At 38.4% G+C, this 1,153,433-nt stretch overlaps 43 protein-coding genes and 3 long non-coding RNA genes across 115 annotated transcripts; 19 read left to right on the top strand and 27 right to left on the bottom strand.

Annotated features, from left to right (window-relative positions):
• The first annotated feature begins 2,735 nt into the window (after positions 1–2,735).
• Positions 2,736–16,822, top strand: LOC105201575. 3 transcript variants are annotated; one of them, XM_011169627.3, is made up of 4 exons: positions 2,736–2,895; positions 8,165–8,383; positions 9,395–9,693; positions 11,636–16,822. In XM_011169627.3, exons 1-4 carry the CDS (start codon positions 2,890–2,892, stop codon positions 11,928–11,930), a joined length of 819 nt encoding a protein of 272 aa, XP_011167929.1. In that variant the 5' UTR covers positions 2,736–2,889; the 3' UTR covers positions 11,931–16,822. The 3 variants fall into 3 exon arrangements, with proteins under 3 accessions (XP_011167929.1, XP_011167928.1, XP_025995696.1); XM_011169626.3 differs by having other exon boundaries at positions 11,633–16,822; XM_026139911.2 differs by having other exon boundaries at positions 2,738–2,895; positions 8,168–8,383; positions 11,633–16,822.
• A 164-nt stretch (positions 16,823–16,986) lies between these two features.
• On the bottom strand, positions 16,987–35,973 carry LOC105201589 (adenylate cyclase type 3). The gene is made up of 9 exons (XM_039458030.1): positions 33,126–35,973; positions 28,936–29,315; positions 27,831–28,115; positions 27,262–27,554; positions 26,373–26,701; positions 24,805–25,137; positions 21,399–21,704; positions 20,942–21,283; positions 16,987–20,736 (listed from the first exon to the last, which is right to left on the bottom strand). The coding sequence occupies exons 1-9, from the start codon at positions 33,690–33,692 to the stop codon at positions 20,554–20,556; spliced, it is 3,018 nt and encodes a 1,005-aa protein (XP_039313964.1). The 5' UTR covers positions 33,693–35,973; the 3' UTR covers positions 16,987–20,553.
• A 152-nt stretch (positions 35,974–36,125) lies between these two features.
• Positions 36,126–48,426, bottom strand: LOC105201576 (alpha-tocopherol transfer protein). Its single transcript, XM_026139912.2, has 5 exons — positions 48,253–48,426; positions 40,998–41,313; positions 39,354–39,451; positions 36,965–37,279; positions 36,126–36,805 (listed from the first exon to the last, which is right to left on the bottom strand). Exons 1-5 carry the CDS (start codon positions 48,409–48,411, stop codon positions 36,455–36,457), a joined length of 1,239 nt encoding a protein of 412 aa, XP_025995697.1. The 5' UTR covers positions 48,412–48,426; the 3' UTR covers positions 36,126–36,454.
• A 3,947-nt stretch (positions 48,427–52,373) lies between these two features.
• LOC105201577 (alpha-tocopherol transfer protein-like) lies at positions 52,374–77,263 on the top strand. 3 transcript variants are annotated; one of them, XM_011169634.3, is made up of 5 exons: positions 52,374–52,480; positions 74,190–74,363; positions 74,651–75,204; positions 75,735–75,885; positions 76,025–77,263. In XM_011169634.3, the coding sequence occupies exons 2-5, from the start codon at positions 74,195–74,197 to the stop codon at positions 76,054–76,056; spliced, it is 906 nt and encodes a 301-aa protein (XP_011167936.1). In that variant the 5' UTR covers positions 52,374–52,480; positions 74,190–74,194; the 3' UTR covers positions 76,057–77,263. The 3 variants fall into 3 exon arrangements, with proteins under 3 accessions (XP_011167936.1, XP_011167933.1, XP_011167934.1); XM_011169631.3 differs by lacking the exon at positions 52,374–52,480 and adding an exon at positions 60,737–60,920; XM_011169632.3 differs by lacking the exon at positions 52,374–52,480 and adding an exon at positions 63,280–63,838.
• A 1,362-nt stretch (positions 77,264–78,625) lies between these two features.
• LOC105192923 (alpha-tocopherol transfer protein) lies at positions 78,626–93,057 on the bottom strand. 3 transcript variants are annotated; one of them, XM_039458027.1, is made up of 7 exons: positions 92,707–93,057; positions 83,391–83,659; positions 80,360–80,451; positions 79,549–79,794; positions 79,161–79,355; positions 78,839–79,016; positions 78,626–78,761 (listed from the first exon to the last, which is right to left on the bottom strand). In XM_039458027.1, exons 2-7 carry the CDS (start codon positions 83,623–83,625, stop codon positions 78,718–78,720), a joined length of 990 nt encoding a protein of 329 aa, XP_039313961.1. In that variant the 5' UTR covers positions 83,626–83,659; positions 92,707–93,057; the 3' UTR covers positions 78,626–78,717. The 3 variants fall into 3 exon arrangements, with proteins under 3 accessions (XP_039313961.1, XP_039313962.1, XP_039313963.1); XM_039458028.1 differs by having other exon boundaries at positions 83,391–83,701; positions 92,707–93,056; XM_039458029.1 differs by lacking the exon at positions 92,707–93,057 and adding an exon at positions 87,918–88,045.
• Positions 93,058–97,038: 3,981 nt separating this feature from the next.
• LOC105201578 (alpha-tocopherol transfer protein-like) lies at positions 97,039–106,106 on the bottom strand. Its single transcript, XM_011169636.3, has 5 exons — positions 105,857–106,106; positions 99,837–100,177; positions 98,982–99,110; positions 98,349–98,583; positions 97,039–97,747 (listed from the first exon to the last, which is right to left on the bottom strand). The coding sequence occupies exons 1-5, from the start codon at positions 105,978–105,980 to the stop codon at positions 97,713–97,715; spliced, it is 864 nt and encodes a 287-aa protein (XP_011167938.1). The 5' UTR covers positions 105,981–106,106; the 3' UTR covers positions 97,039–97,712.
• A 2,393-nt stretch (positions 106,107–108,499) lies between these two features.
• On the top strand, positions 108,500–116,539 carry LOC105201580 (neuralized-like protein 4). Its single transcript, XM_011169637.3, has 13 exons — positions 108,500–109,096; positions 109,409–109,624; positions 110,069–110,518; positions 110,643–110,843; positions 110,937–111,162; positions 111,242–111,341; positions 111,428–111,604; positions 111,768–112,076; positions 112,153–112,346; positions 112,416–112,705; positions 112,785–115,252; positions 115,335–115,487; positions 115,561–116,539. Exons 1-13 carry the CDS (start codon positions 108,932–108,934, stop codon positions 115,757–115,759), a joined length of 5,148 nt encoding a protein of 1,715 aa, XP_011167939.1. The 5' UTR covers positions 108,500–108,931; the 3' UTR covers positions 115,760–116,539.
• A 31-nt stretch (positions 116,540–116,570) lies between these two features.
• LOC105201581 (guanine nucleotide-binding protein subunit beta-2) lies at positions 116,571–119,495 on the bottom strand. Its single transcript, XM_011169638.3, has 6 exons — positions 118,735–119,495; positions 118,448–118,593; positions 117,747–118,046; positions 117,452–117,653; positions 117,150–117,366; positions 116,571–117,069 (listed from the first exon to the last, which is right to left on the bottom strand). The coding sequence occupies exons 1-6, from the start codon at positions 118,801–118,803 to the stop codon at positions 116,963–116,965; spliced, it is 1,041 nt and encodes a 346-aa protein (XP_011167940.1). The 5' UTR covers positions 118,804–119,495; the 3' UTR covers positions 116,571–116,962.
• A 413-nt stretch (positions 119,496–119,908) lies between these two features.
• Positions 119,909–133,302, top strand: LOC105201584 (procollagen-lysine,2-oxoglutarate 5-dioxygenase). 3 transcript variants are annotated; one of them, XM_039458140.1, is made up of 9 exons: positions 119,909–120,270; positions 125,811–126,042; positions 126,126–126,466; positions 126,546–126,999; positions 127,128–127,355; positions 131,284–131,605; positions 131,691–131,795; positions 132,069–132,215; positions 132,584–133,302. In XM_039458140.1, the coding sequence occupies exons 1-9, from the start codon at positions 120,042–120,044 to the stop codon at positions 132,866–132,868; spliced, it is 2,343 nt and encodes a 780-aa protein (XP_039314074.1). In that variant the 5' UTR covers positions 119,909–120,041; the 3' UTR covers positions 132,869–133,302. The 3 variants fall into 3 exon arrangements, with proteins under 3 accessions (XP_039314074.1, XP_039314073.1, XP_011167945.1); XM_039458139.1 differs by lacking the exon at positions 132,069–132,215 and adding an exon at positions 131,888–132,034 and having other exon boundaries at positions 119,930–120,270; XM_011169643.3 differs by lacking the exons at positions 119,909–120,270; positions 132,069–132,215 and adding exons at positions 120,977–121,221; positions 131,888–132,034.
• LOC105201583 (immunoglobulin domain-containing protein oig-4) lies at positions 127,370–129,206 on the bottom strand. 2 transcript variants are annotated; one of them, XM_011169642.3, is made up of 4 exons: positions 128,979–129,206; positions 128,542–128,727; positions 127,960–128,109; positions 127,649–127,852 (listed from the first exon to the last, which is right to left on the bottom strand). In XM_011169642.3, the coding sequence occupies exons 2-4, from the start codon at positions 128,719–128,721 to the stop codon at positions 127,694–127,696; spliced, it is 489 nt and encodes a 162-aa protein (XP_011167944.1). In that variant the 5' UTR covers positions 128,722–128,727; positions 128,979–129,206; the 3' UTR covers positions 127,649–127,693. The 2 variants fall into 2 exon arrangements, with proteins under 2 accessions (XP_039314078.1, XP_011167944.1); XM_039458144.1 differs by lacking the exon at positions 128,979–129,206 and having other exon boundaries at positions 127,370–127,852; positions 128,542–128,746.
• LOC105201582 (immunoglobulin domain-containing protein oig-4) lies at positions 129,776–131,141 on the bottom strand. Its single transcript, XM_011169639.3, has 4 exons — positions 130,897–131,141; positions 130,407–130,594; positions 130,173–130,322; positions 129,776–130,064 (listed from the first exon to the last, which is right to left on the bottom strand). Exons 2-4 carry the CDS (start codon positions 130,587–130,589, stop codon positions 129,906–129,908), a joined length of 492 nt encoding a protein of 163 aa, XP_011167941.1. The 5' UTR covers positions 130,590–130,594; positions 130,897–131,141; the 3' UTR covers positions 129,776–129,905.
• Positions 133,303–133,493: 191 nt separating the features above from the next.
• LOC105201587 (vacuolar protein sorting-associated protein 37A) lies at positions 133,494–136,684 on the bottom strand. Of its 2 annotated transcripts, none has more exons than XM_039458141.1 (5): positions 136,400–136,684; positions 135,712–135,901; positions 135,332–135,446; positions 134,714–135,235; positions 133,494–134,466 (listed from the first exon to the last, which is right to left on the bottom strand). In XM_039458141.1, the coding sequence occupies exons 1-5, from the start codon at positions 136,486–136,488 to the stop codon at positions 134,120–134,122; spliced, it is 1,263 nt and encodes a 420-aa protein (XP_039314075.1). In that variant the 5' UTR covers positions 136,489–136,684; the 3' UTR covers positions 133,494–134,119. The 2 variants fall into 2 exon arrangements, with proteins under 2 accessions (XP_039314075.1, XP_039314076.1); XM_039458142.1 differs by lacking the exon at positions 136,400–136,684 and adding an exon at positions 136,113–136,367.
• Positions 136,685–137,246: 562 nt separating this feature from the next.
• On the top strand, positions 137,247–140,394 carry LOC105201586 (RNA 3'-terminal phosphate cyclase). Its single transcript, XM_011169647.3, has 8 exons — positions 137,247–137,410; positions 137,470–137,613; positions 138,212–138,329; positions 138,439–138,760; positions 138,841–138,982; positions 139,055–139,194; positions 139,269–139,422; positions 139,486–140,394. Exons 2-8 carry the CDS (start codon positions 137,557–137,559, stop codon positions 139,708–139,710), a joined length of 1,158 nt encoding a protein of 385 aa, XP_011167949.1. The 5' UTR covers positions 137,247–137,410; positions 137,470–137,556; the 3' UTR covers positions 139,711–140,394.
• On the bottom strand, positions 139,700–143,030 carry LOC105201585 (GDP-Man:Man(3)GlcNAc(2)-PP-Dol alpha-1,2-mannosyltransferase). 3 transcript variants are annotated; one of them, XM_039458138.1, is made up of 8 exons: positions 142,868–143,030; positions 141,948–142,178; positions 141,621–141,853; positions 141,302–141,519; positions 140,948–141,232; positions 140,623–140,882; positions 140,411–140,545; positions 139,700–140,288 (listed from the first exon to the last, which is right to left on the bottom strand). In XM_039458138.1, exons 2-8 carry the CDS (start codon positions 142,151–142,153, stop codon positions 140,201–140,203), a joined length of 1,425 nt encoding a protein of 474 aa, XP_039314072.1. In that variant the 5' UTR covers positions 142,154–142,178; positions 142,868–143,030; the 3' UTR covers positions 139,700–140,200. The 3 variants fall into 3 exon arrangements, with proteins under 3 accessions (XP_039314072.1, XP_011167947.1, XP_011167948.1); XM_011169645.3 differs by having other exon boundaries at positions 142,726–142,942; XM_011169646.3 differs by having other exon boundaries at positions 142,678–142,886.
• Positions 143,031–200,491: 57,461 nt separating this feature from the next.
• On the top strand, positions 200,492–220,686 carry LOC105207775 (copper-transporting ATPase 1). 6 transcript variants are annotated; one of them, XM_011177416.3, is made up of 15 exons: positions 200,492–201,086; positions 203,007–203,160; positions 212,631–213,046; positions 213,329–213,645; positions 213,768–213,989; positions 214,240–214,469; positions 214,552–214,741; positions 214,828–215,061; positions 215,150–216,020; positions 216,093–216,676; positions 216,769–216,972; positions 217,046–217,266; positions 217,409–217,573; positions 219,257–219,380; positions 220,287–220,686. In XM_011177416.3, the coding sequence occupies exons 1-15, from the start codon at positions 201,041–201,043 to the stop codon at positions 220,335–220,337; spliced, it is 4,029 nt and encodes a 1,342-aa protein (XP_011175718.1). In that variant the 5' UTR covers positions 200,492–201,040; the 3' UTR covers positions 220,338–220,686. The 6 variants fall into 6 exon arrangements, with proteins under 6 accessions (XP_011175718.1, XP_039313747.1, XP_011175734.1 ...); XM_011177432.3 differs by lacking the exons at positions 200,492–201,086; positions 203,007–203,160 and adding an exon at positions 203,700–204,824; XM_039457811.1 differs by lacking the exons at positions 200,492–201,086; positions 203,007–203,160 and adding an exon at positions 206,030–207,509.
• On the bottom strand, positions 220,553–223,257 carry LOC105207747 (apoptosis regulatory protein Siva). The gene is made up of 6 exons (XM_026137326.2): positions 223,090–223,257; positions 222,531–222,564; positions 221,780–221,900; positions 221,510–221,700; positions 221,292–221,443; positions 220,553–221,204 (listed from the first exon to the last, which is right to left on the bottom strand). The coding sequence occupies exons 1-6, from the start codon at positions 223,230–223,232 to the stop codon at positions 221,159–221,161; spliced, it is 687 nt and encodes a 228-aa protein (XP_025993111.1). The 5' UTR covers positions 223,233–223,257; the 3' UTR covers positions 220,553–221,158.
• LOC105207765 (MYG1 exonuclease) lies at positions 223,160–226,667 on the top strand. The gene is made up of 5 exons (XM_011177408.3): positions 223,160–223,349; positions 223,495–223,590; positions 224,363–224,599; positions 224,672–224,873; positions 224,957–226,667. The coding sequence occupies exons 1-5, from the start codon at positions 223,231–223,233 to the stop codon at positions 225,311–225,313; spliced, it is 1,011 nt and encodes a 336-aa protein (XP_011175710.2). The 5' UTR covers positions 223,160–223,230; the 3' UTR covers positions 225,314–226,667.
• A 75-nt stretch (positions 226,668–226,742) lies between these two features.
• On the bottom strand, positions 226,743–228,078 carry LOC105207740 (cuticle protein 18.7). Its single transcript, XM_011177368.3, has 3 exons — positions 227,960–228,078; positions 227,361–227,675; positions 226,743–227,091 (listed from the first exon to the last, which is right to left on the bottom strand). The coding sequence occupies exons 1-3, from the start codon at positions 227,969–227,971 to the stop codon at positions 226,903–226,905; spliced, it is 516 nt and encodes a 171-aa protein (XP_011175670.1). The 5' UTR covers positions 227,972–228,078; the 3' UTR covers positions 226,743–226,902.
• On the top strand, positions 227,534–229,929 carry LOC113004314. The gene is made up of 2 exons (XR_005576421.1): positions 227,534–227,711; positions 227,920–229,929. It is a non-coding gene; the product is annotated as an uncharacterized LOC113004314 (long non-coding RNA).
• A 2,995-nt stretch (positions 229,930–232,924) lies between these two features.
• On the bottom strand, positions 232,925–235,571 carry LOC105207852 (cuticle protein 2). Its single transcript, XM_011177499.2, has 3 exons — positions 235,123–235,571; positions 233,950–234,246; positions 232,925–233,472 (listed from the first exon to the last, which is right to left on the bottom strand). Exons 1-3 carry the CDS (start codon positions 235,132–235,134, stop codon positions 233,272–233,274), a joined length of 510 nt encoding a protein of 169 aa, XP_011175801.1. The 5' UTR covers positions 235,135–235,571; the 3' UTR covers positions 232,925–233,271.
• A 749-nt stretch (positions 235,572–236,320) lies between these two features.
• LOC105207733 (pupal cuticle protein) lies at positions 236,321–241,459 on the top strand. The gene is made up of 5 exons (XM_039458041.1): positions 236,321–236,414; positions 236,770–237,267; positions 239,440–239,532; positions 240,117–240,376; positions 241,017–241,459. Exons 1-5 carry the CDS (start codon positions 236,403–236,405, stop codon positions 241,228–241,230), a joined length of 1,077 nt encoding a protein of 358 aa, XP_039313975.1. The 5' UTR covers positions 236,321–236,402; the 3' UTR covers positions 241,231–241,459.
• A 4,507-nt stretch (positions 241,460–245,966) lies between these two features.
• LOC105207835 lies at positions 245,967–254,645 on the bottom strand. The gene is made up of 5 exons (XM_039458040.1): positions 254,517–254,645; positions 252,779–253,271; positions 248,422–248,459; positions 247,454–248,084; positions 245,967–247,020 (listed from the first exon to the last, which is right to left on the bottom strand). Exons 1-5 carry the CDS (start codon positions 254,526–254,528, stop codon positions 246,848–246,850), a joined length of 1,347 nt encoding a protein of 448 aa, XP_039313974.1. The 5' UTR covers positions 254,529–254,645; the 3' UTR covers positions 245,967–246,847.
• A 1,289-nt stretch (positions 254,646–255,934) lies between these two features.
• Positions 255,935–257,150, top strand: LOC105207726 (cuticle protein 18.7). The gene has a single exon (XM_011177340.3). The coding sequence runs from the start codon at positions 256,086–256,088 to the stop codon at positions 256,827–256,829; it is 744 nt and encodes a 247-aa protein (XP_011175642.1). The 5' UTR covers positions 255,935–256,085; the 3' UTR covers positions 256,830–257,150.
• Positions 257,151–257,719: 569 nt separating this feature from the next.
• On the top strand, positions 257,720–260,567 carry LOC105207720. Its single transcript, XM_011177328.3, has 4 exons — positions 257,720–257,875; positions 258,325–258,918; positions 259,138–259,321; positions 259,873–260,567. Exons 1-4 carry the CDS (start codon positions 257,735–257,737, stop codon positions 260,109–260,111), a joined length of 1,158 nt encoding a protein of 385 aa, XP_011175630.2. The 5' UTR covers positions 257,720–257,734; the 3' UTR covers positions 260,112–260,567.
• A 16,273-nt stretch (positions 260,568–276,840) lies between these two features.
• LOC105207684 (polypyrimidine tract-binding protein 1) lies at positions 276,841–755,450 on the bottom strand. Of its 22 annotated transcripts, XM_039457815.1 has the most exons (18): positions 754,582–755,450; positions 715,872–715,896; positions 535,608–535,766; positions 474,174–474,230; positions 445,465–445,518; positions 405,707–405,811; positions 370,860–371,009; positions 339,075–339,263; positions 314,021–314,158; positions 295,891–295,942; positions 291,490–291,548; positions 286,863–287,082; positions 285,194–285,408; positions 282,934–282,967; positions 281,274–281,366; positions 280,815–281,031; positions 280,590–280,731; positions 276,841–280,038 (listed from the first exon to the last, which is right to left on the bottom strand). In XM_039457815.1, the coding sequence occupies exons 1-18, from the start codon at positions 754,587–754,589 to the stop codon at positions 279,970–279,972; spliced, it is 1,986 nt and encodes a 661-aa protein (XP_039313749.1). In that variant the 5' UTR covers positions 754,590–755,450; the 3' UTR covers positions 276,841–279,969. The 22 variants fall into 22 exon arrangements, with proteins under 22 accessions (XP_039313749.1, XP_039313751.1, XP_039313756.1 ...); XM_039457817.1 differs by lacking the exon at positions 474,174–474,230 and having other exon boundaries at positions 754,582–755,449; XM_039457822.1 differs by lacking the exon at positions 535,608–535,766 and having other exon boundaries at positions 754,582–755,449.
• LOC105207824 (esterase FE4) lies at positions 663,075–667,928 on the top strand. Of its 2 annotated transcripts, XR_005576420.1 has the most exons (10): positions 663,124–663,354; positions 663,829–663,969; positions 664,343–664,511; positions 664,667–665,145; positions 665,211–665,379; positions 665,876–666,051; positions 666,112–666,259; positions 666,624–666,765; positions 667,212–667,541; positions 667,646–667,928. XR_005576420.1 is itself a non-coding variant. In XM_039457827.1 (9 exons), the coding sequence occupies exons 1-9, from the start codon at positions 663,124–663,126 to the stop codon at positions 667,489–667,491; spliced, it is 1,935 nt and encodes a 644-aa protein (XP_039313761.1). In that variant the 5' UTR covers positions 663,075–663,123; the 3' UTR covers positions 667,492–667,928. The 2 variants fall into 2 exon arrangements, 1 of the variants encoding a protein (XP_039313761.1); XM_039457827.1 differs by having other exon boundaries at positions 663,075–663,354; positions 667,212–667,928.
• On the top strand, positions 669,519–675,922 carry LOC105196666 (esterase E4). The gene is made up of 9 exons (XM_039457826.1): positions 669,519–669,803; positions 670,578–670,718; positions 671,123–671,291; positions 671,462–671,940; positions 672,006–672,174; positions 672,670–672,845; positions 672,902–673,049; positions 673,414–673,555; positions 673,931–675,922. Exons 1-9 carry the CDS (start codon positions 669,570–669,572, stop codon positions 674,217–674,219), a joined length of 1,947 nt encoding a protein of 648 aa, XP_039313760.1. The 5' UTR covers positions 669,519–669,569; the 3' UTR covers positions 674,220–675,922.
• An 8,028-nt stretch (positions 755,451–763,478) lies between the features above and the next one.
• On the bottom strand, positions 763,479–765,043 carry LOC105207668 (quinone oxidoreductase-like protein 2 homolog). Its single transcript, XM_011177242.3, has 4 exons — positions 764,711–765,043; positions 764,269–764,447; positions 763,972–764,112; positions 763,479–763,889 (listed from the first exon to the last, which is right to left on the bottom strand). Exons 1-4 carry the CDS (start codon positions 764,885–764,887, stop codon positions 763,682–763,684), a joined length of 705 nt encoding a protein of 234 aa, XP_011175544.2. The 5' UTR covers positions 764,888–765,043; the 3' UTR covers positions 763,479–763,681.
• A 39,312-nt stretch (positions 765,044–804,355) lies between these two features.
• On the top strand, positions 804,356–816,783 carry LOC105195913 (pancreatic lipase-related protein 2). Its single transcript, XM_026137321.2, has 7 exons — positions 804,356–805,543; positions 807,546–807,817; positions 808,535–808,802; positions 813,683–813,922; positions 814,008–814,241; positions 814,358–814,685; positions 815,938–816,783. Exons 1-7 carry the CDS (start codon positions 805,381–805,383, stop codon positions 816,041–816,043), a joined length of 1,611 nt encoding a protein of 536 aa, XP_025993106.2. The 5' UTR covers positions 804,356–805,380; the 3' UTR covers positions 816,044–816,783.
• A 327-nt stretch (positions 816,784–817,110) lies between these two features.
• LOC105207633 (pancreatic triacylglycerol lipase) lies at positions 817,111–855,186 on the top strand. Of its 6 annotated transcripts, none has more exons than XM_026137319.2 (10): positions 817,111–819,516; positions 844,091–844,257; positions 846,668–846,822; positions 847,907–848,026; positions 848,373–848,519; positions 849,632–849,860; positions 850,386–850,808; positions 851,413–851,539; positions 853,357–853,572; positions 853,655–855,186. In XM_026137319.2, coding segments are annotated over exons 1-10 (1,689 nt in total). In that variant the 5' UTR covers positions 817,111–819,514; the 3' UTR covers positions 853,758–855,186. The 6 variants fall into 6 exon arrangements, with proteins under 6 accessions (XP_025993104.1, XP_025993103.1, XP_039313637.1 ...); XM_026137318.2 differs by having other exon boundaries at positions 850,377–850,808; XM_039457703.1 differs by lacking the exon at positions 817,111–819,516 and adding an exon at positions 823,300–824,599 and having other exon boundaries at positions 850,377–850,808.
• Positions 854,691–867,701, bottom strand: LOC105207643. 5 transcript variants are annotated; one of them, XM_011177224.3, is made up of 11 exons: positions 867,226–867,701; positions 862,456–862,557; positions 860,573–860,711; positions 859,607–859,771; positions 858,978–859,524; positions 858,287–858,871; positions 857,799–858,197; positions 857,529–857,717; positions 856,573–857,438; positions 856,025–856,468; positions 854,796–855,728 (listed from the first exon to the last, which is right to left on the bottom strand). In XM_011177224.3, the coding sequence occupies exons 1-11, from the start codon at positions 867,237–867,239 to the stop codon at positions 855,534–855,536; spliced, it is 3,645 nt and encodes a 1,214-aa protein (XP_011175526.2). In that variant the 5' UTR covers positions 867,240–867,701; the 3' UTR covers positions 854,796–855,533. The 5 variants fall into 5 exon arrangements, with proteins under 5 accessions (XP_039313633.1, XP_011175526.2, XP_011175510.2 ...); XM_011177216.3 differs by having other exon boundaries at positions 854,799–855,728; positions 862,456–862,560; XM_039457699.1 differs by lacking the exon at positions 867,226–867,701 and having other exon boundaries at positions 854,691–855,728; positions 858,978–859,335; positions 859,718–859,771; positions 862,456–863,008.
• Positions 867,702–868,808: 1,107 nt separating this feature from the next.
• LOC105207627 lies at positions 868,809–872,252 on the top strand. Its single transcript, XR_851457.3, has 2 exons — positions 868,809–871,510; positions 871,952–872,252. It is a non-coding gene; the product is annotated as an uncharacterized LOC105207627 (long non-coding RNA).
• Positions 872,253–872,547: 295 nt separating this feature from the next.
• On the bottom strand, positions 872,548–875,204 carry LOC105207618 (U5 small nuclear ribonucleoprotein 40 kDa protein). The gene is made up of 6 exons (XM_011177179.3): positions 874,960–875,204; positions 874,706–874,835; positions 874,301–874,614; positions 873,414–873,686; positions 872,977–873,142; positions 872,548–872,824 (listed from the first exon to the last, which is right to left on the bottom strand). The coding sequence occupies exons 1-6, from the start codon at positions 875,071–875,073 to the stop codon at positions 872,772–872,774; spliced, it is 1,050 nt and encodes a 349-aa protein (XP_011175481.1). The 5' UTR covers positions 875,074–875,204; the 3' UTR covers positions 872,548–872,771.
• A 74,038-nt stretch (positions 875,205–949,242) lies between these two features.
• Positions 949,243–953,270, top strand: LOC105205495 (N-acetylglucosaminyl-phosphatidylinositol biosynthetic protein). 3 transcript variants are annotated; one of them, XM_039457713.1, is made up of 8 exons: positions 949,243–949,408; positions 949,491–949,724; positions 950,280–950,436; positions 951,038–951,217; positions 951,284–951,518; positions 951,605–951,902; positions 952,212–952,572; positions 952,821–953,270. In XM_039457713.1, exons 2-8 carry the CDS (start codon positions 949,699–949,701, stop codon positions 952,890–952,892), a joined length of 1,329 nt encoding a protein of 442 aa, XP_039313647.1. In that variant the 5' UTR covers positions 949,243–949,408; positions 949,491–949,698; the 3' UTR covers positions 952,893–953,270. The 3 variants fall into 3 exon arrangements, with proteins under 3 accessions (XP_039313647.1, XP_011173166.1, XP_011173165.1); XM_011174864.3 differs by having other exon boundaries at positions 949,243–949,490; positions 949,568–949,724; XM_011174863.3 differs by having other exon boundaries at positions 949,243–949,724.
• Positions 953,271–954,022: 752 nt separating this feature from the next.
• Positions 954,023–963,359, bottom strand: LOC105205490 (GRB10-interacting GYF protein 2). Of its 3 annotated transcripts, none has more exons than XM_011174856.3 (16): positions 963,260–963,359; positions 962,268–962,312; positions 961,944–962,178; positions 961,216–961,392; positions 960,510–960,711; positions 960,226–960,436; positions 959,183–960,152; positions 958,489–958,851; positions 958,102–958,419; positions 957,866–957,958; positions 957,349–957,779; positions 957,028–957,229; positions 956,760–956,966; positions 956,263–956,677; positions 955,972–956,201; positions 954,023–955,762 (listed from the first exon to the last, which is right to left on the bottom strand). In XM_011174856.3, the coding sequence occupies exons 2-16, from the start codon at positions 962,297–962,299 to the stop codon at positions 955,637–955,639; spliced, it is 4,212 nt and encodes a 1,403-aa protein (XP_011173158.2). In that variant the 5' UTR covers positions 962,300–962,312; positions 963,260–963,359; the 3' UTR covers positions 954,023–955,636. The 3 variants fall into 3 exon arrangements, with proteins under 3 accessions (XP_011173158.2, XP_039313645.1, XP_025995607.1); XM_039457711.1 differs by lacking the exon at positions 963,260–963,359 and adding an exon at positions 962,744–962,856; XM_026139822.2 differs by lacking the exon at positions 963,260–963,359 and adding an exon at positions 962,398–962,537.
• A 22-nt stretch (positions 963,360–963,381) lies between these two features.
• On the top strand, positions 963,382–968,600 carry LOC105205492. The gene is made up of 3 exons (XM_011174859.3): positions 963,382–963,581; positions 968,088–968,184; positions 968,291–968,600. Exons 1-3 carry the CDS (start codon positions 963,414–963,416, stop codon positions 968,563–968,565), a joined length of 540 nt encoding a protein of 179 aa, XP_011173161.3. The 5' UTR covers positions 963,382–963,413; the 3' UTR covers positions 968,566–968,600.
• Positions 964,483–968,764, bottom strand: LOC105205491 (S-phase kinase-associated protein 2). 5 transcript variants are annotated; one of them, XM_026139825.2, is made up of 7 exons: positions 968,632–968,740; positions 967,675–967,806; positions 967,245–967,565; positions 966,881–967,169; positions 966,363–966,799; positions 966,106–966,233; positions 964,483–966,040 (listed from the first exon to the last, which is right to left on the bottom strand). In XM_026139825.2, exons 2-7 carry the CDS (start codon positions 967,713–967,715, stop codon positions 965,694–965,696), a joined length of 1,563 nt encoding a protein of 520 aa, XP_025995610.1. In that variant the 5' UTR covers positions 967,716–967,806; positions 968,632–968,740; the 3' UTR covers positions 964,483–965,693. The 5 variants fall into 5 exon arrangements, with proteins under 5 accessions (XP_025995610.1, XP_011173160.1, XP_039313646.1 ...); XM_011174858.3 differs by lacking the exon at positions 968,632–968,740 and adding an exon at positions 968,146–968,292; XM_039457712.1 differs by lacking the exon at positions 968,632–968,740 and adding an exon at positions 967,991–968,132.
• Positions 968,765–969,920: 1,156 nt separating this feature from the next.
• Positions 969,921–975,476, bottom strand: LOC105205493. The gene is made up of 3 exons (XM_011174861.3): positions 972,643–975,476; positions 970,900–971,044; positions 969,921–970,819 (listed from the first exon to the last, which is right to left on the bottom strand). The coding sequence occupies exons 1-3, from the start codon at positions 973,004–973,006 to the stop codon at positions 970,684–970,686; spliced, it is 645 nt and encodes a 214-aa protein (XP_011173163.1). The 5' UTR covers positions 973,007–975,476; the 3' UTR covers positions 969,921–970,683.
• Positions 975,477–978,699: 3,223 nt separating this feature from the next.
• On the bottom strand, positions 978,700–1,009,192 carry LOC105205494 (MAP kinase-interacting serine/threonine-protein kinase 1). The gene is made up of 5 exons (XM_011174862.3): positions 1,008,091–1,009,192; positions 991,482–991,616; positions 985,302–985,658; positions 984,581–985,151; positions 978,700–984,493 (listed from the first exon to the last, which is right to left on the bottom strand). Exons 1-5 carry the CDS (start codon positions 1,008,143–1,008,145, stop codon positions 984,040–984,042), a joined length of 1,572 nt encoding a protein of 523 aa, XP_011173164.1. The 5' UTR covers positions 1,008,146–1,009,192; the 3' UTR covers positions 978,700–984,039.
• A 2,391-nt stretch (positions 1,009,193–1,011,583) lies between these two features.
• Positions 1,011,584–1,062,962, top strand: LOC113005000. The gene is made up of 2 exons (XR_003269331.2): positions 1,011,584–1,014,076; positions 1,062,141–1,062,962. It is a non-coding gene; the product is annotated as an uncharacterized LOC113005000 (long non-coding RNA).
• On the bottom strand, positions 1,050,532–1,052,802 carry LOC105205488. Its single transcript, XM_011174855.3, has 2 exons — positions 1,052,153–1,052,802; positions 1,050,532–1,050,717 (listed from the first exon to the last, which is right to left on the bottom strand). The coding sequence occupies exons 1-2, from the start codon at positions 1,052,370–1,052,372 to the stop codon at positions 1,050,602–1,050,604; spliced, it is 336 nt and encodes a 111-aa protein (XP_011173157.1). The 5' UTR covers positions 1,052,373–1,052,802; the 3' UTR covers positions 1,050,532–1,050,601.
• Positions 1,054,189–1,068,260, bottom strand: LOC105205496 (mutS protein homolog 4). The gene is made up of 17 exons (XM_026139823.2): positions 1,067,428–1,068,260; positions 1,065,826–1,065,964; positions 1,064,742–1,064,809; positions 1,064,524–1,064,672; positions 1,063,509–1,063,702; positions 1,063,312–1,063,433; positions 1,063,015–1,063,232; positions 1,060,653–1,060,847; positions 1,059,583–1,059,769; positions 1,059,298–1,059,431; positions 1,059,130–1,059,233; positions 1,058,851–1,059,070; positions 1,058,667–1,058,768; positions 1,057,610–1,057,723; positions 1,056,749–1,056,957; positions 1,055,406–1,055,601; positions 1,054,189–1,055,337 (listed from the first exon to the last, which is right to left on the bottom strand). Exons 1-17 carry the CDS (start codon positions 1,067,540–1,067,542, stop codon positions 1,054,351–1,054,353), a joined length of 3,453 nt encoding a protein of 1,150 aa, XP_025995608.1. The 5' UTR covers positions 1,067,543–1,068,260; the 3' UTR covers positions 1,054,189–1,054,350.
• An 825-nt stretch (positions 1,068,261–1,069,085) lies between these two features.
• LOC105205487 (rho GTPase-activating protein 21) lies at positions 1,069,086–1,122,825 on the bottom strand. 12 transcript variants are annotated; one of them, XM_039457878.1, is made up of 23 exons: positions 1,122,095–1,122,825; positions 1,111,740–1,111,801; positions 1,093,196–1,093,387; positions 1,092,875–1,093,114; positions 1,089,680–1,091,327; positions 1,088,417–1,088,503; positions 1,087,568–1,087,774; positions 1,087,365–1,087,442; positions 1,086,343–1,086,460; positions 1,085,975–1,086,085; positions 1,084,724–1,084,847; positions 1,084,006–1,084,089; positions 1,083,692–1,083,907; positions 1,082,967–1,083,500; positions 1,082,516–1,082,896; positions 1,082,284–1,082,422; positions 1,081,917–1,082,041; positions 1,081,060–1,081,854; positions 1,080,699–1,080,837; positions 1,079,950–1,080,010; positions 1,076,878–1,077,197; positions 1,073,228–1,073,472; positions 1,069,086–1,072,486 (listed from the first exon to the last, which is right to left on the bottom strand). In XM_039457878.1, the coding sequence occupies exons 2-23, from the start codon at positions 1,111,788–1,111,790 to the stop codon at positions 1,071,506–1,071,508; spliced, it is 6,876 nt and encodes a 2,291-aa protein (XP_039313812.1). In that variant the 5' UTR covers positions 1,111,791–1,111,801; positions 1,122,095–1,122,825; the 3' UTR covers positions 1,069,086–1,071,505. The 12 variants fall into 12 exon arrangements, with proteins under 12 accessions (XP_039313812.1, XP_039313815.1, XP_039313811.1 ...); XM_039457881.1 differs by having other exon boundaries at positions 1,122,642–1,122,825; XM_039457877.1 differs by lacking the exon at positions 1,122,095–1,122,825 and adding an exon at positions 1,121,479–1,122,028.
• Positions 1,122,826–1,123,531: 706 nt separating this feature from the next.
• LOC105205486 (protein scarlet) lies at positions 1,123,532–1,132,443 on the bottom strand. 2 transcript variants are annotated; one of them, XM_011174851.3, is made up of 15 exons: positions 1,132,110–1,132,441; positions 1,130,818–1,130,958; positions 1,130,706–1,130,754; positions 1,130,489–1,130,538; positions 1,130,262–1,130,401; positions 1,129,244–1,129,414; positions 1,128,944–1,129,182; positions 1,128,033–1,128,228; positions 1,127,921–1,127,952; positions 1,127,724–1,127,829; positions 1,126,387–1,126,614; positions 1,126,170–1,126,305; positions 1,125,432–1,125,537; positions 1,124,273–1,124,373; positions 1,124,041–1,124,210 (listed from the first exon to the last, which is right to left on the bottom strand). In XM_011174851.3, exons 2-15 carry the CDS (start codon positions 1,130,945–1,130,947, stop codon positions 1,124,041–1,124,043), a joined length of 1,854 nt encoding a protein of 617 aa, XP_011173153.1. In that variant the 5' UTR covers positions 1,130,948–1,130,958; positions 1,132,110–1,132,441. The 2 variants fall into 2 exon arrangements, with proteins under 2 accessions (XP_039313823.1, XP_011173153.1); XM_039457889.1 differs by having other exon boundaries at positions 1,123,532–1,124,373; positions 1,132,110–1,132,443.
• A 2,307-nt stretch (positions 1,132,444–1,134,750) lies between these two features.
• Positions 1,134,751–1,144,918, bottom strand: LOC105205484 (protein white). Of its 2 annotated transcripts, XM_011174849.3 has the most exons (11): positions 1,144,790–1,144,918; positions 1,142,489–1,142,631; positions 1,140,548–1,140,782; positions 1,139,791–1,140,101; positions 1,138,362–1,138,560; positions 1,137,986–1,138,124; positions 1,137,591–1,137,927; positions 1,136,530–1,136,661; positions 1,135,419–1,135,647; positions 1,135,213–1,135,318; positions 1,134,862–1,135,135 (listed from the first exon to the last, which is right to left on the bottom strand). In XM_011174849.3, the coding sequence occupies exons 2-11, from the start codon at positions 1,142,582–1,142,584 to the stop codon at positions 1,134,862–1,134,864; spliced, it is 2,058 nt and encodes a 685-aa protein (XP_011173151.2). In that variant the 5' UTR covers positions 1,142,585–1,142,631; positions 1,144,790–1,144,918. The 2 variants fall into 2 exon arrangements, with proteins under 2 accessions (XP_025995609.2, XP_011173151.2); XM_026139824.2 differs by lacking the exon at positions 1,144,790–1,144,918 and having other exon boundaries at positions 1,134,751–1,135,135; positions 1,142,489–1,142,584.
• On the bottom strand, positions 1,142,747–1,153,023 carry LOC105205485 (phosphatidylinositol 4,5-bisphosphate 3-kinase catalytic subunit delta isoform). The gene is made up of 10 exons (XM_011174850.3): positions 1,152,302–1,153,023; positions 1,148,614–1,149,072; positions 1,148,107–1,148,532; positions 1,147,577–1,148,007; positions 1,147,203–1,147,490; positions 1,146,840–1,147,118; positions 1,146,272–1,146,541; positions 1,145,867–1,146,181; positions 1,145,310–1,145,772; positions 1,142,747–1,145,220 (listed from the first exon to the last, which is right to left on the bottom strand). Exons 1-10 carry the CDS (start codon positions 1,152,464–1,152,466, stop codon positions 1,145,089–1,145,091), a joined length of 3,228 nt encoding a protein of 1,075 aa, XP_011173152.1. The 5' UTR covers positions 1,152,467–1,153,023; the 3' UTR covers positions 1,142,747–1,145,088.
• Between the last annotated feature and the right edge of the window lie 410 nt (positions 1,153,024–1,153,433).

Below are 1,153,433 nucleotides of genomic sequence, written 5' to 3'. Positions count from 1 at the left end.
GTGGGTGAAGGTATATCGATTTCAGCGGGGACGAGCAGGAGCCGGAAGATCATCCTGCACACATACGAGACTCGCTAGCCGCCGGCGTCAGAAGCGGGACTTTCAGGGGCGTAACACACGACCGGCGCTCACCCCCTGCGTGGCCGATGGTGGCGACCTTGACCTACGGGGTTCCTGCCGCGCCGGCGTCGCGTCCTCCTTGTCCCCTTCCTCACGTGGCCGCGTCCCGTCCTCGTCTTACCTAGTCTCGCCCCCCCCCTCGATTCGATTTATCTCGCTCCACCTGTGACCAACGGTGTATCCGGTCCGATACCTCTCCTGCAACGCGATAGTCTAGCGACCTCGGGGATGCACCCGGTTATTGAAGGCGATGGACTGGGAAATCAGAAGAGGCGCCGACGATCGTACATTCGATCGTGCGATGCGCGCGATGAGCCGCCGAAGAGCTTCCGAATGTGTCCTCGCGGGGTCCTTCGGATCTCCCGCGGGAGCAAAACCTTTTTACTCATATTGCAAGGAAAGTGTAGTAGGTTTCACTGTTGCGCATTTGTACTCTCATATCTGTCATATCGCGCGCGCGTTTTCTTCTTTTTCCAGTCCTTTTCGTTCGTTCCGCTTTCTCTGTCCTCGTCTCGGGGCATTCGCCGAAAGGTTCCCATTCCCCGCGACCATTTGTTGCTGAACATTCTTGGCTCATCGCAACGAATCCTTCTTCTCTCGAAACTCGCATTGTTCTTCTGCAAACCTCCCGCGCTCTCACGATTCTTCTTTCCTCCTCTCGAAGTGCAATCACGTTCTTCCCATACACCACCTTCTTCTCCATTCCTAATCGCGCACTCGACAATACTAATGGTGCTATCCTCCGCGAGTGCATCTTGGCCAATGTACAGATGCATTATTCTATACTTTTATTTACCACGCTCTATCGACTGTCTTGAGCTTCTCCCGGCGACGTAATAAATAAATTACGTTTATCTACAATTGCCATATATATTTTTCCTGTAGTTACGGCACATATAATATCTCACATTTTCCCCTTTATCTCTTTTATATTTTCTGCTCCGTGTTTTCTGAATGCTTCTTCGTGTTTCCGTATTAATTTCGTTGCGGAGGACGTTGAAGGAGCGACTGAAGCAGGAACACGGCGGCATTTACAGACTTTTATGCAGAGTTATATCTGCTCTCTTCAGTTTATCAGGATATGACTCTCGTGTTTGCACCCGAATCGGGAGATATTTTTAGACTTGTGTCCCAAATTTTTGGAGGTCCTCGATATGTCGTCATGTCCTCCAGATGCCAACCTTGACAGTTTCCTCGAGTCGATCTGTGATTTTTGATGTATCAATAACACTCTTTTGCATCTTCACTCACTCTCTTTGTTATCTGTTTACCCGATTTCACGTGTATTTTTACATAGTCGCTGTATTTGCGCTCTCTTATTCGGTAAAAGATAGATTCTTTCGTTTTAATTTGTAATTTATAAAATAAAGTAATTTATAAAATGCACAAGAGCTCGACAATTTTTATCTTTGATTCAGAATTCGCTACAATCTCTACAATCGAGAACGTACTGTCGTTCTCTTTTCGTATTTTATTTAAAAATTCCAGTGAAATCCGATTTAATTCCTTTTATCTGTTGATTTTATCTTCTTTGGCTTTTATTGATATATGATTTAATCCACATGCCTTCTTAAAATTGCTGCGTGCTAAATGAAAAAAAAGAAAAATGTACTTTGTAACGTTAATGCAATATCGGTAATAATATGTATGATCGAAATTCGATATTGCATTATTATTGTAAATGTATATAAAATGTATTTATATTCTCTTATATTCTCTAGTATCTAGATAAATGTTTAATCTCTCGTTCGTGATGAGTGTACTAAATTACTGCAATCAATAGATCATTTGTATTGCCATCTGTTACGGCAGGCGTAATTAGTTTAATTAGCAAAATGTAATTGAAACGCAACAGATACTGTAAATTAACAATCAATTGCATTGGCTGTTACGAATAACGGTATCAATTGTTTTCCGATGGAGAACGACACTAAATCCATTAAATTTTTATCGAATTCAAATTTTTATGTGTAAAATCTGACGATATCTGACTTTAGGCTTCCGATAACGGGTACAATTAAGACCACTGGCATAATTATTTTTCTTACTTAATTATATTTAATAAACATTCTATCTTTTCATTTAACGTAATTATTAAAATAATTGAAGAGTTTATTTTAACAACAGCATAAAGAGCGTCGTTTAGCTTCGAAGAAAAATTAGCTCAAATGCGAGCAATTTAATTAAAATCTGTGCGTATGTGCGAATAATTGGATAGAATGGAGCGAGCGCGAAGTCTATTTGCGATCACGTTCACGGGTTTGCCACAAGAGAGAAAAGTCCATTTCGAAGATAATGTTTACGTAACATTGTCAGTTGCGCGTGCATTGAAATTAAATGTTAAACAAGCGTAGCGGAGATGGTGGAAAAGAGCAGGGGAAAATTTTTCACCTGAAAAATTCAAACCCGGCGTCAAGCCACGTTCCGATCTTTCATGCAGCCACCTGCCATGCGGCTCATCGGCCCGCGCGCCCCGATAAACGTCGGCCCACCACCATTCTCTCATCCCCGACCGGTACACAGCGAAAACAACCCCTCCGGTCCGTTCTCCGCCGCCTGGCTTTTTACCCCTTCCCGTACCGTGGCCGTCGGACCACTGGCAATCCCCGCGAGGCGAAGCACACGGTCCTGCCGCGCGCGCGGCCGGATCCAGTCGCAGTTCGAACCTCGAGGAGACCGTGCGTGCGTGAGCACCCGTCGTAATCCTGGACCACGTAAACGGACGCCTCGGAGGATCGTGCCGGGATCTTCTGGCATGCGATCAGGAGCATGCAGGTAGGACCCCGCCGTCCCGACGACGCGCACTCCCGCGCCCGTTCCACCGAGTGGACACGTAGACTCTCGTACGCGTTCGTTGATCTCTCTCGATTTCATCTCGAAATGATCATGACTTGCGGAAGACGATTTTTAAAGATGGTATATAAATGATATAAATGAGTTCCTCGATCCGTCGATCAGGCCGATCTTTAAGCGCGATTGAAGGGAGTGATCTGAATTTTTGCGTGATCGATAAAGTATTTCGTGAAATTGTCACATCATATTCTATGGGATTGGTCGGTGTATAAATTGCCTTCGGTGTCACTTGAACAAAAAGGTCAATCGTTTCTTGTTTGACAAGCAGCCCCGTTGCGTCCCTTAGTCAACTGAGCAAGAAGCATACAGGTGGGTTGGGGAGAACGTCCTAAGCAATCTGTAAACCGCTGCTATTGGAACGCAAACATTTGATATCACGAAAGACACAGATCAACAATGGCTAAAATAAACCGAGCGCTCTTATATAGTATATTTTTTTTAGCAAAGCAATTATCCAACTGTGCCATTTTACATTTTTGTAGCTACAACTTTTTTCCGTCAATTTTTTTTTCCCCCATAGCGAATGTGCACATTGCAAAATTTATTTCGCTATTTTTCGTCCCTCCACTTTTATCGCTTCTGTATGTTTTTACGTATATTTTACGACATTGAATTAGATTACACCGGGATGGCTGCTATGAAAACTTGTTGAATTCAGTTTACGAGCGGTATGCCGTACTATTACAGACAAAGAAATTGGAAAGGTTGCTGTAATACACGCATACACACGTAGCAAATAGCTTTATGTGAGAAATTTTCTTTGTTATACCTTTTCACCATATTTTACTTTAATAGCTCTTCTGTATCGAGTATTTTTTATTTCTCCTCTTTCAAAGCGATCAGAAGGCCGCAAAATTATAAAACGCATCGCGAAATTATTTAATAATTTATTATAAATTAAATTATATTTCCTCTTTCCGATATTTCATAAAATATTAATGTTGAGGTCGAAGATTTAATTTTCAGAATTAAATGACTATATAGGCAGGATCAGGTGTCAGAAATTCGCGATATTGCGGTATCATGAGGTTACTGTTTGAAACACACATTTTCATACGCAATAAAACGTGCTCGGAAAAGTGGTCGGAAAGTATAACTGTTCCGAGCAAGGGTCTTTTCATTTGAGACAGGCATCGTGCCAGGAAAACGATCTCCGCGCCTTTTTTTCTTGCTCTCATCGACCGCCATTGCGTGCCAAGGCCAAGCAGGAAGACAAGATCTCGCAGTCATGGTCACGAACAAGTAATGTCTCTTTATGCAGTTATGCGAATCGGTATATAGTCCCGGTATTATTAACGGCCTTCCGCGTTTCCAATCGATTAGCCATCCACATCATTCATTTCTGATGACCTTTCGGACCTTAGGAGGAATCACAAAAGAGGATGTTACATTAAAATTTCATTATCTCCCTCCACGTACGATCGGATAAATAATGTTAAAGTGTGTGATCGCTAATTAATAAACTCGTACGCGAAAGAGCTGGCGCACACGCGAGGCGCACGGTATTTTTCGATAAAACGAAACATCGCAAACGTCATATTAATTTTGCAAAAGTTGTCATACGTTATTCGGTAACGAAAGTTTTGTATCGTACCGTGGTTCGCGAGACTTTCATTTCCGCGATTTATGTCACTTGTTAAGTAGATTTATGATTAAATAGAGATTCGGGAAAATGCATTACGACATTTGCGCTACGGAGTTTTCCGGGATACAGAATCGCGACGCAATTTACTTTAACTTCTTGCAAGGTTGTTTGACTCGAAAAGTTTCGTAACTCTTCTGTTTGCGAGAATTGTTTAAACATTAAAATTTGCGAGTTCTCTCTCTCTCTCTCTCTCTCTCTTCTCTCTTCTCTCTCAGACACGTTATTCAGAGGGGGATCGAGCGACGTAGCTTTTCCTTACTGCAGACCTCTCGACTCCTCGTCGATTCCGAATTAATTGAAGTCGGAGATGAAAAGAAGAGCTTTTCGAGACACAATCATAGCGATTTCTCGCGCGCGTATACAACCTTTCTCGCGCTCTGTCTCGGGGTTTTCCGCTGGTCAATTTGGAGCGCCGCCAAGTTCGCATCTCGTAGCATCCATTTGGCGGAAGTGTCTCGCAAAAAAAATAGGAAAAAGGGAAGCGTTTACACATCTGGCATGCGGGCTGCGTTTAAATGTGTCGGAATGTAAAGTAACCGTCGCTCGATATTTTGCGCCGCGTTTCTCGCGGCCTGATTCGAGTGAGAGATCGCGATTGTCACGAGCGATGCAAGTAAAAGGAACTGTTTTTTCCCTTCTTCCTCTCCAAAAAGAGAAGAAGGGTGAAACAAACGCGATCTTTTTTTCCGGATCAGTTAACTCTTTTTATTGCTCGACAACAATGGTTTCTACCGTCGACGGAAAGGAAGCCGCATCTACGAGGAGTTAATTTTTTTTTATTATGGCGGAAACGAGTTCGTACTAAAAAGACTTTGCATTATCGATTTCAAACACCGTACATTCTTCTCTCTATTTTTTTTTTTTTTTTTTGCGTGACTCGGAAGCATTTGGTGAAGCAGTAAAAAGAATGTTTGATGGGTTTTGCTTATTGCAAACATAGAGGAATTGCGTGAATAAAAGGGAGAATATGCGGAGGCGCCGGGCGAGCATACGACACATTTTCAACATTTTCATTCGATCTACGACTATTTTTCTTTTTATTGCCTGTCGACGGGGTGGTAATTATTAACTTCGTGTCCCATTTCGATTTCTCGACGGTAGATATACATAATATATTTCGCGTACGACCCTTCGTCGACACACTTCCTGCTCACGCATTATCGATCTGTTCCTCACTCTTCTTTGCCCAACCCCTGGTTTAACTTTCCGAAAAGTTCGAGTCAGTCCTCTTTTTATTTAGTAGAGGAAAAAAACACCCTAAACAATTTTATCGCAAAAGTATTCTGCGGAAAACGATTAGGGATTAAAAAGAGCGGAATAAAGGGGGGGACAGAGGGGACGAAGGGGAGGAATTCGAATTTCGGGAGCAGCTGCACGATTTTTCAGTGACCGCACTTCCTCTCGCTCGCGCTTTATCGATCTATTTCACATTGCTTCTGCGGCTTGACGCCTTTTTCTCGACGCTTTTTTGTACAGCGGGACGACCTTTGCAAGCTCGCCGCACCGGAAACCAGGCGAGCCGTTTATCCCCCGATTGCGGCCTGCCGGTGGACGCGCGCCATCATCCTGCGTGAGCGCGATTCCCGTGCGGCGAGACGTGCGAGACATTTTGAACTTTAAACCGTGTATTATTATTATCCATCCGTTGTCCGGACAACACGTCGTCGCGCAGGTTTAATAAAAATCAAGATCGCTCGATCGACGGATAGAGAGAGCCCTTGCGACGAATAGGCTCCGGCGCGAAAAGGCCGAAGGTGAGGCACGAGCAAGGGTAGGAATAATAATTCATTGAGAATTTATGAAAAGATGACAGTTCAGATTGCGCTTTACATTTTATTTCGGCAAGCAATGACGCGGCTCAACGGTAGCGCCGCTACCGATTCTTCACAATCCTGATCGATATAACGTAGACCGTAAAATTGGACGGAGGACGATGGTATATGGCCGATCCATCGATTCATTTATTTGAAAATAGATGGATCACATTCGTGATTGAAATATTTTTTTATTCCTCTACGTGCGACGTCATTCGAGATCCACGGAATTCCATCCAGGTTATATCAATAAAAGGATTACATTAACAAAATATATTCGCGGATGAGAGCATCGGATTTCGGGAAAATAGACAAGCCTGTTATTCTCCGATACTTCGATATATGTGGTCTCGCGATGTTATCAGAAAAATCTATATTCTCCTCCAGTATCTGCATCTTTCGATAACATAGATTTATTTAAAAAGAATGATAGTTTATTTATAGGAAAGCGCTTCCCTCTTCCTGTAAACTGTAAAGGATATGCTGCAGCTCATGCGTCTTGTGTGCTCATGAACAGAAATATCTTACGAAGTACACGTAGCTTTATAAAATATACATTTTCGCACAAGACGCGTATTTTCGTAAGACTTTTGACCAATTAATTACGATATTAATTTTATAAAAATGACGTTACTTCTCGGAATTTATTGAAATTCTTTTGGCTATAATTAGTCATATTCAACAAAAATTAATATAATCACATCACCGATATGACGTCAAAGATGTTTTGTGGAATTACGAATGTACGATAAGCGGGCACGTGCACGGTATTTCGTGACAAGCGCGCTGAGAGTAGCGTATCGCACGGAAATTTCAATTTATCACTATTTCGCAATAACAATCTGTGAAATATGCGCTCCGTTTGTACAACAACATGAGAGATTGACGTTTCAAACGTATCAGGTGCTTCGAGGTACTCTTCTATCAATAAACAAGTCTACGCGAGATTCTCTCTCTCTTTCTCTCTCGCGTTACTTTTATTACTTTTTTTAAACGTCATTAGGATGGAAGTAAAGCTCGCGGTAGCGAAACAACTGAGTATCGCATCGATTAATCTGCTCTTGAAACGCGACCGTGGCTAAAAATATTTCTTTTCAATATTTCACATGCTAATATCCAGCCGTGAAGGACCAACCTTTTATGTGGCGCGAACGCAGAAAATGTTTGTCTCGTGCCACAGCGACATTACAGAAGTTTCTAGCGGCGATATTTATTATCGAAAGTCATCGAGTAACTAAAAGTCACAAGGCGTTCTAGCGCGTGCCGCGTGATACGAATCTCGCAATGTGCCCAAGTCAATACAATTCCAAGTGCATGCCGCAAACAACAAAAGGAAATTAAAATCGAGAGAAGGCCAACGAACGATCTTAGCAGCATCTCAGTGTTCAATAATATTTCTTATGAAATTTTATATACATTTTCTATCCGTTGTACACATTTTCTGTACAAAATTTAAATTATTCGAAGTGTTCTACTCTCTAAGTTAGTGCATTATCACTGAAATAGTGAATAGTCATGAGCATAGTTGTAACACTGAAAATCGATAAGATTTCTCTGATTCTGATATAGAAAAAAATATTTTATTTATTTCTAATCGTCATTTCAAAATACATTTTATTTCGACACATCTCCAGGTAAGTTTGATAACAAAAAGATACGATTAAAAAAAAATGTATATATTTATATGTACATAAAATTTTTAACAAAATTATAAAACAATCAAATTGTTTAGCAGAAGCCACTGAGAGAGCTAGGTTTGTGCCTCAATACCGGGGTATCAACGAACAACGTTGTCATCGCCGAAGTCTGCAACGAGACCCGCGGGGGACTTCCCCTTCTTCAAGTATGGCCCAGCGATTCGCCCAGAGCCGATACCGACGGACAGGCTCAAGCTTTTGTGTTTCCAGATGTGCAGGAAAGTGTCAACGACAGCGGCATCGAGTCCATCCAGGTGCGACTTTCACATGATATCATTTCCTTATCAAATCTTCGGACACGTGTCAATAAAATCAATACTCTTCAACTATGCTTGTGAGACTTGAACGAATATAGGATAATTTATGCCGCGCGAGTATTTACATCGCAGAAGTAAAAAAAAAAAAATAGAAGAAGCGACGCTAATTTACACGCAGTCACTTCGCCTGGTGCCTTTATGACATATTAGTATTGTGTTGTGATTTTAGTTTTTCATTATTAATATTAACGAAATATTAACCACAATGAGTTGAATCGATTTTTGTCAACGTAATAGATAGAGCAATCATAGATTATAAAGGATAGAGTACAAAATGGAATTGTGCTTAGCTCTTGTATATTTTGGTTTGATGTTTTGTACGTACATCTTATCTGTCTGAGATACCTGGCATTTATAACATATTTTTCTTATTTTTATTCCTTAATAAACTTTCTGCGCACATTTTATAAATTATTATGTCATTTTATATCTTATTTATAAATTATCTATACGCCATACATACCATGAATGGCTGTATCGACAGGTGTGTGATAATTTATGCTGCATTCTAATTTTATGTTAAAAACGTATTATGAAAAACATGAGAAAGAAAGAAATATAAATAAAATAGTTTTAAGACATTTTAAATATGTAAAATAATTTAATTATTATTAATAATATACTCATTAGAATTTAAACGATGCAATTTACAAAAGAAAAACTTACAACCTTATTTTCGTGGTTGAAGAATTCGTTTTTAGCGGAAAAAAATTACAAATCTATAAATCATGAGTCTTTTCTAAATTGGTATATCATATTTTTATCAGTATTTTTTTTTTTAATAAATTGCAATGTTTAGTTTCTGAGAAATAAGAAGATGTTGCTTTAGAAGACCTATATTGGCGACTTTGTTCTAACGTTTTTATTAAGACTTTCTCGTACGATCAATTCGTGCCTTGTTACAATATATCGTGAGAAAAAATATAACTTTCGCGAAATGCGTTAAAGGCGTCGCCGTCGCCTTGCGGTGCCACCTGCAACAGCCCGGCGATGACGCCGCAGCAATCGCGTCGCGCCAGTCTGCTGCATCCGGATCACGCGCGGCTGCAGTTGCATTATCTACATCACAACCACCATAACGCGGGAGCGAAGAGTCCGCCGTCGCCGGACAAGTTGTCCATAGACGAGGACCACGAGGATCGGCCCGCGCCGCCGAGTCCCTCCAGTTCGACTACCAGCAGCCTGCGATCAATGCCGAGCTCGGCGATCGTGTCGATGCACTCGCAGGACAGGAGACGCAGCAGCAGGTAATTTATTTGACTCTATACCGCACTTAATACGACATTTACAGCCGATGAATCAATCTTGTTCCATTTAGGTTTTAATTGTATTTTAATTCTTTAAATGACGATACATAAAATAAAGAAAACTATAGTAAATGTATAAAATTTTGATTATCTACATTATTAATAAGCAAAGGATGGTAATAATAAATAAATATCATGCTCGTGTGTGCAGAGCAAAGTAGAAAGGTTAGAAGACTACGAAATAAGCAAAAACGAAGGATGTTGAGATAAACAAATAATTTAATAATAAATTAATAGTTAAATAATACAACGTTTCAACTACACAGAGTCTTCATCAGTTAACGAAATTGGCAGAATATAAAAAGAAACCTTATATTAAGAAAAGCTTGAATAAAATAGAATAACACAAAATAAACAGCTAAAACAGGCTAGTGAGAGTCAGCGCGGGTATAAGAGCGCAAAACACAATCAGTGTTCAAATAGTTATTTATTCATAATGAATTAGAAGTAACGAACGTTTCGGCTCTCTTTGGAGCCCTCTTCAGCGAAATTACAAAAAGAAAAAAATATACGTAATTGCGTGAGATAGTAAGCACGCGGCATTACAGAAAATTCAAACGTATACTTTGACAAGCGAATTTCGCTTCCTATGGACAAAGTTATCCAACGCTTCACTGGTCGTCATCAGTGCCAATGGAAAATTGTCAATTTTACTGATACGACAACGGGCAATGCTTCCACGGCGGATTTGGCAAACCGTTGGTGACTCATGTAATTCCCGGTAACGGACTGATGACAATTAAAATAGCTTCCATTTGTAATTGCGTTGAAGATGACGATTAAAATAATTTTTTTCTTTTTGTAACTTCGCTGAAGAGGGCTCCAAAGAGAGCCGAAACGTTCATTACTTCTAATTCATTATGAATAAATAACTATTTGAACACTGATTGTGTTTTGCGCTCTTATACCCGCGCTGACTCTCACTAGCCTGTTTTAGCTGTTTATTTTGTGTTAAATCTTGAGAGTCTTTGAATACTTTGTTTTAAAATAGAATAAAATAAATAAATAAGTATGAAAATTAAAACGCAAGATAACACCTCCTTCGACGTTGTAATTATAATTGATTGAGCAAAGTTAGCAATGCTGACGCAGCATAGATTGCAGATCGAATTTCGAAGTTATCATACAGTTTGACAAGTATTATTGTAAGAAATATCATCATTCCTTCTCTCGTGCCTATGAAGTATCGGTGAGTATCTATTTTCCGACCTTATCCTTGGCCGCGTATGCGCGTTACGAACAAGGTCCCGTACAGAGATCCCTACGGCAGGAGTAATCTATTGTGGGGTACGCGTTCGATGTCAGACTCGGTCTTGACTCGTGTCAAGGAACGGCCTTGACACAATGCAAATATACGGAAGGTACGTCAACGGTGTGTCAGCGTTACGATTGTATGTGCGAAACGGGCACGCCCTCATGTACGTGTACGTACATTCGTGCCGGTGAAATTGTTCGCACTTGCACGAGTTCTTGCTGGAAACACCGAGTGGCTCCTTCTAAAACGAGGACTTCGAGAAAAACGCTTTTCTCCCGACGATCTTGAGATCGACCGTGCTCTAATTTCGCTCTTTTTGTGCTCGTCACAATCCTGCAATCTCGCCCAGCAAACACGCAAAATCTCGCGCGAGGTCGAGACATTGGATCGTCTCGATAGAGGCCCATTTTCATGCTTTCCTTCTTCTGCGTCTCTATCTGCGTCAAAGCAACTCGCGTCGAAATCGTTGGATTCGCTTTTGAAGATGTTATCGAGAATATGCTGGTACAATGTAGCTAAATATTATGAATAGTAATTAAATACAACAATTAGAACAAATGTAAATTATGCAGTAAATAGCGCATGAAATGATTAAGAGGCTATGCACGTTTTTTTCTTCATCAGCAGATACAGCATGTTCGATGCTCTGGATTTGGAGTACGCTCTACTGAGGGCCGCGGCCCGCGGTTCCGTGGGCCCGTACTCCCTGTCGGAGTCCCTCCACAAGCTAACCTTCACCCAGAGCCTGGCCTTTCCCGCCCTGGCGCGCGGTCTCGCCGCCAAGCAGAGCGTGCCGAGCGGGAGATCCCAGCAGCCCACGGAGAGCGGGTTGAACGCCTTCGCCAAAGTGGTGACCGCGATGGTGCTGATGCTGGTGAGCGTGCTGGTGTTCGGTGTGGTCTACAAGTTCGCCAAGACGTGAGGTTGGCTGCTGGCACCCGGCCGGTATCCTGGATCGACGCAGGATAACAATCGTTTGGGTGTCGGCGGCGTCTTCAGTAATAACGTCTGATGAGGCCTGAGGAAGGGTCTAAATCTCAACTCGCTCCCCGTGCAAACAAAAAAAAAAAAAGATTTGAAAAGCGACGGAGGAGACACTGCGTGACACAGTCCACGTCTGAGATGATGTTTCGACTGTGCGTTCGTTGGTCCTTCAATGGCGAGATTGATACATGAATGGGAGATAAATGAGAGAAAAGGTGCTGACGATACACGCGACTCATTCTAGACACGATCAGTCAGGTTGTAAAAAAAAATTTTATACGACGTCTTATTGTCTTTGTCGCGTAACAATGTGTGTATTTAAGTACTTAATGTAAAGTTTCGGTGAAGAGGAGCGATGACGCTGCCACAAGAAGCAACGTGAAATTGATAACGACAGACATAATAATAACGTTATCAGTAATAAGCTATACGTAATGGCGATCCGTTAAATCGACGAGAAATATGTGCGAATCAAGTCACATATACGTATATACGTGTAATAATTATAATACATATTGCGAATGTGCATGAATAGTATCAGGCGTGGTATCGACGAAACGTTTTAATGTGGAGACCATATAAAATGGAAAAGTTACGTAGTCTAAGAAAGATTGCAGAACGTATATTTGCTACGAGTCTAGCCGGTTTATTTTCTGAAAAGTAGTGGTATGCAGAAATCAATCAACAAAGTGAGGGGTTTTCACCCGATCGCATTCGATTCGAGGTATTTCGATAGTGAATAAAAAGCTGATGGGTACAATGGGTCAATTTTGATCTAAAGTGTAATAAGCTACATGTAATTTTACGTTTTTTTGGATTTGAATATTCGCTGAATATAATGATAACGTTTTTGTCCATTTAATTCCGTAGAAAATGGTCAAAATTTGCAAAGGGATTATTTTTAATAATTTGGTTAGCCACGATTTTGCTCCGATTATTTAATTACCTGTAAGTTAATTAAATATAATTTTATAACTTTTTTCATTAAAAATCAAGAAAACACTCAAAAAATGCTAAATTTAACATAGCGAAATTAATACGACATAATTAAAAAGGATAGATTTTTTTTTTTTTTTAAGAATCTTAAATCTCACCAAATGTGCATGCATCTGCATACATTGTGCAGTTATGAGAATCTTAAAATAATAAACTTTCATCAACATAGAGGTTCCACTTAGAGGTGCGTTTGGTTTTTTATACCTGAAGCTTTATTACACTTCTTGTATATATTGTATAGTATATGTAGTTTTTGTAAATTATTCGTTGTTATTAGAATCTGAAAACTTTAACATAAAATATATTATTTAAATATACACCAGGTATCGAATACAAATAAGCATAAGCGGAAAACTAAAGGAATCATTTCTACATGTGGACAGCAACCTACTACACGAGTACAAATTACACAATTATATGAATAAATCGTTATAACCGAAAAATTAGAAGCATGTTTAATTATTAATTATATAAAATGCTTATTTATATAAAACGTTTAATTTGTAAAAATACTTAATTGTTTATAAAAAATATTTAATTGATTTTGAATGACGAAAACATATTTATGTTTTTAATAAAAAATTATATTAATAGGATTTAAATTAATATTATATTTTCTAAATTAAATTCAACTCTTTCTCGATTCTCGATTAATTTCAAATTCAAATTCTCATTTGTCTTCATATGATTAACGTAATAACTAATAGCACTTTTTATTTGATATGTATTACATGTGTATAAAATTGGAATTGATTAACATCTAAAATTGGAAAGTTGGTTATTTCTGTTTTATTTTTAAGTGTCTTTTTGACTTCGATGAAAAAATGTTATAAAACTATCATATAGTACAAGTAATAAAATAATTAAAACAAAATCATTAAAACAAAAAACTTAATTTAAAATAATTTTGCGAATTTTGACCTACGTATTTAAATAGATAAAAATGTTAACAGCCCATTGTATTCAGTGACCCAAAAAAACGAAGATTTAGGCCAAAATTATTCCATTTTACCCGTCGTCCTTTTTGTTTTAAGCTGCAGTAACTCCGAAGAAAACCGTTCCGCATCGTTTTTCACGGTACTTCAAAAGCCGCGGAAGAAACCCATTAAAATGTTCTTCAGCGAGTTTTACTGCACCGTTGATAGGCGGTAACTAGAACGGGCTTGGGTCAATATAAGCCGGATTGCAGCTGTACGTACGACGAGGACAGGACGATTGTGAGTCGAGTTGAACTGTCTCCGCGAACTGTCTATTCTGCACGGTAACATTCGAGTGGGACGCGCTTTGTGCTATCGAGTGTTCGCTCGAAACTTCAATCGCGGTTTTAATCACAATTTAAACGCTTTATCTCTCGCGCGAGATAAAGATTACGATTAAATGATCGCGAGTTAAAAGGATCGTCACATTTTTGGAATTATATCTCCGAATTTTTACTAAGATGATAGAATCCTCGCTACGTAATTCTTAGCGAGGGTTTTTTTCTTCCCTTTCAAACGTTAAACATTCGCTCCGGAGAGATCCGATTCGTACGTAATCTGAAAGCAAAGCTTTAATGAAGATGCGCGAACGTAATCTGTTCAGGACACGAAAAAACTCTCGACCATACTAGCATTTTTTTAATCATTTAATTAACCATTTAACTTTAATACCAAAATCCTCTGGCCAACCTATGTTGCTTTGCAGTGCCTTGTCCGCGCGCAGAATTGCCATCTCACACGGACGCAGCATGCGAATGCATAATCTCGCGAATTTTTTGGGTACCTCTAACGACTGTCCAAGTGCTTTACACAACTTCTATTCATGACAATCGGCCGGGAAGCGCTCGTTCCCGGCAAATTAAGTTATAATGTTGAAAACGCGACTCTGTGAAAATTCCGACTTGCGGCCGGAAACGACGAGCACACCGCGATAAACCAAGCGGCTACCGACGATGCAAAATTAATCCGAAGGCAAGCTTATCGTCTATGCTTCGTCTCAAACACAGTCGAAGCTTGAAATCGAATCGAAATCTGATGCGACACTAAAGACATAGTTTTCATGCCATTAGCCAGTTGATCAACGTTAAGGTTATCGCGTATTTTTATAAAATCTCATATTGATCGTTACGTCAGTAAATAAAAATAAACTCGACTCGCTTGTTATATACTCTCTTTCATTAAAGTATTTTCTAAAGGGTACAATTTATTTTTGCTAGATTCCAAAATCAGTTTCGATTCCGTTTCAAGCATATGTGAGAGCTCAAACGGGCATCTTTGAGCTTCTTTCGTACAGCCTAGAGAGAGTCGTTTGTTTTATATATAATAAAATATATGAACACACACACACACATACACACACACACACACACACACACACACACACACACACACACAAATATATATACTGTATATATTTATGGTCGTTACAGAGGCGTATCTTCTTCACTTTGATGTTGTGCTCTCTGTACGAAGCAACGAAATTTCTAAAAATAATCCAAGACGCGTCACGATATAGCGGAACTACCGCTCTCTACTTTTTTTAACTATCGCATTGTACGATGTATATACATATATATGTAACGCTAACGTGTTGCACTATGATATATGTAAGGGAAAAATTTTCTTTCTTTACCTTCCTTGTACGATACGCTACGACAGACTCGAAATGAATCTCGCGATGATGTTTTCGTATTCGTTGAACAAAATTAAAATTGAAGAAATTCTCACGTCAAATTCCAATTCATAATTTTATGAGACGTATACCGTCTTGAATTCTGCTAATGAAGAAATTGGAAAAATCACGTTTCTCTTGCATGAGAATTTATCCGTCAGTGATGAAATTTTGATTTCCATTGTCCGCAACTTTTATATCCTTTTAATCTGCATTTTCAGAATTTTGCAACGCAATATATAAAGTAATTCTAAAATTGCACATTTTTAAATGTTATTTAAAAAAATAGATAGATAGAGCTGCGTGGGTTTTTTTCAGCTGCACATTCGGTACGTTATGTTTTTTCAGCTGAACATACGGTACTCGGACAAACGTAGATCATGTCTACCGAGAGGGAAAAAAAAATACAGACGAGAATAGAAAATGTGAAAAGGGCAGCTGAAAAAAGCTGACCTAAATTATTCTGTGGTCTTTTCATTGCGATGATGACATCGACACGTGCAGCGATAAGTTAAACGGTGAAATTGGAATATTTTAATTCTATGAAGTTTGTCTTCTCTCTCTCTCTCTCTCTCTTTCTCTCTCTCTGTGTCTGGGTAAAGGCTCTAATTAAGCCCTTTTAGTTACGGTATAATGAAGAAACACTCTGTGTGCGGCCGGAACGAACATAATAGTTTTTCTTACCTTGAGCGTACGTGTGCGCCGACGGGCCAAAGTGAATTTCTTTTCGTGTGAGCGCATATATTAGCGCCTATAGTGCTAAAATGATTAACAAGGAATTATTGAGAGAAGGATGAAACCAATGTATCAATTAAATGCGGAGCACTAATTCATCGGATATAGAATAGCATTCGCAGATTTTCGATCGGCGGTATACGTTTCCGTACTTATGTAATACTTACTGTTCTGTTCAGAGATCCTCTCGCATCGTCTTTAGTATCGGTCGATACATCAGCCGTGAGAAATGGGTCGATTCGAGATAAAATTGTTGCGCGTTGAATTTAATCGTGCCAATTGTGTGTCCGTGATCGTACCAAAGCGTTTCCCGATTCTTAACCGTCTACGCTAAATATATACTGCTTGTAAACGTTGTAACTACCTCCTTTCGATCGTCCCATTTCACGGTAAATTCTTTTTCTTCCAGCGAAACGAAAGAAGAGAAAATAAAAGGGCTATGCAAAATTACTTAGCCGACGGCAACCATTCTTTAACTTATTTACCTTCGTTCTCTCGTAATTCAATTTTGCTTTCTTAAACATGGCGTGATATTAATAATTTTATAATTACGAACGAGTGGAAGTTAAAGGGGATTCGCTTTAGGCTTTCAGGAGTCAATTAAACCGTATTCCTTCATTAATTTCACTTTACTTTTCTTTTTCACAAAAAAACTCACAGAATTCTAATTCGAAATTTATTTACAAAGATATTTAACGTCGTCTTTAATACTAACATTTGCTACTCCTGTTGTCTTTGATTGGTATAATCCTAGACACTTAAGAGTTGGACTTGATTTCATGAAGCAACTGCGAGAGAGAGTTGTTCTGAAAGATGACAATGCCCTGCTCCAAGATACCGATAAAAATTTTCAGACTTACATGTACGTGTGTATATATATATAACAAGTTTGGAAAAATTCACGATTTTTACTTTATCTCTCGAGTTCGTGAATAAATTACTTGCGACTTCCGAAATGCTAAGCGCTTATTAGGCCAATCCATTGACGTTTAAAGCTCATTTCATTTTTATGCTGTCTCGATAGAATTTTGTTATAAAAACGTGTGTGTGTGTGTGTGTGTGTGTGTGTGTGTGTGTGTGTGTGTGTGTTAGTTATTTTATCCCTCTCTAAAGATAAACTATGTTCAGGCATCTCGAAGCAGGCATGTCTTAAGCACCAACAACAAAGAGCTCGTGAATCCCGTATACAAATGTAGTTTACAGAAAGATAAATAATAATGATCTCTCTCGATGAATAAATCTTGAAAGTGGCGCGAGCACTTCTGTTTGGAACAAAAAAAAAAGAGGAAAATACCATATTTTCTCGTAGGCAAAGACGCCATTTATTATCTCGCCGACGCAGGAGTGGGGTTTCTCGCGTAGTTTTTACATGTCACCCTCGGATTTTCGCGTGCAGTTGCGCCTGCCGCGCTAGAAAGTCGAAAGTTTTACAAGTTCCCTTTTTCTCACTTGCTCCGAATTTGACCCGTCACATTTAAAGTGCTAACATATCAACAGTGATATATTCTCCTTACATGACTATTACACGATTACACGCGGATCATTTTTGCGCGTCCTACATCATCCGCAAAAAAATAAATGGATCAAGAGGAATTAATAGAAATTCCATCTGCGAGGTAGAATCTCTCCTAGAATCTTTGATGTCAGAGATTTAAACATTTTTGAATATTTTTCTATTATATATATATTTTTTTTTATTCTTTACGCAACGACAGCCCTTTGGATTCCTTCTAACGAAAAAAAGTGAAGGAAGAGTGAAAGATATTTTTTTACAAAGTTCTTAAATCTCTCGAGGATTGAGATCTCGGAACTTTACAAAAAAATGAACCTCTATTAATTTCTCTTAATTGATCAACTTTTTATAGATGGTTTACGTTACACGTCGAGCCATCCACGTTTCCTGCCTATCGACCCATAAAAATATAGCATATGTACGCGAAAGAGAGTCCGTTTATTGCTATCTTACAAGATAACTCTCCGATCTACATACGCGTGTGTACTTTAACGTGCTAGTCGATGCGTCTCCGCGTGTGCACGTCGATTTCGCGTGTTTGTTGCGTATATGCATGATTGTGCGGGCGAGAAGTCGGCCGGATATGGAAGTACGCGATTCGTGAAACGATTTGGAAGTACATCGCTTCTCTCTCTTTCTCCATTTCTCTCTCTCTCTCTCTCTCTCTCTCTCTCTTTTCCTCTTTCTCTCTCTCTCTCTTTTCAAATGAGGAGGTCCATTTTTTGACGTTTTGCTTAGCTTAACTCGCGTTTAGGCCGATACCTACTTGTTTTCGTATCTCCCATTCAATCTTTCAATGTTCACACCCACTCTCTCATTCTCTCTCGATGCTTTCATGTTCCCACAACCCTCTCGTTACATTCAACGCGGCCGCAAATTGCGCTGTAGCTTACTCGAATTGTCACGTGAGTCTCGTCAAGAGCGAGCGAGCATAAATTACCCTTGAATACGCGCGAGAGGAGACGTTCTCTCTTTTGTGCTGAGATTCATGCCGTCGTACGTAACGAAAGAGTCAGTAGAAAATTTCATTTAAGGTTCCTCGTGTGCGTTACGCACGTACTCGAATCATCTTGGTTTGCGATAAACTCTCGGCGACTGTAGAAAAATAAATTACTACCGTATCGGCGATGTGTTCGTTTTTTTCCTCTTGCGTTTTTTTTTTATATCGCGCACATTTATAGTTCCCTAGTGTTCTTATATTTTCATTTTGTCACAAGTACCACCGTTATATATATAATATATTCATATATATATATATATATATATATATATATATATATATATATATATATATATATATATATATACTGTCTCCGATAGACATATATATCTCCTGTGCGCTCTACGGATGACGTGTATCCGGAAGAATACAGTTCTCTAAGACTTCTAAAAAGACGTTGCACGCGCTAGATCGTTGATTTGCAATCGAATAAACGGTAACAAAATTATGCCATACGAAACGTCACTGATAACCGGAAGTGGTGACGCGAGAACGAGCAACTCCTCTCTCCCTCTTTTTCTCTCGTCCGCTAAGATTCTCCTTGTCTCCTCGTATGGTCGGCGATGAAATATCGCAGATTGAATTCGAGTTGTGTGTGTGTGTGTGTGTGTGTGTGTGTGTGTGTATGTGTGTAGATCAGGCACGGAAATTGACGAAGAGCTATTTCGCGAGCTGTAGGTGACAATTCTTTGAATTATTGCTCGCACTAAGGGAGGATTCGATACTAATGAGAGGGTGCTGATACCAACGACAGAATTCGCGAATCGTTTCTCGCGCAGCTTCCGCGTCAGCGACCGTGTCCGATCGGAGTGCGAAACTTGGAAAAAAGAAAGTTTAGCCCTAGAACACGAGACTCACCACACACGAAGTGAATTACCTCTACGTTATCTCCGGATCCTCTCGAGACGACGCGTTCCATCTGTTACTATATTACAACTGTTTCTCTCCTACGGATCTATTGCTATTTACACGGCGACATCAAAATATCGTTTTTCATTCGCGTCTTCAGACCAATGTGTTCTCTAAATCTATGACTTTTTTTTCTTTTGTTTCAAATATACCCTGTGAATTCAACGCACCCTCGCCGATCGTAAAACACGCGCGCACGCGTTATCCTTGTGTGTGCATGCGTGCGTGCGTGCGTGCGCGCGTGTGTGTGTATGTGTGTGTGTGTGTGCGCGTGTGAACGTGCGAACTTTGTGACAATGAAAAGTCGGCGGCAGCTGTGTACAAACTTCCCCCTTCGCGTTAATTGATTATGGATGATGGATGATGATATGGCGACGTACAATGACACTCGCGGACAATCGCGAACGATCCCGGGCGTCGATCCCGTCCCTCACCGAGCCTCCTTGTCCTCTTCCCTTCCTACCACGTGCCGTTTCCACCTTCAGAGACACGAGAACGCTAACATTTAGAGAGTTCTCTACGACAATACACATTTAGCTTTGCCGAACGTCCTTGAAGAAAATTCGTTCGGTGTACAGAGATGTCGTCTAATTTACGATTCGTGTGGTTCACCAGCATCCAGAAACTATCGGGTTGGACGTTTAGCTTCCCTCGAAACGTCCAGCCCGATACCTGCCCCGAGAAAAATCGTAACGGGTTCTTGCGTACAACCCCCGGCGAAGGGTTGTTTCTCGTTCGAGTTAGAGCCTTCGAAGTACATTACTGATAGATTATCGGGTGGATAGGTTCAACGGGCAGATCGCTGTCGAGATCGAGGAAAACTCCGTCCTTGGAGATAAGGTAGTGCGTTAAGAGCTGTCCCTTGCCTTTGACGAAGACGAGACCTCGTTGCTCAAAGCCGAAACCGAACGGCTCCAGTATCTTCCGCGTCTCGTCGGTGACCTGCAAATTATTATTATTCACATTTTATTTCATTTAAGATAGATATTTATCGATATATATATATATATATATATATATATATATATATATTTATTTATATAAATATCACTATTTAATTTTAGTCTGATAATTTGCCGGTTGAAAAATTGTATTTGCCAAAAGAAGAATTTAGAAACAATCGCTAATGCATCTTTTTGATCGATACCTGAATGCAACCGACTTTCCCCGTGCTCTCCATCCTCGACGCGACATTGACGGTGTTGCCCCAAATGTCATAGTGAGGCTTCCGCGCGCCGATGACACCGGCAGTCACCGGTCCATGATTGATGCCCATTTTCAGAACGAAGTGATTAAAGCTCTGCTCGTTGATGCTCGACAGGGCCTTCTTAAGCTCCAGGGCAAACTCCACGAGAGTGACGAGGTGGCCCCACTGCGGGCCATCCTCCGACTGCACCGACTGCACCTCGGTTATGCCCGAAGCGGCCATATAGGTCGATCCTATCGTCTTGATCTTGATGATGCTCTTGAATTTTTTCTGATCGAGGATCTAATCACAGACGGGATGTTAAAGTAAGTTGTAAGTTAGTTAAGTAAGTCAGCTGTAACGGAAAAGAGCTTCGCGGAAATAAGATGAGGGGGGAGGGGGGGGGCGAGAAACTCACGGCGTCAAAGTCGGAGATAACTTCGTTCAGGAACCTGAGGCACTCGAGGCCTTGATTGTTGATGCTCTCCTCGCTGTAGAAGTCCGCGAAGTTCGGCATACTGGCGAACAGTACGCCCACCTCGGCATAGCTTTGGCTGTAGAGATCGTCGTAGTGCCTCGCGTGTGATAGGAAATAAGTGGCCACGTGAGACGGTAGGATATTGTATATCAGCGCACCATTTCTTCGCTTCATGTCCGCCGCTCGTTCTCTTTGCGCGATAACCTCTCGTCCTCGCAGATACAACATTCTTCGCGCCTTCTCTGCCTGCACGCAACATTCATATGTTCGTTAACAAGATCGCCATTAAGAATCTTGATAGGCACATTGTGAGAATATTGCATAACAATGGTATCACAAATTGACAAAGGTTTTAAAATATTACGCTTAGATGATACGCCAAAATGCAGCAATTTTATCAAAATAAAATTTCTAAATATTTGTCAAAAATTAGACAAATGTACGTTTAAGGGATAAATATTTTACAATTATTTGAAAAAACGTTTGGTTTTTTATTTAAAATATTTTATTTAAAATTTAGTGCCATGCTTAATGTCTAATATTTCATGCTACAATATTTATACATTATAATTTACAAATAATTATACATTTTTGTAAACATATGAATCAATTATATTTTGAAACGTTTTATACATAATACAGCTAAAATATTTTTTTTCACTTATTAAACAATTTTTTAATTTAATTTTCCAAATGTATCATTAAGATGAATCGGCATATCGTCCTAATTTTGCCGAAATACTATTTTGAAATTATGTTATTAATATTTTATATTACTTCTACATTTATTTTGGTAAATATACCTACATGATTGCAAATTATAATTTTTATGCAAGATTTCGTCATATAATATAATAACTTTTGTTCTATCGGGGCATTTTTCGCACCGTTGAATAATGCGATTGAAAATTTTGATTGCAGTTAACTATTCTACATTTTTATATTAATTTGGTATTACAAAATAGCAGATTATACACTGAAAAAAAAGTCTAGTTATAACTACCAAATGTATAGTAAAATAGTATCAATTAAATATTTTGTCAATATAACCAAAAATAATTTTATTTTTCTAAATATTTGGTAAATATTATCAAATTTGATACAAGTTACTAAGTATTCGGAAAAGTATAATTATTTTTGGTTACATTGATCAAATATTTAATTGATACTATTTCACTATACATTTGGTAGTTATTACTAGATTTTTTTCAATTATTTGTAACAGCATCTTCAGCTCGTTTACAGAGTTCTTTAACATTTTATGGAACTCCCATGCGAATTGTATTTTCGTGAAGACACGAGAAGGGAAAAGTTTTGTTAGGGCGAAAATTCCGTGAAATTGCTTTCGCCTTTCTGTCGCTTGGCGCTTTCGATAGCAGATAGAGGATCGCGCTGGACGGATAGAGTGTCATTTAACGTACCGTAAAAAGCCCACTCAAAAATTGCGAATTACTCGCGGTCCAATTTCTCAATTGAAACCGTCATCATTGCTATCCACAAATGGATTATATCTCTATTTCGCGTCCAAATACCGATTGCTGGATTATTTCGGAAAAGCTGCAGCACAGCGCGCTCGGCTCATTTTTCGGTACGCTCATTTTCCGGTGACGCATGACTTCAGTGACGGAATACTAACAGAAATAATCCAACTCGGAATATTGAAAAAGTATGTATTTGTTAAAATGTGACGCACGTCGACGGTGGACACGGTCAATTTGCGCGAACAGAACGTTTCAAAGTATTTGCAATGCCCTTCTTGATATCTGATTTAACGCGACATAGAATGGATCGTCGAAGCCATCGTCGGCACGGTTTTATAGACCTGCGAGAATTGATTGTTCCTTTATCGACATGCCGACCTTGAAGAAAGGAATCATTTTCGCGAGTCGTTCCATTCTCGCGTGCTGTAACGCATCGTAGATCGATCGGCACGTGTATTTCCCCGTTGGAGCTTGTGGCAATCGACCGTCGTCAATGTCAAAATTCAAATGTCCCAGCATGCTCAAGTTCACTCAAGTTATTTATTCAATATTATTGAAATGGCTTTACAGATACGAGTGCATAGCAAAAAGTTGCAGATTCGCATTCTGGTTGGAATGATATTTTCTGCAATAAATTCTTTGCATATTTGTAAGATTTATTAGCATTCATAATATTAAATTGTAACAAGTTAAATCCGTACTGACAAAAATGTTAGAGATAAGATCAGCAAGCCCATGTCAGTCACAGCGATTCTTAATCCTGAATAATAATTTTTAACTTTCACATTTCTCGACTTATTCGAACTACGTGCCGCACATTCGTTCGACTTGAAGCACACTCATGAAGCCGGAATACCGTATCTAATATTGATGCTTTAAAAGCCTTTACATGTACTCGAATTGGTAGGATTTTCGCACGGACTGTAAAAGGAGATCCAGGTTCGAATCCTGGCTGAGGTATTTTTTCGTAATAAAATTACTTACAATTTTTCTGAGGAAGGAGCGATTTTAAAAATACTTTTGAACCATTAATATTATGTATTCCGGTTTCAAGTCCGACGGATAGGCGGCACGCAGTTCGAATAAGCCAGAGATTGTAAAAATTTAAATTATTTAGCACTAAGAACCGCTGTGACTGACTAGAAGCCTTGCTAACTTTAATGTTTAATATTAAACATAATTAATGGTATCAATATGAAACAAGTGTAAAGCCAAATAACAAGCAATAAGAAACTTAATTATAGTGATCGTGTAATAATACATGTAATTAATGATTATTCGAGCAACAAATTTAGCGATGCGTGTGATTAATGACTTTAGACTGATATTTTTGTAATATATGATAGCTGAAGAAGACCAAGTACAGCCGAAACGTTCTGTTGGATCTTATGTCAGTTACATATATTATTGTAGGACTAATATAATTAAATTTCTTATTGCTTTGATCTTGCACTTGTTTTATATTTTGTTTTATATGTACATATGAGCCGTTTCTTATTATTTGATGGTATCAATTTAATAACGTGATATTACATACAGCTTGGCATAAAAATTGCGTTTGAAAACCAAGTAGTAATCTATGATTTAATTCATATAAAGTTAGAATATATAAAATGAAAAAAAATTATTATTGGTATAAAATTCTACCCGATAACTAAAACTATATTAATATATTTTACATAATCAAAATGTATCAACCGAAAATATTTGTTTAATCAGTATTACATATATGTCGGCCGATATTTACTTGTTCAAATATTCAAAATTAATTTTCTTGCACTAACAAATTGTTAATAAGATTGAGTAAGTGCCGGCGATGCTTACAACAATCTAAAATCTTTCCAAGTGAGACGTTTTGCACTTACGTATCTCGACACGATGATTAGCGCATTCGCAATGGTGAACAAGGTGGTCGTCAGCGAATATTTCAGCGGAAAGGGCACGGATTCCTGGTTCGATGCCTTATCCTCCCTGTCGAGGCTCGATCCGAGGAATAGGGCATTGATGCATGACTGCGCACCGGCAAGGAAGTACATCAGGCACGCCTTGGTCGGGTAACAGAGGTACGTCGGCATCGAGATAGCAATTAGCGCGAGGACGCCGATGTACGAATAATAAGAAGGATACGGGCATCGCGAGGACCAGTTTATCGAGGTGTTCTTCGGTGGCTCGATGTCGTCAATGATCACGCAGTTGGTCTACGGGAAACAGATAATTGTGCAGCAATAAGAATAATATGCAGCTAATAGCTCTGTACGGAGAAAAAGTTAACGGTGCTAGAACAAAATGATGAAATGAACAGAATGTTACGTTTCACCGCGTACAAAAAAGTTCGTACAAAAAACAATTACAAGAACCAGTACTCTAGAAGTGCCTTTATATGGTCATCTATATGATTGCCAACTTTAACAAGTGTGGCTGTCATATGGATGTTGTAATCGTTATTTAACCGTTATCTAAGCCGTTCTATTAGATGACGACAGAATATTATCAGAAATTAAATAGACTTTATTCTTATGCAGCAAATTAGTGGCAAAAAACCAGCTCTGCACACAGTTTAGCAGTTTGATGCAGATTGGCAGCATCGAGCCGAATCTGTTATCGGTCTGCCATTAGTTGAAGTTACATCAACATTCCTTTACAGAAATATAATACTAACAGTATTAGATTGGAGAGTAATTTAAGTAATATATTATCTATTTTAAGTATTAAAAGTACTAACAACAGTACTTTCAAATTACTTGAAATATTACTTAAATTACTTGCTGGTGTAAAATGTCTAATTTTACCGAAAACAGAAGTAAAATTTCGACTCGGTGTATAACTGTATCTTATAAATTTTTCACTCAGCCAAATAATAATGAAATCGATGTTGATTCAACATCGAAATTATCAAATCGACGTCGAATCGATGTCGATTCTATTTCTGGCTGAGGCAATCATACTATTTGTTCTGGATTAGAGAGATAGCTCGGTCATATACATGTATGGTTGAGGCAACCGTATATGAGCGTATTTTAACCGAATGTTATCACAAGAATCACAGTTGCGAAAACCATATAGATGGGCAAATCTTAACAACTGTATTCAATGTAATTTGAATTCACATTCATTTCTTTTCCGAACATAGAAAATATTGCTGTGACAACTAGCAATTTTTCCGTGTGTTTATTTCATTTATATTAAAACTTTAAACGCTTTGAGATATTAAAAATACAGAATAAATCTATAAATACAACGTTGAAGATTATGTAACAAGTATCATTCATTATATTTTTGCTGAAAAATGAGCTTTGAAGATTTTCGTAAAAAAAATGAATCTAGGATTTGCAAGATAAGCGAATTAAGAGAGAGAAAGAAAGAGAAAAAAAATTTAAGCAGTCGAGGTGTGCAGCAACAAGTATCGATTGAAAGCAGCTGTCCGAGTTCGTACCATATCTAACAGCAGGAAGATTATGAGGGAGAACGTCATCAGGAGTGCGAGGGTGCTTCTGAGCCATGTCGCCCTGACCGCACTGCCCAGGCAGGTAGCTCCGGCCAACACGACGCCGAAGAGGGCGACTACCCCGGCGCCACCCCACGTGAACGGTCCCCAAGGTTGCAGCCTCCAGGCCGGGGCCGCGCACATCGTGACCAGAGGTCCGCCGAGAAGCGACAGGGGCGAGAAGGCCTCCTCGACGCTGTGGAACGCTGTCTCCACGTTTGGATCCTTGAACCGTAGGGTCAACCAGGAGGCGTGACCTTTCAGGTCGGTACCACCACCTACGAGGGTTCGTACGCTGACGTCACATGTAAAGTTGAGTCGTTAATAAGCCGGATGTCCGACGATTAGCGTCGGGTTATCAGGCAGATCTCCGCGAAGGCCAACTCTCTTCGTTTTCATTCGCGAGAAAACGTGATTTGAAAAATCTGATCTCAATGGATTTAGGAACTCCCGGAACGCGAGAGATTATTTTGCAAACGTAAAACGGAATTGCATCGACGCCTTCCCTCTGTATATTTCGAATGGATCTACAGATTTTGAAACGTCGCCTGAAGGAAAGATTATTTTTGCGATTTCGCTGACGTTTGTTACGTACTTGAATATTAATCAACATAGCGACACGCTCGCTCGAGCGTCGATTGTAATCAGCGCCCGCGTCGATAATTCGCAACACCCTACCGAGGGTAACACTTTGCGAACGCATGCGCGGATTTTTAAGCCGCTTAGTTGAGATAAAACAACAAATTTTACCCCCGATATCCACGGATTTAATTTCGCCGAGTGTTATGGTAACGTTTCCCCAACTACGACCCAAAATGCCTGACTTTTTCACTTTTACCTCTACTGTCCAGCTTCTTCCTGAGGCGCTGCTGAAATTCCTCGGAATCCTCTCGAATATGATCCATCTTGTCTTGCATATTCTCTATTATTCTCTGCGAGTTTTCCGCGTCCGCGTTCAGCGATGCGAGGCTTTTTGTCACCGCTGGCTTAAATGGTTTCAAGGCTTTCACGATAAAGTAAGTGACGAGGCCAGCTTTCTGGAGTGCCTCTTCCCGATCCTCCCCGTGCGCCGGCTCGACCTCGAATTCTCCATTTAGGAAGCTCAACGTTGCATTCGAGATGTGTACCCTCCTTGAAGCATTTATTTATTTATGCAAGTGTGGCCTCTTTCAACGCCGATAGATAGAATATTGTATCGTTCTTTCGCTCAATAAATATCCGATCGAACGATATTTCTCGCTGAGTTAATAATTCAGCCTCGAAGTTTAACGTGAAACGAAGTGCGCTTGGCATTAATTGAAGCATTACCGGCACTTTAATCCGGATGCGGCAAATTCCCAAATGTAATAGACACATCTCACTAATCGCGTTCTCAAATTAAACGATCTTATAAGAAGCTTTTCTTACCCCGCTCTTCCGCTGCTCTCCATCTTGTTCGCCAGCTCGACGTCCTTGCTATAAACGTCAAACTGCCACTGCCTCTGTCCGAGGACCCCGGCGAGTACCGCACCCGTGTGAATGCCCACCCTCATGTCGACGGGGCTGTTCGTCGTTTGTTGAACGTATTTAATCGCCTCCACCATGGACAGTCCCATGTACACGCAGAGGACCGCGTGGTCTGGCCTTTCGATGGGTGCACCACTTATGCAGTAATAGCAGTCCCCCAAGATCTTGATGCGCATTTGCTCGTATCTGTGAATAAGATTTTCACACGTATTGTACAACTCCCTCATTGCCTGTTCGATCGGTCTGAAAAACATTTCTAATGACTTCTGCGTGAAGAAGAAGATATCCCGACTATAAATAAAATATTACGCGGATGATAATTATGTAAGCTGCAAAGTGCACTTGGTAACGATGAAAACCCCGGTCCCTGGGGATATTGATTGCCGGTGTCCTCGAAGGACCTCCCCCTGCGGCAGGATTTACGGAGACGGAGTAGCCGAAGACAAAATCGACAGGGAATTCACTGATAGAATCAATTTCGTCGTCGAACCGATCATACAATTTTCATTATCCTCGGCGGAAATGGAACGCGGCAACTACGGAATTCTACCACTTTGCCGTACCGTTTTACGATTAGCATTCGATAACACGCGAAGTCCCACTTAACATGCATATATCGGTCGGAGGTAAAAATAGCTATGCTATGTGGATGACAAATATTTAATTTTTTCCAAATATTCGGCTATTTTGTTTGTCTCACTAACAAATCCAATTACTGATTTCTCCAAGAACTAAATTTTTTAAATAATTGAAATATGAATTATTGCTTAATTGAGATTAGGTTATTCGATATCGATTTTCCGTGAACCGCAACGTTTCTCACCTTGTACATGTTGCACTTTACTCGTAAGATCGATAGAACGTACGTAAGAACGTGCAAGTACAACAAGAAAAATGTAGCTGTTGAATTTACTCGAATTAAACGGTATTTTCTGTCTTAGCATAAAAGACGCATTAATAGCAATGTCAACGTATCCGTTAAAGTGAAAACCTTAAAAGTATGTACCGTTCACTGAGCTGATCGAATCGCGCGAAGAGCTCGTTGAGTATCTTGACCAGCTCGCCGGCACTATAGGTTGACGAGATCGCGGTGAAGCCGACTATGTCGGCGTAAAGTATCGACACGTTCTCGTGCCTGGACATGTAGATCTTCTTGAACTGCGTGTCGAGGGACGCACCGAGGTCCTGCCGCATCTTAACCGCCACGTGCTCCGGCAGAACGCTGAGCAATAGCCGCTCCTGCTCCGCGCTCTGCTCCTCGATCATCAGCTGAACTTCCAAGCTCTGTCTGGTCTCCAGAAATGCGCGGCGCTGCTGGAACTCCGCCAGGCAGTAGCAGCAGGCACCCAAGATACAGGCGCCAGCGAAGAGCGTCAGCGTCAGGATCTGCGGGACGTTTTTATGAAGTTGATTGTACGGGCGTCTAGCGCCGCGGGAGCGATCTAGTCGCGTCATTTGGCGAGAATTTATTACGGACCCTCCGCTAAGACTTCATTACAAATTGCTACCTGCGTCGGTGGGTCGAAAGCTAAAGGATTTGTCTCCATGGAGATATTTAAATCTAAACGACAGATTGCGAAGCAGTAATTGGCGATGGAATTATGAAGGCTTCGGAATTTGGTATGCAAATTCGAAGCGCTCTGTGTCTAATACAAATAGTAGTAATAGTAGTAATGAAAGCGGGTGGGATCAGAGGTCATCTAGATCCAAAGAGTTACCGTATGACTTCAGCTAAAGCCTCCTTTTCGGTAAGCTTCATTTTGAGAGCCTGATCTCCAAACCTAACATATTTCCCAGATTACTTTTAGGCTTGACATAACCCCAGGTTTCTAGGTCTGATTTTTGAGGCCTTAATACAGCCTTAATCCCTTGGATCTGTATACGTCTCTAAAATACAATATTTAATATAAAAAATAAACAAAATAGGCAATTACGTTTAAATAATTACATTTATCTTCAGAATTGAAATAGGGCAGCTTTACGACGGACGCTTAACATACGAGTACTTGCGCGACATTTTTGCCGTCAGCGACAAACGCAGTCGATATCTCGCGATCGCGGGGTCGCTTTTCCGGGTGATATTCCACCATGTTGGTGAACGGTAGGCAGTTCATTCCCAGTGAAAAAGCATCGAGAGCGTCTCGTATCGAAAGGCAACCTTTCGCATCGTTGCGCAGCCCGTTCTCTCGTTCTCTTTGTCCCTCTCTATTTTTCTCTTTCTCTCTCACTCACTCTTTCACTCTATTTCGCTCTCATTAAGTACCTCTATCTTCGTCACTCTCTATTTTAAACTACCATTGACTAAACTCTACTCGAGTGTTACTAACGACGGGAGCCACGTGCCGCGCGTCTACTTCCAGCTTTCGCTTTCACACGATATTTGCTGCCGAAAGTTTTGTACGGCTCGGCCGATGCACCTGTACTATTCACTATAGCCATGCTATTGTTGATCGATGAAGCCAATTATCTGTTAAAATTTTCTGCCGTAACGCAATCGACAGACGCGCGTGAATCGTTCAATGTTCTCCTATGGTCTGAATGTTTCTTTTCTTCTTTGTTTTATGAAATGTTTATTATTACAAGTGAAAAATGATAAAAAAATACGGCACGTCATGCCATACGGCAATTTCAAGGAAATGAAAAGTATCTCGAGTCTGAAAAACTCAGGCGTGGTCGTTTCATTTAATTCAATAATTGTGCTATTCTTTATGATGAAATGGAATCGCAGAGAAAATATTGAATGAAAGAGAGGAAGAGTGGAAGAAGGAAAGTTTTGATGAAGCAATGGCTTCACGAGTTTCCTAGCTTCCTGAGATATCTTTACTGGACGCATCACGTGCACTTGAAACCGCATGTTACCGCGAGATACGCTCCCTACGGGAGCGACAAACTACGGCTCGGTTATCAGTGCGTTCAATGCCACGCTTGAAAACAAAGGTATATATGAGAGTCCAACTTTACACTGTGGCAATACACAGTGGCACAAATGCTATTATCGTTTTAACAATGATATTACATCGTGCACCCGAGATCGATAAGTTCACGTGGCGAGCGCAGCGAGTCATATGTACATCAATTTTCGCAGAGATGGATAAAAATTCAATTTGCAATGGGTTAAAATATATTTGTTAGAGTATAAATCTAGATTATAAATCTAGAAAAATTAATAGCGATAATTGAAAAATACTTTAACAATGGCACAGAGTTTCGATAATTATTTCCTCAATGAGCAAATACAGCCATCAGTTTTAATACAACTGACTTTTTTCTGTATTAATTACGGTTTTGTAGGCGTATCTGATAATTTGGAATGATTCAATTTATTTGTTTGAAGTAATAACCTCTGTTACAGTAATTATTATAATATAATTACATTAATTATACATATATAATTATTATTACGAGAAAAGCTATTCTAAACAAATAAGATAATTAAATTGTCGAGAATTATTGGTTAGAAAATTGTGATTAATGAAGGGAAATCAGTTGCAGTAATTATGATATAATTGCATGTAATTTATATGTGTGTGTGTGTGTGTGTGTGTGTATACACAAAACTCTCGTAGAATAAAACGTCACTCTAAAAGAATGAAAATTGAGCCTGTGCAATTTTTCGAGTGATTTTTCACTATACCAGATTTAGAGAATACACAAAGAAAATGATTTTATTAGAATTAATATTTCTATTTGTTTGACTGAAAGTTGTTTTATTCAAAAACAGCATCTATTAAAATAACATTATTATTAGTCGTACTTATTGATTCAAACATAAATTTGTTTGGATACAATAAAATTTATTAACTTCAAGAAAACCTTTTTCTCTATATAAAATAATTATTACAAGAAAGCTTTTCCAAACAAATAAAGAAGCTAATTAAATTATCGCAAATTATCGGACATCTACAAAAACCGTGATTAATGGAGAAGAGATCAATTGTAGTATCCTTGATCTTCAATGTAACGTATCGATATGCGATAAACGTAGCGTAACTCGTGTCGGTCGCGATGAACGTTAACCGTGCACTATCTAAGGTCAAGAGTTATCATCAAAAATAGTACAATTTGCAATTAATAGTGCTGCTAAATACGTCGTTGACGTAGCCCACACGTTTCACAGGTGTCTTCATATCCTATATAACACAGCATTGCAAAAACATTGCAAAATATTGCTGCAACGTTGCTGAAACATTGTAGCAATATTTTGCAATGTTTTTGCAATTTCGTGCCGTATGGGATGTTTTAACATTTTACCACGATGCTAATAAGCGCATTTGATTTATTTAACACTACAATTCTCAATGAGACAGAATCATTGCGATCGAACTGTGTAACGCCGATCCCCCGCGAGGGGCAATTCTTACGAGTTTCATCGTGAAATTTCAAATTTTTTTTTTTCCTTCGCAACCGCGTGTATGCTGCGTATTCATAAAAGCTGCGGAGATACGCCTCGATGAACTTGGATCGATTGTTGGTGCACGCGCCGCCGGTCTACGGTTGACAGTGAATTAGTTTGTCGAAGTCGTCGTCGGCGACACCGTTGTTTCCACGCACCACGCGTATCGGAAAGCGTGGAAAACGTTTCACCCCTTGCTCGCAACCGCAACACGCGCGCGCGCGCGTAAATTTTTATTCGTTTATTTATTCATTTTTCTTTTGAGCCGCGCGCAATTGTGCTCGCGTCACTTCGAAACGATCTCGACAAGAGAGGCATCTCGTTACGAGCGGATCTATAGGGCTCTTCTCTCCTTTTATCTGCTCGATTTCCTCCTCCGAGAACAATCATAGGCGATATATTCGCGTTCTAAGCTCGTTATCGTCGTTATCGCCGTTTTTAGGCACGATCGAAGAGATTGACTTATTAAATATAGAATGCGGTGTATATGAGTAGTTATTTTTAATAACTTTATAGAGGGGCGCTATAAATGGAAAGAGGTCACGTGGTGGATTACGCGAGCTTTCGCAGGGCTAGCTTTCGCGCGGATTAAACGACAAGTGTTTTCACGCGTCCTCGAGTTCAAGAAATCTATCAACGGCGCTCGAGAACCATTGCCTCCTCCGGGTCGTTCAATTTTATCTTCTTCGAGTATCATCTCGTAAATTGGCAGAGGCGGATTTCAAATCTCGATCCTATCTCTCGAGGACCCGTCGCTGACGGGTTCACTCGACGAGATAACACGAGACATCGCTGTTACCTACCAGAACGTCGACAGGCAGTGTTTTAAGATCCTCCAGCGTCGCGCTGGAGAGACCAATCACGGCGCTGAAGTACACGAGCACGCTGCCGAACGCGAGAAACATGCAACGGCACAGCTTGAGCGGTAGGGTGGCGAACAGCAGATAGAGCAGTAGCAGCATCCAGCCTAGGCTGTCCCTCAGCGTGACCTTGGTGGACTTGAGGAACAGCTGAGCGGGCAGGTACACGATCCACAGCTGTCCGACTATGCACGGCACCAATGACCAGAGCGAGTTACGCGTTTTGGTGCCGCTCTCGACCCAGAGCAGCAAGACGCCGTTCAGGAGGATGAATACGGCGCTGACGCAACGTGCCGGCAGCTCCATACCCGGTATCGTCACCATGTAGAGGCCAAACAGGATTGCCGACATCAGGAAGCACGTGAGGCCGCCGCGACGCTGCTGCAGCGATGAGGCGCGATAGAGCTTCTCGAGACGGGCGCTGCTGAAGCTCGTCTTCAGCAAGTTCGACGGCCTGCCACTGCTCAGGTAGGAATCCTCGTTTGTCGGGGTCTGCTGTTGCTGCGACATGGCGCCGGTTTAACGGTCGTCGTCGTCGTCGTCGTCTTCCGCTGAGCGCGCACCACGCACCGTCACATTACTCCTCTCGTCACACTCTACCGCATCACCGCGTCCGTCGCGTCCTCCTCTATGGGGACGATCGACCGATCACGGCTACCTTCTCTTTCTTCTCCTCATGGATACACATGGAGCCGCCCCCGTGGTTATTCGGGATATCGCAATCTGTGGACACTTACACCCGGATGAAATCCCGGGTGATATCCCTCTCGTCGCGTCGCCACGTTCTTCAACGAGAGGCGAAGGCGGATGAGGGTTAAGAGCGTAAGCTCGTCTCGTTCGCGACTCCAAGTCTGGTGCACCGAGCACCGAACTACCGAACGAAACGCGATCAGCGTTCAGGATTTCCCCGAGCCCGCTGACGCAGCTGTTACCTGGAGAATAACGCGACACACATACACTCGGATCGAGCACCACTCTCTCATCACTCACGCACACACGTACACGCACACATGCGCGCCAAGACGAGCCGGACTGAGCTTCTCTCTCTCGGGGATGCGGCGCCTGGCATCCGTGTGTGGGGTGCGCTAGCCAGCCGGGTTGCTACTACCGGCGGGTTCCTACTACCTCTTCTGTACGACCTACCTCCACGATCGTACATACGTATATACATCGATACTCTCTACCCTCCTCGCTACCCTCCGCGTCACTCTATCTATTTATCTCTGTCTATTTTGCCTCCCCGCGCCGCTTTCCTTCTCGCGCCTCGCTCCCGTCCACGTCCAGGCGTGCGCCTTGCGATCCTGACTGCTACCCGACCCTCCGACCCGGGTCGATATCACCACCACAAACCCCAGCAGTTGACGCCAGGCCCTACCTGTGCCTCCTTTACAGTCCTACCTATGTCGACCTGACTGCACCCCCGCACGCGCGGTTTCATCTTCCTGATTCTATCTCGAGTTTATCCCGGAGCAACCGAGTTCTTATTTTAGGACAGGCTTGCACAATTGGCTCGCGTAAATCCCTTGGGCATAAGCTATACAGCTTTCCTTTTTAGTTCGGAAATTCTAGAGATAATAAAGTTATTAATGTGGGGTTGAAACTTTACGATGATCGGCGAGTATTATATTTTGTATGAAGTAGCAAAAGAAGAGAAATAAAAGGATCAATACCTTGAAATATGTATAAGATGAGATATATTATACATAATGTATTTAAAATTCTTTCTTACAAATGCATTTTTTTCGATAAAAGAGGCTAAATTGGAAACAAAGTCATTCGACTGTCAGTAGTTTTTCCATTACAAATGTTTAATTTTTATTCTTTAAATGAGATTGTCATGATTTCAAAGAAAGTTACTTGCACTTTGTTTTTTGAATGTACGTTGTTAAAATTTCGATTAATAATCTGCTATAAATACCAAGAAAATATCAATCAGATTAAAATGATGTGTTTATTATCGGTGCATTCAAGTCTTTATTAGTTTAATTACATGCCAGTTCTTGCAGTATTTGCGGAATATCTTGTTTTGCCTTGCGTCTTCCTTTTTATTGTGTTTAACGATATTTTATAACTATGTATAGTAAAATTATTCCGAGAATACCTACCGATCAATCGTTTCGCGACACATTATCTCTCATCTGTTTATATCTTTGTTAGTTCATGGTCTTTAACCGGAGATATTATTGCAATCCGGTTATCTATTTAAAGTCGAGCGAGTGCAACTAAATAAGAGATTATTTGAAGAGCCATTAACTCCAATTGACTCTGATTTTAACTCCGATTAAACTCTTCGATACGCACGGCATTCTTAATCTCAATTATTCGTTCTCAGTAAGTCAACGCGATTCTTCTTCCGTTTGTAATTGTTTTTTGTTTTGTTTTACGCCTTATTGAATTTTTATACAACAATTCACTTACCACTGGAACGGATTGTGTTTGCTATCCCTATTTCTCGGATCACGTACCTACCGTCGCAGGAACCAATTCTGTCTCTACTGAAAATGCCAATAATCCGATTGACTCTCGAGTCACGGTTCGCGGATTCTTTTATCGCGTTCGTCGCGATCTCGCTACGAGAGGGAAGAAATCCGACGCGCTTGTCCGAGCCTCAATTAACCGATGGAACATACATCACTACGTGGATTAGAAGTCACAAATAGGATGGATTGTTTCTCGATAATCAATCGATTGCGTTGGCCGCTGATAAATCGCGGAAAAAGGAAATCAACTCACGTTGATGGGAGTGACTCGGCGAAGGGCCGAAATAGCATTTTAAGTTCATTAGGTGGAAGCGTGCGGAGTAACACAATGATTCTTATCGCGGACATTACGCTGTTAAGGCGCGGTAAAACACGATAACTGCAATCGCAGCGTATCGTGTGCGCGAAATATATTGAAATAGCGGTAACGTGTAACTTGATACACAGGTGATTACCCGTCCACTTGATCGTAGCAAAACTTTTATTTAAGTCCTTAATTGTCAATGTTGAATATACAATCACAAGTACAGTATATCTTGTTGATATAAATATAATAATATAAAATGTTTTTACGCGTAAGATCGATCTAAAATTAACGCAAAACGATTGCCGTATAAAATTGTATTGTCTTAATTGGAAGGTCTACGCTTGCGATAATGAAAGACTAAATAGCATTGGTGACGTTATTATTACATAAACGTGCGAACTAATTACTAAGTAGTGTCATGCATACAAAAAAGATATCGTGCAAGTTTTCAAATTTCCCTAAAACCCCCCAGAATTCTATCCATTTCACTTATTTTTGAGAAAAAACTCGCGAATTTCGTCCGTGATGTTATATCCCATTTTACTCATCTGCTCGATGATTTTCGGATCTTGGATAAGAGCTGCGATCCATTTATAGTAGGGCAATTCGTCTCTCACGCCCCCATACATTTTCGGTAGGTATTCAGGCTGGATGTGTTTGTGTAGACTCTCGTAGTTGTTACCGTGGAAGAACAGCCTGTTTTTCATGTTGGTGTCGAGCAGCGGTTTGAAGACCGCGAAGATCGCGTCGAAGATCCACGACTGATGGAGGATGTGTAGCGCGTGTATTCTCATGGGAAACGCGGTCACCATCAGAGACAGCGTCATATTTGCCACCTAGAAGATAAATTCAGTTTTATGTCTCATCATCGACACGCACTATTGCACTGACGCTCCTTTCCCTTTTAATTTTGTGCTTTTGTCACAAATAACTTGAAAATAAGAGTAATGCTTCCACGCGTAACAAAAAAGGAGAAAAAAATTATAATAATGTACCTGAGGCGTTATGGACCATGCGTGTGACATAGAGATATTCTTAAAGTCAAAAATGGCGACACCGCCCATAATTTGATGCTTGGGTTCAAGGATGCCGAGCTCGAGGATTGCGACGGTGGCTTTGAAGATCTCTTCAGAAGGATATTTGCGCGGATCCCAATTGCCAAAACGGTAGATCATGATGCGTCTGCCGCACTGGGTCCTATACGGTGGCACGGAGATTATGTTGTCGTCGCCTATGTGTCTCATTTCGGTCGAGTTCATCATTCGATGGATCTCCGGGTTTTCCTCTTTGAAGTTGTAGTATTTCACTATCTATTGAAAGATTTCTTGAGAGAAATTGGCCTTGCTCTCTGTCATTCATGTGTCACGAAAAATATTCCGTAAAATATGCATTATAAAATCGTGAATGCTAATTAAATACCTCATTATTGAATTATCTTATATCGTTCATTATCGCGGTTTAAAATAAATATCATTATGGATTTTTAATCGTCGGGTAGTAGTCTAGATTATGTCGTAAATCAATTATTCATCGGCTATTCACGGCAATTGAATTTATGAATAACCTGTTTGTTTCCTTATGCATATGGAGGAGAATTCGCGATCAATGTCTTAAAGCTGGAACTAAATTAGCTTAAGAGATGTATTATATAATACAGACTATTATATAATATGTTACAATTAATATACATATAATATTAATTTTTTAATCTATATAAATTTTTGTCTCACTCTTTTTCATTAAAATGTAATTATATCGCGGTTGTTAGGCCAATTACTAACAGCGGATTAATAAGTGCTATCATCAAAAGGTACAGCGTTTTGGCATGCTTTCTAATTTTCTATAATACGAGCGCCTTGCGTATTTCAGATCTCGAAAGGTATATTAGTTCACCTTGACACAATTGTGCAATTAGAAGGTTCGATTAGGACACTTCGTGTCCGCGCTTTATTCATCGATGTATTATCGCTATTAATTGCCGTCAAAAGTCATAAGTATGCGTTGTTTCAACATTTCTTGAACATTTATAGACAATAAATAATCAAATATGGCATTATGTCACGAATCCATTATTCATCTTGGCAACAGCAGTTATGAAAAGCTTGCTTATGCGTATGGAAAATAAAAAACGTTAGAATTATTTTACGGCTATATAAATTTTTATGTTAAATATATTAAATTTATGTCTCTAGTAAATGTATAAATTAGATGTATACATCCAATTGCAAAACAAGCGAGATTTATTTTAAAATTTAAAAAACAAATTTTTAAATTTAACTAATCTTACAGAAATTTACGACGCATGATTAATCCAGTATGTATTATTAAGTGTAGCTTATTAATTTATTATTTGAAATCTTTCAAACTATTTCTCAAATTCTGCATAATAGCGCTAACTTTGATAGAAAGGATTATTCAGATACATGTTAAATAATTTAGGACCTCAAAATAAAATGTAAATAACTTTTAAAAACTTTTCTCTCTGAATAAATGCAGCGTGCGCGTATTTTATACATATAGTAATTTATTTTTTATTTGTTAAAAAAGTTTTATTATTGTTTTTTTTCCATACCAATTGATTTTTCAGATATGCGCTGTCTTATATCATTTCAGTACTTGTGATTATTTTAATGAAGCGATGAGTGTCAAAGATTAACTATTATAATTTTATTCGTTTAAAAGTGATTGATTTGATGTGACAATACAAAGTTTTTGTGCTGTCACATCAATTAATTTATTTGTACTTGACTACTAATTGCTTCAGAATTTAAATTTTATTTAACAGCATTTACGATATTAAAAACGTATATCTGATGATAAAGCGAATCTGTTAAAATAGCACAGATTGACATCTTGGACTTTATTTTTATATTCACAAAAAACACACACATATTTTTGCAACTGGTTTTAGATTTTATATTTATATACAATTCAGTATAAAATTTAAGTATAATTAACATTGTCATGATCTTTTTTTTAACTTTCTATATTTAACATAAAGCAGCTGATTAATGTGATGTCTTTGATTGAATAAATATATCGTAGAATTCGAAATAGAAAATTCACTGATGTCACAATCATATTAACTTCTTGTTACAATATTGACTCACTAGATATCATAAAATAAATTTAATTCCATAGATTTTGCAACGACAAAATATTCCGAAGTGAAGAGCGATGTTTTTAAATGTCATTTGTAGCTACATTATTTTTCTTTATCTTGTATTACTCACGTTTATTTTTGCGCGATAAACTTTTATCGTCTATATGACTACTAGCGAGACGTGCATACTTTTAATAATAACGCGTACGCTTCTTTCATCGATTTAAACTGTCCGCCTCATCGCAAATGTCATTGTCAATGCCTATACATGTATAACTCACCAGCTTATGCGCGGCCTTTACGTTAAAATTCCTGGCGCGAAGAAATCTGATGAGAAACTCGTCGTCGTTCATTCTGTGTGGCGTACACTCGCCTCTCTCTACGAAAGAACACATACATCACAAGTTGACATCGAACAATAATGTAAATCGACAACGATATTTCTGTTCGATTGTGAAACGCTACACTGAGAAAAAAAATTTGTTGAAGAACTAAAATATTTAGTCTGACATGTGAAACTAAACATTAAGTTGGTTTAATAAATTTTTGGTTAAAAAAATTGAATGATTGATATGAATGAACTGTATACCATTTTTTGTGCGATTAAATAATTATTGAATCAACCAAATGTTTAGTTGATCGTATTGGACTAAATATTTTAGTTTTTTAACAATTTTCTTCTCAGTATATATATTATATGCTACATACTACGAATATTATAACTTTATATATATATATTATAAGAGAGAGTTGCCAAATACGTACCACGAATATTATAACTTTATATATATATATTATAAGAGAGAGTTGCCAAATACGTACCATTTAAGTTATTTTTTATTATATTTTGCATTTGGTGCTGTTTGCAATGCAAATTAAAGAAATTGTAACTTGTTTTAGGCATCTATCATTACATGTTGGACTTTTCAGTAATAGCAAATTAATTTGTTATAAACTTTTCTATATTACATGCGAAAGATGTAATTTAAGAAATCTGGTCATCTAAAGCGTACCTATGATGTCTTAAATCTAAATTTATGAATTAAAGTAATTGAAAATATTATATAAAAAATTATTATCTAATAATATTATTTAATAATAATTTATTGAAAAAGCGAATATTTAATAATTAATAAATAACAATAATGAAGAAGTAAAAACATCAAAATAAAACTTGGCTTGAATTTATTTTTATAATTGACATATTTTTATTTATAGCAGTACTAGTTTTACTATTATCACTTATCAATCTTATATTATCATTTTTTTTTAATTTGTGATGGTACGAGTTAGGAAACTGATAGAGTTTATAAAAGTATCAATTTAATTATTAAAATAACTGCAAATATGTACTCGTATACAACGAATAAAAAATATTCTACAATTGTTATATTTTTTATGAAAATATAACAATTCAAAATAAAATTACATAATTTTGTTATTATCATCTATATAAATAACAGATTTTCTAAAATGCTGATACTATACACAAAACGAGGTGAAACTTGTTAAATTTTTATCAATATTACTTATTTCTTATTTTTTTTCTCTCTAATTTATATTAAATAAAAATATAAAATATTAAAAAGGTACGTTTTAAGAGACCGGGACGCAGTCAGCAACTGTTTCCTATATAATACATATATATATAGTATGCCTAATTTAAAAAATTTATTTTAAATCTGATACCTAAGAGGAATATTTTCACTCTATTTATGACAATAGAAATATATACATATACGAAAACATCAATTATTGTGACAATCAAATCAACTATAAAACCGTAATACTTTGCTATTACTTTTCTCTTGTCAATAAAATTCGTATTAGACTGTCAATTTTGTAGCGTTGACATTTTTTCTTATTGACGATCGCTCAGGTGTGTCAACTCGAATTGTATTCAAAATTAGTAATATGAATCATACCATAAATCATGTCGCGAAATTCTTGCAGTGTCTGACATTTCACCTCGTCGGTCTCACCCAATTCTCTTCTAGCATACTCCATAACTTCCGGTGGCGGATCGTCCAGATCCAAACAGATCTGCTCATCGTTCTCCTGTTCTTTCTTGAGTTCGGGCATATCGTCGGCACCCTTGCAAGGCTCTAGATCCTCCTGTCTTTTGACATCGGACTTTGGTCTGTCGAGGGTTGATTGATCCTCCAAATCACTTTCAATTAAACGATTATGGTCCTTCGTTGGGGTCTTCGACTCGACGCCGTTGCTACTCGTTTCGTTATCCTGCGGCATGATAGCGCAGATAGCAGAAAAATCGACGATTCTAATTCATTTAATATCTACAAAGTCTTCAGATTTCTTAATTGACACTCGCTCGCGGAAAAAGCAAATTCGCGCGGTCATTCAGTCGTGGATCGCGCTGTCTCTCGTACAACTATTGGCCGCCTGTCTCCAGCTTTACCAGATAATCTCCTACCGATACTCATACGCACCAACATCTACACGCGGTTAGATAAACCTACTTGCGTCGATATGTGTACGTATACGCGCGTGCTCACGAGCGAACGATGCATGTGCATATGATAGGGCAAACAACGATCCCGCGAGGCTCTCTCTCGGTGCTGACTAATAAGTGAACTTTTATTCTTACAGCCAATATTGACCACGTATCCTTGAATAAAAATTACTTGAATGCCGCGTAGTTGCAGCAGCGAAAACCTTGAATCTCTTAAGCTTGTGACGAAACTGATTACGTCTAATTCGCAGGACGAAGTTTAAACCACGACATGATTCATCCTTAATTATATGATCAGTCGCGGGAATAAACACGCGTGCATAAAAGGAGTTACTTCCTTCTTATGTAAGTTGTGCTACCGTGTTATATACATAATACAATTGGATGAACAACATTCGCAGAATAATATTTATTCAAAATTAATTAATATCAAACTTCGAATTGATCGGCGCCGATAGAAAATGAAGATTGGGAACTGCGCAGTTTCGGCAAAGACTTTCTTATCGTTAATGCGTAATTGCGATTAAGATATCTCGTAACGCCAATAAATTTATCAAGCGACGATGCATTCTTTCAACGATTATGACACAGCTCCTCATTAATCTTGAATTAAATAAATTCGCGCGCCAGTTCCGTAGTCTCGCGGGTACTTCGATGTATATCAAATAAGCTTGTCTCTTTCCTGTGTCGTAATACACACGTTGAACGTTATTGCTATATATATTTGCGCGTAACACGCGGTTTTCTTGTCAATGTGTGCGACACAACTACGCCTCCTTCAGCCTCTAGGAAGCCAATATCCGGTTGGCGGTATTCTACTCTTGCGGCAATGTCTACCTGCCACCGTTTCAATGGTGGTCATTTTCTCAGAATCGCGCGCGAAATATATACGCACTGCATATAATTAAAATCCATCTATATTAATTCTGTCTACAGAACGCCTCTTTCGCAGTTGGGATATCCGTCATGTGCGCGCGGCGGAGCAGCCAATCTACATCCGTTCTTTCTTTTTTTTTTCTATTTAATAGAAAGAACCAGCGTTACGCAAAGAGAGTCCGATCTGTTCGCTTGTTTAAAAGACGCACGGTTATATCAGCGTCACGCTATTTGTTCTTTTTACACGATGATTATTTCTGTTTTTCTCAGACAATAGTTATTATCTTTTCGTACTCGTTCGAAGGTAGTTCTTTTCGAACGGAGGCGGGCGATATATCGCGCACATGTGATCGGAGTAGACAGCACACGCACATGAAATATAATTGAACGCGCGGATGGTCAGGCGGACGCCGTGCCGCGCCGTTGCGTCCGGCGTTAGTACGCACGGAGGAGGACGGATCGGCGATGAGCATTAAACGAGGAACGGACGGTTCTGCGTTCCGAGAACGCGCATCACGCTCGCCGATGTGACTTTCGCTTCGCGCACACGGGTTGGAACACGATGCTGCCTAGTGAAAGATAGAGCTGCAGTTTCCCGCGAGCGCGGCGCGATACTGTTCAGCCGCGCGGTGCAGTGCCGATCGCGGCGATGATGTAACTGGCGCACATTTCTTTGTAGCCGGCCGCACACGCGGCCCCGGCGGTTCGCTTTTCGCTGCCCGTCGAAAAGCCGTCTCCCGCGCGATGTTGAACGACTATTAGTACATCTTCGTGTGTTCGAGGCCGTAAGTGGTCTACCGCAATGAGAGGTCGTTTTACGTAGTTACGGTGGAGATACGAGATTATCGCTGCCTAGGCAATCCTGGGCAATTAGTGAAGGGGGGATTTTTCAATTGAGAAATATTAGTTAAACCAACTTTCTTTTTTTCATTTCCTTTAACACAATTGTTTTCTTTGCCTCTCCTCGTTTCTTGCTCTACTGAATCTTTTTTTCTTCCTGCCCCCTCCCCTCTGTTTTTATCTTCTAACATGAATATATTCATCATTGATTGTCTAGCACTTTCTTTGTATGAGTTTCCACAACGCGAAGATTTAGTCTATTTTTTCCTATTCAATGCAAATCACCTGTCAGTGATTAATTCGGGATTAAATTGTCTGGGATATTTTTACACCTCAGCAGTGAGAAAATAAAGCTTAGTATAATAGGTTTCGTTAATGATCGAGAAACCGTAACTGCCTTTTCTACTTCTCGTTACTTTAAGAAAAAATCTGAAAATTAAGTATAAATTTGCATAAATAATGAACTAAAATCAATTATAGAACAGATGTTTGTTTACGCGAAAAAGAAGTAGATAATTATTTTCTTAAGTTACGAATTATGCAAAGAAGATATTGAGAGTGACATTGACATATAACGATGCTTACAAAATTATCATAAAAAACAGATTTTAGTAGTGAAGCATCAATGTAAGAATACATAAATGATTTTATTGCAAACGGCTGAAGACCTTCATCTACAAGTATTTGCATTCGCAACACGTAGAGTAAATTATCCATGATCCTTATGGTGTGAATTGTCAAGGTGCGTCAACAGCGACTGCTCGTCGCACAATGCTCTTCGCAGAAACTACGATGTAAATTCCAGTCATTCTTCTGAAATCACCAACAGTTACCGTGGAGATCAAAAGCGCCGCGTTTCGCGAGCGTAAAACCATCGTCGCGCGTGCGAACTTCAAACTATTACTTCATGAAGTTACTTGGCGTGCTCGTTATCTATGACATAATACTGTATCGTTCGTTGTCACGCGTCGCGATGTATACAGTTTGTATGCATGCGAACGGCAGAAATGTCCGTGTCATTCATTGTGCCGCAACGGAGAGAAAGGCTTCGCAGAAGTCGTCTTCTGAAAGGAAACGCGATCCGTTGTATAGAAATCCCATGGATTTTCGACGTGCTGGAAATGGGACGGTGAAACGAAGCTATACAGTAGGAAGCGCGTTACGCGCGATCGGAAGACGATAAGGCGCGGGCCTTTCGTGTCTCTCCTTATCGATAACAAATTGCGCTTGGAAAATGACTACGAAATAAGGCGTGTTGCGAAATATGTCAGGGTCACTCTATTGCAGCCGACAGTCCGACGCTTTCACTGACGACCGCGCACAGTTACGTATATCGCGTGCACGCCACCGCGCCGCGTCGCGCCGCGTCGCGCCGCTCGGACAAAGACCCGTTCTTCGTTAGGATCAACGGACCAATTGTCGTACGAATATCATTAGCGATGTCCACGGGGGATAGTCGAATAAAGAGATATAATACGGGATAATTGGAAAGGGATTTTTTTCTTTATAATACTATATAAAACGATCGGTGAAAGGTTGCCGGCGCTGCAGGCGTGGAACACTCCCAGCTCCAGCTCTCTAGAGAATCTAGCCGTGTGACTCCAGCCTAGAAGATTGCACGTGAATGTACGTGTACATATATACACTTAACATTAGATCTTCGCGAGTATACATCATCGCAGAACGCGTGATCGAGAGCGCATGAAAGTTTATGTTTAACCAGTCGACATAACGACGTTCCGTTGATGTAATCTAAGTATATGTTATTAATGCTTTTTCTATCTGTTGATTTCGATGATATTTCGTCATACACGTGTGTCGGCGATAATAACATATTTTCCGTGTCTAACTGCATGCGCGTTATCTATTTATCGTCAAAACCCTTAAAATTCCGTGAAATTATTCTGTCTTACGTCATTATTGCGTTTATTTATGTTAATTACTGTCTTGTCCGCGAAATATCGAAGAATTCCACATTGTACCGAACTGAAAGTAGACCGCAACAACGTTGCAACATCTAAAAGATATTGCGTTAGTGAGTACACTTTTAGAAAGTTTTATTCTTTTTATTTCAATGTACCATTCCCTGCAGTTCTTTGGGACTAAAAACAAATTAGTATGATTCGTTATAAGATACACGGAAAGAACGATTTTGCTAAAGTATCTAAAAGTTTAGCTGGTTTCGAAAGATTTCTAAATCATTTTTGTTGGACTTAAAATAGTTATGTAAAGCGTGTAAGAGCGGTGAGCAAGATTGTGAAAGGTTTTGACATTTTTAGCAACCAACTAGAGTGTGCTACATTTAATCATTTTGATGATCCAATAAAAAATTATTTTTAGATCTGTATCTAGCGAAAGTTTTAGACATTTCTAAAACCGAATAAATTGCATGAACTATATGTGCTATCTGTGACTTGTAACTTTGTTCTAAAGAAATTCAAATCCAAATTAATCAATTATAGCCGCGGAATAGTTTTGTACCTCGAACTTTTGATACGTTTTTAATTAAAATGAAATTTAAAAATAATAGAAAGAGATATTTTGACCGTTGCTGTATCAATATAAATTGAACAAGAATGCCTTTTACGGTTACAGCTAGGTCTTCGTGCTTGTATTGTTTGTGTGATTTTACATACTTTCCTCAAGTTCAATGAACTGCGCGTCGAATTAATTTTCAGTCATAACACAATTCTAAATTGAACAAGATTAAGTAATATCACGTATTATTAAATATTAACCCTTTTTCCCTCTGAAAAAACTGTAAAGAAATTATTGCGAAAAATATTACTTCAGTCAGGTTTTGAACCTGGGACCTCCCGAAATTTAAAAAGTTGACGTTTTTTTTAATAATAAACATTCTAAAGCTGAAGGATAATCATTTATTACAAATATAACAGAAAATAAAGTTTGTGGGGTTCTAACTAATAAAAATAAAGATATTTTTCTACAATTTTCGACAACATTAACTTTAGAATATTTTTTTCTAAGTAACCAAATAATAAATAAATAAATATGCCACGCGAGAAATATTTGGATAATTTTATGTGGTGGAGTACATTTGATTAAGATGCGCAGGTTTTCTTAAAAGATTCGGTAAGAATATTTAACCTTATAATGGATTCTAACATCTTAAAACGCTAAAAAATAATTTTGCTATCTTCGCAATAATTCTCTAAGAAAAGATAGTTTCTTGGACCGCTGTGTGTGTTAGCCTAAAAATCTTGACAGAGATTACGAGATCCCTCAAGGTCGGGTCACGAAAGCATGATAAATCGTTTCACGAATGAGTTCCTGTTTTTTTGCGACTCACGATAACTCGTTCGTGACATACGTCTCGCGTGCTTCTACTTCACTCTTCATCAACTTTAAATATAATAAATCGAAATTCTTCGTTTGCCTGCAATCTTGAAAACTTCTTGGAAAATTCTATGAAGAATCTGATCTGAGACTCATTGATTTAAGACTCAAGGCTACGCCTGTCGATATGCAACTGCATACACTTGCGTGTAACGTAGGCTGCATGTCACAGTTTCGTGCTGGCATTTTTCACCGAGGTTATCGAGGGTATAAATTTTCCGATTCTTTGCTATAATTTTTTCCTATTATAAATAACGTTGCAAAACTTTCTATTTGAAGTTTATCGTATTTTAAATTATCATTTACGCAACAATCATTTTTCATATAGTGTCCAAACGCAATAAAGTCATTGATTTCTATCATGCGTAAAATTAATCTTGATGAAAATCATTATTAGAAAGTTGGTCCATGAAAGTCTATAAAAATATTGTTACGTTATCTCTGTACACTCAATGCATAAAATCACTTCCTTTTACCAACAATTGCACGCTTTTACCTAGAAATCGAAAGTGACAATATCTTATTTTATTTTTTACTCGGAAATGTGACGAACCTTGTCATCGTAGAAATTGTATTTTATTTACAGCATCTCTCTCGCGCGTAATTTCGATCGCAAATATCATTTGTTGTAGCGGCATGACAATCGATTTGTTCGTGAATTGTTGTTTTTTCTTGAAAGAATTTTTTGTATCATACAAATAATATTACGTACTTTTTTTTGTATACAAATACTGACGTTTATAAAATTGACTACAGAAGCGGAATAATTAATTAATCACTCAACGTATATTAATTATTAAAGTTATAATAATTAATTATTTTATATTTGTTTATTGACGCTAGTTAATAAGTAAGTGATAAGTTAAATAAATTTGTTAAGTTGTCTTGATAATGTGTTCGTCTTTGTGCACACATTTAATTTGTAGTGAATTTTTTCCTTTTTTGTTTTTCGTAATGACGTTAGTTTACTGAACAAAGTGTGCACAAGAGAAAAAAGCAGTACATAAATAATCTGAAGCAGAATCGTCTTTTTTTTGTAGAATTAAACGCGAGGTTTAACATGCGATCAGACTGATAAATAATCTGCGAAAATATGTACAAATTTAGCATATCTATCAAGACTCGTAAATATTTAACTTTTATAAATATTGAACTCACATTGCTATGAGAAAAAAAACATTATTTATCCGAAATTGAGAGAATAATATATTCGCGTAATTGCGAAACATTACGACATCGAGTATTATCTATTAAAATTATATTAAAATTAATAAGAATCTCTCTCTCTCTCTCTCTCTCTCTCTCTTTTCTCTCTTTAATCGATAGTAATAACTGTTTAAATACAAAAAAAACCAAAACTTACCTTTGGAAAAGATGGAGTTTCCAATGTTTTGAAATAAAATCACCTTTCAAAATTGTGTATTCAAGTGAATTTAAATACGAAAATTTTGGATTGATGCAACGAAATTCGCAATTATGATTCACGCTGATGTTCGACGAGTACGATATTTTGCAATCTCGAGCCGCGTCCGATCGTAGTTCGCTGGAACGGCGACTCACCGGACGGGTTACTGATACCGGCTACCGAGGTAACCGAGGGATCTTTACGGGGCAACGATCCCGTGGGTACTGACCGATGAATCGTACCATGAGCTCTCATGTACTTTCCGACCTCTTCCGCATTTGCGATTCCAACAGCGAGAAAGTTGCACGTCCACCTTGGTACAATCGCCTTTCCACCGAGTGCGATGGAAGGGCCGCCGTCTATGCACTGTGAACTCCGGCCGAGCCATGCTTCCTGGAGGGCTCGCGGAAATCTCACGGGGACCGTTAACTAGCACTGACACCGGCGATGAAACGTCATGCTTCTCGGCTTACGATTCCATCGCTCTGCGTGTTACCGACAAGTTTTGAACAGTTAGCGTCGTATCTCTCTCTACTTTATTTTACTTTTTTTTTGCAAAATTAACATTTGACTTGCGAGACCGTTTACTTGTAATGAACGAAGTCGAGCAAATACATGCGATTAAGAAATCGATGAAAAAACTGTTTATGAACTTGATCTTTAAAAATGCGCTCTGAAGGATCAAGGCTACGAACAATAATCGTATGCTAATTACTTGCTGCAAAACAGTCGAGAATGATTTACATCGTCTGCAACTATAATAATCGTTATAATTAATGTTTTGCAGATAGAGAATGCACTCTCGTGTGCACATTAGTATTATGAAAGAAGGAAGAAACCTGGGAAAGAGAACATACTCGGGAAAGAATGAGAAAGAGCGGGAAGACAAAATATTTTTTCCCCGGAAAAGAACTCGTAATAAAAAAAATGTTTTTCTTTTTCTAAAATTATATCTCTTAAATATATTGACAGTATTTTTTAAAAACTGTATTTATTTGAAGAGAAGTTAGAATTTTTTGAAGATATTGATGATTTTCTTGTTTCTTGTCTTTATAAGTAGTTTAAAAACAATGCACGATTTCTGTAGTACAAAGCAACTAGTCTTGCTTTTTTGTATGTAATAACTTATTAAGTGTATGATATTGATTTACTAAAATTTAATGCTTTTTTATTCAAAATAATTCAGTCGATCAAGAAAATTTATATCAAAGAAAAAAATGTAGAAAAATATTTTATGTTTTGTTTCTTATTTATTAATATAAATACATGTATCATATTTTTCAAAATTTGTATTTTTTAACTAGTGATTAAAGTAAGAAACGGTATAGTTCAAAATTATATTTTTCTAAAATAAGAATTTTACCAAAATAAAAATTATAAAATAAATTCTATAAAATAATTTTATCAGAGATATTATGTTAATATATTAATCTTATATGGATTATTTTAAATAAAAGCATTTAAAAGGAATTTAGGGCAAAAAAGTAAAAAACCATAAATCGTGTCCGAATCATAATTGCGAATATTGTAGTTTAGAACTTTTATTTTTGAAAAACATTTTTTTATTTATCAGTGTTAAGTTTTTTGTTAGGAAAAATCCCGAGAAAGATATGGTTTTTTTCCAGATTAAATTTCTTGGAAAAATAACAACACTAATGCGCATTAATCGTAAGCAATTCGATTGTAAAAGAAGATTATTGAATCAATTTCTATTATAATTAAGCTCATAATATGGATATATTTCTACATGACATTACATTAAATCACATCAATTTATATGTAACGTATATGCCTATAATACATATATTAGCTTAAATTAATTAATTTGTGATGTAGTGCAGTTTCTCCCTAATCTGAATTAATTAATGCAAAACTGTGTTTATCGATTCGAGTTATCGATTTTAACAGAAATGATAATATTTTTATTGCTTAATTGACATATACATACACACACACATACATATATATATATAAGTATATATATATATATATATATATATATATATATATATATATATATATATATATATATATATATATTACACACAAATTGACATATAATATATTACACTACAAAATTCACTTGTTTCAAGTAAAATTTCTTTGTTTCAATTTTATTTAATAATTCTTAGCAGACGTACATACAATTGATTCATAGATACTTTCTTGTAAACATTTTCTGGAGCTAATGAATCATCTCTTAAAATAAAAATTTTATTTAAAGAGAAATAGAAAGAACATTGAAGAATCATTATTTTCAGAATTTATATTTTTTTAAATAAAGAAAATATTTTTCACGAAAAATAACTTTTCATTTTAAAACAATAAAAAATTTTCTTATATAGAAAATTTCGATTTCTGCACGATTAAAATTTTGTTGCAATAAAAATGTGATTACTGGAATAAGAAATTAATTTAATTCAAATTAACAAATATATTCTTCAAACAGCTCACTATATATTTGCATTAAAAGTACAATTAGATTGATTTTAATATTTAAGTGAAAAAGCTTCAAAATTAAATAATAGCGAATTCAGTTTGTATACATTTAAATTATTATTGTGAAAAATACATATTAAAAATTGACAAATTACTAGAATAATTAATTAATTGGAGGCTTGTCTCCCTTTCAAAAAATTATTTAGAATATGGTTAGAGAATCTTATTATGTTGCATCTTTTATTACATTGTATATTGGTTTTTTACTTACGAGAAGTATGTTCATCTGAAGATGATACTACGTATTGTTCTCGGGTGAGTAACTTTAGAAGAGTTTATTGTTTATGTGTATATTAAAGTTTTAATATTTGTATATTTGTGATAAAAAATGAAAATGTATTAATATATATATATATATATAAAAGTGTATTAATTGATACAAATAAAACAATAAATTATATTTATGTCATAAATGGAATAAAAATGTTCATTTATCAAAAATTGTAAAGTTCAAATAATTAAATCAATGATTTTAATAAAATAATTGTTTATTTCAAATAAATTTGTTTTTGTTTCAATAAAACTTTTTTTGTTTGATAAATTATTTGCTTTTAAGATAAAATATATATTATTAGTTATTACAAAAAATATTTATTGTTAGAAGTTATTATTTCTTTCAATGTATAATTCAAGAAAATGTTTTATTTTTACTTAAAACAAGTAATTTTTTTCTCGTATATATACAGAGTGTATCACGCAATTGCGATAGGTTTTAGTATCTCTTCTGTTGACGACAAAAAAGAATGGTGCAGACAAAAGTGAGTGATTAACAATATCTGTTTTTCTGTTAACTCCATTTTGTCTGTAAGCGATCGAGTTTTTCAGATTATATAGGCTCGAGCTTATATAAATCGTCACTCCACGCTGTTTCACATGAAAAATGTAATTTCACAATCCAAAAACATCGTCGATTGTTTTGTTATTATACGTTCGGCCGGAAGAATATAAATAATGAGGCGATTCAAAAAACAATTCGAGAAGCACAACCGATTTTTATGCTTTATTTGAAACTTTACATTTTATCGTTTTTAATACTAATAATAATAAGACACGTGCTATTGTCGTCAATCGCGCTAACGTTTCTTTTAACATACATTTTACTTGCAAATCATTGTTCATTGTTTGCGATTATTTATAAATTCAAAACCTGTAGAAATTACAGAGAGAGCTCATACACGTGACAAGAGAATTAAAATCCGTTATAGATAACTAAACGGATTTAAACGCATATCAGAATTTATAGAATGGGTTCCGGGTATCACGTATTAGATGTGCAAAAACGTGCACAGTTCATCGGCAAAAAATAACTGGCTTCTCGAGATATGATGGCGGAAATAAGATCATTAGATTACTCGCAGCTCACATCTGGCGAACGATCTGTATCAAAAATTGACGCGAAGAGAGCTTTCGCTCGGCAGATGGTCCGATAATTGAAGTTGTCATTAACGGCGACGATGCATTTTCATTAAGCCGCAACCAGAAGCGAAATATCTTTGGTTATGTGACAACCGATTACGCTACTTTCTAACTCGCAGAAATATTACCGACTCGATGATCATAGCTTGATAATCGACGGTGACGGTGCAGAAATAGAGCAGCGAATTATCTACGATAATTCGCCTACGTCGACTTTGCCCATTAATCATAGTTGCGTCTGTAAAAAAAAGTTTCTGTATTTATTTTATGTACGTCCAGCGTGTCTCGTGTCACTCGTTGACTTTGTACTCTTATTTACGTCGGTCAAATTATCACGGTCACATTATTGATTACCGACATTGATTTATTCATCGAAAACGCCGCGAAATGATCATCGATCAGTAATAGAAACATTATCAAGGACAGGATATTTACCACACTTATTAATAATTGAAGCTAAGTAACAGAGCTTACAATTAGTCTTATCCGTTTACTTGGATCGAACTGTTCTCTGAGGTCATCTACGCGCATACGTTTATCAGGTAACTAATTTACATACCATATTAGATTTCTGCTAGCAATTCTTATGGGTGACGATTATATAGCAAATATGTGTGGTTTTATTCGAATTGCTACTTTATTTTCGGTGTTTTTTAATCCGAAAATTAATCCTTTCTCTTGCTCGAGTACACGACGTGGAATTAGAGGTATATAAGTACACGCTATCATCTCATTTCATCTAATTGTGAGTTCATCCCGTATATTCATTTTCCATTGTTCCGGAAGGATAGAAAGCCTCACGGTGCGAGACTCAATGGCTCTGCAAAGACTAAATCTTACATATTACGAGAGAAGCGCTGTATTACCAGAGGATTGTGAAGGCAAGATAGAATTAACGTGTAATGAGCTCGCGCAATTGTATCTGTCACGCAGACGTATATCCTTGGGTTAACTTAAGGAGGACTAGCGCGATGTGATCGAGTTTCGTAACGAGAAATTTACAATACGAAGATAGCGCTATAGCTTCGCTAAGAGTATCGGATAGTTTCTATAAGAGTACTAATTTTAGAAGATCGAGAGGTGATCAGAGAAAGGCAGCGGAGAAAGGCTTGCGCAATTTTATGATGATCAAGTTGTGACAAACGATGAGTACCTAACGATACACTTGTGCAACTACTCTCTCTTGTATTCATACGAGCAATCCGAGACGCCAAAAGAGCCAAATTAAAATTAATTCTTCTTTATAAAAAATGTGAGGTGTCATCATTTGTCGGAAAAAAAACATATATATGTGGTAGGATGTCGTCCTTTGACTTTTCGTGAATTTTTCATACATGCATCCGCCTCGATATTTTCATCGAGGCGGATGCATATATGAAAAATTCACGAAGCATCCCCGATGCGCTCTAGGCTAAATCAATTTCACGGAAGCTGTTATTATCCGTTCATCTTCCGATGTGACCTCTGATATCACGTTGAAAGCCGTTGAGCTGTGGCTCATGCGGCCGTTTAAAGCGCTTATGCAATTCCCACGCATGAACTCTCACTAAACGATGCAAACCATCGGACAGCTACACCCGTAGAAAGGGAAATCGTCGCTTAGGCGAGTAGAACTAAATTTATCTGAAGTCGGAAGCGCGATCGAACATGTTATGCAGTGGTGTTTACACACACACACACACACACACACACACATCCACACACATGTAAAGTACACACTGTCAAGGAATGGCCGTGCAGAATCGCAAACACATATGCACGTGTATGCACATACGCGTTGCTTCGGCAAACAGAGCCTTCGTTTCTTCGTTACATGCGTGAAAGAGATAGGTCTCCTCTCGATAATTCGGTCGATAGCTATTTATCGCTTCGTAAACGTCAGATCAATTAATACGCGAAAGTATTTTTCCATGTTTTTTCTCTTTTATTAATAAATTTTCAAACCTGTTGCTATCAACAATGCACGCGTTTTCGCCCTAGCTTTTGCTAACATGTTTTAAAAACAAAGATTATATTAACTTTCCGGAAATGACGATGTCTATTAGATCCATTCAATTATGAATTATTCTTTTACGAAGGAATAAAATAAACTTTATATTTTTTATTTTTTATTACATGAATTGTTTTGTATATGAATTTTATATTATTTTAATTTCTTCAATGTAAATTAAATGAATCTCATGGACAGCGCCAATAACTGTGATACGTAGATTTTGACGCTTCAGAGAGTTTCAGAAAAAATGTATGTATATATTATACATATAAGGGAATATTTTAAAAAGTCCTGAATAAATTTTTGTTTTAAAATTTTCCGTGCAAACTAAAATGTAGAATTTTGTCGTTAAATATTTCAATCAGAAATAATTTCTCAGAAAGACGTCATTTTGATCAAAAATATAGAACAGATTTATTACAATTTCTATTGGAAAATTGTAGTATAAAATTTACTGAAATAAACAGAAATTTCAAAAATTTTAATACGATACAGATCTGAAAATAATTGTGTTAAATTGTTTAAAAAATTGTATCGGATATTTAACTTGATTGCTAGAATATCAAACATTGCTAAAAATCAAACATTGTTTACAATAACATTATCTTGCTTGGATGTCCTATATAATTATTTTGATGACTCAACATAAAATTATTTTTTGATCTATATTTAGTTAAATTTTTAGATGCTGCAGTAAAGTTGTTCTTTCCATGTATATACGCAACTATTTATTACTCGAAAATGTTAAAGTTTTAACATTTACATCAAGTTTCAAATTGATGGCTTTTACCGATTTTAACGATGTTTCGAGGAACTATTTTTGACTGAGATTGCAAGTTTATTAGTATTGTGAAACAGTCTGCCACATTGTGCAGGCATTATGCTTATAGCATTGTTTTATTATTCAAAAGTTTTTTATTGTAATATCTGCAATATTGTGTTTGGATTGATGTGTGTGAAAATTTAATTTTATCTTGAATACGTATAATTAATAATAAGACATGTTACAATGGTTATTACATTTTTTTAAGAACAATGCCATAAATAGCAAGTTTTATGAGTGATTTAATTATTTGGCACTTGGTGGACTCTTTCGTAATATTGTAGACCTGCGATATTTAACTTTGCAAAACTCTGAACTAGTTACAGTTTTCATGGAAAATTTAGGGAATCTTTGAATATCCTACCGTACATTTTCTTAATGAAATAATTAGTCAAAATTTGCTGTTAAGCAAAACTTACAACAGACATTTAGTTATTTTAATAAGTTGAATAAATATAAGATAGCATTATTTTTCTATAGTTTTATATTTGTTTTTAATTTCTATAACTCATTTTATTCAACTAACATTAGTAGAATAGTTTCTATCTTCTTTCCTTTTTTACTTATACACGCAAATAGCGCTTAGATTATACGCCATTGTAAAATCAGGTGACATCTATGCATTTGCATATTTGATCTTAACGCTTGCTTCTTATAAAAACTTAAATTATATACTTGCGTCTATTATTCTAGATGAAAACAATATTTGTGAAAAAAAATGAGAATATTGTACCAACTATCGAATATAAATATACAAGCAAATATTAAATTTGTTTAACGAATTAAATTTTTCATATAATTATTAATCTTTAGCACTTATTGAATAGTTAAAAAACAATTTCTGTGATGGAAATTACACAAAGAAAGACGATACGTCGGCACTTGAATAGAATTAAAATTACAAATTTCTTCAATTGTTTCCATCAGCTTTTTATAGCAATTACAAACATTAATATTAATCATATAAACAGCGATTATATATATATACTCAATATATCTGATATATAAGAAAGTCATATAAATATAGAAATTTTTTACATGCATATCCCATATTTAACCATGAATATCTTATAAACTATACCAAAGATTTCTTTTGAATGTTGGAAGTCATAATAATATACTTAATTTTGATTACAGTAAAATTTCTCCAGCACCTCACATATCGTAATTATAATATGACAAAGTACGTGGAAATAGCTCTTTTTTTTTACTTTAATTGCAAATTTCTCAAAATTGTGTGTAACGTGTGAAATAATTTAGAAACTAGATTCGTATCCAGCGTCCCAAAGAAAAATAGTTCCATTCTATTGATTTTTATTAAATTATATATTTATTCCGTATAACAAATGTTTGTCAATATAAACGTTTCTTGATAACTCTTAATAAGAGAATACGTTTTAGTTAATGGAGTGATCTAATTGACGCTACTATATGCATGCAAATTATCACGCATTATTACGTCGTTGTGATTAATAGATCTTCTTTTTACACATTGTGTACACACTGAATGCAAACATTAAACGAAAAATAAATGAAAATGTAACTTCAACGATTACATATTATATATTCTTATGTTATAGCCTTATGCTTATGTAATATTTTTATTCATAGACAACACATTAACGCAGTTGAGTGTTAAAACCTATGATATGTAATAGTATGTTACGAAACATACATGTCATTAAGCTTGAACTTTTGAATGATGACAATCACATTAATCAATCTATTTGCTACCTTTTCACTAATGTGCAGGAAGTAATATAAGAGCATTTAAAATCCGACATAATTGATTAACTTTTCATTGTCTGTCATATATTAAATTTTAATCTTAATCTTAATGACTAGTAATGAGTAACTTGATTCTATTTCTATTTAATAAATATAATAGAGGAAAAAGTAATAATGACACCCATTTACAATTTATTGAATAACTTTGTTAATAATCAATATTTTTAAAACTTTAACGATTGTATTCTGCAAATTGTTCTTCAATAAATTCTAGACTCGAAGTTGGGAAATATTTATTACTTAGGACATGATTTATAAAAAAATTATTGCACTGCATAATCGGTGGAAGAAGAAAAGGGCTGGTAATATAATTATTCCAAAAATAAATTTAAAAAAAAAAACTTTTTAAACACATATTATTTTGACATAAAATTATATTTTTTAAAATAAATTGTTAGAAAAATCAGCAATATAATCACGAAGTTTTAGGATTGTGGTAAATGTTGATTTACTTTAATTAAAAGATAAATCACAGATTTTCTAAACTGATACCTCTAATGTTTCTAAACCTTCTATTCATCGAAGAAATATTTTGATATAAAAATTTTACTTAATAAGCTGTATTAACAAAATTTCGTGTATTTGTTAACTTTGCATAACTTGAAATGTATATAATCAAATAAAAAGTTAAATAACAAAAGGCACTCGAGAGTACATTCATTCTTATGATAATACGCTCAAATTTACAAACCATGAGAAAGTATGTGTAATTAAATATAGTTAAAATGTATTTTGAAATAGTTTTGAAGTGCTCAAAGGTAAAAATGTCTTATAACAATTGTCGGCTATTGTGTATTGGTATATTAGCGCCATTACATAATGGAAGGCTATTAAACAAATAATTTTATGAGCAAGCGTTAGAATTCGTCACCTAATAACAAAGATAATAGGGATAACCATATTATTTACAATAGCCATGTTACTATCTTCTCTCTTTCTCTCCATATATATATATATATATATATATATATATATATATATATATACTGAATTGGAACAAAAGTAACGACACATCCGTAGTTAAATAAATAAATTTATGTACAAATATCTATAAACATTGTTTTTGAATTTCATTTAAAGAACATTAAAAATTTTTGTGCAACAGTACACACACACACACACACACACACACACACACACACACACACACACATGTATATTGTATATATACTGAAATTACATTTTGACTCTTTCTTCAAGCCATCTTCAGCAGGTGTTGAAAGTGGTTGCAGTGCAAATATACATTGCTACTACCCAGAAGACCCCTTTATAAAAAAGTTGTTAAAATGCGAGTTGTTAGATACGAATGTAGTAGACATGGTTACCATTGTAAACGGATTGCACAACAAAAAGAAACAAGTTAAGCACAACAAAATAGAAATAATAGTGCTAAATTAAAGTAATAAAGGAGAAGGCTCACTTTAAAGTAATAAAAGAGAAGGTCAGCAGTTGTCAAAAATGAATTAATAGTCGTGACGAGCATGAATTTATAATAAGTCACAAAGGTCTGAGTATCTTAATATGAATTTGCACTCGTCACTACAATAAATTCAATTTAAATATCAATGAATGTCTTTATGTTATTTTTACGCAGCATTTACTGCCCCTGACTTGTATCTTCTATTCTACTTTTAATTTTTTATCATTATTATGAGCCTTATTATATATATGCATTTATTTTTCTTTGAGAGATAGAAAAAAATTAGCATAGGCATTACTAGAGAACAGACGTAAGGACAAAGTGATGTTCTTTACCCTTGTATTCGTAATAACGGAAATAGCTTGGAGGTAACACTTTATAAACAAACTTCCATTAAATGCGCATGCATCTCTTTATGCCTTGTTTTTTGTCGTTAATTGTTTTCCTGCATCTAGCTGACGTGTACACGTGGTACGAGAACGTGCGCACAAGAGTTAAACAAAAACAAAAGTAAAATCGAATCGAGTCAGCTTGAGCGCAAGTGCAGTTTGTGAGATTACAGACAACTTCTGAGTTTTTGAAAAGAAAAAATTAGTATTTGATGCAAATTAGTACTTGTCATATTTTGTTTTTTTCGCTAGATTTCGGAACGAATGTTACATAATTCATTAACATTTAAATTGATAAATCTGCAAAACTGCTTATTTTTTTTTACTTTGCGTGATATAACACGTTTAATAGTGATCATGTATTATCATCTCATTATTGCAAATTTCATTTTTTATTTCAGCAAGATATTGCATTTATGAATACTTCTAGCGTAATATATCACGAGAATATAAGGATCTGTACGTTGGAAAAACATGTCGAACGAAGAATACATATGAACCTTTATTTAGCAGTAAATTAGTAATAAATGAGAATATAGAATGCACGTCATTATTATTGCATAACAATGCAGGTGCAGTTAATAATCTTTTTACTAGATTTCAAGATTTTCCATCGATTTATATCGAGAGATTTATCCTTGGAATTTGTTTTATATATCTTCAGCAATAATTTTTGATAATTTTTGCAAATAATTTTGAAATATGCAATAATAGATATTCTTAGGATCATAAGAAAAAAATCTATCGGAGAAAATCGGCCCCTCTTGTTTTCATAGTTCAATAAAAACATCGTTTTCTCGATAAAAATCAAAGGGAGAATATCTAATGATGCACTGCGTCATTCTATTAAAAGTTATTGTATAATTATCTGTGTTAACTATTTACTGAATTTCTACATTTTGCAATAATATCACGAAAAGAAATTAGTTGCAATTAGAGATGAAGCAGCAAGAATCTGTATGTAATAGCCAAATTTTAATTGTATATTACAGAAATTTAATTGCCTCATACATATTTTTGCTGCTGTAACTAATTTTTTTTGCGTAATAATTTTTGAGTAATCACAATGTATTATAACATGGTACAGAAAAGAATAAATAAAAATTGAAACAAAGGTTATAAATGTTTTTATAAAACATATATGGATAATACTTATAAATCATTATATTTAATAAAATAAATTATATTTATGTAATTATATTTAAATAAATTAATTAAAATTTGCATTAGTTTATACATACCTATTTATTGAGACATACTAACAACTTTTGGTAAAATCGAAAAGTAAACTTATTTTATTTTCAATCTCTAATGTTTTAAATAACAAATTTAAATCTTATAATTACGATTCCTTATTCCATTAAATCAAAATTATTAACAGTATTTGTTTCTCGGTAACCTTATTATCAACACATTAATTCAATAAAAACAATGTACAGTATACATAATGTATATAGTTTTGAAAAAAAGACATTAAAAAAATTTATAGCTTGAAGGTTACAGCTATTTAAACTATTTTTAAACTAAAATATTTAATTTGACCTAATATTTATTTTAATTTATTGTTGACATAAACGAGCTGGTCTATTTGTTAAATTGTTTTAATATAAGCTATTTTTGAACTAAATTATTTCAATATAAGTTTGTAAAGAAAAAAAATTGTTTCTAAAGTATTAAAATAATATTTTGTCATTTTGATAGCGAACGTTATCTACTATTTAAAAGCGATATAAAAGCAAAGGATTTATTTTACTACATTAATATATGAATGGGACATTTGATTTATTTAAATTAATGTCAAAAGCAATACCCGGATCTGACTTACGGTGAGTAATGGGATTGGACTGATGACGAAAATAGCTTTCTCTGTGTTTTATTGTTGGCCTTTGCTGTCACGATAGTCTGAATTCATTAGTATATTATCTGATTTATTTGGTATATAAAAGTTTATACATAACTTCTCCTTCTTCTTCTTTTTGTGCATTACATTTTAATAAAGTCTCCAACTCTTTTAAATAATCTCTGCATGTTTTTCTTTAGCCAAAATATCAAGGGAAAAAATATTATTTATTACAACTACTGATTTAAAAAATAATGCGCGAGAAGTAATAAATAATTCGCTAAACTTTTGGCGAGCCTCAGACACGACAGACTTGGAGACAGATATACCAAGTAATAATATGATATACCAAGTAATAATATTTCTTATGTGATCTTTAGTTGCTTATTTTTCTCCAGTTGAAAGATTACTTCCGACGTATAAATCATCCGGAATATATTAAATATGGATTAAGTGGAGGGGAAAAGATAGAAGGTAACATAACGCATGGCCGCGACTGACGGCGGAAGGGTAAAGATCAAATTGAATCGAACTTCGTATATAGTAAGACTCATCGCTCTATCGTATTCCATTAGCGACACGCAACTCATTTCGTAAGGTGCACAGCATTCGTTCGTCAGTGCTAAGTCAATCGTTCGTTGAGTCGCGCTTCTTATGTGATTGCTTTCCATCAAACCGAATCGAAAGATAACTAGTTCGCCAATATGATGATGGTTCCAGTTCTAGCAGGTACGAAACTTCTTATTATTCCTAATTATAATATCTCTTGATCAACTTGTTTGCAACTTGTGCACAACAGAAAAATGAAAGTTCTATCCAATTAGATAGCTCGAATTTATACCGTGATTTGACATTATATAACATTTCATTTTTATAACAATAAAATGACTAATACTACGAGTGGAGCTTGCTTCTCATTGTATTGTAATATCGATATTAAATATGATCCAGCGCAGCATGTTATTATATTAGACCCACAAAATGTAATAATTACACTAGTTTATATTAATTTAGTACAAGAAAAGGACAAACAATTTTTTTAACGTATTTTAGGATAAATTTAAATCTGTCAATTGAACATTGTTATTAGATCGAATAAATAAAACGATAAAATTTAAGATAAAACGTATTGATAGCACTGTTTAATTGATAATGGGTGTTTTCTATTTACTGACCAAAATCGATACAAGCTTCATGCTATCTTTGTTCATTTAATGCCAAAAGATAGAATGATTATAACATTTTGTATCGACTTGTGTAATTAATGGAAAACACCCCCTGTCATTACAATGTGTTATCATTTATTTATAAAAATATGGCACAGAGCTGTTGTTTTAGTTTATGGCACAAAAATGTTGAGAAACTTGTGTAAGACTAATCCAAATTATTTCTCTACCACTACTCTATTTATTTATCTAAATCGTATTATTTTTGTGACGTTTGTTGACAAAACATTATTGGAAAGAAGGATCGCATAATCACAAAATTGTTGAAATGTACATTACTTTTTTATATAAAGACTCAAATTAAACACACATAGTTTCTGATTTATGTTCTAATTTTAATAGAACTTCACTATATGTTGGAAAAAATATCTTTTCTTATATCACAATACAAGACCTAATAGAAATTTCGAAAGCAAATAGAAATATTTCAGCGTTAAAATTTATTCTAAAAAGTCTTCATATGCTTCAGTATGAAACTTTGTAAACTAGTATTATTATTATATATTATTTAAGGAAGATTTGTATCAGAACCTTAGATCAGAAACCTTATCACTTTCTTTTTCTCTATTAAATATAAATTAATTTAATAGTAAAAATATGAAATAAATCAGCAAAAATAAATAAGCATAACAATCCCAATATTATTCGTCTTATTTTGCATGTGGTAAACGTTTTTAAAAAATCAAGTTACCGTATCACAAGTCACTACCTTGTCTCTTGAGATATAATTTTTTATCAATTTGGGTAGCCGATAATGATTTAACAATGCGGTTTTATTCTGTATTTTTTGTGTAAAATTTCACAGTAACATATAGACTTATATAATAACGTATAGACTTATTGACACGATTTGTAAAACGCTTACGTAGAACGCTTTTGTGTACATACTACGATTATAAAAGTTAAGCTTATACTTTTGTAAAATTTATCGTGTCTTTTTCACATCAAAATTTATTTCGTGAATTATACTGGTACGATTTGGCAACTCATATTGATTTATTATTTTATGACTATATAAATATTTATAATTACGAAGTTATGAATCAAATATATAGCTAACTTATAGTATATAAGTTAAATGAGTATTAAGGATGAGTTTAGTCGTATTATTATTATGTAATATTTATGTTAGATATTTTTTGGTTTGTTCTTAATATATGTAAATCTCAAACATTTATATTATCTTATATTACTTTTTATAATGTTATCCGCAAACTTTATTATTTTTAATAGAAGAACGTTTTAATGGAAGTACAAAAAATTGATACAATTTAGGAGACCGGTTTAGGAGACTGAAATTAACATCTTACATATTTTAAGAAAATATCTTATAATAAATTAATTTATTCTTGACAAAAAGGTTAAGGTTAGTAATAAATATCTTAAATATCAAACTACAATTTCTAACATTAACTTACATATTGTATATACAAGTTACCAAACGAGAAATTACAAAATATCCTAAGTATCACGATTTTGGGAACTCTTCTCTGTATATTCATACATTAAAAGATATAAAATATATTCCCTATATTACACAAAATATTTTATAACGGCAATAATTGCGTTGTTTAAACCAAGATCATTAGATATTTATAAAGTAATTAATGCTTATAATCTAATTAAGAAATTTTTCGAGTTTCTAATTGCATTAAATTATTTGTTTACCACATTAATGTTCTCATAATTATCGTTGGCGGCTATGAAAATTGCTAATTACGCGTGATTGTAATCTCGACACGGATGGTACAAGTTCCCATTCCCAACAATTCTGCAATTTTTGATATTTGATATAAAAAATATTCTTTCTTCAAAGTATTCTCAATTTTATATTGTGTAGTTATAATTTTATATTGTATAATATATTGTAGTTACACTTGCGAAGAAAAAATATTCTTCTATTTATATATACATTTACGAGTTGTTAGTAGCGCGGAAACAAAGAAGAATGTTTTAACAAACGCGATATCAAATGACAATTAAAATTGAATATTTATCTTACGCGACATTTTACTATTCAACGGAGAATATTAATCGCGTATGTCTTTAAAGCTAATTCCTAATTTATTCCATATTACCGAGTTTATTGTTACAGTAGTGCGTTTAATGGCAGCGCTAAAAAAATTGTCAGTCGCGTTCGCATGCGGACGGCGTGCGCTCGTGCAAAATCGACGTTTACTGCCTACCTTCTTGACCCTGAAGACTCTTACACCAACGTATAAGAGAGAATACGGGTGCAGTGACGGCCGCATTTTCGAGTGTTTTTTGGTGTCGCTCGGATCGCCTGGAACGTCTAACGTCCGTGATCGATTTCGTGTTCGACTATCCTCGAAGTTTCGCATTCTATCTTTGAATTTTGTGTCTGCTTGTTTATATAGTATACAGAAACCGTACAGCGCATCATGGCACCATTGTTAGAAAGTGAGTATACAAAACCAGGTAAACCAAAACGAAAGTGCGCGTTCGTGATTGTAGGTCGTGATGAATTCCTTCATCGAATAAATGTTAGGTATTTTTATATGCCCGTAAAGAAAATCGTAGCACCGTTAGGACACGTATTTAATTTGCATTAGATATATTTTTCATCGTCAACGTGTATAAAAATGCGTACAGAGACGTACGGTCTGACGTCAGAAATCGCATCAAGCATACGATTATCAAGATCTGAACGATTTGAAAAGCTGCGACTAACGCCACATCGACTGATATCATATTTCCGTATCAACTTTCTAAACAGTGCACGTGCGAGGTGAACGACCGAACCTCATTCACATTTTCGTCTTTTCTAACGCGCGCCTCGGGTTACGGTCCACTTGACGCTACGAATGCTTTCAAAGTATTCTTTAATTGGTCAATTTGTGAAATTCAATGTTCCAATTGGTTAATCAAACGCTTCGAAGTATTTATATAGTGTCAAGTGGACCATAGCCTTGATCGTACATACAAGTCGACAATTTGACCGTTCATTTATTTTGACCTGCATTTTTCTTCACTTTAATCGTAACGGACTGCTCGCAACGCGCTGTCGCATCGAACTTGAAAATATCTTCGACAGGCAGAAATCAGTATTTACAATCGGTTGGCTATTTTATTGTGGAAAGTTGTGACTCACCGAGTCTTTTGAATTCATGTCGCCTCAATTTCAAGTGCGATAACTTTCCTCTGTTTATAAATCTGTCATTTCGATGCAATATGCATTTAATCAATCACTTATTAGGTCACTATACGCCATAAACAAACATGATTACGTAATGGAACTTTCGAAGGTACACTTTTGCGATTTTAAAATTGTAACAATACATGTTATTATGTTTCATTGTAATAACGTGTTATTATGCTTCATTGCGCAATGTGCTATACTAATGACGATTTATGCAATATTTGTACTTCATTTTTTTTGTGATTAAAAAATGTTTTATGTAGGAGTTTTTGCAAGATTTTCTCTGTATATCTATGCCAACACGCATGTACGTACAAATATATAATTATATTTATTTCTAATATATTATATATAATATAGATTACTAATATGTACACTGAGAAAAATGTCCAAAGAATAACGATCGAATTATCCCATTAAAAAGTAACAAACGGATATTTCCGATTATTTAAATCAGAATGTGCAGAAATAAACGCATAATCTGTTTAAAAAAATAACTATCCGTCACTTTTTAAACGGATTATCCATCCGTTTGCGAATATTCCGATTTAAATAATCGGAAATATCCGTTTGTTACTTTTTAATGGGCTAATCCGATCGTTATTTTCCGGACATTTTTCTTAGTGTATTAGTTAAATGTAACATAAGTACGTTCTTACTGATATACCGAGAAAATCTTGCATGAGATTATTTAATAAAAAAAATATATATATATTAAGCTGCATCATCTAGATTATCTAGAATCATTCTCTTCTTAATTGTACCATTAGTTATGAAAAATGTGTATTATTATACAGAATTATTATACAGGTATATTTACCGTATATTATATGATATATTATAGCTTAATTCATCATAAAGCGATTGAACTTAATATACAGAATATTTAATATAAAATATTTAATAAATCAAATACTTAAAAACTGTTAAGATTGTCATTAAGCATTCGTTGAAAGTAAAAAAAAAAAGAAAATAAGAAAAGAAAAATATTTATAGATGCACTTATTTGTGTAAAAAAAGAACCATAAAATTGTATTTTTCAATATTTTAATCAATTTTTTTAATGCTACATATTTAGCGATTTAATTGTGCAATTATGCCAACGTAAAAATATAAAAAGTGTTTATAAACTTTATGCTTGGATGATAGGCAGAACCGAAGATATTATGCAAAAGCAGTTCGTAAACTCGTCTTTAGCGACACGAAAAAAAGGATATAAAATTGCAAATATGTAAATTACTTTTCTAAATATATAACGCTTTTTACAAACTGTTTTTAAATCGTGGATTAAACTGTCGTTTCAGACAACCGATTTTGGATCGGGACTAAATTATTAGAGCGATGCAATCTCACGCTACAAACCGCTAACGGTGCATAAACCGCTCGCATTTCCCAGCTCGCTACTTTCTTGAGGATTCCTTTAACTGGCCTTTTCGTACTGCACTTTTTGCGATTATTTTCTAATTAACTTGCTCCTGATCCAGTTGAACAGATAATGAGAATTTCTTTTATTTGCTGCAAATACTTTCGCTGATTATCCGAAATCTGATAATTATATGCAAAATGCAGTAAGCTTACTACATCATTAATACACATATAAAAAGGTGTAAATGATAAAAATTATCTACAAGTAACAGGCTCCAAAGTTGCGAATTGCTCGAATATTTATTACTATTATTATTACTTTTTAAAGCGCTTTGAAATAATAAAGAATTATTACTTCAATTCTAAATTTTACAAAATCGAGAAACATTTTTCTAAATAAATTGGAAGCAAAGATATGATATTTATTATTTTTGATATCCATATATCAAGAATATTGTTCCAGGCCAAACTGGCACTGGATTTCTCGAAGCAATCTTTTCTTGACCGTGACACAAATACGGTATATCAACGGTACTTTCAGCCGAACCGCTTCAAGGTTGTTACACCTTGCAGAAATTATAATTTGTGATAATTTCTCGAATTTCTAAAAAAAAGTTCTCGTTATTTTTTTTACTATTTTTAATCTTTTCGATAATCGTGATTAATCTTTTTGTACAAAGATTGCTGAGAAACTAGTAATTTTCTGAGTTGAAAAATTAAAATGTCTTCGTTGAATAGCCCATGTATTTGCGCAGACAAAAACGCGTGGAAAAAAAGAATGCATGAGAGAGATTATGCATTATTCATTATTTTCGAAAGGAGAATTGTGTAAAAACTTTCAGTTTTATACGTCTTTGTTTGTATTTTATATGACAACACACGTTGTTTTTAACAATATTACATAATTTGATACAACTGGCGCGGACAAAAAAACATAATTTATTTCTGACGTTAACATAAATCAAGATTGAGAATGATAAAATATTAAACAGCGGTAAAACATTATTCCTTTTATCTTACAAAGTTCAGCGTGAAAAAAAAGCGAATTTATAATATGTAAAATTTTAGAGATGATCTTATATTTACTTCTTTCGTTACTACGAACATATTCCTTTCTTGCTTCTAAATCTCAATAGAGAGTATTACGCGGTTTGCATAGCTATAAATAACTTTTTGCAAAGAAAGGATTGGTCGACGAAGCTAAAATATAGCCGTAGCATCTAAACGTGTCCTTAAAATAGGAATAGCTAATAACATTGATGCCATAGTTTAATTTTTTAATAAGTAAAATGTAATAACTAAGTACATATAACAAAAAGAAAACATTCGTCGCTAGAATAAAATATACAACGTCTCATAAACAATTGTGATTCAAACGCGCGATTTTATGCGCGTAAGATATTAAAGAATAACTGCCACCGTCTTAGCTATTAGTGTTAAAGCACGCTTTCATTTTATTATAATATAATGAAGTTGTGTCTTGCAGCCAATTTTTTTTTTTTTTAATAGCCAACTTTTAGCAATGGCAGAAAAATTTAAATTAACCACTGATATTTAGCTGATATTTATAAATCATTTCTTTCCGACCACTTTTAAGGAACGTCGTTTTTGAGCCTTATAAAATAACTATTGCCGCGAGTCGATTCGAGAGAAGTCATCATATTTCCCGTTGACCGGATGTGGCTTCGTAGCGCGTTACGTGCGAAGAAATATTAGACGTTCCATTTACGGCACACCTTTATTTTGCGGACGTACTTGTTCTTACCTCTTGGTTTGTGTAATTACAAATTTTTACAATTCGCCACATACGCGAAATTTTGCAACCAATCAGCAGTTTGCGTCTAGTCATGAATGATAAACAAAAGATCTAACTTACTCTTCGATCTTCGTGCTCCCTCTTTCCCCTCTCTCTTTCTCTTTTTTCTCTTTCTCTGTTCTCATTTTACTGCCAAGATTTACGTTTGTCTGTATAAGCACTTTCAACTTGTCTTTTGACAGACTAAGCAGTTATCATTTTATTCCGCGAAATTTCATCACCAACCAATGTAAGATGACACTTTGAGAAGACTGTTATATAATATAAATAAAAATATAATTATACAGAAGAAGAGAATTCTTGTTTTAAGGATATCCTTATTTTCGAAATATTGAAAAGAGATTATATAGAGCGTTAAACAGATATAATTTAAACACATTATATGAAGAAATTTTGTATAGTTTTATCAAGAAAAATATTCTCATTATTATATGTATAATGATACTATAGAATATAATTTCTTGCTTATACATAAACAATGATTGTTTAATATATAATTAAAATATTCTCTCCTATATTAGTTTTAATTTGATACTGTTTTTTTTCTGCGTACAAAAGTATTTCAAGAGTAACTTTATTCGAGCATTTTTCGCGATACATAAAATATTGAATTATATCATTTGAAAGATAAAAATGAGACTTATCGTTTTTGTTTGAAAATATTATTTGATTCAATAAGAAAAAAAAGGAAAAAAAAAGAGAATATATTATCACACATTGTTAATTTACTCACAAACATACTAATCAATATATATTTTTTGCAATTCGTGAAAGGATGTTTTGGTCGGCTGCCAGTTGTTTACAAAACCAATAGTCGTCTCGAAAGCGAGTTAAAGTGAATATTTAAGTGCATTACCAAAGAGTAATACAGTGAAAGGGAGTATCTAGGTGAACACTTTTTCTTCATTTCTATTGCCTAAATAGACTTGTGTTTATGGGATTGGAATTAGTGATGAGCCGTTATTTCGTTATCTGTTACTGAGTAACCGTTATTGAAAAATAACTTCAATAATTGTTATTAAATTTGGAAAATAATGGTTGTCGGGCTAAACAGTTATTCTTAATAAATTACAATTTTGCAAGCATAATAAGGCCGATATTACATTTGTCGTACAATAAATTTTTTTAACATGATTGATTGTAAAATAAAGAAATTCTGGAGTCTTTAAAAAGCTTCTATTCTGCAGCCAATCAAATATAAGTGTGTATAATTATGTAGTTGTTATACAATTTTGATCGTTAGTTGATTATTTATATAATAATTGTACTGGTTATAGCAAAATAATTATAATTAAATTATAAAAAAAATTATATCACAGAAAGAGTAATTTTGCTGAAGTATGTATCTGAAAATCTAGCTAGATATAGATCTGAAAATAATTTTATTGGAACATTAAAATAATTATGTAAAACTCAAGCACACACAATGAGTAATATTGCAAAAAGTTTTGACATTTTAGCAACTTCAACTTGAGCATCCTACATAATTATTTATTTTAATAGTGTAAAAAAATTATTTTCCCAAATCTGTATCTAGTTTTTCAGATTCTTTGACAAAACCATTGATTTCATAAAAGATTCACCGAAAAGTAATTCTCCACTTTCTTTATTTGTGCATCTTTGAAATTCACTTTGTTACAATTCATTGTTTTTTAACGATTCATGACTCAAAAATTACCTCGTAATTTTTATTTAGAAGAAATCGTTTCTGTCCTGTATCAACGAATATTGTGTATGAAGGATCGATACACCGTTAAAGCAGAAGTGCTTCATAAACGACTTCGCAGAAGACAAGGCAGCTAACTTCAAACTTGAAATGTAGTTTGTGCTTCGTCTGCAAAGTCGGCTAAGTATCACTGTAAGGTTTTGAAACACACGTTTTGAAAATGTAGTTTGGATTTCTTGGCGTAAAAATAAAATATTGAATAACACTTTATAAACGCGGTAATCTTTAAAAAATTTTGCAAGCTACATTACACACGAGCGCAAAATTGCTCATTATAATTTTGAAATATGCTGGATAAATGCAAGACGGCTGCAGAGTTGAAAAATTTGTATTAAATTTAACATGTATGTGCCAAACGTCTACTCAATGTCTACTCCAAATTTTGTGTTAATTAAAGAGACAAGAAGAATACGTTAAAGAATACGTTAAATATTATGTAAAGATTTAACACAAAAAAATATAACACAATACAATTTGAAAACAATTACAAAAACACTTCTTTCAATAAAATTAAAGTTTATAGTGTATGATACGTATAATTTATTCATTTATTAATAATCATGTTAGAATTAAGAAAATTATATTATTTTGGTGTTATTTGTTCATTTACCCATAAATTTTATTATTTTAACACTAAGAAATGTTGAATATTAATTTAATACAAAATATTAAAATAACATAATTACATTATGTTAAATTAACATTCTATTGTTAAATATTTAACTTAAAAAGTTTAACAAGGATCTGATTTTAACATATAAAATACTTTCTACTGTACGTGTGTATGTAAAAATTCAATGCGGAGAACTCCGATAATTCTTTGTTCTTTTTATTCCAGATTAATCACGTCTTTACGTAATTTTTATCATATGTCGGATCGAATTTTTTTCGTCAATAAATAATGACTATTTTTTGTTGCCGTGTTTTTGCAATTTGTAAAATATGTTTTACATAACACCATTGACAATTATCCACTTTTATCGATTTGCAGCGTAAGCACAGGGTAATTAATTCCCACGTAAATATCTTCAAGATTCCGAACTAATTCACGATGCGATGCAGTCGTAGAAAATTGAGACGGTCTCGCGTGCTACGTGAAATTACCTTACTGTGCCGTATAATAACGTTTGGTTCAGGCGTTGCATAATTGCGCTCTGCAAAATTGCAAGTTCAGGCACATGACGTAACGGACGTGTTACATTCTCTTACCGTTCTTCATCTTAAATCTTATATCCCGTAACATGTTATGTCAGTTATGTGTATCACGCGTGCACATAAATGATTTCTTGTCTTTCGCGGCTCTAAATAAGAAAAAAAGTAACGTTGCGTGATGCACACTTACCTAAAGCACGATAAGGCGCATACACTAGTAAGAAATGTACTAACGCGTTTGCATTAATGATATCAGTATATCTAACGACGCGTATTGAGAAACACGGAAACGCACGCGTGTATGTGTGTGTACAATATTATCTTTTAACGCACTTTGCATACACGTGCAACTTTCATTACAACATTCTTGCGGACGGTTCTAGTTAGTCAAATTATTGTGAACTTTGTGAAAATAAAATAAACTGATGTTGAAAGTTCTGAATTTTTTTGAAAATTCCTATAATACTACGTTTCGCGTGACGTTTTTCAATTGAGTGTTTTAAAGATGAAGAGAAAAGAGATTAGAAGAAAGTTACGCAAAACCTTGCTAGAAGATACATCACTCTCCTTTTGGTCCCAGAGTCAAGATTCACTTTCAAGGCTCTTTTTCTAAATTTATCAATCTCTACGAGTATCACGTGGCAATAATGATAATATTATTGTGCACAGTATCTAAAAGAAAAACATCGAGCCTTATATCAGCAAACAATATTACTTCTTTGATGCATTTGTGTCTTCTTCAGACAGCTTTAATAGTGTAATCTGTTGAAGTTCTTAATTTGTTTGACAATCAAGAATTCTTCAAGAAGCAGTAACCAAGAGGATACGTGACAAAATTACATTGTGATTAATATACGTGATACGACGTCAGAATAAATATTGTTTCTTTTGATTGGTCGTCATTTAGTGCTCATCAAATTGATATGTGATGTTCATAATATACGATTTATATAACATTAATAATTCTTTATGTTATAGCTTCGAATTTAATAATGTATTTATTTTCAAGTGCATTTGTACATTGCTTTTTTACCATGATTGAATGTAATAATTAGCCATAGTTATGCAAGAAATTACCAACTCATAAAATTATAATTTTTGAATTATTATAATAAGTGGATAATCCGTACGATTTCCTGTACATTAAAGCAAAATAAAACAAAACAAAAAAGATCTGAGCTTAATATGTACCTAAATTATAAAAAAAAAAACAGTTTTTATTTTATTAATTGCGTAAATTTCTAATTCGCCTTTTTCCAATTCGCACATTGGACTAATTTTGTGCTTGAAAATTGTAAGGACTAGTAAAATTGATTACGTGCAGTATTTTTTTTTTTATGTTTAATTTTAAAGAAAATTCATATTTTTATTTATGGTTTTATTTTGTATGTGTGGAAAGAATTAAACCAAATGTTTCTCCAAGTTTATAACTTTTATTTATGTTCCGGATTATAAGAAATTATAACAAACTAAAATAAAGATAAAATTTAAAAAGTGACAATAAAATTTCTGAATTCTAAGGAAAAAAATGTCTAACATACAAACGGCGTTTTTCAAAAACGATCCATCCCTCAATTTTATGCTTTTTTACTTATTTTGTAAGAATTAAGTTTGTTAATGATTATGAAATATTTTAAATGCTACCTACATTTTTAAATACCACATCAACTATTTTTTGCATTTTTCACAAAATGAATTCCACGTTGATTGGTTGTTTCTTGCATAATTATGATCAATTAACATTTGATAACAATAATAGTTTATATATAATAATAGTTGACATTTCATTTCAAGATATTCTTTTATAACTTTGTGGTTGTTTGGTAAAGATTTTATCGTTCTGATACTTTTTTACTACAACACCACATAAATGTATCGTAGTTATTGTAGTGGTATCGGAATTTTCTGACCATAGAATGACTCCTCCGAATGTTTCTGTTAACGTGGCTGACAATGAGTCACGTTTCCAACGATTGTCTCTGCGAACGTAATAAGCTAATAAAATTTTATTCTACAGTCTCTGTTCAGTTAACTGCGTCACTACATTCATAAAACACGGATTAACGATCATTTTTACAAAGAATAAAACTTATTTTTTACGTTAGTTGACTTGCTTAAATTCTTGCAAGATTTAGTTATTTCTGTTACCATCTGTGTGATATCAAATTATATATTACGTTTTTTGTGTTGGTGATCGTTATACATAGATGTCAGAGTTAAATTGTAAGTAGTTATATAACAAGTTAAAAGTTAAATAATAAAGATAAAAAGTTGATATCTTTTAACTTAGTTACTTTTAACTTAGTTACATGATTTAATTTTTAACTTTAATTATTTTAAAAATACAAATTTTCATTTGCTTTCTTTTTTCTTAAGTTAAAATTATTTATGTATGTAAAAGAAAAAGATTATGAAAGAAGAAATACATTCCTACTTAAAAAAACAATATTTCCTTGTTATTTCATAAGAATTCAATTTACAAATAAGATATTAAATTTTTCTAATAATTTATATTATGAAATCTAACAGAATGGTACTCTTAAATTGTCAAAAAATTAGAAATATAAGGTCTAATAAGGATATATCGCGGTTATTAATGCGTAAGTTAAAACAGTTTATTTTTTTCACAACAATGTAGAACATTTCGACTCCACTTCGAATCTTCCTCAGCTACCATACTACGTAACAAAATATTTCCGTGTGCGGGGCATTCCTCGGTTGAGCAATCCAAGATTGCTCAGCTGAGGAGTGCCTTGCACAGGGAAATATTTTGTTACGTAGTAGGATAGCTGAGGAAGACTCAAAGTGGAGTCGAAACGTTCTACATTGTTGTGAATTAAGAAAATAAACTGTTTTAACTTACGCATTAACAACTACGATGTACTCTCATTAGCCCTTACATTTCCAATTTTTTAATTTATGTTATAATTGTTTTTTAGTAATTTAACTTTAAAAAATTACTAATTTAATTTTTTATTTAATATATTTTTTAAAATTAACTTTTAATTTAATTTATTCTTAACGTAACTTTTGAATTAATTTATTCTTAACGTAACTTTTGAGTTACTTTTTGTTTATGTAACTTTTAACATTAACTAAATTAATTTTATAAGACATTAACTTTAATTTAATTTAGCTAAAAGAATATAATAACTTATCTAACTCTGATGTGTCTAAAATAAATCATTATAAACAATGAGTTTGTTTATCTCTCAAGACTTTAAGTAAAACTTATAAAAGTCTGGATGTAAAATTTTGTTAACTTTTCATATTTGCATAACTTTTTATGTTTAATTGTTATGTAAGTAGAGACAATTTTTTTAAATTTTTCTTTTTTGTTAGCAACGATTGAATTGAATTCGATTATCATTGGCAATTTGAACGATAATTAGCACATGAATTAGCACATATTAGCTATCAATTGTTTCCATAAACATTTACAAATATGTTTGCTATTGCTGTTAGAGGATACTTGTTAAAAATGAATTGGATAAATATTAGCTAAAAGTCTCGACAGTAATCTTTTTACTAATGTATTACATTACTATTTTAGGCGTCATGTTGTCGGACATCGCCGAAGTGCCATGCATAAAAATTGACGACTTTGTGGTCCAATTCGAAATTGGTCCTCCTAGTGCGGAATTGCAAGAGGTAGCCAGGAAAGAATTACGGGAGACTCCCGAAATACAAAAACAATCGATGGCGCGTCTAAAAGAATTATTACAAGGTAACGTGCTATGTAAAGAAACTTGATGAATTACGATAAAATAAAATAAAAAGATTATGAAATAAAACGTAACTTTTTATACGATGAATGTCAATAAACCTGAAATGCATGTTAATGCACTTTATCGGTTAAATATGCTTTTAGTCTTTAAATGCTTAATCTTTAAAATCTTTAAACAAGCAAAGCATACAGTGTCTCTCGGAGATGTCTAAGAAATGTTTCTCAGAATTTTTTTTTAATTTCTTGGACATTTTCGCCAGCCGTTTAAAATCCTTCTTGTTTGACAGCCGAGAAGGATCTGAAAAGCCCGTTGGACAACGAGGCATGGTTGATCAGGTTCTTAAGGCCGTGCAAGTATTATCCCGAATCGTCGCTCAATCTCATCAAGAACTATTACAACTTCAAGGTGAAACATTCGGCCATATACGATGACTTAAAGCCGAGTAAAGAGAAGAACATCTTCGACCACAACATTCTGAACGTAATGAATAATCGTGATCAGCATGGTCGACGTATATTGGTAGCCGAGCTCGGCAAGAAGTGGAAGCACAACAAGTGCAGCCTCGACGAGGTTTACAAAGGATGTGTGTTGTTTTTGGAGGCGGCGATCCTGGAGCCGGCTACGCAGATCGCCGGCGCGATCGTTATCTTTGACATGGACGGCCTTAGCCTCCAGCAGGCTTGGCAGTTCACTCCGCCGTTTGCCAAGAGGATAGTCGATCTACTTCAGGAGGCGATGCCTGCGAGAATCAAGAACTTACATGTCGTGAATCAACCGTATATATTTGACATGGTATTCAAACTGTTCAAACCGTTCCTGAAGGAAAAGTTGAAGAACAGAGTGAGTGCACTATGAATTACAGTAAATAAAATGTTAGCAGATTCTGAAACAGACTAATTACATCAAATTGGCGTTAACAATCTGACAGTGGATTGTCAGCACAAACCGAGCAGGATTTATTATTTTACAATTATTTAAATGGAATGTATCATTTAAATAACTACAAGATAGATTCTGCTAAATTTTCGCAGTCAATTTGCAATCACATTCTGTTAGCAAATTCTGTTATATTCTGCCGATAAATGTGTAATAAACATTTTGCAAAATCTTTTTAGATTTAGATAGATAGATTTGGCTATTTTAAAATATTAGTTTTTTACGTTAAAAGAAGATAGTAGAATTAAAAAAAACAAAATAAACAAAAGTTAAGGCTTTTATAAATAAATTAAAAATAGAAAGTAATGAGCTCAAGAGCTACGCAGGATGTCAGACGCAAATAAACAGCAGAATTTATTTACCTAAATGTCAAGCATTTATGTTTCGTTTTACTAAATGATTTTTATATATTTTTATACGTTTATGTCTATCAGATAATCTTTCACGGCACTGACCGTAAATCGTTGCATCAATATATGGCGCCGACACATCTACCACCGCAATATGGTGGTACGCTGCAAATGAAACAGATAACCGGACCCCAGTGGTATTCATTGCTAATGAAGCTCGACAAAGAATACGAAGGTAAGGAAAGCTCAAAAGAAAACTTAATCACTCATCTTATAATGGTAATCTGATAATGAAATTAAAATAAAGTTCAAAAGCTATTTAGCGCGAATTTCAATAAAACTTTTTAATAAGAAAGATCTTTTCTCTGTTGCAGCAATTAACTCATACGGCTACAAAAAGAAATAGTTTTTCAGTTGCTAGCTATGTCGTAACAAAAGGTAAGTATTTAGATTCAATGTGGAGAAACAATTATACAGCGACATTTTTTTAGGAGGAATGTTAGGTTTAGCATCAATTGCAACGATTGCGAACTATTGTTGTTCACTTCTTTTTGAATGAAATCTTGCTCATTTTGTATTGTTTAATTTATTTGTAGCATATTATTTTATGATTTTTCAATTTTCAATTTTTGTTTTTAATAATGTAGCCTCATATTTTTGTACTTTTTTTAAAATCTCAATAGTAAAAATTGTGCGTGTATCAATTGTATTAACTATATTTGATGATCAGATTTTATTCAAGATTTGCAATCTTAATCTTTATCATAATCTTAATTACTCAGTAATTATGTAACAAAAGTATTATGCTTTTGTACGCAAAAATGAATGACGTGTTCATATATCATTCGTTAATTAAATTTAATATGTATACACATATACAGGATGAATCTTAATGGCTGTGTCACCATTTGAGAAATATAATTATATTATACATGTATTATAGTTTAGTGGATTATGTACAGTTGCAGTCAGTAACTCAGCAAACAAGATGACGTCAAACAATATCTTAATAATGTTTTAATGACGTTTCTAACGTCAATAAGATGTCACTGAAGCGTCGCCTTGTTTGCTGAGAAGTCGCCTACTCTCACGGCAAAATATTGATACAAGATTCACTCTGTATACAGGATATCTAATCATTTGACACAACGCTTGTAAGATAGAACGGAATAACTGAACAGAAAAGTTCTGTACTATTTTACGATTGCGCAACACTTTAGAAGAAATTAATTTATAAAAATTTACAAAGTGTGCATTGTGTAAATAATTATTAGACACCTTGTATGTGTATATACATATAAAATTTTTATTTAAAATTTTAAGATTATATACAACTTATATATTTAAATAAATGAATGCCTGGTATGTTTTCTCGATGTAAAAATAATAAAATTTGTAATAAGACATTGTTGCTATTGTGGATTTCATTTATATTGAATAAATTATTCATAGATATGTACGTTAAATCTATCTATCGTGTGTATGTGTATTATACAATAATACGCATTTATCGCAACACACCAACAAATACGCATTTATTAACATTTTTAGTAACAATCTTTCTCTCTATTATTTTTTATGTATTATTAAAATAATAACTTAGTTCTAATTCATATAATTTTGTATTTATTGGACATTACTTAATATTGTATAATAATTAAATAAATAAGACTTTTGGATAAAAAAATGTTGTATATGTATCCCAATGAAAAATGATTCACCGAATCGACGTCGATTCCATTATCATTTCTCATTGAGATCGTTCTTTTCAGTGAAAAATCTAAATTATAGTTTTGTAACACTTTTTATCGGTGCCGATCAATATATTACATATGTAAACACAAAACCTACTTTTAATCAGATCATCTTACATATATATATATATATCAATTTGAAATTCTTAATTGTGTAATAAGGATGAAGTTTTTACCGAATCATATATATATAGGGTAAAGTCGGTATATACGCCGCAGCTATCGAAAATTTAATTTATTAAGTATTATTTACTATGTTTAAGGAAAATAAATTAGGCTAATAAAAACTTCATACTGTTTACTATTATAAAAAAAATTTTAAGTATGAAATATTTCTTTTCTTATACTGAAAAAAAAACTTAAAAAAACCCTTGCATTTTTGTCATATAAAAAAAGTGGCGGGATTTACGACTACTCATGTGTAAGATACACGGCGCATCAAAATTTACAAATAATATTTTCAGATATGATATAAAATAACATAATAACTTACAAAATGTGTTTATAAAGTTTATTAGGGAATAAGAACAGTAAATATGTATTCAAAGTAATAATAATGCAATATTAAAGAAATTAATATGCACAGACATCAACAGAGTGCGCATTGTGTTCTCAACATAGTGCTCAACATAGAGTAAGTGCTGCTTTCCAATCACGCAGTGTCTGTATTACGGCATAAATCCCGTTCGCTGAAAAGGCCGTATATCCTAAACAAATGGAATATACAAGATATCAAACTAAATAAAGAATACAAGAGCTATGCACTTGAATCTTGCTTGTATTTTATTCTTTACTATCGCTCTACATTTACATATCATGAAATAATCATTATGCCTTTTATATTTTCTACAGTAATTATTTTACGTAGACGGTAATACACGATCGCGCTACTTCTACATGAAAAAATTAATTCAATTTACGATATTTTCGTTAATATTAACAATAAAGAACTGTAATTACAATACAATACTAATATAACATAAAGGCACATAACAAAATAGTTTTGAGCAAACTATCTTTATTTCTTCTATTTTTTCTGACTGCTGCGGCGTACATCCCCCCGCGGCGTAAATACCGACTTTACCCTATATATTATATATATATATTATATATATATATATATGATTCGGTAAAAACTTCATCCTTATTACACAATTAAGAATTTCAAATTGACATGATAGCCGTGAGTAGCATCCATCTCCCAATTACCAAACGCCAAAAAATTCAGCATTTTTTTATTATAGCTTCATGCGTATGGTAGATAACCATAATGATCAATGATGGTAACATTTTGATCGGGCGATTTCGCCAGATTACATTTTTTCTTTTTCAGTTACATATCCATACTGTTGATCAGCTGAAACAAAATATAGATTTTAGCGATACTATTGAAATTGCGAATGAAACGTTATATAATTACCTATATATAATTACCTTCGTAAGCGGGTGCGCACGAAAGCATATTCTGCCATAGCATCTCGCCGTATGGCCCTTCCGGCAATTCCATATCGCCCCCATGTTTCTTAAGTATTGTCTTCTTATCTGCTACTAAGGAAGCCCTTAATGACTCCCAGTTTGTCCCGTGAAAATGTATTCGTTTGCGAATCTTCTCCTGCACAATACACCACGTTATAAAAATTAAAAAAAAAATTCTAAAATTTATTAGAAATTTATTGTTATTCCATAATTATATCTTTCACTGAAATTTATTACTGGTAGTACTAAATTTCTATAAGACAAGATTATAAGATTGTACCTCCAAAAAAGGTTTGAATATTGTGAATACCATGTTGAAGATGAAGGACTGATTCACTATATGAATACCTTTGAGACGAAAGGGCAAACATTTCTGTATAAATTCCACCATCATTTTGGCAAAACTCGGCGTGATATACGTTACATGACCGAGAGATAAACCTTCAGCATCCAGAATGATATGTCCACCTGCGATCTAAGAAAATAAGATTTCACAGTTAAACGCAACAAGGCCTTGCGCATTGAGCACTCTCAGAGAGAGCACAAATTCCCACAATTCTCTTGCTAATCGTAAGCATTTATGATTGATTTTAAATATTTATTTAATATCTGTCGATCAATTTTGAATTGAGTGAAGAAATGTGAAGAAACATTTTTCTATGACAAACCTGAGTTTTGTGCTCCACAAACGCCAGAAATAAAATTAATATCAACCCTCTGAAAAAGACATAGGTCGACACTTCCTTTGGTTTCCACCGTTTACCACATTCCATTATCAATATTCTGCTTCCCTCTTTAGTACGAAGCGGCAATGGATATATCAAATTGGCGTGGAATGCAGCCTTTTCTTTGGTGATCAACAAATCGCTATATATATTTGGATAGTTTAGGCGAAATCGAAAGTACCGTTTCATCTGTTGAGTAAAATATTTGAGTAATTTATTATTATCAACAATTTTATATTAAATATAAAATGTCCTAAAAGTAATCGGATGCTTCTCTATTGTAGCCTCAGCATCAATCAATTTGGAAGTGATTCTTCTTTTACGAAAACATCAATAGGGATTATTATTTAACGCATCTTCCTAGCTTTTAATATTGAATATCATCATAAGCTTCAAATTAATTTTTAAATACATCTTGAGTTACTACTGATAAGTCTTTGAATTAACTACAGATGATTTTTTTCATTGTTTTCTTTTCTACAGTTTAATTGCTCTCTTGTATTTTGTGGCTGATAATGCAAAAAACTAGCTCACAATATTCGAGAAAGAAAAACGATTGCCAAATTAGCCAGAGAACAGAATAGATGTATAGAACATCCGAGAATCTTTATAATATAATTCTGAGCACTATTTACTGCATATTTTATCGCTTTTATATCTAGAGTAACTCCGAAATATATTCCGGAACCTTCGAAAACTTAATTTATTAAGCAGTATTTACTATAATAAATTTAATGAAAACTTCATGACTTACCAGTGAGAAAGCACTTTTCGGATACCACTTACAAGGTCGTAAAAATATTTTATAGATGTCATCCATATCTGGTAAGTAAAGATTAGGTTCTCCTAAAGCAACAAAAAAATAGAATTAATTTTATAATAAAATCGATGATTTTGCAGCGAATGTATTGAACATTTTGCGTATAACTTATGCAAACGAAACCAAAAATGGATCCAGAATAACGCAAAACTGTAATAATATACGTATAAAATATGAATAAATTATATACATACATATACATTCTGGATTAGAAAAATTAATTATAAGACTGTTTTAATTCTCCTCCGTAGGTTCGTATTTTTACTTACTTTGTAGATAATCTAGGTTTTTTAGCTTAAATTTTTTATTATTCTGGGCTTTTAAAAATTTAGAAAAAGTTCAGAATTATTTTTTAACATTTCTGTTACATTAGTAAATCGTTGTTTATGTTTATGTTTATATTTATATGTATACATGTATATATGTACATGTGCACACAAAAAACACAGTGCATGACACAAATTTTGGTATGGTCAATTATTTCAAAAAGTCTTGGTTTATTTAAAAATTATGTATTCATAATTATATTCATATTTTAAACAAAAATAGTAGAGTTTAAAAAATTAATTAAATGTTATTTATTTTACTTTAGATCAGAGGCAACTTTTATATATATATATGTGTGTGTGTGTGTGTGTGTGTGTGTGTGTGTGTGTGTGTGTGTGTGTGTGTGTGTATTTTTCGATTTATAAAACTTGCACACACAGCAAGGTGATAAAATATTTTATATATATATATATATATATAAAATATGTGGAGGGCTCCATTAATCTGACAAGGAAGCGACGTCAAGTGTAAAATCTCAAACTAAATCTATATAGATCTGTTATTTAAGTGACCAAAAAGAGAAATTCTTCCATTTATAAGCCCAATCTTTGTGATATAAGCAAGAGCAAATATTAAATACATGGTGGCATTTTAATCATCCGATATTTTAAAAATATGCTAGATACGATAAAATATTTCAAACTGAAAGTAAGTATATATAGTTACAGGATTTTAAAATGTTTGAAATTCACTGATTTTATCAGATTGATTTTATCACCTTGCTGTGTGTGCAAGTTTTATAAATCTAAAAATACATAATGATAAAGTACTTTATTATAGTGTTTTAAAAATGTCTCGATTTCAGCAAAAAGATCATAAAATAATACAAAATAAAAAACATAGCTGATCTATCTGCATCTCTATTAAATTAGTAATTTTAATTAGTAAATCTAATCTTTATATATCGACGCGCTACATGTTATGAGGAAACAGCATTAGATATTTGTATAAATCGACAAACGTTTTGCGTCAAAAGACTTCTAAGAATTCTTATGTATATGTATTAATTTGTACAAATGACTCATGTAAAAGAGGAAGAAAAGAAAAATGTCTAAAAGAAAAGGAAAATCACTAATAATTATTATATAAGTGTTGAGGTGTTTATTTTGTCAGATGCTCATCTCTACTCGTCTTTTAATTATTGCAATTTTCGAAACGACATAAAAATTTGTTTTAAGTTTTATTTTATTTTTAGTTTTGTTTAAGAAATATAATCTAAAAATAAAATGGTATGTCGGTATCGGCGATCTTTTTTTATTTGTGTAATATGTTATATTATTAATGTGTTTCTTTTAATATTGTTTAATACATATAAAATTGCTTTTTGAGATTTATTTCATTTAAAAAAGTTTATATAAACATATTATAGATTGGCAAAAATGTCATGTCGTTAATTTGTTTCTGATGTAAATGAAAGTTTTTGCTTTGTATGAAAAAATGCCTTTTATTTACACAGAAGAAGAACAATATGACTTTTTTTGAACCTAATATAATGATCCCAAAGATCTCGTTTCAGAGATACAAAGTAAAAAATTTATAAAGTTATTGTTCTTTGTTTACGATATATTAAGAAAAAAACAGTGATTTTATTTTTAAAATTTTATATACCTGAAGCAAGATCTTTGATATTACATGTGTATCTAAACTTTTCTTCTTAAAATTATTACATAAGTTAACTTCTGAAATATGGGTCAGTACTGCACTCTATATAAATAGTATTCCGATTATGTTGTAATCATTATCGCTTTTCTAGAAAACAAATTTACATTTTTATTTGTAACGAAATAATTTGTATATCATTTCCTGGAATACAAGAAGCAAAACTCCGTTAAAGATTATTACGATAAAAAGCGCGAACAACTTTCGTTCTTATTACTCGATTTGTATGAGCATGACTGAATTCATACACCGCGTATTCGTGTACTTTTACTATTGTTAAATTGACCATTGCGAATAATAATTGTATGCAAGATTTCATTCTTATTCTAAAAACATTGCTGTTTATCATGCGCTGACGTTCTTTGAACATCAAAAATTGCTTTATCAATTACGCAATGGAAAAGAGAATCGCTATTTTACGATTTATATGTTCACTTACGATGATACGACAATTAGTTCTGTTGTGCAAATATATCTTGCTAAAACTACATTCGTGTTTCTTTGGAGATTACGTAAAGAGGAAATTTCTTTGTTTTACTTGTCATTGCGCTTCCCTGCGTGGATTAATTATTTTTAGTTTCTCTTTAATTTTTGCAAACACGAAATCTAACGCAATTCGTTCTAGTGGCACCGTACGTTTCTCTATTTAAACGAGAGCGAGTTTTGCAAAACTTTAGTGAAAAAAGGCCGATAGTATCCAAAAACAAAAAAGAAGGATGGCACCTTATTTTTGCAGTTTTACTGTCTGTGATACTTGAAAAACCGGTTGCAAAAGAAAACAAGACGAATAAGAGAGAACCGAAAAAGAAAGTAACGCCAGAACCTTGAGCTCTCCAAAGATCGCGAAACTAGCGAATTACCTTGATTCCCATATGTTACTTTTTTTTTACACGCCACGTTCTTTAATCTGTGGCACCGATTCTGCAGTCGAGACGACACAATGATAATTACATTTTTAATACAATTAATTTTCCGTTACCTGCAAGCAACTCTTTGAATTCCGCTAAACTTTCAGCGACAACTTCCGGCGTCTCCCGCAGTTCTTCCTTGGCCTTCTGGACAAAGAATTCATCGATTTCCTCGCTTATTTCAATTGTAAGTGTGTGTTCACCAAATTTGATTTTCGGAGCATTCTTCTGCCAGTGCTCGTACATCTCTTGTTTATTTGGTAGGACCAGCGTAGGTTTAACGTTTTCTTTCACACCCGAAGACATTGTGACCGCAACTGGATCACAGGGCGATGAATATCTGTCGGACAGTTGTAGCACTCGTATTATCCGTCCGTCGACGCTAAATAGAAAGTCGAAAGTGATATTTCGGCACACGCGTAACGTCAATTTCGCAAGCTTTGTAAAGATAGAACTGATTTCCACGGAGGCACGAAAGAATGAATTGAGACGCAGGACCGAAATGCTGCCTTCACGTATATACCGTTTCCCGAGTCAAAGGTCTGTGTCTGTGTACTCTTCAGAGTCTTTCTAGCTGTATCGCGGAAGTAGATACACGCTGATGTGAGAGCATTGCGTATGTGTAAACGTTGAACAAGTTTCGCGTCGACCAACACGGAAAGCTGAATGCGACGTTGAGCGCTGAAGACGTGCGCTGCGAGACTTCTACATCGATGAATTAATGTTCGACATAGATTTTCTAATTTTTCCTTTATTTTCAATAAAATAGCTACTTTTTGCATGATTTAGAACAAGGAAAAAACGATTTTGTTAATGTATTTGAAAATTTAGGTAGATACAGATCTGAAAAATAAATTTGTTGGGTTATCAAAATAAGTATGTACGCTCAAATTAGTTGCTAGAATATCTACATTTTTTGCAGTATTATAGCTATGCTATGAAGACCCTATACACTTATTTTAATGATTCACATTAACAAGATTATATTTAGATCTGTATGCGGCTAAATATTTAGATACTTCAGTAAAACCGTTCTTTCTGTAAAAGTCCTTGTTCACAATTTAAAAAGAAATACAGAAATTTATATGAACATTTTAATTCATAAGTGCATTTAAAATTCAGTGCATACAGCAATCGTCTGATCGTCTTTCTTAAAGATTTGAAAAAATTGATACATAATTAATACATATGTCTGATTTTTCAACGACATAGCTTTCGAAAATTCTTACGAATTTATAATCTTTCCATTTATAATATAAAATCCAATAAAGTTTAAGTTTTGTTTTGGGCGCAATAATTTTTCAGAAATGTTATATCTTTTGTTTTTTTTCTGCCCGTATCGCGCGCTGTAGTTCCAAAAGTGAGTCGCAAATGAATAGTTGAAATCATGAATACTCAAATTGAGCTTTAGCCGGCGCTATCAAGCACACCCACTTCCGCGAACCCACTTTGCAGATAATAGTCATTCTATATCTGCTATACAGCGTATAATCTTATTACACGCCTATTCATTTCGATAATTTAATTTTGGCTCATATTGGTACACGAAAATGTCAAGCTGTGCATTGCCACTCTCATTCCTAGCGTAAAATAAATTTGCAAAATATCAAACATTTCTATTTCCTTGAACGTCTGAAGTATAATTATTCTTGAACCATGTATAATTAAAGTATATTATTTATATAAATATATATAAAATTATAGTTTTTTTTAATGATTTTTACAAATGCGGAATAGCATCTGGAATAACTTTTCTGTTATTTGTTTAAATAAGAATGCAAAGAAATATGACAATATAATACAATAATTAAATTAAATATGAAAAAATTTTTATTAAAAAAACATTTTAAAAACATTTAAAAATATTGTTTTTTTATCCATGGACTTATTTTGTCTATCAATAATATTTATAACAAATAATATGTATCTCAGGTCTCTTGAAATTCAAAACAACATATAATTAATAAGGCTAATGAGAGTCAGCGCGGATATAAGTGCGCAATCAAAATTAATAATGTTTATTTAATTATTTATTTATCTTGAAATAACAAAATCACTCAAACGAATGTTTTGACTCGCTTTGAAGTCACCTTCAGCGTATTAATACAAAGAATAAAAAATAATTAATAGAAATACATTAATAGATGTACATATTATATACAATAATGTACATTCAAATTATGTATATAAAATGTATCTACATTTTATTATATGCACAGGATATTATTTTCATATTATAAAGAAAAAATAGAATGTATACATAGAATGTCCGATGTTATGTGAGGACATGCATGCTAATTAACATAAACAATTGCGTCACAATTTGTCTTGGGAATATAAATATCTTTTTTTATTATTTTGTTTCGTTGTTAGTAAACTACGTGTTAATTCTAGTAAGGAAACTTCTTTCTGCTTTACTCTGGCTTATTCACTACTATACATAGTATACATTATGCATTATTTCGCTCAACGTGTTGCAGGTATTTTGTGGAAAACTAAATTTTCTTTCTTGTAAAGTTACCTATTACCTTTTTCCAAAGAACAAGTTTTTTCTTGAGATAACACGTAAATGTGGATAAAGTATACGTATTATAGAAATGTTATGTAAGAAGAAAAATTAAATGCTATTGAGGTAGAATTACTTACTTATTTTATAGAACGCAATTTATTGAGCAATGTTTTATCATAATTATTGAATTTTTTCTGTTAATTTATACGTATATTATTGGCTCCTGCTCTTTCGCATTAACCGGATACAAACTTATATTTATTATACTATTAAAGGCTTAATTATATTATTTTGTACGCAAAAACATTTGTTCTTGAAAAGTCATTACGCAGAACATATTATTATTACGTATAAAGAGATATGCATATGTCAATACGCAGAACTATTCATACTAAACTCAATTTTGCATAGGAAAGAAGACAGTGCGAAATTAATTAATAAACATTTTTTTAGAAATAAAAAATGAAAAACATTTTTTTATATAACAATTTTCATGTATAATCTTGCGGAAACCTTTATGGAAAAATATTATTGGATTCGTGAAAAAACTATACAAAAATTATTTGCATCCAATAATTTCCAACAGTTATTTTGCAAGTATTTTTTCATGTGATGCACAACATTTCAAAGTTTTTAAAGTACCTTTTCAATTATATTGGTTTATTTAAAATCATTATATGTATATAAAACTAATTATAATATATAATTATACCAAACTAAATAATTATTATTTAGTTTGTATATGGAAATGTAAAAGCTGGAGCAGACTTTTGTATAATGCATAAGAGAATGGACCAGAATCCTTTATTTCCCTTTCCAAGATAGAAATGAAAAATTTTGATTGGTTCATTCTTTTATGTGTTATGCATTATGCAAGAATGTGTGCTCCCGGGCTTTGCTCAGAATTCTCATACAACATAGAAAATTGCAGCAACATTGTATCAATGTTGCAATGCAGATTGCAATGCAATATTACGGAGACATTGCAGAAACATAAATTAACAATATGTCTGCAACATCTCATGGCAACATCTTCCGGTCTTCACAGCAAAGTAAATTTTTCCAAGACTGTAACAATTATATGCACTTTCTAGATATTAACAGTCTCATAAATTAATGAATTTTTAACAAACTGTACAAAAACTGTAATGAATTTTATCATTTAAAACATATTAAATGCATAAAACATGCTTTTCTGTGCACTTTTAATTTTATAAAATTTTATTACAATATTTGCAGACTGTCTTGCTTATTAACTTTGTTTGTCTTTTTTATACTATATCATATTTATGTCACATTTAATATATAATAATAATTTTAATACTATTTTTTGAAATTTATATCTTTTTTAATCCTTATAATATATTAACATTTTATAGATTTTATACATGTAGATAGGGCGAAAATTAAAAAGGTAAAAGTATCGGAGTTTAATCAAGAAACGTTACCGCACGAATTGATAATAATTCAAATATTATAGTAAACAATCTTGAGTCTTACAATATTAAAACAAAAATAAATAATATACAACTTCAAATTGTTACTTTTTCGCAAATCTCAAATTACTTAAATTTATTTATTACTTAATTATTATACTATTATTAAGTATTAATGCAATATTTAAGAAAACTTGTGTAGAAAATTATAAAGAGGAGAGAAGGGAGAATATCATCTTAACATAACTCAATAAATACAGGACGTGACATAATTTATAATTTATTACAGAGGAAAAAAAGATGCGTTTGTGAGATAGAAATCATAGAATTCAACGCGAATTATACAAAAATTCATAACTCATCCACACTAGCTCATGATCTTCTCTTCTTTATTATTAATTTAATAATATATTATAATTTAAATATTATTAACTTAGATTCCTGTACACAGAACGCTTCTTTAATTAAAATAAAAAATTTCTAACACATCTTTACAATGTTTCAAAGACGTTTCTGAAATATCAAAATATGCATTTTCAAAATCTTATAAAAATATTAGATTACGGAAAGTTTTGAAAATTTATATTATTATATTGAAAAGTTACTGACAATTTTGTAAAAAATTGTAAATTGTAATGCTCTAAAGTACTTACGAGTACTTCACAATATTCGAATTGATTATTGCGCCCGTGCCTCTAAGGGTTGTCACTGCACACCGAAATTACATACCGTGCGAACGTGCGGCTTCAACGCGGGTGCGTTTCTTTATACGCATTCTTCATACGCGCTTTCATATTAAAGAATGGCGAGGGGGGAGGAGGGGGGGAGAAGGTAGTTGGTTTATCTATCTGTTTTCGTCCAATACTTTGTTCAAGATTATCACTCTTAATATCATAAACATGATATGAATGTATATTCTGTGTAAAAAAATATCCGGAATTATTAATTAAAACACAGAAAAATTTATTTATCAAAATTTATTTTGTCGCCTTTAAAGTAAGCCCCATCGAGTGCAACACACCACCGTTTGACCCAATCCTCGTTTGTAGGTTGATTGAGCTTCAGCTTCTTTAGCGAATTTTTTTTTATGCTCTCAATTGACTCAAAACGCCTTCCTCGAAATGGTAATTTTAGCTTCGGGAATAGGAAAAAGTTACACGGGGCTATATCAATACGGTGTATATAAGTACGGTGCTTGGTCGATGACATTCGTTGAATTTTTGGCCAAAAACTTTTGTACACGTGTATTTCTAGACTAAAATAAATGTGAAAATAAATGTGACTTTTGTGACGCTTCTATAATGTAAATTTTTTCACACTCTTCAAATTGGCTGAATAAAGCAGGTAAAAATGAGATGAGAATATGGAGCTGTTGTTCAAGGATTATTACGATGAAATATTACGTCGTCATAGGATGTTCATTAATGGTTGTATAATTTATATTACTAATCAGTCAAATTCCCATCTATTTTAAATTATTTTCATTTAGTATTTTTATTTATTAATTTTTAGTAACTAGTCATTTGAAAACACCTTTAAAATACTTCTTGAATAGTAAAAAATAACACAAATAAAATTTGCGCCGAACACGTTATAATATGTCTTTTTCAACATTTACCGTGCCTTTGAGGTAAATCCTAAGATTTACCAAGTGAATGGTGGTAAAAGTTTGAAATGAACGATGATCACAGAACTGTTGGGACTTTTACCATTAAGAGTTGGTAAATCTTAGGTTTTACTGGAAAATCTTAGGATTTACCGTAGTTCGGGCTTTTACAGTAACATATACACCTTTTATCAGAAGAATGCGCCTTAAGACTACTGACTGCTCCATGTAATTTATATGAAGTGAAGTCGTAAGTCACCTCTTATGACTTAAAAGGTGTATACAATCATTAATAAACACCCTGTATGTCGGTTAGACAATAATAACATCCGATCCGCGATAATAAAGGTTGTGATAACCGCCTAAGGTCGTAGAATTATTTTGACCGTCTTGCGTAACAAATCAATAAACGGTATCAGCGACACCGTTTTATCGATTTATTCTTATAAGATGCTGAATACGCTGAATCACGTACGACAGTGTACAATAACAGCATATATGGAGCAACGACGTTTATGTAACGCAACGTTTTGCGTTTCGCATTATAAATTGCGTTCGATAATATCTAAGCAACCAGAAATATCCCGATTCAGTTATACCTTACGTATACAACGTCGTACTATTTCCAACATTTTTGCGATGTTTGCGAAACTTGCATACAACGCTAGAGAAACGTTGTACGTTTACGCACATTTTATGTGCGATCGATTAATCAACGATTATCGTTTTACGTGGCGTCACATAATACTCTACAGCTACGTATAATCAAGTGTTCGAGGTGCAACGAACAAAATATATAATAATGAAGGTATTACGTAAAAGATACAAATAAATGTTTATAAAATTAATATTTGTCCGTTATAAATCGAATCAAGTGATTCTTGTTAATTTTTTATTATAGAAAACACTGCATTACAGAAATCCATAATGAAGTTGCTCTATATTATATTTTTAAGAAAATTTTACTTAAAAATGTGACATAGAGCAACTTGATTAGAAAATTGCATTTTTTAGTACTTTACTAAAATAACTCAACGATAGAGCAATGATATGATAGAGCAATTTTATTTGCGGATTTATTTTTAGCTCCAAAAAATTTATAAGAATCATCTATTGTGTTGCCCATTTTGTGTAAAAAGTTAGTTATGGATAAATTAAAGAGAAAATAATAGTCCGCTTATGTAATTTGAATTGTCACACTGTTTAATACCCTTTTAAGCACGAATAAGTAAACAGAAAGGAAAGGGATGGAATACTATTTTGTTTTTTTAACATAACTTTTTTTTAACTCAATAAAAATTAACGCGACACAATTCGTATCAACATCAGTTTGATAGCAAATGAGTTCTATTTATAATTAGAAGTTCATCGGGGTTACATAGAATGAACATAATTTACAATTTATCGAAAAAAGAAAAGAGAATGCGTTTGTGAGTTAGCAAGAGGATCCTGGAATACTAACAACTAATGTTATAAAATAATAAAAAACATTTATGATTATAAAATATTACAAATTAATTTTCATAGATTTGACATACCAATAAGTACAAAACAAGGTTTTATCAACATTTTATAAAATATATTTTATTTGAAAAAAAAATTTTTTTATAATGTTTTTATCTTAAAAAAATAACTTTTTTAAAAGAATTTCTTTGTTAGTAAACGTTATGTAACATTTATTATGAGGTTGTAAGATTGTAAGAGCGATACGCACGTAATACAGATGACTCATCACGATTATTTCACAATCTTTCTTACTACATAATATATATAACTTTATTACTCGTATTTATATCTCTCCTTAAAACATGAGGATTTCATGTTTCTGTCTGTCTTTGTCTTGCCTAGAATAAAACGTAGTACGTGAAGAACAATAACAAGGAATCTTTGATTCTCAAAGAAGATGAATACGGTCGTATATACCAAATTCATTCATCTAATACGGCATACATTAAATTTAATTACATTATTTGAAAATATTCAAGGTCTTCACAAACTAAACTAAAGTTAAAAAATTAATATGTAACATTCTTTTGAAATTACGTAAAGAGTATACACTTGCAAAAATCTATGCTATCTGCTGAACTGAAAATCAGTTTTGATAAAAACGCAGTGAATACTAATAATCAATAATTATGTATGTCTAAATAGATTATAATGAAGAAATTTTAATGGTTGCTTTTAGAATTTAACGCAAATCATACAAGATATTGTGATATCTCACTATCCCACGCATCTCACGACCTCATCCTTCCTCTAATCATTTCGAACATATTTTTATCTGCTGAACACAAATTTGTTGTCAAAATTTCGCTATCATGTCATAATTTTGCAAAGATGGTTTTCAAATTTTGTCGTTTGTGCTATTTTTTTCAAAATTGTCAAATAATAGTCAAATTGGAATAATCAATTCGTATTCAACAGGCAAAAATATATGAAAAATAACTATTTGCACTTGTGTTGCAAAATGGTATAGAATAATTATTATACCGGTATAATTTTTCAAGTTACATAAACGAGTTATTATTATTTTTTTTTCTTTGAATTTACCAACAATATTTTGTATGAAGAAATCAATGCAACAAATAATTTTTTTATGGCGTATTTCACTGGCGAACTGGTGTGCACTCACAATTAGTGCTTAGTGCGCACTAAATGCAAAAATTCGGCACGAGCTCCAATAGACGGTGTCGGTTTTAATGCAAAACGCACTAAGTGCGCCTCAGTGTCGCTCATTGAAAAACGTTAATAGATTTTCACTGAAAACGAATCTGTAAATAAAATTGCTCCATCACATTACATTTAGTAGTTATTTAAGCTCAAAGGTACTAAAAAAATGCCATTTTCGACTTTTTGAAGTGCAATTTTCTCAAAAATGTGACTTGGTAAAGTAATTTTGCTTATGGACTCATTTTCTACGACAGATCTATAAAAATTACCTATTCAGGTACAGATCTATAAAAATCAAGTTTATCGTTTAAAAACTTTAAATTTGTCAAGCAATATAAAGTGCAAAACAAAATGTACTTATTTGTTAGAAAAATGATTAGCCACGCATATCTGTTTTGTTAATTCATCACAAAAAGTTGAGAAATTATTAGCGAGTTAAAAAGTAGGATATTTATCAACGTCACGTTTTGTTTAGAAACACAGACATATGTAATATACCTCTTTGGAAAATTTTCAAAATGATAGCCATAATAACTCAAACATGATTTATTCGATCAATTTGAAATTTGAAAGTAATATTTTTGATTACATTTGGCATCAAATCATGAAAGCTTTTTTTGCCTTTTTAAACTTGTTTATAAATTATAACAAAAAGAAAGAATTTTTTGGAAAAACGCAATTTTCAAATTCAATATGTACAGTTTCGTAAAAAAAAAAATCTTTAAAATTTCCTCCAAAATAACAAGTGTAAAGAAAAGAAAAGCTTACTTTTTAGTGTTATATTTTATTGAGATTATATTTTTTAAAGAATCAAACACTCCGTTAATTATTAAAGTGAACAAATAAGAAAAGTAATATGAAGAAATATAGAAATTATAATTGAAGAGCAACTCGAGACGAAATTTCACTTCTACTTTTGATCTCAATTAGACCTTTCACACCTATAATATTTTGATGCTTTAAACACTCAATTAAACTTTTTTTTGAATCTATTGACTATAGTAGAGTTTTTGTGGAGAATTTTAAGAAGTTTTAAGAGATTGAAAAGTTTTTCGATAATTACCATTTTGAGACACAAGGTGGGTGCTTGAAAAATCTAATTGAGGTCAACAGTAAAAATAAAATTTCTATTCGGTTAAGATACAAAGAAATGTGTGAGTACTCACCAAAATTATCTCAATGATCTTAAAGAGATCTCGAAGGTCTCTCAAACAATCGATCGTACACCGATCTTCTGAATCACGCACTCTCTTGTTCTCCAAACAATTTTCACATGTTACAAAACTGCTATACCTGTTATCACAGAGACTCCGGTTTACTCGCACCGAGATTTTAACAGATGTACTGTTAAAACGAAGTACGAGAGCCGATGACAGCAGACTGAGCGCTGATTCAACCGATCTGTCCCTAGTATCGTCCGTGAATGAATCGCGGACGTAGTGAAAAGGAAAGACTACGTGGAAGAGGGTCAGTATACCGTGGTGCACGAATCACTTATGAGAACCACGTTGAAACAATCGAGTCAGTATTGCTTGAAAGTCACAGGTTCTCCCCACCTTTACGTAAGTATGACATTGCAGAACGTGTGATTATTTAGCATCGAATAATGCTACTAACGCGATTGCGTTTGTACATTTGGAAAGGGAGTTTGCTGCTTAAATTGTTTTAACGCGGAAATCGAAAGAACACGAGAAGTACGTGCCTGCTGAAATGTTTGCTGCTGAATATGTTTGTATTAATAAAATTGTTGACAGTAGTGAGTATGAGATACAGCCTGAATACAAATTAATTAGAGGAAATTACGTGATCGAGCCGTCTTGAAATAAAAACATCCAAGTTTTGAGTTTTAAATGTAATAATAATAATAATTAAACTGTGATGAATTTATAATATCCAGAACATTCATTCTCGAATATTGAGAATTAAGGGGAATTATTATAATTTAAAGGATAATAATATTCATTGCAATAATATATAATAAAAATAATTTTATTGTTTATGTACAAGAACATTTGATTTTGAATAAGTTTGGTAATATAAAAAAAACAAAATAAAAATATTGCAAAAGATACAGCGTCAAGATTGCTATTATGAAATAGCTTTATGTAGCAAAAAGATGATAATTTATTTGCAAGTAAAATAATGTGAAACAAGAAAAATTCTTAAATGTAAATCGCACAAAAATGTAAATATGTCTCTATACAATGTGTCCCAAAAGTTTCGGAACGACTAAATTTTTATATCATTCTGTAAAACAAAATTATATTATTCTCGATAATGCTTTATTTTCGAAATATTTGATTATTTGAGACTTTTAAAACTGTATAAGCATATAAACAAAAATATTTATTACATTTGAAGAATTTTAATAGCACTATGATTCGAGCAGCTTTAAATAAGTTAATATATTTTTTAACTAAATTAAGTTAAGTTAAAATTAATTCAGTTATGTTAAAAGTTACATGAATAAAACACTAACTAGTTAAAAGTCACATTAAGATTAAATTAATTTAAATTAAAAGTTAATTTTGAAAAGCATTATTTATATTAAATTAGAAATTTATAAGTTTTTAAAGTTAGATTACTCAAAATAATTATAATTAATATGAATCATTAAACAAATTTAATATTTTATTTGTAAATTAAGTTTATATGAAATAACAAAGAAATATTGTTTGTGAGAGAATGTATTTTTTTCTGTAATTTTTCTTTTATATAAATAAATTTTTAACTTAGGAAAAAAGTTAATAAATTGAAGTTTATGTATTTCAAAAATAAAAGGTTGAAGTTAAAAATTAAATCATTTAAAGTTAACTGAATTAAGTTATAAGTTGTTTACTTTTTAAATAGTTAATACCCAACCCTGGATTTGAGGATCTATTACTCGTATCATATTCGAGCGTTGAAATAGACAACAGCCAAAACAAGGAGGACGAAGAGCAAGATTTCATGTGCAAAGGTTAAAATATTTATTTGCAGAATAAGAAATAGCGTAGTAGAATTTAATGATGTAAAAAAAAAAGAAATTAGTAAGTTATGACAAAGTTACGCGAAAAAGAATGTTGGAAACATCAACTCTTTAATTCAATTTCAGACTTTGTTTATGACTTTCAAGTACAAAAGATTCGAGCTTGATATTCGGTTTGAATTGCAAGACTGCTGGACAATTTCGAGTTCTGATTACTCAAGCGTATATAAATCATATATGAAAGGAATAGCTTCTTGTAAAGTTATATCTCTGAAATTTTATTATAATAATGTAATTTACTTTCAAATTATATCGTACGATGATGTTACATAACTATGGAGTGGTAATTAAAAATGTATAGATGCACTAAAAAAAAAGATATAGGTTCAATAGAGAATACTAATAGAGGTCTTGGTCACAATGTGTTAATGTTTCATGAATTTTAATAAATTGCCCTCTTGAACCGGATATCGACCATTTAATTCTTAGATGTGATATGAGTAGTACATTTTCAAATCACAATTGTGCTGTTAAAAATCTTCATAAACGTAATAACATTTTTTATTATTTCACGCGCTGTAAGCACAGTCGTGTATTAAATTGTACTGTATTTGTTATAATTATATGAAAATCGTATTTATAAATGCCTTACGTGTAAAAATTGATCGCATTTGCGTAATGGGATACTAGCGGTTTTATTGCGATTATATACATGTTACGAAACATACAGATTACGAAGTGAATTATAAGTCTATGCATGACGTCTAAACATAGTTAAACAAGTGAATCAAATATACGATAAATCTTTTTACAATAACGCTTAGGATTCTCTGTATTTACATACATAATATAAATATATTGTATATAAATTATTTACAGGTTAAAATTCACTGAGATGTTATTTTTGCCAATATATTTTTTATTTTTTCCATGGTGAGGGGATCTTATAAATGCATAGTATCATTAATATTAGGTATTCTGGTTTCACATAATTACAACGTTTACATTATTAATTGGGTTTAATAACATTGGTAGTTATAAAACTGACCGATCACAAGTATTCCTCTGAAGAATGGAATTGCTGTAATTGGCCAGTTTCATAACTACGGATGTTACTAAACCCGATTAATGGCGACGTGTAAACGTAGTAAATGACTGCTGTTGTCAAGTCCGATGAATACGCAGCGCGCAGTTCGAATAAGCTAGAGATTGTAAAAATTACTATTCAACGCTGAAATAGTTGTAACTGAGGTCCGAATTATTATATAGACGTTTTTCTGATCTTGAACCTCAAATCTATCTTTATCTCGCGTATGGTAACGTAGCAAACAAGATAGTATTATCTTAAAATGTCATTAACCAATTGAAAACCGTATTAGCATGTTAAGATATTACACAATCTTGAAATAAGAATCTACTATGAATACTGGTCGTAGATTTGTTAAATTTGTTTAATTTTGTCAAGCTAAAAATGTTACTTGTTATTGTACATAAATTATTCTTATCTTGAAACAAAAACAACTTTAAAAATTTTTAATTGATTAATTAAATTTTTAAAATCTTCAAGTTTATAACAAAATCTTTATGTTAACGGAGAGCGATTATAAGATATTGCGAAATTTAAAATTTTTAAGAAAATAAATCCATATTACAGAATAATCTTACTGCAAAAATATCATTGCAACGTGCGGTGATAAACTGATTGCACTGTTATTTAAAAGAGAACCGTGTAGTACGTGATTTGTCGTGCAATTGAAGGCTGCCAAGTATTACATTATTGGAAGCCTCGTTGTATGAGTACGCATTATACAGAACTCTACTGTATCTCAACACTTTACAACTTTGTTAAGTATTTAATGAAATTTCATAAATAGAGCTAATATAAGGAAAAAGAGGTAACGTCAATTATTTGCAGCTAAGTAATAAATAAATAACTCCCACTGGAGTTTATTCTTCACATTTTAGGCTTATCTATTAATTTATTATTACACAATGTTAAAGAGCTTTTTAAGAATAGACCCATTAATTGTTTTATAAATTCGCATTTAAAAGCGTATTTTAAATGCGAATTTGTAAAACAATTGTTCTATTCTTGTGATAGTCCTTTGAACTGTCATATTATAAATTCGTATTATAAAGACATATTATGAATTCTATAAGTATTGTCTAGTATAGTCTACATTCTGTGAATGTATTATTAATTTCTTGTATCTGTTTGTAGAGTCTTTTATTTGCTATTGTTACGATGATAAAAATTATCATAAATGTACTTCACATATACGTATTTTAAGTAGATTTACCAAATATAAAAAGAAAAGAATTTTATTATGTTATAATAATTTTGGACCGCAAATTATATTTATATAATAAAAATATAATAAAATTGCAATAAAAATAACACGTAAATCTTAAATTATATTCTCAAAATTTTTTCATTTATTTGTTACGTAAAATGTACAGGAATACGAATATTTTTTATAGCTATTAAATAATTTGGAAATGAAAGAATTAAAAATTATTCGGAAAGGATAAAAGAGTGATAATATTTATTTCTATGTACACTTAGAGATACAAAAGTTTTATAAAACATTTTTTCAAAATAATCTATAACACATTTACATTTTAGTTATTATAATAAAATTAGAAATAAAATAAATCTGCAACTAATAAAACGAACAAGAAAGTTTGTGCCATAATTACAAACAAAACAGATCAACTGTTACGCATAACAACTATTTAAAAATTTGGTAGTAAAAACAGTTTTTTTTTACATATGATAATATTAATAATAATATAAATGTTACAGCATATTATGCAAACATTACAAATTATGCTGTAATTATAATATTATAATATTAGTACCAAACATTAGACAACCGTATGTTATACATAATATATATTTTAAAAATTTACTTCCGAATATAATTCAAAGTTTTGAATCTATGAATCTTGAACAAATTTTTGCTTCTAATCTAGTATTTATATAAATCCTGCTTTATACTATTCCTCATATATTTTATTATTACAGGATTATCTACACGGATACAATTTATTTTTATATAAAATGTGTATATATGTATTATATTTCAAATAATATATACACAATGTATTAGATTGTCTATCATTCAGAATCCATGACATTTTTAAATTACAAAAAAAGGACATTTAATATCTACAACAGCAACTATGTGATAACAGTTTAGCTTATTCATTTTTGCGACGTCCATATGTGTTCCACACTGTAAAATAGAGAGAGATAGATATTAATTACATGTATATAATGTAATTGTATACGTTTATTTTCTGTTTTACACACGATAAACGTTTTAGCTTAAAACTGCAATATAGTGAAGTTTGAACTACTTATTATATATTAAAAGTGATTTATTTATAAAAATTTTCCTAGTGAATCATTTGGAAAAGATGGTCCAATTTTTTTAATCATTATGGTCAGCAGTATTGAATCCATTGGCTTTCTTTTCTACAGAGAAACGTTAAGACTATTGTTATTTAATAAAATCTTGATTTTTAAATAATTTGCGAACTAGAACTAATATAATTCAAAATATTATCGTAAATAAACTACGTAAAACATACTTGTAAAACTACAGAATCATATTTTGTTAATAAATATGTTGAGAAATATATAAAATAAACATACGTAAAAGTAAAAACGTAAATAAAAGTATAATAAATTTTTTCACATTAACTTATTTTTATAAATTAATTTTATTATCGTATATAGAACAGAAATTACGAAAGATTAAAAAAACTTGGAATTTTTATAAAAACTTTATAATTATCCTGTACAGCTATTTGTTTCTTTTTTTATTTATATACCTTTAAGCTTATCTTCTTGAGAGATCATTACTGGATACCAATCAGCACCAGTATAATCTATTTCCGGTAGTTCACCATCATAATTTTTCGGGAGGTGGCTCGCTGGAATGTGAGTATGTAGAGAAGACATCTTGGTGCCATGGAAAAACATGCGCTTCCTCAATTTTTCTCGGACAAATGGTTTGAACATTTGCCACACCATGTTAAATAAAAACGGTTGTTTCACAAAGTGAATCTGAGGAAACATCCATTATAATTAGAATGTGCAACATACAAAGTTAATTACTGAATCGTACAATTAATTAATTTTTTGTTAATTACTGTGAAAATCGCAAAGTAATAAAGGACTTTTCTGTACTGTTTAACATGTCACATTATCAGACATCTTGTGTATATTTACGTAATTAGAATGTTTTCGTAATTACGTAATTATAATGTTTACGTTACAACAGTTGATTTTCAAGAAAATAAAATGATTATCATTACATGAGTTGAACAAACAATAATATAAGTACATAATATTTACTGTTATCAATATTTAATTCATGTATCACAGAACGTAAAAGTAGGTAACTTTTTCTTTTCTTAAAATTTAATTTTCTAATAATTTTATGTGATACTATTAATACGAACCTCCTTTAAACGCAGTGGCATTGCATCTTGAATAAAACTAAGGAGCCTCATGCTGAAGGACGGCGTCATTCCCGTGACTTGTTTCATGGATAGCCCATCAAAATCCATTATCACTACGGTACCATATATCTAAAAAAAGTTAGATAATTAACAAATCTATTCTAAAATATTAATTAATAATTTTGGCATTTTTATTCTGATGAAAAAAAGCTTAATATTCTTTTTTTCTTTTTCTCTCTCTGTTTTTCTCACTTATATTGATACTAGATTCATTGAATCTCTTATCAATCGAGCAAAGTGCATCACGCTTGACTAAGCCTTATATTCATTAAAATTAGATATTTAACTTTGTTAAAATTAAAATAGTTATTATTATTAACTAGATTTAATTAACATATAAAAAACTCCGAAAAGACCATTGTTCTATTTCGAATTATTTTAAATTTTGGAATTCGATATTTTTATCTTAAGTAGCATATTTAATAATAAAATTTAATTTTGTAATTACAAATAACGACGTCAATATTATGATTTTCTCTGGCATTAATTGCGAAAATTTAAATTTTTTTTGTACAGTCAAGGTAATGGAATTTTATTGATCATAAGTTATCGCACAATCAACTCGATGATTACGTACACGCAAGCTAGTTTACATTGTTAAAGTACACAATGATCCGTACGCACACTTGTAAATGCAAAAGTTCAAAAAAAAGTGTTAAATTTAAACTAAATTTTTTTCCCAATTGTATAACATTTAAGATTTACATCTGAAGGTAATCTAAATAATGTAATTCTTTAATTCTTGTATTATATATGAGAAGAGTATATAAACATAATTATATGTTTTATTTGTACCTGTGTTTCCGGTTCGCTTAGGGCTAGTTCGTGTACCAAGTAGAACAAGCGAAATATTTGGTCGCAGCTGACTTTTGACGGATTCCAGAGTTTGCCAGAATTCACTATCATTACTCTGCGATGTTTGTGATCTAAGGTTTTCATAACGTTAACGACATTGTGTTCGCAAATGGCTTCTTTTTCGTCACTTGGCAATAGGTTGTTCAGCAGAGATGCATTCTTCACTTTGAAATCCGCAACGCGTCTCATTAGCTCCAGCGCGCTCTCCGGATAAAATTTGCAAGGCCGGAGGAAGATCATGAGGAAATCATCATCGGTAGAGTAATAAAGCGTTTTGTCCTCTAGAATCGAAAGATTAACGATTTTAGTAATTTTATCAACATTAATGATAAAAACGGTGAAACAATATAAAGATATTCTGTGCTTCTGTTTGTAAAATTAATTAATTTGTTAGGTCGACTCTTTAGGAGTGTTGTTCTTATATTTACAGATGAAAAATAAATGTTGCATTTGGCAACATTTATTTTTCATCTGTAAATATAAGAATAAATTAATAAATTCGAAATCTGTACAGTTTAGTTACACTCAGAACTAAAAATAAATGTGTATGTACCATTAATGTAACAATGAAAGATAGTGCTTTTTACTGCCAGGAGGATTATTCAGCGAAAAAAAAATAAAAAAAAATAAATATAAATAAATTTTTTATTTACAAAATATTTTTAAATAATATCTATCAAAGAAAAATTTTTGAACGACAAAACGATGCGGTTGCTAGAGGCTTAATAACGAACTCAATTAATATCAAATAAATCGTTCAAAGTAAGTGTAAACCTTACACTAAGACAATTACAATTTACAGTAACTATATTATTGCAAATCTCTCTATTATATTATTATTGTAAAGAATGCTGCCGCACGATTTGGAATCATTTCTAAACTGTAGGAGATCACAAAAAATGCCAAATAAAACTTAGAAGGGAAATTATTTTATGATGGACAGATATTTTTTTAAGTGGAGGTGTTTCTCTGAAACTTCAAGGCAATCTTCGTTTTTTTTTTAATACATACTTATCTGGAGTTACTGTGTAATTTCTTTATTATATTACATTACAACTGTATACTGAAAGAAATAAAATTGGTTGCAGTTATCACAATTTACTTTATAATTTAATTCATTATTTTTTATGTCAACTATATATTTATATTTATAATTGTTTTAATCACACAAATTAAAGTTACTACTTAAATAGGAAGCGAATGTTAAAAAAAGTTGTGTTCACTGTAATTGTACTTGCATAATTTACTATAATATTAATATTTGAAATTACCATAATTTATAATAAATCCTTTTATAGCAAATTGACGTAAATACAAAGTTATTATTACTAATATTTTAGTACTAGTAATAACTATAAAAATGTAGCTCTTAACCATAATTATTTCACTATGTAATTAGAGTTTTAAACGCTTTTCTTTGGATAATTCCTACATCATCGTAAATATTCAACGCGACAATCTTGCGCACGTGGGTGATACGAGCAGCCGGTACGTGCGACTATTTGCAACAATAATGACGACTAATGATTCATCACCAGCTGATCATTTCTTTTATCTTTCAGAATCATCGGACTTTGAATCGTTCTGTCACGTTATCGCTAAATGTGTGCTTCTCGATCAAGGTACACAGTAACTCAATCGTGTGTGTCACTATAATCAACAAAGCTCTATTACACAGTGCGCGGACTTTTGAACGGGAATAAAGTATCGGCGATTGGGTCTAATGTACAATTATTAATCATCATGTCTGAAAACATTGTGTAAAATGCTAATTTTAGCCGCCTGTCTGTTCGACGATTCTTGCTCGTCCCACGCTCGCGTCAACGACGTAAAAGTCATCGGATCGCTTCAGGCTTTACGACTTTGCGTGCGAGGTCGTGATGCCCATTCTCAAAGCAATCACCTCGGTGTTCCTTATTAGGGAAATTGCAGGGTCGCTATTTATTTTCTATTTCAGGCTTAAACAGTTGCCCGTGAACACGAAGATGCAATGCCGGAATGACGGAAACGGATGACGAACACGATCGAAAACGATTTGTAAACAGCAAGCGGAAAGAATGGTTTTGTCAAGTCAGTATTCAAAAATGTTTAGCTAGATATAGATTTAAAAATAACTCTTTTGAAATATGAAAATAATTGTATGTAATGTAAAACGTTTAAATCTGATGAGCAATGTTGTAAAAAGTTTTGTCATTCTGGCAGCCAATTTCAATGCACTATACAAATTATTTTGATAGTTTAATAAAATTATTTTCAGATCTGTATATACTCAATTAAATTTTCGGATACTTAGGCAAAATTGTTCTTTATGTACAGAAGTGATAAATAATCGCTTGGTTGAAAGTGTGAAGACCTTTTATCCGCCTAGCGACAGATAGGAAAAGTTGCTAAATTGCCCAATATAACCGGCGGTATCTAACTTATCGTGGAATTGAATTATCTCTTATCCGAATTTATTCCGATAATTACTTCTTATCTGAATATTACTCAATAAGCGTTGCAGGCCTCCACATTACACATCAATACACAGCTCAGCCATTCGAGATATTTTATATTGAAAAACAAACGTTACACAAGTACCGAATAAATAAAAATGTAAATAGAAGAAAACTAAATGTTTTTCATAAAATACGATTGTTATATAAAAAAAAACATGATAAACTTTATCTTTCTTTAAAAATTTTTTTTTAATCTTGTATTTAATATCTATGTTTATTTCAAGTTAATTTTTTATAATTTTTTAGATGATAGATTTGAACTATTATTTGAACTATTGTTTTGAATCTAGATTAAAACCTTGACTTTATTGTTATATAATTATCATTTTCAATTAAATAGTCCTCAAAAAGAATTTATTAACATTTATATTTATTTCTTCATTTATACATTTTTACGTTATGCATTTTACATATATTTATACATTTTTTTTTATTGTTATGTCTAAACCATTTCAAGTTCTTTACTACAAAAAATGTACATTTACTCTGAGATATTTCTTCTGCATTTTGAATATCTTTGAATAAACAACTAACTTCTGCAAGTTTACGTCGAACTTTTACGCTTCAGCATTCCAAGATATAAAGATAACCTTTTAATTCATCGATCGATCGATCAATGAATTTAAAAAAATTGAATAATTCTACGTACTATAAACATCGGTTCTCAATTACCATTCAACAATTCAATGTTGTTACAACCTATTCGTGACTCGTGCCATCACACTAACTAGAAGAAAATTCAAATTTGTATTTCTTCCATTGAAAACATGTATATTTTAAATGCTTTTTTCTATCAGAAAAAAAATTTTTTTTTACTCTCTATTAATGAATCTTTAAAAATAAGATATTATTGGCTTACAAGGTCCTTAACGTCTTGCATTTAAACACGACGCGGTATCACGTGTGCACCTGCTATCCTTTCACGTGTTCGGGGGTCAAGGTGCACTTGACTCTTGTATCGATCGCATTATCAAAAGATTTCTTTATCTCTCAATCGCACGGAGCGTGTATGGTACTAATATATTTTCAATTTATGTCTTTTATGCGTGCCCGTCGCTACGGATCATTTTTATGTTGCGTGATGTTTGTTAAACAGTTTTTCATAATTCCATATAGGTAAATATATATAAGTAAAGTTATGTAATACACATACACGTTTGTATATTTGCTTTTGAATAATCTCAAGGAGACAAATTTGTCTCAAAAAACTTGTTTGTGCGCCAAATATGCGACACATATTGCTCACGTCATCTTGAATTTATTTTTACATGCTCTGCGCGATTGCGTCTCTGTAATTAATAATTACTTCCTCCTTCTGGACGATGAAATTTGCAAGATTAGACTTTGAAATGTTTTGCAATGATCGAAGCTTGGAGTGCGCGTGCTTAATGTGTTTTGTAATGACGTGAAGTGCGGTAGCGATTTAAAAGGTCGACGTCACGGTTTAAGGTTTAAAATGTTTGATTTTAAAACTCAACAAGAATTGAGATGAATCGTGGATTCCGTTGCTGTGTACGCGTCTACACCGAGGAAAGATAAACGAAAGCGAGATTATCTGAGTGTCATAGTACTGACCTCAACATTATCTTTCAATACATCTAACTGAACTGTTCTATGCGGTTTGAAAGGTCTTGATAATTTTTCTTAAAGCGGCATTAATAAAGATTTAACTTTTGATCCCTGAATGAGTCGTTTCGTTTACATACGGAAAAATACTTCACAAGTGCTGCACTCCGCTTGACTGGTTCTTTCTTCACCAGCTAAAGACGTTTGCCAGCGCAAAAAGATGTCTTTCTTCTTTAATTTAATAGCCGTTCATTTATTACTTGCTTAGTCGAAACTCGGACAAGCGCGGTTTATGCAATAACGGTTAATCGGCGTAAAATGAGATCGATGTAATACGGATAATACGAATCTTCGCGAAATTTTCTAGAGACGCGAAACTGCTTTGAATTCTATAATTTTCTGGACAATGTATCACTATTCATTGTGCAAAGAGCCAAGTTTATTTATAACTTTCAGAATACGTAATGATCTTATTATGTAGTTAAAACGAATTTGAATTTTGATATCCCATGTCGGTGCGAGTCGATTTCCATTGCAATTCTTAAAGTATTCATATCCTAAATAAATCTTTGAAATCAAAAGATTAATCTTTTATTCTGTAAGGATAACAGACTGTTTAATTTATTGACAGCCGATGAATAAAATTTGGAAATGATTATTCCTTTTCTTTTTTTTTAATTTTGCTTTTTACATGGTTTTTTTTTACACAGTTTTAATTATAACGACGAATTTCTACATAAATCTCGAAAAATAAAAAGCTCTAAGTAAAAAGTTCGAAATAAAATTCCACTGAAGAAAAGTTCACTCACACGAAAGAAATTAGATACGTAAGAAAATTTTTCCATTTGTTTCTTATCAGAAAATTTAATTTGCAAAAAGACTTTCTTTCAATAATTATGACTCAGAAACTGTTTTTACGATATTTCTGCCGAAGAAAGATTGATTTTAAATTCAATAAAGAACGTCATATAAAGATCAAGGTGGTAACGAGTTAAAAAGTTAAAAGTTAAATAATAAAGTTAGAAAGTTAATAATTTTTAACTTAACTTAATTAATTTTAAATGGTTTAATTTTTAACTGTAACTAAGTTATTTTTTAAATACATTGTAATTTAATATAAATAATACTTTTTCTTAAATTAACTTTAAATTTAACTTAATTAAATTTTGATTTAATTTTTAACTAATTTGTTTTTTGTTCATATACTAACTTGACTTAAGATAATTTTATAAATTATTAATTTTAACTTAATTTACCGCCAACCCTTGTAAAGATTAAAAACGAATTATGAAATATCTACACGTTTATTATAATTAAATATTCTAAAATTATATATATTTACGAGTAGAAAATGCGTGAAATAAGATTATTTAATATTTTACCTTTCATTAAAAAATTGCGTTAAATATCTGTTAAAAAACTGTTCTAAATTAACATCTAATTAATGTACATTTTTTTAATATCTAGATTAACATCTAATTAATGTTATATAAATATGTTATGTACAATACATTAAAATTTTATTATAATTATTTGCTTGATCATAAAAATATTTTAAATATCTGAATAATTATAAGAACATTATTCTTATTTAACATTATAAAGTATAACACTAATTAGAAATAAATATAAATAAATAAATTGTGAGTGGAAAAGTTCGAAGTTTCCCCGTCAAAACATTTACCTTCTAAAAGCACGGTGTACCAAGACAAATGTATTTTTCATCAGAAATAATAGAAAATACAATAATACAGTAAAAAATGCTAAACAATATTTTGACAATGAAAAAGCGAAGGGCCGAAATACAGAGACTTTACAAAATCGAAATAGAAAGCGTTGAATAAATATTACTTCATGGTTTATTCTTAAATTGTGAGAAATGATAAGTTCACCAACCTTCGAGGAGCTTCTTCAGGGTCTCGATGCCCTTTTTCACGTTCTCTTCGGTTTCTCTGAGTTCCTTCTCGGCCAGAGCCTTGGCTTCAGGCCTGGGTGGATCCAATAGCAAAGCGAAAGACATTTTCGTTATGTTTCTTTTCGAGTCTTCTTGTTGCTTCTTTCTCAATCCCGCGCTATACTCAAACTGAACCGAACGCTGTACACGACAGGACAATCATCACTTATCTATAGCCACCACCACCGAAGGAGAGTACCTCTTGTATATCGTCCCGAGACAATCTTTGACCGCTCAAAGTCCACTCCAGCGTTTCGAGTCCATGTCTTCCGCGCTTTAATCAAAACGAGCACTCATTTCTCACCGATTACCTACAGGAGACACACGCTAAGAGAAGAGATGTCAACTTGTCTTTGTTTATTAATTATCCAAGACACATCTTTAAAGTAGCATCTCGTCCTAATCAACAATTTTGCCTCAGCACTTGTAATGAAACGTAAACGATACTTGAGAAACTTATAATCATATTCTAAAATAACAAACTTGACCAATAAACACTTTTATCGGGGATCATGCGCACGATCAGATTTCTTGTTTGTTTGATTTTACGTGATAACTTGAGCAAATTGATCTTAAAGAGAAAGGTGATAGTCAGCAGTAGATCATAAATATTTATGTTATAGATTAATTTGTTGATGTACGTTTAATAATTAGACGTCTTTATTCACTTTTTTTTCGTAGAACAACATATGCTTTTTTTTCTTCTACTTCACTTACATAAATCTGTTTTTTGGATTATTTTCTGTTAAAACAGATGATGAGATAATAAGAAAAGAATTTTTTGCGGTGGAACAATTATTTTGCGGTGGCCTTTATGGCGAAACGAATGGTCGGTCGTCCTATTCGCCGAAAATGATTTAGTGTACACTAAAAAATTAAAAACAGGTTAGTTGTAAAAATAAACAGGGGCAAAGAGTAGAGAGTGCTAATCGACAACAGACTATGAGTAGACTTTGACTTGCAGAAGATTCTCTTTTAAAACAATCGTTTCTCCGTATCTATTATCGCGACACCGTCTCACTGTTGATTGGAAGCGAAGTGTTAACTAAGGAATCGAGGAAAAATTTATGATAAAAACATTTTTATCTAAATTCAGGACAAAATAAAATATGATAAACATCAATTTATTATCTTTAATTTAAAATAATTTTTTATCTCAGGAGTTTTTATACAAGCCATGTGTTTAAAAATTATCATAGAGGATCAAAATAATAAAATCAGTGGACATGGGCTAAGAAATAAAATGACAATTTTTTTTATTCAAACTATGAAAAATTTATTGTAGACTGATGTAACCCCTTTAAACCGAATAATATATTTTAATTTACACTTTCTTTGTCATTATTACTTAAATATTAACAATGCCATAATTTCAAATTTCCTGATGAAACATTGCTTCTGTTTGCATTTAAATTTTGAAACACAATCAAGAGATCTTATCTGTAATATTATCTGTTCGTGCACGTTTAATTTGACGTATTTAAGCATGGCTTTCTACAATACGTTGTATGTCGGTGTCATAAGTCAAGAATTGACCAATCACAGTCGAATGTGAAAAGAATATTCAACTATAATTGATCAATTCTTACGGCTTATAGCTTATGGCCGACGTACGATGTATTGTAGAAAGCTTTTAATAGTTGTTTCTCGCGTTCAGTTATAAGACCTTACCTAATAACTACGTACTCGTCCTATTTTTAAACATAAAAACATCTTCTACAATCGTAAATTTTTGAACTTTATAAAAAATTGACCGCATTTGATCGAATCCAAATATAGACATTGTACTCTACATTTTCACTTCAAATATCTGCGAAGATTAAATGCCAGAAAGTACACCAATGCCCGTTCACGAGAAATATAACTTAATTATTTTTTCTGTACTGTGTCATCCAACTTATAATAATTTTTATAATTATAAAATATTGCTTGTATTGTCTATATGAAAAAAATTGCGCAAACATATATGTATAACAATATGTAAATATGTATATTTACACACCCAATAAATGAAAATGAATTAAAATGGATAGAAATAAATTCATTTCGACATTTTCGAATTCATTTAAATGCAAAAATAATGTAATGGATTAAGCCTTCCGAATTTACAAATAGCGCATTTCGTATTGCAATCCATTTGAGTCCATTTGAATCCAAAGATATTTCAGGACTCTGAAACGCCAATTCAGATAAATTCAAGTGAATTGCAATTTTCAATACATTTGAATTTAACTTTGTTTGCTGGAGTAGATGATGTAAAACACAATTTACAATTTATATAATTTACATTGAATACGCGTAGATTATTTGTATTTTACGCGTAAACGTTCAACCAGTGATTCGTTCCACTGTGCGTTGATACGTGATTTTATAAATCCTTACGTGTTGCCGTATTGATGTTGAATATTACCGACCTAACAGTGAAGCAATTATCGATTGCTCAACTTATCCGTCGAGCTATTACCGACTCTGCTTTACGATGCAATTCTTAGTACAATTTCTAGATGGCGCGTCAATGGCAAAACGGAGCTCTCCGAATCATCCTGCTGCATCCAAATGATCAAACTACACGACGTACTTTTTTTCAATAATATTTTGCGCTAAACTCAACAACAGAAGTATTGATACCATTAAGAAATTTCATATAACATTTTCAGTACGTAAAATGTAATCAAAACAGAATATTTTTCGGAGGAGAGGAACATAAAGGGAAGGTTTACATCGAGAGAGAGAGCTGAAATTTAAAAGGACGATTACAGCGTTATTGTTTATTTTAATATAGGTGCGGAAAATGAAACGAAATCTCTTCTTGCGCTTTCCCCGCTTTTCCTAGCATCCGTTTCGTCCCGCGAAATAGGAAATCCGTTGTCGCCTCTTGGAGGACGGAGGGCGAAGGGCGGCGATGCGTCGCGACGCGGCGCAGCGCGACTGGCGCCTGGTATGTCGACCGACCGACCGACCGACTGCACCGCACGGCACAACGTGGTGAATACACACGACGGTGACCTGCGTTCGACATGCCCCGCGATCCCAAGTTTCACCGGCGATGCGGCCACTGTGTCACCATCGACAACGAGGATCGCAACGCCACGCGCAGTTACTCCGAGTATAATCACGGCCTGGTGTTCAGCGCCCAGCCGCTCGAGGATGATGATGTGTTCGAAATTTTTATTGACAAGAAGGTATACACGCTCACGCACGCCTCTCTCTCTCTCTCTCTCTCTGCAGATTTTTTCGCGTCTCTGCTGGACTACGTTCAGCAGCTAGGACTCTCCTCGAACGAGCAGTAATCGCGAAATAAATAAGTGTTGATTGCGTACACGCGGTGTTATTTGTCGATAGACATTTCGTGTGTTATTTGCATCGTGACCTGACGTTTGTCTTGTTTAATGTTATCTCTTTTGAAGATGCTGACAGACCTGCAACATGAAAATGCTGAGAAAGGTATTTTTAAGTTTACTTGCGTCTAATTCTGGGCAATTGGTATTGTGCAGATCGTATCATGGAATGGCAGTATAGCAATTGGAGTAACAGAATGCGATCCCGAGACCATGGAGATACCATCCTCTGCCCTACATCTTCGTTACGGGTCTTGGATCATGACTGGCTCTAGCATAGTTCACAATGGTAATCGTATTGTGGAAGTATATGGGGAGGATCTTGGCAATCTAAAGGCAGGGGACATGTTGGGAGTTATGCGGACGTCCAATGTAATTCACATTTTATTAATTCAGAATTTCTCAAACTTATGTAGCTTGCAATCTATTTTTTAAAACAGCAAACGTCTATGACCCATATAACTTTAAGAATTATGGAAAAGTGGGAAAGAGGGAATAAATTGATTATTTATTTATACTTTAATCCTTCCATTTTCTTATTTTTTATTGAATATAAATTTATTTTTCAAAATATAAAGTACAAAAGAATAACGGTTCGAAGAATGCACTTATTTTTTATTTATTACATAATTTTGTTGACACATCACATTGAATTGAATTATTTTCACATACATGGAATTTGATAGTTTAGGAGTTTATTTCAAAATTTAGTTTTGATTCTTACTATAGATGAAAAGTTTTTTGCGACTCATACTTTGGGAATCCCTGCGTTATTCTACATAGAAATTAATAATAATCTTTTATCTGCAATTTTAGCACGAATTGGTGTTTTACATCAATGGTATTTCGCAAGGCGTCGCTGTGAACAACATTCCTCCGCGTGTATTTGCTGTTGTGGATATGTACGGTGATTGCGTTGAAATCAGCACCATTTCTTGTCCCGACCCTGCCACTTTATGTAACATATTTAAAAACGAAGGCGAGATTAACAATGATTACGCTGCGGGGGAGACCTCCAGTTCTACGACAACCAATCTAGTCGCTAATTTAAATGTCAATCTAAGTGTCAATGTAAATGTTAATTTACCGAAGAATCCAACTCCCGCTGCTATAAGGGAGGACAGATTGAAGTTTCACGAGCGAGTGGGCTCGCTGGTGAAGCTCTCTAACAATGCCAGAACCGCCGAGAGACGGAGGCCGCTCGACGAATTCAACAATGGTGTCGTAATGACTCATAGGCCGCTGCGAGATAACGAATTATTTGAGGTGAATACATTCAGATGTAAACCATATTAATTGCGAAGAAATATTTGCATAAATTATATAACAAAATTATTAATAATAAAATTATTTCTCTCTTATATTTTCTCTTATATTCGCTGTGTTACAGATACGAATAGACAGATTAGTATATAAATGGTCGGGTAGCATAGAAGTCGGCGTTACCACTCACAGTCCTACGGCACTGGAGTTTCCGGCAACGATGACTAACATGCGTTCGGGTACAACGATGATGTCTGGCTGTGGTATTCTAACAAATGGCAAAGGCACTCAACGAGAATATGGCGAATTTAATTTGGACGAATTGAGGGTACGACGAGACCAATGTTATTAACACTGGACTTAATTTTAAATTTACTTTTCTCCTCAAATCGTTAATCAACGTTGTTACGTCATTTCTTAGGAAGGCGATCGTGTGGGAATGATTAGGCAAAGTAACGGAGACCTTCATTATTTAATAAATGGTTTGGATCAAGGCGTTGCTGCTAAAATACCAGCGGGTGTGTGGGGCGTAATAGATCTTTATGGAATGACCGTGAAAGTAACCATTGTCGATCGCGACGAAAGAGAAGAACAGAATCTAGTCACTAGGAGAAACACATTGCAGCTACAAGGTCTAGATAGCGAAGGTAATGCATCTATAAAAAAAAAGAAAAATTTCACGGAAATAAAAACTGTTACATTGTGATATATACGTGAATTTTGTAGAAGCTGGAGAAGAGGATCTTCCCGATAGACTGATGTTTCATCAATGTTGCGGTACACACGCCGATGTGATCAATAATGGGCGTACTGCGCACAGACCTAAGTAAGTAGAGATACACTCATTACTCATCGAGCAACTTTTCCAAAACTGCAAGCGTCTTAACAAAAAATATAAATTTTCTTTTGTAGCGCCATAGACGATTTCAATAACGGCGTAGTATTGACTTCGAGGCCATTGAAACCGAATGAGTTGTTCGAAGTCAGACTGGACAAAATTGTCACTAAATGGGCTGGTTCCATCGAAATAGGAGTCACTACTCATTCCCCGACGGAACTGGAGTTCCCATTTACCATGACGAATGTCAGGTGAGTAAAAATATATCACGTGCATCTGTTTGAAGCAGTTTCTACAATTATCGTCATCAAACTTTATGTGTATATATGTGTATGTGTGTGTATGTGTGTTTGTGTGGGTACGGTTGTTTATTCTCTTATGTTATTGCTCGAAGGCGGCTCATATTGGTTGCAGATCTGGCACGTGGATGATGACGGGCAATGGCGTGATGCACAATGGTACGACTATGATAGACCAGTATGGTCAAAATTTGGACCGTCTGCAGATTGGCGATCGCGTAGGTGTGATGAGGAAAGACAACTCAACACTGCATTTTTATGTGAACGGCGCTGATCAAGGTGTAGCCGCGATGAACGTGCCTGAAAGAATCTATGGAGTAATCGATCTCTACGGACAGGCCGCTCAAGCCACCATAGTCGACAACGTAGATTTTTACAGTCCAACCACGAACAATTCGAGTTTTAGTAATACAACGTTGTATAGGTACGATTTTCTAACAATACAACAGATTAGTGATCAACGACCACACACGTGGATGATTGTATAAATTTATTAACAGCGATCTAAGGTTTCATCACGTACACGGTAAAAATGCGAGGATTACGAATAACGGTTTAACGGCGTCCAGACCGCGAGCTCTGGGCGAATTCAACGAAGCTATTGTAATTGCAAATCGTGCATTACGCGATGGTGAAATGTTTGAGGTGACGATAGATAAAATGGTTGCCAGATGGTCCGGTGCGATAGAAGCAGGTAATTACTATCCTAATTATTACAAGAACATTAATAAGAGTTTTCTAAGAATAAAAAAACTGTTTACAGGAGTCACTGTGATAAGGCCCGATGAGCTAGAATTTCCATCTACGATGACAGATATCGATCATGATACGTGGATGCTTTCCGGGTCGACAGTGATGCGTGACGGTGTGACGTTGCGTAACAATTACAGTTGCGATTTGGATAAGCTGACGGAGGGTAATCGGATTGGAATGATGCGGTGCACAGATTCTTCCTTGCATTATTTCTTGGATGGAGTGGACCAAGGTCTTGCCTGTACCGGTTTACCACCCAACGTTTATCCAGTAATCGATTTATACGGACAATGCGCACAGGTAAGGATACGTGCTTACCCGATGATAAAAACAATAGTGTCTTAGCGAAATACATTAAATTTGAATAAATGTACTTCAGGTGACGATTGTAGTGCCTGAGCGTAGAGATCCTCTGACACAACAGTATTTGCCGTCAGAGAATAGTATTAGTCAACAGCCGACCTCAGTAATTCAGCCTCAGGCGCAAACTGAAATTCTACACAAGTTCCACGAGTCAGTCGGATTGAACATTCAATTGAACAGCGATCGAACAGTGGCGACTAGATGCAGAGAATACAATAACGCTGTCTTGTTGAGCGAGGCCGCACTGGAAAATAACGAGTTGTTTGAGATTGCCATTCAGGAAGTGGCGCGTGAATGGAGCGGTTGTCTGAGGATAGGTGTCCTGAGTAACGAAACGGGCAACTGGTTGACATCAATGAACCTGGTACCTGGTATGACATCCATTCCCAACGACGCATGGTACCTGACGGGTAACGAGGTGAGACACACGGGTTTCGCGCTCGCCTCGAACTACTGTACGAGCCTGGACTGGTTGCGAGTGGGCGACAAGATCGGCGTAAAGCGCACACACGAAGGTAACCTAAAGTTCTACGTGAACGGCGAAGATATGGGTGTAGCGGTATCTGACGTACCGGAGATGGTGTATGCGGTAATTGAGCTCTTTGGCAGCACCGTGGCCGTAAACATCACCAGTAGCAGGCAGCAGAATTCCGCTATTTCTCCTAATGCTAGTTTGAGACTGCAGGATTCATTGGAACTCTTGCTGGATCCGATGCCGCCGAGAAACGATCCGGGAATGGATACATCTATCGATGTGTCCGAAGGGAAACTGATTAACGAGGTAACACTCACGCCGACGCAAGCCACTGGCACTGGTTTGACCACCAGCGACGGGGATTGGAGTTATGAATTCCATGAGAATCATGGCAGAAACATTCAGCTCGAAACGAAAACAGTTGCCAGACGAGTAGCCAGTTACAATCAGGGTGTGGTAATGTCCAGTCGTCCGCTGATAAAGGGCAAGCCGTTCCAAGTAAAAATAGAAAAGTTAAACGAACGTTGGGTGTCAAATATTCTCTGTGGCATTTCTTGCATATCGCCAGAGAAGCAGACAAGCTTCCCATTAACAGCGCTTGGTTTTAAAAGGCACTCATGGATCATCTGCAGCGATTGGATATTCCATAATGGCATGAGAGTGAAGACGAAATACGGCGCCGGCTTGGAGAACCTTCAGTGTAACTCTATCGTAGGCTTGCTAATCGACGAGGACAATCGACTGCATTTAATCATCAATAACGTGGATCAGGGAGTAGCCGCGACCGATTTGCCACCGTACGTCTTTGCCGTGATCGATTTATATGGACAGTGCGAACAGGTGTCTATTACAGGGATCAGCGAAGAGCCTTCTTATTCGAATGTTGCCATCGACAATGCCCTCGCGGCTCCTATCGAATGCACGAGCGTGGAAACGGAGGATGTGGAGAATTCGCGCGAAAAAGCCGATCTGGAATGTCACGAAAAGGAGAACGCAATGGCGACTACCTCGTCGGATCTTTCGCCGTCTTCGACATCACCGAGCGTGCCGAGTCAGTGCAGTTCAAACGCTAGGGATGGCAATTTGGAAGCTGAATACTCATCCTTTGATAGTAATAATAGCGCGAACGTGGCGAACAATAGTGTAGGTATTAAAGCGGCGTCGAGTATTGATAGTAACAACTCGGACTCGGGCTCGGAGCTTAGCAACGACACGCGAAGCACCAAGAACAAAGTGTATCTGGATAACGTCGTACCGCCAACGTTGAACAAGCAGTCTGAGAACAACTCGAGTGAGTCGAATCTCGATGTGGAAAACCGCGCCCTATGTACAAACGTAGAAATAAATAACGCGACTAACATTAATATACAGAAAGGCATGGTTGCCAGCGCGAGTAATATGACCAGCTTGAATGCGGCGATTACCGCGACGAACGCCAACAACGCAATTAACGAAAGTATAGCGTCCAATAGTCAAGTCAATATTGTAAGCAGCGCGCAGCAGAACAATCTGTCAGATCTTCCCAACAACACTTGTTCCGGCTTTCATGAGTCGCGGTCGTACGTGAACCGGGACAATGTCCGCGACAACTCCTTCAACGGGAACATACCTCCGAGCCAGAACACGACGGCGAATCAACGGGACGTGTTGTATAATACATCTTCGGTACCGTTTATGCCGTCATTACCGTCCACTCCACTTGGATCTACCGTCGTTGCGTCGTCCAGGAAGTGCGACTATCTGAAAGCGTGCATACAGCTGAAGAAATCACTCGTTCTGCCAGACGAATTTTTCTCTACTGACGAGATACTGTGCTACTGCAGCATGTGCTATAAGGTGGACGGTGACAACGCGTTCTGCAAAAAAGGCGAGCCGCCGGCGGAGTTTGCGATACCGGTCGGCTGGGCCAGGTTCCCACTGAAGCAAAGCATCAACGCCAATCAGATCCCACAAAGCACGACGGACAAGTGGCATGTCGCATTCTATAGTATACGTCTGGACGCGATAAGGTAATGCAATTAATCATCTAGAAATAATTAAATCTCTTTTTCCAATTATCTATTTTTTATTAATATAATATTACGCATTTAGATTGATTCTGGACAGGGGAGAGCTAATGACCAAAGAGCAACTGGACGTGAGTAACTTGACATCGGGCACGAAGAGCGAAGATCAGAATCCTCAGGTAATGTTTTCGCCTGCCGTCAAATATGCGGCGTCCGACGAATTCACGAGAAAGTATCCGTGAGTATACCTTTATTCCACAAACGTTTATATATTTATCATGCATATTACAACTTAATTTTCATCTTTCCAGTTATATTGATATGCAGTTGAATAAAAAACTGAACGCATCGACAGCGTTCCAATTACTAGTGAGACCCGGATCGTACACGACCTTTCCTAAAGTATTCCGCGACGAGAATGAGCGTTATTGCGAGTCCGTCAAATGGGCCACCAAAGAAGCCGGGGCCACGGTGATAGTCGCCCTACTCGTTCATCTAGATGGATTTTAATATTTGTGCCCATTTCCGAAAGTGTTTTCCAACTGGACTTGTATATTTCTCTGTCGACATCGAGCATGCTAATGTTGGATGATTTGACTGTTTGTACATAAGACGTGCCGTTAACACGACTGTGGTAAGAGACTCAAGATCGATACATTTCAATTCCGTCGAAAAATCGCGCTGTTTTTTTTATGTTAAATTTCGCGCAACGTTTCCTCGTGCGCATGGTTTAGCCGTTAATGAACTTTACCAAAATATTTATGTGCTAGATACTAAATTAAAATTTTAATTATCTTTAAACGTTGAACGCTTAACGTGTACAGTATCGATGAGTATATAATAACTGCGTTTATTTATATATAGAGATAACTCACTAGATAAGGATTCGTTGTAGATTCGCTGGTTAGTTATGACGTTTTTGTGACGTATCGTAAAAGACTTTTAATTATAAGTTTTAAATGTTTTATCACGCACGTGTCACATGTACGTCGCTAGACTGGCCTAAGTTAATGCTCACGAGAACAAATAGTATATGAAATGTACGGCATTGTCTCAATGATATTTGCCGTTTGTCAGCGAAAAGAACACAGTATTTTTGACGCCCGCGCTTCACGCCTAATCGATAAACCAAATCTCTATTGTATCGCATTAGTTAAGTAAATCTCAAGACACAATATACGATTTTTTTAACGCACTCTTCTGCAGCATATTCGATAGAAAAGAATCGTGTAATATGTCTATGTTGTAGAAATAAACAATGCAAGTGCAATTCACATTGCCAACACTAAATCTGTTTGGCGAATTAATAATTCCCATATTGTGGTGTGAAGGTTAGAAGTTTATTGCTGTAGATTCTATACATTTCGTCATAATTAATTGCGTACGTTATTAATCCTATTATTCATTAAATAAAGATTTTTTTAACATATATGATAAATCCAGAATTAATCCAAGACAAAAAAAACTCATATTTGTTTATAACGCAGATTGTGAATGCAAAGAGAAGATTAAGATATCGATTATGCTGTAATTATACACTAAAGGCAGCAACTCGTTAGAAGTTAATAAACAAGCTTGCTGCGTAGGTTTCGTGCAAAAAGAATCGATTGGCTTTTAACATTGATATATTGATGGTAATATATCTCGTCTAGTGTTCTTTTTCATCGATTACTTCGGACAGCTCTCTTTTAAATATATTAAATACATATTTATTCACACCCAAATTCGGACGTTCTGATCCCAGGAGCAGCTGGCCACTGCCATCCCGTTACCAGAAACGCAGAGCGACGTTACTCTATTCTCATGGCCAGATAAGACACCTTGAAACAATAGAAGAAAAAGCCTTTTATTTATGTAATTATCTTTCAATATCAGTTCCACGACAGATCGACAAACTCACCGTTGTGTTGGTTTTTCAACGTGTCCCATATGTGAATGGAATTGTCGTCGCTACCGCAGAATATGAATCTGCCACTCAAAGATAGGCCACAAGATGTAAATCCGGGCTTAGAGTTCGGTGGCTTGAAGGTGGCCAACTGCTGATCGGATCTGATGTCCCACAGCCTCGCGGTTTTATCCTCGGACGCTGTTACGAAACCTTGTCCGGAAGGATGATACTAGAAGAAAAGTGATATGAACGCAATATTATAGCGTCCGTATTAAATCTGTGAGGTATCTCGAGAAAATGTGTCCAACACTCACGCAGACGGAATTTACGTCAGCGTCGTGTCCGAAGAACGTCTGCTTAGCTTTCTCTTCTCGTAAATCCCATAGTTTGCAGGTTTTGTCAACCGAGCCGGTTATGTAAGTATTGCCGTCGGGGGACAGGCTAATGCTGACCACGTCACCCGCGTGCGCCTCGAAGTCCGTTGTTTTCTTGTTTGCCTCAAGATCCCATATACAACTACAGATACATAAGGAGTTCACTCGGTAATTATTCAAATAAAATCATCGTTTATTGCTTTATCTTATCATTAAACGTTACATAATTTGATACATTTTCATGTCGCCGGATCCGGTGATGATCCTTTTGTCTTCGAGGAATCTGCAGGACGACAGAAATCCCTCATAACCCAGAAGCTCTCTCACGATCTTGGCGGATCCCGTGGCATCGCGATTGTTCACATCGTAGATGGTACACATGTTATCCATGCCGCCACACGCAACAAAATTACCGGACGGCGCAAAAGCCACCGACATCACCCAGGCCGAGCGCAACGGAATCACCTGTACCTTGTTACCGGTCCACGTATCCCAGATGATTAGCTTCCCATCCAACGATCCTGTCACGCAATGTCTACGGCGCAAAGCGCAGATTGATTTATAGATGCGTCCATTAGTTTCAATATAAAAGATTCTCGAGGTACGATAAATTGTCTATTAACACTAACATCCCGCCGATGATATCCTACTAGAACTGCCAAGGTGCCAATTTGATGATATCATATTCTTATTTCTGGGTAGTAAGGAATTGTTTTAATGTTATTTGTGTTATATATTAGAATTATTTCTATTATATTTACATATTTTGCATTTTGTATTGTATATAAATTTTGAAAAAACTTGAAATAATTAGCAGAATTAAAATGACACCATATCGGCGGTTCTGGTGCACATTCCGTTTAAAGCTAAAGCATAAAAAAACAAAGACATTTAAAGTTACAATGTATCAAATAATTATTACTGATTGAAACTAACCGACTATCGCCGCTGTAGTGTACCGAGTTAACTTTGTTAATATGCCCCTTTAGCGTTTTCTTCGTTGACAGTCTAACTTTCGGAGCATCCGCCACCCCGCTGCATGCTTCCTCCAGCGTCGTATCTTGCTGCTTCTTTTGATCCTCCTAACGAAACGAGCAAAAACAAATAGAATAAGTAAAGACAAGAGTTTACCGAAAAACTCATATATTCATATACACTAAAGATTAGAATTACGTGAAATATTAATCCATGAATCCCTCGATTGTACGATAAAATGTTTCAACCTTGCACTTATTGATGAGATCCTCCAGTTCTTTCTTCAGGGCTGTAGTCTCGGCGTCATCCTTGCCCATTTTTATCCCTTCTCGAATGACCACAGAGTTTCACCAGCGCCCAGAAAAATGTAGAGACTAAATACCACTAACGTTTGACATGTGAAAACTGCCGATTTCGAATGATTTCCGACAACACACAAAAGAAACCTTAAGAGGGTCTACCCCACTGCCCCAGTAATTGTATTAGGTCGTCAGTTAATTCGATTTGTTGAGCATTAACTCGGCTTGTTCACGTAATTTAATTATCTACATACGCCTTTTAAAGAACGTATCTGCACTGTTTTCTTTGAAAATATATACATTAGAGTACGCGATGAAGAAAAAGATTATATAGTATAGATTATACTATATTTAAAGAGAGAGGAAAAACACGTTCCTACGATGAGAGTTTATTTATTTATTTAATATTAATGTTAATGTACATATATTGTTTACAGGATCAGAAACTGGAATGTTTCATTCACAATTCACTATGAGCTTCATGGGTCGATGATGGCATATTCCCCCGGAATAGGAAATCACGCGAACAAAACCGTCGACACGGTGCAACGATTAACCGCTCTTTTTGACCACAAAAACCATCAACCGTTTCGCTTTCGAGTCTCCCGCTTTCTCCTATAAATGTCTGAATCCATTGGTACTGATCGATAATTCGGTGATCGTACAGTAGTCGGTGCCAGATATTTATCTGCGATATCCGCAAATTTTTGATAATTAGAAAAGTTTAAGTAAACGTCACTTTATCGATTGTATCAAGATACAAATTAAAGCAAACATGGAAATGTATACATCAAATAATTATTGAAGATATATGAAATAATAAAAACTTGTATAACAATTTCGAAATAATCTCAGTTTAGTGTAAAGGCTCGTCCAGATAGAGAAAGAAATAGCGGAACGATAACGGAAAGGAGGCATAGTGGAAAGTTAGCCAGTCAAAGTAATTCCGTTCCGATTTTCCACACTCGGGATCTACATAGCAATTATTGTGCACACGCGTGTATCAATTCCGTTACGAAAAATAATTACCATGTGGATCTCGAGTGTGGAAAATTGGAACGGAATTACTTTGATTGGCTAACTTCCCACTATGCCTCCTTTCCGTTATCATTCCATTCCGCTATTTCTTTCTCCATCTGGACGAGCCCTAAGAGTTAAGCTGTGGTGTAACGATAGTATACAATTCTGTTATTGCGACTGAATTTTGCCAATCGAGATAAGCTCCAACAGAACATTTTTATAGTAATTAGACGGATATGAGAATACGGATTACCTCGGGAAGGCTGACGCTATCGGTTGTTCTACTGTTGTACGGAGATCTTGTGGCGGGAAACGAGGGAATATGTAAGACAAAGCTGAGTCATGACGTTTATTTCCCTTTAAACAATCTTTCGTGCCCAGAAGATGTCTCGGATAACAAATCATTCATCATCGAGCGATACAGACCAGCGAAAAAATCTTGCACATCAAACTTCGACACACCAGGTATCTCATCTCTCGTTTTGCATTGTTAATTACAATTATAATGTCGCGGACAAAATTTTATTTGCGTAAAGAGGATATTTTACACGCAATCTATTAATCTTGATGTTTTATTAATCGATCAATAATATCAATATTTTCTACTATAAGATGTATGTACGCTTTATTGGATTTTTGCAGATATATTAAAGTGTATTTAATCTTTTCATGATCATACATATACGCACGCACACACACATACACACACACACACACACACACACACAAAATCTTGATGAGCGATACTCCTTGCGATCCTAAAACACGAGAAAATCTGACGTCCGATTTTTTTTATAACATTGATGAAGTATTGAAGATGTTTCTTGTGTCATCGACTGGAAATTGGTAAACCACGTTGTAATAATTTGAAGAAATATTTTTGCATGGTTTTCTTGTGATTTTATCATGATTTTGTTGTTATGGTTTTCTTATAGTTTCTTCAGACTCATAATTTTTAAATGGTTTCCTTATGACTTCATCATGAGAATAGCAAGTATCAGCTATAAACGCTCTACATCCTCCGCTCTACATCCTATACCATCCTGGGCTTCTTTTTCGAGGTTCAAAAAAGATCATTGCGTGATTTTCGCGTATCCATCGCATTGAAGACAACTTACCATGGGCGCCGCAATTCCTGATTACGGCTCTGATAGTTTCCGTTGGTCTCCACTGGTCTCCAGGCTCATAATGCGCAGTCGGCGTCAAGCGACGCCAAGCGACGGATGGTGGTGTGTGTCACCGACGAGCGGTGCGGATCACCCCGGGAGTTCTGTCAGCCAGTGCGCTTGTGAGAGAGAGATAGAAAGAGTAAGATGTTCGACGGCAAGAAGACGACAATCAGATGCTGGTTTGTGTGGTGCTGCGTTTTCCTGACGTACCACGTGGTCAGCGAGGCACCAGCAACCGGTGTTAACGGTATGACGCGTCGCCCTTTCGGAGCAGAACGGATGAATCCGTGTCGGCATATCATGACGAAGATCGATACAGAGAGAGAAAAAGAAAGAGAGAGAGGGAATCGTCTACGGCAAGCCATTCAATTTTTTTGTTTAAAATAAAAGTTTGAAGCGAAAAGCTTCTTCCAATGTTTTTATTTGGATTGAATATAGATTTCAGATAGGTATAAACCATTAGGTCTGTTCTAAGTTGCTCATATTACATTTTCTGCACTCGAGATACGTCTGGATCTTTCGAAGGTAAATAGAAGGAAGGAAAAGATAGAAATGCAATTGAGAAAATCAGAATTATTTCACAGTTCTTTAAGGGGATACTGACGACGTTAGTTTTACCGATGAAATATTGACCTGTGTGTGCGTGCGATATTGATATAGTAAACGTTACCTGCATCTCTACAAACCAGGGTTGAGCCTTTGCATATAAAATTTAATATATATTACGTGTATATAATGTAAATATTTTACATGGCATCCATGTAAACAATAATCAATGGATAGATGATTGAGAGTTTATTAGAAATAGTAAAAATATATTCTATTTTTTTTTATTTTAATATTAGAAAAGAAAAAGGTATTATGGTTACTGCGGACATTACAGCTACCTCTATTAGATGATGAATTCTAATTGTTATAAGGTATTTTTACTTTTAAGAAAATACCTTCGCAACTTTTTGATGGTACATTTTAGCACTTAATTACATAAACTCCATCATTGTTTTTAAACTTGAGATTATATTATCACTCGAATACACACTCTTTTTGTTATTAACTTTTTTGGTTATACACATTTAGAGTTATATTAGAGATATCACGTTTTATTTTTGTTTAATATTAAACAAGAATAAAATAATATCTCTAATGTCTGAACGCAAAAAAATTCTAAATAGTGGAAAATTAAAAATATATGCAAATATTAAACAAAAAGTTTTATAGGACAAAGCTAGGTCTTGATGCTAATATTTATTGATTTTGTATACATTAAGTTCACAAAACTGCGTCGAATAATCTTTCGGTCTTAAGACACACACAAGAAATATTAGGACCAAGATCTAGTTTTGATTTAAAAGGTTTTTTGTTTAATATTTGTTTAATATTGTTTTCACATATGGGTTGATGTTTTCTATTTAATATGATTTAAAAATATAATTTTGTAACAAAATATTTTTAAACTAAATGCATTTTAAAAATTTATTTTTGGGCTAGCCATATTACCATCACTTTTACTCTTCCACTGATTATTCAGACTTACATTTTTATAAATTATTTTATAAATCACATTCTAAATAAAAAATATTTTATTACTCTGGAATCTGTTAAACAATACGAATATAATTGATCAAGTTTTAATATAAAATATTGATTAATAAAATTATTTAATAAAATAAAAATGGTGGAGGGGGTGCCACATATATTATACCTTTTTTCTCTATATATTTTCATTTTATCCAAATTGGATATATATCAACAATTTTATAACTTATTTACTTTTTCTATATTGAATTATGAAATTTTTAATAATTTACATTATTTGTATTTTCTACAGAAAAAGATTTATGTAAACATAACGTGAATAATATAAATGCTACAAACTGTTACATCAATAACGCACGCACATGTGCACAAATTTTCTAAGTGTTCTCTTATACCACAATTCCTAATGTATTTCTAAAAACACAACATTGTTCTTTCATTCCAATGAAAGAGTATGCTTATTTTACAGTCTAAAACTTTTATGATCAGCAAATATTGTCATAAGTCAACCATAGAAGTCGATAACAAAATTATAATTTAAAATTATAATTAAAAAATATTTTTTTATTTTTTATATATGAAATTCTTGATTCCACTCTGTGTTATTGACTATAATTATGAAAAAGAATTTATAATTCTGTGAAATCAATAAAAAAACTTACTATGAATAAAAAATATCGTGTTTAATCGATAAAACGGACCTGTCGCCAGCATCTCCTTAATAAGAGATATTGAATTGTCAATGAAAAATTAATGAGAGAGCTTCCTTCGATATTGTTCGGTTTATATTTAAACCTCAGATGATTGTAAACTATTAAATTTGCCCCGGTCACTTACACTATACTTATTGTATTCAAAATGCGACAGTCTATTTCCAGATATTTTGAAAAAAAAAAACAGAAGAAAGAGAAAGATGAAAGTGTAATTTTGAGAAAATCAGATTGCTTGCATGCAGTTATATACATGGATGCAACATGGATGAAAAATAATTTTATAGCTTTTTTGTAGAATATATTAATTTATTAATGAAAAAAATGTATAGATTTGTGATGGCTTCTGCCTTCCAGGAAAGTACTATATTGGAATCGCTTACAATGGTATTGAAAATAGAATTTCAATATCAAAGAAGTGTTTCATTGTTTCTTTCATGCCTTTTTCTTCGTATTTTCTTTATTTTTCTAGAACTAATGTTTTCCATTGCTTCCGTACGGTTGCATAACATAAATAAAAATAATTTTATAACCCTTTAGTAAAATATGAAATTATTATAAATTTATTAAATAATAAAAAAATGTATGAAGGTACTTGTCAAAAATGTATTAAATTAGAATTGTTATTAAAATTATTAATTAAAATTGTTTACAATGATATACAGTAATGTACAGTGAAAACAAAGTTAAGCTTCACTGTCAAAGAACTCTCACAAGTTCTTTTGCTCTCTCTTCTTTCTTTGTATTTTTTCTTACTCTTCCAAAACCGGTGCTTCAAACGCCCACGCGTTGATTCACGATGAAAATCCCCGTTTTAGGGAGCCTTACCTTGGTCACGATCGTATTTCTTTAATGATAGTATGTTATATCAACCTTCCTGAGAAATCGATTGATTTACAGAGAGTAATATATAATTATTTATTTTATGGAAGGGAAAAAGCAGAGAAAAAAATGATTAACGTTTATTGACCGCAGTTTGGTCAACGGCGAGTTTCCTGCTCCTCGAGGCAATGCGTGTCTGACATAATTTACTTTTTCCGCAAGGTATACTTTACACAGCTCGTTACCTACAATAGCATCAGTTCATTCAAAGTGTTAAGAATTGCATAATAATCTTAGAGAACTTTACAGATTTTTAACCTTTCTTCCCCCCTCTCTTTCTCTTATTGAATAAAAATTGTCAATTTTTTTATTGAGGAAACTTTATAATAAACTTCGTTCCTGATTAAAATCGAATTTTTGGAACTATTTTTCGCAAAATAAATGTTGGTTTAAAGTACAGTAAAGTTGAGGTCATAGAGGCTATCTGTGGGCATATTGCAAGTAGAATTCTCAACGCATAATCTCAAGTAGAATTCTCGTTGCGTAATCAATTTTTAATTAGTAACTTGGACGATTATAACACTGCCCTTTGGTTTTATTACAACAGTGTAAACAATATGACGCCTATTATAATAAAACAAAGTGCGGCATCTATCTAATTCATGCGCGGAGATGTAATTTATCGTCAAGTCTTAATAAGGAGTGGTATAATGAATACGTGACGTAATCATTTCGTTTATGGAATGTGAACCAATTTAATTCGTCTTCGTTCTTTCGAGTCAGCTTGTAACCAGATCGAGTACATGGTCCTTATCATTCCATTTCCGGCGTTGCTCATCACACGAGGCAAAGATACTCTAAATCTTAAAATTTCGTAATAGAACGTTTTACAATTCGCCAATATAATTCGTATTGATTGTTCCTCCTAACTGATATAACAATTAGTAAATCAGCATTTTATCATTAACATTGTACGCATGTTTGGTTTTACAATCTTCTTGTAAGTTGTTCCAAAGAGAAAATTATTTTAACGGAAAATATTCGTTTTCTTCTTTTATAGAAATTTAATACTGCAGTATTAAATTGGCCAGTGATTAATTACTTATTTAATACTTTTGAGCATTAAAAACACTTTTTAACAACAGTACTTTTAATACTCAAAATAAATAACAATCACTGGTTAATTGAATTTCCAGTATTTACTTCCAGTAAATAAGAATTCTTTCAATCGCTCTCCAAATGTCTTGAAGGATCGCCTTTCCTCAAATTCCTCTTCAGGGGTTCAGCGTGTTCCGTTCTAATAATATCTCATGTTGCTTGCGTAAGTATATCGACAGCTCAGTAATACAAGCGCTGGAGAGACGTGTTCTCTTTCTCTCAGCGCGGCCGGCGTACGTGCCACGGCTCTCGTGGGCGCTACTTCTCGGCGTGACATCACGAGTTCGGTGTAATGCAAACGAGTTCACCAGCTGAGTAACAATGACGGAATCGATGTAACATCGCCCCGATGCACGAATACGATACATCCTCAAGCAACAATCTCTTTTTGATTTCAATCTACTCAATCTTCTGCCCTGTATAATTTCGACAGTTCATCGTTCAACAATTTATACCTTTCAAACAAAATTTATAATCTTTAAAGACAACAAATTTTTTTAAGGACATGACAGCTATTTTGGTTACATTTTCGATTGTTATACCTCTTTCCATCACGTGGCTGATTGTAATAATTAAAATCGCACATATTTGTACGACATGTATTTTTTAGATGTCTTGGTATTTACTGTCGCTTCCAATGAGACGGATGGCTTTCGAAGGTACTTGAGATCCACCGATGTCTACGGATTTCGTGATAAATTAAACATCCTTGGCCTGGGCGAACCCTGGAAAGGCGGTAATGTTGTGAAATATGCCGGCGGTGGATACAAAATTAATCTCCTCAGGAAAGCCTTGAAGGATCATCAGAACGATGAAACGAAGATCATCTTGTTCACTGATAGGTAGGTGCATCCTTACGCCGCGAAAGAGACATTTTATAACGTTTCATTTATTATTTTGTAGCATATATATTTTCTGTTTCTAGTTACGACGTTATATTTCTCGGTGATCTGTCTTCTATTGTCGAGCGGTTCCTGGCTACCAACGCTCGAGTCTTATTCTCTGCGGAGGCATATTGTTGGCCGGACAAATCCCTGGCGGCTCAGTATCCGCCCGTATCGAGGGGCAAACGATACCTGAACTCCGGTAGTTTCATCGGTTACGCGTCTGACGTGTACAAGATCCTGGACACTGCACCTATCAAGAACGAGGACGACGATCAGTTGTTCTACACAACTGTGTATCTGAACGAGGAGCTCAGGATACGGCATAAGATCAAGCTGGATCACAAATCCGAGATATTTCAGAATCTCTTTGGTGCAGTAGGTAAGGACAAACGGAATCTGCAACGAGAAGTATTGACGCTTAACAGTTGTACTTTAATTATCATCATTGTCTCTTACAGCCGACGTGGAGCTCAGGTTCAAGGGGGAGGAAGCTTATCTCCAGAATATCGTCTATAACACAGTTCCCCTGGTACTTCACGGTAACGGGTATAGTAAGCTGGTCTTAAATTCTTTGGGCAATTATCTGGCCCGCGCCTGGACGCCGGACGAGGGATGTCTGGCGTGCTGGGACCGAACTATCGAGCTTGACAAGACCAAGCCGGAAACATATCCAGTCATCTTAATAGCCGTCTTCATCGAGCGTCCCACGCCATTCCTGGAAGAATTCTTCCGAGATATCTATCACCAATTCTATCCCAAGACGAAGCTACATCTGTTTGTTCACAACAACGTGCCCTATCATGAGGATGTGGTGGGCGACTTCTTCGAGAAGGTCGGCCAGGAATACCTAAGCGCGAAACAGATATTGCCGAGCGACAGTGTCAGCGAGGTTGACGCGAGAAGGTTGGCAATGTAAGTACACCTTGTAACTCTCCGGGAATATATTTAAAAGGCTCGAGGCGTACGCTATTTAATGTTAGAGCGAGTGAAGGTACGCGTGACATTTAAAGGAGTACTAAAGAACGATCTGTGTTTCACAGGGAGCATTGCTTGTTGAAGGAGTGTTCCGGGTATTTGTCGATCGACTCGGTCGCGCATCTGACTAACGAGTTTACATTGAAGTTGCTAGTAGAGCAGCAGAGAGGGATTATCGCACCCCTACTCATACGACCGTTCAAAGCGTGGAGCAACTTCTGGGGCGCCATAACGGATGATGGATTTTATGCGCGAAGCTTTGACTACATGGAGATAATTAAGAACGAACGCAGGTAAAGAGCGAATATACAAATGTCAAATCTTTATATTTTTTCCCTTGAACGGACTACAATCGTAGAATGTGTCAATCGCTTGAAAAAAAAAGAAGAGAAGAAGCGTAGATTATTATTCTGGATAGATGTCGATTTCAACGCTGCACAAGAACAATCTCTCGCATTCCAGACTAAGACAAGTCAGTTTCCTTCCAACGAGTTGTACAATGACAATACATATCGTCGTTTTCGTGGCATCTACCGTTTTTTAGAGTCTAACATAAAAAGCTTACGTATTGCCTGGGCTTTATATGTTTTTTTTTAAATCTAATTGTTTGTTTCTCTCTCGTACGCACGCATTAATCGAAAGCGATGGAGAAGTCAGTCTTGAAAGACCTTCGATCGATGCTATACATATTGTCCGCCGTGCATTCGTAGACTCCCGCGTCCATCTGGGTAGCTGGGTCGATCTCGATCTTCGATTTTACTTTGTCAGGACCGACCTGCCACTCGTGTATCTGTAGAGAATGAAATATTGTTAGGAGCGATAAAATATCAATCTTGACGATTCCTCAGTTAAATAATTTTACAATGTCGTTTTCAGATATAGAATATATTCACTGACATGTAGATAGTGATGCGTATAAATCTCGGCACCATCTTTGAACCATGTAATATGCGGGCGTGGATTGCCGCGGGCAACGCAGAGAAAAGCTATTTTGTGTCCCAGGACGTATTCCAGATCGAAATGCGACGCTAACAGTATCTTGGCTCCCTAAAAGGAACACACGCCGGTGACGATTTTAGATTAAATTACAGCATCTTTTTCATTGGAATCATATATATAGAAGTGAAAGAAATTCTTCTTATGTCTATTTCTATCAATCTTCACTATAACTTACCCTTTATTTTTTTCTAATTCTTAGAACAGAAAATAATAAAAAGTAAGTGTTAAATCGAGATTAATTAGTAGACATATCCTTACTCTTCATCTTTTTCTTTAATTCTTAGAATTCTAAGAATTAAAAACAGATAAAAAGTAAGCTAAACCGAGATCAAAGTTAATCTATTAATAGAAATTGATAGAATTTACTTTTTATTTTTTTCTAATTCTTAGACCTAGAAAGAAAATAAAAAGTGTTAAGGCAAATAGATTAAAGTTAATCTACATTGATAGAAACGGGTATTAGGCAATCTTTCTACGTACGTTGTTATTGTTGTAATACTGATCGCTCTCCGTATCACGGTACTTCCCGGTAATGGGCAATCCGATCTGCACGCGGGACTTGCTCCTGCTCCTTCCTCGTCCTCTCCGACCAAGTGTCTCTTGACAATTGAGCAATAATATACCCAGCAGGATTAACAACAACAGCATGGAGCGTGACATGATAATCTGATAAAAGTGGAATTGAATGGCACGTTAACACATAATGTCTCACACGATCTTCAAACTTGCAGATTCGGTATCCGTTTCCACTTGACTTTGGATTGGGACGATCGAAATTAACGCTACAGTAACGCGAAGAATCGAGATCAAGTTTCATTATTACGGAGATTATATGGAAACGCACGCAGTGTGAATGTTGAAATTGTGCGGCTGATGCTAGTATTTGTCAATGCAAAGATACGTTGGAGGATACTCACTGTACGTTGCGGCGTTCGTCGATCACACGGAACTCCGATGTAACTGACTGTCACCTACTCATTACTCCCCTAGTATCCTCTCGTATCTATTACAGACTTATATGCAGATAATGTATGTCGGGCTATATGCACAGCGGTTATTCCTTTGCACCACATGATCACCATCAATTCCTATCAAATCTACAGACCGCTTATCCATTAGTTTAACCGTTTGTTCATTTTTTCCGGATGGTTCAGGATATCCGGTACAATTGCAGGTCACCTTTAAATTTAAGTTGCTCAAAGCGTCTCCTTAATTAAAATTTTAAAACAATGCGTTATTCAAGAATTAAAAGCCATGAAACGGAAGCTGTATAGTTAGAAGGGAAATAACTGTAACTCTTCATGCAAATTGTTTATTTCACACTGTGTGCTACAGATTGTCGCATTGGCGACGCAGCCAAGCATGCCCTTCCATGCCTTCGCGCGCAGCGCGTTGCAATTGCCTTGTTAAATTCACAGTGATGGATCATTTTCGATATGTTCCTCTCGCGTCACATATCCCCTTATAACAGTTAATCGCGCTTTAACGAATTGGGGGAACCGCCGGATTTGTATTCATATCTTCTCGCATATCCCATTGACGAAAGAAGTCTGTTTTACTCGCATTAGAAGGAAAAAAGACAGATTATTACGATCCTAATTTTTATGTCGCTGAACCACGTACAAAGTGGTTGGACTGATTTCTTAAATGTATCACGTCCTGTCTCGCTTATTAATTTATATTAGAGCTCTATCGAGTAACTAACTGTCTCCGCTTATCAGGTAAAAATCTATTATGTAGCAAATCATCAATAACAAATGTCTATATCTATTCTTTACACAGGATATTATTCATTTTCTAATACTAATCGGCGATCGCGCGGAGGCTACCGTCGGAGAAGACGTTTAATACGAGATCATGACGTAGTCCGTTCTGAAACCCCGACGATCGACAGCGTACTGATTGTCCGCCTGGCACTCGTAATATCCGGCGTCCTTCTGCGTCGCAGGGTCGATCTCCATTTTCGACTTTATCGTGTCGTTACCAACGGGCCACTCGTGCACCTGGCGAATTCAAATGATTTCCCGATTTTTGCTCGATCGTCCGAGAGACATTTTTAACAGTGGACTTCTTTTAGGGAGACCGAGTCCCCCTTCTTTGGATTAGCCTACCTGGAAAAATTTGTGATGGTACAGCTCGATCCCGTCCTTCAGCCAAGTGATCTCCGGTCGCGGGATACCGATCGCCATGCAGAAGAACGTGATCTTTCTGCCCAGCATGTAATCCAATTCAAAGTGAGACGCCTTCACGATCTTGGCACCCTGCGAAAGACCCCACGACAAAATTGATATCACTAGATCGCACGCACAGAGACACACAAGATGCCACATCCTCATTCAACTCACATCCTTGTTTTCGTAATAGTGCGTACTGGCGGGATTTCGATTGGGTATCAGGATATGCACCCGCGAGCCGAACACTCTTCCTCGGCCGCGACCTCTCCCTCTACCACCGCCGCCCTTCGCCGCCTCTGTGCTTATCATTAGGACCGCTAATAGAAGCAAATAGAGCAGCCGGCATCTCGTCATTTGATCTATAACCAGAGAAACTTGGACGACTGGAGAGCGACCGACAACGCGCGCGGACTTCGTCGCGGGCACTTTATATACCTTATCGCGAACTCATTTATCACTGTTATATAGTATTGCCCACTACTCTTTTTATATGCATATATATTACGTTATACTATTATATTGTATCGATTCGCGACCGTGAGAAGTTCGATGATGAGATCAATGAGCTGCGGGTATCGCGGGTGATAACATATCAATCTATACAATGTAATCGCGCGCGATGCAATTCATTTGACGTGCACAAGCGTTTCGTTATCCTTACCGGAAGATACGAGGGACTTGGTCTGCGACACGAGCGTATTACGGAGACCGGATCCGCCAGGTCCTACCACCTAAAATACGAATGAAACCACGAGGCGACGCGCGATGGACACGCGCAGTCACACGCTGTGGTGCGACAGAGTTATGAATCTCAATTGGATAATTATGCATAACTCATTGCCAAGTATGTTCAACGGCCAATCGCGGCTACCATTGGGATCACCTTACAAAACACTTAAGCGACGACCTCCGGAAAACAATGTTGTGACTGTGCCCAATCGTGGGGCAAACAAAGTGTTCTTTTGCTAGTTGCGCTCGTTGCGCACACCTTCGTCGATGCGCTCTTTCGACAGCAATTCGCTGAATCACTCGCTGATGTCTGTTTCAGGGGACTGTGGAACGTGCCATTCGTCAGTAACTGCTACTTGATCAACGCGACGATCATAGCGAGCAAGGTGACCCGGCCAACCTATGAGCATGGCGACCTGGACACGGAGATGGCATTTGCCCACGGAAACCGGCAGCGTGGTCTGTTCATGTACGTCAGCAACCGGCTCGAGTTCGGCCACCTGGTCGATCCTGATACCTATAACATTCAACTCACCTATCCGGACATGTATCAAATCATAGACAACAAATTGGACTGGGAAAGAAGGTACATCCATCCAAATTACAGCGAGAACTTCAATCCCGACAAGAAACCGATACAGGTAAAGATTAGTTTGATAGATGGAGGATCTCATCTTCTCTGAATCGTCATTTCTATTAACTTCCGTTCAACTTCATTTCTTGCAGCCGTGCCCAGATGTCTATTGGTTTCCCATTGTTAATCTCAGGTTCACCAAGGAGCTCGTAGGAATCGTGGAGACCTACGGACAATGGTCGGACGGAACTAATCAGGTGATTTGATATTTTCCGCGAGTCTTTTATTATCTATTATAGTTTAGTAACGTTATTGGAATTTCTATATTGTACGATAACTTTCTCGGCAGGATCCACGATTGTCGGGTGGCTACGAAAACGTACCCACCCGCGACATTCACATGAATCAAGTTCAGTACGAACAACAGTGGTTGTACTTCTTGAAAGAATTCGTTAGGCCATTGCAAGAGCTCGTCTTCACCGGTTACTTTCATGATGTAAGATTCATTTTGTGTTCACTGATCTTTTTAGGATTCTCGACTGGACACCGGATACGAAGCGGTACCGACCCGTGATATTCACATGACTCAAGTCGGTCTCCACGACGCCTGGTTAAAGTTTCTAAAAGATTATGTCAATCCATTGCAAGAGCATGTCTTTACAGGATACAACGATTACGTAAGATTTTGAAATTGGGTATATGGAAAGGGTTTTAATGCGCACAGATCTCGCAATTGGTATGCGCACTCACTAAACGCACAAAATTTAATTACATAGGTTGTACCGCTTCGTGAGAAAGTGAGATCTGGGATCTCTGCATTGCACGTAGTTTTTTGAATTAAAGGACAATCATTATTTAAAGCAATCATCAAAGCTTACCCAAGTTACACACGATATCAACTTGATTGAAATTTGACAAAAATTGTCGCCAAATCTCGGTTAAATTAGCATCATTTTGATCGTATCGTGATTACTTGGGTACGTTTAGTCGCTATAGATCATTTTAACTTGGAACTCTATGTTAATTTTACACCTCTCGTCGGCAGCCACCACGATCCCTTATGAATTTCGTCGTAAGGTATCGTCCGGACGAGCAACCATCCCTGAGGCCGCATCACGACTCCTCTACCTACACCATTAATATCGCCCTGAATCAAGCGGGAGTGGATTACGAAGGTGGTGGATGCAGGTTCATCCGATACAACTGCTCAGTCACCGATACGAAGCCAGGTTGGATGCTGATGCACCCTGGAAGACTGACACACTATCACGAGGGACTGCGAGTGACCGCGGGCACGCGTTACATTATGATCTCTTTCGTAGATCCGTGATAGAATCTCCTACTGTAAATTTCTGTAAATTATCGGACTGCGACTGTATTAAAAATGTACTGCCACCGTATGACAAAGAATATCAAAAGGAAAAGGTAGCACGCGGTATCAAAGAAAAATATAATCTTACATTTCGACGTGTTCATTGTTGTCGACTAGAAACGTCAATTGCCACTGATGGACTGAATAGTGCATTTAACAGAGAAATGTAAAAACTGCTTAATCAATGTATTATTTTTGTACTCCGATGTATAAGTGCACACCTCGTGTTTCTCATAATTAAAAATATTGCCAATTTATAAGAGATGACAAAACTGGAATATATATCTATATATTGCGCAATATTCGTTGATATCTAAATTCACAAATTCTTTCAAAATATACATGAACAGATTAATTATAAAATTTATAATAATAAATGTTACTAAATATGAGTTATCCGCATTAATCTTGTCTCGCTCTTTATGATTTTTTTAGGTACAGCCGAAAGGAAAAAGGTTTCAAATCTCTTCAAGTTCAATATTTTTGTTTTCGATTTTCTATCGTATATCCATATAATTTTTCAGTATGTTACAATATTAGGAACATTAACAGGATAAATAATTAAAAGTAATGTCACCGAATGGCAAATTTTCAAAAATCGATTTTAATTACATCCCTGCACATTTATATTTACAGAGTAAAAAACGTACCTCTGTCAGAGAATTAAGCGCGACGCGTACATGTTACTTGTGCAAAACTAACATAATTAAAGCCATGTTATTTTCACTATGGAGTAAGTACTCATTTTGAATTGGACCTGTTAAACACGAGTTTCAACGCTTGATTCTTTTATCTGTTCACTATATTGCTGTCTTATCTCATTAAATTGTCTGGAATAAATCTATTCCATCAAAGTTAATTTTAAAGCACTCTTGGCTTTTAACCACTTTTCATTCATTTAGCGCCACTTATGTATAAGTGTATGTGTAGGTGTGAGGGTGTGGTGTATGCATCAATTCTGTGGAATGCTACGCGATTCAAAATAATTGCAGAATGCAGCATAAATAAGAAACAAAGTTGAACGTAACGAGTTTATGCAAAATATGTTTCAGCCGAATTCTCTCAGTTGAATCTTCTGGCCGCCTTAGACATTTGGTAATCACGAACGCTATAAATTCAAACTCACAATAACGTTTAATTTAACTAAGTCTTATTTACAGTTTTTTGTTCGATTCATAGAAAAAAATGGGTATATATATTTTATTTATCTCAGAAACCAGCTCGTTTCAATTCGTTCAACTGATGCGCCAGTTTCTCTTCCTTAGTTCGCCTAGCTTGACCCAGCTTCCGGCACTCAATGTACGTACTGAGAAAGCGCTCGACGTCGATCTTCCGGTTGAGAAAATCTTCAGCGATTTTTTCGCTCTCTTCGTGGCTTTCGTCCGCTGCTTGCCTTAAACATTCTTTTATGTGATCCGGCGTGAAGACCTCTGACAATTTGTTGTATCGTTGTATAAGATGATCGTATCTGGCCTTCAGCGCCGCCACCGTTTTCACCTTGTCCGCTACATCAGCTTGCAGCTGCTTCAATTCGGGTTCTTTGGCTGCATTAGCTTCTGCGGGAAAATATGAATTTATTAATAAGCAATCAAACCAGATTGTTAACAGATACGCTGAAAAAGATCGATTTGTGCCGGCACATCTATTAATATTCTAGTTTTATTGCCTATTAATAAGCTCATGTCTACAATTATAAATCTTGAATTGATTAAATAGATCTCACAAATCAGCGTCAATAACTGTATTATAAACTTTCAACTCCGAGGATTAATATTTCACTAGCAAAGATATTTTTGTTCCTACCGGCAGTTTTTTCAACCCAGTCCATAGTATCTTCGATCGCCATATTTATATCTTTAATTTGGGAATGTTTCTCCAGAAAGTCGTCCAGCTTGTCGTCATCCTCGCTGAGCCTCTTCAATTCCTCGTTTGTTAAATTATTTAATTCGGGAAATATTATACTCTGCGGCGCCTTTGCCTGCGACTGATTCGGCAACGGCTGTTGGTAGTTCGCGTTCGCGTAATGTGAATTTAGGTAAGTGCTGTGCTGATCCGAGGTATTGTACAGCGCGGACGTAGAATTTTGAAGTGCACTACTGCTCGAACTTGGAATATACGAGTGATGCGACGTGCTGCCGAATGACTTCGAGGTCGAGACGTACGTGTGACCAGAATTTGTATAATTATAATTATAAATGCATGTATTCGCGTTAGAGGACGACAGATGCGGATATTGCGTGTTGTAATACGAATTGAACGACGTCGATGGGATTTCGACGGGATACTGCTGAAGCGAATAAGACGGCGAGTTTCTTCCCTGCAAATCTGTAATTACAAGTAAAATAAAAATGTTTTATTATATTGGCACACGATGGAATAAATAAAATAGATATATATATATATATATATATATATATATACCTGAGAGAGGCTTAGTAGAGCCAGGCGAAATATCCTCTAAAAATTGTGGTGGATTCTTGCTGAATTCTCTGATAATAACTTGGACAACCCGACCGAGATCACTATGTACTGAAAACTAGTGTAACAGAAAAAGATTTATTATCTTGTACTTGCAAAATACATGAAAATAAATAAAATATAAAAAATATATATTTTTTAATTTTAATACGAATTATTTGGAAAGTAAGGTCCAAAAACAAATATGGAAATAACTACGGAAAACAAATATGGAAAAAACTATATAGAAATGGAACCTTACTTTCCGAATAACTCTCATACATACTGTATAATGCATATTTTTACATATTTTACAAGTACTTAATAAAAATTTCTCTGCTTACATTGAGTAGTCCTGGTGCACTGGTAATTTCACTATGTTCGTTGCACCAGGGATGACTTATCGGTGGGGAAACTCTAAGTACTGGTTTCTCCAGTGGGAAATTTGGCGACAGGGAAACCATAATAGCCATTCGTCTTTCCCCAGCTTGAAATTCCACCTGATAGTCCACATTTTCTCTGAGCTCTATTACACTGCAAAACATTTATTGCGTTACACACATTAGCAGACACACCTGCGACCAGCAGAGCCTAAGAGAACAACTGTGACCTTGAGCCAGCATTAAACTCAATTATGTTGCTAGCTCAAGCGTCTCTCTGATATATACATTAAAAAAACGCGCGACGTTCGCGCAATTCGGGACAATGACGCGGACGCGGGAGAAAAAATCTCAGAGACGATCACCAACGTCACGAATCACGGGACAAACCCACGATTGTCTCGACGTTGTTGGAACAGCGACACTACGAGAACAAGCGTGACGGGTAGTCCGATTGTTTTCGTGATGTGGGCGGCCATTCGCGACGGGTCGACGTCGAACGTATTATCGGCAGTTACGTATTATCGCGGATGCGACTGAATGCGACTCAAGTGAGGTTAACGAGAGAGGTTACGACGTCGACGTCGGGGAAAGCTTTTCCTCCTCCTCCCCTCCTCCTCCTCCACCGACGACGGGAGTCTTTTGCCCTTACTTGTCGTTAAAGATTTTCAGAGTGTCGATTTGCCGTTTGCGTTTGACCGCGACATTCTCGGTTTGCCCACGGAATATTCGCGATATCATTTAAGTGCCTGGATTTCTGATAGATCTCTCATCCGCTTGATCGTCGTCCCTGTCAACGCGACCATCCAGCAGAACAGCTGTTTTAACCTCGTTGCACTTCGCGCAGAAGGACAGAAGGGAATACGGATACGGAGCTCACTTCGGCTCGGTTACTAGTTGCGCTTGTCAAACGGCGCCACTGTCGTCTTCCTCGCGCCAGAGACGGAGACAAAATGAGAGAGAAAGAGAGAAAGAAGAGAATGAGAAACGCTAAAGAGAGAAGTACAGAAAGAGAGAAAAAGAGAGTGAGAATTAGAAAAAGAGAGAGAAAGAAGTCGGAAAGAGACATAGAATCACAAAGCTCCCCTCCCCCCAATTTAAAGGTTGCACGCGACGCCTCTATGATTATGATGCATCCACACTGAACTACGTAGCATATTCCTGAATCTTCCGTAGATAAGGCCGATCTCATCATTAGTTTGAAGAATATAGTTTTTTTTGTTCATTTTTTGCAAGTTATAATTTCTTTATGCAAGACATAATATTTTTAATTATTAATTAAATAATTTTTTAATCAAAATAATTAAAGAAAATTAATTTTGAACAGAGTTGGGTATAACGATAACTAATTAAAAAGTTAAAAGTTAAATGTTAAAATTTAATAATTTTTAACTTGAATTTTTAATAATTTAATTTTTAATTTTAACTTGTTATTCTTCTGAAATAGATAAACTTTAATTTATCAACTTTGTTCTTAAAAAATGGGGCCTTAATTTGCTTGATACGTCACCTTTGATCCTGAAGTTTGTCTGAAGTTTCGCGTTTGTCATCGCGGACGAAAGCGAAGCGAGAGTGACGGAACGAGACAGATCTTTTGATAGTCGTCGGCACGAGAAAAACCGGCGGGATTTATGAGCGAGCAGGATTCGTTCTATAGTTAGATGTAAGTGCCTTCTCGAGACCGAGCAGCTTACAATCAGCTTACATCTTTGTTTTCCCCAGAAATTCCCCCGCGGCACGCCGAAAATAAACGCGGAACCGGCGTGACTCTGGGAACGTCTCCTTTGACGCGAAACTGGAGTGCTATGAATGCTTAGAAATCGCATCATGTCCCTTGTGCAGATAGACGGTAGTTTGGGTGAGGGTGTAAGTACAACGTGAGAAACAAACCTCGAAATATTGTCATTTTCCTTCAAATTAAATATTATATTATACGTTATACAAATATATTGGGTTATACTTTCAGTATAATAATAAACATGTTTATAAAAGAATGAGCTACGTTCCAAAATATTTTATTATTTACATATGTTACATATTATTTATACATATCTCTTGTTTGATGTTTAATATGACATTGTTTTCTGAAACATTTTCTATGAATTTAATTTTTGTGGTTATAAACATGTCACATCTGTCAATGTTGACAGCTGTATTCCACACACACACACACACACACACACAACCTTTTTGGAGCTGATGATCTCCAGTTGGATCTGCCATCAATAATAAATCTTGAATTATTGTTATTAAAATAAACTCAATATTTTTCTTTTTTTTATACGAGTTATATCTTTTTAGTTACTTGAAATTAATTACCATTTTTTAGTCAATATAAATCAAATAGATCTCATAAATCTCATAAATGTCAGTAACTGTTATAAATTTTGATGACAGCTCCAAAGAATTAAAGAAAATCTTAATATCTATAATGCAAAATATTTAACTTTGATTCTTCTTTCAGGGTGGACAAGTATTGAGAATTGCTCTCAGCCTGAGCACGCTCTATGGCATCCCTATCGAAATCGAGAATATACGTGCTGGAAGGCCGAAGCCTGGTCTCGCGGTGCAACATTTGAAGGGTAATGCAAAAGCAGAAAATTTCTATGGTTTTTTTTGTCAACACTGATTGTCAACACTTGTCAACACACTATAAGATACAGAAGAAAATTTAGCTCTGTTTTGCTGCAGGTGTGGAACTTGTCAAAGAGATGTGCAATGCCCAAGTCAGAGGTGGATACATAGGATCGACGCGTTTGGAATTTCGTCCTGGTCCGTTAAACAAGACCAAGAGAACATTCGTGGCAGACACACAAACCGCTGGATGCATCTGCTTGCTGGCGCAAGTGGCTCTGCCATGCGCCCTTTTTTTTCCATGTAATGATACAATCACGCTCATCCTGAAGGGTGGCACAAACGTTCCCATGGGTCCGCATATAGAATATCTGACAGAGGTGTTCAAGCCAATGCTGAATAAATTTGGAGCAGACTTTGATTTCGTGGTCGTGAAGAGGTATATGCACTCAATTTATTGTATCTCATTTTAAATTTACTCTCTTGTTTCACTTATACTAAAATTAATGACAAATGAAGGGGATATTATCCAAAAGGTGGAGGCGAGGTGCATTTACGGATAAAACCGGTCAGTAGCTTAAATGCGGTTACTTTAAACGATTCAGGCATTCCTCGTGGAATAACAGGATGGTCTTATGTGGCTGGATCAGTTCATATAAACGTATGTCACTTGGATTGATTCTACAAATAAATTCTAGTAAAATGTGAATTAAATGTATTGCATATTTTATAGGAGGCGCACACGATGGCCAGCGATGCTAAAACAATTTTGACAAATAAATTAATAAAAAGCAACATTCGAGTGCCACCGATTACAATCGAAGCTTATAGAGAAGACAGAGCAATGGCTGTTGGAAATGGTTCTGGTATTAAGTAAGAAACTATTGTATTAGAGTACTTTATCAGATAAAAAAATTGACAATAATGTAAATATAAATGAATATTAGTATAGTGTGTAATACCAGTACGGGATGCGTTTTTGGAGGCTCCGGCTTGGGTTCCGGACGTCATGAGGGTCCGCCGCCAGGTGATACAGCTGCTAATGAAATTTTAAAACCGCTCTTAGTAGGGGCGTGTGTTGACGAACACACACAGGACCAGGTAAGCATGTGGTGAGCTGGAAGCGGTATCTCAACTTTTAGATTAATGCGTCATTTGTTACAGATGATAATTTTAATGGCACTAGCAAAAGGTACTTCGCAGATCAAAGTCGGAGACAAGAAACTCACTTGTCATACAGAGACTGCTATGCAGATTGCTGAGATAATGCTAGGTAAACGCGGACTTCGTTTCAATTTGTCGAGAAGCGCCGAAGACGGGGATAACTCGTCCTACGTCTTGGAGTGCCAGGGATGTGGACTAATTAACGACAATCTGGTTAAACAATGATCATATGATGCTTTATAACTTATCGTTGCACACGTGATTAACAATCTCGGTGTATCATGTCGATCAATTACAGCTTTCGCGTTCACCGCGTTACAAATAAATTGCAACATCGATATTAACAGTCACACATACTTTCATAAACTTTCAATAATATTTCTACAATTTTATAAGAATGTTGAAGTCGTTTAAGTAATACAGTTCATTAACAAGCATCATCATTATATATACAATGTGCTATGGTTTTTATGTGCTAAATTATGATTGTTTAATGTACTGTAATCTTAAAATTAACGCAATCAAGCAGAAAGTTTTAAATCTCTAAACATGTGAATACAGATTTGTGCCTCACACATATAGAAACACCCTTGTTTGTTACATATACACATATGGGATAATGTAACACATATGAAAGTGCATTCTGATTGAAATGAGCCATTTATACACACAATATCTGTAATTCACCATTTTAGAGAAATGTAAGGCAACAAGATTATTCTTGTTTCGATCTGAAAAACGGTTCGATCGCCCGAAGAAATTCCTTCTCAAAGATCTGACATGAGAAACGATTTACAGATGATCTGAAAAAGGAAATTAATATATAATGGAATCCTTATCTTACAATATGAATTAAATAATTATAATTTTTTATAATTATTAGTTAATAATTAAATCATAATTATAAAATGCTCTGCATTAATACCTAGCAGCAACTCTAATATCATGTCGTTCCTGTGGATGCATTTGTATGATGGAAGCCAATATTTTAGCATATTCTATTTCGCTTTCTGCTAGAAAACCAGTTACACTACCCGCTCGTGTTTCTATGATATCTGCCCTAAAGTCATAAAAGATTTTTTACGATAAATATTTTAATTTTAAAAACTGTTTACGAGAGTGAGCTAGTATACATACTTTGGCCCACCGGAAGCATGAGCCACCATAATTAATCCTGCAGCCATGCATTCCACAATGCCGATTCCAAAATGTTCATTCCACATCGTATGTAGACCGATCGTTCCTTTTTGCATCTCAGACACGAGCTCGGAGTATGGTACATTCAATTTGAACTCAACGTTATTATCTAATGCCAGGTATTTAGCCAAATCTTGCATATCCTTAACTCGTCTTTCATCTTCGGCGTCTCGACAAGAGCCGATGCAAACTAACTTGACCTAATAGCACCAATTAAATCAAGTTTAAGATACATTTCCGTGCTATTAAGAAACCGCTAGCTCACCTTTTCCCAGACTTCATCCTTAAGAATAGATCTTAGCTCGAACATCGCCCGTAGCATGAGCGGATGATTCTTCTCCGGTCTGAATTGCGCGATCGCCACTATGCGTATGTTATCATCCTTTTCCTCGTCGTTGAGAAACGGCAATTCTGTCAAGTGCTCCACACTACACGGGGGATACACTCGATGTGTTTTCATTGGACATTTCCAGATAGTATTGATGTGATCCTCGGTCCATGAGGAGTTTACAAGCACGATTTCGGCACAACTACCAACCAACCCGTACAACTGAAATGTTCTATCGTGAAATAAGACTTATTTCTCTTTTCCTGATCAGATTTGCAGCTTTATACTTACACGTGCGAATAATTTGTAGTAAAGAAATTTTGCTCCGGAAAGCAACGGATTTCTGGCGATGATAATACGATTATTGAAGCCGATGCGTCTCCTGTAAACGTACTTCAACATATCGGTTGAAATAGTGGGATAGTGCGTGTACGATCCGACTCGGCAACCACCGATATATTTGAATAAAGGATAGGTGAACGCGTAACCCATTGTGTCGATGTATATATCTGCGATTTGTATAAATATTGTATAATTAAGTGTTGTTTGTATTTTTGTGTATTTATTTAATAGAAACTATGAAATAGCACCAACGCATCTATTACGTCACCTGGTGTAAGATTGTTTAATGCCTCGATACCCAAACAGATGGATCCCAGACTTTGCCCCAAAAGCGTGAAATAAGGATATGTGGAGGCTTCCACCCATTTTCGTCCATGCAAATAAATAAATTCGATATTGGGCCGCAACTTTACGTTAAACGTCTTTTCGGTTCTGCTGAGAATTTTTTCAGGATCCGCATCAAGATCACCAGTATATATAGCTATATGTACATCAGGATATCTGAAAGCATTTAATATAAAATGTGAATTAGAGAAAGATGTATTTGAAAATTGTAAGATTTTATTATTAGACGCCATAAAATGTTGGCGCATACTTGTTTTGTATGGCCTGAACAGCAGCCCAAAGCACTCTCTCGCCTCCTCCACCTGCATTGCAATATGGATGAAAGATCCCAACAACCGTTCCAGTCTGTTGTCTCTCCTCACGTTTCTTCGAGTAAAACTTTCTCCATTTTATTAATAGAATTGGCAAAAGAACGAGTATACAGAGTGCATTACACACTGCTATTAGTAACAGCATGTTTATGAATAAGATTATGGGTGTCCTACAAAAACAAGTTGATTTCAATGGATACATCTATTGATAAGCTTTATTATAAAGACACAATTTCTTAATTAATGCTATGGAATATCACTAAAGAAAGCTCTTACAAATATCATCTAAAGATAATTACATAAAAAATTACATAGCAGTATAAATGTTGCATTCTACATTTCAAATAATTTTTTGTAAGATACAAGACAAAAATTCAATTATTCTAAGGTAGCAATGAAAAAAAAATTAAAAAATTTCACAAAATCGCAAAAAGGGAAATTAATAATAATCAAATCAACATTATAGAACATTGCCTCAATGTTTTAATAAATGTAATGTAAAGCTAATTAAATCGACTGAGCACAAAATTCTCCAGGTCGAATACTCTCACGAGATAATCATTCTAATCATTATTCTAATGAAAAGGCAACGAGGTGGAAAACAAATAGTCACAAAAAAAGGAAAAAAAGGTTGTTAAAGCTAAAAAAACTCAATTTACAGTTACACACCATGCAGGAGATCGCACTAACGAGCTGCTAACGAGCAGTATCCCTTACATTAAGAAGTAAAAAATCATGTTTGCGGCCACTCGCGGATCTGCACGTGGAACCCGCCGAGCTTGCCGACGTGTAACTTCTTGACAGCTCTCGAGCGGATGATATCTCGCGAGCGAAAATAAGTCACGCATGAAAAACTAACCTCACTCGCTGTCGCGTGCTGTCGCGCCAGAATATAACTTTTTCTTTCTCCCTCCAACTGTACAATATACGTCGATAAATACGATTTCTACATATCAACAAAAGTCTGAATAAAGAAGTGCATTGCCAGAGAGGAATCTGAGAGCGGCCACGGCGGCCTTTTTCCTATAACGCTTCGAAACTCCCGTACACTAGTGACGCACATCTATTCTGGTCAGAATGGGAACTACGTGTCACATCCATTTTGCAACCCGCTGTTAAAAACAGTGTGGATGTTAGCACGGACAACAACCCACATCTATCTCTCGAGAAATGGATGTAGGTTGTTGCCCGTGCTAATATCCATTTTGCTGCAAATAAAATCTGACGCGTATCGCGTATGTTCCATCCAGAACAGGGGTCGAGAATGTGCACAAATGATTAATTACGTCTACTTTCGCGTAATTTTTTATTTATTATAGTCTGAATTATTTACATTAACATTGATATTAATACATATCAATACGTACAGGGTTGGGCAGAAAAACCTGACACATTTTAAAAAATCGTTATTCCCCTCCAAGTGAAAAGAGGGCGCTGTAACTCCGGGAGCGAAAAATAGATGGTTGAAGGTTTATGTTTACATATCAGTACAGTTCCAGTATGGAGAAGTGGCCGCCGCAACAACGCGTGTTCGTTTGCGAGCGTTTTTTCATAACTCAGTCCTACGTTCAAGCAATTCGCGATTTTCGTATTGAATATTCTCTTCGTCCACGAGATCCGGTTCCCTCTCGTAATTCTGTGAATCTGTGGGTCAAAAACTTCCGACAAACAGCCACAGCCACGAAACAAAAGCCTCCAGGGCAACCAAGAACGGTAAGAACCCCTGAAAATGAGATACGCGTTTGCACCTCTTTGCAACGAAGTCTACGCCGTTCTGCCGGTAAACATGCTCAAGCTCTCGGAATGTCTCGTCGATCGTTTAGCAGAATGTTGAAAGCGATGAATTTTCATCCCTACAAAATTCTCATAACCCAGGAATTGAAATATACCGACTATGCAGCTCGATTAAGATTCGCAGAAAAAATGAAGGAGTTGTTGGACAACGAAGAAATTGACCGTAAGTTTCGTAAGCGACTTCTTTTTGTGGGGCTATTTGAAGCAACGTGTCTACGCTAACAAACCTCGAACCTTGGACCAGCTGAGAGCCAATATTCGGAGAGAAATTGCAGAAATAAAGCCAGCGATGTTGAAAAAAGTGTATGATAATTTCGAAAAACGCCTCGAAAATTGTATTGCTTGTAACGGCCATCATTTAGCCGATATAATTTTTGGTAAATAAACAAAAAAAACCTTCAAGTGTCTAGTTTATTCTCCCGGAGTTTCAACCTCTTCCGATTAATAGCGGCCGCGCAAGTGGTTATTAAAATGTGTCAGGTTCCTCTGCCCAACCCTGTATATGCCCATATTTTGCACAATCATACTTTTACTTAAAAAAGATGTTTAATAGTAACAGAGAGAATTTGGTTCTTTAATAAAGAAACATTCATTTTACGCAGTACTTAAAAAATAATTGTAATTAACATCGCATCATATGATGAAAAAGAAATAAATGTCTTTCCACGAATAAATATACCATCTTTTTATTTTTACATAATTCTTTATTATTTAAATGTCTTCAAATTGTGCTTTTGAAAAAATTAGCTTTTTTAATTTTATAAAATCTTGACGCAACTCTCTCTCTCTCTCTCTCTCACTCTTTCTCTCTTTCTCTCTTTCCCTTTTAACGTGATTGTCCTTTAATTGTTTAGACCTTCAGTTAGAGAGAGAAAGCATCGCGGTGATAGACATGGAGCAAGCGGCGATGTTATCTCTATGGATATCCTCCTCTTCACTTCCCTCTCGACCCTTCACGTTTTCCGTGCTACGTTTAGGTAAAATTCAGAAAAAGGATTTCGGACGATTTCTGCGCAGGGACGTAGAGAGACTAGAAAGCGCCCACTCTTTTTTTATTATGTTACAATGGCATATACGAGGTGTGTTCAAAAAGTATCGCGAATTTTGTGTTTTTTCAAAAATTATTTATTTATTCATGAATATCTATTTTGTCCCCTTCAAAGTAATCCCCATGAGATATTATACACTTGTGCCAACGGTTTTTCCAATCTTCGAAGCACTTCAAAAAATCATTTTTTTTTATCTTGTTCAGCTCCTCCTTCGATGCCGTCTTTATCTCGTCAAGCGTAGCGTAACGTCGTCCTTTCATGGGCCTCTTCAGTTTAGGGAACAAGAAAAAGTCACAGGGGGCCAGATCTGGGGAATACGGTGGCTGCGGCATCATTAGTGTGTTGTTTTTGGCCAAAAAGTCGCGCACAAGCAACGATGTGTGAGCAGGGGCGTTATCGTGGTGCAAAAGCCAATTTTTGTTCTTCCACAAATCCGGGCGTTTCTGGCGGATTGCTTCGCGCAAATTGCGCATAACTTTCAGGTAATATTCCTTATTGACCGTTCTACCCTGTGGCAAGAACTCATGATGCACCACGCCCCTGCAATTGAAGAAAACTGTCAGCAAAACTTTCACATTCGACCGAACTTGGCGCGCTTTTTTCGGTCTTGGTTCGTGCGGCAGCTTCCATTGAGATGATTGAGCTTTGGTTTCCACGTCATAACCATAAACCCACGATTCGTCACCAGTTATGACCCTCTGGAGCAAATTTGGGTCGTCGCGGACAGAGTCCAACATCTCATTAGCAATGTTCATGCGATGCTGTTTTTGGTCGCAATTGAGCAATTTTGGTACGAATTTCGCGGCGACCCGTCTCATGCCCAAATCATTGATAAAAATCGAATGGCACGAGCCAATCGATATGTTTAGGTCCTCAGCAACTTCTCTAACGGTGATTCGACGATTGGCCAATACCATTTTCTCCACTTCATTAATTTTTTCGTCTGTTGTTGAAGTGCTCGGGCGTCCGGCACGCTCTTCGTCGTTCACATCTTCTCGGCCTTCTGAGAACATTTTGTACCACCGATAAACGTTGCTTCGGTCCAAGGTAGCTTCTCCGTATGCCACAGTCAACATTCGGAATGCATCCGCGCACTTAATTTCGTTTTTCACACAAAATTTGATACAGGTTCTTTGATCCATTTTTTTGAATAGGTAAAAATCGAAGACGATCCAAAACACGTGCAAGCAAAGCAGCTGTCAACAATTAAGTGAACATTCAAAATGGCCGAGCTTGTCGGCATAAGTGAGAGACATGAGCACCAACATAACGCCACAAAAAGATCGAAATTCGAATATACGTAACCCGCGAAAATTCAAAATTCGCGATACTTTTTGAACACACCTCGTACATGCATACGCATGATTTACAAATGACAATACGCGCGATTAATATGGCACAATAAATAATAATAATAATAATAATAATAATAATAATAATGTAATAAAAATCAATGAAATATATGGATACTTGAGTATTATTTTTATTCTCTAACTTACAAACGTGAAGATTATTGATCTGATTTTAATACAACCTTTCAACAGTTTTTACGAAATATCACGTAAAGATTAATCAAAACTTTACAAAAAAAAATTAATTAAGAATTATATAATAATATACGATATAAGGTATTAAAGTGTTAATCAATAAAGTAACGGATTTTAATCAAATTCTTCTCGATATTAATCGATGGCAATTGTGGAAATGATGGAAATGGGATGGCAATGGGATGGAAATATTGGAATGAATGCAACGATGTTAATGGAATGGCAATAATGGAAATGATGACAATGACAATATATATAGCCTGACGGCAATGACGACAATGGTGGAAATGATGGCAATTATGACAATGTTCTCGATGTTAATGATGGCAATGGAATAGCAATATGGAAATAGAATCGCATAATGAAATGAATGCAATGATGGAAATGTTATCAAAAAAACGGCAATGATGGCAATAATAAAAATGGTGGCAATGTCGGCAGTGGCGGCAATGGCGTAATAATAATGGCAATGATGAAAATGGGATGACAATGATGGCAACGATGGCAATAATGACAATGATGGAAAAGATGGAAAATAGGCCATCCCATTGGTTGGCATTGATGGAAAGAATACAATTATGGAAAGAAGGTAGTTACATTAAATCTTTTGTTTCGGCTGGCCCGAAATTTTACGCATTTCTTGTATTAGGAGTACAAATTGAAAACCGCCGTTTTCCAGTAGATGGCGCCAGCGGTAAATGCTGTGTGGGGAATGATGGCTCGAGTCCTCGAGACGTACCCACTAACGACGTACGAAAGGGAAGACTGATTAATTAAACACACCACGTAATTAGTAGAACGGATATATTGTCAAGGTACAACGTGTGTACAGGACTAGCGTCAGAGAGAATCTGGATCTTTTTAGAGCTGCTCGCAGGCAGCATAGTACCAACCTTAGAACTAGTTTGTACCGCTCAGCGCTAGGGAAGAAATGTGGTGGAAATCCCCACAGCTGGCGCCAAACGTTAGATCAAAAATTTTAAATGTAAGGTTGGGCATCTGGCAACAATTCCTTATTATTGCAGTTGTGAATTTTTATCGGCGTTATATATTTTTTTGTGATCGAAAATGTCGAAATTTGTGTCCAATAAACGTCATTTGCGGGAAGTTTTGCTTTTTGCCTTCAATTCGAAAAAATCTGCGGCTGAGGCGCGTCGAATGATTGTAAAAACTTATGGTGAGGCTTCCATTAGTGAAAGAACGTGTCGAGAATGGTTCCAATGCTTCAAAAGTGGTGATTTCGGCGTAGAAGACAAGGAGCGTCCCGGACAGGTGAAAAAGTTTGAAGACGCACAATTGGAAACATTACTGAATGAAGATTCATCTCAAACGCAACAGGAGCTTGCAGATTCATTGGGCGTGACTCAACAAGCTATTTCACATCGTTTGAAAACCATGGGAATGATCCAAAAGCATGGACACTGGGTGCCATACGAATTAAAGCCGAGAGACGTCGAACGGCGTTTTTTCGCGTGCGAACAGCTGCTCCAACGGCAAAAACGGAAGGGTTTTCTGCATCGTATTGTAACCGGAGATGAAAAGTGGATTCATTATGATAATCCAAAGCGAAAAAAATCGTGGGGCTACCGCGGCCATGCATCAACATCGACGGCCAAGCCAAACATCCATGGCTCAAAGCTCATGCTGTGTATTTGGTGGGACCAGCTCGGCGTGATTTATTATGAGCTGTTGCAACCGGGTGAAACCATCACAGGAGCTCGCTACCGAACACAACTAATGCGTTTGAGCCGAGCATTGCAGGAAAAACGGCCACAATACGAGCAAAGACACGAAAAAGTGATGTTACTGCACGACAACACTCGGCCACATATTGCTCAGGTCGTTAAAACCTATCTGGAAACATTGAAATGGGACGTCTTACCTCATCCGCCGTATTCTCCTGACATCGCCCCTTCAGATTACCACTTGTTCCGATCAATGGCGCATGGTCTGGCTGAGCAGCACTTCCATTATTACGAAGAGGCCAAAAACTGGGTCGATTCGTGGATCGCCGCAAAAGACGAGCAGTTTTTTCGACGCGGGATTCGTATGCTGCCCGAAAGGTGGGAGAAAGTAGTGGCCAGCGATGGACAATACTTTCAAGAATAAGTATGTAACCATTTTTCAACAATCAATCCTCAAATTTTGACAAAAAACGGCGGTTTTCAATTTGTACTCCTAATACGTAAACCCGATGGTAGTATCGTAGAAATTTGCAAAGCTAAAGGTATAACTCTTAATTTTGCAAACAATAAATTAATTAACTATTATTCTGTCAGATCACTCGTTACAGATAAAGGAGATACGTCGACAACACTTCATTTTGACTCTATCAGACGTACGGAGCTTCATAACGTAATAACGAGTACAGAGAGTAAAACATGTAAGCAGAGATTTGATAAACGAAGACGGTATGGGCCTTATGGGTCGTTACCATACGGTCATTGTAATTTATAATTATTTGTTATATAATTGTATTTTTGAGCTTTTGAATAAAATATCTATGTATTATCAGAAGTTTATCGATTTTTCTAATATTTACCTGTATTACAATATAAAAGTTTTTAAGTAAAAACATCAGCCACCAAGCGTTATTTGTAAAAATGGATACACGGTGGAAACACCCTTGGACCTCTATGATCTGCGGTCCCATAGGCTGTGGTAAAACCTTTTTTGTGAAAAGATTTTTTCGGAATATGAATTTTATGAGTGATACCAAGTTTGACCGAGTATTATTTTACTATTCAAAATGGCAATCAGGTTACACCGAATATGGTGATAATGTCGAATTTCGTGAAAGTCTACCGCGAAATGATGACTACGCTGATGATCCACGGCCAAAGCTTATTGTTATTGATGATCTCATGCGCGAAGCATCTGATAAAAGTGTTATAGATTTATTCACGAAAGGGAGTCATCATAAAAACCTTAGTGTCATTTTTATTACACAAAATTTATTTCACCAAGGACGTGGTATGCGCGATATTTCATTAAATGCTAATTATATAGTTGTGTTTAAAAACCCAAGAGATCGGGCCCAAATACAGCATTTAGCGCGCCAAGTTTACCCTAAAAATACACGGTTCTTATGGGAGGTATATAACGATGCAACTACACCAGCACACGGTTATTTATTACTTGATTTAAAGCAATCCACACCGGAGAGTTGTCGTTTTTGCACCCATATATTTCCTGATGTTAAGTACCAACATGTTTATATACCACGTAAAATACTAAAAGATAGGAGTACCGCACAGGAAATATCAATAATACGTATCTAATACTTTTACAAAATTTATCTGATATATAGATGTGTCTTTTAATGTGCTTAAATACGATCATGAATTCAAATTTTGTCAGTAGTCAAAATGTTTTTCATCTTGGTAGACAATGACGATACCATCGATGAGTTAACAGATGAACAATTACAATTTATACCAAAAATTATTTTACTACAGGAATTCGGTAATCACATAGATTATCTGTGGGATAAGCTTCCTGAGTATATAAAGAAAGATCCAGAAGTGTGTAGTTATCGCCGTTGTTTAAAACATTATAATCAAGTGACTCGACAACTGCATATTGATGGCCCAACGCCGCTAATTAAAGATTGTTGTAAAAGTAACAATAAAAGATCGGGTATTTAGTAAAATTTATAATGGCACCGCCCGTGCATATCTTATTTGGTCAAAAACACACCGCAATACTACGGGCCTTATGTCACCTCAGTAATAAACAGCGTGTTGCTATCTTGAAAAAGGCCGACCCAAAACTTATTAGGTGTATATGTGAGTGTGCTTTAAACATATTACGCGGTAATGTGGCTCTTAAACACTCATATAAGCGTCGTTTGAAGCGTTATGCGAGCATATTGCGACAATTAGTTGATAAACACGCTTCTTGGAAGAATAAGAAACGGTTAATCGTACAGCGAGGTGGTTTCTTACCTTTATTATTAGCACCTATATTAGGCACCGTGTTATCTCGCCTTATAGGTGGAAACTAAAAAATAATGGAACACGCAAAAAAAAATGGTCTTGATATCCGAAGAAAAAATTGCGCATTAACACGGACATCGAACGATAGAACAATTCAAACTCCTGGTACGACGATAAGCAGACTAGATAAAGAAATGCTTGAAATTCTCAATTCAAGCAAATTTGCGGACGAAAGAGAAAAATGCAAGGCTTACTTGCAAACGTTACAACGTTACCTGTATTTTGTAGAAGAAGCAAAACGCAATATACCTACTAAATCTATTAATACTTTGATTGACACTGTTTACAAAACAAAGCAATCAAGATATTCGGAGGATGAAGAGGTAAAAACACCGGAACAAAAAGATTGTTTAGACGATTTATTTATTCTGGATAGCGTACCATCAAAATATCGACCAAAAGCTAGACTCTTATTAAATCATGGAGTAAACCTGCGGCTATTATTGCTAATACCGATGATCATACAAAACCCGGGAAACACTGGGTCGCTACGTACGTCGGAAGGGACGGCATCGGACACTATTTCGACAGCTATGGGTTGCCACCCATCATCCCCCAACATCTCAAACGACTTACAAGAAACTGCAAAATCATACTCTACAAACCTCAACAATTTCAAAGCAACACTTCTGACGTGTGTGGACAATTTTGTGACATGTTTGCGCATCTTATGCGTACTGGGTTTGGCATGCATAAGTTTCGTGATATTTTTTTGAACGAATTATCACGAAATGATAAAACAGTTTGCGACTATTATAATTCGTATCAGTATTCGTAAAACGTCATCAGCATTACATTTCTAAAAAAAATCCATTTACTGGTGGCGGTATTTCAAATTTGTACGGGTCGCTGCGGCCTCAAAGTTGTTATTCACGAAAATAATATATCTTACATTCCGAACAAATATGTAACCACCTAACAATTACAAGAATTGATGTATATTTTGAACAACATGTGATCAATAAAAGTTCATAATTAATAATGATACTTTTGTTACTACTGTATTTTTAAGAATGTATAACCAATAAATATATATATATATATATTAAACGATGTGCTTAATTTAAAACCAACCTCCCATAAATTAAGTTAAGACTGAATCTTCTTTTGCAGTAAATAAAAAAATTTTTTATTAAAACAACTATAAGACATAGAAAATGAAAATTGAGGTAAATAATGTTGGAAAGATGTTGCAACACAAAAAAATATGAAAAAAGTCACTTAAAAATTTCACAAAAAGTTTTACTCAAAAATTTCGAACTTTGACTGATATAACTCTTCCGTTTTTCACTTTAGCGTTTCTATCCATTATGATAAGAGTCAGAACTCTTACGGGGCTGTCAGAACTAGCAAAATATTGGCGAAATTAGCGAAAAAAATTTTACTTAAAAATTTCGAATTTTGATATAACACTTTCGTTTTTGACTTTAGCGATTCGATCCATTGTGATAAAAGTTAAAAAATTTCGAACTTTGACTGATATAACTCTTTCGTTTTTCACTTCAGCGATTCGATCCATCATGATAAAAGTTAGAACTCTTCTAGGGGCTATCAGAACACAGAGATATTGGAGAAATTCGGAAAAAAACCAATTTTACACAAAAATTTCGAACTTTGACTGATATAACTCTTTGACTGATATAACACTTTCGTCTTTCACTTTAGCGATTCAATCCATTATGATAAAAGTTAGAACTCTTCTCGGCGCTATCAGAACACAGAGATATTGGAGAAATTCGCAAAAAAAATTTTACTTAAATCTTTCGAACTTTGACTGATATAAGTCTTACCTTTTTCGCTTCAGCGATTCGATACATCATGATAAAAGTTATCACTCTTGTGTGGGCTATCAGAACACAGAGATATTGGAGAAATTCGGAAAAAAACCAATTTTACTCAAAAATTGCGAACTTTGACTGATATAACTCTTTCGTCTTTCACTTTAGCGATTCGATCCATTATGATAAAAGTTAGAACTCTTCTCGGCGCTATCAGAACACAGAGATATTGGAGAAATTCGCAAAAAAAGTTTTACTTAAATCTTTCGAACTTTGACTGATATAAGTCTTACCTTTTTCGCTTCAGCGATTCGATACATCATGATTAATGTTATAACTCTTGTGTGGACTATCAGAACACAGAGATATTGGAGAAATCCGGAAAAAAACCAATTTAAGGTGATGCTAAAGTCGTCCTTTTTTACCGACCAAACGTTAATTTTCGGGCACGCCGTTCTTCTAATTGCATTTACAGATTTAAAAATCCTTTTCCACAATTAAAGTATAGACAGTAATATATAACGGACGCTATATAAGGATAAGAAAAACAAAAAAAATTGGAAAATTATTTTCAATTTTTTTTGTTTTTCTTATCCTTATATAGCGTCCGTTATATATTACTGTCTATACTGTAATTGTGGAAAAGGATTTTTAAATCTGTAAATGCAATTAGAAGAACGGCGTGCCCGAAAATTAACGTTTGGTCGGTAAAAAAGGACGACTTTAGCATCCCCTTAACTCAAAAATTTTGAACTTTGACTGATATAACTCTTTCGTCTTTCACTTTAGCGATTGGATCCACTATGATAAAAGTTAGAACTCTTCTCGGGGCTATCAGAACACAAAGATATTGGAGAAATTCGCACAAAAAATTTTACTCAAAAATTTCGAAATTTGACTGATATAAGTCTTTCCTTTTTCAGTTCAGAAATTCGATACATCATGATAAAAGGTATATATCTTCTGTGGGCTATCAGAACACAGTGATATTGAAGAAATTCGGAAAAAAACCAATTTTACTCAAAAATTTCGTACTTTGACTGATATAACTCTTTCGTCTTTCACTTTAGCGATTGGATCCACTATGATAAAAGTTAGAACTCTTCTCGGGGATATCAGAACAGACAGATATTGGAGAAATTCGCAAAAAAATTTTACTTAAAAATTTCGAAATTTGACTGATATAAGTCTTTCCTTTTTCAGTTCAGAAATTCGATACATCATGATAAAAGGTATATATCTTCTGTGGGCTATCAGAACACAGAGATATTGAAGAAATTCGAAAAAAAACCAATTTTACTCAAAAATTACGAACTTTGACTGATATAACTCTTTCGTCTTTCACTTTAGCGATTGGATCCACTATGATAAAAGTTAGAACTCTTCTCGGGGCTATCAGAACACAAAGATATTGGAGAAATACGCACAAAAAATTTTACTCAAAAATTTCGAAATTTGACTGATATAAGTCTTTCCTTTTTCAGTTCAGAAATTCGATACATCATGATAAAAGGTATATATCTTCTGTGGGCTATCAGAACACAGAGATATTGAAGAAATTCGGAAAAAAACCAATTTTACTCAAAAATTTCGAACTTTGACTGATATAACTCTTTCGTCTTTCACTTTAGCGATTGGATCCACTATGATAAAAGTTAGAACTCTTCTCGGGGATATCAGAACAGACTGATATTGGAGAAATTCGCAAAAAAAATTTTACTCAAAAATTTCGAAATTTGACTGATATAAGTTTTTCCTTTTTCAGTTCAGAAATTCGATACATCATGATAAAAGGTATATATCTTCTGTGGGATATCAGAACACAGAGATATTGAAGAAATTCGGAAAAAAACCAATCTTACTAAAAAATTTCGAACTTTGACTGATATAACTCTTTCGTCTTTCACTTTAGTGATTGGATCCACTATGATAAAAGTTAGAACTTTTCTCGGGGATATCATAACAGACAGATATTGGAGAAATTCGCAAAAAAAATTTTACTCAAAAATTTCGAAATTTGACTGATATAAGTCTTTCCTTTTTCAGTTCAGAAATTCGATACATCATGATAAAAGGTATATATCTTCTGTGGGCGGTTAGAACACAGAGATATTGAAGAAATTCGGAAAAAAACCAATTTTACTCAAAAATTTCGAACTTTGACTGATATAACTTTTTCGTCTTTCACTTTAACGATTCGATTAATTATGATAAAGTTAGAACTCTTCTCGGGGCTATCAGAACACAGAGATATTGGAGAAATTCGCACAAAAAATTTTACTCAATAATTTCGAAATTTGACTGATATAAATCTTTCCTTTTTCAGTTCAGAAATTCGATACATCATGATAAAAGGTATATATCTTCTGTGGGCTATCAGAACACAGAGATATTGAAGAAATTCGAAAAAAAACCAATTTTACTCAAAAATTTCGAACTTTGACTGATATAACTCTTTCGTCTTTCACTTTAGCGATTGGATCCACTATGATAAAAGTTAGAACTCTTCTCGGGGCTATCAGAACACAGAGGTATTGGAGAAATTCGCACAAAAAATTTTACTCAAAAATTTCGAAATTTGACTTATATAAGTCTTTCCTTTTTCAGTTCAGAAATTCGATACATCATGATAAAAGGTGTATATCTTCTGTGGGCTATCAGAACACAGAGATATTGAAGAAATTCGAAAAAAAACCAATTTTACTCAAAAATTTCGACCTTTGACTGATGTAACTCTTTCGTCTTTCACTTTAGCGATTGGATCCACTATGATAAAAGTTAGAACTCTTCTCGGGGCTATCAGAACACAGAGATATTGAAGAAATTCGGAAAAAAACCAATTTTACTCAAAAATTTCGAACTTTGACTGATATAACTCTTTCGTCTTTCACTTTAGCGATTGGATCCACTATGATAAAAGTTAGAACTCTTCTCGGGGCTATCAGAACACAGAGATATTGGAGAAATTCGCACAAAAAATTTTACTCAAAAATTTCGAAATTTGACTGATATAAGTCTTTCCTTTTTCAGTTCAGAAATTCGATACATCATGATAAAAGGTATATATCTTCTGTGGGCTATCAGAACACAGAGATATTGAAGAAATTCGGAAAAAAACCAATTTTACTCAAAAATTTCGAACTTTGACTGATATAACTCTTTCGTCTTTCACTTTAGCGATTCGATCCACTATGATAAAAGTTAGAACTCTTCTCGGGGCTATCTGAACACAGAGATTTTGGAGAAATTCGCACAAAAAATTTTACTCAAAAATTTCGAAATTTGACTGATATAAGTCTTTCCTTTTTCAGTTCAGAAATTCGATACATCATGATAAAAGGTATATATCTTCTGTGGGCTATCAGAACACAGAGATATTGAAGAAATTCGAAAAAAAACCAATTTTACTCAAAAATTTCGACCTTTGACTGATGTAATTCTTTCGTCTTTCACTTTAGCGATCGGATCCACTATGATAAAAGTTAGAACTCTTCTCGGGGATATCAGAACAGACAGATATTGGAGAAATTCGCAAAAAAATTTTACTTAAAAATTTCGAAATTTGACTGATATAAGTCTTTCCTTTTTCAGTTCAGAAATTCGATACATCATGATAAAGGTATATATCTTCTGTGGGCTATCAGAACACAGAGATATTGAAGAAATTCGAAAAAAAACCAGTTTTACTCAAAAATTTCGAACTTTGACTGATATAACTCTTTCGTCTTTCACTTTAGCGATTGGATCCACTATGATAAAAGTTAGAACTCTTCTCGGGGCTATCAGAACACAGAGATATTGGAGAAATTCGCACAAAAAATTTTACTCAAAAATTTCGAAATTTGACTGATATAAGTCTTTCCTTTTTCAGTTCAGAAATTCGATACATCATGATAAAAGGTATATATCTTCTGTGGGCTATCAGAACACAGAGATATTGAAGAAATTCGGAAAAAAACCAATTTTACTCAAAAATTTCGAACTTTGACTGATATAACTCTTTCGTCTTTCACTTTAGCGTTTCGATCCATTATGATAAAGTTAGAACTCTTCTCGGGGCTATCAGAACACAGAGATATTGGAGAAATTCGCACAAAAATTTTACTCAAAAATTTCGAAATTTGACTGAAATAAGTCTATTCTTTTTCAGTTCAGAAATTCGATACATCATGATAAAAGGTATATATCTTCTGTGGGCTATCAGAACACAGAGATATTGAAGAAATTCGGAAAAAAACCAATTTTACTCAAAAATTTCGAACTTTGACTGATATAACTCTTTCGTCTTTCACTTTAGCGATTGGATCCACTATGATAAAAGTTAGAACTCTTCTCGGGGATATCAGAACAGACTGATATTGGAGAAATTCGCAAAAAAAATTTTACTCAAAAATTTCGAAATTTGACTGATATAAGTCTTTCCTTTTTCAGTTCAGAAATTCGATACATCATGATAAAAGGTATATATCTTCTTTGGGATATCAGAACACAGAGATATTGAAGAAATTCGGAAAAAAACCAATCTTACTAAAAAATTTCGAACTTTGACTGATATAACTCTTTCGTCTTTCACTTTAGTGATTGGATCCACTATGATAAAAGTTAGAACTCTTCTCGGGGATATCATAACAGACAGATATTGGAGAAATTCGCAAAAAAAATTTTACTCAAAATTTCGAAATTTGACTGATATAAGTCTTTCCTTTTTCAGTTCAGAAATTCGATACATCATGATAAAAGGTATATATCTTCTGTGGGCTGTTAGAACACAGAGATATTGAAGAAATTCGGAAAAAAACCAATTTTACTCAAAAATTTCGAACTTTGACTGATATAACTTTTTCGTCTTTCACTTTAACGATTCGATTAATTATTATAAAGTTAGAACTCTTCTCGGGGCTATCAGAACACAGAGATATTGGAGAAATTCGCACAAAAAATTTTACTCAAAAATTTCGAAATTTGACTGATATAAGTCTTTCCTTTTTCAGTTCAGAAATTCGATACATCATGATAAAAGGTATATATCTTCTGTGGGCTATCAGAACACAGAGATATTGAAGAAATTCGGAAAAAAACCAATTTTACTCAAAAATTTCGAACTTTGACTGATATGACGCTTTCGTCTTTCACTTTAGCGATTGGATCCACTATGATAAAAGTTAGAACTCTTCTCGGGGCTATCAGAACACAGAGATATTGGAGAAATTCGAACAAAAAATTTTACTCAAATATTTCGAAATTTGACTGATATAAGTCTTTCCTTTTTCAGTTCAGAAATTCGATACATCATGATAAAATGTATATATCTTCTGTGGGCTATCAGAACACAGAGATATTGAAGAAATTCGGAAAAAAACCAATTTCACTCAAAAATTTCGAACTTTGACTGATATAACTCTTTCGTCTTTCACTTTAGCGATTCGATCCACTATGATAAAAGTTAGAACTCTTCTCGGGGCTATCAGAACACAGAGATATTGGAGAAATTCGCACAAAAAATTTTACTCAAAAATTTCGAAATTTGACTGATATAAGTCTTTCCTTTTTCAGTTCAGAAATTCGATACATCATTATAAAAGGTATATATCTTCTGTGGGCTATCAGAACACAGAGATATTGAAGAAATTCGGAAAAAAACCAATTTTACTCAAAAATTTCGAACTTTGACTGATATAACTCTTTCGTCTTTCACTTTAGCGATTGGAACCACAATGATAAAAGTTAGAACTCTTCTCGGGGCTATCAGAACACAAAGATATTGGAGAAATTCGCACAAAAAATTTTACTCAAAAATTTCGAAATTTGACTGATATAATTCTTTCCTTTTTCAGTTCAGAAATTCGATACATCATGATAAAAGGTATATATCTTCTGTGGGCTATCAGAACACAGTGATATTTAAGAAATTCGGAAAAAAACCAATTTTACTCAAAAATTTCGTACTTTGACTGATATAACTCTTTCGTCTTTCACTTTAGCGATTGGATCCACTATGATAAATGTTAGAACTCTTCTCGGGGATATCAGAACAGACAGATATTGGAGAAATTCGCAAAAAAATTTTACTTAAAAATTTCGAAATTTGACTGATATAAGTCTTTCCTTTTTCAGTTCAGAAATTCGATACATCATGATAAAAGGTATATATCTTCTGTGGGCTATCAGAACACAGAGATATTGAAGAAATTCGAAAAAAAACCAATTTTACTCAAAAATTTCGATTTTTGACTGATATAACTCTTTCGTCTTTCACTTTAGCGATTGGATCCACTATGATAAAAGTTAGAACTCTTCTCGGGGCTATCAGAACACAGAGGTATTGGAGAAATTCGCACAAAAAATTTTACTCAAAAATTTCGAAATTTGACTGATATAAGTCTTTCCTTTTTCAGTTCAGAAATTCGATACATCATGATAAAAGGTGTATATCTTCTGTGGGCTATCAGAACACAGAGATATTGAAGAAATTCGAAAAAAAACCAATTTTACTCAAAAATTTCGACCTTTGACTGATGTAACTCTTTCGTCTTTCACTTTAGCGATTGGATCCACTATGATAAATGTTAGAACTCTTCTCGGGGCTATCAGAACACAGAGATATTGAAGAAATTCGGAAAAAAACCAATTTTACTCAAAAATTTCGAACTTTGACTGATATAACTCTTTCGTCTTTCACTTTAGCGATTCGATCCACTATGATAAAAGTTAGAACTCTTCTCGGGGCTATCAGAACACAGAGATATTGGAGAAATTCGCACAAAAAATTTTACTCAAAAATTTCGAAATTTGACTGATATAAGTCTTTCCTTTTTCAGTTCAGAAAATCGATACATCATGATAAAAGGTATATATCTTCTGTGGGCTATCAGAACACAGAGATATTGAAGAAATTCGGAAAAAAACCAATTTTACTCAAAAATTTCGAACTTTGACTGATATAACTCTTTCGTCTTTCACTTTAGCGATTCGATCCACTATGATAAAAGTTAGAACTCTTCTCGGGGCTATCTGAACACAGAGATTTTGGAGAAATTCGCACAAAAAATTTTACTCAAAAATTTCGAAATTTGACTGATATAAGTCTTTCCTTTTTCAGTTCAGAAATTCGATACATCATGATAAAAGGTATATATCTTCTGTGGGCTATCAGAACACAGAGATATTGAAGAAATTCGAAAAAAAACCAATTTTACTCAAAAATTTCGACCTTTGACTGATGTAATTCTTTCGTCTTTCACTTTAGCGATTGGATCCACTATGATAAAAGTTAGAACTCTTCTCGGGGATATCAGAACAGACAGATATTGGAGAAATTCGCAAAAAAATTTTACTTAAAAATTTCGAAATTTGACTGATATAAGTCTTTCCTTTTTCAGTTCAGAAATTCGATACATCATGATAAAGGTATATATCTTCTGTGGGCTATCAGAACACAGAGATATTGAAGAAATTCGAAAAAAACCAGTTTTACTCAAAAATTTCGAACTTTGACTGATATAACTCTTTCGTCTTTCACTTTAGCGATTGGATCCACTATGATAAAAGTTAGAACTCTTCTCGGGGCTATCAGAACACAGAGATATTGGAGAAATTCGCACAAAAAATTTTACTCAAAAATTTCGAAATTTGACTGATATAAGTCTTTCCTTTTTCAGTTCAGAAATTCGATACATCATGATAAAAGGTATATATCTTCTGTGGGCTATCAGAACACAGAGATATTGAAGAAATTCGGAAAAAAACCAATTTTACTCAAAAATTTCGAACTTTGACTGATATAACTCTTTCGTCTTTCACTTTAGCGTTTCGATCCATTATGATAAAGTTAGAACTCTTCTCGGGGCTATCAGAACACAGAGATATTGGAGAAATTCGCACAAAAAATTTTACTCAAAAATTTCGAAATTTGACTGAAATAAGTCTTTCCTTTTTCAGTTCAGAAATTCGATACATCATGATAAAAGGTATATATCTTCTGTGGGCTATCAGAACACAGAGATATTGAAGAAATTCGGAAAAAAACAAATTTTACTCAAAAATTTCGAACTTTGACTGATATAACTCTTTCGTCTTTCACTTTAGCGATTGGATCCTCTATGATAAAAGTTAGAACTCTTCTCGGGGATATCAGAACAGACTGATATTGGAGAAATTCGCAAAAAAAATTTTACTCAAAAATTTCGAAATTTGACTGATATAAGTCTTTCCTTTTTCAGTTCAGAAATTCGATACATCATGATAAAAGGTATATATCTTCTTTGGGATATCAGAACACAGAGATATTGAAGAAATTCGGAAAAAAACCAATCTTACTAAAAAATTTCGAACTTTGACTGATATAACTCTTTCGTCTTTCACTTTAGTGATTGGATCCACTATGATAAAAGTTAGAACTTTTCTCGGGGATATCATAACAGACAGATATTGGAGAAATTCGCAAAAAAATTTTACTCAAAAATTTCGAAATTTGACTGATATAAGTCTTTCCTTTTTCAGTTCAGAAATTCGATACATCATGATAAAAGGTATATATCTTCTGTGGGCTGTTAGAACACAGAGTTATTGAAGAAATTCGGAAAAAAACCAATTTTACTCAAAAATTTCGAACTTTGACTGATATAACTTTTTCGTCTTTCACTTTAACGATTCGATTAATTATTATAAAGTTAGAACTCTTCTCGGGGCTATCAGAACACAGAGATATTGGAGAAATTCGCACAAAAAATTTTACTCAAAAATTTCGAAATTTGACTGATATAAGTCTTTCCTTTTTCAGTTCAGAAATTCGATACATCATTATAAAAGGTATATATCTTCTGTGGGCTATCAGAACACAGAGATATTGAAGAAATTCGAAAAAAAACCAATTTTACTCAAAAATTTCGAACTTTGACTGATATGACGCTTTCGTCTTTCACTTTAGCGATTGGATCCACTATGATAAAAGTTAGAACTCTTCTCGGGGCTATCAGAACACAGAGATATTGGAGAAATTCGCACAAAAAATTTTACTCAAATATTTCGAAATTTGACTGATATAAGTCTTTCCTTTTTCAGTTCAGAAATTCGATACATCATGATAAAATGTATATATCTTCTGTGGGCTATCAGAACACAGTGATATTGAAGAAATTCGGAAAAAAACCAATTTTACTCAAAAATTTCGTACTTTGACTGATATAACTCTTTCGTCTTTCACTTTAGCGATTGGATCCACTATGATAAAAGTTAGAACTCTTCTCGGGGATATCAGAACAGACAGATATTGGAGAAATTCGCAAAAAAATTTTACTTAAAAATTTCGAAATTTGACTGATATAAGTCTTTCCTTTTTCAGTTCAGAAATTCGATACATCATGATAAAGGTATATATCTTCTGTGGGCTATCAGAACACAGAGATATTGAAGAAATTCGAAAAAAAACCAGTTTTACTCAAAAATTTCGAACTTTGACTGATATAACTCTTTCGTCTTTCACTTTAGCGATTGGATCCACTATGATAAAAGTTAGAACTCTTCTCGGGGCTATCAGAACACAGAGATATTGGAGAAATTCGCAAAAAAAATTATACTCAAAAATTTCGAAATTTGACTGATATAAGTCTTTCCTTTTTCAGTTCAGAAATTCGATACATCATGATAAAAGGTATATATCTTCTGTGGGCTATCAGAACACAGAGATATTGAAGAAATTCGGAAAAAAACCAATTTTACTCAAAAATTTCGAACTTTGACTGATATAACTCTTTCGTCTTTCACTTTAGCGTTTCGATCCATTATGATAAAGTTAGAACTCTTCTCGGGGCTATCAGAACACAGAGATATTGGAGAAATTCGCACAAAAAATTTTACTCAAAAATTTCGAAATTTGACTGAAATAAGTCTTTCCTTTTTCAGTTCAGAAATTCGATACATCATGATAAAAGGTATATATCTTCTGTGGGCTATCAGAACACAGAGATATTGAAGAAATTCGGAAAAAAACCAATTTTACTCAAAAAGTTCGAACTTTGACTGATATAACTCTTTCGTCTTTCACTTTAGCAATTGGATCCACTATGATAAAAGTTAGAACTCTTCTCGGGGATATCAGAACAGACAGATATTGGAGAAATTCGCAAAAAAAATTTTACTTAAAAATTTCGAAATTTGACTGATATAAGTCTTTCTTTTTTCAGTTCAGAAATTCGATACATCATGATAAAAGGTATATATCTTCTGTGGGCTATCAGAACACAGAGATATTGAAGAAATTCGAAAAAAAACCAATTTTACTCAAAAATTTCGAACTTTGACTGATATAACTCTTTCGTCTTTCACTTTAGCGATTGGATCCACTATGATAAAAGTTAGAACTCTTCTCGGGGCTATCAGAACACAGAGATATTGGAGAAATTCGCACAAAAAATTTTACTCAAAAATTTCGAAATTTGACTGATATAAGTCTTTCCTTTTTCAGTTCAGAAATTCGATACATCATGATAAAAGGTATATATCTTCTGTGGGCTATCAGAACACAGAGATATTGAAGAAATTCGAAAAAAAACCAATTTTACTCAAAAATTTCGACCTTTGACTGATGTAACTCTTTCGTCTTTCACTTTAGCGATTGGATCCACTCTGATAAAAGTTAGAACTCTTATCGGGGCTATCAGAACACAGAGATATTGAAGAAATTCGGAAAAAAACCAATTTTACTCAAAAATTACGAACTTTGACTGATATAACACTTTCGTCTTTCACTTTAGCGATTGGATCCACTATGATAAAAGTTAGAACTCTTCTCGGGGCTATCAGAACACAGAGATATTGGAGAAATTCGCACAAAAAATTTTACTCAAAAATTTCGAAATTTGACTGATATAAGTCTTTCCTTTTTCAGTTCAGAAATTCGATACATCATGATAAAAGGTATATATCTTCTGTGGGCTATCAGAACACAGAGATATTGAAGAAATTCGGAAAAAAACCAATTTTACACAAAAATTTCGAACTTTGACTGATATAACTCTTTCGTCTTTCACTTTAGCGATTGGAACCACAATGATAAAAGTTAGAACTCTTCTCGGGGCTATCAGAACACAGAGATATTGGAGAAATTCGCACAAAAAATTTTACTCAAAAATTTCGAAATTTGACTGATATAAGTCTTTCCTTTTTCAGTTCAGAAATTCGATACATCATGATAAAAGGTATATATCTTCTGTGGGCTATCAGAACACAGTGATATTTAAGAAATTCGGAAAAAAACCAATTTTACTCAAAAATTTCGTACTTTGACTGATATAACTCTTTCGTCTTTCACTTTAGCGATTGGATCCACTATGATAAATGTTAGAACTCTTCTCGGGGATATCAGAACAGACAGATATTGGAGAAATTCGCAAAAAAATTTTACTTAAAAATTTCGAAATTTGACTGATATAAGTCTTTCCTTTTTCAGTTCAGAAATTCGATACATCATGATAAAAGGTATATATCTTCTGTGGGCTATCAGAACACAGAGATATTGAAGAAATTCGAAAAAAAACCAATTTTACTCAAAAATTTCGAACTTTGACTGATATAACTCTTTCGTCTTTCACTTTAGCGATTGGATCCACTATGATAAAAGTTAGAACTCTTCTCGGGGCTATCAGAACACAGAGATATTGGAGAAATTCGCACAAAAAATTTTACTCAAAGATTTCGAAATTTGACTGATATAAGTCTTTCCTTTTTCAGTTCAGAAATTCGATACATCATGATAAAAGGTATATATCTTCTGTGGGCTATCAGAACACAGAGATATTGAAGAAATTCGAAAAAAAACCAATTTTACTCAAAAATTTCGAACTTTGACTGATGTAACTCTTTCGTCTTTCACTTTAGCGATTGGATCCACTATGATAAAAGTTAGAACTCTTCTCGGGGCTATCAGAACACAGAGATATTGAAGAAATTCGGAAAAAAACCAATTTTACTCAAAAATTTCGAACTTTGACTGATATAACTCTTTCGTCTTTCACTTTAGCGATTGGATCCGCTATGATAAAAGTTAGAACTCTTCTCGGGGCTATCAGAACACAGAGATATTGGAGAAATTCGCACAAAAAATTTTACTCAAAAATTTCGAAATTTGACTGATATAAGTCTTTCCTTTTTCAGTTCAGAAATTCGATACATCATGATAAAAGGTATATATCTTCTGTGGGCTATCAGAACACAGAGATATTGAAGAAATTCGGAAAAAAACCAATTTCACTCAAAAATTTCGAACTTTGACTGATATAACTCTTTCGTCTTTCACTTTAGCGATTGGAACCACAATGATAAAAGTTAGAACTCTTCTCGGGGCTATCAGAACACAGAGATATTGGAGAAATTCGCACAAAAAATTTTACTCAAAAATTTCGAAATTTGACTGATATAATTCTTTCCTTTTTCAGTTCAGAAATTCGATACATCATGATAAAAGGTATATATCTTCTGTGGGCTATCAGAACACAGTGATATTTAAGAAATTCGGAAAAAAACCAATTTTACTCAAAAATTTCGTACTTTGACTGATATAACTCTTTCGTCTTTCACTTTAGCGATTGGATCCACTATGATAAATGTTAGAACTCTTCTCGGGGATATCAGAACAGACAGATATTGGAGAAATTCGCAAAAAAATTTTACTTAAAAATTTCGAAATTTGACTGATATAAGTCTTTCCTTTTTCAGTTCAGAAATTCGATACATCATGATAAAAGGTATATATCTTCTGTGGGCTATCAGAACACAGAGATATTGAAGAAATTCGAAAAAAAACCAATTTTACTCAAAAATTTCGAACTTTGACTGATATAACTCTTTCGTCTTTCACTTTAGCGATTGGATCCACTATGATAAAAGTTAGAACTCTTCTCGGGGCTATCAGAACACAGAGATATTGGAGAAATTCGCACAAAAAATTTTACTCAAAAATTTCGAAATTTGACTGATATAAGTCTTTCCTTTTTCAGTTCAGAAATTCGATACATCATGATAAAAGGTATATATCTTCTGTGGGCTATCAGAACACAGAGATATTGAAGAAATTCGAAAAAAAACCAATTTTACTCAAAAATTTCGACCTTTGACTGATGTAACTCTTTCGTCTTTCACTTTAGCGATTGGATCCACTATGATAAAAGTTAGAACTCTTCTCGGGGCTATCAGAACACAGAGATATTGAAGAAATTCGGAAAAAAACCAATTTTACTCAAAAATTTCGAACTTTGTCTGATATAACTCTTTCGTCTTTCACTTTAGCGATTGGATCCACTATGATAAAAGTTAGAACTCTTCTCGGGGCTATCAGAACACAGAGATATTGGAGAAATTCGCACAAAAAATTTTACTCAAAAATTTCGAAATTTGACTGATATAAGTCTTTCCTTTTTCAGTTCAGAAATTCGATACATCATGATAAAAGGTATATATCTTCTGTGGGCTATCAGAACACAGAGATATTGAAGAAATTCGGAAAAAAACCAATTTCACTCAAAAATTTCGAACTTTGACTGATATAACTCTTTCGTCTTTCACTTTAGCGATTCGATCCACTATGATAAATGTTAGAACTCTTCTCGGGGCTATCAGAACACAGAGATATTGGAGAAATTCGCACAAAAAATTTTACTCAAAAATTTCGAAATTTGACTGATATAAGTCTTTCCTTTTTCAGTTCAGAAATTCGATACATCATTATAAAAGGTATATATCTTCTGTGGGCTATCAGAACACAGAGATATTGAAGAAATTCGGAAAAAAACCAATTTTACTCAAAAATTTCGAACTTTGACTGATATAACTCTTTCGTCTTTCACTTTAGCGATTGGAACCACAATGATAAAAGTTAGAACTCTTCTCGGGGCTATCAGAACACAGAGATATTGGAGAAATTCGCACAAAAAATTTTACTCAAAAATTTCGAAATTTGACTGATATAATTCTTTCCTTTTTCAGTTCAGAAATTCGATACATCATGATAAAAGGTATATATCTTCTGTGGGCTATCAGAACACAGTGATATTTAAGAAATTCGGAAAAAAACCAATTTTACTCAAAAATTTCGTACTTTGACTGATATAACTCTTTCGTCTTTCACTTTAGCGATTGGATCCACTATGATAAATGTTAGAACTCTTCTCGGGGATATCAGAACAGACAGATATTGGAGAAATTCGCAAAAAAATTTTACTTAAAAATTTCGAAATTTGACTGATATAAGTCTTTCCTTTTTCAGTTCAGAAATTCGATACATCATGATAAAAGGTATATATCTTCTGTGGGCTATCAGAACACAGAAATATTGAAGAAATTCGGAAAAAAACCAATTTTACTCAAAAATTTCGATTTTTGACTGATATAACTCTTTCGTCTTTCACTTTAGCGATTGGATCCACTATGATAAAAGTTAGAACTCTTCTCGGGGCTATCAGAACACAGAGGTATTGGAGAAATTCGCACAAAAAATTTTACTCAAAGATTTCGAAATTTGACTTATATAAGTCTTTCCTTTTTCAGTTCAGAAATTCGATACATCATGATAAAAGGTATATATCTTCTGTGGGCTATCAGAACACAGAGATATTGAAGAAATTCGAAAAAAAACCAATTTTACTCAAAAATTTCGACCTTTGACTGATGTAACTCTTTCGTCTTTCACTTTAGCGATTGGATCCACTATGATAAAAGTTAGAACTCTTCTCGGGGCTATCAGAACACAGAGATATTGAAGAAATTCGGAAAAAACCAATTTTACTCAAAAATTTCGAACTTTGACTGATATAACTCTTTCGTCTTTCACTTTAGCGATTGGATCCACTATGATAAAAGTTAGAACTCTTCTCGGGGCTATCAGAACACAGAGATATTGGAGAAATTCGCACAAAAAATTTTACTCAAAAATTTCGAAATTTGACTGATATAAGTCTTTCCTTTTTCAGTTCAGAAATTCGATACATCATGATAAAAGGTATATATCTTCTGTGGGCTATCAGAACACAGAGATATTGAAGAATTTCGGAAAAAAACCAATTTTACTCAAAAATTTCGAAATTTGACTGATATAACTCTTTCGTCTTTCACTTTAGCGATTCGATCCACTATGATAAAAGTTAGAACTCTTCTCGGGGCTATCAGAACACAGAGATATTGGAGAAATTCGCACAAAAAATTTTACTCAAAAATTTCGAAATTTGACTGATATAAGTCTTTCCTTTTTCAGTTCAGAAATTCGATACATCATGATAAAAGGTATATATCTTCTGTGGGCTATCAGAACACAGAGATATTGAAGAAATTCGAAAAAAAACCAATTTTACTCAAAAATTTCGACCTTTGACTGATGTAACTCTTTCGTCTTTCACTTTAGCGATTGGATCCACTATGATAAAAGTTAGAACTCTTCTCGGGGATATCAGAACAGACAGATATTGGAGAAATTCGCAAAAAAATTTTACTTAAAAATTTCGAAATTTGACTGATATAAGTCTTTCCTTTTTCAGTTCAGAAATTCGATACATCATGATAAAAGGTATATATCTTCTGTGGGCTATCAGAACACAGAGATATTGAAGAAATTCGGAAAAAAACCAATTTTACTCAAAAATTTCGAACTTTGACTGATATAACTCTTTCGTCTTTCACTTTAGCGATTGGATCCACTATGATAAAAGTTAGAACTCTTCTCGGGGATATCAGAACAGACAGATATTGGAGAAATTCGCAAAAAAATTTTACTCAAAAATTTCGAAATTTGACTGATATAAGTCTTTCCTTTTTCAGTTCAGAAATTCGATACATCATGATAAAAGGTATATATCTTCTGTGGGCTATTAGAACACAGAGATATTGAAGAAATTCGGAAAAAAACCAATTTTACTCAAAAATTTCGAACTTTGACTGATATAAATCTTTCGTCTTTCACTTTAGCGATTGGATCCACTATGATAAAAGTTAGAACTCTTCTCGGGGCTATCAGAACACAGAGATATTGGAGAAAATCCTACAAAAAATTTTACTCAAAAATTTCGAAATTTGACTGATATAAGTCTTTCCTTTTTCAGTTCAGAAATTCGATACATCATGATAAAAGGTATATATCTTCTGTGGGCTATCAGAACACAGAGATATTGAAGAAATTCGGAAAAAAACCAATTTTACTCAAAAATTTCGTACTTTGACTGATATAACTCTTTCGTCTTTCACTTTAGCGATTGGATCCACTATGATAAAAGTTAGAACTCTTCTCGGGGCTATCAGAACACAGAGATATTGGAGAAATTCGCACAAAAAATTTTACTCAAAAATTTCGAAATTTGACTGATATAAGTCTTTCCTTTTTCAGTTCAGAAATTCGATACATCATGATAAAAGGTATATATCTTCTGTGGGCTATCAGAACACAGAGATATTGAAGAAATTCGGAAAAAAACCAATTTTACTCAAAAATTTCGAACTTTGACTGATATAACTCTTTCGTCTTTCACTTTAGCGATTCGATCCACTATGATAAAAGTTAGAACTCTTCTCGGGGCTATCAGAACACAGAGATATTGGAGAAATTCGCACAAAAAATTTTACTCAAAAATTTCGAAATTTGACTGATATAAGTCTTTCCTTTTTCAGTTCAGAAATTCGATACATCATGATAAAAGGTATATATCTTCTGTGGGCTATCAGAACACAGAGATATTGAAGAAATTCGGAAAAAAACCAATTTTACTCAAAAATTTCGAACTTTGACTGATATAACTCTTTCGTCTTTCACTTTAGCGATTGGATCCACTATGATAAAAGTTAGAACTCTTCTCGGGGCTATCAGAACACAGAGATATTGGAGAAATTCGCACAAAAAATTTTACTCAAAAATTTCGAAATTTGACTGATATAAGTCTTTCCTTTTTCAGTTCAGAAATTCGATACATCATGATAAAAGGTATATATCTTCTGTGGGCTATCAGAACACAGAGATATTGAAGAAATTCGAAAAAAAACCAATTTTACTCAAAAATTTCGACCTTTGACTGATGTAACTCTTTCGTCTTTCACTTTAGCGATTGGATCCACTATGATAAAAGTTAGAACTCTTCTCGGGGCTATCAGAACACAGAGATATTGAAGAAATTCGGAAAAAAACCAATTTTACTCAAAAATTTCGAACTTTGACTGATATAACTCTTTCGTCTTTCACTTTAGCGATTGGATCCACTATGATAAAAGTTAGAACTCTTCTCGGGGCTATCAGAACACAGAGATATTGGAGAAATTCGCACAAAAAATTTTACTCAAAAATTTCGAAATTTGACTGATATAAGTCTTTCCTTTTTCAGTTCAGAAATTCGATACATCATGATAAAAGGTATATATCTTCTGTGGGCTATCAGAACACAGAGATATTGAAGAAATTCGGAAAAAAACCAATTTTACTCAAAAATTTCGAACTTTGACTGATATAACTCTTTCGTCTTTCACTTTAGCGATTCGATCCACTATGATAAAAGTTAGAACTCTTCTCGGGGCTATCAGAACACAGAGATATTGGAGAAATTCGCACAAAAAATTTTACTCAAAAATTTCGAAATTTGACTGATATAAGTCTTTCCTTTTTCAGTTCAGAAATTCGATACATCATTATAAAAGGTATATATCTTCTGTGGGCTATCAGAACACAGAGATATTGAAGAAATTCGGAAAAAAACCAATTTTACTCAAAAATTTCGAACTTTGACTGATATAACTCTTTCGTCTTTCACTTTAGCGATTTGATCCACTATGATAAAAGTTAGAACTCTTCTCGGGGATATCAGAACACAGAGATATTGGAGAAATTCGCAAAAAAATTTTACTCAAAAATTTCGAAATTTGACTGATATAAGTCTTTCCTTTTTCAGTTCAGAAATTCGATACATCATGATAAAAGGTATATATCTTCTGTGGGCTATCAGAACACAGAGATATTGAAGAAATTCGGAAAAAAACCAATTTTACTCAAAAATTTCGAACTTTGACTGATATAACTCTTTCGTCTTTCACTTTAGCGATTCGATCCATTATGATAAAGTTAGAACTCTTCTCGGGGCTATCAGAACACAGAGATATTGGAGAAATTCGCACAAAAAATTTTACTCAAAAATTTCGAAATTTGACTGATATAAGTCTTTCCTTTTTCAGTTCAGAAATTCGATACATCATGATAAAAGGTATATATCTTCTGGGGGCTATCAGAACACAGAGATATTGAAGAAATTCGGAAAAAAACCAATTTTACTCAAAAATTTCGAACTTTGACTGATATAAACCTTTCGTCTTTCACTTTAGCGATTGGATCCACTATGATAAAAGTTAGAACTCTTCTCGGGGATATCAGAACAGACAGATATTGGAGATATTCGCAAAAAAATTTTACTCAAAAATTTCGAAATTTGACTGATATAAGTCTTTCCTTTTTCAGTTCAGAAATTCGATACATCATGATAAAAGGTATATATCTTCTGTGGGCTATCAGAACACAGAGATATTGAAGAAATTCGGAAAAAAACCAATTTTACTCAAAAATTTCGAACTTTGACTGATATAACTCTTTCGTCTTTCACTTTAGCGATTGGATCCACTATGATAAAAGTTAGAACTCTTCTCGGGGATATCAGAACACACAGATATTGGAGAAATTCGCAAAATAATTTTACTCGAAAATTTCAAAATTTGACTGATATAAGTCTTTCCTTTTTCAGTTCAGAAATTCGATACATCATGATAAAAGGTATATATCTTCTGTGGGCTATCAGAACACAGAGATATTGAAGAAATTCGGAAAAAAACCAATTTTACTCAAAAATTTCGAACTTTGACTGATATAACTCTTTCGTCTTTCACTTTAGCGATTGGATCCACTATGATAAAAGTTAGAACTCTTCTCGGGGATATCAGAACAGACTGATATTGGAGAAATTCGCAAAAAAAAATTTTACTCAAAAATTTCGAAATTTGACTGATATAAGTCTTTCCTTTTTCAGTTCAGAAATTCGATACATCATGATAAAAGGTATATATCTTCTGTGGGCTATCAGAACACAGAGATATTGAAGAAATTCGGAAAAAAACCAATCTTACTAAAAAATTTCGAACTTTGACTGATATAACTCTTTCGTCTTTCACTTTAGTGATTGGATCCACTATGATAAAAGTTAGAACTTTTCTCGGGGATATCATAACAGACAGATATTGGAGAAATTCGCAAAAAAATTTTACTCAAAAATTTCGAAATTTGACTGATATAAGTCTTTCCTTTTTCAGTTCAGAAATTCGATACATCATGATAAAAGGTATATATCTTCTGTGGGCTGTTAGAACACAGAGATATTGAAGAAATTCGGAAAAAAACCAATTTTACTCAAAAATTTCGAACTTTGACTGATATAACTTTTTCGTCTTTCACTTTAACGATTCGATTAATTATTATAAAGTTAGAACTCTTCTCGGGGCTATCAGAACACAGAGATATTGGAGAAATTCGCACAAAAAATTTTACTCAAAAATTTCGAAATTTGACTGATATAAGTCTTTCCTTTTTCAGTTCAGAAATTCGATACATCATGATAAAAGGTATATATCTTCTGTGGGCTATCAGAACACAGTGATATTGAAGAAATTCGGAAAAAAACCAATTTTACTCAAAAATTTCGTACTTTGACTGATATAACTCTTTCGTCTTTCACTTTAGCGATTGGATCCACTATGGTAAAAGTTAGAACTCTTCTCGGGGATATCAGAACAGACAGATATTGGAGAAATTCGCAAAAAAATTTTACTTAAAAATTTCGAAATTTGACTGATATAAGTCTTTCCTTTTTCAGTTCAGAAATTCGATACATCATGATAAAAGGTATATATCTTCTGTGGGCTATCAGAACACAGAGATATTGAAGAAATTCGGAAAAAAACCAATTTTACTCAAAAATTTCGAACTTTGACTGATATAACTCTTTCGTCTTTCACTTTAGCGATTGGATCCACTATGATAAAAGTTAGAACTCTTCTCGGGGCTATCAGAACACAGAGATATTGGAGAAATTCGCACAAAAAATTTTACTCAAAAATTTCGAAATTTGACTGATATAAGTCTTTCCTTTTTCAGTTCAGAAATTCGATACATCATGATAAAAGGTATATATCTTCTGTGGGCTATCAGAACACAGAGATATTGAAGAAATTCGAAAAAAAACCAATTTTACTCAAAAATTTCGACCTTTGACTGATGTAACTCTTTCGTCTTTCACTTTAGCGATTGGATCCACTATGATAAAAGTTAGAACTCTTCTCGGGGATATCAGAACAGACAGATATTGGAGAAATTCGCAAAAAAATTTTACTCAAAAATTTCGAAATTTGACTGATATAAGTCTTTCCTTTTTCAGTTCAGAAATTCGATACATCATGATAAAAGGTATATATCTTCTGTGGGCTATCAGAACACAGAGATATTGAAGAAATTCGGAAAAAAACCAATTTTACTCAAAAATTTCGAACTTTGACTGATATAACTCTTTCGTCTTTCACTTTAGCGATTGGATCCACTATGATAAAAGTTAGAACTCTTCTCGGGGCTATCAGAACACAGAGATATTGGAGAAATTCGCACAAAAAATTTTACTCAAAAATTTCGAAATTTGACTGATATAAGTCTTTCCTTTTTCAGTTCAGAAATTCGATACATCATGATAAAAGGTATATATCTTCTGTGGGCTATCAGAACACAGAGATATTGAAGAAATTCGGAAAAAAACCAATTTTACTCAAAAATTTCGAACTTTGACTGATATAACTCTTTCGTCTTTCACTTTAGCGATTGGATCCACTATGATAAAAGTTAGAACTCTTCTCGGGGATATCAGAACAGAGAGATATTGGAGAAATTCGCAAAAAAATTTTACTCAAAAATTTCGAAATTTGACTGATATAAGTCTTTCCTTTTTCAGTTCAGAAATTCGATACATCATGATAAAAGGTATATATCTTCTGTGGGCTATCAGAACACAGAGATATTGAAGAAATTCGGAAAAAAACCAATTTTACTCAAAAATTTCGAACTTTGACTGATATAACTCTTTCGTCTTTCACTTTAGCGATTCGATCCACTATGATAAAAGTTAGAACTCTTCTCGGGGCTATCAGAACACAGAGATATTGGAGAAATTCGCACAAAAAATTTTACTCAAAAATTTCGAAATTTGACTGATATAAGTCTTTCCTTTTTCAGTTCAGAAATTCGATACATCATGATAAAAGGTATATATCTTCTGTGGGCTATCAGAACACAGAGATATTGAAGAAATTCGGAAAAAAACCAATTTTACTCAAAAATTTCGAACTTTGACTGATATAACTCTTTCGTCTTTCACTTTAGCGATTGGATCCACTATGATAAAAGTTAGAACTCTTCTCGGGGCTATCAGAACACAGAGATATTGGAGAAATTCGCACAAAAAATTTTACTCAAAAATTTCGAAATTTGACTGATATAAGTCTTTCCTTTTTCAGTTCAGAAATTCGATACATCATGATAAAAGGTATATATCTTCTGTGGGCTATCAGAACACAGAGATATTGAAGAAATTCGGATAAAAACCAATTTTACTCAAAAATTTCGAACTTTGACTGATATAACTCTTTCGTCTTTCACTTTAGCGATTGGATCCCCTATGATAAAAGTTAGAACTCTTCTCGGGGATATCAGAACAGACAGATATTGGAGAAATTCGCACAAAAAATTTTACTCAAAAATTTCGAAATTTGACTGATATAAGTCTTTCCTTTTTCAGTTCAGAAATTCGATACATCATGATAAAAGGTATATATCTTCTGTGGGCTATCAGAACACAGAGATATTGAAGAAATTCGGAAAAAAACTAATTTTACTCAAAAATTTCGAACTTTGACTGATATAACTCTTTCGTCTTTCACTTTAGCGATTCGATCCATTATGATAAAGTTAGAACTCATCTCGGGGCTATCAGAACACAGAGATATTGGAGAAATTCGCACAAAAAATTTTACTCAAAAATTTCGAAATTTGACTGATATAAGTCTTTCCTTTTTCAGTTCAGAAATTCGATACATCATGATAAAAGGTATATATCTTCTGTGGGCTATCAGAACACAGAGATATTGAAGAAATTCGGAAAAAAACCAATTTTACTCAAAAATTTCGAACTTTGACTGATATAACTCTTTCGTCTTTCACTTTAGCGATTGGATCCACTATGATAAAAGTTAGAACTCATCTCGGGGCTATCAGAACACAGAGATATTGGAGAAATTCGCACAAAAAATTTTACTCAAAAATTTCGAAATTTGACTGATATAAGTCTTTCCTTTTTCAGTTCAGAAATTCGATACATCATGATAAAAGGTATATATCTTCTGTGGGCTATCAGAACACAGAGATATTGAAGAAATTCGGAAAAAAACCAATTTTACTCAAAAATTTCGAACTTTGACTGATATAACTCTTTCGTCTTTCACTTTAGCGATTGGATCCACTATGATAAAAGTTAGAACTCTTCTCGGGGATATCAGAACAGACAGATATTGGAGAAATTCGCAAAAAAATTTTACTCAAAAATTTCGAAATTTGACTGATATAAGTCTTTCCTTTTTCAGTTCAGAAATTCGATACATCATGATAAAAGGTATATATCTTCTGTGGGCTATCAGAACACAGAGATATTGAAGAAATTCGGAAAAAAACCAATTTTACTCAAAAATTTCGAACTTTGACTGATATAACTCTTTCGTCTTTCACTTTAGCGATTCGATCCATTATGATAAAGTTAGAACTCTTCTCGGGGCTATCAGAACACAGAGATATTGGAGAAATTCGCACAAAAAATTTTACTCAAAAATTTCGAAATTTGACTGATATAAGTCTTTCCTTTTTCAGTTCAGAAATTCGATACATCATGATAAAAGGTATATATCTTCTGTGGGCTATCAGAACACAGAGATATTGAAGAAATTCGGAAAAAAACCAATTTTACTCAAAAATTTCGAACTTTGACTGATATAACTCTTTCGTCTTTCACTTTAGCGATTGGATCCACTATGATAAAAGTTAGAACTCTTCTCGGGGATATCAGAACAGACAGATATTGGAGAAATTCGCAAAAAAAATTTTACTCAAAAATTTCGAAATTTGACTGATATAAGTCTTTCCTTTTTCAGTTCAGAAATTCGATACATCATGATAAAAGGTATATATCTTCTGTGGGCTATCAGAACACAGAGATATTGAAGAAATTCGGAAAAAAACCAATTTTACTCAAAAATTTCGAACTTTGACTGATATAACTCTTTCGTCTTTCACTTTAGCGATTGGATCCACTATGATAAAAGTTAGAACTCTTCTCGGGGCTATCAGAACACAGAGATATTGGAGAAATTCGCAAAAAAAATTTTACTCAAAAATTTCGAAATTTGACTGATATAAGTCTTTCCTTTTTCAGTTCAGAAATTCGATACATCATGATAAAAGGTATATATCTTCTGTGGGCTATCAGAACACAGAGATATTGAAGAAATTCGGAAAAAAACCAATTTTACTCAAAAATTTCGAACTTTGACTGATATAACTCTTTCGTCTTTCACTTTAGCGATTGGATCCACTATGATAAAAGTTAGAACTCTTCTCGGGGATATCAGAACAGACAGATATTGGAGAAATTCGCAAAAAAATTTTACTTAAAAATTTCGAAATTTGACTGATATAAGTCTTTCCTTTTTCAGTTCAGAAATTCGATACATCATGATAAAAGGTATATATCTTCTGTGGGCTATCAGAACACAGAGATATTGAAGAAATTCGGAAAAAAACCAATTTTACTCAAAAATTTCGAACTTTGACTGATATAACTCTTTCGTCTTTCACTTTAGCGATTGGATCCACTATGATAAAAGTTAGAACTCTTCTCGGGGATATCAGAACAGACAGATATTGGAGAAATTCGCAAAAAAATTTTACTTAAAAATTTCGAAATTTGACTGATATAAGTCTTTCCTTTTTCAGTTCAGAAATTCGATACATCATGATAAAAGGTATATATCTTCTGTGGGCTATCAGAACACAGAGATATTGAAGAAATTCGGAAAAAAACCAATTTTACTCAAAAATTTCGAACTTTGACTGATATAACTTTTTCGTCTTTCACTTTAACGATTCGATTAATTATGATAAAGTTAGAACTCTTCTCGGGGCTATCAGAACACAGAGATATTGGAGAAATTCGCACAAAAAATTTTACTCAAAAATTTCGAAATTTGACTGATATAAGTCTTTCCTTTTTCAGTTCAGAAATTCGATACATCATGATAAAAGGTATATATCTTCTGTGGGCTATCAGAACACAGAGATATTGAAGAAATTCGGAAAAAAACCAATTTTACTCAAAAATTTCGAACTTTGACTGATATAACTCTTTCGTCTTTCACTTTAGCGATTGGATCCACTATGATAAAAGTTAGAACTCTTCTCGGGGCTATCAGAACACAGAGATATTGGAGAAATTCGCACAAAAAATTTTACTCAAAAATTTCGAAATTTGACTGATATAAGTCTTTCCTTTTTCAGTTCAGAAATTCGATACATCATGATAAAAGGTATATATCTTCTGTGGGCTATCAGAACACAGAGATATTGAAGAAATTCGGAAAAAAACCAATTTTACTCAAAAATTTCGAACTTTGACTGATATAACTCTTTCGTCTTTCACTTTAGCGATTGGATCCACTATGATAAAAGTTAGAACTCTTCTCGGGGATATCAGAACAGACAGATATTGGAGAAATTCGCAAAAAAAATTTTACTCAAAAATTTCGAAATTTGACTGATATAAGTCTTTCCTTTTTCAGTTCAGAAATTCGATACATCATGATAAAAGGTATATATCTTCTGTGGGCTATTAGAACACAGAGATATTGAAGAAATTCGGAAAAAAACCAATTTTACTCAAAAATTTCGAACTTTGACTGATATAACTTTTTCGTCTTTCACTTTAGCGATTCGATCCATTATGATAAAGTTAGAACTCTTCTCGGGGCTATCAGAACACAGAGATATTGGAGAAATTCGCACAAAAAATTTTACTCAAAAATTTCGAAGTTTGACTGATATAAGTCTTTCCTTTTTCAGTTCAGAAATTCGATACATCATGATAAAAGGTATATATCTTCTGTGGGCTATCAGAACACAGAGATATTGAAGAAATTCGAAAAAAAACCAATTTTACTCAAAAATTTCGAACTTTGACTGATATAACTCTTTCGTCTTTCACTTTAGCGATTGGATCCACTATGATAAAAGTTAGAACTCTTCTCGGGGCTATCAGAACACAGAGATATTGGAGAAATTCGCACAAAAAATTTTACTCAAAGATTTCGAAATTTGACTGATATAAGTCTTTCCTTTTTCAGTTCAGAAATTCGATACATCATGATAAAAGGTATATATCTTCTGTGGGCTATCAGAACACAGAGATATTGAAGAAATTCGGAAAAAAACCAATTTTACTCAAAAATTTCGAACTTTGACTGATATAACTCTTTCGTCTTTCACTTTAGCGATTGGATCCACTATGATAAAAGTTAGAACTCTTCTCTGGGATATCAGAACAGACAGATATTGGAGAAATTCGCAAAAAAATTTTACTTAAAAATTTCGAAATTTGACTGATATAAGTCTTTCCTTTTTCAGTTCAGAAATTCGATACATCATGATAAAAGGTATATATCTTCTGTGGGCTATTAGAACACAGAGATATTGAAGAAATTCGGAAAAAAACCAATTTTACTAAAAATTTCGAACTTTGACTGATATAAATTTTCGTCTTTCACTTTAGCGATTCGATCCATTATGATAAAGTTAGAACTCTTCTCGGGGCTATCAGAACACAGAGATATTGGAGAAATTCGCACAAAAAATTTTACTCAATAATTTCGAAATTTGACTGATATAAGTCTTTCCTTTTTCAGTTCAGAAATTCGATACATCATGATAAAAGGTATATATCTTCTGTGGGCTATCAGAACACAGAGATATTGAAGAAATTCGGAAAAAAACCAATTTTACTCAAAAATTTCGAACTTTGACTGATATAACTCTTTCGTCTTTCACTTTAGCGATTGGATCCACTATGATAAAAGTTAGAACTCTTCTCGGGGTTATCAGAACACAGAGATATTGGAGAAATTCGCACAAAAAATTTTACTCAAAAATTTCGAAATTTGACTGATATAAGTCTTTCCTTTTTCAGTTCAGAAATTCGATACATCATGATAAAAGGTATATATCTTCTGTGGGCTATCAGAACACAGAGATATTGAAGAAATTCGGAAAAAAACCAATTTTACTCAAAAATTTCGAACTTTGACTGATATAACTCTTTCGTCTTTCACTTTAGCGATTGGATCCACTATGATAAAAGTTAGAACTCTTCTCGGGGATATCAGAACAGACTGATATTGGAGAAATTCGCAAAAAAAATTTTACTTAAAAATTTCGAAATTTGTCTCATATAAGTCTTTCCTTTTTCAGTTCAGAAATTCGATACATCATGATAAAAGGTATATATCTTCTGTGGGATATCAGAACACAGAGATATTGAAGAAATTCGGAAAAAAACCAATCTTACTAAAAAATTTCGAACTTTGACTAATATAACTCTTTCGTCTTTCACTTTAGTGATTGGATCCACTATGATAAAAGTTAGAACTCTTCTCGGGGATATCAGAACAGACAGATATTGGAGAAATTCGCAAAAAAAATTTTACTCAAAAATTTCGAAATTTGACTGATATAAGTCTTTCCTTTTTCAGTTCAGAAATTCGATACATCATGATAAAGGGTATATATCTTCTGTGGGCTGTTAGAACACAGAGATATTGAAGAAATTCGGAAAAAAGCCAATTTTACTCAAAAATTTCGAACTTTGACTGATATAACTTTTTCGTCTTTCACTTTAACGATTCGATTAATTATGATAAAGTTAGAACTCTTCTCGGGGCTATCAGAACACAGAGATATTGGAGAAATTCGCACAAAAAATTTTACTCAAAAATTTCGAAATTTGACTGATATAAGTCTTTCCTTTTTCAGTTCAGAAATTCGATACATCATGATAAAAGGTATATATCTTCTGTGGGCTATCAGAACACAGAGATATTGAAGAAATTCGGAAAAAAACCAATTTTACTCAAAAATTTCGAACTTTGACTGATATAACTCTTTCGTCTTTCACTTTAGCGTTTCGATCCATTATGATAAAGTTAGAACTCTTCTCGGGGCTATCAGAACACAGAGATATTGGAGAAATTCGCACAAAAAATTTTACTCAAAAATTTCGAAATTTGACTGAAATAAGTCTTTCCTTTTTCAGTTCAGAAATTCGATACATCATGATAAAAGGTATATATCTTCTGTGGGCTACCAGAACACAGAGATATTGAAGAAATTCGAAAAAAAACCAATTTTACTCAAAAATTTCGAACTTTGACTGATATAACTCTTTCGTCTTTCACTTTAGCGATTGGATCCACTATGATAAAAGTTAGAACTCTTCTCGGGGATATCAGAACAGACAGATATTGGAGAAATTCGCAAAAAAATTTTACTTAAAAATTTCGAAATTTGACTGATATAAGTCTTTCCTTTTTCAGTTCAGAAATTCGATACATCATGATAAAAGGTATATATCTTCTGTGGGCTATCAGAACACAGAGATATTGAAGAAATTCGGAAAAAAACCAATTTTACTCAAAAATTTCGAACTTTGACTGATATAACTCTTTCGTCTTTCACTTTAGCGATTGGATCCACTATGATAAAAGTTAGAACTCTTCTCGGGGCTATCAGAACACAGAGATATTGGAGAAATTCGCACAAAAAATTTTACTCAAAAATTTCGAAATTTGACTGATAGAAGTCTTTCCTTTTTCAGTTCAGAAATTCGATACATCATGATAAAAGGTATATATCTTCTGTGGGCTATCAGAACACAGAGATTTTGAAGAAATTCGGAAAAAAATCAATTTTACTCAAAAATTTCTAACTTTGACTGATATAACTCTTTCGTCTGTCATTTTAGCGATTGGATCCACTATGATAAAAGTTAGAACTCTTCTCGGGGATATCAGAACAGACAGATATTGGAGAAATTCGCAAAAAAATTTTACTCAAAAATTTCGAAATTTGACTGATATAAGTCTTTCCTTTTTCAGTTCAGAAATTCGTTACATCATGATAAAAGGTATATATCTTCTGTGGGCTATCAGAACACAGAGATATTGAAGAAATTCGGAAAAAAACCAATTTTACTCAAAAATTTCGAACTTTGACTGATATAACACTTTCGTCTTTCACTTTAGCGATTGGATCCACTATGATAAAAGTTAGAACTCTTCTCGGGGCTATCAGAACACAGAGATATTGGAGAAATTCGCACACAAAATTTTACTCAAAAATTTCGAAATTTGACTGATATAAGTCTTTCCTTTTTCAGTTCAGAAATTCTATACATCATGATAAAAGGCATATATCTTCCGTGGGCTATCAGAACACAGAGATATTGAAGAAATTCGGAAAAAAACCAATTTTACTCAAAAATTTCGAACTTTGACTGATATAACTCTTTCGTCTTTCACTTTAGCGATTGGATCCACTATGATAAAAGTTAGAACTCTTCTCGGGGCTATCAGAACACAGAGATATTGGAGAAATTCGCACACAAAATTTTACTCAAAAATTTCGAAATTTGACTCATATAAGTCTTTCCTTTTTCAGTTCAGAAATTCTATACATCATGATAAAAGGTATATATCTTCCGTGGGCTATCAGAACACAGAGATATTGAAGTAATTCGGAAAAAAACCAATTTTACTCAAAAATTTCGAACTTTGACTGATATAACTCTTTCGTCTTTCACTTTAGCGATTGGAACCACTATGATAAAAGTTAGAACTATTCTCGGGGCTATCAGAACACAGAGATATTGGAGAAATTCGCACAAAAAATTTTACTCAAAAATTTCGAAATTTGACTGATATAAGTCTTTCCTTTTTCAGTTCAGAAATTCGATACATCATGATAAAAGGTATATATCTTCTGTGGGATATCAGAACACAGAGATATTGAAGAAATTCGGAAAAAAACCAATTTTACTCAAAAATTTCGAACTTTGACTGATATAACTCTTTCGTCTTTCACTTTAGCGATTGGAACCACTATGATAAAAGTTAGAACTCTTCTCGGGGCTATCAGAACACAGAGATATTGGAGAAATTCGCACAAAAAATTTTACTCAAAAATTTCGAAATTTGACTGATATAAGTCTTTCCTTTTTCAGTTCAGAAATTCTATACATCATGATAAAAGGTATATATCTTCTGTGGGCTATCAGAACACAGAGATATTGAAGAAATTCGGAAAAAAACCTATTTTACTCAAAAATTTCGAACTTTGCCTGATATAACTCTTTCGTCTTTCACTTTAGCGATTGGATCCACTATGATAAAAGTTAGAACTCTTCTCGGGGATATCAGAACAGACAGATATTGGAGAAATTCGCAAAAAAATTTTACTTAAAAATTTCGAAATTTGACTGATATAAGTCTTTCCTTTTTCAGTTCAGAAATTCGTTACATCATGATAAAAGGTATATATCTTCTGTGGGCTATCAGAACACAGAGATATTGAAGAAATTCGGAAAAAAACCAATTTTACTCAAAAATTTCGAACTTTGACTGATATAACTCTTTCGTCTTTCACTTTAGCGATTGGATCCACTATGATAAAAGTTAGAACTCTTCTCGGGGCTATCAGAACACAGAGATATTGGAGAAATTCGCACAAAAAATTTTACTCAAAAATTTCGAAATTTGACTGATATAAGTCTTTCCTTTTTCAGTTCAGAAATTCGATACATCATGATAAAAGGTATATATCTTCTGTGGGCTATCAGAACACAGAGATATTGAAGAAATTCGGAAAAAAACCAATTTTACTCAAAAATTTCGAACTTTGACTGATATAACTCTTTCGTCTTTCACTTTAGCGATTGGATCCACTATGATAAAAGTTAGAAATCTTCTCGGGGATATCAGAACAGACAGATATTGGAGAAAACCGCAAAAAAATTTTACTTAAAAATTTCGAAATTTGACTGATATAAGTCTTTCCTTTTTCAGTTCTGAAATTCGTTACATCATGATAAAAGGTATATATCTTCTGTGGGCTATCAGAACACAGAGATATTGAAGAAATTCGGAAAAAAACCAATTTTACTCAAAAATTTCGAACTTTGACTGATATAACTCTTTCGTCTTTCACTTTAGCGATTGGATCCACTATGATAAAAGTTAGAACTCTTCTCGGGGCTATCAGAACACAGAGATATTGGAGAAATTCGCACAAAAAATTTTACTCAAAAATTTCGAAATTTGACTGATATAAGTCTTTCCTTTTTCAGTTCAGAAATTCGATACATCATGATAAAATGTATATATCTTCTGTGGGCTATCAGAACACAGAGATATTGAAGAAATTCGGAAAAAAATCAATTTTACTCAAAGATTTCGAACTTTGACTGATATAACTCTTTCGTCTTTCATTTTAGCGATTGGATCCACTATGATAAAAGTTAGAACTCTTCTCGGGGTTATCAGAACAGACAGATATTGGAGAAATTCGCACAAAAAATTTTACTCAATAATTTCGAAATTTGACTGATATAAGTCTTTCCTTTTTCAGTTCAGAAATTCGATACATCATGATAAAAGGTATATATCTTCTGTGGGCTATCAGAACACAGAGATATTGAAGAAATTCGGAAAAAAACCAATTTTACTCAAAAATTTCGAACTTTGACTGATGTAAATCTTTCGTCTTTCACTTTAGTGATTGGATCCACTATGATAAAAGTTAGAACTCTTCTTGGGGATATCAGAACAGACAGATATTGGAGAAATTCGCAAAAAAAATTTTACTCAAAAATTTCGAAATTTGACTGATATATGTCTTTCCTTTTTCAGTTCAGAAATTCGATACATCATGATAAAAGGTATATATCTTCTGTGGGCTATCAGAACACAGAGATATTGAAGAAATTCGGAAAAAAACCAATTTTACTCTAAAATTTCGAACTTTGACTGATATAACTCTTTCGTCTTTCACTTTAGCGATTGGAACCACTATGATAAAAGTTAGAACTCTTCTCGGGGCTATCATAACACAGAGATATTGGAGAAATTCGCACATAAAATTTTACTCAAAAATTTCGAAATTTGACTGATATAAGTCTTTCCTTTTTCAGTTCAGAAATTCTATACATCATGATAAAAGGCATATATCTTCCGTGGGCTATCAGAACACAGAGATATTGAAGAAATTCGGAAAAAAACCTATTTTACTCAAAAATTTCGAACTTTGCCTGATATAACTCTTTCGTCTTTCACTTTAGCGATTGGATCCACTATGATAAAAGTTAGAACTCTTCTCGGGGATATCAGAACAGACAGATATTGGAGAAATTCGAAAAAAATTTTACTTAAAAATTTCGAAATTTGACTGATATAAGTCTTTCCTTTTTCATTTTAGAAATTCGTTACATCATGATAAAAGGTATATATCTTCTGTTGGCTATCAGAACACAGAGATATTGAAGAAATTCGGAAAAAAACCAATTTTACTCAAAAATTTCGAACTTTGACTGATATAACTCTTTCGTCTTTCACTTTAGCGATTGGATCCACTATGATAAAAGTTAGAACTCTTCTCGGGGCTATCAGAACACAGAGATATTGGAGAAATTCGCACAAAAAATTTTACTCAAAAATTTCGAAATTTGACTGATATAAGTCTTTCCTTTTTCAGTTCAGAAATTCGATACATCATGATAAAAGGTATATATCTTCTGTGGGCTATCAGAACACAGAGATATTGAAGAAATTCGGAAAAAAACCAATTTTACTAAAAAATTTCTAACTTTGACTGATATAACTCTTTCGTCTTTCACTTTAGCGATTGGATCCACTATGATAAAAGTTAGAACTCTTCTCGGGGCTATCAGAACGCAGAGATATTGGAGAAATTCGCACAAAAAATTTTACTCAAAAATTTCGAAATTTGACTGATATAAGTCTTTCCTTTTTCAGTTCAGAAATTCGATACATCATTATAAAATGTATATATCTTCTGTGGGCTATCAGAACACAGAGATATTGAAGAAATTCGGAAAAAAATCAATTTTACTCAAAAATTTCGAACTTTGACTGATATAACTCTTTCGTCTTTCATTTTAGCGATTGGATCCACTATGATAAAAGTTAGAACTCTTCTCGGGGATATCAGAACAGACAGATATTGGAGAAATTCGCAAAAAAAATTTTACTTAAAAATTTCGAAATTTGACTGATATAAGTCTTTCCTTTTTCAGTTCAGAAATTCGATACATCATGATAAAAGGTATATATCTTCTGTGGGCTATCAGAACACAGAGATATTGAAGAAATTCGGAAAAAAACCAATTTTACTCAAAAATTTCGAACTTTGACTGATATAACTCTTTCGTCTTTCTCTTTAGCGATTGGATCCACTATGATAAAAGTTAGAACTCTTCTCGGGGATATCAGAACAGACAGATATTGGAGAAATTCGCAAAAAAAATTTTACTTAAAAATTTCGAAATTTGACTGATATAAGTCTTTCAATTTTCAGTTCAGAAATTCGATACATCATGATAAAAGGTATATATCTTCTGTGGGCTATTAGAACACAGAGATATTGGAGAAATTCGGAAAAAAACCAATTTTACTCAAAAATTTCGAACTTTGACTGATATAACTCTTTCGTCTTTCACTTTAGCGATTCGATCCATTATGATAAAGTTAGAACTCTTCTCGGGGCTATCAGAACACAGAGATATTGGAGAAATTCGCACAAAAAATTTTACTCAATAATTTCGAAATTTGACTGATATAAGTCTTTCCTTTTTCAGTTCAGAAATTCGATACATCATGATAAAAGGTATATATCTTCTGTGGGCTATCAGAACACAGAGATATTGAAGAAATTCGGAAAAAAACCAATTTTACTCAAAAATTTCGAACTTTGACTGATATAACTCTTTCGTCTTTCACTTTAGCGAATCGATCAATTATGATAAAAGTTAGAACTCTTCTCTGGGCTATCAAAATACAGAGATACTGGAGAAATTCGCAAAAAAAGTTTTACTCAAATTTTTCGAACTTTGACTGATATAAGTCTTTCCTTTTTCACTTCAGCGATTTGATACATCATGATAAAAGTTATAACTCTTGTGTGGGCTATCAGAACACAGAGATATTGGAGAAATTCGCAAAAAAAATTTAACTCTAATGTTTCTTACTTTGACTGATAAAACACTTTCGTTTTTCACTTTAGCGAATGGTTCCATTATGATAGAAGTTAGAACTCTTCTCTGGGCCATCAAAATACAGAGATATTGGAGAAATTCGCAAAAAAAATTTTACTCAAATATTTCTAACTTTGACTGATATAAGTCTTACCTTTTTCGCTTCAGCGATTCGATACATCATGATATAAGTTATAACTCTTGTGTGGGCTATCAGAACACAGAGATATTGGAAAAATTCGCAAAAAAATTATACTCAAAAATTTCGTGTTTTGACTGATATAAGTCTTTCCTTTTTCACTTCAGCGATTCGATACATCATGATAAAAGTTATAACTCTTCTCTGTGCTATCAAAACACAGAGATGTTGGAGAAATTCGCAAAAAAAATTTTACTCAAATATTTCGAACTTTGACTGATATAAGTCTTACCTTTTTCGCTTCAGCGATTCGATACATCATGATAAAAGTTATAACTCTTGTGTGGGCTTTCAGAACACAGAGATATTGGAGAAATTCGGAAAAAACCAATTTTACTCATAAATTTCGAACTTTGACTGATATAACGCTTTCGTCTTTTACTTTAGCGATTCGATCAATTATGATAAAAGTTAGAACTCTTCTCTGGGCTATCAAAACACAGAGATATTGGAGAAATTCGCAAAAAAATTTTACTCAACTATTTCGACCTTTGACTGATATAAGACTTTCCTTTTTCACTTCAGCGATTCGATACATCATGATAAAAGTTATAACTCTTCTGTGGGCTATCAGAACACAGAGATATTGGAGAAATTCGGAAAAAAAATTTTACTCAAATATTTCGAACTTTGACTGATATAAGTCTTACCTTTTTCGCTTCAGCGATTCGTTACATCATTATAAAAGTTATAACTCTTGTGTGGGCAATCAGAACACAGAGATATTGGAGAAATTCAGAAAAAAACAAATTTAACTCAAAAATTTCGAACTTTGACTGATATAAATCTTTCGTCTTTCACTTTAGCGATCCGATCAATTATGATAAAAGTTAGAACTCTTCTCTGGGCTATCAAAATACAGAGATACTGGAGAAATTCGCACAAAAAGTTTTACTCAAATATTTCGAACTTTGACTGATATAAGTCTTTCCTTTTTCTCTTCAGCAATTCGATACATCATGATAAAAGTTAGAACTCTTCGGGGGGCTATCAGAACACAGAGATATTGGAGAAAATCGCCAAAAAAAATTTTACTCAAAATGTCGAACTTTGACTGATATAAGTCTTTCCTTTTTCACTTCAGCGATTCGATACATCATGATAAAAGTTATAACTCTTCTGTGGGCTATCAGAACACGGAGATATTGGAGAAATTCGGAAAAAAAGTTTTACTCAAATATTTCGAACTTTGACTGATATAAGTCTTACCTTTTTCGCTTCAGCGATTCGATACATCATGATAAAAGTTATAACTCTTGTGTGGGCTATCAGAACACAGAGATATTGGAGATATTCGTAAAAAAACCAATTTAACTCAAAAATTTCAAACTTTGACTGATATAACTCTTTCGTCTTTCACTTTAGCGAATCAATCAATTATAATAAAAGTTAGAACTCTTCTCTGGGCTATCAAAATACAGAGATACTGGAGAAATTCGCAAAAAAAGTTTTACTCAAATTTTTCGAACTTTGACTGATATAAGTCTTTCCTTTTTCACTTCAGCGATTTGATATATCATGATAAAAGTTATAACTCTTGTGTGGGCTATCAGAACACAGAGATATTGGAGAAATTCGCAAAAAAAATTTAACTCTAAAGTTTCTTACTTTGACTGATAAAACTCTTTCGTTTTTCACTTTAGCGAATGGTTTCATTATGATAAAAGTTAGAACTCTTCTCTGGGCCATCAAAATACAGAGATATTGGAGAAATTCGCAAAAAAAATTTTACTCAAATATTTCTAACTTTGACTGATATATGTCTTACCTTTTTCGCTTCAGCGATTCGATACATCATGATAAAAGTTATAACTCTTGTGTGGGCTATCAGAACACAGAGATATTGGAGAAATTCGCAAAAAAAATTTTACTCAAAAATTTCGTACTTTGACTGATAGAACTCTTTCATTTTTCACTTTAGCGATATGATCCATTATGATAAAAGTTAGAACTCTTCTCGGCGCTATCAGAACACAGAGATATTGGAGAAATTCGAAAAAAAATTTTACTTAAATATTTCGAACTTTGATATAAGTCTTACCTTTTTCTCTTCAGCAATTCGATACATCATGATAAAAGTTATAACTCTTGTGTGGACTTTCAGAACACAGAGATATTGGAGAAATTCGAAAAAAACCTATTTTAATCAAAAATTTCGAACTTTGACTGATATAACTCTTTCGTCTTTTACTTTAGCGATTCGATCAATTATGATAAAAGTTAGAACTCTTCTCTGGGTTATCAAAACACAGAGATATTGGAGAAATTGGCAAAAAAAAGTTTACTCAAATATTTCGAACTTTGACTGATATAACTCTTTCGTTTTTCACTTTAGCGATTCGATCCATTATGATAAAAGTTAAAACTCTTCGGTGGGCTATCAAAACAGAGATATTAGAGAAATTCGCAAAAATAGTTTTACTCAAAAATTTCGTACTTTGACTGATATAACTTTTTCGTCTTTCACTTTAGCGATTGGATCCACTATGATAAAAGTTAGAAATCTTCTCGGGGATATCAGAACAGACAGATATTGGAGAAATTCGCAAAAAAATTTTACTTAAAAATTTCGAAATTTGACTGATATAAGTCTTTCCTTTTTCAGTTCAGAAATTCGTTACATCATGATAAAAGGTATATATCTTCTGTGGGCTATCAGAACACAGAGATATTGAAGAAATTCGGAAAAAAACCAATTTTACTCAAAAATTTCGAACTTTGACTGATATAACTCTTTCGTCTTTCACTTTAGCGATTGGATCCACTATGATAAAAGTTAGAACTCTTCTCGGGGCTATCAGAACACAGAGATATTGGAGAAATTCGCACAAAAAATTTTACTCAAAAATTAAGAAATTTGACTGATATAAGTCTTTCCTTTTTCGGTTCAGAAATTCGATACATCATGATAAAATGTATATATCTTCTGTGGGCTATCAGAACACAGAGATATTGAAGAAATTCGGAAAAAAATCAATTTTACTCAAAAATTTCGAACTTTGACTGATATAACTCTTTCGTCTTTCATTTTAGCGATTGGATCCACTATGATAAAAGTTAGAACTCTTCTCGGGGATATCAGAACAGACAGATATTGGAGAATTTCGCACAAAAAATTTTACTCAATAATTTCGAAATTTGACTGATATAAGTCTTTCCTTTTTCAGTTCAGAAATTCGATACATCATGATAAAAGGTATATATCTTCTGTGGACTATCAGAACACAGAGATATTGAAGAAATTCGGGAAAAAACCAATTTTACTCAAAAATTTCGAACTTTGACTGATGTAACACTTTCGTCTTTCACTTTAGTGATTGGATCCACTATGATAAAAGTTAGAACTCTTCTTGGGGATATCAGAACAGACAGATATTCGAGAAATTCGCAAAAAAAATTTTACTCAAAAATTTCGAAATTTGACTGATATAAGTCTTTCCTTTTTCAGTTCAGAAATTCGATACATCATGATAAAAGGTATATATCTTCTGTGGGATATCAGAACACAGAGATATTGAAGAAATTCGGAAAAAAACCAATTTTACTAAAAATTTCGAACTTTGACTGATATAACTCTTTCGTCTTTCACTTTAGCGATTGGAACCACAATGATAAAAGTTAGAACTCTTCTCGGGGCTAACAGAACACAGAGATATTGGAGAAATTCGCACAAAAAATTTTACTCAAAAATTTCGAAATTTGACTGATATAAGTCTTTCCTTTTTCAGTTCAGAAATTCTATACATCATGATAAAAGGTATATATCTTCCGTGGGCTATCAGAACACAGAGATATTGAAGAAATTCGGAAAAAAACCTATTTTACTCAAAAATTTCGAACTTTGCCTGATATAACTCTTTCGTCTTTCACTTTAGCGATTGGATCCACTATGATAAAAGTTAGAACTCTTCTCGGGGATATCAGAACAGACAGATATTGGAGAAATTCGAAAAAAATTTTACTTAAAAATTTCGAAGTTTGACTGATATAAGTCTTTCCTTTTTCATTTCAGAAATTCGTTACATCATGATAAAAGGTATATATCTTCTGTGGGCTATCAGAACACAGAGATATTGAAGAAATTCGGAAAAAAACCAATTTTACTCAAAAATTTCGAACTTTGACTGATATAACTCTTTCGTCTTTCACTTTAGCGATTGGATCCACTATGATAAAAGTTAGAACTCTTCTCGGGGCTATCAGAACACAGAGATATTGGAGAAATTCGAACAAAAAATTTTACTCAAAAATTTCGAAATTTGACTGATATAAGTCTTTCCTTTTTCAGTTCAGAAATTCGATACATCATGATAAAAGGTATATATCTTCTGTGGGCTATCAGAACACAGAGATATTGAAGAAATTCGGAAAAAAACCAATTTTACTAAAAAATTTCGAACTTTGACTGATATAACTCTTTCGTCTTTCACTTTAGCGATTGGATCCACTATGATAAAAGTTAGAAATCTTCTCGGGGATATCAGAACAGACAGATATTGGAGAAATTCGCAAAAAAATTTTACTTAAAAATTTCGAAATTTGACTGATATAAGTCTTTCCTTTTTCAGTTCAGAAATTCGTTACATCATGATAAAAGGTATATATCTTCTGTGGGCTATCAGAACACAGAGATATTGAAGAAATTCGGAAAAAAACAATTTTACTCAAAAATTTCGAACTTTGACTGATATAACTCTTTCGTCTTTCACTTTAGCGATTGGATCCACTATGATAAAAGTTAGAACTCTTCTCGGGGCTATCAGAACACAGAGATATTGGAGAAATTCGCACAAAAAATTTTACTCAAAAATTTCGAAATTTGACTGATATAAGTCTTTCCTTTTTCAGTTCAGAAATTCGATACATCATGATAAAATGTATATATCTTCTGTGGGCTATCAGAACACAGAGATATTGAAGAAATTCGGAAAAAAATCAATTTTACTCAAAAATTTCGAACTTTGACTGATATAACTCTTTCGTCTTTCATTTTAGCGATTGGATCCACTATGATAAAAGTTAGAACTCTTCTCGGGGATATCAGAACAGACAGATATTGGAGAAATTCGCAAAAAAATTTTACTTAAAAATTTCGAAATTTGACTGATATAAGTCTTTCCTTTTTCAGTTCAGAAATTCGATACATCATGATAAAAGGTATATATCTTCTGTGGGCTATCAGAACACAGAGATATTGAAGAAATTCGGAAAAAAACCAATTTTACTCAAAAATTTCGAACTTTGACTGATATAACTCTTTCGTCTTTCACTTTAGCGATTGGATCCACTATGATAAAAGTTAGAACTCTTCTCGGGGATATCAGAACAGACAGATATTGGAGAAATTCGCAAAAAAAATTTTACTTAAAAATTTCGAAATTTGACTGATATAAGTCTTTCGTTTTTCAGTTCAGAAATTCGATACATCATGATAAAAGGTATATATCTTCTGTGGGCTATTAGAACACAGAGATATTGAAGAAATTCGGAAAAAAACCAATTTTACTCAAAAATTTCGAACTTTGACTGATATAACTTTTTCGTCTTTCACTTTAGCGATTCGATCCATTATGATAAAGTTAGAACTCTTCTCGGGGCTATCAGAACACAGAGATATTGGAGAAATTCGCACAAAAAATTTTACTCAATAATTTCGAAATTTGACTGATATAAGTCTTTCCTTTTTCAGTTCAGAAATTCGATACATCATGATAAAAGGTATATATCTTCTGTGGGCTATCAGAACACAGAGATATTGAAGAAATTCGGAAAAAAACCAATTTTACTCAAAAATTTCAAACTTTGACTGATATAACTCTTTCGTCTTTCACTTTAGCGAATCGATCAATTATGATAAAAGTTAGAACTCTTCTCTGGGCCATCAAAATACAGAGATATTGGAGAAATTCGCAAAAAAAAGTTTTACTCAAATTTTTCGAACTTTGACTGATATAAGTCTTTCCTTTTTCACTTCAGCGATTTGATACATCATGATAAATGTTATAACTCTTGTGTGGGCTTTCAGAACACTGAGATATTGGAGAAATTCGGAAAAAAACCAATTTTACTCATAAATTTCGAACTTTGACTGATATAACGCTTTCGTCTTTTACTTTAGCGATTCGATCAATTATGATAAAAGTTAGAACTCTTCTCTGGGCTATCAAAACACAGAGATATTGGAGAAATTCGCAAAAAAAATTTTACTCAACTATTTCGACCTTTGACTGATATAAGACTTTCCTTTTTCACTTCAGCGATTCGATACATCATGATAAAAGTTATAACTCTTCTGTGGGCTATCAGAACACAGAGATATTGGAGAAATTCGGAAAAAAAATTTTACTCAAATATTTCGAACTTTGACTGATATAAGTCTTACCTTTTTCGCTTCAGCGATTCGGTACATCATGATAAAAGTTATAACTCTTGTGTGGGCTATCAGAACACAGAGATATTGGAGAAATTCGGAAAAAAACAAATTTAACTCAAAAATTTCGAACTTTGACTGATATAAATCTTTCGTCTTTCACTTTAGCGATTCGATCAATTATGATAAAAGTTAGAACTCTTCTCTGGGCTATCAAAATACAGAGATACTGGAGAAATTCGCAAAAAAAGTTTTACTCAAATATTTCGAACTTTGACTGATATAAGTCTTTCCTTTTTCACTTCAGCAATTCGATACATCATGATAAAAGTTAGTACTCTTCGGGGGGCTATCAGAACACAGAGATATTTGAGAAATTCGCCAAAAAAAATTTTACTCAAAATGTCGAACTTTGACTGATATAAGTCTTTCCTTTTTCACTTCAGCGATTCGATACATCATGATAAAAGTTATAACTCTTCTGTGGGCTATCAGAACACAGAGATATTGGAGAAATTCGGAGAAAAAGTTTTACTCAAATATTTCGAACTTTGACTGATATAAGTCTTACCTTTTTCGCTTCAGCGATTCGATACATTATGATAAAAGTTATAACTCTTGTGTGGGCTATCAGAATATAGAGATATTGGAGAAATTCGGAGAAAAAATTTTACTCAAATTTTTCGAACTTTGACTGATATAAGTCTTACCTTTTTCGCTTCAGCGATTCGATACATCATGATAAAAGTTATAACTCTTGTGTCGGCTATCAGAACACAGAGATATTGGAGAAATTCGTAAAGAAACCAATTTAACTCAAAAATTTCAAACTTTGACTGATATAACTCTTTCGTCTTTCACTTTAGCGAATCGATCAATTATGATAAAAGTTAGAACTCTTCTCTGGGCTATCAAAATACAGAGATACTGGAGAAATTCGCAAAAAAGTTTTACTCAAATTTTTCGAACTTTGACTGATATAAGTCTTTCCTTTTTCACTTCAGCGATTTGATACATCATGATAAAAGTTATAACTCTTGTGTGGGCTATCAGAACACAGAGATATTGGAGAAATTCGCAAAAAAAATTTAACTCTAATGTTTCTTACTTTGACTGATAAAACACTTTCGTTTTTCACTTTAGCGAATGGTTCCATTATGATAGAAGTTAGAACTCTTCTCTGGGCCATCAAAATACAGAGATATTGGAGAAATTCGCAAAAAAAATTTTACTCAAATTTTTCTAACTTTGACTGATATAAGTCTTACCTTTTTCGCTTCAGCGATTCGATACATCATGATATAAGTTATAACTCTTGTGTGGGCTATCAGAACACAGAGATATTGGAAAAATTCGCAAAAAAATTTTACTCAAAAATTTCGTGTTTTGACTGATATAAGTCTTTCCTTTTTCACTTCAGCGATTCGATACATCATGATAAAAGTTATAACTCTTCTCTGTGCTATCAAAACACAGAGATGTTGGAGAAATTCGCAAAAAAAATTTTACTCAAATATCTCGAACTTTGACTGATATAAGTCTTACCTTTTTCGCTTCAGCGATTCGATACATCATGATAAAAGTTATAACTCTTGTGTGGGCTTTCAGAACACAGAGATATTGGAGAAATTCGGAAAAAACCAATTTTACTCATAAATTTCGAACTTTGACTGATATAACGCTTTCGTCTTTTACTTTAGCGATTCGATCAATTATGATAAAAGTTAGAACTCTTCTCTGGGCTATCAAAACACAGAGATATTGGAGAAATTCGCAAAAAAATTTTACTCAACTATTTCGATCTTTGACTGATATAAGACTTTCCTTTTTCACTTCAGCGATTCGATACATCATGATAAAAGTTATAACTCTTCTGTGGGCTATCAGAACACAGAGATATTGGAGAAATTCGGAAAAAAAATTTTACTCAAATATTTCGAACTTTGACTGATATAAGTCTTACCTTTTTCGCTTCAGCGATTCGGTACATCATTATAAAAGTTATAACTCTTGTGTGGGCAATCAGAACACAGAGATATTGGAGAAATTCAGAAAAAAACAAATTTAACTCAAAAATTTCGAACTTTGACTGATATAAATCTTTCGTCTTTCACTTTAGCGATCCGATCAATTATGATAAAAGTTAGAACTCTTCTCTGGGCTATCAAAATACAGAGATACTGGAGAAATTCGCACAAAAAGTTTTACTCAAATATTTCTAACTTTGACTGATATAAGTCTTTCCTTTTTCTCTTCAGCAATTCGATACATCATGATAAAAGTTAGAACTCTTCGGGGGGCTATCAGAACACAGAGATATTGGAGAAATTCGCCAAAAAAAATTTTACTCAAAATGTCGAACTTTGACTGATATAAGTCTTTCCTTTTTCACTTCAGCGATTCGATACATCATGATAAAAGTTATAACTCTTCTGTGGGCTATCAGAACACGGAGATATTGGAGAAATTCGGAAAAAAAGTTTTACTCAAATATTTCGAACTTTGACTGATATAAGTCTTACCTTTTTCGCTTCAGCGATTCGATACATCATGATAAAAGTTATAACTCTTGTGTGGGCTATCAGAACACAGAGATATTGGAGATATTCGTAAAAAAACCAATATAACTCAAAAATTTCAAACTTTGACTGATATAACTCTTTCGTCTTTCACTTTAGCGAATCGATCAATTATGATAAAAGTTAGAACTCTTCTCTGGGCTATCAAAATACAGAGATACTGGAGAAATTCGCAAAAAAAGTTTTACTCAAATTTTTCGAACTTTGACTGATATAAGTCTTTCCTTTTTCACTTCAGCGATTTGATACATCATGATAAAAGTTATAACTCTTGTGTGGGCTATCAGAACACAGAGATATTGGAGAAATTCGCAAAAAAAATTTAACTCTAAAGTTTCTTACTTTGACTGATAAAACTCTTTCGTTTTTCACTTTAGCGAATGGTTTCATTATGATAAAAGTTAGAACTCTTCTCTGGGCCATCAAAATACAGAGATATTGGAGAAATTCGCAAAAAAAATTTTACTCAAATATTTCTAACTTTGACTGATATATGTCTTACCTTTTTCGCTTCAGCGATTCGATACATCATGATAAAAGTTATAACTCTTGTGTGGGCTATGAGAACACAGAGATATTGGAGAAATTCGCAAAAAAAAGTTTTACTCAAAAATTTCGTACTTTGACTGATAGAACTCTTTCATTTTTCACTTTAGCGATATGATCCATTATGATAAAAGTTAGAACTCTTCTCGGCGCTATCAGAACACAGAGATATTGGAGAAATTCGAAAAAAAATTTTACTTAAATATTTCGAACTTTGATATAAGTCTTACCTTTTTCTCTTCAGCAATTCGATACATCATGATAAAAGTTATAACTCTTGTGTGGACTTTCAGAACACAGAGATATTGGAGAAATTCGGAAAAAAACCTATTTTAATCAAAAATTTCGAACTTTGACTGATATAACTCTTTCGTCTTTTACTTTAGCGATTCGATCAATTATGATAAAAGTTAGAACTCTTCTCTGGGTTATCAAAACACAGAGATATTGGAGAAATTGGCAAAAAAAAGTTTACTCAAATATTTCGAACTTTGACTGATATAACTCTTTCGTTTTTCACTTTAGCGATTCGATCCATTATGATAAAAGTTAAAACTCTTCGGTGGGCTATCAAAACAGAGATATTAGAGAAATTCGCAAAAATAGTTTTACTCAAAAATTTCGTACTTTGACTGATATAACTCTTTCGTTTTTCACTTTAGCGATTTGATCCATTATGATAAGAGTTAGAACTCTTATGTGGCTATTAGAACTCGCAAAATATTGGCGAAATCCGCGAAAAAAATTTTACTTAAATATTTTTAATTTTGACTGATATAACTCTTTCGTTTTTGACTTTAGCGATTCGATCTATTATGTTAAAAGTTAGAACTCTTTGGGGGGCTATCCGAACACAGAGATTTTTGAGAAATTCGCAAAGAAAGTTTTACTCAAAATTTTCGAACTTTGACTGATATAAATCTTTTGGCGATAATGGCAATGATAGCGATGATGATGGCGATGATGGCTATGATGGCGATGATTGCGACGATGGCGATGATGGCGATGATGGCTTTGATGTCGATGATGATCGGGCAATCTTATTGTCACTGACGGCAATTTATATGGCAATGATAGAAATGATAACAATAGTGGGAATGATGGCAATTGTTGCGTTAGTGATAGTCCACTGAATTTCTGCAAAATTAAATAGAACTTGAAAAAGGATTCACTTCTGACATCTATTCTTGTCAAAAAATTGACCAAAGTTGTACTATCTTTCACCGTTTTTCCGCTAAAGATTACATGTCATTATAGTGGCAAAATATCGGTCACGACGTATGCAAGACTTACGAGCGTTGAATGAGTATCGGAAAATCTTGAGCAAGCCTACCAAAAACAAGTTATGTATTATAATCAGCGTCGGCGTGGTACAGTTTTTGTAGTGGGAGTTCTTTTTGAAGAGATACCATGTCCTATCGTCCGCGGCTCAAAGCATTACGGCAAATTGTTACCGAAATTTTATGGACCCTTCCGCGTTTTAACAGCCCTTTCGTCTGTCGTATACGAAATGTCAGAAGTTAATTTTTTCCAAGTTTTTTTTTAATTTTGAAAAATTCATCATTTTTCGTCAATTTTTTGTCAAAAAATCGACTAAAGATCTCTGGTCGATTTTCTCACCATTTGTCCGCTAAAGATTAATCTCAAGCAGAACAGTAAGTGAAAATGACATCAAATCTTAATTGATCGAAAAGTGACTTTTAAGGATCATTTTGATATTATTTTGATGTATTGGTGACTCCCTGTTCTGCTTGGAATATGTGAGATAGTCTCTCATTCACATCATTCCCATTATTGCCATCATTACCACTATTGCCATTATTCCCATTATTGCCATCATTTTCATCATTGCCATCATAACATTCATTCCATTATTTCCATCCCATTTCCGTCATTTCTACAATTGCCATCATTCCCATTATTGCCATCATTGACATCTTTGCCATCGTCGCCATCCCATTGCCATCATTGCATTCATTTCAACATTGCCATCCCATTGCCATCATTGCATTCATTTCAACATTGCCATCCCATTGCCATCATTGCATTCATTTCAACATTTCAACAATGCACATGATTGACATCAGTGCCATTAGTCAGCCTATAGCCTGACAATCTTAGGGCAATGTTCTCGATAATTTTAATGATGGCAATGAAATGGCAATATGGAAATGGAATGGCACATTATGGAATAAATGCTTGGTAACGTTATCAAAAGATGGCAATGATAGCAGTAGCAGAAATGGTGGCATTTGTGACAATGATAACAATGATGGCATATGTGATAATGACGGCAATCGTGGCAATGATGGCATTGATGGCAATAGCTTAGTTTACACCGGTTGTTTGATTCGCGTACTAAGTACAATATACGTACTAAATTAATTTAATTCGATGGTGTAAACGATGACGTATAGTCTGGTACGATACAAATCAAACAGACGTATCGTATCAAAATAGTACGCATTTTCAGCACACTTGTAACGGTGTAAACATTTCCGTATTATGTAATAGGCGAGTTAGGTTTTCTCAAGTTTTCTTCAGTTAATAGTTAATAATGTCTTCGTCTTGTGAGAATAAATCTGCGATAATTAATATAATGTATAAAAAAAGACAAAATTGGGAAGAAGAGGAGACGCGTGTTTTTTTAGAATTATGCACGGAAAAACAAATATTATCAATAATGGATGGAAAAAGACATAAACATGTTGAAATTTTCCGGCTACTTGTTTCAGAAATGGAACAAAGAGGTTACAATAAAACTGCAGAGCAGATAAAGCTAAAATTAAAAAATTTAAAACTTGCATACTTTAAATGCTAAAGAGATAATAATGTTAGTAGAGCTGCAACTAAACGTTGTCCATTCTATGATGAAATGGAAATATTATATGGCTGCAGACCAAATACAGCAGCAAGCTTATGTCATTCAGGAATCGATAATTGCATTCCATAATTGCATTCTTTCCATCATTGCCATCCAATGGGATGGCCTACTTTTCATCTTTACCATCATTGTCATTATTGCCATCGTTGCCATCATTGTCATCCCATTTTCATCATTGCCATTATTATTACGCCATTGCCGCCACTGCCGACATTGCCACCATTTTTATTATTGCCGTCATTGCCATCTTTTTGATAACATTTCCATCATTGCATTCATTCCATTATGCGATTCCATTTCCATATTGCCATTCCGTTGCCATCATTAACATCGAGAACATTGTCATAATTGCCATCATTTCCACCATTGCCGTCATTTCCGTCAGGATATATATATATATTGTTATTGTCTTCATTTCTATTATTGCCATTCCATTAACATCATTGCATTCATTCCAATATTTCCATCCCATTGTCATCCCATTTCCACCATTTCCACAATTGCCATCGATTAATATGGAGAAGAATTTGATTAAAATCCGTTACTTTACTGATTAACACTTTAATACCTTATATCGTATATTATTATATAATTCTTAATTAATTTTTTTTTGTAAAGTTTTGATTAATCTTTACGTGATATTTCGTAAAAACTATTGAAAGGTTGTATTAAAATCTGATCAATAATCTTCACGTTTGTAAGTTAGAGAATAAAAATAATACTCAAGTATCCATATATTTCATTGATTTTTATTACATTATTATTATTATTATTATTATTATTATTATTATTATTATTATTATTATTATTATTATTATTATTATTATTATTATTATTATTTATTGTGCCATATTAATCGCGCGTATTGTCATTTGTAAATCATGCGTATGCATGTATATGCCATTGTAACATAATAAAAAAAGAGTGGGCGCTTTCTAGTCTCTCTACGTCCCTGCGCAGAAATCGTCCGAAATCTTTTTTCTGAATTTTACGGCCTAAACGTAGCACGGAAAACATGATGGGTCGAGAGGGGAGTGAAGAGGAGGGTATCCATAGAGTTAACATCGCCGCTTGCTCCATGTCTATCACCGTGATGCTTTCTCTCTCTAACTGAAGGCCTAAACAATTAAAGGACAATCACGTTAAAAGGGAAAGAGAGAAAGAGTGAGAGAGAGAGAGAGAGAATTGCGTCAAGATTTAAAAAAATTAAAAAAGCTAATTTTTTCAAAAGCATAATTTGAAGACATTTAAATAATAAAGAATTATGTAAAAATAAAAAGATATATATTTATTCGTGGAAAGACATTTATTTCTTTTTCATCATATGATGCGATGTTGATTACAATTAGTTTTTAAGGACTGCGTAAAATGAATGTTTATTAAAGAACCAAATTCTCTTTGTTACTATTAAACATCTTTTTTAAGTAAAAATATGATTGTGCAAAATATGGGCATATACGTATTGATATGTATTAATATCAATGTTAATGTAAATAATTCAGACTATAATAAATAAAAAATTACGCGAAAGTAGACGTAATTAATCATTTGTGCACATTCTCGACCCCTGTTCTGGATGCAACATACGCGATACGCGTCAGATTTTATTTGCAGCAAAATGGATGTTAGCACGGACAACAACCTACATCCATTTCTCGAGAGATGGACGTGGGTTGTTGTCCGTGCTAACATCCGCACTGTTTTTAACGGCGGGTTGCAAAATGGATGTGACACGTAGTTCCTATTCTGACCAGAATAGATGTGCGTCACTAGTGTACGGGAGCTTCGAAGCGTTATAGGAAAAAGGCCGCCGTGGCCGCTCTCAGGTTCCTCTCTGGCATTGCTCTTTCTTACGAAATTATTGAAGTAAACATTACTTAATTCCAGATTTATGTGCGTTTATTTTACAAAAAAATGAAAACTTCTAATTTTAATAAATTTTATTTTACGTCACTTAATTGCGATTCATGTCTGTAGAGAAAATGTCAAAAAACAATATGTATACGTATAATAGCGTTATATATTATCTTCAAATGTGTTATTACATCTGTAATTAATAATTATCTTTACGTTTAAACTTTTGTAATCAGCGAGCATGTAAACTCCAAAGGCAGCTGCAAACAACCGCGAAGTTGAGAACCGAGAGGATTGGAGAGGACCAGCTGAGACCAGCTGAGACCAGCTGAGACAGTGGAGCGGCACCTGAAAGTTTCGCTTGGTGCGTCACGTGGGATCGCAACGAGTTGACAGGAGGGCGCGCGTGCATTCATTTTTGCGCGCGTCTCGCCATCGCGTCACTTCGCACTGTCGTCGCTCGCGCATCCCGCTCCCGCCGCCTCCCGGCCCTCATTCCGAGTTGTTCGTGCTTCCGCTCGTCGCGTCGCGCGACAACTTGCGTGCCGCGCGACTCATTCATCCGGAGTCCGGAGCGTCTCCGTTCGCGTGACCGATCAATCCTGATCTATCCGCGCGATCGATCCTCTCTTGCCCGTCGCGATAGTCGCGCTCGTGCTCGGCGAGCGACGCGCTCACTTCTCACCCGGGGAGGATCCTCCGCGTCGGAGGCGAACGCTTAGGTTAGAAGAGAAGAGCGCCGCGGGAGGAGCCGAACGGTGGACCATTGAGAAACATCTGTCCGCGGTTGTGTGTGTGTGTGTGTCTGTATGTGCATGCGTGTGTGTGTATATCCTCGACAACCTCGTTCACGTCGCGCGTCGGCACGCGGACACTGGCCGATGTGCGCGCGCGAGCGTTAAAAGAGACGGTCGGTCGGTTGGCATGATTTGCTTTACCGCGCTACCCGAGCTTCGCCTTACAAAGCTGGTTACAAAGGAGAATGGAGGAGCGTCAGGAGTGTGCTGATCACGTAGATACAGACGGAGGTACGTATCGAGCTGCCTGTATTTCAGAAGTAATCCCGCGTTCTGTTCCAGTGTCGCGAAGGCCACAGGTGTCCCAAGTGCATATGAGCATAGGAGCACTTGGCAAAAAAAATGCATAGGCACTTTAACGAGCAAAACGCAGTCTACGTGAAAAGTGTGACGATACTTGCTTTGGGCATTTTTGTCGATCAGAATGCCCACATGTGCTCTTGTCATTGGATAATTGCGTGTCCAAAAGAGCTTTCAATGTGAAGTAGTAAATAACGAATCGTAATATGAAACAGTGCAATGTAATCGGCCTATTTAACTACTGCTTTTCTTAAACAAGGAAAACTACATTACAGAAGAGCGTTATGGTGCAAGAGAACTTGTCATAATTAAATGATATAGCATTGTTCAAATCATGAATCAGTCATGAATCATCTTAGCATTCAAACAGTTAATCTTTAGAGTGCCTGCGTCTTCTCTTTCAAATTTTGAATTTTTTTAATGTAAAATTTATGAGTATATAGAATCTAGATGTTGTATAAAGTTTCCAAATTTGTTGTTGGCCACTATAGTGGCTACTGCGTCCTTCTAAAGGTTAAAGATAATCTATACTTGTAAGTATGAGTATGTAAATGGCCCAAGTCTTTGTTTCCTGTCTTCAAAATCTTGAACATAGATTACGATAATAACAGCAACAGATAACATAGAAAAAAAATGATAACAGGAACGCTTTTGTTAACTCTCCACAACCATCCCTTAGGGTCACTTTGGCCAACTCCGATTATTTGTTTAAGGCCTGGTTGGACTAACATTATTTTGGTTTTAAGTGAAACTTAAACATATGTCTGTCTTTATTTTTCTTCCTGAATAAATAAAAATAATCACATATTTAAGCCTCGCTTAAAACTAAAATAACATTGGTGTAATCAAGCCTTAATTTTTTGTTAACTCAATCATCTAGATAGCAAGCTGACATTAATTGTCATCATTTTAACACTAAATTAACATTTTTTACGCACAAATGATGATAATAATAAATAATATCAGTTTACTATCTAAGCAATTGAATTAATCATTGATTAAAATTAATCAGAATTGATCAAAGAGGCCCTGAAGCTTGGAAACATATTGTCGAATAGCTGACTTGTAATTTCAAGGCCTTGTATTCAAGATATTATTTATTATATTATTATTGCATGCTGCTATATATTTTTGTACTATATGTATAAAAATAAAGTTGGCAATACTTTTGTCATACAGTAGTGTTTCGTCAATCAAATAGCTCTTAATTTAAGACTTTATACATAAGTTTTACAACATAAGATTAATAATGTGTTACTAACAACAGATACTTAAAACATACAGCATTGTCTTAAAATTATAAGCCATTCTGTTAAGACGTTTGTCTCTTTTTAATAGGGAAAATAAATAAATGCTGTTTGAATTAAATTAGAATATTTGATTATAATTGTCCTTTGTTGTGTTAATCTTGTAACGCTCGAAATATTCAAAATCTTCAATATTTACAATCAGCATCTTGCGAATACAGTGCTCGCATCTTGATCGTCAAATTGAGTTTTGCATTATTATTAAAAAGTAAATATTTTTTTACACTTTCAATATTAAGGCTACTGTAGTTTTTTAAATTTATACATATATGCTGCTTTTAGTTTGTTGATTTATACAAAATAATTGTTTCAATTCTCCCTCAAAGTTCATTCCAAATATTTCGTTCACTAGTACTTTTTCGCCTATTGTTTACATTACAAAGTCTTTTAAACAACTTAGAACCGTGTTTTTCAAGATCGACGAATTTATGGGCACACAATTTGATGAATTTAAAAATGTATATAAAATTACATAAGAAATGTCAGCATGTCTTTTTTACATATTTGTTATTATAAGTCATTGTTCAATGAAATTTGTTTTCAGAGAAGAGGAATGATGCTAGAGACGCAAAGGCAGAAAGAAAAGGCTCTGAAAAGGCAGAAAGAAAGAGCTCTATAAAATCAGAAAGAAAAGGCTCTTCAAAGGCGGAAAGAAAAAATTCTACAAAGACAGAAAAAAGAGTATCTATAAAGAAAAGGTGAGTAAGATACATTTTCAATATAAATATTTTCTGATTCACACAAACTGGGAAGAAAATGAAATTGGAAGAGCAAACGTACTTTCTGTGAATCTCGTATAGAGTAAAAATTGAATTGTCTTGTAATTGTTCTCATTCTTGTAGGAATCCTATCTAATCTTGTAACAGTACATTTTGATTCTCATTAGAATGACACTGAGAAATCATTGCATTGAGAAAAAATTGTTAACTTGATTAAATTTTGTAACTTAATTAAATTTCTTCAATTCAAGTATTTGTATATTTAAGTTAAATACATAAATGCTTGAACTGAAGAAATTTAATCAAGTTGAAAAATTTAGTCAGGTTAACAATTTTTCTTCTCAATGTGAATAGGCTCAATTTTTGCCCTTTTAAAATTACATTTATACATATATGTGTAATACGTACACATACACACATACATACATACATTTATATACATATATAAGAAAAAAAAAATATATATATATATATATATAAAATATAAGAAAAATTTTGCGATTAGTGGCAATTTAATGTGATTCAGAAACCTTGAAAGAAATAGATCGTTGCTACAGTAAACCATGCGGAAAGATTACAGTATTAACTGTCAGTTTTTCATGTTTCATTGCATGGAGTGTCGTTTAAAAAAGTAAAAATAATAATGTCCTTTTGTGACTCGAAAGAGATCGCTAATTTTGTCATCGGGGTTATCTTATCTGCTGCAGCTGTGTAAACCTCGCCGCACACGTCGACTGCATTATTTATATAATACATTTGCACACGAAAATGAATCAGTCGCGCTTAGTTCAAGAGTTCCTTGGTCATATTCTAATGTTACGTTGAGGGTGAGAGAGAAAACGGAAAAGAGAGAAAGAGAGAGAGCATAGTTGATTGTTGTTTGAGTTATCGCGCTCAGCGTTGCATCGCATAAAAAAATTATTCCGTAAACAAGGTTAAAGTTTACTCAAATATCCATTGCCACGAGCTGCTCCACTATCAGTCAAAAAATAAATGTGCAGTTGTTCGGTGCTAGGCGGTAATAATTTCCTGCTGTAAAAGCTAAGCTCAAGTATTCCGATTGAATCTTCAACGTGTCTAAAGAATTTCTCGAGGCAATATACAAATAAGAACGCAAATTAACATTGGCTCGATATTTTTGAGCGTTCAACGATGGTCGAATTCTTTCGTTCAACAACATAGTTTACGAACACCAACACGAGAACATGACACTGTTTAATAACATAGGAGCGAACGTCGTGTTGTAACCGGAGAACCGATCGAATATCGAAATTGGAGTCCCATAGATCGTCACATTTGATCCGAATCGATGCAGGGTGCAACATGGATGTATTAACAGGTGCCTTGTTGCCCTCCGTGTTATTGCGTGCATAGAATCGCCCAGGGCAATATCGGTGCGCGTTTGATTCCTCCAAGTTATGTGACAGCTTCATTATGAAAACTCATTAGTTATATACATCTCGTTTCAATAAGAATTCATCGGGAGTGATCATAGAGAGTGGAGGATTCAAATTGTGGGAAATATTACATTTAAAGAAATTTGTGGAAGATTTGAGAGAATTTTCTGAGTGACGCAGCGGAATGGCACGAAACTCCAAGAATACGTGGAAATACAATGTGCTAATTGAGACACCCACCTTTGGGTAAGTTGTTATAATTACGTTGTAACGGAGGATTTTCCAGTTTTTCCAAGGATTCCCGCACTCTCGAACAACGTCTGACTAAATGAATCATGCTTCATTCCCGCCGTTAATTTACCCTACAATTACCCTGCCGCAGTTTTTTCCTGAAGCTCTATTAAGGATGTACGTGTCACATTTCAAAGCATTACTAAAAATATAAAAATTTTATAGATTATTGTATCGTTGCGTTTGAATATCTATATTATAAAATTTGAGCACAATTCTCTTATTAGTTTAAAAGTTATTTAATTTTTTGTCTGCGTTCTTGATTCTTATGGAAAATCGCCTTTTGTGGTACGTATTTACAAAGATAAGGAAGTAGCATTATGAATTAAATTAGTTTTTTAAAATATATTAATAAAATTTTAATAAATATTTATGGAAGAGTTTATTTGGATTTACTTATTTAAAAGATATTTGTCTACATAAAAAAAATAGTATCAAAGCAACAATCATGTTCTCATAAATAAGTAAGACTAAATCTTTTTGGAAGAATATGATAATCTTAGATATAATTTTCTTACATGAAGAAATAAATTTCAAATGAGAATATGATTATTGGTTTAATATTTGTTTTCTGTGTAAAGTTGCAGCAAGATAGGTACAATATTTACACTGCATAAACTTATGAGTGTTTTGATATACACTTTCAGTACTGAAAATCTACAGTTCACATTACATTACACGTAGATTTTCAGTACTGACAATGCATATCGAAACACGGCCTATTCAACTCATTCATTGTTTTACTCTTTGCACCTGATCTCAGGTTCAAAGTTTTTTGTCGTTGACTAGGAAAAAAAAGAATAAATCTAAGAAGCCTGTAGTTTTTTAAATTTGATAAATTTAATTGGTATTATATAGCCGGTACATCCTTAAATGGCAACGCTCTGACGCTTTTTTGTATAGAAGTGAATTCCGAGAGATACAACTGGTAAAATTAGATTAATTCTCGCAACCATGCTCACTGTATTAAATGCAAATGCATTACATTGTGATTCCCGGCGTCTCGCCGGAATAAACGACGATTGCCACAATAAATTATATGCGGTTTAATAGCTGTTAAGCGAAAACACGCGCCATACAAATATAGTAACTGTGTTAATAATAATAATAATAATAATAATAATATATATAATTGCAATCATTTATTCTGACGAGACGCCGGGAATATACATGTATAATATATATTGGATAGATAAGCTCAGTTATAAAAATAATGCTGAAAATTTAAGATTTCTCGAAGGAAGATAACGTTCGCCAAAGCTTACAGCGAATAAAAATTAACTCCAAATTAATTGAACAATTTGTAGGTAAAATTCTCTTGTTTTTTTTTCACACGCGTTATATTTAATCTTTTTAATGATCCTATTTCTTTTATCGTACACATTTCATATCTGAAAACGCTTTAAGAAATTATATATCAATGCAATTTTAACTGAGATATTATCACGCTACTTCAGAATGAGAATTTAATTATAGCTTAATTATAGCTTTTAAATCGTTTTGTATTAAATAACTTTATGGTAAGTGAAATGTTATCAAATAACTTTGAGTTGGGTAAAATTTTATAATCTTAGCCTCGCTACGTTATATAACATTTAAAATTCAACAAGTATTTGATTTATTTGCAAGAGACACTTTGCATATGACATTTCGAAAAAACATTTATTCTTCGGACTTTGCAACGCGGAGTCGCAACGCCCGAAACTTCAATACCCCTCTAGATGTCGAAATTTCAAGTCACCAGATATTCCCATGTTATCGGCATGAGACACGCGATAATGTTTCTTCGCTCTTTCCTTCCGTTTCTTTCCTTCCACGTATGTACATGCATGTATCACGAAAAGTCTCCTTCAATCTCACTGGGCGGAATCTCGCTATCTGGAGCAGACCTTTCTCTCTCGCTCGAGTCACGCTTGTCCCAAGCAGTCGGTTCCAGGTAGCCTGACTCACCTGGTCTTGCGCGGATATTTACTCCCGTCTCGGTTTATATTCATTAAAACATGTACCGTTTTTATGTTGCCGTGAAATTGCCGCCCTCGTCATGTGTATGCGCGTGTTTCTCACATATATCCTGAATTTCTGATGATTATAATACAACTGACTTCCAGACGCGAAATGTACTTTTGCGTGATTGCGTTAATTTTTTATGGCTAGATATATGGTTGTTAAGGTGTGCGGGATTTTAAGTGTTACAATGTTGTTTGTGATAACGATACTGGGAACTTAGCGCGGCTTCGTTGTAATCGAGTTCAGTGCTTCTTTATGTCTTTGTGAAAGAGTAGTGACGATTATACTTCAGTAAATTATCGTTGGTTTGCGGTTACACGAGGTTCCTGTCTCATTTTCGTAGCTACGTATACGCGATATTTACTACTGTGATACGCCTATCTTTTAGAATTATCGAAGCCTTAGCTAGTCGGAAAAAGTGTGAAATAAATTATAATTGAACGTGACAAAATATAATTTCGTACGCGACGAACGCGAAAAACTAGTATCCGTATCACGCAATCTAAATGAAATGTACAAGTTCAACGGTCCGTTGGTTCATCGAGTGAAGCTGGCGTATCGCAATCTAACGGATATCACGATGGTGAATGAGGTGGACCGCTCGATATCGTATGAAAACATAAGATTACTTAGGTCAGTAGGCAAAATGATTATCGAATCCAAGAAATTGAATCATTGATTTTCTAGAACTAATCTCAATATTATCGGCAAGGATTATAGAAATAAACGTATTAATCTCTACAGATCTTGAAATATCAGTTATCATCATACTTCTGAAAATCTGATTCGAAAGTAAATTGAATATTTTTGATTCTTAGAACGCATTTACTAAGATTGAGAATCTTTCACGATAAAATCAAACGATATTTTAAGGTGTTTATGACCAGAAAAAATCGGGAAAATCTAGAGTTTACAGAGGATTTTTTATCCTTGAAAATCAAGAAATATTTTTATAAAATTTTATTGCTATTTAAAAAAATTTTTGGAATTTTACTTTTAAATCTAAATTTTATCTCTTCCTGACAAAATTATTTCTTTGACTATTTTTTTTTTATAATGCAAAATGTAGACAATAAATATGGCATACACATTATATATATGTATATATAATTTGCATTATAACTTAATGTTGTGCATTTCAATAACTTAATATCAATCCGTTAATATATAGTTTTATAATAGGTATATCATCAAGAGATTTAATTTACATAAATTTTATCTAAACATGAATTTTATATGTACAATATGTAGATATATAATTCATAATAGTAACCATACTCCTTGTTATTTTAAATTCATATTTTGTTTTATCACCATTTGAATTCTGTACTTCTTAGTTTTCTAGATTGTGCAAAATTACGAATCCGTAAAATCTAGCTCTAGATCCGCGTATTACGAACGAATCGTTATATGCTATTTAGTTCGTATTATTTCTTTTTCCCAAATTTAATATAAAAAATAAAATGACTTTTCTTTGCACTTATATGATTCATTTAATCATATAAGTTCACTAACATTAAAAAGCGTGTTTAATAAGATAAATTTATATCAAAAGTGGACAAGTGAAAAGTTCTCTAGTCTTATGTGGAATTTTTAATAAAGTTCCTGGAAATTCTCGGAATTTTCAAGAAATTCTTTTACAAAATTTAAGTAAACATTCTGATATTTATATATTCTCGGGTTTCGTCTGACCTACTTCTATGACAATTGCGATTATCGTTCAATACTCAATATAATGATGATATTTATTATCATATTCATAACACATATTTATAATATAATGGAAAATGCTGTGAGAAATTGATACAATGCCTTCTCGAGAACCACAAAGACTACTAAGCTTCGATACCATTATAAGCTATAATAACGCGATTTCAATGGGATCCTCATTAGATCTTCGTTAGTATGTATGGAATTCTCATGAAATTCTACAGTGTGCACGCATATGCATTTAGTCTGCCAAACGAAAGTTTATGCCACGAGCAGAAAGCGTGGAGTACTTTTACTTGAACTAGTAACTTTCACGTGCGTTAAAATTAAGATTGCTATGTGTCGTGCGGCTTGTAGATAGAAGATATGTTTGCGCGTTATCTGTAATATCAGAATTTACCGTTGCATTAGCAACGTCTCGCGATACAAATCTGCCAAGACGCACGCGATCGTCCTTGTTTGGGCGATGTATCGTGCCTGCCTTTGACGTCGATCATGCTCGATTTATCGCGTACACGTGCACTCCGTTTAATTTGACATTCCGCCGTGATAAAATGCCGCATTGTTCAGCGATTAAGAGACTCTCGCGGCCGTACAACTGGAGAATAATCCGACGTGATGCGACGAACGAACGCGTTCTTATCTTTTACATTTATCATATTTGATTCAAAAGATGCGCTCACCGGGAAATAATATGTGATCATAAATACTGCCAATTATGTAATTCGAAAATTGTATTTTTGCTTATTGTATCATAATCTACATAAACATATTCTCATTTGGCATTAAAAAATAATAAAAAAATTGTATAAGAAACCTGCAGGCCTACTCTTAAACGACAGTTTCGTTATTGTTATAACATCGTTGCCCAGATATAATACATGGTAAAAAAGCTGCGCAACGACTTTATAACAATAACGAAACTGTCGTTAAGAATTACAGAGTAGGCCTGCTGGGCTGATTCATATAAGGCCCACTTAATTAATTTTTTTTTTTATTAAATAGAATTAATAAATTTTATCTCTCTATTAAATAGAATTTTTTAAATTTTATTTTACTATTTACCATTTAAATTAAAATTAAATTATTTTTATATTTAAGATAATCTGATTTCTTAATTTAAGAAAACAATGTAATGAAGTTTAATAATATTATTAGCTTATTTATAAAATCATTATCTTTAAATATAATACAAAGTTATATACTTAAGGTACTATGTCTATTTATTTAATGGTAAATATTTTTATTTAAACAGACAATGCTACATTAAAATATATGGTTTTAAGAAAAATTTTTTTTTATAAAAAAATGTTTCGCAGTGTACCTTGGCAGGTATAATTGAGAACGATTCAGAATGATAAGAATAATCCAGAATAATCCAGCTATTATTTTAGATACATTACCATACGTTCCACGTGTTGTGTAAGACACAAATCAACATAAATTTCTCTCTCTCTCTCTCTCTTTACCAAAAATTATAAACTATTTTTTTCGAGATTGAAAAGGATAAGGAAAATGCTCGAGAGGAGGTTCATTCTTCGTCACTTCGTGGGAGTGAAATCAATTCGGCCCTGATCATCCCCTAACGGGCACGCTCCATGGAACTCCAAGTATTTGAGCTCTTCATCGAGCGATCCTTTCCGCGCCTCCAGGTCGGCATTGTCACGTATACCGAGCTGGTCGCGTATCAGCCAGGCTCTCGCGCGATCATTCAGCTTTTATCATCTCTGTCGAAAGAAGTGCCGTGAGCAAAAAGACGATCCGTGAGCAACCGATGGTGGAGCAGGCGATTACTGAAGTTATCAGTCAGTTCAGTGATATCAATTCACGTCGAGTATCGCGTAATATTTTGGTGTCGCGCCTGCCCCACTCGTTCGCCCACACCGTCGACGAGACAACTCTGCGGTAAAAAGTAGCCGCATTTCTACAGGGAAGATTGATCGCGATCGACGATCGTACACTCCCTCGATCACTCTTTCCGCGGCGACTGCTTTATCCAACTGCTCGAAATAGTCGAACGATAGTTGGACGTTGAAGTTTTCATGGTGAATCGATAGCAGATCAGGCCCAGTTTGTTAACGATCGTTGAAATCACGATTCCATATCGCGGCTCTTATCGGAGCGTGTCAATGAGCAGGCGGACAATGAAGTAAAATTTTCCTCGAGATATCGCGAAAAACTTTCCTAACGATTAACTCGTTTACTAACGAGGAAGGCCGATTACGTAGTACGCAACATGTTGCACATGTTACTTAAAACTCTCTTTAAAACACTGTTGCAACGCTTACATAAATAAAAATCAGGGATAGCTTCTGACGTAATTTTTCAGAAGTTTGTTTCTGTAACTCTATATTATTTAAAACATTGACTGCAATTATTTATTTTTGATTAGTGGCAATTAGTAATTAGTCTGTGTCGAGAGCTTAAACTTTGTTCCCAACTTCTACGTCTTTCTTTTGCTTATCTCTACCGTAACGAATGGTAAGAAATTGATAAGTTTCGATAGTCAAAATCGAGAGGCAAGATAAGGAATAGCGGCGCCTAACGATTTCCAACAGTTTTAAATGAAAAAGTTCAGGAATCGTTTGATGATGAAAAGTGAGGAGAGGCTGCCTCTTCTTAGCAAATCTTACGGCGCCGTCGATATTCTCTGGTAAGCTCCTGGCGAATTACAATTGTTAATTGTTGTGCAATGTTGTTTACGTCAGGAAGAAAGAACCGCTCTATCGTTCTCGAATGTAAAGTTTATTAAATTCATTGTTTGAGATTTAATTGATTTTCCGTTTTCCCCATAGAAAGGAATCCATGGAAAGGAAAATCGGGGAATCGCTTAGATCTTAGTCAATTTTTAATAAATGCTCTTAGGAAGGATTCTTATCCATAATTCTTCAAGCACCTTCGAGATCAGCATAGCTCGAGGAAAGCGCGAGTTGAAACGAAACGGACTCGTTTCTACTAATTCAGTTTCTCGACTGCATTTCAATATCGAATTTATAATTTATAATCCTGTCTGCTCTGTACTTCAACGAGCCAACTGCGTTGCATTCATCGTAGCGTAATGCCGTTTGCGGCGAATGCTGTTGCCAGCAGTGCTCGCAGAGATCTGCTTCCGCGGTCGACATACTGTTGTTATCTGCGAGCTACGGATTACAGATAAAAGTCGAGAATTTTTAACGAAATTAGAGATAGCCGACTGACGTTCCGTTCATTGTCTTCTAACAGCGGTAGAATAGGTCGCTGCGCTGAGAATTCTGTTCCGTGAATTAATAGAGCATGTCGCTAACATGTAATTTTGTCTCTGAATTTTTCCGATATTTTTGTAACATCTTTATCTACGATATCGCTTACTCGTGGAACAATGGGATTTCTCGGTTTATCGTGTCAGACGCATTGCATAAACCTGTAAAAGAGATTACTTCAATAAACAACGTATCGAGAAGTTTTAAATACTATACTGAGAAAAAAAGTTGTTAACTCGATTAAATTTTTTAACCTGATTGAATTTCTTTAGTTCAAGTATTTATGTATTTAAATTAAATTCATAAATACTTGAACTGAAAAATTGAGTTAAAAAATTTAGTGAAGTAACGACTTGTTTTCCTCAGTGTATGAACTGTGGCAATTCATTTTGCAATAAATACACAGTTCTCCAATGGTCTCATTTTGTGCTTATATTGGAACAGAATGTGCAGAATATATTACTAAAAGAAGTAACACTGTTCAAATACAAAGTGTCTCGTTACTAATTTATTGAAGCACTAATACACTTCAAAGTACATTTATTAAAGTAACATATTATAGCAGTAGAACATTTTCGAAGATGAAAAGCGATTTACTTTTAAAGATATCTTTGCATAAAAATAGGTAAAATAAAATTATCATTAATTACTATTTTTTTAACACAGTCCACTTATCACATTGCATTGAATTTCAACGATAAAATACATCATGTTGTACGAAAAGACCAGACTAAGCTTAACTATCAATTTTATTGCAATAAACTGTAAGAGGCACGACATTTGAATTTACTGTGAACATTTGCAGGGATGGCGAGGACGACGACGACGATTATGAGGGTACCACGCATCTGGTGCGCGTACCTTCACGCGTGTCGCAAGCACGGCAACTCATGGAGGAGACCAGGACGGTTAAAATTGATATTCAGGGCATGACCTGCCAGAGCTGCGTGACGAACATTGAGAGGATAATCGGCAAGAGACCCGATGTCGTCAGGATCAGGGTGATTCTGGAGGAGGGAGCGGGTTACGTAGAGTACAAGACGCACGAGACTACGCCTGATGCATTAGCGGAGGCGATCGAGGAAATGGGATTCACTGCCGGCGTATCGATGTCTGACGACGGAGAAGACGAACTGAACAATTCCTTATTATCTGGTAGCAACACCTGCAGCATATACGTAGACGGAATGACGTGTATGTCGTGCGTTAAGAATATCACTGGTGAGTTAATGTTATGGAGTACAAAGGTGAAACAAATTCGGGTGCATGATTCATTATTTATGATTTATTGGAGACTAGTATTTGAAAATTGGACACTAGAATATTTTGTTTATTACGTATATAACTTTTGCATTATTTCAAAAAAGATTATTCTGTTTGTATGTGAGCAATAATTATTTAATGTTTTCATAATCTGAAACTTTTGATTTATATTAAAATTATATGTAAGATTTTACAGCGTTTGACATTTACTATAAAGACTTTGTATATCTTTTTCCGTAGATGTTCTGTCCGAAAAGCCTGGTATAATAAACGTAAATGTTAGCTTGGAAGATAAAGAAGCCACCGTCATTTACAATAGCGATATCATAACAGCCGATCAAATAGCAAATCATATAGAAGACATGGGCTTTACCGCCTACGTAAAGGAAGCGAACGACAAGGCTGTGAAATCGCAATCGGCCGCTGCTCTTAGTAAGAAGAAAGGAAGCGAGAAGAAGAAAGGGAGTGAGAAAAGGAAGGCGGATGCGATGCAAGCAAACGGTGCTGGTGACATCAAAGAACCACAACAATTGTCAAAGTGTTTCCTGCATATATTAGTACGTTACGCCTCATAATATTTTAAATCTTTTATGTACATTTACAAACTTTCTATGTAATATGAGGTAGCGTCTTGTGTTAATAGCATATTGGATAATAGATTAATTTGTTTATGAAAAAGGGTATGACTTGCGCTTCCTGTGTCGTCGCGATAGAAAAACACTGCAGAAAGCTGTACGGCGTCCACAGCGTATTAGTGGCTTTGATGGCCGCCAAGGCAGAAGTCACATACGATTCTGACAAAATAAGAGCGGAGGATATTGCTTCTAGTATATCGGAATTGGGTTTCCCTGCGACTTTAACGGAGGAACCCGGAACTGGAGGAGGCGAGATCGAATTAAAAGTAAGATTGAAAGTTGAAGATTTAAAATTTCATTTTTAGGTTGGCATTAATGATATTAATTGAAACTACAGATATTACTTTGTCCATTTAATTTGAATTCTGAAAATGAATCCTGCTTATCTGTAATAGCACAATTCTTGAACGTACGTTGTACGAAAACATTTATATTTAAGTTATGTAGAAAGTTAGAGATTTATAATTACTTCGTATGCATAGCTTGTGGAAGCATAGCATTCCTGACTCATTTCAGATTGCGGGCATGACGTGTGCGTCCTGCGTAAATAAAATAGAGTCGACCGTGAAGAAATTGCATGGTATACGATCGGCGGCGGTCGCTCTAGCGACGCAGCGGGGCAAGTTCAAGTACGATGTGGAAATAATCGGTGTCAGAGATATCGTCGACTGTATTAATAAATTAGGTTTCACGGCCAGTCCATTAGGCACTAGAGATAAAGAGAATAGGGACTATTTGGATCAAAAGTAAATAAAAAATTTTCTATTTTTTTTTTAATTCTTCAACGATGTATAAATGTTTTTAATGAACATTATATCTATGTTGCAGAGAAGAGATAAGTAAATGGCGAACGGCATTCTTGGTGTCGCTAATTTTTGGAGTTCCGTGTATGATAACGATGATATATTTCATGGTGATTATGTCTCACGATAAGAAGACGCACGAGGATATGTGTTGCATAATACCTGGTCTTTCCTGGGAAAATCTGTTACTCTTTGTATTTTCGACACCGGTACAGGTATGCGCAACGAGATAAAGAGCATTTACCATAAATACCATATTTTGCCAATACGTTTCAAATTAACTATATGCATTATTGTGCAGTTCTTTGGCGGTTGGCATTTTTACGTGCAAGCTTATAGAGCTTTGAAACATAATACGACCAACATGGACGTTTTAATCTCAATGACTACCACGATTTCTTATCTTTATTCCATCGCCGTTCTCACTGCCGCTATGATAATGCAAGAGAATGTCAGTCCGCAGACGTTCTTCGATACCCCGCCGATGCTGCTGGTTTTCATCAGTCTGGGAAGGTGGCTCGAACATGTAGCGAAGGTATTTATTTACTCATGTTTCAATCTCTTCTGCAAAAAGATATATGAGATGTATAAAAAGTAAATGTTAAACTGTATTTTACTTTTAGGGAAAGACGTCCGAAGCACTCTCAAAATTGTTATCTTTGAAAGCCACGGATGCAGTGTTGGTTTCGCTAGGAAAGAATAATGAAATATTATCAGAACGCTTGATAAGCATCGACTTAGTGCAACGCGGCGATGTACTGAAAGTAGTTCAAGGCGCCAAAGTACCTGTTGACGGCCGAGTGCTATCCGGCCAGTCTACCTGCGACGAGAGTCTAATCACGGGTGAGAGTATGCCGGTGCCGAAGAAGAAGGGCTCGGTGGTGATCGGTGGTTCGATCAATCAAAACGGACCGTTACTGATCACCGCCACGCATACGGGTGAGCATACGACACTGGCGCAGATCGTACGCTTGGTGGAAGAGGCACAGACGAACAAGGCGCCTATCCAGCAACTAGCCGACAAGATAGCCGGCTACTTTATACCCCTGGTCATACTAGTATCCATAGTAACACTAGTAATTTGGATCATTGTCGGCTATACGAATGTTGACCAACTACCCATTTTGCATAACGACCAGATTAATAAGCGTGCCATGAATCGCGAGGAAATCATATTTCAGTATGCTTTCCGAAGTGCTCTAGCGGTACTTGCGATTGCTTGTCCCTGTGCACTCGGTCTGGCCACACCGACCGCGGTTATGGTCGGTACAGGTGTAGGCGCGCTGAACGGTATTCTGATCAAGGGTGCCGAGCCACTAGAAAATGCTCATAAAGTCAAATGCATAGTCTTTGACAAAACGGGAACATTGACACACGGTACGCCAGTCGTTACCAGGATTGGCTTATTTGTGGACGAAAAGGTCTGTTCGTTAGGGACGTTGCTGCTGATTGTCGGCACAGCAGAAATAAACAGCGAACATCCTATCGCGTCAGGTAAATATTATCGTGCTTCTTATGCTATTATATTTACCTTGAAATATGTAATAATCATTAATTTCTTTTAAGCGATCGTACGCTACGTGAAAGACACAATCGGATCAGCAGCTACTGGACAGTGCTCGAATTTTCAAGCGGTTGCTGGCTGCGGTTTGAAATGTAAAGTATCTCATTTAAACTCCGCGCTGTTTGCCGCGTTGAAATCCGAGAAGATAATCAACTACATGAATGAGACATACAAAGCGCCGGCTGGAACGTACAGTCTCAATAATGTGCCCATCGATAATATACCAGTTGTCGAGGTAACACAGGAAAAGCGAAATATAGATCTGCAATTACTCTTAAATCCCGACTCGTATCGTCCCGAGCGGTACATGGACGTGTACGAAGTTTGCATCGGTAATCGAGAATGGATGCGCCGGAATGCGATCAATATCCCGCAGGAAGTCGAAGCGAGAATGGTCAACGAAGAAGACCTAGGTCACACTGCTGTCTTAGTCTCAATAAATAATAATTTGGTCGCTATGATCAGCGTCGCCGATACGGTGAAACCCGAAGCACATCTCGCGGTCTACACCCTGAAGAAAATGGGATTGCAGGTGATACTCTTGACAGGCGATAACAGGAAAACTGCAGCTTCGATAGCCAGACAGGTATGGAATAACGAGATCCTGTTATGTATAAATAGAAGATTTAATTTCTCTGTGATAAGATCAATTTTTATCGGCTTCTTGCAAATATCCAGGTCGGCATCAGCAGAGTTTTCGCGGAAGTGTTACCGTCCCACAAGGTGGCTAAAATTCAACGACTACAAGATCAGGGTTTAAGAGTCGCCATGGTGGGAGACGGTGTCAATGACAGTCCGGCTCTAGCTCAATCAGATGTTGGTATCGCTATCGCATCGGGTACGGATGTTGCTGTGGAGGCCGCTGACGTCGTATTAATGCGCGTAAGTCATGTGCAAATAAGTGAAAGTAATGTTTTACAAATTACTACATGAAAGCAATGTGAAATTTTTGCAGAACGATCTTCTGGACGTGATCGCGTGTTTAGATCTATCAAGGAAAACGGTCCGTAGGATAAGAATGAATTTCTTATTCGCTAGTGTCTACAATCTTCTGGGCATTCCCATAGCTGCCGGAGTATTTAGTTCCTTTGGTGTCTTCCTACAGCCGTGGATGTCTTCCGCCGCCATGGCTTTAAGTAGCGTATCAGTAGTAGGATGTTCCTTATTATTGAAACTGTAAGTAGTTTTCTTTTTAATTATGAATGAAAAATATGTAATCTCAGCGAAAGTGAGAGAGAGAGAGAGAGAGACAGATCGATTGTATTGTTTATTCCATAATTAATAGGATAATTTTAATGTATACTGATTACTTATGCAGTTATCGTAAACCAACCAAAGCCACGTTGGAAACTTCCGAATACGTAGCAGCTATGCATGCCCATTCCACAGCGCGAATGATCGATTTGGATACGATATCGCTCCATCGTGGATTGGATGATTCGGTCACGCCAGTTATGAACAGGTCGACGTCCACACTGTCCAGGTATAGGCAATCGAATACATTGCCCTTACAAAACTGTAATAATTCCATTGCTTAACATTATGTACAGAGTTAACCGATAATGTTAACTTTGGGGGAGAAAATTAATTATTTATTTCTTATACTAACTATGTACAGAATGCCAGAATTATTTTTGATAATGCAACTTACGCTCTTCCCTATCGCTTATTAAAATATCGATTGTTTTTGTGTGCAATTATTATTGTTCGCGAATAACATAGTCAGAAATCAAATGTAACTAATCGATCATTGCATGCTTAATATTCTTTATAAATAACTTATAATTTAATTAGGTACATTTAATAAATTCAAAACTTCTTGTAAATACGCTTCATATATATTTGATATTTATACAGGATGATTTTTAATTATATTTGGAGATATTTAATCTTAATGTAATATCAATATAATATAAATTACAATTAAATTTGAACTCAATGTAGTTCTCTAATAATTTTTTTGCGAAACATTTTCCTAATAATTTTCATGATTTTTTCGTATAATATAATCAATTTTCACCTAACTTCTTATTTAAAGATTTTAAAACAGATAAATCGATATCGACATTAAATAATTAAAAATCGTTCTGTATACATGCAATGTTTTTTAAAATCAAGATCGAATCTGTCAATTTCATATATGGGATTATATTATTCTTACATCATAATGATTAAAGTTCATCGATATTATGGTTTCTGTCCGAAGGTATTATTTCAAGTGTTAAAGTTTTGCTTATTCTCTGGAAATGCTGGTTTGTTACTTATTACAGAATATAAGACTGAAAAAAAAAGAATGTTCTCACCTGCGGAACAGAAATGTATTATCTAATTGAAATTATCTTTATTATTAAGTATAGTTCTTTGTAATGAATACTGAATACAATTAAATAATTAATGAAAATTATGTTAATGAGGCGTGCGAGGCAATATGTTGTAAGTGCCATTTTGTAAATTTTTCATGACAAAAGCAAAACTTGTTTTCTCGAAAATTATTGCTTAAAAAATTATACAAAAAATTACATCTAAAAATATGAGCAATCAGTCTCTGTAAAAATTCTTAATTCAATTTTCAACGTAAGTTTAAGTAAAAATGCAAGAATTGCACCGCTCTTTTTTCCGCTAGCACATTCAACGCCTAATATATTAGTGTATGACAACAGAACCCAGCAATTCATTTATACATTCGCTTGCATAATTTTGGCACTTACAAACGTTTTGTTGTAACACATCTCAAATAATGAATGAGATATGTAAATAGGTTGCTGTGGAATATTCGAAACATTCGAAAAATTCGACTGTCGGATGCAATGTATTATGGATTTGACTTTACTGTACAATATTTTTGATGGATAAAATACTCATACGTGCATTTTTCATTACATTACCTAATCCTACTTATGACTAATACGAGTGGCCATTTTTCATCTGCATATAAAATGTAATTTATATTATACAAAAACATCTCATTTTTGTGTTATTCACGTTGTTAACACATTACATTGGAAAATACACAATTTATTAAAAAGTGCATTCATAAAACTAATAAGTACTAATAAAATGTGTTTATACGCTACATATTTTTGTTACGTACAATTATTTGGATAGCGACGAGAATTAACCAATATAAAAATTAATATGTTTGTGTATCGCGCAAATTTATTTGCAGAATATTTGGAAAGTCAAAGCTCGAGGCAGAGGGCCATCTTCTTGGCGAGGAAGATGAAATTGATTTAGCTGTGGATTTTTCAAATTATCGTAAAAACGGGAGGAACTCTATGGACATAACTTCCGTATGATTTTTACGGATATTTTCTGATAAGCATTTTCTTCTTCTGTTGATTTTGCAGCGAATTAATCAAATCGTTACCAGTAATTTTAATATTACCTTATAATAGAGCTAACAGAAGAAATTATAAATAATTATCAACAATTCAGTTATAATATTCATAAGACGACTTTTTCATCTGTCACATTAAAAATAAGTATTGCGAAAGTACTACCAATAACTCATTGAACAAGACTTTTATTGCTTCATGAATTGATTTGAATAATATTTATATTCAAATTGATTGTTATATTTTTATAAACTTTTTATGTTAAGATGTGTAGATATCGTAATTACCTAAGTATGAATATTTTGATAAAAGAACAACGGTACTTTTTTTTGCAATTAACAAATACAAGTTTTATCAGTAATCATATTTCATTACATACAAATGTACTTAATTCAAATAGAAAATGAAAAAAATTATATTTTACATTTTTAAAAAAATATTAAAAAATGTTTCATACTTATATTTTTTTATATATTATGAAAAAATGATGTGTTCTTTTTTACTGATATAAAACAAATTTAAAATACAAAACTGTTTTATATAAAATTTGCATTAAAAATTATGAGACTTTGGAAGAATTAAAGGAATCTTTAAAATTTGTTGCAAACCATTTTTAAAATTATGAATTATGAATCTTATTTTTATCAATTAAGAATGTTTTATACTTAGAATTTTCGATTGTAATGATTGAAAGTAAGAGAAGCAAAAATGATGTGCTCAGATGTTATAAATTATAAAATATCAGAAACTCAAAATTATTATTGTAACTCACATGAAATACAAAGAAATGCGAATGACAATATTACTTTTAAACATAAGACATTTTTATATAAAGTTTTATTTATATATATTTTCTTTCAGATATTTAATGAAGTACCACAATGTGCATCTATATATATATATAATATTTAAGGTGCAGAATATTTAAAATGTACCTACAAAAATTTTTAGCATACATTTATGCTTTATTTTTTCTATTTTATAAACTCTTATTGTAATTAATATTATTTAAAATATATTTGTAATAAGTTTCTTCTTACATATAAAATATTTTTTGAATATTAATAAAATAAAAATTATATATAATTATATTATTATGGTCACGAGGTCAACACTCGCGAGACATATGTTGTTAAACAAGATATTTAATAAGGAATCACAAGGAGCATAACTACAAACTCGCTTAATCGTAATCTCTTGCGAAACATCAATTCGATTTGAAAATATGAACCGAATTCCGAAGGTTCTCTCGACAACAACACATTAGAGTTAGAACTCAACAACACATTAGTAGGTAATGATAATCTTCCAGTGTCATGGCGATCAACATCGGCTAAAGCTCGACACACGGGCAACAACATAATAATTGAAACATTGTATATTTTAAGTCACTTAAGATTTGACGTAGCAGATACTTTGATCTCGATTGAGCTCTCGCGTAAGATAAGATTCTGTGGATGGAAAGCAACAGATTTCGATAGAAAAAACGTATCGTATATTGAAATGCGCGATTAAGCTTTTCAAGTCGGATTTAAATCTGAGTTTTTGACACGGAAAGCAGAATCACAACTTTGCGCCACAATCACTACTTAATATTATTATCTTAATATTATACATAATAACAATATTATAATATATAATTTATATGCTCATAAAATCACAATAGAACAATAATAAAACTATAAGTATAAATGTACCATAAAAGAAAATGCGTAAAAATTTTCTTTCGACGACTATCGATAACAATTTAGACACATGATTTGTTCATCGCAATTATATCTGAAACGAAACAAAATGCATTCATTTATAAATCATATACATATGAAACTTTCATAAATAAAAACATACATATAGTTAATAGCTTACATAGGTACAGAGCAGTTCTGACAAAACAATTCTGAGCATTTGGCGCATATCAACTGACAGGAGGAGCACAGTGCCTGATCACAGTAATAGCACGCGCTTACTGTAGTTCGATCTATCAACCGGCTGCATCCGCAGAGATCTACCCGCAAATCCTGCAAGAAAAATAAGTCTCAAAGTCATGCAAGATGGGCCAAACATCAATGCAGCTCGCAACCTACATTGACAACTTTGTTGCTAGTTTTTAGTTGTAATTTGTCAGTCAACAGCATCTGTTTTAGATTGGAGGTAGATCTGAGCATACTAGGCGAATGTTGAGGAGAAGCTAGATCTACAAAGTCCATTTGCGCGGACGTGTTTAACTTGTGGGTGAATGCCTTTGCACCTGCCCTTAGCAGATTCAAAGTCCTATCTGGAAATGTATGAGTAGTTAGATGTATGATTTAAAAAAGAATATACAAATAATTTCACAAAGTGAATTTGATACTTACCATAGACATGCTGCATCCGTTGATTAGCTGACACGCCATTATTCACCTGCTTTTCTCCTACATGCACTTTCATCTGCGGTAACAAGTCGCCTTTGAAAGGATAAGCACGTTTTGGCATTTTCTAAAGTCAGCATTAAATGACTAAAATAATATAACACACACAGCACGCTATGAATCAGCAATAGTTAGAAACTTTAAAAGCAGAATTGTCTTAGAGCAAGATTGGTCACCGTTCTGTACACTGAAAGTTATATATTGTTATTTAATTATAAGAATATAACATAGATAATAATAAATAAGACCATGGATTTATAACATAATTAAATAAAGAAATACTCTAAACAGTTAAAAGCTAAACAGTCTTGAAACACAATTTCGAACTGAATAATGTATTACAATGTTAAATTAATAATGAATTCAATAATACTGATATCAATAAACATCTTTTATGATACTAATGTTAAAAAGCATCTTTTAAATACTGTAAAGAACTTATTGCAAAAATATCCCATCCAGTGTTTGAACCTGGACCTTCCTATTTTATAGTATCTTTACCAATTTGATAATACAACTTGACTGATACTTATAATGTTACTACAGTTTCAATAGAACATATACTGAATATTTTTTCAAGGCACTTATGTTTTGGCACTTCACGCACAGTAGTCTTTAGAGCATTCCAATGTAAAGTAGAATAGATACCTGAATTCACTGTAGAAAATAATTATAGAATAAACATTCAATTCTTCACCTTGTATCTTGAAAATGCAATTCGATGTCTCTTCCTGTCAAAGTAAAGATTTAAAAAATTAAAATCGTTACTGGGTACACTCTAAAACAAATAATTAAAGACAATGCTTCATGGAATTGTCACATACCGATGAAATGTAGAAATACAACAGAAAGAGAAATGTAAATAATTAGACCGAAGGTGCACGTGAATAATTTATAAACCCATTTCGCGTGAGAAATCACAAACTGATCGAGAACCGGTGCAATCAGACTCAACTTAATTGCCTGACTTAACCTAAAAATCTTGGTGATCAAAATAAACACGTTCTACTTGGGTTTAAATTCGATTTATACTCGATCGCTGAAGGGGGAGCAGAGGCTCCGGACTCTGGAGTTGGCAGAGTCTGAAGAGACGAAGCACTTCTGCATAAAATTCGTAGTTTGTGGCGTACAACATTGGAGCACCTAACCTCAATTAATTTCTGCACGAGGAGAGGTATCCGGCGCAATCCGGCGGAGTCTACATTTCGCTACGATCTGGTGAGAATTCTCATGATAAATCGATAACAGATATTTACTTGGTGTCGCGACAGATCAGGCAATTCAACGCGATGATCCGAGTTTTCAGTCGATTGTCGAGAAGCGCGCGTTCCTGCGTATTCCTCAACTTTCTCCCGTGCGCGCGGGAAACCTGCCTGTTCGACGTCGCTCTCAGAACCATGTCGAGGAAGTCGGCCGTGAGGATCGGCACGCACGACGGTACTTTCCATTGCGATGAGGTCCTCGCCTGCGCGCTCCTGAAACTGCTGCCGCAGTACAAGGATGCCTCGATAGTGAGGTAATCACAAGTGAAAGCCATGAGTTTCAGACGCGATAAAATCGAAAAAGAGAATTAGTTAAACGACGTGAATTACAATATCGAAACGAAATGAGTAGAAATATGTTGGGTTGCAGAATCCATGGATATCGCATTACATTTTTAGATCCCGAAACCAAAATGTCTTGGATACCTGTGATATCGTGGTGGATGTTGGCGGAGAATATGATCCCTCAAGGCATCGATACGATCATCATATGAGGTAGAAAAGCTTTCCAGTAAAAAACAATTAAGACAGGTTCTGTTTTTTGATATTTATTGAGAGACAAAGAATAATTTCTGTGTTGAAATGTGTATTCCAATGAGAAAATAAAATAACATACTTATTGCAAGCAAATAGAAGTTAACAAAACTAATTAAAATTTAAAGATTCAAGTTTCTTGCTTCTAGCACTTAGAGCGCTATTCCATAACTGCTCCACTATTCTGATAATTACTCCAATTGTCTCTCTATCTTTGCTGCTTTATATTTGTATATTCTAGTATTTTTTATTCAACAATAAATTAGATTGATATATGAATAACATCAATAGAAAAGAAATATTTATATTATTAACACTTAATGTACACCTTTGTTTTCTAATTCCTTACAACATATTATAGGTTGTTTATGTTTTTCATTAATTTTCATCACTCTTTTTCAAGTATATAAAAATTATTAAGTGACTCTTACATGTACTTTAACATTTTTAGAAAGTTTTTATGATTGTCAATTAAAAAAAAATTGTATATAAATGTTATGATTAATTATAACTGACAAGATATTTCAGAGAAAGGAAACGCTTAAGACAAAAATGTCTTAAGGTATGTGTTAAGTGATAATAATAATTATAATATTATTAGACATTAAGAAATTTGCTTTGATCGAGAAGAACTTATTTCTCTCTCTTATTTGTGATGCTTTTTTAATTACATTATTAAATAAGATCTCTACATTCTATTCTACATCATTATTTATTCTTTTCTTGTATCCAGAGACTTCCAGGAGTCAGTGAGCACTGTTATGAAAAGACCAGGGTATGATTGGACAATAAAGCTGAGCAGCGCTGGATTAATCTACTGTCATTTTGGTCACGAGATATTGAGAAATGTACTTCCGGAGGTAACGGAAGACAGAGTAATTGACGACATCTTTAAGAAGATCTATGACACTTTAATCAAGGAGATCGATGGTATAGATAATGGCATACCGATGTATGATGCGGAACCATTGTAAGTAAACGCTTGTGACAGTGCGGCACGCCGTAAGCTTCCCCAAAATGATTTTACTTGGGTTTACTTCAGGTATCGAATAGTTACCGATTTAAGCGCGCGCGTGAGCAGACTGAATCCTCAATGGAACAGCCAGGATGTGAACATCGAAAAACAATTTGAGAAAGCCATGGCTTTGACTTTGGAAGAATTTTTGGAATTTGTACAGTATGCGAAAAACGTTTGGTTACCAGCAAGAGATGTTGTGCGACACGCTCTGGAGAGTCGATTTGAAGTAAGGAGAACACTCTCTTTATTTCTATCTTATCGCTTTGGATATTTCTGTAATTATTGTTTAATGTAAAATATTTCCACAAGGTTGATCCGAGCGGAGAAATAATAGTGTTGTCACAAGCGGTGCCATGGAAGGAACATCTGTTTCAACTGGAGAAGGAAATGAATGTGTCGCCGTTAATAAAATACGCTATTTTCGAGTCCGACACTTACCGGGTTCAGTGTATGCCAGTAGCGCTGGGAAGTTTTGTGTGCAGGATGTTTTTGCCGAAAGCGTGGGGCGGTTTGCGTACCGATGCCCTCGTGGAGGCTTGTGGAATTGAAGGCGCTGTATTTGTGCATTCTGTTCTGTTCATCGGCGGTCACAAAACCAAGGACGGCGCAATAGCGATGGCGCAGAAAGCGCTCGAGATCGGAAAAGCTATACAATGTGGAGAATGACGATATCTCTAGACCATCAATTTTTTTAGAATTTTTATCGAACATTTGTTAAAAACAGTTTGAGGTAAGGAGATTCTCCAACTTAGAAAGATAGAGGAGGGTGACTTTAATAAAAAAAACCGTTTGCAATGGATGTAAGTAGTGCAGTGAAGAATTAAAAATCTTTCGTTCTTTAAAATTTATATTTGTGCTTTTAATCTTTTATAGTCAACTGATTCATATTTTGTCTTGATATAATTAAGATCTTTGAGTATTAGCGAAAACAAAATTAGGAAAAGTTAAACTGTTTCTGAGAAACCTCTTGCATATAAACGGACAAAATTTGAAAGGCCAACGAATGACTAGATAAATATTGTAAAGTTATGAAGAAATTTGCTACCTTGCACTACTTAATAATGAACAATTTGAATTATACATGCTTTTACTAATGTTGCTACTTCCACGTTTTCACCAGTGTATCGTCATATTTAAAGAGAATTGTATAATTCATGAAAATTTCAGACTCTTACATGAAAATGATATGGTGAAACTTCATTTTTTAATTCCAAAATGTTCTTTAAACTTTATTTCTTCATATAAATATAGTTTTACAAAATTTTTAAAATTTGTTTGCGATTAAAATGTTTAAAACTCTTTCATAAGACTGAATTTTAGAAAATTATTTAAAGAAAATTCAAAGATGTTGAAAATATTTAGGAATGCCTACAAATTTAACATACAATAAACTTAGTCTCAAAATTTGATCAAGTTCTTAAAGAAGAGAAGGGGGTGGTAGAATATCATTTTGTTTTTTTTTAAATAACTCAATAATTATTAACGCAATATAATTCTTATGAACATCATTTTATTAGCCATAGAGTTTTATTAGTCACCCTATAAATAAAAGTTTATCGAATATATGGAATTTACAATTTACTGGAAAGGGAAAGGATGCGTGAGATAGGAGAGAGGTTGCATACTAGCAACTAATGTCATAAAAGACATTTTTAATTATAAAAAATCACAAATGATCTTTCATAGATTTTATACGAATAAATGTCACAAAACAAGGTTATATAAAGAGTATACATTTATAAAAATTTCTACTGCTTGCAAAACTCAAATTCAATTTTTATAAAAATGCAGTAATGACTAGTAACAATCCTATAATATCTAAATAGACTATAACGAAGTAATTTTAATGGTTGCTCTTAAAATTCAATGCGAATTATACGACATCATGGTATCTCATCACCTCACATCTATCTCACGACCTATCCCACTTCTCTCTATATTATATCAAAAGACTGGAGAATCTCCTTAAGCGCAACCCATTGTACATTTCGCTCCGTTCATTAAATCGCACATAAGACAATTATTATTTTTTAAATTGTCCTACTCCAAGTATCTCTGAATATATTTAATAAGGATAAACCAAATCTCACATATATTTTTATTTCAGAAATTCTTAAAAATGGCTTGTTTATTGTCAAAGTTTCCTCACATCAGATCCATACAAAACATGGCACAGGTATCTCCGTTTGTTCTTTTACGATTGGGAAGAGATAGTTAGATTTTATCAAAACACGGTTTTCCGATGGTTGCCTAACTCAATCAACACTTCGAGCAGCTGCCTGGGCGTGCGCGGCCAAGTGTGCAGCTTTAGCCTGGGCCACTTCAGGGGTGTCAATTACTCTGCCGTCAGGTCCAAGTGGAGCGTAACTGTAAGTGTAGAACGCAGGCGAAGCGGCGTATGCCAGAGCACCGTATGGAACCAGACCGACTGTCTTGGCAACCTCCTGTGTAAATCAACAGTTAATTAAATCATCATGTTGCAATGTGAATAAATCATAAAAGACGAATTAACGTTACCAAAAAGCCTCGGCATATAAAATGATATGAAACGAGGTTTACATCTTTATATATTATAACAATTCTATTCCGTAGATCGACGTTGCATCGATCGGTTCTCGACTTTTAACAATAAAGAGCAGTGCTACGTTGAAATATCGGTCACGAATAGCTGTTGCCGTTTTGCGCAACCATCTCTAAACCGAGAGTGTCGTACTTGGGCGTGAGCGGCGAGATGGGCAGCCTTGGCCTGGGCGACCTCAGGTGTGTCTACCACCCGGCCGTCCGCTCCGATGGGCGCGCCGTACGTAATCGCAGGTGCATAAATTGCAGGTGCATAAACGGCGGGCACGTATCCGTAGCCGAGCGTGTTCCTGGCGGCCTCGTAAGCCTGGGTAGCGAGATGCGCCGCTTTCGCCCGCGCTACCTCCGGCGTGTCCAGAACCCTCCCGTCTAGTCCGAGCGGCACGCCGTGATATGTCGAATAGGCCGGTGTTGCGGCCGCGATGGCGCAGAATGCGATTAGAGCGATCTGCAAAAGAAATGCACGCGTAAATCTTGTGCCTAGGTATTCTAAACCGTTTGCGCAATATCCTCTCTCTACAAAGATCTGATCCCAAAATTGAAGAAACCTAATTATAAAAAAATTAGTAGCAAAGAATATTAGTTTTAATTTAATTTTACGACTAATAAATAGATATTATCAATTATGTTTGACAATAATCGAGTTGATCGTGAAACAAATGACTGAATGGAATTGAATTTTTGTCCGTAAGACTAATTTTCGGGGGTCGTCCACGAATAGACGGTACTCACGAGAACCCTCATGTCTTATCAGTGTGATCAAGCGCTGCTGGATGATTACCAGTACTCGCCCTAAGGTATGGACTGCTATGTCGTATCGTGTCGAGGCTCGGATCCCCTTTTATATATGTGAATCTTGGTAGGGAGTCGTCGACCCGTAGGAGGGGACCACGCCCTGCAGCAAGTGTCGTGCCTCAAAGTGCTGACATTGACATTACGTTAATGAGAGGCCCCTGCCATCGTCTGAATCTGCCCGAGAAGGGATACATCTCTCCTCACAGCTATGAACGCCGAGGTCAGTCTTGCACCGTCTTCCGACATTGTTGGCCGGCTTCTTTTCACGCTCCTCATCATCGACCGCCAAGGGCTCGGCGGATGCTCAACAGGAAGTCCAGCGTGGCTCGCCGCACGAAGGGTCGATTACTTTTTTGCTGGCTCGATTGGCGGAAGGTGATTCGGGCCGTAAAATCTTATTTATTATCGCAAAAATGATGGATAATGAACGTTCTTCTCATGGACACGTAACTGCAACGAGCAAGACCATCATTTTCCTACATGCGCACATGAATTTATATTTAGCCTGAAAGAAATGAGATTTAACTGATGAGCGATGTAATTAAAGTGAAGGCAAACACGTTAGTTTTATTATACTGAATCACAAAACTAGTGGCGTTATTTAATTTGGATTACTGAATTCTGTTACCAAACTTGAGTCGCGATTGCTTCATGTTGCGTCTATATTTAAAAGTAGAATAATGGACGGTGTAAAAGTATGACATTAATTATAATTGCGTTGCTGGTATCTTAATCCCCTATTGACAGATCCCCATGTTTATCGGTGAGAAAAAATCTTCGATGAAAAATAAAACTGACAAGGCTGCGCGCCTTCCTTGTGGAGAATCCCCCGTTCACCGTCCCGTTACCATAACTTCTCGATACGCTCGAGTGCTACGGCCGATCAACGGCCGTCCTTGCCGATATCAAAGCGAAGCTACCGAAAGACGTGGAAGGGAAAGGAAGGGACAAGGCGCAATTAAAATGTATGAGGTGCGATGTAGAAAAAGAGAGCGAGTCGAAATGAAGGTCGACCGCGCGTCCTCGAGATCGAGACAGGAGAGGACTTTTCCTGGATGAGATCGCAGGACGGATCGTTCTTTGACGGGCGTCCCGATACGTATCGGCAGGTGCGGAGACGCTTCTTTTTGCTCTCGCCGTTGAAAATTCCACTTCCTCAAGGTCTCATTTCCTGACTCTCTTTGTCTCTCGCGCAAGACGTTTAAGATCTTGCGGGAGATCCTCGAAGAGCCAAAGATTTTATCATTTTCCTCAGAAAAGAAAGCGTCTTCCATGAAAATTAAAGGCAGTACTTTCTGGGATATTTTAAAGAAAATATCTGTTCGAGAAATCTTTCAGAATTTTATTCAAGGGGACTTTATAGAAGTCCAGAGGTATATGTATATTGGGAGGGAGAGGGGCAGGATTATTTGAAACTTGCAGAAATACTTTTTTAAATTATTTATTTAAGCGATTTATATCTGCTACATTTATTAAAATGAAAGTGTAAATGTAGTAAATTGTAACGCCTTATAAGCATTACGTTAATTCATTACGCGCTGCACCAACGTAATATCGTTGAGCAACGGCCAAGTTGTAAGAAACACATTTGCACATAATGGTGAATTATTAACCTTATGCTTTGCACGTACCTAAATGCGGTTAGTTTATAATTAATTAAAATTGCTTTAAATAATTTAATAAATAATTTATGAGAAATCGTAAGTAGGCCACTTACGAAAAGCAACGTTAGGATCATTCACGCAGGGTGCGGACACATATTTAAGTATGTACCTAAGTTCAAACGAATATATTAGATATTTAAGATATATGAGCTGAATACGGTCAACCTAACTTATTTTAGTTTTTATAAACTCTATTTATTACGTTTTATATTAATTATTAAAATAAACTAAGTGAAAATAAAATGTTTATTTCGATCACTTACAAAAAAAAATTATCTGCCATATAGAACATTTGTAAATAAGCAAAGAGATTTTTTTCTTACTTTGGCATTCGACTTTATTAAATGTTTGTGTTTTTAATAATGTTCAAATAAAAAGTAAATTAAAATAACAAAGGAACTTAACATTATCTTCCAAATTACTTTTAAAGTGATTATTAATCACAAAAATGAAATCCGTTAAGGTCTACTCTACTGTTAAATACCACAACTTTTTTATAATTTAATTTAGAATCAATTTTTTAACTTTTAGAAATTCTTGGCTATTTGAGTGCAATTTTAGCTTCTCAAAAGTTAGCAGCATTGAAAATCGTTAACCTCTGTTACAAACCACATATAACAAACAAATGACAATGGTTGTAACAATAAACGTATAACTAACCCTTGTCTTACAAGTATATTATTTAAAAAATATATATTGAGAAAAAAGTTAAATTGACTAAATTTTTCAATTTGATTAAATTTTTTTAGTTGTAATATTTATGTATATATATAATTCAAATATATAAAATGCTTGAATTTTAATTTATATATTTAACTTAAATATATTACAATAAATCACATAAAATAATTTATATTTAATAAATTTTGCAGCGAATTTTTATAAAAGCTGCTTATTTACTCACTTTGTCACAAGTTTTTGTGATATCAAATAAACATGTTGCTGTTAATTTTAATTTCTCAGCTCCTCTTTATCTACTTCCTATAGCTATGACACATCTTTTTAGTATACATTTTAATGATAAAGCGAAATTTTAAACAAGAAATTTAAAAATTGACCTTATTTAGTGCTGAGTCTTGTTCGTTCAAGTAACTAATTTAAACACCTATATTAAATTATATATATTAATATGTTATTATATCATTACATATTATTAAATATAATTTATGTCCAATAAATGTATTGAACTAGAAACGCATTTTTTTTTAATCGGCAACAATCTCTTATGCGAAAAGAAATGTAATAGTCTATAATAGTATTCACGTATGGTATGATTGCGTAACATGAGTAACGCATGACCACTATTCGGAACGCGTTAATTTGCGTTGCGTTGCGTTAATTTGCGTTGCGTTACGATCTCTTCAAACGCGAAGAATTTTCACTTGTTTCCAATCATTCTAAAATCGGACTTGAAATTTTCCCCATACTTGCGTGGGCGCTTTATTATAACTCTTAGACCGCGACGACGACAGTCGGGGAACAAAAGCCCTTTTCCTTGGAATTCGAAATAATCTCGGCACGCCCGGCAACCCTATTTGTCAATTAGCACAAGCGCATACGTACCGGCATTCAAGCCGGGTATGGTCTTAAATGTCCATTAAACAATACCAGTAATTAGCCGGCTTGTCGTTGTTCGAGCGCACGCACCGTGTGTGGGCCGAAGCATCGATCTTGCAGCGATCCCTAAATACCGATTAGGTGGATCGTGCGATTGTTACAACGAACAGCGATTTCTCGTGTTGAGATAATTACGCGTGCGTTATATAAGGTACCTGAAGATTTGCGTGTTTGGAAAATTGCTTCATCATGAGGAAAACGCTTTCAAATCCACTTTCCAATTGACCCAATTGAATTTCAAATTGACAGAAAGAGTGAAAAAAAAAAGAGAGAGTCTGCTATATTTCAAATTAAATGCAAATACACGTTAAAAAGAAAAAAGCGGAAGGAAAGAAAAAAATAAATATTAAAATTTCAATAAAATGAATTAAATAGTTTCTTCGTTAATCATGAAATATTCGTAATTAGCCTTTCCCTTTCCTTTTTAATTACCCGAGCGGGATCTATCGATATTGCAAGTGGCGTCGACGTTTGTAAAATATGAAACCGATAGCTCAGAGCATATCAAAGTCGCCGTGTGAAATGTTGCGAACCTTGAATTGAATTCGACTGCGACGTATTCGGAATGGGGGCTCGGGACGCGGTTAAGTGATCGGATCAATCATTCCTCGCGATACGCTCGCGAGCGTAAAAAGACGACGAGGTGTGCTGCCAGCCAGCCCGCGAGGTCGCAGGCGGATGTTGACAGGTAGTATGCCTGTTGCATACGTCGATTCTCAACGTGCGATACGATTATTTATAGCATGCGTATCGAGATATATCTCTTCAAATCACTTCTTTTCTTCTTGCGTTCATAAATTGTACAACGCCGGGACACCGATCACCTTCTGTTTAAAAAGACATATTTCGTCCAATATTCCATCTAACAATCATAATTTTGCATCTTAATTGAACTATCTTAATTAAACGTGATCTTTCCAGGGTTGGATAAGTAAATTTCTTGAATTAAGTTAAAGTTAATAGCTTATAAAATTAATTTAGTTACGTTAAAAGTTACATTGAGATTAAATTAGTTTAAGTTAAATTAAAAGTCAATTTTAAAAAGTATTAAATTAAAAATTTGTAATTTTTTAAAGTTAGATTATTCAAAACAATTATAATATAGGTCAATAAAAAATTTAGTATTTTATTTGTAAATTAAGATTTGCAAATTATGTAAAATAATGAAATTATATAAAACAAAGAAATATTGTTTTTTTATGTAGAAATATTTTTTTCCCCTTTTATAAGAATAAGTTTTTATCCTTATAGGAAAAAAATTAATAATTTAAATTAAAGTTTGTATTTCGAAAATAATTACTTAAAGTTAAAAATTAAACCATTAAAAATTAACTAAGTTAAGTTAAAAGTTATTAACTTTAGTTAATACTTAACCCGAAATCTTTCGTAGTCAAAATAGTAACAGGATTACCTGGATTAACGGTATTATAAAAATTCGTCTCTATTACGTGTGGAGTAATTATATGTATAATTATAATAATTTTAAATAGGTTGTTTAAATGTTTTCAAAGGTTCCATAAACCGATTTTCCCAATTCTTCAGGGGATCTAATCTCAGCTGAAAAAGTCCTTCATTCAGTAGCAAACAAAGTGGTATTGGGAGAACGGTACCGTTGTAATAAAATAAGAAATCAAGTAGCAATGGAATGCTTTATATTTCTTACAAGCTAAAATACGTCTTAGATAAGACCTTACGAACCGGTACGTGAATCTTGCGGTTCAGCCTGAAAGCTGATGATGCAAGGTGCAAGTCATTTACGTATCGTATCACGAAACTCGAATGCATTGTATAACAAACTACTGTCCGTATCAAATTGAGGAACGCGCAATTCCACGCGTTTTCCAATCGCGCAATATCGCGGCGGCGTCAATTTCGCAATTCTATTAAATTTTGTCAGCGCGTCGTCGCCAATTGGCCGCGAAAGTGTCGACTCGCGGTCACGTTGCCGCGTTCCTTTGACTGACAAAATCAATAATCGTCGTCGTAACCGTTAATCGCCCCGTCGTCGTCGGACCGGTGGTCGCCGTAATAGCCGTCGCGGCTGTAAATCGGTGGCTTGTAAATCTGCGAATGATCGTACGCGACAGGTGTCTTGGAAGCTATGTGATTGTAAGCCGCCAGATGAGCGGCTTTCGCTCGGGCCACTTCCGGCGTGTCTATTACGCGACCCTGAAAATAAAAGGGACCATGAAGAAATGCAGAACAGCGATAGATTCCTAATGTTCTTGCGTCTGGCTTTCCGCCGTCGTTGTCGAATTATTTTAAAATTGATTTCCGCCGTTTGGAAAATGTGTAAAAATTATTTTGGGAAGTTCGAGCTATTATTAAATTATATTTAATAATAATAATAATAATAATGTATCATTATTGCTAATGTACAAAATCTAAAGTCAAGTCACATAGCTATATAAGAAGTAAAAAAAAATTGAATATAAATTTTACACTGTTATTGTCATTATTATTTTAATTATCATTATTTCATATTATTATTAAATTACAGTTTATACTTTCAAAAACTCGAGCTGATCTGAATTGAACTTTAACACTTTTAGGTTTATTATTTTTGCACATGAACGCGTATCGGAATATTATCGCATCTACCTGACGCCTCATTGTTCATTTGACTGAACGGGATAAAAATCTTACGTCGTGATCTAACGGAGCAGGTGGCCCGTGATATCCGTATCCGCTGTGGTAGCTCTGATGACCAACCGATATGGGTTTCGCATATCCGTGATAGTCTCTGTTTTTCGAGTAGGGAGCCACGCTGTGCGGAACCCTCGCGGCAGCTTCCGCTACGGCGGCGAGATGCACCGCTTTGGCGTGTGCTACTTCCGGCGTGTCCACGACCCTCCCATCGTGGCTTAGAGGCGCCGGTGGTCCGCGGTATAGATAATGCGTCGGAATAGCCAAAGTCATGGCAACGGTGATGATTAAAAAGATCTATGAACACAAAGACAATTAATGGAGACAGCATCTTTCGATATGTCAATTACCAATACGCTTGAATATTTAAGAATCAAATTTATACCAATTCCTCAAATTAAATAACATTTTTTAATTTTTGTTTGTAATTTTCATGCGTGTCAAAAATTATTATTGTAATATATATCATGTAGTACCCAGCAAACAAAAATGAATTGAAATAGATAGAAGCGAATTCATTTCGACATTTTTGAATTCGCGTTTCCAATTTTTCGATACCGTTTAAATTGAAAAATAATATAACGAGACATGAATCCATCTGAATTAAAAAAATGGCGAATAACGCATTTCGTATTTCAATCCATTTGAGTCCATTTGAATCTGAAAATACTTCAGGACTGTAAAGCGCGAACTTAGATAAATTAAAACGAATTGCAATTTTAAAGTCATTTGAATTTATTTTCATTTACTGGATAAATAACAATTCATTTAATCTAACCATTTCTACGGTTGAATTGCTTTTAGTTTTGAAATAAACAGCGTTCATATTAACACATGCACCTGGTAAGTAATAAACTAAATTTGAGTAAAATTTAACATTTCTTGAATTAAATTGTTTAACTCTACTGTTTTAGTTAAACGAACGACAAATTGTGGATATATAATTCAGCAATTACAAATTTAACATAATAGTGAATACTTTGGCAAAATTAATTTCTTAATATTAATCGGAGGAAAATTTCGTCGTTTTGCGATTCTCACTGCAGATTTCATCGCAATTGCGACTGTTCGTCTAATCATTAACAATAGGAATGATAATACAATGATGCACGTTCAATAATCCCTTGATTGTTGAATCATTAAGAATATTTGTAATCCAACGGAGTCACTTACCAAGGCCTTCATTGTTCGATCCTGAATTGTCACCGTTTTATAACCACCGAGAGCTAAATGCTCAGTTTATATACAATCGGTGATTTACAATCTTACCTAACAGCATCACCCCACCCAGTGGCGAAATAGTCGCCCGGCTAATATTTGTAGAACTGATCATTCATTTCTTGCGAAAGTGTCAAGATGCACGCTTCTCGATGTTTCCGCATCAGCGGCGCAAGATTATTATGGATTACGATGCAATTAATCCAATCGCGATGTTTAGAGCAACATCTAAATAGCGTCCGTCTTGATAGCGTCGTCTTAATCGTTGATCGAATCTTTCATCAGTCTTCGCTGCAAAAAATCAAATATATTCAATTATCTTTGATGTAACTATTAACATTATTTTCTTACTGGCCTCGCAAATCGCGATGGCTCATTAAGCAATTAGACGCAGCGCTTTTACATGACGGCATTTCCAGTGGTCTTTAATTCAAATTAATAAATTGCGGATCATGTTACGCTCATTAGCGCGCGCGAACCTATATTTTGTCATACGATATTCACTAATTACTGTTTCAAAAGTACAGTAGTATTAATTTCAAAGGTACTAGAGACTCTCCTTTTTTTTCCCCCTCACGGATAGTAACTGACAGCGTTTAATTTTCACGTTAGGCTCGACAACAAACACGATGTCGAAGAACGATTGCGATTTAAACGCCTGTCTCGATATTCCTTCCGATTTACATCGGGGCTCATCGGAGCGCTCGCCAGGGATCGAGATCGACGAGATATACAGAGATCGATCGAACGTTCCCATCGCCCGCTGACACTTTTTGCCGTTGCCAATATTGTACAACATCGTCCGTAGAACGTTCGCGTTTTGGCGCAATCATAATTCCGTTCTTGCCAGCATTCCAGCCCCCTCTCCATCCCACCCCTTTTCACCTCTTTCTCGTTCTTTCTCTCTCCCTCCCTTCGTCTTTCTATCCGTCTTTTTGTTTCTAGCTCTTTCTAGTGTTTTTCCTCCGTATTATAATTTTTCAATCTCCCTTCTATATAGTCGCACAAAATGCTCTCATCGATGTGTCCCCATGTCGCCTTTCGGAATATTAAACAGAAAAACCGGTCCCCTTACGGCTTTTTATTATGTGAAAATCAAGGCGGGCCCATGTTGTAAAACGTTCGCGTTTACGCTATTTAGTCTGTACTAGACCGTATTGTTCGCCAGCTATATAAGGTCTACGTAAGGTGATCGCACGGACAGAGATTCGCCGGATCTCGGATAGACGCGCAACATGAAGTCCCTCGTAAGTACACGAACACCAACTTGTTTTTTTTCCTCATTCTCACAATTCTCTGTTAATAAAAATATTTTTAAAAGTATTAGCTTTTTTTTAAATAATAATTTCTATTATTTAAAAAAAAATAATAACGTTAGAAAAGTATTATTTTTTAAAAACAATTGAGGGGAGACTGTTTGAACAAGACTCGTTACATCAAACTTTCTCACGTAACAAGAAAAGATTTCTCATCCAAATACAATTTTCCTTCTTGTGAATCCTGTTGTGCACAGTGAATTCTTGACAACTAACGGTTATCGCTTGGTTCCACAGTTACCTCTTCTCATCTCAGGCTAAATCTCTCGTTCGTTCACTCTTTCAGATCGTCTTGTCGTGCCTCGTGCTGTCGACGTTGGCTCTGCCTGGCTATGGGCCTGAGGTGTACAACGTTCATCACGGATACTATCACGGACCACCGGCCCCGCTGGCCCACGACGGCCAGGTAGTCGATACACCGGAAGTGGCTCACGCCAAGAAGGCGCATCTGATAGCGCACGCCGAGCAGGTTGCCAAAGTTGCCAAAACGGCGCATTACGGTGGCGGTTACGGCGGAGGTTTCGAGGGAGGTTCCGGCGGCGGTTTCGGAGGAGGATTCGGCGGAGGAGGATTCGGCGGGGGTTACGGCGGGGGCTACGGGCAGGGAAGTCACATCGTCGGATACCATGGTAAACTGGCACCGCTCGGCAAGGACGGACAAGTAGTGGATACGCCGGAAGTGGCCCATGCCAAGGCCGCGCATCTGCACACCCACGCCGAGGCGGCGGCTAAGGCCCTTCAATACGCGCAGCCCTATCCCTATTACTCGCAGGGCGGATGGTCCTAACCCCCTTCGTCGAGGAACATTCGTTTTTCTTACGGAAGGACCGTTGACTCGTTGTGACTGCATTATATCTTAATGTCTGCATTAATATCTTAAAAAGAGAGCAGCGTCTTCGCGAAGGATCGTGCCGACGCGTCTTGTCACGTTGGCGGAGATGTGCATCTCGGATAAACATATCATAAATATATATTTTTTGTATACGCACTAAATGTAACGATATGAAAATAATCAATAAAATATATCGTGTGTGAATAAAATAGCTTCACGGATTTCCCTCTCACATACAAGTCGAAAAAAATGTCTTGCGCGCGCGTGGCGCAAAATGTCGTGAATAATTTCAATTACGTCTTTCGATATAGCTACGAGTAGACGAGCGCGGAAATTGTAATTGTATTTTTCCCTCGCTTTATCTCCGCGCGTTTTTTGCCCTTCGAATAAATTTATCCTGCCAGTGTAAAATGTTTTATTTCACGCTGTTAGAGTGCGAAGAATTTTTCTCGCCTGGTTCCGCGGTGGAGTTCCCGGCGAGCTCAATTACGATTCAGAAACACGGAGTTCGGATGTCGATCGTGCGTATCGATCTCTCACGACCGACTGCCACTCCGTCAAGCTCGACTAAACGCCTAAACACGTTGGTATTGCGTTGGTGACAAGCGCGCAATTCCTTTCAGATCAGACGTAGACGTACCAGTAGGGCTCGATCGATGAACTGGCCGAGTGGCCAGTTGCGACACCGCTCTATCTCCGTTTTAGTAATTCAACAACTATTGTTATCGCCACCCCGTGACATACTATTGTGATTGATACGACACGTGCGGATAAATAATCCCATAAACTGCAGGGTATAGTGGGTGTAACTCGTTGCGCGATCGCGGCCCAAAGATAAAAGCACGTGAGATATAATCTCGTAAATTGATCTCGCGGCCAGCTACGCTTTTCCCTTTCAATAAAATGCTAATGAAGATTTACTGGAAGCTGCATCCATAATATCAATCGTAGACAATATTTGGGCATACAAAATCAGCTCGTCCTTTTAAATTTTCAGACAAAAAATTTAGAAAAGAAATTAAGTATCTACTTTTAAGATTTAGAAGAAAATAAAAATTGAATCATGAGAATCCCGAGCGTCCTTTGCAAAGTGTCTTGCAACATTCAATTTAATTCCCGGTTTGAGGAAATGAGGAAACAACATGCGAAGCTGAATATTTGAAAAAAAGTTCTTATAAAAAATTTTAAAGTTTAATAGATTGCGTATTATCACGAATTGAATCAAATATTTACACATACTAATTAAACTCTAATAAATACTCGTGCAAACATTTATTTGGATTCATTTGTTTGTTTAAAAGTTATTTATCTAAAACTGCAGCAAAATGGGAACATTTTCGCTATAAAGCCAAATTTTTTGTTGCTTCCTTTTTTGCAGTTGGTCTTAAATTCTAAAAATCAGATATTTATGACCAAAATTTTTTATCGTTGATTAGGAAAAAAAGAATAAATCTAATGAGCCTGCAATTTGTATTTTGATAACTTTTAACTGATATTGTAAAGTTAAACCTTCCTTCACCCCACAGAGCTACTGTGGATAAATTTTGCAAATGCTAATTCAAATTCAGCACAGTTTTTGTTATTAAAACTTGACAGTTTAAAACATTTACTAATATTTTTCACATTAAAGTAATATTGGTTCAATTATTGTAACATCTCGCAGCAAATAAAATAGAACAAAAATCTAAAAAAATGTTTTAATTACGAGGATAAATTTTTACATAAGTAGTAAATGTAGAAAAATAAGGTTAGCACTCTAGGGTCAGTAGACTTCTCCGCTTCACGATACCACTGTCGCTTCCGGCGAAAGCCGGCAGCTTACAAGATGACTGCGAACTGCATCCGCGGATGACGCATAGCTGAGCACGGCATAGCCGAAGCGCACTTTTATTCGCCACGCGAGGTCACGGAACATAGGCGCGCATACGAGTGCCATTGTTAACGCACGGCGTAAATGTTACGGGGCACGGCGTACAGTTAAGGAGAACGTTTTTCCTGGGTGTGGTTGTCACCCCGCGAGTCGCGCGGCCAGGCGGGGCACGGATAACAGCACGCCTGATCGACCAGCTCGTTTTCCTATAAATTGCACCAAGCGCGTTGATGGCAGCCGTAATGCGGATCTAAGCGCACGTGCCGAGCAGTGTCTTGTCGAGATCTAAAGGCGACGGAATACCATTTGGGATACGCAGGGTGATCGCCGCGATGATCAGATATCTCGTAAGTAAGCTCGCAAACTCGGGAAGAGTGCTGCGAGTAACACACCCAGAATTCCTGACCCGTTCTCTCGCATCTCGACGATTAATATTAAAAAATAACAAGTGAATTAATAAGCGATTAGTATTAAACTCTTGTGCAATTAATATTATTTTTTTTAAAGCTTTATTATGCTTACTAATACCAGTAATTAGTAGTTAGTTAATCGTTCGTCATTAAAAAAAAAAGAAGTCGAAATAAATATGAGAAGCAAATATTACTCGCGACGTTTCCTTTAATATTTATTGATCTAAAAAAATGTGATTATGGTGACGAAATATACATTTTATCTTTGTATGTAAGAAACTTCATTTTTTTCTTAATTGATTCATTTGTTGAGAATAATATTTTATTTTGCCGTATTTAAATACAGATTCATTTTACTGAAATAAATTTATGCTTCGCAAAAAAGAAATTTTCTTTCATTAGGAAGATCGTTTTCAACTTCATACACGCTTCTGATAGATTTAAAATACACGCTGATAAGAAACAATAACCCCGGATGATAAGGTTCTGTTGTACCGTAGATCTTTTTTTTCGCAATGTCGGGCGCTATTCTGGCGACTCCGCAGTGGTACGGACATCATGCTTCTCCTGCACCGTTGGGCCCTGACGGCCGCGTGGTGGATACACCGGAAGTTGCGCAGCTGAAGGCTGCCCACTTGAGCGCACTGGCGGAGGCTAACGCACGGGCACCGAAGGGACCGGAATCGATCGGTGGTTACGCTGGACCCAGCGGATATGCTGGACCCAGTGGATACGCTGGACCCAGCGGATACGCTCCCAGAAATTACATTGGGCATTACAGGTTTGTTTTGGACACGCATTTCTACGTAGATCGGACTTCACTGAAGTATCCTCGTAGATTCTTATATCCAAACGTAATTAGATTAGAAATAATTTTATGTCAATTTACACTTCAATAAAGTTATTATTATTATTAATTTGTTCGCAGCTCTTTAAAAATAATAAAGTAAAAAGTAATGAGACTTTAAATATGAACAACTAAAAGCAACTAATTATATAGATATTAAAAACGAAAAATTACGTATCCTCTCAATGCTGAAAAGTTAGTAATTAAAAAAAAATTTTTTTTTAAAGAATAATAAATAAAATTGGTATCTACATGGAAGTCATGTTTTATTGATTATTAATTTGTAAAAAAATAATTTTTTTTAACAGCTTTAATTTATTTAAATAGACTTTGACTGAGGCTGCTCGAGCCTTCCGACAAAGCACTTTCAGTCTTAAAGACTGCGAGTCGAAACTGTCTCCTAATTTATGATTTTGGACTGAGGTTCATTATATCTCTTAACTTACTACATCCTTTAGTTGCTCTCTGTTTCTTAAATTATACTTTATATTATATTAAAACTATATCTTAATTTTTAACAAAAACCCAATAGGCTCAACTCTTTAAAATGATTTAATTGCATTGCGTTACACAGCGGACCACCAGCCCCGCTGGGTCCAGACGGCCGCGTAGTCGACACGCCCGAGGTTCAGCAAGCCAAGGCCGTGCATTTCTCTCTCTACAACGCGGAAGCGCGGCGCGTGCCGGCCGGTCCGGCCGATCCAGCTGCCGTCAGCGCCTACGATCCATCCTGGAACAATGGCGCTTACAATCCCGCCTGGGACGGCTCGGCCAGCGGCTACTATTAATTCGACTCCAAGGAAACGATCAGATCGGAACGACGCGCGAAACGGAACGCGCTTCCGCTCGTTCGATGAACGTCGACGATGCCGGCGAAATCGATCGGGCGCGATCGGTCGCACCGAATTCGTCCGCGATCCTCGACGTCCTTCCCACCTACCTCAAGAATTGGAAGACTATAAGATGTTACTAACTACCTCTCCGATCAGCACGAACAAACGGTTCTCCCTCGCCGATCTTCCGATCGTATCTCCCAATCGATCTTCCCGCACTGCACATTTTCAGCGCCGCGTGCATCTCCTATTTATCGCGCGCGAACGCTCATACTTCCGCTGTATATGATGAAAAAAAAAAAATATATATGGAATATCAGTGATGTAAAAAGATAACTGTTTCGTACTTCTGCACACAGTCCATTCCAACATCCTTTGATCCACTCGACTTGAATGTTTGAAAACTAAAAGATTTAACTTTCTTTAATTTATATAAATCTAAGGATTTAAATATTTCTCACTATAAGAATAGAAATGGAAATTCATTTATAAATATTTGCTTTGGGAAAATGTGATGATTCTGCCTCTGCTTTGAATGAAAAGATTCCGTTACATTCATTCATGTCTATTTATGTCTATTTACGGCTATGTCTATTCATTTTGATGTTATCATATTCCACCGTTACTCAGATCTGCTCTGTGAGAGTGCGCGACACAAGAGATCGTTATCTGCTGAACTCGGTTGTTGCACAGCTCGTTAGGCACGATTAATCGCGTCCTTGCTATTGGCACGAGACGTCTAGGATCGCGCAGGATAACTGTCTCGCATTATCTCACAATTGTAGAAACCGGTTTTCTCGTTGTTCCCTTTCGCAATCGAATTTTCATTTCCTGCCGTTAATCGCAATCAAGTAACATCTGTTAATTAATCTTTAATGCCGCGGGATGTTCGCTCTGCAATTGTTTTCTACGCAACCATCAACGCAACATGCATTCGAACGAAGTTTTCTTGCAAAACACGCTCGATTCGCGGACGACCGGTCATGGATCACGGATCACTCGACGATCCCTTCAAGGTGGTTCTCTTCTCGTTGCCTATTGCTTCGTCTTTTCAAAAATTACCAGTCCATCGTTCAATGAACGATATAACTCAAGGTTTAAGTTTTTTATAAAGGGAACGAGAAATAATTTTATTAACAAGTATCTGTCAGATTCCTTAAACCTCAACTTAAATCATTTGTTGCGTTCAATATATTGCAAATGCTCCTATCGAATAGATCAGTCCTGGTTGAGATCAGCGGAGCAGCGCGAAAGGGATTATTTCATCTTGTTAACAAATATCTGCTAATTTCTTTTTTAATTCTCGACTTAAATCATTCATCCTTGAAAAAAAAAGTCGTTGCATCAGTAGAAATCTGATTCCCCCAACATGTCTGTTCAAAAATGGGAGAATCAGAAATCTTGCGAAAATGCCGGATGTTAGCAAGTCGTTAAACGTTCTAATTATAAAAAATTCCTTTCAACGATAAAACGACACCAAACAGATTATTTCTGTTTGAGGTCAATGGAGCAGTTTAAATTATTTGTCCATTAAAAAAAGAATCTTGTTGCTCTAATTAAAAATCTACTAATTCAACATTCAACTTATGTCTATTCAAAAACAGACAAATCAGAAACCTTGAGTAAAATCTATCAAACATTTAATTTATAAAATTTTGAGTCTTATTATCAAATTATTTTTCTCAGTATTGCATTAGATATATTACATTATAAACATTCCTCTGCCATTGTTTCGCAATTCCTTTCGACGATAAAGCGATATCGGATAGATTACTTTCGTTTGAGGTCAGCGAGGCAATGTAAGGGAGAAGATTATTTGATCTTGTCCTCAATATAATCGATGCCGATCCGTGCAGTAACGCGAGACGGAAGAACTCGGCCGACTAGCTCGCCAATAGTTGCGCAAATCTACGTAGAACGAGCTTTCGTAATGCGTAATCCCCGGTACACGTAACGAGTTAGACAGACCACGGTCGCGGACGTGCGGCTGCGATATTGCACTCGTAGTACAGCATTTGCCGATTTCGACGCGCACCCGCGGAATTTTTTAACGCTTCGCAATAGGGTAGGCGTATCGTGCATCCGATTTTGCATCTTTATCGAGGTCAGTTCAAATTGCTCAAGGAACGGAAAAGGAGTGGGTAGCGAGGTTACATGCTCCACGAATGTCGCGAATGCAATCAGTTTTTTTCCCTCTCTTTTATCGAGAGAGGATACGCCCTGATGACAGATCGTTTCGAACGGGGTAAAATTCATTAACCCGCTTCAATGATGTCACCCTCTTGAAAAAGGTTTTCAATAACAGCACACAAAAGAATGAATTCTTAAAAAAAATGCATAAATGCTTTAATCTAAAAAATATTTTATGCTTAGAACTGCGCTAAGAATAAATAATATTCGATTAAGAATAAATTATTCTTGAAATAAAGCGAAAAAATATTCTTAATTAAAAACAAATTTTACTTTGTTTAAAAAATAAAATTAAACTGTTTAACATTAAATATGCTTGTATTAGAATTATTTCTTTTTCAATGCGGGCGAGTTGCTGCGGCGGATTCATTGCACATTTCACTCATGTTGTTTGTGGGTAGCAGATCCGCTGCGGCAGATCTGCCTGTGTTGTACACACGTAGACAGAAATGCCTAGCCATTTGAATTTGCACGAGTGTCAAGGCGAGTTCAAGACGCGCGCTCCTTTCTAAATATTCGTGAATTATTATGACCAATGATTATTCGAAAAGCGGTAATGTAAACTTAAATTCTAATAAAAATTAGAAAGTAAAACTAAATTTAAACTAATCTGAGCTTAAACTGAACTTAAACTAAACTGAACAACACTAACAATAAGACTGGAAACTAAATCTCAAACTAAGTTAAAAAATTAAACTCAATAATAAATAAATCAATTATAAACAATGTAGTATTATTTTTTTAATAAAATTGCAATTAAATTACAAAATATTCCGCAATTCTTTCTCATTTTGTCAAACTATTTTTTCTAAAAAAATAATGCAAAGAATTATGTTTTTAATTCTTCTCTAACCGTACAGAGATTATATGGCGGGAAAGAATCTAAAGACATCCGTGTAAATTACTAACAAAATTAAATTAAACAATAATTATTTATTTTGAGTATTGATAAGAGTATATTCAATGCTGAGAATAAATTATTGATTATACCATTTTAACTCTGAGAGATGTCTCTAAGGATAGGCAGAGAACAAATATATTTTTTTAAACGGAGTGCCTTATGATTTATTACAGAAGCTAATAGCTGGTCTCAAGATGAGCTATTCAAACGCAATAACAAAGTTACTTTTTCTTAAGTATTTTCCGAGTTATAACGTTTAACAGTTCTATGTCCCGAAAAAAAACTGGCTTATCTTGCAAAAAATCTTATCTAGTTACACGGGCTTATCTTGCAAAAAATAAAAGTTTAACAAAAAAGTGTTTCAGATAAAAGTTACAGAGCATGAAATGGTCTATCACCTGATGATGATATCCTTGTAGGACTTTGTGATATTTTGTCAAGAAAAAAATTCTTCAAATTTTCCTCAAACCAATCTGTTGTTAAATCAAGAATATTATGAAATTTATCACAAATTTCCATTGTCTAATCTAATCCAAATCTGTCTTAAAAAATTAATGAAATAACATCAAGATCATTTTATTCTAGATTTAAGAATTTCCTTATTTAAGAATATAATATTCCCTTCCCAGTAATAATTATAATTGTCTCTACATCAATCTTGTTTTATGATACGTAGAAGAATAATAGCATTGAATTCAGAAATCTTATCTGTGGGTGTGCACCTTTGGCTCCATTGCGCGTTGCTCCATTTTGGCGAGCACTTCTACGAGATTTTTTGATACTCGAACTCGTTTACGATCGATTCATTCTTCTTGCATATTCTGCATCAGTTACGAGTTACGAGTTACGATTCCTGACCTTTTCGCGGCGAGGTATTCCGAATCACGATGTGCTCGGGGAACGAAGCTATTATTCCGCTCCCTCGCTCGTTTCTTCTCACGTCTTTCGTACACCGGTGACCTATGTGGCAACATCCACAACCGTAACGCGAGATGACTACGTTTCAATAGGATTTACATGATATTTCTTAGTTCCCAGAATTAAATCGCCATTAGAGCGTATAGTGTCGTAAACATTTTACAGTGCGTTACCTGGGAAATACGCGATGCGTGAAAAAAATATAACAATAATCCGTATATCTTTTTCAGAGTCTGCGTGCGCGTCGCGCGGGCACGATGCCGATTAGCTCCACCGAACATTGCGCCTACACTTTTTTATTTCAACAAGTGTCGCGACTTTGCTTACGTAAAATTGCGTGCCGCGCATTAGCCGCAAAACGATCGTTACGATACGCCGCCACCGTCCCGCGGCGGGCGTACCGCAAAACGCAAAACTTTCCTAATCGGCGTCCCACGACGATCCGATCGCTCTCTTCTTGCTCTTCCGATTTCTATCTGGATTAAGACACAAGAGTTGCGTCACGAACCGCGCCGCGATTTCTTCTGCGAGAAATCCCGCGTCGCGATCTTTCTTCGCGGAATTCTTTTCTTTGTGTCCGTGTAAAAAAATATAACAAGAAATGGCATGGGATATTAATTAATTATACACCTTAATCTAAATTTAAGGCTTATAAGGGTTAATATAAAAAGAAACGAATACATAAAAAGCAACAAGCTTCTAATCTGCAGAAGTTGAACAAACATTTGGATGCATTCGTTGCATCTTTACAGTCTTGAACCAATTCGTACGGTTTAATAGTGAAGTAACATTTGAGCCATACTTAAATTACGCTAGACACAACGCAAGATGGAAAAGTAGGCCAGCACGTGAATAGCACTTTATTAAATCTTAATTGCTTATTTGACGTTGCACGACGACGAGTGAGTTAGAAATATTAGTCATTATATTATTTTGTAATCGTGCAAATTACAAAATATTTTACACACAGTGCGCTCATTAATTCACAATGAAAATAATTAACTTGTACCTCTTATTTTTAATTTACGAACGAATAGAATTTAATCTAATTTAAATAAGATTGTCGTCCATTACATGATAATTAATTTTTTGGAAAAAATAAAGAGAGAAGAAGAAAGATAGGGACCGCGGTAGAGAAAACAGGCTTTCTCTTCCTTCTCTCTAAATTGGAATCAGTGTATTATTCACTAAAAGACAGTGAATAGTCTGTTTTCAGTGATATACTTGTAACTATTTCATTCAGTGATACATGCACTGATTTTTCAGTAATAACACACTCATTCACTGAAAAATAGTGAATAGTCACTGATAACACAGTTATAAGTATAGCACCGCAAATCAGTGAAATTCCACTGATTCCGATTTAGAGAGTTTCATTGAATCTTTTTTCCATAGTCTTTATATATCAATTTTCAGAATATTTAAAGAAGAGATGTACAAGATGATTAATTTGCGATGAACATCGCGAGAAACATGGTGAATTCGTAGGAAGGGGAAACAATTTATTCATCTAGAGTATGTACAGGCACCGGAACATGTCGATTGACCGCGATTTCGCTAGATTCAGAAGGCCCCTATCAGATGTTGGGACTGATAGTGATGAGGTTGGAAACCTGACGACGGATTGAATACCTGCTGCGTGGCGTACGGCTGAGTTCCTGGGAATGCCCGCGAACCACCATAGTGCCCCAGGTTGATGGGAGCGGGACCGGCCGGTGGTCCAGAATAAGCTGAAACTATATACAAGACATCACCGCGTTAGAAAATATCCGACAATTTTAAGTAATTAAACAATTGCGCATCTAAATGCAATTGATAGTTATTGAGATGACAATTACGTTAATAATTAATTAGATCAACATTCGTGGCATAAAAATATCCTTCAATATTTCAGGTTGTAATAATTTACTTTGTACATTTTTTTTTAATTTATCCCTCAGAATAGCGTCGTTGTACTTTTGTTTCAGGCAACGCTCGCTTTTTAAACCTCTCGTCCACTCTTCCCGCGACTTCTCCATCAATCTATGAAACTTTTACATTTTATACTTTGTACCGTGTTGCCGCGAGTAGACTGTAAAATATGTTTCCCATTCATGCCCTACGTCAGCGATTTACGCCGCGGCCCACGCAGCGGGTCATCGGTCTCTCCCTGGTCTGCTTTGTGCTCACCTTGACCCTGCTCCTCGTTCGGATGTTCGTTCGCGTGCTTATAAGCCTGGGCCTCCGCCTCGGCGAGTTCGGCCAGTCTGGCTGCCTTCAGGGCCGCCACTTCCGGCGTGTCCACGACTGTGCCGTCCTCGGCCAGTGGCGCTGGTACGAAGGTGGTGGTCTTCGCCGGCAGCGCGTAGTTCTTCTGGCCCACAAAGTTGGCCCGTGCCTCGTATTGCAGGGGTTGCTGGTGATGATCTACCGGAGCGTAGATAGGTGCCGACACGTGATTGGCCGTCTGATAGATCGGAGTAGGCTGCTGGTAGCTGGCCTGTCTCAGATAAGGCGCCGAGGTCGGCTGAACGGCCGGGTAGCTGTACCTGGGCGACGAGATCTGCGGATTGTAACCGGAATAATGTTGCTGATTCTTATCTGGCGCCTGGGCCGCACGGGCGGCAGCCTTCGCGAATTCGGCAAAGTGCGCGGCCTTCGCCTGCGCCACTTCCGGCGTGTCGATGACATTGCCATCTTCGCCGACTGGAGCGGGCGGCGCGTAGGTCGGCCTGACCTGTTGATGAACCAAGCCACCCTCATACGGAGACGAACCGACGTATGCGGCTCTACAAGTCACCGCCGTGGCGAGCAGAAAAATCTAAAAGGGAAACGAAATTGCAATTAGAAATTTCTAAATTCCACACGGGAAAATACGTATTACGAAAAAATATTACATTTTTTTATATTTTATATATTGTTTCCAAAAAGCTTTAGCTTGCAGACGGCTCTTGATCGACTTTCGAGGGGGGAGGGGGAAATCTGGTAGAAACGATGCCGATGCGCTTTAATCGTCACGAATTACCAATACATAATCGATATTTGATCCGCCGCTTATCGGGTCATCTCGTTGCGCGATCTCGATCGGCATTTCTCACTGGGCGATTTCTTTCGACCTACCGCAACCTTTCACTTTCCTTTGTCCCGGGATCACTCACCAGGCCTCTCATGACGATCCAGGGGCGTGTATCCTTCGCTGAACTCCCACACACCTTTCTCCCAATAAAAAGAGCGCTGCTGTGTGCCTGTCAGTACTCGCTCCCAGGAGTGAGGGACCCGGACCGGGCGTCGGTTCTGTGTTTTGTGTTCCTGGAGAACGGTCGGTTGGTACCATTTATAGTCGCGTTCGTCCGTCCCCTCCCACGTGGATCCGATCGCCGGCGACCTGGGGGGAGCCAGAGGTGATCGGCTAACCCGGGAAGTTCGCCGGAAAGATCGGAAAAGGGAAGGCTATTCTTCTCTCTTTCTGTCTCTCTCTTTCTTTCTCTCGTTCTGTCTCTGTCTTTCGTCAAATCCAACCTTGACATTTGTACACGGTTTCTGCGCTTCGTGACCGGAAACGTATCGTGGAGCTAATGCACTCGATTACATCTTGATTAACATCACCGTTGATTTTTCGCAGAGTGGATTTTCATTTGCTGAACTGAACTAAAAGACCTTTCGATTATTTATCGATCGTCTTTCTTACAATACTTTTATTTTCTTTCCTGGAATTTTCCGGCAAACAATTAGCTTCTGACGCGAGTTATTAATTCCCTGTCACGGTGTTGCGTAAATCAACCTGATATTATCCTCTTATCGATTAAAGGGGCGTATATTTTTTCTCACTCCCGCGTGATCCTGTTTAAATCCATGTCACCGATAGAAGGGACCTCGGCGCTGAGAAACAACAAAGGCGTGTATCGACGCTAAACGACTCACCAGCCCTGAGCAAACGAAGGACTCGAAGTCGAAGGACGAGCTACATTAAGAATGCATTCTCACAATAAAAAGCACATTGCTCGTAATGCATTTATACGTTTTGCGGTGCATACGGACCTCCGTAAGCCGTGCGATAAATTTTGCGCAAAAGTCATGCTCTACTACGACTAAAAATTAATTCCATTTTTCTTACGCATTTTTCATGCGTAAACGTTTACGGTAGTTGTTTCTAAAGTTATGACTTTCATTTCGATTACATTTTTTTGTCATTCGTAACTTTTTAATCAGTTACTAAAGTAATCAAATTAAAGGTAATTTAAAAGCCTATAATAACTTATATAAAATTGGCAGAATACTCTTTTATGAATTAAATTTGGTTCTTGGGCCTAAATTATTCCAATAAAATTGTCAAAATCATTTTAAAACTTTAAAACTTTTTCTATTTTTAAATAATACGATAGACATAGAGAGAGCAGTTGTAATAATAACCCTATATATTTATAATATCTTTCTGATTTATTATATCTTTCTTACCCTTCTAATTTAATTCAAATTCTTAGAAAAACTTTACTAAAATAAAAAGTGTACGCATCATTAAAAAATTAAATATAGACGTAAAATTAACTTAATTATAAAAATTTACGGAGACAAATTTAAATAAAAAAAAATATTTTTGAAGATACTATGAACAGTACCGGTCAACAATATTGCATTATTTATAAAAACAAGAAATTCGTTTTAATAATAAGAAGAAAAATGTATATAACTATTATGAAATTTTATTTCAATAAAATAAAATTTTATTTTAATAAAATTATTTTATTTTCTATTCTATCGGCATTAAAATAGAACTTTATCATTTTATTTTTATAAAATTGCTTTGAGAAAAAAAAAGAAATAATTTATATTTGCGTTTTTTATATTTTTAAGACAATACTTTTATCGATACTGTATGTTTAATTAATAAACTTTTATTTTACCTTTTTGTAATAATATTTCATATAAATTATAATAAAATAAATTTTGAATAAAAATAAAATATAAAAACTTGATGTACCTTTGTCGCATATATGTATAATACCTTCTAACATTTATTTCAGTTACTACATATTTACTTAAGTAATTACAATTACTTTTAATTAAGCTACTGTTATTTTAATTTAATTTAATTTCAACTAAAATTGTCAAAACAATTAAAATAACTGATTTATAATCTTCTTAAAAAATATTTAACGTTACAGCAATGCATTCTCTAAAATTTCCCATGACTTTAATTACAATATTTCGGTTGGTCAATTCACTTTACTTCTTTTCAAATATATATAATCTTTAAATAAACATAAATAATAATTAAGGGAAGACAATTTTCTCTTTTTTTTGCGACAAAATACATACGTGCCATGCATCGAATACATGTATGTTAAACGGATATGGTGTTCACGTACGTGTCGCGTGAACACCTTTGACACTATCTGACGTGGTCAACGTTGACAAGCCCACGTGCGAGTCGATAAATGCTAACAGGTAAGGTGACGCGTTACTATCATCGTGACCGCGCCTTTCCTAGCCGTTGCTCTATTATCGATCTTCATCGCTACGTTCGATCGAATCGACGAGGTGATCTATCGTGGCCACCTCTGAGCCGCTCGCTCGCCGAGTGCAGCGTGTCGATGCGATATATGAAAGCGAGCGACGGTGAGCAACCGTTTACCACGCTCAATGTCAACACCTCTTCCCTGTCCAGCAGAAACATTCCAAACTGAGCGGGTTCGCGCGAGCAGGTCTTTAGGCCGAGATAGGAACACTCTCTTGTTCCCTCAGATTGGGCAAATCGCCGCACCGCGCGATTCGGTGAAACGCGAGAGTATCGCGAAACGTCACGGTAATCGCGTGTGTGTAATACGAGAAAGCGGACGCGGCGGTTCTTGCTCTTTTTCCCCGACAACGTGCTCGCGCGACAAAACCCGCCGATTGCATTAGCCCACGCTAGCCTCCCCGCCGACGTTACGTTAGATAGTTCGGTGCCTAAAACCGCCGAGGTTGACCTGAAAAGTCAATTGCGCGAGAAACGACCAAAAATCGTACGCAACAGATCTTTTATTGTCGTCTTGACGATTATGTCATTATTATCGGCAAGATTACGTGCTCTTGGCAACGTATGGGATTACAGGAGATATTCGCTGCAACGCATTGATATAGAAAACATTAATTTTTGATATTAAATTTTTTTTTACAGTTTTAATTATTTCTCTTGTAAACGAGCGAAGATCAAATATTTCATATCCTCAATTTTGTTTAATCGATCTAATGTCCGTATCGGAATAGAAATGAGGATCGAGATTGGATTGGAATTTGACCAATTAAAGTAAACTTCATTGAAGTTGAGATTGGTTTTCGTTCTTCCGATTGGTTAAATTCCAAACCAATTTCAATCTCAATCTCTAGTCTGATACGGGCATAGCATGAATCAAAGAATTTTGCTTGGAGATCTCGACTGTGTAGTTTGACGATTATAATTGTGCGTGTTGATTGAAGAATTACGCTACCACAACGTATTACGTAAAGTCCAATTCAATATAGAACAGTTAAGGGTTGAGAAATATTGATGGGCGTTAATGACGAGTTTACGAATGGCGAGTGCATGACTTTCATGGTCAACAGCGTCGTTTGTCAAATCGCAGAAGACACGATTGGCTTCCAAAATTGAATTATTACTTACGATACCTTGTAAATCATTACGGTGCGAGCACACGGCTGGAAAACTTTTTTTTTCTGAGACCACGACCCCTTAATGGCGCCACTTTGTCACCTCGAACAGCCCCGCGCAAGTTTCGTGCGAACGATTAAAAGACCATTACGAATTCTGTACCGGTTTTGCTGGAAGTATCAATAAACTTGTCGCAATAAATTCGTATGAATTTGTAGTTAATATTTCAATGTCTAATTATGAACTTTTCATACCTGTCCTATAGGACAGGTTCCTTTGCAGCTTCGGTCAAGATGGTGGTGTGTGCGAAATGAGCATGGCTAATTTTATTTTAGAAATTTGCAGCAATGTATTAAAATGTTTAAGGCATTTATATAAAATTTTGAGAAATATTTCTATTCGCACTGCGACGATCTATAATTAACGTTTCTATTTATAAACAATTTGTAATAAAAAATATCGAATATTGCGATAAAATATTTGTTTAAAATATACGTTTATTAATCTCTTGTCGATCTCTTTGACCAGGCTCGCCTGTTAGAACGCATTCCCGTTGCACATATCGCTAGGTACGTTGCATCCTTGCAGGCCAATGTGGATTACTTATACGCAACTTTCAATCCTTGCTTGAGAAACTCACAAATAAAAAAAAAAAGACGTTTATGCTTCATAGTAATATTAACTCTGTAATATAATTGTATAAAAAAACAGTATAAAAAATCCAAACGTTACGGCAAAATAAAAAAAAAATGTTACAACATTTTCTTACGAGAACGTTCAACAAATTCCTAACTTCAATTTACAACATAGAGGTAACGAACGGTAGATTACGGCGCGTAGACGGTCCAGATTTATTTACAATTTAAGGTGAGCTTGTATGCGTTAACGAGCCGGGTTCAACGATAGTAGTAATAAACGAGCGACGCGCTGGACGCGATCCAGGATGACCGGCTGCTCGTAGTAAGCCGATCTCACAGCTTCTTCGTGGTGGCTGAGCTTCTCGTTGATATGCGCCGCCGCGTGTTCCGCCTTAGCGAGGGCGACTTCCGGCGTGTCGACGACGCGGCCGTCGGGACCGATCGGTGCGCCGGGGACCAGCTTCGTCGTCACTGCGACCGGTTGCACCAGCTGCACGTTATCGACTACGGCGGCGTTGGACGGCGCGATGTAAGCGAGCACGTGGTGGGCCGACTTGACGGCTTCCGCGGCCAAATTGATTCTCTCGTTGATGTGAGCGGCCGCGTGCTCGGCCTTGGCCAACGCGACTTCCGCGGTGTCGACTACCCGGCCATCCACGCCAATCGGAGCACCAGGCACCAAATTAGCGTAGAACAGCGGCGAATTGGCAAAGGCGCAAGCCAGGACGGCGGAAAGAACAATCTGAAAGAATATGTCAGCGTGTTACGATCGGCTTCCTAAATATTTATTTAATAAAATGTCTAAAATTAATCTGATTAATTCTTGTTTGAGTTTTTTATCATCAAGCTATTGAATTTAAATGTAACAGATTTAAATAGATACATTTATAGAAATTGAGAAAAATGTCATGTAATTAGTATGATACTTGAGAGCAAGAAAAATGGAATTCGTGTATGGTAACTCCGGTATTTATACGCCGCAAAATCAGAAGAAAATAGGAGCAGAGATAACTTGCTTGTAACCACTTTGTTACGTGGCGCACCGATCGGTCCCGACGGCCGAGTCGTCGACACGCCGGAAGTCGCCCTCGCTAAGGCGGAACACGCGGCGGCGCATATCAACGAGAAGCTCAGCCACCACGAAGAAGCTGTGAGATCGGCTTACTACGAGCAGCCGGTCGTCCTGGATCGCGTCCTGCGCGTCGCTCGTTCATTACTACTATCGTTGAACCCGGTTCGTTAACGCATACAAGCTCACCTTAAGGGGGAAACCTCATTTACACGGTCGAAAAATACATGATTTTCACGAATTTTTTTCTTGGGTGTAATGCCTTTATATTATATTTGTATTGTGTTTATAACTTTAACTTTTTATTCTTAATATTAACGAAACTAGTATAAGTTAAATCAATTTGTGAGTGTTATAAATGCGTAACGATGTATTGCAATTTACATAAAATGATTACTCTCTCTGTAGGAAGTATAAAAGATTTATTATTTCATGATACACAAGGGTAAAAAGTTAATAAAGGAGTACACAAAAATGCAAACTTGACTCTTGTACTTTTTATCCAATTTGATTGTCTCACTTATGAGTGATCATAAATTCCATCACTTTTAATACACGACAAAAATACCAGGATTTTTTAAAGTTTTTTTTTTCAAATATAAGAAAATAAATATTTCGTATTTCTAATTTTTTTTATAATAGTAGACAGTATAAAGTTTTTATTAGTACATTTCTTTTAAATATAATAAATAAAATTTGATAATATATTAAGTTTTTTGATAGGTGCGGTGTTTATACCAAAGTTATCAAGACAATTGGACAAAGCTATATTCAATCAACAGTATCTAATAATTAAATTACTCTATTCACTTGCCTTTGTTTTTTCCATCAACAACAATATAACAAAATAATAAAAAAAACCACAGTAGTCTTCTAAATATTACTAAAGCTTCTTAGAGATTCTCTATCGGTACTCACCAAGACCTTCATGTCGAACGAAATTACTCAGCTCCTCAGCGCTGCCGATCAGGATCAGTACTCGCCAAGGTGCTCGGCTAATATGTTGTGCACCCCGTCCACGCGGCTTTATATACTCCCCCGTGCGTAAAAAGGCTTTGTGCCGAACCAGGCGCCGCTACCAGGATGTATTCCATCGCAACGCAAATACCAGTGTCCAATAAAAACCGAGACGTATCTGACATTGACGTTCCATCATTTCGCTCCCGTTCGCATAATCGCGAATCGTATCGGTCTCGTCGGTCCTCACGACGCCCGTCTAAATTGGTTCCCCTTCCGACTAGATTAATCAGAGCTGCGTTAAAAAAACCGATTGTTCAAGAGATTCGTTGCGCTCGCCTTTTTTTACGTCAATTTGTCGATGACTTGTAGATGATTTTCTTTTCGTCTTATTCGTTTTAATCGCCAATCGCTGACGAAATATTTAAGCCTTTGTCTCCTGACAGGTCAAGTATTTTTTTAATCAAGAAAAAATTCTTTATTTTGGCCTTACATAGTGATCGTAATAACTTTACATGATTACGTAATTAATTAAACTAATTGAATGAAATAATATTGACGCGTAAGATACATTCTTTTAGCTTTCTAAAAATGGAATTCATATGAAGTTGTTTCAACATCTCCTAAGATTATTGTTTACCATCTAAAGAAATGCGTGTCTTCTAAAATTTGTAATCTACAGTGCCCAATTTTTTCTCCTCTAGACTTAATCCATGAAATATCTCCTAGAGAATGTAGTAATTTCTACTAAAATTCTAACATTTTGTGTGGAAAATTGATAGTATGAAGAATAACTATCCGTTAAATACCACAGGTTTCAGTAAAAAAAAAAACAAATTTTTGGTTATTTGCTGGATATCTTTATCTGTAAAATAGCTATCGGGAGGTGTGAAGAAATCGGTCATAGATCAATTAAAAGATAGTCAGAAATGCGACGAGTGGGTATGGATCGACAAATCTGTTTTCGTCAGACTAATCGAGGATTAAGTAACGCGACAGGTATGCAAGTAGGCAGGCTTCCTTAATCAAGCAGAAACGACAACAAGCCCGCTCTAGAGGTCCGCTCCGATTGCGCGATCGAGCGCAGCCTTCGAAGCGCGTCGCAGGCGCGACCTTCTAGATCACGGCCGATCTGGCAGAGAAATGGAAACGGGATCAGGTGTCTTCCCAGCCTCGGCAGGAAAGAAACGGAAAGAAAATCCCTCTCCGTTTCATCTCGTCGTCCCTCGTCGTCTCTCCCCTCGTCGTCTCTTCTTATCCGGCGTAAACTCTCGCTTTACAAAACTAGGCTTATCTTACCCAGGCGAAACGGAAGCTGCAGACCACACACACACTCACGAGCCGAGATCTCTTTCTTCGCGCCCTCCCACGCTATCGGCCTTCTATTACGTGACCCATAAAGAGAAGAACTATAAAGGCGAGCGCAGTGACTGCACCGGTGCACGTCACTGAGTGCATCCCGCGACGTTACGCTACTCGTTATCTAGAATTGCGTGGAATTACTTTCGGCGTAAATAAATCACGCGAGAGATGAAGCGTTTCGTGATCGTACTACTCAGTTTGGTAAGCCTGGCCTCAGCCAAACCCGCTTTTCTGTCCGTACCCTTGACGTACGCGGCACCCCTGGTACCCGCTACGCAAATTGGTATCAACAACGGAGCACCGGACGATCCTGAAGTCACGGCCGCGCACGACGACGAGAGGACGAGGGTGGCGAACGAAGCTGCGAGATCGGTTGTTGGATTGTTACGAGGACGACAATCGTCCTCCCTCGTTCGCTACGATGCACCGCCAATTCTGACGTCCTCCGCGCCTCTCGGCGCCGACGGCAGGGTCGTGGACACGCCGGAAGTCGCGGTCGCGAAGGCGGCTCACGCGACCGCGCACGTCAACGAGAGGATCAACCTGGCGAACGAGGTTGCAAGGTCCGGTGGTGGCGCACTGGATTCGCCTGACGACGTCGACAACAGTTCGGACGGCAGAATCTTGGACGCATCAAAAGTCACGGCCACCCACGCAAATGAGAAGACCGACCAGACAAATGAAGCTGCGACGTCCGGCGATTCTCTTATACGCGTGAACAGCCGTGTGGTGCCGTTGGTGCTCGGCAACGGCGTCGTCGCTGCCCTGGTGCGCGTCGGCCCCGACGGCAGGCCGCTGGATGTGCCGGAAGTGGTCGCGCGCGGCGAAGGGAATCTGGCGAACGACGTGAGGTCCGTCGACGCTCTGGCAGTCGCCGGTCCGGCGCTCGCTTACGGCAGATTGATTTACTAAGGAAGGTTTCGCGCTTGAAGAGAAAATATAGCTTACCTTGCACGCAGCTTCGTATTAAATAACTGCGGAATTTCAGATGACAGTCGTAAATTATTGGTACGTCTATTGTAGAGACCTTCTCAACAAAAAAATGATAAACTCGACTATGACAGTAACAGAGACTCCTATCTGTTTCTTGCTTATTTTAACTGAAAATCCATGTGTATTCTGTACTAGATATATAAAAATAAATGATACACACACACACATATATATATATATATATACACATACACCAAAGCCAATATATCGTAAGGTAACCAATAAAATTGTTATCATACATGAATATGATACTTCACTTAATCCGCACATATTTTACGCTAGGCTATTCGACTCGTCCCGATAAAATGCAAATGCGAGAGACACGTACGGCAAGAGTTTTCCATATTTCATTATTCCATATGGTCCCCGTAAGAGGGATTTCGCATGGCAGATCCTCGCGTACGAGTCGAAAGTCTCCGCACCCCTGAGCAATCGATCGCGATGTCATCGGGATGACTCTCGTCGTCGAGAGGCGTACCGTGGATACACGATCGTAGGTAATCGGCTGATAAATTAACAATAATCCGCGGCATCTTCCTCCTCGGGATCCATCCCGCCATCGGCAACCTCCCCGCGATAACGAGCGTTGTGTTATGCGCGACCCTGACGGCCGACGTATTAGGGCATGCATAGTTGGGCGGATCTCGGCTCGGAAAAAAGCACCGCCGGTCCGGCGGTCTCTCGGCGGCAGGCGGCAGACACCGTGAAGCCGGATTCCGAAGTCCGCGACCTCGAAGGGACCACTCGCGTGACCAGTTCTCGCCGCGGTGATCCACCGGCGTGGTACGACTTCGCGAATTTCTCGCGACTCGCGAGGGAAGAGGATGCAGGAGGGCGAGCATCACGACACCGCAGGGCGTGGTTGCACGCGACCGCGTGCGTATATAAACGTGTCCTGGCGTGTCGTGTCGCGTCGAGGATATACCGTAGGTGCCGCCGACACGATCGCCATGAGGAGCGAAATCGTAAGTTATCGTCTCCTGCGACTCCTCGCGTAGGTGGATCGCGATTCTGAGACTCCGTCGCGACTGCACTCCGGGGTTGGTCCCTGGTTAATAGTTTAGCTGCATATACCGAAATTATCTCTCTGTACAAAAGGTTGCTTGGTGCAGATCGTCGGGAATTCACCCCTTCTCGTGTAATCTTTAACTTTCCTAGTTAAAAATTCTCTTTATCTGTCTCGGAAAGGACAGTTGTAATTTTGTATTTCGTATTTCACGTAGCTATTGTAAATTATATCAAATTAACATTTGGATTATGTTTAAAGTTTGAAATGTATTATAAAAAGCTTGAACGGTACTACGACGAAGATATGACTTATACGGTGATACTAATTCACTTTGCGACAGGTCTCACAAATCGCAACGCGAGAAATGTCAATTATAAATTAATCTTATCTATTTTTTTTTTTCAGATTTTTGTTATTTACTATTTGTTCGGCTGCGGCTTCGCTAAGCCGCCGGTGTTCCTCAGCTATCAGGACAGCCTGGGCCAATACAGTTTCGGCTACAGCGCGCCAGGATCAGCCAGGTCGGAGGTCAGAACGTCCAACGGCGCGACCAGAGGCAGTTACAGCTACGTCGACGAGACCGGTGTCATCCAGACCGCGCAATACTTCGCCGATAGTGAAAATGGGTTCCAGGTGATCGCGACGAATCTGCCGCAGGCGCCGCTTCCGGTTCAGGACACGCCGGAAGTGATGGCCGCGCGCACAGAGCATCTCCAGGCCCTGGAACTGGCGGCCAAGAGGGACGAGGAGGCTCAGCATCGCGAGGAGAATCGGGTGAATGCGAGCGAGAAGAAGATCGGGGAGAGCCAAAGTGACGGGAATCTTTCTAAGACGCTGGAACAACCGGGAACCAAGATCGCGGAGACTTCACAGAATGGAAAGGAGCAGAAAGCATTGGAGAACACGAAGAATATCGAACTGAAGGACAGCGACGAGACTCTGCAGGCGGTCGCTTCGAGAAACGGCATTGACAAGGCGAGCGAGAAGAGCGCGCAAAAGGTACGTCAACCGTGAAATGCCAAAGACAATGGGCTTGTAAAACGAAAAGAAAGTGGTAAAAGCGATAAAAGCTCTTGAACATTTTCAATAGATTACTTCGTAAAATTTGCAAATTCCTAAAAGGTCGTCCAATGGAATGTCTAAGGTGTACGCGGACGTTTCGAAATAATTCCGCTCCAAAATTCTTCTCTCATTGGCATTTTCCGACATTGTCCACAGGAATTCGTTGAAGGAGTATCGCAGGAGATTGTCGACGGCGCAAATATCCCAGCGATCCCATTAATCTTCTCACGCGTGCTCTCGTCTCAGGCGCCGGGACAACACGCGATACCGATATTTCGGATCTCCTATGGGAACTACGAGCTCGAGCCTTCCGTCATACCGGAGTCATCGATCGCTGAAGGTCATTATGATTGTAGCTCACCTTACCGTTCACTCTCTCTCTCTTTCTCTCTCCTCTGCTCTGATTGCAAATACCAAGTCGCCGTGGGCTATTTTCGTTAAACACTTTCAAACTTTCCGTTCAGCATGGTATCCCGCAACATTTCTATACACACGTCTTCGAATTATTTCACGAGTTAAACGTTTTTTTTTTTTTTTTTTTTTATGTTCATTTGAAGCTGCGAGAAAAGATTACAGCTACGCGACGCCCTAAAAATAATCCCTTTTCCATTAAAAAGTTAAAAAAGGTACGATCGCATCAAGATCGTATTCCTTCATTTATACCTACCTTCTTTTCGCCGCTCTTCCGAAGGTCGTCCCATTTCCGGGACCGAAGACCGTTTGAGGCCACTCCTCTCCCACTGCGATCGCGACCGGTTCGCAAACTCGTTCGTTGATACCGTAAATTGGGTTTGCAACAAATCACGTGGTGCAAATTGCAGCAAATTATAAAGAGGGTAGCGCTAGAATCGATGCTAATGAACATGATTGTCTCGCCGTTTTTTTCCGCAGGTGCTTCCGGCGTGATCACGCCAGCGGCAACAGCCTTGAAGAGCGCAATGCCGATCCAGACCGAGGGAGCAGCTACGCTGGTAGCTCCGAAGAAGGAACAACCATCGTCGCAACGTACGACCGAACAGATTCGCGCCGTCAATCCTGTGTCGATCGCACCGATTAGCGCAATCCCGAGGCCGAATGTCATCAGATACGTAGCGTCCACACCCTTCCACTATGTCGCCTACGTTTTGTAAACACAGCGGGGAGAATATAAAGTATTCGATTCCCTGGGGCACTCGCGGTATAGGCTGGAATTAGAAGGTCGAACAATGTGAAATGATCAAACTGGGATTGGGATTCTCTTCTTTCTGCGTTTGTCAAGATATTTTTATTCTTCTTTACAAAATAATGCAGGATGTTGTCGGACAATACAACGGAGTAGTACACGTATATGGTCGATACTAAGGACAAAGATAATCAAAATCAGCATCGTCGTCGCCATCGCCGCCATCGTCACTCGTCATTGGTACATGGAGACATTGGTATAGCGTGAGAAGTAATACTTAGGTATATAAATGGGATGTTAAATAGTAGTGTCTAAAAAAGAAAAAAAAAAAGAATCTAGCTCTTTATAGTCGATGGGAGAGCCTAATTATGAACTAATGTAAGACATCCGATAATAAAATGACGAAACTACTACACAATAGCGCCTACACCATACGTCAATTAGAACAAAGCATACCTTCAACACTTTGATCACGTTCAAGAGACGTCGAACAGGACGATTTGGACACGAGCGAAAAATACCAGTGTTAAAATGTCAAACTCTCCGCCTCGCCTTAAGTCTTAAATCTTTGATTAAATTGATCCGAGGTGAGCGGGGGGGTTGGCGATTCTCGAAAAGGCAACGTCATTCGAACGCAGCGCAATATTGCCTCGGTCAGACGAGCTCATCATTATCCTCAAAATTGTGAGACAATTGCGTAATCGGGTAATCCTTGTTCGGGAGAATTTTCACTTCAGCGGACGCCGGGTCCACCCTTGCCGGCCCAAGATTTATTCTTAATTCTGAATCGTTTACGGTAGGTGTTGCGACCGCGCAACTCTGCGGGCGATTTAAGCTCGAGGTGGATCGCGCTCTGCACTAATTCGTTACCACGGCGGAGAACGAATCTCGGTGATTACAGGCGGGTGCATCTCGCGCGAAATTAATTACAGTTGGTCGAACTGGTCGGTTGTAGCTTCATCCGTTTCCCGCGCACTCAAGCCACAATGCAGAAACCGCCGATCATAAATCGCAACGGTGCAGCAATTTGAATAACGAAAACGACAAGCAGGCTTTGATAACAAGACTACCGACCACTGTTCGATCGGTAATAATAATGTCAACGATAATAATGATACAATAAAATTATAATAGCGTCTTTTTTTGCGTGAAGGAAGAGTTATAACGACGTAATTGATATCTGTGCCTCTCCACGCCCCGCTGTTGCCCAATTCTCTATACATAACATTCTCTTTTACATATATATTTATATATATATAAATCTAAATTTTATAATATGTATTTATATAATGTTCATATTTATATATAACACACTTGTTCTAGACGTCAAACGCATTAACTTCGAAGCTCGGATGATCGATACCCTCCGATCCTCGTCGCGCGTACTCTTCTTATTTTTTTTATGTACTGTCTGTTCATCAACCCGCACGCGGTTTCTCCCTATTCTCCCACCTCTACCTGATCTACATATTCGCTACGCTGCTACTAGTGACGGATAATTACGGCGCGCAATTGTACGGAATGCTGTTAACACAGGCGCTTAACGCTCGCGCGAATGTTCCGAGTATTTTCATACGCTCGTTTAAATGCAGGAGCACCCACAGAGCACAACTTATCCGAAGGACGTTCTGGAACGTTCTCTAAACGTCTTTAGGACATCCCTTGGAGGTCCGTGCTGTATGGGAAGATACATTTCGAAATACTCCTTTATACCTCTGGCGGGATACGCGTATCTTGTACCTGTGGACGCCACCCGCCGCGATTCTTTCGAACATCTACGACTCTGCGAAAGCTGCACGGGTTAATGAGATTCGCAGTCAAAAGTCGTTCGAGAAATGCCCTGAAGTGCCAAATCTTAATGACCCGCGCAGTTTCCCAGCGGAGATCCCTCACACAGCGCGCGCGATTTACGTCAATGCGAGCCAAATTATACCGAGAAAACAGGACATAGAATTTATACAGGCATGAACTACTGTACACACGAACATCTCGTCGCAAACATTCGGTCGTGCGCACCGTGCGCAGCGACCACCAATCGGAAAACATCTCTCTCTTGCAAAAGATAAAATATTTACTTAACTTTACGTGAGCAATATATGAGAAAAACAGTTCAATTTCTCTAACTAAAACAATTCCCACACCCAATCTCATCACCTCTGCCATCGTTCCCTGATCATCTTGATCACATATCGATCGTTTGCCTTCTATTAAAACTTCTTGGTACCTCTTGATTCTTTTGCGAAAATAGCTTCAAGAAAAGGTTGTTCATCCTTTCATCTTGGGTGGCATCGAAAGAAATTTCGTAAGTGGATTTCGAAAAAAGAAAAAAGCTCCCTCGTTAATTTCTTTTCTCGAAAGTTAGGAATTGTCTGTAATAAATCTTCTGAATATCCTTTAGCGTTTAAGAATGTTTAAAAATATGAAGAAGACAGTTTACGCACAGTTGAAAAACATGATTCGCGTGTCTCGAAAAACAATCCGCTCATATTTTTGTGTTAATTCAGCACAAGATGAATATGTGAGAAAGTTGTACACAAATATTGTGTACAAAAGTTAACAAAAAAAATGTAATAATTTGATACAACTTGAAAATAAATTGTGGAAGCATATTTCTTCGGTAAAATTAATACTTGTGATATGTTAACACGTACATTTCATTTATTTATTTATCTTGGAAAATTAACGTTTCAAAATTGTATGTATTTTTCATATTATCAATTATTTTGTAACTGAGAAATGTCAATTTAACACGAAATATTTAAATAACATAATCACATTATGTTAAATTAAATGTTACAAGTTCAGCACAAACATTTTAACAAGGGCCGTTTTTAACACAAAATGTTCTCTACTGTGCGCCAAGATTTCATCCCTCGCCAATGAGAATCGAATGCGCCACGTTCGCCTGCTCTCGATCGCGGATTTTTAATTTGCGCGCGTGTGGGCGGTATACTTTAAATATCAACGATAATGACATGAACCCGATCGGGCCGACGTGCATGCGCGAGTCCGGATTTCAATTCTACTTTGATCGTGTGATCGAATCATCGCCGACGCGAGGAAACGAGAGAATCGAGCGCAACCGGTTTTCGCGTGAGTTGCCTTCGGCGTGGATCCTGCATGCGTTTGCGTGTAGCGATTTGCCTTTGTAAAAACGTGGCGATTTGATTGTTTGATCCGAGACACTCGATCTCGGAGGAGGTGGTCTTGCGACTCTCCGGATGGAAGATGCGACGACGCGGCCCGTCCAACATCCCTAAATTTCTCTCGCTCTTTTTTATTTTATTTTTTTTTTATTTGTATTATTACACCTCTCTCCCTCGCACTACGCCTCAACCGAAACTACTGCCGACTTACCTGGCGACACGATAAAATTTATTACTTAGTGCTCTCTCTCTATATATAATTCGCTATTATTAACCTCCATTCTTTTCTCTCCCTTCTTCGCATAAATATGTATACGAGTATAATCTGTACGCGTCGGTTTTCTTTCTTTTTCTTTTATTTGCTGCACGTGTATGTACGTGTGTGAATACTCGGGTTTTCCACGTCGCGTCAGTGTACGAATAAATTAGCTCGCGTGAGCCTGACTTAATTATATAATCGCGTATCGACGATTTCGATTGACTATGGTCGAAAGGTGTGCACGCGGTTATTTTTTTTTCCACGCACGCGTTAAATTATGAACAATTGACTTCGTACTCGTTTCTAAAAAACTTGTATCCAGACACTGAAGAGCTCTCTCTCTCTCTCTCTCATACTGTCTCGTACTCTCCTCAATCTTCGCGCCCTGATTTTCGCAAAAATTCCTCACCGTCATTCGCACAGTACATTCTCCCTGGAAAAAAAATGAGAGGGCGAATCGTTATGCACTGCACGAAGAAGGAATAAATGTTCACTTTCTTGCCAGCGCTACAAGCTTGACGTACGAAAAAGAGTGGGCAAGTCGAGAGAAATTGAAAAATTTGAACTAGTAACAACAAGACATTAGATCGACAATACAACGGATAACGACAATAATTAAATGCTACAGTTTCGCGTCAATTGTTTTAGACGATGAGATACTACTGGAAGTACTGTTGTCGTTCTCGTTGCGTTTCACTTTTGAGAAGTTTTATTGTTACATGCTTCGATAGAGAGATGTACTTTCTTAATACTGAACCATGCGAATGTTGTCCGCAATAAATTTCTAGTGAATACTGATAATAATATTCTCTGATAGAAAGAGAATGGCAAAAATGTTAGAGGAATGGAGAAAGTTATTAAAAACTCGACATAAATACTAATTAGCTTAATAAATGCAGTTATACATCACACGATCACATTGATGGATTATTTATAGACGCAATTTAATTTAATAAAATAATTAATGTGATTTTCCCAATTATTAATAACGTTACGCTAAATGTAAACTCGATTTCCACATTAATGTACGAAGCTATTTATAAAGGGGATTATAAATGGATATTTCTTAAAAAGAATTATAATTTTGATGTGACGAGAAAAAATACTAATTGCAAGTTTGTCATCTTCATTTTTAATAAACGGTCCGTTGTAAGAGTGCTTCTAAAGTCTACAGAGCTTGTAATCTATATAGAAACGAAAAAAAATATTTTGCTAAAGTTCTCATCTTTATCGTGCAAAATTATTTGCAGCGTATCGCTAAAAAAAATTCGACACAATATTCCTTCGGGAATAAAATTATTTACAGGTCCAATTTATCACAGTCAGAATTTTACATATTATCCTCGTAAATCGTTAGTTGTTAGTCTCGTGAAAACTCTCGCTCCACTGATATTAACATACGTGAATAAAGAAATGTGAATTGATTATTACTTCATTTTCATGACACACCCGACTTTTTTCGCGGCTTTATTTACGCGTGTCTACGTTGTGAAGTGGAGAATAGCAAAAATTCAGTCACGATGTTAACCTTTTCCAGAATCAAATAAATTTACTTCTATTTCATTCAGAAATAAATTTATCGATACGCTGCAATCGGACGAGATTGAACTCGGAACGCATCGGTTTCCTTGAAAGAGAACGAGACCTCCGATTTTCTTACTAAACGAAAAAAAAAATATATATATATTTATATAGCAGCTTACCTACATTTACGCTACGTTAATTTTTGACTAATCAGCGTCCACCGTTGTTCTCCTTCTCTATTAATTTCGGGAACGCTGAGAGATACTTAGAGACTTTATATACACATATTACGTTTACCTCGCGCGATCGCGCTATCCGTTATAAAGTAATTTATCTAAATTGTATGCACCGGTCTACGTTTTATCAGCGTGTGAATCTTAACACAAATGCCAACTACGACGCTTGGAAGACGCTCGACCTCGTAAATTTCCCGGCGATCGGAGAACTCCCGCGAGTTTGTCTTCCACGGCGCAAATATGTTTTATATATGTATATATATATATATAGAACTTCCCCTCATAAAGCGCATAATCTGAATAGTCATTTGTCTACCTAGTTACACGAAGCCTTCGCGATGGCTTCATCACGCGCGTATACCACACATACGACGATTTCGGCAGGCGATTAATTCAATTATTAGACCGATCGCCGTTTCGTCCCAACAAAATCGGCAAGTTTCGCATCACTCGTGAACATGGTGAATCAGGGTGATTTAATTGGTGACCGAAAGTGTTGCGCCGGACTTCGGAAACATACACGTGAGATGCGTTATAAGGTGTATATCTTGCTGCTCGTGAGGGTGTCGTGGTGTGTCTGCGAACGTGTGTCTCGTGTAGTCACACAATGATGCACAGAGAACAGCATCATGCAGGAGAAAGATTTCGAAGATCGGAAACTGATGCGACACCCCGGTCACATGTCGTTCTTGATTCGACGTTGCTACGCGCTTTGAGTTATCTTCTATCCTGCGTCGTTACTTTAGAAATATTTCTCAAAAGATTGTAAAAGAATACTTGATATAATAAAATATCGAACTGCCGCGGCACGAACAACGTTATCAATTATTTTTTGTATAATTAACGCAAGACAGTCATCGTCATATTTATTTTCATGCGTAGCGATACTGTTATCGAGCCAATAACGACAATAATGTCTCAGCGAGCGTCCACGTGCCGAAAAAATCAAAGTTTCCAGTAATAGTAGAATTATATAGTAACAGTGGTAGAGCAGTAGTAATAGTAATAGTAGTAGTAGTAGTAGTAGTAATAGTAGGCCGTTCGAAGTAGATGGCGAAGGGGAAGACGACGACAGGCAGTAGCATAGCGATAGTTCGACGATCAGTTCGAGCTGGAAGAAAAGTCACCGGGGAAAAAAGAGGAACTGAAACAGAGATCTGAAAAATTAATATAATTAAATAAAAATTAAATCTCTCTGTAATTAATTACAATAAAATCTCGAGGAAAGGAAATGTAGATCGACTAAGTTAAAAAAAAAAAAGAATGAAAAAATTATCAAACGGGATTTCATCGAAAGTTAAAGTTCTAAAGTACTAGTACGAATATTATTGCTGCAGAATGAAGATTCGCGATTGCAAGTGTATCACAGCTATGAGGTATCTCCCTCGTAATAAGCTACGTAGAGGTAAGGGAGGAAAAAAAAAAGAGTAACATTAGTGGATCGTGAGACTTAGAAGGTAGAAGAGGATAGGTACAGTACATATATATACATTGAGATAAGAGTGTGTATATATATAGCATGTATATATATAGTATACAGACAGATGTAGAGCTACATAGATATACGGAACGCTAGAGGTACAAGTAGAACATGATATATGGAATACGAAATTATATAGAGTGCCACTAGACTTAGTTATGCAGCATTGTTGACAATACAAAACGTTAGTACGATAGTGGTCAAGCTCGTCAGAGATAAACGCGACGTCCATTCGATAGCTCGTGTGCGCTTCCCCAAAGTGTGCTCCGGCGTACTTTACGCAAAATATATAGTCCTCCCCCTCCAATGAGATATATGCATCTTGTTCAATAAAAATACAAGTATTTACATCAAGTATTTTTCAACAATGCGTTGAGAGCAAATCCCCCTTTGCTCGCCGAATTTCAACGTTCGTTCGATTCATCTTTCGCCTGATAATGAGCTCTCATCGTTCAGGCCGTTATTCTAATTAGAAGTAATCATTGATTAGGATTTTAATATAATAATCTCTTCGATTTTTTTTCATGTTAAGGATAAGGAGCGATTCGCTCCGACGTGAATCGGAGTTCGTTCCGATGGATATGAATGGACGTCGAGAGTGATTTCTGACATATATATCGGAAGTGTATGTATGTGTGTGTGTATGTGTGTATATATGTACACCTGTTGGCAAAAATTCAGTGCCACCGGAGCAAAATAATCGCACGGCTTCCGATCGTGCACGCAATCTCGACGCGATCGATCGACGTCGCGGCGGAGACCATTGCCAACGCATATATAAATTACTCTGTGGATCGCGACTCGATCCGTTCTCTCTTCTCCTGTCTCTCTAATACCACATTAGACATCTCTTGCCTTCGCTTCTCGTCTCATTCTCTCGCTCTCTCTCCCCTTTTCTCGTCACTTCGCTTCGCGCACTCTTTCTCGATTCTAAAAAGGTAATGACGTTGATCCCATAGAATACAGTGTTTTAAACATCTAGGCACAATTCCTAATGATTGTTTCGGGCGAGCTTGTGCGCAAGAAAATCTTCCTCCCTCACTCCCGAACGGCGGAACTCCGTTTCTCGATCTTCAAACGCGTCGAGGATATCATGCCCGTTCTAACGCAATCTGATCATCACATTTCTGAACGGAAGAGTGCATAATTAAACGTAGTATCGTCAGGTGAGCGCTTTAATTAGTCAAATTGTGCGAAAGAGATCGACAAATCTAAATACATGACGATTTCGATGTTACAAAATCTAGAGAAAGTTCGATATAAAATTTCGTTCACTTCACATCAACTTCGATGTAGGATAACAAAATCATCGAGAGATCGAACAATTGTGATTGATTAACGATTAATTATGCGCTCTTCTCTTCTAAATTTTTCTGGCAAGAAATGCAGAGTTTCCAGACGCGCTGGAAGATACGAAACACCAAGTTCGGTCACCCTTTCTTCCTGTATAGACCGTAAGGGTCGCCGCGCGCGCGTGTGTATGTGTGGATCACGATTGTTGCGATGTGCAATTTACGATTCACTCCGTTTCGTTTGATCCACATCGACGCGGTTCCTCTTGATTAAAAAAAGGCAAAGGTAAAAAAAAATAAGATAAAAGCAGGTCATGAGGGGAAAGTTTGAGGATCGCGCGTAAGGAGCAACATAAAAGATTTATCCGTGCGTATATATATTGTATAATACATACATATACATAAGTATATATTATATACCTTATCCTCATATATATCTACGTGTGTGTATGTGTATATGTGTATATATATATACATATACATATATACACACACACACACATCCTTCAGAGATAAAAAATAAATGAAATTTCTATTCGAAATAAGATCGCACGATGGTCTTTTAGGTCGCTCTCGAAGATCGCGCTAAATGGAAGCTGATTCACACAGGGAGAAGGTCGATTAGGCGACCGGAGACATACAGAAAAAAAAAACACAAAAAAACGGGTAGGTTTATTTTTTTTTTCTTGTTTCAATCGTTTTCTTGACAAATCGAAGATTAATTATATGTATATGTACTTTCGTCCCGCTCGCTCGCGAAGTCTTTTTATTCTCGCTTCGACACTCGGTGATATCAGAGGAATGGGGGGCGGGGGGGGGATAAGTCAGCGGAAGAAATAAACATGTCGGAAGGGTAGTGTGACAGAGAAAAAAAATGGTACAGAGATTCGCAACATAAAATAGATGAAGAGGAGGGAAAAGGGAATAGGAAAGGGAAAATTTCGAATTAAAAGTCATTGTTTCATTAAAAATGGGATAAAATAAAGACGTAGGCAAGGACATACAGTTACTTACGAGTCGTAAACGCATTGACGATTACAATAAGAGCAAACATTGGTCGGAGCGGCAACAGTAGCACTCATAGTATAGTAGAGTAATACAATAGTAGAGTAATAATATAGTAATGATAAGAATAGAAGTACAGTATAAAGCACATACGATTTATTATGTATATATAATAATATATGTATAGAGAGAGAGAGTATGTGAGAAAGATTAAGAGAGATAGAAGTAATATAGATGATGAAGAGAGAGAGAGAGAGAGAGAGAGAGAGAGAAGTAGAGAGACAGAAAAGATATATAGCTATCAGATATAGATGCTAGAACGTAGAGAATAATAACGATCTGCATTGTCATTGAATTCAAATATCGTAATAAGTCTTTCCATTTTCTTTTGAAAGTTACCACAGTCATCACAAATTGACAATGCGGATTGTTATGAATTTCTAACAGAGGGAGAAAAGATGAAACGGGAAGAGTCAAAGTGATAGTAGAAGTGACTAATAGTAAATAATGGTAAAAATAGTAGTGCGTAGCAGTAGTAGAGTAATAGAGTAGAATAGTAGTAATGATAGAAGAGTAGAAGTAACAGGTGAAAGAGTAAACAGCGAGAGGTAGTAAAAGTGAAGAGTAGTTCATTATCAAAGAGTGATAGTACGGAGGAAAAAAAATAAAAGTAACACACTAACGGATAAGAATATCCTAAAAACTAACGCTACGTTCGCGAAATGTGCTATTAGCGCTATCGCGTCATTTTATCCTTATTTTACGTATAATAATAGATAAAGACAATATGACGGAATAGCGCTGAAAGCGCGCTCTCCGAACGCAGTTCAAGTGCGCTTTTAGCGAGAAGAGCAGTCTCTCTCTTTCTCTCTCTCTCTCGGCACGTAAATCAAGCGCGTCGTTAATGCTAGGATAAAAAAAAGGGAAAATTTATTAAACATAAGAATAAGATAATTATAATAAGAGTAGATAATTAATATTAGCGCTAATAACAGTAAAGATCGCAGTGGCAATAATAGCAACCGGCGACAATTAAAAAGTATAAAAATAAGATTAAAAGTAAAAGATAAGAAGCGCAAGGATAAAACGCAAAAAAAAATTACGGTAGCTTCAGCGGGAAGAAGTAGTGAACGATGATAATACCGATAATGTCAAAGTGGTGGAACGGGAATACTCGTAAGACGCTAAAACGCGGACAGACCTGGAAGATATATAATCGTACAATCGAACTTCTCTCGCACTTATGTGATATGTACACATTCCCTTAAATATTTCCTGAGGTAATTTCACGAACGAGCATATGCATAACGTAAAGGAACTATGTTTTCTTTTTTTCGCGCGCGATGAGATTCGTCAAACGTTATCTCTAATTCACATAAAAGTTACGTTCGTCTAATGCATCTCTTTCGCTAATGAAGAAAATTATGCGCGCGATTTGCGAATCGCGCCAAGAAATAGAATAGAAAAAAAAAGGAATCTCTCATCTTCGAAAGCGGACATGTTAAGAGTGAAATTAAGAAGTTAAGAAAAGAAGCAAATTTACATACAAAACTCGGAATACGGTATACAGCCAATGGAATAAAACGACGCGCCAACGACGATCGATCTCCTTCGGGGAGGAAGATCGAACGGTAAAAGCGCCTCCAGATCTGTCGAAAAATCGAGAATACTTTCGTAAAAGGGGTGGCTGGGGTCCAAGAGTCGAGCTATAAAAAGGTCGTGGGCGATATAATGTTAAGAATATCGCGTCGGCGTATACTGTACATTGTGTTTTGGTTTCGTGTGAGCGTGTCGCGCCAAAAAAAAGGCACGTGGAAGATCGTCAATCGTATGTGTTTCACGCGTGTCAAAAAGTATATATATATATATCCTCGTGTTTAATTATATATGTATATATACATACATACGTATATATATATGTATATATATACACCATGCATGTGTGTACGTATGATAAATGCGAACGTGTGGATGTGCGCGCGTCTCGCGTAAATGCTGGCCAACAAGATCGTCTCGCCGATCGTTTCGACGATCCGAAATGCCTCTCCTCCCTTTTACACCTCTCTTTTCTCCACGTTACAACTGTTCCCTGAATTTTTGTTTCTTACTTTCTTTCTCCTGCCGCGCGCTTCCATCGCGATACGCATCGCGGTGCAGGGCGCAACAAACGAAAAAAGAAAAAGAAAAAAAAATAGATCACTCGTGCGATCTCCGCCTTCCTATCGATAGACTAATCCCTATATAATCGAACTTACTAAGAAAGAGCTTAATCGTAAAACGCCCGCTCTGACAATGGTTCTCGTCGAAAGAAAATTGTCTGTTTTGCCGGAGACGAGCTGATTGTGACTTGCAACGCAATTCCTGGCCCATGATTGGTTTTCTCTCTCACATATATATCTTTTTTTTTTTAAAGATTTACCAGAGCTTTTAGAGCACGCCTCGCCGACGATCGAGCTCCTAATGACGCGATCCCGCACGATTTCGGATTTTACCAACCATGCTCACACGTCGCGAATATTGTTTTCGCGATTACGGAGAACGATAGAAATATCTTTCAAGGAATGAAAGATCTCCCTTCTTTTTTTTTAGCTTCTTTTTCATCGAGAGCGGGACTGTCATTAGCTGTCGATCGGATCGGCGAACGGCGACTGTGAGACGAGGGAAAGAAGGAAGGTACATGCAGAAAACCAAGGATCTTCCTGGGCACGGAATTTGGAAAGTTTCGAGAGCTAAAAGGCGGAACTGACACTTGTCACGATAGGCTTGGAAGTTTTTGCAAACAGGCGAAAAATAGCTGGCAAGATTGCTCGGAAAGGTTTGGAGCGATGGCGAAGAGGTTCAGTATATGTACAACCTGAGATTTTTCACGAAATTTTTTTCCGAAACGTTGAAAAGGATGAAAAAACGTCGAAGATGTTACTCTAAGCTCTATACAAATTTATCGAACGAAATATTCCTCTTTTGTTTTCAATATTTATCCGTAATATTTTATCGAACGATCTTCGTAAGATTTCTCATCGCATTAATGCGCGAACTAATAGGAGACTCAAACGGTGTAGCTAAAATATCGTTAAAAGGCAATCCGTCAAAAGGTATATCTTATCGGCCACGAAACATCTCAAAGATACAAAAATTGTCCTTCCAACAATTATGATTATCTTGCGAGAGAAACATCGATCTAATTATAAATCTAGACACTTTCGGATAAATAAGTCGCGATATAACGACGCGAGCCGGAGACGAATCAACGTATCTTTTTAGGTTTATATTTTCATTTCTTTTTTTTTCCTTTCCTTTTATTTACAAGTCTGTGTTGCTTGCGAATTCGCGCCGAGTTGTCTGCCAGCTCGGTGAAAGTCTCTCGAAGAAGGAAAGTTCACGATCGGAGCGTGGGAAAGCCTCGTTACGGGGGAGGGCAATAGGGATATGGGGGACCGAGAGAAAGAAGGGAACACGAAGAAAGGGGGTTCGGTGCGTAGGCAGCTTATCACGGCTTTTCCGAGATTCCCTTCGTCAATTGTCAATACAGAGAGTCGAGTGATTGTCATTTAACTATACACATTACTTAAGTCTGGAGGCTTAATTAGAAAGGAGCTACTACACGACTCTAAGACGCTACTACTTAACGATTCTTTTTTTTTTTTTACTTCGCTAAACACTCCTCGTTACAGGATCGCGCCTTTCTCCCTCCTCCTCTCTTCTCCCTTAAGCAACGCTTCTCATCGCCTTAACGACTACTGCTTAGTTAATTTCTACAACTCTCGCTGACTTAAAACGTATAGTGGGTTTTTTCTTTTTTTTTTTTTACGTGATTCAGCCGTTCTTTGTACGCGCGCTAATCGAGAAGAAACAAACAGATACCCTACATTTGCGACTATACGAAGGTGTCGTCTCGTCACGAGAGGCTCTAAACAATCTCTCGGTTTCGCTACTTTTCTCTCTCTCTCTCTTTTTATCACTTCGAAAATTAGGCTCCGTTGAATTGTACGTTTATCTCTACGTTCGTTTCTCTTCCCTTACGGTATACCTGGTTATATCGGCATGGCGATAGCGATAGCGATACAGTCTCGGTACTATTCGAAATATTTGATAGCGGCTCCATCATCGAGGCCTCTCTCTTCGCTCTAATTCCCTTTAAAGTAAGAAACCCCACAGAGAACTCAAGGCGCAAGGACCGTGGTCGAACTGCTCCCTTCCGCGCAAATCACGGTAAAATGATTGTAAAGTTAGATTGATCGTTCGTTCGTCCAAGGTCCCACCGTCTCGTCTCCGTCACGCCCTCGTTCTCGAGATCTAAACTGGCGTGATCCTCGTGAAAATAAAAGCAGGCAAGAAAATCGCGGAATCACTCAGTCAACAGGCACACCAACGAATAATCCGCGTGTCCCAGCGACCTGTGCACGTCGAGACGTTACCTGCGCGGAGGAGGAAACCTCGCGTACGGATTCTCTTCGCCCATCCGAGGCGGCCGAAGGATCGAGATAACAACCGACGTGGTAAACGCAATCTGAAAGAGCCAAAAGCTTACAACAGCCTTATCCATGCAAAGATGGTATAAACTATTCAAAAAAGTAAAATATGATCTTTACAAGTTCCTTCCTTTGGCACTCGGAGCCTTTATGGATTGTATTATCCAATTATTTTATATTTAGAGCAATTGCTATCTCGATCCTTCTAATCCTCCATGTGAAACGCTCGTCTGTTACAATCTATCCCAAAGACCTTTGTTACCGTCCGCACTTTGGAGACCCTGTGTGTCTTTTAAATGCTTCTCCCTTCTCGCGATAAACTAATTTATACTTATTTTAATTTTTTTTTTTTCGAGCTGTGTCTCTCTGTGCGAGTGAACGTGTACGTATTTTGTGTATATAATGTGTATGGTCAAGGTGTTATCTTGTTGCTGGCCGCCCGTTACCGTGCAACATCCGAATCGTTCTTCCAATAACTAGAAGGAGTCGCTCGCGAGTGGCAACAGAAACTTGCCAATAACTCGCAACTCTAGCACACGAAAAACAAATTTTGACGCGAGAAAATGGAGATCACCGTCGGCGCCGATGCGCCGACGGCGTGGTATCTCTTAGATCTGCTCTTTTCTTGGTATGAACGACGCCTAAGGCCCCGATTAGGCAAACAGACCGTATCTTGATAATTCTCTCAACGATATACCTAAAACAGCACAGAGATATAGTCATTTGAAATTCCTCATATACACATAATTTTTTTATATCTCACGCCTCTATCCGATCACGTTAACGTGGCATATCGTATATACGTGTATGTATGTGCGTGTATTCACGTGTTCTCCTCCGTCCTTGCCGGTTCTATGTACTTGAGTTCCGCCGCGCATTATATAATATATATTTATATATTTATATAGATTAATCTTCTCTCTAATTTATGTGATAATCCGTAACACGTTAGTAACCCTATATATAGACTTATCCCTTATTAATAAAATATAGATTATCGGGATGCAGCCGCTGCGCATTTTGGACACACCTGTTACAATGCGATATATCAAATATATAATAGATACAAGTCCGTGTGAATGTACGTGTGTGTCTGTCCGTGTCCGTGTGAGCCTACATGTGCGCGACTCGCGTCTGGATTATGTGTGCATTGTTTCTGCTTGTATGCTCGTGTACGTGTTTAAGTTCAGTGTATACCCTCTGTGTGTAAGCTAAGCTTCGTCTACTAACGTGGCTCTCTACCAGACCCCGAATTTCCTTGGTCCGTGTGCGACGTCTCGCCGACGTCGCCGATCTCCTCTTCGTGTCTCGCGACTCTCCCTCGACCGGGGTCAACGCGACCGGGGTCAACGAGCGTGACGCGCGGGATAGTGAGATCGTCAACGCTCGCTCTTATCTCGAATATCCTCCTTCGATGGAAGTCTCCGAGTCTTTGATTATTATCCGCATGAAAGTGTGACATCCACGTTGCGGAGATAGAATGCAAGCAAACTCCCGTTGAACCACCGGCCGATTTTCTCGCGCGACGAGTCTGGGGAAACTTCGGAGTCTGAATAATCTACGACACCATGTAGCGAGTGCTGGCTACTCCAACCCTCACCTCGGCCCCCCTCAACCCAGCTAGTGATATAGTCGATCTATCCGTCTACAGGGTGCCTCCCCTTCTTTTTTTTCTCCTCTTTTCGTCTTGCCCACCACGCAAGGACCGCGTCCGAGCGGAAAGGAGGAAGGCCGATCTAAACGTGTGTCGTATGGCGACAGAATAAACCGAATAAACGACTGCGATTTGAAACGTCGGGCACCCTGTAGATATCTATAGCTCCGCATACAACTGCCCCGTTTCCGGTACAACGTTTCTACTGATAATAGTTCATCACGGAAAGAAAACGGCTCGCGCCGCTCGCGAAATGAGTTACGTTGGCAATGTGACGCTCGGGAGGAATCTCGCGCTAAATTCCTCCTGCGAGCTGAAGAGCTGATTGTCACCATTAGCGTGGTGTGAATGACAAAAGATAAAAGAAAAAAAAACCGAAAGAGAAAGGAACGTCCGGGTTTGCGTTGCCTTACGATAAAAGATTCGAAAACGAGGGAGGAAAGGATGAAGAAAGAAACGAAACGCTGGGTGTACTTACGTGAATCGTTATCACGTGTGTTGTCTGTTTCCGTGTGAATAGGTGTGTGCGGACGCATGCCGTGCGCGTCGACAGGAATGTGCTAAGAAACGGCCGGCAAGCGACAAAATGTAATTAGCAACCTGGCGGGTAAACGATGGGTGCTCGACGTTGCGATTCGCGAAAAAGATACACATATGTGTGTCTCTGTGTATGTGTGTGTGTGTGTGTGTGTGTGTGTGTGTGTGTGTGTGTGTGTGTGTGTGTGTGTGTGTGTGTATGTATAAATCGAAATATATATATATATATTTATATATATAGCTCGGGAAATCGAGTAACACTCCCTGTGCGAGCTGTTCAGGTACGCTTAGACGATATTTCGTGCCGGAAGTAAGAATTGTACGGAAACTCCCGCACAGTCTCTCCCTCTTCCCCCTCCCTCCCCCCCTCACTTTGTGGCACTCTCACGCTATGTTCCGCGATATGCGATAAGAATCGGAGATACGAACGTGTAAACGTCAGCGCGCGGGCTGTACAAGATGTTTTTAAAGGTACGAATGAATGGTACAGAAACCAGGAATCCAGTGTAAGTGCTTCTTCTTCAATTCCTAGATCGATACACAGGCGAACTAAGCGAGCTATTTAAAACGAAAAGAATCTACCTTATTCGGCCAAATAAAAGTTGGTATCGCGCGTTGGAATCTGTACATCCGTGGGCGATTGCGATATATTTTCGTGTGTTATCACTTAAAGGGTATATGTATGTGTGTGTGTGTGTATAGGTTTTATGAATGCCTCTCGTGTGACAGACGTTGCAGTCCGGGTGCTCGGAACGTATGTCCGGTTAAGAATGTATAAATGCAGTCGAAGTAAATAACGTAGTATCAGAGGTCCGAAAGACACAGATCATAGATGCAAAGACTGGCCCCTTCGCTCATGCCGGCTACTCGCTACGTCTCTAAACAACTAGCTGATTGGTCGGTACTCGATCAAGACGTGAAACTGCCGATCGGGAGGGGGGATCCCGCAAAATATTACGGTCAATGCGAGAGGGGAACCCCCCGAGGGATCGGCGTTCACCCTCGATCGAACAGGGATATCCCATTCGCACTGCTCACCAGAAGAGATCCCGTTCTAGAGTTTTAACGGCTAGCCTACTTTGGCACAAACAGCACACCATGCCCGAGCCGGCATTCGCTTTGTTTTTTTTTTTTTTTTCACAGTTTCGTCGCTTCCTCTGCCTTGTACGGTCGCTCTGCGCGATTCACGGCTTGGAAAAACTTCTCTTCCTACCCTTTTACACCAAAGTTTATCCGCCAAAATCGCGCGACATTACACTCCCACGAATACAACCCTTTTGCTCCGTCTTCTCTCTCTTTCTCTTACACTCGCGCAATTACTCTTTCCCTTTCTCTCTCTCCCTCTCGCTCGATCCCAATTACGCCGTCGCAAAACAGTCTCCTTCCAACATATACTATTCCTCCTCCTATTTCTCTCTACAATCAGTTATGTTATATCAGTAAAATTTAATTGACTCCAACAGAACGTCGATTAGACAGAAACCCGTGGGCTTCGTCGGCGCGCGCGCGGCACGTTTCGTCGCTCTTGGACTTCAAGATACTCATTCTTGACGGAAACGAGATCGATTATCCTAAATTCGCGGCGCCCGTCGAAACTCCGTCTCGTACTTTTCGGCGAGGACACTCCGGACACCTCGAAAACTGCCCCGATCAATATCTACATCTTGCATCACGCTTCTACTAAATCCCCGTAAATACGATTCCAACTTGTTACACTTCGCTTTTGTCTCCATACATCTACAACGTCCTGTCCAACAAGAACCAAACGTTGCAAATGGGTTTATTTAATCAGACAACGATTGATCTCCTGATTCTTTCTTGAGATATCCGCTTGTATTTACGAGGCACCCTCACAACCGCCAACTACTGAAGGAATGCTTTAATATCAGGAACTCTAGATCGAGGCTCGTCAGGATAGACCTATCGTTGGCACAGAGAGATAGGATATACCTCTCCTCTGTTCAGATGGATATTGTCCATCAAATCAAACCATCCTTGAGATGTTCGGAGATATCACCCGCCGATCCGTCACGACCGGTACAAACTTTCCGCGCGCGCCCCGCACGTTGCAAACTTTTTAATTAGCGATATGTTCAACGTTTCACTCCTTCCTCTCCTAGTCAATTACTTATCTAGTCGCTTACTATACGATTAAGATCCTAACACATGCCTAAGCATCTATTCTAACTAAGAAATCTGCGCGCATTCAGTTGTATCTATGCGTCTGTGTGTACTTGTCTGTGTGTTATGTGTGTATATAAATCAGAGGGCGGTCGAAACATTTATTCTCGCGCGCGGCGCGTGCGTGATTGTATGTGTGTGTTCATTGTCTCTCGTGTCTGTGTACGTATAACTGCATAATTACGGTCTCGTAATGACGCGGATACGTATGTGTGCGGGTGCGATATAATACTTATTTTCAAACTGAAACGTACAAATTATAAAAATGCCATCTGCGACGACCGTATGATGACGCGCGTAAACGCGCGGCGTGGGCCTCGGAGTAGGAGGACTCGCCTCGGCCATCGGAGCGTTCAGGCACCGCTCGACCTTCACCTAAGAAGCGTTCGACCTCGCCGGATAGTCGAGAATACTGCAGATACCTTCGGGAGTCAGAGACCCGCCCCGCGAAGAAGCATAAACGTAGGTCGAGCGACGCCGGATACGTTCGGAATGGCTTACCTCAATCAGAATAACTCTCAGCACGCAACGACTTTGATAATTGCTTCGCTTCCGCCTTACGAACGGATCAACCAGTCGCGACAAGTAATACGGATACGGGAAGAATTTTGAAGGCCGATCTTAGCGCTCCACCACCGTTTTCACCAGCTCTCCTCTCCGATTTCGGCCGTTGCCAATCCCGCGACGTAATGTCAACGAGGGCGATCGGTTCGTCGGCGAAATAATAGTACCTCGTGAAAGCATGCAAAAGGTCCCGTGACATTGGCCGTTTTCTTACTTTAGATACCCGGTCAATTAAAACACACCGTTCCCGTCGTACTCGATCGGCCGGCCTCGTCGATCATATTGTTTCGGAACGGAACGGAAGCCACGAAGAAGTACGCTCGGTCGCGCGTGTGTGTGTGTGTTTGGTCATCAGAAGAATGAAGATTGTCTCGTGGGAAACGCTGCTGATTCACGGTTGTGGTCGGCCGCCGTGTCGCGCATAAACGTACAACGATACGCGCGGTCTCCCACTTATCTCAACTTAGCTCTTGTTCTCTTCGAGTCCGCTCGTCGAACGAACACGTCGACAACGGAGACCTACCTACCGAACTGCGATATACGGACACCGTCACGCTTATCGCGAAATGGTCGCCCTTGTGTCCACGTAACTTTGAAAAATCCTTAATCGTAATCAGCGGTTCGGGCCGCGCCGATCATGAATTTTACATGTATAATAATATATCTTATCTTCCCTAGCGTTAACTCTGTACAAGAGCCGAGGACTGTTCGCAGGACACTATACTGCTTCTTCCTCGCTCCCGTCTAATCCTAATCTATCCACTTTGTCCCCTTAAGCGTGCTTTCTCTATGCATGCCCGGCTGCTAGGCTCTTCAACTCATTGCTTCTTATCTCTCGCTCATTACTTATCTCTCCATCTTTCTCACTTTCTCTCTTTGTATTTCTCTCTTACCGCGACGGTCCTGGCTTTCACAAGAATGATAAATTTTGTTGCGCTATTTCTCTCTCTCCCTTTTTTTCCCCCCACGAGTCTCGTCTGTTTTTAAATTTCTTACATATTTTAAAAATTTGAATTTGTATCATTAATACACTCGAAAGCCAGCACCGGAAACTATCATCAAGAAGGCCGACGCGAATTTGCCTCTTCATAGTCTAACTTGAGCGCTTGCAGCCCTGGTACGTCTCGAAACACCCTAGCAACCCTCGAATAGTCAAAATCAACCAGATGCGGATATAGGTGCGTGCCGTAAAGACATCCCAACAAGGGCAAGGCCTCGAAAGCATCCTAAGCTCGCTCGGACGAGGTAATTCCCGTCCGGTTGTGCTGCTTCATCAAAGCCCGAATGCGCGACGCAGTCCTGCATAGGTCACACGTGTAGTGTAGTCGGCCAACAACAGCATAACGACTGTCGCAGGAACGGACGAGCACCTGAGCGGATCCAATTGCGGGACCATCAGTCGTAGACCGAAGCGGGTGACCAAAGAGGGACTAGGGCGTACGGCTGGTACCACTGCTGCTCGTGCGGTGGCGATTCTTGTTAGATGTTGCTCTTGGAGAACGACACTCTGAGGTGGTTGGATTCGCTAAGCTGGTAGTTATGCATTTTCTGCAAAAAGAAGAACAAATCGATATGGTTTAACAATTGAAATTTATACTTAAATTTCGCAACGTTTAAAGTTAAAATTTTACAATATTTCACAATATAATTATCAGGTTTGATTTCAAACTAAAGTTTCAAGTAAAGTTCAGACTTTTTCTCTGTTTTCTTTTTCTTTAAAAAAATTTCTGATAAATATGTCGAAAGCACGTTGCAATAAGAACCGGGAATTTTATATTTTTGTCGTAGAAAATTAGGATTATTTCCTTGCAAAGTATCCAAAGTATTCATAAACTCACTTAATTCCAAAGGAATAAACAAATCTACGATGTTACATCATTTTTTTAAAGAAGGCAAATAAGAACGGAAATAAACAAGTTTTAAAAATAAAATTTTTTCATAGTGGAAGTTGGACAAGAAAGGTTGTTACAACTTTCTTCTATAAACTTTGTAACCGTAATGAAATAAAGAGGAGGAAGCCCAAGATTCCTATAGGCTTTTCAGCAGGAAACCAAAATTCGACTTGGACCATGCCATTGACGATAACAATGAAGACTTACGATCAGCGCAGCCACGGCATCATCCATGTTAGGCATCTGTATGAGAGCCATCTTCCTGTCCTTCGGGAAGAACTTGAAGGCTTTCACGGTGAAGCCGTTCTTGGTGAAAGCATCCTTAATCTCTTCCTCCGTTACCGTAGCCCTGAAAGGGTAAATTGAAAGTCGCTAAGCTATCAACGAAGAAGAATGCAGCACGAAATACGTATTGTTGCCCGGATCACTTACGGAATGTTTGATAAATGCAGAGTCGCGCTCGGCGGATAGATGTTCTGATAATTCTTCGAGCCGGGTTTCTTGAATCGATGAAGGGTGCTGTTGGTGTAATCTTTCGTGAGGCCCGCGTCTGGCTGACCTTCCTTCGGCAATTGGACCGTTTGGTGCTTGCTGAGCATTACTTTGATTTGCTTTCCGAACACTCTTAACTTGTCCATGTGAGTTAACGCTGTTGTATAAATTAAACAATGTTAATTAACCATTAGTATGCCCAGGTGCAACACAATTGCGCTGTAATTACGGTGCCGTAAAATGCATGAAATGTCAATTGCATCATTTGATTTGCCACATTAAAACATTTTATATTTATAGTAAACATAATTTTTTTTTCGCGAGAAATTTAACAAACGGTGAGGCAAAATCCAATTTTTCAAATCATCACAAAACATGCCCAAGAAAATGTTTACTCACCTAAAAGCGCCTGATGAGGTTCGGCCATCTGTATTAGTGCCGAGTCTTTCTTGTTGTAGAGGATCTTCACACGCTGTACATCCCCGTAAACGCCTACATGCACAATACGCAAATTTCTCTTTAGTAAACTCGAGTGGCAGCGACAAACTGCGTATTCTTTTTAGAGAGGCTGTTTTGAGGATTATCGAAGATGAACGGGACGACAATATTTCGGTCGATCGAGATCGGGATACGATCGGATCTAAGAATCGGGACATGCAAGAGGCGAGCGATTCGGCTAGAAGAGCTACTTTCAGAGTTATTCGGTTAACAAAATAATTGTAATCTGTTAATATTATTTTTGACACATCTAAATTTCAGAGTGCACGTCATTTCTACAAGTTTACTCTTAATAATAACAATTATTGTAAATAAATAAATTTAGCAATTATTAATATCTTTTACAAGAAAATGTTTGTCAAAATACAAGGCATTAAAAATTAATGAAACAGCAACAATTTATTACTTGTGTTTTCGCGAAATTTAATTCATTTAAATTTTATATTTTTTCGATATCACGTTAGCCACGGAGCAAAGCTCTGGAAATTTTCTCTGGTTAAAAGTCGAAAAATGGATGAACTACGCGGGACGGACAGAAAATTTTTAATAATTTTTTAAAACGCGTTCCGTAACACAGTACGTGACTTTTGTACGTTCGTTTGCAATTATCCGGGAAAATCTGCATAACAATCGCTCACGGAAAAGAAAAACACGACCGCAGCCGAGTCGCCACGCCTCGTTAATAGTGAGTTCCTATGGAATTACGTAAAATAAGCGAAAGCTTACGTAATATTAAAGGTTGTGTGGAACTGATATTAATAAAATATTAATGAAATCATTTGTATAAAGAGATGCTTGGAAATAGAAAATTGTGAGAGAATTTGTGTTCGGTGGTGGCCGAATGTGGCGGCAATGACGAATAGTGATGAACGATATGACGGTGAATCATGAGTTTGCGAATGGAGTAGCTTGTAGTAATAAAATAAGTTGAAATCATCGAAAATATCGGAAGAGTACGGATTAAACGTTAATCAGAGTATGTTATATGGCGGATGTTTCAACGAGAGTAAAACATGACGAGAGGGTAGAGAATGACGATGCTCGAGTTTTGTGAGTTGCCGAAAAGAAAAGAGAGAGAGAGAGAAAAAACCATACAAATAAAACAAAAATAAAAAAGAAACGGAATAAAAATAAAACCGAGGAAGAAGGAAGAGATCTTTTCATTTTTTTCTTTTTCTTTTTTTTTTGCGGTATGAAAACGCAAACCTCGGACGTGACAATCGTATGTGAAAGATTCTACGTTGGCGTGTTCGTTTTGTGCGTGTACACGTTAGTCTCTTGCTCGTCGAGGAATATCTACGTGACCGAAAAAACAAGACGCGGACGAATGTCTCCGCCCGCATTTTCCATCTCTTTTCTCTTTTTCCCTTTCGTTTAATAATCGCGCGTATCAGCGAGGTATCCACCGGGGACACGTATGTGTGTCGCGATGTCGCGATGTCGCGATGTCGCGCGTCCGCGTCCGAATTTGTGTAGTGTTGGCGTATGCGTGAGAGCGCGAGGGTGTAAATATAATAATTAATAATGTAATATAATTAATAATATAAATGTGGAGACGTACCAAACAGGGTAAAGAGAGCGTCAGGCGTGACCATCTACACAGAGAACAGACAGAGTCCAGTCAGTAGTCAGCGAGTATAATAGGATTCAAATGTATAGTGTTGGTGTGCGCACAAGATTCGCGTTTCTGAAATTGAAGCTTGCACGTAGCTACGTAGAAAAGAAATGCCTTGTGCAAAAATCGAGATGCAAGAAAAAACGACAAGAAAAAAAAAACAGTTTTCGTCTTTACACGACGTGTTCGGTATGACCGTCCACATGCGATCGATTTTTCGGTTTCGAGTTCTGATAACGAAAGAGACGCGTCTCTTTATTATTTATGTATTTTATTATTATTATTTTTTTTTTTTTTTTAAGAAAATTGAGAACGTTCAAGGGTAATCGTCAGACTACGAGGCTTGTGCGCGACACAACGATAGTAGTACACACAGTTATAGTACAGTAGTGACAAGTTGCAGCTGCGAAGTGTGACGTCGACACACAGTTTCTTGCCGAGGCGACATTCATCATCCCGTTCATGCTTCTTACGCGATAATGCTCGTCGTTTTTGTCACCGAACGCTACATTTAAGTTCTCGTATGCGGGAGCGCCGCGATAGCAAGAGCATAATATAAATGCCCCCCTAGCAAAGACGAGGACTTGTTTAAACGTACCAGATATCAAAGATGAGAATGATCCTTCATACCGTAAGTCAATCGTGAGAAAACGAAATCGCGATGAATGTCGTCTCGCAGGAAGTAACGTCGTTTCAGTCGACGACGCTACGAATTAATTAGGGCGCAGGATGGTGACACGTTGGAGTGATTTGTATGTGAGTTTCGAAAATGAGCGGGGCAAGTAGGGGGGAACAGGGGGACGGCAGAGAGTCAAAGGTCTCGTGACGAAACAGGGCACATACGCATCGTGGCTCGATTTTTCCACCTGTCCGACAGGAAGATCTCGGAGGAACCCGGTTGTCCCATATCTCAAATGAATCTCGAGAAAAGTAAAAATTAAGCGTTCTTTTTTTGACGTTCTATTTGTTCCTAATTTATGTAAAAGTATCCTATCAATTTGACAATTTTCTATCTCGGTAACAAATACACACGAAGTGTGAGATCTTCCAGCGTTAGCGATCAATGCGTGTCTGCACATCGCTGAATCGACCGTGTCCGTCCTGAAGTTCACGAGTTGACGAGATCAGCCGAAGCTCGGCACGGTGGTGGAAAGATCGAGCCGGAGAATCGAGAGATTGCGGGGTTCGCCTACGTAGCACTACGATGTAACTCGCTCGTTAGGCCGTGTAATTATACGTGTATGCACGTGCGTATACACCGGATGGAGGTTGGCTGCTGGTCCCGCGTGTCGGCCACTGAGAGAAATAGCGTGCGGTCTCTTGGGGTTGGGTGACGAGGGTACGAGAGCCCGAGAGACGGGGAACGAGAAGAGAATATAGAGAAGGGAGAAGGTACAGAGAAGATAAAGAGGCTAGTCGCGCGCGTGTGTGCGTGCGTGTATCGTGCTGGACGAGATGGTAATGTTCTCGCGACGGTGGTATGGCGAACATCAAGAATTTGAACACACACACACACACACACACACACACACACACACGTGCACGCGCAAACACACACGCACACGCACACGCACGCACGTACACGCACACACATACACATACGCGCGCGCGCGCGCGCGCGCACGCACACACTGCATAGACACGACAGATGCCACACTACAGATACATTATTCGCATACACATATTCGTACGTAGCGACGATCTATTTCTCTCAGTGCTGCTCGAGGTGTACTCGAACGACCCGCAACACCTTCATTACCGTGTGCGTGCGTCGTTTAACGCTTCGTCTCGGTGTTGGTCTCGTCGGAACAGACTCTCTTGCAACTGAAAAGAATTTGTCCGAGTCGAGATGTATAGCAGTTGGTCGGTAATCGCGAGTAAAATAAATTTTTACAACACGAAACGCGCCATCCAGATCAAGACGAAGAGTTAAACGAATGCAACGCTCGCTGGAATCTTCCACGTTCAGTGCGATTCCGATTGATCGCAAGGTGATACATAAAGAAAATGAGGGAAATGAGAAGTTTCACCTGCGTTACGATAGATCCGCCAGAGACTCTTTAATCGCAAAACGCGAGCAGATAATAAACTTCCCAGATTCTCTTCGAGTACACCAAGCCAGATCTTCGTTTTTGGCCTCTCGTCGGGAACAACGCGTCAAGGGAAACGGAATCGGGACGGGGCCTCGAAGACTCGTGCTACTTACCTCCTCGTTGAGATTGCTGACGAGCAGCACGGCAGATGCTTGCGCGCTTCCCTGTACCCGGACTCCTAGACCAGCCGCGCCGAGAGGAAATCCGCCGAGGCCAGCGAGTCCGCCGGCCGGAGGTACGCCGTTGTAGGGACCGGCCAAGGGCGAGGCGAGGCCGTGCATGGCAAAGGGCGTGGGCAGCACACCCGGTGCCCCTGCAATGGACTCTACTTCAGGAAGTTCAAACAACATTATTATCATTGGCGACACTGCGATTAAAAAAAAAAAAGAAAAAAAGAAAGAAAGAAAGGTACAAGGCGCGAGATAGCTCGAGAACGCGCGGTGACCCTGCGTCCTAGAGACTTTTCCGGAATCCCGAGTAAAGTCCGAGCGTAAAATCAGGCTCTTCTAATTACGACGACGACGACGTCGCGATTCGGTCCGATCGAACGATCGTTGCCGGTCAATCCCTGAACGGTTTCTTTGACGTTGAGAATTAATCGTGTTTTCTCGTCGTTTCTCGGAGACCGACTGACCATCGCGAGGTCGCCTCAATCCTTCGGTCATCAACGGACTGTTTGCGCAACGAGATAGGACGCAAAAGTGGATTACATGGTTACAGATTAAACACCAACAACAACGCCGTGAAATTAATTTAACCCAAACAAGCGTCGGGCCGAGCGTGTAATTTAAACTAGCCGCTGTCGCTGCGGCACAAACGTAAAAATCCAGACGATTCGGCAAGCCGCGATCGCCCGTCCGCGATACTTTGTACTAATTAATTAATTTACCCGAGGAAATAATAACGTCCGACCGGGGCGCACGCAGCGGACAGGACGTTAGTTTGAAACGCCAGCAAATTGCTTCCACCATCGCGAGATAATAATAATAATTCAGCCCGACGTCCGAGTGACGTAAAATCGGTATCGCCGCTAATGTAATTAATTCCGATAAACGTAACGCCGCGCCGCGCGATCGTGCCGCTAATTGGCCGATCAACCTTTCAATTGCACTTTTCACAAAGCCCTCTGCGGGCTTTTGTGCGTGCGCTCGCTAAAAAGAAAAAAAAAAAAAATATATATATATATATATATAAACGTCCTGAATTCTTTCGAAATCGACGATTTAACGGCGAAGAATCCTCTGTGAGGTTCACCCGTCACGAGCAACTCGTGCATATTCAAACAATACGGGATTAATATTACATAAACTTGAGTAAGAATACATTAACGTAACTCATTGTTTGCGCGTCTGGTGTATAGCCTATTCAAGGTTGATTCGGTCGAATTTCGCTTGGTCCGGCGTTTAATGATGAATTTTCAAAGAGAAACGTAAACTCTACATAATTATATTCAATTATTGCCGAACATTACGTAAGTGTATATATTGTTACAATTAAAAATTACAATGTGTAATTGTCAAAAATCTACACCTACTCCTACAGGCTTTTATTCATTTAGTTTCGCTTCTTCGGAGTCTTCACGTGCAATCCTTATTTAATCAAAAACTGTCGCAACTCGGACATTACGATTTTCGTTTCAAAATAATTTCGAGATCTTTATTATCGTGTTTGTAGGAGACCTCGTATATATGTTCGTAATAAAAAGATAAAAAGCGCGACTTATTCGGCGGGTCGTGCGTGATCGAAATTGAAAATGTGGAAAGTGCATGTTACAATACTCACCGGGTATTCTGGCACGCGGTTGAGAGCCGGCACCCATCAGCAGCAATTCGCCGCCGAGGGCGAGCGACGCCGCATCCAGATTGGCATCGCCAGTCGGAAGATTCGGATTGGTGTAATCCCGAGACTTGTCGTTATTGTACTTAACGTTCAGGTTTTGCATCTTGCTGTAGTCGATGCGCAGGGTGCAGCAGGAGTTGTAGACGTTCTGCCCGTCGAGCGACTGTGCAAAGAAATCGTGGAATTTTTTATGATTTTTGAGAAAGACAGGCACGTTTAAGCTTGGAACACATGATGGCTAGTAAGATACGGTAACACCAGCGATTCGAAACGTCTGCTTGTGTCGATCTTTCTGTATTTTTTAAAAATTCTGTCGCTTTATTAATAATTTTCCGTCACTTGATATATTTAAAAATTTTTCAATAAAATTGAGACATTTACAATTATCAATTATATTATTTTTGTGAAGTATAATAGAAAACCAATTAAAATTTAGACTAAAAAATGATGAGTTTTTTTAGAAAAGAAACTCTCATTGCACGATATTGAAGCAAATTGCTCAATTAGTTTAATACCAAAAATAAAAATAAAAATAAAAAAATCTTGTGAAACACACATTGCAACAACAAATCAAAGTCAAAGAAGAAGTTAGCTCTAAAAGCGAAGAAGTTTCGAGAGATCGAGAGGAGGTTGGTGAACGCTGAACTAATTTAAAGGAATCTTAGGAAATCGATTCTACACGATTTTTACGGCGCGGAGATTCGTGAGAATTACGAATCCGATTTCCCTCGTCGGATTAGATCCGATAGTCACCGACAATCAATATTCTCCGCAATATTAATCCAGGTGCTTCCGAGACGTATGAAATTTACGTTGCGAGCTGCGTCGTGCGCAAATGTTTCGTGCGCTTGACGCGAACGCAAGCAAAGGTCCAGGTCACTTGTTTGAGCAACGCGCATTGTGCGCGCCGAGGCCGCGCGTCCACGTTACTCCCTGGGGGTATCACGCGGGTGTGTATACACCCACCCGCTCTATATTTACACGGACTAATGAATTTCGTACATAATTAGCGGGTCGGCCCGCGCCGCGAGCCTCCGGCGTGCGCGCACAGCACGGTCAGTCTCTCTCTCTTTCTCGCTCTGCTCCTCGGGCGGTTTATTCGTAGTTGAGAGAGCAGCGATAATGCATAATCGTAGAGAACGAGACGAATCGATTTTGTCTACACACTCAAAACGCGTTTTGCTTTATTTTTCGAGATAAAAGCAGTTTTAATCCTAAAACGACACGCTAATGGTGAGTACAGCGTAATCAGACTTTTTTTTTACCGAAGATTATCATTTCTAATTTTAAAGATTGGTTACTCTATCTGTTAGATTTGAACGTTAGGATGTTCTGTTTCATTGACAACGTTAATCAGCAAATAATCTTTAAACAATAATGATTGAAAGTTCGTAGCATGTATGCCATATCTAAATGTATCGTTTATTTCTGGTTCGATTTCATTCGTGTTCTATTTCATGGCTCGGTATCCATTTCATTCGTGAAACAATTATTTTATATTTTAATAGTCCCAGCGCCCTAAAATTTCACGAGTGAACATTTTTTTATCTAGTTTAATTTTTTGCCAAAAACACCTTTCTGGGTTGACTCGAGGAATTAGGCTTTATATTTTTTATATCTATTTCTATCGAAGGTATTCGGGTACCCATGTGCATTTTGTACGGAAATTTAATGCGAAATCAAGAGAATCTAAATTTATATTTTTTTGCGTTTCTAAATGTTTTATTCAATTGTTTTTCATCCACAGTATTATAAAAAATAATATAAAAAATTATGTATTATTTATATAAAATGAAAAATGTAGCAAAAAAATTAAACTAAATAAAAAATTTTGTTCATTTGTAAAATTTTGTTAAAATCACCAAAACATAAAAAAAATTGTTTCATAAATAAAATGAATACCCAGATATCTCTTTAATAAGGATTAAATTTGAAGTTTTTAGTTTTCGAGACACTATTTAAAAAGTAATCTTAATTTTTTCAACAAATATAAATTTCGAAAAGTTTTATTTCTGTTTATTTCTTTTTTAATATCATTTTTCATTACTTTTCATTTATTAACTTTTTTATTAATTTAAAAAAATATATTTTTTACATAATTGTAACATCGCTGTTTCTTTAATGTCTAGCATTTTGATTAAGAAAAAAAAAAGTTTATAATATTCATTTTTATAGAAGTTATAAGCAAACAATTTTAGATTGGTCATAATCAGTGTCGTTCTGAAGATTAAAAAATGTTCAATTAAAAGAGACAATACCGAGTCGAACTCGTATTCCCGATTTTCGTAATATAATTCGAGGATCGCGGATTTATTTTACGCGTTTGTGCGAAGTACACTTGACAGGAGTCTGACTAGTAGAAGCGTACCGTTCTGTGCGTTTGCACGGACTACGCGCGTCAGGGAAAAAAAAGAAGAAAAGAAGAAAGGGGGCAGAGTGAGAGAGAGAGGAGAAGGAGGTGGAAATCGGAGAAGAGCGATATCCGCAACAAAGCTAAATTAATTTTCCGTCTTGCGCGCTACCGGATTGGTTCGCGGTGGAACCGGTATATTTCAGGCGAATTAATTTTCCCTTTGATCAAGCGCACAGGTTTACTAGTTTGCGGCGTCGGAGCTTAACGGGACGGGGTGAGGAGCAGAGGCGAAGAGGACTAGAGGGGCTTTCGAGCCGGGGAAGTGGATTCGAACGAGCGCGGGCGTACGCGGGAGGGGACGGAAGTTTCTGGCGAGCTTCCGTTCGCGATGGCTTGTCGTTGCCGGTGTAAAACAACGCGGCAGCACATCCCGCGAGCACGGTACGCCGTATACACAGTTAATTCCGAATGCAACTTCCGAGCCGAGTGTTGTGAAACGCGGCGCAGCTCTCACCTCGCTAATCTTTTCGGATCTCTCTCCGTCCGCCTTCCGCTATCGTTACAATTGATGCCTTCTGAACGTAATTTTCACGTTTTACTTTAAACGAATCTTCAAATAAAAGAGAACTGATGTCAGTACTCCGTCATCAGTCTCGCGGAATAAGCAATAGGCTTTTAAAGGACAGAGACTGAATAACAGAGAAATTAATGCACACATTCGGTATTTACACGCTGGCGAAGTGAGTTACGTCACGCTCACTTCACAAAAGTTATCGAGTATCTCAAACACTCATAAGACAGTTGGGAGAAGCGCCGAGTATATAAATCACAGATATGTACAGTAGAGATTCCAACAGGGAGCGGGATGGGGTGGAAGTAAAAGGTGTTTAGATCAACAGAAAGAAAGCCAAACTTAATGTACAAAGTTATACGGTGGCAGGAATCTGAAAGAGAGTTAATTCGAGCTTTTTTTTTGGTTCGAGAAAATGTGCTTATAGAGAGAAATTCGCTTCGTGTCCTAAAATTCAGAGTGAAACTAGTTTGAGGGGGTGTTCTACATTATGGTACAACGTGCGTTGTTAGGAAATTGGTATAGACGGATTTACGTAGCGAAAATTAGTTGTATAATATTCACAATAGAAAAAGTTTTCGGACAGAAACTATACACGCACATTCTCAATTTTTGTTTCTCAAGCTGTGCCCGCTTTCAAACGCAAGTCTCTCGGCCTTTCTCAAAGGGAGAAAGGTGGAGGAGGGGCAGTTATCGTCAGGACACGTGAGGGGGTTCACTTGTATAACTCGTGATTACAGGGACGAAACGATTACGTAAGGAATTACAGGTAAAAAAAAAGAAAAGAAAAGAAACAAAATTTACGGCAGAGACACAACTCGCAGTACCTTAAGCAGCGGCAAGTTTAATGCTACGGCTTTCTCAACCTCCTTAAAAAAAAGAGAAAAATAGAAGTAGTTATCATCAGGGTGTGGCGCTTTGAATCCTGGCGAGCTAAACGATTACGATAACAATTATAAAGTCGAAGAGCGCGCGCCGGCTTCTCTCTCTTCTTTTTTTTCTCCCATGTGAACAGAGGTACGACGCTGTGACCGCGCGACGCGGTCTGTATCATCGATATTCGTGCGAAGTACGAGAAACAGAGCGAGAACAACACGATCGATCTCGCGCGACTGTGTTCCAAGAATTCATTTGGCTTGCAAAGCAGCCGATATTTCCATAAATCCGGGGAAATATCGTGTATCGGGCGGACCGCGTGATCTTCTCGTTCTTTCCCCCCCTCCTGCCCTCGTCGGGATTCCTTTATCCGCCATCAATCTTTCGATTACATTCGTCGGGCTTTGCTTCCGGTAATTAAGCGCCGCGCCGTGTCGGCTTTCGTCGGGATGAGCTTCGGTCGGAAAATATTTTCCCAACGCGAGATATTCCGCGGAAAATTTCGATCTGTCCCGCGGGAGAGCACGGCGGATAAGCACCGCCCGTTATGACGCAGCCTGCCTGGAGACGGAGAAGAAGAGAGAGAGAAAAAGAGGGAAAAAAGGAAAAAAGAAAACTCGAAGAGACAAGAACGAAAGAGCGAGGAAAGAGGAGGAGAGGGACAACGGGCGCACCACCGATGGCGGAAGGATGAGACGAAGGGAGGATGCACAGGCGGCGGCGGCGGCGGCGGCGACCTAGAGTGGAAGCAAAGTCAAGTGGATACTTACGAATTTAGCGGTCTGCGCCGACAGCATGTCCGCGTACTGTATTAGTGCCTGGAAGGAGCCTGAAACAAGAGAAGCGATAAAAACCATGAGACTACCGTCGTCCGGCCGTAAATTTTACGAGTTTCCCGCGCGCGCGCGCGCGCGAGCCGCGCTAGGGAAATCGCAAAGGTATAGCCGCGGTGAATTCATCGCGAATGCTAACGCACGAGAGCGGCGCGGCGAAATAGATCGTTAATAATAATTGTTCGAGCGGGAGGGACGCAACGCTTGATTATTTTCCCATTCCGCCCTCTCCCGATGGCGTACGAGTATACCGCGCGATTCTGCCTGATTTGCGTTACGCAAATAGCGACTCCGCGGTAAAAGTGGTCTCTCGCAATCGCAAACTTCGAGGTAAAAAGAAAAATTAAAAAAGACGCAAAAAACGAAAAATGTAAATTACAAGGTATTCGGTGGAAAAAAAAACATACAGGAGAAACGCAAGGCGCACAAAACGCCATTGAGAATGCAGCTCTAAATGCAAAATATGTTTTAAACTTCTGAAAATTTGATTCGCAGCAGAAAACGATAATATTTTTTTGCGTTAAATGCGCGCGGTATTTGAAGTACCGACTGGCCGCGGGTACAAAAAGCGGTGATTTGTTAATTTAGTGCGCGAGCGCTGCGAGAAACTAACTGTGTCATGATAATACGTTTTTCCCGTGCGGCCGGAAAGCCGGAATTGTTTCGTTAGCGTTGACCAAAGTTCCTGCCAGCGGCTACGCTATTTCATTTTCGAATTTGCTCCACCGTGATAATGGGACTCTTTACAATAATACGCTAAAATCCCGAACGCGCGTGCGATGGCTGCAAATTTCGCCGACAGAAACCTTTTATTTTCCCCGAAACTATTCCGTACGTAAAGATTTTATGCGAATTGAGAGAAATGTTTGATCAAATTTGCTACAGCAAAGACAGTGTAATTTAACGAGATATCTAAAAATCGCTCGAAAATTAACGAGTCCCGCCCATCCATCCAGGTCAAAGTTTTATTCCCGTAAAACAAAAAAGAAAAAAAATCAAATTAAAATAGATTAAAAACGTAACGAGATGATCGATTAATGTGCAACAAAAAAGAAGCGGTACTTTTATTGATGGTTAATTGCGGACGTTAAATTTACTGTATTTATTTCGTACCGAATTCTGAGCGAGTGGGCGGACGCAGAAAAAAAAATTAGCATCAAATCAACAATTCATTGCTTCATATAAAAATATGAAATCTTCTTGAAAGAAGAAAAATTTTCATTCGTGTAAGCAAGTTATGTTTATTTAAGATTACAAATTTATTCAAGATTTTATATTCTCGCTTATATATAAAACAACGAATTGTTGATTTGATACTTTTTTTTTTTTTTTTTTTTTTTTTTTTTTAATAAACACCCGGTCGCGCGCAATACAGGTAAATGCGAAGGTAAACAATTACAGAAGAAGACAAACGTTAAAACCGCCAAGCGCGCGGACACGTTTTGCGAAGTTAATATTACACAGAATTCCGTCGTCGCTCGCTTTCAGCGTCCGGTACGCGCGCGTGGCGGTCGGATTTATAATTGCCATTAAATCTCAATTAAATGAAACGTCGCAAGGCAGCCTCGGCAATTGCAATTTCGCGAGTTTTAATCTCGCATACGTACGTCAAATTCGCGCAGCTCCGCGCCGCGCCGCGCGCCCCGCGCGATATTTCATTACGCGGCGCGTGTATATGATACGAAACAAAGGATCGGCCCGCGGCAATGTTATTTAATTTTCGAATCTGAATTGCGGAAGCGAAAAAGAGAGCTCTCATCCCCAGGCGGCGGAGGGCCGCCGCCCGATGCTGGAGCGTCGGGAAAAAGAAGAGCACGCGCCCGCGCGCGTTCCGCGCATTTCATTCCACGACAGTCGCGGATGAACGGCCGCGGTAAGAGTAATCGCGATGATGACGTTTACTTTGCTCGCAGACGCAGCCCTCGTGCCACACGGTAACCGAACGCACAGACATTTTTTTCATTGAAAAGTTTTTTATTACAATCTCCCGTTTGAAAATGTGCGGGGCTCGTCGCGAGCCGGAATAATATGGTAAAGCGGGATAATTTGCTTTCTGTACCGCAGACAATTTTGCTTTTGTGCTATTTACAGCGTCAGAGTAATCCGTTTTGCGTTATTCAAAAGGTAATTGAAATATCGTCTGAAATTTCCTCTGCCGCTCTCTCATGACTGACGTCCCTGCACGTAAGGGAAAACAATCGATAGCGCGCGCGGAAATTATTGGAAGCACGTGGCGCGTTCCGCTAGCGTGAAATTCTCGCGCCGTTCGCGAATTTCTTATTTAGATTCTCTCTCTGAATTCTTTGGAGCGAAATTTCACTTTTTTTTGGAGTGTAGTCTCACTCTTAAAAAAAAAAAAAAAAAAAATTCAGTCAACTGCGCGAGTTTTTTTCATTTAGATATAAATCTAAATTCTTTGAAGTGAAACCAGATGGCTGGATTTTCTCTCTTTCAGAGTAACCTCCACTCCGAAAAAGTGAAATTTTACTCCAAAGGATTTAGAGATATATTCTGAATAAGAAACTCGCGAATAAGACTTTTGTTCTTTCAGAGTTAGATTCCACTCTAAAGAATTTAGAAAATACAGGCAACACAGGCTTCGTGGTCTTTCGCAGACGAGAACTTTGTCGGTGATCCCTGCGGGTGTTGAAGTCCTGCGGGTGTTGAAGTCTGCAAGGACCCGGTTGACGAGCAGCGCGTGCGTGTGTGCGACCACGCGAGAAAGCGACTCGGCATCGCGCATCGCTTGTCGCGACGCAAACACCGATGCAAGCGCAATCGCGCAGCGAGACGCACACGCGCAAGCGGAATAATGATGCTCGCGCACTCATCTACTGCAAACATGAATTAGTAAACATGCTCGCCGGCTACGTACCGAGGGCTCTCCTCGTACCTTTTGTATAATGAGTGCACCGAGAGATTGTGCGCGTTATCTGACTCTCTGCTAATGATTTCAATCGAGAGAGAGAGAGAGACAGAGAAAAGTTTAGGACATCGACTTGCATTGAGATTTCAAATGTACTTTCCAAAATGTTTCCGCTTTTGTTCCGCTGCGTTTTAAATAGTTTACAATATTATTATATATATTTTTGGTGTGCGAACGGTTTGAATCGAATCGAATTCATTGTGAACTCGATTTGATTCGTTTTTGAATCTGAAAGGTTCGAATTCGAATAATTCGAGAATTTCGAATCATCGATGATTTGATTTCAAATTAATCACATATTTTGATACCTAGAGAAAAGCTTCTATTGGTGACTAATAAATTGTACGATAAACTAATTATGGAACCGTTCCAGTTTTATAGTTATTCCTGCTTTAATGTTAGTAATAACAACCCTATGTTGTTTATAGTTCTACTAAATATGAAAAACTTTTACTATGAATTATGATAATTTCAAATATTAATGTAATAAAATATTAACATATTGATGATAAAAATATAATAAATATTTCTACGTAGTAAATGCAATCAACTGTAGTGAACACAACTATTTTTTAAAACATTTTAGCGGAAAATTATTGTAATTAAATAAACTTTACTGGCCTTAGCCTTTAATCCTTTTATACTATATCTGATTCACATTTGATTCATTTTATTTCGATAAAGCTAAGGTCCACAGATATTTATTGATAGAAACAATGTTAAACCGTTAGGCCGTTTTTGAAAAATTTTGCATGAACGGAGGATAGACCAACGCTGTAAAATTATAATCTGCACTACTCAAGGGTATGTGGAATGCCACAGCAGCCTAGACATAATTTTCTTAAAAATTTCATACTTAGATTGGCAACAGAGCTCATCGATTTATACCTCATTTTCGAAAATTAAGGTTTATTATTTTTACGCTTTTTTTATCTCGTAAGGTTATAATTAACGTAAATTTAATTTAACATGCTAGCGTTTAACTTGAACTTAAATTGCATTCAACGTATTAGTACATAATATAGTACTAGTAGAGTATTTACTATCTACTTAATATAAAGGTCAATATATATATAACGAACACTGCTGCCATTGAGTTTCCGCATATCGTGTGTTTGCCTCGTAACGATCTCGTTTCGGGATGGATGTTAGGGAGACACCCTTTGGGGCACTCAGCGCAATTTCGAAAGCAATTTTAACGGCGCCAAGTGCGCGCAACGGCGGCTGTAGGTCCGGAGAAGAGCGCACTTGAAGCACGCTGAAACACTAAAGTACCGTGTAGCCTATCTGCCAATGAATGCGGAATCTGTACAGCTCGCGAGAGTGTCGTGGCACCGTTCTCTCCATCCATCCCTTTGCATATCGATTCTGGGTAACACAATGACGACATGCATATTAAACGCAGTACTTACTATTTTTTGTGAAGGTAACGATCTTCAGGACCTTGCCGAAGCGCGTGAAAATCTGTAACACACAAAGCAAAGCTTGGTTGAAAAAAACAAAATTCGCTCGACTCTTGCAAATCCGTAAGAAATGTTTTATCTTGGCGACTTTCATCTCTCAGATGAATCAAGCCGCGCAGAAAATATAATTAAAAAGAAAATGAATTTGTATACGCCGATAATCGTAATTACGTTACGATGACAACAATGAAATTCAAGGCGACAGGTCTGTGAGCGCTTTGTGAAAAATTACCTCGCAATTAACGTCCGAGACTACAATTGTCATAATCGTATCGCCACACACGAGCTCGGGCAGCACGTGTCCGACGAAAATTACGAATTCGGCAAACCGACGGTATTTCGGCAGCGACACAAAATTACAAAATAATTGGTGTGGATATTACGACAAAGCGATTTATTTCGGGGCAACGGGCTGCAAAACGGGCGCGCATGGATTATCAGACTTATAACGCGGCAATTATCCGCGGTAAAAGCAGCTATCGAAATCCCCGGTAAAACAGCTCGTAATTACGATAACCGGACGGCAAGGGGAGGCGGTTCTAAAAAATTGATTTGCGGCACAACAGGCGCGGCCGCGGAATGGCGTTCCGCATAAATACCAGGCGACATTCAAAGGCCCGTAGAGTTAACGCTCGCATGAATTTGCAAAAGCCTCTTTAGCGTATGGCAACGGCAACGACGGCGCACGGCGGCGGCGGCGGCGGCGGCGGCGGCGGCGAGGTCGACGGGGAGCAGATCACGCAATATTTACAGGCGTATACGGTAGCCGCGGGCTAATAATCGCGCATGGCTCACGTCAAACCGCCGGCCGTCATTGTCATATATTTGGTCGACAATGCCGATGATCACATTAATGCCGCGAATGCAAATATTTGGCCCGGTATAACCGTCGAGGCGTTCGCAACGGTCAACTGTGTATGGTTCGCTCCGCGTGGCGCGGCGCGGCGAGGCGCGGCGGCCACGCGGCGGCTCCGGATTAATCATTTTTTAATCCGTCGGCTTTTCAGCCGATCGATCGTGAATCACTCCTTGTTAAATGTCAATACGGGTTTCATCATTGTCTCGGTCTCGCGCCAATTAGCGGTTCATTGGACTGATTTGACAATGGCATTGATTTAAGCGTATTCGCGTGGAGCTATTTCCCCGGACGCCTCGTCGAACGCCATCGTCGTCGAAAGGACGCGTCCGTGCGAGTAAATGCATAAAGGAAAAAAAGAAAAGCCATGTGGAAGCGTGACCACGGAGAGAAATGAAAAATTTCGCGAACGGGACACGGGCGAGGGGAAACGCGCTAATGCGAGCCGCGTTTTCCGTGCTCCCGAATATTCAATATTGCACGCGACCCGCGGACGCCGGGCGGCGCGACGCGACGCGGCGTACCGAATGAGAAGTTTATATTTCGCCGCTAACGCGACGATAAATCCGTGAAATTGAAAATAGAGAAACGCGCGCCGGGCATCGCCGGAAGAAGAGGAGGGGAACGAGGGGAGGAGGAGGAGAATAAAAAAATATATATATACAAACGATCGCAATATCGCGCCGGAATATAAAACCGTATGAGGACGCATTTCTTACAAGCCGCACGCTCTTTCGTTCAACGCGCTTTGAGATCATACTTCCTTTGACCGTGGCACGCCACGTATAGAACATAAACAAATTTGTGATCTTTACAACTCTTTGTAAAACTCTTGCATTCGAAATTTCTTTGTAGAAACACGCGAGGGCGTTTGTTGTTGCAAAACCGACGTGGTGATACGTTGTTCGGTTGCACGTCACAATTTTCCTCCCCTTTCGCCTCGTCTCTCTCTCTCTCTCTCTCTCGTATACAGAGAAAAGCATTTTCCGCGTGTTATTTTCGAAATGTTAAGTATTGAAATGAGATTTATATAACGTTAAATAAACATAAACTTGCTTACATGAAGAATTCTGTATGCATAGTATAAAGTTTTATCAAAAGAAATGTATTCTCATTATTTAATCATAGTTTTCATGAGAGGATCTTTGAGAATTAAAATCTTTTAACACTATTATTATCACAACAATCATATTGTGCTTTTTAGATAATATATTAAAATAAAAATAAAAATAATATATCTTGCTGAAATTTAAGAATTCAAAAATAAATAATATAATTTTGTTAAAATTGATTAAATTCTTTAAAGATATTAAATTATATACAAACAAGATTGTCATTATTTCACATGGCAAATAATATAATTTCTCGCGTATATATGTATAGCGATTATTAAATAAAACAGGGTAACTCCGGTATTCACGCCGCAAAAGTAAAAAAAATAAAAGGATTGGAGATAACTTGCTAGCAATCATTCTGTTATATCAGTAATGTATTGTAATTTTAACTTTTTATTTTTAATGTTAACAAAACCATTGAGTTAAATCAATTTGTTAATGTGACGAGTGGCGCAACAATGTATTACAATTTACGTAAAATAATTCTCTCTACAGGAAGTGTAAAAAGTTTATTAATTATTTCAAGGCACGTAAGTGTAGAGAGATATGCGTAAAAGATGAACTACACAAAAATACAAGTGTTTGAGTCTTGTAATCTTTGTCTAATTTGATTGTTGTAAATCCCACCACTTTTGATATACGGCAAAAATGAAAGAATTTTTAAAACTTTTTTCTAAATATATAAGAAAATAAATATTTTGCATTTCTAATTTTTTTTTCTATTAGACAGTACAAAGTTTTTATTGGTATAATTGACTTTTTTTAGACATAATAAATAATACTTGATAAATTGAGTTTTTGATCGGTGCGGCGTATATACCAGAGACGTAAATTTGCGAAAACGCAAATTGATGTTTAAAACTCGCTAATGAGTGCGTGAATGTCGAGATCGCAAAAGCGCGAAGTGAAAACAGTGTATTCTTTGATGAATTAATTCTCGATTTTTCGCGTTACCGCGCGCACGCGCGCATCTTTTCGCGAGAAAATGAAAAAAAATTGCTGTAATAATGAATGGAATTTTAACGCTAAAGGGGGCACACACAACGTGAAAGCGGTTCGAAAGAATGTGAAATATGCGCCAGCGGCCTTTACACAACGTTCCGTAATTAGTCAGCTCCAGAGAAAAAAAAATGTACGCAACTGTGCGGCATATTCATCGTGATGCGCGCGTACACCAATTGGGACAAAGATTTCTCGGATGCCAACTGCGCGGACGGCGCGCGGCAGGACTTGAACTGAAACGGGGCTATAAACTAATATCTTTTTTAGCAGTCGACAAAATGACTCCTCAAGTGCGCAAGGCCCACCCATGGTGTGCATTAGTCGTAGAGTGAATAAAAATTCCCCCCAAAAAAGAAATGGAATCCTTTAATCAAATTGAATTGCTGCAATATTCTCATAGAGAAATTGTGTAAAGAAAAATTCAATGCAGAGTCACATTAAATTTCAACGTTAATTCTTGAATATATTTTGTAATACTTCCTTTTTGGATGATTTTATGGGAAAGTATTGCTATCCGCAACTTTTCAATTCTAACAATTAAATACTGTAATAGTTAATAAAGCTCAATATTAATAAACGGTACTGTACGCCACGTGCCTTGATAATTTCCTCCAATTGTCCTTTTCTCATCCAATGAATTCTCTTTATCAAATTAAAACTCACAAGTAGACAATTGTTTTTGGATATTGCGTAATTGGCGCGCCCCTTAATATTTTCCATCTCCCGCTCGTAACGTTGTAACAATTAACTTTTTCCGATAAAGAACGAGCAAAATTTCCAAAAGAGACCTTTAAAAATCGTTTGAAACGTACGAGGCCGTCCCGTGTATAACGGTGGAGTAATGAAATTTTCCCGAAAATAAACGTTGAGTATAATCATTACACCCTGCCCATTAAAGAGGTACCGATAACGATAAAAATCAGCGTATCTCCGCGAGTAGATATCCTCATTATCGTTACATTTACGTTCCGCTTGCGAGCAATGAGAATCATTTGCGCTCGCGGATTCGGAATTTTCGGGATAGCAGTTGCATATCGACTTGTGTATTTTTACGCAACAACAAGGATCTCTCTCTCTCTCTCTCTCTCTCTCTCTCTCTCTCTTTTCTCTCTTTACCGCGTAAGCACCGTTGATAATGCACCGCGTATCATAACAAACACTCTTTTGAGCAAGCCCGCAGGGAAATATTATATTTCTACACAGAACGGAACGCGCGTGTAGACGCTGACTCCGCACGGATGCCGCCGCCGGAAATCGAATATCTCGCACATTCGTCGGCTCGCATTACATCAAATAGAGAATTCGATTATCACGGAGTCCATTATGGCGGATGTTAAGCTCGGAGATTGTAAGCCGAGTAAATTAAAAGTAGATGGATCGTTCGCGCGCGCACGCGGACGGATACAGCGGACGGCGGCCGAGGCGTACGCGAAGGCGGAAAGGTGATAACGATGGTAATGTTTAGAATATATGGATTACGGTTCCATCCATTACGTTCATACATCCGTGGCGTCCATTACGTGCCGCAAGACCGCCCGCCGCAATAGCGCTCGCACGGCTCTCACGCGCGCATTTCCCACTTCTTTCTGCCCCTTCGCTCTCGCGCCATATCGCGGCTGCAGCTGCAGCTGCAACTGCAACTGCCCGCGCGTTTCGCCCTGGTACGGTAACGGTTCACGCTATTTACAACGCGTAATACGTAAAGCAGCAACGCACCGTCCGTCCGTCGGGCCGTGCATGTTTTTATCCGTTTTCCGATAAAACGGAAAATATTTCAATTTTGATGTTCGAATTTTTGCCGGTCGCGTTTCCGGCTCGGGGGATGCATGCGTCCGACCGAAAACAGTTCGAACGCGAGCGGATATGAAGTCGCGACGCGTCCTATCCGCATTTATCCCCGAGATTGCACCAATAAACGGACGGATCGACGATAATCGCGAGAAACAGCAAAGTACGGGGCTAGGATAATCCTGGAATAATCGTCGGACGGTTCCGTGATTTATTTTGTTCTTCGGTGTTCCCGAGAGATAGTCGAATTTGTAGAAAGTTTGCAGCGATCGAGGCAACGCGTAGTTTCCATCAGAGAGAGAGAGAGAGAGAGAGAGAGAGAGAGAGAATTTTAGATTCTCATTAAATTACAAATAATTCCGTTATAATTTCAAATTGTTATTTAGTTAATTCCATCTTTCATAATTTATTTTACGTGATGAAACGTAACGCCGATGGTAGATCGATGTCGTATAAAGGTTGGCAGAGAGCGCAATGGAAGGCTCCGCCTTCCCTTGGCATTTACGCGCGCGTCCATTACAAACATGCTGTACAATAAAATTAATTAAACCGGTATTTAATTAATTACTCGAAATCTGACAAATTTTCCGCTTCCTGCACACACCGGCGCAAATTGTCCCTGTGAATTTCGGAGAAATTCAAGCCCCCGTAGGCGAGTAGCGTTTATTATCGGCGCATTCCACGATTGCCGCCGCCGAATACACACAAACTTCTGTTCGTTATTGCACCATTATTCCCCCTATTCCGCCGTTAACGTTTGCCTCCTACTGCTGTTCGGAGATTAGAGAAGTACACTCGGCCCCCGTCATTACCTAACAATATATTGTGCATCGTGCGACTGAAATTACGTCATCCATTACGTATCAACAGCTATCGCGAAATAGTGTTACGTCTGTATTACACCCTTACATTAACAATACTCTGCGCGACTAAAATTTACAAGATATCAGCGTCACGACGATGGAAATTGCAATTTTTGATCTACACCTCGCCGATTCTTGCTCGGGCTTTCTCTCTCTTTCTCTCATTTTAAAATGAGAATATATGTACATGCATAAAAGTGTGCCGCGCCAAATATATCGATATTGAGGAAGTAATATCGATAATATTGGATGTCCCGATATCTGCAACTTTATGACGAATGGATTAAGGCAATCCGCTTTCACGCCCCGACAGATAAACAGTAGCAAAATATGCTCGCTCACCGAGATGTGTAAATAAGCAAAATCGGGGAAAATCGGGAAATTCGAAAATAAGTCCCCCTCCTCCCCCTTGCCCCCGGCTTTGGCAGCCGATGAAAGAAAATCGGCGTTTCAAGTTCTACGCCGAATTGAAACTGGGACGAATCAGCCCGCCCGCGCATCAGTTGCGACGGAAGTTTTAATGAGAGCCGAATGAAACGAGGATGCCGTTGTAACGGTTATTTTAATTGCTGACGTCTAAAATAAGGAAACCGTGCCATTGAATGCCAGAATAAAGGCGATCGAACGTGTAAAAGGGGATAAAATCGAACGAAAAAAAAAGAGACTTTATTTTAGCCACGGCAGAAGGTCGAATGTTGCGGTCAATTGATCTCGGAATAGTTTTGGAGACTATTAATATAGTAATTTCTTCGTCAAAAATGCACACACACACACACACACACACACACACACACACACACACGTGCGCGCGCGCGCGCGCCGGAAGCCCAATGTTAAATTTCTGTTGCCTGCCCGTTCGTTATTTTGCGAAATTGTGCTTTGAGCTAACAAGTTAATAATATATACAATAATCTAATACAAATTAGGACAAGAGAGAGAAAGAGAGGGTGCGGAATGTTCAATGGCAAGCTTCCAAAATCGATTCGCGAAAGTTCAGGAAAAGCTGCGGTCGTTATCGCAATCAAACTGCCATAACATTTCTGTGCGAAACGTGACGGTTTTCTCTTCGTTGTCGGTGCTATTCTAAGGCTTTGTGACCACAAACTAACCGAAAAAATTTCTGGATCCAATGCTTTTATCTTTTTATGTACCATAAAATGAAATTGATATAAGGACATCATATAATTATTGTTGAAGGGAGAGGGAATAGTTTATTGTCAATTAGAAAAAAATTCTTAAATCTTAGAATAAAATAATCTTCATGTTGTTTAATTAAAATTAATTTTTTCAGACGGATTTAGATTAGACAATAGAAATTTTATTAGACAATCTCAAAATTTTTTCATTTAATAATAGATTATTTTGAAGAAAAAAAAAATTTTTTTTAAAATTCTATTCTAATAAAATATCACGAAAACTTACAAAAAAGCTTACTTCACAGATATTAAAAATACTTCGTCCTGCAGAGTAAAAATTTACAAGAGTTTGTTAGGGTAGGCTACTGGGCTTTTCATGGACGTGTTAAAGAGACTAGGCAGTAAAAAAAAATCAATTTTTTTTATTGTATTTTTCGAGAGTACTATCTTTCTCTTTTTATGTTACATTTATAGACACTAAGGCACTAACATTGTATCGTACAAGGTGTAATCGTATTTTGAAATCTGTCAAAAGTTTAAGTGCGTTTTTCTTGAAATTTTTTCTCTTGCTTTTACTCTGATTACAAACAGACCGATTTGAAAAAATTCTGAAATGTATAAAACATCTGTCATTTGCAAATTTCCGAAAAATCTATAAAAATTCGAGTTTTTAAAAAAATTCAAAAGTCACATGTCTTAACAAAAAATTATTTTCTCGCAAAAATTGTTATTTTTTGGTCGGCATTTTAATAATTTTATTCTGATCCGTTTTTTAAAGGTTTGGCCGGAAACTACAAATTTGACGGACAATATCTCACTGTTTAAACTCTGTATCACTACAAAAATAAAAAATCATTTTTAAAATTTATTTCTTTGCAATTGATCAAATTGCACAAAAAAATCTTTATCTTTAAGCGATTTAAATGCCTAGTCCTTTTAATTATAATGCATCAAGTCGAATCTTTTTTTACAAAAGAGCGATTGTCCACACGATCCCCTAGAAATATTCCAAATTATATAGTGACTAATCATCGTGCGTTATAATAATAAATGTGCGAGCACATTTTTATTCTAAATGTAAGAATATATTAGCTGAATTATTCTTGTCCCAAAATAACAAGCTAATCTTATTTTATTCGATAGAAATTCTCAATCTCGTCTTAATATTGCTTTCTCTTTATACCGCAGAAGGTTGCAACAAGACTAAAGAGTATGGGAAAGAATATTTTTAATTTTGTTATTAGAAATCCTTTCTGAGAGGGCATATACATGAGAGATCGTTCCGTGTGTGCCGCCGCGCTCGCGAAGAAAATCCCGCGGGAAATCATTCGGCGCGTGCATTCTACATCTGCAATCGATACGTCCGTGTACGCGTATAGTACGCGGCGTGCGGCCGCGTCCGTCGCCGACGAGCGCCCGAAAGACACGGCGTTGTTATAACTTTTGCAATCAGACCGACCGTGAGTTATCGGAGGTTCCTGTTTGAGCCGAACATTTTTCCACGGCGGAAACTCAGAATAACGCGCGTATCGCGCTGATCAACGCTGCTCTTAATTATGGCGCGTCGAGAAAGAGAGAAAAAGAGAAATGTTCGCGAAATTGCGTATTATCTCCCTCAACTGCGAAGAAATTGAATAAAGATACGTATCGATGAATAATTGAACATAATCGTATTACCTTAAATTAAAAACGAGAAGGATTGTAATCGATTGTCTCGGTGCACGCAGGAAAAATCACAGGTTCCCGTTAAAAAGGGGAATATACAATTAATGAATTAAGAATGATTCACCGGCGCAAATTATTATCATCCGACGCACAACGCGAAGTTTTGATTTAATTTGATTCATTAAAGTTCCGTGTAATTGAAACTTGAAATTGAATGAGTCTGCCCCTCATATTAGCGAGCGATTGTAATGCGATGAAATTAATGTGCCTCGAAATACGTGTTATTCGATATGCGATTACGCGAATCGGATATATAATTATTCAATAACGGCTGAATTATTAATAGAATGTTATATGATAAAATTACGGAAAAAGAATTGCAATTCTTAAATTTCGTAACGTCCGCGTAAAATAAATTTTGGAGCCTCGCTGGCGCGGCCGCGCGTACCCTATCCCCCTCCCCTCCTCCCCCACCCCTCTCGCTGCTCGACGCGATTTTTTCCCATTTCATTGATTTTTGTAAATTATTCTCTTTATGTACAGACACGCTCAAATTGGCGCGTAGTTTGATTAAAAAAACTTTTGTTTATTGTGGACAAAGAGCATTGTGCGTCGCAATCTCGATGACGTCGAGCTTGCATAACGCGAATTCACGTTTACTCATCTATACGCGACTCGCAAAAGCTATCGTTAATATTTTATTTGTCCCTCCCTGTTTCTCTCCCCCGCATTGTGTTACGCAGCCGGCTCGCTGCACTTACACCGCCGAAATGGGATTGCGTTGTGAAAGGGCACGGGGAAAACGTATATCCGCCGACGTACTCGGTCTCGGAATAGCCATTGTCGCGACTTCCGGTTCGCGTACAATGAGAAAACTTTCGATAAGGGAGATTGTGACCTTAAACTTGCCTCGCCTTGCAGAGCGGTCCTGGGTCTAAGAGAGGATTATTCGCGGATGAAAAATTTGTACTCTCTCGTAACTGCTGAGAACTGTCGCGAATTACCGCGACAAATTTTTATTCTCGATAAAAAAATATTTGCACCCGTACAGTGGACTCATCCAGTACCTATTATACATTTTTTTTCTGTTTATAGCAAAAATATTAGTACAACGGCGAACTACAGGCTACAGCTTGAGCGTAAAGAGGGATTTTCGCGGCGCGAATGCTATCCTCTAATGACGTAAGATATGCGTCCGATTAAGCGATTATCCGTTCACTCTGTCCTAGATATCCAATGCGCGTTATTTCGAGGGTGCTCGCGTTAATTCACCTACGCGACCCCTCCTTAACCCCGTTTCGCTGCGGCACGTCGACTATGTGAATCAATTCGCGCCACTATTTGACAGAATCGCGCGCTACACAACGTTGCGTCTTTGATACGTTTGCACAGTATTTAGATTAATTTACTCTCGTAGATTCACTAATTCTTAGAATTTTTAAAGTTAGAAACAAATGGTTAAATCGAGTTCAAAATTAATTTACATTAGCGCAACCGGGCCTTTGACATTCCTAGCTGTCCCCGAAAACTGGAATATTAAAATATTTACGTGTGGAAAAAAAAGAAAAGAGAAATGGAAATACATTTTTATTATTAAACGTAATTTTGATGAATTACGATTCTTGCAGGCACTATAATTTTGCGTACAATTATCTTACGAGAGTCTACGTGAATTTAAATTCGTGCGTAATATTATAATATTAAAATATTTACGTGTAGAAAAAAAAAAGAAAAGAGAAATAGAAATACATTTTTGTTATTAAACGCAATTTTGATGAATCACGATTCGTATCAGGTATCACAAGTTTGCAAACAATTATCTCGCGAGAGTCCACGCGAATTTGAATTCGTACGTGACATTATAAAAAGAAAAGTTGATAGTCGTAATATTAATAGCGATTAAAGGCCCTGGAATCCGCCAAGAATGCTACCGTTGGGAATTGAGTGGAACGCGCGGAAATGCATCGTTCGCGCAACAATTTCGTTCAATATTTCGTTAGCAAGGAATCATTCCTTTCTTCTGCAGACATTCCTCTACACATTTCGAGCGTGGGCCCTCGATCCGACTCGTCCGTGCAAATTTACCTCCCCTCCCACCCCCTTCCGTAATCCAGAACGAATACACGGGATGTTTGCATTATATATTCTACTCGCGAAATCGGCTTTTCTCAGTCAACATTTTCATGGAGACTTAATCACATAGAACGTTAACTACAGAATTAAACCCTCCAATGTTACATATATAGATATGTAACTCACCGTATAATATTTAGATAAAATCAAACAGAAAGACCCGTTAAAAATTATAATCATCCAAAAGATTGTTCGCAAATTCGTGAGAAGGTGATTCTTCCTATTTATACGCACAGACATTTGTGCATAGAACGCACAGTCATCCGTTGTATTTTCCGTAATCTCCCTCTCGAAAAAGGGAGAACGGCAAGAGAATCAAGAAGAGGGGGGACGACGGGAGGAGAGAAAAAGAGAGAGAGAAGATGCCGGGAACAGCTCGTTATTAAATCGGACGCGACCCTTTGGCCGGTGGCCATCGTTCACGGATCCCGCGGGGATTCCCTCGCGCCGAGGGATTACAGGTGACCAAACTCCTCCCATTCCGTCGCACTCATTCCATCCCATTCCGCAAAAGCTGCCCATTACCGCCGGCGTATTGATTGATGTAACAGTTATTAATTCGCGTGCTCGATTATCGCCGCCGCCGCCGCCACCGCCGCCGCCGCCGGCCGGTGTCTCCGCGGTTTCTGTAATGCAATAACGCGCGATAACAGGAGAAACGCAATTCCCGCGTCGCGGCGATCCGTCGTTATTCATTTAGACACGACGGCTCGTGGGGGCGCAACATCCCCTTCCTCCCCCCGCCTCTCCATCCCTACGACCGCGAGACGGCGAGAGAGTGTCTCGATGTCTGACGGGCGAATCGGAGTTTACGGGCGAAAAGGTTCGAACTTATTCCCTTCATTCGCCGGCGCCGTTGCGGGGCGGACTTCCGCGAAAAATGGATAGGGATTTCCGCGAAAGTTTCTCTGGAAGTTGCCTTGGATTTTTCCTCTTTCGGAAAATATGTTTCGTATCGCGGCCGCAACGATTGCAGTTCCGGAGTCGCGCAATTATAGTTACGCGCGAGAGATCAATTTTTCTCAACCCGAGGAGTTCGTTACTCGTGTGGCGAGGGTGTTTATCGGCGGTGAAATGAATTTCCCCGCTCCTCCCCGCACTGTGGGACCTACGAAAGGGCGCATTTTTTTACAAGATCAAGCGGCAAAAATTAATGACACAAATGTTTCTAAAGAAAGAAAGAAAGAAATTTTAAAACTGGTTTAAGTGACCAAGAATTTTCGAAAGAACATTCTTGGAAAAGGCATTTTCGTGCTTTTTAAAAGTTTCCTTAATTATAATTAACGCAAAATAACAATTACGTTTATATTAAATTATTTGTAATCTGCGTGCGAGAATTTCACAAATCCTATAAAAAGGTTTTAGAGTGCACATTGTGCACTTGCGCGCGTGGCCGGTGCGATATATAAACTGGGACTGTTAATGCCGGCTGCATTATTAATCGCTACAAATGCATCCTGATGTGACTATAGGGCCATGCAGGCCACGAGCAGGCTTTCAATGCTCTGTCATAGGCGTCGCCCATTAGCGAGATAACTTTTAATATCCTTGTGCCGCCGAGGACGCACAACGTTATCAAAGATACCATCGCAAAAAATAAAGAAAAAAAAGTATCCTTCTCTCATTTTTTCGTCCGTTTGCTCGCCTCCAACGCAACGTCCAATCTCATCCTGCATTAACATGAACAACGAGAACGGTGTAATTCAGAGTAAACCCCCGAGATAAATATCACGCGAAACTTCGTCGATTACTGCGAAACAACCCCTATCATCCTCTACAACGAGGTAGTATGCACAAATTTATGCAGTCACGAATGCAGCCGTGACATATGTTTAAGTCAGACTTTTCCACGAGGCTAAAATTTTTCTACTCGACCTTTCGGCATCGATCTTCGAATGGCAAGAGGCACTTCTCTCGCGAATTGTAATATCAGTCGGAGTATGCGAAAGCCGCAAATGTTTTCACGTGTGTTTGAAAAGTGCATGACAATCGGAATAACCGGTCCGTGCAACGTTAACCCTTGTAATTGCACGTTTTAGTAGAGTCGATTCGCTTCCAGCGAATTCAAGGCGTAAAACAACTCGCACGCCGCGCCGGAGCGCTTGTTCGTACACGAACGAACAAGTGGAACGATCGAACCGAGACATTAGACGGTTGCCAGCGGCCATTAATCATACAGGACGAGGAGGCAGGTGATTAATGTTTCCCTCTGTGCGCGCGCTAACTTCGATCCCCTCCCCCCTCCCTTTCATCGCCCATTTTCACACACACTCTCTCTCTCTCTCTGGTTTTCTTCGAGTCACCGTTCTTCCCGGATTCCCGTCGCGCCGTTTCCCATCCGCGGAGAGCACACCGCGAAACTGCCGACCATGGCCGAGCGATTAATTCACGATATCCGTCGCTTTGCTTATCGCCCCTGTCGTCTCGAGCTCTCGCGAAACATCCCGTTTTGCACATTTCGATAATTCCACCAATGGCTTTCATTAAAAAAAAATATCACGTGGAATGCGCGCGCGCGTTGTATAAAAAACATTTTACTGAATGTAAAATTTAGATGACGGTCCATTTGTAAAATCCATCATCTCATATTTATAATTCACGATTCAAAATAATTTTCATTATGTAAACCACAATATTAATTTATATATGAAGCTCCAGCCGATTTTGCAATGCTAGAATAAAGCATCGATTTTAGAATATATTGAATTTATCTTTTAATAGTACGTGTAATTTCGTTGAATATTGACTTCATGTGACGTCTCGTGGATTTATATTTTCAAAAATACCTTCTACATCTGTACAATTATTTTATATTCGTAAATCAATTATAAACTTTTATAAAATCTGCCAATGTAAAAGTAAAACGAGAAGCTTATCAAAAAATAAAACCTTTCATTATATGCAATTGCAGTTTATTAAGTATTTTTTTTCTTTAAACGCCTGGAATGATTAACAACTTGAAAAAAAGAGAAAAAAAATGAGAGGAGAATAATTAAATCTGCTGCATTTTATAAAATCACCCTACGGCGCCAGTGATGCCTGCGGTCGCTGTTTCATACTAGCACGGGCCTTAATAAGACGAGATTTAGAGGGTCCCAGGTGGCAGAATGGGCCCCAGCAGTGCCAGTTTATGTCGTCGTGTACCCCGCCGGAGTTCTCGGGCCATTTAACCGGGACGTAAATGTTAAAAGCCCGCCCCGTCTCTCCCCTTTATGCCCCGCGCGCATCCGCGAACGTTACGACCGGTTTTATATTCAAGCTTCGACCCCCAGACCCGCGGGGTTTCGCGGGTGGGAAACAATGCACGATGCACCCTCCCGGCGCATCGTGGAAAAAAGGCGCAGAGCAGAAATTACTGCGAAGAAATGGCTCACTATCGTTTCACGAGTTTCCCTCCCACTGACCCATGCGTAATCGAATTTATAAAAGAATTCTTAGTGCCATCTATCATGCACTCAAACTTATTTTTATGGGACGAAAAGTGAAATTAAGACAGAACGGATTCTGTAAACAGCTAATCTGAAGAAAGTATATTTCCGTTAACTTGCTCATTATTCGTCTAATAATACCAACGGAATATATTAATAGATATTAAAAAATATTAATCTTTCAATATTAAATACGAAAGATCATAAAATACATTGTATAATTAAACTGCTCAATCCTAGTACTTACGCTGCAAGCTGCAATTCATTAAAAATGATTGCATGTTAACTCGAGATTTCCCTAAATTAGAAAAAACTCTGCGAAGAAAGTACAAGTTCAATTCCTTCCCCCCCCCCCCTTTGTACGGGATACTTCCTCGCTCATTAAGAATTTTCCGGCGCAAAAGGAGGCCGGTCGACTAATGGCATCGGTTGGATTAAGAAGTTTTTAGAACGCCACACCGGTTCCCGCTCCGAGAATACGCACCTAAACACCTGCACCCCTTTCTCACAACCCCCTAGGTCGCAACCCTTTCCTTCCTTTCCCGTCCCGGGGGTCGCGCGAGAAGTTTCCGCCCGGCGAGAAAGGACTTTTCGCGGCATTTAGCCGCCTCGGCTCGGGGGACCGTAAAGTTAAATATCGGAGGAGAATTTCTAAGGCGGGAGGACGCGAGAGGACGGAAGAAAACACCAACCGCCACCACGTAAATTGGCTTCGCCGCCGGAGGCGGTCGGTTAATCGCGCGAGAAGGTCGCGGCGACCGAGCAACAAACCGAGAACAAATAAAGAAGGAAGTTAAAATTCAATTCGGCTGGAAGAAACAATCGAAGTCTTGGACGCGAAGAACCTCGGGGAACTGCATTTGCGAACTGTTTCAGCTAAGTCAGGAGAAATCCAGAGAGACACATGGAAATTTCACGAAGCTCTTTCTTTTGTCTTAAAAAGAAACGAATAATGAAATTAACGAGGAAATGTACATCATCGTGTGTTTGTGCATGAGAATTTTTTACATATTTAAATAGATGCAAATACATTGAATATTTATTTACAATAGAGCTTCCATTGTTATTTTAATTTATATTACGATCTCCAATCTATTACACTGAAAACAAAGTTGTTAAGTTGACTAAAATTTTCAACCGGATTAAACTTCTTCAATTGAAGTATTTACGTATTTAAATTAAATATGTAAATGTTTAAATCAAAGTTCAAGTATTTTACGTAGTTGAATTAAATACATAAATATTTGAACTGAAAAAATTTAAGTCAAGTTAACAACTTTTTTTTATCAGTGTATGTATTATAAACGTTGTAACTTTGAATAATAAAATAATGAATATAAAATATATAAATAATATATATTTATAATATAAAAATGTACATAAATAAAAAAAAACAAGAAAATAGAGATTTCAAGACAATATTTAATTATTTAAAAAAAAGACAGAATACACGCTTTCCTCGTGAGCGTCGCGTCGCGTCGTATTACGTGCAGTAGAACGAGTCAAGCTTTCATCAGACTTCGGCAAAGCGCGCGCAGTGTACACAGAATGTATTCAATAAACACACTCGCGTCATTAAAATTTCAAGGCCTGCCGTAACATTAAACAATTAAAATTTCAAGGCTTTAAGACGGCTCGTACAAACGATTATGAGAATTCCGATTTGTAAATCTCTTTGTAATTCTCTCGCGCAAGGTTACGTGATGAAAATCGAGTATAAAGTTGAACGTTTATTTCCCCGGCACGTACTTTCATCGGGTTAAATTAATCATCCCAACGGTTCATCCGGATTTCTCGGAGATAAGTGTCACTCTGTATGACAGAATTTTCTTTTTAAATCATACGATACCCCAGGCAGATCAAGAAATCCCCCGTCTGAGCAATAAGTAAGCTCCAGGCGGCTGGCTTTGACGCGGGTTAATCTTTCGAGCTGATTACAAGTCGCGAACAGCCGGACACAAATCCAGTTCCGTTCCTGGCCAGAACCGTCGGTGTAAGCCTACTTACACAGCCGAACATGTAGCCGGCCAATCGTCGATTGGTAATCCGGGAATGTTTTCTGCCCGGTCCATTATCGGCTTAGCGTGGCTCCAGCGCTACTCTCTTCGTTCCGCAACGACCTGATTCCACGCGAGAAGAAAAAAAAAGGAAAACGCCACCCTATATACCAGGCGTCCCGGATAAATCGATAGTGTTAAAGATAGTTTCCTTACACGCCACTTCGCATTCGCAATTCCACGAAGACAAAAATCCTCTTGTCGCACGATCGACTCGATAACGTAACGCGATTCCTGCTGAACCTTTCAGCATGAATAATTGTGATTTGCGAACTATATATTTTTCGACAATGCCAATTGCATCGCACTGTCGCGCTCTGTCTATTTTTCAAAACGATCGTTCATGCATATTTCCCGGCAATTTTAATTTGTAGCCGCGCTCATTCAGCGAGACAATACAAATTTGTCACGCAAACGCAAATAAAAATTTATTAGGAAAAAAAATGTGTACGATTGGACGCCGTGGTCGTTTTAGCGTTTTACAAAAACGACACTTTACAAAAACGACTAAGGGCAAAAGCGATAAGCGTAAACGTCCAATTTTTAAAGTTGCGCAAGAAGGAACGGCCTTCGTGTACGCGCACCACTACCGCCATCACCGAGGATATTATTCGCGGCGCTATTGAGCACGCTTAAAAATGCATGGGCCACTCAACCCGGACCGGAAGCACTCCGGTTATTCTGTTATCCGGTATCCTCGGGGATAAGGCTCGCCCACCCTTAATGATGACCAGCAATATTTGCTCCTTTGTTTTCCCACCGAGAGGAAAATAATGCGCCGTCTCGTGCATTAGCGCGTCCCTCGCAAGATTACGAGGTGTTTTATTTTCATGAACGAGAAAATTGCACGGGGGAAGTAATGAAAAAGTCATACGTTACGATCAAAATGATTCATTCAGCTCCTTCTTGAGCTCCTTCTTGAGATTAGAAAGCATTATTTTCGAAAGTCGTACAACATAAACTTCTCTACAAAAATATCTCTCTCTTTCTCTCTAAAAAAAAGGGGACTATCAATTTGATTAGTCCATAAAATTTTTTTTTATCTTTCGCTCCTTCGCCATGAGCGAATTCACTAGTTTTTAGAACGGGTATTTACATGAATCTGCATAGGTAGAGCCTGTTACCTCGGCGCGATGTTTAGAATTGAATTTGCCAATTTAATTTAATATTTTCAAACATTTCAATAACCAAGCAAAATGTCAATTCCGCGACAAGTGCAATTAGCGTCTTAGGAACGTCGGCGCAAAGTGACAATCCGGGACGATTCCGGTGCTCGCGGGCGGCAAGGAGGATTATTCTATAATTTTAACAATCAATTATTTAGAATCCAGTTATCTCGCGGCGGGGCTACCGGCGTATATTCAATTTTAAAACTGCAAACAGTCGCCGGGGTACCTCGCTGGCGACGAGGCACTCAATATGTAAAGCGCGATGTAACTTCGCCGCGCCGCGCGGATTAATCAAGCGGAATTCACGCCCGACTTGTAAACGTTGATCAAATATCCGTGAGCGAGTTAACGACCGCGGGATTGTCGCTACGAAATTCGACTAATTCAACTTCCCCGATGAGCGCGCGCGCATTTTTCGGCGGCGACATCCGTCGAAGTTAAATTACGTTAGCCCTTTCGTTTCCCGGCGTCCTCAATTAAGGGGCGCACCTTTCCCTTCGTCGGTAACACGCAAACACACAGTTTGCACGCGGAATTTCTCGGGTTTCCTTTGTTTTTTTTCTCGTTTTCATAATTTTACGACGGTCCACGGGGGCCACTCTCTCGAATCTGTGTCGATAAAAAAAAATTCTCCAAAAAAATTCCCGCAACACGTGACAGTCGCGTAGAAGCTCGTGAAAAATTTCCACCCTTTCCTAACGTATATACGCGTACGTACTTGAATATGTATATAATTCATCGTCGCATTACACGCGATACTGCATTCAGCGTGTGCCGACTGCGACCGCTTTCAATATAAAACGAAGAAATAATAAATGAGCCGGCCGTCACGTACCGGGTGGTCCCCGGATGGTCTCGCTCACTCACCTGATAGAGTATGTCGAGGGTGATCGGGTAGAGGAGGTGCTCCACGATTACTCGCAGCACGGTGTTAGGTCCGCCCTGGGTCTCGCCGGCACCGGATACCTGATTTTGCCCGGCGATCGCGACCTGGTTGTTCGAGTTCTGTAACAAAGGAGAGTGAAAACGAATTAAGCAAGCTTCGTAGAAACGAACTGATTGCGATCGACGCTCACGACGCGACGTCGCCCAAAGCGCTGAAGATACAATTTGTCCAAGCTCCGAATGGCATAAATTTCATTTCACAAATGGGATCTCCATCGAACTTGGTCTTTCTGTATTTTCAGAACTATTATATAGGCAAGTAATTGAAGGCTCGCGTTAATTGTTTCAATGTTAGCGCCACAACACAATAATAGTATAATAATATTAATATAATAGAAGCGTGTGTAAAACAACCTTCAATTATGGCGAATAATAATAGGAATAATAATCGATGCGGTTGTTTTAAATCAACACGTATGAAGGTCTCTAAAAGCGTCGGTTACAAAAACGGTCCATTCTAATGTTTTTGATACGCAACGAATCACGATTATTAATATCGAACGGAATTTAAATCGCATACTGTGAAGCATTAATGAAATAAATATTATGAATTTTTTGTCCTGCGACACAGTGCGGAAAAATTACTTGCAGTGTTTAAAATTGAAACGCTTACATTGCGGAGGAATAAAAAAAAAAAGTTTGTTCGAAAATAACAAAAACCGTGTGATTTTAAATTATAATACAAATAAAGGTGTTTTATATAATACATCTTTTGTTCAGAATATCAAAAAAAGCTATCGAGAAAGTGAAATAATTGAAGATTCCCTGGTTTGAAGAATACATCATAGATGACCTTACTGACTTCGATGCGATGCATGATCCCTCTTCTTCGCACGATATAGAGATCAATTCTCTCTCTCTCTCTCTCTCTCTTTCTCTCTCTCGGCGTGTCTGCTGAGCGTGATGAAGCGGAATAGAAAATGATTTCTTTGAAGCGAGAGAGTAGCGGAAAGAGCGAGCGTCAGAAGAAAAACGGAGAGAAATGGGAGAGCAAACGAAAATAGATGCAAGAGTATTAAAATTGGACGCATACTGAGTGTAAAAACGAGGAGACATTATACTTTGTAAGTGAGAGCAGTATAATGGACGGTGGCGCTGCTGGGTTATTAAAAGGAACCGTGTCTTTTCCAAGTCCCGCCGAGTGAAACACCCGGTAAGTTCGACTCTAATATTAGATTGGAAGAAAAGCGCATTGGAAAATGAAATCGTAGCAATGCGGAAATCGCCGCTACAAGTTCTACAATAATCAGTTTGCAAGATCTTGCGTTCTTAATTTACAGGATAATTAATGCAAGATAAGAATATCACTTGCCGTGCTACACTCCGACCGGACGAGTAATTGAAAAAAAATGTTAAACGTTTATATAAAATACATGAAAAAATATATATATCTTTTCCCTTTGAGAGAGCTCGAGCTAATGCTCCGTCGCTTGCGAAAAATTTACTTATCGAAAAATCTAGAAAATAATATTTTTTTAAAAACTTAAAAAATACATGGCACTCCAGATAAATCCCTTAATTAATTTAAGAACGAAGCGATGCTGGAAATTTGACGGGGTTTCATTCTTCCGCACGTGCGAAATGCGTCTCGCGGACCTTCCGCCGTTTTCATCAGCTGCCGCTGCCGGTAAAGCTGTCAAAGTGAACTTTAAGGGGTACGACGCAGCGGACATTAGCATAAAATGCTAAAGAAACGTGCCGCATTAGAATTTCGATGTAGATTAAAGCGCGGCAGCACCCAACCGAGCGAGGCTCCTAAATCTGACTTCGTAAAAATAACTTCTCTCGAGCTGAGTATCCTAACGAAATTTCCACGACGGCGACGGCGACGACGACGACGGGAAATCGTTTCGCTTCCTAATTCGCGTAGAGTTGCTGGATAAATTCTTATGTGTAAATAACAAGCGAATCATTGAGTTATCGCAAAAAATTACCCATAAATGTTTTGCATAAGTGAAAATTAATTTTTTTAATTTTCCTATTCGACTCTAATCATTCAATTTTGATACTTAATGGACTAAAAGTTCTTAAGTACAAGAACAGCTTTAAACGACGAATGAAACAAGAACGGAGGGTAAAGAGAAACTGATCGCTGTTAAATTACAGCGTGTGCAACAACTGTTGCCATCTTCTATCGGTACACACAACTATTTTTCAGACGAGAATTTAGTAAGGAATATACACTTCCCGCGAGACAATGCACATGTCGCTTAATGGAGACACGCTCGACAAAAGCAACTTTGAAATAAGTGATAAACAAGAACTGAAACATAAGAACGCGCGCGCTTGCGAAAGAAACTCAATCGCGAACGTGCTACGCTTGAAGGGTGCAACGTTTAGCAATGTCTTGACCTCAAAAATACGACGCGCTGAGAAGGGGTGTAAAAGCAAGAGAGTAAAACCGAGAGCTACAAGATAGTACAGTTTTTCAACGGCGAACGATGATCGCAACAATTTAGAAGAGATAACCTCCCGAGTGCGTGGCGCGTAAACTATTTCAAGGGACGCTCGTAAACGCGAGAACTCTCGATTTTGCAACGGGTATTAAACTATATGCGCTTGAGCAGATTAAAATATCAAAAATTAAAATTAACTCTTTCCTTCATAGTTCTAAAATACTTAAAAAAAAAAAGTTTATATATATGCCTGATAAAATATTTCTCGTAATTTCTCGTAATCACGTGGATCATCTCAGGATGTATTTCAAGGAGAAAGAGATGTAAAATCCGCCGCATCTAAAAATGCTTCATGATTCTCAGGTGCATTTTAAATTTCTCAAAAAGAAGGAAGCGCCAGTAGCAGCAGCAGCAGCAGCAACGTGTGAATCTTTCTTTATGTAAAAAGTTGCACAAACTGTTTTCTCGCAGATGCGCGAGGTTACGCCGAGGCTAAATGAATAGTTAAATGGTCGGTGTTTCCTTCGCTGCGCGCGTTAGATCTTGCGCGGGATTTACGAGCGTGTTAAACCTCACCTCATCGCGACCCCGTTTCTCCACTCGACCGGCCGACCGTCAATCTGTAACACCGCTTCCGTTTTTGACGGGCAGTCCTCTCTCTCTCATTCTCTCTCGAGCGTTAAGTTTTTACGCGTAATTCAGTTACAGCGCCGACGCGGTGCATCGTGCGTGTACGTTCAATCGCGATGTAAAGCAGATCGAGGCACCGCAAGCATGGCGGATATTATCCGCCGACCGTATCCGCTAATAATTTTACGAGCAATTTTATTGGAGCTCGCATCGTGCGCGCCCGCGGTTTAGTCGAGTTTCCGCACGGATTCGAAGCGGCTTCCGGCGTCGGGCGATGTTGATGGAGTATAAGTGTTTCCAACTGCGAGCGTAAATGTTTTACGGAAGAACCGGACGTCAGGATTAAGCGGGGAATAGAAATAGGCCAATTAAAACGGATGAGAACGGCTGGAAATGTCAAGAATTAATCTAAACGCGATCGCGATAGAGCAAATGTTGAAAGTTAATTAATTATAAAGTGTAGCTGCTTGATTTCAAGTTATTGCGATAAAAATAACTTAATTGCAGCAAATGCTAATGAAAAGTCATCCCACCATTGAATTACTCTAACGTGAAAACGAAAGGCCATCATAAATGAGATAGCTCGGCAAATTTCATGTCCCGACGACCCTTCGCGATGAGTAATACTCGAGATCGCCGCGCTTTTTTTTTTAAGAAGAATTAACTTTGACATCTCAGCGATCGGGAGAGGAGAGCGAAAGTTCGCCGGCTAGGCTAATTAATTAGCCTGACAAAACGTTAACTGATGGCTGTTTTCCTCCTTCCCACCTGGCCGCCGCGGGGGTCGTAAGGATGGCGTGCGGCCGGCCATTTTATCCGGGAATTAATCCTAAAAGTTGCGCGGGGCATACATCCCTGGCCTCTCGCGCCGCGTTCCATCTCCGTTTCCCATCTTTTCACCTCGATGCCGATTCCGCCCCTCCAATTAGCGGCCCATAAATTTCCATGCGTGCGGAACATAAATTCGCGCCGACGCGCGCTCCTCGCTCTTATTTCCTTCCTCCTCCCTCCGTTCCCATCTCTTTTTTTTCCAAAGGAGAATTTCCGGGAACCGCCGTTCCCTCTCCCGATGCAATCCTTTTTATCGAAACCATGCGTCTTCCGCGAGCGACACGCGATATCGAGAGATTCCCGGAATCCCATCAAGCCGCCGCAAAAGAAATTTTCCGCCGGCTTGAGTGCGCCCTCGTGAAATTTAATTTTATTTGCCGCTTATCGGAATGAAAATCAAATGTCTTATCAAAGGATAGAAGGGTGTTCCAGCTCTCTGGTCGCACCGGAGAGGTCCTCTCGGTGTATTTGTCGCTGGTGAATTTCGCGCGCGGCTAATTATGTTACGGGATAATATTCCACCTCTTCCCCGTATAAACTCTTCGGATTTGCGATAAATCTCTCGACCTCGCGCGCAAAGATTTTCCATTATATCGTGTCGTAGCCATTAGCGACGCTCCGGAGAACGTAGAACAAATTAATAACGAAGTTACAGTTGTCATCGTCTTATTTTAGTTATGAATCATCTGCATGACCGATCCGCATAAATTTGTATCGAGATAAACAGCCACGTGCATAGAGGGGACCAACGCTACTAAATATTTGCTGATGTATATATGACGGGTATATTAGTCCTTAATTAAAATTATAATATTATGCTCATGTTAGAATCATGGCCGTACCAACTGCGCCGTGCGCTAAAATTTCCGTCATTTTTGCGAAAAATTATTCCCACGCTTCGCAGGATTTGCGTTGCAAATAAAACACGAAATAAAGAATTTACACTATAAATTATGCGTCATTTAATCACACACGCAACGCCTCCGAGTGTAAATTGTGATTAAATAAATAAAGCGGTATCTTTTTTCACATTTCACATTTTTCGTTCCAACCACAATTCGTTGATTACCTCCGCATTTTTTTTGTTTTTCTTTTCGCAGCGGAATTACATCTTTTGTTCAACGAGAAATGTCACTGTAACATTGAAGGACGGACGTTTCCGTTCCAGTACTTGTAGATTACGACGGAAAGACGGAAGGGATCTGCTTCCTTCCCGCCGCTTAGACCGACTTAATTATACTGAATGTCGATAATAAAGTCACCATCTGCGAGCGGCCTGGAGAGGCTCAATTAAAGCCGTTCTCTAAGCCGCGAGCCGCCAAAGAAAGATCCTCCGAGGAGACGGAAGGAGAGTCTTCCACCCGAAAACTACAATTCCCGTTCGAAACTCCCGCCGTGAAATAATAATCCTAATTATAGTTATCGCGAATCGCACAATAGAAGTCCGGGGAAATAACGGCCAGCTGCGCCGCTGCTTTATGGCGCTCGGCAAGCCCGGCGATATACAGGCTGTTTTAATCGCGCGATTCTCTATGATTTTCGAGTAAAAAAAAATTGTCCGGCCTTTATTCCGTCTTTGCATTTATTAGACACACGCTTGAAAAGAATAAATGAACATTTAGATATTATTGACTACTATATTTGTTATTATTACATATATTATTTATTATTATATGTATATTGATGTGTAGAAAATTCATTTGTAATAATACAAAACTTATTAAAGATGATATTAGAATTTCTCTATAGTCGAAGACAGCTCCGAACTTTGAAGGTGTTTCGCTGAGACTTCATGACTTCCAAGGAAGCAATCTGCTATCATATAGTCTTGTTTTATTCAGAACATCTTGATGTATAAATTAAAACTAAAGTAAAGATTATCAGAAAAATATTATTACAAAATGATGACAAAAGAAACGTAAAACTCTAATATTTGTACAAAAATTGCCGACATTTATGTAATTATTTTGTGCATTTTTCTAATGTTTCTTTCCTGTTTTAGATTTAGTTTGTAAAGGAAAAAAAAAAGGTAAAAAAAAGAGCAAATTGTTTCCTTAGAAATTGTAAATGTTCGACTCTGCCTTCGATGACAGAAAACTCCTGTATTTTTCATAAGTTTTCTATATTACAAATTAATTCTACCTTGAATATTTCAATAAATAATACCTAAACGACGAGTTGCGCATTTATTCCCGTCTCTAAAACAAATTTGCAAATTTCACCTCCGAGTTAACTATACAAACTTCCTGTCGCTCTTCTTAAACGACGACTTCAGCTATGAGACAATCGCGCATTCATAAATCTGATGCGACACGTCACACGATCATTTTGTTGGGATATCACGTGTTCCGCCACGCGCTATCCCATTTCACGAACAGCCGGACGCGCGTTTCGCGAGGAAACTACTACCTGCCTTTCGCAACAAATGACTTCGCCTACATCGCGTATCTCTCCGCGAGTTCCGCGGCCTCACTAAAAACGGGCCGGTGCGGCGCGCGCGGCGAGTGATAAAGCGCCCCAGAATGCTGTGATCCGCAACGCGCGCGCGGCGGCCCGCATTCCGGAGCTGCGAGATTGCCGCGGCGGAACGGATCGTTACCGCGACTATGCACTTGCCCGAAGCCGCTTTCAAGGGGTGAAATAACTACTCCTAGGGGTAGTTTCTATCCCCCTTTGATAGCCCGGCCTCGGAACTAACGGTGAGTGCCGGGACTGAGAACATTACCATAACCTTCCATTACTTGGCTGCGCCCCCGATCTACCTACCCTTATCCTCACCCTCTCCTTCATGATCTTGAACATCCACCGCCTATCTCGCTCGCTTCCCTCCACCTCCCGTTCGACATTTTTCTCTCCAGCCAATCGCCGGCTACTTCGCGTCCCGGTATATCGGTATATCCGACGAGATCCTGGTGATCCTGTTTTTCCGTATACTTATCGCGCGTTGTATTGCATGTATCCCGGATGCCACCAGCTATACAGCCGATCGAGATCGCACAAAGCTTCGCCTGGATGCACCGTGGCGCGAAAACGAGCGTTCAAGTTTTTTTACAAGCGATCTTTCGCGAAGGTTCGCAGCCGCGAATGTGTCTTCCTCGAAATCTCTTCGAGTTTAGAAATTTGGAACCCGTTCTCTCGCAACAAGCCAATCCGTTCGCACTAACACGTCACGATCTACATAAATCTTTCTCGCCGTGCGAATCTTTGCGCTTGAGATACTTTCCAAACTTCCGCACGACTGGAAGAAACCTCGCCCTCCGAATCTTCCGAAATCCACCACCGTGTTTCCACGTTTCCGTTCTTGCGATCTCGCGATAAAGATCCGTCCTCCTGGCAAATTTTTCCGAGTTTCTCCTTTTCAAAAGCGTAGTATCGCTTCAGACTCGGCACGGCGCGGCGCCCGGGTCACGCCGAGAAGAGGAGGAGGCATCGGATGAAAACCGACCTCGATGATAAATAACAATGCCACTTGGCATTAATTCTCACGATAAAATACAAACCGGTAACTCACGCTATGCTATAATAAAAAGACGGGGCGCTTTTTCCAAACTCGGAATGGAAAAGATGACGACGATTAATGACTGCGTGGTATGACCGTCGTCTTTTTTTTCTTTTTTTTTACATCCTTCCCCTCCCCCTCCGTTAGAGACTTGTATTGTCGAAACCAGTTATTTGATCAGCGATACACCCTTCGTTTAATTGCATTTAGAATTTGAGTAATGATACTCTCCCCTCACCGTCGGAGTTATTGAAAACGTGACGGCAACCCCCGAGAATGATTAATACCGTTTCTCCGACCATTGTTGTCCTTTTTTTTTTCTTCTCGTGTCGCCATTGCTTAATTGCGTTCGATCCGTAACTCTGAATAAATTACATTCGCCCGGGAATTATTTGTTTCGGTGGAATGAGAATTGCGATGAGAATTTCGAGAATAAGTCCCGCCTGTCCCGTTCAACTCGCTCCCTGTCGAATTGCCCGAGAAAATAATAGTGTCTGAGAAAATAAGAGGATTCCCGCAGACCGCGATATCACCGGCAGCTTTAAAATCCGTCTGGACTCTGACGCGCAGTTGCGGATATCCTATTAGACTTGAACTACTTGATAAACGAGAATATGATACGAGAACTTCAATCAAAGGCACGAAAAAATTTGAAAAATTCAATTGTTATATTATTTTAACAAGTCTTTGAGAATAATGTGTGGGTCGAACGACAAAACATTACCAGAGATATAAAAATTTTATCGAATTTTCTGGCATTATGTTTGAGTGCCTATGTAAAATTTGAGCACAATTCACTATTGATTTAAAAGTTATTTAATGCTTCGTTTATTATTAATTCTTATGTAAAATCGCGTTTCGCGGTACTTATACTAATATTATATTATTTAGCTACTAATGTATTAATATTATATTACATTGTATGTATTTATTTTCAAATTTGATGGTTGAAGTAGCATTACCAATTAAATCAACAATTTTACATATACTAATAAAACTTTAATATTCGTGCAAAAATTCATTTGGATCCACTTACTCGTTTGAAAGTTAATTATTTAAAAGAGCAGCAAAGTGCAGTGATATTCCTTGCTAACATTATAAATCAAATTTATTTATTTTTTTCTTTGCAGCTAATTTCTGGGCATCCGCGACCAACATTTTTTTGTCGATTAGGAAAAAAATAGACTTAGAGAAAGCCTTCAGTTTTTAATTTCGATAACTTTTAACTAGTATAGCCGAAATATCCTTAACTAAAATAGCGCGAGATTTCGCGCGACACTTTTGTGCAGTTCCATTTTTCGGGAAATAGGCAGTAAGGACTTTAACAAAACATCTTCTCTCATTCTCTCTTGATCTCTAGTTAACATCACCGACGATTATTCCACGATACATTGTTTAACTTCATTCCGAGGGAATACGAAACGACTCCACTCGCGGCGCAACACGCGCTCGAAGGCGGAACGAAGGAATTAAGAATTAATGAACGCTTGGAAGCGAGAAGAGCAGCAGCCGGTGGATTGCCGGTGGAAACGTCCCGCGATTTCTCGGCGAAACGAGCGAGGATAACACGTCGGAATACGACTATCCGCAGACGAGTGTTCCGCGGACGAAAGGGGGAGGGAGGGAAAGGGAGGCGTCATTAAAAAAACGAGGAGGAGCGCGATAAGAAAACTGCGCGGGAAGTGCCGCGCGCTCGTTACACGAGCAGCGCAAAAATTTTTCCTGAATAATTCATCGGCCGCGGCGTGGCGATGGAATTTCCTCTGCCGTACACCGTACGCGGCGAGATGCCACCGTGACGGCGGTGGTGGAGCCGACGTGTATATCACCGCTAATGGACAGCGAAGGGCGCGAGACAAAAAGTAATCGGACGAACTTCATCAGCGACGATCCTCAAATCCGAAAAGAAGGGTGAGCGATCTCAGCTCTTTACTCTGCTAGACGATTTGAGAAATTATTTGCGCTCTCGATCGAATAAATCTGTATTTCGTTTCGCCCCGTCTCGCTCACAGGATTAATGATTCCCGAGATGCATAAATCGGAAAGGAAGATACGGAAGCTGAGCAAAGAGAATCGTATATTTAAGTGCGTCTGATGCTTTGATTTTTTTTTATTATATCCCCGACCCTCGCGCTTTGCACGTCCATTTCGGTTCAATTCAATTCACCCCTTCCGCCTTCATCCCTGATCACCGTGCGTCATACGCGGCGAACGACACAAGGAAGCGCTTCGAAAAACGGAAAAACTTCCAATATGTGATTCCGACAAATTATATTCCATCCATTAAATTCGTGTTCGCGGCTCGATTTCGGTCCCGATATCCGGTCTTTGTGCCGTGTTTCCGTCGCTGCCGTCGCGTTAACGACGCGACCGGCGTTACCGCGCGTAGTTTCGGACGAGAATTTGTTGGCCCGGGTCGGATGGTACGGCCATCGATTTCAATCATGCGCAACCCTGACACCGTTTTCTCACCCTCGCCCCTTCTTTCAGATGTTCGCGTGCGACGCGACGCGGCGTATTCCATTATACGCGCCGAGTTTTTCGACCGCCCTCCCTCCCTCCCTCCCTCCTCGGACAGTCTCGCTTTTTCACGATTTTTGTTTTCGTTTTCCACTCTTCTCTCCCTTTTTCCCGTCTTCTCTGCCCCCTTTTTTCCCTCTGTTTTTTTCAATGCTCGTACATGGTTTGCGCTCGCGAGCGGGATAAAGAACGCGCGTTCATTGGACGACATTACGAGCGGGATTCGCCGCTGTCAAAATGATGGAGTGGCCCGCCCAGCCAGACGGACTCTTCTGCAGTCAGAATAATCAGTCTTCCCGGCTTGTAGCGTCACCCCTTTTCCACCCCGTCGCACCCACCCCCGCATCTCCAAAGCCACTCGTGCGGGAATCCGTCCAGAATCGTCGCAGCCACCTTTGGCGCGCGCTAGTATTCGTTAATGTCGAACGAAATTAAACGAGCGTCGGACTAACCTATGGTGATTAGCGATCTGGCTAGTCAATTCAGGAATATTTCCAGAATAAAAATCTCCTCGTTTTTCCAGGTCGATTAATTTTTCATTGATAATGTTTCATATTCAGGTTAGGATTCTATACGGCGAATAAATTATATAAAAACACAAACAAGTTGGGAACAATATTATTTATCGCTTTATAAAAATATCAAACGGCTTTTTCAATACAAATGATAATTGCTCCGCTATATTCTATTTTATAATTTTAGACATTTAAAGTTTTCTATTGCTCACTCCAACTTTTAAAAGTAAAATTTATAATTAAAAATTATAAATTTATTGCCGTTTCATTAAATTATCAATTTGACTTTCAACGCCCGCACTTGCTTTTAAAGCTTCACCTAAAATTACATTTTTCCAATTTTTTTAATTCTTCACAAGTTTATCGCGTCTCTTTGACTCTTCAATATTATACAATTCTTTCACTTATTGTTAGTTTTTCTTTTTCTTTCACAATTGCTTCCTTATGCCACGCGCATTGCAAATTGAAAAAAATTCCAAGTTAGTCCTACAATTACAGGGTCTTTCCAGGACACATTAAATTTCAGGACAATTTCAGGCTCCAAGGGCATACAAGGATCGCTAGACACCAAGGGTAACGTGGCGAGGAAAGAAAAGAAAATTCGCGATAAATTCCCGGGACCATTCGCTCTCCTTTCAATTCCCTTCCCTCGGCGATGCGTGTGTACTTTTCTATTTCCGTTCCCTCCTCAAACTTTCATTGCCATTACGTAACACATCGCGGGCGATATGATACAATATATCCATTATGCATCTCCAGGAAATTGTTCCCGGCACATTCGGATACTACGATATTCACCCCCCTAACGCGTGACATTCTTCTGAAGCACCCCATGAAAACAGCAAGATAATTCCCGCCTAAAAAATTCACGGCGACAAAGTCGAATTTCGTCGGAAAGTCGGGAGGCACGTCCCAAGACATTCCTAGTATACCTCTTGATCCCCGTGTGTCCACGTTCCGGCGCGCAACACTCGAGGAAGGGGGAAAAAAATTGAACGATCTATCTTCGCGCGCCCCTCGCGCGAGGTCACCCTCTCGCACTTCGCTCGATATTGGTAGGAGCACCAATAGGCTCGCGTGTGCGACTTTGCGATACAAAGCCGTCGATACAGAGATCCGATAGCGGGGAGAGGGTGTACAAAGGTTTCGGGGGAGGGGCCCACGGTCGCACTCTTTTCTAGTTGGGAAAGCGGGGGGAAGAGAGGGGGGGGAGGGAGACAGCAACCTTTCAGATTTGTTGCGGGGAAATATTCGATTTTTCTCGCCAACGGCAAAGGGAAGCTCTTTCTCTCTTTCGACGCGACCACCACGACAGGGAGGTGGTGAAATATGAACGGAGAACGCGCGCGCGCGGAGAGAGAGAGAGAGCGCGCGTCGAATGCGTGGAAATGATGGATTGGTCGTTGGCGCCGTTTATGCCTTTAACTCGCGGCGAAAAAGCGTAGTCGCTCGCCTCTTCGCGCGCGAGAAAAGATACGCGCAAGTTCGCCGCTGCCGCCTTTAACGACGGTTAAACGGTATGACCGTTTCCGTTTTATATCTGTTTAACGTCCGGCCTCAATAACAGGGTAACGCATGTAACGTCGTAATTCATCGGATGAATGGTATGATTAACTATTGTGTCCACGTTAATATGCGATGTCCATTATCTTCACGCAACGATTGCAATAACGTACCGTTGTCAGCAATTATGATTATCTCGTTCCAGCCGCATTATAATTACCGGGGGAGAGGGGAGGCAGGTAAATAATATCTATCTTCGAATCGAATGCGAGGCACTGTGCATGCACGCCGGTTGATGCATTGGCGAAACGCGAATGTCAAGAGCCACGACAAGTCGTACGCGCTTTTTCTTGCGGCATAGGTACGTGCCACGTATACGTTGAAACAAACGAGTTCGCTCGCTCGCGATAAAGCGCACTCATAAAATGTCCCGCGAAACTCCCGTTCGTGGATCGTGAATTAATAAATAGATGCGGAAGTTAATCAACCGTCCCGCCAAGTTTACTTTTGTCGGGAATTTTGTTGAACGTTAAATTACACGGCCGTTTAGGTTAAATTACAGTCCGCTCTATTGAATTGCGGCGTGTCGGAAAGTTTTTCCGCGTGCCAGTGAAAAGTTCATCTATTTCGGCCATACCGTATTCCGCCAAGAAAAAAAATTACGCGCCATTTCTCGTTTCTCGCTACGCGATAACGCGATATCGCACGTTCGGTGCGAAGAGACCTCAAAGACAAAAGGCAGATTGACACGTCTCCAAATTTGATATACCTACTATACGTGATGACAGCGTTTCGTGAAGTTGCGTTTTAATAATAAAAAATGACGCTGCAGCTGTACCGACAAATTAATTGACGAATGAATTTTATTACAGACTAATATTACGAAATTGAACGCCATTTCGAGCAGGCGTTGCCACATCGGGATAAAGTGTAGGGCGCTGTTACAAGATAATATCCGCGGACATTTCGTTCGTCCCGCGAGATAGATATTCTCTGTCGGGGTCGAAATTTCGCTCGAGGGGGAGGAGGGAAGGGAAGGCAGAAGCGAAAACGACATTTCCTCTCGGCGATAAAGCTCGCTCGTAGAGGTCGGATAAGTGGGGACGCGCGCCTGGCTCAAGGGTGCGTGGAGAGGACTCTCTCTCGGTCCTCTGGCAGCGCGACGGTCTTCATGGCTTGCATATTTCAGAGCTCGATACTGTGAATGTGGGTCTAACAATGGCACATTGTTATTCGGACCTGTCGCGGCTGCCAGCCAAAGTGGAGCAGGGTGGCTGCGGAGGGGAAAGGGGAAGGTAGGACTGAGCCGCCGGCCATGGGAGCACGGAGAAGGGTACGCGCGGGCAAGATGGTGTAATATTTTTAATGGAGGGTGTCCCGGGTGATCTACGGCGCGTTGCATTGTTTCTGTGAGACGCCTCGTGCATTGTACTATCCCCGTTTATCAACCCAGTTTTCTCACCTGCCTTCTTTCGTTCGCCTTACCCACACCCCGCGCCTTCTCACGTCGCTCATGCTCGACGCGAAAGCGTCCCCGAAAAATGCCCGAAAAATCACGTGCCACCGACGATCCGGGTTGAAATATGTATAAATGCATACGACGGATACATGCACCAACGCCCGCGTTAGTTTAATTACACTGTGTGACAAAATTTAAACTTTTTTTTTTTTAGATCACAAACCAAACAAGATGAGTCTTTCAGTGACAGATTTTTTTGGTCACGGAAAACAAATCAACGAATAAAATTGCTGTATCGCGTTACAGTCGTTTAGAAAAATTGGAGAAAGTTGTAAAAAATGGTGTATTTTTGGATATTTTTGAGCTAAAATAACTAAAAAATGTGATGCGATAGAGTAATTTCATTTACGAATTCGTTTCCAGCAATCTAAAATCTATAAAAAGTTCACGTATTCTATCTTTATGCAAAATAAAGAGATTTAAACGCTCACCTGCACATAACGAGTTCTGGGATCGCCGATTAAGAACACATGACGATTGTCAAATATAATTTGCTTGAACAATGATTGTTTAAACAATATATAAAAAATTTGATTTTAATAAAATTTAATAGCATCATCGAATTCTACGAGAAAAACATATTAATGCTGCATTATTTTTCCGCTGTTTTATTTGTGAAACAATGATTGTTTATACTGGATGTATTACGTATTATATTTGACAATTTTGATCATAGATTCATAATCGATGAATCGTGCAGGTAATTATAAGCGTAAGCGGATCATTGTCATCCTTCTTTGTTTTAATCGTCAGTGATTTAATTTGCATAAAGCAGTTGATACAATACGTGAGTTTTATAGATTTTATAACGTTGAAAACGAATCCGTACTCTCTAAATTCTTCGGAGTAGAATTTCACTCTGAAAAGTGAAAACTCACTAAAAGAATGAAAATTCAACCATTTTTTTTCAAGATTGACTGAATTTCCATTCGTTTAGAACAAGATTTCATTCCAAAGAATTTAGAGAGTAAATGAAATTGTTCACGTCACATTTTCGAGCTATTTTGACTCAAAAGTATCAAAAAAGTGCCATTTTTGGCATCTTTAGGTTCAATTTTCTCTGAAATGTGACGCGATAGAGCAATTTCATTAACGGACATTCGTTTTCAGAGATAAAAAATTCTTTTGTCTGAATCTAAAATTCGCGTCACGCAGTGTTATCGCTGATCTGTATACAGTATCAAAAATCATACATTAAGTTCTCGCGACTCTTTTGAGATTAATAACGAATACTCTAGGCGAATTGCGGTCCATCGTACGAAATTCGTAACCGCAATAAGTTTTCCCGCGGGCGAAGAAAAATGATTCCTATAAAAGCAAGATGGTGCCAAGGATATAAAAGGAAAATCAACACAGCGAATACAAGAATCGAGGAGGCGGGTTTGTGTATCGCAACGTATTAATTATTAAATGTAACGCGGCGGGAGAGACGCGCCCGTTATTGAGGCGCCCCCGTTGTTGTATTCGGGACGATAACAATGCCCCAAATTACGGCACTCCGCGCCGCGCGTATATACTCTGGGTCTGAAGGGAAAAAGAGTGTGAGATCCATTGCCAGTTTCTCCCTCCGGACGCGCGGCAAGATTATATATATACGCGCGATCACTTTTCCGGCTTTAACGCCCAGCTTTTATGTTGCTCGCAATTACCCCGGTGGAAGGCATTAGCCCGTAAACAATGGCCGCGCGGCAAACAGATTAATAATCCTTGTCGAGATTAAGCCAGTACGTATTATTTAACTCTTTAATTGGACGTGAGGTGCTTTTTCAATCTAATCGCCGAGTATTGTTAACAAATTTCGAGTCTTCAATTTAACGCCGGAATCGCCGGCCCCGATCGCGCGGGCCCCACCCCCTGCCCCGGTCATCCCCTTTTATCCCCATCTCGCGTGCTTCGTAGTGATTTTTATTATATACTGCGTACGTGAACGTTTATACATAATGTTCCGTGCATACCATTCGTTCGTTCTCCGGCGCATTTTTATCGCCTCGTCGTTGAATCGAATATTCAATTCTACTTTTTCTCTACCCCTGGGACTCTACTAGCCTTCTGTTTTTCCAGTTTGTCGCTGTATTACTTTGCATCCTGGTTCCATTGCTTTTTCTACCCAGAAATGGCTATATATATATATATATATATGTATATACATATCTCTCTCTTTTTCTTTTCCTTTCTTTCTCCCTCTTTTGCCAGTCCGATAGCATCTACAACGTGCGCGAGAGTGTGCCAACGATAACCGAGTGCCCATAATAAAAAGCAACGGCAAGGTTTTAGTCAAACGCGTCGCTTAGCGAACACGTTTACTCCGCGGTAACGCTGATTTATTCATGATCGCCGCGTTTTATCGCGCGTCGCGCCGGTAAACGTCGGCGAAAAATGTTGATGTTGACACGGGTTAATTGTGGAAAATTCATGTACGCGGGATGTTTCCTTCTTTTTTTTCTTTTTTTTTTTTGCACTCTTGTTTACACACCTCGGCCTAGACGAAAATATAGTCTCTAGGTCACATGATCAACCGTAAAAAGAACTCTTTTTTTTCCGCTTGGACAAGCTTTTCGAAAATTCAGAAGCAATAATGTGAGCTTCGCCCGCGTATTTATTTCAAGAATGTATGACTTGGTTCGAATAGTTAGATTTCCCATTTCCAGAGACTTCTCTTTTGATAAGTAACATCACCCTGAGAGTTTTCCATTTCAAAAGATGTATGACTAAGTTTGATTAGATAATCGGATTTTCCTATTCCAGAAGCTTCTCTTTCGACGCAAGTGATATTGCCCTAAGAGTTTTCTATTTCAAAAGATGTATGGCTAAGTTTGATTAGATAGTCAGATCATCTCTGGGAGCTTCTCTTTCGATAAGTAGCATCATCTCGAGAATTTTCCAGAAGAAATGATACGTCATTTCTAGTCCTGTAAATAGGAAGCACTGAGACTGCGACTGCAATTTTTCAGAATCTCGTAAATTGTACACGTGTCGTTCGACAAGTTATAAGTACGGCGAGCTACGTTATTTATTGTAACGCGTACAATTGTAAGATTTATTGTAAAAAAATTGACAAATAAATTTTCTTTTAGCGAATTTTACATAAAAAAAACAATTAGTACACTAAAAAAAATTTTTATGTTCAAGCAAATATATTTATTTTAATATCATTTTCTTGATTAAAAAAATTTTTTCCAAGTTTAAAAACAAATATTTATTTAAATCAAGAAAATAATTCGAATGTAAGAAACCTTGACTATTTCGACACATTTTTACTACAACACTAATGTCTTATATCTCGACCATGGAACTGATTCATGGGATCTTTACGTTCACAAAGATCCACAGAGAATTATATAAAAAAAAACACCTCAACAATTAGACTTAAAATGAACTATAGAGATAGAAACTAAGTTATGATCAATCAATGCATGATTTTTTACACGACTTTTTTTATTTTTGTCCGCTCTTATATACGTATATTATAATTATTATACAAATGTCGCACATGTTGTGAAGTTCGTATCTAACTGTAAATTTACGTAATGCTTTCAAATAATCGCTCCCTTTTTCATGAAATTTCACAAAATGTTTATTTATATATAATCACCGTTTATATTATCCGCGACTGTTGCAAAACGTTCGTAAAATGACATTTTAATTATGTATTATAAACTGAAGAGAGCGAAGTAAAACCGAAACATGTTTTAATTTAAATTGATAACAAAATAATTTTTACAAATAAATATCTCTAAGTGTTCATTTTAGTCATTTATCTTTTTATTGAAAAGAAACTTTTTTCAGTGTACAATAAAAGTTTCCTCTGGATTTCGTTCATGGATTAGAAATCATATTTAATCCCCCCGTGGTTCAACGATTTTTTTTGCAGTTTTCCTAGTTTAATCGAGTCGCTGATGGTTGATAGTGTTTTCGAAAGTTTTTGGGCTCTAAAAAAGCTGAAAAAATTCTGGTACACTCTTCCAACATTCAACAATATGATTTCGCAATTGATTGATACAAAATATTTCTCATTTTTTTGTGCGTGTTTGAATTTGAGTTAGAATAATTCAAAATTGAAAATTCGTCCGGTTCTTCATATCCCCGGTTGGACCACGGAGGGTTAACCCACGACCGCGCTTTGATACGCGACGCATAAGCGCATATCAGAATTGTCCGACAAAAGGCTTGACACCGTTTCTTTCTTCTATTTTCTCCCCGCCGATGGAAAGTTTTTCAAGAGAGAACAGGGAGGAAAAAAAAGTCGCCGTCGAGGACCGCCGCCGTTCGCCGACGGTGTAAAGCAGAATTATGTCGCGTCGTTATAGCGGGACACGAGGCTGCCTTTTACGGAGCTTCCCGCCGCGCGTGGGTTCAGTTAGTAAAAGCGACCGACTACTAAAGGCTACCGAAAGTTTCCTCGTCGGGAAAAACCATTAGTCGGCGCGGCGAGCGCCTTCTTTTTCGCGCACAGGCACACCATCGTCGCCGGCTTTTGTTACGACCGCCGCACGAGCGCGGAATCTGTTTTAAAAGTATCAAGAGACCGGCAGGAGTCCGTCGCGCGAGGTGATAAAAAATTTTCCGCGCGCGTGGCCTATCGCGACGAGCTTTTCCACGGATTTCCGCGCGCGGGCCTGGCGCGACTGACGAAACGCGAAGACTCGGAGGGACATTTTCGTGCTTGACCATTCATCGCGCGCGCATCCGTCAAAGGCGTGCACGTAATTCGTCGCGTACGAAAACCAACCTTCTTTGAATATGTATTATAATAAAAATACCACGAGATGAAAAACATGGATTCGGAAAATTTTGTAGAAATTAAATAAGGCAAAAATCGGTTCTCCTTCGTGATTTCCAAAAGATATAAAATTAAACGTTCGAATATTTTTGGGAAAAAAATATTCGAAAAAAAAGATGAACGTTTAGTTTCAAACACGCCATTGAGGGATTTTTTGGCCCGCGGATATGTAAAAACAAATAACCGGCGCGGAAAAGCTCTGCGGTTTACGGTTATTATTCCATATTTATTAGCTTTGACAATGATACGTAAAAGTATGGCGGAATAAATATCAATTAGCGCCGAGAGGTTGCAGCATAAAACATCGTCCGAAATATATTTTGTGTAGCTTGTGTAGCCCGTTATACAATTACAAACTCCGAAATGCTTTTTACCTTTTTGCCCTCGAAAGTTGACGTCGCTTGTCGTAAATTTTTTAACAACACCGAATTAACAAGTATTATAAATAAATGCATTGCAACATAAGCGACGTGTATCGATCCGATGGGAAGAACAGTGACAAATTTTCTCGTTTTCTCCAAGTTCGTGCGCTCCTCGTTTTTCCTCGTATAGCACACATCTATTTATATAAATAGATATATCACCGTGAAATTTCGCTCGCGATGCACGCCAAGCCATTTACGCGCGTGCCGCGTCCAAATTAAATCTCGTCGGTGTCCCGAACACAAAAGCGAAATCATTCGACCGAGGACGAGTGTGGTGATAAAAGCAGTCGGGAATATCTAAATTAATTCAAATGGCCAACCAACATGGAACGGGGGGAAAGAGGCGGTATTGCGCGACGGATGAGAAGCCACTTAAAAATATCTCTTAATCCCGGACACAGGTTTCTAGACTGCGCGAACGACGGAAAGCTCTCTTCGCGTTCTCGTAAACTCGGAGGAAAAGTACATTTAGAGAGGTTAAAAGTGGACTGCGCGAAGCTGACACGGACGGGACTACCAAAACTTTGTCAACCGCGTGAAAACAAATCGTTCTGGAAATACATGCAGAGCAACTTATAATAGCTAAATCGAATTCGCCGAGACGTATCGAGGCTATGTGACAGTTCGTATCGGGCTGACGTTTACGTTTGAAAAATTGAATAAAGGTTGATGTATCCAAGGCGACATAATGTTAAGTTCGGTCTTCAGAGCACCTATTATTAAAACATATTTTCAATTTCAACGTAATTTCACGGTATCTGTTATTCGAACGATGTATCAATATTATTTCAATTTCCATGTAATTTTGCACATTCGCGTAATTGAAAGCGTCTAATTGCTCGCGCGGTTTACTTCAATGGTATTTAATTTGGTTTTAATTAGATCTCCCTTGACAATAATCTATTTCTGGACGCAACGCCGCCACGTTATAATGCTCTTGCGTTTTTTCTCTCTCACTCTCTCTCTTGACACCTCGAAATATTTATTTTTATCTCACTCATTCCTCTAAACAGCGTGGTTACTCGCTTGCGGGGCAGCGAGCTTGGTACTAAATTAATTACTAAACAATGCCGAGACGCCACGGTGCATGGCGTCTTTATTAAACGAGTTCGCTAACCGGATATTTACTTAACGACACATCACCCCCAGAGGCTGTTGCGTTTTAACTTATACATTCCCCTTCTCTCGTTTTCTCTCTCTCTCTCTCTCTCTTTCTCTCTGTGAATTTGATGTCTCCTAGCTGTTTCATGCCTTTGCTGACCTTTCGTCTTGACTTGGCCTTTATCTCCGATTATTATATGAGTAATCGATATCGGAAGACTTCTATAAGTCCACGACTGCTCATTTCCCTTGCAAATATTAGCAAATACTTCTCATATTTACGCAATCGACAAGAAAAGTAGTAGCAAAGTCTACGCTTTTCTTATCGATTGCGCAAGTACGAGAAAAAAGTGCTTGGTATTTGTCACTATAATTGCATTGCAAAATTTTATGGAGCTCCATTTTTATAGTTATTACTGCACTAAAAAAAAATGGTCTTGCAAGTACGCAGCCACAATTTTCTGACTGTAAAAAATTAACTAAGGTAGATAAATAATAAAAATAAACAGAGACAGACATTTATATCTGAAGTGTTTGTGAAAAACGGAAAAAAATTTTTTTCATGGCGTCTATTCATGTTAAGGCCAATAGTACTTGTTATAAAATTTGACTGTATAACTGGCAATGAGATACAAATTTTTTAGAGAGGATATTGCTAAAACGCTGCAATAAAGTGTACAAGTGAGAAATTTTTTCTTGTGACACCAAGAAATCTATCTAAATATTTTTTTGAATGATGTTAATAATAATAATCTTGTGTTTATAGTTCTAATTGTGTGAAAAAATTTTACTATTATTTAAATTATATAATCTCTTAAATAATCTCAAAATTAATTTAGTAAAACATCAAAATATGGATGGTAAAAAAAAATAAATTTTTATATAGTAAATACCATCACAATTATAGTAAATAACTATCTTTTAGAATTTGCTTACTATTTATATAGTAATATATAATAACTATAATAACTAAGCTATAATTTGCGGTTAAAATATATAAATATAATAAAATTATAAATAGTCCAAAAAATGACTACAAATTGCAGAGAAATTATAGTAGTTGTATTGTTTTCTTTCAATGTACCAGTTTATACGTATCAAAAATTAAACAAAAAAAAAAAAACGTGAATAATGTCAATATCGGAAAACGAAAATATAATTTTTAAAGATTTACGTCGCACACAACATAATACGAGAGAATGAACTGATGTGATTCGTACAAGTCATTTGTCTTACGTTGAAAATGCGCAACGATATTTTAATCGAGAATGAAAAGCGTGACTCTGACGCGGGTTTCATGACAGCCGTCGACGCGGATTTGTTTCTTCGTTCATATAAAATTGATTTCCTGTTCCAGGCGACACGAGCACGGTTGGCGCGACGTTTGTCTTGCGTTCGGGCCGCAAAATTTCCAGCATCATCGTCGCCCGTGTAGAGACAGAGGCCGATGCACGATACGGTGCATCGCCGAGGCTTTCACGGCGATTGCTTTTTCGGCGTCGTTTGTCAGTCTGGATGCCCGGCGAGAAATCGTTTGACCGTAGAGGGAATGAACGCCGTGAAATCCTCCACCGACCATCTTTGCATCTCTCTCGAAAGCTCCCCGCCCCTTCTCGCCTCGACGCGTTTTCTTTCTCTTTCTTTACTCAAGAAAGTTAGCCAATTTTAATATCACTTTTATATACGAGTTTGAGTGGTTTAACCGATTTTAGCTTCTGGCGTTAACCATCATCGTCGAACGGAGTATTTAAAGTTAAAAATAATACGAGTTATAAAAATATACGAATGATAAAATTACAGTTCGCTAAAAACGCTTGGAAGATGTATTTTTTTTATAGACTGCGTTCGAGTTTTTTTATTTAGCGCAAGTTAGAACGAAAATAAAAATATAAAGCTGAAATATTCCTCTATTCTCGAATAAATGATTATTAAATTATTCATTGTTATTAATTACTAAATTCAGAAATTATTGTATATATCTTTTTGAGTGCCAAATCCATGTTCATTGTCACAATCAAGGATTATATTAATGTTATTTTAATATAAATATAGATTTTTCTCTCAGTAACATTTTAGTAACGATAATTGGAGAAAGACTTTAAATATACAAGTATATTTAAGTAAAAATTTTATATATATTTATTTATAATATAACTTTCAACCGTTTGATTCATTCATTTTCATTTAAAGAGAATTTCATTTCAAGTTAAACCATTTATTTAATATTGCAAATAAATAAGCGATAATAAATTTAGCAAGTATACTTGACATTTCCTCTACGGGCTTGAAGTAAAAATCATCAAAGTATATAAAATAAATAATCGTTAAAAATTGAATCTTTACGAAGCAAGAGTTGGAAATGACTTCTAATATTTTCTAGAAATAAAAAAAGTACTAAAACAGGTGGCACTAAGTACATAAAAGAGTCTCTCTTTCTCTCTCTCATTTAACTTTTTCTAGTTTTATGTGTTTTATGATTGCCTCTTTATGATTTTAAGCATGAAGAGCGCGATAACATCGTGATACACACAGAAAGGGTGTGATGCAAGATTTGCGTGTAGAAATTTCCTGGAATTACGATAAATTTTGTTCCCGGGTAAAACGGCGCGCGTCGCGGCTCTGTAAATCCCATGGATTGTAAAGTTTCCACGGTCACGTGTGCGGAAAGTTTCCGCGTGTCAGAAAAAGCATCGGCGGCGACGAAGCGCGCGTCGCCGTGCTATTTACTCCTTTATTTATTATTTTTCGTGCGGACCATCACCACCTCGCCCCCCCCCGCCAGCCGTCGTCCCGATACACGTGAAACTTTCCCGGAGGATTCCCCGTGGGATCGGTGTCCGTTTTCACCGCGAAGTTGCGCCCCCCTGGGAGCGGCAACGGCAGTTCGGTAACTCAGAGGAGGGTGTCCTCGGGAGGGAGGTAGACAGACCGACACGGTGGTGGCATCGGGAAACTTACGGAGTTACGACGTCGAATTGGCGGGGCTGGTTAACGATAACACTAGCTTCGCTCGACGTCGCTCTCAATTCTCCCGCGGCGGACTCGAAAGACGACGGCGAGAAGACAATGACGCGCCGCGCGCCGCGGATTCATCGAGCACGTGCGCTCGCTTCGGAATCGTCGCTGTTATCGTTCTCGCCGGATTTCCGAATGTGGGAACGTTCCACGTTGATCACGTTTCGGGACCGCGAATCTTTAGAGAAAACGTTCGAAGAGGTAAGCGTTAATCCCGACTTGAGGAAACGAACGTAATAATACAGTAGACTCTCGTTAAAAGAGGAGGATTTATGAAAGTTGATTCTGGCACCTGCAAATTTTGTCCAAACTCATGAAACTCTATCTTGAGATTACTTATATTCGATTTGAGCGATTTCAGATCAAACGATACTTAAGCCGGTATTCATAGCCATAATTAATTTTCAACCTTTGATGGAAAGTAATTAATTACAGATTCATTGTTTTCTTTCAAACAAAGATTGAAAATTGTTTGCGACTTTGAATACCAGCCAGTGCGGTGTTTTTTTTTTTTTAATTTGTTGGCACGTCTTGTTTGAATTTTAATATGTAACTCCACCATTTCAGAATGATTCAGTTTATTTTCCAACGCGACTGTCATAATTTTTCTTTAAAAGATTCTTTTCGATGCAATCGGATTAAAAATATTAAATTTCCAGAATAAATGTGGTAACATTAACGCGTTAAATATTTGAATTGAAATCACTCAAATTGAATATAATTACTTCAAGATTTTCATGAGTTTGAGCAAAATTTGCAGAGTACCAGAATCGGTAAACCGTTTCCCTCTGCAATCTTTGCACATTTTTCAACCCACATATTTCGCAAATATTTTTCATCATAATAGGCGGGACATAATTCGTTAGATAACGCGCATCTTCATTCAATTGTATTTAGTGTAACACGTATCACACACACATAGCGATGTTACGAACACTTCTCGCCAGTAATATAACCTCATATAATATCACAATACATTATTATATAGTTTCTACTCAGTAATATTATTTGCGTGATATAATACAGTTCTATTGTTGAGCAATATTGTAATATTAAGATTATGTTACTATTAATAGATTGATATTACTGTTAATAGGTTCGGGCAGTCACTCGCGTACGCTATAGTTTCGACAAGTTTAGTGCGCGCAACTACGCTTACGCAAGTGCACAGTGATCGGAAAGCTCGCGCTGCGGCGAGGGTATTCAGCAATTTTGACATTTCGCCGTTATCGCCCCATAGGATCAAAATTAAGGAGACTCTGCTGTACTAAGGAACGTAAGTTGGCGCGTGCTACGTAATAACGCAAATGCTCTAACTGAATTCCATTGATTCGCCAGTTGAGTTCGCGTGCTAATTAATTCGCTGACAAATTCCATTCGGAACGGCCCGGCCCGGCCCGTGCACGGCCGCGAATCGCGCAGTGAGTTAACTAGTTCCGATGATGACCAGCGGTACACGATGACACGCGCAAGTTGCAAGTAGTATGTTGCGACCGTGTGTCACGTAGACGAGGGGCCCGGTGTCTGGTGGGGAGCGCGGGGATGAAACGAACGTCGCGCTCGCTCGCGCCCGAGGGATCGTTCATAAATTATGGACGCATTAATTATAACGGAGTTTGCGGACGCGAGTGTTTAGATTGACTTGACGGCGAAATGGCCGTGGCGCGTCCCAGCACAGGTCGCGCCAAGCGTTTCGATATTTGCCACGCTGGTTAGGCAAAGATATGTGCATAAGGGGCCGAATATCGGCTTAATTAATTAACCCGCATAAATAACATACTGTCGAAGCTAATTTGATCGCCCACTTAATGATTATTGTATCGACAGGTCCCCCCGCCCCCTACCCTCCCCGTTTCACGCCTGCCGCCTTCGAAGCCGACGCTTCGAGGCATCGAAGTCACCGTCGTTGACAGTACGTACAACGTCGAGCACACTCTCGTTTCCCTTCACCGTCAAGAACGTAAAACATTCAAGCATTATTACACATTTCATTGAATCAAAATCTGTTATTTACAGGATCGATACGTAATTTTTGATATAGCGCTCACGTGAGGTCCGATGTTACTTCAAAGTTTTTCGCTTTTAGATACCTGCGGTAGAAGAAGAGGGGAAAAAGAAGCTGAACGAGTGTTAGAGGAAAATCGAAAGAGTTAGTTCGGCGAGAATAGAGTAGTGGTTCATGCAGCCGTTCCCGGGGTTTAGTGAAGCGAGAAAGAAGTGAAGCGAGAAGTATGACACAGACCTCAGAGGTGTTGGCGACATCATTTGTTGGGCTACTGACCGCGTTGTTGGAGTGCGTTTGATCCGTCTTGAGTTCACGGTGATTACTGAACTGCACGTAGACCGCTCTGCCTCTGAGTTGGGCCACGCCGGAAGCGTAGTAGGTCACCATGGTCGCCGCAGCATTCTCGTCTGCCATTTCAAGAAACGCCTGTAACGAGAAGAGAAGATTTTGTCAGTTGCTGGAAGTTATCCGGTTTCAGATGTTTCAAATAAATATATAAAGAGAGCAAACGTTTACATCAATAATATTATTTTTCACGCAAATATGTCCTGTGATATAGTTGCTAATTTAAATTTAATTTTTTTTTTCAATGTTAACCCTCCGTCTACAATAAGTCATTTTTGGATCCAGTTCAAGTTTTTTACTGTTATAAGTTTTACGATAATTGAACCTTTAAGCATGCATTTTAAATTGTGTTTAATTTGGTTAAATAATTAAATGAATGTCAGCACTCTTACTTTTTAGTCTCCAAATCTCTAGCGAGACTAACAAATTAAGGTCTGATATGTAATACGCTTATACTACTTAACTACTTCGCTATAATGTATATATGATTTTATAAAGCGTTTTATAGTAAATCTTCCGCACTGTTTGAGATAAAAGGGGATGCACGACTGTCCAAGTTTGCGCAGTTACTTTAACTCAAAACCGATCTCGGGGAGTTATGTCGAGATTCTTTTCTGATTTATGCGCGGAAAGGTAAAACATGCAAGAAGGAACGAAAAGCATTTTTATATTTACCTCGGAGCGCAAGTCGTAATGGAATATCTGAAACTCGCGTACGGGCAAACACACTTGGAACAGACGACAAAATTCAACGAGAGACGGGGATGGGTTCGGGGGCAAAGTTGAACAATAATTTTGTTTTAATTACGTCGCTCCATGGCAATTGGTGCTTGCAAAAATGTCTTCTTTCATTTGGACTCTTTCGTTTACTTTAATAAATACACTTTTATGGAGCAACTTCCATCATATAACCCGTATTACGTATCATAATAATTTATATTGTAATTTCGTCGGAAAATAAAAATATAACCGTATAACGGTAAAAAGAGAAGCGGAGTCTCTCTTGAGACCCCACAGTGAATTTCGCTTGGATTCTTTTCTCCTTTGAGTGTTCATGAAATTAATAATCCCGTATTTCTAAATCGTCCTCGTGCGCAACTCGGCGTAAAGGAAAATTCCCCGAAGACTCGGGTCGCGAAGTCGCATCCGCGACAGTCAAGTGGTACGTTTATCGAGGAAAACTTAATAAAAAGTATTACCGCGCTCGTCCTCCGACCGTTTTATTATCGCGGCCGACGAGGAAAAACGGTGCACTTTCGCCGAGATAGAAATCGAGTCCAGATATAAAGAAAATTGATTTGCCGCGAGAGAAGGGGGGAGATGGAAGAAACTGAAGAGGAAACAGCGAGAAGATTAATCAAATGTAATCGTCTCGTAATCGTCTCGAAGATGGACGTGGGGAGGGGAGGTTTCGCGACAACTGCATTTTTCGAGCTCGTAATATGTATAAGCGGCGGATACGTACAAGCAAGGAAATGAAAGGCGCAGGACAGGAAGGAAGGAGGAGGGATGTTTATGCGCGAATAGCGGTTATATTCGCCATCGAGCAGCTACGAGTTTCCTCCCGTCCTCTCCGTTTTCCGCGCGATCCATTTTCAATTCAATATCGATGCATTCGCAACGCTCGCTTCTTCTTCTTCTTCCTCCCCCCCCTTTCCTTTCTCTCTTCTTCGAGCGTTCGACACCCGCCTTTTCGCATCGATATCGATATTACTTAAAGCCTCGCCGTGTCTCCTCGTCACATCCAAAGGAAAGAGAGAGAGAGAGAGAGAGAGGGCAACCGGTATTGAAATGCGAATGATAGTTTCCTTACGTACAAAAGCGCGAGACTCGTTGCTCGATTGTGAGGATCTTGGCGAGTCAGCTGGATTCGTCGTTATTGTATAATGCGCAAGTCAAGTACTAAGAAAAGCGCTGTAGGGCACGTCTTATTATGCGTTTAACTTGATAACTTTCTTAAAAATTTTATTATTCCGTCTAGGTAAGAGCATAAAAAAATAATCTTTGGAAAAAAATACTTTGGAACGTACCCTTTTACAAACTGCCTCGAAGCTTTCGAGCGCTTCAAAGAAAACCTGATATCAAGAAATGTAATTTTATTCGGATAAAATATCCTTCTCGTTCTTGTATGTTTTATGCTCGCTTATATCATAAATTGATATATTTTTCGCTGTTAAATGATATTACCGCGAGAACGTTGTTATCGTTTGTATAATTCTACAATTTCGTGATATCTAATTTACTTCTTGCAAATATATCCGTCGTGTTTGAATATTTGACGGAGCTTTCCTCGGCACACATTCCAATTAATAAACGAGAATTAGCAAAGGAGAACGGAAAGAAGTAACAATTTAATACATCGCATATTTCAGCAAAAGTTACACGGGACTGCGATCTTCTCTGATAATTTCAGAGAACAAGATAAATATATGCTGTGTAAATACGCGCAAATATGACCCGTTTCGCGCTTACCTTCCCTATTTCCCTGTGTTAAGAACTTAAATTAAACGCGGAATTAATAATTGAAACGTAATTTCCGAAAAAAAGTTTGCGATTCGTCACACGCAACGTAACAATACGAGTCTCGCAAACACTGGCGATTAATCTTGTGGTAGTTAATCTGAGCAACGAGAGTTCTGGATGAGGGAATACAACGTTACGCGAGTCACATTATTGCGAGTTTATCTAACTACGCGTGTCAATGCGTTTTGGATTTATTCCCGAACACTTACGCTAATTACAGCGAACAAATTAATTAATTGTAAACGTGCATGAGTAAAACACTAAGCAAACAGTGGTATTACTTCGTACCGCATTTGTGTTTACTTCGACGAACTAGCCCTTGTATCCACACTATGATCTGCTGCTGATGTAATCTTTCCATTAGTGAAAAAGCAATTTGTTAATGTAGCGAATACACGGCTTATATAATTCGCGACGCGTAAACAACACATGTATCCATGCGTGGATCCATAAACAAATTGTAACGTATTTATAATTAAATGCATATGATTAAAATAAACATTTTTGGGAAGCACGTAATAAATAGCATTTGTTTTTATCGAAATATGACGTATTATGTGTTTAACGACTCATCTCGTTATATCCATAGGTTTGTGTACCTATAAAAATTATTTACATGTTTGCAAATGCACTAGTAAATGTAAAAATATTGAAATACTCTCTCTCTTTCTCTCTCTACCGGTGTAGTAGTTCATTTTGCATCAGTGAAGTGACCCAGTTTTTAGTTTGTGTATTATAGATCGAAAATATTTGCCGAATAAGCCATGAAAAATATTGGCAAAGCGACGAGATTCGATATTGATAGAACGTTAAAGGAAATAAAATTTCTCGTCAGTAAATTTTCAAGCGTAAGAAAAATTTATTTCATAAAACGCGCGAACCGGACCGTGATTATCAAAACTGTCCAAATCTCTGCTAGACTCGACGCAATTTTTTTCTACATTCGCTATGAATTTATTGACCAATTAAAGTCATAAAATTTTTAAGAGACGTAAAAAAAAGCAGAGAGAAATCATCAAAACGATCCTGTATCACTGCGTGCGAACGATAAAATTCAAAAGTGTTCTTTCGCGACAATCCGCTGATGACTAGTCAAATTAGTAATCGGGATAAAAGAGACGTGAGAAGTCTCGAGCGGAATACCGACGGCAGTCGGAAAGTGGAAAAAAAAATATTTATCGTCAGAAATCAGACTAACCGGAACGAACGATCGTTTATCCGCATTTCGTACGAGAGGTCGTCATTACGCGCGACGCATCTGCGACGACCGACCGACCGACCGAACGAACGAACGAACGAACGAACGAACGAACGAACGAACGAATGAACTGTCGGCACAAGTGCGAATAATGTCGCGGCACCGGACCCCGACCGACCTGGATTTAACGGCGTTAACTCCGTTTCCAGCGCTAATGACGCATAGAGCCGCGCAATTGGGTTTCCGTGCGAATGGGCGAAATCCTCCGCGCTGGATCCGCTGAATCCAGGATCAACCCTTATGTTGGCGGACACGCGGCCGACCGTACGATCACATCGCTCGCTTTGGCGATCAAGCACCGCGATTTTCGGCACAATGATCCATTCAAGCGCTTAACGAGGACGTGCGTGGCGATGTGGCATTCGCCGATCGCGCGCAGCAGCAACGTGTGCTTTAGAATAGCGAAATGGAACGGTATCTCGCGATAAGCCCGCCGCGTTGATTCGAAGAGATACGCTCAGAAACGTATAGAAACGGATGAATTAATTTTAATTGGAGGCAGCTGCGGCGGCGCGCGTGGCAGCCGCGACTGCGATTGAGCTAACAATCGGCCCACAATCGGGGTTTAATCGAAGAAATTTACGTAAAAAGTTTACCTAGAAAACTAGTTTTATACAGGGGCTGAATGAATGGGCGCGCGCGTTCCACATTGTGCGTGTTACGATTCGCGAACGATTTGCGTATCCATGTTTTTCGTTTCGCTCGACGGATCGGATAAAAGATCTTGTTGCAAAACTACGCGTACGTACGAGCGCGTCGATAATTATCGAGCAAAACGGCGCAACGTTATGGTCGGCCGCCGTATTTCACAAAAGCCGAGCATTTACGGGCGATTCTCCACGCCAGGTGTATTTTTTACATTTTTTTTTTTCCCATTTTGTTTCCGTACCAAACGCAAATAAGAGCATTCTTTGGCGACGGCGTATACGTTTCGCTGCTGGATGTTCCGCGTTGTTTGCCGTTTTATCGTGACATTTCGAAAGCGTTTCGGATTTCATGGACTATCCGGGAAATGTTTCCCGCGACCATTTGCAACTCGTCGTCCACTCGTTTTCCACGCCACCGTGTTGCATTTAATTATGATCGAGGATGCCGCGCGCACCTCCTCTCGCCGAGAGCGTCCCGCCACGCGCGAGCAGCGTGAATTTGAAGTCTATTAAAGATAATCCGTTACGCGATGTCACCGTCGCTACATCGCGACGTTATTATTTCCAGTTTTTCACATTCGCGCTAATTCATCGATCATCCGCGTGGAGTGACACGCGACAGCCCGCGCAACAAATGCTTGATGACTAATCGCTACCCCCAAAGATCTCGCGATTCATTTCCACGGTCACGCTAGAAGTTTAGCCATCTCGCGTCGACGGGACAAATAATTAAGGAGGGCGAAAGAAGATTTCCGGCGAGCTGTGTGAGATTCTTTGGAACACGCGTATACGGGAACATGTGTTGTAGCCGGGAATCACGGGAATCCCGGAACGAGGAGGGTGGCACGGTGGTAATCGTACGGGCGTGTACCACCGGTCGTCGTAGGCAGAACCCCATTATAAGGGTGCCAGCTACATTTATAGGGCCGTACATCACCGAGGAAAGGCAGCCGGAGGACTTTATTATTTTGCGGACACATTTATCTATCGGTGGCTCGCACAACAAGAGCGAGCAATGTCTCCTCGACTTCGGGGATCAGGGAGATCGAATGTCGCGTATACTATAACGTCTCTTTTGCCCCTTTCTTTTTCACGTTACGGGCAGCGCGATATCATTCTTTCTTCACGTCTACAGCGTGTATTCAACGCCCGCCAGCTTTTTTTGACGCATAAACTTTTTCGTTCCTCGCGATACGAGCGCAACTATGTCACTTTAATCTTTTAGTAGGTAAGTGGCCGAAAGTTATGTAAGTGCGTGTAAGGTGAAGTGCTGACAACACCCCAAAGAAACGTTATCATTATTGTTACATATTTTTCATTAATATTTTATGTCGTAGGAGATAAAGAAACGTAATAAAAAAAATAAACTTTAAGACTTGCAGACAACACTTTCCGTTTTATTTTTCCAGAACAAGGTTTTTAAATCTGCATTTCTTCGTTGCTTGGGGTGCAGCAGCGGCCACCACTTGCTTACTTAAAAAGGTTAAAATTACAGTAATAAAATTCACATGATGTATAATTCACATGATGTATATTAGCTGCTACGTAATAATTTTTAATTAAAAGTTCGACACGTACCCAACGCGCCCTACCCGTCCTTCCATCGATCGATTTAGATTGACGGTCCCGGTACACAAGCGCGTTTCGCCACGACCGAAATTCTATAATCCCCACGTCGTGACACACGATAGATCCGGGGCTCCCCTTCTCGTATCCCCGGCTGCCCGATCTCGGTTTGGACGGGCATCTCGCCCTTTGTGATCCCGGATTATCCGCAGTCCTCCGCCGGCTCGGGCCTAGCCACGAACTTCCTAACATTTTGCCATCGAGAAACCGCGGCGCTCGCTCGATGTCGGCTATAAAGCCGTTATTGGATCGAATACTCGCGCTGCGCCATAAACATCCAACGTATTGCGCGTGCACACACACATACACGTCTACGTACAAGCGTGTCTGCGTGTTCGCAGTGTGCGCGGCACGAGTCGTCCCGATGGATCGAAGAGGGTCGCCTCCTCCGCTCGAAAAATCGACCCTTCAAGAAAGCCACCCTTCTATCTTCTTTCCTTTCGCGTCGTTCAACTTCGCTCGCGAAGCTCCACCGAAATTTATTCGCATCCGGTGAATAAGTCCGTCCGAGTTCGCAAATTCCCGCGGGTGCTTTCTTAGCGATACGTCTCGCATTTCGCAGACTTGGCAAGGGTGGTTTCCTCTGGAAAGTCCGATAATCGCGGGTTTCCGACGGCCATTGAGATTACTGTCATCCAGCTTTCGAATCTATCGTGTTTTCACAGAAAATATGCGAATATAAAAGAAATAATAGAAAGATAGATATATGTATACATATCTTCCAGATAATTGCGTTTAAATTTCGAAACTCTTCGAAACGAATTAAATATTTATTTACAGGATTTATTATTATTTATAATTAAATACGAGGAAATTATAAGAGAAACAGTGCCGTTTAATTTATATGCTCCGAAGAAATCCAAATCAGCCGGTGGCAGAAAGAAATCGCGATAATACTACGACACCCTATAGAGACAGGCAATTTGTCATGAGATTGTTATTAGAGCGGATAGAAGCGGAACCTCGTTATCATTGACGGAGTTATAAGCGTTATAAGCCATCCGCTAAGTTTCCAGCGAGTTTCGGTGCAGACGAAGGCGGGAAAGGGGTTGCAAGACGGGAGGATTGGGAGGAGAGTGAGAGCGGGATATGCTCCAGCGGGGAGGAGAAACGGGACACGGAGAGTTATTTCTGATTTAAATAAACTCCGCTACGTTCCTCGAATCTCGTCTTCCAACGACGACGATTCGAACGGGGACTCTCGCGCGGTGCTCGGAGGTAGTCGCTCTAGGCGATGGAAGGGGTTAAGGACGCGCGGGGTGGAGAACATGAATGTAATTTATCTCCGCTATAAGGGACGCAAAACGGGTTTTCCTTCGGTTGAAACTACGTTTGAACTCGTCCACTGTCTTCTTCTATCCTCACGGCTGCTCAAGGAGGAAGCGAGAGAAGGAGAAATACGGGGGTTGGGATCAACTCGGGGCCCAAAGAGGGTGGTTGTTAAGGGAGGTACGCCGCTCCGGTGAATCAAAGAAATATTATATCATTAATACAGACCCCAGGGTGCAATGGGGCCGCTGGGTGTCTGAGTGGAGCGCACTACCATCCTCCAGCAGCCTCCTTCTGTCGATTTCCCAACCACCCGAGCGAGCCAGCCACCCTCCCCTCCCCCCTTCCTCCCTCCCACGCGAAAGCTCTTCGTCTCTTTCTTTCTCCTCCTCTTCGCCAACTCTTTCCTTCTCACCCTCTCGCGCCCGTACCACCCTACGAGCTTTCAGCCGCCGGAGGTACCTTAGGAATATATATCTTGATAATTTGACGCGCCTTATATACCAGGCGTAACTATTGTTTACGGCTTATAGGTTCGTTGGGATCGCGAATGCGCGGCTAAGTAAAGAATGCACGGCCGCGAGAGCCGAGCGTCTCGCGTGCGTGCGTGAAATTTTTACGATTCTTTCGACGCGACCGCCGACGTCGGCAGCGCGACCGATTTTTATGGACCCCATAAAAATATGCGTCCTGCGTATATCAATATTTCTCCCGACTGGAAATCGTTAAGCTATCCCCCCACCCCCTCCTCCATCTTTCCCCCGATATCCATACATAGTGATATATAATGTTTTCTCGTCTATGACGTAAATCAAACGTTTTATTATTAATCTGGACTTCGGTAACGTTTTTCCGTCTTTCGTCAGTTCGCAGTGATAGAAATTTTTCAAAAATGTATATTCTTAGCCGATGATTATCGCGATTAAACTCATTAATGAGAATTAATAATAACGCAAGATTAATTACGCTCTTCTAAATTATATTCTTTCAAGATGTTCTAAATAAAATTATGTATATCGCGTGCTTGATTCAAAGTAATCCGTGGAAAACGATGCTAATACCACAAAGAAGTCTACTTTCGAACGTTAAGGATTACAATAAATTAATGCCCTCCTTAATTAGGATAAATTATACGTCCATTATGCTCGAAAGAGGAACATAAAAAAATACATTAATCTTCTTATGAGCTTTATAATTACATGTAATATTAATTTCCCGTTGTAATACGTAAGATACTACATTAAAGTTCGTTTCAGGCGTAACGCTCCGTTTGCAATGATTTTCGAATCGATTATTCAGAATTTTTCTCTTTTTTTTTCTACAAGAGCGCCACGAATGTGTACGAGTATTGACAGACACGCGAATCGAAGTAAAAAGAAAAAGCGCCCATTTTTCGGAGTTCATTTTAACGATGACATTGCGACTTTAATTCGGTCGTTTATCGCGCCGGCCGAAATATATGTTCCATCGGTGACGATGCCATATTTTCCTGTGTATCGTGAGACGCGGGCTATCGATACACGGAACGTCTCGGAAGTAGCGCACTTTCTCCGAGCCATAGATATTGAAAGCCAAACTCATGGGATATCTGTAGGACATCTGATACATCCTATATAAAACCAATGTAAGGGATCCGTCCTATCTCATTCAACGACGCGTTTTTATCCCGCGAAATTGAAATCGGCGCATTGAAGACGGCCCGAATCATGGCCGGATGCCGATGTACGTGACAAAGCTTGTGAAAGCACCGGCGGACATTTTCGTTGTAAAAAGGTAATCGTGATGATCGGACTTTCGATCGGAACAAACGACGATGCCGAAAGAGGGTCGGGCGCGAGAGACGTGTCATCCAGAAAAGGACGGATGAAAGAACTCTGAAAAATTAATCTTCGACTATTATGCTTAAAGGTCGTAGCAATGCTGCGAAGGCTCAGTTTCGGCCTGCGTGATAAATGACGTATGTATTTTCTATTGCTGCACAGCCCTCTGAATAAATATCTTTTCGTATGCGCATTAAAATATTCCCATGTATGTATGTTGATAAATTTTTCATTTCTATATCTTCGTCCATAAAAACCGATGCTGAAAATAATAATCCCTATAGAAGTCGAGCAATAATAATGGCGAGATGTCGTATAACAAAAAAAAAAGAAGGGGAAGAGGAAGGAGGAGGTAACGTGACTCTCTCGTGAGCTTGGTCCCGCGATCGCGAGAGCAATGCAGACGCTATTTATTTCCTTTTATAAAACCCGGTATTTTTCCAACGAGATCGAGTGGAGCAATACCTTTTCTCTCGATTAGCTTTTCCCTTTTCCTTCAAGCCATGCAGCAGCAGCGCGAACAAAAGCGGCACAACGTGGAATAAACGTCTGTGTCAACGGTACACAAAATTCCGTATAACAGCCTATTTTTGAGGAACGGTTAAAAAAAGAAGGGATGAGAGGGATGGGGGAGGGGGAGGGCGCGGATCCTTTATTTCGCAAATCCGCGCCTATCGTTTTATGCGACGCGTGATTTACTCTCGTGTCGAATCTCGTTTATTCTTCCTCTTATTTCTGTCTCTCCACCCCTCTCGACCTCCTTTTTTTTCTGCCGAATTCGATTGCGGCCGATCGACGCGTCGCGTCGCCCGGGAATCCGATTGCTAGTCTAAAAATTAATAAGCGCCCTGACAGATAAGCGGATTATATCGGTTCGAATTAAAGCTCGCGCGTTCCAACGAGCTCAGCGCGCACACACACATACACACGTACACACACGTGTCCGCTTACACGCACGCGTGTGAAGGCGGCTCGCGTGTGCACGACGACAATATCGCGACATCACGGAATTCCGCGGTTTTCCGCGAGGAAAAATAAGGGACGGCGTGTAGCGAGCGTAGATGCCGGTACATCTCACACGTTATTCCGAAACCGCAAAATTTACTTTGCACAACGTAATTTAAGTACGCCATAAAATCCCCCCGTCGCGGCGGACTAAGATACCGACAGATCTCCAACAACATTAGATAAAGCGTAGGGATTGCGAGGCAGCCCCGAAATTTCCCACGCGAGAAGAAAATCGTCGTTTCTCCCTTTGCTCGGTGACGCAAACTTATTCCGTGACGTTTCACGAACTGGGAACCGGATGTTATTTTCGTCGCCATCACCGAGACTGTCGGTGATTACGACGAATCACAGGCAAGTTTTACAACTACCAAACTTCTTTTTTTAAAATAGAAAAAAGACGAGTGATTTATTATTTACGTAATTGATCATTCTTTCTTAATTGAATAAAAAAATATTGCAAAAAATTAAAATCTCATGCGTCACGCGCCTGAGAACTCCCTTATCAATCAAGTACCTTTCTGCTGCCTCAAAAAATCTTAATCTTATTAACAACTGTAAAGTTTGCTAATAACGGGTCGTACTAAATTCAAGGTATATGTATTTACTACTACTACTACTGTTATCGTTACTCGCACATTCTTCGATTTCGAATTTTCGCAGAACTTCACAGATACCATTAGCTAATAACAACAGCAAGATGGGATCTCAAGTTAGTTTCACACACCCAGAAATAACAGTCCCAAACAACGTTCTGGTGGTTGTAAGACTATTTGCTTATCTGCCACCCTGTAAAAAGGGGCGAAAACTTTTCCATCGGTCGAAGGGGGAAAAAAAATCTTAATGGCAAGCGGCACGGTCCGTTGTTTATTTGTGGGTGGCGAGAGAACAAAGAAGGACAAAAGGGAAAGAAAAATAATAGGAAAACCGCGTGGAGCAGTGTCGGAGAAATTAAATTATGTGCCCAAGTACTATCACACCCGTGCGTTTCTCCCGAGGGACAGAAAGTCCTCCACACAAAACTAGGCTCGCCCTCGATAACGGCTATTAATTTAATTAATATCGAGCCAATCGGCGTTTGGCGCGTGGTCTCTAAGAAGATCTCATATCAGAGTTTAAACTTATCTATACCTCAATCCACGAAAAAAATAAAAAAAAACAGGGAAACTTTGAAAAAAATCTTTCAGATGCGAATTACAAGTTAACGTGAGACATCTGAACGATTCACAACGACGCAAGAAAAAAAAAGCGTTCGTCGAGTCAAGTCTCACGAGTGTGCGTTTCACTTTCAATCTTCGATCGCGAGAAGGAGGGGAAGAGAGAAAAAGTTACAAATGACAGAACTCGAAGATATTACAGGGCCAGTCCGGCGACGCGCAGGAAGGAGGAATACACGTGATACAAAGTGGCACGATCGGCTTTGCTCGACTTGTATGACTCTACCGACGGCAAAGGGGAACGCTGCGAGTGCTGGGGGGAGGGGGAGAGAGGAAACGAGGAAGAGGTGGAGTGTGCGACGAGAAAAGCGGACGCAGAGACGAGGGTGGTAGGGTCACCATTCGGAGTTCCCACCGAAGGCTTTTCTGCGGCTTCGATCCCCATTGGCTCGCCAACGACGGGCATCTCCCTCATTCCTCTTCGTTTCGGAGGTATTCACCACCCTCGTCGTCGTACCTGTCCTCCCTTTTGCGCACTAGAATCCCACCGTCGTCTCTCCCTCCCTTTTCTCATACTCCCTCGCCGAATTCGCCGTAAGAGTTTTTCATCCGTGCTCTTGCTTCGTTTACTTCTACGGCTTTCCTGTTCTTCGGTGAGATGTTACTTGGATGATCCACACCGCTCAACAAAGCCACTTTCTTTTTTCTGATAATACGTCCAGGCCATTCAGAAATAACAAAAGCAACATTTTTGAGGATTTTGCTTTTGTATCAGACGCACGGAGGTTTCTTCTCCCCATTATATTTATCAATGATCACTTTTAGGGACGATTTTATCGACGCATTTACGTATCGGATTCAGACAGCTCTTTTGTTAATTTCAACTTCGGCAGTGTATATGACGAAATATATCTTTATTTAAACTTTATGTAAAAAAATATGTATCTTTCAGGAATATTTACAACACAAATTCGAAAAATGTCAATTTATTTATGCATTTACAGCTGTAATCATACTTGTTTATCACGCAAATATTACGGTATTAATTAAAATTTTAATGTAATGACAATAATTAATATTTTCAATATTACATGCACGATAATAATCCTGTAAACCATTGTTTTTCCGCGTATAATAAAATTTATTTTTCTATTTTGATTAACGATTTATTTATAAATCCTTTTCGGCAACATTATCATTATATTATTAAAACTTTTATTAATACTGCTAGTTCTTACTCTCCTTTTATACACATTGCTGGGACGTAGAAAATTTCTAATCCTCTTACTGCATGATTATACATTATTGATAAAGAAAAGAGATATTGTACGTATACAGAAAGCGGATGGAATTTCGAAAATGGTACTTCCGATTTCGATGAACCTATTAGAAGAGCTTTAGTTTGAGCTAAAATGAAAACCTTTAAAAGGATTCTTGATGACTCCTCTGAGAAAAAGCCATTTTTTAACGATAAAATGTTAAAAATATTTTTTTCACGTATTTTTCGCGAGAAACGAAGTCCATATCCAGTTTCATATCATCTCTGCTTACAGGGCGAAATGAGGTCTACAACTGTTCGACTTTTCGGGTGAAGTGAGGCTCATCCCCGTTCCTCCTTGTTTACAAGACGAAATAAAGTCATATTGCTTCACATGAGTTTACAATTTTTCAAAAAAAGTAATTTTCAATTAAAAATTAAAATTTGGTTTGGTTTAGATTGTATATATTTTTTAAAATTATGTTTTATATATTTATGATAATTGTTTTATTAATAATTTTTATACAGCGTCGAAGTACAGGCAACGACCTTGATTTCCTTAAAGATTAAGGTTGACATTGAAATCAGTCGAAAGTTGTCTGGCTGTGGGTAAAGAAAAATATTTATCCATACTTCTATCATTTCATCTTAGAACGGTTTTTCATAAGAGTCGTCAAAATTCCTTTTAAAGGTTTTCATTTTAACTCAAAATAAAGCTTTTCACAAAGTTTCATCGAAATCGGAAGTAAAACGTTTTCGAAACTTTATCTTAGAAAACTATTTTAACTGCAGCGAGAGTAATAAACTTTAACCATCAACTGTGAACGTGGAGACTTCGAAACTCCTGATATTTATATAACTTGTAATTTCAATTACGAAAGTATGTAATTTTAATTGTATTTTTCTATAAAAAAATCTTATAAAACTTGATTCTCTACGATTAATGCTAAAATGTAAGAAACTACAGCAACAAGTATAAAGAGTAGAGAATTATCGTAATTTACCTTTTTCACGTCTAAAAGTAGAAAAAAACTTGCAGGATTCCACGTCTAATAATATCTATAAATTATGAGTTTAAAAAAAAATATTGAAAGAGATATGACATACTATGAAAATTTTAATGGTCGTCAGTGATTCCGAATAAAATAAGATCGTTCCATAAAAAAAAGAAGAGGAAAGTAAAATGATTTAATATCGCCATCATACCGGGCTTGAGTAAAACGACAGTTAAGTGCGGCCGCAGGCGGATCCAAAGGCCGAGCGATTAAAAACTTGGCCCGTAAAGAGAGACCAGGGCTATCTCTGATCTGAGAGCTGGTCACATTTGTAAAGCGGCCACTAGAGGTTTGAGGACGTCGTCATTAGCGAACGAGAAGGACTCCAAAGTTCGTGGGATTCGGTCGAAAAAGCAGGATCTCCACGGACGCGACGCAAACCACTCGAGTGACCCCTCAAACGAGGAAGGAGATTAAATACCGTCTTAGGTCAGTCAAAACGCACACGAAATTTTCGGGAATTAGGAAGGATCTCCAATAAAAACTCATGCAAGACTGCCGGCTCTCTCGTGTAATAACGTTTTCTTAATGAGATCAATACTTCACACGAAACAAACGCCACCGATATTGCACTGTCAAAGTTAAATTGATTAACTAACAAAAACTAATAATAATAACGATAACTTCTTCGAATGAGAAAGTCAAGTACAAACGCGTGATTTAAAATTCCGCAGTACTTCACGAGTAACCCGAAAGAAGATCGCGGAGCGTCAAACAGGGTGCGAGAATATTCGACGTATTTTCAGAGCAGGATGATGAAAAACAACCATATCCGTAGCCCGCGGTGGAAATGCTTTCTCCCTGCGGGGGTAACGGCGGCGATGTACAAAAATATACACGTACCGCATCCCAAAGTGGTTTAATAACGCCGTGTTCGCGGGGTCATGCGCGCGCGCGTAATATTTCGACGAATATTTCGCGAGAGCTGCGTTCTCGAATTTGCCGTGTATTTAATGGGGGCGGCTTAATGCGCTGCAAACCAACGGAAGCCGCGAAAAGGGATCGGTTATTTCCTCTCGATCAGCTGCAACTTTCCCATCACCGCTGCGGCGCGTATGTAGAGCGCGCGAGAGACAGTCCGCTAATGAATCGAAAATTTCGGCGCAGCTCGCCGGGCGCGCGCACTTAATTAACCGACCGGTGCGTTTGTAATCCATCGGCCATTCAGACGTTTCATTATCATCGCCGGAAAGGGCGGGAGAGGGGAGAGGGAGGAGGATGGTCCTCTGTGCACGCGCGGATGCACGACTGCGATATTTACACGAGGCGATCTCCAAAGTGGCAAAAAAAAAAAAATCAAAATGCCGCGAAAAAAATTGTTCGGCGAAGAACGCGATGTCGTCATACGCGTGCACCATCGCCGACAATTCACGAGAACGATTCTCTGCATTTATCGTTTTTCGAGATACATCGATTTTTAATCCTTCAATCGGGGATTTTAAGACCCAGCGGAATTTTCAATTTTGAATTATTCTGCCTCAAATTCGGATGCGAAAAAAAAGTGGAAAACGTTTCCCGGTCAAACAATTGTGAAATCTGGATTGTTGAGAGAGTGTATCAGAATTTTTTCAGATTTTTTAGAGTTCGAAAACTTTCAAAAACATTATCAGGCTCCAGTGACCTGATTGGATTAGAAGAGCAGCAGCAAAAAAAAATCGTTAGGAGAATTAATAATCTACAAAATATTCATAATTATCCGCAACAGTTATTTCGACAGATAAATTTTGCAAATTTATGCCTTGCTCATTTAAATCGATCACGATGCCTTCTCAAAATGCCGAGCGGAAACTATTTAAGGGAAGGAGAGATCTTGATTAAAAAAATTCAAACACAAGATTGCATACAAAGTTTTCAAATTGAACGAAGAACCGGTACAAGCGGCAAAAGAGCGTGATGTATTTATAATATAGGAATATTGTCTCGCGTGAAGGTGGATCGCCGAATTGCGCGAGCGCCGCGAAATATTGTCGCGAATCGCGAAAAGCCTTCGCGATGGGAATCTCGCTTGGTTTAATTCTCAGGAGACCCTTCCGTCAGCTCATTAATCAGGCGTGAAACGGAAGCGCGACATCCGAACGCACGAGCGTTGATGCGAATGCGCGTTGATGAGCGTGTCCCGTGCAACGAGTTCCCGTTCAGTCGAGTGCATTCTTGCGTGTACGCACACTGTTTTACGGCCGATACGCGGAAGGCCGATACGCGGAAAATCCGCTGATGAACACGATCGGATCGTTTATGCACGCGACCGAGTTCAAAAATTAGCTCTCGCTGTATGCACTTCGCTACGTCTCTCTCTCTCTTTTCTTCTCGTATCGCAAAAACAAAACTTTTGTTATTATTATGCATTTTCGCCCGCGGTCATCGCTAACGCGTCTCCCATGTTTCGCCGAACTTTTCGCGCTGTTTCACGATCGCCCCGTTGAAAAAAAAATTGCGCCCCTCTCCCTCTTCTTTCTCGCTTTGGCGAGTTTCAGTTTTGGTCAGAATGGAAGGGAGCGGAGAACGAACGCGAACAATAGGAGATCGTTATTGATGGAACGAAGCAGCCCGGTAGCGGAGCGTTTGATCCCGAATGCAGGTTGCGCTAATGGTGCTAATGATCATCGTATCCGTCATGTCCGTACAATAAAGCAACTCGGACCCGGCTTGTTTTTCCCCCTTTTTGCAATGCGAGCGATGCGGTATCGCCGTGGAAAGCAACCAATGACGTATGCGTTACATACGCTGCGGTATCGCTGACGAACAAAGCGGTGTAAAATCGCATTACACTGCGGAAAGCTTAATAAGCGATGCAGTGTTATCGAATAATACGATTTAACAAATCTAATAGTCGTAACAAAATGATCGAATTACGTTCGCACGTGTGTAAAGTGCGCATTGTGCGATCGTATCCGGCGATCCAAGTTTTGAAACGAGGGGAAAAAAAATCTCAAGATCGCAACGCGAAAAATTTCACGAGCTCCAAAAATACGTGTTCGACTTATCGCGTCCAGTTTTGTTCCATCGAGTTTTCCCGAGTAGAAATAAACTTATTAGCCGGTCCGATTCAAAATTTAGTGGCTATAATTAGATTAGATTAAGTTTTCTCATCGGTTAATTACTAGCTAAATATTCCTAATCTGTACGTAACTGTCCAATCACTGAACGGAAAAAGAAAGCAAAGATGGCGCCGTCTTTCCAAACATAAAATCCAGCTATTGTCTAGTCACTGGTAATTTTAGATTGATCAACGGATTCAAATTGAGATTATCTCCTTTTTTCATAAAAAAAATCTGTTTGAAAATCCACTGATGTTTTCGTAAAAACATCTGACTGAAAATATGTAAATAATTAGATTTTCAACAATAATGTAATAACAGTTATATATCGAAACGTGACTTCTGCGCATACTGAATAAATAACAAGGCACAATATAAACGATGATATAATAGATAGTCAGATAAAAGCCACTAGAAATGAGCGTTACATTATTAAACAGCAGCTATGTAGGACAAAATTTTTTTACCTCACGGCAAGACAGACACGAGAATCAATTTCTATCGGGGTACATTACGTTGGGATCTTATTTCCAAAATATCACTCAAAAAATAAGAGATCCTCGTGCGCGTGTATCGTCTCGTTTTGACGAATAATATCACAGCGTCGTTGTTAAAATATAGAAGAAATACGGCATGATAGGCCGGCAATAGCGTGAGAACTCGAAGCTCAGTTCGATCGGGATCGCTCTGGAAATAGCCGGCTAACATGGGTTAATCGGATCCCATCCTGTTTGCGATTGGATTAAAGTAACTCGCTTAAGACCGAGGCCGGGTATAACCCCGGCATTGATCCTGTCGCTTAACCGAGTTACCTTCCACGATGCCGAGACGACGAATTTGTCGTTCGCCCGACCGTACGACGCGACGCTCTCGGCACGCCGCGCCGCGCCGTCGTTGCTCGCTCGTGCGTGCAGATTCGTTGCAAACAAAATATTTTCGATAACGGGACCAACACCCCGCGAAATTTTGCATTTTTACCCTGGTGGGGGGTCCAGCAGCGATATATTGTATTAATGCGATTTGAAGCGCGCGATAACGCTGCGAAAGAAAGAATTAACGATACTCTCTCTCTCTGCAGGACGTTACACATCCTGCATTCAACATTGAACGGCGCGAAAGTGAGGTTGCGAAAAGTTCACGAACTTAAGTCCTGCAAACAAGTTTCGCAAACTTTATTCGCGACGCGTCTACGTGACACTATCGAATCCGGATAACCGCATTATTACGACTAACACAAAAAAAGCCGATTTCAGGCGAGCGCTCAGCGAAGCTTCCTCCGGGTTTAACTCCCGCGGAAACATCCACGAACGATCCGCGCGTCGAGATCGGGAGAAGTCAATCTCGACGGGACTAACTTTTCAATTTTCCCTCCCAACTTTGCGAGGGTGTAGACTTGCTGTACGCGTATATGTGAATGTACGTGCCCGATCGTGCAAGAAGGAGAGAGGGGAAGAGAGAAAAGGAACGAGGAAGGGCGTCGCTCAATTTCCTCGCTGACGAGCCAGGCGACTACCTGTAGACGGCTCGATTTATCACGGCCTATAATTGAACGGAAGCAATTTATTAATCGGCCTCGCGCGTCCAAGCAAATCGATCGTATCGCGCCGGACAGAGCGAGAATGCTTCTTCTATTTCGAGCTTTCAGCTGCCGCCAAGTGCATTCGGCGTGCCCTTCCCCACCCCCCTCGTCCGTTTCGCGTGTTCTGGGTTAGCGATAGATAGCTCGCGGTGTAAAACAGACTTGATAAAGAAATTCTAAAAATTATGGACGAACAAGTTCTTAATTAGTCGAATAAATTCAAATTCTCGGAGCAATTTTGCGTCAGTTTTTCCTTTCTTTAGATCATTAATTCCGCTCTCATCCTGAGTAATTAATTTCCCTAAGTCTCCGAGGTGCTTCTTCATGCGGCACGTAGCCAACAAATTTCCAGTTTGAAAATTTGAGACTGAAGTTTTACTCGTATCCCACTGGATGCATCGCGTCATATTTTCACGCCGTTTTTCTTATTTCGCTCCACTATTTACCACGACAACGTAGTTACGACGAGTATTTTTCAACGTCCGCCGGTGATATTTTTGCCATGCGCTCTAGACGCGAGTGAGACGGTGCCGGTGCAACTGCACGGCGCAACTTTCTATGATAATTGTCTTAATATGTATCGTTGCGTACAGTTTACGTGCAAAAAAAAGAAGTAATTTGCGAATTATTAATGATCGCAATTACTTCAGATTATACGATTACTTCTAAAATATACTCGTTATTCGCCGCGCCTCCCTCTCTTTCTTTTTTTTTTGCGGCGAGGTGGAAACTAAAGATAAACTTGCATTAATTCTCAATTGCACATACCATTCTTCTCGCAATTATTCCAATTCACAGGATAACGTGCGAAACGCGTATTATACGAGATACTGTGCACACAACTACACGATTCCATTCTAACAAGCTTGTTGTTTTCCTCGCTCGTTCGTGAAAAGAAAAAAAAAAGAAGTGCACGATTAGCAGCAGATTATCAACACGTCATTGCCTGCGTCGCGCGTAACGCACAGACCTTCCGTCAACTTTGGCGACGAAGTGAGGGCGTATAAAACTTCGCTAACTGTCGCGTTCGTCCTCCTTCCCTTTTTTCTTTTTTTACGTCGTTTACAGTCATAAAAAGAGCGCCGCGAGTGCTCTCTCGTCCGCAATTCTGTCACGGAGACGAGGCCGTCTCGCGAGACGTCGGAAGCGAACCGAGAGACCGACCCTTCCTCCGCGAAACGGAACGGAACGGGCACCGGGAAACGGCAACGAAACGTGTTTCGAGAGGCCGGTCGTAAAAGTCTTTAACCCGTTTCGAGACGTGACCACTCTCTCTAAACGTATACCGCAGCTATACACGTTCGCAACGACGGACGGACGGAAAGTTTCCGAACGTCCGCGTTTCACGATTCGGCCGAATCGCCCTCCCCGAATTCGCGAATAGCCGCGGCTCGAAGAAGCCATTTTCTCTCCCCTTCGAAAGAGCACCGTCGAAAATTTCGCGCAGCACTCTAGGCGCCACGTCCGAAAAAGGTTCTTAACGGAGAGAGCCTTTAAAAAAAAAAAAAAAGGAAACGTCGGCGCGCGATTGGTCGCGCGGAGGGAAGTGAACGTTGAGAGGGAAGTTGTAAAAACAGCGGACACAAATGGACTGGACATTATAGAAGAAAGGGATACTGCTTATATTCGTGTCGTGAATACGGTTTTATTCGTCGCGACCGCATCATCGTTAAGCACGGAGTGGGTATATCGAGATAATTTTCGAGAAAAATTCGTATACACCGGGACGTAATTGAATACCGTGACTAACGACGCTGCTCGCCCGCCTTTTGACGGCACTACGTGTTTTTACGCGTTTTCGCGTAATTAAAACGCATCAACGTCGTATTATGTACGGCGTCCGTAACGCTGACGCGTCATTATCTTCGTAATGGACAATTAAAGTGGCATCGAGGGCGGGCTGTACGCGAAAGGAACTCGCGCACCCGCAATTGCAGCTTGTGCAGTACATAAAAAAAATGGAGGGCGGAGAAGGGACACGTCGCGGAACGGTTATCTTGTCACGCTATTGCAGTCGCCGTCTGTCGACGCGCTTGCGACCGACCGGGGTCGGAGCTTTTCACTCGTCGAGGCTTAACGTACGTCCGCCCGGCCGTCGTAAACTTTAAAGGATGCTGCACACGTACGAGGGATGAATTTCTATCTCTCGCCCCCTTCCCCATAACGCCGGGAGGGACGGGGTAACCGTGAGACGTATTAACGAGGAAACGAGATTAACGTTTCGCGCAAATTGGATGTTCAGGAAAAATGGCAATCGCGCGGGCACGAATTAAAATGCGCAATCCCTAACGAAATCACGAGATTAAACGAGAGTTCGATCGCCAGATATTCGGCCAATTATTTTCGAAACGTAAATCCGTCGTAGATACGAGCGGTAGAATCCACGTAAGAGTGACAGAATACACGTAACAAGAGTCATACAAATGAATAGATTAATGCCTATTCTAATAAGAACTTCACATTCTTAAAATACTCCGCGAAAATTTTACAAAGTCCAAGTGCTTGAGAAACTCTCACTATTGGATTTCGGAGGATCCATTATTTTTTAGACATTTTTTAATAAATTAATTCGAAGACTTTTCTGTTTATTTCTTCAATTTAAACACAAGTTTTTTATTTCTATCGCACGATGTAATAATAATAAATTTGATTCTCAAGAGAGAAAGCAGATTACAGGTAAAAGACTTGCGAAAGTTTTTATTAAAGTATAAACAGTTTTGCAAAATGTTTAACATGGTTTTTTTCGGAATAACATTTTTCAAGCTGTTACCACGATAACTCGTTCAGTTTTAATCCGATTAACTGAAAATTTTGAAACATTTGCAACTTTTCGATTTTTCCGGTGAAGAAAGTCTCGAAAAAGCAGCGAAAAAGTATTTTTTTTTTCAAAACGTTGCAAAAATCAATTTTTTAATTGATTGTAGTTTGGATGAGAATTAAATTAAAAATTTGTTTGAATTTTGTGTTTCGGATAATTTTTACATTTTAAATCATCTGAGACGATATTTTTTGACACGCTCGTACAGATTTGCTAATGATTACCAAAAATGTGTTTTCTAATGTTTGAAAAGTTTTATAAAAAACATAGTAAAATAGTAAAAAATAAGTGTATAAAATTTTACAAGAGTTTATAGCTTTTATATTGAAAAAAGAAGAGTACAAAAATAATACCAAAACAAGAATACTCACTTAAAAATATCATATATTATTTTAATATTATTAGACAATAATAATTTGAATTTGATCGCTCAAGTGTATTTACACAAATATATATAAAGGAGCGTCAACTAACAATCGGAGCTGAATCTTGATGCCTAATATTATTTTATATTTTAAATAATTTTATATATAAATTGCGCATCGGGCATAAAATGCAATCAAACTGAAGCTAGAAGTGATGTCACAAATTAAATAAATTGATCATCAATTTAATAATGATGCTATCAGCATCTTAAGAAACTGCAAATAATTTAATTTTATATTTAATTTAGTATTACTAGATCGTGCGATGAAAATGAAAAAAACTTGTGTTTAAATTACGAAGAAACAAACACAGAAGTCTTTGAATTGATTTGTCAAAATGGCAACAAGAATGACTGGTATAATGCAAATTATTTTTTATGATGGATGCAAGAGGATGAAGAGTGTCGTCGCTGCCACGTTTTCTGTGCTCGACGAGCCAAGCCTTTTTTTTTCTTCCGCCCTCTTGCCTCGAGCCTTTTGACATCGCGCCGTTGCTTCAGCTTCTCCCTTAGTCCGTAAAATTCTGCGAAGTACGCGTGCTTGCAAAATAGGAACAAGCCGCGCCCTCGAGTCATCCAGCGAGACATTTTCGTCGTGCAGCTCGTTTTTCGGAGAGATATACAGGAAATAAATCCATTGCAAATTACACATCATCGCGCACGTACAAATCCATTATTACACGTTAAAGAATTTGAATCTCTCAAGATGACAGCGATGGCCATTGAAAAATTTTAAATGTGTCTCATCCTCGCGCGGAATTCAGTACGGTCGAGTCGAATTAAAAATTTCTGACTTCCAAGTTCTCTTTTTTTACACTAACGTTCCAACTACAATTTCACATCGAGAATCAAGAAAAAGTGAATTATTTGAACTTGAAGGAATGCACGCTCTCCTTCCGCGTTTCTGACGTTCGCCTGATTTTTCCAGAATTTATTCTTAAGCAGTAGACGACATGAGTTTTCATCGGAATGAAAGCAGAATTATTATTTATTACCAAGACGAGAGACGATTCGTCACGCACAAAAAGCGGAGCGTATCAAAATGTCATTGGCGGACGCAAAAAGTGGGTCGAGTTTCGAGGAGACGGCAGACCGTATTTAGACAAACGAGTGCGTTGCACGCGATGCCACGAAGCGAGCGAATCGATAGCTCAGCCTCCCTCGCCCCCTCCCTCCGCCCCCGCGAACGGCCACGCATTCCATGCATCCGCGCATTTGCATAATGGAAATTTCATTTCAATCTAAATACGCGCGTGTCGGGTAACGTGCGACCGGCGTCGGGGCATTCGAATGCGTTTCCTTGCATGCCCTCGCGGCCTGCGGTTTCGACGACCACGAGAGAAGCTACAGACCACCCAAAACTCACTAACGGGAAAAATTGCATTGTTTCTGCGTTTGACAACAAAATTGTTTTCCCCAACCCTAATAGAAACCTTGCATGGTCAATAATATCATCAGTGTCAACAAATATCATTGATCGTGTATGGTTAATATTGATGGATTGATGTAGACCATTGACAGCGATCCAAAGTTTTTGATTCTCGAGCATCAGCTGTGTGATATGTGATATTAACAATAATACTGGCTGTGTAAAGAGGAAGTGATAGTAATATTTTTATCGGCACAGCTTCAGAATCATGGATAACAATGGCCGAAATAATCTTAGGTTGTAAAAATGTTGATGCAGTGATGACTGTCAGTATTACTGACTCACAATGTCAAAAATAAATAAAACAATGAATTAATAAAAATACCACATGATTTCTGACACATGTCTATCGCTGAAGATGTACTGAAGTTGGACCGAAACGTTTGAATTTATAGCTTGGATCTTTTGAACAAATACGGTTCATACACAACTACGCACTAAGAATCGCGTTGTACTCTCAGTATCCCATTGATTTAATATCAATGACTGTGTAGGGCCTTTTCGCGAGAACGAAGACGCATTGTTAGCTAATCGACGAGCGAAAGAAGAATCGTTAATTAGACTCGCGCAAAAAAATCGTCGCGGATAAGGAAAACTCGGGGAATAGCGGCGCGATAATGAGAAGTGTGTCGTTTGATCATAAAACAAAACTGAAGTGACCAATCCCCCCTCTCCCCTTTTTTATCTATCCTCCCTTCCTTTTTTTCTATCGTGTGATCACCTGCTTCAACCTGCAATGGACGACGACTGCTACTAGTACCTACCGCGAGATATAACTTTAATTGAATTTAAATTGAATTAAAAAATATATATATATATATATATATATATATATATATTAATATTATCGTCGCTAGTTATTACGTTTGCTCGCCCACGGCGTTATCGTGCTCGTGGCATTTTGCCCTTTATAGTTATTTTCACTCCCGGCGCCCCGACTGTTTCCCGAGTATGCGCAAACCCGCACTCTTTTGCAGCCCTTTTAACAACGCGTCGTTCACTCTCTCGACAAATTAATTAGCCAAAAATTAAAGGATCACTGTTAATCATATGAGAGCTGGCCGAAGGGATTTTCACCCTCTCGTTCTCCCTTTCTCAATTAAATTACGCGTATGAGAGAGAGAGAGCCGCGACTGATGTCTCTGAAAACGGGAAACCTCGCGGATATTTTTCCCGCGCAAGAAACGAGATTCGAGATGAAAGACAAACAGGAACTCAGCGAAGAATCGGGTTACGAATACTCGATGACACGCGCTACGCGATGCCGAAAGCGTTAAATACCGCCGTACGCTTTTCCACCTTACCGTATTTATTTACGCTGGATGATAATCTCGTATTAATTTTTATAAATGAATGGTGACCTGCAATGGCGGCAAGATTGCAAAATCGCACATTCGATAGCGCCGGATCACGGATATTACACCTTTGCTAATATTTCTTGGCGGTCGTGTACACCCTGCGCGCTGCGCTAACTGTACCGAGTTTAACGCGAGACGGACACAGATAACAATGGAGTCAGAGAAACTCAGATGGGACAATGCGTCCCCCTGTGTGTCGAGGACCGTTCGTCGGGGATTAAAAGGAGATCTGGGGCCGCGCGCGTCACTGAAATTCTAGGAGGTTCCGGTATAACAAACGCCAACGCTCGTATTTGGATACTCTCTGCAGGCACGGCCGTCGCTTTTGTAGATCGAACACCCGCCGCGAAAGTCGGAGGCCGCCTAAGGGCGGAGACCGAGGCAAACACGGCGTCGGCGAATGGAAAGCCCGTCGACGGCGAGGGATTAAACAAAGCGCGGTAGAAATACATTTCTAATGCCGGGAATAGTTGATCGATAGTTGTTTTCCTTTTCTTCCCCCCTGATTTTTTTTCCTCCCCTCCTCGAGGGCGCCGCGCCCTACGCCCGGATATCCCTCGACGTAGAAAGAGAGAGAGAGAGAGAGAGAGAGAGAGAGAGAGAGAGAGAGAGAGGTGCGGCCCCTATGGGCGCCCGGCCGTTAATTAAAACGAAGAGAAGCAGAAAAATCAAACTCGACGAACGCATGTCTGACTGACTGATATTTGCGCAAAGTTGAAAGCGCGCGGTGGAAATTTTTCGGTGAGAAAAACGGCCTAATGGCAAATCAACAGTGCGGAAAAACTGCCGGCGTAACAGCAAGAAATTTCGCGCTCCACACGATATCGACAAATAAAGTACACTGTTTGTCAACGATCTCCCCGAAGGCATCGTGCGTTATATTTATTTTAGGGGCGCAAAAATATTTTTATTATAAAGTTTTTTGTGCGTAATTAAAAAACACATATACGTACATTGTACCGAATAAAGAATTTCCGAATGAACGCGACAAGTTTCCCCGACTTCCGACAGACGATGGGAATTTTTCTTCGTCAGATTTCAACCCCACCCCTCCCTCCCTCTCGTCGAGATAAGTCCGAAGGGCTGATAAGAGCGCGTGTTCGCGTCGAACGACGCGGAAAATCCGCAAGCGGGAGACAAGAGGGAACGCGAGAGTTTGCGGGGTTCGGGACAAAGAGCCCCGTTCTGGTAACCAACTTAACCGGAAACTTCGAATCAAAGCAAACACAGCGAAAGTGCCCGCGGGGGTCAGTCCAGCCTGAGAACGGCGGTTCATCGTGGAAACTCGATTTACTACTGCGTCGTAATGCACATGCGCTTCTTCCTCGCCTTCCCCATCGTCGTCGTCGTCGTCGTTGTCTTCATCGTCGTGACCGTTTGTTTGCGTGTAATTGGGAAGCTTAAGCCCGGGTGTACGATAATAACGCGAGTTTCCCCACTTGATCGAGTTACTTAGGGACTGTCTTGGTCGCCGCGGGCGGACACGCCGCCGGAAACGGACGGGGAGGGCGAGGAGTCGCGATCCCTGAACGGCTGCAGGCCACCGGTGGTCGGGAAATTGCATTTACGAAACACAGAGCATGTCTGCGATTTGCAGTAATTCCAACCGGGGAAAGCTTTCTCAGCTGCGGCTAATGGCTGTAACTGTTGTCCATAATTTCCCCCGATTATTACGATTGTAATTCCAGTTCGCGATGGTAGTAAATCCAATTTTGCAGGTTATCGCATTTTCGGGAAAATTAGATTACGTTTACGAATTATCGGGGCTGCGATAATCGAATAGATACTCTTCTATAACACGCGTGAATTCTCGTTCTGCGCTAAGACAGCGCGTCTGGGCGAAAGAAGTTCCGACAAGCGGCGCGAATAAAGCGAGAGATTCCACGTCGATGGATAGCCAAAGAAAGACGGGTCGTGTTCTGCGAACGACAGGACGATCGTCGCGTCTCGTCGCGTGCGAGACAATCGAAAATTGTTGACTCATATAACGGTGACGATCGGGAGCGGCTGATAAAACCGCGCGCGTTATATATACGCACTCTTATATATACGTTCGGATCTGCGAGAATCACCCGCGGGTCACCAGACTGGCTTTCGGAGACGAGGCTTTGTTGACGCGCTCCCCACGAGATTATGCGAGTGCGTTTAATGCTCCGCTTGCATACCCCACGCATACGCGCACTGATAACTCTAATACGGTGGCGCACAACAGGTATGATAATGCGAATCGAGCCGAGACCGCTGTTTATACCGGGAGGGGATTAAAGTAATGCATCGATGCACCGGTTCGCCGCATTGAGCCAGATGAAGAGATTTACCCCTCGTGCAAATTACATACGCATTAGCGGCGGCGCTCGCGCAACGCGTGAGATTTCCGCAACGTAAAACCGCACGCGTGACACGTCGCGATCTTACTCGGAGATACTTCGATACGTAGCTGCATGGGCATCGAAAGTCGAGCGTGTACGCAAAGCTCTACTCAAAGTATTCTACGCAGTAAAATGCGCGAGAATTATTCGCCATTTCTGAGGATGGACGTCCTCCATGCAACGTGACAGATCGGAAATAACTTTGCACGGTAAACACTCGATATCAAGGTAATCCAATTTTTGTTCAAGTTGTTCGTGAAATGAAGATATAAATGGTAAATTACCCCGCAAGACTCGCCGTAATGCGATGGCGGTTGGGCAAACATTCCTTTGAAGGAGTTCCGTGTCCGCTTATAGCGCAAGTCATTTAATGGATTCCAAATAGGGACCGTTTCGCCTATTGCGTGTATCTCGTGCAAAGCGCATGCTGCAATTAACCACGCTGATTAGGCAATGCGCTTTGAAGCGACATGCAAACGACGAAAGGTTCATGCATTCCATATATACCTGATTTTATACCCAAAGGATTCAAATTTCTCCGAAACGCAATCGAAATAACGAACGCTGATCGCACTCGTGTCATCGTATTCTAATTAGCGGAATTATTTTCACTTTAAACTAAAGAGAAATTTAGGAATGTCTTAATCTGTACAATATACGTAGAAATATGTTTTTCTGTGCGAACAAACCTTAAGATTGTTAAATGTATCAAATCGTAATTTTACGATTATCATTTTTTTTTTTTTTTTTCTATAATAAATGTAACCCAACAAATATTTTAAAGTAAAATTGGGAATAACGATCATTTATCGGCGTAATGAGTTAACTTTCGACTAAAACGATAATTTACAGCGAGGGGTTTCGCAATTTACAGCGGAGTGCGATCAAAACGGTAGTACAGAGAAATGGTTAGACATTGGTATTGAAGGGGGACCGAAACGAGCCGTGGGAGAATTCAAAATCGAAGCACGCCATCAAATACGCGTTCGACGGGGAGGAGGGGGGGGGGATTTACAAGTTATTCAAATATTCCCCGCTCGGTAAGCTATGATGAATACTCGGTGTTCCAATTTAATCCCCTTCGAAGCCCGTCCACCCTCAAATCACATCCTTGCCGCTCGTACTCGACCCTCACCTCCCCTCTCTTAACTCCCAATTTCAGAGACGATTCGCCATTAATTCGTATCGAAAAAAACATTTTGCGCGAGTTCTAGGAACCGACTCGCTATGAAAAACACACCCCCGGATAACTGGCGGTAAAGCGGATTTCGGTGCACCGCCGCAGTAAATTCGAACGAATCATCGATCGTCCTCTGGCACGAGCACAAACGTTAAGCCAGATTTAAAAAATAGGATACGATAATATAATCCCGTATTATTTAAACGTAATCGTTTATCATTAAAATTAATGAAATATTCGGTGAATTTCACTTGACGTTTACTAGATATGTTTAAATTAAAATAAACAGACCCCTTTTTACCCTATATACAAACCCCCCTACGCTTTTTGATATCGGCTTTTGTGCGACGATGAAAAATATTAAAAGTGGATTTCGTTATATTTAAAGATATGTTATTTCGCGGGATATAATTATTAATTTCTAAAGTATATACCAAAAAACGCGTGAATGTGAATTTTTGGCGTATTTCAAACTTGCGAAGAGAGAATATGCGAAGTTTCGGTATGCCGACTATCTACATTGTTCAAAATCTGGCACAGCGTATACACAATACGAAGCTGTTGGCCCATTTTTGCAATCCGTGCTTACATTGCTGGGAGTAATCATTGCAACTGGAAGTTGTGGGATTTTTGTAGAGACATTGCGGTAGTGCGTTGGACATGCGTGGTTCGCTTTTATATAAAATTCTATTTTTGCGATGATAGAAATGGCATAGAACAACGCACTGTGCGCGCTATAGAAAGTAATTTATGAAAAAAGCGTACGCAATCGAATTTCCCCCTCAAGCAAAATCATTTTTAAATTCGCTAAAAATAAAACGCAAAGCAGCGTGATATATAAATATGAATATAATATAGCACACGAATAACATTAAAATATTTAATATGAGATTATACAATGTTATTCTACAACGTTGAAAACTAAAAAACTAAAAAAAATAAAAAATATCTAGTATCCATTATTTTTTTTTTAGTAATATAAACAATATTTTTATCGTATCGGATCACGAATGTTCGTGGCGAAATAATAGCTTCCATAAAAAATTGATTATAAATGTGGTGTGGATAAAAGATACGCAGCCGAGCGTATCTGCAAAACCACTTACTGCGATTGCATCGCATACGGGCGTGAAGTCACGATGCGTCGTGAGATGGACAAGCGTCGTTATTTGAATGCTCGCCGACGACGCACGTCGCAGCAAACCCGCAGAGCGTTATGAAGCGACGCTAACCTGTCGGCGAGTATTGTCGCACGTGCGGGTGGATAATTAATGCCCACTAAAGCGAATTGATATTTTGATCACGCAGGCCGGAACGACACAACGCTCGCGCGCTCGCGTAAAGCGTAATTTCGTTTGTGCGTAATTGAGCGTACTCCGGGAGAGATCGCGGATGGTTAGTATCGTTCGTAAAACTCGATCGCTCGCCGCTGCGATAGTTACGTCGCGAAATTGTTCCGAATTTGCCATGCCGTCGGTTTTGATCCAACCATAACGCGGTGAAAGGGGAGAGCATTAAAATTTATACAAACCAAATCACAACTACTGAATCGTGAAAGGTAATTTATTTCCTCGCTAATGATTTCCCTTTGTACACTGAGAGAAAAAAAATTGTAATAATTTATAATTCATAGTCATTTTTCGGTACTATAATATAATTATAGTTGTTTAACTGTGCACATTAGAGTTACTGATTATCATTACTAAATAGTAGGCGAATATTTTAAAAATAGATATATTCGTTACATAGTAAAAAAACATTTTGTATTTTATGTTAAAACCGGTCCTTGTTAAAATTTTTATGTTAAGCTTTTAGTATATCCAAGTATTAATTAATATAATGTTATTTGAACATTTTGTATTAAATTAATATTAATTTAATATTTAACATTTCTTAGTATTAAAATAATACAATTTATGAGTCAAAAAACAAATAACATGAAAATAATGTGGTTTTAAAATATAATATAAAGTCTAAGAGAAATAAATAAAATGTACATGTTATAAATGTTAATTTTACTGAAGAAATATGTTTCCATATTTCATTTCCAAATTGTGTTATATTTTTCGTGTTAATTTTTTATGTATATTTTTTATAACATTTATGTTATTTTCTAATATATTAATTTTGTGTTAAATTGACACAAAAATTTGAGTGGACCGTTTGGGACATATGTTTACTATATTAATATTTGATATTATCATAATTTATAATAAAATATTGTCATAGGTAGAAATATAAACACAAAGTTATTCAACACATTTAAATAAATTGATACTGCCGGTCGAAAGAATCTTAATTCAATAATAATAATTTCCTATCTAAATTTATATACATTTACAAGTTCCCCCAAACTGCACGCCGCATGTTTGCCAAACTTAAAACGCAACTGTTAAATAGAATCAGAAATGTAATATCACGAAAATCAAATTGCTAATTAATTTAATAATTTTGATTCCAACAAGAGTTTCTATGATCCTCTCTTCTCTTATTTCGAAACCATAAAAAATTTATTGCAAAAAATTTCGGCTGGAGTTTGAATCTGAAACTTCCTATTGTGTGAGTCTATCTAGCCAATATTCGACTATTGAGGTACATGATAATATTTATCGCAACAAGTAATAACTATAAAAATTGAATTCCAAATTATAATTATTTTACAATTACAATCATAAATACAATCATTTTTTTTCTCAGTGTACGCGGAGAGAAATTTTTATATGTATATTTATTATTGTATATATTTAAAAAATAAAGTATTAAATAATCTATCTCAGAGATACGATGAAGTTTTGAGAACCAATAAAAATTGAAATATGGAAATCGAAAAGAAAAAAATCGCACTGATCATTACAACCAAAACAAGAGTGTCCCTAAGTGCGTTTAAGCGCAAGCATCTACAACGGATAACACGAGATCGGGACAAGAGAGGCTGGCCGATGGGAAAACGTTGCTCGATAAACCGAGACTGGTACTCGATAAACCTGCTCTCGTCGTACGAAATAATAGCCTTGCGATGCGTGTAGCGTCACGAACGGGCGTCGATAGAAAGGGCAAGCTGCCGGGTGGGTCAGAGCTGACGAGGATGACGGTACACCGAGGGGTTGCGTTTCCATGTGATAGAGAGCACGGTCGCCTTTGTCGCGATACGGAGCGCTCGGCGCGGGTAATAATGCTTAAACGATCGCAAACTCAACTCGGCTCTACTCAAATCGACTCGACTCGACTCGACTCGACCGCGTATCGGCTATTCGATTGTCTCCGCTATTGCACGGCCACCCATGTGTGTCGCAGCCGTCGAAACGCGTCATTCATGCGGCACAAACTCTCTCTCTCTCTCTCTTTCTCTCTATAACGTGCTGTAGCACTCTCATCTCCGTCCCATCTAGCAAGAACACAATGTCGCAGAGCACGTGTAAACGGCATCGTTATACGGAACGATGGCGCTGTTCGCAGCGCTGAAAGATCGAGCAATCCGAGTAAATGGGATGTTCCTTCGTGTAATTCTTCTTTTGTCATGTATCGATGTTAATTCCTTATTATTAGCCTGCGCTATTATATCGACGAGAAGCATACGGCTGAAATACAGATTTAAAAAATAATTATGTTGAACCTTTTGAAAAATTGCATCGGATGTTCAAGTTGGTTGCTAGAATGTCAAAACTGTTTGCAGCAACATTATCATGCTTAAGCGTGCTGTATAATCTTTTTGATGGTCCAACATAAAATTATTTCTTAATCTGTACCTAGCTAAAATTTTTAAGTACTGCAATAAAAATCGCATATAACAATCATGTATGCGTCTATCTGAATAACTTGAAATAGACGATAGTCGCGTACATAAGCGCCTGTAATAAATCTTACCTGATTCTTGCCCTTGAGAACAAGTACATTGGTGACACGGCCGAACGGCAGACCCAGATGAATGATCTCTGCCTCTGTCACCTCGTTAGGTATGTTCCTGATATGAATGACTCTAGAAGGTTTGCCGCTGTGACTCTTGTCGAGCTTAACCTGGAACAAAAGAAATGGATCCCCGGTGAGTCGTCGGATAAAATGAGCTGAGAACTTAATGTCTAGTTCACCATAAATATATTGCCCAGAAAGGAAGAAAGATATAAATGGCCGCATAAATAAAAAAAGATGTTAGGATCATGTAATACCCAAGAAAATAATCTTGTTGATGCTCTCCAGAGCCTAAATTAGTACTTAAATTAGTAATTGTCTAAATAACGTTTAATATTTCGATGCTTTATGATAATAATTGATAATTACTTTTTATGATTTGTTTACGAGTATAAATTATAATCTTGCCTTTCCTCCTGTGCCAAAGATATGCCAAATGTTTTTTATCTTTCAAGCATTGTAAAAAAATTCAAAAAATTTAATAAATGTAAATATTACATGATTAGTCAAGTAAATATTTAAAAAGTCATGTAATTTTACAGAAATTATGTAATTCCACAAAAAAATATGTAGATTTGCTTGTATTATGTAATACATCTTATTGTTAATTTATAAGGAAAATTACGTACACGAATATTATAAATATTTTATGTTAATTATCCAAATTTTCGTGGCATTACGTAATACAACAGTAATATTCCATGTATCGCTGATAAAACATAATGCGATTAGAGTTCACCGTGCATACGTAAAAATTCTATCATCTGTGTGCGAGCACAATAGTCATTCTATTGTTTACAACATGCATAATAGAGATTCGAAAGTATATAATAAAATTGCAAAAAGTATTGCTATATCATTTTTATAATTTCTCATATATATTGCAAATTTACTTCTGCAATCTACTTAATTACAAATTAAGAAATTAATTTTATTCTTGCAAATTAACAGTGGGTCTCAAAATTATTCATCAATTAAAATAAGTGTAATTGCACACGACATTTTTTTACAGTGTTTCATAAACAAATCTTAGTAGAGAATTTCAATAAATCTCTTATTTCCAAGACCAGTTGGCCAACGACTAATAAGAATCTTTTATCAATAAACAGAAATAAAGATCGAAGTTATCGCTAACAAAATAGAACAATCTAGTGTATATATGATTACCGTATGCTTGTATTTTTGACACTAAAGAGGCAATATCAATTTTCCACTCTACAAAAAGAGGGAGAGGTCCTATCGCGCTTTTACGATACGGTGCGTGGGGGATTGAGCTCGTGCGGTTCGTGCCAGTAGAAAAAGGCGGATGCGGTCAGCCAGGCCTGAGAGTTTCGCCCGGGGTTCGTTTTCGCGCGCGAGAAAGAGAAAAACTTATCGAATTCCCGAACGAGTTCGCAATCCCGGCGCCGCTTATATTATTCCATATGCGGCGGCGGGAAGTCGAAGAACGCGCAAGATATATGTACACGTACACGCGCCCTCGTCGCGTACGTGTGTGTCTACACTTAAGTCGAAGCTCGTGCCGCCGGGGGCGGTGTTTTCAATCACGGCTCTATCTAGTCGAACTCGAGAGCACGACGCTTTCCTCCTTCCTCGCTTCGGGAAGAACCCACCAAAATCCATCCTCCTCTCTCTCTCTCTCTCTGCTCCGCCGCCGCCGGTTCTCCCTCGTCGTTCTTTTTTTCTCCTTACCGCGTTTCCTAGCTCCGTTCCGAGGCTCTCTTAGAAACGTCGCTGAGGTTTAGTCGGGCTTAACTGATCGGAAAACGCGCTTCTTACCGGGTTAAGAAAGATGGATATTTCAGAAGCGTCCCATCTTTAATCCGCTCCTACTCCTCCTTCACGTCACGGAATGAAGCACAAACGAGTAGATATTTTTATTTGAGCGTGTCGATCGATACAAAGTAAACGAGAACAAGAGGCGGATAATTAAAAATAATATGCGGATTATGAGTTATTAGCGGATAATTGGTTTAATTAATTAGTTGATCAATTAATCGCACGAGCGGGTTTATATGTATGACGCGAGGGAAATATATCCCGCAGTAACGAAATGGAATACATAATAAATGGAAATTTTTAAGTTACATGTTCGTCTGGCAAACCGAATCAATTTGTAAATGGAGCCGTGTAAAATCAATTATGCCACATCCGTGCAAAAAGTGTAATAGACCAAGCGCTAACGGTAATCGATGACTTTCCCCGACATTCCCCGAAATGTATGTACATTTTATCTAGAAAATCGTTTGTCAACTTTTAACTTATTTCGTACAATAAATTTCAGTTCTGAACTCACTTGATGGAAAAATCTAGCGAGAGTTTAAACGGTTTATCTTCTCTCTCATAAACACCGGGATTGCCCAAAGTATAGAAACGTTCGGCGAGTTGTGTCCGACAGCACTCGACTACCCGCGAATGAATTAAAAATCAACCCTCACCGACACGTCCCTTTACGCTCTCCTCAATTTTACCGGCGCGACGCGGTCCTTTTTGCGGCCACGCCGTCGCGCTTTAATCCCGCTTGTACAAACGTCGTAACGACGATGACAGCGGCGACGACACAACTATGAAATCGGATTAACGTTGACGTGCAGTATCGCAGCGATATGCCGATGTCATAATAAGGCGAAACTTCTACGACAAGATCAACGACAGCTCGCACTTAGAGAAAAAGTCGTATCAGCAACTACAAATTTGTAGACAAATAGCACCACAAGTATGCATTACAAAATGGCGATAAAAACGAGTTATATGGACTAAGAAGTAATATTAATCATTTTTGTAAGATTTTGTCGAGCAAACCAAATCAGTTTGTAAATAGAGTTTGTCAATCAATTATCTTATATTCATGTAAAAAGCGTAATGAACCAAGCATTGCCGGCAATCAATAGTTTTTTCTGATATTCTAAGATTATAAAATTATTGAGTTAATTATAAAAAAAATAGTAATGCAAATGTAGGTAACGGAAAAATTGGATCAACCAAAATTCAAACTTGAGATTCTTTGTTCTCATTCTTAAAATCGCCACTTCTCCACGTGCTATCATAATTATTCCGGTCGTATACTTAATTGGTCGTACGTAAACTGGAAGTATGTAATCAAAACTTATTTGCAGCAAGGCCTATATAGCAATGTAATTATAGTTGCTATTTCACTGTAAACTAGTGGTTGTACAACACGTGTCGCTGTAACAATACAAACTATTTCATAGTTATTGCAACCTACGTTTTATAGTTATCGCAATAATTATAAAATAGTTTATCGAACTATATAGATTAATTTTACATATCAAACTTATATAGTCGTCACTTTTATAGTTGCTACCACTATGAATTTTTTTTCTCTGAGATTACGTTGTAAAAAGCGTTTCTAGTTCAACAGGTCGAAGTCGCGATGGAATGATCATGATTTAACCTTTTTTTCATCACAAATCTTTGAGAACACAAAGAAATTCTTATACATTCTTTTTATATTCTTTTATAACAATAAAAAGATATACAATTTAAAAAAGAACTCTCCATTGATGGATGTTACTACTTTATTCATGTATTAATAATTAATGTATTAGCAATTATTATTAGTATTTTGTAAATCTTATGTACGGCAAATAAAAAATCAATCACGGAAATTGAATCTGTCGATTATAAAAGCCCTGCCTTAGTGGGCGAGGAAACACAACCCCATCTTGTACACGCTCTTGACTCTGCGCGAGGTAATAACTCCCTGATTTTCTCGATCGACCCTTCCTGAAGGTTCCTCCGTTAAACGAGAAAACAAAAGAGAAAACGGAGCAGCCAGCAGCAGCAGGGCTCTAAATGCTCCTTTGTTTCCTACGTTATAATCACGGTTGTAACACGGCACACGTAATAGAAAGAACGTGCGGTGAGTCGAAGAAGATGTTAACCGCGCGTCGGTGGAATCGATTCTAAATACGAAAAACGTGTGGAGAAGGCGCGACTGCGACGCGAAGGAATTTCGGAAAGGTCTACGTACTACGTGAGTGGATGTCGAATCCAGAGGAAGAGTCGGAGCCTTAATTGTTCGGTGTTTCTTCGACGTGTGCGGAAATCACGTCGTGGAGAAACGCGGGGTCGTCGTCGAGTAAACAAGACTCGCTTCAAGTGAAGACGTTCATTCACCGTCGAGAATGGCCTCGAGAATCAGCACCACCCGTCTAACCCTCTCGCTCCGAGTCTTCGGACGACGTGTTTCCCAGGTTCTCCACTTTGATCGTACACAGGGCGAGACACCGACGTGCAGTTAGCACCCTCGTCCTCTTTCTCTCTCACCCTTCTTGACCTTTACTCACTTGCCCGACCGCTTTGAGAAGTATCATCTCGAGTCACCGGTCCCTCGATTCGATAGTGTATGTTCATTTCTCAACAACAATGACGAGGAAATTTAATTTCAAATTTTCCTTTCTCGACGTTGGGGAATAAACCGAGATTTACTACAAAGTTCCTCTCTTCTTCCCCGTTATCGTTCGAAGGGACAGGCCTCCGTCGAAGCCGATAATTGAGCATAATAGAAGGTAATTCGCGGAAAATCGTTCGTAGGAAATAGGCCACGTGAGTCTCGTGCGTCACAACGCCGGGCGCGACCGAAAGTCGAACGTGACCCTGCGATTTGATTTATTGACAAATGCGCCACTGCACGGTCGCGATAGCGTGCATTCTTGTCTGACACGGGGGCCATACATTTTCCGATGTTACATGTCATCATACACGCCACACGCGCGATTGATAAAAATTTCCAATGGCAATTTCGATACGAGAAAAAGGGAGAAAAGGGAATGGCGATTAATTTAAAGGTCTGAAATACAAAATAATTTTCAGAAATATCTTCAATTTTAATAACAATATTACGCATTATTATCTTTTACGTCCGAGTTATTTAAATGCTGAATTCAACCCTCTTGGAGTGAAATGCTAACGCACGTGAATTGTTCGGAGCAAATTATGTCATTGCGTAATTGTTACAAAGAGACAGACATAGCGTGTATTTTTACGTTGCCTTCGTACGAGCGTTTCCCAATAAAATTCTAACACGAGCACAGCCAAAGTGCCGTGAAGCAGAAAACATTGGTAATTGTAGATTCGCCAGTATCGTATTACAAGAAATTACATCCGAAGCGTGAGTTACGTTCCAGCGTGAAGTGCCGATAGGAAATCTTGCGCGAACGATATACACTACCGTGATCGTAACTCCCATCCCTTGCGTGCTCTACACATGCCAAAGGTGAAGCGTGTAAAAGCGAAGTTAACACGCCAATAATCTTTACGATGCTGCCGCCGGTGAGCGAACGCTCAGCCAGCTTTAAGAGTATTTCTAAATGAGAGCTATCCGCAGGGAGATGCTGCCTATTACGCAGTCGATCGTTAAAAGCGAGCGTTACGGAAAATAGAGGATAGATACGTCAAGGAATCGATATCATCTAATTATCGTATGCGCAACGATATACGCGGTAAATCTTTCGACAATTTACTATCGATTTTTCCGTTAAACGATTTTCCCTTTAGTGCCTGACTTTTGTTCTAGCAACAATTAGCATCTAATTCACGTTTTAGAGATTTTTAGGATCGCTTGTAAGCCTATAATTAAAATTTTAAAGTTCAAAATGGCGGATCCACTATGGAGGATCAAAATATAAAATTTTCTTGGATTTGTATGAAAATTATATTCTAGATTTTGGTGATTGCTGATTTCAAATTAGTTGTTTTTAAATACTTTCCAGTTGCTTTCACAGTTATTTTTCATTAGTTTTCAGTAATCCCAAAAATCATTGGAATGTGAAATTTATTCAAATCCAATAAAATGCACTATTTTTATTCGCTATAATGAATTTTAAAAGTTTGATTACAAATATAGTAATCAGTGACACCAAAAATCCTTCTTCGAGTATGAGATTCCCTCAAATCCAAAAAAATTTCACACTTTGGTCTGCCATATTAGATCCACCATTTTGAAATAAAACCGCAATATTTTAATAAATAATTCTTAAGTTGATCTTTAAAATGAACTGAGTATCTCACAGTATTAGATAAGAAATAAAATTAAAAATCCCGAGTTAATGAATTATTCCGTTTACACTTGGAAAAATAGATTGAAAGCAAATGTTAAGATACAAATGTTAAACTTGCTACGCAGAAAGTGTAGAAAAATAATGTTGATGTGTGAAACTTGATGATACATACAGAGTATAAATAAATAAGTACGTTGCGATCTGCTATTATATTATTATATTACAAGTATAACAAAATTTCACGTTGCTAAATACGTTCCCTTGTAACGTGATAATTTTTCCGGCGGTAAAAAATTAATTGTATTTTTGCTTCACGTATTTTTGTAAAAAAATAAATAAAAATAAAAAAATAAAAATAAACCGTGATCTATATAAAAAAAAGTTTAAATTATTCTACAAAATTTATTATACGAAAATTAAAGGTATATCACAACAGCTGTATATCACAAATACAGAAGTGCATACTGTTCAGCATAATTAAATAATGAATATTTAAAAGTATGGCAAAGTATCGTGGCAAAATATCGCGGCCAATTTCAATGCACAATCGCGATAAAGAGGTGATTCATATTCAAACGTTCTTCTATTGCGGTTAAGAGATGCGTGTAGTACCGAGAATTCACGTTCGTGAGCGTAATACAACCTGCGCTCCACATAGCTGCACATAACGCAAGATCAATCGCGTTAAGCTTCGCGCCTCCGTCTCAAGGTTACAACACAGCCGTACGTCGCTTGCGCTCATTGTGTTTACTTGACACCTTGCATTAATAATTCGCGTACGCTCCGTCCCGAGTATGTAAGATAAACGGCGCATTAGGTCCCAATTATCTGCCGCAGGTTATAATACAAATTGTCTTCGATAAAGCGATCCGAGAACTCTCATAAAACGGAGAAATTCCCGATACCTCTGGAGGAACGAAGACGAAAGGGCACACGCGATATTTTACTCTTTTTTCTCAAAAGCACGATAAACTCGATGCTGCGAGAGCCGGAAAAACGAGCCCCGATATAAAAATGATTACGTACCGACCCTAGAAAGCGCGGTTGAACGCGACATTAATCAATGGGAGGCTGGAGCCATATCGTAGCGTACACTTGAGATCAGAAAACGGTCAAATAAAGCGCGAGGTAAAGGGGGACGTAGGTAAAAACGGAATTTCGATCCCGTAATGGGCGGTCGGATGCGTTCGCCTCATTTGCTCGGCCCCGTGGCACTTTCCAAAATGAGGGAAAGCCGAGGAGGAGCGCGCACCCGGTGGCTTCTCGCCATTCTCCTTGCCTCTCTCGCACGAAGATAAATGTTGCGCAGCGAGCCGTTTTACTTGGACCTCGTTCGACGGTAATTGATAAGAGGGGACCGTGGTACTCCAGATCAAGAGCAACCTTCAAATTCGAGGCCTTTCGACCGACTGGTCCCTTCTATAATAAGATTTCCATCCTTCTCCTCAACGCGTAACGATTCCAATTAACGGAAATGAAGCTAGATCGTAAATATGGGAGTGGCATGTACGACGATGTATCTCGCCAAAAAATTATTGCGAAATATTCATATCTGCTAGTGGTGCGACGAGTCGCTTATTTTGAGAATCAAGTAATTTGTTTCTATTTTAGAAAAGAATCGAGCGTCGAGTTTACGGACTCATATTCGATTTTTTTTTTTTAATAGATATGAGTTTGACCTAGACTCGAGTCAAATTATTGAAGTATAATAGTAGATTAGAAAGATGCCAAATTTAACACTCGACTAAATTGGAAATTTTAGTATTCGGGTACTGGATGATTTAATGTCCAATCGGCGAGACTCGAAAAATAAAAATCTTTCATTTTAATATTCGCTTCGCTAAAAAAAACGTCGCTTTTACGATATTATATAATTTTAATGCTACTGTGCAAAGTATAGATGGCCCTTAAAAAAAAAAAAAAAAAAAAAAAAGAAAAGATAAAATGTTTCAAAAAACTAATTACTATACCAGTAACTGATAATATTTCATGATAAGTATTTTTGAATTTGGAATAAGAAATCAAGTAAAAAAATAAATTCTTTTTACGGTAAAAAATTGTAATTTTTACCAAAATATTAAAAAAGAGATGTGGAATTTGTTTTTCTTGATATTTATTGTTAACAGGTTTGATATATGTTTGATACGTTATTTCGATATTATTTAATATTTTTATATCCTTAATGATTAAATAAATACAAAAGATATGTTTGTTCAAATAACATGAGCTTAAATTTATTTCCTGCACGGAAAGAACGATTTTGTTGAAGTATCTAAATATTTAGCTGAATATAGATCTGAAAATAAATATTATTAAACCATCAAAATAATTGTGACGGATGTCCAAGCATGATAAAGCAATGCTAAAAAAATTTTAACCTTCTAGCAATTAAGTTTGAGAGTCCAACACAATTATTTTAATGGTCCTAACAAAATTATTTCTAGATCCGTGATTCCAACTAAATTTTTGGTAAAACCATTTTTTCCATGTGCTGTTTTCCGACAATAATCTTCATTGTCGGCAGATATTCTTCGTCATTTAGTCATTGTATTATATTTTCATTATTTACATATCTTTATATATACTGAGGAAAAAAATTGTTAACTTGACTAAATTTTTTCAACTTGATTAAATTTCTACAATTCAAGTATTTATGTGTTTAAATTAAATATATAAATGCTTAAACTGAAGAAATTTAATTTAACTTAAATACTTAAAAAAATTTAATCAAATTGACAAATTTAGCAAGAACAACAATAAATTTAGTCAATCTTAATTTTTTTTCTCACTGCAGAAAGCTTTTGGATAGATGCAAAAACTCTAGAATGATAATACAGTGTTAAATGTCGAATGTATACATATATAATATATATATATTTTTAACGTTGTAAAAAACAGTTTTTTTATTCTGATCTTGATAAGCTTTTTATTTGAATATATATATTTGTTTCACTTGAAAAAATTTTCAAAATCAGAATAAAACTTTTTTACTGACAAGAGTTTTTTTATTCAAAGTTTTATTTAATAATTTTCTCTTGTTCTCGAGTATCTTCGATCGAGTATCTTCGAGAATCGAGTTTGGTGAATCGAGAGATCGACTCATCGCATCACTAGATCTCGTGACATCGGCTCGTCGAGTACAGGATAATACTACGTTTTGTAGATCACTCGTCTCTTCATAAATAAATACAATTTACAGTACTCTCGCTGCAATGGAAACAGTACTCGAAACGTGAAAAGTGTTATCGAAAAACACGAATCGTTCTCACATAGCGAGCCAACGCAATAAGAGAGAAACGCAATTTCGCGTTCAATTGATTTCGACGTTCGAAACCGCGTCTGATCAAACTGACAGTTTTCGTAAAGGAAAAAAATGCACTCGCCTGGCATTTTTGGCAAACGAGCGAGTTCGCCGACGCTGAAAAGCCATTTCGACGCGAACGGAATTGAAGCCTTGGTGCGTCGTGCCACGTGACCGTCATGATCGCGCTATCGATAACCGACGCGATCCACCGGCGCCATGTTGCTCCGGGCGCTTCGCGCCAAAGAACGAACGAGAAGCCGGTCGGAAAGTAAGATGCACTTACGTCGAGGAAATCCATGCGCATCTTTAGATGCTGCTCGCCTCGTCTGCCCCACGTTTCGTGCTTGATGCTGCCGCGCATGCCTATGGATCCGCCGAGCGCCAGCAGGTGGTGAGACTCGCGGTAGACGTCGAGCGGCACCGGCTGCCCGATGCCGACACCGATGCCGACGCGATCAAACGCCGCCATTTCCGCGCACCCGAACGCGAGATTCTTATTTACATACCGAAACATAATCACCGCCGTCGCCGACGATGACGACGACGACGACGACGACGACGACGACGACACGCGCGGTCGTCCGTCGCGCGCGAACGTGCCCACGGAACAACGTGTTGCGGCGCGGCCCGGTCGATCTCGCGTCGCCGCTCGGCCGGCTCCGCCGCCGCTCGGCTCGCTTCGCGCGCCGCTCCGCCGGCCAGCCCCGCGCGCGCGTCACGTGACTCTTACGTCGCTGCGCAGCGTAGACGCGATGCAAGCGCGTGAAAGCGCGCGAAATAATTTCACTGCACGTTCGATGGTGATCCACGGGTTCGTTGTGAAAGGCTGTTTGGCATGCGGCGGTATTTTTCGCGACTACTGCGTACGTCGTCGTGCCCGCGGGCGCAAGGTCGCGGTTGTTTGTCACTCGCGGTCGCGGTCGCGGCGCGCAGCGACGTGTTTATCAGCCCTCGCGACGCGATCGCGACGAGCGCCGCCATGTCGGCAGGAAGCGTTATCGTTCTGCACGAACGAGTGCTGCTGATTCCCAGCTACGCAATTAACACTCGCGATCAACGTGACTCTCGTAAGCGTTTCGACGTGACGATTGCTTATCGAAGCGATTCGCGCGATCGTGTTTTCGGTTTCGAGTGTCGGAGTGCTGTGCGAATTCAACGAGGGAAGGTTCCTTGAAAGGAGACGGAGGGAGGAGGTCTCGGGCAACGGCGGAGCAACCGTGAGGTGAGTAACTTAACCCCTTCTCTGTTATCCTGGATATTTCGTGTCCGATTGATTGTCGTTCGTACAAGTTTCTCGCGAGTTCGATGGATTATTCAATTACATACATTTGATTATTTTCTAAAGGAAAGTTTCAATTTGTTCTGGAAAGCTGAAAGTACGTTAGTGAATTTTTAGAGATCTTTTTAACCATTTTAAATAGGTGAAAAAAAAACGAGATTCCTAGAATGATGGGGGTGAGGCGTCGTTTTGAGCACGGATCGTCAAAGTTAATATCTATTTATTATTTGATTTGTTATCTCAGAATATCACGCTAGGAAAAATGTTTTGTTGCGACAACAAATAATTTGGTTAAAATATATCAAACAAAACTATTCAATTAATATACAAAAATATATCTTTTTCTTATTTACATGCATTTCGTAGAAGCAACCAAATTTTGTGTCGTGTAAAACAAAATATTTGATCGCAGTTTAAAAAATGCCTCGACTGAATAGCCTGGCTGAAGAAACTGAATTCTTTTTTCTTGCAGAGATACCGAATGAGACATGTACACTTGATATAATTTAGATGTTTTTTTATTTTACAGTTTAACGTAGTCTGCGACGTAGTTCGCGATTCCGCTGCTGCGCACCATGTCGGTGAGTCAATTATCTTTTAATTATATGTGTAATATATTGAAATAACAGATTGAAACAATTATATTAAATTTATATTCGATGATCTGCAGTATGTATTTCAAGTTAATAATAACAATTATCTAAATCTCATGTATCTGCGCTGCCTTAACATGGATGAATATAACAGAATAAAATTAATATTTAATTCCAAAGTACTTTTCACTCTTTTACATTAGAATTTTTAGAAAAACGTACTTGAAAACATTGTAAGATTAGACCATGTCAATAATGTTACATGTGGGCAATTGCGTCAAGTGCATTAAATTTTTGAATTTATTATTTTAAAAAATAATGAAAAATAAAAGAAGAGAAAGAATTAAAATAAAATTTATAATTATTTTTATGATGCATTTAAATTTTATAAAAAAAAAAAAGATTTTCATGAATAATTTTTATATGGCTGTACGTCTGCTGTTTCTAATCTAGTTTGTTTCTAAGTTTAAAGTAGTTTACGAAAAATTCATTACACTAATTGTGAGAGAAATAATTACAAACGTATAGTTAAATACTGATCAAATAAATTTTATAATTACTGGTACCAAAAATTTAGTTACATTTGACGATACATTTGGTCATAAGTTATATGAAAATAATTATTTGGTTAAGGTTACAAATTATTTAGTCAAAACAACTACATATTTAGTAATTACTACTATAAAATTTATTTAAATAAAATTCACTATTTAACGTTTGGTTTATCTCACTAAAAAATGTTTCTCTCAGTGTATATTATATTTCGATTGTTTTCAAAATTGGCATAAAATTTACTTAAAATTTAATATTATACATAAAAAAGTTTAATTTAATTTTCTTTACAGTGTTCTCATATTTCATGCACTGAAAATCGAAACAACATATATTTACATGTGTATACAATACAAGTATGTTCATTTAAGATAAAATTATTATACACAATTATATTATAAAACAGAAAAATTATAAATATTTAAACATGTGTTGATTTAGTTGTTTTTTCCTTTCTTCAAATATTCTTTTCATAGTTTGAACGTTTCTACGTTTAGTTTTTGTAATTTTTCAGAATAAAGTATTATATTCGTATAAAAAGGAAATATTCAGAACATGTTTTCAATGCATAAATTAAAAGAAAGAAAATATTTTACAGCACATTTAAATTAATAAATGTGATGAAAATAAATATTAATGATTATTAATTACATTTATTATTCTATAATTTCATACTAATTTTTTATAAAATCTATCCATATTTATTAGTAACGTGATTTTCTATTTGAAATAAGACAAAATGATGCAAAGTTGGTAAATATTTTTTCGCATAGAAAAAGCATAGAAAATTTTTTCACACAGATTACGTCAGAGTTATATCATTAATCAAATTCAAACATACATAATACATGGTTTATTCCAAAATAGAGATATACGATTTATAAAATGCACCGTGATTGCGCGATTTCTTTTTAGAATCGCAGTGAATGTGATATACATATATCGCATTTTTATCGCAAATGTACTTTTATCGCTGATGTACTGCATTATTTTATGTTTTGTATCATGCAATTTTGAATCGCTATTTCATACCGCTAATACCATTTTGAATTACATTTTAAATTTTGCGTAGATTTTTAAAACAATCGAAATGCTCAATGAAATATTCGCAAGTTCCTAAAAAGAAATAAACAGCATATCCGCAGCCATATAAAAATGATTGAAAATCTCTTTATTTTTATGAGCATTTAATAAATAAACTTACAAGCGCAATCCTGAACTATGTCTGCGATTTCAAATCACTTGTGATTAACGTGATCTCGAACTGCATTGAGATTCGAGAAAAAAATCGCGATGCTAATAATGTATCGCATATTTTTTTATTCCGAAACCGTTTCTCGGATATTTGTTTCCCCAAATAAATTCGCGTTTAATTTTTCTCCATTTCATTTTTTACACTTTCGTTAAGCACGTGCGTATGCGAATGTATAATCTGTATGTAATAAATAATATAAAATAGATATAATGTATCTACAACGAATAATATGCTGAATATTCTGAAACAATGCATCCCCGACTTTTCGATCTTGTATGAGTTTTCCACTATTCAGTAACAATGAAGGGGAAAGAATGAACAGTAAACGAAGGTTTAAATCACGTTAAAATTTTTGATTAGGATCAGAATTTGTTAGCAGCTTGTCCGGGACCGAAGTCTGGGCTTATTCGATTTGAAACGAAAGTGAAGCTTTAAAGCTGCAGGTCCGTTTAAAAATTCTATTTCATGCAAATGAAGAGTGGGGAAATGCGTGTGCGCTGGCTGTAGGTCTCGCAAATTCCGATGCCCCCGTAAAAGGCACTCCGGTTTTGTGTCAGCGTCAACGAGAGGCAAAATTTGTTTTCATTTGGGATAATTAGAATTCTCAATCGATGATTAATAACGTCAAAACGTTGGATTGGCCGCTGTATTGGCGTAATTAATGCGCCGTACGCCCGAATGTGTGGATATTACGTATTAATAGACGCGCTTTCTAAATCTAACCCTCTATTTGCGCAGAACAATGTACACAATGCGAACGTATTTCGACGAACATAACAATACACTCAATTGCCTGTATTCATCATTTTCGCTCATAAAGAGCGAGATCGTGTCGCGTCAAACTACGTCGTCGCGATACCCTCGCGTTTCTCAGAGCTCCGGGGAGTCGTCTGGTGGCGTGAATGCACTTAGATTCGGCGGCACGTGCCACGACGAAGGGTGCAACAGGCGGGCGGCGGTCGCATCTCCATTAGAAATCCAAGTAGGCGCCTCCGGTCCAGAACTCGCGATTCTCCTACGCGCGGTGTCCCAACTTTCAACCCTCCCCGCGTCTCCAAATCCTCCGCTACGAAGATCCGGGGGCCGACTTCCGCGAAAGTCAACCCGGAAGCATCTCTATGGAGCTCCGAGATAAGCGTCGCGACAGATGCACCCGAGTGCATTCGAGGGTTGAGGATGCAGAAAGGAAATCTCCCTCCGCGTTCTCCTTCCTCCCCATCCGCCCACCTCACAATGGTACGTATTCGCGTTACCGGGGTTGTCGAGCCTTTGTGCATCTCTATGTAGATCCCGGCGACGAATCTTTTATGACGACGATCCGCTCTTCCAACGTCTCGCCATCAAATTTTAATCGCGGATTCTTTGGCAAACTCGCAATCGAATCACCTTCTCGTGAAACACTTATGAATATTCCTTTGTGCGCCGGAAGTGTTCCCGCTGTTTGCGAAATAGATCATCGATCGCTGCTCACCTGCTTTTCTGCGACCATAGCTCGCATCACGCGTGTGAATTTATTTATTATAATTTACTTTATTTATTATGATAAATGGTACTTTATCGAATACAGAGTAATACGTAATACAGACTGGAGCCGCGCGAAAAGAATGGAATTACATTTAACGTTGGGTACGAGGCAAGAATTTTTATTCCCGTTTTCCCGATTTAATATGCGGTGACTGAAAATTCATGAAAGCCGAGCGGTCGAAAATTTATTTCAATATGCATAATTTAAACCGTCGGAATCAGCGATCGATTCGCTTTTTCCCACTATCGAATAGATTAATTAGCGCTGGAATTGAGCTCGAGGCGTGTGAGAACTAAACTCATTTTCCAGGCGACCCAGAAAAACGCATCGGACCGCGAGTGTAGGAGAATAGCTGGGAACGATACGAGTTGCGCAGGAACATCAATCGTCGATATTATTGACGTAAACTTTCAAAAGAGTGACGAAAGAAAAATCTTCGGTTCGATTAATTGGTCGTCCTCCCCGCTTAAAACAAAAAAAAAAAAAAATTGGCGGAAAGAAAGGCAAAGGGGTGACAGGTTGGCTCGGACCCAATCACGCGACGGTGTTGACAAAAAAAAAGAAAGAAAAAGGAAAAGAGAAGAGAAACGAGAGAACTGTGCGAGGGAGCGAAGCGGGGTAACGACGCAGCGAAAAAAAGTACGGGCGGAAAAACGTACGCGGGACGAAAAAAAAAAGAGCGAAAGCGAGCAACGAGGAATGTATCCGGAGGGGTTGAAGCGGAAGAGTTAAGGCGAGGGGGTGTAGAGGCGACGTTGCGAACGTGCGGGCGCCCCCGTTCTCGATATTAATTAACGCCAATAATGAGTTATTTTCTGTTTGGCTTGGCGCGCGGACCCGCCGCGCCGCGGGCAACCACCACCTGGTCCCGCGTACAGTTGTACAAACGATCGTTTCCATCCCCCTTCCCCGTCCCGCAATCTCGTACGGTTTCGCCTCCACCGCCACCCCGCCGCAACCACCCAGCAGTCAGCAACCGATCGCACCCACACACGCTCTCGCCGTCCGTCCCCGCCGATCGCCCCAATCATCGTGCGGGTTTGACTCCGATGAACGCGAGCCGTGGTATCGATTTCGATGGGACACTTGTCTCTCTTTTTTTCCTACATCGCGCTCTTCCGCTGTCCTGGCTTTTCCCCTCCCCTCCTCCTTCGTTTCATCCCCCGCGACCAACAGTGCGGATCTCTTTCTCTCCCTGTTCACCTATCTCTCTCGTTCACCGTGATGGACTCGCGGAATTAACTGGTTGCGAGTCCGTGCCCGTCGTGCAAAAGCATGTGAATATACAGGGTAACGGCGGCCGCCACCGCGGATTAATTAATTCGATCGAATTTCATATGCCGAGGGCTGTACGGATGAAGGGTTTGTTTTGGCGAAACGATCGAGGAGCCGATAGGGTAAATACGGTCGAGTGAATTTTACAAATACGCGAGCGTACGCGCCGGGAACTGCGCTGCGCGTTTAGTAAAAACGATGGATATTATTTTTAATTTCTTTTTCCACCGCGGTCATGTGTCAAATCCATCCCCCCTCCCCCCCCCCTGCACATCAGCACATTCTCCTTCGTCGTTTATTCAACCTCTTTGTTTTTATCGATACACCCCGTACGATTGCCATATTAATTTTTAATAATAAATTTTACAACGATTTTCAAGCCAATTATTTTGTAATTATTGGCTGACGAAAGATTCAACGGTTTGTGCAAATTGAATCTCATATAATTAATAAAATCATAATGTCTACATTAAATCGTACGGTAATTGCGAAAAAAAGACTTTGTATACATTTTAGCCTGAGCATCCGGATAGGTCCACGTATCGGTTGTATTTTTTTTTGTTTTTATGTAAACACTATCGGTAATATTGAACGACTCTGAACTGAAAATAGCGCAGTAATCCGTTTTCGCTTGATTACACGATACGAAGTTGTTGCATTCGGGGAATAATTTGCACCCCCGGACAGCGTGCAGGAGTGTAAAATTGCTCTCGCGTTTTCGACAATTGCAACGCGAGAGCGGTAACTCGATAGTCGAGAGGCAAAAAAAAAAATAATATCGTTCGCAAGCGTTAGAAATTTGTCCCCGGTCGCGTCGAACGTCAAAGTGGTTAGAGAAAAAAATTTGTCACGGTCGGATGTGCCGCGGTGAAATCGCGCGCGCGCACCGAAACGCGAAAACAAGCAAGCGTGATGATGGTGATCAACGCGGTTGGTCGCGACCCATCGGTGTTTATGAATACGCGTCGGGCGTATTTTGTTAAATGTTGAACATACACGCGCGCGCGCCCAAACACGTGTGTCTATAAAAATAGTGGAGCGTATGGTCCGCATACTCGTGTCGCATGCGACGCATCAACGGGCGCGTACATCGAGCATTATTCGCATAATAAAAATACCCGGAGTATAAAATCTCGATCGACTCTTCGAACAATTTGCGTCACCCGTATCGGCCAACAGTTTATAAAAATACAAATCTCTCGATTAAATTTTGAAGGACATATTCAACATATTGACCGTGATAATCGATTTTCATCATCCTACTCGAAATGACGAGATGGAGAAGTGAGAATCGCAGAGACGCTCGCGCAAGAGAAAAAGAGAAGATAAATAAATAAATGAATAAATAGGCCTTTATTTGCGTTCTAGGGCAAGCTTCTACTCTTTTAAAAACCAATAGAGAAAAATTACAAAAGTACGCAGTTCAAGAGACAAAAGAAACAACGATAAACAGAATATAAAGCAAATTAAAGAAAACTGAGAAAATAACGTAAGCGAAAAATAATATAGAAATACAATAAAAATAATAAAAAATAAAAGAACTTGAGACAGAAAAATAAAAAAAAAGTGACAAAATTAGTAAGCGATTTGAGATACGTGAAGTGAGCGCTTACTAATGTTTCGTGAAAGAGAGAAAGAGAAAAGGAGAGTTCGACGAGGTCTTTGATCGAAAAGCGGTATCTGTTATCTGGAACATCTTCGTCCCTCTGACCACCCGGCCAGACCCGATTTTCCCACTCTCGTTTCCTCATCTCGGAAACGCATTCTATCCGCAGACTTCGCGCACAAAACGCTCTTGTGGCCCAGGGTTTCCTCAAACGCCTAGCGCCGGGACGCTGCGAGAATTATCGGCAAAATGTCAATATGCATTACGTCGCCGTCTCTCCATCCACCCGGATCTGATACCGTCCCCCTGGCCATCCTAGAGAGATCCAACGCGCTTCGCGCGTCCTCTCGACAATCTGCAATTTCGCCGCTCGGTTTCTCTCTTTCCCTTTCTCCACTTCTCTTTCTCTTCTTTTTGACTAACCCGACTACTCTTTCCTTTACCTTCGGCAAAGAATTCGCTCGTTATTCCTTTTCTCTCGTCGATTCGACACGCTCGATCGCCGACAGAAACGTGTTGCTATCGACAGACTTTCGGGGACGGCTCGGCGAACTTTTAAACGATACCAATTGCATGCACACACCGTTTTGTGAAAAAACACTTTTAACCACAATCGTTTCTTCGCGAAGCGTCAAAATAATCGCAAAATAAACGCAAAAATATATATATTTTTTTTTATTTATGTAGCATGACTTTCAACTTTAAACGCGGGAATGACTGGCGAATGCAGTAAATTAATGATGAAAACGCAAATTGTGGTTCTGACATCGAATTTCTGAATTTTTTCGCTGATTGACTCGTTGGCAACAAATGCATATGACATTGGATACAGCATTTTTTATAACGGTAGCTACACAATGGTGAGGACGCGATAACGATAGATATTAAATATCCAATCGATGTAATGAGGCCGATCGATTGTGAGGTATGGGCAGTGTGTTATTAATTCCTTCGTCTCGCGAGAGAAAGAGAGAGAGAGAGAGAGAGAGAGAAGAGGAATGAGCAATGATGAAATGTTAAACGGGCATTAAAAACGAAATGCGATCAGCCGATTCGACGGGCCCGGGCGTGCGATATTATTGCGTATGCAAATGCAAAATGCACCGTGACAGTCGTCGGGAGCAGTTTCGCGTCCCAGATCGCGCGAATAATCGAATTGCGGTAAGACCTCTCGATTTGTCGCCGGCTACGCGGACACGAGAGTACGATGTGGGTGCCCGTGTCGTTTCTTCCCTGTCTTTCTTCGTCGCTGCCCCGATGTCTGGTGCACAGCGTAGCGATAAATGATGCACGAAATCGGATGGGACGAATTTAAACACGGGTATTATCAAATCTGCGATCGTCAGCGATTGGATTAAAGTTTAACGGCGAATCAATCTCGCGAGATAGACCCCCGATCGATCGATCGATCGAACGGTCGATTGAACGAGCAAGCGAAGAGGCGTAAATACCCTTAATCGCGCGGTGCTCCGTCTTAAACTAAATCAAAGTTTCGCGAATAATTGATCGAGATTCGATGCATTTTCCCCCGACACCGCAATCTTGGAACGGATAATACGCGGCCTCGTCGATGAATCTACATATTACGCGAGCCAATTTTGACTGCACACAGCAGATGATAGTCTCATGATAATTACACCGGCAGGTTTAAGAATTCCTCGCGAGAAATACGCCCCGAGCTCCGAGATTGAACGGGATTGAAATTCACCGGTTCGCGCCAAACTTCCGGGGCGGCAAGAAAGCTTTGACTTCCCATGAATATGCATTCGACACGCAATTCGCTGTAAAGAACCTGTCAATAAGAATCGCTCCGCGGAATCGCCACGGATATCGCAGTCGAGTCTCTCGATTAAAATCGACGCGTGGTGCGGGGCGGGAAAAGTAGACGGGCTCGGTTAATAAATTGGTAGAATATCGCGATGGGGGACTTCTACATTTTCATTGCTTTCACGGGGAGAGCGAAGCCGGCTCGAGGGACCCGAGGGACGATCGAGGACGACGGGACGACGGGGAGAGAGCCGGTTATTGATGAACCGTTCACCCTTCGTGCACACGATTCACCCCTTTATGTCCACCGGCATCGTCCGCTGGCGTGTGCACAGGGCGATACAATGAATATTTGGATACGCCAACTTGGCCAGTTTGTACACGACAACGTGATTAATCGCGCTCCTCTTTCTTTCCGCAAAATGAGCCGTCGCCGTGTCGCGCGAGAACGAGGAGAACGAGCTTTGTCGCGCTCCTGGCCATCGTTCCGAATCGATTACGCGCCCATTTGCGGCGACAAAGACCTAATCCGCTTCGCTAAGAGACACGCGGACGATTAGTGAAACTGGTGAGGTGCGCGAACTTGGTCCCATTGATCGAGGTAAATGAATTATGGGTAATATACTGAGCGCGCGTTCCTACGCATCGACACCGGCGCGACGCCGCTAGTTCGAAACTGCGATGATGACATCAATAAAATGTTAGCTACGTATAAATCAGTCCAATCAATTTTCAACGTTTGTTTGGTATTCCCTAATGAAATGCTGCAGATATCGATTGAAAAACAATTACGATTATTTTGCACATGCGTAAACTGAGCAAATAAAGATGCAAAATATTTGCCGTGATCGGCAAATTGCATCGCGAACCATATTGCGAACTTTGTAACTCAATGAAAGCTAATACCGTAAATTAAAATTATTACGATATTATTAGTATAGTGCCTCGTACGAGCGCCTTAATTGCATTTTCATTTTCACTCTACTTAATTGTTGCCCGACTTTCGTGCGCGGCGCGATCGCTCAAGTTATTAAGCGCGCGAGTTACGATCTCCGTGTAAATAAACTTAATGACGCAGTACGTAACGTTATCGACTTGGCTTGAGCCCGTCGACGTGTTCGGGATCAACTGGATTATTACGACGTCATTATCCATCGTATCAGCTGATCTCGATTAAATGCGAGCGAAAGAAAGAGCTGTGTCACTCGACAGTAAAATTATTATTCATTCGTTCAGAGTCCTATCGATAGCTTTCTAGCTCTCCGTATGGCCACCACCAGACATTACCATTTGTTTGACAAATAGTCTCTATATATCTAACTTGCGCGCGTGCGCGATAAATTGTTTTTTATCATAGCAATTTTCATGCCACCAACCCCGTTATGCTAGATCGTCCATCGAGGCGAAACATAAAAAAAAGAGATCATACCGTTATTAATATCAATCACGTTTGTGAAGTTGCACTCGAAGCTTTTCGAAGTCTGATTACATCTAAATCTCTCTCTCTCTCTGTTCGCTTAATACGGCAAGAGAGCTCTATTTGCTCTAGAATCCCCAACATGTAGAACAAGTTTAAACATAAGAGTAAGTTCCGACAGAGCCTAGAGAAGCTCATCGATATTATCGTTTGTACGCGCGTTGTAAGTTCGGGAACTCGATCAGAAGCACGCATCGGATAAACTCCAAATAAATGCATACGTGTACGCAAGCATATCGGAGAAAAGTAATATCTGTCGATGTGTTAACGGGGAAGCTACGATCCGCAACGGCGACGATTCGAGCTGTGCGGAAAAACGGTGGAAAACTTCTCACCTTCCGTGAAATAAATCGATTCCGAGTCCAGGATATTTGAGTGTAGCAATTTTTTTACTGAGAATCTTAATGTCACATTGAAGATTCAAATTTGTGTTATATGCACGGAGAGAATTTTTCTCTTGGAATTGGACTTCTCTCTTTCTCGAGAAAGAAGAATTTTATTATAAGAAACGAGAGATAAAAATGGACAAAGAGCATAGCTGGGTTTACGCGCTAAAATTTATTTTGACGTAACATTCTTACAACCTTCACAATGGTTACATTAGAATTGAATTTAGCGATGAAATAAAGAGTTATCTTTATAGTTTACGGTTTATTTATACTTTTTTTATTATGCAAAATTTAATCGAACTATTTTATATTACATATATTAGGTTGAAACAAGAGTTCTCTCGTAGCAGTACGTGTGATTGATTAACTCTGTGTATAAATATTTAAACAAATATCTGAATTTTGCTTAAAAAACGCTACGAGTTTTTATTCTAACTCAATAGAACAGTTTGATTTAATTCGTACTAAAATTTAAACATTTTTTTTTTAATTTTATTACTGAAAGTGTATGGTAAAATTCTTCGAAGGCCATGTCGTCCCGCGGTTACTATCATTTACAATAGAAAGTAAATTCTAAAAGAAAATATTCTCTCCGTGTAAAAATTTTGATTTAAATTTCGTGAAAATCCTCATGAATTTTCGGACGCTCTCAATCGTGGCTATCCAGGCTTAAACAAAAAATATTATGGCATTAAAGGCCTCTCCGTTTAATCAAATTTTGTCAGTATACTTCCATCAGGTTAGTTTAATAATCTATCAATACCATAATTAATATCTCTCTTATAGCTAAATTATTATTAATAACGAATATTAATAACGTTCCAATATGGCCATAATCACTGATACATTATCAGACTCTCTTCCGGCGTATGCGTAGTACGGCTTAGTTAATAATGATTTCATTAGCATCCGGCTGGCAAAACCCGATTAATATTAGATTACATGTTAATTATAATAATTTCAAAACCTGTGCGTCGTAAGCAGGAATCCTGACGCACTGCAAAACATTTCCTTATAATAGATATTAATAACCGCGAAATCGTATTCTGAAGAAATATTTTCATTTATCTCGTATGAATGTGTTTCAGATATGTGAATATTTATGAAAATAATTATATCTTATAGTTCTACAATCATCGAGTGGCTATTCACCGTGTAGAAATTCAATTAAATTATTTTCCTGCTAAAGCAAAAACTGCACGTTAAAAGAAAAAACTTTTGATTGTCGTTAAGCAAATTTCTAAAATCATGCCTCATCATGAAAAAAACATCACAAAGATTTCGTTTCTGGCTCATCGTTCTACTCGCACGAAGGTCTGACGTCTCTTGAATGGTAGACTAATTACGTGTGCGAGTTTATAATTACGGCGGTTGTTTTGTGTATGAGAAAAAGCAATTGAATAATTGCTTACAGCTAAGATAATACGTGTATGCATTATACGCCAGGTAATCCCGTAAAATAAAACACTGTGCTTTCATGCGAGAACTCGGGGTTTCAAAGGGTACTGGGCAAACTGTAAAAAAAAAAGAAACGCTGCATCCTTTCAAACGTGCACGCGGATATCAAAATGTCTCGCTTTTATTTTTTTTTCCTGTTTTTTTAAGACGGACAATTCATAACGCAGTCCGCGAATTCAAGATACTTCAGGCGCGGCATGATTACGGCCACTCGTTAGAAGAAACCGCAACTTCATTACACTCCTGAAATGCACACTTCACTGAGCGCGCATCAAAATTCAGAAGAGAGGATAAGAATTGCGGAAAAAATGAGACGACGAGGAAAAAAATGTTTGATGTTCCAAACACGCCTTTCTCTCAATCAGCTAAATTCGTATATATTATCGCGGGCTGTTCTTTGACAAAGAAATGGAATAAGGAGATATTAATTTTTATTATTTACGTAGATACGACAAAGAAAGAGAGAGAGAGAGAGAGAGAGAGAGGAATTAATATCCCTGGATAAGGAATGATTTTGCAGAAGACCAATATAACTGAGGCGTATTCGAATAATATCGGCGTACGGGATTGCGATTTGTCGCGAATTATTCGCATGACGAATGCATTTTACGTGTGCACTTTTACTCGCGTTTTCAGAAGGCGCGGCTTGGCGCAGCTTGGCGCGGCTCCAGCAGCTTTGAATCTCAATAGGAATCTTGTTACTCCGTCCCACACTACTTTGCAGGTAGTTCTATGCCCCACATGTTCTAATCTCCGCGTGCCTACGTGATTTATCATCCTTCTCTCACGCGATGCCCCGCGTCGAATTCAAAAAGAAGGGGAGAGATTCACGACGTAAACGCACGACCGTATAACAATGAGCGGGACGCGGATTTGTAAGATTCGCTTTAGAAATGAATAATACAATTGAATAACGTCGACTCTATGATAATCTTGGACAATGGCAAGAGATCGTTGTCTCGGAAACGCGAGACGAAAATTCTCTTTCGCGTTTTTCTTCCGCGGTATGGAAATATTCCGAGTGCTTTCCTCCTCGTCCCTCTCCTCTCCCCCTCGTTGCTTCAGCAGCTCTCTCGCGTCGACAGACGTCGATAAATTCATCGTCGCACCTTCGCATTTTCAAGCGCGTCGCAGAAAGGAGGAACGACGAGCCTCGCGCGACACGGGGCCTTCCCTCTTCATTCCTCTCGATAAGTGGCGTGCTTCCGTTTCGAGAGAACGTTTCCGCAGCTGCTGCTTATCCGGCAAATAAAAGCCGTCGTAAAGATAGTCGGAGCGTCGTCTGTATCGTTAACGCTACTTTCATCGTTATCGAGTTCGTTAGCAAATGTGACGTCAGTGCATTAAACCCGTAATAAGAGCGTAAAATTTTTTTCCTCCCCTCCGGAGAAAACAACGTCTGGTTACTCAACGTCGACTGCCCTGGTCCGCTAACAAGATAAAGATGAACGTTTTGATCGCGCGCGCCGCCGAGCGTCGTCCGGCATTTCGCGCGGAGGTCGAGCGTTATCATTTGTTAGCGTAGCTGCGCGACCGCGGATGTAATTTACAACTGTAGATATTTAGCTGCACGTGAAAGAACGCGGTTTTGCTAGAGTTATCTCAAAATTTAGATGGATAAAAATCTAAAAATTCGTGCGTTTTTTGGACCATCGAAATAATTATGTGGGACGTTCCAAGCGTGATAAGCGATGCAAAATGGTTTAATATTCCAGTTTGAAAAATCTACATAATCATTTTGATGATCCAACGAAATTATTTTCAGATCTGAATCTAGAGGAATTTTTATGTACTTCAGCAAAACCGTTTTTTTTTCCGTGTGAAGATATAATATTGCGTTTGCTTGAGATTATCCGGGACATAATTTCGAGATATTCATTGCTTCCGTAAACGTATGATTATTTCATGATTATTTTAGGACGATGGTCATTTTTCCGGAATAATTATGTGACCAATAAAAATATCCTAATTCAATATATTGTAATAAAACGTGTCACGCGTTTGCTTTAGCGCGATCAATCGTCGCTCATGCGATTCACGTGACGATGCTCGACGGGGACGGCTGTGGGTGGAAGCAATTTATCTAAACGACAGCTTTGTGAGGTCACTTGGACCGAAAGCACAACCCATTCGTAATGTTACTGGCCGGGCACGCCGCCATTACGTCGTCGGGGCTTTGATTCTTTTGTAGCTTCCGGGCTGATGCTACCGACCCTATACTATCCTACCGTTGTCGTTGCCTCGTGGGCGATTATATATGTCGACGTCGAGCACTGCGGATCCATATTGGTAGCGGCGGGTCATACCGAAGAGCGGAAGAAAGAAAAGAATGAGCGAAACAGAGAGAGAGAGAGAGAGAGAGAGAGAGAGAGAAAGAAAGCGATAGTGGCCGATGGCGAAAAAGTGAAGCAAATTGGCGAAGTCGCGTACAAAAGGACGCTTTTTTTTCTATTTACGCTTCTTGACTTCGTTTCGTCAGTTTCGAGATTTCATTCGACATCAACCTGTCGTGTGGCTCTGGGAATAACAGAGCGTCTCTGTGATCGCATAATTAACGCACGGCTGGATGTCAGGGACTTACAATTGTAATGTGCAATGCACACCAGGGACTCGAATACAGTAACCTTTCTGTAGCCTTTTCTTTAGCTTGACCAAAATCACCAAAATTTCACAAAGTTTATAACACCGAAATCATAACTGGATCGATAAGATTATTTTTAGTATACATTTTTTTGATATTTTCTTTTCTAGTTTATATATAATTTATTTTTATTATCACAATATTTTATTTATTTATATATTATTATCTGAACGCGGGTTTTATATTACAAGTCTGAACTTAGGCTGCGTGTAACAAAAGTATAAAAAAATAGAAGAAAACGAATGTTCAAGTTTCAATTCTGATAAACATTATAGATATATATATATATATATGTATAAAGTATTTTAAAAACATGTAAAATATAAAAAAAGTATTATTTCGAATATTTTTATTGTTTTTTCTCTATTTTTGCATGTATTTTTATATATTTAAATTATTTTAACCTACATTTTTTGTTGTTCTAGCCTCAATTATATAATGTTTGTTTTTTTTCTTTCTTTTACATACGCAGATAAAATAAAAACACGAGGGCACATAAAAAATACATTGTTTAATGAAACAATGAAAAATTTAGAAAAGAATAATTGTAGAAGAATCATAATTATGACAAAACAAAACGGTAATTTAAACGGTTCTAATTTTCTTTGTTGCTTAAGAACCTGAAATCGAAACCGGAACACAGTTATTTCACTTTTTTGTTAAACTGTAATTGAATCAAAATATTCTTTCGATCCCTGACACATAAGCAGAAGAGCTATTTTGACAAATAAATTCAATTAAAGATATTGAATTAAGGCTGAGTCATTATATAAAAAAAATAACTATTTATTAAGAATTTTTCAAAATTTATATCAATCTGAAGATAAGGTATAACATGATGCAATTCTAAGTGAGTGAATTAAAAATCATGCTCTTCTGGCTCTTGAATAATTTCGAAGATTTCAAATTTTTCTCGAACACTTTTATGCCGTTTATTACAGACGATGTATTTTTAAATACAGGATCACCGTCGCTAATCGTTGTGGGAATACCGCGGATCGTCTATTTCCCAACCGTAGCACCGTGTGGCTCAGTCGCAACCTAATTCGACAATCCCCCTTCATCGTCTATTTCGATTTCGACGTCGCTTGGATTTGACATAAGCCCCATTAATTGATGTTTCTAAATGCGATGCAGTCGCGTCTCTCATCGAATTTTGAACAGATTGGCACAAGACTCTGTATGCGATCGATTCTAAAATTCTATTCCAAATTATATGACTTAAATGCATCGGTTGTTTCACACGATATGTTTATATTTTAAACAATTAGAAATTGGAAATGAGGTTTAACGAACTAATTTAATTGTTTATATTTTAAAATCCGTAAAATCAAATCTTGAAAAAAATCCGAGGTTCATCACATTAATGTATAATCAATAAACAAAGTTATTATTTACAGAGATTGCATTCTCAAACTCTATAGTTCACTAAACTGCGTTTCAAACCTAGATAAATAAAGAAAAAAAAAGAGAGAGAGAAATTCGGGAAACGTCTTCGACTGCGCGCAACTCGAATTAATCGCTGCAAGAAGAAATATTTGCCAATCGAATAAACGCATGCCAGCGATACTTCGCGCGGCGCCATACGATAGTACCATTCTTAAATCGAGAAATCGAGATTATCCACACGAGGGACGGCTGGCATTCGAAAATCGTACCCGACGTTCCGGTGCATTCGGAGAGAAACATTCCGACATGAAATATGTCAGACACGCCAGCGAGAAGCTTCTAGTCCGGTTTCAGACGTCCCGTGTCGGTGATTGGCTCACCCCTCGTGTTGCCGACATGTACATATACACGCGTTTTTAATATAAAATTCCGGGATTCGCGAGGAGAATGGAACAGGGGCAACTTAGCGTGCGCGTAGTCAGCAATCTCGAATACTTCGCCGCTCCCGACACAGTTACGTCAACTTATTGGTAGCTGGTAGTAAGAGCATGGATTTTTTTTAGCGGAGAATATAGAAACGTACAATTGATACATTCTAGATGTATCAATAGAAATTTCCGATAAATATAAATTAGATATAGCTCTGAATTTTTCTCGAATTATTAGTAAAATATTCCTTGAATTAGCAAAATTAAAAAAAAAAGACTGTACTCAAAGGAAAATTTTTAAAAATTGTCTTCTCTCTTGCTCAACACGAACTCGCGAGGAAACCGAAGTTTTCACTCATCTATTAATTTGAAGCACTTCCGCTATTCATTAATTTTATAAGACCATTTCAAAAAAGCTGGCATAACAGTGAAAGGACTCAATTGCGGCTTCCCTGGGCGCTTTCGAAATTAGGTTGCCGTTTCGGAAGCGACGGTTCACCCGACAAAAACATCATTCGCGTCGACCTTCCGCTCTTCCGTTCTTAATCGAGCAAATGGAAGCACCAACCACAACATCGTCAGAGAATAAATATCCAATCTTAACATACCTATGTACGTCACAAAGTCATGGAGAAATATACGTTTGTGACCGACATAAATGTCTCTTTGAAGTCTTCACATGCGTGAAGGATGTGTATTACACCGAGAGAAAAATTATGATTAAAATTAAGAAATTTTTTCTTTAAACATATTTTTTCAAGTTGAAGTGAAAATACTTTTGAGAAAAATAAAAATTTATTTGATTTCAAGAAATGACATTATTAGCTTTTACTAAAGTAAATAAATTATTTGTTCAAATTATTTATTTAATTGAAATAAATAACTTTTTAATTCAAAGAAATACTGATGGAATTATAAGAAATAATTTCCTTGTTTTTTATTTAAAAATATGTTTCTTTCATTTAAAAAAAGATTTTTGTTGCCCAGCCAAATTATTTCTTTGATTCTAATAAAAAGAAATAACCAAAAAATTTCTTTACATCAAAGAAACGTTTGTTTGACCGTATAGCAATGCACAAATTTGTTTTATACAAACAAATTTTCTTTGATTCAAAAAATCTTTTCTCTGGGTGTAATCTACTTACGACTCATTATAATTGTAATTCGGATTATAGCAAGGAAAAATTGAAAATTATTTTCTTGAAAATAGAATACGTTCCAATGATGGAAAAATTGTTAAGCACTATTATGACGTATAAATAAAAATTTTTAATAAAAAAAGAGAAAGAGAGAAGAGTATAATATATGAAACATTTTGCCTTTGTTCATTCTCATAAAAATAAAACAATTTTTTCAAGCTAGTTACAGCTTTGCTCCGAACTACATTAATATTAATAAATTATGGCATGCAAGATGGATTCACAAGACATCGCAAGTGTCATGAAAAATGATTAAGAGAGAGAAAGAGAGAGAGAGAGAGGCAAAAAGGCGTGAAGAGCCAATAAAATCAGCTGTGTTGTAACACCCTTAACGAAGCCTTGATGTTCCCAATGTTCTCTCTCTCTCTCTCTCTCTCCCTCCCTCCCTTTTGTCCTCTAGTACGTCCAGGTACGAGGGATAAGCACGCGAACGCGCGTTTAAGTGGTGACATGGCTACCATTCGTGGATAATGGGACGGAACGAGGCAGAAAATGGTACATCAAAAAGAAACGGGGACAAAGAAGATCCGTTGTCGTCCTAATAAAGCGCAGTGGCGAGCACGCCAAAGCAGTTTTTGTACGACTCGGCTCGTTCTAAGACCTCGTCCTTCGCTCTACGAAATTTAAGAATATTCGGTTGAATCGAATAGTCGACGCGCAAAGGAATTAATAGCTTTGCTAAAGACAAGACCGAGTAAGAGTGCAGATTTTTTTGTAATGAAGATAATATTCACAAATATTCTTTCATTTTGCTCTCTACATTGAAATAATTACCAAACATTTAGTTAAATATTGATCAAATGAATTTTGCAGTTACTGCTACAAAAATTTAGTTACATTGAACAAAATATACAATATTTGATCATAAATCGTATAATAAAACAATTATTTGGTTAAGGTTACAAATTGTTTGGTCAAAACAGCTATATATTTAATAATTACAACTATAAAATTCATTTGATCACTATTTAATTAAACATTCGGTCTATCTCACCAAATATTTCTCTCAGTGCATCTAAAGTTTTTTTTTAAAATGCTTTTTCAATAATTTATTTTTATCGTTATTAAGATTCGTAGGTTAAACATAACTGTATTTAAACATTATTTAAGTCTTCAAAAATGCTGTCGAGAACATTGATGTTATTTGTGTGTACAATTGTTTTTCTCGTTTCTGATAAAACGAGATTTACGGAAAGTTAATTGTTGATTCATGAAACGCACACAGAGACCGATGGAAGATTAAACGCTGAATTTTCGAAAGAATCGCCATGGCCTTCATCAAGCCGCTCTGACTGATGGAAATACAAATTGCGATATTAATTCTATATGGAGTGTTATTTACGAAACGGAAATGGGACACTGATAGAGAAGTATTTACGTTTCAGCGAGTCCAGTTTCGCGATTATTAAAATTAGCAATTCACAACGGCCGGAATGTAAATTACACGGTCCTCATTAAGCCGAGCGTGCAACTAATCAATTTATATACCCGCATTTAATCCGCGTTTCCCAAACGCGATTATTCACGCTAGACGGGATCTTACAGAGCGAATTAAAAATCCAGATTAAAGCGGATACACATCCACTTAGCAACGTTGTAGAGTTAATACCGCATTATACAATTTCCCGGTGTGCGTCCGTCCAAGGAGGGAAACAAGCGTTACATCGACCCGTCGCCGGGGGAATCGTCGGGGTATCATCGCTTATCACGTTACGTTGTATTAATTGCGTCGCGAACATCCCGCATTGCGTACACCCTTCGCGTTCGCGTATACACACATATTTGGAAGAGAATTTTTTTTTTTTTTTTTTTTTTTTTTTAAGTCACACTGTCGTACACTTGCGAAGAACTTGCGGGTAGCGCAGCCTTCGCGATATGGACAAGCATATAAAAGACTGCCACTTACAGACATCCTGCCGCTGAAGGGTTGGGTAAAGAATCCTAAGTGACCGGCAACGATCGAGAAACCTGTCCCGGGACTCGACTCGTCCTCGATTGATACGATATCCCAACCGGATGGGAACAGTCGTTCCGCGGAGATTTGTTGAAGAGGAGGACAAATCTGAAGGCGAATCCAGAGCGATTGATATCGAGAGGAAAGCCCCGAAGGCAAGGTAGTGGAAATATGACGGTGGAGGCAACGGAAAGCTGTACGCTTCTCTCTCTCTCTTTCTCTCTCTCCTTCACTCTCGAAGCTTTTTCCCTCCTTTCTCTCTCTCCTTCACTCTCGAAGCTTTATTCAGCCTGGAAGGCGCAATGAATGGGAGCTTCTACGAGCTTCGAGCGTACCTCTTCAGACCATCTACGGTCTACGCGAACATCGGCAGGACTCTTTTTTTGCTTTTTCTTTTCCCCTTTCCGCCTCGCTATCCGCCCGCAACGCCGCGCCTTCAAGAGAAAGAGAATTTCCCGCCTTTTCTCGTTTCCTTCCTTTTTCCTCGCTTCGAGAAGGTCGGCTCTTCACACCCGCAAATTTTTACACAAGCATCACGGAAATAGCGATTCTTCGACAGCGAGACTAGTTTGCATCGTTCCCTTTGTACTGCAAACGCGTGTTACAAATAAATCAAAAGATTGAATGACGTTTAAACAAAAAATACAACTTTTCTCTCAATTTTTAACGCGTGACAAAAAGAGCCCTGTGATTTAATACAGAAATAATGGAAAAACCTCGAAAATCTTTCTGGGTCAGTAAGACGCCGAAGAATTTCAGTGAGGACGTGAAAACAAACGTCGAAAGTACGCGAGGGATCATGGCGCAGAAAAGTAGAGCAATCCCCCCCCAAGAGAAAAAGAGCGAGAGAAAGGAAGGAAAGAAAAGAAAGGGAGAGTCAAAGGGAAAAAATAACCGAGATATCGCACGCGCGCTATGATAGCGTCGGTCAGTATCCGAATTTTGAGGAGGTGGAAAGATGAAAGCGCTGAGAACACTGCTTCTCCTAGCACCAAATCGAAACGACCCCTGTCCACTCCGAGGGAAATCGACTTTTCTCGCCCTTAACGGATTACATGGCGATGGCGAGCGGCGAGAGTTCGATTTCCTCACTGATAAATCGCACCCTCCAGACCTTTTATCCTGAATACCAATTTGTATTAAGTGAGACAGACATACGCGTTATGGCAGCGTCGTCCCGAAATATATATCGCGTGGGTCGGGGGGGATGAAATTGCTCTGGGGCAGGGTCAATTTCGCGATCAGGAGAAAATTTCGGGATTATTCGCCTATATTTAGGAGAGAGGCCGACAAATCGCCACTCGGATTGCATTGTAGGCGAGCGCAAAACAATTTTGAATTTTTCTAGCCTTCCCGTAAACGGGCTCCGAAACCTTTCTCTATAGAGGAGAAGGGGATATTATGGCTATTATGGGATTATTCGTTTAGTAGATGTTTTTGTGACGCTAATATGCCAACACACAAAATGTAGAGTATTTTTTTTATTTAACTTTTTAAATTATACTGTTATTTAACGTATTATATATAATCGTTCAAATTTCAATACAATATATTGATTATTAACAAATTTATTCGATGAAATAAAAAAGGGGTGGCATATTACCCACTCCCCCTTTCTCCTCTACACATAAAATCGAAACACACACGCGATAACTTTAATTCGTCATTCATTACCCCGTAATCACGTAAGTCGATTACAAACGCGCGTCTCGTTAACGCGCTTTCAAATTTTCCCCGGTAACGTTATTCTCATCTCGCTTCTCTTACGCGCGTTAATCTCTGGCGAGCCAGCTTTGATGTAACTACTCACACGGCGGCGTTTCTCGCGATATTTTCTCCGCGCGCTTCGTAAATGTTGCGATTTCAGGTAACGCGAGGCACCATGCGTACTCGACGACGGCTAATAATTTCCTCGGGTTTTTCTCGTCGTGCGAGACCGTCGAAAGGTAGAGAGCGTGTACGTTTTCAAAGTAAAAGGCGGACAACGAAGGGCTCGGGCTTTGTCACCGAATCTCCACGCCGCTCTCACCGTCCGTTCTCGCGCGTCGCGACGCCGCGCGTAAAAAGCACATGTCCGCGCGCGAAAAAAGAAAAAAAACAAAAAAAATATAAAAAGGAAAGAGACGCGCAGCGAACATTAACGATCGCCGATAGACACAACGGTTTTGCGTTACATGTTGCGCTATTGTAATGCGCTCGCATTCTCGCTGAGATATTTGTGCTACGCGCAACTGTGAAAAACACCAGACTCCGCCGGTATGATTATTTTCATTTCCGCGAATGAAAACTCTTGGAAAAACATATAGCAGCACTCGCTGCTGTTTGTGACAAGAAAGAAAAGATGCGCGTGCTCGCGGCGGATATAATTACAGTGAAATTAATTAGCATTTAATTTCCGTGAAAGAAGTAATATCAATGTGTTAAAGAAAGCTTTGAAAATTGCCATTCGCGATGGGCGTTGCGTGATAATTAAAAATGCATTTAGCATGATTAATATGTGCTTCGAGGAAGCAGTGCACAACGAAGTTTCAGGCGCGTCTATTCAGCCGCTAAAGAGTCAGTCACTGGTCGACGGAAACGGCTTCGCTCCGGCAGTTATTTCAACGAGGTTATTAAGATCGCCCTGACATTTTCACATGGCACCGTTGGTCACGATCAAAAGCTGCGGTAACATTGGGAGAAATAGCGCACGTTCCTGTCCGATACATCGATTTATACCGCATGCTAAATGGGCCCACGTCTCTTTCGTAATTTATAAAAACACGTACCAAAAGATAAACTCCGCGCTCTAAAGAGCGCATCGGTCATTACGTTCCCGATTAAAATACCGAACGGAGCGGGCGGCTCCGAGCTCTGGGCTATTAATCAAACCGTATCGGCATTTTTCGGTGACGCAAACTCGTGGATTCAGTTAAACAGGAATTTCGGTAAATTCCGCGGAAAATGAAAGCCCGCGCGCCGCCGCGCGTAGAGCTTTACACGTATCGCGCCACGGTTGCTTCTGTTACGCCAGCTATACGGAAAATGATTAACGACGCGAGGAACGAGGTCGAACTTTCGGCACATCCGCGGCGGTTGCACGTGCAACCGAGTGATCCGAGACACGCCCGGCCGTTCCGTGCGGTTTTCAGACACGCCGGCATCCTCGTCGTCGTCATCGTCGTCGTCCGCGTCCCCGGAAATTTCGCTATTTTTTCACCGTCCTTCGTCGAAACGACATGTGACGACGCCGAGCATACGTGACGAGAGCAGGTGCGCGAGAAAAGTGCCGTACGTCCTCCTCACCGCGGTGGCAAAGCTTGCGCCGGCTAAACGGCTGTCGCCTCGACAGCGCGCGCAAAATATTAATTAAGGTACGTTACCTCGCTAAAAGGTCCTATCTTACGGCCGCATTTTTCCCCCTGTCTCGCGGAAAACGAATGTTGGCCCCTTACTCTTCCCGTTCTTAAGCCGTGAATTTTTTAATCTCTTGAAATTCTAAACGTCTACGCAAAAATTCTTTTTATCTCCTCCCTCCCCTCCTCTTCATCCTTCATCTCCGCTGAACTCTTTACACGTCCCGAAATATTCCGATCAAATATTTACAGCTCACCCAACTATCAATTTCAGTGAGGCATAAATAGACTGCTTAATGGCATTCGCAAAATCATCTATTCTTAGGCTGACGCCGATCTTGTAAGTAGATCGATTAATAATCGTCAGACTATCGGATGGCCACTTCCTCTCCGCTGCAGTTTTCATTGACTCGAGACGATGTACAAGGGGGGTTGCGCGCCGGGGAATTAATTTTTCCCGCGAAACTACATCGATAATTTCTCTTCGTCCATCGCGCGTCGATTATCTCACGACACGCACACACGAAACTAATTAATATTTGTCGTATCTCTCGTTGACGCGCGCCGATAATAACGGATTATGTAAAAAATTAAAATTTCCCTACGCCAGCGTTCTCCCCCCTCCCCTCCGCCGCCCCTCGTTTCGTCGAAAATTTCTGCGAGTTGCGATTCAATGTTAGTCGACTTGTACGAATAAAAAAAAAAGAAGGAAAAAAAAACTGTTTCCGATCCCTTTGATGGACAGCCATACGTTTCGTCGCAGCCAGGAAGGCCGGAAGGAACGCGAGAACTCTTCGGGGAACGCGAAAGCGACCGATCAGATTTCAATGGACGCATTTCAATCGGGGTCACTGCATACGAATTTCTCTTTGGTATGCAATGATTTATGGTTCGTTGCGTGTTCTGGTTGCGGTCGGTTCGCCCGCCGCCGAAGCAGCGCCGGGGGAGAAAAAAAGCTCTTCGAAAAAGCTCCGCACGACCGCTTCGCCATCGGCGAAATGGACGGAGCGAAAAGGAAGTTATCGGCGTTCCTTGTATTTTATTCCGTCGTGTTGCGTGTATTACTACAGTCGCCAATATCGAAAAGTGAGATTTTCGAAGAGCGACGAAATATAAAGCGCGAAATCCGCAAATTTACGCGACCATCCGTCTCGTTCTTGGAGGGAACTTCTTAAAATTGTTATCGACTAACAGTGAGTCATTAATGAACGACAATTATGTCAGTGAGATCGTTCTCACTGTTCGGGCAAGAACAAACAACGTCTCAAAATATTATTGGACGCCAGTGAGATATGACGCTTGACGATATCGGATTTCGCTCGGTTATTTTATCTTAATTCAATTAAAATCACTCACCTTCTTGGCATCATTGTTGTTATCGGCCGCGTGATGAGGTTGCGGACTCATTGAAGCACCATTGCTGACTGCCCCGCTTTGCGATAGAAGCTCGTCACTACCCCTCTGCAACAATAAAGAACACACTCGTAAGATATAAATAATTCTTAGCGTCACTCCTCGATGAATTCCACTTTCCGCGACGTTTATTCTCTAAATTGGGATCAGTATATTATTCACTGAAAGACAGTGAATAGTCTGTTTTCAGTGATTTACTTGTAACTATTTCGTTCAGTGATATATGCACTGTTTTTTCAGTGACAATACATTGATTCGGTCAGTGAGTCCCTTCTTAATCAGAATCACTAAAAAATGGTGAATACTAATGACACAGTTATAAGTATAACACTGCAAATCAGTAAAATTTCACTCATTCAAATTTAGAGAAAACATTTTACGTCAGCGAGCAATAATGTAATTCAGAATTATTGCGAAAGACGCGCGTTTTAGCATGGCTCTGCATTACGACGATCCTCGAATATTATTAGTTGTATACTTTCAGAGCAATGCGGAGGATAGCAAAGCGTTGCAGAAATGTCATGCGAATCGTAAGAATGTTGTAGCAATTTTGCAAAATGACATTAAGCCCCCGGATGGTTTAGTATTCTGCGAGCACTAATCGCGTCGCCCGTTCCTATTTTATCCACCGGTGCTTTGAGGGGAATTGAAATAAATTATCGCGTCGAGCATCTTTCGATTACTTAAAAAGTGGAGAGAAGCAACGCGGATCTTCAGCGAAATCCCATTCGATGTCTCGTCCCTTAGAGCGCTGATAAATCTCGAACTTGGCGTCAAAAGAAACGGGTCAAAAGCGCACGGCGAGTAAGACGCTTTTAACACGAGTCTGAATCTAAATGCTTTAACGGGGATGCGGAAAAACGCTGCGGTCACTCGAGCGTAGAGAAAGAGAGAGAGAGAGAGAGAGAGAGAGAGAGAGAGCTCTCGTCGAGAGATATTAATAATTAATCCCTATGAACCTTCGTCTCCTTCGCGAATCGTCACGGGAACTTCTTCGCGACCCGTTGCTTTTAACGAGATCGTTAATCAGCCTATACGCAATTACCACAAAGGAGGATTTACAGAAATAAGTAAGCGAAACTATTATATTCGCAAAAGTAATTAAGAGTAACGCTTAATCAATACTCAGACTTAGCCTGCTGCGCTTTATAGCGCGGCACAGTGATGGCCCAGTGGATCATTTTTCTGGAGGATCGTGACCCTCGTTGAGCATCGTCGTTATTCCACAGATATTTTATCACGTTCAATCTATAAGTATTTAATCTATAAATATTTAATCTGTGAAAATGATGCGAGCGTAACGCGCCTTTTCCTTATTCACGAGACGGAGACTCGTCTTTTCGCGATTACGACTTTTCTCGTTCGCATGCCATTCATTATACAGTCGCGGTTTTCTCGGCAGCGTTCAGCGTCAAAGGGGGCATCATCGCGTGCATCGTGTGTATCGCTTAACGAAATATTTATTTCCCGCTGCACCGTAGCTGCATTTATTCACGAATTACGGGCTGTATTATGCAATACGCGGTTGGACGCAGTCCGTTAAATTTGCAGGTGGTGCTTTGACAGCGCGAGCCTTCGCCTGTGTTCTCGCACAGGCGAAAATACATGAAAGATAATTCATAACTCGTAAGGAAAACCACGGAGGACTTCGGCCACGACTTCGAGACGGAATGCGAGATCAAAGACGGAAAAGATGACTGAACGAGGCCGAGGGAAGGGATATGGCAGATTCATTTGCGGCCAGACCCCTCGGGTCATCGGCAACAAAGAGCGGGAGAGTAAACCCCGATTGCGTTGTTCTTTGAATGTTAACTGGAAAGTTGCCGAGCCGATTTAAATAAGCGCGCATTCACTCGTTTACGAAACACTAACTTTTATTATTTTATTTCTTCCATTTACGAAGATTTCTTTAGATTTGAGAAAGCGAGCCGGGGAAAATTGTCGTCAAAGTCCGCGACCTTTCATCGCATAGATTAAAGAAAATTGGATATCTAATCTCCTCTCGCTTTACGAAGGAGAGCATTACTTCTCTTTGCTCTTTCTCGAAATTTAACGAAAATATTACTTTTTCCAATATTGCGATACACTCCTGACGCGACGCAGATGCGCACAAACGCAGAAATGAATAAATTAAATGAAAAAAATATATACATTTATGTCCATGTATACGTTTAAATGTACATTATGCAAGTCTATTCGTCCGTTCGCGCGGAATATATATGTTCTTACAGAAAGTCGCAAAAGTGTTTGCCCGCGACTCGAAAAATAAATAAAAGTAGAAAGCTTCGCGAGTGTGCAATTAGAAGGGCGCGTCCTCTGCGACGACGCACGTCTCATACACGGTTTATCTTGCGAAAGTACACCACGAACGTTCTCAGCGCCATTGAGTGTGCGCTGTTAGGCGGAATATCGTTCAAAGAGCGGCAAGAAGGAGCTCTTGTACGGAATGGGGTCCCAAGCTCTCTGCGATCACAGAAAAAGAGAGAAAGAGAGAGAGAGAGGGAGGAAGGGAAGGAGCCTCGTGAGTGGAGACAAGCTGCGGAAAGGGATTCCGTATTTTCCTCAGTTATGGGGATAGGGGTTCATCCTCTCTGACCAACATCCGGCGGAGCTGTCCGTCCCGGTGCTCGTGTATTATTTATTTCCCGCGGACGTATGGATTATGGACCGACTGACTCCCCTTTCGCTTCGGAGCCTCCGTAACCCCTGTAACTCACGGACTCCGCGCTCCGTCTCCTTCTCTTTCCCCCTCTGGTCTTCTCTGTTTTCATTCTTCAATTCTCTATCCTCCCCCAGACCGCCCACCGTCCCGCGATTCCCGTCCTGGTTTTTCCTTTCAACTTCGCGGATCATGAGGTTGTTTTCTCTCGATCTTCACGAACCGTCGAGATCTTAAATCCGGGAAACAGCCGCTGTCTCGCTCTTTCTTCCTGTCCTCCCCGCCTCTCGGTCGCAGTTTTCTCTTTTTCTCTCTTTCTTTTTTTTTCTTCGTCCTTCGTGTTTCCGCTGAAAGAAGATCTCCTGTGCGACCCAGCGAAGAGCGCGCGGACGTTTTACGTGCCCGACGACCCGCACGGAATTGTCTCAAGATCGTCCGCGCGGACGGGGTGGAGACGGACGTTGGTACAGTGAGCGAGCGTACTCGGGAACGATGGAGCTTCGCTCGGATGACAAACCAATCTCACGCGCCGGCTGCGGGCCCGATGAGCTCTCTCCGGCCGCGGACGCTCTATCGAAGAAGAAAACTCCGCGGCACGCTCCGTTGGGCTCATCCGGATCCGATGACTATCGGACGAATAAATACTGGATGCACGAGCGGGTGTATTAAATTGTGCTCGATCACGGAAAACCCGTAGCCCTGGGAAAGGAGTGCGCGCGCGTTAAGGAATAAAACGCAATTTTCGACCGAAATCTGGATGTCAAAGCCGTTACCGGAAGCAATCTTAACTGTGATCCAGTTATCCCTCGGCCTGGTTACTCGTCGCTTACGGGCCGGCAATTGCCTAGCCGTAGGTAGGTCAATTTTCTTGGTAGATCGTCTCGTGCAAAGGAAGATGACAGCGGCGGCGGCAACGACGATAGAAGGATGCGAAACACACGATGTGGCGTCGCTAAAATAATATTGGCCGAAGATAGCCCTGGTGATAGGCTGCCAAGGAAAGGGCTTGGCTGACCGGGGCGAGGACGCGGGAGCCATTATTGCCTTTCGAGATGGATGACTTCTGGATACACAAGCTCTCACACGACGCGACACGACACGACACAACCGACCGAAACTTCAGCCGAGAGATTACGAAGATTTTAGGACCGTGGAGAGAGTTGGATTACTTCGTTTTATGGAGGCGGGATTATGTACGAATCCTATTCCTGATATTACCCGCTCCCATCTAAATCCTCTGCATGCGTGCCATATTGCCGCTGATGAATAAAGTTTCGCCTCTTCCGCAATCACGAGAAGTTATTAATACCGAATAATAAGGTGACTGATGACGTAAATTTGTCGACAATTAATCGACAACGCGCACCTGCGACGAGTCATCGTTATGCAACAAAAGGCTGAATAAAGAGAGACCAATGAGGAATAAATTCGTTGAGTTGGAAAACTAGCGAGGAAACGCTGGGTTATATTGAAATGATACTTACGCAAGACAGGCCAATGTAATGCATTGAACGATGGCAGAGAGTTTAATGGATGAATTGTAGACGTAAAATTATTAACCCTGCTATTCTCGATTTTGTCATACGATTATTTTAACTGAAATTAATATGATATAAAGTTTTAGAAAAAATAATAAATAAAATTTTTTTTTATAAAAAAAATGTTGCAGATACAAAAAAATCATTAAATACTAGAAAAAAAAGTTTTTAAATAAAGTATTAGCAAGAAAATAAAATATAATTTCGGATCAATAGATCCAAATGGAACAGCAAGGTTAATCAATTTCAAGTACATGGATCTTGTAATTCTTAACTTTGGTAAGAGAAAATTGAGAGCCGTCTCTCGCTTCAATTAAAATTTAATCGAATGCAGTAAGAGGAGCAAAAAGTTACCGGGATCGCGGAATCGAAATTGGCTATAATTACTAATAAGAGGAATCTTTATGCGACTTGCATCACGACTTGCCTACAAGCCTGGATAATTTGACGAGGCCGGAAGTTTCCTGTAGAGTCGTGATTCTCGTCGAGACCCTCCTCTACGGCAAATGACGTGGAAAGAGGGCAGAAATTAAAGCCGCTCGTTAGGATGAAACGCTTCCACTGCGATCGCCGTGCTTCGGCGTCACTGAACCGCGAACGGAGGAGGATGAAACGATCCCGATATTCGAAACATACAAAGAGCCGCGAAAGTGGATCGCGATCTTCTCTTTCACGGGACGCGTTGGAATTTCGCGAACTCGTCGAGTCAAACGGCGGATGGGGAAACCAGATTATCGGCAACGATAATCGCCCGGCTTGCGTCTTATCGCGCGGTTCACCCATCCTCGTACTCGAAATTTGTTTAAGATTAGTGAATCTCTCCCTCGTAAGTCCGCAGCTGACAAATTCACTTAAAAGTTTGACGGTTAAATCGATTATACAGAATAAGGTTTCTTTTGTCTTATACTCCAAAAGCTTCGCGATGCCGAGAAAAAGAACCAACCCATCTTTTGAAGAGAGAGAATCGATCTCTTTCGATCTTCCGAATGAAAATCGGATGAAAGGAACGCCGGTGATTGTACGATATCTTTCATATTAAGTAGACTCGCATTCTCGTGCACTCTCGTGTGAAGATTTGCCGAGCTTAATGAACGGAACGGTTAATCTCGACGTTCGCGATAGCAAGGGATGGCATTGAAAAGTCCGAAGATGCGCATAATGACGTCGATCGACGCTTGCCAGTACGTCGGCACACGCCTGTGACTATATCATCATTAGTGGCATTTCCGTTCGCACTGCCGTGTATCTATTCGCTAATGAAGTCGATGCGAGGTTCGAGAATTTCGCTTTAATTAGCGCAGCTAGGAGGTTTCATTTGCATCTTGCGGTCGGGAGAAACCTGCCGATGCGTTCCCATCGGTCTAGTATGAAATTGATAGACAAGTAGTGTAGCGCGAGAGAGACTTGTGCACAACGAAAAGTTACGTAGAATAAATGGTGACACACTTTCCTTTATCGATCAGGTATCGTGAAGCGCGTTAATTTTAGCTTCGTCATACAGTACGACGCAACTCGACTAATAATATGAGCAATTAGCTCAATTGAATCGCGCGCTGATAATTAACAAGCAGCCTGCCTTGTTGTTCTGATGCAGTCCGATACAAATTACCTCAAATGAGCTTCTCGTGGTTTCTTTCGAAGCACGAATATAACAAAGACGAGAATATCCCGTCTTGGAAAATTGACGGACAGTACAAATGAATGAAATAAGATCGCGCACACAACGCACGGTTTTCCAATTTCTCTCCGTCAATTATTGGGAGAATTAATCCTCTATAAAACTGATGTCGGTGACATGGGAGGAATAACCAACTCTCTGTGGATGATAACGTGTAATGAATCGACTTTTGAAGCAATGAAGTCCGAATGATTAATCTGGCCGTGCCTCTCCGTTTGTCGCCCGTGTAAAAATGACTTCTCGCGATTATATTTAATTCTAGAGACGGATGGGGAGGAGGGGAGGGGGCAGATATTCAAATATCGATGGTGCACTTTCCGCTGACGTATGCAAAATAGCGAATGTGTTTGCCGACGAGACGTTGCGGCGCTTTTTTTTCCCCCGCCGAATGCCATCCCCTTCTCGTCGCCGTTTTCGTACTCGACAAAAGTTACTTCAACCGGGCCACTTCGCCTACTTCCCTTCGCCCGAGTCTTTCTCTCTCTCTCTCTCTCTTTCTCTCTTTTCCTCTCTCCTTTTCCCGTCCCAAACTTCGTCCTTACGCGGTTACGCCATTCGACCTCATGAATTTCAAAATAATACCTCGGCCCGCTGCCTACAAAATACGCACGAGCGTCTTCGCGGAAGAGCAAAGCCTGCGCGACGACGAATTTTCGTGCCTGTGTACGAATGTGTGATGTACATACAAGCGCAAGTACTTTCTCGAAAACCAAACACAAGACGGGGAGACGCACGCGGAAAATTCACCGACTGCGTTCCGCGAAGTAAATTAAGTTTCGACGAGCGCAACTTCGCTAAAATGAAAAAGAACTCGGTAGCTGGGTAAATAATCCAGCGCAACGTAACCGCCAGCTTCAATGATAAATCCGTTCATCCGATGCAGCGTCTCGAATTCTCTTTCAAATTTCTCTCGCGAAAAAATATGTAGCGCGGCGAAGAAAATTAATCAACCTATGCGGGAAGAAGCTGTCGCTCGTCGATTTTGCAATTTCGATCGAAATTCCGATTTTCGAGCACGGCGACATTCGTTCTCTCTAACACTTATTGTAAGTCGCCGTCGCAAATGTTGAATCCTTGATTTGAAAATATAATCTCAAGACACGGAGCTTTCGACCTCATGCGCGAGATGAGGTGCTCTCAAGGGCTTTTCGCACCTCGCTTCGTTTTTATCGCGATTACGTTGTTCGACTTCATGAATTTCAGAATAACGCATTTTTAAAAAATATACGCTCTCGGAGAAAACACACGGCAATAACCGGCGACCTCGAACATTACTACTCTTGCTTTTTCAGCTATATACCCGGCGAAAACATAAGGCGGAATAAGGACAGAGAGTATGTAAAAAAAAATTAACTGTTTAAATTGTGTATATCGTAATTCACCCTCTGCCAACTTCCATCGTACGTGTGTATGTGTGTACGTAAATCTAGCGTAAAAAGTATAAGAAGGACGCAATGCAAAAGTATAATTAACAACAATATTGACATAATTGGTATTAACTTTTTGCAAAGAGAAATAAAGAGAAGGAGCACTAGGAAAAATGTTTTGTTCTACGAACCAAAATTTTGTTACAACAAAATAATTGTTTGGTTAAAACGTATCGAACAAAGCTATTCGATTAGTAAAAGCAAAACATTGTTTCTGTAATAAAATGCTTTTGTTACAACAAAAGGCATTAACCAAATATATTTTGTTATGAAAACTAAAATGCACTTATCAAGTACTTATTATTTTAGTTAATGTAAATTACGTAATTGTCATTTAATTAAAATGCTCAAGTTTGTTGCATAAAGTTTAAGAACAAAGTTACTTGGTTCACAAAAAAATTGTATTACTTCGCGGGAGCAACTAGATCTTTTGTTATATAAAATATTGTATTTAATTACTGTTAAAAAATGTCAACTTAATAGTTTTATAGAAGGTACTCATTTTCTTTTTTTTTCCTAGTGAGAGAGGCTGCTCTGCTCAGTCTGAATTTACTGCACTTCGAGTCTTTATTGCCACCATTTTTATTATGAGCAGCAAATTGACAATAGAATTACTTTTAGGATACAGCAATTTCGCTTAGACAGGCGGCTATATCTCGGGAGAAATAGAGCGACAGTAAAGAGATGCCGCGCGTCGATAGAAGACGATCCGGAGAGAAGTCGCCTTTACGGACGATTATCTTGAAATCTTTGGGGAACAAAAGGGGAAACTCATCTAATAAAGGCATGAGGGCTTAATAAGCCATAATCGCGGAAGAAAGTAGACTTACCGACGGTTTTTCAAGAAGTACTTAAGAGTTCTTCGTGCGGGCTAAAAAGCTTTGCGCGAACGACGATGACGACGACGACGGCGACGATGAGAAACAATGAGAGAGCGTAGTTGCACAAAAATAAGATCCGCCATGCCGGCGGAGGGGTGTGACTGGGAATCGAGGAGAAAAGTACGAAGAGCGCAGGCTGGGGACACTTCTCCGGAGGAATTGCATTTCGCGAGTTTCGAGAGTGCCGATCGGAAAAAAAGGAGCCGGACGAAGGAGTCTCGGACGAAATATGAAGTTCTCTCTCCAAAACTGGGCTATATCGGCTGGAAGTAAGCACGACCCTCGAAAGCTGGCGCGAGTCAGATAAATCGTGAAAGCGGGTCGAATCCTGCGGGAATCCCTCCCCAGAAAAGTTCCACGTCGGCGATCCATACGTGCGGAATTGAAAGTCTAAGACGAATAATCAATTTTTGCCGGAAACCCGCCGGAATTCTCGCTCTATGGAAATTCACTCTTCGAGTTATAGCACGCTCTCGCGCGTGGTGTACCTTCATCTTTAATTTTCTTCGCTTTCTATATTTCGAATTCAGCATTTTCATCATCTTCTTGAATACCTTCAGCATATCTCGAATGTCGGTTAGTATCAAATCACAGAGACGTGTAATATTATATAAACAGAGTGTTGCCCGAGCGAATAGAACCGCGTTCGACGCTGTCGGAGACCGGCTCGATACTGAGAGAAAAGCGCTGTTTATATGTTCTCGTGTTCAAGGCTGTATTGTGATCACAGTCGTAGTTCTAATATTTATATAGACACATTCTTTACACTCTTATACAATGAGAGAAATATAGACCAAACGTTTAGTTAACTAGTGATCAAATGAATTTTACATTAAAATTGTTTTTATATAACTCACAGCCACAAAATTTGTTTGATCACTATTTAATTAAACTTGATCTATCTCGCCAAATATTTCTCTCGGTGTAAAACGAGGATTGGTTGAATCGACAAGCAAACCAGTCGAGCACGTGCAGAATACGTTCACGATATTCATTTAAATTTTGGTAAAAATTGAAAAAATTATCTCCCGCGACAATAAAATGAGAAATTAATAGCAGAGCAGCGATAAATTTCTTCGCGTCTCATTCGATTGGTCATGCCGGTTTAATGGACGATAAGAGATCGAATATTGCATACATAATAGCCGTTACGGCTCTATTATGCAGCTGCGCGGAGCCGTATAGACAATACAATTCGGATTTTTTCGCGGGAGAGCTCGCAATCATCTTTATAATTCCGTTACGGGGAAGTCAGCGGAAAACGGTCCCGCGGGGAAAGCCGAATGGGAAATTTAGTCGGCCGGATGCGATTAAGGTCGAACGTGGCGCAGATGAAATTTAAAGCATCGCTCCTCTCGTCGATCCTTTGAGATATGCTCCGCCATTCATGCGCAGGATATCTCGATCCTCCTACAAAAGCGCGTGTAGCTATTGGCCCCAATATATTTCACTTTCACGTTGAAAATGCGAATCTTCTCCCGGCAAGCCGATTTCAACGCCTTCGCAGAGCGACAGATAAAGATCGCTACGTTTAACTAAAATAATCATTCCCCACGCTGAGTGCAATTAGTTTAATTGATTGCGTATCCTCCGGGCTGAGAGACGCGCGTACGGATTTATCGACAATCTTTTAATCTCTTAAATCAAATGTATTTTCCCTTCGAGATATTAATCGCTTAATTTAAATAACCATTTCTATAATTTGTGAAATATTAATCATTTCAAGCACTCCGCCGCACTTTGAAAAAGTAATGCAAATTTTAAGAGACTTATATTTCTTTCACGCGCGCTGCGACACTCTTATCCACTACTCGGTCTCATTCAGTTAAAAGATTGCTGATTAGAAATCATTGGCAAAATGTCTGAAGAGGAAGAATGTCTGAAGATAAGGATAGACTAATCTCCCTCGGAGAAGAACACGAGTCAAACGACGTAACGAAAGGATAAAACGATAATTACCCATCGATTAACGATGAGTCTCTAATTGCTCGAAGAATGACAGAAACGCTCGATCAATCTCGTAATATCTCTTTCTTTCTTTGCATCATCATTTTACTTGATTAGTAACCCCTTTCCGCGTATGTTTATAATTGAATTTATGTAGACAAATGTCTTGATTAATGATGGAAACCAATATTCTCAAATAGATTAGAAATCGTTTTCTTTAAGGGAAACGCGGATTGGACTGTCGACTCCATTTTTAAAACAGGAACGACGAAAGACGGAACACCGTGAAGTGAGCGATGAAATTGCTGAAAGAGGTTCAATTAGCCGCATGTGTCATGGTGTACAGCGGAGAAACTTGTAAAATAACGCTTTCGTCGTCAACTTGATCGTAAAGAGTAGTTTACAGCCTCTCTTTGAGCTGTAGAGTATAAGAATAGATGGCAGAGAGAGAGAGAAAGAGAGAGAGAAGCTCGTTCGCCAATTCTTCGAATACATTTACAGCTCTCTAAGCAGCTGAAATATAATATTTCAATTCCTCTTAAATTCCAACACGCTTTAGAAATAGACCCATAGGAAATAGACGTAAGATCCCATTTTTACTAAAAATGGAAATTCGACACGAGTTTATTGAAACTACAAGAAGAGCCGGAGATCAGAATATTCGATCATAAAAGGGTTCATCCTATTTTCAGTTCGGAAAAGCGGAGATCGTATTTTTGCTGGAAGGAAAGGATTTATCGAAATTTAAAATTTTCTTTTAAAAACTGATTTACAAGCGAGAATGACGCGAGCGAGAGGGGGAAAGTCGTTCCCAGTAATCGCGCATTTTTCGTCAGTGCGATGAAAACGAAGCCGTCTCCCGGTCGATCGACGACGGTAAAACGACCATTTGGAGCGCTCTCCTCGGGATATATAAGGGCAATTATATCGGCAGAAACGACGGATGGATTCCGGAAGCGGAAGGGACGTCGCCCGATTGTCCGGATGGCGGCGAAGATTGCCGTCGCCAGCACGTTTCACGAAGCCGATTTTCGTCTTTTCTTGTCCATTCAGACCTCTTGTCTGGAACTCGCCTCGTTCGAGAATGTCATTTCTAACTCGCGGTAAGTTCTCTTTTTGACCATTTCCCCGTCGACAGGCTGGCGAAGATCAGATGAACGGAAATTCATGACGTTAATCCGAATAAAGTGTTTCATACTTTACAACGTGTATCGCGTAATTTTCCTTTTTCCTTTCTAAAAACTTGGAGAAAAATATTCCGTTAAAATACAGAGAGGAACCACGTAAAAAATTTCCAATGACGTAACTTTCTAAAAACAATTGCTTTTTTAAAAAATTGCTTCAACGTTAATACTGAAGTCAATTTACGGTGTATATTGCCGTCCAATTTTGTTCCGATAAAATATTCTATCTGCGCGCCCACCCTTGTCCAAACGATCTCTCGACATCGCTCGAACTCGGCCAGGCGTTAAAAAATTTCCCCGGTAGTTAAAACGTTAACGTCGTTTCGATTTCGAGATCTTCGCGAGAACCGTCTGCCCATCGAATTCAACCACTGTGCGCGCGCACACACACACATCGCACAATTCGCCCCCTTTTCTAATCCACTACCCCCTTCGCGGCCTCGTCGTCGGAAGCCTCGGCAGCCTCAGTCGACCGCCGCGAGCGGCGAAATTGGATTGTTATTCTATTTTCGAAAGCAATTTGCAAGTGTTATCAAAAGTTTTCGGGCCACGCCTGCCATTCTCCGCTCGCAACCCGACCCCGGCGAACGCGAGCGAACTGCAGCGCGCCTCCCGTCCTCCGGTTGGTTTTCCTTACTTTTTCGAGCCGAGAAACGCGACGCGACGCGACGCATCGACGCGGCGCCAATGGGCTCTGCATCTGAATTTCGGATTTTTCGACGCATCTCGCGAGACGAGCGCGACGAGGGAATCCGTCATGGTAAGCTCCTTTCCGAAATTCTTCGCCGACGACGCGCGTTTATTGGCCCTTAGACCTGGCGCACGCTGCCATTTTCGCACAATTTGATGCGAAGAAATAAGTCCGCTATGACGAAAGCTACGCAGAGTATATCCGCCCACAAATCCCACCCTTTCTCGCTCAGAAATTTTTTTGTTAACAGAAATGTCGAGGTTTTATAACTGTGGACTGAAAATTATTTTCGCGAATCAGGACGGCGTGAATAACATGTACCGAATAAGATGACAATGACGCTTTACAGCTTCAATCACAAATGGATTTTACCCTCTCCGTAATCATTTTTCATTATTTGCCTTCAGATTAAGTTCGATCCGTTACACGAAAAGAAAAAGTCAAGTGGTTATTATTTTGCTACTACGCTCAAGTAAGTTGAAGTTCATTCATTATCTATATACCTCAAGAGACAACAGACATTTCCATTTAATCCCGGGACACGTTCTCCACTTTATCTCGCGACCCAATGCGAACAGTTTTATCCTCGACTGACGATTGTGGAGATCAACAGATGGTCGTTCGAACTTCAATACTTTCCCAACTTTGCGAGGAGAGGAGGAGACGCGGGAGTGTCGTCCGCGCACACGGAAAAAAAGTTTCCGACGACCGGGGAAAACGGAAGATGAGCAAAGGGGTGGGGGAAAAAAACTCCGAGATCCGTAATTAAAAACAATCCCTTATCCGTCGGCCCGCGATGTAACGTACACATTTGCGCGAGGCGAATCTACTTTCGTCCCCGTACAACCCCGTGGAACCCCGCCGTATGTAGCTACGCCGGTTATTTTCCGAAGTTTGCGAAGTAATCTTGGATAGATCGTCTGGGATACTGAGGGGAGCTTGAACCCCCGTGTCGACAGGCAGCAAGGCGCACCAGCGAAATTTTATCGTCCCGAGAAACTTGCCGCCACCTTCGAGTAGCGAGCGGGCGTATTCGAGATTTCGTGCCAACGCGGTGTGTCAATAACGGTCATTCGAGCGTGCGAATTGATTTCGCGAACGAAATGAGGTGTTTGCGGAACTCGGTTGTTTAATTGCATTTTCAGTTCAAGTTGAAATTTAAATAAAACTCTTGAGGGAAAGATTATCTCAATTGTATGTCTATCGAGGCATTATTCACAAAAGTGAATCTAAGAAATCAGCTTGATCGGCTGTTTTTCACAATCTTTTATGATTTTCAATCTTTAATATAAAACGGTGTGCCATTTAATTGTAATTAAATCGATTGGACGATAGTCACGTTGCTCAAACTTGAGCACAGTGATCGAGAATTAAGAGCAATTTTTATCTAATGCAGAGGAGAAAACTGACATCGGTGAGAAATTTGTCGAGCGATCGTTGGCGGACCTCCTTCGGTCAAGCAAATCGAATTTCCAGACCTAACGATCAACAAATGTTGTAACTGCGACCGTGGTAGTCCCCGTTAGGCCGCCCATCTCGTTCCCCTCGCTTCCAATGGGCTGCCCCACTCTCGTTCTCTTCATTCCCCCTTGGAGCGATGGATGGATGAGTTAAGTAATTCCATTGGACGACTCGGAAGGGTCCAAGCAGTTTTCTCGCAGTCGGGAGCCCGTAACTATGTCAGAGCGTTCCCCGCCCTCCCTCCCCCGACTTCCGAGCTGCGGAATTTGATTTTAATCATTCATCGCGCGCGCATTCAACGCAAAAACGATTTCTTTCCCCGTTTGTACATATCCGTCGTGGTAAACGATATACCGCGAGTGGTCCGCGTTAATAAAGCACCGCTCCTCTGCACTCTCGTTGAACGGACAGATAATTTACGCCCCAGTTAAGTCCCCGTCGCAGATTGCGACCGCGGCGAGACAATTAAGGCGCGATTTAAAAAAGAAGCTTGCGGATGTTATACGGTACGAATGAGATTTGTATCCGTGGGATCAGATTGCACAGAATTATAGAACATAGTTCGTTCCTTCATCGTTCCCTTGCGTCCACGTATAAATAATCTTCCTTGCCTCTATCCAAAATTGAATAAGATACAAATTGAATAAATTATTTCTGACAATTTTACGCAAATATATGTCGTTTCAATTCGAAGATTTTTTTTTTTTTTTTGAAAGTTGAATAAATAAACTCTGAATTAAACTTCCTAAATAACGGAGAATTTTTTTTCCCAGTGTCTAACCGATTAGTCACTCGGGAACAGTTAGCACCCCTTTGAGTTTAACGAGAACGAATTTTGGTTCGACAGCTCGAAAGTTTACGAGAGAGCGAAAATTATGTAACGACACGTCGACAAAATATTTTGAGAGGCGAACGCATTCCGTAAGTTAACGCATTCCGCGACTCAACAATCTGAATGCATTGCGTAAATTGAAAACACGGCGAGGCGATGTAAAAATCGCCTGAAAGAAAATGAATTCCGTCGAATGAAGTACCTGGAGTGTCAGTTAACGATGCAATTGCTTCTTCGTTTGCTCCATTTCTTCCTTCCCCTTTCTTGACGCGAATGAACGGACACGAATCTTTCTCCAATAAGATTATTGTTCAATCCCTCTAGCCCCCATCTACTTTCGTAAATGCTTTACAGATCGGATATCAACAAATATATATAAATCACCGTCTGACTGCAACACTCGCCGATCTCCCCACGGCATTCCCGAAATTTGTATCGTTCTCGTTCGCGCGTATTATTTTTCAAAAAATACCTGGGGTTCGGAGCGAGATTCGGAGCGGAGCGAGAGGACATACGAGCATCGAGCGAGGCGTAAATCAAATTCGAATGTCCCACGTGCGCCCGTGTGTCGCGAGAAAGCGTGCGCGAACGGACGCACACGCGCCCGCGGGAGATGAAATACGTAAATACGCGAGATGAAATACCGCAAAGAACGGACGGTAGCTTGCGCGACGAAAAATTCCCCCGGGTGCCGTTTTCAATGGTGTCTGGACCTGCCGAGATCTCTCTCTCTCTCTTTCTCTCTCTCTCTTTCTCTCCCCTTGGACTCGCCGCCCTTTTCGCTCCCAAATCGAATAAATGCTATTGCGTGAACTACGAAGCTGCAACCGAAGACAATTGGATTTTAATTCGATTCCTTTTCCCGTTATCTCTCGTTGTCGTTGCTGTATCGCGCCCCGTCTTTCTCTGGCATTCCATCGTGTCTGTCCTTCCAACTCGCTTTCTCGATAACCCATGACGAGAGAGAGAGAAAGAGAGAGAAGGGGGGGGGGCAAAGGGAGGGAAAGGACACACGGTGGGTTCCTGGGTTACAGTGTTTCCTATGATCTCGAATTTCTGGCAAGATTGGATTACGGGCTCCTCAGTGCTCGCAAAGAAGCGCGCTCTTTATTATTTAATCGATCGTGGAATTAAAACGGAATTCAATTACGATGTTGAGGTGAAACGATTGCTCCCGCCGTTCGTCCGCAATTATTCTCGTTTTTGCGGTAAGACTCGGTCCACGGTGCGCACGGATGCCAAGTAGCGAGTAAACCAAATTTATATTGGCCATGTCCGTCGAATGTGTGGTTTTCCGCGATTAAACGCGACGGTTTTAAGACTACTTCGGGACACGACGCAGGTAACCCGAACCGAAAAAACGCACGTACGAGGAGACTCGGGGAGGGAAGTTACCTAAAGCGCAAGAGGCGTTCCGCTTTAGAGAAGCTCAATTATTTCGAGACAAATGGCACTTCACGCGGACAGCCGTGCACGTTCGTCTCTTTCCCTTTAATTCTCCTTCCTTTTTCTCCGTTTCACGCTTAACCACGCTCGCATCCGAAGCTTTCGATTATTCCCCGAAGCTTTTAATCCGCATTGAATGCGCCGCCACGCTGTTCCGTATCCACACTCATGATGGTCATTTGGAAACGGCGCCGAAGGCACCGCGATTATCCGTCGAAAGCCGCAGCCGCAGCCGCCGTTGCAGCCGCGCTTGAACTAATATTTAAGCAGCGGCTTAAATCGGCAAATGTAGTCCCGGCGGTTAAAACGACGCTGTTGCGAGCTTCGCTCGGTCGCGGGGAGATTAACCCAATACCACTTTCGAAATTAACTGAAGCCGCGTATCCCGCAGCGCACGCTGCGCCCCGTCTCGACGTGGTCGACGCAAAACGGCGAGATCGCCCGCGACGATGGCGAAGAAGAACGCATACCGCCGCGTATTCAGCGACGATGAAACACACTTCACCGTACGATTTTCTAGCTTTAACAGTCGGTTTCAACACGCACCGACTGTACGATAGATTCAAAATAAATGCTGTATCGCAGAGAGGATTGATTACGTTGGGAATTAGATTACGGTTAAGTACTTCCGGCATTATAACTGCGGTATTATTTAATGTTTACACGCAAAAAACGATTCATCAACTTGAATTTGACGTTGAAAGTAAATCTATTCTCCGCGCTACGTTAACGATTTTGTACTTTACCTTGATCACCGCGAGGAAAACAATAACACGAAGCAGACGCGTGGCGAGAACATTCTTTATAAATTAATTAGCTCGCGTGAAAAGGAAAGGCGCACAATCGCCGACCAGCGTGTATAAACTGGCTGGTTAATTGCCCGCCAAATCGCCGGGGCTGTGCACCTTCGCGCGGCAGCGAAAACGCACAAAAAATAAAAAAATAAAAAAATGGTGCGGTAGAAAATTGAGAAATAACGTTGCCCTCTATCTCCCTGAAAAACTCGACGACACTTCGCCAACTAACTTGATTTACGAAATTTCCATATTTATGCAGACGACCCTCCCCATCCACCACCCGTACACCCGCCATCTATCCACACTCGCGTCGTGTATATCCGCGATCCCCTGACCTGCGTGTTCCCAACCCCCGGCACCCCCCCTTCGCCCTCCCGCGCGCGTTTCTCTCGTCGGAATCGCCTCGGGGTCGAAAAGAGAGACGGGAGTGGGATCCTCCCGTCCATGATTAATTTAAACGCGCGAACGTGAAAAAGCGTTCTGATCCTCAATCGCTTTTCGACGTTGTGCGATATATCGGGAAAACAGAGGTCGCTACCCGTCGCTTTCTCCTCCCACCCCTTCCCGCGTGTCCCATGAAATTGCGTCGACATCCAGGAAAAAGATCCAACGTGTTGGGGGAGCCGTTTGCATATTCGGGAAATTGATGAAAGCTCTGCATAATTCATGCCGACACGAAAGACACGCTGCTTTGCCGGATACGAGAACGCTGCCCGAATCGACGATAACGATGTAACGGTAATTGCAAAAGCGGTATATTGGGACAATGTTATGCTTGATGCTTAGAGAGTACTGTTCAATCATGACCCCATCACGTCGGATCAGAATTTGATTTAAAGTGATTCGATTTTGGGATTCGGTTAACGATGTTTTGACTATACAATACGAGCTTAAAAGTTATCGAAATTTAAAAACTGGAGGCTTCTTTTTCTTTTTCCTGATCAACGTAAAGTTTAGCTCACGAATGCCCTGAAACCAATTGCGAAAAAGAAAACGATGAAAAATTTAATTTATGCAGTAAAAATGATTGTATCTTGCTATAATTTTAAATAAATAACTTTTAATTGAGTAAGTAGATCTAAGAGAATTTTTGCACGAATATTAGAGTTTTATTAGTACATGTAAAAATTTTAATTCAATTTGTAATGCTATTTTCTCATCAAATTTGCAAATAAGTACTATAAAACGTGATATTATACATAAGACTGAAGAAAAAATTAAATGAGTTTTAAACCAATAAGAGAATCATGCTCAAATTTTACACAAGTATTCAAATATAATAATAGAACAATTTATGAAATTTTTATATTTTTGGTAATGTTTTAAAATATAACACATATATTCTCAAATTAAAACAATTAACTCGCGATTTTTGCATGTATTGTACAATAGAGGAACACTTTAGTGCTCCAGGAAAGTATAAGAAAGTGAACAGACTTTGTTCTCGCGATTTTATTATATAATTTATTAATTTTATTATTTCATTAATTTTAAGTTATTTTTCAAAATTGAAATGTTTTACTTTTAATTTATATTTAACATCCTTTCGCTCGTTTATTTCGATCTATTGTTAAATCATACGTGTTCTTAAAAATACGAGCTACATTATACAGTTTATTATTTTTCAAAATCAATTTCAATGCAATTTTTTTTTTTTTTTATATCGCGAGGACGTCAAGCGAAACATAGTAAGAAAAGAGCATCAAGGTGGATCGTTCTCTTCTCGTTACCGATAAATCTTCGCGCCTCCTCGTCGTGGCGGTTTAACCGACAAGAAAATCACCAGCTTCACGTTCTCTTAATCTCTCAATCACGTGGAAGGTTATAGGAAGTCCGCGCGAAATGGAGTGCAATATTAGCATGGAACGGTCGGCTCTAGACCGAATTTAGCAAACACACTTCACCGTCGCTCGACTTCTCTCGCACTTCGCTTGTTGTATTTTTTTTATTTGAGCTTTTTTTTAACTATCGATATTTGTTCGTCATATAGGTGCTCTCGAAACTTTGTTCTAGTTCATTTTGCACAAACAGAATTCAAACCCCCGTCGGTTTTATCGTATCGAACGGTACACGCTCGCTGTTCGATATTACATACACCGTATTTTCCCCGATCACGTTCTACTGCCCGCGAACGCTCTCGCGTTTCTCAAACATAAAATTGCAAACACACTTTCAGGCGTGGGAAAGGAGAGAAGACCTCCGTCACCCGTCTCCTGTCGCAGAATTTTGTCGGGTCTATCTGCGAAAAAATATCGAACAAGGCGCCTGGTCCGGCGTGAGACACCTTTATACATACATACATACATACATACATACATACATACACATATACACACATATATATATATATATATATACACATACACACATACATTTATATGTTTTATATATATTTGAGGGGTGAAACGCGCCGTCGTCGTGGGAGCTTATCCAATATTTACCTGACCAGACCATTGAATATTCTCTCCTAGCAATACATTCGGAGTACGACGTAATGCCCGCCGTGGCGTTACCCCGAGAGAACCCAATGTATACAGGGTGTCTCCGATCAACAAGCTTCGCGCTACACACAAATTGACCGAAGAAAGAAGAAAAGTCGACAAATGTATGCCGACGGTGTCCACTTTTAATCAAAGATTAATTAAAGTGATCGCTGAACAACTTTGCGTTCGCGGCAGAAGCAGCTTAGAAACAGCAGAGTAGCTAAGACGTTCCAAAATTAGAAGACAATTTGTTTCAAAATTAAAAAAAAAAAGAATGCTTCTCTATTCCCTCGATGTGTCCGATTCTCTCTTACGATGCTTCCTTTCCTCTCTTACGATGATTCTTTTATTTAAAAAGAAAAGAAAAAAAAAGAAACGCTCGTTAAACGACACCACGTATATGCGACACGAAAACCGCGTAAAGTACCGGCTGGAGGGCCAACGGCGGGCGGGAGTTGCTTAGGGTCGGTAGGTGGTATCGAATTTTCACCCCGTCTGAGAGCACTCGAATTAATACTGCAACGCGATTGCAACCGACCGTGCTCGACCACGGATACGGAAGGTCGCGGGTCATTCACGCGGAACGAAAGTCGATCTCGTGAGAGATCTGCTTTTAACCGCATCAAACATGTAACGTTTTTGCGTCCCCCCGTAATCCTCCGTGGTGACAAAACGTCGTCGTCGTCGCCGCGGATGCGACATCGACGCTCGCCGCGCATCCCGAACGCGATCTGGTATTACGGAGGTTCCCGCTTGCGAGAACAGAATTCGAAAATCCTGCCATTCCTTCTAATCTCTCCCGCTTTCTCCGTGTTGCCTTGTATCGACGCGCGCGTGTCCACATCGCATAAACATTCGGCTCCCACGAAACATTGATATTCCAAGAACGTTAACAAGATCGAGTGCGCAAGGAATTCCAGATGGTAGTAAAACCACGACGGAGAGGCGTACGTAACGTTACGTACGTATGTACGTACGGCTTAATTAGGACGCGACAGTAATATCGCGACGGAAATATCGCGGCAAGGAATCGTCGAACGGAGCCGCATCATCTTTATTCGTGCCGCAGTTATAACCCAGTTTCCAAGATCAATATGGTCTCATTACTACCAAGTTGCTGCAACACATCTTTTATTTTTCGCCGGGAGTTTAGATACCTCTCGTGCTTTATGGTTGTCGTCGTTATTTTACACCTATTATCACCTATTTCATTACACAGTCCGCGAATGGAAATTGTCTTTTCACGAATGCGCGTGAAAGTTTAACAGAAAAAGAGGAAGCTTGAATGCATATAATACATTTTCGTTAACTGGAAATGGAAAGTGATGACAAATTCTTAATGAAGACGCGGAAGTTGCGGTGCGGTCGAAGTACCTGCTATAAAAGGGAGTTTCCGTAAATAAAAACGCCTGGGAATTGACGATACATAACGCCGCGCGATCGCGCGAGATGCACGAAGACGATAATCCAATAAATATCTTCGAAAATATCGAAAAGTACGTCAAATATTGGCAAGTTTAGCAAACTGCTGCGAAATAACGGCGTTATTTTCAGAGCAAGCCAACGTGTTATTTCATCTGGGTAAATACCTGGGGGGAGAAGAATCACGCGGAGAGCTGGAGTTAACGCAATTTCTTCACAGGCACGCGCGCGCGCGCGCGCGGTAGATTAAAAAGGATGCGCGATCCTTTCTTCGGTGAAGGACGTTCCTCTCTGGATTCGATTCGCGACGATCCGCCACCGAGTTTAATCCGGCAGTTCGCCCAACTCGAATTTAATCAGGATGCCTACTACCGTCCTGACGGTTGGATCGATCCAATCGTACGGGACGCGAGTTTGGGGATTCTACTGTCTCGTCCATGCGCCTCGTGCACGTCAACTGCGCCGAAAACAACGTTGACCTTTTAGATAGCCGGCTCGCGCAAGAAAACCACCGTTATTATCCGACATATCGCCAATGATGGCTAATACGCTTTCGGATAACGGAGTAACATCGTTGACCAATTGAGTTTTGGCGAATTACAACAACGTGTGTGTGTGCTTAAGCGCACTATTATACAATGTTGACTGCTGTTCCCACTCTACCATTTTGAATTCAGTGACGTTAATTACCCGCCTATTACCGCTTATCTGCATTTTGGTTCTGCCGGCGTAACACACGCGTGTAATCGCACGTTGTGACGATATATTTTTTTTTCAACTGTTTTAAAATATGCGTGCGTGTATTAAATGAACGATTAATATCCTCAGTATAATATCCCCGATGTGTAGTAACGATGCGATCCACTTGACGTAATAATTAGTGGCTCCATTCTATCGGAATTATTAATGCGAAAACTATGGAGTAGCAATTTTGCGGCGCACAAAAGTGGCGCTCGAAAACATATCTCGATCAAAGAACGCGGGCGTACGAGAACATTACGGACCGATGAGTCGGCCGATAATTTTCACGGTAATTGATTAATTAATTCGATTCACTGGAGTCGGAATATGCTTGAATAAAGCCGCTAATAGATGTATCAATTAATAAAGCTAGCCGAGCGGCGATACCACTTTGTGTAAGTACCGCGAGTTATTTGAATTCACTTTGTGATCGGTTATTCTACGACACGAGTTGTCGATACCAAGAGATCGGCCATCACCGGTCCGGCGACGGCGGCGGCGGCGGCGGGCAATGAGAAGAATCCAGCGCTTAGTCCCGATCCCTCGGTATCGTCTTATTTCGACAGCGTCGTGCGTTATGAAAGCCGATTATTTCGACGGCGGCGGTGGCGCCGATAAGCGACTCGTTTCCAGCGTGTTTCATCGAGAAGTAGTATCGATCCCTCCGGCTGATCATTAAATATTGACGATGCAATTTGGCACTAGGAGAATGACGTCCCTCGCAAACGCGGCGAATTTCTGCATCGAAGCCGATTGAAAACCTATCTAATCAATTATTACCGTTCTCGTTATTGAAATTCTCGTTTTTTTTCCATTGTTTTTCTCGCTAGTGGATCTCGAAGGTAATAATTGTGCGTTCTTAGGTACGTAATTAATGTAATAATTATGTAACTCTTAATGATTCCTCGTGGATGCAATGGTGTTCACGTGACTCCAGTGTCAATTAGCGAAGTTACGTTCGCATTCTTACGTCGCAATACTGGAAGAACGAAGAGACGGACGAAAACGTGACGTCGATCGAGGAAAGGATGGCTAAAGGCACGTAACAAAATAATGCAGAAACATTTTCAACGGCTTCCTCCTTGCGTTTCCTATCCGCACTATTCTTTTTTTTTTTCTTACGTTTCTCCGACGGGTTACATGTACAAATGCCACGACAGGATTTATTTGGTGAGCTTTTCGAGAGCGGCATCTGCGCGCGTCGAGTCGTGAAACTTGCATGACGTTGTTTCTCGCACCGAAACTCCGCAAGCTTCTTCCCTTTTTTTTTTACGTTCTTTCCATCTGCGCTCACGTATCCCTTCCCGACGGTCACGTTAATTCCACCGTTAATTGAATCGTTTCTTGCACGTCCACTTTGCCGTTGATTCGCTGCGATGCCCGGCAAGGAACAAATCCTCGAATCGTCCGATATACACGTTAATTCGAATTGCTTGCGTTATATATATTCTATGAAAAGTAAAGTTTCCCGTTACGAAGAAAAAATGTAAATTAAATACCGAGCTTACGGATTCCCTGATCGAGTCTGTTCAGCATGACGTTTCGCTTGACAACGCCACGTGATTTTTCGTTACGTTTCACCGTTCTCGAGTTAATATCGCGGGACGCGGTCTTTATCATTCATATGATAAAAGTGTAGCGTGCGCCTGTGTGTTTTAGAGTTCGCCGCGACAACTTGAAAACGCAGTTTCCGCTTCATTGAAACAACGTCAAGTTTGATATGCAATATCCAGTGCATCGCGGAAACGACATCCGACACGACATTTCGTTTTACTGAACATTTCACCCGGTACACAGAAATGCACTCATGAGAATCTCCAAACGATTCTGCCGGATGTTACATTTCACAATCATATCAAAATGCTCTTGTACAGCCGATTGATTAGACATTAAAATCTGGCAAATCATGATGATTTCTATCACTTAATCGTACCATTTAGTATGACGTTATGGTACCTCTGTGACCTCAATCGCGTTTGCCAAAATGGTGGAATTTGCTTCGATTACGTGAGCAATGTAAATTACACTAATCCTACACTAAAAAAAATTGTATTCTCAGCATAAAAGGGTAATATACTTTCTCTCTTATTCCTTGAACCTAAGAATATATTCTTTCTAACGAACTTTTGGACAATGATATTCTGGAGCAAGTTTGGTTCGCAACAATTATGTTATAATTTAACATGTTAACAATAGTGCGCATTTTAATATTTTAAAATTACGTTTCCTTTCGTATTTGAAAAATCGCGATTAAAGGCATACAATCTCATTCATATATCCCGATAAAAAATAAGAATATCTGTTATCTATACTAATCTATCCTTCATAAAACTTCTCTCTCAAGTTAAGAATATGCTTTCGATGCTTATGTTAGAAAAGACTGCTATGAAAATAAAAGAGGAAGATTCTTAAGTTGAGAATATACAATTTTTTTTATGCAAGTCCTTAGCATTGCTCATTGTTTAAAGAGAAGCTGACGCGCGCGAAATTACCTAATCATTAATCACTATGGTAATTGTAATGCTCAACGTCTGACTTATCAAGATGCTGTGAGTGGAATTTGTCTTTGAGAAAATGGCGATGATCTCAACAATGCAGAACAGATATTGCTCCTCGGATGACTCTACCCAGCATCCAAGCACGCGCACGTAACATGTTCTTGAGCCATTGCGTCCAACATTTATGGCAATATGATTTTCTCTCGGGCTATCTTCACCTTCCCCTCCTAAGTTTTCGGTTCATTCTCTTATATCCAAGCTGCACACGGTTGCACGTGGTGCAAATAAATTTCGAGATGACAGCGAGACGGATGAAAGACAGGCGAAAAGAGACTGGCGGTGGTAGTGAGACGGTAGTCGGACGGACAATTTAAATTTTTCGCCGATTGCACTCTCGCGCCTCTCCGGGGTGCGATTACATCGCGAGTAATCGGGATGAGTTGGAAGACGAAAGACTGGCGGGGAAAAAAGGGATGAGGCCGCGAGGAAACGGCGGATAACGATTATCTCGCCGTATACTCGACGAGACACGAATTTCGCCTCCTGCTTCCCTCTTGAATAAACCGCGGAAATATAAAAATATGCAGATCTGCGCGTGAAGGTTCGACGGAAACGACTGTCGCTCTCGTAAAAAAAAAAAGAGTAGCGCTCTCGATTCGGAAATCATTGCGCGCGATTGACGACGTATTAGCCAAAATTTCCACAAAGCAAGCAAATGAAAACACGACGCGACGTTCGGGTGTTAATCGGAGGACGGCCGCAATATAAATGTTAACCTCAGCGATTGAGCGGCGCGGTTGTTTTGATCAGCATTTAACGCGCGTTTCGACGAGCCCGGCGAAACGTTCGTCGCCGATACAATGGCACGTCAGTGCTATTGACGAAATAGTCCGTCAGTGGCGAGGTAACACGTCACCGCTGCCTATCGATATTCCGTTTCAACCGAGACGCACGTTCCCTCCCCATTTGCCGCGCGTTAAATTCTGTCGACGTCGTACCGGAGAGCTCGAAGGAAAATTCTTGGAAAATCGCACGATTGCGACTCGCGTGTAACGCGAGGTGTAAGTGCTACAGAAATATATAATCCATCCGCGTTCCCATGATATCTTTCCACGTTCTTGAGATATTAAGTAGCATTTGTAAAATCGTTCTCTCATTCCGGACTTCGCCCCCCCTCCCCCATTACATCTACGATTAAAATACCGTTCTTCATTATCGTCCTCGCTACATTACAGGGTGTATGCGACAAAAATTTCAAGCATCACGATAAATATACTCCCCCGCGTAAATCGGGACAGGGAAACGAGGTATTGATGTTAAAGATACTAAATTTCACTATTTCCACGCCCGCGTATTACGAGAGAGAATAAAAAAGAATGAGGAAACGCACCCGCGAGGTGGAGAGGAAGAAAAGCAAGTGCCCCCGCTCCCTCACTCCGCCGGTAATTTAACTCGACCTTATCGAAGTTTATCGCGGCGGTTCTGATAGGTTTGCCCCATAATCCACTGCTTCGTTTCAAGCTGGGGAAACCCATTAAGGTAGCAGTTGCAACACAGCGTGCGCAAGAACAAAACGAGAAAGCGAGAGCGAGAAAGGAGGACCGACCCTCGCATTCTCTTTTCCTCGCCGGAGTGATTAATGTGAATGGATGAAGAAACGGGAGAAAAAAAAAAGAAACGCACGACCCGGTAGGCGAGGTGGGAAAAGCGGGGGATGATGGAGAAAAGAAACAACAAATCTGGCGTGAAGTGCAGCCTCAACTGTTGTTTTCCTCCCTTTTTTCCTGCTCTGTCTTTCTCTCTCCTTTTCCCCTTTAGACAAGGCATCACTGCCCGCGCTCAACGAAAATCCGCGTTTCGTTAAAATTGTTGGGACCGCCAGGCGTTCGCTTAATTGCGACTCGGATTAAATACGACGGTCCTTTTCCACGAGTCGCGAAGAAAGTACGGGAAATTTTACGCATTCCGCTGTGAGATAATTGTGGAATTTCGAGAGATGACGTATAAAAACGCACATGTTCCTGAAACATCTGTATCTTGGCGCGACGAGGGGACTAAAAGCGTACAAGCTACCTTCCAATTGTTAGGATAATTAATGCCGCGTAATGAGGGAATTGTCCTACATTGATTTACAGCCTATTGATGCATCGTAAGTGGTTTACTACCCTCATTAACAAGTAATGCCGATTCATAATGCGATAAAAATAGCAGAATTCCTGATACATCCGATTCATCCGCGGCCGGATATAGCCGATTACCGTTTATGATAATCGGCTGGCCGGCCGTTTTGTCCGATTTCGCGAACGAGCAGTCTGTTACATAATTAACGACGAATTTTCATGCCATGAATATGAAGCACGGCTAATGAGAACATTAATATTTCCCATCCCCCGTGCGTCCCGTCGCGTCGTCCATCCCTTCTCCCTATTGCGGTCCGCATCAGAATCGAGCGAGTCCCGTTGTCCGAATTCCGCTTTTGCGTACGTTACCGTTACCGTTCCGCTACCGTAAGGAGATATCCGCGCCGAGGATGGCGAAAGAATGATCCTGACGGATTGTCGCTCGCGCGCGCGCGCGTCCGTCTCGCGAACGATCGCCATTCCGCGCGCGGGTTTTCCTAACGCGACCAAACTTCCGTCGCGCGATCGACGGAAACTTTTATTTTATCGCGACGGAGCAACGCGCAATTGCGCGAATAAAACGCAGCGGGGAGATTTATCGCGGCGGTAAATTTTATTATACGCATCCGAATGTATGGATGAACACCAATTAATCGCGGGGATTTAATTAATCTAACGTAACGCCCGGCGCGGAAATAACCGGATGCGGGATTATTGTGCGGGACGCGTACCATTTTGCGCGTTGTTCCCTCGATGGTAATCTCCCCCTGATTATCTTTTATTCCTCAATAATAATATATCCCCCTATTTCCCGCAATATTTCCCTCCCGAAGAAGCGTCGGGTTTCTCCGGCGGTGCATTATCTGCAATAACCTGTTGTCGGACGTGCGATATCGCGCGTGTTCTTTAGACGGAGCATTACCATGGTAATTCGTACGCCCACGTGAATCATTGGTAAAACATTAGGCATCGCGGTACTTTATCGTTTTCCTGTCGTAACAAAATTAACTCTGCGTGGTCGTTCGATGATTTACGTCACTTAAAAGTCAAAATCATATTTTAGAAACTGTAATATAGCATATAAATTGTTTGTTTATGTAATAATTTTTAAATATCGTCATAAAAGATTAGGGATCACCCCGCTGAGCCGCGGCGATCTGATGGATTTTTCCTCCTCGCTTTTTATATAAAAGTTTATTAAATTGTGGTATGCGGCGCGCATAAAAGACGACCCGTGAGTCGCGGGGCATTCAAACGGGAGGGCAAACTTTCTTTTTAATTAACGAAGGTAAATACTTATATTTTTTATAAAGCCTAACCCTAAATGAAGCTACCGACTATAGAAAGTTATTGCCCACAAAACCGTCTTGAACTTTGTTTCAAAAGCAATATTCGAAAGCTCGTAGCAAAATTTGCAGATCATATCGCAAATTATTCACGAAAGTTGTGTGTTTAACGTTATACATTCAGTATCATAGTTATTAGGAAAAAGTACACTGTTAAATTTTAAAGAATCAAATTCAAGCCAATTTCTTGAGCTAAATAACATTTTATTACTTTTAATTTCTGTGCGTCAAAATGTTATTATTTTAAAATGTGTAATTAAAAGGACATCATCTAATTAACCCATTTCTGTAGTTGAATTGTTTAATTTCAAAGTAGCGTACGTATTAATATATGCACCTGATAAATAATAAATTTAATTTGAGCCAAATTTAATATTTTTATAATTAAACTATTGTTTGACTATATTGTTTTAGTTAAATTGACGTCATATTAAGCAGGAACAATAGCAACCTATAGCAATGATTAAAAGTAACCCAAATTGGGTAGAATTCAACCCTACAAACCTAACAATGTACACGTTAAATCTAAACATCTACTATGCGTAAGGCAACAAGTGTGTTACGTAAAGGATCGAGACGTCCGTTGAAGAGATTTACGAGCGATTTACAGAATGCTGCAGAAACGCGGAACTTTTATGTGCGCCGCGGAGATTGAAGAGAAACAAGAATGACTAACTGGCAACTGTAATGGGATCTGGAAGACAAATGAACCCGAACTGAGGTATCTTTCAAATCAGATTCGATAAGTAGAAGTGGCAATTCGTTGAAAAAATCGATCGCTCTACTGTACTTCGCACATGGAAATCGGCTAAAACTAGCAATAATGGAATGTTGATGAAACAAAAGCAGTATATTAAAAAAAAATTTTTTTATTATATCATTAAAATTCCCGGAACGCGTTTATTATTGAAAAACAAGAAAAAAAAATTAATTTTGTGAAAAGAAATCTATCGTTGGTATATTGTACAGTATGCTCTTGATAATCGCAAATGTGAATGCACCTAAATCCGGAAGTTCATCCAAATCATTATCTTAATGGTTTCAACATGCACTTATTAAAACCCGGAGCAACGTGCGAAGTCATGAGCAGATTTATTCTTCGAATATTTGAATTTAAGTCGCGATGAGATCTCTCAATGCGGTGAGAATACTCGTTACAGTGTCTAACGTTGTCGTAACAAGCTTCGCTTACCATTTTACGACTGACGCAATTAACAGATAGCCCAGCGTGCTGGCTTTCATTGCCGTTTAAAAACACTTTGCGGATAATGTCACCAACGTTAAAGTCGTGAAAGAAGCTGCTTGATTTATTTCGAAGTATGTGAGACTCTCGAATAACGATTGCGGCAGACACCTTTTCTTCTGCTCGTCTCCGCGTTTTTCTAACGTCATTGTCATTTTCCTAACCTTCAATATCTACGTTTCAAAAAAGTTCCCATGCTTCCACACTCGGATATTTCTGACCCAGTATGATTTTAATTAATTTATTTTAAATCGATCGATTAGAGAGGAAAAAAAAAAGAATTTTTCGGTACGAAAATCGGAAAAGTCGTAGCGCATAAGATATTTCGCAATAAGTAAAACGTACAACTTTAAAAACCGACCTGGGTTTCACTGACCCACTGTGGGTACTGAGAGTTGATGACGAAAGTGTTACGAATATTAAGACTTGTTACGCTACCTACGGCTCGTAAATATGATAATAAAATTGATATATCGATGGAGCACTTTCTTGACTTATACTTCTTATCGGTCCGGTTCGTATTCCAATAGGGTTCCATTCTATATTCTAATACGGTTCTATTCTATTGCGTTTCTACATTCAATTATATGTACATTTTTAAGCACTTACACGCTTCTGCTTTCTCTTTCATTGTCTCCTTATCTGCCGGAGTTATAATACCTAGCTCCATTTGCATGGCGTTCTATAGTTAACCAGAAACTGAGTATGCACGGTTATCTTTTTGGGGCACACCTCGCGCGCCCGGCGAGAGTGAATGCCAGAGGCATCGAGGCAGAAAGAGAGGAAACCAGATTGGGATGCTCGTCTGCGTCAAGTATCCGTCATGACGCATGATGGCCGACGGGCTGAATTGAAATTTTGCAACACGTCGATAACAAAGAATTCGGCCTTTCGTTTCTCGCAATATAAATTTTGCAAACGGACTTTCTGAATCAATAAAGTGATATTTTTGACTTATTTAATATTGAAAATCAGAAAACGATAGACACTGGAGCCTTGGGCTACATTTTTATTACGGGAGAACCGTGCAAAGTTCTTCCAAGAATAACACTTTCGTTACGAATTTATTACTTTTTCGGAACAACCCTTAAACATGAATGTTTCATTATACGATTCCTCGCCTCGCATCCCTGTTTGCCAAGCAAGAAACATCTATCTCTCACACAGAAGGGAACTTCAGCTTGGAAGGGTCGAAGAGGTTTATTTTAAGGAGGTAAAGAGTCGCGCCTGATCGCTGTCGAAGTTGGAGTCAAAGCGATCGGGAGTGCGGACAATGCCGATGGGGGTGGCGGAAGGAGGAAGAAGCGTGCTCGATGCAAAATAACTTTTATCTTCCTCGGATGATAAATACCTTCCGCGCGACGAGGGGGCTGTGACGTATAGCAGTGAAGTACACGTCTTAAGGGTCGTCCAGTGACCCTTTTTGTCGGAACCCTTCTCCAAATGGAGAGCCCGACCCCTCGAATCTGATCTCCATGATCCTCTCCAATCTGCCGCGTGGAGGATCGTGGATGATACCTCGTAAATATAAGACACATTCGGTAATTGGAGATGATCAAAAAAATTAATGAATCTTCCTCCCACGCAGAAAATGGTTCCGGGCAAGAATAACCTTTTCTCAGAATTAAATCTACCTCCTCGCAGAAATACAACGATATGGAATAATTATGTCACGTCACTCGTAAGTTCACTTCATTTATTTCTATTTCTTTTTACCGATGAACGGCGACGTGTGCGCGAGTTTATATAATATTCTACCGGTGCTAAACTCGAATTTTAATAACTGATGCTGTTTTTCGCTTCTTCCTGATATATAATATATAAGCATTCCAAATATACACTGATGCGCGATAAAAGATTTATCGCCCTAAACGAGGTACGCACGAACGAGAAAGACTAAGCTGACGAAAGCTGCTTTACCAATTGGTCGCAAAAATAAATTTTACACGAAACGCTTGGAAATTTCTATTAACCACGGCCAGAGAGGAGGTTGCGTAGGAAGTGCACTTTAAGCAGATTTCCACATTTAATACTTCTCTAAAAATATATACATATATTTATATATTTTATTAATGAAATATCTCGAATTCCCGACCTATGCACGCCGCACGCTCGGCTGGCGACCGTTTCTCGATTAGTATCGCAAACACGTTACTCGCTAAATGTATCGGGGAGAGATCGAGAGCAACTTACTTAAGAAGACGGTAATATCAGCGAGCTCTGAGGCGAGCGACAGACGGCACGACGCGCGCTCCGGCGCAAAATTACGCGAAGGACCGCGAGCTACCCCTAGGGTTGTTAACAAACCTCGACACTCCTCATTCCCTCCTTCACCGCGTTTCTAGACCTCTCATTTCTCTTTCCCGCCCTCTCACGCTGACGGAGACAGCGACACACGGCGCACTCGTATCCTCGGGGACGCGCTCCAAGTCCTATTTCATTGGACTTCGCCGGGAGTTCGAGGTCTCTGAGTTTCTGATGACTCGCGAAACTCCTCTAGACGCCTATAAACGGATATATTTATTGCCAGGCTCCTCGGGAACTCGTTCCTTTGGCCAACCAGTCGATTTACTAAATGAGACCGGAAGTGGATTGCCCGTCACCGTCGGTACTCCTGACCTTCTTTGAAGCGAAAACTCAAAGAGTTTGAGAGTCGTACTCCACCTTTTCTCCCCCGCCTCTCCGCGACCAATGATCTATCCTCGATTTTCCCGCGTACTGAACGTTGTGCATGCGAAAGCGAGAGAATAAATTCGACAGGGCTTATGTTAAAATTATCCTATATAACAGACGCGTTTTGATTTAAATTACAGTTTACATCCTTTAAAATTAAACGTATTTTCAATGAGTCTGAAAATAAAAAAACTTTAGCTAAATACAAATATGAAAATAACTTTTGTTGGATTATCAAAATAATTATGAAGGATGTTCAAACGGTAACGAGCGATGCTGCTACCAAATTTTGACGTACTAGCAACCAGCTTGAGCGAACACAATTATTTTGCCCGTCTAGCAAAAATTATTTTCAGCTCCGTATTCAGCTAAATGTTTAAACGCTCTAGTGCAAAACCGTACTAGCTACGGAAGTGTATCCTGCACGAATCGTGTTCGTTAAGGAATATAAAATTATGTTCTTTTTTCATATCTTATACACAATAACGTAAAACCAGCTATAAAAAAAAAAGTACAAGTCATGTATGCATAAACGTGTCTACGTGCTTCTACCCTGTACGACTAAGTTTGAAGAAAAAGAGAAAAAGAGTGCACACGTATACGCGCGTACGCTGGTGAGATTCGGTGCAAATCGGTGAGATTCGTGGCTCAGGGGGGAAAAAAAAAGTACGGCGTTTAAAAAAGCAGATCGGGAAATCGACGGAGCGGGGTCAGAGCGAGGGTGTACCGGGCGCGCTCCATGTGCGGGGCTTATCCTTTTCCAGGCGATTTACGTGCGAAGTTCGCGTGGAAGGAAGCGAATCGTTTATCACGCGGAGAGCTAATAGATAACACGGCGGTTACGTGTTCGAGCCTCGATCGGCGCCCGGCTGCTCTCCCCTTATTCCTCCTCTCTCTCTCTCTTCTCTCTCCCGGTCTCTCATCCACCCTCGACGCCACCGTGCCCTCTAACCCCGAGAAATTCACTTTATCTGTCTCGATCGGCGCGCAATACCGCGCAGTTCGATCCTACAATACCGGATTTACCCCGAACTTCGAGATACGATGTACCGGATGTGCGTAACTCTTTCCACGGCGCGATCCTTGCGACTCGCGAAGCGCACGTGCTGCTGCGTGTTAAGCGGGTTCCCCTTGAAAACGAGTCGAATCTCGCCGATAAGTCGCAACGTTTTGCGAAAAATATAAGCGGAAATTTGGTCGTCGCCCAGTCATGTAATAAGGTCGAGCGAATAAAGATAAGAAAACATAAAAGGGATTGAAAGGCAATCCTGTAACTTATTTTAAGACGAACGGAAAACCCACACAATTATGATGGCGTTTTAATATGATTTTCATTTTATGAAAGAGAAACGCAAACTTGTGAAATATACAGCTGAGAAGAATAAAAGAAAAAAACATTTGTGATTTGCATTGCGATGTGAAAGGTATACCTGCGACAGTGAACTGTCGGCTAACTTTAATCAGAAATCTCATTTTATCGGCGTCATCAACTACAGCAGATGTCAAATGGCTTATGCATGCACGGACAAGAGGTATTCATCGGATTTTACGCCACGGAAGTGCGGCGCGCCGCGAAGAGTGGACTTTACGCAGCGACCGTTTTATGATGTCCTTTTTCGCGACAATATCCCATTTATGGAGCGCGTCTGAAGGAGCAGTCGTTGTCTCGGCTGGGAGGAAGAAAAAAAAACACACGGCGACCTTTTCTAGCAGACAGTCGTAACTACTATTTTCCCCCGGCGTCTCACAATTAATCTAACGCGCCCCCGTCTCGTTTTTCCTTCTTCCTTGAAATGAAATTAATGAGGCTTTACTCCGAGTGATGCAAAAAAAAGAATAAGAAAAACTTTTTTTGTGCAGTGTATTTAATTTTTTTTATATATAAATACAAGCCCACGGTATCGTAGATACGTACATTTTTTTTTTGTAATGAAGGAAAGTGATTTTTATCAAAAATTCAAAAAAATTTTGCAAGTGAATCGAGTACGCTCTATTAAAAATGATATTTTCAATTTCTGGTTCCGACCGGAAATGGACTGGTCCAGATGAAATGTTGAATTTTTTAAATGCAACATGTATCTTTTATTACAAATTCGGATTACACTAAAAAAAAAATACAAAAAACTTTTGTCTCAAACACTTTTTCTGGAAGTGCTTCCATTAATCTTAGAAATAATCTTAAAAGTGAAAAAAATAAACTTAAAAGATTAACGAAGATATTTTTAGAAAAGAGACACAAATTTATAATTTTTTCACGTATAATCCGAATTTGCAATAAAAAGTACAATGTTCTCTTCATTTTAAGAAAAATATACGAGTGATCTGACACTTTGTACATGTATAAAAATAATGTAGAATTTATCGCACACGATTCAATCGGAATAATTGCAGAAATCAGGCCACATTACTAGTATCATTAATATAAAATGCATAATGATTAACAATGTTAATTTACAGCACAAAAGAAGAAATCGAAAAGCCGTATTGCGCAAATGATTTATGCAAATAATTCACACCGCTGTGAAATTGTCTATTAAAGCAACAAACAGTAATAATAAATCAAATGTTATTACATTACGTCACAAAAACAAAAAGATTAAGAAATGTAACAGTCGTAATTATGAACCATTTAGATTAAAATAATTTTTATTAATTCGTATAAATTTAACAATCAAACATTTAAAAAAAATTCTTAATACAAAATTAGCAAAAAATATAATTTTAAAGAAAAATTATTACACATTTAATAAACGGATTGTGAATTTTAGAAAAATATAAAAAAATCCAAGTTCCATAGAACGGCATAATTTCATATTATAATAATCTCAAAAAATGAAAAAATAAAGTTTTTTTTAAATTTTATTAACACATGCATGCAAAACATCTAATTTTTTCTAATTAGAACTCGACCAGTAATCGGGATCATCACCAATTGAATCAATATTTCGCGTGTCCTTTGCAAAAGTATCAAACGATAAACATGAATCACGATTAATTTAACGTTAGAGAAAACCGGGTCAGCAATCGCGCACGAGAAGTGATAGCGCTTTGATTCCTGCTTGATAGTGAAAAATGCGAATCGACGAGCACTTCGAGCGAGTGCAACGGGTGTAATAGAGCGTGCTCGTGGTTTTACGTGGAAAAGCGAGCGGGAGTGGAAGGATGAGAAAAGAGGGACGAGCTATTTTCACGCGTCACAGAGATGGTAATTGAGTCGTGCCGCTCGAAAGATCGAGTCACCCTCCACTCACTGAAGAGACACGAAGGAGATTCAAGGTGACACACACACACACACATGCACACACACACGCACGCACGCACGCGCGCGCGCACACACACACACACACACACACACACACACACACACACACACACAAAAGATGTCGGAAAGAAATGCCAATGAGAAAACCAGCTACGGAGTCCAATTTTTTGTTAAATGTGGAAACGAACTCTCTTCTCTCTCTCTCTCTCTCTCTCTCGACAAAAAAATTGCAATCGCAAAACTTCGACAGCATCTTCAAAGTTTTAATCGCGTAACACAATCTTAGAACTCTAATTATTATCTGAATCAGAAAGCGCCGAGATTGACTTTTAATCCGATTTCGTTTTATGTACAAAAATATTTTTTTAACTTTTATCATACATTTTAAGAAGATATTAGGGCGTTAAACCCTCTTCAAGTAATTTGAAGAACAGTTCTATTATTACTGTTCAGCACTATACTGTTCAGCGTCGAATACTTTCCGCTTCTACGTCCACGTATGTACGATACTTGTACGGTGATAGTTTCCGATTTCCACTTTCCGTACGTTTTGCCGTTCGCTCCCGCTTCCGATGCTTCCAATGCGTTTCCGATGCCGACGAACGAATGGTATTTCCGTGCGGTGAATCGCACTGAATCTATTTTCGCGAAGGAGTGACGTATTCGCGGCTGAGCCGTTCAATGACGACGGAAGCCGGCGCGCGAGTAAAAGTAATCTATCATAGCGACATCCTGCCTCCAAGATATTCCGACGAGGATGACAAACTTAGGCTGCGTGATCTCCACGAATAAACGTAAAGATAACAATAGAAATTCAAATAAGAAAAGCATAATTGCTGATGAATCTGACTCAGGCATTAGCGCCAGAAAAAAAGTTTGGTCAAAAAATTATTTCAAGACGGGGAAATAAATAAATAAATATACTTAAATATTTAAAAAAAAAACTATGAATCCCAGAGTTAAAAAAAAAACAGTTTAATGTGTTTCAGTGTTGGTCTTTGTTGCGGACCAAACCGCAGAAACGAGTGCAGCGAGCAAACACACCCTTGGCCAATCATGCATTGACGAAATAGACTTAGTGTCTAAGCGCGTAATCCTTGATTTGCTTAGAGTTTATGTAAATTCTCTCGCACTAAGAGGATTATAGAATAAAGAGAGACTAAAGCCGCAAATGAAATAAGAGTAATTACAAAATAATGAAGCTTATTTCGCGTAAAGGTTAATTATAAGCTATACGTAAAATATCTGACAACAGTATAGTATTTTCTCAAGCTCTTTAAAGTCGCTCGCATGCCGGTAGCGCGAGTTGGTTAAAGGGCTACGGGTCGGAAGTGTCAAGCCAAGGATTCGCCCAGAAACGGTTCCCACGTACGTCACGTTCTCGGAAATTCGCCGTCCAGGAAATCGCGAGGGCGAGAAACCGTCGTCGTGCCCCGCGCGTACGCTTTGATGTCCCTGGCGAACAACGTAAGCTCGCGGCACAAAGGCGAAAGCGCGCCCCGAGAGAAGAAGGTCGTCCCGGCTTCGCACAGAGGAAACACTTCGCGAAGAGGCGTTCTCACGCAGGAAATCGCCCGAAGATGAGAGAGAAACAGTCATCCCGCGGCATGTGAACCAGATATGAATTTCAGGCGCGCCGCGGAGGTTACCGCGTGAATATTTCAACAGGATATTGTGCGAGCATGTCGCTGTCAACTGGAAACATTAATTCAGATTACTTCGATAGAAACCCGATTTTAACCAGTATTATTAATGATTCATATTAGCGAATAATTACTATTGGTACGCTGAATTTGAGGTGTTAATCCCTTCAATTGTAATACGCACTAAAATATGTAACATCGCTATCAGTATTTCATCGATTTCGCAGATTTCACGTTGATATGGTTTCGCGAAAAAAAAAATGTAGATACTCCTTAACCGAGTTTACTTGGCGAGGATATTAAACGTACGGAAAGGACGACAGTACCGACGAAACGACGTTAAGAAAAAAGCATTCGTGAGTACGTACGAGACGCGTGAACCCGCAGCGCCGAAGGTAAAAGAAGTTTGCTTCGGCGGAACACGGAGGAACTTCCGGTAATGAGATGGGGAAGGAACGTCGGATCCCGTAACGAGGAAATAAATGCTAATGGTCAGCTTGTTCGTCGGCATGCCGGGAGCGTGTTGCGCTCTAACGATACCTGGAGGCTTGCACGCTGATAAGACCCCGCGTTGCCCCCGCAGGTTTACGCGCGGAATAAAGATAAGCCGCGATGCGTCATGGGCGTCGCGCGAGCGCGCTGCGTCGCATTCGCCGATGAGGGTCGTAAGTCGGGAGCGCGCTGTATTTTGAAACAATCGCGATCGTTAAGTCCATTGTGCAATGTACTGTGTACGGAATGATACGGCGAAAACATGAAACCGTCTGGAACGAGACGGATCTCGACGGCGGCGTTATTAGGGGCCCTATGAATGCGGAAGCTAAACCGCGCGGCCGTTGATTCGGCGACAGCGGCGGCGGGGGCGCATTTCGGTTTACTGTCACTCTTGTACCTCAGCCACTGTATCCTCTTTCGGATCGCGCTTTTAAATCGGCGTCCGTGACGCGCGAGAGAAGTTGATTCCCTCGAATAAAACGCGATATATAAAGAGCGGAGCGATCGAGCCCTTTTTACGATCGAGCGAGCGATTGAAAACGATGGCAATCGATACGCGGTTAATAACAAATTCTGTCGTAACACTCGACGAAATAAAAGCGGTCTATTCTGTATTTCCTTTTCAATTTGTTGTCGTTCAAACAGGCGTTACACCGGGACGGATGAAGAACAATTTTTTTTTTTTTTACGGCAATATTTACACGCGCTAGCAAAGTATTTCATTGCAACAAATGTAGATCGTGCGATCGAAAGAAAAAGAGAGAGAGAGAGAAAATAATAAGAAAGAAATCGAACCTCAACGATCTACCTTGAGGCAAACAAGGGTAAAAACATTTTGTATATTTATGTTAAAACCGGTCCTTGTTCAAAATTTGTGTTAATTTTTCAACACACGCAAAAAAGAAATTAGTATCAAATCAACAATTCATTGTTTCATATATAAGCAAGAATATAAAATCTTCTTGGAAGAATTTATTATCCTAAACAGATATAATTTGCTCTCTCATACATGAAGAAACAAATTTTCTTTATGTAAGCAAATTATGTCTAAGATTATAAATTCTTCCAAGAAGATTTTATATTCTTGCTTATATATGAAACGATGAATTGTTGATTTAATACTAATTTTTTTCCTGTGCACCCGCAAGTATTAATTTAACATAATGTGATTGCGTATGTTATTGAATATTTTGTGTTAAATTCATATTTGACATTTCTTACCGTTAAAGCGACACAATTTTTAAATAAATAAACGAATAACATAAAAATAATGTAGTTTTAAAATATACAGTCCAAGATAAATGAATAAAATGTACGTGTCAACGTATTATAAATGTTGATTTTACCGAAGAAACATATTTCCACACTTGGTTACCAAACTGTGTCAAAGTGTTACATTTTTTATGTCACTTTCTAACGTATTCGGCTTGCGTTAAATTAACACAAATTTGAGTTTGACACATGCGACATACGTTAAATTCAGCGTAGATGGGAACGAGAAGATAAATCCGCGCGTCGTTGTAAAACCTATCCTATTTTCCTTCCGATATTAACGCGGATTCCCCACACTTTGTTTGACGTGCGCGTCATATCCGTCGTCCCGAGCACCGTTTCAACCCCCTCGCGACGCTCTTTCGTGCGTTACGTGTTCCCGTGTGAGACACCCCTGACGACCAGTCTGACAATATACAAACACATTCGTCACTGTCGCCCACGGGACGTCTCTTATTTCACGCCCTGTAAGGATGGCCGAAACGACGCGACGGTGAAGAGGTAGGATGAATGATCGAACGGCGGTGAACTCGATTCTTCTCCCGGAAACAATCGGCGGTTATAATCGGTGGCGCGTATCGCGTCGCGAATTCCTTTTTCACGATTCAGACCGGTTTAATCAAGCGCGTCGCTAGTCGATTTTCCGCGAGGTCGAGCCTTTTAACTTCTTCATCGCGGGGTATTTCGCGATATATTAATGTCGAGAAATGCTTGTGACACGCAAAATCGTTCCGAGGCGGGTACGAAAGCCAGCGTTGAACTCATTCGCAGTACCTATAAGCAAAAACAGCATCCCGTCGCGTCGTGTGCAGTCGCGCGCCCGAAAAAGCCTCAAACGCGCGAGGCCTCACACTACCGTTACCGTTTTATTTTCATTTAAAAGCCATCTTCGGTCTCCATTCCCGAGACCGAGGCGAAATGGAAGTGGATCTCTTTCTCTCTCTCTCTCTCTTTCTCTGCTGACTGTTTGCACACGGCAGTTTCTATAAAAGTTTAATTAATTAAGCCGTCGTATTTGATTAACGCCGCAGGATCTTCCGCGTTTCACGAAAATTGCACGAGTATACACGAGCGACGACTCATCGCGTTAGCGTTGGGAGCGTGCTTAATAAAAGCATGACATCAATGGATTAATACAGTGAGCAGCAGTTATGTTACATTGACGCATTAGATCAGCTTAATATACCAGACTGCATGAGCGATGGAAAATATCGGCGTTAACTGTTGTTTTCAATACGTAAAACATCGATGCCAATATTTATTATCACGCTAAAATGATTGATTCACGTGCGATTATATGTCCCGGCAGAATTGCCATTTACATTTAACGCAGTAAAGAGGTGCACGACCGAATCCACGTCAAATTTACTAAATTATGAAATTTACGTTGCGCGCACAGCACATAAGTCAGATTTTATAAAGTGATGCACATATTTAACAATATTTTGCGATAATTAATGTCGTAAATTACAAGATAATTGCAAAGTTCAAATTGCAACGATAATAGAAGCGGATAGCATGACATGCGATAGAAATGCGATACCTAATTAGCGTTCGTCGGTGTATTATTTTGAAATAAAATGTAATAAAAACGCGCCATCTCTGTTTCGTCTATGTATCGCGATCCGGGATAGTTTGTACGAAAGGCATTTCTCCAACGTAAAATAATAACGGAATTAATGCATGGGGAGGAAACGAGCTAAATTTCTGCGGTAATTTTTGTCGTGCAGCGCGCGGGATTATTAGGAGTAAGCTGGCGCATATTAAACCGAATGCCGCAGCGCAGCCCGGCGGAAGTCGAGATGTATCGCGACGTTAATTAAGACGGATGTGTGCCTGCGAGATATTAGGACCTCTTCCCATATCCTTCACGAACCACGTCGTCTGACGGGAAAGAGCCTTTCGGCGGTAGGGTCATAATACGCGGATAAAGCGACGATGTTACATTGCTTTGTGGCTTACCATCGTCAGGGACGCGCCCGTCCCGCGTGCGTACTGGAATTCCTGGACACTCACCTGGAAGCAGAAGAAAAAGAAACGGAGGGTTAAAAAAACGTGCCGTGAGACCTAGATCCGGTGATTCGAGCCGCTTATCTAGGATAAGCGACGAGCGATCGCGGTCAGAGTATCAATGTAAATTAAATTATTATTTCGAGTGTCTAAAAATTTTTAAATATTATTCAAGCGTGTAGGAACGTGCGCAGAACTAGAAAAAATATGAGTAGCGATATAATTCAGATGAATAACCTCTAATTGATCACTTGCTGAAGTTATTGCGCAGGAGCTATCGGAGGATTATTTCTTTTTCTTTTTTTCTTCAAGTTAATGCCGAACCCACCCTCGCTCTATATCGTAAATTCGCTCGAATCTTTAGTCGCGCGAGTTTAAGGCTTTCCTTTTCCGCGAGTTAATTCGCGGGGCAAAAGCGCGGAGCTCGGAGCAGATATCGATGATGCACTTGGCGAGATGCACGGTGCGGAGATATCTCGATCGTGCCATCTGGCACACACGGTCTGAGTTCGCGAGATATCTCGGCCGCGCCACCTAATAGCCAGATTAACACGTCGACAAGCGAACCTATCGACCAAATCACACATATGGCGTATAGTTTGCTCGAATCGCATCGCCACGGACAACCTAATTTCCCGTCTCCGTGCGGAAAATTCGCCTTACGTTACACACACACACACACACACACACATACACGCACATGCCAAATGTATGTACGCATAAATCGTACAACTACGTAATATAGCGCGCGTAAAAAATAATACACACGTTATACTTTTAAGATTTATTTTCGCGCCGCCGTTACGTCATACGTCAATTGATCCTCATCATTAAAGTCTTGCGCAAGAGTGTCGTGGCACAAAAGGTGTATCTCCTTTCTGCGGGGTAGATGAAAAAAAACATCGTAAAATTCTCATAACGTCTGCGCGATTAAAGAAAAAATATTTCGCAGATATTCCGTGATACAACGTTGGCGTAAAAATAAGTATTAAACAAATTTCCAGGCCAGCACACGCGAGTGTGCGAGTTGTAACGGTAAAAACATCGCGTAAAAATACGGAACTTTGATAGAAACTAATAAAAATAAAAATAAAAAAAAGAAAAGAGCGAGAGATCTCGAGCGGATATCTGGCCGCTCGCGCGAACGATGGACGCGATAACGAAGAAAAATCTGCGGGAACGTGTTGATGAGGAGGGCGGGCTGAAGTACGAGTCGGAAAAAAGAAATCCCGCCGGATGTGGTTCGGGCACGTGTTTACGTAAATACCGTGGACGGATCGATGGCGTTTTTATGCCGCTCTTGGCACGCAACTTTGACGATTGGCTGACTTTTTTTCGCCGACATGCAAGCGCCATTTAAGCACGCTCTTTGACGCGGAATCGACAAGGCGGAACTGCGCCGCGTGCTCCACACACGGTATCGGCCATTCGGAACGCGCGCTCTCGCAGTGCACGCGCATCAGCGTGCGATGCAAAACAGGTCTTGCAGAAATCTTTAATGATACGCGTTGCGTATTATTATACGCATTGGGAGATCCCTATCGATATCGTCCCGATCGAGATCTTGTCGCATCTTGTAATTAGTAGTCGACTGGGTAAACGATACCCGCATCGACGCTCATTAGCATCAATCTCGAGCGATTCGATATTCCGCCTACGCCGTAGTTGCGAAAATTAAATACGATAATTAACTTGCACGAGCGGGGGAGAAAAGACTTTCGTTATGCGTCTGTCGAGCTTTATCGCGAATATGCGCGATGTCGTAAGAATTCCATTGTCATGCGTTAAGAAGCGAATCTAACGTCTTATCAGTTAACTGGCTCGAATAAGATTCGATTCCGATTTGAAATCTCTATGATTCGAATCTAAACTATTCGAAACTTTCAAATCTAAAATGTCGGGCACGAGTCATACATATTCACAATATTATATCATAGAATCATACTTAACCCCCTTAAACACAGCACGTGGTCTGAAAGAACAGCACACAAAATTTCGATCGTTTGCCGTGTGAAGAGAGAATGAGATAAAAAGCTCGGGTTAAGAGAGGGAAAAAGCCAGAAGTCTTCATCGATCGCCATCGGTTGACCAGATTCAGAGCTCAACTAGTATTCAAACGGCAAGAAAGAAAAGTTTTTTATCATTACATTCTCCTTGTTATTATGCATAGTTGTACTTTTTAAGAATGACAATGCCGTAAATTTTTCTTAAAAGTATCACTCTTTAGCTTTGAAACGCCGTATTATGAAGTCCTTAAAAGTTTCTTGTTGCAAAAATATGATTTAATTAAAAAAAAAAAAACAAAAAACAAATTTTTTACAAATCTTTATTTTCGCTTAATAGTTTTTCCTTAATAATTACTTCATAATAGAACATTTTTTCAGCAACATTGTCTATAGCAACACGATCATATTTTTGAGACTCTGAGCTTTTATTTTTTTAAAAATTGATTGAAATCAAAGATACGACTTCTCAAAGTTGCATGGATATCTCAGATGTTGTGTTTAAGATTGGCGCCGGACGTGTTTAAGGATTAAAGCAATTTTATATTTTTTTATACAAAAATATTTTATTATCTGTATATTCAAATGAAACCTAACAATTACGATGTCAATTAAAAATTTCAACGATTCAAATTCGATTCAATTCGGCAACAAAAAAAACCTTGATTCGCATCCCTCTGACACGGCACGAAAGAGTCGACGTTCTCGAACGAATTGAAACGAGTGAACTCGCTTAAGAGAGAAAATTTGTCAGGTAATGTTGCGAGAGGGGTAGGGCAATTTATCTTGTTGTATTAGCAAATAGATGATGATGACGCCCCGAGGAGGGAATGTCGGTGGAACCAACGGAAGCAACGGTCGATGTTTACGCGCGTTTACGCGCAACCGAGTACACACAAGATCGAATGTGTACGCGTGCGTGTGTATGCGTGAACACCTTTGTGAGATTAAGCCCGTTTGCCTGTCCGACGTGTAAGTATACGCGTAGGAGCTTACGTCGGCACACACGCGTGACGTGCGTGAGCGAAGGCAAGGCATCGATGCAAGTTGCAACGCAGGAATTCCGCGCCGTCGACATCCTTTCAATAATAAACTATACGAGCGTAGCCGCACTGGTAGCAACTCAAAATACGTCGGTGTTGCTGTTACCTAACTCGGAGAAGTGAAAACGTTTCGATTAAATTTAGCGTTAGCGGCGCGCGCGGATAACGGAATCTTATTTTTCTGTCAATTGCAAGTGGACTATCTTCCATCGGAAAAACTTTTAATTTGTTCAATCTCGAGTAGCGGGCTTTAATTTAACCAGGACCTTAACTTCCGACTTAATCGAAGAGCTAATGATAATTGAAGAGTTGCGAAACAATCAGGATTTTTTCCACTCTCCTTCGTCTCGCTTTTTTCTCATTCGTAAGGAAATTGCAAAGGACGCGTGTCCATCAATGACGTGCGTGCGTGTATACGGAAGGAGTTAACGTGTATTTCCGTCGAGTGCGCCCGTTCGCAGGAGTGTGTACATAGTTACGGGCGTCTTACGATACTAATTGATGTCGGCTGACAGACAGACAGACAAGACTGCCGGATCAACAGTGGAAGCGCACTGGCGCCTCCGCAGGGTACACCCTTCCGCCTCACGATAGTCTTCGACTTCTCCTCACTTCCGCCTACGTGCTCGCCCGGACTCGCTTGACAATGGACACGCCACTAGGAAGAATGTCAGCGCATGCCTCGGCAACAATGCGCGAACAATGCCGCGTAACGACTTCAGCTCTCTCTCTCTCTCTCTCTCTTGTCTCCCCCTTTCCCTTCTCTCTCTCTCTCTCTCTCCCTCTTACGAGAAAGCACAAATTGGCGTAGCAAATCACCGAAAAAGACGTCGACTCGGCGCAAACTTGTTTCGTGAAGGTACGACTATTCCCGACCAACACGTCGGTTTGATAAGCGATTCATGTCACTCGTCGCGTTTTCCTCAGAAATGCGAAAGTGTTCGCCGACATCGCCCGAGGCGGTGCCCCAGTTTTTGTCGATTGTATAAACGAATAATCGAAACTTTACAGACTTTTCTCTTTATCCGTGAAGAAAAGTTGGAAATTGACGAACTAGCTGAGGCGAACGATAAGAAACACGACTTTGATTGCTTCTTCGATATTTTAAGTGTCGGGCAAATTAATCGGATTCTAGCGTGAATTAATAAGTTCTTACATCGTATCGCTGATTTTTCGTTAATATTTGTGCGTAACGTATTTTCGCTATTCAATCTCCAGCCGACTCTCATCTCACGACGAAGCTAATCGATGGAGTCAGCGAAGAGGAGGAATTAGTATAGAATCCTGATTGAACTGTCCTTGTGGCCTCGAATCCCCTCGTCGAATCCCCCGTTATCTTCTCACGTAAAATCAACATAGCGGGCAGAAAAGAGGCAGCGGCGGCCATTTAGGACCACGTGAGACAGGTGGTAAGGAACACAATGGACAGATAATAGCCGGGATTGATAGACTGATAAAAAAGAGAGAGAGAGAGAGAGAATAAAGTTCAGCGGCTATAAGGCGATTGCAACGGCGAAATATAATTTTCCTATCCGCCGCCGATCAGAAGTCAAGAGGAGGCAGAGGGACGTCACGAGCACGAAATACATATCCTATGAAGCAGCGAGAAAGAAGTAATTCCACGTACACAGCACTAAGGTACCTTGGTGCGGGCCAAGTTATCCGCGAGGCATTAAGGTACGCGCGAGGAACGAACGACGGAGGAGATGGGGAAAGAAAGAGAGAGAAAGGAGCAAGATCAGAGCGAGCGCGCGGACGGGCAAAGCAGCCGAGGAGCGAGAGGACGGAAATCGCCCCGGTAGCTAGATGGGCTTCCAGGACCTTCCACTCGAGTAATGAGAAAATCACAAAAGACGTGTCACTTCAATGGGTCCCCGGTATCCGTCGCGTCTGCCCCCGCCCACCTCTGTCTCGCTTTTTCCTGGAATCCTTTTTCATTCGACTACCAGCGACAATCTACGAAGGCCAGTAACCTACATCGGTCCTGTCCAGAAGCTTATTATCGAATTTATCCTTAAGAGAGAGGAATCGTCTCGTATAATACGCATTGTTGCGCGCACGCTTTGCGATTGATTAATCTAACGCTTTCGCTATATCGGGGCATTATCGTGAATTTTCTCTTAGAGTTTACCCCCGAAAGCGTGCGACGATATGATCTTCGGAGAATTTTAATAATAAAATCTAGCAAACTTTAATCGAATTATTTTAGAACAGTTTGGTTAAATTTAACCAAATTTTATGAAAACTTTACTAAATTTCACTAAAAATCCGTAAAATTCTTCAAAGTCCATGTTGTCTCTCACAACTATTATAATTTTCAAGGTAAATCCTACGGAGAGAAAATTCTCTCTCCGTGTACAGAATTTTCGTTGCTCCAATACAAGCAATAAAGGAATAAAAACGCGCCCATCACGACTGCAGCGGAAATGATCAATTATCAAATCGTATAGGTACCAAACGTCACAAATGACGACATATCGAGTCGAACGAAGAATAGAAATTCGATTGTGCACGCTCCCGTCGGAGCAAGCTTTCCAAATTGGTTACAGCCTTACGTAGATCCTGTTTTCTCGCAATGCGATCTTCTGGGAAAGTAAATTATCCCACTTGAAAATATTGAAGACGCCCACCGACGCGCACACCCCTCTGACGAAATTTACCCTCGAAAGAATTTCGCGAAATGATCAGAGATCGCTGGTTAATAATACCGGCGAAAAACTGTTTAGTGGGTCGATTTATTCAGGGGCACGTAGCGGCCATTAATGCGCGATAGCACCGGCTGATCGTAGACGGCGATACGAAGAGATTTAAGTATCGGCTGACTGGGCGGTTTCCAAAGGCTTTTCCTCCGCGCGGGGTTGGCAACCATCTTTCCAAACGGTTTATTTACCCGTTTCTACGGCTCTCTTTTGCATACGTACGAGAGGATGATTCTCCGAATTTTTTTTAAGAAAATTGGTTCGTTAACATTCGAGGTTGACCGAGATTTCTTTTTTTTTCTTTTTTTTTTACTTCAGCTAAGTATCTTTTCACATATTTGCACAATTTTCGTAGGTAAGGGAAGCCGGTTCGTTGAACGAAAAAAAAAAAAAGATGTATTAAACGTCCAAGAATATATAAGAGGGAATTAAATCAGAGCCTCAGTTAATAAGTTGATTGCACAGAGTTCGAAGAAGTCTTGCTTTAAAAATTCAAGCGGGGTCTCTCGAGCTGGAAATTTAAAGAGTTACGACAGAAATTATAAATTACATCTTCTTCAAAGAGAATTGACCCTTTTTAATTTACTTTTAAGAAATCTCGACGGTTATACGCACATTATTCTGGGGCGCCTCGCGCATACATCAGGTTACGAAACTGCCAGCGGATTACTTTTATTTCTTACAACGAAACGCGGGTTTAAACCGGGCAAGGGAACGAAGGGGGTAGAGGAAGGATGTCAAAAGGAAGCCGCGCTTCTCGAGGGAGGAAGGTAAGAGTGGATGGATTTCATACAAAGAGCCCCGTTATTTCATAATGCACGTGGATACTAAACGGACACGCGATGGACGTTAACGCGCAGAGGGAGGAATGCGATGTAAAAATACCAGTCGGGAAAAACAATACGCGTCTTCCCGCGTTTCGACCGTCGCCGTCGCCGACGCCGCCACGCCATTACGCGTTTCGCTGCACGGAACAAGCTCGCTTTGAGATTCGGCCGCGATATACAAAAGTGAAGAGGAAAAAAAAGAAGGGACAAACGAAAAAACAAAAGAAGAAGACTACGGAGAAATTGCAGGGATGCACAGAGGATTACGTCGCGGTATGTCTTCGCGCTTTTACTTTGACTTTCTGACACGAGCAATCTCTCTTTCTCTCTTTCTCGCCGAAATGAAGAATGGAATATTTTCGAAGTGTCACAACGACTTACAGCCGAAAGCTATGCGCGCTATACACGGATCTGCTATGTATGTCAGCTCGTATCTTTCATACGAAATATCCTCTATTTCGTACGAAACGCTCGGATGTTCGTTAAATGCGGAAACAGCAATGTCCTTGGATTAAATACTGACTCGGCTGCAGAATGAACTTCGAAGGAAATAAAATATTTGTCTTGGAAGATGGAATAATTGGCTCAAATCCATCGTGCGTGCGTGCGCGTATGATCTTGGAAAATTAAAATCGTAAAGCACTATTAGTTTCCTCGAGATTACAACGCAAAGAAATCCGAGTGCAATTACGGTAGGAGGTAAAAACATTAAAGCCAAAGAAGTTGATATCGGGATGCGTAAATAAATTACACAACCGCAAGAGATGGTTGTCGCAAACGTAATCATCTCGGTGTGTACGTCTTAAGTAAACGAGAAGAAGATAAAATACCGCGATTCTCTCTCTTCCGGCTTTTTCTCCGTTTTCCATCGGGGGCGATGTTGTAAGAGTTATTGCCAATCTCGTTCAGTACGCAAAACGAATCTCCTTTGATGTCTTTCAGAAACCCTGAGATTGCCTAGACCCTCTCTGGTCGAACACGTTTTCAAAACTGCCCGACCTTTGAGGAACTTCACATTACTCATTTTCACATTACTCATTAAAAGTCTGATACCTCATTAACTATCACTGAAATTAAAGTGACTTTTTGCAGCTACAGCTTTGCATTTGACTGCCAAATGCCGAGGGGCTTTATAGCGCCCCGACCTCGAACTATTTCTTCACTGACTCCGCGCGTCCTTCTTTATTTTATAAACACGTATCGATTATTGTCATACACATTAATCTTTAATCTCGACATAACTCGATTGCTCTACATTAGATTTTCATGTCAAGAATATTTGGACATATAAAAAAAAATCCAAAGCCTATTTTTTTAACAGTATTTCGTCATTGTTCCGTTGTGTTAACACTCAAACTTTCGATTCTCAGATTTTCAGCATCGTATGCGTGCCGTATCAGCATCGTATGCGTGCCGTAACTTCGATAATTTTATATTTGTATCTTGCCGAAGAAGCACAGATTTCTGAGAGACGCGATTCCCAGTCTAGAGGCGCGACTTACGATCTAAATCAATTCTTTTCTTCGTCAAACGTGTGCGGGATCTCCAGAGCCGGGCTTTATTACTCAACCGGGAGAAAACAAGCGACGCGGGTGAGTTACCGGGACGAAATCGCTTCGTTGGTTCCGGCGATCCCCACGCACGCAGCGTGGTTTACGGTATAACTTTGTCGGGCCGCCGTTTCCGCGGGTATATCACGTCGTAAAAGGGACAAGTTGCCGATCCCGACGACGAGGGTAAAGATCCGTTGGCTCATATCGCAACAGTATCGAGGGTGACCCGCCCTTCCTGCCGAACCGATTCCGGCACGCCATCCTACCTCGTTCCCCACCGCGGGATTGTAATTCCTATCGCGGCGACGATAACAGTTCAATCGTGTCGAGCATGCGATCATTGTGATCGAACTAATCTACGAACTTTTCCCCGTAAACGTACGACCTCGAGAAGCGCGGGGAGACAGAAAGAGGGAACCTGTAAAAACGAGATCGCAGGAAACGTAGCGCCCGGCTGATAAACGCGGCTGATAACGCCGACGGCGCTGGTAATCGCGGCGTTAATCGTCCAAGGATTTCGTCGAGATATTCGGCGGAAATCGAACTTTTTAAAGGACGTTTTCGAAACTTTCTCTTCGTGCATGAGTAAACGTTATTAACTTACGTACGTAAGAATATGCAACTCATTGTGATGAAGAAAAGTGAGCGGTTTTACCCTTACTTTACTAAAAAGATATTAGACTACTCATTTCATTTGTGAAACAATTCTCTTTATGTTCTAGCGCTCTGGAATTTTACCTACAACAGTTGCAATTTTTTGCCAAAAACATTTACGTATTTTGCACAAATAATATATAATTTTTTACAATATTATGTAATTAAAATATTATGGATGAAGAAACAAATAAATGGAAAATTTGGAAGTGCAAAAAATATATAAATTTTGACTTTTTTCAACGAATTCCTATACAAAATACATATGGATACCCAAATACCTTCGATAAAAATAGATATATAAAAAAATAAAGCTTGATTGCTCGAGCCACAGTCATGAGCCACAGCCCGAAAGGTATTTTTGACAAAAAAAAAAAATTAAAGTAAATAAAAAATGTAGTATTCACTTGTGAAATTTAATGGCGCTAGGACCACTAGAATACAAAAAAATTGTTTCACAAATGAAACGGGTACCCCGGATATCTCTTGAGTAAAGCAAGAGTTAAATATCTCATATACCGATTCCAAACGTTGCTACCGAGTGAAAACTACAAAGAAATATACTTGGGAAAGAGAGAAAGAAAGAGAGAGAGAGAGAGAGAGAGAGAGAGAGAGAGAGAGAGAGAGAGAGATAGAGCGTTATCTCCGGTACCCTATTAACGAGGCAATTAATAATAATGGGGCACGAACCCCCGCGCAGCCACACCCAATTACCGCCTCGTTCTACGGGGCCGCTGTATTATCCGTTTTAATTAGTGCAACGCTTTGTACGATGCTCGCTAATAGTGATAACCGGCAGCCGATTACTCTGGACTCATCAATATTCCGTTTTGCCGGTGTTGCGCCTCCAACCGGCTTAGAATTTCACGCGGAGGCGGATAGATCAAAGTCTCAAGTAGAGATCACCGTGCCCGGTCAGCCCCGGTTCAAAGGGAATCGGATCAATGCATGATCGACCTCCACTCACGCATGCCGTTGCGTCGTCGTTCCAACGGTAATCCGTCATACGTTTCGACGGTAATCTCAAGATTGCGATTGCGACTGATTGCGCCACTTGATATCAATGCGATTCGCGTAAGATTCGCATGCGTTCAGGCGCGAATATAAACTGAAAACTCACAAGTTTAACCCCGGCAAGTTTGATTCAATTGTTTTCTGTTCGACATACATGTGTACATGTATTGAATATATATAAATGCACTGCGCGCGAATTCCTGTTGAGAATTCCTATTGAAAAAGTTCGCTGCGCTGAGAACAAAAAGCTGCCGAATTTATATCGCGCTGCGATCAGCGAAATAAAAAGCTGGACAATCGCGTGCGCCTTTTTACATTCGGACATATCGTATTGCATTTGCAGATTCGCTAATTCGCACATTTCGCGACATCTGCAAATCTATAAATTCACAAGTTGTTAAAATCTTTTGTATAAATGAAAGAGGAGGGAGGGGGAAAGTCGTAAATTTTTTTAGCGCAGCGTGATAACGTTTCCGAGCATACGTACATAAATATATAATGTTTATGCTTACGTATACGTATGCGCGTGCACGTATATGCTTCAAAGAAAGTCGAGACGAGAATAACGGCGATAACACAGATTCATCGCGAGGCTGCAATCGGCGACGTCGATATAAATGGGAGCTGATACGAAATCAATCAGCGAATTCCCGTCGATTCGGCGCGGCGCGGCGCCGCGTATGTTCTCGGAGTCTATTATTTACGTATCGGCAGTGCGAAATCAAATGATCGACGGCGCAACAGAGAAACGCGGAATTTCGTTTCGGCGCCCCTCGCGAGAGATGAAGAATGGCTCCCAGCGTGTCCGGGGGTAAAAGCTGGAAACGAATTTCCCGAATACGAGGCGCAGCTTCGCCGCAGGCGGCGGCGGCGGCAGCAACGGCGGATCGAAGTAACAATACCGATGATTGCGGCCATGTAGCGAGTATCGCTTAAAGGACCGGCTTCGCCTCGGTATTAGAAGGTTTCGATCGAAACTGGGTAAAAGCTCGTTATTGGAATTGTCCCGGACGACAAGAATGGTACAAGAATGGTAACGATACGTAGTCGAGATAAGCGCAATTTTCAAGTTTGCGGCACACTTCACGTTTCCCTTGTACGTAGTACCTACATGTGAAAGACGATACCGAAATCCATTTCTTGAATTTCTCCCTTTTTTTTGAGAACCATTTTTCAACGCTTTTATTCCATAAATTTATTGTTGTTTATTTTATTTTTTTACGGTATGACACGTTTCAATTTTTTCTTCATACATTTTTCCTCGTATTTCAGCGTTTCAGCCTTTCGAGTAAAATATTAAATTTGAACGCGAGTCGATGTGAGAGTGATGACGTAGAGATTGACGCGGTGCGAGACAGAGGAAGAATGGAGTTATTAATAATTAAACGAGATTTAACTAGTAATGTTTATAACGCAAGATGTTGATCGCGGAATAAATGCAATTTTACGATACGTTGCATCCCGTTTCTCGGGGAAAACATAGCCCGTGTAATAAATATTACACGATGAGCGCCACTGTACGGGTCAACAAACTACAAAGCAGGCACGGTAAACGAGAAATTTTGCATTATAAATTGCACGCAGCCGTTATTATACGGTAAGGGCATTACTACATAATGTCATAATAGTAATGTTGCTATTTAATTCAGTGTTTACGAAACGCAATTTCATAACGCCGCTAGCGTAATGAAATTTAATCAAAATGACGTATTAGACGCTCAATTATTCATGACAGCGATTGTTGTTATTAACAAGCGGAGTTTCATCCGTCATGTGAAAGACAGTTCGTTCTGCCGTGTGAATCATACGCGGAAGCATTGAAAACAATATTTTTGCGACACAATGCATGCGGCATATATCGATAACTCGAATGTCCGCTGTGCAGTCAATCTGCACGCGTGCACCGGTATTTCTCTTGTATTCGCAACAGTTGCGAACTTGAAATTTAAATGGCGCATAATAACGCGGCGCTAAATAGAAAATCTTCTAGAAAAATTATCGAGATGATCTAATCTCAATCATTATTAACCTTCGAAACTTTACAATATTTGTTACGAGTAGGGCTCGCGAGCATCCCCTTGTAACGTGAATGAAGCTTTAAGCGCGGGGTTGGAGTCCTCCTTCACAATGCCTCTCGTATCTCTGGATCCCGTATCGCTAACGAGAGAAAGAGGAAGGGGACGAGTCGAAGCACAAGAGCGTAGGATGGAACGGGTAGGATGAAGTCGACGTCGCCTTCTCAACGCGGCGGCCTCCGACCAATACGAGATAGATAAAGGCAAGAATGAGCGTCGAGAGGGTTGAGACACGACGGGAGAGGGAGTAACGCCGACACGGGGCGAGGGGAGTTAGAGATGGTCGGACGCGGGGGAGGAGAGAGAGAGAGAGGAACGGAGCCAGGGCAGGAAATCGACTTCCCCGGAATCGACTTCCCCGGGCTGGCTAGCAATGGCGATACACGATCGCCAATTGTCTCGCCGCGCTAACAATGCATTCGCCGTCCGCAAAATGTAGGTAACGGGCGCTCCTGAGTTTAATTAAACTCGCGGCGAAAGTCGGCCGCGGTTGGCGCGATCCCTCGAAATCGAGAGCATCACGCGCCGCGCCGCCGGCCTAGCGAAAGATCGTTTTCCATTTTGAAAGGGCGACTATAATTTTCTTTTCCCACACACCCAAGTCAAATCGTTAGATCGCCTCGGTCGTCCGTTCGCGGATGGACGTTTACCGTCCCGGACTTGGTCCCGCGAGATTCGACGGATTTTTCACCGGTTGGACGTCCGCATGGCCGGAACGTATACGTCTTCGACGCGGCGACGTAAAATTAAGCGCTAAATAATACACAATGACCGGCGAAGGCATAAAGGGAACGTAGGCGGCAAGTCGTGAATTATTTCGCGCGCCGCCGTCGACCCGACCTGTGCGCTCCTCCTCCGATATTTCTCGGCATCCAAACGCGCCGCATCCAGTTACGAACGGCCACCCGTCGCCAGCCAGCCAGGATCGATCACGCGGTCTTACACGGCGTGTTCTACATGCATATTTCGTTACCCTTTCCCCGGGCCGGCGCTCTCGGCCGGTACGCGCGCGTTACGTTACGCCGCTCACGTCGCCCTGGCCATTCCTCCTCGAAAATCCTCTCGTCCGCCCTGCTGGGAGAGCGTTGCAGCCGCCGAGCGTCCCCGGATCCAGGACAGTATCCATTCTTTATCCTCCCGTTCTCGCGCCACCCGAGGCCGTCTTATTTCGCCGGTTACGTTCGCCGCAGCAAAGCCGACTCCAATTACATCCGGGATACCGGAATCCCACCTCGCGTGCTTTCTCGGGGGCCGGGCAATTGAAAAATAATAGAAGCTCTACTGGACAGCCCGTCCCTACGCAGCCTCTTCCTTAGTTTCTTCCTCTCTTCCCTTTTTTTTCTTCCCCTCTTTTCTCGTCCCCTTTTACCGACGGAATTCCCTGTGGGAATGAACGGGATACGCGAGAGGAGATACAAGCCTGTGGAGGAGGGGGGGGGGCGGTAAAGGGAAAGAACCAGGGGCGAAACGAGATACCTCTGCTGAAAGCGATTAAACGGTTAATCGACGTCGGCGGGGGCGTCGATTAATCAAAAGCTGCACGAACCACGAACGGCAGGTGTCGTCTCGATTTACAAATGGTCCTTCGCTTATTTCAACGATAAGCGGATCCTTTATTGGATGGTTGGGCTATCCCGCGGGATCCAACCAGGGTCGATTATCCGAACACCGACACTCGAGTGGGGGAGGAGGCGAGAAGATTTCGCGGCTGGAGAAAGAGGTTCTCGTAGCGGTGGCGGCGGAAACACCTCTAGTCCTCTGCGGTTTCTCTTCGATGTCCCGCGAGAAATAGGCTTGCGAAACAAATCCATTTGCAAGATCTATCCTATGAGATTTCATCAATCGGTATAAGAAAAGAAAATAGATATCTTTTGGAATATAGAGAGAGAGTATTTACTCAAAATTTTGTAACGGAATTCCCTGAGAGTTCCCGGATTTTCCAGAAGTTTTATTCAAAATTTTAAGTAAGATTAGAAAACTGATAGTGCAGCTTTGAAATAAATTGATCTGATTGTAATCTCTTTCAATGCTCCTTAATCATAGAATCATAAAAAAAGTCACTTGAATTTTGAATATTAAATTAATTTCGGAATATAGTAGAAAGAAATAGAGGAAAGACGGGGATCATGAGATTCGCGAAGAATGATGAAATATTTCGTATAATTCGCTTTATAAGAATAATTGATAAAATTACTTCGTTATCTATTTTAAACATAGTAATTATACAATTATTGGTCATTAATATTCACCGAATTTTATAAAAGCTGAATTTTGCAGGTGGCAGCGATTTTTACAATATACTCCCTACTAATTTTAAAAAGTACGTTAGATATTAATTTTTTAATTTTAGTCCAGCTCGGAGGTCTTGAATGTAGCTTTCAAATAATGTAATTGAATTTAATATGTGTGCCATAATGTGCGTGTATGAATTCGACATATAAAGGTATATCATGTCGTGAGATAGTCGTGAGCCATTTGCATACGAGCATAAGACCGCTCTTGCGATTTTATAACCTCGTAGTGGACGTTGCATAATGCTTGCTAGCGGTAACGAAATTATTTTAAAAAGTTATTTCAAGTCAGAGAAAGTTTTTTAAGCCAGAGAAATGAAAAAAAAAAATTTGTCAAATAAAATAATTTAAAAAATGTTCATAAAATCTTGATTTGAGGCACGTATTAATGCACGAGATCTGCAAAGGATCATTAATTTGATTTATTTATAATTAAAAGTGTCTTTTATGACATTAATTGTTAAAATTCCACGATTCTCCTGTTATTCTCACAAACGCATCCCTTTTTTCCCTTGTTAGTAAATTGTAAATTACGTTTGTTCTATATATCCGTTAAACTTTTACCTATTGGTAGAACTCTGTGGTAATAAATTGATATTAATAAAAACTGTGTCACGCTAATATTTATTGTATTATTAAAAAAAAAAACAATAATGGTATTTCACCACTCCCTTCCTTCCTCTAACATGAACTAAATAAAACGATCTATCTACAATACACAAATCTAACACCCTGAAAGAATTCGAAAAATGATATTAACATACCACTAATTTAGAACAAAGTAGTGTCTTCTACTAATTTGTTTTATAAAAATTCATGATTTACAGGGTGATGTATGCGAATGTGTGCCATATTACTAATATGGCTCGATTTTGCATTATCAAAAAAGAAATGATCAAAGAAACAATTTTGTAAAAAAAAGAGATTTTAAATTTAAAAGTAAAATTTTCCAAAAATTTTTCCAAATATCAATGAAATCCCAGGAAAATCCATGATCTCCAACGATAAAATATAAATTCTCTGAAAATTCCAAGCTTTTTTCCGGCAGTAAACACCTTGTATACAATAAAAGTTTTTTTTTACGTCGCTGTATAAGTGCGCCATTTGAATTTTATTACTGAATCATTGTTGGCTTCAAGGCAATTTGTGTAAACTGCGTAAGATTATTTTTGCTTAAACCTAAACAGCGGCTTTTCATTTCTCACATTCAAATAAATATTTCATATACGCAAATTTACCTATAAAAATGTTACCTCTATTTAATGTTATATGAGTTTCATCGTCAAGAAACATTGACAAAAAAAAAAAAAAAATAAACCTCCGCTCGATTTCAAGAACGCTAAGAAATATCTCACAGATATAAGTCGGTTACGTAAAGGCAACGAGAACGCCCGAAGGATTCGATAAACGTGAACAAACAGCGGGGATCCCGATCGTGTCGCCGCAAAGCGCCTCGAATACGTCACACACAGCATACATCTCCGGATCTTGGGATTTGCGGAATCTCACGAACGAGGTTCGTGCGTACGGGTCGAGAGGAACCGGAACAAAAAAAAAAAAAAAAAAAAAATGACACGGACGAGGCGAGAGCAAAAGGATGAAGAAGTTTCCGCGGAGGACTCGTGATCCCTGTCGGCGAAGCGAACGGACAGCGAAAGCGGCGTCCTCGCGCACACCGGTAAGATATATTTTCTATTTCGCGGAGAACGTGCGCCGCATTCGTCGCGCGATGAGCGACGGAAGAAAGTGCGAAAATCTTCCCGCCGACGACGTTATATTTGTTACAATTGCGCCGGTGACCGGATCAGAGTATTTCTCAACGAGACGAGTGACGGCGCGGCGTAAATGGGAAGCAGGAAGGAGAGCGAAGGGAGAATCGGGATTTTTCGATCCGCAGCTTCGTTAAAAGTCGATTCCACGATTCAACGCGGGATTTACGAGTGACCGGGGAAAAAAGCTCGTTCACGAGATTAACCCTCTACAACATGCCAGTGGCGAATCATTAAACTGTCGCTCGGGTCGGTTAATCTGTCATGTGAAAAGATGGGGGTTTGCTTCAGTTTGGGGGATCTCGCTCTCATTCGTGACGTAAACCGCGCGTATCTCGACAACGGACGGCAGCTATTAAACGTTAATTATACTACGAAATTTACTTAGAAATATGACGAAAAGGGCACGGATGACGGGAGAAACCGACGGAAGGAACTGGAGGGCTCGCGGCGAGAGAGATTCGAACGGAGAAAGATGGATGAAGAGAGGCGGCGAGGCGGGACGCGTAGAATGCTGGAAACTACCCCGGAAACTAACTCGAGGGCTTAAGGAGAGCGGGGTCTCGGTTGCCGGAGACGGCCGAAGTTTGCCCCTTGATTAGACATTTATGGCAGGGAGTTGTAAACGAGCGTTACAGACATTAATTAGCATTTATTATTCATCATGGCGTTTGCCACTTTCAATCAGCGCAAATCGACCGGGGAACTATTCGAGATGATTCGCCGGATGAGATTCGCGCGATCCACGCTCATCATTTTCTAATTATATCAGTCACATTAACGTTAACCCGTTGGATAATCCCATTCCCTTTCTCCTTATCTGTGCTGAATTCGAAGTCACCAGTGCCAAATCACGTTGACTTAGATTGTCTATTAATCATCAGTCGCTGTATACGACTCGAACAACGTTCGATTTAATTCCGAACGAGGAGTCGGGTTGAAAAAAAGGATTTTGCTTCAGTTACAGTTCAACAAAAAAGTAAAGCAATTGTTCCGATTTCGATTTTAGTTTTTTAGCAGCTTAGCCAGTAAAAAAAAACAGGAACCGTTTAAATTACAAGCTTTTCTACAAATTATTCTTTTCTAAATTTTTCATTGTTTTATTAAACATTGAAACATGCGGTTTTTTATGTGCCTAGAACAACAAAAAATGTAGTCCAAAATAGTTTATATAAATAGAGGAAAGACAAGAATATTCGAAATAATATTAATTTCTTTATATTTTACATTTGTTTAAATATTTAATAAGTCTCTATTATCAGAATTGAAACTTGAACATTCGTTTTTTTTCTATTTTTGATACTTTTCTCTATTTTTCTCTAGCCAAAATTCATAATAAAAAAACTCGCATTCGTTAAATATTATAAGTTTATAAAGGGAATGATATAGGTAGATAAAATATTGAATAATAAAAATAAATTACATATTACAAATTAAAAAAACCCGAAAGAACCGTAAACAAAATTAATTTTATCAGTTCGGTTATATTCCATCCTAGTTGAAACGATTATTCAAAATGATTCGCGTAATTCACACTCATCACTTTCTAATTATATTCTCACTCACTCATATTAATCGTTATTTTCTCTTTACAGCCCATCGCACAGAAATACATAACAGAGCATCGTACAAATAAGACCGCGGGACTAGTGAGCATCTAGTATAAAGTTGCCATATTGATTTACATAAGATGGTCCAAACTCATTGGTCCAAACAGTTTATGCTCCGCATATACTGCTTATGCCATTTTATGTTGCTTCTTTGTGCTGAATCCAATGTCACTATTGCCAAGTCACATTGACTAAGATTGTTAATCTATCATAGTATGACTCAAATGTTCAATTCAGTTTTGAACATGTTTCATTCTAGTCTCGAAACGAATGGAATATGTTCAAAACTGGAATTATATACATACAAACACACATGTATATTTTATGTATGTAAGTATGTTCATACACGTAAACACAAAACATAGTGTTCTGTGGATGGGCACGCAGCCGAGTACACCGCATCCGTCTGTCCGTACGTTCGTTCGTTCGTGTCCCGCGGCGCAGTGCACTTTGACAAACTTTGTGGCCAGCTCTGTGCACCGCGGAAACTGTATCGGCATCGTCGAAGCGCGTCCATAAAACTGATCCATTACAGACGCAGCGCGCCGGTATGGTTACGCGGCCATAACCGCCGCTGCTCGGCAACAAAGCTCCCCCTTTCCTCTTCTCTTTCCACCCTAAAAGCAGCCTTTACAATGCGACGAGCTTAATTGGTTTGACAGCCGCTATGGGCACTTTCATACTTGACCCTCGCCTGAAGTCGGTACACCTCGCTCTCGCCGTCCAATCCCTTGTTTACCCCCTTGCCCCTCCCGTAGGATCATGCATCAAAGATAAACCGCGGATTTTACCGTTTTGATCAGCCGCGTTTCGTTGCTGCGCGTGATAAAACATAAACGTGCAGGAACGATTTTTCGTTTCGCTCGCGAGCGGACAAATAAAGTTCGCAACGAATTCGGACGTTTCCGAGCAACCCGCTTGAATTTTAATGCGTTCAAAGACCCAGACACAATGAACGGAATAGGAAACAAGGAATAAAGAGCAGTTCAATATGTTGAATGAAAAACGTTTCGTGTTTTCCTCATTCAAGGTATTGAACCACTCATTCCCCATTCCGTTCATTGTGTCCGAGTCCCGATATACGTACGACATTACGCTTTCGCATATTCCGCGATACCGCGGGGGCGTTACAGAGACGTCGAATAAACGAGAGTTCACGTGGACAGAAAAAAAATTTAGTATCAAATCAATAAAATTCATTGTTTCATATATAAGCAAGAATATAAAATCTTCTTGGATTTTAAGATTTTGTAATCTTAAACAGACATAATTTATTTATTTTGCCAAATTGTGTCTGTTTAAAATTATAAATTCTTCAAAGAAGATTTTATACTTTTGCTTATCTACCACTTATTATATACATATATGAAACAATGAATTGTTGATTCAATATTAATTTTTTTTTCTGCGTGGAACGTCGAAGACTTTGAAGCAGCATTGTGACAGTCGAGGGACAAGAGATCGGCTTCACGAGAGGCACCGTGCGATCGCGCGCATAATTAATGTCGCGAAGATTACGCGCGCGCGTGTCCACGTGTACACGCACGTAACGTCGTCTCATCCCCCGTAACGTGTCCATCATCCGGGTATGGCACGTACTCCGCTCTTTATCACACCGTGATCAGAAATTGCGTGCGGGCGCGTGCGTGCGTGTGCTCGCGCGACGCTGCGCTTCTAAGAGAACGTTAATTAATAATTTAATCGAAGAGGAGCCGGCTTCGGTCCGGGGGCCGAATCACGAGCCTCGGGGTCTCTAATTAAAACCGACCCGGCCGGCGGCCGTGTGCACGGAAGGGACACACCGCTCCGAGGAAAATAGGGGAATCACGATGTCCACTCTCGTGGCTAAGAGGCGAGAGAGAAAGAGAGAGAGAGAGAGAGAGAGAGAGAGACCCGCCGGGGTATATTAAATACATTCCACGCGCGAAAATCGTCCCACCTTGCGTGTCTCGCTTTATTTTAATCTCTATTATACACGACGCTCCCGGAGCGCGCGAGACGAGCGCGAGTGCTATTTATCTTCCGTTTCGTTTCCGGTGGCTTTGTCGTCGGAATGCCGGTGGGAGCTCGTCGGCGGAATGCACGGAGGCGTCGTCACCGTCGTCGTCGTCGCCGCCGTCGTCGACGTCGTTGGTTCGTCGAGAAATCTCGCCGACGTGCAGCGGGAATCGAGAGATTGATTGATGGACGTGTTACAAGGAAAAGGGGAGGAAAAGGGACGGGAAGGGGAGGCGAGGTGTCTCGCAGCTGTCGACGTCTTGCTTCAGCGCTGACGCGTCGAACGCGAAACACCTTTTTCGCGCTCTTGAATATTTAGCACGGTAGCTACATCAAAGCGGCGATAATGAGTCCGCACGGGTAAATATAATGTAAACTGCATTACGAATGCATAATGAGCGCAATAATAATAAGTATTGAAAATTTAATGGGCGGCGTTCGCGCGCGGATGTGTCTGTAATGAATATTGTAAATTCGCGTAATATGATTCTGTTCAATTTATAAGTCATATAATATGTAGCAGTTTTTTGTGACGCTGCTAATGACGCGATAACATAATACGTTTTATCGAATTGTCAATGGCACCGGCTACAGTCTTAAGCATAAAGAGCGTATATACGGCGTTTCTATCGTTCGCGTATAGGTTGACACGCGCGTTTCCGTGTGGGGCAGGCGTGTGTAATTTCTATGTTACGAGTCCGCGGCCAATAACGAACTGTAAGTACTCTCGATGCCTCGACGCGCGTAATGCGCGCGTATATTCCACGGTACGGTATCGTCATAAAGGATGACCGTTGTGATTCCCGGTTTATCACCGTGTAACTTAGCACAGAGATAGAGAGAGAGAGAGAGAGGAACCAAGTACCTACTAGTCAAGATGAACGTTTATGCGATGCTCCGGCCAGGATACCGTTACGACCAAACATTACTTTCCGAAAGCTCGCGAAATAAATCGCGGCAAAGTAAAATTTCCGCCGCGCGACGCGCGCGTTTAATGCTCTGCAATATTAAATTACTGCTCGGGGGAGCGAGGGCAACGCGTGTGCGCGTTGCGCACATCTGCGAGAGCGAAAGAATGATATATTTTATAAATCGTAAAGCGCGTAAAGTCTTTGCGTACTTGTGCGCGTATGTTACACACACACTCGCACAGATGTTGCACTGAGATAATTATCTTTTCTCCCCCATTGTTATCGTATCAGCTCCTATCAAATCGTAATGTTTGAGCGACGACCCAAAGTAGTTGCGGGTCGGACATAGACGGACGCGGCCACAAGCGGTGCCGTAGAAGCGAGTGCCGTTACGGACGAGCAATATAGCATGGCCAAGTATTCAACGAGATTTCATGCGAGCATTTCATGCATCTCAGCTCGTTACCGAAGGGACAAGCGGGTCGACAGGACCGAGAGAGAATAGATGCGGCGCGTGTCGGCGTTTTGTTGGCAGAAGAGGAAAGGAGAGGAGGTATAGAGAGAACGCGGCGCGCAAGCTGGCAGAACCCCATGCCCAGGAGGGTTAATGACCAAGGCCACAGGCTCGTAACAATGCATCCCGCAGCATTTCTGCGCGCTATTTTGCAAGTCTCTCCGCGAGCATCGCCCGCCTCCGACGCGCCGTAAACCGACGCGGCACGAGAAGATTTCAGCAGCGGAATGCGCGCGGGAGCCGCCGTCCGACCGATCTGACACCGCGCGATATTAACGCTGCCCGCTGCTCCGCGATTATATCTGCGACAAGCGATTGGAAGATATCTCGTCTGAGAGTGACGAATATATCGGAAACGTTTCGCGAGCTAAATAAAAATTTTGGAAACACTCTGATAAATAATAAAAAAAAAAATAGAATCTCCGGAATTTGTTTAGTGCAAGTTAAATACTAAACAATACGTATTTTCGAAAGAAATTGTCGTAGTACAATTTTATTATATAAGGAAAGAACGGTTTTGCTAAAGTATCTAAAAACATTTCATTGGACATTTGAAAATAATTTTGTTAGGCTATCAAAATAATTATGTTGGACTCTCAAACTGAATTTGCTAGAATGTCGAAATTTTTTTGCAGCATTGCTCATCATGTTTGAACCATCCGTCATAATTATTTTGATGACCCAATAAAAATATTTTTAGATCTGTATCCAGCTAAATATTTAGATACTTCAATAAAATCGTTCTTTTTCGCGTATATACAGAGTGTTGGAAACCATTCGTATATCGCTTTTAAAATAGAGACTTTTATTAAAAATCCCCAAAATTTGGATAATCGGATACGTTCCATTGAGCGGTAACATTTTCAATTTCCGATTTCGCCGTGCAGACTAAAGGTTAAATTTTTTAAATGTAACATATACTAGAATTTTATTGTAATTTCGGATTATATGCAAAAAAAAATAAACTTTTGTCTCGAACATTTTTTTCTGGAAGTACCCTCCATTAAAATAATCTTAAGAGTAAATGTGAAAAAGTAAACTTATATAAATAAAAGGTCAATAAGGGTGCTTTTTTGTTAGAAAAAATATTGAAAACAAGTTTCATGTTTTTTTTTGCGCGTAATATTCGTTTTTGCAATAAAAAGTACCATGTTCCCTTGGTTTCAAAAAGCGTGTGCGAGTGATCTGGGACACCCTGTATATCAAGAAAAGCTCAGCGTGTATACGTAAGCGAAACGTAGTTAGAACTTCCCTTTGGCATAAAGATAGTTTACGCGTTACACTAATACGAAATAAATCGTCCTGGAAATGGAAGACTTAAAGTGTTATGCAATTGCTATTACGGTCAGCAATTACGGAATTAAAAGATCAATTTAGAAAGTAGATCCGCGGAGAGATTTCTGGAGCAAGACTCTAAAGTAAATATCGCACTTACCAACGGTACGTCAGGCTCCCTTGAGACTTCCTTAGGAAGGGATGAGACGGAGACCGTGGAAGGATATTAATATGGGCTATGTACGTGACGCATGCCCCAATTCTCTAAAAGTCCATTAGAGGAATCATGGAACGGTCCAGGGGAGCCATCGTTCGGTCGAAATGCAGATGTACGGAATTACGACCGTCGCGAAAGAGAGCGCAGATTTTACGAGTTGCAACAACAACCAAGATAATTAATTAAACAAAACGCGAACGAACAACTATTCCAATGCGCCGTAAAAATAAAGTAAAAATAAAGCCGATAAAATTCGATTAATAGAGCGAGTATAAGAACGTCTTAAATTAAATTCCTCCTCTGACATTTTTAAAAAGGTAAAATTATGTCGAAAGTTAATAGAGCTCTGATATACATATTAATCAGAAATCGAGAATTACTCCCTAAATTAGACCACTCGGTTGCGGGAGAGACCCGATTACGTTCTCTCCAGTTTCTCCGAATCTCCGACCATAATCTTCAATTACCTGCCCGCACTGAAGTGATCTGCACGCTATTCCCTGGAAAAGTGAGTTTTCCCGATGACGATTAAGGATCTCTCCTCTGTGCCGGCCAGAAGCATCACTGCTGGACCACTTCGGACTTCCGCGCACGTTTCACGATGAGTTTTGAAATCCCACAGTAGTCGAGTTAAGGCGGGAGGAAGCGATGGAGGATACAACCGTATACCGCGCTAGTGGGTTTATTCCCAAGAGAGAAACGCGGCGTTCCATGTTGCCCCCCGGATTTGAACTCGGAATCACTTCCAGTCAGATAGGCCGGGGAAACGAACGGCGCGGAGCCTAGGTGGCCTAATCGCGTTTGCACGGCCAATCCGACCCGGGCCCCGCTTTCCGTCCGCCACGGCAGCGTGGGCAATCACGCGTCGTCCGTTTAATTTTTAAACAACGTGCCGTCCACCGTCGCGCCTTCCACTCTCGAAATTACGTCCCTGACTGGCGTCCCCCAGGTGGCGGCTCTACCGTAGCGCTCCGAAAAAGATAAATGAATCAGGAACGATAGCAAGTGACAGTGCCGCGCAATCGGATATAAGCAGACCTCCTGCTCTTGCCGGTGGTGATGGAAACAGCTGCGTTCTCAAAACTCGGCTGTCTCAACTGATTTCTTAAAGTGTTTACCATTTAAAAAAAAAAGATGAATCCCTCTTCGTCTATTGTTAATTAATTAATTTTATCAGTTTCCACGGAAGACAGTAATATACTCTTTACTTAACCTGTTACGATCACAAGGAGTCCAAAAGACCCCACGCTAACTTATAACTTAAAAATTCAGTAATTTTTTAAGAGAAAAACATTTATTTACTCTGTTTTGCGTCTTGTAACTCACCTCTTTAATTCTACAATTTTTGTCAAAATTGAACACTTCAAACTTCAAAATAAATGTACTTTTTTCAAAACTTTCTGTGAAACTAATTTTTATCTGAAAGTATGCTATCTTAAGAATATACCTCTAAATTTTTGTTGAATTATTTCAAAAATTAAAAATTTTATGAATACTTTTGTAAAAAAAGTCAAATTTTGCGGTTTTTATTTTAATTTTTTCATTATATTAAATTTTTTCATTATATTAAATTAAAAAAAAAATTATTGGATGATAAAGAACAGACCTCAAGGTAAATCCAGTAACATTTTTGCGACGAAATATCAAAAAGCTGGCAAATGGCGACTGGATTTTGTGCAGGAGGTCCAGTGGACCCATGTGACCGTTATGTTATTATTTAAAAATGTGATCTCAACGGATTAAAAAAAAAACCAGAAACGTTAATACATGTGGAATGGCAAAGTACAGCGCGTTACCAAGATTCGATACTTTTCGCGAATGAGATCTGTTCGCCGGAGCATGGGCTCTCGCGTGAAGAGTTCCGTGGGGATACCGCGGGCGGAAAGACGCGTTATCGGAACGACGGATAGATTCCCGGAAAGAAGAGTTGCCTTCCGCTCGGCCGGAGTAACGGGTCGAGATATCTAATCGAGATATCACGATCCGCGCCATACGCCCGAGCGATCCTCGACTTCCGTAGGACCGAAGGGCAAACGAGGAGCGAAACCCGTGGCGCGTAAATTTCCAACCCCCGTTCCACTTTCGGGCCCGCAGCTCGAGGGTGAGGAGGACGCGAGGCGAAACGGGAGGCAGAGATGTTCTCGGATGCACCATCGAGCGTGAATTTCTTCGACTCTGGGCGACATGCAAGGTATCGAAGAAAAGAGACCGAAAGAGTGAGAGTGAAAGAAAGAGAGAGAGAGAAATGTCGTTGAGTTAGGAGAAAAGAGAAGAGACCTGGTACGTGGAAATAAAAGCGCGAAAAGAGGCACCCCCTCCCCCCTCCGGTTGAATCGACTACGAGAGATTGCGCTTGTCTTCCGGTGGACGGGACGAAAAATATAGCGCGTTGAGTATGCGCCGGATGGTTTCGGCTGAATGGGAACACGGCTCACCATCTTATGCACATTGAATGACAAAAATTGACTGTCGAGAAAACCGGAATTTTTCTGTAACATTTCGCATATATCTCGCGCGTGTATCGACTGAAAACTCACCGAGGCGAGAGTCGTGGTCGCCCTCGCTTTCTCAGCGCTCCGAAATGCCTCGTCCAATTCTCCAGAGCGTATAGAGAAAAGCTACGCGAGTCTTTCTAATTCGCGAAAAATCCCAATCGTGTAGCCGCAGAGTGTTAGAGGAAAGCATCAAATATTCATCTTTCATCTCCCACTGAATTTCAAAAGGCACACTGAAAAAAAAAAAGACTGGTAATAACTACTAAATATATAGTGAAATAGTATCAATTAAATATTTGGTTAATGTAACCACAAAAATAATTTTACTTTTCTAAATATTTAGTAACTTACACTAGATCCGATAATATTTACTAAACATTTAGTAACATAAAATTATTTTTGGTTATATTGATAATATATTTAATTGATATTATTTCACTATACATTTGGTAGTTATAACCAGACTTTTTTTTCAGTGCAATAGAAGTCTAGTCATGTAGTTTTGTAAGTTAAAGATTGTAAACCAAGTTCCCTTCCTGGCGACGACGTAAGCCGAGGAAATAAATTTCTATTCTATTCATCTGTCATCTCGCGCTGTTCTTATTCCCTCCGCGCGGAATCATAGGAGTTCGTGCGCGGATTGGAGGACCGCCGGAATTCGTCTGATGCATAGTCGATCCCGCGCGGCGGTTACCAGACGGATGCTGAAGAGCAGGATGCTCGTGGTGGTGGGTACGGCCCCAGCGGGAACAACCCGCTGCACGGTCGGTCGGTTATTGCGGGCGTAAAGCTTCTCAAGAGGGGCGCGCGCGATTTGAGAATCTCCGGGAGTGGAAGAGCGGAAAGTCAAATTTGCTCATGATAATACCGCGAATTTCTTATGAAAACCGTTTGCGTCCCGTTTACCCGCTGCTGTTGTCCCGTCCACGCGTTCAGAATCCTTTCGCGAGAAAGGCAACCTTAGCCGAAAGGGGAGAAGAAACTTACCCTTTGACATTTGTAAAATCGTTATATCCCAATGATGAACGGCAGATCAAATTCGATAGAAATTATTCTAAGCAATTATTTTGCGCGATACAATTTCGACGCTATGGAATTTTTCGAAGCGAAGGAAGATAGGCTGGTGATAATTTTAGCTGTTCCCGCGTGCATCCAATTAATAAATTTCGCTGAGCGTTGTTTATTATTGATAGATTGAAATAACCAAAGTCGATAAAACTAACGCGCGGAATTTTGACGAGCGAGGCAAGGAGTTGCGACTCAAGTTGAATGAGAATCGGAAACTTCGCTTCTCTATCGCTGTCAGATTAGTGCCGCTCTAACGGACTTCGCTTCAGTCCAAAGAAAAGATCGCTACGGGCTTCCGAGGCATGGGTAAACACGAAGCTTCGACAGCACTTTGAAGACGATTATCGAATGCAGAACAATGACCCGTCCTCGAGTTTCTCCCTTCTGACTGGGCTGAAACTGGCGGCGCAAACACTTTATTCCACTAAACGGCGCACGGATCTTGTAGTTGGCGCTTTTAGCACTTCTCCGATTTCAGATTTAACGTCGTTAAAGTGATTAGAAGTTAGCGAGTATGCAATGCTGGCGCGCCAACACGCAATATTCTTAGTTTTCTCTCGCGAGGAGAAAATGCGATAGTTACGAATTGCTCGACGAAAACGAATCGAATTGAATCAAACGGTTGTTGAGAATAAAAGAATTGCGTTCGCGGAAAAGATTAACGAGCGATAGCAATTCCCCAAATTAATATAATTCAACCGTCTTCTTTACATACGCGCTCATTTTTTAAATATTAATGAAGCAAGCCTGGAAAGAATATGAATCTCTCTGTGAAAATTTGTCAGACAGTATTATTCGTTGCCCGAAAATTAACAGTTAATCTTACTCGCGGGGAAATGAATCGCGCCAGACGTACTTAAGACGCGGTTTCGCAATTAACTATTAAAATTCCGTTTAGAGGGCGAGAAAAAAAAAACACAGAGTCGGGAGAGTTCCCGCGATCGTTATACCTTCCCGTTCCTTACGGCGCGGTATCACTCTTCTGGGAAGATAAAACACTTCTCGCGGCCCGTACGAATGCAGTTCGAATTCTCGTGCAGCAGCCTGCCTACGGTATAAATATCGAAAATGGTAGAGCACCCCCGTGAATCGTGATAAACGACCCGAAATTTCTCCGAGTTTCTCTCTCTCTCTCTTTCTTTCTCTCGCGGAGCCCGGCGGAGGCCTCCTCGGTTCTACCAAAGCGTGAAGCTACACGATCGACCATGACAGAAAAGTTCGTGTGAGCGTCTAGCGCAGTGGCGGCACACACACACACACACACACACACACACACACACACACACACACACACACACACACACACACACACACACACACACACACACACATACACGCACACACACAAGCGCGCGCGAACACGTGCACAAGCAAGTGACTACGAAAATTCGATGCCCGAGGGAGCGGCTGAGTTAAAGGTACCGGGAGTACCATAAATCCGTTTAAATTGCAACGACGACCCACGATCCGTAGATCGTTGCCGCGGCCCGTGAGCAATTATCCATCACGTCTTCTCTCGCGCGGTCCACTTGTTCTCCTTAACCAGCCATGCACCTTGGCATCTTTCCACAAGACGTACGAAATGTTTCAGCCGTCGCCGTAAAAATATTAACGTGCCAAGCACCGCGCTAGTGCATTAATGTCGATCTCGATAGAGAGCGAAAGTTTAATTACAGATTTAACCTTCCGCAGTTCAATGTCTCTTTTTCCCTGCTTTCCCGATCCAACTGGGTCATCGGTAATGTTTTTGAAAGGGTTTTTGCGCTCTAAAAAATCGGAAAAAATTCCGGTACCCTCTTCCATCAATAATCCAAAACACGATTTCATAATAGTTTAACCCGAAATGTTTTCTTACGTTTTTTTTTGCGCGTGTCTGAATTTGAGGCAGAACAATTTCAAAATTGAAAATTCGTCTTTAAATTCCCGATTGGACCGCGGACAGTTAACATCGCGATTAATAAACGTGATATTCCGCTATTCGTTAGCGTTACATGAAATTTACAGACGAGAATGAGCCGCGCTCTGTCCCGGCCAATAAATATTGAAATGGAAATAAGAGCGATAAAAGATTACAGTTATCGCGCGTGTCGGCGAATACCTTCGGCGTCAACTATTCCTTCGCACTTTTACGATTGCAGAAGCACTACTTATTCGGAAGTCCGACCGATCTATTTGTTTCACCCTGATGGCGCGCGAGTACACGTTCGGCACAGTCGGCGCGAGATCCGCGCGAAAGAACAATAAAATAAACGCCGTGGCACAGCAATAAAATGGTCACGTAGCTGAACGGAAGCACGTAATGGCGCGACATTTGTTTCGTCGTCGCACGAGAGGCGCGATAAAATTTGCATACTCGATAACATTCCTGGAAGTCTCTCGAACGAGCCTTAGGAACTTTCCGGGCGCGTGGTTGTAACGCCGACCGCCAGTGCCATCGTTAATCGGCAGAGATTTTAAGGAATTCACGGATTATTTTCCACAATTGTGACAAACGGAATATAAACCTTATCTAATAAGAAACATTACTTTTTTTTTAATACGCAAAAATATTACATTTGCGTAACGTGTATACAATACGATACTTAGAAATGGTAACGTTTCATTGAATTGCGCATGAGTGTGTATATGATGTGAGTTGAACTTACCACCGGAAATGGTGCTGTGGGGAACGGACGAAAATTCGAAAGGTCTGGAATTCTTACCTGCAAGAAGAAAGAAACGGTTACGTCAAGATAACAGTTAGCGTCTTGTGTGGCCGGTATTACAAGTGTATCTCGAGTATTTCTTCCTAAATTGTTTTTCAAGTTATTGAAGTTGAGAGGTAGCTCTACGTTCAATAAATCTTGCCGGTAATTACGCGAACGATGCGGACTTGAAAGGGGCAAGTAGATAAAGGCGTGATGAACGGCCACGAGCGACGCACCGCGCCCGCCGACTTAGGTCCGACCATCACGGTCTGCTGCAAGTCGGCAGGAAGTGCAGTCCAATTTCTTTCATTCGATATACTCTCCCGCCGCCACCTTGCATTATCCTTCCGGCCGGTTCCGCGACCGCGAGTCGTGCGCAAGAAACTCGCCGAGAACTGCGATGAGCTTGATTCCTCTCATAGAGAGAGATCGTTAAGTACCTTCGGTCAGGTAAATTTACCAGTAAATGAACTGGTACGTAACATTCGACGAACGGACGTTGTTCAGCGCATCACGGGCTTGTTTATGACTTTTTGCAGGCGCGAGCGGTCACGTGCTTGCGATCGTTCCGCGAAATACGAGCGTGGCTCGTATTAACGCGCGCAATTAACGTGCGATCAGAGCGTGTCGCTCGCGGCTGAAAGAAGTTATAGAAGAGTACGCGTCGCAGGCCACTTAATTGAAAGGAACGATGGAAGGCAAGCAGGCAGACAGGCAGGCAGGAAGGAAGGAAGGAAGGAAGGAATGAAGGCAAGGGCGAGCAAAAGAAGAATGAGGAGCAGGCGCTCCTCCAGCCACCAGCTGCAACCTGTTGAATTCGTAGATACGGAGAGATGGGGAATCACGGGGGCACCGTCCATTTGGTAACTTCGAATTACTATGAAATTGTTTTACTACGTCACACGCGCCGTACTCTGCACGGCGTTTGTCACCGGTGACACGTGCATCCGAAATCTAATTATGACGCTTGGTTCGAGAAACGCCATTAAATTACGCGCAAATTACTGTCGAACGCTACCGTCGCTACGACGCAATTCGTAAGCATCGTTCTTTACAAAATTACGTTAATTTAATAATTCCTCTTAAAAAAAAACTCTTTATTCGCGCGACAAGCATAAAGATAAACTAGAGATGCGCGATAATTTTAAAATCAACTGAATTCGATACGTTTGTCGCTTTTTAATAGAATCAAAGAAAGGGATAAAAAGCATTCTGCCAATTTAAACGATTTTTTTTTCAAACGTTTTGCGAAAATGCGCATGACGGTGCAACGAGATAACCCAGATTTTTACATGATGTGAGTTTTTATAATAAACGTAAATCGCGATTCGTGATTTATCGGAGTGTATCGGTTCACTGAAACTCCAAAAGTGATGCCGTAAATTTATTTTGTCGCGTAAATCAATCATTTGCCCGTTTACCGATGATGCAAAACCAACGCAATTTTTTTTTTTTATATTCTCGTGCCTCGTGCATTTTTTGTGTCTTTTCGAATTGCGTGATTTACGCGTAGAGAAAATATACAATAAATCTGTGCGAGTCGCAAAATCACTCGTCGGGAGAACGCCTGAGAGCTAAGTATGGAAAGAACAAGGACAGCCGGTTTCTTTTGTCGGATCTCTTCGTCGTATTTCTTACATAAAAAAAAAAAAAAAAAAATGAATGGCGAGCCAGCTGAGAATGCACTTCTCTCTCGTCAATGGTGAAAACTACACCTCGATTAAGTGCGTCGTCGCGAACTATCTCGTATTGCCAAGAAAAACCTTTCCATCGGAGACATTAATTGCTTCGCGCGCGTATTGCTAAAATAATATCCCGTAGCTTCTTCATTTCGCATCGCAATATTTTTATCTCACCTTTCAGTAAAAAACAAAAAAAAAAATCTATTATACTCGCGAAGAAATCACGTCATCCGACTGTGGATGTAAAAAGTCCGAATAAATACGCTTATCTCAGAGCGAATCTTTGATTTGGGCAATTAATTTAAAAGCTCTCCCTCTAAAAGCGGAAATGACTGCGTCCATTGATCAAGAAGATAGCTCGAGAATATAATGCAAGAGGAGCTAAATGCGACAACGCGTGACAAGGATAAAGCGCGCGGATCTCCGACCGAGGGACGAAGACGGTGGGCAGAAAGGGGGGCGAAAGAAAGACGAGAAGAGTGCAATGACCAAGTGCACGAGGCCGCGCGTACTGCATAAAGCGGGAATGTGCGGTTTGGCGAACCACTCTCGTGCATTCCGCGGCTTCAAGGTTGAGGTCAAGGCACACCTAAGTATCCATCGTCTGAAGTTCCGACTTCTGGGGCAGTGCGACGGAGGAGGCGCGGGAACTTCGGCGTATCGCGCTCGAAACGCAGCTGCACTTCGAAAACTGGAAAGAGATTCGCGACGAGACTGGAACGAAATTGCAAAGTCGAAGGAATTTTACCAGAAAAATAATAATAATGGAAACTGATGTTCGCGAGCGTCTGAAGAACTGCAGGCGCGTGAAAACGCCTTGAGCCGTCGCGCGTTCCACGTAAAACTGTAATTGGCAGTCCGGGGAATGTATATTTGGAACCACAGTCAAACTGATACGGCGTATATCTAAGCGATAAAGTTGACGTAATGTATGCACGATACAGCCCGCACGAACGACGTCGGTCGACGCCCTTGTTTCGGCCTCGCCGTTCGCTTCCGGCCGGATGCGACAAGGATCTGTTGTACAGCTGTTTCATGGTCGTTGATTACGGCGGCGCGGTGCTATTTTTTTTTTCCTTTTTTTACGACAAAAAATAAATCCATGGCGATCGTGCGCGTGAAACGGGGGAGTGTGAATTGCGAATTTGTGCTTGTTCGCACTGCGTAAAAATTCCACGCTGCAACGAAGACTGGCCTCGAGATCGCGCCGCGAGATGCAAGACTGCGGTTGCACGTGCAATGAATTGATAGCACAGAAAGAATTACGACGTCGATTCATGCAGATCCTTGTATTGTTATTATTATTATTTTTGCCGAGTCCTTTTTATATTGTTGAAATGATATCAATAAGACGAGAACTGCAATAACTAAGTAAAAATAATAATGTATTGTTGCATGAATCGTACGTCAACAATAAAATTGGCATTGTACAATTGTATATGCGACGGATTGTCGTCGGAAAGAGGAGGAAAAAGCTGAACGCGAGAATACTTAGAAGCACAAAAATACAGAAAAGAGTAAAGTTTATGCGAGATGGAAACACTAAGATAAAAACATCTCGACAAATTTGCATACGCGTGAGCTTTTTACTTCGTCGTCGCGTTGTAGATTTTCCGCGCACGATGGAAACAATTTCACCGGCGTGGGTGGAAAAAGATTCACGAAGACGTCCTCTTTCTCCTGGCCGGATTTAAGCTGCTCGAATTATTGTCGAAGCGAGATCTCAGTAAAAAAAAAATGCGGACGGGATTTACAGGAGATATCGGACAATCAATTTCAACTCAGGTTGGCAGAAACAGACGGCGGAGAGAATAAAAGTTTCGCAGAAAGGGGGATATGTGCATAATGCGCATACGGAAATACAGATTTAAAAAAAAAAAAAAAAAAAAAAAGTGCAATGTTAAGTCTACAAAGATGTTTACAGGTAAGATCCGGAAATTTCGACATTTCTACACGACCAGATCTTAAACATAAACTTTGCATCCCTACAAAATATTTTTTTACACAAATCAACTTGTGTTCGAAAAAAGCTTTCTTGCGCCCAAATGTATTACTCGACAACAAAATGGTTAACTATATTATTATATTCTGCCCTTTTTAATAGCCTTATTTATAACGTAGAATCAAAGAAAGTAAATAAAGCCGCACAGTGCTCTTAAAGGTCTAACACGCGTCAGTTAATAAACGTCCTTCTACCTCGCCGATTTTTGAGAATTTAAATATTTTCGCGATTTGCAAGTTTTATATTTAACATTCCTCGAAATTCCCCCAAAATTGTCTCGGGGATACGCGCGTCCCTGCATTTTAAATACAATATTTTATGGATTTCTTACATATAAAAGTAAGAATCACAAAAGGGTATGTTCTAGCTCATCTAAGTTCCTCCTGACATGCCTTACGTAGCAAGTCAGTATATTAAAAATGTGATGGAAGGTTACAGGCAGAAGTTGGTAGAAAGATAAAAAAATAGAAAAACACGAGAGAACGCGGCAAGAGAAATAATTCCAAATCAAAGGGAGTGAGAGTTACGCGTGTCAAAGTAGTAATCCGCGACCTCTTATTCCCTTTTATATATAATATATCCCTTTTAGTGTTTCGGAATTGCGGCTCTCTCACTCTACTCTTGCTGCTGAAAGTGCACTCCGGGTTAAGAATAGCATAAGTAACCTTTTTCTGATTTTCGTGGAAAACGACGTCGGTTGTGCAGATCGAAAGAGGGCGGTGACACGGAGAAAATTCTTCTCGACTCGCACACAATATATGCCATAAAAAGATTTATGGCTCCTATGCTCCGAATTTTACTTTCAAAGCGAATCTCTATAAACTGCAGTCGAAATATCGCGTAAAGTATCATTACAAGCGAAAGGAAGATGATAACTTATCATGCTAAAAAGATCCAATAAATACAATTGAAAATAATTGCCCAAATTTTCGATTATAATTAATCACTGGAGATTAGAAGAACACAGCAGAAAAGATACTTCCGCACTTCAGTAACTTATCTCAAGATGAAAAACTCTTCAGACATATAATTGCAAAATCTCGCTCGTCTCTGTACCAAGTCGACTTCTTTAACGTCTACTTCTGATTTAGCACCATGTTTCATTAATGGACTCGAGATATTTCTGTCGCATAATAACGCAAAGTGCCTATGAGGAAAAGGCTTAAACGGAGCAACGTGAATAATGGCAGCGCCACGTCCTAAACACGGTAACCAATATCCGAACTTCGTAAGCCTATGCGAAGGTCAGGACGCGTTATTACATTATTGCATTATACATCGGTATATGCTACCCCGGGTGCATGTCCATCGAGCTTTCGAAGCGATACACAATGGCGGCTGACCGCCATGGGGCAACCGAGTCTGTAATCACGGCCTACGACAGGCATCCTTCCAAACGAGCCCTCCACAGAGACGTAGGGTATACAGACACGCGAAACATTATCCGTGAAAGTGCATCTGTGGCTGTCAAAGTCCAATTTTTCTTCGATTTAGTCTAAATGATTCCTACGGGAATAGAAAAAAAACTTACGATTAGTATCAAATCAACAATTTATAGTTTCATGGTATATAAGCAAGAATATAAAATCTTGGAAAACTTTATAATCTTAAACAGATATGATTTGTTAACATAAAAAAATTTTGTTTTTTTATGTAAGCAAATTTATGTCTGATTAAGATTATCAAATTCTTCCAAGAAGATTTTAATTCTTGCTTATATGCGAAACGATGAATTGTTGATTTGCTACTAATCTTTTTCTATGTAATTGCGATTTATGTGCGCATCTCGCATGGCTGTAGTAATAACGATAATTAATTAAAAATATAAAATATTTCATTTTGCAGTTAAAGTAAACAAGTTCGTGTACGTGAAATGCAAACTATGCTCTTTAAAGAATTCGTCGTGAATTTTGTCCCAGGTAAAAATTAATTATTTTTAAGAGGGCGCATACAATTGGATAACTTTAATAATTTATAATTCGACAAGTATTATAGCCTCGACATTTTTGTGTTAAGATTTTCAATTTGGAATATTTCAAAGAATTTGCTCATAAAAAAACCTATGCTAATTCTGGAACACCCTGTACAGTCGTGGTCATCAGAGTTGCGACACTTTTTCTTCGATGGTTTTTGGAATGTAGATTTGCTCATCGAGCAGCGAACGTAATTGGTTGGATCCACAAGTAAAAACCAATTATGACCACGACTGTACATTTATAATTGTTATAACCGTGCAAGTTATAATTTTTATTATAATTATTATTACTACGTAAATACAAAGCGAATAAAGAAATGATTGTATTTATTATAATTATGATTGTATTTATTACATAGAAATGTTTATTTTATTCTTGTCATCAATTTAATTCTATTATAGTAAAATTTTAAATTATCATAATTAATGATAAAATTTTCTCATAGTTGGTAAAAATATAGATTATTATCATTAAAATTATAGCTGTAAAAATGGAGCGCTCCTGACCATAGGTAATTATTTTACCCTGCAATTATAATCACAAATACTAAACACTTTTGTAATAAGAAAATATAGACCAATATGTGAAAACACAATTGATTATTGATGAGTCTTATAGAGTCATAGCTGAATCATCGAGCTTATATTTTAAGTGATTATATACCTTTTCGAGTTCCAATTGCGTGAAAATAAAAAATTAATTATTTCATCTAGATTCTTTCCGCGCGACGTCAAAGCCCTGCGAGCTTCGCCTCAAAAATGCATCGTTTGTCAGAATCGATTTCTAGCGCGGCGTAATATCCGTCATTAGACGTAGCGTATCTTTCGTTCGACGGTGACGACGATCGCGAGATAAACGGGGGACTTGGACGAGCTGGATGAACGGCTGCTGCCTGCAGGAGCGGAGGATGCCCACGAGCTCCGACATCTGTAGCAACAACGCGTTCCCGTGGACTGTCACGATAATGTGACAGCCGAGAAACACGCGAAAGCCCTTAGCGGCGCCGCGACGCCCTCGTTTTCGCGTCGTCGGCGTCATCCGGCGAGAAAGGTACGACAGTTTGCTTTATTTGGCCGCCCGATTTCATGACGAGTAAAACCTACGGTGGTGTACGGTGGTGGCGAGCGAGAAGGGAAAAACAGAAGGGAAAGAAACGAGAGGAAGGTAACAAAGAAAACAACCTGGCGGAGAGACTCGTGTCTCCCCAAGATCGAAAGGATTTCTCCCACGTTTCCCGCGACTCCACGGGACTTCCGCGGAAAAGAAATAAAGGCATTTTCCAGCGGCGCTCGCCGGGTAACGATCGCGTCCTGGCGGTGCTTGAACCTTAGAAAATAATAAGAGATAAGCTTTTCACGACACGTCGGCGTGTCGGAAGATTTATCCGGTTGTAAACCGAGGAAGCTATATTTCCTTCTTTCGACGGGGGGCTGCGAGTTATTTGGCCGGGCGCCGCGATCGCCTGAAGTTTCTCTCGATCGATCGCGTGCGAAACCGTAAGTGCTAGGCAGATTTACTGCACACTCAATTTACATCCCAAATCGCCCGAGTGCTTAACAGCGGAAATTACAAAGTCCTGTTTGGCAACGATGCCTGACGTAAAATCCGTATTATATAATGGCATTTATAACATATCTATTCTGAAATCTTCCCCAGAAGGCACGAAACTCTCGCGAGTTGAGATTCGCCGCGGAAATTCCGGACGCTTTATGAGCGAGCGCGCTTTCGTGCGCGTCTCGTCACATGTGCGTCGCACAAACATACTTATCCGCGAAGCGGATGACGACAATCGGAAGACGGGGAGAACGGGGGATGCAACAGGAGCAGCATGAATATCTCAGTCGGCTTATTTACATATTCCTTCTGCAGATATTCACGGATAAGATGACGCGCGATAGGATCGAAGCGGGGCCGCAGCCGAGCGCCATGGAAACCTCATCGGCGAGAGGGAGGGAGGGAGGGAGGGAGGGAGGGAGAAAAGCGAGCGTTGCGAGGATGCTGGACGCTCCATGCCGCCCCGTCACCGTGGAGACGCGCGAGATTCGTCGAAGGGAAGATATATATCCTGCCATTGTGAAGAGAGGAATTTCAGACGACGCGAAAAGTATGTTCTCCTCAGCGAGGCAGTCTCGTGGAAACGATACGTTAACTCTTGAGAGTCAGTCGGATGTATCGGCAGCTTTGTCTGTGAGCGTTCTCGCGCGAGCGCTTCTTTAGAACTCTTCATTGCCGTACTTGCGACGTAATGGAGACGGCTAAAGAGAACGAACGGTATCGATAATGTTAGCCCGGCTTTCTAAAAACAGCCGAGCACAGGCTAAATTTACAACCGATTTCAAAAGAGAGAGAGAGAGAGAGACCTTGGAAATATTACATAATATATTCATAGATACGAATAAATTAGTTATAATTTCCGAGGATGTGTCCTCTTTCTTTCCGCGCGACGCGTGCGAAACTTACGGCAACTTACCGCATCCCCCGCGCGATTACTGTAATTATTATTGAAACAAGCGCGGCCGAGGTACGCAACTTCGGTGCCGACAATAATTCTCGCGAACTTTGCCGTGCACGAAAAACGCTTCGGAAGGCCGTGAGCACCGCGGCGCGAAATAATTAAACAATTCCGGCAACTCGAGCATTAAGTAGAGACTTAAGGAGTCTACTTCGCCGCTCTCGCCTCGCGCCGCCGCAATAATCCGCCCAAGAATCTCCAGAAATAGCTTTCGCCGCGACACTGGACCGACGAGTGAAAGAAAAAGAGAGAGAGAGTGGGGAGGGGGGAGGGGGAAGGGGGAAGAGCATCTCGCTGATGAGAGAGGAGAGCGCGAAAAGCGAACGAAAGCGTGTAAAGCTTGAGCGGAAAACAGAAGGTGGACGGCTGGCTGGCTCGTGGCTCGGCCTCGGGATTCACCTTTTGCTTTTTAATCCACGAGACGCCAATTTCACGAGACGTCCCGTGCGCATCGGCGATCCGCACGTACAGCGCGAATGGCGCGCGCGTACGTGTACACGTATGTACGTGAATCCGATAAAAAGAAAGGAAAAACTGGGTAGCTGTAATAATAGAGAGAGAACCGTAACTTTGACGGCAGAGAAAATGGTCGTCGGATCACATGTCCCACCTCATATCTCCGCGACTTTCCGTCACATGCTCCGCGTGTCACAGGATCTCTTAATATTATGCTTGCACAGCGCGCCGCACGTTCTTATTTTTAAATAAGGAAATTTAATTTCGGGGCCCCCGCCCCCGCCGCCGCTGCTGCTGTTTCCACGTAAAAGATTTCGCGGGTCGTAATTTCATATGACCTTTCAGACTTCCCTTTCTTTATTCCCTTTCGCAACGATGACAAAACTCCCTTTCATAGGGCGAGCTTTCTGTCTCTTTCTCTCTCTCACCTCCAAATAAATTTATTCGTTTCTCGAACGCACTCCGACGTAGTTCGTCGGCAAACGTTTTTGAGATGCGAGCAATCACGCGAAAATAAAAGGAGATGCATCTCCTCTCGCGTGGAGTACGAGGAAAGAAACGATCGGAAATGATATCGCGCGCGAATTTTATCCACGTTGCAGAAAATGGATTCGTTGTTGTTCGCCGCGCGGGACGGCGGAGAAATAATATTTACCACGTTGCATGTACTACGTCAGATGCGAGCGTAGATTTCAGCTTTATCGCTTACACGAACTATACCTACGCGCTACATAGTTATGGTCTATGCTTTATAGTTACTTGCATGGAAATTATCGCCGGCATATTATCTCAAGGTAGCATTTACACTACGATAGATTAGCCGCGCACAGGTGCCTTCGTTGCCACGTCAGGTTACTATTTTTAAGCAAAAATTTGTAACACGCGTCGCTTAAAATAAGCAAATCGCGCTGATATCGAAGATTCGCTCGTTAAGTTAATCGCGATTCAAAAATAGAAAAAGAGAAAAGCATAAATGTAGTACATTTCGGAAACCTGTGCTTTAAAATTCCGAACGACCGTACGTGGAAAGAACGGTTTTGCTTAAGTTTCTCAAGAAAATTAGCTTCAGATCTGAAAATAATTTTGTTAAACCATCGAGATTATTATGTAAAATGTTCAAGCATAATGAAAGCAAGCTGCAAAAAGTTTTGACATTTCAACAACCAATTTAAGCATTTTACAAAATTATTTTCAATATGTATCTAGCTAAATTTTTAGACACTTTGACAAAATTGTTCTTTTCATGTATGTATGAGATTTAGAAGCGTTCGTTACTTTCGTAGTAACAGAGGAGAGTTGCTGAATGCGTACCGGTCCTCTAAATCAAAAGTGTCATCAATATTTTATATTTTTACTTAATATTTAATGACAAACATATGAAATAAATGAAAATTGAATAATATAAACAAGAATTTAACAAATTATATCTTGTTTTGTACGTACTAACAACACTTTGAAAAAGCAGCTGATGTTAATTTTCGATTAATTGAAGTTGATAATAATATAATCATATAATTTTACACTAAACTTTTATGCTTTCATAAAAGATTTATTGCATAAAATTTTACATTTATTGTACGTCCATATTTGTAATTATTATAAAGATTCATTCGATATATTTTTATAAAATCCATCAAGTTGTCTGAACCATCGTACCTCAAATTATTACAGTAAATAATATTAACATGGATAAGAGATAATAGTTGATACGAATAAAAACTGTCAGTGGCAAAAATACATTCAAGCCAGTTTTATTTCGACGTCTTTACTTTTTCATTATTATTCTCGTATTTATTTATTATTAAATATTCGATCCGCCTTTTCAATAAGTTATTAATTAATGATTCCTTGCATTTTCAATTATTTTAATTCATAAATTCGATACTTTTAAAACGATTCAGATTTATAACTACAATCAAAAACAGGCGACGTATTTTTTGCAGCATGTTGCAGAAAAATTTATAATAAATTAATCTGTTACGGATAAAAAGTCAAATATCGTAATAATAAGTATCTCAAATATTAATCTACAACTTCCAACATTCATTTGCCTGTAAATCAATATACTTAATGCAAAGTATGATAAAAAATAGCTTAAATAGTATACATTGGCAACTGTCTCCTGTGCAGTCTTGCAAACTTGTGCAGTCAAAGAAATATCTTTATATAAGAAGAACATGCCCCCGCTAATCACGGACTCGCGGAAAAATCGCGATGGCACGCAGGAAATGGAGATTCTCGAGGAATGCGATCGACTACAAAGGAACAACTCAATCCCTGCAATAAAGTGGTTACTATTCCTGTCGGCAGACACGGCGCAATGGCGCGTCGGCATGACAGAATCGAAATGCGCACAATAGTAATTCATCACAGCGAGCGGATAGTCGAAATGGTTGTGTCGCGCGGGTCACTGAAATTCCAACGAGAGTCGTTCTACATAAATGTCCATCCGGCATTCCAACCCTGCTGCCGTCAAACTCCAACAAATGTAATCCTCTTACAGACTCCGTTCCGAGTAGTTACATGAAAGGCGCGTCGCAATTACACCGTTCCTACGTTAAACCGACGGTTCGGTCCGAGCGACAGAGCGACACGACGGAAAAGTGTGGCGAAAGAAAATTAAATCGACCCGACGTCATCGCCACTCAACAATTATACAATCAATTAGCGAGCGATTAGCTCCAAACGGTTTGGCAAACTCTCATAACGGTATGGATTCAATTATATTATAATTTCTCCATTCCGGGAGGAACGGGACGTTGGAGAACGAAGGCGGAAGGCGCGGACGCGAAAATGAGAAAGAAAAAGAGAGAGAGACAGAGAGAGAGGAAAATGGGGAGCTGGCATAAAGACAAAAGGCGGAGAAGATGGAGTTTGCGACAGGGCTGACGCACCCTTCTTTCGCGCGATGCTGCCACGTACAGACGCGCGCGCGGGCTGCTTTAAAGGGATTTACGTGCGCCGAACTTCTTTGTCGTATAGCAAGCTGCGTAATGGTATCCAGGGAAGACGACAGATTTTCTTTTCTTTCCTTTTTTTCCCGTCGTTTCGATGTTATGCGCGCGTACGTTCGGCATTCTATGCGAAAGACTGAAGGAAACTGGCAAACGCACGAGACGCGTAATTGTCGCTTGCAAAGCGAGATGATATTCATAACGCATTGCGGCAACGAACGATCGGTCACATCACTGATATTGGCTGATCGAAGAGTGAGAGCGAAAATTGGATGAGACGTTATGAGCATTTCGCGTTCGGTGTCTTGCGAATTGATGAGAGAAAGCTCGCGGTTACTAACACCCTCCTAAAACTTTGAATCGAGGGAAAGCTAAAAGAAAGAAAGTTGAAAACGTTAGAAAGGTTTCCGGGATGTTCATCGACATAATTAAACTGAAGTAACGACACGCGCGAGCGAAGGAACCGCTTCCCGACGTGAATCCTGCAGAAACGTCAAATTCTACACCATTCCCCAACGTAGATCCGGGAAGCTGGGTTAGAATTCAGTACTTCGACCGACACTTCAGCTACGTGCTAATCCGAAGATTCTGATGATTAGCCGCGAGAGCTCGAGAGAGTGGCGGAGAGAACAAGAGAGAGAGAGAGAGAGAGAGAGAGCGCATGATTGCGAATTCAGAAGCCGTCGTCACGTCGACAAAGTGACAAGTTCCAGTTATCGAGGTTTCAAACGGGCCACCTGTTTTCCCGCTCCTCGTGACTATCCGCGACCTGACGTTCTATCGAGGCAAAATGGAACGTTAGGACGCGATAGGCGTGCAGGTGAGCTTATCTCTCGCGCAAACCGCGCTACGTGAGAATTTACGTGTTTTAAGCGCGCCGGTGGCTTCCGACTTCATCAGAGAGATCTTAACCCCTCCATGATTCAACTTTTTTTTTCTCTACTTCCCTAATCCACTTGGATCACTGATGTCTATAATAATGGTTTTTTTTAAGCGTTTTTGTGCTTTAAAAAATCTAAAAAAATTCTAATACACTCTTACAACATTAGAGAATATGATTTCATCATTGTTTAACCCGAAGCGTTTACACTTGTTTTTTGTACGTGTCCGAATTTGAAGCAGAATAATGCAAAATTGACATCGCCTGGGTCTTGAAATCCCCGGTTGGACCACGGAGAGTCGAGAGGGAGAGAAACCACTTGGCTCAAGGATTGTCCCATAAACACGATTTGCTCCGATCCACTTGTGCACACGCGTAGTCGCATAGGTCAAAAATAATTCACGGGGCACGTCATCAACTCCTATCCACGTTTCATTTTTCAACGTGTGATTTTGATTTAAGGTCGACACGACAGCTCGCTCGTACAATGGACAGCATCGACGAAAACATTCCTATCTCGATTTTTTTTTCCCAAAACGCCGACTTCGCAGCGAATACATCAGCGAGCATATTCGACGGCGCGCAAACGTTGTAACGATGTTTCAGCCCCGGCTCGCTTAACAAATAGATATATAACGTCGGATAAATGAATGAAATTTTCGCGCGAAATTCGCGTTAGATTGGTAGCAATTATCCCCGGTCCGATCTGCCAGACAGTTATTTTACTTGCATTCTTTCTCAATTTATCGGCAATAATTTCTTTCATTCAAACGCTTTTCCGGGCAACGTTTAGAGCCCCATTTAAACAATTTTCCGAATGTTCTCGCACGGAAAAGCTTTATTTTTCTTTTTTTTATTAATTTCTTTTTATTTGACCTGAGTAAAATTTTACTTGTTATCTTTACGTTGGTGCATCATCGTGCTCTTAGAAAAAGGACGTGATTTCCGGCACGTGGGAATATAACGCGAGGAGGAAGAACGTGAATCGCGAGGAATCGCGTGAACGAAACTTATGTCATCGCTCGTCTCGCCGCCCAACTGTGAAAACGAACGTCGCGTGTCAGCGCGAGACTACGCACGTCAGAGTCACCGGGTAACTACGTTAGGTACTACGTGTGCACGGGGCGTATATTTCGAGAACACTCCGAAGAGAGAGAGAGAGAGAGAGAGAGAGAGAGAGAGAGAGAGAGCTGGGAGAGGGAATGAGAAGGGGTGTTGCTGGCGCCCGATGCGGCGCGTTAATGACAGGAAACCGGCAATATGAACTTGACGGCTCGGTACCGCACCGCGTACCGCAGTAACGTACCGACAAACCGCAGGGCCCCATCGTCGCAGAACCCCCCTGCACCCCTTCATCCCCCGCTCCCCGATTTCTGTCACTGTCTCCCGTTGCCGCGCCACCCCCGCTGACTCGGTTACCGCATCCTCGTCATTAACCGTCGCTCGTCGACGACGAGTCTCATTCCAAGATATGTTGCGGGTACAAGCAACTTCGAGCAAATAAGCGCGCGTATCGATTATACTGCAATACTTCTGATTTTAGCCTAAATATAGTTCACGTCAAGTTGAACTGAAAGTCGATATGAGAAGTCGAGAAACGAATTTTCAACCTAGTTAATATTGTAGTTAAATTTGTAATGATTTTTAATTCCAGAATAATATCACGGAAAGAAATTTTGCCGAACTGTAAAAACTGTTTAAAAATTTAGCTAGATACAAACCTAAAAATAATTTTCTTGAACTAAATAGCTACGCTGAAGCATGATGAGCAAGGTTGCGAAAAGTTTTGACATTCTAAAGCATCGGCTTTAGTGTTCTACATAAATATTTTAATAGAACCCAACAAAATTGTTTTCAGATCTGTGTCTAGCTAAAAATTTCTGCACGGAAAGAACAATTTTGCTTAAGTGCAAATCTAAAAATAAATATGTTAAACTATTTCTTTAAAAAATTGTATCAAATGTTTTACTTGGTTGCTAGACTGTCAAAACTGTTGGCAGCAATATTATGCTTGGACGTCCTACATAATTATTTTGATCATTCGACATAAAATTATTTTCTAAATTTTTTGATGCTACGATAAAATTGTTCTTTCCGTGTAGACACACACCGAAAAATATTAGCACCAAATCAACAATTATATTCTCACGTATAAGCAAAAGCATAAAATCTTCTTGAAAGAATTTGATAATTTTAAATAGCATGCCTGTTTATATAAAATTGTTCTTTACCTGAAGAATTTCGTTTCTTTATGCAAGCAAGTTATGTTGTTAAGATTATCAAATTCTTTTAAGAAAATTTTATACTCTTGCTTATATAAGAGAATGATTGCTAATTTGATAATCATTTTTTTATGTGCACTGACAAAAAGATACTTAAAAATTTAAATATAATGAAATAAAATGTCATTCCTAGCAAACAAGCCAATTAATAAGAAAAATAAATTGTATTTTACTGACATAAATTATATTTTACAAATGTATAATATACTTCATCGTCACAATCAATTTTTCTGTAACCAGTAAATATCGAAGAAAATATCGCAAGTAACACTTGCTTGCTAATATTTCGACTTTTTTCTCAGCGCACTTCAGCAAATCGTGTACCTAATAGCTATTAGCCCTAACGTGACACGTCGCGCTGACGTAGAGGAAAAAGAAGATCGACGCGGATTGTCTGAGGAAAAAACGGCAGATTAAAACACGCTCATTCGATATAACCACTCGTTAGCACGAAATTACGGCTCCGCACCTTGCAATTACTTTCAATATCGCGGCTTCCACCTAGTCCACCCGCCTCTTCTCCGTTCGCCGTCGTTTACAGTGCCGGCGTTAAATTGGAACGCGGTTAATTATCATCTGAGCGGCAGGGAATTAAACATTTCGCTTTCTATCGCGCCGGCTTCATTCAACGGAAGAGAGCTATGGTCAAGTAGTTCTTCGTCGAGCACTGTCGAGTACGCGTATAAATGCATCTCCTCTAAATGAGTTATGTACGGGTACCAGAGATGTAATCATTGTCGCTAAATATGCAAATAAAAAATACAAAAGACGTACTTACACGTCATGAATAAATATTTTACTACCTCTATAAATTTTCAATCTAATTTCAATGGATCTGATACATCGTCCCAAGTAGCATTGTAACGATTAGCTGAATAAAAATAAGTGGCGCTACTCTACAATCGCGTTTAAGTATCAGGAATGTCGGATCTCTCCTGCGAATTTATAAACGAACAAACTAAAAGTTGAGTGCGGTAGACGTTGCCAGAAGATGCGAAAGAAAGAGAGAAAGAAGGAGCGAGTAAGGCAAAAGAGAGAGAGAGAGAGAGAGGGAAGGAGCGAGTAAGGCAAAAGAGAGAGAGAGAGAGAGAGGGAAGAAGTAGACGAAACGTCTTTCGAAGGATAAAAGCGAATTCTCAGCCATCTGACTCTAATTAACGTCATTAGGTATTAAATACCTAGACCACGCATGCCTCTTGGAATTGCGTGTGAGCGAGTGTTACGTTTCGGCGTGTAAGAGGGTTTCATGGCGGAGAGCGAGACGATAAACTCGGCAAAGACTGAAGAAGGAAGCTCCGCAACGGGTAGTCATCGGCGGTGTGTGTTCGGTAATTAATGAGACATTGAATACAACAGCGCGAGGCGACTTTCGAAACGCGCACCGCAACGTCGAACATTAAACGTCGTACCGCGGTGTCCTAAATCGCACTCGATAATGAATTAAGGCACGTTAATCAGTGATTGCAAAGTATATTTGTCCGAGCTTCAATTAAAATTACCGCGCGTGGAGATTGGGGATACGGTGATTGCGCAATATTTCGCAAGCTTCAGAAACGACAATGTATCTCTGTCCTATACACGTAATATCCGAAGTGATATGAGCGCGTGCATACACGCGCGTAGATATCATTTAATATATAAAAGTAATCGAATACACATGTTGACTGTAGCAGATCCTTCATGATGGTCTGCGATATAGTATTGCAGCGAAAGATAACGGTAACACGAGATATGAAGCAGTACGAATAAATGACCATTAGCATTTGAAAAACACCGTATCTAATAATACCGCTAAAAAAGATCTGGAGCTGATAACGTCACACAATGATAAATTCGGACACGAGATAAAATAATAGAAAAAAAAAGAACGAGGGCTGGTTAATCGACACTTTCCTAGCGATCTTGTCGGTAGAAAATTACTACGTCCTTCGGATAGCGATTTCGCGTTATACAATATTTCCCTTCGCGTAATGGCGCGTCATTGTGCACCGAAAGGAAATACTCTCTATCTCTCTCTCTCTCTTTCTCCGGTATCGCCCTCGAACGGGGCTATCGATCGAAATGTAATAACATGCACGATCACCCGTCGTCACGCTTAAGAAAACGTCGTCACGCTTAAGAAAACGCGATAATCGATACTGACCAAAATAAACAGGGAATATTTTGAAGAAGATTAATACATCGTCGTAATTCGTTCCAGGTGAAAGAAAAAAAAAGAGAGAGAGAAAGGTTTTTACGTCGCGTCGCGCGACTCGGAAAAACGTAAGCAAACTTAACGAAATGACGCGGCGTGAATAGAGAGAGCGGGTTCACGTTATTACACTTTAACGCGGTTGTCTTTCGCGTTGCGCCGAATAAACGCTTCACGTTGAACAAATAAAGCGCAGCGTCGCAGCAGACGGTCGCATTTAACGGCGAAATGCAGGCACAAACTGACGTAAACGTCCGCGGTCCCCAAAAATATACAGCGCGGAGTGACCGAAACACGTAGGATGGGCCGAAAATACGTGATGATGCCGCGCGCCGGTCGCCCCACGCGGAAAATCGTACGAATCCACAGTAACTACGATGAGAGAGAGAGAGAGAGAGAGAGAGAGAGAGAGAGAGAGAGAGAGATATGGACAGTGTGTGTGTAAGCCGTAAGTGGTGCATACGTGAAGGCCTGACGATCCGCGGTAAGGTGGCTAACGATAATTTCTAGCCGGCGTCACGTGCCGGCGATATAAATCACATCCCTCTCCCTCGGCCCACGCCAACCCGGTCGACCCCCTTTTCCGACCCCTCGGTCGGAACTCGCCCCCGCAATTACCTAATACGTCCGCCGCGTTATCCCTAGACACCATCGGCGCGAGAATCCTTCCAGCCCACCCACCCGACTACCTCCTCCCCTCTAACTTACGTTCCGGCGCCCAATAATAGATCTAGACAGCCGCAGCTTGTGATGGATTCCCCTAAATCACCGTACCGCTCCTCGTCGACGAGGAGGAATTGCGCGCGTCGCAATCCCTTCGCTCGAGAAAGAAGCGAACGGCGCCCCGGAGAGAATCCCGTTACCTCGAGATTCTCTCGATTCGATCGCGGAATCGGTTCGCTCGATACCGATCGATCGCCAGCCACCGACCTCCACGAAGTCAAGACACGTCGTATGTACGGAGGTATTTCGATACTTCGGAAGTCAACGCCTACGCGATATCGCAATGCCGATGCGATGATGCACATTCTCTCTCGCATCGTTTATTCGAGGACGAAACGGAATAAAGTGAGCGGGTACGAGCAAGCTGATAGCGGATCGAAATTAGAATTCACTCCTCGTGCCCCCTCGGCGAACACACTTCCCGCGAGAGAGAGAGAGAGAGAGAAAGAAAGAGGCATGTCCGACGTGTCTTCGACACGCGGTAAGCCGATAAGCTCGCGTCGCGAGGTTACTGTCGTCGCCGTCGGACGACGGCAAGCCAGGACACGATCGATTCTTAAGTAGAACGCAGAAAACGGCTGCGTAATCCCACGGAAACTCTTTCTCACGTGCTCTTCCATTCTTGACACCTACGTACAATACATAGCCGAAGTCTTCCCCCCTTCCCCCCTCTTTCTTTCTCACTCTCTTTTGTAGCATTTACCGTGTATATTTATCACGGATATTCGCGTTACTATACCCGTAGGATGCATAACCGGGATACTTGGAACGCATTTTCCAGCGTCGAAGTAACGTGTCTGCCGGACTCGATGGAATCGCGGAAACGCGCGATTTCTCGGTGGCTTTCACGTTCGCGCGAGATCCCCCTAATCGATTATGAAATCGCTATTAAAAGGCACGATGAAATATTCTCCGTATGTTATTCTAACTTTTGCATACGCGACATTGGTATGTTACAGACGATTCTAAAAAAGAAAAAAATCGATATATTGTCTTTTTCTCGTCAGTATCGCAAATATTTTATCCATTTTTCGAAAATAGAAGTTTCGCGTTCATTTTCTTTCGGAAAAAAATAACATCGTCTATTACAAAAAAAAAACAAACTGAAAACTTGTTTTTTAATAAACTCAGTTTAAAACAGAAATAAAGTATTGCCGCTGACTGTAGAGGCGTATCGATTTAAATGCAATTGCAGGCATTATAAGTGAGTTATTGTCCCGTTAGTCGCGCTATTCTCACAGAAAAATACAGGGCAGGTATATACGCACAAATCTATGTATTTCTCCCCTCTTTTCACAATTGAAAGCCAATCACTTCCGTTAAGCAGGCGGACAGTCGGTCAATCAGAGGACAAAGGAAACGCTCGAAGGAAACATACAAGATTTAGAGGCGATCTTTTTTTCCGCTTGAAATCGTCGAAAGAAAGGGTTTTTTTTTTGCCAATGATTCCGCAGGCTCCAAGTGCATTTAAAAGGAACGCTCGCTCTGCCTGCGCGCATCTCTTTTTGCAGAAAAGTGCAAAATCGAAATCCATCGACACTAAAATCTACCGGCCTGCCAACGTTCGCGCGTTCAAAATCGGATTACCAATTTCCGCTTGACCGAGCCCGGAAACCATCGCATTCGTCGCGCGAACGATTTTCCACGTCGAGCAAGCCGCGAAAATTCGCCGACAGTCAACTACTACTCGTCACGTCACTCTACTCATGTCCTTCTTTATTATCCTCTATCAAGCAATTTTTTTTTAGATATGAATAAATTTCATTAATGTTGTATAAATTTGAAATTTTTATTAGCTTTTACAGACCGGAAAACCATTATAAAACTTTAATGTTAAAACCTTAACGTTAAATTTAGTGTGATTGAATTCCAGCCAATCTAACTGCAAGTTATTTTTAATTATTTTCTTATGGGTCGCCATTGTTCCCACTTAATGTCGTCAATTTAAACTAAAACAATGAGGTTAAACAAGTTAACTGTAAAATGTTAAATTTAACTCAAATTTAATTTATTATTTGCTAAATGTAGCTAGGTACGTTAATACGGACACTACTTTAAAACTGAGCAATTTAACTACAGAAATGGGTTGATCAGATAAAGTTGTGTTCTTTTAGCTACATCTTTTGTGTTAAAATAACAAATTTCGGCACACATAGAAGTTTAAAATAACAAAAAAATGTTATTTAACTCGAGGAATTGGTTTAAATTTGATTCTTAAACATTTAACAGTAAAACAATATAATGAATTACAACCAAACTTATTCAAGATAAAGTTGTAAGATTTTAAAAATATACCCCTCTCCGCTCTGTAAAAAAATTACTGTATTAAAAAAAAAAAGAAATAAAAACAGTGAATAGTGAAACAAGGAAAAGTTTGAGGAAACCCTGTTTTGGCGAATATAACCTTCGCAGTAATCGGCCGTCTCGCGACCCCCCGGGGGCACGTTTTTACAATACTGCATTACGATATCATACCCTCCCCCCCCCTCCTGCCTGCCCGTATCCTTTTTCCCACGTTGCATCAGCCACCCTTTCGCGTCACCATCCCCATTTCGTCTGCAACGGAATTGCACTCGAAAGCTGAAGTATGCGTGACGCATGATGGAAGGCGATCCTCGAACGAGATCGAAAGTAGGCCCGCGATGTGCATAAAAGGGAGTAAACGAGGTTCTCTCTTTGAGAAGAGCGAAAGAGAGAGAGAGAGGGGGGGGGGAGACGGAGCATGTAGAAGGAACATGGGTATTCCTGTCCAAGCGTTCTTATCCTCCGCCGTGGAAACTCTATTACGCGGATTTGGGTCGCGCGTCGTATTATGCAGATCACTCGAGTCGATCCACGTGTAAGCTCTCGTTACTTACGGATTTTAATTACGTCGCGCATCACGCGCGCTTATCGAGAAGCTGCCGCTTGGCGGGGTGTTACTATGTTTTATCGGTTAGACTGTAACGCGATGAAGACGCGGCAAAGTTAATATCATCGCGAAAGCGCGCGCGCGCGCCTCGCGAAAATGAAAAAGAGAGGAAAAAAAAAACATGGTAGGATCCGTGTAACCGGACGTACGCGCAGGTGCATATGAACGTTACGTGCGATTTATTCTTTATTCAACAGCCGAATTGCGTTTCCTCATAAAATTTTACGATTCGGTTGTTAGCGCACGCCGGACGTAAAACTCCTGTCTCGCGCGCGCATGTAAAGTTTCCGACGAATTATCAATTGCCGGCCGCTTTTTTCGCGTGCGTGCGCGATTCATCTCGTCTTTTTATATTCCGGATCGGGGAAAAACACGAGCGCCGGCACGTAGGATATCACCGATAAAACCGTGTCGCGCGTCGGGTACTAGACCGCCTGCGAGAAAGAGAGAAAGAGAGAGAGAGAGCTCCGTTGTCGGCTCGTAAAGAAGAGAATCGGTGTGCCGGTGGCGAAATCCAGCGGTGCATCGAACTGCACGTCGCCCCCGAAATCGTAAAGTATGAATTCGACGCGAGCAAGCGGACACATACGACCCGGATCAACACCGTATTACAAGGACCTTAGTGCACCGGCGCGACGATTACGCCGGTGAGATTACTGCCGCGTTTACTACCGGTTGAAACAGTCTCGCGAAAGATAATAGAATCTCTTCGTTCACTTTTTCCATCCCTCTACTTCCTCTCCACGTTCGATTCTGTCCATTTCTGTAATTTGCACGGCGATGAAACGATCGGACGTTTTATCAAATAAAATTCTATCCTGACTAAACGATAATAGCGAGGCTCTGGAAATAAAATGAAAAAGGATTGCAAAATAACAGAATAACCACGGAGACGAGAAGCGCTATTTAACTGCAGATGTCATACACGTGTGTGTACATCAGCGTTCGTAAGTTTGGAAACGTTTGCGATTTTCTAACGAGAAGTTAAGTATACCTAAAGTGTGTTTCAAAAGATAGAGCTCTGAATCTGTCTTTTAGTTTTGGTACTGCGATATTTTATTTCTTGCAATTAGCGTTAGAAAAGTCGCATCCTAGTTTGTATTTGAATAATCTTTCTTAAAAGTTAAAAATAAAACTTTGAAAACATAAATACAAGCAAGAGAAAAGTTTTCTATCAGATGGTACAGCAGTTTTTATGATACTATTTCGTATTTTGTAATAATTTTGCAACATAATACATAAACAGTGTCTGAGAAATTGGGCTCCAAAACTGGCATCCTAGGCAATAATAGTAAAATTTAGACACGGTTTCGTAAGAAAGGAATAAACTAAAATAAAAATTGGCAAAAACTATGTGATAATATATTTTTGTATATTAAACAATACAAATTATAAAATTAAAAGGCTAAAATTTAATCCTCCCACTATATATGTTTTTTTCTTGCATCTTATTCGTGGATCTATCGCGTCTGACGCTATTTTTCCTATCTTAAGATATTAAAGAAAATATGAAAAAAATTACGAAACATCTGTCAACATTGTAGTTCAAGATTTGATAGTTATTGTTTATTCTTATAGAGAGATAATTCGCTTTACGATACAATTTTATGTTTCAAACCGTATTAGGAAGAAAATTTGAAAGAGAATAAGACAAATAAAACAGTTTTAGAAAGCTATAAACATGTAAAATCTAATATTATGAATAATATATTCACTATTGATTCAACTATGCAATTTACAAGAGAAAATCATGCAAATTTTATTTTCGTTTTTCAATTCATTTTTAGCAAATTTTATATAAAAAAAGTCATGAATGTATAAATTATGAGTTTTTATTTCTTTAATTAACTAACCAGATTATGCTTTTATCAGTATTAATACAGTGCAATATTTAGTTTCGAAATACAGCCACTTTAGAAGTGATAGGTCAGGTTGGAGACTTTCCTCTACATAAAATTAAAAATTGGTATTTTTTTCAATATCTTTTTTACTTTGAAGCTTTGTAACTTGATGAAACATCAAACAACATTTACAAACAATTATTTTAAAGTGGTCTTTCCAAACTTAAATTTTTTTTACAATAAATTAGTGCGATGATTTCTTATAATGATATATCGAACTTCTTGCGTAAAAATTCACTTCTTGTAAAACGTTTCAACTTTGAGATTAAACAATGTTTGGAAAACAAAAAAACAAAGAAAAATATTTGTTACAACTTGCTTGATTCACATAAATGTTTTCAAAAAATGTTCTAAAGACTATTTTTATACCTTAATACTTAACTTTGTACACTTTTATACTTAACTTTTCTTGTGAGAGAAGAGAAAATCTCAAGCGTTTCAAAATTTATGAAGTAGCGCATATATATATCTCTCTTTATCCATATAAATTTCATGTTCTGCATAAATGTCTGCAATATGAAAGGATCGATCAGAGCCTGGTTCTGGTTAATCGAAAACGCCACACGAGCGTGTACCAAGTAGCTCGGTCGTACGTGGTTCTACAAGAACTTCCAAATTCCCGAAGAAGCATGAGTAACGTGTGAGCGAGGCTTATGTGACGGTCGGTCAATGTGGTTGCAACACAAGCGGCGGTTCTTCGCTACAATTTAACTTGGCATGAGAAACTGTTGGACGCGAGTTTCCTGATGAATATACCACGATGGAGTTTACCGAGCTTATGTGTGCTCCATGTGCGGCTACATGTTAGCGCGCACATTATGTCACGTATGACGTCGGTCTAATTATGTATACTCAAACGGGACAAAATTATCGCGGTCATTATAGCGCCACGTATACACAATATTTTCGCGCTTTAACGCGCCAGAGTGCGGGTCGGCAAGGTGAGTTCCAAGAGCCAGAGGCTTTAAAACGAAAACGCTTACCGTCATTGTTTCGAGAGATGCGGAAAATACATTTCAAAAATAAGCCTACGCAAAGAAGATTTAAGTTTCCTCTATATTCTAAATCCAACTGTTCGTTTCCTCGCTTTTGAGAGTAGTACCGTAACGAATACGAACGGTGAAGGAAGCTTACGCGAAATCTTGGGTGACGAGAAGGAGTTTCAATTTTTTCTCACGCGATACGACGGTATATATATATATATATATGGCGCTCGCGAGTTTCCAGTTCGCGATATGGTGTATCGGATTTGGCGATGGCGAGTTGATGCACACGTCACACTTGGCGAACGCGAGCAGAAAGACAGGCAGGCAGGCAAAGACGCTGGGGTTGGGATGCGCGAAGTCGCGCCGAAACGGTTCTCGTCCGGGAGTTTACGTCCATTTTCATTTCGCCGCGTCGCCAGCTTTTCACCCTGGCTGCCGTGGCACGGAGTTGCGAGCCATTCGGCGAATTCGAGATACGAGGGGCGATTAAACCGGGTGACGGTGGTATTTTGTTCGAAGGAGGGGAGGAGCAAGAATGGAGAAAGGATTACGTACGTGTGGGAAAAGACCGGTGATTTCGGGATCGCTCAAAAGCGGCTGCGACATCCGATAATTATCTCCCGCGGCGACACTCCGTTTTGATTAACAGCGGCGCTTCATTTAAAGTGTCTTTCCTCGATTTAATTTTTACGAATACGGTCCTCCAAGCGACTATCAATTAATGTCACGCGCGAGGAAAAAAAAACAGACGGGGTGTGTAAGCGTTTGTGCAAAACAAATTGCAAAACCGCCTTTTCCACTTGAAAAAAACTTTCGGGAGTCAAATTCACGAGTAAAATCAAATAATTGCGAATAATTGCAAAACGAATCGATCCGCGTTAAAGTCTTCTCTCTGTGTCTCGGCAGTGTTTTCGAATAGATCATTAAATGACAGTAAAATACACGCTCGACCTATTCCGAAGCAAAATCGATGTATTCGTTATTCCACTCCCGCGTTTTCGCGGGGAAATCGACAGATTGAAATTATTGCGACGTTCGTATGAAAGAAAGCTGAATGCTGAAAAATGTTTACGAGAGGTGAACCTGAAAGACGGCATTTCGCACCTTAGTCTGCCTCTTCCACAAGAGCTCTGTCCCTTTCGAATAAAATTCAATCGAATCTCTCTGACACTGCTATACGTTCCGTTCGCCGCGCATGCCATTTCCGACGTAATACGCGTGTTACATTAATCGCAGTGCAGCTGCGAGGAATATTGCAATAACGAGCAAGAAAGCAGATTTCCAAAGAGGTTTCCGTCGAGTGCGCATTCTCCTTTCCGCGTCTCTCCCATCTCTTCTCGACGCTCCGTTGGCGTTCCAATCCGGAGTCCTAACCGACGAAAGGAGGAAGGAACCCGTGCATTCGTTGTGGGACAGGATGACCCATTTTATCGGAAACGTGCACGTGAAAAGGAATGGAATAGGGGGAAACTTCGCATATCGTTACGAAATGAGTCGCGCATCGTACCGTCCCTCAAAACGAGGCACTTAACATAATTACTTCGCTTGACGGAGCGGAAAGCAATTGCCACCGAGACGGTTTTGTTGACGACTGCTTGAAAAATCGCAATGTCAACAAGAATTTCCTCACAAATTATAATTTGGATAAAAAAATTTCCAGGGACGGCTCCGCGTAGCATTGACGTTAATTCGACGAATTGAAAGAGAACCGGTAATTGCAAGTGCATCGAATGAATTACAAAAAGCTCAATGGGCGCTAGTAGTGTTTATTGGGTAGAATATACTCCGTGGCACGTTTTTCGTCAGATTTGAGATCCGTGCGAATAGCAAATAAAGATCGATCAATTGTCGAAAGAAGCGCAGCAATGCTGCAACGCCAACGGATCTTTCTTCGAGCGAGAAGAATAAAAGAGGAAGATATGAGCGACGTCTTATTGGTTTATTTTAAACGTCGTAAAATTGCAACTCACGCAAATCCGGAGAGCACGTAAATCTTTTCACGAACATTCGGTGCATTCGAATAGGTCGTCAAAAGAGTAACGATCATTCTTTCTTACTTCCGCACTCGCGTTAGCGGAAAGCGGGAAGTACGGTGATAATCGTGCGAATATTCAGGAACTATGAACCATGTCTGTAATGGCTTTTAATTCCCGCGACGAGCAGGCCGTAATGGCAAATTTTCTGACGGTACACAGAATTACGTGTTCCAACGGATCAAATGATTGCCAAATTAGATTCGCTCCTCGAGCCCTCGGATTATCTACCGGGATCTCGATGCCACGTACGATCGTAGTAGGCAAACTTTGCGATTGCATTCGACACGCTCGTCTTGACTCTCACATTCGTGCAAAAGTTATAACAACTGCGGCTGGAGATTACACGTGCGCCAATTAAACACGCGTGCGGGATACGTATATATATATGTACGAGAAATATATATGTAAGTAAGAGAGAGAGAGAAACTACAGAATATCGGCTTCGTACGCCGCCGGCGATAATGCGATTCTTTCGCTACGTGCTTGACGAGGCGCGGCGCAACGAAGGTGGATGAGACGGAACGACGGCAAGCTGAGGGAGAGGAGAACGCGAAGGGCCCGGGACGCGAAACGGGTGAGAAAATTAGGTTCTCGTGCCGGGGAGTACCGGGGATCGACGAGCGACGCGATCATCCGATCAGGCGGAAAGGGTAGGTTTGTTCGGGATTCTCGATCGCGGGATGTCACGTCGCAAAGCGGGACGCCTCCGCTCACGTTCTCTCTCTCTCCTCTCTTGCTCGACACCTGTCGATCGAAGGATTAAAGAGGATGCCCCCGTAGAGACAGTTCGGGATTTAAAGTGCCGTCCGCGTTCCCCGCGAAACGTTTGCCAAGCAGCGGTGGAAGAGGATCGAGAAAGGGGAGGGGGGAAGAGAGAGAGAGAGAGAGAGAGAGAGAGAGCGAGGGGGCAGAACGAGAGACGGAAGGACAGCGTGAACGGAGGCAGCGAATTCACGCCGAGCCCGGGTTTTCGGTGAGGATACTCCCACTGTTTACACGGCAAACGTAGGAAGTAATTCATCGTGGCTCGTCGCGACTAAATCCATTCCTGATTCACCGCCTCTATCCTTCGTCGTGCACGAGAGTATTACTCGTGCCCGGTGGTAAGTACCCTCGTTACTGGCTGCTGGAGGGTTCGTTACCTCCGAGGAACCCCCGTGAGAGCTTTGTCTTCGGAGACACGCGGAGTACGCGGATGCTCCAAATTCCCATCGGGTATAGCGCCATTGTCAAGATTGCGAATATAGTATGTACTCGAAACGCGAAAGGCAACTGATTCTCGCACGATCGACGTAATTGCACGAGAAGACGCAATTGAATGGTTGACGAATAACGATCATCCAACAGCTAATCACTGTAAAGTATGTATAACTATACATTTGAATGCGCGCGTGTGTGTGTGTTGAGGCAGCTCCTTGCAAGAGTTAAAAAAGTAATAAACAAGAGTGTCGTTATTTAATACTATTGTTTGGGATCAAAAAATAACAACCGCAGAATATGTTCTCCATAGCATCTTCAATATGATGACAACTGCTATAGGCCACACGAAGAAGGCACGATAGGATCCGAGTTTTCAGATCTACTGCTAGATAATTGTACTGTCAGAGAAGATGGACTAACCTTCGGCAGAATTCCTCGTGGCAACGATTGAGCGAAGAAAGGTGGACTCACCATAGTGTCTTTGATATGATCAACTGGTTGCAGCAGGACCGCCGTAGTACCGAGTGTCCTGTGATGCTGCTGCTGCTGTTGCTGCTGCTGCTGCTGTTGATGCTGTTGCTGATGGTGGTGTTGATGATGGGGGTTGCAGTTAGCAACGATGTTGCAAGAGCAAGTGCAGGCGAGATTGCAGGCCTGCTGAGCACCGAAGAGATGTCCTACCAGCCCCGGGGTGATCGCTGCTGCCGCCGGGTTGTTAATGCCGTTTAGCAGGGGCGGGGGCAGGGGCACCGCACCACCCGGGACGAACGGGTACGAATGAAAATACGTGGTGATAGGGGAACGTGTCTCGTCAGCGCCGATGATCGTCTCCGCGAGCCAGGATTTGCTCGATGGATGCAGGAAGAGATTCCGACTCGCAGCGGCCGCGAACGACTGCTGCAGGCCCCAGAGGGTCCGTGCGCGTTCCTGTGCGTTCCAGCAGGCACGTTCCAGCGACGCGGCGGCCTGGCAGCGAGCGGTTTCCGTTTTGCACGAGCGGCTCCACTCGTACGAGGGCCACCACAGCTTGAACGAGTACCCTCCCTTGTCCTCTCCCTCCCGCCGGTCCCCGTTCAGGGACGCTCGTTTTCCTCGTGTCTCTCTTATTTTTGCTTCCTCGTCGTCCTCCCCTTGGGACAGGACGCTCGACTGGCCGTTTTGTTTTTCTTTCCTTTCGCTCAGCGGGCCGATTAATGCCCCCCCGTTCGATTGCTCGTTACAGCGAGTTCTATACGCTGATCTCGATAGAACGACGACGATGTTGAGAAAGAGAGAGAAAGAGGGGGGCGCGCGCACGCTCAGCTGACGATCGAATCACGCGAGATGCGGATAGTCGTTCGGACGGGAGAAATGCGCGGTGCGAGTTAATCTCTTTGACTCGTCAAGATCTTTGGTATTCGTACGAATTCTACTTTATTACGAGAGCTATACACGTACACATACACACGCACGCAGAGCGTACACACGCGCTACTCTTAACGTTACATCGATACAACAACGACGTGATCTAAGCGTTTATCTACATATGCAATCGAGACAGCCGGATGGAGATCCCTAAATGATACGTGCGAGGATATTTACCCTAGGAGGAACGGCGAACGCGAACGCGTCGTCGGGAGTGAGCTTCCGAATGATTGTCAGTGTGTATGTGTGAGCGAGCGAAGGGGGAGGGGAGGCGACAGATACAACCACAAAGAGGGAGATCCGCGAAGGGGCGGATGATGACGGGTGATAGACAAGAAAGAGAGGGGAAATTTATGCGTGCGGATTAAATATGTACTTAGTGTGCGGAAGAGGCGCGAGAGAGACGGAGGCGACCTCGTCTCTCGCTTCGCACGATTCTCTTGCTCGTACGTGTAATTGAAACGACGTAGGTACGTGAAATATATATATATATTTTTTTTTTAATCTTTCCTTTCCTCTTCTCTACGTTCCCTGCTCTTCTTCTCGTTAATCCTTCCTACTAATTCGACGAACGAACGTTATTCTATCGAAAAAAAAGGTGATACACCTCGAGTTACACACTAAGAAAGCTAGCTGAAAATGATTGTCACGAAGATTGACAGAGGGTAGTCCTATTGCCGGACCAGGGAAAGAGATCCTTCTTTTTTTTTAGCCTCTAATACGCCTTAATCTCCTATCACTTTACCGTCCGTTTATTCTCGCTATTTTTCCTGCCGTATTCGAATCACGTGTCAGTAACTCGCGGCGTGCCGATCGGATATGTTTTATACGTATAAACGTATGTATGTGTATAAGTGTAAATATATATATACATATATCGATTGTGTATATATATATAATATAGATATTAACGTAGAGCGTGTAGAATCACACGTAGTCGAATCGGTACAGAGGCTGAAGATCACATAAAGACACGAAAGTCGATCGTTCGACCTCTTATCTCGCAACAGACACGTACATTACTGCCCTGAACCGGAAAAGAAGTCGCAAATGCTTCCCCTCTCTTTCCCTCGATATGTCCCAACCCACTACAATTACAATTGATTGTCTTGACGCGATTCTCTTTGTTCCTCGACGGTCACCTGACGACGCAGATGTCGCGCGATGTTTCTTAAATTTTTTTTCTCTATATATTTTTTTATTCCTATCTTTAGCCTAAAAACTTAGCGACGAGACTCTCGTCTTCTTTATATACACACGTACGTTTTACACACCTAACAACCGCGACTTCTCCGTTCTATTTTATTATTACTCAATTTTTCTCGCGGGATTTACCCCTCGACGATTTAACGCCCGAACGACTATCTTTTAACGATCTAATTAACGATATTCTTAATCTCGCGAGGACGAGAGGAAACGGGACGTGTCTTTTTTCGCTGTTTCCTTCTTTCTTTCACTTTCTCGATCGCTCGTGTTCGAGACGATCGGCGAATAATGTGCTGAAATAGGAGAGCCGCCGCGTGGTCGGTCTCGCGTCTTTTTGCAGAGATATGTATGCGTCTACTCGTGTCAACTGCTCGGCTACTCGGGGGAGCTGCTCTTGCCGAATGCTCGGTCTCTCGTGACTTTCCGCAGCGATCTTTCATTCAGCTTGGCATATTCTTTCCAGCGACAATCGGACGATGATCAGAGGGAAGCTAAGGGAGCCCCGCCAACAGTTCCTTGCCCAGTTTATCTCCGGTCGACGTGTGTGTGCCACGAAAAACGTGTGTTAACAACGACGACGACGACGACAACGGAGACGAGGACGACGACAACGATGACGACCTTGAATCGCTCTCGTTCAGTCCAGCGGCAAGCTGTCGCTCCACGACACCGGTGGCTCGCGCTCGGCACACACAGACACACACACACACGGATTCAAAGAGGGGAGACAATGGGGCGCGCAGTCAGAGGGCTGCTTTATGCATGCGTACTCGGCGTACGGAAAGAGAGAGCGGGAGAGAGCGAGCGAGGTATAGAGCGTTATAAGCGTGCTGGGGGAGTCCCTTCGCGGCGCTGATCACGTGGACTTGCTCTGGCGTTGCTTTCCTTTGCCTTCTCTCTTCTTCGCGTTGCGTTTCTCAGACAGGCAAAGAAGGCAGGCGGGCGAGAGCGGGCGACAGCGACGACGACGACGACGACGATGACGATGACGTGGTGGACGAGGGTGACGTACGTCAACTCGTATGGTACTCGTACGCGCGCGTACTCCGCGAATTGAGGCGCAAGAAGATAAACGAAAGCGGAAGAGAGTCGGAGAAAGAGTTGTCCGCGGCGAAGAGAAGGAAGGTAGCGGGCAAGGTGGCTGATTGTGGGTGACGGTGGCGCGTGTGTGTCTGTCTGTGTGTGCGTTTGTCGTACGAGCGCTTATGCCGCGGGTCTCGCGCTTGTGTTTGGACGTGCGTTCCGTGGCGGATGTGTGTCGGAGTCGGCGGTGAAGGAGTCTAGCGTGGAAGGAGACAGACGTGGCAGAGGCGGAGGAAGAGAAAAAGGAAGGGAAAAAGAGGAAGAGAGAATTGTGTGTGTGGGGTGTGTGTGTTGTGTGTGTGTGTGTTCGTGAAAGAGAGAGAGTAACTCGGAGGCGGAACGATTAAAGTGCGTCCTACTCGATCGCCTAGCTTGACACAACTGAGGAGCGTCTCTCTCGCGCGGCGCCGCGTAAGCTTCCGCCGCCACCGCCACCGCCGCCGCCGCCACCACCGCCGCCGCCGCCGCTGCTGCTGCTGCTCGCCACCGCTGCCGCCGTCGCTGCCGCCACCGCCGCTACCACCGTTGCTGCGGCCGCCGAGTCGGATTACAGCGTATACGCGCCTTTCAAACGTGCCTTTCTCGGCCCCCCACCGAGCGAGCGGCGGCGCGTAACCAATAGGGTACCAGAGCACGCCGAGGGAACGCGAGCCCGTACGAGATCCATCGAGTCTGCGCGGCTGTGGCAGAGCTACTCTCGAGTTCTCTCCCTCTCGGTCCTTCTCTACCCCCTTTCATCCCTGCCGCCTCATCCGCGCACGCCTTCACCTTCCTCCCTCGCGGCGCTCTCCAACACCCCCGACACGCTGCCACCCTCCCTCCCCCTCCACCCCCGCGCTGCCGTCCCTCCCCCGCAACGACTCCGCGCGCGCGGACGCGTCCATCTGAGAGGCGCCACCGCGATCCCGAAACCGCTCTTTTAAGCTTCCACCCCCGACCGACCGCCACGAAACAGACTGTGCGCGCGAGCGAGAGGGCTGCGAGGGAAGAGCTTGTATTTATTATGCACTTGAACGGATCCTAGATCTTCCCCGCGAATAAGCCAAGTTCTACTCGGTTCCTCTCTCTCTCTCTCTCTCTCTCTCTCTCTCTTCGTGGAGAGACTACCTGCCCGTACGCTAGGAAGATTTAAGAAGATGCACTATCCGAATGATTTCAGATACATTGCATTTAGCAAATTTCAATCTCGATTGTTATCAATCTTTGAGGAAAGACGTGGATTTTGCTATCCCAATGTGGAATAACGCGTTAACAATCTAGAATCTCGTATTAAAATCGGAATCTCGCAACTTGACGGGTAAAATTACTGAGACTAATCTTTCAATGTTCATATTATCGTGTTATCCAGTAATCTCAATTATCATATCGAACAATTTCATATATTTCTTAAACAGTATCACGATTAATGTGTATTTCAGATTACTGATGAAGCGAAAAGTGATTTAACATCTGGCTGGATTAGCGATTTTGACCCCATTGAATAATCCCATTAAATCCTCCGGCGTACACTTCAACATTGATATAAAAGTAGTAACGTTCTTGGCAATACTCCTAGCGGGCCGAGGATAATTAACATAACAGCCGGAGTTTAAGGTTAAGCGTCGGCACCGTTTTAAAAGACCCGTTTCTTTTAACGCCCACTGTCATAGCTACAACCGTGGTGTACGCCGCTTAACGATAGCGTTCTCCGGGAAAAGCACACTGAAGAAGTTCAATGGATGGCAATAAAGCACCGGCGTCGCAAATGGTTGCCTCTACTCAGCCCGGCCCGTTATAGCAATAGGCCGGCGTGCTAAAACAAGCGAAACTTTCGCGTACCGAGCAGATGAAAAAGTTTCAGAGACAAATAACGGGAGGAAAAGGGAGGTGGAGAAAACGCGTAAGCAGAAGCCTCGTGAGTGCATCCGCGAAAGCGGGCTGGAGATAGGGATGGCGAATCGCTGATTCTCAAGTCGGCAAAGAAAGAGGAAGGTAAAGTGTAAGTGTGAAGAAAAGCGTGGGAGGAGGAGGGCCGCGCATTGCCATTCGTTCGACGAGCGCTTCTCAGCGAGAGTTCGGAGTGTTTGTTCGAGGCGGAGATTACTGTTTTCGCGAGAGAAGAGATGGAGAGGCGAGGTACGCGAAGACAGAGAGACTCGGAGGGCGGGAAAGAGGAGACGGGGAAAAGATTCGAGCATAATCACCTCCTTCCATTTCGACGTCCTTGATGTCAGAGAGCGAAAACGGAACAGGAACTGCCGTCTACCGTGAAGGGCTTCGACGGGGACTGATTGCGCGATCGACGAGTCCAGAAACGCGCGGACCTCGCGCCTGCGAATGATTTGCCCAGAATCGGGGATTTTACGAGGGCACTTCACTAACCGCCTGGAAACGCCTGATAGTACGATTGTGTGCCGAGAAAAGTCGTAACTATCGTGACGAGAGGCTGCTAAAGAGAAGACCAAAAAATAGGACAAGTATGTTGATCTTTACATGAAAGCTGAGTCCCACATCGACATCCGAGTACTCTCAGAGACGGGGGGATTAAACCAATCTATTAGGAAACGTACTCGTTGGACCAATCGAGTATGGAACGCTGAATAAATTCAAATTTTTTCAAAAGCCACATATAACCGAGTTTCGTTTTAACGAACGAATAATTTTTTTTCCATAAAAAATCTATTACATCAGATGTACCTCCGTCTAAAAGGAGAGTTGGTGACGTCAATGGAACGCCATTATGCAGGCTAAAACTGGCGTGTTCGTAGTCATTGTAAATGCTTGCAACTTTCATAAAGGACGCTTTGTCCGCTGTCCGCAGTGCAGAAGTATCAAGCTCGTCATGTAAAATTATGTAAAAACGTACTGTTATTTAAAAAGTATACCAAATTGGTAAATATTTGCAGATTTCAAATTAGAAGCTGTATCTTTCGAGCGCACTCGTCCCGGGATTTTTTTTTCAGCGATTTTTAATAAACTCCACGACGCGCACTAGTACTGTTTTCTCTATCTACGTTTATATTTCCAAATGTCATTTCATTTAAACTGCACTTTCGTGTTTAAAATACCTATCGTCAAATATAGAAAATGAAACGTTATAAAATACGAAGCGCGGTGAAACAAAATGAAATAAAAATAAAACAAAAAAATTTTAGGCAGCTCCCAACTATTTGCCATAGTTTCATCAAATTGCAATTGCCGTACGTTTATCGTAGATGGTAAATGGTAGAAAATACAGTAATCCTTGTTTAACTAAGCACAGTCGACGAAATACGGACCGACCGACCGACGCACGAGGCAAATAATCCCCGCTGTAAAAAAAAAAAAAAAAAAGTTGCAAAACGCGAAATCTTAAAAATGTCAGCCGTCGAAATGCGACATAGTGTCAAACGTTTTCGCAATCCTCGGTAAATTATCCAAGTTAATTTCGCTTTGATCCTCGCCTAAAACTAAACCGCGTATCCGTACAATCGCTTTAACGTTCATTATCGGCCGTCCGCCGCGTTTTATACATATTTTTAATTACGTCAACGAAATTAAAGCCGCGCAGCTGAAAGGCAGCCGCGCGCGCCTTTACTTGTGGAAAGTTTAATTAACTTACTAAAAGCTTTGTGTGCCAGAGAAAACGATGTCAAAGAGGGGGCCGGCAACGCTTACCTGTAACAAAAATTATTACGGGAATTATACACGTACGTCATCATACTAATTAAATATTTAATATGCACGTATGGTTGATTTAAACGCAGTTGTCAAAAAAAATTTCTATTCGATAAAAAATACGGAGGTAAAAATTAACGATGAAAATTTCATCCGCAGTTTACCGCTGCACAAACTTCTTCTGTTGTCAAGTATCTCGGTACCCGTGTATAATCTTCTACAATTAACTTGTTTATATTTGTTTATAACTATTTGTTTATAACTCACATATAAAAATATAACCGTTTGTATATAAATTAAAATAGATAAAACACTGCGTAAACATGTTTACTTATTAATACACCGTCCCAATTAAAGATAACTGTTATTTTCTGTACGAGATCTTCAAATATGTAGATAATTTTGAAAAAAAAAAAATCATTTCCGCTCTCTTACATGTTAATCATTCGATTAATACAGTCTTTATACCCTCTGCCAATACTTTACTATGTACGTAGGAGCATCTTAATTATCAAAAGCACGCGAAAAGACGTGGGCGGAGCAAACTCCGACGCTCTCTGCTCTAATGTATTTCTTAGCTCGCCTCACTAAGCACTGCACAGCGCACGACAGACGACACATATCTCGTGCAAGCGATGTTGTAAAGAAAATAGTCAGAATTCCAAAACAATTTGGACGCATTTTATAATTATAGAATTAAACACGCGATACACATTAGAAATTACACAAAAAGATAATCTACATTTCCTTCTCTCCTCCAATCATACAAAATACCCTTTATACGTGTTTCGTTACGATATTCCGTAATGTTCGTTAATTTTATCAAGTTTAGCGTTAAACTTACGAAGCGCAATCCTCGTGAAGCTGATTTAATCGTTCTCTGGACGAAGGCGGAATCTCCCGCAGTCGATGAAGGCTGCGAATTGCTACAAACCTCGCCCTCTAATATAACGCTAATAACATCCTAAGAACGCACATCGCGCGCGCCTGAGCCCTGCGGGAGTAGGTGCGAACGAAATCGCGAGGAGCGTTAGAGTGATCGTTAATCCCGCCGTGCCGACGACTTAATACGTCGGGCAAACCGTTTCGCGCCCTCCCAGGGGCCGCCCTTCTCTCTCTCTAAGCCCCGGTGAAATTACTCCGGGAGTAAGCAGTATGCAGATCGCGAAATCGCGACGTACGTTAAGGATTAACTCGGCCCGGAGGGGCGCAAAGAGGATCCGCGCGAAATCGGGAAGTCGAAATGCCGCGCGACAGCTGCGGCACTCGCCCGTTTAATCTATTTGATGGGACCCCCTCGTCCCTTCTCAACTATTTCTGGAAACCGTTAAGTTCTCCTACGAATTTTAACGACGATTCCAACGTTTCGAAAACGGCTTTTACATTGAAATACAGATTCGCGGTACTCGTGTATTTTGCAGCCTCTAATCGATAATTCGGTTTTCACATAAATTTTAAAACACTTTATATTATTAAACAGTTTATATATAACTTTTATAATTATTCTCTGCATCGGCGCAAAATCAGTATTTAAAAATAAAATGTTAAATAATGTGGCATCTTACTTGAGTAACGTAATCGCTTATATACTTTCGTCCGATTGGCTGAGATTGCTGCGACTTCTATACTAACTATACTCAAAAAGGACTTATATTAATGCATCCTGTTTGTTCTCACAGGTATGCCGTCATGGCCAATAAAACGCGTCATCAGATTGGCATTAGCAATATAAATTCTCCCCCCTCCCTTTTTTTTAATTAAACATATTTCATATTTAATGATATGAAATATGTTTAATTAAAAAACATAATATGAAATTCAAAAATTAATAATTTTTAGGATAAAACAATGAATTTATTTACAATAAATTAAAAAAATATTTTCAAAAAATGTTAAAATCGAATTCTTACACGGCAGAAACGACATCAAAGATTTCGAAAAATTTAAAGCTCCATTAGAAAATAAACTTCTAAAGTTCTCTCTTTTTATAGAGGAAAAAAAAAACACGTGACAGGACACAGGACAGCTCGTATATCAGAAAAATTTATAATTTATTTTCAGAAGCGAGCTTCAACCCGATACGAATACTGTGTCAAATACATTAACGAAAGGTAAATTTATAATTTCACGCGTTAAAGAGGAACGGGACAGCAAGACGATTAATTATACATAAATTGCCACCGAAGCAATGATCTTTGAATAATTTAGTATTGACAAATCGTTTACGCGCTCGTCACTCGCGCGTTCTCGGCTCGCGTTCAAAGCCAAAGCTCGATTACGAGTCGCTCCGGGCACGTTTGATTTTCATGAACGATAAATCGCTCCCGATAATAATCCATTACGATTTCTTGCGCTTACTCCGGGCAATCTTCCCGTCAATCGTCCGCACTCGACATCAATCATTCGCCGCAATTTAACAGACGGGACAGCTGCCACGTAAACGGATTCGTCGATGGCGCGCCGTTAGTGGATGACCGCAATAATGATTCGTCCAAACAAAATTATGCGCCGTCGATTCCGACCGATAACTATCGTGCCCCAAATTCACCCGCGCGTTCCGCGTCGTATCGCGGCAACGATCCGCCGCTCGGTCGTTGTGCAAATTATTATATATTTTCGTCAAAAAAAAAAAAAAAAAAAAAATCTGCGTCGCGCCTTTTTCACCTGCGAGAAACTTCCGTTCCCCGGAGAGAACTCTCGCAAAGCCCGATCCGTTTCCGGCAGGAAAATATCCAGTGGCTCCTTCCTTTCTCGCCGTTCCCCATTTCCCTGTGCGACGACGATCGGCGAATTTGCACGGTCAGAAACCAACGGACGCGAAATCGGCGACGAATCACGCGTCGCCCGGTCAATCACGCGAACGACGTGCGGGGATAAAAGTGCAAAAAAAGTGCAAAAGGAATTTTCGTAAATGCGCGCTACCCTCCCGCTTTTGTTTTACGAAGGAAACACACCGTGCTTTGTAATTTAATCGAATATAATAATATATACCAAACGTGATCGCGCAGTAATTCGCAGATATGTTCGCGTACTGCAAATACGTTTCTCCTTCCGTCAATTTAGCTTCAATTTAATTGCAGGATTTGGTGTTTTTCAGGGCTATCCGAGAGTCGTATGAACCGATATCGGATAGCCGAGCGGATTGACGCCGGTTAACGAATCGCCGATATTAATCGGCGCAACGCGCGTCAGCTCTAGACCTAAATGCGCAAATTTTCAAATAGGGATTCGATATTCGCGCTAACGAGCGCTCGTCAGATAAACATTTCAGCGCGACGACGGAAAAGCGATACGATGAGCAACAACAAGGCGGGATCGTTAACCGAAACACCGGTAATCGTACTCCAAAACAGGCGATTCATAAACCGCCACAGGGTGGGCGGCAATAGGAATGGAAATGTTCGTGTTTCGCGTGCGTCACGCGGTCGAACGGCAATCTTACCCTTTAAATAAAAGCCAATTTGTATCCTTAGAAAGTTAATGCCTTCTGTTTAATGGAACTGCGAAGGGATAATTTTATTTTTAGCTGCTCCCTGCTTTGCCAAATAATTAATTCTGGCGAATTAATGTGTCGACAATTAGGCAATTTAAGACAGCAATCCAGGAGGAACGTCCAACAGTTTTGGTCAATCGTAGGGGAGTCGATTTCACCACAACGCGAAATCACAAAACAGACCTGCTACAAATTCCGTTTTAGATCCTTCAATACGATATCATATCGCACCTATCGTATTCTCTCGATATCGCATCATCGGATTGATCATTGCAAAACGATTTGAGAAAAAAATTTGCATCTTTGAAAGTCGTAAAAAAAATTTCTCCCCTTTTCGACGCAAACCCGAGGTCGTTTTTATGATAGAGACATCCGTATGCTACCAGAACGTTAGAAAAATATGTAGAGAGCGACGGCGATTAAAATATAAATTCTGCATGCCGAATTACCGCTTGAGTTTTAATACTAAATCGAACGCGTACACAGAAAAAAAATTAGTATCAGATTAACAATTCATTGTGTTATATATAAGCAAGAGTATAAAATCTTGGAAGAATTTATAATCTTAAACAGACATATAATTTGCTTGGATGAAGAAAACTTTTCTCTTCATGTAAGCAAATTATGTCTGTTTAAGATTATAAATTTTTCCAAGAAGATTTTATATTCTTGCTTATACATGAAACAACGAATTGTTGATTTGATATTAATTTTTTTTTCTGTGTACTCTTTTGCACTCTCGCCCAATACGTTGTTCTGCGATATGAATAAACGACCGCGAGCGTGTATCGTTTTACACTTTGCCGAGGAAACGGAGGCGGAGACGGCCGCGAAATACTTTACACGCGAACGTTACACGGCGCCGCTAGTTAGCCGGGTCTAATCGACCAACGGCGATCAAGGCCGGCGATTTTCTGGCGGATTTCTCGGCGGAACCGATTTTTATCGCTCCCCGAAAGTCACGCGATGCGCGGAAAACTCTTGCGACGGCGAGTCGCTCTTTATCTCGCCGTCACGCCTCCCCGTCACCAATCGTCACGGTTCCACAACACCCCCGTAACGGGAAGGTTCTTTTTTTTACGATAACAGAAAAAAAAACGATAAAACGGGCTGATGACGAACGGATCGTAATGACGAATACGAGGGCCGTGCTCGCAGCGAACTTTTCGAGATAGAACGAACTCGCGTCGTTCGAAAGATGAAAACTTTATGATCCCGGGGTACGTGGGACATAAAAAGAAAGTCCAATGCGGAGAACTTTTTGTAATTCGCACGTATTAATTCGCACACGAGGCGAGAGGTAACCTTCGAGTTCCTACAGTGCCGATCTCAACGATCTCGGCGATTGGATAAGCGCTGAGATCACGCGCGTCTCAATCTCTTTTTCCGTGCCGCGCCGCCGCCGCCGCCGCGTCGTAGCTGGTGCGAGAATCTGCTCCATTCCGGGGCCCCGCGACGCCCCGACGGGGGAACGAAGTGAGCGGGTTTCCTGTAGATTTCAGTTACAGCCAGCGGGAAGCCAATAGTTAGGCTGTCGCGGGTAATAGGGGTTGATGCATGGCTCCCACGACGCGGCTCGGTCCCTCTCGATCTGCCATTCTTCCGACCAGCCGTATGCCGACCATCGCCCAGCAGCAGCAGCAGCCATCCACTCTCTCTCCTGCCCGCTATCCTTCTCAGGCCCGCCGAATCCACCATTCACTCCTCTCGCGAGTCACTCTTTATTTATTTAAAGCCCCGAGCGACCGGCCGTCCGCGGTCTGCACGGAGAGTACCTGGCGTTTCCGATGGGATTTAACCGCGCGGAGGGATTCGGCTCGTACACATTCGCGTACATCGAGAGAGATAGAGATGAAGATATAAATAGAAATAGAGATAGATAAATTGAGGGAGAGAAAGGGTGGGCGCGACCGTTCGATTTCCACCGATCGATTCTCTATTTCCGCCGGTTTCGTTTCCGCGAGAGTTACCGTCCGTCGTCGCGATTTCCATGTCTCTTCTCCGGTTCCCAGCAGACCGATTACGCTCCTGGACGGTCGCGGTCATCTTCCCATCCTTCTACCCTATGCTCGCCCGGCCGATTTATTGCCCGAAGAAGCCCGGGATTGCGAAATCTTTCGTGCAAACAAGTACGGCTGTAACCTCCCTCTCTCCCTTTCCCTGTTAACTTTCGGCGTTTCGGAAAATGGACGGTGATCGTGGCAAAATGTTGATCACCTGACTATTCAAGTATTTCATTAGTTGGTCAGTTACGAGAATATCGTCGATAATCGATGTAACGAAGAATCAATAGGACGACGTGTCTGTTCTATCCCCAAAAATTTATTGCCGGATTTACTTATCGGCAATGTAAACGTAAGAAGGACGTCTAGGGAACGGGAAAAGAGAGAGAAAGAGAAAAAAGGAGGACACCTCGTCAGGAGATTCACAACAAGAAGTGAAAGCTCAGGGCAGTCCGGTCCGGAGACGAAAATCCCTTTCGTCGATACCTCACCCTCGGAACCGAAGGATTAGCGAGGATCGAAAACTCGGGTGATTTGTAGCCGACGGGCAAATAGAATCCCGACACGGCCAACAAAGTCCGCGCGACGGAGAAGGGAAAAAGCTTGTTTACACGGCTAAAGCAACGAAAAGCATTTCCCGTGTATCTTTTGTTGACCAAACGGACCAGGTGTTAACGACACCGGCACCGTCTTGTGTGCCACGCGTGCTGCGCACTGTCCGTATAATTAACCCTCTATGTATTGACATCGTCAATCGATCATGTTCATTTCGGATGTAAATGTTGGATGCAATTTGAATTTGAGGGATGTTTTGGATCTATAAGACCAGTTAAAAGTTAGCGAAATTTAAAAACTACACACTTCTTAAGTTTATTCTTTCTTTTCCTGGTTAAAGAACAAAAAAATTTGGGTCGCAAATGCTCGAATTTTGGCCCTGAAACCAGCTGTACAAAAGAAAACAATGAAAAATTTGATTTATAGTTATGGCTTATGGCTTTATGACTTGATAATCCTATTTTACTGTAATGGATAAATAACTTAAGCGAGTAAGTGAATCCAAATAAACTTTTGCATGAATATTTATTAGAGCATTTTATTACCATATGTAAAAATTTTGATTTAATTCGCAATGCTATTTTCTTTGCAGAAAGGTGCCACAAAAATCATAATTAAATAAGTTTTCAACCAAAAAAGATATGTACTAAAATTTTACACACTCAAACGTAATAATGCAAAGAGATTTATAAAATTAAAAAATTTTTAGTAATACTTTGAGATGTAACACATATTTACATCCTTAATTACACCTCGTGTAATTTCCCTGTCGATATCTTTTTATTGGGCAGACCAGTTTTAATCAGGGAATCGAACCGGAACCAATAACCATTCCATAACTTTTTCATAACGAAACTGTAAACCATATCAAAATTCTGCAAAGTTTAAAACACCGGAATCATAATCGGAGCAATAAAATTATTTTTGGTTTACAGCTTTTTCCGTTTTTTTTTTATTCTGTAATTTATTACTTTTATTATTGTTTTATATATTTCTACGATTCTTTTTATAAGATTAAAAAATTTTATTATTCCATCATCATTTTCATCATGTTTAATACCGACAAACAACAAGGATGAAATAATTCTGTGATACTGTATCAATTGCCTCTTACAGAAAACATTTATAATCATTACATATTGGAATATTAATCTATTCTTTGGCAAAAGAATTAAAATTTAATATTATTTCCATAAGCAGATTAAAATATTAATATTATTTCCATAGTATTCAAAACAGAAGAAAACGAATGTTCAAGTCTCAATTCTGATAATAGAAAAGTATTATATCAAGTATATAAAAAAATATAAAAATCTTAGCATTTTTTGGTATGTTTTATATTGTCTTTCTCTATTCTTATACATGTGTATATATTTAAATTATTTTGTCCTCCATCTCTTTTGCTATTCTAGTCTCGACTAATTTTACATTTTTTCATTTCCCCTTTATACACAGGCAGACAAAATAGAAATATAAAAAGACAAAAGTTATACTATTTAATTTAATAAAATAACTAACAATGCAGAAAAATATAAAATTGAAAAATTTTTGATAATTTTTTAATTTTATAAATTTAATAAAATAATTAACGATATAGAAAAAAATAATTGTAGAAAAATTTTGGAAACCAACTGCACAAAAGAAAACGGTCAAAACTTTCATTTACAATGACTTATGTAGTTATATTATTCAATAAAATAATTAACAATGTAAAAAAGAATAATTGTACCAGAACCGTAATAATCGTAATCGAAAAAGACTCGTAATTTAAATGGCTCCAGCTTTTTTCATTAACCGGAACAGTTATTCCGCTTCTTCTTTTTATTAAACTGTAACCATAATTAAATCGAAATATCCTTTCGGTCCAGATCCCTGGTTTTAATCGAGGAAACGCAGACGCGTCATTCGTCGCACGATTCGATCGCGACAACTTTTACCGGTCGAAAGCAAATGCGCTATCGCCCGCATCTCGGGCGAGGTGCATTTCCGGGTTAACAAGTTTCCATCAGTTCATTACCCTACCCACCCGAGTAAATAAATCATTGCCACGAATTGCGCCGGCTCTCCCGACTCCTCGCGATCTTTGCCGTCTAGTTTCGACATCTTCGAGTTTACCCCCGGTGCAACGGGCCGTGGCTCTCGATTAAGATCTCGTTCGAGAGGCTGAGATACACACGCGCATGCACGTACACGCAAACGCAAATACACCTGCGTTTCGGCGCTTGTGTACCCAGCCAAGTGTACGTAGCTCGCTCCTTGCTGACAATTGCGTCAGGATGTGAAACGAGGACCATCGTCGCGTAACAGACGCGAGGCGCGGCACCCTTAAATTACTGGTAGAAACGTCATCAAACAATCCACGCGCCTCCAACGATTCCTTCGTTCATTGGGAGGAAGGGGAGAGAGGGTCTAGTTTGCTTTAATTTCACGGAAGATTAACGAAGTGCCGAAAGATTTCAATCTCCGCCCAGATAAAACACGTTTTATAAGTTCAGTGAATTAAATCGAATCCTCAATCGTTGAATCGTTGTTAATCAGTCTCGCGATTCGCATGGAGATCGACGGCATTCCTCACATTTCTTACGCCCATCGAGAAAACTCGAGAAAGCGCACAACCTTCAACAGCGTGGCATAGTAACGCGTGACCTAATTTTCATTCCGTTCCTTGTCGCGAGCGCGTCAAGGTTGCGAGATAAGAATGTCGCAACGCATGCCCGCGCGTGCGTCTTTTTAACGTAACTGACACTCCTTTTAAAGACCCACGCGATAAGACAGACTGAACGCACGATCTTGAAGAATCCCGGCTCTCGCCGGCGGAAACATGCGCGTCGACCTCTCGAGATTTGCAATTTGCAACACGGCTGGCGCGCCCCGCCTCGAGAAGGCAGACGTACCAAAATTCCACGTTCATTGTGAATCGCAACAATAGCTCGATAAAACGCGGGCCGATGGAACGCATTTCTCGCACGAGACTATCATCGCGGAAAGAATGCACGGAGAATTTGCGACCGAGTGAGCCGCGAAATGCGGCCGAACGTCTAAGGAAGAAAACAAATTCCTAATCGATTTTCGCTCTCGTCATTGGGCTCGAATATTATTCCGTAAGAGGGAGGGAGGTGCTCTACAGTCTATTCGAGGTCTACTTGGGCACTTTTACTGCGTACCATAAAAATTCTTGGTCTAATAGCTCGTAGCCGAGGAGCCAGCGGCCGAGAGTGGGTTGAAGGGGAGAACTAGTGCTACGGCCGGGATACTGGAAGTAAAATAAAAGCCGAATAGCCACATATATAGGTAGGCTGACCCTCGCGCAACCTCCAACTCAATAAGCCCGAAGCCCCCCATTAAATTCGTGAAATGAAAAAGCTATAATAAAACACGGCATGTCAAAAGCGACTGATTCGATCTTGCGGACTCGCGCGAATCGGGGTAGCGTCCTCTTGGAAACGTATTTGTCGTAACAAACCATTTGTTCGGGAGTCTCTTTTCCTAGCCTTAGTATAACACCAGATAAATTTAATCAAACCGGGGGAAAAGGTAATGAAATTCATATAACAGTTGTGTAATCGAAGTTTAAAAGGCACTTTCCAAAGTCCAATTAATTCTCGATTATCATGATTAAATACGGGACGAAACTCACTAAAGTCGGCCGAAATTTAGCTGACATTAACTGCCTAAAACGTTAAACAAGAGTTTGATAACTTCTAACTTTAATTATACTTTGATTCGCTCTTTACCTTTCCCTCCGATCCCTATTTTTTTCAAAATCAAAATCTATTCGAGAATTCGCGGACGCGAATGGAATTATCATTACGCGATACTTGGCGAAACGATACCGCGTCCTCCAGGCGTTTATTTTCAAGGGATGCTCCGTAGCAGCAGTTTCTTCGCCTGGAGAGCACATTTGCAAGAGCAACTCTCAGACAGTAACGCATTTAATCGCGTGAACGCGCACGACTCTGTACAGTCGACAGATGCTCTCAACTGTACGTATGTACTTCGTAAAGTTCAGAGTTGTCAGAGGGAAAACACGTGACCGGAATCATCTGTAAGGAAATAATATTGTACGTCTCGAGATAAATCTTATAAATACACGTTTCGCGCGAAGGGAAAATGCGAATGCTGAATTCTATCGGCAGTAAGAGCTAACAAAGTACGGTGTACTGAATTACGTATTAACGATGAAACGGAGGAAAAATTTGTATTCATAATTAACGAGTATCATTGTGCACAGAATTTATTTTATTTTACTTTATTACGTAAAGATTTACATCTGGAAGGGGACGCATCTTTCAAACGGTTTAACATCGCGTAACGTCGCCGTATCGTTTCGAGAAGCGAAAAAGCCTCGAGAGTCCGTTGCTCTGGCGCGCTACTTCGAGATAGACAAGTCGCATTAAGCAAAACGCTTAAGCGCGGATCGATGCGAGATAGCGAACGTAATCTGTAAATGAACGAAGCAGCGACTTCCGGCCCTTCTAAGCAGCCGGCTGACTTTGATTAATCGTGCGAAAAGTCCGGCTCTAAAGGCTTCACGAATTCCGTATCCAACTCCAAATTGGCGTAATTCCTTCGTCCAACGTTTGACCCCACTTGACGGGGAATCTTAGTTTTGTCGCATCCCCATTTGGTCCTAATGTACGAAGCGCGTTCCGTCTCCCCTTTAATCTTGCGGCCGTGGAAACCGCGCTTCGCGAAGCGTGGAATGGAACACGGAGATTCGCTGCTTTGTGCCGTCATAAAAATGATAATAACGATAACGCACTCACAATGCGCTCCGTTTACCGTGATATTTTGTATGGGATATTTATTGTGCCGTTTTCTCCTGCATCCATCCGAGCTCTGACGTTTCTTATACGCTATCACATTGTAATACCATGCATGAGACATATACGTAAAAGCATCGCGAATGTAATCCGATCGTAAATAAGAAATAAGAATGCTGCATGACGCAAATTGATCGAGCAAGTAGATTTAAAAAAAAAAAAAAAAAAAAAAATGTTGCAAGATATGCTACGCTGGAAAAAAAGCTGCTTGCATAAATAGAAAGTGTGCTAGATTCATTATTCAACCAATAAGTCGGTTAGAAAATGAATGAATAGTCTTTTAATATAGAAATCACCAGATAAGAACAATTTATTCTCTTCCGTTTATTCTCTTCCGTTTTACAAAGTTCTTGATAATGATATTGAATTTTTATTTATTTTAGCCATGTTAGCATAATCTTTTAGTGAAAAAAGTCTAGCGAGTATACTAGAAGTTTTATAGATCCAAATCCTTATAATTGAATCTATCAAAAATTCTAATTATAAAATATCAAGTTCAATTGTGTTAATCAGTATTTCGTTTGATTTTAGAATGCATTTCTACCGTATACATCTTTTTAACAATCAAAGCATTTTTCTGAATGTACAAGTGTCGATCCGTAATGAGATTATTGTAATTGATTGTGCATCGTGGGCAGCGGAAAGATTAGTTGCAGCAGCAAGAATCTGTGCATAACAGCTAAATTTTAGCTGTATACAATTTTAGCTACTGCACATAGATTAATTCCCGATGCTGCGACTAATCCTTTCTTATTTCTTCTGTGCAAAAATGAAATTTATTTGGAAAAATGTATTATCGTTCAAACTGGGACAGCCTTAAGAATTGAAGCAGCTAAATTTTAATGATTCGCGTCTGCATTCGTAATTGCACAGAGAAATTAGCGACCTGCTAAAAAGGTGCCTTCTCATTAGACGCCCCGTAGCTTCTTAAAAGATTCTTTCTGATCGTTCCAACAACCTGAGAGAAGCTACGTAAAGGTACATCAAACAAAAGTGATAACATAAAGGAAGACTAAGAGAATAAGCGACGTCATCGGAACGAGTTATTTATAGATCTCATTCCTTACATAGCTGTAGGTATTTCATTTAGTGATGCAAACGATATCCGTTATGTACAACAAGCAGAGTAAATTTAATGATGTTCAGTGGACATTATTAATGATCTAATTGATACAATTATATTGCCGACTCGCTATTCCATCAGATACAATTAAATTTGTATGAAAAATTGCACACGGACAGGACGGTTTGGCGCTAAAGAGTTCACAAACTTAACTCGATACAGATCTAAAAATAATTATGTAGGACGCTCAAGCTGGTTGTCAATAAATATCAATTTTTTGCAGCATTAAGTGTTCTGCATAATTATTTTAATGCCAACAAAATTATTTTCAGATCTGTGACCAAATTTTTAGATTTGCTTCAGCAAAACTGTTCTTTTCACGTAGAGTACGAATTTGAAACGTAAATCTATAAAAATCGAGAATTACAATTATACAGAGCATATTGAGAATTTTTTAATCGTTACATATTCAGTATAATTCCCATGTGTCATGCATACACGGAAAAAAAAAACGATTTTGCTGAAATATCTAAAAATGTAACCGAATACAGATCTGAAAATTAATTTTGATAGACATCGAAATAATTATATAAGATGTTCAAAATGAAATCTTTTGCATTATGTATTTGCGAACGTCCCTCATAATTATTTTGGCAGAACAACAAAATAATTTTCCGATACTTCGGCAAAACCGTTCTTCTCGTGTTTGACGTCATCTCTCACGTAAAATGGTTGAAAATGTGAGACAAGTTTATTTTCGTACATTTTTGCAGCCACATCACCCCATTATTATATCCTTATCTTATCTAAAAATCCGATAGAAACGATAATGTTGACATCGCTACGCGCAATCCGACAAGCGTGGAGTGCAACAAAGCTCGCGTTAAACCGACTGTAACAAGTATAATAAAAAAAAAGAGGGAAAGGAGGAGGGGGAAGAGATTAGTGCACAGGAACAATGGAACTTTGCGCGAAACTGAATTCGGCCGCGAAATTTCCATTTCGCGGCAGAACACAGCCGTCACAGCAAGCAACATTGTTACAATGCATGCGAAACGTTTTTGGAAAAAAAGGAAGACGGAAAAAGAAACGTTCAGCAAACTCAGCCTTGCCGAGCACTTGTGTTGTCGTTTTTCTTTTCCGATCGAAGCAACACGACGACCCACAAGCGCCATCCAGTTGCACGAGCAACATTCGACCACCCACAGACGCTCGCACGGAAACCCACATGGAAACAGGGCAGAAAAAGAAACAGGGAGAAAGAGAGAGGAGAGAGAGAGAGAGAGAGAGAGAGAGAGAGAGAGAGACACGAGAGTGTTCGGAGTACGGACGAATGGACGCACGCTCCAGAGACGAACGTACACGGGCTCGGGGGCCGCACGTACGATTCAATCGCACCCTTAATTAGCACACTCAATTAAGCACACGAGCGCGCAGCTCGGACCCGCACCGCAACCCGGCAGAAAGAGAGAGAGAGAGAGAGAGAGAGAGAGACCGTGCCACGCGTGAGTTTTTGCGTTTAAACTGCGTTAGAGGATCGAATTACAGACAATTACACGCCGGTTGAGCGAACTGTTTGTTTCGCGCAAACCGAATTAAAGAGAGGACGAAAAGCGTCATGGCGAAGTACGAGGAGAGGAAGCGGGGAGGAGATAACTTGTGCGGCTTCTCTTTAGAAGTGTATAATACGGACAGCTGTCGACCCGTTCGCGCGAGCGTTGTATCTTCGTAACCGTTTTTCTAAAAATTTTTTCTTCAAATATAGTAAATTAAAGTTCGTCCCTTCGACGTATTAATACCGAATAAGAAGAAATCTAATTAGCCGCGTATCAAAACAACAAAAAATTATCGTCGAGAAATCGAAAAGTCCCAATAAAATGTTGCGGCTCAATCATAACTTTGCCAAAGCCATCTGTTAACTTTTTCACGATTATTCATACTTAATAAGAAAAATCGAGAATTCCCTTTCGCAAAATGCGAAAGCGGTTTTCACGAGAGGGTGCGCTTCTCCTCCCTTTGCGTATTCATTAAATATCGCGATAATCTCGCCAATGGAAGCTCATATCTCGCATCGCACTTACACGACTGACTAGACTTCCATAGCTCTCTATAGACTCGTTATGGACTTTTATACTGTCTTCGGAAATGTGCGAGTTCGAAGAAGCATTGTACAGCATGACGGAGGGATAGCGGCACGTCCGGGCAATACGCGTTCTCAGATCCAACACGTGCCGCACTAAAATCATAAGGGGGCTCAATTTTCCATTTGCCACCAATGTGGATACCTACGATTTCGCTATTCTCCGGGATTGCGGTGGAAGCGTTTATTGGAAGGCCGTGCCGGGATCGCCGCCGCTCTCTTCGGCCTCCGTCGCGCTATAATAAATAGGATAAATTTCTTTCTCAATTTTAATGGGGGAAGAAGGCTTTCAACGTGCTGAAAACTGGAAGATTCTCTCTTTCTCTTTTTTTTAACGAAATCTTCAGGGTATGTGAAAATACCCCCATCTATCCCGGCTATCTAAAGACTGGAGCATCCACTTCGCGCCGAGAAGAATTCCCATTGTCAGACTCATACGTCGAACAGTTACGATCGAGTAAGCTCTTCGTGTGGAGCTCGGCATCGAGCAGAAAGAGAGAGAGAGAGAGAGAGAGAGAGAGAGAGATTCCCGGACAATCGTAGCACATTACAGACGATATCGCATCGCGGCATCTCCGTACCGCCCAGCTCATTTTCCAGCGGCAGTCCGGGGGGGGAAGGTAGATCGCGTGACAATCGCATTGTCTATGACGAAACTCTGATGCCTATTTACCGCCACTTGCCTCGAGTGCACCGGGGGAAACAATGGCCGGACGAAAAAGTCCGATACTTCGGCCGAGCACGTCGGGACGAGTGTAAGCGCTCGCTCGAGAGACGAGCCGCTTTCTAAGACTTGAGGAGATGCACCACCCTCGAGACTGCGCCGATGATAGAGAGGACTCCTTGGGAGAGGGATGCCTTGATTATTTCTCGTGTATGAAACTTTTCGTAACCGAGCAAGGGAGCCAGGATTAATTGGATGCACCGCGGTTTTAATGTAATTAAAATTTGATTTACTTCTCGGTTACTCGCCCCCGCTCTTTGTGTAAATGGCGAACAATAACGCGCTCGCATCGTCCGAGATTAAAATAATTATAGTATAAAGCGATGAAGTACTATTGTACTCGCAGCACACCACCATTAATAAGACTTTAACGCCCCTTCTTATTAAAAGGCTGTAAGTAATTATAGGACTATTTTTATCAGTTATGCGTTTATTACCAATTTCAGTACTTTTAATTTTAGAAATGTTTATTGACTACAAAAAATGTATTGACAAATTTATTGAATACATTTTTCATTGTGCACTTCTTTTTAATAAACACGCATTGTTGTATTTTTGTCATATAGATTTAAATGTAAAATAAAATTTCAACAAAAATATCATATTGGAAAAATATATTTTACGTTACTTAGATATTATAAAAAAAAACATAAATTGTTTTCTACAGATATATAAATTGTATCTAGTAAAATTTGTAATTACAGTTTCCTAAGTTCGTCGATGAAAAGTTAATAAAAAATATAAAAGTTTTATTTTCTTTTTTTGCCACCTGTATTAATTTTATGTCACTAATTTAATAAAAAAATCTCCAATATATGTGATAAATAATTAAACAAAGAATCTTCAATATACGCAATAACTTCCAATTTGAAGTTGCTCTATTAAATGCTAGAGAATATTATTTTATTGAATGCCGTATTCAGCTGTATATTGTTACGTAGATAAATCAAAGTGTAATTAAAGCATGGATTATAAACGCGTTAAAGCCAAGAACTAACTCGCGAGCCGACCAGCAAACTCTTCAACGAATAAATTATCGATTCTTATTGGAATAAATTATCGGACTCTTAGACGCTCTTAAAAGCCAGCGCGGGAACTTTCTGTCTCAGTAAATATCGGATATTTTGCGAGACGAGTTTTATTTTCCCCACCTTTCTTTCTTACTCTTGAAAAGAAATTTCCAACTGTGCTTACGCATCAACCTCCTGTTTCCATCGGCAATCTAAAAATCCCGTTTACGCCGCTGATTGCACTGTTCTGTCTTTATCTCCCGTGCGGAAACTTTTGCGAATCGAGTGCTGAAAAGTTGTCAAACTAAATGCGCGAGTGACGTGCTAAAGAAAGAAGTGCCGCCAGTCAGGGAGACATTGTTATTCTCGTGAAAATCGTTTCGAGCCCCGACAGAACGCGTCATTAAACGCATCTCAGCGAAACATCTCATCACAAGGCGATTCATATTGCCTGACGCTCGACACATGTGCGAAATGGCCAACGGCAGTGAGTCGCAATTTATTTACAAATTATCTATTGTCCGCTGTAAACGTTTTTAATTAAAATTTGCAGAACTGATAACAAGTTTCTAAAAACATGTAAAGCCAATTTAGCTCTCAGTAAAAGCTCGCGATATTTCTCCAAAATTCACAATGTTTTATAATTTGTTGATAATTATATATTTCAATTAGAATTCCATTGTTCCATTATTGCAGCATTATTACAATTTGTAAAAATTAAAATTAAGAAATGATTAATTGCTCCATCATATATTATTAATATATGCATAACATAAATGTCTAATTTATTGAAATTTCTTTCAACGTCCAAATATACTCGTTGTTAATGGCTCAACGGCACAAATATCATTTTTCCCCCGACTCTAATAATAAATAATTTGACGGAAGCCGCAATTCATCGCAGCAGATATGCTACGTATCAAATTACTTTGTCAGCAGTTACGACACGGTTGCAAAAGCAATTTATACTAGACACACGTTTTTTTTTAACTACATGCACCGCATTAGAAAAACATCTGCGATTTATCACGTGAATATTTAAAAAAATTTGCCGCGCGCGCGACAGACGCGTACGGAGAGCCGTTTAACGGCGCGCAATTATTCGTCAACGGAAACGCAAAGGACATATTTTCCTCCATAAAAGAGACAGCTGACGCGGCGTTAAAAAATTTCTCGCTAGTCAGGGCGATTTAGTATCCTGCATATCACGCTATTTCATAGATTCGACAACGCTGATCTTCATCGTCCGTCCGGCAGCGGAGCTCCATGAGAGAAGAAAGACTCGCCTTTCGTCCTTGATGTAGCGCCAATTCCCAAAATTTCCAACGTAGGAAAATGGACATTAATTTTTCATCCAAGTCCGCCCGTCGCGCTTCCTTTCAAAAACACGTCCCCGCCATCGAACGACGTTCATTCACGTTAATCCGATCCTCAACAATAGCCTAAAGTCGATGACGCAAAAAAAAAAAATTAAGCTAGAGAGCAAGTATAATGGAATAGAGCTCGAGAGCGAGTAACCGTGTCGTGTCATTCGTGTAGCCTGTAGGAGGTAATCGCGAAAATATTGCGTAGTAGAAGCTGATTTCGGATTCGCGCGAAAACGAGGATAGGATGTTCCTTTTAAGCAAACAACGGGTAAACAGAGACAGCGGCGGCGTGGCGCGACGGTACAGTCGTGATTTTGAACGTGAAAATGAAAACGTGGTTATAGAAAAACAAACGAGCATAAAACAAACGCGACGTTTATGCGACGTCATCGCGTCCATCAGGGCAATTAATTGACTCTCGAGTTTTCGGTATCGGACGACGCGTGTTTACCCTGGCGTTCCATTTTGACGAACGTCATTAATTTTTAACGGCCGCGCAACCGTGTCGCGTTACATCTTTTCGACACTTTGTTAACAATAATTAAAATTAATTGAGATCTCCTCCCCACCCCTATCGAGCTGATGGCGATATCCGCGGAGCGGAGTGGGGGAGGGAAGATGGGGGCGTACACGATTTTTTTTACATCGCGCCAACTCTCGTGGCGTTAATTAAAAACAATAAAATATTTTCACAAAGGGACTGTGTAACGACGCGCGCTCTCCCGGCTTTTGATAAAAAAAAAAGAGAGAGAGAGAAAAAATAATGAACAATGACGCGCAATTATCCCCAGTTCATTTACGTAACGCTGCTCATTCCCCAATTACTCCGCGCGCGCTCGCAAACTTTCGCAAATTATTTCGCATATAATGAAATAACATTGTAATTATGCGTAATGCGATAGCTGTTTTCATTACGTGTAATGCAATACATGCGACGGCTTCAGTTATTATCGGGCGGGCTTCATTCGCGCGCTCCTAAAAGCGCGCCTGGCATTTGCAACCCAAATTCACCGCAACGTGGATTAGATTGGGTCGATTTAGGCTAAAGCCCCCTTCTTTCCGGAATTTTGATTTCTCGCGACGCGAAAAGTTTGTATAATAATTTTCGTGCATTCGAAGGAAATTTAAGAAAAAAAAATTTTTTTTTAATATGCCATGCTAAAATCAAAGTTGGTAAAATTTTACGGTTTTTAATAAAATCCTTGCCAGTGATAAAACTCGGTATTTTTCAAAAAAAAGGCAAAAGCCGGTTTTTTCTGTTAATAGAAAGAGCGTTGTCAATTGAGGAAAGAGGCTTATCCAATTTAAGCTTTGTCCAAAATAAAATCCGTAATAGATTACGAAACAACGTAGCCAATAAATTCGTGTTTTTTTTGTAAGATGTTAAACAATAAACAATAAAAAGACTTACGTGAAAATTTTATATTTTATTATCATATTGTCTTCACTAAGCTAAAAATTAATGTAAAATTTAGCCAAATTTATATTTCCAAAGTGTTTCACAAGCCAGTTAAAATTTTAAAAGAAATTTTATTATCACAAGGTTTCATTGTTATCAATTCATTACTATTAATTAATTTTATTTTTCTTTGAAACCCGATTAATATAATTTATTAATTAATGCAAAATTATCTTCTTGCATAAAATTATGTGCTATATAGTAGTCGTTTTTATAACTTTTACCAGTTTATTTCATTGACTAGAGTCCGGGATGGTAAAAACCAAAATTTCCCATGGATTTTTTCTGTACATTGAACCCATCGGGTCAACTCTGGCTCAAACACACGCAATCGTTGAGCGCGTAATTGAAGATCTTCTTTCGCATTCTCTTAGAAAGGATATCAACGCGTGAACTCTATTTAATCGTTATAATCCGCCACATGCATCCGAAGTTGCGGAGTTTCGTGGTTTTCGCTTGTCACCCCAGAATCTTGAATGGATTGCGTTTCGGTGTTTGAGGCTCGCTCGTACACACATACGGGGTGGGGAATCGCATAAAAGCATCGAGTCGGATTTCCATTAGTTTAATTACGAAGGGAGGGGGAGGGAGGGATAGTCGGTGCCGATAGGGAGCCGTGTTTTCGGGAACTGCAGCCGAGACAGCAGCTACGAGGCAATTCCACGAGGACGGAAACTCGCACCCTATCATTATCGAAGGGCAGATACGTGCTCGTGTACGTACAGTCGTACGTACGCTCGCGTGGTGTGCGGGTGCATAGTCGCTCGCAATAATGCAAAAAATCGGGATTGCATTACGTGGCGCTCGATATCCCCCTCCCACCACACAAAACCCTCTCTCAACATTTCGGAATATTTTCCCCGAGTACCGTTTTGCAATATTTCGAAAACACACCGCTCATTTGTTTCGCCGTTACGAAGGACCGGCGGCGTGGCGCTTGTCACGCGTTTCAGTCGGAACTAAATTTAGCGGAAAATATTCAGCGGCGCGAAACTTTCGCCGGCCTTATGCACGTCTCTCGAAAAGAGCGCCCCCGCGTCCCTTAAACTTTTCCTCGCCCCGAGCTGAAACACGCGGGAGAAAAATATCGATAAAGCACGAGGGACGACATTAAGAGAGCGGAATCCCATTTCCATAGAAATCGTAAATCGGCCTTCCGGCCAAGTGTATAATTAAAAAGCCGCATGAATTCGAAATGATTCGCATTGTAAACTGTAGCGTGAAAAGAAAAAGAACGCGGCGGCATCGGAGAACGCCGACGGGGGCAGATGGTTGAAGAGAGGGTGCGAGCGTTAGCGGCGATGGTTACGACCGCTGGAAATAGTCGGAACGGGCGGGGAGGGTAGCGCGAACCCATCTGAGAGAAAGCTACCACCGTCTCCTCCATTGCGAGTACCAATGCTCGTCTGCGAGCGAACAAAGCGTGAGGCTGCGGCCTACAAACGTGGCGTGCTGCAAGTGCCGCGCTCGCGCGCGTGCGAGCGAGTCTAACAATGGTTATTGTTTCGGAGGCCGTGCTGTGTAACCGGGCTAATAAAATAGAGAAGAGGAGGGTGGAAAACGCGCAAGAAACGAAGGCGAGCGGAGTGGACCTGGAGCCGGGAGAATCAGCGAGCAATAATAGGAAAGTATCAACGCGATGCGGTTAACTTCGAATTGGGGCCATCCAGGTTCACCCTCCCCCTCTCTCTCTCTCTCTCTCTCTCTCTCACACAACGTCGTTCTAATGCGGCAAATGGTCGCTTATTACACACCTACCGCGCCTACCCCGTTAAGTCCTTTTTACCGTTCACGATTGTGCATGTTTACCGAGAAGCTTACGCGGTTGGTTAGTTGAGGGCCTCCCGCGTTTCAGGTTAATGCTTTTGCAGGAAATTTTCTGCACGTGTGCCGCGAATATATTTTTATGTGACTCTACCGTCGCATCGGGTCACACGCCGAGCAAGTGACAACGGTGTCGGTCTAAAATCACTGTGAAACTGTATCACGTAAAAAAAAGAAAAAATAAATAAATTCAGTATTCGTGACGCTCAATTAAATTCGTAACAGCTTTCTATTGCATTATAGAGTTTTGCCATATTAGAAGAAAGATCACTCTGACGAATTTTTGGTCTATTTAGGAAACTCGCCTGTTTAGGAGGAGATAGGCGGTTCTCTCCGAAATAAGAAAGTTGTATATCTTCACGCGCGAAATTCGGGAGGAAACGGAAAAAGATGGATGGCCTGAGATACATCGTTAGTCGCTTGAGCATTAAATTATCGAGACGCGAACAATGCTTGATCGATTGTGATGGATCCGTCCATTTAGCTGACATTCGGCGCGAGCATATCATTATGCTTTTGATTAAGCTAAGATCCGCAATCTATCGAGAATCTATCTATATTCGATTGCCAGAGCTTTTTCTTTTGCCAACAGTAAAGGGGTACAAGAAGCGAGGTAAGCCAGATGAAGGACGGAAAACTGGAGCAAAGGTAAAATATCGGCGTTACATATTCATTCGACGCTAAACCGCAAAATAAATCGACGCCACGGAGACACCCCCTGGAAGAATGATATTAAGAATGAAGGACGGACCGGGCTACGTCGAGAACGTAATAACGGATCCATTCGAAGTTTATAAACTGAATATTATTGAGATACTACCTGCCGGTAGCGAGAGGCGCCGTGACAGTGAGCGATGAGGTACCTCGCAGTTCTCCGATTTTCTATTAAACGTCGATTTATTTATGGAATATTCGATGCGACGTGTCCCGCGACGGTGAGGGACGCTGCGTGAGCCGACATAGAAAATTCAAATCCGCCCCCGTAGTGCCGAGGAATTTTCGCGAGAAGCCCCTAAATCCGTGAATCATTCCGCAGATTTCATCCAAATCGTGAGGGGGTGCCTCTCATTATTCGAATAGACATCATAATAATAATAATAAAAGAAAACCATAGTTCTCACGGCGCAAGTTAATTAGATGTAAATCGTAATTTGCTTCTAATTAGAGAAAGTTGTTGAATGCGTACCGGTCTCCTAAAGGGTACCTCTATTCAACAGTTTACATTTTTATTTTATTTAGTGGCAAAAATGCAAAGTAGATAAGAAGTAAGTAATATAGACAAAAATTTAACAAGTTCTATTTTGTTCTGTAAGTGCCTTCAAACATTTTAGAAAATCAGATATATCCGTAAATCAGTAAATTTTTCATCAACTTATAGCTGATAATAACAAAATTTTATTTTAAATATTGTTATATTTTCATAAATCAAGGCTTTTAAAATATTTTATTTTCAATGTATATGCATATTTACAATTACTATAAAAATTACATCAATTTTTATAAACTCTATCAAGTTTCTCCATTCGTAACATCACAAATTTTACTATAAAAAGTGATCCTAATGTAAGACCGATAAGTGATAATAATAAAACCAGTAATTGCTATAAATAAAAATATGTCAATACAAAAATAAATTCAAGCCAGTTTTATTTCAGCGTTCTTATCTTTTCATTATCGTTATTTATTAATTATTGAATATTTGATCGCTTTTTCGATAAGTTATTAATAAAATAAATATTATTAGTTGAGAGTTCTTTTTATACGTATTTTTAATTACTTTAATTCATAAATTTAATATTTTCAAGACAATACGATTCAAAAGAGATACACTTTGAGCAATCGATTTTCTAAATCATGCCTTTCGCAGAAAAGCTTATAAAAAATTAATTTGTTATTATTAAAAAGTTCAGCAAATAATAATAGATAATCGAAACATCGAACTACAATTTCGAACTCTGATTTGCATCCAAAACAGCACGAAATGCTGCTATAAAATATAATATAAAAATAGCTCAAGTGGTACGCATTTGGCAGCTCTCCCCTATTCTTGGAATTCATTCGTGTCAAAGGGTAACTCCATTTTTGCGAGGCCACGCCAAAACTAGTCCAGCGAGAGAGGCTAACGGCAAAAGAATTTATCAAGTTCGTTAAAAAATACGAACGACATAATCTAATTAGGTGCTTTGCGCAATTGGAAAGAAGTCGCGGGACAGGAGAGTTTGGCAGACGTGGCTCGCGCCGTTGGAGGCCCCGAGGACCCGTCAAATTTCGGGCAATATTGTCGATTGTTCCGACGTGTTTCGACGACAATAACCTGCTCGAGACGACAATAACGCACTCCCGGGGGCAAAGGACCTCCGATCGAGCATGCAGCGCGACGTGTCCGGCCCTAATTCCACTGTTTGCGTATGCAAACGAAGAGCCGAGGTCACCGGCGGGGCGCCAGGATATTCATGTGCATTTCCATCCTCTTCGTTTTGTCGCGCAGCCGCGTACGATGAGCGTGTGTGCACGCACCGCGATCGAGCGAGCAATCGCGGCGCGATAAGGTCACTATCGCGATGAAAAATATCGAAATGCAATTTCGTATGAAATTAATGCGCGCGTGAGAGGTAGATTAATTTCGATTTGAATACGCGTAGCGTCTGAATTCTTACGTTACAAATGAATAACGGACAAATTAACGAACGGAAACGGGGAGAGAAAGGGAAGGGTAATAAATAAGCGTTAAAGGGAATGAGGATGCAGAGTTTTGAAAATTAAGCGAATTTATTACGGCGTCGCATACACCGCTCTCGTTGTTAATCAATTAGCCGATCTTTTCCGGCGTGAAATAAATATCGGGAGTAACGTTTATTAATAAACGCGGCCGAGCGGTCGCGGAGACGGGCGAAATTCGCCGTGTGTATACCTGCGTCGCGAATGGAAATTAATTCGCCGCTCCCCGCAACAATCAAATAGCCCCTCCACCGAATTTGATGCACGCGTTAGCCGCTCCGCTCGCTCACTCGCTCGCTCTCTCGCGAGCGCGCGATGCGTGCGTCTGACAGGTGAGCGCGGTGCGGCGGCGGTGCGCGGGACGCAAGTGGAAATAATACGAATGACGTCAGAGCGCCTCGGGAGTTCGAGCCGGGGCCGGTATACGCGGGATCAACCGACCTGGACACGATTAACGCAAAGAAAATATAGGAGAGCAGCGGGGAGAAGAACGCGATGCTGCGGCGCGGCGGCGGTTCGGCCAGGCCCCGGCGTACGTAAAAGGACGCTTTGTGAAACGACGTGCCCTTCAGGAGAGGAAGGAGGCGTCCCGTCGGTATATGAAAAGTCCTTCCGGTCGAACGGTCGCGAGACTGATCAAAGTGCCGAGCGGAAAATCGATCCTCGGCGTAATCTTCGCTGCGCGAAGCATCGAGCGAGGGACCCCGCGGGCCCGTCCGCGCGAGGGTGCTGCTGCTTCGAACAGCGGGAGACGAGGCGGAAATGCGAGTTATAATCCGCGACATAATCCGTTAAAATCTGAAATAAAAGGTAAGGGTACTCTATACGTGGCCTATAGTACTCAATATGGTCTACTTGCTGTTTCTGAATAGTTACACGATGAATTCAACAAATTAGTGTGTCGTACAGGCTATCAACGTGACTAGTTTGCCAACGGTTGACTGCTCAGTTCATGTGTATTCTGTTGTTGATAGTGAGGTCAAAGGTAATATTTTCTTCTTGATTACGTTTCTCATGAACTAATATTTCGAAAGTTACTGCTTTTAACTATCAGGCGATGGTTAATTATCTCCGCATACTGAGAGGAAAAATTGTAGTGATGAAAACTATAAGGGGACAACCATACAAGTTTTGTTAATAGAATTATAATATATAGTTTTAAGTGAACTATATTATATAATATAGTTATATAATATAGTTATATAGTTATTACACGAACTACATATACATATACAACGACCTAAATAACATTTTTTTTTTCTAAACATTCTCACTGCAGCCTCACTATATAAATATATAAAACTGTCCCACATTTTAAATTAATGTTTAGAAATGTTTCCTACTTTGAAGCTGACCATCAATTGTTAATTTTGGACTCAGCAAAAAATTAGAAAAAAATCGCAAAACTTAGGTAGGCCACGTAGAGTACAGTTACCTTATTTGTGACGAAACGGAATTAAACGTTTGCCGGAGCCATACGAAAAGGACGCTGAGGACAGTCATGAAGATAATTACTACGCTACTTAATATACGGAAGCAGCAATTGTAGCGGAATAAATTTTGAAATTTATACTTTACAGCTTTAGTTTTATATCTCGACAGTTATAATAAATACCGTTACACCGCGCTCCGATCTAAACGCGAGACTGATGTTAATAAAATATAAATATTAATCAGATAAAAAGATTAAGATGTGGAGGGTTTAACGGGAGTAAGAATCTTCGCCGCGAGAACGCGGCTCGGGGTCTCGTACCGACGGGCATTGTGTATTAAAATTAAGGGAATACATTAGGCGAGTTAATGTTATTCAGCTTTTTGTTCGCGGCGCGTTCTATAGAAGCGCGTTCTTTTGCCGGCAGCGCGCCCGAAAACGCCCTCTTTTCTCTCCTTTCCTCTTCCTCCCTCATCCCCTCCCGCCCTCGTCTTCCCGCCGACATGAATCTGCACGTTGCACACTTCCCGTCGACGAGCCGACAAACTTCCTTGCATTGAACTCTTAAAAACCTTATGCAGCGCGTCGCTGAACTGTCTGCACTTTTCTCAACTGCCATAAGACGAGTTACCAAAGATACTTTCAATATCGAAGTTTCGGATATCCTACACGCGCGAGCTGCACGCACCGCTTCTCGATCATGAAGTCGACTTCTCTCCGACAGAGAGAAAGGGGGATGGATCAAAAATGGTGAACCGTAATAAAAAGCGCTAGCAGCGATGTAATATTCAGTAAATTTCGAGCGCGATTTTTTACCTCTACCGATAATGGAAGGGACGTTTATGCTGGACCTACGAGCGAGGTAACTTTATATTCTATTCCCTGGAAATAGTTTAATTAACGTTACGGAGCGGCTGCTGCGAGAGATGCGAGACCGCGCGGGAAACACAATGGGGGCTCGCGCGCCGAAAGAAAAAGAATCGAGAATAATGCGAGCGAGTATCGCCGAGTCCTCTCAATCGCTAACTACCTGTCGTTGAAAGCGCGCGTCAGCGATCCGCGCGAAAGGTTCCCACTACTGTACGCTCGTAAAGGAGAAAAGGAGGAGAACAGAATGCATCTCTTCTCTCGCGAAACGAAACGACGAAGATAAACTGCACGAGAGATGTAATAAGATCTCGCCTTTCACGATTTTTCCGCGGCGGCCGCATTTCCGACAAGGCTCTTATTTCCTACCGAGTCCCCAAGGTGACTCGAATTCCGAGTTACCTTTTGTGCGCGTATACGCCGCGCACTCCAATCTCGTTCGGTTATCTTATTCGCCGATCTATACCCTCGCGATCGAGAGAGAGAGAGAGAGAGAGAGAGAGAGGAAGCAAGAGCGGCGGCCGAGGGGTACATTCGAACAGATTTGCGTTTCGGATTTTCACTAGCGGTGCGAGCTAATAACGCTCGCGAGTCGAAACGACGAATTGTAAAGCGCAACAACGCAAATTCGCTGAGCATCGGGCGATGCGCAATGCGGCTGCAGCTGTAAACAGCGCGCAAAGAAGTAGGCAACGAAATTCCGGAAAATTTGCAGTCGCGCGTTAACAATGCGCATGCACACGCGCGTATGACGACCGACCGACGGAATTCACCGCGCGGCCGATTATTAGCTCGCTTTTCCACCGCTTAGCATATCGGAAATGTGAAAGGGAATTGATCATTTCTCTTACACAGGAAATCCAATCCCCGACGAATTTTTCGTCCGATGAAATGGCGAGAGCGTGTCGCGCGCGCAATTTTATGTTTAAAGGGAGAATATTATTCTTTTATTTAAAAAAATATATATTAATGCAAGAAGACATTAATATTAATATTTCACGTAAAGTACAAAAAAAATTTACTGGAATTTAATAAAAACAGTCGTTCCTCTCCGCATATTAATTTAATATTACGTCTTGTTTCCTTTTTTTTTGCGCAGTCGTATAAATTTACTCCGTCCTAATTTTCATAAATCTCTTTATCATCTCGACGTGTTTTTAATCACCTCCTTCGCTCGCATTATAAATGCGACTATTAGCTTTCACGCGAAGTAGACGTAAGTAGCATAATGGAATGTTGATGGCTGTTGTTGCTTGTTTATTTCAGAACGTGGAAGATCGCCGAGTAAATTAGACGCGCCGGCGCAACCTCCATCCCATCGGTTAGCCAATACACCGCGCTCAACCCCCCTTCTGCGTTGGAAGTATTTCGGACGGAATTTTAATTAATATCTCGCGGCTTGTAGGGTGCTCGCGCGCAAGAGTGTGCAGCGTGAAGCTGTAAAAGCCCGAGGGATGAAAGGCGATACTCGACGCTGCAAAGACCCCGCCAGGGGTGCTTTTATATCGGCACTAAAACGTCCCAATTGCTCCGAGGTAGGCAGGGAAAAACCGTGGAGAAGCGAGAATCGGCGAGAGAACACGCAACGGTTTTCCCCTCTTTTGGTCAAAAATATTTACAGTCATCGCTAAAATCGCCCGTAGCGGTTGTCGTCGGCCTGTCAAAAAACTATCGGTAGAAAATACCAATTTGCGAGTGCTCGACGATCCCTTTGCGCGGACTGAACTCAAGATTGTCACATGGGATTACGTACGTTTTTTGCACGCGCGGATACACTCGCGTTTGAATCAACGTCGCAGTCGAGGCACAGCTCGTAATTGGCACTCAATTGTATCTTTGTATTATCAGGAAACTCGTTTTCCTCGGAGGTTGCCGGAGGGTAAATCGACTCACCTTTATTCCGAGAGTGGGTCCCGTCAGCATCCCGTAGTCCGTAATAGGTGGCAGCATAACAGGGGGTAGGTTTGTCATCATCATACTGTCTAAATTCTTCGCACGTATTTTCCGTCGGTGTATAGAACACAGATCAATTCTATTGCTTATTAGACCTACCTGAAACACAAAGAGAAGAGCAGACGTTAAAGACAGAAGCTCGAATAAAAAAACTAAAATAAAATAAAATAAAAATGCTTCGAGAAACTTGTCCCTTCCAATTTAGAAAAATTGTTATATGAGCGCTACTGAAAATATCGTCGAATAATACAGAAATTATATAAGTAAAAACTACTTGACAGGTCGAAAGTAACTTGGCTCAAATTGTGTAACTAAGAAATCGACAAGTTTAACGCGTTAAAAATCCCAATCGCTAGTGGTGCCGCAGAATTTATTTAAAATAACAGTTGCGAAAGTTTTGCACACGCACACAGCATTCGCCGCGACCGCATCGACTGACAGACTTGTCACTTTGTCGCTAAATCACCGAAACGCCAATCGATTGTGGTACTACAAAGAGCCGATGGAAGCTTCACCCGACAAAGGGCCAGAATAGTTTCGTATCCCAACTTTTCCATAAACCGGTAACGCACTGTTGACATTTCCGAAACATGGTCCGAAACTCGCGACGGAGCGGGAGCCGAAAGTTCGGTTAAAATTTTGTCGCGCAAGCCCTCGGCCACGTCGCGCCGTCCCCCGGTCCCCGTAGTTGTGCAGTAATGTGCCTCAATTATACAAACCACCCAATTACAAAATTAATCCATTAAGCCAGACGGTATCGGAGGGCTAGGCTCGCACGACTCGGGGCGCCCGACTAAGTTTGGACGCACAGATCGTATCGCGCAAAAGTCGACGAACCGCGTCGAAGATCGCGCGATTACGATTGCATTAGTTAATAAAGCCGCGATTGAGAGCGCGCCAGAATTTGGGATTGATTACCCCGATATCCCCTCTCGATATCGCGAGAGAGATATCGATCGATTAAATAATAGTACCCTCGTAATAATACAGTGAGTCTATAACGAGATTCTCAAGTCTCTCGTGTCTTTGAGATTCATGGCTGTCGCAACATCAGTTAACGAGGGAGGAACGGTTTTACCCATTGATTCTCAAAATCTGTATACACAGCATCCAGAATCTATATCTAAAAAAATAATAGTTTGTAATATTCTATATTATCATAATAGTTTGTAACATTCTATATTACGACAAAAAATTTTTGTCGTAAATGCCCTGATTTTGACTCTAAAACAAAGCTACAAAGGAGCTACAAAGGACAAAACAACGAAAAATATAGTTTATAATACCGCGAAAATAATCACTGGGAAAAAATTAGTCGAAGAACGAAAATATTGAGTGTCCAATACGTTCAAACTAAATATTAATTTAGTTAATTTTTTTTAATAAAAAATGTTATTGGTTGATGTGAATAAATTATATCTTTTTTTTGTGCAACTAAATAATTGTTGAATCAACCCAATGTTTACTTGAACATGCTGGGATTAAATATTTTAGATCCTTTTTTTTTAAACAAACTTTTTTCTCAGTGGATGTTTTGTAAAAATTTTAGGTAAATAACTTTTAAAGGAGTAAGTTAAAAGTGAATTCAAACAAACTTTTGCACGAATATTTATTAAAGTTTTATTAGTACATGTAAAAAAATGTGTTTTAATTCGTAATGCTATTTCCTCATCAAATTTGCAAAAATAAGAACTATAAATTGCGATTTTATATGAGAATCAAGAGCGAATAAAAAAAAAAATTAAATAATTTGTAAATCAATCAGAGAATTGTCAACACTCAAATTTTACACAGATACTCAAATGATAACGGAACAATCTTCAAAATTTTTATACCTTTGGTAATACATTGATACGTGACATACGTTCTCAAACAGGCGTATTCGTAAAAAGTCCTTTTGATTACCAATCAATAATTAATGTCTGTTTAAGAAACTTTTTATCGGGAGCAGCTGCTGTTTTCTCATCAAAACTTTTGTCGTCTTTCTCGCAAGATAAAGGACGCGTTCTCAGATCGATACAACTGGCGTCGTGCGTAACGCGAAATCCTCTGAACATCCTGTCCAACATCCTGTGGGACGTCCATCGCGTTACGTTCGCGCGTTGTACGACAGTAACCTTCGAGGAATCCGTGACGGAATCGTTTCGGCGGAATCCCGGGCACGAGGTAGTCACGTATCGCGTCGGCTCTGAGCCGGTCTAAGTGCTCTTCAATTACGCGGCGACGCAGGCAATTATGAGCGTAATCCTTTAAGATTTACATGGCAGACACGCGCCCGCGACGCAGGCAGACCCGGGTTTTAGAATCGGCTGGAGGAACGAGGGCGCGGGTGGAGGAAGTAAAGGGGGGGGGAGAAGCACTTCCGGCGGCTACGGGCGCACCGGGAAACGCCGTGGAAACATGGCGTTCGCGGAAATAGAGATTTTGCGGGGGGTCTTACCTCGGATTTGCCGGTTAAGCCGCCTCGAATCGTGCTGTTACAGCGTTCCCGTCTCTCTCCCTCCCTCTATCTCTACCCTTTTCCGCACTCTCTCCTCCCGACATTTCTCTCTTCATCCCCCTCCCTCCCATCTGCTACTTTCAGATCGCCGAGAGCCACGTGACACCAATCTAAGTTTCGAAATGTCTCTCTCTCTCTCTCTCTCTGTCTTTCTTTCGCTCGCATCCCTCTCTACTTCGCAGCACCTTGCTTTCGCATCGCTCCACTGCCCTCGCACTGTCTCATTTTCTCACTCTGTGACGTCAAGCGAGATTATTCGTTCGCGAAAGTGGCCGAGAGTTGCTAAACACCGGGCGCGGCGGAGTGACCGTAAACAACGGGGAGTGGGAACCATTGTCGGTGCATATCCGTTGAAATGACCAATGGCCGGGCGTGTAAATTTCATATTAATTACGCGGATAAAGCGCATACGATACGTTATAATTAGATGACATTTCATTTGTAGCGCATATCGCGCTTTTAAACCTGCCTAGTTCCGCTAATTCTGAAATAATTGTACGAAGCGAAAACAAAATAATTCAGCGACAGATCGATAGAACGAAACGCCGTGAAATGGTGCTAGTCTCGTGCGAGAAGCGAATATCGCGCAGCCCGATCCTTGATCTATTCAGACATTTTTCGGAACACATTCGCCGTGTGAAAAATCGATGAAAAATTCAGGCTTTTCTCTCTCTCTCTCTCTCTCTCTCTCTCTTTCTCTCTCGAATGAAGAGCCTCGGAGATTCTCGCTGAATGGGTTAAAGAGCCAGGCGACAGTAATATCGAGACCGCGCGTTTCAATAAACAAAGAAGCGAGTATAGGGAGGGCAAACGGGACGGCGAGGAGCGATCGGGCGCGTAATAAATTACCGCAACGATCGGCGGGGAATATGAGGCGCGCTTTAATGCACCCGCGAGATCCCGCGCGGTCGCAACCCGGCCGGCCCCCGTGTATCTATTGTGCAGCAGTAGCAGCAGCAGCAGCAGCAGCAGTAGTAGTAGTAACAGCAGCAGCAGCAGCAGCAGCAGCAGCCCAGGTATAGGGAAATCGAAATGCGTCTGGCGGCCGTTCCTCGCCCCATTTTCCTATCCCGTCCCGCTCGTCTCGGTGCTTTTTTCCTCAACGGTACCGAATATTTTATTCAACGGCACTCCGCTCGCGCGCCGTTTGATATTGCAGTCTCATTGCATAAAATCCAAGGCCTGCATAAAACAGCCCTTCGCGCGCCCCTTCCACGCGAGCCCGATCACCCCGGAACACGGGGCCGGGAGACCGCCGTTACGACCGTAGAATGGGATGCTCGCGCCACGATCGAATCCCGAAAGGGATTTCCAAATGCAATTTCCGACGAAGTGCGTCAGCTCATTAATGTCTCGAGCAACACATTCCTCGCTAAAGTGGTCCGCCGTAAAGAATCCCGGATCTACGTGCCTCCGTCGTACTGCATCCGTATTAAAGTGCAACTCGATTAGTGTTATTCGATTAGTGTTATTCCCCGTATAATAAATATGTATATATACAGGGTGATTATTAATGAATGTCCCCACTTTTTACCATAGAAGCATGATTCACCGACGGATACGTATTTCTAACATATTATTATATTAGAAATTACAAATGCGTGCTCCGATGGTAAAAAGTGGGGACATTCATTAATAATCACCCTGCGTATGTGTGTGGGTGTATATGCATATGTATATAAACTGTGTGGCGTCAAATCGTGACGCGCGGCGCGGCGTCCACGTCATCACGCCTGGTTAAGGGTTAACGCGTATCAGCGTGCCTCTCAGTGAATTTTTTCGCGGCGTGAATGCCGACGGAAATATGTGGAATATGCGTGCCGTCCCGCGGGAGATAAAGCGAATTTTGAAAAATAGTTCTCGCGCACAACACGCACGCACACACATACACATGTGCAAATAAAATGCGCGAGATACCCGGCACACATCGCGCTTGCGGACGCTTACAACGTATCTCTGTAGAGATCATTTTACAATACCGGATCTCAACATTTTTTTAAATGCATGCGAGGAGATTGTCCATTTGTTGACGCGGCGATGGAAAAACAAGTGCACGTCAAGTGAGAGTAAAGCCTAATTAATTGAGTAGAAAAATTGTTTAATTCACCTGACGTTGCGGGAAACGTCATATTATTTAGCATTACGCTCCCGCTCATTACGATCCGCTGATAATATCAGGTTAATACATTTTTACTTAGTATACGTTTATATTGGATTTTTGTTTTTCATTTACGAACCCAGACGAGTAGACAGAGCGAATTGTGCTTGATAAATCCCCAGTCTGCGCTTCGTAAACAAGAAACAAAAAATTAATCTGCAAAAATATATTAATTAGATATCATCGTCGAACTGTAATAAGCGGGAGCACAATACTAAATAATACGACGTCTCAACGTCAGTTCAATTAAATATTTTTCTACTTGATTAATTAAAGGCGTAATTAAAAAGCAATGTAGACGGATTTCTATTTCACTGCGTACGTACGATTAAGCATCAGTCTGCATGATGGAAGAGCAGAAATGGCGATCCTTCAGCGATATCTTCCAATATTTCTTAATCTTGTATTATCCAGACCGCGGCAGCTCATCGCGTGAGAGTGCAGTGATAAAACAAGTTATCGCTGTAACGATAACTGCAAGACGTGTGGGTGCACTCCTCTGCGGGAAAATGCGCATGAATTTTTCGTACGTGTTCACTTTAAAGCGAAAAGATTAATAAAGGGGTAATCGCCAGCAGCGCGGTATCAACACCTGGCACTTAATCGCGATATCAATATCGCAATTATCAAAGCCGCGTGCTCGTGCTTTCGCTAATTCTTTTCCTCTCATCGCAATAAAAAAAACAAAAAAAAAAAAACAAAAACGGTAATCCGTATGAACCGTACACAAAGCAAGGCGAGCGGCGTTTTGAAAAAGTCATCCAAGCACAAAATATCACACAGAGTCGCAAATTGCAATCGCCAATTAGGATTACGCCGGATTGGTCGTTCGGTCGACGATATTCGCGGTATTACGATTCGCGAGCGCGTATATCGAATTCGAAGCCTTGATATCGACCGCGACACTCATCATCCGGGATCACGGCCCATAATCCGAATCGATCCCGCGTCAATAGCTAGGCATACAAGAGCGGGCTTTTTTTATGGATTTGGTCTATGGATTATTGGTCTATGGATTAAATCCGGAGGATTAAGCCCGGTGGATTGAGTCCGGCGGACCTGATCTCCCGTTGTCCACTAACGTGACTTTGCTCACGAGTCTGCTCGCGTAAAATTCAAATTCGTTAATTAGCAAAACTTGAAAATTCGCCAGAAAATGAAAGAATTTCTTAGAAACTTTTAAATGCCGCTCTGGAATTTATTCTATTTTCTATCAGCAATTTGCCACTCGATACCAGCAAAAAAACGTCAAGAATATATGGTATCTCAAAACATTACCAAAAATATAAAAACATAAAATATTTCAGTATTAGAGTTTGTGTAAAATTTGAGCACAATTTATTTATTTGATTTAAAAGTTATTTAATTTTTGTTTACTCTTGATTCTTATGTACTACAAAATCGCATTTCGTAGTACTTATAATATTTATATATTGTATAATACAGGGGTTGGACAAAATAATATATACACAATATTTATTTATTAATAAGGTGTTGGGCCACCATTTGCTTATAGAACAGCTGCAATTCTTCGCGGAATAGATTCGCAGAGTGTCTGAATAGTTTCCAACGGAATGTTGTTCCATTCTTGTACCAAAGCATCCGCCAATTGCTTCAATGATGTTGGAGATGGCAATCTGCTCCTTATTCTCTGCTCTAAAACTCCCCACAACGGTTCAATTATGTTGAGGTCTGGCGATTGTGCTGGCCAGGGAAGATGTTTGATGATATTCTGATGCTCCTCAAATCAAGACTGAACCTTTATGGGCGCATTATCAACTTGGAATATGGCGATGTTTGGCAGCAGTTTGGCAGCTAGTCATAATAAGAACTTCATCAATGAGGATAGCAAGATATTCATTGGCAGTAATCCGGCCAGTGATGTGAATAAAAGGACCAGCTGAATACCACGATATAGCCGCCCAAATCACAACGGGCGGCTATATCGTGTATTCAGCTGGTCCTCCCTCATGCTTGACTGTAGAGAGGCAGTCCGGATCGTAGGCTTCTTTTGGGGTTCTCTATACATAAACCCGACCGTTAGTAAAAAACAATGTGAACGATGATTCATCGGACCATATCACATTCTTCCAATCTTCAAGTGCCCAGGTTTTATGATTGTGGCACCACTTCTTTCGCAGCTTAGCGTTGGCTTCCGTTGTAAGGAGTTTTGCAATTGCAGCCCTTCCATGAATATTAGCTTTGTGGAGCTCCCACCGTACTGTTTTTGTCGAAACAGTATTACTTAGGTGAGCGTTGAGTTCTGCTGTCACTTTTGCCGCCGTAGTTTTATGTTGTCTGACCACAATCGTTTTTAATGTTTGTCGGTCTGTGTCAATTAACTCAATAAGGTTTCGTCCACTATTCCTCTTCGCCGATGATGTTTTACTATGTTTTTTGTATGCTGTCATTACCGTGGATATTGTCGCTCGCGAGACGTTAAACAGTTCAACAGCTGTTTTCGTCACAGACGCTCCCGCTAACCGTGCACCAACGATTTGCCCTCTTTCGAAGTCTGAGAGATCACGCATTTCACCGATTGCTTGTTATAACCGTCGCAGAACAAAGCGTATAATACATTGAAATATAATCTACAAGACCTGCCACGTAAACTGCGCATTACATACGCGTCGCATTATTTACAAGAAAGCAGTGTTGCCAACATGCAACAAACTGTACTATATTGCATAATATTCATATTATTTTGTCCAACTCCTGTATGTTAATAATATAATTATTTATATCTTTATATACTAAACTGTATTATATTATACTTATTTGCAAATTTAATGGGGAAGTAGCATTACCAATTAAATAAAAATTGTTGTACATTAATAAAACTCTAATAAATATTCGTACAAAAAATTTCATTTAGATCCTCTTGCTCAGGTTTAAAAGTTATTTATTTAAAACTGCAACAAATAATAATTTTTGCTGTAAAAACTATTATAAAAACTATCAAATTTTTCACTGTTTTCTTTTTTAAAGCTAGTTTTAAGACCAAAATTTTTTGTTGTTGATTAGCAAAAAAAAAGAATAAACCTAGAGAAGCCTTCAGTTTTTGAATTTCAATAACTTTTAGCACGCATTGTATAGTCAAAACATCCCTAAGGCCGATAATAATTTTCAATCTTTGATTGTAAGCAAAAATGAATAAATTTATAATTAAATCTGTAATTAATTAGGCTTTCAGTCAAAGAATGAAAATTATTTACGACTACGAATACCGGTCTAAGATGAAGAAACCTAATTGCGGTAAAGGATGTCCGTTAGGCTTATCTCTGAGGGAATTCGATTCACAGAGTTAATTCGTATCAACGCAAATCCGTCAAAACATTCCGATTCTCTTGCGGAAGGCGAAACCGACCTTTTAGTCACAACGTAGCGGCTCGCAATGGTTGCGCTTCTCCGCGACACGAGTGCGTATGATAATGCGCTCCACTACCCGGCTCTCGTTCGCGCACACACGACATGTGCAAGCTGAGAGCACACGCATTCCCGATGGCAAGCTCAAAGCAACAATTGCACGCGTTATTCCGCATTAATACGGATAAAGCGACTGTGGCATGTCCACCGTGTCTACATACCCTAGCTCTTTCCATTTCCCTCTTGTTCTCGTATGCACCACCCTTTGCGTTTCTCCCCTCTTTGCTCCCCTTCTCACCCTACATCGTGCCACGCTCGATTTCCGCATTCTCTCTTTGCTCTCCGCCCTTTCCATCTGCCGCACGCCTCTCTTCGCTCTCGTGCTTCTGGCATATCAGCACTTTTCCCGTCGCTACAGTTTGCATTTGATTAATTCCGCCTTCACTTACAGTTAATTCGGTACTGATTAACTCCGCTTTTGCCAAGAAAGCGTGAAGGCGGAAAAAGAAAGAAAGAAAAAAAAACGCGCTACAACTCAGGGAGTGTCAGAGACGGTGTAAATATTTATTTGGAATGTGTCGACGGTGAATTCCAATTCCTAAAAAAAGAACCTCGTATCATCCTTCAATAAAAGAAAGGGGAACGCGAAGAAGCTTAGCCTAATGCTTCTGCGAGCGCAGAGAGAGAGGCACGCGGCCATTTAATGGAGGTGAACGTGGGAATGGAAGTGTCAAAGTCGACAGTTTCCGACGGCGGCCGACTGGAGTTTAACGCGCGTGTTATTTCGGGTGGTACGAAACGCGCTCCTGCGCCCAATGACAAATTGAACGTGTCGCAGCTTTCAGGGAAAATTTTGGGGAAAAAAAATTTGCCTTTTTTTCCTCGTCCGCGTTACGGGGCGCGCGCAGTGATGAATTATCGGCACGAGCCACGACGTTTCTCGACGCAAAAATAAATTCCTTCCGCGCTTTCTATCGCAACGTTCGAGCACTTGTCATTTCCAACCATATCTCCGCAATTTACCGCACATCTAAAAAAAAAAGACTTCAGACAAAAAAAAATGATTGAGAAATATGTGAGCTCTCCCAGAGACGATACAACGTACAAAGAAGCGGAGCGAATTTGTACGAGAGAGTTTCAAGCTAAATTAATTCATATAAGATATTTAAGTAATTAAATAAATTTTTAATAATAAAGAATTTCGCATATATCGTAGTACAAAAGTTTTGACGATATACGGACACGTTCTGCTGACCAACGGTCGCATAAATAAAATTATCCTTTGATTCTTGAAGAAGGCTGACCATACATGGACACGTACTACTGCGGACTTAATATGATACTTCTTCCGTATCCATTATTCATGCCTCTTCGAAAATATATAAGTTTCATACGGGGCATACGCGCGGGGCAATAAAATGCAAGTGCAGTTCACGAAATACTTTATGCGCCGTATTTTACCGAGTGTCTTAATTTAGCGTCCAAGTTAGTCTCCGCGGACGTACTCACGGTACGTTCGTCCTCTCTCGCCTTTCGCCCCCTTTAAAAGTATTTTCCACAGGGGTGCAACATTCGCGGAGAGCGCGGAGGCAGAACGGCGCAGCGGAGGGAGCGGCGTTCTTGATCAGCATGGCCCGGAGACGACACGCGTGTTTTCAATTATTTCACGGCGCGTCGCCGGCGATCGGGATGGGTGCGTCGGAACGACTGAGAGGACCCGTCGTCGCGTCGGGGTGCACGATGTCGAGGCAATTTACATTTTTAGCCAATATTCGAGCCATTCCACCGCCGTCAGCTCGGTCGGAACGTAATACACCCTCGCTCTCGTCCCCCTTTCCTCCGTCCCACTCTCCTCTCTCATTCTCTTGCTCACCCTCTTCGCACGCATACCGATTTCACGTCGTCTCGTCGAAGTTGGCGTAACCTGTTGCCGGATTCGTCGGTAGCGCGCGGTATTGATTGAACGCCGCCAGTTAAGAAGGCTCAATTCTTATTTCTCCGTCGTTTCGTACTATTCGGCTTAATTGAATCGTTACTGTATTCAATTTTGTTATTTATTTGCGCGCGCGCAAAATTATTCTGTTTACTTAGTCTCGGTTTTCGTTATTATTATTATTATTATTATTATACCTGGATGAACTTGACAAATACGAGTTAACTACCTATAATCCGCCGAACATTTCCTCCGCCTGAACAAGCAGGAGTTGGGCAGAAAGGAGGGCACGTACTCACGGAATCCTAGGGAAACCTCTTGCTTCCTTCCAGCTATTCCCGGGGGAGTAGCGGCGGGTACCCAAGTTAGGCACGGATCGTTAATTCTGCTATGAATATGCCGAGTTACGGCACAGTTGCAGTCTTACTTAACTGATATATCCTCCAGCTATCGTCTTCTGGCTGTTTTGACTACGAGTTTATATCAAGTAACTATCTAAAAACACCGTGTTCTATATATATATATTACGCGGCGCGCAAATGGTTTCATTTGCCGGATCTGCCGTTTGATATAAATCATCCGGAAACTTTCGAAAGTATAAACACCGATGTATTTTTTTTTCAATGCGCAGCAACAGTGCAAGGTTGCAGTGATTGATAATGACGAACGTCATCATCGGACCGACGAAAGGACAATTTATATCGTTCGTCAAAATGCCTTAATATCAGGAAATTCGCGATTGTCCGTCAGACAATCGCCTCACATGGCCTTCCATTATCGCAGCCGGCGCGTTATGAACGATTGTCGCTGAACGATAACGTCGACAAAGCGCCGACGTCGCGAATTCGCCTTTCTCTGCGAGCGCGAAACATTAGCGCCGAGCATTAGGCGAACGCTAATGTACTCGCAATCAAAGTAATCGACGTCGATAGACAGCCGCCGTGCCGGTGTGCCGCGTATTATCGGTACGATCTCGCGAAACTGGCGGGATCCCGGGCAACAGGTTCCGCGCGTGGCTCTCGCTGCAACGGCCGCCACCAGCACCGAATTGAATTCCAGCCAGATTGTAAATGCGATTGCAGGCGGCGGCACGCGCCACGTTACGACATTAAAGCGCGCCGGCGTCATCGCGAATAATCGATCGCCATTGTTTCGCGCGGAGAGAGAGAGAGAGAGAGAAAGAGATGTGTCGGCAGGATTAGCGTTACGTTTATGGGACACTTTTTATGGTACGTTCACTCTTTGCACCCTTAATTTCGCTGTTCACGATACGCGCAAGATTGAACGGAATGGTACAAGTCGTAAAATAAAAAGCCCTTTACGCAGCAATTTGCATGAACAATTATTTTCACTTTATCCTTGACAAAGAGAGTTTGCTCTTTCGTCGAATCGTAAAGAGTTATTGTGATGGAAAAGCTGGATTCCGCGTTAAATCACGTGCATCCCAATCCTTAATATTAGAGTTTATAAAAAAAAAGAGAGAAGATAATCGGGAGTCCTTTTTCGCTCCTCGCTGCGAAAAGAATCGTAAGGATCGCAAACGGTACATCTGAGATGCTTTAGAGCGGCGGAGTCTCCGAGCATCTCGTGTGGAATGCATTACGCAATCCTTAGACGGCGCCGAAGGAAATGTGTCCCAGACGAGAAGGCGTCATCCTGCGAAAGCGTGCACGGGTTTATAACGTAATAAATTGCGGTTCGTTAAACAGTTAATGGAGTTCGTCTAGCGGCACCCCCGCCGTCGATGGAATTACGAAGAGGCGACGGCGGCAGCGGCTTCCCCTAGCACGGCACGCTTTGCGAATTATTATCGACAGGTTAATCCTTTGGTTACGAACAGCTGCGAAGAATGTTCCCTACGGCTATTGAGCTAGGAGCATGCAACAAGGAAAACCAACGCTTGAGCTACAGCGAAATAGTGGTAAAGTTAATAATATCGGGGATTTTAAGAGCTACAATGCTTAAGTACAATATTTTGACATAAAAATACCGAGAGAGAGAGAGAAAGGAGGAGTTAAATTAAAAAAATAAAAATAAAAAATACGATATTAGAATCTTCATCAATGATAATTAGTTCAAGACTAATGAAAATGTCGAACATAAAGATGAGGGGATCATTATCAATTTATAACGGATGTTGGTGGCTAAAAATTTTCGTGTGAATTTTTACAAATTTCAGCTCACGTAAACTGTACGTATATTGTCTTGAAACATAATCCTTAACCAAAACCGGAATATGTAATATAAATTAAATTGACGAGCAATTTAAAATTATTAAAATTGTAAAAATTTACACAAAAATTATTATTGTGCCGCCAAGATCCGCTGTAGATCAAAAAGAATTCAGATTAAGATATTATTTTTTTCCAAATAATTCTGTACAGTATTTTAAGATGCAGTATGTTAACGTGAAAATTATCAAATTCGTCAATTTAATTTGTCAATTTAATTTAATTTGACGTTACGTGTTGCGGCGTCAGATTTAAAGACTGTGCTCGCAGAGTGGTTCACACTGAGCTGCAGACTGTAAAAATTCAACCAAAATTATTATTGGGCACCAAGATCCGCTGTAGACCGATACACTGGCCCCTCTTCCCATATTTTTATTTTAGAATCTTTTATATTTTTCGTTATAACCGTGGATAAGAGTACTATAACAAAGTACGCTTGATCTCTTAAGTAGGAAATAAAAATTCCGCAGTTTCGCAATAAACTGAAAAGCTCGTCCTGTTCGTTTCTGGGAAAAGCGAGGATGAAAAAAAAAAAAATCTTCTTCATTATGTTTAAGCAAAGTGCGAGAACGAGATTCTTTTAATAAGTTGCCGCGAAAACGCGTGGCAGCGCGACGATTTAATATCGGCTCAAAAAGACAATGCTGTCAGAATATCTTTATGAGGCGCAAGCTTAATTACCTTCGGCATCTAGCGCCTCGAGCGCAACAAGCCTCCTTCCTTCTGCAGAAATTTACTATCTTTCTGACGCAGAGAGCTGGTGTAGAGCTTCTCGGCCCCTTTTTGGATCTCGTCTTTACCCACACGTACACACGTACACACGTACACACACACACACACACACACACACACACACACACACACACACACACACACACACACACACACACACACACACACACACACATACATACATACATTCCGCTATATATATGTCTTAGTCCCGTCGACGTCGCCGCAGCCTCAAAACATAATTAAAATTTTCTAATTAAGAATTTCGATAAGGAAGCGGGCGCTCGCTTCTATATCCCGCAAAAGAGACGGCTTTGCCTTGTCAAGACCTCGTCCTTTCTTCCCACGTCCCCTCGCCGACGAATCCTTCGCGACCCTCGTTCGCCTTTACCTTCGCCTCGTTTAATATCGAGGCCGCTCCTGATGCACCCTCTACGTTTACCGAATTAACGAATCCGAGAACGCTGCGCCCAAAGGCAGCTCTCTGTATCCCTCTTTCATTCTTCTCGAGGCTATCCTGATTTCGTAGCTTAACCGAAAGTCGATATCTCGGCGCTTGATTTAATTCGGCTGCTTATTTTGCAGCCTCGTAACCACAGTAGTATAATTTTATCTATATTTAAATTATTATTAATACCATCCAGCCTTATCTTTTCTTTCGCAATTTCTTTTACATAATCCAAGAAATCAATTCATCATCGCTCCTACCATTCAAAACTCTTGATAATTAGCATTATGATTGTTAAACAATCAAACAAATATAACGGAAAAACTATATTGAGACAAACGTAATCGCGCATTATCATCGAATATCGAGACGTCGGATACGAGGCTGCGAGATGGATAATCGAAGGGTATTCCGATTCGGCGAGAGATCAATCGTGCGAATTACGAAGAGACGTGAAATACCGGTGTTACGTTTCCAACTGTATCCCATTCGCCGCAGCTCCTGGGACGAAGACTTAATCAGAATAACCGAGATTCCAGACTCCGGGACTCCGACGAGCCTCCGAAGCACCCAATTCCGGGTTAACCTCGTTCGTCCTTGTAACTAAGTGCCGCGATCCTGTCGTGGATTCTCGTTTCGGTGCTTAATCGACTGGGCGGCTGCTCATACGCGTCGCTGATCGAAAACCAAAATTCTCAATCGATCGATCGTCCACGGATGTCGACAAATTGAGACGTGTAGAATTCAATAATTACATCCTCGGAGAGAGCAAAACGTTTCGGATCAGCGAATCTGCAGCTACAAGAAAAGGAACGATATATGATGCTCGGAAGATATTTGCTGCAAAAATGACACAACTAAAAAATGAGGAAAGTCGCCATAATCGGCATATAGTCCTCTTAAAGCAGCATTTTTTATTATTTTTTTTGAAAACTAAACAACAACTGTTTTAATACTAATAAAAACATGACTACTCAGACAATTAAAGAAATAAAAAAATATAAATCATATATTCTTAGCTTTTTTCTACATAAAATCTGTTACAAACAAATTTTAAGAAGCCAAAATCAAGTTTAACACGATTTTCTCTTGCAAATTGCATAGTTTAATCAATAGTGAGTGTTACTGATTATATTAGATTTTACATGTTTGTAGCTACCTAAAATTGTTTTGTTTATATTGTCATCTTTTATATTTACCATGTAACACTGTTTGAAATATAAAATTGCTACTATTGAAATATGAAGTAGCATAAAGCGGTACAACTGTCTCTATACTAAAAACAGACAATAACGATAAAATTTTCAACAACAATGTTGACAGATATGTTGTATGAATTTTTTCACATTTTCTTTAACGCCTTAAGATAGAAAAAACAGCGGCAACGTATATACTGATAATATGATGCTTAAACCCATATAATGTGAGAGTTCAATTCCAGCTTTTTAATTTTATGTATTAACCTTGTTGTTTAATACTTAAAAATATAATTTATTACTTAGTTTATAAATTTATTTTAAAGTTAACTGCTTTGCTACAAAATCACGTCTGAATTCTGTTATTATTGCCTACTGTGCCAGTTTTAGGATTCAATTCCTTAGACGTTCTTTTTGGGTTAGATGAAAACTTTAATTATTACAAAATACGAAACAGTATTATAAAAACTGTTACACATCCAATGGAAGATACTTTCTGGTTTGTATTCATGTTTCTAAAAAGTCTTAGTTTTAGCTTTTATTTAAAAAATATTACCCAAAAACAAAGTAGCACACCAGTATTGGTGCCTTTCCTCTACTATTTTTTAGTTATCTGCAAAAAAAAAAAAAAGAATTTGACCGAGTAAATAATACTTTTATTCCTCTACAATCAGTAAACCAGATCATTATATCAAAATTGCATTTAAAAGTGCTAACACATCGTTCAATAAGTCCCGAGACTAACCCAGAGATAACGCTAGTAGTACCAAGCTGGCCACGTTTCCCTAGAATGCGAACCTTCACATGAAACGTGTACAAATTTCACGTCGATCGGACCACAAACAGCTGAGTTATTGAGGTTAGAGCAAAGTCACTTTGTAATTTGTAAACGGCTTCCAATGGCCTACCCGAACGTTCCGCATCGTTTGTGTCCGTACGACCACGTTTAAACTCAGCATACCAACGACAAATCGTTGATTTAGATGGAATTTACCCATTAAAAAACAATGCTTTATCAACACGCGAAACTAAATTTTTTTCCATTTTTCAAACAAATTACAAAGTGACTTTGCTCTAACCTCAATAACTCAGCTGTTTGTGGTCCGATCGACGTGAAATTTGTACACGTTTCATGTGAAGGTTCGCATTCTAGGGAAACGTGGCCAGCTTGGTACTACTAGCGTTATCTCTGGGTTAGTCTCGGGACTTATTGAACGATGTGTTATCACATTCAAACTGAGTAACTTGATTCTTTTTAAGTTACGTCATTGTTGCAGCAAATGAGCGATACGCTTCCCGATTTCTGTGAAATTATTTAGCGATGAGAAAATAAAATATATATTAAATTGAAAGTTATTATCAAAGATAATCGTGTATTCTTTCAGTATTGAAGTAATTAATAATCCGGCAATTACAAGCAATACACAAGTTTTCTAGAAAATAAAAATTCATATATCATGTAACGAAATAAACCTGAATTGGCCTGGATTTTATCGGAAACATTTTCACCAATATCGGGCTGAAAAAGCGTTTCAAATATACATTTAGGAGAGCCCAATTAATGCACGTTGTGAGTCGTACAAATTAGTACATTTATAACGGCATTGCTTCTTGATATTTGATATTGCCTCGCTCTGCATAAAAAAAAAAACTTTTTAATAGATTGCGCATAAAAAAAACAATTCTAAAATAAAAAAATTTTTTTTAATGATTAAAGCTGATCTTATTATATATCTCTCAGAACAGAGTTCGATAGGGAAAAAGTTTTCTTTTCGTAAAACATTCAAAGGACCAAAAACTCGCATTATGAAATACTTTCAAATTCGCCGAGGAATTTATAATATAGAGAAAATACGCGACGCCTGATACATCCTGCATATTTGTGATGTAATATCCTTAATAAAGCTTTCGATGAAAAATGTCTTTTCGAAATTCCTCAAGGCCCCCCATTAGCACGCGAGAATTTCACCAATACACTTACGAGTAAGGAATGTCGGGCGCCGAAAGGATTTTACCCCCTGTAACAACGTAATGAATCTAGGACAGCCCGCTCGAATGATCATACCGTTTCCATTTTTCCAACGGATCGCGCGTGTCGGAGGAAGGTATACATGGAAGTTTTATCTTCCGCTCGTGTCTGAGTTTTACCTCGCGGAGATAAAGCGCGCGCGCGTGTAAACGAGACGCGAAAGAAATATTAATTCCTGATGTACACAGCGAAATGAGGTAACATTAGCAGAATTCCAGGCAAACGAGCACGAGCGATTTACCGCGCGAATGACTGGTATCGGTGGAACCCTGTTTTAAACCCCCTCTCTCCCTCCATTTCTCCCCCCTTCTCGCCCTCCGCTCTGACGGAAAATTGGAGCCCGACACTAATTGAAAGTCGATTGAATGCGATGAATGCATCGGTTGGTTTGGTCGATTCCACCCCCGCCCCTCCTGCATCCGGAAATCGCGGCATTCTCATTTCTTCCCCTCTCTTGCCGGTAGCCTCTGTCTTTGTTGCCGCGGGAAAATACACGGAAAAGCTTTCGATTCGCCCGGAGATCTCTTTGTGCCGAGCGAAATGCGGCAAGTGGGGTAGGGGTATTTAACCCTTAACCACGGCGGCCTGGCTTGCACTTTGGCCGAAATGCAATTCGCGAATTACAGATGCTTAACGCGAGTTCATTTTACATTTGCGTTTAAGGCGAACAATTTGCATTGAGAGCAATGTCTCCTGTTTAGCATTCATTCCAGAATCAGAGGCAGCGAGAGTGAGAAATATCGTGACGCAGCATCTGCGCGATATATAGTCACGCGTAAAAAAAAAAAAAAATAATACGCACATTTCTTTTTATCAGTACCAATATAAACCAATGAGCATTTTTAACAACACCGATGCTTGCTTCTAAAAAAAACTAGCGATTCGATTAACGTATAGATTCGTGTGACAAAAAGTCGTGGTGAGACGAGGAATGTGGTTGACGAGGCCGGCTGATCAATCGTCGTCTCGACTACTGAAATTCCGGCGGAAACCTATTAAGAATAACGATCGCACCTGCAATGCCTGGAGCGGCAGTTGTACCTCCGTCGTCGTCGTCGTCGTCGTATTTTGACGGGCGTCTGCGATTTCTGTTGACGACACTGATACAGTTCTAAGACTCGTGCAAGTTGCCGAGGCGCCACGAAGCCCTCCTCCTCCTCCTCCTCTCACGCCCACACGCTGTCGATGTCTAATTAGTTATTACTAATCGCCGTGAGTAGTTCGGCAGTAGTTCGATTTGCGGGCGCATTCGCGTCGCGGCGACGCATTGAGGCGAAGCAAGGTAGGGGGGTGTGAGACGGTGGAGATTTCAGAAATTCGCGTCAGAAGGGTAAAGGTTGCGCCCCAGCTCAAGTAGCCGAGTTATATACGGAAACTCGTATCTCCCGTTTAGCGATGACGGGCGCGTGTTTTGCATCTCGAATGACGTAACGAGATTCGAAGCATAAATTTAATCTGCGCGTCCGTTTTCGATCACCCTCTGATCTTGCCTTTACTCGTGTGTCAATGAAGAATCAAATAAGACGGCGATCCAAAGGATTGGGATATTTACTCTGGTATTTACGCCACGCGAAGATTTACGCCGCAAAAGTCAGAAAAAAATAGAAAAAGTGGAGATAAACTTGTTTGCAACCACTCTCTTATATGCCTTTATGTTTACATTAGTATCGCGCTTTAATTTTTTTTTCTTTTACTGTTAATATTGACGAAACCATCGTGAGTTGAATCAATTTGTTAATATTGTAAGTGGACAGTGATGTATTACAATTTACGTAAAATAATCTCTCTCTCTCTCTCTCTCTCTCTCTGTAAAAGATTTAGTGATCATTTCGTACATAAGTGTAGAGAGTAATAAAGGATGCACAAGTGGAATACACAAGTGGAAAATACAAGTGGTGCTTAGCACGTGTATTCTTCAATCTAGTATTCAACACTGAGAGAAAAAATTGTAATGACGGTAACTATAAAGGGACAGCCATACAAATTTTGTTAATAAAATTATAATATGTACATAGTTAATTGCAATAACTATATTATAGTTATTGCAACTAAGTTAATGGTTAAGAAAAGTAATAAAAAAATAATTGTAACATGATATAATAATTATAGTACTTTATAATATAGTAATTATTATTTTTTATTAATTCTCTCAACCGTTAACTTAGCAGCAATAATTATAATATAGTTCACTTAACTAGATATTATAATTCAATAATATTAAGAAAATTTGTATGGTTATTTCTTTATAGTTGCCACCACTACAATTTTTTTTCTCAGTAAACCTAATTGTCTCTTGAGTGGCCATAGATTCCATTTCTTTTGATATGCAAAAATGTAAGACTTTTTCAAAGTTTTTTTTTTAAATGTAAGAAAACAAACACTTCATATTTCTAATTTTTTTGTAGTATTAGATAGCATGAAGTTTTTATCGATACAGTTCATTTTCCTTAAACATAGTAAAGTACTTGATAAATTAAATTTCGTTAGGTGAAGCTATCTAATTAGCAGTTCAAATATTAAACTTTCATCATTTACATAGTTTGAGAGACAGTTTCACAGTTCTAATAACGAGATAAAAAAATCACACAGAATCAAATGACAAAAGCAGAAGCCATGATCGAGAAAGGCGATATCGCCTTCATTGCTTTATGTATTTGTCGTAAAACCGAGATAAGTTGCTTTCGGGACGTGGGAACAAAGAATAACAGCGATTTTACTTTCTCGAGAAATACGCTAATGACGCGCCATAGTAATAATAAGAAAATCTTGTCGGTAGTCAAAACTGTTATTTATTACCGTCAGATGCATCCGCACATTTCAGATAGAGCTAGCTATATCACGTAATAGCCATTGTAAATATTTTAAGCCAAAAATTTCATAAAATATTTCAAAAAATGAGGTACGCCGCCGCAATACGCGTAATATCGTAACAACATTTCTTAATTAATTAACGACGGATATACAGAATGTGCACTTTTACAATGTAATTGCAGATATTGTATGTTTGATTTGAGAAATTTATTTTCGACAGATTTACGGAGGTGAATTTTTACATAAAAGCTCCACGCGCGCGCGATGCTTCGCCACTTTCATTTAATAAAACCCACTTTCGCGTTATTTTGAAAGCAGATGGAAATCAAACACGGGCCTTAATTCAATTTAAAAAAGAACACGCAAATGGAGCGCGAGGTAAATATCGGCGCGTTTTTCAAACAACGCGCATTTGCCGCGATAACGGCTGCTCGATTCTCACCGTCGATCACCGGTCGTATTCAAATCCGTATTCGAATTATACAATAAACGCATCGCCGCTGTTATCGTTACCGCCGATCTTCGCCGATTGCGCAACAAATCAAATATTCTCTCTCGGTCGATGCACCGATAAACTCGACACATGTTTGCGATCGAATTCATTTCAGAGATTAATTTCGGTGCGAACAAAAACGGAGCGCGAATCATATCACGCGCGATGACATCCCAATTAAGACTGCGCGGTCAATAAAAGATTAATCGAAACCGGATATATGCGCGGATATAATAATGGCATTCGGATCGTGCGGACTCTGAAAACTCCGGCCATTCGAAAAGCTATTATAAATGCAGCGTACAATTTATATTCAATGTTATTTGGGGAGGCTTAGGAAGCTCTTTGCGCGCGCGTCGATTTATTCATTTTTTTTTTTTTTTGTCGAAGGGGACTCCCGCGGCAAACGAGTCACTGTTCGTAATCCGAGCATCAATAAACGCTGCAAATTGACGTTATGAGAGGCAGGGAAGCGCAACCTAGGTTCAGTAACGGAAAACACGAAACCGCGACCCGGAGCAAGCGACGGAGAGATGACTACTGTCGAGCACACGACATTGGCGATTCGATTTGACAATCGCCTGACTATCCGTTGAACTCGTGCAACGTGTCGCGTCTCCGGTAACGCGAGCCGGTCGCCTCGCTGCATCATTTATCGCGACTGAATGACGGACGAGCATATGACGGACGAGCATTTCGCCGTCGAAGACCAGGAGACATCGAAGATTGAACGACGGAAGGGGTGGCAGGGGTTGGGGACGGGACACGAGAGAATCGGAGCGAGGCAAAGGGGAACGTTGTCGGCGTTGTCGGGACTCAGGTATTGTCTTCGTGCTCAATATTTAATTAATTCCGCTGCTGCTAAGGAGTTTACTCTGGAGGTTGAATCGTGGGTTAGGCTGGGCCGGGTTTAGCATCTCTGACGAAGCAACCCGCCGCCGTACGCGTAACACGGAGGGATGGAATAGGGGTCGGAGGCTCCGTCAAACTGACTCTTGACAGGCTCCGGATGGCTTGATCGCCTTAGCACGGAGAGAGAGACATCGCGCGACGATCGCGACCGATCGCACCGTGTAATTGGTCGGCTACGTGACGACGATTGTTCCCCGTTAATACGACTAAATCGTCAATAAAGATGAACACGATGTTACCTTGACGCTAGATCAGTAAATGTGTAGTAAGTATGCTATATAAAAAAAATATACCAACATCGTCGAGAGATACGAGCAAAAAACATCTTGCATTGAAAGAGAAAAATTACTAAAATTTAAGAAATATTTGTTTCAACGGATAAAATATTTACTAGTATAAATAAAAATTTATTTAATACAAGAACCACTAATTTAATAATTCAACTATAATTTTTTTACGGAGCAAATATTTATGTACCGTAAGTAAATATTTCATTGCAACTATTCAAACAAATATTCATTAAAATTTAGTAATTTTTCTTTCAGTGTATGAAAAATGCAAAACAGAGTTCAAGACAAGCGTTCTTCAAACAGCCGAATTACGTCACGATCTGCACGCGCAAATTTCTTTTTTTTTTTCTTATTATCCGGAAATTAGATGCCACGTTTCAGAGCGAAAGTATATCGCGGCCATTCGGTTCTTTTTAATTTCGCCCTCGTCTATTATTCTATCACCGCTCGGGGATCGAGGCAAAAGCCAAATGGAGGCAAGCTACTATATCCCCCGGTTGGGAATCCCGCGTGGGGATGTGCCGATAATTCTATGAATCCGGAAACAGCAAACGGTTTCTCTGCCTGGAGTACTGGAGAGCCCATTACCCGGATTACTTTTCCGGCGTTTCCTATCGGCGGTCTCGCGCGGCACTTAGAATATCCGACTTTTGCGTTCCGCGCCGTTTGAATGCCGACTGATTGATATAGCGCGTCAACCGTGTATCAATAGTGCGTTTTCAACGCGCATCCGTGGTTTTTCGCGATATGCTCGATTGATTCTTCCTTCAAAGAAAAGTCACGCATTCATCGACCTAATAAATAATCCGGGAATTGCTCAGCACCAATGTCTATCAAACTGTTATATGGGTGACGCAACGTCATATTATAAAAATAATTGCGATTCATTTAATTAATTCACCTGCACAGACCAATATAATCACCACATAAATTTCCTATCAGATAAGATGCTCAAAATATAATAAAAAATATTATATCTCGATACACAAATATTTTCAGTCGAAAATCGTTTCGCTTAGAAACATCAAGTGGTGAACAAAATCAAAATTAATTTAAAAAACTGAGATAAAATCTGGGAGGGGACAGATACAAGATAAAATTAATTAATTAAGATTAAAACACAATAAGAGTAAGTAAAAAGCTAATTAAAGTACCGCATAGCTCTTTTTGTCATAGACAAAAAATTCCTTTATTCATTAAGATAATGTCCGAACGTTTCGACTCTCTTTGGAGTCGTCATCAGCGCGAAACAAATTTCAAATAATACGTATAATAAAGTCGCACTTCGGGTCGACGATGGCCAGATAATTGTTATTATTATTAGAAATATTGTTATGCGTATTACTTGAAATTGGTCTCACGCTGATGACGACTCCAAAGAGAATCGAAACGTTCGCACATTATCTTAATGAATAAAGGAATTTTTTGACTATAACTGACTAATTCACTTTGCACAAAAATAGCTGCGCGGTACTCTCATTAGTCATTTACTTATTCTTGCGTTAAATCTCGAGAGTCTTTTACTAAATTGTTTTAATATTAAAACTACGTGATAAAACGTGATCTGGTAGAATCACAGAAACTAAAATGGCGTTTAACGGAAGAGATGCGAAAATCCTTGAAGACGGTGGTGAAGGCGTAAAAAGTCAAAAGCCGAAACTTTCACGTGAAATAAAATTTAACTCGAGGCACTGACATCTTACTTTCGTCCCTACGTACGAAACGTCCCGCGGGATGTCTCGGAAAAAGGACGAAACATTGACAAGCGCATCCGAGGACGCCAACTTGGTGCAAAGATGTTTCCGTATCGACACCAAGCGTGCGCCATCGACCGTCCTATTAAAGTATTACCGCTTTCCGAAGTTGCGAAATACTTCGGGATCGCTACGCTATAATATAATTTATCAAAGAGTTAACCCTCCCTCCCTGTTAAAGCTTAGAAAAGTTATATCTGTCGGAGCGGACTTTAATACCCCTCGCGGAAGCGTAACATAAACTTCTGGATTTGTACCTATACAATCGAATACAAGAGGATTTTCTGACATAAAACTCCCATATTTCTTTACATTCACATTTCCAATATCATCAATACTGCAGGGCATTACGAAAGGTTTGCACCTCCTTACTTCGACGTAAGTACATTTCCACAGTGGAAATTCGATTGACTATCGTTCGCAATTTTGTAATCTTCTAAATTAACCGCACTCTTGAAATTTCCCGCTTCGTATACATACAATATGGTTCTGCCGCAGTATCTTGAAAATTTAGCTAGATACAGATTTGAAAATATAGGTTGGTGCAAAAATAATTACAGTTTTTGTTATTGTATAAACTTTGATATTTATTTTGGAATAAACGTTTCCTTAATTATGTTTTGCACTATTGATTTATGCTAATAATTTGTCTTCACTGTGCCCGTTCACTTTAGACTGCCAAGTTAAAGATTAAAAAAAAATCGAGCGATTTTATTATGAGTTCAAAATGATGACGTAAAGCAACGAAAGTTGCTCGCAATATTAACCAAGCATTTGGTTAAGGAATCATCAATGTACGACACAGGTTTAAGCACATAAAATTCTTAACAGAGACAAAAACGTTGAAGATTGAGAAGAGTTACATCCTTTTTACATTTTTAATTTGATAGCCTAAAATAAACAAGAATAAAATGAAAACAAGCCATTAGCAGAAATCAATAAATTTTACGTTTTAAAATTGAATGTTTCATGAATAAGGTTAAATAAAAGTTTATTCGAAAATAAGCATCAAAATTTTAAATAACAAAAATTATTTCTACCATCAATCAATAATTTTCTTCGACTATCAAAACAATTATACAAGGCATTCAAACGTAATGCGGCAAGAAGTTTGGACGTTCCAGCAAACAATTTGTGTGTCCTACACAATTATTTTGATGCCCAACAAAATTATTTTCAGACTTGTATTTGCAAAATTTCAGCAAAGCAGTTCTTTCTATGTAGTCATCAGTCCATGCAGTCTAATATTATCTTTGCTCGAAGAATAATTGAATGTTTATACCAAGCGAATCGATCGCTATGCGTGATCAATTGAATTAACTGAGAAGTTGAGCGGTACATGTATAAGTCACTGAAAACAATCGTGGCGGTATAAAATTCTTGTGGGAGGCATGTAGCAGATGCTACACGCAACGCGATTTCGGACCGCTTTTCCCGTATACAATTTCATAAGGAGGGTCGAATGAGACGTTCTCGGGGAACCGATGCGGAGGAATGTTTCGTACATTAGTCACGAAGGTATTTCGGGAGGTCGTGAGCACGACAGCGGATACGTACCGACGAAGGAGCTTTTTCGCACACGTGGCGCCCATCGGAAAAGCCATCAGTGCGCAATAAAGAGCGCCCGTGTCGCCGCTCGTAGACGCATAGTTTTGACGTTACGTCTTCCATGGCTATTCCGTTCCATTCGGAAGGAGGGCTACCGGCGAGTCGCGCACACATGTCCAGGCCCGCGAAGTTTACAGGAAGCGATCGAATTTTATTTTTCGGATATTATCTTTCTACAAAAGGAACTACCCTATTCACATTGATTATTTTACGTTTCACATGTGCTTGATCATGGTCACATTTACATGCTTGATTGACTTTTGGAACCTGAAGACAATCTCATTCGATTTTTTGAATGTTTTATGAGACCCTTCCCACAAAACAAAATTCTCCGAATTTTCTTTAGGTCAGTCTATTGTTAAATCAAAACTATAAGACCGTTACAAATTTGTACTGCCTCATCTAAATCTATTTAAGAAAATTAATGAGATACGAAGATTATTTTATTCCAGATTTAAGAATTTTAATATTATAATATTATAAATGTTATAGTATTAAAATGCTATTACTCTTCTGTATCGTAAAATAAAATTGATATAGGGACAAACATAACTATTGTTAAGAGATTATTTTATTTTTAAACAAAAAAATTCTACATCTAGAATAAAATGATCTTTGTGCTGGCCCATTAACTTTCTCAGACAAATTTAGATTAGACAATGGAAATTTGTGTCAATCTCATGTTTTTTGATTCAACAATAGATTGACCTGAGAAAAATTTGGAAAATTTTTTGTTCTAAATCTAATAATATTGTACGATGAAATTTACATGTGTAAGACAATAAGTCAATCTCTCAAGAAGAGATATTATCGATCTCATATTAATATTACTTTATTTTTACACGTTCATAAAATTAAGCATGTCAAGAATATTTTTAGTCTTCTCTGTTAATAGAAATCTTTTCTAAGAGGGCAGAAATCTGAATAAACAATATTCACGCGAACTTCTCTGCAGACGCATTTTGTTAGAAGGCATCTCGCGAGAACGGATTCTTGCGGACCCATAATGTTTCGTGCGACAGAAGACAACGATCGATAGGTGAAATGGCTTTCTGCGAGATCCGCTTGAGGGCTAACGATGCGTGAAAAATCGCTAAAAATCTCCCTCGGCGGGTGAGCGAACCCGGACCCGAAACTTCAGCGAACTTTCCCGACATCTGCAACGTAATAGTTCGCGTAGCAACCGGTCATTAGTTATAAAATTGCGCATAGGCTTTCAGCTATATGAACTGGCACTCGCGCCCCCAATCGAGGCTTCAAGAGCGAAGTTTGACCGGGGCGAATCTGTCCCGGCGCAGCTCGGCAAATTATCCCTTTTCATTAAAAAGATTCTTTCTGCGCTCTGACGAGGAACTTTTCCTATGACACGAAACACTCGCGGAACTTATCTCGCCGCCGCCGGTTCTGGCAAACTTTAACCGAGCTAATGGAAAAATGTCCCGTCTCGATCGCACATGGCGCTCTTCATTTATTATTGGTAATCGACACGTTATAAGAATGGTATATTTAAAGTCGACAAAAACGTGACGCGTTTTAGTGCAAAGTTATACGCGGGACGAATATCGTTAACCTACATTGATTTATCGATTAATATTCTTTGCCTTGATACACAGTTTGAAAATTTGTATAATTAATTAAATGAATATATATCGCGTGTCTCAAACCCCACTCAAATTTTCGTGTTAATTTAACACAAGATAAATATGTTAGAAAATACAACAACTTGGACACAGTTTGGAAACAGAATGTGGAAACGTATCTTCAGCAAAATTAACATTTACAACAGATTGACACGTACATTTTATTCATTCATCATACATCGTGTTTTAGAAATACATTATTTTTGTGTCATTTGTTTATTCGTTCATAAATTGTGTTACTTTAACGCTAAGAAATGTTAAATATCGATATAACGCAAAATGTACGAACAATCACGTCATATTAATTAATATTTGAATACGTTAAACGCAAAATTCAACACAAAAATTTAACAAAAACCGGTTTTAATATAATGTGACTATTTGAACATTTTGCGCAAAATATTTAACATTTCTTAGCGTTAAAATAACAACAATTTATGAGCGGATAAACGAGTAACACGTAATGTACCTTTAAAACATAAAAAGTCTATGATAAAATGTACGCGTCAACATATTGTAAATGTTAACATTGTTAACGTTGCATTAGTCTTATCGAAAAAATAAGAATTAAAAAAAAAACGATTTCTTAGCAGGACGGCATGTAGGCGACACACATTACACGATAGCGTGGCCCGATTATAACCGAGGCTCCAGGCACGTAGGCGGCTCAGAAAGGAAGTTACATTCGTGCGCGAGCCAATCGCCCGGCAATGGAGAACGTGCTCGCTATTCCTCCTAGTGGTGAGAAGCCGCAGGTAACTCGCTCGCTAAATCCAGGTGCAATCCCAGGAGCTAACGAACCACGTTTAAGTGCCGCGTACGCTCGATCGGAAGTTAGAACGACGTCCGCACGACGCGACCCTTTGCCGCTTTCCGCTCGCGTTCCCTTCGAGGGCCCTCGACGACTACTCGTCAGTGCTCGGTAAATTTTTCAAATCGACGTCCACTTTAGAAACGTTGTTGTAAACTCGCGTGAGGAAAAAGTCTCTCGTTGCCACGAGATCGTTAGTGCGACACTGAGTGCTTTTTTTTCCTCGGCGCTTAGTCGCACCTTCCTAAAATCTCACGACGCATCCGTGACAACGCTCGCGACATAATTCTTTTTTTTTTATCATGAAAAATGCAAATGCGTGGGGGGAAAGAGAGGGGGAGATTTACACATTAGTAGATTACTGAAAGGAAGCAAGAACAAGAAAACGCTCGAAGATAATTTATGTTCGTGCCGTGGGAAAAATACTCCGCGCGCTAAGTCTCATGAAATATGCAATGTATATATTGTAGTCATGTAAATATGGATTAAAACGTGGCACGACAATCACGTGGAAATTACGAAGCGAGATAAAATAACGCGCGAATGAAAAAAAAAAAATGTCGAAAAAGAGACCGGAGAGAATCTCAATCAACATAGATATTACTGTCGCTTCAAGTTCGGACAAACGTTAATTAATAACCGATGCTAGCAAAAATGATAATTGTCGTCGCGCGAGAACGGACGACTTTTTCCATTCATCGCGGTTTCCCTCTGCGAATTTCCAAATGCATTTCCCGCTTGCTAATTGAACCGCAATTTCAGCGGCAATTTAGCTTCGACTAAAATAGACCGACTCCCAAATTACACGGCACCGTCAATATTAGGTTTGTCCTTTACAGTTGCGCTCTAATGCGAATTTTCCTCCAATATCAGAAAGTTGTCGTCAAACTTCGGCGAGGAAAGAAACAACGTAAACAAATAGCGAGCGACATAGGAAAGAACAGATCCAATAAGCTTATCGTCACTTTTTTTTCATATCGCCGCGCGCTGTTCTTTTTCGGTTATCGGTCGCGACACGAATGAAAAAAAAAAAAGGTGGGGGGAGGGGAGAGGGGAGAAAAAAAACTTGTTCGCGGCATGACGAATGTTCGGACGAACGAAGCCGCGGTTGATTTACGAGCGGTCATTCCACAGAGACGTTTTAACGATCGGCTAGAAGCCGCGAGGTGTCACATCGGCACGGATGAACCTCGTGCTCGCTCGATTTTAGTATCCGATTTAATACTCCCCCCTCTCCCCCCATTTAATGCATGCACGTCGCCGAAAATAATAGCCCGCATTATCGGCACGGCCGTAATAAAAACGCGTGCCGCGCGCGGATCGGGCTGCGATTAACAATCGTTACGCGCTCGATTCGAGGCTTTTAATGTCGCGGCACGACTAATGACTAACTTCGTACCTCGTATCGTCTCGATAACAATTTATAAATGTTTGATAAATTCTTTTGCGTTAATAAAAGAAAATGGATAAATTGACGATTAATCAAGCCGACGTGCCTTCGTAAATCGAACAAAAAGAAGTAAAAAATAAATTGATGCTTTACGAAGTAAATGCGTACGTGTGAAATAATTAAGATAAAAAAAAATATGTAGCATAAAACTGCGGGTATACAGTAATGTTAGAATTATCTGCAAACGTTTGAAGGCAAACTCTTCGATCGTATAAATTTTTCGAACGATTTTATCTGACCCTAAACATAGAAATAAAAAATAAAAAAAAAAAACGCTTCTACGCCTATAACTCGATATAAGAAGACATAAAATAATATCAAGAATCGTGACCGGTTCACTAATGCCTGACAGCACAAGTTCTTAGAATAGGATCTTCGTTAATGCGACATCATGAACTGATCGGTATGTTAATTAAGAAGAATTGCTCGTCTTGGAATAAGGAGAGGTACAAGAAAAGGAAGGCAAGACGAGAGAGAGAAAAGCAGACGCGCAAAGCTTCTGGTTGCAATCACTTAATCGCAGAAGCGAGAAAGGCCGACGACGAAGAAAGCCGAGCGAAGTAAGTAAGCGAGAATCGAACCGGAGTAATTACGGGCAGTTCGCGCGAGAAGCAGCATCGCGAAATAAACGCGAGTAGTCCGATGATGCAGCAGCAGAGAGAGAGAGAGAGAGAGCAAACGAGAGGAGAAAGACGCCGGAGAGAAGCATCTCCAACCCGCTGCATACACCGGAAGATTTTCTGCAAAGTGGAAGTCAATCAGAGGGAAAACGCGCGCGTGCAATCGCTTTAAAGAGCCTGCTCGCAGGCAGAGAAATTAAAAAACTACCTTGCCACCGCGCCGTTTCATACTCCGCGTTTTCCTCCGCCACCCTCCCCCATGCCCTTTCTTTCTCTCCCTTTCGCGACGCGGCGCGCGACGTTTAGACTTTAATCCAGTGAGGAGAGAGAGTGAAGGGCCGTTACGAGCTGAGAAACAAAAAAAAAAAAAAAGAAGAAGAAGCCTTTCGAGAGAATTTCTTTGACGACGAAACGTCTCTCCACAGCGGGGTCGCCACAAAGCGCATTTGTCGCAGTTCCAATATTTAACTTCGAGAGGCGGTGGTCATTACTTCTGAAAGTAGCACGTGTGTGTGTCCTGACGTGCACAAAACTCGCTATTTATACATAAAATAACGCGAGATCTTTGAAAAAAAAATCCAGGAATAGCGGCAAGAATTCGCAAATCTTGAACTTCCGGCCGTTGAACACTTTCTCGGCCAGAGCATGTCCCTTGTTTCAAACACTATAAATGGATCGGTGGATCTCCTATCGCTTACACGCGCACACAAATGCGATATGCAACGGAGCATAAATTAATGATCTTTGCGTAAGTACCGGAGATAATTTAACGGGTATTAACTAACCCCGTTCGAGCGGTGCCGTTAAAGCTACTCTACTCCCGCAAATGGTTTATGAACGTTATTAATTAATTTGTATTTGTCGCGCGCCGCGATCGTTACGGGCGATCGTCGTTAATAGTCGGCCAATCAGGACCGGCGGCGACAGACAAGATTCCAGTCAATTTAATTGGGAATAACGGTAATCCTAAATAAATAACGATCCCGCATAACGTTGGGCACACTGCCATAAACCCCTCTCTCTCTCTCCCCACTTCAAAAGCCACGTTTAAAAATCTTTTATATAATATTGAATCGCATTACTTTTTGACAAGCGTTTGTTTAATAACAAAAGTTGTTGCTTTATTTCATCATGTAATGTGTTCATAAATGCGGACAGAAGTCCTCCAATGTATATGTTTCGAAGCTCGATGAGAAAAGTATATGATTATCGACAATTAGCTATCCGTTATTGTGAAAAAGGAAGGAAAACAATAGCTGCATACGCAGCACGCCGTTTACATTAATAATTAACGTTCGTGCACGCATAATGAGGCATTAATAAGCTATTAAAACGGGGTACAATCAACCGTGTTACATAATTAACATTTGCGCCACTGCCCCGTCATAAAATATTAATACAATAATTAATCCGTCCGTAATTGCGCAGGATTTCTACTCCCATGTCATTATGGCGAAAACAAAAATCGTACGTTTTCCGCGAGTCGGACGGATGATGATAATTAGAGTCAAAATATTTCAAGCGCAACATTTTTTTGTATTTGTAAATAGAAAAATAAAACAAACGGTATGGGCATGATTCACTCTTACCCCTTTCGTTCTCACTGTACGTGACTACGTATAGTGAATTATGAAATAAAAATTATCACTGCAGTCCATATTTTTATACGTGAATATTATAACGGTGTGCGAATCAAGTATTTATGAGGTTGAATCGAATCGAATCTTTGATAACATGTTCGAAATCAAATTAAATCTCTTTAATTCGAAAACAAATTCGAATCAAATTTTGCCGGATTTACATTACGTGCCAATTAAAATGTAATAAAGTATTTTCAATAACATTGCACTCTCTAAATTCTTTGGAGTGAAATCCCACTCTAGAAATGTGAAAATCCAGCTAGTCTTGATAAAAAGTAGCAGGATTTTCACACTTTTAGAGTAGAATTTCACTCTTTTAGATGAAATTCCACTCGAAAAATTTTAGAGAGCAAGTTCTTTTTAATAGACGAAAAAATTATTAGCCGTAAAAATTTTTGAAAATAATTTAAAAAAATAATGTATTAAATAAAAATTTATATTAAATAATGAGTATAAGGGTATTACACACCGTACAAGTCATAATGTTGCTATCAAAGTGTGTATGCTGGTACTTTAAAGCACTTCATTAGGAAAATATAATAATTTCAAATTTTGTTTTAAATTCTATAAAATTATGAGACAAATCTGTGAAATACTGTGAAACAAATTTACGAAGACAATTCGTCTATCGTGCACACAAATTTTCGAATAGTTTACAAGATTTAAAACCGATTCAGAAAACTTTTGGAAATTGACAAACAATCAGGCACCAGAATTGGTGCGCGCCTGTACAAGATTGGTTCCGCGGAAGATACAAATAAAACAATCAAAATAGACAATCGATTCGAAATCGAATCGCAGATGATTCAAAATGAATCGAACCCACTGTAAATCGATTCGATTCAAATTCGAACTATTTGCACACCTCCAGTGAGTACGTATTAATTCCTTACGGTCTAAGCTGTGTATAAATTTGAAGATTTTACGCTTGCATAAATACTTTGACAGGTATCTAAAAACTTCTCAATAAGATACGGTATCGTCGCCTCTCGTTTGATGTCGTTACAGTACGGTGATAAAAGTTATCTTAAGTAAAATAAGAACTCTTGTAGAGCTAAAACTTTCTTGAAATATTTTAAATGGATTTCACCCAAAGATAAAAAAAATTTTTTCATTATAATAACTGTGCAATGCAAAGTGCAAAATTACAATATTGCAATAAAAATAATACATAAAAAAAAAATGCGAAACGTTTACAAAGTATCAAAACATTTCCAACCGTTTGTTTGCTTTACAACGTGCACAAAGATGCAAATATTTTTTTTTCAAAGCTGTAAAATTATTTGCGAGATGAAAGAGTTAATAAAACTACATTCCGCTACACGGATAGAACATCGTTTGCACGACGTATACGATTAAGCCGTCGGCGACGCGGCGCACGCAGGTGCGTGAGCAAGTTTTAAAATTTATGGCATCCTACAAATTTCCACGGTACGCTGCTGTACAGCGGCCGTAACCGGATTAATATGAGGGTGCCAATAACGGCAGCCGTTAGTCCCCGGACTTTAATATTAAGAGGCACTCAAGGCGACCCTTTAAGCCGAAGTGTCGTCACTAACGACGGAAATGACGGCCACGTAAGGATACATAATTCTGCGAAACGCGACGCGGTTCTGCTTTATTTTTTAATTCACTTTGAAACGTCGATTAGTTTAACTTTAAACGACGCGCGAATTTTACCGCGCGAAAGTCGAAAGGCGAAAATTCGATTCGACCCGCTCCGTTTAATCGCGTTGCACGCTCCATAAACGAACATGTAACAAAGCGCGGTTTTGTGCACAGTCACGTAACGGAGAAGGCGATGGGGAATGTGACCTGGACGGAGGGTAATCCGATGGGTGACTATTTAAAGCGCGTATTTAACGCGTCTGAGAGAGCGTGCCGCGCGCGTTAAGGTGTCCCTATACCGGGATGTTCCTGAATTAGAGCCCGCGCTGCTGTCGTCTTGGACGAACGTAAGGGCGGCACACGCGGCTTACGAGGCGCTGCGAGATTTTGTTTCGCGAAAAAGAAGGAAATCCTAAAATTATCGTGTTTACGAGCGCGACGGCTTTGCGCTGACCTCTCGTCAACCGGGCGCCTCCGCCGCCGCTGTGCCGTGAGACTCCGGTTTACAGTCGCGACATTACTCTCCTCCTGGTAAAAAATAATAAAGTTAATAGCTTCCTGAGCAAACTGCCAGCGGTGAGAGACAACGTACATACGCGCTCGGCAGGTACATCTTGAAACAAGACCACCTTGTTTCCTCTTTTACGTTATTCTCCAGAGCACATCGCCGTATGATAAATATCAGTCGTAATTCGCTGTGTTAACTAAAGCAATTCGAGGTTCTACCCCTCGTTCACCCAAAAAAACATTTACCGGGGGAAAAAAAACGGAGAGAGGAGAGAAGTAACGCAGGTACATTTATAATTCGATATTCGAGACGCTTAAAGAAAACATCAGGATACAATTTCTATCTCGCGAGTCGACAGCGCCCTGGCGGTGCGGCAACAACGAAGAACCAAACGCGATGATATAAAACGGAAGAGAGGCAATAGTGAACGAGCCCGACCATAGCGAGGGTTCTTTATGGGCCAATAACGGGGACGTGCGTCCTTGTCGCTGTAAATTATTAGGCTACCAACCCCCGCCGCGCCACCCTCAACGACCGATAAAACGCGCCCAGGTGATAGTCTGTAGTCACCCAGGCCGCAGGTACGTACACACACTCACCCCGGAAGACGTGCTGCGACTCGCGTCCGTCCAGCTCTCGGGCTAGTCCCGTGGGAAGATAACGATTAACTCGAGACGTCGTCCTCGGCGACACCGCGCCGTGTATACCGCCGTAAATCACGTGGCGCGTCTCCTCCTCGCGCGCGCGCGCGCGCGCGCGCGGCTTTGTCGAGAGAAAAATTCTATTAGATGCGTTCAGCGTTCCCTCGCGCCGCGAGAAGCGGGACGCGCGCGCGGTGCAATTTATTTCTCTCGAAAGGTAGAACCTCTGCAGCACACCGCACCGTGCGCGTTCCGGAGAGGAGCGCGATGTTTATTAACGCCCGAGGATTATTTATCGTTAACGCGGCGGCGGCGGCGGCGGCGGCGCCGCCGTCTTCATCATTTGACGCAGCCGGATATTTACATGCGAATATTAAGTAGACCTCGTGCCGAGATTTTTCACGAGAGCTGCTCCGCGAGACTCTCTTTTGGAGAGATCCTTGAAGATAAAATCTGTAGATTTGCAACGTCAACTCCCGTAACACTTCGTACTTGAGAGGAAACGTATAAAGTATAAGCCGTTGCCGGGCTAAATCATGCTAAATATCTCAGTTTGCAGCCGCGTTACCAGAGAGAGCAAGAGGAAATTAAAAGTTACTAACATTGCAAAACTGTCAGGAACGGCAGTGCTGATTAAAAAATATAAATCGTATCTCCGCGGCTCGACGTGAGAACAACCCTTTGCAGACGACCCCCTCTGGCCTCGGTATATTGCACCCCCTACGGTGCAGGCCGCGACGACGACGTCGGCGACGACAACCCTTATATTACGACTCTGATCTTCGAGGCGGCGACAAGAGACGTCTCTAATTAAACTCTCCAGATTTTTAAGCCCGACACGATTCGTCCCGACGAGCGCTTTCCATCAGAGCGATAGCGAGCATATTAGATATTAAAAAAAAAAAGAGAAAACAGAAGAAAGGAATCATCGGAATACCTCGTTCGCGCTCGTCGCTCTCGAGTATGTACAAGAGACAATAAACGTTTGTTCATTAAAACATAAGTTCTTAATTAAACTGCCCGACGAGTGTAAAGCATATCCACGTAAACATCTTTGCCATTGTCGAGCAACAATGCCGATATTGAAGCCAAGTTCGAAGAGGTGAGTCCAACCTACTAAAAACCGGATTTTTTTTTTAGTTGAGTCCGCTTAAAAAAACCCATGGCATCAAATGAAATCATTTTTCAAAGAATTTTTAAAAAACTGTTAATTTATTTTTATTTTCATCCTTCAAATATTAATTATAGTTAAAAACTCAATTTCTTATTTTTTTTTTATAGCAAATTACAAAAAATCTATTATACGTAATAAATATTTTAAGAATATTTCATATTTCATATGCATGATGAAATTTTTTGGCAAAAAATAATTGGAATAAAAAATGGTCGAGTCCAAAGACCGGTCAATTTCACCTGGAATATCACTCATATAAATGTATGTAAATCTATTACATTAATTAATAATTTAAATTAAATAAATTAAATTGAAATTAATTCACAATAGAATTAGCATTGAATAGCAAATTTTAATCATTATCTATAAAAAATAAAAACGCACAAAACCTGAAAAACTCGATACAACCCAAGATACTCGCTTATCTCTTAAAAAAAATTTGTTTCTCGATTCTTTTCAAAGCGTGCCATGAAACAAGATTTGAAACAATACCTTTCAGAAATTTTACCAAGAAGAAAAAATTCAGTATGAAACCAGTTTCGAGACAAATACGAAATATCTGCGTCGTCTACACGGGAAATATTTTCCTATCGTTAGGGAAAGTTCAGAGTCGACGAGAATTCAGTATTAATCGACGTAATGCGACCTGGGTCGGATGTCCCTTTTGCGGCAGGTCGACGAAAGCCGTTTTCTCTCCATTCTCGTTCGGGAAACACATTTCTCGTCGGGCGAATTGTTGGACGAACACGCGCGCGCGCGCGCGTTGTTACCTGCACGCGCGGTATTTATCCGCCGGAAACCCGTGGCCGTAACTTCGTTTCCATGGGAATTGTTTGGCAACAGGTGGGGAAAATTTCCACGTACCGGCTGCCCACCGCCGTCCCCGTTCTCGGGCTCCGCGTTGTTCTCTCTCTCTGTCTCTCTCTCTGCAACGGTAACGCAATTTCGTTTTCGCCGGCCATCTTTCTGCCTTCCGATGCCGAGCGTCGAGCGAATTTGCGATTCCCGCGAGAACTTCGCGCTACGTGGGAAATCGATGATGACCCGCCGCGAAACAATGCGTGGCGTCGATCCGACGCGCCATCAGAAATCGAACGATTCGTTCGAACGCAAAAATGACGAAGATAGCCTTGCACCTTCTCTCTTTGGTTGAAACAGATTATAAATTTATTTCGATCCAATCAAACCTATTTTCAAGATTTCAATTCAATTTGCAAATAATTATTTCTGGAAGCGTTTAGAGAATTCACGCAAAAAGAGTGTTTTCTCTCGATGAATCTTACTAATGGGGAAAATAAGTCATTTTATAAATCAGAAGATTACTCGAGATTAAAATGATTCGTGCCATAAATTACCGTTATTAGTCGCATAAACCCTAGTCGCATAAACCCCAGCATGTGCCCGACACGTCGTGGGTCGAGTCAGGCGTTACAATTAATTTCCACGGCTTCGTTAGCGAGATAATATGTTTGTGAGGGAACCGTTGTGCTCTAAGCTACTGCCTAATTTCCGAAAATCAACTGCTCGCGGAATTTCTCTCTCTCTCTCTCTCTCTCTTTCCCTCGCTCTCTCGTTAAAACGCAACAAACGTTACGGAGTATCCCTAACGTGCCTTATCGCCGCGGTTCTTCCCTCGTGATAAAGAGAAACGTGCTTCCTTAACTCCGATACCTCTCGCAGACTGAGAAAAACGGGCCATCATTTTTTTTTTAATTCAACATTTTAAGTAAATTGCGCTCCTCGGACCGCGCGCGCAAAAGAAAAAAAATGAATCGCACGCGTCGAACACGCTCTAATATTTATTTTAATCTCGAAACGAGGGAACATTCCGCATTCGCGGGAAGTAGCCGGAGCGGAGTAGGACGAGTTATCTCGGTCGGAGATTTTCAGGCAGGACCACATCCACATCGCATATCGCACGAGCGAAGAGGAGAGGCCCGCTTGTCCGCCGACGGCGCGCCCGGCAATAAGGGAACGAGCGGACGGAACGAGCCTCATGAAGAAACCAGCGAGGGGCTCCCACGGCTCGCAGATTGAGGAACGCAATTCCGTTTTGTAAATGCGTAATGCCACCGCGGCCCCTTTCCTCCTCATACGAGCCTCCGAAGAATCGGACCGTCTCTCCAGCTGACGAGGCAACCGGTCACCGCCGGCGCCGCCGTCGCCGTCGCCGTCGCGCCGGTGTACCCGAGGGTGCAATCGGTTATTTAGAATTTCGCGACCGCTCTCGACACGGTCCCATCGATTTCCCAATCGCCCGCGCTCGTTCCGACCCGTTGTCCCGTCGGACGGTGCGGACTTTTTACTTACTTTGGGCGAAACATATCGGGCAAACGCGTCGTCGCAATTTCCGCGGCAACGAGCGAGAGCGCTGTTCGTTCGGCGAACAGAGTTTTACCCGCTCGCCTAATAAGCATCCTAATCGGGGGCGGCCCATAAACGTTGTTACGAAGTTTTCCGAGAGCGTTCGCTGGCTGTATACACCGGCGGCGCACCGCGGCGAAAGCGCGCTCGTAATCGTTGAAAACAGCGCGTGGTTTCACGAACAACAAAAGTATACGGCGTTCTAATTGAAACGTGAATTCGTGAAATTCAAAACCTACCACCTGGAATTTATTACGGGGAATAAATCTCGCGCTGTTTATCGCTAGTCGCCAACTGACTTGAGAACTTTGACGATAACGCGAATTGGAAGTCTCTCGTTCAGTTCTTGCGACCGTTAGCGGTCAAGTTTTCGACACTTAGTGTATATGTTTTCACTCTGTAATTTCACTTTCGATGGAAGCGGAAGAAGTTCAATGCTGACGGAAAGGATCTCGATGCTAAAACTCATCCACGGTGAAGGAGATCCTCTCGGCAGCGAATCTCCTCCGAGTCCAGCGAGAGAGAGATAGATCTTTACGAAACTTTCGACCTTAACTCACCAACTCGGCGCGCGCTGAAGTCTTTTGTCCCTCAAGAAACGAAAAGCAAACTCACCTGAAATAAACAAAGGAAAAAAAGATTAAAATCGACCGGAGACACAGAAGTAACCAGAAGTAGTCAGAAATACAAGTAATGCTCTGTAAATATTATTATTGCTATTCCCAAACATTCGCCGTTGCAATCGACAAAACTGAACATTCGTATTAAGTTAATCGATATGCGACTAATGTCTTGCTATAATGCACACTAAGAGAAAAAATTGTAGTGATGGCAATTATAAGGGAGACAACCATAAATTTTGTTAATAGAATTATAATATATAGTTAAGTGCAATAACTATATTATAATTATTACAACTAAGTTAATGGTTAAGAGCACTAATAAAAAAATAGTTGTAATATACTATATAAGATAGTAATTACAATTATTTTTTATTAGTATATATTATACTATATACTATATAATAGTATATACAGTGAAGCCTTCCATGTCCGAAATAACAGGGAGACAAAATTGTTCGGATAATAGAATAAACACATTTTTATATTAAACTTTATTTATTCCAACAGAAACTTAAATTTTTAACAAAAAAGATTTCATTTATTTAAAAAAAAATTAAAATTCTTTACGTAAAAAAAAACAAAATTAATTTCATAATGTTTTAACATTCGAATAGTAGAACGTTCGGATATTAAATATTCAGATAATGGAACTTCGGATATGGGAGGCTGTATTATAATTCTGTTAATAAAATTTGTATGGTTGCCGCCACTACAATTTTTTCTCTCAATAAAATATCAATGACTGTTTGAATTAAATGAACAGTTTCAAGAGAGAGTTCGTATTCGACTAATGATAAATACAAAATGTTAATATGTGTATTGTAACAACAAATTCTGCCAACGTAAAGTTGTTGTAATTCCATTACGAAATTTCTCTCGTGCTCCACGGCGATTGCCCTCCTTACAAGATTTACACGCTCCGAGGGCGACGAAAAATTCCGCGAGTTTGAAGCGAGAAATTGGCGGAAGTTTGCCAGAGTCCGAAAGAAGCATTGGATGTAACCGGATCTACGCTAAACGCGAACTTTCCTAACTGTCGCATAAAGCGAACGTAACACCACGGCTACGTGGCCTCACGACATGACGGCGGATTTACATGCCAATATTTAAATTAACAGCTCGATAGAGAATCGCGGGTTAAACTTGCGAATTAAATAATTAAATCTCCAGATGGAAATTTCACAAAATTGAAACGCCATTAGATTACTTTCGTTCGCTCGTTGGCTCCCGAAATATCGCTGCTTCTTGGATCGATAATGTTATTCCCTAAAATCGGAATCAGTGGAATTTTACTGATTTCAGTGCTATACGTATAACGTCAATTAGTGATATAATATATGCACTGTTTTTCAGACAAAGAAAAGAAGTTAAAAAGAAAGAAGAAAATGTATAGAATAAGGATAACAGAGTAAAATAAGAAAAGCATGTAAGTATATGTAGTATTATATATACTAAGAAAAAAAAAGTTGACTGAATTTTTCAACTTGATTAAATTTCTTCAGTTCAAGTATTTATGTGTTTAACCTAAATGTATGAAATACATGAGTACTTCAGTTTAAGCGTTTATATTTAATTTAAATACATACGCGAAAAGGACAATTTTGATGAAATACAGATCTGAAAATAATTTAAATCATAAAAAAATGTATATTAGATGTTTAAAGTTGTTGAACGCTAAAACTTTTTGCAGTAGTGTCATCATGCCTGAACATTAGTAATTTTAACAGTCCAACATATTATTTTCTGATTCGTATGTAGCTAAATTTTTAAACACTACGATAAAATTGTTATTTTCGTGTGGTAAATATTTAAACTAAAAAAGTTTAATCAAATTAAAAAATTTAGTTAAGGTAACAACTTTTTTTCTCAGTGTAATAATGAAATTGTGAGTACGATGAACGTAAAGTATACCATAAGGATAAGAAGATGAAAGGCGTGTGATAATACAGTAAAGTATATTAGATTGTAAAAAAATTGTATGAATATAATGAAAAGGAAATGTAATATAAATTTAAAGAAATGATATAAGATATAGAAATAGATATTATTATAATAATATAACTCAGAGAGGCATTACAAAACTAGCCATTTAGTTAATGGATAAATGTGTGAGATAAGATAGGAATGTAAACCAAGTTTCTTGTTGGCCATACGTATAAGCTGAAAAAATAAAGTTCTATTCTATATGCATTGTCTTTGATACTTGTTAACGATAATACATCGATTCCAATACTGAGAAAAAAAATTTATTAAAAAATTAAAATATTTAGTCCGACAAGTGCAACTAAATATTGAGTTGGTTTAATAAATTTTTGGTTAAAAACTTTTAATGGTTGACATAAATGAAGAGTATCTTTTCTGTGTAACTAAATAATAATTGCTGAATCAACCCGATCTTTAGTTGATCGTATTAGACTTATTTAGCTAATTTTTTTCGCAGTGAATCGGCGAAAGTACCTTCATCTTAATTGGAAAACAGTGAAAACTCACAATTACAAAGTATAGCATTGCAAATCAGAGAATAACACATTGATTCCGCTTCAGAGAGCACATGCAAAATAAAATCATCATAGTTCAAAGACGCGCATTCCGACACGCTCTCATTCAAATGTAACACACGCGAATCGATGATGGCCGATAAGAATGAGAGTGACCAGCTCGTGAGACCGTTTGTAAAAAAAAAAAAGCGCGAACGCGATTGCATAAAGCGATTCCGCAACCTTGGCAGTATCGGCACGCGATGACAGGCCAATAATTCACTGACGTAATCCGCGCAGTCATCGTGGCTAAGGGCTTTATCGCGGGCTGCGCGCAACGAACCGTTACAAGATTTGTCACGGTCGTGTAACAGGTGCCCGGAGGAGGCTGCGTCCGTGCGCGCCGCGACGACGTTCCCGGCGCACGTTTCAACGCGGCGCGCCACGCACGCCGCTCGTTTTCCACGCCGGCTGTCGCGTACGTGTCGCAGCGCATCGCACGTGGACTCTTTTGCGTTTCGTCGCAATCGCGCATCGCGTAGGGAACGCGGGAACGCGGCGAAGCGAAATGCGACAGCGACGGGTGACAGCGGTTTCGCGCACCGTCACTGAACAAATTAACCCGTGAACGTTCAGCGTCACGAAACGGCCGCATTTCTCGAAATTGAAGTGACCGGCGCGTAGCCGCGGACCTGGTGCTTTTGCACGCACGTGTTCACATGTGGAATTTAACGCGGTTTAATTATACTCTCTTTAATTATGCTCTCTAAATCTGAATCAGTGAAATTTTACCGACTTGCGCTGCTATACACTGGGAAAAATAATTTTATTGTATCAACAGGGCGTGTATCGTTGTGTTTTAATGAAACCAAAATTTCTGAGTAATAGGAGAAATTTTATAATCGAAACGTTTGATAAACTTTATTATAATCTGATAATTCCTACAAGGTTTCTGATTCGTCCGGTTTTCAATAGACGTATTGGTTGAATCTACCAGATCTCTGAATAATGCAACGGGACTTTTTTTCAGTATAATTATAAACTGATCAATGATTAATCACTGTCTTTCGGTGATTCCGATTAACAGGGAGGTACTCTCGCTGATTAGAAGCAGTGTATTATTATTAAAAAACCATTCGTATGTCACTAATTGGTATACTAAGAAAAAAATTGTAGTGATGACAATTATAAAAGAACAACTATACAAGTTTTGTTAATAGAATTATAATATATAGTTAGGTGAACTATATAATATAAATATAAGATAAATATATAATATAGTAATCACGACTATTTTCTATTAGTTCTCTTAACCGTTAATTTAGTTGCAATAACTATAATATAGTTCATTATAATTCTATTTAAAAAATTTGTATGGTTGTTCCCTTACAGCTGTCTTCACTATACACTGTTAAAAATGTCATGAAATTCAATGTATTTTTAAGTTAAACATTAAATTTAAAGTACATTAATTCCGCTGCCGATTTTTAATAGTGTAGACGGCAAAATCCAAAGTAATGTAACGAAAGCAAACTTCAAGCAGGCACATTACAAAAAATTTAATCTTGTCAAACTTGTGTGCACTAAATTTTAGGCACTTTTCAATTATAGATGCATTAAATTTAACGTACTTTACCTTTAACGTTCAACTAAAAAATGCATTGAATTTTATTTTTAACGATGTAAAGCGTAGCACTGAAAAATCAAGCTATTCAGTATGCTAATATAAATAACACACTGATTCCGATTTAGAGAATACAGATATTTATTATATCTCAATTTCTGTTTCCTTTTTAACGTCTGTGTATATTTATTTTTATCGGCCTCGGGATGTCGCTTTTTTTTTATTGATGATAAAAAATAGCGCGGTACGATATAAAAGCCGCTCTCTCTTGTAAACAGTCAAAAAGCGCATGCAACAAACTGGCCGTTCCAAATGCGTGCTCCCATTTATTTTCAGCGTTTGACTCAACCATTCGACATCTCTCGAAATTGCACGGAATCCTCCCACGCTTTTGTCCGTATGTTACTTCGCGAAAATCATCGCCAGAATAAGTCAAGGACGGCAATCTCGGTTATATACTATCGCCAAGATAGTTAAACAGTTTTTTTAACGTCACTTGTCTTCGACTAAGAAGTACAAAGATAAAGGAATAAAAAAGAGAGAGAGAAATACTTTTACATGCGCACACATTGTGTGTCAGCAAGGAACACTTCCGCAGCCCTTCGTCCCGCACAATTTCGAGACAATATCAGCGTTTCAGAACGAAACACGATGAAGACGACGACGACGACGACGACGACGCACGGCGACAGTGGCGAGGACGGATTCAAAATGCTTCACCTCCATAGGAGAAGGCTGCGCGAGGCGAGAACGTTCCAGGAGTAACTTTGCCGATCCAACTTGTCGTGGCCAAAGCTCCAACTTTCACAGTCGAAGTTTCCACGAGTAGCAGGCGGAGAGACAGACGGGGGAGGACGAGGCCCCAGGAGTTTGTCTCCTCGGGCCTCGCACACGACACGCGACGATGTGCCTAAATTTAGCGCGTTTCGCTCGCAAACCACGTTAACTGCCGCCGATTAAAGGAGCGTCTATAGTGCAGTCGTTACGATGTTACAACGCTGCGACGACGGACCAATCAAATCAAAGAAGATAATGTAGGCACAGTAAATCTTGCGAAACGTCACTATAAAGAGTCTGTGCAATTTTTCTTCTTTGATCTTTGATCCATCGCAGCGTCGTAACATCGTACGCCGAAAGAAAGGTTTCTCTGAGTCAAGAAATATTTGTTTGACTCAAAGAAATTTGTGTACTGTTACACGCTTAAAGATAAGTTTCTTTGATTTGAAGAAATTTTTTGGTTATTTCTTTTATTATAATTAAAGAAATAGTTTGATTGTGCAAATCTTTTCTTAAACAAAAGAAATATATTTTTAAAGTCGGAATACCTAAATTATTTCTTACATTTCTATCAGTGCTTTCTTCGAATTAAATAATTATTTGTTTAAATTGAACAAATAATTTATTTACTGTTAAAAAGTCAATAACGTCAATTTTTTGAAATCAAATAAATTTTTAGTTTCCACAAAAATATTTTCACTTCAACTTAAAAAAAACCAAGTTAAAGAAACGATTTCATTAATTTAAATATAATTTTTCTCTGGGTGTAACGACTGCATTGTAGACGTTTCCTAATCCTTCGAGAGAATTATTTTGTAGATAGAAGAAACAAGATTTGACGAGAAATTCTAAGTAAATTTCTTTAGAGACACGATGCGAAAGTGGCTCTCGTTTGTTCATTCGAGAAAAAAAAACTCAGAAAAGGCGCATCGCTAACTTCTCGTGCCCCTCGAGAGAGGGTCTCGTTATTTGTTCGCAGCACTTTGCGAGCGATAAGCGAGGAGCGAAACGCAGAAATCAAGCGGGGGGGAGGTTGGCAAATTTTACATAGCGGTTGCGTAAGTCACCCCTGTATTAACGTAATTCGCGGTGGCACCGAGCGCCGCGCGCGGCTTTTTAATTAAAAGTACCATGCCGCCATTATCTCACGAATTTATAATCGCGCCTATCCATCCCCGTCCCTTCCCCGCGCCGCGGAAGTCGGCCTTTATTCTCAGAACACGAGACCTTAATGAGCAATAATTCAAATTTTCTATGCTTTTCCTTGCGGTGCAATAGAAGAGGTAGCGGCGGTGAATATAAGCAAGGGGATGTCCCCATCGCGAAGTAACATATTTCCTCTTTAACAGGATTTCTTCCGGTTATGATAACCAATTGGTCTGCGTCTTACATTATGTCGCGTAGCGGGAATGTTCCTGTCATTTTAACAAGCTAGTCCCGAAGCAATAATTCCAGTACATCATTTGCAATTATTTATAATTATTATTACCAATCTTTTCGTCTCTTGTATTTTCGTAGAGGAAAGTCGCTAATACTAACACTCCATTTTATTTTTTAATAATTCTGGATAATTTTAGATAATTTGGATAAATTTTTAAACAAAAGCTAAAGATAAAACTTTAAAAATATAAATACAAACTAGAAAGTGTCTTCAGTCGATTTTTATAATACTATTTCGTATTTTGTAATAATTAATGTTTTTGCAATATGATCCAAAGAGTGCGTCTGAGAAATTGGGCCTCAATAGGTGGTAATAGCAAAATTCAAACACGGCCGTGTAAAAAGGAGTTAGTAATAAAACAATTGATAAATCAATAAATTAAATAATAAAATGTATTAAACGCACAAGTTTATAAAATTAAAAAGAATAAAATTCTTTCAGTTTAGACGTTTTTTCAGTACGTTATTAGTGGATCTGTCGTATTCGACGCTATTTTTCCTGCCTTAAGAATTAAAAAAAAATATATATAAAAATTCATAAACCATCTATTACCCATTGTTGTTGATTCGTAGGTATTGTCTAGTTTCATGGATAGATGGTTCCTTTACGCAGCACAGCGATTTTATGTTTCAAACCGCCTTACGCATTACGAGGAAAATATAAAAGGGAAAAATATGAACAAAACAATTTCAGAAAGCTACAAACATAAAATGATTTAATAATGTCAGTAATATATGTGTTCACTTTTGTTTCAACTATGCAATTTGCACGAGAAAATCGCAAATTTTAGAGAAATTGCAAATTTTATTTTTGCTTTAGCAGATTTTATGTAGAAAAAAAGCCATAAACTATAAGCTTTTATTTTTTTTGATTATCTAAACACATCATATTTTTATCAGTATTAATACAGTGCAATGTTTAGTTTTTGAGAAATATGGAGATTCCGCTTTAGGAAAGGTAAATAATATTAGCAACTTCCTCCGTTTCGAAAAATAAATATTCCAAAATCATACGATACTTTGTGTTTTCATCTAATTTTCATTAAGATAAAATTACATGATATTATCATTTATGACGGTAGGCTATTACCGCAGCGGCGGGTTAAGAGAATCTGCAAATATAATCGACGCGAGAGAGCGGCGGCTCCAGTGCCGAGTTGACGTATCGTTGAGCAGACACCGGGAATCGCTGCTGCGAAGCGCGAACGTGCGTTATCAAGTAACGTAATCCCTGGGCGAGATAACCGAATGACGGTCGCAGTTTATTCGAATAACTGCGGACGCGAGGCTCGACCTGGGTGGCTGACTTGACACGGGAAGATTCGTGTCGGCAAGGAGAAAGAAACGAAGACGCGCGCGGGCGAGGACAAACTTATCGAAGAAGGGAAAAAAAGCATCTGACACCGCCGCCCTCGCAGCATTTGCATGCTAACGAGGCAACACGGTCAGGCCTTTCTCCGGTCGACCCCCGCCCCGATGAAGTTTCAATTTATTCATGACGACCACCTTCCCTTTCCCCGGGATACATTATTGACACAGCGCAAAATACAAAGGATGTTGGTCGAAAATAAGAAGCAAGGAAAACTTGATGGATTATTTTACATTAGCCATTCACTGTTACACGTGTTAATTTGTTCAACTTAAACGAATTTTTAATTTAAAAAAAAGTACTAACAGAAATATAAGAAATAATTCAGCTGTTCTGATTTTAAAGATATATTTCTTTTATTTAAGAAAAGATTTATGATGCTTATCAAAACTAGTTAATTCCAATAAAAGAAACCAAAAAGGTTCTTCAAATCGTCAATTCTTCAATTTTAAACCGTATAGCAATGCACAAATTTCATAGATTCAAATCAACTTTTTTTGACTCGAAGAAACCTTTTGGTGGGTGTTTTTACTCTAACTGTAATATCGCGATGCACTTTATTTATAAAAGAAATTGTTATTTCAATCAATGACTGAAGTGCAATTAAGGGAATCACTTATGTGTGCATTATGGAGAATTTATTTTACGTATTTGCAACCCACGTGCACGTAAAATGCCAGTCAAACTTGGAGCATAAATTGTCAATTTTCTAAATCGTCTACACGAAATTTTATTTCTTTATCTAAATCAGTAAATGTAACGTTGATCGAATCCAATTTCAAGTTGTCTGATTTCTATCGAGGCAACTGCGAGAGATTTTCTCCGAATGTCGACGTTCGAGTGAAAACAAACGATTGACTTGACACGTAAGAAACTAGAACCATGGTGATCTTTCCTTAGTCCTTCATTAATCAGACACTATCAGAAATGAAATGAAGTGTAGCAAGAGTCAAGAGGAAAACGCCGAGAGGCACACTTATCCACGCGTCTCGTCGCCCGATAAACTTTCCACCGCGGTAAGAAAGACATAAACGAAAGTGAAGGTTTGTCCAAGTTATTAACGCACATACAGTTTCCCAGGAACATCAGGATTCGGACGTTCGCACGTCAAAAACTTTCGCGTGGCTACAATTAGCGGGGAGAGGGTCTTCAATTAACGAAAACGCACCCGTCAAGATTTCTCTTTTTTTTTGTCGTCAGCGCCGTTTGAAAGTCCAACCATGCAAATCGTGTGAGAGTAAACGAATTGCGTGGAAAAGGTGAGTGTGAAGAATGAGCGAAAAGAAGAGAGAAGCATGCGAAGGGGGCTTCGCCAAGGAGAGAAAGACGTTGTCCCGGGTTCGTTGCACTGGAACGACCATGAGCGCGATTTCCTTGTGTGATATACCGAGCCGCGCCGCAATTCCCGAGATCGATTTTAATTGGCCGTCCCACTCGCCCCGAAGCGACGTGTGCCTATCAATCAGCTGGCTTTTTCTTCAACAGCTGACTGCTGTCTGACACACTTGGCCGCTGGAAGATAAGGTAGAAACTCCGGGTTCATCCGCCGACGGTAAGGAAGCGAACCGAGGGGAGCCCAAACGGTGCATCGTACCGACCAGAAATAAGCCTCTCGTAGATCGCCTTCTACCGAAAAATTATTCTCCTACGAGACACCAGGCCTCCTTTGAACATCGATAAAAAGCTCCCTCGCTTTCCACGGACGGTCGGGAATATTGTCCCCTTGGAAGAGCTAAGAGATCTAGAGAATTCAAGCGTTCTAAGCAGTTGGTCCGCGGGATTCTTTGCAAAATCCTCCAAATGTTTCTTCTCATTCAACTACTCTTTCTCTTCCCCTTAAATGAAAAAAAAAAAAAGATCCGTCTCGCAAAACTGGGAAGGGCATCGGAAACCAGAGATAACGCGACCGACGCTTCGCTTGCGCTCGCCTACGTCTCAACTGCGCGTCGCGTTTCACTGCGAACTTTTGCCGACGCTTGTACGCGGCCGCGATTTGAATTACAATCGGCGCATCCCGCCGTACCGTGGCCGTCCATCCGTTCGTCCGACCGTACGTCCATTCGACACCTCTCGTTAACCACCCGCCATTCCTGTGTAATTTTATGCTAAATTTCCCACCGCCGGCGCCGCGCTGCTCCCGGTTTGCCGCGTCGTCTCTTCTCTCTCGCCGCGTCCCGTTTTTCCCATATGCGCCGAGTTATTTTCTTCTCCTTTTTCCTCATCCTTCCTTGCCTCCTCATGCGTTGCCAAGCCAGTGGAGCAGCCGCGCTTCCGCCGGTCTCTCGTCCCTTTCTCTTCCTCGCTTCCCGTGCATTTCCTCTCCTCTTTCTCTCCTCTTATTTTCCCCCTGATCCCTCCACCCCCCCCCCCTCGTTTCTTCCTGCCGTTCTGTTTTTAATTCCCCTGCCCCTTCTTCACGCGCTCCTGCACCAGATTGCTCGGGACGATAATCAACGGATGTTCGCCGTGTTCCTCGGAACAATGGTAAGGAGAGGAACCGGGTGGAACAAGAGCCTCTTGACACAGCACTGGCTGGCCTTGGCCTTGACGATTTTGCACCGCATCGCCCTGCGGCCGCGATCGTGCGTCTCTGGCGTTTTACGTGCACGTGGGTTACAGAAAATAAATCACCGAAAGTGCACACGCAAGCGATCCCCTTTATTTCGTTTCAGTCATTGAGGGAAAATAAGAATGCGATTTTTTTTTCTTTTTAATCACATAGCGATAATTGCGGTCGATGCTTTCGATCCCTTGATTTGTTCTACTCCAATTACGTTTGACAAATTAACACGTATAATAGTGAACAATTAACTATTCAACGTTTTTTTCTCTACTTTCCTCCTAGTCCAAACATAATTAGGCCATCAGTGCCTAATTATGTTTTTCGAAGAGTTTTTGAGTTCTAAAAAAATCTAAAAAAAATCCTGATGCGTCCTTTCAACGTTCAAGAATACAATTTTATACGTGGAAACAACGATTTTATTGAGGTATCCAAATATTTAGTTGAATACAGATTCAAAAGTAATTTTGTTGGATCATTAAAATAATTGTGACAGATGTTCAAACGCGATGCTGCAAAAATTTTGACATTCTAGCAATTCAGTTTGAGTGCAACATAATTATTTTTACGGTTAACAAAATTGTCTTTAGATCTATATCCAACTAAGTTTTTAGATACTTTAGCAAAACCGTTCTTTCCGTGCAATGATATAACTGGAAACGTTTTTCACTTTTTTCATACGTGTCCAAATTTGAGGCAAAATAATTCAAACTAAAATTGAAAATTCGCCTGGTTCTTGAAATCCCCGGTTGGACCACGAAGACAACGTAAAATAAATATCATATATAAAAAGATGAGTACTGAAAAAGAATATAGTTATCAAATTTTTAGTATTATATCCATCATATACTAAATTTAGTTATCAAATCCTTTTTTTCAATGAGCAGAGAAAACATTGCGGAAAGCGAGTTTTGCACAGATTACAATCGATTGCTTACTTTTAACCCGCAGTCGGGTCAGAAGAGCAACACGGCACAAAGCAACGACCTTCCCCCGTTTTAATTTTATCACGTCGCCAACACGTCGCCTTTCATAAAATCGTCATAAATCTGCCCCCCTCCCCCCGCCCAAAACAAATGCAGTTCGTTTAGGAACTGAGGCCGGGAGCAAAGTTTCGCGGGGTTCACGAAGAATAAAACGAATCGGCGCGAACTCTTCACCCAGAACTAATTACCTATTTTCGTAACCCGCGCGCTCATCAAGAAACAAATTAACAGAGCGGGTCCGCTTTATAATTTCGTTACGTTAACAACGCGTCGCGTATTTTTGCGGGAAGATTACGGATGGCGTGCAAGAGGATCCAAACGAAGATAAATTTCGGGGCGCGAAAAAGGATGAGAATGAAGTGACGCAAGTCTCTTCCTCCCCGTCCCCCCGTCCCCTCCCTCTCTTCTTGACAAGTTTATAAAAGATAAAATAGATCGGCCTGGATTTTCCCGGAATCGATAAACGCTCGATTGCTCCCCGTGTCCTCCTAAATTCGTAAAATCTCCGATAAGGACAACCCCGCGTTCAAACCGCACGAAAATTTCGTCAGAATCGCGCGGGGATAAAATTTTCGAATAGGAAATCGATGGAGTTGAAATATACGACGCCCCTTCACAGCCACCTCTGGACAATAGACGTCACATCGCATGTACAACCGATATCCGGACGCGAGAGCGGCTCGTACGAGCGACTAAACGAACGAACGAACAAACGAACGCACGCACACGTACGCACAACTCGTTTTTACCGCCACTTGTTGGAGCACTGCCATATGTCGTCGAGACGAACATGCGTGCGCCTCGGGAAATACACGTGTGCGTGTACAGCCTCGGGCAAAAATCTGCTCGAGAGCCGGCGAACGCGTAACAGCTGACAGCGAGTCTCTCTCTCTCTTAGCGACGAGATATCTTTCTTTCGGCCGGAACGAGACCTCTTATCGTGTTACCGCGTATCGCCGCGTTACAACGTAATTCCCCGAATTAGCGATGCGTCAATCCGGATTAATGTCCCTTTGTGTCAAAACTGCAGTATCGTTATACGCGCCGTAAGTTATCAAGACCGGTCCACGAAAATGATACTGCGAAACGGTATTCATCCGGGGGGGACAACGCCGTGATAAAGACCTGCAATTCAGGAGAGCGCCGCGACGATGCGTGTGGCCAGTAGAGTAATTCCGTAGTGGGACATGACCGGACTCCTGAATCGGCTAGAAACGCGAATCCAATTGACCTAACGGGTCGAGCTGAGTAATTGGCAATTGTCGGCCGACGTTGCTGCGCTCCATTCGTCTATCGCTACGAGCGCTCTCAAGTCGCACCTTCCGCCCACCTTGCACTTTTCACGAGTGCCTCGTCAACGTTCCGTTTACCTCGCGGCTCGCGCTCCGACGAAAAGAAATGTTTGTATTTCATTTTTGTGTGAGGAACAATCGACAAATTCAGTAAACCAGATTTAAATTCGGAATTTTGTAGGAACAATATGTAAAGAATATATAAAGGTATATGTAAAAAGTCAACTGCATCTCCTCGACACGCGTAATGACGAAAAACTGAGTTTATCGCACAGAAAAGAAATTTGTATTAAATCAACAATTCAATGTTTCAAATGCAAGAATATAAATCTTCTTGGAAAAATTTATAATCTTAAAAAAACATAATTTACATACGTAAAAAAATTTTGTTTCGTTAAGATCATTTTCATTAAGAAAAATATATAATTCTCATTATTCAATAGTAATTTTCATCAATTGAGAGAAAGAAGTGTCGGACGAGAAAATTTTTTAATATGTGTTGCTATGATCAAAATAATCATGTTGTAGAAAAAATATTTCGCTCGTTGTTTGCAAAGCAGGGAATCGCGGTCACACAAAAAAAATTTAACATCAAATCAACAATTCATTGTTCCATATGTAAGCAAGAATATAAAATCTACTTGAAAGAATTTATAATCTTGAACAGACATAATTTACTGACGTGAAAAAAATTTCCCTCTTCATGTAAGCAAATTATGTCTGCTTAAGATTATAAATTTTTCCAAGATTTTATTTTTGCTTATATATGAAAATAATGCATTGTGTTGATTTAATATTAATTTTTTTTCTGTATAGTTGCGAGCAACTGGATCGTATTTAAATAAAAGAAAAAATCATATTGTGCTCTTTAGATGACTATATATCGTAATAAACTATTATTAAAATAGAAATATATTTTACTAAAATTTAAAATTATCAAATTTAAAAAAAAAATTTAAATTAAGTATAAACAAGATTATCATTATATAAAATAATTATAACCTTCTTTCTATACAATTTCTTACTAATATATAAAACAATAATTGTTGGAGAGAATGTATTAGTTTTAATTTGACGTTTGATACCGCTTTTTCTACGTATCCACTCTTAGATTCTTTTACATTTTCCAGTGAGTTCGATGTCGAAACATTTCACTTGTTACGGCTCGTGTACAAGTCGCGAGTTGCAGTCGATTCGAACGAAAGTCAGGCGAAGTCGATTCGATACCTCATTGAGAAGCACTGCATCGTACGAGACGCACGAGGCGACAAAAACCGCCGGATTCCAGTCGCCTAGACACCGAGGAGAACCTGTCCCGGACAGATTCACTGGCATCGAAGCGCTGGAACATCGAGAAACGAGACGACGATCCGTGAAGACGAGCCAGGGCGAGCCCCTCGAAACGAGACTGTATTTCGGTCGAGCGCCCTGCGGGCAGGGACACAGTGGATAAATAAATTTCCGGCCGACCTATTCCTGGCAAGAAGTAAATAATTCGTCGTGTAACACACCGGGCCTATTGGCGATGCCGCCGTTCTGTCGCGGTAAAAATCTATTCTCGGTGACCGACACCAGACGCGCGCGCGGGGACAAATTCCCGTATCGAATTTTCAGCATCGTGAATTCACAAACCGCGACACGGCTCACGCTATTCCGTCATTAGCACGCGAGACGCGAAATCAATCGGAGTGATTGCGCTGGTACGATTAAATCGCGAGAAACCGAGCTTGTTTCCACCAACAATCGATATTTCTTGGAGACGGTGATATTAACGACATCCATTTACATTTTATTCAATAGCTTCATTAATATTCAATATTTCATATTAAAACTTGACGATTATATTCATTAAAATGTTGTTTAATAGATTTCAGAAGTCTCAAAGTTATGAAATATTTAGCGCTTATACTCGATTCATAAAAATGTGATCGATACTTTACGAGTTGAAAAAAAAAACAGGAGTAATATGGGTCATCACAAAATAAATTAAAAAATGGTTTTGTTTAAACAGAAATTTTGTTACAAAATTATATATTTTTAATTTTTTCATGATTTGGAATTTTTCCGAGTTCAGAAACATCGAAAATTGCATCCTTGTTTAACATTAAACTCTAATCTCTCTCTAACGTTTCTGAACGCGGCCCTGTGAAGTGATGATCGATTTATTGAAGAATTTATATATTACCCATATTACCCAGTTATGCATCGCAAATTTTTTTTTAAACGAGAGAAATATATTCTTTAAACCAGAACAACTAAATTATTTCTTACACTTCTGTCATTACTCTTTTTGAATTAAAAAATTATTTAAATTAAACAATTTATTCACATTTAAAAAACGCTAATAATGTCATTTTTTAAAACCAAATAAATTTTCATTTTCGTTAAAAATATTTTTTCTTCAATTTAAAAAAAAGAAAGAAAGCTAAAGAAACGATTTTATCAATTTAAACACAACCTTTCTCTGGGTAAATACACTCAAGTTTAAAAACAATAAGTGTGTGCAACCAAATGTTAAAATGCCTTGTAACAAATTATAAGCTGTTGTGAATTGGCACGTTAGTGCCACTGCATAACGTCAGGCTGAACGAATGATTCCACAAGTAATTACTAGCAATTTGTCATCTAATAACGCAGACAATGCGGGTATTCATAATACCTACACGGCTCGTAATACGATTTTCTCTTTTACTGATTGCATCGCATCTGAATGCTCGTGTATGTACCGTGCCGGGTGACTGTGACCGAAAGTCACAAAATCGATGAGCCGAGACTATTCCAGGATATGCTTATATCGACGAAGTAGTTTCGAAGGTTGGAGAGGCATTAGGTAGCAATATCTATGTGGTGCCTGCGTCCGACCCAGTTTCAATAATTCAGAAGATTGACTGGCCAGCGCCGCCGATGCGTCTGTGGTCCCTGCCAACGGCCTGCGAACGATCTCGTGCAGCTTTCGTTTGCACGTGCAACGACCGCGCCGACAATGTACACGTATCCGAAACGCGATGATTTTCTATTTTATGCGAGGACAGTATACGTGAGCCCTTCCCAAATGCAATTTTCGACACGCTGATGCGAAAATTTCCCGCCCGTAAAATGTTCACCGGCTCTCATCGATTTTGCATAGTGCAATTTTAAACTCCCCGCCCCATTTTTATCTCCAAATGTGTATCACTCAATCAATTATTTACTATGTAAAATGCTTTCGATAAACGCGCCAAGAGTTATTCGATTTGCATGAAAGTTGTATGCAGTTGGCTATTTTATGTCGCGCGGTTGATTCCGAAAAATTAGATTATTCCAGAAGGGTTAAAGTTTGGCCGCGCGGAGTTACGTCATTTGCTCGCAGCTAAAAGCGGAAGTTGCTAACTCGATTAAAAAATTGTACTGGCAGCTACAATCTGCGAGTTGGAGGTGGCCGGTTTTCCCCGGTAATTCCATCGGGCCACTTTGCGCGGATATAGCAATTTCGTCCTTATCTGCGTCACCGCGCGAAACTGTTGGCCAACTGACGTTGGGACCGCTTAATGCGAATAAAGCGCTTTTATTGCGAAGGAGAAATGAACGTCGATCGTCCCTTTTTCGCGTGCGCGCGCACGCACCGAGGGGAGGTGGCCCCTGAAACTAAAATCCGTTGGAAATTTGTTTGACTGGCGTCACCCCTGACTTCCCGTCAGCGACAAGCGGAACGACAACATATACTTTTGCCGAAAATGCTGTATCTCAAATGTTTCTTTTTCGCGGCACCGCGCGAGTGAAACCCGTCCGAAAATAAAGCCCGCCAAAAATCCGGTCGTTCCGGCGAAAACGCTACGGGAGGAAAAAAAAAAGAAGAAAATATGCCGGCACACGCAAGCCGCGCCCGATTCGCGTAACTGACAAAAAGAATTCGAAACGCCAACGATGAGGCCGATTGGCCCTCGGCCAGCAAACCGACGCCATGTAATTCGATCATCGTGTAAACTTTGCGGTTCCAAGCATTTATGTAATTCCCGCTATTCCCTCGGTTACACGATTTTCCTTTTAGCCATCGGCCGAAGAGTCGATCGGCCGATTGCGTCCCTCGCCAATTTCGCATTCACGAGTTCCGGATGACATCTCCCGAATAGCGAATTTCTCGGGGTCACCGAAATTCGCCTGACTACGACGCCGCCGTCGCCGCCGCTTCGTCAACGCGGATAAGGTACGAAAACACACGAGGAAATGTGTGTTTATTGTGCGCGGGGGCAGCAATAATTATCTTAACGTAACGGTAATCATTATTTACCTGCCGTGTTTGAAGTTGTGCATATTGCAATTTCGCGTCCGCGTTCCCCTTTCCCCCCGTTCCATCAGTGTCAAAATTAATGCATTCCTCATTAATAAGAGTCACTTAACGTTGCATGAAGACTGCTGTTTTATGTCGGTTCCCGTTAATACGATTAATTAGATTTAACAAACCGTTCCGCTGGGCCAAATAAATAATCCATTCTCGTGTACACGGCGCGCGGATCAATCGATAAACGCCACGCCGCGGCAATCACATTCGTAAATTTAGCCGGTTTAATAATATTCATCGGCGAGACGTATATACACTGGCGAATCGATAAAGTTATGCAAAGCGCAGACCGAATATAATTACACTATGCTCGATTAGGGAAATAAAAGGCGATATAGACGACTCAGCGAATTTCGCGGTTGTCCTGGCTGATCGGGGGAGGGGGAGTAAAAAAATAAACTCGCTCGCGCGGCCAGGGAGATTCGACGAAACAATCAACGTTTTAACAAGTAAATTACCCGTCGCTAACGATAAATTATTTTTCCTATGGATAATCCTTCTCGCCGGGCTGTGACGCGAATTCCGGGAGTCCCAAATCGCGCACTTGGCCGCTTTGAAATTTGTTCGATTCCGCATGCGACCACCAATTTGGTTAAGCAAATACGGTATCGATGGACCGATATGTATATATTTACAGGCGATCGAATAACCGGCGCGCTTTACGCGCAGGAGGACAAAGAGATGGATGACAGTCCGTGTTTTTCCGGAAGTCGATTAACATTTGAAGAGAGAGCGACGAAAACGAGAGGAGGAGGGTTTTCCCCACTTGATCCGGGGAAAAACACACCTGCAAACTATCGCGGTTAACGAAACATTTTCCGACGGATAAACCCCACATGCATTCGTATTCGAATATAAACACATTAATTAAAAATAGTATCGTTATTTGTCTCTTACCGTATTTAAATGCACGGCGGAAAAAATTTCTTCTCTGAAGTAAATACATTTTTTTAGTTATAATTTATTAATTCACGAAATCAATTCTACTTGTAACAATTGATTTGAGATATTTTATTGGAAAAAATGTCTTATCTCAAATATATAGATACATTTTCTTGAACTATACACAGAAAAAAAATTAGTATCAAATTAACAATTCATTATTTCACATATAAGCAAGAATATAAAATCTTCTTGGAAGAATTTATAATCTTAGACATATGCTTACACGAAGAAAAAAATTTTCTTTATGTAAGCAAATTATGTCTGTCTAAGATTACAAATTCTTCCAAGAAAAATTATATTCTTGCTTTTGTATAAAACAATGAATTGTTGATTTGATACTAAATTTTTTTCTGAATAATTTATTAATTCAAGAAAATAATTATTTGTAACAATAATCTTTCGTTCCAATATATTATCTTGATCAAAAATATTGGAACAAAAAAAATTATTGTTGCAAGTAATTATTTTTTTGAACTATAATATAATTTTAAAAAAATGTATTTAGAAATTTTTCATGTATACTGAGAAAAAAATTATTGACTTGACTAAATTATTTAACCTGATTAAACTTCTTCAATTCAAGGATTTATAAATTTAAATTAAATAAATATATATTTGAACTAATAATTCAATTTAAATACATAAATATTTGAATTGAAAAAATTTAATCAAGTTGAACAATTTAGTTAACAAATTTTTCTTCTCGGTGTACCTACGATCTGTGGTGAAATAAACAAAATTTGCTTCGTTCCAAGTGTAATTGCCGGCACATAATTATAAAATTGACGCGTTATAAACCATCATAAAGAGGCGATGTTCAAATCGTATTTTTCGCACATCCATCGTTAGGACGTAGCGAAACCTGTTGAACGACTGGCACAAAAAATCAAACGTGTCGCAATTAGAGGAACGAGCTCCTCTATTTCTCCTTTTCTCTCTCACTGTCTCTCCTCTCTTTCTTTCTCGAACTTCCCCATTGATCATGTATGCGAAAGATTAGCGCGAAGCGTATTGGTAAATTTTATGGGAGGCACTTCAGTGACTGACTCATCGACCAAGATATTGATTCAACCGGTTCTTTTCCCCCTTCCCGTGCAGCTGATTAGATCGCGTAAAAAAAGCCCGTATAAACTCAACACTTTACGTTCGTGCGATTTGATCGATCCGCCGCATAACTCACGCTACAATCACGACGAATTTTTTTACGCACGCGAGTACACTGTCTGATAATATTACAGCTTTATTTACGCGATCGCATAACTGCATTCTGTGCGAGGTATTTAAAAAAAAAAAGTTTCTCTAAATTCATCTAATGGCACGTATCTCGATACAGTCGCGAGCAATAATTAACGACGGGTTATTAGCGGCGACCGAATAAGGCCGGGACCAAATATTATCAAAAACACGATATTTACTCGCATAAAATTACACAATATGGAGAAAGTTGCACGAGGATTGCCGGCTTATTTATCATTAACGCCGACCTTCGAAGTTGGATGAGAAAAAGAAATTGTGTAATGAGACGCATATTAGCTTATTCAATTTTACCATTAAGGCCACTTTCCTGAAACCGAGCCCGCACACTCGCGCGTTAAATTTTGAACATGAGCAATGCCGAACTTTCCATTGTTCGGCGGAGTACCGACCGCAGTCATCCGCGTGACGTCAAAAAAATGTCGGACAAGGTTACACAGGTGAGCCACGTGGAACGAGCGAGATATCGACGAGGTTCTCGCTCTCGTTGCCAGCGGCGTTTTGGGTATGCGAATTTCCGCGTATAAATAGAGACGCAAAGGTGTCGCCTCGCCTCATCGTATAATCCACAGAACGCGGAATTCGCTGCAAACTTTTTAATATATCGCATTCGATATAAAGGCGTTCCGCAGGTGACATCTGTTCGTGCGAGCCGTGCAAGATGCTGCCGTAAACCCACACGTACACACACACACACACACACAAACACACACAAACACACACACACATATATGCGGTAAAAAGTCGGAGGAATTTTTATCAGCTGCCAGAAAGATAATCGAAAACGAGGAAGGTTAAGGCTAAGGCTAAACCACAGGTCACACGACGGGAGAAATCTCTGATAAAAAGAAAAGGAAAAAAAAGAAGGAAAAAAAAGATCGTTTCCGCGCGCGATAATGAGCCGCGCGGTCTTTGACGAGGTGACGTCTAATGAGTAAGCAATTCCGATTACGTAATCCACGAAGTCATGTGAGAAATTAAGTATACGGTACATACATATGTATAAACGAACCCCGACGACCTGCCGCACTTGCTTTAAAGAAGAATTGCATTCTCCGAAGGATTGGATTCACCTTCGGCATTTTTATTGTAATTTTTCCTCGCGTGGAAAGAAAAAAAAAAAAACAAACAAAATGCGCAAGAATACGATGGTTAAATTAGAAATGAACAACGCGTGAGAATCGCATGACGCATCGTCTCTCGCGGTGATGATCAGGTAGGTTCTAACAGACGTGTGCTTTTTAAGGTCGCATCCGGCACACGGCGGGCTCGAAAGGGGGAAGAACTTCCGTCGTGCACGGCCGGCGAATTTTGATCGATCAAAGAAAGTATTTTCGTAGGTGATCGCTCGCGCACGCAAACTCGACAGACTCCAGACGCTGACGCATTGTGCATACGTTATTTTTTCTGCCGATGGTTCTCAGTCAGCCCGAAGCATCGCCAAGGTCATTCCGAAAAGCGTTCGTCGCGCAGTTGGAGTCGCTAATCTCCCGATTATCATTAATGAATACACGTAATTACAAACACACTTGGTCGTAAGAATAATTATATAAATCGCACGACCGTAATTATTTTACAAAACTGAAAGCTCGAGCTTGCGTTTGCCGTTGGAAATTCAAAACACGCGGAAAGCTGCGCGTTCTTATTTAAAAAAAACCACCTTGGCGGAATCATTGATGATTCCCATTAGCATTTCGACATTAAACGTCGGGGGGCAGCCTGCCGTGTGCATCTTGCCTGAATAATCGACGACGGCTGACGACTGTGTGCGCTGCATCTGCACGCTTTAATCTCGCGCAAAACGTCGGCGCTTGCAGCTGCACGCGCGCGTCCCGGGCACATAACGGACAAATACTCGCGCAAATAGCCCGTATGCATATTTATATGCAATACGGCTTGTTGTTTTCGCCACACTCGCTCGGATAATAACGGACCGTTAATATTTGCGCGTTACCGAGGCGATGCGCGCGTGTAAAAGTGAATAATACGCCGCATTAGCCGGCGCGGTCGCCAGCCTCGAATAAGCTTATCGAATGGCGCGCTACCGGTGCGCTTATAATTATCGTTTTCCCCGGCGTTTTCAAAGTAGGTCGCGTTACATGATTACAACATGCCTTGGAACAAAGGCTATTTGGCCCGCGCGCACCTTTTGTTGATCCGACAACGCCATTAATCGAGGGGAAAAACTCCTGAGCGATTGATCGAGTGCGTGAATACGTGAGCCCGATTGGTTGCCAAACAATCCGAACAGAATATTTGTGCGCCAACTGTTGCTCTCAGTAACAATCTAAAATAATAATCTTAAGCGTTCCAACGTTTTTTTCCGGCTGTTTACCTAATCCAAGACGCTACACTGACGTCGGATGGTATTTTTGAAATGATTTTTGAGCTCCAAAAAATCTGAAAAACCTCTGATACGCACTTTCGAACATTCTAGAATGCGATTTCAAAATCCCCGGTTAGACCACGGAGAATTAAGGATGTTTTAGCTAGATAATACGAATTAAGTTAACGAAATTTAAAAACTGAAGGCTTCTGTAAGTTTATTTCTATTTCCATTTCTAATCAACGACAAAAAATTTTACTCGCAAATGCCAAAATGTTGGCCCTGAATTTGCTATGCAAAGAAGAAAACGATGAAAAATTTAAATTATAATGGCTTTTGCAGCGAAAATTACTATATTTTGCTGCAGTTTTAAGCAAATAACTTTTAAACGAGTAAGTGGATCTAAATAAATTTTTGCACGAATATTTATTAGAATTTTATGAGCAAAGTAAAAAGTTTGATTTTATCGATAATGTTACTTCCCAATAAATTCGCAATTAAGTATCATACAACGCGTTTTTACATAAGAATCAAGAGTAAACAATTAAATAATTTTCAAACCAATAAATAAACTGTGTTCAAGTTTTACACAAATATTCACAACACTAGAACATTCTATGAAATATTTATATTTCTGGTATTATTTTGCGATACGATCCATACATTCTTAATAGTATTTTTTTTTAATCAAATCTCTTACTGTTAAAAAAAAACACGGAAAAACAAACGAGTGATAAAACTTTCGCTACGAAAACATCAACTAAAAATAAAATGATAAAACAAAATTAAAGTTATTTATAAGGCGGTGCCTTCCAAACCTTTTAGATGAAAAGAAAACTATTTTGACCACAGCGATTGGTCGCGAGAACAGTAGACAGGTAGACAGAAAGAGAGAAAAGCGAGGGTACATTAACCGGTTTGAAGAATGTCGACCCTCGGACGATCGAGTCACGAAAAACGCGACAGGCACCTGCAGTTCTTCGCTCGTGTTACTCACTCTCCTTAAAATTTAAAAAAAAAAGAAAAAAAACACTTACAGTCGTTCAAAATGCATCACAGTCGTCGCAACGGATTATTATGCGCAAAGGCGAACAAAAAACAAAAGAGGCGGAATATCGGTGGTAAGGCTGCGTAAATAAGAAAGGATAAAATAAAGAAGAGAAGAACAAAAAAAAGAAGAAGAAATAGGAAAGAAGAAAAAGGAGCCACTTCGAGAAACTGGTTTCGTGAAATCATTACGCGTTTCAGGAATACATAGCGGTCTCCGTTTTCTCGGAGGCTTCGAATCCATGGCCTTGAAGCATTTCGAGAAAATTACCCGAGGAGAAGTTACGAAGAGAAGTTACGAAAACGTGGCCCGCACGCTGAATACGCGCAAACACGTGGTCGCGCCGAGACGGGGAGGACGCGATCGATACTTCGAAAGTATCGTTGGGTCTAGATTGCGCTAGCGGAAACTAATGCGCGGAAAACTTTCGCGATACTAGGATATCAGGGCGGAAACGCCAATGTCGTAATACCGATACTTTGCTATTATCGTCTCGACTGCGTTATGGCTCGCGTGTAAGTGAAAATATTTCATATCCGAGGTGTACTTCGGTTTATTTAACATTGATAATTCAGTGACGAGCACTTTATCGAACTCTTTTTATAGACACCGTGAAACATAAGCGGCAACATGAATTGGCGAAACAGAAGTTGGCGTAATCAAATTGTTACAAATAAGACGTTTACGAAAAGTAAAGAAAAAAAAAAGGGGGAAGAAATCGAAACGCGCAGCCTTCGAAAGGTGAATCGCGCCATTGCACAAGTTATCCTTACTCACACTTGACCCACCAACATACTTTCACTTTTTTTCCATTCGGAGAGCGAGAAGGCGAGTCATGTTCGCGATCCCTTTCACGTTTCGTACTGCGGCGAAAACACCGGCGAACAAACTGGCTCAAAGTTGGCTCGATCGAAATCACAAAGATCTAACCGAGCGTCTCTCTAACCTCGAAGCGAAAGCACGCCGATAGCAAGGGTGAAAGTTCTGCTGCGGAAGTTATCCCAAAGGAACTCTGAGAACTCTAACAAATTCATCAGCTTCTTCCCAAACTTGCCCTCTTTTTTGCACACTCCCGCGTAAACTTTCGCCTACAACGGCCAGATAAATCCGAAAGTGATATTGCGACGATAATATCATAAGGACTTAAAGTGTTCTCTACTCTATTTGTACGTTGACTGCCATCGCGAGTCGGTCGATTTTTTTTTTAAACAATTGCAAAAAACAAGAGCTACTTACAAAACTTTGAATGACACAAATGAGTAGATAACGATGTAAAGCAAAGAGCTGTGCTGTTCAACACGCTACTTGCGTAGGATGTAGTCGTGTTTCGTTGTATCACACATGTGTCATCATTATATGGTTATAACGAAAAATTCCTTTTGCAACGTACACTGTAAAACAATTCAGTTTTACACAAATAAGAGGTGTAAACATTAGTACATGATTAGTCCTGTAAATATTTCAAAAATCTTGAACCTTTAAAACAGTAATTTTACAGAAATTATGTAATTCCACAAAAAAAAAAATATATAGATCAGCTTTTATTGCGTAAATACATATTTTATATGGTAAATTACGTGCATGACAGGATGCATTAAATATTTTATGTAATTATCAAAGTTTTTGCAATATAACAGTTAATATTCAACGTATCGCGGTGAAATATATGTGCAATCGGCGTACTGCCGATTCTGTCGTACTAGCTGGTGCAGGGCACAGTATAGTCATTCTATTATTTGCGAAATAATAAGGATAACATTTGAATGTATAATAGCAAGAAGTATTGTCATTTTTATAATTTTCCATATTGTAAATTTAATTGTGAAATCTGCTTTGTTATATATAAATTAAAAAATTGATTTTACTCTTATATAACAAATGTGCAGCCTTATGGAAATTTACAATTATTATAGGGAGTTGCAAAATTATCCATTATAATAGGTATAATTTTACCAGGTATGCAAAGTTTTATATATATATATATATATAAAATCCCCCAGTGGATTTTATGCGTTTGATATATACTTATATATATATATATATATAAAATCCCCCAGTGGATTTTATGCGTTTGTTTTATTTTTTATAACCCATTAATAATTAACAAAATTAGCTTGATAATTTTATTATGAATTAATTTCAATTTAATTTAATTAATTAAATTTGTTAATTAATATACTAGACGTGCATATATTTATACAAAGAGCACACCGTGCCAAATCTTTGGACCCGACCATTTTTTTCATTCAATTCATTTTCGCTAATTAAGATATAAATATTGAAACTGTAATAAAATGCAAAATACATTAATTTAAATTCGGTTTTATTATGTGTCTTTTCTTTAGCAATTTTACCACGTAATTTTCATTTTATTTATAATATTAAATTATATTTATTTATATTAATTTATATTAAATATTTTATTTACACCATTAATTGAATTATTTTGCAGATAGATTTTAAAGTAGGTTTTTTAAAAGTCCAAGCCAATAAGACTCACCGGATTTCTCCTTCATCAAACCCTGAATTTTATGCAAAATCTTTTTTACGGAACATACGATAAGACGTATGTAAAGCTTTCCGAGTAGATAATGTATTAAAGATCGTCTACCGTGCGACTAAGTTTTTGTTCTGTACGTTCTAACCCATCCCTATCCATCTCTAAAACGGTAATTAAATAAAACTTTGCAAATATAATACCGCAAGAATGGTAATTCAAGTATAGCAGTACCTAGAAAAGATAACAATAACACGAAACTGGTGTCAATTTTCGGAATACTGTTATCTGCGGCTAATATTGTATTTGCCACGAGAATACCCGAGTGTTCGCAAACATTGCAAATGGTTCTTGACCTCAATGGGGGTTCTCCTGCATTTGTTGTACTTCGCTTACCAGTACTCGCGCTGTGCATCACTGATTGCGTCATTAAGATAAGTATAATTGCAACGAGCTATTTGACACAGACACCGAGCGTCATGCAAGTTGAGCACTACTGTCGAACCGTTTTAGAGAACACATAGATTCTGAAACGTAAGAGGACACTTCCTTCCTCCTCGCCCTTTGTTTTTCTCCTCCGCGCGCGATTTGTGCGATCCCTTTTATGTTCCGTCAGATCGTCGCACATCAATGCCCGTTATTAATACAGATTCAACGATTTACATATTTACAAACCCGCAAATATTTCAGTTTAATAATTTTAAATATCAATCGGGCGTACGCGCGCGAAACAATATTATTGTTTCAAAGGTACAATATATTTTTGAGCTTCCAGGATATTATACAATCGAAAATAATATTTTTCCTAATTGAAAGAGTGCCCTTCTCTCTGCGCGACGCCTTCTGTCCGTAATATTTTCCCGAGCTGTGACAATACTATTTCGCACGGAACATGCTGTGTATCGACGAGTACAAATGACGTCAAACCTATCAGATAACAAACATGCAATATTCACCGCGTTTCGATTATTACATTTTCCACGTTACAAATTTTATCTCTCTGTAATCCGATTTATAGCACGCACAAAACTATGTGTATGTGTGCGCGCGTGTGTGTCCTGCGTAACAATATTCTAGGATTTAATCATTTCACCAGACCTTGAAATTCAGATATTTTGCCGGTATTTTACCGAACGCGTTATCGGGATGCGTTATCGAGATTTGTACGATCGTCCACGTTTATTAGACCTTAAAACTTATATATTTGACGAATATTTCGCGGTATTTTACGGAAAAAGGAGAGCCACATTGAAATTTGAGCACGGGATTTTCTCTCTAAAGTTCACGAGAGCCTATATAATTCGCGAGAGTATCCCCCCTTTATCCGGGGGAAAATATCACATTTCCAAAGTTTCCGCAGGTAGAAGCGACCCCGTTTCACGGAGGGTTAATTTCTCGCATTCGACGTTCGTTGTTCGAGTCCCCCTTCGTTCGTCCCGCAGCTATTATATGTCGGTGGGTCTCCTCCTCTTCTCTCTTTCCTTCACGCCGCCTGTCGGCCTCCTCATCCATCGGGGCGTCTCGAAGCGTGGAGGTGGCTTAATAATTCAAATGTTTACCGTCGCTTTCAAAGATAAGCTGATAAAAGCGTGCACTCGCCTCGAGCCAATATAGGCAGCGCGGACTTAAAATCGCGCGTGTGCGGATGCGCACGTACGATAGGAGCGCGCGGATGTAGCGTGTGGTTCTCGGTTAACGCACACATACGTACACGCACACGTGCGCGCCCATGTGCGCAGTGGAACGGATTAATCTCCAATCGGCGCGTCCTGGTGCCAAGACGTCACTTTCATTAAATCACCGTCACGCAGACGGTAACCTCGTTTCCGCTGCCGACATGGGTACAATGTAATCGAAGAGCATTGCGACACACGCGAGAGCGAACGACACGTTCTAACTTCGTGCGTAAAAACACAGATTGATTATTACTCGAGAAAACGCAATTTGTTTTATCCGTTTCAAGTTTCGCGACAAGTAAAAACTTGCGCAGTAGAAAGGATTTGGGATTTATGTTGAACACTGGTCCAATGGTTTTTTTGTTTAATGTTTTTAAAATATTTAATAAAAAACGTTATAAAGGAAAAACAAATATTGTTGACTAAGTCGTTGAAACAACTTCTGCGTTGAATTTTTAGCATGCTCGAGCGTTAATTTAACACAATGTGATTATGTTATTTGAATATCTCGTGTTACATTCACATTTAACATTTTTCAATGTCAAAATAATAATTTATAGGTAACTGAATATAAAAGCAATGTTTTGGAACGATGATTCCAAGATAACAAATTAATATTGTAAAACGTACATGTCATATTATAAACGTTAACTTTACTGAAGAAATATGCTTCTACAATTTTTTTGTTTTTGAACATGTATCAAAGTGTTACATTTTTTGTGTAAATTTTACATATAACACTTATATTATTTTTTAATATGTTCATCTTGCGTTAGATTAACGCAAAAATTTAAGTAAACCGTTTGGGACATGGAATGTCCCATGTTAAATTTAACACTGTAAATTTTCCAAGTGCATAGGAATAGATTACGCAAAAAAAAATTGTAAAAGAAACTTCTTAAACGATTATCGGAAAATACGTGTCAAGAAAATACAAGTAACAAAGACAAGAATCATTCAATTTCGACTTGTTATCGCACGTTTATTTGGTAAAAAAAAAAAAAAAAAATAAAGCAATCTTCGCAAAGTTTAATTGCCAAAATCTCATTATTCTGCGCGAAATGTCCCGAATCTACCGATAGCCTGTACCAGTCGAATAGTTCGATCAGTTTCGACTCGAATAACGCGAAATTTAGGCACAGCTAAACACATCGACTGCGCAATTATGCGCGCAAAATGAAATTGTGCTGTCTACCAATAATCGAAGCGCGTCCATCCGAGCGCGATTATTGTTTCGAAGAGTGCACCGGCGACAATGCTTCGTTTCGCAATAATCTCATCGCTGCTGAGTAATACCTTTGCCGAACGGAACGGCAAATACGTTTGCGAATAGAACGCGCGACGCATCCAACGCGCAAATTGCCGTCCCGCACGCTCGCCAGATTATTTCGCGCGGCGATTGCCAGCCGGCTGTCGCATGCTATCATGACGCATTTTATCACATGTTCAAAATGCAGGGATAGATTCCGACGAAGAAATTTAAGAACTTGCCTAATCTATCTGCGCTAAAAAAATTATTTCATTCAATTGCAGCCAAAATACTTGGTGTATGTATTATTATTGGTAATACGAAATATTTTACTTGCGCCAATCACATTTATTATAGACGAAACAAAATTCGCAATCATTTACATTAACACAACCAAATTATTTGCTCAGTGCTTTTCATCAACATCAATTTAAAATTCGCTATTAATAAACAATTTGTATTAATAAGTAACTGGATTTTACAAAGAATGTGTAATTATGCTCCAATTATATTAATTTATAATACATATATGTTGATATAATAGTTTCTTTATTTTGTGAAAATATAAAGTTTTTTTTTAATTCATAGTGCTTTTTTATGAAGTTATTTATTTTATTTTGCAAATACAAATTATGAATTTTATTACCTATTGTATAATTTACGATAAATTATATTTCACGATTCTCTCTCTCTCTCTCTCTCTCGCTTCTCATATTTTAGTACATCAGAAGTACCGAAACATACATCTTAATTAACTGTATAAGCTATCAGGATTTTTTATAAAATATGAGCTACTCTCGAGAGTTTTCAAGATCCCAAGTTATACTATCGTATCGTATCGACTTTTGTATAATAAACTGCAACTACTTGCGCAAACTTATCGCAAAGTTATACTATCGTGAAAAAGCGTACTTTGTGATACTTTATAAAAAAAAGTGGTTTTATTTTTATCGCTTTTAAGCAAGCTACTAATTGCAAGTTAACGAGTCGCTGACAAGCCAGACAGGTGCAACACTTCAAAATCGCGAAGCATCGTAATAATGTAAACACCGGTGTCTCTCACCACAGCATGTGCACGGGTCGAGCAGCTGTATTCAACCATTCGGGGTTTGTTCTAGAGTGAAATGAAACAAAACGAAACGATTTAGGGCGCACCGATTCCCGAGTAACCTTTCTAGCAGCGACTCGAAAGGTCGCACTCGTGCGGCGAGGATTCGTAGATCCAGGAACGAGGTTCGACGAGAATGCTGAGTTACGACCAGAGATATCTGACGTAAGGCAGTTGCCGATGCCTCTCGGTTATTCGACCGGAACTAATAAACGATCGTCAGCCGACAGACGCGTGGATTTGAGAAATACTTAGCGAATTTACGTGTGTGCGAAGTGTTGAATTTTCAAGCTTACGAACTTTCGCAGAAATGGACTGGGAAAATTTAGCTGACTCAGCGAGCGATTAATGCATATCGTATCAGTACGAGCAAGTTTTCGCTGCTGCAAAAAAAATTTTTGCCGAGCCGAGAGAGAGAGAGAGAGAGAGAGAGAATCGAAACAAGAATTTAAATTAAGTTAAACTCCGTCAAGTGTATTACGACTATTGAATATTATAATAAATTCGTTTATGTTAAATTTGACCTTCTGCACGAAGCAATTTAGATCGGGTTACATTAATAATCAAAATTAATCCGAACTTGCGATTCTCGTTGACCCTTTACAGGTACACCGGCAGGTCCGGCATTATAAATAAAGACGAAAGATGGAACTGTGGCTGATGTTAATCTAAGTCGGAATAGACGTAAACCAGTCCCGGTATAAATGAATGAAATAAACGCTCCGCGGGATACAATAATCCGACTGCTTTTGGTCCGTGACTATAAAGCCGACCCATTTGCCTGCAGTTGAACGTCTGCTCGGAGTCACACTAATGAGTCTCAGACTATGTAAGAGACGAGAAATAAGTAAAGGACCCGTTGGCCCTGACACACATCCGTCGTGATTGAATTTTCAAGAAGCCCGAAGCGCCGTTTTCCCAAAGAAAATTCAAGACGCATTAGTAAAGCAGAGTTTCGTTAACTCTTAACGAACATAGCGCGTTCTGTCAGAGATGTCGTGACCATTTGCAAAAGGAGGAAAATAAGGATAAAAGAGATGCGCTCGTTTAAATGTATAGATATACATATCAGAGTTTGACGAGGTGGGCCCACCCGATCGGTTTTATTGCATTGCATCGATCCACTTCAAAAACCCGCCCATCCACTTACAAAAACTCAATTGAAAGTTAATAACAGTGTAAATAAAATATCTAAAAATTATAATACATAAAAGTATTATATTATTTTTATTTTTAAATTAATATAAATAAAATATAATTTAATATTGTAAGTAAAATAAGAAATACATGGTAAAGAAAAAAGACATATAATGAAACTTTTTCTAAATAACCTATGACCTAATTTTAATTAACTCTTTTGCGCCTGACTTTTTTCTAGGAATTATATGTAGCATTCAATTCATGCTTTGTTAAAAGTTCTTAGGGTTTACATTCATTTACTGAATGTAAATCTGTAATTAAAATTTTTAATTAAGAACTAAATAATTAAAAAATGTTAAATAATATTCTCGGAATATTCATAATACATAATTTTAATTTTTAATAATAGTTATATAATATTTCAGGAATATTGTGTGATTACATGATGTGTGTATTATTATTTTGAAAAAATAATTTTTTAATATTCTATTCTGTCACATATTGCTGGCTATTTATGCATACACGCACCATATAATCATACAGCATTCCTAGAATATTACATAAATATTATTAAAAATTAAAATTATATTACTATAAATATTCAGAGAATATTACTTAACATTTTTTAATATCATAAAAATGTTCTGTTGGAATAATTTGTCAATGTTATATATTCACTTTACATAATATTCTTGATGTATTACTTTAATATTCGTGGAATATTATAAAAATATTCATACAGTTCTGAGATTTAAAGTAATACACATTTTTTTAATTATAAAATTATTAATAATAAATAGTATATTTAAACTCTTTTTTTTACGTGGTATTTTAAATACTCTATTTTGTACGTAAACTTTATTTCATTTTAAGAAGTATATATTTGTATTAATACTTTAGAAAAATTAGAAATATTATTTAATACAATCTAGATTTAAATAATCTAATATTATATTATGTTAACTATAATATTACTTGATATTAAATAATATTGATATTAAATAATATGGTTAATCATTAGTGGACTGTAAAAAATAAAAACGCATAAAACCTAACAAAATCCAATAAAATCCCCAAAAAAACCCATTGGTCTTTAAAAAAAAAATCCGAGTTTTTTTTTCAATCCTGTACAGAATACTATTTATAATTTACAGTAAGCATAGTGAACCGAGTTGCCAACTGAATTATATCCCCCTCATAACCTGTGCGGAAAGCAGAGAAAGATATTTGACTATAAATCGGATTATAAAATTGCATTTCGCCAGATCTATTACGTAGAAGTCACTCTCCGTTATTTTTCCCTGATGGAGCCCGGCGCGGCTGTCACTAATGCCGCGACACTTTTATCGCGCAAGAATATCGTCGGCGTTGGAATTAATTAAGTATCTCTCTCCGCTCTCGGTGGGTGGACGTGCGGGATGGCAAAATTACTCGCTTCCTGGTTGAAGAGCCTCGGATTGTTCGCCGACGCGAGAACCAGCGCGCGCTGAGCTCCATTTACATCGCGTCATTTTATGTAACAATTAGTATTATATTATCGAACGCGGCAAATTACCAGCAAGCACGAATGACGGCAAGTTCTTCACCGTTACATTCTCGAAAACAGGATCATTTTCAGGAAAAATGCGACGCGTATCGGCTGACGGTCCATTATTTTAATATTCAACGAAACAGATATCGCAAAAATTTCTACGCGACGAGAATTTTCCATCCATCTGCACGTAGAGCGACTCCCTTTAATCCATTTTATCATGTATATACCGCAAAAACCATTTTCCCGCGGAGGGATATACCCAAAATACGCATGATATAGCGCGAGAACGCTTCTGCGGCTTACGCGTAACAAGAAATTGATTTTCGGCGGCGCAGGAAAAAAAAAGAGAGCACAGAGGGACGGAGAGCAAATCGTTTTCGCCCGCGCGACCAAAAATCGTGCTCCCGGCGCGCAATCTCGGTAATCCGATCTAATTAACAAGGAGACGTGATCGGATCATCGAACGCTCGCATTATCGGATACGCCGGTCGCGTCGACGATCGGCGGTTTTGTACACACGATGAAAATTGTTTTCGAGACCGGCCGACAAACGACGACGGTGCAACCTCGCCGCGTGGCTCATGGCGTTATTTTCAGCGGCTCGCCGCGCGCCACGCTATTCCGTCGATTTATTTACGGCACGAACACGACGAACTAACGAATCCTTTTTATTTATTTCGATCGCGTTTCGAAAATCGGAGACGACGTTTGATCGGAACATTACCGGATTACTGCATTTCGGCACGGCGCGGCGACTCGGAAATGTACGTGCGCAACGTATTCGCGACCTTATTTTTGCAAATGCAAATTAATACAAATGAGATTCCGCGAGATTCACACATTCGGCTGAAAGAAGAGAGGAAGAGCGAGTGAAAATCGATCGCGCGAACCTTTCAGTTTAAAACACAACATTCACACTGTTAGAAAAAAAAAAAAACTGTAAATGTCCATTTCCATCGATGTAGATTAACTTTGATCTCTTTGGTTTAACTCGCTCTTAATCTTTTTCTAGTTCTAACAATTAGAAAAAGGTAAAGAGTAAGTTAAACCGGAGAGCAAAGTTAATCTGCATTGACGAAAATAGACATAAAACGGAACTCTAATCGGAATTTTATTTTTGGGAGGATGTTCACTTCACACACGCTTAAAAAAATGCATCTGGCGGAAACGTCGAATAATCACTTGGAAAAAAAACCACAAAAGCTTTTAAAACGCAGTGTCGAAATCTCTGAAAAACTTTCAAAAATTAAAATTTAAATACGTTTTACATTGATCGATTTTAACGACCTAAACCGAAAATTATTAAATATAATATTTCTATAGCTCTATAATATCTTAATAATAATAATCGGTGTAATTTAGTTCATATATAATCTATATAAATACGAAACGTTAATATTTCTTGTTTTGTAGAAAAATACATTATATACGCATATTTTGACATTTCAATTTATTTTATTTAAGGATTGCTAAAAAATATTGTTTTTGTACATAAATAACACGGAACGCAGAAAATAATCAAAAACTTCTTCACAATACTCTTTATGATCGGTATTCATAGCCGATTCTTATTTCACGATTGCCTTGAGTATATCTTGAGATGCTAATACAGCTTTTCGATCGGTTAATGACATCATCTTAAGATGATATTTAAGACGATCTTAAATGTAAATATGAATACTGGCCTATAGATATCGCTTTTTTGTCCATAATGATGCTATTAATATTCATACCTTCGGATATTTCTCAGAAATCTTTTGAACTTGTATCCAAAGATATTTTGTTATTGTGATTTAATTCGCAATTTAGAAAAAAAGCGGAAACGTACGATTTTATGAAAATCAATAATATCTAATCAAAATTTCTTATTACACTGTTTCGCATGTATCTTTTTTCATAATTTACAAACTATAATTTTTGATGACAATTCGTTTTTCATGATTATACATCGATTGGATTTTTTTTATTGAGCAATAATCAAGCGATTACAGATAAAGTATCCTGTGAAAGTATGACAAACAAACATTCACAATAATTACATCTGTAAAACATCATAAAGTTTCATTTCAAACGCGAATCAAAGATATTGGACAGAGGTTTCTTATAATCCTACACCGCACGCTAATCACACAGCCGTAGCGGGATAACCACGCGATCGTATTCACGATTATTAGCCCGTCCGTTAATTTGCCGTTCCCGTCTGACGACAGGCCGTCTTCGCGAAAGACAGACGGGCCTGCGCCGTGAGTATTACGGCGGCAGTTAATTTTCAGTATCGATCATCCCCTGCGCAACGAGGGCGATTTAATTAATTAATTTCTCGCGACATGAGTTACGAGTACCCTGTTGGACCGTTCGATCGCCGGGAAAATGGAGCCGGTCTTCGCAAGAGACGCGCCTGAAACATCACCAAGCCTCTCGGTTCCTCTCGCGGACGAGAGAAAGAGGCGTTTCCGCGAAGGCACAGAGAAAGAATCGGCAAAGCTCGAAAAGCTCACACTCGGAAAGAGAAAAAGAGAGAGAGAGAGAGAGAAACTGCACTCCATTTTCGGAAAGTATTACGAACCAAGATAGTAGATCTTCCATTTAGGACAGAACTTTGCACGGGTTTAGGCGATAAAACACAGGTGTTTACTCGCGGCGCGAACGCACGCGCGAGTTAAGAGACTACTCGCGTGATGGCGGCTCTCAAGTTACACTCGTTTCATGCCGAATGAAATTGCGTACCGCCTCCCGCGAAACATCACGTCAATGCCACGTAAACCCGCGTGCGTTGCTTATTTTTCCGCGGGATAGTTTCCGGTAGATGTTTACCCGAGCGGAAGACTCCGACTGAGGCGGAGAGACGTGCGGGAAGAAGGATAAAGAGAGTTCTTTTACTCCTCTCTCGCAATGCCACCCTCTTCCGCGGAAAGCTAGTCGGCGGTTTGTAAACCGCAAATCGCGAAACACGGAAATCACGCAGAGGGAGAGAGAGAGCCCATGGGAATACCGTCGAGCAATCGATTACCGGAGAGGAATCGCCCTCTTATTACTCCAGACAACCGCTTTGCGAAGCGTTGCAAAACGAACGCCACATCGATCGACAGTCGATGCGATCGCAGACAAACAAACGCTGGGAAAGAATCCAGATCGACAGCTATAAATATGCGGATGCTCGGGAATTCGAGCGAAATTGTTCAACGGCATGTGCTCCAGACGAAAAAAAAAAGGGAAGAAGTATTACGGGAAAAAAATTCAATAAGAAAAAAAAAATATAGAAATAGAAAATTTTTCCCTCGGTGCCGGATGTTACGTGTATGAAATCTTTTTATTAGGAATTTCCGCTCTACCTTGCGCCTCCCCTCCCCCCTTCGTCCTTGAGAGGAGTTTTCCCCGGCATAATCCGCGCTTACAAATCTCGAATCACGGGAGAAAAATCGACGGGGCCGCGACACGTCGGACGGACCATAAACGTCGGAATGAAAAAATATGATAGGCCTCTCGCCAGCCCAAAATACGAGAGTTCCAAGTCCAAGACGTAAAGAAATAGAAGGAAAGAACTTCGAAAGGAAATATTCCGCTCCTCGCGCGGCGAGAGGGGAGGGGAATTGATAGATTGCTTTGCGGGAGTCGGGCGACCTTGATGATCGAAAGACCTCGCCACGTGGGTCCGCTAGTTCGACTCAAATGTCATCTAAATAGTCTCGAATTCTATCAGCACTTTTTATCGTTATATAATCGCACAAAAAAAAACAGTTTAGAAATATTCAGCGTCTATTTTTAAAATATTTGGGATTTAATAAAAATTGTATAGGTTGTTGTCCATCATTCGGAGATTTATAAGCGCGGAATCGATTCATCGAAATAATATCACAAGGATTTTAGTTTGCAACAAATTTACCTGTAATTTTATAAAAAACGTGTGATCGCGTTGATTCAAATAACTCAAATAGATTTTAAAAATAATGGGAATAGTTAAAAATTTATTAAAAATATAGTTTAGATATCGAAGAAATATTTGATTAAACAATTCTGATTAAGCATGAATGATTCAGAAGATATTAAGGATGCAGCAAAAGAGGATCAAAAACAATTATAAACCCAGTTTTTCATTGTTTTCTTCTTTGTAGCTGGTTTCAGAGCCAAATTTTGGACATTTGCAACCAAAATTTTTTGTTGTTGATTAAGAAAAAAAAAGAATAAACCTAAGAAGCCTGCAGTTTTAAAATCTTGACGACTTTTAGCCGATATTGTCAAACCAAAACATCCTTAAATAATTTTGACCAAGTATAAATAATTCAAAAGATATATTAAGGATGCAACAAAGTAGAGTCATTTTCGCTGCAAAAATCATTACAAACCAAGTTTTCCATTGTTTTCTTCTTTACAGCTGTTTTCAAAGTCAAAATTCGAGCATTCGCGACCAAACTTTTTGTCGTTGATTAGGAAAAAAAAATAAATCTAAGATTTATATAAAATTCTAAAACTTTAGCTTATATTGTATAGCTAAAACATTCTTAAACAACTTCTCCAGATATTAACGAAAAAAAGAGCGTAACAAAAATCTCCTTACATTAATAAGAGAAACAAGATAATGAGTAGTCGACCGACTAAAAGTCTAAATGGATTATTAAAGAAAAATTTAACATTGTCGTTCGCGTGCCTGAAATTTAAGGGTACAGGTTGCAGTTTGATGAAAAATATCGCGTCTTTATTGGCGTGCGAAAGAGCTATTACGCCATATCAGCATAGAAAGTAAGCGGGGCAAGATAAAGCGAAGCTGAGTTTACATTACAATCTAATTATCATGAAATCGATGGCCACAGTCCTAATTAAGATAACAGTAACTGCATTTAGCTCGCGGAAATGTCTCGCGGAGAAAAAGGTTATTAACTTGTAAGAAAAAAAGGTGAAGAGGCCAAATTGACTTTCCGCGCTTAATAAATCCTTTAATATCTCGGTTATGGGAAGCATTTAGTCGTCTCGTAGGTCCCTAAGACCGTTCCAGCGCATGCTCAACATTCTCGGCATAGGGTTCCTATAAATTGCGAGTATGATACGTCCTGAAAACGTCGGCCGGGAGTGCTTTAACACTAAACGACGAGAAGAACAAAAAGAAAGAAAAGATTAAACGGATGACACGTCGGATCGATATCAAGGTAAAATGAGACACCTAACGTGCGCAGCTCGCAATGGTGCAGCTATAAAATATCAGCAAACGAGTTTTCGCAACCTGTCAGCGCTTCTTTGAAACTCAATAATAATTCTATAACTAACCGATAAAATTCATCGCCGGTTATTCGATAGCGATAAAACTGTATTCTCTGCTATTAATACTTCTATTAAATATCGTTACCATTAATTCCCCGTGGTTGCAGAGCGGCGAGATGTATAAAAAAAAAGCCGGAAATTGTCCACTTTAAAAATAGAAGTAAGCAGGATGATTCAATTTAAATCTAATTGCGCAAGTAAATTAAATTATCTCGCACTTGTACACAGATTCTTTGAGAATGTATTGAAAGAATGATTTTACTAAAAGTATCAAAAAATTTAGACAAGTACAAAAAGTAATTTTTCCTGGACCATCAAAACAAACAAGTACTACGCAAACCACAAAGAGATTCGCAGACACAGACAAGTTATTCAACTTTGAATTATTCGCTGATTTTACCTCGAATTCGGACAGGTAAAAAAAAGCTTTGTTTTCTAACTTTTTCAAAAATACGCGAGAATTTTTTCAAATGTTTCACAGTCCAAAAACTTTTGAAAGAATACAACCATCCCTCAGGGAGCCAAGTGGTCCGAGCTAAATCGTAAAATTCAAGACAAATAATTATGCAGAATGCTCAAGCCAGAATGTTAAAATTTTTTGCAACATTGCTCATTATGCTTCAGCGTGCATAATTATTTTGACGGTACAACAAATTTTTTTTCAGATTTGTGTCAAGTTAAATTTTTTGATATTTCAACAAAACCATTCTTTTCATACACACGACTTTGAATTATTCGGTGAATTCTCTGATTCTATCTCAAACTTAGACAGATGAAAAAAAATTTTGTTTTCTAAATTTTTTTGAGTATGCCAGAATTTTTTCGAATCCAAAAAAAAAACTTTTTAGAATCCAAAAACTCTAAAAGGCTAGTATTCATAGTCAATTCTTACTTCAAGACTGTCTTAAGTAATGTCTTAAGATGCTAATACGGCTTTCTGATTGGTCGATGACATCTTAAGATGGTACTTAAGACGGTCTTAAATATCAGAATCGATTATGAATACCGGCCTTTGAAAAAAAAATTCAATTCACTATCGTCCTTCAAAGAGCCAAGTGATGAAATTCAAAGTAAATAATTGCAAAACGCTCAAAGCAAAATATTAAATTTTTTTGCAGCACTGAGCGTCCTATATAAATTATTTAAACGATACGACAAAATTATTTTCACTTCTGCGTCCAGTTAAATTTTTAAACACTTCGGCACAACCGTTCTTTTCGTACACACAACGAAGAGATTTTCGACGTTAGACAAATATTCTCGCGAACTTGACGAGAGCGAAGTCTAGCACGCCTAACGCGTCACTTTCGTCGAAAAAATATTCGAGGCTAAACGAGGAGCCTGGCTTCTCTCGAATTGCGAAACGTGTTTCGCATAATGATGAACCGCGGCGATTTCTGTTTCCGTTGCTGGCGGGGCGGGGCGAGGCGGCGATAGAGACACCGAGACGAGATAGTAGAAAAAAATAAGAGGACAGGGTGATAGAAAACCGGTTCTCGCGATTCAGACAGGCACGGTCTGATCTGATCGCGGCATGGCGAAAATGGTTTAATCATAATCCGAGTGCAATACCGCCGAGCGCAGGTGTCGGTGGTGCATCATCGGAGAAAATAGTTCTCGAACGTTTCGCGAACGTCGCGCGATTGCCATTCGCGGCGCAAAAATACACCCGAGACAGTCTTAGTCATCGATATTCGGATCACGGCCACAATTACGGCCGATATCACCGACCGTGGAATTTCAGGCCGAGATATGGCGTGAATTGCGAAGTAGCCCGTGAACCCTTTCAACATGCGTTGTAAAAAAAATTACCGAGAAACTGAGAGAGAGAGAAAGAGGAAGAGAATTTTTTTCGCTTTTTACCGGCTCTACATTTTAAAAAGTACGTCAGATCCACTAAATTGAAAATTCCGTAATCACAATTTATTAATTATAAACATATATAAAAAGGACAATTCTACTGAAACACAGAGATAAATAAAATAATTATGTTGAGCCACTAAAACATTTATATTCGACGTTTAAACTAGTTGCTATAGTGTCAAAACTTTATGTAGCAGAATCATTATGTTTGAACGCATAATTATTTTGATAGTAAACATAAAATTATTTCTCTGATTTGCATCTAACTAAATTTTCAGATCCAATTATAAAGAAAAAAAATGATTCTTTCCGTGTAGATAAAATACACCTCGCGGCTAATTGGTAAACTGCAATCGAGTCTGACAGCACCATTTTTGTCCGTCGAGAGGCTACACCTAAATCGCGGCTACAGTAGATTTCCCATTACGTCGACCGACGACGACATTCGCGTATGAACGCAAAAGGTGTGGCTTTTAATTCACGCGGAAGCAATTACGCGCCATAAGTCGCTTCACGCGTTCGTTCGCGAGAATCGCGCTTGTAAGGAGGTACGCTCTGATTGCCGGTTTGCCGCCCAGTTTCTATTGACAATGGCGTAGTTGACGGCGACAAATCTTGCGAGACGAGGCGCGAAGGGATATAACTGAAGGATACAAATTTCACAGCCTCGCGTCACGAATACGAGAGCGAACCGAGCACTCAAAATAGTTCTGCTGTCGATATTTGTTATCGAAGCAGAATAGTATTTTGCAAAAAAATACTTTCAAGCAAGTTGGCGTTTCAAAGTGAATCAGAGAGAAATCTCAAAACTATGATATAACTTCTAATGCAATATACTCAACGTTGGCTGACTCTTAATCTTCTAGACCTGAATGTTTATACAGCCCCCGAGAATAAATTTTGAATTATTGTTATTGTGAAATAAAATAACATTCAGTCCTTTTTATTTGAAGTATGTCGTTTTGGTTCCTTGAAATTAATTACTGCCTTTTAGTCAACATAAAATACATCTTCTAGACCGAATGTCAGTAACTGTGTCATAGATTTTAATGTCGCATCCGCAGAAAAGATTTTTGGATTCAATGCTATTACTCTTTCATGTATCATTAAATAGGATTAATGTAAAGATAATCATAATTATAATAACAATATCAATAATTAATACCTACATTAATATTATTATAATAATTAATATTATTGAAAAAGGATTTTCTAAATAGAAAAAATCTTCAATCCAGAATAAAATAATCACAATGTTGTCTCGTTAATTTTTCAGACAAATTTAGATTAAAAAATGGAAATTTGTACCAAATCTCATAATATTCTTCACTTAATAATAGATTGAGCTAAAGAACATTTTAATATTTTATTCTTTTCTAATAAATAAAATATCACGACGGCCTACGAGAGAGCTTTGGACATATACATCAAAAATATTTCGTCCCAAAGGATAAAGGATCGTAAGAACTCATTATACGCGTAGACAGAAGCTGCTCGGTTTTCCATAAATGCGTTATTTATAATGCATCACGTGCGAATTTTTTTCTACCTCAAAAAAAAAAGAAAAAAGAAAAATAAATAAATCAATTTTATTTAATTTGATGGAGAAGAATAGGTATTATAGACCTGTCATGTTTATAGCTTGCTAAAGCTATTTTGTTTATATTTTTCTTTTTTATATTTTCCTCGTATGCGGTTTGAAACATAAAATCACTGTGCAGCGTAAAAGGATCTCTCCGTGAAAATGGACAATAACTACAAAATCATCTACAATGTCCACAGATGTTTCATGAACTTTTTCATATTTTTTTTTTAATACCTTAAGGTAAAAAAATAGCACCGGCCGTGGCAGATCCAATGATAAGATGCCAAAAAAAAAAATGTATAAAGTGAAAGAATTCATTCTTAGCCTTTATTCATAGCCTTTCATTTTTATAAACTTTGCTGTTAATTAATGAAATAGAAATGTATTTTATTACTTCATTTACCAATTTATTTTTTATTTAATTCCCTCCTTACGGGGAACCGTATCTGAATTCTTCTATTACTGCCTACTACGCCAGTTTTAGAAGCCAACAAAAATTTTTTAAACGCTCTTTCCGGCTTACGTTGCGAAAGCAACGTGTTATTCCAAAATACAAAACAGTATTATAAAAATTGCTATACCACATCTGAGAGAAGACACTTACCAATTTGTTTTAGAGTTTTATTTTTAGCATCTGCTTAAAGAAGCATTACTCGAAAACAAATTGGTATGCCAGTATTGTTGGCATTCCTCTACACTATCTAAAAAAGGGGGAAAGTCAAACGTAACCGGACGATCGTTCCAGCGATCGCAATTTTATCGCTACGACAAGTCCGCAGAGGAATCCGCGCGTCTTCTCGCGAACCGGGCTCCGAAGTCGCGTGCAACGAACGACGGCCGGAGCCCCGCGGGCGCCACGGGGACAACGGCGCACACAACGGCGATTCTCACGATCCTGAAGAACCTGGCGTACCGATCCGACTTGGCGTACCGTAGGCCAGGTGCATACATGCATGCGGCGGCGCACGTACGGGGCCGTGGGTTCGAGGAACGCGGCGTTGCGCCGCGCAATGCGGCGCCGCGATAAGCCTCGCGTAACTATGCGCCACCGGCAGCAGCAGCAGCAGCAGCAGCAACAGCAACAGCTAGCCAAGCCGGACTCTCTCTGTTTATGGCAGCGATTTTTACGCCCACCGCCTCGCAAAAACCGGCGCTCGCTCGGCCAGTACCGCCGCCTCGTTACCGGGAAAACGCGACTCATCGACAGCTAACGCTAACGTCGGCGAGATCTCGCCCATCGTTGTTTCTCTCTACAAGTCCGCACACACCCTACGACAGTGACGACGACGACGTTTTCCCAGCGGTAAATGATCGTCCCGTAAGATACGTTTGTTTCGAGCCGTGGGCTGTCGCCGGTGGAAAGAAGCAGTCGTGTTCTACCTCCAAGTCCCGCGAGACGACGGAAAATTATTTACTGGGAGACGCGACATAAATATTCAACGACATTTCACACAAAAAGTGTACCGAGATAAACAGAAGGAAAGAAATATGCGCAATTTATACACTTTCTGGTAAAAGTGAAGATTGATGAATGTTAATAAACCACCGTTTAAAGTTCATTAAGCTATATTTGTGTTGTCACGTCACTCGCGTGAAGGCGAATAAAGGATTTAGAGGTGCGGTGATTCGTGAACGTAACTTTTTAATTTTGTTCAATTGCCGAGTGTAAATCGACGTGCCATCTTTTTCGGAGCTAGCTAATTTCGATTTTGCTAAGGTGCCTAAAAATTTAGCTATAATAGATACGAATCTGAAAATAATTTCAGCGGGTCATCGCAATAATTATGTAAATGAAATTGGTTGTCAAAACTTTTTGTTGCAACCTTATGCTTGAATAATTATTAGAATGGCCCAACAAATTATTATTTTCAAATCCGTATCTAGACAAATTTATCAATGTATCTGCAAAATCTTTCCGTATATTGTTAACGGTTATATAATTGTTAATATATTAGATTGAAAATGAGAAAAGATTATGTAAATGGTACACTCACACACAGAAAAAAGTTTGTTAAAAAACTAAAATATTTAGTCCGATATTGATCCAACAATTATTTAATTGCACAAAAAAAGTTCATTTATATTAAAACCATTAAAATTTTTTAATCAAGACTTAACTAAAGTCAACTCAATTTAGTTAAACGTATTGGATTAAATATTTTAGTTTTTCGATAAATTTTTTTCAGGATAATAAATGTTGTGTAAAAATTATATACATGTTACGTACATATATATATATATATATATATATATATATATAGACAGACTAAATTTTAATTTGTCAGTAAAAAGTAGATGAATATACATGTGATTAAGTTATATAGAATGTAAGCCAAGTTCAAAACGTCCCAAAACATCTGCAAGGAAAATTTTATTCGATAATATAGTATACATTACGTGTACTATATATTTCAAGTAGTTTTCCTCGCGAAGGATGTTTTGGGACATAACCTTGGCATACTAAAAAAAAAAGTTTAGTAGTAGCTATAGTGGCCCATTCTTTATTATAAAGAACAGTTCTTTATTTCAAGTACCTGTCCTTTAAATTTATTCTTTTTTTATATTTTATTTTGACTTTTATTTTAACAATTTCAAGGGAAATTCTTTTCTAAAGTCCAATGTCGTACTAATAAACAATTACAGAAAAAACTGACAAACTTAGTTTCATGCAATACAATTTATCTTTTTAATTATGCTTTTTATCTTTGAAATTAAAGTTATTCAAATTAAATGCGCTTTCATTCTTTATTATTTCAAATTCAGATTGAAACCAAGGATGTGTTGCAACATAATTTTAAACACAGTTTCAAACTACATTAGAGACTACATGGTATCTCATCATAAAGAAAATTTCATAATGCGCAAACTCCTGACAGTTGCAAACTGATTTGAAAACATGTAGGAAGACTTGAAATTTTTTTAAGTTTATCCTTTAGTTTCTTTAATATTTTTTAACGAATTTTGACAACATTAAATTTACATTAAATGTGCATTAAATATTTTTAATATGTCTGCTTAAAATTTGTTTCCGTTGCATTACATTACATTACGTTTCGCTGCCGATTTTCAACAATGTACTTAAAAAAGTAAAATTATTTTTGGCAATAATTAACCAATAATGATAAATATTTAATTGCAGTTATCTCACTCAACACTTGGTAGCTATTACCAAACTAGCAAAGCATAAGAAAATATAGAAAAATATATATTTATAAGAATGAACTGATAAACAGATTATAATCTATAATTAATAAAATAATTATAACGATTGAATGTATAAATTTTACTCATTTTTGCAAACTGTAAATAAATTCTATCCTGTTAACCGTGATACGTATCTCTTATTATTAACATTAATTAGCCTGCTCCGCCGCCCAGCACAAGTCTAACAGGAAACCCGAAACTTCGCAATCTTAAAAAAAAGCTGCCATGTGCATTCAGTCGGCCGGGCGGCGCGCGTCTGTTTCTCCCGAAGCAGCAGAAGCATTTCCGCTCATTTGCGCAAGCCGGACTGCGCCTCGAGACCGAAATCGGCGTGAAATCGGCTTTCCGGTGCCGTGCGCTCGGAAAGGCCGAAGGCCGAAGGAGCATGACGAACGGCATCCGTCCCGAGCGAGAGAACAATCGCTCGCCGACGGAGAGAGCAGAGACGAGACGAGACGAGACGAGACGAGACGAGACGAGACGAGACGAGACGCGACGCGGAGCCGCGCGGCGTCATCGCCAACGGAAATTTGCGACCACGTGCGGGCACAGAGCGACGGGGAGGGCCGCCGCCGTGCCGCCCGCCGGTCTCGACATGCGCCTTTCGCGGACGCACGTCGCGAGGAGGAGAAGATCCGCGCGGATTTCGCGCGCGCTGACGGCGGCCGCGTGCGGCGTGGCGCGGCGTGGAGCGGCGCGGCGCGGCCGCGCCGTTGGAAACGCGATTCTACGGCTCGACGACGTGGCGCGAGTTGCCGCGAGTGTGGATTGTCGTCGCCGTAGGGCACGCAACGCGGCTCCGGTCGCAATACGCGTCGGCACGCCGATCGCTCTCGGCTAAATGTACTAACCGTGTCCACGGTAGGCTTCCAGGCGGCGGCGGCGGCGACGTCGGCGGCAGCGGTTGCGGCAACGATGGAAGGAATGTCCAGGAGAATTCCGTGGAATATATCCGTGCAACTTGGCGGTTCAGCGGTGATGCCGGCACAGCGTGGCTTCTCCCTCGCCGTAAACGTCTCACTCACGAAGGGCGACACAGACGAGTAAATTCCGAAACGAGAGAGAGAGAAGGAGAGAGACGCGCCGATCTTCCTCCTCTGTCACAGATTTTTTCTTTTCCCCCCCCGAGTGTGCTCGGACTTGTGCGGATTTTCGTCGACGCGGCGAGGATGGTGGACACACACGCGGGCGCGCGAGGAGCACACTGCTGTGAAAAGTCACAAGCGACGGCAACGGTCGCGTCGACTGCGGGATTCACGCTCGTTATGAATCGAAGCGCACGTCACGGGAAAACGACGTCGAGGACGTCGAGGACGACGACAACGACGACGACGGCGATGAAGGGCACACACATACAACACACATACACGCGCGCGCGCACACGTCGAGGCGGCAGCGTCGCTCGTTGTTCACACGTACGTGTAACGCGCGTCTCGCGGCGAGGAGCCTCGCGTTTTGGAGGTTAGGAAGCGCACGACGAGACGACGCACCACCGGCTAGCTACTGCTCTCCTTCCTCTCACCGCCTTTCCCTACGAGCTACGTGCGGCCGCCGTCTCTCTCTATCCGTCTGCCCCTCTCACTCTCCGGCGCTGTCTCTCCCACACGAGGGTCTCTTCTACCGAGAAACGACTCTCCGTGTATATACGATCGCGTCGCGTTGTACCGCGCCGTTCATGCAACTACTAAACCGATCGTCCGTTTTACCGGGGGTAAACACCGACCCAAGTAAAACGCGACAGGACGGAGCGAGCGAGAGGGAGGGATAAACAACGCGGCGAGGAAGCGAGAGACTGCCGGGAAGGAAAAACAAGCACAAGGAGGCGCGAAACGTCGCCGCTCGCGGACAACAAAGACGAAACGCGCGCCCACACGGAGGAGCGTGGAAAAATAAAAGGCGTGGGGGCGGGAGGGGGAGGGGGAATTCTCCGAATGTCGTACACACCGGCGGAGCAGCGACAGAGGTGACGCGCGACCGCGAAAACGTGCGCAATGGGGGCGGGAGGGGCGTCCGGCTAAAAATTGCGTGTACGTTGTGGAAGAAGAGAGAAAGACGGATGAAAATAGAGATATAGAAAAAGAGCGAGAAAAGCGACGTTGAAACTTCGCTACTACGAATCGTGGCGCGACACGAGAGAGAAGGGCGAGAAGAGCGAGGAGGGGGAGCGGACGCGTTGGAGACGAGGCGACTCCACGGGCGGGAGAAGGTTAGGTACGGCGAGAGGCGAGAGGAAGGGAGCCTGCTGTACCGTATGGGCCAGGTGCGGGCGCGGGGTTATTACGCGAGTGGGGAGAGCGACACAACGACTCACCGACTCGTTGGAGGGACGCGGGGCGACTGACGCTGCGGGCGGTAGAGGGGGAAACGTAGGCTTCCGCGCGGGATGGGTAGCAGCAGGGCGGTCGCGCGGGGCGAGGGTCGAGGGAGGTCAGGCTTGCCAGCCGGCAACAGCCGACGCGGCTCGATCTGCCGCGATCTCGCTCGCGCGCCCGCTCGCGCCCGCTCGAGCCGTCCTTCTCGCTCTCTCGGAGTTCGATGTATCGCGCCGCCGTTTTGCCGTCGCCGTCGCCGCCACCACCGCCGTCGATGTGTCGACGAAGCGACGTAGGAGGCGCGCCAGGGTGTATACGGGGTGTCCGTGATATTCGTTGGCGATTACGCGCTATTCACCCTTCGACTCCCCCGCGGGGGCAGCGGGGCGATTTTGCAATGGCGAGGTTGCGCGCGGAAACGCGCTGCTAATGCGCGCGCGAACGCTCGCTTTGCAATTTAATTCGTCGTAACGCGCGGTAAATAATCATCGCGCAATGTTGTAGCATGTAATGTGTAAACTCGCTCGTAGAATGCTCGTCGCCCGCGCTAGGAAAGTGGAAATAAATGTTCCGCGCGGGGACATTTGCATAATACGAGTTTGCATAGCACACATCTTGACTGTATTTGCATAATACGGATCCTGTTTGTATTTGCATAATCCAAATTTCGATTTTATTTCAGCGGAGTAATATTCTATCGTTCGAAAATAGTTGACGGTATCCGGTGAGAATTACGTGTGTGCTCGGTATGCGTTATTCATGATGGTCGTCGAAAGTAACCCAGAAAACTCCTGTCACTTTTATTATAATATTTGTAGGTGAAACGCGCGAAAAGAAAAGTGCTCTTTACAGATCGCTTACAGAGGCAACTATTAACCTGATCGCGATGCGGTAAAAATGAAATTTTTCGTGCCGCCACCGTGTGGAGAAAAGAGTTTCTTGAATTTCCGTAACGATTTTGATATGAAGTTCTTTGAGGTCGCTGAATCAAATACGAATTTAAAAGTTCGAAATGGCAAATCAAAATTTGAATCAAAAATTTAATTTTTATAAAAATGATTATCCTAAGGAAAATCAAAGTTTGACCTACTTAAAACAAAATTCTGATACATTCAGTGACTTCGACAATTTTACAGTATATATTTTTTTAAATCCAATCAGGCTTTTCAAATTTTGATTCGCCTTTTGAATTTTGAAATTTAATTCGGATTCAGCAATCTCAAAATAATATCTCAAGTTTCATGCAAATGTATAAATTGGTTTTTTTAGAAGTGCATATATTTGAGATTATAATATACGTGCCGATGGCACGTTTTTTTATGCACATATGTTACGTATGCTTTGAAGGCATTAACATTTAAAAGAAATTTGATAAAGATCGCAAAGTATGCTCAAGACAAAAATTCCACGTGATATCCTAACACTGAAAGTTATTCGTACACTGAAAAAAAAAATTCGTTGAAAATCTAAAATATTAAATCCGACACGTTCAACTAAATATTAAATTGGTTTAATTAATTCTTGATTTAAAATTGTTAAATGATTGACATAAACCCTTCTTTGTGCAACAAAATAATTGTTGAATCAATTCAATGTTTAGTCGAATAATAATATCAAATTGTCGTGTATGCAAAAACAATACAAACTTGAATCTGAGAAATAAATATTTTAATTTTTCAATAAATTTTCTTCTGAATATATAAACTATAGATTCATAATACCCCTTTGGAATTCTCTTGGAATTCATCGCTATTAAATCGACCGAGCACGGCACACACGGATCTCACCTTCGGTACTCTCTTCGGTATGTTCGAATCCATCTCGAACAAAGAGCATACAGCAAAGGGAATTCCGCTCTGCGCGTACATTTCACCCGGTATATACGTGCGCAGGACGAAAAGAATACGCGATACAGCAAGGTAAAAGACAGAAAGAGGGGGGGGGAGGAGAAGGAGAATAACGAGATGAGGCCCCGAAGAAGAAAATAAGTCGGCGAGACGAAGATCGTAAGCGCCGTGAAAAAGCGACGAGAGAGACGAACACAGAAGGGCGGCAAAAGGCCGAGGGAGGAGGGCGGACACCGGGTGTCCAGGGAAACGAACGGGAGACCTTGTACATCGCGGAGAACGAAGCTTTGTGTCGGATGGCAGTTGTGTGAAGGGAAGAGCCTGCCAGGGCCTACCCAGAACAGAAGGCGGGAGAGAAGGGGAACGGCGAAAGAGGAAGGCCAGAAGGGCCCTCGACCGTCTGCGATCCGTGCACACATAAAGGTCCTCTCACACGACCGGCTTTACGGGCGAGTCCCTCTCACCCCTCCGCCCCTCCGTTCGCCAGCGGGAGACCGGACCGAATGAGAAAACCGGATTGCCGCTTCACTTTTACGTTTGAATGCCGGAGTACTTTTCGGAGATGCGCGAAGTGTGTTACTCGATACGGGGTATCCCCTCCCTCTCCCTCCTCCCCTCCCCCCCTGTATGTACACTTTCGCCCGCGGATGTATTTTTAGCCGCGGACCTGCGTATTTTTGACAACCCGGATTGCAAGAGGAGAGGTTGGACCGATGCCCCTATTAGATGCCCTCGAGGATCCGCATCGGGAATAAATGCTACGATCTGTCGGCGATTGAGAGGAGTTTTTCAGCTTGACGAGAAACGCTCGATGCCAAAAAAATATGGATCGTGCGAATTACCAAGTACGTCGTGTGGCAACGAACAGAAAACATTGTACACACATCTGAACACATTTTTAGTTCATAATATATGAAATCGATACTTCAAAGTTTGATAAAGATGAATGAGACTCGAATCGAAAATTTTTTATTCTCAAGTAATTATAATTTTTTTTTAAATTGTGTTGCAAAAATTCGCACAAAATGAATACTTTAGATAGTTAAAGTTTTCTTTGAACTTCAATTCTAGTCTTTAAATTATATAATAAAAAAGTTACAGCAATGTAAAAAAAATCGTATAAAGTGCATCGTACCCATCTGTGGGAAATTACATTGAGAAAAATAATTTGATTATATTAACAAAACTTATACGATTGAGTGTTTCTGGTGAAACCAAGCAGAATTTCTAGTTATTATAATCACAACGTTTCATAGATTTTATAATCTGGTAATTTCTACAAGATTTCTGATTCGTCCGTTTTGGAACAAACATACTGATTAAATCTAATGGACTATTAATGCAACAAAGCTTTTTTTTCAGCGTAGGATTAAATTGTCCTATTTAATTGTTCAATTATTTTCAAATCTGTACTTCAGCAAAATTGTTCTTTTCGTGTAATAAGGCAATGTCAATTTCACTTTCGCTCCTCGATCACTTTGACCGCGCGCTTTTCACGGCTCCAGAATCAAACGTTTTAATCACGTTTCATCACGTACGTCAGGCACACGTCGGGATCGATTCGCGAGGTGTGAAAGTACGGGACGTGCCATGTACCACGATCGGCACCGTAATTCTACAGATTAGTACGTGCTATGACGCACGAGTGGGAGGCGAATCGCAACCGTGGGAGCGCATCAAACGAAACTCAACGACGAAATCGTCCCCGTCGTGCGAGAGGCGGCCGTAAAACCGACGTATCACATATCAGCCGGTTAATCAGTGAAATTCATTCATTAAGCGCACGTGAAATCCCGCGACGACGGCGCGTTGTTGCGCGAGGCGATTCAATAAACACTTTCGCGTGCTCAGCAGGCGTATTAAGCGCACCTTTGCCAAGATTACACAAACAATTCTATGGAGCAGGAATTATATTATCGGCTGTCAGACGAGGTTTAACTTGCGCTTAAGCACGGTACGTGTTTATTTATAAATAGCTGGATTACTCAGCGTCGCATCGCAGCATCATCGCGATGCATCACGTTCGTATGTAAAATCGTATCTCGCGTGAACCTAGAAGAGGTGAATTTAAAAAAAAAAAGAAACTTTCCGAAAATTATATCAAAGTTAATGGACTCTTGGACCCTTAACTTGACGAAGCTCTCTCTCTCTCTCTCTTTCTCTTTCTCTCTGTCTCTCTCTCTCGAAACGCGCGCGGCGAGGTGTCAGTTAATTCTCTCCGAGAACAACAGGTATTTCGAGACGTCAGTCTCGCTCGGAAGGTGCGATATGAACGTGAATATGTGACGGGACGGGTGGCGTCGAGCCGGACAAAGGAAGCGGTGGATCGTGCGGCCCTGCGTATTTGCATGGGAACGTACCCACAGGATCCCATGCTCGCGCACAAAGGACGAGAGCGAGCCACCTTTTGCGCGCACACTCGCGACGCGAGCGATTGCACGCTCACCTGTGCACCGTGGACGTGCACGTGAACGGGTTTTGTATGTGTCTACACACGTGTCGTCCCCCTCTCCCCTTCCTCCTTGGCCTTACCATGCATCAGCATGGAGGCACGTACGAATGTACGGCGATAAAAGGGCAGAGGAGAGAGAGAGAGAGAGAGAGAGAGAGAGAGAGAGAGAGAGAGAGAGAGGTCTTAAGACCACGTTTAAAAATGTAGGATACCACAGGGCAAAAGGTTCGTTGTTCTCTCTTGGGACGGGGTCAGATCGTTACTTTCCATTTCGACGAGGGATACGGGCGATACGCCTTCCCTTTGCCCGAGAAGCGAAGGCAGCGCGGCTTACCTTCCCCGCTTCGGAGCTTGTTCTCGGCTCGAAAACCCAATTCATCGTCGGGAATAGAGTGGTGCCGGATCAAGGCGCAGGGACGGACGGATGGGAGGAATGTTTTATCAAGTCGCGGATTTATCGCGATAAAGTCAGCTGATGTGAGAATTTCACGAGAGCTGCCTGCGAAAGAATGGATTTGGATTCTGGGTCACGCGAGATTGCGACAGTCACGAATTCCGAACGTTTCACGTTCAAGTTCGATATTGCGCCAAGCATCGATTAGCGTGATTCAATATTTGGCGAATCGTTAGTTCGCTTTAATTCGATTCGGCGTCTCGAGTCTAGAGAGTTCACCCGGAGTATCCTTATAGTAAAAATTTATATAAATAAATTTACATAAGGGATATAATAAGATTTATGACGCGACACGTCGTTTCTTTCTCTCGCGCCTAAGCGTGAAAATATTGTTTATCGATTGCCCGGTGGGTTAATTATGTCCTGTTTACATGGGAGTACTTGTCATGCATCACCATCATCGGTGGCAATTATGCGACTTCATATTTGTCACGGCGTCGATTGATTGTAATGTGCTCGTTTCCTGCTCGCGATCGATACAACTTTGCGATTATTATTTTATCCCCGAAGTCGACTCCATTGAGCGATGAGTAAATGGAATCGTTTGCTCTGGAACTGTCGTGATCTCGTTTGGGAAAAAAAAGCAACTATAATTTAATCTTTCTAATGGTAGCAACACAATTATGTCAAATTGCCTATTATTATATCGAACCATCCACGATATCACGCTAGTGCAGTACTCAAGGTTGCTCGTCGCTTTCTCTCGTTTACGGAATAAATATAAAACTTGATCTTGAATTTTTTGAAGACAAATTTTTCAGCATCTTGTTCTGTGACCATTTGCATTTTAATAGAACGAGAATGCCCGAAGGAAGCATTTTAAGATGTGTCTTGGGTCTTAATAATTCTTGAGATTTTATTATTAAAATAGTAAACGTGCAAAAGCTCGAAAGTCTCGAAAAACTAATATGTTGGACGTTACGGCGTATCACCCGAGATATTCAACATGCGGTAGTGAGATTTCAAGCACATCTAAATCCCCACGTACATTAGAGCGAAATCGATAGAACAGAGTGACTCATATCATCATGAGCTGATTCAAGGCTGAGAATCTACACGACCCTATCGAGCCATCCAACGGAAATAAAGCGTTTTCATCGATGTCGCCCGGTAATAAAGTTCGCAAATGAGGTCGTGAGAAGAAGAGAAAGAGAGAGAAAGAGAGAGAGAGAGACAAGAGAGAGACTCGTCTCTTATCTCTCTCTCTCTCTCTCTTTCTTGTTATTATTCTGTTGGAATCTACTTTGTACTACTGTCTGCGCGCTTGAGAGGACTTGTCCCAGAGCGTTAAATAAATGTCGCTTTCTCTCCCTCCCTCTCTCTTTCTCTTCTGCGAATTTTCCGCCAGTACATTTCGCAGCTTCAAATCCTGAAACAGCACTCGCGACTCGCAAAAGGGCGAGACAGCGAGTGGGCCATATCTCACCTGGCGTGGAACGCTAAACGCCGCGTTTCAACGTGCGAATTAAGATTTATCGCGGCCGCCGTTTGACCAAGAAGCCTTTTCGCGCCGCCATAAAGTCTCGACGAAGACTTATGGGTTTTAGCCTAAGCTGCAAATTCGCGCGTCATGCACGTCGCTCGTCCCGGACGAGATTCGCCGATCGTAGAATTCTGATTTTTTTTTACTCTTATCTCAACATAATTCCAGATCGTTTGTATATATGAGAGTAGTTTGATGAGCTTCCAGCTCGAGCATGAAGATGATATTATTCGTCGGAAATTGTTAAAAGGTATGAAAGCTGCATCTTTTTAATAGCTGTTCTCAAATTTTCGGTCTAAATATGCGGCACTTTTATTTCGACAGTCAATCGTAATACGAGTTTGTCAATATGTTTTACAACTTCAGTGATAAAAGAAAGTGAAAAATCGAATATTATTCCGCGATTAAATACTTGAATTTAAAAGAGTAAACCTTAATGGAAATCAAAATCAAATTGGATTCTGTTCATAACAATTCTGCTCCTTCGTTTTTAACGATTAAAGTTTGGGTTATCGAGTTCAAGTGTGTTTGAGCGTCCGGCTCGTTCAAAAACTACGACTGAGCAAAAATGACTAGGCCAACAAAGTGCATCAAATCGTACTGGATAATCAGAGACTGAAGAGACAGTAGATGTCACATATTTTTTGAACGTATGTACCAAATATTACATGAAGATTCGGGTACGAGAAAGCTGATCGCGCGTAATAGGTGCTGCGTTTGCTGACATTGGACTAAAAAATGCACTCGACACAACATTTCAAAGGAATATTTGGACCAGTTCAAACAAACGGAATACAAAGGGTTTCTTGCATAGATTCACGACTGTTGAAACATGTATAGTCTACCTCTACACATCTGAGAGCAAAAAACAGACAAAGCAGTGAACTTCACTGCTGTAAACGAATATTTTACAGGATTTGATCAAAACTACTGATGGAATAAAGAAACTAGAAAAGAGATGGGCCAAGCTATCAAGCCATATTGAAAAATAAAACAGATTTTGTTAAAAAATGTAAAGTTTTATTGTTAGACTGGAAACTGATCAGACAAGCCTCGTACTATTAAGTCTTCTTAAAACGTAAGCGTTACCAGCATGAAAACTTTATAGGGAGTTATAAGGATTCTTTGGTGACTGAGGCTTCGTATGGAGTTTCCCTGAGAATCGCGGAGAGACGGAGAAGTCTTGAAACTTGACGAGAACGAACACCCACGATCGTGCGAATTGTCTTAATGTAGACGACACACTCGCACTTGGCACAACTGGCGCCGTTCATCATTCGGATGAACAGCTAGAAACGCTTGCTCGAGCGAGCGATTACACTTCTCACGCCCCAGTCCCGGAAAAATCTATCTTAAGTAGATCGTCGTAAATCAATCAGCTGTTTAGCGAGACCGTAAAGTCGCGTAGAGTTTCTACCGTCTATTTCCACACGATGTACGCTACATACACATCTGAAATAAACGTTTCGTTGCGATGTACTTACGCAGATTTATCGAGTACAGAAAATTGTATCTACAACTAAATAATATGTTGGTGATTTTTGTAATTTTGTAATATGTACGCAATTTTCAGAGAATCTTTAAAGATAAATATTTTTTTTATTTTAAAAATATGCAATTTAAAGTGTGAATTTGTATTGGAAATATCAAGTTTTTTCATTGTATTTAAAAAGAACGCAACAAAAATATCTTTAAAAATTTTTCGACTACGCAATACGAATAAAAAGTTAACAAAATTTAAAAAATGAAAGCCTCTTGGGTTTATTCTTTTTTTTTCTCTTAATCAACGACAAAAATTTTGAACGTAAATGCAAATTTTGGCCCTAAAAGCCAGCTGCAGAAAAAAGAAAAATTTGGTTTATAATGATTCTTGCAGCGAAAATGATCCAGTTTTACTGCAGTTTTAAGTAAATGGTTTAAAGTAACTTTTAAAGTTAAAGCAATAAACGGATCCAAATAAATCTTTATTAGAGTTTCATTAATATACGTAAAAAATCTTTAATTAAGTCGTGATGCGACTTTTTCATCAAATTTGGAAGTAAATACTATAAAATGTGATTTTATTTTTAGAATAAAGAGCAAACAAAAAATTAAATAACTTTTAATAAGAGAAATATGTTTATATTTTACATAGACACTTAAACTAATAATATTGTAAAGCACTTCATAAAATTAAAAAATTTTTTTAAATAAATAAAATATTCTCCCAACAAAATATTTTTGTAATAAATTGAAATTAATTGATTATTTAATTCTTAAAATTTTTATAAATTTTTTTAAACATTGAACTTTGAAATGTTATTTACATCCTTAAGAAATAAATACTTCACGATCTATAAATACTTTAAGAAATAAGTATCCAATTGTTTATAATTATTTAATCTTACGAAGATACTTTGCGCAAAGAAAGCTTTGATTAAGTAATCTGTCAGGGAAATAACAGAATTATCTTGAAAGTAAGTTTAGAATATAATGATATCGTTCGAGTCGCGTGCTTGCTTCGGCGAAAGTAATCGAAGCGAGACGCGAGCGATTAGGCGAGTCGATTGGACTCGGCGGCACGTTATCAGTAATCCAGATCAGGTAACCGTGAACCTGAATTCGAGGCGAGACTTGTCTTAACCGGTACGTCGTACAGCATGAAATGAGATACGTTCTATCATACGTGCCTAAGCCGCTTTATCGTCAGTACATTCCTCGTCGCGGAGAGAGAAGAGGACAGGTTTATATCTACTAAACTCTTGAACCGGATTATATTTTGCCACAATGTCTGTCAGATAAATCGCTCAGCGATCACGCAATAACAACAAACTCGTGTATATAATTGTGGCGTCACGCGAGCCAAAATTTAGAGCGCGTTACGTTAAGAAATATCATCCCTCCACGTCCGTCCCGCGCCTCGTCTCTCCAGCGACAGGTTTTAACATTCGACAATTTATCGGATGTCCGTTTCCTACGAATGTTCTTTTATTCACCGCGCTAAGCGTCACGGCGGATACCGCTGTTTGCCGCCGTGATATTTATAGCCAATGAAATATCGATGCTTTGTACGCCGCATATGAAGATGGATGTGCGCATACAAATTTCAAGGCCTTCAAATCGATACTTATCGGCCGATTACATCAGCATTACAGCCTACAATTTAACTGAAACAACGTATCGTTTAGAAAAATCTTTACGCGTCGTCGGATGACATTGACGTTTTGTAACGTTCGTCGCGAATCGTCAAGTGAAATTTGACATCTCTTCTCTGCGGTCATTTTTTTTCATTTTCAAGAAACGCGAGTGAGACGACTGAGTTGCGCGAGCGACGAGCCAGAAGCAAAAGGGGAACTGAAATTAATCTAAATTAAGTAATGACGCTCCCCCGCTTGCTAAGAACGTCAGCGTTAGAGGCTCAAATCGCCGCGGCCCAGTGGCGTATTTTAACAAGATCGAAGCGAATGATTCTCAAAATTTTCAGAAGTCTTTAGACAGATCCTATTGCGAATGTGACAAAATGTATCTCTTTTCATTTTCATTGCCATATTAATTTTTCTCACAATATTGATAAATTTATAACAAATGTTTTGTTATCCCTTTTATTTGTTTGAACCGTGATACGTCCAAATCCGAACAGAGTTTCTGCGAATTTAAAAAATAAAAAAAAACAGGGTATATTTTTTAACCTTTAAATCGCTCACTCTATTCATGTTGTTTAATTTTTTTCGAATTGTTATTTTTTTCGGATTTAAAATGAAAACGTTGGCAGCAATTACAAGTGCTTATTGAAGAAACGATGCAAGAAAACAAAGAACGGCTTTCCACATTATTTCTGCACATGCATTTCTTGTTAATTAGCGTCATTGATTCGATTATTCCTGAGACGTACCGAGAGTCCTTGAAAATGTAAAAATTACTGCAACTTGCTGCAACTGCCGCCACTTTCATTTGCTCTCTCTCTCCTTTTCAGCCTTCCTCGCGTCTCCACGGCACGCACCATCTGCTGTACGTCTCCTGGTTAATTAATCGACTCGTTTGTCTGACCCTCTGCTTACGCTCTCTTTATACGTTACTTCTTCCATCGTTTTACGGACAACCTCGTGCTATATCGACGCAAAAAAAATCGGTAATCCATTCGATCAGTTCCCCATTTCGTAATTTTTCTAATTTTATTTATATAGTTGTTATTAATGCACGTCGTAAAATTTAATGTAAATAACAGGCAAATCCAAATTTTTATCACCCAAATTAATCTTTTTATTCGAATTAAAACCAATTCAAATCGTTGATTAACTTTAAAGTTTTGGTAAAGTTACACAATACGAGCTAAAAGTAATCAAAATTTAAAAACTTCTCTAAAGGCTTCTCTAGGTTTATTTTTTTTTCCTTTAATTAACGACCAAAAATTTTGATCGCAAATGTCCGAATTTTGGGTTCTGAAATTAATTGCAAAGAAAAAAACAATGAAAAATATAATTTACACTGGTTTTTACAGCTAAAATTACCATATTTTGCTGCAATTTTAAATAATTAACTTTTAAATGAGTAAAATAGATCTAAATGAATTTTTGCTCGAATATTTATTAGTGTTTTATTAGTAAAAATTTTGATTTAATTGATAATACTATTACCTCGTCAAATTTATAAATGCGTAGTAAAATGCGATTTTACATAAGAATCAGGAGTAAACAAAACATTAAATAAATGAAATGTGCTCAAATTTTACAAAGATACTCAAACATAATACCAAAATGTTGTACAAAATTTTTGGTAATGTTTTGGGATTCATACATTTTTAAATTAACAATATAATTTTTGTTATGTTGAATATTAATAAACGGATAGTGAACAAAAAATTTCAATAACGTGAGAAAAATAAAACTGATTGTATAAAATCATTTTAAATAACTACATAAATTCGAAAAGAATTTTCGAATATCTCTCGCGCATCTCTACTTTGTAATCCGCATTCTCCTTTCGACATTATTAACTGCTATTCCGGAAAATGATCGGTATTTTGTCTGCGATTCGAAATCCGAACGTACGCGTTACCAACTTGGCCAAACAATAATTCACAGTGAAAGATAATGACAATCTGACACCGCCGGTGACAGTGCTCAAAGGAAAGAACGGGGCTGGCACGATTTCAGTCACTTCTAATTCTGTCGACCAGACATCACCTACCCGATTTACTAATCGACCAGCGTTCTTCCATTTGACCAAGCAACGCCTGAAATGCATTTTAAATGATTTCACGCTAAAGTCTCATTTTGGCTAGGGCGGCCATCACTTGGTATCTTGATACTCGCAATGATTCGCGATGATCTACCGAGTGTCGCGCGGCCACGCAAGTGAGTATGCCATAAATCGTACGTTGCGAACAGCTATTTTTGCGGAAACTACGGGAGCGTTAATTGCCGCAGACAAGTCAATCCCGCGCAGCTCTTGCCGCAGTATAGCGAGTTAATTAACCACCACGTCAGATTCTCTTACTAAGCGCGGTCCTAGAATCTGGCTTCGGATCCTCGCATTTCTCTTCTCTCTCTCTCTCTCTCTCTCTCTCTCTCTCTCTCTTGCTGGCGCGATACATACCTACCCACCCGCCGGTCTATCTGTCTCTTCGACCCGCCTATCTCTATCTCTATCAGCGAAAACGTAGGCCGGGACCATCGCCAACTTCGCCCAACGACGACGACGGCTTCGCGCTCGGTCGCTGTTTGACTTACCGACATAACGATTTCGCCAAAACTTCGCGCCGTTCAAACACCGCCTACCACGAACGTTCCGTGTATTTTGACGCTTTGACCCAGACGCATAAACAACCGTGAAGCCGTAGCAGACGAATTCGGGATTCGCGTATCTCGCGCCTCCCATCCCCTACGCGAAGGGAATTGAAACGCGCGCGCGTCACCGTGTCCCTGAAAATTTGCCCGGCTTGGAGAAACAACGCAGCTGCGAAGAAGCTGACGAGAAGACTGGTAGTATCCGAATAATTACTGTTGCCGGTAATCTTATTCGCGACGAAACCGTGTCGCGCGCGCAGAATAAAACGAAACGCGAGGTGCAAAGCGTTAAGCTCGCGCAAGAGGTGTCTCTGTGTCTCTCAAAGCTGTGACAGGCACAAAATCCAGCGCGGCAGAGGGTTCGCAGATTATACTTTTAAAAAGCGCGCGCGCGGCGCGTATCATTTACGGCGCGAATTAATCACGAACTCGAGCACCACGGCGATAACAAGCTTTTTGCATTCTTTCTCCTTTTTCCTTCGTAAACACAGTCGCGCGAGCAACGCTGCCGCGCCGCGCCGCGCAACGGTGAACGCAATTTTTCGCAGGCAATATGCTCGTTTTAATCCGTATGTACGTTACGATTTAAATTGGATATCGGATATTAAATTGAATCATATATCGGCGCCCTTAGTCACGGATATTCCGCGAAATAAATCTGGTTACGCGCGAAAGCTGAAACTTTCCACGACAATTCGATTATAGCCGTCCTGACGTTTCGGTGTGCAAGTTTTAATTTTTATTCCGCGCAGATGGCGGAATTAGATAGCCTTCATTAAAACTTGGGCGATATATCACGCTCTATTGGCCGAAGGAAGGCCGCCCCCGCCGCGCCGGGTCTCTCCTCCCGTTTAAAAACGAAAGCTGCGAACGTCCTTCGTAATGAGATCATTACCGAATGTAATGGAACATAATAAGAGAAGGAGGGCGATATACGAAAGAAGATCTCTCGTCGTCTCGCGTATTCCTTCTCCCGCTATTAATATTCTTCGATGAATTTCAAAACGGTCTTATTGAAAGCCCGGAGGAATCCCGTCGGGAAGTGAAACGACAGAAGTGGAACGACCTTCGGTGGAGAGCGGAAGTCGTTGCGACGTGAAATTTTCACTTCGCGCGCAATGCAAAATGCACTCGCGAGCTGCCGAGTTCGCCGCAAATGATAACATTACCGGTAATGACGATGCAATTTGTGCCGATAAAGAGTAAAACGACCAATATTATCGCATCGACCACCTCGTGTCGGCCACCGCCTCGCCGTTGTCTCACGCGCGGGATACACGTAGTACGGTATATCGACAATATCGCGTGACCTTAAAGTCGCCCGTCACCCGTTTGTGCTTCGGTTTTTTTTTTCCTCCCCTTGCCACCCCGTCGACGACACGTTGAAAGAAAAATAAACTAGTTCTAAGTGAAGAGCGGCACGAGCTAAATATACAGGGACAGGCGAGCGGCCGTGCTCTCAAGCGAATCAATAAATATCGTTCGCGAGATAGAAAATCATAGCTATTTTTTTCCTATATCTACCGCATTCTTCCTCTCGCACAAGGGTGTCTCTCGCGTGACTCACGCACTCCGCAACGCACCCACGTCGTTCTCGCGTCCCCTCGTCGACCCGAGTAATTTTTTTTTCTTCCGCAGATAGCTTTTTGGAATATAGGGCGCGCGGAAGATCCGTAATCGTGTCTCACGCACATCAAGGATGTACAGAACATTTCTTAAAATATTAAGAAGATTATGAAAAAATTACAGATTCTTTTATATTGCATTTGAAAGTTGTAGAAAAAATTTAGTGGCGATTTTCTATCTGGATAAAAAATTATTTGAATAAAAGATAGACATGTACTTTAATAAAAATAGAATTAATTATGAAATAATGAAATAAGAAATAATGAAAAAAATCCGAATTTTTTTTATTTAAATATTTCAAGTATTTAAGATTATTTATGTAAAGTTTCATTGCAGTGCAAAGATTAATTCTGTAAAATAAACAAAACATATTTATTTATTCAGCTACAAAATAATTAAAGCTTAAAGCTTTATATACATCGTCTTGAATACTTAAAGTGTTTACACAAAAAATCGAGATTTCTCTTAATGCTGTAAAAAACAATTTAATAACAAATAGAGTAAGTAAACTATAAAAATATGTTATTAAATAATATAATCTTATTCACACAACTTCCACATGTATTTAGTTTATTCGAGGTGTTATTATTAATACACTTCAAAATTTTATTTACTTTGCAGGAATCGTATATTCAGTGAATTCTTAAACATGCATGCAATGGAAAGAACGATTTTGCTGAAGTACTTAAACATTTAGCCACAGATCTGAAAATAATATTATTGGATCGTTAAAATAATTATGGACGAATATTTAAGCAGGACGAGCAGTGTTGCAAAAAATTTTGACATTCTAGCCATTCTCTTCAATTTGAGATTCCAACATAATTATTTTGATAGCCCAACAAAATTATTTTCCAATTTATATCCCGCTAAATTTTTAGATACTTTAATATAGCCGTTCCTTCGTTGTAGCTGCATTATTAATCCGGCGTTAATTAATGGCGCGGAGAAGAGAGGGCGAAGGAGGGAAAAGGATTTTACTGCAGCAAGAGTGGACGATGGACGATCATTTCGCATCCTCGTCCATCAACGCGAATTTAAGGAGCGATTCTTCACGCCTCGCGGTTACCCCATGTCTGCGAAATACAGCGCGTATTTTCAGATTCAAAATTACATGTTTCATCCGCTGTCCACACATACACGCGATCATTCTCATCGGAAACGTGAGCGTGATCTCTTTTTCGTCGCGTATATATGATATGAATATGATATCGTTCGCATTAACATCAGATATATGACAAAACTCCGGTAAAATTACGGTGGCCTGATAACTCGATGCGCTTTCTACAGTGACATTTGCAAAATTTTGCAAATGAGATTTGCGCGGTTAAATTTGCGGTGTCGCATTGAGACGGACGGGATTGCGGCACCGAAATGTTGCGGCTTTCCCCCCCATCCGTAGATTCGGACTTGCACGAAGGAGAACTTATTGCGAAGTGAGTCTTTACGGCGCGGCGGCGTGGCGTGTCGCCGCAACGTCAAAACTACTCTCTCCCCCCATTTTCAGGAGGATATTACGCTCCGGGACAGCAGCCAATTAAAACTCGATTTATAAATTTCCCGTGTAACCTTTCACGTAACCTTTCTTTCCCCATTATGACACGTGAGAGTGAACTTTGAAATTTCTGATTCAATAACTGTTATCATTTACGTTATTTACTATGTGAAAATAGAACTCGCACTCTCCCTTTGACGTGACTCTAAACAAAACTCAATTTCCCAGGCAGCTTAACCGACGATCGTGCATATTTCCAAAATGGATACCTGCAGGCGAATCTATTCGTTATCAAATCAATTCGTAATTCCAAATCTACGCGACACGGTAATCCGATCGGAAGGTATAATGTTTCGAATATTGGAAATTTGATCAACGTGGGTCTGCCTGGCTTTACGATGGAGGCCCGTAATTACATTAATGGCGAATCGTGGTAGATGGTAATATCGATTACGTTTAACGTACCGCGTGGCTCTTTTAGAACGCGCGGCAAAAGGCGCGCTTGCGAGAGCCTTATCGGGCTTGTGTATCGGAACACCTCACGATTTCCACGCGTTCACGCTCCCCGGATTGATCTCGCCAACACCCATACGGCACAGCATCGACGGAGCATTGCAAAATGTTGCTGCAATGTTTCAGCAACATTGCGGCAATGGTAAAATGATATTGCAACGTTAATGCAATATTATATATATTGCTGCAATGTTGCTGAAACATATATGATATTGTATTAATGTTGCTGCATCATTACGAATCAACATTTCTGAAGAGGACATTTCATCATTGCTGCAATACTGCTGAAACATTCTAGAAATATTTTGCAATATTTTTGCTACTCTGTGCTGTACGGGCCACTTATGGGAGTAACAATTCGCGGATATATCGCAAAAAAAAAAACCCGCGAAAATCTCGGACAATCCAGAGAGACGATTGCGGAGAGCGACTTCCAAAGAACTTCGCTCTCGTATCACAGAAATTACGCCTCAAACGTGGCGCGCGCGCGCGGCGAGCGCGGTGCGCCACGAACGATTGCATTTTTTCTTCTCTACGCCGACATCGCCGACCGCAAAGGCAAATTAAATTCTCCCGCCGCAAGTGCGGAAATTTTATCCTTCGCCGTCTGAATGTATTTTACAATGCGGCGAGGGAAGCAAAAAGAGACGAGTAAACGGTTGCGAGAAGCGCGCGGACAATCCGCTCGGGCTCGCGCGCGAGAAAGAAGCGAGGGAACGGGCTGGAGGAGGGAGAGAGGAAAATGAAAACGAAAAAAGAAGATACAAACGTAATTTTCAATGCGTTTGAATACTAACAGGCGGGAGAGAGAGAGAGAGAGAGAGAGAGAGAGAGAGAGAGAGAAAGAGGACGAGAGTCCCGGCGAGCAAAAAGCTTACGCGCCCGACAACATTCGAAAACATTTGCTGAATTTGCGCGGCGAGAGCGCGACGAGCGAGAGCGAGCAACGTCGATATTGTGCACGGCTCGGTCTCGGAATACCCATTGTTCGGCATTGTTGGCACGTATTCCCTCCTTCAACGATGATTGATAACCGACTTCGCGTCGGTGTAAGTTCACGTGCACGCGAGCCGCATACATTAACGATAATAGTGCGTATCGCGGGCGAATCGCGCGGGCACGCACTTCCACAGCCGCGCTCTCGGAAGCGGCGCACACGGACGCGCTCCCAGGGATGGCCATTTCGCGCGGCGAAAATGCTGAGATTGCTACTGTAAAATCACACTTTTCTACATATAATCTTTTTTACACACGCACACATACAGTTTGTATCAAAGAAAGTTTAAACTGTGCTAATTAAGTTTACAATATGCAGGAGAAAAAGCTTGAAAATAATTTTTACTTATGCAAATATTACATAAAGTGTAACTGCAAATGAAATGACGAAAGCTCTATGTAATTCAACTCAAAATAATTTAATGATGCGGACTGCAGTCAACATTTTGCTCCCGCGAAAATGACGAGCGATCCGAGTATCCTGTTTTACTAACAGAATACATTTTCCCAGCACACTATTTTTCTAGTTGTTTTTAGAGATTTAAAAGTTCTTCTGTACAATTGATATAAAGGCACTAATATAAACGAAACTGATTGATTTTGTACCAAAAATGATAGAAAATTACCAAATTTAGATCTGTTTTACCTACTGTTAGGTGAATATGGCATCTGGAACCGTTAATGTGTGCCAATATTTGTTTCATACAAAAATTCTGCAGTGTTTTTGTACAAAATGATTTGAATGCAGGATTATACAAAAATACAATGTCCATACAGTATAGTATAGAAAAATCATTGCACAATTTACTGCAATGTTTCAGAAACATTGCAGCAACATATATAATATTGTATTAACGTAATTGCAACATCAGATTTCAATAATTTTTATCGTTGCTGCAATATTTCTGAAACATTGTAGCAATATTTTGCAATGTTTTTGCTATTCTGTGATGTATGGGTGTGTTGAGTTCTTAGAATTATATTTACTACCTAATAAAAGATTAGTGTGCTTGAAAAATTGTGTCATCATCTACATGCATGTAATATTGATGTAGTAGTTTGTAGTGACGTATTGATGTTTCATATGTATCGTAAATCGTGTATAAGTAATTGTTCAGTCGATAAAACTCACGACTTTGATGTCTCCTTAAGCTTAATCGTAATTACGAATAATTAACTTTAGCATTTATCTTTTTAGATTCTGAGCTTGCAGCGAATCCTCCATCGCAACGAAGCGAACGGATGAGAGTTCAACTTGTGAAGAGATTCGCGTTACGTTCATCGAAACTGTTCGGCTCCCCCGCGAGTTGAGAACCCCGACTTCGGTTATATCGTGGAACGAGCATTCCGTCGGTTCTACGAACGAATAGAGGAAGGCAGGCTTCGTACGTACACATACGTGCACCCATTGGGACTGCTGGCACCCGCGAGACCGGCACCTATGTGCCCTCGCTGGCAACAGCGGACCGTATTGTGCGGCTGCTCGATGTGTCTACAAGTTGCACGAGATAAGCGCGATGAATAGGTTCATTTATTGAACTTCACACTCTTCGAACCTTCGCCTACCGTCGATTTTCCGCCTCCTCCCGTTCTTGTTTGTTTGCACGCGACAACTTCGCACAATTCCTCATCCGATCGGATAAAATAATATGTTTTTATTAATTTTCAATATTCTTCGTAATATCTCTCTCTTCTCTCTCTCTCTAAAGCCTGTATGCAATTAATAAACACGGCTACCAAAATAATCTCGATATTATGCATAATTATCGCGGTGATAAACAAGTTTAAAGCTATCAGCGAAATACCCGCGTCACGATTACATTCGCATTATTATTCACCTATTGCGCGGCGCGCCGACGCAAGCGTTTTTACGAACGCCGTATTTATTTGTTGGAGAATATTGTACCAATACGGGGAACGTTTCAACGCTATCGCGATCCGCGGTAAACGCATCTGGTGTCCGTTAGCCCGCCTGTTAAAATAATCGGCATTTGAAACAGTCGCGTTCCTGGAACGACGGCGCAGTTTAGTGAAACGTCTAATCTACGTGTGTCGGGACGGACTGCCATAACGCAGCGTATATGGCATCATAAATGTCGCATCGGCCATTACGAGCCGATGCTTACAGAATATCTTACGTTCGCCAAGCTCCGCGTTTGGCTCTCCATCAATATATTCCGTTTTAAGCTTCCTCAAATTGGCGTCTAAAAAACGCTCCACGGCTTCCTCTTCGCGCATCAAATGCCAATTCCTAAGTAAGACGAGAATATATACATCGCCCACGCGCAATAAATTAGAAAAATTTTCAACTATTATGTCCACTTTTGTAATTCGTTATTTACTTCGATTTATAGTTGTGTAATTCACTTAAATTATTGCAGCCTACTTGCCTTAATCGATGTAATTTTCTGATATTTACTGTTATCTGTTATATATTGGATGATTGCAAGAGATGATTTTCATAAGTTGAAATGTTTCCGCTCACTTACGTAAAATCGTATTATTACTTTTTTTACGAAATTAAAAATGACACCTGCAGATATCGCAGTACAAATAAAAATCAATAAAAAATAACTCTAAAGAGAATTCAAACGAATAGTTTGAATGAAAAAGAAACTTGATAATTTCCACGTTAGGATTAATTAATTATGTATTAATTTTCTCTTCGAACGCAAAAGTTCCAGAGAGAACAAATATTAATGAATTAATATTCTTAAATCAATACTTTTTTTCGCGATCAAATAGAACGTTTTTTTTTGTACTCCGCTGACTAGATTTAACACATTTCGAGATGGCCCGTTCGTCGAAATTGACGCGAGCAGCCGAATATTCGGCGTGAATTTACTTTGCAGAATATTAAATATTTCGGAACGATAACAGGTTGGTTGACGCGCGGCCTTGATGTTTATTTTTCTAGCCCAATGTTGTATACAACCGTCGCTCCGTACACAAGGTCGTCGCGGATATACCATTCCAACAAGCGAGCTGGATGAGCGTGACGCGTGCCGCTTCGCGTATCGTCGCATTACCCCTCGAGACATTATGGCGACGTGCATCGGAGGGAATATTCGAGACGGGCTATTATATCCTTTTATACGACCATTATAACAAACGACTCACTGATCCGCGCAATCAATAATTCGTAAGCAATTTTATATCTGAACTCGCACCTAGCGTGATTCATTCGAGGCGATACGAAACGTAATAAATCAATTTTGTGACACTAATGCGCACACATGAACTCAAAGAGCTCTCTGAATTCCAAGTCTTTTTTTCGTCGAAGCAAAGGTGAGTTGAGAGAGGTCAGAAAACGAGCTTCATTATGATGCTAAATAAAAAAACAGGTTATTAGTACGTATAATCAAATTAATGAGGCACGTTTCAACTTTACTCTGTCATCATCTAGCCCCTCGCTAATCGAAATATAAATATACGTAATCGATAAAAAATTAAATCAATGAAATAATATAATTTTTATCGAGGTTTAATTTTATTTCTCTTTTCGGATTGATAGTGTTACTGAATGAATGATTCGAGAATCAGAGATCGTAGAGCATCGTCTATTGATCATTTATTAATTAGATTGCACACACAAAAAAAACAATTTTACTAAGTATTTAATATCTAAAAAATTTAGTTAGATAGAGATCAGAAAATAATTTTAAGTTGGAATATCAAAATAATTATGAGAAGTACAAAGCACGATAATACTGGTGCAAAAAGTTTTGACAGTCTAGCAATCAATTTAAACATCCAATACAAATTTAATGGTGCCCAACATAATTATTATTTTCATAAGTTGAAACGTTTTCGCTTCCGCTTCAGATCTGTATTTCCGCCAAATTGTCGCTTCCATGCAATACTATGAATAAGCAATCGATATTTACTTATTTCAGAATGCACCATAAATATTTCTATATAATATAAATATTTCTGGCTGAAACCCGTTTCTTTTAGTTGATTGCATTACAGGTGCAATCTTAACGCGTCGTTTTGTGAACGGGCTTTATGACGATGCATGGATAATTAATCATCCAGATCCAATCGGGAATTGGAAGACTCAGACGAATTTTTAATATTTAATTATTCTGTCTTAAATTTAGACGCGTACAGAAAAGTGAACAACATTTCGAGTCAAACAACTGTAAAATTCGTATTCCAGAACATTAAAAGAGTGTACTAGTTTTTTTTTCAGATTTTTATATTGCTCAAAAACCTTTTTAAAAGTACTGTCGTGCACTACGACCCGGTTGAACTAGCGAAAAAGCAGCGAAAAAATGTTGAAGAGTTTATTAATGTTATAGGAAATATACGTTAAATAATTAACTGAAAAGAGTCAATATAAAAAGTATTTTAAGGGTAGTGTTACCAATTAAATTCTAATGACGGTGTGTGATCGCTTGTTATAATGATCGTAACGTAATAGAAAAATCTGTCGCGAGTCGAGATCCGTGTACATATATGGCAAGCACCGTTCAACGTTGAATGGTGCAATCGTTTTCATCGACAAAGCATGCCATGAATGGTTAGTCTTAATTAATCATAATTTCGGAATACCGTATGAAATGTCGCACAATCGTCGTATCTTGATAATTAGTTCGTGTGCGATCGTAATTAACCGCGTTTTCGCGAGTGTTGTGTTGCGGTAAATCGAGCGAGCGTACGAATCCCAACAATTCTGAGAATCTAGAACGAAAAGGAGGGGGCCTACGAAGCATCGCGGCTAACGGCGAAGCAACCTTGAGAGGTAAGTGATTTATTATTTACGTATTATTTCTTACTCGCGAAATCGATCGCTCTTTCCCGTACGTCCGAATCGTTTATTTAAACTGATTTAAAAATAGGAATTGGAGGAAAGAACCTCCGCAAAACTTTATAGAGAAGATGTTTCGAGTCGCAAACTGACTGCCGAAAATCTCGCGAGAAATCTGGAATTCGACGGAGAAATCCGCCAGCGGACGATCTCCGCGCTCGCAGACGCAGGCGGGCGTTGTCATTTGCATGTGCGTGCTCGCGAATAGCTCCAAGTACGATCGACGACGGCAACAACCGCATGTTTATTCAACGCACGGTCGCTCATTTCCCATATGACAATATTGGTCGATGGGCGAATCGCTCGTATTCTCCCGACACACGCGCGACTTGTGCGGGCGTTCGCGATACGTCGTCGCGTTGGCGGCGAATGGAGAAACAAAAAAAAAAATCCGTGTCCAGACACGGACACGTGACGATGACGTCCTCAAGCACATGGGTAAAATGGAGCAAATCGGATTATCGTGGGATTTACCGCGAAGTTTAGCATGAAAGAGAAACGAAAAGGATTTTCCTCGAAATTGTGTATCATTAATTGTAAGTCGTGTGTGCTGAAATTATTAATTATAACCGATTGTTGAATAGTAATCTGTTTACGCATTTAATCAGCGTGAAATTATTTCCCAACGTATATTTCAGAGATGAAACTTTGAGAAAAGGTGTTTAGATGTAAACAAGCGTTTTCGATTATCTTCGCTCCCTGCGACGAGATTCGTAATTAAAATTCTATTACTGCAGAGCTAATAGAAACAACTAACTTCAATTTATCTTGGCTTCGCTCTTCGACATAATGCAAAATTTGAGTTAGCCCAAACAAATAATGTTTAATAGTTTGGTAGACCAAAATCAGGGTCCCCGCTAATCGGTACCGAGCTTCGGTACACAAGAATACCGAACAGAGGCTTTCACGTTCGAAATAATAGCGAATTGTCGATTACCGCTATCATGGTTGTGCACCCGGCTACGCTCGGGAATACGATGCGTTTTAGGATGCAGAGCGACAGGCCGCTGATGCGGTCAACGACACCGGCTGTACAGCTATGAGAAATACGCGAATGTAGATAATTATGTACACATTGTCTTTAGATACCGTACTGATATAAAAATTTATATTTCTAATTTTTTAACGTGGGTAAAATATAATGAAATAAAATATAATGAAATAATATTTTGGATATAATAAAAATATTAAGGACGCATGTGTCATATTTCGAAACATTGCCAAGCATATTAAAATTTCATAAAATATTCCAGTATTAGAATTTGTGTAAAATACGAACACAATTCACTTATTGCTTTAAAAGTTATTTAATTCTTTGTTTAATCTTGGTTCGTACGTAAAATCGTGTTTTGCAATACTTACTTGCAAATTTGATGGGGAAGTAGTGATTTGATGGGGAAGTACCAATTGAATTAAAATTTTTACACGCACTAATAAAACTCTAATAAACATTCGTGCAAAAATTCACTTGGATCGACTTAATTAAAAGTTAAAAAATTATTTATTTAAAACTATAGCAAAATATAGTAATTTTCACTGCAAAATCCCTTAAATATCAAATTTTTTTCTTTATGAGTTGTTTCAGAGCCAAAATTTAAGCATGCGCGATCAAAATTTTTTTGTTGTTAATTAGGAAAAAAAAAGAATAAACCTAGACAAGCGTTCACTTTTTAAATTTCGATAACTTTAGCTCGTACTGTAGCTAGCTAAAACATTCTTAAAATAAAAACTGAAATTTTTATATTCTTTAATTTCAGAAATAACGAGTCATGAACAGTTGCATTATCAATAGATCTTATCTGAATACACATTATTTAATAGCACGTGCAAGAAAAAAAATTTTTTTTTTTTTTTAAGAAGACAGTTTGCTGTCGCACAAAGTGCTTTCATTTCATTTTCGATCTGATAACCGATCACCTATCGTTATCGGCGACACGGAAGAATCACGCAATGCAATTAACGATACTTTCTAATATTGACCGTTCGCAATTAATTTAACAGTATATTCCTGATAACGTTAATTAATTATCCGTGCACCGTGATAATGTACGAAGCCCATCCACAAAACGGCACGAATATGTCATTCCGGCGGAAGGACGACCGCAGCCCGCGAATAATCGCGCGTACTCGGCATGATCAAGATTTTATTAATAGCCCGCAATAATCCACAATACGCGAAATTAGACGTTGCCATGACAACCTGAATTAACTTTGATCTCAGGTGGGTCCATCGGAAATGTGTCCGCTATTCGTCAATGCCTCGCGTAATCAAGATGGAGAACACTTCAATAATATCCGACCGGTTAATCAGTTTCCAATACGGCTATCGCTATATACACACGGGGATGCGCAAGGCCCAGGGGGTTGTATCGCTACTTCCGACTGGGTCCGATTGCGCGGTCCTACTTTTCGACCATCCCGACGCACTTAAATTACGATTCAATTTTTTAAACAACAACGAAGATTTAATATAAATTAACGAGACTGCGTCGTCTCGTTATTTGTGAGGCAGCATCGAGTTTTCTTAAGGGTACAGGTTAATATTCGATGTTTTATGTAACCAGCTGTTCGCGATAAAATTCCTCGAATCGGGAATCAAAGTGCTGACGTAATGAAGGATTAAATCTCGTTAGAAGCATCCAAGCACCCTCGAGAGACAAAAGTGAGGCGGATTAAATCGAAACGCGAAATTCTGTTTCTCCCTTCATCTGAGATGATGCCTAGAACTTTTCGATTTCGGTATTCGGAACTTCAGCGGTACTTTCGGTAGATCGTGCTTTTGTCTCTGTGCAAATACGCTTCTCGACGGTACAATCGCACGGAAGAATCGATCGAATCTGCAGCGGTGGCAGCAGCAGCAGCAGCAGCAGCAGCAATAGTAACATTCACGGACTATACATGGCGGCTAGCTCTCGTCGGTACGACGGAGCCAGGTTTGCATACAACGTGGCCGCGGTTGACCGGGTTTTGCGCAGGGGAAATTTGCATTGAACGACGCACGCGAGAGCGTGCACGCGGATGCACGCGCGGGTCAACGCGCGTTTTCAAGCCCACGCGGATGGGTATTATTGTACATACGCCCGCGAATGCGCAACCTCTTCCTCTCCCGGGTGCACGTCCGCGCGTGTAAACGCGCGTCCGAATAGAATGGTGGAAAATTATGCATGAGGATTTCGCACGACTCAGCCGGCGGCCGCCGCGTCCGTCGCGTCGCCGAGTATTCGCGTGTTGCCGGTAATTTATTCGTCCCCTGCGAGCGCGTGTCCCCGGCTCGCGGGAACGATCCGGAGGATCAACCGGTCGGGATAACGTCGGCAAGAAAAGGGATCGACTGGGAATCGCCGAGCATAAATTTTCAGATTCGATCAAACGGGAGAGAGAGAGAAAGAGAGAACGGGAAAATAAATATTATTAATGTTATTACGGAATCAATACGAAATCTCTCTTAGTAAATTTACTCTATCCTATAATTAGTATTTTTATCAACAGATTTTTATTAATACTGAACGAATAACTTTGATTTAAAATGAATGATTTTTATGCCTTTTTTAACAAAGACGCGATTTCATTGTAATCACATTGCGCAATTTATATTGTAATATCTTTAATCTTTTTTTTAATCATTACAAAATAACTATAACCAGAAAAAACGGTTCTGCTAAAGTGAAAATACAGTTAGGCACAGATGTAAAAATAATTTTGTTGGACATTAAAATACAATTGTGTAAGATAGTCAAATTGGAATGTCTAAATATTTTGCAATCTTCCTCATCACGCCCAGAAAAATGTTATGTTTAAATTAACGAAATCGTTTCTTTAACTTGATCTTTTTAAGTTGCGAAAATACCCATGAGAAAAACAAAAATTTATTTGATTTCAAGAAATGACATTCATAATCTTTTTTAAATAAATAATTAAATAAATAATTATTTAATTCAGAGAAAGTACTAACAGAGATGTAAAAAGTAATTTAACCAATTCATTTTAAACATACATTTCTTTCATTTAAAAAAATCTGCTTGCACAACTAAATTATTTTTTTCAATTCTAATAAAAGGAGCAACCAACATATTTCTTCAAATCAAAGAAACTTTTCTTTAACTGTATATTGCAAATAAACAAATTTCGTTCAAACAAATTCTTTTTGACTCGAAGAAACTTTTCTCTGGAAACTTTTCTCTACTCTTTAAATTCTTTGGAATCTCATTCTAAAGAGTCAAGATTCAATCCATCTTGAAAAAAATTGCTGAATTTTCACACTTTAAAGTGAAATTTTATTCCAAAGAATTTAGAGAGCACATTATTTTCAATATTATTTTCAAATCCGTATCTAGCTAAATTTATAGATATTTCAGTAAAACCGTTTTTTTTGCGTGTATCTTCGAATATATTTGCGAGAGATATACTTTGTACTATTTTGTAGATGGAATACCGTGTGATAACGAAAGTGGCGTTTTATTCCACGATGGCACTAGAAATCTTTCGTAAAAGGCGCATACAGAAACGCGTGTTGACGAGTACTATTTTCCGAAAACATGAAAAAGTGAGAGAGACTAACAATCGCAAGTTATTCGCGCGCGGTGAATCACCCCGGGCTCGCGAGAGGAAGAGGTGACCCCCGCGGAAGATAACGCGGTAAGCGCTTGTATGTACCCGATTGCATGCATGCAGGCGTGCATATTTGATCGCGCCGCTGTGCAACGGTGGCGTTACAAAGGCGACGCGTGACTCACATCGCCATTTACGCGAGCGCGGAATGTGAAATTCAGTGAACGGACGATTTTACGGATTGTTGCAACTGTAAAGTATGCACCTGCGACTCCACGCGAAAGTGCATCCGCCGCGCCATTTGCATACAATTAAAAATCAACTCTCCGGCAGTCCGGACGCCGCTTCCGTCAATCGATATCATAAGACACAGATGTCGGCGTCTGCGACGCTTACAATGATCCGTGAGAGAGGAGAGAGATCGGGAAAATGTGTTCAGCGACGCGTCTCCGTAAAAACACCGTAATAATCGGAACGATGAATTTTACACGTCTCTCCCGGCGTTTACCTATGCGTGAAGAGTTCATTTATTTCCCTTACAGATTTATCGAGCCTGCCGTTCAAAAGATGTATGAGGTAGAAAACTATCAACGAACTCGCGATTTTTTTTTTATCTCGCGCCGCTTTATATCGAGATTTCGGGGTTTCGGGCATTAGCGATAGCTTTTTCTCGTGGCACGATTGCACGCGTAGCTCGTTACGTCTAAAACGATCGTTATTTTTCCGGACCCGGTATAACTGTCGTGCTGCCATGTCCAACATATTCGATTTATAACGGTCTCTTTCGGGTTCTGGATAATAATGGCGCGTGACATGCACAACACGAAAATGGAGAACAACCCCACTTGAGACGTGGTTCCTGAAATCGTGTCATTAATCGCGAAACAGGACCCGAACGCGTTTTGTACCAACCCCTTGCGAAGTTTTCTGCAAGATCGAATACAATACATAATTTATCAATATTACGTATCGCGAAATAATAGAAAGAAAGAGAGAGAATAAAACATAACTATATTGTTCAATCGAATAGCTTATTTTCTCCTGACGTTTATAATAAAAGGAATCGTGCAATATCTAGAAATTTATGATTTACAAAATTATGCATCGCGATTTTTATCTAATATTTTGTATTACGCGTAATTTATCAATCGTACAGCACGAAAAGAATTGTATAGAATATTTTATTGTACATATTATTGAATAACCGTAATAATTAATATATACTCGAAATTATTAGGTTAAACTACAGGAAACAAATATTGAATGATTTATAAACATATAGGATAACTCAAATATTTATGCCACAAAGTCTGAAAAATAGAAGTGAGAAGGTAATTCACTCGCATTCTGTTTATATTATTTATATGTTTTTATGTTATATTAGTACTGTATTATGATTTCAGTTTTTTTACTGTTAACAATAACGAACGTTGAGTTGAATCAATTTGTCAATGCTGTGAATAGCACAATACCTACGTAAAATGATTTTCTTTATGGGGAGTATAAAAGACTTAGCGGTTATTTCGTTTTACATAAGTGTAAAGAAATAATAAAGGTCGGCGTACATCAAAAGTGTTGAGCTCTTATATTCTTTGTTGAGCTTGATTGTCCCACCCAAGCAATATCTTTTGATATACGGCAAAAGTGCAAGTGTTGCTTAAAGTTTCTTTTTTCAAATATAAGAAAATTAATGTTTTACTTTTTTTTATGTCTTTATTGCAGTATAAATTTTTTTATTAGTATAGTTTATTCATTGTTAAAACATAACGAATAATACTTGATAAATTAAGTTTTAAAATGCGGCATACTATATATCGGAGTTATGCTGTTCATAATATGAAAAAATGCATACATACGTTTATTCCGTATCTTGCCGTAAACAAAAATTTATGTGCGTGTCCATAATAATTTTAAATTTATACGTTTTCTAGTTCTACGTTATTAAACATCAATTTACCAAATTTTCACGGCTTACGATAAAGAAAAACAAATTTCAAACAGATCAGTTACATTGTGTCTAGTGTTAAAAGTAAGCAATAATCGAAACCAAATGTGCATGTATAATATTAAAAACACGTGAGATGAAAACAATTTGTTTTATCATTTTCGTACATAAATATTTAATGAGTAAATATTTGATTATAACTTCGATTTTCAGCTGAATTTGCGAGTTTAAATCACGTGCAATTTCGCGATTGAAAATCCAATTGGATATCACGTTGAGATTAAAAAATAAATAAATAAATAAATAAATAAATAAATAAATCGCGGTGCTAGATCGCAAATCGCGCATCTTTAGCGATATTTTTTTTTCTACGCACGCGCGCGCGCGAAGCCTGTTTTTTTCACAATGGCTGTGCTTTCAGAGAAGTAATTCCCCGCCGCAAATTTATTTAGTTTGCAAAAGCGCAACATCGGAAAGCGCGATACAGCCTAAGGCGTGCACGTGCATGTATTGCTCTCGCGCCACCGGAAACCGGCTCGCTTTTACGCGCGATATCGTCGAATTGACGGGGACGCATCCGTCGCGCATCGGAACGAAGATGGAATAAAGCCTCGTCAGTTCGGACCCGTCCATTTCTGACGGGCCATCGCTAAACGCCGGATCTCGCAGCGTGCAAATAAAAATTGAGCCTCGCGATTGACGCGCCGCGAGACATGCATGTGCACGCGTCGCGATGTATCGACGATTCGCCGCCGTAAGAACTGAAGCTCGAAACACAAGCGAAATACACATGCAATAAATCGGTTTTTTTTTCAACGGGCTCCAATAAATACTTCTTGTTCGTGTAATCTCGTTCTGACGCGATCTAAATGTGGCGCGCATTCATCGATGATGCTAATGAGCAGTCGACGCGCAAAAATATCAAAACTGCCACAAATAAACACAATACGAGTAAACACAATATGTGAAACAATACGGAAAACAAAATATATGAAAATAGAAATAGAAAGCGAGCAATCTATTTTTTTATTTCAAGAAACACAGAGCATAAAGCACAATAATGTTAATACACTAGGAAATACTATTTTTTTTTTGCTAATGACATATTAATCTATTATTTGTCTTTAATTTTCAAATTTTATTTTCCTTTGAAATAAAGTGGCATAAAATTCGTACAATGCTTGAATAGCCATCAATGATGCACAGTAAAAGAATACTTTTAGCAAAAATCTTTCAATTGATTAGATAAAAATGTTGGAAGAAGAAATTTGCTTTTCACGCAACGTTTCAAAATTGTCCTCTGTTCTTCAAAATTTCAATATTTTTTCCGGCCAACGTAACTATCTTAAACATCATCGAGTCATTGTGAGCAGTTTTGAAAAGCAGAATAAAAAAAAAACAGATCTCCAATATTCTTGAAAAGTATTCTGCTTTAGAAGAATGTATAACATTGCGCTGATGACTAATTAAGCATTTACCCGAGCATTTACCTTATTTCAAACAAGAATAAGATTTTTAAAAAATAAATGATGAATCAATCTCTTTTTATTACACCTGAGAAAAGTTTCTTCGATTAAAAAAATATTTGTTTGAGAGAAAGAAATTTGTACATTATTATACGATTAAAGAAAAGTTTCTTTGATTTAAAAAAAAAAAAAAAAAAATATATAGAATTGAAGAAATAGTTCGGCTGTGCAGCGTAAATCTTTTTTTAAAGTGAAAGAAATATATTTTTAAAACTGGAACAACTGAATTATTCTTTACATTTCTGTCACTACTTTCTTCGAGTTAAAAAATTATTTATTTAAATTGAACAAATAAATTTATTTACTTTAAAAAAAAACTGATAACGTCATTTTTTGAAATCAAATAAATTTTCATGTTTGTCATAGGCATTTTTATTTTGACTTAAAAAAATCAAGTTAAAAAACAATTTCGTCGATTTAACTTTTCTCTGGGTGTAAAATAAGTGGTGTTTCTCATTATTTTGGGCGTTCACATAATTTTGTCTATTCTCTGTATCTCTAGTTAGCCGAATGGAAAAAAGAAGAGTCTTTCGATCAATCCGCCACTCGATTTTCTTAATTTTCCCCTCTCGTCTGACACAATGCATCAACATGCACGAGGCAGCATCTCGTGCAATTCCGTACGATTGCGAATTCGCGGATCGGATCGGCGGCGTCGTGTCTTGCTTTGAAGAGTGACCAATCGTGCGCGAGTTTTCCGGAGAATCTTACTGGCGTATCGACGTAACTGTCGATACTTCGCCTAATAATATGCGAGATCGGCGAGAGATCGGTCGAGCGGATGGCATTTTCTCCCGATGCTGAATTTGGCGGATGTTCCTACCCGATAATACGTCCGGCGGCGGATTGCGTAGATTAAAATTGCACTGCCGGACGCCATTGTCGGCCGATACTCGGGCAGGAAGAGAGAGAGAGAGAGAGAGAGAGAGAGGGGCTATCCGTCGACGTGCGGTTATGATCCGTCAATGCCGACGGAAACTGATGAAAAGTGCGCCGGGCGGAAACCCGGGCGATTCTTTTTTTTTTTTTCCTCTCCTGACGCACCCACGTCGGGGCCGACCGACGTCTGAGAGATGAGGCCGCCATCGCCACCGCGCCGCGCCGCGCCGTCGAGAGAGTCGTCGGGCCTCTCGCGCAAAACATTCCCTCCCCGTACGTGGCTCCCGATAGAAATGCCGTGTACACCGCGGTATACATATATGCATTTTACGAAAAATATTTATTCCCTTCGCGAGAGAATACGCGTGGCTCTGCCATTCAATATCAAATATTTATTCGCCGCGCCGCCAGTGACATATACCGCTCTCGCGAAAGACACGGAATCCTCCGTGTAACTTTGAAACTTTGGGCTCCGGTAGTTAAGGAATGTTCCGAGTAGTTTTAAGCAGACAGTCCGGTGCGAAGTAACTTCGCGAAGCAACTAACGCGAAATTTCATTAGCTCGCCCGCGGCACGTCCTTATGTATTCAGCGAGCGATTTGGAATGTCCAAAAGAAATGATAAAATAATTTCGCGATCTTCCTCTTTCTCTCTCTCTCTCTCTCGTGTCATACAGTGAGAGCAGTATAATGTACTTAAAAACAAAAAGAACTGCATAATGCAAATTATTGTTACAGTAGTGAGTCATCTGATTAACTCAATACAATAAAAAAAATTGCGGTCACACTCGATTCGATTCGAACGCGTCGTACTGTGTAGGAATCTCAGAAAAAATGTGGTAATACATTAGATTTTATGTATTTGTTGACTGATTTTGACTATCTACAGCGAAAAAATATTAGGGATTATAGGACATTTCTCAAAATTATGACAAAAATTACAGATTGTTTTATATCGCATTAAAAAATTATTCCAATAAGAAGTAGACACGCATATATTTTCATTAGACATGTGTCTATTTTTCTATCTGGATAAAAAATTATTTCAATCAGGAGTAAACACGTGTGTGTCTACTTTTTTATTGAAATAATTTTTTATCCAGATAGAAAAGTAGATATACGTTTAATGAAAATATAATTAATAAAGAAACGATGAAATAAAAAATTTAAAAAAAATCTGAATTTTTTAAATCAAGTATTTTAAACATTCAAGATAATTTATGTGAAGTTTCACTGCGATGCAGAGATCATTCTATGAGAAATTCTTAAGAAAAGAAAAATTTTTCAAGAAAAAAATTCTTGAGAAAATTTGTACGATCTTTAGAATTTTTTTCTTAAAAAAATTTCTTTTCTTAAGAATTAATTTTAGCAAAATTTAAATTTAGTAAAATTTTATATAACAAAGTAGTTTAATTATATTTTAATACAATTTAACCTTTTACTAAAATTAAAAATAAAAAAATTCATCGAAGTCCACGTTGTCGTGCGTGTCTATCACGATTTTTAAAATAAATTCCAAGAGAGGATTCCACGCCTAATTTTACCTGGCCTAGTCACTGATCTACACCAATTCATTTTATTCGCCGTAAATCGCGACGAATTTTTACATCAAAGTAGATACACTTTGCATTACGACTTACTTTTCGACGCTCACGTTCGGAAATTGGAAAAAAAATACGTTGCTGCTCTCGTCCGCTCCCATTACCGCTCGTCGCGCGTCCACGTAAACATCTTGGAATATTCTCGAAGTCGTTCCTCCATTACAGGCACTCCCAAGCACTTTTCATCACACACCACCTTTCTCACTTTCAATATGCACTCTTTTCGTCGCGGCTTTTTTTTTCTTTCCCACGAGTCGGAACACTTCACATTCGTCTCACACACGCAACACTTGCGACGTAATTCTCAACCGAAACGCGACGCTCCGCGACGCCCGTTTTATTTCACCAGGACGCGATCACTGACCACAGTGTCCACGACCACTTTCACGGCATCGGAAGATCCTCGCGGAAATCGGGAAAAGACGTGCCGTTCCCCGTTCCCCCTCCCCCCCCCCCCCGCCGTCCGCCATTACTACTCGCCGCGCGTGACGTAGGCACCTCGGAATTTTCGCGAAGTCGTGACTCCGTTGGCACTTCCAAATCCTTTTCATCAGCCTACCTCACTCACCTTTCGCGCTGGCGATACGCACTTTTCGCCACGCACCTTCGACACGCGTCCTCTTTCCGTTCTTTACCCACCAAAACACATTTCCCTCGCGCACGAGACGCGTTCGACGCTCGCTGCGACGCAATTATCGAAACGCGACATTCCGCGACGCTCGTTGCGTCTCACCGGGACGCGAGCGCCGTCCGCGACCACTTCCACGGCATCGGAGGATCTTTGGGAAGATCCTTGGCTCCGTTCCTGGAGCCGCTCGAGCGTCCTATCGGCGAATTACCCTTCTCGATCCGCGATCAATAACGGATACCGAACGCGACCGTGCCGGTAGTCGGGGGCGACTGGCGATCCACTTCTGCCAACTGTTTAACAACAAACTCGGTTGGTCGCACGCTCCGTATCGATAAGTATCGGAGTGCACGAAGATCGCACAGTTAAAAAATCTGATACACGAACATCTTGCTGGTTGATGCAGCATTGTCGCTTTTCTTGACACAGTAAACAATCGAGATGCTTGGGTCGGAGATGTTTATGCTCTTGTGTTTACACACTTTTTCGCGACGACGCGCTCGTGCCTTAATGTGCAGCGAACTTCAGGGTGTGCGTCCGTGCGGAGCAGGGGCGCGCGTTCGTTACAATCAAGTGTAAATAACAACGCGACGACGACACTCGGGTTAACGGGGAGGGGGCTGAGGAAAGGGGAGGAGAAGAAATGCGCGGCGCGGTTTATTTATGTATTCACTTATAATCGCTCGCTTCTTGGAACGTTTTCCGGCAGTTTCTCGATCGGGATCGAATATAAATTCCCGTAATGACATCCGACAAACCCGGTCGATTGCACGTTATTATGCAGGACTTGTCACCCTTCCAATTTCGACGATTTCGAGATCTTTGAGGAAAAATTCAAGCGTAATGTAAGTTATTGTATTTCCTTAGTTTTTTGAAAAAAAAGCAAATTACACGAAGTACATACAAGCACGTAATAATTATATGCTTTAAACCAAGCTTGGTTAATAAGAAATCTGTAATTAAAAATTGATAAAGGTACATATTGTAATTGCGAAGATCTTTGGTCACAATCGATCCACTCTGGTGAAACGCGTATCAAAGGTTGACAGCAGTTGAGCGTAATAAGCGAAATTTATTAATTTTTTATTTACGAAATAATTAAACAGGCAATCACGATAAAACGTTATATAAATCATCTTGAATACTTAAAATATACTTGAATATTTACACAAAAAAATCGAGATTTTTCTTAATGCTGTAAAAAATAATTTAATTTCTAATAACCGAGTAAATGCATTGTAAAAAATATGTTATTCATAATAATAATATCTTATTCACACAGCCTTTACGTATATAATTTATTTGAAGTATTAGTGAACACATTTTTAAATTTTATTTACTTTGTAGGGATTGTATGTCTTTAAATATAATAAATATTTCAATAATAATGATTAGCATAATTTAATTGCTAGACAAACGATAGAACATTAATATTTTTCGCAATATGACGCTTAATGTTGAGAAACGCATTACACAAATTTAGTAGATATATTTAATAAGTTTTTAGTTCACTTTCTAGCTCTATGGTATTTATATACAAAAATTGTATTGCTATAAACTACTTTTATATATAGATAACACAGAACACTAGAAAGTAAGCTAATACTTACTTAAATATGCACTCATTTTATATTCAGCTTATTTATAACGGATCTATTTTTTAATATATATTTATTACATAATGTTACTACAATATTAATATTTATTATACTCCCAGATACTTAGAAACCTATAAAACTTTTAAGTGAAAATTTTTTAACGCAATTTAATTTGCAATTTAAAAAAGTTGCGAAAACTTGCGGATTTTATATGAAAATTAACAATATTCAATGAAAATCTTTTCATTACTTTGCTTCGCGCTTGTATTCTTTTTCATAATTTGCAACTTCAATATTTTTGATGATAATTTTTTGTTTGATTATTCATACGCTGTTACATAATTTTTTTTTAATCGATTAATAATTAAGCTGTTACAGCTCATAAATTATGTAAAATTTTATAAACGAGCGTTTATAAAGAGTTATACTTTTGAAATATAAATTTTGATTTAAACACGCATCAGAGTATTGGCCGGAAACATCTTGAAATTCCCACCCTGTGCGTGTGTGTGGCATCGAGTGCGGCCGAATCGAGAGTACCCGACTTTTAGCTTCGATTAAATTCAGGCCAATTGCAACGCGCCTGCAAAACTGCAATAATCCGTATAACATCCATGGTGATGTGAAAATCCATATCGCTTCTCGGGCACGCCCGCGAGGAGCGATTCAGCTTCGAGCACCTCCGGCGAGGTGAGCCGGCGAGGAAACGCGATGGCGGCCTCGGGGAGATGGCGATAAGGGCGGCGAGAAGCGGCGGCGGGCTCGCGGTACGTAGTAATAGAATGGTAAATACTTCATTAGCGCGTTACTGCACCCCGGTGGCCGAGCGATGGCCGGGAGAAATCGCGGGGCAAATGAAGCAACCCCCGCGTGGCACGCGCAGACAGCGCCGCGCGCGCGTTTCTTTCTCTCCCGCACCTCCTCTTCCGCCGGAGCGCCCCGTACGCAAACGGAAGATCGTACTCGTGAGAGGGAAAGAGAGAGAAAGTGCATTAAGTGTTATTAAGGCACCCGAGTAATCGCCTTGACTATCTGCCGCGTGCGTTTCACGTTTCGCTCCCGTCGGCGCATTAAGTCAGTTGTATTATAATTTTCGACGGCGAGCTGCAATCAACGGCGCTATTATGGACGGCGCAAGGAAGCTACCTGTGTTGCGGACGTTCTCGGGGGCTTGTTGAGCCACTTACCAAGATCACGACGATCGAGGAATGACGATGACTTTATAACGAACGTTCAAAGCATCAAGCGTTGAGCGCGTCTTCATTATTAAATATTAGGGGATCAAATTTAAACTAATTCTTTGAATTAAATAATATTTCGTTAAGTTTAAAATGTGTGTCAAAGTTCAATCAACGTACATTTCTGCGGTTGAATTGTTTAGTTTCAAAGTAAACAGGCGCTTGCATTAACGTATACATTTACTAAATAATAAACTAAATTTGCTTCAAATTTAATACATTTCTTGATTTAATAATAATTAATTCCGTTGTTTTAGTTAAATTAACGACGTATTAAGTAAGAGCAGTAGTGACATGGGAGTGATTAAAAAATTATTCAACTTGGACACAATTTAACATTATAAACTGAGAAAAAAAGTGTTTGATATTTGTAATTATAATTGCATCATAAAATAATTATAGTTAAGAACTCCATTTTTATAATTATTACTGCTAAAATGTTATTACTAATAAACTTGTATTTATAGTTGTACGGGCAAAATTTTACGAATTATGATAATTTCAAATGTTAATACGGTAAAATATCAAGATATGGATAATAAAAGTAAAATAAACATCTTTATGTACGCCAAGAGAAAAATTTTTTTAAATGAAAAAAAATATACATTTTCTTAAAATCATATATTTTGTTGCAAACATTTGTTTGTTCTGTTTAAGTAAAAATATTTACTTTCTAATAAATAGACATATTATCTTAAGCGCATAATTTTATATTTTTACATTTTTTACATTTAAGTAATATTTTTACAAATTAATAAATTATTTTCTTACATTAAAAGATCTGATTATCTTGGAATATAAAAATAGTCTAATAGTAAATATTTTGTAAAACTGCAAGAAAAAATTACTTGATTAAAAATTATTTTTTCATTTTATTTACATAAATATTTCAATTGAGAAATGTTTAACTTAACTGCAATTAAATAAGCTATTAAGATCCACCAAGTAAATAATTGTTTTGTGTTGAATAAAATTTTCTCATTTTAAGATATTTTTTCTCTTATTGCACCGTAGTAAATGCAATCACAATTATAGTGAATGTATATCTATATTTTTAGCATTCACTCACTATTTACGTAGAAATAACTGTAATTTGCATGGTTAAACAACTAAGTAATTGACACCTAAAATGACTATGAATTGATAGTTAAATTATGATAATTGCAATCAATTTTTTTTCTCTCAGTGTAAACTTAACAGTATTCTTGCCTGCGGTATGTTATTACCGCCTACTTTACAGCATTCTATAAATCCGCTCGATTCAATTGAGATAAATTTACGCAGCACGCTAGAATATCATCGATATAAATTACTACACTTTTTCTCAAAAAAGGACAGCTGTCACTGACATATAATAATATTTCAGTACAGAAAAGGTATCATTTATTCAAAACAGTAATAAAAGGTGCTAAAAAAGAAATAAAGTTAATAAATCACATTGTTTTCATACGTTCATCTCGCGAATTGACGTTCACTCTTGACCTTTCGAATTAATTTTCTTTCCACTCACGCTCCGCTATCTGTCCGATGAGAAATTCTTAAGAGAGCGTTAAGTCAGGTATTACAACTTCCAGATTGCGCCCCGTATTATTCGTGACTCCTCATCTGTAAGAGTCCATCTATCCCCCCCCCCCTCTTTCTCTCTTTATTTTTCCTTCCGGACTATCTGTATCTTTTCTCCACCATATTCCGGAGCTTTTTAAAAATCGACGAAATTCACATTGGCCACCGTGAATCGCGCAGCGAGGCGAGAGGAGTAAAAATAACCAGCGCGGTCTGGAGATTGATGTCGCGGGATACTTCGTGGGAGGAGAGGGATATACGTCCTAAGCGTCGATACCTCGTATTAATCACCCCTCTATGATTCGAGGCGATCGGGAGCGCGCGCTCGTGAAGGAATCAAGAGACTTTCGCGGACAGGTTAATGGCAATATCATTATTGCAGCCGGTCGTTATTCACCCTAACAAACTGTGCGACGCGATGCATTAATCTCCCGAGGCAATGCATCACCGGGCCGCAGTGCTTTCTCGCGTACGCGCCGCGGTGCATGCAGTGTGTGCATGCACTCGCGCGCGGCTTGCGGCATACAAGCTGCGAAAGCTGCTGCTGCTGCTGCTGCTGCTGCTGATGCTGATGCTGATGCTGGTGGTTCATGTAGCAATGTCGTCGGTAGTCTAACGTGCATATTTCACTTTCGTGCGGCGAAGTGCCGCGCCGCCGGCCGTTTCTCTCTCTCTCTCTCTCTCTCTCTCTCTCTCTCTCTCTCTCTCCTTCTCTCCCTACACTTTCTCGAGTAGATTCGCGCTCGACTCCGGCGACCAGCCGAATTAAAGGAAATTTCGGGAGCGTGACGGAAAAGGCGACGCCAAAGAATCTCGCCTTTCCGACTCTTTCGGAATCCCGCCTTTTTCACGTTCGCAAGAACTGTCGCATTTCGTTTAGACCTCCACGGAAACACCGACGTTACATCACACGCGCAATATATAACAGAGCGAAGGCCTCCCACTCCAAATATCTTTTTGTATCATGACAGTACGAGATATAGGGCACGGGCTTAGACTGGCGTTGATAAATTTACATTTTTTTTATCGCTCGAGGGAAGAGGTCGATCTTTCAATCGTCATTAAAAATTTAGAGTTGACGTTCAAGAGTGAAATCGTAATTCGATAGAAAAATGTGGGATGTACGTGTGTACAAATGGATATACAGTGAAGTCTCTCCCATATCCGAAATAACAGGAAGACAAAATTGTTCGGATAAGAGAATTTTCGGATAATAGAATATTGATACATTTTTATATTAAATTTCACTTATTCAGAACTTAAACAGAAACTTAAACTTTGTAACGAAAAGGATTTCATATATTAAAAAAAAAAATAAAAAAAAAATAAAAAAAAATAAAAAACTTAAATTCTTTACGTAAAGGAAACAAAATTAATTTCACAATACGTTATAACATTCAAGTAATAGAACGTTCGAATATTGAGTATTCGGATAATGGATACATCTATCTGTCACTTCTGCGATACGTCCAAAAACTTTGTACTTTCCAAAAACTGTGCCGCAAAGGGCACAGTATTTTTCTTCGACGGAGTTGTCATGTATTATTCACCCTCGCGACCCCAATATTTTGCCCTTGAAACGCTCTAACGCGCCCAAAAGGCACGGAAGGGGAGTAAGCGGTTATGGCAACGGTTTGACAAAAGTAACCCCGCGAGAATAAAACACTCTTAGCCCCCGAAACATCTTACGCAAGCAAACCTTTCCGACCGAGACTCCCACCGAGGCCTCTCTTGCGTACTATCTCCTCCTAGCGACAAAGAATATTGTGTCATAAAAAATATAAGAAGATGTCTAATGCATATTTCGGGATAAGCTCACCGCCATTGGTAGAATGACAATAAATCTGGATTATAAAAGAGAGGAAATATAGGGAGGGACTTTAAACGTGCAAGCCACCTTATCCGTCTACCGCGCAATCGGCCACTTAAGCAGAAGGAAAGAAAACTAAAATGCGTATATCCGATAAATAAGAAAAATTACAGGTCACAAAATTACGGTCGTAGAGAATTAAAATTCGCAAGAAATTCTAAATTACGCGAAGCGCCGCAATCTTCTTTTTTTTTTCGCGGACTCGCCGCAATGCGGAGAAGTCGGGATAAAAAAATTACTTTATTTATTACGGTCTCATGCATTTGTTTTCCAGATGTTTGTTTCGCCAGTGATTCACCTCGAACCAAATTTCCTTTCAGAGCGTAAAAAGGGTAAAAAACAAGACACACAGTTCTCATTTGGCCAAGCGCTCTCATTTTCCCTTTGTTCGTAATTCCTTTACAGGAAACGCGCGCGCATTTCAACGGCGGCATTAAACGAAGATAAAACCGCCCGGCGGCAGTGGAGGGGGGGAGTGAGAAAAAACAAAATAATTCCGGGGCTATCTGGCCCGGAATGCATATAATAATGCCGTGCAAACATAGATGAAGACGGTCGAAGCTAGCTGACTCGGACGCCGATAAATAACATCGCGATTAATAATTTCACGGTGGCGACCAATTCGCGTCGCTTAATTCATCGTTTCGCGACATTTAACGCACGCCCCGCGTTTATCCCCGCGTGACGCGTTACAATGTAATTTCGCGTCGGTGCAGTAAATTCGTTTTCTCGTATAATCGCTCACCCATGCACGAGGAGGGCACAGCGCGAATAATGACGTTTACATTAAATTCAACATTATCGACGTAACGCGATATGCGTTAACTCCCGGCAAAGGCTGCCGCCGTTCGCGTAGCGAACGCATAAAACTCGAAGTGTCTACATCGGCCGAATCGCCCGCGTGCAGTCCGCAAATTGACGCGGAACGCAATTCGAGCGCGACGATGACGACATCGCGTCGCGCGGAAAAACTTGTGCTGCTGCTGTTGCTGCTGCTGCTGCTGCAGCAGCAGCTTTGTCCCTGAAAATCATCTCGTTACGCAAATGTGTCATCACGATTCCCGCGAGATTTACCGCGCGCATGGCCGCGACCAAAGCATCGCGCGCTCCCATTGTCTCGCTCCCATGCGTTCGCTCTCTTGGAAAAGAGCGCGCGCGTTCGAGGTTTACGTTTCATTATTATAATGCAGCCGCGTGTGATCAAAGTTACGTACCTCTCTCTTTATATAATAACGCGACGCGGCGCGCGCGGTATTGACAAAGCGGCGCGCTTCCAGCTTACACACGCGGGGGACGTTCGGATTTAAACGGAATTACAGATTTAAAGGAATGGAAATGACAACGTAATGAAAAGCGTTTAACGACCACAATTATTAATCCTACAAACGTTAAACGATTTCAGTGGAGTTTATAATTGTGCACGTAGCGGAGGAAGTAATTGTTACATCCGACGATGTTAATAGCGAGCGTGACACACACACACACACACACACGCCGCGCTCCGGGCGCACGCGTGCGCCAACCCGGAAAATTGGTGCAAAGTAATCGCAAACAAACTACGGGGCGACATCGTCAAGAACGAGAGGAAAATTGGTGCGCGCGTGCCGATGGCGAACGCCACGCTATTTCCGGACGGTTCTTGCCGCAGCTCGCCTCTCGCCGCCCGCCGTCGTGTGATGCATGACCGCACTGCGTACTGCAATTAGTCCACGACGTGACAAATAGACGAATGCATAATCCGGCGCGGCGTTCGCCTTTAATCAAACGCGACGTGCTCCTGCGCGCACGTGGACATGGAAGCAGCCGATATTAAATCATATTGACGTCCCGCTCGATCAGGTCCTCATCTCTTGCTACTGCCGCCGCTACCCGATGCCCGCCATTACGCGATCGAGTAGCGAATTAATCCTTGCTTTCCCTCGCCTTTAGCATTTCGAAGAAATTTATCTCAATTAGGTGGAGGCAAATTATTAGACCCTTCGATCGCTCCTAGCGACGATTCGTCTTTATTCGCGCAACGCTATCTCGTTACGCCTATATTCATTTTAAACCCTCGACATTCGATTTTAACGGCAGCGCGCGTGCGCGCGCGTTAATTTAGCAATTCCGCGATTTAATAATTCCACATCTCACCTCGTTATCCGCTTCTCGCGCTGTTAAGCTCCGTAGTCAATGCTAATTGCGCGCACGTACAAAAATGAAATAAGCTCGCGATAACAGATAACGTTAGAGCGTTTTATGCTTAACTTAAAATGACAGCGTGCCTGTTTGCGTTTAATTTATGACGTATCGCGCGCATCGTCGAAAAAAAACGTGCTGATAGCGCGCTGTTGTTATTTTATTTTATTTTATTTTTTTTTACATAAATATGCTCTCACCGTCGCAGTTAAAGCTGGATGATTAGATCTCGATCCCAGCAAACAGAATGACGTTAAGTGACTTAGGCGTAGTTTGAGTGATGTCTCAGCGACGTCTTCACGTCCATAAGATGTCACTTAAACTACGTCTAGTCTACGTAACATTTGACGTTACCTTGTTCGTTGGACATTTAAAACTGATTCCGTTTGAAAACTACCCCGTCTTGCCACATTCTAGCTGAGATAACATTTTTCGCAGATTTTTCGCTTCCTCGAGGGTGAAGGAGATTTTTGAGATGCTGGTTAGCATCCGTAATATTAAATCGACTTTTAATTTAATTCTGTGATAATACTGTTCTAATTCATTTCAAGAGCTAAGTTTGAAACCGAAACGGCACGCAGTTCGAACGAATTGGAAAAACTGTACGTAAAAATTACATATGAAACATTATTTCAGCATCAAGATCTCGTTATGATCATTATGGCCCTCCTTCTATTTAATTTGTGGTAGAATGTAATTAAAATATATAAAAGATTCAAATATCCGGTGCTTCCCAATCACACGTGTATAAATTTCAATGAGATATATAAATAATATAATCAAGATTTTATCGTAATTGCTATCTCAATTCATATTAAATACGAGATCGGAACAGAAGGAAAAACGGAGATCACGAAGGAGAAGGAGGAGGATAAGGAGAAAGAAAAGAGGAAGAAGGGGGAGCAAAAGACTGCAATCGGCGGGAATCTCTGCGGCCAACTAACACGGCATAACTAATGACGAGGAGATAAACGGCTCGGCAAACGATGCGTAACGAGTGAAGATGCCGTGGAGATTTCGTGCGGAAACGGACCGGAAACTCTCGAGGGAGGGCCCCCTTGTCAGGAAATTGTTAGGACCTAAACCGCCGGCGGAAGCGGATCCTCCGCTGCGGCAGCGGAGATGGTGGCGGTGGCGGCGGTGGTGGCGGTGGCGGTGACGGTCGGAACGTAGAAAACCAAGAAGAAAACCCACGGGATGTGGTAAGAGCATTGACGAAACTCGAATTAGAAGGCCGCACGGCTTGAGATAAATAAAGAACGATCACTTTTCCAAGGCCCATCCGTGTAGAGAATTTAAAAAAAAAAAAAAAAAAATATATATATACATATATACATCGGCGATATCGCTTAAGATACTCATCTCTTCCAAAACCGAATCAATTAGAACTATGATCTAACATACTTTCTTAAAAATTGAAAAGAATTAATATCAGGATAGCTGCGCATAGAATTCGTAAAAACGTATATCGTCGTTGCGTCAATTCGTCGACGATACATTTATATTTTGCTTGCAATTGTTTGTACACGTATATATAAAGTCTGTTGGATGCATATACATATATCTTTCAAAATATTATTTTACTTTGCTGTTGCGACAGCTTTTGCGAAATAGTTCGCATTTCCGAGTTTCAAATAACCCTGCGCGATTGTTGACATTGTGAAGTAGTGCCACGGCGGAGAGCTAAAATGCAACGTGTTGAATAATGGAATGGTTACGAGTAACCCGGGTTAAGTTGCTCATCTATAATAATGTGCAGTATGTAGCTAAGCTCCGCCAAAAGCCGCATTACCCCTCGCTTAATAATACGTCACGGTTGATAGAGATCCCTCCCGTGAATAAATGATATAAAGACGGCGGGGCGAGGACGGAATATTCAATCACTACCTACGGAAAACAAATATTTTCCAACTTCTCGAAAGACAAGTACATAAAAAAAAAAAAAATAAAAAAAAAATAAAAAAAAATAAAAAAACGAATATGGATTAGTAATATGTACATATCGCTCGTCCATTTTGTACGCTTTAATTTCGGGAAGATAAGGTAGATAACGAATTTATCAATTTATATTTGATAATTTGACATACTCTTGAATTATTGACACGTTTATTCTCATTAGGTAATAATTTATCTATGCACACATTATGATAAGAGTTTCATTAAGTCAATATTAAGTCGGCAGTGAATTAGCGGTGAATCTATTCACTCGCTGATACGCGAGTAAAGTGGGTTTACTTCGCAATTGTCTTTTATTACACGAGTTGCTTTTAATAAGACGCATATCGTTGATATTGAATTTCTAGGGCGACTTATTTAATACATAGCATATAAATCGTGTTTTATTTCATTAAAATTAATTACTTACCCGTTGACTAAATTTGGAATTATTTATTATCTTTATCACTGTAAGTAATACTACGAGTTATTATTCATCTTTGACGAAAATTCACACATGAGAAAGAGTTTTTTAACAATATTCGCTGTCGATGTGAAAATAATACAATAAATTTAACTAATAAACAATTCACTAGTTATCTAAATTTGAATTTATTATTATTTGTATATTATATTTTAAATTATTTTTTTAACTCTTATCGCAGAATTTACAAATAGATTTAAATTTTTGCGTAAAAATGGTCCAAGCTATTTGCTAGTGTCCAGTATTATCAAATTGAAGGATTTTTCCCAAAATTTGATCCTTTAATAAAACAACATCACGCATTTAACTTGCTTATATTATATTATTAAGAACACTATGAAATTCGTAATAATCTGTTAAAAGAATTTTGAAAAATTTTACAATAACGCATTAAGGAGAAATCTGTCGAACAATCTGACAATATTGTTCAGTTAAACAACGTTTACAAATTTAATGTGCAATAAAATCGTCCGGCTTAGCTTGGCTCGTCACTTTTGTAAAAATTAAACGTGTTCCGTTCGTGTCACATGGCGCTTCTCGATAACGTATCTCGTGGTTGTAAAATTGTATTCCATTTCAGTTGTATCCCGCAGAATCCCTCGCGAAAAATACACGATAACGTGAATCTCTCGCTCGCGGCGCTATGTTGACATTGTGTCTTCGATTGGATGAAAAGATCCGGCGATGCATTTTCATCCTTGTGTTTCTGCTTAGCCTCGCCGACGGTTTGTTCATCGAGTCCGATGGACTTGTTGTCAACACAAAATGGGGCTCTGTTCGCGGCAAGTGGAGCAAAACCGTGCACAATCGAACAGTCGCGAATTTTCTCGGGATACCATATGCTTTGCCTCCTGTGGGCGATTTAAGATTCAGGGTACGTAATCTATAATCATAGATATTAAATAATCAGCACATAATGATAAAAATTACTTTTAAACTTTGTCTTGCTTATCTGTGATTTTGCATAAAAAGTACGTTAATATTTAGAAAGTTCATCTTTATAGTGCGATGCACCATGTCTGATCACATGAATTCTAGGGACGGAAATTAATCTATTTTAATAATTTGAAAAGTATTACAGTCTCGAAATTTTTCTAGTAAAATTTTCGTCTTAGAATATCTACCTAAGAATCTGTTCATAAAAGGACTTTCGATAATTTTGAAACATCATGTATACACACACACACAAAAAGCAAACATGCACACACACGCACACACACACACACACACACACACACACACACACACACACACACGCACGCACGCACATATATATTTACACGATTTAATCAAAACATGTTTGGATTTAAGCGTAATCAGTATGGTTAGATTACATATGTTATTTTAGAGCCCGCAACGGTGGAATGTCACGTGGACAGAAATTCGTGACGCATCGATTGATGGGAAAAAATGCCTTCAAATTGATAGTCAAATCAGCGAAGTGGTTGGTAGCGAGGATTGTCTTTATTTAAACATCTTTGTTCCCGCCGTGAGTAATATATCACAAATAATATTCTACTGAATTAACAATAACAATCGTGAATATGAAATAATAATAAAATCCTGCTACAAAAGTTTTAATGGACTTTCACGTAGTCAATTAAATAATTAGCATCGCGCGCAGTTATTGTTGTAATTCTGCTATGAGTTTCAAAAAATAGACAATTAAAATGTTCCAAAAACAAATGCAAAATCAATTAGACGAGATCTAACGGCTTAACTATAAATTACTTAAACAAATCAAGGTTACGTTATTGCGATATTTAGTGGCTTTTACTGTAAACGTTCAGCGCTCTTATTAAATGTTTTATTCCTCCATTTATTAATATGACGATTTTGTCACTCCGCAATTTTATCAAAAGTTTTCAGAGAGAAGCGTTTCGCAGAGATCCGCAAAACTGCCAATTTTAGTCTTTGTGCACGGTGGTGCATATAAAAAAGGAAATAGCAATAGCAAACTATATTCGCCGGATTATTTGCTGGATCAGAATATAATCTTCGTCACGTTGAATTACCGACTTACCGCTTTCGGTAAGGTGAAACAAATTATCAAACGTAACTCTGTCGATTTCTTCGTTATAATAATACACCGGACACGTCGCATTTTGAACATTGACGTGAAAAACAGATGTATAAGATAGGTTTCATTACAATTCACAATAATAACACGAACACGAATCACTTAGGATTTTTTAGCACAGCGAACCAAATCTCGCCAGGTAATTACGGCCTTAAAGATATAAAGATGGCCCTTGAATGGATACAAGAGAACATCCACAGCTTCGAAGGGAATCCCAAGTCGGTGACTCTAATGGGGCATAGTGTCGGTTCAGCGGCGACTCATTTACTTGCTCTGTCAAAGAAGACCGAAGGTCTCTTTCACAGATATATCTTGCTAAGCGGTTCCGCTTTAAGTACATGGACTTATCACCCTCCAAGAAGATACAGACAATTGTGTTTGCATTTGGCAAAACTTGTCGGTTGCCCGTTGGAAAGAAATCGTAACGTAACCGCGTCGAACGAGACAACTACTGAAAATCCAAAAAGAGGGGATGTACAAACACCTGCCTACGACGATATTGCGAGGAAAGAAAAAGACGAAGAAATAATGAAATGCATGAGAATAGCCGATGCGACAAGAATAATAACGATGACGCAATATTTCGTAAGTGCTGTCAATAGAGTAAAAATGTTTAAATATTCAATAAATTTTACGTTGCTTTGTATTAGTATGTTTGGAAGGAAAACCCCATGTGTAATTTTGGTCCCACATTGGAGGATGAATCAGCGGACGCCATCCTGACGATGCATCCATTAAAAACCATGAAAAACGGACTGTTTCGTGATATACCAGCGATAATGCAAGTCGTGAAAGACGAGGGTTTACTGAAGATACTTGGTAACTTACCGTTCTTACTTGTCTTAATAATATTTAATTTAATAGATACAGGCAAATAAAGTCCAGCGCGGTTAGTGTTGCGCAAAATCAGATATCGTTATCAATATAACGATATGGAAAAATGTAGAAAATGTTTAAGAGTATCATAAATAAATATATCTGATTTTGCGCAACACTAACCGCGCTGGACTCTCATTTGCCTGATATCTATTGTTTGTTAAACTTCGAGAATCGTTTACCGAAGTTTAATTGTTTGAATATTCAATTAAGTAAAGCTGTCACGCAAATTAATTAACGGCACCAGATAATTTTCCCGGAGAAATATTAACTACAATTCATATCGTTACATTTATTAATCTTAGATAAATAAAGTTCAAGTCTCCTTTTATGAAGGAAATACTAGCTTGTAACACACGTTCCAACAAAAGACATTATTTTTTAATTTTGAAGTAAATTTCGAAACAAAGAAAAAAGAAATCAATAACATTTGTTTTAGCTTTAATCATAAAACCCGAACTGGAAAACGAGTTGATAGAGAATTTCGAAGAATATCTGCCTTACTTCTTAGAGTATCATGAAGTGGTTTCAAACACTAGCGTTTTCGCTTCGGCGATACAAGATTTTTACTTCAACGGAAATGTGTCGCTGGGTCTCATGCATAACATTACGGAGGTGAGTTTGTGTAATACATAGGAAACGATTTGACAGCGATTTGACAGATCATTCCTCCAGGTGACGACTGATGCCTTAATAACATGGCCGATGATACAAGCTCTACAATATATGTCGAAAGTAGGAAATTCTAATATTTATTTTTCTTACTTTGCGTACGAGGGCACGTTTACACACACCTTTGCTTCGGGCATCCCAAATCATTATGGTACGTTATTCATAACGATTTCCGTAATTCAGAGAATTAAGATTGAGATAACTTTTAATTTTGAGCAAGATATATATATCAAATCTCTTTTGGTAACTGCATTTTATCTCCCAGCTTCCGTTAATAAGCGAACTAAACAATTAGAGTTATCAATTTCAATACAATAATATATTTTTCTTCTAGTTATTTCAAATATACTTAACATGTAACTAATAAAAATAATAGTTGTTAAAAGCTAGGGCGATATAAAAATAAAAGAGAGACTTTTTATCATCAGTTATATCATGAAGACTGTTTTATGCAGCCAAAAATTAAGCACATACATTCCCTAAGTACTAACATAAATTCAAATATATTCTTTCAGGTGTCGCTCATGGCGACGATTTGAACTACTTATTTCCCATATTGAATAATAGGTATCGAAAAATGTTACTGTACAATACAATGAGCGATATTACGATGATTAATATCATGACGGAGATGGTGGCGAGTTTCGTGGCAAAAGGGTGAACAATCTTAATAGCATTGTGCAATATTAATTATGAGATAGTTTACTGTTATTATTACTATTATTACTCCTCTGATTTAATTATTATTTACGAATATCTCCATGAAAGAGATAACATTTAATCTTTTTTGAGCATAAACTATCCAAACTATCCAAGTTAATTTACAATACAAACATATTCCAAAAGCTTTAAATAATTGTTTCTCGATTGCAATTTCCCAAAAATGAAAGTTATTCGTCGCATTCCACTTCCGTTTGCGATAACATCACGTTGCATGACAATCCATTCAAAGCCGTTGAAACCGTTAAAAACATCTCTAGGAAATTTTGTTTTATGCAGCGTCCTACGAATAATCTTAATATTTATTACATTTATTACATCTATTTATTACATTTATTTATTATATCGGTAATAAATATCACCGATTGTAATATTTATTACAGGATTCCGCAAGCGCGATTCATCATCTCGTGGCCTAATTATCGCGATCATCATGAGTTTATGAGATCCGGAATTGACAGTGTACCGGAATTTAAAGTGCAAACCAACTTCTTGTCTGAAAGAATGCAGTTCTGGGAAAAGTTAATGCATAACGAGTTGGAGAGAGTGATGAACGATGCGTTTGTTAATAAACCGATCAAATCTACGAGTAATGTTAACGCAATCTATCGTAGATTAATAATTCAGCTTACATTATTAGAAATATTCTTCTTCTATATGTAAATAATATTATATCTACCTTCGAAGAACATAAATTGTATTTTTCAAATATGGTAAGTCACATAAATTATGAGCTAATATTCCAATATCGAACAATTATGCAGTTCAACAAAAAGTAATATCAGAATAAGACTAATCATTTTCTATACTTTTCTAGACGCTGAATACAAATTCGATTTCCAAATTGCTCCATCGCGATTTTTAGAAATTTGCAATAAAATTTACAAAACAAAGGGAAAGAGAAAAAGAACAAACTATTTTCATGAAATTTGTTATATTATTAACTTTTTTGTCATATTATAAACGCAATTTGTCACATTATTAATGATATGATGCGTGCTGGAAAAGTTTTATTGCAACTAAAATAATGCCGTTAGAACTTCCAATCTTCAAAAAGGAACTTTTTTGTGTCAGCTATGGTTAATAAAATAAAATTAAATGTGAAGTGTGTGAAAAATGCATACGTATGACTTTTTTTTTATTAATTTTCAAACATGACATATTTTTCATCGACTAATCTACTGAGTCTACCATTTTGAATCCGTTCATTTTAGCATTAAATTTGTATTCATTATCATCAGAGATTTTTACATAAATTTTTTCAAATATTCAGACATTTCTAAAATTTTAACATCCATTGATTTGTTTTAAATTTACTAATTTTGATACCGAATTCGTATTTAGCAACCTAAAAAATCTTTCAGGTTAAAGAAATTGATTGAAAACTAAGCTCTCTGATTTAACATCCAAAAAACTATGAGAAATAACTAATTTCATTCGTGTGTAAGAAAAAGTAATATTTTGTTGAACTGTTATTTCCACGTATCCTGTCACGTATATTATTTAATTTTTTTCATTCAGGCGATTCAAAGCAAAATTTATATTATATGTTAAAACTGTCTGCAGTCAATGTATAATAAAAAGAAAAAAATTAATGAAGGTGGATTAACAATATATACATTCCGCATGTCCGTTTGTACGTTTTAATTTCGCAAAGTTACGTTAATAATTTTACCAATTCACCTTTGATGAATTGACATACTTTTAAAATATTGACACGCTCATTTTCATTGGATAATAATTTATCTATGCGCACATTATGATAAGAGTTTCATAAAAGCGAATATCAAGTCGACAGATTAGCGATGAATCTGTTTATTAGCTGATACGCGAATAAAGTGAGTTAACTTCGCAATTGTCTTCTGTTACGTTAGTTTTGATATATAAATCGTTGACGTTGAATTTATCGAGCGATATATTGAATACAGGCGTGTAAATCGTGTTTTATCTCCTTATAATTTTCATATGTTATTATTTGCCGACTAAATTTGGAATTTATTATTATTTTTATCACTGGTGACTATAAGTAATAATACAAATTATTATTCACCTTTGATTGAAATTATGGTGCTTACACAAGTGGAAGAGTTTTTTAACAACACCCGCCGTCGATATGGAAATGACACAGTAAATTTAACTAACAAACAATTTATCAGGTTATCGTCTAAAGTTGGATTTATTATTATTATTCGTATATTATTTTTTAAATATTTTTTTTAGCTCTCTTCGCTGAATTTAGAGATTGGGCTTGAATTTTTGCATAATAACGGTCCGATCTTATTCACTTGTGTCCCGCGTATTCAGTGTTGTCAAGTTAAGGAATTCTCTCCCAAAAATTTGAATTTTTTTAATAAAACGACATCGTGCATTGAATTAACTGATGTTAGAAGAAACCAAAAAATTTGTTACAATCTCTTAAAGTTTTTTTGAAGACTTTAGATTAAACATTAGAGGAAAATCTCCCGATCAATCTGACAACACTGTTCTGTTGATCAACGTTTATGAACTTAACGTGGTGCTGTAAAATCGCTCGGCTCAGCTTGGTGTTGGTTCGTCACTTTCGTAAGAATTAAACGTATTGCGTTCGTGTCACGTGGCGCATCTCGATAACGTATCTCACGGTTGTAAAATTGTGCTCCGTTTCAGTCGTTTCACGTCCGCGCGCGATACGCGCAGCATCCCTCCGCGCAGCATCCCTCGCGACAAGTACACGTCAACGTGAATCTCTCGCGCGCGGCGCTATGTTGACACCGTGTCTTCAACTGGATGAAAAAATCTGGCGATGCATTTGTATCGTTGTGTTTCTACTTATCCTTGCCGGCGACGGTTCGTCCATCGATTCCGATAAACTTATTGTCAACACGAAATGGGGCTTCGTCCGCGGCGAGTGGAGCAGGACCGTGCGCAATCGAACAGTCGCGAATTTCCTCGGGATACCGTATGCTCTGCCTCCCGTCGGCGATTTAAGATTCAGGGTACGTATTCAGGGTAGTGTATAGCTGTAGATACTGTACTATATAGATAATATACGCGCAGATATTCTTTTCTTTAATAATACGTAGGCAGAGATCGCGCTAAAAGTGGTACATCGCAAGGTAGAGTGCTTTTGAACATTGACTCACTTTTTAAATATTAATATAATGTTGCATATAATGATAAAAAAATTACTTTACAGCTTGACCCTTCTGATTTGTAATTATTTTATTTAAATTATACGTAAGGATTAATGTCACCCTAATATTACGGAATATCGAACCAAAAATCGAACTAGCAAAATTGGTAAACGAAGTAAGTCATGAGCAGATGAGTGACTTTTCGCATTCAATTGATAGCTTATACATTATGTAATATTAGGCTGATAATTCAAATTAAATAACCACAGATAAGCAAGACGAAATTTAAAAATAAACTCTTTATCATTAAATGCAAAATAAGTTAATCTTTAGAAAACAAGTCAATGTTCAAGGCTACTTTCACTACAGCTACTTTCACTAAATGCATCCTGCTTGATCGCGTGAATTCTAGACATTACAATTGGTTAACTTTATTGATTTAAAAAGTATTACAGCTTCGATATTTTCTTATTAGAATTTTTATTTTAAAATATTTCATAGAATGCGTTCATAAAAGAATTTTCGATAATTGTGAAACATCCTCTCTGTGTGTATTTTTTTTTTTAATCATGTATGAAATATGTCTAACTTTAGGACTCATGAGCATGATTATATCGTGTATAATGTTCTGCTTAGAGCCCGCAACGATGGAATCGCACGTGGACGAACATTCGTGACGCTTCGATAGATGAGAAAAAATGCCTTCAATACAATTTAGAGACCTCTAAAGTTATTGGTAGTGAGGATTGCCTTTACTTAAACATCTTCGTTCCCCACGTGAGTGATGCATCATCAATAAATATTCTATTAAATCGAACATAATAGTCATGAATATATGTAATAATAATAAAACCTTCCTACAATCGAATAAATGAGAATTTCGACGAATATTCTCGCGTAATCAATTAAATAATTAGCATTGTACGCAGTTATTGTAATTCTGCCCAAAAAAACAAAAAAAAAATACAGAATTAAAATGTTACAAGAACGAACGTGAACTCAATTAGATTATGAGGTCTAACGGCTTATCTAATGGCTTAATGAAACCTAAACGAATCAAGGTTACGTTGTTATTGCGATGTTTAGCGGCTTTCACTGTAAACGTTCAGCGCTCTTATTAAATGTTTCATTCCTCCATTTATTAATATGACGATTTTGTCACTCCGCAATTTTATCAAAAGTTTTCAGAGAGAAGCGTTTCGCAGAGATTCGCAAAACTACCAGTTTTAGTCTTTGTGCACGGTGGTGCATACAACATAGGAACTAGCGATAGCAAACTATATTCGCCGGATTATTTGCTGGATCAGGATATAATCTTCGTCACGTTGAATTACCGACTTACTGCATTCGGTAAGGTGAAACATATTATCAAACGTAACTCTGTCGATTTCTTCGTTATAATAATACACTGGACACGTCGCATTTTGACACGTCGCATTTTGAATATTGACGTGAAAAACAGATGTATAAGATAGGTTTCATTACAATTCACAATAATAACACGAGCACGAATCACTTAGGATTTTTTAGCACAGCGAACCAAATCTCGCCAGGTAATTACGGCCTTAAAGATATAAAGATGGCCCTTGAATGGATACAAGAGAACATCCACAGCTTCCAAGGGAATCCCAAGTCGGTGACTCTAATGGGGCATAGTGCCGGTTCAGCGGCGACTCATTTACTTGCTCTGTCAAAGAAGACCGAAGGTCTCTTTCACAGATATATCTTGCTAAGCGGTTCCGCTTTAAGTACATGGACTTATCACCCTCCAAGAAGATACAGACAATTGTGTTTGCATTTGGCAAAACTTGTCGGTTGCCCGTTGGAAAGAAATCGTAACGTAACCGCGTCGAACGAGACAACTACTGAAAATCCAAAAAGAGGGGATGTACAAACACCTGCCTACGACGACATTGCGAGGAAAGAAAAAGACGAAGAAATAATGAAATGCATGAGAATAGCCGATGCGACAAGAATAATAACGATGACGCAATATTTCGTAAGTGCTGTCAATAGAGTAAAAATGTTTAAATATTCAATAAATTTTACGTTGCTTTGTATTAGTATGTTTGGGAGGAAAACCCCATGTGTAATTTTGGTCCCACATTGGAGGATGAATCAGCGGACGCCATCCTGACGATGCATCCATTAAAAACCATGAAAAACGGACTGTTTCGTGATATACCAGCGATAGTACAAGTCGTGAAGGACGAAGGTTTAGTGAAGACACTCGGTAACTTTCCGTTTTTACTTCTCGTAATAATATGTAAATAATAATAGATAAAAGCAAATGAAAATCCAGCGCGGTTAGTGTTGCGCAAAATCAGATATCGTTATCAATATAACGATGTCGGAAAATGTAGAAAATGTTTAAGAATATCGTAAATAAATATATTCGATTTTGCGCAACACTAACCGCGCTGGACTCTCATTTGCCTGGTATCTGTGGTTTGTTAAACTTCGAGAGTCGTTTACCGAAGTTTAATTGTTTGAATATTTAATTAAGTAAAGCTGTCACGCAAATTAATTAACGGTAGATAATTTTCCCGGAGAAATATTAACTACAATTCATATCGTTACATTTATTAATCTTAGATAAATAAAGTTCAAGTCTCCTTTTATGAAGGAAATACTAGCGTGTAACACACGTTCCAACAAAAGGCATATTTTTTAATTTTTAAGTAAATTTCGAAACGAAGAAAAAAGAAATCAATAACATTTGTTTTAGCTTTATTCATAAAACCCGAACTGGAAAACGAGCTGATAGAGAATTTCGAAGAATATCTGCCTTACTTCTTAGAGTATCATGAAGTGGTTTCAAACACTAGCGTTTTCGCTTCGGCGATACAAGATTTTTACTTTAATGGAAATGTGTCGCTGGGCCTCATGCATAACATTACGGAGGTGAGTTCGTGGGTAAATACGTAGGAAACGATTTGACAGCAAGATCATTCCTCCAGATGACGACTGATGCCTCAATAACATGGCCGACGATGCAAGCTCTACAATATATGTCAAATGTAGGAAATTCTAATATTTATTTTTCCTACTTTGCGTACGAAGGCACGTTTACATATACCTTTGCTTCGGGCATCCCAAATCATTATGGTACGTTATTCATAACGATTTCCGTAATTCAGAGAATTAAGATTGAGATAACTTTTAATTTTTAACAAGATATATATATCAAATCTCTTTCGGTAACTGCATTTTATCTCCCAGCTTCCGTTAATAAGCAAACTAAACAATTAGAGTTATTAATTTCAACACAATAATATATTTTCCTTCTAGTTATTTCAAATATACTTAACATGTAACTAATACAAATAATAGTTGTTAAAAGCTGGGGCAATATAAAAATAAAAGAGAGATTCTTTATCATTAGTTATATCATGAAGACTGTTTTATGCAGCCAAAAATTAAGCACACACATTCCCTAAGTACTGACATAAATTCAAATATATTCTTTCAGGTGTCGCTCATGGCGACGATTTGAACTACTTATTTCCCATATTGAATAATATGTATTGGAACATGTTACTGTACAATACAATGAGCGATATTACTATGATTAACATCATGACGGAGATGTGGACGAGTTTCGTGGCAGAAGGGTAAATAAAATTAATAGCACTGTGTAATATTATTAGGTGACAGTTTACTATTTTTATTACTATTATTATACTTCTTTATTTTTATTTATGAATATCTTCACAAAAATTGTAACATTTAAACCTTTTTGCGCATAAACCTAAGGCATATAAGATAATCTATCGAAAAAGTTTATACAACGCAAATAAATTTTAAAAACTTAAATAATTGTTTCTTGATTGTTTAGTTCCCGAAAATCAAAGTTGTTTGAGCGTTGCATTCTATTTCTGTAGCATCACGTCGTATAATTTTCCATTCAAAGCCGATAGAAACATCGCTAAGAAATTTCGTTTTATGCAGCGACCACCGAATGATCTTACCAATTGCATTTATTACAGGATTCCGAAAGCGTGGCAGATCATCCCGTGGCCTAACTATCGCGATCACCATGAGTTCATGAGAATCGGGATTGACAGATCACCGGAATTTATAGTGCAAACCAACTTCGAATCTGACAGAATGGAATTCTGGGAGAAGTTAACGCATAATGAATCGGAGGAAGTGATGAACGACGTGTTTGTCAATGAACCACCATCAAACAACAAATCTACGAATGATGCTAACGCAATCGATCGTAGAGTAATAATTCAACTTGCATCATTAGCAATAATCTTCTTCTACATATAAATAATATCATATCTACACTCGAAGGATATAAATTGCATTTTTCAAATATGGTAAGTCATATAAATTATAAACCAACATTTCAATATCGAGCAATTATTCAACAAAAAGATAATATCAGAACAGAACTAATCGTTATCTATAAGTCTATACATTCCTGGACGCTGAATACAAATTCGATTTTTAAATTGTTCCACCGCCTCATAATTTTCAGAAATTTTCAGTTTAATTTACAAGAGAAAGAGAGAGAGAGAGAGAGAGAAAGAGAGAGAAAGAGAGAGAAAGAAAGAGAGCAAAGAAGAGCTATTTTCATGTAATTTGTAATATTATAATATCTAATGTGCTAGAAATTTTTATTGCAAGTAAAATTAAGTATGCCGTTAGAACTCCCAACCCTCAAAACGGAATTTTTTGTGTTAGCTATTATGTTTAATAAGATAAAATTAAATATGAAGTATGTAAAAAATGCATACATATGATTTTTTATTAAATTTCAAACACGACATAATTTTCATCATCCAATGTACTAAATCAACCATTTTGAATTTATTAATTTTAGCATTAAATTTGCATTCAATATGATAAAAAATTTATACACAAAATTTTGCAAAAGTTTAGATTTTTTAAATTCTGACATTCATATTAAATGCATCTTAAATTTGTCAATTTTGAATCATTTTCGTATTTAGCGACCTAAAAAATCTTCAAATTTAAAGAAATATCGGTGAAAACCGAATTCTCGTATTTAATGTTCAAAAAACTATAATATGGAAAATAACTAATTTCATTCATGCGTAAAAAAAGCAATTTTTTGTTGTTGTTTCCACATATCTTGTCACGTATATTATTTAAACAATTTTTCCACTCGGTCGATTCAAAGCAAAATTGAAATTATATGTCAAAACTGTCTGCAGTCAATGCAAAGAGAAAAATACACAAATATATATATTTATTTACGTTTTATACGTAAGTTATAAAATGTGTGAGGGTATACCGTGAAAAAAAATAGGTCAACTATCTATAAACACAATTTACTGTGAGCAATAAAAATTTTTTATTTAAATCAAAATAAATTAAAAAATTTTTTTAATAAAATAAGGAAAATATTTTTTCCAATATTTCAAAAAGGTATTTCAGAGTTGCGTTCAGGAAACGTGCTATCAGAACTATTGCGTCATTCTATCTTTATTAAACTCAAAACAAAGATAAAATAACACTATGGCTCCGATGGCGCATTCCACGAACACAATTCGAGAAATAAAATGATTAGAAAATCGGTCGTTATACGATCCTATAAATGTTTCAAAGCGTTCTTCGACTGATTAATTAGTAAACTTTTTTGTTTCGATTAATCAATCAAACGAAGCATTTGAAGCATTTGCAGCGCTAAATAGACCACCTGGCGCTGGTTCTGATACATATAATACGTGAGTCTGTCGTTTCTGCGTGAATTTCTTGTACATTGACACTGGCATCTTTCGTTGAACGAAAAGATCTGGCTATGCATATATATGCTCTAAATGAGTTCTTATGTCCCTGCTTACCCTCGCCGACAGTTTGTTTATTGATTCCGTAGCATTTTTTAAGTCCAATGTGAGAAAAATATGAGCGATGAAAAATTGATGCGATTTTTATCAGTATAAAAGAACATTTTGATTATATAATTGAAATACGGAACAGAACAATAAAACAATATGACACGGAAATCTTCACGTTGTCGATTTATTTTATCATGGTTAGATTATATGATTTTTCTTTAGAGTCCACAACGCGCGCGATGGACATGAATAAAAATTCGCAGTTTTGGTTGATGAAGAAAAATGCGTTCAATTTGATTATAAAACCTCCAAAGTTATTGGCAGCAAGTTATTGCCTTTATTTAAACATCTTCGTTTCCGACGTGAGTAATGCATCACACACAGATATATATTATTGTTAAATCGATCAGAAGAATCTTAGTACATAATAAAATTCTGCCAGAAATAAATCTGACTCTGAATATTCTCTAGATATTCTCTCTCGCATAATCAAGTAAAAAAAAAAAAATCAGCATCGCGCGCGGTTTTTGTGTTTCTGCCGAAAGTTTCAAAACAAATGGAGAATTAAAATGTTCCAAAAAACAAACGCGAACACAATTAGATCGCAACGTTTAACGGCTTATCCAATTGCTTAATAAAAAAAGTACATTGGCTTAATTAAACTTAAACAGATCAAGGCTGCATTGTTATTGCGACATTCAGCGGTTTTCACATAAAATGCTTAGCGCATATTTATTAAATATTTCGTTCCTCCGTTTATTTATATTACGATTTTATTACTTTGTAATTTTATCAAAGGTTTTCATAGATGCCGGGTGATCGGCAGATATCCGTGGAATTATATCAGTTTTATTTTTCGCACATGATAGGAAGCGATAGCAAACTGTATGCGCCGGATTATTTGCTGGTTTCAGAATGTAATCCTCGTCATGTTGCATTACTGACTTCCTGCTTTAGGCGAGGTAAAACGAATTATCGAACGTAACTATCAGCAATATGTCGATTTCTTCGTTGTAATAACACGCCAAACGCCGCACATTGAATATTGACGTGAAACAGATGCATAAGATAGGTTTTGTTACAATATACCTAATAATAATGTTTGAATTTATCGCTTCGGGTTTTTTAGCACAATCAAGTCTCGCTGAATAATTACGGCTTTAAAAATACAAAGAGGGCTCTCGAATGGATACAAGAGAATATCCATAGCTTCAAAAAAAATCTCAAATTGATAAACACTAAGAGAAAATGAAATAATTTTGGCAACTATGAATTTGACAACTCGAAAACTTAAGTACCTGTCACTAGTAGTTTCATGAAGTATCAAATAAATATCTAAATACTAAAAAAATATAGTTAGTTCAATAATTTATGTGCACTATCAATTGAGAGTGAAATAGTGACTCAACTATATAGTTGTATATATTAGTTATATAAACTACATATAGTTATATCAAAATTGCCTCAACTAAAATTGTCTCAATTAAAAAAATGTAATTGTTATAATTTATATGTATTTCGTACACATGAATTATAATAATTACATTTTTCTAGTTAAGACAACTATTTCTTTTAATAAAGCATAATATTGTAACAACTAATTAATTATCTACTACAACACACTTTGACGTCAATAATATATTTTTCGTTTAGACTAGACACTTTGTGTAGGTATATACGATCAGTGAGGCCGATAATTAAGTATTCATATACGATCAAAATAATTATGACAGAGCAGTGACGGTGTAGCATCTTAAGTGTTAAGAAAGAAGAAAAATGGGTCCTGGATTTGAATTTCAATAAGCTCAATTTTTCGTCGTCTACATTTGTGTTGCTATTTTTCTATAGTTATCTAAAGAATGGTTGCATTACATTTTTTTAGTTTACATAACTTGTTTATTGTACAATTATTATTGTACAATTTCATAATACATAATTAAGGCTCTATTTGTCTTCAAATTGCTTCTAATTTCTGATACGATATTTTTCTCTGAGTGTGACCTTTATACTGATTCAAGCGACTCATATTCTTACTCTTTCAAAAAAATTCTTTCATAAATACATTTTATTATATTTATTATACGAAATATATGAAATGGTCGATATTTCAATTATAATTTCCCGAAATTAAGAGTTATTCGAGCGTGTCATATTTTATTTCCGTCTGCGAAAGCATTACGTCGCACGATCGTCTATTCAAAGCTGATAGGAATACTAAATCGCTAGGAAATTCTGTTCTATGCGACGACCGCCGGATGATCTTACTGATCGTAATGTTTATTGCATATGTACAATATTCCAAAAGCACGGCTGATCTCCGCGTGGCCCAACTATCGCGATCATCATAAGTTCATGAGATTCGGGATTGACAGATTGCCGGAAATTGCGGTGCAAGCCGATTTCCTGTCCGACAGAATGGAATTCTGCGAGAGGTTGACGCTCAACGAATCGATGAACGACGTGTTTGTCAGCGAATCATTTGAAGATGTAGCGTAACCAGTATTTACGCCGCGTCAGGATTTATGCCGCAGATGTCAGGGAAAATGGGAGTCAGAGTAATTTACACTCCGTTATATACTGAGAGAAAAATTTGTTTAAAAAAAAAAAAATACATTTTCTTAAAACCATATATTTTGATGCAAGCAATTTGTTCTATTTAAACACAGATATTTACTTTCAAGTAAATAAACATATTTTCTTAAGTGCATAATTTTGTATTCTTACATTTTTTAAATAATGATTTTACAAATAAGCTAACAATATTATTAAACGTAATTCAATCGTTTTCTTAGATTAAAAGATTTGATTATTTTGAACAGAAAAATAATCTAATAGTAAATATTTTCTAGAACTGCAAAAGAAAACATTACTTGATTAAAAATTATTTCTTCATTTAATTTACATAAATATTTTAATTAAGAAATTTTTAACTGTCATTTTGATGGTAAGTAAATAAGCTATTAGGATCCACCGAGTAAATAATTAATTATTTTCTTGTGTTAAGATATTTTTTCTCTCGATGCACGTCTGTATGTCACATTAGTACAGTATTGTGATTTTAATTTTTTGCTGTTAATACTGACAAAACCATAGTGAATTGAATCGATTTGTCAATGTAATAAGTAGCACAATCATGTATTGTAATTTACGTAAAATGATTATTGCAGAGCGTGTAAAAGATTTACCAGTTATTTCGTGATACTTTTACCTAAGTACATATCAACGATAGGATACACACATTAAATTATTTTTGGATATATTTTTAACAGTGCATTACAAGTGTTAATTAAAGTGTTAATAGCACTTTGAAATCTGCAACGCAATAATGACTTATCTTTATTAGACTGAGGAATATAAATTTAAATATTAAAAATCGGATTTAGACATTAAAATATATGTAATTAATGACTCCAATAAAGATAGTCGAAACGTGTTCGTATTTCATTAACCAACATTCAATAAACTTTAATCGTGGAATAAAAAAAATAATTTTTTATTTTTGCGCATTATCGCACCGCGCTCGCATTAGCCTAATTAATCAGATTATTGAGTTAATTTCGCGTGTTCATTGTCGTTAATAATAGGTACTTAATAAATTAAGTTTTGGACAGATGCAGGATACCTATATCGGGGTTACCCTACCAGTAATGCTAACGCGATCGATCGCAAGTTAACGTGCCGCTCGCATTAATAATAATCTTCTCTCTTCTACATATAATATTAATAAAATTATATCTGCGCTCGAAGAGCATAAATCGCGCTGCAAAAGCATGATGAGTCCGTATAAGCCGATATCAAGCAATTATTTCCGCGTATCTTGTCACGTATATTATTAAAACGATTTTTCCACTCGGCCGGTGTTCGAAGCAAAGCTCAAATTATACGTCAAAACTGCCTGCGGTAGCAAATGCAAAGAGAAAAGCACGCAACGTGGTATATGTATAAACATTTTATACGTAAATTATAAAAATATTTATTACGGAGCACAGTCTTCCCGTTAGCCGATAAAATATCATGTTATTTAATAGCGCCGAATGTATTCAAGTAGAGCAAATACGGATGCATCACAGAAGAATTATATAGATGAAACGCGTACGATTCGTTCTTTCTTTTTTTTTTTTGTGATTCAAGATGCATTTGAAGTTCGATGCACTTTCCGCCGAAGCTACCCTCTGCCTGCGCCGGTAAAAAGTAACGGTGATAATAAACATGGAGCGAAGCTGTTTCGTTTACTGCCTGACGCTTATCTCTCTCGATCGCGGCATGCAAGAACGATACGCTCGTTAATAGCATCAATAAAAGTTTCGAGAGATATACATGGGCCAAAAGTTATGAGTTTAACTGTGTGAATAAGCGTTTCTGAAACAAAGCGAGCTTATCGACCCCGAGTCAAGAAATTTTCCATCAAATGCGCGTTGTAATTAAATACGCGTGAGATAACGATTGATGAAAAACATCTGTAGCACTTTTTCCCTCTCTTTTATCGCGCATATTTTACAACGCCCGTCATGCGAGCGCGAAATCGTGACTGGAAGACACACGGCGACCGCCCTCCCCGAGAGTCATTCCGCGCTTTTCCGTTTGCAATTACAGCCGAGATTAACGTCATCAAAGGTCCCCGGCGCGACGGTCGGTGCCGCGGCCGCGTCGCATTAACGGGAGCTTAATAAACGAAAGGCATAATGAAATTCGCTCGGAAATTAAGTTCGCCACGCGTCGAGTTAACGCGCATATAAAATATGCATCCTCCAGTTTTCCCGGGTACCTGGGGCGCGCGAGTGCGCGCGCTCGGGGAAATTAATCATCCGCCCTAGGCAACCGCTGTTTGTCTTCTTTCCGTTTTCCATCCGTTTCCGGGATGTATCGCGGGAGGTGCTCGCCGCTGCGAAGGAGAGCGAGGGAGAAAGAGAGGATCAGACGTCCTCCCGAGCAATGATTATGCAACGACGATGAAACGAAGACAAACACCGTTGCCGTCTCGCGCCCGCCCCGGAGTACCACCGGCGAGACCGTATCGCCGTGCCTCTCTTAAGGATGAAAAGTGCTAACAGCCATGTAAATCCGCGAGATCTCGGGACTCTACGTGGATTATCGTACGGCTTTCGTCTTCCGCAAATCTCACCGTGACGCAGCGAGATAAGTACGACTCCGTCGACGTTCAAAATGCATTCCGGTAACTTACACTTTTTTCATAGACGTCTCAAAAACAGTCAATACATTATACAAATTCATCGTATTGATTCAAGACCGTGATTTATTTGTTACAACAAATTAAATAGAAGGCGAGCCAAGACAGTCGTGGCAAGCTTTTGGTGCTGAAATAATATTTCATACGTGATTTTTACGCATAACACAGTTTCCAGTATATTAAAACTGCGCTCCGTTACCTTCGATTTCAAACACAGCTCTCGGAATGAACTGGAACAGAATTAATCACACGATTAATTTGAAATTCAGTTTTAGTAATACCGATGCTAACTAGCATCTCCAACATCCCTACCACTCCGAAGAAAGTGAAAAATCTGTTGCAAATTCCGAGATAATATTTTTCGCATGAAATTTTTCACTTTCTTCGGAGTGGGAAGGGATTTTATGGATCTTCGCTCCTACTCAATATGTCGTCAATCTAACTAAAGTAATGAAGTTAAATAATTTAACTAGAAAAAAAGGTTAAATTTGATTCAATTGCAATTTCTTATTTACTAAATGCATTCGTTAATACGGATGTTACTTTGAACCTAAGCAATTCAAGGAGTTGATTAGATGAGATTGTTCTTTTGACTACACATTTTGTGTTGAAAATTATAAATTTCGACACGTATAGAAGTTAAAAGTAACAAAATGTTATTCAACTCAAGGAAATGATCTAAATTTGATTCCTTAAGATTTAACAGTGTATGAATTAAATGTTATTCATTCAAATTTGCCATTGTCTTTACTTTCAATCTTTTTGTTTCATTAATACTGTTAATGAATTAACAAAATATTTCCAATTAGACCGATGCTATTAATTCAATAGCAATTTGTTTCTCTGCATAGTTAACATTCGGTATTATTAAAACTGATTTTCAATTTAATTATGCGATAATTCTGTTCTAATTCATTTCAAGAGTTTTGTTTGAAACCGAAGTAACGGCGCGCAGTTCGAATAAATTGGAAATTGAATGTAAAAATCACATATAAAATATTAATTCAGCACCAAGAATCTTGGCCCATTTTCTATTTAATTTATTATGCAAATTGTTGGGTGCGCATGCTTTCTCTATAGATTTTGAACTGACGTTTTTCAAACATTATTCACGTTTGCGAGCTCGTAAAAACTTAAATAGCGTGCGCTGAAATTGACTGGAAAAAAAAGGAAAAAAAAATATTTGGTTAAATCGAGCGCGAGTAACAGGCCGGGAATGTTATATATTAAATTTCAGCCGGACACAACATCGTTCAGGCAATATTTCAAGTTATTACAAGAGCGACGAGACGCGCCGACGCGTTTGCCTTTCTCCCCAACCAACCTTATTCAAATGCCACATATTTTCATCAACGTTTGGGCAAATATTTGCCGGCGCGTACCGTCTCTTATATATATCCAAGGCAGCGGAAACGCAAACAGCTCTTGGCCGTCGATACAGAGGCAGGGAAACTAATTAAAAATGCGCTCGTCGAGATCGCGAACGACCAATTAATGGAATCGCGTATCGCGTCGAATCGCCGCCGCAATTGGCTTCGCATTTCGCGATACGTTCGCTAACGTGATGAACGCGATGAAATTAGAACAGGTCGGAAAACAAATGTTTGTCGGTGGCTTCGCCGGATTTACGCGATTCAAATTTAGCAGCCGATGCGAACGATCGTCAGCTGATCTTGTCCCATCGATTCTCGCAGCGTGTGCGGCTTTAAGTCGGTTGATTTGTAATTTGACATTTAATTCCGCCCGAGGCGCAGAGCTAATTAACTGCAGGACAAAGCGGGGAGCCAAGCTAAGCGACTAAATTCCTATCGTTTTAAATTGCACGTGACCGTACCAATTGAAATGACGTGCAAAGATAATATTGTTACACCTTGGGGTGGAAGGCGGCGAAGCTAAAAGCTATTAAAGTCACGTATGTAGGAAACGCAGGTAGAAACGTCAACTTTTACCGCCCGCAAGCGTTAACTTTCCACGGGGCGGACGAATTCAAATAGAGCGCGAGAGGGACTTATTTATGTGAAACCGAATGCTCTCTCGCAATTTAAGGATGAACGTGTCGTACCTCGAAACATTATCAAAATTATAAAAATTTCGTAGAATATTCCAATATTACGTTTGAGCATCTGTGTAAAATTTGAGCACACAGTTCACTTATTTAATTTTCCGTTTACTCTTCATTCTTATGTAAAATCGCGTTTTGTATTTCTTTGCAAATCTGAATGAACGAATGTTTATTAGAGTTTTATTAGTATGTGTAAAAATTTTATTATCCTGCTCCTTGGGGAAGAAGCATTGCCAGTAAAAGTTTTACACATACCAATAAAACTCTAATAAATATTCGTTCATTTAGATTTTGGATCCATTAACTCATTTACAAATGATTTATTTAATATCGCAGCAAAATATATAATTTTCACTGCAAAAACCATTATAAATCAAATTTTTTATTGTCTTCAAAATGTGTTGTGTTGTCGATTAGGAAAACAAAGGATGAACCTAGAGAAACCTTCAGTTTTCAAGCTTTGATCACTTCCGGCTCGTATTGCGCAGCGAAAACGTCCTTAACGGGAAATAAAAATTCCTTTCTCATAATTCGTTTATACGTTTGACGGACAAGTATAACAGTATGGCGCGCAATTCGCATTAAAACAATTTGGCCAACACAATGGCGCTCCGTATCCCGAAATAGGATTCCGTTGCGCGTATTACATCGAGACAGCAGTGTCCTTTATAAGTTCGAGACAGTCGATGCTTAATCCACTTTCCTCATTGCTAATGAATAGAGTTCTGCTAACGGCGTTCGCGACTGCGGAACCGTGCCGTTTCGTGGCTTCGGAATTAGATTCGCGAGATACCTCGCGCTAATGCGATATTCGAAATCTGCGGATCTATCGCGCACAATGAGAGTCCCACGCAAGTGTCGCATTTATCGAAACATGGAGGTACCGTCTGGTATATTTACCAAGTAAAAATTTAATAATTCTCGCTTCCTCCCTCTCTTTCTCTCTCTCTCTCTCTCTCTCTCTCTCTCGCTTTCTTGATCTCATTCTCTGGTTTTCATTCTAATTCGATGACACGAGAATATAAGTTGTACCGCACGAGGAAGTACTCGATGCTCTCCTTCGTGGGAAAAATCCTTTCATCGTTCACATTAAGGTCGTAGAATTTGCCAGGCACTTGATCTGTTTATCCATGTTAAAAGGCGCCATTGTTCACAAGCGGAACACGGGGACGAAAATGCTATTATCTCGAGCTCGAATTATCTCCCGGGACACACTTTTCCGCGCGTTCCAGCGTCGAGCTTAAATTGTAATTTCAGCCTTTGTCGCGGTCTCCGACGACAATACTTGGGGAAACGCGCGGCGGTGGCGGCGGCGGCGGCCACGAGCGCATTTCCACTCTGTTTTTGCGCTCCCGGTCACGTGCGTATGAAAAACGCGCTTTGACGTGAAAAATGCACTACCGTTTGAGGTAAAGGGCCGTTGCGCGAGCGAACGCGGGAGGATTCCACTAACGTAGGCGGGAAAAAAACGGGAGAACGGGACGGACGGACGAGCGGAATGTGTATTTTTTTCCGCGCGAGCTCGGAGAAATCGTGAGAAGGGCTTAAACGCGACGCGACGGCTAAACGAAGAATTAAAAATAAACGAGCGGATTCGCGCAGTTTACGTTCGATACGCGGGATTGTTCGCGTTAACGACGGTGTTTAGAGGATTTACATTTCTTTCCCGTCCCGCAAGCGAACCGTGTACATACATTCGCCTTGAAACGAATGCCGCCAATGCCGGCGGTAAAAAGGGGTGCCGACCGCGGCGGGGAAACGCCGTTGATTGACGATTTGCATAGGCAAATAGGCCCCCGAAGAGACCAGCGGGGGCCGCCGCTACTATTTGCGCGGCGGCCGAGTGATTGTTTTCGGAGCGGTTCCGAGCGGTTCCGAGCGGAAAGTGTGTGTACATGGCGCGCGCAAGAGAGGGAGAGATAGAGAGGAAGCGCGTAGGATGCCTTCGAGTTCATTGAAGTTTCGGCCAACCGGCCGAAGTGTCAATTTCCTGCAGAACCGAACGTTTGTCGCGGCTGAAGAACTGCGAACTGGTCGACGCGGAGTCTTCCTAATTTTGAATAAACCTCGTTTATTTATTCTTACCGCAAGCTGTAAGTAGAGCTTTGGTGAGTAGAGCTCGAAAGAAACTTGGTATATAAATAAATAAATCCTTTGATATGCCGGCTCGGAAATAGAAAGTTAACTTGCGCGTGCAAAAGACGCGTTTGAGAAAAGTGGTGTGGTCTTGCAACTGACAGAGAAGAGGACGGTATATTATTTATATTTCGTACAACTTTATTAATAATCAATATTTTAAATTGAAAACTCGTGAATTACATTCGCCAGTGTGGTGTTTAATCGACTCTAGTCTCAAAGTTAAAAAATATTTATTGTTTATAAAAAGTTGCGACACTGTGTTAATGGGTCAAAAGGAAACAGACGTGATAATATGATCCCCCTACCTCCCCTCAACGCAACAATATATTCAACGCAAAAAAAATAAATTTAAAACATTGGTTTTGTTTGAATAAACACAGTGTATTATTTATTATAAAATTATATATTTATTCAAAACAAACATAAATTTGCATTATGTATATATAACCTGTAATATTGAAAATCTGTAATACATGTAATGTGAATGACTCCAGATTATCAGTAGAATTAAAATCAACTTATCGAATAACCATTTCGATATGAAAATAAAAAGAAAGACTTGTTGAGTTGCCAGCGCATTTAAGGGATTACAGCAATATCCGCATGCTGTTGTTTAACTTTACATAACTCGAAATGTACACAGCAAAATACAATATTAAATAAACAAAAACACGCAAGTGCATACATATTCGTGTGATAATAAGTTTAAATGGAATGAGAAGGTGCGTGTAATTAAATACACTAAAATGTATCTTGAAAAAGTTATAAAATGTTGAAAAGTAAAAATGCCTTATTATAACAAATATTAGTTAACGTCTAGTGACATATTGGCACTATCACATAATAGCGAGCTATTAAATAAATAGTTTTATAAGTAATCACTAAAATTTGTGACGACAAATATTAGACGTGATAACGATAATTTTCGAGTGGCCATTATTCTTACGAGGACCGTAATACCGTCTCCTCCTCCAAGTTGTTCAGCTAATCCATAAAAGCAGCCATAAAGATTTTGCACTTTGACTTACGACGTATTATCGCGTAAAAAAATTTTCCTGCGTGACTCGACGTTCCGCTTGTACCGTTCAGCTTGAGTTTCCAGATCGCGCGGATAACGATGATAAAAACGTCCTAGATTCCGCGACTCGAATGCAGCTGGAATTCGCCTTTTCACAAGATGCAAATCGCAGAGCGTCGCGAATTGCGATACCGGCGCGGCGTGTCGCATGACAGCATCAGCTGGCCGGTCTCGCGCCGGCACAATACGTTAATGCGACATATTGTTCGCCGTTACAAAAATTGCCCCTCGTTACACGCTCGACAATAGAAAGCCCGCAAGCTCCATCGTTCTTCATGATACCGTCGTGATATCTACAGCAACTGTCGATACACAAAGCCAGTCGAACGGGAAAAAATCGGAAGAAAAGTAGAACTTTGACGAGTTTATTCATACCACTGGTCTTTTGTAAAATATATTCAACGCAAAAAAAATATAATAGACGGGTTTAATTTGGGGATCGTCATCTGGGACAATTTTTACTCAGCAGCGAAAATATAAAGCTTGGTTGCAGTAATTTTCCTTACTGCTCAAAAATTTGTACCTATTTTTCTTATTTTCTCTTTTATTATTTTTTTTTTAGAAAATATTGGATAAGTCTGCATAATGATCTCAAATACTAATGAATTGTAGAATTATTAATAACATACCATACAATATATAATTACAGAGTGTTTATTCAAATATTGTAAACAAATTTCCTGAAAAATCCAGAATTTCCCAAATTAAAGAATATTTTTCAATACAACTTTGAAATAAATTAATTTTATCGCACCTCCTGATGTTCCTTAATCACAATCACAAAGCAAAGTCACTTGAGTTTTGCATATTAAACGTAAGAAGATACTAAAAAAAAAAATATAAACTGAATGTAAAATTATCCACAATATACAGGAATTTAACCCATCCCAATTTAGAACGATTTATTGTTTTTCCTTATCACCATTTTTTGTTATAAAAACCTGCGAATTACAAGACAGTACGTGTAGATGTGCATGCCGTATTTATTTCTAATTGACTTGGCATTATCAAGAAGAAATAATCAATGAAACAATTTTGTGAGAAAAAGAGGCATAATTTTAATTAAAAAGTAAAGTTTCCGAAAAATTTCCGAGTAGCGATAAAATCCTATGAAAATCCGATTTTCAAAGATACAAAATCTGCATATTCCCTGAAAAATCCGGGTTTTTCCGTTTTTTTCCCCAGTGGTACACATCCTGAATTATTAATAGTGATTTAATTGGAACGAACAAATCATCCCAGGTGATCGTTTACACGGGAAAAAAAAAGAAAAAAAAAATTATTCCCGGGTCGAGCGTAGATACCGTTCGTCGTTGCAAAAACTGTCCTACGTTACACGCCGCCCTTCGTGATACTGTGAACGAGGCTCTCGCGAGTCCCTCCAACTCTTAGGACACCTTCGGGCCTCGGGGAGATATAAGCGTTACGGTATTACCGCGTAATCCGTTGCATCCCCCGACGAGGGGGTTGGCGGTTGGCAGCTGCGGCGCCGAATCAGGTGGAAGCAGATGCACTCGTGGGCGGCTGGTATGAGAAAATGAATATTTGAAAATCCGAGGGTAGATGGGTGGATACGTACGATGACGGGCGCCGCTTCGCAGCCCACGAACATCCAGGGCAACCCTCTAATCTCGCTACCTCTAATTCCGCCGTAAGATTTCTCTCGCCTCGCTCGCTCCCTTGGCTCCCCCCACCCCCTTCCCCTCCCCCTCGGGAACCACGAGAACCTAAGAAACGGGGATTGCTCGCGGAGCTCGTTCCCCGTACAAATGCAAAGACGAATTTTGGCTACGCGACGAGCTCGGTTTCGTGGAAACAACATGCGGTTTGCTGCACCGTTCCGTGGGGGGTTTTTTTAAATCTATGTTACCCTGGGCAGAAAAAAATTTAGTATCAATCAACAATCTTTTTGTTTCGTGTATATAAGCAAGAATATAAAATCTTCTTGAAAGAATTTATAATCTTAAACAGACATAATTTGCTTACATAAAGAAAATCTATTTCTTCACATAAGCAAATCGTGTCTGTTTAAGATTATGAATTTTTCGAAGGAGATTTATATTCTTGCTTATACATGAAACAATGATTGTTGATTTTATATTAATTTTGTTTTCTGTGTGACCAATTATCGAATGAGTTTTAATCAGGCTTGTCATTGGAAAGAACTGCGATTACTCTCTCTCTCTCTCTCTCTCTCTCTCTCTCTCTCTTCAGATTAAAGTCGCGCGTTTAATTCTTTGATCGTACGTACAAAATTAGAATCGCTGTCTCGCCGACTCCCGTCTCAAAATTTATGTGAAAAACAAATCGACAAAATCGGGAAGTCGTTCGCCTAATCATCCTCGCAACAGGATTTTTTTTTTATCAGCACTTCCCGCGAGTGCCCGCGTAGCGCGCGGACTTTTAAAAAGATCAGTGACCAGAATACATATCCGCAAACGCAAAAGCTATACAGCGATCGTTGTTTAAGCTTTGTTTCGTTCACGAGACAAGAGTCACGTAGCGCATTCACGAGTATGCCGCCCACACCCATGGACGGGTGGGGTGGACCGGTGGTGCAACGCGCGACGGGGGAAGGTTTTGGTGAAAGGAAGCGAGCATGCAGAATAAAAAAGAAGGATTTCGCCGCAGCACGAATTTACATGTCACGTATCGAGAGACGAGAGAGCGAAGCTGCGGAAGCCTCCGGCGATGCAATCCAACCCGTAACGTCCGCGCGAGCCACCCCTTCTCCACTTCCACATTCTCTCTTCCTCTTCCCACAGCCCCATATATATTTTTTCTCTCTCCCCCCCCTCTCTCTCTCTCTTCATCCACACTCTCAGCCAACTCTCAACCTACGACCAGTCGACGTACGTGTATTTCGCGCCAGGCTGCGTTTTCGGCCACTCGATGCGGAAGAGAGGTTAATTGTCGCGCCTTTTTTGTCCGCAGCTTTCACCACGGTGGGTAACTCGGTGGTCTCGTCGGAAAAGCCGGGAAAACGGGCGAGCCAGCGGGCGGATCGGAGAAGAGAGGGACAATCGATTTTTCGGTAGTACATGTCACGACCGGATAAGCTCCTCTCCTAGCCCGTGGCTTTTCGCGAGGTCCCGATATCCGGTCCACGTATTTTCTTATCCGAGGTGAGGAAAAACGGTGGGAAAAGCGCCTCTACGTTACACGGGGGAAACAGGACGCTTTTAAAACTCGCCGGAGAACGCAGCCGACGCGCGGGATCGCCAAAAGAGCGCTAGACAACGGTTCGGTATCAGCGTACTTTATAGAAGAACAACCGTAAAAACATTACTGAAAACTTTTTTTTTTATAAAAGAGAGAAAAAGAGAGAGAGGGTGGGAGAAGATAAAAAATTCGAAACTCGAAATTTCGATATATTTGAGAGAGAAAGTACACATATCAAAGTTCAATTATAAACATATTGATAATCCTTCGCTCATATACAACGTGTATTATACAGATATAAAAAAAAAATGGTAATATTTTTAGTAAACCAAAGTATTTTAAAGCGCATGCTGAAACACGTACAGTACACACGTGACGTTACATTAAAATATCAGTAACTGAAAGTTTGCAATCGTACCTCCTGATATGCGAGGCATGCGTAAAATCCAGAAAAGAGCTTAACATGAGAAGAGAAAAACTCGCGTGCTTCCGTAAAGTTTTCCGCTCACTTAAATTTGCGTAACTTCATATCCAACTTTGAGAATTGCCGACAAGTTGCCCCCCTCGATATCTACATCGCAACGGCGTCCACGGCGTAAACCACTACCTCGATATGCAACGGGTTCAGGCACTGAATAATTGAAACGATCTTTCGTCTCCGCCACCGGCACGAAATAAGGCAAGCGTGTAACAAGAGCGACATTAGCCTCTCATGGAGTTTCTCCGTGCGAGAGAGCGGCGCCGTTGGTTGCTTGCAATTCTAAGATGAAGACAAATTCAAGCAAACGTATGCGCGAAGCGGGAAAGACACATGAAGATGGAACGGCGCGGTGCATCGCGAAAGGTTTCTTTCGTTACACACAAGTGCGGGAGAAGTGCGAAACAGCAATATGCTTCTCTCGCGAGCATCCCTTCTATTTATGCTCGCCACGGCGCTTAATAAGCGAAAGGAAATGAGGTTGAACCCGCGTATGCACCGATGCGCCATTGTTCACTTATCTGTCCCGTTAACTGAAAGAAATGATGAAAGGACCTTGTGTATCCATTAATATCATTAAATAAACGTGCGAATACGATAATTCCCGGTGTATATGCCGCACGTATTTAAAACTCGATTTATCAACAATAAATTTAAAATTCAGACTAATGAAAATGTCGGGCATAAATATGAGACGGCCTGTATCGATCACTGCGGATCTAGTGCTGAATAATAATTTTTACAATGTTCAATTTCTCTTTTTAATTTATCAAGTATTATTTATTACGTTTAATCTTTACAGAACGGGAAATTACTATACCCAGTCGACGCAATTTGTAACGATTATATTATAATTTGGGATTAATACTTTATATTAAAAATATTTCGTGATATTTGTATCCTAATTATTTGTATCCATTGCTTTCTTTTATGCAATATAAATGCAAATGCTATGTTTGACATTTTCATCAGTCCGAACTTATTGTTGATAAATCGAATTTTAGATGGGTGCGACATATATATCGGAAATTACCCTATTCGCGTATTCATTTAATTCACATTATTTACATAACAAGTATATGATGCCTCTATATGAATTTAAACATTAGAATTATATAAGCGTTATGCAAAACAGCAATTAATTATAATGAAATAATATAAATATACTATGATATAATTATTTTTGAAAAAAAAGCAAAATTATAACTACAATATTGCTGCAACTTTCACATTATATATAAATTGTGATATTAAAACTTGTAACTATTATATAATGAATACCTAACTGTGTCGACTGGGTAGTGACTTCCCGTCCTCTAAAGATTAAAGAAAATTAATTGTAGCAATAAAAACTTTATACTTACATAATTTATTCTACTACTATAAAAAATTAGAAATACAAAATATTAATTTTCTCATATTTAAAAAACCTTTATGCTTTTGCCATACATTTTATAAGAGTGTAATATACTGCCACTCACTGACGTATAAATAATTTACAAATAATTCTTATAAACAAAACGTAAAATAACATAAAATCTATGAAATGTGTTTACGAAGTCTATTAAGAGGAATAAAATATACGTACCAAATAATAAAGCAATATTGGAAAGGTTAATGTGTGCAGATAGCAGTAGAGTGCACTTTGTATGCTCTACGCAAGCGTAAATATTGCCTCCCAATCACAGAGCGTCTGTATTGCGTTATTAACTTCGTGCGCTAAAAGTGCCATCATGTATCTCAAACGGATGAGATATATAAAACATCAAACTGAACAAAGGGTACAAGAGCTCCGGACTTTTATTTTGTTGTACTGTATCCCTCTATCCCTCTCATGGTATCACAAAATAACCGCTAAGCCTTTTAACTTCCTACAACAATCATTTTACGTTGATTACAATACAAAATTGCATTATTTATTATGTTTACGAATCGACCTAACTCACCATGGTTCTGTTAATACAAACAGTAAAAAATTGAAATCATAATACTAATATATAACATAAAGACACATAAGACGGAGTGGTTGCGTGCTCTCGCTCCTTCTATTTTTTTTCTAACTTGTGCGGCGTAAATACCAAAGTTACCCCACATATTTCCAGAGCTGGGTGGAAAAATCGTAAGCGGGCAAAATACATCCGCCGGTCTTTGTCGCGCCGACTGCTACACTGCACTTGACACGGCGCGATAACAAATCGTAACGATCGGACGATACGAAAGTGCGCCCGCAGACAGTTTGCCGATGTTAACTGCCTCGGGTTCGAGAGCGCGGCTTGTTAACGCTCCGCAACTTGTAAGCCACGACTAACAATAAGGAGTAGACGCAAAGTGGATCTTTCGGATTTCTCTGAAGGGACAAAAGCCTCTGCGAGCTATGAAAGGCACCGTCGAAGGATTACGGGCGATAACGACGACGATGACGACGGCGGCGACGGCGACGGCGACGACGAACCCGCCGGTATAACGACGCGAACAGGTGCGCGTGTATACGCGCGACTGGAATAACTGCAAAGAGGAGCGGGGAGCGGCGGAAGGTGGGAACTTTGTTCATTATTCCAACAATTAGCGGGGCCCCCTATTTCTTGTACCGTTCGAGCAAGAAACGTGTCCTCGAGAGAAAGAGAGAGAGCGCGAGCGAGCGAGCGTTCGCCGTCATTTTCGTCTCTGTCGTTTCCTTCCTCGAGGCGCAGCCTCACTTCGCTTTTCTTACTGTCGCTTATCTTTCCCAAGATTGACGAAAGTTGACTTTACTATGCCCGACGAAATATAAAGGATCCCCGCATCAGCGTAGTCGGTTAATGGACAGGCCCCGAACGACGTGGGAGTTCCTAATTAGCATTCTTCAAAATTCCGTGCAAAGCCCGCGCCGATAAAAGTCAATTTCCCCCAACGAAACGTCTCCGCGCCCCGTGTAACCGCGGGAAAATCTAATTTCATTGTAAATCGATTTTAAAGTAAATCGCTCCTTCTTTCTTTTTTCACACCGGGGGTGTCTCGATCTTCCGCCCGCGCGAACAGCTAAAACGCGATTTACCTACCAATTCCATGCACTTACCGTGCACTTAAGTTAAACTGACCGCAGGATAATGACATTCTGTAAGCTGCCAGTTGGAGATACGTTATTAATTTTACGTAATATATATAAAAAAAAAAGACTTGTTTACGTTATCGGGATGGTCGGTCTCTCTACGATCCAACTCGAGAAGTTTTATAACAGCTCGTAAGGCAACTTTTTACCGTTGCCCCGTTAGGAACGCGACTTCTCTGCCTCGATACGTATCTCGCTTCTAAACTGATTCTAAAGAGAGCCGCGAAAGCCGCCGTCTCGGCGCTTTAACGAATCTCGGCGAACCCAAGTCGCTGGGCATCGAGTCGGGGGTGCGAGAGACAAAGGGAAGCTAAAACGCTGAAAGACGGCACACGGCCCACCGGGCAGCTTTTCGCTGGATGAAATCGACAGGTGCAACCGCAGGCTAAAACGGGGCTTGGCGAACTGCAGAGGAAACCGCAGCCGTCCGAAACCGCCGTGGACACTGGCCATTATTCCTGCGCGTTTCGCGTCCGTCCGCGACGCGCTCGCTCGTGCTCTCTCTCTCTCTCTCTCTCGCTCTTTTGTTCGGATCTCTGCCTCCTCCTCGTCGTCGTCGTCGTCGTCGTTGTCGTCGACCGGGAACCGCGAGCGGCTTTCCCGACAAAGCTTTACGGTGTTAATATTCCGCGCCGGTGGAAGTTCCACTGTTGCGCCGCATCGCGCGACATCAGCAAAAAGTCCGCCGCGCTCGGACGATCGTCGCGCTTCCCTGCTGCAAAAACTAACGACTTCCCTTTTGCCAAAGGGCTGGCGCGACATTTTTGCCGGTGCGACGTAACGCGGTACACCTCTTCGAAATACGATAAGCCCCGTGACCCACGGTAAGTCCGGTACGCTTCTGTGGGACTAACGCGCGCCAGTGCTGGTATTAACGTTCATCGTTGTTGCAAGCTTAAAAAGCTCGTAGATTAGAAGAGTGTCGTCTAAAAAAAAAAGTTGGCTGATACTTCGCCCTATTCTTTTGTTTTTAGTCATAAATTAACAGCAGCGTTCGCGAGAGATTATCTTATCACGGAGGTAAGGGATAAATCTGGATGTCTAATTGAAATTTTGCGACATCAATTAGAGTCACTTTTTAATCGTTCCTCTGCATCGCCACTACTTTTATTCAATATATCATTAATTAAAACAATAATTGAACAATTTAACTTCGTTGAGAAATGTATTCAAGTTGAAGGAGGATATATAAAAATTCGAAAAAAAAAAACTAATTCCACAGTGTTTGAAAGAGAAAAATAACATTTAAAATGCAGGGAAGTGCAGAGAGAGTTGCTGATAACAATAAAATGGCATACAAAATACGTACGTGACATTATGTTTCAATGTTCTTTATTTTTATATGATCAGACACGTACATATTTTAATACGTGTATTTACGCTCATTTTTAGATGCATTTTGCATATATAAATACAACTTATACACAGCTGCAATTTTTAATAGAGAAATATTAAATTTTTTAAAATCACTTTTCATCTAAGCCAAGACCAACAATGAGGACGTGGTGATTACTGGTTCCATTTTTGTTTTTCTTTGTGTTTTTGAGTTTTATTATTTTTCCAAATCATTTTTCATTTTATTTATTATGGCATATAATATTATTAAAATATTTTATAATATTATAACACATTTAGTATATAGAATATTATATTTTGGTTTCATTCATTAAAGTATATGAATATTAATATTTATCGTTCTCGAAAGATCTCTCAGAAGCGTCATCAAAATAGTTATTTAAACAATTTAATTTTCATATACTGTAATAAATAAAATAAAAAATAATTCATAAACCATCATGTCTTCGTCGTTGATTCCGGATTAGAAGAGTGATTTAAAAACATGTAATATTTTTTTATTAAAAATTGCTGTACGTCTGTATGCAAAATATACCTGAAAATGAGCGTAAATACATATATTAAAATATACAAGTCCAATCATAAAGAAATAAAAAAAAAATTTAATTTAGTTCTTTAATAATTAATAGCGCACTGTTGATTCGTTTTTCCCTCGTTGTTGTTAAAAATTTAGGGCATGCGCGCCTCATGCGCGCGCGAGACATTGATGACAAAGAAGAAACAGGCTGATTAATTCATAGCTGTCGAAACGACGGGAAAATGCAGGACAAAGTGACGAACACGACACGAGAGAGCGTACGTAGCTTTCTCCAAGTCTGTAATTAAACGCGGATATGTACGACAAAAGCAGCGCCGATCCGAAGGCAGCGAAGCGAAACAACAAACGGAATACGGGCATCAAAGCTTTTCGAGCGCGTAACGCACAAACGCACGCATCGCGCGCCGCGCGGCGCCTGAAATACTAGTACATCGATTGACCGGATTAGAATTATCTCGCGATCGTCGTGAATTAACGTCGCGAATAAACCGTGTGTCGTCGACAGTTTGCGTTGCGAGCGAATTTGAATATTTCACCCCGAGTGAAAATTATAATCGTGGCGCTGCGCCGTGCCGCGCCGCGTAACGTGCGCTATTTGACACAGCTCGGAAGGGAAGAGGCCGGCGCAACGTAAAATAATGAAGTGCTTCGCAGAGAGCCCCGACGTCGGAAAGATTGAAAAATAAAAACTTCCGGCGGGGCTTGCACCTGCGCCCACCTCTCGACGTAAGTCGAGAGGATGAGAGGAGAGATAGCCGACAACCCGCGCGAACGTAAATAACCCACGAAGTCGTGAGAAAGAACGGTAACGGTAGCCGCAATCACGGGAAGTGGCCGAGTTTCAGCGAGTTTTCCATAATCCTCCTTGCGGCTTTATACCGCCGGGCCGCGTCTTTTACGGTCATGACAGAAAGATGAAGATCGCGGGAAAACGGGACATGGGATAAACCGTCGCGCGGACTCCGGCTTTTTCGCCGGATATGTCGGGAAATGTGCACATGTCGCCTGTGAGATAAACAATGTTTGCCCTTATCTATATAAAATTATTTAGATAATCATCCAGATGAAGAAATGGCTTAATTGATCTTCATTTTAGATAAAAGAGACGTTGTCTTTTCCAAATTATCTAAGATCATGTGAACAATAACGAGAGCGATAGAGAAAGAAAATTGTCCTTAGCTTCTATCTTGTGATTCAAATTTAAAGAGGAACATTTTGGTTCCGATTAAATTATTTCAACTTTTATATGTGAAAAAATAAAGATTTAAATATAAAAATAAAAATATATTGTCTAATGTTCTAAATTGATTTGCTCAACGATATTAGAGGAAAAGAGTAGTGGAAAATTATTGTTTATTTTTTTTAATAACTAACAGTCAGTAAATATATATTACCGCGACGCAATTCTTATCAATATAAGTTAGCCACAGAGATTTCTAATCAGTGACTCTTTGGGAGTTCATCGAGTATGGAACAAACGTAATTTATTTTTTAATAAAAAGAGAAAAATGGATGCGTTTGTGAGATAGCATACTATTGTAACAAGACTGAAAAAAAAATGCTGTAATATGACTTAAAATATAGTTTGTTTCAATTAAACATCGAATTAATATATGTACTTGATTCAAATAAATTTTATTCATTCAACTATATTTGTTATTATCTTTACTTTTAATTTTAATCCTTTGTTTCATATTAATGCCGTTATTAAATTAACAAAATATTACCAATTAAACTAATGTTGTTGATTCAACAGCATTTTTTCTCTATGAACTAATTTAATGAAAGGCATTTTTTATTATAAAAAAAATCACTAATTAATAATTCTTTGTAAATTTTACATACTGACAAATGCCGCAAAACAAGATTTTATAAACGTCTTTTTTTATAAAATACATATTTTATTTAAAACAAATTATTTTTTTACAATTTTTCAGCTTAAAAAAATAATGTTTCAAGATATAATGTCTTCGCTGCTAGTAAGCATTATGCAACGTCCACTATGAGGTTGTAAAGTCGCAAGAGAGATCTTACGCTCGTAATGCAAATGGCTCATACCATCTTACGACTCCTCTCACTGCATGGTATAACTTTGTATTTCGAATTCATGCGCACATTACATATTAAATCCAATTGCATTATTTGAAAGCCACATACAGGGCCTTCGAGCTAAACTAAAGTTAAAAAATTAATATTTAATACAATATAATTTCTCAAAACTACACACATAGAGAATCTACACCTGCAAAAATCGTTGCTGCTTGCAAAGCTAAAAATTCGACTTTTATAAAAGCAGTAACCACTAATAACCAGTAACCTACAACGTCTAAACAGATTGCAACAAAGTAATTTAATTGCTCTTAGAATTCAACGGGAATTACACGAGATATCGTGGTATCTCACGGCTCCCTTTCCTCCATCTTAATATGATTTTATCCTTTATCTAAATAAATTAAAATTAAATTATCTTTATCTTATCTAATATACATTTACGTGTAATCAATCTTATCTTTATCTAGATAATTGTCGCGCTCAAAGGCGCACTCGGACTCACGTTTGCGCCTCTCCTGATTAACCTTACGAACCGCGCACTTGGCCGAGAAACGTCGTACTTATCTTCCGCGAGCGCAGCACGTATAACGCATGTACGAATGGCGAACGAGGTCAAAGGTCACGCGTTAAACATTTAGCGCGTACTCCGCACGATAACTTTGACTGCGTCCGCATCAACACGGCTGTTAGTATCCCGCGGACAAAGAGCAACAATCCCGTAGCGTAGATTTAACGCGGAGCAGCCCCCTGAATATCGCGGCGCGGCGCGGCCGGAATTTGCGCGAAACCGAATTTCTACCGTTGCTACTCTGGCTACCTAATTACGCAATTCATTAACAATACATGTACTTCAAACGCGCTGCTCTCTCTCCGCCTCTCTTTCTGCCGCGTTTGAATATCATTAGTTCGTAACAATGCACTCAGATTTGTAATGTCCATCAAAATCTGTTTCTGTCGGCGGCTATATTACGTCTGTAATTAAATTCGCGATGGATACATATCGGTTTGAAAAGCCGGCAGCGAGACAATACCGTTAAAAATGCGCGCAAACACGAATTTTTTTTTAGCGAAAACGGCCACAAAGATAAATCAGCCCTCTCCCTTCCCTCTGCCCCCGCGAGACTTGTTAAGCAAGTTTATCAAGAGTTATATATTTAATGCGCCCTCGCGCACAAGTGTTCTTGCGAGGCAAGTCAAATTTGCGCATTACACTGATGTTGTTGCATACAAATAATATACGTTATTATATGCGTAGTTAACCAAATCCTGTTAACAAGCTCGAAACGCATTATCGTCGAAATTAATTATTGAACGTAAAAAGCACATTATACTAGATTTCATTTGCAATTATATGCGCAATATTAGATCAGGATTACGATAAATGCTTAATTTTCCCTGTTTCTCTCTTTCTCTATTTGTGCGCGCACGCGCGCGTGTCGTTGCGCTGCATTTATATCCTCCGAGTCTTACTAAGCAGATTGTAATACCGCGTCCAATAACGCGCGTCGCAAAATCAGGATACCGCCAATACAGCCAATACTTTGCAATTCCCTTTGTATCGAGATGACGCGCGGATATCACGAAGCTGATTGGCTACACGGGAACATTATGGACATTGCTCGTCGGCTTCGGTACGATTCCGGTTGACAGTTTGATTGCGAGCGCAGTCCGATCCGGCTAACTTACAACGTTATCTGGAACTTTGTTCGATGCCGATGAAATGAAATAAGCTCAACTGGGAAATTCCCTCCCACTCTCTCTTTCTCTTACTCTATTTCTCTTTCTATCTCCCTCTCCCTCCCTCTCTCTCTTTCTCTTGCAGCGACTCTACATTGAAAAGCAAACGGCATACTCCAACGCTCCCACTGGGTGTGACATTCAAAGTTGAGGCGAAGTTATCCACAGCATGGCGCAGGAAAACTGAGCTTATTTGAACATTCACGATTCCGTATATACACACGGAATAAACTTACTTTGGGATCATCGCATTGTTTCCGAAACTTTCCCTGTCATTCTCTGAATCATTACGTCATAAATTCGTTGAGATCACTACGTCCCAAATCTGATATTGTATCACGTAATACTTACAAAAGGGAAGGGAAGGGGGGGGGGGAGGAGAAAATTCATCTAATCATTTCAATAGTGGAATATTAACAGAGGAATTACGGAAACAATACCGCGATCCCATATAGCTGCCGGCAGAAGTACAATAGTTGCCGAAAATTAAATTTCTATCCTGTAGCTGGATTTTTCGTTGGATCATGTTAATAACCATTGTACGCGCGAAAGGTACGATAAAACCGCTTCGAAAGGCCGAAGTCCGGTTTAAGGGGAGGTTATTTCAAAACGCGCACAATATCGCTATTCTAATACATCATATAATATGTATCGATTGACGGCCCCGCTCTGCAGGGGGGCGAGCGCAACAATCGATATCGTTAATCGCGGACGGGAACTTCTCACAAAGGATGAATGCACCGAAAGGTGAATACAATGGGCAGATAAGTAGATGGCTTCGTGCTTGTATAACTCCTCCTCAATTACGCTATTATGCTTCTCCGTTACATACATATATTTAGGCTTCGCCCGGCTTCACGATAATGTTATCGAAGGCAGAAAAGTTTAATTAGCAGCGCGACGAAACGAATGCCGAAATGCGCGATGATAATTTACAAGCAGCGTAATGGAGTTGCTCCGTTGCGCGCATCACCGAAGGGTCGAGTGAGCAAGCGTGCACTGTTAAAAATCGGCAGCAGAATTTAATGAAATGTAACGGAAGCGAATTTCAAGCAGGTATATTAAAAAACATTTAATTTGATGTTGTCAAAAGTGCACTAAAGGTGCACTAATTTCATGCACGTGACTTTCACTTATTGATACATTAAATTTAATGTGTAACTTAAAAATACATTAAGTTTTATGACATTTTTAACAGTGCGTAGGTAAAACTGCTCGTCGGAAGAGACGGTTTCTCGCGCACACGATCGCTAAGAAGAAAATTGTTTCTCCGGCGCGCGACGCTCGTCTCGTTTAACGTCACGCGAGAGCGGGGCCGGGCCCCTCGCGCGCGTTTTTGTGTCCGCGAAGAAACAATTTCATCAGCATACGCTCCGCGCGGCGCGGCGCGGCGTGGCGCGGCGCGGCGGCACTCTCGGAAACGGATCGTTCTAAATTAAGAAGCCGACATGCGGAAATAAACTTGCCTCCGCTACGGCAAAGCGGCAGCGCTCTATCAGCCCCGGGGGTTGATACGGTCTCTGGTTTCTATTGGCAACGCGATATGGAGTTCACGTCGAATCCGCAGTATCCATAACGGGGAGCATGATCCTTTCGAGACTGGTAAATTGAAGCCGAGATACGCAAGACCGGATCGCTTTTCCAAATTGAATTTTCCGCGGTGCTTAAACGTTCTTCCTCGTTTCCGCGTTTCCCTACAGCGACAGACTAAAATCACTGAAACGTCCGCCTGTATGGCGGTATGTTTTCATCACTGGGAATAACGTCGTCGTCGTCGTCGTCGGCTTCGTCTCGGCTGCACGGCACGGAGCCATTTACGTGAAAAAGCATCGCAAACGCAAACTTCAGGAGCAATAAATTAAGGTAAGACGTAAATATAAATTAGCGCGGCTTTATCCACTTTGGTGATAATATTTTGCGATGATAATATCGCGCAGCGTAGAATCGAGGGAATACCATCCGCTATTTGATATACTCGATGTACGAATCTGCACGTGCACTCTGCCGTAGCACCCCCATTCGTCACGACTGATTACGACGTTCGCTCGTAAAGGGTCGACGAACGCGCAGATAAGTTTAATTTGATCCCAATCGTCGGGAAAGCGCGTACTTTCCACCTGACAGAGAGATAAGACATCGTCTTGCCGTCGTCAAGAGGAACGTCGAATACGGAACGCTCGATCCGAATGTATCCTCGTCCATCGTCCCGTCACGTCGATCCATATAAATGTCAAGCGAAATTAATCAATGATAGGACGGATACGTTGCTGACCCACGGACGAACTCGCGTGCCGGCGCGTCAGTAGTAAATACGAATAACTGGTCAGACTTATCGGCACCGCGACACTCTCGGAGACTCGCAATGAAGGATCTCTGTTTGCCAAAATTTCCCAGCGAGTACTCAATTAACCCGAGTAAACTGTTCCAAATTTATGTAAGTTGCGTGTGCCAGATACCGGCGAATATCCGAGTTCGGTATTGCAGCCGTTGCAATTGTATATTACAAAAATTTAAAGAATAATTCACACTAGCCAAAAAAATTGTTAATTACGATCATCTTATCGATATGCATTCGATATTTAGATAACCGATTTCAATAATTTAGATTTACATGGAAAGAATGGTTTTGCTGAAGCACTTAAAAATTTAGAGTTAGATACAAATCTGTAAATAATTTTTAGTTGGATTAAAATAATTACGTAGGAATAATATTGTAGCGCAAGCTAGCTGCTAGAATGTCAAAACTTTTTTCAGCGCTACTGATCATATTTAAATGTCTTATACCGATAAGAAAAAAATGATTGCAATTACTATAATTTAACTATAATTCATAATCATTTTTGGTGCCCATTATATGTTCACAGTTGTTTTAAACACGCAAATTATAGTTATTAGTTATTATTACGTAAGCAAAGTGTTTAAAAAATAATATATTTAATATAATTGCAATTGCATTTACTACATAGAAATGTCTATTTTATTTTAATATTTTGCTATTTTACTACATTAATATTTATAACTGTCACAATTTATAATAAAATTTTTCATAATTGGTAGAACTATAAACAAGGTTATTAGTTATTACTACACTAATAATGTAGTAATAACTATCAAAATAAAGCTATTAACTATTTTATAATGTATAATTATAATCACAAGTACACAAATTATCTTTTTCTCAACAAAATTTTAATATTTCTACGAACTCTCTAATATAAAATATTCAGTAAAATATTAAAAAATTAGACTGTGAGAGTCAAGCGCAGTTATTTTTGCGCGAATAATTACAGTATATGTGCTTTTTGCATCCTTCTCAAGGTCCTGTGACTGCACTGCCAATGTTTCGCTCTAGTAAACGTTGGCAATATAATCACAGGACTTTGAGAAGAATGTAATAAAGCATATTGTAATTATTCGCGCAAAAATAACTGCGTTTGACTCTCAAAGCCTAATTTTTTTAATATTTTACTTTTCTCTCGGTGTATACAATTATTTTGATAGTACAAAAAATTTACTTTCAGATTTGTATCCAGCTTTGTAAATATTTCAGCAAAATCGTTTTTTTTTTTTTTTTTTTTTTTTTTTTAGAACAGATATAGTTTCTCTTCCACACAAAAGCATGTAAGCAAGGTTTATGAAAATTTAGAAAAAGTATACATCATTTTAAATTCAATGGCCTATTTCATCACAGCCTAATACGTCATCGAAACCTCTATTGTTGTTTATTACAGCTGATAAAACCATTATAATCGGTATACACGCTTTTTACTAATTTTTCAACGCAACTGAGAAAAATGACTTCTATATTTGCCGGATTTCAAAATTGTTCATATACGTTCATTTTCCCTGAAGCTTTCTGTTCATAAATGCCGAAAACTTTCCGCATTAAAAATTGCTAGCCAGTTACGATCACGATTTTCAAACTTCAAAATGGTAAAATTAAATAACGCGCCCAGACATTAATCAAGCTATAATGAACAACTAAAGACTGGAGTAATATGTTAGGCAAAGACAAAATAGGCCATTGAACGTAATTTAAAACGGTATACACTTTTTTTAAAATTCTCATAATCGCTCTTACAGATATGCGGTGTACATAATACATTTTTGTGGGACAATTCTTGTGTTTTCGTGACGGAAACACACGATAATAATTTTACAGACTTACGTCGCCTGTTTCGGGCATAAAGCTTCCCGTATGTTTTTCCGTATGAATTTCTGATAACGCACACTCGTGTATATTACCACTCCGTATGAGTAATGCACTTTGCCCGGTTAGGCTTCCGCCGCACGTGCACACATACACGCTCGTACATCAGCGTAAACCGAAGGGTCGGTCCATCCTCGCGTCTGAGCGCGCGGAGAGACCGGCATAATCCGTGGTCTGGTCCAGATCAAAGCCAAGTCCCGCGTAATGTATTCTCTATGAATAACTCACGTCGCGAGACACGGGAGACCGGGGAGACGGTTCCTCTCGCGCCGTGACCTTTCCTTCGCCAACTTCCTCGCGTTCCGAATCGAAAATTGTGTAACTGGAGAGCCAACACACGCGCGGTAATACGAAACGAGAAAATTAAACAGCGAAAACGCTCGGTCTCCGCAGGGAATCGCTGTTTCCTTAGTATACTTCTATTGGAGAATATAAAATAAACTAGTGGCTGGGGAGATGTTGGGTTTAATGTCGTCGGCACTTGGATCTTCTTTTTAGATCGATATCTATAAATAGAAATATAAAAGATGCACATGCAATATATTTTTCACAGGTACATTATCTTTAATTTTTCTAACTACCCTGACCTATATCTCACTGGTGGCATCACTGGCACCAAATGGCACATAAAATACGACCGTTCTCGCGCGCAGAGAGCTCAACCCGACGAATTGTCGTCGCGACGGAATTCGTCCCCGCTTTCGTTCGAGCGTGACTGCGTCGCAGAGAAAAGAGAGATTGGTTGGAAGAAGACAACTTTATTAAGATGCCGGTTAACAGGGGAAAATGCGGACAGAGGGCTTAAGCCGTCCCCGACGGTGCTAAATAAGCGTTTCCGGAGCGCTTGGACAATACGGAGGGCGATGGTGTGTTTCCGCGGGCTGGGTTTGCCCGCGCGGCTTAAACGGTAATTACGTCCCGGCGCATAATGCGTACATTTGTATCTATTAGTCGACGGCGGCAACAATGACGGCTGCTCCTCGCGCGGTCCTAAGACCGTAGCATTAATCATCGTAACGCGCTGTCGCGCGAAAACGGGACACTGATAGGAATCTCGAGGCAGAGTGACTTGATAGTTTTCCAGTTAGTGGGAAGTGTAGTCGCAACCGTTGCTGCAAGTGGCGCAGTATCGATCTCACGTTGATTAGGAGAGAGAGAGAGAGAGAGAGAGAGAGAGAGAGAGAGAGAGAGAGAGAGAGAGAGAGAGAAAGGTAAGTTGACGACCTTGGGATTTATCGACTTTTTCCAATTTCTGTAACAATGTGAAAATAACAATCTATTTTTTTTCACATTTACTAGAGCCTTATTTATCATCAGTTAAAATTAGAATTTTACTGTTAAATAAATTAGAATTTTTTTTAATTTAGATTTTTTTAGGCTACGTCAATTTCGTCATCTTGCCTCTATGTACGAGTAAGATGACTTTTAATAATAGAGATAAGATGAGAAACAGTCGAGTAAAATTAAAAATGTACTCTTATAAATAGATATTATGATATAATAATCTTATACTATTTTGATACTACATTTTATCGTTGTCATTAAACGGGGATAAAATGATATCTCTAATGCTTCTGAATACGGGAAAATTTCTAAACAATGAAAAATTTAAAATATATAATTTTGTAACAAAATATCGTACTTTTTCACTACATCACGTTTTTACATTTACTTTTTTAGGCTAGTCATCACTTTTCCTCTTCCATCGATTATGCCGTGCGTCACATTTTTATAAATCGCGTCCGAAGTAATAAATATTTTATTACTTCGAGTCTAGAATCAGTTAAATAGCACTTTGACGAATATAATCGTTCCAGTTTCAATAAAAAATTTTAACAAAGTTATATTCAGTAAAATAAAAAGGGATGCCACACTACCCCCTTTTTTCTATTATATACGTTTTTGAGTCGTACAATATTGTGATCTTATAGAGAAAATAAAAATATGTACTATAATGACGTCATTCCTTATGAAAGAACGCTAAAAAATTACACGTGGGAGCTTCCAAAACACATTTTTTATTATATTATTCACTCTTGTGGACAAACTAAAATTAAACAACGACAGATTATCTATTATCATCTAAAGTCTCTAATGAATTAAGCACCGGTTCGTCATTTGTTATTAACTTAAAAAAATTAACAATTCGTCATCTTACCCTCCTTTCCTCTACTCCGGGAAAAAGATGCCTCGTTAAACGCCCCAACAACGACAGGTTTATCGTTATCAAGGCGCAAATACCGCACCGTAATACCAATTTATTAATTTCGGGCGCCAAAACGCGCTTGTTTTACTGTCCTACCCAAGGGATTACACCGAAATCAATGTAGTCGAAATCAATGTAGTCCGCTATCCATCGCATAGCGGTGCGTTTATTGCGCGTCGTAAAATCCCGCGCGGAAATCTTAAGTCCGGCCGTTTATGCGCTAGTCGGGATAATTTTGTAGATATTTCTCGCGGAATTTTACGGCCCGGCCCGACCCGACGCACGTCCGATTAATTTGATTGCGACGAGACGACTCGGCGCGCGATCGGACCAAGTTTCTTATCCATCCTCGGTTATAATTGAGATGAGTTTATTACAATCGGCACCGCGATCTCGACGGCGAAATTCTCCTTTGCCCGCGCTAATCCATCCCTATGTTCTCTCGTCGCTCCTAGCTGGGGATATTCGCCCGCGCGTAGAAACGTCTCGCGTATAATCCGGGCGGAGTCACGGCGTTAAGTGACGCGGAATTCAATGTTGGAACGAAAGCCCCCGGTAGCGGCGGTAACGAAGTCTTTATAGCCATCCCGTCGCACCGTCGTCGGCACGGGGACGTTAATTAATGCGTTAACGAAGAGGGTGCTCCCCCACCCCCCGCCGAGCCAGTAAAATCGGTATAAACATTTACGGCATCCAGAAAGGATATCCGATTACGGCGAGGAACTTGGAGACGCGCATTTACTCGGAACTGTACGAGCAGTTGATAACTGAAGTAACGTAAGGCGCTTATCTAATTGTAATGTAGATAGGCGGTATGTTAATTACGGGGGGCCGCGAGATGAGAGAGAATAATCTTGCGTTTTTCTCAAATTAATTTAAAAGTGCAAATGAAAAATTTCTTTATAACTCTCACGCACTTTGAATACCGTGTATAAATATTTCTGCAAAGTGATCTCTCCCTTTATTACCTCAGAAAACAACTCCGGAAATTGTAAGGGACATTCTTCATGACAATTTCGTAACATCAATTTATAATATAAGTTATCACCACTGTGCAGTATCGCGGCTTGTTGTTTTTCTTTTTTTTTCCTTGTTCTCGTGCAATTGTCGTTTCAATCTTTTCTGGTTAGGTCATTCCGAAGTTCGTCCTATTGCCGCATTTTATTCGCGCGTAAGTAAATATACCCTGCGAAACTAGGGGGATTATAGTTCCGCGGCATTGGGCGACGGATTTGTAGTGCGCACGACGGCGAGCGAAATTAAGCCTCGCAGCTTATTAAGCTCGTCGGCGTCGTAGTAGTGGGACCTTGCGAGTTTTGCGCCCTTACGAGCCTATGAGGGTCGCAAGCTCCTTTCCCCAGCCGACTTTCATTTTGCACGCGAGTGAGCTTCGCTCCCTCGATCTGCCCTTAAAGCAGCCGGCTTGCGAAGACGACGTAATTTCGCGCCAGGATTGTTTGTACATCGTGAAAAGTAACGCCGGAAAAACGATGCACGAAAAGTCCGCGTCTAACGAAAATTCATAGACTAGTATTGAGTTTATTCCGTCGGCTTTCTTGCTCTATTTCTCTCTCTCTCTCTCTCTCTCTTTCTCTGTACCTGAGATCGTTAATATAGAATTACAATATGAGAAAAATATTGTTGGAATAAAATTGCGTTAACAAGGAAAATTCTTGTTTCTCCAAACAAGAATTTTTTTCCCAAATTTTTGGATGATGAAAAATTCTAGAATAACGGTCGATTGATACGTTTAATAAATGTTTTTTTTCAAACAACTGACAGATTGTTGCGTAGTGAATCGGAAGGATATAACTGTTAAATTTAATAATGTACAGTTGTTATTGTCGTATATTGTTCGGGCATTGCCAATTATCGTGAAGAGCAAAATCGAGGAATGTTCGAACTGCATTCACGGCTGAATAGCGCATACCGAAGTTTAACAAGCGTACCCGCCACTCGACCGCTAATTTTTCTCGTGGACGGTACGATGCAAGAATTATTAAGGGATATGTGGCCAAACTGCGCGATATTCTGGATTCGCTTGGAAAGTTTCCAGCTAAGAGCGAAGTAGAAATGGGCTCGAGTTTGTGCCGGTCTATCGCAAAAGTTGAAATCATGTCGGTTGTTATTTGCCTCGAGAACGAACCAATGTACTTATTAAACGCGATAAAAAGACTTTACAAGCAACAGTAGCAGCGACTATAGCAATAATAATAAAGCATGTTGTTATAATCGTACGTAAAGATATCGATCCTTATTTCATGTTTAAGAAAGTTTTGGCTACACAATGCGAGCTAAAAGTTATCGAAATTTAAAAACCGAAGACTTCTCTGGGTTTATTCTTTCTTTTGTAAGCTGCAAAAAAGAAAACAATTAAAAAATAAGTAAATCTAAATAATTTTTGCACGAAAATTTATTAAACTTTTCTCAAGATATGTAAAAATTTTGACTTAATTGATGCCACTTCCCCATTAAATTTGCAAATAAATATTGCAAAACACGATTTTATAAGAATCAAAAGTAAAAAAAAAATTAAATAACTTTTAAACCAATAAATGAATTGTGCTCAAATTTTACACAAATGCTCAAACGTAATATTGAAACATTCTATGTATTTTATATTTTTGAGATGATTAATAAATCCTCTTAAATATCTGCACAATCGCTTTTGCTCTTTTAGCTACGCGATATTTGAAAAAGTCTAAAATGACACGAGAATCAATGAAATTTCATCGTATATCAAACTTTGTTCATAAACCAGAAGATCGCACATACTGCTGCAAACAATTTCCGACCGAAAAAGAATCTTTACAAATAAAATTTCAAGACGTAGTAGTATCTAATATATTTTGATCCAGTAATATAAAATGTTGACAGTTATTTTTTTAAGTTTTATAATAAGAATTTAATTAATTAATAATCTAAACTAAATTATTCGTTGAGCAGAAACTTTTGGCAACCGCTGTTCTTTTTTTTTAAATAATTTTATCTATATTTTTGCTATGAAACAAAATATTATCCAGCTATAAAATTGTTCTTTCTCGTATGTACACACCACACACTCGTTTAGATAAAACGTTTAGATATTTAACCTCTCCGTCGTGTTCTACAAGGGCAATAAAGATAATCCCTTATATCGCAGAGGAGTGCTTTAATTAGCGGGCGATTTGTTAAGACAGTCGGCAACGCGAAACGGAGTGGATGTGCTTTGCGTGTAGCAGAGGGCGAGCTTCGCTCGGGTACATCAGGATCAGCGAGCGAGAAGCGGACCCTGAATCTTTCATGAAGAGGTCCAGTCCCTTTTAATGTGCATGTTAGGTGGCGGTCGCTGATGCGATCTATGTACCCGTATACATAATGTGCATGTATGAATATAGCGGTGTACAAGCCCCTTCCAGTGTATCACATCCTTATACATGAGACACAAATCCTGACCGCTCTGATTATGGATCCCGAGATGGTTCTGGACGCTCGCGATTAATGCGTAGATATTTTCTTCGCTCACCAAGAAGGAGCGACTTGACCCCGAGATTTACATACTTTACGGAACATTCTAAGAACTTTCCTAGAAACTCCTTCCACACTCGAATCATCAAATTATTACGAAAATTTTTAACATCGAAGGCGAAAATCGCCCAACAATTTAAGGATAATCCAATTTTTCGTCTGCTCGCGGTGCCCCTGTTCTTCATTCAGCTTTCGAAAATTCAAGGCCCATCGCTCGATAGGGTAATTTAATTAGTTACATCGCGATGCAAGACAGATGCTTGACAGTGTCCATAAGCAAACCCACGATTATATCGCCTTCCGCGAACAATCAATGAAGTATTTGCAGAGGGTCTCCGATGGACACAAGGGCATAGCGTTATAGAGCAGCTCTGTACACGCACTAGGTTTCGCAAGCGGATAATCAACGTCCATTATGTCGTCAATGCTGTCGTTATCATCACCGTCACATCGCTATCGTCTTCTTTGACGCTGCCATAGACGTCACTGTCTTCACGCCGCCGTCGTCGACGTATCTAATCCGTTAATGACTATTGTTGTGTATCGAGGGGAGGAATCATCCCTTAGCGCCAACGTGACCCCAACAACCTAACCCAGACTGACCTGAATTATCTGACTATATACGCGGCCAGCTTGAGGTGGACGTATGTCCGTTAAGCTTCTCTTGCCCGCTCCTACGAGTATCTGCACTAATCTGGGGAGAAAATCGTCTCTCTCTCTCTCTCTACCAATCGATCAGCGAGCTTACTCCATCAGCCCGTATCATCACCTTACGTGCGAAAATACGTATCTCTATATTGAACCCATTAAACGGCACAACACGTCATAATAAAGATCCAATGATGGATCACGCTTACATTTTGATACGCAAATTTTTAGCTCTTTCTTCGGTGAAATATGACCAATAAATAACAATCATCATAATTCTAAGCAAGTATTTATTGCATTAATGCAAAACGGAGATACAGGCTGGTCGCTTGATCGGTGACCACTACTCGCTATGGGTGAATCGGCATTATTCAGACCAACAAAGCGAACGAAATTCAATCGCTCTATCGAATCCGCATGACCCGTAAACCTCATTCCCGTTATCGTCCAATCGGAAACAGACCCACGTCGACGTCGTTCATGTTCGAAGCCCGTCGAGGATTATCAAACTGCTAAACGATGTTTCGTTGTCGCGAATAACAAACACATTTCAAGTGGCGGGCAAAGGCACTTGCACGCGCAACGCGGGCACAGGGGTGGGGGCATCAAACGGTTAATTAACGATTCGAGGAGATTAATGATGGATTTCAAGAGCGCCGATGTCGACTCGACAAAGCCCTCGAGATCGACAGAGCCATCGTAAGAGGAATAGAAGAAAAGAATTTACAAAAGGTTGGGACTAGAAATATGATATAAATTATAGAAGTTATAAAAAATATAACATTGATATAAAGAAAAAGTGTAGACAAGAACTTTGAAAAATCCCTTGTCCTGCTTCTTTTTTCATTTTTATCTCAAGTGCGAGAAGATATGTCACAAAGTGATTTTTCTATCACTTTAATTTTACGTAATTGTTAATTCTTTTCCTACACACCTGGGTATTTTAATGGAGTTAATTTTTGATTCACGTAACTTAACGTAATTAAATTAATTTTATGAGTCACTTTAAATTTGATTTAGCTAAAAAAATATATGTTAATTTACTCTACTATTTACATAGTGTAATAATAACAAAAATATAATTTATATATGGTTAAAACAATTATAAATGTAGAATTAAACATGACTATGAATTATAGTTGAAATGATTTTTTTCTCTGAATGTACGATTCAGAAAATAGACACTCGCCTGCACAAAGATGCAAGGAAACAATGGGAGGACGGCAACGGAGAGGAGAATACGCAATCGGGTAATCAGCTTGAGCTCCTCCGTCGCCGCTTTGTCGTAACGTACACAAACGCATCGCCGACCGCTGCGTTGTTACCAAACACACGTGAATATCGATGCGACGCGACGCATCTCGATGAACCGCGTCGGCACGCAGCGGCGCCAGCCGCCGTGAACGGACTCGTTTTCACGATTTTTACACGTACGACTCGGCCCGGCCCGCCGGCACGTGAGTCCATTGCGAATGGCATTTCGCTGAACGCGCGACGATGAAAATATTCGCAATTATATCATTCGCGCGAACGAAGGATGCAGATGCGGTCCGCGTACGAGCGCATTTGAATCGGACGGACGAGCGTGTATCTGGCGACGATTAAACGTAAATATCGCCTCGTGCATGAGAACACGCACGTGCCGACGTTTAAGCATGGCCAATATATTATGTCTTTTAAAATTAATGTGCTTTCCGTGTAAAAAAAGAGGTGACAATTCGTTGCCGTTTGCAATAATAGAGACAAATCGCACGTTACACACACGTGGAAAATAATTCCGTGTAGAAACGTTAGTAAGATTTCTGACAAGAGCTCGGTTAATTGACCTGAATATAAATCGAGGCCTTGAAGGGTAAAATGATGAGACCCTCGTAAGGCCTATGCAGCAAATTGTTCACAAGACTCTTATACAAGAAAAGATTTTCGAACCCTTATTTCAACCACAATTACTATCGTTCATAAGATCTGTATAAGGAAAGTTTTTTGGGGCCCTTATTACCCACAAGATATCGTACGAATATTCTAGAATATTCTAAATATCGTACAAACATTCGCACAATATCGCGATATCGTGCGTATATTTGTAAAATATCACAATATTCGTACGATATCTTGTGCTGTTAGGATAAAATGGCTCATTTCGACCACAGTTACGATTTACGCTCGATCTTAAAATCTTTCTATTACATCCCTAATAAATAATGATGGGGATCTCACGTTACATCAGACCATCCCTAATAAATTTCTACGCGGGATGCGAGAGAAATTCGCCCCGTGAGTAATTTGTCCGTCGTACTTTAAACCGCGCTCCGTGCTCCTTAGGACATCCTCCTAATCCAAGGTTTACACCGTACGTACGCAGCTCGAATATAGTCCGATAATTTGCTAGGCAAACGGCGCTGAGGTGTTACCAATGTCTGGGGCGCGAAATCCGGCTTTGCGCCGAGCGTTAGATTGGCGCCTAACGAGCAGACGATCCGCCTCTCCGCTCCGCCGGCGCCGTCGCGGTGCCGTGTTACTCCGCGAATTATACCGCGGGTGTATTTACACGCGCGTATCGACGACACGGGCGGCGTAAATATACCTTCTCGCCGTTATCGCCGGCGCGCCACGACATCGGACGGCCGTTTCGTCGCGAGGAAAATAGCCGCAATTACGCGATCTACGCGTAATCCGTTAAGTCCCTGACACAATATTCCTCGTTATTATAGCGAGGAAGGGGCAATTACCGCGACCGCGCGGCTAATCCTCGATAGCGTTTGCACGTGCCGCCGCGCCGTCCTATTCCGTTTGTTATGTTATTCATTAGCTGCGCCTAGGAAGCCCCGAATTATACAGGCTATCTCCTCCCCACGACTTACAGTCCTCCTCCGCGCATATAACCCGGGCCTTTGAATCGTATTTGCCCACGCATACGTTTAAGCGCTCTCGAGGCGCTTTGACCGAGGTGTATCGTCGATGTGCCGATTAGCTGAGCTCTCTCTCTCTCTCTCTCTCTCTCTCTCTCCGCGAAACCTTGAACACCGTCGCGGCTTCCGCCGTCCGATGTGCCACTACGGATAAAACGTTAAACGGCTTGGGGCTCGTTAGACCGCGATATATCCTCACGTTCGAGAAAGAGAAAATTCTCCCCACGGGCGAGGGAGCTAGCACGCGCTCGCGTTTTAACACCGCCGCTCGAAAACTTTGAATAACGGTTTGTTGTGGGTCTGTTAACTCCCTCGGGTGTGCTCGCATTAATGTATTAAAGTCCCGTAAATATTTGAAATTTCGCTTCGCGGCTAATAATCTACGTCTGTATAATCATAAGAGTATTCCGGGTGTTTACACGAATTTTGTAAGAGAATCCCCTCAGATTTCTCGGATATTTCAGGAATTTTATTCGAAATTCCAGATTAGAGAATTTTTATAACGCAGCAATGCAGCTTTGAAACGTTTTCATTTTATCGTATCTTTTAATGTTGCTTAATCGTGCAAACGCAGAGAAAAGCTACTTAAGTTTTGAACGTCACATTTGAAACAGTGCGCGTGAATAATATGAACTAAACGACGATGTAACGATCCGTTCACTATACAAGGATCTAACTCACCGGAAACACGAAATTCGAAATGTGATTAAATGCACACAGCGGCAATTTGAAACGATGTATTGTCCTCTGTTGCCACTGATTTTTTTTTTTATAAAAACTTTTATAAAATCGCACGACAATGTACGTGAGCGTATACCGTATTTATTGTTAATCGATTGTCAACATTTTGTGACATTATAAAAAAAGTAATCAAAGAAACAATTTTGTGTCAGAAAAAGAGACAGAATTTCAATTTGAAAGTAAAATTCTCAAAATTTTCCCCTCAGTATCAATAAAATTTCATGAAAATTCATGATTCTCAGGGATAAAAAAGAAATTCTCTGGAAATTCCAAGTTTTTCCGGTTTTTCCTCGTAGTAAATCCTGGTATCGTATAGGGGAGACTGGAACTAGTTGACTTTCAGTTTTTAATTTTTACAGACAAAACTGAAATATGTATCAAAAAAACAAATCCTATGTTAGTCACTGGATTCATTAGGTTATCTAAAATTTTAATAAGCCAAATCCTTACAACTGTTATAAAAAGTTGATGATTTTTCAAACACATTCATTGCGTATCGAATAGTCGGAGCAAATCAACTATAGCAGTTGTAAAGAAATAATATATATTAAGTTATATTAATATTATATTTGAATATATCTTTATTTATATTAATGTAGAGAATATATTTTTCCAATATATTTTATTTATTTTATTTTATTTACAAAAAATTGAAATAAAACTCACTTATATTTTATTAATTTTTAATTATTACATAAAGCGGTTTTAAACCGCTTAATTTATATGCTGTTAAAAATCAACAGCAGAATTTAATGTAATGTAACGGAAGCAAATTTCAAGCAGGTGCATTAAAAACATTTTAATGTAAATTTAATGTGTAAAATTTAAAATTACATTGAATTTCATAACATTTTTACCAGTGTAGTTATTTCTCGATAACGCTAAAGTTATTCATAAATTAAGTGTATCTAGAATAAAAAAAGAATATTATAAAATTTATCAGCACTAATTAGCACATGCATTTGTAATAAGATTGACCTATCTGCTCCACTAATCCATTAAAAAAGAAAATCGTAATAGGCAAATAATAAGATAGATAAATGAAAATAAATTGTAGGAATATATCAATTAAGATCTACACTTATACTATCTAAACAGACATCAATACTCAGGCAATTGTATAGTAATTTAAAAATAAATAATTTAAAATTAAAAATATTTGCTTATCTATGATTTTCCAGCAACGCTTCGTAGTTTTTAAACGATATGCATCTGCGCTAAAATACGTACGCTTCGGACAGCAATGTTTGTCGCGTGTACGATTATAGCTATCTGCAGTGTTTTATTTTATCGATCCAATTAGTCTTATATAGCCCCCTATAGTTAACTAGCTCTAGTCTCCCCTATATCACGATAGTACGGAAAATTAGAGCGTTACGAATGTATGAAATCACTTTGAATGCTCTTGCCCGTGCTTTAAGTGATAGTGCAATCTGATAAATTTCGATATACATCTAACAAACAACAGTAATACCAAAGCAATTGAGAGGATTCGTGAAGGAGAAACCGTCATCTTGTTACCGTCGAAAGGTTATCCACTACGTCAAACGTGGTGGGCGGAGAACAAAGAAGCGGGGTTCGATGGACAAAGAGCCGGAACGGATCGCATTCGAAACTCGCATGTCGCATAGGAATCCAACAATGGTCGGGTATCAACCGATTCGCCGTTTGGGGGAAACTTTGGTATCGCGTTCGCTATCCTGCTAGCGTCAACTTACTTGGGTAACCAGTAAGAAGAGCTACAAATGCGTGTGGACAATCATACCTCGGGTCATACGTCGAGAGAATTTAGATCGTCAAGATTTAGATATTTGCCGTATATAATGTTAGCGAGGTAAACCGTTACGAGACGCACAGAAATGTTTTAAAGGGAGGATTAATAATATACCTGTGTACACGCGCACATGATTACTTGCACGACGTCAGTTTTGCAGTTCCTTGAAAATTGATTGGGAGGATTTGTCCCGCGATACACGCGGGTCCTGCCTCCCTTAGATCTTCGCCATGGGTTTTCGCGAAGTAGACAATAAATAACATGGAAGTACGGGAGATCCCATTTGCTGTCGATCCGGAATGATTGATAAATTGCCTTTATTAATCCTCGAGCGACGTTCGCGCGAAGGGAGGCTCGAAGATGAAGTTTCGTCTCGCAGACGAGATACCTTCCGGAAGTTAACTTCTCTTGAAATACACCCGCGTGCGGAGTTCTCGCTTGCGTTAACAAAACCGAAGTGAGCTCGCAACGAAAATTAAACGGATTGACAGGTGGAAAAAAATTAATCGCTCGATTAGAAATTCGCGAAGTAGTTAGGAAAATAAAACAAAAATGTCTACTTACGTGAATGGCAGAAGTTTCAAGAAGATAGGTGGAAGGACTGTCAAGTGCAGGTATGGACATCACATCGACAGGCTTGGTTGTGTTATAAGCGCACGGGACCGAAAGTGAAAACGACACGCCGTACGACATTTGATAAAACGACCGTCGCAACCGTCTAATTCAATTGATCACGTCTAATTTTTCTTATTAAAAATGCGATACTATCTACGCAATTGTAGAAATGAACGCTCCTTCCGTGTAGACAAGAAAATATTTCTTTAATATTTAGCAGCGTATTTTATTCATTTTATCATTTTCCGGGATCTCAATCAATAGCAATTGACGTTAAACTATGATAATAATTTTCAACACGATTCTAGAAATGCTATCAATATTGATCAAAGCTCTTTTCTCTCTCGCTCTCGGGTAAAAGTCACGTGTAAAAGTCGATAATCCAATTTGTAAAAGTCTTACTTCTAATATCTTAACTACGTATTTCCATTTCTTTTCCCCGGAACAACTAATTCCACCAAGAAAAAGAAAAAAGAAACAGTGATAGTCGTAGAGATGCAAGAGAATAAACGAGAATGAAAGAGAAGGAAGGGCGTGTTAGATACAGAGAGATAGATTCTACGAGAGATAGAAGTAAAAAAAAAAAGGAAAGAAAACTAAAAACGTGGCGCATACGGGAGAGCTCGTACCTTCTGCCCGCTGTGAAGAGTATCTCTGTAAAGTAAAACAGAAAAGAGAAGAGTTAGAAAAAGTGTATACAAATACGATAGATAGACAGATAGATATGGCAGAGAGCGGATATAGTAGGCAATTCTAAGTTGAAACAGTTATTCGATGTAGTTCTATTAATAAAGATCACAATAATGTGAGGACAGATACGTGTGCGTGTGTATGAAAGACAGACAGAGAGAGGAAGAGAAAGGCACAGAAATGGATGACAGAAAAGTAAAGAGAAGTAATACATTAGCTAAAGTGACTGAGAATGGACTAAGTCGATTTTCGTGAATTAGATAAATTTCGTCAATTAAATATCGTCTTTTGAAATAAAAAAAAAAATTGATGATTAGGAAAAATTATTATTTTAAATATTCTTAATATTCGCAGCTGCACTTGCAAGAACCGCGACGTGCCTTCAATGTGCATAAACTCTATCGGCGCACAGGAGGTTGAATGAAAAAAAAAAGATGCAGAAACAAATATACGACTCAATATTGTTTATTCAATTTTTATTTACAACTTAAAAACTAAGGATATCTGAAAACTAAAATGTATCTAGAGGTAGCGCCTTCTCTCCGTCCCCGAATATCTCAGGAGCTGCAACCATTGGTCTGAAAGAAAGCCCAGATTGAAGGAACTGAAAACAATGAAGAGGTAAGCGTAACATTTCATATTGTGAAAACAATATTCTGAAAATAAAAGGTAGTTAAAAAAAAATAAGAGTGCTTTTTCATAACGCAATCATTCAAATCGTGGATTCGTCTATAAACCCGACGAATAAATTATACATACAACACGAAAAGGGAACGGACATTTTACTGAAATGTCTAAAACTTCAGCTGGATCTGAGAATATTTTTTGACCATCAAAATGTAATTATAATTTTGTAGGACACTCAAACTGGAGTGTCAAAGCTTTTCGCAACATTTCTGATTATGCTTGAAGCGTCCTTATTTCGATGGTCCAACGAAATTACTTTTAAATCTGTATTTAGCAAAAATTTTTGGATGTCCTTCCGCGTACGTAAAACCCAAATTCTGTATAGAATCGCTGCACCAGTCGCTGAACAATCACCAGTAAATGACTATGTTTAGAAAAGTATTAAAATAATAAGACTTTGAAATGATAAATTGCGAATTAATTGTACTTTTACAATCTAATTTTCATAAACATTTTATTAAAATATCATTTTTCTATTTAAAAATGTAATTATATTAAAATTATATTTGTATGTTCATTAATTCCATTTTTTATTTGTTCATTGACTGGTGCAGTGACCCTAATTCCAACGACTCTATGCGCGAAAATTACACTCCGCGAGAGTTTCTCTTTCGCTCCTAAAATATTCCATAGTTTCAAATTAATTTCAATTGAAATTTATTTTTGCGGCGGCGAATGTAGGCCCACGAGGTGATTTAAGTCCACCGCGTACAGCAAAGTTTCCCCCTCAGGGGCTATTTACGTAAGTAGCGGTTGAAGTTTGCGTAACTTCCGGTTTGCCACGGCCCAAGCGATTTTTCGAGGCGCGCCGCGTCAGTGCCCCCCCCCCCCGTGTTTAATTCACTCGCGTCTTGCTTGCGTACCGTCGTCGACGACGAATTCTAATTAGTCGACACGCCGTCAGCGCATTATCAACCCTTCGCGAATTGCTGCCTGTTGGTCCACGATAACACGCGAGGGTTTCGTGCGGATCGCAACGGCACGAGCTAAGCAAAATTTCGACTTAGGACGCGAACATCGAGTAAACCGCAGATTGCGGCTTACTCTGCTATCGCGGCTAAAGAAACTGTGACTTCCCAGTGAAAGTTAATGTCGCCGTAATGTCTATTAATTCTTTTTTTTTTATCAACGGTTTGCTCTTCAAAATTCAGCGCCTTAAAACGATGAGAAAGCAGCATATTGAAATAATAAACATCCCTATAACGAGCGGTTTCGTAAATTAATGTTGTTGCGGAGATGACGATCAACATGGTAATATCATTTTGTCGATAGACTAACAAGCGCGGTCTACGAGCCTTTCGTTTTGTCACTACGACAAATACACAGATTCAAATTTGTCAATGATAGCGATGAAGGGTCTATTAATTTTACATAATTACAAATAAGCTTAATGGCATACGAGGTGGCGCGGGTAGATGGTAGGCTATTTCGATTACGCGCATACTAGAGTTATAGGTAAGCAAACATCTCGGGTGAAGAGCCAAATCGGAATATACTGATTGCACTAGTTCCACCCCCGCTCCCTCGGCCCTCGCCGCATCGATGTATCATCGGCGCTCTGTAATCGGAATGGAATCGAATACTAATGCAACAGCGCGATATACATTATTGCGTTAGTTGTATTAATTATGCTAATTAATGATGTTAAACAATGTCAACAAACAGAGGTACGGACTCCCGGCTGACGCACAACAACAACATTGTCGATTACCTAACGCGAGCGCAAACGCGCTGCGTGTGTAAATCACGCGTGTGTAATCCCGTTTAAATAAAAAAAAATTTTTGTTTTACACCGAGAAAGGAAGTCGTTAACTTGACTTAAATTTTCCAACTCGATTGAACCTCTTCGGTTCAAGCATTTATCTATTTAAGTAAAATATATAAATGCTCAAAGTGAAATTCAAATGTTTTATGTATCCAGGTCAAATACATAAATACTTGAGTTAGAAAAAAATTTAATCGAGCTGAAAAATTTAGTCAGGCTAACGACTTTTTTTTTCCTCAGCGTATTTATCACGTGGCATATTTAACGCGCGGGCTTTATATACTGTGGATCGTAAACTGGATTAATCCCGCAGGAATAATTGATCCGCGCAGTCATTTAGGCTTAGCGAGCTCAATACACCGCGGACACTCGTGCACTTACGCATCATGTACATCCATTGTATATATACATGGTTTTCTTAGGGACAATAATATAATAAACATTTGGACAATTTAATTTGTAATAAGAAAAAAATAAAACTAGACTGAGCGATGGAAAAGGCTAAAGCTTACTCCTTCCATTTCCATTCCTTAATTTAGAAAAAATGAAACGAGGCGGATGAAATGGACTGTCGCTACACGACGCAAAACATGATCCACGCGAATTTTCGCAATAAAACCGGCCTCGTGCGGCACACGATCCTTTACCGCTCCTTCAGCTCGCGCATGTCGCGCACTCGTGCGGACTCGTCGTATTGACATGTAGGACGTGTTTTGCCTGGGCTCGCAGCACACAGGCGTCCACTCGCAGACACTTGGGGGCACATTCACGCGCATCGGCGGATACCACATCGCGATTGGCACTCGAGAATGCCGTGTGTACGGCGTCCTCATCGACCAAACGCGTGCATGTGTGCACTCTCCTCCCCGCCGAAGATGGCTGTGTGTGGGTGGATGCTGGAGAGAAGGCGAATAAGCGAGGGTAGGATGATGCAGCAGCTACAGGTAAATGTAATTAGGGATTGATCGAATGGTAAGCGCGCGGAGCCGTCTAATTGCCCGAGCCGATAGCTATCTTCCGGCAGATGCCCGATCGACGAGAAAGCTCCAAGCTCTCTTAGGATTGGCGGAACAGCGATTGGAGAGTCGGAAGAATTTGGCGAGACTGTGATTCCCTCGCCGAATTGATAGCGATACGATCTTCGGCCTATCGCCGAATTTCGAGATCAACATCGCGAGGGTGAAAAGCGTCGTTATTATCAGTAAAGTTGTCGATGAGAAATGAGCGTGAATGTATAATAACTTTCATTTTCGCGTGTCCATTTCCAGGGTGCACGCATAACCCAAAGTTAAGGTGCAACTGTGGACAGAGTCAAAGACGATTTCGGCGAGCTAGCGTGTTAGCGAAGAGACCACCACACCGTCGAAGCGTGACGCACGAAATTTTCGTCGAAGTCCGTTACGAGATGGACGGTCCGTCTCTTAAGCGACTATCGATAGATAGATAGGAACGGAGACAGAGACGGAACACGTGGTGGAGCGGCAGCAGGGAAGCGAAGGACAGGCCTGCATGAAGGGAGAGACCCGGGCACCAAACTATTGTTGCCAATATCTCGGACAGTTCAATTACTTGGTTATTACGCGCCTCCAAACTGACAGGGTTGCTTACATGCTCCGCCAAGCGGCTAATGCATACATGCATGTACACAAACTGCACTTATGATGACATTTCGCGTGATCCCGTCGCAAAGCGGACACTCCTCCGTCTGCATCATCGAGCATTAATCCGCCGCAATCAATGGCGCGTTTATGGCGCGGTCCGGCCCCGTTTGCCAACCTAATCGTTTAATCTTCTGGAGATTCTTAATAGAGAGCTAATTCAATTAACAAACCAGGCATGCGGTTGAAATTAAAGCGATCAACCGCCGCTGAGCGCTCAACGGTCCGACTACAAAGTTCCTTTCGTAAAAACAATAAAAAAAAATAAAAAATCGTGCGAGTTATTTATACAAGTCAGAAATCATACAAGTTACACGATGAAAAGCATTTTACAACGCGGAGAATAATTTTTCTCGCCCGCATCTTTTATTAATCTCGATTTCCAAAGCGGCGCTACGTGAGCTTAAACGGGAATTTAATTTTGCGCCGATCCAAATATGTTCCTCGAACGATTTTTCCTTCCCGTCCGTCCATTCTAAACCCATAACGGAGAAAAATCATTATCCTGAAAACTGACAAGCGCTGCGACAAACCGTTCTATTAAAACCTAAAGTCCCTCCTAGTAAAATATCCATCACCACAGTTGCGAAAAAAAGATCGGGCGCCAGGAAGTCTTAAAAATTCCGAATATTTTATTTTTTAGGGTCAGCATAATTCAAGCCAAGAACGAAACCACGTTTTGCACTTCGTTTTCATTTAATGGAACCGACGCATCGGCCGCGACGTATAACGATTGATATTTCGGTTAACTGTACAGCCGATGCACGTTGATTGGAACGAACGCCCCTCCCCCCGACACACACATTCGGCAATAAGCGTACCAGTAAAATGATTTCCATTTCACGCGGCCAAAACGAGCAACACGCGAGAGAAAAAGAGAGAAAGAGAGAAATCCATCCCGCGCGCACACAGTAAAAATAAAATTCAGGATTATTAATGCCGCGAGACATATCATATATCATATTTCGCGCACTTTTGTCCTTATAATTCTTACAATAAAATACTGCACTGTTGCGGTGCATAATAACGTGACATCGCGAATGCCACGTCGCTACACATTTAGCCGTAAAGTCAAAAATAATCGGCGTGTAATAACATCTCATTTTTCGAGGGAAAAAAAAACGCGCGCACGCCAGCAATGCCCCACAATTTTAGCAGCGAGATGCTAAAACTGATAAAGTATCATACAATTTCGCTCGTCCTTCAACTTAAAATTTCACGAGAATTAATAGTCTAATGATCTATTAATTCTCGTGAAATTTAAGATTCTGTAAAATTACGAAAAGCCACTAACGTAAAAATCTTTCCTCTCCGCGGCCGGCTCGATACTTAATATTCAGCGAGATTATTTTGATTAATCTGAAATCACGAATTCACGATGATTACTAAATGCGCGACTGCAAGAGAGCGAGACCCGTGCGGGATTTTATAAATCGCGAGAACTACGGGAACGGAAGACGAATAATTTTGATCGAAAGCGTGGAATTCGATTTGTCAACTTCCGAGTTGCGAAGTGAATTGCCGCCCGGCCATCCTCGTTCGGCTCGCGCAGGGCCCCGGTGCCGACGCGACGGCCACGTCGTGCATTTACGACGCTAATGAGTCGAACGAGAAACTTTTCCGTCGACGATGCAAATGAGGCGCGCGCAGAGCTACAACGCGACCGATGTACTTGCGCTTGTCGGGGCCGCGAGGATTAATGGAAAAACGCTTCGGAAGCAGCGCAGCTCGCGATAATTGATCCCAGTTTCCCCGACTTAATTGACATAGTTTTAGATAAGTATCCAGAAGGAGGGGTTTTCCCCTAAAACGCGGTGGGGATGATTCGCAAGAAATGGCTTGACTGATGGCCGGAGTATGACAAGAATGTTGAAATGTCATAACGAAATGAGGAGGAAGCGAAAGATAAAATTACGCGCGGGAGAAATGTGAGATAAATGAGAAATTTGCCGTCGTAATGCCATAGTTATTTTCGATACGCGTTACACGCCGGCATAAGCGATTTCGTAACTTCTCTATAAAAACGTAACATTTAAATATTACGCGCAATAAAAATGTTTACTATGCAAAATATCTCTCGCGCTTTATAAGCCGCTCGATAATTTTATAAACAAGTTGTTATACACTTGCGGCGCGCTTATCTCGTCTACTTTCCGATATTAATTACAGACATTACGTTTGCATTTTGATTAATTGACGCGCGACAATAATACAGAATAAAATGAAAGTTTTCGCAATAATTAATGAAATCTAATTGCATAGAGGGAGCACAGAGAGAATGGATGAAACATAATATCTCGTTCAGCTTCCTATATTTAATTTAATATCGCCGCGCGCGCACAAAAAAAAAGTGACGCGTTTGTTCACTTTATTAAATGGACTTGTAGTTCCGCGTTAATATAATTGCGCGCCGCTATGCAAATGTAACGGGTAAAAATATGAATCACGCAACACACATCACGTTTCGCTTAACAAACTTTACATTACATTAACAAACATAATCTTCGCGTATTCATTTTACACGGTCTCCGGCGGTAAACGCCGCTCCCAAATGTACAATCACAAATGGAAAGCTTGGCGGTTTTTTGCGTCGATTTTATCTAGCGAAAATGGATTTCAATTATGGCTCTTGAATTCTACATATATTGGATTAAATTACAGATAACTTCAAATATACTTAGTTTAATCCGCTTTAATGACCTAAATAAGCAGTTTTTTTTTTAAATAAACGAAGCTATTAAGGAAATTGGTTTATTTAAGAAATTTCACAATGAAATGAGAAAGCGAAAAGATAAAATTACGCGAGCAAAATGTGAGATTTCGTGAACATGTGAATTTGTATGTATAAATTAATCATTTTGATAAAAAATACATGAACTAAAGAAAAGGTAGAGAGCAGAAATATTTTAAGATGACATGCATAAATAGCATCTTGAAAGAATGTCGTCTTGCGCCATCAAATTTGCATGAATCTCAAGAAAATATTATACGATCGTCGCACACAAATATTGATCGTCAAACGTGCGTGTAAACTACGTTATTATTGACAAATATTAATTATATTTAAGCAGCAAATTCCGCCTCCGTCACCTTTAGTATCGTGATATGTATGTTTGGGCAAACTGATTATTAAATAACATCAAACAGCACGCGTTGCGGCTTCCTTTTGCCTCGTGTTTCGCAGCGCGCAATTTCGGGATCGAATGGCGATTCGTCGAAAACACGCGCGTAACAAAATGATCGTTATGTCATTTCAATTATTCCATAAAATTATAAACGAGAGAGTCGTCACGGTCGCCGCTCTAGTCTAAATTACGTGGCCTGCCGGCCGCGGATCGTAACGTGATTTCGTCCGAAAATACGCCGGGGAAACGATAAACTAACAAACAATCTAAATTGTCGTAAATAAGTGCAAAGGCAACGATCCATGACTCGTCACCACGACATCTATGTAGGCTAGCAAAACGATTACGAGTAAAAATTCTTCATAAAACAAAAATGATCTACAAGAGCTAGTAAGAGTACAACGCAGTTAGACAAGCGTGGCAACAAATTTTTCAGTTAGATAATGAAATTAGCACAATTTAGTTTTCATGTGTAAAATTAATGAACGTTTCCACTCTCTTTAGAATCATTTTTCTCAACAATTTCATACGTGAACCATTCTTGGTCTGACAAGGGAACGATCGGAACTGTCCCGCACCGATTTGGATGAGCTTTGGATAAAATAGGTTTTAGAATGTTAAAAAATATTAGACTTATCTTTATATCTGCTTATCTCGGGGTTTAGAATTTGAAACACCCCCTTTAAAAATAATAAACTTTTTTAAATTTAATTTTTTTTAAAAAGTGGATATATTGTTACACAAAGTTTAAAAAACTATAAAACTTTTGTATGAAACATTTTTTCCACCTCCTAGTTTCAAAGATATTAGGTAAAAACAAAAAAAATTATTTTTTAGAGAGTATTTCAATCCCTAAATCTCGAAATAAGATAAAAAAAATATAAATCTAATATTTTTTTAATGTTCTACGACATATGCGAAGCTCATCAAAATCGGTGAGGAACAGTTCCAACAGTTTCCTCGTGAGTAAAGATAAACCCACTAATAGGTTCGTATCCTTATCAAATCCGTAGTGCTGTAATACCGTTGACTAAAAATAAAACGTGGAAAATAAAATTTACTTTATATAATCTATATGGAACACTGAGAGCTGTATAAATTAATCACAAAGTGACTCACCTCAACGGACCAAGAAGGTGTCAAATACGTCGGATAAGGATATCATCGTTAAATCGCTAGAAACATTCTTGTTTTTGCGTCTGACCGACATTGCGGCGGACGGGATAGCCGTAAAATTAGGCGCGGAAAGTGCTGCTCGCGCGAGGGCGCGAAAGCGTAGACTTTATTTAGAATGGAAACTGATAAAAATCGGCAAAACCGCCGCCGCCCGCAGCCACCGGTGCGGCGCGGCGGCCGGCGTCGTGCGCGCGAGCGCGCTCGCATCTATCGGGGTTGAAAGTTTAATACCACACCGCTAGAATTTCACCTCATCGGAGAGGGGCGATAGACCGAAGTTCGATATTAACTTTTCTCCTCCCTCCTCCACCTCCTCCTCCTCCTCCTCCTTTTCCTTTCCCTTTCCTCCCTCAGCCCTCTCCCTTTTTTTCGGACGGGGGCACGAGAGAACTCGATGGTGTTTTTACGAGCTGTTCATCCCATTTCCCGAGAGCCGTTGGCCGTATATCGGCTACATTTTCGCTCATTAAAAAGTTCCCGAGCTCGTGCCCAAGCGGGTGCCTCTCTCGTTCACCTCCTTCTCATCTTTACAGGGCGCGGCGGCGGTGTGGCGGTCCAGACGGGATTTTCATTATTAAAAAGTATTACAGCTGACCGAAGGGATGAGAGGGTGGAGTGGAATACGAGGAGAGGGGGGGGGAGGGGGAGAGATGGAACGCGAAGAGGCAGAAAGAAGGTGGCCGAACGAGGGAATAAATGGGGGATTACTTCGGGCACCGAGGTGGCAGAGCTAATTTCAAAAACCCGGGCGGAGTAATCGCCGGGATCTTGAAGGCTTCCCGGATGAACTCGGCGCCGACGGCGAACATCCTACCATTTCCCCTCTGTACCTCCGCGCGATTAGCGTGTGTCCGTCCCATAAACGCGCGGCGACGGCGAGTCTTAAATAAATTACCTCGACCTCCGCTACGATCGGCGTATGTATCCGCGACGCTACTTTGAGCGCGGCATTAAACGTTCCCGGCTGGTCTAGAAAAAAGTGAGGCTGGATTAAATACACGTGGAACTTTTACTGAAAAATAGCGCGGCAAATTTTCGAGGCTCCCACAAACGCAATTAGCGATGCGAGTCTACGACGATGCGGTTACGGCATGATGACACCCGACGAGAGGTCTATTCTATTTGATCTTCATACGCAAATGTTTACAATCCCATTAGGTTTCGGATTGCCGAGGACGTGAACGCATGAACGCGTGCGATTAATAGTAAATACTGACTGATGTCCCGCCGAGTATAAAATAACTTTATATGGCCCGCCTAAGATTTGCGATTTTTTTTCTAATTTTTTTGCCGAGTCCAAAATTAAAAATTTGGTCAGATTTAAAGTAGATAACACTTCTAAAAATTAATTTAAAATATAAAACAGTTTCACATATTTACGCGGGTGCAATAAACATTTTTGGAAAGTGTTGTATTTAGGATACATGTGTACTCAATATGACCTAATTATTTTTTTTCTTCTTCACAAAAAGTGTTAGAAAAATATATAATAAAGTGATCTAATGTTACATTTATAAAAGTATATTAACATATTTATTGACAGATTAACATATAAGAATACATAAAAAATATTTTCGTGAATATTCATTTAATGAATAATTGATTTCTCTTAACTTTTCCTCCTTAAAACCATGGCTTATATATGAAAGAGTTTAATAGGTGAATTAAAATTCATAATCTGAGGTAATAAAAGTACTAAAAAAATTTTACAATCGATGTACTCATTTATTGATGTAGGTTATATTGCTTGTACACTGAGAAATTTTCGTAATTCAAGTAAATATTGTATCTTATTAGAACTATTCAAACAAATTACTTCACACAAGTAAATATTATATTTTAAAGTAATATTTTTTGCAAACAAATAATATTTATTTGTGTAAAGTAAATAAAATAATTTGCTCGAATAGTCCTAACAACATATTTACTCGAATTACAAAAATTTTTTTCTCAGTGTACCTTACAAAAAATTTTCTTTCTTTGACTATAAACAGGATACTATATGAAATATAAATTAAATTCAACGTTGTCAAGTATAAATATAAAGCTACAATAATATAACCTGCGGAGATAAATAACCATTTCTCTCTCTCACTTAAGAGTTATAGGAAGCATTAACTTTCCTACGAAATATTAGATCATAAGAAACATAATGACGAAATTCTATTTTTGACCTCACTATCAATAACAGAACACACAAACTGTTGCAAATAATAAGTCACGTTGATAGCCGGTATGATTCACTAGCATTTGTTCAATTCATCATCATGTAATTACTTAGAGACAGCAAATAGGTCATATAAAGTACACTTAACTTAAATAATACACAGTTAAAAATCGGCAGCAGAATTTAATGAAATGTAACGGAAACAAATTTCAAGCAGGTACATTAAAAAAAACATTTAATGTACATTTAATATAAATTTAATGTTGTCAAAAGTGCACTAAAAATGCACTAATTTCATGCACATGATTTTTAGCTATTGATACATTAAATTTAATGCGTAACTTAAAAACACATTAAATTCCATGACAGTGTAATTATTGTGGCGCTCAAAACTATGGAACTCGAAGATTCGTCGAGAACGTTGGTAACTCTCTAATCTGCTGATGTTACGTTAAGCCGGATTTTATCCTTGTTCTAATACTGAAATGTATACCGAGGAAAGCGTCATATGTATTTATTACTTAGGAAAATGAAAAAGAATAAAAATAGAAAGCAAAATGAATGTTGTGATTTTTAAAAATCTTGAAATCATTTGCCCTAAAAAAAAAAAAAAAAAAATACGTAGGTATACTGATTATATTGTGTTTTACGAAATATTAAAAATATTCTCTTCCTTTCTCTCTCGTGAAATGTGTATGGGATAATGCATCACTCTTGGATAGTAACGAGAAATTTGTTTACGGAGAGGTTGGTAGTTATGGAAGTTCGTAGGAGGTGAAGAAAAGAGTGTACGCAGCTCCAATATTTCATGACTTCTAGACACCCACGTGGCGTCTAGAGTCATATTATGCACGGAACACATTTAATTTTTTCGCAGAACTCGATTACTCGCGGTTACCGTGGGAAAACACGTGGAATTTAGTTAATTTCGACACGCGCACATACGCGACCGGCGTGCCTTTTAAACCACGCTTAATTAAAACTTTAGATTGCCTACTGAATACATTAATGCTATGCTTTCTACAGAAAAGTACGATAAAATAGGGTGAAATATATCGCGGGGTATGCCGGTAACAGTTTTTGTTCGTCTTGAATTAAACTGGAAAATGGAAGTAGAAGTTTAACTTAAATCTCGGCCAATTAAGCCTCGAAGGTAAAAATAAATAAAAACATCCCGTTTTCCCGTTCATTTCAACTGGACTTTGTAGATCCAGTAGAAATTTAATTTAAGGCTTCATACTTTGAACAACATACATACATACAATGTTGAATGTTAAAAGTGCATGGCACGTGTGCATGCATAGCGCGCGAAACAAAATCCGAAGAGGAGAAAAGTCCGCCAGGAAATTTGTTAATGAGAGAAATATGTTCAACTGTTATCTAACGCGATGTTACAGTAATATATAATGATACGCGTTTAACGTAACTTTTCCTTCATACTTCAGTGCGGCACACAAAAACGAAAACTAAAATGTCAAATGTAATAGAGATCAGGCTTTTCAAGAATCAGAAGAACAGACAAAGGAAACGGCAGAGAGATTAACACGATGGATCCGTTAGCAATACCGTAATCCCATGATCCTTTTGCACGATCCCTGCGGGCAAGCCGTCCGGGAAATTCGCCTTTCCGCCGCGAAACAAACAGAATTAAAAGCGACCTGGTATGCTTGCGTTAAACGTGATTAAATATCAAAAGCCGCCTGTTTCCCGCGACACGCCCATTCCCCTAGTACTCACCGCGCACACAGACTTATTATACGACGGCTAATTAGGACGATGAGAGGGTCAAGAGCGGATAATATATTGTTCTCGCAAAAGAACTGAAGCTAGAGCTGAAATTAACTAAAGAAACGGAATAGCGAACGCACGCGAATTAAACCGGGCCGGGCGCCCTTTTCAGTTACATTTTGTATGAAAATATGTGCGTGACTGCGAAAGCAAAATTCAGCATCGCGAAAGAACGCAGACTCCCTTTCGTGGCAAATTTTTAATTTATTAACAAAAAAAGAGACGCTCTCTTCTCGAGGTTGAACGATTATGAGATAGATGCATCAAGTCGGAAGTAGACGCGTCGCAGGTATGTATAACAACTACCAATATACAAAGTAATCGCGAGGGATGGAAGACTTGGGAGAAAATCGAGACTTGGGAGAAAATCGAGAAAGAGAGCAGCATTACCGAATTGCTGCTGAATACTTCATTTCTCTGGCTGCTGCTTTTGGTTGCCGAGAAGTTTGGGCGATGACAAGCGCGACTGATCCTTGGCTCCAAAATCACTGTTTAATTTCACTGTATGATTTACGCCTGCGATCTTACACAAGTGCCGAATAGTACGACGAACAATGATGATTTATTAATATACATAATACTGAACTTTCGCGTAGTTAACTCAACTCTATACACGTAAATCTTCGGAGAGGTTTACATTTCCTTAAACTCGTAATTTTTTAATGAATTGCAGAGTACTTATCCAATTTCGGCAAGGTCCGCTTATTCATGTAATATCAATCTTGCAAGCTAAAGTATTCGCAAAAGTATTGAGCGCAAGAGAAAAGTTAGAGAGATCTTAATAATTTCATTTATTACCGTCTCGTCGCACCGTCGTGCCCGCGGGTGTTGCACTCGTTCTTTATTTCGTGACTCTTAATTCCGACGAATTATTATAAAACAATGTTATCGTTTCATTTGACGTTAAAATTCCGGAGATGTTTTCCGCGGAAACGGCGGGTGAGTTGTAATATACCTCGGGCGCGCGGAAAAGCAAAAATTTCAAACAAAGTGCATTCAACGATAATTACATTCGAAACTTGTCTCTGGCTCTCTTTCCGCACAAAAAGCAAAAGCCAATTTTAAAATTTACGCTGATCAAAGAATAGTGATGCAGCAGTGTATACGTTGCAAAAGTCATACGAGACAATTATCGAGAGGATGATACAATTCTCATTAATTTACATGAACTTTCCCTAATTTATTTTACAGAACCAAACGGTTTTCACGTTGTAATCAAATGATATAATGGCACAGCTTTATTTTTTGACAATAAAAATATACAAGCCCGTCAAAATAAAACCAAATAATAATTCAAAACCGGCCACATGGTAGCGCTTAATTAAACATTACTTTAAGAAAGACATTTTATATTTAAACTAAAAAGAAAAATTACATAAAATCATGATACGTGTTTCAATCTCACTTGGTCTCCTTCAGTCGCAGATATAAAAAAAATTAAAAATGTAACATTTGAATATCTTTCTTCAAAAATACTTTTTGATTAAAGTTAAATTACAAATAGATATCAAAGTCAAACGTGTTGCTGATCGGAGACGTGTCGATAATGTGCATAGCAAGCTTCAAATAAATGTGATAAATTGGTCGTTAATTAAAAACCGTGGGTACAAAGTCAAATTTCAAGTGAAAAGCAGAGTACCTTCAGTTTGTTTGTAAAAAGAAGATTGTAAAGTTGAAGTGAGTTCAAATGGTTCATGTGTCTATTAACGGTGTAGGTATATAAACGGTCGGTGTATAAAATGTAACATTTAAACGCCAAAAAATTATATGTGTCGAGTGGATATGACCGTTCGTTGTCGCTAGCAGTGGCAGACTCATTTTTTGATTTTATCGAAAAATCCCGAGAGAAAGCTGCATCGGCGAGAGCTTATGCTTTCGGAATCGAGTATTGCGCGGTGTATTTTCCCCATTTAGCGAAACGTTATTAATTGAAGCTTAGGCTTCAATTCTCAATGAATGGTGCAGCAACTTCCAATAGCGTGAGAGCGATTATTATTCGTTATCCTGTCGTTAGTGACCGGCGAGCTGACTAGAATTTACGGTCGAAGCCGGTATTTGCGCGAGAATACCTCGGAGAGGCTTAAGCGGCTTTCAGAACGCGCGGTGACGTGTGTTTTACGTGTCCTTGCAATTCCTGTTTATTATCCACTACTTCCAGGTTAAAAGAAAAATTCTTTTCAGCGTCTCACCGCGAAACAACATAGCGCGCACTACATACAATATTATAAAACAATTCCCCCTCGAGAAATTTGATACGTCTACATTTAATATACATTACGGAACTCATGTAACAATACGTTTCACAAGTTTCTTATAAACTCTGGCCCTGTTATATGCTTTGTACATGGAATACAACGAACGAGACTTTCCTGTTACAGCCCCTCTGGTTTATTAAAGACAATATGCGCGCTGCGATGCCGCGCGCCTCGAATAGAAATGTATCTTTAGAATCTTGATCGTGTTTGGCAAACTTATGGCATTTCGCGCCGCTACGAGACAAGACATTTTGACGACAGAAGTCGGTAATTACGAGTCGACGCCACGTACAGCCGGAGAAGGGAAAAAGACGAGAATGTCGGATATACAATAATCCAACGGCGCAATTATCGAAGTTTATCTGGTCGCCTGGCTGCAATGATTTTCCGTTGATATAAGACCGCGAGAGCGAGAACAAGAGAGACAGAGAGAGAGAGAGAGAGAGATCTTGGAGAACTCGCGAGTAGCAGCGATTAACTCCGACGATACGGGGAGGAATATAGGAGCCGCGAAGCGAACCGCTTGGCAGTCGTAGAAACTTTTAATGGCGCGACGCGGGGAAAAGCGCAGCGGAGCTCGACATGAAATATGTAAGAGCGTAAGAATCTATCGGACACAAAGCGGCACATAATCGCCGGGGCCGCGCATTGTTCCGCTGCACAATGCCGGGCTGCACACGGAACGACGTGACGCACTGACGAAAGTCGGGCGACAACAGTCGGCGCAGTCGATCGGTCGGTCGGGTCTTATGAATTTTTCAACTCGACCGTCGGCGGCAAAGCCGGCAGGAATATTGGATTCACCGTAGAAATAGCAAATGTCATCAAGATAAGTTGTTTTTGGATGTCCGATTATATATGCGGCCGATGTTGTGAGAGACATCGAAACGGTATCCCTGAACTGATGGCTTTGGAACACGGATTCCCAAAGTGTCGGCTACGAACAATTTTTCAGCTGTGGTAGAATTAAAATTTTGAAATAAACTGCAATTGCCAAGAGCGTATCGCTCAAGTTACTTTTTATTATATCTCACATTTGATGCTGTTTTCGATGTAAATCAACATTCGAAATTGCAGTTTGATGTTTCAGGCATTTATTATTATACGTGAAATATTTCAGTGTAATAACAAATTAATTTGTATTAAAATTTTCCGTAACATGGTGCAGAAGGTGTGATTTAAAAAACCGGTCACCTAAAGCGTACCTGTGATCTCTTAAATCGCATCGTTTTCGAAAATATCGGATTTATAAATTAAAGTACTTAAAAATATAAGGAGTCATTGATATTTACTTTATTCAATTATTAGTTTTACGTTATTACTTATTAATCTTACATTCGTATTATTTGCAATGTAATAAAATTTGTAGTCCGAGTTAAGAAACTTGATAAGAGTACATATAAAAACATTACCTTAATTTTTACAATAATTGAAATATACAATGAATGTAAAATATTTTACAGCAAACATTGCTTTTATAAAGATATAACGATTCGCAGTAAAATTACGTTATTATTGCGTTATATAAATTGATGAGAAATTTACATCAAATGTACTCGATTTTCTAAAAGCATGATAGCATGCACAAAACAAGCATGCATAAAACTTTTTCTGTTTACATTATTTATTTCATATTTAGTTTTTATTTTTGTTATTAAATGTTGCTTTTATTAAATAAAAATATTCTAAAATATTGAAGAGACACGCTGTTAAAAATATGCGGCAAAATTTAATGCAATGTAACGGAAGCAAATTTCAAGCAGGCATTAAAAAATATTTAATGTTGTCAAAAGTGCACTAAATTTCATGAATATACTTTTCAGTCATAAATTTAATATACTTTAAATTTGTATCAAATATGTATCAAAATAAATTAAATTTCACGTTTTTAACAATATACGCTTTAAGAGACCGGTGCTACTTCAGTAACGTTCTCCTATTAAGTTTATTGTACATAAAAAAAAATTAATATCAAATCAAAAATCATTGTTTCATATATAAACAAAAATACAAATCTTCAAAAAATTTATAATCTTAAACAGACACAATTTGCTTACACAAAGAAAAGAATTTTCTTTCTGTAAGCAACATTATGTCTGTTTAAGATTATAAATTCTTCCAAGATTTTATATTCTTGCTTATATATGAAACAAAGATTGTTGATTTGATACTAAATTTTTTTCTGTGTACGTAAAAAATGAATCGCTCCGATACAATAATGAATAGAAATAGGAAATAGGCACATTTAAAAAGTACAAAATGGTATAAATAAGTTATTTATTTACTCCCCTCCTCCCTCCCGCTGCTTTTCCATAATCCTTAAAACCGTATCAATTGCAAATATATTTTTAAAAAAACGGGTTGCGCATAAATGTTGAAAATTCTGTTCCAAAACATTACGAGTATTTTCTACCTTTATATCTCTATATCTGAAAATAAACGGACTTACATTCTACAATTGCAAAACTAAATTTCCCAGTTAATTGGCTACCCGCGTGAAGTCCTAAAAAGTATAACCAGATTCATGTCGGTTTTTTTTTTATAATTTCCTGATGAAACGTGCGTAATTTATGACGAAAGCAACGGTAACCGTACATTTGTTGTGTAGCGGCGCTCTTCCGTGCCGCTGCAATATAACTTCCGCGATACATCGACGTGATACGACCTCGATGGGGAAAACGAGCAGCGGAATTTCTTCGGTTCACGCGTGAGAATGTGCTCACGCGTGCATGTCGCGGAGAAGAAATTAGCATTTTAATCGTTCATCCCGTCCCGGCGCGGTCCAGTGACAGCATCGTCGGCTTGCGTCACGCGTGCACGCGCGTATAGGGCGAGACACAGCCGAGCGCGTTCCGAGGCGCGTCGCGTCGGCGGAGAGAATCGATGCTGGGCAGTTTTTCTTTTTTTCTTTTCTTTTTTACCCTCCCGGAACGTAACGAGGCTGCCTCTCTCGTTTGCATACTGATCGCTCCTTGTTTTTAATACGACCGTAGACGGACGCGGCGCGGCACGACGTATAATTAGGTTGCCGCACTTCGCGTCACGCTCGACCAGGGCAAGTTAACTCCCTCGCGAAGCTAAACTGCTCGTCGCCGACGCTTTCAGCCGACGGACGCTTTTTCATTATAATCCGTCGGAACGGACGCTTATTCTCGTTTGGCTCGACGCGAAACGCTCGTCGCGACTCGCCACCGCGTCCGTAACGAGATGACTGCTACCTCGCGTTCAGATTCGCCGCAGATTCAAACGCAGCCGGTGAACGAGAAAGCAGCCATAGTCGAATTTATTCATTGAATTGCATCGATTGGTTGTCGGGTATACACACAGCGGTCGACGGCAGATTGCTACAATATTTAATGCTCAACATTTTTCGATCGTACCATCACAGAGAAAGGAACTGCCTTTCAGCGAGAGGATTCAATTTACAGCAAATGATGCAAGTGCTCTAAAACGAATGCCGGTACAGTTTTACAAAGCAAAGAGCGGACGGTATCGCGTGATTTGCAGCCGTCCTCTCCCTCCCCCTCTCGCCCCCTTTTCACGCGAAACATATCGAAATACACTCGATAACGGAGAGCTTTAAATATTTCACATTGCTGTCATGATACCGACATTTATTAAACCATTTATTAATGGTTTTCCATTTTTGTATCACCGGAGAGGAAGTTTGGTTTATAACGTAATCATTAATGTAAGCTATTGCATTAGCGTAATGGTAATAACTTTAATATTAATTTCCTGCTAATTTCGTATTAGATCGACAAATTAGCAATTAATTAGCGCCTGATTATACTATGAATCCAAACTTGATTTCTAGCCGCGAGAGCGAAGCTAACTTAGGTCTCGTTAGAGGCGCGGAACGATACGATAAAGAGATTGAAGTACAGACAAGAAGGGAAAAGATTATCTCTTCTGTAACGAGGGCGAAACAAATGTGAAGCTGAAACCGGTTAATTAGCAGTTAATCGACCATGAGACTGCTACATCAACAGATAACCCGGAAAACCAGCGCGCATTGGCTCTCCTCTTCTCGAGCAACGCTACTTTTTTTTTATGGGGAATTTAGCAATATCGATAAAGCTTTAAATGCGCGAACGCGAGACGCACAAAATTTAATGTTCTCACCCGTTATCTGAAATTAGATTTCGATTCATTTGAAATATTCGACGCGCGACAAAAACCTAATTTCGATAAGGAATTCTTCGGCGTTTAACGGGATGCTAAAAGTTATCCCGTTTTGTCGATCAAACGCGATTTTTTCAGCACGCTATTTTCCTAATTGTATTTGCAGATTTAAAAATCCTTTTTCACAATTAAAGTACAGACACGAATGTAACTCAGGCTGGTCGGCTTTATGGCAAGAACAAAAAAAAAAAAAAAAAAAAATTTAGATCCGTTTTATCTAGTCTTAATCTAACATGGCGTTCAACGTGTGTTGTGCCAATATTTGCTTCGTGCAAAAGTTTTGCGGTCTATACGAAACGGAAATGATAAAACGTTGTGTTCTTAGATTTTGGCTTGGATACTTAATATAAAAGAGTGTGCTTGAACATTTGTGCATCTATACATTCGTGCAATATTGATGTAGCAGTACGTAGTGACGCATTGATGTTTCATAAACTGTATGTACGTATTGTAAATCGTACGTGTGTGAGTCGCTGTTGAGTCGATAAAATTCACGACTTTAGCATCCCCTCAAGTGAAATTATACATCAATATATTTTGAAAGTATCTCGAGCGATACACAGACTCGGTGTTGAATTGAATAAATTATGGAATGGAATAAGCTACATGTGTTATTACATCAGCATTTTAGACCACAGCCGTGCAAATATTAAAATAGGTCACATTCGCATTGAATTAAAATTAACTCCCGACAGAAATATTAACTTTGTTTTATATATTGGCTTTATAACAGAAATAATCCGTGCAATAGTACGGCCATTTAAAATTTGAAAATTATTAATTCTAAAAAGAGAGGCATTATTATTTCGCTAAATCGATAACGTTCAATTCGAAAAACCATTGCGGATGACATATTTAAAAAAAATCCTTTTTCCTTATTCAGCGCGTATCCCCGCATTCAATAACACGTATATTTTTTAACTTTTGTTTCGATATTCCGTAATAAATACATTAATCGACGCGTAAAATCGGATGTCGCAAAGTACATCATTCGTGTTACATCGAGAAAATTCCATTCCTAAAAAAAAATAGGGGGAAGGAGGAGTGGGGGAAAAAAGGATTAAACGTCATTCATGTTAATCCGCAATTTTTAACGGAAGTTGGCCGCGGAAGTGGAGGCAATGTCAAAGCACGCGTCACACAATCACGGCGCTGTTACCGGAAATGATATCGAATATCCAATTTACGGCCGATGTCCGTTTTACGACCGAGCGTTCAAGCTTCATATAATTTTCATTCGCGGAATAATGGGCGTTTCGTTATTTCGCGGGAGGGCGGTGGTCGATCGATCGGACGCGCGACGAAAAGAACTCGCTCTCTCGTTCTGCCTGTCAACCCCGTTACTACCGTCCGACTGACTTCCCGACGAGTGCGGAGTTAATCTTGCGCGAACGAGAGTCTCTCTCTTTCTCGCTCGTTCTCTGCTACTGCTTTCTCCCGCTCCTCTTGCTCTCCTCTCTCTCTCTCTCTTTCTCTCTTGTGTAGGGGCGATCGCGTGATCGAAATTGAAGCGAACGAATGAACGAACGGCGAGAGGTCGCGTGCTATCGAGAGAGCTCTCTATGTGGAGCCCAGGCGGACCTTTCGCCATCCCCGCGGGCTTTTCGTTCGCGGCCCAACTGTCCATTCCCAGCCGTTAATCCCAACGGAGGGTTTCCGGTCGAAGGGTACGCGCCCGGGCAACACACAATGGCGCGGCTCGCCTGACGGGAGTGAAGGGTGTGTGCGGGATATGTCCCAGGTATCGCGCGCTATCTCTCCATCACGGGCACTTGAGGCAAAACTCGGTAGAATTTAGGTTGCCTCTACGTGCGGTATCAAGTTCTCGAATTGCAGCAATTCAACTTCGGACGTGCGGACAGATGATAAAGGCATATATTTTTTTTTTTTATTGAATTTTCGAACGAGATAGAGTGCTTTCCAATTGCTTAACGCACCTAGATACGTGCGCACACAAGAATGCACAAAGTGCACAACGTTGCGCAAAACTCAATTGGAACAAAATGTGTACCAATGCGTATTTCGGAGAGTCGGAATTATCTTTCAATACCATACCAATGTCCAAGAGATTACTCATTCACGATTAGAGTGCTCGATTTCCAATTTCTTGTGATCTTAAAGTGAATTCGATTTTTTATAAAGATGAAATGATCTTGTATAATTTCAAGAATTTTGCTATTCAATCGTCACAAAATAATTTTAAAAGCTGCAATGTTTACAAAAAAAAACATGTATTTTTTTTTATTATATTTTCATTAAATTTAATGTGAAATTTGTCATACAAGTACACCCTGACACGTGCCAATCTATCCTGTTATCGAAGCAAGTTTTGCTAAAGACGAAGCACGCTCGTATTTTATTATTAGAGAAACTATATCGTATACGAATCATTCCTGGCATGAAAATGTGAAGAAAGGTTTTCTCCATCACATTAGTCGAAGTTTAATCATAATAATTAATCATTTAAAATGTATGCCGAAATTGTGAAAACAGGTGACGAATACAGGTGTGTCAACGAGCCCTAATCTATCCTATTCCTAACTTCTAGAAAATATCTTTATCTGTGCAAATGAGAGAACGGGGGAAAAAAGAGAAAGATAATACGAATTCACGAATCCACGCACCTGAGCTTCGAGAGTCATGTGACTAATGAAACAAACAATGACGGATTCTCGTCGGCACGCCTCTTCACGCGCCTCCTCGGCGTCGCCTCCGATTTCACGTCCATCAGGGCCACGTAATATCGCACGCTAAATCCCGGTAAACCCGAGAAGCCGGCATTAGCGCAACACGCGCGAGCGAGCGAGCGAGCAACTGCGCAATCCCCGGACCCTTAGAACGAAATTAGAGAATCCTACACTGCCGCTGAACGACGACGAGGCTCTCGCGCGCGACCCTTCGAAGCGAGCAAATCCGATTTCACCCCGTCGGACTATTCGATTCCAAATTAACATAATAACGGCGAAAATTAGGAACCCGCACCCTCGGCTGCCTACGGCTAGACTGCAGAAATTGCGGAATAATTAGGAAATGCCCGGAACGAGCAAATCCGATACGCGTGGCGAGAGAGAGAGAGATCGTGGATGGAACCGATATCTCTCAAATTTTGATATTCTGCGAGGGTGACTATTGATAGAGTAGCTGTGATCGATAAGAAAAGAGTTTTGTCCTTACGGGTCATAGCGATCTAGGATATATACTTCTCGACTTACGTACAAAATGTTTACTCATATTTTGTAAGAGAATTCCCAGAATTTCCAGGAATATTATAAAAGATTAAAAATGTTTTAATGCAGCTTTAATAAATAAATTCATTTTATTATGTCTTTTAATGCTCCTCGATCACACAACCAAAAAGAAAAGCGACTTGAATTTTGAATATTAAATTTGAGAAAGTAATAAGAAATGATATGAATTAAATATGATCTAAATTATGAACTACATAATTTGTTATATTCAGTTCGTATTATTTTTTTTCAGTACTTTTTAGTATCGCAATACACGAATCTAATTCAGCAGAAGTACAGAATTCGAAAGATGATTAAACATACAACACCGATTTGATTCGATGTGTTGTCTCCTTTTGTCACTAATTCTTTTATAAAAACTCGCGAGTTACTCAAAATTATGTCAATGTACATAAATGTGCATGACATATTTATTGCTAATCGACATTTTGTATTATAGAGAGAGAATGATCGAAGAAACAATTCTGTTAAAAAGAGAGAGCGAGAATTTAAATTTAAAAGTGAAATTCTAAAAGTTTCTCTAAGTAAAATACCATGAAAATCCATGATTTTCAAGAATAAAAATTAATTCCCGGAAAATTACAGGTTTTCTCGGATTTTTTCCCCCTTTTAATAAACATAACATGATAAAAGTTAAGCATCAAGATATTAATCTTGGGTTGGCTGCAAAGTATTTTTTAACTACTTTTTGTAGTTAGTATTATATTTTGTTGAAATTACATAAATTTTATCGTATAAAGTAACATGGCAAAAAAATTTTTTGCCTCAAGTAAATACATTTTCTTGAATTATGATTTATTAATTCAAAGAAATAATTACTTGTAACAATATTTCATCAGAGCAAAAAAACTTTCACAATTATTTCTTTGAATTAATTAATAAATTATAATTGAGGAAAATGTATTTACTCGAAGAAAGAAATTTTTTGTCATGAATATACAAAATTAACCAGTAACAAAATAAATTTTCATTTCAGAGATATTATAACGTCCGGAAAGGAGAGAGAATAAAATATTATTTAATTAAATCGCTGCAGTGTATATAAAAGTTTTTAAGGTCATTGTGCGTGATTATAAATCTAAAGTCAAACTTTTAAAATTTTCAATTATCCAACCTAGCGAACTGACATTTTACAAATTTAAATAAACGTACATAAAACATTCTTTTAGCGCTAAAATCGATAACAAATTCGTAAATCTTAAAAATTCTTACAAACTTTAATTTAAAAAATTAGTTTAATAATCTTTACTTAGAGACATAATAATTGTATTTCTAAGATGTTATAACTTCTAAACTAACTTCTAAAAGTTAATGAGTGGCTGTAAAGAAAAGATGTAAAGATAATGAATTGTTGTATATAATTTATTCAATAGTTATTCAAATGCAAGTTAAAAAAATATTACAGCCAAATTTTAATTAGCGACAATTTGAAAGAGGTTTCAGTCTTTTGTTCGTCACGTCTCTAATACTGTAATAGTTAATTTATTGCAATAACCAGTTTATTCTCTTTTATTCGATAAGAATTCTAGCTTCTTTCATTCAATTGCCCGCTTATTATGACAGCTGGCTTCTCGATTTCTAAATAACGCTTTTGTATCGAAAGCTCATCCAGGCTCATCCGACGCGATATATATCCCGGCGGATCGCGCGGAAATCAAAATTTTTCGGACGAAATATTCCGTCCAGATCTTCCCGATTTAACTGTGGTTGACGAAAGCGCGGAGAGCACGAGGCATATTCAATATTTCGCCGAACCTTCTCCGCATTACGCGTGAACGCGACCCTCGACCTCGGCTTCGCCTCCGTTGTCGACCCTTCGAATCCCAGGCCGTGTGCCGCCTCCGCGATTTATTATTTGCCGAACGATTTGTCATTTGCGCATCACCCTCGAGTGGCGCTTTGTGTGCCCTTAGGATCGAAATATCGGGACGGCTTGTCGAGTCAAGATATTCCCTCCATTACGAAGGAGTTTCCCTCAGGACGATGATTTCCGAAACGCCGAGCCCAGCCGAACGCGAAGCGGATATAAGGAGCTGCTCGGCGGATCGGATTTGCCATAAATATTTTTATCTGCCACACGACACGTCAATCCGGCGGTTCGAAAGTCTTTTGCCGATGTTTGAGAGATGCGGAAATTAGATCCTCTCTACGTTAAGCATAACAAAAGGCAATCGAACTATTGTAACAAAAAGAAATAAACTAGAAATTTATAATTTTGGATCCTTCGGATCCAACGGATAGTTGGAAGATCAAAGTGCAACTGCGATTTTCAGCATCTTGATGCTGCTCTTCGCGAATTATGTACGTTGGAAAAAAATTTATAGTTGGTTGCGATACAATGGTGATCCTGTTGCGTCACGAAGCGGGAACGAAGTGAAAGGCCGACAATGCAAGATGAAGTCAAATGCGCGAAACGTGGACCCGCGTGGCATCGTCACGCCACGGCGCGGATATGCGTTATGGGACACGGTGCGTCAGTTTTAATTAGCGCGCACCCGACATCGATGCCGGGGGTAACCATCAAATATCGGGCCGTCGGCGCGTTACAGCCGTTAATAAAATTCCACGGGCATCGGTCGTCCGTCAGCCATTTGCGGAGACGCAAAGTCGGCACGCCGTTACTCTCATCGAGCGTCCTGCGTGATTATTCACGTTCGATCACGGGATTCCAAAAATCGCGGGAAAGCCGCAACGCGTCTCGTCGCTGTGTAGTGCATTTCAAAATGATTAACCTAGTTTTTCGACGCAAACTACCAATCCTTCTATCGATTTGCTGTTGATATTTCTAAAAGTGGGATCTTTTTCTGATTTTCAGATCGTTAATCCTTTTTGTGATCGATGCCGAGATCTCGACATGTATTGTGGTACACTAAAAGAGAAAATATCTTACAACAAAAAATGTTACTTAACACAAAAAAAAAATTATTTGTTTGGTGAATCTCAATAACTTATTTACTTGCAGTCAAATTAAAAATTTCTTGATTGAAATATTTGCGTAAATAAAATGAAAAAATAATTTTTATATAATAAATTTTTTTTTAAGTTCTAGATAATATTTACTATTAGACTATTTTTATATTCGAGATAATCGAAATTTTTAAATCTAAGATAACAATTTAATAAGTTTAATAAATATTTGTAAAATCATTATTTAAATAAAAAAAAATAAAATAAAATAAAATTATATATTAAAAGTAATATGTCTATATATTTATTTTAAAAAGCAAATATTTTTATTTAAACAGAATAAACAAACGCATTAAGATATCTAGTAGAAGAAAATGTATTTTTGTCACTTTTTTCTCTCAGTGTACACCTCACAATTCTTCAAGTATTCCAATATCCGTACAAATTATCTCGTACAATTTTATGTTCATCTTGTATTGTACAAATAAATCTTGACAAACTATATTTTTGAGATTTGTATACATTTCTTCAAATAATGAAAATTCTTTGATTCATATTAAATCAATCAATTAGATAAAGTTGGAAACAAAACACCGACTTTCTTTTATTTGCGAGAAATAATTTAAAAATAATTCATTTTATCGTAAACATCTTAATAATCGTCGATGAAAATGTCATTTCCAATTGAATGAAAAATACGTCTCGCAAATCAATTCCGTCCAACTCTTGCTCTGCTGCTGCTTTTTTATCTACGTTTATTCGAAATTCAATAAAATCTCGAGTCCTATCACCACTCTTCAATGTCTTTATTAAACAACTAACATTTCGCTCTTTGGTTTTCAATATTCATTAGAAATACACTACTCAAAAAAAAATAGGAAACACTTTCCAGACACCAAAAATTAGGCTATTTTCAAATGACTGTAACTCGGTGAAAAATCATCGTAGATAAAAAATAAAAAAAGCATTTTGAAGCTTGAAGATCGAGCTTTAACGTTCTACCAGCAGATTTTCAAAATTCTTTTAACTTCCTTGTCTTATGCAGTAAAAAAACACACCTTGTTTTGTTCGTTAAAATTTCGTATTTTTGACACTTTGCAGATCGACCAACAAATTTTTTTCGAATAATTCAAGTAAAATTTCATAAACTACAACATTTTACCTACAAAATGCTTTTTTAAAAATTTCTCTACGATTTTTTTTAACCGAATTATGCAACTTTGAAGCTAAACTTGCATTTTTTACAAATGATATCCGTACTCCGTGAAAAATCATCGTAGACAAAAAATCAAAAAACCATTTTAAAGCTCGAAGTTTCAGCTTTAACATGCTATTAACGGTTTTCAAAAATTTTCTCAATTTCTTAGTACTATGCCCCAAAAAAGATACACTGTTTTTTCCTTAAAATAACGTATTTTTAACAGCCTGTAGCTCAATAAAAAAATTTTTCTCGACAAATTCAATGCAAGTGCCTCAAAGTATGACATTTTCTCTACAAAATGCTTTTTTTAAATTTTTTCTACAATTTTTTTTGACCGAGTACAAGACTTCGAAGATATACATTTTTTACAGTACATTTTTCCGAAAAATGACGTCTACCGCCGACATTAGCATTACCCAATGTGCACCACGTGGAGGTTGCCGATAGGATTTTTGCACATTGTGTGTGTATGTGTGTGTGTGTGTGTGTGCGCGCGCGCGTTTGTGCGCGTGTGCGTGTGTATGTGTGTGTGTATATGTCACAGCAGAGATAAGGAGCCCACAGTTCGTCACTTCTGCAGTATTTAATGACTCCAAACCTTTTTTACTGTGTGTGTGTGTGTGTGTGTGTGTGTCACAGCAGAGATAAGGAGCCCACAGTTCGTCACTTCTGCAGTATTTGACGACTCCAAACCCTCTTTACTGTGTATGTGTGTGTGTGTGTGTCACAGCAGAGATAAGGAGCCCACAGTTCGTCACTTCTGCAGTATTTGACGACTCCAAACCCTCTTTACTGTGTATGTGTGTGTGTGTGTGTGTGTGTGTGTGTGTGTGTGTGTATCACAGCAGAGATAAGAATCCCGCAGTTTGTCACTTCTGCAGTATTTAATGACTCCAAACCCTCTCTGCTGTGTGTGTATGCGCTCGCGCGCATGAGAGTTCAATAGTGTGTATTTCCTCCTCTCTGATCAATTACTGCTTGCAAGCGTTCTCGCATATTTATACATCTTGCAATACAATCTTGCGGAATGTTGTGCCAAATTTCCGTTAAAATTTCTCCCAATTTTTCTAAATTTCGCAGCTGTTCCTTGCGAAGCCTTAATCGTCGTTCCATTTCATCCCAAATGTGCTCGATTGGATTTAAGTCCGGGCTATTGGTGGGATGATTTAACAGTCTAATTGCGTGTCGTTGAAAAAAACGTCGCGTTATATTCGCCGTATGAGGTCGAGCGTTGTCCTGCATGAAAATAAAGTTCCGACAGGTTCGATTTAATAGCAAAACGTGTGGTCGTAGAATATCGTTGATATAACGAACACACACGAAATACACGCCATTGAACACTCATGCGCGCGCGCGCATACACACACAGCAGAGAGGGTTTGGAGTCATTAAATACTGCAAAAGTGACAAACTGCGGGGTCCTTATCTCTGCTGTGATATGCACGCACACACACACACACACACACACACACACACACACACACACACACACACATACACACACACGATGTGCAAAAATCCGACTGGCAACCTCCACGTGGTGCACATTGGGTAATGCTAATGTCGGCGGTAGACGTCATTTTTCGGAAAAATGTACTGTAAAAAATGTATATCTTCGAAGTCTTGTAACTCGGTCAAAAAAAATCGTAGAAAAAATTAAAAAAAAAACATTTTGTAGAGAAAATGTCATACTTTATGGCACTTGTATTGGATTTGTCGAGAAAAATTTTTTTATTGAGCTACAGGCTGTTAAAAATACGTTATTTTAAGGAAAAAACAGTGTATCTTTTTTGGAGCATAGTACTAAGAAATTGAGAAAATTTTTGAAAACCATTCATAGCATGTTAAAGCTGAAACTTCGAGCTTTAAAATGGTTTTTTGATTTTTTGTCTACGATAATTTTTCACGGAGTGCGGATATCATTTGTAAAAAATGCAGGTTTAGCTTCAAAGTTGCGTAACTCGGTCAAAAAAAATCGTAGAGAAATTTTTAAAAAAGCATTTTGTAGGTAAAATGTTGCAGTTTATGAAATTTTACTTGAATTATTTGAAAAAAATTTGTTGGTCGATCTGCAAAGTGTCAAAAATACGAAATTTTAACGAACAAAACAAAGTGTACTTTTTTACTGCATAAGACAAGAAAGTTAAAAGAATTTTGAAAATCTGCTGGTAGAACTTTAAAGCTCGATCTTCAAGCTTCAAAATGCTTTTTTTATTTTTTATCTACGATGATTTTTCACCGAGTTACAGTCATTTGAAAATAGCCTAATTTTTGGTGTCTGGAAAGTGTTCCCTATTTTTTTTTGAGTAGTGTATATTGATAATTCCGGAACGCTGCGTAAAATGCAGAATGATTAGATCGTGTAGGTCCATCTACTTTTTACGACGAAACAAAACCGAGATCATTGCCGACCGAAATGCTCGTACATTCTCGAAAACGACAGCGTTTTACTGTGCATTACGTATCGTACGCACTAAGGCGGAAAGCGGCTGTGTGTTAATCGGCTATTAAACCGTGCTAGAAATTAAATCCATGGCGCTTCGAAACACCGCGCAATATTCCCCGTTATTACCGAAGTTAATTCATTATTGCGCACATCCGAAGCAAGTGCACGTGTACCCTGCAGCCACACTCTAAATAGATAATGCATCTCACTCCTAAATAACCGTCGAATTTATTCAGTCGATTTTTTTGCATTTTCTCTTCCAAAGCTTATTTAAAACCGGGCGAGTATTATCTACTCTCTGCTACTCAAATAATCAACGCCCTACTTCGACGCAGCTGCGCCAAGGCAAGGCTGGATGCTGCAATTTTCAAAAATTAAGCCGTGAAGCGGGAGAGATACTCATTTTTATATGCCCTCCCTGCGGCAACGTTCGCTAGAAGCTCGTATATTTTACCCGAGAAAATTGTGTATGTAAAGTTGAAAGACGAGACTGATTTCGCAGTCTCTCTTCAGCTATCAATTTTTTTTTGCGCATAATAATTGGCTGCCGCTTACACGTAAGGAATATTAAAACGTGGAAGAACATAAACGCCGTTAAATACGGAATATCTCGCACGAGAAATCGTCAACGACGCCGACGCCGACGACGACGACGACGACGACGATGACGGCTGTTGATGGACGGTTGAGATATTTGCATACGCTACCGCGAGTCTTGTCTATTTTAATTATCATCGAGCGCTTCAGGCCGACCCGATAAGCATTTAGCTACGGCAGAGAGCCGTGCACGCGGTTCGATGAACGCGTCGATAGCGGCGAAATGCGGGCGCGTTCTCGCCGCACGGCGTATGCGGGCGGCGCTATACATTCACTATATGCTATTCTGTGAAGCTGTGCTGTGACGATGCGTAAAGTTTGACCCGCGGTGTACGCACTCACACACATTCACACACAAACGCGCACGCACGCACGAAGGGCTTGTACCGGCGTAACGCAACAGCGTAAAGGCTCGCAACGCGTAACTGCACGATAGTATATAGGCAACCGATAGTGAATAGTACAACGGCATTGTAACGGAGATCGAGGTTTAATCAGATTCTAAATTAGAAGCTCCGCGACGACGAGACGTTTCCGCCCGCCCTCGATTTCGCCCCGCCAATTTTCGTGAATTATCGACACCACCTTCTTGTGTGTCGAGACCTAAAAAGCTACGAGAATAAGTAACATGCGATGCAACATTACGATGCACCGTCGAGACAGCGTATAGATCGCAACGCGCGACGAAAGATTGGCGAGTATGACCCGGTGAAATTTTATATATGTACACATGTGAGACACGTGTAAAATATCACGCAGATGTTTGCTGCAGATCTATTCGCGCGAATCGCATTTGAATATGTTTTGGCTGTACAGTGTTAGCTAAAAATGATCGAAATTTAAAATCTGCAAGAGATCCTTAGGTTCATTTTTTTTCCATTCAACGACAAAATTTTATCGGAATTTTAGTCCTGAAACCAACTGCAAAAAAAATGATAAAAAATTTAAATGGTTGATGCAGCGAAAATGACTATTTTGCTGCAAATAAATTTTAAACGAACAAGTGAATTCACATAAAGTTTTGCACAAATATTTATTAGAGTTTTATTAGTGTATGTAAAAAAATTTTATTTAACTCATAATGCTTCTTCCTCATCAACTTGTAAATAAGTACTACAAAACATAATTTTATGTAAGAAATAAAAGCAAATAAAAAATTTTTAAGGATGTTTTGGCTAAAAGTTAACAAAATTTAAAAACTTAAGGTTTCTCAAGGTTTATTTTTTTCTCTAATCAGCAAATTTTGGTCGCAAATGCTTAAACTTTAGCCCAAAAGCTGCAAAGAAGAAAACAATAAAAAATTTGATTTGGAATGATTTTTTCAGCAAAAATTACTATATTTTGCTGCAGTTTTAAATAAATAATTTTTAAATCAGTAAGTGGATCTAAATAAATTTTGGCACAAAAATTTATTAGAGTTTTATTAGTACATGTAACATTTTGATTTAATTGGTAATGTTACTTTCCCATCAAACTTATAAATAAGTAGTAAAAAACGCAATTTTACGTACACTGAGAGAAATCGTTTGGTGCGATCAACCAAAGTTTAATTAAATAATGATCAAATAAATTTTGTGGTTACTGGTACCAAAAACTTAGTTACATTCAACGAAACTTTTTACAATTAGTTGTATGAAAATAATTGTTTGGTTAAAGCTACAAATTGTTTTGTCAAAACAACTATATATATATATTTAATAATTACAACTATAAAATTCATTTAATCACTGTTTAACTAAACTTTGATTGATTTCATCACACATTTCTCGCAGTGTATAAATCAAGAGTGAACAAAAAATTAAATAACTTTTAAACCAATAATTGTGCTTGGAATTTTACAGATGCTCAAACGTAATACAAGAGAATATTCTATAAAATTTTTACATTTTTGATAATATTTTGAGACACATACGACATATACATCATTAGATCAATAAAATTACGCTCAAATTTTACACAAATACTCAAACGTAATAGAACAACGTATAAAATGTTTAAACTCTTGGTAATTTAAAAATTACCAAAATTTTGAGATGCGACACGTCACATTCATAAGTCACGCTTGGCAAGATGCCGCGGGTGTCGTACAGGTGCAGCACGTGCGCGAACGAAAGAGAGGACACTTCCGCGACACGAATACCCGGTAATTTTACCGTGCAAATAGGGACACAGAACTCGCTCCGCGGCGCTTACGCAACGGGTGCAATGTGAAGAGAGAGCCTCTATCGATGCGTCGCGAGCAAATGGCACGAAGTAACGCATGGATGCATTTCCAAGTCCCGCGAAAGCTCGTATTTAATAATTCTCGCGAACCACCTGATTAAGCACTGCTGGTCGGCTCATCGCAGTTGCATCGATGGCAAGCGCGCGCACGATGGCAAGCGCGCGCACGCGAACGCGGCCGCAGTGAAACATAATATCAAATACGAAGATGGATGGCGAGCCTCTGCCAGTATTCATGCACGTTAATTTAGTCCTCACGCACGTTAATAACGCGGCCGTCATTGCATATATAAGATGAACATGACCGGCCGACGGTCGATACGAGAGCGATTCTGTATATCTAGTCGGAAAACATGGTTGCACCTCTGCATTTTCCGGCGATTTCTTTTATGGACCGTTCACCCTTTGCGTTTAATCCTTTCAATGCATTCTTTCAAATTGGAAGAATCGAAAGAAAAAAAAATCTATTTACATACGAGGAAATACTGTTTTGTTAATGAACTTCTTAACTTGATAAAAGAATCACATGAGAAGAATCACCGTGAATAATATCTGTATAAAATTTTAGTATAATTCTCTTGTTGATTTAAAAGTTCTTTAATTTTTTCTTTGTTCTTGATATTTATATAAAATCGTGTCTTGTAGCATTTACTTGCAAACTTGAATCGAAAGTAACACATTGAGAATTACATGAAATTTTTTTACATGTACTAATCAAATAATCTAATAAATATTCGTGTAAAAGTTTATTTGTGTCTACTCGTTTAAAAATTATTCATCTATAGCAAAATGTGATTATTTTAGCTGCAAGTCATTATAAGCCAGTTCGTTATTTTCTTCTTTGTAGTTGGTTTCAAGACCAAAATTCAAATATTCACAAAATTTATTGCCGACGAGGAAAAAAAAAATAAATCTAAGAAGTCTGCAATCTTCTAATTTTGATAACTTTTGGCTGGTGCTGGTAGAACTAAATCATACTTAAAAAGAATTGTACAATTTATTAACATTTCATACTCGTACACGAAAATAAACTTTCACATTTCTTTAACTTCAAAGTAATCTTCCTAAGCTCTATCTTCCTTAAATCTAGCTTTTTAAAATTCTTATATTCTTTTACAACTCAATTACTTAAAAATCCTTCACATAAGACTCAACTACTATTTTACGAAGATTTTATTTAAAGAAAACTGTACGGTTGAAAAATTTGCAATATTCAGAAATGCCCACATATTAATCATTTTGTTCTCGAAATTTCATCAAATTCTCGTATTATATAAAAAAAGAAAATCTCTCTTAAATCTTATCTCGCAAAATCTTTTTAAATATTTGTCTCGTTTACAGCTTAGACAACGAGACATGCGCCAATTAATGTCTGAAAATCACTTTCTTTATACTTTCATGATTTATATATAGAATTACGTTAAGACACTCGTTAATGAGTTTCTCTAATAATAATAATTCTCATGTATAACAATGTTATTGTAACGCATCAGAATGATAATAGTCTGAAGTTATACAGGTGAATTTCTAAAACACCGATTTTAACTAAAGCGGAGCAAAATAAACAGCCTGTAACTTTTTGCGAAAGAACACCGAGCGATCTGAATCAGTATTGACAGTGTAAAGACATTATCGCCGACTCATCGGCGGAGTGCCAATCCATAATGCACGAGTCCGGGGTCTTTCGCAATGTAACGTTTCCACCAGGCTACATTCGGTTGCCTGCGGCGTTTCCGCGAGCCGCGTCTTGCGAAAATACGGCGTGAAATCTGACACGATTTTGCAAAATGCGCGCGAATACAGTCGCTCGGTTCACACAGCGCCCAGTGGAAAAAAAAAATCGCGAAAATTCGAATTTACGAGGAATTTCGCGCTATTCGCGGTCGTGAGCTTCCGTCGCGGTGCAAATTGTTTTTCGATCCGATGGCCGGTGTCACGATCGGTGCAAGACATCAAAGCGAAATGAACGACGAAAGTAGGAAACAGATGAAGCGAATCGCAGCAAGCGAATCATTCCCTGGCGCGGATCCACCGCGGTACCGATCGCTGCCAAGGGCTCCTGCTGCTGCATCTCTCGCTGCATGTTTCTTGGAGCGACGAAAATCTAATTCCGGCTTAGCTTTGCCCACGTGAAAACGAATATAGCGGTCGCCGTGATATAGTAAACTCTCTAAGCGGCGGTACAACGCGACGGTCAATTCATCACGACGGGCGGAGTGAGCGGTGACTTAATTAAATTAAGAGCGCTCAATTAATTAATTCGCCGCGGGTCTTTCACGTGGCTCGACGCACACGCGTGTTGCGAAGTTACACGTGGCGTGTTGAGAAACAAAAAAAAGAAAAAAGAAAAAAAAAGAGAGAGAGAAACGAGCGATCGCTCGTAGAAGAAAGCTCTTATCGTCCAGCGATAGGTATGAAATAAAACGCATGATCGAATCCGCGAGGCGCCGCCGCCGACGTGACCGTGGGTTGATAAAACCCGTTCGTTTGTTCGCGTGGAAGGAGTTACCACGTGCGCGGCCGAATACCGACCGAAGGGTTTAAAGCCCGATGCAATGCACGTGGCACGTGGCGCGGTGCGTGACGCGCGAAAGATCGAGCGCGTTGCCGATTTCGCGAGGAAACCGCGAATCGTCTTGACGATCGAGACCGGGATACGAAATCACGCGAGACTGCGTCGTTCTGTTGTACACACGTTAAGTACACATTGCTGCTACTGTATTATCCCGACGTGTTTCATTTTGGCGAACGAGAGAATTAAATTCTCTGGGAACGATCAAAATTCGATAATTTTTCGGGACGGGGATGGGGGAAAAAACGATACGAATTCGCGCTAATCGTATTACGTGTCGACGAACGCGCGGTAAATATACAATTCTTTTCATTCAATATCCTCACAATGCGGTTTTAAAATCGGCAGCTGCTGAAATTGGAATACCGATTCTGATTCGCGAAACGAGTCTTTAATCAAGCGCGATCAATAGAGAATTATATTTTACGCGGGTCTGTGCAAAAACAGGTAGACCGTGCACGATGGAACTTTTTTAGGGGAGCACTATTCCACTTCTTCGCGTACTGGTATAGAAATGTTGATAAGATTCTGATAAGAGCCTAATTAGTTGGCCTGAATATGAATCTGGGCCTCGTAACAAATTGTAACGTATAACGAATTGTTCACAAGGTCCTTATATGAAAAGAAAAAAAAAATAAAAAAACATCCGATTTCCGTTGCTTTCTACCCTGAGAGAAATGTTTGGTAAAATCAATTAAGGTTTAGTTGAATTATACATAGTTGTTTTAACAAAACAATTTGTAGCCTTAACCAAATAATTATTTTTATACAACAAATTACAAAAAGTTTTGTTAAATGTAACCAAGTTTTTAGTATCAGTGACTACAAAATTCAATTAATCACTACTTAACCAAACGTTAGTTGATCTTATCAAACAATTTCTCTCAGTGTATATTTTAAGTAATCAAATATAGACTTCATAAAATAAAATTTATAAATAAAAAGTCCATATTATGACCTACAAATAAGAACTTACTGAACACTTATTTTTCCTACATATGTTGCCATTCATAAATCTTTTTCTGATCCCTATAAATTGACCCTAATAAATAAGTATTTATGAAGTAAACTTTCTTATTAATCCTGATAAGAGCCTCAGCAGATAAAAATAAGGAAACCTTAAATCTTGCGGGATCCTTAAAACGAGTAATGATCGGGATCAGATTAAAAGAAAAAAAGCTTTCTTGCGGCATCCTTAATAAATAATGATCGAGGCGTTGCGTCACACAAGATCATCTTTAATAAATTTCTACACAGGTAGTTCCGTTTCTTTTTCCTATAAATTCTTGTAGCTTACTTCTATAGATGCTGAAAGTGTTAAACATCGAGTTTAACACGTATCGGGTCGAGGATAAACGCGTCTAGAGCTAAATGGACACAAACGAGGAAATCCATGAAGTCACAAGAGTACAGAAAGAGAGAGCCCGTTAAACCTGAGACTCTACCCTGAAAATGTTGCGGTTTCACGGCGCTCCGTGCGCTCTATCCGCGATGAAATATAAGTAAAGCGGTGTTATGAAAGCGCGACTCGCGCGCATGGCAAAAGGGCGCCGAAGGCGCATAAACGTACGCGCGCAGGATGCGTATTGGATACCGTGTTGCGCAGTGTAATCGAATATTACTCATAAAATGCGACCTGAACCCGGGAGCCGAGTGGGCACGTTCCAGCCTTCGTAAACACGGCTAAAAGCTCCGACAGGCTCCTCCGCCCGGAAGCTACGCGTAACGTTCCATGTCTAAACACATCTCTCGTGACGTACGCAACTTCGATTTCCGCGAGAATAGCCTCGGGAGCCCCGCTTCTTCATCGAGCAATGAGAAATCGCACGCTCGCGGGAATTCGCGAGAATTAGGAACAGGGTGCGTCGTGTTTAAGCGGTTCAGGACGGGCGTACTACGTGTAGTAAGTCGAATATGTCTATGTCGAGGACGGATTAATATTTTTTAATGAATAAAGTAGCATTTTATATAATCAGGATTTTAGACTCTACATTTTCATGTCCATCAACATGCTTAATTGCAATTTTCGACTTTTTAGAGTTACGTTCGCTTATTGTATATGCCTATTTCCACTAACGTAAATTAACTTCTACTAACTGATCTCAGTATAACTTACTTTTTATCTTTCTTTCTTTAGTTCTAAGAACTGGAAAAAGATAAAGAGTAAGTTAAACTGAGATTAAAGTTAATCTGCATAATGGGCAATAGTCATTTAATCAGAGTTTGACAAATTTTTATAAATGTTTGCTGCTGAGGAAAGATAAAAATTTTATTGAGAATAGTATTAGAGCAGTGCTCGCAATAAAACGCTCATTCGAGTCGATTTCTGAGGCGATGCCTACTATTCCCTCTCTACCGAGACAATAAATTTCTCCAAATTTCTTTGAAATCTATAAAATGGTATAAAAAAAAATTGGCCTTTTATTTGATAGAGCTTGTTGTTTTCAATACTTATATTTTGTTCAAAATAAGAAATTTTTTTAACACGTCATTTTAAACTACAATTAATTAAAAGTATCACTGAAAAATAAGGCAAAAATCTATAATTGGTATAATCACTTCGATTATCTAATCTTTACGTGCATCTGGCAGCTAGACACTTTGCTTCTTATAAAAAGATGCTATCATCCAACAAGACAAATATGTATTATTTGTACTACAAGAACGAAAAAATAGCAAACAAAACATCTAGATCTGAATATAAAGAATGTAATGTGAGAATCTGTGATTATTTTGAGATTTACCAAAAACTAAATTTTAATGCATTATTTACTAAAATAATCATTTTAAATAAAAAAATGTTTTTAAAACAGTTCTAAGAGTTAATCGCGGCTCGCGGTTCGTTTTGTGCAGTGTTGCACTTAGATACCTTAAAATTATCTAGATAAAGATTTTAATTTCTAGTGATAAAAAATGAAAATATATGGTTTTATCTAAATTAGTTTAGATAAATTAGTAAGACCGGTATGGATAAATTTTTAAATAATATTACCGTTAAGCAAAAAACAATTTAAGATACGAAAATAACATTCATATTTTTATTTCTAAATCATTATTTCTTAAAAGTATAAGTGCCTCAAAAAATCTAATCTAACAAAAAATATTCCTCTTTAAAATCAATACGCAAATAAAATCAAAGCTAAAGAATACAAAGAATATATAATTCAATAATTATGCAATAACTGACAAAATTTCTTGTAAATATTTGAATAATTTTGGGGGAATTTCATAATTTTTCTAACGCACCACTACTAATACTGATCTGTGTAATCTGGACTGCATTTCGATATACTGGCAGTACTAAAAATCTATAGTTTATCTTACGTACATATAAATATAGATTTTCTGTACCGGCAGTAAATTTCGAAACGCAATCCTGTTATTACTGAAAAACATTTTCTTATTGGGAAATAATAACTTGAAGGTTGAGACTGTAAGAGATAAAAACCTCATTCTCATTATTTTTCATATTATCTTAGATCATTTGCAAATGATTCATATTTCATGATATCATGACTCACATGATTGCTTCTATAATGATATGATAATTTCATGACTTATATTTCATGTTAACTTATATAATTTGAAAATGACAATACTTTTATCTAAGACAAAAATGAAGATAATATACACTATAATAATTTAGCTAAGACAAAAGCTATTTCTTCATTTAGATAGTTATCTAGATAATTTCAGATAACGGCAAACACTGATTTCACGTTATTGAAAGAAAAAACCTATCGAAAGAAGAGGACTAGGGATCACTTCAACCAACTCCGATTAACTTTAATCGACGATTAATTTGATCAACAGTGTTGCCAACATGAACTAAAAAAAAAACACTTTATTATTAAATCGCAAAATTCTCCTTTTTTCTCTCTACATTATACTTGCTTGATCAGCATCTAACATATTTTATAGTTTTAACATAGATGAAATTATTTTTTTATTATAACGAATACGAGCTGTTGGTAACACTGCTGATCAAGTTAATCAGAGTTGGAGTGCCCCTAGATCCTCGGATCAAACGGAACCGTGCGTACGACAAAGGATGTTTTTCTAAAAGAACACGAAAATACGAGTGATATCGAATAGCCAATAGTTACATCGCAGTGTCCAGGATTAAAGAACTCTGGCGTTGCTTAATTAATTTTCCACTACGAGATTCACTCGCTTCTTTTTTCATTTGCCTCGCTGAACTCGATCGCAGCGCACGAGCAGTCGGGATACGAGCTGCACACGTGTAATCTTACAAAGACAAAGCTAGGAAAGAGATAGAGAAAACAAAGAGAGAGAGAGAGAGAGCGAAATGGTATGCATAATAAAGGAAATCCTCATCTGTATTTTCTGCCTTGTTACCGCTCTCTCGTTCGCTTCTAAATATAATCTCTCTCGCTCCGCGTACAATCGCAAATCAATGCGTTTCTCTCTCTCTCTCTCTCTCTCTCTCTTCGATTCAATCCAATATATATAGCATTCCAACGTATCGAGACTACACCCTTCTATTCACACATTCGCACACGCATTCAGCTGTCACTCTCGTTTCCTTCCTCCTCCTCCCCCCTTCGCGCAATCTCTCTTTCTCTGTCCCGCGTGTTTCATCATGAAACGAATAAGGCATTCATTTATCACGCAATGTGTCGTCTTACCCGTTCATACTGCCGTCAGCTCCCAGCGTCGACAAGCCGGCGCGTTTCCCAGGTCGGCGGCAGCGGGCGCGAGGTTAGGTGGTCGCCAGCACGTCGGATGCCGCACGTCGCTTAGGTCGCACCGCTCAGCACGGCTGCGTGTCAGGCGGTGAGGAGCGCGCCGCGGAGAAAACAACAGGTTGCATGCACCACCGCCGTCCCCGCCGTCGTTCGAGATATGGCGGACGACGTGTATCGACGTGAGGCAAGAGAGAGAGAGAGAGAGAGAGAGAGAGAGAGAGAGACAAAGAAAGAGAGAGCGCGCTACGGACGAGCGGACGTCGCGGGTCGACCGCGACCGCGACCGCGACCGCGACCGCGACGGTGACAACCGGACAACGTGGAGAACCCGGGGAACACGAGGACGCGCGAGGAGAAAACCGGACGAACGACAGATGACGTGACGCGACGCGATACGATCGCCGACGGGCGCGATGCAGCGGCGCCGTACGGTGCCCGTCGCACGCGCTCCGTCTCGTTCTACTCCCCCCTTCACGTGTCTCTTCCTTCTCCCTCCGGTGTCTCAGTTCTGCTCTCTCTGTCTCGCTCACTGCCTCCGTTCCGCCGCATGCGAGGCTCGCGAAAAAGGAGTGACGGCGAGCGAGTGTGACAACCTCACTTCGACGATGCCTGGACGATTTCGTGGTTACCGCGACACGGACGACGAGCTCGGGTTATACTCGCGATGCCGCGCGAGAACACCCGTCGAGGATACGCGCTCGCGATACCGCCGGCACACGCCCGGGGACGCGAAGGGGGTGCTTCGCTACCGTAACAACGCGACGCGCAAACCGCGTAGCCGAGCGGACACGCGCTGGCCGCTCGCTTTTCAGCTGCGCCGCCGGCCGCGAGCGAGGTGCATCGTCGTCGCCACCCGATGCGCGCCACTTTCGCACGGCGTGCCGCCATCTCGCGACGAGCGCGTAAACGTGGAAAAGACAGACCGGGCACGAAGCGCGAGACCAAAAGCTCACGTGGAAAGAGACGGAAAACGGTTAACCGTGAAAGAGAAAGGAGACAATTGTGCGAGTCAGAGAGAGACAAAGATACGGCAATTGCTTTCTGTTCTTTTCTATCTTCACTACCTGGCACGATCGATCTATTGTTACCGTATCAATGGACTTATAGAGAGAAGTCTAATTTAGGAACGGTCTCCGATTAATTTAAAAAAGTCAAATGATTAATAACATTTATGAATTGCGAACTCTCTCTTAAAACTTGAAACTGATTATTTCTAATCTTATTATTTAAAAAAAAACGCTTTAATACATATTACCCGAAAAAATTTAGTAATTATTTAGAGAAAAAACCTCACCTCAAACCTTAATAAAAATATATTTATTTGACGCTTAAAAAGAAAAAAATCTGAAGAAAAACGTGCCGTCTGTCCCATTAGCGCAAAATTAATTTTCAAATATTTAAAAATCAAGTGCTAATTAGGTAGTGCTAATTTGATACTAATTTGGTACTCAAGTCCGAAATTAAATGCTCGAACCGTTTGGTAGAAAATTAAAAAAAAAAATAGGGTGGGGCTCTGGCTTAACATTAAGCTAGTCTCTCTAACAAAAAAATAAATAACAATATAGTAAAATAAATACTAGCCATCTTTAAAATCGAATACTAGCCAAACGAAACGAGCACCTAATTCGGCGATTTGATATCCTTAAACGACCCCTATATTACAAAAAGAATTTTTTAGTACTAAATTTGCCTGAGCATCTAATTTTTTAAGATAACTTCTCTTTTGTGAACCAGCCGCGCAATTGGTTTCCAAGTTCTGTAATAAATATTTTTGATTTATTATCATTATTTCTTGAAGCACCTAAGCATTAGCATTTAATTCTATTGTATTTGTTTATTAGTTTACACAATACTTTTTTTGTTGTGAGGGAGCTAAGTTAATATTAAGCCAGCCCCACCTAATTCTTTTTTAACTATTTTTAAATTTTAAAATTAAAGTAATTTTATAACTCACCGGACCGATGCGCAGCAGCGGAGTTATAACACAGTTACATTAATCTGTAAAACATATAAATCCAAATTAATTTCTTTTTATTTATATTAACTTAAAGTCGTCATTTTTCAAAGATAAATTATTCAAAACAATTATAATATGGATTATCAAATAAATTAAATAATTCTATTTGTACATTAAATCTATGAAATAACAAATATTTTTTATAGAAACGTATTTTTTCTTTTAGCCGGTTTCTTTTTTTGCATAGATGATTTTTTAACTTGGGGAAAAAAGTTAAGAAATTAAAGTTTGTGTTTTAAAAATAGCTAGTAAAAGATAAAAGTCAATAATTTTTTAACTTTATTATTAAACTTTTTAACTAGTTAAAATTATCTACTCAACCCTGATTATTTTCGAAATGTCTACGTCTGTTAAGGTAGCACATCAATTTTAGCACAATCAATTGCGACTCGTACAGGAAATTATTTGCTACTATTTTGCCTATTTTTGGCTCTATTTAAAATTTTTTGCGGCAGCCGTTTCGCTACAAACAATGGCTGTGCTAGCTTAACCCATTAAAGCCCATAATCTGATAGCGAAGATGGCCAAAAAATAATTGGAAATAGAACCGAATGAAAAAACAATGAAATTAATCATAAAAAGAAATTTAATTTATAAATGACTCGTTTACCTCGTGGTTGCTCCGCCGTTGCATGTTGCCTCCTAGGTCCTCCTCCTCCTCTCTTGTTCCTGCTTATTGTTTTTTTATGGCACCAGCACTCACTTATGAAAACACTATTTATAATATGATCAGCAATCACACTTCGATATGACGATCGTGCGACATCCTGGACGACACTTCCGTGCACGACGCGCAGGCAACAACGGCAAGTTAACGCGAAACGACGAAAGAGTTATCCGCATCCACTCGTCATCCGCGATGCCGTCGGGGAAGTTAACACTGCAGACAACGAATCTCGAGCACCAGAACGCGCGGTCCTTCACGCCACGCCGCGAGCATAACATAACCTCCCAACGAGTCGATCGCGGCCGTTGCTAACACACAACACACGCGTCTCCGTACGATTATTATGTCCGCGTTCTGACGTACACTGATAAACGTACGAATTGAGACAGAAAACAAACACTCAAGGATTGAAAAACACGATCTCGACCGACGGCCGACGAATCACCGACACCGTCGCTCGCGCGAATGGGTTTCGGCCGAATGGGAGCTCACGAAATTCGCGATCTAACAAGTTGCCGTACACTTGTGAATATATAAGACGGTAATCACTTCGATAAACACATCGCGCGACTCCTTGCACTTGTACCTCACTTACAATGTGCGCGATGCGCAGTTTATTACGTCGCGACAACGGGAAATTAACGCGAAGCGCCAGGCGCTATTGGCGAGCTGCGATCCGCGTCACTCGGCGTCCGACGGCAACGACGTTAGTCGACGGACGACTCTCGAATGACGAAGACGCGCGGACACCTTCACACGGTACCTTCACCTCGCCGCCGGCGCGCGATAGAATCTTTCGTCCGGTGGGCACAATCGTTACTAACGCACAACAAACACGCACGTCTCCGATGAAGACGTCCGCGTTCTCACGTACGCTGACAAACGTACGAATTGAAAACAAACATCCGCAGATCGAAAAATGCGATCGACCGACTGACGATGGATCACTACCGCCATCGCTCTCACGACGAGTTTTGATCGAACGGACTCTCACGAAACTCGCGATCCAACAGATTGCCGATACGGGTGAGTACGACGGTAATCACCCTTATACGTATGAAGATTGCACGGCACCTTGCACAATGCTTCCGATGTCGACCGACGCGTAGTTGATTAGCGCCATTAGCAATCAGTGTGGTCATCTGCAGGAGCGACTAGCGCGACCTCCTACGTAGGCGTTTAGTTAGTAGTTAGTAAAGGGGTCGCGCTAGTCGCATCGCATGTAGATGACCACACTGATTGCTAATGGCGCTAATAAACTGCGCGTCGGTCGACATCGGAAGCATCGTGCAAGGTGTCTGAAGGTGCCGTGCGATCGAGCTTGACGTTAAGGTGATTGCCGTCGTACTCACCACTACTGACAATCTGTTAGATTGCGAGTTTCGTGATTCGAGAGTCCGTTCGACGGCCGAAGCTTGTTGCGAGAGCGACGGCGTCAGTGATCCGTCGGCAGTCAATCGATCGCATTTTTCGATCCACGGGTGTTTGTTATTTTCAGACTCGATTCGTACGTTTATCAGCATGTGTAAGAACGCGGACGTCATTGTCTGGAAAAGTGCGTGCGTATTGTGCGTTAGCAACGGTTGCGGTCACCGGACCAAAGTTTACGTCGCTCGTCGCGGCGCGAGGATGAAGGTATGGCATGAATGTGTCCGCGCGTCCCTATCGTTCGAGAGTCGAGAGTCGTCCGTCGGCCAACGTCATTGCCATCGGGTGCCGAGTGAGGCGGATCGCAGTTCGCTTGCCGTTTTGCGTCAATTTCCCGTTGTCGCGACATAAAAAACTGCGCATCGCGTGCTTCGGTAGTATTGTTATTGTTATCAAGGTACGACTATCGCCGTACTCACAGCGACTTGTTAGATGGCGAGACACCGTTCGACCGAAACTCGCGCAAGCGTCGGCGTTAGTGATCCATCGCTCATCGGTCGATCGCATTTTTCAATCCGCGGGTGTTTGTTTTCAGTGTTATTTCGTACGTTTATCAGCTTCCGTGATAACGCGGACATAATAATCGTTGGGAAACACGCGTGTTGTCTGTGTTAGCAGCGGTTGCGGCGTAAGGGTAATCGCGTCGAAAGGTTAGGTTAGGTTACGCTTCTCGGCGTGTACCCCTGGTGCTCGAGATTCTGCCGCGTTAACTTCCTCGACTGCGTCGCGCGTTGCGGATGACGAGTGGATGGGGATAATGCTTTCGTCGTTTCGCGTTAACTTCCCATTGTCGCAATGTAATGAACTGCGTGTCGTGCATGGAAGCATCGTCCAGGATATGTCGCGCGATCGTTGTATCGAGATGATTGCTGATCATATTACAAGTAGTAGTGTTTTCATAAGTGAGTGCTGGTGCCATAAAAAAGCAACAAATGGGAAAGAGAGAGGAGTAGGACTTGGGAGGCATCTGGCAACGGCGGAGCAACCACGAGGTAAACATAATTTATAAATTAAATTATTTTAAGAGGGCTGGTCGAATTTTTTAAAAGTCTAAATATATAGGTGATAGAGATTTTTGTAAATATACATACACATAATCATTTCATTAATAATTTGTGCTTGAAAAGGATAAGTTAAAACTCAATGTAACGTAATTAGTTTTTGCAATATTAATTACTGTGAATACTACTGTAACGTGAATAATATTTATTTGTGTTTTACAGGTCGACAATGAAAACTCCGCTGCTGCGCATCGTGTGTCGGTGAGTGATAAATTACATTTTAATCTAGTAATGAATATATTGATAGAGATCTGTTGAATATATTGATAAAGCTCCATTGCTCTTTAAAATGGATGCGCTACGCTAGTTGAATATTAATCCTGGAAACTATTTCCATCCAATAATTTATTGCACATAAAATACGTGCTAACAAATTAATAGAATAAGTTTTATTTGATATTTTAGTATATAAAATAAAACTTATTATATTAATTTGTTAGCGCGTATTTTGATGAACGTTACAGGAAAACGAGTTCATAAACTATATTTCACTCGTCTGAAATTTGTATTGTAGAATAAACATGCAGGCACGTTTAAAAAGAATATTCTTTTACACTTTTTGCTGAGCTCTTACACCGGTAAGATTTTCAGAAAATTGGTAATATCATAAAATATTTTTTATTATAAAATTTATTACATAAAAAAATATATAAAATGATCATATAAAATAATCTGTACTTGAAAAGTACTTACGTTATAACTTTTGAGTTTAAATTAAATTACAATAGTTTTCTATTATTGCATGATCATTTTATTATCCTCGATTTTTAAAATTTATTTGGCAAAATGCCGCATTTATTTGCTATTCAACTTAATATTTCACTTAATATCTTAATAATATTTATTAATATGCAAATAATCGTGAAAATAATTTTAAATTGACAGATTAGCGAAAATACAAGAATACCTTCGAATGTGTACACTCATGACTTTCAGACTAATTACTAACGTTTAGAGTAGTAACCAAAATTTTTGCATAATTTCTTCTTGTTATTGTCTTTTTCGTTTTTTTTCCTTTATTTCTTTCTCCAGGCTCGAACAGGCGGCAAATCGCCTGTATAAAATCAATGTCCAATAGTAGCTATAAAGTTTCACTTTTAGGAAAGCCTATATCGGCCGAAGCAATAGTCACTCTGTTGTCGGTTAGTTCAGCATCGATATTGGTGAACGAACCAATTGTCACTGTATAACGAGTTATACAGCTCAAGAGCCGCTCTTTGAGGATGATTTTCTCTTGATTGTTACGGAATTATCAAAATCTTCAAAATTTTTATAAACCATTGATTTATTTATAAGAAGCGCACAGAAATCTTGTAGGAGGATCTTGTACTTTTTTTATTTATTTGTCATTTACTGAAATAATAAGAACGTATCATTATCTGATTCGTCCATTGTATCTATTTCGGATATTGATTCACATAATCTTCATCCTCTTTCATTAATGGTAACTCGGAAGGAGCATTCAAGAGTGAACGATTGCAAACGAACTCCTAAGAAACAACATTGTTTTTGAATATAATTAAATGGTATTTTGTGTCAAAACTAAAGGCATCAAAAAAGATGAAAATAAAAAAAGTTATTTAAACACATCTTGAACATAACTTTAAATTTACCTGAACGAGATTCATACAAGAATCCAATGAAAATTGCTTGCCTGGTATTAATATTCCACGGATGCGACGAAATAAAAAATACGTATGGCTGAAATAAAAAATCTGAAATAAATGTATTCAACATACCATTGGTCAATTGTGATCAATCGCTTGTAAATCATTCATATTTTATTTTTGAAAACGGTACAATTTTATTTCTTTATCTTTTTTAAACTGGTCAGCAATAATAATAACGAATAAATTTATATAAATGTTTCTTCAATAAACATAAGGTAATACTTTTTGTTTAAATAAATATTTAAATGTAACATTAGATATTGAAATCACATATTAAGTACTCGAATTCTACCCTCATCTTAAGATGAATTTTCTCAAAAGTTTTCATGCATTCTTCAAATACACTAGCTGTATTATATTTGGCGACAAAACTACTGTTTACAATTTTCAAAGACTTTGGTGAATTGGCTAATAGTAAGCTCGATCCGAAATTTTCATTCTGTCGCGCATCTGTCAATTATTAAAGTTAATTACTTTTTTTCATTGCAATATTAAGTATTACAATTTAATAAATAAGAAATCATTACACTTAAAATTAATTCCGCGTTACGCGAACATTAGATGTGACTCATCTTTGAGAATTTTAAATGTAATGTAGTATGGAATAAATCATGTATTTATAGTAACGAAAACAATAAAAAATTATTATGTAATTAAATATATATTTATTATTAAATAAATAATTTTATTACACAATGATTACAATAAAATTATTTATTTAACAATTTATACATATATTATCTCTGATAATAAGCAATAAATATAAATTAATAGTTATAAAACTTAAAAAGTATTAATGTATTGTGACTTTATCAGAGAAAAAACAGAATTCGTGCCCATTTCCACCAATGTAGATTAACTTTGATCTCAGTTTAATCTACTCTTTATCTTTCTCTAATTCTTAGAACTAAAGGAAGATAAAGAGTAAATTAAACCGAGATCAAATTTAATTTGCGTTGGTGGAAATAAAGCATGCTCGCGTTTTAGGTGTTTCTGTCCGCTAGCGCCTCTATGTGTACAAAACGTGTACTTTGAACTACATAGTTGAATCCTGTAGATAACGTCCACAATTTTTTGGATCTCTTCCGTGTTATGTCCACGATTTTGTGATTTTGTTCCGTTATGTTTACGATTTTAAGTTTATAATTTTATAATTCTCTTTCTAATTCTCGTGCTATATGCGTGAATTTTTTTCGTTCTTTATGCAAGCGCGAGAGAAACGTTAATTAGATAAAGACGAACAATTAATCTCTCTGAACTCTTATAAGATAAAAAATTTACAATTAATTAAATTGACTGTAAAGTATCGTTATTGAGATTTTCGGAAGTTACCATATTGAAGATCAACAACTTTGGATGAAGCTTAATTAAGTGAACTTGACAATAATAAATGGAACCTTGATTGGTTGTTGATAAGATCACAAAAATAGATTATCGTATTATTTTATAGATTATCCTAAAAATGAAAATTTTTCTTAGAATTCTTGATATAATTTTATAGAATTTTTATATAATTTCAAAACTTTCAGAATTTCTGTTTAAAGACTATGAAATTAAATTTCTCAGATTACAACAATTTTTACTAAGGTAGCTACACGAAAAATAATATTTAATTCTGCTGTTCTATTCGACCTATTCGATCTATTTGACTTGAAGTATGCTTAATTTTCTTAGTAATATTTTATTTAAAAACTTATTTCTTTGGTATTTTAATGATTTCTGTTAAGCTGTCTTTTCTGTGAAAATGTTTTATTTTTTATTTTCTAGAATTTTTTGATCGTATTGACTCAAATGGTATGATAGTGTACAAAATTCGAATGAAATACAGTAGAAGTAATACACGTTATATTGATTAAGATAAGTAATCGTGTATCAATATCATTTAATAAAGCTAATACAAGAAACATAATAGAAATTTACTTCAAAGAGAATTTTGAAAAAGTATCAGGCTTGAAAATGAAGAGATAGTAATTTTAGACATAGAAATGCAAACACATTAAAATTTATTATGCTGCTCATTAAATCAAATACAAACTCGCCAATGGCGTTTCAAAAACATATTATTTTTATTAATGAGATAAAAGCACAACTCACGAAACGCACTGTACGCCATCTTGGAAAATATTGCTGGCAGGAGAAAAGGAACAATAAATCTAATCTGCCGACTGTACAGAATTGAATGACACATTTAATACATCTAATTATAAGACTTATAGTCTTCGTTCTCAAAGTCGTCGCACAGAGTTATCCGATCACGATCCTTCATGTCGATCAACACTTTCCCGCTGGGCACCGTAGCGTAATAATTGAATGCATCATTGACGTGGTGCAGACCGAAAATCGCCGAAATGCGAGGACGAATCGCGCATTCAGACTTATAGTCCAGCACATGCTGCATGGTCTCCCTGCGTGCAGAGAGAAACACATCACGTTCCGCTCGATCAGTTGTATAAATGATCATCTTGACTCTTAAGAAATAATTTCGACCTGTACACTAATGTGTCGGCAACTTTGTAATGCTCCGCAGCAACTGCGAACACCGTGCAGTTCACTGGTACGTGGGAAAGATCGAGAGATCGTTTGTTTCGCGCATCACCTAGGAGAGCGATCAGACCATCATGTTCCAAACTGAAAAAGAAGATACGCGCGCCATATAATATAGCAAATGTTGCAAAATCCGCACATCAGTCCAATAGTGTATTAACCAATAAGAGTTGGCACCTCAGACTATCGATAAAAGGAACCTTATAATCTAGTTTTCCAACATAATACGCGTAATTTCACCATTCGGCGGCATTCCGAAAGCACGGTCCGCCCTCGGTCTCGATCATTACGCGTACTTCTTTCTTTCCGCCGATTTTCTTCAACTTGTACGGCAGGTAACGTTCGTTTCTACATATCACCGTCGCGCCGAGATCCGCGCACAACTCGGCCCGTCTTGCATCGTCGCATACAGCTATCGTCTGTAGAGAAAAGAATTTCTTAAGGAAATTTCCGCCTCCTGCGGACAATTATCCATAAAGTAGCTAAAAAAATAATTAAAGCGAACGTATCGAGATCTTTATGTGTCGTACATAATATACGTTCGCGGGACCTTGATCTCTCATTTATCAACGTTTGATGAAAAACGCAGATAAGTGTAATACATTCAAAAAGAAACGTATAATTTTCATTCCTTCTTTCATTACTTACTTGTCGTAATAAATAATGAACTCGAGATGAATACCTTGGCTCCGAAGACTCGAGTGGCGAGATCGATGACGGCGAGAGCAGAGCGCGAGTGCGTCGCGTTAACGAGGAGGCACTCGTTTCTCTGGACGCGGGCTCGACGTCCGATCGCCAGTAACGCCGAGAAATAATCGTCCGTGACGGCCGCCGCGTTTTTCAGAGTCGCCCGCCTCATTAATCTGAACACGTCCTAACGTTTACCCGGCTCGATTATTCTCTCAGCGGGACCGTGCCCGGCGGAATGCGGCGCGCGCGCGATGAAGAAAGTCGGCGTGAGTATTATACGCGCGCAAACCACCGACGGCGGGCGGCGTGATGGTATTTGCAAATTACGATCTTGCGGCGTATCCGCGGTAAACCAGATCTGTCTGAGGCATGCAAATTAAGACGCGCCCTCTCCTTTTCGGGGGGAGGGGGTGGGTGGTGGTGGTGGGGGGTAATACGCCCTACTCTGTAATGAGCCAGGCAGCTTTCGGCCAGACCGCCGCAGACGGGATAGTTGTGCACGACGACTTCCTCGCCCATCTGATAGCCTGTCCGCTCGTGTGCCAGTCTGCCCATTTCCAGGATCGTGCCCGACACCACGAAACCGAGGACCATGGCCGGCTCCGGAGTTCTGCGGTGTTCGCCGCTCCAGAGAAGCACGTCGCTTCCGGTGAGCCCGCAGAAGCGCACGTCCACGCGAACCTTTCGACGAGAAAAAATCTTGCGTGAATCTCGCGTGGCGCAAAAAAAGGGTGGCGTTGGCGAAGCCGCGACTTGGAGAACGAACGGCGCGCGTCGCCGGTGAGCGAGCGAGCGAACGGAGAAAGTGTCTATCGCTCGCTGAAATTTCAGCCCGGCGACTTTTAACCTTCGTGCTCGGATCGCGAATCCTTAAGTGAAAGTGAGATTTTCACAAGGCGCAAGCCACGAGTATCGCCGCGATTCCTTGTGAAATTCCGCGATTAGACCGCGAATGGTGCGACATTGCATCGCATAGCGCGGCGTCAAAGTTCACCGAGAGACCGGCGTTTACCTAGCCGTCTCTACATGTCCGCGTACATAGAAATTGCAATGCTGCGTGTAGAGCAGGAAGTAGTGATTAATCCGTAATGAGGAAGGAAAGGAAACGGCTGAATTCAATTTAAAAAGAGTTACTTTGAGAAATTATTTTATAATGCAGTTAATGTCCATTTCTATTAATGTGAATTAACTTTAATCCCGATTAATATACTCCTTATCCTTTTCCAATGTCCATTTCCACTAGTGTAGATTAACTTTGATCTCGGTTTAACTTATTGATAATCGTCTACTTGTAATTTAACCTAGTCTACCGTTTTAAATGTTTTTTTTTGAAATTTTAATAACAATGTGTTAACGCGCTTGTTTTTTTAGAAAACGGCCCAATTAGTAAGCAATGGATGGAACGTATTTTATAACAATGGATTTATTCTTCTTGCATATTATACAAGAATGTTTCGACTATCTTCATCAATTTAATAATGACATATAACAAACGTATTTAGAAAAACGTATATAAAATGACAAGTTTACTCTCAAACATCGCGTATCCTACATTATTGAAATTCTAAATTATTAGTAAAGTCTTTGTTAAGAGACAATGCCAAACAACACTTAAGGCGAATAGATTACATGTAGTCTATTCAAGGTTCGTCTAGGTGAAATTATTATAATTAATTATTCATTTAGACGTGAGAAATCCGTTAAGTTCTAATAATGCTCATACATTATAAAATTAAAACTAACAGACTTGATAACAATAAAATGGTTTCCAATTATTTTAATATTAATATTTTTGAAGTTAAGTAAAATAAAATAAAACAAATAAAAAGTGCGTTATCTAATGATTCGTCTATGTGTTTTCTATCGTGAGGATAACTGTCGAAACTATTAAAAAATTTTAATATTACGTTCTTAATTTTTTTTATATCAACGACTAAAGAAGACCAAGTTAGGTTGAAACATATGTATCGTGATTTGATGTAATTTTTTTAGTTTAAATACAACTTTTGCCTTAAAGTAATGTTTAATTAAGCGCTACCATCTTCGCTATAAAGCTCGATGCAGCCGATTTTTTAATTATTATTTGTATATTGACGAGCTTGTATATTTACATTATTATTCTCTATCTTTTTCTAGTTCTAAGAATTATAGAGGAAAAATAATGAGTAAGTTAAAATGATCAAAGTTAGTCTACATTGATAGAAATAGATATAAGATGACTAAGGACGTGGAAGAACGTTTTTTTTCTTAAAAACCTGTGTTTGCTGAATTGTCTCTTCAGGAATGTGTTCCACTTTTAGATCACACGGTCTATGCAGGACCGCAGCTTGCAGCTTCCTTTCGGTGTGCGCGCTGCGCGTTAGCACGACTGTCTTCCGAATTCCTTCCAAGCACGTAGCCAATCTAGCAAGCTTACTGTATCGAATAAATATCTTGGAACTTTTCTCGGCAAGAGTTCGCGGCTCAGCGAGCAACTTCATAATTCATAACCTGTTACAACGTCTAGACGGTTTCCTGCAAATTCCTGCTTTCGAGTGGCTCGAAAAAAAAGACGATCGCATAGCCAATCGATCATATTTACGTTTTCTCTCCACGTGCGATCATCTTCTCGGTAAAAATTACAAGATTTCTAATTTAATTGATTGCTCTGCTCTAATGATAATATTTAAAAATGTCGCCACATCAAAGTTCGGGAATCAAAATATTTCTGTAAAATATAAAATCTACGATAGCGCAAATAAAAGGTAGATCTTTGTTTCGTTAAGGGATTCAATCCTGCGAAATCTAAATCTTGCGACAAGGTTCCTCCTTCGTACGATAATCTCGAATACGATTCTCGATTTGCAGTGGCGTTAATTTTTCTCATGCAAAAACCTCACTTGATTTACCCATCATCTCCGGTCTCTCGTACCTCTTCAAGGTAAGCGGCTCTCTCTCGAGAAGCAGGCGAGCCCTCGTCTCGGCCTCGCTATAGGGCTGGCTCTAGCACGCGTTCGACCTTCTGCCCGCTCCTAAGATCCCCATAAGGTTGTTTATCTATTCGCTGCTTTTGGCATTTACCTCTCGCGTTTGTCCCAAGCTAGACCCGCTCGTGGGACACGCACAGCTTAATGGCCTCGGCCATTAAGCTGTGCGACGTCATCATAACTCACGCCTACTCGTTTCCTGTTCCCTGTGTCGCACCACCGTTTACCGTCCACCTTACCCACGCCGAGATGTTCTCCTGTTCATGTGAGGCCAAACAGAGAAGACGATGGAAAATTAATCGATGGAAGGGTTGCGATGGAAGGCTGGCGAACAAAGCCAGCCACTCGCCACTCTTTTATCCCGCTCGTCTTATATATCCCTAATCTCCAGCCAAGTCAATTCGCACCGCTTGTAAAAACTCGCATAACGGGCATCTGCAGCAACAACTGCGGTGAAATTACACTCGTATAATCCTAATCAGTACCGTGCACGCGAGAAGTGGTGGATGTGAGGCATCTCGCGGAACGGTGAAAGCGTATCGTCAGGCTGAAAGGAGAGACGGAGTCTCGAGATCGTCTCTCTCTTCCTCGAAAGAGAGGACGCCGCCGTGCTTTTTATAGTATCCTTGGAGGCCAGGACGAAATTCGTTCGAACCTGCTCAACCGTAACTGATTCAGCACCGGACTCGCGCGGGCGAGTTTAACGCCTCGGTACCGGCGACTAAAATGATACGCGACGTCGTTCATGATACCCTGATGGGGTGCAGTCTGAGTTTGGTATCAAATGGCCGACCATAGGACGAGTCACGAAGCAAAACGAGGATTCCCGCATCGTCATCTTGAACGTCGCCGTCGAGTGAGAACAGCGATGGTATCGCGAGCATTTATTGGAGGAAGTGGGCGTCCGCTCGTATGTAGCATGCGTCCCGTCGCGATATCAATGCCGGCACATTTACCATACAGACCGCTACGGAATATTTGCGTAATATCTTCACCATAATTCTATCGTGGCAATTCAATTTTTGCTTTAAAAAAGCGAATTTTATCATGTAACATTATGTACTTCTATCAAATTTAGGGAATTTAGTATTTGAGGAAAGAAAATAGAGAAACCGAATGAAGCAGATGATATATTAGAACGATAAAGTTAAGATGTGAAAATACGGAGCAGGCAAATACTGGATGGAAAAAAAGAGTTGCATATTTTTGGAGAACACTATGTGAAGAAATGTAAAAAAATCACATTAAATCTTACATTAGTTTGGCGAATTAGAAAATAAATAAGAAAAGTATTATAAATAACTTATTAGCAGGCGGATTTAAATAGAACGAAAGATATTAAAGAAACTAGGTAAAAAGATAGAAAAAATTAAAAAAAGAGAAAAAAAACAAGGAAAAGGGAAATAAAGAGGGAGAGAAATAGTTGGAAAAGGAGATAAGAAGTTTAGATAGAAATAAAAATAAAGTAAGATGGAATAAGTGAAAGTAAAGAGAGGTATTTAGTAAATGAAATATGAAGAGGTAATACGGATTATGGCTGTTACTTTAGAGAAGAAATAACATAAATTGAAAGAATAATACAAATGTATAAATATAAATGGATGTAAGGTATTATTATAAGTATGGGTATAAAAAATAATGCTGGATTTAAAAAGATGGATGAATAAATGTGAAAATTTCGTAAAACAAATCCCCTTCTTGATTTTGTATAAGCTGAAGAGAATAAATATATTATAGCAGGGGAAAGTTGTTGAATGCATATCGGTCTTCCAAAGCGTTCCTTTTCAATATTTTACATTTTTACTTCAGATAAACAATATTTCGTAATTAAAATAAAAGTAAATAAGAAATAAACAATATAGATGAAAATTTAACAAGTTTGATTTTGTTTTGTGCATGCTGTTAACAGAAAAACATTTACATCTGATGTAAATTTTTCGTTAACTTTTATAGCTTATAATAAAGTAATTATACAATTTTATTTTGAATTGTTATGCTTTCATAAAAGAAAGCTGTTGTAGAATATTTTAAATTTATTATATATACATATTTACAATAATTGCCAGAATTAAATCGATATTTTTGTAAACTCTATTTTAAAACGCTTTTAAAAAACAAATTGTCTTTAAAGCGTTTAAAGAATCTGTTGTTATTAAAATGCCGTAGAAACCGAGTTATTGATATTTTCCCAGCACGCAATTTTATTTACAGAATATTAGAATTTTTATTTAGATGCCAAGAAGAAATTTCATTTACAATATAAAATTTAGCCACTTACATTCATTTCTTGAACTAAAATCTAGTTACTCTTATATAAAATATATATTCCAACATAACTATGTCGTCTTTTTTTATTTTTGAATTTAACATAACCTGTTAGGTCTAGTTATTAAACTAGACTTATAATTTATATTATACTTTATCACAATGTTAAAAAATTCTTATTTTACGAGTTTGTCCGTTATCCCTATCCTTGACTTTCTCTTTCCACGTTTTTCTAAGTACATTGTTTCTTGTTACGTTTAAATCTTCGTTTCTCACCGTTATTTACTGCCAAATATTACTTTCAAAAAATTGCATCGTTCACGTTCCGCGTTTCTATGACTCTCGAACACCTGCGCTCGTGGTCCACGTGAAAAGCGTGAGTAGTCGTCGCCTTTCCTGGGTATGCCATGGCTAAGCGAGGGAACCCATAACGCCGTCTTGGCGCGTCCGATCTGGCCGCCTCCGTCTTCTCGTGCACTCCTGATCGACCGGCAGTCCCACTTTCTTTCAAAGCCGCTGAAGCGGCAAATCTTTTTACCCTCCGGGGGATTAACAAAGGGCGGCCGATTAGGCACTCATGAGCGATCCTGAGGCCTGATGTGATCCCGATCTTTCTGGAACCGTCTTCAGGGACGAGTCCGCATCCCTTCGAACTCGCGTATGCCGCCCGCGCCATGGAACGCGCGCGCGGTGAGCTGCCGCGAGTCGATAATAGATTAAGCTCGCTTGTGCGCGTGCTTTATTCAATCGCACGAGGCGCTCAATATGCACTTGCATTTCAACGCGTTCGGATCACGTTGCACGGGCAGCCTGAGCGGGACGTTATAAAACAAGTGAATTTGACTGCCGAATTTCAATCATAAAACTGTGAAGAAACTTCGAGAGAATCCTTTTTTTTTTTAAGGAAAGATAGACATAAATTTTTTTGTTATCTTTTAGTCGCGCTGAAAATCAATGATAATCCAGAGACAGAAGCTGAAATGTCAATATCGACTATCACGTCGCGTTTACAACCGCTGCGTCGCTCGTAAACGGAAATAGAGAATTATATACGTTTCTCGCAAATAACTCGCAAATAAGCTTCGCCCGGCTATAAACGTTATCTTCTCAAGATGCATGTCGGAGGTGTGGCTCCTGAGGGATGAGTCCACTTTGCATAGTCCTATGCTCCCCTGATCGCAGGTGTTTCGTATTACACGTGGCCGTAATCCCTGGAACACCCTGGACGACGTCGACGGCGGACGTTAACGGCCGCGGCCGGCGGTCCCGGCCGCGATCGACGGGACCCGTGGGAATCCTCGTTCATAATTGGTGCCGCGGCGGTTCGTGTAAAATTAGCATATTAATAAGAAAGACGGCGACAGCGGCCAGGATAGTAGGATGAAACCGCAGGAGAACCCGCGCCGCGCCGTGGTTCCTGCCAGCCGACGCCGTCGGCCGAGAGGATCCTTCGAGCCTCCTCGAGCGCTCTGCATCCCTGATGGCCGAGTCTCCGCATTTAGAACTCAATGGAGCGAAACTAATTGCCGTCATTATGACGCCACCGTGGATCCCGCCGACAAACACGAAGATCACGATTCGCCGCGGCGAATCCGAGCCTCGAAACACACGCTCGCACACGTATGCACACAACGCGGGTGCACGCGTGCTCACACACATAGCACACACACACACACGCACGTTGTTACGTGCAATGCGCGTATGCAACTCCATATCTCCCTTGCATTTTCGCTTCTAGATCTTTGCGCAACGTTACTCGGTGTACTTTCAATCCTTCCTTTCCAAGCTCACATTTTTTTCGCCTTTTACACGAAACTTTTTCAACGGAGAGCAAGTCGCGAAACTTTTATAATAGAAGAAGAGAAAATTCCAATCCGCGGTTTAATCCGCACGAACACACGTCTCGCGACGTTTGTTAAACGTATACGGTTAAATTATCGATAAAGCTCGGCGCTGGATGTTCCGTGTAAAACGTGACAAAACGTGATTTCGGAGAAATGTAAAAGCCGGCCTTTTCCGCCGGCAAACTCCGCGATGATGATGGTCTCCTGTTAGCACGGATATCACTTTTCATTTTTTTCATATCTCATCATCGGGTTTCTATGGTTTGAGGCGGAACGGAGTGTGGACAGAATGGATAGCCCTTTTTGCCACCTTACGGACCCTCCCGTTTCTCTCGGATCTTATTTCTTTTACCTGGGCGATAGAGCAAACGGAGGACGCCGTCACGCGTGACGACGCATCACGCGCATGCATTATGGCGCGGTGATGCAAAAAAAAAGAAAGAAAGAAAGGAAAGAAAACGCACGTCGCACACTTGCATGGGATTAGCAACAAATCGAATTCTAATTCATTCAGCGGTAATCTCTAGTTGTAACTCTTGCGTAATGCCGTAACGGGAACGCGAGATAACATCTGAGCGTGGAAACCAATTACGCGCGACTCAATTTTGCAGCGTACACGCGGCTAATTTAACGCGCCTCCGAGCCAGTCGCCGGAAGCGCGAGGTTATCCCTTCGCGGAGGGCTGCGATCCTGGTCCGTCGTGTATCGCGATTCGCTCTCCAGCTTCCATTTACGATTGTCCTTTCGCTTGCGTAACAGTTTCGCCGCCCGAGCGGCGGAGTGTTTCGCCTCCTCGTAGCTTCGGACCGTGATACATTCCTGGTGGGAGATGTATCGCGATAACCTGAGCCCGTCCTTCGCGTTTCGCACCTCCCAGTCCCGCGGGAGTTTTCGGGCGAATATCCCACCACCATGGGTATCGACGTGCGGCGTTCCAGTTCCTCGCGGTAATGCGACCCTGTCTCTCCGTGTTTCGTGAAAACGTCGACGGCATCGAGCTCGCGAAGAAAGAATCCGTGTAACAGATGCAAGGAAATTAGTTATGCGGTTTCGCGATCCGATGGATGTTATGTAAATTACACAAGAGGCCCGCAAGACGGCGCCGCGCGAGTGCGCGCGCGCGCGCACGACGAAAAAGGCGCACCGAGGATCAACGTGATGCTGCGCAACGAGAGGAGAGACGCTAGCTCGAGCTCTCTCGCGCTGGACGAGGGACGAGGGCGACGGAGACGCGAATTATGACGGGAGAAAAGCGCATCGATGCCATATTACATGCGCAGTGTAAACAACTCCGTTACATCGGCATAGCAGGAGAATAAACGGACCGAGGAGGTGACAGGGCGGGAAATCGCGAACCAGAGGCACATATTATCGCGAAGCAAGAAGGTAGCGTTGTATCATTGTCGCCCATTTATTATGTGCCGCACGGCCGCCGCCGCCGCTGCCGCCGTTTTCGAGTAAAGACCGAGTAACTCGAGCGAAACACGATAACGCCACGCGATCGATTTATCAATTTTTTTTTTTAAATAGTCGAAACGTGTGTTTTAAAATGCGGCAGCACGCACATTAGTCACGTTACGCGTGTCACTTCGACGTCATTTTATGCGATTTTTTAATACTTTAACGTCAGCAACGGCACTCGCGCGCGATATTTGAGGTAGAGTTTTCGTTAGCGGTAAATGCGACGAGAAGAACTGCACGAAATTTTCAGGAATTATCGTGAGTAACTAATCGAACTTAACCAGCGGCTGTGCAGATACGCAAGTACGCGGCGAATAAGAAAGTACTAGCGAAGGATGAAGAGAGGTAGACTCGGCCAAGGGAAGGCCGTAGATAGGGCGATTCATATCTCTCATATGTCGCAAGATAGGGGAACAGGATGTACAGGAGCTACGTTATGATGCGAGCACATCATATTTTCATGGTGCGTGATATCTTCATACGGCGAGATCCTCTCGCGTCACACGCCGTGCGTGTCTGAACGCTTTTCGTAAGGGGAGACGCGGGTAATTGCTTAAATATTTTTCTTGATATTTTTCACAACGCTGTACTTTATAAAGGCAACTGGGTCATTAATAATGTTGTTACGTTGTTAATTATCACGGATGGGATGTTTTGAAAAATTTATACGTCAAATAAGCCCTTTATAAAAATAAAACCCTTTACTGCGAATATATGTAATTTCACGTAGTTTATATACTACAATTATTTCGAAAGAATTGAATAAACTACGATTGTACGCAGAGAAATATGAAGGGATATGAGTGAATTGAAAAATATAGCTGTTATTTCGATCGATTTTATAATAAAGTTGAAAATTTATTAATATTCGTTACAGCAAAATAAATATTTGTATACGGACATAAACTGCGTTCAAAAATATATTACTTCCATTAAGAATAAAAAAAACATATGGCTCTTGATAATAAAATAAAACGTACGCGCACAATTTTATATCGAAAATAAAAAATAGAGTTAAATTTGTCTTTTTCTAGAAAAAAAATTTTCAATAAATGAACAGATGTATCCCGAAGGAGAAATTCGCAAGTCCAATGTCCTTCATCTACCTTTAAACTGTGATAAAATCCTGGTCAAAATGCGTGGATGTGTTTCTAGAGATCCAATTTTCCAAGTTAAAGTGGTTTTCTCTGCGGTTGTAGACAAAGACTTTCCTCCATCGTAAATCACGCGTAAACCTAAGCGATCATTTCTTCGTTTTATTCTTTCCAATCGACAGACTTCGAGCAATTATATTGCAAGAAATTTAAGATTTAATATAATAATCTAATAATTACATGATGTACAACGGTGTGTACAACGTGACGTTTAACGTTTCCGTGTAAGTGCAATGTCAGAAATCCAAGATTTCTTGATTCATAAACTCTGTACAGCTGTTAAAATCCATAGAGTGTTTCTTCTCGAAACACAGCTACGTCAATGCACTTGCTCTGTACCCTTTGATGTTTTATCTCCAATATGATGATGGTAGTATCATGCATGAAAAGCTCGAGTATCGATAATTTCGATCAATATTCAATACCAGGGAAACTTTCTACGTACACGTCTTTTCCCTCGTGTTGCGCCTTTTGACCTTTCACTGTGTAATGCAATATAACAAGACCTCAAAGTTCAAATATCGATAAATCTCAAGGAATATTAAAGCGGATAAATATTTCTGATTAATAATAATACACTTCGCTTTTCGATCTCTCCACATTAACACTTCTACTGCTAGAAATCAGAAATTCGCGTACGCTCCGTAAAATCGAAGGATCAGGCTGTTGCTTCGCAAGACAGAAGGCAGCTGCATCGCGTTCTCCCGTACCACTCTTTTCGGTCTTTCGATGTAACACAGTACCAGGAATCCAAAATTCGAGGATCGTGCCGGTGAAAGGCGAGTCGATATCCTCGAGACTCGCATATCCGACAAAGCGAAGAGCGCGAGCGGACGGCGGCCGGAGTGGCCTCTGAAAACTCGTTTAGGTTCCGCTCGCCAGCTCGATGCTCGATCGTTCCTCGTGATCGGCTCTCCCGGCGCGGCCCGGTAAGGAGGAGGGGGAGCAGCTGCCGGCGCGGCGCGGCCCTTGACACGACCCTTACGAGGGCCCGCACGAGAGCGAGATCGCGACGGGCGCGAAGGAAGAGTCGGGTGGAAAAGAGGGGGGGGGAAGAGCGGAGAGAGCGGGAGCGAGACGGAGTGATTCCAAGGCCAAACGAGCTCCAGCCGACTTCTGGGATCCTGCTAAAAATGCGTGGGCGCGGTCTCCCCGAGGGCTGGCCGAGGCCGTCGAAGGTCGCACCCTTTTTCGAGCGGCTCGCGCGCCCGGCCCTTCCGTCCAACCTCGCGGCTCCCAGCCGCGCCGGGCCGACCGGCTTCGCTCCCCGAGAGCCACACCGCCGCCGATCGCTCTCTCCTCCTTTCACGTCGTCCGCGCGAGCCTTCGGAGCCGCGAGGTTGGTCCAGCCGGCTCCCTTCGCCCTATCCTCGCCACCTATCCCCCAACACTGGCGTCCGTTCCTCCGACACGGACACACACACGCGCGCGCGCGCGCGCACGCAGTAGCGGATCCTCATACAGGCGCGCCGATATCCCCGATACACATACGAAAGCCTTTCGATACTTACGAAAATCCGCGGATTATTCACGATGTCTCGCGGCTCTCTCAGGATCGTGATCGCAATATGTTTGTTTCTAAAAAAAAGAAGTGAAAACCGCATCTCAGCGTCTCAAACGGCTCTGTTTCATCTCGTTTGAGTCTCTTCGATCTTTGAAAATAATGCTATTGAACGTTTCTCCCAATTTTGGCGATCTATAAAAATTTCTGTGTTTCATTCAGAAGGAGATTAACTTGCACACGGGTATCCGATCACCGAAATCCATCACTGCGTAAACGTTCGCTCGTGCACACATACACATACACAGACCACATTTGGGCGATTCACACGCATGCTCGTCTCACCCCATCCTGGAACCTACCCACGGTGTTCCACGTTGGGACACGACCAGCAATGCGCAATGCTCGCTGCGCGATTCATTATGGGTTTCTGGAAGGGGCTTTTCACCCCTGGCGGCAGTTTCAAGGGGTGCACCCCGCGTGTTTACGCATGCTGAAAGGACGATCCGTGTTGCTCGACCTGCCCGCGAGGGTAGGCGGGAGGGCTGGTCTTTCGCATCCCCGGGGTGGCGACTTTGCGGGATGGGTCAATCGATTGTAAGCCACGACGCTCGTACGGGGGTTGAGGAAACCGTCACGGCGCTCGGGTTAGCGAATAATTAAGGGTCGCCGGCTAAGTGCATTCCATCTTACTCTTTATTTATACACTGAGAGGAAAAATATCTTACGACAAAAAAATGTTACTTGACACAAAGGAATTATTTCTTCTCGGTAGGACCCAATAATTTATTTATTTACAGTCAAATTAAAAAACTTCTTAATTAAAATATTTACGTAAATAAAATAAAGAAGTAATTTTGATTCAAGTAATTTTTCCTTGCAGTTCTAGATAGATAATATTTACTGTTAAACTATTTTTATATTCAAGATTATCAGATATTTTAATTTAATTAAGTTTAACAATATTATTACTTTTATTTGTAAAATCATTATTTAAATGTAAAAAATTTTTAAATACAAAATTATATACTCAAGATAATATGTCTATTTATGTAAAAGTAAATAATTTTACTTAAACAAAACAAACAAATGCTTGAATTAAAACACATGGCTTTCAAAAAAATGTATTTTTTTTACATTAACAAAAATTTTGCTCTTAGTATATGCAGATTATACAACTACGGATTTTACTTGTACTACAGACTTTAATAAAAGTCTTTAATAAGATTATAAAACATTACATAAAAATTCTAAAACTATAGTTTTTTAAAACATTTTTTTTATAAAAACGTGATTTGCAAGTGAATTTATGTTTAATCTCACTTATTCAAAGGGTACGGAAAATAAAGTAGAATTTTAATTAGCTTTTTTGAAAATTTTAATCAGATTTTTACATTAATCTTTTCGGCTTAACATAAAAAATTTCATGTACAAAACATGATTTTTATGTTCTATGTGTACATATGCATGTGTGAGTATTGGCCTAGTTTACACCGAGCACTTAATACGCGTACTAACTCGTAACTTTCTATTAATTTATCTTACTGTCGACAATGCGTGTATACATAATACATATATTTAATTATTTTGATTCATATTGTACCAACTTAATATACTATTTTTTTAATTTATTGCTGAAATCAAGACAATTTAATAGAAAATTACTAGTTAGTACGCGTATCAAGTGCTCGGTGTAAACAAGGTCATTGTCTTTTTACGTGACTAATATTCAGATGCGAAAAGAATTCTGAAGCTCTTACGTCCATTTTCACCAATGTAGATTAATTTTGATCTCGGTTTAATTAACTCTTTATCCTTTTCTAGTTCTAAAAAATGAGAAAAAGATAAAGAGCGATTTAAATTGAGATCAAAGTTAACCTACATAGGTAGAAATGGACATTAGGATTCACACTACTTCAAAGACCACACTGGACGCGTAATACACAGTTCAGTCAGCATAGCAGAAATGCGCAAGAGCAATCAAGATATCGCACCGATATTACAACGGTATGGCTGCTTGAAGAGCTAGGAGAACATGAGGTACATTCTCTTTTGACATCACATCTATTACATTGCGCGGTATATACATGTACATGTATATATGCACCTCACTGCGAGTATTCTACCGTCGCTCTATCCAACGCGTGCAAATTCAAAGGGAAACTCTCGAAATTCATGGTCGCAGCATTCGATGTAACAAGGAAATATCTCTTGTAAGCTTACTCCAGTAGAATTAATAGTCTCTCGTCATTCTAAAATCAGCTCGATATTTCTCGCGATCATTCATCGTACGTCAATGTCAATAAGACGGATTACATCGCGCAAAACCAATGTAACGTAATTTACATAGAAAGTCCAGCTGTTGCGGCAGAATATAGTGTGAAAGAAAAATGTTCAGCAACTACTTCCGCACTAATAGAGACGCATGTGTTTTTGTCATAAATGTGACGCAGGAGACGTAACGAGTAGCGCAAATCACAAACTATGACGGCTTCAACTACAAATAGCGAGACCACTCGAATGCTCTCGTGTCGCCGTTGAAATTCGCTCGACGTGTCCTGAATCCTCTGACGTGACGGACATCGGCGGATGCACGCCGTGTTCGATGCGTGCTTCGATGCTGCAGAAATAATAGGCGCGAAACAAATGCGCTGTGATCCGTGACAGGGCTCGATCGGACATTAAAGATCTTGCTTGCCAATCAGCGCCGTCTTCCACTGGTTCATCGGCGGATGATCAGTTCCTTGGGGCTCCTGTGTTCCTGTTCAAAGAGCGGGGGCGGCTCCCGCGGAGGGCAGGCCGTCAAACTCGCGGGGCGGAACCCTGACATGAAGAGGCGGTGCGGAATCGCGTGCCGGCACGCCGCGATATAATTTTTTAAAGTATATGCACAATTTTCGTTTTGCGCTCGAAGGGTCGTCTCGTAAGGGGACGGTTCGGGTTGTCGATCGGCGTGGGGAGAATCGAGATTGTTCGCGAAGTGTCGAACGCGATCGGCGACGGTGAAACCGAAATCACGAGGATCTCCTGGACGAAAGGCCGCTCCGAGGGAGTCGGAACCGCCCAAAGGTTAAGGTGTATCCCGTGCGACGGCACAGATATACGCCCAGAAGACGCGCCGTAGGAGGCCCTCCTCGGTAGGTGAACGAGCCGCGCTCTGATTACAGCGATTAGGCGACGGCATCTTCTTGGGCGTAGCGCGATCTTGTGCCTGAATGACGTAGAAGGCGGACTTTGGGCCGAACTCGCAATCGCTCTGGGCTTAAATCGGAAAACGTGTTTTTGTGGGAACAAAGGTTCGAGCGCTTGATCCCGCCCGCACCTGCACGCGCGATTGACATTAGGATTACGCATATACCTAGACGAATTTAAGATGTACACGGTTATATTTATATCTCGAAAGAATAAGTCATTTAAAATTAAAAATTACGTGTATGTAATTTCGATGAGGAAAGACTTGAGTTTGATATCTCCGACGTTAACTTTATTTATGGTTATTAGTGTGAGAAGAGTGTCAAATCACGTTCGGTTATACGGGTGTGTTGAAAAAACAGCCTCGCGCAAATTGAATGCGGATGAATGGTCGGGGATGACGGCAGCGGGGATCGTTTCACCCTAACGGCGAATCACCCTCGATGATTCAAGCCATTAACCGCCGCACCGCCCCTTGGTGGGGACTGCAGTCGGCCTCATGCCACCCCTATTTCAACACCCCCTAATTCGAGGGTCGAGCAACCACCTCCGCGCCCTCCATGTCCACCTGATCGACTTGTTTACTCTTGTATTGTCTAAGATCGTCACAGGTCATCAAACGGCCGTCATTCACTTCCGCGTCCTCCGCACCGAGCGAACGATCGTATCGATCGTGTCGCGTGGACCCGTCATCGCATGAGCAAAAGCAAACGATTTATGCTCGCCTACCACTCTTGTATGGTGCCCAATGGCGGTCCACCGCGTTTCATGGTATCCTGATATAGTTGGGCCGCGAATGTGTTCAAGGGGTTTCTCTCCCACGGAGAGACAGGCCGGATGCCGACCGTGACCCGAATCGATTCGATGACGCTCGAATATATGACGATGTAATGCCGAGATGCTAAACATCGCGGGTACACCGCGCGGACGCTGATAAAGCCAACGTACGAGCGCAACGGCGCGAATACGGACGATCATACTCATAATGGGTACGTATGAATATTAATTACACCGCAGGTGACAACGTCCAGGCACCCATCAGCCTACAGGAGGTCTTCAGGCGCCCAAGCCGAACAAGGCGCCAACCCTAAAAACCCTTCGAACTGTTAAGGGCAAAAGTGAAGGTTCAATCGTGTGATTGAACGAAAGATGTTAACTTCGATATGACATTAGTTCATTATATTGGATTCGAAAAAATGAATTGCTGTGCTATTGAAATGAATAGAAATTTACGTGAAAATTAAGTTGTGATTAATTAAACGCGATTAAATTAATGAGTTTCGATATTATTCTTAATAATAATGTTACGGTAATGAAGTTTCAGAATTAATTATAGTCTCATTCTGCTATTAAATTGTTTATTTTGTTGTAAAGTTTATTGCCGGAGTCAGCATCTCTCTTTGCTTCTTTGTGAGTGAAGTCTTTAATCAAATGACGTTCCGTGAGTATTACCATCTTGATAATGAAATTATTAATTAGTCTATTGATTTGCAATTAGTGACATCTATAACTGAAAGAGCTGTGAAACATTATCTTTAGAAAAGAATGAAAGAGCTTAAAACACGCGATTCTCCATGAAAGCAATGAACCATGATGCTGCATGCGATTACTCCGAGATACAAGTATTCGAGATGTGCAATTCGCGTGGCCGACATGCATTAACGTGGCATTCGACCCAACACAACGGCGCGGCGTATATTTAGCATCCCGAGGCGGCGCGGCGGCGAGGTTCTCTTCAGCGCGATGTCATCGACCTTGAGAGAGCGTGGGTTCTGTTCGTGCCGAAAGCGGCGGCGAACCGGATTTCTCGCGCGGATGTTACCCTGTGAAAAAAGCGTGGGTGGAATCCCGACGAGGCTGAACCCTTTCGCTCCAACCCTGCCGACCTCGAAGAGGAATCGCGGTGTCCTCCTCCTCTTCCTCCTCCTCCTTATCTTCCTCCTCCTCCTCCTTCTCCTCCTCCTCCTTCTCCTCCTCCTGCTCCTCCTCTTCTCGTCTTCTCGCGTCCTCGTTTGACGAGGCGGACGAGGCGCCCGGGCGAAACGATAGTTTCCGAGGAGCGAGAGTAGCGACCAGAGCAGCATGAGTCCCCAAGGACGACGACCACCACCGCACGGCCATCGTTGACGATCGACCGCGGCGCTGAGGAACGAACGAACGAACGGTGGAAGGAACGAACGAACGGGCGCGCGACTCGACGCGGTGCGCGGCGCGGCGACGCGACGCGACGCAACTTTCTCGCACGGGATGCTCGCCTGCTGCGAATATGTGAATATATTTTATTCAACCCTTTCCCTCGGGCGCGGGATTAAATTATTCCCGCCGCGGGGTTGCCGCCGTCGACTTGCTCTCCTTGTCGTGACTATGAGCGGCGGCTCTGACGTCGGAAGAATTGGCTTGCCATAATAAAGGCTTACCATAAACGTGCCGCCCTTTAGATGGAGAACGAGAGAGCGGGAGGGACAAATAAATAAGTTGATAGAACAATTTATTTTATTGTTGATTATGATACGAGAGAAAGAGAGAGAGAGGAGCGTGATAAAATTATTATTATTATTATAAATTTAATAAAGCTAAAACTTTAGGATTTTTTAAATGATTTTAAGTTGGGTTAAAAAGTAATTGAAACGATGATATATATATATATATATATATATATATTATATATATAATTATATATATATATACAATTATATATATATATATAATATATAATTATATATATATATATATATAATTATATATATATATTATATATAATTATATATATATATATACATACAATTATATATATATATATATATATATATATATATATATACATATATATAATTAAATGAAAATTCTGTAAATATGTACATATAAACAGTGCACAACATGTATAGAAAATGTAATAATGAATAAAGTTTTCCTTTGTACGTGCGCGTAAAGAGTATAATTGAAACAAACACAAAAGGTATAAAAGTAAAATAACACAGCAGCGTAATAACTTTACATTAACAAACGCGACTACTATTGAAGACGTTATTTTTTATATAAAACAATTTATTAATTTAATAAAGATAGAAGGCACGCGCTCTAATTCAAATGATTAAAATTGGGTAATCAACATGATTCCGTATAATAATTAGAATACTTGTTTTTATAATTAAGAAAGAGCGATGAGCAGCATAATTTAATGACACTCCATGGAAAATCAATAACAGGCAACAACGATTATCAGTTTCATCTCGGTAAAACTTGCGTGGGCGCTGTGCTCGTGCACTCACGGCTTCGATTCCTCCGCTCGATCTCGCACGACCGAGGAGAAAGCTCCTGCGAGCGGCGTTAAAAATGACAAGTTCGCCCACGCCACGCGAGACGACAACGGCGAGAACGCGTGTATTTCGGCAAGACGACGACCGGACGACGCAGACGAGGTCGACGTTGCGCGCGGTGCGTGTGCGTGATTACCGTGACGGCGCCACTACCACGAGGCGACGAGGCCCCCGGGGAATTTCGTACGACCACCCGGCCGCTTCTGCTAGCCTGGGAACGGGGAATCAAACCAATAGACTGCCGATAGCCCTTCCGATTATCGGGACGATTGATACCGGCGCGCGTCATCACGCGCTCCTTTCCGGCATCGATGACGTCCACCCCGATCGAAGCTGGTCTCTCGATGGCCACCTTCGAGGAGGACGGACTCAAGAACCGAGTCTGCGTCTTCCTCGCTAGGATTCTCGCCTGTTCCTCGCCCGTGTAACAACACAGACGCCGATCGATCTTAGCGCCCTGACAACCGGCGATTAACGTCGGACGTGATCGCCCCGGTGCGAACTGGTACGTGTTAATTAGGCGCCAGGTATTCGTCCACTTCAACTCCGTCGCGAACCGGTTTCGGCAGCTGGCGAGGTGGACGAGATGGACGAATAATTTCTTGAAAGTATATCGAAGAAAAGCGTCGCGGAACAGAGATTGCAAATGAATGCTGATTTAGAATTCATTAGAGCTTTAATTAAACATCGAGAGGAACGTCCGATCAAATGCGAAACATCAACTACGAATATCATATTAGTATCTTAGTTGTTTTATTAGGCATTGTTTTCTAAGTTATTTCGGCAATTATACAATTTTTCTTTTATCACGAGGAGTTATGTTTAATTAGAAAGAGTTGTAATCACGCGTACGTTAACTTTTGAGAAGGGGTGTAAATTTTTAAAAGACGTTGCCTATAAACATCGGCAGGGTATGAGATGCACTTAAAGAAGCCGTTTGACGAGTCTGTATTTTTATTTCTCTTGTGTCAGTACAGTTCGCTCTCTGCTAAAGCAGCTACCTGAAATAGAAACCTCTCGTGGCATGGTCTGCGGAATCCCCTTCGGGGATTACCTGCGCGTTCGGGCACGCAAACAAATCAATAAACCGAATGGTGAGGGCTTGGGGATATCGGGGCTTCTGGCTGCTGTCCATCTGCCATCCGGAGGGTCGAGGGGGCGGTCCCGGGGCAACGACCCTACTAATATTAGGAAACCTTCTGCCGTTTCATGGTGCCCCTGTCGCGATGTGTGGCTCGAAGCACTTGAAAGACTAACTCTTTCCTTCTGTCTTAGCGATCGTTCTCATATGTGAAGGCGGCGCGCGGATCGTGCGACGTGGGGGCCGACGGACGGGTCGGCCGACTCCCCCTCCCAGAATTCCCCCCTCGGACTCCTTACGGCGGCTCCTTCGGACGATTTTAAAAGTCTTGGACGCGTCGCCGTCTATCAGGAGCGACGCATCGCCGACCGGGGACACGCACGTTTTTCCACACACGTGCGCGCGCGAACGGGAAACGATAGGAAAGTTCGATTTTCCCGGCCGGCTCATGTTGCTCTGATAGTGCCGGAAGCACCCGATTGATTGGAAACCGACCACCCACACCCAGGGAGAGAACGGATTCCGCCTGATCGCCGCACCGAACGGGACGATCGTACACCCCCGCGTGCCATGCCGTCCTGGTGCCGAAAAAAAACCGGAGAAAGCTCTCGCGACGAGTGACGAGCGACACGGAAGCGAACTCCTTGGCGAACGTCGCGCACGTCAATAAACGAGGATGGAGCATGGGTGTTTCGATACTTGAGACGCGAATACTTACTTAAACACTCGAGTATTACGAAGAGTGCTCGAGGAGCGCGTGAAAAGCGCACGAATAGTACAAGTTAAAAAAAGAAATGCGTTTCGACATACATTTCACCGTTATTACGCTAATTAAAAGTAAAAATGTCGTAAACACCGAGATAAGCTAAGGCTTTGTTTTGCTCCATTTAGAACGTATAAATGAAACACTATTCTGCTATGCGACGTGACGCAGTATAAATATTATATTTATGGCTAAATTACTTTAAAACGTAAAGATGATTACACGTTTTTTCTTTTTCTTCAATGACATAATACAGCGCGAAGAAAGAGGCAAAAGCAAAACATCGATCGGTCGGCCGTCTCGATAAGCTTTCGTCCCGCTTTCTGCTTCCCTGACAGTTCGTTTACCCTGCCGATAATCCTCCTCCGTCCGCTAATAATCCGTCCAATTACACTGCGGCATACGAAACCGTGACCGTCCGCCAATCGCCGCACATAATGGGATATAATGATAATCTCGCGAACAAAGGAAACTGGTAGAAAATCCTAGGGTTGCATGCGTCGACAGGGGGTAGTCCTTTCTTCTCTGTAACGCGTCGCGAACAAGGGCAGGCGTGACCTGCGTGCGGCCATTTATCGGGGCTCGGCCAATTGTCGCGTCTAACAATCGCAATTACACGGCGTTATCTTATCCGTGCGTCAGACGTGCTGGCACGTATTTATTTGTTGCTGCCCGCGCGGCGTGTGTGCGTATGTGCGTGTGTGTGTGTGCTTCCGTAGATTAATCCTTCGCGACTTGTTAAGCGCACTGTTAATCTCCTCGCGATTTAATTTTTTTGTTAAACATTGAGATAAATTCGAGATACATCGTTTCGCCAGCTTCCAATTATGCCGATCAACGCGTGCCGCTCATCGATTTTCTCTTTCCTAGAAGAGACAGCTTTTGTCGTTTCTTTAAAGAGAGTTGCAGCTTAATCCGTGCAACAGATCGTTTCTGGAGAAACGACCGATGAGTATAACTGCCCGTTTTTCATCAGAAAATTCAACCGCCGTGATTTCGCCTTTGTAATTACATTCTCATACTTTTACGCGCTAATAATAATGGATTACAGGCGGGCGTGTGTTATTTTACAATGAAACATTTGACGTTCCACATTAAAAGAAAAAAATCTCCATTACTCTCCGCGACGATCGATAAGCCGGTGGGGTCTGCTTTCCAACGTTTTATTAAATACCTATAGTATAATTTTCTCCAGGCACACGCGCGTGTGATCTTCAACGATTTGTATGCGGTCGGGTAAAACGTCGGGCCGACGAGGGGCCACCGCAATTAGAAGCGGCGGCGGCGGCGGCAGCCGGCATTCGTAAAGGGGGAGCAAATGCCGAATCGCCTCCTCGTGCTCCTGATCGCCGGATAGAGTTTCTATGAATGGTTTGTTACCGCCCACAACCCTTTCGCGACCGTTTCTCCGCGTCCGTCGCCGCCAACCCGAACAATCGTGCGACGCGTGCGACCAAATAAATCGATTCCGCGAACGAGCGTCTTTGTGTATAAGCAAAAGAGCCTGCGGTCGGCCGGTCGGCCGGTTGAGAGGGGCAGCACCCCGACGAGGGTTGTTGCCGATGACAGCAAGATGGCGGCAAGCCTCCAGCACCTCCAGATGCTCGGACATTATGACGTCCTGATCGTTGTCACCGCATTCCTTTTATGCGGAATCAGTCAGGCGAGACGACCGCGTCTGGGCGGGGAAGTAACTCGACCGCTTCGGTCGGCGGGTTCAAATTAGCTTCCACCACCCACGGAGGGCCACGCGACCACGCCTCACGGTAATCTCCCTCTGGAGCAAGGAAATTACCAGGCGTCGGGCAGCTAGCTCTTCTCTTAATCGGTTATTTAGATGTCGTAGATACCGCCTTAACAAACAGCTAAGGCAAATAGAGAACGTACGAATGTTCTTTACCATTTTACGGAATAGAGCTCTCGTGTCGAAAGATAAGTATATTATGATAGATCGTAGACTGCGGCTTTCTCTCTCTCTCTCTCTCTCTCTCTCTCTCTCTCTCTCTCTCTGGCGAGGTCGATAAAACAAGATTATAGGCAGGCGGCCATCGTTGACGCATGCCTGAATCATCGTATTCGTGACGTCATCGGAGGGCGACCCAATGCCCATCGATATCCCCACGTCGGCCGTGCGCGAGACGAGATCGATCGGCGGCCGACGACCGGGGCGGACATGCTGTCCTGTTACGGCGCACCGAGATTCTTTTATTCTCGATTGATTGACCCAGGTCGTGGTCGGCCTCCTTGGCCGCGGACGCGACAGCCCCGGCCAGGGTGGCGTCCCATCGATCGACCCGGCGATTTCTCCGGGCTCATATTACCCTGTGACACGGAGAAGTCGCTCCATTGTCCTCGGCTTTCTTGGCGCGTGCCAAGACGCTACTCGCTGTTCGCGGCCATTCTCGCCGCTTCGATGTGAAGAGAGAAAGAGAGAGAGGAAGCGAGAGAGGGAGAGGCAGAGGAAGAGAGAAAGAGGGAGAAAGAGGACCGTGATAGTCGGATACACCGGAAATCGTTCCCCCTTCCGTTCTCCTCCCCCAAAGCACGGCTCTCCGTACGCCGGCTATTCCCGTGAGGATGGCCTCGGAATAATGCCGAGGCGATTATCGATTCTCCGATTTCTCTCTCCCGTTTCGCGCGTTATACGCATAATGAGTGCAAATACGGACGGGCGGGCGTACACAGACGCGGATAATAGTCCGGACAACGGTGGTGGACAAGCCGGGGAAAATCGCCTTGCGTTCGGCTTCACTCTCATGCTCCTTTCAAATGCTAACTCCACCGCGATCATTCACTCCTTGCACCCGCTTTCTGCAAATTACTCCTCGCTCATGACACCCTGATACCTAACGGTATCCACCTGCTCGTTGATTGACGACGATCGATTTAGACCGAGGGGAGGAGGGAAGGGGACCAGCGAGGATGAGGGGAGTCTACGATTGATGACGGGAGTGTTTCAGACACGAGCCGGGGGATCTTGCGAGAGGTAACGGATAGATGAGCAGGGTCGCTCGGTACCGGATTTAACGTCGCAAAAAATGGCGATGGTAGGATTAGAATGGCTAATCCTAATGGACTACGCTCTCGTTTGATGTATCACGAGCATTAGTCTCTTTCGTTTAAGTCTGAAACGATTTCGATATTCTAATATAATGTTCAATAACTCGAAGGATTTGAGCTTCTTTTTAATGAGATGATACTTAGAAAATATATGTGATTAATTGCTCAAGGATAATTTTTCAATGCAAGAAGTTGAAATTAACGAAGTAGTTATGCGTGTTACGTGTCTCTTGAGAACAAACGAAGTATACTTTCACTGTACCTCGAGTATTCAATGTCTACAGTCTACACTGAAAAAAAGTTGTCAACTTGACTAAAATTTTCAACTTGATTAGATTTCTTCAATTCAAGTATTTATGTGTTTAAGTTAAATATTTAAACGCTTAACTAAAAATTCAAGTGTTTATGTATTTCAATTAAATACATAAATTATAATTGAACTGTAAAAATGTAATCAGGTTAAAAATTTTTATCAAGTTAACAATTTTTTTTCTCAATATACGATTGTATATTAATCATCAAATTTATTAATGTTTAAATACGTGAAAAAAAACTTCCTATAATAATTTTAAACAAGTCCTCGTTAGATAACTAAAAATACTTAATGAATGAGATCATTATGTGAATAATATAATTAAATAGGGAGAGAGAACGCTGAGCTCGGGTGGTATTTTTCGCAACAAATTCTTCGCAATGTTTAAAAAACGCTTATTAACATCAGTATTATCAAATTGATTATCAATTTAATATTACTATTTTAGTTGTTTTTTAAATTGCGTTTTAAAACCGAAAGTATTCAGCGCGCAGTTTAAAGAACTATGTAGAAAATTTATATATGAATACACAAGAAATATTAAAATACTAATTATAAGATCCGGCTCTAAACATTTAAAGAGTTTCTTTATTTAATTGTAAAAATATTTCAAGTAAACCTATCAAAGTGGATACGCTTAGATTTCTCTCAAACTTGGCACAAATAAACTACAAAAAATATTTTGCCTATGTTTTCTCATTTTTATCCAAATCGTTTTAAGGCCAGTTACTACCCCTTCAATTATCATCCTCACATCAATAAGTAGAATAATACATAGAAAAATTTTAGTGATTCAACAAACTCTTATAACTTATATTAAATTTTTTAAATTATTATTTTTATATTATTATTATTCTTATAGATGTAAGGATGAAAACTGAAGGGACTAGTAACTATTTTTAAAACCGCTCACGGGCAGATATAGGAAGAGACAATAGGCGAAATATTTTTCTTAGCTTCTACATTTGTGCCAAGTTTGAAAGAAATCTGAGTCCCAAATCCATTTGGAAAAGTTTACTTACTTGTTAGTACTCGAGCAGAAGCAGATTTTGTGCGCAATAAAATTGAAGTTTACGAAAAGCGTTACCCGATATTTAAACTGATACGGCACGTTGGTCCTTTGTGAAAAGTGAAATCTCATCGGGACGACGTTTATCTTTCTTCGAGGAGGGACATCCGGTCGATGGCGGCGATTCATCATAGGCTTCCACCGCGGCATATTTGCCGCGGGATTCGAAGGCCGATTGGGCCCCCTCGAGGCTTCTTTTACGATCATGTCGCCCTAATACCGTTGACATCTGCGCGATTTATCTTTCTTCAGCCGGGACAAATTGAATTCGCTGCGCCAGAGCGGCGAACGCGTCGCGCCGCGTGTCGCCGAGGCTTCCGAAGAGTCCGAAACGCAGACGCTGTTGCTGTTCGTTTTCGCGGGAAACACCGACATCATCGTACCTTGATCGCGCATGTCTTATCGTTGTAAAAACAAAGCTCGCAACAGCTGTGACAACGAGCCACACGTTTTGCGCCAAGTGTTGATTTCCGGACGGAGATGACTCGAAGAGCGAAAGGCTAGATGAAACCAAACGAGAAGAACACTTTATCTAGAAACTCTCTCTAAACTTCTTAACATCATTCTCATTCCGTGTCAAACTTCAGAAACAATAATGAATAATATAAGAAGTAAAGTGCAAACTTTGTGTTGATTTAATGCAAACTGATTATAATGCAATCAAGTTCATATCTTTACTGTACAATGACACGTAAAAATAACATTAACAGTGAAGCACATAAAATTAAATCACAGATCATTTAAATTATTACGTTAAATAAACGCATAAATAATCAAAAATAAATATTATTTACACCAGGAACAAAAATGTTTATATTCTTAAATAATTAAAAATGACAGTTTATATAAAATGAAAACCATTGCACATTAAAAAATTGCTTTGAGATTACGATTAAGACAGAGTGCAGTGAGATATCTTCTGGAGTGATAAAAATAAATAAGTATTTGTGTAGGAAAAAACTGTTGCACAAGGTTTGCTATTCATTGTAGCATGTTTGCAACAATAGCAACAACTTCGAGATTGCCATCTGAATGCTTTCTTTAACAAAATAAGTTCCTATTCTATATTAGTAGCTTATTACATGTTGCTTTCACCCCTCTATCATGTCATGATGTCAGGATGACTGTTTGAATAGGACTATGTCAAGAGAATCTTTGATAAAAAAAAATATTTGTTTTAATCAAAGAAATTTTTGCATTGTTATGCAATTGAAGAAAAGATCTTTTGATTTGAAGAAATGTTTAGGTTGATCCTTTTATTATGTTCCACGCAAGTCTTTTTTAAATGAAAGAAATATATTTTTAAAACCAGAACAAATAAATTATTTCTATACATTTCCGTCAGTATGTATACACAATACATCCAGTTTTGGCTCATATTGGCATTATTTCGTTATATATTTCTGATTTAATTCATCCGAATCTAATTTCTTTCAATTTACTATAATTTATTTATTTAAAAAAAATCCTAATAATTTTATTTTTGTTTCCCTCGACGATATTTTCACTTCAACTAAAAGAATCAAGTTGAAGAAACGATCTCATCAAATTTAAACACAACTTTTCTCTGGGTGTATAATTGATCATAGAGACTCAAGAATTTGAAAACAAACGGAAGAGTAAATGATACATGAGGCAAGAGCCGCAAGAATCTGAACAGAGCAGCGGAAGGTTTGTTAGGATATTAGTTTAGGTATTACTTGTTGAGAAAAGGATTCAAAAAATGGAAACGTGCTGCGGCACGTATAATAGCTTCAGCGCGTGGTATCAGCGCTGACGGGCGTCAGTAATCCCCAGGAGATCAGGAAGTTGGCCATGGGCCACGTCGCGTCGCGCGTTCCACCATCATAATATCCTAATACCCCTGGTGTCTGCTCGTTTCTGTCCGCGGCGACAAACCGGGATAATTTACGAGGCTATCGACCGACTCCGTCGCCGCGCCGCCCGGCAGCGCTCTGCGTCGCGCCGGAGGAATGAGTGACAGGCGAGAGGCAGCGCTGACAGAGAATCCGATAAGCGAAACGTGCCGTTGCCGTATCGTTATAATACGGTGAAATCGTCATCTACGATATTCACGGCGAAATCGTAGCGAGGAAGGACAACGCGCCGAACTGGAACGCTCTACCCCGAAGCTACAGTTACCGGCGGAAACGAAATTCTTGTTAACAAAATCGGACGAGATAAATCGCGTTTGCCAATTTCAAAATTTCAGCAATTTTACACGCGACGTAGACAGCAATGATCATTCGCATTCCTGCGAGATGTGAAGTCGAGATCGTTGAATTCATTGCTGGAGCCGAGGATTGAGATGAGAAAAAAGTTCGCGGCAAGATGAACGCGAGGGACTTCTTTCGCTGACACGCGTCGGTCCCGCCGGAAATGCGGGGCAACGCGATCTGATCATGATTGCCTGGTACCGTTGACATCCAGGCGATTTGTCTTGCCTTGCCACGAGGCAAACGCAATTTTATGGTGGGGTTTATACGCCCGCGGCCAATCGCGACGCGGCGCGCTTCCCGCGATGGTTCGGCGAGCCACGGCAAGGGCGTTTCTCTCTGCGCACCTTGGAGTCTCCATGGTTTCCTGATTCCGTGTTCTTTCGTGCTCGAAAAAAAACGCACTTTTTGGCGTGCGCCGATTTTTCGGCGACCTGTTCGAATTTGCCTGGGGGTTGGGGGGTGGGTGGGGGGAGGCGCACGGAATCGGCAGTTAAATTGATTACCATTTGGCGAGAATAACAATGATCTGACAGAATTTACATTTTGTCGGAGATTTTTCTGACTTCAATATTTCCCTTTAAAAAAAAAACATGGAAAAAACGAATTTGTTGAGGTATTTAAAAATTGAGCTACACTGGCAGAAAATTTGATGAGATAGACCAAACGTTTAGTTAAATAGTGATTAAATCAATTTTATAGTTATGATTACTAAATATGTAGTTGTTTTGACTAAATAATCTGTAGCCTTAACTAAACCGTTTTTATACAACTATAACCAAGCGATTCATTAAATGTAATTGACTTTTTGGTTCCAGTAACTACAAAATTTATTTGATCACTATTTAATTAAACGTTTAGTTGATATTTCTCTCAGTGTGAATACAGATCTAAAAATAATTTTGTTGGATCGTTAAAATAATTATGACGGATCAAGCGTGATAAACAATCATGCTGCAAAAAGTTTTGACATTCTAGAAAACAATTTAATAAGCTAACATAATTATTTTGATATCAAAATTGTATCAAAATTATTTTCAGATCTGCATCTAGCTAAATTTCTAGATATTTAAAAAAAACGTTCTTTCAATAGAGAACTATAATAAAAATGATTAATAAGAAATTAATAAGAAAAACTTTATAAAAAAATGCATCATATATTTCTACACTGAAAAGTTTTATTAATAGTAATATAATAGCTACCAAGTAATGTCAATTAAATATTCAGTTAATGTTATCAAATATTTTACTTTCCTGAATATTTTGTAAGTATTACTAAATTTGATTATACTTACTAAATATTTAGAAAAGTAAAATTATTTTTGATTATATTAATAACCAAATATTTAATTGTCATTTTCTCACTCAACATTTAGTAGCTATCACCGAACTCTTTCTTCAATGTGCTTCTTTGCAAGAAAAATCAACAGGATCGCAGAAACATCAATTTTACTGAAATAACTGAACATTTTGCTGGATATATAACTTAAAATAATTTTATTGGATCTTCAAAATAACGACAGATGTTCAAACATGGTGAGCAATGCTGCAAAAAAATTTGACAATCAATTTAAAATGTTATTTTGACATTTTAAAATTTTGACAATTTGAGAATCTATCAGTAATTATTTTGATGGCCTAACGAAATTATTTTCAGATCTCTGAATCCAGCTAAAATTTTTCTTTTACTTTAGCAAAACCACTCTTTCCATAGACGCATACCGCACTTTCATCGTAAAGCGAAGAAACGAGACGTACCGTACGCAAAACGATTTCCGTAAATCGAAACATGTATAAGCGTACGCCATAGCGAGTCGAACAGTGTTCCACTTTTCATGCTAGCCGAGCCGTCATAGTCGCGAGCCACGATCACGCTATGATTTCCTGATCGAGTCATCCGGAAGTTGATAAAAAAACGCAAAGGTTCCGATGACCTCGCCGACGAACGTCTCGCGCGCTTATCATCCGCGCGCGTCACAAAATAAATCACAATTATTCGCGAATCGGGGCCCGCCGTTATCGCTCTCCGTCCCGTTTATTTTCCGATCGTTCGAGCGGAAGATAAAAGAACCGAATGACCCCCGAGCCGCGGTGGTCCCTCTGCGCCGCCGGTCTCTCCCGCTTTCGATTTTACAATTCACGTGCGGGGGAGCACGTTCGTGCCCCCCGCGCGTCCCGCGGCTCCGTTTTAGGGCCCCCTTAATCGCCCTAATCGCTTCTTGTCCTCCTGCACGCGTATCCTCCACGCAGAGATGATTGCCTAATTCCATCTTCCTCGGTGCCAATTAGTATTCATGCGCAGTCGTGCTGCCGGCGGCGTGGCTCGGGCCTCCGTTCTCTCACGGATGACGATCGGCGGCCCTTTTGTCGGGCGATGACGCGGGTAAACAAAGGGCCGCGCGGTGAGTGAGGGACCGTCGCTCCGAACGCTCTGATTTAAAGATAAACTGACGCAACAGGAACCCATGATCCGCGAAGGGCGACCCCGTCGCGCCGGAATCGCGAAATTCCGCGGCAGCACCCTCACCGCGGAGTTTCGAGCGAGCCCTTTTATGGGGGACCCTACGACTCTCTTAATCCCTAAAGGGCATACGCCTACGCACTTTTACTAGGGAACCATGAAGAAAGGACTGGTCGAAACACGTGCGAGAACCCTTCGGCAGTCCTGAGAAGGGATCCAGGCGCCCATAACGGCGCCCTCCTCCCGTAGCGTATTTACGAACTTTCTGGAATGCGTTAATGTAATAACGCGCCCGAGAAGAGCGGTCGGCGATGCGGCGATGCGGCGGCGCGACGTGACGACGCGCGCCGCGCAAACTCGCGGCGCGAGACTTTCGGTTTTGCGACACCGCCGCGGTGCGATTCGTCGGTCGACGAATGCGGAACACAAATGCGGAATGTAAAAACAAACAGGCGTTACAGGCGTAATACATATTGCACGTCTGTTAACACATGTGTATAGTATTATATAATGTTACGGAGTCTCCGCAAATTGCGTTTCTCAAGAAGAAGCAAAAAAAAAGAGAGAGAGAGAGAGAGAGAGACTGCGTAACGAGCCGTATGCACGATAATCATTATGATTAATATGCGGAATTTGTTTCAGAAATTATAATTTATAACGTATTAATATAAAGTGTCCAGTGTAAGTGTGCGGAGGAGATATGTCCGATAAAAGCGTGCTCGGCTCGACGTCGAAAGTGATTTCCGGCTATCCACGACTTCGCCAAGGGCTTCGAGAGGTGAAAGTCAAAGCAGCGTTGAAGTTTAACAGGATACCATAAACCGGTCGGCAAATTTTTGAGATCGGTCCTTGGGTAGCCGCTTTACACGAGTACATCATCCGTGGAGCAATGTTGAGCGTAACGTTTAATCATATATTTGTGATGAATTTATTACAGAACAGAAAAATGCAGAAACACCATTTCTACACTCTCCCTCTCGTAAAATCGATAGAAATATTACATATATATACGTATAACGCAGCATTTATAAATTTACATAATGTCAATTAGAAAGTGTTATGAGACAATAATGATTTAAAATGGAGCTCTATTTTGCATTAGATATTCCATATTCATAAAAAATTTCACTTTTTATTCTTGGACGTACATTGAAAGAAAAGAGCTTGGTAATAGCTACCAAATGTAGTGTGAAATTTGTGAAATAATGCCAATTAAATATTTGATTAAAAAAGATGATGTTTTAGCTGGGCAATACAAGCTAAAAGTTATTGATATTTAAGAACTGAAGATTTCTCTGGATTTATTCTTCTTTTTCCTTATCAACAGCAAAAAATGTTGATCGCGAATGTCGAATTTTGGCCGTGAAATTAGCTGCGAAGAAGAAAACAATAAAAAATTTGATTTATAATAGTTTTTATAGCGCAAATTACCATATTTTGCTGCAATTTTAAATAAATAACTTTTAAACGAGTAAATGGATTTAAATAAATTTTTGCATGAATATTTTGGAACTTTTATTGTTATATGTCAAAGTTTTGATTTAATTGGTAACGCTACTTCCTCGTCAAACCTACAAAAACGCGATTTTACGTAAAAATCAAGAGTAAGCAAAAAATTAAATAACTTTTAAACCAATGAGTGAATTGTGCTTAAATTTTATATGGATATTTAAATATAGGTAATATTAGAATATTCTATGAAATTTTTACATTTTTGGTAATGTTTTGAGATATGACTCGTACATCCTCAATGTTACAAAAATAATTTTATTTTTTTTAATGTTTTATAAGTATAATTAAATTTAGTAATATTTACAAAATATTTAGAAAGATAAAATTATTTTCAGTTACATTAACCAAATATTTAATTGCCATTATTTCACTCGACATTTGATAGTTATTATCGAACTCTTTTTTTCAGTGTAAACATAACATTATTCTCAATATACATACAACATTCAGAGAAATGTTTTAGTTACATCAACAAGGAATACAAAGTACATTCGTATCGAGCAGAATTTTTGAGTATTCTGATTTATAATATTTCTGGTTCAAGATATCTTATAGTTTAAATATTGAATAGATTTAATGGTGAGCATCTAATTTTTCTTTTTAAATCTATCAAACTTTTTATTTATACAATGAAATATTTTTTCCCGTGAATGTCACGTCATTTAAAAAAAAAAACTTTGATCTGAAGATCGGAATTCGACATTTTTCACATTCGTAACTCAACTAATAGTTTTCGGCAATTAGAGGAGAAAAACAGAACGGTCTGTATATCGGGCTTTGCTTTGCTCATCGACGTCTTACCTGAATCCCTTTAAAAAGGGAAATTATCCGAGTTGGATTTCAAGCGCAGTCTATCTAGTGCTCCTCAAGATATGCTCTCCTAATCGGTGTCACCAGCTGACTTCCCTTCGACGACGACATCATTGTCGCCGGAGGCGCGTGCCGAGAGCGTCGTAGAATTACAATCGCGCTTCGAGCGGAACGAGTCACGCGCGCGTTGACCCCTTTAGGGCCATCACGCGAAGGGCCGTGTTCACAGGGTCTTAGAACACGCATGTAAGTCTTTTGGGGACTCTTCGGCCCTGATGGTTGCACCATAATCCCTACGGAAAGGGCGACGGTGCAATGGCAGTCGGCAGAGACATGGCGCCGAATACCTATAATCGTACGCTTATCGCAATGCAGCATCCCGACTAGAAGCGAGGAAAAGAAAAATAGAAAATTACTGTAAATAATATTTATTTAAATCAAAGGGACGTTTAGTATTTATTTTTGAAATATTAGGAATTTAACAGCAATTTTACGGATTATTCTCACATATGTTTGGAGATTTATAAAAAATCCGGAATCGATTCACTGAAGTAATCAAACGTTGTAAAGATTTTAGCTTGTAACGAATTTAATCGTAACTTACTTTATGGAAAACATGTGATCGCGTTCAAGTGGCTAAAATGGATAGAAAAAATAATAAGAATTAGTTTAAAATTGGAAAAAATATAGTTCAAATATGAAAGAAAGATTTGAATAAATAATTGTGGTCAAATATTGAATGATTCAAAAGATATTAAGGATGTACTGCAATAAAATGGTCATTTTCTGCTGCAATAATCTGTAAACCGAAATTTTCATTGCTTTCTTCTTTACAGCTGGTTTCAGAATCAAAATTTAGACATTTGCGACCCAAATTTTTTGTCGTTCATAGATAACTTTTAGCTCATTATATAATGAAAACATTTTCTCAAAATACAAGTTGCAAAACTTTATCTTGGTAATGTCTAATTTTATCAATAGATTTTACCAATAGATTAATTTTAATTTTGGAGTAACTTATTTTTTATCTTTTTTAATTTTAAAAATTGGAAAAAAATGGACAGTGAGTCAAGCCGAGATTAAAGTTAATTTAAACTAGTAGAAATAAACATAAATTTAAAGTAAAATAAGAATGAACAGAATTCGCTCTAAGAAAAGAAATAATTTATCTTCATTGGGTTTGCACATTGGGATTCCCGCATTGGGAATCGACATTACTTATAAGCGTCTGCAGATAGTCGTTGAAATTGCAAAGTAATTTTTTTCTTCCGGATTCCGCAACGATGAAGAGAAAATATACTTATTGCGAAATGCACATTGCTCGCGTGACGCTGATAAAAGTAATTGATATTAAGTCGTTAATCATGGCTTTTACCATCTCTTTCATCGTTTCACGCGCATCGATGCATAATAATTGTGCAGTGCCCAATAGCATTCTTCTCATTAAATACATTTATCTGATGATTTTACGTTTCCGCATGCATAAATTTGCCATTGTGATCGCGATTAAAATCAACGCGGTTTGATTGCGCTCGCGGAAGGCTCAATTGTATGCGACGACTAAATCATTCTGTGGAAAAGAGTTTGCCTCTTTATTTTTTAATTATAGCATTAAATAAAAATTCTCTTCACAAATGGCACGTCTTTTACACAAGCTGGGATATAAGACGTCTCTATTTTGGTGAGAAATATATCTTTAATTAAAATCGCTTAGAAGATGTAGACGTGGTTAAATGATTTTTAATCAAGAGGATTTATTTCAGCAAAATAATGTCATTTTTGCGGCAAAAACCATTGTAAATGTTTTGCTGTCTTCAAAAAATATTTGTTTGAAAAAATTTCACTGCGGATCAGTTGGAAAAATGATTACGTGGCGCAACTGTCCGCACAATTCTGGCTACGGTACATGCGCACCTCCAGATACAGCTGGCGCTCGTAAAACGCACAGGCGGAAGTGGTTTCACTTTGGTCAACGGTGCGGAACCGTACGCAACGATACGCAGTGCGTACGCACAGCCGCGGCGCGCGTCGAGTCGCGTCGCGTCGCGTCGCGTAGCGTCGCGTAGCCTCGCTTCGCCGCCTTCATGTTCTCCTGATGGAAAAAATGAAGTTGGTTTTGTATGTTCCTTTTTTTTCTTCTCTTCACTTAACTGACCGAGCGCGCGCGCGGGCGCGATTAGTAACGTGTGTCGCGTCGGTTTTACGTATCGAGCTGCACGTTGAAAGGGTTACGCAATCCCAGACGGACACGTGTCGGCGAGTAGAACAGGGATTCATGAAGACGGACAAGGTTTAGATTGGCTTGCGCGGCCCTACAAAGGCGTGCTCGCGAAGCAGGGTGGAAACGCGAAGGGAGGACGTCGCGGGAGAGAGAGAGAGAGAAAGTGCTCGAGAAAAATTGTAGAAGATTGATTCGAAGTTCGTGAATTTGCGACATACTCTCTCTTTTTTTCATTTCTATTCGATTATTCGCTCTAATTTGTAATGAGATTTATAAACAAATTGCAGCCTAATTATTATATACTCTATTTTTCTCCTGTTGCTTTAAGGATGTTTTGACTGTACAATACTAAATCTAAAAGTCATCGAAATTTAAAAGGGGAAGGCTTTTTAGGTTTATTCTTCTTTTTCAAACCAGCGACAAAAAGTTTTGGTCGCGAATACCTGAGACCATTTTCAAAAAAAGAGCAACAAAAAATTTGATTTATAAAGCGTCGTCTGCAATACAGTCGTTACGATGTTACGACGTTGCGACGGACCAATCAAAGAAGAAAATATATGATTTTTTCTGACGACGCTTAATGATTTTTGCAGCAAAAATTATCTTAGTTTGCTGCATTTTTACGTAATTCACTTTACGTAATTCACTTTTAAACGAATAAGTGGATTCAAATGAACCTTTGAACGAATATTCATTACAGTTTTATTAACGTACGATAAGACTGCTGCCTCATCAAATTTGCAAATAAGTTCTATGAAACGCGATTTCATATAACAGCAAAACAAAAAATCAAATAACTTTGAAGCCAATAAGAGAAATATGATTAAATTTTGCACAAACACTCAAATGATAGAACAATCTATAATATTTTTTTAATTTTTGATATGTAACACACACATCCTTGAGATAAGAGTTGTATAAAGTCCGAGATTGCACGCTTCGTAAACATGCAAAACATTTTAATTTTTATTTATTTATATAATATTTGAAATATTATTTATATGTGCAATTCCGTCGTGTCTGCGTTAAATTTAGATAATCTTACGGTCGCGGAGATTTCTATTTATCGTTTAAATGGAAATACCAATAATCAGGGGTCGGTAGAATAGCTGATACGTCTTATTTAAAATAAAAATATATAAAATATGTATTCCTGAAACTTATTTAAAATATGAAATAAGAAATAGGCCATAAGAAATTATTTAAAATAATAAATACGACCGGTTCTTGTTTTTTGCACCGGTTTTTATTTTTAATTTCAATAAATAACCAATTCGAAATTAAAAAGCAATAAAAACTTATTTATAATAAAATACTTATACTTTAGAATATATTGGAATTAAATAATTTCTTTTCTTTTTCCGATTAAAATAGGAAATAAGAAATAAGTTATAAGAATTGATTTAAAATAATATAACTATTAAATAACCATTTTATTTTATATTTTAAATAATGTTATCCCAGCACAAACGAAAATGAGTTGAAACGGACAGAAATAAATTTATTTCGATATTTTCGTAATCGCGCTTCGGATTTTACAAATTCATCCGATTTCAAAATGATGAATAGCGCATTTCGATTCATTTGAGTCCATTTGAATTCAAACATATTCCGCGACTCTAAAGCGCGAGCTCGGATAAATTAAAATAGATTGAAATTTTCAATTCAATTAAATTTATTTTCGTTCGCTGTGATTTTAAATACGACTGACTCCAGTAACGAGTGTCAAAGTTTGTTACGTTATTGGCAACCGTGTCGCGCTCAATAAGTTGTTTTTCTACGAGGAGTAAAATCGCTCCTCGCAAATATTTATTCAGGGATTCTCGATATCTGAATAGGAAGATGGTGAAGTAAGCAATTAGGTATGTTTATGTACATTGATTGTCGACGCGGATTTTTCCAGCTTTATCTGCTTTCGAAAGAAAATCTCGCTCGAGCGACCTACGTCTCGGTAACGCAATCTTTATCCAATGTACCCGGATATACATAACTGCGAAGTACATGGCAGATTAACAGTGCAAAGTACGGCCGTGGGAACGCATATCTGACGCACGTTTCAGCGAACACAAACATTTTTCGCTCAAACAGAATATTTAACGTCTACAGTGTGGTCTGCACATTGAATTGCACGTCATCGTCGTGACATAGTGCGCAAATATTTATTCACTCGTATCAACGTCGGTGGAATGCGATTGAGAGATCGGGCACAATTTTTTTTTTTTTCCCAAAATCGAGTAGTCGTTAAACAACCTTGGACACCCGCGGTGTCCGAGGCTCGAATAGATTCAGCCTGACAGGTACAACTGAAATACGAGTATAGAAATTTCGACGGGTAATAAAAACGATTAAATGATAATATACGACTCGTCAGTAGACACACGCTCGCCGTAATCTGAAGATAAACTGCGCTGTAATTATATAGAGACGCCGGGAGACCCGCTTCGGACGCGTTGCGCGCAGCACGACTTTGCTGTTGCTGCCAACAGCATCGGACGCGAGCGATGGATAATTAGCAATTTACGGCGGCTTCGTGTGGGTCGTTGCTTTACGTGCCGGCGCAGCGAGGTAAATCACTTTGCGGCTGCGGCAAGCCGAGCACCCGAAGGTCGCCTTGCACGGAGGCGCATGTAAATGAATGGGGATTGGATAGGGCAATGTAACAGGGTAGCAAGGGTTGCCAGGAGTGTTTCAAGGGCTCCTTCAAGGTCAAAACGTAGAGAGAGAGAGAGAGAGAGCGAGAGAGAGAGAGGAGAGGAGGGGGAGGGGAGGGAACGGCAGTCTGTCGTTCATATCATTAAAGACCCACGTTATGGCGTACGTGTGGGGCTGCCTACGCGCGAGCAAACGAGAGCGGCGCGGCGCCTCTACGCGCTCGCTCCCCTTTTCTTTCCCCCCCCCCCGCCCGCCGTTCTCGTTTACTTGTTTGGGGTAAACGACCGCACGTAATATCGCGCACTTAGCTAATTAATTAATTAAGGAGCGAACACGAAAACCGGTTTTCCCAGTAACTCACTCTCGCAAAGATAGATATATATATATACTTCGAGTACCAGGACGCGTTAAGGAGACGCGCTCTATCAGCGTACGTTAATCATGCACTCGCTTAATGTCAAAGGTGTAACTGCGGATTTAATCCGATTCTAATGCGCCTTGTGAAAGTAACGGCTCGTTCGCTGTTGTCGCGGTTATTAATGCAATTATTGCTGCGCGAGGTTCAACGCGCGGATACAACGATGCGCCGAAAAATCGGTCGAGATGCAGGAGGGACGATCGGGACGTGCGCGCGCGGCCGCGCTTGCACCGTCCCGACGTTAAGGGTGCCGCAGCACAACCCCCAGCATTCCGCTCAGCTGTCATTCATACTTTTCGCCGGTAATCACGATGCAACAGTCGTACGATTCGGCTACCAAGCCCGCAGGAACAGCCAGGAGTCCCGCGGGCCCGGGCGCACGTTCGTATACGGTTTCCCGACGATTCCGCGATGTTTTCTAAGTAACCAACGCGAGAGTCTCGGGGGTGCGTGGTATTAGGGATTCACGATCGGGCAGGAGGACGATTTTCACCCCACGGGGGTGACTCGCGAAGGGGGATGCTGGGGGATATGCGAGGTTTCATTTACGCAGGCAGAACCCCGAGGTCGATGGCACCCCATGGGGCGGCGCGCCAATTCTATGGCGCGTTACCGGCTCTCTCGACCCACCCGTATATCGATCGGTTCGACATACCTAAGCCGGAAAAGAGCTTTTGTGTTGTCCTGTCCTCACGCGTGCAGCCTGCCTCGTATCCTATTTCAATGGACTTTGAATGAGGTGCGCGAACAATAACATCGTCACCATGAGTTCACCAAATATGCTTCATCTGATTGTTAACAACAACAACAACAATAATAATAATAAGACCGAAACGTTCCGTATTCGCAATTTTGTTAGATTTTAATAAATTATTTAAATAACTTCTTTTGTTCGTTCATCGCCTTCAATTATTCTGCGAATAATAATAATAATAATTGGAATGTTTTATACTGCCTGATAAACCGGAAGTCGGAACTAAAGTTATAAAATCGTTTAGTTCGATAATAATTCTTAAAATCATCTCGAGCGTGAGAGCTTTTATTTCGATGGTAATATTAAGAATATTTTGGCTATACGAGTTAAAAATTATCGAAATTAGAAAAACTGAGGGTTTCTTAGATTTATTCTTTCTTCCTAGTCTATGACAAATGATTTTATTCACCAGTGCTAAAATTTTTACCTTGAAACCAGCTGCAAAGAAGAAAATAATGAAAAATTTGATTTATAATAGTACAGCGAAAATAATCCTACTTTGCTGCAATTGTAGGTGGCTTTTAAATAAATAAGTGAATCTAAATGAACTTTTGTACGAATATTTATTAAAGTTTTATTAACATATATAACAAAAAATTCGATTTGTATCTTAACGCTGCTCTTCCTCATTAAATTTGCAAATAAGTATGCGATTTTATATAATAATCAAGAGCAAACGAAAAATTAAATAATTTTAGGACAATAAGAGAAATACGCTTAAATTTTGCACAGGTACTCACACGTAATAATAGAACTATTTATAAATTTTTTATGTTTTTAGTAACACTTTGAGATGTGACATCTTCAGGGGGTGTTAAAGTTGTATGAATTATCGACATTGTCAAATTAGTGCAACTTTTCGAATTGGCTTTATAGAATCACAAAATCTTTTTATAGGATTGAAATACGTGTTAAAAGAATAAGCGTAATGATGCATTTTACAGAAAAAGTGGAACAAAAAATTAAAAATTTACTCCTACACCTGATGTTAATTTTACTTTAATGCAGAAGTTGCGTAATTTATACGTATAAGATGAGACTTTCACGCGGAAAACATTTACAAACAATATTGATCGTGTGAGAATTATCGAAATTTAAAAACTAAAGATTTCTTAGATTTATTTATTTTTTTCTTAACCAATGACAAAAAATTTTGATCACAAATGACGGAATTTTAGCCCTGGAAACAACTGTAAAGAACAAAACAATGAAAAATAATTTTTTGATTTTTGTTTATTTCTGCAGCAAAAATAGCCCCATTTTGCTGCAGTACATCTCTAATATCTTTTAAATCATTCCGTATTTGATAAAAATTATTTCATCAAATATTTCTTCTATATCTGAACTATAAAACTTTCAAATTTTGAACTAATTTCTATCATTTTTTCTATCTATTTTAGCCGCTTATGTCAACGTGATCACACATTTTCCGTCCATCACGGTTAAATTCGTTGCAAACTAAAATCCTTATCATTTTTTATTACTTCAGTGAATCGACTCCGAATTTTTTTTCTCCAAACACATTCTTAATAAACACATTGTTAATAAATCCTTAACACGTTATTTACATATATACATTCAAGGGGATCTGCTTCTCAAGTCCGCGAAAGCCTCGATCATTGCAGTCCTCGTGGCATTGACCACTGGCATAAATCACTCTTGCCTACCTGTTCATCTTCGACGAACAAAGATCGACCTCGATGCAACGAGGCTACGCGTTTTACTTGTATTTGCAGAAAATCCCGTCATTCGTCTGGTTTATGCGCGATCGTGTCACACTGCACCTTGGTGACACGCGCAGAACGGCCGTCGCGCTACTTGAAGCGGCGGGAAAAACGGGGACGACTTAACGAGCACTTGAGCGTCTTTGATCTAGTTTAATTAGCCGCGAGCCGCTGCGCTACCGGCGGATTTATCGTCTCTGTATCGTCCGGGAGGAGACGCGCTTCCACGAAGAGAGGCGGCCGCCACAAAAAGGGCGGTCCTTTTGAGGTACTTTCGACGATACCCCGTCGGATTCCATAGAGACGGTGGTAACCGGATCTGCCTCGAGCGACTGCTGTTACTCGCACAAAGCGTCAGCCAGCTTCGGAAAATCCATCTCGAGATGCGTTATTTCAAGAAAATCGAAGAAATTGAAAACTATCTTGCGAGACCCGAAAAGATAAGTGGCTTGTCAATATTTTCTGGAACTCTGTGCTTTATCGATTTGTGACGTCGTACACGCGTACGTAGTAAGCGACGAGACACTCGCTATCGCGGTGAATACATTCTTTTTTTTTTATTTGAATGTAACTGGAAGTGTTCAGAACAACCTCATCCTACAGTCGTACATTTCGCGATATTGAGTTTCAGAAAATGTGAGAAAATTCAGCACCCCTTTGTAACGGAGACGGGTCTGTAGAGGATGCCGAAACGACGTGGTAATCTTCGTCTCGTCTTTCCATCTTGAAACCGAACCGCCCGCAGAAAGAGAACAGCTCCCAGTCGAGCTCATCGAGGAGTGGGGCGGAAACACGAAGTTCAGACGGGGTCAGCAGAAATTTGAGTGATTAGTGCATGGCCGATCAGTGAGAGCTAGAGATCATCGAGGACGCTTGAATCGAGGACGCTTGACCGTGACCGTGTCACCGTGCCGCCGTGCCGTAATTTCTCGATCTTTCTTGTCTCAGCATAATCAACGGCAAAACATTCACGATCTGAAAATCGATCGAAGAGAGAGAGAGAAAGAGAGAAAGTTGTTTGCAGGGCTAATTATTATAATTTGAAAATTCTTAAAAATTTAAAATTACACAAATTGAAGACCATTCAGATCGAAAGGCTACTTTAAAGAATTGTAATTCTGTGGAAAAAATAGAAAACTCCGTAAAAGTCGAAAACTTCTTGTAAACGAGAAAGCCGAGGATTTTCCCAGGAGAATCGAAAAAAGGTTAACAGTTTGAAACAACGCGGCTGTCAATTAGTGTGCCAAACGACTGAGTGCGCACACGCTTTAAATTTCGTTTATTTTGAGACGGACGTTCAATATCGAGACCGCCGCCGACACGAGTGCTATCATTGGCGCTTTTGCGTCAATCGATTTTTTCATTATTATTACTGCTTATCGGGCGTCTTACGTAGCGGCCGGCAGTGATGAATTGTCCCGTCGTCGAGACAGACATTTAGAGCTCACGAGATCTTCGTGGAGTCGACGCCAAGGACGTATTTCTGCAGCAATTTAAGAGAAGTGTCGCGCCTTTTCACAACTGAATAAGAAAAGTTTGAAAAGCCCTGCTTTCTGAAACGACTGCCTACTTTTCGAGAAAAAGTGACGCGATCGAGAAGAAGACATTCTTACTGTATCATCTATAATTAGTATTCATCAGACAGAAGAGACGTTAACATTGGAACACTGTGATAACGTAATTTATTCGACGTATACGGCATCCAAGTTTTTCACTCGCTTCTGCGAAGGCGGCAATATTGCAAAATATCTATTATTTTGATATTCGGTCGAGCGATACACATCAAATAATCGTAATCACGGAAAATCGAGAGAAGTACTGTGAGAAGTGGAAGTTGTATAGTAATACGTACATCAACGTGAAGAGATATTGCGGATACCTGTTTAGTACGAAGAAACACACTTCACCATGTCTTTCCTCAACGGAACTCTGTTGGTGTTGACGTACACGGCCAACATGATGTCCACCTTGCCCGAAAAGACAGACACGAAGAATATTAGCGCAGCTCAGAATATCACCACCACGACCCTATCCCCGGAAGAGCTGGAGAACAGATTTGATTTGGACGATCGTAAGTGTCAGCTCCGAAAAATGCAATCGTAATCTGCCTTCACTTCGAAAATAGCTGCTCTATAATTTAGACTCGTGACACGTGCGCAGAAAAGGCGCCAACGAAGCTAAAATTTAGCTAAGGCAGCTGACAATAAGCTGTAATAAATTTCCTTGAAATAGAAATGGCTAACATTACTGCTGCTGAAGCTCAAATCATTAGTTGTTAAAGTAGCTACAGTAAAAAAAATATTTGCTAACAGAACCAATTATACGTGCAGCCTTTCGTAAATAATTGCGATTTGAATGCGCGTTTTTATATGCGTGAAATATTAAGAAATAGCTGCCAACTTCTTAGCTGTTTATCTTAAAACATGTTTTTTGATCAGATATTGTATCTTGTGTGCGTGCAGCAAATGTATTTTAATACTAAATTTTAGCAGAAAAACTTGAACCAACTAATGACCCACAAGCATAACTCTTTGTTATCTCATAAGTCAAGGGTTATTTTTCTTCATTTTTATGTAAAATCACGTTTTTTAGCACTTATTTGTGGATTTGATGAGCAAGTAGCGTTACGAATAAAATCAAGTGTTTTATATTTGCTAATAAAACTGTAATAAATAAGTGCAGGAAATTAGGGTCACTTTAGCTGCACAGATCAAAATTTTTTATTCTTCTTTTTCTTTGCACTTAGTTTTCAGGTCAAAATTCAAATATTCGCGATCAAAATTGTTTTTTATTATGAAGAAAAAGAATAAACCTAAGAAGTCTGCAGTTTTTAAGTTTCGATGACTTTTAACTGGTCACTTTTAACTATTATCGAGTCAAAACGTCTTTAAGAAAATACCCGGAAGACGAATCCGGAAGAGAATAACAGTAATAAATAAAATGAGATGCAGTCGTATATACTTATATATACAATCACGTGTGACCGTATACGAGCTGATCGTTAATCGTTGAATCTCCAATATCCAGACAAAACATCAACGAGGTCTTCGAGGAATTAATGGAGCCGCGTGCGGAGATATCGCGAACGCGTTGATAACCTCCGAAGAGTAATCCCATAGTAGCGCTCGAAATGTCGGTTGATATTAGTGAAGGACGGCAAATAAATCGGTTAAACACGTAACGCAAAATATCTGTCACTGATGCGCTGTAGCAAAACTTTATACAATTTTGCGGCGTGAATAACGATAGTCTGGAGAAAAGTTTCAAGAGAGAGAGAGAGAGAGAGAAAGAGAGCATGCATCTTATTAGAGATTTTTGTGTCTTTGCTTATCTGCAGCAAATTATTTGGCCGCTATAAAGTGAGATAAATAATTATGTCATAGAGCTTATGAAAGTAATTGAAATATCAGATTGAACACTTAACGTTTTCATTAGTGGACAGACATTCAAGGCGCCTCGAACATGGTAGCCCGATGTATACAAGTGTGTATCATTTGACCCGCAGGCGTCATCAATATGTTTTCATTTCTAGACGTTTCTATTTAAGATTCAGTTATTCAAGGATGCAGAACACAGACAATTATCTTTTCCGAGTAAACATTTCACGCTAGTTGTTTCACCCAGTTTTAAGTACTTACAATTAATAGAATCGACCTTCAAGTTAAATACATATAATAAAAAAGAATCTAGACTAATTAAAGAGCCTTAATGGTTACAGTTCTTAGAGTTAATATTTCTTGTGTGATTTTATATACATTTTTAAGTTCATGGAACTGAAGAGTAAATATTCAATCTTGAAATACAGTTACAAGTTGAACAAAAACAGTGATATCACAGTATTAAATTGATAATAAAAATAATAATGATGATGCTAACAAGCATCTAATATAGTAATAGTGCCAATAAGAAAACCTTTTTTTTTTTTAAACAACTGCAAAGAATTTGTTGCGAAAAATAAATAAAAAAGATCTCAGCCGCGCGGGATCTCGAACCTGGAATCTTGAATAAATTGAATTTAGATTGCGTTGTTGCACCGAATCTTTTAAAACAAGATATTCTTTTATCAATTTTAGAATGGTACATGTGGCGATGCTACAAGCCGTTTGGTTGTTTTTACATTGGACCACCTTGGTCCGGAGAAAACCGACCTGTTTCCACATTTCCGGCACGTCCGGACAGCATTAATCCTCGTTACATGCTTTACACTCGCGAACATGCTGAAAAACCTCACGAATTAAAGATCGATGACTTTGAAACTATTCGAACATCGCCTTTGAAGGACAAGACCAATTTATATCTCATCATTCACGGATTCCTGGATAATGGCGACAAAACGTGGGTTTTGGTAAGTTTTGGCCACTCAAAATTTTCCGAGAAATCGTCGAGAAATTTAGTAGACGTCTCTTGAAAAATACAAATATAATTAATTAACGAAATTAATTAATGAGAAACTCAACTAGATTTTTGTAAAGCTTTATTGAATTTAACATTTTTTTGTCTTAGAACTCTTTATAACTTTTTAAAATATATAAAAATCGTCTTAGTATACGCACTCTCGGTCATTTATTATTGAATTCAGAGAGATGGTGGACAATTAAAAAGCTGATTCATTTTTTGGGTGGATTTGAATCTAGCACAGAGAGTAGTCGTACAACTCTTGTGACACGATTATCACATTATTGTATAGATTATCCATAATTGTATAACTTTTTAAAATTTCTTTAGATTTTTTTAATATAAATTTTTATACGAATTGGGATACTTTTCAGAAATGTTGAGAAAAAGTTTACATATTTTTTAGAATTGTTTATACTTATATGCATCCTGAAATATTCTAAGATTGAAATATATTCTCATTCTATAATTTCCAGAAGCAACTTACAAAATCTAAAAAAGTTTAAAATATTTTTCAGAAATTCTAAATGTAAAATATGAAAATTTTTAAATATATTATGAAATATGTAATAAGAATTTTTTTATCAGAAATTTCATGCGCGTATTTTGTGTTTATAAGGAAAGTTTTACGACTGTTGTCAAATTCTTCATTCGTGAATGTTGACAGAGAGTGATGAAGGAGTTACTGTTGCGTGAGGATTGCAATGTCGTGATAGTCAATTGGCTCGCCGGTGCTGGACCACCGTACACGCAGGCGGTGGCGAATACGCGATTGGTGGGTGCTATGACAGCTCGCTTGATGGCACAGCTGGTCGAGATCACGGGGTTACCACCCTCGAAGACGCACTGTATCGGGCACAGTCTAGGCGCCCACACTTGCGGTTACGTGGGATATAACTTGCGAGAATACAAGATAAAACTGGGGAGAATTACAGGTACGGTAAAATAATCAATCGTCGACGTAAAATTTTTATATAAAATTAATATGAAATTGTAGACTTGTAGGGCTTACTTTACACGATCTATAATTTGCGATAGAATTTAATTTATAAATTTATATATTAAATTTATAAATTTGATGATATATAGATGAGAAAAAAATTGCTGTATTATACGCAGAGTTGAGCGAAAGGTATTTCGGATACAAAATATAAAATATTGACAATTAGTATTTGAATTACAAAATACAAAATACAAGCTTGTAATAGCTAATCGTCAATATTTTGTATTTGAAATACTTTTTTCATCCAGCTTTTCATCCTGGTTGGGGGAACCCTTGAACAGTCGGGAGGGTTGGACACTACCTTTTAAGAACGTCTGTCATATTTTAAAACATTATTTTATAAAAATGTAAAAATTTCATAGAATATTATAGTATTACGTTTCAATGTCTGTGTAAAATTTGAGCACAATTTATTTATTTATTGATTTAAAAGTTATTTATTTTTTTGTTTATTTTTAATTATTATGTAAAATTACGTTTTACAATATTTATTTGTAGCATTACCAATTAAATCAAAATTTTTACATATACTAATAAAACTCTAATAAATATTTGTGCAAAAATTTATTTAGATCCATTAATTTGTTTAAAAGTTATTTATATTTAAAACTGCAGTAAAATATAGTAATTTTTGCTGCAAAAACCATTATAAATCAAATTTTTTCATTGTTTTCTTCTTTGCAGCAAGTTTTAGAGCCAAAAATCGGACATTTGCGACCAAAATTTTTTCTTGTTGACTAAAAAAACGAATAAATTTAGAGAAATGTTTAGTTTTTAAATTTCCTTCAATTTTCCTTCGTAAAGTTTAGAAAGACGCCTCGTCGTCACAGTGTTTAACCATCTGTAACGGCTATAAACTGTCAAAGTGGCGTTCTCCTAAACTTTACACAGAAAAATTTGAAAGGTAGTGTCCAACTCATCCGACTGCCGGAGATTCCTCACTCTCACTAGTTATATGACACGTCTCGAATTCTGTCGCAAATTAGAAATCGTCTAAAGCAAACTTAAGCATCAGGCTCAAACGATTTGAAATCAACAGAATAAATAAAATAGCGATACGAATAAAGCTAGTCATATTTGCTTCAAAAATCTTCGTTTAACTAACTGAATACAAAATAAAATACAAACGTTTTGACCTTCGATCAGGACATTTTCAATGTAATTACAATCTTTAAAAATTGAATCAAATTTTTATATAAAGTTCAATCAAATTTTCTATAAAATATATGTATATAAAATAAGTTAGTCACCTGCTGTAATTGTTTGCGCATTACGCGACGTAACGTAGTCGTCATCGCGCAACAATCAGCCGGCGCGACGGGGCTTTATACGGCGCGGGTGAATAAGCAGGAATGAAAAATGATTGATTAAATAATCCCTTCCGAAGATTACGTTGCGCGACAAGAAAGCCGGGCTTCTTTATGAGAGGTTCAAGAGGCGATTGCGAGAGTGAGGAGAGTGTCAAAAGCCTCTTTATGCAAGGCTGCGGGAGCGATTGCAAAGGGAAAGCGCAAGAGGAAGAGAAAGGAAAACCGCGGGATGAAGTCATAGAAATGTGCGAAAGAATGGCAACGCAGGTGCGGTCGTTACAGTGTGCCTTTTCTCTCCTCCTCTTCCTCATTTTTCCGCTCGAAATCGGTCAATGTCGAGTGGGTCGTCTGTCGTCCCCTCCTGCGGCCGCAAACAGCTCGGAGCATTACGAAGATAGCCGATTGAATCGCAGATGATCAGGATAACAGTCGCCGCAGAAGCGTCTTGGCGTCGGAAAGGTCCAGCTGGTCGATCTCGAGGCGTCATTATCCGCGCGAAAATATGTCATTTTAGTAACGAAATTATTAGCAACAAAAAGCGAGACGCTTTCACGCGCCGCAACCTCGTCCTCTCTTAGCTGCGAAATTGCACCTTAATCTCGCGAGTGAGGAGTACATCTTTTTGCTACGTATAATCTTTTTTTCTACAATAAGTTTAATAAATGAAAACGGTGACATCTGATACAAATGAAGCTGCACGAGTCGCTCGGCGAGAACGCGAACGATGTTTGCCTATTCGATTACGCGTGTCTCTTTAATGCCCGAGAGACGTATACTTCAACTTTCCAACGGAGTTTTCATTACACGAACTTATAATTTAAATGATTAGCGAAATTCTTTCGAACGTAATGAGCTAAGGCTCGAGCGTATGCGACGAGCAAATAAGAGACAATCGTCAGTTACGGTGAACGTAATCACTGTAAAATCATGTTTTACTTTCGTTGTATACTTTCCTGCGATTTGTGCCATCGGTGGATTTATATAACGTGCGCGCGGCATCGCTCGGGCACGATGACGATTCGCCGCAATTCGCTCGGTCGCGGCACGCGAAAATTAAAACATCCGCAAATTCGTGATGCGAGAGGACGCACCACCACCACCACCACCGTTCTCTCCCTTCCGCGTGACTCTTCGTCGTAAGTCGCCCCGTAAGTTATCACGCAATTTCCATCGGCGACGAGCAAATCGATTAGAAACCGGGTACGGAAGCGGGTTTGCACGTCGGGGGAAGTGGAACTCCCTCCCTCCCCCTTCCGCGAAATTGCCACCTTCCCCCTCCCCCCGCCGGCGGAATCGATGGAATCGAACGCACCCGATCACAGGTGGACGGGCATGGTCGTTACGTAAGCTATCGATCCCATCGGGAACTACCAGGATAACAGAAGAAGGCGCGAAGTGTGTTAACAAGGGCGGCGGCGGGGCCTATATCGTCAATGGCTGCGAAGCGACCCCGCAGAATTCGCCGAGGGTCGGCGAATCGACGCCCTCACTCCGCCTCGGCGCGACCCCGAGGCAGGACGTCCCCCGGCGAGGGGGATCCGCGAGGACGGCCGGCGCGCGGCGTCGGCGTCGGCACGGGACGGGACATGCGTCGAGGACGCGGGCGCGAGACGCGTGGCTCCTGGACACGTCCGAGGACGAGGGATTGCGGTAAACAACCAGAATAAGAGAGCACGTTGTCCCAAGAAGTGGCAGGATAGCAGGAGGATAGGCCTCGTCCGAATAAGGACGAGGAAGATAATGGGATATCATCAATCACTGGCGCGAAAGAGTTGCGCGTCCTGAAGAAAATTGTCGAAGCGAAACGCAAATTCGCTCGCGTTCGCCGTACATAAATCTCTTCTGAGCGAAATTTGCTCAGAGTTTGCTGCGGCCAGTTTCATACATTTGTAAATTTCGTCCATGGGGCGGGGGGTAGGGGGATTAGAACGAAAATCATGTCACACATTGTGACGCAAGAGCGTCGTAGTGATGATTCTCTTTCGTTAAAAGACTAGACCGTAAATGTATTGTTTCTCTACATTTAGATTAACTTCCGCCTTTGCGCAACGTAACACGGTATTACGGCAGAACGTACAGTAATTTTTACGAGAGCTGTCTTACATGTCGAGCGAGACGAACGTTCATTAAGAACGATATAATTTCATAATTCGCGTATCTCTTTTAAAGCTTGTTGTGATTCCGCCGAAAATATCAAAATGCTGCCGCGGCGCTGAGAATTTCGTAACTACTATGTGAAAAGAAAACGGTTTTGCTGAAGTATCTATAAGTATGACTAGATACAGCCTGGTGGGAAAAATTCTACACAAATTTAAGAAATGTTACAAAAATGCTAGAACTGGAACACTTGTTAATTTTGATAATTAAATATATATTTCTATGAAAGAGTAGATATTTATACGAAAAAGTAAATGATAAATTCTACAGAGTTCTATTTTTAGTAGAACTAAGCTACTTAGAAAAGCTACTTAGAACGTTGTAGTTCGTCATAGGTTGACATGAAATCTCAGAAACACTACAAAATTACAAAAATGTAGAAAAGCATTACAATTGGCATTTATGTAGATTTTTGTAGCGTTTCTTAAATTTACGCGGAATTTTTTCTGTTCGCGGCAGGTCTAGAAAATAATTTCATTTGACTATATATACAAAATAATTATGAAGGATATTCAAGCGTGATCAGCAAATGTAAAAGAAAAGTTTAACATTCTAGAAACCAGTTTGAGCGTCTTACATAATTATTTTGATGATCTAACAGAACATTACTTGCATATGCACACTGAGAAAAAAATAGTTGATAAATTAACTGAACTTTTCAACTTGATTAAATTTCTTCAATTCGAGTATTGATTTATTTAACATTTAAATACATAAAATACTTGAACTGAGGTTTAAGCATTTATATAATTTAACTTAAATACATAAAATATTTGAACTTTAGTTAAGCATTTATATATTTAATTTAAATGCATAAATCCTTGAACTGTCGAAATTTAATGCAGCTGGAAAATGTAGTTAAGTTAACAACTTTTTCCTCTCACAATCAGTGCAAATAAATTTTTGGATACTTTGGCAAAATCATTCTTTCCTCGTATTAATTAATGTTTCTTGCATTTGTCGAAAAATAATAAAAAATTAAGGATGGCAACTTAAGGATTTTTCAGTCTCGTGAATTGTAAAATTTACTTTATGTATATTAATTATACCATGACAATTATATCAACAATTATCATAATATTATTACATTGCGATAATAAATATATAATACTGATCACACACATGAATGAGAGAATGAAATGCAAAATAGAGACTCGACAATTCCTTGTCAGCTAACGTCCAATTCCAATGCAGAATTCGTTCTCTTACGAATTTATTCCGTCGACGCGTCGTACTCGCGCGTTCTTTACCAAACTCGTGCGCCGATTTCGAGAGCCAATTTCGGTTGTCGAAACATCAGCTGTTTGCGCTAACACTTGTCAACGTTACAATTTCTCTCCGCAAGGCCTCGATCCGGCGGAACCGCACTTCAGCAACACCCATACCATGGTCCGGCTGGATCCGACGGACGCGGCATTCGTGACGGCCATTCACACCGACGGCAGTCTTTTTATCAGCGGTGGCCTCGGCATTTCGCAACCGGTGGGTCACATCGATTTCTATCCGAACAGCGGTCGCAATCAGCCCGGCTGTAACGAAGGTGTGCTCAATTCCATCACCTTGGAACGCGGCAGTTTCTTTCGCGGTGAGTTCCCCTCCCCCCTTCCATTTGCTTAATCATACGGCTTTGGAACTTGTCGTTTTTTATTAAAACGCTTCTTCATTCAAAGGCATCAAAAGGTTTCTGGGATGCAACCACATCCGCAGTTACGAGTACTTCGTCGAGAGCATAAATTCGCAGTGCCCGTTCATAGCCGTGCCGTGCAGCTCCTGGGAGAAGTTTCAGGAGGGCGAGTGCTTCGACTGCGTGACTCAATACTGTCCCAGATTAGGACTGGACGCTCAGCGCGGGAACTATCACGCGTCTGTGTACCTGATGACCGGATCCGACAAGCCGTTCTGCAGTTAGTAATACAATACATTTGTCCTGAAATCGAAATCGCACGCAAGGCTAACGAAAATCCGTGTGCGAACGAGTCGAAACTGGAGTTGAATAATTGGAATGTCGTGGAAATTTCAGAGGCCCACTACAAGCTGACGATAAATATCTCAAAAACGAACGAGAGCCTGTCGCACGGCGGGGAGGTCGGGATGTTCGTCGTGCGCGTGATCGGCGCGAACGGCAAGAAAACCGAAAGAATGCAACTGAGTCCGACCTCGAAGTACTACGAGCCCGGTAGCAAGCACACGATCGTACTGCCTGGCGACGTTGTCGGGGAGCCACACTCGGTGGAGATCACCTGGGAGTACCAGACATCGGTCTTCAATCCGCTGACGTGGAGGCTGCTTCACACGCCGCGGGCTTACATCGATTCGTTGGCCATAAAGAATCTGGAGACTGATTACGGGTAAGGAAACCATTTAAAACTCTCGATTCGCTGATGACGAAATAATAGCTACACTGAGAGAAAAAATTAGGAAATTTTAATAAATATTTATTTGAATATTTATTTGAATATTTACTTATGATACATAAATATTTATTCTATAGTAAAAAGTGTATAGTAAAAAATATTTTATTCAAACTGGTTTTTGTATAATACTAAATAAATAAATATTTCATTAGTATTATTTAAATAAATGTTTATTAACATTAATAATTTTTCTCTCGGTGCACTTTGGTGAAAATTTTTCTTGGAACTCTTCACATAATTTTTCAGATTTTTTCTATATACGAATTTGAAAAGAAAAATTAAGAAACCGAGCTGATAATTAAGATGTGAGTTGAACCAACAATTTATTGGTACATACAATTAAAATAATGCAGTACGACTTTACCAAGTTGCCGATAAATCGAAAAATCAATTCATATAAATTAAAGTCAAGTTTTTTGACCTCTCTTAATTCTTCTTTGCTTCTGAGCTAATTTTCGAACGTTATTTGATCTGGACTTTTTAATTTTTCAATTTCTATGTAATTTTGTAACCTTTTTCCAGAAAATATTCACATTTGTTTTTTAATTTCTTATATAGTGAATTTTGAAAAATTTTAAAGCTTTTCATTCTAATTTTCATCGAACATTATAAAATAAAAAGTTTTAAAATACCTACGAAATACGAAGAAATTTTTAAGTAATTTTTAAGGAATGCTCATAAATTTAAAATACGATAAATTCTTAAAAATATGAGAGATGTGAGAATTTCTTTATCGAAGTTGCGAAAAGGCTGAACCGCGAGGATTCTTGAACGCGCGTTGTTTCGCATAAAGCAACGTCCTTGCGCATACAAAACTTAAAGAAATAATTGTAAATCTTTTGTTGATATTCTATCTCTCGCACGTTACATTCTTTTTATAGCTTTTCGTGGCTTTACAACCGTGCTAGCTTATCTTTCGCGTAATCGCGCACTGTACGTCTTTATTAAACTCAAACGTTTCGACAGCGACATTCGTTACGATGAAAGGAAAAGAGCTGAAACGGCGCAACGAACATCACAGATGAACGAGCCGCTGGCATTTGTAAAATCGGACGTACATAATTGCACAAATAATTACACGGCGATGAAATTGCGCAAATGGCTATATAATTTATTAAATAGAGTTGCGTGACTGGCTCTCGATGTTCGTAACTCTATTTTTTGTGTCCTCGTTTCTTTTTTATAGAGTCACTGTCTGCCCGGACGACACGAAAACGCTGCTCGCTAACCAACCCAAGCTCTTGACCACGGATAACTGTCGCAACACAGAACACAATGTAATTTCCACGTGAAGGACCAAATGAAATCCACGCGGGTCACATTCTCACGGTCAAAGATTAAATCTATTGAAGTTAATATAATTTCGTTAAGTACAATTAAATTTTGCGAGCTGCAAATAAAATTAATCTCTACGCCGGAAAGTATCGTGAGGTGAACTTCGTCCGGATCATGGCGCAAAAACTCGATATTGCTGGAATTCCGCTAGTTTCAAATTTTGCTTGCAAATTTGACTAGAGTCGACGATCTGCTCGTTACTGCGAAACAAGACTCGTCAGCTGCAAGAGGAAAATTACATGACGGGATTTTGGAGATTGTAGAGATTTTTTAATTACTTCTGCATGCGGAGGCTGTAGATATAGGATAACTAGGTAAGAGTAAAGATAATTTACTTGCAACCACTCTGTTATATTTCTTTGTGTTATATTAGTATTGCGTTGTAATTTCAGTTTTTTTACTGTTAACTTAATATTAATGAAACCATAGTGAGTTGAATCAACCTAGGTAAAATGATTATCTCTGCAGGAAGTGTAAAAGGTTTAGTGATTATGTCGTACATAAGTGTAGAGAAATAGTAAAGGATGGAGTACGCGAAAATACAAGTGCCTAGCTCTTGTATTCTTTGTTCAGCTTGGTTGTCTCATGAGTGGCTATAAATCCCACCACTTTTGATACACTGTAAAAACGAAAGGGTTCTTTAAAGTATTTTATTATATATAAATATAAAAAAATAAATATGTCCTATTTCTAATTTTTTTTAATAGTAATAGATGGTATGAAGTTTTTAATGTAGTTACTCTCTAAATTTTTTGGAGTGGAACTTTATCTAAAAGAGTGGAATTCCACTCTAAAAGTGTGAAAATTCTGCCACTCTTTATCAAGACTGGCAGGATTTTTACACTTTTAGAGTGGGATTCCACTCCAAAGATTTTAGAGAGTAATTTTCCTTAAACATAGTAAATAGTGATTAATAAATTAAGTACACAAAAAAATTATTATTAAATCAACAATTCATTGTTTCATATATACGGAAAAATATAAAATCTTCTTGGAAAAATTTATAATCTTAAACAGACATAATTTTGCTTACATAAAGAAAATTCTTTTTTTTGTGTAAGCAAATTATGTCTGTTTAAGATTATAAATTTTACCAGGAAGATTTTATATTCTTGCTTAATATGAAACAATGAATTGTTAATTTGATACTATTTTTTTTCTGTGTAGCGTTAAGAGCGCCGTATACCGGAGTTACTACATAAAAAAAGAGTGTTCTATCAGTTTAAAACATCGCGAGAAAACGTCATTTTTCAATCTAAACTTCCAAGAACAGTCATTCATAAATTAAACGGCCGGTTTTCATAGTTCTTATGGGAGTCAGCTTCACGCGGATGACATTTAATCTCCGGAAACTCTGACGGCGTTTCGTAGGCGAACAGCGCGATCGCGAGCTGAGGCGAATCGCGCATAATAGCGCCGGTTTCCCTCACAACCAATGGCAAAGTCACGATCCTTTCACTGTCATTATGCGCTCGGGATCTCTCTTTCTCTCTTTCTTTCTCTTTCTTTCTGCCTCGCCGGGCGCTTTCGTGCGATGTTGTCGTCGTCGCATCGGCAAATTGTCGCTGACCCCGTATAATTTGTGATCGTAAATGCGTCAATCCCACTTTGTTCAGGCATGCGAGACCCAATAGTGACAATGGCGTAACTAACGTCGCGTAATAAATTTTGTGACGAGAAACGTTAGTATTATGCGATAAATATTTTGATTATTTCCTTATAACGGGACACGTTCTGGTAATTTCGCAATTTCGTTTGTCGCATTGAATTAAGCAACGTGAAACGCAAAGTGGGCCGGTCGCGTACGATTTCTGTGTACCAAATGAGCTGAGAAAAACTATGAAGAACCCTACGAAAACAGCTGGACACGATCCATTTGGACGTTTTCGAAAGTTTCATAATTGATAGCAAACACACGGTGTGCTATGTGGAAAGAAGCGAAATCTCTGAAGACGACACTCTAAGTTAGGAACAACTCACACATAGTTTAGTCAAGTTAGATTTTTAACATGATACGAATTATTTAATTTCGAGCCAGCGCATATTTATACACAAATACTTTATTACATGAAAATATAATAGTAAGCGATTTTATTATAACGAGGATTATTCTTGAGCGCCAGTGTACATACAAGTAAAATTTGTTTAGAAATATTTATGTTAAGCATTATCGTTATTCCACTCTCGGCTACACAAAAAAAAATTTGCATCAAATCAGAAATTCATTCAACAACATTTGTTTTCCCTAACAGCACGAGATATCGTATTAATATTCTAGAATATTCTAGATATCGTACGAATATTCGTACAATATCGTACAATATCGTATGATATCGCACGTATATTTGTACGATATCACGTGCTGTCAGGGTTGTTTTATGTATAAGCAAGAATATAAAATCTTGAAAGAATTTGATCTTAAACATAATTCGCTCACATGAAGAAACGAAATTTTTTCAAATGAACAGTGAATTGTTTATTCGATACTAATGTTTTTTCTGTGCACCCGATGCGCGATTTATCACAAAGCGCGCCGATATTTTTAATGAGTTATCTGGAAAAAAGGATCAAGACTTTCTATTCATAATGGCCACGGCGCGCCTACTCGAATGCCTATCGCGGACTTGGGAGCAAGCGCGCGGCTGTCGAAAAGTAAAAGACGGCATTAACGAGCTGAAAAAAAAAAGTGCACACAGGAAATAATACATCATTTATCCCAAAGAGTCATTGCCGCGTGAGTTCCGCATTCACCTCACGTTTCCCATCTCGTCCACGTTCGGCTTGTAGATTGGCTTGTTTTACTTCTCGATCATTAATAAGCGTGGTAATTCAGTATCGGTAATTTCTCCCTCGTCTCTCCCTCTCTGCCGCGGTCTCGACGGGGGAGAAATAACGGGGGATTCCCCCGGCGACGCGACGCGCACGGAGCGAGCCGCTCGCTCGCTCGGCTCGGAATTCGACGACGGGCCCTTCACGTACCCCCAAATGAACCTCGACACTTGGTAAGTCTACCTACAAGGTGGTGGGCAGGCAGGTATTCCGGAGCAGGTTGCTCGGATCCACCGTGCGCGTTCGAGCAGTCGCGCGTCGGCCTCTCACCGCGCAACGTTCCGCTCTTCTCTCGAGTGCACGCCACGAGCAGCGGCTAACAAACACGTTTTCCCTCGCCGTACCCATCTTTTAACTAACGAACAAGGTAACGAACGAAGGCGGGATTTCCGCATTGGCCGTCGGCGAAACGCAAACACCGCACGCACCGGACGCGCGCCGATCCTGCGGAGCGGCCCGCGAGGGTAATGCGAAGGACGCGGCTCACGAGGATCACGCGGATACACGCGACGATTTAAAAACCGGCTGCGTGGGAAACTTCTGCGATGGACCGATGAGACGGCAGGACGGACGCGTGACATGAGAGAACGGCTGCGAAAATGTGAGTTGATGTCGCGCAGTGTCGACGTTGAAATTAAAATGAAATAAGCAGGACGGGAAAGAAACATCTTTGTGTGAGGTCGAGCGGCAAACGGTGCACGAACGGTGCACAATTAAAAAAATATCTCTTTACCGTTTACTAACCGTGACGCTTAAATAAATGCAAGTTTCTAATGCAGTCGGTAAACGACATTCGCATTTATGTCTTGCGATCAATTTCGCAACAATAGAAGTAAGACGATTCGAGCATAATTATTGAAAGTCCCAAAATTAGATTTTTTATTCTTGAAATAAGAAATCTGCAAAGATTCTTTCTTTTTATAAAATTTTTATGTATTACAAATTCAGTCATTTTAATCCCTGCTGAAAATTTATCTTATAATTCTTATACGAATTGAAACATTTTTTAGACATACTCCAGAATATTCGGAAAATTTGAATTTTCTTTTAGAATTTTTCGTATATGTGAATTCTGAAGTATTCTGAGATTTTTTGACTTGTAATTTTTAACAAATGCTTTTAATTTTTTTTTATTTTATAACATTTTATCAGAAGTTATAGAACAAAGAAGCCTTAGAAATCTTAGGACATCTCATAATTAACATACACGAAAAATTCTGAGAAAAAATGTAAGCGTTCTGAGTAACTCTGAAAAGTGTTCCAGTTCGTATAAAAAATCTGAGAAAGTTATAAAATTATATAGAAATTTTGAAAAATTCTGAAAAATTACGTGATAATTTATAAGAAAAATTGTTATCAAAAGTGCAAGAATAATTACTTCGCTATCACGACCTTGACAAAACGACGGTGCGACATGAGTCACCCAATTACGTACGTGCCAGCCAGAAGTCCGATCCATTCACAAATTACAATTTAGGCATGTAAATAAAATAACGTTTTAATTCCTAATATCGTTTTCCAACACTTGTCGCAGCTCACTTTCTTACGCGCTCAACTACTCGTGTCGCGTTGGAAAACACCGTTTACGCGACGCACGAGTGCGTCGTTCTTAAGACGATTCCGATTCCGAGCACGTGCTGGAAATCACGACGCATGTCTAACCGCGTTGCTTTTCAAGCGGTGCTGCAATACGATTTATTTGCCGACAGCGGTCGTGTTGAGCGACGCTCAGGAAAACTATTCTTTTGTGTTACTAACAAAAGCTTTCGCGCCACACATGATTTCGTTTCTGGAGTACAGAACGCTAGAATGTCTCCTTTTTAAATGGAATTTTACGATCTAGATTTTTTGGCTTCGGCATAGAAGATCTCGATCAGACCCTGCGTCTGTTCATCATTCGCAACACATAGAATCTCAAATGATTTTCGTGGTTGGTTTACGGAGCCAGGTAGCAAGCTGACGTTATTTGCCGTCATTTGACGTCAAAATGACGTCTTTGACGTTAAGAGATACAGTTCTATTCTGCAGCTGCCCAGGTAGCAAGCTAACGTTATTTATCTTCATTTAACATCTGCGAGCGCTCGTCGCGTGAGTCGTACGCAGAAAAAAAAATATTCTTGTTTTGAGAATATCTTTATCACATCTCAATTTGCTTACATGAATTTTGCATAGTTGCACGAAGAAAAGTATATTTTTATTATACAATAATAATTTTCGCTGAATTGAAGAGAAAAAAATATTTGATAAAAAATACCAATATCTTTAAATTAGGAATTAGAATTTGTTAATAATATTACTATCAAAACAATCACATTCAAAAAATATTCGTTGAAGAATTAAAACATTTATACAATACGTATAAAACATTAGGTTGATTCAATAATTATTTAATTACAAAACAAAGGTATAATACATTCATGTCAATCATTAAAATTTTTTAATCAAGAATTAACTAAACCAACTCATTATTTAATATTTTAATTTTTTCCAGTGCACGTTGTGCTCTTTAGGCAACTATTATAATATTGAAATAATATAACATTTTGCTGAAATTTAAAAATAATTATTACATTCTAAAGAAATTTAAAGAAGCTTAAATCATATAAATACAAGTCATGAAATTACATATATAATTTCTTTTTTATACATAAAACAACAATTGCTAAACAGAATATATTAATTTTAATTTGATATTAGTATTTGATACTGTTTATTTTATCACAAAGAGCGCGATCGTACCGAGAGCACTCTCGCGATAGCTTCAAAGATTTCGGAAACGTGCACTCACGCTCGCCGAGGGAAAGAACGGCAGGCACATGAATAGAGTTATAGACGAGGAACGCCGGACTTTCTCCAGGAGACAGGCCCACGTCTACGTAGGCGTGCACACGGATCATACCGAACCGATCGCGATCTAGCCGTGCCTCGAGCCGCACGTCGCGTCGTCCGTGTAAATTGGCGGCGCAGCGGCGACGGCGCCGATCGGTTCCACGATTCCTACAAGGAAGTCCGAGAAAATCCCGATCGCCGAACTTGCGCGTACTATCGATTAGCTCGATCTACCTCTAATCACATGGCCCGCAAGCACGCGTCACTTCCGCCTTCCTTCCTTCCTTTTCTTTCGCGCTCGAGTCAGCTCGCACGTCGTGCACCGCGAATAATTGCAGCGCTTTATACGCGGTATATGATTAAGTGCCATTAAACGTTCGCCGCGTCAACGAGTTCACGTAGATCGAGCGTGTGCCCTCCGTCTCCATCTCGCTGACAGCGAGATGAAAGTCCCGGAGAATTTACGAGATCTTTCTGTTTGAAAATCGTTGGATCAAGAGCTAAGGCATTGAGAGACGACGGAACGAAATTAATCATTGGAAAAAAAATTAAAAAATTATCTATGTCCATTCTACTAAAGTAAATTAATTAACTGTTATCTAGGTTTAGTTTATTTTTTTTATCTTTTTCTCGTTGTAAGGAATAGGACTAACTTCACAATAGGACTAACTTCACAATCTTTACTCAAATTAATCGGCTGATTTTTCTATTGAAATTGGCCAATCGCATTTTTTATTAAATGAAATGGAACCAGAAATAAACAGTCACAGTTGACACTTAAGTGGTTGGTTAAGTTAATCGGAAGTTGTGAAACCAGCCCTTAGATAAAAATGCAAAGTATGTTAAACCGAGGTAATAGACGTGTATATTAATGTAGATTAATATTGGTTTAACTTCCTTTTTATCTTTTTCTAGTTTTTAAGAATTAGAAAGAGATAAAGAGTGTGTTAAACTGAGATAATTGAAATGTAAGTAGGTTAACTTTAAACACTGTTCAACTTGCTTGTTATCTTTTTCTGGTTTCTAAGAATTGAAAAAGATAAACAGTATGTTAAACTGAGATAATCGAACTGTAAATTAAAGTAGACTGCAATTTCAACTCTAATCTGTTTTTAACTTGCTTTTTATGTTTTTCTAGTTGTAAGAATTAAAAAAAGATAAAGAGTACGTTAAACCAAGATAATCGAAATATAAAGATATTAATGTAAATTAACGTTAATCTTGGTTTAACTTACTGTTTACTTTTTTTTTAGTTGTAACGATTAGAAAAAGATAAAGAGTACGTTAAACCAAGATAATTGAAATATATAGATATTAATGTAAATTAACTTTAATCTCGGTTTACCTTTGTTTTAGTTGTAACGATTAGAAAAAGATAAAGATTACGTTAAACCAGGATGATTGAAATATTAACGTAGCTTCACTTTAATCTGTTTAACTTATTTTTTATTTATTTATTTTTTTGTAATTTTTAAGAATTAGAAATAGGTAACGAATATATTAAATTGAGACAACCGAAATGCAAATTAAAGTGGATTAATTCTAATCTCGGTTTAACTTACTTTTTATCTTTTTCTGTGAGATCCTTTTCTGTAAGAATTAGAAAAAGATAAAGAATAAGTTAAACTGAGATTGAAATTGTGGACACCGACCACGTACGTGAATCTTATCACAACGCGATCGATTAGAATTTTTAACGTTGCTCTCGTTTCTGCATATATCGCGACGTGGATCATTTGCAGCAAAAAAAGAATAAAGATAAGAGAAGGCTTCTTAAAATAGCGCTCATGCAGCGAAGAAGGAAGTCGACGACGAGTGCAAGACGCGTCTGCACGGTGCACGCTTCGGTGCCACCGACGATCTCGCGAGACTTCGATCGTTCAAGGAGATTATTCTCGCATTATCTGTGAAAACGATCACGGCCTCCCCCATCAAGTCGGCTTTTACAGGTGGAAACGTTTCATTAGACCCGAAACACGCACGACCTTGCTATTTCGTCGTGGGATCGCTGCAATTTCGCCGATTATCCAGAGCTATTTCGCTATTAACCGCGGAATTCAAACGGATAATTCCATCGTGACACGCGAGGTGCGAAACCGGGGGACACAACGAGGAATTTAGAGCGGGGAGCAGTGGCCCGTCGACGTCGTGATTTTCCGTCGTAAAGAGTATCTCCGCGATTGCTTCACTTTTCGACTAACGACACGCAGGCAGGTGCAAAAAATTTTAAGATCACGTTCGCCGCGCGGGATTTTGCAGTTTTATTGCAAGAAACGGTACAAGTAGAAAAACCAGCGGGACAAGTGCCCCGTTGCATAATGCCGCGCAATGTCGCAAGCATGCCGATCTTTCGCCGATCTTTTACCGATCTCCCCGCCGATCGGTAAGATCTGTCGTCGTGGCGCGCGACTCCCAAAGGGCACTCTCGCGGAGTCTCGTTTACGCAACAAACGGTAAACGGAAGAACGTTGCATACGGGAATTGTATGCATACGTACGGTCTTGCCGGCGGTATTTCCGGCTAAGAAAACGCCAGTTTCCCCGTTAATCGTGCAAAAGCGCGGGCTGCGTGTCGGCACGAGCGGTCGCTCGAAAACCGTGAAAACGGCGCTATCTCAACGACTCGCTCTCGGCGAGCCTTTGCGGAAACGCGGAGTATAGTTATAAATTATCGCTTGTGCGCGTATACTATGCCCGATAGAAAACTGCAGCCGGAAAAGGATTCGAGCTGGCACGTTCCTTCGCGCCGTGAACGCGCCAACGTGTATTCTCGGACCGGTGCTTTCGAAGATCCATCAGGGAAAATGGAAGCCCGAGTGAGGTTTGCGAACAAACGTCGTAAAGTCGAATCTCGCCGTATGTATATACTTTATTTCTGAAATGCTACTGTGAATGAGTTTTCAACAAAGTGCTAATTTAAGCTTATTACAGTTTTTTGTGTTATTAAAATTTTGTTTGTTTAAAATAACGTTTAGCAAGATTTTTTATGTGATAATAACATTAGTTAAATCAGTTTAACATTTTGCAAACTAAATATTAAAAGATGGACACGAAGTAAATCTAAAGAAGTGCAAAAAAAATTATTAATTATATGAATCTTTATCCAAGTGCTAATTTAAGTTCACTACGTGTTTGTGTGTTATTATATTAAGAGTTAGCTTAAAATAATAGTTGGCAAGATTTTTTACGTGACAATAGCATTAGTTAAGTTAATTTAACATTTTGCAAACTAAATATAAAAAAATGGGCATAAAGCAATGCAAAAGAATTCTTAATTATGTGGATAAATTTTTACTCGAGTGCTACTTTAGATTTAATACAATTTTTGTTATTAAAATTTTGACTTCTTAAAATTTATTTACTAAGTTTTTAAAAAAATAATAGTTTTGATTATTTAAATATTATTGCAACTTAGATATAAATATACATAAAGTAGACAGAAAGGAGTGCGAAAAGAGTCTTATTTAAGTAAATAAATTTTTATCCAGGCTAATTCAAATTTAATATATATAGTGTTTGTTATTAAAATTTTGATAGTTTAAAATAACATTTGGTAAATATGTTTACATATCAAAATAACGTTAGTTACTTTAACACTTTGCAATCTAAACGTAAAAAATATACATAAGGTAAACATGAAAAAGTGTAAAAAATTCTTAATAATGATGATGAAATTTTCTTCCACGTGCTAATTCAAAAGTACAGTTCTTGTTATTGAAATTTTCATAGCTTAAAATAACATTCAGTGAGCGCATTTTTACAGAAAGAGTAACGTTAGTCCAGTTATTATAACACCATGCAAACTAGCTATAAAAAGGAGACATAAAATGAATATAAAAAGGCATAAAAAATTGTAATTATGTGATTTCCCTTCACGGCAAAGTAGTATTAATGTAAGAAAAATGTGAGTAGCATTCCGGAGTTAAATTTCGTTACGTAAATCAATACAAAATTGTAGTGTAGAAATCTCAATGCTTGAAAATAAAATGCATTTCCTCGTGCCGTCTCCCTCCACGTTCCACGTTTCTCTGCTCATTCCATCGTCACATTGGTTCCCTAATCATGACACTTTAACAACAGGTTGTTTGCTTCTCATGATCGACGCGGTCTTCCCGAGTTATTTCGTCTTCTTTTCCATCTCTCTCTCGGTCTTCACGATCGGGCGCCGATCTCGCCGCTACCGATGAACAGAGAAGAAAAGCGGAACGTACGCGCGTGCGGACGCGACATTGAAGCGCTAAATCGTGATCATCGCCGAGCGCGAGCATCGCGTCGCGTCGGTGCGAGAGAGGCGGAGAAATGTTGAGTGAAGAAAAAAAAAAATCGCGGCTCGCGCGCGAGCACATGGCGCGAGTCATTACGTATAGAAACGCGGCGCTGCAACTTTCGCGATCGCATCGTCGTCCGCATCGCGGTGCATCTGCATTCCCGACGCCAGCCACCGCATCTCTCGTGATCGCGCATCCGCCGCTTCCGCGTCCGTTAGAGCCTCGTTAAAGCGGAATTATGTGCATCGGCGCGAGGATTGGAGGCGCCGCCGATCGCGCCGATGCGCATCGAACGCTGAAAGAGAAGTCTGGTAACAATAACCGAGCCTAGTTGATAGTTTTGATGAAGCTTCGATGAAATAATTTCATAATTTTGTAAGCACGGAAAAAAAACTGTTTTTTTATCAATTTTTTGTGAATTTTCTCGATTGTAGGTGAATTTTTTCAAAAATTGATTGGAGAAAATTATCTTGAAGGTAAAAAGATAAATTTGACTTTCCTTGAGAAAGGAATCAAGAAAGTTCGCGGAAAGATTGTAAAGCTCCGAGCTTTTAAAACTGTAAATAATTTTTAACGGTTTGATTAAGGATGCATCGGTCATATGGTCGCTAGTTTGAAATTATTTCCCCAACGTTTAGCATAACTATTAACGGTTTGATTAAGGATGCATCGGTCATATGGTCGCTAGTTTGAAATTATTTCCCCAACGTTTAGCATAACTATCAGTCAGACTTGATAATTACCAGACCTTTTTTTAGCGAAGTGAAGGATCTCGACGAGACGATCGTCGTTTCGCGAGACGATTCTAACGTGTTAATTGATTGAACGAATAGAATAATTCGTCATTTCCGATGGACGAGATTAACCGAATTGATGAGGCTATGGCTCTGCTGTGCTTCATCTCGCTAATTACCAGCTGTAATAATTATCACAAGCGTTCAGCGGATTCTCCATTATACGATACGCAGAGAATACCGCGCGCGCGTTTCCAGTGAACCGCAAATTGAAACGTAAACGGGAAAATGTAGCTCCATTCCGGGACGTACGTCATCCGAGTGCCACGCGTAAATGTCACGACATTGAATTTCCGTCGTGGCAGGTCGCAGGTGAAACGCGAACGGCACGCACTCATGACACGGCTGATTTATCGAAGAAATTGAGAGAGGAAATCACGGCGGCGTGCGTCGATACGGCTCCTCGAACTAGGGAGTAATTAGCCTGACGAGAACTCGTTTGCGACAAATGCGCTTAATTGCGACCTATACGGGAAAAAAATTCCACGTGAAAAGCGGAAGGTTCATTTACGGGCCTTGGTTCACGTTCGCAAAAATGCGTTCGGTGATTTATTAAGAGTTAGTGCCTCTCTCTCTCTCTCTTCGCAATTTACGTATAATTTTTTCAATTGTAGATAAATATACGAAAAATTCCAAATATACAAGGGTGTTCGGAAAAGTCAGACTTACCAAGTGTTAAGAAAGCCGAGTAGGTGAAAGAAATGATGTATCATATACTTATGTTCGAAAGTGGCTTATTGAAAAGTTGTGAACGTCTAAAGTTCTTTATTAATAGTTATAATAATTACGATAAATTTTTGAGGAATGTTTGAAAGAATTTGACAATCGTTAACTCAATGAGTACAGGTCTACATTCTTGCAGAAGAAAAATTTTTTGAACATTTATTAAAATTATTATAACAAATAAAAATCTAATTAATCAATTGTTTTAATAATTATTATGAATTATTATTAATAATGTTATTAATAATATAATAATTATAAATTTATATTATATATAGTTATATTATAGTTATATAATTGTGCGACAAATATTAAATTAAACGATATATTTTTATCAATTGATAAAAATATGTCATTTAATTATATGTTTATCGCACAATTTTATATAATGTGTAATATTTCAGGATATCGATAAATAAATATATCATTCATTTATCACAATAACAATATAACTCTAAAATTTTCCTGTGAGTTTCTGTAAAAAAGAAAGTTGTAATGAGAATTCGGTACAATGTAGTGAAGAGCTAATGATTTTATTCCTCTACAAACAGTAGATTAAATCGTTCCATCAAAATACTTAAAAATAATGTTGCAAAATTTAAATGATTTAAAACATTCCAACTAAAAAAAAACTTTCTTTCTCGAATTATGTTGTAGCAAATGAGCAACACATCACAAAGTAAAACATAACAGAACAATATAAAATATTGATATCAAAATTATTTTGGAATATCTGAGGCTTTATAAGCAGGTGTTTAAGTTTCACGAGATTTCGAATCTTTGTTTTACGGAAATAAAATACTCCCGACGAAATCTGTTAATTCGGCGCGAACGTTCGTTTCACGTGCAGATCCCGAAATCGCTCGAAAATCGATTATTATACTTTCGTGCGAGAAACACGTGCTAGATTCAATTGCAAAGAAAAAGGAAAAAAGCGTCAGCCTTTCCTCTGCGGGCATCTTCGCGCCGTGTATAACCGTGCGAGGTAAAGTGCCGGCTTCTTTCGTGTTTGTAGCTAACTAGGAAACACGACGATTATCTAATTAGAACGGTATAATGGAGGCGAATTCCTGGGAGCGTGAAACCAGCAGGATTCGAGTTAACATCGTGGAAACCTCGTGGCCCCATCGACTTCTAATTACGATTCCAATTGTAATTTTCGAATTTCAATTTGCATTTTAATCAAGAAGACTATTTTCGCGCCGAGGAGGACCCAAATCGACGATCGAAACGTATACGGTCGTCAACATTTCTTTCCGCTAATGACACGTTATTGTCGGAGAGAGTGACACATAAAAAAAAAAAACAGCGAATAATATAATAAATTTGTTCCGCAATAATTACGCAAGAGACTCTTGCGGCAATCTTACAATTTTGTCTCAATAATTCTCAGAGCCAAAATTCTCTTTCGTAATTTTAACCCCTTGGGTACATTTGACGATTGAGTTTAAAAATAAATTTAAATAAAATAAAACGCCGGAAAAATACTTATTGCACAATATGATTGAAATATGTGTCTGAGTGTGTGTGCGAGAAACACTTATGATTATTTAACGCCTTTTAGAAACTTGATAATCGCGAGATCTCCGTATCACGCGCACGGCATAGCGTTGCAAAGTGCAACGCGTGTGTCCCGGCTGTCGCGTTAAGCGATGCGGCGCGCGTTGCACCGAGCAGAATTTCTCCGAGAGGTTTTCTCGCAACGCGTCACGGTGTGCCACACGGTGTCCCGAACGCGCGTTTCCCCATTTATATTCGCTTGTGCAACAGCGCGCGTTAAACTTCACCGTCAAACGAGGCGGGCGTCCATCTCCGCGCGAGGACGTCCGCCGCGAGAGGCGCGTGAACACAGGCCTCAGCACGAGCCGCCATGCACACGCGTGAGTGCACGCAGATTGCAAAGGCGACCGGCCTCCACTTTGATTCCGCGGGGTATACACCCGAGCCGAGCCGCTGTTGCGCCAGGTATGTAGGTCAGTGTAAAGGCCGATCGTTGGAAAGCTATCAATCGTGACGGTAAGCGCTTGGGTATCAACAGCGCCGCGCTTAGTCAATTTCAATTTCTCTAGATAGAGATATGCTAAATTACAGGTAAACGTATCTCAGGGTAGATAAAGGTAGTTTCATTTTTAATTTATTTAGATAAAAAGTATAATTGCATGGCGTTTTATCTAAATAATTTTAAGATAATATCGCTGTCGAGCGAAAGAATGTAGAATAGAAAAGCAATATTCGTATTTTTATTCATAAAGTTTTCTTTATTAAAAACAGGAGTTCTCCAAATAACTCAATCTGATCTCGACAAGGAAATGTTCCTCTTTTGACTTGGATCAATATATATAGGCAAATAAAAAAGTTAAAGTTGAAACATATTCAGAGAATATATTTATAATTCACATTCCTCTTGAAGAAAAGAACTAATAAAGAATTTCAATATACTGATTATTGTATCAATAATTGATTTCATCAGTTAACCGAATAGTAATCATCAATTATCGATATAGTAATCGCATAGAGAAAAAAATGCTGTTGAATCAACAGCATCAGTCTAATTGGAAATATTTCGTTAATTTAATAACCGTAATTAAACAAACAGATTAAAAATAAAGACAACAAATGTAATTGAATTAATATAATATATGTAATTAATGAGAATCCGTAATTTGACGTTTAATTGATTCAAACTACGTTTTTATTCATATTACATTTTTTCTCAGTGCAGTTTATTGAAACATTTTATTCTTTTTTTTTTTAAGGGATTATAATGACAAAAAGTTTCTTGCCAACGTTTTCGAAGCACTCATAGTTTTGGAGCAACTTTTACATTGCACTATTATTTTCTGTGCATCTGTCGTTATAACTTCAAAAATTTTCTATTATAATAAACGATTTGGAACTGAGTACAATAATTTTATACGTTAACATTGATGATTAAAAAAAAATATAACACTTTTAATCTTAAATAAATATGGAAATAATATACATTCTCATAATCTAGATAAAGATAAAATAAAGCTATTTCTTCATCTGCACAATTGTCTGCTTTATTTTATATAGATAACAATAAACACTGGGTGTCCATTCACACGGGACAAGAGAGAGGGAGAGAGAGAGAAAGAGTGAAGGGAGAGACGGGGAAGAAATTTTTGGAAAAGATGCATTGTTTGTACATTATATAACTACTATCAAAGATTATCCCTCTCGAATAGCAATCTGAATCCGAAAGGAGACGATTCGGTCCATCAACGATGACGATAACAAGATATGCTTCTCATCTTGTTTTCTATTATATCTAAAACTTTTGACGTCAATCTCTATTTTCTTTAGATATTAAGAGTAAGAGGTCATTAATAACCTTCCATTAAGTAATTAATTTACACACATATACACGTATGTCGTTATGTAAATTATCTTGAACTCGTTCAAATGTTATCTTGGTCAACGTCTCTACGAAGCGTCTTTTCTTCTTTTCCGTCCTCTATGCGTATCTGTAATGATAAACTACATGACTTCGCTACATCCATCGGCGCGGGAGACGACAAAATAATCGTGAGCGCGATAAAAGGATTCCGGGTTGAACGACTCGGATGTCAGGATTTCGCGTAATATCGTTAATCGAGCCGTAAGAACGTTATCGTTAATTACATCACTGTGTCAAAAACAATATCAAATATTAGTATCAAGTAACACCAATATATTCTATTTAACAATCAATTATTTCATATGTATATAAGCAAGAAATTACATTCTTGCTTACATAATCTTAATATTAATTTCATCTTTTTTAAAGAATTATTTTAAATTCCAGCAAACAGAAATATATGTAATACTTTCATTTCAATATTATAATAATCTGTACACCACAACGTGATTGTTTTGATAATAATGTCGTTAAGAAATTTTAATTCCTGAAGATAATGTTATCTTCTATTTGATTTTTTTTTTCGTAGTTTATGAAAATCATTATTGAAATTAATATTAATTTATAGTAATATAGTAATTGTTAAAATATAGTAATAATAAGTTTTTATAGTTTGTATTTATAAAATAATAACCCGACAACAAATTCAGGCCAAAGATAACGAGCTACAAGATGTAGATTCAGTATATATTTATTTTATCAAGAATAATGAAGACAAACCGTTTCGACTTACTTGGTAGGTCAAAACGTTCCGTTTTATTATACTTATTACACTATATATACTGAATATACCTAATATTAATTAATCTAATTAGCCGTCGACTGTAAAGCAGTGAGAATATATATTTTATTTCTGAACCTACAAAGTTCTTCACGTAATCAAGTTATGCCCATCTAACGCTATATAATCTCATTTCGATATTTAACATTTCAAAAATAGAGATATTCTCAAGAATGTTCTTTTTTTTTCGAAAAATGATTCTACTTCTGTTACATTTATTAGAAATCTGATAGATTCAAACGATACGTCTGTTAAATGATTCAGAAATATCGTAGGAATTATCGGATTAGTAAAGTCTAATTATAAATAAAATTCTAATTGTAAATCTCGAATTCTATTATAATAACAGAAATTCTGCTTGCACAGAGAAAGATTAATATCAAATCGACAATTTATTGTTTCAAATAAGCAAGAATATAAAATTTTCTAAATAAAGAAATTTTGTTTCTTTATATAAACAAATTACGTCTGTTCAAGATTATAAATTTTTTTTAAGAAGATTTAATATTTTTACTTATATGTATGTGAAACAATGAATTATTTATTTAATACTAATTTGTTTTCCGAGCGGTTTAAACAAAATGCACTCTTGTTGTTGTAATAAAATAATTTTCTGCAATAATTTGTACACAAAGATGCGATGAGGAGGAGGGGAAGGGGGGATTGCGACGCGTCACGCACCACTTGATGCAACGCATCAAGTCATCGAGGTGTTACGAGATTAAATTTTGCATGAGGCATGAGGAAAGCGACCTGCCCCAATTAAAACCGGCGAGTCGCCGTAAGGGAAGCAAGGAAGGAAGGAAGGAACAGTTGGGCACTCGCGCCGAAATAATGGCGAAACGCGCGACGCGTACGCTTCCGTATGCTCGCGTTTCACCGCGCGCGACCGCCGCTCTTCTCGATTTAACGCAAGAATAATTATAATAAATAACCTCAGCGTCGTCGAAAAAAATCACGCGCCGTGAAGAAATTCGCGTAAAAACTCAATTTCCCCCGATCGCGAGCGAGCGTCCTCCTCTCTTCTCTTTCTCTTCTTCGCGGGCGCCGGAAGAAGTAACGCGCGCAAGAAGAGCCGGCGCGACGCGCAAATCTGCGGTTTTCGACGCGCAAGGACGCAATTACGTGACTCTCGCATAACTCCCATTACGAGACGCCGCGCCGCGAGAAGATCTAATCGCGCGCGGTGCGAGATAATTGATCTATCCGTTTCGACGTCCGTCGGAACGGCCACTGCGGAAGGATGACGTTATCATTATCGTCCGCGGTTTCTTACGCGAGTCGCAGCTGTCGAAACGCGTCGGCCAACTTCCTCGATTTTATCGGGTCTCTCTCTCTCTCTCTCTTTCTCTCTCATCCGGCTTCCTTTTAATCGCACAAAACCCTTATTACACACCGCCGAAGGGGGGGGGGGAATTAAGACGTGCGCGAACCATCACGAGAAACGAATATTTTGTTTGCCGAATTACGCGATACCTCCGATTACGTCGGGCCGGTGGAAATTGTTTCTTGAAATTGTCGTCGGGACGACGCGAGTGCGGGCTGAGCCGAGCCGAGATGAGATGAGACCAGACGAGATGGTGAAATTTATGCCGGGGCCCGTATGAATTTACGGCCGCACGCGTGCGTTGCGTAACGTGCGAGAGAAGAACCCATAAAAACACGAGCGACCGCACGAGGGATCGAGAGAGAAAGAGAGGAGAGGGAAAGGTGCGATTACGTAGCGCGTGAGCAAAAGATCGGAAGAAGAATTTCTCCTGTCTCGTCTCTGGGAGATTGGATTAGGTCATGACGATGATGCCGATGCCGCGCGGCTCTCTCATTTCTTTTATGCGACTTGACTTTCGTCCCAGTTTCAAAACGCGTCCTTCGAAACGCAGATTATGTCTACTTCTGTTTACGTAATAGAGGTGTGAAAATGACGCATTTGTGAGGTCTAGTCGAATCGAATTGAATTTCTTCGATTCGAATGCGAATCGAATTTGAATCAAAGCTTTCCGATTTACGTTACATGCTAAATTTAAACGTAACGTAAAAGTATTTTCAATTACGTTGGAGATCTTTTCTAATGGACGAGAAAGTTAATCGCAAAAATTTAGAAAATAATTACAAATAAGTAAAAATTTGTAGTAGATACTAGGGTAAATTGGGGTATTATGGCCATACGGAAAAGATGGTCTGTAATTTCTCCAATAATTGCTAAATAGTGCATTTTTATAATCATTCTGAAAGATAATCAATATTTACAGTAATTTATATGCGTACACTGTTCGGAATAATTTTATTCTGAATATTATATAATACTTTTACTTTTGACTACCTGCAAAGTTTTGCATGTGTCCTTTAAAAGCTGCTGTAACGTCGAGTAAATTACAGCTAAGCTGCCATAATCAACGTTACGTATATAATAAAGGAACGTGAATTGTAACGTGACTTATAATTTGTACTTTTATTTTCACTATTTATTTTAATATACTATGATCAGCTTCTCCTTACAATTCAGGCAAGATGGCCCACTATGTTTTTTTCATACGTTGTTTTTCTGTGAATTATAGAAATCTGTTTTGTTTTCTCACTTAGAAGTTAGAATTATAATTGTTATGTTATTATTGTACAATAATATCAGATTTTAATTTTTATGTTACAATTGCAATATTATAATTATAATTAACAATAAGTCACATATAATTATATACATATATTTATTAGAAAATAACAAAAGTAAAAATGTGTTTTTTGCGTTTTAAAAAATTATGGTCATCTTAAGCGAGTTATAAATGATAAATATGAGAGTATTATATGTTAAATGAGCACTAAGAATACAAATCATACAAATAATGATGTTATTATCAAAGTGATAGTACTTTAGTGCACTTCATTAGAAAAACATGATAAAGCAGTTTTTTTTTTTTTTGTTCTAAATTCTATATAATTATGACAAATCTGTGAAATAGTGAAACAAATGTACGAAGAGAATTGTTTTGTGTACACAAATTTTGAGTAGTTTATATGGTTTATAAACATTTTGGAAATCGATAAACAGGCGTGAAAATTGGTACAAACGAGAAGTGTACGATAAATAACACAACCAATCTGGACGATCGATTCGATAATCGAATCACTGATTTGAAATTCTCGAATTATTGTATTTGAATTCTTTCAGATTCGATTCAATTCAAATTCGAACTATTCGCACACAATGTAGATTAATTGTATTTTTGATTTAAGTCTTTTTTATCTTTTTTTAATTATAACAAAAGATAAATTAAACAATTACTTTACATCGGTAGAAAGAGGCACCTCGATATTTCGCCTCCAGACGAATTTGATCAATTGTAAGATTTATCGAGTGACTCAATCAGTTAGAGCCTTTGGATACAGAAATAGTAACAGAAACTATGTCGCAACAGTTGTCCTCGATACACCAACACTGCTTAATTGATGAATAATAAGTGACTAATCAGTCGGATAATACTTTGTATTCTAATAGCTGTATAGTAAATAAAAACGTGATTCTCGAGTGGGTTCTTCACCTCGTACTAACTCTTAGGATTTCAACAGTCCTCATAATCAAAACAGTATGTCCCGTTTAATTACGTCCCAATGAATTATGTCCCGTTAAATTTTTCACACTTAGATCGTTCCAGACACGGTCAAGTACACGAATTAATTAAAGAGAAACATGCTCGATGTTTACGCTGTTTATACGAAGATCGCAGCGAGTGTGATGTGGCAACGCGTTATTTCTAATCGAAATTTTGTAATGGGGTTCCACCTTTCAGGTTCAAGATCTCGCATGCGACGTGCGAATCGATAAATTCGCCAAAAAAAAGAAAAAAAACAAAACGGTGCAAATGTCGCGTGTCGCAAAATTGCACTTGGCTTCCACGGAGCGACAGGGAGCGGGCGACACGTGCGCTTCCTGTACAATCATCAGTTACGGCGTTGCTCGCGTAAGAAAAGAAAACTTCGGAAAATGTACTATTACGGAAAAAAAAAAAACGAGAGAAAGATGATAGAATCACTCGGGAGGATTTTTGCGTCGCGAAGACGTTTCTGCCGTTGCAGAAGATAACGTTTCAACGATACGCAATTTCTGTCGTGTCTTCACCCGTGTAGGGGATCCGTTGAATAGGAATCGAGGAGAAATTCTGCGTAAGATTACTGCATCGTTACATAGTCGTGAGAATACAAGAGGATCTTGTCGGAATTAATGGGCAGGAGGGCGGGGGAGGGCGGGGGGAGGGGGGAGAAACGAGAAAGACCAGAAGCGAATCGAGCCGGAAATGTGGCAAAAAGCCGGAGATGCGTTTTAAAAGGATGCGCGTTGCGTCGGCGATTGCAACGCGTTACAGATGAGGGCCCGCGGAAGAGTGAGGGGCGGGGGGGAGGGAGAGAGGGAGACGAAGATAGATAGAGAGAGCGTGGAAGAGAGAGCGCGAGGGACATACAGGAAGTGGTACAGCATTGCCGCAGGGAAGGACGCCGAATCTGGGCCACACAATTACACGGAGGCCGAGCGACGCGGTTGCGCCGCTCCCTTCTTCCGCGACTGGCGCCGCGGTTACATATACGCTCGCCCGCTTTCGAAATAATAATTATTTAATACCCGAAGCAAACGGTGAAATGCGGGACTTAGCTGAGAGGGGGGAGAGAGAGAGAGAGAGAGAGAGAAAAGAAACGAGAGAAGGTAGGAAAAAAGGAGACGGAGAAAGAGTGAGACCGGTTTTTTTTCGACCCACCTCTCGTGACAGCTTCCGAGAGCCCGGGAGCACTGTTGATGGCAAAAGCAATAAAAAAAGTGCAAAAAAAGAAACAGTAGTATCCGTAATTTAGCGAGCGAGCCAGGAGCAGGGCGCTCGATCGAAATCTATCACGATCGCGTCGACGACCGTAATCTTGATCCTGTGTATCGTAGTTTATCGTGTGCAACGCGTGCGATTGATAAAGAAACAACGAGACGAGAGATTCGCATTAGCGTACGAGACTTTCGTACATACCGCAGCGATTACCGCATCAATGTCGTTCGGAAAGTAACCGCAGCGAACGTTTGAACATTCCGCGCCTCTAGGATATTTGCTGCGGAAGTAGAGGGAAAGCGGTGGTTGCACAAAAAAACAAAAAGGCAGTGAGCAATTGATCGAGCAGCTTGAGCGAGCACAGCTCGAAAACGGTGCGCGTCTACGTGCATTCGCTAAAATCATTGTAAGAGACGGATAACGCTGTCGAACAAAAATGACTTCTTTTCGAGCACGAGAACGAAGGTAAAATTGTTTCACCATTTAGCTTTTTGCTAAATACGATTCTAAATCACTCTATCGCGTCCGATTTTACAAGAAACTTACAATTAAAGTTGCAAAAAACTATTTTACAGTAAACTATTTTAGTACGCTAACAAAAAGAAAAAAATCTTACAACAAAAAAATTATTTACTCGATGAGTTCCACTAGCTTATTTACTTGCAGCCAAGTTAAAAATTTCTCAATTGAAATATTTATATAAATAAAATGAAGAAATAATTTTTATCTAAGTAATTTTTCTTGCAGTTTTAGAAACTATTTTTGCATTTAAGATATAATTAGATTTTTTAATTCAGGATAACAATTTAATTAAGTTTAATAATATTATTAGTTTATTTGTAAAATAATTATTTAAATGTAGAAAATATTTAATAAATTATTCAAATGTAAAATTAGAAAATTATATATTTAAAGTAATATATCTACTTAAAAGTAAATATTTTTTCTTAAACAGAACAAACCAATGCTTGCATCAAAATATATAGTTTTAAGAAAATATTTTATTTTTATTAAAACAATTTTTCTCTTAGTGTATACTATATCAATTATTTAGTATACTTTTTTTAATATACTATATTAACTATTTTATAATATATTTTGGCATATTATAATTTCGATATATGTGACATGTTGGAGGAGTTTTATCGCAGTCAGAATTAAGTATGCTATTAAAATTTTTAGGTTTAAAAAGAATTTGTGTCAATTATGATTAAAAAAATATTACATTTATTTTTATTTTATTTAATTATTAATGTATTATACGAACAAGTATAATAATATACTAATGAATAATTATTAATAATTGATTAGTAATAATTAATATGCAGTAATAATTAATAACCAATAATTAATAATTAATATTCATATAGTAATAATTTATAATTAATATGGTTTATTGCACGGAAGTCGCTTATAATAGGTCATTAAAAGGATCTATCAAATTTCTCAATTATGTATTCAAACTTGAGATTTTTCCAAAACGTTAATATCAATCTGAATCAAAGTTAATGAATTCAATTGAAATTGTATGAAAAACTCCTATACATAAATTATTGCAAAAATTTAAACAGTTTTATTTTGATACCGATACTCAATCGTCTTGATTTCGCTAATTTTAAATTTATTAGTTTTAACTTCAGATTATAGTAGATTTGCCTGCATAACTCTTAAATATAATGTATGATGTAATTAAAATATAATTAGCACATTTTTAAATCTTTAAATGGCATAGGTAAATCGCAACTTTAGCGTAACAAACTACATTACGAAGAAATCGTTTCTGAATTAACAGACTCGTTTCAAGGACTGAAAAATCCAACAATTCATTTAATTTTAATTGCAATTGAAACTTCTCCAACGTATCACATATCATAGTTACGATGTGCCAAATTACACTAAAAAACGCCTTTTTTTACAAATTTCTTGAATGTTGTAACATGATAGAGCAATTCGGTAATTCAGCGCCCAAAAAATGACGGAAAACGATTACCCCCTGCTTTTGTGCAGTTTTTTGTTGAACAGTGTGATAAAAGCACTACGGGGTGGAACGCTATTTACACCGTATTTTTGTTATGCGTGACTCATTGAAACGGCCTATCGATGCGCGATCGGGAGAGAAGCCTCCGGACAGCTTCGCAGCTGCTCATTTGAGGAATGCAGAAAATACCGTGCAACATTCCATGCGGCGCTGCCCATATTCGATCCGCAACAGGTTTCGAATTATCCTTGCTCTCCTTCTGTTACATGTCGCCCCTCTTTCCCTGCCCTTTCACCTCTCCCCTCCCCCATAACGTATACCATTCCCGATACTGATCGCTGAAAATATAATTAACTCGGATAATTTACCTTGAACGATAATCAGAAACTCCGGTCTTAATTTCACGACGTGCGATGTTATGGAGAGAAAGAGAGAGAGAGAGTAAAGAAGATGTTATCGCATCTCAATTCCCTGTTATCTTCGAAGCACAAAAATCAATCGTTTCGAGGTACTCGCAGATAGCGATGGGCTAAACGGTTATTCTTATTTATTTGGTTATAATAGTTACTGTTACTTCCAAATAACCGATTATTTAAACAGTTAATTAATCAGTTAAATGGTTACTAATCTTTAACCACAATTTAGGTGTGTTCGCGTTGCTTGAAATCCCCAAATATTCTTGCACTTGAAACGAGATAAATATTGTAAGTATATTCGAGCATCGGAGAAAAAGACAACGAAGATACTGAGTGCAAAAAAAATGCAAGCAACACGAACGAAACTTATGATTTACAATAATTTACCGTTGTTGGAAAAACACCTTAATTAATTATCGATTAATTGGTTTGCAAATTTTTGAAACGTGTTGATTAGCAGCAGGATAGAGCAGTTTCTAAAAATCTTCTGTCTTGCAGCCAATTAACACGCTTTAAAAATTTGTCGTACGATAAATATAATATCTACTGGTATTATTGAGCTTGTTGCACAAAATATATAATATGTAATTAACTAGAGATTGTAGCTTCAGAAATAAATCAATAATAATAATGGCCAATATGAGCTTTTGCAGTTACTGGTGCGTAAAATTAATAATTCGTAGTGAATTTATCGAGTATAGAACACTTAATTAGTTAAAGACTCCGATAGGTACATTTGCGAATAATGTATAATAATTGCATCACAAACTAACAAAAATGTTGCAATATTGCGCTAATTGTAAGATACGCAGGAATTTGATCAAAATAAAATTTCTAAATAACATTTGTCAAAAATTAGACAAATCTAAGCTTAAGATATAAATATTTTACTATTGTTTCAAAAACTGTTTGATTTTTTTTATTTAAGATGTTACTACGATGAATGTATAATATTTTATGCTGCAATATTTCTACATTAATAACTTTGAAATAATTAGGTATTTTTGTAAGTATGTATATGGATTAATTATATTATTAAATATTCTCTACGTAATACAGATCAAATATTTTTATTATTATTAAACAATTTCTTTCTAAATTTAATCTTGCAAATATTCCATTAAGGTAAATCAACATATCGTTATATAATAGTTTTGCCGAAATACATATTATTTCAAAATTATGTTCATAAACAGTTATCAATATTTTATAAAAAGGTCAATCTGCATCTATTTTTTAAATATACTTATTTAATTGCAAATTGTAATTTTTGTGCAATAATAATTCATCATATAATTGAATAAGTGCTGTCCTACCGGGGGAGACTTTGACATTCGTATTTCAAACTTTTCAAAATATACAGGGTGATTATTAATGAATGTCCCCACTTTTTACCATAGGAGCACGCATTTGTAATTTCTAATATAATATGTTAGAAATACGTATTCGTCGGTAAATCATGCTCCTATGATAAAAAATGAGGACATTTATTAATAATCACTCTGTATAGTATAAACAAAGAAACGGAATGTAATCTTCGCTATTCTTGATCAAATCTGAATCATTGATGATCTATAATTATTGCTTACATAGATGACACGTAAAACACAGTTTATACATTGTAAAGGCGTAATGTATATACTCTCTAAATCTCATAAAGTGAAACGTCGCTCTAAAATTAAACTTGTCAATTGTTCGAGTAATTTTTCGATCTGCGAGATTTCGAGAGTTGATTATTTTACGCGTAAACGCCCAGCCCTGTCGCAAATAAAACTATATCAGTTCTTCTTTTTTCTTCCGCGATTATAAAGACATTTTGTTCGCCACTACCGACGGCGTTTCCGCAAGTAAATAACGTTAACGCTCTCTCGTGCCACGCTCGTTGATCTCGACAAATCGCGACAAAACGACTTAATGCGATCTACCTGTTTACCAGACAGTGCACTTAAACTGACAATCAATTGACGCCGGGTGTTGCGTATGCAATGTTTTCCGCCGCGAGAATGACCGGAATGGCCTGCTGGCCGGTGAAAGCGCGATCATCAATGGCAGCTTAAAGCGTGATGAACGCTAGTGAGAAGCTGCTCCTAAGCCGCCAATGTCCCTGCACTCGTGAACTCTCGCCATCACGTAAGTGCAGTACACGCGCGTGACATAATCTAGGTTCAATGAGGTACTCAAGCGAGTGACATAATCATTCATGTTACGCAAGGTAACGAAGGCTGCAAATGTAACAATCGTTTTCATCGATGTCCGCGAGCTCGACTCCGACGGCAGAGAAATTCGAAGAAACTCGCGAATTCGCACGTTGACACATGCGACTATTATTCAACGCGATTGGATAGAGACTAGTTAAAAAATTTGAAATAAAGTAAGGTTAAAAAATTAATAATTTTTAACTTAGTTAATTTTAAATAATTATTTTTAAAATACATAAATTTTAACTTATTAACTTTCTTTCTTAAAACAGTTCACCTATGTAAATAAAAAAAATACATTTTATATTTAAAAAAAAACAGTATTTCTTTGTTTCACTTAAACCCAATTTACAATAAATAAAATATTAAATTTATTTAATGATGCAGGTTGTAATTATTTTGCTATTTTAAATGATTTAATTTTAAAAATTACGACATTTAAATTTAATAGAAATAATGCTTTTCAAAATTAACTTTTAGTTTAAATCAATTTAATCTCAATGCAACTTTTAATTGAATTAATTTTATATCCGACTCAGCACTTGTAAAAAAAAAAAACGTGTCTTAGTTGTGTCTATATTTTAACATATCTAAAGTTCATTAAAATCGGATTGGTTGTGCTCTCTTGTTAGAATATTTCATAATTCGCATGTATAAAGAAATATAGAAAGTATTCCAATTCATGTACCGAGTTAGTCATGCAACTTTCAACGTAACTAAATTAATGTTTCATAAGTCATTGACTTTAACTTAATTAGTTAAAAGTACGCATTAACTTGGCCAATTATACTTTATTACATTCAACAATTAAAAATATCAATGCGATTAGCGATCTTGTATTTATTGCAAAATAGAAAATTAACGGCGTCGTAATGATGTACGCAGACACGTCGGTTATATCATCGAAATGCCCAACGTTAACAGAGGCCCGTCTTCCTGTTCCTGATTCTATTGTCGCTGCCGCTAACACATGTCATTACAAATCACACGCGGCGCGAATATCGTAGCTCGTAGCGCAAATAATGGTACGTGCATATACATCGCGCGATTATGGTAACGTCAATCCGAGCAGACAAAGACCTGTTCGGATAGACAAACATTACGGACTGTCGACTTATCTCAAATCACATCTCACCTTGACGTATGAGTATCGCCGTGAATTTGATGTGTTGGATTTGTGTTATTTTCAAATCACTTTTCTGTATTCTCTAACGTTCCTGGTAATAAAAAAATTCTCCTAATATTTAATGATATTTTGAAGTATCTTTTATATTTTTTTAATTGTAATTTTTATATTATTTTAAAATAAAGAATTTATTCTCCGGAAAAATAATTTAAATTTCTTCAGATTGTCTAAAATTTTTTCGAAATGAGAAATTCTAGAAATTTTAGAATATTTCAGAATTCGTAGGCAAAGAATTTTATTCGAATTCGTATAAAATCTGACAAATTTTTTATGTTAAGATAGGAAATTATACAGAAATTTTGAAACTTATAAAGAAAAATGGAGAAACATTTATTTCTTTTTCGTGGGGAATATTTCGTAAATTTTTTAAGTCAAACATAATGCCTATATCAATTATTTTTTTGCAATAAATTCATTACAGTTGTAAAAATTTTATTCCATATTTTGTAGTTTTTTTACTTACGAGAAATACGGACAATGTCCTGTATTGCTCTCAATTGAACAATTTCCACAATTTTTGCGTATTTTAGCAGTATTTTGTTAGAAAAATTTCAATATTTATTTTAAGAAATATCATAAAATTTGTAAAACAATTTTTATTGAAATTTCAGTTTAATTTCATTTTTAGCAACGTTCAACAATTTAATTGAATACTTTTTTAGCAAGGATATCAGAGAAATTTAAATATTTTTAAAAAAATATTGAATTTTCAAAGTAATTTTTGAAATTTTGTTGCAGTTTTACTAAAATAAATTTTTTAAATAATGAAATTCCTAAAATAGCAAAAATAGTGAAAGTTACTGAAATTGAACTGACATTTTTCTGTAAATTTATCTCAAAGTCTGAAAATTCGCTGACACTTTGAAATTTTACTATTTTACAGAATTTTCAGCAAACATTCAACAATTTGGGTAAAAATCCATTTTCAGTAAAGATGTCAAAGAAATTTCAAAGTTTCAGCTAATTTTTAGTCTTTGAGATAAATTTGCAGAAACTGTCAGTTCAATTTCAGTAACTTTTTACTACTTTTACTATTTTAAAAATTTATTTTAGTAAAACTGCAACAAAATTTTAAGCAAATTTTTAGCAATTTTGCTGAAATAGCACTTTCAGCAAAATTTTAGTAAAATTTTAATAAAGCTTTTCCGTCAGGAAGGTCTTATGTTTGCATTCATCTATATTTAACTCATCGATTTTCAAGGCGTCCTATAAATCTATATTGTAACTTTTAACGATAGTTTTAACGTTGTGGCGCAGCTTTTTTTAGCATGTAATTGCACGGTGTCGTTATAATGATAACAAACTGTCGTTAAAAGTTAATAACCTGCTGAGTGCAAACGTGCGTAGTCGGCCTTGTCGAATATCTTTTTCCTATTAAACATGACGATCGAAACTTCATTATCTCTCGCAAAAAATCGAAGGCTGTCCGACTCCCACCAACCATATGCTCGGCGCTCTATGTTTTGGCGGTGATTCGTTCAAACATTTAGTAGCGATTTAAACCCCTCGTGCGACACGCGATATTTCCAATACGGACTCGACAAACAGCCGTCGTATTTGCTCAACGGTTTTGTATGCGTTCGTAGTCCAGTGCGCTCGCAACGTTTCCGTAATAATCTACGGTAATTCATTTTTATTTACTGTTAAAACAATCCTCTTGCTTGGAGAAGACTGCATTGATGCAGCTAATTGGCGTATAAAAGCCACGTGCTTGAGGCATCAGTACGCGACATTAGCTTGTGCAAATCGTTATCGACCACGTTGGGTTTTTTTTCCTTCGCAGGATGAGGAGGAGCGGCATGAACGGACGAGGAGTCGGCGACAACGGCGAAGGAGCGCTGGTCCTGCTCCTCGTCGCATTGACTCCTGTTATCTGCTCCGCCGGAATCCTGGACCCTTGGCAGTGGGCGCGCAGCGATCGGATCGAAGTCAACATACCTTGGCTGCCTTGTAATTATCATCACAGATAAATTAGATAGAAAATCCAATCGTAGTAATGCTAAAAAAACAAAATTCATTCTATAATACTTTCTGTGACAACGTCAGAACACGCACGATATTTATAATAAATGTTTATAAATATTACTATTTACCTTTTCAAATGTTATATAAATATTTTAGAGATAATTTATGTACGAAGGAAAAAATCATAAAATCTTTGTTCAAAGTGTTATTAAAACTTATATATTTTTTTTACAATATTTACGGTAAGTAAAAAAATAAATATTCATATATTTTATAAATACTTTTATGTGATATTTACGATAAAACTTTATGATCTGTTCAATATATCACACAAAAATGTTTATAAAATATCTTTGTAAATATTTAAAAAATATTCAAATAGCTATGTATTTTGTTAATTTTTTATAAATATTGTGTGTTGTCTGGGTATACATATATTGAAATTTATTGTCTTTTACGCGCGCATTTTTCATGGATTCCAATGGAAATTTTTAAAGATGAGCCTGATTCGATTATAACTGAATCTTCATGCTGATATTTCTTGTGATTCTTTGTACCTTTTTAAATTCTTTCATCAAACTGCGCGCCAAATAAACTTTCCATTTATTACTATTCTTGTTCGCAGTGTTGCGCTTGAAATTACTTAATATTATCTAAATAAAAATAAATTTCATGTAAGAGGAACGTTACATAAAATAAAGATAATTTTTCTAAATAACTTTTTAGATAGTATTGCTATTGAGCACTTGGTATATGAAAACAATATATTCATATTTTTATGCCGAAATTTTTATTTTTTAAAAACAAATCTCTTTGAATAAATTAATCTGGCAAAAAGTATTTCTGTTTGAAATCAATACTAAAAAAAAAAAAAATCGAAGTTAAAAATAGGAGGAATATATGACTTACATTATATAATGATTGATAAAGTTCCTTGTAAAAATCAGAACCGGCGAAACGAGTATAAGAAGGATTTCTTGTACGTGTAAATACTTGTATTCAAGATATGGAATTTCATATCTTATCGAATGCTAAAATGTTTAGATTAAAATTTTCTTAAAATTTTATTGTACTTTAATATACTTTAAAATTTTTTATCAAGTCATAATAATGAATAATTATTTTATATACCAATGAATAATATATCAATGAATAATTATTTTATATACCATGATGCTTTTAAATTTATTTGAAGATTTTGCGGTAGGCAAAAATATTAGAGACCAGGAAATAACTCTGATAAAATTTTCCGATAGAAAACGATGGAAAACGATTCACATTTGTGAATTTATGCACCAAATTCCATATTCAAAACGATGAAATTTTTATTCATTTGTTTTCTATCGGAAATTCGTAAAATTTTCGATAGAAAATAATAATAAAAAAAAAGATTTACATTTGTAAATTCACGAACTAAAGTCCATATTCAAAACGGGAGGATTTTTTTCTATTGAATTCTACTTTTTTTCATCAGGAAAGTTTTCCAACTCGATACGAAAGCAAAAAACTGTTCTGATAAACAAAAGCCTCAATTACATTGTGACAGTTTTTGGAAATTACAAATTTACGAAAAATAGCATTGTATTGCTTGAAGGATATACTACAATTTTTATAAGACAATCCGAGATCAGGGATCTCATAAGAACTCTGACCACGCAAAATTTATTCATGTTTTAACAATTGTCTTGCATCGAATAAAAGATTATTCTTTGATGTAAGACAATTGGAAATTACCTTCAATCAACAAAATGCTTCAAAACGTTTAAGCCATATCGCGACGTTGTCTATTTAGACATTATTGATCAATTTATTAATACGAAAGAACTCGTTAATAATTTTATTTTTTAAAAATAGTATCGGAGCAGCTTTTGCTATCCAGAAATTAAAAGCACACATGACAGAAAGATGAAAAAATTTACTTCCTCCCCCAACCTATCCTTAGGAACTCCATACATTGAAAGATTTGATTTTATTGGCTCTTTTAAAAGTTTTCGAATTTATAGTTTTCAGCGACAACTTCAGCAACATTGCAGCAATGGTAAAATGACCGCTTTAGAAACATTGATACGTAATGTTGCAGCAATATATATAATATTGTATTGCCGTAATATTGATAAAACATTGTAGCAATATTTTGCAACGTTTTTACTATTCTGTGCTGTACGGGAACTGTGTTTCAAAACCCAAAATTTATTTATCGATCAGCACGAAGATCCAACTACGACAGAATGAAGCTCATCTTTAATTAGTTGCGTTTTCGCACATACCGCTCTACATTCTCCTATTATTACTCATAAAATTTTTCTCATCGTAAGATAGATAGATACGGTTTACACAAACGTTAAACAAAATGTATTCGAAATGAATGCGTCAGTAAAAGAGCGATTGTTTTCAGTCGAGAACGAGACGCGCTGCTACGACGAGCTGGGCTGCCTGAACATCACCAGGAGCTGGTACCACCTCATTCATCGACCCCTCAACGTTTTCCCATTACCGCGAGAAGTCATCAATACCAGATTCATCCTCTACACAAATAAGAATCCCCTGGACGTAAGTGAAGGGCCGACAGTGCCTCGGACAATGATCCGCATGACAATCGCGATCGGCGAGGCGTACGTCTCGAAAGGCGCACTACTACGCCTCGCCGTTTTGGGCCGTAACGCGAAAGTGAAACCTGGGTGAGATAAATCAAAATTCCTCGGCGCGACTGGAATTTCACGGCTAGTAAATCCGATACGGTGTAAACGCTTCCGCGTATATAACCGCGCGCATCGAGAAATTGTATTTAAAAGCCGAGAACGGAGAATTTCGTCCCGCGACAAGAATAACCGGATATAGTGTGCCACCCTCGCCGTCCCCCGCATCCTTCCGTCGCTTATCGCGAGCGGGATCAGCCGTCGATATTTAATGCCCGCGGATATCTTAATTAGCTCCATTAATTGGACAAAAGTGCCGGTGAGCAGACGGTGCACTACGTTGCACGGGGCACGCGCGCTATTCTTACGTGCATCAAGATAAGATCTCTGATTTATGAATTAATGGATATATTCCTACGAGGAAGAGAGCAAGCGCGGGCTCTCGCTATCGTACATACGCGGCGTAACGCGCGCGCGGTGAAATCACATACCAGCGCCACATAACTGCGCACGCAAACGTACGAGTATATCATTCGCCTCGCGTAAAGTCGCTGAATCGTGAAATTAAAATGAATATACTTTTGCGTACCGCCTCCTTGCGATCGGCAAACTTGGCGAACGCAAACCGTGACATCGCGAGAGATCTTTTACTTGGCGCCAGTTTCCTCGGAAGAAAGTACGCGTCTGTCCACGAATGTTACAATCCTTGCTTTAGAATCCATCCTCCTTCGGCAATAATATCAAAAAAAGGTGTAATCCCAGTCGACGCTGATCAGTTACAATATTATTACACGTGTTGTATTACATTTACATTGTTGAGCGCGAAATTTCAACATAGGCATGAAGCTGTTGGCGATGCTCGGTGTCGAGCTGGGATGCGACTGTGGAATCTAAAATCAACATGGACGTTTTTGAATGAGCTCTTCTCTATAATCGCGAATCTCCTTGCTGCGAATGATGTAAATGTACGCTTAACCGTTGTTTTGTTTCTCCCTCAGGGTCAAATACTAAAAGTGGCCAAGGATAAATCCATTGAAAATTCCAACTTCAATCCTAAACGAAAAACCAAATTCATTATACATGGCTTTATAGACACTCCGCTCAGCAACTGGGTCAAGGTAAGTTGATCCTTTTATCATTCCTATGTACATGTATAGATATTCGTTCATCATCCTCAGATTTTTTTTTATTGAAATCTTGGGTTATTCGCAATCGAATGGCCGTACGCATAATTACAAACTTCATGTACCAACGATTAGCCTACATCGTGCATCTTCATCGCCCGACCGTCGTCGTCTTATTGCGAGCTAGACGTGTTGGTAAAGACTTCTTCTGCTACATTGCGTCAGTGTTTCAAATAACTATACGCGACCTAGTGACACAGTTACGTTTGATGACAGACGCAGTTCTTAAGCAATGTGCGAAAATGATTGCCGACACTTATGCCTCGAAATATAACCGTAGGAAATGAGAAGCGAGTTGCTGGTGCACGGCGACTACAACGTTATCGTGGTCGACTGGGCTGGTGGGAGTCTACCCTTGTACACCCAAGCGACGGCGAATACGAGGCTGGTCGGACTCGAATTAGCTCATCTCATCAAGCACTTGCAAGTACGAGATGTTGCTAGATTGAATACGTATACGCAGATAGATAATACCATATTTTCCACGAACAAAAAGATTAGTTGTAGCAGCAAGACTCTATGTGTGTTAGCTAAATTTCATATGTAACGTACGGATAGCTGAAGCTTTACTGTTGGCATTAGAGTCAAAAATTCAACTACAATAGATGAATGGCTAAGGTTATAGTAAGACAGGCGTTGCAATCTGTAGCTGTAGTTTCTCTGAGAGAGACACAAGTTTTAGTAGTTCTGATAATATTATAGATACCATTATAGATCTAAATATCAATTTCCTAAATTAATTTTCAAGTAGAAATAAACGAAAGCGTAAATTAATTTTATTTATTACTTTCATCTTGGAGTTCATTTTCCATTTCAAGGAATCCTTTTGCTTCGAAGCATCCTCTTATTCAAAATAAGAGTGAAAAATCTCATAATATTGTGCTTTTTACTTCATCTCTGCAATTCTCTTACTTACAAAAAAAAAATACTTTATCCGTTGCCATTTGTTCGCAGAGTGATTTGTTGCAATTAACTACTGTTAGTTAGAACAGCAGATTTTAATTTGTAATCGATATGATTATAACAGACAGATGTACTTTGCTGAGAAACCGGTGTAGCAACTACACTGGCAAATTCTTTTGTTGCAGTAGTAAATACAGTTGCAGCAAACCGTAATTAATTAGCTGCGCCGCAGAAAGAAACCAAAAAATACATAATTAAAACTAATATTGCACCGAATTACTATTCAATTAATAATTAAAATACACATAAAAAATATGAAATACATATTAAATGTAAGATATAAAAAAATCATATGAATAAAAAAATAATATAAATATCTCACTGACAACAAACTTAAGAATGTATAAAACATTGCCTAGTCGCTGCAAGTATAATTTGAACGTTCATACATTCTTGATTTTCTTGTTGGTGATATTTACTTTTTAATTTTTCTTTGTATCTGTAATGATTTATAGTTTACATTACTTGCGTATATTTTATATAAGTCATGACGTCGTAACGTGAAAATAATTACTTCTGATTACGTAGTAAAATATTATATTTACATGGCTACCCTTGCTTTTGGGAAAATTGCAGACAAATTACGGCCTGGATCCGAACGATGTGCACTTGATTGGGCACAGTCTCGGTGCCCACACGGCCGGTTATGCGGGCGATAAATTGGGCGGCAATATCGGGCGCATCACCGGGTTGGATCCCGCGGAACCGTACTTCCAAGGAATGCCGAGCCATCTTCGCCTGGATTATACGGACGCCCGACTGGTCGACGTGATTCACACGGATGGAAAGAGCATATTTTTCTTAGGTAAACAACGCTCAATGAACCTTAACGCTTCGATTAAATTCTCCTTTCGAGTTCGTCCGTGCGTGAAACAAAGAACTGGAAGCGGCGAGGTCTTCTATTGATCAGAGCGATGCAAAGAATGACAATCGAAAGCACAAAAAAAAATTTATCTTCAACAAGTTGAATACAACACGTTTATAATTTGGTAAATAATGAAAAAAAAAAATCAGAAAATTAGATTCATCGACTTGAAATCTTGTGAAAACTTGTCAGCTCAGGATTCGTAATTCAAGAACTTTTTAAGGAAACAGAAAACCTTGAATTACACAGACAAAGTCCAAACTTGGGACATAAAATGTTTTAAGGCGTCTTGAGTTCCAAGTTTGGATTTTCTGTTGTCCGGAAGCAAAATATTTCTACCAGACGGACAAGATCGTTATTTACATTCGTCGATCATCTAATCCTCTGATAAATGGAGCTCCGTCGCGTCTCCTCGCCGTGGATCACGTTCTCCGAACTAACATAGTACATGGCAAGGCCTTCCAGGGTACGGGATGAGCCAGCCTTGCGGGCACCTGGACTTCTACCCGAACAACGGCAAGGAGCAGCCAGGATGCACGGATCTGAGCGAGACCACGCCGTCGCTGCCGCTCACCCTGATACGCGAGGGCCTCGAGGAGGCCTCGCGCGTCCTGGTCGCCTGCAACCACGTGCGCGCGCTCAAACTCTTCATCGAGAGCATCAACTCCAAGTGCCAGTACGTGGCGCACGAGTGCTCGAGCTACGCGAGCTTCCAGCGGGGCGAGTGCTTCTCCTGCAAGAGCAACAACAGCCTGAGCTGCGCCGTGATGGGCTACCACGCGGACACCAGCCCGGCGCTGGTGAAACGCCAGGCCATGGGGCAGGACGTCTCGTCCTTGCTGGGCTCCAAGTTTTTCTTCATGACCGGCAAGGAGGATCCGTATTGCAGTGAGTACGGCGAATGCGCCGAGCACAAGTTTCTAAATGGCATTAATAAAGATAAATTCAGATTCAAACATATACGTCTCTCGCGTACTTAGTATCTAGCACTGATGTATAATTCAGGCAAGCTGTATGAGCTTCGATAAGAGACGTAAGACTATTGCTGACGGACAGTTATTTCGGTGTTGTAGAATTAAAAACGCAATTATCAACTTTCCCAATGGTAATAACCGCTCGGAAACATCGTCGAGGCTCCATCAGCTTTCCATTACAATGTTGTCTTGGGCTTTGAGATAGGTGTTCTGATCGTAAAGGTGTCGTGCGTGAAATATCGCAGTCGCGGTTGAAGGTCTACCCCCGTCGCCGATACGAACGTTAATTTTGATCGAGATTTATTCGACCTAACTGCATAGGCGTTAATTCCTCGCGCTATCGATGCGAAGAAGAATATCTACCGAGCAATGCGGCTTTTCTCTATCGCGAGAGACGTGACTTTCTCCGCGCGCGTACCGCGATAAAAGCAGCAGAACGTCTCTCCCTCTCTCTTTCTTTACTTCCATTCCGATCTCTCTCGAAATATTCTCTGATACTGATCGTAATCGCCTTTTAGGAAGACATTACAGAATCACCATCAACCTCGCCCGACCGCCGACCGCGGAGAGCTGGGTGCAGGGCTTCATGAAAGTCACTCTCCACGCCGACAAAGGCGTGATACGCAACATGGATCTCACGCCCAGGTAAGTATATTATAAATTGTAAAATTCCGCGGCGAGCCGTTATCGCCTCGATATATTCCAGAGATTAATCCCTTCACAGTGTACGTAGTATATGCAATATGTGCACAGAAAGAAGACGTGCCACCAATGTATAATGTAGCATATATACTGAAAAAAAGTTGCCAACTCTCTTGACTAAAATGTTCAACTTGATTAAATTTCTTTATTTCAAGTATTTATGTATTTAAGTACATAAATATTTGAATTAAAGAAATTTAATGAAGTTGAAAAAGTTAGTCAATTCAACAATTTCTCTTTTTCAGTGTATGAACAACTGAAAAAAAAAACCGATTTATCTTTTTATGATTTGTGTGAAATTGTATAGTATAATGGTTTTTGAGGTCGCTGAATTCTCTCGAATAGATCAAATTTCAAAATTTAAAATAGCAGATCCAATAGGGCGAATCAAAATTGGAAAAAATAATAGGATTTTTACAAAAATGAGTACTCCAAAATTGTTGAAGTTGCTGAATCAAAATATATCAGAATTTTGTTATTTTAAATAACAGATCAAATTTTGCTGACAAGAGGAACCTTAGAATGTTCATCGAGTTTTTTGATGCCAATTTTTTGTTGATTTTTGAGACAAAAAAATACATATCGCATGTTTATCAACATGTTTAGCCACTTGCGGCTTTGTTTTTGACTTATGCATGTTTTAAAATCCAAAAATTAGTGTTTTTTTTATTTTTAATTAATTCTTATTTATACTGTAAGGATTTCACGATTTATTGAAACATGCTAAATTTATTATAATAATTAATTAAAACATCAATGCAGCAATTACAGTAAAATATTTATTTGTGAGAAACATCGCTGTGCTTTATATAGCATTAATTATTATTATAAAAATTTAAATATTATGATATCGATATTCAAATTGTTTGAAAAAAACACAACAAAGACAACAAAACACATTTAAAAAAAAATAAAAGTTAAATTCGAATCTCGAATGCGAACCCAGAGCAATCGTCCAATTTTTTGGATTCTCAGAAATTTATAACTCAAAAACAAAACCACATGTTGATGATAAACGCCGCGATATGTATAATTTTTTGGCCTCAAGAATCGTCAAGAAAATTGGTATCGAAAAACTCGATGAATACTTTGGGGTTTTCCTTGTAAAAAATATAATTTAAAAATAATAATTTGTTTAACTTTATTAAAAATATTAATATAGAGTAATTGTTTATAAACCCAGAATCACGAGGACGTGGTGAGTTTTGACTGTTTTAATTTTATTTTTAAAATTGAGATAATTATTTTAAAATAATTTTTATAAGAATCAAATTATTTGATAAGAATCCAAATTTCGATTCGCCATATTAAATCCACCATTTTGAAATTCTGATATGTTTGGATTCAACTACTTCAAAAAAACCTTGACATTAAAATCGTAACAAAAATTTAAAGAATTTTCCCATACAACATAGCACAGCAAAACATTGCTGCAATGTTGTCGAAACATTGCAGCAATATTTTGCAATGCTGTGCTATATGAGTTTTTTTTTTCACACAGTGATGATATGATAATCTCATTTTCGTCACATTGCAAATGAGTTAAGAACTATCGGCTATTTAATTTCACGCTTCGCGCGACCGATGCGATCATAAACAACGGGAAACTACGTAAATACCGTGTTCTCGCGCATGTTCCACGAAACTATCGATCGCGAGAGACCGTAAATTATTTTACGACCTGGCTCAATCTCGTGCTCGATAGCCTGCTCGACATTCTTTTTCCTGCCGCCGTTTTAATCGAGCTGTCTCTCCCGCAGCGGTTACATGAAACTGGAGCATGGATCGACCGCGCGGATGGTCGTGGCTCATCCGACCGGTTCCATCGGCAACATCGGCAAGATCAGGCGAGTCGAGCTCTCCTGGGTCTACGACATGGACGTGCTGCAGCCTAGATCCCTGTGCTTCTTCTGGTGCAACGATCACCTATACGTCAACAGCGTCAAAGTGGACGCCATGGACCTTCCAGGCAGAGGGTGAGAAACTAGAGAAAGGAAACGATATCCCGAAATCGTTTTTTTAATTATATATGTATACCGAATTTTGTCTCGCTTTCAGAAAACGGGAGGCGGATTTCTCCAGCAGGCTCTGCTCGGCCAGCAGACAAGAGTACGCGGAGATCGCGAGCGGATCCACCGCCACGTTCGTCGACAATTGCTGACGATCCGTTCCGCGGCGGGAAATCGCATCTTTCGAGCGCGTCGTATAATTATAAAACGCTGAGCAGCTGTTTTCATTGCATCCGGAGGCGGTACTCGAAAGTCGGACGAAGATGATGATGATGATGATAATGATGATGACGATAATGATGATGAAACAAACGAGAGAATCGGCGGCAGTCCCTCGTAATCCTCGTAATTCCTTTCGCCAACGATACGCGCGAGAGGCGTTTTATGCGTTTGGCTCTTTTTCTATTTATCGCGAACGATCTGCCGCTTTCTTCAAACGGGGTCTTCCAGACCTCGACGCTACCAATTAACACTTCCACGAGGCCCGACGAGACGATCTGACGCAATTCGCCGCTTTATGACACGCCTACAATCATCGAGTTCCTAGAGATCTGTCCCGTCGGCGAAGATTAGATCCTAATAATTGCGTCTGATAATTGAGACGCGGCTAAATTGCGAGAACATTCGCAGGAAGTGAAATTCTTGACGAACAGATGTTTAGATGTAAATCAGACGAGCTATGAGCCGTTTGCTTCTGACGGAAAAGTCTAACACTTCTCGCTATGCAATTTTTTTTCTCTTTTTGGTAACGATTTCTTCAGTATTAGTATTGATCAATTACTATGTACATGTTGTATATAACAGTAGACATAACGCATTAAAATTAATTTCTTATGGATGTGATTATTGCCAGAGTCTTCAGGAAAACTTCAGTGATCGTTAACGTAAGGCTTCTATTAAGCCGTCGATCTATGTATTATATACATTAATATACAATTATTCCTTTTTTGTATAACGATATGGATTATCGTATTGTCTCTTGCGATACAAATATGATGATAGGTTGTGATATTCTCTTATAACTTAAGAATCATGAAACAAAAAATTGCAAAATGCGGTGATTCAAAGACGACAAACTATACTGCTATTTGCTCATAGTCTTTATAAATAAAGTGTACAAAACATGTGTAATGAAAAGGCAATTCTTGTTAGTGATAGGAATATTCCGAGCTATTTTTTACCTGTATAGATTGTTGCATTGTAAAATAAAGTTTATTAGTTGTATGGATACTATATTGCACAAAAATAAAATGGGGATATTTTTTATAAAATATACGTGAGATTTATGTGTGTCGTGGAAGTTTGTGTAGTGTTACTCTTGTCATTTTTTGGAGATTTCGGGGGGAAATCGAAGAAACACACTTGCGACTACAGCTTGCTATAATCTTTCGCAGTGTTTACTCCTCGATAAAACGCTTTACACGCTTTAATCCGTCACTTATACAAAAAGATTATCGTGGAGCGTAGCTATACACGGTAACATATGATTCTCCTTTTTTTTTATCTTACACGAGATTCAACAATGATTGAGTAAAAAAGCCGTCCACGTTTGTTCGACGCGGTAACAAGGGATTGGTAAAATATATAATATGATATAATATAGCGATATACATAATATAATCTAATATAATCTCTAAAATTTGTCATATAACATAGAATCTGTATATAAATAATAAATAGGAAATAAGGGAGCAGGGTGATCGATTAGCTTGGTAAGACTTTAGCACTAAATTACCGTTACGGAGAACATTTATATAGGAGACTATGGGGGAAAACTGGTGACTGGACAAACAAGAAGAGTGTGAAGATAAATCGAGAACAGTGAAAGAGAGAGAGAAAGAGATAACTAACAATAGACGTGACTATACAGCTGATTCATTTGGCATAATAGTCTAGAGCGGACTTTTTTCTAGCGCGATAGGATACGGTCAGTGAAGATCATCGATCCAAGCGGTGTCTAATGACTCGATGAGAGTACGGACGAAGGCCATCTCCTTCCGTGCATTCTCTAAGATGACCCGAGGATCTTGGGATGTACACCGCAATACATTCGGCGCCATCACCATCGCAAGATTATTGGCGTCCATTTTAGTACGGGCGACCACCTCGGGTCTAGCGAATATCTGTAAATGTGTTTCAATATCGTAGTATACGTTCACCAAAGACGTACCGTTAGATTTGATTCAACGGTACGTCAAGCTGCATGCTGCTATCGAGTCTTTATACTCTCACTGTGCGGTTTAGCATTATAAACGTTGCTGTATACATGTCTGTACTCTGTTTAAAAAGTGCAACGATATTTTGTTCGACATAAACACGAATTCAGAATTACGCGGTTGCACGCAGTTAAGTGCACGGTGAAAATAGCAAATTTTTATTCAGCTTTCTCTTATTGAGAATGTATAAAACGGCCTCTTACCTGTAGGAAGCGTATTAGATGACACAGCACACGACGGTTAAGATCCGGTAAACGATCAACGATTGCGGCCACATTTGCTGCGGAAGCTTCCGGATCGTCGTGTCGCATAGACACGCATTCTACGTAGAAGGAATCCGGTATCAACGGCTCGTACAACTCACGTACCCACAATTTCAGCAGGGAAGCAGGCGCGTGAGCGTCCTGAGAAGCTGCCAGAATCGCCCCGTCCTCGAACCTGTCCAGGCAGGATTTCAACGCGCTGACCTCATCGGCGTCCGCGGACACCCGGAAGATTCCCTCAGTCAGCGTGCCACCACGCATGAGCACCTGACGCGTCAGCGTAGTCTGTATCCATGGTAACTCTCTATGCGGGAAGCGGTCCCTTTGTAAAGCCATAACTTCCGAAAGCGTCGCACCAAACATTGACGCACGGAAGATTTGTATCTACGAAAAGCACGAGGAACATGTTAAACTTTTAGAATCATTGCATTATAACACGAAATGAATCGATTTATATTCAGTCTTTTAGTAATTGTTAATGCAATTACCCTCGCTTGGTCAATATCCTCTATTGTGGCCTTGCGAGGTTGTCGTTTGCCATGCGCTCCGATCCGCTGTAATCGTCTGCACGCTACGGTCGCGTAATGACTGACTTGCACGTGTATTGGCCACTTGGCAACTTCGGGAAACTGGAAATTAGGATCACGATGCCTATTCATATAGCCCTCCAGGTAGGGCTCGAACGTGGCGCTAGGCGGCACGAAAGCTAGACACACAGCCATCAATTCCCATCCGCGTCGTAGACTCTCCTTCCGCGGATTCTCCGTCGTCTGTCGGCAGATCTGAACGTACAACTCATCCCGCAGAGGCGGCTTCGTAAACGCGGTATTCACGATATCCATGGCGACGCCATCCAACGTCATACCGACGTTAGCTTTGCGATCACCCATGTACACTTGAACCAATCGGAATAGATTGCAAGCCTCTCTTTTGAGTAGTTTCTCACCGTCCACCATCGCGAGCATCGGTTGTGGTATTGGATCTTTCGACCAGCTGAGAATATCCCGTACGCTGAACTTCTTTCGAAACAACAGTCTCAGTCCTTTTGGTCTGCCGCAATTCAAATTGAGATTGTCCTGTGCATATTTTTCGATATCGCCGCCGCCCGTGCTGTCGTCTCTCCGAGCTTCGTCCAGGTCGGTGTTATCGACATTCGTTATCGACACACCGATTTGAACACTCGGAGTTGAACTTACGGTGGGTATAGAAACCTGTCTCGTCGTCACTACACTGTCTCTCGCTTCCGTCTGAGACACAATATTCGGCGGCGAAGGCGGTCGCGCTTGTGGCCTTGTCAAAGTGTCGGCTGTAGTGTAATAAGTCGCTAAGCCTGCGGTGTCGTAATTACCTAAATCTAAAAAACGCATGAGAAGGGATACATTGTTAATTACATGTTCAATAAAAAATGCGTTATACTTTTGTATTCTTCGAAAAAATTTCTCACCCGCGTAATGATCCTCGAGGTATTCTTGACTGGAAGAATCGCCTTGATTGCTAGCCGCCTCGTCGTCAGCAAATTGATCGTCGGAATCGTCGTCGGCTCTTCCGCCGATACCTTCGCCCCTGCCACCTTCCTCGTCCAAAGAATCTTCCCCTTCTTCTACCAGTAAAGGATCTCCAAATTTGTAACAACCTAAGTATTGCAAAGAAAATAAGAATAATAAAATACATTTCACCACATGCAACTGCAATATCAGAAAGATTTTTTGATTACCCGATAATTTTGCTTGTTGAAGGATATAATGTTGCAACGGTAAGAGGTGATCGGCATCAGCCAGAAGATTGCCGTAAAACGGCGACGGCGGGGGACTGGGATTTCCATTGCTTCTCTTCTTCTTGCTGTCATCTCCTTCGGCGTGACCCTCGATTTCCTCGCCTGCGGCACTATTGCTGCTGCTGTTGCTGCTGTTACTACTACTAGTGTTACTACTGAGTCTTTGTCTAGATTGTTCGTGAGTTTGACTTATCATCAAGTAACGTTCGTGCATAGCATCGTCGTCTCGCTCTCTCCTTCTAGCCTGTTGCTGTTGTTGCTGTAATTGCTGCTGCAGCTTTTGCTGTTGCTTCTGCTGTTGCACGAAACTGTAACTGCGACCCAATGGCTGCGGCACACCTTGTAAAATAATAATCGTCCATGTATTGCAAAAGACAGGTGCACATACAGGAAGGTGATGAAAGAAATACAAAGATTATCTCGCTTACAGTCCAGTGAGTTATTGCACGCCGTGTTTCGCCTGTACTCCTTCTCCCTATCACGCTCCCGCTCTCTCTCCCGCTCCACTGCTTCGAGACCTCCTCTTTGTTTCGACGAATTACCGCCGGCGGACCTGCCAAGACTCTTAGCAGGATCGTTTCTTTCGGACAACATTGCACCATATACGTCCCTGACATTCGCTTCCGAAAGTGATGCAGAGCATCCGTGATGCCTTCTACCTATGCTACCCGTACCATCCTGCGGCTGCTTATTTACGTTTCTCGAATGCATGGAACTTGGATAAAAGGCTGGTGGGTTCGTCTTGTCGAGACTATTGACTCGCTCCCGATGATGCTGTTGCTGTTGTTGTTGTTGCTGCTGCATCTCCCGCTCTCTATCCCTATGGTAACGATTGCCACTCTCCATTAAGGAACCATACTTCTCACCCTGCGATTTGTAACTATGGCTAAGTTGGACCTCAGGCGGACGATACGGCGGCATTTCCTGCCTGAAGACTCGGGATTCCATCAGAGAATCGCGATATGGCGACGTACTCGGCTCGGGACCGTACGAGCCTCTACTACTTTCTCTACCTAAAATACCGAAAAATCAATTAACACAACCGAAGAAATATGTGATTTACTTATAACAAATACTTTTGGCAAAAACGTAAAAAAAAAATATATTATCCATTCTTACCATTTTTACTTTTGTCTAGGTCCAAGTTTCCAACCCTACCTTCTCGTTGCGGGTCGGTGAAAGTCTTCTTCTTAAACAAGGGTGTACTGGTCGAGAGCGACAGTCCCAGTGGCGGTGGTTCTCCCACCAGCGATACGGACTTCTGATTTTTCACACTTTCGAGAGTCCCGCTTTTGTGGCACCTGGTCTCCAGGGTGCCGCTACTGTGCTGCCTAGGGGAGGATTGTGCGGTGTTCACCGGCGTTTGCGCGGCCGAACGATGATGATGCCTGTGCGGCGAGTCCAACAGACGGTAACTGGTCGACTCCAAGGAGGTCCTACTGTGCGAGACGGAGCTGTCGCTGGATCTACCAGAATCCTGTGAATGATTGTGCTGTCTGGTACGCGTAGCAGGTACGTCATGGTGCCTATGGTGCCTGTTATTGTGATGATGATGATGATGATGGTGTCGCCTTGCGGATGGAGACGGAGAAGGGGGGGAGGTCTGAAGATCGACGCCAACCGCAGAAGTCCGCGTTTTGTTCGCACTACTGAGAGACAGAGCTTGCTACGAGAAAAAAAACGTAGCCATGCAAAATCTGTCGAAATGTCAGTACCGTATAGATCCTCGTAACAAAAATTAAATTTACCAGCGTCGGAGTTAAATTCGTGTTCTCCTGGTGGTTAAATCGCGTCGATCGACTGACCGAGGGAGTTTGCGTCTGCGTCGAAACGGATTCTTTCTTTCTCGGCTCGGTTACCTTTTGAGTCTCGGACGTGCTACTGCTTGCGGGTTCCGTGTTCTGTTTTAGCGTCTATACAAATATAAGAGTACATAAATAAATTAACGAATAAAAAACATAATACATACTTAATACATACAAGTTAACAGCAATTAAGTGCCAACATTAATTTTCTCTGTAAGAGAATAATAAAAAAATGTATGTTTTATAAAACGCGTGACATAAACAAGATCATAATATTATATTATGATCATAATTTATATTATCATTTATGTATAACGATAATGTTGTGATATATACTCTCTAACAATTTTATAATATTATATTTATATAGGTAGGTGCCCTAGAATATATGTATTTTCCGGGACATCTGGCAATAATATTTTTGTCAAACCTTAAAACGAACAAATAACATTATCATGAGAGAGAAGTTTCATGATAGTAGCGTGGTTATAATGTAAACCAGAGTTTTTTCTCCCTGCTGCAAACGGTCTATTTATAGCTGAGAAGAGAGCAGACGCGCTTGCACACTTATATCTCTCCACCACTTTAAGATACACACGAGTTCTGTAACGTGCGTTATGCCGGAGAAACTCACAAATCATTACACACATTCATGAATATGTACATACGCGCGCGCGTGCAAGAGTGTATACGGAACTCGCGGATTTTATGTGATTCATAAGTACAGATCCCGGCCGATACCAATACGGGGCACGATCTTATCTGGATTTTATCTGCACTCGAACGCGCCCGGGCGGGCTAACTCAATCGATGTGACTCACACATCGCCTAGCACCAATATTGTATGAGAATACGTTAAATCATATCAAAACGATATCAAGGTGTTTCTCTCTCTCTCTTTTTTTTTACCTGAAGTTTCGCCAACGGTATGATGTCACAGTCCGTCGGGCGGTGCCACACGGTTTTCTGAGACGTCGCGTTATAATAATAAAAGCGCGAGGTATTCTGATCGAACAACTCCCACCACTGATTGTTGTCCGTCTTTTTCCTATAAATTATTAAACGGAACATGTACTACATATCGTAACCGGTGACTTGGTACTTTCTCTAAGACAACTTTCTCTAAAATAATTACAATGATACCGCTTCGAGATAATAATAACTGATACATGTAATCAAATTAAATGCGTTGAATATAACTTCGAGATAATAGCTGATTATTAAGCATCAGATACTGAACAATCTCTGAAGATATATCGCTCATTTGTTACAACAAGTAATGTTTAAAAAAAAAAATGAGTTTGAATGTTTTAAAGCATTAAATTTTGAATGATTAAAATCATTAAAATATTTTTTACGATTTCGGTGTAATATCTAATTGTAGAGGAATAAAAGTATCATTAGCTCTCCAGGTCCTTATAAATATAAATTCTTAAAGAGGTATGATCGATAAAGTTCTTAGCAAAAAGTGACATATTATTGAGAACGACAATTGTTAAAATTACAGCATTTGGATTTGGATTTCATGAGATCGCTATTGGTTTTAACTGTGTAAAATTAAATTAATGAAGGATTGGGTAGTAACTAGATAAAAAGTTAAAAGTAAAATAATACAGTTAAAAAGTTAGAACTTTTAACTTAGTTTAGTTAATTTTAAATAATTTAGTTTTTAACTAGTTGTTTTTGAAACACAAAGTTTAACTTTTTTCCTAAGTCAAAACTTTATCTATGTAAAAGAAAAAAAAAATTATAAAAGTAAAAGTACATTTCTGCATTATAAAACAATAAAGAGCTCGCCAAATTCTAGCTTGATAAAATCATCGTAAATCAATGATCCGAGGCTTATTTAAAGTAAAGTCGGAATTCGTTCCATGAATTTAAAAATCAAGTCTACACAAATTATTTTTACGTGTTGTTTACGTTATGCTAACATAAATCTTTTATGTAGACAATACAAGTATGTAAATTAATATAAATTGAATAATACGATATAGAAACAACAAGTATTAAAGTTATAATATTATTAATATTATATATCTAATTTCAATAATAATAAAATAAAAATATTTGATATTAAAAATAAGAAAAGAGAAACATAATTTTCAGTATTTCTGATAAAATCTGATTCTTCGATGATACATGGATTATTGTTTACATACATGGCACGCAAAATGTAGTTTACATATTTATATTATACGCGTAGATGCCTAACCTTGAGTAAAGTCTCAACTTTTATGTTTATATGACGGTTATTCTCGAAGATGATTTATTATTTCATTCTGCTGAACGCAGACCATGTGTTGAAATAAATTTGAAATGTATAAAAGTAACTGCTAAATTAGTTACTAGTTAACAAAAGAATGTAACTAGGTTTAATTAACTAATAATTTAATTTAATTCAAGGCTCTTCGAAATATATTTGAAAATTAAAATACATCTAATAAAAGAAAAATTATTTATAATCTTGTATGAACTTTATTTTTGTACACAATGTAACTGTTGGCTCATATAAACATTTTCCTTTTATATTTTAATTTTTAAAATACGTTTAATTAATTGTAAATAGAAAGGAACGAAGGAATGAAGCTACAATTAGTGAAAAAAAGTAACTTTAACTTCGTTACAAGTAACGAGTTACCTCCCAATCCTGCAAATGAGCGATATTATCTGCCGATGATTTAGAGAAACAACAGATTTATAAAAGGACAGAAACTTTTATGGAATTATTGAATAGATGCGAGAGATGCTCTATGCGAAAAGTATCGCAGAATCGAAATAAGAGAATAGCTTACACAGGTACACCCGGTGGAGGATCCCATACGCATTCTCCGGTGGTCAGGTTCGCGTACATGTGCTCCTTTGTGCGTGGCTCTATGATCTCCACCCATTCCATCCTACTGTAATTATCAGCCATTAATATCTATTTCGCGGGAGGGAGAAAAGGGGGAGCCTATAATCGCGATCGCTAATCTATCGAGATCCCAAAGTAACCGACGACAAGGCGTGAGCCTTCCGCGCGACAGCTCCAAATCACTCTTTCTTCTCTTTCCACTTTCACTCGTTACGGATCACCGTCGCTCGCCTTCCGAGACAGTTTTCCCGATCGCTTACGGACGACGCGAGCAATTCGGATACGCGCGTACTTCGACGACGAAATCGTCGAAGACGGTGGAATCGATCATGTCGAAAGGCGGCTCCCGAGTGCGGGGCACCGACGGAAGCATCGTCGCGACGTATGACAGGACTAGAGATGAAATTAGAGTTGTTAGCGAAACAGAAAATGTTCCCTGACTCTTCCCGGTTTTCCCGGTGACTTCTTTAGAAAACTTTCCTGACTGAAGTGCTTAAAAAAGCGCTTGATAAAAACAAAGAAAAAATATTAAAATTTTTTATTACTTACTAACCAAATTTTTTAAAATATATATGCGAAATGATAATATAAAATACAATTGTGAACATTTTGAATGCATTCATAAAATGAAAACTTTATTTTACTTTTGAGAGAAGAGATTTTTATCTCTCCATCTATTTCTGAAATATCTTGAATTCTGTCAATCATAATTTACAGTTGCTTTAACATTATGTTCAATTTTTTCAGTTTTATTAAAAAATGTTTTGTTTAAAAATCTCGACACTACATGATTTTCAACAATAATTGAAGGTGAAGCAAAGATAAAATGTCTCTATATAATAAATCTGTTTACGTTCAAAAAATTATTACTCAAACATTTTGGAAATATTTTCTATATATTTTTTTTATAATTTTGCTGTAAGTAATTTGTGAAACATCGTTAACATATATAAAACTATATTGATTTTGCAAAATTCAAGATATTATAATTTTTTTTTAACTATGTCTATTCATGACTTTCTACAAATCGTCCACGGGACAATTTTAAAATTGGTTTACAGTTATTTTATCTTACTGTTGGATTAATAAATTTTTAATTTCCTGACCTTTCTCTGATTTTCTTGCTAACAACTCTATGAAAAAGCGGGTATTTTTTACTTCGGAGTAAAAGATAAAGTAAAAGAACTAGTAAAATACCGTATTTTTATCAAAATATTAAAAAAGAACAGAATTGATTTTTCTTGACATTTATTGTTAAAACCTTTGATGTATGTTTATGTTATTTCGATATTATTTAATACTTCTGTGTATTTGTAATTTCAAATTGAAGCAAAGATATGTTTGCGTTGTGCGAATCAAATAATGTGAGCTTTAAATTCATTTCCTGCTTCCTTCTGACAATATTTTAGCACTATTATTTAGACATTGTATCACATTTTGATTGTTTACATTTACCTTTATACAAAAATCTTTTAAATATGAACGCAAAAATTGAATTTTAGAACACTAACATGGCGTTAAGGATGTATTCTCGTTTGAAAAATAAAGAAATCGATTTTTTTCCTCGAAATCGTGTTTTTTATCTGGTAAGACAAATTTTTTTGAAAACCATTAAGAATATCGGCCCAAGTTTTTTTTTAGAAGTACACCATATGTCTCTCTTTGACTGGAACTAGAATCATCATTATGTAATTATTTTTGTTTATAAAAAAAATAAGGATCAAAATTTTTTGCGAGAAAAATATTGATTAAAAATATATAAGTCAAATTTGGGTATTTTTATTTAATTCTATTTTCAGCCATAGCCACATTTTTCTTGAATGACTAGAGCTTTGACTTTTTTGTTTTAAATATCAAGAAGAGCTTGTTTATCACGCCTTTTTGCAAGTTATTAATAATCGACATATGACGCACAAGAAAATAGCATTTTTTAAATTAAAAAAAAATATTACAATGTAAACTGCTAGTAAAAGAGTATGCAAAGTTGGATATTAATTAGTTTTTGAATCTTCCTAAAAAGAATTCTGGAAAACACCTTTTTCAGCGTTTCAAACGAGAATACCAAATATCGAAAAATATATACAGTCGTGAATTGTTTAGACGCAGAATATTGGGAAATTATTTTATATGTGGCTAAAAAAAATTCACGAAGTACTATAATTTTATCGGAAAAACTCGATGCAAAGTGAAAACTCTTGTCAGTGATACGCATCAGAAACAAAGTTGAATTTCAAACTGAAATTCACTCGTTTCAAGAAAAGATTTTGAAGGATGCCTTTAAATAAAATTGCCACAATTAAAGCACCGATTATACTATACATATCTTTCTTTGTCTGTTTTCATTTTAATCTGAAAATGTAAAAGATGGTTAAATTGTGGCGTAAGTAATATCAAATAAGATAATCTTACATACAGTCACGAAATTAATTGTCCGGACATCATATAAGATATTTTGCTTTATGCTACAAATTAAAAGCATACACTGGAAAAAAATGCTATGATTTCAAACGTAATTTGAGTCAATTGAATATTGAATCACGGGCTGTTATAAAAATAATTGATTCAACTAAATTTTATTCATTTATCTATATTTATTATTGTTTTCTTACTTTTAACCTTTTGTTTCATCAATATTGAATTAACAAGATATTTTCAACTGATGCTATTGATTCAACAGCAGTTATTTCTCAGTGTACCTTTGTTGAAAATGCCTCGCTGATAAGAGTTTTCAACTCCAATCGTTTATTCAAAAAAATTATAATCTTTGACGAATTTGTGGCATAAAATAAACTTCCATATCATGCGTCCGGACAATTAATTTCGTGACTATACGTCTGAGTGAAAAACTTTTCAAGACCAGAGTAAAAAAACTATCTTCTTTTATTCAAAATCTTTAACTCAAAATCTCTTTTCTGTTACATTTAATCTTTTGTTTCACTAATATTGTTATTGAATTAACAAGATATTTCCAACTAGACTGGTGCCGTTGATCCAACAGCACTTTTTTTTCTCAGTGCACTTTTGATAGAAATGTATCGCTGGCGAAAGTTTTCACTTCCAAAACGAATAGATTATAATCTTTAATGAATTTATGGCATAAAAGAAACTTCTATATCTTGCATCCGGACAGTTTCGTGACTATACGCCCGAGTGAAAAACTTTTCAAGGCCAGAGAGACTCGGTAAAAAAAACTGTTATTTACTGAATCTTTTACTCCAAGTTTCTGGTTTCTTTCAGTCATTTTCATCTCTACGACAAGATCGACGACACCGTGGCCTCCATTTTTTATTTACATCCGCCGTATCTCGCGACTATCCAGGGTAGGAGGAGGGTAGGAGGAGGGTAAGAGGAGGGGGTGGGGGAGGAGAGGAAATAGGTACGTTGCCGGCGTGGTCTTCACAGGGAATTCGATGTACAGAGAAATTCGAGGAATTCGGCAATTCGCGCGAGAATTACGTGCACGTTTTCGGTGCGACGGGCGACGACGACGACGACGAGACACGGCGATCGTCGTCGGGGAACCTAATTGGAACGCCAAGCTGCCCGATCGTCGGGAGGGGAAAAAAAAAATCGCCCTCGTCGCAAACGAACCGACCCGGTGGACGGAAAGAGGGGTCGAGAGGGAGAGAAAAAGAGAGGAAGGAGGGACCTCGGGAAAGAGGGAGATCTGATCTCGGGGGGAGACACTCGAGCTCCAAGATTCGCGAGGATATTCTCCTCCGCGGAGCGACGATAATCGGGACGACCCGAAGGAGGGTGTCTCGCCCGTCGTCGTCCGTCCGTCCGCGCCTCGCCGCACCACCACCCCGCCCTGCCCTGACACGGACTCCGTAAATTGATAGGAATGCTGGGCCGCGATGCAACGAGAGAGGCCGTCCGCTCTGATGTCATATGCTGGCCGCTTAATTGGCCGAAATAGGCCGCGCGCGGAGATCCATTCGCGCGTGGATCGCGAGCGTACGCGCGGGGGAGGAGGAGGAGGAGGAGGAAGGAAGGAAAGAGAGACGGAGGGAAGGAAGGAAGAAAGGAAGGAAGGAAGGAAGGAAGACGTGACGAGAACAGATGGATGGAAGGAGGAGGGACGGGAAAGCGAAGGCGCGGCGGTACCGAGAGGAAAACGCGCACGGCGCCCGAGCGAGCGAGCGAACCTAGAACGCGGACTGCGCGAAAATGTGCACGCGCGCGAGGGAGCGAGGGAGCGAGGGAGCGAGGGAGCGAGCGAGAGAGAGAGACCCGCCCAATCGCGACGGCGGCGACGGCCTAAGGCCTAACTCCAGCGTCTCCAGCGCGAAAGCGCCTTCCGCGAAGGAACGAGGAGCGCGGCGGGAAATCGCGAGTCGCTCGGTTATCATCAGGAAAGCGACGGCGAATTCTTCTCTCCATCTCTTTCCCTCTCTCTCCCTCTCCTCGCGTGCGATGCGAAGGGAAAGAACGGAGTAGGACGGAGACAGAGAGAGAGAGAGAGAGAGAGAGAATAGAGTGCAAGACGGGAGACGGGGAGAGGGAGAAAACTGGGACGGGTGACTGTAAAAAAAAAAAATTCACTATCGATCTGCGAGCGCACCGTCGGTCCCGTACCGTGTATGTGTCGCGAGTCGCGACAGCCGCGTTTTCCCTAGAGCAGCGAATATACGAGCGAGGCTGCACCTGCGGGTGCAATCGAGTGCATTTAAGGGACACTGGCGAGGTTTTCTCCTCGCCGAGACCTTACCCGTCGGATGCCATCTCGCGGGTCTCCGGCTGGCGCGTCGTCGCCACCGCTGTCGTCGTCGTCGCACCCTCTGTCCTCCTTCTCCTCCTCGTCGTCGTCGTCGTCGTCGTCGTGGTCGTCGCCGCGACCGACGTCGTTGTCGTCGTCTCTCTCCTCGTCGTCGTCGTCGCGACGACGCGCGACGAGTGCAGCGCAGTGCGCTCTACCACTCCACTCCAGTCTCAGCCGGCCCGCCGCTCAAGCACGGCGACGTCACCCTCTCGCTCCCAACGATCACCAGCACGCGCGCTTGACACTTCTCACTGGAGGCGGCCGATGACACTAGGATGTCGCAACGTCCCATTTCCGCGAGCGCGAGGCAGCGAGCAGCGACGCGGCCCCTTCATGGCAGCCTCGCGGCGGCCATCTTTTTTCTTCTGTTTAGTTCGTGGTTAGGTTTCGCCGCCCCGCTGCGCCGACAGCACTCCCCGCGGGTAGTGACAAAAATTCGTGCCTCTCGCACGCGCGCGCCTCGCTCGCCTCGCGTGTGCCTCCCTCCACCGCAGCGCGAACTACGCCGCGCGCGAAAGAGCGCGGAGGCGCGATCGATCGAGCGATTATTCGCGCGGATACGTGCTGTGCGCGCGTGCCCCTTGCCGATCGTAGAAATTGTAGAAAGCGATTCGGGTGATTGACTCCCAATCATTATCGACTCGCGCAAGCTCTCATTATTATGAACTCTCATGTGATTAATTACTGATGATTATCTGTCGGAGGAGAATGAGAAAATGCATGTGCACGCAGACACAATGTACGGATATTAAACTGACGAGAGAAAAATTACTGCTATTCAGCAACATTTCACGCTTTATTTTTTTTTCTTCTTTCTGGAATATGCGTATGTGATTAATTAGTAACGATTATCTTTGAAAGGAAAATGAGAGCATGCACACTCGTAATGTAGAAAGACTAACGAGAGAAGAATTATCGAATTCAATAATACTTCTTCTCTCTTCATTGTTAAATCAATAGAAATGTATTGTTGAGGTTTTTCCGTAATGTTTTCGTTCTCCCGCTGTGCTTATTTATTTCGTGTGCTACTGTCATTACGGAGATTTTAACAATTATATGTATTAAAGATTAATGTGTGCATCGAGTAAATTTGTAATTTGTAAATTACAAAAGTTGTGTAGCGCGCGCCTGTTTTGCTAGTCAAATATAACATTTTTATTTTATATTTAACATAATTTAAGTAATTGATTATGTGTAATTGATTGTTAAGCAAGTTTCAATTGTACTTTCTCCTATGTTGTTTCTTTTTAAGAAAATAATTTATATCATTGCGTTTATATGTCATAGTTTATAGTATATAAGTTCTATGCGAAAACTGAAATCAAAATTTGTAGAAACAATTTATTATACTTATATTTTTCATTCTGTTAAATTATAATAATATTTATGCCATATGTATAATATAAAAAAATGTAATGAGAGAAAAAAAATAAAAAAAAATAGAACGATCAGCAGTATTACCAAAAGCCATTCAAGTCTTACTGTTGGTCATACTGTTGATTCCGACCAAAATTAATCGGAGTTGGTTGAAGCAGGTTGAAGGTTTGAAGGTTAAAGTGGCGACGTGGCGGCGTCCACGTCCATAGTGTATTAAAAATCAGATTCAATATATTTTATCAATTGATATATATTTTTTTAGATTGTTGTATTATGGGGCATCAAAAGTCATTTTTTAAAAGCAATAGCTTGGAATATTGGGGGGCAAAGGGCTAGTGAGCGCCTCAGAGGTTGTGCATCTTGCCGAGAGATGCATAACATAAAAACTCTGAAAGGCACGTGTGGCATGCACGACGCATAAAGCACTTTCCTAGCAAGTCCTACTTCTACCTCCCCGTGGTGCTTCCTGGGTAACGCTAACAGAAGAGGGCAAAGGGCGAGTTGCCAGCGCCCTAAAACTGGCACCCCTCGGTTAAGGTATGGGAACCCCTACAGAAGAGTCCCCGGTCCTCCAGGTTGGGGGTTATGCGCGCGAGAAGCTGACACGGTCTGACACTTTTTCTCATATAATATCAGTGATAATTCAAAATTAATTCTGTATTAAGTTTTTTTTCCAAGTATAGATAGTGTATAAACCTTACTTACGATATAAAAAGCATTATTTAATTTAGCATTGATTTTGGAGAAATGAATCATAAGTTATATATAATCAAATACTTGATAAAGATTTCATATTTATTTTTCAGCAGATAACTTTTGAATGAGAATATTTCTTAAATTCATTACAATTCATCTATAACTAATGTTTAAAAAAAAAATGATATAACTTTTGCAAAATGATAGCCCGACGAGTAACCTGTTGAGTAATGTGCCAGACATTGATGTTTAAACCTTGTGCCGCCTTGTAGCTCCCATTAACTTAACTACTGTTATATTCTACTATCACCAATTGCTTTTGTGTTGCATAGAAACCATTTACTATATGATATGTCTCGCTCTAGTTCTATTGTATTGTAAGGTATAGCCAGAGAGGACAGAGAAGTGAAACATACCAAGTATATATACATATAGTATAGTGAGGATACTATTGATATATTACCTGTATGTGAATTATTGTGTATTATGGTTTAATGGTGTAAATAGTCTCCTCAGTCTTTTGTTATGGCAGTGTTTGAAATGGAATCTGCAGTGGATTACTGTATCCGAAAGGAGCTACAGTACCACAAGTGAATTAAGATTGAGATCAATCCATATGCTGATTCCAATCGGGTTAATGAAGGATGGGGATGATTGTTAGATGATGGATGGATATGGTAGCTAACCCCGATAAAGGGGTTAGCTAATTCCTAATTTTAAACGGTTTTACCGCAGTTAATTCTAAATTCACAGGGATTTTTTGTATCACAGTCTATTGGAAGGAGCTAAATGGCCGGATGACAAGGAGCTGCGTTCGGGAATATACACCGAGAGTTTTTAATCTAAGTCATACAAATAAATTTTACAACGTGTACTACTCGGTGTGTATTTTCAAATGCAACAACGGCAGGAAAGACAAGGCGGTTTAAGGAAAACATCTTCCTCACAGGTATCATGAACCGGACTATCCGGATCCCCAATCATGATGGGTGTTTACTCCCACCATGATCCCACAGGGATCCGAAAGCCTAGTTCGTGCTTCTGCCTTATATATGAACTACACCAAACACAAGCGCTTGCGAGAAACGAAGACATCTTTGTATCATTATAATTTCATTTCTCCGAAATCATTAAAGTTAAATTTAATAAAAAAACTTTAATTATAAAATTAAAACTATGCAATTTGTAATATTTTTCATTTCTTTTAACTTAAATAAAGCTGTTAACTTAAATATTCATCAATGTAATAACCATCTTTTGGTCAATAATCGAACTAAAAGTGTGTGACACGTGCTGTGTGCATGTAGGACCTATCGTTTGTTTTCTGTTCCTGAACTCTCTGAATTAGTGTACACTTAAAATGAAATAGATAGATGTTTGAAAGTTAGCGAAAGCAAGAAGCAACGTTCCACTGCAGTCTAGTGCAGGAATAGAAAACAAGCCTTTAATCTCCGTTCGCGGTTTATTTCAAACGTTGACTATGCGTGTCTCAAGAGACACAAATTAAAAATTAAAAAATTTGTTCCGAGCATATATTTAAAATTCCTATAGAAAAGAGATAATGTTAACGTCAGAGTGCAGACGACATCGGACTTGAGAACGAACGACAAAAGCCATTCCGACGTATTATTTGTTGTGCACCTGTTCAGCAGCGAAATTTGTTATTTAGTTTATAAAAATGTTAAAAACAGGGAAACGAAATAATGCGATTTTGTTGTTTGTGTAAAAGAAAAAGCACACAGGATAATAAGATTATTTTACATAAGTTTACTGACAAATGACAAATATGTATTGACAGTATTTTTGCCTCACTGATAGATGCTGGGGACATTCATAATCTTTGCTCACTTTCAAGCCAAAGTATCACTTTGTATTGGTTTTCATAATTTTCTGTAATTAGAAGACTTAATGATGACTGTGAATAAATTCCACTTGGAGAAATATAATTAAATACTACTAATTCATCTGTAATATATGTTAAGTTAGTATGTTACTGTTTGTATGCAAATTGTGCAACGTCAATTTGCATCATGATATTTATTGAATATGCCCAAGCTCTATCTGATAGTCCTTACTTCAGTGCTGGCTTTGCTCTATTTGGCATTGGAGCTGGAGCTGCCCTGTTGAAGAAAGGCGTTCAAATTGGAACTGTATTATTCAGGTACAATGTTAAACCTCACACCTGCTTTGTACAACAAGCTTCCTTTGGTGATAATTTTGCTCAAAATATTTTATGTAATTTTTTGAGAATTTTCACATTTTTTGTATAATTTTATTATTTCCAAAATTTTTTATGAGTTAAAACACTTCATATTCCAAAAAGTCTTTTCTCATAATTTTTTATACATGTTTATTATGAAATATCGTAAGATTTATAAGATTTTTTGTTCTATAATTTGTGATAAAATGTTATAAAATCTAAAAAAGTTAAGAGCATTTTTTTTTTAATTATGGGAAATTTCAGAATATTTTAGAATTCACATGTATGAAAAATTGTAAGATGTATTTTTGAAAAATGTTCTAATTTGTGTACGAATTACAAGAAAAATTTTCATTATAATCACTTGCTTATTTATAATTTAACATGTTATTTTTTTATTAGGTGACATATGATCACTTTGGAGGTGCCATGTCGTGATAAGAGAAAGGCACGCAAGAGGTGCCTCTTTGTGGAGACTAGTTTCGAGCAGATGGACACCTAATGGATTAATAATAATACGAACTATAAATAAAGATGGAATTGTAAATAATGAAAGATATCTCAAGATTCAAACAATGAAGCAAAATTAGTAAAATACGAAATCAAAAGATTCCATATAAATTTATTGATTGCACTCTTTAAGGAGGCATAAATCTAGACACCTTTGTAATTTTTTTTCGTAATAAAAACGGAAAAAGAAGTATTTATTGTTTTGTGAATTTAACTTTAAAAAATTACGAATTTCTAATTTTGTTTTTCAAAATTAACAATTGACTTAATTTAATCTTAACATACCTTTTGAGTTAATTTTTATAACCTTGAATAACTAAATTTATTTCATAAACTATTAACTTTTTAATTTAATCAAAAATATATATTAATTTATCTAATCCTACAAGCAATGTATGATTCATATGATATTTATTAATGATTATCATTCTTTGAAAGGAGAAAGAGAAACACACAATGTAGGAAATAAACGAGAAAAAAATTATAGCTATTCATAGATACTTCTCTATATATATTTTTTTTTACAAATACAATATACTATGAAGAGGTGTATTAAGAATATGAATTAAATGTGATTAACAATGATTAACTTTGTGAAGAAATGTACATCCGCAATGTAAAAAATTAAAATAGCGAGACAGATTACCGATATTCGAAGGAACTTCCTTTTTTTTACAGATACGTAGATATGTTAAGCATAAGTTCCGTATTATTAAGTCTCGATTTCACCTAAGTAGATTTGTTTGTCACTAGATCCCGAGCATACTGAAATGAATAAAACATTATTATTTAGCTTTATTTTATATTTATATATTTTATACTTTTATTTATCGAAATAAATTAAAAACTTACAAAAATTTATACTTTTCTCTACAATATTTATATGAGTTTATCTTATATTACAAATCATCCCATACCTATAGGTTCCTTTGGATGAAAATCGATGTCATTCACAGATCCGTTGTGTCCTGGCAATTTGTATAATATTCTACGACTCGTAGTATCCCAGATATAATGAAATCGGTCTGACGATCCCGCCGATACTTTACTACCATCTGGTGACCATGCGCATCTCAGAAGATTCTAAAAAAAGTAATATAAAGCTATATACATAAAGTCCGTATCAGACTACACTTTGAAAACTAAAAATTCCAAATTGAAAATCAGAATTCAATCAATCAGAATAAAATGAATTAAATTTTAATTTACTTGATTGAACACATTTTTATCTTTTCAAGTTGTAATTCTCAATCATTAATGTCATCTCTGATACAAGCTTATTTCTCTTCATTATCTCAAAGACTTCTTTCCTTAAACCGTTATAAATTGGAATAAGATACTACGAAAAAGATACCTTTTCGAAATTGTGTTGATGTCCTGACAGTATCTTCACACAGCGCTCGTAGGGCGCAAACGGTCTTACGTCCCATATCTTCAGCATGTTATCCATAGCGTTAGAAAGTATGTAAGACCCATCAGGACTGAGACTCAATCCGGTGATGGTGTCAGTGTGTCCTTTTAATTTGTACAGCACAGCGTTCTTTCGAAGATCCCATACCTTTATGTCGTTATCAATACCACCGCTAATCACTTGTTCCGCCGTATCATTGAACGTCACTGCAGTGACCTAATAGTAGTAACAAAAATTTGCACATAAGTATACAATAGTCACTTTCAATATCAGTTAATATCAAGATTATCTAATAACTGGTTAAAAAGTTCAAAGTTATATAATAAAGTTAAAAAGATAATAACTTTTAATTAAACTTAGTTAATTTTAAAAAGTTAATTTTTAATTTTATTTTTAAAATGCATAAACTTAAATTTATCAACTTCTTTTCTAAGTTAAAAATTTCCTTAAAAGAATAATTCTATATAAATTCTATAAATTCTATGATAAAAATATATTTTCATATAAAAAAAAGAATATTTCTTTAATATTTCATATAAACTTAATTTAATAAAGTAAAATATTAAATTTATTTGATGATATATACTGTAATTGTTTCAAAATTGCATTAAAAACTTACATTTTACTTTAATACAAATAATGCTTTACAAAATTATTTTTTAACTTAACTTAATCTTAATGCAACTTTTAATTGAGTTAATTTTTAGGTTTATGCAACTTTTAAATGCAATTTAAAATAACTAAATTAATTGTACAATCATTATTTTAATTTAGTTAAACAAAAATATTAACCTATCCAACCCTACTTAATGCAAATACTTTTACATTACCTGGTACGTGTTGTTCAATGTATAGCATTGACCCCGCTTCCTGGGATCCCAGATACGTATTGTACTATCATCACTGCCAGAGCAGAGCAATGTGGGTCCCCTACGTGCACCCGATACAGAATTTACAAACGAGGTATGGCCTTTCAGTTTCTTAATTCGCGTGCCAGCTACTATATCCCATAAACCTAATGTCATGTCTGTGCTAGCTGTATACAGGTGATTGCCATCTGGACTGAAATGTAATTCCATCACGGCACCACTGTGCCCAGTCATGATGCCAATATTTTCACATTCTCCATAAACATTCCAGATAACTGTAAAGGTATTATATATCATTAAATAAAAATAATTAAAACTTATACTACAAATATGTCAATCTAGCAGTTCTTTTAACACAAAACATACAGATTTGTCGATCGAACCCTGTAGATGCAAGATACTGTCCCTCTGGATGAAATTCTATGGCGAAAATGTCCCCTTGGTGTCCTTCGAGCAGCATTGTCATTGACATTAGAGATGACGTTCGTGGTGGACCCTTTAAAATTTTATATAAAATATTATGCATAATTCATATATAAAATATAACGCACTACAACATTAACAATTTATTCATAAACATTACTTTTTCCAAAAGACAACACATTTGAGGTTATACTTACGCTTTGGACGACCGCTTTCTCTCTGCTGCTGAAGACGACTTCATTTTTGGTCCTTTTCGAAGCAGGCACCAACGCCAGAATATCATCTCCTTTTCTTTTGTCCAAGATCGGCATATTTTAGTGGAATGTCAATTCAATCTCAAGTACAACAGTCTCGCGTAACTTTAATTTATTTCTGTCTGTTCCGTTCCGCGTTCCGGCAGAGAGGAACCTGAGAGCGGCCACGGCGGCCTTTTTCCTATAACGCTTCGAAACTCCCATACACTAGTGACGCACATCTATTCTCAGAATGGGAACTACGTGTCACATCCATTTTCCAACCCGCCGTTAAAAACAGTGTGGATGTTAGCACGGACAACAACCCACATCCATCTCTCGAGAAATGGATGTAGGTTGTTGTCCGTGCTAACATCCATTTTGCTGCAAATAAAATCTGACGCGTATCGCGTATGTTGCATCCAGAACAGGGGTCGAGAATGTGCACAAATGATTAATTACGTCTACTTTCGCGTAATTTTTTATTTATTATAGTCTGAATTATTTACATTAACATTGATATTAATACATATCAATACGTTTATGCCCATATTTTGCACAATCATATTTTTACTTAAAAAAGATGTTTAATAGTAACAGAGAGAATTTGGTTCTTTAATAAACATTCATTTTACGCAGTACTTAAAAAATAATTGTAATTAACATCGCATCATATGATGAAGAAATAAATGTCTTTCCACGAATAAATATACCATCTTTTTATTTTTACATAATTCTTTATTATTTAAATGTCTTCAAATTATGCTTTTGAAAAAATTAGCTTTTTTAATTTTTTTAAATCTTGACGCAACTCTCTCTCTCTCACTCTTTCTCTCTTTCTCTCTTTCTCTTAACGTGATTGTCCTTTAATTGTTTAGGCCTTCAGTTAGAGAGAGAAAGCATCGCGGTGATAGACATGGAGCAAGCGGCGATGTTATCTCTATGGATACCCTCCTCTTCACACCCCTCTCGACCCATCACGTTTTCCGTGTTACGTTTAGGCCGTAAAATTCAGAAAGAGGATTTCGGACGATTTCTGTGCAGGGACGTAGAGAGACTAGAAAGCGCCTACTCTTTTTTTATTATGTTACAATGGCATATACATGCATACGCATGATTTACAAATGACAATACGCGCGATTAATATGGCACAATAAATAATAATAATAATAATAATAATAATAATGTAATAAAAATCAATGAAATATATGGATACTTGAGTATTATTTTTATTCTCTAACTTACAAACGTGAAGATTATTGATCTGATTTTAATACAACCTTTCAACAGTTTTTACGAAATATCACGTAAAGATTAATCAAAACTTTACAAAAAAAACTTAATTAAGAATTATATAATAATATACGATATAAAGTATTAAAGTGTTAATCAGCAAAATTAACGGATTTTAATCAAATTCTTCTCGATATTAATCGATGGCATTTGTGGAAATGATGGAAATGGGATGGCAATGGGATGGAAATATTGGAATAAATGCAATGATGTTAATGGAATGGCAATAATGGAAATGATGACAATGACAATATATATAGCCTGACGACAATGACGGCAATGGTGGAAATGATGGCAATTATGACAATGTTCTCGATGTTAATGATGGCAATGGAATGGCAATATGGAAATAGAATCGCATAATGAAATGAATGCAATGATGGAAATGTTATCAAAAAAATGGCAATGATGGCAGTAATAAAAATGGTGGCAATGTCGGCAGTGGCGGCAATGGCGTAATAATAATGGCAATGATGAAAATGGGATGACAATGATGGCAACGATGGCAATGATGAAAGAATGCAATTATGGAATGCAATTATCGATTCCTGAATGACATGAGCTTGCTGCTGTATTTGGTCTGCAGCCATATAATATTTCCATTTCATCATAGAATGGACAACGTTTAGTTGCAGCTCCACTAACATTATTATCTCTTTAGCATTTAAAGTATGCAAGTTTTAAATTTTTTAATTTTAGCTTTATCTGCTCTGCAGTTTTATTGTAACCTCTTTGTTCCATTTCTGAAACAAGTAGGCGGAAAATTTCAACATGTTTATGTCTTTTTCCATCCATTATTGATAATATTTGTTTTTCCGTGCATAATTCTGAAAAAACACGCGTCTCCTCTTCTTCCCAATTTTGTCTTTTTTTACACATTATATTAATTATCGCAGATTTATTCTCACAAGACGAAGACATTATTAACTATTAATTGAAGAAAACTTGAGAAAACCTAAATCGCCTATTACATAATACGGAAATGTTTACATCGTTACATGTGTGCTGAAAATGCGTACTATTTTGATACGATACGTCTGTTTGATTTGTATTGTACCAGACTATACGTCATCGTTTACACCATCGAATTAAATTAATTTAGTACGTATATTGTACTTAGTACGCGTATCAAACAACCGGTGTAAACTAAGCCATTGCCATTAATGCCATCATTGCCACGATTGCCGTCATTATCACAATTGCCATCATTGCTATCATTGTCACAAATGCCACCATTTCTGCTACTGCTATCATTGCCATCTTTTTGATAACGTTACCAAGCATTTATTCCATAATGTGCTATTCCATTTCCATATTGCCATTTCATTTCCATCAGTAAAATTATCGAGAACATTGCCCTAAGATTGTCAGGCTATAGGCTGACTAATGGCACTGATGTCAATCATGTGCATTGTTGAAATGTTGAAATGAATGCAATGATGGCAATGGGATGGCGACGATGACAAAGATGTCAATGATGGCAATAATGGGAATGATAGCAATTGTAGAAATGATGGAAATGGGATGGAAATAATGGAATGAATGTTATGATGGCAATGATGAAAATGATGGCAATAATGGGAATGATGACAATAGTGGTAATGATGGCAATAATGGGAATGCTGTGAATGAGAGACTACCTCACATATTCCAAGCAGAACAGGGAGTCTGCACTACATCAAAATAATATCAAAATGATCATTAAAAGTCACTTTTCGATCAATTAAGATTTGATGTCATTTTCACTTACTGTTCTGCTTGGGATTAATCTTTAGCGGACAAATGGTGAAAAAATCGAGCGGCTGCCGGCCCAGCTTTCGGGACGCGCAGCCGTGGGAGGAGGGCAGCTCCCCATGTAAGTGAGCCCGGCGAGGCAAACATGACTTAACGGTCCGGGGGAGCGATCGCGCGTCACAATGCGCCATCGCTTCCCCTCTAGCGCCACGCCGGGGTGCTGGTGGGGGGAGGGGAAGGAACTCCTTCCGATCTCCTCCAACCCCAACACGGAGAAGAGTATGCCGCAGCGCCGGGCTAGTCCGGCGCGTAGGGGCCCGGGACATCCGGCCGGGGGGCCGGACTCCAGAGCTTTACCCCCGTAAACATCACAAGGGGAAGAGGCGGGGGAGGGCTGGTGTCCCTCTCCCCCGACCTTAGGCCGGCTTGGCCTCACGGCCCTGCCGGGGGACCCGCACCAGGGTGCCCCCCGGCGTGCTGAGTCGGCCTCGGCCGACCTGGTCCGGGGGGCTCCGGAAGCATGCTGTACGCGTTCTCGGAGTCCCTCCCAGTCAAGGACCTGAGCTGGACACCCGGAGAGGTTTTAGTGGGTATGTCCTCGCCGACACGTTGTCGGCGGGGAAGAGCCCCACATAACCGCCAGGCCTCCCCCGGGGCCTGTGGTATGCGGTAACGCATTTCCTCTCTGTCAACAAAAAAAAAAAAAAAAAAAAAAAAGGTGAAAAAATCGACCAGAGACCTTTAGTCGATTTTTTGACAAAAACTTGACGAAAAATGATGAATACTTTAAAAATTAAAAAAAAACTTGGAAAAAATTAACTTCTGACATTTCGTATACGACAGACGAAAGGGCTATTAAAACGCGGAATGGTTAATTTCGGTAACAATTTTGCCGTAATGCTTTGAGCCGCGGACGATAGGACGCGGTATCTCTTCAAAACGAACTCCCACTACAAAAACTGTACAACGCCGACGCTGATTATAATACATAACTTGTTTTTGGTAGGCTTGCTCGAGATTTTCCGATACTCATTCAACGCTCGTAAGTCTTGCATACGTCGTGACCGATATTTTGCCACTATAATGACATGAATAATCTTTAGCGAAAAAACGGTGAAAGATAGTCCAACTTTGGTCAATTTTTTGACAAGAATAGATGACAGAAGTGAATCCTTTTTCAAGTCCTTTTTAATTTTGCAGAAATTCAGTGAACTATCACTAACGCCACAATTGCCATCATTCCCACTATTGTTATCATTTCTATCATTGCCATTTCCATTGCCGTCGTAATAGTGACAATACGATTGCCCGATCATCATCGCCATCATCGCCATCATCGCCATCATCGGCAACATTGTCATAATCGCCATAATCATCGCCATCATGGCCAACATCGCCATCATCGCCAACATCGCCATCATCATCGACATCATCGCCATCATCATCGCTATCATTGCCATTATCGCCAAAAGAGTTATATCAGTCAAAGTTAGAAATTTTTGAGAAAAATTTTTTTTGCGAATTTCTCCAATATCTCTGTGTTCTGATAGCCCCCAGAAATATTCTAACTTTTATCATGATGGATCGAATCGCTAAAGTGAAAAACGAAAAAGTTATATCAGTCAAAGATCGAAATATTTGAGTAAAATTTTTTTTGCGAATTTCTCCAATATCTCTGTGTTCTGATAGCCCCCAGAAGACTTCTAACTTTTATCATGATGGATCGAATCGCTAAAGTGAAAAACGAAAGACTTATATGCGATCGAAATCGTTGATAAAAATTTTTTTTGCGAATTTCTCCAATATTTCTGTGTTCTGATAGCCCCCAGAAGAGTTTTAACTTTTTTCTTGATGGATCGAATCGCTAAAGTGAAAAACGAAAGACTTATATCAGACAAAAATTTTTGAGAAAAATTTTTTTTGCGAATTTCTCCAATATCTCTGTGTTCTGAAAGACCCCAGAAGAGTTCAAACTTTTATCATGATGGATCGAATCGCTAAAGTGAAAACGGAAAGTTGTATCAGTCAAAGTTCGAAATATTTGAGTAAAATTATTTTTGCGATTTTCTCCAATATCTGTGTGTTCTGATAGCCCCCAGAAGACTTCTAACTTTTATCATGTTGGATCGAATCGCTAAAGTGAAAAACGAAAGAGTTGTATCAGTCAAAGTTCGAAATATTTGAGTAAAATTATTTTTGCGAATTTCTCTAATATCTCTGTGTTCTGATAGCCCCCAGAAGACTTCTAACTTTTATCAAAATGAATCGAATCGCTAAAGTGAAAAACGAAAGACTTATATCAGAACAAAATTTTTGAGAAAAATTTTTTTTGCGAATTTCTCCAATATTTCTGTGTCCTGATAGCCCCCAGAAGAGTTTTAACTTTTTTCATGATGGATCGAATCGCTAAAGTGAAAAACGAAAGACTTATATCAGACCAAAGTTTTTGAGAAAAATTTTTTTTGCGAATTTCTCCAATATCTCTGTGTTCTGATAGCCTCCAGAAGAGTTCAAACTTTTATCATGATGGATCGAATCGCTAAAGTGAAAACGGAAAGAGTTGTATCAGTCAAAGTTCGAAGTATTTGAGTAAAATTATTTTTGCGATTTTCTCCAATATCTGTGTGTTCTGATAGCCCCCAGAAGACTTCTAACTTTTATCATGATGGATCGAATCGCTAAGGTGAAAACGGAAAGAGTTGTATCAGTCAAAGTTCGAAGTATTTGAGTAAAATTATTTTTGCGATTTTCTCCAATATCTCTGTGTTCTGATAGCCTCCAGAAGACTTCTAACTTTTATCATGATGGATCGAATCGTTAAAGTGAAAAACGAAAGACTTATATCCGACCTAAGTTTTTGAGAAAAATTTTTTTTGCGAATTTCTCCAATATCTCTGTGTTCTGATAGCCCCCAGAAGAGTTCAAACTTTTATCATGATGAATCGAATCGCTAAAGTGAAAAACGAAAGAGTTGTTTCAGTCAACGTTCGAAATATTTGAGTAAAATTATTTTTGCGATTTTCTCCAAAATCTCAGTGTTCTGATAGCCCCCAGAAGAGTTTCAACTTTTTTCATGATGGATAGAATCGATAAAGTGAAAAACGAAAGACTTATATCAGTCAAAGTTCGAAATTTTTTAGTAAAATTTTTTTTGTGTTTTTTCAATATCTCTGCGTACTGATAGCCACCCGAAAATTTCTACCTTTTATGATAATGGATTAAATCTCTAAAGTGAAAAACGAAAGTGTTATATCAGTCAAAGTACGAAATTTTTGAGTAAAACTATTTTTGCGAATTTCTCTAGTATCTCTGTGTTCTGACAGCCCCCAGAAGAGTTCAAACTTTTATCATGATGGACCGAATCGCTAAAGTGAAAAACGAAAGACCTATATCAGACCAAAATTTTTGAGAAAAATTTCTTTTGCGAATTTCTCCAATATCTCTGTGTTCTGATAGCCCCCAGAAGAGTTCAAACTTTCACCATGATGGATCGAATCGCTAAAGTGAAAAACGAAAGACTTATATCCGACCAAAATTTTTGAGAAAAATTTTTTTTGCGAATTTCTCCAATATCTCTGTGTTCTGATAGCCCCAGGAAGAGTTCAAACTTTAATCATGATGAATCGAATCGCTAAAGTGAAAAACGAAAGAGTTCTAACAGTCAATGTTCGAAATATTTGAGTAAAATTATTTTTGCGATTTTCTCCAATATCTGTGTGTTCTGATAGCCCCCAGAAGACTTCTAACTTTTATCATGTTGGATCGAATCGCTAAAGTGAAAAACGAAAGAGTTGTGTCAGTCAAAGTTCGAAATATTTGAGTAAAATTATTTTTGCGAATTTCTCCAATATCTCTGTGTTCTGATAGCCCCCAGAAGACTTCTAACTTTTATCAAAATGAATCGAATCGCTAAAGTGAAAAACGAAAGACTTATATCAGACCAAAATTTTTGAGAAAAATTTTTTTTGCGAATTTCGCCAATATTTCTGTGTTCTGATAGCCCCCAGAAGAGTTTTAACTTTTTTCTTGATGGATCGAATCGCTAAAGTGAAAAACGAAAGAGTTATATCAGTCAAAGTTCGAAATATTTGAGTAAAACTTTTTTTGCGAATTTCTCCAATATCTCTGTGTTCTGATAGCCCCCAGAAGAGTTCAAACTTTTATCATGATGGATCGAATCGCTAAAGTGAAAAACGAAAAAGTTATATCAGTCGAAGTTCGAAATATTTGAATAAAATTTTTTTTGCGAATATCTCCAATATCTCTGTGTTCTGATAGCCCCCAGAGGAGTTCAAACTTTTATCATGATGGATCGAATCGCTAAAGTGAAAAACGAAAGAGTTATATCAGTCAAAGTTCGAAATATTTGAGTAAAATTATTTTTGCGATTTGTCCAATATCTGTGTGTTCTGATAGCCACCAGAAGAGTTTTAACTTTTTTCATGATGGATCGAATCGCTAAAGTGAAAAACGAAAGACTTATATCAGACCAAAGTTTTTGAGAAAAATTTTTTTTGCGATTTTCTCCAATATCTGTGTGTTCTGATAGCCCCAGAAGAGTTCAAACTTTTATCATGATGGATCGAATCGCTAAAGTGAAAAACGAAAAAGTTATATCAGTCGAAGTTCGAAATATTTGAGTAAAATTTTTTTTGCGAATATCTCCAATATCTCTGTGTTCTGATAGCCCCCAGAGGAGTTCAAACTTTTATCATGATGGATCGAATCGCTAAAGTGAAAAACGAAAGAGTTATATCAGTCAAAGTTCGAAATATTTGAGTAAAATTATTTTTGCGATTTTGTCCAATATCTGTGTGTTCTGATAGCCACCAGAAGAGTTTTAACTTTTTTCATGATGGATCGAATCGCTAAAGTGAAAAACGAAAGAGTTGTATCAGTCAAAGTTCGAAATATTTGAGTAAAATTATTTTTGCGATTTTCTCCAATATCTCTGTGTTCTGATAGTCCCCAGAAGAGTTCAAACTTTTATCATGATGGATCGAATCGCCAAAGTGAAAAACGAAAGAGTTGTATCAGTCAAAGTTCGAAATATTTGAGTAAAATTTTTTTTGCGAATTTCTCCAATATCTCTGTGTTCTGATAGCCCCCAGAAGAGTTTTAACGTTTTCCATGATGGATCGAATCGCTAAAGTGAAAAACGATAGAGTTGTATCAGTCAAAGTTCGAAATATATGAGAAAAATTATTTTTGCGATTTTCTCCAATATCTCTGTGTTCTGATAGCCTCCAGAAGACTTCTAACTTTTATCATAATTGATCGAATCGTTAAAGTGAAAAACGAAAGACTTATATGCGATCGAAATTTTTGATAAAAACTTTTTTTGCGAATTTCTCCAATATTTCTGTGTTCTGATAGCCCCCAGAAGAGTTTTAACGTTTTCCATGATGGATCGAATCGCTAAAGTGAAAAACGAAAGACCTATATCAGACCAAAATTTTAGAGAAAAATTTCTTTTGCGAATTTCTCCAACATCTCTGTGTTCTGATAGCCCCCAGAAGAGTTTTAACTTTTTTCATGATGGATCGAATCGCTAAAATGAAAAACGAAAGACTTATATCAGACCAAAATTTTTGAGAAAAATTATTTTTGCGAATTTCTCCAATATCTCTGTGTTCTGACAGTCCCCAGAAGAGTTCAAACTTTTATTAATTTGGATCGAATCGCTAAAGTGAAAAACGAAAGAGTTGTATCAGTCAAAGTTCGAAATATTTGAGTAAAATTATTTTTGCGAATTTCTCCAATATCTCTGTGTTCTGATAGACCCCAGAAGAGATCAAACATTTATCATGATGGATCGAATCGCTAAAGTGAAAAACGAAAGTCTTATATGCGATCGAAATTTTAGAGATAAATTTTTTTTGTGAATTTCTCCAATATTTCTGTGTTCTGATAGCCCTTTTTTTTTTTTTTTTTTTTTTGTTAACGGAGAGGAAATGCGTTACCGCATACCCCAGGCCCCGGGGGAGGCCTGGCGGTTATGTGGGGCTCTTCCCCGCCGACAACGTGTCGGCGAGGACATACCCACTAAAACCTCTCCGGGTGTCTAGCTCAGGTCCTTAACTGTGGGGGACTCCGGGAACGCGTACAGCATGCTTCCGGGGCCCCCCGGACCAGGTCGGCCTAGGCCGACTCAGCACGACGGGGGGCACCCTGGTGCGGGTCCCCCGGCAGGGCCGTGAGGCCAAGCCGGCCTAAGGTCGGGGGAGAGGGACACCAGCCCTCCCCCGCCTCTCCCCTTGTGATGTTTACGGGGGTAAAGCCCGGGAGTCCGGCCCCCCGGCCGGATGTCCCGGGCCCCTACGCGCCGGACTAGCCCGGCGCGGCGGCATACTCTTCTCCGCGTTGCGGGGGTGAGGAGGTAGGAAGGAGTTCCTTCCCCTCCCCCCACCAGCACCCCGGCGAGGCGATAGATGGGGAGCAATGGCGCATTGTGTCGCGCGATCGCTCCCCCGGTCCGTTAAGTCAGGTTTGCCTCGCCGGGCTCACTTACATGGGAAGCTGCCCTCCTCCCACGGCTGCGCGTCCCGAAAGCTGGGCCGGCAGCCGCAGGGGAGGATGGTCGCTCCATTTCATCATTCCTGTGGCGGTCGCCATCGTCCCTCTCCACCGCAATAGTGGGGAGCGAGGGGGCGACCGCCACTGCTCTTCTGCCCCGCCGCCGCCCGGTGGAACTCCGGTGGCGGGGGCCGCTTCTTCTCGGTCGGGGCGGACGGGGCGGGGGCCGAGACGAAGCGTGACCCTCGTCTCCGCCGCCCCTTCTGTTCCTCGCGTGGCCTGGGGGCATACGACCCCCAGGCTGACGCACCCGCATTTTTTCGGCCTCCTCCTTCTGCAGCATGACTCGCTCGCAGAAGGAGGAGACCGCCTTCCAGGCGCTCTCCCTGCCGAACATCTGACTGATGATGGCCGGCAGGGAGAGGTCATCTCCCACTTCGGCCCTCAAGACTCCGCGCAGCTCTTCCCACGCTGGACACTCTTCCAGCGTGTGCCGCGCGGAGTCACGGGCGGCGCCACAGTGGTGGCACTGTGTCGTCGGCTCCCTCCTTATCCTGCATAGGTATTCACCGAAACAACCATGCCCGGTGAGCACCTGTGTCATCCTGTAGGACAAGCCGCCAAACGGGCGGCCCACCCACTCGTCCAGGTGTGGTAGGACGGCCTCCCAGATCCGAGATCCGGGCGCCGGCGGGTTGTCGATGAGGTTCCTCTTCCATGACCTCATCACCCGCCGACGGGCCCTCTCCCATAGCAACGCGGCGGCCCTGGGGGTGACTATCCCCCCCTCAAGGCGGATGGCATTTGCCCTGGCGTAGGTCCACGCCAGGGCATCGGCCGTGTACTCCGCCGGGGGGAGTCCCGCCAGGGCCATGATTGCCGCATTGGAAGCGGTGCGAAACGCGCGCGTTATCCTTCGCGCCAGCCGCCGCTGCACATCGTGCAACACCTTCTTGATGCGGCGGCTGGCCTGCGCCTCGCGGGACCACACCGGGGCTCCGTACAGAGCCCCGGACATGATCGCGAGGGCGTACGCGCGTCTAGCACCCACCCTCGGACCCCGGAGGTTGGGCATCAACCCATTGAGGGCGTTCAATCTCCTGCCCAACCGCTGGGCCAGCTGGTCAAAGTGATCAGCGAAGGCCCAGCAACCGTCCAGGTGCAACCCAAGGTTATTCAGGGTTGCACCCACCTGAACACGGGTGTTGTCCACCAGGACGAAGGCCTGGGGCGGTACCCCGGAGGAGCCATCGTGGAAGAATATGGCTTCCGTCTTCTCCGGGGCCACCCTCAGGCCCAGGCCTTTTATGGCACCGACGACACAGGCCACTGCCCAGTCGCCATTGGCGACTGCTCCTCCCCAGGAGGTCCCCCACGCCACTATGAACGTGTCGTCAGCGTAGCCGACGACGTAGCAGCGTGGGGGGAGGGCCGTGCGGAGCACTTTGTCGTATGCGGCGTTCCATAGCAGGGGGCCCAACACGGACCCCTGTGGAACGCCACATGACACGTCCCTCCGCTGCTGGAGTCCGTCTTTGTCGCGGAACTCCAGCTCCCTATCCCGGAAATAGTCCTGAACGATGGCGACGAGGTAGGGCGGCAGGCGAAAGTACTCGCTCAGCGCCGCCTCCACCTCGCCCCAGGGGAGACTATTAAAGGCGTTGGCGATATCCAGGGATATCGCCAACGCCACCATCCCGTCCCCCGTTAGGGATTCCGAGAGGGACCGAACCTGACGTATCGCGTCAATTGTCGATCGCGCCTCTCGGAACCCGTATTGTTTGGGGGACAGTTCAGGACCATTCCGAGCCATATGCCGGATGATGCGGTTAGCGATTATTCGCTCGAAGATCTTACCCGCATCATCCAGCATACAGAGGGGCCTGTACGCGGAGGGACTCTCCGCGGGCTTGCCCTCCTTTTTAAGGAGGACAAGCCGGGCCCTCTTCCACCTCCTGGGGAAGGTACCTTCCCGGAGGCACTTCGTGTACGTGGCACGAAGTGGTGTTCTGGTAGCCCCCAGAAGAGTTTCAACTTTTTTCATGATGGATCGAATCGCTAAAGTGAAAAACGAAAGACATATATCAGACCAAAGTATTTGAGAAAAATTTTCTTTGCGAATTTCTCCAATATCTCTGTGTTCTGATAGCCCTCAGAAGAGTTCTAACTTTTATCATGATGGATCGAATCGCTAAAGTGAAAAACGAAAAAGTTGTATCAGACAAAGTTCGAAATATTTGAGTAAAATTATTTTTGCGAATTTCTCCAATATCTCTGTGTTCTGATAGACCCCAGAAGAGATCAAACTTTTATCATGATGGATCGAATCGCTAAAGTGAAAAACGAAAGTTTTATATGCGATCGAAATTTTTTAGATAAATTTTTTTTGCGATTTTCTCCAATATCTCTGTGTTCTGATAGCCCCCAGAAGAGTTTCAACTTTTTTCATGATGGATCGAATCGCTAAAGTGAAAAACGAAAGACTTATATCAGACCAAAAGTATTGAGAAAAATTTTTTTTGCGAATTTCTACAATATCTCTGTGTTCTGATAGCCCCCAGAAGAGTTCAAACTTTTATCATGATGGATCGAATCGCTAAAGTGAAAAACGAAAGAGTTATATCAGTCAAAGTTCGAAATATTTGAGTACAATTTATTTTGCGAATTTCTCCAATATCTCTGTGTTCTGATAGCCCCCAGAAAAGTTCAATCTTTTATCATGATGGATCGAATCGCTAAAGTGAAAAACGAAAGACTTATATCAGACCAAAATTTTTGAGAATAATTTTTTTTGCGAATTTCTCCAATATCTCTGTGTTCTGATAGCCCCCAGAAGAGTTTCAACTTTTTTCATGATGGATCGAATCGCTAAAGTGAAAAACGAAAGACATATATCAGACCAAAGTTTTTGAGAAAAATTTTCTTTGCGAATTTCTCCAATATCTCTGTGTTCTGATAGCCCCCAGAAGACTTCTAACTTTTATCATGATGGATCGAATCGCTAAAGTGAAAAACGAAAGAGTTGTATCAGTCAAAGTTCGAAATATTTGAGTACAATTTATTTTGCGAATTTCTCCAATATCTCTGTGTTCTGATAGCCCCCAGAAAAGTTCAATCTTTTATCATGATGGATCGAATCGCTAAAGTGAAAAACGAAAGACTTATATCAGACCAAAATTTTTGAGAAAAATTTTTTTTGCGAATTTCACCAATATTTCTGTGTTCTGATAGCCCCCAGAAGAGTTCTAACTTTTATCATGATGGATCGAATCGCTAAAGTGAAAAACGAAAAAGTTGTATCAGACAAAGTTCGAAATATTTGAGTAAAATTATTTTTGCGAATTTCTCCAATATCCCTGTGTTCTGATAGACCCCAGAAGAGATCAAACTTTTATCATGATGGATCGAATCGCTAAAGTGAAAAACGAAAGTTTTATATGCGATCGAAATTTTTGAGATAAATTTTTTTTGCGAATTTCTCCAATATTTCTGTGTTCTGGTAGCCCCCAGAAGAGTTTTAACTTTTTTCATGATGGATCGAATCGCTAAAGTGAAAAACGAAAGACTTATATCAGACCAAAGTATTTGAGAAAAATTTTTTTTGCCAATTTCTCCAATATCTCTGTGTTCTGATAGCCCCCAGAAGACTTCTAACTTTTATCATGATGGATCGAATCGCTAAAGTGAAAAACGAAAGAGTTGTATCAGTCAAAGTTCGAAATATTTGAATAAAATTATTTTTGCGATTTTCTCCAATATCTCTGTGTTCTGATAGCCCCCAGAAGAGTTTCAACTTTTTTCAGGATGGATCGAATCGCTAAAGTGAAAAACGAAAGACTTATATCAGACCAAAATTTTTGAGAAAAATTCTTTTTGCGAATTTCTACAATATCTCTGTATTCTGATAGCTCCCGGAAAACTTCTAACCTTTATCATGATGGATCGAATCGCTAAAGTGAAAAACGAAAGACTTATATCAGACCAAAATTTTTGAGTAAAATTATTTTTGCGATTTTCTCCAATATCTCTGTGTTCTGATAGCCCCCAGAAGAGTTTCAACTTTTTTCAGGATGGATCGAATCGCTAAAGTGAAAAACGAAAGATTTATATCAGACCAAAATTTTTGAGAAAAATTCTTTTTGCGAATTTCTACAATATCTCTGTATTCTGATAGCTCCCGGATAACTTCTAACTTTTATCATGATGGATCGAATCGCTAAAGTGAAAAACGAAAGACTTATATCAGACCAAAATATTTGAGTAAAATTATTTTTGCGATTTTCTCCAATATCTCTGTGTTCTGATAGCCCCCAGAAGAGTTTCAACTTTTTTCAGGATGGATCGAATCGCTAAAGTGAAAAACGAAAGACTTATATCAGACCAAAATTTTTGAGAAAAATTCTTTTTGCGAATTTCTACAATATCTCTGTATTCTGATAGCTCCCGGAAAACTTCTAACTTTTATCATGATGGATCGAATCGCTAAAGTGAAAAACGAAAGAGTTATATCAGTCAAAGTTCGAAATATTTGAGTAAAATTATTTTTGCGATTTTCTCCAATATCTCTGTGTTCTGATAGCCCCCAGAAGAGTTTCAACTTTTTTCATGATGGATCGAATCGCTAAAGTGAAAAACGAAAGAGTTATATCAGTCAAAGTTCGAAATATTTGAGTACAATTTATTTTGCGAATTTCTCCAATATCTCTGTGTTCTGATAGCCCCCAGAAAAGTTCAATCTTTTATCATGATGGATCGAATCGCTAAAGTGAAAAACGAAAGACTTATATCAGACCAAAGTTTTTGAGAAAAATTTTTTTTGCGAATTTCACCAATATTTCTGTGTTCTGATAGCCCCCAGAAGAGTTCTAACTTTTATCATGATGGATCGAATCGCTAAAGTGAAAAACGAAAGTTTTATATGCGATCGAAATTTTTGAGATAAATTTTTTTTGCGAATTTCTCCAATATTTCTGTGTTCTGGTAGCCCCCAGAAGAGTTTTAACTTTTTTCATGATGGATCGAATCGCTAAAGTGAAAAACGAAAGACTTATATCAGACCAAAGTATTTGAGAAAAATTTTTTTTGCCAATTTCTCCAATATCTCTGTGTTCTGATAGCCCCCAGAAGACTTCTAACTTTTATCATGATGGATCGAATCGCTAAAGTGAAAAACGAAAGAGTTGTATCAGTCAAAGTTCGAAATATTTGAATAAAATTATTTTTGCGATTTTCTCCAATATCTCTGTGTTCTGATAGCCCCCAGAAGAGTTTCAACTTTTTTCAGGATGGATCGAATCGCTAAAGTGAAAAACGAAAGACTTATATCAGACCAAAATTTTTGAGAAAAATTCTTTTTGCGAATTTCTACAATATCTCTGTATTCTGATAGCTCCCGGAAAACTTCTAACCTTTATCATGATGGATCGAATCGCTAAAGTGAAAAACGAAAGACTTATATCAGACCAAAATTTTTGAGTAAAATTATTTTTGCGATTTTCTCCAATATCTCTGTGTTCTGATAGCCCCCAGAAGAGTTTCAACTTTTTTCAGGATGGATCGAATCGCTAAAGTGAAAAACGAAAGATTTATATCAGACCAAAATTTTTGAGAAAAATTCTTTTTGCGAATTTCTACAATATCTCTGTATTCTGATAGCTCCCGGATAACTTCTAACTTTTATCATGATGGATCGAATCGCTAAAGTGAAAAACGAAAGACTTATATCAGACCAAAATATTTGAGTAAAATTATTTTTGCGATTTTCTCCAATATCTCTGTGTTCTGATAGCCCCCAGAAGAGTTTCAACTTTTTTCAGGATGGATCGAATCGCTAAAGTGAAAAACGAAAGACTTATATCAGACCAAAATTTTTGAGAAAAATTCTTTTTGCGAATTTCTACAATATCTCTGTATTCTGATAGCTCCCGGAAAACTTCTAACTTTTATCATGATGGATCGAATCGCTAAAGTGAAAAACGAAAGAGTTATATCAGTCAAAGTTCGAAATATTTGAGTAAAATTATTTTTGCGATTTTCTCCAATATCTCTGTGTTCTGATAGCCCCCAGAAGAGTTTCAACTTTTTTCATGATGGATCGAATCGCTAAAGTGAAAAACGAAAGAGTTATATCAGTCAAAGTTCGAAATATTTGAGTACAATTTATTTTGCGAATTTCTCCAATATCTCTGTGTTCTGATAGCCCCCAGAAAAGTTCAATCTTTTATCATGATGGATCGAATCGCTAAAGTGAAAAACGAAAGACTTATATCAGACCAAAATTTTTGAGAAAAATTTTTTTTGCGAATTTCACCAATATTTCTGTGTTCTGATAGCCCCCAGAAGAGTTCTAACTTTTATCATGATGGATCGAATCGCTAAAGTGAAAAACGAAAGTTTTATATGCGATCGAAATTTTTGAGATAAATTTTTTTTGCGAATTTCTCCAATATTTCTGTGTTCTGGTAGCCCCCAGAAGAGTTTTAACTTTTTTCATGATGGATCGAATCGCTAAAGTGAAAAACGAAAGACTTATATCAGACCAAAGTATTTGAGAAAAATTTTTTTTGCCAATTTCTCCAATATCTCTGTGTTCTGATAGCCCACAGAAGACTTCTAACTTTTATCATGATGGATCGAATCGCTAAAGTGAAAAACGAAAGAGTTGTATCAGTCAAAGTTCGAAATATTTGAGTAAAATTATTTTTGCGATTTTCTCCAATATCTCTGTGTTCTGATAGCCCCCAGAAGAGTTTCAACTTTTTTCAGGATGGATCGAATCGCTAAAGTGAAAAACGAAAGACTTATATCAGACCAAAATTTTTGAAAAATTCTTTTTGCGAATTTCTACAATATCTCTGTATTCTGATAGCTCCCGGAAAACTTCTAACCTTTATCATGATGGATCGAATCGCTAAAGTGAAAAACGAAAGACTTATATCTGACCAAAATTTTTGAGTAAAATTATTTTTGCGATTTTCTCCAATATCTCTGTGTTCTGATAGCCCCCAGAAGAGTTTCAACTTTTTTCAGGATGGATCGAATCGCTAAAGTGAAAAACGAAAGATTTATATCAGACCAAAATTTTTGAGAAAAATTCTTTTTGCGAATTTCTACAATATCTCTGTATTCTGATAGCTCCCGCATAACTTCTAACTTTTATCATGATGGATCGAATCGCTAAAGTGAAAAACGAAAGAGTTATGTCAGTCAAATTTCGAAATATTTGAGTAAAATTATTTTTGCGATTTTCTCCAATATCTCTGTTTTCTGATAGCCCCCAGAAGAGTTTCAACTTTTTTCATGATGGATCGAATCGCTAAAGTGAAAAACGAAAGAGTTATATCAGTCAAAGTTCGAAATATTTGAGTACAATTTATTTTGCGAATTTCTCCAATATCTCTGTATTCTGATAGCCCCCAGAAAAGTTCAATCTTTTATCATAATATATCGAATCGCTAAAGTGAAAAACGAAAGACTTATATCAGACCAAAATTTTGAGTAAAATTATTTTTGCGATTTTCTCCAATATCTCTGTGTTCTGATAGCCCCCAGAAGAGTTTCAACTTTTTTCATGATGGATCGAATCGCTAAAGTGAAAAACGAAAGACTTATATCAGACCAAAATTATTGAGAAAAATTTTTTTTGCGAATTTCTACAATATCTCTGTGTTCTGATAGCCCCCAGAAGAGTTCAAACTTTTATCATGATGGATCGAATCGCTAAAGTGAAAAACGAAAGAGTTATATCAGTCAAAGTTCGAAATATTTGAGTACAATTTATTTTGCGAATTTCTCCAATATCTCTGTGTTCTGATAGCCCCCAGAAAATTTCAATCTTTTATCATGATGTATCGAATCGCTAAAGTGAAAAACGAAAGACTTATATCAGACCAAAATTTTTGAGTAAAATTATTTTTGCGATTTTCTCCAATATCTCTGTGTTCTGATAGCCCCCAGAAGAGTTTCAACTTTTTTCATGATGGATCGAATCGCTAAAGTGAAAAACGAAAGACTTATATCAGACCAAAATTATTGAGAAAAATTTTTTTTGCGAATTTCTACAATATCTCTGTGTTCTGATAGCTCCCAGAAGAGTTCAAACTTTTATCATGATGGATCGAATCGCTAAAGTGAAAAACGAAAGACTTATATCAGACCAAAATTTTTGAGTAAAATTATTTTTGCGATTTTCTCCAATATCTCTGTGTTCTGATAGCCTCCAGAAGAGTTCAAACTTTTATAATGATGGATCGAATCGCTAAAGTGAAAAACGAAAGAGTTGTATCAGTCAATGTTCGAAATATATGAGTAAAATTATTTTTGCGATTTTCTCCAATATCTCTGTGTTCTGATAGCCCCCAGAAGAGTTTCAACTTTTTTCATGATTGATCGAATCGCTAAAGTGAAAAACGAAAGACTTATATCAGACCAAAATTTTTGAGTAAAATTATTTTTGCGATTTTCTCCAATATCTCTGTGTTCTGATAGCCCCCAGAAGAGTTCAAACTTTTATAATGATGGATCGAATCGCTAAAGTGAAAAACGAAAGAGTTGTATCAGTCAAAGTTCGAAATATTTGAATAAAATTATTTTTGCGAATTTCTCCAATATCTCTGTGTTCTGATAGCCCCCAGAAAAGTTCAATCTTTTATCATGATGGATCGAATCGCTAAAGTGAAAAACGAAAGACTTATATCAGACCAAAATTTTTGAGAAAAATTTTTTTTGCGAATTTCACCAATATTTCTGTGTTCTGATAGCCCCCAGAAGAGTTCTAACTTTTATCATGATGGATCGAATCGCTAAAGTGAAAAACGAAAAAGTTGTATCAGACAAAGTTCGAAATATTTGAGTAAAATTATTTTCTAGAATTTCTCCAATATCCCTGTGTTCTGATAGACCCCAGAAGAGTTTCAACCTTTTTCATGATGGATCGAATCGCTAAAGTGAAAAACGAAAGACTTATATCAGACCAAAAGTATTGAGAAAAATTTTTTTTGCGAATTTCTACAATATCTCTGTGTTCTGATAGCCCCCAGAAGAGTTCAAACTTTTATCATGATGGATCGAATCGCTAAAGTGAAAAACGAAAGAGTTATATCAGTCAAAGTTCGAAATATTTGAGTACAATTTATTTTGCGAATTTCTCCAATTTCTCTGTGTTCTGATAGCCCCCAGAAAAGTTCAATCTTTTATCATGATATATCGAATCGCTAAAGTGAAAAACGAAAGACTTATATCAGACCAAAATTTTTGAGTAAAATTATTTTTGCGATTTTCTCCAATATCTCTGTGTTCTGATAGCCCCCAGAAGAGTTTCAACTTTTTTCATGATGGATCGAATCGCTAAAGTGAAAAACGAAAGACTTATATCAGACCAAAATTATTGAGAAAAATTTTTTTTGCGAATTTCTACAATATCTCTGTGTTCTGATAGCCCCCAGAAGAGTTCAAACTTTTATCATGATGGATCGAATCGCTAAAGTGAAAAACGAAAGAGTTATATCAGTCAAAGTTCGAAATATTTGAGTACAATTTATTTTGCGAATTTTTCCAATATCTCTGTGTTCTGATAGCCCCCAGAAAAGTTCAATCTTTTATCATGATATATCGAATCGCTAAAGTGAAAAACGAAAGACTTATATCAGACCAAAATTTTTGAGTAAAATTATTTTTGCGATTTTCTCCAATATCTCTGTGTTCTGATAGCCCCCAGAAGAGTTCTAACTTTTATCATGATGGATCGAATCGCTAAAGTGAAAAACGAAAAAGTTGTATCAGTCAAAGTTCGAAATATTTGAGTAAAATTATTTTTGCGATTTTCTCCAATATCTCTGTGTTCTGATAGCCCCCAGAAAAGTTCAATCTTTTATCGTGATGGATCGAATCGCTAAAGTGAAAAACGAAAGACTTATATCAGACCTAAATTTTTGAGAAAAATTTTTTTTGCGAATTTCTCCAATATTTCTGTGTTCTGATAGCCCCCAGAAGAGTTCTAACTTTTATCATGATGGATCGAATCGCTAAAGTGAAAAACGAAAACGTTGTATCAGTCAAAGTTCGAAATATTTGAGTAAAATTATTTTTGCGAATTTCTCCAATATCTCTGTGTTCTGATAGACCCCAGAAGAGATCAAACTTTTATCATGATGGATCGAATCGCTAAAGTGAAAAACGAAAGTCTTATATGCAATCGAAATTTTAGAGATAAATTTTTTTTGTGAATTTCTCCAATATTTCTGTGTTCTGATAGCCCTTTTTTTTTTTTTTTTTTTGTTAACGGAGAGGAAATGCGTTACCGCATACCCCAGGCCCCGGGGGAGGCCTGGCGGTTATGTGGTGCTCTTCCCCGCCGACAACGTGTCGGCGAGGACATACCCACTAAAACCTCTCCGGGTGTCTAGCTCAGGTCCTTAACTGTGGGGGACTCCGGGAACGCGTACAGCATGCTTCCGGGGCCCCCCGGACCAGGTCGGCCTAGGCCGACTCAGCACGACGGGGGGCACCCTGGTGCGGGTCCCCCGGCAGGGCCGTGAGGCCAAGCCGGCCTATGGTCGGGGGAGAGTGACACCAGCCCTCCCCCGCCTCTTCCCCTTGTGATGTTTACGGGGGTAAAGCCCGGGAGTCCGGCCCCCCGGCCGGATGTCCCGGGCCCCTACGCGCCGGACTAGCCCGGCGCGGCGGCATACTCTTCTCCGCGTTGCGGGGGGTGAGGAGGTAGGAAGGAGTTCCTTCCCCTCCCCCCACCAGCACCCCGGCGAGGCGCTAGATGGGGAGCAATGGCGCATTGTGTCGCGCGATCGCTCCCCCGGTCCGTTAAGTCAGGTTTGCCTCGCCGGGCTCACTTACATGGGAAGCTGCCCTCCTCCCACGGCTGCGCGTCCCGAAAGCTGGGCCGGCAGCCGCAGGGGAGGATGGTCGCTCCATTTCATCATTCCTGTGGCGGTCGCCATCGTCCCTCTCCACCGCAATAGTGGGGAGCGAGGGGGCGACCGCCACTGCTCTTCTGCCCCGCCGCCGCCCGGTGGAACTCCGGTGGCGGGGGCCGCTTCTTCTCGGTCGGGGCGGACGGGGCGGGGGCCGAGACGAAGCGTGACCCTCGTCTCCGCCGCCCCTTCTGTTCCTCGCGTGGCCTGGGGGCATACGACCCCCAGGCTGACGCACCCGCATTTTTTCGGCCTCCTCCTTCTGCAGCATGACTCGCTCGCAGAAGGAGGAGACCGCCTTCCAGGCGCTCTCCCTGCCGAACATCTGACTGATGATGGCCGGCAGGGAGAGGTCATCTCCCACTTCGGCCCTCAAGACTCCGCGCAGCTCTTCCCACGCTGGACACTCTTCCAGCGTGTGCCGCGCGGAGTCACGGGCGGCGCCACAGTGGTGGCACTGTGTCGTCGGCTCCCTCCTTATCCTGCATAGGTATTCACCGAAACAACCATGCCCGGTGAGCACCTGTGTCATCCTGTAGGACAAGCCGCCAAACGGGCGGCCCACCCACTCGTCCAGGTGTGGTAGGACGGCCTCCCAGATCCGAGATCCGGGCGCCGGCGGGTTGTCGATGAGGTTCCTCTTCCATGACCTCATCACCCGCCGACGGGCCCTCTCCCATAGCAACGCGGCGGCCCTGGGGGTGACTATCCCCCCCTCAAGGCGGATGGCATTTGCCCTGGCGTAGGTCCACGCCAGGGCATCGGCCGTGTACTCCGCCGGGGGGAGTCCCGCCAGGGCCATGATTGCCGCGTTGGAAGCGGTGCGAAACGCGCGCGTTATCCTTCGCGCCAGCCGCCGCTGCACATCGTGCAACACCTTCTTGATGCGGCGGCTGGCCTGCGCCTCGCGGGACCACACCGGGGCTCCGTACAGAGCCCCGGACATGATCGCGAGGGCGTACGCGCGTCTAGCACCCACCCTCGGACCCCGGAGGTTGGGCATCAACCCATTGAGGGCGTTCAATCTCCTGCCCAACCGCTGGGCCAGCTGGTCAAAGTGATCAGCGAAGGCCCAGCGACCGTCCAGGTGCAACCCAAGGTTATTCAGGGTTGCACCCACCTGAACACGGGTGTTGTCCACCAGGACGAAGGCCTGGGGCGGTACCCCGGAGGAGCCATCGTGAAAGAATATGGCTTCCGTCTTCTCCGGGGCCACCCTCAGGCCCAGGCCTTTTATGGCACCGACGACACAGGCCACTGCCCAGTCGCCATTGGCGACTGCTCCTCCCCAGGAGGTCCCCCCCGCCACTATGAACGTGTCGTCAGCGTAGCCGACGACGTAGCAGCGGGGGGGGAGGGCCGTGCGGAGCACTTTGTCGTATGCAGCGTTCCATAGCAGGGGGCCCAACACGGACCCCTGTGGAACGCCACATGACACATCCCTCCGCTGCTGGAGTCCGTCTTTGTCGCGGAACTCCAGCTCCCTATCCCGGAAAAAGTCCTGAACGATGGCGACGAGGTAGGGCGGCAGGCGAAAGTACTCGCTCAGCGCCGCCACCACCTCGCCCCAGGGGAGACTATTAAAGGCGTTGGCGATATCCAGTGATATCGCCAACGCCACCATCCCGTCCCCCGTTAGGGATTCCGAGAGGGACCGAACCTGACGTATCGCGTCAATTGTCGACCGCGCCTCTCGGAACCCGTATTGTTTGGGGGACAGTTCAGGACCATTCCGAGCCATATGCCGGATGATGCGGTTAGCGATTATTCGCTCGAAGATCTTACCCGCATCATCCAGCATACAGAGGGGCCTGTACGCGGAGGGACTCTCCGCGGGCTTGCCCTCCTTTTTAAGGAGGACAAGCCGGGCCCTCTTCCACCTCCTGGGGAAGGTACCTTCCCGGAGGCACTTCGTGTACGTGGCACGAAGTGGTGTTCTGGTAGCCCCCAGAAGAGTTTCAACTTTTTTCATGATGGATCGAATCGCTAAAGTGAAAAATGAAAGACATACATCAGACCAAAGTTTTTGAGAAAAATTTTCTTTGCGAATTTCTCCAATATCTCTGTGTTCTGATAGCCCCCAGAAGACTTCTAACTTCTATCATGATGGATCGAATCGCTAAAGTGAAAAACGAAAGAGTTGTATCAGTCAAAGTTCGAAATATTTGAGTACAATTTATTTTGCAAATTTCTCCAATATCTCTGTGTTCTGATAGCCCCCAGAAAAGTTCAATCTTTTATCATGATGGATCGAATCGCTAAAGTGAAAAACGAAGACTTATATCAGACCAAAATTTTTGAGAAAAATTTTTTTTGTGAATTTCACCAATATTTCTGTGTTCTGATAGCCCCCAGAAGAGTTCTAACTTTTATCATGATGGATCGAATCGCTAAAGTGAAAAACGAAAAAGTTGTATCAGACAAAGTTCGAAATATTTGAGTAAAATTATTTTTGCGAATTTCTCCAATATCTCTGTGTTCTGATAGACCCCAGAAGAGATCAAACTTTTATCATGATGGATCGAAACGCTAAAGTGAAAAACGAAAGTTTTATATGCAATCGAAATTTTTGAGATAAATTTTTTTTGCGAATTTCTCCAATATCTCTGTGTTCTGATAGCCCCCAGAAGAGTTTCAACTTTTTTCATGATGGATCGAATCGCTAAAGTGAAAAACGAAAGACTTATATCAGAGCAAAATTATTGAGAAAAATTTTTTTTGCGAATTTCTACAATATCTCTGTGTTCTGATAGCCCCCAGAAGAGTTCAAACTTTTATCATGATGGATCGAATCGCTAAAGTGAAAAACGAAAGAGTTATATCAGTCAAAGTTCGAAATATTTGAGTACAATTTATTTTGCGAATTTCTCCAATATCTCTGTGTTCTGATTGCCCCCAGAAAAGTTCAATCCTTTATCATGATATATCGAATCGCTAAAGTGAAAAACGAAAGACTTATATCAGACCAAAATTTTTGAGAATAATTTTTTTTTCGAATTTCTCCAATATCTCTGTGTTCTGATAGCCCCCAGAAGAGTTTCAACTTTTTTCATGATGGATCGAATCGCTAAAGTGAAAAACGAAAAAGTTGTATCAGACAAAGTTCGAAATATTTGAGTAAAATTATTTTTGCGAATTTCTCCAATATCTCTGTGTTCTGATAGACCCCAGAAGAGATCAAACTTTTATCATGATGGATCGAATCGCTAAAGTGAAAAACGAAAGCTTTATATGCGATCGAAATTTTTGATATAAATTTTTTTTGCGAATTTCTCCAATATTTCTGTGTTCTGGTAGCCCCCAGAAGAGTTTTAACTTTTTTCATGATGGATCGAATCGCTAAAGTGAAAAACGAAAGAGTTGTATCAGTCAATGTTCGAAATATATGAGTAAAATTATTTTTGCGATTTTCTCCAATATCTCTGTGTTCTGATAGACCCGAGAAGAGATCAAACTTTTATCATGATGGATCGAATCGCTAAAGTGAAAAACAAAAGTTTTATATGCGATCGAAATTTTTGAGATAAATTTTTTTTGCGAATTTCTCCAATATTTCTGTGTTCTGGTAGCCCCCAGAAGAGTTTTAACTTTTTTCATGATGGATCGAATCGCTAAAGTGAAAAACGGAAGACTTATATCAGACCAAAGTATTTGAGAAAAATTTTTTTTGCGAATTACTCCAATATCTCTGTGTTCTGATAGCCCCCAGAAGACTTCTAACTTTTATCATGATGGATCGAATCGCTAAAGTGAAAAACGAAAGAGTTGTATCAGTCAAAGTTCGAAATATTTGAGTAAAATTATTTTTGCGATTTTCTCCAATATCTCTGTGTTCTGATAGCCCCCAGAAGAGTTTCAACTTTTGTCATGATGGATCGAATCGCTAAAGTGAAAAACGAAAGACTTATATCAGACCAAAATAATTGAGAAAAATTTTTTTTGCGAATTTCTACAATATCTCTGTGTTCTGAGAGCCCCCAGAAGAGTTCAAACTTTTATCATGATGGATCGAATCGCTAAAGTGAAAAACGAAAGAGTTATATCAGTCAAAGTTCGAAATATTTGAGTACAATTTATTTTGCGAATTTCTCCAATATCTCTGTGTTCTGATAGCCCCCAGAAAAGTTCAATTTTTTATCATGATGTATCGAATCGCTAAAGTGAAAAACGAAAGACTTATATCAGACCAAAATTTTTGAGAATAATTTTTTTTGCGAATTTCTCCAATATCTCTGTGTTCTGATAGCCCCCAGAAGAGTTTCAACTTTTTTCATGATGGATCGAATCGCTAAAGTGAAAAACGAAAGAGTTGTATCAGTCAATGTTCGAAATATATGAGTAAACTTATTTTTGCGATTTTCTCCAATATCTCTGTGTTCTGATAGCCCCTAGAAGAGTTTCAACTTTTTTCATGATTGATCGAATCGCTAAAGTGAAAAACGAAAGACTTATATCAGACCAAAATTTTTGAGAATAATTTTTTTGCGAATTTCTCCAATATCTCTGTGTTCTGATAGCCCCCAGAAGAGTTTCAACTTTTTTCATGATGGATCGAATCGCTAAAGTGAAAAACGAAAGACTTATATCAGACCAAAATTTTTGAGAATAATTTTTTTTCCGAATTTCTCCAATATCTCTGTGTTCTGATAGCCCCCAGAAGAGTTTCAACTTTTTTCATGATGGATCGAATCGCTAAAGTGAAAAACGAAAGAGTTGTATCAGTCAATGTTCGAAATATATGAGTAAACTTATTTTTGCGATTTTCTCCAATATCTCTGTGTTCTGATAGCCCCCAGAAGAGTTTCAACTTTTTTCATGATTGATCGAATCGCTAAAGTGAAAAACGAAAGACTTATATCAGACCAAAATTTTTGAGAATAATTTTTTTGCGAATTTCTCCAATATCTCTGTGTTCTGATAGCCCCCAGAAGAGTTTCAACTTTTTTCATGATGGATCGAATCGCTAAAGTGAAAAACGAAAGACTTATATCAGACCAAAATTTTTGAGAATAATTTTTTTTGCGAATTTCTCCAATATCTCTGTGTTCTGATAGCCCCCAAGAGAGTTTCAACTTTTTTCATGATGGATCGAATCGCTAAAGTGAAAAACGAAAGACATATATCAGACCAAAGTTTTTGAGAAAAATTTTCTTTGCGAATTTCTCCAATATCTCTGTGTTCTGATAGCCCCCAGAAAAGTTCAATCTTTTATCATGATGGATCGAATCGCTAAAGTGAAAAACGAAAGAGTTATATCAGTCAAAGTTCGAAATATTTGAGTACAATTTATTTTGCGAATTTCTCCAATATCTCTGTGTTCTGATAGCCCCCAGAAAAGTTCAATCCTTTATCATGATATATCGAATCGCTAAAGTGAAAAACGAAAGACTTATATCAGAACAAAATTTTTGAGAATAATTTTTTTTGCGAATTTCTCCAATATCTCTGTGTTCTGATAGCCCCCAGAAGAGTTCAAACTTTTATCATGATGGATCGAATCGCTAAAGTGAAAAACGAAAGACTTATATCAGACCAAAATTTTTGAGTAAAATTATTTTTGCGATTTTCTCCAATATCTCTGTGTTCTGATAGCCTCCAGAAATGTTCAAACTTTTATAATGATGGATCGAATCGCTAAAGTGAAAAACGAAAGAGTTGTATCAGTCAATGTTCGAAATATATGAGTAAAATTATTTTTGCGATTTTCTCCAATATCTCTGTGTTCTGATAGCCCCCAGAAGAGTTTCAACTTTTTTCATGATTGATCGAATCGCTAAAGTGAAAAACGAAAGACTTATATCAGACCAAAATTTTTGAGAATAATTTTTTTTGCGAATTTCTCCAATATCTCTGTGTTCTGATAGCCCCCAGAAGAGTTTCAACTTTTTTCATGATGGATCGAATCGTTAAAGTGAAAAACGAAAGACTTATATCAGACCAAAGTATTTGAGAAAAATTTTTTTTGCGAATTTCTCCAATATCTCTGTGTTCTGATAGCCCCCAGAAGACTTCTAACTTTTATCATGATGGATCGAATCGCTAAAGTGAAAAACGAAAGTTTTATATGCGATCGAAATTTTTGAGATAAATTCTTTTTGCGAATTTCTCCAATATTTCTGTGTTCTGGTAGCCCCCAGAAAAGTTTTAACTTTTTTCATGATGGATCGAATCGCTAAAGTGAAAAACGAAAGACTTATATCAGACCAAAGTATTTGAGAAAAATTTTTTTTGCCAATTTCTCCAATATCTCTGTGTTCTGATAGCCCCCAGAAGACTTCTAACTTTTATCATGATGGATCGAATCGCTAAAGTGATAAACGAAAGAGTTGTATCAGTCAAAGTTCGAAATATTTGAGTAAAATTATTTTTGCGATTTTCTCCAATATCTCTGTGTTCTGATAGCCCCCAGAAAAGTTTCAACTTTTTTCATGATGGATCGAATCGCTAAAGTGAAAAACGAAAGACTTATATCAGACCAAATGTATTGAGAAAAATTTTTTTTGCGAATTTCTACAATATCTCTGTGTTCTGATAGCCCCCAGAAGAGTTCAAACTTTTATCATGATGGATCGAATCGCTAAAGTGAAAAACGAAAGAGTTGTATCAGTCAATGTTCGAAATATATGAGTAAAATTATTTTTGCGATTTTCTCCAATATCTCTGTGTTCTGATAGCCCCCAGAAGAGTTTCAACTTTTTTCAGGTTGGATCGAATCGCTAAAGTGAAAAACGAAAGACTTATATCAGACCAAAATTTTTGAGAAAAATTTTTTTTGCGAATTTCACCAATATTTCTGTGTTCTGAGAGCCCCCAGAAGAGTTCTAACTTTTATCATGATGGATCGAATCGCTAAAGTGAAAAACGAAAAAGTTGTATCAGACAAAGTTCGAAATATTTGAGTAAAATTATTTTTGCGAATTTCTCCAATATCTCTGTGTTCTGATAGACCCCAGAAGAGATCAAACTTTTATCATGATGGATCGAATCGCTAAAGTGAAAAACGAAAGCTTTATATGCGATCGAAATTTTTGATATAAATTTTTTTTGCGAATTTCTCCAATATTTCTGTGTTCTGATAGCCCCCAGAAGAGTTTCAACCTTTTTCATGATTGATCGAATCGCTAAAGTGAAAAACGAAAGACTTATATCAGACCAAAATTTTTGAGAATAATTTTTTTTGCGAATTTCTCCAATATCTCTGTGTTCTGATAGCCCCCAGAAGAGTTTCAACTTTTTTCATGATGGATCGAATCGCTAAAGTGAAAAACGAAAGACATATATCAGAACAAAGTTTTTGAGAAAAATTTTCTTTGCGAATTTCTCCAATATCTCTGTGTTCTGATAGCCCCCAGAAAAGTTCAATCTTTTATCATGATGGATCGAATCGCTAAAGTGAAAAACGAAAGACTTATATCAGACCAAAGTATTTGAGAAAAATTTTTTTTGCTAATTACTCCAATATCTCTGTGTTCTGATAGCCCCCAGAAGAGTTTCAACTTTTTTCATGATTGATCGAATCGCTAAAGTGAAAAACGAAAGACTTATATCAGACCAAAATTTTTGAGTAAAATTATTTTTGCGATTTTCTCCAATATCTCTGTGTTCTGATAGCCTCCAGAAGAGTTCAAACTTTTATAATGATGGATCGAATCGCTAAAGTGAAAAACGAAAGAGTTGTATCAGTCAATGTTCGAAATATATGAGTAAAATTATTTTTGCGATTTTCTCCAATATCTCTGTGTTCTGATAGCCCCCAGAAGAGTTTCAACTTTTTTCATGATTGATCGAATCGCTAAAGTGAAAAACGAAAGACTTATATCAGACGAAAATTTTTGAGTAAAATTATTTTTGCGATTTTCTCCAATATCTCTGTGTTCTGATAGCCCCCAGAAGAGTTCAAACTTTTATAATGATGGATCGAATCGCTAAAGTGAAAAACGAAAGAGTTGTATCAGTCAAAGTTCGAAATATTTGAATAAAATTATTTTTGCGAATTTCTCCAATATCTCTGTGTTCTGATAGCCCCCAGAAAAGTTCAATCTTTTATCATGATGGATCGAATCGCTAAAGTGAAAAACGAAAGAGTTATATCAGTCAAAGTTCGAAATATTTGAGTACAATTTATTTTGCGAATTTCTCCAATTTCTCTGTGTTCTGATAGCCCCCAGAAAAGTTCAATCTTTTATCATGATATATCGAATCGCTAAAGTGAAAAACGAAAGACTTATATCAGACCAAAATTTTTGAGTAAAATTATTTTTGCGATTTTCTCCAATATCTCTGTGTTCTGATAGCCCCCAGAAGAGTTTCAACTTTTGTCATGATGGATCGAATCGCTAAAGTGAAAAACGAAAGACTTATATCAGACCAAAATAATTGAGAAAAATTTTTTTTGCGAATTTCTACAATATCTCTGTGTTCTGATAGCCCCCAGAAGAGTTCAAACTTTTATCATGATGGATCGAATCGCTAAAGTGAAAAACGAAAGAGTTATATCAGTCAAAGTTCGAAATATTTGAGTACAATTTATTTTGCGAATTTCTACAATATCTCTGTGTTCTTATAGCCCCCAGAAAAGTTCAATTTTTTATCATGATGTATCGAATCGCTAAAGTGAAAAACGAAAGACTTATATCAGACCAAAATTTTTGAGTAAAATTATTTTTGCGATTTTCTCCAATATCTCTGTGTTCTGATAGCCCCCAGAAGAGTTCAAACTTTTATCATGATGGATCGAATCGCTAAAGTGAAAAACGAAAGACTTATATCAGACCAAAATTTTTGAGAATAATTTTTTTTGCGAATTTCTCCAATATCTCTGTGTTCTGATAGCCCCCAGAAGAGTTTCAACTTTTTTCATGATGGATCGAATCGCTAAAGTGAAAAACGAAAGAGTTGTATCAGTCAATGTTCGAAATATATGAGTAAAATTATTTTTGCGATTTTCTCCAATATCTCTGTGTTCTGATAGCCCCCAGAAGAGTTTCAACTTTTTTCATGATTGATCGAATCGCTAAAGTGAAAAACGAAAGACTTATATCAGACCAAAATTTTTGAGAATAATTTTTTTGCGAATTTCTCCAATATCTCTGTGTTCTGATAGCCCCCAGAAGAGTTTCAACTTTTTTCATGATGGATCGAATCGCTAAAGTGAAAAACGAAAGACTTATATCAGACCAAAGTCTTTGAGAAAAATTTTTTTTGCGAATTTCTCCATTATCTCTGTGTTCTGATAGCCCCCAGAAGACTTCTAACTTTTATCATGATGGATCGAATCGCTAAAGTGAAAAACGAAAGAGTTGTATCAGTCAAAGTTCGAAATATTTGAGTAAAATTATTTTTGCGATTTTCTCCAATATCTCTGTGTTCTGATAGCCCCCAGAAGAGTTTCAACATTTTTCATGATGGATCGAATCGCTAAAGTGAAAAACGAAAGACTTATATCAGACCAAAATTATTGAGAAAAATTTTTTTTGCGAATTTCTACAATATCTCTGTGTTCTGATAGCCCCCAGAAGAGTTCAAACCTTTATCATGATGGATCGAATCGCTAAAGTGAAAAACGAAAGAGTTATATCAGACCAAAATTTTTGAGAATAATTTTTTTTGCGAATTTCTCCAATATCTCTGTGTTCTGATAGCCCCCAAGAGAGTTTCAACTTTTTTCATGATGGATCGAATCGCTAAAGTGAAAAACGAAAGACATATATCAGACCAAAGTTTTTGAGAAAAATTTTCTTTGCGAATTTCTCCAACATCTCTGTGTTCTGATAGCCCCCAGAAAAGTTCAATCTTTTATCATGATGGATCGAATCGCTAAAGTGAAAAACGAAAGAGTTGTATCAGTCAATGTTCGAAATATATGAGTAAAATTATTTTTGCGATTTTCTCCAATATCTCTGTGTTCTGATAGCCCCCAGAAGAGTTTCAACTTTTTTCAGGATGGATCGAATCGCTAAAGTGAAAAACGAAAGACTTATATCAGACCAAAATTTTTGAGAAAAATTTTTTTTGCGAATTTCACCAATATTTCTGTGTTCTGAGAGCCCCCAGAAGAGTTCTAACTTTTATCATGATGGATCGAATCGCTAAAGTGAAAAACGAAAAAGTTGTATCAGACAAAGTTCGAAATATTTGAGTAAAATTATTTTTGCGAATTTCTCCAATATCTCTGTGTTCTGATAGACCCCAGAAGAGATCAAACTTTTATCATGATGGATCGAATCGCTAAAGCGAAAAACGAAAGCTTTATATGCGATCGAAATTTTTGATATAAATTTTTTTTGCGAATTTCTCCAATATTTCTGTGTTCTGATAGCCCCCAGAAGAGTTTCAACCTTTTTCATGATTGATCGAATCGCTAAAGTGAAAAACGAAAGACTTATATCAGACCAAAATTTTTGAGAATAATTTTCTTTGCGAATTTCTCCAATATCTCTGTGTTCTGATAGCCCCCAGAAAAGTTCAATCTTTTATCATGATGGATCGAATCGCTAAAGTGAAAAACGAAAGACTTATATCAGACCAAAATTTTTGAGAAAAATTTTTTTTGCGAATTTCACCAATATTTCTGTGTTCTGATAGCCCCCAGAAGAGTTCTAATTTTTATCATGATGGATCGAATCGCTAAAGTGAAAAACGAAAAAGTTGTATCAGACAAAGTTCGAAATATTTGAGTAAAATTATTTTTCCGAATTTCTCCAATATCTCTGTGTTCTGATAGACCCCAGAAGAGATCAAACTTTTATCATGATGGATCGAATCGCTAAAGTGAAAAACGAAAGTTTTATATGCGATCGAAATTTTTGAGATAAATTTTTTTTGCGAATTTCTCCAATATTTCTGTGTTCTGGTAGCCCCCAGAAAAGTTTTAACTTTTTTCATGATGGATCGAATCGCTAAAGTGAAAAACGAAAGACTTATATCAGACCAAAGTATTTGAGAAAAATTTTTTTTGCCAATTTCTCCAATATCTCTGTGTTCTGATAGCCCCCAGAAGACTTCTAACTTTTATCATGATGGATCGAATCGCTAAAGTGATAAACGAAAGAGTTGTATCAGTCAAAGTTCGAAATATTTGAGTAAAATTATTTTTGCGATTTTCTCCAATATCTCTGTGTTCTGATAGCCCCCAGAAAAGTTTCAACTTTTTTCATGATGGATCGAATCGCTAAAGTGAAAAACGAAAGACTTATATCAGACCAAAAGTATTGAGAAAAATTTTTTTTGCGAATTTCTACAATATCTCTGTGTTCTGATAGCCCCCAGAAGAGTTCAAACTTTTATCATGATGGATCGAATCGCTAAAGTGAAAAACGAAAGAGTTGTATCAGTCAATGTTCGAAATATATGAGTAAAATTATTTTTGCGATTTTCTCCAATATCTCTGTGTTCTGATAGCCCCCAGAAGAGTTTCAACTTTTTTCATGATTGATCGAATCGCTAAAGTGAAAAACGAAAGACTTATATCAGACCAAAATTTTTGAGTAAAATTATTTTTGCGATTTTCTCCAATATCTCTGTGTTCTGATAGCCCCCAGAAGAGTTCAAACTTTTATAATGATGGATCGAATCGCTAAAGTGAAAAACGAAAGAGTTGTATCAGTCAAAGTTCGAAATATTTGAATAAAATTATTTTTGCGAATTTCTCCAATATCTCTGTGTTCTGATAGCCCCCAGAAAAGTTCAATCTTTTATCATGATGGATCGAATCGCTAAAGTGAAAAACGAAAGACTTATATCAGACCAAAATTTTTGAGAAAAATTTTTTTTGCGAATTTCACCAATATTTCTGTGTTCTGATAGCCCCCAGAAGAGTTCTAACTTTTATCATGATGGATCGAATCGCTAAAGTGAAAAACGAAAAAGTTGTATCAGACAAAGTTCGAAATATTTGAGTAAAATTATTTTCTCGAATTTCTCCAATATCCCTGTGTTCTGATAGACCCCAGAAGAGTTTCAACCTTTTTCATGATGGATCGAATCGCTAAAGTGAAAAACGAAAGACTTATATCAGACCAAAAGTATTGAGAAAAATTTTTTTTGCGAATTTCTACAATATCTCTGTGTTCTGATAGCCCCCAGAAGAGTTCAAACTTTTATCATGATGGATCGAATCGCTAAAGTGAAAAACGAAAGAGTTATATCAGTCAAAGTTCGAAATATTTGAGTACAATTTATTTTGCGAATTTCTCCAATTTCTCTGTGTTCTGATAGCCCCCAGAAAAGTTCAATCTTTTATCATGATATATCGAATCGCTAAAGTGAAAAACGAAAGACCTTTATCAGACCAAAATTTTTGAGTAAAATTATTTTTGCGATTTTCTCCAATATCTCTGTGTTCTGATAGCCCCCAGAAGAGTTTCAACTTTTTTCATGATGGATCGAATCGCTAAAGTGAAAAACGAAAGACTTATATCAGACCAAAATTATTGAGAAAAATTTTTTTTGCGAATTTCTACAATATCTCTGTGTTCTGATAGCCCCCAGAAGAGTTCTAACTTTTATCATGATGGATCGAATCGCTAAAGTGAAAAACGAAAAAGTTGTATCAGACAAAGTTCGAAATATTTGAGTAAAATTATTTTTGCGAATTTCTCCAATATCTCTGTGTTCTGATAGACCCCAGAAGAGATCAAACTTTTATCATGATGGATCGAAACGCTAAAGTGAAAAACGAAAGTTTTATATGCAATCGAAATTTTTGAGATAAATTTTTTTTGCGAATTTCTCCAATATTTCTGTGTTCTGGTAGCCCCCAGAAGAGTTTTAACTTTTTTCATGATGGATCGAATTGCTAAAGTGAAAAACGGAAGACTTATATCAGACCAAAGTATTTGAGAAAAATTTTTTTTGCGAATTACTCCAATATCTCTGTGTTCTGATAGCCCCCAGAAGAGTTTTAACTTTTTTCATGATGGATCGAATCGCTAAAGTGAAAAACGAAAGAGTTGTATCAGTCAATGTTCGAAATATATGAGTAAAATTATTTTTGCGATTTTCTCCAATATCTCTGTGTTCTGATAGACCCGAGAAGAGATCAAACTTTTATCATGATGGATCGAATCGCTAAAGTGAAAAACAAAAGTTTTATATGCGATCGAAATTTTTGAGATAAATTTTTTTTGCGAATTCCTCCAATATTTCTGTGTTCTGGTAGCCCCCAGAAGAGTTTTAACTTTTTTCATGATGGATCGAATCGCTAAAGTGAAAAACGGAAGACTTATATCAGACCAAAGTATTTGAGAAAAATTTTTTTTGCGAATTACTCCAATATCTCTGTGTTCTGATAGCCCCCAGAAGACTTCTAACTTTTATCATGATGGATCGAATCGCTAAAGTGAAAAACGAAAGAGTTGTATCAGTCAAAGTTCGAAATATTTGAGTAAAATTATTTTTGCGATTTTCTCCAATATCTCTGTGTTCTGATAGCCCCCAGAAGAGTTTCAACTTTTTTCATGATGGATCGAATCGCTAAAGTGAAAAACGAAAGACTTATATCAGACCAAAATAATTGAGAAAAATTTTTTTTGCGAATTTCTACAATATCTCTGTGTTCTGATAGCCCCCAGAAGAGTTCAAACTTTTATCATGATGGATCGAATCGCTAAAGTGAAAAACGAAAGACTTATATCAGACCAAAATTTTTGAGAATAATTTTTTTTGCGAATTTCTCCAATATCTCTGTGTTCTGATAGCCCCCAGAAGAGTTTCAACTTTTTTCATGATGGATCGAATCGCTAAAGTGAAAAACGAAAGAGTTGTATCAGTCAATGTTCGAAATATATGAGTAAAATTATTTTTGCGATTTTCTCCAATATCTCTGTGTTCTGATAGCCCCCAGAAGAGTTTCAACTTTTTTCATGATTGATCGAATTGCTAAAGTGAAAAACGAAAGACTTATATCAGACCAAAATTTTTGAGAATAATTTTTTTGCGAATTTCTCCAATATCTCTGTGTTCTGATAGCCCCCAGAAGAGTTTCAACTTTTTTCATGATGGATCGAATCGCTAAAGTGAAAAACGAAAGACTTATATCAGACCAAAGTCTTTGAGAAAAATTTTTTTTGCGAATTTCTCCAATATCTCTGTGTTCTGATAGCCCCCAGAAGACTTCTAACTTTTATCATGATGGATCGAATCGCTAAAGTGAAAAACGAAAGAGTTGTATCAGTCAAAGTTCGAAATATTTGAGTAAAATTATTTTTGCGATTTTCTCCAATATCTCTGTGTTCTGATAGCCCCCAGAAGAGTTTCAACATTTTTCATGATGGATCGAATCGCTAAAGTGAAAAACGAAAGACTTATATCAGACCAAAATTATTGAGAAAAATTTTTTTTGCGAATTTCTACAATATCTCTGTGTTCTGATAGCCCCCAGAAGAGTTCAAACCTTTATCATGATGGATCGAATCGCTAAAGTGAAAAACGAAAGAGTTATATCAGACCAAAATTTTTGAGAATAATTTTTTTTGCGAATTTCTCCAATATCTCTGTGTTCTGATAGCCCCCAAGAGAGTTTCAACTTTTTTCATGATGGATCGAATCGCTAAAGTGAAAAACGAAAGACATATATCAGACCAAAGTTTTTGAGAAAAATTTTCTTTGCGAATTTCTCCAACATCTCTGTGTTCTGATAGCCCCCAGAAAAGTTCAATCTTTTATCATGATGGATCGAATCGCTAAAGTGAAAAACGAAAGAGTTGTATCAGTCAATGTTCGAAATATATGAGTAAAATTATTTTTGCGATTTTCTCCAATATCTCTGTGTTCTGATAGCCCCCAGAAGAGTTTCAACTTTTTTCAGGATGGATCGAATCGCTAAAGTGAAAAACGAAAGACTTATATCAGACCAAAATTTTTGAGAAAAATTTTTTTTGCGAATTTCACCAATATTTCTGTGTTCTGAGAGCCCCCAGAAGAGTTCTAACTTTTATCATGATGGATCGAATCGCTAAAGTGAAAAACGAAAAAGTTGTATCAGACAAAGTTCGAAATATTTGAGTAAAATTATTTTTGCGAATTTCTCCAATATCTCTGTGTTCTGATAGACCCCAGAAGAGATCAAACTTTTATCATGATGGATCGAATCGCTAAAGTGAAAAACGAAAGCTTTATATGCGATCGAAATTTTTGATATAAATTTTTTTTGCGAATTTCTCCAATATTTCTGTGTTCTGATAGCCCCCAGAAGAGTTTCAACCTTTTTCATGATTGATCGAATCGCTAAAGTGAAAAACGAAAGACTTATATCAGACCAAAATTTTTGAGAATAATTTTTTTGCGAATTTCTCCAATATCTCTGTGTTCTGATAGCCCCCAGAAGAGTTTCAACTTTTTTCATGATGGATCGAATCGCTAAAGTGAAAAACGAAAGACATATATCAGAACAAAGTTTTTGAGAAAAATTTTCTTTGCGAATTTCTCCAATATCTCTGTGTTCTGATAGCCCCCAGAAGAGTTCTAACTTTTATCATGATGGATCGAATCGCTAAAGTGAAAAACGAAAAAGTTGTATCAGTCAAAGTTCGAAATATTTGAGTGAAATTATTTTTGCGAATTTCTCCAATATCTCTGTGTTCTGATAGCCCCCAGAAAAGTTCAATCCTTTATCATGATATATCGAATCGCTAAAGTGAAAAACGAAAGACTTATATCAGACCAAAATTTTTGAGAATAATTTTTTTTGCGAATTTCTCCAATATCTCTGTGTTCTGATAGCCCCCAGAAGAGTTTCTACTTTTTTCATGATGGATCGAATCGCTAAAGTGATAAACGAAAGAGTTGTATCAGTCAATGTTCGAAATATATGAGTAAAATTATTTATGCGATTTTCTCCAATATCTCTGTGTTCTGATAGCCCCCAGAAGAGTTTCAACTTTTTTCATGATTGATCGAATCGCTAAAGTGAAAAACGAAAGACTTATATCAGACCAAAATTTTTGAGTAAAATTATTTTTGCGATTTTCTCCAATATCTCTGTGTTCTGATAGCCCCCAGAAGTGTTCAAACTTTTATCATGATGGATCGAATCGCTAAAGTGAAAAACGAAAGACTTATATCAGACCAAAATTTTTGAGAATAATTTTTTTTGCGAATTTCTCCAATATCTCTGTGTTCTGATAGCCCCCAGAAGAGTTTCAACTTTTTTCATGATGGATCGAATCGCTAAAGTGAAAAACGAAAGAGTTGTATCAGTCAATGTTCGAAATATATGAGTAAAATTATTTTTGCGATTTTCTCCAATATCTCTGTGTTCTGATAGCCCCCAGAAGAGTTTCAACTTTTTTCATGATTGATCGAATCGCTAAAGTGAAAAACGAAAGACTTATATCAGACCAAAATTTTTGAGAATAATTTTTTTGCGAATTTCTCCAATATCTCTGTGTTCTGATAGCCCCCAGAAGAGTTTCAACTTTTTTCATGATGGATCGAATCGCTAAAGTGAAAAACGAAAGACTTATATCAGACCAAAGTCTTTGAGAAAAATTTTTTTTGCGAATTTCTCCAATATCTCTGTGTTCTGATAGCCCCCAGAAGACTTCTAACTTTTATCATGATGGATCGAATCGCTAAAGTGAAAAACGAAAGAGTTGTATCAGTCAAAGTTCGAAATATTTGAGTAAAATTATTTTTGCGATTTTCTCCAATATCTCTGTGTTCTGATAGCCCCCAGAAGAGTTTCAACATTTTTCATGATGGATCGAATCGCTAAAGTGAAAAACGAAAGACTTATATCAGACCAAAATTATTGAGAAAAATTTTTTTTGCGAATTTCTACAATATCTCTGTGTTCTGATAGCCCCCAGAAGAGTTCAAACCTTTATCATGATGGATCGAATCGCTAAAGTGAAAAACGAAAGAGTTGTATCAGTCAATGTTCGAAATATATGAGTAAAATTATTTTTGCGATTTTCTCCAATATCTCTGTGTTCTGATAGCCCCCAGAAGAGTTCCAACCTTTTTCATGATTGATCGAATCGCTAAAGTGAAAAACGAAAGACTTATATCAGACCAAAATTTTTGAGAATAATTTTTTTTGCGAATTTCTCCAATATCTCTGTGTTCTGATAGCCCCCAAGAGAGTTTCAACTTTTTTCATGATGGATCGAATCGCTAAAGTGAAAAACGAAAGACATATATCAGACCAAAGTTTTTGAGAAAAATTTTCTTTGCGAATTTCTCCAATATCTCTGTGTTCTGATAGCCCCCAGAAAAGTTCAATCTTTTATCATGATGGATCGAATCGCTAAAGTGAAAAACGAAAGAGTTGTATCAGTCAATGTTCGAAATATATGAGTAAAATTATTTTTGCGATTTTCTCCAATATCTCTGTGTTCTGATAGCCCCCAGAAAAGTTCAATCTTTTATCATGATATATCGAATCGCTAAAGTGAAAAACGAAAGACTTATATCAGACCAAAATTTTTGAGAAAAATTCTTTTTGCGAATTTCTACAATATCTCTGTATTCTGATAGCTCCCGGAAAAATTCTAACTTTTATCATGATGTATCGAATCGCTAAAGTGAAAAACGAAAGACTTATATCAGACCAAAATTTTTGAGTAAAATTATTTTTGCGATTTTCTCCAATATCTCTGTGTTCTGATAGCCTCCAGAAATGTTCAAACTTTTATAATGATGGATCGAATCGCTAAAGTGAAAAACGAAAGACTTATATCAGACCAAAATTTTTGAGAATAATTTTTTTTGCGAATTTCTCCAATATCTCTGTGTTCTGATAGCCCCCAGAAGAGTTCAAACTTTTATCATGATGGATCGAATCGCTAAAGTGAAAAACGAAAGACTTATATCAGACCAAAATTTTTGAGTAAAATTATTTTTGCGATTTTCTCCAATATCTCTGTGTTCTGATAGCCTCCAGAAATGTTCAAACTTTTATAATGATGGATCGAATCGCTAAAGTGAAAAACGAAAGAGTTGTATCAGTCAATGTTCGAAATATATGAGTAAAATTATTTTTGCGATTTTCTCCAATATCTCTGTGTTCTGATAGCCCCCAGAAGAGTTTCAACTTTTTTCATGATTGATCGAATCGCTAAAGTGAAAAACGAAAGACTTATATCAGACCAAAATTTTTGAGAATAATTTTTTTTGCGAATTTCTCCAATATCTCTGTGTTCTGATAGCCCCCAGAAGAGTTTCAACTTTTTTCATGATGGATCGAATCGTTAAAGTGAAAAACGAAAGACTTATATCAGACCAAAGTATTTGAGAAAAATTTTTTTTGCGAATTTCTCCAATATCTCTGTGTTCTGATAGCCCCCAGAAGACTTCTAACTTTTATCATGATGGATCGAATCGCTAAAGTGAAAAACGAAAGTTTTATATGCGATCGAAATTTTTGAGATAAATTCTTTTTGCGAATTTCTCCAATATTTCTGTGTTCTGGTAGCCCCCAGAAGAGTTTCAACTTTTTTCATGATGGATCGAATCGCTAAAGTGAAAAACGAAAGACTTATATCAGACCAAAATTATTGAGAAAAATTTTTTTTGCGAATTTCTAAAATATCTCTGTGTTCTGAAAGCCCCCAGAAGAGTTCAAACTTTTATCATGATGGATCGAATCGCTAAAGTGAAAAACGAAAGAGTTATATCAGTCAAAGTTCGAAATATTTGAGTACAATTTATTTTGCGAATTTCTCCAATATCTCTGTGTTCTGATAGCCCCCAGAAGAGTTTCAACTTTTTTCATGATGGATCGAATCGCTAAAGTGAAAAACGAAAGACATATATCAGACCAAAGTTTTTGAGAAAAATTTTCTTTGCGAATTTCTCCAATATTTCTGTGTTCTGGTAGCCCCCAGAAGAGTTTTAACTTTTTTCATGATGGATCGAATCGCTAAAGTGAAAAACGAAAGACTTATATCAGACCAAAATTATTGAGAAAAATTTTTTTTGCGAATTTCCAAAATATCTCTGTGTTCTGATAGCCCCCAGAAGAGTTCAAACTTTTATCATGATGGATCGAATCGCTAAAGTGAAAAACGAAAGACTTATATCAGACCAAAGTCTTTGAGAAAAATTTTTTTTGCGAATTTCTCCAATATCTCTGTGTTCTGATAGCCCCCAGAAGACTTCTAACTTTTATCATGATGGATCGAATCGCTAAAGTGAAAAACGAAAGAGTTGTATCAGTCAAAGTTCGAAATATTTGAATAAAATTATTTTTGCGATTTTCTCCAATATCTCTGTGTTCTGATAGCCCCCAGAAGAGTTTCAACATTTTTCATGATGGATCGAATCGCTAAAGTGAAAAACGAATGACTTATATCAGACCAAAATTATTGAGAAAAATTTTTTTTGCGAATTTCTACAATATCTCTGTGTTCTGATAGCCCCCAGAAGAGTTCAAACCTTTATCATGATGGATCGAATCGCTAAAGTGAAAAACGAAAGACTTATATCAGACCAAAATTTTTGAGAAAAATTTTTTTGCGAATTTCACCAATATTTCTGTGTTCTGATAGCCCCCAGAAGAGTTCTAACATTTATCATGATGGATCGAATCGCTAAAGTGAAAAACGAAAGAGTTGTATCAGTCAATGTTCGAAATATATGAGTAAAATTATTTTTGCGATTTTCTCCATTATCTCTGTGTTATGATAGCCCCCAGAAAAGTTCAATCTTTTATCATGATATATCGAATCGCTAAAGTGAAAAACGAAAGACTTATATCAGACCAAAATTTTTGAGAAAAATTCTTTTTGCGAATTTCTACAATATCTCTGTATTCTGATAGCTCCCGGAAAAGTTCTAACTTTTATCATGATGGATCGAATCGCTAAAGTGAAAAACGAAAGACTTATATCAGACCAAAATAATTGAGAAAAATTTTTTTTGCGAATTTCTACAATATCTCTGTGTTCTGATAGCCCCCAGAAGAGTTCAAACTTTTATCATGATGGATCGAATCGCTAAAGTGAAAAACGAAAGAGTTATATCAGTCAAAGTTCGAAATATTTGAGTACAATTTATTTTGCGAATTTCTCCAATATCTCTGTGTTCTGATAGCCCCCAGAAGAGTTTCAACTTTTTTCATGATGGATCGAATCGCTAAAGTGAAAAACGAAAGACATATATCAGACCAAAGTTTTTGAGAAAAATTTTCTTTGCGAATTTCTCCAATATTTCTGTGTTCTGGTAGCCCCCAGAAGAGTTTTAACTTTTTTCATGATGGATCGAATCGCTAAAGTGAAAAACGAAAGACTTATATCAGACCAAAATTATTGAGAAAAATTTTTTTTGCGAATTTCCAAAATATCTCTGTGTTCTGATAGCCCCCAGAAGAGTTCAAACTTTTATCATGATGGATCGAATCGCTAAAGTGAAAAACGAAAGACTTATATCAGACCAAAATTTTTGAGAATAATTTTTTTTGCGAATTTCTCCAATATCTCTGTGTTCTGATAGCCCCCAGAAGAGTTTCAACTTTTTTCATGATGGATCGAATCGCTAAAGTGAAAAACGAAAGAGTTGTATCAGTCAATGTTCGTAATATATGAGTAAAATTATTTTTGCGATTTTCTCCAATATCTCTGTGTTCTGATAGCCCCCAGAAGAGTTTCAACTTTTTTCAAGATTGATCGAATCGCTAAAGTGAAAAACGAAAGACTTATATAAGACCAAAATTTTTGAGAATAATTTTTTTGCGAATTTCTCCAATATCTCTGTGTTCTGATAGCCCCCAGAAGAGTTTCAACTTTTTTCATGATGGATCGAATCGCTAAAGTGAAAAACGAAAGACTTATATCAGACCAAAGTCTTTGAGAAAAATTTTTTTTGCGAATTTCTCCAATATCTCTGTGTTCTGATAGCCCCCAGAAGACTTCTAACTTTTATCATGATGGATCGAATCGCTAAAGTGAAAAACGAAAGAGTTGTATCAGTCAAAGTTCGAAATATTTGAATAAAATTATTTTTGCGATTTTCTCCAATATCTCTGTGTTCTGATAGCCCCCAGAAGAGTTTCAACATTTTTCATGATGGATCGAATCGCTAAAGTGAAAAACGAATGACTTATATCAGACCAAAATTATTGAGAAAAATTTTTTTTGCGAATTTCTACAATATCTCTGTGTTCTGATAGCCCCCAGAAGAGTTCAAACCTTTATCATGATGGATCGAATCGCTAAAGTGAAAAACGAAAGACTTATATCAGACCAAAATTTTTGAGAAAAATTTTTTTGCGAATTTCACCAATATTTCTGTGTTCTGATAGCCCCCAGAAGAGTTCTAACATTTATCATGATGGATCGAATCGCTAAAGTGAAAAACGAAAGAGTTGTATCAGTCAATGTTCGAAATATATGAGTAAAATTATTTTTGCGATTTTCTCCATTATCTCTGTGTTATGATAGCCCCCAGAAAAGTTCAATCTTTTATCATGATATATCGAATCGCTAAAGTGAAAAACGAAAGACTTATATCAGACCAAAATTATTGAGAAAAATTTTTTTTGCGAATTTCCAAAATATCTCTGTGTTCTGATAGCCCCCAGAAGAGTTCAAACTTTTATCATGATGGATCGAATCGCTAAAGTGAAAAACGAAAGACTTATATCAGACCAAAATTTTTGAGAATAATTTTTTTTGCGAATTTCTCCAATATCTCTGTGTTCTGATAGCCCCCAGAAGAGTTTCAACTTTTTTCATGATGGATCGAATCGCTAAAGTGAAAAACGAAAGAGTTGTATCAGTCAATGTTCGAAATATATGAGTAAAATTATTTTTGCGATTTTCTCCAATATCTCTGTGTTCTGATAGCCCCCAGAAGAGTTTCAACTTTTTTCATGATTGATCGAATCGCTAAAGTGAAAAACGAAAGACTTATATCAGACCAAAATTTTTGAGAATAATTTTTTTGCGAATTTCTCCAATATCTCTGTGTTCTGATAGCCCCCAGAAGAGTTTCAACTTTTTTCATGATGGATCGAATCGCTAAAGTGAAAAACGAAAGACTTATATCAGACCAAAGTCTTTGAGAAAAATTTTTTTTGCGAATTTCTCCAATATCTCTGTGTTCTGATAGCCCCCAGAAGACTTCTAACTTTTATCATGATGGATCGAATCGCTAAAGTGAAAAACGAAAGAGTTGTATCAGTCAAAGTTCGAAATATTTGAGTAAAATTATTTTTGCGATTTTCTCCAATATCTCTGTGTTCTGATAGCCCCCAGTAGAGTTTCAACATTTTTCATGATGGATCGAATCGCTAAAGTGAAAAACGAAAGACTTATATCAGACCAAAATTATTGAGAAAAATTTTTTTTGCGAATTTCTACAATATCTCTGTGTTCTGATAGCCCCCAGAAGAGTTCAAACTTTTATCATGATGGATCGAATCGCTAAAGTGAAAAACGAAAGACTTATATCAGACCAAAATTTTTGAGAAAAATTTTTTTTGCGAATTTCACCAATATTTCTGTGTTCTGATAGCCCCCAGAAGAGTTCTAACATTTATCATGATGGATCGAATCGCTAAAGTGAAGAACGAAAGACTTATATCAGACCAAAATTTTTGAGAAAAATTTTTTTTGCGAATTTCTCCAATATCTCTGTGTTCTGATAGCCCCCAGAAGACTTCTAACTTTTATCATGATGGATCGAATCGCTAAAGTGAAAAACGAAAGAGTTGTATCAGTCAAAGTTCGAAATATTTGAGTAAAATTATTTTTGCGATTTTCTCCAATATCTCTGTGTTCTGATAGCCCCCAGAAAAGTTCAATCTTTTATCATGATATATCGAATCGCTAAAGTGAAAAACGAAAGACTTATATCAGACCAAAATTTTTGAGAAAAATTCTTTTTGCGAATTTCTACAATATCTCTGTATTCTGATAGCTCCCGGAAAAGTTCTAACTTTTATCATGATGGATCGAATCGCTAAAGTGAAAAACGAAAGACTTATATCAGACCAAAATTTTTGAGTAAAATTATTTTTGCGATTTTCTCCAATATCTCTGTGTTCTGATAGCCTCCAGAAATGTTCAAACTTTTATAATGATGGATCGAATCGCTAAAGTGAAAAACGAAAGAGTTATATCAGTCAAAGTTCGAAATATTTGAGTACAATTTATTTTGCGAATTTCTCCAATATCTCTGTGTTCTGATAGCACCCAGAAAAGTTCAATTTTTTATCATGATGTATCGAATCGCTAAAGTGAAAAACGAAAGACTTATATCAGACCAAAATTTTTGAGAATAATTTTTTTTGCGAATTTCTCCAATATCTCTGTGTTCTGATAGCCCCCAGAAGAGTTTCTACTTTTTTCATGATGGATCGAATCGCTAAAGTGATAAACGAAAGAGTTGTATCAGTCAATGTTCGAAATATATGAGTAAAATTATTTATGCGATTTTCTCCAATATCTCTGTGTTCTGATAGCCCCCAGAAGAGTTTCAACTTTTTTCATGATTGATCGAATCGCTAAAGTGAAAAACGAAAGACTTATATCAGACCAAAATTTTTGAGAAAAATTTTTTTGCGAATTTCTCCAATATCTCTGTGTTCTGATAGCCCCCAGAAGAGTTTCAACATTTTTCATGATGGATCGAATCGCTAAAGTGAAAAACGAAAGTCTTATATCAGACCAAAATTATTGAGAAAAATTTTTTTTGCGAATTTCTACAATATCTCTGTGTTCTGATAGCCCCCAGAAGAGTTCAAACCTTTATCATGATGGATCGAATCGCTAAAGTGAAAAACGAAAGACTTATATCAGACCAAAATTTTTGAGAAAAATTTTTTTTGCGAATTTCACCAATATTTCTGTGTTCTGATAGCCCCCAGAAGAGTTCTAACATTTATCATGATGGATCGAATCGCTAAAGTGAAGAACGAAAGACTTATATCAGACCAAAATTTTTGAGAAAAATTTTTTTTGCGAATTTCTCCAATATCTCTGTGTTCTGATAGCCCCCAGAAGACTTCTAACTTTTATCATGATGGATCGAATCGCTAAAGTGAAAAACGAAAGAGTTGTATCAGTCAAAGTTCGAAATATTTGAGTAAAATTATTTTTGCGATTTTCTCCAATATCTCTGTGTTCTGATAGCCCCCAGAAAATTTCAATCTTTTATCATGATGTATCGAATCGCTAAAGTGAAAAACGAAAGACTTATATCAGACCAAAGTTTTTGAGAAAAATTTTTTTTGCGAATTTCTCCAATATCTCTGTGTTCTGATAGCCCCCAGAAGAGATCAAACTTTTATCATGATGGATCGAATCGCTAAAGTGAAAAACGAAAGACTTATATCAGACCAAAATTTTTGAGTAAAATTATTTTTGCGATTTTCTCCAATATCTCTGTGTTCTGATAGCCCCCAGAAGAGTTCAAACTTTTATAATGATGGATCGAATCGCTAAAGTGAAAAACGAAAGATTTGTATCAGTCAAAGTTCGAAATATTTGAATAAAATTATTTTTGCGATTTTCTCCAATATCTCTGTGTTCTGATAGCCCCCAGAAGAGTTTCAACTTTTTTCATGATGGATCGAATCGCTAAAGTGAAAAACGAAAGACTTATATCAGACCAAAATTTTTGAGAAAAATTTTTTTTGCGAATTTCTCCAATATCTCTGTGTTCTGATAGCCCCCAGAAGAGTTCAAACTTTTATAATGATGGATCGAATCGCTAAAGTGAAAAACGAAAGAGTTGTATCAGTCAAAGTTCGAAATATTTGAGTAAAATTATTTTTGCGAATTTCTCCAATTTCTCTGTGTTCTGATAGACCCCAGAAGAGATCAAACTTTTATCATGATGGATCGAATCGCTAAATTGAAAAACGAAAGTCTTATATGCGATCGAAATTTTTGAGAAAAATTTTTTTGTGCGAATTTCTCCAATATCTCTGTGTTCTGATAGACCCCAGAAGAGATCAAACTTTTATCATGATGGATCGAATCGCTAAAGTGAAAAACGAAAGTTTTATATGCGATCGAAATTTTTGAGATAAATTTTTTTTGCGAATTTCTCCAATATTCCTGTGTTCTGGTAGCCCCCAGAAGAGTTTTAACTTTTTTCATGATGGATCGAATCGCTAAAGTGAAAAACGAAAGAGTTGTATCAGTCAAAGTTCGAAATATTTGAGTAAAACTATTTTTGCGATTTTCTCCAATATCTCTGTGTTCTGATAGCCCCCAGAAGAGTTTCAACTTTTTTCATGATGGATCGAATCGCTAAAGTGAAAAACGAAAGACTTATATCAGACCAAAATTATTGAGAAAAATTTTTTTTGCGAATTTCTACAATATCTCTGTGTTCTGATAGCCCCCAGAAGAGTTCAAACCTTTATCATGATGGATCGAATCGCTAAAGTGAAAAACGAAAGAGTTATATCAGACTAAAATTTTTGAGAATAATTTTTTTTGCGAATTTCTCCAATATCTCTGTGTTCTGATAGCCCCCAGAAGAGTTTCAACTTTTTTCATGATGGATCGAATCGCTAAAGTGAAAAACGAAAGACTTATATCAGACCAAAGTATTTGAGAAAAATTTTTTTTCCAATTTCTCCAATATCTCTGTGTTCTGATAGCCCCCAGAAGAGTTTCAACTTTTTTCATGATGGATCGAATCGCTAAAGTGAAAAACGAAAGACTTATATCAGACCAAAATTATTGAGTAAAATTATTTTTGCGATTTTCTCCAATATCTCTGTGTTCTGATAGCCCCCAGAAGAGTTCTAACTTTTATAATGATGGATCGAATCGCTAAAGTGAAAAACGAAAGAGTTGTATCAGTCAAAGTTCGAAATATTTGAATAAAATTATTTTTGCGATTTTCTCCAATATCTCTGTGTTCTGATAGCTCCCAGAAGAGTTTCAACTTTTTTCAGGATGGATCGAGTCGCTAAAGTGAAAAACGAAAGTCTTATATCAGAACAAAATTTTTGAGAAAAATTTTTTTTGCGAATTTCACTAATATTTCTGTGTTCTGATAGCCCCCAGAAGAGTTCAAACTTTTATAATGATGGATCGAATCGCTAAAGTGAAAAACGAAAGAGTTGTATCAGTCAATGTTCGAAATATATGAGTAAAATTATTTTTGCGATTTTCTCCAATATCTCTGTGTTCAGATAGCCCCCAGAAGAGTTTCAACTTTTTTCATGGTTGATCGAATCGCTAAAGTGAAAAACGAAAGACTTATATCAGACCAAAATTTTTGAGTAAAATTATTTTTGCGATTTTCTCCAATATCTCTGTGTTCTGATAGCCCCCAGAAGAGTTCAATCTTTTATAATGATGGATCGAATCGCTAAAGTGAAAAACAAAAGAGTTGTATCAGTCAAAGTTCGAAATATTTGAATAAAATGATTTTTGCGATTTTCTCCAATATCTCTGTGTTCTGATAGCCCCCAGAAGAGTTTCAACTTTTTTCAGGATGGATCGAATCATTAAAGTGAAAAACGAAAGACTTATATCAGACCAAAATTTTTGAGAAAAATTCTTTTTGCGAATTTCTACAATATCTCTGTGTTCTGATAGCCTCCAGAAATGTTCAAACTTTTATAATGATGGATCGAATCGCTAAAGTGAAAAACGAAAGAATTGTATCAGTCAATGTTCGAAATATATGAGTAAAATTATTTTTGCGATTTTCTCCAATATCTCTGTGTTCTGATAGCCCCCAGAAGAGTTTCAACTTTTTTCATGATTGATCGAATCGCTAAAGTGAAAAACGAAAGACTTATATCAGACCAAAATTTTTGAGTAAAATTATTTTTGCGATTTTCTCCAATATCTCTGTGTTCTGATAGCCCCCAGAAGAGTTTCAACTTTTTTCATGATGGATCGAATCGCTAAAGTGAAAAACGAAAGACTTATATCAGAACAAAATTATTGAGAAAAATTTTTTTGCGAATTTCTACAATATCTCTGTGTTCTGATAGCCCCCAGAAGAGTTCAAACTTTTATCATGATGGATCGAATCGCTAAAGTGAAAAACGAAAGGGTTATATCAGTCAAAGTTCGAAATATTTGAGTACAATTTATTTTGCGAATTTCTCCAATATCTCTGTGTTCTGATAGCCCCCAGAAAAGTTCAATCTTTTATCATGATGTATCAAATCGCTAAAGTGAAAAACGAAAGACTTATATCAGAACAAAGTTTTTGAGAATAATTTTTTTTGCGAATTTCTCCAATATCTCTGTGTTCTGATAGCCTTTTTTTTTTTTTTTTTTTTTTTTTTTTTTGTTGACGGAGGGGAAATGCGTTACCGCATACCCCAGGCCTCGGGGGAGGCCTGGCGGTTATGTGGGACTCTCCCCCGCCGTCGACGTGACGACAGGGGCATACCCACTAAAACCCCTCCGGGTGTCCGGCTCTGGTCCTTGGCTGGGGGACTCCGGGAACGCGTGCAGCATGCTTCCGGAGCCCCCCGGACCGGTCGGCCGAGGCCGACTCAGCACGCCGGGAGGACCCTGGTATAGGTCCCCCGGCAGAGCCGTGAGGCCAAGCCGGCCTCAGGTCGGTGGAGAGGGACACCAGCCCTCCCCCGCCTCTTCCCCTTGAGTTGTTTACGGGGGTAAAGCCCGGGAGTCCGGCCCCCCGGCCGGATGTCCCGGGCCCCTACGCGCCGGACTAGTGCGGCGCGGCGGCTTCTCCTTCTCAGTGTTGGGGGGGAGGAGGTAGGAAGAAATTCCTTCCACTCCCCCACCAGCACCCCGGCGAGGCGCTAGAAGGGGGAGCGATGGCGCGTAGTAGCGCGCGCGATCGCTCCCCCGGACCGTTAGGTCAGATCTGCCTCGCCGGGCTCACTAGCGCGGGGGACCCTTCTCCCGCGGCTGTGCGTCCCAAAAACTGGGCCGGCAGCCGAAGGGGAGGAGGGTCGCTCCCTTTCTTCATTCCCGTGGCGGTCGCCGTTGTCCCTCTCCTCCACGATAGTGGTGAGGGAGGGGGCGACCGCCACGGCTCTTCTGCCCCGCCGCCGCCCGGTGGAACTCCGGGGGCGGGGGCCGCTTCTTCTCGGTCGGGGTGGACGGGGCGGGGGCCGAGACGAAGCGTGACCCCCGTCTCCGCCGCCCCTTCTGTTCCTCGCGTCGCCTGGGGGCATACGGCCCCCAGGCTGACGCTCCCTCACCTTTTCGGCCTCCTCCTTCTGCAGCATGACTCGCTCGCAGAAGGAGGAGACCGCCTTCCAAGCGCTCTCCCTGCCAACCATCTGACTGATGATGGCCGGCAGGGAGAGGTCGTTTCCAACTTCAGCCCTCAGGACTCCGCGCAGCTCTTCCCACGCTGGACACTCTTCCATCGTGTGCCGCGCGGAGTCCCGGGCGGCGCCACAGTGGTGGCACTGTGTCGTCGGCTCCTTCCTTATCCTGCACAGGTACTCACCGAAGCAGCCATGCCCGGTGAGCACCTGTGTCGTCCTGTAGGACAAGCCGCCAAACGGGCGGCCCACCCACTCGTCCAGGTGTGGTAGGACGGCCTCCAAGATCCGAGATCCGGCCGTCGGCGGGTTGTCGATGAGGTTCCTCTTCCATGACCTCATCACCCGCCGACGGGCCCTCTCCCGTAGCAACGCGGCGGCCCTGGGGGTGACTACCCCCCCCTCAAGGCGGATGGCTTTTGCCCTGGCGTAGGTCCACGCCAGGGCATCGGCCGTGTACTCCGCCGGGGGGAGCCCCGCCAGGGCCATGATTGCCGCGTTGGGAGCGGTGCGAAACGCGCGCGTTATCCTTCGCGCCAGCCGCCGCTGCACATCGTGCAACACCTTCATGATGCGGCGGCTGGCCAGCGCCTCGCGGAACCACACCGGGGCTCCGTACAGAGCCCCGGACATGATCGCGAGGGCGTACGCGCGTCTAGCACCCACCCTCGGACCCCGGAGGTTGGGCATCAACCCATTGAGGGCGTTCAATCTCCTGCCCAACCGCTGGGCCAGCTGGTCAAAGTGATCAGCGAAGGCCCAGCGACCGTCCAGGTGCAACCCAAGGTACTTCAGGGTTGCACCCACCTGAACACGGGTGTTGTCCACCAGGACGAAGGCCTGGGGCGGTACCCCGGAGGAGCCATCGTGAAAGAATATGGCTTCCGTCTTCTCCGGGGCTACCCTCAGGCCCAGGCCTTTTATGGCACCGACGACACAGGCCACTGCCCAGTCGCCATTGGCGACTGCTCCTCCCCAGGAGGTCCCCCCCGCCACTATGAACGTGTCGTCAGCGTAGCCGACGACGTAGCAGCGGGGTGGGAGGGCCGTGCGGAGAACTTTGTCGTATGCGGCGTTCCATAGCAGGGGGCCCAACACAGACCCCTGTGGAACGCCACATGACACGTCCCTCCGCTGCTGGAGTCCGTCTTTGTCGCGGAACTCCAGCTCCCTATCCCGGAAATAGTCCTGAACGATGGCGACGAGGTAGGGCGGCAGGCGAAAGTACTCGCTCAGCGCCGCCACCACCTCGCCCCAGGGGAGACTATTAAAGGCGTTGGCGATATCCAGGGATATCGCCAACACCACCATCCCGTCCCCCGTTAGGGATTCCGAGAGGGACCGAACCTGACGTATCGCGTCGATTGTCGATCGCGCCTCTCGGAACCCGTATTGTTTGGGAGACAGTTCAGGACCATTCCGGGCCATATGCCGGATGATGCGGTTAGCGATTATTCGCTCAAAGATCTTACCCGCATCATCCAGCATACAGAGGGGCCTGTACGCGGAGGGACTCTCCGCGGGCTTGCCCTCCTTTTTGAGGAGGACAAGCCGGGCCCTCTTCCACCTCCTGGGGAAGGTACCTTCCCGGAGGCACTTCGTGTACGTGGCACGAAGTGCCTCCCCTACGATAGGCGATGCCCGGGCCCAGATTTTTGCATAGATGCCATCCGGCCCGGGCGCCTTCGCTTTTTTGCCAGTTATTCGGGCGAAGGCCGCGACCATTTCGTGTCTGGACACCTCCAGTTCCTCCGACCATCCTGGGGGAGGGTCGGACTTTTCCGGGATATCCCTCCCCCGGGTGGGGAACAGTGTGTTCACCACCCTTTGGAGGAACTGTGGGTCCAGCGTCTCCGAGACTGGAGGCGCCCATGAGCGAAGCCTTTTCATCACTATACAGTATGGCCTGCCCCATGGGTCGCGATCCAGCTCGGAGATCATATCCTCCCAGGCCGCGGCCTTGGCCCGAGCTATGGCGGTCCTCAGGGCCTTTCTGGCATCCCTGAGGACCGCCGTGGCGTTTGTCAACGCTTCCTCCATGCCCCGTCGCTTGGCGCGCGTGTGCGCCCGCCTGGCAGCCACGGTAGCTCGCCTTAGTTCGGCGAGCTCCGCGGACCACCAGTAGGCGGCGCGGCGCGCCATAGGTCTGCTGCGGGGCATGGAGGCGTCGCAGGCACGCGACATAATCTCACAGAGGCGCTCCGCCTCCTCCTCGGCTCCGAGGTCAGCTCCTCCCTCCGGCCAAGTGGAGGCGAGGAGACTGACCTCGAGGGCTTCTAGGTCGAGTTTCCTCAGAACCCATCGATTCCTATCCCGGGTGCGGCGGTGTTGCTCTCGCACCTCCGTGGGGGGGGAGACCAGCTCCATGGAGATAAGTCTATGATCAGACGTCTCTCCGAGGGAGCCGGTCTCCACCGTCCATCCCTGGACCCTGTTTAGGGCCTCGGGGGAGGCCCATGTCACGTCGACAATGGACTCTCCCCCGGTCCCCACGTAGGTGCTGACCCGGCCCCGGTTCAAAAGGACCAGGCCGAGCCCCGCCGCAAACTCTAAAGCGAGGCGGCCCCTCGCGTCAGTGCGGGGAGAGCCCCAGGCCACAGCATGGGCATTGAGGTCTCCCCCCACGATGACAGGCCTTGGAGAGCGACTGAGTATGTCGCTCTCCATGCCGTCTAAGGCCGCCTCGTACTCCCCCCTGGTTAGGCTAGGGGGGAGATAGCATCCCAGGACATCGATGGGTCCGTACTCGACCATGACGAAGCCCTCGCCAGCCGATAGAGGAATCATCGGCGGAGCGCCCGGCACATGATGGCTGACCATCGCCACCTTCCCCGAGGGATCTCCAACCCAGTTGGGGTTGCCCTCGGGGATCCTATAAGGATCGGCGACGATGGCCAGCCCGCCACCCCCCTCCGCCAGGCACTGCGCAAGCATGTCTTGCGCAGCCCTGGCGTGATTGAGGTTGGCCTGGAGGAGCCTAGGGGGCATTTTCGGATGTCCCCTGAGGCTCCTCCACCTCCATCTCGGTTTCGCGGGTTTCCGCGTTCTCGGTTCTTATGGTCCTCTCCCTTTGCGGGAGAGGGGCTTCCTCCTCAACTACCACCATGGGGACCGGAGCAGGGGGCGGGGTTGAGTCTGAGATTGTAGATGGCCCCGCCTCCCTCCGGTCCTCAGTGCTCAGGGGCGCCCGTTGCGGCTTGTTAACCAGGCACCCCTTTGCACCGATTCTGTGCTCGGCAGGCTTGCCCGCGTCGCGACAGACCGGGCAGCCCGCCTTGGCAGTGCATGCCTTGGCCAGATGGCCAAGGCCTCCGCACCTGTAGCAGCAGCCGGATCTATCGATCCGGCTGCTACATTTGGCCTGGACGTGTCCTTGGGCCAGGCACTTGTGGCACTGCAGCCCCCGAGGGGGAAGCAGCACCACTCGGCAACTCGACCAGCCCACCCTGACGCGGGGGGCGGCCAGAGCTGCCTTGCCAGCCTTGGCTGGGATACGTACCCAGCAGGTGCCTAGCCCGTTGGGAGCCGTTCGGATCTCCCCCACTTTGATGTCGTGGGGGGAGCATCCTCCTATGGCTCCCAAGGCATCGGCCACCTCACTCGAGGTGACCGAATCGTCCAGGCCACTCAACCGTAGCTCGACCGTCTTGCACGGTCGAGCTACTTTAACGTCATCTCTGACTCCGAGGGCCTCCCTGATCCCTTCGGCCAGGGCGTCGGCCTTGATGCCGTTTTCTACGCCCCTGACCTCTAGGATCAGGGCCCCCGTAACGGCTCGTCTCGGGCGCAGGTCCTCAATCCCGAGGGAGGAGAGATCTACCTTCTCCCTCGCGGTCTTGAGGACCTGCGCGTATGCTCCCGGGTCGGCGCAAGTGACCGTTACGGCCGCCGTGGTCGGCGGCCTGATCTTGGTCACCTTGGCCGGACCCTGGGAGCCGGCTCCTCCTGGGGTTTGCCCCCCTGGTCCCCCCTGGCCCCCTCCACGTCCACCCCTCTTCTTCTTCTTCTTCGAAGAAGTAGAAGGTTGTTGGTGGGTGGGTTTTGGGGGCGGGATCGGGAGGACCCTAGTCGGCCTCGCCGCCGGGGGTGGGGCCGTCTTTGTCGCCCTTTCGGCGGCTTTGACGGCCTTTTTCTTGGTCTTTTTGGAGACCACCTCCGTCCATAGCTCTAGTATGGACGGGGTGGCCTCCCTCTGCGTCGTCGGAGCGGGCCTAGCGGCCACTGCGACAGCGTTGTCCGCTCCTTTCTGGGGGGCAGCCCCGGACTGCCTGGCGATCTTGCCCGCAGTCGGGGGTGCCTTGGGCCTTTCCGCCCCCCTGGGGGCGGGGAGAAGTCCCATCTCAGCGAGGACGGCCGGGAGGACTCTAGAGAGAGCCTCCTTTAGGCCGTCCTCGGTCAGGGCTTTCGCCCTCTTCCTTTCTTTCTTCCCGCTCTCCCCAACCCTGGCCCATCCCGATGTCTCCAGAGTACTGGAGGGAGGAGGGAGGGCAGGGAAGGAGGAGCGGGAAACGGGAGCCGCTATCCGGTCCGCCGCTTTAGACAGGGGGTTCAGCTGCTTGCTGACCCCCTTTAGCGGCGGACGGAAGTACGGCTCCTTTAATATCTCCGTGGAGACCACTACCGGCAACTTTCTGTGCCGGGTGGTCTCTGCTTTGGCGGAGGTTTCCTCGACAGGGGGTCCCTCCACGGCTGTTTCCGTGTTTATATGGGTCCCCCCGGTCAGGGCGCCTAGGACTTCGTCGTCGAGGTCCAGATCCGTCTGGACCTCGACGTCCGTTCCGCCCTCGCCGGCGGCTCGTGCCGAGAGGCCCTTTTCGAGAAGGGCAATGCGAATTCGCAATTGCCCCATCTCGGCCTCCAGGCGCTTCTTCTCCAAGGCCCACTTGGCCTTGGCCTTGGCCAGTGCCGCGCTTTCGTCTCGCTGCGCACGAGCCTCAGGGCTCTCCGCTTGCCTTGTTACAATGGTGGACAAGCCGGCCGTAAGGTCCGTGTACACACTCCATAAGTCCCTCTTGATGGGACCCTGGATGTTTGTGGACCTTTCTACCGACTTGGCCAGCATCCCAAGGCTCTGCGACATAACTGCAGCAACAGCCGCGATTGGCTGTTGCTCCAGTTCTTCGGCGCGTTCTAGGGCCTTCTCTTGGGCCTTGGCGGCTCGAGCAGAGGAGGGGTGGACCTCCGGGTCGTTAATGGCCATGTGGTCCTTTTTCACCTTCCTCGCCCTTGCTGCATCGGCCTTCTTTGCGAGGGCCTCCGCCGTGAATTGCCCCTCATGAGAGGGGTCTTTCGCCGGCCTGCCTCGCCCCCTCTTGGTCGGACCTTCGTCCGACTCGGAGGAGGACGAGATGTAATATGCGGGCTTCTTTTTTACATAGGCCCGCTTTGTCCCTCGCCCCGTCGAATCCCTATCCGTGTCAACGTCCATGTATATGGGGTCCGTGACTAGGGACGGGGACGACGGCAGAGACGCCGTCTTCTTCGTTTTCAGGCCGGATGGCCCGGGAGTACTAACCTTCTCGAGGCGGGTGGTATCCGGTCCGCAGCTGTCGGGTTTCGGCCCCTTGCTGCAGGACGGGCCCGGCCTCGAGCCGGTGGGACGTGCCTTCCCACCTTTCGGCAGGAAGTCCTCCAGAGTGATCTGGAGCCTTCTGGTCTCCAACTTGTTTGGGGGGTTCTCCTGAGAGCTGGACGGGCTGAAAAGTTCTGGCCCGCCAGCTCCGGTGGAGGGTCCCCTCACATATTTCGAGGCATCTCTCCCTTCTGCGGGAGAGATGTCCCCTGTTTTTAAATCGGGAGAGGACGAAGATCTCGTCCCTCCCAGACCGCCGCTTGAGCGGACACCCTTGGTCGTGCCGCTTCTTCCTGCCTCTTGTTGGTTACTAATACTCATTTTGAAATGTATCCCACTCCCCGTGACGGCTGGACCGACCGGCGTATCTCCCACCCCGCCGAAACATGACCGGTACGGGTGCCCCCGGTACTCCGGGGGGTCGGCTTATGGCGCAGGCCCTGGGGATGTGACATCCAGGGCACGGGCCTCCAGCCCCCTACACACCCATACGGAGGGACCATCAAGGGCTCGCCCCGTATGGGCTTTCAGGGGTCCCCCGCCTCCGACAGCGGGGGCACCGTCACGGGTGGCGCCACCCGGGGGGCCCCACGGACGGGTCGGGCAACGGAAGCGACGCCCCTTCCGCACCCTAGCCGCCGTGGCGACCAGCACGTCCACCCAGGGGGGTGACAACTCCCCTGGGGGGACAAGACTCCGGCCCGGCACCCGCTTCGGAAGGGACGCCGTCGCGGAATGCCGGGCCAGCCAACACCGCCGCGGGCCCCGCCTCGGAATACTTCCGAGCGGCCCCGGAGCCAGTCCAGCCCGTAACCTCGGGGAGGGTTTCCCACGAGGAACGCGCTGGACCGTCCTCCACCGCTCCGACCCTGACCCGGAATAAGTCCGGGCGGCCCGGAGACGGCCCAGCCCGCTGGGTCCGGTGAACCGGGGTCCCAGCGGCCCGTCTCGTCCGATTGGGGGCGGCGGGGAGTTCCGTTCCGGGACAAGTCCCTTCACAGAGACCCCTCGCCGCTGTCCGCACGCGCCCTCGGCCCTGCCTCGGAAAAGTCCGAGCGGCCCGAGGGCCGCCCCGGCCCGATGCATCGGGGAGAGTTTCCCACGATGCACGCGCCGGGACAACCCCGCCGCTCCGACCCTGCCCTGGAATAAGTCCAGGCGGCCCGGAAACGGCCCAGCCCGACGGGAATGGCCACGCCAAAACCCGCCGACCCGTCCTTCCCGGAGGGACTGGTTCTCCCCGTGCCAGGACGCGAGCCGTGAAAACGACACCGTCCCCAGACACAGGGATTACCAGCCCCTCTTCTTCCCGTGCCCGCCACGCCGGGAGGCGCCTTGGGCAAGGCATTTGCCTTCGATTTGAAGACAAATGCCTTTCAAGTGACCTCTTGGCCCCCATCCCCGAAGACATTCGGGGACGGAGTTCACCCTCTCACCACGATGAGGTGGGTCACATCGAGAGGGGTGTTCTGATAGCCCCCAGAAGACTTCTAACTTTTATCATGATGGATCGAATCGCTAAAGTGAAAAACGAAAGACTTATACCAGACCAAAATTTTTGAGTAAAATTATTTTTGCGATTTTCACCAATATCTCTGTGTTCGGATAGCCCCCAGAAGAGTTTCAACTTTTTTCAGGATGGATCGAATCGCTAAAGTGAAAAACGAAAGACTTATATCAGACCAAAATTTTTGAGTAAAATTATTTTTGCGATTTTCTCCAATATCTGTGTGTTCTGATAGCCCCCAGAAGACTTCTAACTTTTATCATGTTTGATCGAATCGCTAAAGTGAAAAACGAAAGAGTTGTGTCAGTCAAAGTTCGAAATATTTGAGTAAAATTATTTTTGCGTTTTTCTCCAATATCTCTGTGTTCTGATAGCCCCCAGAAGACTTCTAACTTTTATCATAATGAATCGAATCGCTAAAGTGAAAAACGAAAGACTTATATCTGACCAAAGTTTTTGAGAAAAATTGTTTTGGCGAATTTCTCCAATATCTCTGTGTTCTGATAGCCCCCAGAAGAGTGCAAACTTTTATCATGATGGATCGAATCGCTAAAGTGTAAAGCGAAAGAGTTGTATAAGTCAAAGATCGAAATATTTGAGTAAAATTTTTTTTGCGAATTTCTCCATTATCTTTGTGTTCTGACAGTCCCCAGAAGAGTTCAAACTTTTATCAATTTGGATCGAATCGCTAAAGTGAAAAACGAAAGTGTTGTATCAGTCAAAGTTCGAAATATTTGAGTAAAATTATTTTTGCGATTTTCTCCAATATCTCTGTGTTCTGATAGCCCCCAGAAAAGTTCAATCTTTGATCGTGATGGATCGAATCGCTAAAGTGAAAAACGAAAGACTTATATCAGACCTAAATTTTTGAGAAAAATTTTTTTTGCGAATTTCTCCAATATTTCTGTGTTCTGATAGCCCCCAGAAGAGTTCTAACTTTTATCATGATGGATCGAATCGCTAAAGTGAAAAACGAAAAAGTTGTATCAGTCAAAGTTCGAAATATTTGAGTAAAATTATTTTTGCGAATTTCTCCAATATCTCTGTGTTCTGATAGCCCCCAGAAGACTTCTAACTTTTATCATGATGGATCGAATCGCTAAAGTGAAAAACGAAAGAGTTGTATCAGTCAAAGTTCGAAATATTTGAGTACAATTTATTTTGCGAATTTCTCCAATATCTCTGTGTTCTGATAGCCCCCAGAAGACTTCTAACTTTTATCATGATGGATCGAATCGCTAAAGTGAAAAACGAAAGACTTATACCAGACCAAAATTTTTGAGTAAAATTATTTTTGCGATTTTCACCAATATCTCTGTGTTCGGATAGCCCCCAGAAGAGTTTCAACTTTTTTCAGGATGGATCGAATCGCTAAAGTGAAAAACGAAAGACTTATATCAGACCAAAATTTTTGAGTAAAATTATTTTTGCGATTTTCTCCAATATCTGTGTGTTCTGATAGCCCCCAGAAGACTTCTAACTTTTATCATGTTTGATCGAATCGCTAAAGTGAAAAACGAAAGAGTTGTGTCAGTCAAAGTTCGAAATATTTGAGTAAAATTATTTTTGCGTTTTTCTCCAATATCTCTGTGTTCTGATAGCCCCCATAAGACTTCTAACTTTTATCATAATGAATCGAATCGCTAAAGTGAAAAACGAAAGACTTATATCTGACCAAAGTTTTTGAGAAAAATTGTTTTGGCGAATTTCTCCAATATCTCTGTGTTCTGATAGCCCCCAGAAGAGTGGAAACTTTTATCATGATGGATCGAATCGCTAAAGTGTAAAGCGAAAGAGTTGTATAAGTCAAAGATCGAAATATTTGAGTAAAATTTTTTTTGCGAATTTCTCCATTATCTTTGTGTTCTGACAGTCCCCAGAAGAGTTCAAACTTTTATCAATTTGGATCGAATCGCTAAAGTGAAAAACGAAAGTGTTGTATCAGTCAAAGTTCGAAATATTTGAGTAAAATTATTTTTGCGATTTTCTCCAATATCTCTGTGTTCTGATAGCCCCCAGAAAAGTTCAATCTTTGATCGTGATGGATCGAATCGCTAAAGTGAAAAACGAAAGACTTATATCAGACCTAAATTTTTGAGAAAAATTTTTTTTGCGAATTTCTCCAATATTTCTGTGTTCTGATAGCCCCCAGAAGAGTTCTAACTTTTATCATGATGGATCGAATCGCTAAAGTGAAAAACGAAAAAGTTGTATCAGTCAAAGTTCGAAATATTTGAGTAAAATTATTTTTGCGAATTTCTCCAATATCTCTGTGTTCTGATAGACCCCAGAAGAGATCAAACTTTTATCATGACGGATCGAATCGCTAAAGTGAAAAACGAAAGTCTTATATGCGATCGAAATTTTAGAGATAAATTTTTTTGTGAATTTCTCCAATATTTCTGTGTTCTGGTAGCCCTTTTTTTTTTTTTTTTTTTTGTTAACGGAGAGGAAATGCGTTACCGCATACCCCAGGCCACGGGGGAGGCCTGGCGGTTATGTGGGGCTCTTCCCCGCCGACAACGTGTCGGCGAGGACATACCCACTAAAACCTCTCCGGGTGTCTAGCTCAGGTCCTTAACTGTGGGGGACTCCGGGAACGCGTACAGCATGCTTCCGGGGCCCCCCGGACCAGGTCGGCCGAGGCCGACTCAGCACGACGGGGGGCATCCTGGTGCGGATCCCCCGGCAGGGCCGTGAGGCCAAGCCGGCCTAAGGTCGGGGGAGAGGGACACCAGCCCTCCCCCGCCTCTTCCCCTTGTGATGTTTACGGGGGAAAGCCCGGGAGTCCGGCCCCCCGGCCGGATGTCCCGGGCCCCTACGCGCCGGACTAGCCCGGCGCGGCGGCATACTCTTCTCCGTGTTGCGGGGGGGTGAGCAGGTAGGAAGGAGTTCCTTCCCCTCCCCCCACCAGCACCCCGGCGAGGCGCTAGACGGGGAGCAATGGCGCATTGTGTCGCGCGATCGCTCCCCCGGTCCGTTAAGTCAGGTTTGCCTCGCCGGGCTCACTTACATGGGAAGCTGCCCTCCTCCCACGGCTGCGCGTCCCGAAAGCTGGGCCGGCAGCCGCAGGGGAGGATGGTCGCTCCATTTCATCATTCCTGTGGCGGTCGCCATCGTCCCTCTCCAACGCAATAGTGGGGAGCGAGGGGGCGACCGCCACTGCTCTTCTGCCCCGCCGCCGCCCGGTGGAACTCCGGTGGCGGGGGCCGCTTCTTCTCGGTCGGGGCGGACGGGGCGGGGGCCGAGACGAAGCGTGACCCTCGTCTCCGCCACCCCTTCTGTTCCTCGCGTGGCCTGGGGGCATACGACCCCCAGGCTGACGCTCCCGCATTTTTTCGGCCTCCTCCTTCTGCAGCATGACTCGCTCGCAGAAGGAGGAGACCGCCTTCCAGGCGCTCTCCCTGCCGAACATCTGACTGATGATGGCCGGCAGGGAGAGGTCATCTCCCACTTCGGCCCTCAAGACTCCGCGCAGCTCTTCCCACGCTGGACACTCTTCCAGCGTGTGCCGCGCGGAGTCACGGGCGGCGCCACAGTGGTGGCACTGTGTCGTCGGCTCCGTCCTTATCCTGCATAGGTAGTCACCGAAACAACCATGCCCGGTGAGCACCTGTGTCATCCTGTAGGACAAGCCGCCAAACGGGCGGCCCACCCACTCGTCCAGGTGTGGTAGGACGGCCTCCCAGATCCGAGATCCGGCCGCCGGCGGGTTGTCGATGAGGTTCCTCTTCCATGACCTCATCACCCGCCGACGGGCCCTCTCCCATAGCAACGCGGCGGCCCTGGGGGTGACTATCCCCCCCTCAAGGCGGATGGCTTTTGCCCTGGCGTAGGTCCACGCCAGGGCATCGGCCGTGTACTCCGCCGGGGGGAGTCCCGCCAGGGCCATGATTGCCGCGTTGGAAGCGGTGCGAAACGCGCGCGTTATCCTTCGCGCCAGCCGCCGCTGCACATCGTGCAACACCTTCTTGATGCGGCGGCTGGCCTGCGCCTCGCGAGACCACACCGGGGCTCCGTACAGAGCCCCGGACATGATCGCGAGGGCGTACGCGCGTCTAGCACCCACCCTCGGACCCCGGAGGTTGGTCATCAACCCATTGAGGGCGTTCAATCTCCTGCCCAACCGCTGGGCCAGCTGGTCAAAGTGATCAGCGAAGGCCCAGCGACCGTCCAGGTGCAACCCAAGGTTATTCAGGGTTGCACCCACCTGAACACGGGTGTTGTCCACCAGGACGAAGGCCTGGGGCGGTACCCCGGAGGAGCCATCGTGAAAGAATATGGCTTCCGTCTTCTCCGGGGCCACCCTCAGGCCCAGGCCTTTTATGGCACCGACGACACAGGCCACTGCCCAGTCGCCATTGGCGACTGCTCCTCCCCAGGAGGTCCCCCCCGCCACTATGAAAGTGTCGTCAGCGTAGCCGACGACGTAGCAGCGGGGGGGGAGGGCCGTGCGGAGCACTTTGTCGTATGCGGCGTTCCATAGCAGGGGGCCCAACACGGACACCTGTGGAACGCCACATGACACGTCCCTCCGCTGCTGGAGTCCGTCTTTGTCGCGGAACTCCAGCTCCCTATCCCGGAAATAGTCCTGAACGATGGCGACGAGGTAGGGCGGCAGGCGAAAGTACTCGCTCAGCGCCGCCACCACCTCGCCCCAGCGGAGACTATTAAAGTTGTTGGCGATATCCAGGGAAATCGCCAACGCCACCATCCCGTCCTCCGTTAGGGATTCCGAGAGGGACCGAACCTGACGTATCGCGTCAATTGTCGATCGCGCCTCTCGGAACCCGTATTGTTTGGGGGACAGTTCAGGACCATTCCGAGCCATATGCCGGATGATGCGGTTAGCGATTATTCGCTCGAAGATTTTACCCGCATCATCCAGCATACAGAGGGGCCTGTACGCGGAGGGACTCTCCGCGGGCTTGCCCTCCTTTTTAAGGAGGACAAGCCGGGCCCTCTTCCACCTCCTGGGGAAGGTACCTTCCCGGAGGCACTTCGTGTACGTGGCACGAAGTGGTGTTCTGGTAGCCCCCAGAAGAGTTTCGACTTTTTTCATGATGGATCGAATCGCTAAAGTGAAAAACGAAAGACATATATCAGACCAAAGTTTTTGAGGAAAATTTTCTTTGTGAATTTCTCCAATATCTCTGTGTTCTGATAGCCCCCAGAAGACTTCTAACTTTTATCATGATGGATCGAATCGCTAAAGTGAAAAACGAAAGAGTTGTATCAGTCAAAGTTCGAAATATTTGAGTACAATTTATTTTGCGAATTTCTCCAATATCTCTGTGTTCTGATAGCCCCCAGAAAAGTTCAATCTTTTATCATGATGGATCGAATCGCTAAAGTGAAAAACGAAAGACTTATATCAGACCAAAATTGTTGAGAAAAATTTTTTTTGCGAATTTCACCAATATTTCTGTGTTCTGATAGCCCCCAGAAGAGTTCTAACTTTTATCATGATGGATCGAATCGCTAAAGTGAAAAACGAAAAAGTTGTATCAGACAAAGTTCGAAATATTTGAGTAAAATTATTTTTGCGAATTTCTCCAATATCTCTGTGTTCTGATAGACCCCAGAAGAGATCAAACTTTTATCATGATATATCGAATCGCTAAAGTGAAAAACGGAAGACTTATATCAGACCAAAATTTTTGAGAATAATTTTTTTTGCGAATTTCTCCAATATCTCTGTGTTCTGATAGCCCCCAGAAGAGTTTCAACTTTTTTCATGATGGATCGAATCGCTAAAGTGAAAAACGATAGACTTATATCAGACCAAAGTTTTTGAGAAAATGTTTTTTTGCGAATTTCTCCAATTTCTCTGTGTTCTGATAGCCCCCAGAAGAGTTTCAACTTTTTTCATGATGGATCGAATCGCTAAAGTGAAAAACGAAAGACTTATATCAGACCAAAATTTTTGAGTAAAATTATTTTTGCGATTTTCTCCAATATCTCTGTGTTCTGATAGCCCCCAGAAGAGTTCAAACTTTTATAATGATGGATCGAATCGCTAAAGTGAAAAACGAAAGAGTTGTATCAGTCAATGTTCGAAATATATGAGTAAAATTATTTTTGCGATTTTCTCCAATATCTCTGTGTTCTGATAGCCCCCAGAAGAGTTTCAACTTTTTTCATGATTGATCGAATCGCTAAAGTGAAAAACGAAAGACTTATATCAGACCAAAATTTTTGAGTAAAATTATTTTTGCGATTTTCTCCAATATCTCTGTGTTCTGATAGCCCCCAGAAGAGTTCAAACTTTTATAATGATGCATTGAATCGCTAAAGTGAAAAACGAAAGATTTGTATCAGTCAAAGTTCGAAATATTTGAATAAAATTATTTTTGCGATTTTCTCCAATATCTCTGTGTTCTGATAGCCCCCAGAAGAGTTTCAACTTTTTTCATGATGGATCGAATCGCTAAAGTGAAAAACGAAGGACTTATATCAGACCAAAATTTTTGAGAAAAATTTTTTTTGCGAATTTCTACAATATCTCTGTGTTCTGATAGCCCCCAGAAAAGTTCAATCTTTTATCATGATGTATCGAATCGCTAAAGTGAAAAACGAAAGACTTATATCAGACCAAAATTATTGAGAAAAATTTTTTTTGCGAATTTCTCCAATATCTCTGTGTTCTGATAGCTCCCAGAAGAGTTCAAACTTTTATAATGATGGATCGAATCGCTAAAGTGAAAAACGAAAGATTTGTATCAGTCAAAGTTCGAAATATTTGAATAAAATTATTTTTGCGATTTTCTCCAATATCTCTGTGTTCTGATAGCCCCCAGAAGAGTTCAAACTTTTATCATGATGGATCGAATCGCTAAAGTGAAAAACGAAAGAGTTGTATCAGTCAATGTTCGAAATATATGAGTAAAATTATTTTTGCGATTTTCTCCAATATCTCTGTGTTCTGATAGCCCCCAGAAGAGTTTCAACTTTTTTCATGATTGATCGAATCGCTAAAGTGAAAAACGAAAGACTTATATCAGACCAAAATTTTTGAGTAAAATTATTTTTGCGATTTTCTCCAATATCTCTGTGTTCTGATAGCCCCCAGAAGAGTTTCAACTTTTTTCATGATGGATCGAATCGCTAAAGTGAAAAACGAAAGACTTATATCAGACCAAAATTTTTGAGTAAAATTATTTTTGCGATTTTCTCCAATATCTCTGTGTTCTGATAGCCCCCAGAAGAGTTTCAACTTTTTTCATGATGGATCGAATCGCTAAAGTGAAAAACGAAAGACTTATATCAGACCAAAATTTTTGAGAAAAATTTTTTTTGCGAATTTCTCCAATATTTCTGTGTTCTGATAGCCCCCAGAAGAGTTCTAACTTTTATCATGATGGATCGAATCGCTAAAGTGAAAAACAAAAAAGTTGTATCAGTCAAAGTTCGAAATATTTGAGTAAAATTATTTTTGCGAATTTCTCCAATATCTCTGTGTTCTGATAGCCCCCAGAAAAGTTCAATCTTTTATCATGATGTATCGAATCGCTAAAGTGAAAAACGAAAGACTTATGTCAGACCAAAATTTTTGAGTAAAATTATTTTTGCGATTTTCTCCAATATCTCTGTGTTCTGATAGCCCCCAGAAGAGTTCAAACTTTTATAATGGTGCATTGAATCGCTAAAGTGAAAAACGAAAGATTTGTATCAGTCAAAGTTCGAAATATTTGAATAAAATTATTTTTGAGATTTTCTCCAATATCTCTGTGTTCTGATAGCCCCCAGAAGAGTTTCAACTTTTTTCATGATGGATCGAATCGCTAAAGTGAAAAACGAAAGAGTTATATCAGTCAAAGTTCGAAATATTTGAGTACAATTTATTTTGCGAATTCCTCCAATATCTCTGTGTTCTGATAGCCCCCAGAAAAGTTCAATCTTTTATCATGATGTATCGAATCGCTAAAGTGAAAAACGAAACACTTATATCAGACCAAAATTTTTAAGTAAAATTATTTTTGCGATTTTCTCCAATATCTCTGTGTTCTGATAGACCCCGGAAGAGATCAAACTTTTATCATGATGGATCGAATCGCTAAAGTGAAAAACGAAAGTCTTATATACGATCGAAATTTTTGAGATAAATTTTTTTTGCGAATTTCTCCAATATTTCTGTGTTCTGGTAGCCCCCAGAAGAGTTTTAACTTTTTTCATGATGGATCGAATCGCTAAAGTGAAAAACGAAAGACTTATATCAGACCAAAGTTTTTGAGAAAAATTTTTTTTGCGAATTTCTCCAATATCTCTGTGTTCTGATAGCCCCCAGAAGAGATCAAACTTTTATCATGATGGATCGAATCGCTAAAGTGAAAAACGAAGGACTTATATCAGACCAAAATTTTTGAGAAAAATTTTTTTTGCGAATTTCTACAATATCTCTGTGTTCTGATAGCCCCCAGAAAAGTTCAATCTTTTATCATGATGTATCGAATCGCTAAAGTGAAAAACGAAAGACTTATATCAGACCAAAATTATTGAGAAAAATTTTTTTTGCGAATTTCTCCAATATCTCTGTGTTCTGATAGCTCCCAGAAGAGTTCAAACTTTTATCATGATGGATCGAATCGCTAAAGTGAAAAACGAAAGACTTATATCAGACCAAAATTTTTGAGTAAAATTATTTTTGCGATTTTCTCCAATATCTCTGTGTTCTGATAGCCCCCAGAAGAGTTCAAACTTTTATAATGATGGATCGAATCGCTAAAGTGAAAAACGAAAGATTTGTATCAGTCAAAGTTCGAAATATTTGAATAAAATTATTTTTGCGATTTTCTCCAATATCTCTGTGTTCTGATAGCCCCCAGAAGAGTTTCAACTTTTTTCATGATGGATCGAATCGCTAAAGTGAAAAACGAAAGACTTATATCAGACCAAAATTTTTGAGAAAAATTTTTTTTGCGAATTTCTCCAATATTTCTGTGTTCTGATAGCCCCCAGAAGAGTTCTAACTTTTATCATGATGGATCGAATCGCTAAAGTGAAAAACGAAAAAGTTGTATCAGTCAAAGTTCGAAATATTTGAGTAAAATTATTTTTGCGAATTTCTCCAATATCTCTGTGTTCTGATAGACCCCGGAAGAGATCAAACTTTTATCATGATGGATCGAATCGCTAAAGTGAAAAACGAAAGTCTTATATACGATCGAAATTTTTGAGATAAATTTTTTTTGCGAATTTCTCCAATATTTCTGTGTTCTGGTAGCCCCCAGAAGAGTTTTAACTTTTTTCATGATGGATCGAATCGCTAAAGTGAAAAACGAAAGACTTATATCAGACCAAAGTTTTTGAGAAAAATTTTTTTTGCGAATTTCTCCAATATCTCTGTGTTCTGATAGCCCCCAGAAGAGATCAAACTTTTATCATGATGGATCGAATCGCTAAAGTGAAAAACGAAAGATTTGTATCAGTCAAAGTTCGAAATATTTGAATAAAATTATTTTTGCGATTTTCTCCAATATCTCTGTGTTCTGATAGCCCCCAGAAGAGTTCAAACTTTTATCATGATGGATCGAATCGCTAAAGTGAAAAACGAAAGAGTTGTATCAGTCAATGTTCGAAATATATGAGTAAAATTATTTTTGCGATTTTCTCCAATATCTCTGTGTTCTGATAGCCCCCAGAAGAGTTTCAACTTTTTTCATGATTGATCGAATCGCTAAAGTGAAAAACGAAAGACTTATATCAGACCAAAATTTTTGAGTAAAATTATTTTTGCGATTTTCTCCAATATCTCTGTGTTCTGATAGCCCCCAGAAGAGTTTCAACTTTTTTCATGATGGATCGAATCGCTAAAGTGAAAAACGAAAGAGTTATATCAGTCAAAGTTCGAAATATTTGAGTAAAATTATTTTTGCGATTTTCTCCAATATCTCTGTGTTCTGATAGCCCCCAGAAGAGTTCAAACTTTTATCATGATGGATCGAATCGCTAAAGTGAAAAACGAAAGAGTTATATCAGTCAAAGTTCGAAATATTTGAGTACAATTTATTTTGCGAATTTCTCCAATATCTCTGTGTTCTGATAGCCCCCAGAAAAGTTCAATCTTTTATCATGATGTATCAAATCGCTAAAGTGAAAAACGAAAGACTTATATCAGACCAAAATTTTTGAGAAAAATTTTTTTTGCGAATTTCACCAATGTTTCTGTGTTCTGATAGCCCCCAGAAGAGTTCTAACTTTTATCATGATGGATCGAATCGCTAAAGTGAAAAACGAAAAAGTTGTATCAGACAAAGTTCGAAATATTTGAGTAAAATTATTTTTGCGAATTTCTCCAATATCTCTGTGTTCTGATAGACCCCAGAAGAGATCAAACTTTTATCATGATATATCGAATCGCTAAAGTGAAAAACGGAAGACTTATATCAGACCAAAATTTTTGAGAATAATTTTTTTTGCGAATTTCTCCAATATCTCTGTGTTCTGATAGCCCCCAGAAGAGTTTCAACTTTTTTCATGATGGATCGAATCGCTAAAGTGAAAAACGATAGACTTATATCAGACCAAAGTTTTTGAGAAAAATTTTTTTTGCGAATTTCTCCAATATCTCTGTGTTCTGATAGCCCCCAGAAGACTTCTAACTTTTATCATGATGGATCGAATCGCTAAAGTGAAAAACGAAAGAGTTGTATCAGTCAAAGTTCGAAATATTTGAGTAAAATTATTTTTGCGATTTTCTCCAATATCTCTGTGTTCTGATAGCCCCCAGAAGAGTTCAAACTTTTATCATGATGGATCGAATCGCTAAAGTGAAAAACGAAAGAGTTATATCAGACCAAAATTTTTGAGAATAATTTTTTTTGCGAATTTCTCCAATTTCTCTGTGTTCTGATAGCCCCCAGAAGAGTTTCAACTTTTTTCATGATGGATCGAATCGCTAAAGTGAAAAACGAAAGACTTATATCAGACCAAAATTTTTGAGTAAAATTATTTTTGCGATTTTCTCCAATATCTCTGTGTTCTGATAGCCCCCAGAAGAGTTTCAACTTTTTTCATGATGGATCGAATCGCTAAAGTGAAAAACAAAAGACTTATATCAGACCAAAATTTTTGAGAAAAATTTTTTTTGCGAATTTCTCCAATATTTCTGTGTTCTGATAGCCCCCAGAAGAGTTCTAACTTTTATCATGATGGATCGAATCGCTAAAGTGAAAAACAAAAAAGTTGTATCAGTCAAAGTTCGAAATATTTGAGTAAAATTATTTTTGCGAATTTCTCCAATATCTCTGTGTTCTGATAGCCCCCAGAAAAGTTCAATCTTTTATCATGATGTATCGAATCGCTAAAGTGAAAAACGAAAGACTTATGTCAGACCAAAATTTTTGAGTAAAATTATTTTTGCGATTTTCTCCAATATCTCTGTGTTCTGATAGCCCCCAGAAGAGTTCAAACTTTTATAATGGTGCATTGAATCGCTAAAGTGAAAAACGAAAGATTTGTATCAGTCAAAGTTCGAAATATTTGAATAAAATTATTTTTGAGATTTTCTCCAATATCTCTGTGTTCTGATAGCCCCCAGAAGAGTTTCAACTTTTTTCATGATGGATCGAATCGCTAAAGTGAAAAACGAAAGAGTTATATCAGTCAAAGTTCGAAATATTTGAGTACAATTTATTTTGCGAATTCCTCCAATATCTCTGTGTTCTGATAGCCCCCAGAAAAGTTCAATCTTTTATCATGATGTATCGAATCGCTAAAGTGAAAAACGAAACACTTATATCAGACCAAAATTTTTAAGTAAAATTATTTTTGCGATTTTCTCCAATATCTCTGTGTTCTGATAGCCCCCAGAAGAGTTCAAACTTTTATAATGATGGATTGATTCGCTAAAGTGAAAAACGAAAGATTTGTATCAGTCAAAGTTCGAAATATTTGAATAAAATTATTTTTGCGATTTTCACCAATATCTCTGTGTTCTGACAGCCCCCAGAAGAGTTTCAACTTTTTTCATGATGGATCGAATCGCTAAAGTGAAAAACGAAAGACATATCAGACCAAAATTTTTGAGAAAAATTTTTTTTGCGAATTTCTCCAATATTTCTGTGTTCTGATAGCCCCCAGAAGAGTTCTAACTTTTATCATGATGGATCGAATCGCTAAAGTGAAAAACGAAAAAGTTGTATCAGTCAAAGTTCGAAATATTTGAGTAAAATTATTTTTGCGAATTTCTCCAATATCTCTGTGTTCTGATAGACCCCGGAAGAGATCAAACTTTTATCATGATGGATCGAATCGCTAAAGTGAAAAACGAAAGTCTTATATACGATCGAAATTTTTGAGATAAATTTTTTTTGCGAATTTCTCCAATATCTCTGTGTTCTGATAGCCCCCAGAAAAGTTCAATCTTTTATCATGATGTATCGAATCGCTAAAGTGAAAAACGAAAGACTTATATCAGACCAAAATTATTGAGAAAAATTTTTTTTGCGAATTTCTCCAATATCTCTGTGTTCTGATAGCTCCCAGAAGAGTTCAAACTTTTATCATGATGGATCGAATCGCTAAAGTGAAAAACGAAAGACTTATATCAGACCAAAATTTTTGAGTAAAATTATTTTTGCGATTTTCTCCAATATCTCTGTGTTCTGATAGCCCCCAGAAGAGTTTCAACTTTTTTCATGATTGATCGAATCGCTAAAGTGAAAAACGAAAGACTTATATCAGACCAAAATTTTTGAATAAAATTATTTTTGCGATTTTCTCCAATATCTCTGTGTTCTGATAGCCCCCAGAAGAGTTTCAACTTTTTTCATGATGGATCGAATCGCTAAAGTGAAAAACGATAGACTTATATCAGACCAAAGTTTTTGAGAAAAATTTTTTTTGCGAATTTCTCCAATATCTCTGTGTTCTGATAGCCCCCAGAAGACTTCTAACTTTTATCATGATGGATCGAATCGCTAAAGTGAAAAACGAAAGAGTTGTATCAGTCAAAGTTCGAAATATTTGAGTAAAATTTTTTTGCGATTTTCTCCAATATCTCTGTGTTCTGATAGCCCCCAGAAGAGTTCAAACTTTTATCATGATGGATCGAATCGCTAAAGTGAAAAACGAAAGAGTTGTATCAGTCAAAGTTCGAAATATTTGAGTAAAATTATTTTTGCGATTTTCTCCAATATCTCTGTGTTCTGATAGCCCCCAGAAGAGTTCAAACTTTTATAATGGTGCATTGAATCGCTAAAGTGAAAAACGAAAGATTTGTATCAGTCAAAGTTCGAAATATTTGAATAAAATTATTTTTGAGATTTTCTCCAATATCTCTGTGTTCTGATAGCCCCCAGAAGAGTTTCAACTTTTTTCATGATGGATCGAATCTCTAAAGTGAAAAACGAAAGAGTTATATCAGTCAAAGTTCGAAATATTTGAGTACAATTTATTTTGCGAATTCCTCCAATATCTCTGTGTTCTGATAGCCCCCAGAAAAGTTCAATCTTTTATCATGATGTATCGAATCGCTAAAGTGAAAAACGAAAGACTTATATCAGACCAAAATTTTTGAGTAAAATTATTTTTGCGATTTTCTCCAATATCTCTGTGTTCTGATAGCCCCCAGAAGAGTTCAAACTTTTATAATGATGGATCGAATCGCTAAAGTGAAAAACGAAAGATTTGTATCAGTCAAAGTTCGAAATATTTGAATAAAATTATTTTTGCGATTTTCACCAATATCTCTGTGTTCTGACAGCCCCCAGAAGAGTTTCAACTTTTTTCAGGATGGATCGAATCGCTAAAGTGAAAAACGAAAGACTTATATCAGACCAAAATTTTTGAGTAAAATTATTTTTGCGATTTTCTCCAATATCTCTGTGTTCTGATAGCCCCCAGAAGAGTTCAAACTTTTATAATGATGGATCGAATCGCTAAAGTGAAAAACGAAAGATTTGTATCAGTCAAAGTTCGAAATATTTGAATAAAATTATTTTTGAGATTTTCTCCAATATCTCTGTGTTCTGATAGCCCCCAGAAGAGTTTCAACTTTTTTCATGATGGATCGAATCGCTAAAGTGAAAAACGAAAGAGTTATATCAGTCAAAGTTCGAAATATTTGAGTACAATTTATTTTGCGAATTCCTCCAATATCTCTGTGTTCTGATAGCCCCCAGAAAAGTTCAATCTTTTATCATGATGTATCGAATCGCTAAAGTGAAAAACGAAAGACTTATATCAGACCAAAATTTTTGAGTAAAATTATTTTTGCGATTTTCTCCAATATCTCTGTGTTCTGATAGCCCCCAGAAGAGTTCAAACTTTTATAATGATGGATCGAATCGCTAAAGTGAAAAACGAAAGATTTGTATCAGTCAAAGTTCGAAATATTTGAATAAAATTATTTTTGCGATTTTCTCCAATATCTCTGTGTTCTGATAGCCCCCAGAAGAGTTTCAACTTTTTTCATGATGGATCGAATCGCTAAAGTGAAAAACGAAAGACTTATATCAGACCAAAATTTTTGAGAAAAATTTTTTTTGCGAATTTCTACAATATCTCTGTGTTCTGATAGCCCCCAGAAAAGTTCAATCTTTTATCATGATGTATCGAATCGCTAAAGTGAAAAACGAAAGACTTATATCAGACCAAAATTATTGAGAAAAATTTTTTTTGCTAATTTCTCCAATATCTCTGTGTTCTGATAGCCCCCAGAAAAGTTCAATCTTTTATCGTGATGGATCGAATCGCTAAAGTGAAAAACGAAAGACTTATATCAGACCAAAGTTTTTGAGAAAAATTTTTTTTGCGAATTTCTCCAATATCTCTGTGTTCTGATAGCCCCCAGAAGAGATCAAACTTTTATCATGATGGATCGAATCGCTAAAGGGAAAAACAAAAGACTTATATCAGACCAAAATCATTGAGAAAAATTTTTTTTGCGAATTTCTACAATATCTCTGTGTTCTGATAGCCCCCAGAAGAGTTCAAACTTTTATCATGATGGATCGAATCGCTAAAGTGAAAAACGAAAGAGTTATATCAGTCAAAGTTCGAAATATTTGAGTACAATTTATTTTGCGAATTCCTCCAATATCTCTGTGTTCTGATAGCCCCCAGAAAAGTTCAATCTTTTATCATGATGTATCGAATCGCTAAAGTGAAAAACGAAAGACTTATATCAGACCAAAATTTTTGAGTAAAATTATTTTTGCGATTTTCTCCAATATCTCTGTGTTCTGATAGCCCCCAGAAGAGTTCAAACTTTTATAATGATGGATTGAATCGCTAAAGTGAAAAACGAAAGATTTGTATCAGTCAAAGTTCGAAATATTTGAATAAAATTATTTTTGCGATTTTCTCCAATATCTCTGTGTTCTGATAGCCCCCAGAAGAGTTTCAACTTTTTTCAGGATGGATCGAATCGCTAAAGTGAAAAACGAAAGACTTACATGTATATCAGACCAAAATTTTTGAGTAAAATTATTTTTGCGATTTTCTCCAATATCTCTGTGTTCTGATAGCCCCCAGAAGAGTTCAAACTTTTATAATGATGGATCGAATCGCTAAAGTGAAAAACGAAAGATTTGTATCAGTCAAAGTTCGAAATATTTGAATAAAATTATTTTTGCGATTTTCTCCAATATCTCTGTGTTCTGATAGCCCCCAGAAGACTTCTAACTTTTATCATGATGGATCGAATCGCTAAAGTGAAAAACGAAAGACTTATATCAGACCAAAATTTTTGAGTAAAATTATTTTTGCGATTTTCTCCAATATCTCTGTGTTCTGATAGCCCCCAGGCACATTATGGAATAAATGCTTGGTAACGTTATCAAAAAGATGGCAATGATAGCAGTAGCAGAAGTGGTGGCATTTGTGACAATGATAGCAATGATGGCAATTGTGATAATGACGGCAATCGTGACAAATGATGGTATTGATGGCAATGGCTTAGTTTACAGCGGTTGTTTGATACGCGTACTAAGTACAATATACTAAATTAATTTAATTCGATGGTGTAAACGATGACATATAGTCTGGTACGATACAAATCAAACAGACGTATCGTATCAAAATAGTACGCATCTTCAGCACACATGTAACGGTGTAAACATTTCCGTATTATGTTATAGGCGATTTAGGTTTTCTCAAGTTTTCTTCAGTTAATAGTTAATAATGTCTTCGTCTTGTGAGAATAAATCTGCGATAATTAATATAATGTGTAAAAAAAGACAGAATTGGGAAGAAGTAGAGACGCGTGTTTTTTTAGAATTATGCACGGAAAAACAAATATTATCAATAATGGATGGAAAAAGACATAAACATGTTGAAATTTTCCGCCTACTTGTTTCAGAAATGGAACAAAGAGGTTACAATAAAACTGCAGAGCAGATAAAGCTAAAATTAAAAAATTTAAAACTTGCATATTTTAAATGCTAAAGAGATAATAATGTTAGTAGAGCTGCAACTAAACGTTGTCCATTCTATGATGAAATGGAAATATTATATGGCTGCAGACCAAATACAGCAGCAAGCTCATGTCATTCAGGAATCGATAATTACATTCCATAATTGCATTCTTTCCATCATTGCCATCCAATGGGATGGCCTACTTTTCATCTTTTCCATCATTGTCATTATTGCCATCGTTGCCATTATTGTCATCCCATTTTCATCATTGCCATTATTGTTACGCCATTGCCGCCACTGCCGACATTGCCACCATTTTTATTATTGCCATCATTACCATCTTTTTGATAACATTTCCATCATTGCATTCATTCCATTATGCGATTCCATTTCCATATTGCCATTCCATTGCCATCATTAACATCGAGAACATTGTCATAATTGCCATCATTTCCACCATTGCCGTCATTGCCGTCAGGCTATATATATTGTCATTGTCATCATTTCCATTATTGCCATTCCATTAACATCATTGCATTCATTCCAATATTTCCATCCCATTGCCATCCCATTTCCATCATTTCCACAATTGCCATCGATTAATATCGAGAAGAATTTGATTAAAATCCGTTACTTTACTGATTAACACTTTAATACCTTATATCGTATATTATTATATAATTCTTAATTAATTTTTTTTTTAGAGTTTTGATTAATCTTTACGTGATATTTCGTAAAAACTGTTGAAAGGTTGTATTAAAATCAGATCAATAATCTTCACGTTTGTAAGTTAGAGAATAAAAATAATACTCAAGTATCCATATATTTCATTGATTTTTATTACATTATTATTATTATTATTATTATTATTATTATTTATTGTGCCATATTAATCGCACGTATTGTCATTTGTAAATCATGCGTATGCATGTATACGCCATTGTAACATAATAAAAAAGAATGGGCACTTTCTAGTCTCCCTGCGCAGAAATCGTCCGAAATCCTCTTTCTGAATTTTACGGCCTAAACGTAGCACGGTAAACGTAATGATTCGAGAGGGGAGTGAAGAGGAGGGTATCCATAGAGATAACATCGCCACTTGCTCTATGTCTATCACCGCGATGCTTTCTCTCTCTAACTGAAGGCCTAAACAATTAAAGGACAATCACGTTAAAAGAGAAAGAGAGAAAGAGTGAGAGAGAGAGAGAGAGTTGCGTCAAGATTTAAAAAAATTAAAAAAGCTATTTTTTTCAAAAGCATAATTTGAAGACATTTAAATAATAAAGAATTTTGTAAAAATAAAAAGATGGTATATTTATTCGTGGAAAGACATTTATTTCTTCTTCATCATATGATGCGATGTTAATTACAATTATTTTTTAAGTACTGCGTAAAATGAATGTTTCTTTATTAAAGAACCAAATTCTCTCTGTTACTATTAAACATCTTTTTTAAGTAAAAATATGATTGTGCAAAATATGGGCATAAACGTATTGATATGTATTAATATCAATGTTAATGTAATATAATTCAGACTATAATAAATAAAAAATTACGCGAAAGTAGACGTAATTAATCATTTGTGCACATTCTCGACCCCTCTTCTGGATGCAACATACGCGATACGCGTCAGATTTTATTTGCAGCAAAATGGATGTTAGCACGGACAACAACCTACATCCTTTTCTCGAGAGATGGATGTGGGTTGTTGTCCGTGCTAACATCCACACTGTTTTTAACGGCGGGTTGCAAAAGGGATGTGTCACGTAGTTCCCATTCTGACCAGAATAGATGTGCGTCACTAGTGTACGGGAGTTTCGAACCGTTATAGGAAAAAGGCCGCCGTGGCCGCTCTCAGGTTCCTCTCTGGTTCCGGTGAGAAATTGAGGATGAATCCCCACTACATGAATTTAGCACAGACTTGAATCATTTTTATCGACAGAGTCGCAAAATAGATGTGATGTATGCATTACCTATTATCGGTAATATCAATGAAAAGTATTATAAGAAATAACTTATTTCTTATATCTCCATGGATTAAAGTAATCAAAGATATATATAATATATATAGAGAAAAAGGACTGTCCTACTTATAATTATATTATAATTTTTACAATTTTCAAATGACTTTTACCAATTTTATCGACAGATATATGTCACGTTGTAGAGGGAGCCTATAATTTACAAAATATTGTCATTGTAGTGCCGACGTTCTTATATAAAATTTGTAACTAAAAGTAAAAAAATTGACGACAATCCCAGGTTTATCGCGCCCGAGGATGTCCCAAGTCTCTGAATGAGAGTTCGACGGACGAACCGGCTTGACGATCTCGTATGAAGTAAATTCGCAGCCTTTTTTTTCTCTGGCGGTTGAGGTTAGAACGCTTTCCGGTCGTCTGATTATCGTGCGACCGTTCACAGGTATGCGCTAGTCCGTCTCCTATTATCTTTATCTGCGCGGATTTGTGCTAATTAGAAATGCACGAACGCAATCCAAGGCGAATCGACGTGCGTCATAATAGGATAATAACGGGCTCCTTATCGAGCAGACTAGGCGTACGACGATGATACGGCAAATTGTATAGCCGCATTAGATATACAGCAGCGTGAATCATGCACGGGAGTGAAGATGAACAGTACAAAACACAAAATATGGTTCGTATAATATTTTTTCACCTTAAACCTTTCGATTCTCATGCTAATTTTTTAAAGTAAGGTCTTGAGTGGGATGAGCGATTGACTCTAAAATATTTTCCATATAATAGCATGTTTATGTTTTTAAAAATTATATTGAATTATAGTAATCAAACATATCAATGCGTACAGGTAATAAAATTATTTATTTTTATTTATATTATTACAGACTTTAATAATGAAATATTTATTATAATTTTTGTTCTATTTATAGATGAAATGGCTTGTCTCACTTGAGAATCGAAGAATTAATAGCATATTATTAATGGCTGTGTTTAACAGAAAAAAACAGCTAACTATTGTAAGATTCTTTAATACGATTGCTTCTTGTCCTTAGGTCCTGCCAGGTCTAGATGTATAAACTAATCATATTAAAGAATTATATTAAAGAATCTTACAACAGTTGCAAAGCTGCTTTTTCTGAAGCCGAACGCCATTAATAATTGTCTCTCTTTCTTTCATATATTTATTTGTTTATATGTCATTGGTTTTATTATATATAATGTTTTTACATAGTATGGTCTCGGATTTCTTTTATCCAAACATGGGAGGTGTCGAGGAGCACATCTTCAATCTGTCCCAGTGCTTACTAGAGCATGGGCACAAAGTGGTGATACTTACCCACTCCTATGGGGATAGGGTAGGAATAAGATACATGACAAATGGTTTGAAAGTATGTTTCATTATTTGATTAAATCTGATCTATAATAGGGACAACAAAGGCTTGTTCCATCATGCATGGTCATGCAATAGACGCAGCAAACCTTTGTTGCTCCAAGCTCAAAGTTGTGACATTTTTTCACAATAATATGTAATAAGCCATTAATGCAGTCTCCTGGAATGCTCATTATTTTCTTATGTTAACACTATCATGAGTGAAAATTCATCCACATAATTGAGAATTTTTTATACATTTTTTGTCTACTGTATAGATTGCAAGATATTAATAAAGATAAACTTGAACTATTTGATTATTAAAAAAATCTTATTTAATGTTGCTTTAAATTACCCATGTTTTAATAACAGAACTTCAATTAGCACTTAAATGAAAATTCATCCACAGTAGCATTTCAGGTCAAGCTTTAATTAGTCTAGTTCCTAAGATTTAAGCAAGCTAACCAGATTGCAGCTTTACGTTTTACAGTTTAGAGCAAATTAATATCACAATTTAGAGTTTGGAGCAAAAGGCTTTACTACACCTATTATAGATCAGATCTTAGTCTTTAAACAATTCTGTGTTCTGTTTTCTCTTACACACTTGTGTCTTGTTTAAGGTATATTATATCCCTGTCAAAGTTTTCTACAATCAGTGTGTTCTTCCAACGATGATATGCTCTCTTCCACTTATTAGGTATATCTTCATAAGAGAGGAAATACAGATAATACATGGCCATTCTGCATTCTCTGCTTTAGCACATGAGGGGATGCTGATTGGTAGATTAATGGGACTGAAAGTAAGTCTTGGTTATGCTAAGATAGAGCTTAAAGGTAGCACAAAGTAACTAACGTTATGTTTGCAGACAGTTTTCACAGATCATTCTCTTTTTGGTTTTGCGGACGCGTCCGCTATTCTGACAAATAAATTTCTCGAAATATCGCTGGTTGATTGCGATCATTGCATATGCGTGTCTCATACTGGAAAAGAGAACACAGTATTACGAGCCAAAGTACAGAAGGAGAAGGTGTCGGTTATTCCGAACGCCGTCGACACCGCTTTATTCACACCTGATGTCGGTAAACGGAACAACGACTTTAGTAAGTTCTAGATTTCGAGGTCTCTTTCCAGTTTTACTAGGAACACATCATTCCAGTTGTCATAATTGTAATACCATAAATTTCAGTTACCATAGTAATAATATCGCGATTGGTGTATAGGAAGGGCGTTGACCTTCTAGCCCATATAATACCCGAGATCTGTTCACGTTATAAGAATGTACAATTCCTTATCGGCGGGGACGGTCCCAAAAGATGGCTCATAGAAGAAGTGCGGGAGAGAAATCTGTTGCAACACAGAGTTACCTTGTTAGGCAGTTTGGAGCACTCTCAAGTCAGACACGTTCTGAATAAAGGTCATATCTTCTTGAATACGAGTCTGACGGAGGCTTATTGCATGGCTATTGTAGAAGCGGCTTCTTGCGGGTAAGCTGTGACATGATGCGTTTTGTTCTTTCTTTTTTCATTTCATATTTACAATATCTGAAATTAACCCACTTTTCCCCGTCCTATTTACAGGACAGCACCTCTCCAATTTTTCTATTCTTTTAATTTGGTATTTTTTTTGTCACTTTGTGAACTATATTTGAATGTATCACCAAAAAAATCGAAGAGAAAAAAGTTAGGAATTAATGAATTAATTTAGATCTTTCTTTAAACCTAATTTTTCTAATAAATATCGTTCTTCTAGTAACAAGGTTTATAAGCGACGAAAATGAATATATTGTTTTATAGTCTACAAGTAGTGTCAACGAAAGTTGGAGGTATTCCGGAAGTTTTACCACCGGATCTGATTTATCTTGTGGAACCCACTGTACCTGCATTAATCGAAGGGCTGGAGACAGCTATAGCGGATTATAAAAAAGGCAATGTTGGATGTCCTTTCGAAATGCATAGGAGGATAGGCTTATATTATAATTGGTTCAACATAACCAAACGTACAGAAATAGTATATAATTTAGTGAAACGTGAAGCAAAGAGAAATCTAGGACAGCGATTAGCTAGTCAAATACAAAGCGGTGTATTGGCCTATCTGCTCGTGGTATCGTTGTGCTATATCATACTACAAATCCTGGAATTCTTCGTCCCAAGAAAGGTAATAAATAAATTGAGATCACTTATACGCATGTATTTTACTAGTGAATATTTTACTATTTTATAAATATATTTTAATTTCTATTATGCCTTTTATCTTTACATTAAATATTATTTCTCTTGTTTATGGTGCATATATTTGACTTTTGTTTTTCAAAATTATTCATGTCTAATATACATATATTAAAAGAGACTGTTTATGTTTATAAGTAAATTTATTTATAAAAATAAATATAAATAAATTTTCAGTATATCGATATTGCACGAGATTACAACGATATTCATGTTGTACCATCCAGCGGGAAAGGAAAAGAAGATTAACTATCATCACAAAAGTCTGGAATGTAAACTTCTCAATATGTGTTCAAGTATTTTATTCTATACTTTGGAAACATTCCAGAAAACATGTTTTCTGCAAAAATTACTGTTACACAGGTAATCATGGTGTATCTCCGCGTAAGAAGAACAATCTCTCATCGTTGCATTTACTAAATTTTTAAAGAAATATAATTATATACATATATATGTATGTATAGATGTTGTACACAGAGAGATAACAATGCGCAAAGTACAAATTGTCATGATATACTTGTATGTATGTACGTAGAATTACAACTGAGAGTTTCTAACAATTTTTATTTATTATATCCTGCTTTCGTAATTCGTATCGCTTTAAAATAAACGACGGCATTTATGGCATTTAACGTCCAAATACTGATATCGTCAATCCAATGTTGAAACATCAGACTTGTGAAAATAATATTAATTTGTCCATTAAATATGATCTTTTATTATGATACATGACATTGTATGAATCAATGCATAACATGTATAACAATACGTAACGATATCCAACCGCAACGCCGCTCAACCCGCGCACACATTCAATATATGCTTAAGAAAGATTTATTGCGCCATTAGCATTATAAAATATCGTCGCGTATGTATTACGAATCGTTCATGCTTAACTTTTAAAACAATTCACGCTAATTTTTTTTAAGCAGTTATTTGTAGCAATATGTGGAGTAGAAAGGTTAATTCGTGCTTATGTAATTCCGTCGTGACATTATCATATATCAATATCTTTCTCTTCAAGAGCGTTTCGTTTTTCTTTTTAAAAATTAGTAAAGTGACTTCATCTCTAACTTGCAATTCCATTACAAATATGCATATTTTCATTCAGGATCAATATCACTCGCACATACAGAGTATACAAAGTATAGGGTATATATTAATTTACAAGAAAAAAATATATATAGATAACGTTCTCGTATATTCATCTTTTAACAAAAAAATCTTTGTGTTATATATATATATACACACACATTTTATATATATATATATATATATATATATATATGTATGTATGTATATATTTATATATAAATATATATTGTAAAAATCTGAATTTTGATACATAAATTAACTTACAAAACAATAAGAAAGCCAAATTGAAAATATAATAATATTTATTTCATTACGTTGTACGTTAGATACAATAATAGAATATTGATACAATATCAATTATCTGGTTTTTTTTTAATTATATCGCTTTAATTGGTTTGTTTAATCACTATATTACTCTGTACATTAATCTATTTATACATAAATCTTTTCATGTAAGGGTCTATGATCTTCTCCTATTTCCAATGTTATATAAGAGAAGATCAATGAACCTTTATTAACAACCATCATAATATTACGAGTGGTCAGATCTGTCACAACATTCCACGCTTATCCAACGTCGTATCTGTATCAACGCATATTAATCCAATTAGAAAAAAAATAAGTGATCTTAAAAGTGCTAAAAAGTAGTTATGGATTTTCTTTATAACTACAATTATAGTTATAAAATAAAACTTTACAAAAAGTACCATTTTTCTCTGTGCACGTATTGTATCATTTAAATTTCCTGTTTTTCATATTTTTGAATGTTTACTGTTACGATCTACCAGTGTGTACAAGTCTATGTCAACAAGACAAGGAGTATCCATATACAGTAATGTGCTATCAGGATTTCACGTATGCAGACATTATTGCGTGATGCCTTGAGGAAATGTCTTGAGTGATACGCATTACGAATATTATTTTTAATCGCTATTGTTGTCTCTACTGTGAAACTGAAAGTTTCTAATGAAGAATGCTATACTGAGTCAAAGTCACTAGCTTTTATTTCATAATTATCCTCGTAACATCAGGGAAGTACCGCTTTGAATTGCTCTCTCCTCGTCCTCTTAAGAATATGATACAATTCCTGTTCTATTATCAGTGATCGCATTCCCTTTGTATATACAGTTATTATGTACGTTCTGCTTAAAAGTATCATTATTATGACGGCGAAGAGGTATTAAAAAGTGAAGGAAGATTTCTCGTGCTTGAAATGCACCCTTAAATCATTGCAAAAGGTATTACGAGTAATATAAAGTAAAATCTCTTTTCTCGACGTGTATTTGCGATGATGCGAAAATCCATAGGATTCAATAAGGACAAATACTGACGCACCGTATATTCAGTACTTGACGTGGAGATGATGATTTTCGCGATCTCAAGCACGTTCTAATGTTACTCCTTTTTTTCATTGAACACCTTTACATACACATATTGCTATTGACTGCCATATATCCGTATGCACGATTATTATCAGTCGGCATACTTTTCTCTTTTTTTTTCTTTGTTCTCATGTATTTTAAGTGACGATGGCGAGATGAAATGTTATAAAAGTTTCCAACCTTAACTGTCGTGTACATAGGAAAAAGTAAGTCCGTCTTCTTTTCATGAAATATTCCTTGAGTAATATGTACAATGTTTTTTTGTTTGTGTTAATGTAAGAAAATAACGCCACGCTCAGCCGGTCCTGAATAAAGATCGCCATCGACGATCGACTCCGAAGGGATGAGCTTCTTTCTTCGTGTGTTGGATTGTAAAAAATCTTCGTATGCTTTAAGAGAAGTACCCGCAATGTGGGTTTCTCAGCACCGGTTTGGCATGTACAATAAATAAATAACGAACCGTTTAATGAAACGAGCGTCGCATCATTTCTACGAGGTAAATTGGTGAAAGACAGCTCAGACGCCTTCGCCATAATCGCGATCACCTACGTTAATACGATCGGGAGCAGCGGTTACGCTGAAGCCAAGGATTCTGTTGTCCACTTTGAACATCTTTCCCTTCTTTGGTTTCTTGGATTTTCCCTGAGTAAAGAAGGATTCTTCAATATTCAACGTTTCATGAACGCGATACATTTGTACTTAATATTAATAACATTTTGCTTACATATTTGGCACTAATTTAATATTATATAATGTAAATAATATTAAAATAACGATCTGGCGAGAAAATTTACTTTAACAAAACAAATATTGTTATTATATTAATACGTTGTAACAGTAAAAAGGTATACCTTAACTTCTTGAAATTCTGCAGGAGCATTTGGATTAACAGCAGGTGCTGGTTTGCACAGGTCATCCGCTTGCGCCTGAGGACGTTGCGCCGATCGCCACTTGCTTCGTTTTTCAAGGAATTGTTTTGCGAATTCCGTGCTCTGCTTGGTATCACCAAGATAAACGCGAACGTATTCCTTAACTTCATACGCAGATTCGATGTCTCGCAAGAATCCAACAAACGTAGGGACTGCAAATTTATACGTATAGAAAAAAGAAATTAGCAAGAAAACTCGATGCGGGACACTTACTGTCCACAGACGCCTGTATACCACTCAATGCTTTATTACACCATTGCGTGAATTCGTCGGTCTTGGCAGTGTTCTGTTCAAACAATTTCTTTACTAGCTCCTCCTCTCTCTTATTTTTATTTTTGGACGCTTTATTGTTGCTATTTTGCTGTTGTTGCTGCTGTTGTTGCTGGCTAGAGATAGGTTTTGCAATTGCAGTTTGTTTAGCCGGCTGCTTTGTAGTGGTGGACGACTTGACGGGTGTAGGATCCCAGAAACCAGTAGTTCCGGAATTCGTGGACCATACTTGACTGCTCGACGCGCTCGAATTAGCCCAGTTTAAGCACTGCGATGCCGTACCCCATATTCCAGCGTTCTGCAGCATATTTGCGGATTCTTTCTGGCCAGCTTTCTCCAGACGCTCTCTTTCCTGTTGCTAAGATATTTCAATTTTTCATTATACAATTTTTCAAAAACAATATTTAACATTATTTGCATATTCAAGAAGCAATAAATACCTTCATTTTATCGACGCGCTCCTGCTCTTCTTGCTGAATCTGCGCAAGGCTCTTCACTTGGAGAGGTTTACTAGAAGCAATAGCTTTTTCAGCCCATTTGAATTGTAATCGCTTTGAAGAGTCGATTGCCGATGCCTCATGTGCCTGTTCTACTGCTTTTTGTTGTGCCAATTGTTGTTGCATCAACTGCTGAAGCCGTTGTTCCTCCTGTAAGAAAGTAATATAAACAGACATTGCATTATATGCATTATAAACATAAATAACTTACCATTTTCTTTTCTCTCTCGAGTCTCTGGATTTCAGCAAGCGAAGCGGGATGAGTGGCGGGAGCCAATGTGCGTGGAGCCTGAGCCCACGGGGATTTATTTCTCTCTTGAAGCTTACGTAAAGCCTCGGCTTCCCTTCGCCGTTGGTCCGCGCGACGAGCCTGCTCTTCTATTTCCGCTTGCCGTCGTGCCTCCGCCTCTTTCCTATAAAATTTTTCATTGCAAATTTCATTTTAATGTATTTGATTGTCACTTTATTCATTAGTAATTCATTTGTATTCATTGGTGTTTTCATTACGTTCCGCATAATTCTACCGACATACCTGAGTCTGTCCTCTTCCTGCCGTTTTTGTTCTTCTTCTAATTTTTTCTTTTTTTCCTCTTCTTTCTTCAGTTTTTCTTCTTGTTTTTTAAACAACTCTTCTCGCTTTCTCTTTTCTTCTTCCTGCCTCTTCTTTAAATCCTCCTCTTGCTTTCTCTTTTCCTCACGCTTTTTCTCCTCTTCCTTACGTTTTTTCTCTTCTTTCTTCTTTAGCTCTTCTTCTTGCTTCCGTTTCTCCTCCTCTTTTCGTTTCTTTTCCTCTTCCTTTCTCTTTCTTTCCTCATCTTTACGTTTTGCTTCCTCAACTTGTCTAGCTTGTTCTTCTTTTAACTTCCTCTTTACATTCTCCTCTTCCACTTGACGCTGCAATTCTTCTTGCTTTCTTAATTCTTCCTTCTTTCTATCTTCTTGTAATTTAAGATTCTGTTCTTCCTAAAAAAGCAAAAGAAGAAAATTTAGGCATTATTTCGCAACATTAAAAGTGATACAACGAAATAATCAAACAAAAGCTAATTTACCAATATCTGCTGCTCGGTTTTCATATCTTTAGTATGTATATCCCATAGAGAACCAGGTAATTGTCCCGGTGGCATCGCAGGAATGGGGCCAACCTGTAAAACGAGATGCTTATAAATTAACGATGTTTAATAACAGATCGTCAAATACTTACTATAATTTTGAGCTTTACGTAAGTGTACTTGTACTGTTATATTTGCCGTATATAAAATGTAATAATTAAAACAATGTAACGTACCTGCGCTAACCAATTCTGCGCATTAAACTGGGGAACCATTTGTGGCGGGGGTTGCGGCCAAACGGTGTCCATGTGAGTTGCTGCCTGTGGATGGCCGTTTGTGTTGACATTCAACTGACGTAGCAAAGACTTTATTGGATTATCTTCCTGTGTCGGCGTGGGAGCTGGAGCAATATTTGGTTGCTGTATAGTAGGTTGCAAGTTCTGCATACCACCCATTTGTTGAATAAGTTGCTGTATAGGATCCACCGCTGTCGGATGAGCCGACGCGGTCGTATGTGGATTCGTTGGTAAGTGAGTCTCAGCTTGTGTTTTTGCCTGTGTAATATCATGCGTTATTACCATATGCAAAATGAATATTAGATAAAAGTATGTGAAAACAATTACTTGTTGCATTTGAGTGAACAGTTGCATAACAGGATTAGCCGTCTGAGACGCTAGGTGAGGCACAAACGGATTTGTCGGTATTGGCACTTCCGGAACTTCCTGCATTCCGTCTTGTATGACATACTGTAAAATCAATTGATTCTGTTCTACAGGAGTCAGCGTAGACCAGTGTTCCGACTGCGACAATTTCGCTATCGCTGACGTTCTCATCTGCCTGAATAGCATCTGATTGTGCAACATCTGCATCTGCTGATATGTCATCAACAGCAATGGATCTTCTAATCCAGCCTTTGGCATAGCACCAGGGACTAGTCCAGCCGGTACGGTGGGATTAGGAACAGGTGAAATCACCTGATCTACTAACTATAAAATAAAAATATTCGATCTTACTAATATAAATATATCCAACAGCAATTGAGAAATTGAGACTATATTAATAATATATAACTTCATTTCCAAACTCTTTGAATTTTCCTCTACATGTGGCAAAACTTGAATATTATAGATGACAAAATTCATCCTTCTCTTTTGTTTTCTTCTCTAATATTAATCAAACTTTAAACTTCATATTTTTCTCAACACTATATAAATTGGTTAAAGGATGTGATCTATATATAAGTTTTGAATTAGTAAAACAATAAAACAATTCTAAAACGTAATAAAGTACATAATACATATAATAAACATATCGTACCTTTAATGGAGGTATTGGTGGACCAGGCGTAAATGGTACTCTTCCAAACATTTTGATCAAATCACCAAGCGTGGCGTACCTTTCATCACAAGTTCTTCTCACCAACAATCCTGTAGTAAAATAACCAGCTTTGCACCATTCAGCCATTTCGCTAGCTAAAAACGGTCCCTGAACTTCACCCTGCGGATCACGGTAAAACCATTTTTCCTGACTACCCGTGGAGGAAACCGTGGAAGGTTGGTTACCAATTGCAGGCGGGACACTAGGAGGGACTGTCTTCTCCTTGTGATTCTCCTCATCTGCCATTAATTTGGCCACCAGAGCGGCGGCTTCCTCCTTCATTCTATCTAGATCATCTTCTGTTCTCTGCCTAACATTAGCGGTTCCTGTGTTATGTACGAGCTTTGGATGCTCTAGGGGGACCGGTTGATTGGTCACAGCAGTTATCGGCGGATCTGTTTTGATCTCTGTCTGTACGCTCTCCTTATCATGAGCTCCGCTCGGAGGTTCACTAGGTTTCTTACTTAAAGTCTCAACTTTATCCACATTTGCAGGTCCGATAGTCTTCTTTTGCAAGAGATCTGAGGATGACGCTGAAGTTTTAGTGGGAATGCTCTCAGTCGACGGTACGGTGGTCGACTTAATGGAAGGTGAGTTACATCTCCTCTCTTTTTCTATAGAATCATCCTTATCTTCAAGCGAATCCAATGGTTTTGGACGTTCCTTGTTTAATGTATTGGCTATAGTATTATTTGCATGGCGATTCAAGGATTGAACGGAACCCGTTCCAAAAGCTAACGGCTTGCTACTAGGTCTCGCTACGTTCGAAGCACTTCCCTCCGACACGCGTCGAGTTCTACCCTGTTGGGAAGCACCTCCCGCACCTTCTTCATCATCATCCGAATACATTCCACCATGAAATGCTCCTGAAGAATCAAAACTGCCACTCTCAGCTGGATTCTCCGTTGCCCTAAAATATAACATTTAGAAAATAAAATAAAAGAAATGTAAACTTATTCTATAAGAAAAATTGTTTTATATACCATTCAGGTAGATTGTCATGATTATCGTGATGATTTGATTCCCAAGTGCGAGCGGTACGAGGTGGAGGATGATGACTTGAATCGTGGGAGGGTCTATGATTTCCGCGATGCTCCCATCTTCCCGGTCCGCTTCTACCCTCGTCTCCATCACCCTCGTTTCTATCCAATCTGTCTCGATCCATGCTACCACCCTCACGCCAACTACTTCGTCCTAATTTAAATGTCGTTTTAATAAATATGTAATAATTCCTAAAAAAAATATAAAAAATAAGGCGTATATTTACCCCACTTGCGCCAACTATCTTCATCCTCTCCACTTGCACGATGACGTCTCCAATTACTCTCCATAAGCGAACTACCACTAGTCCCACGATTTAGCTCTTTTCTAGGACTAGTCGACCCATTCCATTCTCCTGGATCTGAAGCGCCGTTTCTTTCTGACCAACCGCGCTCGCTTTGAGATCTATCAAATGGTCTGTTTCTTCCCTATTAATAAAATAATAAAATTTATGAGCTTTCTCTTTATGCTGACTGATGTAAACTTGTTATATTCAATTAATAATTTTTTTTTTTTTAATAATATGAAAAGCTAGATGTACGAGTCTTTCTCAGTTAAAACTTCTTGGTGTTCAATATTTCTTGTACGAGTTTATACATATAATCAGTAAATGTTAAAAAAATCGTTATATCAGGCATAGATAAACAAAAATAAGTAAAACTAGACCAATATATAAATAGCACAAATAGGAAAAGTTAAGCCTTAAAAACTAAAAAATATAAATTTACACAGAAAATATTAGAGAGCAAGATCCTCTTTTTGAGTTTTGCAAAATATATGACAAAAAGAAAGAAAAAAAGTATATACCTTCTTTACACTTAATTATATTACATATATACATACATATAAAGAATAGAAAAAAAAGTTGTATCTAAAATAAATTATTAAAAAGCAACTTATGGAAAAAAAACAAAAACTCAGTGAGCTTCTACCTGGAATGATTGGCCTTCAATTCGTATCCCATCACCGGAGTCATCAAAACCAACTCCGCGAGTTGAATAATGAGACGAATACAAGCTTCCTCTTCCAGTTCGACCACGACCACGCTCTGCGCTGCCACCTCTTCCACGGCTACTACTAATATTAGTTATTCCTCCATTCCACATACGCTGCAAGATTTACATGCATGTAAACGTTCATAAGGAATATTTAACAAAAAAAATCATTTTAATTTTACATAATTTTTAATAGCAAAAATAGCCCAGAGTAAAGTAAAAGTCATACAAAAATATATTGTTTGAAAAAAAAAACCATTTCTTTCAAATATTTTTAAAAGCAGTAAATAGTTTCAATTACAAAAAGAGATAAAAAATCATATATATTTCAACAACATATGCAATAAGTATTGGAAAAACTAATTAGTATATATTTCATTAATCCTTAATATGTATTTTGCATAATTAAAAACAAATATTTAATATTGTTTAAATTATGTATTTTAACAATAACAAAAAAATTATTAGATAAAATAACCTTTCAATAATTATAATTTATCACTAATTATTAATAAAATACAAAACAGTACAAATATTTTCTTCATCTGTCTACTGAGACAGTTAAATCAAGTTGCTGCTTTGTACAGTATGAATAAAAGCACATAAAAGAAACAAAATATAACAATACACTGTTATATACATTTTATACAGCTGTGTCTAGTTACCGTTTCATCTTCTGTCATGGTTATGAGAGCCAGTGGAAACTGAGTTTTCTCAACATACAGCATTGGAAAGGTTGTTAATGGCTCCAAAGGTTTACAGCTGCGATCAAACAAAGCCAACATCTCTTCCCGGCCGTATCTATACTCTGCTAGTTGATAGCGAGGTGTACTCAGAGCTGTGGTTCCTCCGCCACCACTGCCAGTATTGCAACTGTCGCCTGACGCAACCTTGCGCAACCTGATAGAAAAAATACAATGGAATTAGAAACATAATTATAGATAACGCTATAATTCTTCCAAGTTTTTTTTTTATAATAAGTCACAAACCATTCTGGACCAAATTTCATGGAATCAGTCATGATGCACTATCTCCTGAAAAAAGGGAAACAAAGGAAACAAATGAAATCGATAGCTCGTAACAAAGAAGTATGTAGACAACGCCACACAAGATACAAACGCATTATAAAGTATCAGACAGGGTCTCACAAAAATATCACAGATCAGTTGCGTGACACTACAGTTCAAAGGTATCTTTTTTATCATCGGATGCTGAACGATATTTGCAAAACATAAATATTTGCAAGACCACGCACAAAATCAGCAGGGAGAGCCGGGGGGCAACAAGATAATGCAGCCTCATGCGAGTGGTCCCAAGTAAACGAAAAAATTTGCTCCCCGTCGCAGGGGGGAGCTCGTCATCTGTTACGATTCGCACGTGCGTGACGCACTTGCGGCGACACGAAAGATCGCGTACGCGACAAATTCGCGAGTCTGGATGCACGAGCCGACGACACAGGCTGTACCTGTTGCTCTGATCCGAAGGCGTATTATCGTCTCACCGTCAGCGAGTCTTACAGTCGCACGCGCGTGTACTCTGACGAACACGATATGACACGTAGAGCGACGGGACTCGAGAGTAATGTGGAGGGTGGCATAACAGACAGCGGCGTGAGGCGCTCGTTAATCGCACGCATCTCCTCGGGGGGACAATTCGCGCCTATGGCGTCGCGACGGGGAGACGGCGGGGGCGTCGGGCGCGCGTCGCGGACTCGCCGTTGTTGCGAGGTAGCCACGCGTCCCCGCGTTCACGGCGCACTCATGACACGAAGCTCGCGGAGGCGCGGCGTGAAGGTGGCCGTTCCGCGAGCCAAGGTGGCAACATTAACCAAACTTTTTTTGCTGGCGAACATCGGGACGACTTGCGTGGACGACGGTTTGCGAGAGGGACCGCGCGGCCATGCGGAAAAACGTGCGCCGGCCGGATCCCGTATGGCCGCGCGAGAACTTGGCTACGCGGCGGAGACCTACGGGAGAAATACCTTTGCTGATCTTCGGAATTACTGAGGATACAGCGATACAACACACCAATATGGCTGATGGTTTTTTTTGGAATGAAGCGCATGCGAGGGCACCGTGGTCCCCGTGGTATGCCTGGGAAAAGGCGTGGAAGTCACTAGAATCTGTCGCGTGCGTATGCGCAGACGGAGAGGAAGCCGAGACGGGAGAGGAAACGATTGGAGGACACGTGGAGTAAAACGCCAAGAGCAGCCAAGAGGTCCATCGATACTTTGCCTTGGATATTTCGCGAGTTGCAGCGTTCAGCAAAAAAAAAGAAAAAAAAAGAGCAGCTTCGCAATTGATGTAAGATTCTTCAATGCGATTGATTCTTTCTCTTTCTACAAGATCTAAATAAATGTATAACCAAATTCTATAAAAGAATCCTACAACAGTTGTAAATAAGTTACTTTTACTGTTAACTGCAGTCAATTTTCGAGAGGAATTCTTGGAGTAACGATTCTTTGATTTTTTTAACAAACAACACTTCTCGTCTCGTTACACTCTCTTGATACTTCATTTGTTTTTAGAAATGCGTGTTTTCTGGAATAATTCTCGAAGATTTCAATTATTCCACGGTCGATGAAGGCACTATCGCTTTTACCGACCAAAGATAATTCCCAACATTCTTGAACCATCAATTATTTTGCAAAGCGCAAAAATATAAATTTGTAAAAATGATCAGACTAAAATCGAATAAATACTATTAAATATTTTCAGAATTCCGATTTAATATAAATAACAATCGAAATGCCTTATCAGTCATAACTAGATTTTAGATCATCTTAATGCTGATATTTATTGAGCGATTTTATAGATCTTTTCGAGTTCACGAAACTGTGTGCCAAATAAATTTGTGATCTTAAAATACAGTTTTAAGCTTAACAAGTAGTAATATCACATTATTAAATTAAAAGTTAATTTAATAATAAAATGATGTTAACGAGCATTTAATGTAGTAAAGAAAGTTTAGACTTGTAAAAGTCGTCAAAATTATAACTCTGAAAAATTGATGAAATATCAAGAGAATATGATCACAGATAAAAATCGTATTAATAAATATTCCAAGAATTACGATTCTAAATAATTTTTGAAAAGTTAAATCTATTAATTCGAATCGATAATTCAAATAGAGAAACTCTGAAAAACGATAAAATATTAGTATGTAATGAATCAGGAAATGCATAAAGCAATACTTGGACTATCAATTTTCAAAAGTTTTATTATTAAATTCTTTTTTGCTATTCTAACATGAGCAAAATTAATGACTATATAGTCATCGCAACACACATATTCACACACATAATCATTAATATACAAATATTTAAATATGCTTAATATTGTTGTAATTCAAGGAACGTTAGTTAAGGCAGTCGAGGGAATATTAAACATGCATTAAATTTATTTGCATAATCAATTAAACTTATCACTTAATATAAGATTACTAAAACATTTTATAAGAATTTAAATTAAAAATGTTTTCATGTGCATAGTAACATGACGATGACAAATATATATCCAACAGAAAAATACCAATCTTTCAGTCTAAGAAATTTTATTGTGTAGACAACAAATTAATAAGTTTATATAATTGTTAACTGATAATAGGCAATAGGTTTTATCACAAGCACATTATAGATTTGAGCTTTCGCGTTTTTTTATGATTTCTCTTTGTTTTAAATAATATACGAACACATATCTGGCCATTATTATATCATTTTCTGAGATCTTTACTATTGAATTAGTGTATAATACAACAAAAGTCCTTGACAAAATTCAATTTATATACCATGATCAAAAGCCATAAGTAAAGCAGTCTTACACAGCCGAAATAAATTAAATTTGCTAACATCAGCAAATGCTTCGTATTAAAAATATCCATACAAGATGTCTCTTACCATGACACTTGTTAAGACTATAGAGATCGTTTTGATATGAAAATTCTAATATCAAAAACCAAGGCTATAGTTTTTAAATAAAAAAATGTTTTCTATAAAGCTGAACAATGTTAAATTGTCTCAAATTCACATGATTAATTAATTAAACATATTTTTAAAAACTATCATAACCAATTTATCAAGAATATCGTTATCATAATGATTACGATAACGATTATTAAGATTTTCATCTGAAAATGATCTCAAGCCTGTCATTAACGAAAGCCAATCTGAGACACGCTGTATGTAGAATTCTATATATATTTATAACAATTCAATATTAAATTTTCGGAAGAACATACGTATTTTATTTTTTAAATTAAATTTCATTTTTTATCAGTATAGTATTCAGTCCGTGCAGAAAGATGCAATATTACATAGAGATCAGTTACCCTTTGATCAAATCCATTCTTTGATTTACTGATGAAATCTATCCCTCGTAAATTGATAATAAATTGAAAGGATTGCCTACATATTAAATTTAATCTCTAACTCGAAGACCCCAAATACTGGTTCTTCGAATACCGACTGTTGGCCTTGCGACCGAGCTATAAAGGTACTTGTTAATTTCTGGTTCACGGCAGGTAGCTTGTAATGATTTGAGCACCGATTCCGACATTAGGCCGAAAACATCTAAATACAACAGACACGGCATATGAGCTAATCTTATATACGCCGATTGTGGAATGCTGTAACAACGGCTCAGTGACAAGTGCTCGAGTTTTGAAAAATTCAGTAAATTATGGACGGTATGCATTGTAAGCATAGCGCAATCACTCAAGTCTAATTCTATAATATCCGGACACCTTTTCGACAAGTCCTTTACGTCTGAAATTTAAAAAGAGTTGCATGCAAAAGCCAATAAATAACACGATTTTAATAATCACACTTACTCTCATCAGTTATTGTTTTTCTACATCCCGCAATGTTCAAACGTGTAATCGATGATGGTAATGTGCGACAAAGTGCAGTCATACATTCATTATCCAGAGAACACCATGACATATTAAGGGCAGTTAAGCTGAAACAATTCATTGTATTAAAATAGGAAGTTGCATTAACATGTACATATATATGCATGTATGTATGTGTGTGTGTGTACACACATAAATACATATATATACACACATAGAGTTTAATAATTTTTTACCATTTAAGCTTCATTAAATCCGTAATACATCCAATGTCTATATTTTCGCACATCGTTAAATTCAAGATTTCTAATTCTGCGTTTTCACTAATCGCTCTACAGCAATCTCTATTTACTATACATTTTTCCAGGGATAATTTTTTCAGATATTTACATTTGGATAATAATGCAGCTAAACCAACCGGCGATATAACCGCCATAGATAAATCCAAGTACTGTAATTTACTGATATAAAGATCGCTAAGGACTTCGCTGCTCTCGCAAAACATAGGATCCGCGATTTCCGCCTGTGCCAGTCTTAGAATTTGTACTCCTCGTGGCAGTATATGCCCTAACGTGCCTTCATTTAAAACTTTACTACCCAGGTCTAATCTAGTCCACAATGCTTCATCTCGAGCTATTTGACACCAACGTTTGCATACTAACATAGAGCGTACCTGCGTACAAAATAATTTATACACTTGTGTCACTTGTGTAATTTATTAGAATTACATTCAAGACATCATTAGTATTCTTACCAAACATTTTTTAGGTAACCATTTCAATATCATTAAAATTATTTCATCTGACAGTTTATTAAATTTGTCCTCGCCCTCAGTTGAAGGCTTTCTTTTTCTTCTAAATAAACAGAATTGATCTAAACATGTTTGCTGGTTTTTCTCGGTAGAAGTATTGACTTTTTCCTTAGTAAAGCTCTCCTTTAGATCTCCAAAATAGTCAGCTTCCATTCTCGAGGAATAGCCAGATTCATTCTCCGCATTACCAAATGCAGCTAAATCATCCATATCATATGAATCCTGTTGAACTCTGTAAGAATAATTAAGAAAATAATAAGTAATGGCATAATTTGAAACTACTAGAGCAGCCTTTCTTGTTACAAACCTGTCTGCATTCGCAATTTCCAAACCAGAACTTGTATAAACCTCCTCTTGATATTCAAAGACATCAGGCTCATCTATTATTGGTCTAGTATTACTGTCTAAATTCTCTGATAAAATTGTACACTGTTCAGATTGTAGTCTCTTTGTACTTTCGTAGTTTGCTACTCCATCTTCCAGCATACCAACACCCATGTCTTCCAGGATTTCAGGTTCTATAAGACTGGCATTTCCCGAATATGGCCACTTTGAGCTATTTCGAGAATCATTGTTGAAAGTGCTGTTTAGATTGTTATTGCAGCCATCATCCAAACGTAATCGTTTGCTGTGAACATAGAGAATTTGTTTAGTACAAAATAATGTCACAAACATACAGTATTAAATCGTAAGTAAAGTTCAAACATAATTAATAAAGGAACAAATCATATATAAACCTGTTCCACCAGGGTGATGACGAAGATGGATCTTTATTCATTATATATATGTATAGATATATAAGCTCTTATTCTCCAAATTCTAATGATATCAAGTTCTTAACAGTGAACTGTTACAAAACCAGGCAAATACTGTAGGAAAGGAGGATTAGTATTTGAGTACACATACACAGGTTATATTAGATATTAATCATAAGATCATATAATACAACATATCATTAATATTATACATAAATCACAAAAAGAATAAATCTATCTGCGACTCTTAAACAACATTTGTACATAACAGCAAATGGAAAATTGGCAGATTTATTACATGCAGATAGAAAAGCGAGAGGGCCATTATTTGGAGCAATCCTCGTAAAATTTATAACCACCGAAAACATGATGACTTTGCTGTTATTTACTTGCAGAGAGCACACACATTTATTCCGCAAATCTCACGAGCACGAATGTGCGGAGTAACCTTACATTCGACAAACGATTCGCGATATTTCACAAGAAGTTCGGGTGAGTTAATCGAAATCGAAATTCTGCAAAATGCACCACAAACGATAAGAATCGCGATAAGAAAACTCGCAATCGACAATCGACTACAAAATTGATAATTTTTCAGCAGCGTCAAGTCTCGGCCATGGTGTCACGGTACATCGAGCATCCGCTGCGAGGCACAACAAAGCAGGACGATCGGTAGGGTACTTCTGGGCGCTATTCAACTCTACTCGGAGCGTCCCTTTTGACCAACGAAAGAACGCCAGAAAACACCATAGATCCGCGGCTCGTCCGTCCGTAACCTTACTCGCGGGAGAACGGAGCGAATGGGCGCGCGCGGGTGTACACACCTGCCGGTGTCCCGTCCCCACTCCCAAAAAAGCAACAGGCAACAGGTAAGAAAGGTTCACGAGTATACCAGGCAGATAACCAAAAGCGACGTGTGACACAAGGGATTCGCCTCACCTCTCAGGCGGCGAGGACTCCACGGATTTCGGTTGACAGGACTCCTCGTGTATCCGCGTGTGCTTCACCATGCCGACGGAATTCATTCCTGGCCAACCCTACCTCCGATTTATCTTTTTTTTAAATCTCCGCGAGCTCCACACTCCACCGATCCGGACGCATTGGCACAAAACAAATCACTCTGTAGCTGTTCGGTCCAGTTCGGTCGTCAGGACCCGCGTGCGCGCGCGATTGCCTCGCCGAGCCGGCTCGGCAGACGACGTCGATTGGCCGGCCGTCGAGAGGCGGGAACGCGGCGAGATATCGAAACGGCGGGAACGCGAGCTCGCGCATGCGCGGCCTGCGACGGCAGCGCCGCGCAACCCGATTTCGCGCCTTTTCCACGTTCGATTCGCGCCTCACGATGTTTCGCGTGAAGTCAGCGGCGTCTCGAGGCGCGGGTCCAGTTTTTCGCGCACGCGCGTCGAGTTCAAGGTTTGAAAGGGAAGCCTTGATGAAAATTTTTCTTATAATTTATTTACGAAAAAATTGGAACGTTTTTAAGAAATATTCTCAGAAAGTCTACATATTCTCTTAAGGCTTTTGTACACGATGCTAGAAATCGATCCGAGATCGGACAGAGAGAATTGGCCAATCGCATTAATCAATTAGACGAATTGTTCAAATGCGATTGGTCAATTCTCTCTGTCCGAGATCTTGGACCTATTTTTAGCATTGTGTACACAAGGCTTTAGAATTTTTTATATATGTAAATTCTGAAATATTTTTGAAATTTCTTATTCTATAATTAAAAAAAAATACTTTCAACTTTTTTAAATTTTATAACATTTCAACAGAAGCTATTGAACGAAAAATCTTAAATATCTTAAGATATCTAGCATTATTAAATAGTGGAATGTAACAAGTTGCCGGTGTTGCGTTTAACTAATTTAAAATTATTTAGATACAAGACGAATTACATGTGAGTGGCTCTTACATAAAATAAAAATGATTCAATTTTAAATTTATCTAAATAAAAAGTAAAATTATATGTTGCTTTATCTAGATACTTTTAAGATAACATCGCTGTTGAGCAAAACAATTTAGGATATAACAACACATATATTTATTTATAAATCTCTATTTTTTAAAAACAAGAAATCTTCAAATAATTCAAAGGAACAAAATTTCAAAGGAATCTTTGAATTTCAAATTCAAAGGAACAAACATTTCTTTTTTTATTTGGATCAATACACAAATAAAAGTCAAAATCAACAAATGTAGAGAGAATAACTCAAATTATAATGACTGACAAAGTTTCTTATAAAAATATTCGAACTTGGTTTTGGAGCAATAAACATTACCTTATGTTGTTATCATTTCAAAAAATTTTCTTGTTATTTTTCTAGATGACTAATTTAGAGGTTGAAGCTAAAGATAATACCTCATACTTGTTGTTTACATGAACTTAAATAATTTGTAAGAGATATAATACTTCTTTTATCTAAAATAAAGATGGATACAATAAAGATGGATACATTCTAATAATCCAGATAAAGATAAGATAAATCCAATTCTTCATGTAGGTAATTTTATCAAGAAACACGGCAGTGCCTCGTGTTAAGTGAACGCGAGTTATTTACAATACATACAATAATAAAGAATTGAATTTATAGCGAACTCACGGATTCGAACTCAACGCACTGCGGATATTCGAATACATCATGCCTACTTACACGTATACGCCTTTTGCAATACAACGGTATATACCTTATAATATAAAAAAATTATCAAATATCGGATAAAAGATTAAAATTGAATAGATCGTTACGATAATCAGAATACGTATCTCGATTTATTAAATGATTACCATTAAATTATTACTGTTATTGCATATCAATAGTACTCTAACAGCACAAGATATCGTAGGAATATTCTAGAATATTCTAGATATCGTACGAACATTCGCACAGTATCGTGATATTTGTAAAGTTATCACAATATTCGTTTGATATCTCGTGCTGTTAGGGTACGTGCGTGATAAACACTAAATTGAAGCAAGTTCAATGCAGTTTATTGTTTGAGGCCTTTCAGCTTTCGATCCTCGGCGTAGATTTTCATCTGGAAGCTCACCAGGTCTGACGTTCTCTTGTGAAAGTCAAGTCGCGTGTCCTTCGGGTGTATCCCCCTGTCGTGCCACCAACCGTAACTGAAAATCGTCATAATTAGCGGCGAACAGCCCGAGAAAAAGAATTGACGTGCAGGATCACGTCGAGTGATAGGAATTACGTGTGGCTGGTCAATAACGGCGACTGGTATAGCCTCCTCGGGGTCTTATCTTGCTCCTTAGCGAGTCTCTCGAGCGTGTCGCCTACGTCTGCATTTCGCGCGTCCTCGAGTTCCCGCGAGTAGAATTTCGGCGTGACGAAATCCGCTGTAATCGATTTGCAACTACGCGTGCGTATTTATTTCAGATCGTATTACGCTCGACTGGCGACTTTGCGCTGCGAAAATCAAGATCGCGTACGCGTCCGCACAAAAAGTACTTCCTTTCGCATCCTCGTTCGATAGTCTCTCCAAAGTAGCACGCGTTGGTGGTATCTCACACATTTTCTAAACGGTTGTGAAACATTATGTAAAATGCATTATATATGAAACATAAATGCATTTAGGAAACCTATGTAAAACGTATGTGAGCCAACACTTGCCATCTCTGGATCTAATAAACGTCACTCTACTTGTATCAATATGTATAAGGTACAACTAAAAAAAAAAAAACTAGTTAAATCGAAATTAAAGTTAATCTGAGGTATCTCATGGTTGAATAAGACCCAATTAACTTATATAATTTTTATAAACTTTATGAGAATATTGAAATATAATGTATTTTAATATTTTTTTATGATCTTTGAGTACTCTAAAAGATTTTAATAAAGGAGATTTCTCGCGCTAATTTAAGACAAAAGCTTCATATGATTATATCGCTCATTTGTTAGAATAATGATATAACTCAAAAATATCAATTTTTAAGTTGTATGCAAGAAAAAAACGGATCTTTGAAGTTTTTATTATTGGTAAAATTACGTAATTGAGTTTTTAAAATAAAAAAATAAAAAATTTTGTCAAAAATCGAAGAAGATTGTTTTTAAAAGTTCGAGTTTAATGTTTTTATCATTTAGATGAAAATTCAGTACACTGAACGAAATGCTAATGATCCTTTTACTCCACTATAATTTAATATTATGCCAAAAGCGTATTTAAAAGTAATATTTTTATGATAGAGTGTCAAAGTTGTAGAAAAAATTTTGAAATTTATCGAGTTGTTTTGATGAAATTTTGTATTTGTTAAAAAGACACGAAAATAACTCGAATGGTTTTCAAAATTGTTAGAAAAAATACAATTTTTCCTTCAACTTTGTCATCCTATATTTTTGAAAGTCATTTCAAATATATATGGCCATATAAAGTTTTTGTCTTGAATTAGTTTAAGGATTCGCCCCTTAAAATCTGTTAAAGTACTTAACAACTATTCTAAAAATATATAAATACAATTGAAATATAGCGTATCTTAATATTTCCATACAGTTTTTAAAAAATAAAATTAATTAAGTGGATCTTATTCAAATCGGATAACTTACATCTCTTAACTTTAATCTCAGTTTAATTCACTCTTTCCATTTTTAATTATTCCTTTAGCTGGTCATTGTCTCTACTCAACATGTCGTAAATTTAACTAAAACAATAAAATTGAACAATTTAACTTACGAAATGTTAAATTTGATTTAAATTTACTTATTTATTATTTACTAGATGCGTTAATAATATTAATATGGACACTGTTTACATGGAAACTGTGCAATTTAATCACAAAAATTGATTAGACGAGGTCGTCCTTTTAATTACACGTTTCGCGTATAAATAAATTTCGACACGCATTAAAGTTAAAAAAAAATAACAATATGTTATTTAATTCACGGAATTGGTTTAAATTTGATTCTTTAATATTTAACGGTGTGCTTATCGAATATATACCGTTCGTTTTCGATATGCAAGCGTCGGATCTCCCGATCTGCTGGTTTCGCGAGAAACACAGCTTGAACGGCGGCCTCTCCGATCTCTTCGTCGACGTTACCGGTCTCGAGTCGTACGAGTTCGTTTGCAGCTCGGACATATTTTCCGCGCGATGCAATTTTTTTTTTCTTCCGACTCGCGTCGTCCGCCGTCGTCGAGGATGCTCAACTGAGCGTCTCCGCCCTGCGTCGGGTCGAGTGCCGCGTGCGTGTCTCCGCGATACGTGCAGGAACCGTGCGGTATTTGATCGATATTGCCTGCGAAATACGCTGTCAGATATAAGCGGGTGACACTCTTGTTCCGAAAACCTCGCGTTCACAAACATGACAATTTATTTTAGACGTCATCCCGTCGCCTTATTATTTCGAAAAAAAAGACCGGCAAACCTATTCTGTTCTTTTTCGATCCATCACGCAGCTACATTTTAAATATAACAAATATATCGTAACTTCGAGTCTAGAAATGTATTAAAGAACACAGTGACCAACGTAATTGTATAACACTTCAATTTAAAATATTAATTATTAACAAAGTCATTGTATAAAATCTAAATGGATGCAGGCTATAATACCTTTTTTTCTGTCTTAAAAAAAAGATAGATTTATTTTATATTTAATATTCTTCTTTGGAGAACGCTCATGAGAGAGAAAGGGTTTCGCGAAATAACGAGGCCTACAAGATTTGTTTCCATGTTTAAATTGCCTCTCTCTTTATTTTCGACACTTTTTCTCCCCATTAATAATTCATATATTCCAATAAAGTATACACGGCTAATAGTAGTTATAATCTGGCGCAGCAATATTACAAATCTCTCGACTCTCTCTCTTATCGTTTTCCTCTTATCGACGCTTCTTATCGGCGCTTCTGCATCTTCTTATCGCCGTTAATACTCGCGCTATCTCCTCGCACCTTGCCAATTAAACAGCTGCAAATACTAACGAATGAAGCTCCCGAGAGAAGAGGCGGCCGTTTTCGGAAAACGAAAAAAAATATCTCTCGCTCTTTTCTCTCTTTCTCGACGAAGAGTCTCGTTCTCACACTCGCTTTCTCTCTCTCTCTCTCTCGTACACACACACACACACACACACACACACACACACACACACACACACACACACACACACTCTCTCTCTCTCTCTCTCTCTCTCTCTCTCTCTCTCTCAGTCTCTTTTGTATTTGTCGCGTTCGTTACCTCGTATAATACAAAAAGCATCCTCCTCAGAATTCTCGTATTGACTCGCATTAATTATAGGACGTTTACAGCCGTTACATCCTTACCGCGCGAACGATCTGTGCGCGGTAAACGTGTCTAATAAGCGAGCTCGCACCTCGCAACCTCGTAACGCTTTATAAATTGTTGAAAATCAGCCGCCGATATAACGTCGACCGTTTAACTAGCACGGCTCGTCCCTGTTGTCGCAAGGTAATCGCAAAACTGCACCTCTCGGATTTCTGCGACTTCGCGTCTGTATATCGTCGAAAAATCGGAAACGATCTGCATCGTCGCCTCGTCGTCGTTTTGCAACGAGAGACGACAGTACGGGAAAGATCTCGCGTTATCACGATGTTGAATTATCAGTTGCTGTTACTACGGGCATATCGATATATCCTTAAGGAAAAAACATCTACAAAAGTACGAAAAAATTACTGTGTATACACTGATTGAAAAATTTTTTTTAATGAAAAAAAAATTACATTTTCTTAAAACTGTTTATTTTGATGCAAGCATTTGTTTGTTCTGTTTAAGTAAAAATATTTACGTATATAATTTTGCATTTTTACATCTTTTGCATTTAAACTAATACAAATGATACCAATAAACTAATAATATTATTTAACTTAATTAAATTGTCTTCTTTTTAGATAAAAAATCCAATTATTTTGAATATAAGAATAATGTGACAGTAAATATTTTCTAGAACTGCAAGAAAAAATTACTTGAATAAAAATTATTTCTTTATTTTATTTATACAGATATTTCAGAATTAAGAAATTTAAATTGACTGCAAATAAATAAGTTATTTGGACGAGCAAATATTAATTTTTGTGTTAAGTAAATTTCTTTTTGTTATAAGATATTTTTTCTCTTAGTGTATTAAAGAACTTCAGTAATTGTTTCGTATTCTTGTAATTTTTTTCTGTAAGGGTGATATATCACTATTATGTGATCGAAGAATACGAAGGTTCGAGGATCATTGTGACGATACACTCTCTTTTTTCTCACTCTCACTCTCTCGCGCTCTCTTTTTTTCCATAGAATAGTTTCAAGATTTAACAACGGATTCTCGTTAATCCCGAAACTGCGTAACTGCAATTAAACATCGGAAAAGATCAACAAGGTAGATTCTTACGCGATTCGCTCTGGGCTGATTGATATACATACACGCAAAACACACACACACGCAGGACGAATTTCCTTAAGCTTTATCACGAAGAGCGTCTTCGAGTTCTTATAGAAAAATACTTGAGATCTTCTCAAGGATACCGAACTTTTAAGGTTCTCGATTGTTTTATCTACGCGGCAGAAAGCATATTGCGATCGGCAGTGCGTTTGTGCAGAAATCGGGAGAGGTCCCGATAACATCAAGTTACAGTTATATAATTGTTATAATTTCCCCACTCACCAATATAACTGCTACGTAACACACTCGTCACAAGTACACAATATTCCTCGAATATTATTAAAAATTAAAATAATATTAATATAATATCCCCCCCCCTACCAAGAATATTATTAAATATTTTAAACATTATTTTAATATCATGGAAATATTATGTCAATTTATATTTTTATACATACTTAATATCCGTAGAACGTTATGAAAATGTTCTACGAATATTATTGTGATAAAAAATTAATGTGAATTATTATGCATAAAATATTTTCATAAACTTTATAATTATAATATTTAAAAGTTATAATATTCCCAATTATTTAAAATATTAAAGTAAATAATGTTATTCCTATATAATATTTATATAATGTTCATATAATATTATCAGGAATGGACATATAACTACTTTTTATTAATATTTCAGGAATATTATTTAATTTTTAATATAATAATATTAAAGGATAATATAACAGTTATATCGTTGAGTGGGAAATTATAACTAACAGTTTTATAACTGTTACTTTATGTTTGCTGGGGTGAGCAATTCTCTCTCTCCGTTTCCTTCGTTTTTGTTCTTCGCAATTTATCGACCAGCCGATTGTTATCCAATTCGCGCTTAGCATCCTCAAAGCTGATGTATAATATTTTTCTATAGGAAATAATCGATTCAAAAATATCCCTCAGCTTTCATTGGAGCTTTTCGTTGTCGACCGAGGCTAGTGGAACGCGATCGCGTGACTTTCCGTTCAGTCGAAGGCAGATGAGGGAATGAATCGACATCGTTCTCTTTTCGCAGAGGAAATGACCCGACGCTTCAGTAACTACAGATCGGTCGGGCGTACAGTCGCATCCCTGTATCCTTAGTAAATTAGGATCGTGTGACATCTTCATTTTTGATTTCTCTTTTCGTTGCGGGCTAAGAGTTTTACTTACACGCTGTATTAACTTAGAATAAAAAAACGAATGAAATACGAGGTATCGTTAGCTCGTAAATCTCTGATGAAAATTTTTTTTAGAATTCCTATTATTCCTATTATTTTCTAAATTTCTCAGATTTTTTACACGACTTAAAACATTTTTGAAAAATGCTTTAGAAATATCTTGTCTAGATCTTTTATAGAATTTTTTATGTGTCTATTTTGGTGAACATTTTTCTCAGAATATTTCACAGGATTTCTCTGTATAATTTATAACTTTTCCATAATTTTTATACGAATTAAAACACTTTTTAAAAGTACTTATAAATATCTATAAAAATCTGAAAAAGTATAAGATCTTTTTCAGAAGTTATAGAATAAAAAATCTTACAATATTTCAGAATTTACATATATAAACAATTCTAAGAAGTGATTCTTAATATTTTTTAAAAATTCTGAGAAATTTTCACCAAGGTGAGCTTTCTTATTTTACAATTTCTGAAGAAAATCTGAAGAAATTTATATATAAAAAAAATTTTTTTTTTTTTCAGAAAAAAATCATTTAAAATGTAGAAAATTCTTAAAAAATATTAATTATGAGATATAAGATATACGATATAAGATATAAGATATTCTTCAAGGATATCAAGCAAAATCAAATAACAGGAGAGAAAAAATTAAAGAGAAAATTAAGTTTACGCTGATTCAGTTGTTTAGAAATAGGTGAAGATCAGGATATTGAGGTTCGACTGCATTTCCGCCCGATCGCCTTCGCCGATTCGCAGAATATTTCATAATAAGTGTAAAAAGCATCGGCGATTTCTCATGAGTAAACGAGAAAAATTTCTGCTAAAACATCAAAAAATTCAGTTAAATACAGATCTAAAAATAATTTTGTTTATTCGTGAAAATAATTATAGAAAACATTTAAACAATGTTGAAAAAACTTTTAATATTCTAGCAACTAGCTCAAGCGTTCTACATAATTATTTTGATCTAACAAAATCATTTTCAGATCTGTATCCAGTTGAATTTTTAGATGCCTTAGCAAAAAACCGTTCTTTTCGTGTGGGGCTGCATCTCGAGAGGAAAATGCGCGAGCGTATCCTTTCGGGTTTTTTAACAACGCGCAACAAGCCGTCGAAGCTTCTTACACTCTCTAGGGGGCCAACATCCGGGCCACATATTCCTTTTTTTTTTTTAACACGAACGTTAAAGGACTTGCAATTTGTACTCGTATATACGCTTGTGGCCGACTTGTGAACGTCGGCGCGCAAGGACGGCGTGCACGTACGAAATTAAAACACGATCTTCTGCTCTCCGGGAACCGCGACCATGTCGAATGCGTGTCCCGTGCCGGAAAGTCCTGTCGAGAAGCGCTTTGAGACCAACGCGAGCGTAACGACCCTCCCACGTTTCTCGCACTCCTTTTTGACGATTCCCTACACATTTTTTTCTTAAGTTAATTTTTTTTTTTTTTTTTAAGTGTATAAGTTTCAGCTACACTCTAATTATAACTCCTTCGACATGGACACGATTTTACACAAATCTCCGACGTTTTGGCTAAGGATTTCTCCTCTAAGTTAACTTGGTACGTCTTCGCGTGGAACGAGATCATGAGACGTCAACGTTCTCGGGATTATTGAAATTCTAGCTTTCGGGTTCCGATAGAGTGATATATGTATCTCGTCCTCGGTTGGGCTTTCGCCTTTCATAACTCGCGTGCCATTTATCAATGAAATCGGGCTTCCGAGAATTAATATCAACATTCCAGAGTCGCATGCTCGTCTATGCGTTCGCTCCGTTACTGAGGTTTTCTTAAAATTAAGATGGGACGAGATGAATCTTGCCGGGTCGATTCAATGATTGCAAAACAATGACGTAGATATGTCAGAGAAATCGAGAGAAAATAAGTGCGATGTCGAGGGATATGTGAGCTGTGTACATGTGTGCACACAGAAAAATATTAATTCTATTGCTCAGAAAAGCGTTTAGTCAATTTATTTTTTTTTTCTTCTCGTAACGATTATTTTAACAACGAATATTTCAGTAATTGTCCCAAATAAAAAAAAATTCATTATCAAATACTGAAAGTCAATAATAAGCAAATTAAATTATTGTTTTAACTCAATTATTATTATTTAAAATAATAAATTACTAAGATTCAAAATATAGCATCTTTGAATAAAGATGTTTATGATTTACGGATATAAACTTATGAAATATTTGAAATAAGTAGTATTTATTTAATTCAAATATATTTTTCTGTGTGCACACAGTTTATTTTAAATAAATATTATTTATTTCAAATAAATATATGTATTTTAAGGTTATTGTTAAAAAACTATTCTTTGGAAAGATAATCGTTAATTAAAAAAAAAAAACTAAAAATCGAGTAATCACTTTTTAACACACACGAGAATGACATTTTTCTGGTGTGTTGTATGTGTGTGTGTTTAAGGAATGTAATAAAATATGTCTCTTAATTTCACTTAAAAAATATACATTTTAATGATCAATCGTGTGAAGAATTAATGACAAATCAGATTTTCTTTTTCATCAAATCACGCCATTGCCGGTCTGCAATCAGATACGTGGATCGAATATTCGAGTCGTAAGAACTGTCGCGCGTGGATCGAATCAGATCCATCGTTACGAGCGTTTCCTCGCTCACCCGGACGATCGTACGCGTTGATCGAATCGCGAAGTGATTAACATGTCTTGTTTACAAGTATAAGGTATTTTTGTACGTTCGTAATCCAGTCTCAACATTTACATGTTTCTCGCGCGCTAGGCTACTAACGCGCGCCACTTAAAATACGGATAAAAGTACGTACGAGAAAAATTATCGCCTCACGTGCTCACGGTGTACTATTGTATTTTCCCTTTTTTTTTGTTTTTTAGAATTTTAGATAATATCATTCGTATACTTAAAAGAGAGAAATGTCGACAACACGAATGTTCATTCAAAAAAGAAATCCAAATCAAACGATTCATATGATTAAATCTTGCAGAATAAAATCGGAAAAATATCTCGGAGCTTAATATCAATTCCCATTAAAAAGAAAAGCGTAAACTCTTTTGCGTGACAGTTCTGAAAGTTGTATGTGAGCACGTTGTTAAATGGACTTCAGCCCTTGTTCTCGAACGTTTTCTCTCTCTCTCTTTCTCTCTCACACTCTCTCCCTCTCTCGCAAAACTGAAGAGCGACTTCGGTTTACAAAATTTCTAATACTAAGCAGTAAGATATCGCACCAAACGCAAGGAATAAAGGAGAGGCCGTCGCATCCCCCGATGTTTCTCCCGGATATTTTCAATCGGAATCTACGGAGAACGATCCTGGGATTGCGACACGACCGCTCCCTTCTTTCTTCGCAATCAAGCTCCGTCTCCTCAACCGTGTCAAAAAAATATATCGTATATGTTCTACATACAAGTGGGTATGAAAAATAAAAAATATTTTTTGGCCATTTTTTCTCGTTTTATAACAATTTTTTTGGGGACGCGTGGAAGTAGGGATTGTGACGTGGGAGAGGGAGGAGAATGGGATGAGGACTGGAGGTTGATTTGGACAGGAATGTTTCGATTTGCAGGAAGAGGAGAGGGACGGACAAGAGGGATGGTGTCGGTTTAGAAGGCCGTGAAAATGTGTCAGGGACGTGCGGTTGAGTTTTGTGGGAAAGATGCGGTGGGAAGGTAGATTGGGGGTAGGATGAAAACCGGGGAGCAACTATCTCTATCGATCTAGTTCTTTTAGGATATAGGCACTATAGCTACGAGATAAATCTTATTTACATTCTCCAGTTTTCTCTTACTGTCCCACCCTTCGATCGATATACCTACTACGATTACAAGAATAAGAAAAAGTGATGGAAAATCAGCTCTTGTCGAGTCGAGCCGCACACTCTTTTCCTTTTCCCCTCCCTCCCTCCCAATAGAATTGAACGTTTCGTCAAAACCAATGACTGCCGGTGATCTCGAACACAATAACCTGTGCTTGACAATAGCTCTCCCATTTTTCGTAAAAAAAGGATGCGCTTGTCGCGCGCTTGATAATACACCTCCCCTTTTTTTCTTTTTTTTTTTTCGCAAAAGGGAAGAGATGAGCATCCTTTCGTGAAGATATGTGTCAGCCGCGTGGATACTATCTTGATGAGCGGATCCCACGCGACGGGACAAAACTCACGGCGAAGAGTGTGCGGAGTAGAAGATGAGAGGAACGGGATGCATACCACTTAAAATGTATATACATACATGCATATATATGTATATATATGTGTATATATATATAATATATAATATATATAATATATACATATATAATATATATAATATATACATATATGATACGTGACGTTTATTTTTTATTCGTTTTTTTTGTTTTTTTCTTGAAAAAATGTAACGAAATCCTCGCTCTCCTCGCATCGTGACTCGTTTTTCGCAGAATTACCGCGCTCACGGCGTTGGCACGACGCGAAAAAAACACCAACGTCTCCCTCCCCCCCTCGATTACATTCTCTCTTTCGTTAACCGCCACTCGGTAAAGGGACTTACAACACTTACTGTGTACTACAGGGAAGAAAATGAGAATGATAATGTTTGCATTTCACATGTATACTCGACCGCTGCGCTATACCGCGATCCAATGTTATGGTCCAGCCACTGCACAAGAAGCGTTATCACAATTCCAATCTTCGGTGATCGAAACAATTACACCGTTGACCGTTATAACTCTCGTGAAATGGGCAAACGAAAGCATCGGGTCGATCCACCCTCGCGAAACGGTACAATGGGATACGCGTGTAAAAAGGATAAAAATAAACAACGATCTGACAATCGGTCGCGGTATGACTCAGCGGTACCTTACGCTACAAACTTACGACAAGGTGTTGGGTTTTCTCTTAAAGGCTAGCGATTAGTTTTCTTTCACACGCTTCCTCTTTACGCTTGCGAACACACCGCACACACACACGCACGCACGCGCGCGCGCACGCATACATACGTTTTTCACACGCACTCTGTTATACAATCTTAAATTCGTTACGCTTACAGATCTGTGTATTATGGCCATTTGTATATTTTTTTCTTTTCCTTTTATATTTTTTTCATCACGCGGCACACTTCCTCACGCACCTCACTTTCTTATATCCTCTTATATTATACATTCTTTTTTTTTTAAGAAAAAAAAAGAAAGAGCATTTACTTATACACAAGAGCTTATACTGATACTTTACCAAAACGCACGATCAACACAAAAAAAGGATCTCTTCGTTTCAAGACCTGATAGAAGAGATGATGAACAATTTTGTGTAGCTCTTTTGAACAGTAGGTTTAATTGCTTAATGCGTAATGTGGGTTATACCGTATGGAACTTCGCGCAAGACGAATCAAAAAAGACAAACGGGGGAAAATGAGCTTTTTCTTTACGGTAAAAAGACAATTTTGTGTTATCAGCTAATCAAGGAATGACGCAAAAAGTTGTTTAGTCTTGCGCAAAGAGGCCGATGAATATATTAATCTTCCAATATTTCCTCTTAAGAGAGCTCGCATTATATATTGCTTTCCGTATCTCTACACATCACCTTTAGCTTTTTTTATTTACACGGTTCCTCGTATATATAGTATATATATATATGTATATATGTATACATATATATATATGTATTTATATAATCTCATCCACGCGCGCTATATAAACTCTAAATCTTTATCTTACCGGTACTTACAAAGTACAAAGAAGACAGAGGTTGACAAAAGCCATATCCGCCGTTGTCCTACAGCAAGCGAATGACTTTCTAAGAAAGTTTTCCATGATGCAATTACAATGTACAAACGCACGTTACGCTCGCGCAGCCCTCCGGAGTTATAAACGTTTCTGCAAGGAAGATCGCAGAAACTCAAAACGAATACCAACAACTCCAATGTTAATTCCGGAGGAACTACGCGCTCTGTAAATCTTACAGATAGCTTCTTCGCATTCTCTCCCTCATTTTTCAACGCTTTCAAATTGTACGAGTATAGAATACCGTGCGCAGCGGTCTCCCCAGCTGCCCTGAGTAAAAATCTGTCCACCGCATCAAAATGTGAATGAAAGAAATTCTTTCCTATATCTTTACCCTTTTTCGTCTAAAACACACGATAAAGTAAGAAAGAAGTAGTATCAGTGATTCACCTCCATTTGAACCAAACTGTTTTGTAAATTCGTGCATATGATTATAGAATAAGGTTTAGAAAAGACAAATAAATTTGTACGAGGATATAAAGCATTATCGTGGGTGGGCTGATATTAAAACGATTTTTGGTCGATAAAACTACAAAAAATATTTAACATATAAATCAATAAACGATAATATTAGCCTGTAATTTAACAACTGAGAAATTTTAAACAAACTAGCCATTTTCTCTTTTTGATTCGCGTAACTTCAAACCATTCAAATGTTGCTTTGAAATCTTTGCCGACTTATGATCTATCGCGTTTCTACTAACCTAATATGAGCAAACTAATCTGCACCATGTGGGACGAGATACGCTCACCCGTTTGCTCCGGATTCGAGAATATTTATATTATGGCTCGAACATACGTGAAACAATATCAAAAAAGCAATAAAAGGAACATCTTTTTCGCCTTACGTCGGTTGCGTCTGTTGATCTTTTTTTTTATTTTTCTTTCTTTTTCGATTTTAAAGAATTCAGCAAACAAAAAATAAAAATAATATTTACGTAATAGGACATTCGTGCGTTCAACAGTGCACGAACTATCACGATCACGAGGGTCTTTTATTTTCTTCCTTCTTCCTTCCCGCTTTAGTTCTGTCCTACACACGAACGCGCGCATGCGTCTCAACATATATACTATGTAGCGAAAGAATAAGACCGTGCCACCGTCAATTGACGGCATCAACTGTATTTCTGAATGCTCGGGATGCTTATCCATAATGTTGATTCACTTGCACAACACAATGTAGACGTGCGAATATGAACAAAATATTCGAATGTATAAATAAATTCGTATGCGTATCTGCGGTTGATGATACAATGTTCGATGCGCGTGTTGTGTAGCTATCTCTGTACAATATGCAACATACGACTGCGTGAATCAATGAATTACACGCAGCGAAGATAACAGCGCATTCGATGAAATCAGACTTGCTTTTATTTCCAAGAAACACGAAAAAATTACTCGCGCACGGAGCGCAACGTCGATGAATGAAGTCAAACTGCGATATAATTATCCTTCTTCTTGCTCCGATTAATGGTAAATATCGTCCTTGCGTACCGCGACAGGGTACATTTCAATGCGTTTATAGCGCACACATCATTATATTATATAATTAAGATTTATATTTTAAACGTAAATTTCTATATAAATTCCTTATTTTATATTTTATACATTTTTCTTAACACACGTTATTTTAATAATTACATTATTTAAAGTCATAATTATCGCGTTACCAATTAAGTTGAAGTTAATTTAAAGAGTAAAGTAAGCTTTCATTGGAAATAAGAACAATCTGGTTATCAATTGCCTGTTAAAAGGAAAGTTTAAAACAAAAGAAGCTTAGGACTATTGAAAAGAAGATAACGACGATACTCTGTTCGATAACTTTTCGCGGCGAATACTTTTCGATTATTATCGCTGTCGTCACTATCATAAATGATTGAGCCTGTTTTCATTATCCGCGCAGAATCAGAGACTCGACTTATGCTATGTTAGCTTCCTAAGCCATTGGAAAAGGTATTGTACATCGTTCGCGTTTTTTTCACGTAGCTACAAAGAGACAAGTGATACTGTAGCGAGAAAAAGTGATCGGTTCTACAGCGACCTCTCAGCCACTCGGAGACGCAATTATCGCTTTACCGGTCTGACGTTCGAGCAGATCCGAGCGTGCCTTCAAACGGCGTTGCATCAGACGACTCTCGGTCGGCGGTGATAGCCCGAACCAATTCTGCAGCGAGTCCTTATCGATGACGCGATTTTTGCCGATGATCTTGGGATCGTTCAGATCGATGCTGGAGTGCACGGAGCAGGACTTTGGTCGCGTGCCATCAAACTCGCTGGACGAATGCGTTAGGTGCTTGCTGTTCTCGGACAGCTCGCTGCTGGAATCGGACATGTGACCATACGGATGATTGTCATCGTCGGTCGACGACGTAGACAGTCTGGGCTCCCGGTTCTCCGCCAGCTCCTCGAGATTTAGAGAGAAATGCTGAAGTACCACACGATTCACAGCCATTGCGGACTCAGCGAACGCTGAGAGTTCTCTAGCGGAGTTGTTCCTCCTGGACAGAGAAATGTAACGGACGTATTATACGTGACTATAAAGCAATTGGAGAGGAAACAGAAAATGTGAAAGAAGTAATATCTACCTTATGATATGAGGCGTGGTAAGTGATCGATCACCAGTTTCGACGGAAGTCGGCCCGGGATTAATCCAGGGATGTTTCAAAATACTATCGGCGCTGAGCCTCTGGTGGGCCTCCTTAACGAGCAAGCCTCTGATCAAATCTTTCGCGTCTTCGGAGATGCATCGCCACTCCTTGTCGGGGAATTCGTATCTGCCCTCCTGAATACTGGTGAAGAGCAATTCCTGACAGGCCTGACAATTCTCTCCCCTGCCCCAACCGCAATCGGTGCCGCAGTTCCCATAGAAAGGCGGATAACCGCAGAGTAGAATGTACATAATAACGCCAAGACTCCAGAGATCGCAACGTTTGTCATAATAATTGGCCTCGCCGATGAAAGCCTCAACCACTTCCGGCGCCATAAACTCGGCGCTGCCCACCGGTGTCAAAAGTTGCGGCGTTGCCACAGGACTAGACAGCGAGTTGTTGAACTTGATACCTGATCCAAGATCGAAGTCGCACACCTTGATTGGTGCCAACTTGTCCGGATACACGCACAAGAGGTTCTCGGGCTTGAGATCTCTATGAGCAATACCTGAACACACAACGAAATACGTAAGGTATGAAAAAAAAAAGTATAAATATCGGGATCAATATGAGATGAATTGCAACTCTTTTCGAGAATAATAAACAGTACATATCCTAACGAGGTTCTTATCAATTATATAAATTCGCGCGAAATTACCTTTCTTATGAAGAAAATCGAGCGCACTCGCAATCTCTTTGACAATCTGGCTCGCCTCTCTCTCAGTGAAGTGAATCCGTTCTTGGATCCTGTTCAATAACTGGCCACCGTTAATCTTCTCAAACACAAGATAGAACTTCTCCTCGTCCTCGAAGAATTCGATCAGCTGTATGATGTTCGGGTGGCCCTGGCAATGGTGGAACGTCTCGACTTCCTTAAACACCCTGGCACGCGCGTGTCCGGGGATCTTGTCAATGATCTTCACGGCATACTCGAGGTCCGTGTAGAGGGATGTACAGGTCTGGACAGAGGCATAGGCGCCTTCCCCAAGAACTTCTCCTGTCAGTTTGTACAGTTCTGTAACATCAGCAGAAGTTCTTCCTTACAAACTCTTCGATTGTTTGACACTTTAATAATGTACGCTCACGCGTACCCGCAGTCACAGAAAAACGAACAAAGAAGAAAATAAAAAACTAAAAGCGTTCGATGTTTCTGTCCTGCACATCTTGCATATTCTCATACATTTCACATGTCTACTGTAGTGTTACAAGAACTATAGTAGATCGTATGAAAGTTTTATTCCTCAAGCATTTCTGAATAGAAGAGAGATGTCACTTGTTTGCTACCACAACGATATAACAAAGTTTTATAGTTGGAATTATTAAAATTTTATAACATTATCTTTCAAGGATGTATACATATGTCACATCTCAAAATATTTACAAATTTTATATATTGTTACGTTTAAGTGTACAGTGTCTGCATAAAATTTAAGCATATTTTTCTATTAGTTCAAAAGTTATTTAATTTTTTGTTTGCTCTTGATCCTTATATAAAATCACGTTTTATAATAGGGTATTAAATAACTGGAAAATCGAACTCAAATGCTTTTTTAAATTTATAAATAAACATTATTACATAACTATATTTAATTTTTTTGGAATTCTTAAAAAGTTTACTTATTGTTATAACATTTCATTGTAATTTCAATCTTCCAAAAGAAAGCATTTAAGACTAAATTTCCAGCATTTAGGACAATGTAAGTAATTAGACTATTTATTCTACTTATTTGCAAATTTGATGAAGAAATGGCATTACGACTTAATGCTAAATCAAATTTTCTTAATATTAATAAAACTTTAATAAATATTCATGTAAAGGTTCATTTGGGTGCACTAACTCGTTTAAAAGTTATTTACTGCGACAAAATTAAGTCATATTCGCTGCAAAAATCATTAACCATTTTTTTTTATTTTTTATAGCTATTTCAGGGTCAAAATTCGAGAATTTGCGACCAAAATTTTTTGTTTAATATTATTGAGTAGAAAAAAAAAGAAACCTAAGAAGCCTTCAGCTTTTAATTTTGATAACATTTAGCGTATTGTATAGTCAAAATATGCTTAAATTTTGATGTTACAATTCGATTAATTAATTGTAATAGAATAATATTAGCTTTTCACTTAATGTAATAAATTCTCATCATAATTCTGTTTTTTTCAATAGAAACAAAAAACGACAAAATTTTCTAATAACTATTTTTTCTGTAGATAAAGAAATGCTAATTAATAAAAGGTCCGACTATATTTTTACCAATCAATTTAAAATTACAAAATTCTTATTAATAATTTTTTCAATTCAATATTTAATCTCCATGTATACTTAAACCTTAATGCGTTCGAATGTTTGCAAATACCTAACGCAAACGCAATTTTAAATAGCAAGACATAGAAAAATATTAATTGTATTGCTAAGAAAAACATTTATGTAATTTATTTTTTTTCTTCTTGTAACTAACAAATTATTTTTAACAAAGAATATTTTCTTGATTTTTGAATTATCTTTATAAATCGTACCGAAAAAAATCAGAATAAGCAAATTGAATTTTTATTTAAATTTAATATTCTTGATTAAAGTAATAAGTTACTAGGATTCTGAATGTTTTGAATAAATTTGATGTTTACGATGATTTACGAACATATGAGCTTATGAAATATTTGGAATATTACTTGTTTCAAATAAATGATAAGTATATTTTAAAAGTAATCTTTGAAAATATTCTTTGTAAAAATAATTTACTCAAAAGAAAAAAACTAAAAATTAAGTCTCTTTTTACACGAAGGAAAACATACTGTCGAATCAACAGTATTAGTCTAATTGGAAATATCTTGTTAACTCAATAACAGTATTTATGGAACAAAAAGATTAAAAGTAAAAACAGTAACAAATATAGACGAATGAATAAAATTTAGATGAATCAACTATTTATTTTTGTGACAGCCCGTCGACGTTTAATTGAATCAAACTACGTTTTAATTCATGTTACAGCTTTTTTTTTCCAGTGTAGGAGAATAGCATTTTTCTGCGCGCACGGAGGCAACGCTCAGATATTTGCAGCAATATCGAGGCATTCGTGGAATCGACGGACGTGCGTTGGCGCATCCAAAGCTTGCGAAACTTTCGGACTCACCGAAGCAAAAAAAAAAAAAATCATCCCGTGCAGCCTCTCGAATCCGCGAGAGCGTGCACACGGATTCACCGCAACGTGAATCAATGCGGCCGGCCGCGCGATACTCATTCAGCGCGGAATTGCGCGTCGCCGCTCTCCGCGAGCGCGATTGGCGATTACGTCGTACCGTATCGCGTTGTCATTGCAATGACAAGCGCGGGGACCTGCACCGTGCACGCCGAGAACGAATCGATCGAGAGGCGCTCAAGAGCCGCGCGTTAGAGACGCTTTCCTCCGCGATCGGAACGCGTCGAAACACCTGCCTTTTTCTCTCTTTCTTTCACTCGCTTCTGTTTCCGGGGAGAACAAGAACGATCACGCTATAAGCTGGAGATCCTCCGCGAGACAAGTTTTATTATCATTATCCCTCCCAAGACATCGTGGGTCTTTCGAGACCTCCAGATTTTTCGATCTTGAATTACTCGGCCACGTACAAAAATGTTTTGGATTAAATAATTGTAAAATCGTATTCCTAAATATTGAAAGAGTAGGTACATCAGAATTTTTCCAGACTTTTTTCCCGAGCTCGAAAACCCTTTGAAAAACGCAACATTCCCTCAACGACCCACGGTGTCCAGCTAAGCAGTGAAACTCAGCGGAGGGTTACATCGGAATATTCTCGGTATTTCTCGGACTCCGCGGGAATCGTTGAAGGGGAGGGACGTCACGATTTTTTATGCCTTGCATCCGTATCGTAGCTGCCTGTTACGCCCGAAAGGCCAAATTATCTCTGGTTTAAACAAGCCTGGGACCTCGAGAACGCGCTGTGTATGCGTGAGAGTGTGTTTGTGTGTGTTATGTGCGTCCTGTTCCAACTGCTGGGCAATGTCAAGGTCGAGAGGGGGTGGCCGAGATCGTAGCGTGGAACTACGACGCACATACACCGAATTTTCCCTCTCTCTCGGAAGTCCGCGCGCCAGGCTACGCCGCCGGTTGCCCTTTCCTCCTCGTCGAGGCCTCTGCCCTCCGTTCCTCACCCTGGTCCATCCCTACCCAGCCCGACGTTATACCGCGTCTCTCTCTCTCACCCTTCCTGCCCCGCGTTACCGACCGACCCGTCCCACCTTTCGCCCCGATATTATACGTCAGGATACGCGGCGCATGGCAGCGACGCTTAGCGCCTAGCAACCAGAAGCCGATAATATGTCTCCACGTCTTTACGTCGTTTCTGCGCCAATTTTAACAGCGGCACGGTCGAAAATAGTGCCTCGAAAATCGCGCGATCATCGACCCATTCGCAATTAGCGATTCGAAAGAACAGACACAGCACAGCGAAATAATAATAAATAGCAACGTGAGGGGGATCGTCACTGATTGCGAGCGTACGTTCCTCGCGATAAAATCGGACCCGCGCGATATGATTTTTCACGAGCGACGACCCCGCGGTAGCAGAATCCCGGCGATAATTTCGCGGACTCTCGCGACCGAGTGTTCCATCGACTTTAGTGTGTGCGAAGGATAAGCATACACGAGGCTTCTTCCACCGACAGCGGAGTGGAAGCTTCTCGAACCGAGCCGCGAGCTCGCGAATCGATCACGTGCAGGGTGACGCAACCAGCCGAGATTGCGAACTTGATTCTTCGCGTTCACTTATAACGAGATCAATATTTTTTTCACGGCGCAGCGACGATTGAACATTTTTTCAGAGTCTCATTGAATCTCCGAAGCGTAAATATCGAATAATCAGAGTTGGGTGTAATAATAACTAGTTAAAAAGTTAAAAACTCCATTTAGTTAATTTTAAATAATTTTTTTTAACTTCAACTAGTTATTTTTAAAAACGTAAAATGTTAACTTATTAAATCTTCTTCCAAGTTAAAAATTTATATAAAAATGAAAACAATTACATTTAAAAAAATTGCATGTTAAATAAATATATTTATTTTAACATCATTTCCTTGAAAAAAAGATTTCCTAAGTTTGAAATAAATTATTTTATATCAGCTGATATTGACTTAAATCAAGGAAAGGATATTAAACTAAATATATTTATTGAGCATAGCCTATCCTGACGTAATTTTTTAACTGAGTTAGATTTTTGTTTACATAATTTTTAATTCAACTAAATTAATTTTATATAAGCTATTAACTTTAACTTAATTTAGTTAAAAAACATTAATACTACGAATAATAAATGTACACTCGTCGGAAGAAAGAGATAAGAAGAATCACAATTAAACTTATAGCATTTCACAAATTATTTTAATTTTCGCATAATACTTTATTTCTCAAAAAATATCACGCAATATTAATTAAAAAATTTCTTCAATGCCAATCACTTGTACATATTTACAAAATTTTTCGTAATTTATTCACTAATGATCAAATAAGATTGAAAGTAATAAAGGAATATTTGTTTTGTTTTTAAAAATCAATTGTCCAATAAGTCGATTAAGAAGATTAATTATTCTACCTACACTGAAATATTAATGATGATGCTGATCAATGTATTCATGAATGATTACTCATGAATAATTAAATAGTATGTTGACAAAAAGAGTTATTAACTTGATTAAATTTTTCAAATTGATTTTTCAAGTAGTTATGTATTTAAATTAAATATATAAATACTTAAACCAAAGTTCAAGTATTTATACATTTAAATTAAATATACAACTATTTAAACGGAACTTCAAGTATTTTATTTATTTAAGGTAACTCGACTAAATTGTTCAACTTGATTAAATTTCTCTAATTCAACTACTTATGTATTTAACTTACAATTAAATACATAAATATTCGAATTGAAGAAATTTAATCAAGTTAACAATTATTTTTCTCACTGTAGGTTAATTACAAATTTACAAATTACAGCGCTGAAACACGGACCATCCCCGAGTGTCGTAAACCCAACGAATTCGTGGCTCTCCGTGGGCCGCGGCGTATCGATCGAGCGAGCGACTCCGTGGCCGAATAACCGTATTTGCCAGCTGCGCAGCTCGGATTAATTCCAATCCCGACGCGTTCTTCGCGTCCAACCAGTTTACCAGCTAGAAGGGTGGTAGACAAAAACCGCGTGAGTTTCTCCGGCGAGGCCGGAAATATCGATGTTTCTTCGCCCAATTACGTCAATAGCACGAACGGAACGGCGTGCGCGCGACAGTCCCGTGAAGAGAGCGGCAATCTGCCCTCAAGGCTCTCCCTCGGAAAGAGAGAAAGAGACGGAAAGGGCATTGTTTTACTCCCGTGGTAGCCGGCCTCGGAAACCACCCCCCTCTCACCCCTTCTTCCGAGGGGTTGGAACAAACTTCCGGTGTTTATAAACAAGCGGCGCGCAAAATTCCAGGCCGCCTGCGCGATCGATTATCACCGCCTCCCTCCCGTGAGCGAGTTCCTTGAGCGCTTCGAACTTGTCCAAGGTCACACGTACCTACGAAGGAGGACTGCAAGTCACCGGTGTAAGATGGAAAGAGAGAGAGAGAAAGAGAGCCGCGTGCCACGCGGGATGCGTGCGCACGGAATAATCCCGGCCCTCCACTCGAAAGATGCGACTTCCGCTCGCACCCTCTTCATCCTGCACTGCACTTCTTTTTCTCTCTCTCTCTCTTCTTTCCATCTTTTCCCCGTGTTGCGAAAGGATCCGGACGAACATCGCGTTTCTCCTTGCGCGGGCAACGTCAGCACTCCCTCGCCACCTTTCCTCTCTTTCGACGTCTCCATCTGTGCGAATTTACCTTGGAAGCAGGAGGACACCACGGAGGAGCCGGAGCGTCTCTTCCTGCGCCTCTTGCGTCGCGCCTCCTCCTGACGGGCCTGCACCGCGCTCATGGACTCCCCCGTCGAGGTCACGTCCCGGCAGGTGCCATCGCCTGAAACATCGCAATCGTCCCTCTGTTAGTTCTCCGTGATTGCAGTTCGCGGATCACGATCCGCATCTTATTTTCCGCGGACGGGCTTTAATGGACTTCCATCAACGGGCTTAACGGATCTCCATTAACGGACGCGAATAGGTTCGCGCGTTCGTTTCGCCGACGGCGCGGATCGACGCTTGAATCGCCCAGTCAGTGCAGCTCGCTTTATTTCCTCACGCGATTAAACGTTAAACGGAGAGACTCTGACCCAATGACGGGACACAAAGGCGGCGGCGGCGGACTAAAAATAGCGGTAGAGCAATTTTTCAGCGTGAATATGCATGAATACCTCGTCGTCGTGTAAAACGGGGCATCTCCGAGGAGAGAGAGAAAGATGGAGGTTGCGCAACGACGACGAGCGTGTTTATTTATGCGGACGAAGTAGCCTATCGTGGCCTATCACACGTGACGGACTCGCGTTTCGCGTTTATCGCCGTTTATTATTGCGAGCTTATCGGCGCCGCGCTATCATCCTCGCACGACCGTTAGTCACCCCCTCGAGCTGCCGCTCGTTACCGCCAGCGATAATTTTCGTCGCCGAATGCGTGTTCATCATCATGCCGCAGACAAATCATCGCCTCGTCGACGGAAAGGCGGCAGCACAAGTGTAAAAAATTTGCATTTCTTAGATATAACGAAAAGAAATCGATCCTGAATACTAATATATTTTTATAAGAAAAAAAAAAAAAAACGTTTCGGAAAGTTATGCACATTATAATTAAATTAACTCAATATTATTACGTCGTTCCGCTTTCTCGTTCAGAATTTTAAAGATGCAGCGAAAGCTTGCAAATTTCGAGAAGCGTCACACTTTTCTATAAAAAAAAAAGAAAAAAAATGGAACTCTGTAACTTTGTCACGCTATATCTCTAAACAGATAGCACATTTCTTAGACCACAATATGTGAAACGAGATCTCAGAATCAGATTGAAGACGATAAACGAGACCCAAAATCAAAAATATTTTATTCTCAAGTAATTATTTAAAAAAATTGTAAAAATGAAAAATGAATTAAGTAACAAACGCGTTTCACACAAGCGCAACGAGTCGTCGTTAACTTTATTTTTTCGTAGTAACGATTCGGTAATGACGTTACACAGTTTTTCATAAAGATAACGATAAGACCGGAATTAGAAAAGTCGCTTTCGACACGTAACTCGTCATTATGCGTCGCTCATTGAAAAAAATAATTCGTTAATTGTCTCGTTATGTAACGAACGTTAAGTTACAAGTTGGTATTTTTCAACAAGTAGCGCATAATGGTAACGAGTTGATTTGTCAAACGTGACTATTTCAACCCGGTCTTACTATTAATAATATGAAAAATTGTTGCGTCACTACCAAATTATAAAAAAAAGAGTAATGGCAATGAGTTACGGCGTTACTTATTGTAACTCGTTATAACGTTGCACTTCCCATCCCTTGGTTGAAAGAAAAAAAGTGATAGAACAAGTACAAAAAAAGATTCCCGTGCCACCAACCAAGGGGGATCTTTACATTCATCGTCGCCTTTATGAATAACCGTTCATTAGTTGAAGGTTTAAAATAATGTCTGCGCATCTCTCTCTCTCTCTCTCTCTCTCTCTTTCTCTCTTGTTATAATTATCACCCAGTCGACGTCGACGTGTCCCCAGCTATTTCCAACGCGTCATAAAATTATCATGTGTTTAACGTTTTTACATGCCAATCAGGTGATTCGGTTTACGACGTCCAACCTCAACCTGAAAACTAGAGACACTCGAGTCGCAGGTGCAATGGTAAACCGTAAAAAATGATGGGGCGATAATTAGGCTAGAGAAATATTATTGAAAACTGCCGTTTCATCGTCCCTTCCTGACCGAATATCCTTCCCCTCTCTCTCGGGCTCTCGAATATCGCAGGGGCAGCACTTTTCCCCGTGTAATAAAACACGCAGCAGGGAGAGAGGAGTGGGACGGGAAGAGTCCCGGGGTTTCTACAGGGGTGCCGCGATTACATAGGAGGCAACCGAACTTTTGTGTGCCCGGTAGGGATGGCAACGCGTACGCGCAATCGATTTGGCCGGGGGCAAATGAAGACGGGTACAATTCCCCCTGGTACGCGCTTTTCTCCCCTCGTTCGATACAACAATGACGGAGCTTCTCGAAACATCCACGTAGTTCCTCCACTGTGTGTGTTTCGACACGTGTACGCTCCAAAATAATCCGGTGGACGAGCGGCCGTGGAATTCAGAGCGAACAGCACCGGTCTCACGAATCTTTACTTTTAACCTTCTGAAGCCATCGTTTATTGGACGTACACCGTCAATTATAAACTTTAATTATTGTTATTAAAGTCAACGTAATACTTATTCTCTTTTATACGAGCCAAGTTTTGTCCCTCGAAATTAATTAGTCGACGTAAATTAAATGGATCCCGCAAACCCTGCATTACTAACTGTGTTATGCCTTGTGTCTGTTAGAGATCTCGATTCGAGATCTCGGACACACTGAAAAAAAAAGTTGAAGTATTACACTGAGAAAAAAAAGTTGTCGAATTGACTCTTTTCAACTTGATTAAATTTTGTTAGTTCAAATATTTGAGTACTCTTAACTCAAATACATATAATTACTTGAACTTTATTTTAAGCATTTATATTTTAAGCATTTATACTTAAATACATAAAAATTTGAAAAAATTTAATCAAGTTGAAAATTTTAGTCAAATTTACAAATTTTTTATCGGTGTAGCAGGCAAATGTTGCCTTGTGACGTTTCTTTCGATATTTATTAGTTATAAAAAAATTGATTGTGACGATGAAATTTCTGTGAAACATATTCTCATTTTTTTTTATTAATTGGTTTTTTTATTAATTTGTTAGAAACAAAATTTTATTTCGCCGTATTTTTAATCAAAGATTTCAATAAATATCATATCAAACAAATATAAAATCATTTGAACAACTCGGCCAATTGATTAATGCAAGTGATCAATTCTCTATCTGCACTAAAAGAAAAACACTTAAAAGTTTATTTGTGTGATATAAATTTATATTTCACTGAAATAAAGTTCTATTTAAATACAGTAAAATTTTATTGCTGGCAAATAAACCAATTGTTAAAAAAAAATGAGATACAGTTCATAAAAATATATTCTGTACTCAAATTCTTTTAAAACCAATAGATATAAAAGAATCATAAATAAGTGACATTGTTTCTAAATTTGGTTCTGACTTTTTTTTCTCATACCGGGAAGAAAAATAGAAATACATTAGCAAGCAAATGTTACTTTCTTCGATATCGTAAAAGACTGTAAAAAAATTTAATTGTGATAACAAAATGTATATTTCTGCCCATATTTCACTTTTCCTAACAATTGATTTATTTACCAAGAATAAAATTTTATTTCGCCGTATTTAAATAAAAATTTATTTTACTAAAATAAATGTATACTCCACAAATAAATTCAAGTATCCTTTTTTCAATGCAGTCTAAGACTCGCGTACCAATTTCTAGCATCGTAAGCACCAGGCTTTACAGATTTTGACGTCAGCCTCAGAGGGTTAAGTACGACGATCAATCTTCGACGTCTAACAATCTACGCGACGGTTGATTAGGTCCGGAATAAAAATTTCTCGGAAGTGAAATCTGCCTAAAGTCCTAACGTTGGCTCGGCACAGCGCAGCGACGGCGGCGGTGCGGTGCAGTGGTTCGATTTCGCACACAGCTCGGTGCGTCCGTACACAAGATACCGTAGGCAAGGTTCCCTGTCCTCGCACTTTCTAATTCAGCCGCTAAAAATGGGACCGTCGGTCGCCGATACGAAGCCGCACGTCGTCGTCGTCGTCATCGTCGTCGTCGTGGTCGTCGTGCCGGCAGCGTCATTCGGCGTTTCCCTCTCCGTTTCTCTCCGCTGGGAAAGTTCAACTCGTTTGGCGTGCGAAGGCGCAGCTCCGCGGGAGAGAGAGATCGGTACAGGATTCACGATCCGCGTGTTAACGGAGATATACGACGGCAGCAGATATTTACGCGAGATGTATATCGCCGGCCGGCCGCCGGCCGGGGTCACGCTGTATCTGCACGGCGATGTTTCCGCGACTGTCACCGAGTGAGACGATTCGAGTATACACTTTCACGTAATAAAATAAATGTTCCACGCTAGTGAAAAGGTCCTTCCAAGTAATCGCGCGCCGATCGTGCGAGTATTAACTATGTTTACTCATATATTAGAAGCGCATGCTCCTTCATTTATTGTATATAATTCACAAGACAACAAATTTATATAATATATGAATTTATATGTATATTGAATGTAAATATAAAAATATAAAAAGTTATTAACATTATTAACACTATTTTCAGCGAGAGATCATATTCTTTTTCGATTTTAATTGCGATTTATCGCGATTTTATTTTAATATTAATTATTGTATATTAAATATATACATATATTATATTCAAAGTTGGACAGTAACAAGTTAAAAAGTTAGAAGTTTAATAGCTTTTAAGTTAATTTAATTTTTAAATTTAACTAGTTATTTTTTAAACACGTAAACTTTAATTTATTAACTTTTTCCCAAGTTAAAAGTTTATCTGTAAAAAAAAATATCCTACAAAAAATGTTTTTTTGTTATTTCATATAAACTTAATTTACAAATAAAATATTAAATGTCCATGATTCGTATTACAATTCTTTTGAGTAATATAACTTTAACAAGTTGCGAATTGCTAATTTAATATAAATAATGCTTTTTAAAATTAACTTTTAATCTAAATGTAACTTTTAACTAGTCAGTTTTTTTTTATCGATGTAACTTTTAACGTAACTAAACTAATTTTATAAGCCATTCACTGTAACCTAATTTTGTTAAATGAATAATTTACTCAACCTTGATTATAATAAGCATATTGTCAATATGAGACTTTCGTTATTTTGATCGTTTAAAAATGCAACAAGCGAGTAACGTAACCATTTACGAACAGAAATTCACAATAAATACATAATTTAATAGATTCCGAAGTATTTATAGAACCTTTACGATTCCACGTTGAGGTAGACCCACACTGGAAGAAAAATGTCGATGTATTGAAAACCAAATGCCTCTTGTGACGTAGTCTTCGATATTTATTAATCATAAAAAAATCAAGATCACAAAATATACATTTCTGCGAAATATATCTTATTTCAAGAGACAGCACTCAACACGAAAATAAATGGTTTATTTTGATAAAATAAGTTTTAATTTGTCATATTTAAATAACTGATTTATTACAGAAATAATTAACAATTTGTGGGATATAACGTTTATTTCACTCCATAAATTTTTTTCCGGAAAAATAAATCTATTAATAAACAAGACGAGACATATATCACAGAAATGATTTCGTCATCACAACCACAAACCTATTTTACAATCAATAAATATCGAAAACTGTTGCAAGAAATATTGGTATTTCAATTTTTTTTCTCTCAACATTACGTGGAAGTCTGTCGCATAATGTTCCGAAGCTGATTATAATACAATCGACATACTGTATTTTTAGAATCTCCATAAATTTCTCCGAATAATAAAAATTCTTTGATTCATACTACAATTTATCAGACGAAGCTCCACCGTGAAAGAGATACTTAAAAATTCATTTGTGGGATATAAAATTATTTCATTGAAATAAATCTTCCTTTGCATACGGCGACATATTACGTTTCATTTCTAGGAAATAAATCAATCGATAAGAAAAATGTGAAATATATTTCACGGATACGTCTATATTATCATCGCAATCGAAATCGTTTATAGCTGTAAATATCGAAGAGAGAAAATGTCAGAAGTAACATTCGCTTCTGAATATTTCGACTTTCTTTTCCTCGCTGTGAGAACGAGATACTCTTGATTTTCGCTCATCTGCAGTGAGAAACAGATTGGACTGAGCGAAGGATTGAGAATCAGTGGAAATTTCAGAAGGTTAGTCAAGTGCACTTTACAGGAGAGGCCGAGTCTCCTTTGAAGAATCCCAACCGATCTTGAGCGTGACGGTGCGACTTGAGAGGTCGCGAGACGACGACGACGACGATGACGACGACGACGACAACGACGTGGTGGCAAGCGAAACGCGGCGGTAAACCGCACACACCGGTGCCTTTCGGGCGACGCGGAAGAGATGCGCGCCGATGCGCGTGGGCGAAGACGTCGCGGTGACGCTCAATGCGATATACACAACGTAGCGATGAATAATAAAGTGCCCCGGCGAGCAAATCGAACCTTCGTGCCACTCCTTTGAGAACGGACGAACGGACACACCGCTCTCGCGTGGGTCGAGGAGAAATCAGAGCCCCAGACGGGCGGGACAACGAATGTATACCGCGTACGACTACTATCTCATTGTCTCCGACGGTGACGATGACCGACTCTCGAGGATCAGGTCGAAATGCGACAAAGAGATGAGTATCGTTCAATCGAAACCGCTTGAAGCGGAAATAGCTTCAACTGCCACGTTGCTCTTCAAGCAACTCGGACTGCAGTGCGCGCGTGGCACATATTTAACTCGTGGCGATGACGATTACGCTAATCGACAAGTATACGTGGTTTGGCCCAAGCTCGGACGTGGCGATAAGAACGAGAAGTCATTTCATCGTGGTGGGCTTCATTGAGAATTCATTGATCATAACGCGTTTTAGAAAACTCGTGGCGAGAGTCGGTCGAGTGTTAATAATGTATCGGACTATCGGCCCAGTTCTACTCGCATCGGAGAGATTGGAGGAACTCAAACCAATCAGAAACGGAGTAAATGGATTAAGCTTATTATTTGATTGACCGAATTTTTATTTCCAATTCGCAGTCTCAATCTCTATAAGGGATTTTACACAGGTGCTGTCGGTATTATTGACCAACAAATATTGACAATAAGATAACTACGACGGTACGTATGCCGCATCTGTCGAAAATTCAATTTATCAACAAATTAAAGCAACGAATGTGGCAGATACCGGTTCAAAGCAGTTCTTAGCGCTCAATAATTTGTCAAGTGTTTAATTTATCAAAAATTATTTACTGTAAAAGATGATTCCAATACGGGTAATTAGCAAGATGATTCATTGAGCGAGATTCCAGTACATTATTATGTTTGTTCTGGCGTTAATTAACTTTGTTCTTATTTTATTACATTTATTTCTCCGTTAAATATTTGTACAATTGCGACTGAAAAAAGACTAAGCAAAGTCCAAATTTGTCTCGCTGCACACCTGTTATTTGAAGTTGACATATTAAATTTGATTAATTAACATCTTGTAATTTTATGCTCGTTTTTGGCCCCGATCGAAAGGTTTCGTTTAAAACAACGAGCAGGATATTTAATTTGATTACTACGTTTAAAAGACAAATAAACTAGACCGATAAAAGCTTTATGTTTACTGCAACAAAAAAAACTTTTCAACTAAATATTTGTTTTCTTATATTTGAAAAAAAAAAAAAACTTTTTAGAAAGTTGCATTTATGCCGTATATCAAAAAAGAGATGAGATGTATCGCCATTCATGAGTGGCACAATCAAGCGGAACAAAGAGCGCAAGAGCTAAGCGCTTGTATTTTGATCCATCCTTTACTATCCCTCTACACTTATATGCATCGCGAAATAACCACTAAGCCTTTTTACACTCCCTATAGAGAGGGTGCGGTCAAGGTGACCCTACAAGTGCTTTGAAGCATTCTTTGATTGGTCGATTTGCAAAATTCTTTGTTGTGATTGGTCAATCAAGTGCTTTAGAGCATTTGTAGCACCAAATTGATGTGGCACCCAGAGAGTAATCATTTTACGTGCTCGTAATACATCACTGCTCACACATTGACAAACTAATTCAACTCGCGATGGTTTCCTTAATATTAACAGTAAAAAAACTGACATCACGCAAACTAATATAACATAAAAACGTAACAAAATGATTTCAAGCAAAATTACACCTTTACTCATATTTTCTCTGACTATTGTGGCGTAAATAGTGGAGCTGCTCTATTATTGATCGTTGTTAATATTGCTGGATTGATGTAGAGTATTGATGGTGATCCAGATTGTGTGAAAATTACGTGTCAGTATAGTTCCACAATCAAGGACGACATAGTTACAAGAACCTCAAGTTGTGTAAAAATATTGATGCATATCACATAGTATTATTGATTCAATACTACCGATCAATATTATCGACCGTGCAAGGTTTAACGTGTAAGGTAAATGTTTTAGTGACCGAACATGTCCTTATATCTAGACACGAACTCGGAAATTCACTATTATTAATCTAAAATGTTTTTTATAATATAAAAATTTTATTGTGAAAAATTTAAATATTTTAAAATATTTATAAGAAAAATTAATTGAAATATTACAAACATCAACGTTAAAAAAATCAATTTGTTACAAAACTAACAATAAGCGTTTGTATTCTTGAAATTTTTGAAAATTACATTTTTCATATTTATTTTATAAACAATTCATATAAGAACAAGCATTTAAGATACTAAAGACAAACTGTCTTCAGATTTCTCCGGATATGGATTCACTCAGAAACGAGTTTTTTTTTATTTTCGGAATAATTAAAAAATTGTTTACATTCTGACACGTTAATAGCAACGGTTTTTTTATTGCTCATATTTTAGGTAATTATATAATTTCTAATTTTATATCGTGAATCCTTACAGAAAAACAATCTTGTCTCCGTATTGTTACATATATTTATCGTTATCTATATGAAATTCCCTAAATAAAGAAATGGCTTCATCTTCATTTAAATTATTACAATATATATTATCTCCATCTTTATTTTACATAAAAGAAATGTTTTTTTTTAATTATCTAGATATAAAATCGTATATAATTTTATATTTTATCTAGACAGACTAAAACTAAATCATCTTTATCTTATCTAATACACATTTACATGTAATTTACCTGATCTTTCTAGATAATTTTAAGTTATCTATAAAGCGCAGCACTGCATGTTCGGTTACTAGGACATTTACATTTACCTCCGTCCGATCGAGGAACACAGACAGCGTACGGGCTTCACTCGAACGGATCTCTTCGCGCGGAGACAATAGCCGACGGACGCGTCGAGAGAGCCTCGGTAGACTCGGGTTTCACAATCGTCCAAAAATAAGCGTACGAGATACAGGATCAGGATCTTCGGAGACGATGATCGCGCGTCTCTCCTCCGTCCCTCTTCGAAAATTGCCACGCGGGAATCCAACCCTCGGCGAAAATCGGCGCTCTCTCGATCGATCCCCGCCCCCGTATCGGATGTCGTTAACTTTCGTCGCGATGGCCCGCTCGCATCTTCGCGCGTGCGATCATAATTTCGGTTGCGGCACGGCGCGCGAATGTATTTTCGTGCTGCCTCGCCGGTCGGCCACCGACGCCGCGCAACGACCGACACTATCCGAGTTCAATGACTGGCACAGAAAAGGAACGCCGCCATCTTACGCGAGATATGCACGTACGATAGTGTTCTATCCGCGCGCGCGCGTGCGTGCGGGCGCTGCTGATTACGCGAAATCGTCGCATCGGGGGTGATATCCTTCTTTACGTAAGTCATCGAGAAAAGAAAGAAAGGAAAACAAAGCTGGGTGCGCCGGGCCGCGAATAACAGCACTCGCGATAATCGAAGAGCTTCGTCTTTGATTTATCAGATTGAAAGTAAACAGACGTGAGGGAAAGAGATAGAGAGAGAGAGATGGGTGGGACGCTTCCGAAAATGTAACTGGGCTGCCCTGAACAAACGATACAGGAAACGGCTTCCGTTTACTTTAATTATATCTTGGGGCTAACTCGAGCTGCCGGAAAGCTCCGCTCGGAATACCGCAGCCGCAAAACGTTCCGGACGAGAATTCGAGGAGGGCGACACGACGATATCCCGCGTACAATGGCTCGTCATTAGTGCATCGTATAAATTAAAAAGCGAGCGGTATATTACGCGAACATCGTCGCCTAATTAAAGGGTCAGGCGGAAAGGGGAGCGATCACGCGGCGCGCCGGAGCGTGACTCCCATTTTTCTAGCTGTTATATCGTTACGTCAGGCTGCACATATGTGACGCGCGGAGATTCAGGAGTAGTCCCGGTGCACAACCCGAAGTTTTCCGTTTCGGCGGACAACGCTCGGACACTAACAGCTTGGGTTCTTTCCGTAATTGTCCGCGGGACCCTCGCGTCTGGGAACGAGTACAGTAGCGGGATTCTGCGGGATTCTGCGCGGCTCTCAACTGACGGCGTCGGTATCGTCACATTATCGTCGCGCAGCTTTTCTATGCTACACACACATACATTGTAATATCTATGCAACGACGGTATAACGATATCGATACTATTGTTGAGAGTTACAAAATGCCGGTGCAGGAGGAGATTCGTCCGTGTTTCGCTCGGTGGAACTCGTTATGGATGAACACTGAGAGAAATGTTTGGTGAGATAGACCAACGTTTGAATTTTATACTTATAATTATATAAATAAACAATTGTTTTTATACAACTATGACGAAATGGTTCATGAAACGGAATTAAGTTTTTGGTACCAATAACTACAAAACTCATTTGATTACTATTTAACTAAACGTTTGCTTGATACAACATATTTCTTTCAGTGTGCACATTCTCAGAGAAAAAAATATCTTACAACAAATAATTATATATTAGATGGGTTCCAATAGGTTATTTGCAGTCAAAGTAAAAGTTTCTTAATTAAAATATTTATGTAAATCAAATGAAATAATTTTTATTTAAGTAATTTTTTCTCACAGTTCTAAAAAATATTTACTGTTTGCACTATTTTTTTTTTTTTATATTCAAGACAATCAGTTTTTTTAATCTAAAAAGACAATCGAGTTTAATAATATTATTAGTTCATTTATAAAATAAATAAAAAATATAAAAATACAAAATTATATATTTAAGATAATATATATATAAAATACTTTTACTATAATAAACAGAACATCACAGATGCATTTAAATATATCGTTTTAAGAAAACGTACGTGAGAGCAATCTGTAAAATTTTGATTAAACCCGTAATATTTCAAAAACGGATGCTATAAACATCCTTTACATCGTCGTGGCACTTGTCACGTCTCCGTTCGCGGTGTCATCGGATATATTTGGGCCGTTCGTCGCTTTGTTCCTCCCACCCATCGCGTATTCCTTTACGCGCACGTCCGCTCTTTCGAGGAACGCGACAACGCGTAGCCTCGACGACGCTCTCTTTTATTCATCGCCGAATGTCAAAGCTCTCCCTCTCGCGTCCATCGGTCTCGCTCGGCTCGAGCTCCGATCGAACGGGAAAAATAACGAATATACGCGCCGTGCACGCTCGTGTTTGTATATGTGTACGTACGAAACGCGGGGACGCGCGAACCGTTCGTTCGGCTTCTTTTGTTCCACGTATCGTGCGTGTTTCCCTTTAAAATCGCGCCGAGTTGACATGCGCGGCCTGGGACCCTTCCACCCTTCGTTCTTTGTTTGGGTCGCCCTATAACCGACTCACGCGCGCGGGCTCTCCCTTCGCCTCGCGTACCGTGCCGATGCCGAGAGAACCGCGAAACCCCCTCTCGAGCCTTATATACCGACTAACCCACTTGTCCCCCTTCATCCCCCCCTCCGCCCTCTCTACCCTCCTCCCAAAAAATAATCCGTCGTGCCAACGACGCCGAGCCGCTCCGAAGCGACGCGGTGACGTTGCAAAATGCTCTCTCTCTCTCTCTCTCTCTTTCTCGCGCGCACACAGAGTTTCTCCCAAAAATACCTTACCTCTCTCTCTCTCTCTCTCTCTTTCTCGCGCGCACACAGAGTTTCTCCCAAAAATACCTTACCTACTAAAATTCGCGCAATATATTGGCGTAAAATCGTCGCGTCGAATCGGGATTAGATTCAGCGAGATTCGATCCGCGAGCGAGCGAGCGAGGCGAAATAACTTCGCGGACGCAGGTAAGAATTCGGCGGTCTCGTATTCGCATCCCGATCCTATTTCCTCGCTTCTCGATTTCCCTCTTCCTTTTTCGCTTGGCTAAGGCGAAACTGCGGACGCGATTGTACAATTACTGATTTTTTTTTTTTATACATATATACCACGTGTCGACGCGGGCACCGACCGGCGTCAACGAACGAACCAACGAACGAACGGACGAACGAACGGACGGACGAACGGACGGACGAACGAACGAACCAACGAACGAACGAACGAACGAACGGACGAACGAACGAACGGACGGACGGACGACGACGCGACGAGGTGGAGAGCTGAGAGAGTTGCGTCGAGCGAGGTGGACGATTGCGCGGTTCGTTTCGTCATCCTTGTTATTTCGGACGCTGGTCGCGCGTCTGTTTCACCTCATTATGCCGGGGCGTTGCATAATTCGGATGCGGCGCCAGCCGCTCGGGTACTTTTCCAGGTTTCCGCTTTTAGAGATAACGAAGACCCGGCGGTCGGTCGGCTCGGTGTAATTAGCGGTCCGCGGCTCTTGCTCCGATTGACAACCGACCGCGGGAGAGCGTTCGCGTGAATAGGAGTAAACTCGCTTGGCGCATCGCTTTTCTCTGGTTTTTTTCTTTCTTTCTTTCTTTCGTCGACAGCAAACACGGACAGCTGCAGCGAGACGCGCAGAATCCCGAAGCGGAGACGACCGCAAGCAAACATAGCAGTGTGTAACACAAGAAGTCGATGTATAACACGGTCGATGTATAACACGCCGGAGAGGGTTGTGCCGTAAATTTTAAGATTACGTCTGAACGGATTGTTTACCTGTTATCTGCATTGTGTTTACACGAATCTTTTTCATACGGACAATACGAGGAATGTAAAATATTATAAATTGGATGACGCAATGTAGAAAAAGGTAACGAAGGATGTTTTGTCTCTACAATAGCGGCTTAAAAAACTATGGATGTTTGAACACTGTAGATTTCTTAGATTCATTTTTTTTTTAATTAACACGAAATTTTTATCATAAATGTCTAAAATGTTGGTTCAGCAAAGAAGAAATAAATGAAAAATTTGGCTTATACATTGAAAATAATCTGATTTCCTAACGATTTTAGATAAATAATTTTTTAACAAGTAAAATAAATTTTTTTGCATAAATATTTATTAGCGTTGTCTTAGTACACTGTTAAAAATGTCATAATAAAATTCAATATTCAATAAAAATTTCAATAAAAATTCAATCTATTTTTTTAAGTTACAAAAGTAATTTAAATTTAATATAACTATAACTGCAACGTATGTACACAAAATTTAGGGCACTTTTGATAACATTAAATGTTTTTAATGTGTTTCCTTAAATTTGCTTCTGTTACATTACATAAAATTTTGCTGCATATTTTTAATAATATATATGTATAAAATTTGATTTAATTTGTAACGCTATTTCCTCATAAAATTTGCAAATAAGTACTAGAAAATGCAATTTTACATGAGAACCAAGAGCAAACAAAAAATTAAATAACTTTTAAACCAATAAGAAATTTTTACACAGATACTGAAACATAATAATGGAACAATCTATGAAATTTAAAATTTTTTAGCAATAACTTGAGATGTGACGCATCCTTAAAAAAAGGCCCACTTGCAATGTCGCAATTCCACATGACGCAGTGTCATTTGTTTAATCTAACTGGAAGGAAATATTTCTATTTAGAATACAAATATTTCATTAGGATTACTTTTTTTACGATTATTTAAATTATTATTCATATTTTCACACGCAATATGAACACAAAGTAAAATACGGTTTCGGTCATTTCCACATTTAAAATTGTTGTGCCCGTAAAAATAAGAATTAATATGAAATAATAAATTTCAAAATCGGAAAAATCTCAGATTTTCTTTATAAATAATATAAAGGACGAATATAATTATTAAAATTTTTTATGTATCTTTTTATAAAATTTATTGAATTCGCATAAAAAATTTTATATATATATATATAAAAGATAAAGAATCATAACTGAATAATTGAACATTTCTACTAACAATAAATAGAAATGTTGTCCAGCTAGAATGAACAAATGACACTGTGCAGCATGACGAAACCCATTTCCCGTCGCTCGCGCGAGTCGGAATTCCGAGAGAATCGGCGTCCGAGGACTCCGAAGTTAAAAACGTGAAGATAATGAGCAGACGTGTCAGATAGCCCCAAAACACGTTACACAAGAACGTTTTGAAACTTTCGTCTGAAGTAATTTAAGTGTTAATACCAACACATATAAAATATGAGTTTAAATTACCATCTTGTTTTTAATAAATACTGAAAGAAAAAGTTTTTTATAATGGAAAAAAGGAAATTTTCCTAAAACCATATATTTTGATACAAGCATTTGTTTGTTCCGTTTAAATAAAAATATTTTTAAGTAAATAAACATATTACCTTAAGTATATAATTTCGTATTATATTTTTTATATTTAAATAATAATTTTACAAATAAGTTACTAATGTTATTAAATTTGATTAAATTGTTTTCTTAGATTTAAAAAATCTAATTAACTTCAACATAAAAATAATCTAACAGCAAATATTTTCTGGAACTGTAAGAAAAAAGTACTTAATTAAAAAAATAATTTCTTCATTAGTTAAGTTACATGAATAAAAAGCTAACTTGGTTTTTTAGTTAAAAGTTAAAAGTTACGTTTAGATTAAATTGAAAGTTAAGTTTGAAAAGCATATTATTTATTTTAAATTAAAAATTTGTAAGTTTTTAACATTGGATTACTCAAAACAATTACAATATAAATCATCAAACAAATTTAATATTTTACATGTAAATTAAATTTAAATGAAATTGTCATGTGAAAATGTATTTTTTCTTTTATAATTCGTTTACATAAATAAAGTTTTTAACTTATGGAAAACGTTAAAAAATTAAAATTTATGTGTTTAAAAAATAACTAGTTGAAGTTAAAAATTTAAAATCATTTAAGATTAACCAAGTTAATAACTTAACTTAGACAATCTTAAATGAAAAAGTTATTAACTTTGTATTAACTTTATTGTTTAACTTTTAACTTTTTAATTAGTTATTACCTAATCTTGAATTTATTTCATTCTTTCTTAATATTGCAAGTGTGTATAATTCTTTGCTTTCTTATTTTTAGATTTTACATAACGAAGTATTTCCATTTAATTTAGAGATTTGTCGTCGAGTCTGTTGACTGGCATAGTTGCAGTCTATTTTAAAAATGCATAGTTGACAGGCAAACGCGTTAAACTATGTCTCTGTTTTCATCAGATTTTCCTCAGGTTGTCGAGAAGATCAGAGAGTAAGTACATGCATCGCCGTTTAATTGCCGGCCAACGCGTGGGTGCCGGTATAATTCGGGAAAGTTCTCTCCCCCCCCCTCTCTCTCTCTCTCTCTTCCGTTCCTTCCGCAGCCGATTCGTATGCGTGACGCGGATTTTCGCGATGAAAAGCGAATGACTAAACGAGCGCATCTCTATCTAGTATTCTCGTCGCGCGGCCTCTCTCTTCCCGTCGACGACTCGAGCGTGAAACCCGTCGATCGTTTCTCTCTGTCTCTCTCGCCTCGCTTCCTCCCCCTTCCGCTATTTCCACCCTACCGTCTCTCTCGTCCCGCGACAACGCGGTGAAAACGCAAATCGCAAAAAAGAGTGTTCGACCCGTTGCCGGCGAAAATGGCCGCCGCAGCCGAAGTTAGCCGGTACGCAAAACAAGCATCGATACATCACGATAAGACGGTCCCGTGACTCGTCGCGGCTGTGATTCTTCACGGACGCGATCTACACGCGATCTACACTATTGCATACACCCTGGTGGCGCGGCCGGCGGCGGCGAGCGTTTCTTTCCGGCGGAAAGCGTTAATCCCGGCGCCGCCTTAAGCCCCGGAGCTTTAAGGGAAAGCCGGTCAGATCGCAACTGTAAAGTTCCAGAGCTTAGAAGCAAATTAACGTCGCAGCTCGCAATCGGAGCGAAAGGCCTGCTTTAACCGCTGCACGCCCGCCTGTCGTGGCGTCAGCTTTGACGGACGGATTCCACGTCGACGAGAGTCTGCACTGCAGATCCCTCTCTCCGTCGGAGAGAGGAGAGCTCGGTTTCTCGCGGATCGAGAAACGAGATCGTGCTCACCGTGATCATTAACTTCCAAATATTATTCCGGCGAAATCCGAACGCTTCGCCTCGCCCCCTCCCGCCCCTGCCTAAGGTGACAAGCTGACGTTACTTGTCGTCATCGTTGCGTCAAAAGATGTTTTGCAGGATTCGTAAATCATGTTTCAAAATCCATGTTTTAAACATGTTTCAAACGCATAATATAATATTGTTAAAAACATGATTTTGACAAACACATTTACGTATTTGAGATATGTTTGAAACATGACTTTTCATCAACTTTATCATTTTGACGCTTAAAGGTGACGAGAGATAAGAGTCAGCTTGCCACCAGGAGAGTTCCAGTTTTATCATCGCGGTGACTGAAATTTCTCTCCACTCACCTCGTCCGGCCTCCTGAGTGCCGTCCTCTCGTTCCTCCAGAATCTTCTCCACCATGATACCTTCGTCGCTCGCGCGAACGACCGTCCGGGGAAAAGAGAAAAAGGATCGGAGAGTTCCTCTGGTTCACCACTGATCGGAGAGATCTGGTCTGGGCGCGCGTTTCTTCGCTCCGGCAACTCGCACCGATAGCAATAATTATAAAAAAGAGTCAGTCGTATATACAAAAAACCCTATCCACTAAGATACTGATATAATCTTTCTTCGGAGCAATGTATATATATATCTCTTTCTCTTTCTCTCCCTCCTGCTCTCTGGATCACGTCACTCGCCGCTCTCTCTCTCTCTCACTCCTCTGCTCCTTTTTCTCGCGAAGAAGGTCGATGTATATCAGCGATATCACAGATGTAAATAAATATATAAAGCCTATCCCTCTCTCTCGCTCTCTATATATACATATATAATATATCTCCTCCGCGCGATTGCTCGTCCTCTTTTCTCACGAAGATGACACGTCCACAGGTGCTACTGATAACGATGTTGTTGTTGTTTTTGAATAAATACTATCACAGACTTTGACACTGCACTTTCTCTCAGTCGGTCATCCTCCGCGCTGATTCTCTTCTCTCCCTTCCGCTCTTTCACTCACTCCCTTTCTCTCTCTCTCTCTCTCTCTCTTTCTCGCCCTCGGCGTCGATCTTGTTCGCCGGTGTGTGTCTTCCTTCTCTCTCTCTCTCTCTCTCTCTCGCAACCGAGCAGCCAAGCCCTTCTGCCGATGAGAAGCTAAGCTCGCGCTGTCAGCCTCTCGCCAGAACCTTCTCCGCGACCTGCTCTTTGCTGCTGCTGCTGATGCTACCACCGCCTCCTCCTCCTCCGCCGCTACCTTCTCTCCTCTCCGCAGCTCCTCCGCTCCCACCGCCCTGCTGAAGGTTTTTAACCGGATGCACCGGGCCTTTTCGCACGCGAAAGCCCCGCGATGGTCGTCGTGGCTCCGTCGTCGCTATCGCACAGCCTCTCGCACGTAGCGGCAATCGGGCTCGGAAGCGCATTAAAAACCCTTTCGTCTAACACATTCCTCTCTTCCACATCACCATCCCTCACTGCTCGGCAGTTGGTTTCCGACTGAGCTCGACAAGATGGCCGCCCTTGCTTACCAACACTCCAAGGCCCGCCTCGCCCCGCGCCGACCGCGCCGCGTCCACCATCGCTCTGCTCCGCTCGCTCGTTCTCTCTCTCTCTCTCTCTCTCCCTCCTTTCTTCGCTCACTTTCTCGCTCGCTCGCTCTCTCGCCACCGTTGGCCGGCGAATCACGAGGCTTCGTCGACGCCCTGCGAGTCACGTAGGCAACGGGGTTCTCAAACCGCGGCTCCTGACGGCGCGCCGTGGATGACGCAAACGACGACACGAATCTCGCGATCGAACCTCGCGCGACACGAGATTTTTCTAGAACCTACCTACGAAATGTCCACTGCTCGCGACTGTTTCTCGCGTCATTTCTCTCTCTCTCTCTCTCTCTCTCTCGTTCACTTATTTCGCGGAACGGAGAAATTGTAGCGATCAGTGCGGCACGCGGGCGTCTCTATTATCCTATTAACGAACGCACCGAGTAGGATTCGCTTGGCAGGTGTCGCCGGGGGAAGAAGGCGGAAGGCGGAAGGGAAAGAGAAGAAAGGACGTCTTGAATCCTCTCGTCTTGAATCATCTTGCAAATTTCGCGCTCCAAGAGCGATGAGTTCGGGATACGAATTACGACGAGGATGCTCCGTACGAATGAGAGTCCCTGGCCTCGCTTCGCTCCGCTCCTCTCTCTCTCTCTGGCTCGCCGGCTCTCGCCATTTTGCGCGTAATAATACGGGAGCGGCGGCGTTTTCTACGCCGTACGCGCGTCCAACCCTTGGAAAAAAAGAAGGAAAGCGGCCGGCTCTACTCTCACGTCGCGAGGAGAGGACGCCCGCTCGCGCGTCGCTCGCCCTTGTTTCTCGCACGGGCCGAAATTGTCGGACAAGGACGGCGGATGCGAGCGACGACGCCGGCTGCGTTGTTTTCGGCAGCCGCGGGCTCGCGGCGTCGGGATGCGCGCGCAGGCTGTTCTGCGGTCACGTACGCCGCGTTCGGACGCGTATCGCGCAGCCTCGGCGCAGTCGGCGCTCGGATGATCGGGCGGCGGGTGGGGAGAGGGACGCGCATAGAAATAAACGAGGGACTCGTAGAGGAAGCGAGACGGCGGCCGACCGTGGAACGACGCGCACGTGAATGCAAAGTAATATTGTATGCATACGCTAATTTCAGCTCTTTCTCTCTCTCTCTCTCTTTCTACAATACAAACGTAGACGCAGAGCATTTAATTTGTGTATTAATTTCGCGATTACATGGACGGGTTTTCTTATTCGCGCCGAAACGATAGTTGCGTAAAGTTTATCGAAGATTTGAGAACTCTACACGCCGCGGCGTCACGCTCTTGCTCTCTCTCTCTCTCTCTCTCTCTCTCTCTCTCTCTCTCTCGCTCTCTCTAACTTCTTTAAATTTTCCTTGTATATTATCTGTTTGTATAGTAGTTTTCGCAGTAATTTATCGTCACGTCTTTTTTTTCCTTATTTCGTTGTCACCTCGAGCGGTTCTTGCGTGATTTTATTTTACTGTCTTGTTTCTTTTCTGTTTTACTTTCTTGTAATATTTATAATTAATTATTCCATGTTCTTATAGAGAAACCGCTCTAGAATAAACGTTTTAATTCTGAAATACTACTGTGAGGCAATTTTTCATATAAGTGTCATTTTAGTACAGTTTTTACTAAAATTTTAATAGTTTAAAATGACATTTAATAAGAATTCTTTCAGATTTTAAAAATAATGTTAGCTCAATATATAAAATAGCTTTATTTTAGTTTTATTTTATCTCAACACTTTGAAAATGATAGAAAGTATTAAAACATTTATAATTGAGTGAATTTTCAGCTAAAGTAATGCTCTGTAAAAGAAATGGGTAGCATTCCAGGATTAATTATCTTTCTCATTTTCGCATACCTTGAATACGCACGTATGTAGACATACATAGAAAAAAAACATTCTTTTGAAAATATCTTTATGTACCAAATGTTAAATATTGACATGATTTTATAGTGTTAAAGTCGACATAATTTGTTTAGATGAAGAAATTTTGTATATTTTTGTCAAGAAAATTATATTTGTATTATTCAATAGTGATTTTTATTAGTTCAGAGGAAAAAATATCAGATAAGAAATAATCTCTTCAAATCCAGAATTAGTTCTGTGTTAAAATAGTTCTATTCTTATAGTCTGCTCTAAAATACCAATAAATATTGTAAATCTGGAATACTACCATGGACGAACTTTCATACAAATGGTAAATTAGATTTAAAACAACTTTTTTACTAAAATTTTGATAGCTTAAAATAATATTTAAGAATAATTCTTTTATATTAAAATAGTGTTTAATTAAAGTTTATTCTAGCTTTATTTTAACATCTTGCAATGTAAATAAAAAGGGTGTCAAAAACTTTTAAACTAATTCATTGAATGAATTTTTAGCAAGATAGTGTTAATGTAAAAAAAATGAGTAGCATTCCAAGATCAAGTGTCCCTTTTTTTCTTCACTTTCACGCATTTGTGTACCATTTGTGCATAGATGAGTGTACATGAAAAAAGAAACCATTCTTGTTTTGGGAATATCTTTATTTTCTAAATTATCATGTAGCAATTAAGCAGACATAATTTGCTTAGATAAAGAAATTTATATTATATAGTTTCAGCATGAAAAGTTACATTCGATAATGAGAAAAAAATATAAGATAGAAAAATATCTTTAAATTAAGAATTAGAACTGTTCAATACTATTATTATTAAAACAATCGTGCTCTTTAGATGACTATTGTAATATTGAGATAAAAATATAAAATAATTTATTTTTCTGAAATTTATCATTATAAAACTCTTTAGATAAGATTAGATTTATACGATATAAACAAGACTGTCATTGTTTCATATATAAACAAAAATATAATTTTGTGTTTATATGCGAAATGATTGTTAAATGGAACATATTATATAGGATTGTGTCGTTTATTTCAATATTGTTTACACGGGTTTTTACAATACGTGATATTTACACGAATCCTTTTCATGTAGACATTGCAAATATGTAAACTATTGTAAACTGGATAATACAGAGCGCAATACAAGAAAAAGCAACTAAGTTTTAAAATCGTTAATTATCTGATTTTAATGTATCAATAATAAAACTATATAAATTAAATATAATATTAAAATTAAAAAGTCAAAGAAAATGATATATCAAATTTTCATTATATTACGTATCAGATTCGAATAAAAGTGTCAATTTATTTTCTATTTAATTTTACATCATTAATGTATTTATTTTATTTTCACTATTTCTAACGAAATATGAATTCTACGATCTTATAGTTTGCATAGACGACAATACATAGTTTACGTTGTTTACGCATAATACTGGCAATATATTTTACGCGTGAACACGCAATCCTGATATCATGGTTTTAATTTGACATTGTTTTTTTTCCATGTATACGTGATTCGCGGCACGTAACGATCCGGGCGACATCGCGGCGACTCGCTGCCAGAAAGGCAAGGATCGGCATCACGCCAATTTAACCCGAACAACATGTGTCATTACGCAATCGCCATTAGCGATTCAATAACCCGTTCGCCTTTCTTACTCCCTTCTCACTGCTCCCTTTTTTTACCGACATTCGCGCTCGCGACACGCCGTTTGTCTTCGCCGCATGAAAACCACCACCGTCGTCGTCGCCGGTTTCGCTTCCCGGAAGAAAATTGACGCACAATTACGCGCGGACCCCCCGTCGATTGTTAATATACCTCGTGTCCGCCCGATTCCTCTCCGTGTCCGTGTTTCTTCGCCCTCGACGATGGGTTCAACGGTACGTACGTCGCCCACGCGTCGACAGAATTGCCGATCGTTAATGGAGGAGAGAAAGAGGGATCATTATTCGCAACCACGTGGTTGCTTTCGATCGAACGGGCTCCGCACCGGCTCTATTATAGAAACCGAATGCCGAAGGCAGGGACGAATATGACCCCGAACTGCGTCGAATTCGCAAAGCGCGCTCCTCGCTCCTCGACGCCCAAGGAGGCGTTCGGGGGGAGATATTGCGTCATCGTTACATAACCCTCTGTTAGACAATGGGACGGACGGGGGTGGTCGGCCGGGGGCACCGCCTGAACGCTGTTATTGCCAGTTTACCGAATTTCATTTTTCGTTTTCGAAGCGCGACGCACTTCCTCGTGTAAACACGCGATGGTGCCAACGGCGTGTACGCGAACGCGCGCGCGCGCACGTTTGTGCGCCACGCATTTCGGCGCGCGATATCACCCGATCCCTCGAGAGGCGTACATACATACGCGTACGTAGGAAAATTTAAAAAAAAAATAAACGAAAATAGTGCGCTATCGCATTAAGCGTCGTCGGATATCGCGCGAGTCGCTGCTACCGTGAGATTAGCGTTTGCGTCAAGTTACATATATCGTTATCTCGAAAATAAGTATCAGTCGATTTGTTCCATGAAAAAAAAGGGGAAGAAAGAGCGAGAGAGAGAGAGAGAGAAAGCGTGAGCGGATGAAGAGGGGAGGGCAGAGGGCGGCGGAGAGGGTACGAAAGTGCGCATCACCGTAGTTTTAATCTCCGGTCTCGCTGATGTCTCTTGGATGCCCGTTTCAAGGCCAAGAGAGGGAGGGAGAGAGAGAGAGAGGGAGAGAACGCGCGGGAGTCTCTCGTTTCGCTTCACGACTATTTGCGACTGACTTTGCGAGGATCGCAAAAAAAATTCGCGGTCGCGCGTTCACGAGTGAGGTTATGTAATTCATCGTGGCCCCGTCGAGAACGATCGGCGCCAGTGCACGAACGGCGATAACAATTGACAAGTTTTTCTCGGAGGCGACGGCGACGGGACGAGATACATCCAATCCTCGACTGGTGAGTACTATTTTTTCCCCCTCTTTGCTAATTACTCTTTATCGATCGGAACATTGCTGATCTTGTCGACATAGCGCAATCTTCGTGACAATGTGTAGGTATAACAAGTGCTAGAAATAAAAACTGATTTCTTAACACGATCTGCAAAGTCGCTGCTCTCGTCCGGAATAAGTACGCAGTTGAAACATTTGTGTTTTTGATATATAAGTCATATGTCTTAAAAAGTCTACCTAATTTTTTTTTTGTATCAATTTAATCAATTTAATGTGGTGAACATGTTAGGTTAGAAACATAAATATGTAAAATTTTCAGATAAAAGATACAACACTTTATAATTTGGAAAGATTCCTACAGTAAAATAATATTTATAATATGTTGATGCGATTTTATTTATTTATCTTAAAATTTACATTTCAAAACTGTATATTATTTTTATATTATTTATTTATTCACCTAATTGTTATTTAAATACTAAAAATTGTCGAAGAAATGTGGTATTATCTACAAATTATATTAAACTAACACTTGGAGATATGTTAAAATTTTAACAAGCACCGGTTATAACATAAATGCAAAATGTTTTCTATTGTATGCACAGAGAGACAATTTTTTCAAATAATGAATACAATTTTTTTTTTAATAATGAATTTAAGTAATGATTTTTTTATAATGAAAAAAATACATTTTCTTACAACCATTTATTTTAATGCGAGCATTTGTTCGTTTTGTTTAAGCAAAAATATTTACTTTAAAGTAAAAAGACACATATATTATTATTATTTTAAATACATAATTTTATAAATAATTTAACAATTATTAATTACTTTTTGAAACTAAAAAAAGATATTTGACTAAAAATTATTTTTTCATTTGTTTACATAAATATTTTAATTAAGAAATTTTTAATTTGACCGCAAGTAAATAACCTATCGGGCAAATGATTTTTTTGTGTTAAATAAAATTCTTTTGCTTTGAGATATTTTTTTCTCTTAACGTTATCTCATTTTTTACTCACCAAAGTACCAAACAAATAAATTACGATATAAATAACGAGAGTCATGCATGATGAAATATTTCGTCAGGCTAAAGAAAATAAATAATGAAAAGTAAAATAATTTGACATAGTATATAGAACTTAATTTTTTTACCCAAAAAATAGAATATTAATTTAAAAAATCGAAAAGGTCCGCGATATATTTTACATCTCGCATGAGTAATACAGGACTGAATGAATAAATTTCTCATGGGACGATGATTGAAGAACCATCGATACTTCAACGCTCCAACCGAGAGGCTCCTACGCGTTGCCACGGTTGCGAAAGTGCGTACGCACCTCGCAAGGGTCTCCGATCAATCCGATGACCCTGTTTTTCACGAGATAACGTAACCGCTCCAGGGCTCTAGGACAAGCCGTACGCTCCCTCCTTTCCTCCCTTCCTCTCTCCCTCTTCCCCCCTCGCGAAAAGAGATTCCTCTCGGATTTCTCACGCGTCCAAAACTCGAGCAACCTCGAGCATCGTCAACTCTCGGTCGTCCCTAATAATCGCGTCGGACCGGTTTCTGCACGTGGCACGAGTGCTCGTGCTCAGGATCACCCCTCTTCCCCCCTCACCCTTTCTTCAGACTCCGATCTACCTACCTGCCTGCCTGCGCCGCCAGCGCATGCTCGCGTGACTTTCTTTTTTTCGTCGCCGGATATCTCGGGCGAGTTTGCGTGAATGAAGATTTCGCGTTTAATTCGCGATTGCCTCATCCTTTTCGGCTCTGTGCCGACCACGGCTTTTTAAAAATCTGCCACGCTATATCCTGTTTTTTTTCCGCACTCTTCTGAGAACGTTTCTTTCCGCTCGACCGTTGTCGCGTTTGACGCGTGACTCGCGACGCGTAAAAGTAAACAACGCGCTCGGGAGCTTAATTAATTCGTTGTAATCAACGTGGTCTCGCCTCGAACTGCGCAGCAAGTTTCGCAAAGTCTCGCGAAACGAACGTTCGCAGTTTCATAAGGCGCCTCTCTCTCTCTCTCTCTCTCTCTCTCTCTCTCTCTCTCTCTCTCTCTCTCTCTCTCTCTCTCTCTCTCACCGTCATAAGGTCGGATTTTATCTGGCGGTTATCCTGCGGTTATCCCGCCTTTCTCACATTCCTATGCGCGTTAGCAAGTAATGTTTACCGCGATAATAAAGGTGCAATCACGCGCGTGCGTTCGCGCGCATGGCGATGCGCCTGAAGGCGATGCGCCTGAATTCGCGCGAGCGGACAACAAATGCGGTGCGTTCGGGCAGCAGTGATGCGATATATAATCGGCGTTAAAAATTCGCGCTAATTGTCCCGACAACGATGGCTCATCCGGTTGGTAATCGTTCGTGACGTACGCGCGACAGTTAAAGAGTGAAATCCCTCATTCATTTTAACGAGGAGGCGTTATCGCGCTGTCCTTATGACTCATGTCAGTGTTATGACGATTACACAGTCCGACGATTAAGTCTGCGGACAAAACTAATTTAACCTGGAATGCAAATTCATTCGTATAAATTAATATAATGCCACTTCCAAAGGAAACAAGACTTTTATTAGACTTTTATTAACACCTAGTGAGAGAGAGAGAAAGGGGGGGGGGAGAGAAGTTATAATTAAATCGATGAAATTGTTCTTTTGCTTTGATTTTTTTTTTATATTAAAATGAAAATATCCCCGAGGAAAATAAAAATTTATTTTATTTTAAGGAGAAATGACATTATTAGCCTATATAATTTATTTGTTTAACATTTGTTTAAACAAATGATTTTTTTATTTGAAGAAAGTACTGACGGAAATATAAGAAATAATTTAGTTTTTCTCATTTTAAAAATATTGTACATTTTTTTTATTTAAGAAAAGAAATTTGCGTTATACGACGAAATTATTTCTTTAATTCTAGTAAAAGGATCAACTTTGATATAAAAAATTTTTTTATATCAAAATAAACTTTTCTTTAACCGTGTGTAGCACATGTATAAATTTCTTCGATTCAAACAAAAAAAAAAACTTCTAGGTGAATTATACACAGTAGGAAGCATTTTGTATTTATATAAAAACGATTATGTTTTTGTGTTGAATTTTTTACATACTCATTATGTTAATTTAATATGATACGATTATGCTAAGTTAAATTTAAATGCTTTTAAATTGATATTTAACATTTTTTAGTGTCAAAATAATACAAATTTATAGATAAACAAACAAATAACATAAAAATAATGCAGTTATGAAACGTTAATTTTTTAAATATAATTTTAAATATAATTTTAAATATAAATGAATAAAATATACGCGTCAATACATTAATTTTACTGAAAAAAATGCTTTCACAATTTATTTCCAAATTGTAACAAAGTGTTAATTTTAAACATAATATTTGTGTTACTTTCCAACATAGTCATCTCCTATTAAATTAATACCAAAATTTAAGTAGATCGTTTGGAATATGCAACATATATTAAAATCAGCACAAATATCCTTGCTGTATATGTTTTCGTAAATACATTTATGAATATATGCAGAACAGATCGCCTACGCGCTGACAAGCGTATGACAAGCGAAGGAAAAGTGCACGTTTTCGTAAATTAAGATTGTTCTCTATCTTAGAAGAATGGAGGAGAGCTACATGACTTTTCTTTTAAAACGGGAGCTTTTGCTCATCGCTATTTTACAAACAATAAAAAAAGTAATTTCGATATATATGCTGCGCATATTGAAAACTCAGTGTATTAAGTATTATCTATTACTCTGTAAATCAGAATCAGTATTATCATTTATTGAAAAATAATGAATAGCCTGATTTTAATGGTATATTTATAACTATATCAGTGATCTATGCATTGTCTGTTAATGATAATACATTGATTTCGATCAGTGAGATCGAAATTACCCCCTCCCCCTCCTCCGTCTCTCTTTAGTGTAATCACTGAATAATCTGATGATTACAGTTATAAGTATAGCACTGCAAATCAGTAAGATTTCATTTCTGATTCAGATTTAGAGAGTACGTTTGAACTAAGTAAATTGTATCAACGAAAACTTTGTATTATCTATCAGTATAAAAAAAAAGATTAGAAATACAAAATATTTATATTTACATCTGAAAAAGACCGAAATACATTTCCTACAAAGAAAATAATTATTTTATATATTGTAGAATATGTAATACATCTTGTGAATCTTGCATTATTTACTACATTGACAAATCGATTCAATTCGTGACCGATTCAATTCCATAAACATTAAAAGTATTTAATAAAAGTGAAATATTGACATCACAACACAGTAGATTAACATAGGCAAATAAGAAGTGTCGTGTGCAAATTATCTTCATTCACTGAGAGAGTGTTTGATATTTGTCATTACAATTGCATGATAAATTAATTATAATTAGGAGTTCAATTTTTTATAGTTATTACTGCTGTAATGTCAATAGCTTTCTGTTTCGTAGTTCTATCGATTATGAAAAAATTTTATTATTATTTTAAATATTAATATAATAAAATATCTAAATGTGGGTGATAAAAATAAAATATATATTTTTACATCCTTAATAATAGCACGTGACATCGCACGAATATTTTTGAACATTTATGCTATCATGTGCTGTTAGGAACAAATGCAATTATTAAATGCAATAAGAATATAACTATTCGGGAATGCATTAATCAGCTTGATTCTCGAAACTTGATCAAGTTCTTATATTACATGAAAAGGCTAGAGAATTTCCTTAAAAACGTTTTTTGTTTTTTTAACATTTTGGTCGAAATATCAACAAGAATGCAAATGCAGATTTCTTTTTACGTACGAGCATAAGCGCTTTTTCTTAAACAAGGTTTTTAAATAGATATCTCAGCTTGGTTTAAAGAAACTCATTTTAAAACCAATTTCGCTTTCGACTAGATTTGCGCGAAAGATAAAAATAAAAATAGAACAAATTTTTCAACCAATTTAAATTCTCGGGCCACGTACAATGTTATCGGCGTTTCCACGCGTGTGCCGCGAAGAAAAAATTTTCGCAGCGCGTTCTTCGCAAAAGACGACTCTAGTTGATCCGTCGCGAGCGGGCGCGGGTTCGCGGGCAATCTAAAAAAAAAAGGGGAAAGCAATCTAAAAAATTTCAGGCTCCGCCTGAAATGTGTGTTTTGCGCACGACGATGGAACGAAACGCGTGCGTCGCGTCGTCCACGACGACGAACTTAAAGGAGAACGATCACGAAGTGTGCGGTTAGCGACGGGGTTACGTAAGCGAGCGGCGTAAGAGAATTGATGAGGCCGCGCGTCGCGCCGGCCGGCAAACCGGCAAAAGACACGCCGGGTTTCCTCGCCTTCTTATGTTACGACGCACTTTCTCAGGACACGTGATTTTTGTTTAATGAGGAAATTACCCCCGCTTCGCGGAGGCCCGGCATTCGTCGTTCTTCGCGTCGCCGCGCTTATACACGCTCGATGTGGCTCGATTATTCGCGCAATTTGAGCAACGCAACATTTGCACCGAGATGAATCATGTTCGAAGCGTTCCTCGCGTACGTACACGTGCGCGTGCACGCGCGCGCGCTCTCTCTTTCTTATCTTTCGAAAGGGATCGATCGGATTCGATCCGTGCGAATCGCAAACACTCGCACTCGATAAGGATCGATTATTCGTGCGAATGCCGTCGTTCGTTTTCAAAAAGCTATCGCGCATTGCGCGAGCGCCATCGCTAATAAACGCGCCGATAAGGCGCGGTACGAAATTAACTTCGCAGATAACAATGTTTGCCGTATCAGGCGATTGTTCCTCTATTGTCGATACGAGATCGGGGTTTATCTGCCGCGTACGATCGCGCGAGAGGCTTTACCGCGTCTAATAATCTCAAGTGTGTGCGAAATTTAATCTTTGCCTACAAAGCGCCCGCTATAGCGATTTTTTTTATCGTACGTTCAATCTTCTTCGGGATTATCTATTTATTATTACCGTATTCAGGTTCCTTTGAACACCACTTCAATCTTCTTTTATGAGTTTATAGCATGTAAAATGCGAAATTGGTTATACTGAAAAATACTAATTCTCTTGCTGAGAGAAGCGACTTACTCTTTTTTTTCTTTTAGTAAATTTTTCTTTAACAAATGTTTTCTTAATAATAGTCATTACAAGTTTTGAAAAAGCTTATTATTATATACTCAAAAAGAAAAAAAAATTTATACTCTTTTGAAGAATATTATGAAATTTTATCAAATTGAATTTTTGTTGTAATTTATATTCTTGATTGAAAAATTAAATTATTAGGATTTAGAATAATTTTGACGCTTGCACCGAGGAGAAAAAAATAACTGAAAAAAGTAATTACCATTGTCATATTTCATATTTTGTACTAAAAAAAGTTTTGTTTACGTATAATAAGTAGACTTTTAGATGTCGCAACAAAAATTTATTGCTATTTTTTTTACTGCTAAAATATTGTTTGTCATCTATAGAACTTATAGCAGCAACATTTAATAAAATCATTCTAGAAAATTTAGGTTTTGTTGCCAGTCAAATTTTATAACAAGTGTGATTGGTTTTAATGTGAATAAAAACGTCGTAAAAAATTTTTTTTTCTCAAATACAATAATCAAACTAACTCGTATGCGTAACCAAGACGAATATTTAACGCCTTGTTCATTATGTCGAATACTGAAAGAACTATTTTCGATCATGGTCAAGTCGCTTACGTGAATGCTGAACTTTTGATAAATATACATTTCTTGTCGACTTCATTAACATCTATATTGGAAGCTGCGCTTCTTATCACGATTTTTCCATTATCAAGATGTTAATTTTTATTTTAGTTAATTAAGCGCTCTTTTGACCATGGTCAAAAATAATATTCGACATAATGAATAAGGTGTTTGACATTCGTGAACTTTTGTTACGAATACGAGTTTAATTACTGTATTTGTCTGACTATATAATAATTTATCTATAAAGATCTTTGGTCTCTACTTTCTCATAATTACGATGTGCTAAAGTTGAAAACCAATTACATTAATTTTTTACATCTTAATTATTTTAGCTCTTCAGTGACCTTATTTCTACCTTTTCGCTTTGCTTGCGCACATTGTGAGCTTGTAAATGTTCTTGCTAAATAATTGCTTTTCTTGGCACTAGAACGATTTTTTTTCTTCGTACGTATATTGTCGAAAATGTAAAATGCAAAATTAATTGTGTACTCTCGATTGTATTATTCGGAATATCGAGGGGAAAAATAATGTTCAGGAATTTGATTGCATATCAAACGCAATTTGATGCAAATTACATAAATGAGCAAACTCACTGGATATATTGACCAATGAAATTTATAAATATTTTAGCAAATTCGCTCGCTTTTGTGATTTCCATCAAGTTGCATTATACATAATTGAATGCCAGCATTTAATCAGTCCTTTATTTTTTTTAAGTTCCAATTTTAATTGAATCGATTAATTCTAAATTGAATGCAATTTCCCGGAGTATCAAAGTATCAAAATCAAGAGAATTCTTTACGAACTTTGCGAATTTGCGACGAAGCTGAGAGAAACTCCTCTCCTCGCGCTTTTTTTTTTTAAATCCTCTTTGAAACGTCTTTCCGCCCGCCCCCCTTTCCCGTCCCCTTCCGAGTTTTATGAACCTGACGACCTTCCGATTGAACGACTCGCGGATCCCACGCGTCGAAATACAAATAAGAAATCGCGCGACAAATAAGAAATCGCAGACTCTTGTTTAATCGCGAAACGACGCGAAGGACGAGAAATGCTCGGCGGACACGTACGAGCGAACGTTGCTTTATTTTACACGTGGCAAAAAAGTCGTACAAAGTCGTGGCTGGCGCCAACGACTTTCGGCTTCGATATTTGGAGTCGGTATTTGCCAACGCTCAAAGCAAAACACACATTTTTACAGTGGCCAGCGGATTAAATATCGCCGGTCGGCGGGCAAATAAATTTTTAACGAGACACGTAGCCCGCGAAACGGAGAGAAAGAGAATATTCGTTTTCGTGCGCGATCGTCAGTTTTGATAGTACGGGGAGTAATAATCTCGGATCGTAATAACGTTCGCCGAGTCACAGTAGCCTGATAGATCGAGACGGACGGTATCGGTCCGGTCGGTCTATCAGCCATAAATAACGGTCGCATAACGCAAGGTAATTAATTAGCGGGGAGCCAGAGGTGATTTAACTGCACGTTTAGAGAGTCGCATGTCAAACGCTGATAGATCGTCGCGCGAGCGGGTCGATCGGAGTATTATCGAATTCTATTGCGACGCTCTATTTGCACCGGTGGAGGATTATGCGTATCGCATTATGCAAAGAACGCGGCAGATATCAATATTTGCGCAATAGATGACGTGGACGGTGGTCGCCTTTCGAAGCGTCCCGTCCCGTCCGAGCGCCCGTTTATTCCTATCACGTGCTCGTGCCCGCGAATTGTCTATAATATGTTTGTCGTACGGCATATATTGTTGAAGGAGTAATAAGACTTTATTAGATAATTGTCGCGCCGATAAATGGTCGTTGCGGTGAGAAAAACCGGTTTGTTGAAACCTTTGCTGACAATGCTTCTCTCTTCTTTTCTGTCCCACCGCGAGCGGTCTTTCTCGCGCCTGTGTCGAGGAGCGAACAGCAAAATGAATGACTCACAAAAGCAAAATCGTCCAAGGAGAAAGGATCACGCGTTCCAGCACGCCGCAGCGTAGCTCGCTTATTAAGAAGCTTTTTACGCTCGAGCGCTTAGGTTCTTGCCCAGATAAACTGGTATGATTATCGGGGTATGTGGCAATTAATTGATTGAAAATTTAGTTATTTTATTATTGTCATGCTTTATTTATTTTATTTTTTTATTATATAATTCACTATATTTATTATATTTTTTATTATATTTTATAGAAAAAAATATACCAATTATAAAATTTATATCGTGCAACGATTAAATTTTTTTCTCATGCTAATATAACAATATATGTGTAAAAAAATTATTTGAAGATTGTTATATGATTTTTATGATATCACTATATAAAACACTTATATCATGTGTAATTAATTATGCATTATATTATGCAATGCGTATGTTCTCTGATAACACTACTCTTTTTATTATTTAATATTAATCCATATTTTTTATCAATTTACACACCCAGAGAAAAGTTACTTCGAGTAAAACAAAATTTACCTATTTAAATTAATAATAGAAAATAGTTTGATTGTGTAACGCAAATTTTTTTTTTAAATGAAAGAAATATATTTTTAAAATCAGAACAACTAAATTATTTCTGCATTTGTTTTGAATTAAAAAATTATTTGTTTTAATTAAATAAGTAATTGGAACAAAAATTTATTTACTTTAAACAAAAAAATTAATAACGTCGTTTTTTGAAATTAAATAAATTTTTATTTTCCTTGAAGCTATTTTTACTTGGAAAAACCAAGTTAAAGAAATAATTTCATCAATTTAAACATAACTTTTCTCTGTGTGTATTTTTTTCATTCATTCGTTTGATGGAATATGTAGTTGGATAAAAAAGGAGCTATAGTTTTATCGATTAAGTCGGTTCATTATCGCGATTACTCATCTTACATGAAGTACATTGATAAGAAAACGAAGTTACTGTTATGCGCGCAATACTCGCAATCGATCAAATAACATGTTCTACACACGACAGCTTCGTCATTACGCGGAACAATAAGCAGCTATTTATTCCAGTCCGAATGCTGATGCGCATTCAAACTTATCTACTAATAGCCATTCAGATAGACTGTATTATCAATAAATTCGAGTACAATTTTATCTCATATTACGTCATGTATAAAATAGTTGTGTTTCTTATGAGCGTTCAGGTAACAGTCATTGTTATAAAATAAGAAAAAAAGAAGTAACGCGTTTTTTTACAAGTAAGTGAGTCACCGTTACTTTTATTCTTTTATAACAATTTGGTAATGACGTTACAATTTTTCATAATGCTAATAATAACTCAAAGTTGAAATAATCATGTTTGAGTAACTCTTTACCATTATGCTTTATTTTTGAAAAAGTAGTCGACTCGTTACGTAACGAGTATACAGTTACAAGTTGTATTTTTAATGAGTATGTGTAACGCGTAATGGTAATGAGTTTTTTCTACTTGTCGAAAGTGATTATGAACCTTGAAATTGTGAACACTTGTAACTTCATTAACAAATCATTATTTAAAAAAATGGTTTTGTTTCTTATGAGTGTCAGGTAACAGTCATGGTTATAAAATAAAAAAAAAGAGATAACATGTTTTTTTTACAAGTAAAGAGTCATCCCGTTACTTTTATTTTTGTGCAATAACAATTTAGTAATGATGTTACAATTTTTCATAATGGTAACAATAATTCAAAGTCAGAATGATCACTCTCTCATTTGACAAATAACTCTTTACCATTATCTTTATTCTTTATAAAAAAGTAGTCGATTCGTTACGTAACGTGCATAAAGTTATGAATTAGATTTTTAATGAGTACATATGACGCAACGAGTTCTTCACTTGTCAAAATTTGATTATGAATTCTCGAATTAGCACTATGAAAAATTGTAACCTTGTTAATCAAAACGTAATTATAAAAAAGTAACTAACGCCAACTCGTGAGTAACTCGTTACTTCCTATGCCTGATATATGATAATTTTTGTTCATTGCCATTCGCTCTGGCCAAAGAGTCGCGTAAAAGAGGCAATGAACTTGATTGACCCGAAACCGCCGTGCCTGCTCGGCGAATCCCGAAATATAGTCGTTTCCAAGAGACACGGCGCATCGATCCCATCCGGATACCTTCGTATCAGCTACACTTTGATGAAAGCTGTATTTTTATATAGACTAACTTGATCCCTCATCGTATCGATTTCTTAAAGGTATCTCGATTGCCGCAATTCCTCGTATCGGGCGCATCTTTTATTAAATTATTCCGGAAGATAAAGGTCGCAGGCGATCCTTTCAGTACGGTTTCGCAGAAACTCTCTATTAGCGTCCGTCGCCGGGAGAATCAATCTCCGTAGATACGGAGAGACCGAACGGTTGTTATTTCTGCCGTTATTTAAAAACGGCTACGCAGTTTCTATTCCTGTTTTCTTCGCGTCGCGAGCGAGCGAGGGAAAAAGCGCCGGAGCTTTAGGTCAGAGGTAACGTCGTAATCGGGCGTGTAAAATAATCCGTAACGTGGTGCGCGCGCGCGCGCGCGCGCGCCTGTGTATGTGTGTCAGGAGGAATTCTCAGGGTGCAATCAACCTGCGCGCAAAGGTACATCGCACCGTGTTGCTCGCGCGCGCGTTACGCCACACGGAAAACCTTGACTTTATTGCGCCGCGACAAGCCATCTCCTTTCCCTTTTTATGGCGCACTTTGTCGTTCATTGCGCTCACGCTATTTTTTTTTATTTTTTTTTATTTTTTTTGTTTTATTTGCTGACGAACCGTCTATCGAGACAGCAGCGATTACCGCGGGCGGTACTGGGAGACTGTGACAGCGATACGGAGTTCAACAGGGTATTAACGAAACGTGATTAACCCTGGAATACCACTCGTATTTTTCTTACATAACGCTACTCGAGATAAATAAAAAAAAAAAAAAAAACTCAGGATTTAGGTATATAGCTTTTTTAATGCTCTTTACACAAGAATTTTTTTTTTACACTCGTTTTTATGCCTACTTTATAGATTACAAGGTAGAGTAAACTAAAGTTTTAGAGTAAAACTAAAACTACAACAAACTTGAACAACATTTTGACACTCTGTGCACACGATTCAGCAATTTCGTCTTGCGAATTTCTTTTCTTCGAAAAGTAAAACTGTTGTTAGTTATAACATTTATATACTATTTTTTTTTAATAAATTACCGTACAAGTACTTTTTAGTTGTTAAAGTAGATCATTGAAGAATCCGAGGAAGAATCTTTTTATGTTTGCAATGAAAATTAACTTATTAAGAAGTGTCGTAACCCAATGTGTGTAGAAACGATGCCGCAAAATAACGTATGTACAGAGTGTTAATGTAAAAAAAAATCTTATTAATGTCTTTAGATCTTTTAAAAAAACATTTTTTTTAACTTTTTAAGAAAGAGTATCTTTTTAAATGTTATTTTAAGCTATCAAAATTTTAATGAAACAAAAATTAACTAAAATTTTAACTAGAATGAGCATTTGTGTAAAAGTTTACATGTACGATAAAAAAAACATTGTGTCTTTACGTTAAAATTAGTCTTTGTTAAAATTTTTGTGTTGAATTTTTGTTAATTTAATATAACATTATTTTTGTTTTAACTTTAAAACACATTGTGTTAAATTAATATTCAACATCTCTTAGTGTCAAAATAATATAATTTTCGAGTGAAAACATAACATAAAGTAATATTACGTTTTAAAACGCAAGTTTTAAGATAAATAAAATGTACGTGTTAACATGAGTGTTTAATTTAAATAAAAAAAGGAATATGCTTCCACAATTTGTTTCCAAATTGTATTAAAGTGTTACACTTTTTGTATTAATTCTCTCCATATTTGAGTTACTTTCTAATATATTCATCTCGCGTTAAATTAATGCAAAAATGCAGGTGGACTGTTTGAGACATGCGACGTATGTTAAATTTAACACAAATTGCTTAATTGTGTACGATTATTATTACATAACTGACCCGACGTGCTCGCAAATTGCATCGCATCACGATTCACGTTTTTGTTCACGTTTGTACACCAAAACACAAATATTTTCCATCGTGCAAACAATGATAAGATAAGATCAGTCAAGAATTGCGTCCGCGACCGCGTATCGCCGTGTTGCGAAATTCTTACGAGAGGCGCGAATAAGAGATTCGTATGAATCTATGAATCTCAACCGATTGAGATCCTTATCTCGAAACACACCGTACTCATTTTCGAATGACGTAAGTTTTTTTTACGCGTGTTTGCTTACATTCGACCGTGCGATTGTACGCGCGCGCGCGCGCGCGCGCGTGTGTGTGTGTAATAAATCAATTACGAGTATGACGTTTAACAGCCAGCGCGAATATCTAGAGAAGATACGCGTGAAGAGGACAAGATTACTCAACTCGCTCAACTGGCAGGCGCCTGTTTTTATGCCATATCGCAAAAAATATTATTTATACTCTATCTGAATTTTTTCCTCACACAGAGATTAAGAGAGAAGAACGCGCGTATTCGTGATCTGCAAACAAGAGGAGTGAATTCACGTAACGCGATGTTTTATAAACAAATATAATAATAGCGTGTCGATTTGCATCGCGTGGTCTCCGATGTGACGCACAGCCAGCAGATAAACATGCCGCCGAGATAAATCTCGATGAACAATTTAACTCGCGATGGCAAGGGTTAAAGACTCGGGCGAACGTGGTCGGCTTGATATCGCTTGATAAAACGTGACTCTGCCGTGGAGGATCGAGAGGTCATAAATTTCGCTGAGTTCAAGGCCTCGGACGTTTGCGGCAGGGATCCTTGCGTTCGTCTCTTCGCATTTCACTCGTAGTTTATAAATGGTAACTCGTGGCCCGGAAATCGTAATTGGATTTATGTTCTCGGCAAAGCGTGCTCTCGTGCGGGCGTATCGGGGTTAGGCGTTTACGCGTAATATAAATAATCTATATTACGTGTTTGCGCAGAAAAAAAAATTAGTATCGAATCAACGATTCATTGTTTCATGTATAAGCAAGAATATAGAATCTTCTTACAAAAATTTACAATTTTAAAAGGAAAAAGATTTTCTTCATATAAGTAAATTATGTCTGTTTAAGATTATAAATTCGTCAAAGATTTTATATTCTTGCTTATATGTATATGAAACAATGAATTGTCGATATGATAATAATTTTTTTTCTGTGTACACTTAAAGAAAAAAATTGTATCAGCAACTAGAAATTTAAAGACAAATAGCATCTTAACTATATTTTATAAATTTGTAATAAGAATGATAAATTATTTATATGAACTAAGAAAATATAATATAACTATTCGTTAGATAACCATAAAAAAGTAGTAACTATTGATTACATTATATTTCTTTTATTTTATCAATACTAAATTTATTATATATTAATAATTAACCGGGTGTATGATTTTGTGTGACGTAAATGGTCGCGTGGGGGTCAATATGAACCACATTTTAATTTATATTTTATATAAAATAAAAGTTTTTTATATTTATTTATAATTATAAATTTATATATACATATATGTATATATATTTTTTTAAACATCAAATAATAATTTGTAAACATTGTAAATTAAAAAATCTCTATTTTTAAAATTATTTCTTTATGTAACATTTTGACCAATAAATTCATAGCTTTCAAGTTAATCCATAAATACAGGCATTTAAAATAATCAAATAAATTTTAATTATTATTTCAAGTTAAAGTGTAAACATAAAATATGTGAATATTATTTAAATAATGTGGTTGTTTAAAGCCAATAATTTGGAATATTTAATATTATAGTATCTTTATGAGTACATGTTTGTTACGTCATACATTAACATTTAAAGCACATTATTAAAAGAAACTGAAAATATTAATTAACATTTGTATTATTAAAAATAATTGAAATCAACCTTTATCACTTATTTATTAAAAATAAAAATTATTAATGTACAAAATAAAATATATGTTTATGTCGAAAAATTCAAAAGAAAAATAAAGTAAAAATAAACTAAAAAGAAAACAACAAAAGACTAAACTTTTAAGCAATACATTAAATTGCACAGAAAGTTATGTATGTGGTCACCTAGGGATCAAATTGAGGGGTAAAAGAACTGTTGTTTGAAGACAAAATATTTGAGCGTTATCGATGCTACTTGGCTGAAGTCCAGACTAAGGTGTAGAAGGAAGATATTAAGAACGGTAGAATTGCAAACGAAAGCGAAACGGAGGTCAGTTTGACTTCCATTCGCTCGTTTAAATGTTAACCATCTTATAATTTTGTTACTTTTTTTATGTTTTCCGATTTATATTATATTAATTTGCATTGCTTGTAAGGTCTACATGAGAAGGACATATAAATAAAATGCAAACAGTACGTAAATAATTCATGTAGACATAATCTGGAAATTCACGGTACAATCCTGGGACATGTATGACACTCCCACACCGTTCCGTAATGTTCTGGTGAACAGTCGCGACCTTCAGTCCACCGCCATCATCTTCCTGTTTGCTCGATTTCAACGCACAAAAAGAATCCATTCTTTCGTGAGAAGAAGCGGCGAATACTGGTTCGATCCGGCTGTGAAATGATTAGCTGGAGATAAAAATAATGCAAATTCACACACCGCTCGTGCCGCCGAAATTGATTTCGTTTCTGTCGCTGCGTCCAGAATAGAACGCTCCCCACGCCACGTGCTGAAGTTTTTCTGCGCACTTGCGCCGCGGTTTATCGTCTCACTTGTATCTACCAGGTTAAGCAGAGCACCGTGTAGCATAATGAGACACTTGCGTACGTAATAAGTCGCTTCCTCGCCGAGGTCGGAAAACAACAATGCCATGTTGAAAAAAAAGAAAAAAAAAGAAAAAAAAAAGAAAAGGTTGGCGCGCTGCCCTCCACATCGCACGCATTCCTCGTGCGCGTACACGCGAGGATACGCACTTACGATGTGTCGCACGTTAATATTTATCGCATGACAATGGTATCACGCATATCGATGAAATCACTTCCGTAGACCTCGAGCAATGACTGTCGAAAGTGCGAATACTGACATATTTTCGACTTGATGTGTCTCACATAATGAATCATGCCCCTTCCGCGTTTTGTAAGCACTTTGAAAAAAAGTTTGATAATAATAATCGAGCCTAGACGACAGCTGCTCAGTTTTGGTGAAATAATTTTAATTAAACATTCACTTAAAATAATAAATTAGTAATATTTAGTAATATTTGGTAAGTTTTGATAACCGTTTTCTAATCAATTAATATGATTGCATTTAGATAAAAATTAAGAATTAATAAATGTTAATTTTCATTTGGATATAACTTGAAATGACAATATGTAAATAAAGATATAATAAAGATGATTTAATTTTCAATTTATTTAGATACGATGATAAAATTACATATTGTTTTATTTAAATAATATTGCTTGAGTATAATCATTTAAAATGTAAAGGTAATATATTTATATTTTTATTTAAACCTTTATTTCTTAAAAATAAAGGTTATTTAAATAATTCAATCTGACAAAAGATATTCTTTTTTCGATCAGCAAATAAAAATTAAAGTTGAAAAAATAGAGAATATAATGACATCACATTATAATGACTGATAAAGTTCTTTGTAAAAGTTTTCTAAAATTTTAAAGGTTAAAGCTAAGAAGGATTATGCCTCATTCTCGTTGTTGTTCACATAAACTTAGATATTTTGTGACACACTTCTTTTATCTAAGTTAAATATGGAGATAATATACATTCTGTTAATTTAGATAAAAAGAAAAGAAAGTCATTTCTTTATTTCGATAATTTTAGATTAGCAAATACTGCCGAATGATTACCATTATCGAATTGAAGCAAGAGTTTATAACGTATTTTTAAGTGAAATTCAAAGACAATGTTTAGATATTTGTACGTAGATTTATTCTATCACATGTCCTGCTACGAATTTTTGTTCCAATATTAGTTTATTTACTATTAATGTAATTACCACACGGAAAGATTTTGTTGAATTATCTAAAACATTAAAAAAAATTTCAACATTCTAGCAATCAGTTTAACAGTTCAACATAATTATTTTGATGGACTAATACAATTATTTTCAGATCTGTATCCAGCTAAATTTTTAGATACTTTAGTAAAACCGTTGTTTCCGTGTAAATATTATTAATTATATTTGTTATATTGTAAACACTTATTTAACTGAAATTATTTTACCAATAAACGGTTATTATTACTCTTTGTTTTCAGTGCACTAAATTATTCACATCAGGGTAGAGCGTCGCTTTTCGTCCGATTGAAAATCGTCGCGTCTAATTTAATAAATATATTTCTACACTAAAAAAATTAATTTGATAATAATCACCAAATGCTGAATGAAGTAATGACAATTAAATATTTGCTTAATATAATCACAAATAATTTTATTCTTCTAAATATTTAACAAGCATCATCAAAATTTGGTATAACACTTACTGGACATTTTAAGAAAGTAAAATTATTTCTGGTTATATCAACGTAATACTTTATTGTTATTGCATTATTTCATTTGGTAGCTATTACCAAACTCTTTTTTTCAATGTACCGATAACTGAGCCGCCTTATCACTCTGACCTTGTTCGCGTAACATCGCAATAGCTGATAATATTACATTATATGTCATGAATTATCAATCGGCGAAAGAATCACAATATTTAGACAACGTAGATTAAATCTAAATGTACAGAACGTATATGCGCAATATCTTGCGGTGGCGTTGCGATTAAAACATATTTCACCGCGCCCATCCTTTTCTTCAGGCCACATTTGTGCATACAGTTGGAATTTGTGTTAAATTTAATTTATATTGCATGTCCCAAACGATCGACTGCAAATTCTTGTGTTAATTTAACACAAGAACATGTTAGAAAGTAACACGAATATTATGTACAGAATCAATACGATTTTGTTGAATTATCTAAACGTTGAAAAAAAAATTTCGACATTTTAACAATCAGTTTGACAGTTCAACATAATTTTTTTGATGGATTAATACAATTATTTTCAGATCTGTATCCAGCTTAATTTTTAGATACTCTAGCAAAACCGTTTCTCTGTGTAAATATGGTTAATTATATTTGTTATATTATAAGCAAACATTTGATTGAAATTATTTTACCAATGAACGGTTATTATTTCTTTTCTTTCAGTACACTAAATTATTTACACGAGGGTAGAACGTCGCTACTTTCCGTCCGATTGAAAATAACGTAACACTCTGATACAATTTGGAAACAAATTGCGGAAACATATTTTCAATTCTTAACGTTTATAAAATTAGCATTAATAATATGTTGACGTACATTTTATTCGTTTATTGTAGAATTTACGTTTCAAAACTACATTATTTTTATGTTATTTGTTCATTCATCAATAAGTTGTATTACCTTGTCAATGGGAAACGTCAGAATATCAATTTAAAATATTTAAATATTTAAATAACATCTACATTATATTAAATTAACACTCGGTTGTGTTAACAATTCACCACGAAGACTTTAACGAGAGCCATTTTTTTTTTTTTTTTACATCAATACAAAATGCTTTCTATTTTTGTGCTTCGCGAGCTCGGGACTTCGCGAATTATCTCGAATCCGCGCGGCTTTGTAACAGTCATACAGAATTTCATAAGCCTTCCCGATATAAGTGCAGTTATCTAACAATCGTATCGTCGAGGAAGAAAAGTGTAGAGCACGAGTTTTTAAGTACAAATGTATCGGATGACTCAGCCTGTGTGTGTTTTCAGGCGATGAGTGTGTCCCCGTTGCCCGCGGTTCAGGAGCGCCAGTTACAGAACGCCGTAAGCGGAAAGTCGCGTGTACTGTACCGTGATCCTTATCGCGAAAGTGACAATTTCAACTTGAGAAAAAATGTAGCATTCGATGTTAATTTAATGACACGTAATCATCCGGGACGATATATTTTTCGAGCGGCTCTTGCAGAACGAGAAAAGTGGCGCCGAGCCGTCGCCGCCGCCGCCGCTAATCATCGTCGGGTGAAAGCGCCTGAAAAAATTCCGAGAAATTCATTGGGTAGAAAAGGCATTCCGCGATATCTCATTTCTTTTTTGGCGTTAATCAGAGTAGACGGAGAGCAATACGCTATGAATATACATTCGATGTATTGACACAGATGGAAACTCGTGTATCTCGACAGAATATTCTGCGGCAATACCGTCTTTCGGTTGCTGCAGGTCGATTCGACAGCAAGAACGGTGCGCGCGATCGTTCCTTCCACTGCGTAGAAGAACCAGTTTTATCGCGCATAAGGCGCGTATCTATATTTCCGTAAAAAAATTATTTTACAAACGAGCAACGTACAGGTGGAGTCGAGTGAGTCACCGCGTAATGTGCACGAACAACGTCGTTAATGCTTCAAATAATTTTTTTTTTTTAATTTCTAGGCGCCGCCGCGTTACGTTCCAACATCTCTGTCACAATTTGTTGACCCGAGTAGGAAATAAAATTCAACTCTCGGTATTATTGTATGAAAATGGAATTGATTTTTCCGATACTATTGCGCGGAAAGAAACATTTTTTTGCTGAAATAATTTTTTTTTTGTTAGATTTAAAATAATTACGTAGGACGCTCAAGCTGGAATTTCTGCTAGAATGTCAAAACTTTTGCAGCACTCTTTACATACTCGTGCATGAACATTCTTTATATTTATAATTACTTTGATACTTCAATAAAACAATTATTTTTAGATCTGTACTTTGTAAATCTCTGAGAGTGAAAAGTCACTCGAAAATTGTATAGATACAATTTTCACTTTATACATTGAGAGAAAAAATATCATGAAACGAAAAAAAATGTTACTTAACACAAAAAATTGTTTACTCGGTAGATAAATAGTAAATAATAACTTATTTACTTGCAGTCGAGTTAAAAATTTCTTAATTGAAATATTTGTGTAAATAAAATAAAGGAATAGTTTTTAATTTTAATAAAGTAATTTAAGTATTTTTTTGCTATTTAAATAATATTTAATGTTAGACTACTTTTATATTTAAAATAATCAAATTTTTTAATTTAAGAAAACAATTTAATTAAGTTTTATAGTATTATTAGCTTATTTATAAAATTATTATTTAAATGTAAAAAAAATGCATAGATGTAAAAGAGTGAAAAAAATATAAAAATTATATCCTTAAGGTAATATATTTATTTACTTAAAAATAAATATTTTTCCTTAACTGAACAAACAAATGCTTGCATCAAAATGTATAATTTTAAGAAAATGTATTTTTTTATTAAAAAATTTTCTTTTAGTGACGAGTAAATGTTTACTTTTAGAGTGACAAATTACTTGAAAAATGGCACAGGCTCAATTTTCATTCTTTTATTAACAATTTGTTCTATCAGATTTAAAGAATAAAGGAGACGGTGATATGGGCACTTATTTACATTTTATTCAGTAACACTATTAATCAGCAATATTTTATATTGAAATTTACCATGTTATTTCTAGACTCAAAGTTATGAAATATTCATTACTCAGGATGTGATTTAAATGTGTGATAAAAATGTGACGTCACTGCATAATAGGTCTCTGACTAGAGTAGACAATCGATTTATTGAAGAATTATTTCGATATACAGAAAAAAATTATCATTGAATCAATAATTCATTGTTTTATATATAAGCAAGAATATAAAATCTTTTTTGAAGAATTTATAATCTTAAAGAAATATAATTGGCTTAACATAAAGAAAATTTTTCCTTTCACGTAAGCAAATTATATTTGTTTAAGATTATAAATTCTTCCAAGATGATTTTATATTCTTGCTTGTACGTATATGAAACAATGAATTGTTGATTTGATGCTAATTTTTTTCTCGATGATGCTCACGTCAGCATGTTTTTATGCTCACATTAACGAAATGTTATGCTATTGAATAGCTTTGCATACCTCGAAAAGTGTATAGTCGAATAAAAAGTTAAATAACAAAAAAAGTACTCGAGTATGTACACATTCGTGTGCGGATAATACGCTTTAAACATAATGAGGGAATATGTGTAATTAATTGCTGAAATTGTGCCTTGGAAAAGTTTTGAAATGCTCAAAAATAAAAATGCCTTATAACAATTGTCAACTATTGCGTATTGGCGTATTAGCGCCACTACATAATGACTACTAATCGATTCAACACATAATTACTAGCAATTTGTTATGTAATAACGGAGATAACACATATGCTCGTACGTATCTACGCTGCTCATGATATCATCTCTCGTATGTAGCTAAATTTTTAGATACTTCGGTAAAGGTTTTTCTTTCAAGCAGCCGTTTTTTTCCATGCAACTATTAAGCGCGCAACGCAATATACAATGGCTTGAATTATTTGTGAAAGTTCCTTTGCGCATAAGAACACGCGATATTTATGTGAGCATCAATGACGGCAAAACGATCAAAGTTTAATACGGGTCACGAGATTCTCAGGGCGTACTCTGGTTTATTGTAACGAGAAGCGACGGAGAAGGAAAACTTGGCACAGCAGATATTTATAACGATTATACGTTAAACCGGGAATTATGCCAGCGTTGTAATGGCTATTTGCATCCGCTGCAACGGTAAGCGGCGTCCGCAGAAGTCTTTTAATTCGTATAAAAACTTATTTGAATCGTGCATTGAGATCATTTTTTTCTATTCGGTATTACGACGGGTAATGTACGGTTAATATCAGTTCCCGGAATAGCAGCATATAATTTACACTGGTAAACGCGATAAGCCGCGAACTATGAATAAATGAAATTGAACTATCTCGCGCCGATAAAGTGCTGCATACGGCGATTGTGAAATAATGAATGTTGCGGACGGTCAGTGTGCGTCCTGTCAATTATATTATATAAATTACCGCTGTGGGTTTCTCTCGGAGACGCACCTCTTTAAAAAGGGATGCATAGATATTTATCACGCCTAGGTATATTTATGTATCATCTATATTCATAAGGAGCAGGAACATAAACAACACTGACCGATCATATTTAACATGCATCACATCGGCTGCGTGTAATCTTTATTTATGTAATCTTTATTTATCTTTGCCTCGACAGAATGTAATACTTATATATGCGGAAAAAAAAGATTTTGTTATAGTATCGAGAAATTGAGTTAAATACAGATCTGAAATTAATTTTGTTGCATGATTAATTATAAAAGACGTTCGAGCACAATGCTGCAGAAATGTTGAAAATTTCAGCAATGTTGTAAATATATTTTATGAATTACTATGTTAGTTTATGTCGTATTTATAAGCATTATTTATAAATTATCTATGCGCTCACGCATAAATGATTGTAGAAGAGAGAAGGGCTATCAGGAGATAAGTGTGAGATACCATATCTCGTATAATTCGCGTTAAATCCTAAGAGCAACTGTTAAAATTACTTTGTTACCGTCTATTTAGACATTGTAGGATGGTTACCGGTCATCAGTGTTCACTGTGTTTTTATGAAAGCTAAATTTCCGTTTTGTAGGTAGCAGAGATTTTTATAAGGTTTTTATATTTTATACTCTCTAAAATCTTTGGAGTGGAATCCCACTCTAAAAGTGTGAAAATCCTGCCAATCTTGATAAAGAGTGGCAGGATTTTCATACTTTTAGAGTGAAATTCCACTCTTTTAGATAAAATTCTACTCCAAAAAATTTAGAGAATATACTCTTTATGTGATTTTAAAAAATATGTTAGACATTAATGCTTTGTACATGAGAGTTATTCTAACACACCTACACGTAAAAAAAAGAAAGTTTTACTGAAAATTGAACTAGATACAGATCTGAAAATAATTTTGTTGAATCACTAAAATAGTAATAAAGGACGTTTAAGGATCATGAGCAATACTGCAAAAAACCTATGACATAGCAACTAATTTGAGTGTTCTGCATAATTATTTGTAAAAAATTTATCTAAAATTATCTATTGTAAAATGCTTCAGTAAAACCATTCCGCGTAGCAGTTGAATGCTGGTACACGGAAAGAACAATAGTGTAGTATTTCAAAATTTAAGATAACTAGATCAGAAAATAATTTTAATTGTTGGACTATCAAAATGACTACGTGAGAAGTTCAAGTATGATGAAATACTGATGCAAAAAATGTCGATAGTCTAGCAATTAGCTTTAATGTCCAATATAAATTTGTTAACGGTTCAGCATAATTATTTTCAGATCTGTATTTCAGCAAAATCGTTCTTTTCCTAGTCACACAATTGTTCAACGTGTTATTATCTTTCCTCTGAATTTCGTCACGCTCGGCATATTTCGACGCAGTCCCTGAGGAGCTTCTACGAATACAACGCGCCGACTATTTAAATAGTCGAGGCGCTGCTGTAACAATTGGTACGAGTGTTAAATGAAAAAGTACACACGCAGGTCGTGCATCTTGTTAATAAAAGTTGTTTTCGCGGTCGCGCCGATCAACATTTCCGGTCACGGAGCATCTCTAAACGTGCGCGAATCTCTTGTTCGCGAATCGCTTCGATCATAAACGCGGATTTAAATGTACAATGTGTAACAGAGCGTTAGACGTCGCGACGCGAATAGCCTTTCGATCGTGGCGGACGTTATGTTTGCCAAGATCGTCCTCCGCACGCGATCCGCGTGTTCAACGGTGATGCCTCCAGTATAAATACTCAGAGGCAAATTGCATCGACGAACGACGCTAGAGCGGCAGCGTGTTTCTCCGTCGGGAGCTACCGATTAGGTTTGCATTTAGAAACTTTTTTTTGTATTTCTCGAACTCGATATCCGCTGTTGCACTTGTCGCCGGGACAAGTTTATTCAATAACTCGCGAGGTACGTTGTACGCAGCGACCGATTGTGCAATCGGTCTCTACCGGTTCCCCCGTCGAAGTGGACAGAGCGCATAACTACTTCTCTCGCGTTTCTTCGCCGATACTCTTCGCTTTTTCATAATAGAACAATTTCCGGCTTGTGCACGTTATACATTACATTCTGACACGCAGCTTGGCTGATGATGGATCCGGGTATGAATACATTAAATAAAACGTCAGTTCGATATCGATAGTCTTCGAAAAACAACTAAACATATATGTGTATAATTGAAAGAGTTCAATATATTTTTTATATTCTAGTAAATATTGTCTTATTTCGAAATTTAGGAAGTCTAATATTGAGATGAACTAAAAGTGAGAAACGTATTTTTTAATTTTACACGTACATATATTAGAATATATATTAGATTGAATATTTATCATGATTTGAATTTTATATACATATATTCTTTATATGTATATTCTTTCTGCTAATATTCAGAGCGCATAATTTCTTTCGCGTTTCTTCATCGAATTCGTCGTGACTCTTCACTTTTTTTCATAATAAAACAGTTTCCGCTTATGCACATACATTACACTCCGACGTGACACGCGATTCGACTAACAATGTACGAATATATTAAATAAAATGTCAGTTTGACGGTGTTCGAAAAAAATTACTCATGCACATATGTAATTGAAAGAATCCAATATTTCTTGTATTCTAGAAAATATTTTTAGAGCCTTGTTTCAAAATTCGGTAAGTTTAATATTGAAATTAGCTGTAGGTGAAAAACATTTTTCATTTTGTATATAGGGTGACTCTGGTCATTTAAGCCGCAAAAGTCAGAAATAATACTAATAGAAGGAGTGGAGATAACTTGCTTGCCAACTACTGTTATATGCCATTATGTTATATTAGCATTGTGTTGTAACTTTAGTTTTTCAGTCGTAATATTAATGAAACCATTGCGAATCAATTTGTCAATGTCATGAATGGCGCAGCGATATATTACAATTTACGTAAAATGATTACTCTCTCTGTAGAAAGTGTAAAAGGTTTATTGATTATTTCATGATACATAAATGTAGAAAGAGATTAAAAGATGGAGTACAGGAAAATATAAATGCTTAACTCTTGTATTTTTTGTCCACTTTGTTTGTTCCACTCATGAGTTGCCATAAATCCTATCATTTTTGATATACTGCAAAAATAAGAGAGTTTTTTAAAGTTATATTTTCCTAAATATAAGAAAATAAATATTCCATATTTCTATTTTGTTTCATAATAATAGATAGTATGAAGTTTTTATTGATACAATTTATTTTCCTTGAATACAGTAAATAGAACTAGATAAATGAAATTTTTAATCGCTGCAGGATCTCGGAATTACTCTACATATTATATATTAAAGTATATGTGTGTGTGTAAAGTATATATATCAAGAGATTATTTATATTACAATATATAGATTTGAATTACATATATCGCTCATTCCACGTTAAATCGGGCACCTTTGAAATTTGTCATTTTTAATTTTTTTTTTAATTTACTAACATTCTACGGAGAAAAATATGAGACACGTGTTTCGTAAAAAAAAATTTGAGATTTTTTTCGTGAACTGATTCGTGTTTGTAAATTGCAAAAATTCATAAAAAATTTCGCTCATGCGAACATTCAAATTACTATATCATCGAAATTGTTAGTAACATTTTTCATCAACTTACTAATTTATTAAAATAAATTTTTTTAAAATAGTCTCATATTTTCACTTCAATTATGAAGCAATTCTGAAAATTTCAAAATGAAACTTAAATGAATTGTACAGTTAAAAAATTTTGTTTCTGCATACGTGTACGGAAAATTATAAACAAATGGAAAATTATTTATTTATGTAAAATAAATGAATTAAAAATAACCCATCCCCATAGAGCGATGTTTTTTTTATGAATTTTTGCAACTTACACGCGTGAATAATTTCACGAAAAAAATCTCAAATTTTTTTCGCGCAATATAGTCTTTTTTTTCTTTGTAGAATATGTTAGCAAATTAAAAAAAAAATTAGAAACAATATTTCGAAAGTACAGTTTAACGTGAGAAGAGAAATATATTCTGCAAATGTATCTATATTTTATCTGCTAATATTTTGGATACTTTACATTTACGCGTGAAAAAAAAAACGATTTTATTGAGCTATTTAAAATTTAGCTAGATGTAGATCTAAAAATAATGTTGTTGAATCATCATAACAATTATGTAAAATACACAGTTGCTAAAATGTCAACATGTTTTGCAGCGTTATCGTCACGCTTAAATATTAATGGTCCAACAAAATTATTTTCTGATTTGCATGTAGCTAAATTTTTAAACACTTCAGCAAAACCGTTCTTCTGTACAGAGCTCTTTTTAAAAGCGTAAGAATCTACGTCTCGATTGTTTCTACAACACGTCATCTCTTTAAATTCAAAGAATGTGTGTTACATGACTTTCCTAATTTGTTACCATGGCGCAATGTAATTTTACGATTGCAACGAAACGCGGTTAAGAAGAAAGAGGTAAAGAGCTGCGGGCCGAGGCAGGGGCCCTATTCTTGAAAACATGCGAATAACTTTTGTATACGAAAATAGCAGAATAACCAATGGAATCATTCGATGGTATTTTTTCATTGGCTATTTTGTCACTTTCGTATACGTAAGAAATTCGCGTGTTTTTAAGAATAGGGCTCCAGGGGGCCCTATTCTTGAAATCATGTGATTAATTTTCGTATACGAAAATGGCAAAATAACCAATGGGAGAATATCATTGAATAATTTCATTGGCTATTCTGCCACTTTTGTATACAAAAATTATTTGCACGTTTTCAAAAATAAAGCCCCAGGACATTTGCAAGGAGTGCGTTGATCCTTGCGCGATTGTTAATTGCGCAGGAAGCGAAAAAAAGAAGAAGCTGAAGAACGCATTTTAGTTCTTGTAAATTACGTAATGCAATACTGTAGATATGTTCGTGTCATTATATTTTACGACAGTAATGAGACGCGGTCGAGGAGAAAGGAGCAAGGAGCCCAGACAGGACACATTCGCGAGGACTACGTTAATCCTTGCGCGATTAATAATTGCGCAGAAAGAAAAAGAAGCTGAGAGGAACGTATTTTAGTTCTTATGAATTGCGTAATGCGATACTGCAGATGTAATTTGTGCAGGACGCTAAATTATGTTCGATAAATCTCGGCTTTAATGCTCCTTGCGTACACGAAAAGAATGATTTTGCTGAACTTTTTTTACTTTGGCAAAACCGTTTGTTCGGTATATTCGTAAGGAGTAAGATAAGAACATAAACACCGCGAACATTGAACATGCGTCATATCAGACATATGCAATTCTTATTTGTCTCAACACAGAATGCGAATACTTACACAGAAAAAATGATTTTGCTGAAATATCTAAAAATTTAGGTAAATACAGATTTGACAAATCGATTTTGTTGGCCCTCTGCTCTCAAAACACTGCCGACATTTTTGTACACTGCCGACAATGCTTATTGTTAGTCAATGCCTACAATGCCGTCAATCCTATATTAAAATTAAGGCAATGCCATGCAATTATGAACACTACCGCGTGCCCATTATCATACGCCAATGCCTGCACAAGAATTCTAAAGCTTTCCCGAAGTATTCAAAAATTTTTGTGCTCAACCCCATGATCGAAAAACCGACTCTGAAGTGAGCTCACCACTCCCCAACCACTGACGACAATGCCGTCAATATTATAGGTCACTGCTTACTTTGAACATGCGTCATATCAGACATATGCAATTCTTATTTGTCTCAACACAGAATGCGAATACTTACACAGAAAAAATGATTTTGCTGAAATATCTAAAAATTTAGGTAAATACAGATTTGAAAATAATTTTGTTGGCCCTCTCTCTCAAAATAATTATGAAGGTGTGTTCGAACGTGTTTTAGCAATGCTGGATAAAGATAACGATTTTTAATGAATTATAGGACGCAGTGATTAAAGTCAATTATGAAAAATAAATTGATTTTGATAAAGTAAAATCAACAACTTCATTAAAATTTGATCAATAACTTTATTATCATTTTTGTACGATACAGAATAAACAATGAATTATGGATTATTTGTACAAATACACATCGAAGAATTGCAAATATATGAGAAATTACATAACACATCTTAGCAACAGGACAAGGAATCGTGAAAAATCACGTTTAAATATGATATTTAAATATGATAATTTAAATAAGAGTATTGAGACAATCCGTATAAAACTTTTTATAAACACAACAGTATATACGGGAAGGACAATTTTATTTTAGTATCTAAAAATTTAGCTAGGTGCAGATCAGAAAACAATTTTATGTCGGACTATCAAAATAATTATGTAGGACGTGCAAGCATGATAATACTGCTACAAAAAGTTTTGACATTCTGGCAATCAGTTGCAGTGTTCAATATAATTTTTTAAATGGTTCAACATAATTATTTCAGATCTGTATTTGAGCAAAATTGTTTTTTTTGTGTACTTAGGAAAAATTAATAAAATCTTATCTGAAAATTCGAATATGCTGTCGTTCGCGATGATGAGGTCACTCAGGCCGCCAATAAAATTGGAAGATTATTCAGTTGCTATATGTATACATATTCATACACGGAAAGAACAATTATTTTACTTTAGTATCTAAAAATTTAATTATACTGAAAAAGTTTTTCTCATTTAAGTAAATATATATATTTTATCAATTTCTTGATTTAAATAAATATTAACTAGTATAAAATGTTTTGTTCTTAAACTTATGAAATATTTTTTAAAATCAAGGAAATAATGTTAAAATAAAAATATTTACTTGAATGTAAAAAAAACAATTTTTTTCAATGTAGATACATATCGGAAAGTAATTTTATATGAGCCATCCAAATGATTATGTAGGACGCTCTACACAGAAAAAAAATAGTATCAATATAACAATTCATTATTTCATATATAAGCAAGAATATAAAATTTTCCTGGTAGAATTTATAATCCTAAACAGACATAATTTGCTTACACGAAGAAAAGAATTTTCTTGATGTAAGCAAAATTATGTCTGTTTAAGATTATAAATTCTTCCAAGAAGATTTTATATTCTTGCTTATATATGAAACAATAAATTGTTGATTTAATAATAATTTTCTTCTGTGTAGTATAAAAATAATACTGCAAACAGTTTTGACATTCTAGGAATCAACTTGATCGTCCTACACAATTATTTCATGGTCTAACAAAGAATTATTTTCAGATCTGCATTGAGCTAAATTTTCTTTCGATCTTCTAACGAAACCGTTCTTTCCGCCCGTAGTGTTGTATTATCGCGTTCTTATCGCAAGACGCGTTGATCATTAGATCAGCCGCGAGGGTCTTCATCGATTGCCAAATCCCGTTTGCGCAACACTTTCCAGCATTTATTCATAACAGATTATAATACGTGCACATCCATTGCAAAATCGGATCGTGACGTAAGATGATCATCGCCCGCGGCGATAAGACCTGCGACGACGCTCGTTACGCGAGAACTCGCCGCGGTCATCTGTTGCACGGGAAGGAGGCCTGTTTAGTATTTGTCAAACATGATCGAACAATCGAACAGCGATCATTGGCGTCCGTCGGGTCGACGACCGCCGCCCGGTGAAATCCGTCGACGTTGACGAGGTGTGTAATTCATACTTCCTCAATGTCCGCGTCAAGTCATTATCGAACGCTGATTTCACAGCGGTTGAAAGTTAATTGACCGGTGACATCGATGTAAAAAAGAAATCATAGTCCATATCCGCGCGATCGTAATATCATTTCGCGCTTCCTCTCCGTTGCTACGCGCGCGATCAAAGGGAGGAGGAGGAAAAAGGAGAAGGAGAAGCGCGAGGAAAAGAGGAAAGCGTCAGATGGAAGAAGCATTATACTGCCGACTCGAGTGACTCTGAAACTGGCTTACGGCCGCTTACATATTGCGAATTCGAAGCCTCACAAGAATGCTCTTGTTACACTATACTGCCTGACCTTATTGCGGAGTTATGCGGGAGTATCAGGCTTGTTTGAACATAGACCGGGGTTTTCCCGCGGACCCGAAGACAAATCGTATAACTCGCCGTTGCGCAACGGTAGCTGTAAAGTTACTGAAGAATATATGACTTGCGAATCAAGCATTTGTAAGGTCGAATCGAATCTCTTTGATATGCGAATTGATCTTATAGTCCTTTTGGAATATTTTAATATTATTTTAATAAAATTCGTATAATATTCCTAGAATATTATACGAATATTATTAAAAATTAAAATAATATTAAAATATTCCAAAACAATTATTCCGAGAATACGATATTTTCTAATATTATAGGAATATTGTATTAATGTTATATGTTTGCTTTTCGTGATATGTTATTTCAATATTTGTGGAATATTATAAAAATGTTCTACAAATATTACTTTTGTTTAAAAATTTATGTGAATTATTATACATAAAATATTCATAATGATTATAATTATTACATTTGAAAGTTATAATATTCCCGATAATTTAAAATATTGCAATAAATTATATAATATTTACTTCTCATATAATATTCATATAATATTATCAGGAATGGACACATAATCATTTATTATTAATATTAAATAAAATTTCAGGAATATTGTTTCATGCTAAATAATATTGTGCGCTTACAGGAGAATTCGAATCTTTTCCTAGATTTTCCTAGATTAACTGGATCGGTCATAAGTTGAACAACAGCCAACTGCGAAACTTAAGACTGATCATGGCTAACTTAATTCTTTAATTATTTTAATTAACAAATTATTTAATTATTAATTTAAAGTATTGTAAATATTTTATACGTTATTATTTAGGTTGCCAAAAAGTCATGCCATTCTTCCTCTATGATGATAGTACAATTTAATAAATAAGAGAGAAAGGTGAAACTTTTTCGGCCAAAGTGAATCTTAAGAATATTTTCTGCACATAAATTTTTTAATATATACATTTTCCGGTTTTGTAAACTGCGTGTCGATTATATTTGTCGATCTTAATTTTAACGTAAGTTTAAACTGACACAAGATCAATAAGGTCATAAATTAAATTGATAATAATGATGCTAATAAAGATTTTAAAACACTGCAAAGAATTTATGCAAGGTTGCTATATTTGTATTTTTGCATATCGGTCTAGTTTGATTTTAACGGGTTTGAGTAGCAACTTGAAAGGTCAATAATTTTTAACTTGACTTAGTTAAATATTAATGAGCTTATTTTTAACTTCATTATTTTTAAAACACATAAACTTTAACTTGTTAACTTTTTCCCAAGTTAAAAACTTATTAATGTAAAAGACAGAAAATATATTCTCACTAATCAAAGACAATATCTCTTTGTTATTTAATATAAACTTAATTCACAAATACAAATAAATTTATATGATCTATACTATAATTGGTTTGAATAATCTAATTTAAAAAAAATTAATATAAGTAATTTTTTTTTTTCAAAATTAACTTTTAATTTAAGTAGCTTAAGTCAATTTGATTTTCTTGTAACTAAATTGGTTTCATAAGCCTAATTAAATTGTGCCTTTGAATTTAAAGAAATATTAATTTATCCAACCTGGATTTTAACTTTTATTATTGTTTGATGTATTATAATTGATATTTCTGCACTTGAGCGAAGACGGTGCCGAGCTACCGCGTCTCGGTAGCCCATCTATTATTATTATTATTATTAATTCGTAAAAAAAAGAGAAACACGAAAGATCGTCACGAGATAACCGGCGATCCTCTTGTCCTCTCGTCGTGCTCTCTCAAGGACCCCTCTCAAACTTCCTCGGCTAACAGTTACAATCTCTCATTTATACGACAGCGCGATCGCGCGTTCGCACGTACGCGCTTCGTAAACACGTACGGCGCATAAATTACTCGCCCCTACGCTTTGCATACGTTACATTATATACGGCGTAAGTAAGTAAGTAAGCAAGCGAGCAAGCGTATATACACACATTCTCCCCGCGTACGCTGTCGCGCATATAAACGCGATCCCATCGATCGTACGATACCGCATGGCTATGTCTCGCTTTCACGGATCGTAACGATTGCCGGCTCTATACGTCCGTCCGGTGTTGCGTGGTCGCCGCGATTAGTTAATCGGTATCTCGGCGCGTACGCGTACGAATCGGGAAGGCGCGACGCACTTTTCTTTTTCTTTTCCTCTTTCCTTTTCCGCGGCGCGCGCGGCTCGTAGATCGCGCGCGCTCGTAAATCACGCGGGTAACGGAACCGCTCGTCGACTCGTTTGACTCCGCTTCGTAGCTAATGCACGCCCACGCACCCGTCAGCTATTGTTCGACTTTCATCACGGCTGCGAGGAGGAGCCGTCTCTCGTCTCCTCTCCGACACTTCCCGGCGGCACTCTTCGCGCGCGCGGCGGCCGGGCGTTTTAACGTTCCAACTCTCGCGCGAATTAACGCGTAATCCTACCTGGCGATACCCGCAGGTATGAATGCAGGGCGTGGCGCAGGGCGAGGTGAAAAATTCGATTGTTATCCTCCGTCGTGAATTGCGCGTCTCCTCTTCCCTATCTCGCGGAGAGATCTTCCGCGCCTGTAGCACAACGCGAATATAGGTCAAGGTTCGTAATGTAACAATCATGGGAGTACGGCTCATAAGTATATCGATCAGAATGCGCGGGCATATACCTGTATTTCTATTAGAAGCATTATGTTCCATTTCCCGCTGTACGCCAAATTGATTTTTATCGAACAGCACCTTTATAAGCGCTAACAATGTTCCTAGAATATTGTACGAATATTATTAAAAATTAAAATAATGTTAAAATAATATTCCTAGAACGTTATCCAATATCTTTAATATTATTTTAATATTATGAGAATATTATAGTAAAGTTTATGTGTCCGTTTTTATATAATATTCGCGGTATGTTTTTTTTTCATATCTGTGGAGTATTATGAAAATGTTATTTTTGTTCAAAAATTAATTTGTATATACATAAAATATTCATAAATTTTATAATTATTACATTTGAAAGTTACAATATTTTCGATAATTTAAAATATTGAAGTAAATAATTATTTATTTATTTCTCATACAGCATTTGTATAATATTGTCAGGAATGGACATATAACTACTTAACATTAAATAATATTGTAGCGTTTATAGAGATTGGTCACATTTTTACGGTAACGCGTGGAATTGTTTAAATCACGCGTTGCACGGAGCTTATTAGATTAAACTGAGGAATAGACAAATTTTTTTTGCGTAATTATTTAAGATAATTTTTATACGCTAATTAAAAATTACTAGAAGAGAGAGTGGTATTACGGTCATCCATTTACATTTTATTCATAATAAATAACTTTATTAATAATCAATATTTTATATTGAAACCTAAGGATTATATTCATCGAAATGTTGTTCAATGTGACAGATTCTAGACTTAAAGTTATACAATTTTTTTTATTTAGGATGTAATTTATAAAAATGTAACGACACTGCATAATGAGTCGTAGATGAACAGGGGTAACATGGGCCATCACGAAAATAAATTAAAAAAGTGGTATTGTTTAAAAAAGATACAGTATTTTGTTACAAAATTATATATTTTAAATTTTCCATGGTTTAGAATTTTTCTGCGCACAGAAACATTAGAGGTATTATTTTATGTGTTATTTAACACCGAACAAAGATGAAATAATATCTCTAATGGTTCTGAACGCAGTCCTGTGGAGTGACAATCGATTTATTGAAGATTTATTGAAGAAGATATGTAACTCTCGATAGTGTCTATATTACCAGCACGCTTTTATGATCACATTAACAAAGTAATGTGCTATTGAATAACTTTGCATAACTCGAAATGTGTATAGCTGAATAAAACGTTAAATAATAAAAACAAAACACTCGAGTGTCCATACATTCGCGTGGTAATATACTCAAGTTTAAAAATAATGAGAGAATATGTGTAATTAAATATTAAAAAAAATTCAGAATGCTGAAAAGTAAAAGTGCCTTATAACGATTGTCAGCTATTGTGTATTGGAATATTAGCGCCACTGCGTAACGGCAGACTACTAAACAAATAATTTCATAAGTAATTATTAGCAATTCGTTACTTAATAACAAATTCTCATTATACCTACACAGCCCATACTACCTCCTCTTCTAGCATTAATTATATATTGTATATTATTAATTGTACTGTTGATTATTGTATTAATTATTGCGTGTATATTGATTTCTTTAATATTTTCAAAAAAAAGAAAATATAAAAAGAAAATGTAAATTCTTGATTAGCATTTTATACATTTTCTCGCTGTTGGAGTATAATCCTGGGTATCCTGGATTATTTCAGATAAATATTTTCTTGGGGTAAAAAGAGATTTCGAAAAATATGTGAGAGAGTTCTACGGCTTCTTCAATATTTTTCCATTTGATATTACGACCAATCGTAATTCTCGTCTATTTCTAATCGTCAAACGCAACTCGTTCGATTTGCGTGACTCATTGTCAGTCTACATAAATTATATGTAACACGAATATAGAATCGTTTTCTATCGTTTAGGAATATAGTTTGAGATTTGAGTCAAGGAGAGAATCGTTTCTTGTCTTTTTTCATTGATAAATTGCTTATATTTTATCGACGCGTTACGCAAACGGAAAAAATAAGAAAAGAGAATTTATCAGATAAGAACCTGATTTACAAAGTTAAAAGGCAATTTGACTGTATCGTATTTTTTAATCTAATTCAATCGGACGTTTTAAGCATTCGTCCTTCGGAATTACTCGGTATTGCGTGTCAAGTAGTGAGATACATGTTATCTCCCCCGTATATATAACTTTGCATTTCCTTCAGATCCAAGATATAAATGTTTTATTTTTTAATATAAATATTTTATTATTCAATATATAGGGTGATTTCTAAGTAAGTGTAAAAAAATTTGAGGGAATATTTCTCAGATTGTTTTATGAGGAAGAGGTGCTACACTTAAACATATATTTTAAAGTGCTTTGTTTTTTAAAATACAGGATGCCACAGTTGAGAAAAGAAATTTCGAAACTGCAAAATGCTTAAATTTGAAACGATCGTGGCGCAAAGAGTTGCGTGTCTGCTTTCTATTTATCCAATTTGAACTCGAAGATTCGAGTTCAAATTGGATCAGAAACGTCTGATTTTTTTCGATCGCTACCTTTTGAAGGCAATGGCAAACCACCGAAAGTATCACCTCGTCATGAAAACCTCTTTAATTAGATCGTTCGAAACCAGCGTTTAAACTGTAATTCTCGTACATCTGTGTAAATTGTAAAAAGCGCACATTCACACACACCACAGAAATATGCTGAGAGGTCACCACGTCTCTGATAAGAGACTAAGTAGAATCGAGAACTATTTTCTAGTACCGATGAAACATTCTTAATAGATCCACCAAGGCCGTTCGTACGAGTAATCATATTAATTATTTTTGAAATTGAAGAAATTTTTGAAATTGAAGATATTTAAAGAATTATATATAACATATTTCTCAAAATTACGTAGAGTTCTGTCATTTGCTAACTGAAATTCAGTTTATATTAAAAACACAGTGAACGCTAATTACCAATAACCATATAATGTCTAAATAGATTCTAACGAAGTAATTTTAACGGTTGCTCTTAGAATTCAACCCGAATTCTATGAGATATCATGAGATATTTCACCACCCCAGATATATCCAACGACCGCCGTCCTTCCTCTACAGAGAGACATGTACATATATTTTGTTGTTCTTCTTACGCTTAAGTTTTATCATTTATTGCGCTTTGTTCCATTTAAGTAGTAAACTTTTTATAATTTATGTCGAAACTATTTTTGCGTGCTGCTTTCCTTTCCGCACCTTTATCAATGGCTCGTAAAGAACGGTATCTCGGAGCACATGTTGGAATAACATGTTATTGCCAAAAGACTTATTGGCTAATGTTCTCCTTCTTCCTCGATCCGCTAGAAAGTCAAGTTGTACATAATATAACATGCGTGCTTTGACCTCGAAAGAATCCCAAGAATTAGTAGCGACCAGCCTACGTGATCCTACGCACGCGCGCGTTTCGCCATGAGCTATGATACACTTGTCCGAATGCAGCTCATTGCTGAACATGTAAATCGCGTCCGAGCAGTAATAACAATCACGTTGGACGCATAAACACAATTTCTCGAGGACGCCGTGCGCGAATGCGCGGCAAATCGTTTTTCAACAACAAAGTGATATTTCACACGTGACGTTTTCGCATATTTCCGAGTGTAATTGCAAGGCCGCGCGGTACAAAACACCGCTAGCCGTTGGCCTCGTCTCGGATTGGCGCCCGCCGTCGAGAAAATTCAGACGTCCGTCGTATGAATGAAGCAGTCTCAGCGAAACATAGTATCATTTTTTTTTTTTTATCATTTTTCGGTAGCGCGAGAACAATCGATCGACGTCACATCCGAGACTCCTCTCGCTTATCTTTTCGGAGAATGAAACTGCCACGGCAAAGTGACAAGAGTGTTGGGACCATAGCCCGACAGTTTTTTTCGCTTTCCGTAGTTAACTTTCAAGTGGACTTAATTAAGCTTCATTCGCGGCATACGTGGAAGCCGAGGGAGCTTCGAGCTGTCAGCCTTGACCCATTTCTCGCGACTTCGACCGGGGACTCCTCTGCCTTCCTGCCGCGCGCTGCGCGCACTTCCAAACTTGGACCTTAGACGACGTCGCTTTCTTATCGGAGACAAGCGCGTACGCGACGTCGTACACGAAAATATCGGCTAATTCTCACCGTTCGTCCATTCTATTGATGTTAACGATCGTGAACAAAGCGAGCGTAGGATCTCAAAGTGGCTATATCTCTTTTTATATCCAGCGAGCTCTATTGTCTGTCGCGATTACTCGGAATTGATTGTACGTACGATAATGACGAGGAAAAGATTTCTATTTATTTGCCGTGCACTTTACATTGTAGTAATGGTAGAAGCGCTCTGTTATCTCATTCAGTGTCCTCTTCACAATAATCCCACTCCTCCTCACGAGTATTGTGCTCTGGAGGATTTCCAATCGCAGCCGCTGTATCGGCTTTATAGATGCCCAGGGTGGTCAGCATACCTAGCGGATTTAGAACGGAGATTTGCGTTAATTAACTCTCCTGCTTTGCGTAAAAATTGCGAATTAGTATGACGGCAGTGACACTTCGACCATTTAAAGTTACAAGTACTTAGAATCTCTCTAATCACTCTCAAATCTCGTGAAACATTATTTTAAAAAGAGTGCAAGTTGAATAATTTTTGAGTGATTTTTTTTTTACTTCAAAAAATTTAGAGAGACAGAAGACCGTCTAATTGTAAATGAGACCTTTTCCTCTTAAATATTCACGAGGATTTAACGAGCCAGTAGACCTAATCTGTAATTCTTAACGACAGTTCGGTATCTGTTGCGCAAATATGATAAAAAGCTGCGCAATGACAATGTAATTATGCCGAATTGTCGTTACACAGTCAATAATACTATCAGTGCAGCAAATACTGACAATATTATTGATCATGTACGGTTAACTCTTCGGTCTAACATCTTTTTGCTGCCTTTTCTTGCCTAATTGGGTCACTGGTACCTGATAGTGTTATTTGTGAAAGGATTTTGAGCTCTGATGAATGTTTCACTCTACGAGATTTAAAAAGTATTGTTAATATTAATGAAACCATTGTCAGTTGAATCGATTTGTCATTGTTGAGTAGCGTAGCGATGTACGACCCATGTAAAATGATTACTCTCTGTCTCTGCAGTGTAAAAGGCTTAGTTAATATTTCGTCATACATCAATGTAGAACATTAGTAAAGGATGGAGTATATCAAAATACAAATGCTTACATCTTGTACTCTTCGTTCAGCTTGATTGTTCCATTCATGAATGATTATATACCCCATCCCTTTTAATATTCAGCAAAAGTGCAACTAAAGTTTTCAAAAATTTTTTTTCAAATGGAAAAATATTTTATTTAAAAACTTTTGTATAGTAGTAAACAGTACAAAGTTTCTAGTGGTTAATTTATATCTTAAACATAGTAAATAATGCTCGATAAATTAAATTTTTGATAGACGCTTATTATACTACAGTTATCCCCCTTCCCCTATACACAATAAAAATCGTGCGTAATGACAGTATAACGATACTGAACTATCTTATCGAGTTACAGACTGTGACTGCTGGTTAATATTGATGGACTCATAATATTAATGATACAAATTTTTTATTCTCAAACAGTAGTATTGCTGTGCGATAGGGATATTGACAGTAATAACGACTGTGAAGAGAACACATTAGTATTTCCGCCAGTGTAGTTCCACAATCATGGATAATTGCGGAAATGACCTTAAGTTGTAAAAATATTGATGCATTACTGCTTCAATATGAGTGACCAGTATTATTGACCATGTATGGTCCGTATAAGAACTACAGAATAGGCCTACAGGAACAAAGTAGATCTCGAATATGTAACAATTACGTATTACGTGCTATTATGAAGGGCATATGGAATACACAAGACCTTTCAGCTTTCCCATCATGTCAGTTTTATCTCGCTCCTCTTCATCTTCCGTCGCCGGTTTCTTTACGCTTTGATAGATCGTGTATCCGACACCGAAAGCATGATTAAATATGAACTGAGCGGTGCAGAGCACTATGACCATGAGGATGGGCAGGCAGAGACTGGTCTCGAAGTCGTCGAGGAACGAATTCACCGATTCAGGCAGTAGATCAATAGACATTCTCGCGTGAAGGCCTCGTTCACCAGGATTTAACCTCTATTACTTTGATTTTTGGCGATATTGAAAACGACCGTCGACCGTACGAAGCTCATTATCGCCCTCTCGTCTTCATCACCGCCGTGAAGCTTACTTAATTTTACAATTTTGTATGTGTCTCTATTCGAAAAAAACGGAGTTGACGTGTCACTTTCGTTGTAAAAGGTCTTCGTCTCGCGCGCGCTCATATGTTCGCGGCTTGCTAATGTGAATTTGGCAACAATTTCCAAATAGCACACAAATATTGACAGCCTTTAGCAGGAAAAGCAGTTTTGCAACCTTTGTAATTTAAGATTCCTCAATATACTTAATTGGTTTATATACATTCAAATCCAGCAGGAACAAGAACCAGTATCACAGAATTACAAAGCAGTTGCGAAGCTGCTTTTTCTACCGAACGCTGCAGCCACTGTATGAATATTCTATAAATATTCATTAAAAATATTCGAATATTCTATAGAATGTACGAAAAACACAGTCAAATATTAATAATATTAATAATAGCAAATGACACAACTATAAACATTTTATGAATATGCATAGAATATTTTATACGACTCCATAGAATATTCTACGTATTTTCATATAAAACGTTTTGCAAATACCCTATAAAAATGTGGAGAGCTCTTTGTGATATATATATTGTAATTTACATTTACTTATATATATATATACACATATATGACATATGCATACGCTTGTTAATGGCTTCAGCAGAAAAAGTTCGGCAACGTTTGTAACTTTTTCAATCATCGTAGGCACATTGAATCTTTCTTGACTCAGGTGAAAAATTTCATTCTCTATTGCTAACTTATATAAATTCTCATCTCTTTTATTAAATTGTTTTATAATTATTTATTATTGTTTGCGTTTTGTAAATCCACTGTTCTCGTAAAATAAACTTTGTTTTACTAGAATACGATTCTTTTTTTTATTTGCCATTTTTTTTTTCATATAATTTATGAACGATAATTTAATGACAATTTATTGTGCGGTTTGTTTTTTAACTGTATGATATCATTGGAAAGTGAATGCTAAATCCGTTGAGCAAAAAATTTAGTGTGCCTACGAAGTAAATACAAATTTATTTTAATTAATTGATTATACAGTAATAAATTTAAATTCAGTGAAGAAGAACCGGTCGTATTAACGAATCTTACATCAATTACAAATTTTTTTTTCTGTTGAACATTGACATTGATGAATTTGAAATGATCCAAATATTTTCTAAATAGAATGTTCTGTGACTGACAGAACATTTCATTGTAATATTCCGAAATCAAGAATATTTGTCTCTCTTAAAATATTCTGTGTTGTCTTGGTTCATGTACACACATGCTTATCTATGCGGGTGCGATAAGGGAACAGATAAAACGGGAACGTCATTTAACATCTTTACTTTTTTTTTAAACGTGAATAAAATTTTTTTTATATTTTTGTTACTTAACGTTTTTTTCTTATTTTTTTTGTTAAAATATGCGAATAAATTAACGCTTAATATACACCTTGCGATATTTGTGTCTTACGCATTTCTCTTATTTTCTCGAAAACATCTTTTTCGAAACGTCTTGTTGACTGTAGTTAATTATAATATTTATATAATCTTATTTAATAACTATATAAACATTTTTTACAGATATTAAAGTATTTGTACACTGAAAAAAAGTTTCTTTTATGTTCAAGTAAATATATTATTTCTATTCAAGTAATTATATATATTTCTTCATTATTTCCTTGACTTAGAAATAAATATTAGATAGTATAAAAGTAATGTTTTTTAAGCTTGGAAAAAATTTTTTTAATCAAGAAAATAATGTCAAAACAAATATATTTATACGAAAAAAATTTTCTAATGTATAAGAGTCACTTGATAATTTTAACTTGTCAAAGAGTAATTTATTAGAACGCGAATGAATTAACGCACAATAAAAACATTTTTATTTCACGCCGGTGACATCACCACGTCATCGTCGTCGGTAAGAACTATTTCCAGCAGTTCTTCCACGTCGTTGAAGAATCTCTTCTCGTCGAAAGCGTCGCCCTCGATCTGCCGAAAAATCTCGGCCTCTTTCAACCGCGCGTTTTTTCTCGCCTCTTCGCTGGAAGTCGACTGACCCGAACAAGAAGACGGTAGAGTGAATTCTCCCTCGGACAGGCAATAATCGTGATATTGGGACGAGCGCAGAGAGGAGTTGTTTAAGGTTCTCGCCTGAGAAAGTACTATCGAGCTTGTGGCGAAGCTCGATCCTAAATTTATTTCGCGCTGCGGCAATGTCGCTTTCGGGCTGCTCGCCGCGAACGACGTGCAAACGTAAAATCGCGGATCGTTCACGGCAGATTGCGAAAAAGAGCTCTGGTTAACAATCAATGGATCCTCGTTGGTTGCACCCGGCGACAAGACTGCCGTTCGATTTACTATGATCTCGTGAATCGACACTGAAATCTGCCTTTCGATCGTCGGTTTCGCGAATTGACGAGAATCTTCCCTCCGATCATCGTTTTCGATCTCCATCGGCTCGTCTTGCACCTCGCTTTCGTTCTCCTTTCGTTCATCCTTATTCGCTCGTTGCGACGACGATGCATCACGGTTAGTCCCCGTCGCCAGATCTTTGTACAATGCCACAGTGAGATTTTTATCTTCCTCACGTTTCTCCCCTTCCTTGCGTTCCTGCGCGACGTTCAAGGATGTCACTGGAGCCTGTATGGTGTTGGAAGATTTTGCTGGAACCTGTGTGACGTTCGGGGACTTTACTGGAACCTGCATTCTTTTCGTTTGTTCATTATGCTTGCCTAGGTCCAATTCCTTCATAACACTTATTATATTTGCGAAAGTGAAACGGTTATCCTCCAATAGCGCGCGTAACTGAACGACAGCGTCGTAACACGATTTCTCCCATGACAGGGAACTCGCGATGGATTCCAAATTATTCTGGAAAGGACAAAAAGTATTCGAGAGATGTTTAACAACGTTTAGTAATTAGAACGTTTATTACTCACGCTTTGCGCGTTGGCGGATTGCTGGGAAGCGTACTCTCGCGCTTTAATCGTAACGCATTTCGGTAGAGACGACACTTCCGCCAGAGCGATCCCGTAGTGGTCCGTGGGTCCAATTCCTGGATTCAATTTGTGAGTATATATCAGATGCAGGTCGTTTGATTCTTCCGGCTCCGCGGTTTTCGTCTCGAAGCAGTGACTGGAAACCCATGGTTACGATATCTCATTTTATAACGGGGCAAAAAGTATTTGAAATACGAAATAGAAAATATTGGCAATTGGCAAAAGAAATATTTGAATTGCAATACAAAATGCCGACAATATTTCGATTTGAAGTACAAAATACAAGATTAGCAATTTAATTTCGTGATATTACATTTAGGGTTCTTCCTAAAAACTGTGTTTTAAGTTTGATAAATGTGCGGTGCGAAGTTTTGGGAACCTTGTCAATGCTTATATTATAAATTCGCATAGAAAATTATTAAGCACTAATCGGGAGGGACTGAATTGTCCCTCACCGATTTTGATGAGTTTTAGATATGTTGTAGAACATTAAAAAACATATATTAGATTCATATTTTTTTAAATCTACTTATCTCGAAATTTAGGGGTTGAAACATCCCTTTAAAAATAATGGATTTTAGTATTTTTAGCAAATATTTTTGAAACTATAAGGTATCAATTATACAAGGAAAAATGTTTCATACAAAAATAATTTTTTATATTCTATATAACGGTATCACTTTTTTGAAAAAAGTTGAATTAAAAAAAAAACTATTTTAAAATCAATTTTTTCGAAAAAAATCGATTTCAAAGGTCACATTTCAAAGGTCACATAGTAAATATTGTCAATTTTTCAAGTAATTTATAATTTCTTTTACATGATCGCTTTAATTATATAAAAATTAGAGATAAAAAAAATTAATAATATTTACGAGATATTTTATATTTTACGTTGAAATATGTCGTAATGACGTGCATAAAATATTTCGCAAATCATCAATTTTTTTGTACCTTAATGCTTTTAATGCACAAAATAATGAAATAAATCAATTAATGTACATACATAAGTATAAAACGTAATTATTTTTCAAACAAATTATGCAATTTGAAATGTGCAGTTACATGATTTTTAGATACCTCGAGTTTCAAAAAATACGATTTTAAGAAAGATTTTTAGTCTGTTATAACATTTGCCCCTTTCGAAAATACAAATATCTTCCGCAACATTTGTCCGATTCGCTAAAAGCAATTTCATGAGATATTCAAGACAGTTTAATTAGACGGGACACCCTGTATACATCTCTGCCAATTTATACATAAAATTTCGCAAGATTTTTGCATACCTCGTGACATTATGATACATGCTGCTCAGCGCAGTGAGGTGTAAAAAGTGCGTCGCGGCGAACGTGAACGCGGTCGTCAGCGATAATTTCTCGCATATCGCCCAAGCGATGGCGGAACCCTCCTCGACCGTGGTGTGCCTGCAGAGCTCGTCGAGCACGACGAGAGACTTGGGTGTGACGGATTGCAGGATGTATTGCGCCTCCTTCATCTAAGATATACAAATCAGTGGCATACACTTAACCGTGGCACTGCGCATAATTAGGTGTCGATAGTCTTGCATTGAAAGCACCGGTTCGCGTTAGACGATTAAGGTCAAGCGATGTTGGGCACGGTCAGCATCTGGTTAGATAATCACGCGGGAGCACGCTCGCTGTTTGCGTACGTGTGCGAAATATTTTTACATACGCAATATTCTCTTTATTATTTACGAGGTGTCCCGAAATTCGCGAACCAAAATGTTACGGTAAGAAAATGCTCGAAAAATTAAGTAGAATAATTTGTAAATGTTTATTTCAAACGTGCGCTTTTTACATAAGAATTTAATTTAAGTTGTTCAGACGATCATTTGTCATGCGATCACTAAATGTAATTGCTGCCGCACCGCATGCTTAACGTAAGTTGCGATTGGTCAGTTTTAAAGTCTTATATTTCAAGAGCTGTTTGAAATACAAATTTACAAATAATTATTTTACTTAATTTTCCGACTACTTTGTTGCTGGGCTATCTTAATTTCGGGACATCTTGTATATATATTCTTAAAGAGTGTATTTCTTTATATACTCGTATATATATACATGTATACAGAAAAATAAAGGGGAAAAGGAGGTATCGAGGTATAATTACAGTTACCGCACGCTCACCTCGAGGACGTAGGCGGATGCATTGAGCTCGGCGTCGTCGCGAGAGCTAATCCTACAAAGTATGCGATCTGCAACGCGAAACGTTGCCTTCTTCGCCGGCACGTACGAACCGATCTGCAATAAGACTCGAGTAACGGGTACGTTGGTCGAGATACCGATATGTCGGATCGTTACCTAGTTTTGCAAAACGCTCTTAGAGCAAAAATTCTGTCGAAGATTATAGATATATCACGCTATAGACTGGCTCGATTCTTCTTATAGAAGTGTGAATTGCAGGGTTGAGCGAGTCAATATTTTTTGTTCAATTAAATTAAAGTTAATGGTATATAAAAGTTTAAATCAAAAGTTTAATTTTGAAAAGCATTATTTGTACTAAATTCGAGTATCGTAATTTTTAGAATTAGAGATTATTCTAAATAATATAACAATTACAGATATGAATCATAATATAAATTATTATTTCATTTGTGAAATAATTTTATATAAAATAACAAAGTAATAGTGTTTCTCACTTGAGAATGTCTTTCGTTTACAATTTTTAAAAATAACTAATTGAAATTAAAAATTTAACTCATTTAAAATTAGCTGTAAGTTACATTAATGATAGGAAAGTATAAACTGATAGACAATTAAAGATGATCGAGTCTCATTTGATTATTTTCGTGCTGATATTCCTTGTGTGGATTCACTAGACCTTTTTGAGCTAATTATTAATTTAATATTGTAATATTACTATACTTTCTCAACTCTATAACTGTGTTTCAAGACCGAAAACTCATTCAGCGCACAGTTTCATGAACTTGAAAAGGTATATAAAAAAATCGTAGAAGAGATATCACTGAACATCTACGAAGATCTAGCTATGACCGAACAAAACTCATCTTTAATCAGTCAAGTTATTACCTTCGAATTTTAATATTTAACTTTTAACTTTTTAACCAATCACACTAATCCTGGTTTTATAATTTGGTTAATGGTTTATTAGCAATGAATATTTTATACGTAACGATCCGAGGCAGATGCGAAGATAATCGAGCGGTACGTATTGTCGCGTCACCTGTGCCATAATTTGAAGTAGAACGATCTGTTTTAAGTATGTAGACTTGCCGCTCATGTTCGGTCCAGTTATCAGGTGAAAATTATGCGTAGTCGAAGCGCTCTGCGAAGCATGTTCCGAGATGGAATAAAATAATGTCGTAGATTTGTCTCGAGAGATACGAACTTTAACATCCAACACTCACCACGTCGTTAGCCACGGGGAGCTCTCTGTTAAATAATTCCATAATGGGATGTAACGAACTTATCAGTTCCAATTTCGTTCCGAATGACGGTCTCACGTATTCCGGATTAGAACTGATTTGCGCCAGCGATAAAACCAAATCCAATTCCGCCACATCGGCGCTCAATTGAAATAAGCAGCCGACGTGTTGCCGTATGTCCTCCAGTAAATTAGTCAATAATCTACAAAAATTATTATTTCATTAATGGAGCGAGATACGCGTTTTCTAAAAATAACTTACGTGTTACTCATCATGTAAATCTCCTCGCAGGCGGTCTTGCATTGTTTGTTTAACGTTAGTAGCGCCGTCGTTGTCATTGTGAAGGATCTCCTGTTCTTTCGTGCCTATATGCAATCGCGAAAAGTGTTAGACGCAATTGAAATTCCGCGTTGATTAATGACGAGTTACCTGAATAAATTCGCCCGGTAAGTCTGAGATTGTCATGTCTCGCGGCAAGAAGACGTTTATATGATAGCCCAAATTCGTGTTGTATTCTAAGGACAACGGAAGCTTGTGTTTCATGGCTAACTGCTCCACCATGTCTATTTAAATAGAATCGTAAAATCGTGTGAAGTTATTTCCGTTGTTAATTCCGTTACTAAATCATACATTTAATTTAAATGTATGATACGTTTAAATTATACAGTTGATTTAAATGTATTATTCAAACGTATTATTGCAACGAATTTATACTCTTCATGTCGCTGATTAGCTCGCAATAAATTTGCCGTGCGATGTCTAACAACTCGTTGATATCAGCTTTTATAGCGAAACACCGCTGCATACTCAAGGAAGTGCATCCCTTCACGAATCTCGCGTCCGCGTGTAGCAGCGTTAAAATCTTGTCCTTCATAACTCGGAATTCTGAGTTTCCTAAATTCTACGAACACAAAATCGATGCGATCGATGTGAACGGATCTCGAGCAGATAATATTACACTGACAATGAGAGATAAGCATTGGTACTTGTGACTATAATTGTTGTCATGATTAAACACTTGAGCTCTATTTTTAGACTTGTTATTGCTAGTGTTAGTAATAATAATCTTGTGTTTATAGTTCTTCCAACTGTAACAAAATTTTGATATAAATTATGATGTCACATATGAAGTAGTAAAATATCAAGGTACGAATGGAAAAGTAAAATAAACGTTTTTATATAATAAATGCAATCACAATTAAAGTAGGTGCAACTATTTTTAAGCATTCGCTTACTGTTTTCCTAGAAACAACTAATTGCTACAATTTGCATTGATTAAAGCAACTATTAATATATACTTAATTACAGTTATGCAATTATTTTTTGTTCTCAGTTTGCACTGAGAGAAAAGTGTTTAACATTTGTGACTATAATTACATGATAAAACAATGAACATGAGAGGGTTCATTTTTCTATAGTTGTTGTTGTTGTTATAGTGTTAATAAGAATACTCTTGTGTTTATAGTTCTATCAATTATTGAAAAATTTTGCTATAAATTGATAATTTCAAATATTAATATATCGAGATATCCTGGATAAAAATAACATAAACATTTTTATGTAAGAAAGACAATCATAATTATAGTGAATGTAGCTATCGTATCTTTTTTTAGCTTTTGCTTACTATTTATTTATAATAATAACTAATAACTGTAATTTGCATAGTTAAAAGAAAAAATATAGTTGGCGTTAAAAATAACTATGAATTATAATTAAATTGTGGTAATTGCAACTACATTTTTTTCTCTCACAATCAGTGCAGTAAGCCGCGAGTAAGTACAAACCTTTCGCATTTTTACGAAGAACGGATGAAGACCGGTCGCGAGAATCGCCTCCAATTCCGGAACGGTGTCCAGACAGCTCTTCAACAGCAGAGCGTAATTTAGATTTCGCTCCGCATTTTGCATGTCGTTGACGTGCAGAGGTTTAATTGCTAACGTCAGCAAACGATCCGTGCCAAAAAGGCGTTGCACCACCGGCTGCAAAAGGGACGTTACAGATACCGCAGAACCGTGGTTTAAATTTAATAATTAATGGGTAGGGGCAGGAAGTTTACATAGTTAAATTCGGGGTGACATTTGCGAATTTATTTATTTCAGAGAAATGAATAAATGGACATGGTTCTCTCTCCATTTTATTTCCTCTTATATTTTTGAAAGTTTTATATTACAAAGTTTATTTCCTATATCTCAAATAATAGTAAATAACTCCTTATTTATTATAATAGTAAAACGGAAAACTTATCTATTTATTCCTTTCTCTGAAATAATTTCGTCAATTTCGCCTTTAATTTGACCATACAAAATTTTTCGTTTATCCTTTAAAAAAGTATTTTTTTTTTAAACCAGAAATTCGGTTTTTTTATTTAATAGTCTTAATATTTGAAGTCTTTTAGACATTTTCCAATCGTTTTATCGATATTTAATGATTCTACGTAGTTATAAGCAAGAATAATAAGCGGCTCATAGGTCAACATCGAAGCGCTCTAATGGTACAACGTTTATCGGATATTTTGAATAAAAAGGAAATTTATAAATACACATTATCATGCTATGTTCTGTTTATAATTATATTATACTATTAATTCATATTTATTTATTGCGACTTGCATATAGCCGTGAGATAAGATTTGAAATGCAAAGTATAATTCTATTAAAATAATTTGTTATTGAACAGTGAGCAACGTGCTGTTATTGCAATCTTGAAAATGTTTCTAAAACAAAACGATGTGAGTTGGATCATAGCCAAAAAAAGGCATTGATATAAAAGACAAAGTTCGTTTACAAGCGGGGGCACGGCTCATGCTGCAAAGGAACCCAGAAATGAAAATATTTGAAAATTTTGAAAAACAAAAATTAATCAAGAAAGCACAGAATTTATTTTACAATAATCTAGAATTGCTGATTGGTTGTAAAAAATCACATATATATAATATATAAAAAAAAGTGTACTTAAAACTTGAAAACCGTTTTCTCGAGACCATGTTTTTTCATACTGTGAGATAAATTTCTTGGAAATTATTACGAAAATATAGAAATGAATTTTTTTTATTACATTATATGTTTTTTTTTTAGTTTTGTTGGAACTAGAATCATTATTATATATTTATTATTTCTGTTTATAAGAACGGCTACAAAATTTTCACTATAAATAAAAAGGATTTCTTACAAAGACTGTTAGTTTTGTAAACTTTTGGTATTTTTAGTTGGTTTCAGTTCCAACGATAACTATACTTCCTTTGAATAAAAAAAAAATGGGTTTTTCTGTTTTAGATATCCAGAAGAGCTATCATTTATTTCATCGCCTCTAGGGAAACCCCGGTATTTATATCGCAGAAGTCAGAAAAAATAGGACTGAAGGTAACTTGTTCCCAACCACTTTGTTATATGCCTTCATGTTATATTAATACTGTGTTGTGATTTCAGTTTTTTTTTACTATTAATATTAACGAAACCATCGAGAGTTCAATCAATTTGTTAATGTGTGAGTAGCACAATGATGTGTGTAACTACGTAAAATAATTATTCTCTCTGCAGGGAGTGGCTTAATGGTTATTTCGATATGTATAAAAGTGTAAAGAGATAATAAAGGAGGAAGTGTACAAAAATATAAATGTTTAGCTTCCGTGTTCTCTGTTCAGTTTGTCTTGCTCACGAGTGGCTATATATTATTTCACTTCCCTTTTGACATACGAAAAAAATGCAAAGGTCTCTAAAAGTTTTTCTTTTTCAAATATAAGAAAATAAATATTTTGTTTTAAAATTTTTTTAATAATAGCAAAAAGCATAAAATTTTTGTTGGTGCAGTTTATTTAAACTTAGTCAATTGTTAGTAATCTGTGTAGTAATCTAACTCGCGAGAAAGTAGCATTTAAAAAATTTTAAAAATATTGAAATATTATCAAAATAACAATAAAAGAGAGTGCAAGATTTATATTAATTTAATTTTATGTCTCTGTAAAAAAAAACGTCCCAAAAAAACATTTTTCTTTGACTTTTCAAATCCAATTAGCAGATAATGTTTTTTTACGTGTTTTTTAAACTTTTAAAATAAAAAAAAAAATGTTGTAATGAAGAATAAATATTTAAAAAAAACATTGTCTACTGATCAAGAAGGAAAATATCCCCTCAAGCCACGCGCGACTACCTGCAGACTGATGCACAAGGATTGATTCGCCACCAATTCCGCTACACAAGATTGCCGATCAGCGATCAAACGCTCGTCGCACGAAGGCTGAAGGATGGAGGCGCGCAGGAGTCTTCTGCCCATAGGGGTCAAGCAGCGGTTCATCGTGCCCAGCAGACTGACGATGGACTGCTTGGACTGGGAGACGACCAGCTCGAGACTTCGTGCACTCTCTATATCTACATAATGCACGATTGCGTTGTCGTTCATTGAGCTATTGATTTCTTGTATGAAACTAGGGTTCGAGTTTTAGTTTACCGATCATTGTGGTATTCGGCGATCCGTGAAACTCTATCTTCACCGATTTCGGGGCGTAAACCATGTGCTGGACGTACTCGACGTATTTGAACAATGCCGCAGCGGCGGCTAAAGCGTAGTACCTACAATTGAGAAAGATAGTTGGCGGTTCATACGGTTAATTACGTTTAACGGTTAATTTCAATCAATTTCGTTACTTTTGCTTCACTATTAGCTCCACGGTTGAGTATTCCCTGGTGCACAGGGTTCGCACGCGTTCCATTCCGGTCGACTCGCTGAAGTGTATTCGCGAAATCGGAGTGATGTTGATCCCGTGAAATTTTTCTTTGATCGATCTGTATAGCTTGTTCCCACGGCCGCGCTGCTCGCACATCGTTTCGGGCATCAGTATCTTGATAAGAAGAATAAAAAAAAAATCAACATTGCGCAACGAAGGAGTTGCTTCCGTGAAATATTTGAGGAGAAGGTAATACGGATTCCTTTTTAGGTATTATGGCCACTCGTAATATTTCTGGGGCTCCATTCTTGAAAACATGCGAATACTTTTCGTATACAAAAGTGGCAGAATAGCCAGTGGAATCATTCAATGATATTCTCCCATTGGTTATTTTGCCATTTTCGTATACGAAAATTAATCGCATGATTTCAAAAATAGGGCCTCTGTTATTAGATAGCCTAATTGCACATGATATCGCACGAATATTGTGATATTTTACAAATATACCCAAGATATCACGATATTGTGAGAATGTTCGTACGATATCTAGAATATTCTGGAATATTCATGCGATATCTTGTGCTGTTAGGGTAACGATTACTGATTACTTGGAATCATTTTAGCAGCGCGCCGTTATGTCATGGCGCTAATATGTCGATTCACAATAGACGACATTTAAATTTATTATGACGTTTTTATCTTTGTGCATTTTGAAACTTTTTCAAGGTACACTGAGAGAAAAGAGTAATCGCAATTTCATAATTTCACCTGAATTTATATAGTCATTTTTTTTTATGGCAATTGTACATTATTTACAGTTGTTTCAACCTTACAAGGTTTTTCTTGAAATCATATATTTTGGTATCTTTGAAATGTAAATAGGGGTCGCAGTATCACCTTCTTCTCTACTTCTTCCATCACGGATCATTAATCTTTCTTTAATTCATTGAATTTATTTATCTTCTATTTTAAGAAGTTTCGTTACGAGTGCTCACTTCTATCGGATCGAGGATGTTGATTTTCGTCAGGGTATTCACATACGTTTGACAATCGCTGATTTGACAGAGAATCAAGTACGGGTATTGAAGATCTATCGCTGCCAATCCGACCTCGTTCCTGGCGTCTCCTCGGCCGGCTGTTAACGCTGTCACAAATAAGACGTGAATAAGGTGTAATGAGCAGCTGACGTTTTCGTTATTTATCATTTACTTACCAATTACTACGCAGGAATTCACGTTGCTGGACGTACCAAATGGCGTCGATCTCGTAGGATTGATCGAGCTAACAAACGTCGAAAAATTATATCTTTATTAGAGAAATAGGATTATATAAGATAATTTTATAATTTTTTTTAAGATGAAAATAGAGATGGAAAAAGAATAATATTACTTTTTTCACAAATACAAGGTGATCTGCGGAAAGAATTTCCGTTTTTTTTTTTAGTGGCTTTATATGATTTCTTTTTACGTAAATCAATTTACTTTTCTATCATATAGCTATAAGAATATTAAAATAAAAATTATCCAAGAGTTATTAGTTAGGGAAAAAAATATTCTGTTCTGTTTGTTGGCAACATTATGATTATAAAATTACAATTATCTTTAACTTACTTATATTAAACATTGAAAGAAAACTTTTTTTGAATGAAAAACACTTTTCTTGAAACCATATATTTTAATGCAAGTATTATATTTGTTTGTTACGTTTATGTAAAAAAATATTTACTTTTAGGTAAATATGTATTATGTATATAATTGTATTTTTACATTTTTTAAATCTGGATAATGATTTTACAAATAAGCTAATAAAATTTTTAAATTTATTAATTAAATTGTTTTCTTAGATTAAAAAAAACTCTGGTTATTTTGAACATAAAAATAATCTCACAGTAAATATTTTCTGGGACTGAAAGAAAAAAATACTTGATTAACAATTATTTCTTCATTTATTTACATAAATATTTTAATTAAGAAATTTTTTAACTTGACTACAAGTAAATAAGCTACTGGTAGCACCGAGTAAATAATTTTTTTGTGTTCAATAAAATCTTTCAGTTTTAAGATATCTTTTTCTCAGTTTATATAAGAATATCAAAATACAATTGTACTAATACTAATAATATTTGTGAAAAAAATTATATTATACTAAACTATCAGAAAAAAAGCCAACAGTTAAAGTTAAAATTATCTAAAAGCCTATAGTGAAGAAAAAAAATATTTATTTTGACACGTATTTTGTCAACTATTATAAAGTCTCTATATAAAAGGAGGCTTGTAGGCGTGAGATTTATAGCTCACCCCACGCTACGGCGAGAAGTGCTCGGCAAGTAGGATGATGTAGAAATACAGTTCTCTCTGCGATTGTGTCTCGGAGTCTTTGTATTGATATTTCCGGGTCCAGAGCTCGTTGAAGGTCTCAGAAAACCCGAATCGAATTCTGCGTCCGTGCATAAAATGACGCATAGGCACCCAATGTTGAGTGGAGAACGTGTCAGCCAGATGTGTAAAAATTCAAAGAGTATTTAAAAATTAGCGAAAAATCGTGATAAACATCATTACACGGACGCAAGCCGTAATCGACCTCGATCAATTCACCGTTAGAAATCGCGCATACAGATATTACGTAGTCATAGAGTTGCTAAGAACTTCGTTGAAATTTCATCTTAATTTAATCAGGTTTGGTTAATTTAATGTATCTTTTTAACTAAATTAAGTCGAAGTTAACGGCTTATTAAATTTATTTAGTTATTAAAAGTTACATGAACAAAAATCTAATTCAATCAAAAGCAAGGTTGCGCAGCAACTAGTAAAATGCTAAAAGTTAATAACTTTTAAGTAAGTTAATTTTTAACTTTTAACAAACTTTTTTTTAAATATAAATTTCAACTTATTAAATGGAATATATGTTTAATTAAATGGAATATACATTTTTTACCTAAATTAAAAACTTATCTCTATCAAAAAATTATAAAAGTAATAATTTCCACATAAAAAACAATATTTTTTAATTTTATATAAATAATGTATAAATAAAATATTTTTGTTTGATGATCCATTTTATAATTGTTTTGAGTAATCCAACTTTTTAAGATTTAGTTTCAAATTTAATATGAAATTTAATAAAATGCTTTTCAAAATTAACTTTTAATTTAACTTATGTTAATTTAATCTTAATATAACTTTGAACTTTTAACGATTAAATTAATTTTATAAGTTATTAACTTTAACTTAATGTAGTTTAAAAAATTATTTGTGTTAAATTAAAAACTCAAGTTTTTAAAATTAGAAACAATTATAATATGGCTCATCAAATTTAATATTTTACTTGTAAATTAAGTTTATATGAAATAACTAAGAAATATTGTTTTTTATGTGAATAAATATTTTTTCTTTTATAATTTTTTTCTTTTATAATTTTTTCCTTTACATAGATAAGTTTTTAATCTAGTAAAAAAGTAAATAAATCAAAATTTATGTCAAATCAAGTTTATATAAGAAATAACTAATTAATATATTAAAAATTAAATTATTTAAAAATATAATTTTCATACCACAAGGAAGAAAACTATGAGAAAACTACGCTCTTTACAGAAAATAACAATATGCCAATAAAACGTGAAATGTTAAGAAAAAGTGCGATATCAAAAATTAATTTCTTTAATTTTATATCTTTACTAAAAAAAAAATCTTTAACTCAAAAAATGCAATTGTGGACAAAACGCATTTTGAAAATCTGCTCTCCAATTGTACAAGCTCAATTTTCTCTCTTTTAGAGTGACAATAAATAAATTAATTGACGTTTCGCTCTACGAGATTTAGAGCGTAGGTAAATCGGTAAATCGTGAAGATGTTAGATTCATGCGTTAGTTCTTTGGCGATGCACGACGCGATGCCACTCACGATATTTCGGAAAGATGTTCGCGGTGCGTTGCGCGATTGGCACCGAGACGGCTATTCTTCCTCTCATGTAAGTTGCGCGCCGTCCTCTCGCCGGAGCGGCCTGTATTACATTCATTTTGCACAGCGAGGAGGCGAACAGGTTCTATGAGATTCTTTGCGATCTAGCAACTTGCCGCGTAAATCTTGGATCTATTCTTCGTGGCCAAGTTGTGTTGAATTTTCAAGTTGCGTTGGAATTAAAAATTCAAACAAATGTATAATTACGGTCAGAAAGAGAGAGAGAGAGAGAGACGCGTTTGAGAAAAAGGAAGAGAAAAACACGAAAAAGTTTTGCTGCAAAGAACAAATCTCTTGTTGTGTTTTTCGAGAACGTTCTGAACCAGTCTGAACTTTCCTCTTGTAATCACGTGATAAAACCGGCCAATCAAAATCCTTCCAAATGCCGCTTGAAGTTTGATACAATTCACTTACGTCCATTTCTGCCAATGTAGTAAACTTTAAAGTTCTCCGTATTTTTTAACCAGGTTTGGATAAATAGATTTTTTTTGTAACTAAATTAGGTTAAAGTTAACGGCTTGTGAAATTAATTCAGTTACAGGGTCGCGTTAAGATGTTCATTCCACCCTTATGTAATTAAATCGTTGCCTTACTCAAGCCTTAAATATAACTTAATATAATTTAATCAAATTCTGTATCTATTCTGTTGGTTATTGCTTGCACTATTTTATGTACATTATCTCTTTTAAAATTAAATTAAATCAACAGTTAATTAAAAAAAAAAAAAGAAAATTATTCATTTACAATGCCATAATTTTTTAAAGTTATATTACTCAAAACATTTATAATGTGAATCCTTTAATAAATTCAATGTTTATTGAAATTAAGTTTATATGAAATAACAAAGAAATATTATTTTTTACGGGAGAATTTATTTTTTTCTTTTACGTAAATACATTTTTAACTTAGGAGAAAAATTATAAGTTTAGATTTTAAAAATAAACAGTTGAAGGTAAAAATTTTTATTATTATTTTTAACAAAGTTTTGGCTGTTATTTTTTAAACAAAGGTTGTTAAACAGAAAAAAATAAAAGTTCTCAATAAATGAAAAATAAATGGTGTATTGAAAGCACGTTCTTCGAACGCAGCCCTAGTGTACTTTCAATAATTTCTTAACATGTTTATTTTTAATATAAGTACTTAGATGAAATATTTAAAAATTTTGAAACTCATAATTCTCGTCTTTCCTTCTTCCAAGAATTTTTACGATCTTTTAAGCACCTTGAGGAGCACATAATTAAATTCTTGTTGTACTTAATTATTAATTAAATAAATTTTAATAAAAATATACAATGAATTATTTGGTAATATATTTCTTTTGTAATATATAATAAAAATGATTTTTATTAAAAAATAATCTTGTTCTACGTAGAGTTAAAGAAACGTTGGAGAACTTGATCTCTTCTCATCTGTGAGAATATATTGCAAGGTTTCTTACATAATATGTGAAGAGACTAGAGAATTTTTAATCTTGGTTTATCTGAGTCTTTCATCTTTTCTATAATTATCAGAACAAGAAATACAGTAACTTAAACCGGGATTAAAATTAATCTACGTTGGTGAAAATAAATATAGGAGGCAGAAATGCAAATGCTTGAAGGCTCTTTCTCATAGTAATATATTTATTTACAACTTCGTGTTCTCTTAAGAATTTGCGATGAACATATCCGCTTGGGTTAATAATAAATAACACGATCACAATCGCTATTCCTCTCGAAATAAATTATCGCTCTTGTTTTATCGTCGTCTCTTAGAATTTAGTTACATTTGTATTTACATGCATAATCAAATCGATTGTCTCAGCTACTTTACGTTTTGGATTCCTCGATTTGCGCGACAGTAACTGGCATTACGTAAAATTGTTTAAACGAGTACGCGTTGTTCCGGACAGATAAAGAGATAACACATGTGATGTACGATGATGCGCGCAAAAATTTAGCTGTACGTATTTACATATTAAATCATCCAACGCATAAACTTAACGTAGAACATATTGCGCCGATCCCGAGTGGATTTTACAAGTACATTCATGATAAATTAGTCGTGATTATAATATGTCGCGACCTCTATAAGTCGCGGATACATCGATATCATATGAAAAAAATGACGTATTAACAACACAACTAATTGAACTAATAGCAGTCTAAAATCGAAAATAATCTCGTTAATTTAATAGTAATATTAATGAAATAAATACTGCTCTTGTTCTAATAAAATGTTATTTCATTAATACTATTCTTGAATTAATAAGATCATCTTTAACTGGACTATCGTTACATTATTCTTTATCCCGTGTATCCGCGGTCGAAATTCCAGATGCGACACCAGTCGCAGTCGCGGCATTGAATTGGATTTCTCGTTTGACACTCGCTTATCCCTAGTTTAGATGCAACACGACGCGGCGCATTAAACGCAAATTACAAGGGTGAGATAAAGACGAAGAGAGAGTTTTGCATACGTGAAGTATCTCGGGGTACAAATAATGCAACACTAACGATCCAGACAAGAGACCCAAGCATCTGAGAGTAACTATTTTATGGCGATACACAAGCGATACACAATACGTGTTGCACCGGTTAACATAACATCCTCGTAACGGGGCACAGTGAGAAATCCGGTCGATCCGGGGATTTTACGATGATTTGCGTAGGAATCCCTATTCACCTTAGAACGAACGGATTCCGCATTATGCGAGGCACCGAATGTATATTGTAATTGACGGCACCGTTCGCGCCTTTGCGTTTTACTGTGTACGATAAAATTTACAATGACGCAACAGCAGTAGTACTAGACTGATCGTTAGTATCGATCACAATGCACATAGAAAATAGGTATTTCACGCGCTCGTGTAAATTTTCGCAACGCAATACACACCCATGTAGCGCACGCATAACAATATGCGTACATCACATCGACGCGCGATCAATTTAAGTTTTTTTTTATCACATCGTAGACTTTTCATTTCAGGGAGAGCTTACGTAAAAAAGATTTCTTAACGCTACGGATGCTACTTTTCAAAGAACTTTCAAGTGTACCGATCACTCGCGACGACCGTGCCGTGGAAACTCGGCGATTACACGCCAGCAAAATGCACGCACAATCATTAATTTTAACCCTAACGATCACCTTTGTCACATCTGCGTTAAAAATAATGCATTCTCACATAGCCAATACGAGGATCGAGCTAGTTTCGCACGTATATAGAACACGCGATGATTATTAAGTGATTATTAAAATATAAATTTAAAGACGTACAATGTATAGTCACCTTACTATATTTAATATTTAATCGAATCATCTCACATTATACATCTTATGTACAAAAAAGAGTGTCACAATCACAATTCACAAGATAATGTATATATATATCTTTATATTTATATATATATAAAATTGACACAATGCAAATACCACATGCAATATATAATCACTAAATAACTTTCTTACGTTTCTCCAATAATCAGTTTTCTTTTTGCAAATCAGTAAAATGTTTTTATTTTTTTCTTTAAAAAGAAAGAATCCAACTGCTTCTGGCTCATTAATCTAGATTGATTCTCGATCGTTGTAACGATCTCGCGTTAATTAAATGAACTTGATAAAATATTGATATTAAATTAAACTCAATTAAAGATTAAAACATCGTGGTGCAGGGCACGTGGAGACATGTATCTTCCACTTTATCTAATCCATTCTAGCCATTGTAAAGAATTTTCGATATTCATTTATCGTTCGATAACGATAAATGATTCACAGATTGATAGCTCTTTGGCACACTGGCGATTAATGAATAATGTCAGCGTTTCCGGCGAACGAACTTAGATGTGGATGTGATTCAATTATTTTTATATAATATATGAGATATATAAAAATCTGATATGATACGATTTATATATAATATAAACCGGTAGAAGTATTAAAAATTATGTGTGGCAGGTAGGTATAGATATGACAGCAGCGCTGCGTGCACGTATTATTTAGAGGTGAGTATAGAAATGTATGTAACTCATTCACTTCGAGCATATTATACGTGACTCTCGAGGGGCACCTTGAAAACCTTGGACGCGAGACTCGCGTCCGGCAACGACTGCGGCCGAGCATTGGTCACATTGAAGACGACGTTGCTGGGTCCGCGAAAGCTCACCTCGATCAGAAAACTCGTGTCAGCCATGCCAACTCGATTGGTGCTGAGATCGGGTGAGCTAGTTCTAAGTTGGCTCTTCTTCGGTCTGTAGTCGCTCCTGATGACCCTCTCGGTCTCCGACTGCAGTTTATTGTCGAGCCAGTGCACCTTGTCGAAGTCCTTGGTGCTGCCGACCGTGTGCCGTCGTTTGATCGACCGTTCCGACATTCCGTTCTTGCGCTTCAATTTCGTGGCACTCTCTTTTCGGACCGATTGCCGTCGCTTGCTGATGTTACACTCGGTCTTCTCGGTTTTCGTCAGCGACTCCGAACGCTTCAGCTTGCTGCCCGGCGACTCCGATCTGTCGCCGGAATGGTGCTTGTTTAAACTCTCGGATCGTTTAAGTGGTGACAGTCTCTCGGTCGAATGTTTGTTCAAGCTTTCCGATCTTTTTAACCGCGAGCTGGTGTTCTCGCACGTTCTCTTGTTCAGAGATTCCGACCGTTTCAGACGGGACCTTGCTTGAGAATTTGTCAGACTCTCAAATTTTTTCAGCTTGTTGGAGTAACTGGAATCTCCGGTTTCGTAATGATGGCTCCTGCTGTTGTCCTCCACCTTTGTGCTAACATCGTTATTCTCCGATTTATTTTCTTGAAAATTCTTCTCACTCGTCAGGTCGTATCGTTTTGGGTTTTCCGCGCAATCATCCCCTTCGTCCACATCCTTCTGGTCTTCGCTGTTCGTCGCGTGATTATTTGTCATAGACTTCGTTTCCAGTTTCTGCTTGTCGTTCGCGCCGCGGTCGTTGTTCGGCGTGACGGATTCCGAAGGATGCGACATGTTATCGGCTACCGTTGAGTCGGTGTCCTTCTCGGGAACGTCCTGCAGTAAACGAAACTACGGTGATAATATATTCGGAATAATTAAAGGATCATCAGTCGTTTTAATCTGTTACATTTTGATTGGCATTTAAAGTGAACGATACTATCTGACATTAAACGAGATATGAGGCATGTTATAAGTGTTCTCTAAATCTCGTAGAGTGAAAAAATATTCGAACAATTGCACAGACTCAATTTTCATTTTGTAGGAGTGAATGTTTAATCTACAGGAATGAATTCTTACTCTTATTAGAGCGATAAAGTTACACAGACCATGTTCACTCTTTTAAAGTAACGAAGTTACTCTACGAGATTTAGAGAGCGACGATCGCGTGTACATCTTTACATTCTTTTAGGCTTATGTTCTCGCTTAAAATCCAGGACAGCGATCATGTAACTTTTCACAACTTGGTTTTCTATCCTCCCCTCCCCCGATAATGAATAAACAATAAATAATTAAGTAACATTTTTAATATCTATTAAACTATATCTATTAACTACTCAAATATATTTAGAGACAAGGACAAATGATTAAAAAATAAAACATATTTTTTATATAAAGCGATCTGGAGTTTCAGCCGCAAAAGTCTATAGGCAAACGCGTTATTGCTCTGGAGGAAAAGTTACATAATCTCTATCCAGATGAAAGTTTGTCATTTGCAATAATCATTCCGTTTCATTCGCTCTGACAACGTTGATAGTTTCGGAAGTCTTACAACGATACGCGATATTGGACACTTACGTTCTTCGAGCGGGAGAGGTGGCTCTTGTCGAGCGATTTATGAAGACTCGGGTCGCGATAGGCTTCCGCAGATGGATATTTGAATCTCGGGGACGCGCTCGGCTTCTGCTCCTGCTGCTCCGTAATGTCCTTATTGCAGGATGCGGCTTCCAGAGGAGAATTCTGCGACGAGTTCGATGACTGATTGATGAGGGACCTCCATTTGCGATCGAACGTAGTCGTGAGGCTCGTCAGAAGGTCGCTACCTGTAACAGGAGATTCTTGTTAATCGTGAGAAATGCGCGTAAAGCGGCCAACTCATACGCCAAAAAGAAACACTCAAAGCACTGAACGGTTACTTGTTCGTTATTATAACTAACATAATCGTGACACAATCGCTAAACAGAGTGAATGCCAGAAAGTGTATATGCGCCTCGTTTATCGATGCGCCACTGGTGAATTCTTGCGTGAATGCATTCCTGCGGAAACAAAATCTGTTGCGAAAGAAAAAAAAAAAAAACTGCAATAAAAATAATATTAACCAAATAGAAGTATTATAAAATATAACAATGGCAGTATCGAAACATCGTTGACAAACGAATCGAGTAAACATAAATTGTTACAAAAGAATCGATTAATAAGTTATCAGCTTCAAAACTCTCATGACCAATTTCTTTATCACTCGGTTATTGTCATTGCCATTAATAAAATTATCGTTGTTTCGACAGCTGTATATACATACATTGCAATAATAACATAATTAGCATTATCAATGCCTTTTCTTTTTCTCGTGCTGAAGCATGAAGATGAAGAAAACGTTATGTCCTTAGATTGAAGAAAACGGGATGACGAAGATATGTACACAGTTAGACGTATGTTTGTAAGTAAATGCTTAAACATAATGCAACTTTCATAAAGAGTGTCATCTGGCAAAAAAAATGAGAGATTAAAAAGAAAAGACGGAGGATACACGCGAAGTATAGTACATAATTGCATTTGAAGACAACGCATGAAAACAGTATTGCTAAGTATTGTGTCCGCGATGCTAGAAATTGGTCCGAGATGTCGAACAGAGAAATTGGTTAATCGCATTTATACAATTCCATCAACTGATTATAGTGCGATTGGTCTCTCTCGAACCGACTTTTAGTATCGTGGACAAAACTCAAAAAGCTCAAAATCATACACCTGAATGTATATAATAAAACTAAACATATATTACATTAAATATTATAAACTATAATATATATATATATATATATATATATATATATATATATATATATATTAAATATATATTATTATACATTATAATAAAATAATAAAAATAAAATTATATATATTAAATATTTTACATTATAACAAAATATTAAATATTACAAACTTAATAAAAAATACTAAAAAAAACTTAAACTTGTCGAAAACAGACGTATCCGTTAAAATCGCTGATCGATTGTCGCTCCTTCGGAGCGAAAGACTTGGATAGCTTTGCGCAGATATTTTTCATTTTAAACAACGTGGTTACGTAGCAGTTTCGCAATTAGTGGCGCCGTACATGTTATAGAGTCCATTCGTAATCATACGCTCAAACATCCGAGCAGCACAAATAGCAAAAATAAAATAGCATGGGAAACCGACACTGCGGGTCTTCATCGAACGCAGCTCCTGTCCGCCAGCGGGACAAGACAGTTCCCGTCTAGCGGTGGCAAAATAAGAGGAGGAAAAAAAAAGAGGAAATGCAGTCTCCAGCGTTATTGCGCGCGTTGAAAGCCATTATGAGACTCGCTCACTCATTCTCCTTCAATGGTAGTCGCGATACGTATGAATATTGGCGGAGTTTATAGCGGAGTTTGTCACTTGCTGGGCGCGCATTGGTAACAGCCGACGAGAGATGAAACGCGGATGAGGGTGGATGCGTAAACGAGAGAAATGGACGAGATGGACGATGGCAACGGACGATACAACGGTTAGTCGAAAAGTATTACACAAACAACGGCATGTGTGTATGTACGTATGCGTGTAAACCAGTGGTTGCACTTGGGTAATTTAAAATTATCTAGATATAAATAAGATAAATTATGCGAAAATGTAAAAGTAAGCTGAAGGTGATTTAATTGGTGTAAAAATTGGTGTAAATTTATCTAAAAAAGTGTAACGTTTTATCTAGATCGTCATTGAGTAAAACGCAATTTAGTAGAAACATTATATCTATGTTTTTATATATAAATTTTAAAACAAAAAGTGCTTCATATCATTTAATCCGATAAAAACTTTCTCTTTTGATTAAGAAATCAAAAATAAAAAAATAAAAAATATGTACAATTTAAAAATCGAAAAATTCTAAAATATAGAAGAAATATAATAACTCACATTGGGGATGATGCATGGCTCCGTGTGTGTTTGTGTGTGAATAATTTTATTATAATGATTGACCAAGTTCTTTGCAAAAGCTTTCAAAACTACTAAAATATATTGAAATTTTTATTTTTTAAATTTGTTTGAAAAATTTATTTTTCATAATAAAAGGTAAATATTATTATTACATTATTTAATTTATTTTTTTCAAAAATACTTTCTCTGATTAGTTTTTGTAACGTATTATCAATTATAAAATGTAAATGTAATACCTTTAATTTATATTCAATTGTATTGTACTTATTAAAAATTATTGCCATTTTCCGAGGGGAAATTCACAGCCGGCATTGGTGTACAAAATTTCGGCAGTGGACTGCCGAAAAAAGTAAGCAGTGACCTATAATATTGACGGCATTGTCGTCAGTGGTTGGGGAGTGGTGAGCTCACTTCAGAGTCGGTTTTTCGATCATGGGGTTGAGCACAAAAATTTTTGAATACTTCGGGAAAGCTTTAGAATTCTTGTGCAGGCATTGGCGTATGATAATGGGCACGCGGTAGTGTTCATAATTGCATGGCATTGCCTTCATTTTAATATAGGATTGACGGCATTGTAGGCATTGACTAACAATAATCATTGTCGGCAGTGTACAAAAATGTCGGCAGTGTTTTACAGCAATGCCAAAAATCGGCATTGGTGTACAAAATTTTGGGTTGTGAATTCCCCCTCGCCATTTTCAGATTATTGAATAATTTAAATTTTTAGCTAACACCTAAACTTTTAAACTATGTTTTTTTGTGTCAACTTTAAGATATGAAAGCCTTATTTTCTTTAGTTACTTTTGTTTCAAAGTTTTGAATTTTTAATATGAAAACATTCTTGTCGGCTATAATTAGTCATAACATTTATATATAATTTTTTTTTAAATTAGCAGCCGTACAAATACTTTCTAGAAATATTGAAGTACATGTAAGTAACTTGATAATTTTTTTATACATGTAAAAGTGATGAAAATAACGACGAACAACCCATAATGTTTATAAGGGTCCAGCAAAAAAAACGTATCAAGTACTAATGATTTAGATAAAGATAAAATAAAGCTGTATATCTTCATTTAGATGATTATCTAGATAATTTTATATAGATAATGGCAAACACCGGTGTGAACATGTGCTTAGTGATGTATGTAAAACTGAAAATAGTGTGTCAAAGCCATTCGGGTGAGCCAGCTGTCAGCTCGTCGGACACCTCGGATGCTGGATGAGGCTGCGGTTTCCAGACTCTGTCAGTCTGGCAGAGAGCGGACCTGCGAATTTACCTCGGAGGAATCGGTTTAGAGTCTTGGCGGCGGTGGCGGGCTCGTTGTTCGCCGATGATGATGATGATGCGGTAGTTGCTGCAGACGCGACAGCAGTTGCCAGCGATGATGCTGCTGCTGCTGCGGTTGCTGTTGCTCCTGTGGTTGCTGGTACTGACACGGGCACGGGCACGGACATTGGCATTGGGACCGCTGCGACGACCGGCACTGGCATTGACATTGGCGACTGGGCCGGTGTCTTCGGGGCGGCGCTACCGGGACCTGCGGTACCGTATAGGTGGGACGATATGTACCACCAAAAACCCGGGCTTGCTGTGTGCCTATACGTGGTATTCAACCATTTCGTTTCGTCATTCGCATCGTCATACAATTCGTATGGTGGCCGGCGCGGCAGAGAGCACAAATTCTCTTCCTCTCGTCTTCCTCCTTTGCGTCTGGACCCACCGTATGTTTCTATGGTTTTCTATCCGAGAGCTGTTACTCTTACATCCGAGGTATACTCCTCTCGGTGCCGCGTACGATTGTCCCGCGAGACTAGGGAGATCCGGTGCTCAAAAAAATAGAAAAAAAATATGGAAATAAACGTCTCGCGCAACCGGAGAGACCGGACTTGGGACACTGAACTTGGCGAAAGGGTAGAAGAAAAAAAAACACAAAAATAAAGAGAGAGAAGGGCGCAGAGATCAAGAGCGAGGAGACTCGAAATTTTAAGCGTCGTTTCTCAGCCGCGACCGAGCCTCGACGCAGATTTGTTCCTCGTCCCTTCTGCGGCCCATCATGGGATCTTTCGAAAGAGTACGCCAACGTCTCGGGCCAAATACTATATAATCATATTCTTTTTCGGTCGTGTCTGATCGCAAAGATGTAGACTGAGGCGGGCGCGGACAATCAGTTTATAATTAAGAGCACAATCACAATCGGCAGTAGGCAGTCGTTAATAATATAGAACAGGCAAGGCAGACGAGCAGTAAGATAAGAATGTGATTCGGTAATGCACACGTGTGTGACGGTGAAAGTGCGAGACTAGATTACTTTCACTAACAATCAGAGCAGCCGCCCCATCGAAACGCATCGGCTTACGGTCACGCGTGAGAAAATGCCTTTAAACTCATCACTAAGAAATTTCTCGTGTGACGAGGCTAAAGTAGTGACTCTTCTAAGAAAGTTGATCGTCATTGTGAGGGCAAGCAACGGTCGAAGAAGTTCATTCGAAGCACTTATGATAAATCCTTCATGCATGTGACGAGAAACTAACTTATTCGACAATTTATGATAGTCGGCGTCAAAAAGGATCGGAACTGAGGAAAATTATTGATTTAAAGGATGTATCTATATAAAAAATACTATTTGAAAAATAAATATTTTGTGTAGTAAGTATCTAAAGAGCAAACATGAAATTTATATGCATAAACATTTATTTGAAAGACGATATTTTATTTTATATTTCAATATGTTGAATAAATAGTTTTCTTTATGTCTTATTGTTCATTTAGTGCTTTCTATTTCTCAAGAGAACAAAATAAAAAAGTACTTTGTAAGACTAAAATAAAAAACAGCACATATTTAATGGATATATAGATGTGACTCATTTTTTTATAAATGTTTTCAAATAAATTCACTTGTCATTGTTTACCAACTAGCTAGGCTAGGTTACACATACATATATATGTACCCATGATACATAAGCTGTTTTTTTTATTGTAGTTTTAGATGCACAAAAATATCCGTAACGTATTAAGTTATATTAAGAATTCATTTTAAACTTAAATCTGTACGTAAGCTTGTGTTAACACACACAAAAATTACAACGTTAAACTTTAAGATTTTCTTTGTACAGATGTAAGTTTAAAATTGGTACCCAGCAAACACCAAGTTACATGTAATACATATGTTAGTTTCAACAATGTAGCTGTTATATAGCACACTTACTATATAACAGAGAAATTACAATTAACATTTGTATTATATGTAACTTGGTGTTTGCTGTGTACTTAATGTAACGTCGTGGATACGTAATGGATACACTTACTATAAATTGGCAAAAAAGTCATGTTATTCTTTCTCTGTGTAACTGGAAGACATTTTTTCATACAAAGCAAAACCTTTCATTTACATAGAAAACAAAACGACATAACTTTTTGTCAATCTAATATTTTTTCTTTTGAATTCTTAAGAAATAGAAAATAGATAATAAGAAATAAACACTTAAACACTAGAGGAAACTTATCAGTCCATAACATATTGAAATGTAAAATAAATATCTTATTTGAGATGAATACATATATAAGTGTTAAACTATTTGCTTTTTTATATTTACTACACAATACTTATTTTTCAAATAGAATTCTTTTTGTAGCTACATCCTTTAAATATTTTTATTCAATCTATTTCAATTTTTCCCCAGCATTGAAAGAGATACTTTCTTTTTTAATTATTTTTACAACATATCCGATAAGGGATCTTGTTTTCCCTTATTAGATATCGGAGATACGAAAGTCATTAAAAAAGATGTCTCAACCTTTCGAACGCCGACCACACGTCTATGAGAGAATTACCGAAGAGATCGCAGAAGCAGCCATTCGTGAAATAAATCTGTTTTTTTTTTTTCTTAACGCCGAAAGCCAAAAAGTGGCATGCAGCACATGACAACAACGTACGTATGGAGGATCGGCCAAAAGATGCCACGTATAACTCTAAAAACGATGTACTACATATCGTTTCATAGGCATATCATTTTTTCTTCTCTTTTTTATTCCATCCTCTTTATGGCCAACCCTCCTTGCACTTGACCGTAAAAATACGACGTAGTATTTTCTAAAATTAAATCTGTTCTCATTACAAGAAAGCCTCGTGTGTCGTGAACGTGTTCGTACTAAAGAATATATGCGAAACAAGTTGCTACCAGTTGCTACGCTTTGAACTACGTTCGCGCGATGATAAATGGCGAACGCAACGTAAGAAAGTCGGAAAGTTTCCGCACAATAACGTGTGATAACTTTATAACATACACTTTATAATCGTATAAGTAATCGAAAACAAATCGCTTGAAGCAAATAAGAAGAGAGAATGTACCTAGAAAGCTTTTTGTTAATAGTGAGTATCTTCTGTGTCCACTGTAGAAAACAAGATCCTGCTACACTCACCGATCGTCAGAAGCGATATTATACAGAGAAAAAGATACAAAAGAGAACATGAATAGAGGCAGATATATAATATAACGGGATGGAGAGTACGCGCGTTCTAACTGCGATTTTTGAGAAATGAGAGCTGAATATATTCGCGGAGAAATGTAAAGAGACAAGCAAGATAGAGTACACTTATTCACATACAACGAATATGTTACCGAAAGACGTAGCTTTAACTCTCGCGTAACGTTCTTTTTTTCTTTTTTTTTTTTTAAGATCGATATACACGAATGCTGCACAGAAATAGCAACGGAATTCTCCTTCTGGTTTGTATATCGCTACTTTTCACGCGTCTTGCGCAGCAAAGACTGTTTATACATGTAACATATAATACACAACATATACGCTATATATGGTCATTTTAGGGATCCCTTAAATTTCGATTATCAGAACCGTTCTTCGTATATATGTTATTCGCTAATTATCTGTATGGATATTCCTACCGAATAGAGAATCATTGTCGCGTGTGCGTACACACTGCTTCACACAAGTACACTTTCATGTGTTTATCGCAATATAAATGACTCTGAGAATATATCGACAGCACGAAACACTTGCTTCGGTTATCTAGTGCATACGAGGAGACTCAGATTATAGCAAACGTCACGTGAAGTTACAAAAGAATGCGATACTAACCATCGTCCGAGCCATCGCCGGGAAGGCCTCGTTGTTGCTGTGACGGTGACGGGGAAGACTGCGAGAGATTGTGAACCTCGTGCAAGGAATCCAGACTTCCGTATCGAACTGGTGGCAGACAGATCGACTCCACTGACGGCTGTAAAGGCAACGAATTCGTGTAAGTGAGGCAAACCTGATCAGTTAAAAACAAAGAGCGTCTTTGTCGAGTGGCACAGTAACGGACAAATCAATTCTTGTGGGAAAGAGAGAAAATTTACTGTTGTATTGACTTTGATGAATGTCACAGAATAAAAAAAAATATATAGCTTACACCTTCATCATGCCATGACTGTTCAGACATAAATCGTAATTAGCTTACATCCTTATCAGTCTTGAATTTCTTAATGACACCGTTATTCATCTTCTCCCCCAGTATGCTAGTCAGCTGATTGGTAGCCTGAGTTTTCTGATGTATCGTGGGCTGTTGTTGCACAGCTATCGATAGCGGTGGTCTCGTGGTCGATCGCGATCTGCCGTGTCTCTCGGACAAATCTACTAACGATTTATCACCAAGCCTCTCGTTCAGACTCGACAGACGTTCCGACAAGAGGCTTGGCGACACCGTAGTGTCGACTATACTGTCGAGCAGATCATCATTCTCCATCTCTCGTTTTGCCAACTGCCATTCTATCTCGATTCTGCGTTTCTCCTCCTCTCTCTTCTCGGCCTCGAGCCTCTGCCGATGCTGATCTCTCTGTAACATTGCCTTTGTTTCCTCCTCGAATCTCCGTACTCTTTCCTGCGTGGTCGCACTCAAGCCGGTATATGTCAAAATCGCTATTTCATCGTTACTTTGCTTCGTCTGATTGGACGCGCTGCTGGACACAGTGGAGCTCGTATCCGTTGAATTTAGACCAGTCTCGATCGACAGTCTCGTAGAGTCTACAGATGGTGGTGCGGATTGATTTGCGTATTTGGCACGATTTATCGAGGACGCGCCATGCGTCGAGCCACTGGTATTAGAGTCAACCGACAGCGAACGATCAGCAGAATGATTCGATTGATTCTTGCTTTCGTGCATCTGCACGATTTCGCTGACGGAACATTGTCGTTCGTTTAAGGCCATGCTCTGTCGAATCGTCGGTGAATTCTCCAATTCTTGCTTTGACTTGACCTAATTTATAAATGTTAAATCAATATATTAATATATGTATAGATCAAAAAATGTATAATTACCTTATCATTGTCGTGTTCACTATTGTCGATTTCGTCCTGATTCTTTCGTCTTCTTTGTATCTTTTTATTAGCTGCGGATATGATTGAAGATACGATGTCTCTAGCAGATGCCATGTCGCGCATGCCTTTAATTACAACAAGAGATAATAAATTTGGAGATAAAAACGAGATCTATAAACTACGCAACATGATTCAACTATTATTTTTTAAGAACACTAATAATCTTTAATCGATGATAATAAAAACAAAACGGAATATAATTTGATAAATTACACAGCAAATAAGAAGTGATAAGAAAAATGATTGAATACGAAATAATACAAAGGAAGATAGATGTAATACATAAGAAATAATGAGCATAATATACCTTCAATTTTCTGAATGTTATTTAATAAAAGACTGTGATTGGATGCTGGATCAACCTCACAGGTGTCGGTTGGAAGGCTTAAATTTACGCTCAATCTGCTTAAGTCGTCAAGATCGTCCTCTGAGAAAAACCAATCAACCTGAAACACATTGAACCACGAAGCACGTCAATATTTTGTACTAGGATTTGATTACGAAGATAGGATTTGCCCTTTTTTTAAAGGAAGACCTACGTTATTCAGCAAACTTTCCACTATTCTACATTGATGCGACATATCGGTGACCATGGTGACCATATTGTCTCTCGAACCACTCGCTCGCACCAATGTTGGTCCAAAAACGATGGCTAAATTCTTCGCCTCCATTTTATTGACCTCGCTATGCTCTACTATCTTCTTTAGATGCTGCATTAAATACTTCAACGTCTCGAAATGATGTTCCGGAAGATCTCGTAATAATTTTCGTATTGTCGTCATTCTTCTTTGTGGATCTTCTATCTTATCAGCGTCAATAAACATGGGATACAGGTCCGCCGTGAGCAAGGAATCGGGAAGTTGACGGAAAAACGACTTCAGCAATGATGATATCACATTAACGTCACTCCATCTCGGATCCTGGAAGAAAATAAGTTTTAAAAAAATATCCCACATTTATTTTGCGGAGGCGTTGTCGAATATAAAATACCTGAAGATTAATATTCTCGAATCCTCTGTTGACGCTGTCCGTGAGCTGAGCTATCGCGGCGGTGTTTCCCGGTACTCTATAGATTCCAACAACTTCTAGACCTCTTGCCTCGACGATGCTCGTGCACATCTCGACAATCAGCGGCACGTACTCGGAAAACGAGGACGGTGGACAAAGTTCGAGAGGCACCTTAAACGTAGCTCCTTCTGGTGGTAGTTGCGCCGTGGGTGAAGACGGCGCACCGGCCTGACCGTGCATCTTTCTAAACTGTTTCGCCATTCTTCCCTTCCAAGTCTTTGACTTGGGCGACGGTAAAGGTTCCACCATTTGGGTACTCGGCTTCCGTGTCTTGTTCACCGGCGATTGACCTGTCGGTGACCGGTTCCTAAACGATGTTAGTTTCTTGATGCCTTTGTGGCCCGGCAGAGGACTCAATCTTTGAGCATTGCTCGGAGGAACGCCGCTATTTGGAGTTGTGGGGCCTGTTGGAGTCTGAGGAACGGCTTGCTGTTTCGACGTACAAGATACGGCATCCTGTGAATGAATGATTTTGTGAAAAATAGAGCAAGCAGATTGGATATTTTAAACATTGAAACAAGAATAGCAAAGGTTAATACACTGACTTTTCACATCGTCTTCATATTTTTACTTTTAATTTTTTTTTTTATAATTGTTTCTAACTTAAATGACAAATTCGCAAAAAATATCCTATAATTAATGCTCACCGATGATCTTTCTGCGGCGGCGTGAGAATGAAGTGACCTTAACCAAAGGGCCATAGATGCCGCATCTTCGGTTTGTAAAAGCACCTCCGCCGTAGGATTTGCCACTCGCAACACGTGTTTCCGCTTCGTGTAGTCTTCGGCGACGTCAACCACCGAACACCTAACGTCGACGCTCTGTCCCGCATTTGTCTCGCTCTCAGTGCTCAACGAAGGACTCTGCAGCAAAAAACGAAGTATTAAATCAATAAAACATTATGCTTTTGTATTTTGTTTAGCTATCACTTGATCGATATGCAAATAGTAATGCTACTCACTTGACTATGACGATCCTTGTAAAAATATATTATAGGACCACGGAGAACACCCCAAACTTGCTTCCAGGAACGATCGGTAGATCGCTGAAATATTATTAAATACAATTGAAAAAAAAATACTTAATGCATTTTAGCGTGTGTAAATAAAATTCATTTAAATTTAATAATTCAGTTAAAATCTACAAAATAAATTCAATAAGTACAATAAAAAGAATTGCCAATAAAAGTCAGCACAGGGTTTACGTGTGCGATCTAAGTGATTTTATTAAGTATAGTGATTGAGAAGAGCAATTGAGGATTCAAACATGCTCACTTTGCTAACAGAGTTGACTGCTGAGTCCAGATATAGAAATTGACTAATACTTACTACTTATTTAAATTGAAAATAACCAATTGCACAATTTGACTATTGAAATTTTATTACACAACTGATCATGATCAAATCACTTTTCGAAAGATGACAATTATAATTATTTGGACTCAACAAATGACACTAAATACTGTAAGTAACTTACTATTAATGCATTGAGGACTCGACATGTGAGTCTGCGAATCGTCTGCGTTTTATGTACTTGTGGATTCGAGTGGATTATGTACTTGTAGCATTCGAGAAACGCTCTTATCAATCACAATATTTATTTCACACATACAAACGCCGTGTTGGCAATTTCTTTTATATTTATAGAATTCATTTGTCGTTGAGCTTGTGATCTCATACCTTGCCATCGAGCACTGTGAATTTAACGTGGAGTGTTCCCTCTCGTTCTACCGGTTCGACATCCTTCGCAGTTCCATCCACATTGCAGCTGTTTGATGTATTATGCGTTACAGCAATGCTGTTACTGTGGACAAGAAACAAAACCGTTTGGATCTGTCGCTTGCAAGTGTGCGCATAGATACTTTCTGTTAAGTACAGAATGATGCACAGTCGCGATACCATCTTCGATTTCATAGAGACGGCGGAAAAAATTTTAATATTATTTACAATTGCACTTCTCTCTATGTTCTCGTTTTTTTGTGCTAAATTGGAAACGACACTGAAAACAGGGGTCACATCGATCTTCTTATTAGTGTCATTCGGTTAGTAACAATCAATCAATAAATCAATATCCGAGAAAGGACACTAACATATCTATTTATAGTGTCAGGAAGTTGAGAACAACATAACATTGACGACCACAAACATGATTTTAATGTCAGAGCCACGAACAGGAGTGTGTTGTATTTATGCGTCTATGAACGTATGTCCGTTATCACAGTAGGAATAATAAACAAGAAAGGATATCTTATCTAACGCCACTCGCGAGCAATTAACGCATTGCGAAGCAATGATATATTCGGTTTATATCTCTATTGTGGAAAATTATCATTATAGCTCTCTTGCTTTAATACGCCTTCCTATTTTTCATTAAAAATTTCTAGTTTCGAGCTATTTAATTTTATTTCGTCTAAATCGATTTTATTTTTTCATAAATAGTTTTCTCTTTAATGCATTTTTTTTTTCATTTAAATTTGTCGGTAGTGCAACAGACAAAAGTTTTTCATTTCTTTCGAGTAATTTGTTTCACTCAAGAGACATTCAGATAAGCAAGTTTCCCATTTTTTTAATTTTATTCTACTTTTCATTATGTAATTCTTTCATTAGTAGTATCTTTTGGATTTCTCAACTTTTGTGTCGTACGAAAAATAACGCACGAATAAACGGTCTTGTCTTCTTCTGTAAATGTCGCTGAAACACGAAATGCGCACAATTCTCTCATGCTTCTATCTCGGTATCGCAACGTGATTATTCGTCACTCGCCACCGCTTACAAGCAGGTAAATAGCGCAAACGTACATATATACAGAAACGATGAGAGAGCGGATCGAGAGCGAGGGCAAATGTACATTAGCTTAGAGGAAGAAACGCGGAGCACAGATAATGCAATTTTTTTTTCCCGTGCTTCTCAAACGGAATTTTTCGCCCTCACCGATGATGAAAGTTTCGATGTAAGGACGCGGCCTGCGTCATATCCTCAAAGATGCGTCGCAGGGGCGTTATGTCTGTCGTAAATAACGGTGGTCGCCATCGTCTATGCGCACTGGAAACATGGACACGAACAGAGAGATGCAGCTTCGAGATATACTTACAATTAACACCTCTGAGGTGACAATGAAATAGCTCGTTATTTCACCTTGCGCGCGGGCAAACCTTAGCTAGAAGCTACGGGAGGAGAAACGTGCCGTCGACAATATCTTGGTGCATTCGAGAAAAGTCAAGTGGCTTAAAATCAGCACGTTCGATCGTCATTGCGGCGTCAAGAGGTTCGAAATGCGCTCGTATCAAAAGATTATTTACCTTCTGTGAATGTGAACGGGCTCGGAATCGCTGAGCTCCAGATCGCTGTCGACATGCATCCGTTCGCCCCACGTCGCCTTCAGGTACGAAACCCGTCTGGTAGCACGATCCTCATCACCTGTTGAATCACGATTTGTGCTTTCTTATAAAATTGTAACCGTAATGCTGCCTTTTTTTAAATTTTGAAGTTTCGCGACATCTAGATTTAGAATTGCATGGTTCTGGTGGAAAAAAATTCTCATAATGCTTCATAATATTCTGAAGAATTTCGTATATTTTAAATTAATAAAGATTTTTGAAAACAAATATCTGAATTCTTCAGATTTTAGTGTAAGTTTTTTTACACTTAAAAAAAAGATAATCTTGCAAGTACAGCCACAATTTTTGGCTGCAAAAAATTAACTAAGATAGATAAATGAATAGAAAATATTGTGATATCGTATGTGTTTGGCATTTAACCAATCTAAATAACAGAAATATAATTTGTATTTAAACTGTTTGTAAAATTTAGAAAGAAAATTTTTCTGTGGCATCTATTTATGTTATGGCCAATCATACTTATTACAAAATTTGACTGTATAATTGGCACTGAGACTTAAATTTTCCACCATTGCTAAACTGTTCTAAAATTATATAGAAAATTATATAGAAATTCTAAAAATTTATATAAAAACTCTAAAGAAAAATTTTCACCAGATACTCATTGATAAAGCCTTTGAAACGTTCGACTAATAAATAAATCAATTATTTAAGAAAACGCTATCTAAAACTACAATACTACGATAATTCTCTGCGCACGTAAAAACAATAGCTTCTTTCTGCATGGCTTTCACGCTGAATTGCAATAGTATTGTACTGTCAAATAGCGTCTCCTTTAAATAATTGATTTATTACGAGACAATAAGTTTCCGATGCAAGCGCGAGCGCTTATAATTTCGATAAAACGCGTCTTCGTCGCGCTTGACGCATGCGTCGCAATAATTGCACGTAATGTTAAAAATATCCTCATCGTTTAAACTCACTGATCTGTGTATTCTTCTGTCGCCTAAGTACTGCGGCATTATTGGTCGAGCCGTTGGGCGAAGAACCATTGACTGGCGCTGAAAGAGAAATCAATGGGACGATTATTAACGCTTTATGCTCGACCTTTATGTAACGTGGATGTGTGTGAGTGACGCGGTGGTATATCTGTAAAGACAAGTGGTAGCGGCAAAAAGGGACTAACCGATTTGCAGTTTGGTCGACTGCAAATAATTGTCCTGGTTGCGGTAGGCTTTACTGTTGTCCTCGGTGCTACCTTCCTCCTCGGCGGTCTGCCACGTATGTCTGGCGCTGCCTCGCACCGCTGCCGGACCGTTCGTAGCTTCCCAGGAATCCGCGCTGTTGCTGCGTGCTCTCAAACGCACTGATTCTGTCTCCATAGTAGGCACATCTGCTCGATCACATAGAACGGGATTATTATAGTATCGTTGCGGCGTATTATTATATTTCTTGTACGAAACTCTGCGATCAACATCCATCGCTTTTGTTAATAATCAACGGAAGTGGAGTATATATAGCGTGGTGCGCGGTGTTGTTGTCGCTATGTAGAAGCGGCAGGCGAATACGCCGTTGTTATTTTGAATAACGGACAGATCATAAGAAAAGCTCGGCAACAAAAACGTCGGGTGCAAGAGGGCAGTTAATGTCCCCTTTGTGCATAACGTTACGTCGACAAATTCCGGTATATACCACGGCTTTATCCGGTTACTTCCGCTTGGAAGCAATTTCGAACGAATTTCTTTCAAACGCGCGATTTAAATTTATTAAAACTAATTGCAATCTATATATCGCGTTATAAGGCTAAAGGTGTATATCTACTCTTGTTTTAGTTAAGGCGTGAAAAGCGAGCGAGTGAGACAGATGCATTAATTATTGTATCTATCATATTTAACGACGTTATAAGTTGTAATATGAGTTATTATTAATGTTACGTCTCGCGGGCGCGTTCACACTGAATGCAAACGAACACAAGAGCGGCACAAGACGACAAGGCACAAACAATATTCGACACAGCTTCTTAAATTTTATCTACCTTTACTCTCTTTATAGTCGGCCGGTGGCTCGCAATGGATATGCTTGCTGCCTATAGGAATTATTCTGTTGCCTGTCAATACTGCACCTAAACGACGATACTGAGCATTGATCTGAGCATAGCTAATTTGATCTAATCCTATTAATTAACCGCGAAATTCGTGGCGATTACCATCGATCGACTGGAATTTATAATGTGATATTAGATTGGTGCAAAATCGTGGTGCAGAATTGTGCGTCTGTTCTCCGTGTCAAAGATCCGGGTTCAAATCCGGCTGATTAGAAATCTGATGTTTATTCAATCGTTATTTGTCGGAAAGCAATGGCAAACCACCGAGAGTATCTTGCTATGAGAACCCCTCTAAATTCGAAATTGTTGTTTGAATTATAGATTCCCCGTATATCTATGTAAATTGTAAAAAAAGGCATACACTACAGAAATACACTGACGGGTCACCATGCTCTGACAAGAACTAAGGATTGGGGAGAGATTAGATTGGTACACAAGTTCGCCATATTTTCTTTGAAATTCTTTTCTAAACAGAAACAAAATGCACAAACAACAATTTAAGGAAGGTCAAAGACGACAATCAAATAGATTTTACTTTAAAATTATCTACAATACAAACAAATCTTAATATGATCAAGAAGTGTAACAAATTAAAATAACAAAAATGGCAATACTTTATTGAGCACTAAGAATTGTTTTCGCTTAATATTACCATTCTCGTTACGTTGTTATTTGTTGTTAAAAAAATTATTTATTTGTAATAGTATCTCGGATAAAGAAATAAATGTATTAAAGGTAACATTATTGTTATTTCTTCACCCGAAAAGAGATTTTCAATCCTCAATAAATAATGTAAGCTTATTCCGCTTTTGTTTAAAAGAAAATTTCATAGAAAATAGCAAATATAAAATTTCCATCTTTACAATTCATGAAAATTTATAAAAAAACACTTTAATTTTTTTCAGATTTTATAAACTTTCTTTCAAAAGTATAGAAATCTTAAAAACATTTAAAAAAATGCATGTATAAAGAATTACGAAAATGGAATAGAAAAAACGTAGAAACATTTTCTCAATATTTCAGTAGTGTTCTAATTCGTATAACAAAATCTGAAAAATTATAAAATTATACAGAAATAATGAAAAATTCTTAATTTATAATTTTGTTTCAATTTTGTTCAATCTCAATTCAATTTGAAACCATTTTGCACCATCTCTAAAATAGAAGGACGACTACATTACGCCAAACACTTACCAGTGTCAAGAGATTTCGTTTCTCTGACCGGTAGCCTCCTCGAGTCCTGGTTCTCGGCTTTAGACTCGAACTCTCGTTTTCGCACAGCCACATTCGGTACACTTCTCTTGTTCGACAATCTGGACAACTCGCTCTTGTAAAGATTCGTTCGATCGCCAGCGGGCTCATCCTCATCGCTCAGCAAACGACCGGACTCGAACTGTTTGGCGCGTCTCGAGACGATCTGCAAGCCCTGCGGTAGTACCGGGAACCTAACGTCGCCGCCAGTTTTCTTATCCGGTCCCGGGGAAGATGGCAACGACGAGGAACCGTTTCGTGTCTCCTGCGATGTCTGCTGTTGACTCATACTAATATTCTCCTGTATTCTCGACAAGATGCTGACAAAACTGCCTTTGCCTCGGTATTCTTTCGTGAGCTCATTATCATAAAGAGATGGCGAGTAACAATGATCTTCAGCGATAGACTGATTGTCCCCGAGTTGTTGATCATTTCGCGGCTTTGAATACTCAGAATTAGAATCTACATCCTTTATCCTTTGCACGCTCTGATTTGACGGCTTATTCACCAAACTGGTGATGGTCTTCGTAACAACATTCCTCTCTAGAGGAGACCTTCTCGTGGGAGATTGCTGCCTCTGTTGTTGCTCACTCTGGCCAGGCGGCCAGATTTGTCTCTGCAGTTTTTGTGGCCTCGCGTAAAATTCCCTCTGGATTACCGAGGCTTGATTGAAATTCGGTGGCAACTGCGACGACGGCTCGGCAGACCAACCGATGGGATGACTCGGCCGCCGCAAAAATTCGGCCTTCTGCTCGAAACTTTTACGGAGTCTGTTCATGATGACGGAATCGTCGGAGCATTCGTTGCCGGTCAGAGTTGAATTGGAATCATAGGGAGACATGCTGTCCTTGCTAGCGGCGGGCGACGAGTCTCGTCTCGACTCGATGCTCAACCTGCTGGACTCGTTCGATCTCAGCGCGTCGATGCTGCCGTAACTCGCCGACTCGGAATCGAGGGTGCCGCTGCCCTCACTGGCACGTCGCGCCACCATTCGCTTAATCGGCCGGTATATTGGCACCTGCGGCTCCGCCTGCGACATCGGATAACGCGGCATAGACGGTTGATAGTAATGCTGCGGATGATGCTCGCTGACGCGTACACGTTCGTAAATCGGATCGTTGATTCTGTCGTAAAGTTGCTCGTTGCTCGGCCGCGAGTACACCGACTCGGGTCGCGTTCTGTCGTACAAATCGTATTTAGAATCCAGGGACAATCGGCCGCTCGATCGCACGTTATCCTCGCGTAACAGTTGCTGCTTCCTCCCCGAATTTCGAGAATCCTCCGAATGATCGTACAACGAGCTTGCTTCCAACACACCTCTCCGTTGCTGCTGTTGCTGCTGCAGTGTACTCTGAGATTCCACGATCGGAACTTGAGACATAGTTGATGCCGTCATCCTGCACATCGTTTCTTCAAGATGATTTGGACTCTCTGACGACGGTAGAGAGCAAACCCAAGACTGTCGCGTTCTCGGCGATCCGCCCGAGATCATGGTGCTCATCGACCTGCGTTGCTTCTGCGACAGCCTTTCCGGAGAACGCAACCGCGGTCGTGGATTCGTCTCAGGATTATGCGCTGTATCGCCAAAGTACTAAAAAGTTTAAAAAAATATTTCTTATTCGTGTTGTAAATTCTCATATTTCTCTTATCACAGTCATACAAGAGCGCGCGCAAATATTGAATCGCGTTAAAAATTAAATATTGGTAAATCAATAAAAATCGCTAATAAAATACGAACGCCGGAAATAAAGCAGGAGACAGATGATATGTTGCGGACAGAAAGTATTGGTAAATCAATAAGAATCATTAATAAAATATGAACGCCGAAAATAAAGCAAAGGATAGGTGGCATTTGCGGACAGAAAGCTGCTACATGCGCATGAAAGAATCTTATATAATCAGTGTTTACCGTTATCTATATAAAATTATCAAGATAATTATCCAAATAAAAAAAATAATTTTATCTTTATCTAGATTATTTTTCAGAATGTATCTATCATCTCCTTAGCTCAGCCCAGGGTTTACGTAAAATATAAATAATTATGCGTATACAATATAAACTATGTTTTACGTGTCAATTTATGTAAACAGTCTGTAAATCACAGAAGATTTAGAATAAAATAGTAAAAAATTATATTCCGTTCGTTTATTTTTTTTTATGTAATATATTTTTATCTTATCAGTACTCAAGTCAGATACCTATATCAATAACCTCAGAATTTAATTACTTTTTTCCTACGATGTTATCCAATTTATGATAATATTTCTATTGTACAAATACAAGTTACATATATTAATCCTCCGTAGTTCAATGTGTTTTTCGTTGCTTTCTGAATCCAACTGGGTCATTGGTTTCATGTTTTTGAAAGTTTTTAGGTTTTAAAGTCTGAAAAAAATTCCGATACATATTCTTTCAACATTTCAGAATATAATTTCACAAGTTTGACCCAAAACGTTTGTCATTTTTTTAAACGCGCGTTCGAATTTGAGATGAAATAATTCAAAATTAAAAATTTATTTGGATTTTGGGTCACGGAGAATTAGCAATCATAATTTAATTACTTGTTTCCGTATTATGTTGTCTAATTTGTAATAATTTGTAATTATATTATCTCTATTTGTCTACATGAAAAAGATGGAAGCATAACGTAAATGTACGGCACAATCTTGTTTTAAGTTACCTAACAGAGAAGTTTTTGAAGTGATAACAATAAATTAGAAAATAGTAGCGCAACCTAAAATTGTCCCAAAGCTATAAATTCGAAAACTTTTGCAAGAAACTTTGTCGGTCATTGCATGAGTTACATATTCCTACAGTTTTCAACTTTGACTTTTATTTACTTTTATTGATCCGAATTAAAAGAGGAACATTTTGCATTATTTAAAGAACGTCTGTTTTTAAAAAACTAAAGATTTATAAATAAAAATATGAAGATACTGCTTTTACATTTTCTAAATTGTTCTGCTCAACAGCGACATTATCTTAAAATTATCAAAATAGAATAATTTATCTCTTATCTAAATTTAAAATTAAATCAATTTTATCTCTTCTGAGATACATTTGTATGTAATTTATCTCATTTTCATCTGGATAATTTTAAATTATCTAAGCGCAGCACTGCTTATAATGACACGTACCCGCTGCAAAATGTCGTCCTCCTTGGAGACTACGAGAAGGCGCAGCCACGGTCCCGCTTGTTGAATGCGTTGCACCACGCTGGAGTACTGCTCGCCCCGGGTAGGCGCCCCGTCGACGGAGACGACGCGGTCACCGGTGCGCAATCCGGCCTCAGCCGCCGGCGAATTCGCGCGCACCTGCTTCACGAAGATCGTGTCCATGGGCTCGTCGATCTTGGTCCGCTCGTGTCCCGGCAGCATCTGCAACGCGCGTGGGATACCCCCTTTTTATTCTCGCTCGATTTCGAGGGGTCGCTTCGCTTGCCGCTCGATGATACTTACGCAGCAGGACTCGGGCGGGTAGACGATGAAATGCCGCAGCGTGAATCCGTAGCCATTCTCGCTGCGCCGAAGCAGGAGGGTTCGAGGGCCACGGGGCGGCGAGTTCTCCTTCTGAACGGATCTGGGGGATGTCGGATCTCCTGGACCGGGGCCCGAACTCGGCGCTGGTGGCGGGGGAGATGAGTGTCCTACCTGTAATAATTAATGGACGATCTTTGTTAACTTCAATAATATAATCTTTAAAAGAATCCTATAAGCACACACGAATATTCTAGGATATTTTTAATATCCTAGAATATTATACGAATATTATTAAAAATTTTTTAAAATATTGAAATATTATTTCAAGAATATTTTCTAATGATATGGAAATATTGTGTTAATGTTATATCTCTGCCTTTTACATAATACTCGTGGTATATTACTTTAATATTCGCGGAATATTACATGAAAATGTTCTAAGAATATTATTGTCAAAAATTAATGTGAATTATTATGCATAGAATATTCCTAAACTCTATAATTATTACATTTAAAAGTTATAATATTTCGGATAATTTAAACTAATGAGATAAATAATATTATTTACTTCTTACGTAATATTCATATAATATTATCAGAAAGGGACATATAACCACTCTTTATTAATATTTCAGGAATATTATTTAATATTTAAATAGTATTACGCACTTGTAGGAAAGAAGCGATCACTTAGTTACGTCAGAAACTTCAATCATAAAGGCGCTGATTAAGAATAACGTAAAGAAAATGTCCTTTCAAAAGTATACTTGACATGTCAAATTAAAATGGCCATCAAGTGCATTCAAGTAGCGTGTAGAAATGAATATTAGCTTTTACTTCTTTTTTTCTCGTATGAAGATCTACAATTGTATCTGTTATTTTGTACTTCGTCAGTTTCTTCTTTTACCGTGCGTAATATCGAGACCACTTGACTACTCGATTATCTTGATCTCCCGGTCAGTCTATTGACGATAAGCACACTTGAGTAAGACGAGCAAATCGCAAAAATATACACGCGATATACACGTGTCTTGCGTGTCGCGAGATCTTCCAATACACGCGAACGCGAGTGTTAAATGGCTATCTTCCAACAGCTAACAAACATCGCACAGTTGTCAAATATTGAAGGCCAGATTAGGTTCGAATTACCGAAATAGTATTCCAAATTCACGCGCGATTTGTATATTTGTGGAACATCGATCAAATTCCGCCTCTCTCTCTCTCTTTCCCTCTTTCTGTCTCTCCCTCTCTTTCTCAATTTGTACCGTCTGGATAGGCCGGCTAATACTAGGAAAGTCGATGCAACGCGAAAACGCGGCAGACAGACTCGTGGATATTCGCCAAGAATTATTCCAAGCCGACTCCCCGAGGTGGAGGCGGCGGAGAGCTGGACAAGCGTTTAGCGCGTACTCGTTCTCTATCGCAGGGGCGGGTTGAATAAAGTTTGGCAAAACGCCAAAAGATACGCGGCTAGTTCGCTATAATGCGCACCTAGGATCGGGACGAGCGGAATTCGCTCCGCTCGAACTAAAGAAAATTGTAGAAGCGAGCGCAAACGGGGGATGAGAAAACATTCATCTTCGAGAAAGAAGAAATCCATTGTCGAAAAACGTCCGAGGCAAAACCTCAAGAACAAAGAGCCTCGAGAAAAATCTAGAGATTACGGTTGTTTAGTACCTATTTATAAATGTTAAAAATTAAACAAACATTTTAGAGATCGTTTTCACATATGTCCGAAAAGTTAAAAAAAAAATTCAGAGTCCCTTTACCGAAGCAATTAAACGTTATAAAGATTTTAGTTTACAACAAATTTATCCACGTGAAAGTTTATGGAAAACGCGTGCTTGTGTTGATTGAAGTCACTAAAATAAATAAAAAAAAAAATGATGGAAATTAGTTTAAAATTAGAGAAAGAATAGTTTCAACAAATAAGAAATTTTTTAATTAAGTAATTTTGATTAAGTATTGACCGTATTGATTGATTCAAATTATATTATTAAGGATGTACAGCAAAATATACTCATTTGCTGCAATTATAATAAAACCATTATAAATCAAATTTTTCTTCTTTGCAGCGTTAAAACTGGGGTATTTACGATCAACATTTGTTGTCGTTGATTAGGAAAAAAAAAAGAATAATTCTAAGAAGCTTTCAGTTTTTAAATAACATTTAACTCGTATATTGTATAGCCAAGACACCTTTAAGGATATATATCACATCTCAAAGTATTAGCAAAAAGTTAAAAAAATTTATAAATTGTTTTGTTATTACGTTTGAGTATCTGTGTTTCTTTTATATATATTAAAATTTAAAAGTTATTTAATTTCTTGCTTGCTCCTGATTCTTATATATGTACAATCGCGTTTTATAGTGCTCCTTTGCAAATTTGTTGAAGAAGTAACATTAAGATTTAAATTAAATTTTTTATGTATTTTAATAAAACTTTAATTCTTAAATTTTCTCTTATTTTTTAATTTACGGAATGCGTTTTATCAGCATATTCAAATTTTTTAGTTACATTAATAAAACTTTAATAAATATTCGTACAAAGATTTATTTGGATCCACTAGTTTAAAAGTTATTTACCTAAAACTGCAGCAATTTATAGGCATTTTTGCTGTAAAAATCATTTGCTGTATAAACCAAATTTTTCTTCTTCGCAGTTAGTTTCAGAACCAACGTTCGAGCATTCGACCGAAATGTTTTGTCGTAGATTAAGAAGAAAAAAAGTAAAGAGCCTTCAGTTTTTAAATTTTGATAACTTTTAGCTCGTGTGTGGCTAACCAAAATATCTTTAAGAACTTTTTTCTTCTAGATTAGAAAAAAAAACAAATGTTTCTCTCGAATTTCCTCTCTCTCTTTTTTTTAATTGACAAAGCAGCATGATAACTAACGTCGAAAACGCAATTTCCTATCTGGAACACAGGAAGAGTTGAGGCAGAGCAAGGTTAAAAAAGCTAAAATGAACGGTCGACGTGGAACGATGATAAGACGACTCGCGATCTTCGCGTTTCGCGCTTTTCCGCGCGCATTATCTAATCCGCTCGGATGCACTTCGCGCGAGTGCAGTTGCGCGTATCAACGTTGCACTTTCGAAACTTCAGTCGATAGCATCTTCCTTAAAAAAAAAAAAAAGAAAAAAAAAGTTCATTTTGTTCAAAAGCCGTCCCGTTCGATAGCCGCGAATAACGCCGAGCGAATAAAGGGAAATCGATGATATCGGGATTTTTATCATGATCGAGGTGACTGCAGCGTACACCCCCTCCCCCTCCCCATCCCCGTTATCATTGTCTCGCGCCGCACGGTTTTCCGGTATTTCGCCGCGGGGAGCGAAGTCGGCCGATCGGATGTTCCTGTGCATGGAAAACGGATCGCGCGGACGTGAGCGAGCGCCGTTGACGATGTAGGTCAGAAGAGAATAGGCGTTGTCAACGGCAAGTGGGTCACCAAACCGACCGTGCGGAGTGCGTGGCGGCACGGTCAATAATTACGTGGACACACACGTCCGTGTCCGCGGCACGTCTTCGGACACGCGTGCCCGGGTCCGTCCCACCCCGTCCTTCGTATAATACGCTCATCGTAAATCGCGATACGATGCAACGCGTCTTACAACCGGACGGGAAGTCGCTTCAACGTGAACGACGATGTCGGGAAGGCCGAAGGGGGGACACGGAGCTGGCCGGGAAGAGAGATATTTACGTACGCGTACATTGAAATCCACTTGCGAGAAGAGGGAACCTCGTCACGCAAGGTCGCGAGTACATTAACGAACTCATTTTCTCACCCTCGACGGCATCGCGCATAAAAGCCTCATCGCCGCTCTGTTGAACGACGTTTGTACGGCGATGTGTGTTCGCTCGGCGCAATATTTCGTCGAATAACGGCTAGAATGTCGCTAACGCGTCGTACCGGATGTCGTCGTAAGCGGTAAACTGCTAACTTGGAGACGATTTCTCCTCGACGAGCACACATACAATCATTTATCTTTTCCGCAGCTCTTACTTTTATAATTAAATTATAAACCAAATCTCTCTTTCACTACGCTTGAAATTAAGTGAAGAATAGGATTCTCGTCTCTTGCTTTTCCCCCCTGGCGTTTAGAATTCGTTAGAAGCCTGTTATCATCTTTTGTTGGTCATTATTCGAGTCACGGATGGCTCGGAAACATTTCTCTAGAGAAAAATGATACGGAAAATAGACGAGGAATTTCTCCGAAAACGGAGCGAGAAACTATTAGGATTTAAATGTTATCAAGCGTAGATGAGCTTGACTGAGCGCTCAGCCACACTGAAAGAATAATTTTGTCGAAAATACAGATATGAAAATAATTATCGTTGCACTGAAAAAAGTATTTGATAATAACTATTACCAAATTTGGTAAAGTTAGGTTTAATAATAGTTACCAATAATCCAATGTAATTACTTTCATATTTGTGTTTTCAACATGATCGTTCTTCCCATTTCTTTCAGTGCATGGATATTATGTACACGTCAATCCGATCTGTTTATGTTTATTATTTCATGTTCTTTGCGTTCAATTTTTTTATTATCCATCCATCAATTAAATGTTATTATGCTCTTGCGACTGAAGAAGATTAATTGTAAGTAAAATTGAAACTTGTCTCGCTATATTATTAATGATATTTCCACATGCAGAGAAAAGTTTCTTCGAGTTAAAAAAAAAAGTTGGTTTGAATCGATGAAATGTGTGCACTGCTGGTTAAAGAAAAGTTTCTTTGATTTGAAGAAAATTCTTGATTGTTCCTTTTATTAGAATTAAAGAAATGATTTGGATATGCAATGCCAATCTTTCTCTTTTTTTTAAATGAAAGAAATGTATTTCTAAAATCAGAACTAAATTATTTCTTACATTTGCAGTACTTTCTTTGAATTAAAACAATTTATTTAATTTATTTAAACAAATAATTTATTTTTAAAAAAAAGCTAGTGACATTTCTTGAAATCAAATAAATTTTTATTTTCCTGAAAGGTATTTTCAATTTGACTTTAAAAAACCAAGTTAAAGAAATAATTTTGAACATAACTTTTCTCCAAGTGTAGCTACAGATTAAATATTTTTAACGTCGTTAGTTTGTTGCTCGTTCTTGGCCTACCTTGGTTTTCGTTTAAAATAACGAGCAGAAAATTTATCTTGGAAAAAAAAAAGAATTCGAAATCGTCTTGCGATGTTCGAGAACGCATAGAAAGGATTCTTCTTTAGAGCGGCTCCCGCGGAAACTTCGCCTAAAGTTTTAATCAGCCGTTAACCGATCGCAAACCGGTTCACGCCAACGCTCGCGTTGGGGAAGTATCCGATTCTTCCTGATTCGATGTCTGTTATCCTTTACGCTGACCGCGACGTTCACCATTTCCGCCTTCACCGCGACGAGCACGCGGTGGTGCAGTTCCGACATCGATAACGACGAAGTTCCGGGGAGCGTTACGGCAACATTTGTTTACCATTTCAGAGAAGCGTCAAGTCGACGGTCGTTGCATGAGCAAGTGAGATCTTCGCTCTCTCGGAACTCGGCGCAAAAACGTGCGCGGGAGATTAAAAACTGGTAGAGAGGCACTCGGAGAAAAATTCACGATGGTGCTGGCGACCGTAAAAGCGACCAGTTTTATACTTAGAATTAATGTATATAAAACAATAAGCTGTTTTACAGTTATTGCAACTAAAATTTTAGTTGCAATAACTATAAAGTAGTTTATTGTACTTGTACAAATTAATTCTACGGTACAAACCAAAACTGATTTTAAAGATAAAAACTCGTACTTCAAGATGCCGTTAGCGAAATTGGCGGAATAAAATTTCGTTGTTAGCAATAGATCGATAGACGTGGCCAAACTCTCTATTTTTTGGGGCTATTTGAAGCAATTTATCTCCGTTATTTACCTGGAGTGATAGATTAATTCTGCGGCCGGATTCGAATTCAGCGTGCGTAAAATTACGTATAGGAAACGACTTTTGTTTTCTAGGACGCAGAAATATGTATGCGTACTTATGTAAGTTAGGATAATTACGTACTTCCAGTTGACGTATGGCCGATTAAGGTCGTGTACGGAATAACTATGATAGCAGGGCCCTAAGTGCTAGGAATGAGAACGATGAGGGATCCAGAGTTCGAATCTCACTCGGTTCAATGTTTCCGTCGCCTACATTTGCATTGCTATTTTTCTATAGTTTATCCAACAATTTTACTATAAATAGCTAATAATACTGTATTTTCTTAGTTTATACAACTTATTACTGATTTACCGCTTTCTAGTACATAGTTGAGGGGATATTTATTCACAAATTTATAGTTACTGATACAACGTTTTTCTTTGAGAGGATGTGCGAATATGAAGCATTTGAGATCGAGTCGAATCAAATCAAGCTTTGACAGCATGTTCGAAATCAAATTGGATCGAATCTGAAATTTTCACGACGAGTCAAATAGAATCGCTTGATTGTCAAAGAGATTCGAATACGAATCAAATTTACCCAGATTTACATTATACGCTAACTTATAAACGCAATAAAGGATTTTCAATGACGTTATAGATCCTTTTTGATGATAAAATTCAATGCAAGGATTTTATAAAATAATTACCAAAAAACGGTGTGCTAAGTAAAAATTTATAATAAATATTACTAAACAATACGGTATGAGAGTATTACACTCGGAAAAGTTATGTTTAAGTTGATGAAATCGTTTCTTTAACCTGGTTTTCTTTTTAGGTTGAAGTAAAAATATCTTTGAGAAAAATAAAAATTTATTTGATTTCAAGAAACGACGTTGTTAGTCTCTTTAAATTATTTGTTCAAATTATTTGCTTAATGTAAATAAATGACTTTTTAATTTAAAGCAAGTACTGACAGAAATGTAAGAAATAATTTTGTTGTTACGGTTTTCAAAATATATCTCTTTCATTTAAAGACAAATTTGTGTTGCATATTCAAACTATTTCTTTAATCATAATAAAAGGAACAACCCAAAAATTTTTTCAAATCAAAGAAACTCTTTTTTTAATCATATAACAATGCACAAATTTCTTTGATTTAAATACATTTCTTTCGATTCGAAGAAACTTTTCTCTGGGTGTATATTGATAAATGATCATTGAATACATAACAATAAAATAACAATGCTATTATCGAGGTGGCTTTAATGCACTTCATTAGGAAAATATAACGGATTTTTTTTTCAAATTTTGTTCTAAATTCTATAAAACAAAATGATACAAATCTACGAAACGTTGAAACAATTTCACGGAGACAATTGTTTACACACAAATTTTGAATAATTTATTAAATTTAAAAACGGTAGAATTTGAAATTTAAATTTAAAGGTGCGAGAAGTCGCATGCGCATGCGCTGATACGAGATTGTTCAAGGTAGATATAAATAAAACATAATCAAAGTAGGCGATCGATTCGACATCGCATCATCGATGATTCGAAACTCTCGAATCATTCGAATTCGAACTTTTCAGCTTCGATTCAATTCGAACTATTCGCACATCTCTAGAAACTGAATAAACAGCGGTAACGAACGATGTCTCGTTAGCTCGTTTTTTTTCTTTTTTTTCAAAAAAAAAAAAAAAAGAGAGAAAGATGAGATTGGACGGAATGCTCGCAATTCGACTCCAATCATGCGAACAATGCGCGTTAGAGTAAGAATTGTGTTCTCGCTCACGCCACGCGACGTGACAATTCTGCCATTTCATGCCAATCGTCGAGCACTATTCGCGAGCATTTTCCTTGTATCAGTGTTAATACGATTCAGTTCTCCCGCGCGCACAAGTGGCTTACGTAATTCCGTTTTACCGGCGACTCTTACGTAAGAAATGACTCCGATCGACGACCGATAGCCAATTCCAGTGGTATTGAAAATGGAAATTCCGCCGGAATTTTGATTTCTGACCGTTCGTCCCCGTCGTACGCAATGCGTCCATTTATTTTGTACATTGATCAATCGCTCGTTCGATCCTCGTGCAGTCGCCGATCTTGAAATGAAAAAAGAAAAAAGAGAGAGAGAGAGAGAAAAAAAAGATCTCGCGGACGCATTGAGCGCGCCGCGCCGTTTCCTTTTCGTCGTCTCGGACGTGCCTCGAATCGAGGCGAGCGCGAGCCTTAAACGCGCGTCGCGCGTTTAAAAGGCGAGGTGCCTCCATCGTGTGCAGTATGTGGTATGACCTCGCCCCGTTGCCAAAAGAAAAATGAAAAAGGCGAATTCATCGAAGGGAAAGAGAGACGGCCACGCGGCTCGCCCTCGGCCGCGAGTGAATGAAAAGCGAGAGGAGGGCGGAGGGAAGGGCGGGAAAGGATCTCTCACACCTTTCGCGAGAGATTCGTTTTGTCGCCAAGCGTGAAATCGGCTGATCTACGAGGACAGGAATATCACGCATCCGGCTGCACGTACAAACGTACAATCTCTCCCTCTCTCTCTCTCTCTCTCAGGTGTCTCCGTGCCGGTCGAGTGCGCGCATAATCGATCGTACGATTTTTTCAAAATGTTGCCCGAGGTCTCTTTCAAGGCTGGAGAACGGGTGTCTCCGGGGAGCCACAGCCGCAGAACACTAAATATTTACGAATGCATGGGTCATATCTCAAAACCAAAAAAATATAAAATATTCTACACCGAGAAAAAAAATTGGTTGGAAAACTAAAATATTTAGTCCGACGTGCACAACTAAACACTGGGTTGATTCAACAATTATTTAGTCGCACAAAAAAACATGTAGTTCATTTATATTAACCATTCCAATTTTTTAACTAAGAATTAATTAAATCATATTTAGTCGTGCGCATCGTAAATATTTCAGGTGTTCAACCAATTTTTTTTTTCTCAGTGTAGTATTGCGTTTGAGCGTCCACGTAACATTTGGGGCACAATTCACTCATTGGGTTTAAAAGTTATTTCATTTTTCGTCGACTCTTAATCGTTTTATAATATTTATTTGCAAAACGCGATTTCGCATAAGAATCAAGAGTCAAGAAAAAATTTAACGATGTTTACTAAAAGTAGTATTACCAATTAAAAATACAGTTTACAGTAAGCCGAATTAAACGAGCGAGAAAATGTTATATAAAATTATTAATTACATTTGTAATATAATTAAAAGCGAAACGTTTTGACATTACAATGTTGTCTTCAGTCGCAGTGCGAATTTAACATTGATGATAAAAAAAAAAAAAATCAAACGCAAGGAACATCCTCTCGTTTGATTCGACCTATTGTAAACTACATGTTTCGTTCTTACAATACGAGCTACGTTGTATAATTTATTATTAGCAATTAATTCAAAATTTTTACTAATATACTAATAAAACTCTAATACATATTTGTGCGAAAATTCATTTAGATCTACTTACTCGTTTAAAAGTTATTTATTTAAAACTGCAACAAAATATAGTAATTTTTCGTTATTGTCTTCTCTGCTGGTTTCAAGGCCAAAATTCGGGCATTTGCGACAAAAATTTGTTGTTGTTGATTAAGGAAAAAAAAAAGAAAAAAAAAGAATGAAACTAGAGAAGCTTTCAGTTTTTAAATTTCGATAACTTTCAGCTCGTATTGTATAGCTAAAACGTTCCAAATGTCACCGATATATCCGTACCCTACATTTCTAATTATAGTTTTGGGAACGATCCATTTTTGCTGAAAAATTGATAGGAGATGTGCGTTATTTTTCAACGACGCGTTCACGCTCACTCGCCGTCAAAAGCACCGGTCGGCGCCTTTGGTCTTCGGTTCGCTCTCGAAGAAGAGGCTCCTCCCCGGTCGGGCCAATTTCGCGCGTCACGATGTCGGTCGACTTACCCGTGAATCAATCAAGCGTGAAGCTCATCTCGCGAGAGACGACAAACGAGTTCTCCCGCGGGTTAATTTTCCGCGGCGTGCGAGCCGTCGCGTCGGCGGCGCGTTGCGCGATCGTTATCGTTATCGTCGCGACGTCTTCCGTCTTCAGGTAAAACGCGCGCGGTCTTATGCGTCGCGAATCGTCACGCGATCATTTCACACCGGCAGACGGACGGGGCCGAGGCGCGGAAAAATCGGAGTCGGTGAACGTGACGTCGTCACGTCGTCGTCGTTCGCGGCCATAACCGGCGCGATGGTCACGGCGATACTGCCATCGGACTTGGCGGCCGCCCGGCCATGGGGAATTCGCGAACACGATGCGCATTACTCCCTCCTGACGACGACGTCGCGTCATCGTTATCGTCACCTCCTACAAAACAACGATAGCCGTCGGCGATAGCCGCGGACGCGGCACGCGGCGTTCTCGAGCCGACCGCCACCGGTGACCGACGGCTCGACCTCTCGTCTCGACGCCTTATCTTTCTTCTTCTTCTTCTTCTTCTTCTTCTTTCACGGATATCCGTTTCTCTTAGAATGTACAGTGGAGTGCCTACTATTTCTAGTAAAAAAAAATTTTTATCTCGATAAAATTTCGAAGAGTTTTCGCATTTTTGAAATTTATGAAGATTTTTCTCTGGAAAGATAAACCTCTTCAGGTTTCATAAGTTTTCTTTCTTGGAAATATTTATTGTAAACCAAGTCTCTCCTTGATCAAAAGAGCTGAAGTAAATATTCTGTTTTACAGAGTTTTTTCGGAAGTCGAGAGATTTTAGAATATTTCAGAATTCACATACGAGAAGAACGGTTTTGCTCAAGCGTCTAAAAATTTAGATGAATACCGAGATCTGAAAATAACTTTGTCGGAACGTTAAAATAATTATTTATAGTCCTCAAGCGCATAATGAGTAACTAAGTGTTTGATGCATGACAAAACAAAGTTCTTGTCTCGAGTAAATACATTTTCTTGGATTATTAATTCAAAGAAATCTTTATTTATAACAATAATTTTTTCTTGATCAAGATAATATTCCTTTGAAACAAAGAAATTGTTACAAATAATTATTTCTTTGAATAAATTATAGTTCAAAATAATTTACTAGAAACAAGAAATATATTTACTTGAAATAGAAAATTTTTTGCCGCGTACTTGTGACTATAATTAATAAAACAATAATTAATATTAAAATAATAAAATAATCACACATATGGAGCTCCATCTTTACAGTTATTACTGCTGTGATAAGTAATAACAATCATGCTTATAATTCTACCAATTCTACTATGAACAATTTTGTTATAAATTATTATAATTTCAAATATTAATATCAAGATACAGATGGTAAAATTAAAATTAAACATTTCTATTTAGTAAATACAATTACAATGAATGCAACTGATTTTTCAACATTCGTTTACTATTCACGTAATAATAACTAAAAACTATAATTTACATGGTTAAAATATAACTGAATAATATCTACACTGCAAATGGAAGTATTTTGTGTGCAAAATCGTGTAGTTACTATCGTGTAGCCACTTTTTATGCATTTGTATAAAAATTGTTATTTTTGTACTTTTTACGCGTAATTTATTTATCGGTGCACGATCTAAGCGTGCAAAAGGTATAAAAATATTACGCGTCATAAATGCATAAAAAGTGACACCATATTACATACAAAAGTGCGCATTTAGATTTGCGGTATTGATACTCAAAATGACTGAATTATATTGTAGTTGAATTATAATAAACCACCATTTTCATCACTTATTGTTAGTGTGCAAAAAGTTTTGACATTCTTGCAATCCAGTTTGAACATCCTATATAATTTATTCGGATGGATTTAACAAAAAATATTTTTAGGTCAATATTTATAGTTAAATTTTTAGATACTTCAGCAAAATCATACTTTCTGTGATATAAAAAATTTTAGCAAAGATGTAGACTTTCTCAGTATTTTTGAAAGGTGTTCGTATAAAAAAAGAATTGAGTTTTTTAAAAAAATTATAAAATTATATAGAAATTCTGAAAAATTAGAGAAATGTAAGAAAAATTTTCACCAGAAACTGCTGATAACTTCTTTTTCTTTACTTAGATGTGGATAGATGGTCTTTTTCCGTACATCCTTTCAATGTGTCGACGATTCATGACGTTCTCAAGTGATCATCCATTCGACCAATCGTGTTCAACCGTTGTTTGGCTTCGGCGATAGAACGCGAATCGGTACATACTTGACGTGACTGATAAAGCTCCGCGACATCTCGGCTGATCTGCCATTGGCGTTGATACAAGATATAAAAAGAACGAAAGCAACGGATTCCCGCCTCTCACGCAGAAAGAAGATATCGAAAAAGAAAAACAGTTTCAAAGTCAAATTACATCGAAATAAAATTTGATGTAAAATTCCAAGGTTGAAAAGCAAAAGTTAAACCCGAAATACTTTATCGAAATGATTTTGCGTGAAAGCGTTCGCGTGCGTCATAACGATAAGTTTAATGGAGGTTGCGGTCGAATTCGTGACACAGGGAGAGACAACACTCACGGTCGAAAACGCGAAAGTTCGTCATCCGCGAAAGTTAAACCGGTCGATCAATTCTCCGATCGCGGATCTCTCGCGAGAGACTCCCTCGGTTTTGTCGCTGAAACACACGCGATACACACGGTTCGCTGAAATAGTAAAATATTCGTCGTAATAAAATAATCGAAGAAAGCGGTTTTGTACACGGAAAGAACAATTTTGCTGAAATATCTAAAAATTTGACTAAACACAAATCTGAAAATAATTTTGCTAGACCATCAAAATAATTAAGTAGGATGCTCAAATTGGTTGCTAAAATGTCAAAACTTGTAGCATTTCTTATCATGTATAAATATAATTATTTTGATAAATCCTTTGCAATGAAAAAATTATTCTTTCAATGGCAATCGAAATATTTGGTGTACACATTATGATTATAACAGTAGAAAATCTTTTACTTGCGCTAACCAAATTTATTATTAAGAAAACAAAGCACAATTCATAAATTCGTTAAATTTGTTCTTAATGTTTTTCATTATCAATCTCGTTAAAAAAAAAACAATTTGTATTATTAAGTAATTAGATTTTGCAAAAAAACTTTGTAATTATATTAAATTATAATATGTATATTTTATATATTGATACAAGCTTTTTATTTTATGAACTTATGAAAGTATGAAATTTTTTAAATACACTTTTTTCTGAGGATATGTATTTTAATTTGCAAATACAAGTTATAAATTTTGTTACATATAGTTTGACTAATGATAAGTTATTATTTTTTATTTGGTAACTCTGTTAAAGTAGCTCTGTTATCAAATCCTCTTTTTCAGTGTACCAAAATATTACCACAAATATATTTTTCTTTAAAACAGAAAAAAAATATATTTTTGTAGCAGGAAATAGAAGGAACTAAATTTTGTGCTGTAGTAATTAAATATTTGGTTGAGCCTATATTAATCGAATTATTTAGTTAGGTCTACCAAACTTTGATTCTGATCAACCAAATTGTGTTTTTCAGTGCGCATTTTGATAGTTCAACAAAATTTTCAGATCTGTAGCCAACTAAATTTTTAGATACTTGAGCAAAACCGTTCTTTCCGGGAAAATAAAAATTCCAGATCTATTATTCATTTTCTATAAGGAATAGGAAGAAATTCATAGAGAAGTGGGAAGAAGTTCAGAACTCAAAGTTCCCAGACGAATATTTAATTTGACGTTATAGGAGAAAATAAAGCTTTCAGTTTTCAATCGAAGAACTCGTTTCCAGCCAGAATCACATCCCGAGCAAAAGTTTTCTTTTCCAGAACCGTGTAATACGCAACCTTCACGTTTCACTCTTTTTTTTTTCTCTTGATATATGCGGTTAAGGCGATTTCGAAATCAGTACCTCGATGCAGAACGAGATGTGGTCGAAGACTGAGGCAAAATTACAGGATGTATCTTCTTAATTTTCTTGTTTTGTCGACCGTTACGTTATGCCTTTTGCTCCGCGAACGACGATGACGACGACTCGCCGGGTTCGGGAGATCGGAATTGATAACCGCTCGAACGCGATCGCAACGGAAGTGCAAAGGGAGCTGCGTTCCTGTATTGAAAACGAATAATGCCGAGTAACGCAGCCTTCAACGTTTCGATGAAAGGGCCTGACATCGGTCTAGCCGATGCAACGCTTTCGCCAGCAGTTGCGACAGACCTATGCAACATCTCGCACGCGAGCGCGTGCATCCGATCGGCACGAGTCGTTGTCCGTTTTTCCTTCTTTCTTTTTTTTAGCCGCACTAGGTTATATTTTCTAAACTCGAAATGAAACGAGACAAAGCGAACGCAGCCCCGTGTATCGAAGTTTCTATTGAAGGAGAAAACGGAGAAGGAAGGAGGGAGAGGACGAGGGAGAATGCAGAAAGCGCGGTCAAAGGAACAGACGTACCCAGAATTAAATTAGAGACATGAGAGTGGAGCGAGAACAACTGATTAATTAGCGTTGCGTGACGATCGCATCTGTCCCGGGAGGTCCGTGAAGAATGCCTCTTTCTTCTTCCTACTGGAGATCGTGACTTCCGAATGAGGACACGCTCGTGCGAATTGCTACGCGAAGAGCTCACTCGTCTCCTATCCCATGACGAGCCGGCACTCGAGACGGCGTTGTAATTTAATCATAATTTAGTCGTAATTTAGTCATAAGTGCTAGAGACGTCGCTTGAACGTGTAATACTTTCGCGAGTTTGTTTTGCGTACGAAAAGAACGGTTTCGCTAAAGTACGTTGAAAAAAACAATTATCTTTTAATTTTTCACCAAAAATATTTGATACACACATTACGATGGGCAATGTAGAATATTTTACTTTACTTGCGCCAACCGAATTTATTATAAACAGTAAAATACACAAATTCGTTTAAATCAGCGCAATCAAATTATTTGCTGAATGTTTTGCTTTCGAGTAAAAAGAAATCTGTGAAATGTAATAAATCAACGTTTAATGAATATTGTAATGGTATAACTTTAGTAAAATCAACTGATGCAATTATTTTGCAATAGAAGAATAAAATTGTTTATTTGTTAATTTAATCTTTTGCTTACTAAAAACAACATTAAGATAAGGTCTATAATTCCTACTATTCTCCCTCGAATTAAATAAGATTAAATTTATTGTTTCTTTGTTTTTCAGAGACAAGAGTAACACAATATAAATTTCAACTTGTGCGTATTTTTACATTTGGAATGAAACTTTGCATGATATTATAATGCACGCTAATTAATCGCTATGCAGTTCAGGATACCACCAGTAAGGGACAAGTGCGCTCTCAAGCATAAGATTCGTATCCGATACATTATAATTAATGCATTCACGAAAAGCCCAGCAACCTTTGCGAGTCCTTATAGACCTTTACGCTTTAGGATGAGATATTTTTGGTTATTTACGAAGCGAACTTCTTTGTTGGCCCCCTCGTGATATTTTATTAAAAAATAAAATTCTTCAGATCGATCTACTGTTAAATTAATAATATTATGAAATTCGCTACAAATTTCGCGGTTTAAATTTGTTTGAGAAAATTAATAGGACCAAAGTTATTTTGTACTATAATAGATTAAAAAATTTTTCTAATTGAGAGTAAACTATTCCCCTCCCCCTTTCCCCTCAACAATTATGATTCTCTCTATATCTCATTTCATAATAATACACTGGGAAAAAAGTTAATTTGACAAAATTTTTCAACTTGCTTGAATTTTTTCAACATTTAGGTATTTAAATGAAATATATGTAAATATATATTTATAAGTTAAATATATAAATGTTTAAACTAAAGTTCAAGTTTTTATGTATTTGAGTGAAATATACAATAGTTGAACTGAAAAAATTTAGTCGAATTGAAAAATTTAGTAAGTTAAATTTTTTTCTCTCATCGCCATTGTAGAAAAATAGTAGCATTGAATCCAGAAATCTCTTTTGCCTGCAGACACGAGCTGATACAAGATTGGTCTCGCGGAAAATATAAATGAAACCATCATAAGTTATCGATTCTAAATCGATTCGTCGATGATTCGAAATTTTCGAATTATTCGAATGCGAACCTTTCAATATTCAAAAAAGAAAATCAAATCAAATCTACTACGATTCATTTCGATTTGATTCACAATTGCACACCTCCGTTTGTCACAAAACCGTTCTTTCCGTTGCGAGAACGGCGCGAAAGGCACATTCTCGCGCTGTCCGAGATTCTGCAACTCGAAAGCCTTTTCAGCGCTCGATTCGATCTCATTAACTTGGAACGCGAGCGTCGAGATTGCCCTTTACGACGCCTTCTTCTTCCTTTTCTCGGAGAGACGAAGCCCGTTTGCCTTCTTTTCCTTTTTCTTTTCAATGAGACCATACACGCACAATGCTGGCCGGCAATGTGCCGGGGCCGGATTTGCGTCATCGTAAGCAGATTCAGGTGCACACGGTGGGTGGACTAATCGGAGAAGTAATCGATGAGCAAGAGCGTTGTGGCGCGAGAGAGCGCGCGTAACGCTACGTTGTGCGTGATTATGCCATGGGTCAACGCGGGACAAACTTTATGATAAGCGCTTTGAAGAAAAGATTACCATACCCGTAAGACACACACGGGCGGAGCACAATACGAGTACTACTGGCGCCAACTTGCTGCCGGCTACCGTAAAACGAAGGCAAAGTAAAACGTAATAGCGCGGAGGGAAGGTCGACCTCGTTCCCGTACCGCAGATAAGTCCCAAGTTTCATGAAGAATCTCTCACAAAGTAAACGTCTCGTCCTCTACTTTCTCTCTCTCTCTCTCTCTCTCTCTTTCTTTTTTCTCAAGTGGCGATCGCAAAATTTATTTATGTATTATTACACGCTGGAGTGACAGCCTCGGTGACGCCCTCGCAAAAGCCCAAAGATTTTTCGCGCCGCGGTAAACACGGCGGCGAAGTGTATTCGGAGAAGATTTTTCGTAGAACAGTACTCCTATGACTTTAAAGCCGAGTAGGCTTTATTTGCTCTCCGGTATAACACACTCGGTGAACTATTTTTAAGCTGCTTATTTACGCAAACTGCCATCGCGCGCGCGCACATTTACCGTTCTCGGAGCATACACACACACACACACACACACACACACATACACGCTCTCTCTTTCTCGCTCTCTCGCGGAATGATGGTTTACCGAAAGTCTTCTCCGGGGGGAAGAAGTCTTCTCGACGCGATCGTGATTTATTTCCTCGAACGAGGGGAACGTTTAACTCATGATAAGTGGTCCGTCAAATCGCGGACAGATTACGCGGCTCGTCAATCTTCCGAAACCGTATCGTTCGTAGGCACGACGAGTCTCTCTTTTGAAAAGGCCTCGACGACAACCGTGCCGGATTTGTCGGCGATTCGCGGTGACGACTCTGCTATTCCTCCCACGCTGCCATCAGTATCTCGGGTGTTGCCCGAAATGGGACACCCCTCCGATGGGGCTGAAACTTTACAGGCAATATTATTACGATATATTCACCGGGGAAAGAAAGTTGTTAACGCGACTAAATTTTTCAACTTGTTTAAATTTCCTCAGTTCAAGTATTTATGTACTTGACTTAAATAGATAAAATACTTAAAATGGTATGTATTTAAGTTATTTAAGTCAAGTACACGAATACTTGAACTGAAAAAATTTCATCGAGTTAAAAAATTTAGCCAAGTTAACAACTTTTTCCTCGGTGCAGCGATTATTTACGAAGATGCCGTTTTTAGATTTTGTATAGTTTAAAAGATAAAAAAATCAAAAAGAAAAATATTGTCGATGTACGATGTCCGATAATAGCTAGACCCTCTCTCATAGGTTGATAAGAGAAGATCAAACTGAGCAGAAGAGTTGCCTACCATTTTGCGAACGTTTTGCACAAATTCCTTTTATTCAAACAAATATTTTTTGACTCGAAGAAACTGTTCTCCGTCAAAGGGCGTACTGTCAAATGCAAGCGGCAGACGAGATAGAGTTAAATCGGCGAGATTTTCAGAAATAAATATCTCGTTAATTATTGCGAAGTTTGCAAAATGATAGAGGACTCTTCCGCTCAATTTGACCTGTTCTATTAGCACACGAGAGGTGATACGATCATTACCGGACACTCTTTATATCTTGTTCTCTTTTATTTGTTATCTTCATCTTTAACTATACAAAAGCCGAGATAAGATCTTCGTAAATAATCACTGAACATCGTAACAATATTATCTACGAAGTTTCAGCCCAATTCCGGAGGAGCGTCCTATTTCGGCCAGGACCTCTCTCAGGCGCATCGCCGATGCGAAAGCGGGAATCCCGGAGAACCCCGAACCGATCGGCCGAGACTCGTTTCTCTCGTCGGACGCATTTTACCGAGAGGAATCCGTTCGTCCGCGGGGAGGACGGGAGAATGAGAGCCGCTGCTCCCGCGAGATGAGTGCGGTCAATGTCAGAGCATCGGAATGCATTCCGACGGCGATCTAAAAATTCACCGCTCCCGTGGGAGAGACGAGATCGAACGACGAGTGGCCACGTGGCCGATTTCGAGAGATGCGACCGCGAGAGATGTACAACGCGGAGAGCTTTTCTAAAATTATCGAATTCCGCCTTGCACGAGGGCACGCTAATCGGCGACTCAATCTATTTGGCGATTAACGTTGGTGAAACGTCACTTACCCCGTGTGGCTGCCTGACGAAGCCCCGGTGGTTATTTCGGTCGTCAGCCATTGCACCTTGTCCTGAAACCGGCCAATACAGCGAGATTAGATGACAGGCATTATCGCAAGAGTAAACTTTGGTGGGAAAAGAAAAATGAAATCAATGTAAGCGGATAGTGTGATTGATAGCACTGCCTTACAGCCAAAAATTATTTTTGAACGGAACTATTTTTTGAACAGAATTATTTTTGAACGGACGAAGATGCTTCGCGCGTGTAGATGTTGAAAAACGATGACGCTTTATCATTGAGGTTGAATGTGCGAAAATGGCTTCTTTTGCTAGTGCTTTTGAAATTTTTTATATATAAAAAAAAAGTTAACGTTGTCTCAAAATTTTGACAAGAAAGCATGATCGTATCGTTTGTCTCCTACAAAATAAATGCATTTTTTTTTTAAATTTCAATATCTTATTTTTTAAATTATACTATGTATATTTAAATGAATAGACACAAAAGCTTCAATCCTTCAAATTATAATATATGTATACGGCTCGATCATCATAGCCGGAAAAAATTTGTTATCTTAACAAAACTTTATATCTAAATCTTTTATAACGTGTAAGTTATAAAGGATTTAGATACAAAGTCTGATAAGATAAGAAATTTTTCAGCCAAGACGACGATCGAGTCATGTACGTACATGTTTATAACTTATTTTATTTAAATGTAATAAAGAATTTAGATACAAAATTTTGCTAAGATAGTAAATCTTGCAGTTGTAATGTGATGAAGTCATATATACTTATTAGAATATAACTGTATGACTAGAAATTATAATATTTCTGGTTTATGGCTATTGATATAAATACAGTGTAAGTTATCGTGACAGAGTCCGCTAAATGTACATATTGTATATATTAAAGTGTGTATGTATGTACACATTTATATTTAGCAGAATTCTATTATGATACACTGTGTATATGTATTGACAGCGACAAGCAATAAATCAATCTGTGACTTAATCATCATAGGCGGAAAATTTGGTATCTCAGCAAAACTCTATATTTAAATCCTTTATAACATGGCTGAAAAGTATACGGATATCGAAATAAAACCAAATGCGTTTTGTAAGGGCTGAACAGCACATTCATGATCTCTAATTAGAATTCAAGATAACGTTAACATTTTTTTTTTACAAAAAATTTCAAATGTCATAAAAAAATATTTTTTGTACTTTCGATCTCAATTATTTCGGAAACCTGATATGCTGATAAAAATTGGCTCGCGGCATCGCTTTTAACATCCAAAAATCTGTTAAGGAACACCTTATCTAGTTCAAAATAATTTAAAAAAAAAAAAAGTTTTTTTCTTAACTGATGAAATTGTTGGGTTTGCCTTCGAAAAGACCGTAAAGTTACGGTCAATTTAATCGGATTTTTCGAGCGGATTAACGGTTCACATACGCATACAAGCGACCGTACAAAGTCTCCGTCTTTTTTTTTTTCAGGCTTTTCCAAGCGATTTCAGCTCGCGCGAGATCGATCGCGACGTATCCTCGCCAGCGATTCTCCTCTCCACCAAATCGCGACCGGCTGACTGCTCTGACCTCGCGCGATCGCGACTCGTCGTTCCCTCTTGAACGACATCTTGGCATCCGCAGAATTAACGTCATTAAACGAATTGACGTGGTTTCACGCGAGAAGCGAAAGGCATCGTGCGCAGAAACGCACGCACGCACGCACACTCGCACGTCGGAAAACCGTTCTTATCTCGCAGGCAAAGCCGGCTATCGCGTTTGTGTCGCAGCAAAATGTTAAGGGCGAGATTACGAGGCGCCGTAGGACGACGCCGTAGGTCAGCTGTCACGTACGGAAGTGTAACGTAGTAATAACGTAAAACTATATCGGGACCTCTTCGATGGGAAACTCTTTTATTTCTGGCCGCTAATACGGAGATGCTGTCCGTTACTTCGTTGGAGCTCTGAACGAGAACTAAACTTGAGAATGGCATGAACCAGACCCGCAGTCCAAAAGTTCGGAATGCATTTATTTATTGGGAAACAGAGATAAGCCAGAGTGGGGTGAGTTTCGTGATAAGCTTTTTATAAGAGGAGCAGGGAGCGTTACATAAACAACAGGGATGAGAGTTTCGCTGGTCGAGGTCTAGTTTTATTAGCTTATTGACGTGTGTGTTTAGGCCAAAGGAAAAAAAAAGTAATGGTTTACCTTCCGAGATAATAGAAGAAATTTTTACGTGCTACGTATATAGTGCAGCGTAAAATTTTCCCTCGACCGCACGCGAGATGCACTAAGGTATAATATAAGCGACGAAGTCGAGCGTATGCATGTCCGCGCGTTCGAAATGACGTAAAGAAGATCGGGGGCTCGTTGGCACGGTTTCCACAATTTCGGCATTCGACATTTTGAACAATTATTATGATTAAACTGTACTAATGTGCACGACAGAAAAGATCTTTCTTGACATTTTCATGCCAAGAACGATTCTGTACGTGATACAGTTTCTGTTGTGTTGCGCTTAGATAACTTAAAATTATCTAGATAAAACGATAAAATAAATTACACGCAAATGTGCAAGATAAGATAACGATGGTTCAATTGAAATTTATCTAGATAAAATTATGTTAGGTTTTATCCAAATAGTTTTTAGATAATGTCGCTGATGAATTTAATTTGAAATGTGTGTAATACATGAATAAAAAGTTATATACAGTACCGGCCAAAATTATATCACCTTTCGATTTTTGGAACCTAACTTTTATCGAAGTGTATCGAATGCATTCAAAATTTTATAGTAAATTCTTGATGAAAGGTACACCTTGTGTATAAAGTATAATGAGATTTGACAACATACACTATGATCTTCGAACTTTTTATTAATTTTTTCATAGTTGCACTTTTGTACTTTTTTTGTTTTTCGTGTCGCAATCATTGTTTTTACCACCATAATCTAGTTTTAGCAGTCAAATTTAATATTCCGCATTATTTATACTTGTTGTGATTCGAAATTATGATTCAAATTTTACATATTTTGGAAATTTTAAATAAAAATAATTTTCCACATGTTACTGTTTTTATCATTTAATAAAAAGTTATTATTTACGTAACTTATACTTATCATTAAAATATATTATGATTTAAGAGAGATTCGTGCCTTTTAATGTACTTAATTAAGTTACTTAATTAAATTAAATGTACTTAATTAAAATGTACTTGGAAAAAGTTTCTGAAACGCTCAAAAGTAATAGTGCCTCGTAAAAATCGTCAGCTATTGTGTATTGGTACATCATCGCCACTACATAAGAGCAGGCTGCTAAACAAGCGATTCCATAAGTAATTACTAGCAATTCGTCATCTAATAATAGATAAGGAGATAATACGTGTACTCGTACTCTACCTACACGGTCCGCAATATCACCTTCTCTACTCGCAAGATATACTTTGCGGTCATTTTTCTATCTCGTCTCTTCCGTCATGTATGCACAAACGCAACGCCAACTTGCCTTCGTACCAACGCGCCCTGATCTCTCCCCTACCAATCGCGAAAGCGGCCGCGGCTGAGACTCGGCTTGGTAGTCACTTCGAAACGCGGTTGACTCTCCTCGCGACGGGTGTTCGCGGTTTCTTTATCCTTTTGTTTTTGCTTCTACCTTTCTTTTCGCCACAGTGCACCGTGAAGACCGCGATCGCAGACGCCCGGCCCGTCGCGTGCAGCCGCGCCGCTTCGTGTCGGAGAAACAAAGTCGTTGGTCCGCTGCAGCTGCATCGCTACCGTCGCGCCGATCGGAAGGAGATCGCGAGAGAGGACTCGCGCTCGCAAAAAACGATCTGTCATTACCAGCGGCCTCGTTTGCTCCGCGCGATTTTCCACGCGATGCTGAATTATCGCGATCGAGATTACGCGGGCAGCGAGCGGACGGACGGATGAACAGATCGTCGCGCGAGCGTATCGGCGCGAGCTTATCGTAAATTTTGAAGGAAAGAGCAGACATAACACACACACACACACGCATATACACATATGTGCATACGTGCACACATGCCGCACCCACCGTGCGATAATTTCAATCGATGAGAACGCGCTCACGATCGGAAACGGAACATTCCGTCGATTCGAGTCGAGCGAGCGAAATAATCATGGAAATGGAAACCGCGTTCCAACGCGTTATTACCGTAAAAACCTCGAAATACCGGGTTTTCTGCACGCGTGCGAGAAGTTTCGTACAACGTGATCGCCCAGAAAGCGTCGTATTTTACGCTTCGGAATACATATTGGAATATAAAATATGAAATGTCTCAGGAGGCATTGATTTTTCTAGCAGTCTGTCTCGATACTTCTACAACTGAAGAACTCGTATTGAAATGATTCAATAAAAAAATAAAAAATTTAAATAAATAATATTAAACTCTCGAAATTGTCGAGGATAAGTAATTAAAGTTACACAGAAGAAAAAAATTAGTATCAAATTAATAATTCATTGTTTCTTATACAAGCAAAAATATTGTGTAAAATCTTGAAAGAATAATTGATAATCTTAAACAGACATAATTTGCTTACACGAGAAAACAAAATTTCTTCATATCAGTAAATTATGTCTGCTCAAGATTATAAATTCTTTAAAGATTTTATATTCTTGCTTATATATGAAACAATGAATTTTTAATTTGATATTAATTGATATTAATTTGATAAATAATCAAAGCTACACAGAAACAAAATTAGTATCAAATTAATAATTCGTTGTTTCTCATACAAGCAAAAATATTGTGTAAAATCTTGAAAGAATAATTGATAATCTTAAACAGATATAATTTGCTTACACAAAAAAACAAAATTTCTTCATATTAGTAAATTATGTCTGCTCAAGATTATAAATTCTTTAAAGATTTTATATTCTTGCTTATATATGAAACAATGAATTTTTCATTTGATATTTATTGATATTAATAAATAATCAAAGCTACACAAAAAAATTAGTATCAAATTAATAATTCATTGTTTCTTATACACGCAAAAATATTGTGTAAAATCTTGAAAGAATTTGATTATCCTAAACATAATTTGCTTACACGAGAAAACAAAATTTCTTCACATTAGTAAATTATGTCTGCTCAAAATTATAAATTCTTTAAAGAGTTTATGTTCTTGTTTGTATATGAAACAATGAATTTTTGATTTGTTATTAATTTTTGTTCTATGTAGTGAGTGCGGTGCTTAGTGCAAAAAATTTCTTCTTATATTGAATTACCAATTTTATTTCAAATCCTTATGAACCTTTCGGCTCCATATTGGGCTATCTTAAGCATACAAAAAAAAGGAAACATTCTAAAGCCTGCCTAGCAAAAAACGGTTGGATATCTCCCTGCTGCCAATCCTGTTACGTTGACATATGGGCCGTATAAGCCGTATTCCTTGAACTTTTTGTATAGTTGATCTTTTTTCTTTCTCTCTCTAATGTGAAAAGAAAAAGAAGGACGAGCCACGCAAAGAGTTAAAAAGAACAGACCTATGATTAGAAAATCAGGTGACAACGAACAAAGAACGCGTGTGCCAGGGAGTTACTCATTATACTACGTCAAGATATACGCTGGAGCTATTAGTATAAAAATCCGTAATACAAAATAAGAGAACAGTTTCGCACGGAAGTCAACGATAAAAATAAAAATTTTTAATCAAGTTTCGAGTTTTAATTGAGTTCGATTAAAACTTCGTGAACCACAATATTTATTCTTTTAATTCGCACGATTTCTTTCTTACTCGTATTTTTTTGGCACCGTCAAAAGCGACGGAGATATTTCAAGATTACAGGCGAGATATCGTCTGCGTACACGGAAAAAAGAACATTCTTATCTTGAGACCATCATTACTTTTGAAATATAAATATTGAAAGAAAATTATATAGTGTTAGACAGATAATTTGCTTACACGAAGAAATTTTGTATAGTTACATCAAGAAAAATACTCTCTTTATCCAATAATTTTCACGAATTGATAAAATATCGCGCGGATAGAAAATAATTATCTTCCAAAAATTAAAAAATTGGCATTTTTTAATACTATTATTATTAAAACGATTGTGCTTTTTAGGCAACTGTTGTAACATTGCAATAAAAATATACTAAAAATATAAAAATAATATAATACTTGGCTGAAATTTAAAATTATCAAATTAAAGGTTTTATATTTTTGCTTAAGCAACAATAAATATCTTAGTTTTAATTTGATATTGCTTTTTTCTGTGTGTGATAACATTGAGCTGCAGTTATTTTGTTAAATTCCTAACAAGATTCGTTTTTTTTTGCTGCCCTAGAATTTCCCCTTTCATCAAATTTCAAACATGTATCTGTTTCACTTTAAGTACGGAAAGTGCACAATGTTCGCACGAAAAGGACAGTTGGAGTATCTCAAAGTCTAGTAGCTACACAAAAAAGGGACATTTTTGTTTCGAGAACATCTTTACTTTGTTAAATATTGAAATGTCATTATAAAGCGTTCGACGAACGTATCTTGCTTGCACGAAGAATTTTGTTTCATCAAGAAAAGTGTATTCTCATTATTCAACAATAATTTGCATAAATCGAGAGCAAAAATATCGGATAGAAAATAATATCAACAATATCTTCAAGAGAATTTTTTTAATACCGTTATTAAAACAATCACATTGTATTCTTTTGAACGATATTAAAAATATATTTTATTGAAATTCAAGATTACCAAAAAAAAAAAAAAATTACGTTATATATAAGCAGGAATATCGTCGAATATAATTTGTTGTTTACATACAAAACAACAATTATTAAATAGAATATACTAGTTTTAATTTCTCTCATATTAATGCTCTGTTTTTACTACGTAGATACAAATCTGAAAATAATTATGTCGGACCAAAGTAGTTACGTAGAACGCTCAAGCGTTCACGATAATGCTGCAACAAGTTTTGACATTTCAGCAACCAGCTTGAACATCTAATACAATTATCTCTAACGGTCACAACAGAGAATTATTTTCAGATTAGCGTCTAGCTAGACTTTCAGCAACTCCAGCAAAACTGTTCTTTTCGCGCAGCTATAAAAAAAAAAAAATATATATATATATATATAGACTGAATAAACTGCACAATATTGCACGACAGGTGTTACATCAAATTGATAAGAGCTGAAAACGCGAATGCGCCAAAACGTTGGCGCCTCCGAACCCTGGCTGCTCGCTTCGAAAGCGCAACGACGAGCGCGTCGTAATCGGCGCGATTAATAGTCACGACACGCACGTGCCATCGATGCGTTTCTACGTGCGTGTATGCGTGCGCACACGTGTGCACACGATTCTTGGCCGGCTCGTTTATTATTGCTGCTGGGTGACATTCGTCATCATGGATAGCTTCCGATAAACTGTCCCGGGCCGTCCTTCGCGTCGCGCCGGCACGCGCGAACGATCGTTTTCCCGAAGATCGGGACGCCTTGCCAAATGCGCCTCTTCGTTTCCTCGCGATTCCGTTTCTCGGAAACTTTGACCGGGAAGCGAAGACCGCTCTGTTCGCCGATAACTGACAACGTAACGTACAGACGCACGCGCACACGCCCACACGGGCGCACATCATACGCAAAATCTTAGAAAAAGGCCTTGGAATTAAATTTCCTCGAATGCGATTAATTGGAAAAAACATTTTCGCAACGGTCGTATTGTGCGCGAAATAGAATTATGCATAAACGTAAATAAACAGACGGGAAAGCGATGACGTATTGACGTCGACAGCTATCAGCGGTTTAATTGAAAATAATATTGTTATCCCAATAACAGTATTAATGAAACAAATGGCATTTTATTAAAAGAACAGCGTGGCGTATTTGTTGCATTAATAGCGTTGCTGAATTGACAACGTTGTTTTCCATCCGACTGCTGTTAGCTAATGTTGTTATCACAATATCATTTGTTTTCCCGTGTACGAGAGATGGAAGAATACGGATCGGTTAAGACTTCACAATATACCAGTGACACAAATCGTTTTTCTCGGAAGGAGTGCTACTGTCCTACCTTCTGGGCTTACAAATGTTATTCCGGGAATAGTTACCTAGTTTTTTTTTTTTACTTTTGCAATCACCTGGTGTGATTTTTGCACCCTAAAAATCATAATCTTAATTATATATTGTATAATATTGATTGTTCTATTTTCCTATTATTATTGATTGTTCTGTCGTTCAATTTATTGGTGGTATCCTTACATCATTATGTACTTGTATAAAATTACTCACAAAGTTCTTAAAAAATAAATAAATAAATAAATAAATAAAAAAGAATAAAAAAATAGATATTGATTTTGAATCAATAAAGACAACCAGAGTTTCGCCGTAAATTTCAAGATATTTCAAAATAACTATTTACATATTATTTACATTGTGTTTTTCATGTACATAATGCATTGTAGATTTTTACGAGTTGGATAACTATGCAGAAAAGTAATTAAATCGTAAGAGTTTTAATATACCTGACTTTAGTATTGCTAAAATAAAAATATGTAATAGTTAAAATAAAAAAAAAGTTAAATACGATTTTCACTATTTATGATAAAATTTGAATGTTTTACAATTTATTAATACTTTACGTCATTATATAAATTTATATAAATTTACACACAATCAGTATGCTCTACAAAAAAATAAAAAAAAAAAAATAAAAAATAGGTATGGATTTTTAGTCAGTAAAAAACAAACAGAATTTTACCGTAAATTTCAAGAGCTACATTAATTATTTACATGTTGTATACATTATTAGTTTTAAAAGCTCGGAAAAAAATCGAAGCTTTTCAATTTTTCCAAACGAAAAAACACTAATATGTAAATAATTCATATCTTGAAATTTACGGCGAAACTGGTTGTCTTTATTGATTCAAAATCAATACCTATTTCTTATTCCTTTTTATTCTTTTTTTAAAGAACTCTGAGTAAATTTATACAAGTACATAATGATGCAAGATGCCAATAAATTGAACGACAGAACAATCAATAATAATATCAATAATAATCCGTTTCGCGGAAAAATTGAAAAGCTCCGGTTTTCTTTTGAGCTTTCAAAGCTAATAATAAAAACAATGCAAGCATTGTAGATTTTCCAAAATTGAACGACAGTACAAAAAAGTAATCAAGTCACGAGAGTCTTAATACTAAATCTGACTTTACTGTATTAATAAAATAAAAATATGTAATATTAAAATTAAAGAAAACGGAATACAACTTTCAGTATTTCTAAAAAGATTTGAATATTTGCGTATGATGATTCATAAATTATTTACACATCGCTTATTTGCTAGAACGACATAAATCAAAATGATATTTTTGAGTTGTGCGCAAGAAGAGAAAGGATCTTTGGAGGAGTTTTTATTACTGGTAGAATTACATAATCAAACTTCTAAAATTGAAAAGAGAAATGAGAAAAGAAAATTTTACAAGAGTCATAAATCGAAAAGAGTACATTTTTATCACAGACGAGAATTTCGTACATCGAATAAAGCGTTAATGATTTTGGTTCACTACAATGAAATATTATTATGCTAAAATCATATTTCAAAATAATATTTGCATGGTTTTAATGATTCAATATTTTATGTTTTAATGATTCACAACGTTCAAACTCACTTCTTTGGAAAACCTTGTTTTCTGAGTTACATCATTGTTTTGCAAATGAACGATATGTATAGGTAACACGCAAAACATAGTTTATAATATAATGCGATTATTTATGTTTTACCCATAAATGTTTATTCCCGAAGACAACTATTGTTACCAAGCTTCCTTTTCTTACTCTTAGGATGTAAAAATCGTTCCAGGTAACTGTTCCCGGGAGTAACAAGCCTCGTGTCCACGTTGCTAGAGATCACTTCGAGATTTCGAACGGAGAGAGAATTGACGATCGAGTGATCCAATCAAATTTAAACGCGAATCATCAGGCTCTTCGTTCTAGTATCGTCGACATCAGGTGTCTTTGAGCGCGCGTCTCTTCCTCCCGTAGTAAGAACGTAAGAGTCGTCCACGGGGAATAAGAGAATCCACGCTTTTCTTGGAACTCAGGGACTCGCTCTCCCCACGTTGTCGACGCGTCGCGGCGACTCGCGGTATTCGGATCGGACACCGGATCGCGGCGCGAGAAATCGCTGGCCGATCCGCGGAACCTGGAGAGCGAGACGCGTCGCAAGGCGTCGGGGGAACGCCGTATGTTGCGGAAGAGCGTTGCGCCGCCGGTGCAGCGACGAAAGGCAGCCTCGAGGGGATTCGCGAGGGATGACGCGGGGAGACGGGACGGAAGACAGGGGGAGGGAGGAGGAGAGAAAGCCCGAGGATCGCGTGCGTATCCTCGCGTAACGTACCTCGCGCAGGATATATCACGCGCTGTTCGCAGCAATCGCACGCAGCGCCTCCGCTGGGCCACGAAGACGCGGGGTGCCTCTTCTCATCCGCGTCCGACGACGCTGCGTCCAGAGAAGACCGACGACGTGGCCTCGCGCGGCCGGAGAAGCGTCCGACGACGACGTTCGACGACGGCGCATCGACGACGGGCCGCCGTTCCGGGATGCATTGTAGCGCGCTCTTCCTGCTCCTCTGCGTTCTGCCTTTCTCTCTCTCTCTCTCTCTCTCTCTCTCTCTGTCTCCTTCTCGCTCTTTCTGTCCCTCCTTCTCGCTCTTCCGTTAGAGCGCACCAGACACGGGCGGAGGGGAAAGGGGATCCAGACGACGAGGGAGGAGGGGGGCCCTCAATTCTGTGACACTAGGGAGACGCACATGACGCAGCTACCGCGGCGGCTCCCCGGGGCTACCACACGCCGCAGGTTCCCTCGATGCCAATCCCGCGTATTCCGTACGGGGCGCCGGCCACGTCGTCGCGGGGAAAACACGCTGCGCGAGGCGCGCGACTACCTTCTTCTCGGCACTGCGATTCGCTAAGGACGACGGCGACGACGACGACGGACGAGAGACGGCCGCCTCACCGTTGATAACATGGCCAGACTGGAACGGCTCCGAACTCCGAACCGAATGCTCCGAATGCTGCACCGAGAACGTTCCCCTCCAACGGCTCCAACCTCGCCAACCCAAGCGAGCGCGAGTGTCCGCTTACCCGATGGAGGCGCCTCGGACGCGCGCCGCTCACCCGCCGCTTCCTCCTTTCTCTCCTGGGCCTAGAGCCGGACCGGGATGCACCATCTGTTGGCGACGGGTTAGAAAATTGTGTGGCGTGAGTTCGCGTCGGTAATGTCGGAATCCTGTTCAGGATGGGCGCGTTTACTCGTCCTACGTTTTACTTCTTTCTCTAATCAACCAACAAACGAAAATAAATTCAAATTAATTGAAAATTAGAATTCCTTTGAATTTATCCGAGTTTGCGCTTTAGAGTCTCTGGGGACTTTTTGAATGTAAATGGATTGAAATACGAAATGCTCTAATTTGAATTTGAAATGGAATCATGTCCCCCGTTATTTTTAGATTCAAATGAATTGAAATTCGAAATGAGCTACTCATTATTTCGAATTCGAATAGATTCATATTATTATTCCCAGTGAGAAATGATAATGGAATCGATATCGAATCGACATCGAATCGATATTAAACATCGATTCGACGTCAAAATCATCATTTTGATGTCGATTCGATATCGATTCCATTATCATTTCTCACTTTGAATTCAAATGGATTCGAAAAGTCCGAAGTGCGAATTACAGTAATTAAATTAACGAACTTTAATAATAGAACTTTAATAATAATAGCTAAGGAATATCAAATAGCACATTTCCATTTTTAATATAATAATTAATAATTAATACAATAATTATATAATATAAACGTACAATTTGTATTTCTGGCACACAGATGGTGCATCACAAAGTTTACGAACGCCGGAATTAAAATTTCAAAATTTTTAAATGTTTTTATGAAATGTTTTCTTTAAGTACTTTTATTTTACGAGATAAATAAATGCGGTTATAATATTTATTCTGACAGCTCACGCATTATATATTTTATTCTTTGTTCCAATATTATAATTATGCATATGTAATGCACATGCACATAAATTCCGCAATAGGAATAGAAATAACTTCTCAATAAGAATATGCGCCCGAGGTTTGCGGTATACCAAGATGTAACACATGCACAGTATATGGCTGCGTTCAATAGAAAAAGCAGTTTTGCAACCGTTGTAAAATTCTTTAATATGATTGGTCTGTGCATTTAGATCCGGCAGCAAACAAGGGCAAGACTCGATCGCATTCAAAAATTTTGATTTTTAATTTTAATTTTAATTTTAGTTCTTTTTTTTCGTTTATTTCGATCTGCATCGCCTCCACAGGAAGACGTATGCCAGCAAGTGGAAGACAATGTAAATGGCAGCCATGAGGGCGATGTCGGGCCAGAAGTTGCGTTCGTCGAAGTCGTAGCGGTCCAGCACCTCGGCGCCCTCGGTGAGGCAGGGTAACTCGGTCGTTTCGCAGGCTGTTCACAGGAAACAGATCCGTTACGCGTCATGTAGAGTAGCGAGGCTCGATAAAACTCACATATATTATGCACGCCTCTCCATTGGATAATGGTGAGAGCTTCCGTGGAGTGCAGCAGCCAGGAGACGTATCTTACCCATCGTACATATATGGGCAATGAACTGTCAATTGGGCATCAGTACAGGGAATTAAAAAGGTAATATAAAAATATAAAAATATAATTAAAAAAACAAGTAAAATTATAATAATATGAAATATGGTAAACTCCTGTATAATACGGGGAATATATTTCACGAATCCGCGTAATATGAACTGCATGAATTGTAATGAAATATTTATAAATTTTAATATTTATGTATCGAAGATTTAACACTTCTATTTTATTTCAAAACGAAACAAGAATTAAAATTGATAATCTTTTATCATTATTTGACTTGTAGTGAAAGAACTACTTATAAAGTCAAGATTGGATTGTAATTATAGTTAAAAAGTGAAAAGTTAAAAATTAATAACTTTTAACTTAAGTTAATTAATTTTTAACTTCAACTAGTTATCCGTGAAACACATAAACTTCAACTTATTAACTTTTTTTCTGAGTTAAAAATTTATATAAAAGAATAAAAATAAATTGTAAAAGAAAAAATACGGTCCCATTATAAAAAATAATATTTCTTTGTTAATTTGTCTAAACTTAATTGATAAATAAAACATTAAAATTTTTTTATTTTATGATGATCCATATTGTAATTGTTTTTGTTATTTAGAGTAAATCTGATTTTTAAGAATTTAAATTTTTTTTATATTAATAACGCTTTTCAAAATTATCTTCTAATTTAGCTCGAAATTAATTTTTATCTTAACGTAACTTTTAACGTAACTAAATTAATTAATTATTAGTTAAAAAGAAATTTTATTTTACCCAATTTTGCTTATTATAAAGTTTTGTTTTGTTGATATTTAATTTCATTATCCATAAATTACAATGACATTATCTTTTGATTAATATTAACTGTGCAAATAAGATAGTGGATCAATTATATTTCATTATCAACCGTCATATGAAGCTGATTTATCATATTACATGAGCACAGCCAAAATTTTTCTTTTTAAGTTACTTTATAAGGGAGTTTACTATATTCAAAAATATATTTACGAAGCAAAAGCATCTTTGATAATTTCGAAATTTGACTGGAATGTAAAGATTCTTATAAGATAATACCCGAGTTTGATAAAAGGTCCCATAGTTATCATAAGAATGTAATCGAAAGGCACCAGGTATGCCATTGCTAGCGGCACGCTTTGATAAACGGCTGAGAAGAAACACCCTAAAATATAAGATTTCATGTAAACGGACACGTAATCTGCTGGAATGCTATTTCCTTGATAAGATAATTGATTAAATTATATACATGATGATCTTGCATAAAAATTATTATGTGTAGACTACGTAATCTATGTATAAAATGTCATCTATGTAAACTATTACCTATGAACTACAGAAGATTTGAACCTGATATGTAATATAACGAAAATTTGATATATCCTTTTCTTCAATTGTTTAATTTTTAATGTTATATATTTTTATTATTAATGCAATAAAACCAGATAATTTAATAATTTTAAAATTTAATTTCTTTTTCTGCATTGTGCTTTGTATTAACCAATTTATATGTAAAATATGTAAACTATTGTAAATTGGATAATACAGAGCACAATACAGAAGAAAGAAATTAAATTTCAAAATTATTAAATTATCTGATTTTAACGCACTAATAATAAAAATATATAATATAAAAAATTAAAAAATTGAAGAGAAGGATATATCAAATTTTCGTTATATTACATTCGTTACATTACATATAAACATCACGTATTGTTTACGTAAAAACTGGTATAGACGTAATCTTAAAATATATGGCACAACCCTGCCTATCAGAATTTGAACTGAAAGGCTTACCGCAAGCGGTAGACACGTTCATCGTGAATATAACTACCAGGATGGTCAGGCCAAGAGCATCCATGGCGGGACGCAAACCCGCCAGCCAATACATTATCACGGTGAACAACATCGGTTCTATCAGCAGCCCGGGCACCTGAAAAAAATTTCAACGCAAATCGATGCTGCGCGACTCGTGCCTAGATCGTGCATAGATCGACTGGGAAATCAAGCTCACCAGCGATACCATTCGCGCCAGGTAATAAAGATGGACGGAGTACATGCCCGCTTTGTATTCGCGAAGAAGAAGTGGCAGCTCCTGCGGGATCAACGCCAAGGTCGCGTACATGGGGAAAAACGTATTTTCGCACACCAGGAGATATATGACGCCGTCTACAGCTTGTATGCCCAATTGATCGAGGTCGACGGCGCCTACGAAACACAGACCGGCGGTTGTTGCGATGGTCTGCAACGCGAGCCGTCGTTAATTTCCGTGTACATCGGACAAATCATTTAATTAAATCCTGGCATTTTATTAGAATAAATTATGTATAATATTAAATAATTGTTTTATTGAAAATATAATGAATAATGTTAAAATATTACTAAATTGCATAAAAATCTCTCTGTCAATTGATTTATTTTCTGTACCATTTCATTAAGATTTTAATGAGAATTCAATATGACTTTAAGATTATAAAAAAATTCAGTAAAGTTCAAAACAAAAATATATAAATAAACGGAATAAATTCAATAAAATTATTCATCAAAATTTATTAAAAATCAGTATTGTATGTGAGAGATCAGAATGAAAGTATTCCAAGTAAATCTTAAAATTTGAAAGAAATTTGAAAAATCCTAAATATTGTAAACTTTTCAAATATTTGTATTGCAAATGTTTAAGTAGAAAATCTCAGCTAGCAACTTAACTGAAAACTACTTAAGTAGGTATTATAAGCGGATTCTGGACCACTATGAGTTAGTGAATATATGTACGTATATATTCAGAACCAGCCTATGATTATGATACCTACTTATTTTGTTTCTGTTATTTCTCTATGATTTAATAATATATGATTTTTTCTTCTTTGATTGGTCCGTCGCAGAGTCGTAACATCTTAATGACTGTATTGTAGACGCCGCTTAATGCTTTCATTATTTATCCGACTCGAAATATCTTAGCTTATTTTCTGCTAATAACAAATTTGTAAACATTATATATTTTGCAGTACATTTAATTTTGTTTCCAACTTTGTTTTTAATATTTATTTGTATAATTTGTAATATTTTAACGTATTTCAAAATTCAACTTTCGGTAATAAATCTGTAAAAATATTATATGTTTTGCATTGCTTTTCCATCATTTTAAATAATTATCTATCAAATTTATTGTATTTCGCTAATATAAGTATGATTTATATTGAGATATATTCAGTAATACTTCAATAATTGTCATTTCAACAATTTCAGAGCTGCTTTCAACTATTTGAGCAATTTGTTCCACCAGGAATTCCTTGCATACCAATTTATCTTAATGTTTGAAGAATATGGGAACTAATACATTCTATTAAATACCACTTTCTGCAGCATTCTGATGAATTGAACCGAGGGATCCCGCACAACTTGCAAGAATCCGCGATGGATTAGCCAGTAGAGTCGCAACCAGCAGCGCGGTTCCACACTGGAATTAGAGAACAATAGAAATACAATTAAATTATCGAGTTTTCCTAAATACATTCGTCAACAAATTCTCTCGCATAGAAGGTACTCACAAAACGCGCGACTCGCGATTATTTCCCTTGGCCTGAAACAAGAGGACGAATTTCCGTGTAATCTCTTTTAATCGTCAAGCGTTAACATCTGCTTTCGCAACAATCTGCTTACGGGGCATTCCGAATGTGCGGCATCGAGTTCCTGCTGCAATTCAGCATCGATCTCGTTGCAGGCTTCGCTCGTGAGAAACGCGTCGCAGACCTTCTGCGCGACTCTTCCGCTACCGTCCGCGCCGCTGGGTGCGATCGCTAAAGTCGCCACCAAGAAATCGGCCGGATTGTAATTGCACGGACACTCGTAGCCTTGACTATGGGCGACAATGATAGTGAATGTTTCAATTCAGTATGTTCTAGAATGGCATCTCTTCAGAGTAATTAACTAGAATCTGGTAAAAGTGGTATGTGCGGAAATCACGCAAAATTATATTTATTTAAAAATTGTGAGAAATAAAATAAGTGAGATGAAAACTGAACATAAAATCATTAAAAAAAAGGAAAAAGGAAAGAATTATGATATCTATAATCAGTTTAGATGAAAATATTTATTAAAAAATGCAAATTTATCTTAAATTTACTCAGCAAACGGAAATGGATTCAAAATGTTTAAATCGAATTAAAAAAATCAAGAATTTGAATTTGATAATGACCACACAAATCCCTTTCTATTTATTTAAAGTTTAAGAATTCTTTGAAACTATTTTAATGCATGAAACAAAATTGAAATTATAGAATTTTTATTTTTTTCAATCCAAAAAAGTTATGCGGGCCATATAATCCATTTTAATCCATATACGATATAAAATTGAAATAAACTTAATTGCTATATTTTCCAAAATGTATTTAAATGAATTAAAATAGATGATAAACTTTCAATCCATTTCAGTTTACTGGATAGTTTAATTTTATTGAAATATCGTTAAAAATTGGTTAAAAAATATTTTGCAAAACGCGGAACAATTCCAGTAAGTTTTCAACTAATTTTTCTGCTAAATTTTTCTCCCAGGGTCATGTGATAAAATGTACCTAGAGAAAAACTGTATCGCTTGCATACTGGTACCGGCGAACGCCACTCTACCGCCGGCTAAAAGGATTATACGATGGAAGCTGTCAAAGATAGTGGAGCTCGGTTGATGTATGGTGCATAAAATCGTGCGGTTCCTTAATGCGAAGGACGTCATGTGCGACACGAGGACGCCGGCCGAATGCGCGTCCTGTCCCGTTGTCGGCTCGTCCAGGAACAGTATTTCAGGATCCGTCAACAGCTGGAAGGAAAACCGGGTCTCGCATGAAGAGTTTGAACTTGGAAAACACGCGGATACGCACTTCAGTAGCGAAAGTCAGCCTCTTCTTTTCTCCACCCGATAGAACTTTGTCGTCGTCGTCGCCGCCGATGCGAGTGTCGCGTCTCTCTATTAGACCGACGTCCCTTAGCAAACGATCGATCTTGAGGCGAATGTCCGAGGTGCGAATCCTCCCGTCTAATTTCATTCTTGCCTAATGAAGATCGTTAAAGTTTGCCAAGTAAACAAAAATGGATTAAAACGGATTGAAAAGAATTTATTTCAACGTTTGTGAATGCGTACTCTTGAAAATCCGAATCCACTTCAAAATCTAATACCTTTCCAGCAAATAGAAATAAATTGAAATAGATAGAAATGAATTCATTTCGACATTTTAGAACTCGCGCTTCTGATTTTCTAAATTCATTTTTGAATCCAAGTGTAATAATATGAATATGAATACATTCGAATTCAACAGAATGAATCGCTCATTTCGTATTTCAATTCATTTGAATCCAAAAATAATACAATGTCAACATGAATTTATCCGAATTCAAAACAATAAATTGCATTTCGTATTTCAATCTATTTTATTTCATTAACTTGAATCCAAAAGTACAGTGCGGTGCAATAATTTGAAGAGCCTAGTAGATGGCTGACTTACCGACGCCACAGTCTAGCATATATTATATAATGTTAGACTGTGGTGTCGATAAGTCAGCCATCTACTAGGCTCTTCGAATTATTGCACCGCACTGTACTTCGAGACACTAAAGCGCGGACTCAATCGTGTTTGAATCCATTCAAAAAACAGTTTTTATTTAAAAATGTGCATCAGTTTGAAAAATATTTAAATACATTTCAATACCTTTAGACACATTGACATCTCTATTCATCGAATAGAAATGCATTCATTTCCAGAAAGTCCAATCAATTTCAATCCATTTCCATGGATTTACAGCACGCATTCGGATGATTTTAAATGGATTAAAATTTTTCCTTTTAATTTATTACCAGGCGTACAGTATATAACGCTTAGTACTCGAAGAATGGAATCTTACCATAAACCAAATGTGTTCGAGCACTGTCATCGTTTCGATAAACATGTCCTCCTGATGCATGAAGCCGCTGTGACGTCTCATGTATGAAGAGGAGGCTGATACGCCATTGACGCGAATATCACCGTGCACCACGATACCAGCTGCCAAATCAAGACAAAATAAACAAATTTCGAATATCTTTATCTTCTTTCAACATTCAGTTATACGAATGAGAGAATTCTACCTACCCTCCGTGCGAAACGCCAATGCTGTCATCAGCGAACTTTTTCCAGCACCGCTACGGATGGTACGAAGAAGAAATTTAATAGTCTCAATTATATAGTAAACAAAAAGCAATAATGACTTATTGGTAGCTATCATGGCTGTATTTCAGCTTCGTTGGCTAAATCCTTTCATGAACAATATAGTTGATCGATACAATGTAATTAATCGCAAATAATTTACCTGCCGCCCAAGATAGCGGTGATTTCGCCAGGCCGCACCATACCTCGGACTAGAAAAGCAAGAGATATCATACTTCTTTTACGTCATATACGAAATAATGTGTTTTAAATACCGTTATTGATGAGCTGCTTGCTTATAGTGCGCCGGTTCTGATCCACCGCGTAAACAGATAAGTTTTGCCAAGAAAGCATCGTACCCTCGTGATGCATTCTACGTCGTGATGCATCACGCCTGACATCCATGATGTACTAGGCTTGATAAGAAAATACAAAACAAGTATATGAGGTTTTTGTCAATTTTCTTCAAAAAGAAGCAATTTTCAAAGAGGTCGTCTTTATCTCGAGGTAATTGCAAAAGATATTTAAACTGACGCGATAACACATCGAGTATCTGATAATTTAAGTATCTGACAATTAAGTACCAAATATATATAGCAGTATTAAAGTTGCGACACGGTACATAGATAACTTCTTATCTCCTCACTATGCATGTATATTGTCTGCAAAGTTTATTATCCATAAATGTTTATAAATAACTACTCTGTTTTAGTGTTAAATATTATGTTCCTCTTTGTGACATTCTCCCACAGAAGCTTCTTGTTTTTTAGCTTCAAATTTCTTTTTTTATTTGAATGTACACTGAAGAAAGAAATTTATTTGAATACTTACAATAAAATATTTACTTACGGTACATAAATATTTATTCAATAAAGAAAATGATAGTTAAATTGCATTAGTGATACTTGAATTAACTATAAATAAATATTTATTTACATTTAACAAATTATTTTATTGCAAGTATTCAAACAAATATTATTCATTAAAATTTAGTAATTTTTTCTCTCAGTGCATTGACATCATTGTATACATTTCTGCTAACAATTACTTATAATTGTATCCAACACATCCGAAATTCCCGTTTTTATTTTTTCTACGGCACATTATTGTCGTAAATGAATACATAACTCCTTCGTCTCTATTTATCAATACCTTATACTTCTTTTGTACTATTTAGTACGCTGTTAAAATCTACCTTATTAAAATTTATCTTTACATATGTAACAAATTATATATTATTATTATTATGTAATTGTTTATTTAATACATTTGTTTGACTAGGTGAAAGTTTTAATTTAGTCGACACCTTCACTAATATTTCATTAAAAAGTTTGAAATGCAGAAAGAAAGAATTTTATTTTAAAAATGACAATATAGATTTTTAGTTAAGTTTTTGAGACATTTTAGTAAAAATAAGATACTTTTGTTAAAAATTAATAGAATATCTTAAAAACTTAATAACATCAGACTATATATAATTAATATTATTTGTCTATGAATTTAATTTTTAATCTATGCTCCATTCTCGCGATACAAAATAACTTGACGTAAATACAAAAGTAAATACCGTCGTTAGCCTGATAACAACTAGGAGGAAATGGTCCACACTGTGGTGCACACTGATTCAGAATCTTGGAAACTACGTGTCTGTGAAGAACGAAAAATCGATGAGACGTGTCGTGTAATGAAGATTGGCACTAAAAGCACGTCTCTCACCGGGCGTCGCGTTTGCTTCTCGTCAACGCACGTAACTCTACCACCGCTCGATACACCTGATGCACTTCGCCTATTCTCTCTTCCCTTCTTCGCCTTTCTTTGCAACCGAATATTATGTACGCAATCTTGTACGTACTCACGCGGTGCGAGCACCAATATTGAAGAAATTTGTCCAAATTTGTCGATCGTGAAAAGCTCGAGCACACATTTTACCTTTTCTCAGAAAATATTAAATTTTACTTTTTTCGTAAATTATGAAATATTAATTAACGATGAATTCTACTGAATTATAAATTTTTTGAAAATAAAAGAGATTTTCTCTTGGAATTATCAATATTATATAATAAAATTCTCCGAATTAGCTCTACAAAATTAAACGTTATTTTACATGTTTAATGTATATAGACCAAAATAAGTTGTAAGATATTCAACTTGAATTTAATAAAAAAAGTTTAAAAATGTCCAACATATTATAATAATTTTTAAATTTTAATTTGAATATTCCGAGCAATTTTTTCTTATATGTACTTTACACGGGAATAGTAACTAGTTGAAGAGCTAAATAATAAAGTTAAAAAGCTAATTATTTTCAACTTAGCTTAGTTCATTTTAAATATAATTTTTAACATTAACTATTTTTTAAACTTTAATAAATTTCAATTTATTAATCTTTTTCTCAAGTTAGAAATTTATGTAAAAGAAAAAATATATTCCCATATAAAAAAACAATGCTTTCTTTCTCATTTCATGTAAATTTACTTTGCAAATAAAATATTTAATTTCTTTGATGATCCATATAATTATTTCGAGTGTTCTAACTTTAAAAATTTACTCATTTCTATTAATTTAATAAACAATGCCATTCAAAATTAAATTTTAATTTAATTTAATCTTGACGTAGTTAAATTAATTTTATGAGCTATTAATTTTAACTTAATTTAGTTAAAAAATGTATTAACTTACCCAACTCTGACTATTCATGTAAAAAGAATTTCAATTCTGTAAAGCCAATTCTAAGAATTTTGTACTCTGTAATATCGATTGTTCTATCACTTTAGGATCCCCCAAATCCCCAATATTGTCTTTGTGATGATCAAGAAACAATTCGATGTTCACGAATCCAACAGATCGTTCGTGTGACACCCGTCCGAGACTTTCTCCCTCTTTCAAAAAACACCCTCCTTGTTGTAGAAAACGTTCGTGACTCAGGGAACTCGCGGTAATCGAAAACCGAAACCCTATACGTACGTATACCGTAAAGCGAGACAGACGAACGGCTAGTTCAGGCCGATCCTATTTCGCCATTGGAATTATTGCACGTTGCTTTCTTAACGATCGACATTGGTAGCGACGATAACAACAGGAGCTTTTCCTCCTCTCTGTATTTCTCGTGTCATGTTGTCTTCCAGCTGAATAGCAATTTGGCTGGTGCACGATCTACGATTCGCAAGCCGACAGCCATGTCGCGAGATCGAAGCAAATGGTAATGAGAATCTAGATCTCGCGCGATGTCCTATTTTTTTTTTTTTTTCTTACGGCATACGAGAAATTGTTTATCATGTCCCTGGTATCGTACATGCGGTCGCACGGTATGTATGGCAACCGGTTTGTAATAAAATCTAGATGCGAAAGAGTAGTCAGCTCCGATACACAGGAAACGCCGCGCCGGCATGTAGGTGGTAACGGCACCACGTTGTTTCATCGAGACACGTTTTTTTTCAAAGTTCCCATTAGGTACATAGCCTTTTGCGGTCATCACACGTCAACTTCGATCTTCTCAATAATTTTAAATTAAATTTAGTTTGGGGATCTTAGATGTTAGTTAGCAAGTTAATTGTCAATTTAATATTACTGATGCTAACTAGCTAAGATTAATTAAATTAAATTTAAATTTATAATTTAATTTTCTGATATTACTTTTCTGAATCAATTTAAGAACTGGGTTTTTAATTGAATGTAACGGTCTCGCAGTTAAAAAAAATTTAGAACTGTAAAATTATAGAAGAAACACTATTTCAACACTAAAATGTCTTATGACCTTGTATGACACTTTTTTGATTTAAATTGTTTTATACACTAAAAAATAATTGTTAAGTAAAATTTTAATTTAATTAAAATCTTTAATTCAAATATTACGTATTTAAATTAAATATTTAAATAAATTGAAAGAATTTAATTCAACTTAGATACTTGAGTTGAAGAAATTTAATTAAGTTGAAAAATTTAGTCAAGTTAACAATTATCTTCTCAGTGTACAAATCTCAGTCTTATTCAAATATTAATTATTATTAGAAATATAAAAGACATCTCTGTGGAGATCAAATAAAAAATATATTTTAAAATGTCCTTTAGACTTCTAGACGTCTTTTAAAAAAATCTTGAAGAATAATATTAATAAGGTATCTTTCAGATATCCACACACAAGACCTCTATACTTTCTCGGTTTTAATGGCGGAAGCCATCAGGAAGCAATCAGGTACAACACATAAGAATTTTATTAAAATTTTTTTATTAAAAATACACGCAGCACATTACAGGAAACCGTTGTTTTTTACAGACATCTTTAAAATTAATAAAATAACAGAAAATGAGAACGACGATAATTACTTTGATCGGCGAGTTTTCGACAGTAGCGCGAGAAATGCTAAGAAGCGATACGCTACTATGAGGGCGAACAAGCAGACGATGTCCAGCCAGAGGTCCTCCTCTTTGAAATTGAAAGTTTGGAGAATCATGCGCCCCGATTTTGGACACGTCACGTTGCTTCTGGTGCACGCTATTGAATCGATCTCTGACCACTGGTTGATCAAAAGTGCCTCGTTGCCGTAACGAAACCAAGATAAATACGAGAACCACACCAAGTAGGACGGTATGGACCTATTACGCGCAAAAAAATCAAGTATTTCAATCAGTGTTTTATGCATTACTGTTCGAAATGAATTTGAGATACTCACACTGTATTCAGGAAAAAGCCACCAAAAAGTAAGAACGGTATTAAAACCGGAGGACCGACGGAAAGGGCCGTAGTAGAATTGTTGCTGATGCAGGATATCAAATAGCCTGTGAGAGAAACGAAATTTTGAACGATCATTAAAAAAAAAAAGAAAGAACAAAAAAAATCGATGCGATGCGAACGTTTTTGTATAAAAGTCTCAATTACCGAATGAAATTGACACGTTGGCTACGAGATCTACTACACCAACAGCGATGAAGAAGTGCTTCACACCCGGGTAGAGACCGATCATAGGATAAACGACGGCGGTGAAGACCAGCGGCATTGCCAAAAATATCGGCGCTTCCGCCAGCGTTTTGCAGATGAAGTAGACATCGGTGCGATACATACCATTTTTGTGCTCGCGAAGAAATATCGGTAACTCTGCGCAGAACACCTGAACACAATACGGGCGTGTCTTGGTTTCGTTGTTTTTGATAATTATCAGAATCGTTTTGGCGAAATTTTGTCTTGGAATTTTTTGATACAATTTTTTCTCAAATTTCTCTCTGTCAATTTCCAAGGTAAGTGAATATATCTTAACTAAATCGAGTTAATGTTAATAGCTTATACAATTAATTTAAACTTGATTATATGTTACGTTAAGATTAAATTTATTTAAATTAAAAGTTGATTTTGAAAAGCATTATTTATATTAAATTAGAAATTCGTAATTTTTTTAAAGTTAAATTACTTAAAAGCAATGATAACCTATGGATCATGATATTTTTAATATTTTATTTGTAAATTAAATTTATATAAAATAACAAAAAAATATTGTATTTTTATATAGAATTGTATTTTCTCTTTCAATTTTTTTTCTTTTATATAAATGTTTGACTTGGGAAAAGAGTTAATGAAAAAAATTAAAAAAGTAAAAATTAAGTTAAAAGTTTTTAACTTTTTAACTAGTTATTATCCAACCCTGTCAATTAAAGAATTTTTCAAAACTTTTGATTAATAATTTTTTAACATTTTAGAAAATTTCTCAGATTTTTTTTTTATACTAATTGAAACACTTCAGAAGTAAGAAAATTTACACCTTTCTAGAATTAAAAGTGAATTTTGCAATATTTTGCAATTTTTCATTTCTCATTTTATAATTTCTGAGAAAAACTTATAAAATCTAAAGAAATTTTTATATTATTTTTTCAACAATCTTTATTAAAAAGATTTTAAATATGAAAAATTCTTAAAAATATTAAATACATGATAATTTTTTTCACCAAGACGAAATTACAAGAACGGTTCGTTTATGCGTTACGTCTTAAAGTCTCACGTTAACGACTGCGTAGACATTCTGGAAAGTCATACTGGTAAGGAAGATGAATAAAGCGCCGTTGATGTTCATCACGCCGTCTTGATCTATTTGTTGACCGAAGTAAACGACGCCAATCAACAGCGCGACCATCTGCGATAGAAAATGCAAATTTTTTTGCCCTCTATTTTCATCCCGCTTATCAATTGCGAGATTATTCGCCAGTGCAAATAAACAGACATGTCAAGGAGTATAAAGAGAACTTTTAATTATTTTATTAATCAAGAGATCGAGAAGATAATTAAAAGTTGCTTCAAGATTAAATTAACTTAAGATTAAATTAAAAGTTAATTTTGAAAAGCATTATTCATATTAAATTAGAAATTCGAAATTTTTAAACACAAGATTACTCTAAACAATTTCAATATGGATCATCAAACAAATTTAATATTTTATTTGTAAATTAAGTTTATATAATTATTGATCATTAATCGCATTATTTTTTAATTTATTGACAGTTTCATTATAGTTATCATCACCTTCTTTTAAGCGATTTTATTGAATTCAACTTAACGAAGATTTTCGTTCTTATTAATTACGATGGTCTTGACCCAAATATTTCTATCTTTAGTTATTTTACTCTTTGATTTTTAGTGAAGATTATCCAAACCAGGGTGGAAACGTCTAAATCTCGATTGAATACTAAATTTTTACATGTACACGACGATCTTGTGTCAGCTGTTATATGTAGTATACTTCAATGACTGATCTTTAGACTTTAACTATTATTACGTTAGTTTTATATAAAATAACAAAGAAATATTGTTTTTTAAGTGAGAATGTATTTTTTCTCTTATCATTATTTTTCTTTTACATAAATATTTAATTTAAGAAAAATGGTAATAAATGAAAGTTTATATAAGTGCTTTAAAAATAATAAAATAAAGTTAAAAATTAAATTATTCAAATTAAGTTAAATTAAAAGTTGTAAACTTGCCCAACCTTCCTTTATTTTAATTATCTTTTCAGTTGTGTGCGTACGTGTATGCGTGTAAATAGATGAATAACGGAGGGAAACGTACGATGGTCTGTAGAAGGCGGACTTTAACGAGGATCGGCTCCCTGATCACCGTCAGCCAGGATCGCCATAGAACCGCGCGGAACTGTTCGCACCAATTTGCTTTGTAAAGCGACCGGTCGGAATTCTTGGGGTACTTGAACCGCTTGAGGGAATTCTCAAACTCGCCGTGGACGGCCTCGGCCTCTTGCGCGAGATGCGCACCGTGTACGCTTTTCTGGAAAGCGTCGCACGTTGTTTCGATCGCGTGCCTGCAAGTCAACTCGCGTCCCGGCACCACGGCCAACACTTGCACGAAGAAATCAGCGGGGTTGTAATTGCTGGGACACGCGGCACCGAGCCTGCGACAGAATGCGGATTTAAAGCGGTTTGGAGATGAGCTTTTTATAGCGAACTTACGTTTTGAAGAAAGCACAAGCTTGCGCGGCTGTGCCCATGAAGGCGACTTTTCCCTCGGCCATCAGCAGAATCTTGTCGAACAGAGCGAACACCTCCGAAGAGGGTTGATGTAAAGTGGCGACGATTGTTTTACCACGTGCTGTCGAATCGTTTATTCATCAATCCTCTATACGCTGGCTGCAGAATGTAGCTTTGCCCGTAAAGCTCGTATCAGACTGGAGATTAAAATTGAGATTGGATGGGAATTTAATCGGAATAAAGAAAATCAATCTCAAGTTTAATGAAGTTTGCTTTAATTGGCCAAATTCCAATCCAATCTCAATCTCGATCTCTAATCTGACATGGATGTAAGGCACCTTTATCGGCTCGAACTCACCCGCTAACGCTTTCAGAATGGAGACAACCTGATGGGCCATGAAGGAATCCAAGCCCGACGTCGGTTCGTCGCAGAACATCAACGGAGGATCGGTCAATACTTCAGAGGCGAATGACAGTCTCTTCATCTCGCCTCCCGAAAGGCCCTTCACCCTGCCCGGTATCCCAATCTTGGTATTTCGACAGTTGGAAAGGGCAAGCTGTTTCCGCGGTAAACGAAAATGAATTAAAATGGATTGAAAAAGGAATTCATTTTAACGTTCGCCAATGCGTACTCTTAAAATCTGAATTCATTTCAAACCCCAATACCTTTGTATCGATTTATAGGAATTGAATGAAAGCATATTTTCTGTGCCTTTCAATCCAAAATTAAGAGTGACCTTAAAAAGTGAATCGTGAATTCAAGTCAAAATTCTGGGTAGAACTGCAGGAAAGAAATGCAGTTTTTTCAATCTAATTAAATCCGAAAAGGTTTTCCCGTGAAAATGAATGCTACTCAAAACTTTTTTTAATTCCTTCGGAGTGGAATCTCACTCCAAGAAATCTCACACCCAAAGAATGAAAATTTAGCCGACTGGCAAGCTCAGCAAACGAAAATAAATGCAAATGATTTGAAAATTGCAATTTATTTCAATTTATCTGAGTTCGCGTTTTAGAGTTTTCGAGTACTTTTGAATTCAAATGGACTCAAATAGATTGAAATACAAAATGAGCTAATCATTATTTTGAATTCGGATGGATTTATGTCCCTATTATATTATTTTTGAATTCAAATGAATTGAAATGCGAAATGAACTATTCATTATTTGCAATTCGAACGGATTTATGTGCAGAAATATTAGGAAACAAATTATATTATTTTTGGATTTAAATGGATTTGAAAAATCTGAAGCGCAAATTCGAAAATGTCGAAATGAATTCATTTCTATTAATTTCTATCATTTCGTTTGCTGGAAGTTTCAATGACTGTGAGTGTTCATAAAATACTGTCAATGCTTCTGATAGTATTAAAATAAATTCAAATATTTGAAAAAACACGATACACATTTTTAAATAAAAACTTTTTTGGTTCCAGCTAAAGTGAGATTCCACTCTAAAAAGTTTAGAGAAAAATGCATTATTTCAAACCATCTAAATCCATTTTGAGATAAAGTTTTCATTAAAAAATGTATATCAGTTTTTGCAAATATTTTAATCCATTTTTCAGAAACATTGACAACTGCATTCGTATTATCGAATAGAAATGCATTTAAAATGGATTTAAATGGGATAAAATTTTCAAACCATTTTCATTATCAACCATTTTCGCTTACTGGATGAAAAGTTTAATAATAAAAGTAATTAGCGAGCGAATAATCGTGGATCTTCTCGCTTGCATGCCTAAAGTGAGAATGCCCACTGATATATTTATGACCGCACGATCAAACTACCTCGTCAATGACCTCATTAACCCGCTTAATTCTCTGGAGACGAGGGATTTGCCGATCCATCCGCACTGCCGCCTGGAACATCAAGTGTTCCGTCACGGTCAGCGTGCCAATGAACAGATCGTTTTGTTGAACATAAGCCATCCTGGAGGTAAGGACACCTGGCGATATCCTCTGGCCGTTGGCAGCCATCAGACCGGACGCGGATAATCTGCGTGTCGAACGGAACGTCAATGCATTCAATAAAGTTGTCTTGCCTGAACCCGACGCACCCATGATTACGAGCAGTTCGCCAGGATAAGCCACTCCGCACACTAAAATGATTTACTTCCAAATAAAGTAAAGACTAAAATGAAATGACGAAAGGAATTCTCACATCTCATAATGTTTTTTTAAGAATATTTCAAATTTATGAATATTTCTAAAAAAATACCTTAAACTTCTTCAAATTTTACAAGTTTTTTTTGGAAATTGTAGAATAAAACATTTTTAAAATTTTTCTGTTTTTTTTTTAAATATTTCACAATTTTTACATATATGTATAAAGAAATTCTAATAAGGACGTAAACTTTTTTCTCAGTATTTCTGAAAAGTATTTCTATTTGTGTAAAAAATTTGAGAAATTATCTGAAAAATTATAAATTTATATCGAAATTCTGAAAATAGAAGATTCCAAGAAAAACTTTCGCCAGAAATATTTTATTCAGATGTAAACATGTATATTTAAAAAAAAGCAAGAAGCTATCCTCTTTCTTCTTACCATCTTTTAATATATGTTTCTGCACGACAGATTTTCTGGTTCTGAACAACAACCGATCCCAAATTTTGTCATTTTTCACGCTGTAATACACGTTCACATCGCTCCATGTATACGTAATGCTGTTGCCGAAACTTTCGTTGTTGAAATCAGCGGCTGTCGACGCGGTCGGAATCGGTTTAAGATCAAATGAGTTTTCTGGGCTTTCGTCGCGCAACGCATCTCTTTCGTTATCTTCCTACAACGATCGTAAACGTACACATACAGCACAGATTATTGTCGCGGAAAGTTTATAGGAAGGTTTCAACCTTTCACATTTTATATGCAACATTTCTGGAAGTATTCTGCAAAATGTCATACAAAATGTTGCAACAGAAATGTCTCTAAAATCTGCGACATGCAGTATATTTAAAAACATATCTAGAAGCAAAATAAAAAATCATTAAATAGCATCAGACGAAGAGTCAAGATGTTTCCAATCCTTATGGGGCACATTGTGCAAATATTGCACAATAATGGCATCATGAATTAACTGATCATGAATTGATTTAATTTTAATTTATTTAGCTAGATAAAAGATAAAATTATATATAGCTTTGTCTAGATAATTTTAAAATAATGTCACTAATAAAACAATTTAGGACAACAATATATTCATATTTTTATATATTTATATGTCTAAATCTTTATTTTTAAAAAAAAAGTTCTTCAAATAATTTACTCTGACAAGAAATATTCTTCTTTGGATTTGAGTTAATACACAAATAAAAGTCAAAGTTGAAAAATAGATTAAATATACACATTATATAATAACTGACAAAATTTTTTGTAAAAGTTTCCGAATTTATAGATTTGAGATAATTTGGACAAATAATATTCTTCTTTATATTTGAATTAATATGCAAATAAAAATCAAAATTAAAAAATAGGAGAAATATATAATGTAACTCACATTATATATTGACTGACAGATTTCTTAAAAAGTTTTCAAATTTATAAAGTTGAAGCAATTTTCATATTGTACTATTGTAAAGTACTAGTTGATCTGTGCAATTTGGACTGCATTCTAATATATTGCCAGTTCACCTTACATACTACTAGATTTTCGGTTCTGTCAAGGAATTTTGCAACCCAACTGTTATCTATTTGAAAACTTCTTTTGTTAGAATAAATGATAATTTGAGGCTAAAAACAATATTTCTCTCATTCTTGTTATTATTTACATTATCTTAGATAATTATAATATATAAATACAATTTGAAATAAAAATATAATAAATATAATTTAAAAATGATAACACTTCTTTCATCTAAGATAAAGATAAGGACAGTACACATTATAATTATCTAGATAAAAATAAGATAAAGCTATTTCTTCAATTATCTAGGTGGTTATCTAGACAATTTTGTAATGGTAAGCATATAAACTTCTTGTCTTCCCTCAGAAAGAGGAAACTTAATTTTTATGTCATCGATCAGACAACCGAACCTGACGAAGCCATATGACCGTCTGTACAAAAGAGTTATCACGGGTGTGCAGTGAACGAGAATAAAACATGTAAGGGCCTAAGCAGAATGGCTGATTTTTATTATCTCGAGACATATTTTATGACTTAAGTCTTTGTCCTTAGTAGCCCACAATAACCGTCTTGTGTCTCAAGTCTTAAACTAAAAAGAGATTCTGTTTGTGAACTTTCAAGACTTGAAACACAAGACAGTTATTGTGTGTTACTGGACAAAGACTCAAGACATGAAACTTGTCTTAAGATTATAAGTTAACCATCTTGCTTAGCGCACATAAAATAAGTTCCAATAAAAATGTGTAAGAGCATTTCAACTAAAAACTATTTCTGTCACAGGATCGCTACGACAATTCGCTTGCATACCGCATTGAAACGCAGCCAATTGTGCCATATAATATAAGTATCTTGCTTGTTGTACTTACGAATGAAATTGTGTGATAAGTGACTCTTTGGGTCTTACTGACGGAAGATATCGTCGACGTTGATATCAATGGCTCCGTTTCCTCGGTAGCCGTCATTTCTTATGACTTCGCTCGTCTCTTCGACGCACCGTCAAGTTCTAACACTGAATTAAAAAATACAACAGTCTTTAATAATAAGCAAAACGTTTTTCCGTATCTTCAATAATTCGCATAACGCCGATTATATCAATTCTCCGAAATAAATCGCAATTAAGAAAATTCAGGCTTCAAAGTTGGTTTCTTTTTTATTTACAACAGACACTGACCAATACAGAAGATCTATGCACGTTTTGTATAAAATTACATGTTCTGGTACTGCGGCGAGACGATAAAAAAAAAAAAAATAGATTACTGCCCGAGATAGTGTGTAACGGAAAAATACGTTCGACGAACAAGCCGGCTTCTTTTCCCCGGGATTGCGGTATCACGGATACGTGTACACCTGCGTACGATGTGAAAGAACGTGCGTACACGGTATATACGCGCACGGAGATTGGCTGGAGGAACGTGTGCCCCTCTCCATCGGTTCCCGTGTGTATTTACCTCGCCCTATCTACGCTCTGGTAGGACCCGCGCAAATCCGTCTATAAAGAAATCAAAAGCGGTATTGAGAAGTAAAATCAGGAGATGCATATACGTGTAACTATACGTGTAACTATAATGTTATGTGTATGAAGTGTCCTTTTCTTCTTCGTACGACAATTGAAACGTAATGCGCTAGTAAGAGAAGAGGATGATGATATGGATATATGCAGCATTGACGCAGTCTGCAACATTATTTATTTCTTCCTAGTGTATTAGAGATCATTATCTTATCTTACATTGTGAGGAGCGCGCGTACGGTCGTGCGTTTTAGAGCCGTTTTAGAAAGCGTAGCGGTCTATTACGTAGGACAGCGCTGAAGTATGAATGGCCTATTGATTTAACTATCGCTAATATGTGGATAATAATAATATATTGCAGTATATTTATCAAAATATATATCTCTCGTAGTGGTTTTCTTTCGTTACGTTTTTTTTTCGCGTATATGTATTTCAAAAACACGATATCACGCGTGATGATAATTAAGAAATTTTAACCAGTCACCACAGCAGGAAATACATCGTCATTTTTTTCCGTTAAACGAGATGCGAACTTTTGAATGTAAACGTAAGAAAATAATTGTAAGAAAAATATCTTCGGTCGGCAGAGCGCAAATCGGCAATTAATTCGCAGGTCTTCGTACAATCGTGTTTAAACGAAATACTCAATTATTTCAAATCTATTTGTTTGACTCGTTAACATACAGCTATAGTCACAATTCGACGGCCAGAGTCTGAGGTACGGCGTTATATGTGACACAACGAATTTTATACAAATAATTATGAATCAAAGAAAAATAAGAAGACCGATGAACAAATAAATTATATTGTGATTGCGATTTCAATCCATATTCCACCGAAGATCACCGGAAAGAATTTCAGTAGAGATCGAAGCCGGTTTTGGAAAACACAGTATAACTATTTGTACTATAAAATTTAATTTGTCGCACGTACAATCGCACTAGCCAGCGAATTGTAAGTACACTTAACTATTTCGATTAAGATCGTCCCAGGCCGATCGTTTGGTCGTGATACTTTTACCGGTACTGTCGTGGACAATTTCGCAAAATATATATTGCTTTAGATTATCACACTGTCATTGCCAATGGTGCGGAATAAACCGCATCACCCGTTATCTAAACGATCATCCTTTCGCTTTTATCGAATTAAACAACGTTACGGCGCATGTCTTTTCATTATTACGTTAGCGATAAATCCAATACAACAAATGCCTCTATTTCGTTACGTGTAGAGAGTCAAAATCAGTTTCTTTATGTTAACGAGACGGCAATGAGATATTTAGCGGTTTGTTGTTGCAAATAACATTCGTGTAACATCACAGGCTTTCGGCGTATCGTGATAAACGATTTTAGAATACTAACCAACTTAACGAGATTTAATTGTCTAACAAAAAATAATTCTGTCTTAGCTTGTAAGACCAATTTTAACAATTTCGAATTAAGATCAATTAATTGAAACTAAAAATGTCTTATAAACCGAGTGTTTTAACCGAGAACTTAGAAGAAGATTCTTGTAGTTCAATTGATATGTACCATACGTCCGCGGTTAAAAAAAGTACTGTCATATGGAACGTAGGCACCGACTGCTTGTGCTGCACAAAGTAGAACTCTAAAACTGTACAAATGTATCCGAGTCTCGACAAACCATTCTACTAAATTACCTCTCGACAATACAAGTTCATTGATACTCGGCAACGATCGTTTTATTACAGTCTCCAATACTGGTTACGGTCGTCGATTTCCAATCCTGACGACACGACGCTCGTCGGAAGCGGCAGCTTCCTTTTTTTTTAATCCTTCAGTCTCGAACAAGCAGCGTTAAACGTGCGGCGTGCTCGTCAAATGTGTCACAGCGTTCATCTTAACGTCGCACTTTGTAGCGCGACGTAACATTGGACGACGTTATGACAGTGTTCTTGAATATATAGGATCTTTCACGCTATTCAGCGATTGTTGCTATTCACAACGTCTTATTGTTCTTGGACATATTATGCGACGCCCAATTTAACGACGTTTTCCACGAATTACAGAGGGCCTCGTCAAATTTGCTTCTAAAATGCTTTTGCGCTTCGCTTTCGGACATTTCTAGGACCTGTAAATCATATTTAAATGTATTATTTAAATGTATCTGTTATACCGCCTAATTGTAACATATATTAATATATCTCATAGCCACTGTACCAAAGTATCTCTAAGATAATTCAGATCTTTCTCCGACGACAATTCGGGCAGCCCGGTAGATATCATCATGGCGAACAGAGACAGTATAAGTCCACCGTGTTGGCGTAGAATTAAAAATGCTTGCTCGCAATAATTCTGAAATCTTTGAAACTCGGCGGCGTGCCCCTTCTTCGTTTGACCTTTGTTTATCACGTGTACGAAGTCGTTGGTCAAAACGAAGGGTACTCGTTCGCGTCTGAATCCGAATTTCTCCTTGAAGTGGCCCAGAATGTGACCAAAATCGATGTGAAATAGTTGTCCAGTCTTTTTAATCATTATATTGTCAGAATGTCGGTCGGCTATCCCGAGAACGTACGTCGCTACGCAGTAACCAGCACAACTCAAAGTAAATTCTTCGATCGCTTTATTTAACGCCGCCTCCGTATGATTATAATCTTTTAACCAAGCTAACAAGGAACCTCTCCTGTAAATACAGACAAAGGAAATTGTAAAACAAGTTGATTGTTTTATATACATATATGTCAAATTATATCGATGTCTCGTAACGCATTGTTCACCTGAAGGCCGCCGTTGCGGAAAACGTGCCCTTTTCCTTCTGAATGTTTGCGATTGTCTCTGCATTTAGCACCACCTCTATCATCCCGATACTATTCTCCATAGATATGCAACCGTACGGATTCATACGTAAATCCAAGCCCTCCTTCTTCCAGAGCTTATCCATAATACGTAACATCTGAAGTGTCAACATATCTTGTCTCAAGTCGTCTCCGTGCTTAACGATTAAGAAAACGTCTTCGCCGGAAGGATCACTGTTCTCGAAAACTAACCACAGCGGGCGCATCTTACTGTCCATTACTCGACATTTTTCGATTCTGATAAAAAGAAAAAACATAGAAAGTGATAAGAAACGTGAGAAATAACTACATTCAATAAGAGAGACGGGAATGGTGAATAAAACTCACTTGATGTGATTCCATCTGAAACTCGGGTCAAGAGGATTAAGAATGTCGGTGATCGCCTCCTGGCAGTGTGGTTCTTGTATGATGTCCTGAAAGCCTTGAAGGGCCGCCTTGCGATCCTTTTTCATCTTCACTTGCTTCGAGATACTTTTCAATTTGTCCAAACATGTCACCTGCTTAGATAATGATATCATGTGCTGTTGACTTCCTCTGCAATATGCTTCCAGTATGAGGCCAAAACGAACGGACACTGCGCCAACCTTCATTTCTGACCTAATACAGTTTTCGAGAAACAAGCGATGAATAATAAATTATAAAATATAAGGGATAAAGATATTCGCATGAGGTTTTATATACACAAACAGTCGACTCGCCATTTTATCTCGACTGTCTCATCATATGTACCTCAGTTTATAAATGTTTACTTGATTAAATAATTTAAAAAATTCCGTTTTCAGTAAAAGAATATGAGATGATTGCAATTCGTTTTAGAAAAAAAACTAACACATAATATTATGAAAAAATTATAATAAATAATACAAATTGCATACAAAATGCTGTTACCACTGACCTGAGATGCCAAAATAAAAAGTGGCCTATCCTCCTATTATTAAGTGCTCGCTTTAAGAGAAATTCCGTCAGAGGAGACGCCAAATAATTCTCATGTTTTAAAGCTTGAGCCAGTTGCAACAGGTAGAGGCTGAGATCGTCGTCGGTAACGTCTTTTAAACAACGAACGGCAAAATTTCTGACGTTTTGATCAGCGTAAGCGTAATCTAACAGCTCCAACGCTTTCTCTACTGGCAGTTTCGGCCATTGTTGTATAAGCGCAGTAGCCTCCGCAACTTCTCTACAAATGTTCATGCGAGTCATAACTTGTTTTCTCGCCTTTCTAATGCAACTTTATAAAGCAATCGATTAATTGATTTCTTACCTATGATCATTCCATTCAACACACTGTAACAGTTTAGCCAAGAGCGTCGGGATTTCGCGAAGACAATGATGCCTCAACACCCACATCGTCTTCTTCTCTTGTTCGTGTAATTCATGCAGCGGATCCCTGTCGGTTAGTAATCTCAGTTGATCTAATTGTTGCCTAACATCGGACTCCTCCATATTTAAATCTTTAGCCAAGCGTTCGTTAGATTGTTCTCGCATTGTTTGGGCATATTCTACCATTTTCTCCGGCGTAGGATATAGGACACATTGATCTTTTCCATAACTGTAAAATAATAAGCAGATGTAATGCATAATGATAATATTGTGCAAGTATTATTGTCACTGTAGATTCAAAAGCAAATAAATTACTTTGGAAACGTCAACATTAGAGCAGCTGCTCTGTCTAAATGTGGATTGGAGACTACTGTCCCGAGAGGATGAAGTAAATCGTCATTTTGTATATCATCCGCATACGTCCACGTGTATAATGTCATAGCACCCGTTTTTAACTGCGATTTGAAGTCATATACCGTCGTATTCGCCCAACATAGAGGATTTATGAAGAATTCCTGCTTCGAATCCTTAATGAGTTTTCTACTCTTTAAACCTTTTGCAGTTTTACTGATTTCGTATAATACAAAACACAGCCGTGCCATCCGCGGTATATCTCTGACTTTAATGTCGAATTTGAGAGTTTCTTCCCATTCGCAACTACCGTCGGCACTTACAGTAATTTCTTTGGTTTTCTGACTTTCGCATAGGGATTTGCCACCGTGGAAAAGGCCAGCTTGCAGTCCAATCTATATGCAACAGATACAAAAAACAGAAATGAATTCAAAGTATACAAAACCCAAGTAATCTTATTTCAAAAGAAATTCCAGAAAAACCGAGATACATACCTCTATAATACGATCGCAGTTAAGTCGAGAAATTCCGTTCACAGTAAAAACGAAAGGTTCTTCGATTTTCCACGCCGAGATATGCTTGCCCTTTTTACGTAACGTTAACGTAGAGGACGATGGCTTCGTGCGTTGCAACGTATCCACGTCCGGATTGTCGAAGGCGCTATCTTGGTCCATAGGTATGCTCTGTTTGCTGAACGTAACCAGTACAGGTGTGACATCTTTTGCTAGGCAATCTTGAATATAACCAAATTGTATGAGAGGGATATTGTCACCAATCAAATATTCTTCCTGTCCGCAAACCTTAAGCGTATAGTCGTTTGGGTCGCCGCGAGTCTTAAGAGTATTTGACCTCTTGGTCAGGATTACCTCAAGTAGTTTTAGAGGCGTAATAGTGTGTGCTATTTGAAAAGTAAACGATACCTGCAACAATAGCAATTTTGTCTAAAAATTTGTTCAAGCAGCGTACCCTCTTTTAAAAGGTAAAAAATAATTTCGCCTTACCTCCGAATTTTCAAATTTAGTAACTAAAACGATATTTCCGTCTTTCAAACGGGACTCGATATTTTTAGGTACGGTAGGTGACGACGATATCCTCGACGGAAATTGATAACGCATTTTTTCCGTCCAGCTCCTCTTCTGTCTACTTAACGCCACCTCGTCCCCTAGGAGTCGCATCTTCCACCTGAAGTCGTTGATCTCGGAATTCTTCAGGGCAACAAACTCGTGCAAACCCTTGCCGATTAGGTTACCAATTTTCGAGTCTAAATTTCTATCATCTTTTATACCCTCGCGTTCTATAACTTTCAATATCGAACAAAAGGGTTTTATATCACAGAGACGTCTCGTTTCATCTCGCAATTCTTCTATCTCTGCGTTGGAGTTAATACACGAAAATACATACGACGGGGCGTCTTTCAACGTTCCATGAAGAGGATATTTACTAGCCTCGTCCCACAGATCCTGTCAAGTAATTGATCAGTTTATATTTTTACATAATTAGCAATTCTTTAACTGTACAATTTGGAATACTACATATGTAGTGACTAAATATCTTGTGCTCACAATTCACACATACACATATAAATCTGTTAAACAATTGTAAATTTAAATAAATATAAAACATATTTGTTTAAATAAATTTATTGTTTTATTTTTATTTAAATAAACATTCAAATAAATATAAAACACAACAAACATATTCTTTACATTAGTATTTTTATTAGAGCAAATGCTGAATGATTTTTTATTTCAGCAGAAAAACCAGCTTTGCAACTGTTGTAAGATTCTTTACACGAATGATTCTTATTCTTAGTTTCTGCCAGATCTAAATATATAAATTAGTTGTATTAAAAAATCTTATATAGTTGCAAAACTACTTTTTCTGCTAAACGCAGTCAATATGTGTGCGTTGCTGAAGTATATTTATTGGGTTGGAATATAATAAAAAATAATGTTGTATTTCTAGTAAAAAATAGAGCAAATTTATTTATATTTTAAAAACAATTTAAATCAGTAATTTAATGACCATTGTTTCACCTTTTGCCATCTCTCAGGCAACTATATAATTCCCATTGCATAAAACTCGAACATTTTCTCAACAAAAAACTGTTGAAGATAATTTTTACAATCCTTGAAAAAGTGAATCTTCCTTATCATTAAAGAAGTTCTGTAACGATCATAACAAATAGTAATCCAATGGAGCAATGTCTGTAAATATACTGTGGGTGCAATACAATATGCCAGTCCAGTTGTATATTTTTTTCTGGCTGTTAAAGAAATATGAGGCCTGGCGTTATTCTGATAAAATAAAACGCCCTTTTTATTCACTAAATCTGGATGTTTTTTTTTGTATTGGCATCCTTCACTTTGTTCAATTGCCAGTACTTGTCTGAATTAAGCCTTATATTCTTTGGAAAGAACTCATAATACACAACAGTCTCCCTTTTAGTCTCATCAAAACACAGCATGACCTTTTTGGGATGAAGATGAAGCTCAGGCTTTGAAGTCTAAAAGCTTTTTTGAACAATGTTTCCAAGGTTGTTTTCTCATTGATGTAGAAAATCCAATTTTTATCGCCCGTCATGATTCGTTTTAAAAATAGATTTTTCTTTGTTGCATTTAAGTAACAAATGACAGATGGAAATGCATAAGTTAAATTTTTTTCAGATTGATTAATTTTTTTTCAGAAATTATACGGTATCCAAATATCAAGAAAATTCACGCATCCCAGCTTATACAAATGCTTGATGGCGGTTGTATGTGATAAATGGACTATCTCTGCAAGCTGCTGCGTCGTAAATCGTGGATTATTCGTGATTAAGTCTTAATTTCATCATCATCATCATTATCATCTTCATTATCACCATCATCATCAACGACAGTCGATTGACCAGTGCGCTCCTCTCTGAATGTCGTATTACCAGCATGAAACTTCGTAAACCATCTCTGACATATGTGTTGAATTATCGCATTGTCTTTGTACACAGCACATTTTTTTGTTTGCGTTTTTCCCTTTTCAGAAGCAAAACAACATTAAACAGCAAAAATACAATTTCTTTTGATCTCGAATAAACACAAACTTTTTTACATGTAATTTCTGCACACTGAATGATGTTTACAGGTTTCAGGTTATCACATTAGCATACATTTAAGCCATCTGGATTGATGTTTCTTTTTAATAAAACACAATGACACCATGTATTGAGAAAATACAACATTACTTTTATGCCAACCCAATATTATTCATAGATAAACATATGTTTTGTTTTTGTACTATGTAACTAGCTCTTGGAACAATGGAAAGAGTAGAATTTTAGGCACAAGGTAGAGACAGAAGATGAAAGAAGTACAAAGAAATAGAAATAGAAAGAAGAAAACATGGATATTTAAGGAGAGAAAATCTGGATGCAAGATGTAGTTAAGGCTTTAGTCAAATTAACTCTTACAATATAATATGAAAACCAACACCTTACTTCTACAAATACAGGTATCTCAAGTCCAACTATTTTTTTCCGTTTATTTAAAGTAGTTAAAAAAACGTTTAAAAATTCATGAACATAGTTTTCAAGTTTCTAGAACAAATGTTTGTACGCTATTTAGATAAAAAATAAAATATATAATTTAATTATTACGATTCTATTACCAAGATTAATCATGCACATTGATTATTTGACTTAAAAAAATTGTAACTTTTTATGATAAATGTATATTTAAAAAAGTAACTCTAGGGTTTTCTAATTTAGATATAAAGTTTTGAGAAAAAATGCAGGAATTCCAAATTCTTCAAAAAAATATAAATTACCCAGAAAATGAATGATTTTCAATAAGGAGCAAACGGGAAAAATCGAGTATCACAAAAAGACAAGCATTTTTTTATATTTTGTAAAAATAATATAATTCTCCAAGTGACTCAATGTTATCTTGCTTGCACATAATGCAATTCTGTTCTCAAAATTAATTTTCTTTAAATAAGTGACTTTTTTGAGAAAAATAATTTTTAAACACAAACAGATATTAATTTAGAATAAAAATAGAATACTTACAATAATTTTTACAGTAATTTTTCAAAAATGTTCACTTTTCACAATTAAAAAAAAAACATTACTTAATCCTGGGTCACTGGTATCTGATAAAATAACCTTGATATTGTTTGTAGAAAAATTGATAATTTCGATTACCTTTCCACACAAGTTTCCTCACTCCAAAGAATTTTTTAGGAATGGATAAGGAGTAGGGGACTTTTTGAGAAACTTCTGTAGATAAAAATCAATCGGACACAGATTATTCTGATTTTTAAAAAAAGGAAAGAATGATTGATAAGAATGTAGTCATACTTTTTTACATTTGAGCACACACTTCTGTTGTGTAACAATCCTGTATGTATATTCCAATAGTATAGTCAAAGATTCAAGTTTTGATCTACAATAGATACAGTAAGTCTTTAACCTTTTACTTTAAACTGTGATGTTCTTCTGCAAAAAGGTTACTGTCTTGGTACTGTCTTAAGTAGCGATCTCTAAGCTTGAAGCAAACTGGCCAAATGTCAATTGTACAGTTCAATGCTCCAAGCAAATTGTTATCACAGTTGAGAGTTTGGAGCGAAAGGGTAAAGGTTTGCTACATCTATCGCAAATAAGGAAAGAAGGAAGACACTGTTCCTGGGTGTGCACTGCACGCACAACATACTCACCTCCTTGATCTGATCTAAGGTAATATTGCGATTGATCTCAAACGGTATGACAACACCGTTTGGCATCAGGCACGTGAGTTCCACCACCGCGGGCTCGTGCGCGTCCCCGGGCCTCTCCATCCAAAAGTCATATTTGTATACGCTCGGTATGTTGCCGTGCACCATGATGAACGGCGAAAGAATAATTTTCCGTACAGGCACAAGTAAACACGCGCACGTAACGTCGTGGGCGAGCACCACGTACGTCAGGATCTCCTCACATCACAGGGGGTAACGGGAGCGTTATCAAAAATACCTCCTGAACCGTTCATGTCGCACAACGTACCATCCGCGGCTCATTCTGCCCGTTCGGGAACACGGAACGAGGGTGTCGTAACGTCTCTCACGTTAGAGAACTCGCGGCGGGTACTGTTGTTGCTGTTTACTTCGAATTACGACACTACCGCGAGACTCTCGCTCACTCTTGCGCTCTGTCTCTCTTTCTCTCGGGAGGTCCGTCCCTTGCGCGTCCTCGCGCCTCGCGGGCGTCGCTTTCACATTTGCGACGCGGCGAGGACGCGTTTCAACTGACGCATCTTTTCAAATTGGACCGATACCTCGTACGTTTACGTGCCAAGATACAAATAACCATTATCGCCTACACGTAATAACAACGTACGGCTCCGCCATTATTTACCTTACGAACCTCGCGTTCGACCAGCGACGACTAGCGAATGGAGCAAGCGACAAGCGGCAATACTTGACGACGTATGAAACAAACTTTAAAACATATCGCCGCTCAGCGCGCCAATTGGGTGCATATTTGTAAGGGTGCGCTCACATGGGATGCAGAATGATGGAACTGCGGAACGTTAGTGATTGGTAGCGGCTTCTATTCCGCCGATTTCGCCGTTTTCTTTTTCCACGTTTTCAGCGGAATAACTTTTACGCATATGTTCGTCTTTCACGTGTCGTCACAAAGAAAAACCAAAGACTTGATTGATTAAAATAATTAATTTATTAATTTTACTAATTTATCAAATAATCGTCATTACGATATCGATTTCACGCTATCTCTTGATGCTAAAAACCGCAGTGTTTTGTATAATATATCGCATTCAGTGGACTGCAGCGAATTCAACAGTGTTAAGTA

The sequence above is a fragment of the Solenopsis invicta genome, chromosome 15 (assembly GCF_016802725.1).
Source record: "Solenopsis invicta isolate M01_SB chromosome 15, UNIL_Sinv_3.0, whole genome shotgun sequence".
In the NCBI taxonomy this organism is placed as follows: domain Eukaryota; kingdom Metazoa; phylum Arthropoda; class Insecta; order Hymenoptera; family Formicidae; genus Solenopsis; species Solenopsis invicta.
The sequence above is the reverse complement of the archived record's forward strand: the minus strand, read 5'-3'. Positions and strand labels throughout refer to the sequence as shown.

What these genes read in the sequence shown, in the direction of transcription:
- LOC105207747 (XM_026137326.2), bottom strand. Translation starts at nt 223,232, where the DNA reads ATGGTTCTGAGAGCGACGTCGAACAGGCAGGTTTCCCGCGCGCACGGG. An exon ending in CTGATCTGTCGCGACACCAA is followed by an intron (nt 222,565 to 223,089) that starts GTAAATATCTGT and finishes TTACTTTGACAG; the next exon opens with GAAGAGACATCGAATTGCAT. An exon ending in CTAGCAACAAAGTTGTCAAT is followed by an intron (nt 221,444 to 221,509) that starts GTAGGTTGCGAG and finishes TTTTTCTTGCAG; the next exon opens with GATTTGCGGGTAGATCTCTG.
- LOC105201580 (XM_011169637.3), top strand. Translation starts at nt 108,932, where the DNA reads ATGCCCCGCGATCCCAAGTTTCACCGGCGATGCGGCCACTGTGTCACC. An exon ending in TATACGGACAATGCGCACAG is followed by an intron (nt 112,706 to 112,784) that starts GTAAGGATACGT and finishes AATGTACTTCAG; the next exon opens with GTGACGATTGTAGTGCCTGA. An exon ending in ATACGTCTGGACGCGATAAG is followed by an intron (nt 115,253 to 115,334) that starts GTAATGCAATTA and finishes TTACGCATTTAG; the next exon opens with ATTGATTCTGGACAGGGGAG.
- LOC105207765 (XM_011177408.3), top strand. Translation starts at nt 223,231, where the DNA reads ATGTCGAGGAAGTCGGCCGTGAGGATCGGCACGCACGACGGTACTTTC. An exon ending in CGATACGATCATCATATGAG is followed by an intron (nt 223,591 to 224,362) that starts GTAGAAAAGCTT and finishes TCTTGTATCCAG; the next exon opens with AGACTTCCAGGAGTCAGTGA. An exon ending in ATGTATGATGCGGAACCATT is followed by an intron (nt 224,600 to 224,671) that starts GTAAGTAAACGC and finishes GGTTTACTTCAG; the next exon opens with GTATCGAATAGTTACCGATT.
- LOC105201578 (XM_011169636.3), bottom strand. Translation starts at nt 105,980, where the DNA reads ATGTCTTTCGCTTTGCTATTGGATCCACCCAGGCCTGAAGCCAAGGCT. An exon ending in TAAGCGAACCGGAAACACAG is followed by an intron (nt 99,111 to 99,836) that starts GTACAAATAAAA and finishes AACTTTTTTTAG; the next exon opens with ATATATGGTACCGTAGTGAT. An exon ending in TCAAGAAGATAAGCTTAAAG is followed by an intron (nt 97,748 to 98,348) that starts GTATATAAATAA and finishes TCTATTTTACAG; the next exon opens with TGTGGAACACATATGGACGT.
- LOC105201589 (XM_039458030.1), bottom strand. Translation starts at nt 33,692, where the DNA reads ATGTCGCAGCAACAGCAGACCCCGACAAACGAGGATTCCTACCTGAGC. An exon ending in GAGAGCAGCGGAAGAGCGGG is followed by an intron (nt 27,555 to 27,830) that starts GTAAGAAAAGCT and finishes AAATGCTTCAAG; the next exon opens with GAGGGTACACATCTCGAATG. An exon ending in GGAAAGTCGGTTGCATTCAG is followed by an intron (nt 20,737 to 20,941) that starts GTATCGATCAAA and finishes AATAATTTGCAG; the next exon opens with GTCACCGACGAGACGCGGAA.
- LOC105205487 (XM_039457875.1), bottom strand. Translation starts at nt 1,113,729, where the DNA reads ATGCCATTCTCAAGTTTAGTTCTCGTTCAGAGCTCCAACGAAGTAACG. An exon ending in AAGAGTTTCCCATCGAAGAG is followed by an intron (nt 1,111,802 to 1,113,629) that starts GTCCCGATATAG and finishes GGCCGGTTTCAG; the next exon opens with GACAAGGTGCAATGGCTGAC. An exon ending in CGACTATAAAGAGAGTAAAG is followed by an intron (nt 1,087,775 to 1,088,416) that starts GTAGATAAAATT and finishes GTGATCGAGCAG; the next exon opens with ATGTGCCTACTATGGAGACA.
- LOC105207720 (XM_011177328.3), top strand. Translation starts at nt 257,735, where the DNA reads ATGCAGGAGGGCGAGCATCACGACACCGCAGGGCGTGGTTGCACGCGA. An exon ending in TCGCCATGAGGAGCGAAATC is followed by an intron (nt 257,876 to 258,324) that starts GTAAGTTATCGT and finishes TTTTTTTTTCAG; the next exon opens with ATTTTTGTTATTTACTATTT. An exon ending in GGAGTCATCGATCGCTGAAG is followed by an intron (nt 259,322 to 259,872) that starts GTCATTATGATT and finishes TTTTTTCCGCAG; the next exon opens with GTGCTTCCGGCGTGATCACG.
- LOC105207684 (XM_039457815.1), bottom strand. An exon ending in CCACAGCACCATTTCCGGTG is followed by an intron (nt 445,519 to 474,173) that starts GTAAGTTCAACT and finishes TTCTGCTTCCAG; the next exon opens with GTGAGTGTCCAGGAATTCCA. An exon ending in CTGCATTTATCAAACATTCC is followed by an intron (nt 280,732 to 280,814) that starts GTAAGTGATCCG and finishes TTACCCTTTCAG; the next exon opens with GGCTACGGTAACGGAGGAAG.
- LOC105205495 (XM_039457713.1), top strand. Translation starts at nt 949,699, where the DNA reads ATGAACAGTACAAAACACAAAATATG. An exon ending in GTAGATTAATGGGACTGAAA is followed by an intron (nt 951,218 to 951,283) that starts GTAAGTCTTGGT and finishes TTATGTTTGCAG; the next exon opens with ACAGTTTTCACAGATCATTC. An exon ending in GTAGAAGCGGCTTCTTGCGG is followed by an intron (nt 951,903 to 952,211) that starts GTAAGCTGTGAC and finishes ATTGTTTTATAG; the next exon opens with TCTACAAGTAGTGTCAACGA.
- LOC105201582 (XM_011169639.3), bottom strand. Translation starts at nt 130,589, where the DNA reads ATGACGAGATGCCGGCTGCTCTATTTGCTTCTATTAGCGGTCCTAATG. An exon ending in ACTATTACGAAAACAAGGAT is followed by an intron (nt 130,323 to 130,406) that starts GTGAGTTGAATG and finishes GGTCTTTCGCAG; the next exon opens with GGTGCCAAGATCGTGAAGGC. An exon ending in ACCATCACAAATTTTTCCAG is followed by an intron (nt 130,065 to 130,172) that starts GTAGGCTAATCC and finishes TGAATTCGCCAG; the next exon opens with GTGCACGAGTGGCCCGTTGG.
- LOC105207618 (XM_011177179.3), bottom strand. Translation starts at nt 875,073, where the DNA reads ATGCCGATCTTGGACAAAAGAAAAGGAGATGATATTCTGGCGTTGGTG. An exon ending in CATTGAACAACACGTACCAG is followed by an intron (nt 873,687 to 874,300) that starts GTAATGTAAAAG and finishes TACTACTATTAG; the next exon opens with GTCACTGCAGTGACGTTCAA. An exon ending in ATCAACACAATTTCGAAAAG is followed by an intron (nt 873,143 to 873,413) that starts GTATCTTTTTCG and finishes TACTTTTTTTAG; the next exon opens with AATCTTCTGAGATGCGCATG.
- LOC105207740 (XM_011177368.3), bottom strand. An exon ending in ATCTCGCCGCTCACGCCCAA is followed by an intron (nt 227,092 to 227,360) that starts GTACGACACTCT and finishes TGATTTACACAG; the next exon opens with GAGGTTGCCAAGACAGTCGG.
- LOC105207852 (XM_011177499.2), bottom strand. An exon ending in CTGCTCCGTTAGATCACGAC is followed by an intron (nt 233,473 to 233,949) that starts GTAAGATTTTTA and finishes TTTTATTTTCAG; the next exon opens with GGTCGCGTAATAGACACGCC.
- LOC105205492 (XM_011174859.3), top strand. Translation starts at nt 963,414, where the DNA reads ATGCGCAGACGGAGAGGAAGCCGAGACGGGAGAGGAAACGATTGGAGG. An exon ending in AGAGCAGCTTCGCAATTGAT is followed by an intron (nt 963,582 to 968,087) that starts GTAAGATTCTTC and finishes ATTTACTTGCAG; the next exon opens with AGAGCACACACATTTATTCC. An exon ending in ATATTTCACAAGAAGTTCGG is followed by an intron (nt 968,185 to 968,290) that starts GTGAGTTAATCG and finishes ATAATTTTTCAG; the next exon opens with CAGCGTCAAGTCTCGGCCAT.
- LOC105207775 (XM_011177416.3), top strand. Translation starts at nt 201,041, where the DNA reads ATGGAGGAGCGTCAGGAGTGTGCTGATCACGTAGATACAGACGGAG. An exon ending in TCACGTAGATACAGACGGAG is followed by an intron (nt 201,087 to 203,006) that starts GTACGTATCGAG and finishes ATTTGTTTTCAG; the next exon opens with AGAAGAGGAATGATGCTAGA. An exon ending in TATTTTCGACACCGGTACAG is followed by an intron (nt 214,742 to 214,827) that starts GTATGCGCAACG and finishes ATTATTGTGCAG; the next exon opens with TTCTTTGGCGGTTGGCATTT.
- LOC105205486 (XM_039457889.1), bottom strand. Translation starts at nt 1,130,947, where the DNA reads ATGGATGTCAGGCGTGATGCATCACGACGTAGAATGCATCACGAGGGT. An exon ending in TCGAACACATTTGGTTTATG is followed by an intron (nt 1,129,415 to 1,130,261) that starts GTAAGATTCCAT and finishes GATCTTCATTAG; the next exon opens with GCAAGAATGAAATTAGACGG. An exon ending in GCGATACAGTTTTTCTCTAG is followed by an intron (nt 1,128,229 to 1,128,943) that starts GTACATTTTATC and finishes TGTCGCCCATAG; the next exon opens with TCAAGGCTACGAGTGTCCGT.
- LOC105196666 (XM_039457826.1), top strand. Translation starts at nt 669,570, where the DNA reads ATGTTGACACCGTGTCTTCAACTGGATGAAAAAATCTGGCGATGCATT. An exon ending in TTACCGACTTACTGCATTCG is followed by an intron (nt 671,292 to 671,461) that starts GTAAGGTGAAAC and finishes CGAATCACTTAG; the next exon opens with GATTTTTTAGCACAGCGAAC. An exon ending in GGGCATCCCAAATCATTATG is followed by an intron (nt 673,050 to 673,413) that starts GTACGTTATTCA and finishes ATATTCTTTCAG; the next exon opens with GTGTCGCTCATGGCGACGAT.
- LOC105201586 (XM_011169647.3), top strand. Translation starts at nt 137,557, where the DNA reads ATGCTTAGAAATCGCATCATGTCCCTTGTGCAGATAGACGGTAGTTTG. An exon ending in CTGGATCAGTTCATATAAAC is followed by an intron (nt 138,983 to 139,054) that starts GTATGTCACTTG and finishes CATATTTTATAG; the next exon opens with GAGGCGCACACGATGGCCAG. An exon ending in GGAAATGGTTCTGGTATTAA is followed by an intron (nt 139,195 to 139,268) that starts GTAAGAAACTAT and finishes AATGAATATTAG; the next exon opens with TATAGTGTGTAATACCAGTA.
- LOC105195913 (XM_026137321.2), top strand. Translation starts at nt 805,381, where the DNA reads ATGTCTTTCCTCAACGGAACTCTGTTGGTGTTGACGTACACGGCCAAC. An exon ending in CAGATTTGATTTGGACGATC is followed by an intron (nt 805,544 to 807,545) that starts GTAAGTGTCAGC and finishes TATCAATTTTAG; the next exon opens with AATGGTACATGTGGCGATGC. An exon ending in AATCTGGAGACTGATTACGG is followed by an intron (nt 814,686 to 815,937) that starts GTAAGGAAACCA and finishes TCTTTTTTATAG; the next exon opens with AGTCACTGTCTGCCCGGACG.
- LOC105207835 (XM_039458040.1), bottom strand. An exon ending in ACTATCGTTGAACCCGGCTC is followed by an intron (nt 248,460 to 252,778) that starts GTTAACGCATAC and finishes GTGGGAGTTCAG; the next exon opens with CGAAGGATACACGCCCCTGG. An exon ending in GGATCGTCATGAGAGGCCTG is followed by an intron (nt 248,085 to 248,421) that starts GTGAGTGATCCC and finishes TTTCCCTTTTAG; the next exon opens with ATTTTTCTGCTCGCCACGGC.
- LOC105205491 (XM_011174857.3), bottom strand. Translation starts at nt 968,717, where the DNA reads ATGAATTCCGTCGGCATGGTGAAGCACACGCGGATACACGAGGAGTCC. An exon ending in GAAATTGCGAATGCAGACAG is followed by an intron (nt 967,170 to 967,244) that starts GTTTGTAACAAG and finishes TTATTCTTACAG; the next exon opens with AGTTCAACAGGATTCATATG. An exon ending in GATTTAATGAAGCTTAAATG is followed by an intron (nt 966,234 to 966,362) that starts GTAAAAAATTAT and finishes GAATTGTTTCAG; the next exon opens with CTTAACTGCCCTTAATATGT.
- LOC105207643 (XM_011177208.3), bottom strand. Translation starts at nt 862,577, where the DNA reads ATGGCTGATAATTACAGTAGGATGGAATGGGTGGAGATCATAGAGCCA. An exon ending in CCTAGACAAAAGTAAAAATG is followed by an intron (nt 858,872 to 858,977) that starts GTAAGAATGGAT and finishes TCGGTATTTTAG; the next exon opens with GTAGAGAAAGTAGTAGAGGC. An exon ending in CCTCGAGGATCATTACGCGG is followed by an intron (nt 857,439 to 857,528) that starts GTGAGAAATTTT and finishes TGCGTTTTTTAG; the next exon opens with ATTTAGGTAATTACGACACC.
- LOC105201584 (XM_039458140.1), top strand. Translation starts at nt 120,042, where the DNA reads ATGAGAATACGGATTACCTCGGGAAGGCTGACGCTATCGGTTGTTCTA. An exon ending in GACGCGAGAAGGTTGGCAAT is followed by an intron (nt 127,000 to 127,127) that starts GTAAGTACACCT and finishes TGTGTTTCACAG; the next exon opens with GGAGCATTGCTTGTTGAAGG. An exon ending in TTACAGGATACAACGATTAC is followed by an intron (nt 132,216 to 132,583) that starts GTAAGATTTTGA and finishes TCTCGTCGGCAG; the next exon opens with CCACCACGATCCCTTATGAA.
- LOC105201587 (XM_039458141.1), bottom strand. Translation starts at nt 136,488, where the DNA reads ATGATATCGCGAATATTCCGTGGGCAAACCGAGAATGTCGCGGTCAAA. An exon ending in GTGCACCAGGACTACTCAAT is followed by an intron (nt 135,447 to 135,711) that starts GTAAGCAGAGAA and finishes CTGTTACACTAG; the next exon opens with TTTTCAGTACATAGTGATCT. An exon ending in CTCTACTAAGCCTCTCTCAG is followed by an intron (nt 135,236 to 135,331) that starts GTATATATATAT and finishes TTGTAATTACAG; the next exon opens with ATTTGCAGGGAAGAAACTCG.
- LOC105205496 (XM_026139823.2), bottom strand. Translation starts at nt 1,067,542, where the DNA reads ATGAATGTAATACAGGCCGCTCCGGCGAGAGGACGGCGCGCAACTTAC. An exon ending in CCTTGTGCATCAGTCTGCAG is followed by an intron (nt 1,060,848 to 1,063,014) that starts GTAGTCGCGCGT and finishes TCCCTTTTGCAG; the next exon opens with CCGGTGGTGCAACGCCTTTT. An exon ending in TCTTCGTAAAAATGCGAAAG is followed by an intron (nt 1,059,770 to 1,060,652) that starts GTTTGTACTTAC and finishes TTGTGTTCGTAG; the next exon opens with AATTTAGGAAACTCAGAATT.
- LOC105201585 (XM_011169645.3), bottom strand. Translation starts at nt 142,856, where the DNA reads ATGCGTGACTTATTTTCGCTCGCGAGATATCATCCGCTCGAGAGCTGT. An exon ending in GTTCAGGCCATACAAAACAA is followed by an intron (nt 141,854 to 141,947) that starts GTATGCGCCAAC and finishes AAATGCTTTCAG; the next exon opens with ATATCCTGATGTACATATAG. An exon ending in ATTAAACAATCTTACACCAG is followed by an intron (nt 141,520 to 141,620) that starts GTGACGTAATAG and finishes TACAAATCGCAG; the next exon opens with ATATATACATCGACACAATG.
- LOC105205493 (XM_011174861.3), bottom strand. Translation starts at nt 973,006, where the DNA reads ATGTTTGTGAACGCGAGGTTTTCGGAACAAGAGTGTCACCCGCTTATA. An exon ending in TTGCATATCGAAAACGAACG is followed by an intron (nt 971,045 to 972,642) that starts GTATATATTCGA and finishes AATCGATTACAG; the next exon opens with CGGATTTCGTCACGCCGAAA. An exon ending in CCGTTATTGACCAGCCACAC is followed by an intron (nt 970,820 to 970,899) that starts GTAATTCCTATC and finishes GACGATTTTCAG; the next exon opens with TTACGGTTGGTGGCACGACA.
- LOC105207726 (XM_011177340.3), top strand. Translation starts at nt 256,086, where the DNA reads ATGAAGCGTTTCGTGATCGTACTACTCAGTTTGGTAAGCCTGGCCTCA.
- LOC105201583 (XM_011169642.3), bottom strand. Translation starts at nt 128,721, where the DNA reads ATGTCACGCTCCATGCTGTTGTTGTTAATCCTGCTGGGTATATTATTG. An exon ending in AGTATTACAACAATAACAAC is followed by an intron (nt 128,110 to 128,541) that starts GTACGTAGAAAG and finishes TGTTCCTTTTAG; the next exon opens with GGAGCCAAGATACTGTTAGC. An exon ending in ATACGCATCACTATCTACAT is followed by an intron (nt 127,853 to 127,959) that starts GTCAGTGAATAT and finishes CATTCTCTACAG; the next exon opens with ATACACGAGTGGCAGGTCGG.
- LOC105205494 (XM_011174862.3), bottom strand. Translation starts at nt 1,008,145, where the DNA reads ATGGTGGAGAAGATTCTGGAGGAACGAGAGGACGGCACTCAGGAGGCC. An exon ending in GGTGTCCTCCTGCTTCCAAG is followed by an intron (nt 985,659 to 991,481) that starts GTAAATTCGCAC and finishes CTGATGTTACAG; the next exon opens with AACTGTACAAACTGACAGGA. An exon ending in CGATTTTCTTCATAAGAAAG is followed by an intron (nt 985,152 to 985,301) that starts GTAATTTCGCGC and finishes TTGTGTGTTCAG; the next exon opens with GTATTGCTCATAGAGATCTC.
- LOC105207733 (XM_039458041.1), top strand. An exon ending in ACTCGCAGGGCGGATGGTCC is followed by an intron (nt 237,268 to 239,439) that starts TAACCCCCTTCG and finishes ATGCGGATCTAA; the next exon opens with GCGCACGTGCCGAGCAGTGT. An exon ending in AATTACATTGGGCATTACAG is followed by an intron (nt 240,377 to 241,016) that starts GTTTGTTTTGGA and finishes TGCGTTACACAG; the next exon opens with CGGACCACCAGCCCCGCTGG.
- LOC105205490 (XM_011174856.3), bottom strand. Translation starts at nt 962,299, where the DNA reads ATGACTGATTCCATGAAATTTGGTCCAGAATG. An exon ending in TTGAAGGCCAATCATTCCAG is followed by an intron (nt 960,712 to 961,215) that starts GTAGAAGCTCAC and finishes TTTTATTAATAG; the next exon opens with GGAAGAAACAGACCATTTGA. An exon ending in TATACAGGCGTCTGTGGACA is followed by an intron (nt 956,202 to 956,262) that starts GTAAGTGTCCCG and finishes ATAAATTTGCAG; the next exon opens with TCCCTACGTTTGTTGGATTC.
- LOC105205484 (XM_011174849.3), bottom strand. Translation starts at nt 1,142,584, where the DNA reads ATGACGGCTACCGAGGAAACGGAGCCATTGATATCAACGTCGACGATA. An exon ending in GCTTGTGCTTTCTTCAAAAC is followed by an intron (nt 1,137,928 to 1,137,985) that starts GTAAGTTCGCTA and finishes ATTCTGTCGCAG; the next exon opens with GCTCGGTGCCGCGTGTCCCA. An exon ending in GGCTTTTTCCTGAATACAGT is followed by an intron (nt 1,135,136 to 1,135,212) that starts GTGAGTATCTCA and finishes TGCGCGTAATAG; the next exon opens with GTCCATACCGTCCTACTTGG.
- LOC105201577 (XM_011169631.3), top strand. Translation starts at nt 60,896, where the DNA reads ATGATGATGGTTCCAGTTCTAGCAG. An exon ending in TCTAAAAGAATTATTACAAG is followed by an intron (nt 74,364 to 74,650) that starts GTAACGTGCTAT and finishes CTTGTTTGACAG; the next exon opens with CCGAGAAGGATCTGAAAAGC. An exon ending in AGGAAAAGTTGAAGAACAGA is followed by an intron (nt 75,205 to 75,734) that starts GTGAGTGCACTA and finishes TATGTCTATCAG; the next exon opens with ATAATCTTTCACGGCACTGA.
- LOC105205488 (XM_011174855.3), bottom strand. Translation starts at nt 1,052,372, where the DNA reads ATGTCTATTGATCTACTGCCTGAATCGGTGAATTCGTTCCTCGACGAC. An exon ending in CATGATGGGAAAGCTGAAAG is followed by an intron (nt 1,050,718 to 1,052,152) that starts GTCTTGTGTATT and finishes TAAATCCGCTAG; the next exon opens with GTATGCTGACCACCCTGGGC.
- LOC105201581 (XM_011169638.3), bottom strand. Translation starts at nt 118,803, where the DNA reads ATGGGCAAGGATGACGCCGAGACTACAGCCCTGAAGAAAGAACTGGAG. An exon ending in ATCTCATCAATAAGTGCAAG is followed by an intron (nt 118,594 to 118,734) that starts GTTGAAACATTT and finishes TCGTTTCGTTAG; the next exon opens with GAGGATCAAAAGAAGCAGCA. An exon ending in CACTACAGCGGCGATAGTCG is followed by an intron (nt 118,047 to 118,447) that starts GTTAGTTTCAAT and finishes TTTGCGCCGTAG; the next exon opens with ACATTGCGTGACAGGATCGT.
- LOC105207824 (XM_039457827.1), top strand. Translation starts at nt 663,124, where the DNA reads ATGTTGACATTGTGTCTTCGATTGGATGAAAAGATCCGGCGATGCATT. An exon ending in TCATGCATAACATTACGGAG is followed by an intron (nt 666,052 to 666,111) that starts GTGAGTTTGTGT and finishes TCATTCCTCCAG; the next exon opens with GTGACGACTGATGCCTTAAT. An exon ending in GGGCATCCCAAATCATTATG is followed by an intron (nt 666,260 to 666,623) that starts GTACGTTATTCA and finishes ATATTCTTTCAG; the next exon opens with GTGTCGCTCATGGCGACGAT.
- LOC105201575 (XM_011169626.3), top strand. An exon ending in GCGGCATCGAGTCCATCCAG is followed by an intron (nt 8,384 to 9,394) that starts GTGCGACTTTCA and finishes AATGCGTTAAAG; the next exon opens with GCGTCGCCGTCGCCTTGCGG. An exon ending in GACAGGAGACGCAGCAGCAG is followed by an intron (nt 9,694 to 11,632) that starts GTAATTTATTTG and finishes TTTCTTCATCAG; the next exon opens with CAGATACAGCATGTTCGATG.
- LOC105201576 (XM_026139912.2), bottom strand. Translation starts at nt 48,411, where the DNA reads ATGGCTCGGCCGGAGTTCACAGTGCATAGACGGCGGCCCTTCCATCGC. An exon ending in TAAAGGCCGCGCATAAGCTG is followed by an intron (nt 37,280 to 39,353) that starts GTGAGTTATACA and finishes ATCTTTCAATAG; the next exon opens with ATAGTGAAATACTACAACTT. An exon ending in CATGGTCCATAACGCCTCAG is followed by an intron (nt 36,806 to 36,964) that starts GTACATTATTAT and finishes TTTATCTTCTAG; the next exon opens with GTGGCAAATATGACGCTGTC.
- LOC105192923 (XM_039458027.1), bottom strand. Translation starts at nt 83,625, where the DNA reads ATGTCTTCGGGTGTGAAAGAAAACGTTAAACCTACGCTGGTCCTACCA. An exon ending in ATTCAAAGAGTTGCTTGCAG is followed by an intron (nt 80,452 to 83,390) that starts GTAACGGAAAAT and finishes TTGTTGCTTTAG; the next exon opens with GAGAACCTAATCTTTACTTA. An exon ending in GTGCGCACCCGCTTACGAAG is followed by an intron (nt 78,762 to 78,838) that starts GTAATTATATAT and finishes ATTTTGTTTCAG; the next exon opens with CTGATCAACAGTATGGATAT.
- LOC105207668 (XM_011177242.3), bottom strand. Translation starts at nt 764,887, where the DNA reads ATGAGGCGGGCGACTCTGAAAAACGCGGCGGCCGTCACGGACGATTAT. An exon ending in CTCGAGTCTTCGGAGCCAAG is followed by an intron (nt 764,448 to 764,710) that starts GTATTCATCTCG and finishes TTTTCTCTACAG; the next exon opens with ACGATAGCTGTATGCGACGA. An exon ending in TTTCGGAATGCCGCCGAATG is followed by an intron (nt 764,113 to 764,268) that starts GTGAAATTACGC and finishes CTTCTTTTTCAG; the next exon opens with TTTGGAACATGATGGTCTGA.
- LOC105205485 (XM_011174850.3), bottom strand. Translation starts at nt 1,152,466, where the DNA reads ATGGTGCACGGCAACATACCGAGCGTATACAAATATGACTTTTGGATG. An exon ending in CCTTAGATCAGATCAAGGAG is followed by an intron (nt 1,149,073 to 1,152,301) that starts GTGAGTATGTTG and finishes ATTACTTGACAG; the next exon opens with GATCTGTGGGACGAGGCTAG. An exon ending in GTTGAATGGAATGATCATAG is followed by an intron (nt 1,147,119 to 1,147,202) that starts GTAAGAAATCAA and finishes GAACATTTGTAG; the next exon opens with AGAAGTTGCGGAGGCTACTG.
- LOC105207633 (XM_039457700.1), top strand. Translation starts at nt 847,478, where the DNA reads ATGAATATACTTTTGCGTACCGCCTCCTTGCGATCGGCAAACTTGGCG. An exon ending in AAAGAGCATATTTTTCTTAG is followed by an intron (nt 849,861 to 850,376) that starts GTAAACAACGCT and finishes GTACATGGCAAG; the next exon opens with GCCTTCCAGGGTACGGGATG. An exon ending in ATGGACCTTCCAGGCAGAGG is followed by an intron (nt 853,573 to 853,654) that starts GTGAGAAACTAG and finishes TCTCGCTTTCAG; the next exon opens with AAAACGGGAGGCGGATTTCT.